The sequence below is a fragment of the Pleurodeles waltl genome, chromosome 5 (genome assembly GCF_031143425.1).
Source record: "Pleurodeles waltl isolate 20211129_DDA chromosome 5, aPleWal1.hap1.20221129, whole genome shotgun sequence".
Classification (NCBI taxonomy): Eukaryota; Metazoa; Chordata; class Amphibia; order Caudata; family Salamandridae; genus Pleurodeles; species Pleurodeles waltl.
In genome coordinates this window covers 559,155,204-560,308,636 of record NC_090444.1, presented here as the reverse complement: position 1 = coordinate 560,308,636, position 1,153,433 = coordinate 559,155,204, and positions in this window count along the sequence as shown.

The following is a 1,153,433-nucleotide window of genomic DNA, read 5'->3' as shown; positions in this document are numbered from 1 at the left end:
ATTGTACACATCCAACAATGAAGTGGCGATATTCATTTCAAATATTTTGGTTTACATCATTATCAACTCACAGACACTGTGAATAGCCATCAATAGGAAATAGTAATCCATTGTACTAATAATATAAGAGCATTTTAATTTTAATGAGGAAGAAAAGAGTATTTTAATAAAGTAAATAATATAATTGCATTAGTCCATAGGTGACTCATACGCATAACCTATTCCTATTTTTTTAACAGTCTAATTATCATTTGAACATATAGTTGGCAAATTGATCCATATCCTGAGAAAGTAAACTCTTACACTCATTACATTTTCAGCTGTGTTTTTGACTTTACTATGGGAGTGTTTTTGGACAGTAGCCAGTGAGAGTAGGTCTGCTCATCAGTTTGTCTAATGGGTTGATGCTGCAAGAGCTCTGGACCATAGCCAAACAACTCTAGCATTTAGAAGGTGGGTTAATGTCTTGTGATAATTCATAGATTGCTTTTTAAGTCACAAACATTATAGCAGTCTGCTTGTTCTCATTTCAGTACTCATATATTTTCTAAGTAATCTTTCAGCAAACTCACGTTAAGAAACGTGACTCGCTTCAGTAGTGAAAAAATGACATAATTGTTTATGTTAACAGTATCTAGCTATCTATCTATCTACTATCTATCTATCTATCTATCTATCTATCTATCTATCTATCTATCTATCTACGCAGATATGCAGAATGGAATATGTTAAGTATTAGCATTATTGAGAGCGGTGAGAGACCATGACGCAAGAGAAAAATGGCAATAAATATCTTACAATACTTCTACGTATCTGCAAATGTATGTAAATATGGTTTATGACAAGCCTTTTTTTCACATTTACTTGTTTTTAACAAATGTATATCACCAACACCAGGATGAAAGGGGTCACATTTATGCAGCAAAGAAAAGTTATAATTCACGAGATATCCCAATAGGACAGTTGTTTCCACCTGTAAAAGCAAATGCAATCTGTGAGGCAGTATGGAATATTTTTCTCCTGTCACTTTTTCTGTACAGTGGTAATAAACTGAAATTCAACCTTTGCACACTGATTTTCACTTCCATGGAAAAATATATGTTTAGACCCTAATCACCCCCTAATACACACACGCACACACACACATATGTATGCAACTTTTCTTAAATAGTGGCTGCATTACATCACCTATATTTGTAAAGTTAAGGATAGTGCTTAGAAATGTACCTTGTCCCCTGATTGGAAAAAAAGCTTCTCTATCTGTAAGGAGATAAATCATGTATATAAGGTAAACCTCAAACAATAAACGCATTGACCTTATTTGTGAAAAAGATGGTATTTCTGATGATTCTGAAATTGTTGGTAACTTGCTTTCAGACAAAAGGTAGGTGAAAGACTATTCCAGCCTCAGGAAGCTTTATATCTTTGCAAATTAAGTTTAGCAGAGAGAGGAAAGATGAAATCTTACCTTGGGAATTGGGGTCAGTGGACAAAAAAACTTGTGGGGAAACATCCTTCACCACGAAGTTTTAGCACCAAAATGCCTTCACCACAGTCTTAACATCTACTATGTCTTAATAATGAAAGCCTTTACAATGAAAGTCTTTACCACGCATTAGCCTTTACCACAGAAGCCTTTTGCAGAAAAATGTAAGTATTTATCATGTAAGTAGAAAGCCTCTCTCTCTCTCTTTATAAATATAAATATACATATATATATATATATATATATATATATATATATATATAGTTCACTGGAAAACTAAAGGTTACACAGATGTTATAGTTAGGTTCAGATTTTACACGCTCAAAACCATAGAAATTCAGCTGTTACAGTTAGAGTTATTTCAAGTAACTAAAACTCGTGCCATAACATAACTATAACTCAGACCATCCCCATGCACAGTTTTCTCATCAGTAATTTTACCTCAAATGTTACAGTGATATTATCAATGAAGTCAAAGAAGAATTCATGATTGATGTAAAATCTTGGGTAATCAGTAGTGCATGATGTCAGCGCAAGCTATTGTTTCCTTAGGGCATGGGTTATAGTTACTTGAAATAAGTACAACATCTGAATTTCTATGGTTTTGGTTGTGTACAATCTAAACCTAACTGTAACATCCCTGTAAACTTTGTTTTTAGTGAATTTCCAAGTTTTTCTTTTTTAATTCTGTTTCCTAACTATAATGTTCCTGTAACCTTTGATTTGTATGTATTTCTACTGTTTCTTAACGTTAAGTATGATGTCCATTGCAATGCACGGTGGGGGCGGGGGTGGAACACAAGGGCCTGGGTCCCTAATTTTCTTATTCACTACAGTTTCCCCAGTAGAAAATCCTTTCAGATTTCTACTTCAATTCCATTAAGATGATCTTCAGATGTAGCAGATGTTTGGTGTGCATTCAGAATGTTAGCACTCTAGTTGCTCATTAGATCAGTGTAAGCTGATGATCACCAGGGAGTTTACTGGCAGTTTGCTGCTGGTGTTGAAAATGCATGTTTCAGTCCGCATGTCGGAATCTTTTAATTAAATAGAAGAGGAAGATATTTTAGAACTCACTTAGAACAGGTCCTACTTTTTCTTTCCACAACACTAAGCATCATTTCTATGACAAATTGAAACCCCCTCATTTTGTTCCTTTCTAAACTAAATGTTTTTAGTTGTGCCAGTGTGATTCAATCAAGATGGCTTCAGGTGTGCCACACTTTTGTCATAAGTGAGACTGTTAGTGCTCTAGTTGTTCTTTGGAACACTCTGGCAGGCTGCAGTAGGACACAGGGGAACCAACCTACAGACTGCTCATGTTGGAAGCACATGTTTTACTAAGAATGTCTGACTTCATTCTCATACGGCTGAGAAAGATAGTGTGAATTTAGGGAAAATGTACTATCATTTTAGTTTCTGGTGCACCTTCCATAACCTCTAGAGGAAAATGTTGAGAAACGTTTTCTCTCAAACATGATTCATGAAATCCCAGTAGATGGCTTTTCCAGGGAGTAAAAACACCTTTGATCACACCACAATTCCTAAATTAGTATAGTACCATCAACAAATGATTTATATTGTAGCTAAAATGTATCACTCTTTATATAGTCTCCTTTTTGTGACCCTCAAAACCTGCCATTTACTACAATGAATTTCAATGGGGACCATGCCTCAGAGTCTTGAAAGTGCTGTCACAGCACGTCGTTCATATTGTGGTCAGACAGAAAAGGGGTGGATCCATTTGGGACCCCCATATATGCCATTTGGGGTCCGGATGTGCTCACCATGCCCACTTACATTTTTTTAATACATTTTCAGGACACAGGCACCGAGTCACTGAGGGGGTTATTCTAACTTTGGAGGAGGTGTTAATCCGTCCCAAAAGTGACGGAAAAGTGACGGATTTACCACCAGACGTATTACGAGTCCATTATATCCTATGGAACTCGTAATACGGCTGGTGGTATATCCGTCACTTTACCGTCACTTTTGGGACGGATTAACACTCCTCCAAAGTTAGAATAACCCCCTGAGTCTTGTAATGGCTGCCAACACGTATTTTTCAGGTTGTCACCAACCAATCAGGAGTGAGTAGTCTTCTTTAAATTGGCCAGTCAGAGCATATCTTAACATCAACTGTCCAGATATCTATATTTCTTTTTCCTTTACTATCTCAAAAACTACTGAATTGATTTACACCTATTAACAAAAAGATCTAGCTTCTTGCCAAATATGGTGCAATTCCATTCAGTGATTCAGGCTGTAGTCATGTTGTGTCGTGTCTAAAGAACCTATGGGATAATGCGTGGGCGAAATGCATTTTGCGATCCCCCTTTTTCTCAGGCTTCGCTTGAAAGATCACCACACAACTTTCAAGATAGCAGTTGAAGTGACAAGCAAACTTGTTTTGAACGTTTTGTGAAGACTTGTCACACAACGCCAAAGTTATTGGCAAAAACATGCTTTTACTATGGAAACTAGGTCATTACTGTAACTACCTATTGGTGACTGCCAGAACCCAAAGGTAATATATGGGGGTCCTAGATTGATTCTACACTTTTATTGCATGGTCACAACATGGACAAGATGATGTAGCACCACATACTGGACTCTAAGGCATGGTCCTCACTCACTTCAGCTTCTGTCTTGAAGGTTTTGGGGTGCTTCATTAAGTGTGGAACAAGAAAAAAGGGGGTGGGTCCCAAAATGCTTTTTCCCCTTGGAACTTCCATAATGAATCTTAGACATGACTACAACCAAAACCGTGGGTGGAATTACACTAAGTTTCTCAGAAAAGTAGAACCTGGTCCAGAAAGTGTGCTTTTTGTAATTTGGTAAATCCATTCAGTAGTTTTGGAGATATTAAATCCAAAAGAATATAGATATCTAGGGATATGGATCCTCCACAGATCTGACAGATCTCATGCTGAGATTTGATTAGCTGCCAACACTTCAACCAGGAAGTGTTGGCAGCCATTTTGGGTCTTAGACTGAGCCAAGTTCCAGAAGTAAAGCTAGAAAAAGGGAAGGTGGCAGTGTAGGAATACCCCAACCATTTGTCCTGCTGCTAGGGGCCCTCAGGACCCCACCAGGGACAAAAGGCTTTTAAAAAAGCAATTACAGTAAAAAATTGCAGAGGATTTCCACAAGTTTTAAAAAAAAACAAGCACTGTCTTCTGAGCTTATATTTAAACCCAGGAAGTGGCATGGCTGATCTTATAAGCCCTATGTAGAAATTGAAAGTGTGTGGACTGATCAGATCCACCTTAAGCCCTGCCCCCTGGTGGAAGGAGTTTAGAACAGTCCACATTTGCTCCTGATCATTCCCTGTTCTTACAACATTTCCTAACGGTTCTTGCCACAACTAAGGTTCACCACTACATTCTGGCATACACCTTGATGACCAAGAAAGGGGTCTGACAGTGAGGTACGCGGGTTCCTTTCTCTATTGCTCTGATTTTGCATAAGCCTATTCAGGGGAGGCAACGGCAGCCTTTAGCTTTCTAAAACCAGCCACAATTTGAATGAAACCTACCTCTAAGCCCCTCACATTCTACAGCTGGTCATGGTATTTTTTCTTCTACCAGTTACCCCGTCTCTGGACTGTGATGATGGGTGCATGATTTTCTGTACTAGGAGCCCAGGGACCTTTCTCTACTTGTAAAAATAATGTGAGGAATGTCAATTCAAACGCGCCACACTGGGCATTTCTAAATACGAAAGAAATCAGAACATGTGTGGAAGTGAAGAACTAAATTCAGGCCTCCATCTGAGAGTACTTGTTTTCTGTGTTTTAAGGAGATTTAAAAATATGACAGACGACTGTTCCATTGCTTGGCATACCTCTCCAATTTGCAAAAAGGACTGTAGGCAAATTGTCTTACTACTATTAGGTGTTCATTGGATGTTGTTATCAGTGCTACTTCCAGCAGGCTTCCCCTTCCCCATTCATACAAGAAAGGTTGGGAGGGCAGGGGCTGCTGCAGAAAGTAACAATCTTCTAATCTCCTGATTTCCAATTGTAAATCAGCAAGTCAAGCCTGGGAGAAGGCAGACCAAAGCATTTCAGAAGTGTATATTTTCTCATCTCTTTATTGCTTTCAGTACTCTTATGTGGTCTGTAAAGAGGTAAGGATCTTTTCATGTGTGCATGAGGGGTGCAACTTTTGCATTCCGAAATTATTTTTGTCGATCATGTTACCTAGATGGTGAACTGAGTTCACTTTCCAAGCAGCTGAGCGCACACCTCTCATACTCGGATACTTGGTACTGTATTTCAAGTGGCTGGGAAATCGATCAAGCCCTTTACTTCGTAGGGTGACTAGACCTTTGCAGCCATGTCTTGTCACTTTCCAACTCCTTTTCAGTTACTTTCAGGAGAGAAGCTATATATCTCTTAGTTGTTCGTTAGATATACCAAGACGGGAGAGAAAAGAGAGAGCAGCTTCAGAAATGAAAAGGATGGAAGAGGTAATTGAGCTGGATAACAAGAGCTGTACGAGGGGTGAGAGGAAGAAGGGGTAGCTGCAGCACAAACAATGGCTCTGAGCGCTTCATGTGAGATAAGAGGACAGAGGGAGCGTGCAGGTTGACAGCTTATATCTGAGCTCTGCGGGAGGATGAGAGTCGAAGAGCTGCAGCACAGGAGAAGAGAGCTGCAACAGTCATGGGTGAAAGAGCTACAGGACTGATGAAACTATTACAGGAGAATACATAAAGAAGTGAGATAAAGTTGCAGAAAATATGAGATGGTGGTAGTATAGTTGTGGGAGTGGTGGCACATGAGAGTATATATGGGGCAAGGATTTATAACAAGGAGAGCTGTAGGAGAAGTATGAAGGTCTGAGAGATGCAGGAGGACAAGTAACTAGAGAGAGCTATAAAAAGTGAGAATCTGATTGTGGAACTGCAAAAGTACAAATGATAAGAGGAGGGTAAATGAAGGTATATAAGGGGAGCAGCCGGGAGAGATGAGAGTGCTAAGTTGAGTGGCAAAGTGATTGGGACAAATGCTGCAAGAAAGAAGGGAAACGCTACAAGAGCAGAGGGGAGCATGAAATAAAGAGCACTTGGAGATGGGCAAGGAAAGAGAACTGCATAATAGATAAGAGTGAGAAGGAAAAGCAGAAGAAGCACAAAGGGTGAACAGCAGGATGTGAAGTAGCAGCTACAGGGAGTAACGTGGTTTGGGGTGGAGAAATGGGAGCACTATGGCTACATGGGGTGTGTTGACTATGAGATGGGTGAGGGAGAAAAGGGAGCATGATCAATGAGAGCAGTTGGTTTATATGAGAGAAAAACAGAAAGCTGCAGGAGCTGAGGACACAGTAAAAATGGAGACTGCGGATAGAGACTAAGATGAAGTAAAGATGGAAAAAGTTGCGATGAAGAAAGGATAATTGAATAATGAGGAGGGGTATAAGAATAGACAGCTGCAGAAAGAGACCAATTTGTAGGCGCGGATGTAGGAGAAAAGTGATGAGGCACATGCTGAAAAGGAATTGTGGTAAAGAGAAAGGTATTGCAGTTGAATAATTTTTAACTACATTGTAGATGGCAGGGAGAGGTAGAGTGCAAGAGATCCTGCACCTCCGGGTGCCTAAGTTGAGTGTTAGTGTTTCTGAATATTTCATGTTGTTCATAGGTGCCTGAGGATATTGCAAAGTACAACCTCATTTGTGGTGTCCTCTAAGGTTGTGTTTTGACATCTGGTGAACATCAGTGTCTGATTGTATGCATGGAGTCTGATGTTGTGCAAGAGTGTCTGATATATGTGTGGGTGTCTGTTGATATGCATGGGTATCTGATGGCGTAAGTAATTGTTTGATAGTATGTGGCTGTCTAATTTTACTCTTTTTTGTGTGCACACTAATATGTACGATTGAATTACATCAGGGTGCATGTTGACTATGAAGGGAATGACAGTGGATCAGAAACTCAGCTTTCCTCACTTCTCCAAAACCCCTGCAGGAGCCAATAACAGTGCCTTAACCCAGTGTTTCTCAGAAGCTATAATACACCAGGTCCAGCAACCACACTCTGCCAAGGTACTTCACCACATCTATCCTCACCACAAAACCTTGAGCTTCATTGATAGACTATGGTTGTTTTAGGATGAATTAGTGTATAATGAACTGAGAACGTCTGTATGCTCCATGGCAGTAAGTGAAATGGTTATTTTTCACAATTTCTTTAATTGTCACCTTCCCTAGACAAGAGATGGGTTCCTACCTTAGGCCAAAGGAATTCGGAGCAGTCACTAGCGACCTAACGCATGCACTTGCATACTCAAATCTAGACTCACAATTTGGGCTAAATTACGAATGCTTTTGAGGTGTAGAAACATTTTATCCCACCCTATAAAACCCAACACTCCCTAAAATAAAACTTATTGGGGGATGAATATTAGATATTTCAAGATAAGCCATGCAAAATTTGGCACTGTGTGGATTTTGGTGTTTTTCACCGAAATCTGACAGGCCTAGTATTTACCAGACCTTTTCCTCCTGGCCCAAAAAGTCTGAAGATTTTATCTTTATTTTTTGTTGCACCCAGTTATCAAATCTAATTGTGACTGTTGCAGCATCATCTATAATAGCGGCCCTAGTGTTCACCCTCATGGAGTTTGGCAGGCAATGATAAGTAAAAAACGTGATGAGTGAGAAAGCAACATTCTGTTGCAGCTATATGCCACCCTGTCCTAAAAACTACCCAAACCCACCTGCCCTAAACCTTAAAACCTACTCCGCCCTGTTCTAAAAACTACCCCGACCCCCGCCTCTGCCCTCAACCCTAAAACCTATCCTGTCCTAAAATGTTCCCCACCCTATTCTAAAAGCTACCCGACCCCCAACCCTAAACCCTAAAATCTAGCCTGCCCTGTCCTAAAAAATATCCTAACCCGCCTCCGCCCTAAACCCTAAAATCTACCCTGCCCTCTCCTAAAAACTACCCTGAACTCCTGCCCTAAATCCTAAAAGTTACCCTGCCTTGTCCTAAAACATACCCAACCCTGTCCTAAAAAGTACCCTGAATTACTGCCCTCCAAAACTTGCCCTGTCCTAAAAATTACCTCACCTTGTCCTAACAACTACCCCAGCCCCTCACCACCCTTAAACCCTAAAACCTACCCTGTCATAAAAACTACCCCACCCCATCCTAAAATCTATCTCAACCCCCTGCCCCCTGTCCTAAACCCTAAAACCTACCTCACCCTGTCTCAAAAACTACCCTAACCCCTGCCTTAAACCCTAAAACCTACCCTGCCCGGTCCTAAAACCTGCCCCATCCTGTCTTAAAAACTACCCCTATCCCTGTCCATGACCCTGACCCTAATCCCTAAAACCTACCTCACCCTGTCCTAAAAACTACCCCATCATGTCCTAAAAAGTACCTCAACCCCCTGCCCGGAACCCTAATCCTACCCCACCCTGTCCTAAAAACTTCCCGACACACTACTCCACCCTAAACCCTAAAACCTACCCTGTCCTAAAAATTGCCCCATCCTAAGAACTGCCCTGACTCCCCACCCCTGCCCTGAACCCTACAACGTACCCCACGCTGTCCTAAAAACTACCCCGACCCCGCCCTAAACCCTAAAGCCTACCCTGTCCTAAAAATGATACCACTCTGTCCTAAAAACTACCCGACCCCCTGCTCTGAACCCTAAAACCTACCCCGTCCTGTCCTAAAAACTATCCATCACCCCACCCCACCCTAAACCCTAAAACCTACTCTGTTCTAAAAACTGCCCCATCCTAAGAACTGCCCTTACTCCCCACCCCTGCCCTAAACCCTAAAGACTACCCAACCCTGTCCTTAAAACTACCCGAACCCGCCCTACACTCTAAAGCCTACCCTGTCCTAAAATGATACCACCCTGTCCTAAAACCTAACCCCAACCCACCCACCCTAAACTTTAAAGCCTACCCTGCCCTGTTCTAAAAACTACCCTGACCCCCCTCCTCTGCCCTGAACCCTAAAACCTATCCTGTCCTAAAATCTTCCCCACCCTATTCTAAAAGCTACCCGACCACCCAACCTAAACCCTAAAACCTAGCCTGCCCTGTCCTAAAAAATATTCTAACCCCGTCTCTGCCCTAATCCCTAAAACCTACCTCATCTTGTCCTAAAAACTGCCCTGCCCCCTTCCTGCCTTTAACTCTAAAACCTACCCCATCCCTGTCCTACAAACTACCCAAAGCCCCCATCGCTACCCCACCATAAAACCCAAAAACCTACCCTGTCCTAAAAACTATCCCACTCTGTCCTAAAAACTACCCGACCCCCACCCTAATCCCTAAAACCTACCCTGCCTTAAAAAACTATCCCATCCTCCTACCCCTGCCCTAAACCCTAAAACCTACCGCACCCTGTCTAAAAAGTACCCCAACCCCCGCCCTCAGCCTTAAAACCAACCCCACCCTGTCCTAAAAACTACCCCAACCCCCATCTCTGCCCTGAATCTAAAAACCAACCAACCCACCCTGCCCTAAACCTACACTGCCATAAAAAAATTACCCGGCCCCACCCTGAAACCTACCCAGCCCTGTCCTAAAAACTACCCTGACCCCGCCTCTGCCCTGAACCAACCCTGTCATAACAACTACCCCCATCCTATTCTAAAAATCAATCAAGTAATCAATCAAAGAGACTTATAGAGCACGATACTCACCCGTGAGGGTCTCAAGGCACTGGGGGGGGAAGGGATGGGGATACAGGGGGAGAGGAGATCACTGTTCGAAAAGCCAGGTCTTAAGACTCTTCCTGAAGAGAAGGAGGTCCTGGGTCTTGCGGAGGTGGGTGGGGAGGGAGTTTCAGGCCCTGTGGGCTAGGTAGGAGAAAGATCTGCCTCCAGTGGTGGTGTGTTTGATGTGAGGGACAGTGGTGAGAGAGAGGTCGGAGGAGCGGAGGTGGCGTGTGGGAGTGTGGAAGGTTAAGGTAGGCTGGGCTGGTGTTGTGGAGCGATTTGTGTGCGAGGACGAGGATCTTAAAGGTGATCCTTTTGTCTATGGGGAGCCAGTGGAGGGATTTGAGGTGTGGTGAGATGTGTTCGTGTCGGGGGAGGTCGAGGATGAGTCGTGCTGCTGAGTTCTGGATTCGCTGTAGTTTGCGCTTGAGTTTTAGTGTGGTGCCGGCGTAGAGGGCGTTGCCGTAGTCAAGCCTGCTGCTGATGAGTGCGTGGGTGACTGTCTTTTTGGTCTCTGTGGGGATCCACTTGAATGTTTTTTTCAGTGTACGGAGTGTGTTGAAACATGAGGAGGTGAGGGCGTTGATTTGTTGGGTCATCGAGAGGGAGGACTACCCCAACACCCTACCCTAAACCCTAAAACCTAGCCTGCCCCGTCCCAAACACCACCTCAACCCCTGCTTCCATCCTAAATCCTAAATCCTACCCCACCCTGTTCTAAAAACTATCCCACTCTGTCATAAAAACTACCCTAACTCACCACCCCTGCCCTGAACCGTAAATCCTACCCCAACCCTGTCCTAAAATCTTCTCCAAGCCTTCCACCTTCCCCTCCACTGTAAACTCTAAAACCTGGACGTGGGTCCCTTGCTCACGGTGAGCAAAAGAACAATGGATTAAACCCAGATTTGTGATTGGGGGTGAGTGTTTGCATTGTCAGCACTCCGTCCATCATCCTTTTGTGTTTCTAATGTTGCCCTAAGTGGGAAGGGTATGCCCAGACGCGGGTCCCTTGCTCACTGTGCCACTGTAATCAAGCTAGCCTGGCTGAAGAAGGGTGATACCCTGAAACCGGTCCCAGGATGCTTGTTTCCGGTCCAGGGAGGACCTGGCCTGGCAGTTCAGGCTGGACTGTTCCCATGAGGAACAGGGTCACGACTGATTCGCATATGGCTCGGTCCAAACTGGGGTGGCATGGTGAGCAAAAGAACAATGGATTAAACCCAGATCTGTGACTGAGGGTGAGTGTTTGCATTGTCAGCACTCCGTCCATCATCCTTTTGTGTTTCTAATGTCGCCCTAAGTGGGAAGGTTATGCCCAGACGTGGGTCCCTTGCTCACTGTGCCACTGGAATCAAGCTAGTCTGGCTGCAGAAGAGTGATACCCTGAAACCGGTCCAGGGAGGACCTGGCCTGGCAGTTCAGGCTGGACTGTTCCCATGAGGAACAGGGTCACGACTGATTTGCATATGGCTGGGTCCAAACTGGGGTGGCATGGTGAGCAAAAGATCAATGGATTAAACCCAGATTTGTGGTTGGGGGTGAGTGTTTGCATTCTCAGCACTCCGTCCATCATCCTTTTGTGTTTCTAATGTTGCCCTAAGTGGGAAGGGTATGCCCAGACGTGGGTCCCTTGCTCACTGTGCCACTGGAATCAAGTTAGCTTGGCTGAAGAAGGGTGATACCCTGAAACCGGTCCCAGGATGCTTGTTTCCGGTCCAGGGAGGACCTGGCCTGGCAGTTCAGGCTGGACTGTTCCCATGAGGAACAGGGTCAAGACTGATTTGCATATGGCTGGGTCCAAACTGGGGTGCCATAGTGAGCAAAAGAACAATGGATTAAACCCAGATCTGTGACTGAGGGTGAGTGGTTGCATTGTCAGCACTCCGTCCATCATCCTTTTGTGTTTCTAACTCTAAAACCTACCCTGTCCTAAAAGCTACCCCACTCTGTCCTAACAACTACTCCGCCCTAATCCCTTAATCTTATCTGACCTTATAAACTAGTGTCTGCCTGGCTGTCTAAAGGTTGTTGTGGGTATCTGGGGGTTTATTTAAGTTTGAAGCTTTGGGCTGCTGATGTTGTCAGTGGCTGTTGCACAATAGTCTATGAAGGGGCTGTTGTTGACCACTGCTTCCCAAAGACACTATATTCATGTAATGCAGTTTGATAACCAACATATTCCTTCTGTGAACTTAACTCTCATAGGCTGCCAATTGAGGTGTTTGACCTTGGTGAGCGCTTCCATCATTATACCATTCCTTCAAGTATACTTTCCCTGGTACTCATGTTGGGAGAGGAGTGGAGTGAAGTGAAGTGGTTGCAAACCTGTCAACTTACAAACCTATTTCACATTGTGAGAAGGGGGCATGGCCTAGGGCGGGTGGGGTTCTGTGCTGAGAGCTACCAAAGAGGTACTCTCCCCCTCCCCCACCAATACCCTTTCCATAAAAAATAAAAAATAAATGCATACTAGGGCTGCAGCTAATGTCCTGGGGTGTTTTCACACCCCGTAAGGTACAACGGCAGCCCAGAGACTCCAAATGTTTGCTGTAAAACCACTCTGTGTAGTAGTTTCCAGCTGCCTTTCCTGCCACCAGGTGATATTGGCTCCTCACTGGCTGACTGTGTGAAGGGAGCTGATATCATGTGACACACAATGGCATTGTGTGAGTTGGCAGGTATTTGGTGGTTAGCCTAGTGTCAAACCAGACAAGTGTGTGTATTTGTTTGTATGGATGTGCGTATGAGATTGTGTGAAAGTCTGATGCGCCTGTTATCTAAGAGCCCATGACAGTGTCTGATAATGTCCTTGGATGTATTATTGTGTACATGTGAATATGACAATGTATATACCTTTCTGGCAGAGCATATGAATATTTCCTGGCATGTATGGATATCTGTTAGAATGTGTAGGGGGTTCCTCAGTGTGTGCGGTGTACAACAGATTTCATATTTGGCTGATATTTTGCATAGGTTAATGATGCATGTATAATGGTTTGAGGAGTGGATGGGTCACTAGTAATGTTTAATGTGGGGCAAGTGGTATGAATAGTACAGTAAGCCCTATGGGTGTCAGTACATTGATATTAATTTCAAAGCATGGGTGAATGAGGATATGTGTGTCCGTTTGAGCTACAATCTTGCTTTCTAGTCATTCCATAAATGTATCATTGAAGTTGGTGAACAATGATGATTTGGCTCCAAAATAAGTTGTTCTTCTGCAGTGTTAACTCTGCCTTGATGCATCTATGTCAGGTGGGCCCTCCATCAGCCAATATGTCTGGTACATCAATGTTTGATTGTGTGCTTGGGAGTATGTAAATGCGTGAATATATCTGTTGTTCATTGGTGCCTGAGAATGTGTGGATTTCAAATGACATATGTAGTTGTGAGATGGCATGAATGATTGTACATGGAGGATCATGGCACATATATTCCAAAGCAGTACCTCTGAGAAGCACAACTGCTATGGTAGTACCTAGCGTTCTCCTAGGGTTAAGTGGTGTGGGTCATACAAATATTTTGGATAGGGCCCACAAATGCTTTCCATACTTGGCTCCATTTTTAAGGGAGAGTGATGATTTAGCAACATTCATAATACTCTTCAGTCTGCATTATTATCTGCCTGGTCTTCCTGCCCCCAAATAATGAACATATAAACATTCAACTATTTGGATCTCTTTTGTATACAATGAGGTGACTCAGTAGTAATAAAGGCCAATATACGCCTTCTGCTCCTAGGTTGCAATGTTTGGCTTTCTATTTCTCCCTTCTTAAATTACAACATTCTACATTCAGTGAGTGGAATGTTCTAATAGACCTATAGCCCTTCTGTCTCAGGTTATTTGCACTGGTTGTTAAAAGCCATCCTGTTTGTTATACACCTGTGGTTCAGGCCTATACCTCAGGGCCTTTAACTACTAATAGAACATTGGTTTGTTCTCAGAAATTAATTATGGGTTATAAAAAGTCAGTTTTTCAACCATAAATAAAGACCTTTTGACCCTATACATTTAGAAACAGCAGTTTGTATGTTGGGATTGTATGCACATGTTGATATTGGATTGATCAATGTTGATGTGCACCACAACAAGACATTTGTATACACAGACAATACATATTTATGCACAAACGAAGTTGCAGCACCATTATTAGATTCCCCCTTCATGAACTCTGCATCAACTCCAGCACATAGGTATGTGATCAGACAGGATCTGAGACCTAGGCCTGAGGTTAATGACAGACATGTCATAGGTGGGATAACACTTAGCTGGCAGCCAAACGTACAAACAGGAAAACTTAGATCAAATTTGCAGCAACACTACAATAGTCCTCAAGATTGGTCCCAATAAAGCACACATGGCCAGAGGGACGCATGTATTCCAAAACACCATAAAGTTAGATGCCGCATGTAGCTAGGAACACTTAGCCAGTCAGTGCACAGCACACACAGCAAACACAGTGACCACCTGCCCCTTAGGAAAGACATCTGGACACGTACTCGCTGGCCCACATTGTGTCAATGGCAGGTTGAGGCCCACCTGCATTCTCTATCCAGAATTGTATCTATGACTCCCCTACAATTGTGCACATTTTTTGTGATTTTACTGCACCCAAAGAAATGTATAAAACTGGCTTCAATCTGATGTACAACAAGAGACAGTCCTCAGACCCCAGTTCTGAAACTGCTTTCCTATCCGTAATGTTTAAATAAATGAACTGTTTCCTTTTTTGCCAGATGTCTTTTGTTTTTTTAAGGTATATTCTCATTTGAGCAACATTTTGGCAAGCCAGATAGGAGCAGACTATTTCTTAGGACCTGACTGTGACCAAAGGAAGGCGACCCTGCCCGGACGGATTCATATTTGTGCAACAAGAAGGTTAGCAGACACCGCAATTGATTGGAAGGTCTGCTGATTCTGCAGGGTGGAGGCCCATCTTGAAGCCACCATCACAAGAGTAAGACACTACATCAGAGACTTAGGGCCAGATGTAGGTAGGTAAAAAATTGCGACTCGGAAATAGCAACTCCATGCGAATCGCTATTTCCGACTCGCAAAACCAAATGCGAGAAGGACTCACCATTCCAAATAGCGAGTCGCAGAAGTGTTGCACCGCTATTTGCGACCCCCCGTTTTTAGCGAGGTTGCAAATTGCGCAAAGGGTGTGGTCGGGTGTCGCAAATTGCGACTAACTCACAAATTGCCTTCAGGTGGAACAAAACAGTTTGAATACCCACTTCCTGGCTCTCTGTGATAACATCAGAACCAGTCACCAAATAGAACTGGGAGGAGGGAGGAGCACACCCAGCCCAAACTGCAGAGCCACACCCAGGTGACCAGGTGAAAGGAGCTGCAGCAACAATGGAGAAGGAGTCACCAAGTGCTGGCAGAAAGAGAAAAATAAAATTCTCTGACAAGGAGTTGGAGGTACTTACTGAGGAGTGCTGCCTGCACCATGACCAACTCTTTGGCAAGACAGCAATGAGTGTCCCTGGCACTCAAAAAAAAAATATGGCAAGAGATCCAGGACAAAATTAATACCATTGGGGTAAGCCACCGCACCCTGGATGAAATTTGGAAAAGGTGATATGACCTGCGCTCCAGGACCAAGGAGAGGGTTGCGGAGCGCATGAGGGAGATGTAGGGCACTGGAGGAGGCCCATCCCCCGTTCCACCACCTACAGCCCTGGAAACCATGGTGGAGACAACACTGGAGCCGGAGGCTGTACTGGGCATAGGAGATGTGGACAGTTCGGTGCCTGGAACATCAAAAAGTGAGTACCATGATATATGCTTTGACACCCACAAATGCACTATACACACTATCCCAGTACACAGCAGCAGGCACCTCCAGACCAGCTCCATTCCAGTCTAGCAACCTCTAGAATAGTGCATTATGGGCAATGTAGTACAGTAGTTTAAATATAGGCAAATGTTTATTATAAGGCAAAAAAACAGATGTGCGAGACTAAGAGTGTATCCCCTATGTCCCACAGGTCTCCCACAAGCCCCCCCCCATCAGCGAACACGTGCAGGGAGAGGTACATGGGCCAGACCCACAGTAGGAGGCTGCCACTGACATAGCAGGGCACAGCAGGACACCACCACCCATGGAAATGCCACCGGAGTCCATGAAAGATCCTGCGCTGGATATGGAGGCAGCAGTGGTAGCACCAGGGCCATGGCCTACGGTGAGGCACACATAGCCAGCAGCATGCGCAGTGAGCCCACGTCGGTGCAAAGTGCAGTCTGTGCACAGGGAGGATGTCGCAGATGTTGAGTTTGCGGGACTTGAGGCATCATTAGTACAGGTTCAGCGCCTGCAAAACAGACAGTTGAGGTCAATTACCAGGAACCTAACAAGACTGTAGACCACTATGAGCCATGGGCTGGCTAATGTGGACAATCAGTTCCAAACTATGAACACACATCTGGGGAACCTGACACAGTCCATCGACTTATTGGTCAGGGAACTGGTGGCTGACAGGGCACAGGCACGGCGCGCAACACTGCAGCCCAGTTAGACAGATTTGCAGCATCCATTGGGCACCTGGCTACGAACACCACCTGGCTGTCAAGGAGCACTGCCAGCCTGCAGGTCGAACTGGGTCATTTTGCTGGTGATGTGGCACGGGGACTTGGTGCATCAGCCATGCAGTTGACATAATGGGGACCAGACAGGCTGCAAGGGGCACAGGGGATACCCCGCAGGACAGCCAGGAGGACTCTACCATCAGCAGCAGTCTGCCAACAATGCGCTTGTGCTGTGGAGTAGCAGTGCACGGCGGGGCCCAGGGGACCCACCTAGAGTGAGCCATGGTGGCCACAGTCGGAGGAGGCTGTGAGCCACTGACATGTCCTAGTACTGAGGCACATGCAATTAATGTGTCTGATTTGACTGTTTCCAATTCCAGACTGTTGCTTACTGCACATTTCTAATGACATCATAGTTTAGCAATAAAAAGGTTTTGTTTGTTTGACTACACAACTAGGCTATGTGTGTCTGACATCAGTGAGTGTGGTCACGGTTGCCACGTACTTGCCAAAGTATTGGTTTGCAAAGTGGTTCCATCTCTGTCTGCCCTCATTTGCGATGCTTCTATCCCCGGGATGTTGGTGTGGTAGCTCTTGCTCCTCATCCTCCGTGTCTGTGTCTTCAGGGGTGAGATGTAGCCCACGTCCGGTGGCAATGTTGTGTAGGATGGCACAGACGGCAACTATCTTGGGGCACCTCCACTTTTGTGGAGGCATCAGAATCTTGCCTTCAACAAGCCAAAGGTCCTCTCAACTCAGTTCTGGTCCGCCGATGTGCAATGTTATAGCGCCTCTCATTCTGATTGCCAGGTGTTAGGTATGGGGTGAGTATCCATGGTCTCAGGGCATATGCACTGTCACCTGTTTGACACAAAAGGCAAATTTAGCTGGGCATCACAGGGTTACACAGTGACCTGTATGTAAGGCTTCAGAGTGTAGTCACCAATACCTTATAGATGTCGGTCTCCAAACTCCCCACGTTCTAGGTGTTGGTGTATCCCACTGTGCCTGAATATGTATGAGTCATGTGTACTCCCTGGATATTTAGCTACAATGTCAGTAATGACATGGGTGTCACATACCACCTGGATGTTTAGTGAGTGGGTAAATTTCCTATTGCAGAACACATATTCCAGATTTGCAGGTGGGCAAATTTGTATGTGTCCTGTCCACACACCCTATTACATGGGGGAAGTTGGCAATTCTGTAGAAGTCCAACTTGGTGCTGTTAATTTCTGCCTCATTCCTGGGAAGGTATTTATATCTGGACATATGTGAGAGTATGGCATCTAGGAAACGTCTGAAGAAGCGTGAGAGTGCACTTTGGGATACCCCATCTGCCACTGCAATCACCCCCTGATAGCTACCCGAGGCCAAGAGGTGCAGTGAGCATAGCACTTGCACATGTGTGGGGTTGGTGCTGCTGCGCATTGTCTGTCGTTCAAGCTGAGGTAGCAGTTCAATGATCTCTAAGCTAACAACACTGCTCAGTGAATATTTGCCATAAAAGTGTCTGCCTGGTTCGGTATATCCTCTCCTGTCTCTGCCTCCTCCTCCTCTGCTGGGCAGCGTGGACTCTCCTCCTCCATGCAATCACGTACAGTTCAGCCATTTTGAGTTACGCTAATGCCTTCTGGGTCTTCTTTTATACTTTGGTTCTGGTTACAACCTGCTCTGAATCAGTGGTAATTTGGGTGTGCAAAACAGGCTTTTTGCGACTAGTCGCAATTTGCGACTGGCTTTTGCATATGGTTTGCGACTCGCAATTTGCGACTTCCAGATTGCGGGTCGCAAAATCAGGTCGCAATTTTTGCGAGTCGGTGCTGGGTCGCATCGCTATTTGGTGATCGGAAGCGGGATTTGTGCATCCCATTTCGGATTTTGGGGCAGGGGGGCGCAAATAGCAATTCAGGCCATTTGCGACTCACAAAACTTTGCTACATATGGCCCTTAGTCCTAGCAGTCAGCATGTGACAAACTAGGGAAAAGCATAATCCGTGGAAGTCACTTTTTGATTATCAGCATCGGGAATGGTGATCGCATGGACCACTGGTTGTATCACAGATGGTATGCTTTACCCCTGGGTGCGATACAGGGACTTAGGGTTGCTAGCCGCTTGGACTGCTGGACGTAACACAGATGGCACACATAAAGCTCTGGGTGTGACAGAGGGCCAGCCCTCTGTTTTAAGAGGTGCCTTCTCTTGTACCACTGGGCGTGATGTAGTCATTATGCATAGGCTCTGGGTGTGATATAGGGCCCACATCTTGATCTTATTAGGCTACCGTGGTTTTCTCAGTGCCACTGGTTTCTTAACAGAAGTGAGAGGTGTGCTTTGCTTGGACTGCTGAGCGTGACCCAGATGGTCCACATGCTCCCTGAGGCTGACATAGGGGGAATTTGTACACTTGGGTACTATAACTATTGGAAACCAGGAGCTCAGACATAGCTTGTATTTTGCAAACAGGGTCTATGGTTATTGAAGTAAGCCTTTCTTTCGTCACATACATTGTTACAATCTCTTCCCCGAGCTGGTATCAACAAGATTATCAGGCTCCCCCAGTCTCGTGCAGTGCAGAGTTTCCCTTGGTTCAGGATAACGTGCTAGGAGTGGGCAGGGCTAAGGTATTGCTGGCCAGCCATTTTCCTTATTTTGTGGGACTGAGTCAGCTTTTCTTGTGTCAGTTGAAATAATGTTGTTTTAATATTATGATACTGGTAGATCAACGTGAGTGTGTTTGTCTTAAATGTTGAATGTCATGTTTTGTCATTTTAGTGTTTTAATGTATCATGAAGGTATTCATCTAAATTGTCATTTGATGTCAAATTAAGGCTTGCTATTTTGTCACCAAATTTCAAGTTGCAGTGAGTTAACAATTGTACTTATTCATAGGATTGTGATTCTTAAAAAAATTGTTAAATGTTTATTTTGATGCATCTGTGACTAATGTTAAGCTCATTAGATGTAGGAATACCATAAAAATAGAAAAGTTAGAAAGCAGTTAACCTAAAATCCCTTAAAAAAGTGAAAAACAAAAAGAGTAACTAGCCTCTAAAAGACTACTCAAATTTCACAATGGAAACTCCTTTAAAACATGTGCAGAGAAAGTTTCCCACTCTCACACACACACACACACACCCAGGCGCATATGTTCCCTTTGCCAAAAGAAGAAAATCTTTGACACTAATATAATACTGCACACAAGAACATACATACAAACAAGATACACAGGGCAAAGAAGTACAAGAGGGAAGCTTACTAGAACTGTGGGCCATCTTTGAATAGGTCCAGGCCAATAACACTGACCCGCCGTCAGCTGTCATAAGGACTCTCGTATCTCAACAAGACTGCTGGATTTGGGAAGGCAGCACCTCTGTAGGTAGGTGACTGAGTCACTCCCACACTAGTTGTCAGCTATCGGCCCAAACCTCCTGGCTCTCTAGCAGCCCCTCGCCTAGACCCAAAGAGTTAAGGTGATTTGTGGCAGCATAGCGCATGTCCGAGAATGAACCCTCATCAAGAATATTAACAGATCCTTGTCCACAGGAGGCACGGGCTGCACAGCAAGACACACTAGAGGTGCACATTCGAAGCGGCCCCAAGTGCAATGGAAAACCAGCTGTACACACGTTAGGACTGGTCGGAATGTCAATGACCAGTCTAGCTCCAGCTCCTCAAGCAAGGAAGCTCCAAAATACTGCATCACGTGATCATGACACAGCTGGGTTGGTGGTGGCTCCATCACTATGCTTTTCTGAGATATGACAACCATTGTGTACCAAAAATAACAGCAGCAGAACTGTGCCAATTAATTCCAAAGTTATAGGGAATCTGCCAAAGACATTCAAGAAGAGTGAATGTATAGCTAAAGGTATGCCTCCAAAAATGGCCTGGAAGCTGCTGAGAAATCCAGAACTGACAGCCTTAAAAAAGTGCACAATCACCGCAATATTTGATGTATTAAAGATTCTGGTCATCAATTCTTCAAAATGTATGAAGAAGTTGGTATTTAATAGGGACTGCATCTCAGCTGATGCCCTTGAGTTCTGGAAATCATAGATCTCCTTGGCTGATATCAAAGCCACAAGCGATTACTGGCTTCATTCCACAGCAGCTTTGATCGTTCATGCCCACATAACTTCCATTAGAGTGTATCTGGAATACTGGAAAAATCAAAGAGACGGGAGTACCCTTCAAATAGCATGCCAAATTCACTGCCTCCTTGTTGCGAAGGCAATGCATGGAACCTGCTTGCATATCAGTAGTCTCATATTAACTTTCGCCAAGAAAAACCTGTTTCGCCATTGTGACATTTGTAATTGAAAGGCAACTCCCACACTTAAAGTTTGAGACTGTTACCTAGCCGCTCAAACCTCCCAAATGCAAAATGCTTTAAGAATTTCATGAAACGAAAGGTAGAACTGGGCAGATTTATTACTCGATCTATTGACCATACTGGCAAGGTGATTCCTGCTGTAGTGAAAATGCAACTTTTCCAGCTTCTCAATGTTAAGCATGATATTACTAGATTATTTTTTTAGCTATGATCTGTTGTTGTCTGGACAAATTAAACCAGCAAGCAATTCAGTATCGTTATCTTCAGTGCTTAATTTGTGAATAAAAACGTGCTGGTGCCCAAAGCCCTCCTCTTCAATAAGTGGCTGCTGCAAATATATGTGCAAACACGGAATACTCATACTGCGTAATCCTGAAGCCATCACGGGCCTCTTTAATCCATTTAGATCCCCTCCCTGCCCCTACAGCTCACTCCTGCAGCTTTCTGCTCTCTCCCTTTGTGACGCTTTTTTGTTTTTCTCTTCCTCCGCATTTTCCAAATGTGTCTTTTCATCGCAATATATGCTTGAGGCAGAAAATTAAGCGCCGGCCCTCAAAAATAACTGCCGGTGCTCCGCACCGGAAACAACAACCACAAATTAAGCACTGGTTATATACTTCCAAGGCATGCAGCCACGTCTGAGAACATGCAGTGTCCAACTTAACTGAATCATGGAACGCAGCTGACTTTGTCCATGTTGTAAAAAGGACATGTCATTGTGAATAATAGCAATCACAGATGACGCAGTATTTTTTAAGGTGTAAATTCTATTGCACAAAGTGTTCATGCCATTATCAACAACAGCTAAAGCCTTTTCCATGTTTCCCTTATCAATCTGCCTTAAATGTGCTGCTGCTTCCATCTGGGAAATTTTCCAGATCTCATTATGTATGGCATATAAAAATATTTTGAGCGTGGCTTCCTGGGTCCTAATAAGAAGTCTTGTAAATCGACTTTCTCAGAAAAAGGAGGTGTTCTTTGACAGCTGCAAAGGTAGAAGAACAGGTAGAAGAACATAACCATTGTTGCCACAGTTTATCCACACTGTATTTAGAAACTATACCTGAATGTTGAGCCGAGACACAGCAAGGGTCAGGCCTGCTTGCTCTGAAACCCCCTGAGGAATAAAAAAAATGTGCCTGGCACCCATTTGCAATATCCACCCGCTGGGACTTGAAAATGAGAAATTAAAGGTACCATTCTGAACCCAAGCAGTGAGTTGCTCTTCAGTGACTTTTGGAAATGTTTGCCAGTTGTGAAATTTAGCTGGTGTGGGGAGACTGAGTGCATTCGGTTCTTTTACTTTTGCTAACCCCAAACAGGGGAGAAAATGAGGATTGAAGTTTGGAGCTCTGCTGGTTAGTGGGAGAGTGTTTGCCTGTGCCACTTACTTTTAAGGCTTCTGGGGAGCATACTTTACCATTGCTCTGCTGTATTAAGAACTGCAGGGAGTAAGCTGTCATGGTGAGCAGCTGCCAGAGACTTCATCTCCCACAATCTCCTGCTTGTCTAACAGCTGCTCCCAATCCAAGTATATTTAAGCACTGCACTGTCCCCCTGGGAGTGGGAGACAATGATGATTGAAGCTTGGAGTTATGCTGCTTAATTGGACAGTGTTTGCCTGTGCCAACTTACTTTTAACGCTGCTGGGGAGCATAAGTCATTGTGCTGATCGGCTGCCAGAGACTTCATCTCCCACAACCCCCCTGCTTGCCTACCTGTTGCTCCCAATCCAAGTATATTTAAGCACTGCACTGCCCTACTGTGCTGGACACGTCCAGGACATGCCCGGGCAAAGCCCGGGCCCATCTGCACCGATCCGCTGCTGCCCAAGGCCAGGCTGGGCCCCCCCCTCTAAGTTGTTGGATCCAGGCTCTTTTTACAGTAAGAATAAGTACCTTTCACTATGAGGAAAAGAAAGCAGGTAAAAAGTTGCTCAAATAATAAAGTAAAGCCCTGTTATAGTGCCAAAGTGATTACTAATTACCTCACTGATACTATGGGTAGGTTGAAAGAAGACATTGTTAGTGCAGAAGTGAGAACTGTGGCTACTAAAAGTGTTTTGTAGTATGTAATATTTATAGAAGCTAAGCACGCTATTTTGATTAATAAAGCAGTGTTGCCACCTGAGGGTAATACAGTATCACTTGGCGCAAAATCTAAAACCATGTTCTTACCGTCCGTGTACACAGATACTTTAGTCATAGCGGAACTGCTAGCAGTGACAAATTAATTCCACCCCTTCTAAGACAAAGAGACGTCGGTGGACAGTAGAAACAAATATAAATACTTCACCTATGGTCATTATCTTGCAGAAAGTGAAGCCTGCATCCAAAGGAATATTTGCTAACTGCCTATGACCAGGTCCTCTGTAAAGATTTAGAGTTTTTGTTAAAAAGTATATATTACAAACTGAAAATATTGAATCAAAACTTTTGACTGAAACCAGAGAAATAAAAGAACGTGAGACACAGATTGAGAAGTCTGTCAAGGACTCTTTGGACAAATATAATTCAACTGCCACGGGCTACGCAGGTGCGAATGAGAATAAAGTATATATTGCTTCTACACCTTGAACTTTGGCTATAAATATAGACTCCAAAGAAAAGAGAACTTTGAGCACTGAACAGGGAAACAGGAAGGAAATCCACAAGGAGGCCTCACTCATTAAATACCCACCCAAAACTGGAAAATAGGCCCTTAACAGAAGCAGACCCCTGAACGTAATAATAGACCAATAGCCACAAATTAGTATTTATATTTGCCTCCAGATGTAACACCTTATGTAATTATTCTAAAGAATGTACCTAAATTAAGACCAGGAACATCAGAGTCATGGACCGATTTATGTAATAATGTGATACACTGGTTGTCCAATAATATATGTACACCAAATGTACTGTATCGGGACATTATTATAGTTAAACGTGTACAATGGGTGGGCCATACAAGGAAACAAGGGGGTTGTGTTTGTACACTGGTAAACATTTGGTAGACAGATTGATAGTCACCACAATGCCCCTATTAGCCCAGGAGACAAGTTTACTGTATAGCGCGTGGTTAAATGTTGTCCTGCCCCACATGGAAATCTACTTAGATTTATGTCATTGAAAGTAGCTGGGTTAATAGTCAGATAGTAAATAATGAATGGCATGCTGTTTTAAACTCTACACAAATAATTTGGCTACAAGAGTCATGCATGGGGGGGCTTTTTATGTTGAAGGGTATATCTCGGTTGTCACCCCAGCTTTACCATTTACTAGCGGGAGAGCAAAAGGTGGGTTAGCATTCCTGATTTCAACTGTAATTCCATTTACAATGATAAAGTCATTTAGTAACTCTCCTTATTTCCAGATTGTATTTCAGCTAAAGGCTAAGATGGGAATAGTGTTGATCAATTATTATAATAACAGTTTTGATCTTGCCAAAAATATGGTGTTTTTTGCCCTACAGGAGGAGTTAAAAGCATTCTTCGAGGGCATTAAAGCCCCTTATATTTTGATATGGGTTGGGTATTTTAAAGTTGCTGCATGTCAAATGATTACAGAAAAGATATGCAGATATGTGGATTACTCGGGAATGGCCAATCTCACTTCGTGCACAATAAATATGGGGATTCTTTGAATGAAATGATGTACAAGTGTGACCTGGATTGATGGTACACAATATTGATATTGGTAATGCTATAATACCAATTTATCGGGGGCATTATCAGTTATTGATCACATATTAATCTCTAAGCATGGCCTGTCGATGTTTGACTCATTTAGGGTTGTGCCCACTGTTTTTAGAGAACATCAACCTCTGCTATTAGCTTTAAATGTAGCAATACCATAGAAAGCAGGGAAGTGGTTAGCAACAAATTTGGAAATGGAAGGCCATTGTAGAATTAGCTTAAGGTGGGAGGGCATAAATTAAGTTGATTTAATTGAAAAAATATCAAAGAAAACAAAGTATCTAGGGAATGGAATCATTGTCCACATGAAATTGTATTTGCTTTCCGCAAGATTACAGCTGTTATATCAGGAGTTTAAAAATGAGGATTAAAATTAAAACTGCAAATAAATCAGGGTGGTTTGATTCCAATTGCTGGCGAGCAAGTCACGAGCTTAAAAAAGCTTTGCAAGCCCAGCCTAGAAATAAAGGAGATGTTAAAAATAAACGCTCTGCCTATGAAAAACACGTTGGAGAAAACGAAATCCCAATAAAGGGAAAAGGCATGGGAAGACTTGGAGCAAACAGCTACACTACGTAACTGCTCCTCATTTTGGAATATTGTAAATCAGCCGTTCCTTAGAGATATAAATTTCCCTGAGATTATAATGCATGTACAACCAGCTGACTGGCTTATCCACTACGGCAGGATATTCAATCCAGATAACACAGCCCTGGCTCCTTCACACACAGAGATTCTTGAAATCAGCCCTCCTATTTCGATTCCCAGTACCTTGGATGAAGTTAGAGCTGCCTTAGAGAAATGTGCAAAAGCGAAGGCACCTGAGCAAATGCAGGGTTCCAGTGGATGCTTTTAAGACACAGTTTGCACCGTGTGGCCCATTTTAACTCAAATCTGCATAGCAGCTTCAAAAGGATATTTATTACCTTCATGGGCAGGAAGTATAAGTGTCCCAATTTTTAAAAAGGGAACAGGGTATATGCTAAATGCTATGAACCCATCTCCCTTGCAGATTTCTCAGTTAAGTTGTTAGGAAGAAAACTATTTCAAAGTCTTGAGACCTGGGCAATGGATAACCAAGTGCTCACTGGCATACAATTTGAATTTAGGGCTGAAGTTGCCACTATGGAGCAGTGTATTAACCTCCATCTTACTGTAAGTAAATACACTATTGAAAAAAGGGACATTTATTTTTGTGTTTTGTGGATCTCAGCAGTGCTTTTGACCTAGTTAATCATACTAAATTGTGGAAAGTCTTGACAGATTTGGGTGCCCCCATTGATACAGTCTCTTTTTTAGCCCAGTTATATAATCTCCTGACTGCCCGGATACGATACGGGGAAACTGAAAATTCTCTTTTCGAATATGGGCATGTGGAATTGAAATTTTCAGAATATGAAAATAAAAAATTGTGAAAACTACTGAGGCTATTTTTAGTTTTTCAGCAAAAATAGGTAGTAAACTCATAAAGGGAGTGTTACAACTCTACAAATGTAAATGTATTAGAGGTATTATTTAGTGCTCAGCTCTATGGGGGCCATCAAATATCAAGATGATAAAATCAATGGAGAATACATTTGTATGTAGATTAGTGGCGATACACTGATCTATTTCATTGTATATTGTATATAAAGAACTAGCATCCCCCTTTTTAGAAGATTTCATTTATATTAGTGCAATATTAACATGGCACAGAATATGGTCTACAACTGGGACAAGGTTTACTAAAGAAATCAGTACTAACTGCTTGTTCCTAGTCCTTAGAGATAAAATTCCATGTTTTACACATGTGAATAGACTGTTGAAGTGTTAGGATGTGAATCTCACCCTGTATTTATATCATAGTAAAAAGGAAATAGAAAAAATACTGATGGGCCATAGAGAAGTGGAAAGGAAGCTAGAGAGAGCAGTTAATTTACAGTCAGGTTATATATGAGTGCCAACTTGGATAATGGTGTTCAAGTTTATTTATCAACTGTAACTAAAATGCAGGACATATTTTATCTATTTAGACTGTGACTAAGGACTAAGGACTTTATAGTAGTATTTCCATGAATGGCTGAATGATCAAAAGATTTACTGAATTGCCCATATGATGGTCAATCTGTACAATCCACATAGCATTTTATTATATTTTTTAAAATTGTATTATAAATTTAGGAAAAGTTTTTTAAAAACTTTATTTATTCTTAATATACTGTTTTGCTTTAAAGAGGCTTTTAATTACTTATGCAAAATAAGTACTGTGGAAATTTGTTTTGTAGTAACTAGATAAATTACTTACACAAATAAAGCACAGGAAATCATATTCACATTTGGAGGGCTTGCGTTACGAGGATGAGTAGCATGATGATATTTAGCTGACCTAAAGTATTTAAGGCCACATGAATGGATAACTTGCACGTTTCGAATACAGATTTGTATGTTTTATTGAAGAAATATGGTTTTTATGTATGTATCTTTTATGGATTTGTATCTGAATTAAGATTGATTTGATTTGATTTAATGCCAAACAGGGTTGTTTGTGGATGGTGTCATTTAGAAATATAATTTGTAGAGGAATAAGGCATGCTCTAAACAAAGCTTCCCTACCCTATATCTACCAAGCTTTTATTCCCCATACACCCTTCAACTCGATAGTGTTTTTTCAATACTCATATCCTTCAACATCAAGCCAGGAAAAAAAATATCTGAATAGATACATTTTGTGTTGGTTATCAATATTTTCCTCTGACTAGAAGGCAGCAATTTCAAATACTACGATTCAGCATTTCTAGTGTCATGCCCAGTAAATACGCAAACCTATCTATATACATCTTGGAACTCCCCACAGGTGACATTGAACAATATTCCCATTGTGTGTAATTATAAACAAATCCTGAAGTACTGTCTCCTTGCAGAAAGTAATGTCCGTAATGGTGATGAGAGAACATTTTCCCATAATTCGCTGTCTTTACATACACATTTTCACTTTCGAATACAGAATAATATTTATGCTCAGGAAACATGGAATCAACTGTTATAACATCCCAGTCATCGGAAACAATACCAGGTGTAATAGCATCAGTCTTAATTTTGAACACATATGGAATTTGAATGACCTCAGTAGGATTGTGTCTATCAAATGGTACTTTATCCCAAACAATCCCATCTGGAATCAGAACTGCTGAAATGTTCACAAGTCTCTCAATTATGTAATTGTTTTTAAGCCACACACACAGCTCACATGTCTTTGATACAGTTTCAGTTGCAGAAGAAGGTGAGTTAGAAGAAAAGTCGTCAATGTTAATAAAATAATCAAAAGCAGTCTGTGCAAACACAGGAGCTGGTACAGAACTAGTGGATGGACCCATGTGTTATCGTTCAGAGTAGACAATGTCATCCATCACTGTTGAATTAGAATAGTAAAGTTCCACATCCTGGATGTTTCTTGTCAATGAAGTGGTAACAGGAATCAGCAATAACCATGCTCAAGGGGCAATTGTAGCAATGGTACTTGCAGGAACATTGTTTTTGTGCTTGTAGAGGTATATCCTGTCAGGTAGTGAGACGGGGGCGGGTACTATCCAAAGAACCGCCTGGTCTACTGTGTAGGATTAGCCACATGGTGCACTCTGATGTTATCAGTGGAAACAAATCAGTTCTCTCTGGAACCAGGCAGTGGTGGTATGATCAAAGTTCTGGTACTGTGTATTCCCAGGACTGGAAGCAGTGCTCTGTAGAAAGGGCCAAACTCCTTTTTCCCAGCAATATTGTCCCACACTAGATCTCTGACTTTAGGAATCCAGCATGTAGATATTGTTGTCAAATCCCTTATTCCCAAAATGGCAGCACAGGCAGATGAATTATCTTCACAAAATTGTTGTAGCTCCTGTAAAACAGAGACACATTCATGTATGTCAAAGGGTCTGTCTGCAGCCACTGGGCCAGTACCATCAAGATCAAGGACATACATAGGTAACCCGAAGAGGACCTCATATGGGGTGCGACCTCCCAGGGACCTTCTGGGCATATTGTTTCGTGGTCTCTAGACCCCATATGGGTGAGGAAGCCAACTACGGCCTGATCCTAAAACTATCTCTGTTAAGAACTGCTTTAAGTCTCAGTTCTACCTCTCCACTGTGCTTTTTCCCTAGGATGATAGGGTGAGGAATAATGGAGCTGAACACCCATCATTCCCATTGTGTCCCTTAATGCCCTAGAAGCAATGGCAGGGCCCTGGTCTAAGTGGAATGCTACACCACATATATACAGATAAAGACTTGCAAATCATTGTGGCCATGCCCACCAGAATCTAGAACAGGAATCAGCAGTGACTAAGATGTATTTGTATGCACCATCAGGTTGTAAGAGACCACAGTTGTAGTGGTTTGTTGAAAATTAGAATAGATGTCTGTCTGCAATGGGCGTTTGATGACGGACCCTTTAATTTGTTGGAAAATATCACAGCAAAGGACATATTTCTTGGTCTGTTTGTAAAGACCTGGCCATCAAAAACATGTTTTCATTAGAAATAGTGTGGTTGCCACACCTGCGTGAGCAGAAGTGACACCCTCATGTGCTGTTTTGATGAGATCTAATGTCTAGCCTTGGTTGGGGATCACACAATCTCGCACTCCTGGAATAAATCAATCAATCAAGTCATTTATGAAGCACGCTACTCACCCGTCAGGGTCTCAAGGCGCTGGGGGGGGGGCTGCTGGTCGAATAGCCATGTCTTGAGGCATTTCCTAAAAGTCAGGAGGTCCTGGGTCTGGTGTAGGTGGAGCGGTAGGGAGTTCCAGGTCTTGGAGGCAAGGTGAGAGAAGGATCTTCCTCCATCGGTGGTGTGGCGAATGCGGGGGACGGCGGCGAGGCTGGCGGAGCAGAGCTGGTGGATGGGAGTGTGGACGGTGAGTCTGTCGTTGAGGTAGTCCGGACCTGTGTTGTGGAGGGCTTTGTGTGCGTGGGTGAGGAGTTTGAAGGTAATCCTCTTCGATACGGGTAGCCAGTGTAGTTCTCTGAGGTGGGCACAGATGTGGTCATGGCGTGGGACGCCGAGGATGAGTCGGGCGGAGGCGTTTTGGATACGTTCCATTTTCATTTGTAGTTTGTCTGTGGTTCCTGCATAGAGTGCGTTGCCATAGTCCAGTCGGCTGCTGACCAGGGCGTGGGTGACTGTCTTTCTGGTTTTGATGGGAATCAACTTTAAAATCTTGTGGACCATGCAAAGGGTGTTGTAGCAGGAAGAGGAGACTGCGTTGACCTGCTGAGTCATGCTGAGTGCTGAGTCCAAGATGATTCCCAGGTTTCTTGCTTGAGTGGTGGGTGTGGGTGCGGCTCCTATGGAGGTAGGCCACCAGGAGTTGTTCCAAGTGGAGGGGTTGCTGCCAAAGATGAGGATCTCTGTTTTGTCTGTGTTTAACTTGAGGCGGCTTGATTCCATCCAGTTGGCGATGGCGTGCAGTCCATTGTGGAGGTTGTTTCTTGTGGTTGTAGGGTCTTTAGTGAGGGAGATGATTAGCTGGGTGTCATCTGCGTAGGATACTATGTTGATGTGGTGGGATCGTGCAACGTTGGCGAGAAGAGCCACGCAAACGTTGAAATGTATTGGGCTGAGGGATGATCCCTGGGGGACGCCACAGATGGTCTTGGAGGGTTCTGACAGGTAAGGCGGTAGGCGGACTCTCTGGGTTCTGCCGGAGAGGAAAGAAGAGATCCAGTTGAGGAATGGGTGCTAATGCAATGTTTTGGGCATTGAGATCGTAGGAATATTTTTCAGGATATGCTTCTGGTAAAGGGTTGCCATCAGCCAAAGCTTTCACAGCCAGTGTCTCATTATCCAACCTTGTATGAGAATGAGTTATTGCAGCAACAGAAGCCATAGCTACTGCAGATTTGGCAGCTTCATCAGCCAAATTGTTTCCCACAACGTGTATTCCTACACGTTGATGGTCCAATGGATGCCGTACATGAGCCTTGGTAGTATGTCCCAAAGTTCAGCTACCCTCTCCCACATGTTTCTGTGTTTGACGGTGTTGCTCTTTGAAATCTCTGAAGCCGTTAAGGCGCCAGTGATTTAGGTAGTTGTTACAGGACTGGACACAATAGTACGAATCACAATTAGTGTTGGTTGGTCTGGATCCGTATGTTCCAGTGCCAAGGCAAGAACCTTATGCTCTACCAATTGTGCAGTGCAATCCCCCAGGGTCTGAATGTAGGTGTTATGAGGGTGGAAGGTACCATCCCTCATTGCCCTGCTTACAACTGCGCAAGTGGCTAAGTATTGATGTTCAGTATCTGCAGCTGGTTGTGCTGAACTATCAGCGTAAATGATAGTTCAGTATTGGTCAAGTGGTAATAGGTTAGTAAATGCAGGGTACTCCTGTTCGTATTGGAGGAATTCTTGTGTCTGAAGTATTGGGTCAATGATGTAACCAACATCAGAGGCAGTCAGGGAAGTTGCCCATTGACTCCAACGTGGATGTAATGCTTTGGCATTTGGAACACTGCCTTTAGTGACCGCCTCAAGGGCCTGGCACGGGATTACAACAGTAATGTGTTTCCCTAGGGGAAGCGGCCTCTCCTTAGTGTCACCCATCTGTTCAGCGGTCAATATTTTGTCTGTTGGTAAAAAAAGTTGTTCTGCATTGGAGTACAAATGTGATTTGTATGCTATGGGTACCATGTCTCTTTCATTGTATGTGACATAGGTAAAGATGATGGCACCAGTGATGATTCTGATGACCAGGTCTGTTTTGTTGTCATGTGCGTGTAAGTGTTTTGCTTCTAGCATGTCCTGCTGCAGTTCTCTAAGAATAGGTGTGTGTGCTGCTGTCCAGTGTCTGCTTGAAAAATCTGGACAAATCAGATCATAAAGTGGTTTTATGCATTGCGCATAATCATGCATACATGTTCTGCCAAAGTTAAAGAAACCCAGCAATGACTGCAATTTCTCAATGGTATTTGTAAGTTGAATGTTTCCAGGCTCTTTCTTCATCTGATAGCTTGTAGCCTAGAAATGGGAATCTGAAGAAGGCTATTTTTAGTTTTCTTGAAATTTAATTTGTAGACCTGGGTGGTAAATTCTAACATGATTCGACCCACTCTGGCCGGATGTATGTTGAGGTCATCATCTCTGAGATAAATATCATCAACATAGAATTTCTCACGATCAATCTCATGTAGTATTATGTATGTTATTCAGGATGAAAGCAACCCTGGGCTGTACTTATACCCCCATGGTAATCTACAAAAGTGCCTCTGTGTGCCTAATGACTTAAAAGTGCTAGGATCCTGACTTTCAGGCGTTAGGCTTTGGCAGAAAAAAAACATTGAAAATATCCAAGGTTGTTTTGCAGTTTTTGTGCACTATGTTGTTAATTAGCGCTGTGCTGTATGCATTTTGCATTGCATAAGTACGTGTGTGAGTGTTCAAATGTCTGTAGTCTAAGACTATCCAACATAAATGGCTTGGTTTTGCATTAGGAAATTATGGGTTATTCACTGCAGAGACACAGGGTTCAATTGCTCCCTGGTCCTTAAGTCGTGTGAGAATCTCTCTCACTGGAGCTTTAGCCTCATGTTTTATAGGATATTGGTTTTGAGGCTGTGGTGAGAACATTACATAGTAAGGCAGAGTCTTTATTCCACCCTACATGGTTGCTCTGCAGTGTGGGAGCCTGTGCCAGAGCCCAATCAGCAACATAGGCTTCCTTGTCTGGGAACAGAACTGAGAAAGATTGCAAAATGACATCCTCCCCATGCAGGAGCTGGCGGAGAAATTCAGGTGGCCAATCTTTTCCTGCCAGAAGTATATCACAGTTTAATGATTCTCAGAGGATAACTTCAATGGTTTGCTCTATATCCCTTTCAATTTGGACATTTATTTCATAAACCTTGTCAGACGGGGAGACATGCATGTTCACTGTCTCGATGATGAGAAAGTCAATAATTGCTTTCACTTTCAGATGATCTCTAAGATTCTGGTGACATATTGTGACCTGCACTGAGCTGTCTAGCAAAGTGACTGCCCATGTCCTGTTCTTCAACAATGTTCTCCACATGGCTAATATCTTTAATTGAAATTGCAGCCAGTTTATTTCTTTTTAAATTGGGGCTTTTTTTTAGAATTATTGTCCTCTTTTTTGATGTAAGCTTCTGGGGAACATTGTAAGTCCTTTTTGGCTTTATGTAGTCACTTTGGATATCCGATAATCCCACTCTCTCACTCCATTTAACCGGTGTGTCCTGAAAGTAATGAGAGAGATGAGTATCAGTGTATTGGTATCTAACAGGAGTTTTTAAAAGTTCTCTATTTTGGAGATAATGGTGGTCATTATGAATATGACGGTAAACACCACCCAACCGGCGGTGGCGGTAATCACCGCCAACAGGCTGGCGGTCCGGACCGTCAAATAATGAAGCCAATGAGAAACAAGTAGGGGTCCATCCACACACCGGCATCTTTGTAGTCCTGACGAGGATGGAGGAGGCTGCCCACAGGCCGGTGGAAAGGCCCTCACCTCCCACCAAATAATGAAACACCAGACCGCTAGTAGTTACGGGGTGAGAAACCCCGCCAGGCAAAGCATGGCGGAAACAAACAATATAAAATGAACACTCTCCGGAGGCACACAGAAAACGTCGACGCAGACATGAAGGGAGAATAGGAAATAATGCCAGTGCTGCTCCTTGCCATACTCCTCGAGGACCGTGACTGACGACAAAGACAACAACCGTAAGTACTGCAGCCTAGTACACATGGGAAGAAATGGCACAGTTACACACCCACCCCACTCACATCCCAAGCCATACATACCAAAACAAGATGTACTTACCAGACACAAGGCATCAAAGACCTGCACCAAAGTACACACATGTGCACAACACACCCCCACAGTGAAACAGAACAATGTCACTATAGTGTGCCAACAGCACTACTGGGCACTGATATTTAAGTTACAGCAAAATAAGTAATGTCCAAATAAGGCCATTGGCCAGTCTATTGTAAATACCCTGAATGGCCAAAATAGGCCAAACTTGACTCCCACATGTGAAATGGGTACTCCACTCGAAAGGGGCATCAGCTGCAGCAGCAGCCAGGCACCTCAGGGAACAGAGGCAGGGGGTAGCGGCGGTGGGGACTTACGTCTGGAACGAGGGGGGCTTGGGCTTAGGTTTTGTAGGTGGAGGGGGTTTGGGCTTGCCCTTGGAAGGAAGGGGAGTGGGCTTTGACCGGGGGGTGGCAGAGGGACCTGGGGCAACACAGGGCCTTTTCCTCCCTGGGTAAGGGGCACGGGAATGGGAAGGGAGGACTGGGGCAGACTTGGACGTGGAAGGAGTGGACTGGGCAAGGACATGGGCACGTTTAGGGACAAGACAGGGTGGGCCAGTGGGTTCAAACAGGTCAATGCAAGATAGGAAAAAGCTTTTTAGGAGCAGTTGGAGGGGATTTGGAGGCAGGGCTGGAAGTGGAGGTTGAGGGAGTGCTCGTACCAGGTGTAGGTGTGGCAGACATGGATGCAGGTGCCTGTAAAGTATGCTTATGTGTGGTGGATGTGTGTGGTGTCGATGTGTGCAAATGTTTGAGTGTTTTGGGAGGAGAGGAGGTAGACCCAGTGGGAGAAGACAGGCTGCCAGTGTACATGGATGGTGTCTGGGTGTCTGCAGGTCTGGTGAGTGTGCTGCAAGTGTCTGTCAATATAGTCGTGGTGAGTGCAGGTTTGGTGTCTGGGGTGCATGTCTGGATGTCAGATATGGTAGTGACTGCATGAATAGGGCCAGCAGCAGTGACTGAGAGGTCAGTGCGTGTGGGTGTGCATTGTGAGGTGACAGACAGGGTGGAAGGGAGTTGTGTGGGAAGTGGATGTTGTTGTGTGTGCTGTTTTATGTTGGGTGTGTGCATGTCTGTGGTGGGAAGTGTGCTTATGTTTGTCAGTGTGCTTCTTGTGTTTTGATCTGTGTGCATGGCTGTCTGTATGTGTGCTTGAAATGGATGAAGGGAGTGGGATACTGTAAGAGGTAGAGGTGGTGGGAGGGGAGATGGAAAGACCAGGGAGACTGGCTGCCATCAAAGAGGAGGCCAGATCCTGAAAAGATCTCTGTAGGCCAGACATGGCACCGTGAATGCCTTCCAAGTATGAATTGCATTGCTGCATCTGGGATGCTATCCCCTGGATGGCATTCACGATGGTTGTCTGCCCTACAGAGATGTTCCTCAGGAGGTCAATAGCCCCCTCCGTGTGGGGGGGTAGGGCTGACTGGGGCAGGGGATGAGGTGCCTGGGGCGAAGGAGATGCCCACCCGCCTGGGTGAGTGGGCACAGGCAACTGGGTGGGGAGGAACTGGGAGGGCAGTGATGGTATGGGGGTGGCAGAAGATGATAAAGAATGGGTGGGTCCAGTAGGGTCCCTACCACAAGGGAGCTGCCATCAGAGGAGGTATCAGAGTCACTACCTCCAGTGGTAGTTGCCTCCCCCGTGGTTCTCCTCTCCATCCCACTGGTTCCCCTGGCATCAGTCAACTCAGCTTCCTTGGAACTGTGGGCTGCTGCATCCCCACTCGCCGATGCCTCAGCTCCCTCTCCAGATGATGCTAATGTACACAAAGGATACAAGAGCACAGGGGTAGGGAAACAAAACAAGGGAGAACTATGTCAAATCCTGAATATATGTACAGTATGGCTCACACACACTCGCACCCAGGTCATGCACGTACCCTTAGCACATACATAATGAATGTGCCCCTGACTAGTGGGCATGACCCCAGAATACACAAAATAACACTCATGAAACACGACCCTTTTACACTGTGTGAAGTACATCCATGAGAGACCATGCCCAGCCAATGCACTTACAAGTACAGAAGGACACAATGAATACCAGATGGCACATAGGGGATCCCTCATAGGCAATTAGAGGCTGCCAAGACTAGCCCTTACACCATCCCAAGGACTTGGAGGGGACAGGACTGAAGGGACACACCTGTCTAAGTGCCTGGCAGTACAATGCATACATCTTACAGTACCTAAATGCATCCATCAAAGTGGTATCACAACAGTGTTGGTACTCAACCCCTTGTGGCTGCTGTGCTGCCTTCAAGCGCCCATCCAGACCTGAATAGGCCACTGCCAGTATGCAGGCCATTAGGAGGGTCAGGGTCCGATGGGCACCCCTTCCTCATTGGGAGGCCTTTTGCAGCTGGACCTCTCCGGTCTTCCTGGCCCAGTGCCTCAGGTCCTCCCACTGTTTCCTGCAGTGGGTGCTCCGCCGGTTGTAGATCCCCAGGGTCCGCACTTTCTTGGCAATGGCTTGCCACAGACCTTTCTTTTGATTGGCGCTGCCATGCATGGAACACCCAGAGCAAAGAAACAAACGTCAGTATGTGTGCACTGAATTCAAATGCCATGTCGTTCCATATGGAACTGCCATTGTTGACATGCATGTTGTCAAGTCACAGGCAGAACGTGCCAGACAAACTATGGCTGAGCAGTCACACATCGAACCCACATGCATACAGGTATCCGCCACACTCACACACATCTAAGGATGACAGATGCCAACTCACCTGCTCCTCTGGTCGCCCATACAACTTCGCATACAGGAGTAGGACGCGGTCCACCAGCTTCTCAAGCTCCTCCGCGGTGATGGCCGGGGCCCGTGCCCCTGTAGCCTGCGCCATCTCAGGGACCAGAGTCAGGACACAGCAGCACATGCAGTGGAGTACTACCCTTCACGGGAATCAGGAGTCAAGTGTCAAGGGATTTGACAAAACGACATAGGTAACGCGGAGGTGTGCTCCGTCACCGCTGGCGGTGATCATGATTGGCCCACGTTCCCCATTGACAACCACGTAATCCATTGATCAGGTGCAAGCATGGAACATTGCCTTCTGCCATGACGAATAACGCAAGCAGAATGAAGTCACTTTCACTCTATCATACCGCTAGGGGAGGAAGATAGAACCCACTCATCAGTCAGATTATGCGCCAGTGCATCATCAATTCACCTCCACGAAGGATTCAAGTTGTTTTTCTGGCTACGTGATGGACCACGGGGTAAACGTCTCCAGCAAGCTTGTGTGCCTTTGGCAATGCCATTGTTACTAATGAGACCCCTGACCTTTTGGCCGGAGCTTGCTCCCCTGCGCCGACAGCACCACCTTGCTGTGCCGCTTCTCCCCACCCACGAGACCGATCGCGTGTTCGAGGCCCTCCTCCTCATCCCTGGTGTCCAGCGACGCTGGTAAGTGTTCTACCCTGTGCATTGTGTTTTTGTTAATGTGTCTTCCCACTGTTTCAGACCAGATCTTTTTACCTTCTGTCTTCCGCTGTTCTCTGCTATTCTGTGCAGTGTGTTTTGTTATCGTGCCTTTCCACTGTTTCTGACTGTATCTTTCTACCTCCTGTCTTCCGCTGTTCTTTGCTATTCTGTGCATTGTTTCCTGTTGTTGTGCCTTTTTTCCACAGCTTCTGACCGTATCTTTTTACCTTCCGCTGCTCTTTGCTATTCTGTGGATTGTTTCCTGTTGTTGTGCCTTTTTTCCACTGCTTCTGACCATATCTTTTTACCTTCCGCTGCTCTTTGCTATTCTGTGCATTGTTTTTTGTAGTTTTGCCTTTTTTCCACTGTTTTTACCTTCTCCGGGCCATCTCGACCCTTATGCGCTCCCCTGGCTCTGCTTATTTCCCACCGCTGCGTCCCTGCGGCCCGCCCCCATTTGCTCTCCCGTTCCCACCCGCCTCCCAGCTGCCCCTCCCTCCCACCTCCCACCTCCCCCTCTTAATGGCGGTCGCTGTGCGGCCGTGCCGCTGGCGCGCCAGAGGTGCGCCGGAGGCAAGCCCGTCTGCGCCCGTTCGCGCCCGGACCGTGCCCAGCGCCAGTCCCCCTGGCCCAACCAGCCAAAATCCCCCCAGACTACACTACCACCCCCACTCGCTCCTCTCCCTCAACCCCGGAGCCTGCCCAAACTGCTTTCAAACTACCCCCCCACACACAAGGCCCCTTCTCCTGCCGCACCTGCCTATTCTCCTGCTCCACCCCCACGCACCACACACCAACACCAAACACAACAGCCTCATCACAACAACATCCACACCCACCAACAAACCCCACAACCTACCAAGCCCCACGCCAATGCCACCTCTACCCTCAGCAACACCACAAGCATCCCCGCAAACACTATTACACATCACAACAACCACACCACCCGCAACCATCTCAGCTGTCTGCTACTAAACACCCGGTCCCTACACAAACATGCCATAGAACTCTGGGACCTCATCACATCACACTCACCCGACATTGCCTTCCTCACAGAAACATGGACAAACCTCACATCTGAGCCAGACATAGCCACAGCCACCCCGGAGGGCTACAAACTCCAACGCAAAGACCGCCTCAACAAACCAGGAGGCAGCATCGCCATCCTTCACAGAGACACCATCAAGGTCACCACCAACACCCTTGACGCCCTCAACAACGCAGAACACATGCACTTCCTCATCCACATCAACAACAGCACCACCCTTAAAGGCACACTCATATACAGACCCCCAGGACCACGCCCCCCATTCTGTGACACCATCGCTGACACCATCAGCACGCACGCTCTCACCTCCACAGACTACATACTCCTCGGCGACTTCAACTTCCACCTGGAAAACCCTCACGACCACAACTCCTCCTCCCTCCTGGACAACCTCACCAACCTGGGACTCAAACAACTGGTCACAGCCCCCACCCACTCGGCTGGACACAAACTCGATGCAATTTTCACCTCAAGCCAACATATCACCTACACCCACACCACCAAACTCCAATGGACGGATCACCATTGCGTCCACTTCTCCTACAACAAACCACCCACACACCATGACCAACACACGACCCCCTACCGCATGTGGGACATGATTTCCACTGAGCTCCTGAACTCCCAACTGACACAAACCCCCCCCAACATCACCGAACCCTACACCGCCACACACAACCTCAACAAATGGATCACCACCTGTGCCGACACTCTCACGCCCCTCAGAAAAAACATCACCACCCGCAATATCAAGAACGCCCCATGGTTCACCACTGAGCTCCACGAGTCCAAACGCAAATGCCGCAAAGCAGAGAAAACTTGGAGACAAGAACCCTCCACCACAAACTTCTCCGCCCTCAAAACCACCACACGCATCCACCACCAACTCATACGCACCGCCAAAAGAGCACACTACAAGGAACACATTGACGACAACTCCCAAAGCAGAAAATAACTCTTTACCATCATCAAAGGGCTCTCCAAACCCAAAGCCTGCAACCGAGACCCCATGCACACACAAACCCTCTGCAACTCCCTCTCAAATCACTTCCATCGCAAAATCCTGGACATACACAACAGCTTCACACCACACACACCCTCCACACGCACCCTCCACCCACCCAACACAAACCCACCACACACACCACCCAACCTACTCACCACCTGGGCCCCCACCACTGACGAAGAAACTGAAAACACAATGAACTCCATTCACTCTGGCTCTCCCTCCGACCCATGCCCCCACTGAATATACAACAGGGCCAGCCCCGCCATCACCCCCATACTCCGAGCCATAATCAACAGCTCATTCGAAACCGCCACCTTCCCAGACCTCTGGAAACATGCGGAAGTCACTGCGCTCCTAAAAAAAAACAAAGCCGACCCAGATGACCTCTCCAACTACCGCCCCATCTCCCTCCTCCCATTCCCAGCCAAGGTCACAGAAAAAATAGTCAACTCCCGCCTATCCCACTTCCTCGAGACAAACCACACACTCTACCCCTCCCAATCTGGGCTCTGCAAGAACCACAGCACAGAAACTGCTCTCATCGCATGCACCGACGAAGTCAGATCCAGAGTCGACATGGGCTAGACCGTAGCACTCATACTCCTGGACCTCTCCGCAGCCTTTGACACTGGCTGCCACCACACACTCCGCACGCGTCTTCACGATGCCGGGATCAGCCACAAAGCCCTGGACTGTCTCACCTCCTTCCTTACCGACAGAACCCAAAAAGTCCGTCTCCCACCCTTCAGATTCCTCCGCCACCAAAATCACCTGCGGAGTCCCACAAGGCTCCTCCCTCAGCCCCACACTGTTTAACATCTACATGACCCCACTAGCCAACATCCTCAAACCCCACGGCATCACCATCCTCTCATATGCTGATGACACACAACTCATCTTCTCCCTCACCTGCAACCCCAACACTGCCAAATCCAACCTACACACTGCACTCCTTGACACCGCTGCCTGGATGACAGCCAACCACCTTAAACTCAACTCCAACAAAACCGAAATAATCATCTTTGGCCCACACAAAAACACTTGGGACCCCTCGTGGTGGCCCGCCATGCTAGGCCCCGCACCCACCCCTGCAAACCAAGCACGCAACCTCGGCATCATCCTGGACTCCTCCCTCTCGATGACCCAACAAATCAATGCCCTCACCTCCTCATGCTTCAACACACTCCGCACACTGAAAAAAACATTCAAGTGGATCCCCACAGAGACCAGAAAGACAGTCACCCACGCACTCATCAGCAGCAGGCTTGACTACGGCAACGCCCTCTATGCCGGCACCACACTAAACCTCAAACGCAAACTACAGTGAATCCAGAACTCAGCAGCACGACTCATCCTCTACCTCCCCCGACATGAACACATCTCACCACACCTCAAATCCCTCCACTGGCTCCCCATAGACAAAAGGATCACCTTTAAGATCCTCATCCACGCACACAAATCACTCCACAACACTGGCCCAACCTACCTTAACGAAAGAGTGACCTTCCACACTCCCACACGCCGCCTCCGCTCCGCTGACCTCTCTCTCGCCACTGTTCCTCGCATCAAACACACCACCACCGGAGGCAGATCTTTCTCCTACCTAGCCCCCAGGGCCTGGAACTCCCTCCTCACCCACTTCCGCAAGACCCAGGACCTCTTACTCTTCAGGAAGAGCCTTAAGACCTGGCTTTTCGAACTGTGATCTCCCCTCCCTCCTCCCCCACAGTGCCTTGAGTCCCTCACAGGTGAGTAGCACGCTCTATAAGTCTCCTTGATTGATTGATTGATTGATTGATCATACCTGGATAGCAGGAGGCTGCCATTTAACTACCACCTCATCCAGGGCCCCAAGCTCTCTCCCCTTCGTCGCTTGCTGACATGATTCTATAATCCTCACATGTACACATCTTTGAATGTGTGCACTGTGATGCCATTTTGACAGAGTTAACTCAGCACACATTTCTTCCTGTTTGTGTGTGTTACCTACGTGTCGCATTTTGGAAAAAAAAAGTGACATCATGGGATGCAAGTGTAAGTTGACACTCAGAATGTGTTATTTCCTCCCCCATAGGTACAGGCCCATGTGGCAAGGGAGGGCCCCATCTGTATACAGACCCCTGGTAGATTTGGAAACTATGAAGGAACGTCACATGATTATCATCCACAGACTCAGTAGAGCTACAATCTATGACCTCTGTGCATTAATGGATCCTGTTCTGAAACTGGCAAATTAAAATCAGCATGCAATCCCTACAACTGTGCAAGTGCTATCTGTGCTCCATATTTTGGCTACCGGCTCATTTCAGGTGACAGTGGGCATGGCTGCAGGGGTCTCCCAGCCAATGTTCAGCCAAATCCTGTCCAGATTCCTGGATGCCTATGTTTAACACTTGCAAACATATGTCCAGTTTCCCCAAAGGTCTGAACTCCCCCAACATCAAATCTGGATTTTATGCCTTTGCCAATATCCCCCATGTGACATGTGCCATTGATGGAACGCATATAGCTCTCATATCCCCAAGAGTGAATCAACAGGTGTATAGGAATCGTAAGAACTATCGCTCCTTAAATGTGCAATTGGTGTGTACTGCTGATCAGTACATATCACATGTCAATGTCAGCTTCCCTGGCTCAGTCCATGATTCATTTGTCCTAAGAAACAGCAGTTTGCCACACATGATGGAACAGCTAAAAGGGGAGAGAAGTTGGGTCATAGGTGAGTGTGTATGACACTGGTTAGTACATTGCTGACACCCACGCTGTATGCAGGTAAATGCAGTTTGTTCAAGTCCTCTTTCAACCACTTTTGCAGGTGATTCTGGTTACCCCAACTTGCAATGGCTCCTGACACCAGTGAGGAATCCCAGGACACATACGGAGTGGAATTATAATGAGGCCCATGGACGTACTAGGAGGGTGATTGAGCGCACAATAGGTCTACTGAAGGCTATATTTTGTTGCCTCCATTTCTCTGGGGGATCCCTATGCTATGTCCCTGACAAGGTGTGTAAGATAGTGGTGGCCTGCTGCATGCTGTACAATGTGGCTGTGAGGAAAGCTACCCCCCTTCTGGGAGAGGAGGGTGCTGTCCAACCAGCCCTGCAATCTCAGAGAGGGGATAAGAGTGATGGTGAGGAAGAAGAGGGGGAAGATCTCAACTCCAGGATCCAGCTGATCCGCCTATACTTCTAGTTATTCTAAGGTACTGTTCAATGATGCTAATGTCTCCACTGCATACTTCAGTCTGACTCATGTAATAAGTATTGTGGTGTCTTTTGTCTGTGACAATGCTAAATGATGACTGAAGTGGCATGTGCCAGGGCACCCAATATTAGGTACAGTGTGATACACTTTAGACACTACAGTCTGTTGAATCCCCTCCTGCAATAAAGGTGTGATTATGATATTAACTAGCTAATGCATACACACTCACAATTCATATCTCATATTGATGATTTGGGTGCAGATGTATATTTATTGAATGGCAAAATATACGTAGGTGTTGGGACAGTGAAAGAGAGTGGGTCCATGGTTCAAATACATGCTCAGGTAAATATGCTCAGCTGTTGGTAGCACTGTGTTTTGGTTTATGTGTCCATTGGAAGATGATGTGATGGCAGTGGCATGTCAACAAGGTAGCTCAGTGGCACACAAGGGAGACAGTTCAGACAAAGTCACTTCCTGGCGCTGGGCTTGGTCTTGGCTGGTATTTCAGTGGTATATCTGGTTCTGAGGGTACGTTTGTGAAGGTGCAGATGGGCTGAAGTGTTAGGTGCCCCCTGCACAGGTCTTGCAGTCCAGCTTGCAGTTGGCCCCTCATCATCCTGCCTGTTGGTGGGTGGAGACTCTGGCCTCTGTATATGTGGTCTGCCAGTCTGTGGCTGGGAGACACTGGTGTGGGGTCTTTTGGCCAGAGATGATGATGGTGGCTGGGTGATAGGGGTGTCAGTGGTGTCCTGGGTGGGGCTTCTGGAGGGTGACAGTCCAGGACTGTGTGATGGGCCAGGGAGGTCCTCTATTTCCAGACATCCCTCTGCACTCTCCTGAGTGGGGCCTCTATCTTCAGGTGGAGGGCTGGCACTCATTGATGTCTCCGTCTGGGTGGCATGGGTGGTTGTGCTTGTGTGTGGGGGAATAGACAGGTGGGTGTCAGGTACTTTATCTGCATTTGCTGCACTGCTCTGCACTATTTGATGGCTATAGTCCCCTGTCGTGGCATGCAAGGTCCCTTTGTGTACATTTAGTTGCATGTTATGTGGGGGTGGAGGTGCATTGTGGGTGCTGTAGTGCCACTGGGATTCCATGCAGGGGTAGGTGACTGTGCAGAGGGGGCTGGATGGAGATCTGTTTGTGGGATTGTGGTCATGCAGTGAACTAGGATGTGGGTGTTGTGGACTGGGTAGGGGATGGGTCCTGGTGGTAGTGAGGGGATAGGGTGATACATGCATTACAGGTGTGGTAACTGTTAAGGTATTGTAGTTGACTTACCCAAGTCCAGTCCTCCAGTGAGTCCAGTGAGGCCCTCCAGGTGCAGGATAGCCAGGACCTTTTCCTCCCAGTTGGTGTATTCGTGGGGAGTAGGTGGGGAACCAACACCAGTCTTCTGTAAGGCAATGTTGTGCCTGGATGCCATTGACCAGACCTTCCCGTGCAGGTTGTTCCATCTCTTCTGGATGTAATCCCTTGTGCATGGATGGTTTCCCACTGCGTTGACCTTGTTGACTATCCGTTGCCATAACTCCATCTACGTGGCCACGGGTGTCTGCTGCACCTGTGCCCCAAATAGTTGTGGCTCCACCCTGAGTATTTCATCTACCATGGTCCTTAGCTCCCTGTCTGTGAAGCGGGGGTGCTTAGGGGGTGCCATGGTGTACGTTGTGGGTGGTGTGTTGTGGGTGTATTGGTGAGGGTGCTGTTGTGTGGTTGTGTGTGTGGCATGTGATGGTGTTTGGGGTATGTATGTGTTTTGGTGGTGTATTTGTGTGTGTGACCTATGTGATGTTGGGTTCAGTGTATGCGTCTTGTGTTGTCAATCTCAGTTGTGCTATTGGTGATGCAAAGGATTGAGGGGTGTGTATGTGAGTGTTTTATAGTGTTGTGGATGTGTGTCAGGTGTGTGGGTTTCAGACTTGCCAGTGTGTGCTTTTGTTGTTAGTGGGTCCCATTGCTGGCCGTGGCGGTCCATACTGCCAATGGTCGTTTGGCATTCACTATCCGTCACACTGATTTGTGCATCATTATTTGGTGGGCAGAGGGTTTGTCTGCATGGCGGTGGTGGGGTGTACTGCCTTTCCGCCGTTGTATGCCCTCGCGGTGGGTGGAGGTTGCAGGATTTTTGGAGGTTTAACTTTTTGGCATCATTATTCAGCGGTGTGCAGTCCACCGCCACTGGCAGTCTTCTGTTCACCGTCTCCAGGCAGTTGGTGGTGATTGCCGCCAAGTTCATAATGAGGGACTATGGGGGTCATTCTGACCCTGACGGGCGGCGGAGGCCGCCCGCCAGAGTTCCCCCCTCCGAAATACCGCTCCGCGGTCGAAAGACCGCGGAGGGTATTCTAAGTTTTTCCCTGGGCTGGCGGGCGGTCGCCAAAAGACCGCCCGCCAGCCCAGGGAAAAACTCCCTTCCCACGAGGATGCCGGCTCGTAATCGAGCCGGCGGAGTGGGAAGGTGCGACGGGTGCTGTTGCACCCGTCGCGTATTTCACTGTCTGCCAAGCAGACAGTGAAATACTTGTAGGGGCCCTCTTACGGGGGCCCCTGCAGTGCCCATGCCAGTGGCATGGGCACTGCAGGGGCCCCCAGGGGCCCCGCGACCCCCCCTACCGCCATCCGGTTCCCAGCGGGTGGACCGCCGGGAACTGGATGGCGGTAGGGGGGGTCGGAATCCCCTCGGCGGCGCAGCTAGCTGCGCCGCCTTGGAGGATTCAAAAGGGCGGCGGTACACTGGCGGGAGACTGCCAGTGTTGCCGGTCCGACCGCGGCTTTACCGCCGCGGTCAGAATGCCCTGCGGGGCACCGCCGGCCTGTCGGCGGTGCTCCCGCCGACCCTGGCCCCGGCGGTCTGACCCCCTATATCTTCTTTCAGAGGTGTCCGGTTGTGGAGATTTTCCTCTCTGACTTCTCCTGTGTTTGTTTTGTTTTGTTTATCCCAGCATTTTTTTAGAACCCTCCTGTGCTTGTTTAGTACCTTCCTTAAGGGTGGTACCTTGAATTTGTAGTTTATTTTGTCTGGCCCTCAGACTATCCCATCCTATACTAGTATAGATTACCGAAATACTTTTTGGCAGCTCTTGCTCCTGTTCCAGTTGAGGAATCTCCCATTACCATTGGCAAATGGCTAACGCTGCTTCTTCCTCTTTAATGTTGCTTAAAATAATTGAGGACATTGTGTCGAAATTGCACATCAGTTTCATCCCCAAGTCCTTTTGAATTTGTTTTAACACTTTTGGTAAATTGGCAAGTGTGTGGCTACTGTGTGTGGTAGTGTAATTTGCGACAAAGACTGAATTCCAAGTATTACAGTCTTCCATTCAGGGAACCATACCAAATGGCAAGCAGAATGTGAGAATTCTGTTTGTCTTGGGGTCCTGTATGGGGAAACACTGCTTCTTGTTGATTTGCTTTTTTATGTAATCCTGGACAGAATCTTATCCTGCTCTGTAGGTGCTTTCCCATTATTGAATGGACTGTTTATGGATTAATTTCTGGAACGGCCATTTGATGAACAGCTGGAGCAGCCGTTGCTGGGACGGTGTTCAAAGTCCACATTTTGTTTCGGATTACATGTTTATATATTGCTACTAGCTCATTGTAAATTGTACATACTTCAGCTACTGGCATAGCCTGTACATTGGGATGTGGTGTGCACATGCTAAGTATTGCCCAGGTCTGTCCATCATTACTTAAAGGACATAATCCTACAGGTTGTATTACATGTGGAAGGGCACCATTGAACATATTCTGATGTTCTTAAGAGAGGTATCTCTAAGTATTTATAGGCTCTGTACTGCTGTGGTCTGTTTTCTATTCCGTATACATAAAATATATGTGCATTAGCAACTGTTTCAGGAAAGGTGTAGAATATATCTGTCCTATATGAGTCATGGGCGTCCACGATGAATGTAACATCCCTGTCCTGTTCTGTTAAGCTAGGAGCTAAAAGAAACTGCCTGAGTGGATGTCTGCAGTTCTCCAGTATGTTTATTACATTCGTCCTATCTAAGAATATGGTGCTCATTATGACATTGGTGGTGTCTGTTAAAGTGGCCACCATGGAACCGGAAATTCAAGTCTTCCCGATGCTCTTCTACGCCATGCTCCACCTGGATCACCAAAGCTGACAAAGACGATGACGGTGAGTACAGCACACAAGGGAGGGAGGAAAAGGAGAGTGAAACACACGCACAACACGCACCATTCACACACACCATACACACAACCAGCTGCAAAGGAAAAAGAATGTCACAGGACCCACATCATAATAATGCAAGGACAACAGTTAGGCAGTACTGACATTGTAATTGTATGCCAATAGCCACCATATGACAAAAAATACTTGATTTACTGTTCTGAAAGGGCCAGTGGCCATTCCAAAGTGCAAAAGGCCCAAATGGCCACAGGGCACACTCCAAGGCCCAACTCGTTCCTTGACGTAATCCGCACTACAATGTACAGGGGCATCATGTTGTGAATTGCCAGGCACCTCAAGGGGAAGTGGGATGGGGGCACCTCAGCTGAAGTGGGTGACTTGCCCACTGGTTCTGGAGGTGAGGGCTGCTATGTCTCAGCTGGAGGTGAGGGCTGCTGTGTCCCAACTGGAGGTGAGGGCTGCTGTCTCCCAGCTGGAGGGGAGGCCTGCTGTGTCCCAACTGGAGGTGAGGGCTGCTGTGTCCCAGCTGAAGGTGAGGGCTGCTGTTTTCCAGCTGGAGGTGAGGGCTTCTGTGTCCCAACTGGAGGTGAGGGCTGCTGTGTCCCAGCTGGAGGTGAGGGCTCCTTGCCCACTACTATTGGAAGGGTCCCCTTCCCTCTCTTGGATGGTGAAGAAGGATCCTTCCCTCTCTTGGGTGATGAAATGGGATCCTTCCCCCTGTTAGGTGGTGGAGTGTGATCCTTTCCTTTCCTGCCTCCACGACTAGGAGGTGCCTCCACTGTCCCTGTGGACTGTTTGGCTGAGGTGCTGGGCTGGATCATTGTGACTCTGCTTTTATGGGCAGGACAGGGGGTAAGGGGAGGTAAGAGGTCAAGTTGGGAAACAAAAAGCCTCTTAGGGACGTGGGGCGGGATGAGGGATGGGAGTGGAGGTTGAGGGAGTGGTTGTCAGAGGTGTATGTCTGCTGACTTTGGGTGCAGGTGCACGGGCAGTGTGCTGATGTGAGGAGGATGGCTGTTTTGTGTCTGAGTGTGTGCGTTTGTGTCTCTTAGGAGGGGGACAGACCGTGGGAGAGGACAAAGGGGACATGTGGATGGATGTTGTGGAGGTGTCTGCAAGTGCGGTGTGTGTGCTGCTTGCTTTGGTGATGGTGGTGGTGGCTGTTGATGCAGTGCATGCAGGTGTGAGTGCGGATGTGACAGTGAGGGAGGAGGAGGAGGGGGAGAAAGTGAAGGCAGTAGATGTTGTTGTGTGTGCAACTATCTGTTGTTTGTGTGAGTGCTTGTGGCCTGAAGTGTGCTGCCCGTGTTTGTCTGTGCCAATCTTGTGTGATGTTTTGTGTGCATGCTTGTCTGTATGTGTGCATGGGATGGGTTGGGGTTGAGGAGATTGGGACTAGGAAGTGGTAGTTGAAGGGGGTCGGTAGGAACAGGGACAATGACTGCTATCAGCGAGGAGGCCAGAGCCTGGAATGATCTCTGTTGGGCTACCAATACACTGTGAATGCCCTCCAGGAATGCATTGCATTGCTGCGTAAGGATGCCAGCCCCTGGATGGCATTCGCAATGGTTGACTGCCCTACAGAGATGGATCTCAGGAGGTCAATAGCCTCCTCACTCAGGGCAGCAGGGCTGACTGGGGCAGGGCCTGAGTGCCTGGGCGAAGGAGATGCCCACCCTCCTGGGTAAGCGGGCACATGCAACTCGGTGAGGGGCTACTGGGAGGGGAGTGCTAGTACAGGGTGGCGGCTGTACCTGGGGAGATTCCAGAGGTAACCGCCACCACCAGGGAGCTTCCATCAGAGGAGGTATCTTAGTCAGTGTTGTCACCTCCTGTCTCTGCTGTGGTGCTTTCCTCGCCTTCCATCCCACTGGTACCCTCGGTGTTGGTGGACTCTGCCTCCTGGGTCCTGTGGGATGCAGCTCCCTCTGTCGCCGGTGCCCTTGCTCCTCCGCCAGATGATGCTAATGCACACATGGACAGGATGGCATAAGAAAAAAGGGGGGGAGAGAAAGGGAGCACTGGGTCAATTACAGCACCAACACTACAGATGGCATGCACATTACCGTCACACACAGGGATCAGGATTGAGCACCATGCATCGCACTGGCATTACATTTGCTAGGTACCACAGCAAGATGAGAGCAAAACACAGCCAACTGCACCCTTCCTGGGAGTCACTAAGCCATGTCTGAATTGGAATGCAACCTAGCTAGGTTACCAGATTTAACAATACAACCATTACCCTTGACCTGGATCATGCTGAGTTCTCTGAGCTGGTTTTAAGGGGCACCCATTAATTGACACCCACCACCAGGTTCCCATGCCACCTACCAATCATAGTTGTAATGCACATTGTACTCAGCCCCTTGTGGCTGCTGTGATGCCCTCAAGTGCCCATCCAGCTCTGGGTAGGCCACTGCCAATATGCGGGCCATCAGGCATATCAGGTTCCGACGGGCAACCTCCCCTCGTTGGGAGGCCATCCCCATCTGGGCCTGTGCGGTCTTCCTTGCCCAGCGTCTCAGGTCCTCCCACCTCTTCCTACCATGGGTGCTCCCCCGCTGTAGACCCCTAGGGTCTGCACGTCCTTGGCGATGGCATGCCACAATCCCTTCTTCTGATGGGCGCTGACCTGCAGAGGAAACACAGACAGGAGGACACCATTAACCAGACAATCCAGCCTGTTACACATATGGCCCACAAATCACCTTCAATCACCATTGGCACACACATCACCCATCGCCCATCATGTACACCACCACCAGACATATGACCCCCCCAAATGACACAATGCTTGCAGACACATCTCCATGCAACCTTGCAACATGCCTACACGTCAATGAGATGCAAGGTAGGTGTTCCCATATAAAAAATGGTGCTATCCCAAACCCCATATTTATCCCCCCATGCTAGAATGACTCACGTTTGGGAGAAGGGGCTAAATAATGGTGCAAATCTTGCTTTGCAACATTATTTAAGGCCTGGGTCAGACCAGGCGTTAAGGGACCTATGGACCCATTTTCATGGTTAAACACCATGGAATCGGTCCACAGGTGCCCTCCCCAAGCTCCAGGAACACCCCCACCCACACCAGAGGGACACCAGAGGATGGGGAACCCCATCCAAGGTAAGTAGGGTAAGTATTGGTAAGTGTTTTATTTTAAGTGTCATCGGGGGCCCTAGCTTGGACCCCCCCTGAATGGCACAGGGTGTATTGCCATCCCCAAGGGACACTTGTCCCCTGTGCTGGCCATTGGGGTGGTGGGCATGACTCCTGTCTTTCATAAGACAGGAGTCATGTTTTTGGTGGTTGAGCCCCAAGAAATGACACTATTCTAGTTAGAGCCATTTCTTTGCCTCTAGCCAGCCTAGCGTCATTTTCTGATGCACAACACCCTCCTTCCCTACCACCACACCATCCGGCTATCGTATTCTTCTAAGATGCACTTGCCTCTAAGCTTGCACCGTTTCTCTGAGCTAATTATCTTGGAAGAATGCCAAACTGATGATTGCCAGCAACTTTCACGGGCCTTCTTTGGAGAATATTCCTGCTAGTGTTATATTTAATGTAGTGGTGCTGTTACATCATTTGGCATAAGTAGTAGTGCTGAGTTGTAGGGGTAGATGGTTTAACTTTTTTAAATGTTATTAGCTTATAATTGTATGCCTGCATAGAACATGTCTTTATATGCTGTTTCATTTCTCATGGTGGTCCAAGCATCAGCGGCACCATCTCAGCCCACTACTCTGAACAGAAATCAAAATTATTTAGATTTTTTTTCGTATTTAGAATTTCCTAGGGATCGATTCACAAAGGGGCTTATGACTCATAAGTTTACATGTGCTGAGTCTCCACACTCGTGGCAGAATCACCTCACTCGGGGCGGAATCTCTGTATGGCACACTGAAGAGTTTGCTGTATGAATATTCTGCCATGAGTGCAGACACTCTTCCCCAAGTGCAGAAACTCCATACTCCTAACTTTATGAGTCGTAAGTCTCATTGAGAATCAGACCCTCAATGAGGTTTTTATCTGATTGATTGGAAAACATTCATTCTAACCGGAGACTACAACCTCAGTCCCAAAATCTCAGATGGCACCTCTAGAGAAGTATGTCAAGAATAACTTATCACAGTGTCATACCAATCACTCTGCTCTTTCTTGATCTGATTTAATGCATTAAACGAGTGGCTGAACAATTTAGCACTGGTGACCAGGCAATTTTGCAATTGTCACTGATTGTGGCTGACAAGTGTAAAAAAATTGCATTGAGTGCGCACTGCAGCAACGACATTTGCATCAACTGAGATTCAAACTGAATTGATTTGTTGGTGCAAATGGTGGTCCTAAATAGCTTGGTCACTGGTGAACAACAGGTCTGACCACCAGGTTGCTGCCTGTCGGCAGCGTGGCGATCTCGGCAGTCGCAATCGGCCAGGGCAGCACTGCTGGGGATTACGAGTCCCCTTTCCACCATCCTTTGAATGGCGGTCTCACTGCCATGCAAAGGCTGGAGGAAAAGGGGTGGTGGAGGCCCAATGGGGGCCCCTGCTCTGCTCATGCACTTGGCATGGGCAGTGCAGGGGCCCCCATGGACAGCCCCCTTGCACATTTCACTGCCTGAGTTACGGGCAGTGAAATGCGCTACAGGTGCTGTCACACCCATCGCACCACAACATTGCCACTGGCTCAATTACCAGACGGCATCAATGTTGTGGTGAGTTTTCTGCTGGGCCAGCAGATGGAAACACTGTTTTCGCCCAGTGGCCCAGCGGAAAACTCATAATATGGCGGACAAAAGATCTCCTCTTACTGGCGGCCTTTTGCCTGCCACGGCTTCGGCGGTCCTATGAAAGGACCACCAAAGTCATAATGAGGCCCTAAGACTCTCACACATGTAGATACTGAAGCATGTGCTCAGGCACACACAATTTAGGTAATTAAGAGAGTGCACCAAAGTCAATAATTCTGCGCTTTAGGATTGTGTTCCACTCGCTTTAAAGTACAGAGAAACATTGCAGGGATGGTCCTCACAACGCCTTGACCTCGCAGCGATGATGTGTGTCTGACTTTCTCATAGCTTACCAATACTATGATAACTGGTCAGGTCCCCACAGAATTGGTTAGACATGCCAACAACGCACACACGTAAAGTGATGTACATTGTGGTATCAGTTTTAATGAGCACTACGTTAAGCAAATGTTTGACTGGATCAAATAAATTTTATGGAACATTTCAACTTTTTTGATGCAAAATCTATGAGGTGTACTAATCTTTGACAGTCGTGGGTTGTTTTTCCCTATATATTTGTTTTCTTTTTTGTTATCTTCTTCACAACATCCTAATCAAAATGTCGAAGACTTTATCATGGAGGCCATGTTGCAAACATAAACTACCGTACTTTTCCGTTGTTTTGTTTCTAATGATTTCTTTTTGTTATATGAAAAATGTGAATTTTCATCAGTAGATGTATTTGTTAGATGAACATGCACATGGTGCATTATTTCTAATGGTATACATCCTTTGTAGATTACCAACAAGGCATACCATAAATGACACACTGACTGCTTTTCCTTTGCTTCCTTATCAAGGTAATGTATTCACACAAATATTGACAAACATATGCTAGTTTTATGATTATAGCAATGAAGTGTGACAGACTGATTCGCACTGGCCTAATCATATTACTTCAACTGGACAAAGTAGCATCTGCTTCAAAGACAGATGAGGGGTAAAGGGAAATTGGCACAGAGCTGTTTTCTCTCCAGTGTAAAATTCCCCATACCTTTGGCGGATACGGTCAAATGAAATGGAGGCAGATATTAAGGATGTCAATATTTCTGCTGTTTATGCATAATAATATAGCTTTTTTTATATGGAAATATATATATGTATAGCACCAAAGCCCCAGTGGTGCCGTCCTGTCACCTCACCACTGCAACTTTTATTTTCACTTCCTCCTCATACAATATCCATATTTCACTGAAAAAAGCAAAGGTTACATAGAAGCTATAACAAGGTTGATGTTTTACCCATACAAAACCATAGAACTTCAGTAGTTATAGTTACACTTAGAGTTATACTTATATTAAGAAACTATAACTCACTGCCTAAAATTACTTTCCGGCATGAGCTATAACGCATCTGTAACCTTTGTTTTTTTCAGTGAATTTCTATGTTTTTGTTCCTATTGCACACATAAATATTTCAGTCAGGTTGTGGCCAGCCAATCAGGGCCTTGATTTTCCCCAGGATTCAAAGAGGATCTGTGGAGGATCCTCGAATCCACAGATTGGCCATAATAAAAGGGCCATTTTTTGCCCCTGATGGGTCCCTAAGGGACACCTCCATGCGACCTATGGAGTCAGGATACCAGTATCCTAACTCCTTATATGTTTTTTAGACTGCTCCCCGGCAATGTGAGAAACAAAATTATGGCCACAACTTTTCTGTCAGGTTTACAGTCAGCCAATCAGGGCCTCTCTTTTCATCAGGATCCAAGGAGGATCCACATCCCCATATACACAAATTTGGTTTTCACTGAATAACTAAAAACCCACTGAATAGATTCACACCAAGGGCCAGATGTAGGAAATTCCAGCATTGCGACTCGCAATTTGCGAGTCGCAATGCCGGATGCAGGATGGTGTTCCTGACACCATCTGCGAGTTCCAAGGGGGTCGCAAAGGCCCACCTCATTAATATTAATGAGGTGGGTTGCAATTTGCGACCCCCTTGCGTGTCGCAGCACTCAGAGGGACGGTGGCCTGCTGGAGACAGCAGACCACCATGTCTGTGACTGCTTTTAAATAAAGCAGTTTTTTTTGTAATGCAGACCATTTTCCTTAAAGGAAAACAAGATGCATTACAAAATGAAAAATGAAACGTTTCAGTTTCATTTTTTCAGAGCAGGCAGTGGTCCAAGCAGGCAGTGGTCCAAAAGACCACTGCCTGCTCTGAAAAAATGTTTTCCAGGCCATTCACAAAGGGGAAGGGGTCCCATGGTGACCCCTTCCCTTTTGCGAATGGGTTACCACCAGTGTGACACTGGTGGTAACTGCGAATTGCTTTGCGACCGTGGTCACAAAGCAATCCTGCATCGTGCTGTGACTCGCAAATAGGAATGGGAACACACCTTCCTATTTGCGACTCGCAGTCCCATTTTGCGAGTCGGTAACCAGGTTACTGACTCGCAAAATGGGAATGGGCAGCTCGATGTGGGGTTTACGCCTCGCAAACAACAATTTTTGCTGTTTGCGAGCCGCAAAAGCCTTGCTACATCTGGCCCCAAATCACAAAAAGTTCACCTTTTGCACCAGGACCTAGCACTCTGCCAAATTTGATGTAAATTCACCAAGTGGTTCAGCCGCTATTCCTTTTTAAATCTCCTATGGAAAAATGAATAGGGAAAAAGCATTTTGGGACCCTCCTCCTTTTTTCGGGCCCTGCTTGACAAATCACCCCGAAACTTTCCATACAGATGCTGAAGTCAGTGTCATATTTTCTCGGAAGATTTTGTGAAGATTCATCAAACAGCGCCAAAGTTATTAGCAAAATAAAAAAATAAAAACATGATTTTTCTATAGAAACTTGGTCTAACTATAACTACCTGCTCGTGACTGCCAGTAGGTAATGTATATATATATATATATATATATATATATATATAAAACACCTAGTGGCGGTTTCCATTAATTTTTTTTTTTTGACTTGCCTATATCTTTGGCACCGTTTCTGTGAGACACCACCACCAGGCCTAGGGGGGGTCACGGTATTCCTACTTTGCCCCTAGTCATCTTTTATTATGTTTTTCTTGGGACTCGGCTGAGTCCAAGTCTCAAGATGGCTGCCACCACTTCCTGGTTGAAGTTGTGGCAGCCACTCAGATCTCACCATGAAATGTGTTGGATCTGCAGAGGATTCATGTCACTCGATATAAATCTTTTTTCATGAATAACTCCAAAACTACTGTACATATTTACATCAAATCATAAAAAGCACTCTTTCTGGATCAAGGTCTAGCTTTCTGCCAGATTTGGTGTAATTACCTTCAGCGGTCCGGGCTGTAGTTGAGTCTAAAATTCCTAATGGAATGTACGTGGGGAAATCGCATTTGGCACCCCCCTTTCTTTTTTGGCCCACCATTGAGGAATCACCCTTAAACTTTCAAGATAGCAGCTTAAGTTGGTGACAAACTAGTTTAGAAAACTTCATGAAGAACTTATATGCAAAAAAAAACGCTTTTCCAACAGAAAGTATGTTGTAACTATAACTCTACCTACCGTCAGCTGGATAACATTTATATATGTATATATATATAAATCTACATAGATATATATACTCCACCACAAGTAGTCGACAAAATTTGATGCACACTCAGCTGGTGCAGGTAGCAGAGGTCAACAATCTCTGTATATGTTTCACACCAATTTCATGATAAAGACTTTGTTAAGTCGAAACACGTTTGTTTTTACTGGCTGGCCTGATAAAGAAGTAATTTGAAGGTAATTTACTCACTGGAGTGCAGTGTGGAATTTTGAAATCATAACATTTTATTGGTGTGAATTTTTTTTTATATATATGTGTGTGTGTGTGGATATATGTGTATATATATATATATATATATATATATATGTGTGTGTGTTTATATCTATATATATATATATATATATATATATATATACACATATCAATATGCATATTTATATCTATGTCTATATTTCTCTGTATCTATACATAATATTTATATATGTATATATATATATATTTTTATATATGTATATATATATATATATATATATATATTTATATATGTATATATATATATTCTGCAATAATGTTTTGAATTTGTATCAGTATATCGTAATTAGAGTTATGTGTTAAGAGTTTGCTTTGTTAAATTAGAGGGCCTTAGCTTAGCGAGGGTCTGGGCCTAGCTGCCTGGCCTCATATCAAACTGCATTTTCTGACGTGTAAATGTGCTGTTTTCTGAAAGACACAAAGCTATATTTTTCCAGAAGTTATGTGTGTGTGTAGCCGTAATAAATTCTTTCTCGTGAGAACTGACTTACTCAAGGCGACGTTCTTGCTGAATGCAACAGTGTAATTCGTAACAGGTGCAAGGTTAACTGTAGTAGGAGAAAACAATGGAGACACTGCCTGGAGCGCAAAGTGTAACTTTTCCTACCTGACATTCCAACCGATGAAGATGTCAATGGTATGGACCAATCTGTGACATGAGAACTGTGGTTTGTGGAAAATTCTGACAAGATGCTTGAAAAAGTATTGGACAGAGATAACGATGCACCAATTATCATCTAATGAGGAGTTAAGGACTAATTAGATAGTTTTGATTTAACGGTGTGACTCAAGAAGAAACAAGCTCACTTCACTCCAAATTCACTCCATTTTGCCATCTCCATTTGTCATTCCTGTTGCTCTAGCGTTTTCCTGAGTTCATTCTGAGTACTTTAAACCATCCTCTACCCCATTCTTTGCTTGATACTTACTCCTCCTCCATATGAGGGAAAGGTCTTATTACTTAGCTATGCTTTGCCCTGTCCTATCTTTGCTGAGGGTGAATCTAGTGATGTCCTGAGGATGAAGACTGACGCTGTTTGCTAATCCGTTGGATTGGTAACTATCTGATGCAAATTGTAATTGTCTGTTTGCCTTTTCTTTCTAGGTACCAACTGCTATTTTGATAGAGGCCTTAGTTTAAATGTTTTCCAAATTCGTGTTTTCTAAATGTTTTGCATGAAGCCCAACATTCTAATGCTAATTTGTGGTTAGGTAAGGCGTTCACATAATATTTTGTGCAAATAGACAAATGACTGAGTTCTTGCTTTGTTGAATCAAGTATTACTGAGACTTTCCTAAGTTGCTTCACATTAATGATGTGCCTAAATACTGAATGAATATTTTCTATGCCTTGACTAGTTGCATTCTAATTGCTAATTAGAAGAGTTTCTAATGAGTTTTATTACTAATGAGATTAATCGAGGTGACATTAGATTGTAACCGATAGGGAAATAAATATCCTAACACTTAACAAATTGGTGTGGTTATTCATGACTGAAAGGTCATGGTGTGTTCAACTTATTGATTCCTATTAAATGTTATTGATTAGTTGTTGATGATCAATTGTAATTATTGATTGGTTTATTGATCTATTGGTTGGTGATGCCAAGAAGACATCTCGTACTGGGAAGTCCCCGAACGTGTTCCAAAGGTTTATCGACCTAAACGCGTCTCCTTGTAAGTTTACTTATTAAGGCTGTGACGCACTAACAGTTTTTGGTGGCAGTGCGGATGGTTTGGCCCTTTGGGACCCCAGTACGAGGCACTACGGTTTGATAGAGTGAATGGTCCAAAACTTACAGTTTGGTTGAAAAGTTGTCAGTTGCTGGTAGAGATTGAAGGGCATGATTTGGAAGTAGGCAAGGTGTACCAAATAAATTGGGGTTTTGTGTTTTTTTTTTTCCTTTCAATGATGCAAATTGGAGAGATGACGTGCACCTAAGTCCCGAATGACTGTCCTGGAATCTCGGAGCTTACTGAAGGGAGTTTGAGTATGTTCTCGGCGTTCTAGTGATAATGTGAATGAAGTAGATTTTGTGCTTGCACAGCTTATGCATACTGCAGGTGAATTGTGAAGTTTGTGAGGATTTTAGGTCAGATGATGATGTTTTAGTAGGAATGTGCGTACTCCGCAGTATGAGAGTAGGGAAGTCGGCGAACTTCATGTGAGTGTGGCGCTTTGGGCTCGAAAAATTGTCCACGTGGTTGTTGATGATGTACGGACCCAGCGTGGTCTAAGACTCCAGGGTATATTGATAAGTTTATGAGACACTTGGTTTATGTTGTAATTTGTGCGGTTTAATAGGTCGATGGTGAAGTCGACGAGTCGAGTATGAGTCAAGGTGAGTGAATGAAAACTTCGATGGAAATTTGGTGAGTTCTAAAGTGCACTGGAACAATAATCCATTGACAAGTTGAGAGTAAAATTTGCGGGTCACATTTTGCTTGGAAGTGCTGGATCTGAGAAGGAGAGAGTAGCGTTGAGGCTAAGCAAAATCTCTGTAAAGTTCTGAAGCGATTGTGTTACCCTTTCCTGTAGTAAACCGGCAAATTTTGAGTTTTATTTGGTTGGTGCTCGCAATATATTGCATTAGTTTGTGTGAATCGAGAGTGGGAAGACAAGCCGCAGGACTTTGTCAGTCGCAGTGCGTATGAGTGTGATGTCATTGGAGCCGCGCTGGGAAAGGTTGGTTAGTGAGAAGGATCGCGCACGGATTGGCAGCCGTCCGTGAGAGGCAATTGGTTGAGAAGGTAGGCGAAGAGAGTTCTGGGAATTAAAGTCACTTCCTGATTTGATTGTGAACAAAATAAAAGACGTAAAAATAAACTTTTTCAAGGCTTTAAAGAGTGCTTTGAGGGGAGACGTATATATTACCGTGAGTGTAGAGGAGGTTACACCGCCAGAGGATACACCGGCTTATACTGTAATGGAGGAAAAGGGTGTCGCGCCATGTCTTTGGCTGAAGCAATGGTGTAAAGCTACAGAGAAAGAAGGGTGCTTGTCATTTCCTGAGCACGGAACATTCAATTTGAGGATTTTGGAGAATTTGCGGAGGGTGCTAAATGAGCTAAAGCCACCTCCGAGGCCAGCACAGTTTGAGGCGTTAGCAATTTGGGAACTGATGGCAATATGACAACAGCAACATAAATTTGAGAGGAGAATGAAGAAAGCAGAAAAGACACTAGATGAGGCTGCGTGGGATAGTGCACAGCGAGTTTGGAGGAGAGAAACAATAGATGGAGTCAGGCTGTTTCCAGCAATAGCTCAAGAAGGTGAAGACAAAAGGGGGAAAGCTACTTGTAAGACTGACAAAAGTCCCTCCAAAGACAAAGAGGCTAGGAAGCCCTGGTCAGAGGTAAATGACTCACACGATGATGAGTTCCTTAATCAGTTACTAAATGATCGACCACCGCCATATGCAATAGATGACAATAGGCCGAGTACCAGTACATGTCCCACAGGTTCAACCCAAGAGAAGGTGAAAACGAATCCGATACAGGTTAGTCCTGTGTCGACACCAGTCCCGGTGCAGAGGAGTTTTAGCGTGTCCACTGCCCATGGTATGCAATCTCAGCTGCAACCACCCTAGATGTCCCAATTTTAGAGACTACCACAAATCTGATGATGCCGACAGAGCAAGTATATGGGGGACCAAAGTTGATTCAGACTGAGTCAACTCCACCTTTACTGCCTCAGGTGCAGCAGCAAATGATTCCGAATTATACTTCGGTCACGGGGCCGCAGTCAAACATGGCACCAGTGATGAACCAGAATATGGGAGTTAGTCCTCCACAGGTTTTGGGGAACAGACAGCCGCCATATCTTTGCCTATTACAGTTGGTCCACCAGTACCATTGTATGTTCAGGCGAAGCCTAGTGTATGCGATCAAGGGGTAATGACTCAAGATATGACAAGAGGAGGGTTCGTAGGAAGTTCCCAAGGACCGACTCCAGTGGAACCGACATTTGAAGGACCTAGGTCTCTGTTAGACTTCAGTCCAGTTGGGGCGCCTCCAGAGGCCATGAGACAGTCAGGTCCGAGACTGTTAACTCCTCAGATCTTGAGTTTGAATATACCACAGACACCTTTAGCGCAGGTTGGGGATATCTCATTACAAGGTTTAACAGCAAAACAGCTGACCGATTGGTTACACAAGCTTAATACTCCACAGACTGCTCCTGTAGCCGCAGGGAGAGCGGAAGAAGAAGAACATTTGAATTTTGTGAGTTTGGGCATGGAAGCAAATTAACTTGTTGAAGGGAGCATGGGTGTGAACAGGTTAGAGTCATAAACGGAAGCAAGATTGAGATACTTGTGTCCAAAGATAACTAGAGAAGTGAGCAGGGTGCACCAGAGGTTGACAAATTTGTCAGACAAATATGGCGCAGATTTAGAAAATACCAAACATCTGAAGAGGACTTACAGGTTAGATTTTGAGCCTAAGGATTTTGAACACATGAGGTCTACTGGAATGAAAGCACACCTCAAGGAGGTACTGCAGAGTGCACAAGTTTGGGGAGCCTTAGTAAAGTGGGATGGCAGATGGACAAAGAAAAGAGACAAGAGGAAGAGTGATTGCATAGAGCATAGACCATTACCGAACACCGTTACGGTAAAGATATTTCCAATGAGAGAGACTGCTGGAGGGGTTCTCGTCCATGTACCATGGACTAGAGGTGATATTCTGTCGTTTACGAATGATTTTTCCAGGCTGAGGGAGAAGCTAATAGAGTGTTATCAGCAGACAGACAGGTTTGTGAAACTTGCGAAATGTCTTTGGGGAGACCTGAATACTCTCTTTGAGATCATAGTCCCAGCTGATTTGTGGCTTGAGTGTAAAAGGAGCGTGGATTGGACGGCCGAGGACCCGGCAAGGGACAGAATCACAGGAGCGACATCTCCTGAGGTGATGAAGTATTACTATAAGGTGATTGAGTTTTTGAAAACGAGAGTCTCGCCGAAGAATATTGATTGGCAAAGGATTGATCGAACAGCTCAGGAAGTCAAGGATTCGATACATGTCTATTATGAGAGGTTGTTGAAGGCATTTAAGCACTACAACGGTACAGAGGTTGTTGAGGTGAAGGACATGAATCACCTTGCGTTTAGGTTTGTGAAAGGGTTGAGACCTGAAATTGGCCAGATGATTAAGAGTCACTTGATTTGTTGGCAGGCAAAGCCGATTGACGAGGTGTTGCAGTATGCGAAATTCTGTAGTGATGAGATTGAGTTGAAGCAGAAAAAGTTGAAGGAAAAAGCAATGGCGATGCAAATCAAGGTGGCAGAGTCAGGGATGCAGGGAGGTTGTCTACAGCAGATGGTGCAACAGCCGCAAGGAAACAGGATGTTTCAGGGGCAAGTGAGAGATAGAGGTCGAGGAGGTTTTGTGAAAAGAAGTCCAGATTTGAACACTGTCGTAGTTCAAAACAATGCATAGGGAATGAAGAATATGTTACCTTGTCATGCTTTCGGGTCGTTGGACACTGGAAGCGGGAGTGCCCGATGATGGTGCAGGAGGGTGTTGTTCAACAAAGCAATGATGTCAGTTCATTCCAAAATGTGAGAGGACCGAGACTGAGGGGTCCAAATCCGAATTTCCAGAATAATGTGAATCAGATGCAAGAGTTTCAATCCATGCAGCAGGTGCAGATGCCGCGTATACAGACGATGCAGTTACAACAAATGCAACAGCAGGTTTCCATGATATCTAGACAGCAAATGGAAGTGCCTTTAGCGCCAATGGAACAGCAATAGGTGATGCTTCCTCAACAGGTCACAGGTCAAAGAATGAGTCAAAATAACACAGTACAACGGTACCCATTGCATGGTGAGAATGGAATAAACGATGAATGGTCGGATGAGAGTTCAGATAGTGAAGAGTGCAGACTTGCAGCGTCCTTAGCGGTAGACCAGAAAGGACCCTATGTTCAGGGGAAGGTAATGGGTCAAAAGGTTTCATTCTTGGTTGACACAGGAGCTACACGCTCTACAGTCAGAAGCGCAGAGGTTCCGAAACGTCCCCTTTCGGGACGGACAGTTAAAGTAGTGGGAGTAGTGAACCAACTCCTGACTAACCCGATCACAGATCCGGTTCAGGTTGAGCCTGGCACTTTCCAAGGGTTGCACAGATTTGTGGTTTGCGATTCAAGTCCCGTGTCCTTTTTTCCAGAAGTTATGTGTGTGTGTGTAGCCGTAGTAAATTCTTTCTCATGAGAACCGACTTGCTCAAAGCGAAGTTCTTGCTGAATGCAACAGTGTAATTCGTAACAGGTGCAAGGTTAACTGTAGTAGGAGAAAACAATGAAGACACTGACTGGAGCACAAAGTGTAACTTTTCCTACCTGACATTCCAACCGATGAAGACGTCAATGATATGGACCAATCCGCGACATGAGAACTGTGGTTTGTGGCAAATTCTGACAAGATGCTTGACAAATTATTGGACAGAGATAACGATGCACCAATTATTATCCAATGAGGAGTTAAGGGCTAATTAGATAGTTTTGATTTAACTGTGTGACTCAAGAAGAAACTAGCTCACTTCACTCCAAATTCACTCCATTTTGCCCTCTCCATTTGCCATTCCTGTTGCTCTAGCGTTTTCCTGAGTTCATTCTGAGTACTTTAAACCATCCTCTACCCCATTCTTTGCTTGATACTTACTCCTCCTCCATATGAGGGAAGGGTCTTATTCCTTAGCTATGCTGTGCCCCGTTCTATCTTTGCTGATGGTGAATCGGCTGAAGTCCTGAGGACGAAGACTGATGCTGTTTGCTGATCCGTTGGATTGGTAATTGTCTATTTGCCTTTTCTTTCTAGGTACCAACTGCTATTTTGATAGAGGCCTTAGTTTAGAAGTTTTCCAAATTCGTGTTTTCTAAATGTTTTGCATGAAGCCCAACATGCTAATGCTAATTCGTGGTTAGTTAAGGCGTTCACAGAATATTCTGTGCAAATAGACAAATGACTGAGTTCTTGCTTTGTTGAATCAAGTGTTACTGAGACTTTGCTAAGTTGCTTCATATTAATGATGTGCCTAAATACTGAATGAATATTTTCTATGCCTTGATTAGTTGCATTCTAATTGCTAATTAGAAGAGTTTCTAATGATTTTTTTTACTAATGAGATTAACAGAGGTGACATTAGATTGTAACCAATGGGGAAATAAATATCCTAACACTTAATGAATTGGTGTGGTTATTCATGACTGAAAGGTCATGGTGTGTTCAACTTATTGATTCCTATTAAATGTTATTGATTAGTTGTTGATGATCAATTGCAATTATTGATTGGTTTATTTATCTATTGGTTGGTGATGCCAAGAAGACATCTCGTACTGGGAAGTCCCTGAATGTGGTCCAAAGGTTTATCGACCTAAAGGCGTCTCCTTTTAAGTTTATTACTAAGGGTCTGATGTACTAACAGTTTTTGGTAGCATTCCAGATGGTTTGGCCCTTTGGGACCCCAGTACGAGGGACTACGGTTTGGTAGAGTGGATGGTCCAAAAGTTACAGTTTGGTAGAAAAGGTGTCGGTTGCTGGTAAAGATTGATGGGCGTGGTTTAGAAGTAGGCAAGGTGTACCAAATAAATTGGGGTTTTGTGTTTTTTTTTTCCTTTCAATGATGCGAATTGGAGAGATGATGTGCCCAGATGATGTGCCCCTAAGTCCCGAATGACTTTCCCGGAATCTCAGAGCTTGCTGAAGGGAGTTTGAGTATGTTCTCTGCGTTCTAGTGATAGTGTGAATGAAGTAGATTTTGTGCTTGCACAGCTTATGCATACCGCAGGTGAATTGTGAAGTTTGTGAGGATTTTAGGTCAGATGATGATGTTTTAGTAGGAGTGTGCGTACTCCACAGTATAAGAGTAGGGAAGTCGGCGAACTTCATGTGAGTGTGGCGCTTTGGGCTCAAAAAATTGTCCACATGGTTGTTGATGATGGACAGACCCTGCGTGGTCTAAGACTCCAGGGTATATTGATAAGTGTATGAGACACTTGGTTTATGTTGTAATTTGTGCGGTTTAATAGGTCGATGGTGAAGTGGACGAGTCGAGTATGAGTCGAGGTGAGTGAATAAAAACTTCGATGGAGATTTGGTGAGTTCTAAAGTGCACTAGAACAATAATTCATTGACAAGTCGAGAGTAAAATTTGCGGGTCAAATTTTGCCTGCGAGTGCCGGATCTGAGAAGGAGAGAGTAGCGGCCGAGACTAAGCGAAATCTCTGTAAAGTTCTGAAGCAATTGTGTTATCCTTTCCTGTAGTAAACCGGCAAATTTTTTGTTTTATTTGGTTGGTGCTCGCAATATATTGCATTAGTTTGCGTGAATCGAGAGTAGGAAGACAGGCCGCAGGACTTTGTCAGCCGCAGTCTGTATGAGTGTGACGTCATTGGACCAGCGCTGGGAAAGGTTGGTTAGTGAGAAGGGTCGCGCACGGAATGGCAGCCGTCCGTGAGAGGCAATTGGTTGAGAGGGTAGGCAAAGAGAGTTCTGGGAATTAAAGTCACTTCCTGATTTGATTGTGAACAAAATAAAAGACATAAAAATTAATTTTTTCAAGGCTTTAAAGAGCGCTTTGAGGGGAGACGTATTTATTACCATGAGTGTAGGGGAGGTTACACCGCCAGAGGATACACCGGCTTATACTGTAATGGAGGAAAAGGGTATCGCGCCATGTCTTTGGCTGAAGCAATGGTGTAAAGCTACAGAGAAAGAAGGGTGCTTGGCGTTTCCTGAGCACGAACATTTAATTTGATGATGTTGGAGAATTTGCAGAGGGTGCTAAATGAGGTAAAGCCACCTCCAAGGCCAGCACAGTTTGAGGAGTTAGCAATTTGGGAACTGATGGCAACATGACAACAGCAACAGAAATTTAAGAGGAGAATGAGGAAAGCAGAAAAGACACTAGCGGAGGCTAGGTGGGATAGTGCACAGAGAGTTTGGAGGAGAGAAACAATAGATGGAGTCAGGCTGTTTCCAGCAATAGCTCAAGAAGGTGAAGACAAAAGGGGGAAAGCTACTTGTAAGACTGACAAATGTCCCTCCAAAGCAAAGAGGCTAGGAAGCCCTGGTCAGAGGTAGATGACTCAGACTATGATGAGTTCCTTAAACAGTTACTAAATGATCGACCACCGCCATATGCAATAGATGACAATAGGCCGAGTACCAGTACATGTCCCACAGGTTCAACCCAAGAGAAGGTGACAACGAATCCGATACAGGTTAGTCCTGTCTCGACACCAGTCCGGGTGCAGAGTAGTTTTAGCATGTCCACGGTATGCAATCTCAGCTGCAACCACCCCAGATGTCCCAATTTTAGAGACTACCACAAATCTGATGATGCCGACAGAGCAAGTATATGGGGGACCAAAGTTGATTCAGACTGAGCCAACTCCACCTTTACTGCCTCAGGTGAAGCAGCAAATGATTCTGAATTATACTTCGGTCACGGGGCCGCAGTCAAACATGGCACCAGTGATGAACCAGAATATGGGAGTTAGTACTCCACAGGTTTTGGGGAACAGACAGCTGCCAGCCGCCATATCTTTGCCTTTTACAGTTGGTCCACCAGTACCATTGTATGTTCAGGCAAAGCCTAGTGTTTGCAATCAAGGGGTAATGACTCAAGATATGACAAGAGGAGGGTTCGTAGGAAGTTCCCAAGGAACGACTCCAGTGGAACCGACATTTGAAGGACCTAGGTCCCTGTTAGACTTCAGTCCGATTGGGGCTCCTCCATAGGCCATGAGACAGTCAGGTCCGAGACTGTTAACTCCTCAGATCTTGAGTGTGAATATACCACAGACACCTTTAGCGCAGGTTGGGAATATCTCATTACAAGGTTTAACAGCACAACAGCTGACCGATTGGTTAGACAAGCTTAATACTCCACAGACTGCTCCTGTAGCCGCAGGAAGAGAGGAAGGAGAAGAACACTTGAATTTTGTGAGGTTGGGCATGGAAGCAAATGAACTTGTTGAAGGGAGCATGGGTGTGAACAGGTTAGAGTCATGCACGGAAGCAGGATTGAGATACTTGTGTCCAAAGATAACTAGAGAAGTGAGCAGGGTGCACCAGAAGTTGGCAAATTTGGCAGACAAATATAGCGAAGATTTGGAAAATACCAAACATCTGAAGAGGAGTTACAGGTTAGATTTTGAGCCTAAGGATTTTGAACACTCTAGGTCTACTGGAATGAAAGCACACCTCAAGGAGATACTGCACAAGTTTGGGGAGCCTTAGAAAAGTGGGAAGGCAGATGGGCGAAAAAAAGAAACAAGAGGAAGAGTGATTGCATAGAGCAGCCAAAAAGGCCATTACCGAACACCGTTACGGTAAAGATGTTACCAATGAGAGAGACTGCCGGAGGAGTTCTCGTCCATGTACCATGGACTAAAGTGATATTCTGTTGTTTACGAATGATTTTCCCAGGCTGAGGGAGAAGCCAATAGAATGGTATCAGCAGACGGGCAGGTTTGTGAAACTTGCGAAATGTCTTTGGGAAGACCTGAATACTCTCTTTGAGATCATAGTCCCAGCTGATTTGTGGCTTGAGTGCAAAAGGAGTGTGGATTGGCCGACCGAGGAACCGGCAAGGGACAGAATCACAGGAGCGCCGTCTCCTGAGGTGATGAAGTATTACTATAAGGTGATTGAGTTTTTGAAAACGAGAGTCTCGCCGAAGAATATTGATTGGCAAAGGATTGATTGAGTGGCTCAGGAAGTCAAGAAGTCGATACATGCCTATTATGAGAGGTTGTTGAAGGCATTTAAGCACTACAACGGTACAGAGTTTGTTGAGGCGAAGGACATTAATCACCTTGCGTTTAGGGTTGTGGAAGGGTTGAGACCTGAAATTGGGCAGATGATTAAGAGTCACTTGATTTGTTGGCAGGCAAAGCCGATTGACGAGGGGTTGCAGTATGCAAAGTACTGTAGTGATGAGATTGAGTTGAAGCAGAGAAAGTTAAAGGAAAAAGCGATGGTGATGCAAATTAAGGCAGCACAGTCATGGATGCAGGGAGGTTGTCTACAGCAGATGGTGCTACAACCGCAAGGAAACAGGATGTTTCAGGCGCAAGTGAGAAGAAGAGGTCGAGGAGGTTTTGTGAACAGAAGTCCAGATTTGAACACTGTCGTAGTTCAAAACGATGCACAGGGAATGAAGAAGATGTTACCTTGTCATGCTTGCGGGGTCGTTAGACACTGGAAGCGGGGGTGCCAGATGATGGTGCAGGAGGGTGTTGTTCAACAAAGCAATGATGTCAGTTCATTCCAAAATGTGAGAGGACCGAGACTGAGGAGTCCAAATCCGAATTTCCAGAATAATGTGAATCAGATGCAAGGGTTTCAATCCATGCAGCAGGTGCAGATGCCGCGTATACAGCCGATGCAGTTACAACAAATACAACAGCAGGTTCCCATGGTACCTAGACAGCAAATGCAAGTGCCTTTAGCGCCAATGGAACAGCAACAGGTGATGCTTCCTCAACAGGTCACAGGTCAAAGAATGAGTCAAAATAACACAGTACAACGGTACCCATTGCGTGGTGAGAATGGAATAAATGATGAATGGTCTGATAAGAGTTCAGATAGTGAAGAGTGCAGGCTTGCAGCATCCTTAGAGATAGACCAGAAAGGACCCTATGTTCAGGGGAAGGTAGTGGGCCACAAGTTTCATTCTTGGTTGGCACAGGAGCTACTCGCTCTACAGTCAGAAGCGCAGAGGTTCCGAAACATCCCCTTTCAGGGCAGACAGTTAAAGTAGTTGGAGTAGCAAACCAACTCCTGACTAACCCGATCACAGATCCGGTTCAGATTGAGCTTGGCACTTTCCAAGGATTGAACAGATTTCTGGTTTGCGATTCAAGTCCAGTGTCCTTACTGGGAAGAGACTTAGGGCCAGATGTAAGTAGAACAGAAATTGCGACTTGCAATTTGCGAGTCCGAGCGACTCGCAAATTGCAACTCGCAATATGCGATGCAGAAAGGTGTCTCAGACACCTTCTGCGACTCGCAATGGGGTCGCAAAGACCCACCTCATTAATATTAATGAGGTGGGTCGCAGTTTGCGACCCCATTGCGAGAATGGGCACTCACGGGGATGGTGGCCTGCTGGATACAGCAGACCACCATGTCCGTGACTGCTTTTCAATAAAGCCTTTTTTTTTTTCCATCTGCAGCCCGTTTTCCTTAACCCCTTCGCTGCCAGGCCTTTTCCCCCTGCTGTGCCAGGCCTTTTTTTGCCTATTTGGGGCAGTTCGCGCTTAGGCCCTCATAACTTTTTGTCCACATAAGCTAACCAAGCCAAATTTGCTTCCTTTTTTTCCAACATCCTAGGGATTCTAGAGGTACCCAGACTTTGTGGGTTCCCTTGAAGGAGGCCAAGAAATTGGCCAAAATACAGTGAAAATTTCATTTTTTTCAAAAAAAATTGAAAAAGTGGCTGCAGAAGAAGGCTTGTGGATTTCCCCCTGAAAATGGCATCAACAAAGGGTTTGCAGTGCTAAACTCAGCAGCTTCCTAGCTTTCAGGAACAGGCAGACTTGAATCAGAAAACCCAATTTTTCAACACAATTTTGGCATTTTACTGGGGCATACCCCATTTTTGCAATTTATTGTGCTTTCAGCCTCCTTCCAGTCAGTGACAGGAATGGGCATGAAACCAATGCTGGATCCCAGAAACCTAACCATTTCTGAAAAGTAGACTAAATTCTGAATTCAGCAAGGGGTCATTTGTGTAGATCCTACAAGGGTTTCCTACAGAAAATAACAGCTGAAAAAGAAATATATTAAAATTGAGGTGAAAAAAACATCAATTTTTCTCTACATTTTACTCTGTAACTTTTCCCTGCAATGTCAGATTATGGAAAGCAATATACTGTTATGTCTGCTGGACTCCTCTGGTTGCGGGGATATATAGGGCTTGTAGGTTCATCAAGAACCCGAGGAACCCAGAGCCAATAAATGAGCTGCACCCTGCAGTGCGTTTTCATTCTATACCGGGTATACAGCAATTCATTTGCTGAAATATAAAGAGTAAAAAATTGCTATCAAGAAAACCTTTGCATTTCCAAAAAGGGCACAAGATAAGGTGCTGAGGAGCAGTGGTTATTTGCACATCTCTGAATTCCGGGGTGACCATACTAGCATGTGAATTATAGGGAATTTCTCAAATAGATGTCTTTTTTACACACTCTCCTATATTTGGAAGGAAAAAATGTAGAGAAAGACAAGGGGCAATAGCACTTGTTTTGCTAATCTATGTTCCCCCAAGTCTCCCGATAAAAATGATAGCTCACTTGTGTGGGTAGGCCTAGCGCCCGCGACAGGAAACACCCCAAAACGCAACGTGGACACATCCCATTTTTTTGAAAGAAAACAGAGGTGTTTTTTGCGAAGTGTCTACCTGTAGATTTTGGCCTCTAGCTCAGCCAGCACCTAGGGAAACCTACCAAACCTGTGCATTTCTGAAAACTAGAGACCTAGGGGAATCCAAGGAGGGGTGACTTGCGGGGCTCGGACCAGGTTCTGTTACCCAGAATCCTTTGCAAACCTCAAAATTTGGCTAAAAAAACACATGTTCCTCACATTTCTGTGGCAGAAAGTTCTGGAATCTGAGAGGAGCCACAAATTTCCTTCCACCCAGCGTTCCCCCAAGTCTCCCGATAAAAATGATACCTCACTTGTGTGGGTAGGCCTAGCGCCGGCGACAGGAAACACTTCAAAGCGCAACGTGGACACATCAAAAATTTGGGAAGAAAACAGAGGTGTTTTTTGCGAAGTGCCTACCTGTAGATTTTGGCCTCTACCTCAGCCGGCACCTAGGGAAACCTACCAAACCTGTGCATTTCTAAAAACTAGAGACCTAGGGGAATCCAAGGAAGGGTGACTTGCGGAGCTCGGACCAGGTTCTGTTACCCAGAATCCTTTGCAAACCTCAAAATTTGGCTAAAAAAACACATGTTCCTCACATTTCTGTGGCAGAAAGTTCTGGAATCTGAGAGGAGCCACAAATTTCCTTCCACTCAGCGTTCCCCCAAGTCTCCCGATAAAAATGATACCTCACTTGCGTGGGTAGGCCTAGCGCCCGCGACAGGATACACCCCAAAGCGCAACGTGGACACATCCAAAATTTTGGAAGAAAACAGAGGTGTTTTTTGCGAAGTGCCTACCTGTAGATTTTGGCCTCTAGCACAGCCGGCACCTAGGGAAACCTACCAAACCTGTGCATTTCTGAAAACCAGAGACCTAGGGGAATCCAAGGAGGGGTGACTTGCGGGGCTCGGACCAGGTTCTGTTACCCAGAATCCTTTGCAAACCTCAAAATTTGGCTAAAATAACACATGTTCCTCACATTTCTGTGGCAGAAAGTTCTGGAATCTGAGAGGAGCCACAAATTTCCTTCCACCCAGCGTTCCCCCAAGTCTCCATATAAAAATGATACCTCACTTGTGGGGGTAGGCCTAGCGCCGGCGACAGGAAACACCCCAAAGCGCAACGTGGACTCATCAAAAAGTTTGGAAGAAAACAGAGGTGTTTTTTGCGAAGTGCCTGCCTGTAGATTTTGGCCTCTAGCTCAGCCGGCACCTAGGGAAACCTACCAAACCTGTGCATTTCTGAAAACTAGAGACCTAGGGGAATCCAAGATGGGGTGACTTGCGGGGCTCGGACCAGGTTCTGTTACCCAGAATCCTTTGCAAACCTCAAAATTTGGCTCACAAAACACATGTTCCTCACATTTCTGTGGCAGAAAGTTCTGGAATCTGAGGGGAGTCACAAATTTCCTTCCACCCAGCGTTCCCCCAAGTCTTCCGATAAAAATGATACCTCACTTGCGTGGGTAGGCCTAGCGCCCGCGACAGGAAACACCCCAAAGCGCAACGTTGACACATCAAAAGTTTTGGAAGAAAACAGAGGTGTTTTTTGCGTAGTGCCTACCTGTAGATTTTGGCCTCTAGCTCAGCCGGCACCTAGGGAAACCTACCAAACCTGTGCATTTCTGAAAACTAGAGACCTAGGGGAATCCAAGGAGGGGTGACTTGCGGGGCTTGGACCAGGTTCTGTTACCCAGAATCCTTTGCAAACCTCAAAATTTGGCTAAAAAAACACATGTTCCTCACATTTCTGTGGCAGAAAGTTCTGGAATCTGAGAGGAGCCACAAATTTCCTTCCACTCAGCGTTCCTCCAAGTCTCCCGATAAAAATGATACCTCACTTGCGTGGGTAGGCCTAGCGCCCGCGACAGGAAACACCCCAAAGCGCAACGTGGACAAATCAAAAGTTTTGGAAGAAAACAGAGGTGTTTTTTGCGAAGTGCCTACCTGTAGATTTTGGCCTCTAGCTCAGCCGGCACCTAGGGAAACCTACCAAACCTGTGCATTTCTGAAAACTAGAGACCTAGGGGAATCCAAGGAGGGGTGACTTGCGGGGCTCGGACCAGGTTCTGTTACCCAGAATCCTTTGCAAACCTCAAAATTTGGCTAAAAAAACACATGTTCCTCATATTTCTGTGGCAGAAAGTTCTGGAATCTGAGAGGAGCCACAAATTTCCTTCCACCCAGCGTTCCCCCGAGTCTCCCGATAAAAATGATACCTCACTTGTGTGGGTAGGCCTAGCGCCCGCGACAGGAAACACCCCAAAGCGCAACGTGGACACATCAAAAGTTTTGGAAGAAAACAGAGGTGTTTTTTGCGAAGTGCCTACCTGTAGATTTTGGCCTCTAGCTCAGCCGGCACCTAGGGAAACCTACCAAACCTGTGCATTTCTGAAAACTAGAGACCTAGGGGAATCCAAGGAGGGGTGACTTGCGGGGCTCGGACCAGGTTCTGTTACCCAGAATCCTTTGCAAACCTCAAAATTTGGCTCAAAAAACACATGTTCCTCACATTTCTGTGGCAGAAAGTTCTGGAATCTGAGAGGAGCCACAAATTTCCTTCCACCCAGCGTTCCCCCGAGTCTCCCGATAAAAATGATACCTCACTTGTGTGGGTAGGCCTAGCGCCCGCGACAGGAAACACCCCAAAGCGCAACGTGGACACATCAAAAATTTTGGAAGAAAACAGAGGTGTTTTTTGCGAAGTGCCTACCTGTAGATTTTGGCCTCTAGCTCAGCCGGCACCTAGGGAAACCTACCAAACCTGTGCATTTCTGAAAACTAGAGACCTAGGGGAATCCAAGACGGGGTGACTTGCGGGGCTCGGACCAGGTTCTGTTACCCAGAATCCTTTGCAAACCTCAAAATTTGGCTAAAAAAACACATGTTCCTCACATTTCTGTGGCAGAAAGTTCTGGAATATGGGAGGAGCTACGAATTTCCTGCCACCCAGCGTTCCCCCAAGTCTCCCAATAAAAATGATACCTCACTTGTGTGGGTAGGCCTAGCGCCCGCGACAGGAAACACCCCAAAGCGCAACGTGGACACATCCAAAATTTTGGAAGAAAACAGAGGTGTTTTTTGCGAAGTGCCTACCTGTAGATTTTGGCCTCTAGCTCAGCCGGCACCTAGGGAAACCTACCAAACCTGTGCATTTCTGAAAACTAGAGACCTAGGGGAATCCAAGGAGGGGTGACTTGCGGGGCTCGGACCAGGTTCTGTTACCCAGAATCCTTTGCAAACCTCAAAATTTGGCTAAAAAAACACTTGTTCCTCACATTTCTGTGGCAGAAAGTTCTGGAATCTGAGAGGAGCCACAAATTTCCTTCCACCCAGCATTCCCTTAAGTCTCTCGATAAAAATGGTACCTCACTTCTGTGGGTAGGCCTAGCGCCCACGAAAGGAAATGGCCCAAAACACAACGTGGACTGAACATATTTTTTCACAGAAAACAGAGGTGTTTTTTGCAAAGTGCCTACCTGTGGAGTTTGGCCTCTAGCTCAGCCGGCCCCGGGAGGGGGGGGGCAGAAATGCCCTATAATAAATTTGACCCCCCAGGCACCCCTGCCCGGGAACAACCCCTGCCTACGGGGTCGCTCCCCCTGCATGACATTGGCGCCAAAAAACAAATCCCAGGTGCCTAGTGGTTTCTGCCCCCTTGGGGGCAGATTGACCTAAAATCGGCCAATCTGCCCCCAAGGGGGGCAGAAATGGCCTAAATACAATTTGCCCCCCTGGGGAGCGACCCTTGCCTGATGGGTCGCTCCCCATCAACAAAAAAAAAAACACAACAAAAAAATTTGCCCTGGTGCCCTGAGGGTTCTGCCCCCCCCCCCTGGGGGCAGTTCGGCCTAATAATAGGCCGAACTGTCCCCAAGGGGGGCAGAAATGGCCTAAAATAAATTTGCCCCCCCCAGCCCCCACCCCCGCCCCCGGGAGCGACCCTTGCCTACGGGGTCGCTCCCCCTGCGTGACATTGGCGCCAAAAAACAAATCCCAGGTGCCTAGTGGTTTCTGCCCCCTTGGGGGCAGATTGACCTAAAATCGGCCAATCTGCCCCCAGGGGGGCAGAAATGGCCTAAATACAATTTGCCCCCCAGGGGGGCGACCCTTGCCTGATGGGTCGCTCCCCATCTCGAAAAAAACAAACAAACAAAAAAAAAAACACAACAAAAAAATTTGCCCTGGTGCCCTGAGGGTTCTGCCCCCCCCCTGGGGGCAGTTCGGCCTAATAATAGGCCGAACTGTCCCCAGGGGGGGCAGAAATGGCCTAAAATAAATTTGCCCCCCCCAGCCCCCACCCCCGCCCCCGGGAGCGACCCTTGCCTACGGGGTCGCTCCCCCTGCGTGACATTGGCGCCAAAAAACAAATCCCCGGTGCCTAGTGGTTTCTGCCCCCTTGGGGGCAGATTGACCTAAAATCGGCCAATCTGCCCCCAGGGGGGCTGAAATGGTCTAAATACAATTTGCCCCCCAGGGGAGCGACCCTTGCCTGATGGGTCGCTCCCCATCTCTAAAAAAAGAAACAACAAAAAAAAAACACACAAAAAAAAATTGCCCTCGCGCCTATAGGGTTCTGCCCCCCCCTGGGGGCAGAAATGGCCTAAAATAAATTGCCCTCCCCCCAGGGAGCGACCCTTGCCTAAGGGGTCACTCCTTTGCGTGAAATTCACGCAAAGAAAAAACTCCCTGGTGTCTAGTGGTTTCTACCCCCCTTGGGGGCAGATTGGCCTCATCAAAATAGGCCAATCTGCCCCCAAGGGGGGCAGAAATGGCCAAAATATAATTTGCCCCCAAGGGGAGCGACCCTTGCCTAAGGGGTCGCTCCCCATCAACAAAAAAAAAAACACAACAAAAAAATTTGCCCTGGTGCCCTGAGGGTTCTGCCCCCCCCCCCTGGGGGCAGTTCGGCCTAATAATAGGCCGAACTGTCCCCAAGGGGGGCAGAAATGGCCTAAAATAAATTTGCCCCCCCCAGCCCCCACCCCCGCCCCCGGGAGCGACCCTTGCCTACGGGGTCGCTCCCCCTGCGTGACATTGGCGCCAAAAAACAAATCCCAGGCACCTAGTGGTTTCTGCCCCCTTGGGGGCAGATTGACCTATAATCGGCCAATCTGCCCCCAGGGGGGCAGAAATGGCCTAAATACAATTTGCCCCCCAGGGGGGCGACCCTTGCCTGATGGGTCGCTCCCCATCTCGAAAAAAACAAACAAACAAAAAAAAAAACACAACAAAAAAATTTGCCCTGGTGCCCTGAGGGTTCTGCCCCCCCCCCCTGGGGCAGTTCGGCCTAATAATAGGCCGAACTGTCCCCAGGGGGGGCAGAAATGGCCTAAAATAAATTTGCCCCCCCAGCCCCCACCCCTGCCCCCGGGAGCGACCCTTGCCTACGGGGTCGCTCCCCCTGCGTGACATTGGCGCCAAAAATCAAATCCCCGGTGCCTAGTGGTTTCTGCCCCCTTGGGGGCAGATTGACCTAAAATCGGCCAATCTGCCCCCAGGGGGGCTGAAATGGTCTAAATACAATTTGCCCCCCAGGGGAGCGACCCTTGCCTGATGGGTCGCTCCCCATCTCTAAAAAAAGAAACAACAAAAAAAAAAACACAAAAAAAAAATTTGCCCTCGCGCCTATAGGGTTCTGCCCCCCCCTGGGGGCAGAAATGGCCTAAAATAAATTGCCCTCCCCCCAGGGAGCGACCCTTGCCTAAGGGGTCACTCCTTTGCGTGAAATTCACGCAAAGAAAAAACTCCCTGGTGTCTAGTGGTTTCTACCCCCCTTGGGGGCAGATTGGCCTCATCAAAATAGGCCAATCTGCCCCCAAGGGGGGCAGAAATGGCCAAAATATAATTTTCCCCCAAGGGGAGCGACCCTTGCCTAAGGGGTCGCTCCCCACCAAAAAAAAAAAAATGAAACATAAAAAAAAAAAAAAAAAAAAAATTGTCCCTGGTGCCTAGAGGTTTCTGCCCCTCCTGGGGGAAGATCGGCCTAATAGTAGGCCGATCTGCCCCCAGGGGGGGGCAGAAAAGGCCTTCCCGAAAATATGCCCCCCCTGGGAGCGACCCTTGCCCAAGGGGTCGCTCCCTTTTGTCAATAACAATAAAAATAAAAAAAAATCCCTGGTGTCTAGTGGTTTCTACCCCCCTTGGGGGCAGATTGGCCTCATCAAAATAGGCCAATCTGCCCCCAAGGGGGGCAGAAATGGCCAAAATATAATTTTCCCCCAAGGGGAGCGACCCTTGCCTAAGGGGTCGCTCCCCACCAAAAAAAAAAAAATGGTCCCTGGTGCCTAGAGGTTTCTGCCCCCCCTGGGGGCAGATCGGCCTAATAGTAGGCCGATCTGCCCCCAGGGGGGGCAGAAAAGGCCTTCCCGAAAATATGCCCCCCCTGGGAGCGACCCTTGCCCAAGGGGTCGCTCCCTTTTGTCAATAACAATAAAAATAAAAAAAAATCCCTGGTGTCTAGTGGTTTCTACCCCCCTTGGGGGCAGATTGGCCTCATCAAAATAGGCCAATCTGCCCCCAAGGGGGGCAGAAATGGCCAAAATATAATTTTCCCCCAAGGGGAGCGACCCTTGCCTAAGGGGTCGCTCCCCACCAAAAAAAAAAGAAATGAAACATAAAAAAAAAAAAAAAAAAAAAAAGGTCCCTGGTGCCTAGAGGTTTCTGCCCCCCCTGGGGGCAGATCGGCCTAATAAGGCCAATCTGCCCCCAGGGGGGGCAGAAAAGGCCTTCTCAAAAAAATGCCCCCCCTGGGAGCGACCCTTGCCCAAGGGGTCGCTCCCTTTTGTCAGTTTCAATAAAAAAAAAAAAATCCCTGGTGTCTAGTGGGGTTTCAAAAGCCGGATTGCAAGCAATCCGGCTTTTGAAACCCTCGGAGGGACTTCAAAGGGAAGGAAATACTTTTCCTTCCCTTTGAAGCCCCTCCGGGCCTCCCAAGTGATTGAAAAAGAAATGCTTTTGCATTTCTTTTTCAATCGCGCTGGAAGCAGAGCTTCCAGCGCCACTAGGGAGGCCCCTGTGACAAATCAGCGCGCGCTCGCGCGCTGACGTCACAGGGGGGGGTCGGGGGTGGAAGGGGAAGGTCTTCCCCTTCCATCCCGGCTTGGGGGGGGGAAGGGGGGTGCACGGGGGGCGCGCTAGCGCGCCCCCAAGTTCCCCTGTGCCATGGACGAGATGATCTCGTCCAAGGCACAGGGGAACTGTAGCCTTGGACGAGATCATCTCGTCCAAGGCACAGAACCGGTTAAAGGAAAACGAGCTGCACTTGGAAAAAAATACCGAAACCTTTTGTTTCGGTTTTTTTCAGAGCAGGCAGTGGTCCATAGGACCACTGCCTGCTCTGAAAAAATATTGTTGTGATCATTCACAAAGGGGAAGGGGTCCCATGGGGACCCCTTCCCATTTGCGAATGAGTTACCATCCACTTCAAGTGGATGGTAACTGCGAGTTGATTGCGGTCGCAAATCAACTTGCATCGCGTTGCGAGTCGCAAATAGGAAGGGAATACCCCTTCCTATTTGCGAGTCAGAAACGCATTTTGCGAGTCAGTTCCGACTCGCAAAATGTGTTTCTGCATCGCGTAGAGGCTTTTGCGCCTCGCAAATGGCGTTTTTCGCCGTTTGCGAGGCGCAAAAGCCTTTCTACATCTGGCCCTTAATGTGCAAAACGAGGTGTTCTATCACCTGCTCCAATGAGGGAATTGAGGTCCAGACAAACAGCGATGATAAAGGGGAGGAACAGGCTTCAGGGCCTGAAACTGAGACCACAGATGAGGAATATCCTCTGATTCATTTCTTTCCGATGTTCACAGTGGCTGATCTCCCGGCAGACTTGCAGAGAACAGTCCAAGAAAAGGTGTGGGACTTGACAGAGAAAGAAGTAGGACTGATAAAAGGAGTAGAGCTAGTTAAAGTTAGTGTGAAGCCAAATGCTGCGTTTCCCCAGATACCACAGTATCATATGGCACAAGATGTCCTTATAAAGGTGGCACAATTAATAGCAGATTTTGTGAAGGGAGTTTTGAAAGAAGTGATGAGTAGTCCATGTAATTCACCAATAATGGGACTGAGAAAGCCTTGTGGGAAGGTTTGGATTGTCCAAGATTTGAGGAAGGTCAATGACATAATGGTGAAATGTTACCAAGTTGTGCCAAATCCGGCTGTGATTATGTTTCAGATTCCATGCAATGCAGAAAGGTTCACAGTAATTGATGTGTCCCAAGCGTTCTTTTCTGTGCCTCTTCATGAGGACAGTCAATTTCTTTTCAGTTTTAAATTTCTGGACAAGGTTTACAGTTGGTGTTGAATTCCTCAAGGGTTTTCGGAATCACCTTCCATATTCAATCAGATATTGAAGAAGGATTTGGAATCATTGGAGCTGCCTTTTCAATCAACTCTAGTGCCGTACATTGATGATTTGTTGATCGCATCCAAAACAAGGGATGAGTGCAAGTATGATTCGATTGCCTTACTGAATCACTAGGGAAAGAACGGGCACAAGGTGTCCCTAAAGAAATTGCAATATTGCCAGAAAGAGGTGAAGTACTTGGGTCAAATTGAGAAAGGGACGAGAAAGTTATCCAGGGAAAGTTTAACTGCACTGTTACAGATGAATCCCCCAACAACACAGAGAGATGTTAGGATGTTTTTAGGAATGGTGGGTTACTGTTGTCAGTGGATCCCGAATTTCTCAGTCATCTCCAAGCCATTGGTGAGACTGATGGTCAAAGAGGGACCGGATGCCATAGTTCTGGGAGAGAAGGAAATTAAAGCGTTTACTGAGTTGAGAGAGAGCATGTGCAGGGCTCCAGCTTTAGGTATGCCTGATTACATGAAGCCTTTTGTTCTGATTTGTCATGAACATGATGCATGTTCTTTGTCTGTCCTGACACAGGTCCATGGAGGTGTAAACCGACCAGTGGCATATTTTTCAGCTACATTGGACCCAGTTGCAGCAGCTTTACTGGGTTGTCTGCGCGCAGTAGCAGCGGTTGGACAAAGCCTCACACAGTGTGAAGGCATAGTGATGGGACAGTCATGGTCCCTCACTCAGTTGAAATCCTGTTGACCCGTACTAAAACGCAGCACATGACAAATGCAAGGTTGACGAAATATGAAACGATTATATTGGGGTCACCAAATGTAACATTAAAAAGATGTACAGTGTTGAACCCGGAAACTTTTCTTCCAAGTGAAAATACAGAGGTTGAAAATGTGGAAGATGTAGAACATGATTGTCTTGAGATAACAGAAATGTGCACCAAACCGAGGCCTGATATTTAAGATACCCAATTGGAAGAAAATGACCAAATTGTCTTTGTTGATGGCTCATGTTTGAGAGACTCGGTAGGAGTGCTGAGAGACGGATATGCTGTATGCACGATTTCTGACATCCTGGAAGCGTCTTGGCTTCAAGGAGTGTATTCCGCTCAGGTAGCTGAACTGGTAGCTCTTGCTAGAGCTTGCCATGTCTCTGCTCAAATGAGAGTGACTATCTATACTGATAGTCGATACGGATTCGGAATTGTCCATGATTTTGGCGAGTTGTGGTCACAGAGGAGTTATTTGACCTCTTTTGGTTCGCCAGTGAAAAATGGTGAGAGAATTAAGGAGTTGTTGCATGCGATTCAGTTACCTCATGAAATTGCCGTGGTGAAATGCAGTGCACACCTGAAGTCGCAAGACTTTGTTTCAATGGGAAATGGATATGCGGATCAAGTCGCAAGGTTTTGTGCATTGAACTGTATATATCGTTTAAGAATCAATGGGAATTGTTGCCTGAAAAAGAAAATGAGACATGCACAGGTTACGCATTAAGGGTGATTGACACACTAGAAGAATTAAGATTGTTGCAGGGTCGTGCCAGCAAAGATGAGAAGCGTTCTTGGGTTAGGATGCAATGTGTACAAAGAGCAGTTGATTTGTGGCTTTCAGATGAAAGGAAAATGGTCTTGCCAAACAGTCTTTTGTCACAATTTGCAAGGTTTTACCATGAAAAGCACATATTGGGAGGGATGCTATGATCAGGTTGTTCAAAATTGATTGGTTTAACCCGAAGTTCAGACAAGCTGCAGAAGTGATTTGCCATTGGTGTGTCATCTGCCAACAGATAAATGCGGGGAAGGGGACAATGGTGAATTTGAGCCACATTGGGAGAGCTGGAGGTCCATTTAGCAGAATGCAATTGGATTTTATTGAGATGCCTTTGTGTGGAGGTTTGAGATATGTGTTGGTGATCATGTGTATCTTTAGTCAATGGATTGAAGCGTATCCCACACGCAGGAATGACAGCCTCACAGTAGCGAAGCTGCTGCTTACGGAATTGATACCACTTTTCGGTTTTCCAATCTCTTTAGAATCAGATTGGGGAAGTCACTTCAACAATGAGGTGGTTAGGCTACTGTGTGCAGCGCTGTACATTGAGCAGAAGTTGCATTGTAGTTACTGCCCTGAAGCATCAGGACTAGTGGAACAGATGAATGGTACCCTGAAGTCGAGAATGCCGAAAATGTGTGCAGCCACGAATTTGAAATGGCCCGATGCATTGCCTTTGGTGTTAATGTCAATGAGAAATACAACTAACAAGAAAACAGGACTGTCCAAGATTCTCATGGGTCGAGCTATGAGACTGCCAGCAGTTCCTGCAAATGTTCTTGTGAATATCACAGAGGCTATGGTGTTGCACTACTGCAAGGGTCTGGCTGATGTGGTCCGCTCTTTTTCTCACCAGGTGGAAGCTACCACCCTTCCACCGATAAATGATCCAGGACACAACTTGAGAGCTGGTGACTGGGTTATCATCAAAATCACGTAAGGAAGACGTGTTTGGATCCACGTTGGGAGGGACCATATCAAGTGATTCTGATGACTACCACTGCTGTGAAGTGTGCGGGAATTCCGAACTGGATCCATGCCAGTCAAACGAAAAAGGTGACGTGTCCAACTGATGAGGAAGTTGAGTTGTTGAAAGTACCAACAGCAGACAAGGAAGTCTCAGGGCCAGAGAGTGATCGAAGGGGAACTGAGGCTGCAGGAGAGCCAAATCAGAGGGAGGTTCTCCCAGAAGCACACGATTATGGGAATGAAGTAGAGCATTTGACAGACCCAAAAGGCGAAGAAGTTGAGGTGGAAGAGAGTCAGAGTGTCGAAACTCCTCCTGAGCAGATTGCAGGTCCATCAAGAGAAAACACCATAGAGCCAAGAGAGACTGAAGGGTTGCCACAGGAAAGATCAAAGACCAGAGAGATACTGAAAGGAGACAAGTGGCCAGAATTGCAAGTGAAAAGGAGAGAAGTGGTTGTCGAAGATGCAATAGAGGAAGAGGTTGATACACCAAAAAGAGAAGATCTAAGTGAAGGAGAGTTGCAAGGTGATTGCAAGTTGAAAAGAAAAAGGGTAGCAAACAGAAGGTACGCAGGTCCTGAATGGGTGTATGCAATGACAGCTGAATGGCAGCAAGAGTTCTTGGTGTTTTGCTTTGATCGGGAGATTCCAGGCCAATACTTTGGCACCTGAGTCTGGCTGAAGAGACTGAATTGTTGAAAAGATCGAATAAAAATTGAGAATTGAGAAAAGAGACTGAGAATTTACCGGATGAGACTGAAATCTAAATTGACTTTTGAGAACTGATTTTGACAAGCTGCTAACCTGAATTGACAAGAATCCTGGGAGTGAAACTGAAGCTGTACTTAATTGCTGAAAGAAGATTTGCTTGTTTTGACTTTGCTGCGTAAAAAAAAAGAAGGAGAGAAGAAATTTATTCTAATCATCCTCTGTTGTTGTTTGAATTAACCGTCCTCCACTTTCTGATTCTTTATAGATCATGGCTAACACTAGGCGGGATAATAGAGACATTAGGCGTTATAAATATTTGAGTGTTGATTTGGGTGTTGTGTGTGATATTCATTATGGTTGTGATTGTGGGGATGACACTAATGGATAAGAGTGGAACTAACAATGCTACAATTCCTGAGACTACCACTGCACTAACAGCTTGGGAGAGGTTTTAGCTGGATACGAAATATTTGCACGAGGGGACTAATGCAAAAGGAGAACTATCTACTAACGTTTTCTATCACTTGCTGAGTGAGTATGTTGACACAATGGATGCAAGGGATTGCTTTGTGTGCACACAAATTCCTGTTTCGGTACAAGAGGGGTTTACCTGTCATAGTTTGCCATTAACTCATGGAATAAGTTCTAGTCTGTTACTAACAAGATTCTATAACCAGGAAGAGATTCAATATTTCTATTCAAATCATGACCTTGTGTTTTCTTATGTGCCTATAATAGAGGATTTGAGTGGGGTAGCTAGATACTATAGTATAAAAATTAGTTAAAGGATTCTTCGAGTCGACATTGACGATTAATACATCTTATGCACATCACAATAATTTGACATGCTTGCTTACACCTGCAGAGAAAAGCTTTTTAGACCACACGGAAGATAGAAGAAGGGTATTAAAGGGTAAATTAGAAAAAGGATTGCAGCAGAGGGCTTTTGCTAGTAGTGAAGGTTATGGTGCAATTAGGGAACAAGGGAATCTAGCTTTAGATGCATTACATGTGGGGAAGCTTTGTATATCTTGGTCGAAATCATATTATGACAGTGTGTTTGTGGAACTAGTGAATGTAAGCATGTGTTTTTGTTTCAGAGTAAATGGACGTTCATGTTAAATGGACAGGATCCAGTGATCCCAGGGATCTATTACACATGTGGACTTAATGCTTATTACCGTCTTCCAAACGGATGATATGGGACATGTTATTTGGGGATAGTTTTCCCAAAGATATATCAACTTGACGATTTGAAAAGGTTTCCAAAATTGTCTGAATTACATCGTACTAGACAGAAGAGAGAAACTGCTGCTGGGGTAGTGGGAGACACATTTGGGTCGATAATTCCCTCAGTGGGAGTTATCTTGAACTCCATAAAGATTCAAAAGTTGTCTAATATTGTGGATAACATGTTGACAAACTTTTCAGAGGCTATACTCCTGATGGATACAGAACTTGCTGCGGAAAGGGCTATGACTCTTCAAAACAGGCTTGCTTTAGACATTCTTTTAGCGAAAAATGGCAGAGTTTGTAGGATGCTTAATGAGCGTCATTGTTGCCCATATATACCAGACAATAGTAATGAGATTAGAAGTATGCTTACTAACTTGACTAGGGATAGTACAGACTTGAAGGAATTGAAAGAACCAGGTGTTTGGGAAAAGGTTGGAAAAGGGTTTGCTTCAGTGGGAAATTGGCTTAGCAATATTTGACATGGGATGTTGTCTAAAATAGTACAAGGGATATTGATTGTTATAGCTTGCCTATTTGGATTGTGGGTGGCATGTAAAATGAGTAAAGGAATAAAATTGAAGATGGTGAAAAATAATAAGAGGAGGGAAGAAAAACAAAGGGAAAAATTGTATAGGGAAAAATAAAAGGGGAAGCCAATAAGGGAAGAGATTGAGTTAACAGAATTTTAGGATGTAAAATTTGTGGGGAAGGGAAAATAATGCACACGTTTGAAATGTGCCCAAGGGGAGTGGCTACCAATGTATACGAAGACTAATGAAAAGCTTGTTAATTCTGAATTATTATGCAATAATGTTTTGAATTTGTATCAGTATATCGTAATTAGAGTTATGTGTTAAGAGTTTGCTTTATTAAATTAGAGGGCCTTAGCTTAGCGTGGGTCTGGGCCTAACTGCCTGGCCTCATATCAAACTGCATTTTCTAACGTGTAAATGTGCTGTTTTCTGAAGGACACAAAGCTGTATTTTTCCAGAAGTTATGTGTGTGTGTGTAGCCGTAGTAAATTCTTTATCATGAGAACCGACTTGCTCAAAGCGACGTTCTTGCTGAATGCAACAGTGTAATTCGTAACAGGTGCAAGGTTAACTGTAGTAGGAGGAAACAATGGAGACACTGACTGGAGAGCAAAGTGTAACTTTTCCTACCTGACATTCCAACCGATGAAGACGTCAATGATATGGACCAATCCGCGACATGAGTACTGTGGTTTGTGGAAAATTCTGACAAGATGCTTGACAAATTATTGGACAGAGATAACGATGCACCAATTATTATCCAATGAGGAGGTAAGGGCTAATTAGATAGTTTTGATTTAACTGTGTGACTCAAGAAGAAACTAGCTCACTTCACTCCAAATTCACTCCATTTTGCCATCTCCATTGCCATTCCTGTTGCTCTAGCGTTTTCCTGAGTTCATTCTGAGTACTTTAAAACATCCTCTACCTCATTCTTTGCTTGATACTTACTCCTCCTCCATATGAGGGAAGGGTCTTATTCCTTAGCTATGCTTTGCCCCGTTCTATCTTTGCTGATGGTGAATCGACTGAAGTCCTGAGGACGAAGACTGACGCTGTTTGCTGATCCGTTGGATTGGTAATTATATGATGCAAATTTGAATTGTCTGTTTGCCTTTTCTTTCTAGGTACCAACTGCTATTTTGATAGAGGCCTTAGTTTAGAAGTTTTCCAAATTCGTGTTTTCTAAATGTTTTGCATGAAGCCCAACATGCTAATGCTAATTCGTGGTTAGTTAAGGCGTTCACAGAATATTCTGTGCAAATTGACAAATGACTGAGATCTTGCTTTGTTGAATCAAGTATTACTGAGACTTTGCTAAGTTGCTTCATATTAATGATGTGCCTAAATACTGAATGAATATTTTCTATGCCTTGATTAGCTGCATTCTAATTGCTAATTAGAAGAGTTTCTAATGAGTTTTATTACTAATGAGATTAACAGAGGTGACATTAGATTGTAATCAATAGGGATATAAATATCATTACACTTAACAAATTGGTGTGGTTATTCATGACTGAAAGGTCATGGTGTGTCCAACTTATTGATTCTTATTAAATGTTATTGATTAGTTGTTGATGATACATTGTAATTATTGATTGGTTTATTGATCTATTGGTTGGCGATGCCAAGAAGACATCTCGTACTGGGAAAACCCTGAACGTGGTCCAAAGGTTTATCAACCTAAACGCGTCTCCTTGTAAGTTTACTTATGAAGGCTCTGACGCACTAACAGGATTGCATCCTTGTACCTTGTAAATCAGAGCTATGTCACCCTTCCTCGTCCCAGGCTAAAGCTCATGTGTGTTTTGTCATGTTGTAGCTATCAGCATGATAACATCTCTAAATCAGACAAATTCCTACTGGCATAATTTCATATCAGTCATTTCTGAAGTGACACGGGATTATTGCTGTAATATATTGCCAAGCAACAGAAGAACAAGAATTAAAAGAAAGTCATAGTTTCTTTCATTAGATCATCAGTACAACAGGGATGTCAAATCACCCTGGGATTAAACGTAGTACCATATGGAATCCCTACGGGATACATACAAAGTCAGAAATCAGTGTTAGTGCATCAATTTCCACATGCCATTCATAGATTCTGTGACTTTTGTGTGTAGACATACTGCCATGATGACCTAGCAATTATGTTCTGAGGGTCACCCAAAGTAATACTGCATGCATTAACCATGCATGGAAAATGAGTACATGACTTGCAATGTAACTGATATGCCATTGAGTGGGAAACCCCTTTTTGTGCCTAATCAGCATTAAGAAGCAATCGGTAACGGAGGCCATATTCAGATTTTTATTGTGAGCATATAAGCATGTATTCATGTCAAAATGGATTTCACAAAGGTCTTTAGAGTACATGTGCTGCAAGGAGCCAGGCATACTTATAGAAATGTTGGTGAATTTTTAAAAATTCTAAATCACACATGCCAGTTGTAGTAAGAAATTGGGCAATTACTTGAGAGGGGTGGCAGCCCAATTGAAATAATAAATACAATCCTTTTCAGGGTGAAGTCACTAACTAAACCTGTACTTAATTCGCTGGTAGCCTGGCACAAAAGCTGTCATGCTTAACTTAGAGGGAATGTGTAATGTATCAATGCAGCATAGAAAAACCCAAAACCAATTAAGAAAACTAAAGTACATTTAAATCAATATAATGATATTTAAACAACAAAATCCAATTAGTAGAACCGGATAGGAGTGTTTTGAAAGTTTCAGGTGAAAATAGTGGCACGCAGAAGAAAGCACCACTCGCGGTTATCTGGTCACACTGGACTCGGGGAAGTCATAATTTCAGACCATCTGCGATGGAGCTTGGGTCGGATCATGGGACCAGGTTACACCCCCTGAAGAGTTATCTTATCAAAGCTTGCACAAGCAATTTGGTTGATGTTGGTGTGAGCCATGAGGTGGTCGCTGTTAGTGTGAGGAGCAGTCGGATATCATAAACTGTCGCTATTGTAGCATGATGAGCCATGGTTGCTGAAGATTCACAATGGAGGTAAATGCAGGCTCTAGATGTGACAAGCAGTTCTCACTAAAGGTTCCCATTGCTGGTTGCCAAGGACTTTTGTTGCTGGAGCGAACAGCAGGTCTGCTTGATTTTCACATTGGTGGGCTTCATGGGCGTTCTGTCCTAAGTGCAAAGAGGTCACTTTGCAGTCATAAGGATCTCAAAACTACTGTATTTTAGCAGGAAAGGTTCACACAGATACCAGTCATGGCTCCTGGGCCTGGGGTACCAGCTGGGGATCAAGACTCTCTCCAGTAGAAAACAGCAGCAGAGCTCAGGCATGTCCAGGCAGGTCCAGTTGGTGCTGGTCAGCTTCACTGTTGCAGTGAGGCTCGGGAAGGAAAGCTTGTTGTTTCCCGGTAGCTCAAAGGGCAGGTCAGCCAACTGCCTTGTGGAAACATTCGGATATCCTGGGTTCAAGGTAAGTAGATGCAATCTCCCTTCTTCAGCCAGTAGGGCAGTTTCACTTCCTCAGACAGCAAGGCACCTTTCTTCTGAACCTCCCACAGGTGCAGGATTGTTCTGATGAGGGGATCTGAAGGTTCCACTTTCATGCCTAATACCAGCCTTTGCGTGAGAGATACCCTGACCTTTTTCTCCTTCCCCCAGTCCTGGCTCCTAATTGTCTATGGTGACAAAGACAAGGGAAGACCCGATGGCATGTTCCTTTGTATGTGCTGCAGGAAGGGTCCTTTGAAGTGTAATCAAAGCAGGACTCAGCTCCTCCCCAGCCATCCTTTCAGGAAGACCCTCTCCTCTCACACATCGGCCTCTTTTATCTAATTGTCTAGAAGCAATTTACAGCCCACAGAAAGAGAGTCATTCACAATCCTGTGTCCCAGAACACTGGCAGAAAGCAACAGTTTATTTAGGGCAGACAATTCCAACTTTCTCAAAGGTAAAACTCAATTTTACCACTAAAGAACATTTTATATTACAGTTCAAATGGGTGTAAACCACATATCTCTTTCTGGTCCTAAACTAAAGTTAGCACTTATGGAGAGTAATAATGCAACCCAGTGTTCGTCTATGGGAGAGATAGGCCTTACAACAGTGAACAACCAATTTCCACGCTTTTCACTTAAAAACGTGTTTAAAAAACTTGTTTAAAACTTAACCACACAAGTCCTACTTTTAAATACCATGTACCTTGCCCTGTAAGTGGTTAGCGCCTACTTTGGGGGTAACTTTGAAGTGTTATGAAGGAGCCCTAAACATCACCAAAAATGAGTTGAGCAAAGGAGGGCAAAAATCTGGGGCTACCCTGGGTCCCACAGTTCTGGACTTATGGATGCAGATTGATGACTTTATTTATTAATCTGGTGGTTGTGTTGTCATAAACCTAATAAGAAATGTAAATGTATCAACACTTGCATTAGCAAACAAGGTTAATAAATTGAGTGCATTCTTTAGGACAAAGGAAATGTAAGAGTCCGGTCTGCAGAACACACCACATGTTTGTAAATATAAACACAATGTTCTTTGTAGAGCGAGAAAGAGGATATCAAGCTCAAACAATCACTGGGTATATCTTTCAAATTTATTTTCACAACCTTAAATCTTCTGTTGGATTAAGGAATCTTATCTTTGTCAAATTGTGAAAAATAACAAACTACTCGTTTTCTGTCCTTTTGAGTTTAGTCAAACACTTCCAGTTGATTAAAGGACAGCATGTTTAGATTAAACACAGTTGCTGGGTGTTTACCATGGGATGCAAAATCTCAATATAAAATTTGTAAATCCTCCGGACCAACTTAAGTCCATCAAAATAGCAATGGAATTTGATTAATCTCAAGCAATGAAGAAAGACAGCTGATGAAGCAATCCTTCTCTGGCAGCATGACTAGATTATTTGGAATTCACTTCCACCAGTTCTACCTACCACCTACAGCTTGAAACTATTAAAAGGATCCTAACTTCCCTAAAATACATTGTATTGTTGTGAGATAGACTGATATCTCCATGCCCGTGGTCACCCAGAAGGGTGTTCAGTGTACAGTCATTAAAGCACAATAATTTCCTAAACAAATCAATAAAAGTATCCCAGTTAGATTCAAAAGTGTCTTTATCTCATCTTCATCTCATCTTGCCTCTTGTTGACTCTTTCCATGATTGTTAGGATTTCTAATATTTGACAGTCTAAAACACCCATTTGTTGTTAAATTGGTATCAAAATATTTACTGTGCTGCACAAACAAAAGTCCTAATCTTTACCGCTGAATACCAATGTAGGAAATGGGGTTACTGGTTGCTGGGGTGTGAGACCCTACCTAAGCAACAACCACAATTCTTATCTGGGTGAAACACGAACAACCCTCAAAGTAACCTGACCTTAACCCTCTGTTAGCTTGTCATAAAAGCAGGCAGGTTTAACCTAGAGGCAATGTGTTAAGTATTGGTGCAGCATTTCAAATAGTAATAGAGTGAAAACACAAAATAAGGAAAATTACTCACCAATTTAGAAAAATAGTATACAATGTAATAATGTATTTGAAACAAAAATGACAAAATTCCAATTAGTAGAACTGGAGATATGCAATTTTGAAGATTTGAGTAGCAATTGTGCATAAAAGCACGTAGTGCCAGCTGGTTGCACTGGATCAGGACAAAGTCACAAGCATAGGCTGACCGCGATAGAGCATAGACTGGCTACAGTGACTCAGGCATGTTGAACAAAGTACCTTAAATCCTTGTGTGTGGTCTGCAACTAATTGCTGTGCATGGCTTTGTTTTGACTGGTGTTGGTTCCAAACGACTGTGAAGGCTGCAATGTGACTCTCTGTATCAGGTTGTGTCAAGCTGTATCTGTTCCAATCAAGCTGTCCAGCAAGGCTGTGAAAGGCTTCGCATCGAATTGAGTCATGACGCTTCTGCTGAAGTTAGCACCTGAGCAGCGAGGCTTCGCCAGGCTTGGTAAAGCTTTGCATCTCTTGGTGTCAATTCAGTTGAGGCTGTGAGCTGTGCAGTGAGGCTCAACAAGACTCTGTATCACTCAGCATTGGTTTAAATGAAGCTTTTAGGTGTTTGGTGAGGCTTTGCAGGGTTTCGCATTGTTTTGTGCTGGATTTGGTGAAGATCCCATGTGACCTGGCAAAGCACCTTCAGGCCCACTTCCAAGGGTCCAGGACTGGATTGGCAACATTTGGGGGGCAGCACTCACAGCAGGCAGAGTCCAGTTGCATGGATGAAGGTGATTGGGACCTTCTTTATCTCCAAGCGTCCAATCAGGGGGCAAGTCAACTAGCCTTTGGATTCATTCTGATGGTCATAGGTTCATAATGCAGGTCTAGTTGTTCTCACCCAGGCTACAGGGCAGCATGGTGCAAAGTAGCAGGGCAGCATGGTTTCAATTCTCCTTGCAGCAGTGAACCACAGCAGTCCTACTTCTGAGTCTTCTACAAACCAGATGTGTACTGGAGAGTTGGGTCTGAGAGTCTGCTGTTACTCTTGGTCGCAGCTTTGAAGGAGGAAATGTTTCTAGAGCGTTCACCCCCAGAAGTGCTTGAAATTTCCTGCCCCCTGCCTTGGCCTCAGGTTCTGTGAGGGCACAAAAGGCTAGTGTCAAACATTTTTGTGAGTGTGCTGAGGCAGAAACTTTGTGATAGGTAAGTGTGGTAGATAACAGCTCCACCCTCCATCAAGTCAGAGTTCATCCATCCTGCCAATACCTATTCCCCTTTGTCTCACTTTCCAGGAGAAACACCAGGTGCCAGATATACCAAGTCATGTGACCCAGGATACAGGCACCAAATGATTAAGACTAGAAAATGGCAAATTCCTAAAAGTTAAATTAAAATCTGACTTTACCATTACATGTTCAAATATGTCATCTAAGCTGTGCATGGCCTTCTCTGCGGCCACATATGTATTAAAAAGGAATGTTTAGGCGTGGCAAAAAGGTTTATTTTTCCAGCTCAAAAGACATGTTTAGTTGGCTAATTAAGTGGTTGGCACAATGAGTGCTTCAGGCCCACAAGTAGCATTTAGTTTACAGGTCAGGTGTACAGGTAGTACCACTTTACTAGGGACTTACAAGTAAATTAAACGTGCCATTAGGGTCAGCCAATTTTACCATGTTTAAAAGAGAGAGCACAAACACTTCTGCACTGGTAAGCATTGGTAAAATGTGCAGAGTCATAGGGCCAGCATAAATAAAGTCAGCAAAAACAGGAGGATTGAAGTCAAAAAGTTAGGGGAAAACCACATCAAGGATGTCAGGTCCAAAGTTTTCCCAGTGTAGATAAAATGTTTTTGAAAATATTGGAATATAAATTACTTAAGACCATATGTATAGTTACTATCTGTAATTGTTTCTATACCTCCAAATGTAATGCTTGCAGCTTGCCATATCTTCTTTGATCTTACTGGCTGTGTGCTTAAAATCCATCGTAAGTCTTTTTGCTGAGCTTCTAGAGAAATATATTCCTAGGAAACAAAATGGTGTTCTAATGCATTCTACCTGGATCATTCGCTATATAGTGTAATTACTCCTATATTGAAACTCATATTTTATTTATTCCATTGATAACACTAACCAGAGAAACTACCAAAATCATTAACCATTTAAAGAATTGCAAAAAGAGTCCACTATATTATCATTCAACAGACTTATCAGAAGCAGGATTTGTATTCCATGATGGCACTGTAAATATCCATGTCTGAACCCATGTGGACCACTTATTTTGCTTGTGGATCATCTTTTCATGGCTCTGTACCCTCATCATCAGACATATCTGCATTAAAACACTGGGGGTTATTCTAACTTTGGAGGAGTGTTAATCCGTCCCAAAAGTGACGGTAAAGTGACGGATATACCACCAGCCGTATTACGAGTTCCATAGGATATAATGGACTTGTAATACGGCTGGTGGTAAATCCGTCACTTTTCCGTCACTTTTGGGACGGATTAACACCTCCTCCAAAGTTAGAATAACCCCCACTGTCTCTAGAGGAAAGCTGTGTAAGGCCTGTGTGTCTTAGGTTTTTCTTCATATTTACCTAATTGATTTTCTTCTTCTGATATAATTTAGCCCAACGTTTCTATAGCTATGATATAACAATGAGAACAAACTTATCAGGATCCATTCAGCCTTCACAGAACAAAATCAGTCCCTGACACATGCAACACTTGATAACATTACCATAATTAATCCCTACTAAATTCAGGAAAATCTACTTGAGTTGATCTTATGTAGTAAACAACTGCATTTACTGAATCATAGTTTATCATGTTTTCAAAATATCACATTTCTTTCACGCCCAATACCAAAAAGAGATTAGTTTCATCATTCAAGAGGTGATAAAATCATGCTGAAATGAAAGATTCTTTTTATCTTTGTTCTTTCTTTATTTGTTTTCATTCTTCATGATCTTACTACTTCATTACTTCAGTCAGCTAAATTATATTGTAGTGCTAACTTCAAACCTTTCATACATGTGTTCCTCTACATAAGTTATAAACTCCCCAACACAAAATGGCTACTTTTTTTTACTTTTGTGTACACCACATTAGGCATACTTCTCATTACTCATAGAGACAACCCCCTTCCCTCACAAGATTCCATTAGTGCCAATTTCTGCTTCTGGTACCTCCATTTGATCTTCATATTTACCTTTTGGGCTCTTCTGTCACTTTGAAAAAGAAGAACACTTGTCATTGCGTAGTTGTTAGACTTGGCATCCTTAGCGTAACTTTTTGCCTCTGTTTCCCAGGATGTTGATGCGTGCTGGACTCTGTTTTTGTACTCTTGGCACTTTACCACTGCTATCCAGTGCTAAAGTGCAAGTGCTCCTATGTAAAAAGTATGTGTAATTGGCTTTCCATGATTGGCATATTTGATTTACTAGTAAGTCCCTAGTACAGTGCATTTGAGGTGCAGAGGGCCTATAACTCAGATGCTACTAGTGGGCCTGCAGCACTGGTTCTGCCACCCACATAAGTAGCCCTGTAAATATGGCTCAGATCTGCTATTGCAGTGTCTGTGTGTGCAGTTTTAAACTGCCAGTTCGACGTGGCAAGTGTACCCTCTTGCCAGGTCTAAACCTTCCCTTTTTATACATGTAAGGTACCCCTAAGGTAGGCCCTAGGTAGCCTCAGGGGCAGGGTGCAGTGTATGTAAAAGGTGGGACATGTGCTTATGTGTTTTACATGTCCTAACAGTGAAATACTGCCAAATGATTTTCACTGTTGCAAGGCATATCTCTCTCATAGGTTGACCTGGGGGCTGCCTTCAAATATTATTAAAGTGCAGATTCCCTTTTGGAGCATATGGAAATATGGGGTTTAGTGTCTCTGAGCTCACAATTTAAAAATACAACTTTTAGTGAAGTTGGTTTTTAAATTGTGTGTTTGAAAATGCCACTTTTAGAAAGTAGGCATTTTCTTGCTTAAACCCTTCTGTGACTCTGCCTATTTGTGGATTCCCTGTCTGGGTCAGTTTGATAGTTGGGCTGTTTGTACCTCTCTCAGAACAGTGACACAAAGAGAGTTTTGGTATAGCCTGCATATCCTGATGAGCCATCTGTGCGGGGAGGGAGGGGAGGAGTGGTCACTTACACCTGAAAGGGCTGTGCCTGCTCTCACACAATGCAGTCTCCAACTGCCTGATGTGTGTCTTGGGCCTGGCCTGGGCAAGGCAGGATCTTGAAAACAACAGGGACGTCTCTTTGAAGTAGGCCTACTTCAAAAGCAGAAAGGGGTATAAGGAGAGGACCCAAAACCCTGGAAAAGCAGATCACTTCAGGAATCAAGAGGAACCTCTGCCAAGGAGAAGAGCTGAAGAGCTGAGGAGGAGTGTTGCCCCTGCCTGCAACTGTGCTTTGTTAGGCTATCCTGCAGTTGCTGCTTCTGCCTGTGAAAGGGAACAAAGACTTTGCTGTGCATTCCAGCTTGAGAAGAATCTCCAAGGGCTTGAACTGAGCATGCTTCCTGTTGTTGAAGTCTCAGGGTCATCAAACACTTCTCTTGCCAGCACCTGGACTCTCTGCTGAGACTCCTGCCCTGGAAAGTGGTGCACTATCCAGTTACTAGGTCCTGGAAAGGTGAAGTTTGCAGACAAGGACTGAAATTCCACGCACAGACTGCAGTGCAGAGACATTTTCAACACACCTTCCGCCATGCGGCTGATAAATGACGTGCTGCCGGTGTCGCGGCTGAAATCAATGCTCCACCTGCGTCGCAGCTGGAAGATCAATACAACGCGGCTGACGAAACGATGCGCAACACCTGCTAATGGAAGCTGATAACAATGGAAACTAACCTATCAAACTTCATTCCTTTTTTCTAAACCCCTCTTCACCAGCTGAGAGGTCTCTCCATACTTTAGACATTAAAAGATGGCATCATGGTTTTGTGATACAGTGCAACCGGCTTTTCAATGCACATCACTACGTGCGTAAAATCAGTGCAAAGCCTGACTGGACCCGAGGTGGCAGTCCGGATCGATGCATCGCTTTCTTGTGGGAGAGAAGAAACGACTTACGCTGACCTGACCGAAGGAGGAACTATTAACATTCTCGCTTGCGGGTGAGAAATCAACGCATTGCTGGCCTTTTTCGATGCACACGCCCCCATGCAACTTTATTTTGACACTAGCCAGATACTTTTGTGAAATCAAACTTTCTCACTGTTTTCTAAGGATTAAGACTCGTATTCTTTTAAAAATTCATATCTTGACTTGAGTGTGTTGTATTTTTGTCATTTTGGTCTTGTTTTGTTTAGATAAATATTGCCTATTGTTCTAAACCTGTGTTGTGTCATTTTGTAGTGTTTTCACTAAGTTACTATGTGTGTTGGTACAAATACTTTACACATTGCTTCTGAAGTTAAGCCTGCCTGCTCGTGCCAAGCCACCACGGGGTGAGCAGGGGTTAACTGAGTGTGATTCTCCTTTATCCTGACTAGAGTGAGGGTTCTTGCTTGAACAGGGGGTAACCTGACTTCCAACCAAAGATCCAGTTTCTAACAGTAGTTTCTTTCGTTTTGGCTTGATCCAATTTGAAGAAAATGACTTCAATGCTGTATATACAAATTAATTCATCCAGACCTATGTCCAGGATCAGTGGCAGAGCTTAGCTATTTTGCCGCCATCACTTTAAGAGTCACTTCCATAATTCCTATGTCTATGAAAATGAAATATACTTCTCTAAAATCCAGGTCCTAAACAAATTTTCAGGTAGGAGTTTATAATAGGTCTAATTATTAATATCAACAATCTCCTTGGATTACTTTCTATTGTGGAATATCTTCCCTCTGTGCAGCCAAACATCTCTCTGCAGGTCACCACAAACATTCCTCACAGAAGTAAAGTGAAGGAAAAAGGCATGCAGATATAAAGGTATGTCACATCTTGGGACAGAATACTAGAGAGTTTAGAATAGAAATTATTTGTGGGCATTTGCTCCTCAGAAGTGTCTTCCCACATCATCCTGTAAGTTAATAATAGCTCCCATCAGTTTTAAAGTATTGATTGTGTTCATAGAGTAGGATTTTGATTGAGGAGTAAATGATGTCTCTATAAAATGATGGAGCCAATCCACAAAGGCATTTATGTAGGTTAAAAAAACTTACAGCACACATTCATCCAAGAGATTCCTGGCGCTGTGGCAGCCAAGAGGGAAAAGGTTTTGTAAATAATACAACCTGTTTTAAAAACAGCTCTCTGTTTGATGGGAGCCAGTGAAGCTTCATTAAGGCAGGAAAGATATGTTCATGCCTATGCAGTTTACAGATCATCTTTGCTTCTGTATTTTGAATTATTTGTAGTTTGCAGAAAGACCCTGCAGGAAAACCCAAATACAGGGAGTTTGCATGTTATAAGTGGGCCAAATTTCCTCTTCAATAGCCACTTTCAAAGCTTAGGATATCAGAAGAAGAGCAACTTTCCTAATGGATTTCAATAGGCCAATGCACAGTCTACTGCAATGCCCAGGCTCTTGGCAGTGGAGGCTGAAATGGCGGGGCGGAGGGTACTGAGCTCAAAGGGTCATTTGGTGTTGGCCCAGGGATCTTTCCTGTGATTGAGAATAACCATCTGAGTCTTATTGGCATTTAGCTTGGGGGAGTTAGTGCTGATCCAGTTGCAAATTAACTTCAGGGTGGATTGAAATTCCTGGTTGCATTAGGCAGTACTCTCTAGCTGGAAGATGAGGTGAGTCATCAGTGTAGTTGTAGAATTTACAATCATGACTAACCAGGGCTGGGATCATTGGGCAGAAGTAAACATTAAACAGCAAAGGAGAGAATGCCGAGCCCTAGGGGACCCTAAAAATTACAAGGCCTTTGAAGAGGAAAATGGGTCTCACAGTAATTCCTAAGCATGTTGCCTCCTAAGAAGAAGAATATTCAACTCAAAGCCTGACCTGATAGACCAGTCATCTTCAGATGATTCAGAAGAATAACGTGTGCAACAGAGTTTCAAAGGCAGTCAATAGATCTAGGAGAACTAACGTGTACACGTCCCGAATTTAACTCCCATTGTAGATCATCAAGGACAGATATCCTCATTGCTTCTGTACTATGTGTTGGATGAATAAAGGATAAAGTAAGTTGGATGAATAAAGGAATACCCTTCAGTGCCCTTGCATGAGTAAGTAGGGACACCCAGGGTTGTGCACCAAAGTGGATGCCCCTCTGTGCCCTTACATGCTTATGTATGGGCATCCAGGTGTATGTGCTGCGCTACAGTGGAACGCACAGCTCTAGGTGCCCTCACATAAGTATGTAAGGTTGCCAAAGGGTATCCACTCCAGTACGTACCACTCAGCTCCCTTACAGACTTATGTAACAGCTCCAAGCGGTATACACTGCACTGCCATGGTTTAAATAGGGCTGTAGGAGGGAGCAGTCCATCTGTATTTAAAAATTACTGCAGATTAAAGTTTAATCTGCAGTGGTTTTTTAATATAGATGGACTGTTCCATCTTCCGGCCTGCTTTAAACCATTAGAGTGTTGATTTAATTCTGCCAGCAGAATGGCGGAAATAGTTAGTAAATCTGCATTACGTAAGTAATGCAGAATTACTAAATTACTCTAATAATTAAGCACAAGGGGAAAGGAACCTGCTCTACAAATTCATTTTTTAATTGTTTTTCTCCCTGTTAAAAAAGCACTTACATCACACCCCAACCAAACCTTAGAATGTTCCATTACATTTCCTATTGATGAAGGGATGTTGCTCAAGCCCCTAGCTAGAGTAAATGTCTGCAAATTTCCATTATTGAAAGGAGTCAGATTATAGTGTGCCACACCAAATTAAAAGTTTGAAGGCATTCATAAACTTGCAAGGCCAACCACACCTTATAACACTTCCTTTACACTTCTTGCATGTGATTTACTGCTGCATGGTATTTACTGCTGACTCTCGGCTAACAAATCTACCGTAGTAACTCCATTTATATCTGCCAAGTACTCCTTTATGAATTCCTGGCGGAGAGAAATAGAAATGTTTTCAGTTTAATAAATACCTTTGTGAATCAGGCTCTGTGTTTCTATAGTTATAACAGAATGGCAGACAATGCCACAGGACCTGCATCACAATAGACCCAACACTCAAACTAAAAATCCAAATCTGAGCCATGGAAGCAACTTGCCAACCAGCCTGCCTTCTCTGGCGGTCTGTAATTTCTTGCCTCATAAGATTTACTTTATCTTGCACACGTGGCTTGCAGAATTAATAACTGTTGCTCCTAAGTGGCCCACACAACTCTTCAGTACTCTTTCGGATTCCCCGGTACTTCTGGAGCATTTCAACCCAAAACTTTCCATGTTGTTGCTTTGAAGGATTCTGCTACCCACAAAGTCCTTACATTTGATCTACCTTCCATCACCAGCCAGAAACCATTTCCTTTTTCTTATGTTTGATATATTATCCCTAATCAGACATTGTTGTCAAAGAATGTGAGGAAAATTCCCAGAGCTTTGCCGTCATGCTGAATGCCCTAACTGCCTCAGGGCTTACTAGTTTGTTGCTAAATGGAGATGTCAGATGTCTTTGCTTTTTGCACTTGTCAGGGTTCAAGGCACCTGGGGCCAGATGTAGCAAATCAGCAATTTGCGACTTGCAAATTGCGAGTCCCTGCGACTCGCAATTTGCAAGTCGCAAATTGCTATGCAGTACGGTGTCTCAGACACCGACTGCGACTCGCTATGGGGTCGCAATGACCCACCTCATGAATATTCATGAGGTGGGTCGCAAATTGCGGCCCCATAGCGAGTATAGGCACTCGCTAACATGGAGGCCTGCTGACGTCAGCAGACCTCCATGTTCGTGACCTGCTTTTAAATAAAGCAGTTTTTTTTTTTTAAGTGTAGCCCGTTTTCCTTACAGGAAAACGAGCTGCACTTAAAAAAAACCAAAACCTTTTGTTTCGGTATTTTTTCAGGGCAGGGAGTGGTCCCCTGGACCACTCCCTGCCCTGAAAAAATATTTTTGGGTCCAGTCACAAACTGGAAGGGGTCCCATTGCGAGTGGGTTACCATCCACTTGAAGTGGATGGTAACTGTGATGCCATTTGCGACCGCGTACGCGGTCGCAAATGGTATTGCATCCCACTGCGACTCGCAAATAGGAAGGGAACACCCCTTCCTATTTGCGAGTCGGAAATGCATTTTGCGAGTCGGTTCCGACTCGCAAAATGCATTTCTGCATAGGAAACTGCGTTTTGCGACTCGCAAACGGCAAATTTTGCCGTTTGCGAGTCGCAAACAGTTTCCTACATCTGGCCCTTGGTGTGATATCCATAAAAGCTGCTCATGAGCAGCAAAGCTTTTTTAAGAATACCTTAGGTTCTGTTCAGCCTATTTACAGAGGGTATACATTTGTGTCCTTCTCATGGTGCCCTTCACCCACCAGGATTGATCTTAGATCTTAGGGGCCTCCTGACCTCCAACATTTCTAGATCTTTGCCTGGGGGCTGCAGATGTCTTTTCCATAGTTACTAGGATTGCCAAACAGATATCTGCCTGTATCAGCCAGTCATGTTCTCATAGTAGTGGATTAAGATATAAATCAGATTACAACCGTAACAAGTAAAGCTCAGACAAAGGGAATATGTGTTTATGTTTTCAAAATTGTTAATAGATTTAGCACTTAACCCTTTCGCTGCCAGGCCTTCCCCCCTCCTGTGATGAGCCTTTTTTGGCTATTTGGTGTAGCTTGCGCTTATGCCCTCATAACTTGTTCACACTAGCTATCCACGCCAAATTTGCGTCCTTTTTTTCCAACATCCTAGGGATTCTAAAGCTTCCCAGAGTTTGTGGGTTCCCCTAGAGGAGACCAAGAAATGAACCAAAATACAGCTTAAAGTTTTTGGGGGAAAAAAAAGGGCTGCAGAAGAAAGCATGTGGTTATTTGCTGCAAATGGCATCAACAAAGGGTTTGCTGTGCTAAAATCACCATCTTCCCAGCTTTCCGGAACAGGCAGACTTGAATCAGAAAACCACGTTTGAACACAATTTTGGCATTTCACTGGGACATACCCCATTTTCAAAAATTTTTGTGCTTTCAGCTTCCTTACAGTTATTGTCAGAAATGGGTGTGAAACCAATGGTGGAGCCCGCACAGCTAAACATTTCTGAAAAGTAGGCAAAATCCAGTTTTGAATTCAGCAAGGTGGACCAGTTAGGTAGATCCTACGAGGTTGCCCTGCAGAAAATAACGAAATATTGAAATTGAGCTAAAAAAACAGCCATTTCTGCCCATGTTTTCTTCTGTAACTTTTCCCTGCTATGGCAGATTTTTGAAAGCAATATACTGTTACGTCTGCTGGACTCTTCTGGTTGTGGGGATATACAGGGCTTGCAGGTTCATCAAAAGCCCCTAGGTACCAAGAGCCAATAAATGAGCTGCACCTTACAATGGGTTTTCATTGTATACCGGGTATACAGCAATTAATTTGGTAAAATATAAAGAGTTAAAGATAGGTATCAAGGAAACCTTTATATTTCCAAAAAGGGCACAAGATAGGGTTTTGAGAAGCAGTGGTTATTTGCACATCTTACCAGCATGTGAATTACAGGGAATATCTCAAATACACTTCTTTCCTACACACTGCCTTACACTTGGAAGGAAAAAATGTAGAGAAAGACAAGGGGCAATAACTCTTGTTCTTCTATTCTGTGTTCCCCCAAGTCTCGCAATAAAAATGGTACCTCTCTTCTGTGGGTGGACCTAGTGCCCGCGACAGGAAACACCACAAAAAAAACATGGACACATCACATTTTTACATTCAAATCTAATGTGTTTTTTGCAAAGTGCCTAGCTGTGGATTTTGGCCTCTAGCTCACCTGGCACCTAGGGAAACCTACTTACCTAGGCATTTCTGAAAACTAGACACATCGAGGAACCCAGTATGGGTAACTTGTGTTGTCCTTGCCAGGGTCTGTTACCCAGAATCCTTTGCAAACCTCAACATTTGGCAAAAAAAACACTTTTTCCTCACATTTCCATGATGAAAAGTTCTGGAATCTGAGGGGAGCCACAAACATTCTACTACCCAGCATTCCTCCACATCTCCTGATATAAATGGCTCCTCACTTATGTGGGTAGGCCTAGTGCCCATGACAGGTAATTCCCCAAAACACTACGTGGACACATCAAAATTATCAATTAAAAAACAGGTTTTTTTGGGGGGGGGCCTGTGATTTTGGTCCTGGACTCAGCAGCCATCTAGGGGAAACCTACCAAATCCATACATTTGTGAAAAGTAGACACCCGAGGGGGTCCATGGAGGTGTGACTAGCATGTATCAAACAAGTGTTTTCCTAACCAGAATCCTCAGCAAACCTCAAATTTAGCTAAAAATTCATATTTTCCCCACATTTCTGAATGGGATCACCACACCGGCATAAATTTCCTACCACCCAATGTTCCCCTCAGTCTCCTGAAAAATATGATACCTTGTAGGTGGGCCAAGTGCCTGTGACAGCGGAGCCAAAAAACATGTTGAAATTGAGGAGGAACCAAAGCGGGTCCAAAAGGGCAGTTTGAAAAAATTGTTTTTAGGCTGACAAATAGAGCAGAATTGTTATCGATATAGATATGACAATTCTGGGTGGTGGGAATTTTGTGGATTCATGCAACTTCCGGGAGGTTCCATCACAAAAATATGGAGAAAATGTGTGATTTCAAACAAAGTTGGAGGTTTGCAGGTCATTGTGGGTGAGAAAATGGTGTGGGGTGCATGTAAAGCACATCACCCTGGGCTTACCCAGATGTTTAGTTTTCAGGTGTCATAGATTTTTCGAGATGGCAGTGTCCCAAAGTCCAAAAAGCGCAGCCCTCACCATTCCAAGTGGGACGATTTTAAGAGTTAGCCAAGCTCTCATGGCTCAAATGTAAAATCAAAACTCAAAAAAATCAAATGTCCTCTTGCTTGCCATTGGGATACAATCTTTTAGTGCCCGGGGGAGAGCTGAAAGACTGTTACTCCATTCAGTTGGGGTGGGGACATAACCATGCACATAGTGGTTAGTAGCCACCACCCTACTATTTTTTTTCCAAAGTCCCTGGCATCTAGCAGGATTTCTGCACCCCGGGGAGTGGATCGGGGGTAATTGCCCCATCTGCCTACCGGTGGGCAGAACAAGTTTGTCCCCATTTATTTGGGGTGGGGTATATCCATACCCCCACCCTCTTTAAAAAAAAATAATCTTCCTAGGTATCTAGTGGGCATTCTGCCCCTCTGAGGGGTAGATGGCCTTACAAAAATAGGCTGATCTGCCCCCCTGGGGGACAGAAATAGCCAACAGTAATGTGAGCGACCCTTTTCCAAGGAGCTGCCACCCCAAACAAAACACACACACACCAAGCCCTGGTGCCCAAGTGGTTTCTGCCCCACTTGGGGACATGTCAGCCTAATTAAAACAAGCGTATCTGCCCCCCAGGGGGACAGAAAAGGCTTTAAAAAAAATTACCTCCAGGGGAGCAACCCTTGCCCAAGGGGGCGCTCCCCTTCATTGTTTACATACAAAAAACAAACTACCTGGTGTCTAGTGGGCATTCCTCCAGCAGGATCTCTATGCCATCGTGCTTCAGGAATCTTCAAAGAAACATGAAAGGAAAGGAAAAGCTTTTCCTTTCCTTTCATGCCTCTCCAATCTTCCCCCACCCCCCGTTCAGAAGAGAAACAAAAGCTTTTCTCTTCTGATCGTGCTGTAAGCTGAACTTCCAGCATGATGGTGTGACCTCTGGTGAGGTGAATGTGCAATCGCATGCTGATGTCATCAGACGTCACTGGGGAGTTGGGATGGGTCAGGGGGTGGCGTCCCTGCCCATAGGAGGAGAGTGAGAGGCCCAATGGGGGAGTGCTAGCGCTCCCCTGTGGGCCAGGTGTAGGATGAGATGGTTCTGTCCTCAGCGCACGGCGACCGTGGCTGAGTGCAAGACCAGCTCATCCTTGGCGCCCAAGAGGTTAATGTAATTGGTCTGTCGGAAAAGAGTGCTGTGTGTGGGATGCATCATTTTCTATATGTTTAATACACTTACATGTGTCACAGGCATTGATTAATGTTAATACGATCCTTGTTTGTGAACTGCCTGGCCCTCAGGGTATGTCAGATGTGCTAAGCCTAAAAGTCATGCTTTTATGAAAGTGGGATTCTTAGCTTCATTTTTTTATCATATATTGCATGTGTGAAATTGCCAAATATTTTTGCTGGTCATATTGAAAGAGCTAGAGACTATCAACAGGCCGGCGGTAAAAGAATTGCAATTACGACTGTGGCGGAAACCGCCAACAAAGACAGCCACTTTAACACTCAGACCGCCACGGTGGTACAAACAAACAGCACAGCGGTCACCGCCAACAGACAGGCGGGAGACAATGTACCGCCCACACTATTATGACAGGCCAATCCGCCACCTTTTCCGGGTGGCGGTGGAAACAGGAATTTCAAAGGGAAAACGCTAACCTCTACACACTCCACGAGGAACGAGGACACCATGGAACCGGAACTCCAAATTCTCCCTGCGATAGTCTTCCTGCTCCTCTACCAGGAGCATGAACGCCGGCGGCGAAGACCACGGTGAGTACAGCACCTACGACACAGGGGAGGCAAAAAACAGGGACACACACCCGCAACACCCCCACCCTCACCCACCACAACACACACACTAATGCATATCAATACATCACAGTTACACCCCCCAAGCCCCCCCCCCTAGAAGAATGCAAAGACCAAAGAAAATGAGTGTAACCATCAGAATATATTAAAAACAAGTAGGCAGAAATATATAAATACACCATGTACAAAAGAAATACCAGGCATAGTAGTACTGGACAAAGAAAGTCCGTGGAACACTGGGACCACACGGTATGGGCGAGGCCCACACAAGATCCCCGACCATGACGGAGAGAACACTGCAGGGGCATCAGAGAGCAAGAAAACAGGCACCTCAGGGGGAGGGAAAGGGGGGGCACCTCAGCCGCTTGAGTGCACGACGCCAAATCCACGAGGAGGCCACATGCCCACTGTTCAGTCCTGGGGAGTGCAAAGCCACAGTCTCTCAAGTCTCTACAGTGGGTGGGTTGCCCACTGTTCAATCCTGGGGAGTGCAAAGCCACAGTCTCTCAAGTGGATGACAGTCTCCACTGGTTCTGGAGGGGACTGGTGCCCAGAGTGCTTCATCCTGTGAAGGACAGAGGTAGTGGATGGATCTCTCCACTGGTTCTGGAGGGGGACTGGTGCCCAGAGTGCTTCATCCTGTTAAGGACAGAAGTAGTGGATGACAGTCTCCACTGGTTCTGGAGGGGGACTGGTGCCCAGAGTGCTTCATCCTGTGAAGGACAGAGGTAGTGGATGTATCTCTCCACTGGTTCTGGAGGGGGACTGGTGCCCAGAGTGCTTCATCCTGTTAAGGACAAAGGTAGTGGATGACAGTCTCCACTGGTTCTGGAGGGGGACTGGTGCCCAGAGTGCATCACTCACCCCGTGACGGACCCAGTTGCGTCAGTGCCCCTGCAGCTCATGGGCTAGCGGTGCTTGAGATGGCAGTGCCCTGTTCAGCGGTGCTTGAGATGGCGGTGCCCTGTTCAGCGGTGCTTGAGATGGCGGTGCCCTGTTCAGCGGGGCTTGAGATGGCGGTGCCCTGTTCAGCGGTGCTTGAGATGGCGGTGCCCTGTTCAGCGGTGCTTGAGATGGGGGTGCACTGTTCAGCGGGGCTTGTGCTGTCGGTCCTTCATGGCCCAGAAGGGCTGGTGCTGGCGGTCCTTCATGGCCCAGCGGGGCTGGCGGTGGCCTCCTGGGCAGCTGGGCTGGCGGTGGCCTCCTGGGCAGCTGGGCTGGGGCTGGCGGTGGCCTCCTGGGCAGCGGGGATGATGGCAGTCTTCTCCGCCGTGCTGCTCTTCCCAGACTTGTCGGTTTTCTTGTGGCCCTTCCCCACCTTGGAAGGTGTCACAGCTGACTCCACACTCCCAACGGGACCCCTGGGAGCGGCTTTGGTGGCTGGAGTCTTCCCCCTCTCCCACCGGGCTCTGGCCAACTTCTGATGCTTCACAGGTGGGGGACTGTCTGTGCTGTGGCTCCGTGCCACACTGGCTGTCCTGGTGGCCGGTGCACTCCACATACCGGTGACTACAGGCATCACTGGTCCCGGAGATGTTGTGGCTGAGGTGCAACTTCGGGATCTATGAGATGGACGAGGTGGGGGAGGTGTGGGAAAAAGGTCAAGGGTGGACAGGAAAAGTTTTTGGGACACACTGGGACCAGGAAGCTGGAGGGGGTTTGGGAGTGGAGGAAGAGGTGGTGGTAGTAGGAGGTGTACGTTTGGTGACTTTGGGCGAAGGTGCATGCACTGGAGGCTGTCATGAGGTGGATGGCTGTTGGGTGGGTGTGTGCCTGCGTTTGTGTATCTTGGGAGGGGGCGTCACAGACACACTGGGAGAGGACACAGGGGACGTGTGAATGGTAGTGGGGGTGGTGACTGCACATGAGTGGGGTGTGGTGGTGGGTGTGCTGGTGAGGGGCGTAGTGGCTGTAGAGGTAGTGCATGCAGGTGTGAGTGTAGATGAGACTGGGAGGGAGGAGGGAGACGAGGAGGAGGGGGACACAGTGGAGGCAGTGGATGTTGGTGTGTCTGCATGTGTGTGTTGCTTGCGTGAGTGCCTGTGGGATGTGTTGTGCCTATGTTTGCCTAAGCTTCCCTTGTGTGTTGAGGTGTGTGTAGGCTGGTCTGATGGTGTGCTTGGGATAGGCAGAGGTACAGGGGATTGGGTCTGGGTGGAGGAAGATGGAGTGGGGAGGATAGAGACGGGGACAATGGCTGCCATCAGTGCTGAGGCCGGAGTCTGAAAAGCTCGGTGAAGGGCCGCCTGACCAGAATGAATGCCCTCCAGGAATGCATTTGTTTGTTGCAACTGCCTTTCTACACCCTGGATGGCATTGCCCAACAGTGAGGGACCTGAGGAGGTCAATGGCCTCCTCACTGAGGGCAGCAGGGGTGACTGGGGCAGGGCCTGAGGTGCCTGGGGCGAAGGTGATGCCCACCCTCCTGGGTGAGCGGGCACGGGGCGAAGGCTGAGGGAATGCTGGGAGGGCAGTCCTGGTAGGGGGGGTGGCGGCTGTACCTGTAGATGCGGGGGGCACAGATGTTGCCACCACCACAAGGGAGTTCCCATCAGAGGACGAGTCCATGTCGCTGGTGTCAGCTCCTGTCCCCGCCGTGGAGCTCCCCTTGCCCTCCGTCACACTGGTGAATTCTGAGTCCGTAGTCTCGCCCTCCAGACAAGACACAGAAGCCCCCTGCACTACGCCGCGCTCTTGGGCTCCACTGTTCAATTCCTGGGAAATGGCCTACATGGCTATGGACGACATCTGCACACATAGATGACACAGGGGCATGAATAGCTGTACTTGGCACTCTACAGAGGCGGGCTGGGGTGCCACATGGCCTGCCTTACGGAGGGGCCTTGCCTACGGAACTTGCCCTGGCCTAGGGAAACCCACAGCCCTCCTCCCCCACCCAGACAACTCCACTACTCACCCCCTTGTGTCTGCTGTGATGCCCTCAAGCGCCCATCCAACTCCGGGTAGGCCACCGCCAGGATCCTGAACATCAGGGGGGATCATGGTGCGACGGGCACCCCTCCCACATTGGGAGGCCATCCCCAGCTGAGCCTCCGCCGTCTCTTGTTCCAGCGGCGAATGTCCTCCCATCTTTTCCGGCAGTGGGTGCTCCGTCTGTGGTAGACCCCCAGGGTTCGGACGTCCTTGGTGATGGCACGCCAAATATCTTTCTTCTGGTGGGCGCTGACCTACATGAGTTGTACAGGGGAAGAAGAGAAGTCATTACCTACTGCACCGTCAAAGTGATTGGCCCCCATCCCTACCCTTGCCATGTGGCACATGCATTCACCGTCTTTCATGCACACAGCACTCTGCCCCCTTACTTCTTACATCCAGCCCTCTCCACACAGGCGTAGCCCATACAACATGCTCTCTGTGTACTTATCTGTTTGTCTGGAGGACCGTAGAGTGGGTTGTACTGTGGGAGGACCCCGTCCACGAGTTTCTCCAACTCCTCCGATGTGAAGGCACGGGCCCTTCCCCAGACGCATGAACCGTTGTCTCTTCCAGACCGAGGTCACAGCAGCACTTGCAATGTAGGTCCTCTCCTGTCGAAGATCAGGTATCGAGTGATTGAACAGATAGAAAATGGCGGTCACGTCCGCGGCGGTGCATACCGTCACTGCCGGCGTACATCGTCATTGGCTCCTGGGACCCATAGGGTCCAATGTTAACCAATGCAGCATTGCGCCGCAGTCTTCGACCGCCTACCGCGACGGTGTACAACGCCAGCGCAGTTACCTCACATCCCATTGTCCCACTTTAGAGGTCAGGCAGCCGCCATTTCAGGGGCCCACATGGCTTCATTTTCAACTGCGTCACACATACCTAGGCCTAGACTCAACACACATACAGGCCACCTTTTGTGTATGGATGGTGTTCTGTGTAAACTGGGGGTACGTTCCTCTGAGTTGTTTGACTCTGTGCTCGCTGTTGTCCTTCATAGGCACCATCCGCTGGGACATGTGAGGAGATGGCGGCATCCTCCGGTGTACCGACCGTTGGTGGACCTGTCGACAATGGAGGAGCGACATTTGATAATCACCTACAGGCTTGACCGTGCCACAATCCAGGAACTGTGTACCCAGTTGGAGCCAGACCTGATGTCAGCAATCCGCCATCCCACAGGAATCCCCCCTCAAGTGCAGGTGCTGTCAGTGCTCCATTTCCTTGCGAGTGGCTCTTTTCAAACAACTGTGGCCATGGCATCAAGGATGTCCCAGCCTATGTTTTCCAACGTATTGTCCAGAGTGTTGTCTGCCCTTCTGAAACACATGCGGAGCTACATCGTTTTCCCTCAGGTGGAGGATTTGCCTATAGTGAAAGGTGATTTCTATGCCCAGGGACATATCCACAACATCATAGGTGCCATTGATGGGACCCATGTGGCTTTGGTCTCCCCCCACATGAGTGAACAGGTGTACAGAAACCGAAAGAGTTATCATTCTATGAATGTACAGATGGTATGTTTGGCAGACCAGTACATCTCCCATGTGAATGCCATGTTCCCTGGCTCAGTGCATGACGCCTACATCCTGCGGAATAGCAGCATCCCTTATGTGATGGGTCAACTCCAGAGGCACCGTGTGTGGCTATTAGGTGAGCACCTGGAAGAAAGTCATTGGGAATGGTTGTCTGGGTCTGGGGTTATCCCTACAGGTTAGTGTGTGTCTAACAGTTGTCCCTCGCCATTTGCAGGTGACGCTGGTTACCCCAACCTGTCATGGCTACTGACCCCAGTGAGGAATCCCAGGACCAGGGCAGAGGAACTCTACAATGAGGCCCATGGGCGAACTAGGAGGGTGATCGAGTGGACCTTCGGCCTCCTGAAGGCCAGGTTCAGGTGCCTCCATATGACAGGTGGATCCCTATTCTACTCACCAAAGAAGGTGTGCCAGATCATTGTGGCCTGCTGTATGCTTCACAACTTGGCTTTGCGACGACAGGTGCCTTTTCTGCAGGAGGATGGTCCAGATGGTGGTGTTGTGGCAGCTGTGGAGCCTGTGGACAGTGATGAGGAGGAAGCAGAGGAAGAAGACATGCACACCAGGGACTCAGTGATCCTGCAATATTTCCAGTGAGACACAGGTAGGAATCCAAACCTGCCTACTACATGTACTTTGACACTACTACCTCTCTCCTGTCTGTCGTTTTCACCCAGTGTATGGTCACTGAGTTGTCACTTTCCGTTACGATTTCACAGATGTGGGTCCCACTGTGTGACATCTGCTTAGATTCCTCATGGACTAGAGCTGTGTGACATAGGTATGTTGACATTACTATTTAAAAAACATTTTAGCACTGTAATTGCTAATACACTATTTCAAAATCACAGACAGGCTCCAGATCATTTTGTGCTTTAGGTGTGTTTATTTAAATACTCAATATTGGAGGGGGTAGTGAAATGGTGAGGGGTGATGGCGGAGGAGTGTCCATGGCAGAGTCCAGTCTATTAGTCTCAAAGGTGCATTGCCCATATGGGCACAGGAAGTGGAGCTGGGGCAGTTTAATTATGGACAGGGTGACAAAGTGGGACAGTAGGATGACAATCAGGGTGGTCTCATTTCTTGGCGGGGGTCTTGGCATCGTGCTCTGTCTTTGTCCTGGATCTCAGGGACCGTTTTCGAGGTGGTTCTTTGTCTGCAGGGGGTGGGGTGCTGGTGTGGTGGTCCTGTGGCAGGGCGTCCTGTCCACTAGCGCCGGCGGAGGTGGTGGGCAGTTCATCATCCATGCTAGTGTCAGGGGCCCCTTGTAGTGCCACAGTGTCCCTCCTGGTGTTGAGTAGTTCCTTCAGCACCCCTACGATGGTGCCCAGTGTGGAGCTGATGGTTCTGAGTTCCTCCCTGAAGCCCATATACTGTTCCTCCTGCATGCGCTGGGTCTCCTGAAACTTGGCCAGTACCGTTGCCATCGTCTCCTGGGAGTGGTGGTAGGCTCCCATGATGGAGGAGAGGGCCTCGTGGAGAGTGGGTTCCCTTGGCCTGTCCGCCCCCTGTTGCACAGCAGCCCTCCCAGTTCCCCTGTGTTCCTGGGCCTCCGTCCCCTGAACCGTGTGCCCACTACCACTGCCCCCAGGTCCCTGTTGTTGTTGTTGGGGTGGTGGGTTATCCTGGGTTCCCTGTAGTGGTGGGCACACTGCTGATTGACGTGTCCTGGGGACGGAAGTATGGGCCCTCTGGGTGGGTGCTGTGCTGGTGTTTCCAGAGGGGGGAAAGTCTGTGGTGGCCTGTGACTGTGTGAGGGGAACCGACTGTCCAGAGGTCCCCGATGGTCCGGGCTGGTCATCTAGATCCAGTTGGACAGAGGTGCTGTCATCACTGTGGGCCTCTTCTGTTGGTGGTGTGGACATGTGTGGACCCTCCTGTCCGGTGACGTTGGGTAGGGGTCCTGCAGGGGTATAAAAGGATGTTTATTAAATCTGTGTGTGTAATGGTGTGCAATGGGTGGGTGACCGTGTACCCCAGTGCTAGCATTCCTGTGTGGGAGCTTGTGTGATGATGGTTTAGGGGGGTGTATGGGTATGTGCAGTGGGCATGCTTTGGTGATGGGTGTCCATGCTTTGTTGTTGCATGCAGGGCTTGGTGTTGGGATGTGTGGTTTGTGATGTTGGGACATATGTGAGGAGTTGGGGTGCTGGGGGTGAGGGTGGGGGTATGTGATAGCATGCAGGTAGGGTGGGGGATGTAATAGTAAAGCTTTGACTTACCAGAGTCCATTCCTCCACCTACTCCTGCGAGGCCCTCAGGATGCAGAATTGCCAAGACCTGCTCCTCCCATGTTGTTAGTTGTGGGGGAGGAGGTGGGGGTCCGCCGCCAGTCCGCTGAACCGCCAGGTGGTGTCTTGAGACCACAGAACGCACCTTCCCCCATAGGTCGTTCCACATCTTCCTGATGTCCTCCCGATTTCTTGGGTGCTGTCCCACTGCGTTGACCCTGTCCTCTATTCTTCGCCATAGCACCATCTTCCTAGCTATGGAGGTGTGCTGCACCTGTGATCCTGAATAGCTGTGGCTCTACCCGGACGATTTCCTCCACCATGACCCTGAGCTCCTCCTCCGAGAACCTGGGTTGTCTTTGCCATGCCATGGGGTGGTATAGGTGATGTGTGGGGTGGAGTGTGTGGTGATAAGTGTTGTGATATGTAGTGGTGTGTTGTGTGAGGTGCGTGGAAGTTCTGTGGGTGATGGTGTTGTTTGCCTGTGAATGCTGTTGTTCTTGCTGGGGGTGTCTCTCTCTGGCCTTCTTTCTGTATTTTTTGTCGTGGGGGTTTGTGGGTGATGTGGGTGTGTGTTTTATATTGTAATGGGTGTGTGGGAGTGGTGTGTGTATGTGTATCAGGTGTGTGTATTTTGAATTGTCCAATGTGGCTGTGTTTTGTAAGAGTGTGTGTATTTTGAGCGCGGTGGTGTGTACCGCCAATGGAATACCGCGGATGAAAGACCACCACGTGGATTCGTGTGTTGTGATAGTGTGGGTGTATTTCTGTTGGTGTGACGGTGGAGGTTTTGTTTTCGCCAGTTTATCACTGACCTTTAGTGTGGCGGACTTGTGTGGGTGTCTGACTTTTGGCGGATTTCGAGATGTGGGTCATAATAGCTGTGGCGGATTTCCCCGGCTGCGGCGGTGTGTTGATGGTCTTCTGCACGGCGGTAAGCGGCTTTTACCGCCAATGTTGTAATGACGGCCTAAATGTTTCTCTGCGACATTCATTATTGCTGGAAATCTGCTTTCAGATCCACCTTGTGCAGGTTCTGTTCCAGCAGATGTAAAAATTATTCCACACTGTAGCTTCTATATGTTTCCCAAACAACTTACAGGATTAATGTCTTCTGTCATGTGCAAGTGTAACAAATACATGATCTGAGTTTGAGGCCTTCTCTTGCATTATAAACCTTACTTCATAGACCATAAAGCATGAAAAGGTTACAAAAGGCCCTAGTAATTTAGTTGCAGCTTGTAGATTGACTGGTTGTGGGGTAAAGATGCTAAAACTTGGGCTGTGATATGAGACCTATTAACATGAGGGAATGTCGGGGCTTTACATGACTCTGCAAATTTTATGATACAACTTAGATTAATGCATCAACCATAATCAATCTAAAGACAACATATTGAGGGTTTTTACTAATAATGTTGACCAAAGTTTGGAATGTATTTAGACTTCTCCCTTATTTAATTTATAATTGTTAGATATGTATTAATTAATACTAATACCTATTTGCCAGATTCATATGGGAATAACGCATACTAATTTCTAATGCGTTATAAAATATAAATGAACAACAAATTCTGCACTATTCATTGCAGATGTAAGAGATACTCTAACAGGTTACTTAGAGCAAAATTAATTGGGAGGGGTGAGTGACACCGTTCAGTGTCCGTTTTCTTCAGAAAAGTCATGGCTTCCTTTCGGTGCTCATGAAATCCCACAGGGCTGACCTTGAAAATATGAGTGTACCACAACATGATGTTCCTCCCCACATAATAAAGATATCTGAATAGAAAAAAGCTGATCACATTTGAGAAGGATAGAAGAGCTAGTAGATTATAAAACACTCAAATAACACATGCTGGAATAGGGGCATTTTGTAATCATGAAAGACAGAAGGAAAATGTACAATTGTGAATAGCTTAGACAATTCATTTGAACTTCAATCTGGACTTAAATATTTGATGCTAAACTGGCTGACTTCATACTCAGCCAAAAGAAAGTAACTTGATGCTTGGTCTGTACTTTACTATAGTAAATCCCTTGCATAGTAGAGTCCTGCAGTCATCCTCCAGACTATTTCCCTTCAACATTTTTATGAGGCCGTTATCAGTAGGCATCCAAAGCAATGAGTTTGGATATCATCTATTTGTGAGTGGGAAATGTGAAAAACAACCGCATTACAGCGAATACGAAATGTGAAAACATCATGCACCAGCAAGCATCAATAGAAGTTACACTGCTATTCACAATCAAAAAGCAGTTTAGGCCAAACCCAACACTGACTCAAGCAAGGTGAAAGGTTCACTCAAGGATGAAGCAGAGTAAGTAACACAAAAGGGTCATCTATTAAAGGCCAACTCATGTCTGACAAACCTGCAGGTATACGACATTAGCACATTAGTCCACGACACACTCTCCTTGTCTATAAATAGATTGCAGACTGATCAGATACTTGGCACATAAATTAATTAGCCCAAAGCACACAGGTGAGCAATTTACAATGAGTACACGGAGGAAACCAAACTCCAAACGCTCTGGAGTCTCAGATTCACAATGCTGTCAGCACACACATCAAATAAATAACATTCACAAAAGAGCATGTACACATTTATGGGTCAAAGAATGCACAGTCTTAAACCTTTGTCGAATGTATTATAAAGAGTGAGTAATGTCTTAACTTAGGAATTTTGGGTTATGGGGTCACATGGCCTCAAATGTTTTCCATGTTAATCTGTAAACTTGAAAGTTATCAATTGATAATCGTGTAATACACTGTTGTACTGATGTGCATATAAGAGCCTGTCTATGAACAGTATTTTGAGAAAAACCATAGAGGCAGGTCGCTCAGGGCTGAGGTGCAGTCCGCAGTGTTTCTCTCCCTGTTGCGACAGCTAGTAAATGCTGTCTTTGGAACTGCCAAGAAGAGTCTATATGGTAATTTTGGAGTCAAGAGAGCATATTTGTTCATTCACCTTGCAACATGAGGATGACAGAGAGATAAATGGCTTGAGAAGTAGTTTTTAATATTTTACAAGACTATAAGCCATATTTAGAGGTTGGTGGTAATGAACAGTGGCAACATTTTGTGGCAATTCTAAGCCCCACCTCCCACGTCCCCATCACATTCAGTTGATGTGGGATGGATGTTCTCAGGATAGTGCACCTGTCACTCACTGCAATACGCATTAGGCGTAGCTTTAGAAGGCAGGCCATCTTGTAGACGGACCTACTGTTATGTCATGGTGGGCATACTACCCACCATGTTACATGTTATTTGCCTTTTTACCTCTACCTTACACTCCATGCAAGTATCAAAAATGCAAACATGTTTCGCAGACCTTGGCAAAAACACACAGCTTGTGCATTTATTTTTTCTGTATTTGAAGGTAGATGCCCAAATGAAAAATAACAATAAATGCTGTCATGTTTGTCATGCCGTCATTACAAAGCAATCTGCATCAATATTCTTTTCACTGTTTTATCACATACACAAGCCACTTTAAAATACAGTGAACAAAACAGAACTGTGATAGCTGCTGCTGGGTCAGTGGAGAACGTGGCTATAATGCCCCATATGTCATACAGCCCATCATGGTGTAAATTATGGTCTATGCCTCAGAGAACAAGCTCAAAGTGTGAGAGCATTGAGTGCCATTGATTGTCTTCAATTTGGAGAGCATGCCCTACTGAAGACATAGGTAAGGCAAGAACTTGGAATTGTTCTTCGAAGGGAAATCTTGCTTCCAACTGCAGTGAACCAAATAGGCAACAAAAAATACTTTAGTGATGATGATGATAATACAAATAACAATAATAATAATCATCATCATCATCATCATTATCATAATAATAATAATAATGTTACAATTACTACTACAGTAGTGGTAGCAGTAGTAGTCATATTAGCAATGGTGGTAATTGTAATCATATAGTAGTGATGGTATGGCTTGTGGTAGTAAAGTAGTAATAGTTGTAGTACTACAAAGTGTTAGTAACAATTTGCACATGGTATTAGTATTAGATTGTACAATGAGGTTATAGAGGAAAGTTGTAGAGTAAACAACTTAGGGCCAAGTTCATAAACCTTTTCCTTTGAGTAGGTATCTCCTCCTGTATAAGGCATGTATTACTGGAATTCCAGTTCTGATTCCTAAAACATATTCTATGACTAGTTATGTCTTGCTCCAGAATAAGTTAAGACTTAGATCTTGATTTAAGATATGGTAGGCGGATAGCTGTCTGTCAAGGTAACAAAGGTCATTTCCTCATTCACCATAACCAAACTCTCGCTCATGCTATCTAGAGATAATAGATATCAGTCAGTCCTGCAGTGTTTTCTTATTGGTCAAAGGAGCCATTGCTGCTGCCCCTCTGGTAGGACAGGTCTACTACATTTCTGATGGCTGTGTACTAAAGTGGGTCTGTGTTTCTGAAAAACAAAAAAACTAATGGCGCCCATATGTACATGTCATGGTGACCTTACGCAAATGGCTCCTATTCCATCGGCCCATTAGTATAAGATTTACAATGGCAGAGCCAGCAAGGGAATTGCCATTGGAAAACTGACAGTCTGACTGACTCATAATTGAGTGGGTGGACCAAGGGACTAGAATTACAGTAATACACACCTATTTCAGGTGTATGATACCTACTCAAAAGGAAAACTTTATGAATTGGACCCTCAACTCCCATCTGGTCTGGGGAAAACACCTCCTCTCAGAAGAAGGTCTGCGATTCACCGTCTACCCATCAGTATAATTGTTCTTTTTCATAAGTCAACCCACCTGCTGGAAGTGTTTGGAGCCTGTGTACTTGATAGTGATCTTGCTTTCTCTAACAGATAAGCACTCTTCCTGAGGATAAAACACTATTTAAATCTAGCATTATTCGTGTTTCTTCAACTGAGGGGCTTGTCTGATTTACTAGTCAGGATAGCTTTTAAAATGGCAGTAATCTGCAGCACAATGCATTTGTTCAGACTCTTGCCAATTCGTTGAATGAATAACGCAGTGATTGCATTCTCCTACCATCATTCAGCACATTTTAATGCTGATTACCCATAATATTAGTATTTCTGAAGCGAGAGGATCTTCAGAGAATTCTACATGAAGATAATTACTAAGGAATTAATTAGTACTTCACTTTCTGATCGACTTAAGAGTCTATTATATACCGTTGACACACTATTTCTATCTTAAATGCCACTTGTTTTTAATGGATGTTAGAAAGAACAGTTTATTATGATAAACATGAATTCAGAATAGAATTTGCTCATTTATGTCTAATGGTACAAATATATCGCTCATATAGATCGCTTAATACATTAAAGAGGATGCCCACGGACTATTTCTCTTTTTTGATAGTCAATGATGGGCAAGAACAACGTCGATGATTCCACACTAAGGTTGTCGAAACACTGCAAAAATTAGGCTTTCAGGAGATGATTGAGTTCTTCTTAGGTAAGCATGATTAGTTAACTGTTCAAAATTTGAGGTTCACTTGGAGTGAAAAAAATTAGCTTAGACCAGTCTTATAACCTACGGGCGCATCATACCAATTACGTTGCCTCTTGTGTGTTCACCTCACAATGGTAACCTCCTCTTGCAGTGATGCAGACAAGCCACATGCGTACCCGCACATAATACTATCGGAAAAGACAATAGGAATGGTATTAGCAAGCGTGTGGATGGCTTTTTTTTTTATTTCAAGCAATGCACAAAAATAACAAGAAGAAACAAAGATGCTGCCACCTAAATGTGGTAGGAATAATCTTGAACAAAATGTTTAATGAAACAAAACATTTACTAGTGCATACAATTGCAAAAAAACTGTATTGGTGCTTTCCAGCAGGTAGATTTACCTACAATAGGTGCATAATTCTTATATGATTCTTATTGGCACAGAGAAATGTGTTCTTGGTTTTCAATTACTGAATGATAAAGGCAGATCAACATATTTACCAAGGTTTTTGTGACAAACAAGGGGCCGCAAGGGCGAATCAACATAAAGTGAGAGTTATCAGGCCACTCAAGGCCACCTTGCGTGGCCATGCATGGCTTGATAAATCTAGAAGGCAGCACAAACAGCTTTATTGCTTCACTCTACAGCAGGAAGGGGTTCCATGGGTGGAGCCAGGTACATCTCAAGGATTTTGGGGGGCTGGGCCAAAGGTATATACGCAAACTCCAAGATCTTTGGCGCTAGACAGGTCTAACGCCAAAGTATAAATATGGAGTTAGCTTTGTGTCGGATTTGCGTCCAAAAAAACGACGCAATTCCGGCGCAAACAGAGTATAAATATGCCCCTCAATGTTTTAAATATACAAAAGCACTGAAATTCACCAGTTTAGTTACCTCAAGTAACCATGATTTGACCCTTAAGGTAACTATGACTCGCACTACTGCCATGCAGTTTTTCCCTTCAATAATTTAATTGCAAATGTTGATATGATACATCAGTGATGTCAAAGAAGATGTCATGAGTGATAAAATATGTGTGGTAAGTGACAGTGCCAATGCTGCAGGGGAAGCCAAATCCCATCCACGCATGGCCTGTGGTCGCAAGGGTAGGCCAACCCTTCATAAGTGCTGGCGGGAGCCGGCAATTATTTTTTTTCAATATTGGGGAAGGGGCTCACAACTCACCTCGCCAAGCCAAGCCAAGCCTCGCCCCCTCTTTGAGCCAATAGTGGCCCAAGGAAACCCATCCCCAAGGGCCCAAAAATATATTTAAAGGGGAGAGGGCTCAGGCCTCCCCAAGCCAATAGTGGCCCTGCAGACTTCATTGCCCAGGGCCTAAAATATATTTAAATGGAAGGAAAATAGTGACCCCCTTCCCCATGCCACTTCAGGCCCCGCGTACCTCATCCCTCAGGGTCTTCACTTTTAATTAAGGGGAGGGACACACAGCTACTCTCCCAGAGCTATAATGGGCACTGGGGACACCATGCCCAAGAGCCTTACTTTTCTACTATGGAGAGTTAGGCATGTCCCCACTCTCCGAGCCATGAAGGGGCCCAGGGACACCATCCCCTGGGGCTTTCTTTCTTTATAAAGGGAATGGGGTAGGTGGGCTGCACCTTGAGCATATGGTGGCCCCATGGACCCCATCCTCTGGGCCCTTAGTTTTTCCTGGATGGGTGCCAGTATGTGGTGGGCTGCAGGGAGATTGTCAGTGGCCCTTTAGACCAGCCAGCTCCCCACCAGCACCCATCCTGGGTGCTGACGGAGCCAGCATTCCTCCTGCCCAGCAAGAGCAGCTGTTGTTATTTGCTCCCTCTGGTAAGGAGCAGTCTGAGTATCCTTGTCTGCAAGAGTGTAGTTGGGGGATTGAAGTCTGCTTCCATCTAGCTGGAGAATTTTTTAAGCGTCTGCTTAGTGGAAGCAGACAATCCTCCCCTCCCCAGTGTTTCAGCCGACAGGGAAGGCATGTGTGGTCCTATCCATTAGGTGCTTTAAAAATGCCCTGCCTGTGTGGAGCAGACATATGTTTTCCTGCCAGTGGTCTTGCAGGCAGAAAACATACTATTTCCCAGGATAGGCTCCTATATATACAGTGATTGAGCAGGCCTTTTTCAAGCTAAGGGAGGGGGTCCGCATCCTCCCCTTTAATTTAAGATCAGCTCTGGGGGTGGGGTCTCCAGTGCTTATTAGTGCTTGGTAAGGGAAGGCCGCCTGCATCCTCTCCTTTTTAATGATGTTGGCCTCATGGGGAGAGAACCAGACGCACCCTATAGAGAAATTAATGGGAAAAATGGGTTTTGGAACCCTTTTGGTGGTCTTCGCTTGATGGATCACCCAGACACTTCCTAGGAAGGAAGAGCTGAAGTGGATGAGATTTTTCTATGCAAAGTTTTGTGAAGGTTCATCAAATGGTGTCGAAGTTTTGGGGAAAACAAGTATATATATATATATATATATATATATATATATATATATATATATATATATATAAATGTATATATACATATACATATATATATGTATATTATTCAACAAAATTTGAACATCACACTCCAGGAAATCCTTTTATCAGCTTTTTTACTGAAAAAAGATGTGCTTCCACCACCCAACGCGTTTCGACCAACAAAAGGTCTTCATCACAGGTAGCCATTGTCTCTCTCTCCCACACTTTATATAGTACTATCTTTCTATCATTATTATGGCAATCTGGGACATGTAGTTTCTGAGGGTTATTTTTTACATTTAATTTCTCTTTTTTCTAATTTTAACATTTCTTAATACTTCTACCATTTCTTATATAACATTTTTAACAGTTTTTAACACTTAACATGTCAAATATCTTTCCATATGCTCCTTGCATGCTGTATTTATACCACTTTGTTTTGTTTCACATGTTAATTTCTATTTTGTTCCTAGACTACTCCTTCATTTAACCATGGAGAGGAAAGGAAAATCAAAAACCAGTATTCGATGTCCAGAATACCCCTTTTGACATCCATACCTTTCCCTGAATTCCTCACTCCATATTCTAATATTTTATATGCATTGATTAAAACAGAAGGTCAAATAAATCTATATTGCACTATCCCTAAATCAAAACATTTATAATCAACCTGTTCAAATTTTTATATAAAAAGTGTGGGGAATGAAGAACTGTTATTAAGGATTTGGGGAGGAGGATTGAATATATTAAATCTACCTTTGAGGCAATAAGGAACCAGTGGTGAAAAATACAAGGAAGGCTGTCCATGAAAACTCACAGTAACATATAGCGCAATAGAAGGAGAGATGAATAAGTGATTCATATATAAATTCAGTGTGATTACTACATAGAGTTTGGATTGGATGTACCGAAAAGATGGAAGGAAGAGCTGCTAAAAGAAGACGGAAAGCGGAAGCAATGTTTTGTGGAGATATCAGTATGTCAACAACTGAGGAAGCAACAAACAGAAAAGAGAATGCATACACTTTGAAACAGTTATTTTGGCAATTGGAGATATTGCTGAAGAGAGAGATTACAAAAAGTTGGGAAATTATAACATTGGAAAAATATATTGAAGTAGATCGAATACCTCGAGGTTTAAGAATTTACTCTACCTAATCAAGCAGATACAAAACTGAGATGTTAAAAGAATGGGGAGAGAACAGCATGCAATGCTCAAAAAATATGATTCTGATTATTATAAAAAATGCCAAAAAAGTTTGGATGAAATATTAGAACAGATAACAGATATAGAAGAGCAAATTAAGAAAATGGGAGAGGAAGATGAAAGGAAAACGTTGAGACAACTAATGGAGAATAGACTTGACAGATATGAAACAGAAGTGGAAGAGGGAAAACAGAGGAAATTTGTAAGGGATGAGCAAGATTATCTTAATTGAACCATATTAACATTTGCAAGAAGGTTTGATAGCTGGAAGAAACAATATGCCTCAGGTAAACTTTCAGTGACCACAGCATCAAATGAAACTGTGAGTGAATCAGATGTAGAAATTATGGAGAAAGAACAATCATGTACATCAAATACAGGCAAAACGTATTTTTTAGAGGAACTACAATGGTTGTATATCGATCAAAGGACCCCAAGATATAGACATCGAAGAAAGAATCCCATTCAAGGACAAAACACAGGAAGGGGAGAGGAGGAAATGGAAAGAAGAAGATATCAACTACAGGAGCGTCAAAAGAAATAGTTTCAACAACAGAAAGCAATAATTTGATATTGAATCTATCAAATTATGAGTTAATGACAGAAGAAAGGATGGTATTAAACAATGGTCTGTCTTTTTGTCCAGAGATACATTTTGATTACACAGAATTACAGATTGATATATATACATTTGTAAGAAAACTTACATTGAAAATGTTCTTTGCCAATAAGGACATCAAAAATGATCATGAAGGACAACAGAGAATCAAGGATCCGAATTTAAATATTGAACAGATACAGGACTTAAAAACATGTTATGATCTTATACATAATTCAGAGGAAGAAGAATTCTCAGAAAGTGAGATTTTGGAATTGTTGGATGTAAGAACTGATCAACATCATTATTGCTCATTGAAAGCGCAATCTAAATTTTGTCCAACTGTAAATCCTGGCAATGAAATTGACATTTTTCATGAATTAGTTGTAAAAGACATAGACAAACTGAAAAAGAAACATCAGGAGGGTAGGAAGGAAAATTTAACAATAGATGAAAGACAAGCCCTAGAACACCTAAAATGGATTAAAACAATAGAAATGAAACAGTAGATAAGTGAGGAAATATAGTTATTATGAATACACAAGACTATAAATGTGAGGCATATAGACAATTGAATGACACAAGGAATTATCAAAGATTAAAAAAGAATCCCATTGATGATCTCATTAAAAAGTTTGAATACATGTTAAAACATTGGCGAGATGAAAATCTGATTAGTGAAAATGAATACCATTACTTATATAATGAGTTTCCTGCTATTCCAACAATTTACTTCTTACCTAAAATACATAAAATATTAAGAAATCCACCACGAAGACCCATTATCTCGAGTTGTGCTGCCCTATATGAGAATATGTAATCTTATATTGATTCATATTTGGCACCCCTGGTACCAACATTGAGTTCTTATGTTAAGGACATGGGTGATTTCCTCAGAATACTTACAGACATCACATGGCAGGATGAATATTTATTGGTAACAGTGGATGTGGTGTCTTTGTATGCATCCATTAAACATGAAGTGGGTCTCAAGGCCATGGATTATTTTCTTAGACAGTGTAATTCTCAAGAATTACAACATTCAAAGATGCTATTGACTTTGATCGAGATGTGCAGCACCAATAATATCTTTATATTTAATCATGAGCTATTTTTGCAAACACAAGGTACAGCTATGGGAGTTTCCTTATCTCCAAGCTACAAAAACATTATCATGGGTTGGTGGGAGAGGGAGATGGCCTGGAGAGAGTATAACAACCAATATATGAAGAAATTAATATTATGGTTACGATTTCTTGATGACTTGTTCATCATTTGGAAGGGAACAGACAATGAATTTCAGGAATATTTTGAGGTTCTGAATACTAATGTGATTGGCTTAACATTCACACATAAAACAAACAGAAAAGAGATAGAATTTTTGGATATCAAGGTTTATGTTCATCATCAAACTTTACATACAACCATGTATCGCAAACCCACTTCAACAAATAGTCTCCTACATGGTACTAGTTTCCATCCACAAAGTTTATTGAGAAGTATACCTTATGGTGAGTTCTTGCGAGTAAGACGAAACTGCTCAGAAGATACTGTAATGTTAAAACAATTTGAGGATGTAAAAAATCGATTTGAGAGAAGAGGATATAATCAACAACACATTAAAATGGGGTGATGAGAGCACATAAAACATGCAGAGAGCATACCTTGATAAAGAAATTACAAAAGAATTTTCAGATTAAAGAAGATCATGAAATAAGAATGATAATGACATACAATAAAGAAAATAACGAAATCTCAAAAACATTGAAAAAACACTGGAATTTATTACGTAATGACTCAGATATCGGACCTTTGGTAGGAACAGGACCAAGAATTACCTAAAAAAAAGCACCCTCTATTAAAGATCAACTTGTGAAAAGTCACTTTTTTGAAGAAGTATCTCAAACAAGTGTTTGAAATGTAAGGCCTGTCAAATTGGTGAGAATAGAAGAAAAATAAAAGATACTAAGGGACACACATTGAAGAACAATAAAAAAATAACATGTGAGACTCCTTATGTAGTATATGTATTAAAATGTGGATGTGGTTTAAAATATGTAGGAAGTACAATTTGTAAATTAAAAAAAACAAATATTAGAACATATTAGAGCTGTTAATAATAATGATTTAAGTTATGCAATGGTAAAACATCAAAAGCAGTGTCATGAAAAGCATTGGCAGACAATGCGTCACTTTGGAGTAGCTCATGCCCCTATAATGAAAGAGGGAGTAATAGAACATTGAAACTGTGTCGCTTGGAATCTAGATACATCATCAAGTTAAGGACTAAGATTCCATTTGGTTTGAATGTCGATGAAGAACTTTTTGTGCATTTTTAAGGAAAAGAGTAGAGAAAATAAAATAAATAATTGAACAGACTATTCAACAATTATTCAGATGACTATTAACAAATCCTTCAAGATAAATTGATAGAAAGTTGTAGGAAGTTGGCTCTGTATGTACTATCTCAAAGTAAGAGATAGTGTGCACAGAGTCCAAGGGTTCCCCTTAGAGGTAAGATAGTGGCAAAATTAGAAAATTCTAATGCTCTATTTTGTGGTATTGTGGTCGAGCAGTAGGCTTATCAGAGGGTAGTGTTAAGCATTTGTTGTGCACACACAGGCAATAAATGAGAAACACACAATCAAAGACTTAACTCTAGGCCAATACTTTTCATATAGAAAAGTATCTTTTCTTAATGTATTTTTAGAACCACAAGTTCAAGATTTGAAGTAAATACATAAAATGCAAGGTACTCCACACAGGGTAGTTAGGAACTTTGAATTAGAGCAATAGTATACACAGTTTTAGTAAAAATGGCAATCATCTATTTTAAAAGTGTACACCCTGCAAAAATCAACACTTCCTGGGGGAGGTAAGTAATGGCTAGTTTGTCGGGTAAGTAAGACACTTACAAGTATAAGTTCCTGGGCATAGGCAGCTCTGGTTCCAGTCTGCCAGCAGGTAAGTACCTGCGTCCTCAGAGGGCAGACCAGGGGGGTTTTGAAGAGCACTGGGAGGGACACAAGTAGGCACACAAAACACACCCTCAACGGCTGAGGGGCGGCAGGGTGCAGTATGCAAAGTAGGCATCGGGTTTTGTATTAGAAACAATGGAGGGACCCGGGGGTCACTCTAGCTGTGCAGGAAGGGAACAGGGGGGATTCTCGGGCCAGCCACCGACTGGGCTAGGAAGAGGGTTGCCTGGTGGTCCCTCCTGCACTGAAGTTTGGTTCCTTCTGGTCCTGGGGGCTGCGGGTGCAGTGCTTGGTCCAGGCGTCGGGTTCCTTGTTACAGGCAGTCGCGGTCAGGGGGAGCCTCTGGATTCTCTCTGCATGCGTCGCTGTGAGGGTCCGGGGGGGGTCGTCTCGGGCTAATCATGAGGTCGCAGTCACCTGGGAGACCTGCCTGTGTTGTTGGTTCTCTGGAGCTTGAGCCGCGGGCATCGGGTGCAGAGGGTGAAGTTTCATGCTTCCGGCGGGAAGAGTGAGGTCTTTAAAAGTTGTAAGAAAATTGCAAAATTGTTGCTGTTGTTGAGCAGGGCCAATGCTCACGGGCTTTCTTGGTCCTTTGGTTCAGGGCTGACCTCTGAGGCTTCAGAGGTCGCTGGTCCCTGTCGGATGCGTTGATGTTGCAATTTTCGTCGAGTCAGGAGACAGGCCGGTAGGGCTGGAGCCAAAGCAGTTGTTGTTTCCGTCACCTCTTGCGGGCGCTTTCAGGTCAGCAGTCCTTCTTCATGGTTCAGGTTGCAGGAATCTGATTTCCTGGATTCTTCGGTGCCCCTAAATACTAAGTTTAGGGGTGTGTTTAGGTCTGGGGGGCAGTAGCCAATGACTACTGTCCTGGAGGGTGGCTACACCCTCTTTGTGTCTCCTCCCTGAGGGGAAGGGGGCACATTCCTAATCCTATTGGGGGAATCCTCCAATCTCAAGATGGAGGATTTCTAAAGGCAGGGGTCACCTCCGCCGAGGACACCTTAGGGGCTGTCCTGACCGGTGGGTGACTCCTCCTTGTTTTTCTCATTATCTCCCCCACCCTTGCCGCCAAAAGTGGGGGGAGTGGCCGGAGGGGCGTGCATCTCCACTAGCTGGGATGCCCTGGGGTGCTGTAACAAAAGGCATGAGCCTTTGAGGCTCACCGCCAAGTGTTACAGTTTCTGCAGGGGGAGCTGAGAAGCACCTCCGCCCAGTACAGGCTTTATTCCTGGCCACAGAGTGACAAAGGCACTCTCCCCATGTGGCCAGCAACTCGTCTGGTTGTGGCAGGCTGGCAGAAACTGGTCAGCTTAACACTAGTAGTTGGACTGGCATTCAGGGGGCATCTCTAAGATGCCCTCTGGGTGCATTTTACAATAAATTCTACACTGGCATCAGTGTGCATTTATTGTGCTGAGAAGTTTGATACCAAACTTCCCAGATTTCAGTGTAGCCATTATGGAACTGTGGAGTTCGTGTTTGACAAACTCCCAGACCATATACTCATTATGGCTACCCTGCACTTACAATGTCTAAGGTTTTTCTTAGACACTGTAGGGGCATAGAGCTCATGCACATATGCCCTCACCTGTGGTATAGTGCACCCTGCCTTAGGGCAGTAAGGCCTGCTAGAGGGGTGACTTACCTATGCCACATGCAGTGTGAGGTTGGCATAGCACTCTGAGGGGAGTGCCATGTCGACTTAGTCATTTTCTCCCCACCAGCACACACAAGCTGTGAGGCAGTGTGCATGTGCTGAGTGAGTGGTCCCCAGGGTGGCATAAGACATGCTGCAGCCCTTAGAGACCTTCCCTGGCATCAGGGCCCTTGGTACCAGGGGTACCATTCACAAGGGACTTATCTGTCTGCCAGGGCTGTGCCAATAGCGGAAGCAAAGGTACAGTTTAGGGAAAGAACACTGGTGCTGGGGCCTGGTTTGCAAGGTCCCAGCACACTTTCAATCATAACTGGCATCAGCAAAAGGCAAAAAGTCAGTGGGTAACCATGCCAAGGAGGTATTTCCTTACAAAAGTGACTGAAAAAAGAAAATGTATAGATTGTATATATTGGCGCCTAGAAGGGAAATCATTGATTTTAATTAGCATTGTAGATATATGGTAATGATATTGTTGTCTATTCTCCACAATTATTATATATATATTTGTCATAAACAGGTCGATTATAAAGGTTTTCATTTAGGGATAGTGCCATATAGATATATTTGACCTTCTGCATTAATCAATGCATATAAAATATTAGGATATGGAGTGAGGAATTCAGGGAAAGGTATGGATGTCAATAGGGGTATCCTGGACATCGAATACTGGTTTTTGATTTTCCTTTCCTCTTCAAGGTTAAATGAAGGAGTAGTCTAGAAACAAAATAGGAATTAACATGTGAACCAAAATAAAGTGATATAAATACGGCATGCAAGGAGCATATGGAAATATATTTGACATGTTAAGTGTTAAAAAATGTTTAACACGCTATATAAGAGAAGTTAGAAGTACTAAGAAATGTTAAAATGTTAAAATTAGAAAAAAATAGAAATTAAATGTAAAAACTGACACTGAGAAACTACATGTCCCCGAATGCCATAATAATTATAGAAAGATAGTACTATATTAAGTGTGGGAGAGAGAGACAATACCTGTGATCAAGACCTTTTGTTGGTCGAAACACGTCTGGTGGTGGAAGCACATTTTTTTCAATAAAAAAGCTGATAAAAGGATTTCATGGAGTGCGATGTTCAAATTTTGGTGAATCATTTATGGGAGTTTGGCCGTCAACTCCCAAATCAGCACCGGCAGCAAGAGCATGCAATATGGTATGCTGCCATTTGGTGATTTTATATATATATATGTAAATGTATGACAACAATGGCATTCATGCGGGGAGGCCACTGACAAAATACTATGAAAAAAGTATACAACATCCTAGTCGAATAATGATAGGCAGCACCTTGGAAAGAATTGATATATGTCTGCTTAGAATCGAGAGAGTAGAATTTATTAGGTAATTTACTAAATCTTTCAGGGTCATTAACGACATATAGGAATGTTTTAGTTAGAAATGCTGGAACACTAGAGTGATACTATCTCTTAATACATATATGAAAAATTGAATAAATGTTAAAGGGAAATGTGTGTCACTTGTGCACAGCCTCTTTGTTAAATACAATATAGTAAATGATTAGTGGTAAATATAAATAGTATTAAGTTATAAGTTAGAAATTGAATCAAATGGCACAACAGAGCAGAACATACGCAACAAGTATTATATTATGATGGTTAAGGATTTTTTATAAGCACTATTTTATGTATCTGTTATTTTTATTTCTTAGTATTTGTATTTAAAATTAGGAAAATTATATAAATGTTTTTTAATCGGAAACTACACTATCCAGAATGCATTGTAAATAATGAGGCACTATGGGGTATAAATAGCAAAAGGGAAAAGGGACTCATTCACTGTGAACAAGACTCCTTGGGGAGTTGAAACGCGTTGGTGGTTGTTAGTTTGGTATTAATAAATAGGCACTATTGAAACTTCATGGAGTGCAGTGAATACTTTTGGTGAATTGTATTCTTCGAGATTGGTCCTCTCAGTCACTAGCACCGGCAGTGCACCACCCAGCAACCTTTAGACCATCCTTGTTTGAAGATATATATATATATATATGTATATATATATACATATATGTGTGTGTGTGTGTGTGCAACCAAAAGGCAGTCACCACTAGGTAGTTTTAGTTAGAACCTAGTTTCTATTAAAAAAAAAAAAAAAACATTTTTTTACTTACCTACATCCTTGGCGCCGCTTGATGAATCTTCACAAACTTTTTTTTAAAAACTTAAATGCTTCAGCTGTGGTTTGAAAAGCTGTGGTCAAAAATGGGGGGGAGAGGGTTCCAAAACGTGCTTTCCTCGATTGTCATAGGGTTATAAACGCTGGACCGAATTACACTAAATTTAGCAGAAAGAAGGCACCCTTTTTGTTATTTGGTGTAAATCCAGTCATTAGTGTTTTTAAAAATATTAAGGAAAATTCAAATTTGCATATATAGGGACTCAAAGGCTCCATGAACCCTCCCGATCTCATGCTGAGATATGATTGGCTGTCAACATCTTGGGCATCAGCTTCAGCCAAGTTAATTTGAAATGGTGAGGCCCATATGGCCTGCCCCACAGCCCCGGGGAACTCCACCTCCATGGTGCTAAATGTGACATGAATGTGGGGGGGGGCTGCTTGGCTGACCCACAGCCGCAGGGACCTGCACCTCCCGGGGGCTTAAAGTAAATAATGAAGGTGGTCCATTGCAGTCCTCTGGCCCCAGGGACCACCACCCCCCAGAAGCAATTTCATCAAGTTGGGGCGCATGCCCCCCCTGCAACCCTGGAGACTGCCACCTCCCTGGGGTTAAAATTCAAAAATGAAGGGGGTCCATCATGGACCTCCGGCACTGGAGACCACCACATCTCTGGAGCAACTTATTCAATTAAGGGGGGTGCATGCTCCCCTGCAGCCCCAGGGACGGCCACCTCTCTAGGAATTAATTTAAGTAATGAAGGGGGTCCATCACAGACCTCTAGCAATGGGGACCACCACCTCCTGGGGGCTATCTAAATATTGGAGGGTGGGCCGCCCAGCCTCCCTTGTGGAGCCAATATTGGTTCCGGGGACCGCCACCCACCAGGGATAGCTCCTGCTATGTCTAGTGTGCCCACCCCTAGGCCAGCATGTTTTCTCTTACTTGGCAGGAGCTTTGACAGCTCACGCCATGTCAGAGCAAACATTCTGCTTCCAGTGGTCAAGAGCTGTCAAAGTGCTCTCGCCTGCTGGAAGCAGAGGTTTCCTCTGTTTCCCTGCCTGGAGAGTTCTGGGCAGGGAAATAGATAAAAGGATTGCTTTTGCAGACATGGAGCTGCATGTTTATGTTATAGTTACCCTAGGAGGCCACAAGTTATAGTTGCCTGAAATAACTCTAACTATAACTGCTGATTTACTCTGGTTTTGTATGAGTAAATTCTCAATCTAACTATATATAAAATCCATGCCTCATGCTTCAGCTGAGTCCCAAGTTGCCTGCCAGCACTTTAAGTTTGAAGTGTTGGCAGCCAATCAGAGCTGTGCATTTCTCTGCACAAGCTTGTTATTATTTGCAAATCCTTCTAGCCTCTAGATATCTAAATATCTTTTTCTTTCAATATTTTAAAATCTACTGAATGATTTACACCAAACAAGAAAAAGTCTTTTTTTCTGGACCAAAAGCTACCTTTCTGCCAAATTTGTGGTAATTCTCTTCAGCCCCCCTGGCCAGCCCTGTCGTGCAAATCACTGTCTGCACCCGATGCACAACAGCATTGCTGCCTGCTCTATTATGAGCCGGCATCAATGTTGTTGTGTATTTTCCACTGGGCCAGCTGGGTGGAAATACACTGACCCAGCGGAAAACTTGTAATAGAGCTGACGGGAAGGAGACTGTACTGATGGAGTTTAGCAGGCAGTCTTTTACACCCACCAAACTTGTAATTAGGGTGTAAATGTCCTGACCAAGATGCCCCTCATGTTGTCATGGTTGCTGACTCACTGGGAAGAATCTTAGTGAATCTACATGGGACTCTGGGAGCCGAATATTTAGAAAAGCCACTCATGCTGGACACCTTGCATGACTCATTGCCGCTGGACTATTGTGTTAAGTAGTAGTCCCTGAGAAGGGTTATGACAGACTTGATGATTCTTCTGTATTAAAGGGGTTGATGGGTCTTAAGCCTTTCATTGCACATCCCCAGTGTCACTCTGCGGGACCTTGCTAGACCTTTTAGATGCTGTTGCACACTGGGATAGGTTATATAATGTGCAGGCTCACCTCATCTTGCTGCGTTGTTTTTTCAAAGTTTTTTTTTCTGGGGCTGGAGATATATTAAGAGGTGCACTTGTGATGATGGGAGAGGTGAGAAAATTAGTCTCACCTTGTTCCCAGATGTTTTATGTTTAAGTTGGTGTTTGAGTTTGTAGTTTAAACAATGGAACCCATGCTTTGATATTTAGCTTTTCTATCCAAGTGAGGGGGTTATGGCTAGTTGTTGTTTGTTAGGTGTTGTGTATAAGGTGAATGAGTATCTACAACAGCCAATTTAGTAGGAATGCAAGAAAATAGGTACAGGCATGCAAAATCTATGGTGTGTCTTTCTGCAAGAAACATATCTCACTATACAGGTACACACTTTTCTAGCCATGAAATGAAGATTCCCAAGGTATTCTTCATCTTACTTGTATTATCATTATCCATTGTTGAGAAACTGACAAATTGTTCAGAATGTAGGTAGGGTTCTCCATGGCATGAAGCTTCCCCAGTGTTTAATGCATCACATCACATTGACACGACTGCTAGTACTCCCCAGATGCATATACATGTTGTTGTTTTGCAATTTGATTGCTATCTAAGACAATATTTAAAAAAATATTGATAGTATGCTAACCTATCTAATTTGAGCAAATATCTGCACCCGAATTTATCTTAATACATTTAAGCTCCCTTGTGAGGGGGGAGGCACCTTACCATACCAGACTTCAAATATTGGTCCATAGAATCCTATCCACAGAATCTACCTATGCATCTTGAAGAGACACCTAACCGCAAATGGTTAATGCTTGCCCTCTGTCATCCAGTCATTCATCTTGGACTTTCATTTCTTCTGTTATGACAAATGGGTCTAGGGGTCTTGCATCTCATTTTGTTACTCTCCATGGTTTGGTATTGGGTGGTGATGACGATGAGAGAAAGGGCCTCATTTACAATGAAATGGCGTGGCACATTGCGCAAGCAATTTTGCTGTGCCAATCTGAGTTATTTCCAGAACACAGGTATGCGCTGTATTCATTAGAATACTGTGTTCTCCTCTGCGTCGGTGCTAAAGCAGCTGTCTAGCGTCAATGCAGGCACGCTTGCACTATGGAGCAAGTTTGCCTGTGTTGGAGAGATGATTGTTTTTGTGCAGTAAGGGACAACTTCCTGCTCAAAAACAATCATTAATGGCGTTTTGCTCCTACTAGGTGTGCTACAGAAAGCAGAACAGAAAGAAAGAGCAAAAAACGAGGTGAAATAAAAGTTTTCTTGTAAATCTGGGGTAGTGTCAAAAAGCAATGGGTGTTGCATAGAAACGCCCACAGCAACACGGATTGCACAACCTTTTGCCGCAGACAACTGTGTCGGGTAGCCCATATTTACAAGGCCACCTTAAGCCATGCAAAGTGGCCCAGCGCCACCTTGTAAATATGGTGCAGGGCACAGCGCCACCAAAGCATTGCATAAAGTGACGCTGTACTGGGGCTAGGGGCTTGTAAATGAGCCCTAACAAGTCCTGTTCTTGGTGAATGCTACAGTCAGGGATATTCCCCACTTTCACAAGCTACAGTAGAAGGCAGGTGTGTCACAGTGGATTTCAGGATGATGTTTTGTAAAGCAATAGTTTCTTGATGTTGTAGTGAGCTAGATGCCAATGTGTAATGTGTACCAGTGACTTCCTAGCTTGTGCTAGAATCACAGAAACTGCCTGCCTTACCTGGGAAGGATTCTGATAATGCCACCTGAAATGGTCATGATGTGGGTTGTTTCTGAACTCATGCAGGATTGCAAACAAATTGCTGCAGGTTATAAAGCACCCTTTAATGAATGATCTACAATACTCCTAACTATTTACATCAAATGTAGAGAGATCTCAGTGTGCAACCATCAGTTGCTGAATGGAACAAAAAAGTAGTTTTTCACAATAAGTCAGCAGGTAATGCTAGATTGCTTACTATCCAGTTTTGATGCATTGGTTCAACAATCACACCCAAAGTCACACCCAAAGAGGGGAGTGCCTACATTTGTGCATTGTCATAGCTGCTCACAAAGAGGTGAATAACAATACACTGACTGCAACTGTATGCAGCCTGCCTTTGTTTATGGGAAAAGATGTGAGCTGCTTGTGGAGGAGTAGATCCATATGGCTGGGGTTGGAACAGAAATTAGATTGCCAGAAGACCTTCAAGACTAGTGACAGAAGTTGGCTGCTCTGAGCGGTGATAGTGAAGGAATACACTGCTGTATAACTTTGGATTCCATATCAATTTACTTCTCAAGCTGAATGTAATAATGTGCTATTAATTGTGTATACATATTTTGAATGCTCAGTTCCCCTACAAGTGATGGTGATAGTTTGTTTTTGTATTAAAAAAGGAGCAAAATCAATTTTAAGAGGACGATCGCCAAGCAGGAATCAACCACTTGACACCAGGGAGAAGGTAGTAGCCCCTTGGGGAAAGGCTTTTGCTCCCCCATCATTATTTTTGAAAATTCAGTCTTTCTGCATCCCTTGGGGAGCAGATGGGGCAAAAAACTCCAGTCTGCCCCCCCCAAGAGGGCAGAAAGCTCAGTAGGCACCAGGGACTACATTTCTTTTAATACATAGGTGTGGGGTCTACCTAAAATTAGCACACCAATGTGTCCACCCCCAAAACAACAAATGGAAACAATCTTTCTGCCCAGGGGAGCAGATGGGTGTTAGTACCACTGATCGGACCCCCGGCGGGTGGGGGACGCAGAAAGTCCACTGGACACCAGGGATTTCTTTTTTAATAAAAGAGAAGTTAGGGACTCCCACAATAGGTATGGCCATGCTCGCACCCAAAATAAATAGGAATAAAATATGTCTGCGCTTTCTGGTAGCAGATGGGGGCAACAGCCCCTGATCAGCCCACCGGAGGGCAAAAAGCCCACTAGTCACCAGGGACCTCTTTTTTCTTAATGCACAGGGGTGGGTTGCTACCTAAATTGAGCATGCCAATGCCCCCACCCTCAAAAAACAAATGGACACAGTCTTTCTGCCCCAGGGAGGCAGATGAGGGTTATAGCCCCTGATCTGCACCCCCTGCAAGGGGGGCAGAAAGGCCTCTAGACACTAATATTTTATTTATTCTTTTTAAAAGAGGCGTGGGGGCTTTCCACCACCAGGGGCATGTTTATGCCCTTACTCCAGCTGAAGGGGGTAACAGTTTTTCTGCTCCCCTTGTGGACTAAAGCATCTCATCCCAATGGCAAGAAAGATGACATTTGACTATTTTGGGTGATGATTTTACATATAGGTCAGGAGAGCTTGGCTAATTCCCAATATTGTCCCACCTGCAATGGTGAATAGCTACAAGTTTTAGGCTTGAGCAGGTTGCTGTCTGGAAAAACCAAACAGATCCAAACACTTCTGAAAACTAGGCATCTGGGGAGTCCAGAGTAGTGTGCTTCACATGCTCATTTCCTAATCGTTTTCAATATTTCTTTATTTCAATAGTTATTTTACTTGGGAAAGCCCTGAAGGATTCACACATATGACCCCTTTCTGAATTTGTAATTGTGTCTATTTTTGAGAAATCTATAACTTTTCTGGATCACCAATGGGCTTCACACTGGTTTTCACCACAAACTGGAAGTAGGTTGAGAGCACAAAAATAGAGAAAATAGGCTACCTCCTAGAAAAATGCTGTGCTACAAAATTAGGTACTTTGATTCAGCTCCGCATGTTTGTGAAAGCTGGGAAGATGGTGACTGTAGTACAGCAAACCATTCATGGATGTCATTCTTACGTTAAAAAAGGCACTTTTATCTGGAGCACTTTTTCCCTATTCTTTTTAAAAAACTCAAAATGTTGCTATATTTTGCCTATTTTCTTAGTCCCCTTCAGGGGAATCCACAAACCCTGGGCACCTTTAGAATCTCCAGGGTGTTGGAAAAAAGGACACAAATTTGGCGTGGGTAGCTTATGTGAACAAAATGTTATGGAGGCTTTAGTGCGAACTACCCCAAATTGCCAAAAAGGGGCTCAGTACTGGGGTGAAAAGGCCGAGCAGTGAAAGGGTTAAAAAACAAACTTTTTTTTTTTAGCAGCTGCATAAACATGGAGGACACTCATTATGGATGCAGTGCCTTCATAGGATCTGTTGTGGTGGTTGCTCTACGAAAGGAACAGAGATTTCCACCAGGCAATAAATAATCTCCCATTATAGCAAGGGGTATTCCACCAGACTTATGACCTCCACCAGCATGGGAGGTCGCAGACTACTTGTCTTGCACTTAATATGGCCCTCACTGTGTATTTACCTTATTTAAAATATCCATTTGCATCGCATCAAATGTTATAATTTATCAATTCATAAGCAAGAGGTGTCTACATTTCTACATTAAAGAACACAGACAATACTGGAATTCAATTTTGGATGAGACCAGGTTCCATTCAAAGAAAATTCCTGGGAGAGAGAAGGACAGATAAGCTGAAAAGCGGATCTTGTTAATTTTTATTCTTTATTATTAATAGTGGTGTATAGAACTCACAGAATGTTACTCCATGGAATTCTGTGGAGTTAGCTAAAAACTCTGTGAGATTCTGTGGAGTTCCGCTCCGCCATACATTTCTTCTTACAGCAACACAAAAGGATATACACAAGCACTTCAACACTTTGGTGGTTCCAAGAAGACACCATTGTATTTTTGGAGTTTATATCGAGGAGCCCAGTGGATAGATTTATTTTTTGAGTTATTTTATTTTGCCATTGAAAATGTTTTTGTGCTCTGCGTCCGCTGAGTGCCTCGGAAACTGAATTCTATAAAAAGGTAGCCAGCTGCAGGTTACATTGTGTTTCAAGAGCTTTTTGTCCTACGAATGGTCCAGAAAATGCATTATGCAAGCTTTTTATTATTACCAAAGGGATTCAGGTCACTACAACTATCCTAGTATTTTTGTTCCATTCTGACAATGTGAAATTTCATGCAAAATATTTCTCGCAGTCTTTGCAGACTATCACTAAATATACCAACAGCTGCAGACAAAACTCTGTGATGGTGAGCTGGCACAAGATCTCATTTTATGTTGATTGTGTTAAATATAATACATAATATTTTTGAGTTATGAATATACTGCAATGCACATGTTGAGCCATCACCTCATTGCTTCATGTATTTGTATGTCTTGTATTTCAGAACAATTTTCCATGGCTATGTCTAGTACAGCAACAAGTGTGGGCTAAGTGTCCATCAGAGTTTGGCTAAACTAGAAATGATAAATTGGAGGAATGAAGTTGAACATGCATTGAAACTGTCAACAGTTTTGCTATTTGGGTGACACATGAAAACACAGGTCCACAACATTAATGGATTTGTTGGTATGGATCACACATGCATGATCATATGCACACTGACCTACAGGCAGCCACCAGAACAACATGTACCTATGGACACCCACACCCAGCCACCAAAGAAGTATATAATTTAGATGTAGTTTGCCTACCCAAACTATAACACTGTCTCCTTTCTCTTCATCGAACTGCAAGTAGAAACAGGGAGCTCCTCTATCCTGCAGTGTCAAGCGGGGACTCTTGGAGCAGGCCTTCTGTGCTTTTACAGCCTGCCCAGGTTTACTCTCCCATCACTGCCACACTGCAGGAGCAGCTCTGAACAGCAGAATACCCAACTCAGCTGCTTGGAACTCCCACCAGCTTCTCCTTGCCTACAGAAATCATTTCCTCTGCAGTGGGAGCCACAGCATGCCCCATTCCCTCTGTCCTCTAGCTTTTGGTGGGTTTTGCCAGGTGGTGAATTTTGCTGAGTCTTCAGAGTTCTGGGAGTGGGGGCAGTCTGAAATAAAGGTTTCATATTGTACCACTCATGCTCCACCAACAGCAGAAGGTGAATATTTCATAATTATGCAAAGCCAGTTCAGACTGACAGAGGATGACGTGGAGGAAGGAGTCACATGGCTATGAGTGACGCAATGATGCAGCATTATTTCAAGGACAGGCTTGTGTCGTAGCGAGTAATTCCATTTTCATTCATTCATGAGCGAATGAAGAGGATGTGGCCTACTGAGCAGAGGTTTCGACTTTGGAACTAGAGAAAGATGTTCATGTCCTAATGGGGCTCTACGTCATGTGAATCTGTTTAAATGACTTAGGTGGTCATTATGACAGTGGCGGTGACTGCTAAAGTGGCGGTAATACCGCCAACAGGCTGGTGGTAATTACTGCCAAATTATGACCATGGCAGTGATAACTCCCATAGACAGCCAATGTACCACACCGTCCTCCAGGGCGTTAACACCACTGACCACGGTGGTAGCCATCAACAGCCAGGCGGGAGCCAAGGTATCGCCCACCATATTATGACATTGCAAACCGCCACGATATCGAGGGCAGTACCAAAGCCATCAAAAGTCTGGCAGAAATACATCACAGAAGACCAAAGACTCACCAACAGAGACATAGAGAAGACCAACGCCGCCATGGAACCGGAACTGCAAGTCTTCCCAATGTTCTTCTAAGCCACACTACACCTCGCACACCAACGCCGATGAAGATGACGACGGTGAGTACAGTCTGGAACTTGACCACTGCTCCTGGAGGGCGGTCCATGCCCATTTCCCAATGCTGGGGAGTGTAAGCTCACAGTCTCTGAGGTGGGGAACTTACCCACTGCTCCTGGAGGGGACTCCATGTACAGCAGTCCCTGGAGGGTGGCCTACATGCCCTGTGCTGGAGGCGAGGGCTGCATTGTCTCTGATGGGGGAGGTGTTTCCTGGGCAGCCTCTGCTGGAGGTGAGGGCTGCGGTGTCTCTCATGGGGGAGGTGTCTTCTGGGTAGCCTCTGCTGGAGGTGAGGGCTGCTGTGTCTCTGCTAGGGGAGGTGTCTCCTGGGAAGCCTCTGCTTGAGGTGAGGGCTGCATTGTCTCTGTTGTGGGAGGTGTCTCCTGGGTAGCCTCTGCTGGAGGTGAGGGTTGCTGTGTCCCAGCTGGAGGTGAGGGCTTCTTGCCTGTCATTGGTGGTTGAGTAGGAACCTTTTCTGACATTGGTGGTTGAGTGGGAACCTATTCTGACATTGGTGGTTGAGTGGGAACCTTTTCTGACATTGGTGGTGGAGTGGGATCCTTCCCTTTCCTGGCTGGTGGAGTGGGATCCTTCCCTTTCCTGGTTGGTGGACTAGGCTCCTTCCCTTTCCTGGCTGGTGAAGTGGGATTCTTCCCTTTCCTGGTTCGTGAGTGAGACCCTTCCCTTTCCTGGATGGTGGAGTGGGATCCTTTACTGTCTTGCCTCCACGACTAGGAGGTTCCTCCACTGTCCCCGTGGACTGTTTGGCAGAGGTGCTGGGCTGGGTCATTGGGATCCTGCTCTTATGGGCAGGATGGGGGGAAGAGGGAAGGAAGAGGTCCAGTTGGGCAAGAAAAAGCTTCTTAGGGATGGTGGAGCGGGATGAGGGATGGGAGTGGAGGTTGAGAGAGTGGTTGTTGGAGGAGTACGTCTACTGGACTTGAGTGTAGGTGCATGGGCAGTGTGCTGATGTGAGGTGGATGGCTGTTGGGTGTCTGAGTGCCTGTGTTTGTGTTGTTTTAGAAGGTGGGGCAGACAGGGTGGGAGAGGACAAAGGAGACACTTGAATGGAAGTCGTGTATGTGTCTGCTAGTGAGGTGTGTGTGCTGCTTGTTGTGGTAATGCTTGTGGTGGCTGTTGAAGCAGTGCATGCAGGTGTGAGTGTGGATGTGACTGTGAGGGAGGTGGAGGAGAAGGCAAGACAGTGGAGGCAGAGGCAGTGGATGTTTGTGCATACTGTCTGTTGTTTGTGTGAGTGCTTGTGGCATGAAGTGTGGTACCTATGTTTGACTGTGCCATTCTTGTGTGATGTCTTGTGTGCATGCTCGTCTGTATGTGTGCATGGGATGGGTTGGGGTTGAGGAGACTGGGACTGGGAAGTGGTATTTGGAGGGGGACAGAAGGAAAAGGGACAATGGCTGGCATCAGAGAGGAGGCCAGTGCCTGAATCATTCTCTGTCGGGCCGCCAATCCACTGTGGATGCCCTCCAGTAATGTATTGCATTGCTGCATCTGGAATGCCAGCCCCTGGATGGCATTCACAATTGTTGACTGTCCTACAGAGATGGATCTCAGGAGGTCAATAGCCTCCTCACTGACGGCAGCACGACTCACTGGGGCAGGGACGGAGGTGCCTGGGGTGAAGGAGATGCCCACCCTTCTGGGTGAGCAGGCACAGGCAACTCGCCGAGGGCTACTGGTACGGCAGTGCTGGTACGGGGGTGGCAGCTGTACTTGCAGCTGGGGTGGTCACAGAGGTGTCTGCCACCACCAGGGTGCTTCCATTGGAGAAGGTATCTGAGTCAGTGTTGTCAACTCCTGTCTCTGCCGTGGTGCTCCCCTCGCCCTCTGTCCCACTGGTTCCCTCTACGTCTGTGGACTCTGCCTCCTGGGTCCTGTAGGATGCAGTTCCCTCTTTCGCCATTGCCCCTGCTCCTCTGCCAGGTGATGCTAATACACTAATGGACAGGATGATAGAAGGAGAAAGGGGAGGGAGAGAAAGGGAGCACTGGGTCAATTACAGCACCAACACCACAATTGGCATACACAGCACCGTCACACACAGGGATCAGGATTGAGCACTATGCAATACACTAGCAATAAATTGGCTAGATGTCACAGCACACGCAGTGTAGGTGTTGTTCTGTGGAAAGTCAGGAATCAAGTGAGATTATAGGCAGAAGATGGCTGTTATGTATGCAGCGTTGTACACCGTCACTGGTGACGCTGATCCCCATTGGCCACTGTACTCCATAGAGCCCCATATTACCCAATGAGGAATTGCACGGCGGTGCAAGACCGCCTTCCGCCACAACGCCCAACCTTGGCGGAGTTACCTCACTTCCACCTGTCCCTAGAAACAGGACAGGCGGTCACCATTTCATGGTGGTGGACTACATACAGATCTTCCATAACTGCATTATTTTTGTGAAAATTGCACATACATTGACATACCCACTGTCCCATCACATTAATGCTGTATGCACACTGAGGTGGTGGTTTCATTGTACAAATTTTGACTGCCTAGCCACTCTTGTGTCTCTTAGATACCTACCACTGCGGATGAATAGGAGGAGAAGACAAACCCCCTTGTGGACTTGGCTACACTGGATGACAGGCACATTATGCTCACCTATACACTGGACAGGGTCACAATCACAGAGCTGTGTGCCACATTGGAGCCTGACCTGATATCAGCTATCTGTCATCCCACTGGGATCCTCTCTCTTGTGCAGGTTCTATCAGTGCTCCATTTCCTGGCAACTGATTTTTTCCAAGTGACGGTGGGCTTGGCAACAGGAATGTCACTGCCAATGTTCTCAATCATGCTAGCAAGGAAATTGTCTGCCTTGGTGCAACACATGTGCAGCTACATTTCTTTCCCCCAGGTGGAAGATTTGGCCACTGTGAAAGTGGGATTCTATGCAATGTGACATATTCCCAATATTATTAGGGCGATTGACGCTACACATATTGCGTTTGGCCACCCAATAAAAGAATGAACAGGTGTTCAGAAATTGGAAGAGTTTCCACTCACCAAATGTGCAAATGGTGTGCCTGGTGGACCAGTACATCTCTCATGTTACTGCCAAGTATCCGGGGTCAGTGCATGATGCCTTCATTCTGAGGAATAGCAGCATCCCAAATGTGATGGCCCAACTACAGAGGCACAGGGTGTGGCTAATAGGTGAGCCAGAGTCCCCATCCACTGTATGTCAGTGTATGCCTTAAAGTTTTATCCCTATAGCATTGTGTAAGGCTAAATTGTGTCCCTCAGTACTTGCAGGTGACTCTGGCTACCCAAACCTAACTTGGCTCCTGACCTCTGTGAGGAATGCCAGGACGGGGGCTGAGAACCATTATAATGATGCACATGTGCAAACCAGGAGAATAATCAATAGGACCTTCGGACTCCTGAGGGCCAGGTTCAGATGCCTGCATCTGACAGGTGGATCCCTGTGCTACTCACCCGAGAAGGTCTGCCAGATAGTAGTGACATGCTGCATGTTGCACAACCTGGCCCTCAGATGACGTACCTTTTCGGCAGGAGGAGGGGACTGGAGATGACCCTGTGATAGCAGTGACCCTGAGGACATTGAGGATGAGGAGGCAGAGGATGAGTATGAGGACAACAGAACATCAGTTATACGACAATACTTCCAATGACACACAGGTGAGACAGTGGAACTGACCATTACTCTGCTATTGATGTTTTAAGCATGGCTGTATCGTGAAGGCATTCACTTCCTTTGCATATCGACTTACTGTCACATATGGCTTGTCATTTTACAGATGTTGGTGATATGACAACAGTGTCCTGATGTGTTTACTGCAGACAGCTATAGATCATTATTTGTATGCTATCACAGTGTTCTGATCATTTGCACTAGATGTGACTATTCCCATAAATGCACATTTTCAATACATAAAACTGTGTCACTCAAGTTGTGTTCAAGGGTGTTTATAGTAGTGCAAATAATTGACTCAAGAGTGCAATGCAATGGGGTGATAGTAGAGGAAAGTCCAGGGTATTGTTCCAGTCTGTTTGTAGCACAGGTCAAGGGGCCATAGGAAGAGGAGCAAAGGCAGTTCAAAGTGGACAAGGTGACAGGGTGGGACACAAGGGGGACAATCAGGAGAGTCTCATTTCCTGGTGTGGTCTTGGTCTTGGCAAGTGTCTCTGGCTTCTGTCTGGGTCACAGTGAACATTTGCGGGTGGTTCACATTCAGCAGGGGGAATTGTGCCTGTGGCCTGTGGGACCTGTGGCGGGGCCTCCTGCCAACTAGCTACATTGGAAGTGGAGGGCTGGTCAATTGACTGGCTAGTGGTAGGGGCCTGCTGGTGTGCTGTTGATTCCCTCATGATGTTGGCCATGTCTGCTAGCACCCCTGCTATGGAGACCATGGTGATGTTGAAAGCCTGCAAGTCCTCCCTGATCTCCTGATGGTGTTCTTCCTGCAGCTGCTTGTTCTCCTGCATGTTGTTAAGGATCTGGCTGATCGTGTCCTGGATTGTTGGTAGGCTCCCAGGATCTTGGTGACTGGCTTCGGGAAAGTTGGTTCCCTGGGCCTGTCCTCCCCCTGGTGCACAGTGGTCCTCCCAGTGTCCCTGTTGCCCTGTGCCTCTGTCACCTGAACACGTGCCCTCTGCCACTGACCCCAGGTCCCTGATTGTCTTGGGGACGAAGTGTGGACTGGGGTTCCTGTACAGGTAGACACACTGCTGATTGATGTGTCCTGGAGACAGAGGTGTGGGGATGCTGGGTGGATGCTGTGGTGTTGGATACTGATGGGGAGGTTCTGTGGTTGACTGGGAGTGGGCTGGGGCGACTGGCTGACCAGTGGTCCCTGATGGGCCTGGTAGTTCATCCAGAACCAGAAGTCCAGAGTTACTGTCATCACTGGGGGCATCTTCTGTTGGGGGGCTGGTTTGTCATGTCACCTCCTCTCTGCTGACGTTGGCTGGGGCACCTGTGGGGATGTAAGTGATGTATTATGCTTCATGTCTGTGACATGTTGTACATCCCTAGCTTTCCCCCTATCGTTGCTGTTGCCCTGCCACCTTTGTTTGTGTATATTGATGTATTGTGTGATTGTTAGCTCTCCATGCTGTGCATGCTTTTGTGATGGGTGTCCATGCAGGGCTGGGAGGGCTCTCCATGAATTGGTATAGCATGCAGGGCTTGGCATTGGGGTTAGTCATATGTGTAGGTGCAGTGTGTGTGGGATGGAGTGTAGTAATGGGAGTGAGGGTGAGGGGGTGAGATGGCATGAAGGTATGGGGGTTGATAAGTAGTAAATGTTAACTCACCAGTGTCCAGTTCTCCTGCAACTCCAGTGAGTCCTTCAGGATGCAGTAATGCCAAGACTTGCTCCTCCCATGTTGTGTGCTGTGGGGGTCCTCCACCAGTTCTCTATATGGCGAGCTAGAGCCTTGCTGCCATGGAACGTACCTTCCCACGTAGGTTGTTCCACCTCTTCCTGATGTGGTCCCTTGTTCTTGGATGTTGTCCCACGGCGTTCACCCTGTCCACGATCGTCCGCCATAGCTCCATCTTCCTGGCAATGAATATTTGCTGTACCTGTGCTCCAAACAGCTGTGGCTCTACCCTGACTATTTCCTCCACCATAACCTGCAACTCCTCATCTGTGAAACAGGGGTGCCTTTGTGCGGACATGGGTGTTGTGTGCTGTGTGAAAGTATGAGGGTGTTGGGTACTGTGGTTGGGTGTGTGAAGTGGGGTATGTGAGGGATCTATGGGTGTATGTGGTGTCTGTGTCTAGTTGGCGCAGTGCAGTGGTCTTGGTGTCAGTCTGGTGGTAATAATTTGTATTCATAAAGGGTTGTGGGTAATGTGGGTGTGTGTTTTATAGTGCAGTGGGTGGGTGTGGTGTGTGTATGAGTTTCAGGTGTGTGTTTTTGGTATTGGCCAATTTGTGTAGTTAAGTATGTGGGTGTCCATTTTGAGCGCTCCGGTGTGTACCGCCAATTGTTTACCACCATTGAATGTCCGCTGTGGTGATTTGTGGGTCATAATGTGGTGGGCGTTGTTTTGTTGGCATAACAGTATGGGTGTTAGTACCGCCACTTTAGCACTGACCTTTGGGCTGGTGGATTTGTGTATGTGGCAGTATTCTGGCAGATTGGTGTGTGTGTGTCATAAGTTGGTGAACGGATATTTGTCACTATTGTGGTATGTTGGTGGCCGTCACTGCGGCGGTAAGTGGGATTTACCGACAATGTCATAATGAGGTCCTTAATCTTCCCATGCTTAAAAAAATAGTGAAAGTGGTCTTCTGTGGTTGTAACCAGGCGGTAAACTCTACCACAAGGTGGATGGAGGAATGTTTACCAAACTCTGCACTCCAAAAAATTCCTCAAACTCCACGGGTGGTGAAGAGATTACCACCCACCCCTGGTTATTAAGCGTGCAAAGCTCTCCAGTGCTACCAAGTTATGGCATACCTTGCACACCTCATACTGTTCAAAGGACACTTTTTAACCAAACTGCAGCTTGCTAATAATCCACTTGCTAAAATGTTACAGTTTGAGATACAATGCATCATTGGTATGATAAAGTTGAACATATTTGTTTGCTCACTAAAAAGTGATAGGATATTTGTACGATATTTGGTTTCTGGTTGAGAGGGATAAACCCCTACTCAAGCCAAAACCACAATTCTCATCAGGGTGAAATCACAAGCAAAATGGCACAGAGCAGTTAGGCTTAATGTAGAGGCAATGTTTTAAGTATTTGTGCAACACTCCAAACAGTTACACAGGGAAAACACACCAAAAAAGTATTCCACACAAGATTTAGAACAATACATTATTCTTTAATAAACAGAATGGGAGCAAGATGGCAAAAGTCCAATCAATAGATCCAGGGATGTTCTGGTTAATGGTTTCTGTGAAAAAAGTGCCATAAAAGCACAAACCACTAACTCTGCATATTTGGTTGTGCCAGACTGGGTCAAAGTCATAAATTCAGGTGAACCACAATGGAGTGCAGGCTGGCTTCCGGGACTCATGTGGGCCTGCTGACCACAGTACCTTAGGTCTTGTTTGTAGTGTTTTTTGAGGTCACACACCAAGGGTGCATCACGCAGTCGAGGCAATGCAGTGGTTCCAAGTTGCTGTGGATCTGTGGTGCAAGGTCCTGCATCATCATCAAGAATCCCATCAACAAGGCGTGTTGTGAATTCTAGCATTGAGGACGTGTCCCACAGCTGAGGCAATGAGCCGCTTCCAAGGAGCTGTGAAGCTGCTATGTGAGAACATGTGGTGTCATTGAGGCTGCTGTCAATGAAAAAGCAAGGGCCTGCATCAGGAAAGCTTTGCACAGGTGGTGGTTCTGACGTGGGCTGCAAGGTCGATGCAGAGTTCTATGCATCGAGGGAATCCTTGCAGCTGAGGTGACACATTAGTTTTGTTCAGGAATGCACAGCACAGCAGAGGGAATACAAGGATCTACTTGATCAACAGATGGGTTGGTAGAGTACCGTCAGAACCACTTTCAAAGCGCCATGAATGGGGAGGCACCACTTGCCAGGATAGGATTCATAAATGGCAGAGTCCAGGTGCTGGGTTCAAGGTTGCTGAAGCCTTCTGTCCATGAGGCTCTCGTCAGGAGGTCAGCCAACTAGCCCTTAGAATCACTTTGTAGTCATGGGTTCAACAAATAAAGGTCCAGTCCTTCTCACTCAGGCAAGAGGGGATCAGGCAGTAGGTCAGCACTGCAGGCCAACAGTCTTTCAAAGCATCAGTACAGCAGAGTGGCAGTCCTTTCAGCGCAGCTGTCCTTCTTCCTGGAAGTGTATCCACAGCTCCAGAAGTATACCTCTGTGGTGGTGACAGAAGCCCAATATTTATTCCTGGCACCCTTCCTCTGGAAGGTGGGAAAAGCTTCTAGAAATTCTCTATGAAATGCACAGTCTTCCTACATTCCCTGTCCTGTCTCCTGACTAACTACCGGTGGTATACAGCCCTTGTGTGGAGGCATGACACAGGCTATTCAATTTTAAGTAGGGCTGTGTCCAGCTCCACCATCTCATTCTGCCAGTGATGGCCCATCCAGCACACCTAAGCTCTCCATTGTGTGTCTGTCTAGGAGGAATACACAAATCCCAACTGTGAGCTACCCCCAGTCATGTGACCCAGAGGCAGACTACAGGCACTAAATGGCTCAGGTAGGAAATCACCAACTTTCTAAAAGTTGCATTTTCAAAATTGTAATTTAAAATCCAACTTTGCCATGAAAGAGGATTTTTCATAATAAAGACACCAAATATGAACTGGTTACCTGTTCCCACTCAGAAATTACAGGTTAGTAAATGTAAAAAGGTTACTCCAATGTTTTTCAGTTGGAGGGGTAGGCCTTGCGGTAGTGAAAAAACAAATCTGAGAGTTTTTCACTATCAGGATATGTAAAACTTAGTACATGTCTAACGTTTTTGACACACTACAGCCTGCCCTCTGAGCTATCCAAAGCCTGCCCTAGGGATGATTTACATGTATTATAAAGGAAGGTTTGGACCTGGCATAAGGTTAATTTTTTTCAGTTCGACATTGCAGTTTAAAACTACACACACACAGGTTGCAAAGGCAGGCCTGAGACATTTTTAAAGGGCTACTTAAGTGGCTGGCACAATCAGTGATGCAGGCCCACTAGCAGCAGTTACTTAACGGGACTCGGGCACATGCAGTTCTACTTTACTATGGACCTACAAGTATATGAAATGTGCCAATGTCTACCATATTTTAAGGAGAGAGCACAAGAACTTTAGTAGTGGTAAAGTCCACAGACCCTAAAAACAAAAACGGGTTCAGAGAACAGGAGGGTAAAGGCAAAAAGTTTGGGTGACCCTGCAGAAAAGGCCAAGTCCAACAATTCCATGACATAATATAGCATAGCATAAAATAACATAACATAACAACATAACATTTGCAGGCGATTTATACACGTAGTACCACTTTACTAGGGACCTACAAGAGAATTACATTTGCCACTTGGGGATAAGCTCTTACTACTATGTTTTAAGGATGCACACATGCACTTTAGCATTGGTTGGTAGTGGTAAAGTATGCAGAGTCCTAAGGCCAGTGGCCCCCATGGGGCCCCCTGCATCCTGCCTCCGCCAGCCTTTACATGGCAGGGCTACTGCCATGTAATCAATGGCAGAGAAGGGACTTGTAATCTCTAGGCGGTTCTGCCCTGGGGGATTTAGACCGCCAGCATTGCCAGCCCATCCAGTGGAAGAGACATTTTTAAAGGGTTACTTAAGTGGGTGGCACAATCAGCAATGCAGGCCTACTAGTGGCAGTAACATTATGCCAGTGTAAAAGAAATTTGGCCTATGCTTAATTTTGACATGAAATGAGCAAATAGAATTTAAAATGTGGATTGCTAAACATAGCTACATTATGAAAACATAGTGCAAGGCAGGTGACTTCATAATTTGCCAAAGTGTTTATCAGGGTTTGGCGATTGTTAGATTTGGCACCCTTGCCGTAGTGTTCTCCCTAACCTTTTGCCTTCAGAACTCCTGTTTTGCTGACTTCTCCTTTGCTGGCATTAGGACTCCACACACTTTACCACTGCTAAGCAGAGCTTGAGTGGTTGTGCTCTCTCCTTAAAACATGGTATAATCAGCTTATAGCCGATTGGCATAGTTAATTTACTTGTCAGACCCTAGTAAAGTGGCACTACCTGTGCCAAGGGTCTTTAAATTAATTGCAACTATTTAGTATATTGTTGTGTAGCCCTTTTAGTTATAGCTCCATGCACGTTATTTTAGCATATTACCCGGCCGCTGTGCACTTTAACATAGATATATTTTATTCAGCTTTGTTTATTTGTTTTACAATAGCCACCTTTGCAGTCTTGTTTTATTTCTTTCTATATAGCTGTTTTTACTTAGGCCAGCACTATGTTCTTAAACAAAGACATTCTTGTTCACTCTGTGCTTCTTTCAAGGCTGTAGTAAGATAGATTGCTGGTGAACGTGGTAAAAGTTTTGCCACTGGTATTCATAGAAAAACACACATCCTTGTGTAGGGACATTTTCTTAGAACATCAGCAGTTTTATTATAAAAACACTTCTCTGTCCCTTACACTTTAGAGGCAGATTCCAGCCAGAGAACTACGACTGTATGCTGATTGTTGACCGCTTCACTACAGCTGCTTATGCAGACTTCAAGCCTTTGCTCAGGTATGGGGGGATGATGTCTTCCCAGGGGAACCTGAAGGGCAGAATTAGAGCTTAACATGCTGTGCTCTATTATAGCCTAGGTAGGAATTAGTCTATTGACTCTAGTGACAATATGGTAGCATTATTCCTATGCTTCACCCTCCTTGTCACAATTCTAATCTTTTCATGCTGTATTATCCTGGTTATTGCAGCACATGCTTTGCTATCTGAGATTCAGTTGCTTCATTAAAACCTTATTGATACATATAATAATGCCTCTGTTTGTCATTGTGCATGTGAGACTAATGTAATTGAGAGAAACGGATGAGACCTGAGTGACCACGATTTCCCTGAAAAATCAACTATGTCATGCGCTCGGCTGCCCAATCCCTGCTCTTGGGTAGAGATGAGGCACTGCTAGTTAGCCGGAGCAAAACCCGGATTAGTTCGACAGATGACACCTGTTGTGAGTAAGACTCAGGGGGTCATTCTGACCTCGGCGGTAAAAGGCGCTTACCGCCGGTCAGAAGACCGCCATAACACCGCCGTGGCCGCGGAAAGCCGCCACGGTCATTCTGACCCACAACGGCCAAACCTCCAAAAATCCGACCTCCACTGCAGGCCTCCACATCAGCGGGCAGCGATAAACTGGAGATGACCAAACCTCCACCGTCACGCCAACAGAAAAACGCCCATGCCATTACGACCCACGAATCAACGCGGCGGGCTTTCCAACGCGGTATTCCATTGGCGGTACACACCGCCGCGGTCAAAATACACACACAGCACCAAAACACAGGCACATTGGACAATTACAAATACACACACCTGATACACATACACAACCCACTCCCACACAATCAATCAACTATAAAACACACCCCCACATCACCCACAAACCCCTACGACCACAATTACTGAGAGAAGGAGAGAGAGACACAGCAGACAATCCATAGCAATACACACTGAGGCACACTACACCATCACACACACCACATAGTAGCACAAAGCACCACACACCAACATACTCATCATCACATACACCACCCCACACCTCACCCACACCACCCCATGGCACCCCAAAGGCACCCACGCTTTTCGGACCAAGAACTCCGGGTCATGGTGGAGGAAATCCTAAGAGTGGAACCCCAGCTCTTCGGCTCAAAGGTGCAGCACACCAGTATAGCTAGGAAGGCAGAGCTATGGCAGCGGATTGTGGACAGGGTCAACGCGGTGGGACAGCATCCCAGGAATAGGGAGGACATCCGCAAACGATGGAACGACCTACGGGGGAAGGTCCGATCGATGGTCTCCAGGCACAACATCGCGGTCCAGAAGACTGGCGGCGGACCCCCACCCACCCCTCCCGAATTTACATAATGGGAGCAAGAGGTCTTCAACATCCTGCATCCTCAGGGCCTCGCAGGAGTAGCCGGAGGAATGGACTCTGGTAAGTCCAATCTCAACTACTAGATCCCCCCCACCCCACCAGCATGCCAACCCACACCCCCACCCTCACCCCAACCCCCCAGCACACATCCTCCCTGACAATGTCTCACCAGCACAACCCACCCATCCCAACACCAACTCCTGCATGCCAACACAATCCATGGACACCCATCACCCAAGCATGACCACCGCACTTACCCCCCCCCACTAACTACCCTCACAACACCTCCCTCAAGGGAATGCCTGCACTGGGGGACGAGGGCACCCATAACACGCACGCTATTGCACACACAGAAACAATAACCAAACTCTCTTACCCCATGCAGGACCCGAACGCCAAAACACCAGCCAGGAGGGTCCAGAAATGTCCATCCCACCCCCGGAACAGGCCCACAGTGAGGACAGCAGCTCTGTCGACACTGAACCTGATGACCAGCCCGGACCATCGGGGACCTCTGGGCAGTCGGTTCCCCTCACCCAGACACAGGCCACACCAGACCCGACCCCCTCTGCCAACACCAGCACAGCTCCCACCCATCGGGCCCATGCCTCTGTCTCTAGGACACGTCAATCAGCGGTGTGTCTGCCACTACAGGGCACCCAGGCTAACCCAACACCCCAACAACAACAGGGACCTGGGGGCAGTGGGAGCGGGCACACCGTCCAGGAGACAGAGGCCGGGGGAAACCGGGCAGCTCGGAGGGCTGGTGTGCGACAGGGGGGGGGAGGAGAGGCCCAGGGAACCCACTCTCCAAGAGGCCCTCACCACCATCATGGGGGCCTACCACCACTCCCAAGAGACGATGGCGACGGTACTGGCCAGGTTCACGGAGATCCAGGCACAGAAGGAGGAACGCTACATGGGGTTCAGGGAGGAGCTGAGAATCATCGGGACCGCAATGGGGACCATCGTCCTGGCCCTCAACAGGATAGAAGACGCGTTGCGGGACCATGTGGCACCACACAGGGCCCCTGTCACTAGCCCGGACCAGGAACAGCCTACCACCTCCGCCGGCGCTAGTGGACAGGAGGCCCCAACACCACGGCAGGCCACCAGAACCCCACCTCCTGCTGAAGAACAACCACCCCGTAAGAGGAGCCTGAGATCCAAAAAAACAGAGTAGGATGTCAAGACCCCCGCCAGCAGGACATACCCCCTGAACTCTTCCCACTGTCCCACATTGCCACCCTGTCCAACCATGAACTGCCTCTGCTCCATCCTTCCACAGGCAAAAGGACAATGCACCTGTGAGACTGAGAACTGGACTCTGCCATGGACATTACTCCACCCCCACCCATCACCCTTAGAATCACATGTACCAATATCTAGCCCTGTAAATAAATCACATATTGCACACAAATCAGTTTGGAGTCATGCTGTATTATTAGCAAATGTATTACATATTACTGTTCAATATCTGTTCTGTCAATTAGTGATGACAACATACCAATGTCAATACGCTGTAGTTCATGGGCAAACCAAGCAGAAGTCAGGCACTGCGTCATACAGCACTGAGAAGGGAAGGGAAAATCAAAAATTACCCAAAAATATCTGGTGGGAACTACAGAAAGTACAGATGCAGGAGGCTAGAAGCAATTGTGAAATGGCGTGGGTGATTCTTACCTGGGTGTTACTGGAAATACTGTTGTATCACTCTGTCCCTATTGTCTGTGTCGTCCTCTGAGTCTTCCTCCTCTTCACTCTCCACAGGCTCCACGGCTTCTACAACACCACCATCTGGACTATCCTCCTGCAGGAAAGGCACCTGGCGTCGCAAAGCCAGGTTGTGAAGCATACAGCTCGCCACAATGATATGGCACACCTTCTTTGGTGAGTACATTAGGGATCCACCTGTCATATGCAGGCACCTAAACCTGGCCTTCAGGAGGCCAAAGGTTCGCTCAATCACCCTCCTAGTACGCCCATGGGCCTCATTGTAGCGTTCCTCTGCCCTTGTCCGGGGATTCCTCACTGGGGTCAGTAGCCACGGCAGGTTGGGGTAACCAGAGTCACCTATTAGCCACACACGTTGTCTCTGTAGCTGCTCCATCACATAGGGGATGCTGCTATTTCGCATCACATACGCGTCATGCACTGACCCTGGGAACTTGGCATTTACATGGGAGATGTACTGGTCAGCCAAACAGACCACCTGGACATTCATCGAATGATAATTTTTTCTGTTTCGGTACACCTGCTCATCGTCTTTTGGGGTACCAAAGCCACATGGGTCCCATCAATGGCACCAATGATGTTGGGGATATGTCCAAGGGCATAGAAATCACCCTTCACTGTAGGCAAGTCACCCTCCTCTGGGAAAATAATGTAGCTCCGCATGAGTTTCATCAGGGCAGACAACACTCTGCTCAAAATCTTAGAAAACATAGGCTGAGACATTCCAGATGACATGGCCACTGTGGTCTGGAATGACCCACTGGCCAAAAAATGGAGGACTGACAAAACCTGCACCAGAGGGGGAATCCCTGTGGGTTGGCGGATGGGGGACATCAGGGCTGGCTCCAGCTGGGCACACAGTTCATAGATAGTGGCACGGTCAAGTCTGTATCGAAGTATTATATGGCGTTCTTCCATTGTCAACAGGTCCACCAGCGGTCGGTACACGCGAGGATTCCTCCTTCTCATCGCAAGTCCCAGCGGACGGTGCCTAGGAAGGACAACATGGAGCACAGAGTCAGCCAAACCACAGGTACGTACAGACAGCTTGCACAGTTAAAGAATGGCAATGGGTTGAAAGGCGTGTATGTGTGGCAATGCAAGGCCTAGGCCTGTGTGTCGCAGTCAAAATTAAGCCATGTAGGCCCTTGAAATGGCGGCTGCCTGACCTGTGAAGTGGGACAATGGGATGTGAGGTCAATGCGCTGGCGGGGCACACCGTGGCGGTAGGCGGTCGAAGACCGCGGCGCAAAGCCGCATTGGTTAACATTGAAGCCTATGGGTTTCAGGAGCCAATGACGAAGTGCGCCGGCGGTCGCGGTACGCACCGCCACGGTACGCACCGCTGCGGGCGTGCCCGCCATTTTCTATCTGCTTAATCACTCGAGACCTGATCATCCACAGGAGAGGACCTATACCGCAAGTGCTGCTGGCACCTCGGTCTGGAAGATACAATGGCTGCTGCGACTGGGGAAAGGGCCCCTGCCTTCACGTCTGAAGAGTTGGAGAAGCTCGTGGATGGGGTCCTCCCCCAGTATTCGCTACTCTACGGTCCTCCAGACCAACAAGTGAGTACACCGGGTGCACATGGAACGGGCTATGCCTGTGTGGATTGGGGTGGATGTAAGTTGGTGGGGTAGGGGGCGAATGAGGAGTGCAACGCCCGACAGATGAGAGCATGTGCCATATGGCAAAGTTGGTGGGGTGGGCCAATCACATCTAACATGCAGGTCATTCATGATTTCCTCCTTTCCACCCTGTACATGTCAAATAGGTCAGCGCCCATCAGAAGATCGAGATTTGGCGTGCCATCGCCAAGGAAGTCCGGAACTTGGGGGTCCACAACAGACGGGGCACCCACTGCCGCAAGAGGTGGGAGGACATCCGCCGCGGAACAAGGAAGACCGCAGAAACACTGCTGGGGATGGCCTCCCAACTTAGGAGGGGTGCCAGTCGCACCATGACCCCCCTGATGTCCCGGATCCTGGCGGTGGCCTACCCTGAATTGGATGGGCGCTTTAAGACATCACAGCAGACACAAGGGGGTGAGTATCAGCACATTCTCCTATCTTTCTGCGCAGTGGAGGCGTCTGGGTGGGGTAGGAGGGCTGTGGGTGACATTAGGCCCTGGCGCTTTCTATAGTGTAGTCCTCTCCCTTAGGCATGGCCCTGTGCCCCCGGCCCCCACCTCGGTAGGTTGACAAGTACAGCCATTGAAGGTCCAGCATCTCCCATGTGCGCGTTTGACGTCTCTTGGCCTATTGTCTTAGTCAGTAGTACTGAGTAGTGTACCCCGAATGCGCGGCTTAGTGCATTAGGCACCTGTGTCTGTCCTCTCCGCCAACGGTGTTGACATTGCATGCACTCAACCTGGTCTTCTTTTTTCTCCCCCCACCCTTTCTCTTCATCTTCTTGTGCATGTGTGCATTAGCATCATCAGGCGGAGGAGATTTGGCATCGGAGCACGAGGGAGCTGCAGGACACAAGGCCCCGGTGGGCCCAGGAACAGACACCGAGGGCACCAGTGATCCGGAGGGCGAGGGGAGCACCACGACGGGGACCGCTGGTGAGAGCAGCGAAAGCGACACATCCTCGGATGCGAGCTCCCTAGGGGTGGCGGCAACATCCGTGCCCCCGCCTCTACAGGTACAGCCGCCACCCAGCGCACCAGCCCCGCCCTCCCAGCAGCCCCTCAGTCTTCGCTCCGTGCCGGTTCACCCAGGAAGGCGCGCGTCTCCTTCGCCCCAGGCACCTCAGCCCCTGCCCCTGTTGCCCCTGCTGCCCTCAGTGCGGAGCTCATTGACCTGGTAAGGACGCTCATTGTTGGGCAGACGACCCTTTTGAATGCCATCCAGGGTGTGCAAAGGGAGGTGCAACAGAGTAATGCGTACCTGGAGGGCATTCATTGGGTCAGGCTGCCCATCAACGAGCGTTCATGCTCTGGCCTCAGCACTGACGGCAGCCATTGTCCCTGTTTCCAGCCTCCCTCTTCTTACTGCCTCCAGCCTTTCTCTGTCTCCTGTTCCTCAGCCTATCCCATCCACACCATCAGACCAGCCTGCACACACCTCAACACCCAAGAGCAGCTCATCCAAACACAAGCACCACAGATCCCACAAACACTCACCCAAGCAACACCCAGATGCAGACATGCCAACAGCCACTGCCACCCCTGTGTCCCCCTCCTCCTCGTCTCCCTCCTCCCTCCCTGTGACGTCTACACTCACACCTGCATGCACCCCAACATCAGCCAGTGCTTCCATCACCACCTCACCCTCCAGGACAGTCTACACTCGTGCAGTCACCACCCCCACTGCCATTTACACGTCCCCTGTGTCCTCTCCCACTGTGTCTGTCACCCCCTCTTCCAAGACACACAAACGCAGGCAGACACCCACCCAACAGCCATCCACCTCACGACAGCCTACAGCACCAGCACCTTCACCCAATGACAGCACACCTGACTCTCCTACAACCACCTCCTCTACCTCCACTTCCATCTCCACTTCTCCTACCCTTTACCTTGGCCCTAAAAGCTTTTCCTGGCTAACCTTAACCTCTTTCCCCCCGATGAGCTCCCCCATCCATCTTCAAAGAGTCCCAAGAGCACCGCAGCCACCACCAGCCCAGCTTCGGGTGTCACTGTTGTGCCTGGGTTCTGGAGCCCACCCTTTGCCAGCAGTGACACATCGATCAGCAGCAAGGACACGTCCAGCCCCCCCCGGCAAGAGGACCCGCAAAAACAAGGGCCGCCGTGCGAGGACCGACAGGGCTGCCCCCAAGGAGCAATGTGCGGCCACTTCACCACCCACACCATCTAGGGGAGGCAAGGGCCCGAGAGCCCCATCAAAGGAGCAGAAGGGCAGCAGGAGCGCGGAGAAGGTGGACCCCACATGCCACATCCCAGCTGGGAAGAAGGACACTAAGGAGGCCAGGAGTCCGTCCCCGAAGGGTCCAGAAACGTCACGGTCCGAGGGCACTGAGCAGGGAGTCCAGGACAGGTCTGGCTCCCTTGACCTGCTGGATGAGCACCGCTGAACAGGGCCCGCGGTGCAGAAGAGCACCGCTGAACAGGGCCCGCCGTGGAGTAGAGCACCGCTGAACAGGGCCCGCCGTGGAGTAGAGCACCGCTGAACAGGGCCCGCCGTGGAGTAGAGCACCGCTGAACAGGGCCCGCGGTGCAGAAGAGCACCGTTGAACAGGGCCCGCCGTGGAGATAGGCACCGCTGAACAGGGCCCCGCCGTGGAGAAGAGCACCGCTGAACAGGGCCCGCGGTGCAGAAGAGCACCGCTGAACAGGGCCCGCCGTGGAGATAGGCACCGCTGAACTGGGCCCGCCGTGGAGTAGAGCACCGCTGAACAGGGCCCGCGGTGCAGAAGAGCACCGCTGAACAGGGCCCGCCGTGGAGATAGGCACCGCTGAACAGGGCCCGCCGTGGAGTAGAGCACCGCTGAACAGGGCCCGCGGTGCAGAAGAGCACCGCTGAACAGGGCCCGCCGTGGAGATAGGCACCACTGAACAGGGCACGCGGTGCAGAAGAGCACCGCTGAACAGGGCCCGCCGTGGAGAAGAGCACCGCTGAACAGGGCCCCGCCGTGGAGAAGAGCACCGCTGAACAGGGCCCCGCCAACTCAAGCACCGCTCTGCTGGGCCCTTCCTCTCAAGCACCGCTCCGCTGGGCCCTTCATCTCAAGCACCGCTACGCTGGGCACCGCCGTCTCAAGCACCGCTCCGCTGGGCACCGCCGTCTCAAGCACCGTTCCGCTGGGCCCTTCCTCTCAAGCACCGCTACGCTGGGCACCTCCGTCTCAAGCACCGCTCCGCTGGGCACCGCCGTCTCAAGCACCGCTCCGCGGGGCCCTTCCTCTCAAGCACCGCTACGCTGGGCACCGCCGTCTCAAGCACCGCTCCGCTGGGCCCTTCCTCTCAAGCACCGCTACGCTGGGCACCGCCGTCTCAAGCACCGCTCCGCTGGGCCCTTCCTCTCAAGCACCGCTCCGCTGGGCCCTTCCTCTCAAGCACCGCTCCGCTGGGCCCTTCCTCTCAAGCACCGCTCCGCTGGGCACCGCCGTCTCAAGCACCGCTCTGCTGGGCACCGCCGTCTCAAGCACCGCTCCGCTGGGCCCTTCCTCTCAAGAACCGCTCCGCTGGGCCCTTCCTCTCAAGCACCGCTACGCTGGGCACCGCCGTCTCAAGCACCGCTCCGCTGGGCCCTTCCTCTCAAGCACCGCTACGCTGGGCACCGCCGTCTCAAGCACCGCTCCGCTGGGCCCTTCCTCTCAAGCACCGCTCCGCTGGGCCCTTCCTCTCAAGCACCGCTCCGCTGGGCCCTTCCTCTCAAGCACCGCTCCGCTGGGCACCGCCGTCTCAAGCACCGCTCTGCTGGGCACCGCCGTCTCAAGCACCGCTCCGCTGGGCCCTTCCTCTCAAGCACCGCTCCGCTGGGCCCTTCCTCTCAAGCACCGCTACGCTGGGCACCGCCGTCTCAAGCACCGCTCCGCTGGGCCCTTCCTCTCAAGCACCGCTACGCTGGGCACTGCCGTCTCAAGCACCGCTCCGCTGGGCCCTTCCTCTCAAGCACCGCTCCGCTGGGCCCTTCCTCTCAAGCACCGCTCCGCTGGGCAACGCCGTCTCAAGCACCGCTCCGCTGGGCACCGCCGTCTCAAGCACCGCTCCGCTGGGCCCTTCCTCTCAAGCACCGCTCCGCTGGGCCCTTCCTCTCAAGCACCGCTACGCTGGGCACCGCCGTCTCAAGCACCGCTCCGCTGGGCCCTTCCTCTCAAGCACCGCTACGCTGGGCACCGCCGTCTCAAGCACCGCTCCGCTGGGCCCTTCCTCTCAAGCACCGCTCCGCTGGGCCCTTCCTCTCAAGCACCGCTCCGCTGGGCCCTTGCTCTCAAGCACCGCTCCGCTGTGCCCTTCCTCTCAAGCACTGCTCCGCTGGGCCCTTCCTCTCAAGCACCGCTACGCTGGGCCCTTCCTCTCAAGCACCGCTCCGCTGGGCCCTTCCTCTCAAGCACCGCTCCGCTGGGCACCGCCGTCTCAAGCACCGCTCCGCTGGGCACCGCCGTCTCAAGCACCGCTCCGCTGGGCCCTTCCTCTCAAGCACCGCTCCGCTGGGCCCTTCCTCTCAAGCACCACTATGCTGGGCACCGCCGTCTCAAGCACCGCTCCGCTGGGCCCTTCCTCTCAAGCACCGCTCCGCTGGGCACCGCCGTCTCAAGCACCGCTCCGCTGGGCCCTTCCTCTCAAGCACCGCTCCGCTGGGCACCGCCGTCTCAAGCACCGCTCCACTGGGCCCTTCCTCTCAAGCACCGCTCCGCTGGGCCCTTCCTCTCAAGCACCGCTCCGCTGGGCACCGCCATCTCAAGCACCGCTCCGCTGGGCACCGCCGTCTCAAGCACCGTTTATGGTTCACTGTGCCCACCATGCCTCCTCCTTGACCAGTGGAGACTGTCATCCACCTGATGGACTGTGGCTTTGCACTCCCCAGGATGGTCCAGTGGGCAGCCCACCCACTGTAGAGACATTGAGAGACTGTGGCTTTGCACTCCCCAGGATGGTCCAGTGGGCAGCCCACCCACTGTAGAGACATTGAGAGACTGTGGCTTTGCACTCCCAGGATGGTCCAGTGGGCATGGTGGCTCCTCGTGGATCAGGCGTCGTGGACTCATGTGGCTGTGGTGCCCCCCCTTCCCTTCCCCCTGAGGTGCCTGTAGTTTTTACATCTGATGCCCCTGCAGTGTTCTCTCCAAAGGACTCAGGTCTCCTGTGTGGGCTTTGCCCTTATTTCTCAAGACTTTGGCCCACGGACATGCTGAATTCGTAGGATGTGCAGGACTTGGTACTTCAGTTATACACTGATGTGTATGTCATTAGTTTTGTTGTGAATATCTTTCATGGTTGTACGATAATTTTCTGGAGCTTTTTGGTACATAAATATTTATTCCAAATATGATTATGTCCTAGCATTTTTCAGGGGTGTTTGGGTGGTGTCACTGTGACTTGGTGCTCTGCATTGGTGAGTAGATAGTTGGGGGGGGGGGGGTCGCATATGTGTGTGCCCGTAACCTTTCGTCCTCCCCCTCCCGTGTGTCGTAGGTGCAGTACTCACCGTTGTCGTCTGCGCCGGACTTCGTACTCGTGGTAGATGAGAAGGTAGACGAGAGCAGGTAGGATGTTTATTTCGGGTTCCATGCTGTCCTCCTTCCTCCTGGAGTTCGTAGTGGTGAGCGTTTTCCCGTCCGTAGTCTGTTTCCGCCGTGTTTTTATCGGCGGTGCTCCCGCCCCGGAAAAGGTGGCGTATTGGTGAGTTGGAATAGTGTGGGCGGTACATTGTCTGCCGCCTGTCTGTTGGCGGTGACCGCCGCGCTGTTTGTTTGTACCGCCGTGGCGGTCGGAGTGTTAAGGTGGCTGTCTGTGTTGGCGGTTCCCGCCAGGCTCAGAATCCCATTTTTTTTACCGCCAGCCTGTTGGCGGGTTGGCCGCCGCTTTAACACCGACCGCCAGGGTTAGAATCACCCCCTCAGTCTCCCACACCGCAGGTGATGCTACCATTTAAAATCCAGTAGCCTCATTAGAATAATGAGAGCCTATGTGACATGGTGTTGCCAACATTTGGTCAGTCTCTAATTTTTAGGTCCTCCTGAGTATCTCTGTCTCACATACAAAGACACCTCAGTACCATATTCAAAGACGTCTGTGGTATTGAGGATCTCCTCCTCCGCTATGTACTGAACACCTATCTGACGCTGGAGGTTGTTGAAGCTTGAACTCTAAAAGGATAATCCCCATTTGGTGTGCTCATCCCTGAACAAATTGACCGTTCAATGTGGCGAACCCGCAACAGGTAGCAATTGCACTTAATATGAGATAACCCCTTACTGCACATTTATTGGCACATGGCCTAAAGGCCCAGGGGGGTCCAGTCACATTTGTGATGGATGCACATGCAGCTTAGAGGGCAGAACATTTCTATTCGTGGGTCACATTTCCAGCAGTTGATGGCAACACAAATACATTCCATAACTATACACCTGCTAATGTACCTGGACAATACAGAGCATATGTATATTTAGAACTAACACTATCTAATCAAGAACATAATAATTGGCTTGATGGCACCCTACCCCACACAATTTTACCTGTTAGGTTAGGTCCTCTAAGTGATGATGGTCCTACCTGGCCTTTATTGGCCACCTAGACACCTCACCCTGCTGCAGCAAATCTAGCGGTAGCTGAAGCCTGTCGTTTATATACTGAGCTGACGGCAATATATGGACGATTAGTACAGTTTGTGATGCAAACATTAAATAGAAACCCAGCACGTGCTGTTCCACTGCAACCACATGCAGTGACACCAAGTATTAACCTTGTAACTGAACATTCGATCCTGGGTTAAGTACCCGCCAAACGAGAAGAAATTCTGTTTTGGTTAGCTCAAAAAATAAATGCACCAGAAGAAGTATTTCTCCATACGGGACCTCAGGATAAACACAGAATACTAACAATGTGCTTGCCATTTGTTATGGTTCCCACAATAGATAACTGTAATACATGGGGCACGGTATTTGCCACGCTCTATACTACTGCACATGGTACACCGATTGTGCAACCCACTTGAGTAGCACTATAAACATGTCACAGGCCTCCTATTTTGACCTGGCAAATAACCCTTTTGCTAGGCCCAAAGCTTTTTTAATACATATAAGTCACCCCTAGGGTAGGCCCTGGACAACCTAAAGGGTGGGTTCAATGTATTTAAAAAGTCGGACATGTACTTTTAGATTTTATATGTCCTAATACTGAAAAACTTCTAGTTTGTTTTTTCGCTACTGAACGGCCTACCTCTACCATAGGATAACATTGGAGTTAGCTTATCACATTTAATAAGTTGGGGTGGAGAAATATTTTGTTCTGCCCACAGAATTGGCAACATTTTAATGACTCTGCGTTGCGTTTGTTTCGGACAAATTCTTGCCAATTGCCACCTGGCAGAATTTGTTCTCACGTACGGCTACAGAATGGTAAATTGGCAAGCAAGTGCAAGATTTGGCATTCACTAGCACGATTTCTGGTCACTAGGAAGAGATCCAGTGAGATTGTTTTAATGTAAGGGGTGCAGGCAGCCATGACTGTTTGCGGCCAGGAGTAAAAAATCTACTCGAGCAGCAGCAAAACCAACTTGAGTAGCTGTGTCCTCTAATGCACCGCATGGTGCTGTTCACGCAGATTTTTCAGCGCAGAATGCACTACTGGCACTAAATCACAGCACAAGCAGCATGACATGGCTATTTCTGCCCACCAGCAGAAATCTGCAGAATCTCAAGAAGTTTTTGTGCAACTCCATAGAATTCTGCGGCGTTCCACATGTTCCACCCACCCCTATTACTGTGCTGTATTTTACAAATGGGAAAATGTCACCAGTTCATGTTTGGTGTCTTTGGAATTGTAATGAAAAATCCTAACTTACGGTGAACTTGGATTTTAATTTACAAGTTTGAAAATGCCACTTTTTCAAGTTGGCATTTTCCTGCCTTGGCCATTTGGGCCCATATTTATACTTTTTGATGCACAACTGCACCAACGCAGTTGTGCGCAAAAAATTTTACCTCCGGCTAACGACATTCCAACGCGCCATGCGGGCGCCTTATTAATGGAATGACGTTAGCCGGCGCTGCGGACTGGTGTGTGTAAAAAGAAATTACTCACACCAGGCAGCGCCGGCGTATGGGAAAATGGGGTTGTGCGTCAAAAAACAGTGCAAGTCAGGTCTGAGGCAAAATTCAGGCCTCAAACCGGATTTGCGCCATTTGTTTTGACGCCCAACCTCCATTGACATGACTCCTGTCAGGAGTCATGCCCCCTTACCCAATGGCCATGCCAGGGGATCTTCAAATGCATCCCAATTGAAACCAGAAAAACAGTGACCCAAGCCATTATCACCAGCAGAGTAGACTACAGAAAACCCCTCTATGTCAGACTCCCAACCCAGCACCTCCACTGCCTCCAGACCATCTAGTACACAGCAGCAATACTTGTTCTAGACCTTTCCAGAGGAACCCACATCACCCCCACCTCAGAGGTGTACATTGGCTGCCGATGCATAACAGTTTCAAATTCAAACTTCTCACCATTGCCGACAAAGCCCTCAACAACCTCAGGCCCAAGTTAATGAATCGCAGACTCTCTTTTCACCACTAGATAAGAAGTAACTTGGCCAATCATATTGAACACTGGTGTCAGTGCTAGGCCTTTCAAGGTACAAGAACTGTGATTTTTGCCTTTGCTTTCTGGTTGTAAATATAAATACTTAGTTTCAATCAATCTTATAAAGCTACACAGTGTGGCCAGTCCTAAACAACAGGTTATGAGGGCTCACAGGTCCTCTCTCTACTCTGCATGAGGTACCTCTACAAGAATTAAGTAATGCAAATATTCCTTTTCTTGGCTTGTGACTTCAGATGCAAGTTCCTGTTGCTACTGCCAATACAGAACATGTTCTAGATGTGAGTTTACAGTCTTCAACTGCTATTTCAAATAATGAAATTGTGTATGACCAACCATCTGTAGAAGAGCCTACCAGTTATCCTTTAGCACGTGAGGTTCCTGTTTTTGCACAGACTGCTTCTAGTTACTTTATCAACATTGATGATATTTCTTCAAATTCTTCACACACACTCCCTTGCATGGGGTATGCGTTTTTCTCCTTTGGCTAAAAAAGACTTACCTGATTCCGCCATGGGCCTACATTTGGATTACCATTGCACTATTTTTCTTTTCATTTGGATTGAATTTGTTATGATTTTTAACGAACATTATCTTCCTGAATGCACTGCACCTTAATTGGTAGCTGATGTTCAGAAGCCTCATTCTTCCTCTCATAGGGTGCAAAAAGACCTGTCACTTGTGAACATTTCTTCATTTCCGGTCCTTGATGAAATTGTTTGGGATAAGGCCCCATTTGATATTTTTGGCCCTAATGAAACTTTACAGGTACCATGTTTTCAAGATTTCGATGGACAACAATACTATTCTTGATGCTATCTCTAATGATTGGGAGAGGTATATTCTCTGAATTTGAAAGCTATTCTGTACTTGAAACTGATGATTTGTATTCGAATTCTGCTAATTATGGTGAACTCTGCTGCTATCATCATTATGCTCATCACTATTGACACAGAGCTAGGTCTTCCAGTACAGTTTGTGTTGGAAAATGGGTTATTTGGTAAGGGCAGGTAGGTACCTACACTTAGCAATAGGCCACTAACCTCCAATTATGTCCAGTTAAGTGTCAATAAATTAAACCCAGCTCAACCCTTGGTAGCTTGGCAACGAGCAACAAGGCTTAACTTAGGAGGCAGAATGTAAAGCATTCAAATATCACAAAACAGTAATTAAATAAAACACAGGGAACAGTTTAAAAACCAAAAACAAATTTATAGATTATATTTTTATCTTTAAAATGACACAAAAACAAATACAATCGGATAAGGGGAACCGGAGAGATGAATTTTTAAAGAATTATTGTTTTCTAGAGCCTAGAAACAAAAAGTGCCAATCTAGTCATCTGGTCGCACCTCGACCGGGGCAAAGTCAGAGTTTAAGGCCGACTGCGATGGAGCCCGGCTCGGCTACGGCCCGCAGGAGGCCTCGGTCAAAAGTTCACCTTTGCACTTAGGGGCCAGATGTAGGTAAGTCCACATTTGCGACTCACAATTTGCAATTTGCAAACCCAGATGCAGGATGGTGTCTGCGAATCGCAAGGGGGTCGCAAAGACCCACCTCATTAATATTAATTAATATTAATATTAAAAATAAATTTACTGTTTGCACCATGCAAAACGCTTGCTACATCTGGCCCTTTGTCGTTTTTCTGAAGATTTTCTTCAGCGGGACGAACCTGCCAGTCCAATCCGACCTCCTGGAACTCTTCTCCAGATACGCATTGCGGGAGCCCTCAGTGGAGATTTTTACCTTCAGACTCAGTCGTTTTTTTCAAGGTGAAAATCCTTCGACCGGGGCAAACCTGGATCTTGATCCGACGTCCTTTGAGCCCTCCTCAGATACGCTAGCTGGGAGGTCCCGGTCAACTTCCTATGTTCGAGCTTAGTCTCTTTTTGGAGAGTTTCTTCACCGGGATGAACCTACAAGTCAGGCCGGGTCACGGTTGAGGCAAGCCGGCTAGAGTTGTCGTGGCGGGTCGGTCCCTCTATGGAGCTTTTTTCAAAAGTTTTCCAAACTTCTCCAAACTTCTGGATCATCTCCCAGATGTTCCTTTAAGGTTCTTTTTGGGTCCACAGCTCACCCCAAGGTTCCAGAAGCTCTGAGATGCTCCTTGTGGGTGTGGATTGCAACTCCCAGAATGCACTTGGTGAAAACTCCTTCTTGGCCACTCAACAGTGGTCAGCTGGTTGGCTTCCTCAGGAGTTGGTACAGGGGACTCTGGTTAGCAATTTTTCACTTGTAGCAAACAGGGAGTCCCTCCTTGAACCAGTTGAAGCCAGGCAAAGTCCTTCTTGTGGTGAAGCCCAAGTGTGCAGCTGGTGCAGTCCTTCAGAGTGCAGGGTCCAGGTGCAGGCCAGGAGCCCATCAGGGCAGTCCTTCTTCTTCTGTAGTTTTTCCTGGTAGGGATCTGGTAGGGAACTGAGGTGTGGGTGCAGGTCTGCCAGTTTTATCCTTGCTCCTGGATCTCCAATCAGGGGCAGGGTCCTTCCCCCTGTGATGACCACTTCAATCCCGGGAGGCAACATTCCTAAAAAATCCATCATGGCTGAAACTGATTTTTGGAGGTTACATGTGGCTGAGCCCACCCACTGGTGTGGCTAAAAATCATAAACACACCCCTCTCCTGCCCTCTCCTAATCTAATCAAGGGGGCACCTCGTTGTCTGGGGTTGCACGATGTGGGGGTGTTACTGGGTTGCTCAAATGTCCTTCTCTGCCTTTGAAGACCAATTTGGCAGTCCTCCCCCTTCCTGCCTCGCCATCTGCTGAGGGGAGATCCTCTTCCCCAGGCACATCTCTTTGTGTGAAGCCAGGCCACGTTATACCTCATCAATGCAGCCTGGCCAGGCTGACAGAGGCTAGCAAATCAGAGCACAGCAGAAAAAACAATGCAGGGATGAAGTTGCCAATTTTTCAGGTAAAGTTTAAAACTCTTCACCTGAACAAGTTATATTAAATCCCACAACTGGAAGTTGTGGGATTTATTATGACAATTAATTTGATATCAAACTTCTGGTATCTGTTACTTAAGGGGACTTTAAAAATTAAAATAAAGTCTCCCCATTCTAGCCTATGGAGGCCATTCACTGCAATGAGGGAAAAACAAATGTGGGTGTTTTACCTCACCAGGACTTATAAAACTATATTTATAATGTCCCTGCTTATAGTTACATGTCACCCAGCCCTAGGGGCACATAGGGCACACCTTAGGGGTGACTTATATGTAAAAATAAGGTAGTTTAACACTTTGGAACTACTTTTAATTCCAAAGTCGAATTTGCATATAACTTTAATTTAAAAGCAGCCAGCTTGGGTGCACTACCTATGCTGTGGTCCCTAAACCTACATGCCCTACCATATACTAGGGACTTATAGGTAGATTGACTTAGCCAATTATAATTAGCCTAATTTGCATATTGAATTTACACAGAGCACAGGCCCTGGGACTGGTTAGCAGTACCCAGTGCACCATCAGAGTCAGGAATACACCAGCAAAAGGTGGAAAATGGGGGCAAAATGTTAGGGGGGCTCTGCAATCAGCCCTGTTCTCTCACAGTTTTTAATTACATACAATGGCTGCATTGCTCAGCACCACCAGTAGATAGTTCAAAAATATATATGAGAAAGATTGCATATCTTTTAGGATACGAACACTTAGACCTGAGTTCTTATTATCATAAGCTTACACATTCCCCAGCAAGTAAAAACATGCTACCTCAAACTAAACTGATTTTTTCTGACCCATTTATATCTCATCTACATTAAAGTGTTATGAATATTGAAAACATTCAATTTTACCCTTTGTTACAACAATTCTGGAAACGTACCTGAGACAGGAAGTATAAAAAAGATAGGTGCCCACTGTCACTAGGCAAAGTGTATTTGGACTCCTAGTGACCTGGAAAAGGGTTTTTGTGGCACAGACCATGCTAACATACATTTTTCTTGTGACAATCACTACATGGTGTGTTGCAAGACTTGTGTGAGCATCAGTCTGACCTGCCAACGTGTAAATACATTTTACTGTGTGAGAAGGGCCAGAGACCTGCAGGGGTGGAGCCTCATGACCAGAGCGACCCAAGAGGCATCCTGCCCTCCACTAAGCCCACCACCCCTCCCTCACCCCAAAAAAATAAAGTGTCACTGACGCTGTTGTTGATGTCCTGAGGTGTTTTCTCACATCCTAATGGACATCGGCTGGTTACCACAGTGAAAAACAAACTGGAAATTCACTATATGCAGTGTTCTCAGCTCACCTTACCTGCCACCATGTTATTAAGGTTACTCACTGGGTGATCCTGTGTGACACACAGAGGGTTATTACAACTTTGGAGGAGGTGTTAATCTGTCCCAAAAGTGACGGTAAAGTGACGGATATACCACCAGCCGTATTACGAGTCCATTATATCCTATGGAACTCGTAATACGGCTGGTGGTATATCCGTCACATTTGGGACGGATTAACACCTCTTCCAAAGTTGTAATAACCCCCATAGTGGCACCATGTTGATTGGCAGGTCTATACCAGGGGGAAAGTGTGACAATGGAGCTACCCAGTACCTTGTTAAAGGGAGGATTTCAAACTTTGGTTCCATTTTTGCGTATCTTGGTAATGTCATGAGTTGGAAGAAAGGGGCACAGCCAGAGCATACAAAATGCCTTTTCCAAGCATGTGTCCTGTCCAGAAATTGCTTCCTGCGCTCCTGATTGAATCATATAAATGGAGGTATTAAAGAATAATGAATGTTTCACAACCCATTTGCTACCTTATTTTTCATTGCATTCATTGTGCATTTGTTTCTATCAGTTTCTATGATTTCCCTTAGAATTTTCTTTTGGAAAGACCTCATTTGTCTATTTTCCCTTTTCTGATGTCAGGGTGAGGTTAGGGCCTTGTTTAACATCTGCATAAACTCACATCTTCAATCAGAAACTTCAAAGTTGCTAAGGAGATTGTTTATCCTTCATGGATTTCTGTCCCTCACAAGAACACTCTTTAGGTAGTCACTTGATACTTGTAACATTAAGTGCGGTGTGGCACTGTAACTACTGGGAGGAGTCAACCTTTCTTCTGGCAAACAAACATTACAGTATCCAGTGGTGGACAATTGATGGTGTGCAGTTGTCTGGGAGCTAGGCACTCTTTTAAGTGAACATGTGAATACATGTAATACACATAATTGTTGGTAGTTTGTCCCAGTGAAATATTTTTGTTTTAAACTTTGTCAGGCCATCAGAAACTAGTCTGCAGTCAGAAACCTCAGGAAGAAAAGATTGTAAGTTATAGTTGCAAAGAGCTCCACATGCTCAAATAGATCTGCTGAGTGATCTCACAGCAGTTTCAAACCTCATGACAAAAAGCTCTGAGTGGACAAAATCACCTAAATATGGCTCCAGAGCAGAGTTCTTTTAAGGTATCTTAGCCCAGTTCTGCAGAGATAGAAAATGTCAATTTCTAACTGATCCAGTGGTTTTCTTCCAAAGAGGCAATCAATTCTCTCCTTCTACTGGACATTCAGATATTTCCAGTCACACAAGTGGTACTCAACAGTGGCAAGTAGGTTTTCCTACAGGACCACTAGGCCCAACTGGACCTACAGATGGTTATTTCTATTACCTATGAAAATAGCAATAGACTCAGAGATTTAGGTAAAATATATCTAACCAGATCCATCCATTGCTCAGACAGGCACAAATTTGCAATATGAGGGCTAGTTTTGCCACCATATCTTCAATTGTTTCAGGTAGTTATCTCCCTGGAATAGGATGAGTAGGTTATTCTACAGTCAAAACACTCAACTGTTGGTCGTGGACTTGGGTAATTAGAACGTACAATCCAATGCTTTCCCCTCTGTTACGTCTGTTCAGTTCTGTTTTCCAGATTTTTCAGCTGCTTTCTGTGCAACTGTTATCTTGTCAATGCACCGCTAAATCTGTTATTATGCTCCTTCATTCTACCGTGCTAAGCTCTCTCCTTCTTCTAACTTTGCTGTGAGTTCTTCATGTCCAGCCTGCCAAACTACAAATTAAATTTCTAACGAGTCTACATCCATGTCTACCTTCCTGTTACTGCCATCTTCACCCTCCTTTAACTGTCCTACAATACAAAAAAGTGTGTTGATGGAAGTCTTATTCAATGAACAAAGTAAGAATTCACAGGGGCAATGAAGGCAGCACCAAGGATTTGGAAGCTATTTGTAAGCATTCAACTAAGTATAAGTAGGTTACAGTTCATATTTCCCCACTAAAAAGAGCATTTTAAGTACGACTTCCAGTCTCATGGTGTTTATTTTTTGATAGTGCTGTTTGTCTTTATCTCTATTTTAGAAATACTGTATTTATCCACATTTTATTTTCAATAGTGAAAATAGAAAGTGTAGCTGTTTTTTCCACATTTATTCAACAAGAAAAATTAAGACTTACTGCACCAGATGTTTTCCTTAGTTTACATTTTTGATAGACTACTTGAAGGCTCTCAGACAATTTAAAAATATCTTTATTTGATGGGGAACAAGTTAGACAGTTAAGGCACTGCCTTGCTGTTTAAAGTAAGGGCCTGATTTGGATCTTGACAATAGTTCCATTGTCCCGCCACAATGGTGGTTCCAAGTACTCTGTCAATCTGACGCAGTTCTGATTGCCATATTTAGATCTATGGCAGCTGAACCTCTGTCCGCGTCAATAGAGTAGAGTCAACCATGTAATCAGTTTCCTGCTGTCGATGCAGCAAACTCCAATGCACTTATTTGCGTCCCTTTCTGTCAAGTGGTTGTTAATGAATCTGCCACCAGAACTACACCAGCACAGCTGTGAAACCAGAGTTTGGGGGGCTCACGGCCTGCATACTTCATCTACTTAGGTCCAGGGAGGTGGTGGCCCCTGGGGCTTTAGTAAACCCTAGGGGGGGCCCTTTGTGCTCCCTTTCTTAATGTCATTAGGAGTCTGTTGCTGCGTCCGGTCAACTTTGTATAATAGCTGTAGCTATTAGATGGACAATAGCAGCACACACCTGATGTATATTGGCCAATTGTGAACTCCTGCAACCATACTTTAAAACAGACTTCATTTCATATCATGATCCTTTGCCATTCCACTGCAGAACACCATTTTGCTGCTTAATTTGCCATTCAGGAGTCAAGTTATATCTTTTTTTCTCTCTCTCTTTATTTTTCAATTGTTTCATTGTAATTTTTTTTCATCATCAACTTGTGGGGCGTTATTTCATTTATATTTAGTTTCTCACTATGCATAGATGATAAATCCATGCTTTGTAGGGGGAGAATTGTCAGTCACAAAATGGAAGCAAGTGTATGGGCTTTTGAAGTTTTATGTTGGGGTTTTGCTTCTTTGAAATGGACATCTTGCACCTTTCTTCTTCCTCCTGAAGGATGTCTGTTTCAGCAGGCAGGAATCTGAAGCTGAGTAACGGACAAGATTCATGAGAGAGAGCAGAGTGCACACCTGTATGTCAACCACATTGATATGTGCATCAAAAGGTTTATCCTGGGCCTTCATCCCCACTCTTTATGATTCCCTTATCAGTCCCATCACCCTCTTCCTGAGATGTGTCCAGGCCCCTTCCTTGTGATCAATCATTGAATCAATAAGCACTTTGAAATTCACAAAGAGAGCCTGGCTCTCCTATCCTTCAGTTCATGTCCCACCCAGCTTACAGGAATGCAGCAATACACTAATGTGTCTGAGGGATTCCTCTACTCCTCATCTTTTCACCTGGCAGGCCTAGGCTTCCCAAAATGGAACCCAAAGACCTCCACGTGATGTACCAGTGCAGGCATGCCTGCACTCAGTGGACATCCACAGAACACTCACTTCCCCATACATTTATCCTCATGTATTATGCACCGCCATCATACCCACATGCAGCACACACACTCAGCCTGTGCACACTGAAGTAGAGCCATACTTATTTGGAGTCCAAGTACAAAATACAACCATATCTCAGAAAAGGCAAATGTGGGCCAAAATGGTTGACACAGTGAATGATGTAGCAAACAACCTGTGCACATAGGAGGAAATTAGGAAAAGGTGAAATTACCTAAATTCCCCGGCCTCCAAGCATCACTTGGTAGCCCAGAGGATGGGTGATGGTTCTCCTATCCCCCTCTACAGCTTTTACACTGGGAGGAGTAGGTCTTGCAGATCCTATATCCTGGAGGCTTGACAGCAATCCCTGCTGGAGTGGCGACTGGTAAGTTAAGCGTTTGAATGTTTTACTAATCGGAAATGTAGTTTTTGCCCTTATGTTAGCTGTTTGTAATCTTTTTAGACCCTCATTATTAAACATATCAATAACATTTTAAAGTATCAAAATGTATTGTTATCACCAAATTCATAGCATTATGGTCGAATTTCACTTTTTAACAATGATCAATATGTTTTGTTATAATGTGTGCTGTTCTCCGTGGATCATCTCTTTCATTTACCTAGTTTGCAAGTTTCTTTCAATTTATGGTGAAGTAGTCAAGAAGTTCCAGATTCTGTATTGTCTACATGAAGGAATAGTGTACCTAAGTGTCCTTTTCACCTATTTACAACATTCACATATGTGCCTACATATTGTAAATACATGCTCAATTTCACTACAGATATTTTACTAGGTATGTTTAACTCACATTTTTACAGGTGTTGTTACTGGTGAATAGAAGTGACTACAGCTACCAGGATGCCCTGTTTTTGTATTTGGAAAATAATATGTGATGTTGGTCATTCTCTCTTTTCTTTCATATACGCACATATGGCAAAGTGTTGTGCATTTGACAATCACCATTTTATGATATCTATGAAAATGTCATTTTGAAGTCTATCTATTATGTTGTCACCTTCTTGTTATTTGATTGAATTAATGTAATTGGTTTTACAAATCATTGTATGTTGACTTAGAAAATGTCAGTCATGTCCTGTTGTATGCTGAATATAAGTAGTATTGATAAACAATTTACTTTGCAATGTTTATATGATGACAAATGCCATTAATTCTCCTAAGCTGCATAATAGTCTGATTTGTAGCCTACTAGGCCTTGTAATTGTTTAGTTCTTAGTTCTCCTCCCTACTGTATTGGTTTGGATGTTTGGCACATGTACTGTACACTTTCTAAATTGTAATTGTATTTATATAGTGCTTACTACCCCTGACGAGGCGACAAAGCACTTTTTGGCGAGTAGCACGGTACTCCAGAACCCAAGAGGAATTAGTGGTGGATTAGTATAGGGAACAATGAGTACAGTATTAGTGTTATTATGAGTTAATTTGAGCAGAGGATATGTGAGTTTGTTAGCTGGATTGACTAGAGTAATGGAGAGATAGAGGTGGGAAGAATCCAGAAGTGTTAATTGGGAGTTTATACTAATAGGATGAGCATTGGGATTAGTGAAGAAGAGAAGGAGGAGGGAAAAGTCTGTGGAAAGGGTTAGAGTGATCATAGTAGCAGGAGGGGTTTTGGATGAGTCAAAGGTGAGATAAATGAGGGAGAATTTAGCAGGGTTGTTTGGGAGATGATGGTAGTAAACTGAGGCTTGGGGTGAGCTAGATGCGGTAGAGGAGAGAAGAGCTTAGGCAGGGTTTTTTAAAGATAAAAGTAATAGGACGGGTTTGGGATGAGTCAGAGTGGGGAAGGAGGACAGATTGAAAGAGACATAGGGTGATGGGGAGACAGAGTAAAGCTTACAAGAGAGTAAATTTATATTATTTTTGTTTATTTATTATTTATTTATATATATATATATTTTTTTATTTATCTATATTTTTTTTATTTAATGTAATTTAATTATTTCATTTATAGATTTTATTTTATTTATTTGTATTTAATTTTTCTCTAGTACAGTAGGACTAGAGTAATTATTACATATATATGTAAATACCTAGTAAGGGAGTATATGTGCAAGGAATATAGGGGGTCATTCTGACCCTGGCGGCCGGTGACCGCCAGGGTCACCGACCACGGGAGCACCGCCAACAGGCTGGCGGTGCTCCCTCGAGCATTCTGACCGCGGCGGTTCAGCCGCGGTCAGAAACGGAAAGTCGGCGGTCTCCCGCCGACTTTCCGCTGCTCGGGGGAATCCTCCATGGCGGCAGAGCGCGCTCCGCCGCCATGGGGATTCTGACACCCCCTACCGCCATCCTGTTCCTGGCGGGTCTCCTGCCAGGAACAGGATGGCGGTAGGGGGTGCCGCGGGGCCCCTGGGGGCCCCTGCAGTGCCCATGCCAATGGCATGGGCACTGCAGGGGCCCCCGTAAGAGGGCCCCGCAAAGTATTTCAGTGTCTGCAAAGCAGACACTGAAATACGCGACGGGTGCAACTGCACCCGTCGCACCTTCCCACTACGCCGGCTCCGTTCAGAGCCGGCGTCCTCGTGGGAAGGTAGATTTGCCCTGGGCTGGCGGGCGGCCTTTTGGCGGCCGCCCGCCAGCCCAGGGCAAATCTCAAAATACCCTCAGCGGTCTTGTGACCGCAGAGCGGTATTCTGTCGGGGGAACATTGGCGGGCGGCCTCCGCCGCCCGCCAATGTTAGAATCACCCCCTTAATAATGGGTATAGTAATATAAGAAGAAATGTAGTATTGTAAATACACAGACTTTCAAGATTTGTAATATCTGAAGTTAATTAATAAGTGTACTTTTTTAACATTCATTTATCTTTCCTAAACTTTTTAATAGCGAAATGCTTATGATAATAAAACATTTGATCATTGTGATCTAAAAACGAAAGCAGGGATTCATAAGTATCTAATATATAACAACTTATCTAGGAGCTATGCAATGACCTATGAACATGTTAAGCATAGAATAATATATACATATATGTGTATGTACACACATATATACATACACACATGCACACAGACACATACACACATGTATATATACGTATATCTATCAGGTTGCCCAGCAAAAATTCATTTGTGATTGGTCTGTAGTTGTTGGAGTCCTACGGGTCCAGGTTTGTTTTCTTTAATGATGGACGTATGTATGTCTTTTTCAAGTCTTCAGGAAAGGTTCTTGTAGTTAAAGAGTTAATGATGATTCTTCTTACAGGTAAGGCAGCAAAAGCAGATAAAAGAATGTTCTTGAAGATGTGTGGTGGATAAGGGTCAAAAGGACAACTGGAAGGCCTGCTTGCTTTGACCATATCCATAAATTCACAGTGTGATATTTGTTTGAAGGAGTGCAGTGGCTGGGTTTATTAATTCTTGGAGGGGATTTTAAGAAAGGGGTTGGTGCTGATGGTTTTCTTCAGTTTTAAATAGGAGTCCAAAGTGTCTTCCTTGGTTGTGTAATGAGATGCTTGTTTATTTGTAAAATCTTGAGTAGAGGGATAACTTCCTTTCATGCAATTAGATTTTTTGAAATTCATTGAGAATGTTATAAAATTCTTTGGTTGCAGATTTAGCATTTAGAATTCTTTCTAAGTAGGACATTTTTTAGTTTTTTTAATTGATGATTTGTATATTCTGTTTAGTTTGGGTAGCTTGAAGTTTGTCTTGAATATTGTTTTGTTTGTTCTTCTTTTCAGGACATATCTTCACCAGTATTTCCGAAGTTCGCATGTGTGTAAATTAACCTGTATGTGTAATTCACAAAAAATCACAGAAAGGTCTAATCATTCCATTAACTATTTTTAACTATTAGGTTGCTTCATTGTAGCTGAAGTCACAATTGATGTACTATTCTGACTTTCAATTTCTGATTGGTTGTAATCCATGTTAGATCTCACACTCAGAGCCAGTGGACCACCGTCTGCCACTGAGGACACCTCCAATCCAGACCAGGATCAAGCCTTAAGTGCAGACACCACTCCTGCAAGTCTGGATGATGAGGAGGTGGCTGGTCCATCACGTCTGTCTGGGCAGACAGCTCCAGTGAGTCACATGTGGCTCACACATACACCTCTTACTCCAGCTGCAACAACAGCTCGGCCTCAGGATACCTACCCTCCTGTGTTCAAAGGAATATACCCCCAGTCATAGCTGCTATTGAACCAATACCACCACCATCTGCAGTTCAGTGTGGACCCAATAGGATGGGGCACACTGCCTCAAGGGCACAGGGTAGTGTGGTTAAGGGTTGTGGAAGGAAATCTGTGGGCCAGCAAAGTGAGGCCACTACGTAGACTGTCACCTAGACCACCATCAACCAATTTTCGGGAGCCATACAACATCCCAAGACATGATGGGCCAGGTCCTCACAGAGCTCCTGGATATTATTTGTGATCCCTGACTTGGGTGATGTTTAACATTTATTGCCATATGGGCAGGGCTTCTCCTGTACCATTTTAACCTGCCTGTGGTCCTCTGGATAAAATACATCAGTCTCAGCCACAGACAGGGAGGTCCTACCACAACAGGAAACTGCTTCAGCCATCCCTGCTCCTGCAACTGTGGATCCCCCTGCATCTGGCGGGGCATTCAGCCAGACCACCAGGAGAGGATGGCAAGACCTCCATGAGCAAGAGACACAGAACCCAATTTCTTCCACTGTGTGACTAACATTTACTCTGTGGACTACTTTATGGACAAATTTCACTTTTCTTAGGACACTTGTATGTTATATATTGAACTTCAAACAATTTAGCCTCTGCAAAAATAATTTCATGTACCATGACTGACTGTTTTGTTTGGGTTTTTCATTTTTATTTTGCTTTACAGCATGTTTATGTACATTTCTGTTCAGTTAGTACATTAAAAATACACAAAGTCAAAGACTGGTGTTGTATTTCTTGTGACATTACCTTTCTTTATTTTTCCTTCCATAATTAAGTAATTAAGTAAAAGAAGCTAACAATAAATACTTTTTGTTTTAAAAAGTTCCAATTACCTGAAAGGTTGTCGGGGTCCCAGGTGAACTGTGGACCCAAATCTGCAGTCTGAAGAACATTTATGTATTGTGTTTTTTTTTTTTTTACTAAGATTTTAATTAATCATGCAAATAAAGGCTTTCAACACTGTGTATCCAATTTCCAAAAAAGGAAAAACAATAAAACACCAAACATAAATCTCAAGGTATTGATTACATACATCTGTAAGAAATGTTTTTGGAAAATCTGAAAAAAATCACAACCAAACATAACCGAAATGGTCTGTGTTAGTTGTATATTTACTGTTCGAAACCCTGGCACCGTGGAAGAACGAGGTATAATCCTAATCAGTGGCAAACAAATATTGATTCATGTCATCAGATGGGCCCAAACATCCTGCCTCACAATAGGAAACCCACATCATTAACATCAATAGTGAAAATCATGGTGCTACTATAGTATGTGTTCACAGGATCATTTCAATACACTGTGTCAATATCTGGTTGAATGTAACAGTCAACCTTCTGTGGTGTGCTACAAAACATTCTTTTTACTATGATGAGACACCTCAACAGCTTCATACACTTAACCCAAAATGAGGTTTTTGTCAATGTGGAGGGAGATTAGAATTCTTTGGGTATACTAACAGATGTGGTTAGAGCAAGTAAAGTAGCACATATTGCCTTGGTGGCAACATTCAACAGAAAAAAGGTCTAATACAATCTCAAGAAAAACTATTCAATCACTGTGAAAGTTGTTTTCATACAAGATATGTACATCCAAAGTGTGTGTCTTTCTCAGGATGAACCCATTTTCCCTTTTCCCTTTGCACTTTGTAACATCAACATATAACTTTGAAATGCCCAAATGAATATGACATGGTGAAGGCTTCTGAAAAAGAAAAAGAAGAATATATTTATTTTGTATGACAAAATAGACTCAAATAAAACATTATGAGGACACATTCACTTACAACAATCAGAGATAATTAATGTCAATGAATGCAGTAATCAATGTGTCAAAACTTTTAACGCCAATCATCTTTGCCCTAGAATTTCCTGAAGTAACCATTCCTAAAAAAAATCTCCAGCACAGACTGATATGCTCATTATTTCATACGTTATTTTGACATTCAATTTAACAATATGTTTAGGTAAATGTACACTCATGTGAAAAAGTTGTCATTAACATCTTGAATTAGGTTGATTCCTTCCTCTTCACCCCATCATCTTCATGTGGCATTTCAACATTCTCGCTCATGGCTCTTCATGGCCTCCATCCTCTGTGATCCATGGGATGTTCTGTTTCAGGATTATGTTGTGCAACATGCTGCATGCCATGGCGATTTGGCACACCTTATCGGGTGAGCGGATGGGCGCTCCACCAGCCTTACCCAGACAGCAAATTTCTGGCCTTAAGGAGCACAAAAACCTGCTCCACTGGCCTTTGGGTTCTTCCACAGGCCTCCTTGAAGCAGACTTCGATGGTTTTGTTGGATTCCACAGCAGTGCTAACAACCAGGGTCTCCCATATGAAAATAAAAAATATTTTGAGCAGTAACATCTCATCTCATTGTACATTCCTAAACTATAAATAAATCAAACAATCTTGTTGTCATATTGTAGTTACCAATAAGCCAGGCCCTCTCAAGACCAGGTTGTGAAATTTGCATCAGTATGCTGGTGTTCCGTAGTAGAAAGGAATCATTTGTTGACCTGGGAAATGGGCATAATGCTTGAAATATACAAATCCAGTAAGCAGACAACTTGCACATTGATTGAATGGAAGTTCTTCTGATTGTGGTAGACCTATTCCCTGGAGTGTGGTTGTACTAAGGCAATTTCTGTGCTCCAATCACATCTTGTATGCCACCCAAAGCAATCTCCCTTCATATTTGCATTATCCTCCTGTTGTGGAAACTGGATGCAGCTGTTGATGTGTCTCATCACTGAAGAAAGAACTTCTTGTAGCACACCACTGAAATGTGGTTGTGACATGTCTTTGCCTATTTCCACAGTGAATTGGAAGGATTCTGTTGCCACAAAATGGGGTCCTGCCATGGTTTTCACAATTGGTGTTATTGCTGTGGGATTACTATTGTCGGACATAAGGTCTGGCTCCTGGTGATAACATAAATCAAGAATAGTTTGCCTATTCAATCAGATTTTTTTGTAATGGCCCTTTCTTTCATGGTGACAAGGTCTGGAAATGTCCTGTACACTTGAGGCTGTTGTCTTCTACCGCTCCCTGGGTTCACATGTCTGCAATTAAGAAAAATAAAATATAACTTAAAATGGGCAAATAATACTTTGATAATCAGCATACATCTCATGCATTTGAACAATTGCATAGGTTTTTGTAACATATGTACACATCTTTTTTAATGATGTTGCAACTTAGTATAAAAAACGTTTACATGTGTGATATGTTTTAAAAATGAAGTGTAAATAATACACTTAAGAATGTATTATTTACAATTTTTTTTCTAAAATTCCATCAACAGATGTATAAAATACATCTCATCTTTATCGATTTTAAACACAGTAACACATTACATTATAATGTGTCACATTTATCGAAAAACAGTGTTGTACATATTTTTTACTGGTGAACAAACTAGCCGCCATTTTTGAGTGGTGGTATTTTACTAAAGATTAAAAAATACATTGGTTCCCATCCTAAAATGGTGACTGCCTGACTGTGCGGGCAAGACATTGGCAATGCGATGGCGTGGGTGGAAGTTAACTGTGTAGTAGGTGTAACACTCCATGAAGGACACAGACATAGGCTAAAATGTCTGATGGCAATGCAGGAAAGTCAATGCCTGTGTCTGTATCTGTCGATGATCACGTACATCGTGTACATATACGCACTGTTAGGAGGAAAGCTCACTTGCTTCCACTGCAGCCAACAACACCTCCTGCACTTTTGCTGCTATCAACCTCTGTGAGCCCCAATATTGGGAAAAGCAAATGACAGGGCCCCTAACTTCTCCACTGAGGAGTTGGAACTGCTCACTTTGGTGGTCCTGTCCCTGTATTACCAGCTGTATGGGAACCCAGAGGAACAGGTAGATGTTTGAATGGAAAGTGCATTTCTAAGTAACTTCTAAGTATCACAGGCTAATTTGTCCCTTTTAGTGCCATAGTGAAGTGTTATGATTGGAGTGCAGGCAATTCAATAATTTGGATGGGAGTATAATTATATTTAACAACATTTTTAATTGTCTATAAATTGAAAAGAAAAGTCATCTAAATGCATAAGGTGACTTTTCATTTCAATTTACTCATAAAGCAAAATCTCAACTCATAAACTGCATGCCCCTTATAAGTGAAAAACTACAGCAATGTGTTGAAATAGTAGAAATGCAAAGCGCAAAAATAAACTTTCAAGTTATGGGCTTGTCAGAAGTTTTTTTTTGTATTTTCCATGTAATGTTGCCACGTATGGGGAAAGGTATAGCCTGTGCTGTAGGTACACATGACACAGGAACTCAATTACCCATGCAAATGTGTACCATCACTACACACATATGTGTTCATACATCACCAAAAACTGTGCTCTCACTGACACACACATCGCAGCCCTTCCATACTTCCCTTAACCATAGTATCTGACTCTAAAAACATTAGGCATTAAGCCAATGAAGCTGTGTGTAGGGGTGTTTGGCAACAATGTACATGCTGTTTAGCCTTCATTAGCTCACACTGATTTGTACTGATCAGAAGTAGCTCTCACTACAGGAAGTGTTTCAGGCTCCTGGCCTACATGATGTTTGTGGCCTGGAATTGTAAAATAAGGATATGAAAATTGATGAGAGTACTCAAAAGTTCGTTGCAGATTAATATTTCCTAGTAAAAATGGAAAGTTGGTAAATATTCTGTACAAACATTTTAGAAATGCTTTTGAGAGATTTTACATAATTGTGTCACAGCAAAACAGACAAATACACCCTTCACATAGCATATTTGTCTTTCTTTTTTCTTATCCACAGAGGTCAAAGCCCATCAGAAGAAGGTGATGTGGTAGGTCATTGCCAAGAAGGTGTAGACTCTAGGGGTCTCTAAGTGGTGCAGCATATGTTGCCGGAAAAGGTAGAGGATGTACGATGTTGGACCCACAAGTCATCCAAAGTCTAGTTCGGCCAGTCCTCCCACCGTGGGAAGCATGTGTGCCACACACTGACCCCCCCAATGGTTTGTATACTAGTGGTGGCCCTTCTGGACCTTGATAGGCAGTTATGAGCCCAACAGCAGCATCAAGGGGTTACATTCATTTTTTGAGCTCTTATTTTTAACTACTTATTTTACATCAATGATTTATGACATCATCTTAATGGCTGACACACATCTAACACAGCAGAGGATTATTGGAAGATGTACGTTTTGCACAAAGTGTATGATGATGTGTTTTGTGTTTTGATTTGTGTTAAAGGTTGCTACTAGATTCCTTATCACAATCCAAGGACTGTTTTGAGCAGACACATGCCTGCCTAAAAAAGAGTTACCTGTATTTTGTCTATGTTATGAGTGACAGTTGTACCATGCAGGCCCCATCAAACAGGTGTGATGCTCCATCACAGATTTGTGGAGGTAATGTTGGTTATTACAGGAGACATGGCATACAATACACTTATGATACAGTCAATGTTTCTGACTTCAGAATCATGATTTGGTTTAATGATCAAACAATATTGAGCATCTTGTCCAAGATGCATAGGAATCTGCACATTCGCTACCAACTTTCAGAGGCAGAGGCTGTCTCTCTACTATGGATCACTTTTTCATATCCTCCAATCTGGCAGATTCACTATTATATAGCAAAATTGTTGCCTCAATTTTTTTGGGATCAACATAACTCTATCGAAGTTGTACTCTCGTTTTCACACAAGCCTAAATTTAGTAGGGAATGTGGAGCAAGGAATCTCGAACCACCCAACAATGATCTGAGAATAAAGTGGAGAGATGTTGAACAGGGTCAACTATAAGATTGCATGATTAAGGAGAATTTGGATTTGTTATTGGCTTGCGTATCTGAGAGGGACAATGCCATTTCTGTAGTCAATGCCTCTAATCAGCTTTGCTCCAACATTAGGAAATCTCTATTGAGACCCTCTCACCCCGTAGTTGTTAGACCTAGGTGGTTTAGCCACGAATATTCCACTGTCAATCGTAAACTACCTAGTTCCCTTGTGGCAAACCCCAGGAATCCCTCTGAGGTGGCTTCCCCTCATTAGAAATATAAAGAGGTTACGGTGACCAGGAAGAAGGAAGTTTTGACCTAACAAAGGGAATTACTAGTCTTGGTGGTGAATAAAAAGAACAGTAAACTTTTTGTGACAAGTGTAAAAGATATGAGACAACTGAATCAGGTGCTATCCCCCACGGATTCTAATATCTCCTGCGAGGCCTGGGAGTTGCACTTCGGTAACATTTATGCAGCTTTTCCAACAGTATTAAGCAATGCTGTGGACACTGTACATGAGGGAGTGTCTTTGACCTTGGAGAATGTTCAGGATGCTATTTGACAGAGCATTGGGGTCAAGGCCACTGGCCCAAATGATGTTCCAATTGATATTATCAAGCATAATTCCACATTTTGGGCAATGCTATTATTGAATGTATTTAACAGTTTGGCCCAATCTCCCTTACCAAGTACTTGGTAGACCTCTGTTATAGTCCATATATTTAAAAAGGATGATCGTTCGCAACCTGGCAATTATAGTCTCCTTAATAGATACCACCATAAAAATCCTAGGAAGAGTGCTATATAATAGGATCAAGGGTTGGGCTGAGGACAAGTCTATTCTGTACCTTTGTCAATTTTGGTTAAGGAAAAATGTTGGCGCTGTGGAACAATGCCTGAATCTTAAATTGAATATAGGACAATACATTATTGCCCCAAAGTCCCCACTTTATTTGGAGTTTATGGACTTGTCCTAAGCCTTTGATTATGTGAACAGTTCAAAGCTGTGGGCACGTCTCTTAGCCTATGGTTTGGACGAAGCATTGGTGCATTTCTTAGCCTATCTGAATAGGGATATGAAGACTAGAATAAGAATAAACATTCAAAGAGAGGTTACCAAAGATATAGATGTTTTTCGGGGAGTGAGGCAAGGGTGTGTTTTAGCTCTGCTTATAATAATTGTATATATCAACAGTTTCCACCCTTTCTTATTGACCCTTGCCCCTGTTACTAACCACCATTCCCAAAGTAAACAATTTCTTCTTATCGTGCTTGTTATATGCAGACGATGCGGTATTGATGGTTCATACACCTAGAGCCTTGTGTCTCTTAGTCTGTGGTTTTGTTGACTTTATGGCCTCGGTGGACCTATGCACCAATTCCACAAAATCCTTTATCATGACCTATAGCCAACATAAGCATAACCTGTCTACTTATCATTGACAATCACATTTTAATATGCACCAGCACATTTTCATACCTGGGCTTAGTTCTAGCTGCCTATGGATCTTGGACATCACACATTGTTAATTGCAGAAATAGATATTCTAGGGCTATGGTTCTCTGTTTAGTCAACCTCACCCCAGGAGGGGGGAAAGCCCTCTTGCCAGTTTTTCAATTATTCAAAATGCAATGCACCCCAATGGCCAACTACTGGACCGAGGTATGGGACATCTCCAAATGTAACCCCATCCAGGTCAAAGAAAATAGGTTTTGCCATTAGGCTGTGATATTAGTACATCTATGACATGTTCAAAGTTAAGAGGTGACATTATATGTACATTTTGTGTAAAACCACTTCTTGCATTTTGTATTGCAGTCACTACATCATATTGGATTTATGCAGTTACAATAATGTGTACTGTTAATGTACCTGAAATGGTAGTTTAGGTAAACTAATTAAACACTCCTGTATGGATACATTTCGAATTAGGGATTAATGTGACTTTTTGGGTAGGTGTCCTTTAGCATGAAGGCAGTTAGTACCAGATTGTCAAATGTAAATAATATGTAGAGGAATTATCTTTAAGTTTCTTAAGCTACCACATTATACACATGTACATTGCACATCCTTGTGCTATTGCTTGCAAGTATTTTTTAAACATGTACGAGTCCAGAGCAAATGTACACAGACAGTTTGAATGGTAACAAGTAATACACTCACTTATCTTTGGTTCAAATGATGACAGGGTTGATTTGTGTCATGGTCCAGTATCAGCAGGCAAAGGCAGGGCTTCTGCGATTAGATCCATGGTAGCAAGAGAAGTGAGAAGAAGAGAAAGAGGTAGGTTTTGAGCTTACATCCCATCCAATCCACCAAGTCAGGGGTGGAAGTGTAGCTGCCACAGTTATGTCTCTTGGTAAGCACACTGTGATTGACCTGGCATTAAAACTCTCTGCGGTCCCCCCGCCAGCCACTTTTGCCTATGATGCCATGGACACAGGTGTAAAATTCTGGCGGTGATGGTGGTTCACCAACAGACTTTCATCTATGGGCCTGCCAGCATCTAAATAGAGCAGCTGGACCTCCTAGTTGGCAGACAGATTATCCAATGGAAAACCGAAGGTGGGCCGATTCTAGCAAGATCTAAATCAGGCTTAAATTTCACGCTGTCTCAAATTTGTATCTTGAAATATAATAGAACCTCTCAAGAAGAGGTGCTCTGGTGCTCTATAATAGAATGCTTTACATTTAGAGGGAAACCATACTGGGATAAAGGGTGAGATCAAAAAGGTAGGTTTTGAGATCTTTCCTAAAGTTTTCCTACAGAAAGACATCACAGATATTGATAAATCCAGGTGATAAAAGTTAGATTAACAAAGGAAAGTCAGAAGATTTGCTAATCTTAATCATATACAAACTATACAGAGTATGGGGGGTTTATGCTTCTTGTGGTACAACTAGATAAGAAAGAACACAGGACAGTCTAGACTTACATTGGAATGATAACAGCAACATTATTGCCAAACTGCTCAAATCGAAAAAATAATTTATTGCAGTCTACAAAGACTAATGCTTTATATTACTTAAAATACTCATACTAAATGAGGAGGCCAAACATGTGCCAGATAAGTTAGTTTTACTAGAGAAAGTCAAACAAATACTAAAAAGAATGTTGTTTGTGGAATTCTCATAGAAGCGAAACTAAATGAGTTCCCCCGCTAGCAAAAGACTGGCAGAAGGGGTGCTCCGAGGCCCCCCTGGGGGCCCCTTCGCGGAGGTCACTGCCCGATTTACTCGCAGTGATCTGCACGACGGGTGCTGCTGCACCCACTGCACAGCAGCATTGACGACGGCTCCATGTGGAGTGCTTGGCAATGTCCCAGCCCTGCATTCTGCTGGCCCAGCGGGCGGAAACACTGTTTCCGCCTGCCGGCCCAGCAGAATTTATATTATTCGACCAGTGGAGTCTCATGGGGGCTGGTGGTCTGTGATAAGACTGCCAGCATGAACACGGCAGGTTTTCCACTGTGTTCATAATGACCCCCTTTGTGTGCATATCTGCAACTCAGAACATGAACAATGCTTCTGTGAGAGACATGCTTGAAAGTTGTAACCAGTCACCGGTGTTCACCAAATTACATAATGGCAGACTGCAACACAGTTTTGGATTACAGGGAAACAGACTTTGGCCTCATTATATGTTTGGCGGGCAACAGTGGCCGCCTGCCAAACTCGTACCGCCATATGACCACATGTGCAGCCAGAACACCACCGGCCCTATTACAAGTTTCCCGCTGGGCTGGCGGAGGGAAACAGCTCAGCGGGAAACAGGGCCTTAACATTGACTCAATTACAAGCTGGCAGCAATGTGATGGTGCGGTGGCTGCTGCAGCAACCTCTGCACTTTCCACTTTCTGTAATTTGGGCAGTGGAGAGTGCAACAGGGCTGTTCCTGGGTGCCCCTGCACTGGCCATGCCAAGTTCTAGGGTAGTGCAGGGGCCTCCCGGGGGCCCAGACTGCCGCATTTCACCAGCCTTTCCATGTCGGTCCAACTGAAATGAAAAGGCTGACGGATTGGGGAGTCGTAATCCCCAGAGCGGAGCTTCATGCATCGCCACCCTGGCAGATTACAACCGCCGAGACTGCCAGGCTATCGACTTGTAGCAACGTGGTGGTGTTGTGGTGTCGGTGGTAGGACCATCGTAATGTGGTGGTCAGACCACCACGACTGCGGCGGTCCAACTGCCACCTCGAGTCTGGTGGTCTTAAGACCACAGACTCGTAATAATTGCCTTTGTCCTTTGTTGTCACATGCAGTGGAGAAGTTCTTCAAAAAGATATAGAGAATCGTTAATATAAGCACATTTGTGAGGATTGCTGAATAACTTTTACACCATCACCACAGAATTACATGTCATGAATCCTTGAGAGAAGTGAAGCCTAGGAGCTACTATCAAATATGAATGGAATAAGAACCAATAATCCTCAAAAATGACAGTTACGGACCAACTAAGAACAGCCCTAAAGATGTCTAAATAGTTTGGAGAAATTGTCTTAATAAAGAAAATTGACACATATTAAACTGTGGATGGGACTATATTTGATTTTGGAAATGTTCTTACCTAGTTGAGGCACTTGGAGTCGCTGTTCGCCCCAATGTTGCTAAGCACTGCAATTTACAATAATTAATTAATTAAACTAAACAAGCAGGCAGCAACAGAAGTCTTTGTGTGCCAGCTGTCATTTGTTAACTAGGTTTTGTTATCATGAAGGAGTGAGGAGGAGAATATTTGTCCCCATCTCACCCCAAAAGACTGCCACAGCCTAAGCACAGTTCTGTAGCCTAGACTGGTTCAGTCCCCAGGGAAAAGGAATATTTTGGATGAAAAGAGAGAGGGAGAAATATCCTTCAGTTACCATAGCCATGCTCAGCATAAATTATTTGTCTCTCCTATTTTCCTTTAGACTAGTTACCCTCAGTGATGGTTATGGACAATGTGCATTGTTCCTGCAAAAATAAAGATTATTTTTAGAACTAATGAAACCTAAGCAGGAAAACCATACCACAACTACTGTGTCACTTTTTCAAATTCTTACCTAATAATTTCCTAATAATTATGCCCTCTTTTTAGCTAGGGATTAAGTCCTTATTTTATTAACTGGTTAATCCAGTAGGTATATTTTAAGGGGAGAAAGACAAAATGGAATGGTTCTGGACCTATTGAATGGCCTTCTCTAGAAACTCCTAAACTCGATATCCCTTGGGTTACCTGACTTCTAGATCAGGGTGACTGCACTAGTTTTTGTAAATCCAGAAACTACATTAATTCCTTACAAAATATGTCTGTGTAATTCAACGAGAACACATGTGACCCCAAATTCTTCTGATGGCCAGGCAAAGATAATCATGATATTCTATAAACCTAAATTTTAAATTGTTTTGTGGAAACCAATCAGCAGTTTTTAAAATGCTTGTTGAGTCTCTTTGTCAATGAGTAAATTATCTAGTGTCGTATTCAGGCATTCCAAGGTCCACATTGAGGCAAGTACAACAAACTACAGGGAGGTAAGTAAAGTATTTTAAATAGTAGTGCATCCATGTATTGATGTAGACATTTGTGGGCATTTATTGATAGTTTGTCCTTTGTTATTTCTCCTTATAGGCTTTTTTAGGAATCAGGATAATAACTGCAAGCAAACTGGATTTGTGTATCCGAAGGACCTCACCACAGGCTGAAATGATGAGAGGCTGCCGGCAACAGTCACACAGCTAAAAAAAAACACTTCAAGGAAGGATCAAGAGAATAACTGGTGGTGAATACAGCACAGGAAAATCCTTCAGAATCAATGTAACAAGCAAGTAAAATAACAGTCATTGTACCATGGACAGACATGACTTTTGTAAGGTGCTGCATTCCCAAAAGTTGGAACTTTTGCAAGAACACAGCTTCCAGGCATAGTGTCATGACTCATTGAATGTGGCCTAATGTGAACACCTTGACCTGCCTCTTAGACATCACAACACCCCACACATGGCTCAATACACCAACTAATGATAAAATAGATAAGGAACGACGCATGCTAACCAAACACTCACGACGAGCACAAGAGGGAAAAGGGTGCTACATATAAATCACACACAGGTGGTGGAACATGTTTCTGATGTGGAAAGAAGTAAGAAAAGTACAAACCAGTACACTTACCTAATAAGGCTCCAATCTTTCTTTACTCCTTTTCTCTCTAGGACTTCATACGAGGTTACCCTGGAGCCCACCAACGTACCTTGGGAGGAAAACAGAAGAAACATAATTAAGGGAGAAAGGACAATAAGAAAAGAGAACAAGACGCAAGAGGACAGAGGACAGACATAAGGACTTTGCATTTTTTTTCTTTTCCTTTTAATAAACAGAATTATTGGATAACTTGAGGAAGAGAAAAATATAGCCTTATACAATCTGAGGTTCGCTAACTGGTGTAATGGTCTATTAAGAGCAGGGCCGGCTTTTGGGTGGTGCGAGCGATGCGACTGCACCCGGCGCTGACCTCTGGGGGGCGCTGTGTTTAGCAATAACTTCAGAAACTTGTGTTTTAAAAGCACCTGCTGAAAAGTTGATTATGCGTTTAGCCTTCAAGAAACAATTAAAATGTCAAGATACCTCTTGTGATTAATGTTCCTGCTAGAGAGAGAGATGGGAGTTTTGCATAGTGGCAGCTTTGACTCATCATAAAGTAGCATAGAGGGTTAATATGCCTGCTGCAAAAAACAGAACTATGGGGCATATTTAAGAAAAGTGGTGCTGCACACAGTGCAGCACCACTTTTCTTGCACCCCTTAGTGCCCCCCCTAATGCCACCATGTGTGCGTCGTATTTAAAATACGGTGCGCCACGGCGGTAGTTAGGGGGCTAGCTGATCTTACAAAGCACCTAGAGGCCCATTGTAACCAATGGAAGCTTCCTTGTAATGTCTGCTCTGAGCAGACGTTAAAAGTGCCAGAAAAAAATGACGCAAAGAAATCTGACAGATTTCTTTGCTTCATTTTTTGGCCTCCCTAACGGGGGATGCCACCTTTGCATACATTATGCCTGGTGCAGGCATAATGTAGCGCAAAGGGTTACAAAAGTGGTGCAACGTTTTTGGCCTTCTAATGCCACATTAGTGTAAAAATGATGACACTAATGTGGCGTTAGAATGGCACTAAGGGTTCTTACATATGCCCCTATGGCAGTGCTTAATTTGTGCTTGTTGTTTCCGGTGCGGAGCACCTGCACATATTTTTGAGGGGTGGGGGCGCCACAATAAACTGTCGCACAGGGCACCACCAGGCCTAAAGCCGGCCCTGAATAAGAGTATATGTAAAAGAAATGATTTATTCTTATATATTAGCGTACCTGTCACAAGGGCCATACAGAAGTGTTTTCCCATAGAGTTTCCTTTCATTGTACACTACAATTTCTTGATGGAGGTATGCAGAGCAGAGTGAGCTCTCTATCCTTGCCTGCCCTCTGTCTGGCATTCTAGGCTGCTATATTGAGAATTGTAATTGAGGGAGGGAGGCGAATTAGACCCAGTCAGCCCTGATGGTTAAAGGTTTAAAGGACACTAAAAGGGCATACCTCTGACAAAAAGAGACCCGCCCAGACACACACTCACATACACACATTCTTGCTCATGCACAACTCACACACACATACACACATTCATGTACATACAAAACACACACACGTACCGACACTGATAGCGCTCTGATCACTTTCCCAGAGTCCCCATGTAGAATAGATTGGCCCTTCAATCACCCTTATTGGTTGCCAGAAATCCTCAAAGGCCCTAAAAGTTTAATGTGATATGCTATTTTCCAACCAGGTCCATTGCAATGCCTGTTCGTTCTGCTCATCAGCCAACAACTCTGCTAACATAGATGTTTGGAAGTCACATACACTGTCACAAAAAACAATTTCTTACAGAAAAGAGACTATTAAGAAAATAGGAGAATTCCCAATAGTTTCTCTTCTTTTTTTACACACAACATTTTCGAATGATGGCAGTACTTTTAGTGAACGTCGGCCAATTGAACAGCTATCTGTAATTTTTGTAAGGTCATATGATAAATCTCGGCTACTATATTGCTTTACTTGCTGCTCTGGGGATACTTTGTCAATTTGCAGAGCTAAAGTTGATGTGCGATAATAAATAGGAATTAGAACATCAAGCAGTTGCTGTTTGTTGCCGTGCTTGCAAAAAACACAACTATTGCATTATAAGCTCTTTTGGGTGTTGTATTGTCATTTTTGTGTTGTTCATTTGGACAACACAAAAGTTAAACACAAATGTCCATTTAACGTTCTAATTCAGAATGGTATACTATACTAAGCTACCCTTCAGCTCTTTCTATTGACATTTTTTGTTTCATCGTCTTTATGGTAATACAAATCTTCAGTCACATAGATAAGCTATTCAATAGAAGGAACATGAAGAAAATTAGAGTAATCAAATATAAATGCAGTAAAGTTTTTACCAGCTAAACTTGGAAATTCAAATTCAAATTGACATTGCTAGAGGGGTATACTACGGATTGTCACATAAAGGCACATAGAAATGATTCGTGTTATCGAGCATTTTTCTGAGAACACTGGCGAGTGTCTGTCCAGTTAAATAACGTATTTGCAGCTATCAATTTAATGCTCTACGCAGGGTTAAACTTCTTCACTTGGTGAGAACCATAGGTTGCTTATGGGCAAGCACCAGCATTGTAAACAAAATCTGGGCTCTAAAAGATGTGGAATAAACCATTTGTTCCAGGGGGAAACATTGTGCCATTTGAACATGCTCCCGGGACCGTAGACACACTGCAGGGTATTGTGTCGGAGTTTTGTCCAAGAATAATCTAGTGAAAATGCGGACAGGGATCCATCGACCTCTGCTTTCCCCCGAACATATGCGGCTCTGATCAGTCTGGCATTTCAAGAAAAACAAGGTCCCGAACCTGCCTCCTCAAGACACATAACAATCGGCACTTCACAGCTGTGATGCGCAGCTCCGAGGCCGAGCGGGTCCCAAGACAATACTTCCTCTATCACCCTGAGGACAAATATCTAGACAGCGATATTTTCTGCTTGAGTGCTCGGAAGAGCACGCGCAACTCCAGACTGAAGGAGAAAACGAAGCCCAGAGTGTTTGCCGAGTGATTATTTTAAATTACTTCCTGATGTAAATCTAAATGAACTGACAAGCAGCTTGAGATGGACGGAAAACATAACGGTGAAAATATAACGCTAACCTTACAATATTGTTCGTAAAGGGTCGGCCCATTTTACGTCATCATTCGTCCTTCGTGCACTGCCAGGTTAAAAGAAAAAAAGGCATTTGGGATGCTTTCTAATCCTTTGACCAATTACTCCACCAGGTTATTTTTCGTTCAAGAATGCTCCTTATTTATAAAATATGGTGCATTCAATTTCCTTTCTTTCTGTGCTGGCCAAGGCTAGATCAAACATTAACCCCTTTGCTGCCAGGCCTTTTACACCTGAGGTGCCAGGCCTTTTTTTGGCTGTTTGGGGCAGTTCGCGCTTAGACCCTCATAACCTTTTGTCCACATATAAGCTACCCATGCCAAATTTGCGTCCTTTTTTTCCAACATCCTAGGGATTCTAGAGGTACTCGGAGTTTGTGAGTTCCCCTGAAGGATGCCAAGAAATTAAACAGCGATTTATTTTTTTAAATGGGAGAAAAGGGCTGCAGAAGAAGGCTTGTGTTTTCTTCTCTGAAAATGGCACCAATAAAGGGTTTGTGGTGCTAAAATCACCATCTTCCCTGCTTTCAGGAACAGGCAGACTTGAATAAGAAAACCCCATTTTTCAACACAATTTTGGCATTTTACTGGGACATATCCCATTATTACTATTTTTTGTGCTTTCAGCCTCCTTCTAGTTAGTGACAGAAATGGGTGTGAAACCAATCCTGGATCCCAGAAAGGTAAACATTTCTGAAAAGTAGACAGAATTCTGAATTCAGCAAGGGGTAGTCTGTGTAGATCCTACAAGGTTTTTCCTACAGAAAATAACATCTGAAATAAAAAATATTGAAATTGAGGTGAAAAAAACTGCCACTTTTCTCCACGTTTTACTCTGTAACATTTTCCTGCGATGTCAGATTTCTGAAAGCGGTATACCGTTACGTCTGCTGGACTCTTTTGGTTGCGGGGATATGTAGGGCTTGTAGGTTCATCAAGAACCCTAGGTAGCCAGAGCCAATAAATGAGCTGCACCTTGCAATGGGTTTTCATTCTATACCGGGTATACAGCAATTCATTTGCTGAAATATAAAGAGTGAATAATAGATATCAAGAAAACCTTTGTATTTCCAAAACAGGCACAAGATAAGGTATTGAGAAGAAGTGGTTATTTGCACATCTCTGAATTCTGGGGTCCCCATCCTAGCATGTGAATTACAGGGCGTTTCTGAAATAGATGTCTTTTTTACACACTGTCTTACATTTGGAAGGAAAGAATGTAGAGAAACACAAAGGGGATAACACTTGTTTTGCTATTCTGTGTTCCCTGATAAAATGGTACCTCACTTGTGTGGGTAGGCCTAATGCTTGGGACAGGAAACGCAATATAGACACCTCACATTTTTACATTGAAAACTGATGTGTTTTTTGGAAAGTTTGATCTCAAGCTAAGCTGGCACCCAGGGAACCCTACCAAACCCATGCATTTTTGCAAAGTGCAGCTTGTAAAGGATTTTGGCCTGTAGCTCAGCCGGCAGCTAGGGAAACCTACCAAACATCCAAGATGGGGTGACTTGTGGGGCTCTCACCAGGTTCTGTTACCCAGAATCCTTTTCAAACCTCAAAATGTGGCCAAAAAAACCTTTTTCCTCACATTTTGGTGACAGAAAGTTCTGGAATCTGAGAGGAGCCACAAATTTCCTTCCACCCAGCATTCCCCCAAGTGACCACAAAAGGAAATGCCCCAAAACGCTATGTGGACACAGCAAAATTATCAAATACTAAACCACCTCCATTTGCCGGGGGGACCTGCCTTTTTGGTCCTGGGCTCAGCAACCATATAGGGAAACCTACCAAACCCAAACATTTCTGAAAACTAGACACCCGAGGAAATCCAGGGAGGTGTGACTTGCGTGGATACCCCAGTGTTTTCTTACCCAGAATCTTCAGAAAACCTGACATTTAGCAAAAAATCAATTTTTTTCCACATTTCTGTGTGGGATCACTGCACCAGGACACATTTCCTACCACCCAATGTTCCCCTCAGTCTCTTGGTAAAAATGATACCTGACTTGCGTAGGTGGGCCAAGTACCTGTGACAGGGAAGAGCCAAAAACATGTCCAAATTGAGGGGGACCAAAGCAGGTCCAAAAGGGCAGTTTAAAAAAAAACTTTGAGGCTGACAAGTGGGGCAAAACTTTTATCGGTATAGATGAGACAATGTTGGATGGTAGGAATTTTGTGGATTCCTGCAGATTCCGGAAGGTTCCATCACAAAAATATGGAATAAATGTGTGATTTCTAGCAAAGTTGGAGGTTTGCAGGGCATTGTGGGTAAGAAAAGGTGCGGGTGCATGTGAAATACCCCACTCTGAACTCACCCAGATGTTTAGTTTTCAGATGTGTCTAGGTCTTGTGGATTTTTCTACATTGCAGCATCCCAAAGTCCAAAAAGTGCAACCCTCACCATTCCACGTGGGACAATTTTGAGAGTTAGCCAAGCTCCCATGGCTCAAATGTAAAACTAAAACCCAAAATAATCAAATGTCCTCTTGCTTGCCGTGGTATGAGATGTTTTAATGGGTGGGGGGAGAGCTGAAAGACTGTTACCACATTAAGTTGAGGTGGAGGCATAACCATGCCCATACTGGTTGGAAGCCACCACCACACTATTTTTTTTTTTTAAATTCCCTGGCATCTAATAGACTTTCTGTCCCCCGGGTGTGGATCGGGGGTAATTGCCCCATCTGCCCACTGGTGGACAGAACAACTTTGGCCCCATTTATTTGGTGTGGGGGTATGGCCATACCCCACCCTCTTATTTTGAAAAAAAAATCTTCCTTGGTTTCTAGTAGGCTTTCTGCCCCCCTTGGGGGCAGATGGGCCTTCCAAAAATAGGCTGAACTGCCCCCAAAACAAAACACACATGTACACCCACACCAATCCCTGATGCCTAAGCGGTTTGTGCCCCCCCTGGGGAAATAGATATAGGCCAATCTGCCCCAGAGGGGAGCAGAAATGGCCTAAAATGAATCCCCCCCCAGGGGAGCGACCCTTGCCTAAGGGGTCGCTCCCCTTGCGTAAAATTGGCGCAAAAAAAAAATCACTGGTGCCTAGTGGTGTCTGCCCTGCTTGGGGGCAGATCAGCCTAAAAACAAATATGCTGATCTGCCCCCAAGGGGGGCAGAAATGGCGTAAAATAAATTTGCCCGCAGGGGAACAACCCTTGCCTAAGGGGTCGCTTCCCTTGCATGAAATTGACACAAAAAACAAAGGTACCTGGTGTCTAGTGGTTTCTACCCCCCTTGGGGGCAGATTGACATAATAAAAATAGGCTGATCTGCCCCTAAGGGGGCAGAAATGGCCTAAATACAATTTGCCTCTCATGAGAGTGACCATTGCCTAAGGGGTCACTCCCTACATGTAAAACAAATATAGTAAACAAAAAAAAATTGACATAATAAAAATAGGCTGATCTGCCCCTAAGGGGGCAGAAATGGCCTAAATACAATTTGCCTCTCATGAGAGTGACCAGTGCCTAAGGGGTCGCTCCCTACATATAAAAAAAATATAGTAAACAAAAAAATATATATATCCCTGTTGTCTAGGGGTTTCTGCCCCACCTTGGGGCAGATCATCCTAATTACCTAATTATAATAGGGCAATCTTCCCCCAGGGTTGGTCAGAAAAGGTCTAAAAATATCCCCCCCCCACCGCACCCGGGAGTGGCCCTTGTCCAAGGGGCCGCTCCCCTCATTCAATAATATGAAAAAAAAGAAATTCCCTGGTGTCTATTGGTTTCTGCCCCTCTTGGGTGCAGATTCGCCTAAAAGTAATTTTGCCCCCAGGGAGTGACCCTTGCCTAAGGGGTCGCTCTCCACATATCCAAAAAATAAAACAAACAAAAATAAATATCCCTTGTGTCTAGCGGTTCCCCTCCCCCCCGGGTGCATATCTGCCTAATTATAATAGGCCGATCTGCCCCCAGGGGGGGCCGAAATGGTCTAAAAAAACGTTGCTCCCCACATCGCAAAATATAAAAAAATAAACTCCCTGGTGTCTAGTGAGCATTTCTGCTGCCCGATCGCATCACGATCGGGCAGAAGAAATGCTGAGAGACACATGAAAGGAGAGGAAAGGCCTTTCCTCTCCTTTCATGCATCTCTCGCCCCCTCCACATGATGGGAGGAGAAATGCTTTTGCATTTCTCCTCCAATCTGGGCTGGAAGCTGAGTTTCCAGCGCAGAGGGGAAGGCCTCTGATGAGGTCAGCGAATGATCGTGCACTGATCTCATCAGACGCCACAGAGAATCGGGGGCCAGGGGTGGAAAAAGAAGCGATTCCCCTTCCATCCCTGCCCAGGGGAGGGGGTGCGAGGCCCCCCGGGGGAGCGATAGCGCTTCCACCGAGGGACCCTGCTTGGATGTAACTGTTACATCCTGGGAACCCGAGCGGTGCTGCCCAGGACATAACCATTGCATTCAAGGCACCCGAGGGGTTAAGCAAAACCGACATGTGCTTAGGGCATCAAAGGAAGGGGGGGCACCCCAGAAAATTTCCATTGCTAAATTTACCATGGACTATATGGTGCAAAACTGCAAATGATGTAGGTGAACTAGGTTCTATAAAAAGAGGCTCCTACATTAATAATAAAATGATACCTATATATATAGATATAGATATGTATATATATATGTATCTTTTTATATATCTATCTATATATATATAGATATAGATATAGATATGTATATATATATGTATCTTTTTATATATCTATCTATCTATATATATATTTATATATATATATATATATGTATATATATATATATATATATATATTACACCATCCAAAGGTCCACCTTGTGGCACACAGATTTCACGGGTGCAAACGTGAGGAAAGGACCATTCCTCCACAATCTCCAGGAGAGTTTTATTGCTTCTATCCAAGAAAAATGTAAAAAGACACCACCAACGCGTTTCAACCTCTCTGTCTTGATCACAGTTTACAAAGAAAACCTTCCCATGAATCTCTATTTATAGTTCATTTTCCTACCACCACCCAAGTGCATTCTGGGACACGTAGTCCCCTACAAAAACTTGTGACAATTAAAAAATAATCAAAATCCACTAAACTTTTCTGTTATATTTAAACATCTAAAACGAAGTTGAATGATTAAATGCAGAAATATCTATAAGGCCAAGACAGATTAATAATAATTTACATATATACAGAGAGATGAATAATGTCTGTGGGATAGATGTTGCCATGCTTACCATATATATGGGATGTTGGGCTAATAATTGTATCTTATACATAATATATTGCTAGCAATATTTACATTGTGAGAGTAATGGTGTTCACCTGGTACCCGGGACATTGATCTTCCTTGTATCTATCAATCTACTATATATACCTGGTATAGTATTTGGAGCCACATATTCATTGCTTCATATATATCTATCATCCTCTAAGAACTCATATAGACATAATACTCATCTTAATACATGTGAATGCCTTTAATCTCTGTACCTTCAGCCTCGTTCCTCCATATGGTTGACCCAATGTCTATTGTCTCACAACCATTAAGTGCTTATTAACCCTTCATAATATCGCTTCATTAAATGGCCTCAGAATGCCCTTGGGTGGTGGTAGGAAAATGAAATATAAATAGAGATTCATGGGAAGGTTTTCCTTGTAAACTGTGATCAAGACCGAGAGGTTGAAACGCGTTGGTGGTGTCTTTTTACATTTTTCTTGGATAGATGCAATAAAACTCTCCTGGAGTGCAAACGAATCAATTGTTTGGCAATTGTTGGTGTTGGATATACATATATATATATATATATATATATATATATATATATATATATATATATATATATAAATAATGAAGGTTAATTATATACATTAATCTTGGTAATGCAACAAAATTAGGGTCTGGTAACTGCCACACAGTGTGAACTTAAAAACGTGCAGATCTGTACAGATATTTAGCCTAACAACTGTGCACTTCACAAGAGGAATTTGAGAGATATGAAGTAACTACAAAGTAAATGGTACCAGATGTTGATTACAAGGCAGCTGAAACTCACAACTGTATCAGAAAGAAGATACTCAATGATGGAGATGCTGCACCAGAAGTGTATCTGAATGGCAGATTAAAATTTTGTATGACCACCTTTTACACAATTGTTGACAAAACCTAAAACTGAGATGAGAAGAGGAGAGATATATAAAGAAATAGCAGAGAGATTTTATTTTCTAAGTGATGTGCCACATCACTTCATTTTTTACTGAAATTAAAAGGTGTTCTCAGTGTTGTCAAAAGCTGATGGCTTCTTACCCAGAGGACTTAAACACTAATTTCTCAGTGAGCTTCAGTAGTTTCACTCATATGTGCATCAAACCTTCAGTGCAACAAAAACGTAAAAACAATAATCAGTCACGCTGAACTTGTAAAATAATTGCAGAAGACAATATTGAGTGTGCCTTTCCAAATATAGACATTTGCTTTTGCATATTTTTAACAATAATGGTCACAAATTGCTCAGCTATGCAACAAGGCAGGCCAAATGCCTTATCTCTACTAGGCATAGAAGCAGATTTGTAACGTAAGATTCGTTTTGAGGATCTGATCAAAGGCTTTGCAATTAGAAAAAGTAGGAGAAAACTTTTTTAATATAAATAAAGTGAAAGTATTCAAAAATAAACATTATTTTCCATCTTACTCTGTTTTGTTTCATTTAAAAAAATAAAAATGTATTTTATGGTTTATTACTGTTAATATTTTGCATTAGATATATATGGGGCACAAAAATCTTTTAATTGCTTAGGGGCTCTAAATGTCTTAACCCGGCCCTGACTAGCGAAAGCACCAGTGCAGGCACCTGTGCACCAGAGTCCAAGGGTCGCTCCATTACATGCAGGATTGCTCTTGTGTAGGAAGGGGCACCTTCCTGCACAGAAACAATGCATGAAGGAGTTTTCCTCTTTCTATGTGCGCTGCATTCTGTAGCACACATAGAAAAAGGAAAAACAAGGATAAAAAAATATCTCTCCTCCGTACATCTCCCCTGGGGAGGCGTATGATTTTGACCCATTCCCAGGTTTACAAGTCCTTGTAAATCTGGGTATGTGTCAAAACCCATGAGAGTAGCATGGACAAAACCACAGCAATGCCCTTGGAATGCCTCCCTGGCATACAGTAAGCAACACATTTAAGTTGCGCTGCCTTGGCTTACTCCATACCTATGAGGCCACAAAAAGCCATGCACAGTTGCTTTGCGTGGCATCATTGATATGGATCTGTAGTCTGCGCCCCCGGAGCGTTAAAAAAAGTAATGTTCCAGAGGCGCACAGGGTTTTTAAATATGCCCCTCAGAATCTTGTTGCAAAGGAGAGATTATGTTCCATTATGTTAGGTGCATATCAGTAATATTGCTTACTCTGATTTTAAAGGTTAAAATTTACATTAAACATGTTTTAAAGCAAACATTGTGATTCTTTTTCTTAATTTTCACATATTAAGTAGGAAAATATTTGTAATCATAACAATGTTTTTACCTAGTGAACATTCCGTCACAGGCAATATAATCCTCTTCACTTAAACCCAAAAAGAAATGATAGCATCAATACATCTGCTCACGCTTCATTTAGCAACAGAAAACAAGTGGATGCAAAGTACAGGTTATATCTGGCCAATGCAAAGAAACAGTACAGGCAATGAAGTTAGCTATAGAACACAATTTAATCAATGCACTCAGGAAAACTGTTCCTGTAAATAATCTATCCATCCAACTAATATATAAATAGCAAAACCACAGTTTATCTTTACTGACCCATCCGAAGTAAAAGACAGATATGAATATCTGGTCACAAAATACAAGTCTCAAATTTTGACCAGTAAACATTTTTAAGCACTGAGGTATGTACTACTATGTCAGTTTTAAAATATCTGAATCATTGCTGGCCACAATCTGACCTACAGCATGAATATTAAAGAGGTAGGTGGCAAATTGAGACTCCCTATTGTTGTGTATCTATTTTAGTTATAGCTCCATGCACGACGTTTTAACACACTAGGCCGCTGTGCACTTTAACCTAGATATATTTTATTCAGCTTGCTTTATTATTATATACAATAACCATTTTTATGGTTTTGTTTTATTTTTCATCTATCTAACTGTTTTTGCCTAGGCCAGCACTCTGTTCTCAAACAAGACATTCTTGATCACTCTGTGCTTTATTCAAGGCTGTAGCCCGGTACATTGCCAGTGAACGTGGTAGAAGTTTAGTCTCCAACATTCATAGAAAATACACATCTTTACGTAGGGACATTTTCACAGAATATCAGCTGTGTTATTATATAAACACTTCCTTGTCCCTTACACGTTACAGGGAGATTCCAGCCAGGGGACCACGACTGCATGCTGAGTGCTGAATGCTTTGCTACAGATGCTAACGCAGACCATAGGCGTTTGCTCAAGTATGGGGGTTGATGTCTTCCCAGGGGAACCTGAAAGGCAGAATTAGAGCTTAACATGCTGTGCTCAAATTACAACCTAGATAGGAAATAGTCCATCGATCATAGTGACAATATGATAGCGTTGTTTTTATGCTTCACTCTTCTTGTCACAATTGTAATACTGTCATGTTGTGTCGTCCTGGTCATTAGCTCACGCCCTGCTAACTAAGATGCAGTTGTTTTATTAAACTCATTATTGAAACATATACTGCCTCTGTTTGTCATTTATATCTGAGACTGAATTGTAAAAGAGAGAAACAAATGCAACCTGAGTGACCACGACTTCCCTGAGAAGCCTAGTATGTCATACGCTCGGCTGCCCAATCATCACTATCCTTTGGTAGAGATGAGGCACTGCTAGTTAGCCGGAGCAAAACCCGGATTGGAGTGACAGGTGTCACCTGCAGTGGGTTGGACTCAGTCTCCCACACTGCGGGCGATTCTGTTGCTCAAAATCCAGTAGTCTCATTAGAATAATGAGAGGCAACGCGACATGGCGCTGCCAAAGTTTGGTCAGGCTCTGATTTTCAAGTCCTCCAGAGTATCTTTGTCTCAGTATATATAATGACGCCTCAATACTGTATGCGGAGATGTCCGTGGTACTGAGGATTCCCACCCAGCTGAGTAGGTTATCCTATTTGCATCTGGAGGATGTTCAAGCTTGAACTTTAAAAGGAAAGCCCTATTTGGTGTGCCTTCTCTGAACTTGTAGTGTTATTACAATGGTGAATCCACAGCAGGTACAAATAGCGGTTAATATGAGACAACCTCTAGCTACACATTTATTAGCAAATGGCCTAACGGCCAAGGGGGGTCCAGTCAAATTTGTGGTGGATGCCCATCCAGCTTATAGAACAGAACTTTTTTATTCTTGGGTCACATTTCCAGCAGTTGATGGGAACACAAATACATTTCACCAATATACACCTGCAAATGCGCCTGGACAATCTAGAGCATAAGCATATTTAGAAATACCTTTATCTTATCAAGAACATAATAATTGGCTTGATGGCACCCTACCCCACACAATTTTACCAGTAAGGTTAGGTCCCCTAAGTAGTGATGGTCCTACCTGGCCTTTATTGGCCACCTATACACCACATCCTGCAGTTGCAAATTTAGCAGTAGCCGAGGTTCGTCGCTTATATACTGAAATAACAGCGATATATAGATGATTCGTACAATTTGTAATGCAAACACTAAATACAAACCCAGCACGTGCTGCTCCAGCACATCCACATATAGCAACGCCAGATATTAATCCTGCGACTGTACATTCAACTATGGTTAAGGTACCCGCCAAACGAGAGGAAACTCAGTTTTGGTTAGCACAAAAGATTAATGCGCTGGAGGCAGTATTTCCCAATATGGGACCTCAGGATAAATACAGAATACTAACAATGTGCTTGCCATTTGGGATGGTCCCTACAGTAGACAACTGTAATACGTGGGGCACGGTATTTGCAGTGCTCTATACAACTGCACACGGTACACCGACACTTGCCAATTTACCGGAGGTGTTGAAACAAATTCAAGATGAATACGGGGCTGCCCCGACCCTAGATTTGGGGATGCAATTGATGGGCAATTTTGCCATGGTATCCTCAATAATATTAAGTAATCTTAAAGGGGAAGCGGTAGCAGTGCACATGCGGCTCCGTGACGTTTCTCAACAGGATCAGGAACCAGAGCTGCCCAAAATTATCACAGAGACATATTCTAGTATCGGTAGAGACAGTTTAGGGGCCAGACCATCTAAACCACAAATTCAGGGCAAATCGAGTAAAGATTCCCCCAAGCAAGCACTTGAGGGTAATAAGAAATGCTGGGATAAAACGCAACAAACTCCTAAAAAAGAGAGGGGAGAATCTCCGCGTATGGAGACCCCGCAGAATAGATATAATCTCAGAAATAGAGATAATATAAAAATGCCTGATAGATATCATTTTACTGATACACGCCAATCACGTTCCTTTCAGGACTCATCGGAAAAACGAAATGAGAGAGGTGGGCGATCGGAGCGAAGGACAGAGTACGTGAAACCGAGACAGGAATCACAACGCTCTTCGAGGTTTCTGTTAAAAAGAATAGAAACCCGCCCAACATAACCCACAATTCAAAAAGAAAAAGGTGGCAGCAGTCACAGTCTGACATTGCACTTAGGAAGAGGGTCATCTTGAAGAACAAGAAATGGGCTCTATCACGGCTAGATAGCGCGGCAGAGGTCACAATAGTTCGCCGGAATCTTCTAGAGCATCTGGAGGTGAAAGCAACTTATGACTTTATACAAGTAGAAACTGCGGACATGCGTGTCTCCACGCCTGATAGGGTATATAAAGTAATGCTACAGTTAGAAGGAGACATTGAGCGCATAATAGACGCAATCTTTTGGGATCACTTGGTAAACATATATGATGTTCTGTTGGCACAACAAGATTGGCCACCTGAATTTGTCCGTACCTGCCCGCATGGAGAAGATGTCATTAAGCCTTCCTTCTCACCCCTTGTTCCAGAGGAACTCGCCGAATCCTATTCCATTGAATGTGCTTTACCCAACCGCAATACCCCATAAAACATGAACCAAAAGCACCGGTGAGAGAAATACTCACGCAATTGGAGTACCAGGGCGTAATTGAACCCTGTGTCTCACCAATGAATAATCCATTATTCCCAGTAGCTAAGCTAGACCATTCATATAGAATAGTCTTATACTACAGACATTTAAACAGCCATACACGCACTTATGCTATACAAAATTCACATAGCACAGCACTAATGAACAATATAGTGTGGAAAAAATACAAAACAACACTGGATATTTCCAATGTTTTTTTCTGCCAGAATATAGCGCCTGAGAGTAGAGACTTAACAAGTTTATGCGCACTAGGCTCCCCGAAAAAATTCTGTTATTTACCTCAGGGGTAGAAGAACAGCCCAGGACTGTTCGCAGCTCACGTTACTGCAATTTTGCACGAGATTGATCCTGAAACATTGTCCTATGTAGATGATATTTATATTATGGATGATGAATTGCTGCAACATTTAAGATGGGTAGCCCGCATTGTTGTCGGATTTGCTGAATTTGGCTACAAATTCAACTTCAAAAAACAAAAATTTCTTAAGCGTCCTGTTCCTGGGATATGAGCTGTCAAGTGAAGGAAAGAGCCTAGCGCCACAATTCTTACAGAAATGTGCACAGTTACAAACACCAAATACGATTAAAAAACTCCAATCTCTATTGGGTTTCCTAAATTTTGGCAGAGCTTACATTCCAGATTATGCTACACGCATAAAACTTTTATATGATCTAATACGTCCCGATTTCTCAAGTAAATTCTAGACAATTGAACATACACGCATTCTTCGAGAGTTGCAAACAGACATGCTTGCAGCACAACATTTACATTCGAGGGACAACAAAACACATTTGGTCATCAGAGTAATAGCTGGGGCCTTTGGTTTCACCTATGTGACATTCAATGAAGGTGAGACAGTCACAATTGCATACAAATCACACTTATATTCAGCAGCAGAACAACGCTTTGCTCCCACAGAGAAAATCCTCACTGCTGTCCAGATGGCTGTCATTAAAGAAAGACCTCTTGCCCAAGGGAAACGTATTATTGTCGTTTCTCCTATCCCAGCCCTAGAGGCTGTTACAAAAGCCAGCGTTCCGAACGCAAAAGTATTACATCCACGTTGGATACAAGGGGCTACGTCTTTGACAGCCACTGATGTAGACTACATTTTTGACACAAAGTTACAAACTCAAGAATTTTTACAATACAAATAGAATACCCAGTTCCAGCAAATAAATTACCCATTGAACAATACCATAGTCATGTACACCGATGGCTCAGCGCAACCAGCAATTGGTACTAAACAACAATATCCTGCTGCCTGCGCAGTCGTAAGTGGCTACATGGAGGGCGATCAATTTTGTCCTCTACATACCTTTACGCAAACCCTAGGGGATTGCACAGCACAGTTGGCAGAACTAAAAGCTCTGTTGATAGCACTGGAACACACGGATCCTGCACAGCTTACGCTGATTGTTTGTGATTCATATTATTGTGTCCAGTCCTTTAATGAATACCTGCATTATTGGTGCCAGAATGGGTTCAGAGATTCCAAAGGCAACACCATTAAACACAGACTTCTATGGGGGAAAGTAGCAGATCTGAAAGAGACGCTACCAAATGTCCACGTTGTACATACACTTGGACACCAGCACGTTGGGATACACGCTGCTGAAAATACATTGGCTGATGAAGCCACAAAGTCAGCAATGGCTGTGGCCGCTGTAGCTGCAGTGACTCGTTTGAGTTCAAAACCGGACGCAGACATTTGGGCTGCCGTGACAGCTATGGCTGATGGTACGCCCTATCCTAAAGGATTTCCTAACAAATATCACTATCGAATCGGAGGTATGCTGAACGCTGAGGTTAAGATACCAGGCATAGGTGTACGAGACACTCCAAATAGAGACATAAGATTACAATTTATTAAAGCAGCGCATGAGGGGGTGGCATCTGCCCATGCTGGTGTGGCGGCCACAATTTCGATCCTGCAGGTCCGTTATTGGTGGTCAGGTCTCTATAAAGAGACTAAGAGGTATGTCCTTTGTTGTGACATCTGTCAACAAATTAAAGTTTTCACTGCCAAGCGCCCGCCGCAGACACCCGTCTTAATTTCAAACAAACCATTACAATGTGTGTACTTGGACCATTGTGGTCACCTAACACCAGATAGTGCATACAAGTATATTTTAGTCGCTGTTGTTTAAACTCCAGATTTGTATGGTTATGGCCACAACGTTCGGCTGATGCTCGGAATGTTATTAAAGATTTTCTAGTCTTTATCAGTACATATGCAGTTGTGGCTTTCCATTCGGACCAGGGCCCTGCTTTCGCCTCAAGGGCATTCAGGGACACCAGGGCTTCGTTGGGGGTCCAACTCCAGTACTCGTCTCGATTTCATCCTGAGGGAAATAGTGCCATGGAGTGATGAAACCATGATTTAAAGCAATCCTTAACAACTAGAGTCTTAGGTACGGGTCGTAGTAGGCTTAACCACCTGTATGGAGTCCAGAGAAAGGAATTTGGCTCTTCCTATCGAGCACCAGTCCCAGTACTAGGGATACACGGTACCAGAACTGTAATTCTACCTCCTTTGGCAGGTGCAAAGAAAATTGTTTTGTCTCCATTGACAATGTCAAACTACACCATGTGGCCTATCCTACACAGCCAACTAAGAGGAACATCCAGTAGCTTCCGAATCCCTCTCACTATTGACGAAGAAGTTCCTCTACAAGTTGTATATACCAACACCGACACTTCTCCGAGCTTGGGGAGGGTGGAAGATGATCTTACATTAGTTTCACTAACATCAAATAAGTTAGAAATATTTGACCAAGTTGACTCAACTCCAACACAGATGGATGGTGCTATCCATAGTGTGCCACCACAGGAAACACCGACTCCACCACTGACAACGGCACCACCATTTGCACGAACTGCCTTTGGATATTTCGCCGACTTCAACAATGACTTCTCAAACTCATTCGCCTGACAGCTGACTTGTCAAGTGCATGCAAGCTAAAAAACTGGCTTAGAGAAACGTACTTTATTTTTCCATGGAACTATCTATGGCTCTCTTTGACTCTCCTAGCCTTTTGTCTTTGCATTGGTTTTGTCATTACCATTTTCTTACTACTAAATGGTCACTTTCTGCCTGAGAAATCAACAGTTGAACTAGTGGAGGAGGTTTTAAAACCACATTTTTCATCACATAAGGTCCGAAGAGACTTGTCATTTGTGAACATTTCCGCAGTACCAATTCCAGATGGGATTGTTTGGGACAAAGTAATGTTTGATATATATGGTCCCACAGAAGTTATTCAAATACTGTATGTGTTCAAACTATCAATGAATGATATAGTAATACCAGGCATTGTTTCGGATGATTGGGATGTGAAAACAGTTGATTCCATGATGACTGAATTGCAATATTATACTGTCTTTGAAAATGAAGACGTTTGCCAATTTAAAGAAAATTATGGTGATATGTTTTGCTATAATTATTATGGGCACCATTTCAATCATAGAGCGAGCGGACCCAAAACTGTTTTTAATTATACACAATGGGAACCTTGTCCGACTCCACCACAAGGGAGTTCCAAAACATACTCTGAAAAGTTTGCATATTTTTCTGGGCACTATATGAAAAATGCTGAGACATATTATTTCAAGGTGCCACCTAACAAATATATATGTATGTTAATGACCAATACGAAGTTTATATATTTGAAATCCTTTGTTTCCCGATAGTCTATAGAAGGCTATGAATATTGGCTGAAGTCGCTTGATCTAAAAAGTATATGGGGAGCGAAAAATTCGCAAATTAGGGGAAAGGAAGCTTTGTTTAGAGAATGCCTTATTTCTGTACAAATGATCTTTTTAAATGACACAGTACAACAAACTAGTTGTTAGGCTTAGCTAAAATTAAGTAATTAAACATGCCCAGTATACCTGCCCCAGCAAAGTTCTATAAATGACATAAATATACAAATGCAACTGAAAATGAGCCTGATGAATGGGTCCAGAATGGTACATTTAATGCTTCACTGACACATCCTGTTGGGTGGTTATTGTGGCCAGTGGATACCAATGGGTGTCATCAACGTTTTATTAACTCATCAGGGGGTTTTAGAACTAGTAGGCCAGACCTTTGCTATATATCATCCGAACATGTGGGTATAGTCACGACATATAGTGTAGGTAAATTGTGTCAGCAATGGTTAAAATCATCCTCACTAGACGCGGTTAGAGAACACCTTAGTCTCCTGTCCAATACTACTGACTTACAGGACTTCCTGTTAGGCCCCAGAAGTCACGTAGGGAACATTTCTTATATGCAATATATAATGAAATTTGGAAGCTTTCCCAACAGGAAGCAGCTGCCCCGTTAAGGCAAATAGACCAGGAAAAACAAAAAAAGCCTTTAGCTGTTGTGGATAATGGGATTGCCACGTTGTCCGACCAGATATATACCATAAATAATATCGTCTCTTCTGCTATAGAAATTATACAATCATATATGTCCTCTTTACACCATAGACAGAGTCAGATCAGGTCCATTATGCAGTTGGGTTGGACACTTCAAACATTGAAGGAGGGTTGCGTTCCCTGGCAGCATGTCAGTGCAAGGGAGATATTTTCTTCCTTTAATTTAACGCAACAAGAACAAGAACAACTAATGGCTAAAAAGAAAGCAACTTATGTCATGCTTTACATCAAGAAATTAGAAAGGTTGTGTTAGAAATGGGGTCTCTGGTTGACAGTCAGGTTACCCCCTGTTCAAGCAAGGACCCTCACTCTAGTTAGGATAAAAGAGAATCACCCTCAGCTAACCCCTGCTTACCCCCTTGGTAGCTTGGCAGAGCAGTAGGCTTAACCTCAGAGTGCTGGGCGTAAAGTATTTGTACCAACACACACAGTAACTTAATGAAAACACTACAAAATGACACAACACCAGTTTAGAAAAATAGGAAATATTTATCTAGACAAAACAAGACCAAAACGACAAAAATCCAACATACACAAGTCAAGTTATGATTTTTTAAAGGTTTAAAATAAAAAGAGTCTTTAGGTAGTTGTAACAACACACTAGCGCTGCTAGCGTGTAAATGTACCTGGTTTGCGTCAAAAATAACCCCGCACGGGCGGTGTGCGTCGAAAGTAACCCTGCACGGCTGTGTGCGTCGAAAACAACTCGGCACGGCGGTGCGTGTTGAAAAAGCCAGCCACACGACGATCCGAAAGTCCCGCGGCGCAGGGTGCGATCTCTCAGCCTCCGTCAGCGATGCTGCGCGTCGTTTCTCCTGCTCCGGGCGTCGGTTTTTCGGTCGCGTTTCCTGCGGCGTCGTTTCTCAGCTGCGGAACCGGCGTCGCGTCGTTTTCTCAGCCGCGATCGGATTCGCGTCGATCTTTTCTCCGCACGGCGCTCGGTGCGTGTATTTTTGTCCTTAGGCTGCCAGCCTCTCCTTTCAGGGTCCCAGGAACTGGAAGGGCACCACAGAGCAGAGTAGGGGTCTCTCCAGAGACTCCAGGTGCTGGCAGGAAGAAGTCTTTGCTATCCCTGAGACTTCAACAACAGGAGGCAAGCTCTACATCAAGCCCTTGGAGATTTCTTCTTCAAGATGGAAGGCACACAAAGTCCAGTCTTTGCCCTCTTACTCTGGTAGAAGCAGCACTGCAGGAAAGCTCCACAAAGCACAGTCACAGGCAGGGCAGCACGTTTTCCTCAGCTATCAGCTCTTCTCCAGGCAGAGGTTCCTCTTGGTTCCAGAAGTGTTTCCAAAGTTTGTAAGTTTGGGTGCCCTTCTTATACCCATTTTAGTCTTTGAAGTCACCTTCCTTCAAAGGGGACTCACACCTTCTTGTGAAATCCTGCCTTGCCCAGGCAAGGCCTCAGACACACACCAGGGGGTTGGAGACAGCATTGTCAGAGGCAGGCACAGTCCTTTCAGAGGAGAGTGACCACTCCACCCCTCCCTCCTAGCAGAGATGGCTAATCAGGAAATGCAGATTACACCCCAGCTCCCTTTGTGTCACTGTCTGGTGTGAGGTGAAAAACAACCCAACTGTCAAACTGACCCAGACAGGGAATCCACAAACAAGGCAGAGTCACAGAATGGTTTAAGCAAGAAACTGCTCACTTTCTAAAAGTGGCATTTCCACACGCACAATCTTAAAATCAACTTTACTAAAAGATGTATTTTTAAATTGTGAGTTCAGGGATCCCAAACTCCACATGTCCATCTACTCTCTAGGGGAATCTACACTTTAATCATATTTAAAGGTAGCCCCCATATTATCCTATGAGAGAGAGACAGACCTTGCAACAGTGAAAACGAAATTGGCAGTATTTCACTGTTAGGACATATAAACCACATTACTATATGTCCTACCTCATCCATACACTGCACCCTGCCCTTGGGGCTACCTAGGGCCTACCTTAGGGGTGCCTTACATGTAAGGAAAGGGAAGGTTTAGGCCTGGCAAGTGGGTACACTTGCCAAGTCGAATTTACAGTGTAAAAATACACATACAGACACTGCAGTGGCAGGTCTGAGACATGATTACAGAGCTACTTATGAGGGTGGCACAACCAGTGCTGCAGGCCCACTAGTAGCATTTGATTTACAGGCCCTGGCACCTCTAGTGCACCTTACTAGGGACTTACTAGTAAATCAAATATGCCAATCATGGATAAACCACTTACATACAATTTAAACAGGAGAGCATATGCACTTTAGCACTGGTTAGCAGTGGTAAAGTGCTCAGAGTTGAAAAGCCAACAGCAACATGTCAGAAAAAAATAGGAGGCAGGAGGCAAAAAAGACTGGGGATGACCCTGCATAAGCAAAAGTCCAACACGACCCCCTACCAGCCTAAAGCCAGGGGAGAACAATCAATACCTTGATGTACTTCCCTGATTGGGGCGATAGAACAGGGACCCAGGCCCACAACAGCAGGGGCATGTTCCAGTTCTATGCCTTCCTGACTCCAGTTGGATCCCTCTGTCCATACTCTCAGGGCCCACTAAGCTAACCCATGGGGAACCCTTCTCCACATCTACAGACACCATCTGTGCAACACCTAACTTTACTTTGCTCACAGATGTATTGCAATGGGCAGATAGTACCACCAGGGCCAACACAGTGGTGTTGCCCACTCCACCCCCGGGGTGTGACTCTCGTCCTCCCCCCCCCAGGGGCAACTCTGTCCACCAGGACAGCAAGCCACAGTGGCCCCAGACAACTGTCAGGGATGAGAGCCCGACCTCAGGCCTCTCTAACCACTGTGACTGTGGAGAGTGGGGGGTGGTAGCCCCAGGTGCCTGGCACCCTTTGACCACTCTCTCTTCCACCAGGTCAGGGATGACAACCTGACCCTGGTCCTCCCCTCTGGGGCTCTGTAACCTCCCTGCAGAAGCGGCACCCCCAGAGTCAAAAACTGTCAGGGTGCTTGTAGAAGCAGTCCTGCACAATTCTTCCACCAGTGCAGGGATGTCAACCTGCAACTGATCCTCCAACCTGGGGTCTGTACCTTCAGGTTGGACCAGGGCCAGGGGTGAGGCTTCCCTCCCCCTGCCCTCTCTTCTGGGGTCCTGAACCACCCAACTAGGAGTGGCCCCCCCAGAAGACAACATGGTAGGGGCACTGTTAGCAGTAGCCCCTTCCTCCAGGTCAGGGGGGACACCCTTAACCTGGCCTCCCAATCCAGGGTCTGTACCCACAGACTGGATCACTGCCTGGCAAACCAGGACTTCCTGGGGGGCATACCTACCCCCTACCAGGTCAGAGTTTACCCTCTGAACCTGGTCATCCAACCTAGGGTCACCACCCTGCGGTTGAACCACTGCCTGGCACACCAGGACTTCCAGGGGGGCACCCTTACCCCCCTCAAGGGACACACTGTCCCGAAGGGCCACACAAGAGTCTGGCTGGCGCAGGTCCCCTGACCTCTGCCCATCTGACGGAGTCTGGATTCCCCCCAACCCAGAAATGGTCTCACCAAGGTCATTCATGGGGGGCTCTGCTCTCAGAGCTGACCCCTGACCCTCCAGGTTCTCCACTGGGGTCCGCAACCCCCTCTCAACCCTCTGTCTGGACTTCTGCACCCCCTCACTAGGAGTGGTACTGCCAGACACCAGAACTGGTGGGACGCTGGCTACAGCCGCCCCCCCAAGTTCTCCTGACACTGTGGGGTCTCCCTCAACAGATGGCCCTATGGTACAGGCTAGGCTCCCCTCCTGGTGTTCCCGCAGGGAACCCTCCAGGACCTGGGACCGGATCTCGGGCACCTTGGGCCTCAACCCATCCCCATTCCCTCTCCTCTGAGACTGGACATGGGGTCCCTCACCCATCCCACTACACTGGGACCTACCTGGGACACTACAATCCTTCCCTACCTCACCTGGTTGGGAACTACCTAGACCACTCCTCTCAGGAGCACCCCCAAATGCCTCTTCAGACTCTCTGGTACTCACCCAGAAGTCTGCCTCCATTGTAAGCTCCCTGGGGTCAGAGAACTCACACTCCACCTGGTGTTGGCATAGCTCTGGAAAATAAGGACTAGACATATGCTCTCCAGCAATTACATCACTCAGCCCCTCGCATGAATTAACCAAAGTACCCTTCACCCAACCATCCAGTGACTCTGCTTTGACAAAGCACCCCACATCACCCTCCTGAGACTGGTGAGACAGTACCTGACTGTCCCTGACACTCAACCCACACTCTTCTGGGATGTCTTCACACTCCATAACCAGGACTTCTACCTGGGGGGAACCCCTCTCCCTGTCACTCTCACCTAGAGTCAGTAGAGTGTCCCTCCCACCAGTAGGAATATGACTCCCCATGCCAGTTCCCCAATCCACCTCAGGGACCCTGTGCATCACTGGAGCTACCTCATACCCCTGAACCTCCTGGCGTGTGTTAACTCCCTCCTTCAAGTAGGGCACCACCTCTCTGGGCATGTGCACTTCTGCAGCATCACTGGATATACAATTGTTGCTGCCACCATTCCAGCTGGACTCAGCCCTCATGACTTCCAGCTCTTTCAATTTAAGCTCGTAAGCATAAATCATTTTTTTAATCTCTAAGTTCCTCCTCCTTTCTTCCAACTCCCAATCGAGCTTTTTTAGCTCCCATTGGTACTCCCTCTCTGCCTGTCTGTCCTGTAACTCTTCAGGAGTCAGACCCTTGGGTGACACCCTGCCATCCCTCCTGGGGACCCTCCCCCCAGGCGTAACAGGTTCCTCCACTACACCACTGTGTATCCTCTGCACTTCCCCACCCATATTCTCCTCCTCTGTGTGCCCTCCAGCCTTCTTGATTGTCACCCAGGCCCTCTGTGCCTGTTGCAGCTCCCCCTCCCTGGTGGAGCTCTCAGTGGGACAGTCAAGATCTTTAAGGAACTGTTTCAATTGAGCAACTGAGTACTCCTTCAGTTTCTCCATTTCAAACACAGCTCCAACTGTTGCATCTCCAGATTGAGACATGATGGTCACAAGTGCAAAGTTCCAAAAGGCAGAAAAAAATAATTTCCCAATGAAGTAAAAAGAATCAGTCAAGGGATCAGCAAAATCATGGAAGTAGAATAAAAAGAGTCCTTAAGAGAAAAATCAAAAGATCACCAAACAAGTAGTATGTGGTCACGTAGTGGTCTGAGATCAAAACAGTAGTGTACACTTAATTACTGTATGTCAAGTACAAATACAAGTCCAATCCCGACCGCTGGTCACCAATGTTAGAAATGGGGTCTCTGGTTGACAGTCAGGTTACCCCCTGTTCAAGCAAGGACCCTCACTCTAGTTAGGATAAAAGAGAATCACCCTCAGCTAACCCCTGCTTACCCCCTTGGTAGCTTGGCAGAGCAGTAGGCTTAACCTCAGAGTGCTGGGCGTAAAGTATTTGTACCAACACACACAGTAACTTAATGAAAACACTACAAAATGACACAACACCAGTTTAGAAAAATAGGAAATATTTATCTAGACAAAACAAGACCAAAACGACAAAAATCCAACATACACAAGTCAAGTTATGATTTTTTAAAGGTTTAAAATAAAAAGAGTCTTTAGGTAGTTGTAACAACACACTAGCGCTGCTAGCGTGTAAATGTACCTGGTTTGCGTCAAAAATAACCCCGCACGGGCGGTGTGCGTCGAAAGTAACCCTGCACGGCTGTGTGCGTCGAAAACAACTCGGCACGGCGGTGCGTGTTGAAAAAGCCAGCCACACGACGATCCGAAAGTCCCGCGGCGCAGGGTGCGATCTCTCAGCCTCCGTCAGCGATGCTGCGCGTCGTTTCTCCTGCTCCGGGCGTCGGTTTTTCGGTCGCGTTTCCTGCGGCGTCGTTTCTCAGCTGCGGAACCGGCGTCGCGTCGTTTTCTCAGCCGCGATCGGATTCGCGTCGATCTTTTCTCCGCACGGCGCTCGGTGCGTGTATTTTTGTCCTTAGGCTGCCAGCCTCTCCTTTCAGGGTCCCAGGAACTGGAAGGGCACCACAGAGCAGAGTAGGGGTCTCTCCAGAGACTCCAGGTGCTGGCAGGAAGAAGTCTTTGCTATCCCTGAGACTTCAACAACAGGAGGCAAGCTCTACATCAAGCCCTTGGAGATTTCTTCTTCAAGATGGAAGGCACACAAAGTCCAGTCTTTGCCCTCTTACTCTGGTAGAAGCAGCACTGCAGGAAAGCTCCACAAAGCACAGTCACAGGCAGGGCAGCACGTTTTCCTCAGCTATCAGCTCTTCTCCAGGCAGAGGTTCCTCTTGGTTCCAGAAGTGTTTCCAAAGTTTGTAAGTTTGGGTGCCCTTCTTATACCCATTTTAGTCTTTGAAGTCACCTTCCTTCAAAGGGGACTCACACCTTCTTGTGAAATCCTGCCTTGCCCAGGCAAGGCCTCAGACACACACCAGGGGGTTGGAGACAGCATTGTCAGAGGCAGGCACAGTCCTTTCAGAGGAGAGTGACCACTCCACCCCTCCCTCCTAGCAGAGATGGCTAATCAGGAAATGCAGATTACACCCCAGCTCCCTTTGTGTCACTGTCTGGTGTGAGGTGAAAAACAACCCAACTGTCAAACTGACCCAGACAGGGAATCCACAAACAAGGCAGAGTCACAGAATGGTTTAAGCAAGAAACTGCTCACTTTCTAAAAGTGGCATTTCCACACGCACAATCTTAAAATCAACTTTACTAAAAGATGTATTTTTAAATTGTGAGTTCAGGGATCCCAAACTCCACATGTCCATCTACTCTCTAGGGGAATCTACACTTTAATCATATTTAAAGGTAGCCCCCATATTATCCTATGAGAGAGAGACAGACCTTGCAACAGTGAAAACGAAATTGGCAGTATTTCACTGTTAGGACATATAAACCACATTACTATATGTCCTACCTCATCCATACACTGCACCCTGCCCTTGGGGCTACCTAGGGCCTACCTTAGGGGTGCCTTACATGTAAGGAAAGGGAAGGTTTAGGCCTGGCAAGTGGGTACACTTGCCAAGTCGAATTTACAGTGTAAAAATACACATACAGACACTGCAGTGGCAGGTCTGAGACATGATTACAGAGCTACTTATGAGGGTGGCACAACCAGTGCTGCAGGCCCACTAGTAGCATTTGATTTACAGGCCCTGGCACCTCTAGTGCACCTTACTAGGGACTTACTAGTAAATCAAATATGCCAATCATGGATAAACCACTTACATACAATTTAAACAGGAGAGCATATGCACTTTAGCACTGGTTAGCAGTGGTAAAGTGCTCAGAGTTGAAAAGCCAACAGCAACATGTCAGAAAAAAATAGGAGGCAGGAGGCAAAAAAGACTGGGGATGACCCTGCATAAGCAAAAGTCCAACAGGTTGCCTTTTACTGTGGCCCAAATACCATCTGCTCAGTGGCTAATGCATGGGGTCATTGATCTGCCTATTTCAGCACTTCAATTCACCTCCTGGTTAAAACACATTCCGGTAGGCAGATATGAATAACTGTGAGATAGTTACATCCATGAGGTGTGGGAGCTTCCCTTCTCGTACAAATGTTTCAATGGCATGAAAGAAGTCTTTCTTAGCGGTAATGAATGATAGACCTCAGTCAGCCATTCAATGGTTTGTAAACAGCTGTCCTTGCATGGGGCATGTAATGCTTCTGCAGCGAACTTAGCTTGTTACCTGAAGGGAGTTCCAATCCCCTTGATTAGACGTACGTTCCAGGTGCTTTCAAACGGCAGCTACATCCTCCTCAATGGTGAAGACTGTTGTGGTATGCGGGCCGGAATAGTTTACGTTGTTTCGGCCTCTATGGTTGTTACATGCTGCGGGAACATACTCTTTCCCCCCCACTAAAATTAAGGAGGTAGCTGATATTTGGCATCACATTGCAACTTCAAACGTGAATTTTGACAAGTTGAGCAGACTCAAGGCTTTACTGTTTCAAAAGCATGTGGCTCTTACATCTGCGCGCCAGACCTATGCACTTCAGGTGGCAAGGTGGTCAGCAGAAATACAGTCCCTGTTAAATACAAACTTTCAGAGACACTTTGGTGAACTCGTGAGTCAAATATTTGATGCATCCAGTACAACTGGAATCGCACATTTTTTTTGAAAGCTGTTGGTTCTGGTTTCATTCACACCTTCTCCGCCGTATTCGGTTTAATACCATCAGCAATTCACTAAATTTTCTCTAGTATTTTTGGGGGATTTCCGATAACTTTGCCTTTATTAGCTGGCATTCTTCTGTTGCTGTTTTTCATGTGCAATGGCTGTCCCGCCGCAACGAGGAGAAATGCTGGCGCTCCCATCAGCACAGCTGTGTCGTGAGTGTATGATGCAGTATTTTGGAGCAACTCTCCTGGAGCAACTTGAGTGTGGCTGGTCCTTGTCATTCAGACTGGTTTTGCATTGTGTGCATCCCGTGTTTCTGTGCCTCTGGTGCTCTTTTGAACATGCACTGGAAGTCTGCCTTTCGAAGCAGCACTTGCCTACATCAGATGCTGATCTGTTGATGTTCTCGCTGAGGGTTCATTACCAGACATGCGCATTGAGGTTGCGTTTGCTGCGTGAAGCTACTTATGAGTTGCTCTTCCTGGAGGAAGGTGTTCACGACTCATCACCAAGCACATTAGGGGAGGCCGCCTTGGTTGAGACTGAGGCTACGGAACACATCTGCTCCTTGATCCTTCATGGCGAGGACTTTCCGGTTTTAACATCGGCCGAAGTGGAAGATCTCCTATTCTCCATGACTCAGAATTAGATTGGAACTTTTATAAATTGACATGCCCTTCGAATTAGGTCTTATGCCACATGCTCATGTTTTAAATTGTCATGTAGGATGCTTATGTGTCCCTTCAACTTGTCCGAATTGATTTTGCTTTTATATATCTTAGGTTGAGCTTTTTAGCAATAACATTTTAGTTTTGGCTTTGAACCACTTTCAACCGACAAGGGGAGGGTGTTGTGTAGCCATTTTAGTTATATCTCCATGCACATCGTTTTAACACACTAGGCCGTGTGCACTTTAACCTAGATATATTTTATTCACCTTGCTTTATTATTATTACAATAACCATTTTTATGGTCTTGTTTTATTTTCATCTATCTAACTGTTTTTGCCTAGGCCAGCACTCTGTTCTCAAACAAGACATTCTTGATCACTCTGTGCTTTGTTCAAGGCTGTAACCCGTTACATTGCCGGTGAACGTGGTAGAAGTTTAGTCTCCGACATTCGTAGAAAATACACATCTTTACATAGGGACATTATCTCAGAATATCAGCTGTGTTATTATATGAACACTTCCTTGTCCCTTACACGTTAGAGGGAGATTCCAGCCAGGGAACCACAACTGCATGCTGATTGCTGAATGCTGAATGCTTCGCTACAGATGCTAACGCAGACCACAGGCTTTTGCTCAGGTAAGGGGGTTGATGTCTTCCCAGGAGAACCTGAAAGGCAGAATTAGAGCTTAACATGCTGTTCTCAAATTACAACCTAGATAGGAAATAGTCCATTGATCATAGAGACAATATGATAGCGTCATGTTGTGTCGTCCTGGTTATTGCAGCTCACGTCCTGCTATCTAAGATGCAGTCATTTTAATAAACTCATTATTGCCTCTGTTTGTCGTTTGTCGTTTATATCTGAGACTGAATTGTAAGTGAGAGAACCAGATGCGACCTGAGTGACCACGACTTCCCTAAGAAGCCTAGTATGTCATGCGCTCGGCTGCCCAATCATCACTATCCTTTGGTAGAGATGAGGCACTGCAAGTTAGCCGGAGCAAAATCCGGATTGGAGCGACAGGTGTCACCCGCAGTGGGTTGGACTCAGTTTCCCACACCGCAGGCGATTCTGCCGCTCAAAATCCAGTAGTCTCATTTGAATAATAAGAGCCTATGCGACACTATGATCGCAGGTCAACACAGGGATGGTGGCCTGCTAGGGGCAGCTGATCAACATAAATATTTTTTGTTTTAATTAACTTTTTTTTAAAAATGTACCCCATTTTCCATAAAGGAAACTGTACTGCAATTAAAAAGAAAAGTACACTTTTATTTTTATAAGAGTTTTCGTGGTACTGTGGTCTTTTGCCTACTGCTAGACCTCTCAGCTTTTGGCGTGGCTTCCCCTGTCTTTTTGGCTTCTGACCTCCTGTTTGGATTCTGAGCTGAACTTTGTATTTGCTAGTTTTAGGACTCTGGGCACTTTATTACTGCTGACCAGTGCTAAAGTCCAAGTGTTCTCTGTCTAAATTGTATTGGTAATTGGCTTTTCCATGATTAGCATATTTGATTTACTAGTGATTTACTAGTAAAGGGCCCTAGAGGTGCCCAGGGCCTGTAAATCGAATGCTACTAGTGAGCCTGCAGCACTGATTGTGCCACCCACAGGAGCCCTATGAACATGTCTAAGACCTGCCCATGCACTGTCTGTATGTATAGTTTTAAACTGTCATGTCGACCTTGTAAGTGCACCCACTTGCCAGGCCCAAACCTTTCCTTTTCCTACATGCAAGTCACCCCTAAGATAGGCCCAAAGCAGCCCAGTGGGCAGGGAGCAGTGTATTTAAAAGGTAGGATATGTACTGGCATGCTTTACATGTCCTGATAGTGAAATAGTGCCAAATTCTTTTTTTCACTATTTCAAGGCCTATCTCTCCGTTAGGTTAACATGGGGATTGTCTTTAAACTTTAAATCTCTTTTAAGTGTAGTTTACCATTGGGAGCAGATAGAGATTTGGAGTTTGGGTCTCTGAACTCACAAATTAAAAGTACACCTTTTAGTGAAGTTGGTTTTTAGATTGGAAGTTTGAAAATGACACTTTTAGAAAGCTGCTTAACCATTCTGTGCTTCTGCCTTGCTACTGAAGACACATCTGGGTCAGACTGACAGTTGGGCTGTTTGTAAATTCCCTCTAGACATTGACTTAAACAGAGCAGAGGTGTGTTCTACATTTCCTGATGACTCTTCCAGGGATAGAGTGGGAGGGAGGACCTGACACCTGCACTTGAAAGAGCAATGGCTGTCCACTCACAATACAGTATCCAACCCCCTGGTGTGTGTCTGGGGCAGGGCAAGGAAAAGGCAGGGTCTTGTGCACTACAAATACTTTCCTTTGAAGTTTGCCTACTTTAAAGGCAGAAATGAGTATAAGTATTGGGCTGACTCCACAACTTCAGATTACTTCCATATCAAAACAAACCTCTGCCAAGGAAAATATCTTGATGCTTGAGGAGGTCCTGCCACTATGCCCGTTGCTTTGCTGTGCTGGCCTGCTGTTGCTACTTCTGCCTTAAGATGGAAAGGCCTGGACCTTCTGAAATCCTGCTTAGGAAGTTTCTCCAAGGGCTTAGACTGAGCTTGCCCTCCGATTCTGCAGTCTCATGGACATCAAAGACTTCATCTGCCAGCACCTAGGCTCTCTTTCTGAGACCCCTACCCTGCCAGGTGGTGCCAAATCCAGCCCCTAGGAAGCTGGTGAACCCAAGTTGAAAATCCACGTACCAGAGCAGCAGACAAATTGGTGCAGCATCTGCACTGTGGCTGAAAAACTGACTTAGTGCTAGTAAAATTGACGCAGTGCCAGTGAAATCGACGCATTGCCAGTTCAGCACAGGGTCATCGCTGCCGTGCGTCCAGATTTTTCATGCATCATCCCTGGGCATCATAATCTTCAACACCACCACACAGACTCGAAGCTGCTTGTCCAGAAATCGATGCATCCCTTCCCTGTCAGGAAAGAATTGACTCATTTCTTACCTGGCAGAGAAAGAATCAATGCACTGCCTCACTTGTGAGTAAGGTATTGACACATTGCTTGCTTTTCCGATGCACACCCATCTTTATTTTTTACACATATATCAGATACTTTGTGCTAAAACAACACATCCATTGATTTCTATGGAATAAGTCTCTTTTTACTTTCAAAATTCATATCCTCCTTGTGTATGTTGGATTTTAGTTGTTTAGATAAATATTGGTTATTTTTCTAAACTGGTGTGGAGTCCTTTTGTGTGTTTGCACTGTGTTACTGTGTGTTTGTACAAATACTTTGCACATTGCCTCTGAGATAAGCCTGACTGCTTGTGCCAAGATACCAAGGGGATGAGCAGGGGTTAACTGAGCTGTGCATCTCCCTTACCCTGACTATAGTGAGGGTCCCTACTTGGACAGGGTGTAAACTGACTGCCAACTAGAGACCCCATTTCTGACACCTACTCTTCAACATTCACAAAGTGGGTGGGGTTCCATGGGGTCACAATACCAATTAAGCAGTTTAAAAAAAAATCTGTCTCCTAAAAAAGAATTACAACCTGAGAAAAACAGTTTAAAGGGCTACAAATGTAGGATTGGAAAATTTATGATCTTTAAAATGCTTTGTGCATGTGGCCTTAATTAATTCCCTTGACTTTTCCAGCAAAAAGGTAATCCTCACCAGACTATTTACCACAAAGGATTCCTTTCAGGTGATTGATGAATATGATGGTTCCTTAAACACTTCACTCTGTCACAGCCTGAAATTTGTCCCAATTTTTAAATGACTGCTGGTCACAATTTTGCACAAATACGTCTTTAAAACCTGAAAATGTCATAGTTTCTCAGTAACAGCCACTGAAGTACATACTCACTATCTTATCACCCTTCACTCCAGTCATTATACACAAGTTCTTTTCAAAGGAAATCTGCCTATCTTAGCAAACAAGATTTACGGAGACCACTCCTTAAATGTAATTGAGGACATGAGTTAGCAAATGAATAATTGCTCTTTGGCTGCTCTAGTTATAGCTTCCAAAACGTCAGGAGAAAATGGCGGTCAAACATAAAGTTAGGTCCATTGTCCAAGTCTCCAAATCAAAATGAGTGTGTGGTTCTATGAGAATATTCTGATATTGTCTACATCTTAACAAATACCTAAGACCTTACTATCTCTACTTATTTCATTTTACGTCACTACTCAAATATGTAATCTTATGGATGGATAATTTGATTAATTATCCACACTTAATAGCTATCTAAATATAGTTAACCTTAGATGAACAGGAACTTTGTTTAGCCAAGTGATACAGAAGCTGAAATGTTCTTTTTGGGTCACCAAGCTAAGAAACAGACACAACTTCTTCTTATCAGGGCCCCCAATTTGTGATACCAAACTCAAACATGTGATACTGCTGATCACCCAATTGTCATCCTCTTTCTCAGACATAGGACATGACTTTACAATGTTTGTCTTGTGTGGTTATCCTATTGTTTGACTAAACATTCATTTATAGTATAATTAGATCTTCATCATTGTAACCTTCTGCCATTCTTGAATCCCCAGCTACCATACTATTTATCTAACACATTAGGAGGCAGTTAGGTTTTAACAAAAACTACAAGTGTGAATTTCAGGGACTGATTGCCATTTTGGTGGTTAGGAGTATGCTGCAAAGACGGCAGCCTCTCAACCGCTGTCTAAGGGAGAGCTGAGGCCAGTGTTGCCAAACTGTCTGCACTTCCAGCACAGTTGGAATATGCACTACTGCCATTGTAAACAGTGTGCATTCTGACTGTGCTGTCAGGGTGGCTACTGCACTGCCCACAACATGGGCATTGGCAGTGCAGGTGCCCCCCTGTCATCCCTTGTCTGCCTTTCCGGTGACCTTTACATGATGATGTCCCCACCATGAAAATGTCAGTGGAAAGGCAAATCTTGACACACTGCCACAACCACGGGATCTGCAATCCTGGTGGTTGTGATAGTCTTGTGGCAGTCCAACCACCATCTTTGTAATCTGGTGGTCCGACCACCACCGTTGGTATGGTCAGGCCGTCAGTAGTTTGTTACAATAAACATGACATGATGAACATCTGTCTGGAAGAAATAGAAAATTGTTGCTGATACAAAATAAATTCAGATAAATGTAAAGACTTCAGCCACAAAATTTATAAGGTGCTAAAAGTAAGGATCTTTGGTGTGATGATTAAATGATTCTCTTTTTTCAAATCCTATAATGCCTTTCTAATTGATATATTTTCATTTTCATATTTTCAGTATTCCTACCAAAAACTCAAGGCACAAAACACATGAAAACAAGTAAACAAGAGCCAGATGTCAAATCCCAAAAGGTAGGATCACAAAATAAGGAGTCACAGGGGATTGTAGAGTAACCTAACTAATGATTATTTACTAGACAGGCCACGATTTGCGTCTACCTACAATTGTGTACAATCACTCTGATGGTGGCCTGCAAGAAAAAGGATATTACTGTCCCCTTGATGGTATTTCATGAAGGAGAGTTTTTTTTAATTTTTTTTATTTAAAGCAGTCCTTAAAGAAACAGCCTGTTTTAAAAAAAAAAACCTTGACTGTGAGTAGATGGTCTTCCGCTTGATAACTGCCTGAAGCTGCCACCTTGATTTCCAAAGGGAAAGAGGTCTGGAGGGGACCTGTACTCCTTCACTAATTTGTTGCCACCCCAACATGGAAGTCAGTAACTGAACAATAAATGCAACTGGAATTTTGGTTGCAAATAGCGACTTGGTATGAGCCAAAAAACCCGCTTGTGATTCAGAAATGTTTTTCATAATTGCAAAATGACATTAGTAAACATCAAATTGAGGGTTTGAAGTCACAAACACTGAATTTGTGAATCTCAGAGTTTACTATTAAAAAACCTTAGTACATCAAGCCCCAAATGGCTAATTTTCAATGGCCAATACAAGTTTTGAAATAGCTACCTACAATTGTTAAGCTTCTGCCCAAGCTGCCAAACCCTTATAACACAAATTAGAGAGAAAAGGTTCAATGGGAAGTGCTTATTGCAAGATGGAGAACAAAGAGCGGTATATATTTAAGCTAAGAAGTATATAAATGTATCTATTATTGAAGTAGGTTAATGAACGTTTCTTTCAAAAGTAGTCATCTGCTGTGTCTCTGTGAAGTTATACATGCTGACTTTCACATTTAAGTTATTTCATATTTTGAAATAGCAAAAAAACTTTGAAAACTTCAAATAACCAAATACAATGTAGCTCCCCACGCAGCAGGAGTATTCAAATTAAAAATGTATGAGCCACCTGTGCAGATCCATCCTACCTTCTGATTGAGTCACAGCATTCCATAGAATTATAGGTCCTTCTGCAAAACGTGGTAATTGTCCCACAAGTCATCTGCCACCGACAGTGTCACTGCAGAGATTACCCCACTAAACACTCTTTAATGTCATATTTTTGATATGTAAGGCACTTTGAGACTTAGGGTCTGATTTAGAATTTGGCGGGAGTTCCGTTCTCCCACCATGATTGCGGTTCCAAGTACTCTGTCAAGCTGATGGAATTCTGACTGCTGTATTTAGATGTATGGCAGCTGAACCTCCATCCATGTCAACAAAATGTAGTCCGCCGCATAAGTGGTTTACTGCTGCCGACCGAGCAGATTCCAGTACTGGCTAACAGTATTATGTTGCCGTCAGGGTGGCAGGATTGCATCAGACATATTCAGATTTCACAGTTGTGCTGATGTTGTTCTGGCAGCAGATTCCTGATGAAGGGAGTCAGTCACGTGGCCTGCTCAAAATAGTACTATGTCTGTGGCTATTGAATGGATGCCAGCAGCACACACCTGATATTTATTGGCTAATTGTGAACACCTGCATACCACACTATAAAACACACTCCATTTCAGACAATGATCCTTTGCCATCCCACTGCTGAACACCATTTTGCTGCTGAATTGGGCAGTCAGGAGTCAGGTTATTTTATTTTTGTTCTTCCCTCTGTTCATGTTTCATTTGTTTCATTTGTCTCATTTTTATTTTTCATTAACGTGTGGGCCAGTGTTTCATTTATTTTTAGTTGCTCATGTTAGCAGAGAGGAGAAATCCTATTTTAAAGAGGGGGAATTGTCAGTCAGGGTGGATGAAATCATTAGCCACGATTGTTTGGCGTCCAAGTACAAAATGCAACAGTATCTCAGAAAAGGCAAATATGGGCCAGAATTGTAGACAAAGTGAATGCTGAAGCAAACAATGTCACACATAGGAGGAAAGTAGGAAGAAGTAGAATGACCTGTGAGGAAGAGCATGTTCCCTGGCTAACCAACTGCCAAATGGAGGACCAATGAACTGGTGGTCGTTCTCCCAGTCCCCCATACTACTTTTGTCTTTCAGATGCTACATGCTGAAGGCTTGACAAGAATCCATAGTGGAGTAGAGACTGGTAAGTTAGACTTAGGTATTTCACACTAAACATGAATGTAGATTTTTCTCTGAAGCTTAAGTTAGCTGTTGATAATGTGTTTTCCACCTTTGTAACACACTTAGGTACAATTTTAAAAATCACCAATCTATTGTCATCATCAAGGTAATATGTGTGGTCAATATGTGTGTTGTTTTTCATTGATCAATTGTTGTAGTTGCTTATTTATTTGTTTGAAAGTATTTTGTTGTAGCTAACAGGACTACAACTACCATGATGTTTTGCTCTTGTATCTTGAAAACATGTTTTCCATTTTGATGTTAGCCATTCTATCTTTACTTCCATATATGTGCATATGTCAAAATGTCAGGCATTTCTCAAACCACATTCAATGCAATGAATAAAAAGCAGCTTATTTCATGTAATTTTGTATGTTGTCACTTTCTTGTCATTTCACTGAAGTGATGTCATTGGTTTCACAACTCAATGTATGTTGACTTAAAGAATGTATATCATGTTATGTTGTATTCAGAATATAAGTAGTAATGATAATACATTTAATTAGCAGAGTAAATATCATGTCAAATGCCATTAATCCTAATAAGTTATGTAATAATATTACTTTTGGCCTGCTAGGCCTTGGAATGGTACACCTTTCCGCTCTCATCTATACTGGGGTGTGATGAATATGTGGTATCATTTATGTACACTTTCTAAGCATTCTTTTATTTTCAGAACATCTGTTCACATGCCTTTTTTGAGGTTTCCATGTGTGTAATCTATAACATTTGAGTAGTTATCCAAAAACCTCTGAAATATCTAAACATACTAAAAAAAACAGTTTATTAATTTTAGTTTGTTTCATTTGCAGCTCAAAACACACTTGATGTGTAATACAAACTTTTGCCATCTGCCACTGAGGATATGCCTCTCCAGACTAGAATCAAGTTTTCACTGAGGACTCCACTCCTGCAAAGCCGGATGAAGTGGAAAAGCCTAGTCCATCTTGTCTGTCTAGGCAGGCAGCTCCAGTGAGGTACACTCAACCCACACCTCACACCCCAGCTGTTTCAACAGCACAGGCAATGGACACCTCCACTATCTGTGTCCAAAGGAACATCACCCCAATTTGTGTCCCCTCCCAGTCCAGGCTGCTGTTACCCCAACACCACCACCACAACCACCTTCAGTTCAGCCAGGACCCAGTGGGATAGGACACACTGGCTCAAGAGCATAGGGTAATGGGGGTAGGGTACATGGGAGGGAATCAGTGGGCCAGTAAATTAAGGCCACTGGGTTTATTGACATCCAGACCACCATCGACCAAGTCCTGGAAACCCTACATCAGTCCCAAGACATGTTGACCAGATCCTTACAAAGCTCTGGAATATAAGACAGTTGTAGAGGGATCACAATGAAGAGATATAGGCCATAATTATGACATTGGCGGTAAGTCCCGCTTACCGCCATGCTGACTGCCGCCAACATACCGCCGCCGCGGTGGTTTACCGCTACCCATATCATGACACACACATACCAATCCGTCACTATACAAACACACACACAAGTCCGCCAGCCCAAAAGACAGTGATAAACTGGCAGTAGCAAAACCCACACCGTTACGCCAAAAGAACTACGCCCACAGCATTATGATCCATGAATCACCGCGGCGGACATTCAATGGCACTAAACCATTGGCTGTACATACTGCCATGCAAAATGCACACACACATACAAAACAACTCTACATTGGACAATTCGAATAACACACACCTGACACACATACACACACCACACTCGGACACCCACAACACTGTAAAACACACACCCACAATACCCACAACCCCTTACAACTCAAGAAAATTGACAACTGAGGGAGAGACACACCAAGAGCACTCACAGAACCAGAGCCACAGAACACCATCACCCATACACCATCCAGGCACCTCACAGCACACACCCCAACACATCACCCCACACACCCTCACACACACTACTCACACTACACTCATGGCACCACAAAGACAACCCAGGTTCTCAGAGGAGGAGCTAAGGGTCATGGTGGAGGAAATCATCTGGGTAGAGCCACAGCTATTCGGAACACAGGTGCAGCAGACATCCATTGCTAGGAATATGGAGCTGTGGCGGAGGATCGTGGACAGGGTCAACACTGTGGGTCAGCACCCAGAACAAGGGATGACATCAGGAAAAAGTGAAATGACCTACGGAGAAAGGTGCGTTCCTTGGTAACAAGACACCAGATAGCAGCACAGAGGACTGGCAGTGAACCCTCACCTTCTCCCTCACAACTAACAATTTGGGAGGAGCAAGTCTTGGCAATCATGAATCCTGAGGGCCTGGCAGGAGTAGCAGGAGGACCAGATTCTGGTAAGTCAACTCACTATTACTATCACCCCCAATACCTGCATGCCATCACAAACCCCCACCCCTACCCTCACGCCCATCACTCCACCACCTCACATACACCCCACCAACACAACCTACCCCTCCCACTACCAAGCCCTGCATGCAACACCAATGCATAGAGACCCATCACAGACCAGCAGGGACACCCATCACCAAAGTATGCACACTAGATACAATCACCTATCCAATGAAATCACCACTCACACAAGCCTAAGCTGCCAGGGCAATCACAATCATATAGGGCAACAAGATGTCACACGCAGAAACAATAACACTGCAATTACATCCCCACAGGTCCCCCACACAACGTCACCTGAGAGGAAGTGCCAGCAACATCTGGTCCCCCCACAGAAGAGACCCACAGTGATGACAGCAGCTCGGGACACCTGGATCAGGATGATCAACCTGGCCCATCAGGGACCTCTGGACAGTCGGTTACTCAGGCACAGTCCCATACCACCACAGAGTCTCCTCCCTGAGGAAACACCACCACAGCACCCACCCAGCGGGCCCATACCTCTGTCCCCAGAACACGTCAATCAGCAGTGTGTCCACCACTACAGGGACCCCAGGCAACCCCACAAACACAGGACAATCAGGGACCTGGGTCAGTGGCAGTGGGCACACGGTTCAGGGGCCAGATACTGGCCATGTTGAAGGAGACACAGCGGCTGCAGGAGGGATAGTACTAGGGGATCAGGGAGGACCTGAGGGACATCCACACCACCCTGGTCACCATTGCCGGGGATCTGGCAGACATGGCCAACACCATGAGGGAGGCAGTGACACACCAACAGGCTCCTGACACTAGCCACACCGATGAACAGCCCTCCACCTCTGCCAACGCTAGTGGACATGAGTCCCCACCACAGGAACAACAGGCCACCAGCACCCCACCCCCTGCAGAAGGAGAACCACCCCTCAAACGGTCCCTGCGATCCAGGCAGAAGCCAGAGAAGATTGCCAGGACCCCCGCCAGAAAATAAGACTGTCCTGATTGTCACCCTTGTGTCCCACTCTGTCACCCTGTCCACCTTGAACTGCCATTGCTCCCCTTCCTATGCCCCCTTGGACAATGCACCTGTGATACAAATAGACTGGAACTTTTACCTGGACTCTCCTCTACCACCCCCCAGCCTATAGCAATACCCCATCCACTTATGAGCACATACATCAACACCCTTGTAAAAAATACAAGTATAGAGTCTGTAAATTGATTGAACTATGTATTTGTTTCACAATCTGTAGACATTGCAATTCAACTGTACAGTAATGTATACATAGGTATGACCTGTAGTTTGCTGCAGTCAATACACCAGGAGCCAGAGTGGGGCACATATATCTGTAAATAGACATGTCAAAGGGTACAGTAAGTGGCCATAGTAGTGGGAATATCAGCCTGCCAGTAACAAATTCCAATACAAAACTGCAATGGAAGGTGAAGTTATAGTGTCTCACCTGTGTGTCACCTGATATTCTATTGTCCACATCCTCATCCTCTGCCTCCTCTTGGTCACTGTCCACAGGCTCCACCACTGCCACATGCACATCTCCAGCCTCATTCTCCTGCAGAAAAGGCACCTGGCGACGTAAGGTAAGGTTGTACAACATTAAACATGCCACGATGATCTGGCAGACCTTCTTGGGTGAGTAGCACAGGGAACTACCTGTTAGATGGAGGCACTGAAACCTCTATAATTCTTCTTGTTCATTCATGTGCCTCACTGTAACGTTCCTCTGCCCTTGTCCTGCGATTCCTCACTGGGGTCACTAGACATGAGAGGTTGGGGTAACCAGATTCACCTGCAAATATCAAGGGATAGCTGTTAGCCAGACACTAACCCTTAGGGCCAACCCCATACCCATACACCAACATATACTGGGTGGAGACCGTGGGCTCAACTATTTGCCACACCCGGTGCCGCTGGAGTTGAGCCATCACATATGGGATGCTGCTATTCCTGAGGATAAAGGCATCATACACAAACCCAGGATACTTTGCATTGACATGGGAGATGTACTGGTCCACCAGGCACACTATCTTCACATTCATAGAGTGAAACCTCTTTCAATTTCTAAACACTGACTGGTCTGGCTCCAATTGGGCACATATCCCTTGGATTGTGGCCCTGTCAAGTCTATAGGTGAGGATAATGTGCCTGTCCTCCATTGTTGCCAAGTCCACCAGGGGCCTGTACACGGGGGATGTCTCCATCTCCTATTCATCTGCAGTGGTTGCAGTCTAGGGGCAAATTGATGAGCATCTGGTCAGTATTCAACATTTCCAAAATGTACAGTGCATTGCATGTTGTGACTGAAACAGTATCTTGTTGTATAGTCCCAAATGGTGCCTATGTGCGCTGTGACACAGTCAGATGCCATGGCCTGCCCCCCCCTGAAATGGCATCCGCCTATCCTGTGTGGATGGACATGTGGAAATTAGGTAATGCCGCTGACGTTGTGCGCCATTGTGGGGGGCGGTCGCGTACCGCAGTGCAACTCCTCATTGGTTGTCATTGGGCCCTAAGGGTAACAGTAACCAATGGTGATGTACGCCGGCAGTGATGGTACGCACCGCCACAGATGTGACCACTATTTTCTATCTGTTTACTCACTTGCTACTTGACCTTCAGCAGGAGAAGACCTACACTGCATGTGCTGCTGTGACCTGTGCCTGGAACCAACCATGTCTTGTGTCACTGGGAGAAGGGCCCCTGCCTTCACAGCGGCGGAGCTGGAGAGACTGGTGGATGGGGTCCTACCCTAGTGCTGAATGATTTATAGGCCTCCAGACCAACAGGTAAGTACACTGTGAGAACAATGCATGGGGCATGAATGCATGGATTGCTGCATGTGAGGGCCTCGTGTAAGGGGGGAGTGGTTAAGGGGCCCTGGGCAGCGTGCTGCATGCATGGTGGGCAATGTATGTGCATAAGGGGATGGGAGGGATATAGTGGGCCATGAGTGTAACAGGCCAGACGGTATGACTGATACCTTTTTTCTATGTGTATTTCTCTGCAGGTCAGCGCCCATCAGAAAAAGGGTATATGGTGTGCAATCGCCAAGGATGTGCAGACCCTGTGGGTCTATGGCAGGTGGAGCACCCACTGTCGCAAACTATGGGAGGACCTGGGACGCTGGGCAAGGAAGATGGAGGAGGCCCAGCTGGGGATGGCCTCCCAACGAGGAAGGGGTGCCCCTTGAACTCTGACCCCACTGATGTGATACCTCCTCCGATGGAAGCTCCCTAGTGGTGGCGGACAGCTCTGTGGCCACCCCAACTACAGGTACAGCCGCCACCCCTATACCAGCACCGCCCTCCCAGCATCCCCTCAGTGAGTTTCCCATGCCCGCTCACCCAGAATGGTGGGCATCTCCTTCGCTCCAGGCACCTCAGGCCCTGCCCCAGTTAGTCCTGCTGCCGTGAGTGAGGAGGCTATTGACCTCCTGAGATCCATCTCTGTTGGGCAGTCAACCATAGTGAATGCAATCCAGGGGCTGGCAGGGCATTTACAACAAACAAATGCATTACCGGAGGGCATTCACTCTGGCGTGGCGGCCCTACAGAGATCAGTCCAGGCTATGGCCTCCTCCCTGATGGCAGCCATTGTTCCTGTCTCTAGCTTCCCCCCTCCAACTTCCTCTGCCCAGTCCCATTCCCCTCAAACCCAACCTATCCCAAGCACAGATTCAGACCAGTGTGCGCCTAAGAGAACACACAGGAGTGACTTAGGCAAACACAAGCACCACACATCATCCCACAGGCACTCACACAAACACCATCCAGATGCAGAAACACCCACATCCACTGCTTCCACTGTGTCCCCCTCCTCCTTGTCATCCACCTCCTTCCCAGTTGCGTCTACACTCACACCTGCATGCACTACATCCACATCCACTGCCTCCATCACCATCCCGCCTATCACTACACGCCCCTCACTGGAAGTCACCACACCCACATCCATGAACATGTCCCCTGTGTCCTCTCCCACTGTGCCTGTGCCCCCTCCTCCCAAAGTACACAAATGCAAGCGCTCAGACACCCAATAGCCATCCACCTCACAACAGCATCCAGCCCATGCACCTGCACCCAAACACAGCAGACAGACATCTCCAATAACCACTCCCTCTTCCTCCACTCCCAAACCTTCACCTTCCTCTCACCCCAGTGTCCCTAAGAAGCTTTTCCTCTCTGCCGTTGACCTCTTTCCTACCCCTCCCCCGTCCTTCACGTCAGGCCAGTGTGGTCAGAACCCAGGCTAGTACCCCAGCCACCCAGTCCACGGCCACAGTAGTGTTGGCAGCTGCTGCAGGTGAGAGAGGCTCCAAGGAAACACCCATCAGCACCCATCAGTACTGACAGTGTGCCTGCACCAGCTGCCAAGGGGAAGGGAAAGGATGCACTACAAGATGGCAAGGACAAGGAGGCACCACCAGCTGGCAAGGAGGCACCACCAGCTTACAAGGGCAAGGGCAAGGAGGCACCACCAGATGGCAAGGGCAAGGAGGCACCACCAGCTTACAAGGGGAAGGGAAAGGAGTCACCACCAGATGGCAAAGGCAAGCCTGTTGCTGAGACTGATTCTGAGCCCCCACTACCAACCATGGCACTTCAGCCGTCCGAGGCTGCAGGGGAAGGACTGGAGCCTCCCCCCACCACTGGCAGCCCTGACACCAGCACCGCCACCTGCACCGCTGCCAGCACCGCCACCAGCACCACCACCAGCACCGCTGCCAGCAGCATCATCCCTAGAAGGCAGCTGTCCGAGACTGCAGGGGAAGGGCTGGAGCCTCCCACCACCACTGGAATCCCCGACACCAGTACCACCACCTGCACTGCCCCCAGCACCACTACCAGCACCACCACCTGCGCCGCTGCCAGAAGCACCACCAGCACTGCTGCCAGCACCGCCGCCAGCACCGCTGCCAGCAGCAGCAGCAGCCCCAGTGGGCAGCCGTTCAAGAATGCAGTGGAAGGGCTGGAGCCCCCCCCCCACCACTGGCAGCCCCGACACCAGCACTGCCACTTGCACCGCCACCAGCACCGCTGCCAGCAGCACCGCAACACCACTGCCAGCAGCAGCAGCCCCAGTGGGCAGCCGTCCAAGGCTGCAGGGGAAGGGCTGGAGTCTCCCCCCACCACTGGCAGCACCGACACCAGCACGGACACTGCCACCACTGAGTAGCCGTTGCTGCCGGCAGGCAGTGTGTAGTTCTGCCTCCTTGGACTGTTATGCATCCTGACCACTGCAAATCGTGTGGGTCTGACACCCAGGTGAGAGACTGTGACCTTGCGCTCCCAAAGATCTGCATCAATGGGCACAAAGCCTCCTCCAGAACCAGTGGAGGAAGGCATCACTTACCCCCTCATTGCCAGGATGAAGCACACTGGGCACAAAGCTCCCTCGAGAACCAGTGGAAGAAGCCATCCACTCACCCCATCCTCCCAGGATATAGTACACTGGACACTAAGCCCCCTCCAGAACCTCTGGAAGAAGCCACTCACTTGGGGGACTGTGGCTTTGCACTCCCCAGGACCAAGCAGTGGGCAAACCACCCACTAGAGAGACTGTTGATTTGCACTCCCCAGGACCAAGCAGTGGGCAAACCACCCACTAGAGAGACTGTGGCTTTGCACTCCCCAGGACCAAGCAGAGGGCAAACCACCCACTTGAGAGACTGTGGCTTTGCACTTCCCAGGACCAAGCACAGGGCATGTTGCCCTCTCCAGGACCAGTGGTGTTGTACCATCTTCAGGCTGAGGTGCCCCCATTCCCTGTCCCCCTGAGGTGCCTGTGTATTTTCGACCTGATGCCCCTGCAGTGTTCTCTCCATGTTGATGCAGGAGTCAAGTGGGGCCTTGGCCTATGTGATGTGGCCCATGGCCCACGGACATTGTGGACTGGGTAGTGTCCCTCCATTTGTATATATGTAAATACTGTTTTGATTTTTGGGGACGTATTTCTAGTTTTTTCTCTCATTAAACACACTTCAATCACTTCCTTTTGTCCTTGCAGTATTCCTGAGGGCTATGGGGTGGATGTGTAATGTTGTTGCATCTGTTTGTGTGTATGGTGTTGGGGGTGGGGTTGTTTCATGTTGAGTGTGTCACTCTCTTTTTCCTCCCCTCTCCCCTCTGTGCTAAGCGGCAGTACTCACTGTGGTTGTCTTCGCCGGCGTTGGTATTTATCGTGTAGGAGGAGGTAGACCAGCATGGGGAACAGCTGCAGTTCGGGCTCCATGGCATCGTGGTTGTTCCTTGAGTCTTCAGAGGTGAGTCATTTACCTTCTGTGTTCTGTTCCCGCCATGCTTTTGATGTCATTGGTAACGCCCCAGAAAAGGTGGCGGATAGGCCTTTTGTAATAGTGTGGGCAGTACATTGTCTTCCGCCTGGCTGTTGGCGGTTACCGTCCATGGTGCTTGTTGCTACCGCCATGGCGGTCAGTGTGTTAAAGTGGCTGTCTGTGTGTGTGGTTTCCACCTTGGTCATAATTCTTTTTTTTTTAACGCTGGCTTGTTAGCGGTATTACTGCCGCTTTATCACAGGGCACCAGGGTTGTAATGAGGGCCATAGACTCTAAACTCAAATTTGAGCTCCCTGACTTGAGTGCTGTCTAACATTTAGAGCCATATTTGCAGGGCTTTCCCAGCAACATCTACCCATTCTGTGGCCCTACAACTTCTGGGCTCACTACGCCTGCCACTGCCACAGAAAGGGATGACAACAAGCAGAAAGACCTGCAGCCACCTACGTTCCTGCAACTGTGGACCCCATACCTTAGGAGGAGATGTTCAGCCAGACCACAAGGAGAGGATGGCAAGACCTCCACCACCTCTAGCAAGAGATGAAGAACCTAAAGTCCTCCAGTGTGACTACCTTCACTCTATGGTATAAATTCTGGACACATTTACCTTTTGGGTGCCAGTTGTGTTTTGTACATTGAACTTCAAACAATTTTCCCACTGAAATAATAGTTGCATTCACCATGATTGACTCTTTTGTTTGGGGTTCCATGCTGTTATTTAGGTTTTTTAAGTTTGTGTTTGTAAAATAAATTCTAAAAACACATAGTTAAAAAAACTGGTGTTGTATTTCTTGTGGTATTTACTTTTTTTAATTTCTTTTTGCTATCATTCTTTTAAAAATGCAAACAAACAAAATACGTTTCCCCCCAACATTTGTACATTTAAATGATGTCTAACAAACACCACAAATCTTAATGTATTAATATCATACATTAGTAAGTAAGAATAGTTTTCCAAATAAATAAAAAATAGAACAAGTGCATAAACAAAATTGTCTGTGTCAATTTTGTTTTTACAGTTCCAGACCTTTACACCATAGAATAACAAAATATAATCATATAAAACACATTCAATTGGCAAACTATTATTGATTCATGTCATCAGCTGGAGCCAGTCCTTCGGTGTTGGAAAATAGGTTATTGGTAAGGGCAGGTAGGTACCTACACTTAGCAATAGGCCACTAACCTCCACTAAGGTCCAGTTAGGTCTCAGTAAATTAAACCCAGCTCAACCCTTGGTAGCTTGGCAACGAGCGTTAAGGCTTAACTTAGGAGACAGAGTGTAAAGCAGTCTAATATCACAAAACAGTAACTAAATAAAACACAGGAAACAGTTTAAAATTCCAAAGGCAATTAATCACAATAGATTATATTTTTATCTATAAAATGACACAGAAACTAATAAAATCAGAGAAGGGGAACCGGAGATATGAATTTTTTAAGAATTATTGTTTTTTTAGCGCCTAGAAACAAAAAGCGCCAATCGGGTCATCTGGTTGCACCTCGACCGGGGCAAAGTCAAAGTTTAAGGCCGACCGCGATGGAGCCCTGCTCGGCTACAGGCCGCGGGAGGCCTCGGTTAAAAGTTTACCTTCACACTTAGGCGGTCATTCTGACCGCGGCGGTCGGCGGTCGCCGTCCGCCAAGCGGTTCCCGCCGAAAGACCGCTCCGCGGTCAAAAGACCACGGCGGCCATTCCGGCTTTCCCGCTGGGCCGGCGGGCGACCGCCAGAAGACCGCCGGCCGGCCCAGCGGGACAGCCCCTTCAACAATGAAGCCGGCTCGGAATGGAGCCGGCGGAGTTGAAGGGGTGCGACGGGTGCAGTGGCACCTGTCGCGATTTTCACTGTCTGCACAGCAGACAGTTAAAATCTTTGTGGGGCCCTGTTAGGGGGCCCCTGCACTGCCCATGCCAGTGGCATGGGCAGTGCAGGGGCCCCCAGGGGCCCCACGGCACCCGTTCCCGCCATCCTGGTTCTGGCGGTGGACACCGCCAGAAACAGGCTGGCGGGAAGGCACTCGGAATCCCCATGGTGGTGCTGCAAGCAGCGCCGCCATGGCGGATTCCCTGGGCCAGCGGAAAACCGGCGGGGAACCGCCGGCTCCCCTTTTCTGACCGCGGCTTTACCCCCGCGGTCAGAATCGCCCAGGAAGCACCGCCTGCCTGTTGGCGGTGCTTCCGCCGCACTCCGCCATGGCGGTCATGGACCGCCAAGGTCAGAATGACCCCCTTAGTCTCTTTTTCGAGGATTTTCTTCAGCGGGACGAACCTGCCAGTCCAATCTGACCTCCTGGAGCCCTTCTCCGGATACGCGTCGCGGGAATCCTCGGTGGAGATTTTTACCTTCGGATTTAGTCTTTTTTTTTTAGGTTGAAATCCTTCGACCGGGGTAAACCTGGATCTTGATCCAATGTCCCTGGAGCCTTCGGACTTAGTCGCTTTTTCTGAGATTTTCTTTACCGGGACGAACCAACAAATCAGGCTGGGTTGCGGTTGAGGCAAGCCGCGAGCTACAGTTGCCGCAGGGGGTCGGTCCCTCTATGGAGTTTTTTTTCAAAAGTTTTCAAAAGTCCTCCAAACTTCTCCAAACTTCTGGGGCTTCTCCCAGATGTCCTTTTAAGGTTCTTTTGAGGTCCACAGCTCACCCCAAGGGTCCAGAAGTTCTGAGATGGTCCTTGGGGGTACGGACTACAACTCCCAGAATGCACCTGGCACAAACTCCTTTTTGGCCACTGGGCAGTGGCCAGCTGGTTGATTTCTTCAGGAGTTGGTGCAGGGGACTCTGGTTACCAATTTTTTACCGGTAGCAAACAGGGACTCCCTCCTTGAACCAGTTGAAGCCAGGCAAAGTCCTTCTTGTGGTGAAGCCCAAGTGTGCAGCTGGGGCAGTCCAACTGAGTGAAGGTTCCAGGTGCAGGCCAGGGGTCCAGCAGGGCAGTCCTTCTTCTCCTTTGGTTCTTCCTTGTTGGAATCTGATGGGGATCTGAGGTGTGGGTGCAGGTCTGCCAGTTTTATCCTTGCTCCTGGGTGAAAAGCAGGGGGGTCCTGGTTCTCCAATCAGGTGCAGGGTCCTTCCCCCTGTGATGACCACTTCCTGGGAAGTGTGGCAAAAATTAATCCCAGGAGGCAACATGCTCCAAAAATCCATCATGGCTGAATCAGATTTTTGGAGGTTACATCTGGCTGAGCTCACCCACTGGTGTGGCTAAAAATCATAAACACACCCCTCCCCTGCCCTCTCCTAATCTAATCAAGGGGGCACCTAGTTGTCTGGGGTTGTAGGTTGTGGGGGTGTTGCTGGTTGCTCCAAATGTCCTTCTCTGCCTTTGAAGACCAGTTTGGCAGCCCTCCCCCTTCCTGCATCACCATCTGCTGAGGGGAGATTCCCTCCTACAGGCACATTCCTTTGTGTGAAGCCAGGCCACTTCACACCTTATCTAGAGGCTGGCCACTCAGAGCACAGCAGCAAAAACAATGCAGGGCTGAAATTGGCAACTTTTCAGGTAAAGTTTAAAACTCTTAACCTGAACAAGTTATATTAAATCTAACAACTGGAAGTTGTGGGATTTATTATAACAATTAATTTGATACCAAACTCTTGGTATCCATCATTTAAGGGGACTTTAAAGATTAAAATAAAGTCTCCCCATTCTAGCCTATGAAGGCCATTTACTACAATGAGGGAAAAACTAATTTGGCTGTTTTTACCTCACCAGGGCTTATAAAACTATTTTTATAAGGTCCCTGCTTATAGTTACATGGCACCCAGCCCTAGGGGCACATAGGGCACACCTTAGGGGTGACTTATATGTAAAAATAAGGTAGTTTAAGACTTTGGAACTACTTTTAATTCCAAAGTCGAATTTGCATATAACTTTAATTTAAAAGCAGCCAGCAAGGCAGGCCTGCCTTTAAAATGACACTGGGCACCTCAGCAACTACCTATGCTGTGGTCCCTAAACCTACATGCCCTACCATACACTAGGGACTTATAGGTAGGTTAACTTAGCCAATTATATTTAGCCTAATTTGCATATTGATTTTACACAGAGCACAGGCCCTGGGACTGGTTAGTAGTACCCAGGGCACCATCAGAGTCAGGAAAACACCAGCAAAAAGTGGAAAATGGGGGCAAAAAGTTAGGGGGCCTCTGCAATCAGCCCTGTTTTCTCACATTCTGCTTCTCAATAGGTATCAAACATCAATAACACCAATAGTAAAAAAATGACCACAGGATCCTTCTAATAAAGTGTTGCAGTATCTTGTGGCATGTAACAGCCAACTTAACGTGGTGTGCTAAAAACAGTTATTTCTACAATGATGAGACACATCACAAGCTTCATACACTTAACACAAAATGAGGATTATGCCAAATGTAAAGGGGAAGAAGTATGCTATGGGTCAACTTACACATGGGCTCAGAGTGCGTTAAGCAGTACATATTCCCTTGGTGGCAACATTCAACAAAAAACAAGTCTAATACAATCCCATAAACCTCTAGTTAATAGCTGTGCAAGTTATATGTACAAGATATGTGCATCCAAAGTGTGTGTTTTTCACAGAACCAGGTTTCTCTTTGTACTTTTCAACAGCAGAATATGAGAGCAAATGTCACAACTTTCAAATGTCCAAACAAAGATAACATGGTGAAGGATTCTAAAAAAAGAAAAACAAGAAAAGATTTATGATTTTACATATCAAAATGGACACATTAGAAATGACAAATAATGAGGGCACATTTACTTAGAATAATCAAAGATCAACAATGTAAATGAACACAGTAATCAATGTGTCAGAAATTTCATCAACAAACATTTTTGCCCAGGAATTTCCGAAACTACCCATTCCTAAGATCTTTCCAGCACAGACTGATGTGCTCTTTATATTACAAGTTATTTGGACATTGAATATAATGTTGTGTAATGATATAGTTACACTCATGTGAAGAAGTTGTCAATAACTTCTTGACGTATGTCAATTATTTCCCCTTCACCACTAACATCTTCACTTGGCATTTAAACATACTCAGTGTCTCTTCATGGTTTCCATCATCTGCAATGTTCTGTCACAGGGATGTGTTGTGCAACATGGAGCAGGCCATGGTGATTTTGCACACCTTATCATGTCAGTAAAGGAGGGTTCTACTGGTCTTATCCATTCAGAGAAATCTGGCCTTTTAGTAGCCCAAAAGTCTGCTCCACTGCCCTCCATGTTCTTTCATGGTCTTCATTGAAGTGGACTTCCCCTGGCTTTGTTGCATTCCTCAGAGTTGCTAACAGCCATGGTCAGATAGGACAAGCTCAGTCTCCTATATGAAATGAAAAATATATTGAGCAAAATATCCAATCCCATTGTATATTCTTAAACTAAAAACTAACTAAATAAAATATAATGACAGATTGCACTTGCCAACAAGCCAGGCCCTCTCAGATCCAGGTTGTAACATTTGCGGTGGTATAATGCTTTTCCGTAGAACAAAGGAATAGTGCTGATCAGAGGAACTGGTCACACATGCTCATGATGTACAAATCACATAAGGAGACAACTTGCACATTGATTGAATATAAGTTCTTCAAGCTGCGGTAGACCTGTTCCCTGGTGTGTGGTGGCACTAAGGCAATATGTGTGCCATCATTTGCTCCAACCACATGTGGTGTGCCAACTAAAGCGTAAAAATCTCCCTTCAGATTTGCAAAATCCTCATTTCATGGAAACTGGATGAAGTTGTTGATGTGTCTCATCACTGAAGAAAGGACTTCATGTAACACACACTGAAAGTTGGTTGTGACATGCCACGAAATACTGCCACAGTGTATTGGAAGGATTCTGTGGCCACAAAATGGAGTACTGCCATGATTTCCGCTATTGGTGTTCTTTATATGGGATTCCTATTGTGAGGCAGAAGATCTAGCTCCAGCTGGTGACATAAATCAAGAATAGTTTGTGGATACAATCTGAATTTATTTATAATATCCCTTTCTTCCGTGGTGGCAAGGTCTGGAAATGGTCTAAACAGTTCAGGCTGTCATCTTCTACCTCTCCCTGGGTTCCTATGTTCACGTTTAAGAAAAAAGAGAAATGTCACTTTAAATGGGCAAACAATACTTTGATAATCATAAAAATAATTTAATATATATTGGTGACATATATGTACACATCATTCTTTAGTTATGTTGTAACTTAGAATTACAATTTATTACACGTCTGAAATATTTAAAAAAATAATGTGAGAATAATGAATTATAAATGTATTATTTGCACATTATTTTTTTATATATTTGTTTCTAAAATTCCATCAAGGGTAGTATAAAATAAACTGAGCCACTGTTGCAATTAAGCATAGTAATGCAATACATTTTACTGTTTTACATTTTTTGAAAAACAGTAATGTATGCATTTCGCATATGTAAACAAACTAACCACCATTTTGAATGATTGTGACACACTTAACATTTAACAATACACTGGTTCGCATTCTAAAATGGCGGCCACTAGACCTTGTGAAGAGCAGCTGCCTCAAACTCAATTCCGACAAGACGGAAGTCCTCATCTTTGGCTCCATCCCCTCCACATGGGATGACTCCTGGAGGCCTGCCACTCTCGGAGCTGCTCAGACTCCCACCAACCACACATGCAACGTAGGATTCATCTTGGACTCCTAATTATCCATGACCCAGCAAGTCGACGCCATCTCCTATTCCTGCTTCAACACCCTCCGCATGCCCTGAAAGATCGACAAATGGATACCCCCCGAAACCAGAAGAAAAGTCACCCAAGCCCTGGTAAGCAGGAAACTTCACTACAGCAATGCCCTCTACACAGGAACCACGGCCAAACTCCAGGAAAGGCTGCAACGCATCCAGAACGCCTCTGTACACCTAATCCTGGACATCCACTGCCACATCACAGACCACCTGAGAAACCTGCACTGGCTCTCAGTCAACAAGAGAATCACCTTCAAACTCCTCACCCACGCTCACAAAGCACTGTACAACACCGGACCAGAATACCTCAACAGACGGCACTCCTTCTACACCCCGACCCAGCATCTCCGCTCCCCCATCCTTGCCCTCACAACCATCCCACACGTCCACAGAACTACAACCGGTGGTAGATCATTGTCTCACCTCACCGCCAAGTGAGTCCAACAATTCAGAAATTGACACAGGAACCTTCTTGCGGGCATTCAGCTGAATGCCCACAAGAAGGTTCCCGGGTATGCAGTGAGCCGGGACACCGCCCTAGAAGAGCAGCACACGAGTTTTTACCGCTCTTGCAGTTGATGCATACATGCATCTTCTTGCCGTAAGGCACCTTCTTCATTGTCCTGAGGAGGCTGGATTCTTTAAGGCCGAAACTCGTCAACTGTTTTTTTCAAAGGAGTGACCGTCAGAATTTCTGAATTGTTGGACTTATCACTTGTGGATCGTATCGGACTTCTTTCCAGTGATTGGTTTCTCTCAATGAGGCTAGATACTTTCTTTGTACTACGGTCACTACCTTTCTTTGTGACTGCTTGCCACTGGATGGTTAAAGCAGCTTATGCTTTATGTATTACGGTGCCCGAATGATACTGTTGGTTCTTAATGTATAGGATTTGTACATATTTAGATTTTATTGGTGTATTAGTTTTTCCAGGTGCACTGGTAATTTGTTGACACTACGATTTAATTATTTTGATTATATTAAAAGAAATTACTTTTCAGTGAATAATTGATGTTTTCACTTTGATAGTGGGGTATTTATTTTTCCCTTCTGGATATTTTCTGTTGTTGTATTGCTCCTGTCCCTGTTCCAGTGGGGTTATAGGGACGTCCCCTCCCTTTGTCTGTTATTCTCACTGACTCCAATAGCAGCCCTTCCCTACTGCCCTCATTCACAGTTTGTGGTGCTAACCATAGTATGGGACTCTAAAAACATTAGGTATTAAGCCAATGAAGCTGGTCATTGGGGTGTGTGATAACAATGTGCAAATTATTTAGCCTTCAGTAGCTCACAATTATTTGTACTCATCAGAAGTAGCTCTCACAAATGTTTCTGAGCCATGACCTTGCTGATGTTTGTGGCCTTGATTTGTAAAACAAGGACATAAAAAGGGATGAAAGTATCCAACAGGTCACTGCAAATTAATATTGTCTAGGAAATAATACATTTTTTAAATAATCTGTACTAACATTTTAATAATGCTTGTGATAGATTTTACAAAATTGAGTTACTGTGAAACAAATAAACAAAACCTCACAAAACATTTTTCTTTCTTTCTTCTTGTTCATACAGGTCAACACCCATCAGAAAAAGGCCATATGGAAGGCCATCGCTGAGGCAGTGCAGACCTTTGCGGTCTACAAGTGCTGCAGCATTCACTGCCGAAAAACGTGGGAGGACCTCTAGCACTGGACCTGAAAGTCATCTGAAGTCCAGCTCAGCCAGTCATCCCAGTGTGGAAGGGCGTGCACCACACCCTGACCCCTTAATATCCCAAATACTTGCAGTGGCCTATCCAGAACTTGATTGGCAGCTGAGAAACCAACAGCAGCATCAAAAGGGTAAGTAATTATTTGAGTTCTTATCTTTTTCTGTTAGAATAATAATTTATGGCCTCAACATAAAGGTTGACACACATCCACTGCAGAAGAATATTGTTTGGAAGTTGTACATTTTGCACAAGATGTATGATCGTGTGTTTAGAATATTTATTTGTGGTAAATGGCCTCACTAGGGGCCAGATGTACGAAGCCTTTTGCATGTTGCAAACTGCGAAAAACGCAGTTTGCGGCATGCAAAAGGCCGAACGCGATGCTCATTCCCAAATTGCGAGTCGGTACCGACTCGCAATTTGGGAATGCGACTTGCAAATAGGAAGGGGTGTTCCCTTCCTATTTGCGACCGCATCGCCATTCAGAGTTGGTTTGTGACCGCGAATGCGGTCTCAAACCAACTCGCAGTTACAACCAGTGTCACACTGGTGGTAACTCATTCGCAAAAGGGAAGGGGTCCCCATGGGACCACTTCCCCTTTGTGAATGCCGAAAAAAATAAAATAATCAGTGCAGGCAGTGGTCCTATGGACCACTGCCTACTCTGAAAAAAACGAAACCAAATGGTTTTGGTTTAGTTTTCATTTTGAAGCTCGTTTTCCTTTAAGGAAAACGGGCAGCAAAATGAAAAAAAAAACTGCTTTATTGCAAAAGCAGTCACAGATATGGAGGTCTACTGATTACGGCAGGCCACCATCCCTGTGAGTGCAGGGACTCGCTATGGGGTCGCAAACTGCGTCCCACCTCATGAATATTGATGAGGTGGGTCTTTGCGACCCCATAGCGAGTCGCAGAAGGTGTCTGAGACACCTTTCTGCATCCAATTTTGCGAGTTGCAAATTGCGAGTCGGTCAGACTCGCAATTTGCAAGTCGCAAAATTTTAGTTTCCTACATCTGGCCCTCGGTTCCTTATCATTACAGAAGGACTGTTTTGAGCAGACATATGCCTGCCTACCTGGATTTTGTCTATGTTATAAGGGACGTTGTATCAAACGGGGTACAGTTTATGATTCTGTTTGATGTAATGCTCCATCACAATTTCTGAGGAAGTAACAGTTCGCATAGCACACAATGCACTTATGATACAGTGGATGTTCCAAATCTCACATTGGTGAGTTGGTATAACGACAAAACAATATTGAGCATGTGATCCAAAATAACTAGGGACATAAGACCAAAGAAAACATTTCTTAGCAAAAACATTTAGTAAATGTGTTTTCACTTCAGAATTGAAGTCAGTTCTTTTTTACTGTTGCAGATTGTCATGAAGCCTTACTCCTTCACAAATATGCATGTAAGCCAGTCTGTTCCAACAAACACAAATGTAATAGGCAAATATCATTGATTAAAACAGACAGGAAAGTGTACACACTACTGATAGTAACACATAGCCTAAACAACATTTTTGTGTCTTTATTTATATCCAGATTATAAGTCAATGTTGAAGCAAAGGAGTTGTTGAAAGGGGCTTTTGCAGGTAGGCAATGTACAATGATACAAAGTTTCTTGCTAGATATTTATTTTTGTGACATGAGTTCACTGTTAAAAACAACCAATCTGTACATTCAGAGGTGTTAAACAATTATATGAGAAATTTGAAGTGTTTACGAAATATGATTTAAAATGAAATGGGTGTAATGATGGTAATTTTCAAAACTATGAGCAAATGGGACCATAATATGTTCTATACATGAATGGGGCAATGGTAAGGTATACCAAAGTTTAATAGTCTTAAAGTAGGTGAAGAATTCAAATTAGAAAGTGCTTTGTTAAAGACCATTGTGACCGTTTTTATTTGCACAGATATAACAAAAATATTGTAAGTGTCTTTTCAGCATCTTCGGGAGCAGATAAAGGAGACATTAGCCACGAATGCAGGGATGCAGCTGGCCACTGTGTGCTGGGTGAAGAAAAATCAGACACTGACAGACACAGTGGCATGGAGGGTGAAGGGACTGGCACGTAGGCCACCAGCTCAACATCTTCTTCGGAGGCCTTCACAAGCAACCAATCCCTGGTTGTGTTTGACCCTATAAGACCTGTTCCATTTGCATCCTTGTGCACCACCCACTTGCTTCCCCCACAGGTGGCCAAACCCGCCCACCTGAAAAAACAGAGGTATCCTTTGCTGCTTGCACCTCCCCCTTCCCATCCCCCCCGCTGTCCTCAGTGGAAGGACTATTGTCCTCTTACACAGCATCTCTGTAAGGCAGTCAGTGATAATAAATGGCATCCAGGAGCGTAGTTTCCAAATGCAACAGATGGTTGCATACCTGATGCCATTCATGGTTCAATGTCTGGCACTTAGAGATCGATAGCGAAAATAGTCTCTGCACTGACTGCAGTCCACCTACCTTGTGCCCCTACTCAAATCAGAAACAAAGACACACTGAAACACAAACATACACACATCCAACATATATACACTAGTGACACTACACCCACAGGAACCACAGCTACCACCACAACCATGATAACCACCACCACACCCACAAGCAACACCAGCACAACCACAACACCCACCTCAACAGTACACTCATCCAAACACACACAGTCACACATACACACACCTACATACAAAACAGCACCCACCAAACCCACACGCTCACAGTCACCCAAATACAGAACACCTACAAAACCATACACATCCAAACATACACCAGAGACACAAGCCTCCACATCACATACAGACATACATACCACAACTACACCAACCAGCTCAACAGCACACTCATCCAAACAAACACTCTCACAGAAAAGCACAACCACAACAACACCCACCAAATGAAAACATTCACCCAAACACCAAACACCTTCCAAGAAACATACACCCAAACATACACCAGATACACCAGATCCATATGTACCCGCAAAACTAACAGACACACACAACACCTACAACAGGTCCATCTACCTCCCAAACCCAATCTTCTCCCATCCCTTTTACTCCTGCTCCTTCACCCACTTTTATAGGTTACCTGTCCCTGACCCTAAGAAACCAAAACCAACCCCTACCAAGAAGGATCATTGATGAGCCTGCTCTGCCCACTGGATGCCCCTTACTGAGGAGGTTGTCCCATGGCAGTGTCATTAGGAAGCAAGATCTGGGCCAAAAAAACAACTTGTGATTAAATCACTATTTTATGGACAATTAATTTTTTGTTCAGTAAAGGTATTGTGAGAGAAGTATCTCATTTGTAAATAAAATATCCTGACATTATTTTCTTATTCAAAACTGATTGCTGAGAACGTTATGAATGAAAATGAGAGTAACATGAACCTAATTTCATTTATGGCAGTAAACAAAACAGGTTTTTTTTAAACATATTTTTGTAGTGCATACATTAGTGATGAACATTTGTAATGGTCGTGTTCATTTTGCTACAAGCATTCATCATGAAAATGGACACTTCCTCCAAAATAATATTTTTGGAAAATGGGTTATTGGTAAGGGCAGGTAGGTACCTACACTTAGCAATAGGCCACTAACCTCCACTTAGGTCCAGTTAGGATTCAGTAAATTAAACCCAGCTCAACCCTTGGTAGCTTGGCAACGAGCGACAAGGCTTAACTTAGGAGACAGAGGGGGTCATTACGACCCTGGCGGTCATGGACCGCCAGGGCCGGGGACCGCGGATGCACCGCCAACAGGCTGGCGGTGCATCCAGGCCAATTCTGACCGCGGCGGTAAAGCCGCGGTCAGAAAAGGGAAACCGGTGGTTTCCCGCCGGTTTTCCCCTGGCCTGAGGAATCCTCCATGGCGGCGCTGCAGGCAGCGCCGCCATGGTGATTCCGACCCCCTTACCGCCAGCCTGGTTCTGGCCGTTTTGACCGCCAGAATCTGGTTGGCGGTAACGGGTGTCGTGGGGCCCCTGGGGGCCCCTGCAGTGTCCATGCCAATGGCATGGGCACTGCAGGGGCCCCCTAACAGGGCCCCACCAAGATTTTCAGTGTCTGCATAGCAGACACTGAAAATCGCGACGGGTGCAACTGCACCCGTCGCACCCTTTCCACTCCGCCGGCTCCATTCGGAGCCGGCATCCTCGTGGAAGGGGGTTTCCCGCTGGGCTGGCGGACGGCCTTCTGGCGGTCAGCCGCCAGCCCAGCAGGAAACTCAGAATTACCGCGGCGGTCTTTTGACCGCGCAGCGGTATTCAGACGGCGGTACTTTGGCGGGCGGCCTCCGCCGCCCGCCAAAGTCAGAATGAGGCCCAGAGTGTAAAGAATTCAAATATCACAAAACAGTAATTAAATAAGCACAGGAAACAGTTTAAAAATCCAAAACCAATTTATAAACATAGATTATATTTTTATCTTTAAAATGACACAAAAATAAATAGAATCAGATGAGGGGAACCGGAGATATGAATTTTTAAAGAATTATTGTTTTTTAGCGCCTAGAAACAAAAAGCGCCAATCGGGTCATCTGGTTGCACCTCGACTGGGGCAAAGTCAAAGTTTAAGGCTGACTGCGATGGAGCCCTGCTCGGCTACAGCTCACGGGAGGCCTCGGTCAAAAGTTTACCCTCGGACTTAGGGCCTGATTCAGACTTTGGCGGGCGGCCGAGGCCGCCGCCAAAGTCCCGCCGACAAATGACCGCACCGCGGTCAAAAGACCGCAGCGGCCATTCTTACATTTCCGCTGGGCTGGCGGGCGCTCTCCAAAAGAGCGCCCGCCGGCCTAGCGGAAATGCCCCTGCAACGAGGATGCCGGCTCCGAATGGAGCCGGCGGAGTTGCAGGGGTGCGACGGGTGCAGTGGCACCCGTCGCGATTTTCACTGTCTGCTCAGCAGACAGTGAAAATCATGGTGGGGCCCTGTTAGGGGGCCCCTGCACTGCCCATGCCTGTGGCATGGGCAGTGCAGGGGCCCCCAGGGGCCCCACGACACCCGTTACCGCCAGCCTATTCCTGGCGGTGAAAACCGCCAGGAACAGGCTGGCGGTAAGGGGGTTGGAATCCCCATGGCGGCGCTGCTTGCTGCGCCGCCATGGGGATTCCCTGGGCCAGGGGAAAACCGGCGGGAAACCGCCGGTTCCCCTTTTCTGACCGCGGCGTTACTGCCGCGGTCAGAATGGCCCTGGAAGCACCGCCAGCCTGTTGCTTCCTCTGCCCTCTGCCCTGGCGGTGTTACACCGCCAGGGTTAGAATGAGGGCCTTAGTCTCTTTTCGGAAGATTTTCTTCAGCGGGACGAACCTGCCAGTCCAATCCGACCTCCTGGAACTCTTCTCCGGATACGCGTCACGGGAATCCTCAGTGGAGATTTTTACCTTTGGACTTAGTCGTTTTTTTCTAGGTAAAAATCCTTCGACCGGGGTAAACCTGGATCTTGATCCGACGTCCTTGGAGCCTTCCTCGGATACACTGGCTGGGAGGTCCCGGTCAACTTTTTACCTTCGGACTTAGTCTCCTTTTTGGAGATTTTCTTCACCCGGACAAACCAGCAAATCAGGCCGGGTCGCGGTTGACGCAAGCCGGCTAGAGTTGCCGTGGTGGGTCAGTCCCTCTATGGAGCTTTTTTTCAAAAGTACTCCAAACTTCTCCAAACTTCTGGGGCTTCTTCTAGATGTTCTTTTAAGGTTCTTTTGGGGTCCACAGCTCACCTCAAGGGTCCAGAAGCTCTGAGATGATCCTTGGGGGTGCGGACTACAACTCCCAGAGTGCACCTGGTGCAAACTCCTTTTTGGCCACTGGGCAGTGGTCAGCTGGTTGATTTCTTCAGGAGCTGGTGCAGGGGACTCTGGTTAGCAATTTGTCACCTGTAGCAAACAGGGAGTCCCTCCTTGAACCAGTTGAAGGCAGGCAAAGTCTTTCTTGTGGTGAAGCCCAAGTTTGCAGCTAGTGCAGTCCTTCTGAGTGCAGGTTCCAGGTGCAGGCCAGAGGTCCAGCAGGGCAGTTCTTCTTATGTTGTTCTTTCTGGTGGTGATCTGGTAGGGATCTGAAGTGTGGGTGCAGGTCTGCCAGTTTTATCCTTGCTCCAACTACCACAATTCAACACTCCCTACCCTTGCCTGACTGCTATGTCCATATCACATCTCTGCAATGCACGTTAACGATGTCACTCCCCATCAGCAATTTGTGCTAGGAATGCACATCAGTACATAGCATTGACAGTAGCAAGACTAATGTAAACTGTACTGCAAATGAGGACCATTGTAACCTTCCACTGATGGGAACTCAAGCAGTGGACTGCAAACTGTCAATGGCAGTACTGCCCTGCAAATACAATGAATGAGGGAATACAACCATGTGTGTCACTGCATAAATAACATCATCTGACACAATACCTCTCACCTCACAGGTCTCCCAAGTACTGACACACAACAGAGGAGCCCAGTAACAGGAAGCACAGACCTGGATGTGGCACCATTAGGGAAGGATCCACATGCAAGTCTGGATTCAGACAATGAACCTGGCCCATCAGGCATGAAGAACAAAAAACAAAATACACAGGTCTACAAAACACAGATGTCCAAGTTACATATGCATTGTGATACTCCAGCAGGTGTGTAAACACATCTATTTTGTTTTAACATCCACTGTCAACTACACCAACAGGCAAATACAGCAAGCAGACTGCAAACAGAGATGTCACCTAAAGAGGGATAAATAAAGGAATGAGGTACAAGGTGGTAGGAATGTAAACTACAGTCATACATCAATAGCAGTTGAGCGCAAACACAGGATGAGTGTCCCAGCAGCTATGTTGCACCATAAATAAGGGACTGCATTGGCATTCACACACGTGTGGTACAGGAAAGATGATACATAGGTCACATCCTCAATTTCACAACTCCCTGAGTAGTCATGAACAGGTACCTGGCACACAGCAGATGTCAAAGCATGATATGCCTACGCAGCAGGACAAGACTGAGAAGTCCCCCAAACATAACCCCAAATAGGCAGTCCGAGGACCCTAAACCTTCACAACAACTTTAAGGCTGTATCACAATAGCACCAGCATACCACAAATGAAGTTAGAAGCTTTGCATTTCCACTACCCCTCATGATGAGTCACCTACCCTTCAAGGTCGTCAACCAATATGTAACGCTCCAGTCCCGACACATACATTGATGCATGCAAACACTGCCTACAGACTGCCTTCAACAATACATCTACCATGTGCAGATGATTTGTAATGCAGACATACCTGTACATCAAGGAAAGTAGTGACAATCATGTCAGTCCTGTTGTCATGTGCCTCATCCTCGTCTGCCTCCCCCTCAGCATCAGAGTCACCGGCCACAAACACAGCTTCAGCATTGACGTCCGCCTCCTCCAACAGTGGGATGTGCCTTCTGAAGGCCAGATTATGGAGCATGCAGCATGCAATAGTGATCTTGCAGACTTTCCCTGGATTGTACTATAGTGTACCACCAGGCACATGGAGTCAACAAAATCTGGCTTTCAAGAGACCGAAAGTATGGTCAATCATTCACCTCGTCCGGCCATGTGCCTCATTGTACCTGTTCTCCTCTAATGTAGTTGGATGTCTCACAGGTTTCAGGAGCCAGGGCAGGTTGGGTTATCTGGAGTCACCTGTGTGGGAAAGGAAACATTTTCATGGGTAATATTGCTAGGCGGGGTGCTGACTGTGTCATGAGGGGTATAGATGTCTGACATGGAGAGCAGTACCCACACCTATGAGCCAGGCCTTTTCGCCCTGTAGCTGGGACATTATTGCAGGAACACTGCTGTTCCTCAGGATGTAGGAATCATGTACTGATCCAGGGAATTTAGCGTTCACATGTGTTATGTATTGGTCTGCAAGACACACCACTTGTACATTGAGTGAATATGTACTCTTCCTGTTCCTATAAACCTGTTTGTTGATCCTCAGAGGTACCAGACAATGTGAGTCCCATAAATGGCCCCAATTACATGTGGGACATTTGAGATGTTGGGGAAGGCTGCTTTCACAGTGGAAAGATCTGGAGTTAGTGGGAACCTAATGTACCTGTGCACATGCTTGAGTAGGGCATCCAGCACATCCTGCAATACTTACAGAATTGGGGATGTGAAAAGCCTGCAGCCAGTACCATTGTGCTCTGAAATGAGCCACTTGCCAGGAAATGCAGGGCTGACAACACCTGGACTGTTGGAGGGATGGCATGGGGATTCCTCAGTTTGTGTGGGGATACAGACAACAATCAGGATGTCTGCCACAATGTAGGCTATACAATATGACACACGTCAGTCATTATGCAATACTCTTGCAAATTGCCTGTAATGTGTCAGGCCACATTACTCTACCATCCATACCTCACCAGACGATGGCACATGTTTACTGTGTGGATGGCCATATACAGGACACCTACACCTACACCTTTCCTGTATTTTGCCTTACTGGTTAAAGATGCTGACAATTGTTGTGCAAGTCTGTACATTTCACTAGACATGCACTACATGTGACCATATTCACCATGGCAGTCCTGAAGTATGTATTTTGGTTGACAGGCAGGTGGTAAAGCTGTGTAAACTCAGGACAGTAATGTCACAAACTAACTAAAATGGCATCCACGTGTTGGGCATGCATTGGACTGCTGGAAGTGACCTCATTCCGCCGGCGGAAGTTGTCATGGCGGAGTGCGGTCATCATCGATGTCAATGGAAGACTGGAACCAATGACGATCACCGCCGGTGGTGACGGTCATGACCAATGCGGTCGTAACCACCATTTTGTGTGACACAGCTCACTCCTGGCATTCGGGCGATTGAGACCTCCACTTTGTGTACTGCTGTGTCCTGTCTCTTGGAGCAATAATGGCATGCAATGCAAGGGAAAGGGCGCCAGCCTTCTCAACAGAGGAGCTGGAAAAACTGGTGGAAGGGGTCCTACCCCTGTATGGGGCAGCTCCAGGACAACAGGTCAGTACAACGTCCATGGTTTCACAAGTTGTGTGTTTGATGATGTATGTGTGTGCTCAATCACATGTCATGACTGACCAGGTGTGTAGCATGCACATGATATGTGTGGGACATTGCCAGTGTGCATGAGTGGTGTCCGTTGTGTGTCGCCTACGCTCACTGCTGGATTGTTATAATTTACATCATGACCCCCCTTTTCTCATTGTTTCCCAAGCATGTCAGCGCCCACCAGAAGAAATGGTTGTGGCGTGCCATCGCCAAGGAAGTGCGGACCCTGGGGTCACTGGGACACTGCAGGAAGTGGTGGGAGGACCTGCGTCGTTGGGCCTGGAATACTGCAGAGGCCCAGCTGGGGAAAACCTCCCAACGTGGGAGCGGTGCACGTCGGACCCTCACCCCCCTATTGGCTCGCATACTGGCGGTGGTGTACCCTGATTTGGATGGGCGCTTGAAGGCAGCACGGCATCCACAAGGAGGTAAGTGTTGACTGTCAGGTCACTACTGCATGGTTTTGCACTGTCACCCTCCTTGGACTTGGAATGAATGTAGTCAAATGTGATATGAGGAATGTACAGTTCTGGTTGCCACACCATCAGGTAGGAGTTTGTGATGGATGCTATGTTGAGCCATGTAGGATGAGTAGTGGGGGTACAGTGACACATGTTCTGCTTTAGGTATGGGTCTCTCTAGTCTGCTATCATGTCAATGGCTGCATTCTCCATTTCTGCGTGTACTGTAGTAGTTTGAGTTGGTCATAATGGCACTGTATATGGGTAATGACAGGCATGTTACGTGAGGGTTGCAGTTGCATCACTTCCTACATCAATGGATCCTCTGTACCACATGTACTCCTCACATTCCTGTTAGTTAGTTAGTGTCTGAGTCCCTCTCTGCTTAGATTTATATCATATTGAAGTGAATGACATGTGATGGGTTATAGACCAGGGCTTGATTGAAGGAGTAGTCATTTTGGCAATGATGGGCATGTAGGTGTCTCCATGCAGGGGTTTGGTCTGCAGGGTTGTAATGGGTTTGGACATAGCTTTAATTTTTGGTAAAGACTGCTATATTGTCCAATGTTTGGCAGGCAGGGACTGTTATCTTCATTGTTTGTATCTGAAGTGTATATGTAGGTTCTAACATTTTCCTCCCTTTCTGTTTCTGCCACCCTCCTTTTCTATCTCCTCCTCTGTCTCTGTGTGCATTAGCATCATCTGGTGAGGGAGGAAGGGCACTGGGGAGTGGGGATGCTGCTGTCCATAGGACACCAGGAGGCGTCCAGCAGTGAAGCCGAGGGGACCAGCGGGACGGAGGGCGAGGGGAGCACCACGGCGGACACTGGAGCTACCACAACATCTGACTCAGAATCCTCCTCAGATGGTGGCTCCCTGGCAGTGGCGGACCCTTCTGGGACCACAGCAACACCATTGTTGTCCGCCACATGCTTTCCAGCACTGCCCTCCCTGTAGCACCCCACCCTGTTGCCTGCACCCGCTCACCCAGGAGGGTGGGTGTCTCTTTCGCCGCAGGCACCTCTGCTTCTGCCCCAGTGAGCCCTACTGCCCTCAATGAGGAGGCTATTGACCTCATGAGGTCCATCTCTGTGGGGCAGACAACGATTGTGAATACAGGAACTGGTGTCCCAGATGCAGCAGACCAACACATTCCTGGAAGGCATTTATGGTGCCTTGTCTGGCCTCCAGAGATCGTTCCAGGCTCTGGCATCCTCGTTGACAGCAGCCAGTGTCCGTTCATTTTCTGTCCCCCTTACAGCTACCTGTTCCCAATCCACAAGCCCTCTCCCTACACCCGTCCGTGGCACACCAACACACATGCATACACCCAATACAACAGACAAGGTGGGTAAAGACAGACATGGGCATCACAGATGTTCACACAGGCATGCACACACACAAAACACATCGGCAGACACAACAACAGACACTTCTCCCACCACCTCCACCTGCACAGTCATATCTCCACTCATACCTGCCAGCACAACCTCATCACACACTGGTCCTGCTGTCATTCCTCTCATCCCCACAATCACCACAATAGCAGACTCACAGTCACACACCCCACACACCACATCTGCACTCACCACGACTACCGTATCTACCACCTGCAGCACATCCACCTCACTTTGACACACCACCTTAACATTCACTCACACATCACCCATTCCCTCTCCTTGCTTCTCTTTTCCCCTCCCAAGACCCACTCACCCACCCAACATTCAGCCACCACACACATGCAGACACTGCACACACCAGCATCCACGTACAGCACAAAGGCACGTCAGACGAGCACTCCCTCTACCTCCACTCCTCTCCCTTAATCATGTGACCACCCGTCTACCTAAGACAGTTTTCCTTGCCGCCCTTGACCTCTTCCCTACTCCTCTCCCACCCTGTCTTCCCCGTAAACAGTGTGTCCCCCTGCCCCTCTCTGGACCTTCCACCTCCCATTCCTTGAGTCCTCCCTCTGGTGTTTCCCCTGCTCCTCCACCCAGCAAAAAATCCACACCTCCCAGTGCCAAGGTCACCCCTCCCAAGCCTAAGCCAAAATGTGCCCCTTCCACTTCCAAGCCTCCCCCCCACACCCCTGAGGTGCCTGCTTGTCCCATTGCTCCCCCTATGAAGTGGATGCTTCAGTCAGGAGTCAGGTTGGGCCATTCATGATGGACAATATGTCAAAACTGGACATTTGAACTTGCCATCGGCACATTTGTATATAGTTTATTGTTCCAATACAAATGCCCACATTGCTGTGGTTGGCAAGATGATATGCTTGCCCTGGTTTCCCTCAACATTGTTGTGTGACACCTGTATACATAGCTGTGTAGTGTCTGTGTGTGGATTGTGTCTGTGTTGCATGCACTTGGTAGATGGTTTGGGCCATGGGGACGTTGTGTTGTGTGTGTCTACTTGCTTGTGTGTTTATATGGGGTGTTGTGTGTGTCTGTGTGTCTAGTGCTGGATGTGTGTATTTCCTTGATTGTTGGTTGTACGTGTTGTGTCAGCTGTCAGCTGTATGTTTGTCTGGATGTGTGTTCACAGCTATTGATTTTGTGTCATTGCTACATGGAGTTCATGGTGTGTGTGTATATGTGGTGGCGCACAACATGCCCGTCTATGCCATTGTTGAGGTGTTTGTGGGGTAGTTGTCGTTGTGTGGTTATGGAGTGTGTTGGTGGTGGTGTTGTGCCTTGCGCTGTATGTTTGGCACATATCTGCATTTCTTTGTGTGTGTATTGGGTATTTGGCATTGAGGTATGTTGTGTGTGTGTATGTGTGTATGTGTGTGTGTGCGTGTGAGTGTGGCCTTCACTGTGTGTGTGGGGTATGTGTGTTCTGTGTGGGAGTGCATCACTGCCATTTCCCTCACCTCTGTGCTAGGTATTCTTATAGTTGTCGTCTTCATTGGTGGTCCTGAAGGTGCATGGCAAGATATAACGCTCGGAAGACTAGCAGTTCATTTTCCATGGTGGCCACTGCGGCGTCTCTGTGACCGGAGGTGGGTGTTTCCATTTATACTTTCGGTGTCCGCCAGGTTTTTCATGAAGTAATGGCCCCACCAGATATCCTGGCGGAGTGGTTACTCGGAATATGGAGTGCGGGGCGTTGGCTGTCTCCTGCCTGAAGTTGTCTTCTGCCGGCAGATGCCGCTCATCAATGGTGGCAGGGCTGGCAGTGAGTTGTCTGTATTGCGTTGGATTCACCACGTTACTCGTTATTTGGCAGTCTTCACCGCCACCCTGCCGGTGGTCACAAGACCACCATCGGCGTGGCGGTTCGGTTACCGCCAAACTCCGAATGAGCACCTCAATGTCCTGTGTGCCCCCAATCAAGCCTCTGCAGATTTGTTAAGTTTTCCAACATGCAAAGCATAAAATAACAGAAATAGCTTGTCTTATCATTGCCAATGTGTGTTGTTTCAGATGAGGTCCCATGTATCAATTACCAAAAACACTTGCTGCAATGGAGTCTGTAAGTGTGGTCCCACAAAAATAAAAACACTATGGGCCTCATTCCAACCTCGGCAGTCTTTTTCCAAGACCGCCGAGGTACCGCTGTGCTGAAGACCGCCAGTGCAGGCGGTTTTTCTGTGCAGCGCATCATGACTGCTGGCAGCCAACCGTCCTTTTCCGGACAGAGAGCCGCCAGCAGCCATACTGGTGGTCAGCGGGGAAGTGGAGGCTGCTCCACCTCCACCGCCCCACCCCGTCACCAGAACATCGCCAACTGAATCACGTCCCAGGATTCGGTGTGGCGGTGTTCTGGTGATGGGGAGCTGGCAGCGGAGCAGCCCCATGGATCCCGTTCCCTCTCCCTCCCGGAAGATCACCAGACAAGGTAAGGTGTTGTGTGCGTGCATGGGGGTGTGCGTGTGAGTATGTAGAGGGGGTGTGTGAGTGGGTGTATGCATGCGGGGGGGTGTTGTGTGTCAGGAAAATGTGTGCGGGTTGGTCTGTTTGCATGTCTGTTTGTATGTGTGCGGGTATGTGTTGTTAATGTTGGGGGTGGTGAGGGGGGTCCTGCCACCTTTGGAGGGTGGTAGGCAGGTCAGGGGTGTGGGGGGAGGACTCAGGGTGGAGGAGACCCATATCAGTGCCAGAGAAGGAATTCCCTGGCACTGATAGTGCCTACCACCATGGATTTCGTGGCGGTTCCAAACCACCTGAAATCCATGGAAGTATGCAGGGTCCTGATACCGCCGGTGGTCTGGTGATGGCCCCCGGGCTGGGGACCGAAGTCTCCAGCCCAGCGGTCGTCACCACCCTGGCGGTCGGAGTGGAGAAGTGGCGGATGACCATGGCGGTAACCGCCATAGTCATAATTCCATTTTTTTTCTGCTGGCCTGTTGGCGGTATTACCACCACTTCTCCCCGCCCGACAGGGTCGTAATGAGGGCCAATATATGTGTCAGTTGCTAACTAGAAGGAACATGCCCAAATGCAGTTTGTGAATAGGAATGTTATACTTACCATTTTGTAAGTGTAGGGAAGTTGACATTGAAATGACAACAACTGCCACGAGGGCTTGTTTTTGAAATTCAAAACATTGAAAAATTTGATTATGACCATTCTCGCTTGTCTGACGTATCACAGCTGATGTCCTCTTCACATGGAGTGACCAATCAACAGACAATGTTCCACTCAGAGACATTTCTGCCTAATGTCCTTCATGTCGTTCTGCTCCCCTGAATTGAAACTATTGATGGAAGGACTGTTATCATAGCAAGTTTGTGGGTCAAAGTTTAGATAGGCATGAAGTCAACTCAATTCTCTACTTATTACAGGTGAACCATTGTCACAGCACCTGACACATGATGAGTAATGTGAAATATGCAAACAAGTTGTGATTTTGCATGTCTGGTACACTGCTAGGCCTTTGAAATGGCCAGATAGAAATGTGAAATCTCCACTGTGTTGGCTAGAATGTTGAGGGCTCACAAATAGGGGTGCTGATAGACTTCTACACTCACCTGTGCAAGGCTTTCCCAGATCTATCAACCTCTATCTGTCCTCCAAATCCATCGGAACTGCCTGCATCTGCAGAAAGAGAAGCCTTGCCGGAGGAAGACACACCACCAGACACCTCTGTCACTGAAGATGTGGTTCTCTCCCATCACTGGAAAGCGTGTCGTCCCAGGAAATTACCAGGAGTTGAGGATGGCAATGCCTCTATCTCCTAGAAACCTTGTCCCTAATTTCCTCCCGTGTGTGCTGCACATTTACCCTAAGAGCTATTTCTGGACACATTTCTTTCTGACAGCAGCAGTATTTAAGATTTTGGACCATTACTGAATTCTACTTTTTTCTTTTTTGTTATACCCAATGTTTCAGTTATCCTGTTCACCAAAATAATAAAAAAAGCAACAGACTAAGGCCCTCATTATGTCAACGGCGGTATTGACCGCCTACCACCACGGTGACGGCTGCCTAGACACCGTTGCCGGAGCTACCTACCGTCCACCACAAGACCGCCGCAGACCGTATTGTGACCCAAGATACAGCCTAGCAGTGTTCTTCTGACAGACACTGCTGCTGGCAGCAGCGCCCCGTCCCGTCTCCTGCTGGAGGACCCCCTGTAATCAGGTAAGTCGGGTGCTCTGACAGGGGAGAGGGGAGGGGGGTATTGTGTATGTCTGTGGGGGTGTGGGTGTATGTTAGTGTGTGCATGAATGCTGGTGTGTGGCGTGTGGAATGCGTGTGTGCATGCATGGTTGTGAGTGTGCGTGTATGTTGTGTTGTCTGAATGCATGGGTGCATGTATGTCTGTCAGTGTGTGTGGATGTGTTTGTTAATGGATATATGCATGCGTGGGTGAATGTGGGTATGAGTATGTGTATGCGTGTGTATGTTGGTGTGTGAATGTGCGTGTATGTCATGGGGGAGGTCTGGAGTGGGAGGGTGGGGGAGGACTTTGGGGATGGGGGAGAGGAGTGGAGAAGACCCCTATCAGTGACAGGGAACGAATTCCCTGTCACTGATAGTACCTACCGCCATGGTTTTCGTGGCAATAAGGAAGCCACAAAAACCATGGCGGTAGGCGGGGTCATTATCCCTCGGGGGGACAGTGACGGCTGCCTTACTGGAGACTGAAGTCTCCAGCCCGGCAGCTGTTACCGCCCTGGTGGACTGAGTGGTACATTGGCGGTTTAATGTCATATTTTGGGGAAAAGTACCGCCAGCCTGTTGGTGGTACTCTTCTCCAAAATACCGCCGTCCGCCAGGGTCATATTGAGGGCTTAATTTCCTGCTGATGCGTTTCACACCTCTAGCATTGTATGCATGTATTGCCACACAAACCTGACAAAGGTTCCATTATGTACTTTTGTAAGTATGGATATGTTGGACTTATCCTAAGTTTAGCTCAGGAGCCCAACCATGTGTCACCCAAACATACGTACGTGTGTGAACCCATATACCAGCTTAAATACTTTACAGCATCAATAGTTAGGCCACATGTCAGACACATAGCAAATCAGACAAGACAACAATGTTCTGCACCAGTGGCCATGAATTATTGTGTAGACCAACTCAACATGGAAGGAGTGGACACATTTGACCATTTCATTGTGAAGAGGCAAACTTTAAGTGGTTTCTGTCACCAGCACGAGCCATATCACCTAGTCCCTAAAGGAAATTCCTCATAAATGAACCCAATAGATATACACATGGCAGATCTACATTGTCTGGGCACAGGATAATGCCATTCAAAATTCCAGTATCTTGTGGAATGTCAACAAAAATTCTGTTTCGTACTACATGCACCTTGCCTTACACTGATAAAACACATCAAAATCGACAAACATGTCACACACAATGAAGATTTAGCCAATCATGAGGGGGAATATAATGTTTTGGCTGCAACACATCTTGTTGTAGCACATGTTGGCACACACATTGCATTATGACCACCACATGACAAGGAACAAGTTTATACCTTCCCTCCAAAAGATCACTGTGCAAGCTGTTCTGCTCCTGAATTCATACATCCAAAGTCTGTCTCCGTCATACCACAGGACTACCATTCTCCATAGTGTACATCAAAACAGCACCAAATAACCAGTAATATCACAGCTCTGAAATACCAGTATTGAGCCTGGTGGGACTCAAAGGCCCAGGCTCCCTTTCCTGCTGCCCCTCACCTGGGGGCCATTTGAACATCAATGCGGGCGCTACAAAGTGCACCACGAATCACCGCAATTTGGCTCCAAGCTGCTCTGAAGACTATCAAGATTCCAGGCCATTAGGCCATCAGGGTTTTCAAAGGCACACCATATGATTCAGCTCCTATGACTAGCGTCGGTCCTGTTCCCAGTGGCCAAACAGCATGCAAACTTGATTTCCAGGGGGTTACCTCTGACATTGATTGACTATGTCTTCCTAATTTTTGTATTTCCATTTTTAGCCCAGATCCACCGGTTACAGGTCCCTTACCTAATTTACCCAGTCCAGGTGTTGTACCACCTTTGGAACCACAATCTGATATTACTAATAATTTTACAATTTCACCTCCGGTGGAGTCCATTGATAGCCATCCCCCAGATGACGCTTTTAGTAAATTAAGTTGTTCTACTGCTCAGGCGACAGCAAAACTTCTGTCCTGGAATGTGGCTGGCATCAATGGCAAACTCGCTGACATTGAGTGGGGGGCATATGTCGAAAATGTTAATGTTTGTATGTTTCAGGAAACTTGGGCAACACATTGCACGTATAGACAGGGGTTTAGCTCTTTTTTTAAACCAGCAAAGCCATCTTTAGCAGGTAGGGCAGTAGAGGGCTTATGTACCTGGGTAAAATCGATAGAGGTGGGAAGAATTAAGGAGGTATATGTAGATTCCCCTGATATCTTGGCCATTGCTATCCAACCTATCTCAGGCTCCCCTGTTCTTTGTATAAATATCTGTAGTAGGCCGGGTCCTCCCAACCACCGTTCAATTACTATTGAGCTATTGAATACTTTAATCCCGGACCTCCGTTCAAAATACCATATCATAATAGCAGGGGATTTTAATGTCCAACTTGAACTTAATTTAGACCTCATAGAGCAGCGGTTCCCAAACTTTTGACTTCTATGGACCCCCACTTTATCATTAATGGAACCCGGGGACCCCCACTAAGCCATTATTGGAATCCGGGGACCGCCCACTGAGTCATTATTGAAATCTGGGGACCCAATCTGTTGATATTATTTAATTTTCTAAGCAGTCACGGACCCCCTGAGGAGGCTTCGCGAACCCCCAGGGGTCCCCGGACCACAGGTTGGGAATCACTGTCATAGAGGTTATGCAGCCTGAAGACAGCATATGGAATATTACCCCCCATCCCATACAACAAAATTCATATAAACCTTGTGTTAGGGCTACGCAGATAATAGACCTTATGATACTCCATGGTCTCCGTCTTGGTAATGGCCGCTTTCCAGCTGATACTCCTGCCAGACCAACTTTCTTTAGGGGCTCATATAGTAATAAACTGGATTAAATTTTCTTTGATTTAAGAGTCTGGCACCACATATCAGATGTGGAAGTGGTTAACCCACATACCAGCGACCATGCCCCTCCCCAGATTACGTATAAGAGATCTCTTTTGGTAGGAGCTGTATTTTCTTCTGCTCCTTCTGGTGACATGGAGTTGTCTAGCAATAGGTGTACTGTAAGATGGGACTCTTTTCAGAGATCGAACAAGCTTCGAGATAAACTGTGTGCTGTAATTTCTACCCACCAGTTATTCGATGATAGCCTTATATTTTCCCCATCTGAAGTTACGTCCTTACATTTGGACCTCTTTGTAATCCTGAAAGAGCTGTTTTCTAAATGCGTTAGGCCATTGACTAACTTCTGTGCCCAACCCTGCAGCAAATGGTTCAACAAGAGGTGTAGAGAGGCTAAAAATACCTTGGTTAATGTGTTAAGGACAAAAGACAAACTAGGAATTATTAATGCTAGGCGCCATTATGTTTCTGCATGTAATAAGAGCAAACATGAGTATGAAGAGGGGCTTTGGAGTGAATTATCTGAGGCAGCTAGGGTCCATGACTCCAAACGGTTCTGGCTTCTGGTCTCTCGTAGCGACCAGAAACAAAGCACCCTATCTGTAGTCCCATATTACTCCTGATGCTTGGCTTTCCCATTTTAAGGAACTGTATGGCTCCCCACTGGCCTGCGATGTGCCAGGTTTGGGAGAGTTGACAGCATCTCACTCGCCTATGTCCTCCTTGCCTCCCTTTCACACAGAATGAAACCATGCTGGCCATTACTGCTCAAAAAGCAGCGAAGGCCCCAGGGTCGGATGGGATCCCCTCAGATATGTTGAAAGCGGACCAGAACATCTGGAGCCCATATATTAATAGGCTTTCTAACGCAATTCTTACTGCTAGATCCTATCCTGACTCATGGAAAGAGGCAATCAACGTGCCCATCTACAAGAAAGGAGAGAGGAATTCTCCGGGAAACTATAGACCTATTAGCCTTCTCGACAATCTTCAAAAAATATTTTGCCACCAATTGTTGAGCATGCTGAGGAAATGGATAGTGGAAAACCAAATCCTAAGTCACCTCCAAGCGGGCTTAGGGAAAAAGTCAGTACAATAGACCAGATTTTCCATTTTATCTCCAACAAATGGAAAGTTGTCGATGTGGACTTAGGTCATCTATTCGTAACATTTGTTGATTAAAAAATCAGCTTTTGATTTAGTACCCCGTTACAAACTGTGGGAGGTCTTGACCAAACTGGGAGTCCCCTGTTCTATTTTAAATATCATCAGAGATCTCTATACTGGTAATTACGCCAGAATTAGATGGGGTCGGCAAGGTGAATTAACCAAAGAATTTCCTACTGTTCGTGGCATGAGACAAGGCTGTGTACTCGCCCCTACCCTATTCCTCCTATTTATAAATGCATGTATTCCTTATCTTATGGAGTGTTCCAATGATGCCCCCAAAATAGGAGGGCAGAAGATTTCTTGCCTCCTATTTGCCGATGACACCTTGTTGATATCCCAAATAGCTACAGGCCTTTCAACCCTGCTTTCGAGGTTCATGAATTTCTGTAATGACCATGGCCTGGAAATCAATCGGCTAAAAACTAAATGCATGGTGTTTGGGGACAAAAAAGGCAGGATACGGCAGCCTATTTATCTAGAGGGTGCCGCGCTCGAAAGAGTTGGTGATTTCGACTATTTAGGTCTGAAATTAGAAGATTCACATAAGCGGCATTCCCATCTCCAGAAAGCTAACCTCCGCCTGAAACAACGTGCTAGTGGTATCGTAAGATTTGCAGCTAGATCTCTAAGCTTCACCATGACGCCCGCTATTGAAATTTATAAATCGCAAGCAGGGGGGGGGGGGCCTTTACGGAGCTGAATTGTGGGGCCATTGCAATATAGATGATTTGACAAGGGTGGAAAACTCCTTTTTAAGGTTGTTGTTAAGAGTTCCCTCTAGTACCCCAATGCTTCCTATTCGAATGGATCTAAATTTGCCTCCCATTAGCCAGATCGCTGCTCTTAGGCCTCTTTTGTTTTGGATTCGCCTATGGTCACTAGATTCTCTTACTCCCTATAGACGCGGGCTAGCTAACTTGATGGTCAACAACACTAGTCTAAAAATTAAGTGGTGTGCGTACGTAGAACGGACCTTCGTACTACTTGTTCTGGAGTCATACTGGAAGGATCCGTCATCAATTCCAAAAAATGCAACACAGACTCTGAAGGATGCATTTTAGCTCAATGTCCAACTTACACAATTGTCTGCAGTATCATCATCTATGACCTGCAACTTTTTAAAAATCAAATGCCACTATGAATCTGAGCAATATATGGACACAGTACTTTCTCCACGGGCACGTGCATTGTATACCAGATTTAGGATAGGTTCTCTTGCTTTCCGCATCCTGACACACAAATGGACTAATACGAGTTGTACTTCTAAGATGTGCCCGATGTGCTGTGCTAGGGTAGAATCCATAACCCATGTCCTCTTTCAATGTTTTCCATACCATAAACAGAGGGCTCGTTGGATCATTCCATTATGTAGAAAAATGGGTTTTAGGAACTGCCTATTGGCTCTGAGAGTTCTTAAATCCGATCCATCTGTTTTAGTGGCTTGTTGTTTGGCAAAATATTTAGATTCTATTTGACATTGTAGATTGAATACGCTTAAAAAAAGAGGGGAAAATTTAACAATAGCCGTTGGGAATGGCCACTGATTAACTTACTCGTGAATTTTAATGTATGCATTTATCATTTTTTTTATTGTCCGATGAATTTTTTACATTCATATATTCTTATACCTTTTAAATAGAAATGTTTTATTCCTTTTCTATTTATTGTGTCTAGTTAGGAATGTATTTGACTCTCGATACCTATTATTGAAAATCCTGTACTTTCGCGTGTTCCAATAATATGGTATGAATTGTTAGAGGGAAAAAGTTTATGTTCAAAGTTTTTTATGTATTTTAACATTTTACTTCTGAGGATTTTTATACATAGTTTGTTGTTTTGTAAAATTATGAATTTGTGATTTGTGGTTTTATGGTATTTATTTTTACTGAAATAAAGCTAACGACGAACACAACTGTGAAATGTCTAAATGATGGTGCCATGATGAAGGTACCTGACACAGAGAGATCAGAAAATTAGCTGACAGCCCATTGAGATAAGACATTTAAGACAGAAAAATCCTTGAGAACACCGTCCTTCCCAATTTGACTGAGCAGAAAAAGCACTGTAAACTATTTAGCATCTGTCATTCCTTGCTCAATAAACACCTTGAATCAGGAATAACATTAACTTGTCCTCCTTGTTATTTCCCCTCAACATACTCCTTCCATCATCACTACAACAGTAGGTGGCACAGTCCAAGTCATGACAAGTTGCCAAAATACTTGCACCAATGAGAAGAAGCTGCTGATGAGATCTTGCCACAAGTCATCTCCTCCTCACCTCTATCATCATCATTTGGCATGCCAGGATCCTCATCCAATGGTACTTCAGGCTCTCCATCCTCTGCAATATAAGGTATGTTCCGTTGCAGGGCTAGGTTGTGGAGTATACAGCAGGCTACGGAGATCTGACAGCCCTTTCCAGGTGAATAGAGGAGGGCTTCTCCAGTTTTGTTCAGACAGCGGAAACTGGCCTTCAGGAGCCCAAAAGCCCACTTCACTGGCAACCATGTCCTACCATGGGCCGCATTGAAGCAGAATTTCCCTGCCATTGAAGGATTCCTCAGTGGGACCAGCAACCATGGCTAGCTGGGATAGACTAAGGGGGTTATTACAACTTTGGAGAAGGTGTTAATCCGTCCCAAAAGTGACGGTAAGGTGACGGATATACCACCAGCCGTATTACGAGTCCATTATATCTATGGAACTAGTAATACGGCTGGAGGTATATCCGTCACATTTGGGACGGATTAACACCTCCTCTAAAGTTGTAATAACCCCCTAAGTCTCCTAAATGGAAGACAGTCAGAGGTGCATCAAAAAGTTACACAGTTCCTGCTTATACTACCTCACATCACCCACACAAAGTTAGCTCACATCATACTTATGAACAAGCCAGGCCCTCTCCGGTTAAAGTTGTGGCAGCAGCTGGGGTATGGTGCTGTTCCGCATGACAAAGGAATCATGGGCAGATCCAGGGAAGTGGGCACAGAAGTTGGAAATGTACAGATCATCCAAGCAGACAACTTGCAAGTTGATCGAATGGCAGTTCTTGTTGAGGGAAACTTATTCCCTGTTATGAGGTGGTACTATGGCAGCATGGGTGTCATCAATGGCTCCCACAACATCTGGTATCCTTGCTACTCCATAGATTCCAGCCTTCACGTTAGCTACATCCTCATGCATGGGGAACCAGCTGTAGCTGTCCAGGTGTTGCATAAGTGCTGAAAGCACATCTCTTAGTGAACATTGATTGTGACATACCACCACAGATTGAAATGGTGTATTAAAAGGAACCAGTTGCCAGGAAATACAATACTGCCATCACTTACAGCATTGGTGTGAAACATGTAGGATTTGTGTTTTGTGGTAGGAGATCAGACACTAACTGATGTTATATGGTCCAGTATGCTTTGCCTATTCAATCAAAACCTATGGATGATGTCCCTTCCTACCATTGTGTGAAGGTCTAGGAATGAGCGATACACAGAAGGCTGTCATCCTCTCCCTTTTGCAGAGTACCCAGGTGTGAATTGGTAACAGTATATGAAGGTTGCTCAAAGTGTTCATAGTAACGTATGTGAATAGGAAGTTAAAAATTATGTGACAGTACATAACACTTTCAAATTTTCAAAGAGATATTTTCATCTAAATGGTATAGTGTGCTATATCCATTAACAATAAACATTTTACACTGACATGTTGTTTGCCCACTGATGGGCAAAATGTACAACACTGATGTGCATTTTCCAAACATATATGTTACATATATTTGGGAATAGGGAGGATACCATCAATGACAGTGTAAAGTGAACCATATTAATCAAGCCAACATGCACACTAACGCACTAGACACATGAAAGGGTTAATTATAATTCTTGTCAAAATTAATTTACAGTGTTACAGATGTAACCCCTAATTTGTAGTGGTGGTGTTGCAGATAACAGTCTTCAGTACAGCATTATCAGCCGTTGAAACAGCAGCTGCCTGACCTCGCATATTAGACAATGTGTGTCAGACGGTGCTGGAGAAAGACGAGCATGCAGTAGGCAGATGACTGCATGATGGACACAGCCATGACTAACATTGTTGATTGTGGCATACGTGGGCATATGGCAGTGTCCGTAAATGCTGATGGCTGTGTAGATCACGTACATGTAAGCTGAGGTTCTGGAAAAAGCTCACTTGCCTCCTGACCCTGCTGCTATCAAGACCTCCTCCATTTTAGCTGCTGTTTGTGATCTTTGGGAGTAACCATGTCCACCCAAGCAGGTGAATGAGTCCATGCCTTCTCAGCAGAGGAGCTAGAGATGCTGGCAACTAAGATCCTCTCCTTGTATGGCTAGCTCTAAGGATCACCAGACGAACAGGTAACTCTCTCACATATGTCACCCAGTTTTAATCCATAATGTCCGTTCTCACTGGTAACATTGTGCATTTGTAGCCTAAAGTTCACTCTAATGACTGGCCTACAGCAATGTGGCCCTTACAAAGGGTAATGATGTATGGGATTGGACAGCACTATGGCGGTCATTCTGACCGCGGCGGGCAGCGGTAGCTGCCCGCCATGCGGTTACCGCCATATGGCCGCTCCGCGGTCAAAAGACCGCGGCGGCCATTCTGGCTTTCCCGCTGGGCCGGCGGGCGACCGCCAAAAGAGCGCCCGCCGGCCCAGCGGGAAAGGCCCTGCAACAAGTTGCAGGGGTGCGACGGGGGCCCCACGACACCCGTTCCCGCCATCCTGTTCCTGGCAGTGAAAACCGCCAGAAACAGGCGCCGCCATGGAGATTCAGCCCATGCAGGGGAAATCCGGCGGAAAACCACCGGATCCCCTTTTCTGACCGCGGCTTTACCGCCGCGGTCAGAATGGGCTGGGAAGCACCGCCAGCCTGTACTGAACATCATCATTGTGATGTGTGAAGAGCGCTGGGGTATGTGCCCATATTTGCATGTATAGCTTTCCTGGGAGCTAGGAGTAATGTGGCATTTCGAGCATGTTAAGTTTGCAAACACATGTCTGGCCCTTACTGCATCTACTGTGAATGTATCGTAGAATGACCTCTTGAGAATGAGGTAAGGTAGGTGCAGTATCAATCAGTGTAGTTCATGTCTCCAAAAACATGTTGTCTGTGAACTAGCAATAGCTCAAATACACCTTCAGAGTGCCATACATCCTTGAGCATACATATGGAATTACCTGAAGTTGTAAAATTTCATTTTGAAATGCATGAAATATAAGGTTTACTTTGGACTAGTATGCTTTGCCAGCAGTTAGCAAGACATGAGATTGAGTTTTGGCCAATCATTATCATGGGGCAGGCTGGGGCAGAGGTTATGTGGCACTACAACTGAGGCCAAGAGTGTTGTCCCTGTAGATCTATGAACCCTGGATGAGCAGTGAAACAATTTGAACACACATTATCAGCAAGGATTAGTTTTATAGAAAATGCATTTGGAATGGTGACAGAGGTAATCCCCTTTGCCCTGATGCATCATTCCATTGAGCCACACTGGCAATCTGTCACATTTCATGTTGGCAGGCCCCTTTCAAAAACAGGTCTGGATTCTGATTATTAGATGTAATGATTTACCAAAACAGGCCAGGGGCCCGGGTTACACAGTTTCAGTTTAGGTATTATTTGTTTCTCAAGTGGTTTTGAGTATGCCTCACAATTTGGTAACATCCATCACACAAAAGACAACGATGGAATGTAGATACATACTGCACACACTCCAACAGACCTAGTATGATATTACGTTAACTTGTCCAGATTTCCACAGATCAGCATTGAGGAAGCTGTCTCTGGTTATGATGAGAGGGCTGTCATAAGTGTCCAAGTCACTGGCACCAACAACACTCCCAGGCACACCATTCACAGTCACGCCTTCTCCCGCCAAAATCACGCTATATCCTAAACTCACTCCTAAGTTCCCAATGGAGGTCCCACCCTTTCCCCTGGCCCTGTATTCTCCCAATATTTCAACCCCAACTACAAATAAGGATCCTACCCCTCCCACACCCAAGACCAACTCTCACACCTCTCAACCCATCTCCAGTATCCCTACATTTACCACTTCCAGGCCTCCAGATACCCCTTCCAAAAGACTTTCTGCCCCTTCCACTTCCCACACCACCCCTCCTAAGCGTTGACCCACCCCTTCCTCTTCCAAACCCACCACTTCCCATGCTAAGTCCACCCCCCAAACCAAATGTCCCACACCCAAAAAATGTCTAAGAGGTGCCTGCCCTGCCCAATGGATGCCCCTTCGTGAGGAGGTTACCTTGCAGTGCCTGAAGAGGAAAAGTTTGTGGAACAGTACTGTGTACAACATATATAAATAGGAGTGACCATTGACCATTGCTTTCTGTTCGGACACTCTTTGATGTATATAAAGTGTTTTCTTCCTCTTGAAAACCTTGGTCCTTGTTTTACTTTTCATTAGCTACTTCTGTGAGCATCCACATTTTTTGCTATTGTTAATATGACAAAATGTCATTGGGTCTATACATTATGACAGGTTATGCTACTCATAATGTTATGGTGTACTTTGATAAGTACAAGCACATATTGTGATGGAATGTGTTGGGATGGGCTTTTCTGGGTAGGCATTCATCATAGTGGTGAGCACTTACCCCACCTAATTTCTATGGTTTGTGACATTGAGGTGTGGGACTGCAGGTATGTTATTTTCCCCCTTAATGATGATCACTGTGACAATGTTTTTATATTAAATTTTTTAGACTAGTATAGGACTTACATAGGTTAAGGGCACTGTTGCATGGATGTATATGTGTGATGTATCCAAATTAGGCCTGACATTGTTTTGTGTATCATTTAAAATTGTAAAGTATTTAGCTAGTCTTGTGCACTGTCACCCTCATTTTGCATGCACTTCTTCCTAAGATATCTGTTGGGTATGTGTTGACTGTGTGCAATTTAGTCATTTATTTTGCCACACCTTTTGGGTGGTTGGTTGACATGGCTTTTTGTCTTCTTTATGTGACATGTATCCATTGGTTTGTGTGTAGTTTACACCTACATTAGTTGTAGGTGAGAAATGCAGTTACTGATGAGTTTGTTCAAATATCTTGCACTTCCACATAGTACACATATACATGGCACTTTGTGATGCAATTGTATGTCCTGGGTATACCTTGAGCCTGGGGGCCTGTGCACAGAGACATTTAGTGCCATCGGGAAAATGGGCTGTGGAAGATGGAGAACTAAGGGGACAGAAGAGATTAAAGGCAATAATAGGTTTTAGAGGGATGGAAGTAGGAGGTGAATATTCTCTTCTACCTTAATAGACCTTAATAGAAAAAAGAGCAGCCAGGGAAGCTTGAAAAACAGAGGGGGTTAGTTTTGAAAACAGAAACTCAATATAATGCTGATTTATTTCCATCAGAAAATGCAATTGTATAAAACAACCTGCTAGATTAAGCTTAAAAATGAAAAAAGTTTGTCAGCTTGGATTTACTAAATCCAACTTTTCAGAGGAGGTAAACAATGAACTGACATACATCATGATGACATAGACATAGGCAAATAAATAACACAACATAGAAACAAGAAGAGGAGGAAAAAGTTAAAAGACTAAAAGAGAGAGAATAACAATAGAAAGGGGCCTGTTCACGCTTGCCACAGATGTTTGGAAAAGAAGGTGCAGAAAAGTATTGGAAAAAGTGAAATTGATATAGGGAACTGAGTGTGGGAGGGAGACAGCTGAGCTGAATTTGTGAACACAGAACTTGAAAACGGGGACAAAGAAGTAAGGGCCACATGTACAAAAATCCGGTATTGCGACTCGCAAACTGCGAGATTTAGCGACTCGCAATTTGTGAGTCGCAGTACCAGATGTGCAACAATGTACTTTACACTGTTTGCGATTCCCAATGGGGTCGCAATGACCTACCTTATTAAAATATTCATGAGGTAGGTCGCAATTTGCAACCTATTGGGAATGGCCGCCCTCACAGGTATGGTGGCCTGCTAGACACAGCAGACCACCATGTCTGTGACTGCTTTTAAATAAAGCAGTTTTTTTTTTTAAATGCAGCCCGTTTTCCTTAAAGGAAAATGAGATGCATTTCAAATTTAAAAATTAAGTTTTCTTTTCATTTTTTCAGAGCAGGCAATGGTCTCAAAAAATATTTTCGGTGCCATTCACAAAGGTGAAGGGGTTAGCACCAGTTTTGAAACTAGGGCTTACTTCGATTGTTTTACAACTGCATTTGCAGTCACAAAACAATCATGCATACCATTTGGATCCGGTATTGGGAAGGGACGCCCTGGACACGCCCCTTCCTAATACCGAATCGCAAAACCAAAACTGCGATTACCGAGTCGCAGTTTGGCCTTTGTATATCCCAAAAAGCATTTTTCAAGTCTCAATCGGGGCGATTCTGCAATTTGGCCCCTTTGCGACTTGAAAAATGCTTTGTACATCTGGCCCTAAGTGAGAAAAATTAACCATTGTCAGACATAGAAAGTGTGGTAATGAAAACATGCAAAAGTAAGGGAGGCAGCACAAATATGATAATGAAAAAACAATACATTCCACATGCCAACAATGGCAATGCAAAAGCACAAGAATAAAAAAAAGAATCACATTTATCAATTCCTAGGATGGATGTAAGGACTCGTGGAAGAAATAACCTTGAAGTTAAGTGGGTATAGCTTTGATTGAGTTGTGATGAGCCCCAAAATTATCCAAATAAAGCAGGATTTAAAGGTGTAAGGGCAAATATTGAATGTAACAAATCATGGCACATAAATATTAGAAATAAAATTGATACAAAAACATTGTGGTACAGAATATCATTGTTACCAATATTTTTTTTTGTGGTAAATAATATTATTTTCAAAAATATCAATATTATTAATATAATTTCAGTAATATATTGGTGAGCAATATTTCTTGCTTTAATAATTTTAACATGTTTCAGTATATACATTAATTCATGGTGTTAGTATTGTTGGCATAATTGTTAGTAACTTTTTTAAACTGTGTAAAATTAAGTTTGCAATTTTAACGATTTTTGTAATGTAACGAGGGGTGATAACTTAAATTAGAAATATTTTTAATTTAATTGTAGTTAGATGTTATTGTTACTTACATTTTACTTTAGTAATTATTCAAACTGTTTATTTGTTATGTTATATTTTACATTTTAGTTTTATTATTGGGAATAGAAAGTTATAATTTAGTAGTGGGTTGTTGGGTTTGAAGTGTAATGTAGTGCAATTGGTTTGGAAGGTAAATAAAATGAATTGTATTTTTATTTATTGTGAATTATTTAGTGTTAAATAAATATTATTTAGTATTAGGTATGTAAATTACTTTACGTATCAATAATTGTGTAATTGTTGTACTGTTTTATCTTTTATTATGTGTTTTAATTTTTATATGTGTGTATGTTTAGTACACATGTATGTTTTAATGTTACGTCATTTTTCAGAAAGGAAGTAGGTTGAATATTTTGACATTAATTTATTTGTGTATGTATTTTAATAAATGGTCATTAGTAATGTATTTTTGCTATCTATTACGTTTTTATTTTTTATTTTATTTAATAGGAAGTGTTTGTGGAAACAGTTTTGTATTTTTAATTACACTTTTTAAAGTATTAATTTAAATAAATTAATAACTAATTGTTTTATATTTATATTATTTCTTGGTGATAAGGGAAGTTGATTTTATTAAATGTCTTTTTATATTTTCCTTTTTTAAATCTATAATTAAATGTTTTATTATATCATATTTGTTACAGATATAAATGATTTAAAAATAGATGATTTCTTAATATTGATTTATATTATGTTCAAATATTCTTAGCAAATTAATATGACTTGTATTCATATAGGTCATACTTTTGAATTCAAACATTTCCCCTAGTGTTGCTTAGAATGGACTCGGTATAATAAGTCTAACCGCTCTAAAGTCCAACACTTTCTCTACTGCTGCTTAAATTTGAGTGGAATAGTAAATCTAATTCCTCTGAAGACCAACATTTTTCCTAATGTTGATTAGGTTGTAGTAGGAATGATAAATGTAATCCCTTAAAAATTTAACAATTTCACAAGTGTTGCTTAGACTGAAGTGTGAGTAGTAAATCTAATGCCTGTTAAGTCCAAAAAGTACCCTAGCATTGCTCAGAGTGGAGTGGAACTAGTAAATGTAACCCTTACAAAGCCCAACACTTTCTCTACTGGAGAGAGAAGAGGAAAACTCATCTTTCTGGAGTCCAACACTTTTCATACTATTGGTGAGATATTAATTATATAATTATTTATTTATTTATATCCCAAAAAAAATAAGTATTTATGGTAAATGTGGTTCTAATTTTACCATTATATCTTTTAAATGTTGGTGATATAAATTTTACGATATATTTTGTCATTACATTTCTATATTGGTTATTTTGTTTTTTATTTTGGTATGTATGTGAATATGATATATTGTTGTGCAGCCAATTAAGGACTCAGGAACTCGGACATCTGTACTGCAAAAAGAAGGTAAAAAACATACAGGGGAGAAGAGTATGAATACCATGCACCTGGGGTCAACTATTATTTTTGGGGAGGAGGCAGTTCTGCTCTCTGAGACATTGTGAGGACCCAGTGGCACCATCTCATTATAATTGGTAGGAGAAGTGCAACCCCTCTGCATGATTCATTTTAATGCCCTGGGACACCATGCCCAGGGCCCACTTTCACTTTCTTGGGGATGGGATGTGTCCGCAGGGTCTTTATTTTTATTGGAAGTGGACATACGGTCCCTTGCCTACCATGGAGGAGCCCCAGTGACCCACCCCACAAGGTCAAAAGAGAGACAGCATCCCAGTAACCCCATTCCCCATGACACTCTCTTTTTCTCTGCACAGATAGTGCAGGGAAGGAAGATAAGTCTAACTCCCTGCCTGCACTATCCTGGGTAGGAAACATATCTTTGCCCCTGCACAGCAGAATCAAAAATATAAGCTACTCAATCCTGGAGGGAGCAAATTTAAATAGCCAGCTACCATGAGCACCCAAGATGGGTGCTGACTGGGAGTTGGCAAGCACAGCGTCCGAAAGATACAAAAGTTAAAATGACAGTTAAAGTCAGGTGTTCCAAAAAATGTAGAAATTCACTGAAAAAAAAACAAAGGTTAAAGTGATTTTAAAGTCAGATTACAATCACAGTTGCAACAAAAAAATTTAAAGTAAAAAAACTCTGAAAATCATCAGTTACAATTAACTAAAGCAACTATATCTCGAGGAATGCAATCGCTATAACTCACCTCCTCATCATGGACAGTGTTTGATGTAATTTAAGATGTTACCAGTGATGTTTTCCATGCCATCAATGAACATATCATGAGCAATATAATATTTGAGGCTACAAAGAGTGCATGATGAGGGTGCAACTTTTAGATAGTTCAGGGCTTAAGTTATAGTTACTTAAATTAACCATAACTGGTGAATTTCAGTCTTTTAGTTTGAAATATTATGCTGCAATTGACATTGTCACCTAATTATAACATTGTTAGAAATGGGGTGTTTGGTTGGCAGTCAGGTTACCCCCTGTCCAAGCAAGGACCCGCACTCTATTAAGGAGAAAGGAGAATCACCCTCAGCTAACCCCTGCTCACCCCCTTGATAGTTTGGCATGAGCAGACAGGCTTAACTTCAGAGTCTATGTGTAAAGTATTTGTACCAACCCACACAGTAACTCAGTGAAACACTACAAAATGACACAACACAAGTTTAGAATAATAGGAAACATTTATCGAAACAAAACAAGACCAAACCGACAAACATCCAGCATACACAAGTCAAGTTACTAATTTTAAAAGCAAAAGAGTCTTAAATCTATTTGTAAACAGTAAAAACACTATTAAGGTTGAAAAGTACCTGGGTAGTGTCAAAATAACATGCACGGACGAGTGTGTGTTGAAAAAGGTTGGCGATGCGTCAATTTCTCACCCCGCAAGCGAGCCTGTGCGACATTTCTCCTTCTCTGGTTGGGTCAGCGTGCGTCTTTTTTCCTCTCCGCAGGAGAGCGATGCGTCGATCCGGGGAAGCACTCAGGTCCAGTGCGGCATTGTGTCATTTTTCGGCGCCCAGCACGGTTTGCATGTAAAATCCTGCTGCACGGTATCAGCAAAACCGCGCTGTGTGGGTTGCGATGTTACCAGCCTCTGTTAGTGGTGCAGAGCATCGATTCTCCAGCCGCATGCGTTGATCTTCCAGCCGAGCTGCAGGTGGAGCATTGATTTCAGCTGTGAAGCCGGCAGCGCATCATTTCTTCAGCCGCGTCTCGGAGGTTGCGTCGGACATTTCCCTGCACAGCGGTTGGTGTTTGGATTTTCAATCTTGTTCTGCCAGCTTCACCTGTCAATGCCCCAGGAACTGGATAGGGCACCACTTGGCAGGGCAGGAGTCTCAGGAGAGAGTCCAGGTGCTGGCAGGGGAAGTATTTGATGGCCCTGAGAATTAAACAGCAGGAGGCAAGCTCAGGACAAGCCCTTGGAGATTTCTTCACAAGCAGGAATGCACAACAAAGTCCAGTCTTTGTCCCCTTTCACCAGGCATAAGCAGCAACTGCATGATAGCTCCACAAAGTTCAGTCAAAGACAAGGCAGCACTTCTCCTCAGCTCTTCAGCTCTTCTTCAGGCAGAGGTTCCTCTTGATGTCCAGAAGTGATCTAAAGTTTGTGGTTTTGGGTGCCCTTCTTATACCCATTTTGGCCTTTGATGTAGGCTTACTTCAAAGGAAAGTCTCTCTTGTTTGTGAAATACTGCCTTGCCCAGGACAGGCCCTAGACATACACCAGTGGGTTGGAGACTGCATTGTGTGAGGGCAGGCACAGTCCTTTCAGGTGTGAGTGACCACTCCTCCCCTCCCTCCTAGCACAGATTGCTTATCAGGATATGCAGGCTACACCCCACCTCCCTTTGTGTCACTATCTAGAGAGAGGTGCAAACAGCCCAACTGTCAAACTGACTCAGACAGGGAATCCACAAACAAACACAGTCACAGAATAGTTTAAGCAAGAAAATGCCCACTTTCTAAAAGTGGCATTTTCAAACACACAATCTCAAAATCAACTTTACTAAAAGATGTATTTTTAAATTGTGAGCTCAGAGACCCCAAACTCCATATGTCTATCTTCTCCCGAAGGGAATCTATGCTTTAATCATATTTAGAGGTAGCTCCAATGTTAACCTTTGAGAGGGATAGGCCTTGCAACAGTGAAAACCGAATTTAACAGTATTTCACTGTTAGGACATATGAAACACATCAGTATATGTCCTTCCTTAAATATATACTCACCCTGTCCATGGGAAAACAGTGAGGCGAACTGTCCCAACACCTGGCGACAGTCCCTCTATTGCTCTGCAGTCAGGGAGGGGGAGAGGATCACTCCCTCCACATACTTATCTTTCTCTCCTGCAGACAGGAGGTCAGAAAGAGGCTCACTCTCCTTCTTCACCCCATCATCTGTTGCAAGGAGCATGGACAGTTCAGTCTGCTCGAAGTGTGGCTTGAGCCGGTTAACATGCAGGACCCTTAAAGGGTTCCTGCGAGTCTGCAAGTTCACCAGGTAGGTGACTTCACTCTTGAGCTCCACCACCTCAAATGGTCCAGTCCTCTTGTCTTGGAGTGCCCTAGGCTCCACTGGTGCCATCACCCACACTTTTTGACCAGGTTGAAACCCAACCAGAGTGGCATTCCGGTCATACCACAGTTTCATATCCTACTGGCTTGCTTCCAGGTTCTCCTGTGCGAGACCCCTGAAGCGGGCAGTCTGGTTTCTCAGAGCCAGCATGTAGCTGAATACATCCTGGGGGGGGGGGGGTTACTAGGAGCTTTTTCCAAAGCCTCCTACACCAGACTTAAAGGTCCCCTCACAGGGTGGCCATAGATCAGCTCATAAGGACTAAAACCAAGTCCCTTTTGAGGCACCTTCCTGTAAACAAACAGAAGGCATGACAAGAGGACGTCCCACTTCTGCCTCAAAGCCTCTGGCAGGCCTGTGATCATGTGTTTCAAGGTCCGGTTGAATCTCTCAACCTGACCATTGCTTAGGGGGTGGTAAGGTGTGGTGAACTTGTATGTTACCCCACACACCTCCCAAGGAGACTTCATATATGTTGATATGAAGTTGGTACCCCTATCAGACACCACTTCCTTGGGGAACCCCAGGTGGGTAATAACCCCCATCCAGGCACGGCCCACCTCAGGGGCAGTGATTAATCTTAAAGGAATGGCTTCTGGGTACCGGGTGGCATGGTCCACCAAGACCAGGATAAACCTGTTGCCCATGGCTGTCATGAGATCCAGAGGCCCCACAATGTCAATACCAACCCTTTCAAAGGGGTACTAACAACAGGAAAAGGCTGGTGAGGAGGTTTACATTTCCCCCCACTCTTGCCACTTGCCTTTGGCAAGATCTGCAATGAGCATCAGAATGCTTGTGCATCAGGGGCCAGTAGAAGTGGGTGCCAAGCCATTCATAGGTCTTGTCCTGCCCCAGATGTCCTGCTAAAGGCACATCATGAGCCAACCCTAGTAGGAAGGCCCTGAAGCACTGGGGTACCACCAGCACACGGGCTGGCCCAGGTTAAGGAACCTTAGGCTCACTATACAGGACGTTGTCCTCCCCTGGCTCCTTGCCAGCTGCCTTGTCTGCAGCCTGCAGACCCCCCAGAGTTGGGCATGTGCCTCACAGAATGCCTCCCTTGTGGGCCCTCCTTCCTGCTCCCAATGTGACAGCTCAGGTACCTCCCCCAGTTCAGCCACCTGTTCCCCTGTAGGCTCTGGGGCGTCACCCTCAGGCTCTGCCTCCTCCTGGACCGTGGGAACTTCTGGGGCTGGTTTCCCATCCCCCCTGCCCTTCCTCTTTTTGGTGGTCCCCTGGGCAACTGTTGCAGGCTCCAGGGGCTCTTGACCACCATGACGGGCTGCCATTGACCTGGTAGATACGCATTCCCACCCAGCCAGACCCAACATCTCCAAGTGTGACCTGTGTTCCACCACCTTCCAAGGGGAATCCTCCAGGTCATTGCCAAGCAAACAATCTACAGGCATGGTTGGACTCACAGCTACCTTCAAGGAACCTGAGACCTCCCCCATTCAAAGGGAACCTGTGCCACTCTACACAGGTGCTCTGAGTTGTCCACTGCAACTACTTGGGGAAGTACACAGGGATCAATCTGCTCTTCAGACACCAGCTGAGTCCTCACTGTAGTCACACTGGCTCCTGTGTCTCTCAGAGCCTCTACCATCTGCCCATTGATGGTTACCCACTCCCTGTACTTCTTCGTGTTCTCATGCACTAGGGTTCTCTGGACCATCTCACTGTCCCCTAGTGAGACAAGGGTCGTCTCAGCTGTCTCCCACCCACCTGGAACCAACTCCTCCCCCAAGTGCTGCACTAGCCAAACCCTGGGACTGCGCACCAGTGGGTGTACTCTTGGGACATTTGGGGTCCCCCCTCACATGACCCAACTGGTCACATGCATAGCACTTACATGGGGGACCTCCTGCCACAGGTTTCCCTTTGGAGAACCAGGGCTTCTTCACATGTCTATCCACTCCCAAAGGGAATTTACACATTAATCATATTTAAAGGCAGCCCCCATGTTATCCTATGGGAGGGATAGGCCTTGCAACAGTGAAAAACAAATTTGACAGTATAAAACACATGTCCTACCTTAAACATACACTGCACCCTGCCCATGGGGCTACCTAGGGCCTACCATAGGAGTATCTTCCATGTAAGAAAAAGGCAAATTTAGGCCTTGCAAGTGGGTACACTTGCCAAGTCGAATTGGCAGTTTAAAATTGCACATACAGACACAGCAGTGACATGTCTGAGTCAGGTTTACATGGCTATTAATGTGGGTGGCACAAAGAATGCTGCAGGCACACTAGTAGGATTTGATTTACAGGCCCTGAGCACCTCTAGTGACTGTACTAGGGACGTACCAGTAAATCAAATATACCAATCATGGAAATCCAATTACATACACATTTTATATAGGAGCACTTGCACATTAGCACTGGATAGCAGTGGTAAAGTGCCCAGAGTAACAAAAACAGCAAAGGCAGAACCCAGCACACATCAACAACCTGGGAAACAGAGGCAGAAAGTTACGGGAGACCATTCCAAAGATGCCAAGACTAACAAACATAATTTTAACCTTTGTTTTTTCAGTATATACATTATCTACTATATATATTACCTATAGCAGTTACCAGTAGGTAGTCATAGTTAGGACCTAGTTTCCATAGGTCAAGTATTTTCTGTTTAGCTAATAACGTTGGTGCTGTTTTGTGAATCTTCATGATCTTTCAAAACAGTGTGCCAGCCACTTCAGCAGCTATCTGTAAAGTTTCAGGGTGATTCACCAAGCAGGGGCTGAGGAAAACCGGGGATCCCAAAACACGTTTCCTACAGGCAATATCCCATAGGGATTTTAGACATGACTACAGCTCAAACCACTAATTGGAATTACACCAAATTTGGCAGGAAGATTGATTATGGTCCAGAAAGATCTCTTTTTGTAATTTGTTGTAAATCTGTTCAGTATCTTTTGAGTTATTAAAGTAGAAATATTTATGTATACAGATCCCCAGATCCATGAACCAACAGCAGCAACCTGAGAGAAAAGTTGCAGACACCATTTGGCTCATTGGGACTTGGTTCCCAGAGGGAACAATGCAATTTAAAAGTGATAGAAGGAGTCAGGGTAGAGGTACCCTGGCCCCTGGGACAGATGGAGGGGTCTGTGAGGGATCCCTCAAAGGCAAGAAATTGTTCAAATAGATTTTTTGTTAGGGTGCGAGGATCCGTGGATTCACCAAGATACTCCCAGATCCTCACAGATTCAGATACAAGCCCCAATTAAACAAAAATCACATATACCTACTGAAAGACTCACACACTTACTCACATACTCATTCACAAACCCACTTACATACTCATACCACCACCCACACAACCATACAACCACTCACACACCCACTCACACAACCCCTTACACACCCGCACAACCACTAACACACCCATACAGCCACTAACACACACAATGACAGACTCACAAAACCACTCACAGACCCTCACAGCCACTCACACATACTCCTACAGACTCACACACCCACACACCCATGCATACTCTCACACATCTATTCACACAACCCCTTACACACCAACAAAAACATTAACACACCTATACAGCCAATAACACACACAATCACAGACCCACAAAACCACTCCCAACCCTCACAGCCACTCACACATCCACCCACAGACTCACACATCAACAATACCAATACAGCCACTCACACACCCACTCACAGACCCACAGAACCACTCACACACCCACACAGCCTTCAATATACTGACTTACCCACCCACACAGCCACTCCAACACCCATTCACAGACCCACACAGCCAGTAACACAGGAACTCACACATCCACCACATTTATACACATTTATACACCCACTTACACACACACACACACACACACATTCACTCACACACCCATCACACACCCAGGTTACAGGATGTTAATAGTTAAATTAAATTAAAAACCAAAAGTTACAGGGACCTTATAGGTCAGGTTCAGATTTTACACACATAAAACCACAGAAATTCAGCAGATATAGTTGTAGTTATTTCAAGTAACTATAATTCAAGCACAAAGGGAACTATAACTCATGCCCTTGCCATGCCCCACGTGTTACATCACTCTTGACATCTTTGATAAAATCACTGCAACATTTGCAGTGAAACTATTAATGATAAACTGCATTGCAGGGGCACAATTTATAGCTACCTTGTGGCACAAGTTATAGTTACTTGAGATAACTATAAATGCTGAATTTCGATGGTTTTTGTGAATAATATTTTAATCTAACTATAACTTCTCTGTAATCTTTGATTTTTTTCAATGAATATATGTGGGTGTGTGTGTGTGTGTGTGTACAATGATATATATGCTTTTCAAGGTACTACATTTTGAATATTTGATATTAATATAATTTTAAATAAATAGTTTTCATTAAATATATGTTTTTATATAGTATTAAATAGTGAAATGTATTTCCTTTACATTATATTGATTTTATATATCATAATATTTCACATTTACAGCACCAACAGCACATATGGCATACAACTATTGGCCTGATTCACAAAGGTAAATGTACACTTTTGTGCAAATTAATGTTTGTTTGGAATACACAAAGTTGCATTTTAATCGTAAGAGTACAAGTGTGGAAAATTCTGCACATAAAAAAATACAACTTGCCTATTGTTTCAGGTGGTGGAGTTCTCCGCCCTGACTGTAGAGTCTCCGCACTCATAAACCTACAATAAAAATGCAGTTTTGAAAATTGCAAACAAACATAAACATGATATTGTGGGAAACAATATTTATGACAAACAAACATAAGCAGGGCATAGCCATTGGAGTGGTGGGCATGACTCCTGTCTTTACTAGCGTCATCCTCCGACGCACAACCTCCTGTTCCCCCTACGCCTCCCCCACCCAGCTAGCGTCCTTCTTTATGATGCTAGCCGGGCCTTACATCCCGCTACCGTAATTCATTGAATATGACATACGGCTGGCATTTTGGGATGGCGCTAGCCAGCGGTATACTTTTTCACGCAAAACTGCATTAGCACAGTTTTGCGTAAAATAGTATAAATATGCCCTTAAGTCTTCATGCACATAATATTGTGAGAAAAAAAAAAAACATTTAAACACTGATGTATAGTTCACAAGGTTGTTCTTTAGGTGCATTTGACACAACTTCCTGCTTATAGGGTGGGTGATGTGGATACTTCCTTGCTTCAGTCACATGAAGCAAGGAAGTGTTGATTTTAGTTTAGGGATTTTATGTCATTTTATTTTAAAATGCAATTGTCTCTGTGTCGTTATTCCTCCTTCTTATTGCTATATGCACACCTGGTAGTAACACAATCCTTGATGTTCAACTAAATCTAAGTTGCAGCCCAACATCTGCTATCTTCAGCCAATTACTTGTTAATTTCAGTCTCCAGTCAGCATTTTCCAAATCATGATTTAAATGTGCTTGCTTTGTTTCACTTTACTTGTTGAATAGAACACTGGTAATTACCAGTAGTCTTTGTTAATTTCTTTGGCTGCAATGATAGAAAATGGTTCTTGGTTCTCACAGTCATGTTGGAAGGGCAGATTTTCAGGCTTCAGATAACTTTCCTCTTACTGTAATGCTTCTTCTAATGAGTATGGAGTTGAAGTCATTATCAGTCCACCATCACATGGTAAACATTCCCTACCACAAACCAATTATCATTTATGTTAAATCGGTATCTCACAAGTTGGTCAGTAATCCATCACCGAATTAGAATCAAAGGTCACTTGGCCAAGTTTATGTGGATTGCAGAAAGTACTGGGAGTTGACGAAGGACTCTAAGCATTCGGCACTATAGATTTGTGTTGAATATTTAAGATGTCATCTGAATAATAATGAAATCGAATCTGTATTTTGTGTATTCTCCAAATAACACTGTGTAACCAACTGCTTCCATCTACTCCATCACTCAAAGGGCTCAGGAACCAAGGCAAGGGAAGAACAGGGTGAGCTGTCTATACTGCCTCGATCCTCTTTGCATCTTAAACTGTGAGGACAGAATTCTGTCGTTTCTAAGAGTGGCCTTGGGCTCAGTGAACACAAGTTCGTCCTAAGAGGCAAACTCAGGCCAAAACCCACGTGGAAGACGTTAGCTGGAGATAGTGACACCTAAAATTAAATTGCATTATAGAGATTAATTAGTATTTTATAAAACCATGAGTAGCATTCAAAATTGTACACAAAGAGTTGATGCTGGGTATAAGCAAATAATATGTATTAATCCAAGTTATTTAATAAGTGTTTCATAATACCTTTATACACACAAAAGCAACAATACAGACAAACAGAAAATTCAATAAATTCAATTCTTCAAGTATTCTCCCAAGTAATGATGGTGTCCACCTCTTACAATTTAATGATCCACCATGCTTTATGGTAGTTTAATTGAAGACTCAGCCAACCTGTGAGGGTTTGCAGGCTTAGAGCTTTTGCAAGGCTTATAAGAATATGTTACATTATTAATTTCATGGTAGCAAAGATGTTGTTGTTCTTTAAGTATTATGATACCATAGACACAGATATAATTTGAAATCTTCTTGATTTTAGATTTATGTCACGAGGTTACAGAGATATATCTTTTATACCTGAAGTAATGTTAGGAAGTCCTGTGGTACTGTTGAATGAGAATCGAGGACACATTTTGCAAGCTGAGGTCTGTATTCTGGGGTATGTAGCAAAACCCACGTTCTGTAGCATCCCCTATATAATGTGAACACCTCTTCACTGTTGAGGATTTATGCACAGGGAGAGGTCCTCTTCTAGCATACGCACTATTTATGCAGGTATAGAGTCAATGTTAATTCAGTTCTGGGGACCTATTGGGCTTTGAATCTGCCAGCTCGATGTATATTAGTGATATCATAATCGTCATGAGCCTTTACAGGATTCCCTTAGCCTGTAAAGAAGTCAAAGACTGTTAGGACTTGTCACCTTACTTATCTCAAATGACTTATATCTGCTTCAATTTCCTCAAATCTAAGACCTTTTTCCATATTCTGCTGATTGATGTCAGACAGTTTGGGATATGTAAGAACAAAAAGAGGTTTCTCCCTGGTGGGAGAGTAAAGTTTCAGCTGAGTTTAATGTAATACATTAAGGCCCATATTTATACTTTTTGACGCAAAACTGCGCCGGTGCAGTTTTGCGTCAAAAATATTACTGCCGGCTAACGCCATTTTTGTGCGCCGTGCGGGCATCATATTTATACTTTGACGCACGGGGGCGCAAACAACAGGTGGGAGTCATTATTTTTGGCGCACACCGCGGCATCAAGTCGTAAATGTAAACGACATTAATGCAGCGGAAATGACTGTGGGTCGATTTACGACACCGCAAACCGGATATGCGTAGTTTTTTTTTATGCAATAGCATCAAAAGAACCAGCAAACACAGCCATTTCACCAGAGGAGAGCCAAAATGGATCCCAGATGCCACTACAGACCCCAGGAAGATGACAGCAGACCAGGAACTAGCCAGGAGGACCCACACAAGAACCAGGACACTTTTAAGAAGAAAAGAAAGTGTCACTTTAGTGCAGAGGAGCAGGAAATTCTGGTTAAAGAGGTAACAGAACACCAGCACCAACTGTTTGTCACATCAAAGTTGTCATTCAGTAGGAGAGAGGCCATATGGCAACAAATTGTCGGCAAGATTAACAGTGTGGCTGAAGTATGCCGAACAGTCATTGAGTACAAGAAACGCTGGCATGACTGCAAGCGCAGGACCAAGGAAAAGATGGCCAGGAACAGGAAGGTAGCACTGCAGACTGGAGGTGGGAGTCCAGCACACCAGGAGGCCCTGGACCACATGGAGGAGATGGTCGCAGCCATCATCCCTGAAGAGATCGTCACAGGGATTCAAGGGCAGGACAGCGCCAGGAAACAACGCACATGCAGGGTAAGTCGCATCTGGAATTAAAATGCAATAACGTCATCTACAACCGGGTGGGGATACCGACCACTAATTGCATGGAAGTCATCTAATACATGGAGTGGCATGGGTAAAGGGGCACGGCAGGGGGGCTTGGCCCGTTCTGAGAAGACCTGGGGCACACCATTACACAACACCAACAACAGTCCCATGGGGGCATGATGTCATGCCAATGATGGAGCAAAGGGAAAGCCACGACAGGAGGCAAGGCCACTATGTCAAACTGACATCCTGGCACACATCAGCCAACATACCCCCTACATTAACTAGGGCCCTATCAGCAATCCTCTAGCAATACTGACAACTGGAATGTAACTGCGACAACAGTTGCCACTCCCACCTCTGCTCTGTGTGCAGCTCAAGTAGCCAACGGCAGTAACCTCCCCATGGATCAGACACACCTAAATTAGGGGGTGAGGATGACAACTGCAATAATCCCCAGAAGCAAGACAAAGGCCCCAGTACTCTCAAATGTCAATGCCCCTAGTTGTCGCAAACATCAGCCAATGTAAACAACAATAGGAGCTACACAGCACTAAGGACACACCCATGCTGCATATGTCAGGGTCCATCCTGTGCCTGGGTAACAAGGCAACATCCCAAATGTCATACTGCTCAGACAACAGCATTGAGGAGGGGACACATGTAACTGGTCACTGAAATACACCTGCACAGTCAGAGGATGAAATAGGACACTGATACAACTATCAGGGCAATCCAATGTAACACACATTCCCCAACATCAGCAGGACACATTAACAATGTCAACATCCATATCGGATCATAAAATTGCCATGCATAGGATATGCCACATGTCAATTACATTTAAGTGGATGTGAACGATCAGAGATTGGGGCAGGTCCAGATTGTTAAGTGTGCTGCCAGGGCCATCAGTACACCCACAGCCAGTGAAACGTCTCACCATGAGAATGGATGTACACGGAGGGTCGAGTAGGAAAAGAAGGTGGCAATTCTCTATTTGGCATAAATCAACGCCTAGAGGCGATGAGGCTGACAAGTCTGATAACTCAATAACATACATGTGACACACAGGTGGGCCATAGGCCTGGAAGAATGCCCATCTGAAGGACTGGAGAAATTAACACAAAACAAGATCACAAAGTGAATTCATCAAAAGGCAGGCACGTCACATCAAAATTGCCACAACACAGACACACTAATTGTACCCTGTTTCATTGCAGAGGAAGATGGATCTCCTGCCGATATGCCTGTCCCAGATTTCCCTGATGACATGGATGACGAGCCGATAAACATTCCCCAGGAGACTATCCAAAAGGTCCTTGAAACCCTCCAGACCCCACCTTCAGTCTCAAGGAGGAGCACAGAACAAGCAGCCATCGCAGAGGATCCACCCACCACCCCAATTGTAAGACCTGCCAGCTCCAATACAGCTGAGGAATCTGACGACAGTGGCACCAGCTTTGAGAGAACTGTAGTTGGAGTACAGCAGGAGCTGGCCAAGGAGGTGCGGGTGGGGATGCAAACTATGGCAGCCAGCCTTGAGGGGGTGCGTTCGTGCATGATGTCATCTGCAGATCAGGCAGCAGCTATGCAAGCCCTAACATCTATCTTGCAGGAACAGCAAAAAACCCAGAAGGAAATCAGCACAGCTGTAATACAGTTGACCCAACACCTACAACAGCAATCCTGTCAACGCGTGCACGAATGCAACATTGAACCCCTCAGGGCCGACCTGGCTGCCTACTATCGTGATGTGGCTGCTATTATTAAGAATCAGCAGATCCTCCTTGCTGCAGTACTGCCCTTAAGACCTTCACAGGTAGCAGCGACCGGGATGTCTGACTCCACGTCTTCTAACACTGAGGTGTGTGTTGCCCCTTCACAACGACCACCAACAAGGACAGAGGAGGCAACACACACATCAGAAGAAGAAGACATGGAACAGATCACCTTCACACGGAAAAGTACCCGGAAGCATTAGTCCCTGCCACATGGCCAACTATTACCAAGGTCCAGCGCTTTGTAACATGCCAGTCTTACAACAACTGTACTCAATGACTGTTCTGCAAACCACTGTTTATCTGAGTATCCTGCCCAGTGATTGTCACTCACTTACTCATTGGCAAATCCTGTCCCTCTGCACTGTCCGACACATCACCCCAGCATGTCAAATGCATTTTCCTTTACCACTTGTGTAGGATCACAATGGAAGATGTCACTATAATGGACTCACAATCATGGACAATGTACATATACCACTATAGCACTTTTGAATAAATAGCACTTACACAACCACTTTGTCTCTGTGTAATGTGACACATCAACTGTGCAGTAGATAACTGAAATGTGCCTCCTGTCAAATTACGTAGCTTGTCAATACAACTGTCCTGAAATTATGTAGTCTGATAACTATGCACAGTGGCCTGGATTGCACCATACTCTGCCCTTCCTGAGGGTAATATCTGATGAAAAGAGAAACCATACACCATCATGCTGTGTTGGACAGAATAATACTTCCTCAAGGGATATCTAAGCCATCAAATAGTGGCAGCAAAATGTTGTCACCATGCAATACTAACACATATAACAGTGCCCACAAATCTAAGTAAACAGTCAAAAAAATGCATGAATGAAGGTGTCTGAGTTTACATCCAAATAAGTAATCATGCTGAACAGTGTCACAAATTATGTCTGTGAGTCATGAATACGAGCAAGCAAGAGTGCTTACGACCACTCACCTTATAAGGGTTTCCTTGAACATCACACTGCAGTCAGACATAAAACAGTTTCCCCAATACCAAATCTGGAAGCACTGTTTGTGACTTTGAAAACATACGTAATGAAAAAAAGACGTTGGGATCCATAGTAACTGTAATTGGTGGTTGCAATGAATGGTGGAATCTTTGCAAGGTAGCTCTGGGGTAGCTGCCAATCTTACAGCTCAGTTGGGATTTATTCATAGCATAGGGCACAAATGTAATAGAACAAAATTAATGTACACTTATTCCAAGGCCCTGATCAACAAGCATTTAACACATACTGTAAAGGGTTAACTATATATTTATTAAACAGTAATAACAGAAGAGGAAACTCAGGGAAAAGTCTAACCTACCCTAATCTACTCTAACTACTCATTACCCACAACTGTCCCTAACTAACCTAAGCTACACTTACTTATCACATGTAACGAAACGTTCTAAACATCTACCCCCCAGCCCACTTATGAGACGGGACACATGGAGGACAACACATACTAACCTAAACACACACTATACTATCCTAAACAAATATATATATATATATATATATATATATATTTTTTTTTTTAACACACAAGAACCCCAACATAGACCCCCACCCACCCATCCACACACTTAATCAGTAAAAATATAAAGAATGAGGACTTCCCACCCCCCCACACCAACACTAACTAAACTAATAGCCTATACTAACCTAACACTAAGGGCCAGATGTAGGAAAGGAATTGCAACTCGCAAACGGCAAAAACTGCCGTTTGCGAGTTGCAAATCACATTTTCCTATGCAGAAATGCATTCTGCGAGTCGGACCGACTCGCAAAATGCATTTCAGAATCGCAAATAGGAAGGGGTGTTCCCTTCCTATTTGCGATTCCTAGTGGTATGCAATACCATTTGCGACCGCATATGCGGTCGCAAATGGTGTTGCAGTTACCATCCACTTCAAGTGGATGGTAACCCACTCGCAAATTGGAAGGGGTCCCCATGGGACCCCTTCCAGTTTGTGACTGGACCCAAAAACATTTTTTCAGGGCAGGGAGTGGTCCAAGGGACCACTCCCTGCCCTGAAAAAATACCGAAACTAAAGGTTTCGGTTTTCTTTTTAAGTGCAGCTCGTTTTCCTTTAAGGAAAACGGGCTACACTTAAAAAAAAAAAAACTGCTTTATTTAAAGCAGTCACGAACACGGAGGTCTGCTGACTACAGCAGGCCTCCATGTTTGCGAGTGCCCATAGTCGGTATGGGGCCGCAATTTGCGACCCACCTCATGAATATTCATGAGGTGGGTCATTGCGACCCCATACCGACTTGCAGACGGTGTATGAGACACCGTTCTGCATAACATTTTGCGACTTGCAAACAGCGAGTCGCAATGACTCGCTATTTGCAAGTCGCAAAATGTTATTTTGCTACATCTGGCCCTAAGCCCTCTAAGCCCACTAACTATAAGAACAAGGAAAGAGGAGGGAGAGGAGGGAATCATCTCCATCCAAAAAAGTGTCTAGAGGTTGGCCCTCCGGAGGGTCCTCTTAATGTCCTTGACCCGCCGTTTAATGTGCTGCACGTCCCGGCTCAGGTGGCTCAACTTGCGCAGCACTTTGTCCATCTTATGTTCCATTCTGTTGAAGGCTGCAGGGTCAACTGATGGAGCCGTGGCAGTCTGGGTACCGGTGGAGGAGGTCTGTGTGGGTGTTGTGCCAGGCCTAGTGGGCTGTCCTGCACCAGTGGCAATGCTGGGGCCAGGAAGTCCAGCAGATGTTGGACCAACAGTGGCAGCTGTGGGTGGGGCCACCTGGCACTGATTGGTGGTTGTGCTGGTGGTGGCTGTGGTGGGCAAAGTAGGCGCACCCTGTGGGAAGGCTCGCCATGCCCCAGAGGCACGTTCATGGCGATATCGCCGGGCCATCCTCCGGAACCCCGACTCCACCAGCAGGATGTGCTGATATCACATGGCCCGGCGCTGAAATTCACGGACCTGGTCTGGAGTCATGTTAGCAGCTGTGAAGACAAATGCAGATATTCTACATTAGTAACTGCATTGTGTTAAATGGCACAGCAAGTTAATGAGACATTACATCTACTGTACTTGTAACAGCTCATATCACAATACAGAGCATTGAATGTCCCTGAGGAAGTATATGGCAGGCCAGACTACAAAGGTCACATCACACAAAGCACATCCATAACCTACTAGATGGGTAATAACTGGCTTAGACTTGCAATCTGAGTTCTGACAGTTATCATCTAAGAATCATGCTGCATATCCTCCGGCAAGAGCTGGGCTACAAATGTCATTGTAAGGAAAGCAAAACTAAAGCCACATGGTCTGCAGGTTGTAACTGGACTTGCCAGTATAGTACCAAGTGCCAAACCTGAGTGTGTATACTAGTATGCAACCAAACCGTCACTTATTCACATGTATGTGTAACATACTGGTAGCATCAGTACTAGGTACCCCATTAACAAACCCATGGCCGTGTTTGGGGGGGGGGCGGTGGATACACAACTTAAATTTGCCAAGAACATGTACACCGAGGAGTGTATAAGAAACTCCACACATGTTTGTCTCTACAGACACACCACAGGTAAGGTCTATCTACAATTAGGAGTCAGCAAACCCTAGAGCACTCATAGGGTCAGACATGTCAGGAAATGCAGAACTTAGTACACAACATATACTTCCAGTGAGGCCTGGCTTACATCAGACACAGAGTTGCTAGAACACCCATGATCATGAATTGCATGCACACCTATGCCATTGCACTCAGGTTCCACAGACTTGTTGCACTACATGTGGAAGTACATGCTGCTAGGAGGTTCTACCTACTGTTTCAAAATTACGTAGGTAAATAGGGAAGCAGATGTCTATTGGAAAGCTATGAGCTCTACCAATCTTAGAGAATGTGGGTCTGACAGGCTGACTAAATTGGGGCTGACTTCCATTGCGACTCTTGTTGATTCAAGTGTCATACACATGACTATCCCCTGTACTCACAGTGGGGCCCACAGGGATGTCCTACAATCCCTACATGATAGCATTGGATACGCATTGGCAAACTCAAAACATGTGAGACCTGCATTCCCACTCATGGAACAAGAGAAAAGCTTGCCCAACGCATCACACCTTGCTATGTGTCCAACTCACACGAGTCCATAACCAGCAAACACAACACATAACAGACATATCAACACTTACTGGAGTGGTCGGGGTCCTCAATTGTCGCCACCTCTCCCACAGTGTAGGGTGCCGGTCCACCTGTAAGGTATGGAAGGAAGAAATGTGCTCAACAGTGCAACAATTTCATAAACATTTACATTTACAATGTGTAGGCTTAATAATGAAATGGCAGCCATTCAGACATGATGGTACTGGATCTGATATATCACGGCCAACTTGTACATAGCATGGGTCTCCTGTGACAGTTACACACATATCTGCACACATACATTGACCCTAACTATCATGTGGTTGCAAACATGCCCCATAATTGGTGAGCACTAAAAAATATGGAGTGTAATCGTCTCATCATGTGCATCCAAGAAAGACATCCAAAGCCTGGTTACTTGAGGACTGCATTACCAGTCAAAGATGCCTTGTGGCCATGACACATTTATTGCACATAGGCCCAATGTACAGAGGGAGGGGCAGGGACTTTTGTAAGCCATCCTGTTGTTACAGTATAGACAATTGATGTGGCCCAGCTATGGTGATTTGCACCAACCATGGAGATGTGAGGCCATGTGCATACACTTGGACTGCCATCCATATTTGGATTGTGGCTCAACTAATTCCAACAAACATCGTAAGATGTTAGCTGAGGGCACCTTACACCTTTTCACAATGTTTTCAAATCAAGAACTGACATGTATCCAAAAAGATCAAGGAACACAATAATCCCACACATTCATAGTACTTCTGTGAACGCTTTCCTTCCACACTCACCAGACTCACATTAAACATATGTCTGAGCCACTTTGCTATTATCAATTGACGTGAAGGCAGCACTCATTTTCAGCATCATGTAGTGATTCTAAAGTCAGTCTAGCAATTGCGTCAACATAGTTGGCCTACATGTTGGTACATCTGTACTTCTCTGTTAATAGTACTGTATATAGACATGATTGGCTCCTATTTTGTTAGCTGTTCTGACAAAAAGGCCGCACCAATTTCCTTCATGGAAAAGTAACCTGTAAGTTTGCTGAGCACGTGCGACCTGACAGCTAGCAATTGTGATCCTTGCCATAGTGCATCAATGATCCCCTTATATTTCCCCAGCATTACACACAGTCAGCAAGTTAGCTGGCAGACATTGCACTAATACCCTGATGTCACTACCGAGCATTTAATCGTGCACATTAACATAAGTCGTACTCACCAACAGTGCCACTAATCATGATTCCCAGGTGGTCCAAGAGATCCTGCTCCCTGGTGATGAGGTCAGCCCACTGGTGCTTCAGCTGGTGGTCACTCCTCTGGCTGGCATACACACGCTGCAGGTGATGCAGCACCTTTCCCCACCGGATTCTGCGTGCCTCTGTCGGATACCCCTGTATCACCCTGCCTGGATCATGAGCGGCAAGAAATGCGTCACCAGCCAGATGAAGCCCCCCAACTCCTCTTCCCCCATCCTGCCAAGACGTGGCATACCAGACATACTTATAAGTGATGATATGGTTAGGGATAAAAGAAATAGAAAGGGGGAAAGTAGGGGTACAAAGACAGAAAAAAAGTAAACCTAAACACTAAAAGAGCCCAACTATCCCCAAACTAACACTACCCACAACAGACTCCCACAAACAAGAAAAACACAAGATAAATGGACAAATGTAGACAAAACACAGTACTACAGTATACACAAACAATATTTATTTCACAAATGGACTTTACAGATAGCACACAGGACAAAAACAGCACAAAATCTCAGGACAACACTCTCTACACAGCCACACAGTCTAGAAGGATCATAGACTGCAAAGTGAAAGTGAAAGTACACCCACTGTACATGATCTGGAAACAGGATATACTATTACATCACTTCCTGTATGAAAAGTCCTGCCTTTTTCACGTTATGCGTAATTTTTTGTTTATCAAAACTGTTTTTGCGTCATTTGTTTGACACACAGACGTGAATATTAACCCGCATCCACATAATGATACATGGACTGTACAAATATCTGGATGCGGGCTAAATTTCACTCCTGTGCGTCAAAACAAAATGACGCAAATACAGTTTTGTTAGTCAAAAAATGGCTCACAACACTAGGGACGTCAAAATTACAGTGCATTAACTGGTTTGGGGCATTTTTACTTGTTTTTTGATTATTTTACATTTGGAACACATCAGAGATTGGCTAATTGAAGACAGTATGGTGTTGGTGGTGTATGTTCACATTTGTGACATCATACTGCAGCGGAACATCATCCACTACACCTTTCACAGTATTTCTACAGTTGGCTGACGCAATAGATGGTCATAAGAGTGGCCTACATATATGTGTTGCACAAATTGTGCATGTTTGGCATAAGGAGAGGATAGCAATGTGACGCACATATGTACAATACCTAAATGCCTTTGGCTCAAAGTGTGTGCTTTGACAACTAATGTGTTGGTTGACCAAGTGTGTGTGTATCACATGAAGCATAATTGTACATATGGTTGTATGAATGTGATGTCCATGTGTCCAATCCTTAAATGCAAGTCAAATTGAAAATGAGCAAGGGCATGTGTTAGTCATACATGTAACAACACCCGTAAAGTGTACTTCCAAGTTTTAGGGTCACGCAGACACCACATGTGACATAGCATGCACCAGATGGATGGCAGACGCTTGTTCATGTCAATGGTCCACATTTTCTACATCCTATGTCCTAGAGAGTTGGTAAGAGCTTCCTAGGCACTACTTGGAGACTCCCACAGTGAGTCATACACATGCATTGAAGAAGTGGGTACCATGTTGTTTGCACAGACAGATAAGGGTGAATCTCATATGTATGATGACACCACAGTTGAGGGCATAGAAGTGAGCCCCAACTATCAAGTGGCTGTGGTGGACCAGCATACAAGACAGCACGTGTCCACTTATTTCCAGTGATCCATTGCACATAGGTGTCTTGTTCATGTGTGTGGTCCAATGATGATCCTGTAGATTGTTTGGGGTGTAATTTGTCACAGTTCAGTCCAGGACTCATCATGAGTCAGTGGCAGCTATTCCTGTATCTACTGAGTATCCTTGGTTGATCAATGTGAGTAAAGTAGATGTGGACATGTGAACCAACATGTGGATGGTCCCACCCTGTCACTAAAGACGTGTAATGAGACAGTCAACAGGGCAACCTTGGTGTGCTGAGTGAGATAATGTCTCAGGTGTCATGTTCCGGCAGGTGTCATTACAACATTTGTACACAGGTTGGCCTCTGCACTTCCCACGGCATCTGGGAACATCATAGCCTCTGTGCTGATTATTCTCGCAGCTATTCACCACACACGGCCCATCACTATGTTGTGCGCACTGTGATGCTGTGTGTGAACTGTCATGGTCCTGACATTTGTGTATTATTCATGGACATTTTCAGAGGTTGCTGGTTGTGCTGAAAGCCCCGTACCCAATCCCTGCCTACGGCCATGGGACACTGTCACACTTTGTCATTCATGCATAAATGCAACCCAGACAAGGGATGGGCCATGAATTTTGCTTTTCCAAGAGGATGTAACTCAAATGGTACGGTTAAAAGGCAGATGATGCTATACAATGTATTTGGGTATGCCTGGAAGAAGCCCATGCCCAATGCCCCCTGATGAATGGGAGGTTTGCTAACGCAAGTGTGGTACATATGTAGACACAGGGATACTTTAGTGTGATGCACAGACAGTTGCCAGTCAGGCTGACAGAATGCAAGGTGATTCAGGATCCAGTTACTTGACAAGTTACGTAATCAGTGGTCTGACTGAGACTGTTTAGAGGACCAACCAACATGTCAAACTGTGTACGTCCTGTGTTTTTGAAGGTGACAAATGAACCCAAGGGCTGTGTTACACGGCTTAGTTAGTATCAATGGTTGACGGTGTATTTGACATAATGGCAACTCCTATGCTGTTCCAGGCATCATCAGGGGCAGTGTTTTTTATATGGGTGGTGTGCATGGAGGTGATCACAGGTGTGGGCTGCATCTGTTTCTCACCAGTCCTGTATGTGAGACTTGCATTCTAAGGGCCTACAGACATTTTCACAAGGGGAAGCAATCTACATGTGCTAGCAGGGCTTTGAAACTAGAAGACAGTGTATAAATTGACCTGACGTCCTTGCAGTCAGATGCTCTATGACAATGGCATACCATAGGAAAGAGTGTAGCACACAGGTTTGCTAATGTTGGTCTGTGTGTGTAGAGGAGGTATTATCAGGGTACACATCTTAGTATTCCAGGGACCTCTTCCGACAGGTGGGTTGTGACCAGAAGCTTGGGTGTGTCAGGAGTTAGGAAATGGGCGGACATGTACATGGAATGTCATGTACGCAATGCATGTCATATGTGTGGCACTTGTGCTGTCTATGTTCTGCTTCTAAGGAACTCTAGTCACAGATAGTCCTTGCAAATATTGGATGCAGTTGGACTTACTGCTGTCAAGGGTCTGGTCAGGCATTCCTGTTACTGATGCGAAAGCACATTGACTGCCTCATGTATGAGGCTTGTTTTCCCCTTATTGAGTGATGGTGTCTTAGTTGTGTGCCATATGCTGCGTTGGACCTTGCTTTCAACATGTATGTGTGAAATAGCTGTGGTCCTCTGCTATTGGCCTTCAAAGGAGACATGTACATGATATATGTCATTAAGAGTGTGTGTGTATGTGACCATTGTATGTTAGGCATCACATTAGCTCTGGAATGTTCTGTGTCCTAATCAGTATCTCAGCAATGCTCCATGAGGCAACACTCTTATTCTGATAAGTAGAGATGAAGGTGTGCAAAAAGGAATAGCCAGACCATGATATGGTGATTAGAATAGGTGTTTATTTCAATTCGTTAACTAAAGTGGTGAAGGTGATCATATTCAGAAGAAATTATTTACAATCTGTTGCCGCCTGCGTATACCAGCAGCTGTGTTCTGTAGTTCCCCCTCCTGCTGCTGGCCAGCATCCTCCTCTTCCTCCTCTTCAGGCATGTGTGGCTCTGGTTCCAGGAGGGGAATGTTTCTTTTGATACAAATGTTGTGCAATATTGCACATGTGAGGATGATCCTACAGACCATCTCGGGGAAATATAGGAGGCTACCACCAGTGATGTCGAGGCAGCGGAACCTTGACTTGAGGATGCCGAAGGTCCGCTCGACAATGCTGAGTGTCCTCCTATGGGCGTCGTTGTATGCACGCTCTGCAGCAGTACTTGGGTTGACAAATGGTGTCATAATCCATGGTTGGATGCCATACCCCTGATCAGCTGCAAGAGAAAATGAATGGGATCATTTTGATGTAGCTGGCACTATTGAAAGGACCTTTCATGGCAGTAGTTGTCTTGTGTTGTCTGTGACTCTTGTGTGTCCTAATGTGGCATCCTATGCTTGTAGGCTATACCATCTGCATTGTGTTGTTTCCATGGCTGAACGAGTGTTTGTCTGCTAACCGTTTGTCAGCAGTATGTTTTGGGATTTGCAGTACAGTGTGCCATCCCTAGCATTGTCACTTGTGATACAGGTGTCCGTGTGTCTTCACTGGGGGTGAGATGATAGTTCCATGCACAGTTAAAATTGAAAGTGTTGTTAACACGTTCATATCAAAGTACCCTGGACATCCCATACCTTGAAACTTATGCAATGGATTAATGTAAAGGTCATTGGGACACTTACAATTTGCAAGGTGACATTTAGGCAACCACACTCATTGGGTTGCTATGCAGTGTGTATATAAATAGGTTTTTGTACTTACCAACAAGTAGTCCACTGCCATACCGTCCATCCTGGAAGTGTTCATTGATGGTGCAGTGACGGAAGATGTATGACTCATGGACACTCCCAGGATATTTAGCTGCTGAATGGCCTGCCAGTTCAACCGGTACCTCTGTATGATGTCGTGTTCCCTGAGGCCCTGAAGGGCGGTTCTTGGGCGGAATATCCTCTCCTGCCTTCTGCGCTGCCTTTGGGGTCCCTGCTGGTGTTGTTGTAGCTGCTGTTGTTGCTGGGCTCTGCGTCTGCGTGCACGCTGGTTTAGTATCACCTCCATGGCTCCCTGTTGCTGCTCTGCTGCTCTGCTTTTTGTTCTGTGTGTTCTGATTAAATACAGGTGTGTTTGCCCCATTTTAACGCCTGCCCTGACCCAGGCGTTAAATTTTGACACAAATCGGGCTGTGCGTAATTTTCTGGCTCCGCCTCCCGGCCGTGCGTCATTTTTGCCCGAAAGCATAAATACGACGCACGGCCGTTTAAGCCATTTTGTTTACGGGAATGCCTATCTTGCATATAATTAACGCAAGGTTGGTTGCCGCATCCAGAAAATGACTCACACTGCAGAATTTTGTCATCCTCGGGCTTGGGCGTCAAAGTTTAAATATGGGGCAACGTTTGCGCTGAGTGTGCGTCAAAAAATATTGACACACAGTCGGCGCAGACGGAGTATAAATATACCCCTAAACTTATGAGAAATTACCGGTACTACTCTCTCATCACTATTTCCTCACTCTCGACATTCTTCACGATCCCCGTTTTATCATTCGTATGAACTCAATCAAGCACCAAGTAGGCCGAAAATGAGATAGCTTGGCCACACTGGTCTGTCCTAAAGGCCTCAAAATAAATACCTAATGATTGTGCCAACCCCTTGTTTTTCAGAAAATAATAAACAATCACTGTATTTAAATTAGTAGTCCTCTTCATTCTCATGTAGGTCCCGTGGATTCAGCCTCCAAAGCCTATGTTTTGTCTGAGATACAACAGCTTACAAAATGACTCCATGTTTTGATTTGCCCTTTTCTTTTTTACAATCAGTGTAGTGGTGGTGGCTGCTAGGCAGTGGCAAGTCCATTCCTCGGATCTTGCAAATTTCTTCTCATATCCTCAAAAAACTTTTCACCTGTCAGCCACTTTACCTGATGGGATACTGTGAATTCTCTTTGTGCTTTGTGAAAAATGTATTAAATTCTATGTATAAAATGTAACCATTTCACAGGTTGACAACCAGCAATGTGCCTTACTCTTGTGCAGAAGGTAAATCAACAATGATGTAAGAGAATTCTTAGTGGCTGTAGAAACCCTGCTAGTGGTCTTCATTGTGTCTTGATCTATGGCCAAACTGTGCATGGGTGAAGACAGTGGTTAAAATGCTTATTCCTTTGTGTCCACCAGAAAAAGCATTTAACCAGTTATGGTATTTAGGCTGTTGCTTGGCACCCTGCTAACCAGTCATCATGCCACCAATTTAACACCATAAATTGTAGGCCATGTTTTGGGTGGAGCAAAGAGGACCCTATATGGGAGTCTATTTGCAACCTTGTATGGTCATTTATTCAACGTCTTAAAGTCTTAGCTACCTATCCAATATTTTCCTCCAGTCAATCTCTCATTACATAATTGCAGTTGGGAACAATATGGGCTGTTGAAACTGTTAATACCTTTGCCAATTTAATATGTTGTAAATTCAAATGATCTGTTAGGACCCATATTGTGTGCCGTCAAAACCTGAATTGTTGTCCAAGGTTTTCTTGTCAATAATGGCTTGATTTGCACACACAAAATTTGACAGAATGGAATTATTCATTGTCTTACCTGTGTTAAAAATGTATTGCCTCCAGCGTGAACTAGGGGTGGGCATAACGTTTCATTCTACCCGTGGAATTGACAGAATTTGGTGGTTCCATGTTACTCTTGTAACATGGAGTTCCGGCCAAATATTGTTAGTTGCCCAACAAACTGAAGTCAAAGCTCAGCATAAAAACCTCTGTAAGAAATTGGGTTATTGGGTTGTAGTTTGAGGGGTGTGGAAGCCCCACTCGAGCAACAATCACAATTTTTGTTAGTACGAACCATAAAAAGTCACTAAATGAACCTGTGCTTAACCCTTTGGTAGCATGACACAAAGCAGTCAGCCTTAACCAGGAGCCAATGTTCAAAATATTTATGTAGCACACAAACAGTAATAAAGTAAAAACACAACACAAGAAAAATCTCAGTAAATTTTAAGAAATAAAATGATACTAGGATGACAAAAGCCCAATCAGTAGCACCAGAGATATTCAATGTAAACACTTTTACTGAAATTTGCAGCACCAATTGACCAGTCTGGTCTCGCTAGACTGGGAGAAAGTCACAAGTTCACGCCAAACACAATGGACCATGGGTCAGGCACAGGTACTAGATTAGTTTCACTGAAAAGTTACCTTCTTGAGTCTGGAAGTCTGGAAGAAATAGTTTCATTCACATTGGAGAAGGCCACGAGGAGAAGGGCTCTGCATGTATAGCTGGCTATTATTTTAAAGTGGGTGCCCCAGTGTCCACTTGGGGTACTGACAACATGGGCAAAATTGCCAAGAGTGTAGTCTGAAAGGCCTCCAAAGCGCCTGCTGGCTCTTCAGCCAATAGTGGATGCCGGCGGGCCACCCAGTATTTTAAAGTAGATGCACAACTGCCTACCCCACAATTTGTTCAATTGATGATGCTCACTGGGGAGTCCCAAGACCTTTATGGCCCCTTCTGGCTCCCCAGCCTGCACCAATTGTGGGTATTGAATGGCACCAGACATTATTTTCAAGTAAATGCTCACCTTGGTGGTATCCACAACATAGCCATCCTGGCTTCATTCCTTTGATCCGACCCATGGTGGTTGCAAATTTCTTCTGTGCTCCAAAGAGTGGGAGCAAAGTTGCATTCCTTGACGGCTAGGGTGTGGGTAGGGAATTAATTCTGGATTCTCTAACTGCACTCTACTGGGAGAATTGTTCCAGGTAATGGTGTCACGTGGGCTCTCATTATTCTAAATGAGACTACTGGATTTCTAGGTAGCAGGATCGATAACGGTGTGGGGGACTGAGTCTGACCCACGTGTAAAGAACTCTGTCACCCTAAATCCGGTTTTTGCTCCGGCTAACTAGCAGTGCCTCATTTCTCCCCTGTGGAAGGAATGATTTGGCAGCCGAGCGCATGACATCTTCGGAACTTCTCAGGGAAGTCGTGGTTACTCAGATCCAAACCAACTCTCTTATTTCCAATATGATCTCATATACAAATGACAAAGACAGTATAAGTTTTATATAATGTTTTAATAAAACGACTGTATTTTAGATATTAAGGCGTGAGCCGCAATAACCAGAACGATACAACACAGTAGGATTGTGATAGTTACCAGGAGAGTAAAACATAAAAACAAAGCTATCATATTGTCAAACAGTTTCTACTCTCCCTCTGCTTGTTCTATCTAGAGCACAGCATGTTAAGCTTCTAGTTTGCCTATTAGAATCACTATGGGGATATCAGCCCTCATACCTGAGCAAAGACCTGTGATCTTGGTTCAGCATCTGCAACGAGGCAGTCAACGTCAAGTTGTGGTTCCCTGGTCGGAATCTCCCTCTTGCGTGTACTGGGACAAGGAAGTGATTTTATAACTAACATGTCAGCGTGATCACAAAATGTCCCTACGCAGGAATGCCGAGTCTAAACTCTTACCACGTCTATCGGCAATGTACCAGACTGTATCCTTGACTGAAGCACAGAGTAAATATGTTATGGAGAACTCCAGTGCTGAGGTAGGCAAAACAGTGTGATATGAATAAAAAACAACACCGTAGAACTGGCTATTTGAAAAATAACAGTACGAAGCCTAATAAAAAGCATCTAGAGCAAAGTGCACAGAGGCTCTAAGCTATTAGCAAATGAATAAAATATATTCAGGGCAAAATGCACAAAGGCCTAAAGCCTGAAGCTAAAGCACAATGAATATGTAAAACTAACCACACTACACCCTCCCCTTGTCGGTAGCAAGTGGTTCCAATAACAAAAAAGGATGCCCTAAATATAAACAATATATAAAACAAGTATTTCGACAAGGTGAGAAGACAACAAAGTCATAAATTTAGGTAACATGTGAGCATAACCAAATTCAATATAGTGTCAATTTCGTAAAAATCCAATCGTCAGATAGAAGCAATAGAACGCAGGAGTTCCTCCACTTCGATATATGTCAATATCGGAAGATCCACGCCACAAAGTACCATGGAGCAGGTGTGATCCAAAGCCCCAAAACCATTCAGGGCGGCACCCCGTGCAGGGCCTATGAAAGAGACAATACCATCTTCCTCCAGGAAGGGAATCTCATAAATTGCCTCACGAAGCAAGCGCATCCGTAGTGCACAAGTCTCGGAATGAGCCCTAATCGGGAACATCAACAGATCAGCATTGACCATTGGAGGGCGCTGCAAGGAGAGACAGAGAGCCAGTGCATGTTCAAACGAGCACCAAAGGCATCGAAACACGGGTTGCACACAATCCAAAACCGGTCTGAATGACAGAGACCAGTCGCACTCCAAATGTCCCAGGAGTGTTGCTCCAAAATGCTGCATCATGCGTTCACGACACAGCTGCGCTGATGGGAGCAGCAGTACAGGATCTCGTTGTGACGGGACAGCCATTGCGAAAAAATAGCAATAACAGCAAGACTCCAGCCAATAAAGCCAAAGTAATCGGGAAACCCCCAAAAATGCTTCCGAAAATAGAATGTATAGCCGAAGGTATCAAACCGAATATGGAAGAGAAGGTATGAGCAAAACCAACACCAACGACTTTGAAAAAATATGCAATACCAGCAGTGCTGGATGCATTAAATATACGTCCCACAAGTTCACCGAAGTGAGTCGGAAAGTTAGTATTCAAAAGGGGACTGTATCTCCGCCGATGACCTTGCCACCTGAAGTGCGTAGGTCTCGCTAGCAGATGTAAGGGCCACATGCTTTTGAAACAATAAAGCTTTTAGCCGACTCAACTTGTCGAAATCAACCTTGGAAGTAGCAATATGAGGCCAGATGTCCGCTACCTCCCTAATTTGAGTGGGGGGAAACAACACATTCCCGCAGCACGTAACGGCCTTGTTGACAACGACGATGTAAACTATTCCGGCACGCATGCCACAGCAGCGTTCGCTGTTAAGAACAATGTAACTGCCGTTAGAAAGCACCTGGAAAGTGTTTTTAATAACCGGGACTGGAACTCCCTTCAGATAACAAGCTAAGTTAGCAATCGAAGCGTTACACGCCCCGTGCAAGGACAGCTGTTTACAAACCATTGAATGGCTGACAGAAGCTTTGCATTCGCTGCCGCTAAGAAAAACCTCCTTCAAACCATTAACACATCTGTACTGAAAGGGAAGGTCCCACACCTCGTGTATGTAACTGTCTCCCAATAGTTCATATCTACCCACCGGAATGTGCTTCAAACACGAAGTAAATTGCAAAGTAGAGATAGGCAAATTAATAACCCAATGGATCAACCATTCAGCTGACGGAATCTCAGCTACCGTGAAAGGCAGTTTCTCTAATTTTTCAATATTTAACATAACATATGTCGCTTCCTTTTTAGCCATCAGTTGTTGTTGACGAGTCAAATTAAAAGAGATAAAGATCTCCCTGGCTCGAACGTGCTGCCATGGAACGCGACCCGCCTTCAAGGTCTGAAGAGTCCAACCCAGCTGCATGATGGACCGCGTCTGACTCTGCCCATGATATAAAGAAGACATGTCCGATTTAATAATGTCAATGGCAGAGGAAACAATGCTGTCAATCGTGTAAACACGTTCGGAAAGGGTATGCATGCCATTATCAACAACAGACAAAGTCTGCATCAGATTTTCTTGATCAATCTGCCTCAACCGGGCTGCAGCCTCTTGTTGTGAAAGCTTCCAAATCTCATTATAAACCTCGTATAAGAACCTTTTCTTCCGTGGTACTCTGGGACCTGACAAAAAATCTTGTAAATCAGTATTATTAGACAGTAACATGAGATGTGACTTAACTGCATCCAGCGTGGATGACTTCAACCATTGCTGACAAAGCTTCCCCACACTGTATGTAGTTATAATATCAGCATGTTCTGGTGAAACGTAACGAGGGTCTGCCCTACTAGTCCTGAACCCCCCTGAAGAGGTGACAAAACGTTGATGACACATATTAGTGTCTACAGGCCATAATAACCACCCGCCTGGATGTAACGATGAAGTGTTAAGTGTACCATTCTGGACCCAATGTGTAAAGTCACTGAAAGTAGCATTCAATTAGTACTGCCAATTTTTTAATTTAGAAGGGACAGGTATACTAGGCAAAGTTAACTCCTTAATCGTCGCTAAGCCCAAACAGCTAGTCTGTTGTACTGTGTCATTGAGGAAAATCATCTGCACAGGGATAATACATGCTCTAAATAACGTGTCCCTGCCTCGCATTTGCCAATTTTTCGTACCCCAAACACTTTTCAAGTCAACAGTTTTGAACCAGTATTCATATCCCTCGACCGACAGTTTAGATACAAACAAATTAGAATACAGTAATTTAGTATCGGTCAATAACATTTGCTTATTAGAATACGGTGTAACTTTAAAATAGTAGGACCTAGCACTACGTGGATCATGCCCAGTAAAATATGCAAATTTGTCATAATACGTTTTTGAACTCCCTTGTGGAGGAGTCGAGCAATGTTCCCATTGCACATAATTAAACATGGACTTAGGGCTACTAGCTTTATGAATAAAGTGGTGTCCATAATAGTTGTAACAAAACATGTCACCATGATTATCTCTAAACTGGTAAGCATCTTCATCGTCATAGACAGTATAATATTGCAAATCCGTTAGCATAGAATCTACTGTCTTCACATCCCAATCATCAGAAACAATGCCAGGTATAACAATATCATTCATTGATAATTTGAGGACATACGGTATTTGAATCAATTCAGTGGGACCATATATATCAAACATTACTTTATCCCACACAATTCCATCCGGAACTGGTATACCAGAAATGTTCACTGTGGACAAGTCTCTTCGAACCATATGAGACGAAAAATGTGGTTTTAACACAGTCTCCACGTGCTCAATGTCCGATCGATCAGGAAGAAAATGACCATGTATTATCAGAAAAAAAGTAACCACAAATCCCAACCATAATAAAATAGTCATCACGGCCAAAAATAGCCAAAAATAGTTCCAAGGAAAAACAAAATATGTTCGTTTAAGCCATCCCAGCAGCCGTCGTGGACCGTGGACAGAAGACATTGAAGACGAGGAGCCGGACCCATCATTATCAGCGTTGTTGAAGCAGCCAGAAGCAGTTCTAGCAAAAGGTGCAACTGTGAACGAAGAAGCAGACGGAGGCTCTCGCCGTGGCACGCTATAAACCACATGTTCAGAAACATCAGTAGAACGTACAGCAATTTGATCACAAGATTCCATATTAATCGCCGTCGGTGGAACAATCGCAAGATCATTATCCACCCTCCCCAAGCTCGGAGAGAAAACAGTGTCAGTGAAAATCACCTGCAGCGGGACCTCGTCCCCAGTAGTGAGAGGGATTCCGGAACTACTGGGTGTCCCTCTTGGTCTGCTGTGCAGAATCGGCCACATGTTGTAACTTGACATTATCAATGGAAACAAAGCGATTTCCTTTGGCCCCTCGCAGCGGCGGTAAAATCACAGTTCTTGTGCAGCTTACCCCCAACACAGGGACAGGTTCTCGATAAGAAGGACCAAATTCTTTTTTAACTGCGACCTTTTCACGCACTAGATCCCCAATCCTGGGTATCCAACCAGTAGTTGTTGCTGGCTCATCCTTAATTCCTGAGGAGGCAGCATTGGCAGAAGAGTTATCTTCACGGAATTGTTGTAAATCCTGCAAAACAGTGACACGATCATTTATGTCAAAGGGCGTATCTGCCGCCTCCACACCAGGACCATCAAGATCAGGAACATACATTCGTGTTCCAAACAGGCACTCATATGAAGTATGACCCCCCAGTGACCTTCTAGGCAAGTTATTAAGTGCTCTCTGTACTCCATATAGGTGGGCTAGCCAACCACGACCTGTACCTATAACTTTGGCCGTTAAGGACTGCTTTAAATCACGATTTAAACGCTCCACGACAGAATTTCCCTCGGGATGAAATGGAGACGAGAATTGGAGTTGGACCCCCAATGAAGCCATGGTGTTCCTGAATGCCTTAGAGGCAAAAGCAGGGCCCTGGTCCGAATGAAAAGCCGCAACTGCAAATATATCGACAAAGATGCGCAAATCTTTAATAACAGTGCGAGCGTCAGCCGAGCGTTGTGGCCATACCCATACAAATCTGGAGCACGAATCTACAGCAACCAATATATACTTGTATGCACTATCTGGCGTCAGCGGACCACAATGATCCAAGTACACACACTGTAATGGTTTGTTTAAAATCAGAAGGGGCGTCTGCTGCGGGCGTCTAGCCGACAATGCCTTAATTTGTTGACAAATGTCACAACAAAGGACATACTGCTTTGTCTCTTTATAGAGACCAGGCCACCAGTAACGAGCCTGTAAAAGTGAAATTGTGGCAGCCACCCCAGCATGTGCAGAAGCCACCCCCTCATGGGCTGCAGAAATCAATCGAGGTCTCTCTATTTTATTCGGAATTTCACGTACACCAATGCCTGGAATTGTAACAGTAGCATTTAGCGCACCATTCAAGCAGTAACTATATTTTGAAGGAAATCCTTTAGGAAAGGGCGTGCCATCAGCAGTAGCTTTTATGGCAGCCGATATTTCTGTGTCTGGTTTGGAACTCGAACGAGTCACTGCGGCCACAGTGGCGACAGCCACTGCCGATTTTGCGGCTTCATCAGCCAAAGTATTCCCAGCAACGTGTATTCCAACGCGCTGGTGTCCAAGTGTATGCACAACATGGACTTTAGGAAGCGTTTCCTTCAGATCCGCAACCTTACCCCACAACATTTTATGCTTAATGGTGTTGCCTTTAGAATCTCTGAACCCATTCGTCTTCCAATAGTGTAAATATTCGTTGAAAGACTGCACACAGTAATAGGAGTCACAGACCAGCAAGGTTAAAAGTGCCGGATCCGCATGCTCCAACGCTAACAATAGAGCTTTGAGCTCAGCTAGCTGTGCCGTGCAATCTCCCAAGGTTTTAGTATAAGTATGTCGGGGGTAGAACACTTCCCCCTCCATAGTGCCGCTCACCACCGCACATGCAGCAGAATACTGTTGTTTAGTCCCAACCGCCGGTTGCGCAGAGCCATCGGTATACATGACCACTTCATATTGGTCAATAGGCAATGTACCAGCAGGAACAGGGTATTCTATTTCGTATTGAAGAAATTCTTGAGTCTGCAGTTTAGGGTCAAATACATAATCTACATCAGTGGCTGTCAAAGACGTAGCCCATTGTATCCATCGCGGGTGTAGAGCCTTCGAATTAGGAACACTCGCTTTTGTAACAGCCTCTAAGGCCGGAACCGGTTAAACGACAACAATGCGTTGACCCTGGGCCAGCGGTCTTTCTTTAATAACAGCCATCTGTACTGCAGTGAGAATTTTCTCAGTTTGTGCAAAACGTTGCTCTGCAGCAGAATACAAGTGAGATTTGTATGCAATCGGGACAGTCTCCCCTTCATTAAAGGTGACATAAGTAAACCCAACAGCCCCAGGTATTACCCTGATCACTAAATGTGTCTTATTGTCCCGAGTGTGTAAGTGTTTAACTGCTAAAAGATCACTCTGTAATTCTCGCAGTATGTGTGGATTAAGACCCGGAACCACCGCCTGTGGGTGCGCTGGAGCAGCACGCGCTGCATTCGTGTTTAATGTCTGCATCACAAACTGAACTAATCGTCTATATGTAGCCGTTAATTCTGTATATAAATGACGAACTTCAACCACTGCCAATTGAGCAACCGCAGGATGTGGTGTATATGTAGCCAATAAAGGCCAGGTAGGACCATCATTACTCAGTGGCCCTAACCTTACTTGTGCTATTGTGTGTGGGAGGGCGCCATCAAGCCAATTATGGTGTTCTTGATAAGATAGAGGTATTTCTAAATAAGCGAAAGCCCTGTATTGTCCAGGGACATTCGCAACTGTGTATTCGTGAAAAGTATTTGTTCCCCCATGCACTGCTGGAAAAGCGACCCAAGAATAAAAAAGTTCCGTTCTATAGGCTGCATGGGCGTCCACCACAAAAGTGACTGGACCCCCCTGGACTGTCAGTCCATGTGTCAATAGATGTCCCGTGAGCGGATGTCGCATATTAATTGCTATGTTCACTACATTAGGATTCGCCATTTTATTAAAAAACAGCTGCAGGTCAGAGAAGGCACACCAATATCGGGGTTTTTTCCTTTCAAAGTTCAAGCTTGAACAACCGACCACTAAGCAATAGGAAGCACCTATGCCGTGGCGGCGGAAACCCTCAGCCCCACGGACGTCTCCGTATACGGAACCGAGGAGTGAAAATATATATGAGTCCAAGAGAGTCAGTCGGACCTAATCATTAGAGCCAGACCAAACGTTGGCGGCGCCATGTCGCGTGGGCTCTCATTATTCTAAATGAGACTACTGGATTTCTAGGTAGCAGGATCGATAACGGTGTGGGGGACTGAGTCTGACCCACGTGTAAAGAACTCTGTCACCCTAAATCCGTTTTTTGCTCCGGCTAACTAGCAGTGCCTCATTTCTCCCCTGTGGAAGGAATGATTTGGCAGCCGAGCGCATGACATCTTCGGAACTTCTCAGGGAAGTCGTGGTTACTCAGATCCAAACCAACTCTCTTATTTCCAATATGATCTCATATACAAATGACAAAGACAGTATAAGTTTTATATAATGTTTTAATAAAACAACTGTATTTTAGATATTAAGGCATGAGCCGCAATAACCAGAACAATACAACACAGTAGGATTGTGATAGTTACCAGGAGAGTAAAACATAAAAACAAAGCTATCATATTGTCAAACAGTTTCTACTCTCCCTCTGCTTGTTCTATCTAGAGCACAGCATGTTAAGCTTCTAGTTTGCCTATTAGAATCACTATGGGGATATCAGCCCTCATACCTGAGCAAAGACCTGTGATCTTGGTTCAGCATCTGCAACGAGGCAGTCAACGTCAAGTTGTGGTTCCCTGGTCGGAATCTCCCTCTTGCGTGTACTGGGACAAGGAAGTGATTTTATAACTTACATGTCAGCGTGATCACAAAATGTCCCTACGCAGGAATGCCGAGTCTAAACTCTTACCACGTCTATCGGCAATGTACCAGACTGTATCCTTGACTGAAGCACAGAGTAAATATGTTATGGAGAACTCCAGTGCTGAAGTAGGCAAAACAGTGTGATATGAATAAAAAACAACACCGTAGAACTGGCTATTTGAAAAATAACAGTACGAAGCCTAATAAAAAGCATGTAGAGCAAAGTGCACAGAGGCTCTAAGCTATTAGCAAATGAATAAAATATATTCAGGGCAAAATGCACAAAGGCCTAAAGCCTGAAGCTAAAGCACAATGAATACGTAAAACTAACCACACTACTATGGGGTCCTCTGGACAGTGCTTTGCAGGGCCCTATGGGGTGGGGGCCCCAGTGCAGGTGTATCGATCAGGGAAGGGGACCTGATACTCCATCCCCATACCAAAACTGGCCTTAGGGGATGTGGTCCATAAGGAGCATGTGAAGTTAGAGGGAGGGTGCATGCCTTCCTCTCTCAAATCTAAAAGTCAGTCCCAAGGGATGGGGTCCATGTCTCCTCTGAGGCTCTGGGAGTGGGCTTCACACACCTCCTTCTATTACATATCAATTTAGCCCCAGGGGATAGGGTGCCTGGGGTCTTCTAAGGGCTCAGGAAGCAGTAACCACAGCCCTCCCCCAAAAAGCTAATTACACCAACCCCTGAGGTCCTGGCTGATCATTGGGGCTTTTTCTTACTCATACTAAGCATCCTCAAATCTTCTGCAGATTTGCTGTGATGCTACACAAAATATGTTTTGGGCCCTGAGAGTCCCTTTTGAGACTCCTGCCACCAGGCCTATTGGGACAGGATATGCCGCACCCTGTTCCCTAATATGTTTACCTAATTCTGTTTCTGAAAAAGGCCCTCAGTCCTAAAATGGCTGCTGCCACATCTTCACTGGTGTGGTGGCTGCCAATAAGATCTTATTTCTAAATCTGTGGGAACCGTGGGTCCTGTGTGATATGACATATGCATAGATTTTGAACCTTCATTTCTCAAAAACTCCATAAAGGATTTACTTGAAACCACAAAAAAGAATACTTTGTGAGCCAAGAACTAGCTTGGTGCCAGATTTGGTGTAATTCTGTTAGCTGCTTCCGTGCTATCGCTGTTCAATATTACAATTGCACTGGGAAATTACATTCTGGGACCCCAATAAGCCCCTTCTTGACGGATCCCCCTGCACCTTTCTAGGCATGAGCGAGGTGGATGAACTTTTTTTGGGAAAGTTTCATGAAGATTCAGCAAATGGTGCCAAAGTTATTAGCAAAACAAAAAAACACTCTTGCTAGAGGCTTCTAAAACACAAACACCACACACACACACACACACACACACATATATATATGCATATATATATGTATATATATATATGTATATATATGTAAATATATATATGTATATATATATGTACATATATATGTGTATATATATCTATGTACACATGAGGTGGATGAACTTTTTTTGGGAAAGTTTCATGAAGATTCATCAAATGGTGCCAAAGTTATTAGCAAAAACAAAAAAACACTCTTGCTAGAGGCTCCGAAAACACACACATATATATATATATATATAAATGTATATATATGTGTGTATATATATATATATATATATATATATATGTACATATATATGTGTATATGTATATGTACACATGAGGTGGATGAACTTTTTTGGGGAAAGTTTCATGAAGATTCATCAAATGGTGCCAAAGTTATATATATATATATATATATATATATATATATATATATATATATGTATAAACACCTAACGGAAGTAGCCACCAGGTAGTTATAGTTAGGACCTGGCTTGGCTTCTATTGAAAAAGCATTTTTCTTGCCTTTATCTTTGCCGCAGGTTGACAAATCTTCACAAAATTTTCCCTCAGCTGCTGGCTCGAAAGTTTTGGGATGATCTGTCAAGCTGGGCCCGAGAAAAAGTGGGGGGGGGGAAACATGTTTTCTTCATGTTGATTGCCATAGAGATTTTGAACAGGAATAGCGGCTGAACCACTGGGGATATTTCCACCACATTTGATGGAAAGCTAGCATTGGTCCAGAAAGTGACCTTTTTGTGATATGGTATCAATCCGTTAAGTAGTTTTCTACTTATTAAATGAAAACCAAATTTGTATATATAGAGGCTCAGATCCTGCTTGGATCCTCCTCAGATCCTCTGCGGTTTCAGAGGAAAAGTAAGGCACTGATTGGATGCCCGCAACATTACAGAAAAGTTGTTTCTAGCATTGCCTGTGGGGTGAAGAAAAACAGTGTAAAACCATATAAGGGATCAGGATACAGGTATCCTGACCCCATTAGACACATAAAGGGGACACTTGGGGACCCCTCATGGGCAAAAAGTTGCCCTTTTTTTTCAAATGATCTGCAGATTCGAGGATCTTCTTCGAATCGTCCTTGGATCCTGGGGAAAAGACTTGACACAAATAGTAACATGTGCATTAAAAAAAACATAGCAATTTACTGAAAAAAAACAAAGGTTTTAGGGACATTATAGTTAAGTTTATGTTTTACTCCTACACAAACACAGAAATTCAGCAGCTATACTTATAGTTATGCTTATATAAAGAAACTATGGCCCAAATTTAGAAAAGTGGCACTGCATTATTTGCAGTGCCACTTTTCTTGCATCCTTTACAGCCCCGCTGAGGCCACTACGTGTGCACCCTATTAAACATGGTGCGCACCCTGGTGCAGGTTAGGGACAATAGAGTCATAATTTTTGAGGCTATTGTAGTACATTTCAGAATTAGCACCTAAAATTATGGCGCTAATCCTGCAAGGTACATAGGGGCCCATTAGGAGTGATGGTGTGCCCCCTTTTAATGCCTGCTATGTGCAGGTGTTAAAAATAGCCGCTAAAAATGGCACAGTGGAATCGCACAGATTCCACTGTGCCATTTTTGGGGCCCCCAGAATGGGCGAATGCCTCCCTTGCATACATTATGCCTGGAGTAGGCATAATGTGGCGCAAGGGGTTACAAAGTGGCACAATGCATGCATTGCACCACTTTGTAAATCTGACGTGGCAAATTTGGCTTTGTTGAGCAACAGTAACGTAAAAAAAAGTGACACTAATGTGTCGCAAGGAGGCGCTAAGCCTTCTTCAATCTGGGCCTATAACTCATGCCAGAAAGTAACTTTGGGAAATTAGTTATAATTTTTTTTTTTTTTTTTTTTTAAATATATTTTATTAACATTTTGTTATTATACACTTGTATGTCTGTTCCAAGTAATCGCTTACACTAGTTATACATAAGCATATGAACTGGTTACAATTGTAGCATGCATTACTCATGTTTCATTGCATATTCCTATGGGGCCCATAGTATGATTTATACATTTGTCGGGTCCTGACTCTAGTGCTTTAAGCTCATTGAACATCTATGCCGAGCTCGCCGTTGAACTTATAGTATTGATTTTGTGTCATTTTTATATGTAACAAATTTATGGGGAAACAGCCCCTTCCTGTTAGCAACTTGGAGGAGAGATCATAGGGAATGAAGATCGGAAATAAGGGGAGGGAGAGGAGAGGAGAGGAAGGAGGAGAAGGGGGACTATGAGGGGGTAGGAAGGGTAAATAAACTGAACAAAGGGTCAACTTTACAGCATTGTGTGGGTGAGACTTGTGGTTAATGATCTTTAAGGAGCTGGGGCACAGTGACACAAATGTGAGGGCCATTCCACCCCCGGCTCCTGAGGCATTGTGGCTGGTGGCGATTCATGTGGCTTTTTTACCCGTTACTCCATGCAGTCCAAGTGTCAGTATGGGGGCCTCAAGGCATCTCGTGGGTAACTTCCTGCACAGGACCACCCCCTGGAGTATGCTGACCCTCTGCCACCCCTACATCGGTGTTTGTTGTTCTTTTGGTTAGCTCATCCCATGTCGGCACCAGTTCTTCCCAGGTCGGGGCAGTGAGAACCTGTCGGATGCCCTTGGCTTCCTCGGCCTTCAGGACCTGTAGCTCAGCCCTGGACCATTTTGTGACATCTCTTTTCCACTCAGCAAGCGGGGGGTGGACCGAAGCCTTCCAGCTTTTTGAAATCAGCCTTTTATAGAGGGCCAGCGCTAGGTCCAGGATTCACCCTCTTACTTTCCCCTTTATTTCAGTCGGCCTGAGTCCCAGCAAGCACAGGTCTGGGGTGGGCCGCAACTCCACTCCGAATAACCGAGAGAGGGCAGCCAGTGCCTCCCTCCAACCGATTTGAAGCACTGAGCACCCCCACACCATATGGTCAAAATCCGCTTCGCCCCCCCGGCATCTTGGGCATGTCCTGGGGGTCCCTCCGTATATTCGGAATAGTCGGTGTGGAGTGAGGTACGTTCTATGTAGGTAATTATATTGGTCGTATCGTAATCGCATGTTACATGAGACCACCCGGGGGTATGCCAGTGCTTTGTTCCATTCTGATTCAGTCAACTCCCGCCCAATAGTGCCTCCCCAACGCTCCCTCAGGGATTGCATTGGGTCTTATACAGCCTGGGCCTGGGCCCAGTAAATTTTTGCTATCAGATGGGGCTCCTCCCCCGATGTCAACAGGAGGTGCAGCACCGCATGGACTGTGGGCTCTGCGAATATCGTACACCAATGGTCTTTCAGGGTTTGAACCAGCCTCCCGAAGAGTAGTAACTGGCCCCGGGGAACACCCACTTCCGTTAGCGCAGAGAATTCCCCCAGTACCCCCCCACTACTGAGGTCGCTCACAGTATAGATCCCTGCTCTTGTCCATGGGTCAAGTCCGAGGCCTCCCGGGCTCAAGCCCCCAGCTCCCAGAACCAGCGCCGAGATCGGCAAAGCCGGAGAATAGGGGGGGCCCACTCCCACTCTTTTCATGCACCTCTTCCAGCATGCTAATGCAACACTCATCATTAAGTTGTTACCAGGTAGGGCTACCTTCCTACCTATCATGCGTACCACAATCCATGTAGCTTCTATTATCCCCTGGGGTGTGCACAAGTCCAGTAGTCCTCTGCCCGCCACCCAACCAGACACCCATTGTAGTTGGGAAGCTAGGTAATAAGCCTCAAAGTCGGGCGCCCAGTCCATATGGGTCGGCCTGCAGAGGGTTGTGAGTGCGGTGCTCCTATGACCATCGTCCCAAATTAGTTCTCTTAGAAGCATGTTCAGGTCGCGAAACCATGATGGGGGGATCAGCAACGGTAGGTTTGCGAAGTAATAGAGGAGTCGGGAAGCATAATCATTTTGGACAGTGCCACTCTGGCCATTACTGTAAGCTTCAGAGAACGCCAGAACCCTACCGAGGACCTCAGGGATCGCAACGCCCTGCCCAGATTACCCTCCCTGAGATCTCCCAACTCGTGGAATATCTGGATACCCAGATACTTGAAGGTTCGAGGGGCCCAGTTTACGTCTGTCGGGCATGTTGCAGGACGCTCACCACCAGGAGTCAGAGGGAACACATACGCTTTGCAGCGATTTAGGTGGAGTCCGGAAACCTCGCCAAAGTTCTCCAAGACCTTAAGGGCTGACGGGAGGCTGTTGTTGCCGTCCCCGAGGTATATTAGTATGTCGTCAGCATACAGGGAGACAATATGTTCAGTTGGTCCACATGCTACCCCCCTTCCCGCTCCCTCCCCCCAGAGGTGGTCCGCGAGGGGCTCAATCGCCAGGGCAAACAGCAGCAGGGAGAGGGGGCATCCCTGTCTGGTCCCCCGAAACACCGGGTATGCACTGGAAATAGTTCTACCCGTTTTCACTCTTGCCAGTGGGGACGAGTATAGTAGGTCAACCCACCTCACCCAGTTCTCACCCAGGACCATCCCCATCATCACCGACCTCAGGTAGTCCCACCTAATTGAATCGAAAGCCTTCTCGAAGTCCACCGCCAATAGGAGCCCGGTCGGTGGAATCGACTCTTGAGGCATATACATGATAGAAAAAAGACGTCTAAGGTTCAGGGAGGTGCTGCGACCCGGAATGAAACCGTTTTGGTCTGCGTGTATTAGCGTGGGCATATGAGGGAGCAGGCGATCGGCCAAGACCCTACTAAGGATCTTAAAGTCGCTGTTCAGCATTGAAAGTGGGTGGAAGTCGGTCACCAAGGCCTCCCTATTGGTGGACTTGGGGAGTGGCACTACTAGTGCTTCGCGCATCGTGCCTGGCAATTCTCCGCGCCGTACTGCCTCCGCATACATTTCCGCCAGGCTAGGGGCTAACAAGGATTTGTATTTTTTGTAGAAGTCCATGGGAAGACCGTCTGTTCCGGGAGTCTTCCCGGAGGCCAGTTATGCTATGGCATAGTTGATCTCTTCTATAGTCACCACCCCCTCCCAGGCTGTCTCTGTCCTCTGGTCTCAGCTCCCGGAGCGGGGTCTACCGCAGGTAATTGTCAAAAGTCACTGGTTCCAGATTACTAGGTCTACTATACAGGTGTGTGTAATAATCTCTGAATGCGTCATTGATGGGGCCCGGGCTAAGTCTACGGTTTCCCTCTTTGTCTGTTACACTTGTGATGGGTTCGCTGCTCCCGCCCGGGCACACCAGCCATGCCAGGAGCCTGCCCGACCTCCCCTACTCCGATTGTAAGGATGCCAGGTATTTCTGCATGTTATGGCATCTGAGCCTTTCTTCGGCTTGGTAGTGTTCTCTGCGGGCACGGTTATTTTCTTCCTCGCTTTGTGCTGCAGGGCCCTGCCTTAGTTTGCACTCGTCCATGACCTTCTCTAATGCAGTAAGCTCCTTTTCTAGCATTTTCCTCACCCCTGCTGACTGCCCCAAGCAAAAACCTCTCGTCCCCACCTTGAGCGTCTCCCACTCCATTGCCCTAGAGGGGGTGGATCCTCTATTAATTTCAATGTGCTCTGATAGGTAGTCTCGTAGCACCTCCCTGTACGCTTGATCTTCGAGCGCCGCGGGGGCCAGCCGCCATGATGATATGGGGGGTCTGTCCTGTAGTGTCTTCAGTGTTAACAATAATGGGTTGTGGTCTGAGATTGTGCTGGCGAGGTATTCAGAGTGTTTCATCCCGCGAGCTAGGCCCGAAGTGCAGACCACCCTGTCAATTCTAGTGTGGACACGGTGGAGGCCCGAGTAGTACGAGTAATCTCTGTCGGATGGGTGATGCACCCGCCATACATCCACCAATCCCCATGTGTCCATCCAGTTGACCAAGCTTTGTGCTATCTTAACTGATGTTGCTCCCTGTAGGGGCGGGGTGGATCTATCCATGTCTATGTCCAGTACTGCGTTAAAGTCCCCTCCTATTAGTACCTCCCCCGCCTGTTGGTGGGTGAGGTGTCGTGATAGGCTCGTCAGGAATGAGACTTGATCATGGTTAGGGGCATAGATGCAACTCAAGACTAATGGAGTCCCGTGCAGATTACCTTCTAGTATCACAAACCTGCCCTCCTTGTCTATGTTTGTGGTTTCAATTGTCAGGGGGACACCTGCTCTGATCCATATCATTGCGCCCCTCGCATAGGCTGAGTACTCCGTGGCAAACACCCGCCCCCTCCATCTGCCCCTGAGTTTCTCTCCCTCTCCCGGGGTCTCTGGTAGCATTGCTATCTGCACCCCCCTTCTCTTTAGGAATTCTATGTCTTTTGGCCGGGGGCCCATCCCCCTGACATTCCAGTTTATGATAGTGTAATCTGCCATCTTAATCTTGGATTCTGACAATTTGGAGACTGGTGCGCTGGGCATTTCAATCTACCCACTGCTGCGCCCGCTCCTACGTTGTGGTAAAATTCAATTACCCATGCTGTTGATTTAACTCGGAACTGCAAACCCCAACTCCCCCGCCCCAGGGCACCTTCGGAACTATAGGTAGCCCAAAAAACTGTGCAACGGTGCAACTTTTCCAAACACATGACTATAGTACTCGCCAGCCAGGCCAGGCAGGCAAGGGGTACAGTCAGGGGGGAAGTGGCCAGGTCCGGGGGGGCCACTCGTTCGTTCAGTTCGTTATGACTTCAGGCCCAGTCGCGCAGCCGGGCTATCCAACTTCGTCGGCTGTTTGCGGAGTCACCTTTGGTGCCCGAGACGGGCTCCCCGAGCCCCCGCGGAGGACACTATCGTGTCATCGGAATCCACCTCTGAGCCCCCACGGGAGGACACCTCGCCACTCACTCGGGCCGCCGCCTCCAGGGCCGCCCTTCTGCCTGTTTCTCTCTGCGTTTTCGTCGGCGCCATGCGTGGGCGATCCCCAGGCCTCTTCCTCCTAGATGCGCGGCGGGTTCTGCTTGCTCAGCGTCCGTACACGCTGGACGTATCGTTTGGGATCCACGCCTCTCGAGCCAGTCCCATGCATCCTCCGGGGATTGGAAGAAAGTGGACTTTCCATCTACGATCACTCTCAGCCTTGCAGGGTATAGAAGCGAGTACTGGATCCCTTCGGTTCGTAATGCTCTTTTGACCGCTAGGAATGTGGCACGCCTGTTCTGGACCTCCAGGGTGAAGTCTGGGAATAGTGTCACTGCTCCATTTGCTACTTTGAACGGGCCCGCTTCTCTGGCTTTCTGTAGGAGAATATCCCTGTCCTTGTGGTGCAGGAGTTTAGCGATTACGGCACGGGGGGTCTGCCAGGGGCAAGTGGTCTCGATGGCGCACGATGGGCACGTTCTAACGTGTAGTAGGGGGTCAGGCATCCCGGCGCGACCTTCGTGCTCATCCATTTCTCCAGGAATTCTACCATGTTCTCCCCTTCAGACCCCTCGGGAAGGCCCACCACTCGTACGTTGTTTCTTCTATTCCTCCCCTCTGCATCTTCAGCGTGTTGTTCAAGTCTCACTACTCTGTCATCCAGTGAGGTTACTTTTGCCGCCATGTCTTTCTGCTTTGGGGTGATGCCCGCCAGCGGGGTCTCCGTCTCTTTGACTCTGTCGGCCAGTTTATGATGTTCGGCTCTCAGGAGACCCACCTCAATCGCGACTTGGTTGATTTCTCGTTGCAGTGTTGACTTTGTGTCCTCTATGGCCCCCAGTATCTTGTCTAGGGTGTCTTGGACCTTGGAGTGTGGCTGGTTTAGTGAGTCCGCTACGCAGTCCCCGGGCGGTGTTGGGGGGGTCCATGGCTCTGCTCTTGTGTCGGCCCTTGGGGGGCATCGGTCCAACCAGGAGGTTTATCCCGGGGGGGCGGCAGCCGACCCTCTCGCTGTCGTGAAAGTCGCCTCCGAGGTTGCCCCCTCGTACTGGTCTCCGCTGCCTTGGTGCTGTTCGTGGTCGTCGCTGGGCGGGCCCTGGGCACTCTGTCTGTCGAGCTCAGCCTCAGGGGGCGGAGGGCTCTGGCGTGGCCAGTCGCACGTAATTGACGCCCCTGGCCGTTCCTGCCCCCTCGCCGGCCCCCACTAGTGGGGCCCGCAGTTTCGGTTAGAGTCAGGCGCGCGTCGTTGTTGGGGCCCAGTCGATCCCCCGCTCGATGAACCCACCTTTTCGCCGGCGGCACCAGTGCACTTGTGGGTGTTCTCTCTCGCCTGCGCTCGGTTGCCGGCGATGTGCCAAGATGTGTGGTGAGTCCTCGGTTCCACCTCACTGGCCTCCAAATGGCGGTTCAGAGCTGCTTGCTCCTCCTCCGAGGGGGGAAATAAGGGGTGTCACTCACCCTTCTAGCGACTTTACTGCTGGTTGCTGCCGGGGGGGGGGTCCGCCTGCCGTTCTCTGCTGCTGCTCGGAGTGTTCGTGTGGGGAATGTGACTGCACACCCGGGGCGGCCCCATTGGGAGCAGGGCCGCACCTGTTTCTCCAATTTTGAGTGAGGCCCCCCTTCAGGTGTCCTGGCCACGCCCTAAGTTGCATCTACCTTGATGTAGTTTTATTTGAGGTAAACATTATCTTCAGGGAGGGCCTCAGTGGATCCACTGGCGCCCCCACAGGATCGCTGGGTCCCGCCGTCCAAACTCGGGGGTCGGCCGACTCCCCTGTGTACCGCTGGCCGCACTCCCCGCACCCGCTGCGGCCTGTTTCCAAAGCAGGGCCGCAGCTGTGAAGGGGAGGTGGGGCCTCAGACCTCCGCACACGCCGGGCGGCCCCGCTCGGGCCGCGGCATTCCCCGGGCCCGACGCGGGGGTCCCGCCACACAGCTTGTCTTTCCGACCACGCAACAGGATGGTCCTGTGCGCGGGCGGTCCGGACTGGCGCGCTAGGCCGGAGTTCTCCGGCTGGCCCCTCCGGAGCCAAATCAACATGCGCCCGCCATGTTTCGAGTCCTGGCCACGCCCCGATTAGTTATAATTTCTTAACATAAGTATAACTATAAGTATAACTAAAACTGCTGAATTTCTATGGTTTTGTATGGAGAAAATGTCGCCCCAACTATAATGTTCCTGTAACCTTTGGTTTATATATACGTTGTCAGTAGGTAGTTATTATTAGGACCATGTTTCCATAGAAAATCGTTTTTTGACTTACCTATCTCTTTGGCACGTTTAACGAATCTTCATGAAATTTTCCCAAAAAAGTGCCCCAGTGATTCTTATTGCCTACAGGCAGTTTCTGAGTGATCCGTCAAGCGGGGGCCAATAAAATGGGGTGCCAAAAAGTTGCATTTCCCATTGTAATTCCCATAGGGCCTTTAGACAAGACTACGGCCCGAACCGCTTGACGGAATTACACCAAATTTGGCAGAAAGCTAGTTTACGGTATGCAGATTACACTCTCACTTATTTCGTGTAAATCCATCAATAGTTTTGTAGATATTAATGGAAAAATTAATTTGTATATCCAGGGACCCAGATCCTTCATGACTATTTTGTGCGGACCGTGATGTATTTGTGAATGCATGTGCGAAAAGGAAGGATGTGATAGTCAAGCTGCAACCTGACCAGAAAGTTATTGCTGCTATTTCAGGTAGCAGATCTTAGATGGTGAAATTATACCCATAAATAGATACTTTTTTCACGCTGTGGGATATTCATAAATACGTCACAACAGTCAGCATGGCCCCACATGTAACTTTGCAACAAATTTGCGAATATTGACAACAACAAAAAGATCATTGAGAGAGTTACTCATAGATCAATTAATTCACTAATAGTAGCAGTGAGACACTTAGGCTTGTACTGACAGACCATCTCAGACACTCATGCACCCATTCACAGACCCACTCAGACACTAATGCACCCACTGTCAGACCCATTCAGACACTGATGCACCAACTCGCACACCCACACACTCATGTATGCACTTACAGAGCCACTCAGCCTGTTATGCACTGTCCCACAGACCCAATCAGACCCTCAAGCACTCACTCACAGACCTACTCAGACTCTCAAGCTTCCTCTCACAGACCTACTCAGACCCCTTTGCACTGTCTGTTTCAAATGAAAAATGCAAAAGGTGCGCTGTTAAGTGTGTGGGAGAAAAGCTTAGAAGCTCTTTGTTTTCCACATCCGTTTCCTACTGCAGTTGGTGGTAGGTATGTTGATAGACCTATACAAATACCAGCAGCTGAGTATAGATCCACCAGAATTTATTCAGAGGACCCTAGATTTTGACAGTGTATTCCATACATATTTCATCTACTATATGAAAGTGACTTGTCAGGGTTATCCTATTCAATAAATCACATTCTAACAACAGGTGTAAACCTCCAGAATCTGATAGCAAGTCCCCTTGTTGATAAAGTTAATGGAAAAGCTGAACACCTTGAATACAACTTAATCAGTTTGATGGCATGTAAACGTGGTACAAATGAATATTTGTTGTGAAGTCATGGTGAATTAAAATGCATGTTGAGGACTCTAGGATCACCTACTTGGTTTGTGACACTCATTTGTGCTGAATATGCATGGAATGACCTTCTTGAATTTTTACGGAAAGGAAACCCAAAACATAAAAGATATCAGTCTGAAAACTCCAGGGGAAAACTGTTCATTGGATCGTACAAATGTTTGCAGATATTTTAACCACCAATTTCAAGCAATGATGACTTTCATCTGTAAGAAAACAAGTCCACTGCTTGGCACACTGACTTCCTTTGGCAGAAAGAGTACCAGGCTAGAGGTGCTCCACATATTCACATGCTAATATGGGTGAAGATGCCCCCAAATTTGGAACAGACACTGAAGAGTCTGTATTGTCATTTATAGAACAGTATGTTACATGCGCAATTCCAAAAGACACTTTTTGACAAAAGATTGAGGCAACAAGTTCTTAGACTTCAAACTCATAGGTATGGCAAATACCGTCATCGGAAATACAAATAAAAAGCAACATTTTATACATGATGTTGCTTTGGATTTCCACTTCCTGTTATCTCAGAAGGAAGAATGAATAGCTTTTTGTCTGCAGTGAGACACACTTTGACACGGAAATTACCAAATAATACGTACAACATCACAAGCACAGAAGCTTCAAAATATATAAACGACTACAACCTTGTCATTTTAAAGATGTGGAACGCAAATATGGATATAAAGTTTGTTGTAGATAATTCTATTTTTGTAGCTTGCTATGTCACTTCTTACATAGCAAAGGCAGAAAAGTCAGAGATTAAAGAGATGTGGGAAGAGAGTTCAGCAGACAAGAGCCTTACCAATAAAATTGTTTAAAAATGCTTTCGCACAGGGAATTTAGATCTTATGAATGCATAGATAAGTAGAGCTCTGCAAATTTGTTCTCCAAGTCTAGACGAATTGTGTGGGTAAGCTTTGGCCTTGCAAACAGTCATAATGGAGTATGATAGACTTTCCAGAAATAGAGTATCTTGCAGAAGTTGATCCTGGGAGTACAGACATTCTAAAGACTAGCATGTTGGATACATACTACTCAAAAAGATGTTTCCATCTTACAAAACATGTTTGCAGGAAGTTCTCAAGCATTACAGATACAGAGCAAATGTCACTGAAAAAATTGAAAATGGAAAATTTGCAGTTACTTGATGTGAGGTTGTTTGGTAAGACACAACAAATTAATCACATGAGACATAGGTGCCAAACTCCAGACAAAGGATTTTTTCTACTTGGCCCTTTTACATCTCTTCAAACTATGGTGAAATGAATCAGAACTACTTGGACACTTTGTCCCGGATTTATGGCGGCCAAGCACCATTCCAACACCACATTAGTGTCATTTTTTTGCGCTAATATGTCGTTGGAAGGGCAGATACACCACGCCATATTAACAAAATGGCGCAATGCTTGCCTGTGCCACTCTGTATCGCCTTGCACCACATTATGGTTGCCCCAGGCATAATGTAGGCAAGGTTGGTGTTCCAGTGCTAGGGGGGGCCTGTAAAATGGCACAAAGGAATCTATGAGATTCCCTAGCCCCATTTTTATTGCATTAACACTTGCTAAGTACCAACATTAAAAAGAGGCTCCCATTGTGTTCAATTGGCCTCTGGGTGCTTTGCAGGATTAGCATCAAAATTTTGGATGCTAGTCCTGCAAAGCGCTGGACTAGCATAAAGAATTATGATGCTAGTCCCACTGACTACCACCATGGTGTGCTGTATTTACAATACGGCACACACATGGTGGCATCAGGGGTCGCTAAGGGGTGCAAGAAAAGTGGTGCTGCAATAGGTGCAGCACAACTTTTAATAAATCTGCCCCTATGATTATTATGAAGACACATTTAATGCAGTAAAGGATACCATTCAGTGTCCCGTGTTTCCAACATACTTGCAGATGTTATTAAATGAGGTGGCACAGGAAGAAACCTAAAATAGCAGGGAGAGTTCACAAAGCAGCCTAGGTTCTGCACCATGAAGTCAAGATCCTCTTGGATAATCAATAGTTCAAAATGAAGCAGCAATAGCTATGAATGAGGTGGAGATCGTCATGCAGCAGGCAAGAGAGGAAACTGTGGATTTTGAAGAGTTAGCGGATCAAATGAACAATGAACAGATAGAAATTTACAACAAAGTTAAAACTAAAATAGAACATGGATTTCTGCATGAGAAAAAACTATGTGAATGTCCTACATATAAACCAATATTATTGTACATCAGTGGACAAGCACGGCGCCGGCAAAAGCTTCATAATTGAAGTTCTCACCAGTAATTTGCAGAAAACTACTGATTCCAATTTGTCATGTGTAGTACCAGCACCAACAGGATTAGCTGCTCATAACATTAAAGGAATTACTCTCCCTGTTGAGCATGACAATAAACTGGAATTTCAGAAGTTATCTGGAGAAGCTTGCCATGAAGTATACAGAATATTGAAAACAATGATTCTTTTCATCAGTGATGATGTGAGCATGGTTTCAAACATAATGCTTGTTTTCATACACTTAAAGATGCAGCACGTTTTAAGGACAAACTATGGCATTCTTTTTGGAGAAAAATATGTAATTGTCTTCAGTTACCTACTCCTAGTACTCCTGTGAAAGGATGACCAATTTTCAAAACTCTTCTCCATAAAAAACAAGGACTTCTCTAGGAAGTATTGGTAAAACATCTGGTAAAACTTTGAGCACAAGGAATTGGTAAAAAACATGCAGTAGGTGCCTGATATTGACTATTCAGAGATACTGAAAGACATTAGAGTAGGAGTTCTCACAAAACAGGGGGAACATGCTTTGGAAAATCGCTTACTCAGAAATCTATTCCCACGTGTCAATAGTCCTGCAGAACTGATGTTCAATTTCATCACAGAACAGAAATGTATAGTTTGTTTAATGCCAATACTTGATGAGAGCTCAAACCTTGATAGGAAATTACTACAACTGAAGAAAGAAGACATTTTAGAAAGTATAGCTATTGACAAAATGGAGCATCAAGGAGTCACAATACTTCTGACAGATGAACTACAAGCAAAATGTGATTCTTTGGAGGAATCAGTATCCAAAGTTACAGGCTTAGAAGATCATTTCTGTATCTGCAAAAACTGTCAAGTTATTGCATGATGCAATTTAAATGTTGAGGAAGGCTTAGTAAGTGGTGCAATGGGTAAAGTTGTTGATTTAATTCATTTTCGAAATAGAGACGAGGTGAAATATTTGGCTATATTATTTTATCAGATAGGTGAGGTGAAGAAGATTGGTCGGTGTGTTGTACTGTTTTTACTTGTGAAAGATTTATATATCCAATGACAACAGTTTCCTTTATCTTTAGCATGTGCAGTATCCATCCATAAATCACATGGTTTAAGTATAGGTGCAGCTTTTGTTAATGTTGGAAGTTCTGTATTCAAGGAAGGAATGTCATGTGTAGCACTGTCGCAAATTAGAACCTTGTCAGGCTTGCTTTTGATTAACTTTGACGTGAGTAAAGTTAGTGCTGATATCAGCTGAGTATGAGAATACAATCGGTTAAGAACTCTATACGCTCCCCATTTAGGCCAGTATCCAGTTTATGAGAAATGCATACTCTGCCCAAAGTGGAAGATTACAAAGCAGACTACGGAAAGAAAGACAACACAGTGCTAAGAAGAGAAAAGTGGAAAATGATGGTGAAATTGATAGTTACCAATTGGTAAATAGTACAGGTGTCAACAGCTATGCAAATGTTGTTCTCAATGTGCTGTTCGGTTTATCCCATGTAGTAAACCAAATTGAAGAAAAGTCAAATGAGAGAATGTGTTGTTCACTATGACACTTGCTGCAACGTTTAAGAGGAGACAGAACTATAATACTTTCTGCTTCAGGGAACCGGCACCTTCTAGACACATGTACAGGATCAGTAACATTTACTCTCATTTATGTTCAATGTTCAGCAAGATGCACAATAATTTATTATGGTGATCCTTGGAGTCTTAGAAGAAGAAGTAAACATTGATGTTCTATTTGGACTCAATTACAAATGGGACCATGTGTGTGAAGACTGTTCATTATGTTTGAGTGACTGAAATTTAAAAATTAACATGGCTTTCTCTTTTTTGTTCCCCAATGGTTGCTGAAGTTCATCAATGTTAGGTGTCCTAAAAGAGTTTTTGAAGCATATGAATATTGCTGACAAATAGGATGGAAACTACTTTTAAGCATAAACAAAATATGTCTACAGCTCAGTGTCATTTTTTCCCTATTTTATAATAAAGGTTTCAGTATAATTCGAGCAATGTTCAGGTAAGTATAAAGAATTTAATAAATAATTCAACTAATAGCTCATAGAAGTGGTCAAACAACAATTAACTCATTCATACACTACTCATACACTCACTTACATATCCATACAGCACACATACAGTACTTCAGGCACTCATACACCATTGATACATTCACTTAATAATTCATAGATACACTGATGCACTCACTCAGTATTCCATGTATGCACTCATGTAGTGAATCATCCATATGTGTACTTACCACTCATTTATTTATCCATACATTCTCTGATGCACTCAGTCACTCACCCACAATACCACTAGTCCACTCACTCAGTTACCCATTCACTCATTCAAACACCCCTTCGGTCACTCATGCAGCATGGGAACACTCTGTCACCATAAATGCACTCATACAGTCAGTCAATCCCTAGACCACTCTTCCTTTCGCTTACTCACAGATGCATTATTCACACAGTCAGTCAATTAACCATACTTGCACTCATGCACTTACTCAAGTACCAATACATGCACTCATACACTCACTCAATATCCCATTAAGCACTCATCCACTCACTCACCAGCCACACATGCACTTATACATCGAGTGGGTCACCAATGCAGCATTTCTGTACTCTGTCACTCTCTCATACTTCACCTGTACATTCATGTATTCAACCTCACAGGACTCATTCATCCATACATGCACTCAGTCAGTGACCCATGAACCACTTATGCACTTACTCATTTACCAAACATGCTCTCATGCACTCACTCAATCAGCCATGCACCACTCATGCAACCATTCACTCATCCATACATGCACCAAGACATGCTGTGAGACATCCATACACCATTTGCAGCCTTACTTACTCACCCATACATCATCCATACATTTGTTCACTCACTCATACAGAACTCATGGAATCACTGTCTCACTCATGCACCCCTCACACACACTCATGCATGCACTCATGCACTCAGTAAATCACCCATGCACCAATTTTTCTACTCACTCATTCACCCATACACACACATCCACTCAATCAGCCATGCACCACTCGTGCAGTCATTCATTCATCCACACGTGCTCCCATACATGCAGTGAGTCACCCATGCACCATTTGCAGCCTCACTTACTCACTCATACATCATCTATACATTCATTCACTGGCTCATACAGCAGTTATGGACTCACTCTATCACTCATACATCTCTCATGGACTCACTCTCTCACCCATGAGGCACTCATGCTTTCACTCTCTCACCTATCGTCCACTCAGTCAATCTCTAAATACCTCTCACACATTTAAAATAATTCATCCATACAAGCACTCATACACCTACACAATCAACCATACTTTCACTCATTCACCCAGTCACCCTCATGCACACTCATGCACCACTCATACATTCAGTCACTAACCCATACATCACTAATATAGTAACTTACCCACACACCACTCAGACACTTAGTCACCCATCGCTCGACCAGTCACACACTCACTCACTCACCCACCCACCACTCATACTCTCACCACAGATACACTCACTGTTACACTCACTCACTCACATATACATGCATTCATGCACTAAGTAATTAATCCATGCCTGCATTCATGCACTCACTCACACATACATGCACTCATGCACTTAATAACTAACCCATAAATACACTCATACACTCCGTCACCCACACAGCCGGTCACATACTCACTCACTCAATACAGCCATTCATGTACCCATTCAATCATGCATACATACAATCATACATTCAGTTACTCACCCATACATGCACTCATATACACAGTTACTCACCCATAGGTGCACTCACTCATTTACACACAATGGATGTATATGATCAGTGAATCAGCTATGCATACACTCATGTAGTCACTCAGTGATCCATAGAGACACTTATACAGTTATTTTTCATTTTTAACAATGAAAGACAGTTTCTAACAAGAACCCTTTTTTCTGGAACTTTTTGTAGTTTTCCTAATGTTTTTTTTTTTTTTCAATAAAATGGCAAATGGAAAAACAATTTTCCATGAAGAACTGAAACCGAAGAACTAATTTTAACTCAAACAAAAAAACTCAGCAATGATGGCCCTTTTCAGTCTGTTGAAAAACGTGCATAGACTCCACTCCCACTGTTTGCACCTTCTGGCATTCAAGGCAGATTCTTCTGATTGTCTTTAGCTCAGGTGCTTTGTCTGTAAGCTGCTACAGTATGGCAGCAGGAATACTGTCACCAGGTGACACCATTTAAGGCTGTGATGTACTAGGCTACCTTCACTCCGCTCTTGCTGAGCCCTTGCCAGAGTCCTACGGTTGTAGGTTTTCAGGTGGTAAAGCATGCTGGTGGTTCCACATGAATACTTCTTCAAAGTGCCCCTGGATAAGATCTTGTCACACAGGGTGCAATGGACCAGTTTTGCAAATGTTTTCCTCTCCCCTGACGGTATAGTAAAGGACTCCTTTGCAACTGATTGTTTTTTAGCAGGGGGTTCACCTTCTGATGAATTCTGTTCATGGTGGTGAGCAGCTTCCTTCCCAGGACCACCAGATGCCATTTTATAGTTTGAAAAGAAAAAACTGAAAGTACAAAATTACCTTGAAATGCACTCAATGTGTAGCTCCAACAGAACTCCTCCAAACAGCAGTTCAGGAGAAAATAAAAAGAAACTGGGTGTGATTTTCCTGTTCCGAAGACAGAGAACTGGCTTGCCCAATCAAATCACTTCTTTCTATAGTCATGCGATTTCCATGAATGTCATTGTCATTGCGGATACCATCATCAAACCTCAGAGTTTGGCTAAAAAGCTAAGGAGCCACAAATTTCCTTCCACCCAGTGTTCCCCCAAGTCCCCGATACAAATGATACCTCACTTTTGTGGGTAGGCCTACTGCCCGCGAAATGAAACACCCCAAAACACTACCTGGGCACATCAAAATTATCAAATACAAAACTTCCTGTTTTTGCGGGGGGCACCTGCACTTTTGGTCCTGGGCTCAGCAGCCATTTGTGGAAACCTACCAAACCCAGACATTTCTGCAAACTAGACACTCGAGAGAGTCCAGGGAGGTGTAACTTCTGTGGATCCCCCAATGTTTTCTTACCCAGAATCCTCAGCAACCCTCAAATTTAGATAAAAAATCACATTTAACCCACATTTCTGTGTGGGATGACCGCGCCGGGACAAGTTTCCTACCACCCAAAGTTCCCCTCAGTCTCCCGGTAAAAATGATACCTCACTTGTGTAGGTGAGCCAAGTGCTTGTGACAGGGAAGAGCCAAAAACATGTTGAAATTGAGGGGGAACCAAAGCGGGTCCAAAAGGCAGTTTGAAAAAAAATATTTTTAGGCTGACAAGTGCAGCAGAATTTTTATCGGTATAGATGAGACAATGCTGGGTAGTGGGAATTTTGTGGATTCCTGCAGATTCGGGAAGGTTCCATCACAAAAATGTGGAAAAAATATGGGATTTCCAGCAAAGTTGGATGTTTGTAGGGCACCGAGGGTAAGAAAAAGATGCGGGTGCATGTGAAGCACACCACCCTGGAATCAACCAGATGTTTAATTTTCAGATGTGTCTAGGTCCTGTGAATTTTTCTACATGGCAGCGTCCCAAAGTCCATAAAATGCAGCCCTTACCACTCCAAGTGGGACGATCTTGAGAGTTAGCCAAGCTCTCATGTCCCAAGTGTAAAACCAAAACCCAAAATAATCAAATGTCCTCTTGCTTGCTGTTGGATAAGATGTTTTAGTGTGCGGGAGAAAGCTGAAAGACTGTTACCCCCTTCAGTTAGGGTGGGGGCATAACCAGGCCCATACAGGTTGGTAGCCACCACCCCACTATTTTTTTTTCTAATTTCCTGGCATCTAGTAGACTTTCTCCCCCCGGGAGTGGATCAGGGGTAATTTCCCCATCTTCCCACTGGTGGGCAGACCAACTTTGGCCCCATTTATTTGGGGTGGGGATATGACCATACCCCCACCCTCTTATTTTGAAAAAAAATCTTTGCTGGTCTCTGGTGGGCTCTGTACCCCTCTTGGGGACAGATGGGCCTTCCAAAAATAGGCCAATCTGCCACCAAGGGGGGCTGATATGGCCAACAGTAATGTGCCACCGTGGGGAGCGACCCTTGCCCAAGACACACATACACACACACACACAGCAATCCCTGGGGCCTATGTGGTTTCTAATAGAAATAGGCCGATCTGCCCCCAGGGGGAGCAGAAATGACCTAAAATAAATTCCCCCTCCTCCAGGGGAGCAACCCTTGCCGATTTTTGCGTGAAATTGGTGCAATACCTGGTGCCTAGTGGTTTCTGCCCCACTTGGGGGCACATCGGTGTAATAAAAATAGGCCGATGTGCTCCCAAGGGGGGCAGAAATGGCCTAAAATAAATGTACCCTCCCAGGGGAACGACCCTTGCCTAAGGAGTCGCTCCCCTTGCGTGAAATTGACGCAAAACAATTAAGATCCCTGGTGTCTAGTGGTTTCTGCCCCTTGGCCTAACAAAAGTGGGCCGATCTGCCCCCAAAGGAGGAAGAATTGGTCTAAATACAATTTGCCCCCAGGGGAGTGACCCTTGGCTAAGGGTTCACTCCCCATATATAAAAAACAAAACTAAACATAAATAAAATTATATCCCTGGTGTCTAGGGGTTTCTGCCTGCCCGGGGGCAGATCGGGCTAGTTATAATAGGCCGATCTGCCCTCGAGGGGGCAGAAAAGTCCTACAAATATTTTGACCCCCTGGGGAGTGTCCCTTGCCCAAGGTGCCGCTCCCCCTATGCGCACGTATATAAAAAAAAAATCCCTGGTGTCTAGTGGTATCTGTTGGCCTGATAAAAATAGTCTGATCTGCCCCCAAGTGGGGCAGAAATGGCCTGATTACCATTTGCCCCCCAGGGGAGCGACCCTTGCCTAATGGGTTGCTCCCCATCTGTAAAACAAAACAAAACCCTGGTGCCTAATGGTTTCTGCCCCCATGGGGGCAGATTGGCCTAATTAAAATAGGCCGATCTGACCCAAGGGGGGGGCAGAAATGGCCTACAATAAATTCAGGCCCCCCGGGGAATGACCCTTGCCTAAGGAGTCGCACCTCATCTCTAAAAAAACAGGAAAAAAATGATCCGTGGCGCCTGAAGGTTTCTGCCCTCCCTGGGGGTAGATCGGCCTAATAACAATAGGCTGATGTGCCCCAAGGTGGGGCAGAAAATGCCTTGCAAAAAATTGCCCACCTGGGGAGTGACCCTTTCCCAAGGAGTCGCTCCCCTTATGCCAATTTTGTTTTTAAAAATAATCCCTGGTGTCTAGTGGGCATTCCAACAGATCTGGCTGCTGAAATGCTCTGAGAGACTTCAAAGGGATGGAAATTCCTTTCCTTCCCTTTGAAGCCTCTCAGGCCCCCATCACATGATCGGAAGAGAAATGCTTTGCATTTACTCTTCTGATCGCGCTGGAAGCTGGAGATGGCCTCTGATACGGTCAGTGTGCGATCGCGTGCTGACGTCATCAGACGTCACTGGGGGGGGGTCGGGGTGGAATGGGAAGAGCTTCCCCTTCCAACCCTGCCCTCGGGGGGTGGAAGGGGATTCCACGGAGGAAGCGCTAGCACTCTCTCCAAGCTCATGTGCCAGGCCGTAATGGTTAAGTCCTCGGCACAGGAGCACTGTGCCGGCGGACGTAACCATTACGTCTCTAGCACAGAACGGGTTAAAACATCAAGGGAATTCTGGAATTATATTAACAAATTAGCAAGCGAATCATTGGTCAGGGATGATGCTGTTTCAGCAGACAGGTGGTACGCTCACAAAAAATACACTGATGCAGGGGCAAAGAAAACAGCCTCTAAGAGCTTTCCCATTGAAGTCTTGGACAAACTGGTAGGGAATCCAGTATGCATCACATAAAGAAAAATATAAAGCATCATTAAGAGCATTAGGATACATGGTGTACCGGGTCCTAATGTTTTGCCAGGCAGCATTTTTAAGGAATTTGGGCCTTCTGGGCACCAAATATGCACAGCTTGATCAATTAATGCATTTTGTCATCAATTATTCCTGAATCATGGAAAGGTTCCATCTTGTTTCCTATTCATGAAAAGGGTGATTGCACCTTGCTCTAAAATTATAGGCTAATTGCCCTGCTTCCTGTGAAGTCCTTTGTGAAGGAGTTCTTGCATGAATTTGAGGCATGGATAAATGAGAGTGATAATATACCATATTATCTGACCGTATTCAGGAGGAATGCATCAGCCATTGATAAGGGGATTGACCTCTCTTACCTGGGGAAAAAGGCCACCAAAGTGAGTATGCCCCCTCTCTATGCTTGTTTAATTGATTATAGTGCTGTATTAGATTGAAGTGATTTGAATATCCTTTGGGCCAAACTTGCTAGGTGAGGCATTTCAAGGCAACTGCTGGCTGAAATTATAGCTTTGTAAGAGGGACACCTGGGTACGAATTGGGATCTCACATAGCCACACCACTAGGAAAAAAATACCAAAAAGGGCCTTAAGGAGGGTTTTGTTATCATCTCAACGATTTTCAACCTATACACAGCTAATTTGGGAGCGGAGCTGTTAAAGGGCCATATATTTCCATTTAAGCTAGGGCATCGTAAACACACTACAATGCAAAATGGTGACGATCTGGTATTGCTGGATCACACTTGACAAGAGCGATGGGTATATTTCATGTGTTTAACATCAAGAATGCCTTCCAGGAAATTGTTAATAAATCAAAATTTCTGTTGTTTGGGCTAAGGTCTAAAGAAGACAGTTAGAAAGGCAGCTGAGCCCACTTAGGATAAGCATGATTGGTAAATGCAACTACCTTGTGTCTGGCTGTCAGACTCTGGAAATCCTACCTGGTAGGCCGAAGTACAAACAGGAAAAGCTATAAAGACAGCCCATGTTCTCTGCAAGTTGCATTACAGCTTACATAGTCCCTCAGCGGAGAGTATTCTAATAGTGACATGTGCCATGATTTTACCCAATATAAATTATGGCCACTTGGCTTTCCAGAGCATGCTCGTTGTGACGTTGGAATGCTGTCAGTTGTCGACATATAGAAAGATCTTTGGCATCCCCAAAGGGGCACAGGACACATTGATTCACCTAGAGTTTGGGCAGGAAAATATGGACATCTTTTTAAAAAAAGACATAACGAAGTATTACTACCTGGGGCTCTGGGGTACTCCAGATTCACTTAGAACAGTATTACGTACCATATCTCATGACAAAAAGGCCACCCGTTTGCAATACTTAGTAATGGCTGCAGCCACATTGAATGTGAATATTGAGGCCCTAAAGAGGATGTCAAAAGCACAAAGCAAATGATTGTCATGGGAAGTAGATATTCGTGAAATTAAAGACACCTATGGATTAGAGGGCCTGGTCCAATCATATGAAGCTGCTCACTTACAACCATATCTGAAAGCTGCCCTGAGAAGACAAGCTTTACAGAACATACTAATGATTACCGGGCACAGTGGAAGAACATTCACAAATTTACAGGCAAGTGCTGCCTATGTGCAAACTTTCCAGAATACTGCTATTCATGTTATATGTTTCTGCCCTGCACTACTAGACGGGTTTACCTTAGGCTCGTTTTACTTCAAAATGGCATAAGAGCATGTAAAGAGGCTACACCATTCATTTCATTATCTGTGACTGTAAAAGACCTGGCCCAGATAGGTAAATTCATGGCTATTGCTGGACAGAGCCTGCACGATGCCACAGAGACAGATTAGGGTCATTTAAGAGCCCCTGTTCCACGCTTTTTCCATGTATGCCAGTCCTCAATGTTTCTAGCTGTATCCATACATTTATGCCGGTCCTCAATGTTTCCAACTGTATAAATGCATGGTTAACTGGCAAGATGCTGTGAGGTGCAATATAGTGTTCACCTGAATACTCAGGGGCACATTTGTACTTTGTTTGCAACAAATTTGCATACATTTTTTTGACGCAAATTAGGTGCAAACCTAACACCATATTTATAATTTATACTATGACGCCCGACCCCGCGAACGGCAAAATTCCTACGTGTGCATCATTTTATGTATGAGGGAAACTGCCTTGCGTTAATGACATTCAAGGTAGGCGTTCCCGTCAAAAAATGACTTTAAGGCCTGTGTGCCTTATTTATACTCCTGCGTCATTTTGACGCACAGGAGGGGGCAGCCTTAAAAAACGGTGCACAGCCTGATGTGCACCGTTTTTAATGCATGGGTGAGGGCAGGCATTAAGGGGCCTGTGGGCTCACCTCCAGGGTCTCTGACCATGGAAGCAGTCCACAGGTGTCCTTCCCTGCCCCCAGGGACACCCCCTGCCACCCTCGCCCTCCCCTGGAGGACAACCATGGATGGGGGGAACCATCCCAGGTAAGTAGAGGTAAGTATAATTTTTTAATTTTTTTAAGTGGCCCTCCTACATGCCACTTTGCCCAATGGCCATGCCTAGAGGACAAAAGTCCCCTGGGCATGGCCATTGGGCAAAAGGGCATGACTCCTGTCTTTGCTAAGACTGGATTCATTTCAATGGGGGTTGTTCGTCAAAAAATGGCGCAAGTCTTTTTTAAAGTGAACCGTTCATGTCTAAAACTACTTTGGACAAATTTGGTGAATGCAGACCCTCGCAGACCCTCATGGAGTAATAATAGATCCGAATTAATCCCTAACTGTTTTAACATATCCCATAAAACTTTTCTGTCTACCAAGTCAAATGCAGCACGAAAATCAACAAAACAGCAAAACAGACGTCCTTGCATTTCAATTTATTATTTTTCTAATGACCACAGACTAAAGCAGTGGTCAATTGTCAAGTGGCCTTCTTTAAAGCCACCTTGCTCTACTGGTATCAGATCATTTTCCTCTGCCCATGATTTAATTAACCCAAGTAATATCTTTATAAATACTTTTTCCCCTACATCTAATAAACTTATCAGGCAATAGTTTTTGGTTGTGTTGGGTCATCCTATTTATGAATCGGTCTTATGATGGCGCCCTTCCACTTCTCTGGGAAACAGCCATAATCAAAGATTTTATAAAACATTGTATGGAAGAATTTAGTCCACCAATCAATGTTGTTTTTTATTGTTATTGATGGAAGACTGTCTGGTCCCACAGCCTTGGTTAATTTAAGTGCTACAATAGTTTATTTTATCTTTTGTAGGGCAAAAGCTAGTCTCACCTCCTCACCAGTCTTCCTGGTGAGTTCATATTCTTCCTCAACATCTGTACCTTTGTATACAGTGGCCAGATGTATCTGCCAATCCTCTTCTCCAACCAAACACCGCATGGTTCCTAAAGTTTACCCCCCCTTACCAGCTGCCAAAAGCCCCTGATATTCTGTGTTCTTATCACCTCAATCATTGTATCCCATTTCCTATTCATATAACCCCGTTTCCTCTGTCTCATAATTGTTTTATTAATCCGTTTTAACAAGAAGAAGAAGAGATTTTATTGTTTAGTTACTTAAAACCATAACACAAAAAATAAAAATATATAAGCACTATATAAAAAGGTAAAAAAGAAAAATCATTGTTCAGTCATTTCAGTTGGGCTTCATATGAGCTCGCGTTAAATGATGGTTAAGTTTTGCTGTTTAAAATTTTTACTTTGCTCCAGTGTGAGTAGAGCAGCGCTTAATGCCATTGTAGTCCATTGTGAGGCATTGAGCCTGTCCTCCTCCTTTAGAACGACAGGGGGGCAATGTTGCTCGTTTAACTCCTGCTTTTGTGACACCTGCAGTAAAAACTTTACCAAGGCACAATTGAACTGTAGGTCACCAGGTGCAAAGCACACCATTACTGCTTCTCCCTGTGTCCGTATGCCTTTTTCATGAAATTTGCACTTCAGTAGGGCTTTTCGTTCTAGTGCGAGATGATTGCAAGAATAAAGGACGTGGAGGAGATCTTCCGTGTCCTCACCGCACAGGCGGCACATAGAGTTGGTTACATCCCTCAACCAGGGGGCCGCGTATAAGGTAAGTCGTAGGAGACCAAGTCGGTACTTTAAGAAGTTGTCCTTTGTTCATTTCGAGAAGCCCTGGCCTAGGTATGGCAGCGGTGTCAAAGACGTGTAGGTGCGCAGGGTCATCCAGGCGTGAGACCTCTGTGAGAAGGCTGCTTTGTCCTCCAGTAGTGACTGGAGCCTAAGTAATTTCCTAGCTGCTTTCCTATAGGCATTGTGTGGGATTGAGGTCCTCAACAAGTCCGTTAGTCCGGTCTTCTTAAGAGAGTCATCTAAGTGAATTCTGAATGGGGAGGTGTTCTTATGTTCAAGCTCTTGCCACAAATGATAGTTGAGAGTTCCCGGGGAGGCACTGCGGGCTTTGTTCCAAAAGTTTATGTAGGCGACAGGTCGAGCCAGGGATTGGTTCAGCAGACCAAACTCCAATCTCAGTTGGGCAGGGAGGTGAATCTGGGGATGTTAAAGATCGACCGGTAAGCTTTGCTCACTGCACGATTTAAGATATCAGAGTCCCTGCCTCTTTGAGCTTCACTCCCGTATGTTATAGTGGTGAGGAGCTTGGCCTTTAGCACTTTTAAGAGGGGGGTGTATGAGAGCCCATTCAGAAGAGTTTTTAGTCTTTTCAGTGAGAGTGCTATGGCTAGACTTTTTCCCATTAGGCTTTTCTTTTGATGCTCGAAGTTCCCCGATTTGTCAACACTGACTCCAAGATATTTGTACTTACCTGTGTGGACCAGTTGTGTCTCACCCCAAAACCAGGCTCTCACGGATGGCTTTGACCTAATTGACAGTGAGAGTGTTTTGCCAAAGTTTGCTGTCAAGGCATTCGTAGCTGTGTAGAGCTGAGTGGCGTTGAGTAGTCTCTGAAGGCCTACCTCCGTGTGGCTGAGTAGTACGAGATCGTCGGCGTACATGAGGCATGGTAGCTCGAGGTCCCCAATTTTTGAAGGGTGCGAGTTTATAAGGGTGAGTGCACCCGCTAAGTCTGCTAGATATAGATTGAACAGTCTGGGTACTAGAACGCAGCCCTGTTTTAGGCCTTTGTTTGTAGGGATCCGGCTTGGGAGATAAGTGCCTGTGCTTAGTTTTATCTTGACCCATGTGTCTGTGTGGAGAGCTATTATTAGGCGTAGAAGTGGATGGGGAAGCCCCCAGGTTGCAAGCTTCTTCCACAACCGTTTTCTGTCCACATGGTCGAATGCCGCCTTAAAGTCAACAAATCTTAGGTGGAGCTGACGTTTCATTTTTTTAGCTTTGTCACTTAAGAGGGCAATGGCCATGATGTTTGTGATGGTGCCGGTATGTTTGGAGAATCCTGTTTGAATCGTAGGGATTATTTCCTTTTTGGTAAGCCATGGCAGCAGATGATCCAGTAACAGGCCTGCAAAGTACTTTGCGTCATTGTCAATTAAGGCAATCAGACGATAGTTATCGGGAAGCGACCTGTCCCCTGTTTTATAGATGGGGGAGATTATGGACCCCTTCCAGGACTGCGGGATCGTTCCTATCAGACCTATTTCCAGGTACAGGGGTTCAAGAATCTTTTCCCAGAGGGTCTATTGTGCTTGAAGACTGCGAGCGGGAAGCCATTTGGTCCCGGGGCGCCGTCTCTCCAGCCCTTGGTTAGCTGGTTATGTATAATGACAGAATCGGTGAGTAATGAATGCTTAGTCTTTGGTGCAGGCCTGTGTAGAAGAAGACATCGTGGTGTGATCATGCTTTGTGTGTCCATGCTAACTGATATTGGTCTGTTGAAATGCAGTCCGAGATATTTGGCCCAGACAGCTTCTGGTATATGCGATGTATTGACACCATGGTATGGGCGTGTGAGGTTGCATATTGTGCGCCAGAAGTGTGCGCTGTTGTTACTCCGTGCATCCGAATATAGCCTGGTCCACAAGTCTTCATTGCGGCTCCTATTGATTGCCCATTTTAGTTTTTTTCAGTTCCTGTTTCTGGTGCCTTAGGTTTGTCAGAAGTTCTGGATTACCCGGGCTGCCACGGAGTCGCCTTATGCTGGAGTTGATTTTTCTCTTTGCATCTCACAGTGCTGACCTGTGGGCTTGCGCCAGGTGAGTTACTGCTGCAGTAGGTGGTGGTCGCCTGTTGGTAATTGGTACCGCAAACATTCCGCTAAGCCTGGTTGTGAGTTGTTCCCATTTCTGCACTTTGCTATCGTTAGTTGTTTCGAGTTCAAGTGAGAGATTCGTTGCTGTTTTGATGAGTTTGTTAATGTTTGATTGCCCACATTTGACTCGCTTGCAATTTTTGGTAAAAGTGGTGATTTGTGCAATGTTAATTTTGTCCATTTTGGTTATCCCAAGTTTGATGGATACTTCCTGTGGGCAATGATCACTCTCGCACCTGTTGCCTAGCTGAAAAGAGGCTACTTACTTGAACAGTGGAAGACAAACAAATGTGTAGTCAATTGTGGTGGATGTGATTGTTGAAAAATATGATGCTGCCAGAGGTAAGTCTTCAGTAAATCTGCCATTCAGGGCTATTAGCTGTAACAGTTCCAAGCCATTGAGCAGCATCCTGCTGATCTTTGTTGGACAGCCATGTATGTTAGCCCCTTGTGCGGGGAGGTCCCAGGCGCTTGAAAGAGCAGTTGTAACTTCATCTACTGAGGATCCTAGCAGGTGCAGATTGAAGTCCCCTGAGACGATGATGTCGGCCGGGTCGACTATGACGCCGCTGCTTATGAAGTTCTCGAGGAGAGCCACTAAATATTGGCTTCACTGAGTTTAGTTTTAGGGTGAAGGTAGGTGTTTACAAGAAATATCTCTACTGCGGATGCCCTTGTTGTAGCGGCAATTGACACCGTATTGATGGAGTAGCAGGTGGAATGCAAAGGGGTGACTCTAGCTAAGGAGACATAAGTGGCAAGGCCACCTTGCAGATGCACATACTTCGCTATCCTGATTGCTGGGGTAATGAAACACATATAGCCCTGCAAATGAAATGGTTCCTCCAGCCAGGTTTCCTGCATTAATATGATGTCAAAGGTGCTGATGTATTGGATAAAATCAGAGTCCTGTACTTTGGAGAAGAGGCCATTGATGTTCCATGAGCACATATGGAGGGTCTCCTTTATAGATGTAAAGCCCATCTTTTTATCTAAGGTTTGTCACCCTTGCCTGTTGCAGTTGTTGATTGTTTTTGAAAACCACCTTAAGCCTTCATTGTTTGAGAAGAGGTTGACCGAGGTGATTGATTTTTGGGACCGAGATTCCCCTCTAGCAGTCCTGGAGCAACTTGAGTTTACCGGAGAGCAGCCCTGAGCGCTCCTGAGTGCGGGTGTGTTTCCCGGCACTGGGGGCCTGGTTCTAAAGCAGGATCTGGTGATAGCAGGGGAGTTGGGTTGCCAACCTCACAATACGTGGTAATACTGATACCCCAGCATTCGAAGGTTGTACTTTCTCCTAGGATTGTTTGGGCAATCAGGCTTGTCTTCCATGTGGCTTTAGTGGGTTCGGAAGCAGTGGTGTTAATTGGATGGAGAAATTCAACTGCTAGAAGATCAGTTGAATTGAGGCCGCTTGTGGAGGGGATATGTGGGAGTAGCCGAAGAATGTTCCCCCTGTTCAGAATGGCGCCAGATCCTTTGGATTTATAATGCGGGTGAAAAATTAATGAGTTGGTGGTGGCCGAATCTGGTGGGGTCTTGAATTTCTGCAGAGGATGCCAAAGGGACCCTGGGGTGGGGTATTCTCCCTGGTTCCAACAACTTCTATTTCTGCTGATTGTAAAGTTTTCTATTTGTGTGTGATATGTGGGGCTAGGAGGCTTAATGGATGCTCTCAGGGCCTGAGGAGGAGTCGTCGTTGACTGGACCAGGGAGGATATGGGGAAGTTACTTGTGTGGGGGAAGTTACTTGTGTTGATTTACTGTGATTTCCAGAAGGTGCAGTGCGGAGTTCCCTGGTGTTGTCCGTCCCTTCTACAGACCAGGGGTGGTTCCTTTTGGCAGCGTTCTTCTGTTTTGTGGCCAAGTTCAAGGGTGGACCCGCCAAGATTATTGTTAGGGCAGGTGACCTGGGGGACGTAACTTCTTTCGAGGCCCAGATGTCCGGTATTGTTAGTGTAGGTGCTGCATCTGGGATTTCTCCGTTCCCTTGCCTCCTTTCCTCTGTTGAATGCGTCTCTGCTTGGCGTTGAGTTTCACCATGGCGTTGCTGTCCCCAGGGCTGCCAGATAATAATATGTTCCTTGAAGGTGACGGTGCGGTTACTGTTGGAGTCGGACTGCAAGAGTTTGCAATCACTGGAGTCTCCTGGAAGGGGCCTTTTGCTCTGTCATCGCTTTTTGATCCCAGGCCGATGGCTGTGGTCTCGAGTGACTCCGAGTGAGTATCTCCCTGGAGTAGTATGGTAAGGCCAGGAGAGGGATGCAAGTGTGGATGCTGGCTGGAGGCTCCCATCTTTAGAGATGCACAGAGGTTGGTTAGCATCAGAGGTAGCTTGGCTAGTTTGTCAATTATCGGGCCACATAGGCAGCTTGTAGAGAAGTTTGTGGAGTTTTCTTGTGGTTCCATAAGGAGGGATTTGAGGTCGCCTAATTTCTCATCAATACCTGCTACAAATACTGCCAAGGTATTGAGTGGGGTTACCTGAACGTCCATTTTGTCCGATTGGTAGTGGAGTGTTTCGACTAGGAGCTGCAAGGTTTTGAGCAGGGAGGCCCAGGTGCCATCCGTGTGCAGATTGAGATGGTTTGAGGCAGGGTCCTGTCCAGTTGTTGATGTGGTGCTAGTGTTCATGCTTGCACTGATCCTTGCACCGTCATTGGGAGATGGTTGGCTTGGAAGTGGAATGGCCTGGTTGTTCATTAGCTCGTCATCTGGAGATTGCTGGCTAGGCTCTGGGGTGATTCTAGTGACAGAAGAGGAGTCTTAAGAATATGCAACAAGCATATCTTCCCACTCCTGTGTGTTTAGGTAAGATAGGGTTTCTGCATCCGCTCCTGTGTGGAGCCCCTCTGATATCCTTTTTTACTAAGGGAGGTGAAGGGGAGGGGCCCGGAGATCCATCTTTTGATGTACTTTCTGGGCAGTCATTGTCGGAGGCCTTCAGAGGAAAGGCCAAACCATCTGTAGACTGCTGTCCCACCTCATTCTCAAAGTTGGGCTGTGCCGCTTTCAGTCCATGTAGCGCCAGGTGAATTTGGTGGGCTGCACTTTGTTGGGGGGAGGTCCACCATGGCTTTGCTGGAGTCCGTCTTTGCTCCTCGTGCACATCTGCCCTGGCGAGTATGGCAGATTGTCCAAGAGGTGTTGAGACTGTGCTAGCTGCAGGATGTTGAGCAAACATTGGGTTTGAGGAAGCCCCTGTTGTGGCAGAATTGTTTCTTGATAGGAGGGTTTCTGCTGTATGAGTGAAAATCGATGGAATTAGTGGTGACTGTAGCCCCTGGGTGTCGTTGCTATTGGAGACAAGGCCAGGTCTGCTGTTTTTTAAAAATGAGAACTTGGTGTAAATTTTCGGTTGGAAATTGGTGACACAACGTTTTTTGGATTGTTCCAGACTGTATCTTGGTTCCAGACTATGCCCAGCATTAGGTTGCTCTTCTGGACCTCCTTGGAGTGGGTCTGACTCAATCTCAATCAAGGGTGAGACAATCTGGGCCTCATGGTAGCAGTCCTGAGCTTATGTTCTCCTCTCCCTTTTTCCCATAACGATTTTGTAGGGGGGTGTCTTCCGTGTTTTGCCGGACCGCATGGTCATGTGATTTCTTCCCAACAGTTCCTTCCCTTTTTTGCCTCCTGCAACGCCCTTAATTTCCCGCTAGTGGGGTGGTAATGGTAGTGAGAGTGGAGGCATGGGGAAGTTGACGGTTGGCTGTTACACTGTCACTCGTGAGAGCACTGGACTTTGCTGAGGTAGAGTCAGATGAAGGCTGAAGAGTATGGAGATCTTGACGCTGGTGGTGCTGCTGCTGATGTTGCTGAAGGGCACGTGGGGCTCACCAGCCGTCCGCAAGCCGCACCCACCCTAGGGGGGCCGCTTCTGCGAATGCTGGGGCACACCCTTTGGGGTGACTAGGTGCAGTCACCGCACTTGCCTAGTACCATATGCAGAGGGTCCTGACCAGCCCTCCTCCCTCTGTCCGGCCCTGCCTGTTTCTCGATGCCACCAGGGGCCTGGCCGGGGACGGGGCTTAGGAGGACCAGGAAGGATCGAGAAAGTCAGATACCGAGGGCCGACGACTCCAGGGCACGAGGGGTACTGTCAGTGACAGGGCAGAGTCTCAGAGCAAGTGCAGGGGGAGGGCCCCACTGCAGGGCGGTGGCAAGCAGGGCAGGGGAACGGGTGAGGGTGGAGGGGATGGGGCGGAGCCAAGAGGGTGGAAGTCTAAGCTGGAGGACCCGGGGGGCAAGGGGAAGAGGAGAGGCGCAGAGGCCGGTGACAGGACAGTGGGCTAGGTGGTGGATGCAGAGCGGTCACACCCCCACCCACCGTTTCCATTCACCTGCACCACACGACCCAGCACCTCCTCAGAACCACAGTGCCCACATCGTCCAACCAGACAGACAACCTAGCCCTGTCCGTGGCCCGACACCAATCCAGGCACTTTTCCTGCACCCGTGCACCGCACCTGGACAGCACACGTGCAGTGTCGACCTATCCCCCTCACCACCTCCTCCCCACCCAGAGCCTCACACAGCACCCCCCTCGCACCCCATACCACCCCCTCCCTACCTCCACTCCTCTCCGCACCTTGTCCACCCGTCCATGGCACGGCACCACCAGTGAGGAATAGACACGGGCGGGGTGCCTGCGGCACTCCAATGGCATTTCCAGCAGTGCCAACCCCCGGCACCCCAACTGGACACAGGATGCGGCAGGAGACAGTCACGGGGGCCAGGTGTCTCGAAGCTCGGCGCAGCTCGGCACGGCTGGGCGGCGGCAGCTCACTGTGCTGCTTCACGAAGCTTCTGTTCTATATCGACAGAGGTCTTTTCTTATATTTCTTTACTAATTTTCGCACCTTCCGCTTCTTGCTCCTACATTCCCAATTAAACCATATATTATTATTGATCTTATATGCTTCTCCCTTCCTCTTTCCCTCTTGCGATCTTTTTAACTTTGTTTTTAAACAGTCAACTATTAACACAATTCCTCTATTGTAACCCTTAAATATATCTTTTGGATCATCCTCCATTCTAAAGTCTGTATAATTTATTATCAATTCATTAAGCGCCTTTAAACTACTTTCTGTAAGTCTGGTCATTGCCCTGCTAGGGTACTCTACCTGAGCTATCAGCGCCTTTTCTCTTTCTTTTTGGACTTTATCGGCTGACTGAATTGTTAGCTGGAGAGGCCAATGATCGCTGCCCTCTATATGCTCAACTCCAAAATCCAATACTTCTCCAAAATACTAGGGGGCATATTTATACTCCGTTTGCGCCGAAATTGCGTCGTTTTTTTTAACGCAATTTCGACGCAAAACGAACTCCATATTTATACTTTGGCGTTAGACGCGTCTAGCGCCAAAGTCCATGGAGTTAGCGTCATTTTTTAGCGTGGACACCTACTTTGCGTTAATTATATGCAAGGTAGGCGTTCACGTCTAAAAAATCGACTCCGAGGCATGTGCGTGGGATTTATACTCCCGGGCAAAAATCACTCCCGGGAGTGGGCGGGTCAAAAAAAATGACGTACGGCCGCTTTTGCGCCGTTTTTTAGCGCCTGCAAAAGGCAGGCGTTAAGGGACCTGTGGGCTCTGAAGGAGCCCAGAGGTGCCCCCCCATGCCCCGAGGGACACCCCCTGTCACCCATGCCCACCCCAGGAGGACACCCAAGGCTGGAGGGACCCATCCCAGGGACATTAAGGTAAGTTCAGGTAAGTGTTTTTTTAAAAACAAAAAGTGGCATAGGGGGGCCTGATTTGTGCCCCCCTACATGCCACTATGCCCAATGACCATGCCCAGGGGACAGAAGTCCCCTGGGCATGGCCATTGGGCAAGGGGGCATGACTCCTGTCTTTGCTAAGACAGGAGTCATTTCTATGGGGGTTGGGAGTGAAAAAAAATGGCGCAAATCGGGTTGAGGCGAAAAAATTGCCTCAACCTGACTTGCCCCATTTCTTGACGCCCAAGCTCCATATCCCCTTACGCCGGCGCTGCCTGGTGTACCTATTTTTTTTTAACGCACACCAGACGGCGCCGGCGGCTAACGCCGGCTAACGTCATTCAATAAATACGGCGCCCGCATGGTGCTTCAGAATGGCGTTAGCCGGCGCTAATTTTTTTGACGCAAAACTGCGTTGGCGCAGTTTTGCGTCAAAAAGTATAAATATGGGCCTAGGTATTTATGAAAGCATAGTCAATAGGGCATACCTGTTTGCCTATACAATAGGTCTGTTGTGCCGGGCGATCCATGATTATGGCAGAAAGGTAGCTTTTGGTCTGCAGATCACCCTTTTTCTTATTTGGTGTAAGTATGTTCAGTAGCATTTGAGAGCTTATAGGGAAAAGAAATATAGATATCTAGAGTTGCATATCTCAGTGATCTCCTGCTGAGATCTGAATGGCTGCCAAAATTTTAACCAAGAAGTGTTGGCAGCCATCTTGGGACACGGTTCAGCTGAGTCCCAAAAATACATGAAAAAAGAAAAGGGGGCAGGATAGGTGTACCCTAACTGCCTAGCCTTGGTCCAGGGGACCCCCTGGGACCCTGCCAGGTCTAAAAAGTTTTTTTTTAATTCTCTGCAAAATCCACAGCATGATCTGAAAAATAAAGTGTGGTCTTCTGTGCTTCTTGTTTACTTTCCCTCCAGGTGGGCCAGGACCTGGAAGTATGTTTAATGTATAAAGGAGGGGGTGCGCAGGCCCCCTCCCAGGGCGTATTAAAGCCGCAGGGACAACCACTTTCCTGGGGGTCAACAACTCAATATCAGGGAGGCTGGCTCTAAGCCCCCCTGGGCCCCAAGGACTACCATCTCCTCAGGGCTACATTAGAAAAATAAATGGGGCTTCATAGACCTCCCGGGGGACTGCCAGCTATCTGGGTCTACATTTTATAAATAAATGGGTGGGGTAAGTGGACCCTCCCGTGTAGCACCATCCCTCCAGGACCACAATAAACTTTAAAGATAGGGTCCGCACCACCTCCCAGGTCCATAAGTATTTTTTAAATCATGGAGAAAGGCTGCCCCCGCCTCCCCCAGGCCATATACAGCCATAGAGACCATCACCCTTCCAGTGCCGTCCCATGAAGAAAAAAGGAGGGGGGACGTCCAGGCCCCCCTTCCTCCATGAGCCTTATATTGCCCTGGGTACCACCACCTCCCATAGTCGGCTTCTGCTATCTCCCAAAGTAATCACCCTCTGGTGGTAGTTGTTTGCTTTTGCTTGGTGGTAGCTGTGACAGCTCCCACAAAAGCAAACATAACTCTGCTCCCGGCAAGTAGGAGTGTTAAGACTTCTTTTGCTTGTTGAGCAGAGTTTTCATAACTTTAAGCATGACAGTGGGCAGGGAAAGAGATGAAAAGATTGTTCCAGCATGCGGGACCTGAATTTTTAGCAGCTCCCTTTATGTAGGAGCAATGTCAGCTCCAGCAGGAGGCGAGTATCTGTCTTGGACCACGGGTGCCTTCACGCTCCCCCCCAGGGTACCCATTGTAGTTTACTTGGAGGCCTGTGTAGTGTCAGGGCATCAGGGAGGATGTGGCTGGGCTCCAAGGAATGGGGTCCCCATGGCTGAAATCAGCCTAGGGAGGTAGGGTCCATGTGGCCACCCCTAATAATTTTTATTATATAGCCTCAGCAAAGTGGTGGTACCTGCACCTATACACATATTTAATGTTGCTCTAGGGAGGTGGTGGTCCCCAGGACATAGGGGTCTGAGCAGCCCCCCAATTTTTTGATTACTTAGCTCTAGGGAGATGGTGGTCCCCGGGGCCCGGGGCCTGTGGGGCCCTCAAATATATATTTAATGTTGTCCTAGGGAGGTGGTGGTCCTCAGGGCCCTGGAGGTCCACACAGCTCCCCTAACTGCAGTCAAGCAGGCCCTGTGGCCAATCCCTTCCATGCATGGTGTGTGATTCAGAGCTTAAGTGGGGTTGACTGTAGGGCATTGGCACTGGCCAAACCTTGCGGCCAATTCCCACATCTTAGGGCCAAAGGCGATGTGTGGTGTGGGATTTGGTGCTTGTAGGAGGTTGGAAGTAGCGACCAACCTCCACTGTGCACACCTGAAGGCCATGAACAGCAGTGGTCACATCAGGGGAATGTAATTAGAACACTGAAAAAAACATAGACATACACTGAAAAAAACAAAGGTAAGAGGGTCGTTATAGTTAGAAAATAGAATTTAAAAAACATACAAATTAACTTAAAAAAACAAAGGTTACAGGGACGTTATAGTTCTGAATGTTCTCGCACAAAACCATAGAAATTTAGCAGTTATAGTTATAGTTATTTCACATAACTATAACTTGCACACTAGGGTAATTATAAATCCCTGCTTCGCCATGCTCTACTAATTACAACACATATTTCAAGACATCTTTGATAACATCATTGATAATATCAATGTAATTTTTGCAATAAAAGTATTGAGGAGAAAACTGTGCATGGTGGGGGAACAAGTTATAGTTTCCTTAGGGCACGAATTTCAGAGGTATATGCTGTCATCACTGATATAAATTCCGATGTGAGCAATGATGTTATAGAAATTGTCATGAGTGATTTACTATGAGAGGGTATAAGCAGTGCATGGCAAAGGTGTGCGCTATAGTTACTTCAGGGCTCAAATTATAGTTAGTTCAGTTAACTCTAACTGGTGAATTTCAGTGTTTTTGTAGTTTAGATGTAATATTGCAACTGCCATTGTCACTTAACTATAGCATCACTTTAACTATTATATTTTGCAGTAAATTTCCATGGTTTTTTACTGTAAGTGACTGTCAGTATTTAAAAGGCAGATCTATTGGGTTTGTCAGGAGGTCTTTTTAGTGCATGTCAATAAATATTTAAATAAAGCATTTGTAATCAAAGCAATATTAAACAAGTGTAAGACTCTTTTTTTGCACTCCTCAAGCGACACAATGAAGCCATAAGACCAAAAGCAAGGGGTCTGTTCATTGTCAAGCTGGAGAGCGAACTCTCCAGTCCTCAGAATGCCTACAAAATGGTTAACATTTCCTGTGATGATATTATAGAGACCCCAGCAAATGTAGTGGTAATTTTGTAAGTATTTCGGGGTGCTGCTGTGCTCTCTGCAGGCTCCAGAACACGCTGGTGGTACCATTGCCCAAAATCAGGCACCACCATGCATGAAAATATAAGTAGCCCACGAAAGGCATTATAGAGAGTTACTTCCCAGGTCAGTGAATAAAAAGTGAGCAGCTCTGTCCCTTCATTTATCATTTTTTGTTCTCTCTCTATATTTTTTTATTATTTGTATGTGTAAATACCCCCATTAGCACTGTCTATACCTATAAGTATTGATACTGGGTATCAAGCATCTTGCTGCCCTTAAACACCTCTTAAATTGGGTTAGGCTCTGGTCCCATAGTGAACTGGACTTGTACAGAAGGAGCCTTTTACAAGTCATGAACCTCAATACAGGAAGCAAAATTGTTAGAAATGGGGTCTTTGGTTGACTGTCAGGTTACCCCCTTTTCAAGCAAGGACCCTCATTCTAGTCATGGTAAAAGAGAATCACCCTCAACTAACCCCTGCGTACCCCCTTGGTAGCTTGGCAGAGTAGTAGGCTTAACTTCAGAGTGCTAGGTGTAAAGTATTTGTAACAACACACAGAGTAACTTAATGAAAACACTACAAAATGACACAACACCAGTTTAGAAAAATAGGAAATATTTATCTTAACAAAACAAGACGAGCATGACAAAAATCCGACATACACAACTGAAGTTATGAATTTTTAAAGATTAAATTCAAAAATAGCGCTTAGAAACACAAAATGCTTTGATGAGGTGTTAACACGGCGTCGTGATGGAGTCGTTCCCAACAATCCAACACCAGCGGCCCCAGGCACGGAGTCACGTAGACCCCCAGGTACAGTACCTTGGTGAAGAATGGAAACAAGCCAATGCGCGAAGTCAGGGATCGCGGCGTCTGTGCAAAACGTTGAATCCGCGCACTTTGAGTGGTGGCGGTCACAATGTGGTGCGGTGACTTCCACGGAGTCGCAGACTCCGGTGTGGCTGCAGCGGTGGCGGGCCTGCAAAGGTCGTCGTGTTCCAGCGAAGATCACGGAGTCAGGTGCAGATGGCATCACCGGATTCAGCAGCAGCATCGGTCCGGAGTCGTCCGAAGTAGATTTTCTTGAATTTTCACCAGCTTTGCCTTTCAAGGGCCCAGGGACTGGATAGGGCACCACTTGTCAGGGCAGGAGTCCCTCCAGAAACTCCAGGTGCTGGCAGAGAGAAGTCTTTGCTGTCCCAGACACTTCAAACAACAGGAGGTAAGCTCTAAATCAAGCCCTTGGAGATTTCTTCTCAAGATGGAAGGCACACAAAGTCCAGTCTTTGCCCTCTTACTCTGGCAGAAGCAGCAACTGCAGGATAGCTCCACAAAGCACAGTTACAGGCAGGGCAGCTCTTCTTCCACAGGTCTTCAGCTCTTCTCCAGACAGAGGGTCCTCTTGTTTCCAGAAGTGTTCTAAAGTCTGTGGTTTTGTGTGCCCTTCTTATACCCAATTTCTCCTTTGAAGTAGGCCTACTTCAAAGCAAAGTATCTTCTGAATGTGAAATCCTGCCTTGCCTAGGCCAGGCCCCAGGCACTCACCAGGGGGTTGAAGACTGCATTGTGTGAAGACAGGCACAGCCCTTTCAGGTGTGAGTGACCACTCCTCCCCTCCCTCCTAGCACAGATGGCTCATCGGGACATGCAGACTACATCCTATCTCCCTTTGTGTCACTGTCTAGTGTAAGGTGCAACCAGCCCAACTGCCAAACTGACCCAGACAGGGAATCCACAAACAGGCAGAGTCACAGAAATGGTATAAGCAAGAAAATGCTCACTTTCTAAAAGTGGCATTTTCAAACACACAATTTTAAAATCAACTTTACTAAAAGATGTATTGTTAAATTGTGAGCTCAGAGACCCCAAGCTCCACATGTCCATCTGCTCCCAAAGGGAATCTACACTTTAATCAGATTTAAAGGTAGCCCCCATGTTAACCTATGAGAGGGAAAGGCCGTGCAACATTGAAAAACGAAGTTAGCAATATTTCACTGTCAGCACATATAAAACACATCACTATGGGGGTCATTACGACCCTGGCGGCCGGCGGTATGTTGGCAGTAACACCGCCAACAGGCTGGCGGTGTTCCGCCAGCAATTATGACCGTGGCGGAATTGCCACGGCCATACCGCTGGCCCCTCCATTTTCCTGCCAGGATTCCACCTGGCGGTCATAATCCCCAGGGCAGCGGTGCAAGCACCGCTGCCCTGGGGATTATGAGTCCCTGACCGCCAGCCTGTCCGTGGCGGTACACACCGCCATTGAAAGGCCGGCGTAAGGGGACTTGGGGTGCCCCTGGGGGCCCCTGCACTGCCCATGCACTTGGTATGGGCAGTGCAGGGGCCCCCTGGAATAGCCCCTTCGCGCATTTCACTGCCCGAATTTCGGGCACTGAAATGCGCGACGGGTGCTACTGCACCCGCTGCACATCAGCATTGCCGCCGGCTCTATTACGAGCCGGCTGCAATGTTGATGTGACATTTCCACTGGGCCAGCGGAAATGTCATAATAGGGAGACAGGAATACCGCCGGCAATGGCGGTATTCTGTCTCCCGCGGCCTCGGCGGTCTTTTCAAAAGACCGCCGAGGTCGTAATGACCCCCTATATGTCCTACCTTAACCATACACTGCATCCTGCCCTTGGGGCTACCTAGTGCCTACCTTAGGTGTGTCTGGCATGTAAGAAAAGGGAAGGTTTAGGCCTGGCAAGTGGGTACACTTGCCAAGTCAAATTTACAGTTAAAACTGCACACACAGACACTGCAATGGCAGGTCTGAGACATGATTGCAGAGCTACTTATGAGGGTGGCACAACCAGTGCTGAAGGCCAACTAGTAGCATTTGATTTACAGGCCCTGGCACCTCCAGTGCACTTTACTAGGGACTTACTAGTAAATCAAATATGCCAATTATGGATAAGCCAAATACATACACATTTTGTAAAGGAGCACTTGCACTTTAGCACTGGTTAGCAGTGGTAAAGAGCCCAGAGTAACAAAAACAGTAAAATTAGAGTCCAGCACACATCAACAACCTGGGGAACAGAGGCAAAAAGTTAAGAGAGACCACGCTAAGGATTAAAAAGTCTACCAAAAATCAATTGGTTTTTATACGTAAATGAATGGTTTGATTATTTAGGCCTCCATTCACTCCTTACCTCCCTTGCTCAATCTCTAAAGTACTCTTAACTAAAACTTACTACGATTTTTGAGTGGCCCAGTCGCACTACTCTAGTAACCTTGGATCTCTATCTACCCAATTTCTCAGGTATAAACCATTCCCTAAATGTGAGGCTTTCCTTAATTAGATTACCTCTCCCCTCACGAAAAGTATATATATAAAATTCTGCTTTGGTATTCTGCCTCTAAAAGCTTTTACCATCAAATGGTTGTTAGGTTTTCCTGTTTGGGTTGAGTGCGCAATGTGTCAGTAGAAATCTGAGGACAACAACCATTTTTTATTTTTCTGCCTTCACTATGCTGGCCCTAGACTCAAATTGATTCACCCTTTGTGTCTTAATCTAGGCCTCAACAGATTTGCAACTGCCCACACTATATTCATCACTGATACCTACAGGCTTATAGTGTTATCAATCGGCAGATCCTTATTTGCAGCTTTGCCCATACATCCTAGACTTTCTATAACTCATATCTAGAACTCCTCTTGTGTACCCCTACTAAGAATTAGCTTTTAAACCTTTTTTACACCAAGTTAGAGGTGCGGAGAACCCAATCAAATCATGATGAGTTATTATTATGTTTCTCTGTTTATTTAGAGCAATTAATACCCACACTGTGTGTGTACCTTACCATTAGGTTAGTATGGCTTTTACCCCTACTTTTCCCATCTTCATTTTCTTATATTTTAGTAGTTTAATTTGTTTAAGGAACTTCCCTTGGGAGTTCTGACTTACTGTTAGTACTCAAAAGCCTCTCACGGCATGCCTGAGGCTCCCAGATACCTGTTGGTATATGATGGATCATTATCATGCCCTTTATCTGACTGCTGTTTCTGTTTAGTTAATGCAAGTTTTTATTCTGTACTTCTATGACCTTTTGGCCCTCATTCCTACGGATTACAATATTCAACACATAGACCACACAGACAAATAAGGAAGATGGTAGACATAATTCATTATCTGGCCTTGAAGTCTCACTGATCAGGTAACCCCTAAGTCATTTGAGTTCTCTACCTGCTGCATCCCACCCTAAACCTCAAACACAGACTCCTTCTTTCTGATCTACAGACCATGATGGTCCAACTGGAACCTAACCATTGAAACATCAGACTTTATCACTTTATCCTCAGTGAATGCTCCCACCTGGTCTTCTTAGGTAATTTCAACCTTTCCAGCATGTTAAGTTTAAAGTCTAGTTAAGAATCATTGGACATTATCGTGAAAATGTAGTCATCAAGCATCTAATCACAAATCCCAACCTCCCAAAGGCACCAACCTTGGGTGCAACGTGACAGCTGCTCCCTCAAATTATTACAAGTCCCTCACACCACTGGACTTGATGAAAAACTATGCATTCACATTCTGCATCACCCCTTGGCAAGATGAGCAACTGAAAAAAGAAATATAATCCTATCATATCTCCACACAGCGGCCTACAGATGCCATGCTAAGCAAACTTGACAACCTCTTGAGATCCCACCGGCTTTCAACAGATGTCGATATTTCTCATTAAATACAAAACAGTCCATAAAACCTAAGTGAAACTCACACACCACAGAAATCATTATTTTCTAAATCTAAGCCATCTCAGATATGCTTCATTCAAACGCTCAGAAGGGCAGTACACAAAATTGAGAAATGGAAATGGAACGACACCCTGATCATCTCACTTAACCAAAAACAGTTTGATTGACTCGCAGATGACTCCTTAAAGCCTACTGGTACAAGACTATCAAAAGAATGGCCTGAGTCAAAGAGAGAATTGTACTCCAGTGTAATCCACAGTGTTGAGGATTCCATGTATGTCTTACCCAGGGCAGAGAACACTATCTTTCAACCACCAATATTGTATTTGAATTTGGGGGTGGTGTTTGTGCAATGTTCCTTGTGCCTGCCCACTCAGATTTGCAGTTGCATATCATCATAATAAATTTATGAAATTTTTAATTGGTATTGTGAAGTCAGCTGGGTCAGCAGTGCCATTGATGAACTGAATAAAATGTGAGTAGTATCTCCTTCTGCCAAACTCTAAGGAGGTAATTATGAGTTTGGCAGTCTGACAGCCAGAACATCTTGGTGGAAGCCACCAAAAAACTGCCATGTTGGAGGTCATAAAGACTGCCGTATTATGAGTTACACAGGCAGGACCACCAAAACTCAGCCAAAAATCCAACATCACCAGAATTTGGAAGGCAGGAAAGAGGCGGTCCCACAACCAGCACTGCCAGCCCATCATAACAACTAAACCATTAAACCTATTACGACTTACAAATCACAATAGTACAATGGTTTCTCAGAATGTGCAAATTGACTGCCCCTAACAAAGGAGATTATGGCGAGAGTCACAATTGCATGTCCTGATTTGCCTGTAAACCTGAGCTGTATATTGCTAACCAAGAAATAACCTGTCTGATGCTCACACAAAGACCATCACATACTTGCACTCAGGTGAAGTACTAATTGATGAGATCTGTGCGGATGTCTCCACCTTCAAGCTCATCACAGTCATCCTCATTTGGCATTTCTGCATTCCCACCCGGTGGAAATGCTGACTCCCCCTCATCTGGGATGTATGGGATCTGACGCAGGTGAGGTTGTAGAGCATGTAACAGGCCACAATAATCTGGCACACTTTGGTGGGTGAATAGAGGTGGGCTCCACAAGACTTATTGATGCCATGGAATCTTGCCTTCAGGAGCCCAAAAGTCTGCTCCATGGCATATGGTGTCCTACCGTGGGCCTCGTTGAAGCGGACTCCCCCATGCGTGGTTGGGCATGCCAGAGTCCTGTGTAAGTAGTTGTTACATGTGTGCAAACATTAGTCTAGGGCATCATTACAGTTGGCAGCAGACATAGCTTACTAACACAAATTACATTTGTGCCGTACCAACCAGCCAGGCCCCTCTGTGGGAACAGTTGTGTCATCAGCTGTCGGATAGCGCTGTGGCGAATAATGAAGGCATCATGGACTGAACCTGGGTATCGTGCATATACTTGGGAAATGTAGAGGTCTGCCAAACAGACTACTAGGACATTTATGGAGTGGAAGGTCTTCCTTTTCTGATAGACCTGTTCATTGCCATGTGGGGGAACCAAGGCTACAGGGGTACCATCAATGGCTCCCACTACATGTGGGATGTGTGCTAAACCATAGAAATCAGCATTCACATGGGCTAAATCCTCCAGTTGTGGAATCGGATGTATCTGTGCAAGTGTTTTAACAATGCAGACTGTTCAGCCTTCAAGAACAGACTGAACATAGGCTAGGACATCCCTGCAGTTAGGGCCGCTGCATTTTGGAAGGAGCCTTTGGCCAGGAAGTGCAGCACTGACACGACTAGTAGAATGGGTGGTATGCCATTATGATGATGAATGGTAGCACCAGAACTGGCTCCAACTGACAGCAGAGACCCATGATTGTCTGGCTATCCAGGCTGAAGATCTGAATCACATGTCAATCCTCTATGGTCAGCAGGTCTGCTGGTGGAAGGTACATTGGAGGTTGTCTGAACATTTTCATTCTAGGCTAACTATGTGAAAGAAAATGAGGAGGAATATCTATCACTCATTATGTCCCTAGTAAGTGTCAATACATATGTCTCATATAAGGATGTGACATGCCATATGATACACAGCACATAATAATGGTCATAATTGCATATCAGTGATATATCATCCCCTTGTCTCAGTTATGACATGGAAATGTAAATGGATGCCTCAGTGAGTCTCTCTGATACTGACATCTAATTATGCATTTTGTTAAAAAGCCACAAAAACTATCTTGCCCATTGTCAAGAGGGTGCTGACTGTGCCATCAAAGATACCTGAATTTTAGCTGGACAACATTACAACATCTCCCTTCAATCTGGACAATCATACATGTTGGGTCAATGCCAGCACTGAATATAATGCGGTAGATATGTTTCCCACCTTGAGACGCATCATGAAATGACCTTTTCCTACCATTTGAGTGCTACAAAATGGCGACTGCCTGACCTGTTTTACTGGACAATAGGAAACGACCACGACTGCCAGCGAACGTCGTCATGGGGGTGGGTGGATACTACTGCAGTGGAAATTGCCATTGGAACACATTGTTGCCTTGGGCAGTCTAGGGCCAATGGCAGTGTCTGCCGGTGGTGACGGTCACTTACATGACCGCCATCTCATTCTTCATCACTCTCTGGACTCCTGACACTGCTGCCAGAAAGACCTCCATGACCTAAGCTGCTGTGTATTGCAGTTGGGAGCAATCATGCCACATCCTACAGTGGATAGGGCCCCTGCCTTCTCACCCGAGGATCAGGAGAAGCTTGTGCAGATGGGCTTAACCCTGTATAAACAGCTCTATGGTGCACCAGAGGAGCAGGTAAGTGCACCAGGTGCATACTTGTTGCTGTAGGTCTACTATTCTTCGATATGGTGAGCAATAGCTAATGGGCAATATTTCAGAATGTGTCCTCAAAGTGAGTTAGGTGATATCAATGTGCTAAAAAGGTAGAGTTCCTGGGCATGCACCTATGTTTGGTGACAGGATTAGAGTCCTGAGACACTGTGGAGAGTGCGTCACGTCCTGACCCACCTTGTGACTTTTGCACATGATTAGTAGAGGTGTTATGCCAGACTCAACCTGGAAAATGTCATCATCATATGTGCTTGATGTCTGGTCATATGTGCTAACATGACAGCTGGTGCTGTAGATGCATGTTGTCTGCTTGTGTCTCATCTTATGTATATCCTTAGTGTATTTACACATCTATCAGTGGAGAGGATGGTCAAGACAGTATGTGCTTGTTTAACTAACTTGTAATTAATTGTTTTTGCGTGGTACTGGTTGAACTTGATTTTCTTTTTTGTCTAAGTCATCCATGCAGGTCAACACCCATCAGAAGAAGGAGATTTGGCATGCCATCGCCAAGAAGGTGCTGACCGTGGGGTTCCACAGCCGGCGGAGTGCCCCTGTCGGAAGAGGTGGGAGGACCTAAGATGCTGGGCACAGAAGACTTCAAAGGCCCAGCTGCAGATGTCCTCCCAATGAAAACGGGGTGCCTGTCGGACCTTGACCCCCTTAATGGCATGCATTTTGGCAGTGGCCTACCCTGAGTTGGATGGGCATTTGAAGGCAGCACAGCAGCCACAAGGGGGTAAGTACAAACATAGCTCATGTTCACCCATTTACCAGGCAATTGAGTGAGGGAACAGGATGTGAGCTTTGACAATGTGGTAAGATCAATGTGTTACAGATCTCCTGCGATTACATTGATGTACACTAGTCATCAATTGGAAACATGTGTGCACGATACTCAACTATGGGAACCCCTCTGTCCGATAGCACATAATGGAGCAGATATGACTGTGTCATATGTGTTCCAATAATCTGCTTTTCCGACCCTGGTGGGTGTTATTTCCCACCAAAAGGTCAATCTTCCCAATGTCAGAGTAGAAAGGCAGGTAGTTCCTTGCTCTTTGTCCTCAGCTATGTATCAGGGATCATGTCTATGTTAAATGTAAAGTCAGGCGGGGCAAGTCATCTCTAGTAGTTGTTGGTTTCTGATGAGTGACAGCATCATATGATGCTGTGATGTCCATCAGACATGTCATATGACATACACAGTTAAAATCTTCACACCAGTTGCAAGGTAATCCCCTTGGTAAGTGAGGGATGTGCATAGGCAATTGTGATGTCCCATAGGAGTTGACAATATGCATGTAGAATACCAGTGAGATATTGCAACATTTCTACAGGAACACAACTAATGGTATCAGGTAGGGACTGGGCAAGCCAGATCCAAGAGAGCAATATATTCCTGGAGGGCATTCACAGTGCAATCTCTGGCCTACAGAGATCATTTCAGGCTCTGTCCTCCACACTGATCGCAGCCAGTCACCCCTTGTCTACCGTCTCCACTCCACCTTACTCTTCCCAGTCCAAATCCCCCCTCCTCGACCCACCCAAAGCACACACACAGACAGGCATGGATCCACCTCAATATCCAAGGGTAGGGCACACAAACATAAGCCCCACAAGGCACACCACTGAGGCACACACAAAGTACATACAGATTCCGACACAGCAAAAATCACAACATGCCCTGACACCTCCTCCACCCCCAACATCACAGACACAGCACCTGGAGCACCTGATCCAGCCACCACACCTATCCTACCCACAGACATCCATTCCAGTCACCACACTCGCAGAAAACACAACCACTGATAAGCCTACATGCAGCATATCCAATATACCTGCAGTCAACACCACAACAGACAGCCACCCACCCACCAAGACATCCCCCAGCACCTTCACCCCCCTCAGCCCAGGACCCATAAATTCCCTCACTCCTCCACCCAACAGACACCTATCACACACAAGCACACCTCCCACACTTCTGACAAACATGCACCCAAGACATACACACAGATACATCAGACAACCACTCCACCACCCTCCACACCCAAACCCCTTCTAATGACTGTCCCTGTGTGTCTAAAAAAGTGTTCCTTTCTCACCTTAACCTTTTCCCTACTCTCCCCCATGACATCCCCAAAAGAACTGTTTCCCTCCCTAAGGCCATCCCTTCCAACTCCAATGCCTCCCCTACCCCCCTGCCAGCACCAAATGCCCCTCCCTATCAAGTAATCCACCCCTCCCAAAAAGGTCCACCCCTCTCCCAAACCAAAGCCAAACCCCCTCCAAGCCCAAGCCTAAACACCCCTCCTTCTTCACCCCTCAAGAATCTCTGAGGTGCCTGCCTGCCCCATTGATGCCCCACCAGTGGAGGTTACATGGCAGTCAGGAGTCAAGTTGGGGTACTATTTTGTGACTTTGGCGCCGAATACAAACTTTTTGACTGGCCAATGGCCTTGGACTTTCATCATTTTGACAAAATAATATATGATGACCAACCAGTTGTTGGTTTTCTGGTTACATCTTTGGCCTGCATTTCCCTTTGTAGGTATGAGTTGTTTCTAGCTGACACTAGTTGTGTGCCAGTATTTTGTTGTGTGTGTGCTGCTGCATGTATCATTTGAATAGTATGTGAGCTTGTATGCAGTGATGTTGTCCCCCAGGGTAGGGTGTGTGTTGTGTGATAGGTATGTGTATGTAGCTGAAATGTTGGTGTCATGGTACTGTGTTGTGTATGTCATGATATGTGTTTGTTGTTGTGCTGTGTTGCTTTGTGTGTTTGACTGTTTGCGTTATGTCTGCGAGTATTGTGCTTAGCATGATAGGTTCAATGTACTCTGTGTGTGTGTGTGTGATGTGTGTGTCGATTGCTAGGTTGTATGATGGTGTTGTTATGTGTGTTCCATCACACATGGTTGTGCTTTGTGTTGAATGTGTGTTGAGTCCCTGGCCAGTGTTGGTTGTGAATGTGTGACATGTGTTTGTATTTGTGCAGTTGCTGTGTTGTTGTACATGTTTGTATGTTGAAAGGGGATCTGTAATGCTGGGCCTGTGTTGTTTTGCAAAACGTAAATGTGTGGTATTGATGTGTAGTATGCGTGTGTGCACACTGCAGTGTACGTGATGTGTTTGCGTGGGTGTCCTTGATGCAGTATGTGTGTGTGTGTGTGTGTGCATGCACTGCAGTGTACGTGATGTGTTTGTGTGGGTGACCTTGATGCACTATGTCATGGTACTGTATTGTGTATGTCATGATATGTGTTTGTTGTTGTGCTGTCTCGCTTTGTGTTTTTTGACTGTTTGCATTCTGTCTGTGTGTATTGTTCATGGCATAATAGGTTTAATGTGATGTGCATGTGTGATGTGTGTGTCGATTGCTAGGTTGTATGATGGTTTTGTTATGTGTGTCCCATCACACACAGTTGTACATTGTGTTGTATGTGTGTCGAGTCCCTGGCCAGTGTAGGTTGTGAGTGTGTGACATGTGTTTGTATTCGTGCAATTGTTGTGTTGTTGTAGAAGTTTGTATGTTGGAAGGGGATCTATGAGGCTGGGCCTGTGCTATTTTGCCATGTGTAAATGTGTGGCTTTGAAGGGTTGGTGTGTTTGTGCACTGCAGTGTACGTGATGTGTTTGCGTGGGTATCCTTGATGCGTCTGTCACTATGCTGTTGCGTGTGTGTGTCAGCCCTTCGCACCCCCTCTCTACAGTATATAATGTACTTGTACAAATTGAAACATTTCACATATGTACCAGGTGAGTGTGTGTACTTATGGGTGTTGTCATCCTCATTGGCGATGACTATAAAAAAAAAAAACTTTGCACTTGTATAGCGCACTACTCATCCATTAGGGTCTCAAGGTACTGTACTCATACCGCTATGGAACCCCTCCTGGCTTTTCCCTGTGAGGTGCCCACTGCTGGGCACCCCCTGGGTGAAGCCAGGCCTCCAAGCGCTGTTGGGGCCGTTGTGGAGGTTAAGCAAGCTATTGCCCAGAGTTGGACTCATCAATTAGATTAGGCACTGAGGCGAGAATTATCTGGTCCAAGGGAATTGAGCCCAAGACCTGCCAAAGCGGGACTTGAACCCTGGTCTTGAGCCAGATCTCTGCTTCAGGGTCTGCCGCTCTAACCATTGTGCCACACTTCTCCACTGTGCCACACTTCTCCACTATGTTGTCTTTCAGCGAGCAGGAGCAGTGGGATGACATCTAGTTGTGGTTCCATGGTGGCTCTGGACTTATGTTTCTTCATGGAGGTGAGTGTCTCCTTTTATACTGTTCATTTTTCTGCCTGGTGCTCCGTGGTGGTTTGACCGTCGCAGTCACATTGGTGGTCTGCAACCTCCTAATTGATTCGGCAGAAACAGGGTCTCTGCTGGACTGTTTGTGTTTCCATTCGACCGCAGTGGTCGGTCCTGCCTGACGATGCTGGCTGTGCTATGGATGTCTTCTGTGTGCACCACCCCCAAACTCATGATTTGGAGGTCTTCTCCACCAGCATGTTCGTGGTCGTATTTGGAGATCTCTGCCAGCCTGTTCGCAGTCGGACCACCACCACCAACATGGCGGTCGAAGGACCTCCAAACTCGTAATGAGGCCCTAAATCAGGCTAAAAGTTTGGAAACTTGGCGGGCCCAGTAAATGTAACCTTCATCAGTGGTAGTATATTGGGTTACAGAAATGTATGTATTTGTTGACCGTGCTAAGACCCACTGATGTGGCAGAATGGGTTATAACAATATAACGTTTTTACCTTGCTATTAAATTTTCTGTAAGCAAACAATTGAAAACCTGTATGAATTTTACCTTGCTTCCTTTCACGTGAATACCATTGTGTGTGACCTCGCACCTATTTTATTACTTAATTATTTATTAATTTTGCAGTTTTAAACCCCCGGTCTTTCTGTTCTAAAGTGAGCTGCAAACATTTTGCCAGATAATTACTCCCAACGTTTATAATATTAACAGGGTAATCTCTTTCTGGCCCATGACTTGCATTGCTTTAATGAGACAGACACCTAGCACTGTACTAACGCCCACGTGAAGCAGATTTTATTCACTGAGGCAAAACTGTCAGCATTTCATGTGGCTTTGGGTAAGCTTGGACGTCTGAAGAGTCGTCTTTGGGGAACCAAAGATGCCCTACGGACGAATGGAAGTTTGAGGTGAACATATGGTTTAAATATGCTTTTCTATTCATTATGAAGCTGGGAGGATTGAGATCTGTTGGTTCAGAGATTCAGTTCACTGCACACTCCTACTGTGCCTGCCTATTAATTGCATCCCGTGTTTGTCAATCAAATATTTGCAATTAACGAAAATATTCCCTTAAGAGACATACAGAAGAGGCTGTTAAGTGTCCATTGTATTTGAAGTTGAATGTGGCTTAAGTGAAAAAAATGATAATCTTTAAAAATGCGCTGACAATAATGCCACTCAGCCCTGGTGAACTGAAGCACTAGCCTAAACAAGCCACCAAACCGGGGTTCAGGTTGCATTCTGTGAGTTCGATGTACTCAATTAACTGAAATATTAATACTCGTTACACATTCCACACCTTCGATTTTATAATTCAAACGTGTATAGCATACTAGGTACTAATTCAATGGTGTGCACAGCATGTATCTATAATAATTGTTTTTGTGTTCCGCTCCATTGGAACTAATTTTCGAAACATTCACTTTATACTTTGGACACCCGCAGGAAGTGAAAAATGCAGATTTTAGTAAACATTAGTCCAGACCTTTATTGATTTACTTATTCTGTTTAATTGTCCAAATACAGGTCTTCAACAAGGGGACATGTACTCAGTCAAGGCTATCTACCCATATTCAATGCAAAGCAGGATCCACATTCATCCAGCCAAATATACCATACCCAGGGATGGCTTTAGCGCTGGTGGTGTCCATTGCGATGATCTTTCTTGGCACCCCCACCCACGACCTCTACCATAGATTCCTTCTACCACCCGGCAAAGGTGCCCCTTATCTCTCCATAGCCCCTCTCTCACATAAATTTGATTTGTTTTAAAGCACTGGTAAAGGCTGTCTTTAGTAACCCCACTTAGCTATCTAGATGAAATACATATCTGTTCTTTGCAGCAGACATATTAACTCTGTGCTACTTTATGGTGAGTCAAAACTGGCATTAGACAAAACTCTGATTTCTCTCTTGCAAATTTACAAGAGTTATCTTGATATTTAATTTGCTGCCTGAAAGCTTGAGGCACAAGGAACCCTGCAGGAAGAGCTTTTAGATGTAGGTTAAATCATAAGTTATTGCTAAACACAGGGCCCCTCACATGAGGTCAGTGTCCCCCCACCCACCCCAGGTCAGCGCCCACTGCGGCTGCACCATTGCATCGCATCGCCCTAAAGCCAGCCCTGCCCATAATCATTTTTTCCCCATTGCTTCAACTAAAAACAAATTATGCTGAGACCACATATGTGAAGACGTTCATGGTAAATTGAAGTCTACATCCATTTGCATTCAAGTCATAGCATTCAACAGTCTCTCCAGGCCCCCGGAAGGCATGGTTAGCAGTGACATCAACCAGGGATAGCCATATGGAGCCGTTTCTACCTCTGGCAAGCCCTTTCGTATCCTTGATGAAGCCCCCACTGCTTTTGGTCTCAGAAGTCAAGAAGGTAGTTGCAGGAAATGAAAGAGGGAACTTGGGGCCCAGTGTACTAAAGAAGTTTGCAGTTGCAAACCCTACGGTTGGCAAAATCACAGGGTTTGCACACCATTTAAATGCCCCCCCACCATCCCTGACGTGTTTACAATGGGAAACGTAGCACAAGTCACTTGAAAGAACACAGGGTGCTTCGAATTTTTTTTTTCCAGTTCTGGGAATGAAAACACAGGGACAGCGATCTGCTGTTCCTTGCAGGTCACCATCACTGAGTTAGTAGTCAACCACAGTGGATTCTAAATAGCAACCTTCCTCATTAATAACGTTACAGGTCATTCTACAATCCACCCCACTGGAGATGTTGTAACGTGACCTAATATTATTTCAATCCATCGCAAATAGTCAGAGAGTCCTCTCTATTAGTAGATCAGACCCAAAGAACCTTGTTTACTTTCTGTTGTTTACACTTCTTGCCATTCCTCTAAACCCTTAGAAACACATATATGACTGTTAAGTAACAAAGTGTGGGATGATGTCAAACTTGAGATGTTATTGGTTGTCTAAGGGTGTGTGATGTCACTTCCTCTATCCAGGCCTCCCATGAAATAAATATCCATGTTGGCAAGATCAAGACAGTGCCTTTTTTGTTGCTGCTAAATGTCTAACATACACTGTTGGAATATAAAAGTTATTTGTCAAGACGTGAAGATCTCCCGTGTCCAACAGGGAAGCCTTGCAGGAGTGTGTCTCTGTTTTGTAAGTCAATATTGTATCTGAAAGTGATATTTGAATGCCTGTGCCACTGGGGTATGACTCAAAGTTTGGTGATACAAAAAAGTTCGAACAAGACAAAAACAATCCCTTTTGAGCCCTTTCTCATGAAATATAAATAGTCACTGTTTGCCAAAGGAGATATAACATTCAGATTAAGTACACTGCCGCAATTGTGGAAGCCTCTTTATTACTCCATCAGTAAACCCAGTGGTTTTATTGCTGTTTTCAACATTACAAACTAATAAAACAAACCTGATAGATTTCCTAAAATAAGAAATATACATATACAAATATTACTCTACAGAATTAAAAAGGTTAAAACAATTCTTGGGTTTTCACTGTCAACCAGGGAACAATTTGATGTACAAGTGATATGAATGCAAAGAAAACATATCTTGAGATGTTTGTAGAGAGAAAAGGGTTTAATTGTGCCAGACTGAAAATATGACACATTATGAAGTTACAAGGTAATAAAATAAAATACATTATATTGGAATGAACTGCAAAGCGTGTATAGGGAGGATGACAAAAGCGTGCTCTGACAATGTTTTATAAATGATTATGGCTGGTTTATTTTTATTTATTCTCATTTATTGTTATTATTTTTAAAAGTTTTCTTTCCTTTGTAAATCTTTGGGTATTATTCATATGTAGACAGAAATGTTGTATTGAACCCACCCAGAAAATGCGTGCGCATACAAATTATTTTCAAATTTCAGATGCAAAATTCTGCTCTCAACCTTCAAACTCTCTCTTCATATCCAGTTTTTACAACCGATATTTGAAAACTAGCCACTGATCCTTTATCGAGGACACATCTTACCTAGTTATGCAGACTTGGATGAAATCAGACAGATATCCACTTAACCCTATTCATCACAAACTATCAGGGCCATCTCCATAAACATTTGTTTCAGGGGCAATACAGAGGTTGTTTAAGCTTGTGAGTGAGAGAACCCATCAGCTAATGTTCAAACTTCTTACATCTGCATTTTTTGCTACAGCTATGTCTCTCTGCTTACAGAAGTAATAGTACTAAGAACTTAACAAGGCTTTATGGGCTTTACATTCTAAGCTATATTATTATTCGTAGGTCTATAATTGAATAGAGTTTTAATTTTATATGACCCTTTTCGGAGACCACAATATACACAGTTATGCACATGTAGGAGACATCTGTAGAGTACAGGTTCGTAATAGTTTGTGATGCTGCCTATCCTGTTTTACACCACTGCACTACGGAGCAGCTGTCTGGATAACTTGTATACCAAACTAGGGGGCATGTTTATAATGCTCTAGTGCCACCCTGCGCCGTGTTTACAGGGTGGTGCAATGCATGCATTGCACCACTCTGTAACCCTTTACGCTACATTATGCCTGCACCAGGCATAATGTATGAAAAAGGGGCGTTACACTGTTAGGGGAGCCAGAAACATTGCATTTTTATGGCACTTTTAACGCCTGCTCAAGAGTAGGCACTAAAAGGGGACTTCCATTCTTTAGAATATTTTGGCGCTACTCCTGCAGAGTACATCAATAGCATCATGAGAAATTACACTATTGCCCCAAACCCTGCGCCATGGTGTGCCGTATTTTATGTAAAACGGCACCCACAGGGTGACGGTAGGGGGGTTCCAGGGAAAGTGGTGCTGTGCTCGGTGCAGAGCAATTTTCCATAATATTGCCCCTAGGTGCTTCTTTAACTGCCTGATTAATTACCGAACTGAACACATGCGCCACATACTGTTTGCACATTATGATGGGACAGGTCAAGCTCTTCTGTGGTCCTCAAGTCTGTCTCTGGCCCAGAATAAAACCGTCACACTAGTTATAAGGCAAGTCATTCTCACATCTTCTGATGTTCGGCTTGAATTTCTGCCACAAGAAACATAACAATATATCTGCACTTACTGTGTTTGTGAGTATCACAAAAACAGTTGCTCACACCAATTGCAGAAGTAGATTAAAACGTGCAGTTTTCCATCCACCTATTGAGTTAATGTAAAAGTCAACACAATGGCTTTACTGAAATTTTTGAACATTGAATTCAGTGATACCACAAAATTATAGATAATTGCTGAATCCTTTATCCTGTATATGGAACAAATCTGAGTATTGCCCACAAAGCAAAGAGCATGGTGATGCTGTCTGAAGTCCCAAAATAACAAGTAAGATCATGTTTTTTTATGTATAGACAGATTAATTATCTAGTACTGAAATACAGGATCTTTATGTGGTGTAGCTCTCTGTATGTGTCAACATGCAATATTTTGTAGGTGTGATTTGTTTGGAGGCCAATATTGCACATGTATTGTTAGATTATGTTCTTTCTCAAAGACAACAAATTGTGATATTTATGGAGGTTGAAAACCTTACTGTATGCAAAGAGAAACAAGGGAAATTATTGTTTAATGTGAGAATTGGAGTTATCTTCAATTGTTCGCTGCATTCAATGTTTTATAGTTGAGTACAATACCTATACTAGACATCATGCACAAACCCTTGCACTATATTGCAACAGTCTGTGTGTGTCTGTGTGTTTGTGGCACGAGCCAGTCAAAGTGCATGAGTGGAGGGGGAGAGAAAAAAGTGGCACATCTCCATAGTTATGGAGCTGGTCTGCTTTCTTTCTTTGACACAACACAATGCAGCAACTTTGGTTGCTGAGCTGTGGTAAATCTTAATACATTGGGTCCCATGTGTTCTTGCACAATTTGTGCCTGACTATATTGTACTATGCACAGTTTATCCAATACTGTGTGTGATACTTTTTTTCAAACTGCAGCAGCTTATTTTATATTGTGCGTATTGTTTTAAACTACTGACTTACATATTAACTGCTTTCTTTCGTGGGTAGGAATGACACAGAGCTCTAAATATACATCTCTCTATTACCCAGTGCACTAACCAGGATTAAAATCACCGTCCCTCCAGTTAGACAGGCAGACATCAGAAGAGACCGCATTGACCAACTGAGCATTCCTAACACAGCAATGCCTTTTATACAGATTAGTTTCACTTGCATTTAATTTTACTTTAAGGTGTGTGCATTATATTATATTTGCTTCCACCCAGCCCTGGTTGACACATTCCTCATCAAGCTCAAAGTTGCATCATTATATTGTGATTTCACAAATGAAAGCTAAAAATAAATACATATTCAAATCTAAGGATAATAGCTTTAGTGGGGTAAGATAATAATGTATACTGGCTGGCCCTGCTACTTCCTTCCTTGTGGCAATCTCCCTGGAAACTACATAACCAAGTATGCCAAAAGTCCACATAAAGGTATAACCAAAGGTGCTTGTTAGTGCCTCATGTGAAATGTCCAAAAGAGTCTTTGGTCTGTGACCTTCCTTCTATTCACACATTGTTCTCGCCGTTGGTGTATTGTCCTTCTATTCTTCTATTCTCCAGGTTTTTTCTGACAGTCTTTATTGTGATTTGGATTTTTTTCATTGGAATGGGTGTAAACATGTCAATTACTTTGGACATATATGAATGCTGGTTCTCAAATATCTCCTGGGAGTCAGTTCCCTTCGACGAAAAGTAGCAATAACGCTGAACTCATCTCAGACAACTGATTGGCATTGCTTCCTTAGAGGTGCTGCCTTAGACTGTTATGATTGGCCTGAAAGCAAAAGCGCTTGAGAAATGCTTGTTAAGGGCTTATTAATTATGACTAAAGTTATCCATCGGATGGCACCAGAGTGACCCTTGCATGGCTTCTATTATGTTTCTGTCGCTGCAACACAGGAACCTGAAATGCTTCTGAATTAATGGGGTAGTCTTCTCTATGAAAGAACCACATATAAGGACCTCTTTAGAGACCATTACTTTTTCAAATCGTTCACTTAGGTGTATTTGTTGATATAACCACAAATAACACCAACTTATGAAGGACTTAGGCCCATATTTATGGAAAGTTATTGTTGCCTTAGCATAATTTATTTTGACACTAAAGTGGCGGTAACTTAAGTCCATATTTATATTTTGTCCCTTCTAGTGTCAAAATAATGGAGTTAGTGCCATTTATAGGAAGGCCCAACCCACCTTGCATCAATGAGATACAAGGTAGGCGTTCCCTTCCAGCGCCATATTTAACACCTGACGCAGAAACAACGCACAGCTAGGAGGCAGACCTAAATAATGGTGCTAAGCCCAATTAGTGGCCTTATTTAATGCCTGGTAAGACCAGGCATTAAAGTGCAGGTAGGTCCATGTCCATGGAAAAACACCATGGAATGAGAACATAGATGCCCACGCCAACCCTCAGCATCTCCACCACCCACACCACAAGGACACTATAGGAGGACGAAGCCCATCCCAAGTAAGTTGCAGTTTAAGTGTATGTGTCAAACATGGGGCCCCCTGCCTGGCATGGGTATGTTGAGCTTGCTCTGGGGACACTGGTCCCCTCTGGTGGGCATTGGGGTAGTGCTAATTACTCCTGTCTATACTTAGACAGGAGTAATTTTTTGTCTGCTTGTGCATCAAAAAATGATGCTAGGCTGACTACCAGCAGATTGTTTGCTGCTAATCAGCCTAGCGTCATCTTTGACCCACTAGCACCATTTCCCCTAACACCATCCCTCACTGGCTAGAATCTTTTTTTGAGACACTAGCCATTCATTAGTGCCATTGTGAATCATTTCTTAAATATGGTGCATAGGGAATGGAATTATCTTGCGATTAAAAAAATGATACGTCATTTTTCATAAAGATGGGCCTTACTGTCTACTTTTTTTGAACCACTATTAATCATGATATGGCTTTCATCAAACACTGTCAAGCAAGTCATCGATATACAAGGAAACTACAAGCACAATATCAGTGCTTTAATGTTTTGGTCAGTTGTTGAAAGAAAACATGCTGACATATAAAGTAATTAACCAATATTAGCCAAGGAAAAGGGCATCCCAAGACAGTTATTGACCGGGGTAAGAGGGCTCAAATCAAAGGTATGCAGAATCATAAAGTCCACATGAGTGGGCAATCTATCGTACACATAAGGGACTGTGGACGCCAGTTTAAAAGAGACTTAACCTCTCTTTCACCACCACTGCAGTCATAGTTAAAAAAAACAGGTAAAAAAGTGTGAAGTCCATAACCCTTTACCCTCATGTTTTCCCCATGAAAATCACACTAAATGTTAAAATGAGGATGTGGAAGCAAAGCAAATAAACATACAATGATTTATAGAGTAAAGCAACCCTGAATGATGTTATCCAACCTGCTGTCCATGTGGAAACAGGTTTACCCAATTTATGCCAACATTTAGCAAGAACCCGCACTGTACTTAGCATTATACAGCACATTCTAGTCCTTTCCTTGCACTGTCGCACAATATGCTGTCTTGAGCCAATGCAGACACCCTTGCACTGTGGTACAAGGGTGTCTGTGTTGCAGGCAGGATTGTTTTGTGCAGGAAGGGGTACCTTCTTATGCAAAAATAATTGTCAGAGCCATTTTCCTATTTCTAAGTGTGCTGCAGAATATAAAGATATTTTTCTTTGTTGCGCCTCCCCCAGGAAGGCATATTATTTTGACATGTTTCCAGGTTTAGCAGTGTTGGTAAATTGGGGAATACACCAAAATAGGGTGAATGAATGAGAACGCCACCTCTCCACCCATGGAACGCCTCCCTGGGGCAGAGTAATGCAAGGTAGTGATTTGCGCTGCCAGGTATTAATCCAGATTTATCAAGCCAATGAGAGGCATGCATGGTGGATTTACATGGCTTGTTATATCTGACTTTGTTTTTGACTTGCCCTTGCAACCCATTGCATAGCACAAGGGTGAACCAACACAATGATAAATGTGCCCCTTTGTTTTTATATCACAACACACGTTTGCTAGGTGTCGCACTATTTTCCATTTTAACAGTGCTCACTTTGTTAGCCATGGGACAATATAAGCCTGAGTTGCTCCTGCAAAGATGTGAATTTATCATTTCAAAATGTTAGCATATGTTAGCAGCGAGTGTCAAACTCACTACGCCATCTCACTAAAAACAATTGTATATCATATGACAAAAGTGCTTTCCATACTTACTTACAAATGCAATTTGGTCGTCCTGCACCCGGCCCACGGGGGGAGTGCTAGCGCCCCTCACGTGGACCTCCCTCCCATGCCCCCCATTCAGGGATGGAAGGGGAATCGCTTCCCCTTCCACCCCCGACCCCCTCCCCTCAGGAATCTGATGACGTCAGCACGCTCACAGAGAGCCAGCGTCATCAGAAGTTGCCAAAGACGTGCTGGAAGCCATTTGCTTCCAAAGCGCTGGATAGAGGACCATCGTAAGGTGAGTCTTTCTCTTTTTGGGGGTTTTGGGGAGAAAAACAGACACGGGGAAAGGAACGTTTTTCCTTTCCCCCTGTGCCTCTTTTCAATGGATTCCTGCTCCATGATCGTGGGCGGGGCCCGCGATCATGGAGCAGGAGTCCCCACTAGGCACCAGGGATTTACTTTCAATATTATTTTGGGGAGCAACCCCTTGGGCAAAGGTCGCTCCCCTGTGTGGCACTAATAAATTCTGCTTCGGTCCCCCCTGGGGGCAGATCGGCTGTTTTTTAGTTTTTGGCCGATCTTGCCCCCTGGAGGGTCGAAACCCACTAGGCCCCAGGGATTGTGTGGTGTATGTTTTGTGTGTTTGGGGGCACCCCTTGGACAAGGGTCACCCCCCAAAGGGGGAAAATTAGTATTGGCCATTTCTGCCCCCCTTGGGGGAGATGGGCCTATTTATTTTAGGCCCATCTGCCCCCAAGGGGGGCAGAAACCACTAATATGCCAGGGATTTCTTTTTTGTTCCCCTTTTTTTGTTTTGTGCTGGGGGTGCCCTCTTTCCCACTCTCTGGCAAGGGAAGCCCCCTAAAGGGGGCACAGAGCTGTTGGCCATTTCTGCCCCCCCTGGGGGGCAGAATCCACTTAGGCACCAGGGATCGTGTGTGTTTTGTGTGGGGGGTGGCACCTTTGGAAAGGGTCACCCCCCCAAAGGGGGAACATTACTGATGGCCATTTCTGCTCCCGTTGGGAGCAGCTCTGCCTATTTTTTTTAGATCCATCTGGCACCAGGGACAATTTCTAAGTTCTTGGTGGTGGAGCGTTTGTCAACTGGCAAAGTATTTGTATTTGTGATTATAAAAGTTTAATTCTTCTTTTTGTTCTAGTTCAAAGCTTTTGCTTCCTTTGCTGTGGATCCTTACGGTTTTGGAAGGAGTTGTCCTGCGGTTTGCATAGTTGCCTGTTTTGGGTAAGAAAAAGCAATTTACTCCAAAGTAGTACTGTTGACACGCATGAATGATATGTTTGTAGGTGGTGTACTAAATGCAGGATTGTGTGTGAAATTGTCCTTAGATTTGAGCACAATGATATTTGTGTTGTCATATGTCTAATTTGCTTTTTTCTTTTTAGTGGGATATCATTGGTGATTGCTGTGTCTGTGCAGAGTAGTTGCTGGTGAGTAGCTTTTTCAGGCAAGTGAGTGGCATAGTTTTTTAGTACATAACTCTTTGTGATAAAGCTACACTTTGTTTATTACTTATTTTAGTGCTGGTTGTTGTTCGCAATCCATTTGTTGTTAGAAAGGATCATGGCTAGCTGCCGAGTGACCACTCAGCAGGTTGTTGGCATGCTTTTTTATTCATGTTACTATGAATATGAGACTGACTCTGCATCTGAGGCAGAGGAGGAAGTGAGAGATTCTGGCAGTGAGTTTTCTGTCCGAGAGAATTCTTCTGATGAGGAAGCCACTCTCAGTGCAGATGAAGGGCCTGTTTTAGAGGACAACATTGATGTGCCAAGAGTGCAGCAGCCTGGGGCTGAAGGGTTTCCCATTAGAAGACCTGACACCTGGATTGCCCCAAACAGGAAGCAGCCACATTTACCTGCATTTACTGGTCTCCCAGGTTGTAGAGTCAATACAGAAAACCTTTTGCCTGTCAATTTCTTTCACTTATTTATGGACGATATATTTTTGGAAGAGATTGTTGAGCAGACTAATTTGTATGTGGAGCAATATTTGAGGGACAACGCTGCCAGACTTAGGCCTCAGTGTAGAGCTACTCAGTGGGTTCCCACATATCTGGAAGAGATGAAAATGTTTTTAGGTTTGACTTTTTTGATGGAGTTGATAAGAAAGCCGTTACTGGCTTCTTATTGGTCTACTAGTCCCTTGATGGCAATGGCTATATTTTCTGCAACTATGACTCGTAATCGCTATTTGCTTTTTCTTCGTATGCTGCATTTTGTAGACAATGCTTTAGCCTTGCCAAGAGATCACCCTGATTGTGACCATCTTTTTAAGATTAGGCCTGTCCTTGATCATTTTGTAGATTGGTTTTCAGAGGTCTATGTTCCAGGCAAAGTGATAAGTGTAGACGAGTCTTTAGTCCTTTTCAAGGGGAGTTTAGTTTTTAAGCAGTACATTCCTAGTAAGAGGGCACAGTATGGAATTAAATTGTATATGCTGTCAGAAAGTAGTACAGGATATGTGTATAATTTCCGGGTCTACACTGGTAGGGATTCCAGTATTGACCCTCCTGGTTTGGAGGTAGCGAGAAAATTGTGTGGGAACTTGTTAGACAACTGTTTAACAAAGGTCACAATTTGTACATAGATAATTTCTACACTGGAGTGCAGTTGTTCGAGGAGTTGTTTAGAAAGGACACTGTGGCTTGTGGCACAATCCGTTGTAACCGGAAAGAATATCCAAGGGAGCTTGTCTGTAAAAAACTTGAGAGGGGACAGTGCAGTGCCTTGCGGAATAATGAGCTGCTAGCTCTGAAATTTTCAGACAGGATGGATGTGTACATGCCATCTACCATCCATGATGTGAGTACTTCCCCTGTGACTGTTTGGGGTCAGGATGCCGAAGTGCGCAAACCTGCATGCATTTTGGACTACAATAGGCACATGGGTGGTGTTGAAAGAGTCGATCAGAGGTTGGAATCTTACACTGCTCTTTGTAAGTCTTACATGTGGTATAAAAAGTTGTCCCTACGTTTATTTCATTTGACAACTTTTAATGCTTTTATTGTGTTCAAGGTTCAGATCCTGAGTCAAGAATGAAATATGTTAAATTTCAGGTGTGAGTGATAGAGAGCCTTACTGTGGTGGAACAGGCAAGAGTTCCTAGAGTAGCAGTGGTGGAGGATGTGGCTAGATTGAAAGATCGCCACTTTCCAGATCACATTCCTCCCACTCCCAAAAAAGACTTGTCCACTAAGAAATGTAGAGTATGTGCCCAAAGAGGTATCCGGAGGGAGAGCTGGATGTACTGCCCCGAATGCCCTTCAACATAAACAAGGCAAAAAAATGGCAGTTAGGGACAAATTTAGTACTAAGTTGTAATAACAGTCCTTAATTCTGTTACTACTGGATTTATTTCTTTTTCATATTTATTTCCAAAAAGATTTTTTAATATAGCAAAAAGGATCTATGGTAATCTCATACAAAACTTAATACACATCACATAAATAAGTGTAAACCAAAAAATTACAAACCAAAAAATTACTCACAATACACACAAGATAAATTACATATATTATTTTAACAATATAAAAAAGAAACCATCTTAAAATGGTGCCCTACGCATTTGAAAAGTGGTCACTATTATGTAACTTCACATGTGATCCACTGTTATTTGCTAAGAAACTGGGCTTTTCGTACACTCGACTATCACTGTGTTGTGTATTTCTTTCACACAAACGTGATATCGTGCATCTCAAATCTTTACAGTATAGTCCATTATTTAGCAAGCCCAATCCACTTGCAATACAAAGAAGTCAACGCGTTTCGGCCTACTGATTTATGGCCTCACCAGGACTGGAGAAGGGCAATCATAGTTCTAGAAAAACAATCAAAAACACCTATTTCAGGTATACAGTACATTCATACATATGATAAATAAACAAATAGATGTGTGTGTTACATGCCAACAGAATATTTGATATTATATAAAGCTTTTTTCAAGAGAATATTAGCTCAATTTTGAAATATTACCTACTTCACAAAACAACAAAAGATAACTTTATATCAAACTATGACAAACTACTTCAATCCTTTTAAAGTTGTCACAATTAACTTTCCAAGTGTCTCCTCTATTATTGTTACTATTACAAGCATCTCCTATCTTTACCTTAATTGTAGGAGGAGAATGGAGAAACCCATCCTGTACACCGTCCTTAAGCTTGTGTTTATTTCAATGCTCTTCAAAGCCTGGGCTGTGTGTGGCCGGATGTTTCAGGAGTTACCACACCAAAAAATATTTTTGTGAAATACCCTGAATGTAAACTGCCTATTTTATATTTTCATATGTTCAGTTTCACGGTTGGCATTACTGTCATGTATTTAGTTAGAGCTTTTGTGTTTGTAATTTTGTACTTATTTTATAGTGATGGCGGTGTGTGTGGAGTGGCACTTGACTGGCGATGTGCGTGGGTTGGTGCTTGGCTGGCGGTGTGTGTGGGGTGGCGATTGGCTGGCGGTGTGCGTGGGGTGGTGCTTGGCTGGTGGTGTGTGTGGAGTGCCGCTTGGCTGGCGGTGCCAGCCAACCGTCAGTCCACACACTCCCATCAGCTAGTGTGAATGCTGTATCAGGCATGTGGGCGTATGTAAGTGATGGGCCCTTGAGTGGTGCTGTCTGTCGATGCGAGTGTTGTAATGTGCTGGGCCCGTCGCTGGTGGCATGAATGGTCTTGTGCATGTCATGTATGAAAGGTGTAAATGGACTGTAAAACGGTTGGTGCCTTGACGCGGCTTTACAGCTCACGAGCTGTGAGTCATTGGTTCAGTTTTTTGGCCTTTCAGTTATTAACAGTGCATTTCCCTTTTGTGAAATTTCTTGTTAATAAAATTTGATCTACTGAACCATCACTCACCCTCGTGCCACATCCAACCAGTATGTGTGGTAAAAATGACAAACCCTGCTCGGCTGCAAGCAGGGGTCGCAGTACACTTGTGACACGCTAGGTGTCTCAGGTGGGACCCCGAATGATGAAGCATGCCACCAACTTGGTTGGTGGGTGAGGGGTCTTTTTCACATAGCCTAAGTGCATTTCTTTTGACAATTTTAGTGTTTGCCACATCACAGACGTACGTGGACACATCAAAATGATATATTACAAAACTACCTGTGTTTGGGGGGGAGACGGCACCTAAGTTTTTGGTCCTGGGTGCGACCTTCAACTAGGGAAACCTACCAAACTCAGACATTTTTTTAAACTAGACGCCCCAAGGAGTCCAGGGAGGTGTGGCTTATGTGGATCCCCCAAAATTTTCTTACCTAGACTCCTCTGCAAACCTCAAAATTTGCTTAAAAAAGCATATTTTCCTGACTTTTCTTTGTAGGATCGCCGCTCCAGTACAAAATTCCTACTCCCAGCGTTCCCCTCAGTCTCCCAAGTAAAATGACACCTCACTTGTGTGGGTCCCCAAAGCAGAGTCAGCCTAAATATTTCTAAAAGAAACATATGTGCTTATCAACTCGCTGTGCTATCCCCTCAATCTCTACACGTTTTTGGACTTTTTCTGTTGCAGGCACTAGGCCTACCCACACAAGTGAGGTATCATTTTTATCGGGAGGCTTAGAAGAGCGTTTGGTGGTAGGAAATTTGTGGCTCCTCTCAGATTCCAGAACTTTTTTTCACCGAAATGTGAGGAAAAAGTGTCTTTTTAGACAGATTTTGAGCTTTGCAAAGGATTCTGGTTAACTGAACCTGGTGAGAGCCCCACAACTCACCCCATCTTAGATTCCACTAGGAGTCTAGGTTTCAAAAATGCACAGGTTTGGTATGTTTCCCTAGGTGCCGGCTGAGATAGAGGCCAAAATCCACAGGTAGGCACTTTGCAAAAAAAAAACTCTGTTTTCTTTGGAAAAATGTGATGTGTCCACGTTGTCTTTTGGGGGATTTCCTGTCGCGGGCACTAGGCCTACCCACACAAGTGAGGTATCGTTTTTATCGGGAGGCTTGGGGGAACGTTGGGTAGAAGGACATTTGTGACTCCTCTCAGATTCCAGAACTTTCTGTCACCGAAATGTGGGGAAAACTTGTTTTTAGCCAAATTTGAGGTTTGCAAAGGATTCTGGGTAACAGAACCTGGTGAGAGCCCCACAAGTCACCCTGTCTTGGATCCCCTAGGTGTCTAGTTTTAAAAAATGCACAGGTTTGGTAGGTTTCCCTAGGTGCCAGCTGAGCTAGAGGCCAAAATACACAGGTAGGCACTTTGCAAAAAACACCTCTGTTTTCTTTGGGAAAATGTGATGTGTCCACGTTGTATTTTGGGGGATTTCCTTTTGCGGGCCCTAGGCCTACCCACACAAGTGAGGTATCATTTTTATTGGGAGACTTGGGGGAACGCTGGGTGGAAGGAAATTTGTGGCTCCCCTCTGATTCCAGAACTTTCTGTCACCGAAATGTGAGGAAAAAGTGTTTTTTTAGCTACATTTTGAGGTCTGCAAATGATTCTGGGCAACTGAACCTGGTGAGAGCTGCACAAGTCACCCCATCTTGGATTCCCCTAGGCGTCTAGTTGTGAAAAATGCACAGGTTTGGTAGTTTTTCCTAGGTGCCGGCTGAACTAGAGGCCAAAATACACAGGTAGGCACTTTGCAAAAAACAGCTCTGTTTTCTTTGGGAAAATGTGATGTGTCCACGTTGTATTTTGGGGGATATCCTTTTGCGGGCCATAGGCCTACCCACACAAGTGAGGTATCATTTTTATTGGGAGACTTTGTGGAACGCTGGGTGGAAGGAAATTTGTGGCTCCTCTCAGATTCCAGAACTTTCTGTCACCGAAATGTGAGGAAAAAGTATTTTTTTAGCTAAATTTTGAGGACTGCAAATGATTCTGGGCAACAGAAACTGGTGAGAGCCGCACAAGTCACCCCATCTTAGATTCTCCTAGGTGTCTAGTTTTAAAAAATGCACAGGTTTGGTAGTTTTCCCTAGGTGCCGGCTGAGCTAGAGGCCAAAGTTGACAGGTAGACACTTTGCAAAAAACACCTCTGTTTTCTTTGGGAAAATGTGATGTGTCCACGTTGTATTTTGGGGGATATCCTTTTGGGAAAACGTGATGTGTCCACATTGTGTTTTGGGGCATTTCCTGTCGCAGGTGCTAGGCCTACCGACACAAGTGAGGTACCATTTTTTCAGGAGACTTGGGGAAACCTAGAATAGCAAAACAAATGTTATTGCCCCTTGTCTTTCTCTACATTTTTTCCTTCCAAACTTAAGAAAGTGTGTAAAAAAGACATCTATTCGTGAAATGCCCCGAAATTCACATGCTAGTATGGGCACCCCAGAATTCAGAGATCTGCAAATAACCACTGCTTCTCAATTTCTTATCTGGTGCCCATTTTGGAAATACAAAGGATTTCTTGCAACCTATTTTTTACTCCTTATATTTTAGCAAATGAATTGCTGTATACCCGGTATAGAATGAAAATCCACTGCAAGGTGCAGCTCATTTATTGGCTCTTGGTACTTAGGGTCCTTGATGAATCTATAAGCCCTATGTATCCCTGCAACCAGAAGAGTCCAGCAGACGTAACGGTATATTGCTTTCACAAATCTGACATCGCAGGAAAAAGTTACATAGTAAAACGTAGAGAGAAATGGCTGTTTTTTTTACCTCAATTTCAATATTTTTTTATTTCAGTTGTTATTTTCTGTAGGAAATCCCTGTAGGATCTGCACAAATTACCCATTGCTTCCTTCAGAATTTTGTCTACTTTTCAGAAATGTTTAGCTTTCTGGGATCCAGCATTGGTTTCACACCCATTTCTGTCACTGACTGGAAGGAGGCTGAAAACACAAAAAATCATAAAAATGGGGTATGTCCCAGTAAAATGCCAAAATTGTCTTGAAAAATTGGGTTTTCTGATTCAAGTCTGCCTGTTCCCAAAAGCTGGGAAGCTGGTGATTTTAGCACCACAAACTCTTTGTTGATGCCATTTTCAAGGAAAAAACCACAAGTCTTCTTCTGCAGCTCTTTTTTCCCTTTTTTTAAAAAAACAACACTAAATATTGGCTGTATTTTGGTTAATTTCTTGGTGTCCTTCAGGGGAAACCACAAGCTCTGGGTAGCCCTAGAATGCCTAGGATGTTGGAAAAAAGGATGCAAATGTGGTGTGGGTAGCCTATGTGGGCAAAAGGTTATGAGGGTCTAAGTGCAAACTGCCCCAAATAACCATAAAAAGGCCTGGCACCTGAGGGGGAAAAGGCCTGGCAGCGATGGGGTTAATTGTGATTACTTGGCACAGTACTTTGTCTAACACAAGAAACAGTTGATCAATTCTAATTCATAAACTGCAATGTGCATTGCCAGTCAAGGCAGGCTTCGAGACATTACAAGGCAGTCATATTTTCGAAGACATTTATTTTCAAATCACCATTAATTAATGTGCAATGCACCTTTGAAACACATGGTTATTCCCTTGAAGGGAACACCTTGACCTCATATTAATTTACAGATCAATGACAATTTTATGGCTACATGAGCTTATATTATTTCTTAGATCAACGCTGAAATGCAGCCTTTTTGATTGATGAATGGCAGCTGAGTAGTGAAGAAAGTCGATGAGCTTGACTTCACAATACATTCTTACCTTACACACTTTGGTCTTTCAGCCCACGTTATAACGGACTGTGTTTATTTGTAAAATAAATGCCCTCAAATTTGAAATTTGAATCAGGTTTTTCCAATGATGTTTACAATCCCAAATATTCTTGTTCCTGTGTTTATGCACACCTCATACACAAAACGTATTGTCTGTCATGAGGGTTTTTTAATAGATAACATTCATAGAGTGCATGAATGCCCGTAGGTGTCTTGGCACTAATGTCATCAAATGTTCAGCTAGTTGACTAGTAGAGATGTAAAAAGCAATTTTTTTAGTTGTTTTCTGAAGCAGAGATTATTCATTTTATTTGTGAGATGCCAGGACATAGTATTCCAGTGTCTACTGGTGGTGAGGGTAAAACTTCGACCACCCCAGGATGCTTTATTAAAGTGGGGAATTACAACTGTTCTTTGTGTAGCCAAATGGAGGGCTCCATTTGAATTTAGGACTTCATTAGGAGTTGGGCAGTCAAACTGCCCAAACTCCAATACAGTGGTGGAGAGGCAGCCACCAAGCCAGCTGCTTCTCCACCGCCGAATTACGATGTTTTCGCCTGGCTGGCCTACAGGAACAGCGCAGCAGCATTGGCCTTGACTCCCTCAGGGAGCCATATCAGACAGTGTGCATTCCAAAGGTGCTGACAGGGGGCATGGTTGTGGGAAGTGCAGGGGCCCACCTGTGGCCCCAACGCTGTCTTTCCGCTAGCCTTTTCATGGCGGTGATCCCGCCAAGAAAAGGCTGGTGAAAGTAAAGTTGTGATCAGCACGGTGGTGCTGTACTCGGCAGGACTTTCACTCAAACATGACTTTCACCGCTGACAACCATTGGTATCTCTGATCCTGGTGGTGGTGGAGGTGTGCTGGTGGTCCAGCCACCAGCATCGAAATGTGGCAGTAGGGCCTCCAAGGTTGCAGTGGTCCAACCGCCACCACAGGAACAATGGTTCATGGATCATTGTCCTCATCATAAACAGCCCCTTCGTTTTAAAGGTACTCAGGGCATATATTATGTAGTGATTTAAGTGCCTCTAAATGCATGTTGTTTCCTTATGGGAGTCAATGCAGCTGCATCAGGGCTTCTGAGGCTGATGTAAATGTTTGGATTTTCATTAAAAGACAGACAGGTACATTTTGGAGAATCTGCAATTGATTCAAAATTCGTTGATGGGCACCATAGACAAGTGCATTCCAGTAACCAAGTCTGAATAATACCAGAGAAATTATTGTAATTTAGTAGCGATTAGATTAAGCATTAGCAGAAGACATCTTGTATTTAGCAACTATTGTGAACATTTCGCGGAATCCATTTTGTATTCATGGCAGCCATTATCTCTGCCACATGCTGCCATGTGCTCGCCATGTGCTCGCCATGTGCTCTGTCCTACCTTCCTGTTAACTACTCTTGAAAATCTGTCTAGTGACAAGTTATATTGTTATATAACTATTGTGACAAGTTATGGTTTCCTTTTCTGCTAATGAGACCTCAGAAGGAGCCGCTTTCCTTGCTTGTATGCAAGCGGTCTCAAGCTGGATGACTCAGAGTAAATTGCAACTAAATGAGGAGAAGACGGAAGTCTTGATACTGGGCCCTGAACCAAAGCCTGGCATTTCTCGCCCCTGTCCTTCGGCACTTAGGGGGTGATTCTGATTCTGGCGGGCGGCGGAGGCCGCCCGCCAGAATTCCGCCCCCAAAATACCGCGCCGCGGTCAAAAGGCCGCAGCGGGTATTTCAAGTTTTCCCCTGGGCTGGCGGGCGGCCGCCAAAAGGCCACCCGCCAGCCCAGGGGAAAACGACCTTCCCACCATGAAGCCGGCTCGTAATCGAGCGGCGGAGTGGGAAGGTGCGACGGGTGCTACTGCACCCGTCGCGTATTTCACTGTCTGCAATGCAGACAGTGAAATACAAGCGGGGCCCTCTTACGGGGGCCCCTGCAGTGCCCATGCCATTGGCGATGGGCACTGCAGGGGCCCCCAGGGGCCCCGCGACACCCCCCTACCCGCCATCCTGTTCCTGGCGGGCGAACCGCCAGGAACAGGATGGCGGTAGGGGGTGTCAGAATCCCCAAGGCGGCGCAGCGAGCTGCGCCGCCTTGGAGGATTCTTAGGGGGCAGCGGAAAACCGGCGGGAGACCGCCGGTTTTCCTGCACTGACCGCGGCCAAAGCGCCGCGGTCAGAATGCCCTGCGGGGCACCGCCGGCCTGTCGGCGGTGCTCCCGCCGACCCTGCCCCGGCGGTCGAAGACCGCCGGGGTCAGAATCACCCCCTTAGTGAGTTTCAATCCTCCCAAAAGCATGTTAAGAGCCTGGGGATCAGTCTGGATCCCCTTCAGACTCCAGACCTGCAGGCTACGAACATATCTACTACTTGCTTTGCCTTACTGAGACTTCTTAGGAAGATTTTTTTTATTCTTCCAGCACTGGCTAGAAGACTCATTGGTGCAAGCTGTTATTCTTTCAAGGCTAGGACTACGGGACTGGCCTTTTCCTAGGTTCCCCAGTATATGTTAAAAAGAAATTACAAAGAGTTCAAAATGCCGCGGCTCGTTTATTACTGAACATCCCAAGAAGGTCTTCTGTGAAAGCTGGAATGGCCTCCTTGCACTGGTTGCCTGTTGTACAGCGGATCAAATTTAAGGCTCTATGTCATATCCACAGGTCTTTGCATGATAGAGGACCTATGCTCCTTAGGAACTTTGCCACTTTTTATAGGCCGAATAGAAATTTGAGATCCACTACTCTTGCTTTAGTAACCGTACCAAAAATAAAGAAAGCAAGATGGGGTGGATCCTCTCTGATGTTTTTAGGAGCCAAATTGTGGAACTCGCTGCCTCTTAATCTGTCGGCTGATGGAGCTAGAACTGGGAATTTCGAAAGGCCTTGAAAACTTGGTTATTCTAGGTCCAGATGTTTTTTCTCCTTTCTTGTTGTGTATCACTCTCATCCCCTCTGTGTTTAGGGTTTAGTAGCGCTGGGAAACCCAAGGGTAGCCATGCGCTCTATAAATTGTGTAACATAACATAACATAACATTTAGTATCTCCCACTTTGCACATGCTCTGTAAGATCTGCAGCTGTTAGTAATTAGTAGCCAACAGTAATTTGTCTACTAGTCCTTGAAAACTGTTAGCCCCTCCTATCTGTCGACTGTGCATTTCCATATGACCTTATATGTATATAAGTCTTGCTTCTATAATTGTACCACCTTCTTTAGCCCCTGCATGGGTAGAAAAGGAAGGACCATGCTCTCTTAGTTCAGTGTGCTACTTCAAACATTACCGAAGGGTGCTGTTTGAACTGTGGTACCACCTCATGAGGTTTAATAAACTTTGTCTTTTATTTCAGTTTCTGTGCCAACTTCTTCCTATATGGTTTGAGGACTTTGTGCAGAGAAGGGCGAACCCCTTGCACTAGTAGGCTTTGCTGAGGCTTACTTCGACACAATGATTACCAGCTTCTGTAGTTCGAAAGAAATAAACCAGACAATCTTTCTCAATGATTTTAATAAAAAGAAGCAGGAGCAGATGAGCTTGCTGATCTGCTCAGCAAAGGTAAGATTGGCATAAAAATGACTCCTAGACAGCATAGAGAGGGGACCCAATGTTGGGGCCACAGGATGTGTCCAGAAGGTTTGTATCTCTCCCAGGCAAAGGGACCTTTTTTCAGAATTGAGCTTAAGACAATTATGTGCATCTAGCCGTGAATATTCCCTAATTACAGGTTTAGGGGTTATCCTGATCAGAACTGGACTGGGAGCTTTAATCAGCACAAAATGTTGAAACAGACCTCATCCCTTGTATCCCCCTCTCTGCTTTTATCCATCCAGCAATTCCATTCTCCATCTCCCGCCCCCCTCTTTCTCTCTATCACCCTTGCGCGCTCTCTCTCTCTCTCTCTCTCTCTCTCTCCTCTCTCTCTCTCTCTTCTCTCTCTCTCCTCTCTCTCCTCTCTCTCTCTCTCTCTCTCTCTCTCTCTCTCTCTCTCTCTCTCTCTCCTCTCTCTCTCTCTCTCTCTCTCTCTCTCTCTCTCTCTCTCTCTCTCTCTCTCTCTCTCTCTCTCTCTCTCTCTCTCTCTCTCTCTCTCTCCTGAAGGCCCCTTGTGCCTACTGTAGTTATCCTCAGACATTAGACAATGTGAGTAATACAACAGCAGTGGCCCGGACTTTAAAAATCTGCATCCATTATCTCAGGCCTTCTGGAGAAATGTGAGATAGAATAAATGGCCAGTCCAGCCCTGATTCTGATTGTCATGTGGCTCTGATGTGAAAAACGGGATTATGAGTGTTGAGATGTCACCCTACCTCTCCCTCCATCTTTTATCCTGGGAACATTTCTTCAGTGAAAAAGCAAGTGGAAACTTATTTGGGATGAAGGAAAAATCTGTGGCAATTGAGGCACATAACTAATTCTCAGAGATATCCTTAATTCCGAGGGTGAAAACCAAAAAGGATGAGGGAAAACTGCACATAATATTTACCATACCCCATGGTATCAATGATTTCTGGGGTGGTAATACCTTATTGACTGAACTGCAGACCTCATATTGAGAGCCACAGACGAATTCCAGGACAGGGATGTGTCAAATAATATGAATTGCCAATGAGTACTTCTCCTATATGGCAATTGGTTTACGAAAATGCCTTGTTCTATTGGAAAAAGCACTCTGGAACCTAGAAGCACAAAATCCTGTCCTCCCCGCTTCTTGGAAACAGTGGCAAAATTTTCAGTCCCAGGAGGTTGTCAGGATGTTAGAGAGAGAGAAAGGACATGTATGGAAGTTCTATGTGCAGTGAAAACAAAGAACTCTGAAATAGGTGAAAACATGGACAGGGCTTTGAAAAATAAAGTAGCAGAAGATATCCAGTCTTTCTATCATGCTTTCATTTACAAGAAAAATCGACACAAAACGTTTCAAAAATGTAATGTCCAAAGAAATTCATAAAGGCATCATTTGATTATTGCTATCGTCTTATTGCTTGTCAGAAAGTGTGTGAAACACTATAGCCATGCTGATGAACACTAGGGCAGTGGTCTTAACCTTTTGACGTCCGTGGACTCCCTCTCAATCATTTATTGGAATCTGTAAACTCCCATTGAATCATTATTTGAATTGGGGGAATCCCATTGAGTCAATTTTGGAATCGGAGAACCCAGGCCTAATCAGGCTTGCTGAAACAGTACACAAAAGAATACATAAAAAATACAGAAACAAGCATTCATTAAATACACAAATGATGAAATATCTTATTTAATTCACAAACAAATATAAACAAAATCAAAATACCAATTGGAAGGCTGGAGCTTTTCTAAATCTAGTTGTGGCCACCCAATCAGTGTAAATGCTCCCTCAAATCAATCTGTGGGTACAACTTTTAGCAACTAGTTTAAAATGACTTCACATCTACAAAATGTTTTAGAATGTTCAATTTTGCTTCTTCTACTAAACACTTCCCATTGATGTCTTGATATTATTTTATTTTCTGAGCAGTCATCAACCTCCTGAGTAGCTGTTGTGGACCCCCAGTACTCCCCAGATCTCAGGTTAAAAAAACGAATGCACTACATTATAGGGCAGAGGCAGCATCTTTGGTTCCTAAGTTAACCAAAGGAAGTCTCTTGTGGTGTTACATACCGGGTGGGGAGATGAACCCTCTACGAGAGCTGTACTAATCATGCATCAAGAAGGATGAGCAAAGATGTGTGAGAAGCATAAGGAGAGGGACTTTCAAGACTGTCACAGGCCTGCCACTGCAGTGCCTGTGTTCTCAGTGTAATGCCATCTTAACTTTGCATTAAAAACGACTTGGTAAAGTTAAAATTCCTTTTTATTACACCTAAACCACCCTTAGTAGGCCTGAGGTATCCCTATGTGCTGGGTGCTGTGCATGTAAAAGAGAGGGCATGTACTTTTATGTTTTGCATGTCCTAGTAGGGACACAGAGCCAATTTCGTTTTTCACTACTGTGAGAGTTGCTCCTCTGATAGGTTAGCAATGGGAATTCCCCTTATATACTGCAAGTGGTAATTTCTCAACTGAAAGGAGTGGAGTTGGCCTGTTTAGTATGTTTGGAATGCTAGTGAGAAATCCTGCTTAGTGGTGTAGTTGGATTTTACATTACTATTTTCTAAATGCCACTTTTAGAAAGTAGGCATTTGTCTGTGCTTATAACCTTAGTGTTTTGCAGCCTGCCTCCAATCCACATATGGTCTGTGATGGTTGACAGCTCCCCCTGTGCATTCCATCCAAATGGCCATACACACAGGATGCTCAATTGAATCTGCATTCCATCTGCACACTGATGGGTCTCCCCAGGCTGGAAGGGTGGAGGGGACTCTCGCTAACACTTCAAAGAGTAATGGCTTGCCACACAAAAAGGACTGATAACCCCCACAGATAGTTAGGAGCCAGGGCTGGGGTCAAAGGGGTCTATTGTACACTTGAAATTATTCCTTTGAAGTCACCCTTTACCAAGGACATTTAGGAGTATAAGAACAGGGGCTCTGACACCATATTTTTGGAACACTTCTGGACTGAGGACACTCTACCAGGAAGAAGGATCATTGGGCAGTCAGAACGGACTACCACTTTGATATTTGCTCTGCTGTGTTGGCCTGCTGCCTGCTACTTCTTGCCTGGGAGTGAGAGGACTGGACCTAACTCTCTACATCCTGCAACCTAAAGTTGTTCCAAGTGCCTGACTGAACTTGCCCCCTGTTTCTGAAGTCTCAGGGACATCAAAGACTTCACCTGCATTTTGCTACAAACATTGGGCTCCTCTGATGTGAGTCCTCCTCTGCCAAGTGGTGCCAAGATCAGTACTGGGTCATTGGAGGTGAGTGTGGTGGTGCAACGCAGAACTGAAGCAACAAAACCAGCATGTCACTTGGAACGAACGCATCCCTCTGCTAAAATGTTGCTTTGCCACTCCCTTGCTGAAGCTGCAGACACCACTCACTGACTCCACAACACAATACCCTGACTTACAACGAAGCCCCAGCGTAGCTGTCATGGCACCAACGCATTGGAACCAGTATATATCGCTTCTGGGAATTGATGCATCAAAGATGTTGCCCGATCTGGACATGCTGCATCCCCTACAAGCATGATGCATCCACTCCTTTGAATAAACTCACTGTCATTAAGCAGCTACACAACAAAGGTACTGTCACTGGGTCTGCATGACTCCTGTACCCGTCCCATGCTCCATCACAGTCCAGGCTGCACTTTTGAATTTGCCAAGGGCCAGCATGACACTTCCTATTGGAGCTATTATCTTCAAAGCACTGCATTTTGATTTATTCTTTGACAATTCTTAACATGATTTGATATTGGATTGTCATTTTGGTCTGGTTTTATTCAGATAAATATTAACTATTTTGTTTTACTAAACTGGTGTGAAGAACTTTTGTGGTGTTTTCACTGTGTTACTGTGTGTGTGTACAAATAGTTTACACATTGCCTCCTTAGGTTAGCCTGACTGCTCTGTGCCAAGCTACCAGAGGGTGAGCACAGGTAACCTTTTAGTGTGTGTCTTACTCGCTCTGACTAGGATTGTGGGCCCTACTTGGATAGGGTACAAACCTCCCCCAACCTAGCGAATTAATTTCTAACATCCATCTACTTATCAGAAAAATAAAAACCCTCTAATATAACTTAATCCCTGAAACCAGACCTCTCTGCTCTAAGAGTCCTCCAGCAACAGCCAGGAAACTACCCTGAACTGCTGGCAAGCCATCACCACCACAGAGACAGCTAACACCGTACAATCCATCAGGCACCCCCAGCACCAAGTGAAGCAAGACCACAAATAGTGCCTTTGTATAGAGTGGCATAGTGGACGGAAATCAATAGACTGTAGTGCAGCCAGCTGCAGAGATTAATTCAAACAATACCATTCTATCTATCCATCTGTTGCTGGATAATCAACTCCAGGCCCATCTCCCTCCTTTCTAAATAGCCTAAGTCCAGGAGAAGATGGTCAACAACCACCTGGCTAACCTCAACACAAACCACTGCCTAGACCTTTCACAATCTGTCTTTAGACCCAATCAAAGGCCTGAGACACACCTCATTTCAGTCAATGGTGGCATCCGCCTCATTATGGACAAAGGTGGCACAGCAGCCCTCTTTCTACTACACCTATCTGCAGCATTCAACATCTCACACCCCATACTCATCCAATGTCTCCATGAGGCAGGAATGTGTGGCCCAGCACTATGATGGATCAGGTCCTTCCATTCCTGACACAACCAATTTGATCTGCTGTGTCTATCACAGCTACTCCCTGAGTCTTACTCTGATCAACATCTACATGCCCCCCTTGGCAGCAACATCTATTCCTACTAATTCAGCATCAAGTCATATGCTGATGACACACAGCTCATCCTCTCCATTTCAGAAACCATTCTTACCAGCCAAGCAAACTTTTGCATGCCCCTAGTAGCAGGCTGGTTAAGCAGGAACTGTCTCAAACTCAACAGCAACAAATTCAAAGTAGCTCTCTTCGGCAAAGATACATGACAATGGTTCCAAGTCTGGTGGCCCTTGGAGCTAGGACTAACTCCCTGCCCCTTCAATGCAACCAGGAACTTGGGCATCATGATGGACAGCCAAATCTCTTTGCCCAAGCATGTCAGCGCTGTTTCATCTACCTGCTGCCACACCTTCAAACTGCTAATAAAAATGTTCAAATGGCTTGCTTTGTATACTGAAGGTACGTCACACAAGACCTCATTAGCAGCAGGCTTGAATACAGCAAAATCTCCTACGTGATCACAGGACAGCCAAGTCACCAAAAGTCTCCAAGTAATACAGAACACAGCTGCCAGACCCATACTCAACCTACCCATTGCAGTTGTACATCCATACTCCTCAGGGACTTCCACTGGCTTCCAATCTACACAGGCTCTCTATTCAGACTCCTCACACACACCTACAAAGCTTTACAGGACCGAGGTCCAACCTAACTCAACAACCACAGCCTATTTCATACCCCATCTGGACACTCCACTAGGCTAGCCTACTCTTTGTCTACCAAAGCCAGAGGTTGTGTTTTCTCCTACATCACCACCAAAGCCTGGAACAAGATCGCCTACCTCATAGGATCTACCAGCTCCACCATCAAATCCAAACAAAAAAAATAAAATCTGTCTCTCCCAATAGGCCTACATCAGATAGGTCCTGATCTTTCTCCTTCTCAAGCATCAGTATACCCTTCAGGGTGATATGTGTCCCCTACAAATCTGTATACATAACACAACATGGCATGGCATAACATAACATACAAAATCACATTATTAGAAATATTAGTTTTCTACTTATATTGCTTCTGCTGATGATGAAGATGACAAAGACAGTGAGCTGCTTCAGATCAGTGGATTTCATACAGTTCAGGAAGATGTCATAGCTTGTGAGCTATTAGCCAGCTCCTAGTAGTCAGTGAAGTGTTGTCTGTCCAATATGATTAGATGGGAAGGACAGGGTGAGGCCCAATTTGGTTCTTAAATATGTCCCCACATGTAATTTATTTAGTGTCAAAGGCATTCTGTTGTGTTGAGTAATTAGAGGCTTTTCTAGCATGCGCAAAAAATGCTCATTGCTTGCTCCCATTGCCATCAGATCTGTCCAATAAATATGTTGATTCTCCGCGTGCTGGTCCCAGACACTTTAGAAGCAGAACAGCTTATGCCTCTCCACTAGGGGCGTATATGTTGGCCGCATTTCTGCCACAAGAGGATCATGGACTAGAAATAGATTGAGAGGAAGAAAAAGAATGGTATCCCCACCCGATCAGTATCTACCATCAGACATGAGCAGAGGCACGCAGCTACATGTTGGTTCACATAAATACATCACTAGAGGAGACTCCCTGCCACGTAAACTTGTCTGGCAGAAAGGGTCCCATGAGATTACAGCTCTAAGTCCACGTGAGTGGGCTGCCTTCCGATGCCAGGCCTGGTCAATGCTCTGCCATCTCATGCCCTTCCTTCATGTGTCGCAGGTGGTTGCCAAAATGAGCCCAACATTAGCTTCTCTGTAGCCTCCAAGCCTACTCAAGCATCTGAAATCCTGCAAAAATACATCTTTAATTATTGGTACAAAAATGACAGGTATAATAAAACAAATCCCATAGTACCTAATTGTAGTTACAGCAAGAGTTACTAAAGTGTTGTTCTCGGAAGCTTTTAATTTGAATACCAAACATGAGTGGCTGATATGACAATGACAATAAATAATAATCAAACGTACTATTTTATCTCACGAAACAGCACGGCAAAATACCAAATTATAATAGAATGCTTAATAATTTATATGAAAAGTCAATTGATATCCTACTGTAAAAGCGCATAACATTTCCTTTTTGAATACAGAGTGCTTTTTGTGCAGCGTTCAACTTCTTGTGCTAATCATTTACCCTCAGTGTTTACATCTCAGAAAGGTTCGGTGTTTTGGGAACCAAAGGTAAATTGTATTTTACGGAGTTTATTTGCCATTGAATCAGGGATTCCATCTGCCCATCTCTCCCTGGAGCCCCATGGGTATCAGTGCCATATTTTTTAGATCTCCGGCCTTGCCCCCTTGCTCTCTTCATCTTTGAAGTAGGCATAATTAGATGGTAATGCCCGTTCTGTCAGGACTTGCTGCTTATTTAAGCCTGAGGTTATAATTTCAATTTATTAAAGATTTATTCAGATCACATTTTGCAACTTGCTTCTCAAAAGAGCATTCTTTCCTGGATAACAAAGCAGCCCTCTTCAAGCCAGGCCTGGTAGACCTGTCAAGTCCTCAAAGAGTTAACCGAGTCCTTGCACCCAGAAGGGCAGGCGCATTTGCTTTTCTTCAAAATATCATTAACACCAATAACACATTTGCCCAAACCTATTTCTAAATTGTAAAAAAAAAAAAGAAAACGATTGCGGTAGATTAAGCCCCGTGATATAATGCTGTAAGCTCCTAACAATAGTATCTTTTATAGTGAAAAACAACTGCAGACACAAATTGCCCCCTTTCCTGCACCTTTTTCAGAAAAATCAATATTAAAGAAGTAGCTGCCTTAAATCTCCCATAGACTCCACGAGGAGAAAAAAAAAACACAGCCAGGCTTAGGAGAGTTTAGGTCAATAAAGAATCAATACAGTGGTTGAATCTGAGGAGAGATAAAAGGCCCTGGACTTGCTGTAGCCTGCCCTATTGTTTTCTCTCTATTCTGAAGCGAGGCAGAAGTCCCTTATTCTTTAAGTACTGATGAATTTAGTGTTTGTAAAATGTAACAGAGGGCATCGGAGGCAGTAACTATCTGTTGGCAGGCCAGGAACACCACAAATCAAAGGCCTCTCGTCTCCAGTATTTTTCGCTACACAGCTTACCAATTGTTTCTCTGTAAACAGGCTGTGGGAATTCTTTATTGACCCTTTATTCGTGGTGTTTTCCTCTCAAGCACCTGCTGCCAGCATTTATCCTTTAAAGCGCAGCCAGTAAATAATATTTGTCATAACCTCGGCTCTGAGAAAAAAAAAACTTCTTTATATCGGGTCAGATTATAATTAGTTGTTCAACTATCGTTTGTTTTGATGTGGGGTTTCTTACATTCCTCGTGTGCAAAGTCTTCTAGGCGCTTCGTGGAGGTAAAGTAAACATGTTCCGAGAAAACCTGGTCGTGCTACACGTTACACAGCTACCACCCAGGCAAACGCGTTCTACCATTCACATTAATCTCATGTTTTAATTCAAACCACATCTATGCTCGGTCTCATATTGATGTCCAACACTATCAAGTTGAGTATGTTTTTTTCAAATGGACTTATCATTATGAATTTATCACTTATCGGAAAAGGAGGTGGAATAAAATGGTAAAATTGAAAACGAGTTGATATTAAAAGATTATTGCAAAGGGAAGGATTTAAAATATTCAGAACTAATATGGCTGATGATTTGAATGAATAAATAATATTCAGAATATTTGATGCGTCATGAAATATCCGACATTGCGGATTATGAAATATGTGCTAATGTGTATCTTAGGTATTTATTTAGATTTAGGGAGAGGCACTGCCTCTCACCTGGTCTTCTACCCCGCTCCAACCCACTATTCTCCTTTTAGGTCTATCTGTGCTAACTGCCCTCACCACAGCATTTGCCCTCTATCACATGAGTGGTCAGGCCCTGGCCGAAAAATGTCAGGGTGTTGGACATCAACGTGGAGCGACAAGCACTACTCTACTAGTTTCCCTGTGCCACCTGCTAGCCCTCATAAATGCAAGATAGAAGAAGTACTTGTGGGCCATGCCATAGTACTAGAAACTTCCAGGAAATTTCTTTGGAACTGCACAAAATTGGGGGGAACTCTGAAAGATTCCTGAGGGTCTAAAGGGCAATATTAAGGTTTCTGGTCACCTTACTTAGAGACACTGAGTACAGTCAACAAAAGGGGATCTCAAGGATTGCTTGTTTGTCAGAAACGTATGTCAGTACTATGATGGGTGACTCCCTAGAAATCTCTTGAGCCCCAGGAGGCAGAGACAAAGGTCTACAGCCAAGTCTGAGCAGGGAGTACCCACTGCCTAAAAAACAAACTTTGACAGGAAGTACAATTCCAACATGTCAGTATTTGATGGTGAAAGCCACAGACGGAGGCCAAGATAGCTGCATTTGATCAGACATAGGGGAAACATCCCCAACCACGACTCCTGAACAACAAAGTCGTGGACAACGAAAGCGGAACAACGCTTTCGTTAACCATGACTTCCTTGTTCAGTGCCTTAACCACGCATGTGCTGAACAATGCACATGCGTGGTTAAGGCACAGAAGAAAGGAGTCGGCTTCGTCGGAGGACGTGATCAGGTAAGTGGGGCTGAGGCTGTTTTAGGGGTGGAGGTCGGGATGGTTTAGGTTTGGGGCAGGGTGGGGGGGGTTGGGGTATTTTTAGTTTTTGGGGGTGGGGGACGAGTTGGTTTAGGTTTAGTGGCAGGGGTGGGGGGGTTGGGGCATTTTTAGTTTTGGGGCAGGGGTGGGGGGTCGGGGTATTTTTAGTTTTTGGGGTGGGGATCTGGGTGGTTTAGGTTTAGGGGCGGGGAGGGGCGGTCAGGGCATTTTTAGTTTTGAGGCAGGGGTGGGGGGTCCGGGTATTTTCAGTTTTTTGGGGGGACGGGGTGGCTTAGGTTTAGGGGCAGGGGTGGGGGGTTCGAGCATTTTTAGTTTTTGGGCAGGGGTGAGGAGTGGGGGTATTTTTAGTTTTTGGGGGAGGGGGTCAGGGTGATTTAGGTTTAGCGGTGGGGCGGGCGGTCAGGGCATTTTTTGAGGCAGGGGTGGGGGGTCGGGGTATTTTTAGTTTTTGGGGTTGGGGGATAGGGGTAGTTTATGTTTAGGGGCGGGGGATCGGGTATTTTTAGTTTTTAGGGACTGGGTTGAGCGGTCGGGTAGTTTAGGTTTTAGGGGGGTGGGGATCAGGGTAGTTTTAGTGGCGGGGTAGGGGTTCGGGGCAGTTTAGGTCTTAGGGGGCTGGGGGTCTTGGTAGTTTTAGGGGTGGGGTGGGGAGTCGGGGTAGTTTAGGTTTTGGGGGTGGGGTCGCAGTAGTTTTACGGGTGGGGGGTCGGGGAATTTTTAGTTTTTGGTGGTGGGTGGTCGGGGTAGTTTAGGTTTAGGGGCGTGGGTGGGGGTCGGGGTATTTTTAGTTTTTAGGGGCGGGCGGTGTGGGGCATCAGGGTAGTTTAGGTTTTGGGGTTGTGGGGGCTGTGGTAGTTTTAGAGGCAGGGTGGGCGGGTCGCGGTAGTTTAAGTTTTAGGGGTGGGGTTGGGGTAGTGGTACAACTGTCTTTAGGGGTGGGGGGTTGGGATACGATAGTGTTAGGGGTGGGGGAGTTGGGGCAGGGCGAGTTGCATGCTGGAACCATGCATGCCGTTCACGCATGCCTTTACCAGGAATGCCTTTACAATGAAAAATCGTTGCTAAGGTATTCGTTGTAAAGGCATTCATGGTAACAACGCAGTTGTTGTTCTGACCACGTTGTTTAGGCATGCGTGGTTCCAGCATGCGTTGTTCTGACTCCTATTCCAGACATGGTTCTTTTTCTTCTCCTGCATTGTAATTGCTGGCTGGGAGGTTCTCTGCATACTCACATTGGACTAAATAATCCCAAACAACCACATAACATTTTATGTGATCAACGTGATGTTCTTGTGACCATTATCCCACAGAGGCACAGGAAACATTTGGTTCACCTTGACTCACCTTTGACTTTTTAGGGGTGATTAACTTAAACGCCTACAAAATGTGCCACAAATTGTCCCGCAATTCTTGTTTTCAAATTCTGCAAGAGCGGGTGGGACCGGCCAGGGTTATATATTACATATTGTACTTTAGTCCCTGCAGGCACATTCTGAGTGAGTAGGTCCGTGTGTATTTTAAAAGCATGCTCGTGTCTTGTAGGAGTGAGTGGGAGTGAGTGGGAGCCAGCAGGGCGATGGGTCTACTTTGCTTGCCTTGCCAGAGTTGAGAGGTGCCATTAAGATATTGAAGATCTTTTTCATTCAAACTATCTTGCGCTTCCTGTTGTGTTATCTGCTGGAAGGGACATTCGAGGATGTCTACCATACCATAGAATACAGTCATTTTATAGGGGGGATTTTAATCCCTGCACTGTAAATCCAACCCAACGAAGTCACTCTCTAACTGACTGAACTCCTCTTACAGTCCTTGTTTGATGCATCTACCCTAACATAAGATGAAGTGAGATTTGGTCGGCGTCAGTGCTGATATGGTAGACATTAAATAGTGGCATTAGAAAGCTTGTCATAAAACATCTTCATAAACTCCGTTATCACTATGGCAATGGTTTTAACTTGGGAAATTTAGGAGATTAAAATGAGACTGGGCTAAAATACATATTGAGACGAAGTAGGAGCATCTGAGTGTATAATTAATAATATAAGGCCTAGAAATTAATAATATGGGGTTGAGAGAACCAAGCTTATATAATCAATATTAACATGAAATGACTATGAACTAATGTATAATACTGCTGCATAGAAAATGTATTAATTTATTTTGCTAAACGCGTGCTTGAAATGTGCTCATGGGGAGTGGCCGCCACAATATACGACAAATGAAACTGATTAATAATGTTAAAATATTATGCTAGAATATAATTTTGCACTAATAATAAAGCCTATATGCTAAAATGTTGTTAATAAATCCTTTAGGCCTTAGTTAGCATGAGTCGAGGCCTAGCAGCCTGGTTTTCATATTAAATGTGTTTTTCTAACGTGCAGTATGCTGACTTGCTGAAGGACATGAACTCTTGTTTTCCTCCAAACTAGAAGCTGAATGTAACTGTAGTAGATCCGTTCTCATGAAATTCGACTTGCTTGTAGAAACATTTTAGCTGAATGCAACACTGTAGACCAGTTGCAGGTGCAAGGTCGTCTGAACCAGTACAGATAATGGAGCCACTGACTGAAGATGTGCAAAGGACCACAAGAGTATGAAATCATACCAGACATTCCACCCGCTGAAGACGTCAATCATAGGGACCAATAAAATATGTGAGAACTTTTATGGGTAACAAATTTGATGAGCTAATTGAAGCTCTATTGGAGGGAGATAGTGGGGTGCAACTCCTCAACCAATGAAGAATTAGGGGACTGTACAACGAAAATGGGATAAAAACCCTTGACACAAGGAAGTAAATTAGAAGAGGAGACTAGGAGATAGATGGGAGGGATATGCTGTCACGTTTTGCTATGACCCAGACACTCTGTCACTCTACATAGAGACTTTGCTGTTCGGTTCTTAAAACCATTCTTGCCTTATATTGCCCGATTACACTTTACCTCCTTATGAGGGAAGTGCCCCTCTACCCGACTTGCTGAATTCCTGGCTGATGGCGAATCAACTGATGTCATGAGGACAAAGACCGATCCTGAGTGCTGAATACAGAGGGTGACTATATGACAATGAAATTGTGATTGTCTGTTTGCTTTTCCTTTCTAGGTACCAACTGCTTCCTTTTGACAGAGACCATAGCTAGATGTTTTCTAAATTGGTGTTACTAAATTGTTTTGCATGAAGCCCAACATACCAATGCTAATTCAAGGTTAGGTGAGGGGTTCACTAAACTGAATCAAATGGACAAACAACTGAATATATGCTTTGTTGAATAATGCGCTAATGTTAAATGTTACTCTGCTAAGGATAACCTATGTTGACGCCGGGTCATGTTCTAATATTTGTGATTCTTGCTTTGATACAATCTTATCAGAGTTGCCATATTGTGACTATGCTAATGTGCTTCTTGGTTTTGAGATTAATAAACTTATTAGTAGAATTGTAATCAATAGGGAATAAACTTCACAAAATCATACTAAACTGGTGTGATTATTCATGACTGAAAGGTCATGGTGGTTTTCGAGATTTATTAAATGTCTTTGATTAATTTGAATTGTCGTATTACTGTGAACGTTGATGACATTATTGACATATTGATTGGCATGTTGATTAGCTATCTCATCCTAAGGTGTCTTCAATCAGGGTCAAAAGATTAATTGGCCTAAAACGAGTCCTAAAGTGAGTAAATTAGTCATAAAGGGACGCGTTAGCAGGGTCTATAAATTAATGGACCTATTGTAAGTAGATGAGCGTGACCCTGAAAACTGTAGCCCCAGCTTCTTTTAAAGTCCCTATCTTCATGAAACAACCTGCACCCTGGATTCCAATGGAACGAGGTCTACTGAATACACAAACGAGAGATGCACAGCATGCATGAAGGTGTGATAATTTAAAGTAAATTCACTTCAGCTATCAACAGGCTGTCTGTAGTTACAAACAAGAATTGAGAAAATTCCTTATATTATCAATCAATCAATAATCCTTGTCTGATCGGATGCTTAAATCAATAAAAAAAATACAAACCAAAAAGCTTTTAGCCCTCCCAAAAATACATACAAATACATTGGTAAGAAGGCACTAAATAAATAAATGATCATTACAATTTTAAATAGATTCCCCAAAAACATTTGGAGGAGGGAAAGAAAAAAACAATTAAAAAAAACAAGTGTTTATTATACATTGCTATTATCCGGCTTACCCATCAACTTAAGTCCTCTTAGCCACGATGTATGCAGAAATATAGAAAAACAGTACACAATAACCATCTTCGAATCAGTTTTGCTAGTTCTTATCATACTTTCCCTATCAGATATGCCCATATTACGACATAACATAAACATTCATTTAACCCTGGGTCTACAGTAAACAGGGCAAAAATTCAATATTGCTCCTCAGACTTTACTGCCATCCCACATAAATAAATAATGGGGACTTGGTGCAAGATGAAGGTCATAACGATGTAAATTTTGGCAGAGCACAATGGGCCATATTTATGGCCAAGTGGTGCAGGGCAACAAGTCTCCTTGCTGTGTTGCTCTGTGTCACAAGATATAAGTGCACCGTATTCATCCCAATACGATGCATTCCTGTCCTATACCTAGCGCTGGCGCACAATGGGCTGCCTGGCGCCAATGCAGGCACCCTTACACCATGGTGCAAAGGAGCCTTTGTAGCATGTAGGATTGTTTTTGTGAAGGAAAGGGCACCTTTGTGTACAAAAACAATCCCCTGAGGCTTTTTCCTCTTTCTATGTGTATTACAGAATGCAACACACAGAAAGAGTAAAAAGCTGAGGGAAAATAAAGATATTTCTCCTTGTTACGCCTCACCCGGGGAGGCGTAGGTTTTGGTGCATTCCCAGGTCACCCACTTCTGCTAAATCTGGGAATGTGTCAAAATCTATTGATGTTGTAGGGGAACACCCACATAACACTTATGGAACATCTCCCTGACACAGAGGAAGGCACCGCAGCGATTTGCGCTGCATTGCTTTAATCAAGGTTTAAGAAGCCACTCAAGGCCATGTAAGGTGGTCTTCCATAGCTTTATAAACCTTCATGTTTGAGTTGTGTCACAAATGCCCAAATTGCATGGTGCAAGTGCGACACATCTGGGGCTATACATATGGCCCCATACCTAAATTGCAGGCAGAAGGATCTAACAAATGGTGGAGTAACATAATCTAACAATTTTGTGTACCTAAAAGTCAGCTTTATGTTGCAAGAATGCTTATGATACTGTGCATAGTGGTGAAAATGGTTCCCTTCTCTCCATAAATATTTCTCAGTATCTTGCCTTCACTCTTGTGGCTGCATTTGGGCCCATGGAAAAAACTTTCTCTGTCTTCTGTGATATCCAGCCAATGCATATCATAGAAGACAGAGAAATTCATAAGGAGAATTCGGTGTCCTCTTGGATATTTGGAAATTAGCAAGATGTTGTCAGCAAAAAAGTAAGGCCACAACCCTCTCCCCACCAAGCCGGAGAGCATAATTTTCACAGTTGGACAAATAATTATGCAGCTATTCATACATACAAGAAATTAATGTGTGAGCTAGAACAAAGATTTGGCAGATGCCTTTGTCAAGTCTAATTTTGTCTGTAAGTTCTCCGTTTGTGCCCCACCTGACTTAGACAAAATATTTTTCATAGAAGAGCACAATTTTAAAGGATCTGAAGGGACTCCCAAGTTAGTGAGACTTCCCATAACTTCCTTATTGGCACCAGGTGAAACCTACCACAAAGGTTCACAAAGGCAACATATGACTTCCCACCAGCAGTTTCTACCATCCTCCATTTAATCATTAGGGGGCATATTTATACTCTGTTTGCGCCGGAATTGCGTTGTTTTTTTTGACGCAATTTCGACGCAAAACTAACTCCATATTTATACTTTGGCGTTAGACGCGTCTAGCGCCAAAGTCCATGGAGTTTGCGTCATTTTTTAGCGTGGACACCTACTTTGCGTTAATGAGATGCAAGGTAGGCGTTCACGTCTAAAAAATCGACTCCGAGGCATGTGCGTCGGATTTATACTCCCGGGCAAAATTCACGCCCGGGAGTGGGCCGGTCAAAAAAAATGACGTACGGCCGCTTTTGCGCCATTTTTTAGCGCCTGGAAAAGGCAGGCGTTAAGGGACCTGTGGGCTCTGAAGGAGCCCAGAGGTGCCCTCCCATGCCCCCAGGGACACCCCCTGTCACCCTTGCCCACCCCAGGAGGACACCCAAGGCTCGAGGGACCCATCCCAGGGACATTAAGGTAAGTTCAGGTAAGTGTTTTTTTTTTGTTTTTTTGTTGCATAGGGGGGCTGATTTGTGCCCCCCTACATGCCACTATGCCCAATGACCATGCCCAGGGGACAGAAGTCCCCTGGGCATAGCCATTGGGCAAGGGGGCATGACTCCTGTCTTTGCTAAGACTGGAGTCATTTCTATGGGGGTTGGGAGTGGGAAAAAAATGGCGCAAATCGGGTTGAGGCGAAAAAATTGCCTCAACCTGACTTGCCCCATTTCTTGACGCCCAAGCTCCATTTTCCCCTAGGCCGGCGCTGCCTGGTGTACGTCGTTTTTTTTTAACGCACACCAGATGGCGCCGGCGGCTAACGCCGGCTAACGTCATTCAATAAATACGGCGCCCGCATGGCGCTTCAGAATGGCGTTAGCCGGCGCTAATGTTTTTGACGCAAAACTACGTTAGCGCAGTTTTGCGTCAAAAAGTATAAATATGGGCCTAGGAATCTTAAATCTGATCAACAGTTCCTGTTTTCTGCCAAAAGCCAGCCTGGTAAGGCTTGTAAGGGGTTAAAATATCATTACCCATAATCAAATCATTTAAATTATCTAGCACTTGTTCAGCTTCAAAGTCTTTTAAATAATATCCAGGAGACTGATGGGGTGATAATTCTGTGGCAGGTTTTAACCCTTTTTAAAAATAGGAACAATCTCAGCCCCCTTCCATCTTCGATTATACTTCTCAGTTAAAAAAAAAACATAAGGTTAAAAATACTCAGAGGAAGGTATTTTGCAGTGCTTGATGCTTTCCAGGTAGCTGATCGTTCCAACATAACCCCATACAGCATCTATGTGATTTTTTACAATCATCATTCAATCAGAAAGCACTTGGGGGCATATTTATACTTTATTTGCGCCAAATTAGCGTCATTTTTTTTACGCAAATTTGGCGCAAAATTAACTCCATATTTATATCTTCACGTTAGACATATCTAATGTAAAAATATTGGAGTTTGCACCATTTTTAAGATGCGTGATCCTACCTTGCGTCAATGAGATGCAAGGTAGGTGTTCCCATTTAAAAAATGGTGCTAACCCCATAGCCCTATATTCATCCCGTGCTAAAATGACGCACAGGAGGGAGGAGGGGCTAATAATGGCGCTAAGCTTGCTTTGCGCCATTATTTATTGCCTGGGTCAGACCAGGTGTTAGGGGACCTGTGGACCCATTTCCATGGTTAAACACTATGGAATGGGTCCACAGGTGCCCTCCTCAAGCCTCAGGAACACCCCCATCCACACCAGAGGGACCCCATCCCAGGTAAGTAGGGTAAGTAGAAGTAAGTCTTTTTTTTTTTTTAAATTAATGTGCCATTGGGTGCCTAACTTGTGGCCCCCGGCATGGAACAGGGTGCAATGGCCATGCTCAGGGGACACTGGTCCCCTGTGGCGGCCATTGGGGTTGTGGGAATGACTTCTGTCTTTTCTAAGACAGGAGTCATGTGGTATGGATGGTTTAGCTTCAGAAAATGATGCTAGTTTGGTTAGAGCCACTTTTTTTTGCATTTAACCAGCCTAATGTAATTTTTGGGTGTGAAACCCCCTTCTCCCATACCACCCCCCCACCTGGCTAACTTCATATTTGTTTAGTGCTAGCCCACTCTTTGCACCGGCCTGCGCCATTCCATAAATATGGCGCCCGGCTGGTGCTCAGGAATGGCACAAGCCAGTGCTAAACCTTCTGATGCAAAACTGCATTGGTGCAGTTTTGCATCAAAAAAGTATAAATATGCCCCTTGGTGTCCAAGTGGGTGTACCGGATAAGTAGAGTCCTCTGTTATTGTGCATCCCTGCCTCTTCTGATGTCTGTCTCTCTCTTACAGAGATCCTCGAGTACAGGTCTCCGAAAAATGGATAAAGATAGAATCCTGTATGAAATTGGGTTGTTGGTTGAGAGGCTGTGAGCCTTTCTCAGGCAACAGCCTCCATCCAGAAAAGTTACTAAATTAACCTGTGCTTAACCCTGTGGTAGCCTGGCACAAAACAGTTAGGTTTAACTTAGGAGTAATGTATAAAGTATTTATACAGCAGTTAAACAGTAATAAAATGAAAAAAACAACACAAAAAATCCCATGCCAATTTAGAAAAAAGAGAAACATTTATTAAATTATTTGACACCAAAACCACAAAAATCCAATAAATTTAACTGGAGATATGCAATTTGAAAGATTTAAGGTAATTATAGCACCTGATAACACAAAGCGCCATTGGCGCTTTTCTGGTTATATAAGACCGGATGAAATCCACAAGTTTAGGCCAATCACAATGGAGTGTGGGCCAACTACAGAGACTAGGTTATCCTGCTGAAAAAGTTACCTTCTAAGGTCCAGCGCGAAGAGTTTCATTTATGGTGGAGGAGGCTGGAAGGAGCAGGGAAATCATGGCAGATGGCATAGCTGTGGCATGAACAGCAGGCCATGCACTGAAGACGGTCATCGCTGTAGCGCAAAGATCCTGTCAGGCATCGGGGTCGCGTTCCTGGAGATTTGTGTTGGCAGTCATCGCAGGTTGCCAATGCTGTAGCAAGAAACAATGATCTTGCCTTGGCAGTTGTCGCTAGCGGTCACTGTAGCTCAAGAAGTCAAGTTTATTGGAGCTTTGTGAGTGGAAAGGTCTTCAAACAAAAGGGCCTGTTTGCAGTTGTGAAGAGCCTAAATCATCAGGATTCCTTCTTTTGAGTCACAGGAATGGACTCTGATGCCAGCCTAGGGTCAAGGACCTGGAGAGACACCTATTGGTGATCAGTGACACTCATGCAGAGGCCAGTAGTCCTAAGGCAGTTGCATTTGCAGGTCCAGTTGCAGGCAGCTGCTCAGATGCAGGGAGGCCTCTGGAGCTTGTGATGTAGTTGCAGCTCCAAACAGAAGGTCAGTCAGCTGACCCTTGAAGTCACTGAGCATGGAATGAAGGTAACAGGACCAGTCTTCCTTCTCAGGAAGCAGGACAGGCCTCAACCAGCAGGGCAGCTGTGTGTCATTTTTCTATAGTATCCACAGGTCCAAGAGTCTACTGAAGAGTGAGTCTGAGGGTCCTCTTTTTATACATGGTGCCCACTTTGAAGTGGGACAAGTTTCTGGAGTTTACCCTATAGAGGTGTCTCAAATTTCCTGCCTCCCTTCTCTAGTCCCAGCCTGTATGAGGGCACAGTATGCTAGTGGGAAGTCCTTTGTGTTTGAGCTGGGCCAGTGCCTTTGAAGTGCAAGTGAGGTAAGTGACAGCTCCCCCCCCGCTCATTAGGCCAGGATTGCCTGTCCTGCCTAAACCTAGACCCTCAATTTTTGTGATGCTACCTGGGCGGAATACACAAAGGCCAAATGCCGACTGCACCTACTCATGTGACAGGGGAACAGCTGCAGGCACCAAATAGTGAGAATAAGGAATTGCCAAAACTTGTCCAAAGACCCCTGTTTGTCAATTCTCAAATGAAGTGTACTCACCTAGGGGGATAACATTGGTCAAGTGGGTGTAGAATAGGGAGTGACCTAAATGCAACTCCCAGGAGGCACTCTTTCAGCAAATCCAACTACCAGCCCAGTGTTCTCTTGTCCAATTACCCCTGGGGGTTTTTCAACTCACAAATGAACTTCACTCACCTGGGGGGATAACATTTGTATACTGTGTGTAGTAGAGACAGTGACCTGACTGCAACACCCAAGAGGCCTTGTTTCGGTGACTCTATCTACAAGCCCAGTGTTCACTTGTCCATACCCCTGTTTGTTAACTCTCAAATTAAGTTTAATTTCCTGGAAGGTCACCATTTGTCAAGTGTTGAAAAGTAGAGGGACTGACCTGACTGCAAAGCCCACCAGGACATTTTTCAGTAACTTCAACCGCCAGCACAGTGTTCACTTCTCCAAATACCCATGTTTGTTAACTCTCAAATTAAATTTACTCATCTAGAAGGATACCATTTCTCAAGTGTTGGGAAGTAGAGGGACTGACCTGACTTCAACTCCCAGGTGGCAGTGTTTCAGTAACTTCAACCACCAGGACAGAGTTCACTTGCCCAATTACCCTTGTTTATTAACTCACATTTAAGGTGTACTCACCTGGGAGGATAGCATTTGTACATTGTGGGTAGTAGAGAGAGTGACCTGGATGCAACTCCCACCAGGCCCTGTTTCTGTTACTGTTAATCCAGTCACCAGCAAAGTGGTTGCATGCCCAACAAACCAGTTTGTCAACTCTCACATTAAGTGTACTCACCAGGAGGGATAATATTGGTCTGGTGTGTGCAATACAGGGAGTGACCTGACTGCAACTCCCAGCAGGCCCTATTTCTGTTACTCCAACAATCAGCACCGTGGTCATATGCTCCAATACATCTGTTTCTCAACTCTCAAATGAAGTGTTCTCTCCTGTGGGGATAACATTGGTATAGTGTGTGTAGTACAGCGAGTAACCTGACTGCACCCACCAGCAGGTCCTGTTACTGTAACTCCAACCACCACCACAGTGGTCACATACCCCAATATATCTGTTTTTCAACTCTCAAATGAAGTGTTCTCACCTTGGGGGATAACATTGGTCAAGTGTGTGTATTAGAGGGAGTGACCTGTCTGTAACTCCTAGGAGGTACTGTTTCAGCAAATCCAACCACTTGCACAGTGTCTACTGGTCCAAAGACCCCTGTTTGAGAACTCACAAATGAAGTGTACTCACCTGGGAGGGAGCAAGCACAGATTATGCTCAAATCAGAGACGTGGCTGTCTACCTAGCTTCATCTTGACTTGCTAATCCAAGATCAAACCATTGAGGGCAGGAAGGACAGCTTGCCCAGTGTGTGCAAGAGGTATTCCTAAGGTTTCAAGATGCATCACCAGATTGGCAGCAGCAGCAGACACATTGACCCAGGACTGCGCACAGGATGACTCCAGTCACATATGTGACCAAGTCATGGGTCTGCCTGCATCCCACTCAACTGGACCTCCAAAGGGTCAAAGGCATACGTTGCTAATCCACTGTGTTGGCTTCGCTGGTGGCAAGATGTCATTTTCAGACCATCCTCTCAAGTGCAACTGATCTGCACATTTCATCAGCAGTTTGAGTTTAAATGTGTTGGAATTCTTCACATGTCATGTCAATACACTTGTTAGAAATTGATTCTTTGGTTGGCAGTCAGGTTACCCCTGTCCAAGCAAGGACCCTCACTCTAGTCAGTGTAAAGGAAAATCATACTCAGTTAACCCCCGCGCGCCCCCTTGGTAGTTTGGCACGAGCAGGCAGACTTAACTCAGAGACAATGTGCTAAGTAATTTTACCAACACACACACAGTAATACAGTGATCCACTACAAAACGGCACAACACAAGTTTAGAAAAATACTAATTGTTTTATCTAAATAAATAAGACCAAATATGAAAAAAACACAATACACAGTTAAAAATATGTATTTAGCACTTAAAAACATAATAATAGTGCCTTGAGGCACAAATACTGCAATATGGGATTGTGTGACGTCGTGACGGAGTGGTTTCCTACAATGCGACGCAAAGGGCACCGTTTATGAAGTCTTCGACCCCCAGGTACAGTACCTTAAGAAACAAGTAGAAAGCAGATGGTGCACAGAGTCAGGAAGAGTTGTGTCGCTGGGTCCGATGTGGCATTGGTTCTGGTGCCATGGGGCAGAAGGACAGCAGCATCGTGCAGCGGCACCGGCTCCCCACTACAGGGCGAAGGTGAAGCGCTGTCAGATCCAAAGTCGGTCCCTTGGTTCCAGCAGATGTGAAGTCCGGCAGAGTCACAATGCTGCAGGGTAACCCCACGAGGTTGTGATGACGTCACAGGCCCGCAGACGCAGTGATGGCATCTGATCGTCACGGACATTGGACTTACGACACTCCAGTGTCAGCTAAGTCGGGCGAGGTCAGTAACTCTAGCGACATGAAGCCTACAGGGTTGTCGGACTTCTATGAAGTCCACGGCCTCCGGGCAGGTGGCGTCACTGTTTCAGGGTAGCAGTGTCAGCACACAGGGTCATTGAATTTGGCACATTCAGCGAGGTCCATGGCCTTGGGACAAGCAGCGTTGTGGTTCCAGGCAGCTGCGTCCTTTGCAAAGTCGGACGACTTGGTCCGGCATTGTTAGACTGTTTTTTTCTACAGGGATTCACTTCCAGGGGTCCAGGAACTGGAATGGTACCCTCTGGCAAGCAACAGTCCACAGTAAGTAGACTCAGGTCTGGTTTGTGAAGCCTTTGCTGTCCCTAAGGCTTCAAAACGGGAGGCAAGCTCTACTCCAAGCCCTTGGAGTTATTTCTCAAGCAGGAATTCAACAAAGTCCAGTCTCTGTCCCCTTGCACAGGCAGAAGTAGCAACTGCAGGATAGGCCAACACAGTACAGTCACAGGCCAGGGCAGCACTTCTCCTCAGCTCTTCAGCTGAAAATGCCTACTTTCCAAAAGAGGCATTTCAAACACACAATCTAAAAAACAACTTCACTAAAAGATGTATTTTTAAATTGTGAGCTCAGAGTCCCTAAACTCCATATTTCTATCTGCTGCCAAAGGGAATCTACATTTAAAGGTAGCACTCATGTTGATCCCCGTGAGAGAGATAGGCCTGGCAACAGTGAAAACCGAATTTGGCAGTATTTCACTGTCAGAACGTTTAGATGTCACACAACAACTAGTGACAATGTATGTTTTACATTAACAGGTGGATCTGCTGCTGGGCACACAGAGGTCATAGAACAGACTGCCACTACCCCCCTGGATGAAGCCCTTAGTGAGGATGACACTCCTGGCAGTCTGGATGTAGAGGACAGTTCTGGCCTATCTCGGCAACCTGGTCAGAATGCAAGAGTGAGTCTCACTGTCCCCATAATGTCACCTCCTAGTCCTGTTGCTTCAACATCACAGGCAATCATTCACCTCTCAACATGTGTCCAGTGCACAGTGTCTACCTTCTTGTGCCCCCAGTCCTTGATCCTAAAAGGGTAGCACAACACTTTGGTCAATGAGGGTCCAGTAACAAGTTGGAGGGGGCCCTTGTGGCAAGGAGAGGGATGCTGTGGGTCAGTGGGGTGAGGCCACTGTGGTGTGTCTTGGCCAGGACACCATCAGCCACATTTTGGGGCTTTAACAGGAGTCCTAAGGCCTGATGAGCCAGGTGTTCACCAAACTCTGGGAAATCAAGCAGTTACGGAGGGACATGAATCAGGACATGCAGGAACAGATTGAGGCCCACAACAACAACATGGTCTCCCTAACAGGGGTGGGCATACATACCACCCTGAGCAAGGTTTTTCAACACCAGTCTGAGCCTTCCATTGGACAATCAATAGTAGGCCCAGCAACATCGGTGCCAGTCACTGGAAGGGAGGACTTGCCAGAGGAACACCAAGGCCCAGACACCCCTGGCTATACAGCAGCAGATCACCCCCCATGCAAGTGGGGACATCCAGCAAAGATTCCAAAAGGTGCGGATGGCAAGACATCTACCACTGCCAGTAATAACTCTCTTCCTTAAGGACCTCCTTTGTGTGTTACACATTTACTTTGGACTGATCCTCAACCACTTATGATTTCCAATGGAAGGAGTACTCTGAACTTTGGACTCCCAATGGTGTGGAATCTTTTCCAATTATTTCATTCACCATGACTGACTTCTTTGCATTTGATTTTATTATTGAGTTATGTTGCTTATATTTTCTGCTAGTCACAGCAGCACAATAAAATCACCCTTCACTAATGCTTTGTCTGCTGATTTTGATTTAATATTTAACCACATAGACCATGTGAACCATATAATGATGATCCAAGCTTCTTGTCCAAGATGGGATATATTGCATGTACACAGTGTCCAGCTCAGGATTAAGACCCTCCCACACAAGCACATACATAAAAGTGTCTGCTCAAACTAAAAATGTTATTACAGTGTGCAGCACATAGGCTGTACATCTGTTAAAACTATTGGAGAGCACACATGATTGAGTCATATTAAGTAAATCAACACGTTGACAGGTACAGACCTCCAGACCACGGAAGAAAGGGATTTGTCAGACATTGTCCTGTGATATAGGCAAACATTGATGTGGTTTATGTCAGCAGCTTGGCCTTTATCACATACCACACCAAAGTAATCCTGCATCACATAATCCAAGATACAGACAGATGGCAGAACAACAGTCCCTGATCACAGGACCATCATAATCTAATGTCCATGTATTTGGCAGAATGACACAAACATATGTCAGTGTTGTGACACAGGCACTATGGCTGACAATGATGAAACACAACCACAGCTAGATATAGGTCAGACAAAAAGAGTGGTTAGGCAATAAGAAGGAAAACAAACTTGGTCATAAGCTAGGGTTACATATGTCATGCCAACATGATGACAGACATGATGCAATCAGCCCACCACAGCACACACAGCATGTCCAATGGGTACATCTGACCTTCCATCCAAACATTGTGCAATCTGTCTTGGTACAGGTCTTATACCCCCAACCTCTGTGACTGACATATCCTGCAACAATCAATGTCCACTTTGTTTGTTAGAAAAGCATCACAGCTCTGCCCTTGTCACAACTCTGAAATGCCCACATGAAGATGTCATTGTGAAAGTATCTGTCCAATGGGAAAAACAAAGAGTATAGGCTTGAAACCATACATATGACACAAGTCATATAGCAAGCATCTGGAAAACATAGTACATCTCAAAGGCAACTGACACAAACAAAGCAGCATCAACAAGGTGGGGATGTGTCAAAAGCTATTTCATCAAGCAGCCTTTAGCTGTATCCAAAACACTCAACTCAAAACATTCTCACAACTACAGTCCATCGCACAGTCACAGACATGACATCATAACACATAAACTCATGAGAAGTAGCTGTGGATGAGATCTTCTCACTCCTTCCTCTTCACCACTGTCATCCTCACTTGGCATTTCAGGATTCTCACCCGGTGGCACTGTGATGTACAGGATTTTCCTCCACAGGGCGATGTTGTGGAGCATGCAGCATACCACAGTGATCTGACATACTTTCCTGGGTGAGTAGAGAAGGGCCCCACCAGTCCTGTCCAGACACCAAAATCTGGCCTTTAGGAGCCCAAAAGCCCACTCAACTGGCCTCCATGTTCTTCCCCTGGTCTCAATGAAGTGGACGTCCCCTGGTTTAGTTGGATTCCTCAGCAGCGTCAACACCCAAGGATTGTTTGGATATGCTGAGTCTCCTGTAAGGAATGGGACAGGTGTGAACCAATGAGTCCCTCACTTCATGATTGTAGCACCTGACATTGCTCACACATGATCAGGCCAGACATGACTTACCAACAAGCCAGGCCCTCTCTGGGCGCAGTTGTGACATCAGCCGGGGAATCTTTCTGTTTATGAAGGAATCATGTGCTGATCCAGGATAATGGGTACACACATGTGAGATGTAGAGCCCAGTCAAAAAGACAACTTTCACGTTGATGGAATGGAAGTTCTTTTTGTTGCAATAGACTTGGGGCCAGATGTAGCAAACGATTGCGAATCGCAAACGGGCCGAATCGCAATTTGCGACAGTGCAAAATCGGAAATGGGATGCAAAAAGCCCATTTCCGACTCGCAAAAAGCGATGGGACCCGTTTGCGAGTCGCATCCGGTGCGACCCCATTTTGCGACCCGCAAATTGCAAGTCGCAATTTGCGAGTCGCAACCCATATGCAATTGCAACTCGCAAATTGCGACTAGTCGCAAAAAGCCCAGTTTGCATGTCCCATTTACCACTAACTCAGAGCAGGTGGTAACCATTACCAAAGTATTAAAGGGGACCCAGAAGGCATCTGGGTTACTCAAGATGGCGGAGATATACCTGATAGCAGTGAGGAGGAGAGTCTACGCAGCCCAGCAGAGGAGGAGGAGGGGCCACAGACAGGAGAAGATATATAGAACCAGGCAGACTCTTTTTCAGCAAACTGAAGAGGAGATCTATGACAAATACCGCCTTAGCAGCGCAGCCATTCTAGAATTAATAGATTTACTGAAACCACAGCTAGAACACAAGACTCTGCGTGGCTGCGCCATCCCTACGCATGTGCAAGTACTATGCGCACTGCACCTCTTGGCCTCAGGGAGCTATCAGGGGGTCATTGCCGTGGCAGGTGGGGTATCCCAAAGTGCAGTGTCAAGGTTCCTCAGGGCATTCCTAGAAGCCTTAGTCACGCACATGTCTCACTTCATATACTTACCAAGGAATGAGGCAGAAATTAACAGCACCAAGCTGGACTTTTACCGCATTGCCCACTTTCCTCATGTCATAGGGTGTGTAGATGGGACACACATTCAAATATGCCCCCCTGCTAATCTGGAACACATTTTCCGCAACAGTAAGTGTACCCACTCACTCAACATACAGGTTGTTTGTGATGTCCATTATGTCATCACGGACATCGTAGCTAAGTTTCCTGGCAGTACCCATGACTCATACATTTTTAGGCATAGTGGGTTACATCAACGCCTGGAACGTGGGGAATTTGGAGACGGTTACCTCCTAGGTAGAGCCACAGACACTTGCAGACATACACACAGGTCACTGTGCACGACAATCTGGACTTCCTAACCGTGTACTTTTGTGCCCAACAGGTGACAGTGCATATGCTCTCAGGCCTTGGATCATGACTCCGTTTTTAACACCCAGAACTGAATCAGAGAAGCAATACAACAGTGCGCATAAGAGGACCAGGAACCTGATCGAGCGCACCTTCGGACTGCTGAAGGCAAGATTCAGATGCCTCCAACGCAGTGGAGGCGCCCTCCAATACACCCCCATTACCGCTTTCAAAATTGTGGTCGCATGCGCCATCCTCCACAACATAGCCACCCGACGTAGGCTACCTCTCACCCCTGCAGACCCAGATCCTGATGATGAAGAGCAAGAACAACCACATCACCATCATGGGGATAGGAGTCTAGCTAATCAAGGCAGACTGAGACGGGACCACATTGCAACGCAATATTTTGGACGGTACGTGTCAACTCCCACCATACTCACCTATTAACCATTTGTTAAGTGGAACAAAAATAACTGTTTTATTAATGTCATGAAGAAACTATATACAAGTTGAAATTGTCCATGGGCAGGAAAATGCCAACCAGTCATGTGGCACATTAACGCCATGTGCCACATTAATCTGTCCTGGCTGTTATCTATGATCTCCTGCCCCTCCTGCCAGCCTGGCTGGTCCCTGCTGCGTCCATGGTGCTGTGCCTACCACTCCTCAGCACCCTACTGTCAGTGGCAGAGACACTGCTCACTGTTGAGCCCTCCTCCCAGGTGTATTTGTTAACTTCCTGGCTGTGATGTCATCATCATGTGCCAGGAAGTGTTTCCAGAGTGTTCTGGTATGCTTTCTGGAGTGTTCTGCTGCACCTGCAAGCAATTTTGAAGGTAATCGCAATTTGCGACACCCACTCGCTAATTGCGAGTTCGTTTTTTGCACACTCGCAAACAGCGACCTCGCAAACTGCGGACTCGCACACAGCGTTGCGAGTCCGGCTGCGAGTCGCAAAATCGGATTGCTTTTTTTTCTGACATTCCAATTTGCGACTCGCATTTTGCGAGTCGCATCAACTCGCAAAATGCGAGTCGCAATTTTTCTTTTTGCTACATCTGGCCCTTGATCCGTGGCCTGTGGTTGCACCAAGCCAACATGTGTGCCATCAATGGCCCCCACTACTTGTGGGAGGCAGGCAAAACCATAAAAGTCAGTCTTAACATTGGCTAAATCCTCACACCGGGGAACCTGATATAGCTGTCAATGTGTTTCACTCTTGCTGAAAGGAAATCCTTCAACACCAGACTGAACATAGATTGGGACAAACCCGCAGAAAGGGCCACCGTATGTTGGAAGAACCCTTTGGCCAGTAAGTGTAATACTGATCTTAGAAATGGGGTTTCTGGTTGGCTAGGGTATGCACCTAAACCAGGCAGAACCTACCCACTCTAGTCAGGGTGAGGGAGCTGTACACCAAAGATATCCCCTGCTTACACCCTTGGTAGATTGGCACGAGCAGTCAGGCTTATCTCAGAGGCAATGTGTAAAGTGATTGCACAATACGCACAACACACGTGACACAATAAATGCACCACAAAGGAAAGACAACAACAAGTTATATAAAAATAAACTTTATTGCATAAAACATCATTGGACCAAGCACAATATATCAGTGATACCCTGCTACAAAAGCAGTTGTCAGAACGTTACTCAGTTACTGGTACTCTTAAAAAGTCAGCAGCAGACACATGAAACACATAGGTTACTGGTTATTCTGCAACATAAGCAGTAGTCATGAAAACAACATCACTAGGAATGCACATATCATGGAAAACACATATCACCAGAAAGGTCAAATATCATCACAAATGTACAGTAAAAATTATACTGCGCAAATATCATCACAACATCTGGAATGCTCATAAAAATTAAACATTCCCTGCCCATTTACAGGCCAAGTCCCTGGAGCCACATGAAAGGACTCCAGTGCTCCTTCTGCGCAAACTGGGGCCCAAACCAAATTCATGGGGACGGGGCCTCCGTTGAGCGTCCTTTTACACCTCTTCCACCCAGTGAGCTGTCTCGCAGAAGGTGAGGGGGGGAAGTACACAACCCCTCCTTTCCCGTCATCCATCAAGTTTCCAAATAGCCCCAATTTCACCCGGAGGTCATGACTGGCTATTGCAGGGGGGCAGGAAAAGGTCTCCAGGACCTACGAGTGCACAGAGCTCACACGCTCTTCATGCAGTGATCTGGGAAGAAGGACTCACCCTCAACTCCCCGGTTCCTGCACATGGGGTGCCCCATCCTCAGACAGGAGTCACCCTGCAACTCTCACTCCACTGGGTGGGGCCTTCGCTGAGGCTTCGTCACCACTCGGTGAGAGAAACAGAGGCTCACACAGCCTCTCTTGCCTCAGAGGACCCAGCAATAGGGAAGAACCTCTGATGAGGATTCCCTCCCTACTGGCTGCAGCTGCTTCACTTCTTAACATGCCCACACCTGATCGGGTGTACGAGCATCTCCAAGTTGTCATCCCAGATCGCGTCGGTGAGTTTTCAACTGTCTGTGCCTGAGAGGCACGCTTCGGCTTCTTCAGATTTCGTCAACCCACCCCAGTCGCGGTGGTGATTATCTCAGGTGCCAACACTGAAGCACTCAGAACGTGATTCTCCACAAAAAGTGAAGAGCTCAGAATGCCCTTTGGTTTCTCAAAAGAAAGCGCTCTGATCAGACACAACGAAGCGCTATTCCTGCACTTCCAGGATTCTCTAGGCAGAGCATTCTTCCTGCACCACGTCAGCATAGGGAAGAGCTGCATGGGAGAGAGGCGAATACCACCCCGCCCCGGGAGACAGAGAGAGAGAGCACAGGGCGGCAGGGCCCAAGCAAACAGGCCCTCACAAAGGGTTACAGGCAGTGACAGTCCCTACTAGTGACCTAGCAGGTCATAGGTCAGCACAACAGCAGCAGTCCAAGGTGGTACCTGGCAAGGACCTCCAGCAGCATCCTGTGTCCAGTTCAGTATTCCAAGAATGTCTCTTTTACATGGACGAAACCACCTTTACTCATACTCAGTTTTGCACAAGCTTCCACAAAAGGGGGCAAAGAGGTTCCAGTCAGTTCTAACTGGTTCTAGGAGTGTCCCCTCTCTCCTCCAGCACAGGCTCCAGACATCAGTTAGGAGTAAATGAGCCCTTTGAGTGAGGTCAGGGCACAACCTTTACAAATGCAAGTGTGCCCTGCATCTCTGTTTCTCAGCCCGGGAGGATCATTCAATTTGCAGATGCACCTCTGTGATACCTCCACCGTTCTTGTGTATAGGCTGTCTGAAAAGTATGCACAAAGACCAGCTGTCACTCTGCCCCAGATGTGGATTGGAGTCAAGCTGGAAAACACCAGAGTCATAAGCACAGAGAAATGCCCACTTTCTAGAAGTGGCATTTTTATAATGGTAATAATAAATCCACCTACACCAGTAAGCAGCATTTCTCACTATCATTACAACCATACCAAACATGCCTACGCTATTCCTCATAGATCCGGCAATACCCCCTAGACATAAGGTAGTGCATTTCCAATGCAATCCTATGAGCAAGGCAGCACTCACAGCAGTGAGAAACCAAATAGGCTATTTGTCATTACTAGGACAGGCCACACAACCAGGCACATGTCCTTCCCTCTACATACAAAGCACCCTGCCGATTGGGCTATCTAGGGCCTACCTTTGGGGTGACTTGCATGTAGTAAAAGGGGAGTTGAAGGCCTGGAAAGTAAATTTAGATGCCAGGTCCCTGTGGCAGTAAACTGCACATGCAGGTCCTACACTAGCAGGCCTGAGACAGGTGTGAAGGGCTACTTCTGTGGGTGGCGCAAGCAGCACTGCAGGCCCACTAGTAGCATTTGATTCACAGGCCCTGGGTATAGGGCATGTGCTAGGGATTTAGAGGTAAATTAAATGTGTCAATTTGGTGTAAGCCAATCATGCCAAGTTGAGAAGGGAGTGCACCTACACTTTAGCACTGATTGGCAGTGATAAACAGCTCAGAGTTCTAGAGCCATTAACCAGGGGTCAGAAAAAATAGGAGGAGGAAAGCAAAAGTTTGGGGATGGCCCTGCAAAAAGGGCCAGGTCCAACAACTGACATGACGTGTGCAATGGTTGGTATGCAGGTTGGATTACTAAGCATCAGATCTGGCCTCAACTGGTCCACTATTTTGTTACCTATTCAATCGATATAAATGAATTATACGCCGTTGCTCAATGGTCTGAAGGTCTAGCAGTAGATGATAGACAGGAGATTGTCGTATCCTCCCTCTCCCAGGGTACCTATGTGTGACAAGACATAATTTATAACATCAGTCGGTGTGTCCACAGCAACATACATGATGCATGCCAACAATATCATGTGACAAAGGATTTCTGACTGGATAGACATGACATCCAGTACACATTATAGCTGACAACTACACAAGGGTCACATGTGACCCTCATGGTTGTAAACACATGTGGCCACTACATGGATTTAGAGGAACCTCAACTATCTGCTACACAAATACCCCTTGGAATGTGACACCATTTTCCGACCATCAAAAAGACAGTCGGCAGTGGTGGACTGTGCACCACTGTCAAAAGCCATCTGTTCCTTTCAACACACTACACTGGTGGTTGTGTAGAAGGACGTACATGACAAGACAGAATACAGATTTATATGATGCTACAACACATATATTGTAGGTGTGATGCAGCTTGAAAAGCAAAATACAGTATTTCTGGCTGCCAAAATGGCGGATGCATGGCCTACTCCAATGGACATTAGGAACCACCTGTGACTGCTAGCGGACATCATCTGGGCAGTAGGCGGTTTCAATCGAGGTGGACACAGCCATAGGCTAACACTGTTGCCTTGGGCAGGCCCTGTCCAATTGCTGTGTTCGTCAGAGGTGATAACAAAATACATGGCAGACGAGACCGCCGTGGTGTGCAAATGTACTCACTTGGCTCCTGACACTTCTGCCAGCAACACCTCCACTACCTGATCTGCTGTGTGCCACCTCTGGGTGCAATCATGCCAGACCCAGCAGAGATAGAGCCCCTACCTTCTCTCCAGAAGAGCGAGAGAGGCTTGTTAATGAGGTCCTTCCCCTTTATGGACAAATCTATGGCTCATCAGAGGAGCAGGTAAGTACTTCATTGGCACAATTGACCTTGTTTAATACTGTCCTTTCCCTCCTCACAGTCTACAATGTGCCTCTGTATGCCATTGGACTTCTTGTGTGCTGGTTGTTGCAGTTTGTGTGGCATCAATTGGATGCACTTTGTGCAGGTATTGGTGGCCAGTACTATATGTTTAGTTCTTTCACTTTGTGTTGTATGAAGTTTTTTGTGGTCCTAGATCTTCTTTGTGTTGGATGCACATAACTAGACAAAGAGATTTTACAGCCAGCCAATGACATCTCTTTCTTTATGATTGTTGTAAATTGTTAGAAATGGGGGTGTCTTTTTGGCAGAGGTATACACCCTTGTCCAAATAGGGACCACAATCCTAGTCAGGGTAAGTCATACACAATCCAAATGATCCTGTGCCCACCCTCTGGTAGCTTGGCACTGAGCAGTCAGGCTTAACTTAAAAGGCAGTGCGTAAAGCATTTGTGCACCAAATCATACAGTAACACAGTGAAGACACCACAAAAATACACCACACAGGTTTAGAAAAATATAAGATATTTAAATTAAGGTTAAAACAAGATGCACAAGATTAGATATCATTTTTGAAAAGATTAAGAAGAGTCTTGAATCTTAGAAATCAACAGTTGTCTCCTGGTTTTCACAACATACCTCTTTGTGTAAAAAAAATACATGCATGGAGAGAGCAGAGGAGAAGATGCGTGGAAAAAAGGGTGTGCATCACAATTTCTGGGGCAGCTCAGGGATGATGAGTGGGAATCCTGGGCGTGCGGGATGAAGTCACGGGCATTGCGTCGATCCGATAGAGGATGCATCTAATTTTCTGTCTCATGGCAGGCACTACATCGATTCTTCACTCGGGAAGTCGGGTTGCATCATTCTGGGTCAGCTGTGTGTCGATCCGGTAGGACTGTGTCAAATGTCCGGCCACAAGGCAGGCGCTGCGTCGATTCTTCACTCAGAAGTCGGGCTGCATCATTCTGGGTTGGCTGTGCGATGATTTTCTCGTTGCATGGCAGACTGTGCATTGTTTCCGGCAGACTGTGTGTTGATTTGCGGCTCACAAGGAGTTCCTTGAAGAGGTGAAGTCTTTTTGGCCCTGAGACTTCAGAAAATAGAAGGAAAGCTCAATCCAAGACCTTGAGGAGCACTTCTCAGCAACGTGAGAGGGCAGCAGGGCAGCAGTGCTCCACAGCAAAGAAGTCCAGATGAGCCCTTTGGGCAACCAGGCAGTTCCTCTTGACAGGTTGTAGGTTTAGGTCCAGAAGTGTCTTATTTGGTTGGGTCAGAGGTCCATTTTATATGCCCAAAAATGCCTTTGAAGTAAGGAAGAATTCAAATAGTGGTTTTGAAGTGCACATGGTCCCCTTTCAGTACAATTATGTCTTCCAGGGTCCCAGTAGGGGGTTTGGCAGTCCATTGTTTGATTGCAGGCCACTAGCCTTTGTGATGTAAGTGTCAGGCCCTCCACCCTCCCAGCCCAGGAAGATCCATTCAGTATGCAGATGAGGGCAGGTGTGACTGAGTATCCTGTGTTTGTGGTTGTGTAGGTGACATGCACAAGAGAGGCTGTCAACCAGCCCATCTTAGGCATGGATTGGAGACAGGCGGTAAGGCACAGATGGATCTTAAGTGTAGGGAAATGCTCACTTTCTAAAAGTGGCATTTCTAGAATAGTAATATTAAATCCAACCTCACCAATAAGCAGGAGTTTCTATTACCATTCTTGCCATACTAAGTATGACCTGGTTACCCTCTTTCAGATCAGAATCTACCACTCAAACAGCATATGAGGGTAGCCTTAATGCTATCCTATGAAAGGAGCAGGCCTAACAGTAGTGGAAAACAAATGTAGGAGTTTTCCACTACCAGGACATGCAAACCAAACTTGTACGTGTCCTGCCTTTTACCTACACAGCATCATGCCCTAGGGGTTACCTAGGGCCTACGTTAGGGGTGATTTATATGTAGAAAAAGGGGAACTTAAGGCTTGGCAAGTACTTGTAAATGCCAAGTGGAAGAGGCAGTGATACTGCACAAACAAGCCTTGCAATGGCAGGCCTGAGACATAGTTAAGGGACTACTTATGTGGGTGGCAGAACCGGTGGTGTAGGCCTACTAGTAGTTTTCAATTAACAGGCCCTGGGCACATGTAGTGCACTTCTTTGGGGACTTACAAGTAAATTAAATATGCCATTTGGGTGTGAGCCAATGTTACCATGTTTTTAGGGAGAGAGCACATGCACTTTAGCACTGTTTGGCATTGATAAAGTGTCCAGAGTCCTAAAGCCAGCAAAAATGAGGTCAGAAGATGAAGAGGAGGAAGGAAAAAAGTGTGGGGATGACCCTGCAGAAAGGCCATTTCCAACATAAATGTTGGACAACATATATGTGCAGGACAGCGTGACCTGTGTATGCCTCTTGTATGACTCATTTGAGGATCTTGTATGCAATGTGTATAGTACCACAGATCTTTCAACCCACATCTGGCCTTGCCAAACTGTTACCTGGAAGCAATATCTTGACTCACTTTGCCATTCAGGATGCCACTCAGACCACATGCCAAATTGCTGATGGCCACACAATGTACTGTCATGCCTGGAAGTGATGGAAATGTGAGTGACATGTAGGTTCTGTATGCTCAACCTGCAGAGATCAGGCACTGTCACATGTCACTGTGGCTATGCAACTGTGGCTCTGTGACCACTCCCTGTACACCAGCAGATCCTGGCATGTGAGCAATATGATGCTCTAGTGGCAAAACGTGCCCTGAATTCCTCAGTCAAGTGACTATATGAGGAATGGGTACTGAGGTATATCCCAGAAGTAGTCCATATGTGCATTTTGCATCATTGTCAATGTGTGTCTTTGACACATGACAGATCCCTTACTCCCAAAGCCTCTTTTGTCACCTTCACATAAGTCATATTTGTACAGTAGAGTGTTTCTAGCGTGAATGACTGTCCCACAGTGCAGACAGTGTGTTGAATCCTTGGAGACTATGACATGTGAATCACTAGCTTGGCCACAGAGCAGCAATTGTGCAATGCACACCTTTGTATGTTGGTGCCATCTCTTTTGGATAGGCACATATGTCCAAAGGAGTGTTATGTGGTGCTGGTACATACCACAGAACCCCCACCTCTCTGAAGTGGCATGAGTCTGTATTTGATAGGTCACAAGCCCATACATGGACAGGGGAGACACTTTCTATATCCACCATGTCAGCCCCTTCATTGTCTACCAAGTGTAATGGTGAAGTCTGTGCTATGGAAGCAGCCTTTAGGGATTAGGGACTCTATGCAGTGAGTCAATCTCACAGAGTGTGAATGTGTGGGTCCATTCAGGCCTAAGGAGTTTACCCTTCAGAATCCACATATGTGTGTGTAATGTTCAATGTGGTCACATCACAGTACATGTTGCTGGACCCTGGGCTACCTGATCTGAGTAGGCTTTCTTAGTCATTGTAGGCCATGAGCAGGGTAGATGGATACAAACATCTGTATTCATGTCCCTGTAATTATTGGCTTGTATGTGTTACACTTGTGGTGTGTTGACAAATTAAACATTTCTAGCTTGGTTTGTCTGACATGTGTGACTTAACCAAATGTGCCAATACTTGTGATTGTAATCTCTTGATTTGTCTTTTGCATCCATGCAGGTAAATGTCCATCAGAAGAAGAGATATGGAGATCTATCGCCCATGAAGGCGCAGACCCTAGGGGTTCACAGCCAGCGGAGCACCCACTTTTACAAGAGGTGGGAAGAGGCTACCTGATGTGAGTACGCTGGGCTGGGAAGATCGTGGCGGTCCAGCTGAGGCTGACCTATCAACGTGGGCAGGTCGCACGACAGACCATGACCCCCCTAATGACCTGCATCCTGGTGGGGGTGTACCCAGACCTTGATGGGCATTTGAGGGGAGCACAGCAGCCACAAGGAGGTGAGTACATGGCATATTCCTTCCTGTCACATTGCCAAGTTCATGTGTTAGATTCTGACATTTCCCGCTGACGATTAGGGATGAGCCATGTGTGACACAGTAGATGAGTCACTGTTTGTGTAGATATGTCATGGGGTGCATACTGATGTGCCTTGCCTATTGATCCAGGGACCTAGGACACAACACGCTACAATCCACAAACAAATTGCTCTCCAGGCTGTGTACATTGATCAAATCAAGAAATGTTTGTTGTGTGTGTAAATTCTACACTACAGACCACTACTCCTCAGTTACAGGCCAAAGGTGATGGATCACTGTCCTCAGCCATGTATCTGGACAAATGAGTATATTGGCATCTGCCACCTAGAAGCTACTTGTTTTCAGCAGGTGACAGGTGCTGGTGCCTCACTGCTCTCCGAAATGTGAGAATGGCCATCATACATGTGACAGAGTATATATTGTTCTTTGGGTCAGCCACGCACCATTACTTTCCATTGGTAAATGGGGAATGTCCATTGACATGATTGGTGTGCCATCACTGTTGCCAACACTCCTTGTGCCTACATGTTACCATGTGTTCCTTTCTGTTTTGACAAAATGTTTACACTGTTGTTTCATGCATGGTCTAGCTCACGTATATGTGAACACCAACCTGTGTTAGGAATAGGACATTTACAATGGGGGTATGTTTCATGTGGTACCACAGACAGGAGTGTGTCACCATTGATTGTTGGCTGACACATAGCCTCAAATGTCATTTCATGTCATTTGGCATGTACAACTGCAGTAGCAATGAGGGACATGACGTGTATGACTAGATGTTTGAGCCACAATGTGCTTTTCCAAGCTATTGATGTGGCATCATGTGGGAGAGTGCACTGCACATGTGTAATGGTGAAGGTTTGTAACCTGATTGTTGGCATGCATCTTTGAGCGCCTTGCAGTGACATTGGAATAATATGTGTTTGGGTACACCCATTTATCCACAGACTTCTGGGTGTGTAGGACCAAAAGGGAGACAGTGATCTAGCTTCCCATTGGGGAACGTGTTGCAGGCCTTCTACAAGTATTTGCAAAATCTTGTGCCTCTCCAACATACAAAGGACAATTGGTGTCTACTGATGCAATCAGAGTGTCGTGTAGGCTCTCATTATCCTAATGAGGCTACTGGATTCGGGGCAGAATCACCTGAATTGTGGGGAACTGAGTCCAATCCCACACCATATAACAGCTGTAGGTCTAATCTGGGTTTCCCAGCTAACTAGCAGCACCTTATCTCTTCCCAAGAGCAGAGATGATTGTGGCAACCGGGCGCATGACAGAAATGACTCCTCAGGGGAATCGTAGCCAATCAGATTTCATTCTTTTCTCTCAGTACATTAGTCCCACAGGTGCAAAGACAAACAGAGGCAGATAATGGTTCAAGAAGATTTATTGAGTTAACTGCATCATAGACAAAATGGCTTGAATTGCAATAACTAGGAAGATAAAAACATGCTAGAAGCAAAATGGTGACAAGAAGAGTGAAACACAAGAAAAGTTCCACCATACTGTCACTAGGAGTAATATATGTGGTTCCTATCTAAGTTATGTTAGAGCCCAGCGTGATAAGCCCTAATCCGCCATTCAGGTTTCTGATCCCTGGGATGACATCATCCTCCATACCTGAGCAAGGAAGCCTGTGGTCTAGAAAGACACCATCTGCATGTAGGCCAGCGACCGGGAGTCTAAGCAAGCAGCTGTCACTAAGACAATCAGCAATCAGCATGCAGTTGTGGTCATCTGGCTGGAATCTCTGTCTAACAAGTATGGGACAAAGAAGTGTTTTTATAATAAAACAGCTGATGTTCTCAGAAAATATCCTCATGTAAGGATGTGTATGTTTCTCTGAATGTTGGAGACACAGCAAACCACTTTGCCAGCAACTCTACCTGGCTGCAGCCTTGACAAAAGCACCAAGTGAAAAGAATGTCTTGCTAGGAACGTGATGCTTTCCTAGGCGAAAGAACAGCTAGATAAAGAAAACAAAACAATACTGCAAATGTGGCCTATGCTAGAAAAAAAAATTAAGCTGAATAAAATGTAACTGGGCTAACGTGCACAAACAGAAGGCCTAGTTGCTAAAATACCAGGTCTAAAAACAAAGCTAAAATAGCTATACAACACCCTCCCCTTGCTGGTTCCAAGGTGATAAATGCCTAACAGTAAAAACATAAAAGCAAATAAAAATCTATCCTTGAAAACATACATACAGACATGAATGTCATTAAAAACAAGGTACTAGACACTTGAGCATGTAAAACATTAAAAAGCAGTAATTTAATATATCAGCAGTGGCGCCAATAGAACCGAATTTAAAAGTCAGTGTCATTTTTTGAATCAGCAATTATATCCGGGACAATTGAAGCCAGGAAATGTTCCACTTCGGCAGGTGGTAAGGTATCCAAATTGTTGCCAAGGAAAACCAAGGAGCACTCATGTTCCAAAGCCTGAGCTCCAGCTGCGGCAGCCACATTCTGTGTTATGCCCAATGTTGAGGTAAGAGCTGCATGATCCACGAAGGGCAACTCATAAATAGCTTCCAGAAGCAAATGCATCCTCAATGTGCATGTCTGGTGAGGAGCCCTTAGTGAAGACATCAACAGATCTGCGTCCAATGAAAGCAAACGTCGTGTAGAAAGGCAAACTTTCAGTGCACATTCGAAATGGCACCAAAGACTTCGAAACACAGGCTTCACACAATCCAAAAGCGGTCTGAATGATAGAGACCAGTCGCACTTTAAATGATCCAGGAGTGGTGCGCCGAAATACTGCATCACTTGTTCACAATACAGTTGCTCTGATAGAAGCAAAAGGACAGCCAATACAACTAAAAAAAATAGCAACAGCAGGATGCCACCGATTATAGCCAAAGTAATTGGAAATCCACTGAAATTTTTTGAAAATATTGAATGTATGGCTAAAGGTATTAAGCCAGATATAGAGGAAAAGTTGTGAACAAAGCCAGAACCAACAGCCTTAACGAAATGCACAATCCCAGTAGTACTTTGTACATTAAATATTCATCCCATGAGTTCACCAAAGTGTCTTGGAAAGATTGTACTTAGAAGGGGCAGTATTTCTGCAGATGTTCTCAAAACTTGAAGAGCATAGGCCTTGCACGCAGATATAAGCGCAACATGTTTTATAAACAATAAAGCCTTGAGTCTGCTCAACTTGTCAAAATTCTCATTTGAAGTAGCAATATGAGGCCAAATATCTGCTACTTTTGTCAGTTGTGTAGGAGGAAAAAGGACATTATTGCAACAGGTGACAATTTGGGAGACCGAAATGAAAATAAACTATTCCGGCTCGCGTTCCACAACAGCTCTCACTGTTAATGAGCACATAGCTACCATTCAAGAGCTCCTGGAACACAGGTCTAATCAAGGGGACCAGAACTCCTTTTAGATAGCAAGCTAAGTTTGCTGCTGAAGCGTTACACGCCCCATGTAATGACAGCTGCTTACAAACCATTGAATGGCTTGCAGAAGTCTCACAGTCACTGCTGCTAACAAAGACTTCTTTCATGCCACTGAAACATTTGTACGAAAAGGGAAGCTCCCACACCTCATGCATGTAACTATATCCCATCCTTTCATATCTTCCTTCTGGTATGTGTGTCAAGGGGGATGTTAATTGAAGTGTTGAAATAGGCAGATTAATAACCCCATGTATTAACCATTCAGCAAATGATATTTCGGCCACAGTAAAAGGCAACCTTTCTAATTTCTCAATGTTCAGCATGACATAAGTTGCTTCCTTCTTGGACATTATTTGTTGTTTTTGTGTTAAATTGAAAGTTGAAACTATGTCCCTTGCACTAACATGTTGCCAGGGAACGTGACCGGCTTTAGTGTTTGTAATGTCCAAGCTAACTGCATAATGGACCTTAGCTGGCTCTGTCCATGTAGTAAGGAAGACATGTTGCTTAGCACTATGTCTATTGCAGAAGAAGCAATGTTGTTTAAAGTGCATATACTGTTGGACAAGGTGTTAATCTCATTATCTACAATGGCTAAAGCGTTTTGTATGTTTTCCTGATCTATTTGCCTTAACCGGTCAGCAGCTTTTTGTTTGGAAAGCTTCCAAATTTCATTATATACTGCATATAAGAAGCAGTTTTTACCTTTTCTTCTGGGGCCTAACAGGATACCCTGCAAATCTGTATCATTAGGCAGGAGACTGAGGTGTTCTCTAACAGCATCTAGTGAGGAACCTTTGCTGCCATTATTTCCCTACACTGTATGTTGTTAATATACCTGAATGCTCTGGTGACACATAGAGAGGGTCTAGTCTATCTGTTCTAAAACAACCCATGGAGTTTACAAAATGTGCATGACAACCATTGGTGTCTACCGGCTACAATAACCACCCACCAGGACGTGAAAGTGATGTGTTATATATTGCATTTTAGACCCACTCATTGAGTTGATCTTCAGTTGCATTAATGTATTTTTGCCATTTGTAAAATTTAGCAGGGGCAGGGATACTGGGAGCATTGAAGTACTTAATGTTTGCCAGGCCTAAACAACTGGGCTGTTGTGCTGTTTTATTTAAAAATATCATTTGAACATTAACTAGGCATGCTCTGAATAAAGCTTTCTTATGCCAATTTGCCAATTCTCAGTTCCCCAAACAATTTTTGAGTCAATAGACTTGAGCCAATATTCATAGCCCTATATAGCCAAACTGGAAACAAAGGAATCACAAGAAATCAATTTTGTATCAGCTAATAAAAAATATTGTCTTTCCATCAATGGCAATTTAAAATAATATGACTCAGCATTTTTCACATTGTGACCAGAAAAATATAAAAAGTTTTCAGAGCATGTTTTGGAACTTCCCACAGCCGCAGTCAGACAGTGTTCCCATTCTGTATAGTTAAAAATAGTCTTTGGGGTACTTGCTCTGTGAATGAAATGATGTCAATAATAATTATAACAGAACATAAACTCCATAGTTTAAACACCTTCACTTTCAAATACATTAAAATACTCTAAATCAGACATCATAGAATCAACTGTTTTTACATCCCAATCATAAGAAACAACTTCAGTGTTATTACATCATTCATGGAAAGTTTAAACACATATGCATGGAGGGTGTTCAGTTGTGTTAGCCTCCTTGTTTGCTTCTTCCACAATCTATCCTTAAATAGATCTCTATGAAATGCAAGGTCAACACCATATCCTCAGCCTGATTCCACGCTCTCCGCATGCTCAATAAGATCTTTAAGTGGCTCCCATAAGGCACGAGGACGACATTGATGCAGGCCCTCATCACCAGCCAACTGGACTATGACAATACACCCTAAACAGGCACCACAATGGAAGTCATGCAATGAATCCAGACAATCCAGAACGCAGCTGCCAGACTTATGCTTAACCTGCTCAAGAGAAACCACATCACCCAGCACCTGAAGGACCTCCACTGGCTCCCGATCGAGAAAAGATGCCACTTCAAGCTCCTGAACCAGGCCTATGAAGCACTCCATGACCAAGGACCCGCCCACCTAAACCACCACCTTCACCTCCACCAACTGACCAGGAACCTCCGCTAGGCTCACATTACCTTTACAAAGATCCCACACATATGCCGCTGCCAAGCCAGAGGATGCTTTTTCTTCTACCTCTCCACTAATGCCTGGAACGCTCTCCCCTCCACCTCTGCACCGCACCCTAGCTGAATCACTTCACAAAGGGACTTAACACCTGGCTTTTCGAAAAAGCACTTGCAGCAAGTGCCTGGATACCCACTCAGGTGACAAGCCACGTTACTCAAATAACACCTGATTGATTATCATATCTAAAGGTAAGGGCAGCAGAGAATTTGTATAAGCTATGATTGGGTCAAGCATTAAAACTCCTAGAGTCAATCCAAAATGGTGATGTAAATTGTAGCGATCAGAATCACCTTGAATGTCATGCCAGTCTTCTCCTACTCCTGTTGTTATTACATTGACTAAGGTAGAGGAGAGAATGTATTTGCGAAGCTCAGTCTTTCACTTTTTTGGTCATTCACCATTATGTTAAAAAAGAAACCTCAAGAAATAAACCAGACATGTTTGTCCTTATAAGTGCATCACTGCCAGAAACTGTGTTTGTAGGAAAGTACCATCTTGCATGGCATGTTACCCCCATTTTTACTTGTGTGTCAGTTTGTTTTTGCCTGTGTCACTGGGATTCTGCTAGCCAGGACCCCAGTGCTCATAGTTTGTGATGTATATGTGTTCCCTGTGTGGTGCCTAACTGTATCACTGAGGCTCTGCTAACCAGAACCTCAGTGTTTATGCTCTCTCTGCTTTTAAAATTGTCACTGCAGGCTCGTGACCATTTTCACCAATTCTGATTGGCACACTGGAACACACTTATAATTCCCTGGTATATGGTACTTAGGTACCTAGGGTATTGGGGTTTCAGGAGATCCCTATGGGCTGCAGCATTTCTTTTGCCACCCATAGAGAGCTCAGGCAATTCTTACACAGGACTGCCACTGCAGCCTGAGTGAAATAACATCCACATTATTCCACAGCCATTTTACACTGTACTTAATTGACTTATAAGTCACCTATATGTCTAACCCTCACTTAGTGAAGGTTAGGTGCAAAGTTACTAAGTGTGAGGGCACCCTGGTACTAGCCAAGTTGCACCCACATTGTTCAGGGCAATTTCCCCGGACTTTGTGAGTGTGGGACAGCATTACACGTGTACACTACATATAGGTCAATACCTATATGTAGCTTCAGAATGGTAACTCCGAATATGGCTATGTCCCCCCATGCCAAATCTGGTGCCAATTCCATGCATCCCCAGGGCTCCAGCATGGACCTCGGGTACTGCCAAACTACCTCTCTGGGGTTTTCACTGAAGCTACCGCAGCTGCCAACCCACAGACAGGGTTCTGCCCTCCTGGGGTCTGGGCAGAACAAAGGATTTCCTCTGAGAGAGAGTGTTACACCCTCTTCCTTTGGAAATAGGTGTTAAGGGCCTGAGAGGAGTAGCCTCTCCTGGCCTCTGGGAATGCTTTGAAGGGCACAGATGGTGCCCTCCTCGCATAAACCAGTATACACCGGTTCAGGGATCCCCCAGCCCCTGCTCTGGCGTGAAACTGGACAAAAAGGAAAGGGGAGTGACCACTCCCCTGTCCATCACCACCCCAGGGGTGGTGCCCAGAGCTCCTCCAGTGTGTCCCAGACCTCTGCCATCTTGAATGCAGCGGTGTGAGGGCACAATGGAGTCTTCTGAGTGGCCAGTGCAGCAGGTGACGTTAGAGACCCCTCATGAAAGGTGCATTCCTGGTTAGGTGGCCAATCCTTCTCTGAGGGCTATTTAGGGTCTCTCCTGTGGATTTCACTTCAGATAACAAATGCAAGAGCTCACCAGAGTTCCTCTGCATCTCTCTCTTCAACTTTTGCCAAGGATCGACAGCTGACTGCTCCAGGACACCTGCAAAACCACAACAAAGTAGCAAGATGACTACTAGCAACATTTTAGAGCCTAATCCTGACGGCTTTCTCGACTGTTTCCTGGTGGTGCATGCTATGAGGGATGTCTGCCTTTACCCTGCACTGGAAGCCAAGAAGAAATCTGCTGTGGGTCGACGGAATCTTCCCCCTACTAACGCAGGCACCAAACCTCTGCATCACCGGTCCTCTGCGTCCCCTCTCTTCTTGACGAGCTGGGTCCCTGGAACACAGGAGCTGGATCCAAGTAACCCCGACAGTCCAGTGGTCCTTCTGTCCAAATTGGGTGGAGGTAAGTCCTTGCCTCCCCACGCCAGACAGTAATCCTGTGTACTGCGTGATCTGCAGCTGCTAGGGCTTCTGTGCACTTTTGCAAGGAATCCTTTGTGCACAGCATAGCCCAGGTCCACAGCACTCTGTCCTGCATTGTTCAACTCACTGAGTTGACCACCGACTTCATGGGACCCTACTTTGTAGTGTTGAGATGACCGCCCTGCTCAGATTTCTTGAATGCCTGTTCAAGTGCTTCTGCTGGTGCTGCCTGCTTCTGCATGGGCTCTCTGTGCTGCTGAGCACCCCCTCTGTCTCATCCTCCAAGGGGAGACCTCCTGGTCCTTCCTGGGCAGCACCCATTTTCTTCAACCACACCTCTTGCAGGTAGCAAGGCTTGTTTGCAGTCTTTCTGTGTGGAAGCAACTTTGCATCCTCCTGCAGGCCATGGGACATCTTCTGACCAAAGGAGAAGTTCCTGGCACCTTCCGTTGTTGCAGAATCTTCGACTTCTTCCACCTGGAGGCAGCCCTTTTGCACCTTCATCCGGGGTTTAGTGGGCTCCTGCCCCCACTGTACACTTGCGTGACTCTTGGACTTGGTCCCCTTCCTTTACAGGTCCTCAGGTCCAGGAATCCATCTTCAGTGCTTTGCAGTCATTTGTTGCCTTTACAGAATCCCCTATCTCGACTTTACTGTCTTTCTGGGGTAGTAGGGTAACTTTACTCCTACTTTTCAGGGTCTTGGGGTGGGGTATCTTGGACACCCTTAGTGTTTTCATACACTCCCAGTGACCCTCTACACACTACACTAGGCCTGGGGTCCATTTGTGGTTTGCATTCCACTTTTGGAGTATATTGTTCAAGTGGCCCCTTGTCCCTAGGCCTATTGTCTCCTATTGCATCCTATTGTATTCTACAGTGTTCGCAATATTTTTCTAACTGTTTACTTACCTGATTTTGGTTTGTGTGTATATTTTGTATATTTTACTTACCTCCTAAGGGAGTATATCCTCTGAGATATTTTTGGCATATTGTCACTAAAATAAAGTAACTTTATTTTTAGTAACTGTGAGTATTGTGTTTCTTGTGATATAGTGCTATATAAGTGGTATAGTAGGAGCTTTGCATGTCTCCTAGTTCAGCCTAAGCTGCTCTGGCTACCTCTATCAGCCTAAGCTGCTAGAACACTACTAATCTACTAATAAGGGATAACTGGACCTGGCACAAGGTGTCAGTACCAACTGGTACCCACTACAAGCCAGGCCAGCCTCCTACAGTGTTGGACCAGGTCTCTTTTGCAGGGTCTCCCCTAGATTGTTGACTTCTGTTGCTGAATCTACTTTTTGGCATTAGGGCTCTGTGCACTTTTCCCCTGCTAACCAATGTTAAAGTGTGTGTGTGCTCTTCTTAAAACATGGTACAATTGGCCTACGCCTGATAGGTACATTTAAGGGCAGCTATAAGGAAAATGGTGTTGTACCCAGTCGCTAATAAATGGTATTACTTGTACCAGGGCCTGTTAATTAAAGGCCACCAGTGGGCCTAGAGCACTCATTGTGCCCCCGAATAAAGTAGCACTTTATAAAAACATGTCTCAGGCCTGCCACTGCAGACTGTAGTACAGTCTTTTCAAATGACATTTCAACCTAGCAAAAAAACCTTCTGCCGGGTCTACTCTTTCTTTTCTTTATCATAACAAATTTTATTGAGTTTTAGCAAAAAAGTATGGCCAACTTGGCCTCCAAACATACAGAGGAGACTATAACACAGTCTCCTCTTGCCAATAACTGTAGCGCAATAATCAGCACAGTCAGCCCCACGCCACCCACCCGCACACCGTATATAACCAGGATGTTCTATAGTCACATGAAACATTGCACTAGCATCCCTGTTTCTTGCATTGTGGATCCGTAGCTCTGCACTGTGGCGACCAGCAGGGAATCAGAGAGCGAACCGCGATAAACGGCCCATCTCTGCCAGATTTTAGAATGTTTTGGGGCAGCCCCTAGCTTGACACACCGGTACCGCTAGGCTCGTTCTATGATCCATCCCCTTCTTCTAGATCCCAATTGATGGAGGAGCATCTCCCTTCCGCATTTTAGCTATATCTCTTTTTGCTAAACGTGAGCCCCAGAAACAGCAAGTGCCTCTTATACCAATACCTTCCAATGCCTTCCTTACTATAGAGGAGGATCAACTTGGGGTCCAACGGATGTCCCAAGAGAGGACATACCCACACCAGGATGTCACCCGTACCAGAAATGTGTCATTGTCACACAGCTTCACACTGTGTGGAAGAAGGTACCCTCTCCCATCCTACAGAGGGGGCAAATCAGGGAGGCAATCATTTCCATGCGCCAGAGGTGATGCCTGGTAAAATAATCCTGTGTAGATATTTAAATTATATCAAGCTGAGACAACCTAGTATCACCGCTGCACGAGGGGGGGTCCAGAGCCTCCGTCCAGTCATCATCATCCAGGTTGGCTATGACTGTCTCCTATGCCTCCAGCAGTGTCTGTATTGTGGTGGACTTGTTTATCATCAGAGATTGATATATTTCTGTGATCTTATGAGGACCTAGTTCTCCCATCAAGAGTTTTCTTTCTAACAGGTTCAGTTCTGGCAGCTCCTGAAGGTCTTGGATGCAGGGATATGGCATATCGAAACCATAGATACTGATAGAATTGACTATGGTGCATATGATAATCATTTGCATTTCTTGGAATTATTTTTAATACCCTACCTCACATAGCATCTCCTATGGTGGATACTGGTATGTTATCCCATCTCTGGAAGCCATCCCTGAGAGCCACCTGGTGAAGGGCTATGCCACACCACAAGGGTGTCCACTGTATCAGTTTCCCCTACCAAGCCTATGTGCCAGAGGGATCATCTTCAAGTGTCTATGACTACTTGGGTGGGCGAAGGAAAAAAAAAAAAATTTGTCTTGATATAGAGTTATTCAAGTGGGAGGTGTGTATCGCCCATCGTCCAGTGCTCGGACACATACGCTCGGTCTACCTGAGGGCTCTACCACCATTTGTTGATTATCAGCAGATGGGAGGGCCACCCGCATAACTCCCCCCTCACCAGAACCCACCCAAGACTTAATTGTTCTGTCTGAACTATGACACTGGAACAGCAAAGGGATAGTTCTGAAGCTGGTATAGTAATCGAAGCAGGGAAACCATTTTATAGCTGATCAACCTAACAAGTGACAGCAAGGACAAGGCCTTCACTTCCTCTTTCATAGTTTGGAGGCTTGATAATGGGTCCATTACAAGCCCAGAAATGGGAGGCATATACTCCCAAATATTTAAATCCTCTGGTGGCTAGGGTCAAGTCTCTACAGGTCACAGGTGCCATCTCCAGCTGGGAACATCACAGATTTTGCCATGTTCATATATAACCCAGAGGTCTCACCGAAGATCTGCATGATCTGTAGGATACAGGATCCCAAGGTCACGGGATGTGTGTGGAAGAATCGGACATCATCCATGTATAAGGCTATGCTATTAGGTAGTGTTGCCATCCATTCAAGGCAGCGCACCTGGGTTTCCACCCTCATCCAGGTAGCCAGAAGCTCCATGGACAGAGCAAACAACAATGGGGATAGCAGAAACACCTACCTTGTCCCCCTGAATATCATAAAGGGATCAGAAACCACACCTGAAAACTGGATGATGACAGACAAGTTAGTATGCAGTAAACTTATATACAAAATTATTCTGGGACCCAGGTTCAAATGTTCAAGAAGAAGAAACAGGTACTCCTAGCTGATGTAGTTGAAAGCTTTATCTATATCTTTCAATAGCACAGCAGCCGTCCTCCCCAGTCTATCTGCCAGAGGCAAGGCATTGTAGATACGCCTAATATTGTGGTGGGTGGCTCACTGAGGTATAATGTCTACTTGGTCAGAGTGGACCAGATCCAGCATATATTTCATTAGCCTATTGGCTAAGGTTGTGGCCAGGATGTTCACCTCTAAGTTTAGAAGAGATCGGGTAGTATGAGGAGTGTTCCTCAGGAGGATGGCCAAGCTTAGGAAAGACTCTCTCGGCCTGCCTCCAATCCAGCGGGAGCAGCAATATCTCCAGTTGCCCACGTCGGACACCATATGGAGATAACAGAAAGGGACCAACAAAGGGTCCAATCTCGAGAAGGACCCATGGACTGCTGAATAATATGTGTACCCTCTGTCTCTTGGATGATATGTCCTCCAATCTTCTGTCCACACCCAATGTGGATACTAGGGAGCTTAGCTTGGACCCTCTAGTCCTGGCACCCCTACCCCGGGAGCACCATCTACCTGTCTCTGGGTGCATCACATAATTCCAGTCTCCACCCACTATGGAGAGACCTCTGGGTAATTCCCCCACACCCCTATCACTTGATCAAAGCTGTCCCAGTGGCGGAGGGGCATACACACTGCCAAGTGTTAGAGACTCCCCATGCAACGTGCCAGACACCAAGGTGTATCGATTATACTTTTCAAGCCAGGTGTTGGTGAGCTGAAAGGGAACCTGCGAAGTATCAGGATGCTTCTACCCTGTGATCCCCTAGTGAACCCAGAATGATACATGTGCATATAGCCATACCTGGCCAGGGAAGGGGCCTTGGAACCCAGAAGATATATCTGCCCCCAGTCGCTTAGGCTGCTTCAAAACCACACCTTGTTTTATTTTGTCTAGGACCCCTTGTATGTTGCAGGTAATAATGCAGATGTGTCCTTAGGGACCTGTGGCAGGCACAAGGGTACACCTGTTGCTGCATGAGGACCTAGGAAGGTGTTTGTGTTGGGTCTGTGCATTACAACAAAACCAGTCAAATTAACCCCCTCCCCCCTCCCCCACCCCGATACTTCATTGAAATAGAAGTATCTGTTTCAGAAGAGGCCCCCCAAGGACCCCAACCAGGGCCAACAAGGGGCCATTGCCAATGAATTCCCATATCCCTACCCCCAACTGAGAACAGCACTAGAGAAAGTTAAACCCTAATCTCTAGGGGTGCAGTCAATCATGTATATTCCACACTACTTATACATAAACAGATATAGGCCCTCATTATGACTTTGGCAGTCTTTCACCCACCATATCACAGGTACATTGGCATTTCTGCCACACTTTGGGCGGAAATCTGGCAGTAGTCGTCCTGGAGGGCAGAGGTGCTCTGGTGGTTCCACCACAGGCCCCACCCTGCCAGTAGGACACCGCCTGCCACATTATGGGCCATAATATAACCTGTCAGTGTCCTGCTGGCGGGCGCTGGCGGCGGTGGAAGCGCCTCATCCAGTCCCCTGACAGACGACCTTCTCCCTGGAATAGGTAAGGTGATCATCTGACAGGGGAGGGGGTGGGAGGGTGGGGGTGTTGTGTGTGAATGTATGAGTGTGTGGTGTCTGTGTCTGTGCATGAATGTGTGTGTGCGTGGTTGTATGTGTGTCTGTATGTTGAAGTGAGTGCATGTCTACATGTCAGTGTGTATACAAGTGAGTATGCATGTGTGGTTGGGTGTGAGTATGCATGCATGAATGGGTGTATGAATGGAGTTGTGAATGCGTGTATGTTAGGAGTTGTGAATGTGTGTATGTTTGGAGTTGTGAATGTGTGTATGGGTGTTGTGAATGCATGCATGGATGCATATGAGTGGATGTGTGTATGTAAGTGTAGGTGAATGGGTGTATGCATAGTGCGTGTGGGTGTCTGTGTGCATGTAAGCAGGGAGGGGGATGATGTGGCTGAAGGGGCTGGGGGATGCGGCGATGTGGCTGAAGGGGAGGTAGGGGGGTGATGGGTCTGAAAGGGGGGTGATGTGGCTGAAGAGGGGGTCTAGTGCTTGCTGGGGGGTGGGGGAGCCATCTACCGGTGACGGGGAAGGAATTCCCTGTCACCGGTAGCTGGTCCGCCATGATTTTTGTGGCGGTGCTACAGCTGAAACCATGTTGGAAGGCCAGCTCCTAACATTTACCCTGGCAGCCAGAAGACCACCAGGGTCAAAATGACCCCCATAATGTCTACTGCCCGAATGGTTCTCGTATGCCTGCAAGGAAATTTCATTTACTAATGACACGTAGCACATGACGGTCCCCATTGTAAGAGCTATGGTGCGTCCTTTTGGCATGTGTTCTCCAAGAAGAGTGAGAACGGTTGCAACACTTCCCAGTGAGTTTGGCCAGGTGGGTCTGTCTATTGCTTTGGGATGAGCCAGAGTCAATGTGGGGTGGAATATGTGGTCTCAGTGTCACTGATCCATCTGCCCAGGTGAAAACTGCTTTTGGGGAGTCAAAGGACAATGTCTGCGAGTTAAAGATGACTCAGAGCACACCAGGTATAGCAGCATGTTCTGAATTTTGAAATCTTGTAGATGTTGTTTTGCCGCAGTAAAGGACTTGCACTGTTGTCGCACCATTCTCATACGATCCAGGAATATCTTTATATATGTTATGATTTATAGAGAATCCTGTCTTGGTTCTGGGCAATTTTAAGGATCACATCTCTATCCATGTAGTTGAGTATCTTTGTGATCACTGGACGAGGTCTCGCCCCAAGGAGGCTTCCTTACCAATGCCCTGTGGGCCCTTTCCTCCATGAAGTACATCTAAAGGGAGTCTGCGGGAGCCACTGATCTGAGCCATTTTGTCAAAAAAATGTCCATGGCTGAGTCTCTGCAGCCCTCTGGGAAGCTAAAGAATCGCAGATTATTGCAATGGGCGCAGCCTTCAGCATCTTCTACGTGTGCCACCAGCTCTTTTGTTACGACCGTCAGGCTGTTGGCTTTTTGCTGTAGGACCGTGACTGAATATTCAACACTAGATACTCTGGCCTCAGCCTCAGTGATCCACTCCACTGTATTTCAGAGATCCTGATGAACCAGGGTGTCGTCGGACCCAACAACCTCAATCTTTGCATCCAGCATATCACAGGACCGTGTGGCACCCGCCTGCAGCGCTGCATTATCTGGTAAAGCACCTCCTGGCCCACTCACGTCTGGAATTGCAGCACATATGTTAGAATATTTCTCCATTATGGTAGCAATACTGCTCGATTTTACGCAGCAGCACTACTGCATGTGGGGGAACTGAGTCTATTCCCATACCGTGTGACAGCTGTCAGCCTAACCCTTTCCAGCTAGCTAGCAGAACCTCATAAGTACCAGAGATAGAAATGACTTGTGGCAGCCTATCACATGACAATTATTGGCATATTTACACAGGAGTTCTGCAGCCAAGCACTGCACCACAATTGGCCACACTGCGCTGTGTCACTTCTAAAATACAGGGATGCACCACATTTACACAAATATGGCTCACCCCTGTGTTTCCCCTAGCGCTGGTACTAAATTTAGCTGCCAACGCAGGCATCCTTGCAACATAGTGGTGTCCCTTCCTGCACAAAAACAATCATTTATGACGTTTTGCTTTCTCTATGTGTGCTGTAGAATGCACTACACATAAAAAAAGCGAAAACAAGGAGAAAAAAAAGTATTTTCTTCTCATTGTGCCATGCTAACGCCACCAAAAGGGTGGCGTTTATTTTCGGCACTGCCACAAATTTATGAATTCTTGTAAAGTCTGGAGCACCATCAAAAGCAATGGGTGTTGCGGGGAAATGTCCACAGCACATAGCAACATCTATTGCATGCCCCTCTGCCACAGAAAACTGTGTAGGGAGCCCACATTTACAAGGCTGCTTTAAGCCACAAAAAGTGGCTTAGCACCGCCTTATAAATATAGTGCAGTGCACAGTGCTACCAGAGCGTCACAAAAAGTTACACTTGTGGTGCTAGGGGCATGTAAATATGCCCCTCAGACTCCTCAAGGAAGTCGTGGTGGAACAAATCTTACATCTTTCGCTCAGTTATACAATTCTCATACATGCAAGGACAAAACAGAAGCAGGATACTAGTTCAATGGGTTTTATTGAAGCAACTACGTCTTATGTAGACAGCATGAATTGCTATTTTGAGGATAATGAAACCCAGTTTTATTACAACAGTGACCAAGAAAGTGAAACACAAGAAGAGTGCCACCATGTTGTCATAATAGTGTGCTTAACATTCCTACTTACACAATTAAGGTTTTACATGAGAACAAGTAACAGTGGTAGCCCTCATCTGCCCTTCTGGTCCCAGAAAGGAAGCCCAACCCCCATACCTGTTCCGAGATAATGAAGAGGTCTGTTAGTCTGCTGAGAGTCATCTCACATAGACAAAGAGGGACCAAAAGGTTTCAGCAGAAGCTGCAACGACATGGAGCAAAAGATGGCAAACTGGCTGGAATGTTCCCTCTAAGATGAGGTTGGCAGTGTGATGTTTTATAATAACATATTTGTTGAACAGCCCCAATGTGACAACACATATATTTCTGTCTAGGGTAAACAATGTTCCCTTTGGACCGCCAAAACCCGGTAAACACTGTGTACAGCTGTGGTGCAGCATAGTTTATATTAGGTCATGCAAGCTTGTCAGTTCTCGTTTGGGTGCCATTCTAGTCCTCTAGTGTGTACGACCTACCAGACCCCCTAACTACATACTCAAGGGGTGACACGAGCAGTCAGTGATGTGTGGCCCCACTCCGCTGCCATCTCTAATGAGGAGAGAGACTGCTCTTGGTAGGGATCTGCAGTGGATGTGTTTTCCTTTGCCTCTGCCTATGCCTTGTTGCAAGCCACACCAGGACCTGGCCTGACCGCTTCCACGACAAGGGCACCAGCCTTCAGCGCAGCCTCCTAATGGAGTACTGAACCAGATTGTTCTAATGGTGCCTATCCTAAAATGTCATACAACAGGCAGCACTTAGATGGGGTCCCGCCACACAGTGTTTGTCTCACCCAGCACTTAGTGCAATGCATGCTATCGATGTCTTCTCCTGCTTCTGCCACCTTTCTTACATGCCGCACACCAGTTCAGGATATGGCATTGTATATGATCAGTTTAGGCCCTCACTGCCTCATGCAGCTGTCGCAGGGCAGGAGATCCTCCCCATGCTGCAGCAAGATGGTTGTGATGGCGATATTGTATTACTCTGGAATTTGATTCTGTGAGCAGCAGTATATATGTCTAATGGTCCCAGGCCCCTCTCTCCCAAAGGGTATGCATCCAATGCATAATACTATGACTGGACAAGTAAAAAAAAAAGTTTCCTATTTTGTATGCGTGCTGTACAGTACAGCACACATGCAAAGTCAGAAAAGCAAGGAGAAATTAAAATATTTCTCCTTTTAATGCCTGCTTTCCAGCAGTGATACATGTTGGTTCAAAACCCTGTCCATTAATGTTAGTAGATGGGGTTTTGCATCAAAAAGCATGGGTGGTTTCATGAGTATGCCCATGTACCGCCCCCTTGATGCTAAGTAATGCAAAGCAGAGCTTTGTGCCGGTATTCAATACATTTCCTTTCAAACCAACACAAATACCAATTTGTGTTGGTTTGTGAATCTCCCAAAAAGTTTTGCTGCAGGTTTGCGTTAAAAAAGTAATGTAAACTGTAGGAGGCTGACATGGCTTATAGTGGGTACCTGATGGTACTTACACCTTGTGCCAGGTCCAGTTATCATATTAGTAGATTAGTAGTGTTCTAGCAGCTTAGGCTGATAGAGGTAGCTATAGCAGAGCAGCTTAGGCTGAACTAGGAGACATGCAAAGCTCCTATTATACCACTTATATCATATAGCAATATATCATAAGAAAAACAATACTCAGAGTTACTAAAAATAAAGGTAATTTATTTTAGTGACAATATGCCAAAAGTATCTCAGAGGATATAGGGCCAGATTTAGCAAGTTCCGATTTTGCGAATCGGAAATTGCGAGTCAGTGCGAGTCACAATTTCCGATTCGCAAAATCGGATGCAGAACGGTGTCTCAGACACCGTCTGCGATTCGCTATGGGGTCGCAAAGACCCACCTCATTAATATTAATGAGGTGGGTCGTATTTTGCGACCCCATAGCAAGTCCCTGCACTCACAGGGATGGTGGCCTGCTGAAGACAGCAGACCTCCATGTCTGTGACTGCTTTTTAAATGAAGCAGTTTTTTTTTTTTTGCAGCCCGTTTTCCTTAAGGGAAAACGAGTTGCAAAATAAAAAAAATAACAAAACCATTTGGTTTCGTTTTTTCAGAGTAGGCAGTGGTCCATTGGACCACTGCCTGCTCTGAAAAAAACATTTTGGCAACATTCACAAAGGGGAAGGGGTCCCATGGGGACCCCTTCCCTTTTGCGAATGAGTTACCACCAGTGTGACACTGGTGGTAACTGTGAATTGCTTTGCGAGCGCGTTCGCGGTCACAAAGCAATTTGGCATTGCGATGCGAGTCGCAAATAGGAAGGGGACACCCCTCCCTATTTGCGAGTCGCATTCACATTTTGCGAGTCGGTACCGACTCGAAAAATGTGAATGTGCATCGCGATGAGCATTTTGCATGGCGCAAACTGCGATTTTCGCAGTTTCAACCATGCAAAATGCTTGCTACATCAGGCCCAAACTCCCTTAGGAGGTATGCAAAATACACAAAATATACACATAAACCAAAATCAGGTAAGTAAACAGTTAGAAAAGTAGTCCAAACACTGTAGAATACAAGAGGATGCAATAGGTCTAGGGGCAACACAAACCAGACACTCTAAAAGTGGAATGCGAATCACGAATGGACCCCAGGCCTAGTGTAGTGTGTAAAGGGTCGCTGGGAGTGTAAGAAAACACTAAGGGTGTCCAAGATACCCCACCCCAAGACCCTGAAAAATAGGAGTAAAGTTACCCTACTACCCCAGAAAGACAGTAAAGTCGAGACAAGGGATTCTGCAAAGGCAACAACTGACTGCAAAGCACTGAAGAAGGATTCCTGGACCTGAGGACCTGTTAAGGAAGGGGACCAAGTCTAAGAGTTACGCAAGTGTCCGGGGGGGCAGGAGCCCACTAAACCCCAGATGAAGGTGCAAAAGGGCTGCCTCTGGGTGGAAGAAGCCGAAGATTCTGCAACAACGGAAGGTGCCAGGAACTTCTCCTTTGGTCAAAAGATGTCCCATGGCGTGCTGGAGGATGCAGAGTTGTTTTCATGCAGAAAGACCGCACACAAGCCGTGCTAGCTGCAAGAGTCGCAGTTGAAGATAATGGGTGCTGCGCAGGCCCAGGAAGGACTAGGAGGTCGCCCCTTGGAGACAGAGGGGGTGCTCAGCAACAGAGAGAGCCCATGCAGAAGCAGGCAGCACCTGCAGAAGTACGTGAACAGGCATTCAAGAAATCTAAGCAGGGCGGTCATCTCAACACAACAAAAGAGGGTCCAACGAAAGCGGTGGTCAACTCAGCGAGTTGAGCAATGCAGGACAGAGTGCTGGGGACCAGGGCTATGCTGTGCATGAAGGAATCCTTGCAAGAGTGCACAGAAGCAGTAGCAGCTGCAGATCACGCAGTATGCAGGATTACTGCCTTGTGTGGGGAGTCAAGGACTTACCTCCATCCAATTTGGGCAGAAGGACCACTGGACCCATCGACCCACAGGAGATTTCTTCTTGGCTTCCAGTGCAGGGTGAAGGCAGACAGCCCCCAGAGCATGCATCACCAGGAAACAGTAAAGAAAGCCGGCAGGATTAGGAGGTACAATGTTGCTGGTAGTCTTCTTGCTACTTTGTTGCGGTTTTGCAGGCGTCCTGGAGCTTTCAGCGGTCGATCATTAGCAGAAGTCGAAGAGGGAGATGCAGAGGAACTCTGGTGAGCTCTTACATTCGTTATCTGAAGAGAAACCCACAGGAGAGACCCTAAATAGCCCTCAGAGGAGGATTGGCTTCCTAACCAGGTAAGAGCCTACCAGGAGGGGTCTCTGATGTCACCTGCTGGCACTGGCCACTCAGAGTTCTCCATTGTGCCCTCACACCGCTGCATTCAAGATGGCAGAGGTCTGGGACACACTGGAGGAGCTCTGGGCACCACCCCTGGGGTGGTGATGGACAGGGGAGTGGTGACTCCCCTTTCCTTTGTCCAGTTTCGCACCAGAGCAGGGGCTGGGGGATCCCTGAACTGATGTAGACTGGTGTATGCAAGGAGGGCACCATCTGCGCCCTTCAAAGCATTCCCAGAGGCCAGGAGAGGCAACTCCTCTCAGGCCCTTAACACCTATTTCCAAAGGGAGAGGGTGTAACACCCTGTCTCAGAGCAAATCCTTTGTTCTGCCTTCCTGGGACTGGGCTGCCCAGACCCCAGCAGGGCAGAAACCTGTCTGAGGGTTGGCAGCAGCGGTAGCTGCAGAGAAAACCTCAGCGAGCTAGTTTGGCAGTACCCGGGGTCCATGCTGGAGCCCCTGGGATGCATGGAATTGGCACCCCAATACCAGATTTGGCATGGGGGACAACTCCATGATCTTAGACATGTTACATGGCCATATTCGGAGTTACCATTGTGAAGATACATATAGGTATTGACCTATATGTAGTGCACACGTGTAATGGTGTCCCCGCACTCACAAAGTCTGGGGAAATTGCCCTGAACAATGTGGGGGCACCTTGGCTAGTGCCAGGGTGCCCTCACACGTAGTAACTTTACACCTAACCTTCACCAAGTGAGGGTTAGACATATAGGTAACTTATAAGTTACTAAAGTGCAGTGTAAAATGGCTGTGAAGTAACGTGGACGTTATTTCACTCAGGCTGCAGTGGCAGTGCTGTAGTGAATCCTAGTTTGTTTTAACGGGATAACAGGAGTTAGCTTAGCCGTAGGCTTGTAAACTCTTGCCCTCGTCACCCAGTGACTTTTAACCTACTTAGCTTGCTCTGTCTTAGGCCATTTAATTATTTATTTCCTTTAAGATGGCTGCCTTGTTTATAGTTAGGCCACTTGTTATGGGTTCTATTATCAGTGTCACTGCGCCAAGGCATCAAGATCAAGCACGAAAGACAAACATACAGTAGGTATTCACACTTAGGGATTTTCCCTCTCTATACTTTCGAGGGATTGTTGATATTAATTGCCATCCCAAGCATGCCTGTTATCTATTGTTATGAATAACACTTATGTCAGGGGACCTTGTAGATCTGTATAAATACAACACACTTTAGACAGATAATCAGAGGGATTCCGACCAGAGGGCATCGTCACCATCGCTGATACCGATGCTGCAGTCATCTTGACGCTGACCCAGTCTTCGTGTCCCTGCGGAGTCTGAGATAGAGACCTCATTCCAAGGTAACGAGAGTTGGGGGCTCCTCTCATGGACACGGCTTTGGCAGATTGGGTTTAATGAACCCAGCTCTCCTTCTAGGTAGGAGGTTAGACCTATTCTCCTTAGGGTATTAGGGCTTATTCCATCTTATACATATACATATATTTCTTTCATATATTACACAATGGTGGGGGTCTTTATAACAATGACTCTCTTCTTCACAATACTGTTGCTTGGTATATTCATTATCCTATTCATTGCAGTTCATGCAACTTATCACAAATTGCAGTTATGTTGAATAAAAACTATTATAAACTTCACTGCATCTGTGTTATTGCCTTTGTTTGTATGAGACATAATAAATCTGTGAGAAAAGGGTAATTTCCGTTTAACCACGACAACCCTGAGATATTGTACTTTGATTCCATGCGTAAGCGACTGCTACAAATCACCTTTTACTATTATGTTTTTGGCGAGGTACTGCTAGTAAGCCGGTAAGGTTTGGACAACAGTTACAACTAGTTGTAGGAAGAGACTTAGGGGGTCATTCTGACCTTGGCGGTCCATGACCGCCATGGCGGAGTGCGGCGGTAGCACCGCCAACAGGCTGGCGGTGCTTCCTGGGAGATTCTGACTGCGGCGGTAAAGCCGCGGTCGGAAAAGGGAAGCCTGCGGTTTCCCGCCGGTTTCCCGCTGGCCCAGGGAACCCGCCATGGCGGCGCTGCTTGCAGCACCGCCATGGGGATTCCGATCGCCTTCCCGCCAGCCTGTTTCTGGCGGTGTCCACCACCGGAACCAGGATGGCGGGAACGGGTGCCGTGGGGCCCCTGGGGGCCCCTGCACTGCCCATGCCACTGGCATGGGCAGTGCAGGGGCCCCCTAACAGGGCCCCACAAAGATTTTCACTGTCTGCTTAGCAGACAGTGAAAATCGCGACGGGTGCCACTGCACCCGTCGCACCCCTTCAACTCCGGCGGCTCCATTCCGAGCCGGCTACATTGTTGAAGGGGCTGTCCCGCTGGGCCGGGCGGCGGTCTTCTGGCGGTCGGCCGCGCGGGAAAGCCGGAATGGCCGCCGCGGTCTTTTGACCGCGGTGCGGTCTTTCGGCGGGAACCGCGTGGCGGGCGGCGACCGCCGCGGTCAGAATGACCGCCTTAGTCACCTACAAACGAAAGTACTGTCATCCTGAGACCAGCAGTCTTGCTCAGAGCAAGAGTCCAAACTACAACAGTGCTGTGTAAGAATTGCCTGAGCTCCCTATGGGTGGCAAAAGAAATGCTGCAGCCCATAGGGATCTCCTGGAACCCCAGTACCCTGGGTACCTAGGTACCATATACTAGGGAATTATAAGGGTGTTCCAGTGTGCCAATCAGAATTGGTGAAAATGGTCACCAGCCTGCAGTGACAATTTTAAAAGCAGAGAGAGCATAAACACTGAGGTTCTGGTTAGCAGCGCCTCAGTGATACAGTTAGGCACCACACAGGGAACACATATAGGGCAAGATGTACTAAGCAGTTTGCACGTCACAAACACTGAATTTCGCTGTTTGCGATGTGCAAAATGCACTTTGCAATGCACAAACCTCGTTTTGCGATTCAGTAACCTGGTTACCAAATCGCAAAACGGGTTTGCAAGACGCAGTTAGGAAGGGGTGTTCCCTTCCTAATTACAAGTCGCAGTGCAATGCAGGATTGCTTTGTGACCGCGAACGCGGTCGCAAACCAATCGCAGCTTGCACTCTTTTGTAATGGGTGGTGACCCATTCGCAAAAGGGAAGGGGTCCCCAGGGGACCCATTCCCCGTTGAGAATAGCACTGCAAATGTTTAATTTTTCATTTTTGTAATGCATCTCATTTTCCTTTAGGAAAATGGGCTGCATTAAAAAAAAAAAAAAAAACTGCTTTATTATAAAGCAGTCACAGACATGGTGGTCTGCTGTCCGCAGCAGGCCACCATCCCTATGAGGGCCACCAATTGCAAGTGGGTTGCAAATTGCGACCCCTTTGCGATTTGCAAATGGTGTCAGGGATACCATGCCACATTCCGAATTGCGATTCACAAATTGTGAGTCAGTCTGACTCGCAATTTGCAGGTCGCAATTCGGATTGTACCTACATCTGGCCCATAGGCCACAAACTATGAGCACTGGGGTCCTGGCTAGCAGGATCCCAGTGACAGAGGCAAAAAAAAAACTGACACACAAGTAAAAATGGGGGTAACATGCAGGCAAGATGGTACTTTCCTACATAAACCCAAAGCAAAGCCTTTGTAAATCTTGGCCATTTTCTTACATTTTACATGCCCTGGCAAGGAAAAACTCCTAAAATCTGTTTTCACAGTTATAAGGCCTCCCTCTCCCATTGGCTAATGCTGGGTTACTATACTAAATTTAATAAGTGCTACCTTTAGATTCGGAGAAGATAGATATATAAAGTTTACACTACAATTAATTTTAATTTAAAATCCCCCTTAGTGGTGAAGTTACACTTTTGAAAATACCACTTTTGGAAATTTGTCAAAATTAACAGGCCAGCTCAATATTCCCCAGGGAACTGGGTAAGTTACATTCAAACAACAAAGTGTTGGTTAAAGATCCAACTGTAAAGCCTATGAATGCAAAACAGAAACAAACAAGTGTACTTTTTTCAAATATCTATTAGTGAAGTTAGGAGGATGTTTCAGTATCAAGGGTCCACCAGGTCCGCAAGACCATCATCAGGATTCAGTGTTGATATATGTAATCAACCAAACATTGAGGTAGTCAGCCAGAATCAGTATAAATAATTCCTTGATGCCTGAAAAAGTGAGACTGGACCTGCTTTCCTTACTCCCAGGCTACCTAGAATGACTACAAAGGTCAGCTGGCCAACATCCTGTGCAAGCTACATTAACAAACAAAATTCAGAGGCCTTCCTCCAACTGCCAAGCTGACCTGCAACAACTTTACCTACTTAGACCTGCAACTGAATGTGCCTGACCCTGCTACTGACCTCTGCTGGAGTAAGTCCTGAGCCCCAAGAGGTGCCACCCAAGGTACTGGACCCTTGGCAATCCTCAGAGGTTACTCTTCCTTGCCTAACCAGAGGTTCCATCCTCCAGTGCGGAGCGATGTCAAGCCTAACAGAGCCTCAACTGCACAGCTGACAGCTTCACGGAAACCAATGCCAAGTGACGCAAAGCCTCGTTGTGCAGTGGAAAGTCTCATTGGAATAGACGCATAGTAATGCAAAGACCCATAAACTCTCTCACACAGCTTAAAACTTCATCAAAACCAACGCATATGGACGTGAAGTCCCGCAAACCTTGCCGCAGAGCTGACATTTTCATGAGAATCAATGCAGAGCTAAGTCCCGCAAAGCAACATTGTGCAGATGTTTCATCAAGGAAACAACTCCCAGTGGACCAAACTTAGTCATGTGCTGGGAATGTGCAATGCCATGTTCACCTTGGATTTGTTACTTTGTCTCATTTCTGCACAACTAAATACCCACAGTTGGCACTTTCTGCTTTTTGCCACTATTTTGACTTCAAACCTTAAAAGTCATTATCTCTGATTCCACTGTATTGATTTTTGTCGTTCTGGTACCTTTTGATTTATTAAAATGTAATCTATTTTTGTAAATTGGTCTGAGATTGTTATTTTGTTGTGTTTCTTCTTTATTACTGGTTGTGTGCTGTATAAATACATTACACATTGCCTGTAAGTTAAGTCTGATTGCTTTTGTGCCCAGCTACCAGATTGTTAAGAACAGGTCAATTTCTAGACTTTTGTGGTTCATCCTGACAAGGATTGTGGTTGTTGCTTGAGCAGGGCTCTCACTGCCCTCAACCAATAACTCAATGTCCTACACAGAGAAAGAGGGGATGCTACATTTGCTAGTACTACAAATGCTCTAGAATTAATTTCCCCTTCTCTTTAGAAAATTCATAACTTTTCTGCCTTTTGCAAACCTATTAAAAACTTTTTTTTGCCAAGTGATTCTTTGTCCTTGCCTTATTGAAAATAGAAAATAGAAAATAGTGTTTGTCCTGGTCGAGAAGTGACCTGTCCTTGGCTTGCTTCTGGGTACTAGTGCTTGCTTTTCACCCTCCATAACATTACACCAGTAACAAGCAGGATGGCTCTCCTTTAAATCCTGGCTGCCGTATAAGCTACTCACCTTAGCATGCAGAGCCATGCATGGTACACTATCTCTCTTTTCTCTGCTGATAGTCACACACCACACCCAGGTGACCCCTATACATATGCCTAACCAACATTCTTCATCTAATCACGCAAACATGTGTGTGTCTCCCCAAGGTTTAAATGTTTAAGCAGCTGGAACAAGTCTCTCACTCTATTATGTTATGTTATGTTATGTTATGTTATGTTATGTTAGGTTGCATTATGTTATGGTATTATTGAATTTGGCCCTTTCTGGAGGGTCATCTCCACACGTTTTCCCTATACCTTTTTTTTTTTTTAACACGTTTCTGTTTGCTCTTAGGACCCTGTGCACTTTACCACTGCTAAAGTGCTTGTTTTCTCTCCTTAAAACATGGCAAAAATTGGCTCACACCCAATTGGCACATTAATTTTATTTGTAAGTACTTAGTAAAGTGGAACTACATGTGCCCAGGGCCGTTAAAGTAACTGCTGCTAGCGACCCTGCAGCACTGATTTTGCAACCCACTTAAGTAGCCCTTTAAATATGTCTCAGGCCTGCCATTGCAGTCTGTGGGTGCAGTTTCTAACTGCCATTTCGATCAGGCAAAATAATAATTTTGAGAGGGTCAAGCCTTTTAATACATGTCAGTCACCCCTAGGGTAGGCCCTGAACAGCCCAGAGGGCAGGGTGCAGTATATTTATATAGTAAGACATGAACCTTTAGGTTTTAAATGCCCTGGTAGTGAAAAACTCCTAAATCCATTTTGCACTTTAGCAAGGCCTACCTTTCAGATAAGATAAAATTGGGCTGACCTATTAAATGTAGTAAGTAATAACTTTCAATTTAGAGCAGATAGACAGTTCTATTTTGTGTCTATAGAATTGAATTAAAAGACTTCTTTAAGGGTGAAGTCAGATTTTTTTGTCACAATTCTGAAAATGGCACTTTTAGAAAGTTGTCATTTTCTTGTTCAAACCATTTGGTGGCTGCAGCCTGATCCTCGGTCACATAACTAGGTGTAGCTGACAGTTGGTCTTTGAGTATTGCTCCCAGAAAGTAAGACAAATGGAAACTGGGTGTTGGCCTGATGGGCCACTCTTAGTTAATAAGGGGGAGAAGCTGTCACCTACTACACTTGCACATCACAAAGGCACTGCCTGAGCACTCTCACACTTGTCTATTGTGACCCCAGACAAGTTGGGACAAGGACAAGGAGGAAGGGGAAACTTGACATCTCAGGGGATGGAAACCTCCCGAAGCTTCCACTACTTCAATTTGGGCACCAGGGGCCATATGTACGAACACTTTTTCCCATAGACACAGAATGGGTAAAAACCTTTGCTACATCTGGCCCCAGGTATAAACATTGCACCTTAGACCCCACTCTGCCTGGAAGAAGGACTGTTGTGCTGCTGAAAGGGCAGCCACTCTGCTGGACTGCTGCTCTGAAGGTCTGCTGTCCTCCTGCCTGGCTGAAGAGGATTGGACCTGCATCTGTTGAACCCAGAATCCAAAGGTACTCTCAGTGCTAGCTATGCTCAGGGACAGAAGGCTCCAACCACCTTGAATCCAGCACTTGGACTCTGCCATCTGTGAGTTCGACCCTGTCAAGTGGTGCCACCCGAGCCCTGGCTCCTGCAAGTGGGCCAGAGGGTGCTCTGACATTCCATCTGTGGGTCCAGCAGAATGGTCACATACCCTCTGCTGCATGGCACAATCTCAAGCAGAACCAATGCATTGCCTCTGATGCATGGACTTTCCCAGTTCAAGGACTTCACATCACAGCCTGCAGACTCATTGAAAAAGTCGCTGTATGATGCATTCTGGATGCAGGCCTTCACATAAAAGTCACTCTTTATTGGTCGCCTTGATGACGATGCAGGACTTCGAACTGCAAGCACCGCAGCTTTTTCAGTATCAGTCAGTGCATGATGCATGAGTTCACCTCGCAATCTCCCCTCAACCACGGCATCCTCAACAATGACCTAGGACCTCATAGGGTCTTGCAACCCCTCACAACTGGTGCTGCACAATGCATCTCCTCCCCAGACCTCACATTGTCTCAACTGTGTGACACATCCTCGACATTGGGCGCCCCAACTCTTCACAGCCAGGATTTCAAGTGCTCTTGTTCAGTGGGCCTAGCTGGGTCTCTGTAGATGGCCCATACTCCATCATGGACTTCCAGAGCTGTTGACTTTGTCCTGGTCGAGCACAACCAGATATCTATAGTTGCCACTTTTGTAGGATGTTAAATATGGTGGTCTCCTGCTCTCTCCTTGTCACTTAGTGCAGCAGGGTGCCTTGCTGCATAGGGGTGCATGAAAGTTTGATAAATCTGGATCTGGATAGCGAAATACTCATATCAAGCACTTGATTCTCTCAGGGTAGTGACATGGAGCAGTCTAAGGTTTACTGAAGGAGGTGAGGAGGGTTAGAAACTCACAATATAGCTTGCACAACAACCTCAATAATGACTTTAATACACACAGGTCAGCACCTCAATACCCACAATAAACATATAGTATACAACTTACTAAGATACATGGTGAAAACCAGCAGTCTCTATGACATTCTGAGCCGGATTTCTGACCTCAAACAGTATTATAATGCAGAATCCCAAAAAAGAATGTCTCATTTGTACACCATTTACAGCTATAACATTCTAAGAAAGAAAGCCTCCAGGACACTTCAGAAGTGTGTGCGCTATGTTTAAATGCTCTCTTTTTCTCTAAACTTGCCTTAGTCCACATTATGAATTCAATGATTTTTTTTCATACACTATAATGGTTGACTGCTGGTTTGGACAAAATAGATCTCGGCAAATTTTGCAGTCTTTTGCAGTGCTTCTTCAGTTAGGACTTCATGCTCTTACGGTATCGGATAAATATTAGGAGGGCTTTCTTCTAATTGTACAACTCATTACTATTTCGTCAAAATGAGAGATGTGTAAAACGTGCAACGTTTACATTAAAACAAGGGAATCCAGTTCTACTACAGTAAATCAAACATTTTTAGTGTACCTTTCAGTTTTCAGCTTTTATCAGCATATTGTGCTATTGGTGTACTGCTATTTGGCATTTAGGCCCAGATTTAATCATTTTTCATGCAACAAAGACCAGCAACCAAGGGGAACTGTGCAGAACCGTGCCTACTAAGCTTGACTTCTGCCACTGCAATACCCTATTCTGGGGCTCTAAATGGTTGCCTTGCATGATGCACAGCCTCACAGAGGTCAGTGTGCACTGTCAAGCATGTAATTTCTTATGGTAGCATACCCATTTTGAACAAATGTCTATGTTTAGACATACATACAAGCATACCAAACACTTAACTAACACGCATTGAGGTGTTACAGCTTCTGAGAGCTTTAACCCCACCTCCAACTACCTCTGCCAAACTTGTTCCTTCCCACCGAAACTTCAAAGGGGCCACCTGGAGTGACTGGAGACATAGATCTGCCTCTCTGCTATTGTTTGTCTGGGAAGGCCAAACTCAGCCTTGACTGTCACTATGGATGGAAATTGCCTATGCAAATTTTGACCTTGTCTTCATCTTCTCCTAGGAACAGGCTCAATCCCCTCCAGAATGGTCTGTTGCAATGGGTAAGATCTTATCTTCCTGCTGGCCATCAATGTAATTAACTTGGAAAATGTGCGTCTATCTAGGAGTCGACTCAACAAAATATGATTACAACCTAAAGAATATGAAAGACTGCAAATATGTACAAATTAATTGTAGATTTGCATTGATGACTTTTGCTTGCAATCGAAATGTTAAACTCCTCTGCATGTGGAGACAAGGAGAAAATGTTTTTTTGGTGCAGCTTTCACATACAATGTGAATACAGCAAAGCATTACAGATTTACAGTGAAGCACTACAAAGTATAATCAAAAAACAATTGGAAATTATTTTGAAAACCCAATTAAATGGTAAAACCTGAATGAACCATAAACAATTTATTCCAAGTCCTGTTTGTGACAGGCTAACTGTGCGCAGCTACCACTCTTAGTAGGAAAGTAGACCCACTCGCATGTGTGTGCATACATATTGTTACGCAGCAGAGGACCTATTTTAAAAGGTAGGACCTAGCAGATGTCACTTGAAGTCTTCTTGCCAGAGCTTACAGTGTGTGAGACTCACTCACAGGATAGATTCAAAAACCCGATAGTCCAAAAGCAAAAACATTAGGGAGGATAAATCGAACACAAACCCATTCTTGATAACCTGTGTATGGTGTTTCGGACTTTGATGCAGATTGGAAGTGTGGTCATCGTGTACACTTAAGCAGATTTCAAGGATGTGAAAGGTGAACGATTATAAAATAGATTTGACAAGGAGACAAAATCGCCTTTAGAAAATATTTAAAGAAGGACTTTGTTTGTATAGATCTTGAAAAATGTCATCCTATATATTTAGCCTTTACCATTGTGTGCCTTAGGGTGCCTTTCTGGAGTGTGAGCATTAATTTACCAGGATTCCTGGAGTACATATATATAGATAGATGTGGTTCACCTAGCATTGATTTTAGGTTATTTTTTTCGGCAATGTGATGTATTAGTTTGTATAGATATGTTTGTATCTGAAATAAACATGTTTTACTACTACTACTACTACTATTTCTACTGTTATTACTCATCTGCATACATATATTCCTAAATTAACTGATGCTGCCCTTGTCATGATCTTTGTCCAAGTTTCATGCCTTAAAGGAGTTTATTTGTGATTCTCGGGTCACCCTCAGTTTGTCTGTAAGCGATAGTACTGTCTGGACATAATTCAGGTTTAAGGACGTCCTTGAAATAAATCTTATAGCCTCTCCTGCCTAATTGCTTGTGATTATGGTTGTACATATGTGCCAAAGAGCTGAAGTGACAAAGGATAATGGAACAAATAGAAGACCTTTCTCTGTGTCCAGGCAAACGATCACAAGAGAAAGCAGAGATTTTCAGTCTATTACAAATTTGCTAGTTAGGAATTGTTATTGCAGTGATATGTACTATCGTGCCTGATTCTCGCTCTCTTACCTGTCACCAATCCTAAAATTTTAGACAGGGAAACCACAAGTATTTTAATGGACTTGTTTTTATGTGTGTCGGTTTTGAGGAGGGTATTTGTCTCTGTGAGCAGACCTTACTAAAAACCTTTACAGATATTCGAATACAGGGACGTTAGAAAGAAATTGCAAAAATGGACCTCGAACATGTATGTTATGCTGCTTTCAGTTTGTTCTGCCGCTAAATAGATTTCTAGATTTTTCTGTGATATTTGCCTGGTAAGTCAGCTTTCTAATTGCCTTTTACTTACGCTTCACATGTGCCCTCTATATTATGCTTAGTTTGATTAATGCCAATTACTTGTACATTGTTAAAGTAGGTGGGACAGATTGTAAACTGAAATGATCACAACATTGATCAGCTTAATGGCGCCAAGACCAGACTGAAATGCAGGATCAGGAAAACTTTGACGTCACTGTGCCATCTGCTTTGTTTGCGGCCATAACCTTTTTGACGGTTGACAGTGAACTGCAATTGGATGAAACATAAAATTATTTAGAGAGAGTACATCTTCCACATTGTATCTGGAAGGATCTATGGTCATTGGATCTGGAGAGCGATGACAGAGAGAATAACCTGCCCTGAGGGGAGAGGAGCCTCAACAAAGGAGCAAGTTGTGGGTTTTGTCAAGAAGCTTTACCAGCATGCTGTGTGGAGAGGCAAGAGGGCAGCACTGAACTTTCAATCATTGGAGGGTGAATAGTTGCAAAATCAGCTTCAACAGATCACAAAAATGTAGATGCAAGAACTCCCTACATGAATACTCCTAGTCACTAAAACATGCAACCAGGAGCAAATCAATCCCCAAACATAAAAATAAATTCTTGGGCAGCCCTGAAAGGGTCAGGCGCCTACAGGAGCCTTACTTCCACAGTTTGGTCTGTCACCTGAAGTTTTCTGGATAGGGATTCCATAATCCCAGGAAAATATTGTCTTTAAAGCACTTCTGGACCTAGAACTTTTAATCCCATGGATCTGAGATGCAGAGATACTTGTTTTGTAGGTCCCGTGGCTGCTTGACCATTATATTTTTGCACGTACTATTCAATGTTATTGGAAAACTGTTGCATCTTAAAAAATTGTTACATTGATTGCAGTATATTTCAACCTTGGAATTCTGCGCTTAACTTTTTTGGTTTTGGTCTGCCTTTACTGAACTGCGCCCACTATGCTATGTTTAACCCCTTATTGTGTTTCTATGGTCCAGGGCTTGGTTCTGCTAGATCTTTAGAGATCCCTCCAGTGCAGGGGATATAAAGTACTTTCTGGGGGCTACACGATGTGTGAGGGCTTTCTTTAGTGTGCACTCCCTGGTGGGTTTGAGGCTTTTGGAGTGTTCCCATGTACATTTCTGCCTCCATGTACATTTTGTACATTTATGTACACAGTATTTGGTAATGAGTATACCTACTTTTCCTCTTCACAAGAAAAACGCACTCACTATAATATGATTTGTTATATGTATTTGGATGTGCTGCCTATGACTGAGTCTAGCCCCCAGTATCTTCCATGATTAAGCTTTGGAATACTGTGCCTCGCTAATCTGAGAATCAATTGTTAAAAAAGGTTACTTGGTTCCAAGTTAAGGGCTTTGCAGTATGGGGGGCCCAGGCCACCAGTGGCCCAGTGGCAAAAGACCCCAGTTGTTAGAACTGGAGCCCAGACCCCCCTGTCCACACTGGAACCCCCTGACGTACATTCCTTGAACCCCCTGACGTACATTCCTGACACAGGTATTACAGGACTATGATATTTTCTATAGTATCACGCAGTCCCAATCTATCTTGAGACTTTTCCGTTCCTTACTGTTGAAATGTCATAGTTGTCATGCTTAAGCCTTTATTGATTTATTACAAGAAAACACATGGCAAATATTTCAAGGTCAGAAAGTTTTCATAAGACGAACTTGTTTTCATGATTCAAAAGATTTGCTGTGGCAAGTCTATGCTCCCAGACAACCAATTACAGAGAAACATTTTGCATTTGTTTGCATTGCAAACAATACCTATGGCATAGCTGTTAAGAAATCATTCCAGCGCAGACACTTTTCTTGGAACAGTACCCCCATTAACCATCTTCTCTAACCAGGTGTTCCATGAGAACAGGATACCGGTTCAGGGCAGGTGACTGAGGGACTGGCTGGAGATACTGTCATGTAACAGGGGGATGTGGATTGTGGGGGTTTATTCTATACTCCACATCATATGGGGCAATCAGGAAGGGGTGGAAGCCAGGGACAGACTGATCTTGTTGCTCAAACCTTGCTATGTTTTACCAGCTGGGCCCAGAGTTGTTGGGTAGCTGGGAAATACTGCGTCAGATTTTTCATCCTTGGTGTGGTCTCCCTTAAGTGTTTGCCTCTGTTTCCCAGGTGATTGATGTGTGCTAGACTCTGCTTTTGCTGTTTTTGTTACTCTGGGCACTTTACCACTGCTAACCAGTGCTAAAGCGCAAGTGCTCCTATACAAAATGTGTATATAATTGGCTTATCCAGGATTGGCATATTTGGTTTACTAGTAAGCCCCTAGTAAAGTGCACTAGAGGTGCCCTGGGTCTGTAAATCAAATGTAGTAAAGTTGATTTTAAGATTGTGTGTTTGAAAATACCACTTTTAGAAAGTGGGCATTTTCTTGCTTAAACCATTTCTGTGACTCTGCCTGTTTGTGGATTCCCTGTCTGGGTCAGTTTGACAGTTGGGCTGTTTGCACCTCTCTCTAGACAGTGACGCAAAGGGCCATATTTATACTTTTTGATGCAAAACTGCGCCGACGCAGTTTTGCGTCAAAAAGTTTAACGCCGGCTAACGCCATTTCTTACCGCCACCGGGCATCAAATTTATACTTTGACGCTCCGTGGCGCAAACCACGGGTTAGAGTCATTGTTTTTACTCAAACCATTGTGCCACATCGTAAAGAAAATCAACATTAACGCAGCGTAAATGACTTTTATCCGGTTTACAACGTTACTAAAGTTTACAAACCAGATACATGCCTTTTTTTGCCACAATAGCGTCAAAAAGTGGCGCAAACCCCCAAAATGAGTAAATGAGCCCCAAATCGGATCCCAGAAGCCATGAGAGACCCCAGAAAGACAAGAACCAACCAGAAACTGTGCCGTGGTGCCTGGTGACGTGGTGGCTGCTAGAGTAGGGGCGGAGCCAGCCCCTGAGAAGTGCGTATAGTGCGCTGCTTTCTCCCGCTGTGCGTGACGCCAGAAACTGTGCTGTGGTGCCTGGGGACGCTGTGGTTGCTGGAGTAGGGGCGGAGCCAGCCCCTGAGAAGCGCGTATAGCGCGCTGCTTTTTCACGCTGCGCGGGACGCCAGAAACTGTGCCGTGGTGCCTGGGGACGCCGTGGTTGTCAGAGTAGGGGCAGCGCCAGCCCCTGAGAAGCACGTATAGCGTGCTGCTTTCTCCCGCTGCGTGGGCCGTGCCTGGGCAAAGCCCGGGCCAAGGGCAGGCCTGTCTTGCGCCCGTCATCGACTGGCAGAGGCTTGGCTGGGCCACCCCTCTTTCATATTTTCTGTGAATGGTGAGTTTACGGATTTTATTCAATATTGTCGACGCCTGGAGATCCACTGGGAGAGAGACTGTGTTTAAACTGTGACTTTTGCTGCTGCTGTGAGGTGCCATTGTTTGCATAATGGGCAGGAAAAAGGGACAGGTAACTGGAGCTATGAGTGGTGGTGGTAGGCAGGGTAGTGTACACACCACCTTGGACTCCTTCCTCGCTAGAGCTGTTGGGGTTGTGACTAAGGAAATTGATCTGGCGGAGAGGAGGCTATCTATGGAGATGGAGAACTGGTGTCATGCCCCTGTAGTTAGTGATCCCACAGAGGGCTTGGATAAGGAGGTGGCCCATCTTGGGGGTGACCAATGTGATGCTGCCGAGCATACCCATGTTGAGATAGTAGAGGATTTTGGAGATCCAGGGCCTTCAAGAAGAAGTAAAAGGCTCCTGTTGTCCTCTCCCCTGTCTTGCCCCTTAGACAAATGCAACCCCCCCCCCCCCAAGGAAGAAAAAGACGCCAAAGAAAACGGTGCCCAAAATGAAAACATCTCTTTTGGAAATCTCTAATGGGGTGAACAGCGGCCCTGAACTTTGCCAGCCTACGGGCTGCGATGTAACTAATTTATTGTTAAAGTTTAAGGAAATGATTAAGAGTATTTTATCTCCTTGGGAGCCAATGAACGGGTGGTCATGTGGCCCTGAGCTGTTTGTCTCAACCAAGTGAGGACGCGACCTCGCAGGAGGTAGCTGCTGGGTTTTTGGTCCCTTTGGGGAAAATGCCACTGCAACTGGATAATCCTGCAAATTTTGGGGCCCAAGGTGCCTGTGCTGAGACTGCATCGGATTCATCTACTGCCCTATCATTGGGCGGGAGGGCCGTAATTAGATTTAGCAGTAGCAGGCAACCTGAATTTGAATCTGTGGCAGTTTGCGGGGATCTGCCAACAGTTGGATGGGAAGTATAATCAGAATCCGCCGAAGAAAAGGTCTCCGTTGGTCTGTTTGGAACTTCCACTGGCATGTGCCCCTTATGTGGTGGTGCAGACGAATGTCCCTGCTCTGGCCCCTGGGGTTAATGAGTCTACAGCTCAATTAATAAATAAGACTGGCTATTGCCTGAGCAGCAATTGTGAATTTTTGTATAAGGATTTTAAGGACATTTTGTTTGTCAGAAGAATTGATTGGCTAGGGCCCCAAAAAAAAGGAGGGAAATGTGGATTGTATTATTAAAAATGTTAGATACCCTGGCTTGGCACAACTGCTTCTCTCCACATACAGTCCAGTTTTTTCAAGAGTAGAATCAATTGGTATGGCCCCCCTGGGTTATTTGTATAATCATATGCGACTGGGTGCTGAGTCTTCTCTTGAACTTCGCAGGCATCCCCCCCCCCTAGGTCAGAAAGCCCCGCGGACAATGAGCAGGAGAGTTGATAACTATAGAAATCCAGATTTGGAAGGGGTGGATTGACAATGCACTAAGACTCTGAGTGTGCCGGAGGGGGTGATTCCGCAGTGGAGTCTTATTTCATGGAATATTGCAAGGTATGATTCCAAGATATCAGACCAGGCTTGGGTTAGGTTTTTGGCTAATTACAATATTATTATGCTCCAGGAAACCTGGTTGCATGGGTTCGCTGCTTGGGATGGGTACGATAGATTTGCATTCCCGGCTGTGCAGTCCCTTGGAGGCCGTTCGAAAGGTGGCCTGGTTACACGAATCCGCTTTTCTAAGATAGTGGGGGCATTCCAAATCAACTGTAACCACCAGGGGATATTGCTTGTATGGGTGATTTTTTCTGACAATTTTAATGTTCTGTTGGTAAATTTTTACAATGCTGTGTGGGATGTGGGGTGTCAAATTGGAGCCCTCTTCTCCGTTCTTCAGGTGCTGAAGTGTAGAATGGAGGGGGTGGGGCTGGAATTCTGTCCCATTGTGTCGGGAGATTTTAATGCAAAGCTGGGACGTCCTAGTACAGTGGTAAATCCTTTCAAGTGTGACTGGGAGGATTACTCAGTGGATGGTGTGCAGGATTCCAGAGGCAGGGTTCTGATTAAGGAACTGAGGAAGATGGGCCTTCAGATTTTTTGTGATTTGGAAGTAGAGGATACCTATCAACTCCCAACTTATGTGGGAAGAGGGTTTGGCACCACAATTGATTATATTTTCGTGTCTCCACTACTAAAAGAGCTGATGATTGGTGGAGAGGTGCTAGGGGAGTACATTAGTGATCATAATCTCCTTACAGTATGCTTCAAACTCCCAGGGGCTCTATGTAAATTAGGATGGGGTGGTCCTGCATCGGTGAAGATAAGAGATCAGGGCAGGTGACTTGGTTGGAATCAGGTAGATCCCCAACAAGTATTAGAAAGGGTGGTGGGGGACAACCTACATTTGTTCATGGAAATACTTTTGGTTGATACCCATAGCCCTAAGGAAGTTATGGATGCAATACTGTAGTAAATATAGCAGTTGGAGATTGCTTACTTTTAACAAGTAGCTGCGCTAGTAAGCACAGATCTGGGTGGTTTGATAAGGCCTGTTATGATGCTAGGGCAAACATAAAAACGGCCCTCAAGAAATACCCTAGAGACAGGGCCCTTGTGAAAGAAGCAAGGATTACATATAGAATTGCTTAGAGGGAGAGTAAGATAAAACAGAAAGAAAAAGCTTGGGATGAGCTGTAGCGGGCCACAGTCTTGAAGGATCCTGGGTTGTTTTGGAAGGTGGTGAATAGAGATTCTTTTGCAAAAGAAACATCGAAGGGCCTGGGCTGCAATATCGCCCCGGAGGCCTGGGTAAATAATTTTTGCTGAATTTTTGAGGGGATCCCCCTAAGAAATAACCGGGAGAATGAGTATGAAGTGGCTCCTAACCTAGCAATCAGGTTTTCACTCCAGGAGGTTATTGATGCACTCCAGGGTAGTGCTAGTAATAAAGCCCCGGGCCCGGATTCGATCCCCATGGATTTGTATAAATCCTGCCCTCAGTTATGGGCACCTGTTCTTTTAAATGTCCTTAATGCAGCAGTTACTGTGTGTATTCCTGCCTCCTGGAGGCTGGCTTGTATTATCCCAGTATTTAAAAAGGGTGACCGGAATGATCCTAAGCCTTATCACCCCATTTCCCTCCTTGATTCTTCTGCAAAGATTCTGGGGCGGATCATCTTAAGGCGTATTGAGGCCTGGATGGTAGAAAATGAAATTCTTAGCCGGGACTAGTACGGATTCAGGGAAGGGCTTGGCACGCGAGAACAGTGCCTTAACTTATGGATGATGATTGGGAAATATACGCAAGCATGGAAGGGCACCCTCTACCTTGCATTTATGGACCTTAGTTGTGCCTTTGACAAGGTAAATCGGACTATACTGTGCGAGAGGCTGAATCAGTTAGGGTTGGATCCTAATATTGTAGAGTTGCTCCGGTATCTCCACTCAGGAATGGCTGCAAATGTGAGGGTGGGGATGAATGGGCATTGTTCAGAGGCTTTTAAGCTCACAAGAGGCGTTTGCCAGGGGTGTGTTTTGGCCCCCACTCTGTTTCTTTTATATACAAATGGATTGTCGGACTTCCTGACACTGCAGAGATGTCCCTAAGGTGAATGGTATTAATGTCCCTGTGTTGACGTATGCGGATGATGCGGTCCTTATGGCCCGCACTATGAATTGCCTCCGTGAAGTAGTTAGAGCTTATGCCTCCTTTATGCCAGTTCTGGGCCTAGAGATTAATTATAAGAAATCACATTTCATGGTATGTGGTAGACCCTTGAGCCTTGAGCAGGGTGGGGGAGCTAAGGGTTAAAGATCAAATTATTAGCAGGATCCAAGAATTCCCATATTTAGGGGTCATTTTTGATGAGAAAGGTTCTTGGAAACCGTGTATTGCCAGAAGGGGTACGCTGTTCCATGCCACAACTGGTGCTACTTTTGATTTTGCTGTTAGAGTAGGAAGTAAACCTATCAAGCCTTTGCTTGAAATCTACAGGCGAAAATGTCTTCCTCTCCTATTGTATGGTGCAGCACTCTGGTGGCATGTGGATACTCAAGCCCCTACTGTAGAAGAAAATCGTTTCTGTAGAATGCTATTGGGAGTTGGTCAAAACACTTCTGGTTTTTTACTTCGTTTGGAACTAGATCTCAAGTTTGTACAAGATACTCTCCAGTTGGCTCCCCTCCTGTTATGGATCTAATTTTTGGAGGAATGAACATGCTACTTTTACTAGGAAGATTTTAAGGGATTGTCTAGCCTGTGACAATGTAAAGAATATTCCCTGGCTGACGTATATAAGAAAGACGCCCCATGTTTTGGGGCGGCCTGATTTGTTTGATACTCCTGAGGGTATGACTAGCCGTGATAAAAATTGGGTTAAGGACAATTTTCTGAGAATTCAGGGGGCAAAAAGAGAGGGGGAGGTCTTAAGAAAAAAATCGGTCAGGGAGTTTATTATGTTAAAGATGGGGGCAGGACCTGAGCTCTATCTCTTAGAGATAAATGATGTGAGGGAACGGTCTCTCATTACTCAATTTCGTTTGGGGATCATTAGAAGTAATCTATGTTTCCCGTTAGGCCAGTATGGTGAAAAATCTATTAGACCTTGTCCTTGTGACGGGGTGTCCCTGCAGACCTTATCCCATTTTACATCATTCTGTGTTTTTTATGCAGCTTTTAGAACTCGTTTGTTATTACCTTTGTTGAGGCCCAAAGGGTTTTGTGCAATATCGTCCTGCTTTTATGTGGCTGCAAATGGCCTCAGATGCACTGGTGTGGAGGGGGTTGGGATCGTTTCTGAGTGGAGCTATTACTTGGCGCAGCAATGTAGAGTTTTTTAAAGAATATATATATATATTTTTTTTTAAGAATGAGGTTTTATCTGTTTTAATTTGATGGATATTTTTTAATATATTGTTTTATTGTTATTTGGCTCATGTAGTGTTGTGTATATGTTTTAACGGTTGAATTATTTCATACCGAATAATGTCTTCTTCTAAAGCCTTCTTCTACAACCGACCAGGAACCAACCAGGAGGACCCAGACAAGACCCAGGAGAGGGAGAAGAACAAAAGGAAGTGCCAGTTCAGTGCAGAGGAGCAGGAAATACTTGTGAAAGAGGTGACGGAACACCAGCATCAACTTTTTGTCACCTCTAAATTGCCAATTGGGAGGAGAGAGGCAATTTGGCAACAAATTGTTGATAAGATCAACAGTGTGGCAGAAGTATGGAGAACACTCATTGAGTGCAAGAAACACTGGCATGACTGCAAGCGCAGGACCAAGGAAAAGATGGCAAGGGACAGGAAGGCAGCACTGCAGACTGGAGGTGGGAGTCCAACACCGCAGGAGGCCCTGGACCACATGGAGGAGATGGTGGCAGCCGTCATCCCAGAGGATATCGTGACAGGGATTCAAGGACAGGACAGCGCAGACTACCAGGAAACCACACAGATGCATGGTAAGTTGCATGGGGGACAAAAATGCCTAAATGTTAACTGCAAGCAGGGGGAGGTACATACCTACTACACAATGCATGTCAGCCATGATAATCAGGTAGTGGAAAGGGCAAAGGGCCACGGCACGGGTGCATGGGCTGAGCAGGGGAAACCAGGGGCACAGCACAACACTACATCAACAATGTTTGCATGGGGGTACTCTGCCATGCCAAGGCTGTTGTAAAGGCAAAGGCAGTCCAGGAGGGTAGGGTACAATGCAAAACTGGCCTGTTGTCACACAACAGCTAGTATTGTCGCTACATGAACTAGGGCTCAATTTCCAGTCTCAGGCCATGTTCCGCAAGTGGTATTTACCATAGACAACAGTTGCCACTACCACCTGTGCTGTGTGTGCAGGTCAAGTACCCAATGGCAGTTATGTGCCCATGGATCAAACACACCCAAAATAGAGGGTTCAGGATGACAACTGTAATTACTAACAATGTGCAAATCCTGTCAAATGCTCATGTCTATAGGTGCTATAAACATCAGGTATTGTTAGTAACATTATGAGGTACACAGCAGTAATGTCATACCTATGCTGCACATTTCAGGATCTACCTTGTGCCTGAGTTACAATAGCTGCAATGCCACCATGCAACATCTCAAGTGTCATAGTGCTAAGACAACAGCATTGAGGGGGAGGACATATGTGTCTGGCTAATGAAACACACCCGCAGAGTAATCAGAGGAAATGGAACACTGCTAGGACCATCAGTGCAATCCAATGTAGCACACATTCCCCAACATCAGCAGTACACACTACCAATGCTGACACTTGTATCGTGCCATGCCAATGCTATACATAGTATATGCTAGGTCTCAGCAACATATAGGTGGATGTGAAATATCTGAGACTGTGTCAGTTCCAGATTGTTAAGTGTGGTGCAAGTGCCATCAGAACACCCACAGCCATTTCAAGGCCACACCATGATAATGGAAGACGACGGAGGGTTGAGTAGTACAAGAAGGTGGCAAAATACAATTTGGACAGAACCTACATCTAGAGGATGTGATGCAGATAATTCCCCAAACTGCCCACACTACATGAGACATGCAGGTGGGGCATAGGCCTGGGAGACTGCTAATCTTAATGACAGGAAGAATGAACAGAAACCAAGATTACAATGTCTCACTAATATAAAGTCAGTAACGTCACATTACAACTGCCACAACACAGACACACTAATTGTACAATATCTGATTGCAGAGGACGATGGCTCTCCTGTAGATATGCATGTCCTGGACTTCCCTCATGACATGGGTGATGAGCTGACAAACATTAGCCAGCAGACCCTCCAAGATGTTCTTGGAACCCTCCAGACCCCACCTTCAGTCGCACGAAGGAGCACAGAAGTAGCAGCCATCACAGAGGACCCACCCACCACCCCAATAGTACGACCTGCCAGCTCCAACCCAGCTGAGGAATCTGAAGACACTGGTACCACCTTTGAGAGGACTGTAGTTGGAGAACAGCGGGAGCTGGCCTAGGAGGTGCAGGTGGGGTTGCAAAATATGGCAGCCAGCCTTGAGAGGATGCTTTCGTGCATGATGTCATCTGTAGAACAGGCAGCAGCCATGAAAGTGCTAACATCCATCCTGCAAGGACTACACCATAGTGTAAGGAAATTTACCACTGCAGTAGGGAGTTGCCACAACACCTGGCACCCCAAACCTTTCACTGTGTGCACAAATGCAATCATGACCCCCTCAGGGCCGACTTGGCTGCCTACCACAGTGATGTAGCTGCTATACTCAAGAACCAGCAGCTCCTCCTTGCTGCAGTAATGCCCTTAATAGCCCCACAGTTGGCAGCTACCGGGATTTCTGACTCCACGTCTTCAAACACTGAAGTGTGTGTTGCCCCTTTAAACCTACCACCACCAAGGGCAGAGGAGACAACACACACGTCAGAAGATGAACGCGTGGAACAGGTCACTTTCAGCCGTAGGAGTACCCGGTAGAACAAGTCCGTGCCACATGAGAACTGATATCCTAGGTCCTGTGCTTGTTAACATGCCAGTCTTGCAACAGTTCTCCAGCACACTGTTTACAATGACACTGTGCTCTGTGATTGTCTCTCACTACCTCATTGGCAATTCATGTTCCTCTGCACTGTATGACACTTCACCCCAGCATGTCCAATGACATGTCCCATTTCACTTTTGTAGCATCACAATAGAAGGCATCACACTAATGGACTCACAATCCTAGACTATGTAATTATTGCACTACAGCACTTTCAAATAAATAGCACTTACACAACCACTTTGTCTCTGTGTAATGTGACACATCAACTGCGTAGGACATTAGTGATGTATTTCACATGTCAATGGCCATAGAATGTCAATACAACTGCATTGAAAGATTGTGGGCTGATAGCTATGCACTGGGGTCTGGATAGTATCATCATCTGCGCTTCCTGCGGCTTATTTCTGAAGTAAATTGAAAACTAACAGTATTATGCTGTGTTGGACTGAAAAAGTCAGTTTCAAGGTATGTGTAAGCTGAAAATCAATGTGTCCAACATTCCCTTCAAGACAATCTTGATGTATGTGACATCTAACTATAAACTTTTATCACACACACACACCATATAGCAGGAATGGATGTGTACGAGTGTATGGACAATTATGTAACCTAGGAGTACAATGTAAGAAATGATAGGTGTGAGTTATGTATACAAGACTATATAAGATTATAACATCATTCACCTTTTTAGGGTTCACATGAACATCAGGCTGCAGGTAGACGTACCCCAGTGCCCAAGATTCCAAATCAGGTCTCAAACAATGACAGATTTAAAAACACATCCAAACTTCACAACACAGTGGGAACCATAGTAACCTTGAGTGGTGGGTGCAGTGGATGGCAGATGCATTGAGAAATAGCTTTGGTGTAGCTGCCAATGTGACTGTGCATTAGGAATTGAGAATATCCATGTCAATAATGGGATTCGGATGCAGGATGGAACACAAATGCAAATACTAAATTGACACTGTTCACCCATGCCAAGGCCCTGATCTCCAAGCATATGACACATACTGTAAAGGAGTACCTAAATATTTATTTAACAGTAAAAAAGGATATTAAAACTAGGGGAAACACCTTAACTAACCTAACCTATCCTAACTACACATTACCTACATCTGGCCCTATCTACCCTAATCTAAACTTACCTATCACATTTAACTAAACACTCTAAACATCAACCCCCACCCCTTTATATGACGGGACACATGTAGGACAACATATACTAACCTAAGCACATACTATCTTATCTTAAACAAATATATATTTTTTGGTATTGATTTTTTTAGATTTTACATATTTTTTTTTTTTTATATACATAAACCCCAACATCATCCCCCACCCACCGACCCACAAAAAAAATACATGTAATAATATAACCCCCTTCACCCCTCAACCCACTAATACTAACTAAACTAACAGCCTACTCTTACCTCACACTAAGCCCCCTAAACCTACTAAAGATAAGAACCAGGAAAGAGGAGGGAGGGAAGCATGGCTGAGGGTCCAAAAGTCACAAATTTGCCCTCCGCAGGATCTTCTTTATAACCTGCAGTCTCCTGCTATTGCGGAATACGTCCTGCTGCATCCTGTCCATCCTGCGCAACATCTGTTGCATGTCACGTCTCATAGACTGAAATTCAGCCTTGTCTATCACTGCAGCTGGGGTTGTCTGTGTGCCACTAGTGGATGGCACTTCCGGTGCCGGTGCCGAACTTGGAGGGGGAGGTGCAGGAGCTGCTGTCTGTGGGCCTGTAGCTGATGAGGTTGCCGGACCTGCAACAGTTGCTGTCATCCTTTGGGCGACTGTGGTCTGAGCAGTTGTGCTGGTGGTGGTGGCTGTTGTGGGCAAGGATGGCCCCCCTTGGGCAAATGCCCTCCAGACCTCTGTGGCTCTCTCATGGCGATAACGCCGTGCCATATTGCGGAACCCAGACTCCACATCTAGTATGTGGCCCGCCTCTGGAATTCCCTGATCTCATGGGCATTAATGTTGGCAGCTGGAAAATTAGAGAAAGCCAAACATTAGTGACATCATTGTGTGATACATCTACAGATGATATTCTAACACTTCCTCAAAATTAGCTGAAACAGTCCAAATAACACTACAGATCATAGAATGTCTCCGAGGAATGACAGGCCAACGCAGCTTACACATCTACTATCTAACAGCACAGCAATGCTCAAAAAGGTGTGTGCCTACTTAAATGATCTATGCATCATTGTACTGCCATTAGTCACATAACAAATGCTGCAAGTACTCCACATGTGACAGGCATCTAATGACTATCTTCTAGATTACAATCAAGGTCCACAAGATCTGTGATTTGTAAATGGAATTTCCGGGATGTTATGCAGTTGCTAATCATGAGGGGGTATCCTAGGTTGGAACAAATTAATGTTGGAATTACATGTCTGTCTTCTACACTGGGATCCTCACAACTAGGTACACATATTTCATAACCCTAACCCTGTGCTTCAGGGGGTGATGGACATGCAACACATACTTTCAGACATCAAGGACAGCCAGGAAGCTTTGGACAGTTGTCCATGGGTTTAGTCAGTCCACCACAGGTAAGGAGGGCTGCCAATTAGGATTGACTCAAACGTTTGACAATAACATCCGCATTTATGTTCCTAATTGCGGACAATTGTCAACATCATTTGATCTCACTAATACCTTTCCAAAAACAAGCACATAGATGCAAGCACCCATCTGGGCTTGAGCTGCATGCACACCTATGACATTCTTCTCAAGTGCCACAGAAACGTTGCACAACATGTGGAGCTAGATGTTGCTAAGAAGCCAAACATACAGTTCTACTTGTTCATTAGTTAACAGGGAGGCTCAAGTCTGTGGGTAATACTTCGGCATCACTGGTCTGTGTGAATCAATGTATGACTTGCTGACTAAATCATGAAAATGGCCACCTCCAAATTTATCATTGGCATAAATGTAGCAACAAATGTCACCCTGTTCACCTAGCCATGCCTATAGCGCAGCACTAGAATCCCAAAATATGACTCTCCACCACTGATTGTCCAACTCAAACATGGAACAAAATGTCAAACTCCAGGCAAGTCACATATCAGATCATGTGCCAGCACATCATACCTTGCAATGTGTCCAACACACAGGAGACAATCAGACAACAGCTGCAAACAAAACACAGAACTAACATTTCAACAGTTACTGGATATGTCTGGGTCCGCAAATTGATCCACTTCTCCAATTGTGTAGGGGGCAAGTCCACCTGTAAACCATGGAAGGGTGAAATGTGCTCAATGTTTGCTCACTGTACAAAACATGGAACAACAAATCACTGTGTGCGACATTTTATATGATAGAGCTGCTCCTCAAGGATGTACACACCCCAACAGACATACTACTGCAAACATGCTTTGACCCTGTCACACCAGTGAGTGATAGACACACATATGCACACATGCACTGGCCCTAACAATCATGTGGTGGCAAACATGATTGCTCAGTTTTGTGCAGAATTATTTCTAGAGGGTACTCCATTTCTTCATTTGTTGTTATGAGAGACATGCTAAGCCACATTCATGGTGCACTGCAATACCAGTCACTCAGGTCTTGTGGCTTGTGCATCAAGGGACAATGATTTACTGTGTGATGCTCATGTGGGTTGAGTTTATTCCAGGACTTATTGTGCTTTCTATGGTCCATTATATGTGTGCCTGTGTTGTATGTAGGTTACATATGCCACATTGGCAGTGTACCCAGAGCCGTATTTGACCCCTATGACACCATGATGGCAGGGGTCCTGTGTGTTATTTGATGACAATGTTACGATAAACATGGATTGGCCATTTATCTAAATCAAAACAACAAAGAAATATATGCTAATAGTGTCTAATTTGATCATCCGTGACAGAATGCATGAGCACAGGTGTAGTCATTGCACCTGAAATGTGTTACTCAGGGCACTGTGTACCTATATCAGGTATTGTAGATCACAGTTAGCCACATTCATTATCTTACATTTGCCAAGTTGGGTGATCAGTGGTTATACAACGAACTGACACTGTCCTCTAATTGAAACATGTTTTAGCAAAAGTCCTACTTTGGCAATCTAGATGAGGTAGGTCTCAATTTGTAAACAAGCAAGACTTTCCTTTGAAGTAAGCCTACTTCAAAGGGGAAAATGGGTAGAATAAGGGCACCCAAAACCACAGACTTTAGATCACTTCTGGACTTCAAGAAGAACCTCTGCCTGGAGAAGAGCTGAAGAGCTGAGGAGGAGTGCTGCCCTGTCTGAGACTGTGCTTGGTGGAGCCACCCTACAGTTGCTGCTTCTGCCTGTGCAAGAGGACAAAGACTGGACCTTCTGTTGCCTTCCTTGTTGTGTAGAAATCTCCAAGGGCTTGAAATAGGGCTTGTCTCTTGTTTTCTCTGCCAGCCTCTGCTAAGACTCCTACCTTGCCAAGTGATGCCCATCCAGTTCCTGGAACCCTGAAAGGAGAAGCTGGCAGAACAAGACTGAAAATCCACGCACAGACCACTGTGCGGGGGAAAATGTGATGCACCTTCAAAGACGCGGCTGAAAAACTATGCACCGCCGGCTTTCTCTGCAGAAATCGACGATCCAGCGGCATCGCGGCTGGAAAATCAACCACAGAGCTGAAAAAGTGACGCTCCCACCCGCTGAGGGAGGCTGTTAAAGTCACAACCCACATTGCATGGTTTTGCTGAGACCATGTGGCAGTATTTTTGACGCAAACCTTGCTGGGTGTGGAAAAATGGCGCAATGCCTGCCTGGACCGAGTGCTGCCTGGATTGACGCATCGCTCCCCCGCGGGGGGAAAAATTACGCACGCCGGCCTGACCAGAGAAGGAGAAACAACAAACAAGCTCACTTGTGGGTGAGAAATTGACGCACCGCTTACCTTTTTCAACACACACTCGCCCGTGCGTGTTATTTTGACGCTACCCAGGCACTTTTCAAAGCTAACAGTGTTTTACCTGTTTTCTCAAGGATTTAAGATTCTTTTTGCTTTTTAGTTAAGAACTTGACTTGTGTATTGTGGATTTTTGTCTTTTGATCTTGTTTTGTTTAGATAAATATTTCCTACTTTTCTAAACCTGTGTTGTGTCATTTTGTAGTGTTTTCATTAAGTTACTGTGTGTGTTGGTACAAATACTTTACACCTATCACTCTGAGGTTAAGCCTGCCTGCTCATGCCAAGCAACCAAGGGAGTGAGCGTGGATTAGCTGAGAGTCATTCTCCTTTAACCTGACTAGAGTGAGAGTCCTTTCCTGGACAGGGAGCAACCTGACTTCCAACCAAAGACCCCATTTCTAACACAGTGTCAGTTCAGATCAGCTGCAGTGGTATCTCCTTTGGAGATACTGCTTTATCTAACTCATAATCTGGATCTAAGGAGTGAAATGTACACTGCTCCACCATGGCGACATCTGACAATGATTGAGTGTCCAGTGAAGCACATGCTTATTGAGCACGCTCAGAAACTCATATACACCGTTCCCTGGCATGCGTGATTGTCAAACAACAATATACAAATATCTGCATACAGAAAGCACCAAATGCTGCAAAGCAAATGGTATACAAATGGAAGTGTATATACTAGAGATATTGTATAGACACCTGAAAGTATGGTAATGAACATAGCACGGTGGCTTGAACTTTCGAACGTCTGCTCCATTTTGAAGCATAGTCATCTGAAGTAGTACCCTAGGCTTTTGTATGCTATGGGATGGTGGGAGAATATTAATCAGTGGTGGTATAACCTGAGATATTGATGCACTTATACTCCAAAAGCTCGATCACCATGGACATGTTGAAACCCTTCTATGCAGAGACTTTGGCCATCTCACTTCAAATTCCCAATGGCCTCTCAAAATAACATTAGCTTTTCCACACAACATTAACTCTATTGTGTCTGTAGTAACACGAGATAGCATTGCCCAACAACTGATAACAAACCTGTAATATGGTTAACAATGGCTCAGATGCATATTTTGACTGAAATTGATATTTGAAGAGTGCAGCATCTCAGTCTCTGGGTATTGCTGTGCATTGTTTTAGGGCTGTCTTGCTGGTTCTGGGTACTGTGACCGAAACCCTGCCTTTAAGGCACGCTCATCAATGTTTAGATATGGCTATACACTAGGCATCAGATCTGGGGCAGGAGGGTGCAACTTGAGGAGTAAAACCTGTGGAAATATTAGGCACATTAATGAGTACAACTACCTATGGATATTGTATGTTGACAAGCAACAGATAATCCATGCACCTTGCACCCACTAGCCGATAGCCCAATGTGTACTGTAATTGGTGCATGCAGTTAGGCAGAGTACTCGTCACATCTGTTGAATAAACCTTTATACCAGCCAGAAGATGTATGTGCTCTTTGGCAAACACTCATTTTTTCTGGGGTGTCAGCTGCTAGATTGATCATTGTCCTCCTCCTGTGACTGATGTAAACGTTAGTATTTATGCTACTCCTGTGTGCCTTGTGATAAACCAAAGTTTTTGTGGGTTAGCATTTTTGTCTGTTGCACATTACCAGAGCACTAGTGTGTTCTAACATGTTGAACCATGTGGCTTGTTTCACACTTCCACAGGAGGGTATAAGGAGACACTTCCCCTCATTCACCTCTGTATATCTAGTCATTTTTCTGAACTTCCTTTGTGTGTAACTACCTTCTGGCACCCATTTTCCTTCATTAGTGATTTGAACTTTACAGTAACATTTGGTACATGGATTTTGATGTTAAAGCACCTGCTTCCACCATTCTTGAGCACCAGCTGGGCATCATATTTATGGAATGGTGCAAGCCGGGCCAAAGGGTAGGCTAGCGTAAAAATAAAAATGACGTTAGCCAGGTGGGGTGGCGGCATGGGAGAACCGGGTTTTGCTAAAAAAATTACGTTAGGAAGGTTAGAGTAAAAAAAAAGACTCTAACCAGCCTAGCGTCATTTTCTGATGCAAAACTATGTATACCACATGACTGCTGTCTTAGATAAGACAGGAGTCATGCCCACCACCCCAATGGCCAGCAAAGAGGACCAAGGTCCCCTGGGCAAGGCCATTGCACCAAGTGCCATGTAAGGGGGGGGCTTTTTTGGGCCCCCAGTGTCACTTTAAAAAAAATACTTACCTGTACTTCCCTGGGATGGGGTCCCCCATCCTCCGCTGTCCCTCTGTTGTGGGTGGGGGTGTCTCTGGGGCCTGGGGAGGGCACCTGTGGGCTTATTCCATGGTGTTACACCATGGAAGTAGTCCTACAGGTCCCCTAATGCCTACCCTGACCCAGCCATTGAATAATGGTGCAAAGCATGCTTTGCACCATAATTTAACCCCTCCTGTGTGATTTTAGCACAGGGGGATAAATATGCCGCTAAGGCCATAGAGTCATTTTTTGCATGGGAAAGCCTACCTTGCATCTCATTGACGCAAGGTAAGTTTCCACGTCCAAAAAATTACTTTAACTCCATAACATTGGCGCTAGACGGATCAAGCCAAAGTATAAATATGGAGTTAGTTTTGCACCCAATTTGCTTAAAAAAAAGGATGCAAATTCTGTGTAAAAAACGTATAAATATGTTACAGTTTCTTCAAGTATTAGCTCACTTCCTCTAGGTGTATCTGCACTGCGCCTATCTCTTGTTCTGAGATATCACCAGAAAGCCCGGTGCTAAATTCAGCGATTTGCTACTGTAAATAAAACAAACATTGGCAAAGCCAAAATGATCTGCCTGAGCAAGCTAGTGGAATGGTTATTTATTTCATTGGAAGAATATGCAACAAAAAGAATAAAGAAAATACGTTGTAGCCTAAGCAAGGCTTTAAGTTCTTTCTGATAAAATAAAATAAATTAAACAAAACATTCACTGACGGGCCTGTTTTAATAGTGACGAATTGTTTTTAAATAGCACGCCCTTCACTTGTGTCATGTAGTTCAATATTATTGTTCATAATAGAAATAACAATTAATTGTCAGGTAAAAAGCACTCCAATTTCAGGCAGCTTGTGTTTTGAAATATCACTTATAAACCTTTTAACTCACTAACTAACAGAGAACATGAAGTACAGATGTAGATACAATAAAAAAGATCCTATTTAACTTTGATAACAGATGTTTAAATATGTTTAGCCAGAAGTCACTGAAAAAAGCAACTAATTTAAAGCGAATTCCACAAATGAGGACAAGCTTTGTGCAAGGACCCAAAGTGAAGAAAGTCAGTGGGTAAACTATCTCTCCCTTTGCACGTGCTCCAGTGGGAGAAAGCAAAATGTCAATGACGATTTAACAGACCAATGTATGAAGCCCACATACCAAAAGCCCATCTAGGTTCCTGTATTATCAGTGACTTTTTGGTAAAGACAATAACATTGTAAAGCTGTCTAAAGGGCCAGACCTAAAAATGTAAGTTTAGTGATGTGCTGAATGGTATATGAAATAGTACATTTGTGAATAAAATGACAAAATCTGGATTCACTCTGCTGTGCTATTTGAGCGTTCTATTTTCAAGCCATTTGCAAATTTTAAATCCATACATTTGACCATACCCAACTCTAGTAAGGTCAGTCCTGCTTTGTAGAGTAATTATGTATGTTTTCATATCAATAAACCTGTTATAATTAAATTATTACAGAAGCACAAAAGGTTATAGTAAATGATCCATGCAGGGATTTAGTTGATTAACTCAAAAATATATATAATTGATCACTCAGACAAGAATTCAAGGCCATGCCTTACAAACAGGCATATATGCAGCAATGGTTCTGTCGGATCACAAATGTCTTAAAACAAATCGTACTAATTGCTTCAATCAATTCTCAACAACTTAATTAATTAATATAGGCCTGATAACAGCAAACATTTTCAAAATACTGCATTGTTTTAGCAAATTAACAAATCATTGCTTTTATACATCATGTACTCCAGTTGAGATACGTGCAAAAGGTGGTCCTGAAATGAGTCACAAAAACCAAGCTAAAAAAACTCAATTTTCAAACAACATGCCCACCTAACAAATGATAATATACAATCTCCCCTCAATGGTATTGTATTGCCTGTTGGTTCACCGCTGGGGAAAAGGTGCAGTGTGGGCTACTATGGGGGTGATTCTAACCCTGGCGGGCGGCGGAGGCCGCCCGCCAGAGTTCCCCCCTCCAGAATACCGCACCGCGGTCGTAAGACCGCTGCGGTGATTCTGGGTATTCCACTGGGCTGGCGGGCGACCGCCAAAAGGCCGCCCGCCAGCCCAGTGGAAAACAACCTTCCCACGAGGACGCCGGCTCTGAATGGAGCCGGCGGAGTGGGAAGGTGCGACGGGTGCAGTTGCACCCGTCGCAAATTTCACTGTCTGCAATGCAGACAGTGAAATTCAGGGTGGGGCCCTCCTACGGGGGCCCCTGCAGTGCCCATGCCATTGGCATGGGCACTGCAGGGGCCCCCAGGGGCCCCACGACACCCCATACCGCCATCCTGTTCCAGGATGGCAGTATGGGGTGTCAGAATCCCCATGGCGGCGCAGCGAGCTGCGCCGCCATGGAGGATTCTTTTGGGCAGCGGAAAACCGGCTGGAGACCGCCGGTTTTCCTCTTCTGACCGCGGCCAAACCGCCGCGGTCAGAATGCCCTGCGGGGCACCGCCAGCCTGTTGGCGGTGCTCCCGCCAACCCTGGCCCCGGCGGTCAGAATGACCCCCTATATTTCACATTCAAAATACTCTTTCATCTACTTGAATCTTCATCAGGGCAAAAGGAACACCAACTCATAGTCATCCACTCAAGTGCCAATAGTCTTTAATGGTATGGTGCCTGGAGGTGGAAGGGAAATGCCAACCTCTCCCACACAGGGTTCTAGTAAGGACAGAGAAGTCAAAGAACGCAATAAACCCTCCCTCCTGTAAATGTGAAAGCTTGTTGCATAGCTGTGCACGAAAATGAGAATATTGCTGCACGATTTGTGAGACTGAAAGTCGACCAAATAACAGGAGGTGGTAGGGACATACCACTAAAAAGAAACATTTGTACTTTACGTGGAAGTGTAGATTGCGGTCCTTTCAATGTTGCAGAAAATATACCACCTGCCTAGTCTGCATCAAGGAGATTCCATGAACTGTGCTTTTTCAGTGCTGCAAACCTAACTACCACAGGATCGAACAAGCTGTATCTGAAGCCATGGAACCATGCACAATATTAAATATGCTAGACTTTAATTGTCCATAGAATATATAAGAGGGTTATCCACTGAAACAAGCCTCTACAGTCTTTGATGAACTTGCATTAAGTATTAGCCCCTAACTGCTTCCAAAAGGCACGTCTACCTCCAGTTGCTTATTATTTTTTTCTTAGCCCTTCCTCTTCACCACAACAATTTGATATGAATGGGTATTAGACAATTGGAGCATTAGGAACAAGCTTTTAGCGTACATTTTCTCTAAAACAGAAGCTAATCTCTGCTGAGTGGGCCAAACCTGCCAACCCCATAAAATTGGCGAGTCAGATGTCTTTCAGAAAAGGCCTTGTTGAAAAGTCTCAGAGGCAAGCACATCGATTTTGGCCTAGCTATAGCTTTAGCTGACTGGCCGCAAATAATAAAAAACATATAATTGATATATATATGTATTACATAGGGACGGTCACCACTAGGTAGTTCTAGTTAAGACCATTTTTTCCAAAGAGGGAGCATTTTTTGTTTCGACAATAACTTTGGAACTGCTTGGTGAAACTTTCAAAACGTATACTTTGGTCAGTTCAGCTGCTATTGTGAACGTTTTGGGGTGATCCCTGAAGCCGGAGCCTAAATAAAGGGGGGATCCCAAAACACTTTTTCTCTGTTCTGTGTCTATGGGGATTTTGCATTCTTTAGACAAGTCTACACGCCTACACCTTTAGAAATTCAGCAGTTATGGTTAGAGTTATTTCAAGTAACTATAGCTCACGCCCAAAGGTAACTATAGCTCACGCCCTCGCCATGCACTGCTAATTACCCCAGATATTACAGCACTTGTGACAACTTCTATAATGTCATTATAAATATAAATGAAGCATTAGCATTCAAATTATTGAAGAAAAAACTGCATGGGGGATACGAGTTATAGATACGGAATAATTCTAACTATAACTGAATTTCTCAGGTTTTGTGCAAGAAAATTCAGAACCTAACTATAACTTCCCTATAATCTTTGTTTTTTCAGTGAATACTTATATATATATATATACTTTTCGAGACTGGTCCTCTCTGTCACTGGGCACCAGAAGTGGAGTGCGCCACCCAGCAACCTTCAGACCACTTTGTTTGACAAACATATATAATAACGGTAATGCATTCCTGGAGGGCATTCATTCTGGTCAGGCTACCCTTCATCGAACCCTGCAATCTCTGGCCTCAGCACTGATGGCAGCCATTGTCCCTGTGTTTAGCCTCCCCCCTCCAACTTCCTCCACCCAGACCCAGTCCCCTGTACCCCAGCCTATCCCAAGCACACCGTCAGACAAGCATGCATACACCTCAACACACAAAAGTAGCTCAGGTAAACATAAGCAACACACAACCCACAAGCACTCAAACAAGCATCACCCACATACAGACACAACAACATCCACTGCCTCCACTGTGTCCCCCTCCTTGTCGTCTCCCTCCTCCCTTCCGGTATCGTCTACACTCTCACCTGCATGCACTACATCTACAGGCACTAAGACTCGCACCAGAACACCCAGCACCACACCCCGCTCACCTGCACTCACCACCCCCACTACCATTTACACGTCCCCTGTGTCCACTCCCAGTGTGTCTGTGACGCCCCCTCCCAAAGTACACAAACGAGGGCACCCACACACCCAACATCCATCCACCTCACGACAGCCTTCAGTACCTGCACCTGCACCCAAATCACCTAAAGTTACACCTCCTACAACCACCTCCTCTTCCTCCATTCCCAGACCCCCTCCAGCTACCCATCCCAGTCTTCGTCAGCAACTCTTCCTCAGCAACGTTGACCTCTTTGCCACCACCCCCACCCCTCCTATTCATAGGTCCCGTAGTAGCACCTCAGCAACCTTCAGACCACTTTGTTTGACAAACATATATATATATATATATATATATTTATATATATTTATATATATATATATATATATATATATATATATATATATATATATATATATTTATATATATGCATATATATATTTTTTTCACCAGTTCTCATTTATTTGAGAAAACAATCAGTTCTGTAATAAAAGTCCAAGGTTGCCGGCTGTGTGTCAAAATCTCTTGTGTTTATTGCAGAAAGTCTCTATAGTAGTTGTGTAGTTGTATGTCATCAACTTCAACATTGATTTTGTGTACAGTTATCAATTGAAGCAAGTGGCAGCCAATACATGTTTTGAGACTCTGTCTCTTCTTCAGGGCTGCATAATACAATCAAAGAAACCAAAATCAAATCATGCAAAACAGTGGAAAATACTGAATCATATCCATACATTTAATAAACTCTAAACATATGCCCTTATCCTCCTTATACCATTGGCATACATTTAATGTGCAGTCAGCACTGTCCTGTCACCACAGACTATCTAAATTAGAAGACTTGTATTAACGCATACTTAAATATTCCATTGGATTAACTGATCACTTGAGTAGTTCATCATCACACATGACAAGCAAATGTATTAGCATACTCGTATTATACAGTAAAAACTTACAGAGCATTGACAGTCTGCCATAACATGTACCTCCATCGATGCATGTCAGATATATTTCAGTTGCTACACCAGCCCCCTTTGAACCCTCCATTATGCCATTAAATATACTATAGATCCCATTGAATGTGAACAAAATCATCATCACCCACATGAAGCATCATCATGATCTTGGTGACTTTCCCAAAAAACACCATTAGGTTTCCTTACTGACGGGACCCCCCCTTCCAAGAACAGAAATCCTCATAAAGAAATATATATTCAGTATATACTGGATGAGGTTCTTACCTGAGTCAATAACCCATGCGTATATAGAATAAACTCTGTACTCCACTGTTTCAACAAACATGCGGTCAAGTTACTTGCTGCTCTCCAAAAATGAAAAACACTCCCATTAGACAACAATACATGTAATTCCTCCAAATGCCCACTACCCGATACCGACATCATAGACCACACTTCTGTTAAATCATTCCCATTATTCAAAAAATTACCTTTAAGATCCAAATCGCACCCATTCCTGTGTTCAACGAAGAGATTAACATGCCATCAATATTTATCATCAATGAATGCGCATTACAGAATTCCCTATGAAAAAACAAAAACTGTAAATGTCTTAAAATCTTACTCATTAGGAATATCTTCTCCACCTGGATATTTATAGCTACCAAAACACCCATCCTTCTCCCTCATTCCTCGCTCTCAGTTTACCTTATTATCCAGAACGTAATCACTCCTATTTTGTCACCCTGCATTTCTGCAGTTCAAACATATACCTATAATACGGTATTACTTGTGGAACTGTTGTGATGTGGCTCGGGCTGCTTTCTTGTTCAGCCTCGAGCCAAACTTCTAGAACACGGTGCGGTGTTCGCTTTCACGGCAGTTAGCTTGCTGATCAGGAAAGAGAGAGCATTGCGTTTGGAAGAGCTCACGAATAAACTGCGTTCATCCCTTGAAGCTTTGTGGTGGCGTATTTACTTCACAACATTTTTATGGTAACGAGGGTCAGCAAGCGACTCACCTTTTCCAACGCAGATGCATGGGACCCACAGTAAGAGCAGTCTGTAGAGGCGTTTAAGGACATTATGGCTAAGGCGCTCGTTCAAACTTCATCACTGGTCACGATTTGATCGCTAGACTTTATTGGTGTACCTTGTCTGGTGTACCGAGTTTTGTTTACGGCCATCTGCGCAGTTGCCTCTGGGTCCAGTTTCTTAGCAATGCCTTGGTGCGAGAGTTGCTGGGTCAACGTCAAGTGTTAATGATTCACGTTTCCGGCGGCCATCTTGGAAAGTTGGGAGAATTCTCATTAGGACTAATGGCACACGAGTAACATTCGGTGAATGACTACTCTGGCCATTTACAAGCGCTGGAAAACGCTCATCGGAAATCGGGTTCAGCGCAAGTCTGCTGCGTGGATGGCTAATGAATCAACAGGACTCTAATGAAGGTGCCTATTACGGTGATGGACACACCTGGATCTTTCTATGGTCGCTGCAAATTACATCATTCTGTTTCTTCTTCCTTTTGATGGTGATGGATGAATCTGTCTTTTAGTAATATTGTTTACTTTGGCATTTTGTGTATTCATCATTCTATTGGACACTCTGTACATTTGATTCATTTCTTGTGTTTGAGTTTGCATCAAGACTATGGAGATCACAACCTCTGCAATACATTCGCCACCTCTGTTCTTAACCCAACCTGGGAATCCACCAATACCGTGGGAAGAGTGGATTGATATTTTTGACAATTACCTAGAAGCTTTAGATGGTTTGGGGTTCTCTTCCAACAGGAAGAAAGCCATTTTACTTAGTTCCTTGGGTAATGAGGGACAACATGTTTTCAAATACCTACCAAAGGCGGTTGATCAGGATGGGCAGTCTATAGACGATGTTTTTTGGAGGCTAGGCGGAGATTGGAAGTAAGGTTCGCTAAAATGGAAAATGTGGTCATGCAAAGGTATACATTTTACATGCAACCTCTGAGAGAGGGCGAGTCTATTGATTAATTTGTTGCACGTTTAAGAGAACTTTCTGTTAAATGTAGGTTTGGAGCGATGACTGAGGAATTAATTAGAGACCAACTCATAGTACAGTGTAGGAGCAAGAAGATGCAAGAAAGGTTGTGGGCAGCGAAAGATCCGAAATTGAAAGATGCCATAGAAATTGCAAAAGTTGTAGAAGAGTGAGAGCTGTGTATGAAGCAGATGGACAGGAGAGGGGTCAAGGAAATTGAGGAGGTATCATTGGTTGAGGGTGATGTTGCTGTTTTGAATAAATCGCTGCGTGACAAGGTGGACAACACTTCCTTCAATTCTAGCAAGATTAACAGCAGGGTATGTGGCAAGTGTGGTAGTAAATTTCACACTTCTGAATTCAAAAATTGTTTTGCACAAGGGAAAGAGTGGCGGAGGTGCGGACGCAAAGGGTACTTTGCGAGAATGTGTAGAGAGAGGGAACATGTTAAAGGGGAAGTGGCCACTGTCGCAGATGCAAGTGGTAGCATATCCATGAATGACAAGCTAGAGAGGGTACTATGTGTGTCTGAGTTTGATAATGCTGCAGTGCTAGTGAAGAGGATGCAAAGGCCTAAAGCTGAATTTATTGTAAAGAAGGTGCCCGTAAATTTGATGATAGATTCTGGTTCACTTTATACCATTGTTCCTAAGAATTTGTTCCTTCAGAAGTGGCCGTCAACCAGATTGTTGCCGAAAGACATTAATCCTGGGGGTTATCACGGTGAACAAATAGATATAATTGGATACATGCTCACAGAAATAAGATTTAAGGGAAGGAAGGTAGTAGGGAAAGTCTATGTGGCAGAATCTGGACCACCAATTTTGGGTTGGCAACATCAATATGATCTGTGCATTGTCATCAATCCATGTGCACCTAGTCAGGGTACTGTTATTGATGATGTTTCGGTAGCTGATATCCTGGAAGGTGCCAGGGAGGTGTTTAGAGATGAAATGGGGGAGTTAAGAGACTACATGCATGAAATTAAACTGAAACCGTGTGTTGTTCCTGTTCAGCACAAAGTCAGAAAGGTACCAGTGTAAGTAAGGGGTGGAGTTGAGGAACTTTTAAATGAAATGCTTGACAGCAGTGTCATCGAACCTGTGGAGGCCTCAGAATGGTTGTAACCTGTTGTCATTTAAAAAAAAAAAAGATGGAAATTTGAGACTCTGTGTGGACTTGAGAGGTTTGAACCAAAACATTATAACTGATAAACTTTCCTTTGCCTAACATCAATGAGTTGTTATTACTTATGAAAGATGCCAAATACTTTTCTAAGTTAGACCTCAAGCACGCTTATCTTCAAATAAGACTTCATACTTCGTCTAAGGCTCTCACTGCTTTCATCATTATGGAGGGCACGTACCAGTTGACCCGTATGCCTTTTGGATTGGCATCTGCTGCCAGTGTATTTCAGAGGATGATGAATCATATTTTTAAAGGTTTGGAAAATGTACTCTTTTTTCAAGATGACATTCTTGTTTTTGGCAACACTATTGAAAATCATAATATCACATTGAAGAGGGTGTTGGACAGACTTTTGGAGTCTGGGGTGACACTACGTCAGGAAAAATGTCAGTTCTTGATGAAGGAGGTGGAGTATCTCGGACATTCGATATCGCAGGAGGGTGTTAAACCAAAAAAGGACTTACTAAATGCCATTAGGTTGGCTCCAGCTCCTAAGGACAAAGACCAATTACGATAATTTTTGGGGCTTGTTGAATATTACTCCAGGTTTGTCAAAGACTTTGCCAGCAAAACTGAATGTTTAAAGGTGCTGTTACGCAAGGAAGCAAGTTTTGAGTGGGGAGTGGCACAGACTCAATGTTTCCAAATGATCAAAGATGAGGTGTGTGGTGCGGGTGTCTTAGTGTCCTTTGACACAAGGAAAAAAAAACATTGTTACTGTTGACGCAAGTGCACTGGGCATTGGTGCAGTCTTGTCACAGTTGCACAGATCTGTGGAGAAAACTGCTGACTTTGCTTCTCGCACGTTAATGACTGCAGAGAGACGTTATGCAGTTATTGAACAGGAGACTTTAGCTGCAGCATGGGGTGTGGAATACTTTCGCACATATGTATGGGGTAGTAACATCACGTTGCGTACTGATCATAAGCCTTTGCTTAAAATGTTGTCACCTCGTGGGACTGGTAAGGGGTCAGCGAGACTGGCAAGATTAGCTTCATGTCTACAAGAATATGATTAAAATGTTGAGTTCATTCCTGGGTGGAAGAATGTGCAGGCTGATTGCCTTTCTCGTTTGGCTCTTGATTGGCAAATGGTGAATAAGGTGAATGTGCTAGAGAGTGAGCGCGAGGGTGCGGTAGCATCGGTGTGTGAAGTTACGCAATGGAGTTAAGGAGTAGTGAATGAAACAGAATGGGATATGGCGATGAAGGATGATGTGATTCTAGAGAGGGTCATTGAGTTGGTAAGGAAGGGCGGCAGAAGAGACAGCACTCTTCCTGTGTTGGTACGGCCATTTAACAAGGTGTTAGATGAACTCTCAGAGGTTGATGGGAGGATAATATTGCGTGGAGAGAAGATTGTTCCACCAGGAGGTGTACGGATTTTTTTTTTAATATTGCGCATGAGGGTCACCTGGGACAAACAATTACCAAGAGGATGTTGAGAATGGAGTTTTGGTGCCTGGGATGGATGATGATGTTGTGAGATGGGTTGAGAGGTGTTCGGTGTGTCTAAGAAGTGAGAAAAGGTTAAAAGTGGGAAGACAGTCTGATGGGGGTAATATTGCCGACCCAGGCAGGCCGTGGCATAATGTGTGCTTGGATTTTATTGGACCTTTGGCCGGTGTAGGCAGAGGTAAGAGTTTTGCACTGGTTATGGTGGATGTACATTTCAAATGGCTCATTGTCAAGTTTATGTCGGAAGTTACGACTGCTGCGACCATAAGCGTTTTGAGGGAGATTTTTACAGAGGAGGGGTTTCCTGTAGTGTTGATTACCGATAATGGTACGCAGTTGACGTCTTATGAGATGAACGTTTTTCTGGATTCATGTGGTGTGAAGCATATGCGTACAGCGTTGTACAATCCTCGTGCTCACGGAATTGTTGAACGGGCTAACCGTATGATTAAAGGTGGGATACAATTGGCTGTTGTTAACGGCTTGGACATTGAATTGGTGATTTCAGATATGGTATGGGCGCATCGGTCCACAGAGAATCTTGTTTCTGGCAGGGTACCCTTTGAAGTCATGAGAGGCAGGAAACCGGTGGGTAAACTCAAAACTTCATGGATGGAGAAATTGGTTAGAGGATGTAGCTAATATGAGGGTGAGCATGTAAGTGAGACAGTGTGCAATGAGGCGACGATTAAGCCGGGTGATTGGATGAAAATCAAGTCAGGAAGAATAAAAAAAGGGGTCTGAAAGTTTTTAGGTCCTTTCAAAGTTCGAAATGTTTACAGGTGGCATGTGTTGCTTGAAGTTTCAGACGGGTCGCTAAATTTGCTTCAGATTGGTCTGGGAAGAACGAGTTGAGCAGTGATGATTGTAGTGGTTATATGCTGAAGAGGGATGAAGATGCTGTAGGACCTTGTAGATATCAGGTGGGTGAGCGTGTTCAGGATGGTGGTGGAAATGGGGGTTGCTACGAGTGTTATGGATACATCTTCTTGTGGTATGAAGGCAAGGATTCCTAGGGTTAGAAGGCCACCCACATTTTTGAATGATTATGTAACTTAGTGCCTTTGCTTCTTTGTGTGATTTTTTTTAGTATGATTAACCTTGGTTTACTGGTTGTAATGTTTTGTTTTTTCGTATTGTATTTTGTTTGTTCTCTTATGTATTGTTTATATTAGGCGTTTTATTTATGTTGGGTATTCTACTCTCCTTGGTGTTGTTAACAGAGAGGGATGTGTTGGGATGTGGCTCGTGGCTGCTTGCTTGTTCAGCCTCGAGCCAAAGTTCTAGAACACGGTGCGGTGTTCGCTTTCCCGATAGTTGGCTTGCTGATCGGGAAAGAGAGAGCATCGCATTTGGAAGAGCTCACGAACAAACTACGTTCATCCCTTGAAGCTTTGTGTTGGCGTATTTACTTCACAACAGGAACCATATGAACAAGACACATAAGCCGCTTGGAATCTAACTCATAAACACAATTTCCCAAAACCTTCAAAACTGAAATGTGACGACCACAATCAAATCCCCTAGAACCTATTGTTGCCACTTCCTGCTTTCGCCTCTTCCCATTTGTGTATCCACACTCGACCAGAACACCGACCACTGTTTAAATATCCACTCATTCTCATTGACACCTGTGTGAGGGACGTTACCCATACCATTTAGAAAAAAACATTTAAAGACCCAAAGATAAGAAAATGTAATTTGATATTTATTAAAAAACACTCCTCAATCTGTATGTGAAACCTCAGCGGGAAACAGATACAAAAACTACTCTCTTGTAATAAACAGAACACTAACCATTACCATCATGATACTTAAATGTAATGTCTTCAATAATGAAGGCGCCAGATTGATCGTATTCAGGCTGACCTGTGTACCACAAGACATTTGATCACACCACCTCTATACATCCTACATTGATGTCACTTGACTCATAACTATACCATCGTCAAAAAAATGTAAACACGAAAAGAAATAAAAAATGAAAAATGAAAAATAAAGCCCAACCCAATATTTAATTGCAATCTGTTGATATCCACATTGATCCCAAGAAGCAGTATCAAACCGCGGACCTTACAACAAGATATATTTTTAATGTCAGCTTTGAGCTACAGTCAATATCACGCCTCCAAATCAATGGAACGAACCCAGTCTAGCCAATCCTTATATCATGTGACATTTTATCTCATCGTCACAATAAACTCATAACTGATATCACTCAACAAATAAATGTGACATTACACAAAATAAAAACTTAAGTTAAAACCGAAAATACGCCAAACCCAATATTCAAACATAATCCATTATTACTCTCATTGATCCCAAATAATGTATCAAACCTTGGACCTCACAATAGGATCCTAATGACATTCTTATTCACCTATAGTAAATATCAAACCTACAACATAACCATAATGACAAATACCATCTTCACACAATTAGAGTATCATTACTAACATAAAAGGAGATCAAACCCAAGGTCTCATAAAAAATTGGATTCACAATATCATCAGTTTGATTATCAGTCATGCCCTCAGAACTGAGATATGACTGGAACTTACCATGAATAAATATGGAACCTCATAGGGATGGAACATACCATCCAACAGAATATGACATTCTAAAATAGAACACAAAGATATCCACCTTTATCTTCACCACTAACTGTCTCACAAGAAAGCTGACAGTTCCAGATCAATAGTCAGACCATTTTTGACAGTTTTAAATCAATTAATGAAGAATGTTTCTCTCACTCGCAACTTCTTTTTGAGGTCTCCTTCCTTCCTGCCTGTTTTCACCATTTCTATACCAATAAATCTAAGATCCTCCAACATGCTGACTGTCTGCTCAGAGCGAAAATGAATTGCCATTGGGTATTTCTTATCTAAATTCATAATGGCTCAAATATGTTCTTTACAACGCTCTTTCAACTTGTGCATTTTAGAACCTATGTATTGTTTGCCACAAATACAAATTATTATATAAACACTATTATTCGAATTGCAGTTAATAAACATGGTAATATGATATGATTTATGCCCAACCGTGTCCACAACACTCTAAAACATATTTGCAACAAATACAGTTGCCACATTTGAAACAACGTTTTGGCAATCCTGTTAACAACCCGGAAGATATGCCAGAGGAAGTGTAATTAATGGTATCACTCATACTCAAAATGCGACGTAAAGTAGGTGCTTTTCTAAACACCATTTTGCGCTTGTCCAACCATACTTTTCTAAAGTCCGGATCCAATTTAAGGACATCCCAATGCTTACAGAAACTATTGTATACGTGTCTATTCCCAAAACTATGGGTGGTGCCATACATATCCTCATGTTGAAAACCACCCGTGATCTCTTCTTGTCCACAAGTAACTCCTCCCTAGGAATCTTATTAGCTCTATCCCTCACAATTTTTATCATTTGCAAACCATATCCCCTTTTGAGAAACCTAAAGGCAATATCAGCTGCTGGAACTTCATATTCCTTCTGTAAGGTGCAATTCCTTTTTGGCCTAAGAAATTCTCAAAAAGGAAGTTTGCTAATTTGTCTTTTGAGAAGTCCAGACTATGCATGTAAGACAGCATTAGTGGAAGTAGGTTTCCAATATAATCTCAAGACCAACTTATCCTTATTCACATATAATTCAAGATCTAAGAAACATATTGATGACTTACTGTATTCTTGATTCAATCTAATATTCCAACCATTGTCATTGAGATGATAGTGATATGCTATCAATGATTCAACATCCACCTTCCAAATTATAAAAATGTCATCTATGTAATACGGCAGTATACTGATCGATTGTTATCATATGATGTTCCTGCCCAGGCATACTCTCTCACATACCACTGCATATAGAGGTTGGAATAGGAGGAAGCAAACCTGGAACCTATTGCAGTTCCAGGGAATTGATGATACATATAGGTCATTTTGATATAAAAAATCATTATTTTTCAAAACTATTTCCACAAAAGCAATTACCATTTGTGAATGGTGAAGAAAACTGGCTGATCTAGTATAAAATAAATACTTCACAGCTATAATTTCATGACAAGGTTAAATGTTTGTATATAAACTACTAACATCTATAGTCACCATGTAATAATCTGATTCTCATGCTACATTATGGATCTGTCTTAAAAAGTATTTTGCGTCTCTACTATAAAATGACAATGATGTCACAAATGGATTAAAAATCATATATCCTTATTCAGAGAGGCGTTCAGTCAAAATCCCAATCTCTGCTATGATTGGTCTTCCCGGAGGGAGGGCACCATCTTTATGAATTTTTGCCAAAAAATAAATCACCGGAATAATAGCATTATCATCCCAAAGATAATTGTATTCTCCCAAATCCAACAATTGTTTATAAACATACATTTGCAACACAGCACTGATCCGAACCTTAGATCTTTCAACTACCATGTTCCCTTCTTTATTTGCCTCCTTGAAGATAATAGACTTATTATTTTTCATTAATCATTCAGTGCTTTCATGTCTTCTTTATTCAGATTAAAGTGTCTACACAATACTCCAATATCATTGATAACAAGATTTTGAAAGACATCCATGACATTATCAGCTCTAATCTGTGTCATAAATTTAGATTGACCCTTCAGGCCACTGTTAGTACAATCATCTGTATCAATATCCAATTGTTGTGCCATATCCTCTATATCAATATCCTGTTCCTTATTAAGACTCATCACTAGAGCAATATCATACAGCTCTCTGAAAGAAATGTGACTCTCTTCCTTTTTGGTAACAGTAATTTCCCATTTTAACTGTTTATCATGAAAAAACCTTTTCAAATTAAATTTTTTGACAAATTTGACCTAATCCATTTAAGGTTGTAAATCATAAAAATTGTTGGTATGAGGAAAGCTAAGTCCATCATTGAAAACTGTCTGACAGATTCACTACCAAATTTTCCACTTAGCAATCAACGGGTGGTTTAAAGGAGTATGTTGGCGCTACCTGTCACCTGTATGCTAAATTCCAACACAATAATTATTACGTCCTGAGACGGTGCACTAACCAGGGAAAAACACCCCAAATCCCTGAAAGTCAACAATCATAGATCGGTGATAGAAGTCTCTGTATTTAAAGGCACACGTCCCACCAGTGTCATTGTTAATCCATCTTCATAGTTTTATTTCATGTTCCTCTTCTCATCAAAATTCAGCTTCAGTTCAAGCTCCTGCCTCTCTCGCCAGCCACTCTTGCCAACACATGTTTCGTATAGGAAATCACCCAGAGACATTGTTAGGGCTGCAATTACATACATATATCACAGACATTCTATATCATTCATCCCTTATGCAAATTAGTCCACCTCTGTTAAGCTTGTGGAAATCTTAGATAGTTTACATCACCTCCCTTTATCATGCTTGTGTGTTTCGTGACCCTCTTGGCCCAAGATCTTGTTTTCATGCCCCCCTTGGTTATGGGAGCCCCTTCCTCTCTGCCCCCTCCTGGTTTTCCTAGAAATTCTCTTCTTTGTTCTTGGTTCCCCTGTTTTATTCTCCACATTTCTTGTAAAAAAGTATTCTCCTTTGCAGATGCTCCCCTTGACCTTATCTCTTCTCCTCCATCTATGTCCCTGTCACTTGTTTGGGTGGCACGCAGTGAGGATGAACCCGAACCCAAAGATGATGTAGAGTGTGCCTGAGTAATAGTCCCCTTTGCTAAGTGATTTTATTTTCTTGCAAATGCGAATACTCTGTCATTCTGATAGTCTCACTCATCCCTTTTTAACTTCCTCGCTTTCCTTTGTTTAATCTCCTCCTGATGTCTAAATAGTTTTTCATTCAATATTATATCATTCTTGTCAATGGCCTCAGATAGGCCTGAATCTTTAATCTCGTGTTCCAATATCATTATCTCTGCCTGTAATTTCGAGACATTCCTGTCAGCCTTCTCTATGAGAATATCCATCAATCTCATGGAACTCGTTGTCAGTTCTTTATCCTACTGTGTCAGTAAATCCATGTCTAAATCATCATATGTTGGAAACATTTGTGACCTCAGACCCCTCGGGATTCTATTCAGTTCTCTGTATTGTTTCAATGTGGCCCCCACCCACCATTTTGACATTTCATTTTTCTTTAGTTTCTCCAATCTAACAAATTTGTCTCTGAGACCTTCTCTATGTGACTGATTTTCACACTTCACAGCCTCCTCGACCGTATGGGCACTTTTTTTTAAATTCTCAAACAATTCTTCTGCAATTTTATCCCTATTAATTGTACAGAGTTCATTGTCTACAATGATTCCTCACAGAACTGCCTACTCCACTATATTACTTAGCAATCAATGGGTAGTTTAAAGGAGTATTTTGGCGCTACCTGTCACCCTTATGCTAAATTCCAACACAAAAATTATTACATCCTCAGATGGTGCACTAACCAGGGAAAAACACCCCAAATCCCTGAAAGTCAACAATCAAAGATCGCTGATAGAAGTCTCTATATATGAAGGCACACGTCCCACCAGTGTCCATTGTTATTCCATCTTCATAGTTTTATTTCATATTCCCCTTCTCATCAAAATTCAGCTGCAGTTCAAGCTCCTGCCACTCTCGCCAGCCACTCTTGCCAACACGTGTTTCATCTGGGAAATCACCCAGAGACTTTGTCAGGGCTGCAATTACACACATAAATCATACTGAATCACCAACATTCTATATCATTCATCCCTTACGCAAATTAGTCCACATCTGTGAAGCCTGTGGAAACCTTTGATAGTTTACATCACCTTGTGTGTTTCGTGATCATAAAACCAATACATATATATATCTATACTGTTTATATAATATCTCTTGTGAGTAATAAAACAATTAGTCAAATAGTTAAAGAAACTTCCCCGTGTGCATGCATGGTTATTCTTGTTGCACAGAGAAAGTTTCAGGGTGATCTGTCAAGAGGGGGTTGAGAAAAAGGGTGTCGAAAACAGTGTGCTTCTCTTGTTAATTTCCATACGACCTTTAGACATAACTACAGCCTGAACCACTGGACAGAATTACACTAAATTTAGCAGAAAGCTAGCTTTTGGTACACAGATTGCGCTTTCACTTTTTTTTTGCTAATCTGTCCAGTAGTTTTGGAGATATTAAAGGAAAGATAAATATCTACATATACGGAAGCAAATCCTCCCTGACAACATCGCAAATAAAGACGAGCTTGTGCAGGGAAATACACAGCTCTAATTGGCTGCCAACACTTCAACCAGGAAGTGTTGGCAGCAATCTTAGGACTCAGCATCATTTGAGTCACCTTGACCCCTTAGCTCTGGTGTTGGGGGTAAAAAAGCTTTTTTTTTATTTGTGGCAAATATTTTTTTTAAAAACAAGCACATGTTAAAAAAGCATGGGGACCACTATCGCCCAGGGTATAACAGCCCCAGCAGCCTCGGAGATGCCACCTCCCCAGGGCATTTCTATAATTGTATGCAGGGGTGCATGTCTCACCCCACGGCCCCTGGGACTGCCACCTCCCCAGGGCATTGCTGTAATTTTCTACAGAGGGGTGCATGACCCCCACATCCTCAGGGACTGTCACCTCCCAAGGGCATTCTTGTAATTGCATGTGGGGGATCCATGCACCCCCTCGCAGACTGAGGGGCTGCCACCTCCCTGGGGCATTTCTGTAATTGTATGCATGGCCAGGTGGCCCCCGCAGCCCTGGGAACCACCACCTCCACAGGGGAAACAATTAATTATATGTGGGTGCCATGCTGCCCCCCCACAGCCCCGGGGACCACCACCTCCCCAGGGGAAACAAAAAAAAGAAAAGGGGGTCTGTTTTGGACCCCCACAGCCCTGGTGGATACCACCTCTCGTGGGCTAGTTATGATGGCCCTCATTGCGTTGCAACAGATGGCCCTGGGGACCACCAGCCCCGATGCCACATCCTATTATGTGCCAGGCGCCCACTAAGTCACAGCAAACACTCTGCTTGCAGAGAGGGAGAGCTGTCGTAGCAGAGGTTTCCGTTGTTTCCCTGCCTGTGGAGATGTAGGCAGGGAGACAGAGAAAAAGAGCTGCTTTAGCGGCTCTCTCTCTGTGACAGCAATGCTGGTTCCCACAGGAGGTAGGGAACCAGCTGGGAACATGGGGGTTTTCAGGCTCCCCATGGTCCATAACATTGTGACGGCGTGCCCAGAGTAGCACCCAGGTCACATGAGTGGGTCCTGGGGAATGGGGTCCCGAGGGCCAAGATCGGCCCTGGGGGGGACCATAGCAGTCAAATTTTTGAAGAATGAGCTGTGCATGGTGAAGCCGCGAATTATAGTTACCTTAGGGTGCGAAGTTAAGTGACTGGTTAACCTGTTATCCTTGGAATTGTCAGTGTACATTAGTACTGGACTGGAGCATGTTTAAAAAATACTTGCAAGCAATAGTACAATGATGTGTAATGCATATGTGTGTAATGTGGTAGTCAGAAAAACTTTAAAAACACACCTCGAAATATCATTAACACTCACCAGTTTTTGTGTGCACCTACACAAAAAGTCACATCAATCTCTAAATCGAAATGTGTCCATACAACTGTGTGTAATCATTTTCTCAAACTACATCATATACTGAAACAGCACACATCTTTGTAACTACATAAAGCCAATATAATATAGTAATTGTACTTCACAATGCAACAAGTGGGTTTATACTGAATATACAGCCAGTGTTACCTCCAAACTTCAAGCAAGTCAGAATTGTATTAAGGTCACATGTCCCCTTCGTTTGCGCAATGTTTCTGTTATACATTAGATGTCATTTAACACGAAAGTGTAATTTTCTCTGTGCAATGCATATGTGCATATCGTTAAAATGTTTAAACAAACATACATGCATTCTCAAGTCTGAAGAATAGAAACAGTTATGATTTTGGTGTAATTGTCCAGTAACATAATGAATGCTTGCACCAAAACTTAACTTCTCCATCACAAGTGTACAACACTAATGTATGCACTAAATAAATTGGTAAAAAATAATACCTGTGCTTGCAACTATCAGACATGAGAATACGTGCATTTCACACACATTTGCATAAATAGCACTATCAGTAAACAATTACTAATATTCTAAAATTCATGTCAGAACAAAAGTATTAAAAATGAATGACATTTTAATATAACAATGAGATATATCTCTCAGTGAAATCCAGAAGTGGACATGTGGTCTTCAGGCCCTGAACCTGACTCTTAATTGCACTGCCAAGTACAGCCTCCTCAGGAAGGGGCATCTGGGAGGGGGCTTTTCGGAGGGGTGGGCCTGCCTTTGCGAGGGGTAGTTTTGGTTTGGGAGTGGTGGCTTGGAGTTTTGGAGGGGTAGTTTGGGATATGGAAGGGTCAAGACCAGGCCAAATAAAATATTGTCTTTGGGAAAGTGAGTAGAATGGTTGGCAGGTATTTGGGTTTGGAAGGTAGAAGGAGTGTCAGTGGGTGATGTGTGTGTGTCTGTTGAGGGTGCAGTTGCCTGTGGGTTTGGTGTACAAGGTGTATGTTGGGTGTGCTTTTTTCCAGATTGTATGTTTTTCAGGTGAGTGTGAGTGCTTAAGTCCAGAGGGTGTTGTGTCTAATGTGTGTGTGTATGTATGGATGTGCTGTTAAGGTGCCTGGGTGTGGTAGTGGTGCTTGCAGATGGGGTAGTGCATCAGGGTGTGGTGGTGGTTGTGCATGTGGGTGTTGTGGTAGGTGTGGTGTCTGTGGGTGTGCTGGTGGTGGTGGTACATGTGAGTGTGATTTTGGGTGTGGTGTCCACAGGTGTGCTGTGGTGTTGGTGGCTGTATATGTGGATGTGGTGATGAGATTGGTGTCTGTGGGTATGTAGTTGTGCATGAGGGTGTGGTGGTGGTTGTGGTATCTGTAGATGTGATGGTGTTGGTAGTGTATATGGGTGTGGTTGTGGGTATGGCGGTGGGTGTGGTGTCTGTGGGTGTGCTGGGTGTGTTGGTTGATCATGTGGGTGTGATGGTAGTTGTGGTGTCTGTGGATGTGCTCCTTGTGTGTGTGTTGAAGTGGGTGCATTCAAAGGAGTGAGTGTGCTTTGACAGGGATGGGAATAGGGAATAGGGAATTGGGATGGGGAAGGGGCAGGGGCAGGAACTGGGGCATAAGGTTGGGATTGATGGGAGGCTACAGGAAGTGAAGAGGCTAGAACTTTAAATGACCTCTGTAGGCCAGACATAGCACTGTAAATGCCTTCCATTTGAGATACCATTTGTTGCTTATGGCAACTAAGCCCCTGGATGGCATTCAGGAGTACTATCTGGCCTACAGAGATGTTTTGTAGAAGGTCAATAGGCTCCACGCTCAGCACGGTTGGAGGCACAGGGTCAAGGGAGGAGGTGACTGCTGTGAAAAGATGCCACCCTCTTCAGGGGGGGTGGGTTTGGCCAAATGGGGGTGAGCAAGAGGGAGGGTGGAGATGGGTCTCTGGGTGGCAGACAGGAACTGCAGCAGCAGGGTCCAGAACCACTAGGGATTGGTCTTCTGTGGAGGCCTCTCAAGATGATGTTGATGAACGAGTGGCCTCTGTTCCAGTGCCTTCATCCTCCCTGCCACTAGGTCCCTTGGTGTAGGTTGTCTCAGCATCTGAAACACAGTGGCCGGATGTTTCCCTGATGGCCAATGTCTGCTCCACCTGCCCATGATGATGCTAAAATGACATATACAATAGTTTTATTGTTTCTGTGTAAATAAAACTGATCATGAATTTTGATCACAAAACATTTTCCAGTTCTTCATATTTAGAGGCTTCCATAGAACACAGCAATTTACTAGCTGAATTTTTCCACCAAAACATTTTGGACATCTGTGCCACTTTTGGGGAGAAAAGTCCTTCACTGAAGGAGGAGGAGTTTGTTAATGGTGTTAATACAGACTGTCTTTCTCACCTTAACCCTCTTTCACAAACTCAAGTGTTACATTTCTTGAGTGCCCTGAAATCAGGATCCCCCCTGGACCCTGCCCCTCCTCACATATTTGTGCAGGGGGCAGAAGTTATTGTTCCGATGCTGACACATTTACTTAATGATTCTCTTTCCAAAGGAGTAGTACATAGCTCTTGGAAGCATGCTATAGTGAAACCGCTATTAAAAATACCTCTTGACCCGACAGTGTTGAAGAATTTTAGACCCATTTCCCTTTTGCCCACCACCGCTAAAATTCTGGATAAATACATCAATTGGCAACTTTCTACCTTTTTAGAAGAGAATAGGTTGCTCCATCCCACTCAGATGGGCTTTAGCACTGGTCACAGCACGGAAACTGCATTAAAAGAGGGTTGACCAGGGTCTTACCAAAGTGGTTATTATGCTGGACATGAACGCAGCTTTTGACACAGTAGACCACCAGGTATTGATCCAGAGAATGAGAGAGCTCGGAATTAAGGAACAGGCACTTGCCTGGTTTACTTCCTTCCTACAGGACAGGTCCTTTCAGGTCCTAGATCGATCGTTCCTATCAAACAAACTACAGTGCAGGTGTGGTGTACCTCAGGGCTCTGCCCTTAGTCCGACACTGTTTAACATTTATATGGCTCCCTTGGCCTCTTTGGTGGAATCATTTGGGTTAGCATTAGTGTCCTATGCTGTTGACACCCAAAGGTTTCCTTTTCTGCTAATGAGACCTCAGAAGGAGCCGCTTTCCTTACTTGTATGCAAGGGGTCTCAAGCTGGATGACTCAGAGTAAATTGCAACTAAATGAGGAGAAGACGGAACTCATGATACTGGGCCCTGAAACAAGGCCTGGAATTTCTCGCACCTGTCCTTCGGCACTTAGTGAGTTCCCTCCTCCCAGAAAGCATGTTAAGAGCCTGGGGATCAGTCTGGATCCCATTCTGACGCTAGACCTGCAGGCTACAAACATATCTACTACTTGCTTTGCCTTACTGAGACTTCTTAGGAAGATTTTTGTTATTCTTCCAGCACTGGCTAGAAGACTAATTGTGCAAGCTGTTATTCTTTCAAGGCTAGACTACGGGAATGGCCTTTTCCTAGGTTCCCCACTATATGTTAAAAAGAAATTATAAAGAGTTTGAAATGCTGCAGCTTGTTTATTACTGAACATCCCGAGAAGATCTTCTGTGAAAGCTGGATTGGCCTCTTTGCACTGGTTGCCTGTTGTAAAGCGGATCAAATTTAAGGCTCTATGTCATATCCACAGGTCTTTGCATGGTAGAGGACCTATGCTCCTTAGGAACTTGGCTACTTTTTATAGGCCGAATTGAGATTTGAGATCCACTACTCTTGCTTTAGTAACCATACCGAAAATAAAGAAAGCAAGATGGGGTGGGTTCTCTCTGATGTTTTAAGGAGCCAAATTGTGGAACTCGCTGCCTCTTAATCTTCGGCTGATGGAGCAAAAACTGGAATTTCGAAAGGCCTTAAAAACTTGGTTATTCTAGGTCCAGTTGTTTTTATTTCTTTCTTGTGTATCGCTCTCATGCCCTATGTGGTTAGGGTTTAGTAGCGCTGGGAAACCCAAGGGTAGCCATGCGCTCTATAAATTGTGTAACAGAACATAACATATTTCACCGGCTTCGCGGCACTCAAACTTGGGTTCTTTATTATCATTATCTCATGCTTGTAGGGAACTTTTTCAGAAACCATTAGGTCACAGTTGTAATTCACCATGCTGCCTCCTATATCATGTATGACCTTGTGTTTTATCCATTTTTAGTTACCTGCAGGAACTGTTTCACATCACTGTTTACTAGGGATTTATTGTTTACAATAGTGAACTTATGTAAAAAAAAAAAAAGACATAAACCACAACTACATGTGTACAGTGTGTTTACAAGGCCAACATAAATCAGCATTATTAACATTCACAAAAAGAAAAATATGAAACACTGTGTATCTACAAATACTGCAATGCTGTACCAATATTTCTATAATCTAAAATCCTGCTTCCTTTGTCGTCCCATTTCACGATACTTTAAGTAAACAATTGTACAAAATATTATATGGATTCTGTACTGAAGTAGCTTAGCAACATATCACACACTATGTATATACCTATGCTGTTGAAGATATTTACAAACATATTTTTGTTTTGGATTCACAAATGACTTCTATAGCATAAGTAAATAAATAGGCCTTGAGACATTTCTTATCTGCTTCAGTACAGAACAAAAACATTTTCACATTTGACTTACAAAGATTTACATGCAATTCACAATATGCTACAGATTGCATCTTGATGTATTTCCATGTTTTTCAAAGGAGTCATGATTTGGGCATGATAGGAACTTTTCAAGATTGAATCCGCCAACATATATGTGATGGAACCTTCTATCTGGAAAAGTCCCTTTAAGTATCACATTCCTCACCGTCATTGAGTTATCATCTGGACATAATTGAGGACACAAAAATATTGTTTGGGGTACATGTAACTCTGTCACTAATGTGTATGTTTCAATCAATATAGTTTGTCTACTGAATTTATGTTGGTTGAAACAGACTAGGTTACATGCACATTTGTGAAGGGGTAAGGCTGCATGTTAATCTGCAACATGAACTGACTTGAATCTAGCAAGGAAAACTTATTTATAAGGGTGTAATTGTACTCATGTTTTAAGTCCTTTTGGATCAGCTGTTCATTATTGTTTTGTTATTGTACCAACTCACCAATGTGAAGTCAGAAACATCAACTGTGTCATAAATGCTTGCTATGCTATGTCAACAGTTATAGGGCCTACATTACCTACTCACATATGTGATGGAGCATCACACCTGGCCCAATCCTCAAATTGGGCCTATTTCATATAACTGTCCTTCATAACCTAGACAAAATGCAGGTACCGTTTTTTTCTTATGCAGTCATGTGTCTACTCCAAACACACCTTACCCTGTGATATGGAATCTAGTGGCAACCTTTAACACAGACCTTTAGCACATCGTCAAGCACTGTCTGCAAAATGTACACCTCCAGAAATCTTTGCGTACGTTGGATTTGTGTCAACCTTCATGTTGAAGCCGGAAAACATTGCTGTAACAATTTCTTTTTAACAAGAATAGCTACTAACAATAACTCACCCCCTTGATGCTGTTGTTGGGCTCTCAACTGCTCATCAAGATGCCGGTAGGCCACTGCCATGATTCAGGCCATTAGGGGGGTCAGGGTGCAGCACTTGTGGTTGCCTATTTGGGAGGACTGAGTGGGCAGGACTTCAGCTGACTTGCGGGTCCAGCATTGTTGGTCCTCCCACCTATAGACCACCACGGTCCACACCTTCTTTGCGATGGCATTCCAGATTTCCCATTTTGATGGACGTTGACCTGTATGAATGAGAAAAAAAAAATCAAAATATGTTTTGAGTGATTGTCATTGCAAGCAAATCTAAAACACTCAGTGTAGATTATTTACCAACATTTTAATGTTCCTGGGAAATACTAATTTGCAGTGTCCTGTTGAGTACCCTCAACACTTTCTATGTCCTCATGTCACCAATCCAGGCCACATACACCATCTAGTATGCATAAACAAGTGGTCAAAAGGCTAGGATAGATTACTCAATTTTCTAACAAGAGAAGTTACGAATACGCTCTTGGGGAAATTATTGCTTTGTCATATTTATTCATCTATAATCACATAGGACGGAGAGAATCATAAACAAGACAAACTGTCCCAATTACACTGGACAATTACACCAGTACTAACATTTACACAACAATATCAATTATTCAACATATAAGAGAATATGAACATATCACAAAATAATGACAACAATTAGACAAACTGAAGCATCTGAAAATTGTCCCAACTCAATCTCCTCCTTTGGAGGTGGTGGTACGTGAAGTACTTAAAGACGTAATCCACTCTAAAGCGGTGGTTGTGGTTAGTTATATCAACAAATGCTGAACCCAGATCAATTACTTCCTCTGGGTTTCTTGCACTATACGATGTCCTTCTGGGGAATCAATTGAGCTTTCTACCCAACCCTGCTGCAATCCACAATGTGTTGACGCGTTTCGGCCCCTTAAATTGTGGTCCTCATCAGGACTACAATGGGACAACTTTGCCTATAATTTTTTGCCGTCAAAAGAATCTTCGACCAGATAGATCTGTAGAAGTAGAATTAATAATGATCTCAAGCTATCACACATGTATATTTCGGAGTTCACAACCGACGGACAGTTGGAAAATGATTCTCTCCCTGTTGCCCGATTAACAGAATTCTTTATACAAACAACGGGCAGGATTTCACGGGAGAGGATTGTTCAGTTGACTGGCTAGTGGAAGGGGCCCGCTGCTGTGCTGTGTAGTCCCTCATGATGTTGGCCATATCAGCCAGCACCCCTGCAATGGAGACCATGGTGGTGTTGAGGATATGCAATATCTTTCCATCAGAGGCACCGCCACCCAGAAGAACTCCAGGCCTTGATGGCCTACCTGCAGAGTTCTATAAGGCTTCTGAGACTCTCCTTGCCCTGAAACCTTTGGAGCTATATCAGGCCTCCCTTGGCAAGGGCCATCTTCCCCCATCTCAATGGGTGTCCCTAACAGTGTTCTTCCTTAAGCCGAACAGGGACCCGTTGGAGCTGTCACCTTACCTTTCACTCTCGATGTTGGGAATGGACCACAAGATCATTAGTACAGTGGTAGCATCCTGCCTACTGGCACACATGCCGTACCTTGTACATGCGGACCATGATGGCTTTATCCCTAGGAGTTCCACCACTCTGAATATCCGCTGCCTACATAGGGTATTGGAGGCAACCCCAACCCTTTGGACTTACGTAGCCTTTCTTGTGCTAGATCTTGAAAAAGCATTTGATACCCTGGACTGGAACTATTTGTTCTCTGTGTTGACCAGTCTGGGCATCTCCAGGACATTCTTGAGCTTCATCTGTCTTTTCTACATGAAACCCATTGCCAATGTAAGGATAGGGTGCCTTATATCACAGCCCTCGGTGTTGGGATGAGGGGCCAGACAGGAATGTCCTTCCTCACTGCTCCTGTTTGCCCAGGTCATGAAGCCACTACTCCAGCTGCTCCATCAGCAGGAAGTGAGATGGGGGATTCTGGTGGAAGGGGAGGTGCATGGTGTATCTCTATATACAGATGATGTCCTCATATATGTCTGTGATGTCTGCGAAGGAAATTCAAAATTGCACAGACTTTGTCAGACTTTCACATAGCCTCGGCTCTAAGCGTTAACTGGGCCAATTTGTATGTCTTTCTTCTTAGACAGGACTACCTGCCTAAACAGCTCCAGGTAGCCACACACACATTTCAATGGTAGCCACCCACCTTCCTCTATCTTGGAATCCATGACATGCAGGACCTCATAGACGGGAACCGTACCTGACCCATTTCTTCCCTCTGCCCCCAAATTACATTTTTGAGCTCTCTACCGCTGAACATCCAAGGGCGTGTAGCCCTATCAAAAATAGTAATGCTACTCAAAATATTAAACTTTTTCCATAACCTTCTGGTCCACATTCCACGGTCAACCTGCTACACCCTGCATGCTCCTTTCTCTGGAAACAAAGGAAGTAGGTGGGTGGTATTAAGCAAGCTACAGCTGCCAGTAGAGAAAGTGAGCCTGGGTGCACCGAATTTTGAACATTATTGGTTGGCAACACAAATACAATGGCCTGCTCGATGGTTGGAAAGATGTCTTACAGAAGAAGTAGGCTCTGCAACAGCAACCAGGTCAAAAACTATAATTGACAACGCTTTGCTACCATATGCAAAGCTCCCTTCCGACTCTAAACACCTGTTCTTCATGGCAAACAACAGCTATTGATGCCCCAGAGATCACATCAACACCATTGCACTGGTCTGTGCTCATCTGGGACAGAAGACCTGGGGAAGTGAGCAGTGGCAAGGTTGCAAACCATCAGAGAATTTTTAGAGATGGAGTGTTACTACTGTTTGACCAACTGCAGGGGGAATATGGCCTCCCAGAGGGGCATTTTTTCGTGCACTGTAAGCTAGTGGCTGAACTGCATCGCCTCTGGGGAATAGCAGGCACAGAACCAGAATACCATCCGCTTGTTCACACCCAGGACACAATAGGCAGTGTTTGCCATCTCATTAAATGGCTCACTAGAGCACTCATGCACAATACACTAGACCCCTTCTGGCTAAGGAATGGGAAAGGGAATTGTTACATCTTATTTCTGTTTAAAGCTTATTTAATAATATTTTTTTTAAATGATGGTGGAGGGAAGACATAAAACCGGAACTACCACAATAAATACACCAGTTGTCCCTTGGCCCTGGGAGTTGGATTTAAAATGAATGACAAACAATATGACATTAAAAGTCTGGATTGTACCTCAAATGTGTCTTTAGCTACAAATGAAGCAACCTAAAAGTGGAAATTACGATTAATGGAATGATTAGGCCTTGGTGTGATTTTTATTATTTTACACATGCAAGCTGGTTTACACAGATGCTAACGGCAGAATAATGCTGTTAAGATGTCCTCAAATGAAAAATGTTACAAAGAACAGCCTTGCTGGCTGCTTTTAAACTACAGTTATATGCAAATTCGAGTTTGGAATTAAAATTAGTTCCAAAGTCTTAAACTACCCTATATTTACATATAAGTCATCCCTAAGGTGTGCCCTAAGTTCCCCTAGGGTCGGGTGCCATGTAACTATAAGCAGGGAATGTGTAAATATTGTTTTATAAGACCTGGGAGGTAAAATAGCCATATTTGTTTTTCCCCTCACTATAGTGAATAACCTCCATAGGCTAAAATGGGAAAACTTTATTTCAGTTAACAAAGTCCCCATCAAAGCCAGATACCTTGAGTTTGGTATGAAATTAATTGTTATAATAAATCCCACAACTTGCCACTGTTGGACTTAACATATCTAGTTCAGGCAAAGAGTTTTCAATCTCTACCTGTAAGTTGCCGGCTTCAGCTCTGTTGTGCCCTTCTCTGATTGGCCAGCCTCTTGCAGCCTAGCCAGGCTGCCTTGATGAGGTGTGAAGTGGCCTGGGCTGAACACAAAGGATGTGCCTGGGAGAAGAGATCTACCTCAGCAGATGGTAAAACAGGATGGGGGGAGAGCAGCAAAACTGGTCTTCTAAGGCAGTTAAGGACACTTGGAGCAGCTCAGGACAGCTCCCATTTCCTGCAACCCCAGACAATTAGGTGCCCTCTTGATTAGATTAAGAGAGGGCCGAAGAGGGGTGTGTTTAGGATTTTTAACCACACCAGTGGGTGGGCTTAGCTAGATCTAACCTCCAAAAACCAGTTTCAGCCATGTTGGATTTTCGAAGAATGTTGCTCCCTTGGATTAACTTTTACCACACTTCCCAGGAAGTGGTCATCAAACGGAAAAGGAGCCTGCCTGTGATTGGAAAGTCGGCTCCCCATGCTTTCCACCCCAGGAGCAAAGATAAATATGCCAGAGATGCACCCACACCTTAGATCCCTACAAGGAAGCTACATACTTGGACTTTACCATAAAATGACTTTGCCTGTCTTCTACTGCTTCAAGAAGGGATTCCCTATTTGTTACAGGTACAAAGGAGCTGCCCAGAGTCCCCAGCAACATGTCCTGCAAGCAGATCCCAGATGACCAGCCTCCAATAGCCATTTGAGGATTATGACCAGGTGCATTCTGGGAACTGTAGGAACAACTCTCAGGGAGCAACTTAGAGCTTCTGGAACCTTGGATCAAGTTGTGGACACTTCAATGACCCAAAAAGGACCTCTGGAAGAAGATCCTGAAGTTAAAAGAGGTTATAGCAACTCTTAAGTTGAAGAATTGCATTGTGGGAGTTGTAGTCCCAGATCCCAAGAGGCAAACCAGTGCCTCTGACCACTTTCCTGAATCGAGAAACACTTCTGAAAGTAAGTGTAACAGCATTACCTTATGGATGGCCTGAAATCTGAACTTTGTCCCTGTCCAGTGTGACTTTTTTGAACCCTTTGAGCGCTTGTTACCACTATGCGCTAGAAAACATTAATTCTTTAAAATTCATATCTCTGGTTCCCCTTATCTGATTTTAATTATTTTGATGTCATTGTAATGATAAAGATATAATCTATTTGAATAAATTGGTGTTGGATTTAATTGTTTTGTGATTTACTTATTTACTGTTTTGTGATTTTTAAATGCTTTGCAAACTTGTCTCCTGAGTTTAGCCTTGTCGCTCGTTGCCAAGCTACCAAGGGTTGAACTGGGTTTAATTTTTTGAGACCTAACTGTACCCAATATGTGGTGTGTGGCCTATTGCTAAGTGTAGCTACTTACTTTCCCTTACCAATAATCCACTTTCCCACCGTACACATATGAGTGAATGATGTAAATAGGTGAGAAAAAAATACTAACAAGCATTATTCCTTCATTTGCAAATAGGTGGAGTTTGGAACCTGTTTTCTTAATAAAGCAAGAAATTAGGCATATTCAAGGGATGATCCATAGAGAACAACACGCAATCTGCTAAAACATTCTGAGCATTGTTCAAAATAGGGATATAACCATGATGCTAGTAATTTGGATAAAACAAGATAGTTTAGTGAATCAAGTTTAGTCATATATGTTTTGATATGGGTCTTGAAACAATCTGAACATCTGATTTAAGGGTAAAAACATCATTCCTGTCTAGTGAGACGTTGATAAATTAAACTTACCAGTCTCCACTCCACCAGGGATTCCTGTCAAGCCTTCATGATTTTGGATCAGCAAGATCTTCTTCTTCCAGGGAAAGAGTTAAGGGGGCTGGGAGAACCACCACCATCCTCTGGGCCTCCAGGGGATGCTTGAAGGCCAGTGAGCACACTTCTCCCCCTCAGGTCATTCCACCTCTTCCTAATTTCTGTCTGTGAATGCAGATTGTTTGCTACAGCATTTACTCTGTCACCTATTCTGGTCCATATTTGTTTTTTTCTGAGATATGGTTGTATTTTGTACTATAACTATAATTTCATCCAACATGACTGATAATTATCCCTTGGTAAGATGTGGATTTCTCCTCCCTGTCATAGTGAATGTCTGAAAAAATTAACCCTTTGGGTGCGTCGGACGGCTGAGATCTATCTGAAACCACAGTGCCCATGTGTATTGGATGGTTCCCTGCCATCCACCCTCCTGGAACTGGAAATCCCTATGATGTGGGCACCAGAGGGATTCCCTGCTTAAAGAAAACAGCCTGGAGAGAAGGAGAAAAGCTTCCCCTTCTCTTGTTCCAAGGGGGGGGGGGGGGCAGAAAGCACACTAGACACCTGGGATTGTTTTGTTTTCTATGAAAGAGTGGTGGGGGCTGCCCACTAGGGGCATGGCAATGCCTCCACCCAAAATAAATGGGACTAAAGTATTTCTGCCCCTCCTATGGGGCAGATGGGGACAATAGCACCTGATCAGCTCCTGAGGCGACAGAAAGCCCACTAGGCACCAGTAATTGTTTTTTTTTTAGAAAGGTCTGGGGTTTGGACTGCCGACAATGGGCATGGCAATGCCGCAGCCCTCCAAAAATGGGTACAGTCTTTCTGTTCCCCCTGTGGGTACATGGGATAATTACCCTCAATCTGCCCGCTGGCGACAGAAAGCCCACTAGACACGAGGGAATACTTTTTTTAAAGAAAAGGTGTGGGGCCTGCCCATCACCTTGGGGATGGTTATGCCCCAAGCCCAACTGAAGGGGGCAACAGTATTTCTGCTCCCCCTCTGGATTAAAGCATCTCAACCCAATGCCAAGCAAGAGGACATTTGACTCTTTTGGGTGTTGATTTTACATGTGGGCCAGGAGAGCTTGGCTAACTCCCAATATTGTCCCACTTACAATTTTGAACAACTGTACTTTTTGGGCATGAGTAGGTTGCTGCCGGGAAAAATGTACCAGACGGAGACTCTTCTGAACACTAGACATCTGGGGGAGCCTGGGGTGGTGTGGATCACACGCATCTCATACTATTTTCTTACCCACAATGCTTTGCAATCCTCCAGCTTTGCCCAAAGTCACACATTTTCCCTGTATTTCTGTGAAGGAAACTTCTGGAATACACAAAAATCCACACAATTCCCACAACTCAGCATTTTCCCATCTATAGCGATAGAAACTCTGACCCATTTGTGTGGCTGGCCCTAGTGCCAGCACATGAATGGATCCAACTGGGGTCAATAGGAGTCTCCATTCAACGGCTCCCATGGTCTTTGGTTTGATCATTTCCTGTTGTGGCACTAGGCGCAGCCACAGAAGTGGGGCAGCGTTTTTGTTGCCACATGTGGGGCAATGCTGGGTGGTAGGAATTATGAGGATTCCTGCTATTCCAGAAGTTTCCATCACAGAAACATAAGGAAAATGTAAAATTTCAGACAAATTTGGAGGGTTGCAAGGCATTCTCAGTAAAAAATATAATGCCACCCACACAAGTCATGACATCTTGGATTCCTCTAGGTATCTAGTTTTCAAACATGTATAGGTTGTTTGGTTTCAATTGGTGCTGGCTGAGCTTGGGTCCACAATCTAGAGCTACCCAAATCAGAAAAAGAGGATCAGTTTTCATTGGAAAAATGTGTTGTGCCCAGATTGCCTAATGGGCCATTTCCAGTCACAGGCACTAGTCCTTACAAGTGAGGTACCATTGTTACTGGAAGTCTTGGGGAAATACCGGGTAGAAGGAAGTTAGTGGCTCCCCAAAAATTCCAGAACTTTCCATCTCAGAAATATAGGGGAAATGTGCTTTTTTAGTCAAACTTGAGGTTTGCATGGTTTTCTAGGTAAAGAAATGGGGTGCGAGGTGCACAAGTCAGCCCACTCTGGATACACCTAGATGTCTATTTTTAAAAAATGTACAGGTTTCCTGCGTTTCCTTAGGTATCGTCTGAGCTAGGGTCCAAAATCTAGAGCTACCCACATCAGAAAAAAGGGGTCAGTTTTTGTTGGGCTGCATTCATGTTGCGTTTTGGGCCGTTTTCTGTCACGGGCACTAGGTCTACCCACACAAGTGAGGTACCATGTTTATCAGGAGACTTCAGGAAATGTTGTGTTGAAGGAAGCTTATGGCTCCCACAGATTCCAGAACTTTCCATCACAAAAATAAAATTGAAATTTGTTTTTTTGGTCAAAGTTTGAGATTTTGCAAGGGATTCTGGGTAAAAAAATGTGATAATAGCCATGCAAGTAAGCCCACCTTTGATACCTCTAGGTGATTAGTTTACATAAATGTACAGGTTGGCTAGGTTTTCCTAGGTGCCAGCTGAGGTAGGGTCAAAATTCTAGCCCTACCCACATTGGAAAAAGAGGGTCACTTTTGGGTGGAAAAATGTGCTGTATCCATATTGAGTTTTTGGCCATTTCCTGTCGTGGGAACTAGGTCTACCAGCACAAGTGAGGTACCATTTTTATGAGGGAGACTTGTAGGAGCATAGAATAGGAATTTTTTTTTTATTACCATTTGGATTTCTCCACATTTGTGCCTATCAAATGTAAGCCAGTGTACAAGATGACATTTTGAAAAATACCCTCCTAATCATACACTAGTACAGGTACCTACAAATTCAGAGATGTAGAAATAAACACTGCTCCTAAACTCTATATCTTGTGCCCATTTCAGAAATACCTATGTTTCCTTGATACCCATTTTTCACTCTGATTATTTCTCTATAATAATTGCTCTATACTCCGTGCTCAATGAAAAGCCTTTGTGTGGTGCAGCTCATTTGTTTGCTCTGGGTATCTTGGTTTCTTGGAAAACGTAAAACCCTACAATGTCATCCCACCAAGATCCAAATCAGGGCCAATATTTCCTATTCCTGTTTGTGATCCTCATAAACCATCACACTCAGAACTACACTACTAATGATTGGACAGGATCATCATAAGCAGGATTTATTTTGCCTCTCAACCATCCATCTGGCAAATAGTTTATTGTGGAAGTTTAGCCATCACACATATAAACTTATTTTTTTTTATTAGGTTATATTGGAACAGTTCAAAACAAAACAGCTGTGAAAGAGCTACATCATAGGTAGAGTGAAACCCTTCTTCATCCTCATTTACAATGGTATGGCCCTTGCAATCCAGCTCCCTCACTAAAATAACACTACAAAAGTAATAATAGCAGACATGAGAAGATCAGCTCAGTGAGGCAGTAGTCCAGGCGGCAGCCTACTGTTGAGCCATCATCTATTATGGCTGAGGGTATATCTGAGCAGGTGCGTCGCTCTAAAACAAAAGAAGTCTGAACAAAATCTGGTTGCTCATTTAGACCAAGATCAGGAGAATGCATCAGAAGATAATGGCAAAGGGGGTGCAAAATATTCTGGGGTCTTCAAGGGATGACCAAGGAGTTCAGCAAACAACCTTACTTGTTCACTACAGTATATTAACTCTATGATGCTGTCCTTAAACTTATTGCCGGTCCTCGTCCCCTGTAACAAGCAACCGTCTCTAGGTGAGGAGTACTGCCAAAGCCACATATCACCTACATGAGACAGCCAATTCTTTAACATGGCCTAGGAGAGCCATAAGTGGAGTCAGCAGCACCTTTTCTTCTATCAAAATGTAAAGAACAGCTTACACCTCTAGCCAATTGGAATTCACCAGCCTAAAGGACCATGCCAAGTGTTAAAAACCTGACCCACCCATTCCACATCTGGCCCATTGATCATCAGTTCTAAGACCAAAGGTGTAGTTTGGCTAGGGTGCACTATGCCCTCTGAATGACCTTATAGTGGATAATTGGGAGTCTGCTCCTGGAGAATATCTGTCCTGTCGATGCACATACATAATTCCACTGTTCATCAGAGAAGACAACTCCCAATTCCTCTTCAAAGTTCTGACAAGCCTTTTTCCAGAAGAATTAAAATTCAGCCTGCAGTAGAGGGAAGAGACCAGGTGCTTAGTGCCCGTGGCCTGTAGCACGCAGTGAAGTATAAAAAAGGTAGGAGGTTCAGCAGAAAAATGTATGATGGCTGCTTTAGAATTTCATTTCAGTCTGATGTACATAAATACATCCAAAGGAGAGGCCTGTACGGTACATATATATTCTACTTGCATAAAGAATAGACCATCATAATATAAATCCCCCTGATGAAGTAGTCCCCTTTTATTGAGTTGAGTCCTTGCTAGGATTCATGAATGACAGGTTACAGGGGGTGATATTCCAGTGAAAGCAGTAGAGAACATATAACACATTTTCCTCACTTTATGACATATCCTTTGTCATTCCGCAGCGATACAAGCAGCCTTGGATAAATTGGCAGAGGGGCAGGTTGAATGGGTACCAATGAATGAGACGGGAAGGACTGGCACCATGTAGCCCTGTTCAATATCCCGAAGGGGTGAAAAAAGGGTGGGGCGATACCAGTGAATAGCATGGTGAACCTGAGCACATAAATAATAATGCTCCTTATTTGATGCTTGAAATCCTACTTCCTGGAAAGGTAATGTGATGATTTCCCATTTAAAATGGGGCTGTTTTCTTGCCTAGGGTACCCGTATTATCTGAGACTTCAGTGTTCGGATGAATGATTGGGAGAATAGGATGGAAATGTTCAGAAAGAGACACTATAATTTAGGGAGGAGTAAAATCTTCATTAATGCAATGTGTCCTGCAATTGACAATGGGAGAATGATCCATCTTGTAACTTGGTCAGTGAAAATGTTGAGTGCAACTCCGCAATTAGAGCGGATCACCTCTTCCCTATCACGGGACGTCCTTATACCCAGATATTAAATTTCTGCAGCACACCACTGCAATGGGAAGTCTGGGATAAAGGGTGTTGTGACCTGTGTAGAGGAAAAAGCTGGGATTGCTCCCAGTAGTTTACATGCCTGATAATCCTCCAAATTTAGCACAATGCAAAACCGTACTAATCCTACCCCAACTTTGCAGCCAGGGGCTCGACTGCCAGGGCAAAAATTAGGGGTGAAAGTGGGCAACCATGTCTGGTACACCTCGTTATCACAAAAGGGGGGGGGGGAAAGTCCATTAATGTGCACCCTAGACATCACATTAGAATAGAGTAACTTGATCTAGGACATGAATGTACATGGAAATCCCATCTTGCAAAGAATAGCATGCAGATAGTCCCATTCAAGGGAATCAAAGGCTTTGTTGGCAACTAAAAAAGGCTGCCTCACCAGCCAGCTTTGGGTCAATGTGCTGCAGGACTGCAAATAGCATTCACAAGTTATATGAGATAGAGCACTCAGGTAAGAATCCTGACTGATCGAATGCACCAGGTGACTTATCAGGAGAGTTAGCATTTTAGTAATTTTGTCAGCATTCTGACATCACAGTTAAGCAAGCTGAGTGGTCTATAGGACTCATACCAGTCAGGGAACTTTCCAGATTTTAGCAACATTATGATTAAAGACTTGTGCATGGTATTGGGGAGCTGTCCCAGCTGTCTCACCTCATAGTAGTAAGGAGGGTCCCATGGAGGAAATTTGGGCCCACAAATGGTCAAATAAATATGGGTTATCTGCATTTGGCCCATAGCAGTTGACCATATTGGCCATGGTGTGTGACAGCAGTCTTTCCCATGTTATTACATACCAGCCCTAGCTATCAGTCAAGAATCCCTGTAGTGTATACTGCAGTCCCCTTCTTACCAGGAATGTAATGCCTCTGACGTAGCAGCTGTAGGAGTAGCATAGTCTGCAAGATGCCTATTTTGCAGCAAACGGTTGGGGTGCCTTAGCAGAAAAGTGTGTGTCTTGCAGAAATGCTACACTGCTCCTATTCTTCTGCTGGTAGGATCCTACATGCCAGGGCTTAGAGAATCACTTTGACCTTGAACATTCTAGGTAATACATTTGTATGGCATGCTTGGGGTGCCAGGAGTAATACTCAACTCACTGGTCACGCCAGTGTCAGAATGTAGTTATATGTGGTATGTGTGATGGACGATGAGTAATAGTTCTCTGATCATGAAGACTGGAATGATGGCAAGCGGGCAGATGGTATGTCACAACAACAGTTCCAGCAACAAAAATACCTCCTCCCTCCCACACTGACAACCCTATCCTGCCAGAAAGTCAATCTCTCCCGCCCCCCAAAAATATAGGGGGTCATTTCGACCTCTGCGGTCTTTTTACAAGACCGCCGCGGGACCACCGTGCGGAAGACCGCCTGTGCAGACGGTTTGCCGCTCGGCCTATTATGATCGTTGGCAGCTCTCCGTCCCTTTACGGACGGAGAGCTGCCAACAGCCATATTGGCGGGAGGCGGGGAAGTGGAGGTTGCTCCACCTCCACCGCCACACCAACAGAACACCACCCAGTGAATCACATCCTGTGATTCGCCGTGGCGTTGTTCTGTTGGCGGTGTGGTGTCGGCGGAGCTGCCCCATGGCTCCCGTACCCTCCCCGAGGATCGACGGAACAGGTAAGTCGATCGTCCGTTAGGGGAGGGGGGTGGGGGGGTGTTGGGTGTTTGGTGTTGTGTGCGTGCATGGGGGTGTGCATGTGTGTATGTAGAGGGGGTGTGTGAGTGCGTGTATGCTTGCGGGGGTGTTGTGTGTATGGGAATGAGTGCGTGTATGGCTGTGGGTATGTCTGTATGGATGTGTGCGTGTATGTTTGAATGTGGGTGTGCGTGTCTGACTGTGTGTGTGGATGTTGGCATGTATGTCGGGGTGTGTATGTTGGTGGTGCCTGCATGCGTGTCGGGTGTGTGTGAGTTATGTGCTGTTGGGGGTCAGGGTGGGGAGGGGTGCCCTGCCATCTTTGGGGGGTGGCAGGGGTGGTGGGGGGTGTAGGGGAGGGAGTCGTGGTGGGGGAGACCCCTATCAGTGCCAGGGAAGGAATTCCCTGGCACTGATAGTGCTTACCGCCATGGATTTCATGGGTGTTCAAACCGCTGGAAATCCACAGCGGTAAGCCGGGTCCAAATACCGCCGGCGGTATATTGACGGCCGCCGGCCTGGGGACCCAGGTCTCCAGCCCGGTGGTCGTCTCCGCTCTGGCGGGTGGAACGGAGAACTGGCGGATGACCATGGCGGTAACCGCCATGGTCATAATTCCCCAAGGTAAGACCGCCAGCCTGTTGGCGGTCTTACCGCCGGTTCTCTGCCATCCGCCAGGGTCGTAATGACCCCCATAGTCAAGAATAGAACAAAACATTTGAGACTCCATACATAAAGTAGGCTAAATTCACGTGGTACCCTGTAGGGTACAACCAGATGGCAGAGTCGTCCTCGATGTGTTGAGAATGCCAGGGGGAAAAATGAACCAGTCCCCTGCCTTATGTGTAGGGTGCACTAGTCAACATCATTGAAACAGGCTAATAGTACAAAAATTAATCATGGAGGTGTGAGGCAGGGTCACAGGAGAGCCGCATAGAGGTCAGGACAAACCACAATCCAGGAAGGCCCAGATCACAACGGCCCAGCCAGGGGAAAAGCAGCTTAAGACGCCTGACACCTGTTGGGGGTAGTAAAAAATGCTGCTTGCCTTGCAAAGTAATCTGAAGCCGGGCCGGATAGAGCATAGTGTAGGAGATGGCAGCCACTGACCCCTTTGTTTGATCAGTGTGAGCTTGTGCCTTGCCTCTTGAACTGCAGCTGTGAATGCTGGGACTAGTGAAGTATCATTGCTGTCAAAGTTCAAGGTCTGTCTCCCAAAAGCCACTTGAAGGGTGTATTTTGGTCACAAAAAATGTAAAATCAGGGAATGATTCGGTTGGTGGTTGCCCACAGTGGGGGGCAACCAGCTAGCACTTGATATCTACGTTCAACTATGAGCAGGGAGGAGAAGCAATCTAGTTGAAAAAGAGACATCAGTAATTTTTTGACATAGTCCTCTAACTTGCCCATATTGGTGGATTCAGGCACTCCAAAGGTTTAGATAATATAACAGCAGGAATGCACCTCTAAGTCATTGTTCTTGTCCGCTATAACCTTGAGGACACTATCCATGTTGAGGAGGGTGTTTGCCTGGGATTATACAGTCTCTTCCACATTTGAGTTTTGCTGTTCAGACTCCCGCAACCAGCCATCATGTTTCTCCAGTTTCCATTTTATTATGTTTATTCTGGTGCTTAAAGAGTCCCTTTTAGACTCAATCAATTTTAGGCTATGCTGCATTGTAAGCAGCAAAGCCTTTATCTTGTCTGCACCTGTTTGTTCCACCGCGGTGAGCCAGTGCCATTCAATGCCCCAGTCCCAGTAATAATCCCTCAGGTGGTCTGACAGGAGTTGAATTGTTGCTTTGTTTGGCTACCATCAGATTTGCCCACTTGCTGCGTTAAGTGTCAGAGACAAGTCTTCACCGGTGTAGGCCCCTGTGCAGCCTGTGATGGATAGATATAGCCTGGAGGGTGAAAAATTGGAGGGGGGCCTTCTTGGTATGCCAAGGCAGCCGCAGGGACCCAGTTTATGCCTGGGTCCCTTCTCACCCCCATGTCAGCTTGGCACAAGCAGACCCATCACTCCAGGGGTTGGGCAATTGTTTGTAGGCACAGCAATGAGCCACCACTTGAGAATAGAGCTGGAAACAGGGCACTATATGGATGATGTTTATATGGCAGTCTCAGGAGTGGTCACGGTCCCATCTCTGTGTAGCCTGCAGCAATTGAGTGTTGGGTGCAAAAGATTGGGCCTCACTATCCCGGGGGCATGTCACCAGACTCATCACCATGCGCTGGGGCTCCCGTGGGAGATGCCACCCTTCACCTGCCTCACATAAGCAATTAGGTGTTTGTCTGAACAGCAGGCCGATCTACATCCCCCACACCTGCACCACACCTGCACCAGCCTCAGGGACACAGTGTATGCCTTTGTCCCTTCTCACCCCCATGCCAGCTTGGCACAAGCAGACCCATCACTCCAGGGAGAGGGCAACTGTTTGTAGGCACAGCAAAGAGCCACTACATGAGAACAGAGCTGCTACCAGGGCACTATATGGATGTTTATATGGCAGTCTCAGGAGTGGTCACGGTCCTATCTCTGTGTAGCCTGCAGCAATTGATTGTTGGGTGCAAAAGATCGGGTCTCACTATCCCGGGGGCATGTCACCATGCAGCTGGGGCTCCCATGGGAGACGCCACCCTCCACCTGCCTCACATAAGCAATTAGGTGTTTGTCTGAACGGCAGGCCGATCCACAGCCCCCACACCTGCACCACTCCTCCGATCTTGCGGGCCACAGGGGGCTTCACTCACCACTCAACCAGCATGGCACGTCATCACTCGCAAGCCACAATCCACACTCAGGCAGCAACATATTCTAAGGCTAACATGGCCTCAAGTCTCTGCTTTGTGAAACCAAACTTCAGCCATCCTGCCACAGCCGGCTACAAAGCTGTTAGGCCAAAGTCTTCCTCCTGCCTTTCAGGGCTGCTGGCCTAGCCAAAACCCCCTTCCCTACTCCCCAACCCACACTGGATTATATACAGTGCCAAAAGCATTCACGTCAACCACTGATGGGGAAGAATTATGCAGTATTACTTCCTCCAACTTCAAGAGGCTCAGGGAATTGCAGCCATGTTGTGAACTGCCTCTCTTGTTCCCACATACTTAATAAAATGTCTAGCCACTTTCCAGCCTCACCTTTTCAGAATGGTTTCTTACAGTAATCTGAATATTTACTATCGTAAAAAAATATAAATTAGTTTGTAAGCCCAAATAGTTCTCTGTTAAAACATGGTGTATCACATATAACAAGAAAGATTTAGGGGCATATTTAAGAGCCCCCTAGTGCCAGAGGAGTATCACTTTTAGTGACTCTCCGGTGGCGTTATGCAATGCGCAGTATTTACAAGGCGGCGTTAAGCCACTTTTTGTGGCATGACACCACCTTGTAAATACGGCCCCTTTACACACAGCACTTTGCATGGAAGGGGAATGCAATGGGTGTTGCTGTTGGTGTGCCACAGCAACACCCATTGCACTGTGACGCTGCCATAGATTTACTAGTTTTCACAAGCCTGAGGCAGGGCCAAAATCTAATGCCACCTCAGGGGCAGGGCCCAACGAGGGAAAATGCTTTAATTTCCTCTCGGTTTGCTCTTTCTATGTGTGCTGTATTTTGCAGCACACACAGAAAGAGCAACTCATCTTTGAAGGTGGAAAGGAGCGAGATCGAAATTTAGAAGAAATTAATTTGGAGTTTCATATATCTTTTTCTCTTCTTGCACCAATGTTTCTTACTTCCAAAGACACATTCTAGTGCATTGGCCCTTTTAAAAAGGGTAGCAGCAGTATTATCTATAATGTATGACCTAGTACCTTCTAGCCACCTGAGTGAAATTAGGACTGCAGAGTATTGTGAAGTTCCCAGCCCTTATCATAGTAGGACAGAGGGTGCCACAACCTTTGATGGCAAAACAGGGCCGACATCAGATCACTGTTGTGATTATATACAATTTATGACAACTCCTATTTTCTGCAGCCCCTGTATGCCCAAAATAATACTGTACCTCCATCTGTCCCGCCTGCCATTTTACCAGTTCAGGATCCAGATAACAATATTTCTCCTGTCCTCAAGGATTACAGACAGAGGCTAGGGGTGTAAAACACTTTATTCCAGGGAATGCTATATGTAGGCTGTTACTCCACAGGGAGAATAGGTGGTGAAATTGATAAATAAAGCTCACCAAGAATTGCCACAGAATGGTGATTAATCAAACATTCCTTCCTTACTCTGGGACACAGACAGACATCAGTCCTAACGGCTTAAAAAACACACAAGAGGTGTTAGATAAAGAATCATGGTACCACCAATCACTGTGGACTTAAGTCTATGTCTGGGCCACATAGGCTGTTCTTGTTGTTGTCCCAGAAGCATATATAATTCTGATCACATCTTTTGGCTAGGGGAGACATAGGTGGTCTCACAGTAGAGCCTTTGCACACATTAGGTCTCTTCCAGGGAAGACTTCTTCTTGTCATGCTTAACTCTTGAGATATTGGATGGAGCATGATAGACCATCTGTGTGTGGGTGTCTCTCACCCAGAACAAATAACATACCAATTAATTCTCCCATTTCTAGAGGATACCAGTTTGTAATGTGACCTCTGCTAGTCTGCTTTCAGTATTCCTGTCTAAGAGTTTTGTTTTAAAAAGACCTTTTTGGATGGTCAACCCCACTTTTTGCTGCTTGATGATGTTGCTTTTGAACTAGAAGTGTACTGAGGCCTGCTAACTAGACCTCAGTACCAGTGCTCCTTCCCTTAAAATCTACTGAGATTTTGCAAACCCAATTGGCAAGGACTTCACCACTCCTGTAGGGCCCTAGTAAATGGTACCACAGATACCAAGGGCAGGGATAGTAAAGGAGTCAGCAGGGCAGCAGCACTGATTGTGACATCCTGTTCGACCTGAGTGAAAGTAAGCCTGCACAAGCAGCTTGTCTGCCCACACCAAGTGCAGAAAGAGTCCATTCACTGCCATAGCACAGGTCAGTCACCACTAAGACAGGCCTCCTATAGCCTAGGAGGCAGGATGCACTGTGTTATGAGCATGGACATATAGGCCAGCATTACAACCCTGGTGGTAAATGCCACCTACCGCCGTGCTGATGGCCGCCAACATACCGTGACCGTGGTGGTATTCCGCTATGGGTATTATGACCTACACTGAGAAATCGGCACAATACAGACACCCATACAAGTCCACCAGACCAATGGTCAGTGATAAATTGGCGGTAGCAAAACCCACACCATAGTGCAACAGGAATACGCCCACAGTATCAGGACCCACGAATCATCGCGGCGGTCTTTCAATCGAGTTAAGCCGCGCTCAAAATATACACACACTTACAAAACTACCCCACATTGGACAATTCAAACTACACACACCTGACACACATACACACACACCACACCCACACACTCAGACCACTATAAAACAAATACCCACATTACCCACAACCCTTTCAACAAAAAAAAGATTGCCAACAGAGAGAGACACAAGCTAGGAGCACCCACTCAATCTGAGCCACAGAACACAATCACCCATACACCATCCACGCATCTCACAGCACACACCACAACACATCACCCCACACATCACCCCACACATCCTCATACATATCACTCACACCACATCCATGGTACCCCAAAGATACCCCAGGTTTTCAGAGGAGGAGTTAAGGATCTTGGGGGAGCAAATCATCTGGGTAGAGCCACAGCTATTCGGATCACAGGTGCAGCGGACGTCCATTGCAAGGAAGATGGAGCTATGGCGGAGGATCGTGGACAGGGTCAATGCCGTGGGACAGCATCCAAGAACAAGGGATAATATTAGGACAAGGTGGAACGACCTTTGGGGAAGGTGCGTTCCGTGGTTGCAAGACACCAAGGTAGCTGTACAGAGGACTGGAGGTGGCCCCAACCTCCTCCCCCACAACCAACAACATGGGAGGAGCAAGTCTTGGCAATAATGCATCCTGAAGGCCTTGCAGGAGTAGCAGGAGGACTGGACTCTGGTAAGTCGAATCTTTACTACTATATCCCCCACCCTACCTGCATGCCATCACAAACTCCTACCCCTAACCTCACCCCATCACTCCACCAACTCACATATACCCACTATTACAACCCACCCATCCCAAAACCAAGCCCTGCATGTAACACCAATCCATGGACCCCCATCACAGACCTGCATGGACACCCATCTCCACGGCATGCCCATTAGAGAGAATCACCTAGCCCACAAAATCACCACGCACACAAGCCTAAGCTGCCAGGGCTATCCCAACCATACAGGAAAACAAACCCATGCACAAGATGGCACACGCAGATACAATAACACTGCATTTTCATCCCCACAGAACCCCTACTCAACGTCACCGGTGGGGAGTTGCCACCAACATCCAGTACCCCCCAGAGGAGGCCCACAGTGATGACAGCAGCTCTACACTCCTGGATCCCGATGACCAACCTGGCCCATCAGGGAGCTCTGGACAGTCGGTTACCCTGCACACAGTCCCAACCCACCACAGAGTTTCCCCCTCAGGAAACACCAGCACAGAACTCACCCAGTGGGCCCATGCCACTGTCCCCCAGGACACGTCAATCAGCAGTGTGTCCACCACTACAGGGACCCCAGGCATCCCACAAACACAGGACGATCAGGGACCTGGGGTAAGTGGCAGTGGGCACATGGTTCAGGGGACAAAGGTACTGGACAACAGGGAAGCTGGGAGGACTGCTGTGCGACAGGGGGAGGTCAGGCGTAGGGAACCGACTCTCCAGGAGGCACTCTCCAACATCCTCGGAGCATGCCACCATTCCCAGGAGACCATGGGCCAGATACTGTACAAGTTGCAGGACACCCAGCGGCTGCAGGAGGGACAGTACCTGGGGATCAGGAACGACCTCAAAAACATCTACACCATCTTGGTCACCATTGCAGGGGTGCTGGCAGACATGGGCAAGACCATGAGGGCGGGCCCCTGACACTAGCCACACCGAAGAACAGCCCTCCCCCTCCGCTGGCGCTAGTGGACAGGAGGCCCAGCCACAGGACCAACAGGCCACCAGCACCCCACCCCCTGCAGAAGGAGAACCACCCCGCAAACGGTCCCTGCGATCCAGGCAGAAGCCAGAGAACATTGCAGAGAGCCCCGCCAGGAAATAAGACTCTCCTGATTGTCACCCTTCTGTCCCACTCTGTCACGCTGTCCACCTTGAACTGCCATTACTCCCCTTCCTATGCCCCATTGGACAATGCACGTGTGATACCAAGAGACTGGACTCTAACTGGACATTCCTTCACCATCACCCCAGCCCATTGCACATCCCCCTCTATGCATGAGCACTTACATAAACACCCTTGGAACAAATACAAATCTTGAGTCTGTCAAATGATTGAATTATGTATTAGTACAACATTCTGAAAACATTGCAAGTCATATATACAGTCATTTATACATTGGTATGACCTTTAGTGGGCAGCAGTACACATCAGGAGGCAGAGTGGGCCACAGAGATCTGAAAATAGAGATGCCAAAGGGTACAGTAAGTGGCCATAGACATAGTGAAATCAGGCTGCCAAGTACAATGTCCAACCAAAAAATGAAATGTAAAGTGAAGTTACAGTGTCTTACCTGTGTGTCACTGGAAGTACTGCTGTATTACATTACTTCTGTTGTCCACCTCTTCTTCCTCTAACTCCTCTTCCTCACTGTCCACAGGCTCCACCGCCACCACAAGACCATCTCCAGGCTCATCCTCCTGCAGAAAAGGCACCTGGCGTCTCAAGGCCAGGTTGTGCAACATGCAACGATGATCTGGCACACCTTCTTGGGTGAGTAGTACAGGGATCCACCTGTCAGATGGAGGCACCGGAACCTGGCCTTCAGGAGGCCAAAGGTTCTTTCAATTATCCTCCTTGTTCGCCCATGTGCCTCATTGTAACGTTCCTCTGCCCTTGTCCTGGGATTCCTTACTGGGGTCAGTAGCCATGAGAGGTTGGGGTAACCAGAGTCACCTGCAAATATTGAGGGATACCTGTTGGACACACACTAACCCTAGGGACAACCCCATACCCAGACACCAACTTATATTGGTTGGGGACCTTGGCCTCACCTATTAGCCACACCCAGTGCCTCTGGAGTTGGCCCATCACATATGGGATGCTGCTGTTTCTCAAGATAAAGGCGTCATGCACAGAGCCAGGTCCGCCAAACACACCATCTGCACATTCACAGAGTGATAGCTTTTTTTATTCCTGAACACTTGTTCATTTCCCTGGGGAGAGACAAATGCTACATGTGTACCATCAATGGCACTAATGATGTCGGGCATATGTCCCAGGGCATAAAAGTCAGCTTTCACTGTGGCCAAATTCTCCACTTGGGGGAATACGATGTAGATGTGCATGTGTTTCAGCAGGGCTGACAACACTCTGGTCAACATGTTGGAGAACATTGGCTGAGACATCCTTGATGCCATGGCCACTGTTGTTTGGAAGGAACCACTTGCCAGGAAATGGAGCACTGACAGGACCTGCACTAGAGGGGAGATACCTGTGGGCTGGAGGATAGCTGACATCAGGTCAGGCTCCAATTGGGCACACAGTTCTTGGATTGTGGCCCGATCCAGTCTGTAGATAAGGATAATATGTCTGTCCTCCATAGTCGCAAGGTCCACCAGGGGTCTGTACACGGGAGGATGTCGCCATCTCATATTTATCAGCAGCAGCAGAAGCCTATGGAGGAAAGTGGTGAGCAGAGGGTCATATTCACACAGCAATTGAAATAATGATGCATCTTTTCCTTTACAGAACCTGTATGTGAATCTGAGAGTCAGTTGCTGTGCCAATGTCTGCTGTGACGCAGTTAGGTGCCATGGCCTGTGCCCCCCTGAAATGGCGGCTGTCTGACCTGTGAGGAGGGACAAGTGGAAATGAGGTAATTCTGCTGCCATTGTGTGCCGTTCCGGTAGGCGGTCGATGACCGCCGTACAACTTCGCATTGGTTATCATTGGGCCCTATGGGTTCCAGGAGCCAATGGCGATGTACGCCAGCGGAGACGGTACACACCGCCATGGACATGATCGCCATTTTCTATCTGTGCACTCACTTGCTACCTGACCTTCAACAGGAGAGGACCTACACTGCAAGTGCTGTTGTGACCTGTGTCTGGAAGCGACAATGGCTCATGTATCTGGGGAAAGGGTCCCTGCCTTCACTGCGGAGGAGATGGAGAAACTGGTGGATGGGGTCCTACCCTAGTTCACGTTACTCTACGGTCCTCCAGACAAACAGGTGAGTACACTGTGAGCATGATGCGTGGGCCATGAAAATATGGATTGCTGTGTGTGTTAGCCACATGTAGGGGGGTGCTGAGGCATCCTGGCCAGGGTGCTGCATGTATGGTGGTCAATGTATGTGCGTCAGGGGATGGGAGGGATCTGGTGGGTTAACTAATTCCCTTTTCTGCTGTCTTTTCCATGCAGGTCAGCGCCCATCAGAAAAAGGGTATTTGGTGTGCCATCGCCAAGGAGATGCAGACCCTGGGGGTCTTTGACAGGCGTAGCACCCACTGTGCAAACGGTGGGAGGACCTGCGCTGCTTGGTAAGGAAGACGGCGGAGGCCCAGCTGGGGCTGGCCTCCCAACGAGGAAGGGGTGCCCGTCGTACTCTGACCCCCCCGATGTTCCGCGTCCTGGCGGTGACCTATCCGGAGTTGGATGGGCGCTTGAAGGCATCACAGCAGCCACAAGGGGGTGAGTACAGATTCAGATTCATGACTGTGCGCAGGTTAAGATTTACCTGGGTGGGGGATGTGGGATGTGGGTGCCCCTAGGCCAGGGTGAACATGGCAGGATGGGTATCTTGTTGGGCAGGCTCTGAGGTACTTCACCCCCAATAGTGGTAGTGGCCATCTACTACTGGGCATGGTCCTGTGGGTTTCAGGTGTGCAGCTAATGGCGTTAGGCATTCTACCCCATGGGCTGGTGACTATCTTAGTAACTGGTAGTGCATGGCCTAGTGCATAGGGCTGCTCCCTGTGAGTTGTGTACGCCAACGGTAGTGTTGTTGCTGGCATTGACCAAATGCATCCTCTGTCTCCCCCCCCTTTTTGTTTTGTCACCCTGTCCTTGTGTGCATTAGCATCATCTGGCAGAGGAGCAGAGAGCAGAGGCACCGGCGACAGAGGGAGCTGCATCCCACATGGGCCTGGAGGCCAAATCCACTGATGGTGAGGGCACCAGTGGGACGGAGGGCGAGGGGAGCACCATGACAGGGACAGGAGGGGACACCACAGACAGTGACTCCTCCTCCAATGGAAGCTCCCTGGTGGTGGCGGACACATATGTGCCTACCCCAACAACAGGTACAGCTGCAATCCCCCCTAGCAGCACTGCCCTCCCAGCAGCCCCTCAGAGTGTTTCCCGTGCCAGCTCACCCAGGAGGGTGGGCATCTCCTTCACCCCAGGCACCTCAGGCCCTGCCCCAGTCAGCCCTGCTGCCCTCAGTGGGGAGGCTATTGGCTTCCTGAGATCCCTCACTATTGGGCAGTCAACCATACTGAATGCCACCCAGGGTGTCAAGAGCCATTTGCAACAAACAAATGCATACCTGGAGGGCATTCACTCTGGCGTGGCGGTCCAACAGAGGGCATTTCAGGCTCTGGTCTCAGCACTGATGGCAGCCATTGTCCCTGTCTCCAGCCTCCCTGCTCCAACTTCCTCTACCCAGTCCCAATCCCCTCAACCTATCCCAAGCACACCTTCAGACCAGCATTCACCCAAATCACTGCACAAAAGTGGCTCAGGCAAACACAAGCACCACACTTCATCTCACAGGTACTCACACAAGCACCGTCCCCATGCAGACACACCAACATCCACTGCCTCCTCTGTGTCCCCCTCCTCCTCGTCATCCACCTCCCTCCCAGTAGTGTCTCCACTCACACCTGCATGCACTACGTCATCATCCACTACCTCCATCACCAGCACGCCCATCACAACACACCCCTCACTGGCAGTCCCCAACCCCACTTCCATGCACACTTCTCCTATGTTCTCTCCCAGTGTGTCTGTGACCCCTCCGCCCAAAGTACACAAACACAAGCACCCACCCACCCACCAGCCATCCACCTCACAATAGCATCCAGCCCATGCACCTGCACCCAAACTCAGCAGACAGACACCTCCTACAACCACTCCCTCTTCCTCCACTCCCAAGCCCTCTCCCTCTTCCCACCACAGTGTCCCTAAGAAGCTTTTCCTAGCCAAATTTGACCTCTTCCTTACCCCTCCCCCCTACCATCCTTCCCTTTGGGACAGGGTGGCCAGAACCCAGTCCAGCATCTCAGCCACCAAATCGTCGTCCCCTGTGGTTCCTGCAGCTATCAGAGGCTCAAAGGGGGCACCCGTCAGCCCAGCCAGTGTGCCACCAACCCCTGCCAAGGCCAAAACCATTCCACCACCTTACAAGGTGAAGAGGGGGACAGGATCCAGCAATGGGAAGGAGCCACAACCACCCAGCAAGGCCACCTCAAAGACTCCAGCTGCCAGACCCAAAGTCACACCACCATCTGCCAAGGTGAGGAAGGGGTAAAAAACACCCGCCAAGGCACTTTAGCCATCCGAGGCTGCAGGTGAAGGCCTGGTGGCTACCAGCACAACCGCCAGCACCGCCACCTTCACCGCGGCCAGCACTGCCAGCAGCCCCACCGCTAACACTGCCTCAAGCCCCACCACCTGCACCGCCACCTGCACCACCACAAGCACCACTACTGTCAGCAGTAGCAGCCCCAGTGGGCAGCTGTCCAAGGCTGCAGGAGAAGGGCTGGAGTCTCCCTCCACCACTGGCAGCACCAGCACCTGCACTACAGCCAGCACCGCTACCTGTACCGCCGCTAGCACCGCCGCAAGCACTGCCACCTGCACCACTGACAGTAGCACCACTATCATCAGCAGCAGCCTCAGTGGGCAGCTGTCTGAGGCTGCAGGAGAAGGTCTGGAGCCTCCCTCCACCACTGGCATCACCCCCACCAGACCCAGCACTACCACCAGTTTCCATCCGTAGCCGTTGCCGGATGGAGTCTAGCCCTGCCTCTATGGACTATCATGCAACCTGGTCCCTGCAAATCTCGTGCCTCAGACACCTAGGTGAGGGACTGTGAACTGCCACATCCAAAGTGTTGCATCACTGGGCACAAAGCCCCCTCCAGAACCAGTGCAGTTATGCATCCACTCACCCAATCCTTGGTAGGATGAAGCACACTGGGCACAAAGCCCCCTTCAGAACCAGTGGAAGAAGGCATCCACTCACCCTATCCTTGGCAGGATGAAGCACACTTGGTACAAAGCCCCTCCAGAACCAGTGGAGATATGCATCCACTCACCCAATCCTTGGCAGGATGAAGCACACTGGGCACAAGACTCCCTCCAGAACCAGTGGAGATATGCATCCACTCACCCTATCCTTGGCAGGATAAAACACACTGGGCACAAAGCCCCTCCAGAACCAGTGGAGATATGCATCCACCCACCCAATCCTTGGCAGGATGAAGCACACTGGCCACAAAGCCCTCTCCAGAACCAGTCGAAGAAGGCATCCACTCAAGAGACTGTGGCCTTGCACTCCCCAGGACCAAGCAGTGGGCAAACCACCCACTTGAGAGACTATGGATTTACACTCCCAGGACCAAGCAATGTGCAAACCACCCACTTGAGAGACTGTGGCTTTGCACTCCCCAGGAGATCGCTGTGGGTAACCCACACACTTGAGAGACTGTGGCTTTGCACTCCCTAGGACCAAGCAGTGGGCAACCCACCCACTTGAGAGACTGTGGCTTTGCACTCCCCAGGACCAAGCAGTGGGCAAAGCACCCACTGGAGAGACTTGAGAGACTGTGGCTTTGAACTCCCCAGTACATCTCTTTGGGCAACCCACCAATTTGAGAGACTGTGGACTTGCACTCCGCAGGACATTGCTGTGGGCATGGAGCCCCATCTAGGAGCAGTAGCGTTCTACCATCTTCCGGCTGAGGTGCACCCCCTTCACCCTCCCCCTGAGGTGCATGTGTGTTTTTGACCTGATGCCCCTGCAGTGGTCTCTCCGTATTGAGGCAGGAGTCAAGTGTGGGCTTGGCCTATCAGTTTTGGCCCAGTGGCCCATGAACATTTTGAGTGGACAACGTGCCCCCTTATGTACATATTGTATATTTTTGTAAATACTGTTTTTAAAAATCTTACGTATATCTGACTATTTCTAAAATATCACTGATTTGACTCTATTCCTTTTATGCTTGTGTTCTACCAGCGGGTTATGGGGTGTAAATGTGATGTTGATGCATGTGTTCGTGTGTATGGTGTTGTGGGTCAGGGTAGGGGTGGGGGTGTGGCGTGTAGCATGTAGCATGTATTTGTCACTCTCTTTTCCCTCCCTCCCTCCCTCCTCTGTGTATTAGGTGCAGTACTCACCATGGTCGTCGCCGCCGCCGTTGGTACACCTGGTAGATGAGGTGGTAGACCAGCATGGGGAGGACCAGCAGCTCGGGCTCCATGGCGTCCAGGTTCTTCGTTGAGTGTCGAGAGGTGAGTGATTTCCCTTCCAAGTACTGTTTCCGCCATGCTTTTGATGGCGTTGGTACCGCCTCGGAAAAGCTGGCGGATGGGCAGTTTGTGATGGGGTGGGCGGTACATTGACTTCTGCCTGTCTTTTGGCGGTTACTTTACGGTGTTTGTTGCTACCGCCGTGGCGGTCGGAGTGTTAAAGTGGCTGTATGTTTTGGGGGTTACCCCCGGCCTTTTGGCGGTATTACCACCGCTTTAACACCGACCGCCAGGGTTGTAATGAGGGCCATAGTCATGAGCATATATGTCCCTCTGGCAGCATTCAAAACTCAATGTTACCACAAGTGACAGACGGTCAATATGATAACATGGGCTGGCACCCGGGCAGACCCCAGAAGTCCAGCTCCATGATGGTCCAACCGATTTCCCCTGTATTTAGTGTCAAACACTGTGCTTTTTAACCCTAAGCATGATTCTCAAGCCGGGGTTGCTAAGCATGTACCCTGGTGGCGTTCTTAGAGTTGCCCACCAAGTTACCAGCTTTCTCTTGCCTGGGCAGGCTCTCCTGAGCCATTTGCCTCCAAGACAAGTGTCTGCCCTCCTGATGGTCATGTTAACACTTCCCTCCAGATGGAGTCAAAGGACAAAGACAGGGAGGAGGTCACACTTCCGCCCTCCCAGGATGGCTAGTGTTTACAGTGATCAAGGCAGTGAGCCTTAAAGACTTTCACTGCCCTTGAAAGGTAATCTCTTGTTGCCCACTTAGGGACAAAGCCCTTCCGCCCTGTCCAGCCCAACAGGAGGGATCATTAGGTATTCACCTCAAAAAGGCTAGCCACACTAGGAAGTCTGTGCAGCTGAGGGAAGGTTCTGCCATTTAGATAAACCTTAATATGAGTGGGTTCTGGGTAGAAAAGTGACATACTCCTGCAGGTAGTCATCAGTTCATGGGCTAGTCACCGGTGTTGGATTTCTTTTAAGTCATGCAAAAACAGGAAAAAGCCCACCATCAATATTTGGTTCCTAAAACAGAATCCCCCACTAATAAGAAAGAAAAAGTGTCTCAAGCCACCAGACTAAAAAATACATGAGAATGTCCCTAACACGAAAATCATTTATTATTCAAAAACATATATAGGCATAAATATAATTATTATAAGGAACAAAAATAGGGCCAGATGTATCAAAGGGTTTTACCCATTCAGTGTCAATGGAGAAATGCTTTAGTACATATGGCCCATAGTCCTGTACCCCCTGGGAAAAAAGGGTTCAAAGGCTAAAACAAAACTACACAATCACACCAGCTCAGTCAACAAAATAAAATACAGAGAAGGACAAAGAATATACATAAATAGCACTTAAAGAAACAAACATGAGGAACTTTCCCAATAGGACCAACTGATCTCAGTATACAAATTCAACATGATTATTACTTTACATTACACAAAACTTCAATATCCACAGATAACAATGTTACAAGGAATCCTCTATTCCTGTTGTGGTATTTATTAATTCATAGAATTGTCTTGCCTGTTGATGGCAATAATTTCCATAAATCATAGTCCACACCAGATATATTTGAAGGGAAAAGTAAGTCCACTTACTCACTCACCATCTTCAGGGCACACAGCATTGATATACATAAACCCATCCCAGGAAAGGCTATAATGATTAAAGAATATATGTTCTTCTTGGCTTGGAACTCATAGAACTCCATACATCTTCCGCCGTAAATCGATTCTGTCCTCAAGCATCGCACAGAGACCAAGATCCTTGGTGAGATCCCAATGACTGATTCCCCCCATTCTCTACATCTATCTGAAAAATATGTACACGAGAGAAGCAATATAATGTCGCATAGAACTAGCGAGAGAGACTTTCTTTTAAGTCTTGTCATTTGCTTATCGTCCACGTAGGTGTTGTGAAATGATTTACACATATTACTCTAAGTAGCTTGTCTGCTCTTTGCCACTGTATCAGGACTGAGCTACTGTTTCTGGCATGAACCTGAGGTCCACTTCTGGGTAATGTGCTAGAAGTACATGGTAAGACTTCCCAGTCATACCACATAATACTGCCACTTTGCTATAAGGTTCAATGGGAAAATACAACAATCTTAATAATGACAGGTATTTTAATGGCTCAGGGCCTGATTTAGAGTTTGGTGGAGGGGTTTCTTCGTCACAAATGTGATAGATATCCTGTCTGCCCTATTACAAGTTCTGTAGGCTAAAATGGAATTGTAATACAGTGGATGGGATATCTGTCATACTTATGACAGAGAACACCCTCCTCCAAACTCTAAATCAGTCCCAAAGGGCCTGATTTAGAATTTGACAGAAGGGTTACTCCGTCACAATAGTGACGAATATCCATTCTGCTGAAATATGTATCCCATAGGAAATAATGGGATTTTTTTCAGGGCATGGTATTTGTCACCGTTGTGACACAGTAACTCGTCCTCCGAAATCTAAATCAGGCCCTAAGTCACTGGATTCACTCACTCGCTTGCAAGAGACCAGCACTTGTGCAGAGTGATGGGAGTGGAGGCTGGATGTGTGATGAAAGAGGGAGAATTACTGATATGCATAAAAAACATGGGCCTCATTTACAAGAACTAATGCACCATTGTGTTGCAGCAGCGTTACGTCAAAAATACTTGCACTTCAATACGACGGAATCCAACGCCATGAAAGTGCCATATTTACAGTATGGCGCACCATGGCGTTAGGATCCTGCATACATTAAACAAATGACGCATCTGTGTGCGACTTGTCACCGGCAAATACGACGCTATTGCTGCAGAAGTGATGTAGGACTGACTTGTAGCACATAAGGTGATGCAAATCAGCCCTGCATCACTTGTGAGTTCAGTCTGCATCCAAACAAGTACAAAAATGACACATCAATGGAAAAAATGGCACACTTCACGGAAGGCAGTAATGGAGCAGGCATCAAGGAGCAGATGCAAGGAGAACGTCAGCACCATCCAGGATGTCCAGACAGACAAGAGGTAGTGCAACTTCACTGAGAAGGAGAATGACATCTTGATCACTAAGGTGGTAGAGCACCAACATCAGATCTTTGTCATCTCAAAATTGCCACTAGGGAGGAAAGAGGCCATTTGGCAGTTCATCGTTGAGAAGGCCAACAGGTTGGGACAAGCAAATAGGACTGTCACCATCTGTAAGAAGTGGTGGCATGATTATAAGTGCCGGACAAATAAAAAACTGGCAAACAAGCTGAAGGCAGCAATGCAGATCTGAGGAGGGGGCCCAACGCCCCCGGAGGAAATGGATGTCTTGGAGGAACGAGTGACAGCTGTCATCCCAGATGATTTGGTGGCTGGAGTCCCAGGACACAACAGTGCACCACGTGAGAAACAACCACAGACACAGGGTAAATATCAAAAAGGGGCAATGGGGGCAAAAAAGTAATGCTGTGCAGTGCAGCTTTCTATGTTCCAGTGTTCCAATGCGCTGTCTGCACGGCAAAGGGCAGGAATCTGGTGTTGTGTAGTCATTTTAGTTATAGCTCCATGCACGTTATTATAACAAACTAGCCTCTGTGCACTTTAACCTAGACATATTTTATTCAGCTTTGCTTTATTATTATTACAATAACCTATTTTATGGTCTTGTTTTATTTTCCTCTATCTAACAGTTTTTGCCTAGGCCAGCACTCTTTTCTCAAACAAGACATTCTTGATCACTTTGTGCTTTATTCAAGGCTTCAGCCAGGTGCATTGCTGGTGAACATGGTAGAAGTTTAGTCTCCAACATTCGTAGAAAATACACATCTTTACGTAGGGACATTTTCTCAGAACATCAGCTGAGTTATTACATAAACACTTCCTTGTCCCTTACACGTTAGAGGGAGATTCCAGCCAGGGAACCACAACTGTATGCTGATTGCTGAATGCTGATGCTGATGCTAATGCAGACCACAGGCCTTTGCTCAGGTATGGGGGTTGATGTCTTCCCAGGGGAACTTGAAAGGCAGAATTAGAGCTTAACATGCTGTGCTCAATTACCACCTAGTTAGGAAATAGTCCATCAATCATAGTGACAATATGATAGCGTTATTTTTATGCTTCACTCATCTCGTCACAATTTTTATACTGTCATGTTGTGTCGTCCTGGTTATTGCAGTTCACGCTTTGCTATCTAAGATGCAGTTGTTTTATTAAACTTATTATTGAAACATCTACTGCCTCTGTTTTTCATTTATATATGACACTGAATAGTAGATGAGAGAACCGGATGCAACCTGAGTGACCACGACTTTCCTGAGAAGCCTAGTATGTCATGGACTCGGCTGCCCAATCATCACTATCCTTTAGTATAGATGAGGCACTGCTAGTTAGCCGGAACAAAACCTGGATTGGAGCGACAGGTGTCACCCGCAGTGAATCGGACTTAGTCTCCCACACCGTGGGCGATTCTGCCACTCAAAATCCATTAGTCTCATTAGAATAATGAGACCCTTCGCGACGTGACGCCGCAATGTTTGGTCAGGCTCAAATTTTTGGGTCCTCCGGAGTATCTCTGTCTCATTATATATAATGATGCCTCAATACCGTATGCGGAGACGTCCGTGGTACTGAGGATTTCCACCCCAGCTGCGTAGGCTATCCTATTTGCAGCTGAAGGTTGTTCAAGCTTGAACTTTAAAAGGAAAGCCCTATGTGGTGTGCCTTCTCTGAACTTATAGTGTCACTACAATGACAAATCCACAGCAGGTACAAATAGCGGTTAATATGAGACAACCTCTAACTGCACATTTATTGGCGAATGGCCTAACGGCCCAGGTGGGCCCAGTCACACTTCTGGTGGATGCCCATGTAGCTTATAGAACAGAACTTTTTTATTCTTGGGTCACATTTCCAGCAGTTGATGGGAATACAAATACATTTCATCATTATACACGTGCAAATGCACCTGGACAATACAGAGCATATGCATATTTGGAAATACCTTTATCTTATCAAGAACATAATAATTGGTTTGACGGCGCCCTACCCCACACAATGTTACCAGTAAGGTTAGGTCCTCTAAGTAACGATGGTCCTACCTGGCCTTTATTGGCCACCTATACACCACATCCTGCAGTTGCAAATTTAGGGGTGGCTGAGGTTCATCGCTTATATACTGAACTAACAGCGATATACAGACAATTAGTACAATTTGTAATGCAAACATTAAATACAAACCCAGCCCGAGCTGCCCTGGCACATCCACCTGCAGTAACACCAGGTATAAATCCTGCGACTGTACATTCGATAGTGGGTAAAGTACCCGCCAAACGGAAGGAAACTCCGTTTTCGTTTGCACAAAAGATTATTGCGCTGGAGGCAGTATTTCCCCGTACGCAACCTCAGGATAAACATAGAATAATAACGATGTGCTTGCCTTTTGGGATGGTCCCTACAGTAGATAACTGTAATATTTGGGTCACGGTATTTTCCGCGCTCTATACAACCGCACACGGTACACCGACACTTGCCAATCTACCGGAGGTGTTGAAACAAATTCAAGATGAGTATGGGGCTGCCCCGGCCCTGGATTTGGGGATGCAATTGATGGGCAATTTTGCCACAGTATCCTCAATCATTTTAAGTAATCTTAAAGAGGAAGCTGTAGCGCTTGCAGTGTGCAGGCGGCTCCGTGATGTTCCTTAACAGGATCAGGAAAGAGAGCTGCCCAAAATTATCGCAGAGACCTATTCTAGTATTGTTAGAGATAGTTTAGGGGCCAGAACATCTAAACCACAATTTCAGGGCAATTCGAATAAAGATTCCCCCAAGCAAGCACCTGAGGGTATTAAGAAATGCTAGGATAAAAAGCAACAAACTACTAAAAAAGAGAGGGGAGAATCTCCGGGTATGGAGATCCCGCAGAATAGATATAATCTCAGAAATAGAGATAATATAAAAAGCGCCTGATAGATATCAATATACTGATACACGCCAATCTTGTTCCTTTCAGGTCTCATTGGAAAAACGAAATGAGAGAGGTGGGCGATGAGAGCGAAGGACAGAGTACGTGAAACCGAGACAGGAATCACAACGCTCTTTGGAGGTTTCTGTTAAGAAGGAAGATAAACCCGCCCAACAAAAACGACAATTCAAAAAAGAAAAAAGTAGCAGCAGTCGCTGTCCGACATGCCACTCAGGAAGAGGGTCCTCTTGAAGAACAAGAAATGGGCTCTAGCACTGCTAGACAGCGCAGCAGAGGTCACAATAGTTCACCGGAATCTTCTAGAGCATCTGGAGGTAAAAGCAACTGATGACTTTATTCAAGTAGAAACTGCGGACATGCGTGTCTCCACGCCTGATAGGGTGTATAAAGTAATGCTACAGTTAGAATGAGACATTGAACTCATAATAGAGGCAATCTTTTGGGATCGCGTGGTAAACATATACGATGTTTTGTTAGCCGAACAAGATTGGCCACCTGAATTTATCCGTGCCTGCCCATATGGAGAAGATGTCATTAAGCCTTCCTTCTCGCCCCTTGTTCCAGAGGAACTTGCTGAATCCTATTCCATTGAATGGGCTTTGGCACAAGCACCTGCATTATACCGAAATCACGTGGGATGGGATAAAGAATCCCCCTACCATGTAATTCCAATTAAAAGTGAACCTCAACCGCAGCCGCAGTATCCTATAAAACATGAAGCAAAAGCACTGGTGAGAGAAATACTCACGCAATTAGAGTACCAGGGTGTAATTGAACCCTGTGTCTCCCCAATGAATAATACATTATTCCCAGTAGCTAAGCCAGACCATTCAAATAGAATAGTCTTAGACTACAGACATTTAAACAATCATACACACACTTATGCTATGCAAAATTCAAATAGCACAGCACTAATGAACAATATAGTGCGTAAACAAATACAAAACAACAATGGACATTTCCAATGTTTTTTTCGGCCAGAATATAGCGCCTGAAAGTAGAGACTTGACAAGTTTCAGTGCGCTAGGCTCCCAGGAAAAATTCTGTTGTCTACCTCAGGGGTATAAGAACAGTCCAGGACTGTTCGCAGATCGTGTGACAGCAATTTTGCACAAGATTGACCCTGAAGCATTGTCCTATGTAGATGATATCTATCTTATGGATGATGAACTACTACAACATTTAAGACCGGTAGCCCGCATTGTTGTAGGCTTTGCTGAATTTGGCTGCAAATTCAATTTCCCCCCCAAACAAATTGCCATCCTCAGCGTCCTGTTTTGGGGATTTGAGCTGTCAAATGAAGGAAAGAGCCTAGTGCCACAATTCTTAGAAAAATGTGCACAGTTACAACCACCAAATACAATTAAAAAACTTAATTTTCTATTGGGTTTCCTAAATTTTGGCAGAACTTACATACCAGATTATGCTACATGCATAAAACCCTTATATGACTTGATACGTCCCGATTTCTCAAGCAAATTCTGGACAATTGAACATACACGTATTCTTCGAGATTTGCAAACAGAAATGCTTGCAGCACAACACTTACACACGAGGGAAAACAAAACACATTTGGTCCTCAGAGTAATAGCTGGTGCCATCGGTTTCCCCTATGTGAAATTCAACGCAGGTGACACAGTCCCAAATGCATACAAATCACATTTATATTCAGTGGCAGAACAATGCTTTGCTCCCACTGAGAAAATTCTCACTGCTGTGTAGATGGCTGTCATTAAAGAAAGACCTCTTGCCCAAGGAAAACAAATTATTGTTGTTTCTCCGATCCCAGCCTTAGAGGCTGTTACAAAAGCCAGTGTTACAAACGCAAAAGCATTACATCCACGTTGGATACAATGGGCCACGTCTTTGACAGCCACTGATGTTGACTACATTTTTGACCCAAAATTACAAATTCAAGAATTTTTACAATACGAAATAGAATACCCATTTCCAGCAAATATATTGCCCATTGACCAATACCATAGAGTCATCTACACCAATGGCTCAGCACAACCTGCAATTGGCACAAAACTCCAATATTCTACTGCTTGCGCAGTCGTAAGTGGCTACATGGAGGGCGATAGATTTTGTCCTCTACATACGTTTATGCAAACCCTAGGGGATTGCACAGCACAGTTGGCAGAACTAAAGGCTCTGCTGATGGCACTGGAACACACGGACCCTGCACATTGTCTGTTGATTGTCTGTGATTCATATTATTGTGTCCAGCCCTTTAATGAATACCTGCATTATTGGCGCCAGAATGGGTTCAGAGATTCCAAAGGCAACACCAACAAACACAGACTTCTGTGGGGGAAAGTAGCAGATCTAAAAGAAACGCTACCAAATGTCCTCGTTGTACATACACTTGGACACCAGCGCGTTGGGATACACGTTGCTGGAAACACATTGGCTGATGAAGCCGCAAAGTCAGCAGTGGCTGTGGCTGCTGTAGCTGCAGTGACTCGTTTGAGTTCAAAACTGGACGCAGACATATGGGCTGCCGTGACAGCTACAGCTGATGGTATGCCCTATCCAAAAGGATCTCCTAACAAGTATCACTACCGAATGGGAGGTATGCTGAACATTTAGGTTAAGATACCAGCCATAGGTATATGAAACATTCCAAATAGAGATATAAGATCACAATTGATTAAAGCAGCGCATGAGGGGGTGGCATCTGCCCATGCTGGTGTGGTGGCTACAATTCCGATCTTGCAAGCCCGTTATCGGTGGCCAGGTCTTTACACAGAGACCAATCAGTATGTCCTTTTTTGTAACATCTGTCAACAAATTAAAGTTTCCACTGCTAAACGCCCGCCTCAGATACCCCTTTTGATTTCAAACAAACCATTACAATGTGTGCACTTTGACCACTGTGGTCCCCTAACACCGGACAGTGGATACAAGTATATTTTAGTCACTGTTGATTCATGGGCCAGATTTTTATAGGTGTGGCCACAATGCTCGGCTGATGCTCGGACTGTTATTAAAGATTTGCGAGTCTTTATCGGTACGTATGCGGTTGCAGCTTTCCATTCGGACCAGGGCCCTGCTTTTGCCTCAGGGGCATTCAGGGACGCCATGGTTTCCTTGGGGGTCCAACTCCAGTACTCGTCTCCATTTCATCCAGAGGGAAATAGTGTTGTGGAGCGATTAAACCATGATTTAAAGCAATCCTTAACAGCCAGAGTCTTAGGTAGGGGTCGTAGTTGGCTTAACCACCTATATGGAGTCCAGAGAGCACTAAATAATCTGCCTAGAAGGTCCCTGGGGGGGTCGTTCTTCATATGAGTGACTGTTCGGAACTCGAATGTATGTTCCGGATCTTGATGGTCCTGGCGTGGAGGCAGCAGAAACACCCTTTGACATAAATGAACGTGTCACTGTCTTACAGGAATTGCAACAGTTCTGTGATGATAATTCTTCTACCAGTGCGGCCTCCAAAGGGATCATGGATGTGCCTGTAACATCTACCGGCTGGATTCCCAAAGTTGGGGATCTTGTACGCGAGAAAGTCGCTGTGAAAAAGGAATCTGGCCCTTCTTATCGAGCACCAGTCCCAGCATTAGGGATACACGGTACCAGAACTGTAATTCTACCACCGTTGGCAGCTACCAAAGAAAATCGTTTTGTCGTCTCCATCGATAATGTCAAACTACACCATGTGGCTGATCCTGCACAGCCGACCAAGAGGAACATCCAGTAGCTCCTGAATCCCTCTCACTACTGGCGAAGAAGTTCCTCTACAAGTTGTTTATACCAACACCAACACCTCTCCGAGCTTGGGGTGGGTGGAAGATAATCTTGCATTAGTTCCACTAACATCAAATAATTGATAAATATTTGACCAAGTTGACTCAACTACAACACAGACGAATGGTGCTATCTATAGTGTGTCACCACAAGAAACACCAACTCCACAACTGACAACGGCTCCACCATTTGCACAAACTGCCTCTGGATATTTTGCAGATTTCAACGATGACTTCTCAGACTCATTCGCCTCTTCGACAGCTGACTTGTCAAGTGCACGTAAGCTAAAAAACTGGCTTAAAGAAATGCATTTTATTTTTCCATGGAACTATCTATGGCTCTCTTTAGCTGTCTTAGCCTTTCTACTTTGGATTGGTTTTGTCATCACCTTTTTCTTATTAATACATGGTCACTTTCTTCCTGAAAAATCAACATTTGAACTGGTGGAGGAGGTTTTAAAACCACATTTTTCATCACATAAGGTCCGAAGAGACTTGTCATTTGTGAATATTTCTGCAGTACCAATTCCTGATGAGATTGTTTGGGACAAAGTAATGTTTGATATATATGTTTTCCCACGGAAGTCATTTAAATACTGTATATGTTCAAATTATCAATGAATGATGTAGTAATACCAGCCATTGTTTCTGATGATTGGGATGTGAAAACAGTTGATTCTATGATGACTGAATTGCAATATTGTACTGTCTTTGAAAATGAAGATGTTTATCAATTTAAAGAAATTTATGGTGATATGTTTGGCTATAATTATTATGGGCATCATTTCATACACAGAGCGAGCAGCACCAAAACTGTTTTTAATTATACACAATGGGGACATTGTCCGACTCCACCACAGGGGAGTTCCAAAACATACTCTGAAAGGTTTGCATATTGTTCTGGGCACAATGTGAAAAAAGCTGTGTCATATTATTTTAAGGTACCACCTACTAAAGATATACATATGTTAATGACCAATACGAAATTTATATATTCTGAATACTTTGTTTTCTGGTTGTCTTTAGAAGGCTATGAATATTGGCTGAAATCGATCGATCTGAGAAGTATATGGGAACAAAAAATTGGCAAATTAGGGGAAAGGAAACTTTGTTTAGTGCATGCCTTATTGCTCTACAGATAATCATTTTAAATGAAACAGTATAACAAACAAGTTGTTTAGGCTTAGCTAAAATTAAGGAATTAAACATGCCCAGTATACCTGCCCCCGCAAAGTTTTATAAATGGCAAAAATATACAAATGCAACTGAAGATCAGCTTGACGAATGGGTCCACAATGGTACATTTAATGCTTCACTGACACGTCCTGGTGGGTGGTTATTTTGGCCAATAGAGACCAATGGGTGTCATCAATGTTTTATTAACTCCTCGGGGCTTTAGAACGAGTAGGCCAGACCCTCGCTATATATCATCCGAACATGCGGCTATAGTTACAACATATAGTGTGGGAAAATTGTGCCAGCAATGGTTAAAATCATCCTCACTAGAAGCGGTTAGAGGATACCTCAGTCTCCTTTCTAATACCACTGATTTACAGGCCTTCCTGTTAGGCCCCAGAACACCACGTAGGAAGCGTTTCTCATATGCAGCATATAATGAAATTTGGAAGCTTTCCCAACAGGAAGCAGCTGCCCGGTTTAGGCAAATAGGTCAGGAAATTCTAAAAAAGGCATTCGCTGTTGTGGATAATGGGATTAACACCTTGTCCGACCGGATATATACACTAAATAATATAGGCCCTCATTACAACCCTGGCGGTCGGTGTTAAAGCGGCGGTAATACCGAAAACAGGCTGGTGTGAAAAAAAATGGGATTACAACGTGGCGGAAACCATCAACATAGACAGGCACTTTAACACTCCGACCGCCACGGTGGTAGAAACAAACAGCGCGGCGGTCACCGCCAACAGACAGGCGGGAGACAAAGTACCACCCACCCTATTACAAGAGGCCTATCCGCCACCTTTTCCGGGGCGGAACCAACGCTATCAAAAGCACGGCAGAAACAGTACACAGAAGGGAAAGCACTCACCCCTCGACACCCAACGAGGAACCAGAACGCCATGGAGCCCGAACTTCATGTGTTACCCATGTTGGTTTACCTCCTCTTCTAAGAGGAGTACGAACGGTGGCGGCGGCGACCACGGTGAGTACACGCAACAACTCCACCCTCACCACCACACACAACAACAGACACACAAATACATGCAGCAACATTACATATACACCCCTCCACCCCCTGGAAGAACACAAGGACAAAAGGAAATGATTGTAACCATTGTAATCAAGAAAAATCCAGTATTCAAAAGTCAAAATTCAGTATATACAAATATGTACACCAACTACACAAGTTCGGACAGTGTACTAATCATTGTCCGTGGACCACTGGGCCCAAAATGCATGGGCGAGGCCCACACATGATACCTGACTCGAAGCGGAGAGAACACAGCTGGGGCATCAGATCGAAACTATACAGGCTCCTCAGGGGGAGGGAGAGGGGAGCACCTCAGCATGATGAACGCACAACGCCACTGCTGCACGAGGGGGCTCCATACCCATTGATGTATCCTGGGGAGTGCAAAGAAACAGTCTCTCAAGTCTCTCCAGTGGGTGGGTTGCCCACTGCTTTATCCTGGGGAGTGCAAAGCCACAGTCTCTCAAGTCTCTCCAGTGGGTGGTTTGCCCACTGCTTTATCCTGGGGAGTGCAAAGCCACAGTCTCTCAAGTCTCTCAAGTGGGTGGTTTGCCCACTGCTGCATCCTGGGGAGTGCAAAGCCACAGTCTCAAAAGTCTTTCCAGTGGGTGGTTTGCCCACTGCTTTATCCTAGGGAGTGCAAAGTCACAGTCTCTCAAGTGGATGTCATTCTCCACTGGTTCTGGAGGGGGCTTGGTGCCAAGAGTCCTTCATCCTGCCAAGGACCAAGGTAGTGGATGTCATTCTCCACTGGTTCTGGAGGGGGCCTGGTGCCCAGAGTGCTTCATCCTGCCAATGACAGAGGTAGTGGATGTCATTCTCCACTGGTTCTGGAGGGCGCCTGGTGCCCAGAGTGTTTCATGCTGCCAAGGACGGAGGTAGTGGATGTCATTCTCCACTGGTTCTGGAGGGGGCCTGGTGCCCAGAGTGCTTCATCCTGCAAAGGACAGAGGTAGTGGCTGTATCTCTCCACTGTTTCTGGAGGGGGCATGGTGCAGAGAGTGCTCCACGTGCAGTGTGGGCGGTACAGGTAGCATGATACGCCATGGAGGCAGCGACATACCCCACACTGCTGCAGCTGCGCCTTCCACCTGCAGGTGTAAACATTGATGGAAGAAATGCCTCATGGAAGCTGGCCAGGGTCCAGGAACTCTCCTCCTGCCTCAGACGACTGACCACTGGGGATGGTAGCCATGTCAGCGTTGGTGCCTGTGTCCGAGGATGCCACGGGCCGGTGGCAGTGCTTGCGGCGGTGTCTGTCAAGGCGGTGCCTGCGACGGTGCTTGCGGCGGTGCTGGCAATGGTGCATGGGTCAACACCTGCAGAGGGACACAGCAGGACGTTTCCTGTAGCCTCGGATGGCTGCCCACTAGGGAAGATGCTGGGGACTGTCGCTGAGGCTGTAGACATGCCGGGGGCGGTGCAGGTGGCGGTGCTTGTGGCAGTGTCTGTCGCTGCGGTGCTTGTGGTGGTGTCTGTAGCGGTGGTGCTTGCGGTGGTGCTTTCGGCGGTGCTTGCGGCAGTGCTGGCAGCGGTGCATGGGTCAGCACCTGCAGAGGGACACAGCAGGATGTTTCCTGCAGCCTCAGACGGCTGCCCACTGGGGAAGATGCTGGGGACTGTCGCTGAGGCTGTAGAAGTGCCGGGGGTGGTGCAGGTGATGGTGCAGGTGGCGGTTGTGATGGCCGTACAGGTTGGCGTGGTCGTGGACAGAAAGTGTGACACTGGTCCCTCAGTCGGTGCCACCATGCCCTATCCTGACCTGCTCTTCAGCTTTTGGCCCTTCCCTAGCTTTGATAGTGCCACAGTTGTCTTGCCACTATCCCCTTTGGTTTTTGCTGAGCCCTTGGTGGCTGGTACTTTCGGCTTCTCCCTCCGGGATGTGGGCACCTTTTTCACCTTGGCAGGTGGAGGAATGTCCTTGCCCTCGCTACGTAGCACACTGGCAGCCCTGATGGGTGGTGCACTCCATGACCCCGCAGTTGCTGGCACCACTGTGCCTGGGGATTTGGTGGCTGAGGTGCTGGCTGGGACCTGGAAAGCCTGACCCTAGGGGAAGGACGGGGGGGAGGTGTAGGGAAGAGGTCAATGTTAGCCAGGAAGGGTTTCTTAGACACACTGGGACGGGAAGATGGAGTGGGTTTGGGAGTGGAGGTAGAGGTAGTGGTTGTAGGAGATGTACGTCTGCTGAATTTGGGTGAAGGTGCATGGGCCGGAGGTGGATGGCTGTTGGGTGGGTGTGTGCCTGTGTTTGTGTAGTTTGGGAGGAGGACTCACAGACACACTGGGAGAGGGCACTAAGGATGTGTGCATGGTAGTGGGGGTGGTGAGTGCACGTGAGCGGTGTGTGGTGATGGGCGTGCTGGTGATGGAGGCAGTGGCTGAGGATGTAGTGCATGCAAGTGTGAGTGGAGACGAGACAGGGAGGGAGGAGGAGGATGTGGAGGAGGGGGACACAGTGGAGGCTGTGGATATTGCTGTGTCTGCATGGGGATGGTGCTTGTGTGAGTGCCTGTGGGATGTGTGGTGCTTATGTTTGCCTGAGCCACTCTTGTGTGTTGATGAGTGTGCATGCTGGTCTGATGGTGTGCTTGGGATAGGCTGAGGTACAGGGGATTGGGTCTGGGTGGAGGAAGTTGGAGGGGGAGGCTGGACACAGGGACAATGGCTGCCATCAGTGCTGAGGCGAGAGCCTGAAATGCTCTCTGTTGGGCTGCCTGCCCAGAATGAATGCCCTCCAGGTTCGACACCCTGGATGGCATTCACAATGGTAGATTGCCCAACAGTGAGGGATTTCAGGAGGTTAATAGCCTCCTCACTGAGGGCAGCAGGGCTGACTGGGGCAGGGCCTGAGGTGCCTGGGGCGAAGGAGATGTCCACCCTCCTGGGTGAGCCGGCACTGGACACATGCTGAGGGGCTGCTCGTTGGGCAGTGCTGGTTGGGGGGGTGGCGGCTGTACCTGTTGATGCGGTGGGCACACCGCAAGGGAGCTCCCATCAGAGGAGGAGTCGCTGTCACTGCTGTCTGCTCCTTTCCTCGCCGTGGAGCTCCCCTCCCCCTCCGTCCCAATGGTGGCTTCAGACTCCATTGTTTTGCCCTCCAGGGCCAAGTTGGTTGCAGCTCCCTCCTGTTCCGGTGCCAATGCTCCTCTGCCTGATGATGCTATTGCACACAAGAACAGGGAGGCCACAAAAAGGGGGGAAAGACAGAAGAAAGACATGTTCAGTGCATGCAACACCACTACCGTTGGCGGACACAACACACATGGATCAGCCCTCTGCACTACGCCATGCACTAACAGTTTCTAGACATTTCAGCTGACCATGGGGTACGTGCCTAAGACCAATTGGTGCACACCTGGAAGCCACGGGAGCCTGACTAGACGTAGATGGCTCTTACCACTAGTGGGATTGGGGTGCCACATAGCCTGTCTCACAAGGGACCTTGCCTACAAACGTCGCCCTGGCCTAGGGGAACCCACTGCCCACTTCCCCACCCAGACACCTCGTAATGCACTCCGAGTCAGCTGAATGAGAGTGTACTCACCCCCTTGTGGCTGCTGTGATGCCCTCAAGCGCCCATTCAACTCCGGATACGCCACTGCCAGGATCCGGAACATCAGGGGGGTCATGGTGCGACGGGCACCCCTCCCACATTGGGAGGCCATCCCCAGCTGGGCCTCCGCCATCTTCTTGCTCCAGCGGCGCAGGTCCTCCCATCTTTTACGGCAGTGGGTGCTCCGTCTGTGGTAGACCACCAGGGTCCGGACGTCCTTGGCGATGGCACGCCAAATACCCTTCTTCTGGTGGGCGCTGACCTAGAGGAATGGTACAGGGGGAAAAGGAAATTACTTACCCGTCCGGACGTCATACTCATTGCCCCCCAGTTCTCACCCTTGCCCTGACACACATACACTCCCCATCCGCACATGCAGGCCTCAGCCCCACCCCATGTATCTTCCATCCACACCACTCAAAACAGGCATTGCCCATGCAGCATGCTCACAGTGTACTCACCTGTTTGTCTGGAGGACCGTACAGTTGCGTGTACTGAGGGAGGACCCCATCCACTAGTTTCTCCAACTCCTCCGAAGTGAAGGCAGGGGCCCTTTCCCCAGACACATGAGTTATTGTTGCTTCCAGACTGAGGTCACAGCAGCCCTTGCAGTGTAGGTCCTCTCCAGTTGAAGGTCAGGTATCAAGTGAGTGAACAGACAGAAAATGGCGGTCACGTCCGCGGCGGTGCGTACCGTCACCGCCGGCGTACATCGTTATTGGCTCCTGGGACCCATAGGGCCCAATTTTAACCAATGCTGAATTGCGACGCTGTCTTCGACCGCGACGGTGTAGAACGCCAGCGCAGTTACCTCATATCCCCTTGTCCCACCTTACAGGTCAGGCAGCCGCCATTTCAGGAGGCCACATGGGATGGATGTTAACTGCGTCACACGTATCTAGGCCGGGAATATAGACAGATACCGGCACATTGCGGATTAATTACGTTTCTGAAAATAAGAGATTGTGATACCTCAGTGTTGGATGACTCTCTGCTCGCTGTTCTCCTCCATAGGGCACGTCCGCTGGGGCAGGAGATAAGATGGCAGCATCCTCCGTTGTACAGACTCCTGGTGGACCTGTCGACAATGGAAGAGAGACACATCCTGGTCACATACAGACTTGATCGTGCAACAATCCAGGAACTGTGTGCCCAGTTAGAGCCGGACCTGATGTCAGCAATCCGCCAGCCCACAGGAATCCCCCCTCTAGTGCAGGTCCTGTCTGTACTCCATTTCCTGGCCAGTGGGTCTTTTCAAACAACAGTGGCCATAGCATCAGGGATGTCCCAGCCAATGTTCTCAAACGTGTTGTCCAGAGTGTTATCTGCCCTGCTGAAACACATGCGCAGCTACATCGTTTTCCCTCAGGTGGAGGATTTGCCAACAGTGAAAGGTGACTTCTATGCCCTGGGACATATCCCCAACATCATTGGTGCCATTGATGGGGCAAATGTGGCATTTGTACCCCCCTGCAGAAATGAACAGGTATACAGAAACCGGAAGAGCTACCATTCAATGAATGTGCAGATTTTGTATTTGGCAGACCAGTACATCTCCCATGTCAATGCCAAGTATCCTGGCTCTGTGCATGATGCTTACATTTTGAGGAATAGCAGCACCCCTTATGTGAAGGGCCAACTCCAGAGGCACCGTGTGAGGCTAATAGGTGAGGTCAAGTTCCCAATACAGTTGACATAGGTGTCTGGGTATGGGGTTGTCCCTAAGGGTTAGTGTGTGTCGAACAGTTGTCCCTCGACATTTGCAGGTGACTCTGGTTACCCCAACCTGTCATGGCTACTGTCCCCAGTGAGGAATCCCAGGACAAGGGCAGAGGAACGCTACAATTAGACACATGGGCGAACTAGAAGGGTGACCAAACGCACCTTCAGCCTCCTGAAGGCCAGATTCCAGTGCCTCCATCTGACAGGTGGATCCCTCTACTACTCACCGAAGAAGTTGTGCCAGAAAATCGTGGCCTGCTGCTGTATGCTGCACAACCTGGCTTTGCAACGCCAGGTGCCTTTTCTGCAGGAGGATGGGCCAGATGGTGGTCTTGTGGCAGCTGTGGAGCCTGTGGACAGTGAAGAATAGGAGGGAGAAGAAGAGGATATCGACAACCGAAACAACATCATCAGGCAATACTTCCAGTGAGACACAGGTAAGAAGATGCCACTGCTTCCCACATCTCATTCTATTGTTGGAACTAGCATAAGTGTGTCATTTTCATTTAGTGTATAAACCCTGTCTTGTCACTTTGACTTTCCATTTCACAGACTTGGGTCCCACTTTGTGCCCTCTGCTATGTTTGCTGCTGGCCTACAGCTGTGTTACATTGGGATGTGAACAAGTAAATTGACATTGCTATATTCCATAGTTATAGCAATTACACATTTGTGAAAGCTCTGACTGACTCCAGATTGTTTTGTGATTGAAGTGTGCTTATTCCTGTGCTAATAAGTGGAGGGGGTTGTAAAATGGTCTGGGGTGATGGTGGAGGAATGTCCATGGCAGAGTCCAGTCTATTTGTTTCACAGGTGCATTGTCCAAAGGGGCATAGGAATTGGAACAATGGCAGTTTAAGGTTGGACATGGTGACATAGTGGGACTGAAGGGTGACATTCAGGGGGGTCTCATTTTCCTGGCGGGGGTCTTGGCAATGTTCTCTGTCTTGTTTCTGGATCTCAGGGATGTTTTCGGGGTGGTTCTCCATCTGCAGGGGGTAGGGTGCTAGTGGCATGTTGTTCCTGTGGCGGTGCCTCCTGTTCACTACCGCCGGCGGAGGTGGAGGGCTGTTCATCATCCAGGCTAGTGTCAGGGGCCCCTTGTTTTGCCACTGTGTCCCTCATGGTGTTGGCGAGGTCTGCCAGCACCTCTGCAATGGTGACCAGGATGGTGTTAATGGACTTCAAGTCCTCACTGATCCCAAGGTAGTGTTCCTCCTGCAGCCGCTGGGTCTCCTGAAACTTGGCCAGTACCGTTGCCATCGTCTCCTGGGAATGATGGTAAGCTCCCATGATGTTGGAGAGTGCCTTGTGGAGAGTGGGTTCCCTGGGCCTGTCCTCCCCCTGTCGCACAGCAGTCCTCCCAGTTTCCCTGTTATCCTGTGCCTCTGTCCCCTGAACCGTGTGCCCACTGCCGCTGCCCCCTGATTTTCTTGGGTTGGTGGGTTTGCTTGGGTTCCCTGTAGTGGTGGACACACTGCTGATTGACGTGTCCTGGGGACAGAGGGATGGGCCCGCTGGGTGGGTGCTGTGCTGGTGTTTCCTGAGGGGGGAGGCTCTGTGGTGGCTTGTGACAGTGTCAGGGAAACCGACTGTCCCGAGGTCCCAGATGGGCTGGTCTGGTCATCTTAATCCAGTTGTGAAGAGCTGCTGTCATCAGTGTGGGCCTCTTCTGTGGGGGGACTGGATATGTCTGGCACCTCCTGTCAGGTGACGTTGGGTAGGGGTCCTGTTGGGGTGTCCTGTTGGGGTGTAAATGCATAATTATTGAATGTGTGTGTGCCATCGTGTGCAATGGGTGGTTGACACTGTACTCCAGTGCTTGTATTATTGGCTTGGTCCTTGTGTGAGTGGTGATATCGGGGCATGAGTGAGTCTCTGTAGTGGACATGCTTGGGTGATGGGTTTCCATGCATTGGTGTCACATGCAGGGCTTGGTTTTGGGATGTGTGGGTTGTGTTAGAGGGGTATCTCTGGGTTGTTAGGGTGATGGGTATGAGGGTAAGGGTGGGAGTATGTGATGACATGCAGGTGGGGGGATAAGGTAGTAAATATTTGCCTTACCAGAGTCCAGTCCTCCTGCTACTCCTCCGAGGCCCTCAGGATGCAGTATTGCCAAGACTTGCTCCTCCCATGTTGTTAGTTGTGGGGGAGGAGTTGAGGGTCCACCTCTGTACAGCAATCTGGTGTCTGGAGACCACAGAGCGCACCTTCCCCCGTAGGTCGTTCCACCTCTTTCTGATGTCATCCCGTGTTCTTGGATGCTGTCCCACTGCGTTGACCCTGTCGACGATTCTGCACCATAGCTCCATCTTCCTTGCAATGGACGTCCGCTGCACCTGTGATCCGAATAGCTGTGGCTCTACCCGGACGATTTCCTCCACCATGACCCTGAGCTCCTCCTCAGAGAACCTGGGGTGTCGTTGAGGTGCCATGATGTGGTGTGGGTGATGTGTGAGGTGGTGTCTGTTGTGATGTGTGAGGGTGTGTATTGGTGTGTGTTGTTTGAGGTGCGTGGATGTTGTGTAAGTGATGGTGTTGTGTGTCTGTGGATGCTGGTGTTGTTTTTGGTAGTGTATCTCTCTGGCGTGCTTTCAAAATTCTGCTAGTAAAGGTTTGTAGGTGATGTGGGTGTGTGCTTTATATTTGATTGGTTGTGTGGGTGTGGTGTGTGTATGTGTATCAGTTGTATGTATTTCAAATTGTCCAATGTGGTTGTGTTTTGTATATGTGTGTGTATTTTGAGCGCGGCAGTGTGTATCGCCAATAGATTACCGTGGTTGAAAGACCGCTGCGTTGATTTGGGGGTCGTGATACTGTGGGCGTATTCCTGTTAGCGTGACGGTGTCGGTTTTGTTATCGTCAGTTCATCACTGAACTTTGGTGTGGCGGACTTGTGTGGGTGTCTATATTGTGGCGGATTCCAGGTTGTGGGTCGTAATACCTGTAGCGGAATTCTGCGGCCACAGCGGTATGTTGGCGGTCTTCTGCACAGCGGTAAGCGGGATTTACTGCCAGGGTTGTAATGAGGGCCATAGTCTCTTCTGCTATGGACATTATACAAACAGATATGTCTACATTACATCATGGGCAGAGTCAGCTAAGGTCCATTATACAGTTGGGTTGGACGCTTCAAACATTAAGGGTGGGCCGCGTTCCCTGGCAGCATGTCAGTGCAAGGTAGTTTTTTTCTTCCTTTTATTTAACGCAACAACAACAACTAATGGCTAAGAAGGAAGCGACATATGTCATGCTTAACAATTATAAATTAGAAGAGTTGCCTTTTACTGTGGCTGAGATACCATCTGCTGAGTTGTTAATATATGTGGTCATTAATCTGCCTATTTCAACACTTCAGTTCACCTCCTGTTTAAAACACATTCCTGTAGGCAGATAGGAGAAGCTGGGAGATAGTTACATACATGGGGTATGGGAGCTTCCCTCCTCGTACAAATGTTTCAATGGCATGAAAGAAGTCTTTCAAAGAGGTACTGAATGTAAGACTTCAGTCAGCCATTCAATGGTTTGTAAACAGCTGTCCTTGCATGGGGCATGTAACGCCTCTGCTGCAAACTTGGGTTTTTATCTGAAGGGAGTTCCATTCCCCTTGATTAGACCTACGTTCCAGGTGCTTTCAAACAGCAGTTACGTCCTCCTCAATGGTGAAGACTGTTGTGGCATGCCGGCCGGAATAGTTTACGTTGTTTCAGTCCCTAAGGTTGTTAAATGCTGCGGGAACATACTTTCCCCCCCACAAAAATTAAGGAGGTAGCTGATATTTGGCCTCACATTGCTAATTCAAATGTAAATTTTGACAAGTTGAGCAGACTCAAGGCTTACTGTTTCAAAAGCATGTGGCCCTTACATCTGCATGCAAGACCTACACACTTCAGGTGGTAAGGTCATCGGCAGAAATACAGTCCATATTAAATACAAACTTTCCGAGACACTTTGGTGAACTTTTGGGACAAACATTTAATGCGTCCAGTACAACTGGAATTGCACATTTTTTCAAAGCTGTTGGTTCTGGTTTCATTCACACCTTCTCCTCCGTATTCGGTTTAATACGATCAGCAATCCACTCAATTTTCTCCAGCATTTTTGGGGGATTTCTGATAATTTTGGCTTTATTAGCTGGCATTCTGCTGTTGGAGGCTAAACTTCTACCACATTCACTGGCAATGTACCAGGCTGCAGCCTTGAATAAAGCACAGAGTGATCAAGAATGTCTTGTTTGAGAACAGAGTGCTGGCCTAGGCAAAAACAGTTAGATAGGTGAAAATAAAACAAGACCATAAAAATGGTTATTGTAATAATAATAAAGCACAGCTGAATAAAATATATCTAGGATAAAGTGCACAGAGGCCTAGTGTGTTAAAATAACATGCATGGAGCTATAGCTAAAATGGCTACACAATACCCTTCCCTTGTCGGTTGAAAGTGGTTCAAAGCCAAAGCCAAGATTTGATTGCTAAAAAGCTCAACCTAAGACATATATAAAAGGCAAAGTCAATTTAGATAAGTCGAAGGGACACATAAGCATCCTACATGACAATTTAAAACATGAGCATGTGGCATGAAACCAAATCCAAATGGCAAGTCAATTTGAAAAGTTCCAATCTAGTTATGAGTCATGGACAATAGGCGATCTTCCACTTCGTCCGATTTTAAAATCGGGAAGTCCTCGCCAAGAAGGATCAAGGAGCAGCTGTGTTCCGTAGTCTCAGTCTCAGCCAAGGCGGCATCCCCTGGCGTGCCCAGTGATGAGTCATAGGTAGCTTCGCCTAGCAAACGCAACCTCAATGAGCATGTCCGGTAATGTTGTAAGGCATAGTCGTAGAAAATACACATCTTTATATAAGGACATTTTCTCAGAACATCAGCTGTGTTATTATATAAACTCTTCCTTGTCCCTTACACGTTAGAGGGAGATTACAGCCAGGGAACCACAACTGTATGATGATTTCTGAATGCTTCGCTCCAGATACTAACGCAGACCACAGGCCTTTGCTCAGGTATGGGGGTTGATGTCTTCCCAGGGGAACCTGAAAGGCAGAATTAGAGCTTAACAAGCTGTGCTCATTTACCACCTAGTTAGGAAATAGTCCATCGATCATACTGACAATATGATAGCATTGTTTTTATGCTTCACTCTTCTTGTCACAATTTTAATACTGTCATGTTATGTTGTCCTGGTTATTGCAGCTCACGCTTTGCTATCTAAGATGCAGTTGTTTTATTAAACTTATTATTGAAACATATATTGCCTCTGTTTGTTATTTATATATGAGACTGAATAGTAGATGAGAGTACCGGATGCGACCTGAGTGACCACGACTTCCCTGAGAAGCCTAGTATGTCATGCGCTCGGCTGCCCACTATCCTTTGGTAGAGATGAGGCACTGCTAGTTAGCCGGAGCAAAACCCAGATTGGAGTGACAGGTGTCACACGCAGTGGGTTGGACTTAGTCTCCCACACCATGCATGATTCTGCTGCTCAAAATCCAGTAGTCTCATTAGAATAATGAGAGCCTACGTGACACTCGATCATGCATCATTAAATGCCACTGAAATGTCTCTGACACTGACCAGTAGTATGTCGCACAGGTCACTCAGGCTCCATCACATGTATCCATTATGTGTGAAGTGGCACAAGTCAGTTCAACCTGTGCATATTGGCATGTGTTATGCAATGCACAGCATGAGTCACCAAAACTATAGGTCACACAAACCAAAGTCCAAAACATGGGGGCACAATCACAAACTAAGAGTTGCAGGGCAGCAAAGCAAGTCATCTTGCTGTGCTGACCTGTGCCACATGGAAAGGGGATGAAAGCCCTATAATGGGTATATTGCATGCGTTCCTGTCCATTGCCACTGTGCTGATGCACACTGGGCAGGACACTGCCAAATTGCCAGCACCATTGCACTATGTTGCAAGGATGCCAACATCGCATACAGGATTGTCCTTCTGCAATAAGGGACACCCACATGCACAAAAACAATTAGGTCTGGCTTTTTTCTCTTCCTATGTGGCATGCAGAATGAAGCACACATTGTAAAAGGAAAAACAACCAAGAAGAATAAAAGACAGCACTCCTTGCTACGACTCCTCTGGGAAGGTGTAAGAATTTGTCGCATTCACTGGTTCACAGACCTTGGAAATCAGGGAATGCAACCAAACCCATAGGTATGTCTAAGTTGAAGACTTGAAAAAGGGATCTGACAAGGAACAAGAAAAACTAGTCTACCACCCCTAGGACAGCAGTCAGCAATGGCTGGAGACTGAGGTGGGTGTGCCCTATCATGTAGCAAACCTGGTAGATACATGTCACCAATTCAAGCACTACTACCATGTGGGATAGATCTTGATCCATAGCCCTCATTAACAGCAAGACATGTCACTCACTTGGACACAGTCACACATATTGCTGGTGTAGTAGGCAAATGAGAGTCAATGTATAATCTGGGTAACATCACTGTTTTGCAGTAAATTGAGTCCCTGGCCCTAAATAAGGAGTGGGAGAGTCAAAGGATGTGTCCCACTATGCAGACACAAAAAACTGGCTATTATCATCTTGGGTGAGTGTCAGTGGGAGCAACTTACCTAGTGTGAAATTGACCATAGCCTCAGATTTGGTACACAGTGCCCACTGTCCACAATGATCGAGCCAAAATTGTATCTAATAATTTCAAATGAGGAGACAGATTTAGGAAATACATGGGAAGTACATGCTGTTACACATTCCTGCAATCTCTCAAGCTTTTTTTGGTGTGTACATTTGTGCAGCATAAGTGTTACACAGTCAAACCTTGCCCACAAGAATACACAATGTGCATGCAAGACAGCGAAATAAGGCAGAGTGCCATAGTGTACAGTGTAAAACCCAGATGGAAGGATCATTACACATTTAGGACCAAAGCCACATCACCTGCACAAGAGCAGTGGTGTGAATAATGGCTACAGGGAATGCAGGTATACTGGGGATTAGATGACATTAGAAAAGTGGGTGTGTCAACATGTTAAAACACAATCATCATAGGCATCATGAAAAATAATGCAAATCACATTGGCAGATATGGACCTGATCTCTTCTCATACATGCAGGAATGGTAGGCCAAGTAGCCCGTGTAACTGTATTGCAATTTGTGTCATGGCACAAAAAAATATACCTTACCAATGACACAGTGTTTGTGTTAAGAATGTAGAGATACTGCCATCTGAAAGACAACTTCAGTGCAAAGTGGACTCTAAACCTCAGAGTAATAGACATCCTATGGATCAATGTTGTTTTGAAAGTCAAACATTATTAAGTCTGAATATGAATCAGATCACTCATGTCAACATCTAACCTAGAACACCATTAACATTGCTCTGTCTAATTGCAGAGGTTACACCTACACCTCCTGAGCAGCTGTCTGTCTGAGATGACGATCTGGTTGAGGATGACAGCCTGCCAAGACACCTGGGAAATCCTGGCCTCCTTCAACACACTATCTCTGGGTGCAGGAAGGGCCCATAGTGTTGCGGGGTCTCCAGGAGGATCCACCCAGTACACAAAAAACACCTCCTGCCACACCACCCCCAGCCCTGGACTTCGAGGACCCCCAAGTAGATTTCCAAGGTCAGGCAGTAGGAGTCAAGAGGGAAATGCTAGATGAGGTGTGGGTATAAATGGAGACCATGGCAGGCACCGTAGAGGCAGTCCATAGGTGCCTCAGTCCAAAAAAGGACATCCTGTCCACTATACAAGGCACCTCCCTCCACTCTGTAGACTCAAACCAGACCTAGCTGATGTTGCTTGTGTCATGATGCAGAAGCACAAACAACTGCCCTGCCAAAGTGGCACCAGTGAGGTTGCCAAACAGCTGGGGGAAATACGAAACATCCTGGAATCCATGGAGCAGAAGCTGGACACGTACATCCCCACAATGGGTACATACTACTGCAACATAGGTGATGTGCTGGCAAATCAGCAGGCCCTTCTCAGTGTAGAGCTGCCTCCCATTTTGGTACAGAGAAATGCTGCCGTGGACAAGGATCCACATTATCAGCCCATGAAGTGTGTGTGCCTATGTTACATCATGCACCTACAACGGAGAACACCACAAACATTAGAGGAGGAAGATGTGCACTTTACCTCTTTCAAACATAAAACTGCCAGTTAGCATTCTCTGCCAAACTGCTTGTTTCTCCTTTGTCCAGTGCTGATCCATGTCAGTGTACTTAACAACTGGTCCTGTCCTCAATTTGCTGTCCAACCTGTTGATCTCAACTATTTGTGGGTTATCAATGTGCCCTAACTTCCCTGTTGGAAATGTTCTCATCCTCTTCCTCACTGAAACACTCCTCTCCTACACCTGCACACTGCAATGTATCCCCCATTGACTCTGGACATTCTATGGTTTTTTGATACAATACTGGGGTTGTTGAACCGAAGGACTGCCACTTGCATCTTGCTACTATGTTCACATATAAATAAAGTCATTTCCCTCATAACACTTGTTGTATATCTGTTAATGATCAGATGGAGTAGACCATGTTGGATGTGCTGGCCCAATAGACCCAACATATTGTCTTAATATAATTGTGTTCAATAGATCCTTGACAAAATTAGCACAGAGCAAGGACAAAAGTATATGTGAACTTTAAGTGCATCTGCTGGACACTGGTCAGTGTGAGTTTCACAGATACATGATGGCTACCCTGAACCCTAGGCTGTTTGGTATCAAAGGACTCAGACTCATAAACCAAACTGGAACCATCATTGGATTTTTTCCCAAATGTACCTTTTGGTACTGGGTACTCATCAATGACCTTGATATACCTGCAAAAGGAGACATTGATAAACACATTGCCTGATTTACTTTGAATTTTCAAAGTATTTCTCCATTGATTCTATGGTGAACAATTACACACAGAAAGACCAACTTTATTAAAACTTACAAAATTCATACCTTAGAAAGTACTAATCAGATTTTGATGATCTTGGTCTTAAAAATGTTATAAAAATCTGATGATTTTTTGTAATTTGGTCTTGAGTTATTCTTTTGGGTGTGTGGCCTCACTTATTGATACTTTGAGTGCAACAAATGGCAGGAAGGCAGACCACTGGATCAAAACAAGGGTGACAAAAGCTACCACTGTTGGGGGAGACCCAAAGAAAGAAGCCAAATGCCCCAAACCCCATGGAAAGATGGGAGTCACAATAAAACCAAAGAGTCTTCTCAAGTTCCCCAAAAAACTGTACAGGAGGGTGGGCCCAGAGACTCCTCACAGTCTAGGGGTGGGTACAAAGGAGAGAACTTTGATCCTAACAAGGCTTGGTGTTATGATTGTAAAAACAGAGGCTACTAAACTAGAGATCCTAGCTGTGAAAACAAAAAGAAAAAAAGAATGCCTTGAGTCAACCTGCAGTAAATGTAGTTGCTAATCTCCAGATGGGATCAGAGGTGTGGCCTAACAATGTCAGTGATCTCACAGAGGCAACATTGGTCACTGAGGGTGGGGTAGTTATCCTGAGTTGCTGGGCCAATAACATACAAAAATACTGGCAGCACCCTTTTATTCATGAAGAATAAGTGGAAGCACTGAGGGACACATGAGCTAGTTTTGCCACGGTAACCCAGCACATGGTGCACTCAAATCAGTACCTGGTAAGGATGTCTTATCCTGTCACCAATGCTGACACTAAGACAACGTTCCATCCTATGGCTATTGTAACCTTTGTTTGGGTGGAGTAGTAGGGCAGAAAGAAGTGGTTGTGTCCTCATCCATCACAGTAGATTGCCTGCTTGGAAATGACGTGGATCATTCTCCCTGGGCTGAAGTAGAACTGAAGACCCATGCAGCCATGCTTGGGATCCCAGAATGGGCCTGTGTTAAGACTAGGGCACAGAGTAAACTTCAGAGAGAAACTGGAGGGCTGGATCCTGAAATAGTGGACCAGCTTCCCAAGAGAAAGGACAAGAAGAATTGGGAACGAGCTTGAAAACAGATCCAAAATCAGATACCCTCTTCCCAGGAAGAGGACTCACCCTTCCTGGAGGGTACTGATCCTGCAAAGCTTGGGACTTACCACCAAGAGCTCTTGGGCCCAGGGGGACCTTCCAGGGAAGATTTGTGCCGGGGCACAGAACCTGTCCCACTCTTGAAGGCCTGAGACAGCAAGCTGCACAGTAAGAGCAAGGAAATGTCAGTGGTACCCACAGGGTTTATTGGGAGGATAGGCTCCTGTGCACTGAGGCCACAAACCTCAAGCCTGGTGCAACTGGGAGGGTGGTAGTGGCTCAACAGTTCTGAGAGTTTCTCCTCAGTCTAGCCCATGACATTCCGCTAGATGGGCATTTGGGCCAAAAGAAAACTTGGAGTAGGTTGTTAACTACTTCTGTTGGCCAGGAATGTCACAAAAAGTGAAGGACGTTCGTCAGTCCTGCATTGTCTGTCAAACCAGTGGCAAGGCAGGAGAACATTTGAAGGCCCCCTTAATGCCACTACCTGTGGTTGGGGGTTCCCTTTCAGGAGGTAGGGGTGGACATTGTCACCCCCCTTAATCCCAAAACAGCATCAGGACACAGATACATAGTGGTAGTAGATCATGCCACTAGATATTCTGAGGCCATACCCCTTTGGACCATTACTGCCCCTACAGTTGCTAAAGCTCTCCTGTGTATTTTTACCAGAGTAGGGTTCCCTACGGAGGTAGTATAACACAGAGGTTCAAACTTCATATCTGCATACTTAAACCACATGTGGAAGGAAGGTGGCGTGACCTATACATTCACTACCCCATACGATCCTTAACAAATGGGTTGTTTGAAAGATTTAACCAGACCCCAAAGGCATGATTGGAGGACTCCCTGAAAAACTCAGAAGGAGATGGGTTGTCTTACTTCCAGGTCTGCCTTTTGCCTACAGGGAAGTGCCACAAAAAAAGGAGTATTATTCTATCCATTTGAAATTTTGTTTGGGTATCTTGTCAGGGGACCACTGAGTCTTGTAAGAAAAGACCAGAAGACATCTCTCAATGCATTGTGGACTATGTACTTTGCCTACATTTAAGGATTGCAGAGTACATGCAGAAAGCAAGCCAAAATCTTCAGGCCAGCCAACAGCTGCAAAAGCTCTAGGATGACCAAAATGCTGCTATGGTTACATTCAAAACAGGGTAGAAAGTTTGGGTGTTGGAGCCTGTTGCTCGGACACTCCAGGACAAACGGTCTGGGCCCTATCCCATTCCTGAAAAGAAAGGGGGAAGTCACCTACTTGGTTGACTTAGGCAGTTTCAAAAACCCAAAGAGAATTATCCCTGTCGACATGCTAGAACCTTATTATGATAGAGCTCATGTGACCATGCTCATGGTTACAGATAAGGGACAGGAAGAAGAATGCTGTGTGCTCTGTTACAGTCCTACAAGCTCCATATTACTCTAGGGAGTTTATTGTCAAAACAGGTGACTCTGAACGGGGGTAGGAGAGGCCATAGCCCAGAAAAATGATAATGGACATCACCAGCCTATTGCTCTTACAAACAGAAGACTATTCCCTAGGGAACAAAAATGGAGTACCATAGAGAGGGAAACATTTTCTGTGGTTTTGACCCTGGAAAGCTGAAGCCATCCCTGTTTGGCTCTCACTTCACAGTTCAGACTGACCATAGGCCTCTCAGATGGCTACAACAAATAAAGGGTGAAAACCCCAAACTGCTTAGGTTGTCCATTTCCCTACAGGGGATGAAATTTCAAGTGGAACATAGACCTGGGACTACCCATGCCAGTGTAGATGGCCTTTCCAGGTTCTTCCACTTAGCTGATGGAGACTCGCTAGGGAAAGGGTAGTCTCATCCTCTCTCGTTTGGAGGGGTAGTGTGAGAAAAGGACTCTTCATTGTTAGCCCCCACTTTTTGCTGGGTATGTGATGTAGCCTCAAAGTTGTATTTGGGGCCCCTTCTTTTTCTCTAAAACTGTTGTGAAGCATTGGCACAATTGGCAACACCTTTAGTTGCCACTATAAGTCCCTAATAAATGGTACTTAAGTGCCCCAGGGTACTAAGAGTAGGCCTCTAATGGGGGCAGCACAGATTGTGCCACCCTCTAGGGCCATGCATCCAGAAGCATCCAGCACTGCCATTTAAGGTTGAGTGTTCTGGAGCAATCCTACATGACAAACTCAACATGGCACACAGCCTGTGCGCCCTTTCCACCATACACCGCATGCACTATGGATAAGTTACCCCTGTGGCAGGCCTTCAAGCCCTAAGGCAAGGTGCACTATATGGTATGTGTGTGCAGAGATGCATGAGCAATATACCCCTACTTTTTCCTGGGACATAGTAAGTGAACAGGGCAGCTATTCTAATGTATATGCTGGACAGTGGTCAGTACAAATTTCACAGCTACATGATGGCTACCTTGAACCCTGGGTTGTTTGGTATCAAATGACTCAGAATGATAAATCCGAACTGGTACCAGTATTGGATTTATTACCAAATATACCCAGGGGACACCTTAGAGGTGCCCCCTAAAAAAGCTAACTACTCTGGCATGGTTGCTCTCTGGTCACAACCAGCCTGCCACAATTCTGAATCCCTGTGGTGAGAGATTCTGCTCTCTGGGATTCAGAACAAAGCCCTTCCTGGGTGACGGTGCTAACACTCCCTCCCACAGGAATATGTACTGCCCAGCTAACTTTGTTCAAACTTAAAAAATTCATAGCTTTACAGGTACTTGCCTGATTTTAGTGATATTGCTCTTAAAAATGTTATCAAAATCTGAAGTATTTTTGTAAATTGGTCTTGAGTTATTCTTTGAGTCTGTGACCTCACTTGTTGATGCTGTGAGTACAACAAATGCTTTGCACTTCTCCATGATAAGCCTAAAGCGCTCAACCAAGCTTATCAAGATGTACACATATACCCCATCAGCCATATCAAACATCCACCTCCACCCCCCTTAATATACAATAGGACACAATACAAACATACACTACACCTATATCTAAACTAACTAAACATTAAAACCTAAACACACACACAGACATATATATATACACATATATATATTTATATATATGTACAAAACAAAAAAGACTAGGGATGCAACATGTCATGTCAAAGTCCAGAGATCCTGTATTTTGTCTATCTTCTGTATCATCCTTGCCACCTGCTGTTCATGGTCTTCCAGCTTCATCTTAATCTTGGCATTGTCTTTGGCCTGCTGATCCACATTGAAGCTATCACCTGGTATTGTGTGGACTCCCTGTTGTGCAAAGGCTGGCTGTGGTGTTGATGGTCCAGTTACAATCCCAAGATCTCCAGCAAGTGTACTGGCTCCACAGGCACTCGTGCATGCCTTGTCTGCCACTTTATGTCCCTGAGGTGGTGAAAGCCAGGACCCTGCTGCCTTGCCTTTTCCAGACGTCCTCCCTATTTTCCTGAAGGCCTTGCTCACATTTCGAATGTGGTTGTATCTCTCCATCTTGAACCATAGGTCTTCTTCTGCTTTTGGGTCATATTGTCTGTTGGTGAGAAAGGTGATATGTATCAAACCAAGATGAAGTTGTCCCCATTGTCATCAAGTACATGCATTAACATGTATTAGCAGGACAAGTGGCATATTTAGAGCAAAAATAGTCTCCTGTGTAATGAATCATTAACAACCATCATAACAAGCATATCATTCTCCTAAAGTAAAAATGCTGAAGTGCTAATGTTTTGCCATTGTAAACATATGAAGTGGCTGTGTCTGGCCCAATAAACGTATTCACATGTCATTGTTAAAACGTAATTGGGTAATGATGTTTTATACACATTGGAATGTACACATGATACATCTATGTACTCCCTGCAAGAGGATATAATATAAGGTCAGTCACCTATGTGAAATGAGTAATGTGTAGCAAGTACACGTCATGCCTCAGCAAAGTGTCACTGAATTGGAAAGACACAAGCCTGCACACATTATAGCATTGACTGAATCTGTGTCATGTTGTTCTAAAATAGAAAAAGTTTGGCTAGCCATCTCCAAATCAACAGACCTATTGACTCATGGACATACCTGGAACACTTTCACATAGATTGCATATCCAAGTGTATGTCCATACATATCTGTAAGGATAGTTTCCTAGATCCACATCAACTAACACTTAATCCATGTGATGAGTGTGTGCTTGCATTCTCTAGAGCTGAGGTGTCTGGGTATACATTGATTTACCTTGCACGTAACTGCATGAATAGGTTCAGTGGTATCTAATCCTTGGGAAACAGTGGGCCTGGTTTACAACTTACCAGATGGAATACTACTTTTTAGCAAAATAGTTTAAACTCTCTCTGTCTCTCTCTCTCTCTCTATCTCTATATATATATATATATATATATATATATACATATATATATATATATATATATATATATATATATATATATATATATATATATACATATACATATTATCACTTAAAGACTGAAACAGTATGAGTATTCACAAAAAAACTCTTAGATTTTTTCAAAATCATGAGAATATCTCAAATCATGTTATGGTGGTACCTAAAACAATACCTGTAAAGTTACATAGATGTGGTGGGTATAATGCAACCAAAGGCAAAAGCCTGCACCTCCCCTGGGGAAGCATAGGCTTTTGACATATTCCCAGGTTTACATCATGTTATAAATCTAGGAATGTGTTAAATGCCATGAGTGTTATTTAGGAACACCCACCGTAACATTGATGGCACTGCTACCTATTACAGTGTGAGGCAATGCAGCGACTTTCACTGCATTGCCTCTCTCCATAGCTAGAAGGCCATGAAAAGCTGACGCTGGGTGGCTTTACGTGTCCTTGTAGATATGGCTCTGCAGTGTGAGCCACAGGACCATCAGGGCCAGAGGCTTGTCAATATATGCCCCTGTATTTGCACATTGTCACCATTTACACTTCCTTTGACTTGTGATAGGGCGTCTGACAGTCAGTGCACAGTTGCACCACACATACTCAGTACATGTGCACAAGATTGTTTTGGTCATTCTTTCACACACATGCATTTGGCACATTTTGTTGATATACACCATGTTTTGGATCACATGATGTTCTTCTGTGATGTGAAATACACAGAAGTACCTAATTTCTGATTGGGTAGATTCACATAGGTGAGATATCAACAAATGAAATGTTTACAGTGACTGTGAAATGAAAGTCCATACACATGTATAGTCTACATTATTTTATTTACAAATTTATATACTATGTTGCCAAACATTTTTCAAATTACATATTCTGCCTCTTAACATGATCGGTCCTCTGTAAAGAAATTCTGGAATAGTGTCTCTTTGATGAGTCCCAGCTATTGTACCAATATTTTCTCGTCTGTCCTCATCATCACTGTCATCTTCCTCCTCTAGTTCCTACACATCATGGCACTAATCCCATGGAATATTTGTCCTCACGTAAATATTGTGCAAGATACAGCACACGAGTATAATTTTGCAGACTGTTGGTGGTGACTAAAGCAGCAGGCCCCTTGAACATATCAAGGCAGCGGAAACATGACTTGATCAGGTCAAAGGTCCTTTCCACAATGCCCCTGGTCTTGGACAGAACTTTGTTGTAGTTGTGCTGTGCCTCAGTCTCGAGATGTGCAAATGGGGTCATTACCCATGGCTTCTTACCATATGGTTGTCAGCTAAAACGTCAAAGGGAAATTAGTTAGTCAATGCACTTTTGACAAACAAACAGAGTTGATTTGCATGTCTTGTAATGCATGCATTTGATGTTTGCATTACAGATGTGCCCAGAAGAATGGTACGAGTATGAGGTACACCTCGCCTACATGTGCACTGTGTGAGTTACCTCGCACAGATACGTACATCGTGTCATTCCTAATTTGCTGTTGTCGTGTAAGTCCTGCTCTTCATATGTCCTTACCAACCAGTAGGCCATTCCCATATTGGTCATTCTAGAATCTCTCACTGATGATTGAGTGGCGGAAGATGTATGCGTCATGCACACTCCCAGGATATTTGTAAACATGCCACGATGATCCACTATAACCTGGACATTCATGGAGTGCACATATTTCTGATATATGTGTGATGTAGCTGTTGGGGGAACATGTTGCGCATGTGTACAGTCCAAGGCATCAAGCACATGTGGGAAGCTGGAAATGGCATAGAACCCTTGTTTGGTCATTAGCTGCTGTTGTTGCATGTTGGGGAAAAGGAGGTAGTATGGTGTAAGGCATATGATGACATCCAGGCCAGTGTTGAGGGAAGCTGAGAAGGATGGCTGGGAGATACCAGTCACTCTGGCTTTGGACCCTGACACCAACATGTGGAGTACAGCCATGAGCTTCACCTGTGGTGGGATGTTGGTGTACCACCCATTTGGGATTTGGAGCCTAGGTGCTATTTGATGCAGTAAATGGACGATTGATTACCTCCATAGCCATTAGCGGGTGATGACCTCATCCTCCCTTAGGTCAAGGAGGCTAACCCGCTGCCAATATATGCACTCCCTTCTCCTGTGCTGCCTTGGCGGGGAGTGGAGGTGCATTTGGTTGGGTTGGGGGCTTATCGGTCTTCTCTGTGCCACTCCCAGCTGCAAAATGAGGAGCTCCACATTGTAGTTGAGCTTACCAGACTGTTCTGTCTGACTTCTCTTTATATTCCAATGCCAATGTGTAATTTCCTAAACCTGGGTTACAGATGTGCAGGAATTGTGACACATTTGTACATTTGCAGTAAACTCTCATCGAATGCGTAACTTTTCAATTTCCTTGTAAATAGCCATGCACCGTTTTTGCAGTGAAACTTATGCAAGAATGCCTACCTTGCATACATTAATACTGACGTGATGAAGCAGAATCAAGCCCAGGAAAAATTCGAAACAGGACAACTAAAAGTGACGCATCAGCCTAGATGTGTCACCCTATAAATATGAAGTACTGAGGGGCATATTTATACTCTGTTTGCGCCGGATTTGCGTCGTTTTTTTTAATGCAAATCCGACGCAAAACTAACTCCATATTTATACTTTGGCGTTAGACCCGTCTAGCGCCAAAGATCTTGGAGTTTGGGTAATTTTTTAGCATGGATACCTTCATTGCGTTAATGATATGCAAGGAAGGCGTTCCGGTCTAAAAAATGACTCTGAGGCATGTGCGCCGTATTTACACTCCCAGGCAAAAATGACACCCGGGAGTGGGCGGGTCAAAAAAAATGACATCCAGCTGCTTTAGCGTCATTTTTTAACGCCTGGTCAGGGCAGGCGTTAAGGGACCTGTGGGTTCGGAAGGAGCCCAGAGGTGCCCTCCCATGCCCCCAGGGACACCCCCTGCCACCCTTGCCCACCCCAGGAGGACGCCCAAGGAAGGAGGGAGCCATCCCAGGGAACTTAAGGTAAGTTCAGGTAAGTATTTTTTTTTTTTTTTTTTTTTGTGGCATAGGGGGGCCTGATTTGTGCCCCCCTACATGCCACTATGCCCAATGACCATGCCCAGGGGACATAATTCCCCTGGGCATGGCCATTGGGCAAGGGGGCATGACTCCTGTCTTTGCTAAGACAGGAGTCATTTAAATGGGGGTTGGGAGTCAAAAATAATGTCGCAAATCGGGTTGAGGCGAAAATTTTGCCTCAGCCTGACTTGCCCCATTTTTTGACGCCCAAGCTCCATTTTCCCCTACGCTGGCGCTGCCTGGTGTAAGTCATTTTTTTTTACGCACACCAGGCAGCTCCGCCGGCTAACGCCATTCCATAAATAAGGCGCCCGCATGGCGCTTTGGAATGGCGTTAGCCGGCGTTACATTTTTTGACGCACAACTGCGTTGGCGCAGTTGTGCGCCAAAAAGTATAAATACGGCCCTGAATGTGCCGCCAATGCTTCAAAATGTTTGACGCATTGGCGGTTCAAGCTCTTTTCAAATAAGCCCTCATGTGTGGGGGAGCAAGGAAGTAAAATGAATATTATTGATATGATGATTGTTTTAGAGTGTGAAGGGAGAGAGTGAGTTGTGGATACCTGGAGGTAGGAGAACCAAGAAAAGGTGAGGAAGGAAAAGAGCAGAAGCTGCACGGAGTATGTGACAGATAACAAATTATGGGGGTCATTATGACCCTGGCGGAAGGCGGAGATGCGGCGGTAAGACCGCCAACAGGCTGGTGGTCTATTTTTTTTGTATTATGACCATGGCGGTTACCGCCATGGTCATCCGCCGCTTCTCTGTTCCGCCCGCCGGGCTGGAGACCTCGGTCTCCAGCCCGGCGGCCGTCACTATGCCACCGGCGGTATTTTGACCCGGCTTACCACCGTGGATTTCCTGCGGTTGGAACCGCCATGAAATCCACTTCGGTAAGCACTATCAGTGCCAGGGAATTCCTTCCCTGGCACTGATAGGGGTCTCCCCCACCCCGACTCCCTCCCCTACTCCCCCACCACCCCTGCCACCCCCCAAAGGTGGCAGGACCCCCTCCCCACCCGACCCCCAACATAAGATCATTCATACACACACGACACGCACGTAGGCACCACCAACACACACACACCGACAGACATGCCAACATCCACACACACAGTCAGACACGCACACCCACATTCAAACATACACGCACACATCCATACAGACATACCTACAGACATACACGCACTCATTCCCAAACACACAACACCCCCGCAAGCATACACGCACTCACACACCCCCTCTACATACACAAACGCACACCCCCATGCATCCACACAACACACAACACCCCCCCTACCCCCATCCCCTCATGGACGATCGACTTACCTTGTGCGACAATCCTCTGGGAGGGGACGGGAGCCATGGGGGCAGCTCCGCCGACACCACACCGTCAACAGAACACCGCCACGGCGAATCACAGGACGTGATTCGCTGGGCGGTGTTCTGTTGGCGTGGCAGTGGAGGTGGAGCAACCTCCACTTCCCCGCCTCCCACCAGTATGGCTGTTGGCGGCTCTCCGTCCGTAAAAGGACGGAGAGCTGCCAACGGTCATAATAATCCGAGCCGCAAACCGTCACCACTGGCAGTCTTTCGCACGACGGTCCCTCAGCGGTCTTGGAAAAAGACCGCCGAGGTCAAAATTACCCCCTATGTTTGGTAGAAAAATACAGAATTACATGAACGTAACATAGAATGTCAAATTTAACTAGGTAGCTTATGTCAAATCTGTTAATACATGGAAAATCAAACATAAGAGCTCAAAACGTTTGATAAAACGAGGCACAATGGTGAAAAAAACCTGCAGCAACACGGTGCCGAACACATGGGTGAGACTCAAAACATGAATGCAGAAGTAACGTGAACTACTCGGAAAGCTGCTTATTACCTTTTACAGTCTCCATACTAGAGACTGCATAAACCTTAGAAAAACGTTTCATTGTGCGTGTTTATTCGACGTCAATTATTCAGAACAAAATAATGCTGCTTTCTCAGCAGCTGTTTCACCGAACATTAAGCCATCTGCTTCTGTAACTAGGGCCCGAAGCCACTTTCCCAAAGTATCATCTGCCCCAAAATCCGTGACCAGAATTATGTGGACCCTCCAGCACTAAGGGATAAGATAAAGCAAAAAAGAGAAAGAAGAAATCCGTGGCTCTTGCAATATTGTACATTAAATAAATTGTCTTCACTGAAGGCATTAGACGCGGTTTCAAATAGCGAGTGCATGTTCATGTCACTACACCACGGCCAGAAAATGTGACCTTTGGCACCGAAGATTCACAGCCCGCTGCCTCTTACTGCATGTTTTCAATAAAAAGCATTCCCCATGAGGCCAACAGAAAAAGAAAGAAAGCCGGACGTCTTCTTCAATAAAATACGAACTCACCTGCATTATGAAAAAGCATGCTAATAATTTGATAGTGTTTTGAAGTCGCGCTGCCATAAGCTCATGCCTTGGATTTAATATTGCCCAGCGAGCCCATTGCATTTCCATTACTTTGTTTCAAAGGAAATGATACAGCATTGCTTTGAGCTCCTCTCTCGTACAGGTCAACTACTCAGCAACAGACAGAACTTTGAAGATTGCATGCTCGAATCCTCCAAACAAATCACCCATAATGATGAGCTTTCAGATAGCTACCCCTCATTTTCATAACATGGCGTGGATGTTCCCCTCCAATGCAAACTGCATTAATTTTTATAACATATTGGATGTCATGAATGAACGCTGCTTATCTGTTTCACCAGAACATTATTTTATTCATCAGATACAGGTCTTGCAGTTTACAGTGTGGTGCTCGAGCATTGGTTTGTTTTCATTTTTGAAGAGTGTGCGCAGAATTACAATATTTGATTGGCACGTACCATTTCTTTAAATACAAGTGAACAGTAACAGTCTGAGCAGCAATATAGTCAGTGTGTCATGGGTCCTAGTGCAATGAAGAACATTGGTCCCCTGGCTGCTGTTTGCATTGCCAAATACATCAATAATCAAGGTTTTCTGTGCTCCGGTGGCACTCCACCTGTTGCACCAATGGAAGTTACCTTCGTCGAATTTGAGGGCTTGAGTTAACAGATGAAGATGATCTATTGCATGAACGTGACGTTTCACCTTCTAAACCATTTGTGCCACATCATGCATAATATATGCATGATATGTGCAAAGGGGGCATTCCTTGTTAGAGGGTCGCTAAACATGGTGCAATGGAATCTACACGATTCCATTGTGCCATTTCTAGCGTCATTTGTAACGCCTTGTTAAACCAGGCATTAAAATGAGGCTCCAAATTATTTAAATGGGCCTCTTTACTGAATTTGTGTCTTTTTTTATTTTTTACACTAATCCAGTATAGCGTTACAATAGCATTAAAAAAATGATGCTATTGCCCCTAACATGCGCCGTGGTGCGCTGTATTTACAATACCATGGCAGAATTAGGGGATGCAAAGGGGCCGCAAGAAAAGTGGCGCATCACTAGTGATGCACTAATTTCTTGTAAATATGGCCGTAAATCTCACCAGTGTTCCCATCATTAGCACAATGTCGCCCCAAAATACATTTCCACTTCTGAAATATGTATGAATAGCAGCAAACAGTGTATATTTACCTTTTGATATTTTGTCCTTTGATATTGTGTCCACATTGTTTGGTGCCATCAAAATTCCTACCTAAATATTCCGGGGGCACACCAGCAATCATGGCAAGAAGTGGCACGGAAAGATGTGCAACTGGTGACACAGAATCAAAATGGAAGCTACAAGGACACTGGGCATGTTGAGGATAGATAGTTATCCTTAAAAAAGTGACAAAAGCAAAGGGCCACAGACCGTAAGTCAGTGGTTATCAAAACTTGTGGACCCCCACGTAATCACTATTGGGCCCTCCTTAGTCATTACTTCAAGCAGCAGACACCGGCCTAAGCATTTGAGATGATTTGAAGTGCAAAACTCTTGATATTGGAATAGTCAATGCCGATGTACACAACAATACATGCATATATGTGAACGAAGTGACATCACCATTATTAGATTCACCTGTTGTGAAACTCTCCATCAAACCTGGCACGAAAATATGTGGCCAGGCATGCTCTGAGACCTAGGCCTGAGGTTACTGACGGACAGGTCACTGGTGGAGTGGAATGTAGCTGGTAGGCAAATGCGCAAAGAGGAAACTTATATCAAATCCAACAGATAGACGCAGTGACACCACAATGGTCCCAGGAGATTCGGCCCAATAAAATACACATGGTCAGAGGGGAGCATGCATTCCCAAAAACACCATCAAGTTAGATGTCACATGTAGTTAGGAACACTTAGCCAATCAGAACACAGCACACAGCACATGCAGTGACCAATCACCCATCAGACAAGACAGCTGAACACATACTCAGTGGCCCAAATTTGTCCACGCAAGGTTGAGGTCCACCTGCATTTGCTATCAGGATCTTATTTATAACTCCATGACAACTGTTCGCATTCGTAACCAAAATAGGAATGTTTTAATTATTTTGCGGTACCATTGAGAAATGCATAAAACACCACTCCGAATTGATGTACATTTAGAAACAGTCCTCAGACCCGGCTCTGTAACTGCTCTACAGGCCGTAATGTTTAATTAAACAAAATGTTTCTGTTTTGCCGTACGCCTCACCTCAATCTTATTAGGCTAAATGGGTTTTCGCAATGCTACCATTTTCTTACCACTGTTGATAACTGAAGGAGGTGAGAGGTGTGATTGCTTGGACCGTAGGGTGTGACACAGATAGTACTCATGACCCCTGAGTGTGATATAAGTTGTGATTCGGACATTGAGGAACAAAAACAATTGAGATCCAGGAGTTTAAGCATAACTTGTGTTTGGCCAAGAAGGGCCTATAGTTGTTGAAGTTATTCCTTCCTTTCTCCACATAAATTATTGCTAACTTTGCTCCGGAGCCAGTGTCACCAAGGTTATCAGGCTCACTTAGTCCCAAGTACTGTGCAGAGCTTCCCCTGGCCACAGGATAACATGCACTAGGAGCGGGCTAAGGTCCTTTTGACGAGATACATTTTATTTTTCCCTGTGGCTGGTCAACTTTTCTTTGTGCCAGTTGACATGATATTGTTTTAATATTGTGGCACTGGTAAATTAATGTAACTGCTTTTTGTCTTGATTACTGTGTTTTTTTGATGACTTAATGTGCTATGAAGACATTGCTAATTCTGACAAATTGCTATTTGAAACCAAAGTAAGGCTGGCTATTTTGATGTCAATCAATCACAATCAATCAAACAATCAGGTTCTTGTAGAGCATGGCTAGTCACCAATGAGTGTCTCAAGGCACTGAGGGGAAGGCAGTTGCAGTTCAGTCAAAGAGGCAGGTCTTATGGTCATTCTTGAATTGATGCAGTGAGGGTGATTGCCTGAGGTGTAGCAGAAGAGCATTCCAAGTCTGAGCAGTGAGGTAAGAGAAGGATCTCCTTCCAGCTGAGCTCTTGTGGATGCTTGGGGTTGTGGCGAGGGCTGGTCGGACAGAGCAGAGGTGTCTGTTCAGCGTGTAGAAGGACAGGCAACGGTTGAGATATGTCGGTCTGACGTTGTCGAGGGCCTTGTAAGTGTGCGTGAGGAGCTTGAAGGTAATTCTTTTGCTGATTGGGAGCCAGTGAAGGTCTCTCAGGTGAGCGGTGATGTGGCTGCAGTGAGAGATGCCCAGCATGAGTCTGGCTGAGGCGTTCTGAATTCTTTGCAGTTTCTTTTGGAGTTTTTGGGTTGTGTCGGCATAGAGTGCATCGCGTAGTCAAACTTGCTGCTGAGGAGCACCTGGGTGACTTTTCTCCTGGACTCGGTGGGGATCCATTAGAAAATCTTTCAGAGCAGGCAAAGCGTGTCGAACCTGGAAGATGAGACAGCATTGATTTGGTAGTTCATTGCGAACCAAGAGTCGAGAATGATGCTGAGGTTGCGTGGGTGGTCAGTGGGTGGGAGGGAGCTTCTGAGCACTGAGAGCCACCAGGTGTTGTCCCAGGCAGAAGAGGTGGAACCTAGGATGAGGACCTCAGATTTGTCGTCACCTGCCTTCATTTCATTGTGGAAGTTGCTTTTGGTGTTAGTAGGCTCATGGGTGAGGGAGAGGATCAGCTGGGTGTTGTCAGCATAGGAGACAAGGTTGAGTCTGTGGGTCCTGACGATGTTTGCAAGCAGAGCCATGTAGATGTTGAGGAGGGTGGGACTCGAAGAGGAGCCCTGTGGAACTCCGCAGCTGATCTATGTCGCTTTTGAAGAGAACGGTGGGAGCCTGAATCTCTGGGTTCGGCCGGTGAGGAAGGAGCAGATCCACTCTAAGGCTTCGTACGGATGTTGGCGTCGTGGAATCTAGTGCAGAAGGTGTGGTGGGAGACGGTATCGAATGCGGTGGAGAGGTCCAGGAGGATGACGACAGCGGATTTGCCTCTGTGGAGGAGAGTTAGGATGTCATCCATTGCTGACAGGTGTGCTGTCACTATGCTGTGCTTACTTCTGAAGCCCGATTGGGAGGAATCCAGGGCATGGTTGGCTCTGATGAATTCAATGAGTTGAGTGTTGATAGCCTTCTCGATGATTTTGGCTGGGAAGAGGAGCAGTGAGATGAGTCTGTAGTTTATGAGGTCTGTTGGGTCAGCTGAGGTGTTTTTCATCAGGAGGTTGATTTCTGCATGTTTCCAGGGTTCCGTGAAGGTGGTGGACTGGATGGAGCAGTTGATGGTGCTGCATAGTTCGGGGGTGATGGTGGCGCTGGCTCAGTTGAAGATGTGGTGGAGCCCTGGGTCCGAAGGTCCAGAGTGGATGGTTTTCATGATTTTTAGGGTGTCCTCAGTGGTGAGGGTGGTCCAGTTGAGCAGGGTCAGCTGGGGACTGGAACCTTTGTGTGGGGTGGTTGCGGGTAGGGTGGGTGGTTCTTGGGTTGCAAATTTGTCGTAAATGTCTAAGATCTTGCGGATGAGGAGGTTGTTGCAGAGGTCTTGGGAGGGGGGATGTCTGTGGAATCCATACTTGGTTTGGTGAATTCTGATCACGGTGAAGAGTTCTTTGCTGTTGTGTGCATTGGCATAGATGCATTCCTAAATGGCTGTTTTCTTTGTGTTTCTGATTAGGTGGTGGTGTGTGGTCACTGGTTTTGAAGGGTGCGTGGTCAGCCGGGGTCTTTCTGCTCCCCCATCTTTTCTCGAATCGTCTGCAGGTGTTTGTGAACTGTTGGAGGGCGGGGACAACTAGCTGGATTTCTTGGGGGGTTGTGTGTCTGAGGGTTTCCTGAGGGGGGCCAGTGTGTTGGCACAGTCGGAGATCCATTGGTAGTGGTTGCCTGCTGATGAGTTGGCATCCGTGGTGGCCAGCAGTGGTGTTTGGTGAAGGGCAGTGGCAAGTTGATCTTCGGAGACCTTATTCCAGCTTCTTCATGGGTGACGGTGGGCGTGGTGGTGTTTAGGTGGTTTGGTGGAGGAGAAATGGAATTGGGGTGGTTGGACCACTGCAGTTAGGAGGTGTGGATGACGGAGATGTTGTAACTAGCAGGGGAAGACAGGGTCAAGCGTGTGTCCTGCTGAGTGGGTTGGGGAAGTGAACAGTTGTTTGAGGTCCAGGGAGGTGAGGTTCTCCAGCAGTGATGATGTTTTGGGGTTGTTGAGGTTTTCAAGGTGGAAATTAAGGTCACTGGGGACCATGTAGTCTGTTGAGGTGAGGGGCGTGGTGTGGGATAAAGTCAACTACTGATTCACTGAAGGGGGGATGGTGTCCAGGAAGGGGGGGTCTGTAGATGAGGGTGCCACGGAGGTTGGTATTCGGGTTGGTCTGGATCTGGAAGTGGAGGTGCTCCTTGTCAGGAGAGAGGTCATAACAGCCAGTAATGAGGTGGAGGGTGTTTCTGTGAACAATAGTTATGCCTCCTCCCTTTAGGTGGATGTGGTCCTTATGGATGATTTTGGAGCCATCAGGAGTGCTGGTGGCGATGTCCGGGGCTGAGGTGGGAGGCCATCCAGGTTTCTGTGAAGAAGGTGACGTTTGGAAAGATGGAATCGGGCAGGTCCCAGATTTCCATTGCATGTTTGATGAGTAAGCAGGTGTTGAGTAGAATGCCTCTGAGATGGCTGGGTCCAGTGCTAGGTGGGCATGTGGTCAGTGGTTCCGGTGTGTGGAGACAGGAGAAGGCACAGTTGCGGTAGGTGACTAGGCCTTGTGTGTCCTTTGGCGATGCGAGGTGGCAGGTGGAGGATTGTTCAGCGTTGTGGGCATGGAGGGTGCTGGTGTCGTAACAGTGAGAGGTGCGAGGACCAGGGTCTGTGGCGCTGGACACGGTCCAGGAGCAGACGAGCACGGACTGGCTTTCCTTTGGCATGTCTTTGGTGTACCAGCGGCACGGCCACACAGCAGCCCCCATTGTGAAAAGTAGGGAGGTGGGAGGGCTGGTCAGCAGGAGGTGGGAAGCGGCACTGAGAGGGGGTGGGCCCGCAGTGATGGAATTGGGAAAGGGGCGGGAATGGGAGAGGAGCGAGGGAAGTGGCAGAATAAGAATGGAAAGGAAAGGAAAATGCAAAAAGGCGAGAGAATAGAACAAGAGAAACAGAGCAAAGAGTAAGAGCAGAGACAGAACTCACTACTGGACCACCAGGGAAGAGGTGCTGGTGGGAGCATGTGGGTGAAAGAAGGCCTTGAATGCATGACCTGGAGCAGTGCAAGGGGCAGCAGCTAACTGGGGCAGCAGTTACCTGCAGCCAAATTTCATAATTCTGAATTAACAACTGAACTTTCTTCTAGCTTTTTATCTTTCATATGCATTGTTATTTGTGTTTCTTAGATATTTATTTTGCTGCATCTAATTACCATTGAGCCCATTAAATCAAGTAATCCCCATGTATATATTTCCCCACTACCTGAGTAAATCTTAAGATTCCCTAAAACCTGGAAAAGTTAGACGCATATAGCTTAAAGATCCACTAAAATCAAAAAAGTTAGAATAGTAACTGTCCCCTAAAAACTACCAGATTTATCATGGAAGCGCCACTAACACATATGCAAATCTGGTTCCCCACTTGGCTAAAAAGCTTGTCAAGTATTACCACAAAATGGCACACACGTTCCCCTGGCCAAAGGAGTGAACAATTGACACTAACAAGTTGAACACACACAAGAACAAAATACACAGGGCAAAAGAAGGACAAAAAACTAGAATTATGGGCTATCTTCGAGGAGGCCCAGTCCAAAAACACTACCCCACAGTCAGCAAGCAAGGTGTCCACACCTCCCAGCCATATGCAGGAATGAAGGTGCTCTGCCTGATGCCAGCTATCCCTGCATTAGGTTACACCAATCCACAAAGTCCAGGGAGCCCAAGGGGCCCCTACCAAACAGCAATCTGTTAGGTTTAGGCAAGACAGACTAAAAGGCTAACAATCCCAGGCAATCCCAGCCCCACCCAGGCCAGCGCTAGAGCAGCTCTATGAAGTTTGACAACCCGTCCTTTGTGTTCGAGCCACCGAAACTTATAGGCACAGAGAACATGCACTCCCACTGGTTCTGGGGGTCACACCCGAGTGTCGGGGAGATTCATAGCACTTCTGGACAGTGAGACAACTAGCCAGGGTGAAGAAAGAGGTCCCAGTTCTCTGGGATCTGATGATGAGGGAGGAGCCACAGGATATGCTCACGTAGCCAAAGAAACTACAGGAAGTGAGTTTGAGGGAAGGTCCTGACTAAGAAGAACAGCGCATATCTCAGAGCAATGGAGGCAATCTAAGTAGGATTTAGAGGAAAGGCATGAACTAAGGAGGATAGACTAACTCCAAGGGAGATAGTAGCTCAAGAGGAAGGCAAGATCTTTGTGCCACCATTTTGTCATCAACTAGCCCACTGGACCAAAAGAAGTGACTACTACGATAGATCCTGGTGGAGGAGGGATCCTTTGAGCCAGAGGACATAGCTGTTGCTGAAGATTGCATCTGGCACGGAGGGGTTGTCCCAAGTGGAACCTCCCTTACATGCAGGATTTGTCACGGTTTCAGGTGGGTCTGATGAGGACTCTAGTTGGGATACCCCTTGAGGTCACCAAATATCCTAAAGAGGTAGTATACTGGGGCAGAAGAGCAGCTAAAGGCATACACGGGAAAGGACAGCTATGGACAGGCACAGGAAACAGGAAAGTAAAAGCAGAGCAACCTTAGTGTGAACAAACAAGAAACGGGTTTCTAATAGACAAACACAATGGGGTTACCACTGAGGTTGTACACAGGGTAGGGCTCAGAAACTCCCACAGCAAAAGGAAATGTCAATGCCTCTGTGCAGTTTGCTCTTACAGATAGTCACCGCAAGCCCCATAGAAAGGAAGCAGCAGAAGTGATTCTGTCTCTGGACCCTTAAAGCACAAACAAGGATAGTACTTACATACACAAGACAAGCTCTTGTGGGTCCAGTTGCAAACACAGTGGCAATTCCAAGAAAAACAGCAATAACACACTGTCACTGTTAGTCACCAAAGACAATGTATAACACTAGACAAGGGATGGGGGCTGGAATCTCCTCCTGGAAACCAAGAGCCAACCCCAGTACAAAGGAAAACACTTATACACGGGTGACGACTGATAGAACACTTACCAGACACAGATACCCAAGAGCAAACAGAAGCAGAAGGAACAAATTAGGAGGCAGGGGCAGGAACTGGGAACAGGCTCAGGCTGAAGCAAAGGCAGGAATAGGACTTGAAAACAGAATGCAAGCTTCTGGCTGGAACAAACAGAAACAGGAATGGGAAACAGAGCAGGCACTGGCTGTAGCAAGCAAGGACAGGGCTGGAATGCAAGGAATAGGAATAAGCAGTGAACAGGACTGGAAAACAGAGAGCAGGTTCAGGCTGAAACAAGGCAGGAACAGGATTGAGAAACGGGGAGTAGGCTCTAGAAGAAACAAACAGGTATAAGGCTAAGAGATAGGGAGCAGACTCTGTCTGGAACAATCAGGAACAGGGCAGAGAAATAGGTAACAGGTTCAAGCTGGAACAGAACATGAACAGGAACAGGAACAAGACTAGAACACTATCCAATAAGGGGTCTGTAACACAAAGGAATTGAGCTCCAATGTACGACAAGGATCTTGAGGAAATGGCTGCTTATAAGCAGGTCCAGGTTGCAGCAAACCCCAGGTGGAATCAAATGACTGGGCTGCACAGGAGAGTTCTCAGGTGTGTGTAGTTTCAGACACTCACAAGTCCTGGAGGAGTGAATCCAGTAAAAAGAAGCAACTGGTCTTCTCCCATAGAAAACAATATATAGCAGAATCCAGGCTTTCATGACTCCCAAGCTGTGCATTATGGGATTTGCAGTCCCAGAAAGCAAATGTAATTCTACAAAAGCATACCATAGCGAAAAGGGAAACAAACATGAGTCAGAAAGGGACTCTAGATGAGTGTTCAAGGTGATTCCCAGGCTACAGACAGTCCCTTTACAGCGCCCCCTAGAGATGGGACAACAGAGTTATAATAGGATTATCTAAGGAGGTAGGAACCCTATGTTGAGGAGAATCTAGTGAAGCTTCCCACAATGACAATGTAGCAGCTATCGCAGAAGGGCATGTCAGGGATCATCTATGTGCCATGGGCTCAGATGGATGAGGATGGGCTAAGATCAAAACTGCCACCATTGTTGGATGAAGCAGGGAAATTAATCTCATGCGTTGAGAAGAGCACCTCGGGACTAACCCCAGCGATGGGAAATGTTAAAAGTCTGCTAAGTAGTATAATCGGAGAGCAGACTAACACAATGTTTGGCCAAGCCCGCATCCCAGCAATTACGCTGCAAAAACCGAGCATGATGGGGCTGCGTTAAATTCATACAGGCACCAAATATGGATGACCCTCAGGGAAATGTTTCCTGACTGCCCATATGTAGGAGGATTAATGACAGAAATCATGAAACCTGTAAGACCATAGTCGATTTTCTAGGTAGGATGAGAGTATGGTGGGGACAAGAGACAGGACAGCCAGGGATCAATACAGGCCCCCAGGTTGAATTCTTTTACAAGGGGCTGCACAATGAAAAAGAAAGTGGATTGGAGAGCGTAGCAGGGTTAGACACCTAACCCTGGAGGGAGATACAAGCTCACATATTACATTATCACAAAAAGAAACAGAAAAAGGATTAGGAGAAACAGGGGCAAGCCCAGAGGGACACCGCTAAGTTGGTTCAACAAAAATCGAGGAAGACCGCCCTTGAGGAGGCCAGTTTGGCCACTAGCATGCAAATGGCACTTGTTCAGAAGGGACAGTCACTGCAAAATCCAAGAGGGTTTCAATATAGCTGTAACGATAGGAACCAGGGAGGATGGCACCAGTCACACCCTATAGAATGTTACTATTGCCAAGAAAAGGGCCACATGACCAACAGATGCCAGTAAAAGACCTATCATGAGCAGAAGTCACAGAGTAGGGGCCAGACCCCATAAAACTTCCATCCACAAAACCAAGCCCATAGAACGAAGTCACATCACCATTACTAGATTACCCGGTGGTGAACTCTCCGTAAACCCCTGCACAAAGATACATGATCAGGCAGGCTGTGAGACCTAGGCCTAATGTTCCGACAGACAGAACACACGTAAGGTAGTGTGTAGCAGGCAGACAAATGTGCAAACAGGAAACTTAGATCAAACCCCACAGATAGGTGCAGCAAGACCACAATGGTCCAAGGTTATTGGCCCCAATAAAACACACATGGCCAGAGGGGTGCGTGCAAAAACCATCAAGTTAGATGCCACATGTAGTTAGGAGCACTTAGCCAATCAGAACACAGCACACACAGCACATGCAGCAACTATGCACCCCTCAGGCTGGACATCTGGACACGTACTTGCTGGCCCACATTGTGTCCAGGTAAAGTCGAGGCCAACCTGCATTTGTAATCAGGACCTTATAACTCATGGTTCACATTCTTAACCAAGAAAGGAATGTTTGGACTACTTTATGGTACTCAGCGAAATGTATAAAACACCTCTCTGGACTGATGTGCCTAGAGAGACAGTCCTTAGACCGCAGTTCTGTAACTTATCCCCTGGCCGCAATGCTTAATTAAATGAATTGTTCCTGTTCTGCAGGCACCTCCTGTATTTTGTTTTTTAAGCTAAAGTCACATTCTAGTAACAAAACAAAACATGAAAAATACAGAAACAAGCATTCAACATAGAAATACAAAAATAAATTGATAATTTATTAAATTCACAAACAAATATAACACAAATATAAATTTTAATGGAAAAGTTGGAGCTTTTCTAAATTCAATTGAGACCACTACTGTCCATACTACATTCAGTTTGATACAATTGCATTGCTTCCACAAATCAAAATGAGGACATCAACTGTGGGTCTGATTATGAGCTTGGCAGTCAACAGACTTGCAGTGGTGTTGGGACTGTTGCGGTTGTGGTGATTTGACCACCACATTATGAGTTTGGCTGGCAAACGTGCCAACCAACCTCCGTTCCCATCAGGATCTCGATCCTGACCGTATTATGGCAGTGCAGGTAGTGACCAGCTAGGGCGGTGCTGAACTCAGCGCCACCCTGCTGATTACAACTTACCTAGAAGACCTTAGTATATGGTAGGGTATATGGGTTTAGGGATCCCAGCATAGGCAGTGCCCCATAGGTATACTGCTGTGGTGCCCAGTGTCATTTTAAAGGCAGGCCTGACTTGCTAGTTGCTTTGAAGTTAAAGTTAACCCCAAATTCGACTTTGGAATTAAAAGTACTTCCAAAGTCCCCCATAGGTATACTGCTGTGGTGCCCAGTGTCATTTTAAAGGCAGGCCTGCCTTGCTAATTGCTTTGAAGTTAAAGTAATCCCCAAATTCGACTTTGGAAATAAAAGTACTTCCAAAGTCCTAAGCTACCTTATTTTTACATTTAAGTCATCCCTAAGGTGTGCCCTAGGTGACCCCAGGGTTGAGTGCAGTGTAACCATAAGCAGGGACTTTATAAAATATTTTTTTATAAGCCCTGGTGAGGGAAAATAGCTACATTTGATTTCCACATTGTAGTGAATGGCCTCCATAGGCTAACATGGGAAGTCTTTATTTTAAAATAATAAAGTCTTGTTTTCCATAAAAAGAAGCTAAATATGGCGTGTTTAGTATCAAAGTAAAAGTTATAATAAATCCAACAGCTTGGCACTGTTGAATTTAATGTAACTTACACCTAGAAAGAGTTTTAGGACTCTTCCTAAATGTTACCAGTTTCAGCTCTGTAGTGCCCTTCTCTGAATGGTCAGCCTCTGGAAGCCTGAGCAAGGCTGCCTTGATGAGGTATGAAGTGGCCTGGGCTGACACAAAGGAAGCATTTGGTGGGAGGAGATCTGCCTCAACAGATGGTGAAATAGGATGGGGGAGAGCAGCCAAACTGTCTTCAAGGAAAGGAAGGACATTTGGGACAGCAACTGTACCTCCCCTATTTCCTGCAAAGCAAGACAGCCAGGCATCCCCTTATTAGATTAAGAGAGTGCTGGAAAGGGGTGTGCCAAGGGAAACTTAGCCACACCAGTCGGTAGGCTCAGCCAGACCTAACCTCCGAGAATGAATTTTTGCCATCTTGGATTTTTTGGGAGAATGTTGCTACCTGGGATTGAATTTTGCTACACTTCCCAGGAAGTGGTCACTCAAGAGGGTGGTGGCCTCATATGATTGGGCAGAGGTCTCGACTGCTTACCACCCCCAGGAGCGAAGATCAAACTGACAGAGGTGCACCCCACCTCAGATCCTTACAGGAACAAGGCAAGAAGAAGAAGGACTGCCCTGCTGGACCCCTGACCGGCACCTAGACACTACAATCTGAAGGACTGCACCAGCTGTACACTTGGGATTCACCACTAAAATGACGTTGCATGTCTTCTACTGCTTCAAGAAGGGACTCCCTGATTGCTACAGGTAGAAAATAGCTGACCAGTGTCCCCTGCATCAAGCCCTGAAGAAACTGACCAGCTGAACAGTGATCAGTGGTAATTTTGGGATTTGAGCCAAGTGCATTCTGGAAGCTGGAGTCCTAACCCTCAATGTGCAACTCAGAGCTTCTGGATACTTGGGGTGAGTTGTGGACTCCTAAAGGACCTTCAAAGACCTTATGGAAGAAGATCCAGATGTTTGGAGAAGTTTGGAGCAACTTTGGAAAAAAACTCCATAAGTGGACCGACCTGATCTCATGAGTCAAGCCGGCTTACGTCAACCGCGACATTGCCTGACTTGCAGGTTCGTCCAGCTGAAAAGCTCTGGAGCCCCAGACTTCCAGGATTTCACCAGGGGCTCATGGAAAGGCAATCCGACAACATCGACTCAAAATCGGCTTGCTGTAGAGGGTAGTCCGACGTCAGAGGGAAAAAGCTCTGAAAACGTTTTTAAGTCTGAACATAAAAAGTTAACTGAGGCTTCCCATGCAGCGTATCTGAAGAGGGCTCCAGGGAGGTTGCCTCCAATTTCAAGTTGCTCCTGGACGAAGATTTCTGTCACAAAAAATCATTTAAGTCTGACCTTAGAATTCTTGAACAAGGTCTCCTGTGACGCTTGTCCGACGATGGCTCCAGGGAGATCAGATTCAACTTTTTACTTCGTATCGGTCCAGAAAAAACTTAAAGAAAAAAACTACCCCCCTCATTACGAGTTTGACGAATAGAAAAGCTCTTCTGTCAAACTCCTCACAGGGTGGCACTGCCATAGTGATGACCACCCTGCCAGACCTATTAGGTGTTTCCTGCTAGGCGGACGAGCGGAGACCCCAGTTTCTGCCTGCCAGCCTAGCAGGAAACAGGTGGCAGTATTGCTTCCAGCTCATAACTAAGCCGAAGGCAATTCTATTGCCTGCAGGGTGCACCAGCACCCTTGCAATGTTCACTGTCTGCACAGCACAGCACAGCACAGCAGACAGTGAACATTGCAATGGTGCTGGGAAGGGGGGCCCCTGCACTGCCGATGCCAAGTGCATGGGCAGTGCAGGGCCCTGTCTGTGGCCCCTGCACTTGGCAGAGATACGTGCTGCAGCATTGACGCTGGATCAATTATGAGCTGGCGTCAATATTGTAGACTGTCTCTCGCTGAGCCAGCGGGTACCAACACCATTTCCACCCGCTGACCCAGAGGGAAACTCCTAATGAGGCCCACTAGAGTTTGGGGATGGGCTTTATTGTCCACCAAAACCATAATGACCCCGTTAATCTTTAAAAATTCATATTTCCAGTTCAACTTATTCGATTTTTGTCATTTTAGAGTCATTTTAAAGCTAAAAATATAATCCATTATTATACATTGGTTTTGTATTTTTTTTTGTGCTTTGTGTTTTACTTATTTACTGGTTTGTGATTTTGAAATGCTTTACACACCTGTCTCCTACATTAAGCCTAACTGCTCATTGCCAATGTACCAAGGGTTGAGCTGGGATTCATTTATTGAGACCTGCCTGGACCACTGGGGGTTTGTGGCCTATTGCTTAGTGCAGGTACTTTATTGCCCTTACCAATAATCCACTTTCCAACAATAGCGGTTCAACCACCATGAAAATTCTGGCTGTGAACAAGTGCCCCTTGCATGCAGCAGCATTGCCGCCAGCTCTATTATGAGTCAGTGGCAATGCTGACGCACCTTTCCCACTGAGCTGATGGTGGGAACCTTGGTTCCCACCCATCAGCCCAGTGGGAAATTCATAATAGTGCCTGTGGGGAGAACGCCACCTCGACTGCTGTCTCTTCACCACGGGTCTGGGGGTTGGCAAAGCCGACCGCCAAACTTGTAATCAGGCCTTTAATTTCTAGCTTCCATATTTAAATTCCTTCACATTTATAAAACATTCAGAAATGTTCAGACTTACATTTTCTTTTTTTAATTTATATACCCTTTATTAATCCAAGCAGTCATGGAACCTGTGAGTAGGCTTTGTGGACCCCCAGTATACCCCGGACCATAGGTTGGGAACCACTGTTATAGGTGAAAAAGCATTCCAGCAGCAAGAGACTATTCCTGATGCACAGCACATGCTAGTGACACAGAGAAGAGGGAAACTGTACTTTGCAGACTGCATCCACAGTGCTATGTACCTCTGAAATTGTGCACTGTCTGTTTGTGAATCCAATTGGCCCATGTAGTAATTTGTCAGTGTGCAAATTAAGGAATCAGAAGGCATTTCACAGCACAGATTTGCAATTTTGAAAGTACTTCAGAAAAGCCCTATCCAAATTACAATTCTGTAAGCTTTGGAAGCTCCATTTTGGGATTCAAAAAAACTTTCTGAATTGTAAAATGGGGCTAATTTATCTGAAAAAGTAATTTTGCAGTTGCAAACCGTTGTGGCCACAAAATGCCTTCGTACATCTGGCCCAGAACCATTGAACTCTAAAAAACAGGTATTTGCAAAGCAATGAGTTACGAGCATATCAAGATATAAACATTTCCTGGGCAATGGTTATATTTTATTTGTTTTTTATTGTATGCATTTACTAGAACTGTAATAAGAAAAAGAAAACATGGGACTACCTAAAAGAGGCGGCAATGTACCTCCAAAACCAAAACACGATAAACTATTGCATTGGGCTACCATCTTTAAACAGCAGCCAGTAGACAGTATCATTGTATTACTCTGCCACTGTGGCTGCCTTGTCCAATTTAATTTTGACGGCCACCTAGAACTTGTAAAACAATGACACAGTATGCACAGTATCTTTCCTAACTGGATACCTGGAAACACTGCCTGGGAACTGCTAAGTGCTCCTCTCAAAACCAAGCAAGCAGCCTGATAGCCCTGGCTATGGAGTTCTGGGTGCACATAAGTAAAAATTAAAATAAACTGTCAGGGGAACTAATAGGTGCTGGGAAAGTGAAAAAAGTGGTCTTATGACCATGCTCGTAAACCACACTCATTTTCCCGTAAATGTACAGATGGTTAGGTACCACGCCGTCACCCACAGGATTAAGAACCCGTGGCTAAAGGTTTCCAACCTTAGTATCATTACAAAAATATAGTCGTATTTTACATTGCAAGTGACATATCCAGTGTCAAGAATAGTATCGAACATTTTACAACGGGTAAGTGGATTATTGATATTGTATTTGACAGTAACGAGTTGCAAGATGCCGTTATATATTATATATTTTTTGTATAATGTGTACTGTGTTGTTTATATTGCTTATACATTGTTAGTGTATTTAACCCCTTCGCTGCCAGGCCTTTTCCCCTCAAGTGCCAGGCCTTTTTTTTGGTTATTAGGGGCAGTTTGCGCTTAGGCTCTCACCACTTTTTGTCCACATAAGCAACCCACACCAAATTATGATTTTTTTTTCAACATCCTAGGGATTCTAGAGGTACCCAGACTTTGTCGGTTCCACTGAAGAACACCAAGAAATTAGCCAAAATACAGCAAAAATTTCTTTTTTTTTCAAATAAATGGGAAAAAGGGCTGCAGAAGAAGGCTTATGTTTTTTTCACTGAACATGGCGTCAACCCTTTGTTTGTGGTGCTAAAATCACCATCTTCCCAGCTTTCTGGAACAGGTAAGACTTGAATCAGAAAACCACATTTTTCAGCACAATTGTGGCATTTTATTGGGACATACCCCATTTTTACTATTTTTTGCGCATTCAGCCTCTTTCCAGTTAGTGACAGAAATGGGTGTGAAACCAATGCTGGATCCCAGAAAGCTAAACATTTCTGAAAAGTGGACAAAATTCTGAATTCAGCAAGGGGTAATTTGTGGAGATCCTACAAGGGTTTCCTACAGAAGACAACAGCTGAAATAAAAGAAAATTGAAATTGAGGTAAAAAACAACAATTTTTCTCCACGTTTTACTCTGTAACCTTTTCCTGGAATGTCAGATTTTTAAAAGCAATATACAGTTATTTCTGCTGGACACTTCTGGTTGCGGGTATAAATAGGGCTTATAGGTTCATCAAGATCCCTAGGTACCCAAAGCCAATAAATGAGCTGCACCTTGCAATGGGTTTTCATTCTATATTTGCTGAAATATAAAGAGTGACAAATAGGTATCAAGAAAACCTTTGTATTTCTAAAATGGGCATAAGACAAGGTGTTGAGAAGCAGTGGTTATTTGCACATCTCTGAATTACGGGATGCCCATACCAGCATGTAAATTACAGGGCATTTCTCAAATAGACGTCTTTTTTACACACTGTCTTACATTTGGAAGGACAAAATGTAGAGAAAGACAAGGGGCAATAACACTTTTTTGCTATTCTGTGTTCCTCCTAGTTTCCCAATAAAAATGGTACCTCACTTGCGTGGGTAGGCCTAATGCTTGCAACAGGAAACGCAACATGGACACATCACATTTTTACATTGAAATCTGACTTGTTTTTTTGCAAAGTGCCTAGCTGTAGATTTTGGCTTCTAGCTCAGCTGGCACCTAGGTAAACCTACCAAACCTGTGCATTTTTGAAAACTAGACACCTAGGAGAACCCAAGATGGGGTGACTTGTGGGGCTCTGATCAATTTCTGCTACCCAGAATCCTGGGCAAACCTCTAAATGTGCCCCCAAAAATATTTTTCCTCACATTTCAGGTGACAGAAATAGGCTGATCTGCCCCCAAGGAGATCAGAAATGGCCTAAAATAAATGTGCCCACCCAGGAGAGCGACCCTTGCCTAAGGGGTCACTCCCCTAGCATGAAATTGATGCAAAAAAATTAAAATCCCTGGTGTCTAGTGGTTCTGCCCATCTTGGGGGCAGATTGGCCTAGTAAAAATAGCCCGATCTTCCGCAAAGAGGGGCAGAAATGGCCTAAAATAAATTTGCCCCCCAGGGGAATGACCCTTGCCTAAGGGGTCACTCTCCTTTGATGCAAAAAAAAAAAAATCCCTGGTGTCTAGTGGTTTCTGCCCCCCTGGGGAGCAGATTGGCTAAACAAACATAGGCCGATCTGCCCCCAAGGGGGGCATAAATTGCCTAAATCCAATTTGCCTCCCAGGGGAGCGACCCTTGCCTAAGGGATTGCTCCCTGTATATAAAAAACAAAAGTAAACATAAAAAAATATATATCCCTGGTGTCTAGAGATTGCCCAAGGGTCCCCTCCCCTCATGTCAAAAACAACAACAACAAACAACTCCCTGGGGTCTAGTGGTTTCTGCCCCCCCACCCCGGGGGCAGATCAGCTTAATTATATTAGGCTGATCTGCCCCCGAGGGGGCAGAAATGGCCTAAAATTAATTTTGTCCCCTGGGGAGCGGGCCTTGCCCAAGGGGCCTCTCCCCTCATGTCAAAATCACACAAATAAACCTCCCTGGTGTCTAGTGGGAATTTCTGCTGCCCGATCGCATCGCGATCGGGCAGCAGAAATGCTGAGAAAAACATCAAAGGAAAGGAAAGATTTCTCCTTTCCTTTGATGCCTTTCTCTGCCTCTCCACCTGATCAGAGGAGAAATGCAAAACCATTTCTCCTCCAGAGGGGCAGGCCTCTGATGAGGTCAGAGCGGGATCGCGCGCTGACGTCATCAGACACCACGGGGGGCAGAGAAGGAGCGGGGTGGAAAGGGAAGTGATTCCCCTTCCATCCCTGCAGTGGGGACGCTGAGCCGGTAGCAGGACGTAACTGTTACATCCTTGGCTGTCAAGGGGTTGATTTAGGTTATTATTTTATTACCATATTTTAGAAGTGTATTGTAGTAGTTATCGGAGACTAGTGAGGGAAATGTTTTATTTTTATTTTTTATTTAAAATTGTATTTAACTTGTTAACAGTCTAAATTGCTTTAAGGGGAATTTTTTGTAAATGTATTTTATAGCAGATCATTTATTTACTATTTAATATTTTGTCAAATACCATTTAAGATCATATTTGCATTTTATTTTTCATTCATTCTTTAGAAGGAGAATGTTTTGCTATTATGTTTTTTTTTTATTGTTAAATGGATTATAAGTTAATTGTTTAATTTATAAATTGTTTAAATACATTCATTTATATTGCATTTGAATATTTGAAATTGTTTCTATTCATAAAATTAAAAATTTATTTATTTAAATCATTGTTTGGATTTTTAGGGCATTCTGTTTTTATTATATTATTTGCTCAAATCAAATAATTTTATGAGCATTTCAAAAAAATAATTCAGTTTTTTGAATAAATTATTAATAATTTTACATTTTAAGCACTTTTTTATTGTTATTGTTTTGTATAACAATTTTGAGTGTGCAGTTACTTTGATTTATTTAGGTGGTGCCTATTGTTTGGGGTAAATGGTTTCTTAATTCGAGCACTGTTATATTAATTTTTAAATATTATATTGAGGAACTTAATTCAGTCACTTTATGTTAATATTTTTGATAGTCAATAGTATTTTTTAATTATTTTAAGTGCATGCTAATTTTATAATAATCTATGCATGATTTTAATTGTGTTGTATAATGTCCAATGTGGTTGTTATTATTATGTTTATTGTGTTTTGATTAATTCATGCCTCAGAGTCCAAGACTTTCCCTCAAATGTCTAGGGTTGGAGTGGGACTAATAAGTCTGACCTCTTCCATTTTTAAGTCCAACAGATATCCTGATGTGGTAGGTTTAGAGTGGGGTTAGTAAATCTGATGCTGACAGAGTCCAATACTTTCCCTCCTGTGGCTAAGTTTAGACAGGGAATAGTACATTTACCCCTTCTTTCCCAAATTCCAACACTTCCTCAATGTGGCTTTGTTGGGATTGGGAATAGCAAATCTGATTCCCCCCAATTCTGATTCCTTCGAAAATGTGCCTAGGTTTGAGGTGGCAATAGTAAATCTGACATCATCAGAGTCCAGCACTTTCTCTAATGAGACTAAAGTTGGAGAGTGGGTAGTAAATCTAAGCCCCCTTGCAAAGTTCAAGCCTTTACCCAAAATGGCTAAGTTTGAAGTGGGAATAGTACACCCAAACCACCAGAATCTAACACTGCCCACAGTGGGGTTGCGTTTGAAGTGGAAATATTAAATCTAACTCATCCATGTACAACACTCTCCTCAAGTTGCTACTTTCAGAGTGGCAATGCTAAAGCTGCCATCCTCTGAGTCCACAGCTTTCTCTTATGTGGCAAACTCAGGAGTAAGAATAGTAAATCTAATACCTTTCTCCCTGAGTCCAACCCTTTCCTCAAAGTGGCTATGTTTGGAATGGGACAACATCAAAAGTCTAGCACATTCCCCAATGCTAGGTTTTGAGTGGAAATCGTAAATCTGACACCCATTGAGTTTAACAGATTCACTGATGGTGCAAAGTTTGCAATGAGCTTATGAAATATGACCCGATCAAATTTAATACTTACCCTATTGTTGCAACGTTTAGATTTAAATGCAAGGGGTCATTTCCTCAAACCTCAAAAAGATAATCTTCTATATTTTTAACAACTAAGCATTTTTCAAATGTTTTTGTTAACAGTGATATATGACGAAATGGCAGGATAGGTATATGATACAATTCTTTTTGATTCATAAATTGTGTATTTTTTATTGCAATAATTGTTTTCTTTTATTTTCCATAAGTTACAAAATACATAGTAGAGATATGTTCTTTTGGATTTATTCCGAGGAACAATTGTAATAGTATTTTATTAGTAAGATTTTTTGTATTACTTGCATGTTTGTTATGTATTAATTATTACTGTAAATACATGTGTTTTATTTCTTTATCAGTATTTATTAATGCTTATTAATGGATTTACATTAGTCATTCTAACGTAAGAACTATTTCTAAGTATCTTACATGATAGATAGATGGATGAGGAGGGGTGTTTGTTTGTTATTTTAGCAGATGCTGTGGGTTAGCTTAGTTTTATGGTTTGGTTAGTGTAGGGATTTGTTGTTTTGTGGTAGACAGCATTGGCTAATACTTGATATGTAGGTATAGTTTAGGTATGTATGTTACATTTTTGTTTTCTTTTAAATGTAATAATTTATGTTTTTGATTTTGTTTGTGTTTTGTTTGTTTTGATGGAAGGTTTATGTTTTTTCCATCATGGAAATGCTATTTTTGGATGGTGATCACATTTTATTTTTTTCACATAGAAAATAAGTTGCCATTTTCACCAACTTAAATGTTTTATTTTTTCTTATTTTCTACAGGTTTTGCCTGGTTTTGGTGGATTTGAGATGGTCAAATAAGATATTTTACTGATCTTTTTTAATTTTCTTTATATTTTTGGGATCTATTTATTTCAATATTGTTGGTGGAATATTATTTTGAATTTTGATAAGGTACAGTTAACTATGACTAGTTTTTATTATTTAATTATTGGGTAGGAGTATCATATTTAATATAATTTCATATTATGTTTGTGTTTAGCTATGTCTTATTGTTTAAGTTTTCTTGAAGGTGTTTTCATTGATGTATGTGGTGTATATATCTTCTGGATTTGTTATTATTTTCTAATTGCATTTCTACAAAGAGTTAACTTTGTTTTGACAATTCTTGATTTGTGTTTGTTTTGATTTAATTGATTATATTTAGTGAAAAGTTGTTTTTGTGCCTCATAGAGTAAACACAAATTTAGTTTGGGGGCTCTGTCTTTACATATGTATATATAGTTTATATGTATTTTGTTCATATGAACATCTCTTGCAATCCAAAGTGACTTCATCTGTCTCAGGAAATAACTGGTCATCTTGAGCTAGCACCAAGGTGCAATAAAGGATAAATCGCTATATCTTGTGGCATGTTGATTCACCTTTCTGATGAGGCTCCACTTATTAATTCACCTTTGAGCTGGGAATAATGCCATTCATTATTTGTTTTTCTAAATCTACAATTATGTCCTATTTGGCATGTGCTGGTGTTTCTGGTCACTTTTGTTAGGAGATATAGGGCCTCATTACGAGTTTGGCGGCCAGACCACCAATTTGGGGGTCCTGAAAAGACCACCACACCAGCAGTCTTCCAAATCACCCTATTATGAGTTATACAGGCCAAACGCCAACCGCCAAGCAAAAAAGGCAGACCGCCAGCAGTGCGGCAGCCTAAATATAGGTGGTCTGACCTCCAGCGCCCTCAGTGCCGTGGCCAACCACCGAGCTTATTACAATCACACAGTCACCATGGCGGTGCCCTCATAGCAGTCAGCCAATGGCGGTCAGGACCACAGAGGTTCATGGTCAGCAAAATAGCAGACAAGTGTGCAGTGGATTAATTAAAAAACAACACAGCTGACAGACATTGGCCAAGATAGCACACATGGTAATAACATTATGAAACAAACCCCTTCACAGACCACAATCCTTTGCATTTCCAATGTAAAACACAGAAGCTTGAGCTCCTTATTTCGATAGAGTACATAGATTAGGCACCCCTTTTTTCACTATCCCATAGAACACCCTGCATGCACCTTTGTTCATTCACACCCTATTGAAATTCCCTGTCATCTGTATTTCCAACATTTCACATTTAAAAAAAATCCCAGTTTTTCAGAAGAAGAGTTAAGAGACATGGTGGATGAAATCATAAGAGAAGAGACAAAATTATTTGGAGCACAAGTTCAGCACACTCCTCTTACTAGGAAAATGGAAATGTGGGACTGGATCATTGACAGAGTAAATACTGTAATCGCCACCCTGCACATAAAGGAAGACATTAGGAAGAGGTGGAATGATCTCAGTGGCAATGTCTGTTCCCTGGTCTGTAGGCACCAGCTGCAGACCAAGAAGACTGGTGCTGGCCCTCCCAGTGCCCCATTAATACTCTGGGAGTAGAATGTCTTTGCTATCCTGTATCCTGAGGGCTTGACAGGAATACCTAGGGGAGTTGAGTGTATTAAGTTATAACACAAAACTGCAATGCCATGCATTCTCACAGTTCAGCTTTTGCCACTGTCCTGTTCATGCACCCCACCAACATTCAATACCCAGAGTATCTGACTGTTAACAATATGCATTATTGGACCCAACATCACAGCTACCAAGGCCCATCACATGCCATATGTCAAAACAGTGTCTGTAAGTCTTTCAATAGACAAAAATAATTCCAGGACTCATGGCATGTCTCAACATGTAAATGTATGCCCAATCCTAAATGCAGTCTGCATACAGATATGTAGCACCCAAGATTTGTATAGTGTGTGTAGTAGAGAGAGTGACTTTACTGCAACTCCCAGGAGTCACTGTTTCAGTAACTCCAACAACCAGCCCAGTGTTCTCTTGTACGAAACCTCCTGTTTGTTAACTCTCAATTGAAGTGGACTCAACTGGGAAGATAACATTTGTATAGTGTGTGTAGTTCAGAGATTGATCTGACCGTAACTCCCAGCAGGCCCTGTTTCTGTAACTCCAAACACCAGCACAGTATTCTTATGTCCAAAGACTCCTGTTAGTGAACTCTCAAATGAAGTGTACTCATCTGGGAGGATAAAATTGGTCACGTGTGTGTAGTAGAAAGAGTTAACCAGCAGGCCCTGTTTCTGTAAGATCAACTACCGGCACAGTGGTCACATGCCCCAATGCATCTGTTTGCCAACTCTCAAATGGAGTGTACTCACCTGGGGGGATAACATTTGAATAGTGTGTGTAGAACAGGGATTGACCTGACTGCAACTCCCAGGTGGCACTGTATTAGTAACTCCAACCATCAGTCCAGTGGTCACATGCTTCAATACATCTGTTAGTGAACTCTCAAATGAAGTGTATTACGCTGGGGGATAACATTGGTCAAGTGTGTGTAGTAGAGAGAGTGACCAGACTGCAGCTCCCAGCAGGCTCTGTTTCTGGACTCCAACCACCAGCACAGTGGTCAAAGCCCCAATACATCTGTTTGGTAACTCTCAAATTAAGTGTACTCACCTGGGGGATAACAGTTGTATAATGTGTGCAGTACAGGGATTGACCTGACTGTAACTCCCATCAGGCCCTTTTTCTGTAACTCCAACCCCCAGCACAGTCTTCTCTGCTCAAAAGACCCCTGTTTGTCAACTCAGGGTACAAGCACAGATCATGCACAGATCATGCTCAAGTTAGAGACATGTCCTTCTGCACAGCTCCATCTTGACATGCTAACCCAAGATGAAACTATTTAGGACAGGAAAGACACCTTACAAAGTGTATACAAGAATTATTCCTAAGGCCTCAAGCTACATCACCAGATTAGTATTGGCAGCAGACACATTGGCACAGCACTGTGCACATGATGACTCCAGTAACATGTACAACAAAGGCCTGGGTCTGCCTGTATCACACTCAACTAGGCCTCAATATGATTAAACCTATAGCTTGCCGAGCCATTTTGTTGGCTGCACTGGTGGCAGGTTTTTCAGGCCATCCTCCCCAGTGCAACTGATCTGCATATCTCAGCAGATGCTTGAGTCAAAATGATTTGGCATGCTTCACACATCTTATCTAAATATGCCCAATATGATGGGTACTTGCCATAATTGGACTAACTGCAACTTAACTTTCTACACTATCTCTGGTTACTGTAACTTTAAACCGTTGGAGGTAGATGTCACAATACAACCAGTAACACTGTACGTTTTACTTTAACAGGTGGTTCTGCCATTGGGCACACAGGGGCCACAGAACAGACTGCCACTATCCCCCTGGATGAAGCCCTCAGGGACTGCAACACTGGATGTGGAGGACAGTTCTGGCCCATCTGGGCAACCTGGTCAGATGGCAACAGTGAGTCTCACTGTACCCACAAAATCACCTCCCAGTCCTGTTCCCTCAACATCCCAGGCAACCATGCTCCCCCCAACCTGCGGCCCTACCATAGTGTCTACCATCTTGTGCCCCCCAGTCCTGGATCCTGAGTTGCAGCACAATACTTCAGATAATGATGCTCCTGGAACAAGTTGGAAATGGCACCCTTATTTAAGGAGCACAGGCCTGTGGGGGTAGGGTGCATAGGAGGGATGTTGTGGACCTGCTGGGTAAGTCCACTGGGGCTGCTCTTGGCCAGGACACCATCAGCCACGTCGTGGGGGTCTATCAGGAGTTCCAAGGCATGATGGGCCAGGCATTGACTGAACGCCGGGAAATCAAGCAGCTACAGAGGGACATGCTTAGGGGCACGAGTAACAAAAGGAGGCCCACATTATCAACATTGCCTCCCTAACAGGGTTGGTGAGGGACATACATACCACCCTGAGCAGAGCTTTTCAACACCAGTCTACCCCTTCCTTTTAATCATCATGAGAAGGCCCATTCACATTGGTGCCAGCAACTGGAAGGAAGGCCCTGCCAGAGGAACAACCAGCCCCAGACACCACTGCCTGTGTACCAGCAGATCCCCCCGCATGCAAGTATGGATGTACAGCAAAGAATCCAGGAGATGCGGATGGCAAGACACCCACCACTGCCAATAATAACCCTCTTCCTTAAGGACCTCCTTTGTGTGTTACACATTCACTTTTGACTGATTCTGATTGGGAGGGGTACTCTGGACCTTAGACTCCCAATGGTGTGCAATCTACTCCAAGGATTTCATTCACCATGACTGACCCCTTCACATTTGAATTTTTGTTGAGTTATGCCACATATATTTTATATTAGTCATAACTGTACAATAAAATCTCCCTTCACTGACTCTTTATCTGCTGATTTTGATTTTATATTTAGCAACGTAGATATGTCACACCATGTGAACCATACAAGGAGGTTCTAAACTACTTATTCAAGATGGGATAAGTTGCATGTACACAGTGTCCAGCTCTGGATTACAACCCTCACACACAAATATAAACATACAAGTGTCTGCTCAAACTAAAAAACATATTACAGTGTTCAGCACATAGGCTGTCAACATGTCTAAACTATTGGACATCAAGAATGATTGACTCCATGGAAGGAAGGGATTTGTCAGACATTGTCCTGTAGAAAAGATAAACATTGATGTGGTTGATGTCAGCAGATTGAGCCTCATCACATACCACCCCAAAGTAATTCAACATCACATATTCCAAGTTACAGACAGATGGCAGTACAGCAGTCCCTGATCAGAGAGCCATCATAATCTAATTCCCATGCATCTGGTGGTATGACACAAGCATATGCCAGTATTGTGGCACAGGCCTTGAATGCCTCAGTCTATTGGCTAGATTAGGTATGGGTACAGTAGTACATCCCTGGACTAGTCCATATGTGCATTTTGAATCATTGTCATCAGGTCCCTTACTTCCACAGCTCCGTTGTCACCTTCACATAAGTCATAATTGTCCTGTACAGGCTTCTTGCACAAATGGGAGACCCACAGTGCAGACAGTGTGAAGATTCCTGGGGGGCCCTGACATGTGACTCAGTAGCTAGGTCTAATAGCAGAAATTGAACAATGCATACCTTTGTACGTTGGATGCCATCTATGTACTTTAGACACATATGTCCAAAGGAGTGCTCTGTAGGACAGGTACATATCACAGAACACTCCCCCTACAAGGTGGTATGAGTCTGCATTAAGGAGGCCACACGTCCACACATGCACAGGGAAGACAGTCTGTACCATAGAAGTTGCCTGTAGGGACTGTGTGCAATGAATCAATCTCTCCGACTGTGAATATGTTGGTCCAGTCAGGCCTAATGAGTTTCCCCTTCAGAAGCCACATATGTGTGTAGTGTTTCATTGTGGCACACATCATAGTACATGTTGCTGAAGCACGGGCTACCTGATGTGAATAGGCTTGCTTAGTCATTGTAGGCCATGAGAAGGTTGAGGTTAGTCTGCAGATGGATGCAAAAATCAGTGGTCATGTGCTTGTACTTATTGGTGTGTGTGCTTTACACTTGTGATATGTTGACAAATTGAGCACTTTTTGTTTGGTCTTTCTGATATGTATGTGACACAACCATTTGTGCACAAACTTGTGATTGTAATAACTTGATTTGTTTCCTGCATCAATACAGGTAAATACCCATCAGAAGAAGAAGATATAGAGAGCCATTGCCAGGAAGGTGCGGATCCTGGGGTTTACAGCCGGTGGAGTACCCAATGTCACAGGAGGTAGAAGGACATGAGACGCTGTGCACTGAAGATCACAGAGGTCCAGCTGGGGCTGTACTCTAAGCATGGCCGGGGTGCATGTCAGACCATGACCCTTCTAATGGCCCGCGTTCTGGTGATGGCATACCCAGAACTTGATGGGCATTTGAGGGGAGCACAGCAGTCACAAAGGGGCGAGTACAGGGCATGTTCCTGCCTGGCAGATTTCCAAGTTAGTGTGTTAGGTTTTGTCATCTCCCCCTGATGATTAGGGATGATTCATCTGTGACACTTTAGATGAGTTACTGTTTTTGTAGATATGTAATATGGTGCAGACTGATGTGCCTTGCCTAGTGGCTGAGGGACCTGGGACACAACTGTGTACACTTGACACATGATCTGCTCTCTAGGGGCAACACTTGACTGTGCACATTAATCAATCAAGTCATGTTTGTTGTTGTTCTGGGTGTCAATTCTATGCTACAGACCACTACTCCTCAGTGTTACAACACCAAAGAAAAATAAATGATGGATCACTGTCTTCAGCTATGTGTCTGCTCAAGTAAGTACTATGACATCAGCTACCGAGAGGCCACTTGTCTTCAGTGTGTGACGAGTGCTGGTGGATAACTACTATCTGTAATATGAAGGTGGCCATCCTACATGTGACAGAGCATACATTGTTCTTTGGGTCAGCTACAGAGCAAAACTTTCCCTGGGTGAGTGGGGAATGTCCATTGACATGATTTATGTGCTTTCACATTCCTCATACCTACATGTTAGCATGTTTCATTTTGTCTTTTGACAAAATGGGTACACTGCTGTTTTATGCATCATATACCTGTGCTCATGGGATCATTTTAGTATTACATCAGATATGTGTACATGCCAATCTGTTTTGGTAAAGGACATTTGCAAAGGGGCTACATTTCATGTGGTGCCACAGACAGCAGCATGTCATTTGGTATGCACCTGCAGTAGCAATGAGAGACATGACGGGTAGGACTACAGGTTTTACACACAATGTGCATTACCATGCCATTGGTGTAGCATCATGTGAAGAAGTGCACTGCTCATGTGTAATGGGGAAGGTTTGTTACTTGACTGTTGTCATGCATCATGGAGTAACTTGCAGTTATGTCGGAATCATATGTGGTTGGCTACAACCATTCATCCACAGACATCGGGGTCTGTAGGACCAAATTGGAGACAGTGATGTATCTTCTCATTGGCAAAACATGTTGAGGGCCTTCCACAAGTACTTGCCAATCTCTGGGCCTCTCCAAAATAGAAAGGACTAATGGTGTCTACTGATGCCGTCTTAGTATGTCATTGTAAGGTGGTGCTACACATTATAGGTGATTTCCCTAGGGCTTACTGATTCATTGTGTTGTGGATTTTAGAGACTTATCTACCTGACATTTTGCACACTTTTTCTACAGTGTGTTTTTCAATGCCAAATGTGTAGCATGTTTGAGCAACATTAGTACTACCTCCATGACTCCATTAGGACAAATTTCACAAGTTTAATTGTTGTTCCAGTGTGACCTCAGTATTTCCATGTCACCATCTCTAGGCTACTGTATTGTTGTCAGCAACATGGCAGGTCATAGGAACATGATTTCTTATTGTTGTCTTATTGTGTATGTGACAAATAGATGTCTGCATGACCTTGTGCGGGATATGTGGGAATGAAGTTGGCATTGGCCTACTATTGTATGACAACAGGTAACTGAGGCATGCTCCATGTGACAAAGCTTTGAGGGTGATGAGGTCTCCTACATGTTTAATATTTACTATGATTGCACAACTTCAGCCATGCAATTGTAGTCGTCTGAGATCCTGATTTTCCTGTGGGCAACTGTTGACACTTCAGATGACATGTATGTGTATGGTATTGACATGTAGGAGGCACTTTGATGTAATTTGTTACTGGGGCCTACTTGACCTCATGGTAATGTTTGTTAATCACAGCTGTTGTTCAAGTGTGATCAGGAACATGTGGTGACCCTTTTCCTCTTTGTATTTCCAGAATCATCTCAGGCAAGCAAGGGAGACAGGGCACAACCAAGTGGGGAAGCATCTGGCCAAGGTACTTCCAGTCATGACACCACTAAGACGGAGGGACCCAGTGGCACGGAAGGTGAGGAGAGTGCCACGGAGAAGACAGGATCAACGCCATCAACACTTTACTCCTGTACAATCTTTGTCCACCACCCCAGTTCTATTGCCACCCTCCCTTTTGCTCCATCACCCAGCACCTCCACCTCCCATCCTGCAAGACACGCAAAGACCCACACTAACACATGCAACCCAAACAGAAGCATACCTCACAGACACATTCATCCAAGACAGCTACAGACACACACCAGACAACCACTGCCTGAATCTCCAAATCTGCAATCCCTTCTGCAGACCATCCATGTGTTTCCAAGGAGAGTTTCGTTTTTGAGCTTGCCCTTTCCCCTGTTCCCTCCACCCTCCCTCGCAAACCCAATAGACCCCCAACCTCATCCCAATCCATCCCTTACACATCGAAGTCCTCTCCCGTCACACTGGCCCCCTGGGCCCATACCCCTCCCCCCAAGAAGTCCACCCATCCAAACAAAAAGACAACCCCTTCCAAGCCCAAACCTACCCATCCCAAATTTGACCCCACCCAAGGATGATCCCTGAGGTGGCTGCCTGCCCACTTGAAGGAACTGTGGTGGTTCCATAGAAGTGATTTGAGTCAAGTGTGGGCACATTACTGTTCAGAGACTTTCAATGGCCAGTGGCCAATTACCTTTTGATTCTTAATATTCAGGTTTGAATAAACCCAAGTTGTTCTTTTGTTGGGTACACATTTGTCCTGCCCATTACTTTTCCACCTTTCTGTTGTTCCTGAGTAACTTGTGTTGTAAGCCTACAGTTGTTTGTGTTTCACCCTGATTGCTGATCCATTTGTCGTTGTTTGCAATATCTGACTTTAGGGCAGTGCTGGTGTCACCCAAGACAAGGGTAGATGTTCCCTGTATAGATATTTGTTTGTTAGTCTAATTGGGGTGTCATTGAATTGCGTTCTGTTTGGTACAGCAAGTATTTCATCATGTGTTGTCCAACGTCATCATGTATAGTGTTAGACTTGTCCCCATGATATGGATTGTACATTCATCTCATGTGTGGAAACTTGAGTTTTGTTTGTCTACACATGGAGGGTGTTCAGTTGTGTTAGCTTCCTTTGCATTTGACTGTGCATGTGCCCACTTTGAGGTGTGCACCTTGCGACTACTTCATCTAGATGTTTGGCCCTTGCTGTTGCTGTTGTAATGGTTTCTTGACTTGCACTTCTGCGTTATGCAGATAGGCATGTCATTTGGCTCTACTATTTTTTGTCCCTGAGATACCTGAGATATTTCATGGGAGAGGTGTTTGCGTTTTATGAAAAAGCATACATATTTGTGTTCAATCTGACGACAGTCCTTAGCCCGTGTGCAATGTGAGGATATCAGTTGTACTGGTTGATGTGATGTTGTTGTGTTGTTGCTATTGTGTGACACAATTTTGTGTACACTTTGGTGTCCCTGTGCCTGAGATGGGCAGATGTGTGTTTTTGTGCAGCGTTGCAGTGTCAGTGACTTGCCCAAAGCGAGCATTTAATGGCTGTAAATGTGCCATTCATTGTGAATGCCTCTGACTGTGGAGTCAATGACCTGTGTACTTGGTGCCCATACCGTGACCCCCCTATCATGTGGATGATGGCGCAACAAGCTGTTGTTGAGATTAATGACCCAAGTAGGTAAGTGTGTACTTACCATTGGTTGCATACACGACAAGTGGGTTTTGGGCACCTTCGATGAACAGCAACAGGACGTGTGTGATAGGCTTCATGCCGGCAAAAGGCATGTAACGCTGCCTGCAGGTGAGTTGCTTCCTCTGTACTCTCCGTTTCCGCTTGCTGGAACATGGTGGTTGGACCACCATGGTTCCTTTGTCAGTGTGAAACATCATAATGTGTCTGGCGGAAACACTGGCTCCTCAGGCCTGTTCGTCCTGCTTCGTCACCACTGTGGTTTGCGCTGCCTGGTGGTGTCAGTGGGACTGTGGCAGCCTTTGCTCTCTGGCACCACCAGCATCATAATACAGTGGCCATTGTGATGCATGGAATAACAAACTCGTAATGAGGCCCATAGTGTTTGTCCTTTGACTGATATATATACACACACATGCATGAATACACACACATATGCACATACAATACATAATTAGAATCATGGGTAAAAAATACTTAGACAGACAGGTTTAAAGAGTGTGTGTGTATTTTATTGTTATGACAGTAGCAATACATATTTTCCAAAGAAACTATAAATAAATAGAAATATACATATAATCTGAAAAAAATATTTATCCACATAGGCATATGCAGTTCACAGTTGTTTGAAAAAGGTGGTTATGAAGGAAAGAGCCAACTCTTGAGTAGTTTTCTGAAGACAAGAAAGTTATCTGTGGCTCTTATAGTTGGGGGTAATGAATTCCATAGTTTGGCTGCTTGGACGGAGAAGGATGTACCACCTATAGTCTTTTTCTTGTATGGTGGTGTTCTAAGGCGGGGTGCCAGTCTTGAGCGGAGGGTTCTTTGTTGGATGTATTTGGTAATTTTCTATCTGCTAAAAAGCGGTACTGTTCCATGTATAGCTTTGTGGGTGATACAAAGCAGCTTGAAAGTGCATCTTCTGGCAATGGGTAACCAGTGTAGTGCTCTCAAGGCAGGGGAGATGTGGGCTTGTGGCTTTAAATGTAGTAGTAGCCTGGCTGCGGAATTCTGAATACGTTGTAGTTTTTTCATAACAGATAGAGATGATCCATGGTAGAGGCTATTGGCATAATCCAGTTTGGATAGTACAAGCGAGATAGTAGCTTGCACCTTGTGTGGAAATCCGAGGTGGGGGAAGATGCGTCGTAAAGTCTTTAAGGTGATGAAGCTTGTGCGTGCTAATTTGTCTACTTGGGCATTCATAGTTAGCTTGGAATCCATGGTGATTCCTAGGTTTTTAACTTCCTTGGATAATTGAGGAGGTGGTCCGAGATCGTCAGGCCAGACGCACAGAGGGTCATAATTTTTCCAGTCAGCACATATGAGTATTTCTGTTTTGGAGGTATTTAGTTTGAGATGGCTCCAGGTCATCCACTGATCAACGGCTCTGAGGCAACTGAAGATTTGTGAGTTTTTAATGTTTTGGGGGTCTTCTAATTTAAGTAGTATTTGTGTGTCATCTGCATAGTTGTAGCATGTGAGATGGAAATCATTGATCAGTTCTGGTAAAGATATCATGTAGATGTTGAAAAGCAAAGGTGAGATGATTGACCCTTGGGGGACCCCTGCTTTTGTGAGGTAGGGTTCGGACGAGAAGGGGGGCGAGTGGATGATATTCGCTCTTTTTTGGAGATAGGAAGTAATCCAGTCGAGAGCAATCCCTTGTATGCCGGCTTCGTGGAGTCTTTGAGTTAGGGTGTCATGGTCAACCGTATCAAAGGCAGCTGAGAGGTCCAAGAGAAGTAGTGCAGCAACTCCATTTCGGTCGACTGTGTTTTTAAGATCGTCCCAGATTGCCATGAGTGCTGATTCAGTGCTTCTTCCTGGGCGGAATCCAGTTTGGAAGTCTGAAAGTATAGAATTGTCTTCAATGAATTGTGGCATCTGGGCGAATGCTGCTCTTTCTATCAATTTGCCCAGGAAAGGTCCATTTGTGATTGGTCTGTAGTTGTTGGGGTCTTGCGGGTCCAGGTTTGTTTTCTTTAATAATGGTCGTATGTATGCCTTTAGTTAGTTATTCAAAAGTGCCTCCAGGTGGTGAGTCTTTGTTGCATTAGGAAGTGCCCCATGTAATGAAGTCCCTGGTGGCCTCCATCTATCTACCTGCTATACCCCAATGACAATCTCAATTTCAGGATATTGACTCTTCCAAATATAGTCACTTTGTAGTATTACATCAGTTCTCACAATTCCTTTTTATGCGCATCAACATTCAGTGCAGCATGTTTAATGCACATCTTTGAAAGCCACTCACCTAGACCAACACCTTCCATATGATATAAGCTACATCCTTCCTCAAATCAACACTGCACTCAGAAAAGACAACAGCACCTAGCACAGCAATGAAGCAAAATATCACTGCTATAATACAACAAATATTTCACAACCAGCAAAAGTTCAACATCAGAAATTTCCAGCTAATAACATTTTGGGCCTGATTCTAAGCTTGGCGGGCGGCGGGAGCCGCCCGCCAAGTGGGAACCGCCAGAAGACCGTACCGCGGTCAAAAGACCGTACCGCGGTCAAAAGACCGCGGCGGTCATTCTGGGTTTCCCACTGGGCTGGCGGGCAACCGCCAAAAGTCCGCCCGCCAGCCCAGTGGGAAACACCCTTCCCACGAGGAAGCCGGCTCCGAATGGAGCCGGCGGAGTGGGAAGGTGCGACGGGTGCAGTTGCACCCGTCGCGAATTTCAGTGTCTGCAAAGCAGACACTGAAATTCTTTGTGGGGCCCTCTTACGGGGGCCCCTGCAGTGCCCATGCCATGGGCACTGCAGGGGCCACCAGGGGCCCCACGACACCCCATACCGCCATCCTGTTCCTGGCGGGCGACCCGCCAGGAACAGGATGGCGGTATGGGGTGTCAGAATCCCCATGGCGGCGCAGCAAGCTGCGCCGCCATGGCGGATTCCCATGGGCAGCGGAAAGTCGGCGGTACACCGCCGGCTTTCCGCTTCTGGCCGCGGCTGTACCGCCGCGGTCAGAATGCCCGGCGGAGCACCACCAGCCTGTTGGCGGTGCTACCGCCGACCCCGGCCCTGGCGGTATTTACCGCCAGGGTCAGAATGACCCCCAAAGTCTGCTATGAGTGCAAATACAGTTCTTCTGCACTTCACTCCTTATCACAACTGTTTGGACCACTGTATAAAGGCTTCTCTGTAGGATCTGGCTTGTGGTATTCTGAAAGATATTCTCCTGTGTGGACAGCATGCATGAGCAGAGAGGTTAAGATTATGCTTTTGATAGTGTAGGATATCAAACAGTTCTAGGGGGTGGGCATATTTCCTATGCTTGCCAGATTCTAATTCAGTGAAAATAAATAAATTAAAAGCAGAAACAGTTATGGTCCTGCCTCCTGTCCCAGGTTTAGGAGTTGAGTGTGCATGGAAGCTCAACTCAGACTACCTAGTGACATGACAACACAGTGTACAGAAAACCCATTGTCTGCTTTGCATGTTGTGAACTATGCTGAGAGTTTACCAGACTGTTTAGATCCATTGCAGCAGATCGTATCATATCTTAGGAGAAATGCAATTGCAGCCTAGAACCTTCATTATAACACTTACCACTGTGGCGACGGCCGCCAAAAGACCGTCACCATGGCTACCAGCAGTCCGCCGTATTATGACCACAGCCGGATTTCCACCAAAAGGTTGGCGGACATTCAGCTGTACCCGTGGTGGCAGATGGCGGTAAGGTGGCGCTGCTGCTCGCAGCAGCGCCATGCCAGTAGACTGCCTCTGGCCATATTATGACCCAAAATACAACCTGGCGGTGTTCTGCGGGCGGACGCTGCCGGTGGCAGCAGCGCCGGATCCCGTCTCCTGCCAGAGGACCCTCTGGCTACAGGTAAGTCGGGTCTCCAACAGAGGAGGGGGGTGTTGTGTGTGTGTGTGGTGTGTGTGAATGTTTGTGTGTTCGTGGATGCAGGTGTGTGTTGCATGTTGGATGTGAGTGTGCATGTATGAAGGTGTGAGTGCTTGTGTGTTGTGTTTTGTGTCTGCGTGTATGTTTGAAAGTGTGTGCGGGTGTGTGTGAGTGGATGTCTGCATGCATGGATGTTTGTGGGAAAGTGTGTGTGTATGTGTGTGTGTGTGAAGGGGGTGTAAATGTAGGGGTTGGAGGCTTTAAAGAGGCAGGGGGTTGGAGGGTAACTGGAGATGGAGGGGGAGAGGGGAGACCCCTATCACTGACAGGGAAGGAATTCCCTGACACTGATGGTGCCTACCACCATGGTTTTTGTGGGGGTAAGGAGGCCACGAAAACCATGGCGGTAGGCGGGGTCATAATCCCACGGGCGGAACAGTGACAGCCACCGGGCTGGAGATAGATATCTCCAGCCCAGCGGCTGCCATCGCCATGGCGGTTGGAGTGGTACACTGAAAGGTTGGCTTCAGCCAACCTGCCAATGTCATAATATGGCGGTAAGTATTGCCAGCCTGTTGGCGGTACTTACCGCCATGTTACCACCTACCGCCAGGGTCATAATGACCCCCTAAATCCTTTGATTGCTATTCCGACCTTTCTTTGCTCCTAAGCAAATCTTTGCCAATGCAAGATTGGCAGGGGCAGCTATGCTGTAATTGTCTGTATTACATATGTAGCCAAACAAATAAGCTTTGTGGTCTTTGACATTCATCTGCATCTGTCATGATAAGACCTTAAGCATTTGACGTGCCTCCAATATCACACTGACACGAGAACATCCCACCTCTAAGAGCACAATGCTGCAATAATGGATAGATTGAAACAGCAAATTTTGCCAGCACTCTCATTATTGAACAGTAAAAAAAGTGATGGGTCAAATGCTTGAATCTCAGTCACTCATAATTAATCAGGCTACCTTCCAGTCCATCATTTTTTCCCAATACTGGTCTGGAGTTGACTATTTTCCTGCCTTGGGAAGGCTTGGCCTGACAGACTGAGCTGGACAGTTTGATGTGCATAGATTGGGTCTCAGAAAAGACAGTGGGCCAAAAAATAATGGATAGGAACATGTCCCAACAGGTTCCATTATTTAAAGCATTTCATCCATTTGTATTCAGTGAGATGCCCTACGTGCATCGGGTATGCCCAGATGCAGTTAGGGTGCTCTCTACGACATCAAACCCAAACTCTATTTCCTGAGTGGGATTCCAACATTTTGAACATTTACTTGGGTTGAATATGTTCCCATCAAGAGGGGACCTCACTTGGGAACTCAGGCTTGACTATTCCTACTGCAGCAGTGCCACATTTGATTTGCATCTGGCTGGTTTCTGTCTGGAGCAATATATAAGGTGCAAGAAATTGGGTTACTAGTTTCGAAGGATGTGAGTCCTTCATAAGTAATAAAGACAACCACAATTGTCTTTTTCTTCGGAACCAAGTACCCCTTTGCAGCACTTGACTCTGTGAAGGTGATGAACCAGAGCAGTCCAGGGCCTATTCAGGGGAGCCATTGTGTGCCAAGATTTTAGGAAGATCTGGTACCTGTGGAGTTCAGCAGAGAGAGTGTTTTGCTGGCTGGCTATAGAGGGGGTGCTCCCTTGCCAGACCTGTCCCCTATATGGCTCCTGGTGCTCTTCTCCTGCTGTTGGGAATCTTGGGCACTCCCTATTCAGCCAGCCAGCAAAACACATTCTGTGCTGCACTCTGCAGGTACCAGAGCTTTGTAGCACCTTGAAGGCCACCTGTCTGTCAGTGGAGCACAGAGCGTGTCCACAGAAGTCTCCAGGGGCCCCAAGTTGGCCCATCTCCCCAACTGTTCCCTTTGAGTCATGAGGAAACCAGCACCACTAGCCCTAGAGAGACCCATTCTAGACTGGGGGTCAGCTGGAGTCAAATTCTAAAGTCCATCCTTACAGGGCATTAGGTGGTGTCTCCTTTCAGCTGGGCATTCTTTTGACATTGTCATTTCTATGCACGGTGTCTTCTCAACTAGCTCTCCCTTGTGCAGGAGTTTTTAAGTGTTGGTGGAAAATTCTAGAAGCCAGGCACACTGGGTCATTCCTAGGATGCCACAGCAAGTGAAGTGTGTCACATTAATTAACAGATGCAGATTACCTCCCAAGATTGATACCTTGCTGTAACCCATAGGCCAAAGTGGAGCAAATCAGTACTTTATGGGAGATTTCACCTATAAAGCGTAAGCACCACAGATTTTCAGTAAACTCTACCAGCCTACAAAATGAGTGCTCTATTACATTATAAGGCCCATCTCAGGTCGGTACCAACGCCTGAAGAGTCAATTGCGCAACAAGCTACCTATGTGCAGAAGTCCATGGTCTCACACACACAGCATGCACTTGTGCACATGCACATGTGCAAACATGTCCGCATGTACTCACCTTTACCTTAGCAGTGCAAAAGTAACCTTATCTTAAATGGGAGACACTGGTGGTTAGCACACTCAGTCCAGTTACTGCGAATTTACCACAAGTGAGACTCAGGTAGCGAGAATAGCTCACATGAAAGGTCCAAAAACCATGCTGTAAATTAGTAAAAATCCAGGGAAACTATGTGGGCGGAGCCCAATTTGCTACAGCAGGACAGGAAACTATGGATTTAAAATATGGCTCCTGGTAAATACAAAAGGCTAAACATAGTTTAGGCATTCCACCAGAACTTTATTTTGTTTTTCTAAATTATACTCTTCCAGGACCACACACGAAATGTACTGACACTCTCAGAGTGACGTTGTCAAGAGGTAAACCATGTATGTGTCCAGGGGGTGAAGATGATTGGGTGGGGACTAGGAGCAGGGAAATAAGACTGTACTAAAACAAGCGTCAGTTTAAACGCAAAACCACTTCTTCCAGAAAATGACTTCAAAAAGTTGTTCAAGTCCTCATACATATTTTCATGATGGTAACACCATGATCCGTGAACTCCAAGGTCTCCACACTGCCATTCCTTAAGGGCATCTTACATGCTGCAGCATGTCTTATCCAGGGACCAATTCAACTCAGTTGGCTCTGTGTGCCTGGTCACATCATCTTCACAACTAGCTGCATCATTTACAAAACTATCACCACCAGCATCCTGCTTATCTTGCAGTTGAAGCTCATCAACTCTGGTTGTTCTCCGCACATCTGCAGTGATGACACCTTCAGACTGCAGCCGAACAAGTGTTAAAAAGAGAAAACAAGGCAGCAGGCCTTTTCCTTCTAAGCAAATGCGATCTGGAACAACATCCCCGTAGCTATAATGCCTGCCCCAACCCTGCTCCAATATAGGAAAGAGTTGAAGACACACTTCTTTAAAGAATACTATGTCACAATGCATTAATAGATCACAAGCCAGCTGCCTCTCCTGTCACCTGTTGTCTTTGTCCTTGTCTTCAACCCTATGCAGGGCTCTGTTGCTTTTTAATTAGGTTCATGCTATAGAAATAACACATGCCCAATTACCTCCTGGGCTTGTGGTCGCTTGCCCTTAGAGAGAAAGACAGAAAAAATATTTTGGTAGCCTAGCTAATGGTGTTTTATTCATCAGTAGCAAATCTAAAATCCGGGAAATCAAATTTGAAATTGAAAAACACATATTAGACTTAAGCAAAAGCAAGTGTAAAGTCAATGTTGTGCAAAATTATGGCCTGAATTTATACTTTTTATTGAAAAATTGCAGGAACGCAGTTTTGCACCAAAAAGTATAGCATTGGCTTGCGACATGCCTGAGCGCCAGTCGGGCTCCAAATTAAGGGAATGACACAAGACGGTGCTCAGCTTGGGCTAGAATCAACTAATATGATGCTAGCAGGGTGGTGGTAGGGAAGGAGGAAGTTGTGCCCCAAAAAATGACGCTATCCTGGTTAGAGAGTAAAAAAAATACCTCTAACCAGACTTGCACCATTTCTTGGCACACAACCACCAAAAACATGACTCCTGTCTTAGAAAGACAGGAGTCATGACCACCACCCCAATGGCCAGCACAGGAGACAAGTGTCCTCTAGGGGTGGCCATTGCACCCTGTGCCATGCAGGGGGCCCCAAGTTACGGTCCCCGATGGCACTTCAAAAAAAGACATACTTACCCTACTTACCTTCAATGGGGTCCCCCATCCTCTGGTGTCCCTCTGGTGTGGGTGTGGGTGTTCCTGGGGCTTGGGGTGGACACCTGTGGACCTTAGCTTATCACCATTATTTAGCCCCTCCTATCACTCATGCATTATTTTTGCATGGGGGATAAATATGGGGCTATGGCACAATTTTTTAGATGGAAATGCCTACCTTGCATCTCATTGACGCAAGATAGGTGCTCACATCCAAAAAATGGCGCAAACTCCTATATTTTGTTGTTTGACATTTCTAACATCAAAATATAAATATGGAGTTGAGTTTGTGCCAAATTTGCATAAAAAAATAACGCAAATTCAGCGCAAACAGAGTATAAATATGCCCCTATGACTTTTTGAAGCACCACTTGCAAAAAACTTCCTGCTTCTCCCAGCTCCTCGCAGTAAGGGGCATATTTTTAATGCCCTAGTGCCACCTTGGGGCACATTAACATCATAATTTTTTACGTTAATGTGGCCTAACGAGGCTGAAATCGCCACTCTGTAACTCTTTGAACTACATTATGCCTCCACCAGGCATAAAGTATGCAAAGGGGACATTCCCCTGTTAGGGGAGCCTGAAGAATGGCGTAAGGAAATCTATGATACTTTTTACGGCACGTTTAAAAGGGGGCTTCAATTCTTCAGAATGGGGCCCTATGTACTCTGCAGGAGTAGCGCCAATATTTTGCCACTAGTCCTGCAGAGTACATCAATGGCGGCATGAGAAATTATGCTATTGCCCCCTACCCTGCGCCATGGTCCGCTGTATTTTAAATACAGCGCACACATGGTGGCAGTAGGAGGGTGCTAGGGAGCGCAGGGAAAGTGGCGCCCCACTCGGTGCAGCGCCACTTTCCATAAATCTCTCCCTAAATGCCATCTGAGAACACTCAGATAATCATCTTATAAAGTGGCGTGCACATCGTGCCCTCAGCGCGAGAGCTTAAGAGCACGACGTCAAGGCCTCTGTGGTGAGGTAGTATCTCATGGTGTCAGGACTGCGAATAAGACGGGAGACGCGGTGATAGTGAGAAAGGAATCTCTGATGATTTAACCAGCCCTTTCAGACAGACATATGTAAGCCGCTGGGCCGGCCCTTCATTAGTTTTACTGCAAATCAAATTTCATTGTGTTTTGGACTTTATAAATGAAAGCCGTATTCTTTAAAATTTAAATTGATAGTATCCCTTTCTGTATAAATAAAATAAGCAAAGTTGAATGCGGAGAGCATTTCTTAAATGTTGCCATCTCAGGTTCGTTATTTTCACATTTTGATAAAGCGAGATAATCGTCATGCAGTGGTCTTTTAAAAGAAAAGTGCGTATTTTAGGTTCTAGATTAAATTAATTAGAAAATATTGTAGCAAAAGTGCGAATAAATGAAAAACATAAACAAATGCAAGAGAACGATGCTTGCTGCCCACATGGTCTGCACTAATAGATCTTCTAGGTCTGCTGAACTCTTGTGGTGTGCACAGCACTTTAACTATCAACGCGAATTAGTGTAGGCCCAATAATGCACATTTATGAATGCAAGACCTTTTAGGGCACATATAGGTCAGGTCTGTGGCTAAATAAAGTAAAACCTTCTAAACATGTCTTTTCACATGCCGTTTCAGTGGCCTTGCTAGCATTTCAGGAGAGAGGATAATGCCCTCGCTCTAGTTTGGAATTGTTAACATTGAATGCGTTATAGACCAACCAAAGCTTGAAATACTGATGGCTTAAAATGCAAGTAGTAATACAATTCGTTATTAAATGTAACAGTGGATTACAATACCATTGGAAAATGAATGAGCTTTGGAAAAGTATCTTTTTTAAATACAGACTGGTTATCGAAAACATTTTGCATACGGTAAAATACTTGAATGGAGATGATTATACTTTCAGAATCTGTTTTCATTACAATGCAGATTAAAAAGCTAATTATTGTACAGTAATACTTTGTAGTTGGTCAGGACAAGTGTTTCAAACGTGGGGACATCTTTATACTCTGCGCCTTTTGAGCTTCATTTTTTATGCTAAAATGGCACAAAATTAACTCAATATTTATATTTTGACGCTAGATCCGTTTAGCGTCAAAATATTGGAGTAAATGTAATTTTTGGGATGCGTAAACCCACCTTGCAGCAATGAGGTGCAAGGTAGGTGTTCCTGTGACTCTAAGCCCGTGGCACCATTTGTATCCTCCTCTGCAAGTCTGCTTAGCGCATTATTTAACGCCTGGCTCACATCAGGCTTTATGGTAGCTGTGGACCCATGTCCATGGCTAAACACCATGGAGTGGACCCACACATGTCCACCTTAAGCCCCAGCAACACCCCAACCCACACCAGAGGGACACCAGAGGAGGGGGGACCCCATCCTGGGTAAGTATGGATAAGTTTAGGTAAGTAAAAAGTGTATTTTTTTCTGTGCCATTGGGAGCCCCTTTCATAGCCCGCCCTGCATGGCACTGGGTCCAATGGCCATGCCCCGTGGACACTGGTCCCCTTGGCATGGCCATTGGGGTGGTGGGCATGACTGCTGTCTTTACTAAGACAGGAGTCATTTTCGGGTGCAAATGCGTGAAGAAATGGCGGTAGGCTGGTTAACGTCACATATGTCGGCGTTAACCAGCCTAGTGTCATTTCTGGCACCCTAGCGCCATTTCCCCTTATTGCCATCCCTGGCTTGTCTTTTCTTTTGACGTTAGCCGATCCTTACTGCCGGCTTGTGCCATTCCATAAATATGGCACCCGACTTGCGCTCAGGAATTACGCAAGCCGGCGGTAAACCTCGACGCAAAACTACGTTTTCTCAATTTTGCAATAAAGTATAAATATGGGCAGTGATCTCTAAACTCCCACAAACTTGCATGACTACATTGGTATATTCTTGAGAACTTGGGCCCAGAATTACTATGATTTGGCGTTGGCGGTGCGTCACTTTTTTGCCATGTACTAAGCCATGCAAAGCCATTTTGCATGGCTTTGCAAGATTCAATAAATACAAAGTAAAGCAGAACAGACACTGCATTGCTTTACTTTGCATCAGGGAGACATAATATGGGTGGATAATGGGCATTCACATGCACCCACTGTAGGAAAGTACCATCTTGCCTGGCATGTTACCCCCATATTTCACTGTATATATGTTGTTTTAGTGTATGTGTCACTGGGACCCTGCCAGCCAGGGCCCCAGTGCTCATAAGTGTGCCCTGTATGTGTTCCCTGTGTGATGACTAACTGTCTCACTGAGGCTCTGCTAACCAGAACCTCAGTGGTTATGCTCTCTCTGCTTTCTAAATTGTCACTAACAGGCTAGTGACCAATTTCACCAATTCACATTGGCATACTGGAACACCCTTATAATTCCCTAGTATATGGTACTGAGGTACCCAGGGTATTGGGGTTCCAGGAGATTCCTATGGGCTGCAACATTTCTTTTGCCACCCATAGGGAGCTCTGACAATTCTTACACAGGCCTGCCACTGCAGCCTGAGTGAAATAACGTCCACGTTATTTCACAGCCATTTACCACTGCACTTAAGTAACTTATAAGTCACCTATATGTCTAACCTTCACCTGGTGAAGGTTGGGTGCAAAGTTACTTAGTGTGTGGGCACCCTGGCACTAGCCAAGGTGCCCCGACATCGTTCAGGGCAAATTCCCCAAACTTTGTGAGTGCGGGGACACCATTACACGCGTGCACTATACATAGGTCACTACCTATGTATAGCGTCACAATGGTAACTCCGAACATGGCCATGTAACATGTCTAAGATCATGGAATTGTCATCCCAATGCCATTCTGGCATTGGGGAGACAATTCCATGATCCCCCGAGTCTCTAGCACAGACCCGGGTACTGCCAAACTGTCTTTCCCGGGGTTTCACTGCAGCTGCTGCTGCTGCCAACCCCTCAGACAGGTTTCTGCCCTCCTGGGGTCCAGCCAGGCCTGGCCCAGGAAGGCAGAACAAAGGACTTTCTCAGAGAGAGGGTGTTACACCCTCTCCCTTTGGAAAAAGGTGTCAGGGCTGGGGAGGAGTAGCCTCCCCCAGCCTCTGGAAATGCTTTGATGGGCACAGATGGTGCCCATCTCTGCATAAGCCAGTCTACACCGGTTAAGGGATCCCCCAGCCCTGCTCTGGCGCGAAACTGGACAAAGGAAAGGGGAGTGACCGCTCCCCTGACCTGCACCTCCCTGGGGAGGTGCCCAGAGCTCCTCCAGTGTGCTCCAGACCTCTGCCATCTTGGAAACAGAGGTGTTGCTGGCACACTGGACTGCTCTGAGTGGCCAGTGCCATCAGGTGACGTCAGAGACTCTTTCTGATAGGCTCTTACCTGTGTTACTAGCCTATCCTCCTTCCTAGGTAGCCAAGCCTCCTTTTCTGGCTATTTAGGGTCTCTACTTTGGGGAATTCTTCAGATACCGAATGCAAGAGCTCACCAGAGTTCCTCTGCACTTCTCTCTTCACCTTCTGCCAAAGGATCGACCGCTGACTGCTCAGGACGCCTGCAAAACCGCAACAAAGTAGCAAAGACGACTACTGCAACCTTGTATCGCTTCATCCTGCCGGCTTTCTCGCCTGTTTCCTGGTGGTGCATGCTCTGGGGGTAGCCTGCCTCCTTCTTGCACCAGGAGCTCTGAAGAAATCTCCCGTGGGTCGACGGAATCTTCCCCCTGCAACCGCAGGCAACAAAAGACTGCATCACCGGTCCTCTGGGTCCCCTCTCAGCATGACAAGCGTGGTCCCTGGAACTCAGCAACTCTGTCCAAGTGACTCCCACAGTCCAGTGACTCTTCATTCCAAGTTTGGTGGAGGTAAGTACTTGCCTCTCCACGCTAGACTGCATTGCTGGGTACCACGTGATTTGCAGCTGCTCCAGCTCCTGTGCACTCTTCCAGGATTTCCTTCGTGCACAGCCAAGCCTGGGTCCCCGACACTCTAACCTGCAGTGCACAACCTTCTGAGTTGTCCTCTGGCGTCGTGGGACTCCCTTTTCTGACTTCGGGTGGACTCCGGTTCACTCCTCTTCTAAGTGCCTGTTCCGGTACTTCTGCGGGTGCTGCCTGCTTCTGTGAGGGCTCCCTGACTTTCTGGGCACCCCCTCTGTCTCCTCATCCAAGTGGCAACATCCTGGTCCCTCCTGGGCCACAGCAGCATCCACAAACCCTAACCGCAACCCTTGCAGCTAGCAAGGCTTGTTTGCGGTCTTTCTGCGTGGGAATACCTCTGCAAGCTTCTTCATGACGTGGGACATCCATCCTCCAAAGGGGAAGTTTCTAGCCCTCTTCGTTCTTGCAGAATCCACAGCTTCTACCATCCGGTGGCAGCTTCTTTCCACCCTCAGCTGGCATTTCCTGGGCATCTGCCCCCTCTCGACATTTTCGCGACTCTTGGACTTGGTCCCCTTGTTTCACAGGTACTCAGGTCTAGAAATCCACTGTTGTTGCTTTGCTGGTGTTGGTCTTCCTTGCAGAAACCCTCTATCACAACTTCTGTGCTCTCTGAGGGTTATAGGTGCACTTTACACCTACTTTTCGGGGTCTTGGGGTGGGCTATTTTTCTAACCCTGTTTTCCTACAGTCCCAGCGACCCTCTACCCTCTATAGAACTGTTACAAGGGTGCTTAACGAGCTACTTCTTGTAGATACCGGACCCGTCCCTGGTATTGCTGATTCCTAACGTTGCGGCTAATGTTAGATATATTAAAGAAAAGCTTTGTATTCTTGGGTTATAGATATACCTTCTCGAAGATGGCCAAGAGTTGAGGAAATAATCACTAGATGTTAAGATAGCCGCCACGTTATGATGCTAACGCTATATTTCCTTCTTCAAAATGGCCGCCGAAAAATTATGAATCACCAATACCTGGGATGCGTCCAGTATTCACAAGAGGTAGCTAGATAAGCACCCTTGTAATAGTTCTATAAATCTTTGTCATGCAGAAGAGAGTGGCCGATAAGTAAGTACTCAAAAACCCTAAGGGCACAAAAACGCTTCCTTGGTATTATTTACGATGCAGTTCTTTGGTGAGTTAGAAACTTGTAATCTATCTGATTCAATTCCAGACAGAAGAAGTTCTGACAGCAGGCAGTTCTTGAGACAATATTGCAAGGTACATATAAGATTCCTGAAGCATGGAGGGGGTAGTCTGGCTATTTATAATACTCTACTATAGACACAAGGTATTATATATAAAAGGGGGAGTTCGTAATTACACCATATGAAATAGAGCATGTTAATCACAAAGATATCAATGTGGCCAGGTGTTAGAGACATCATATAATGGTGAAGCATTTTGAAGACAATTTTTCACAGTGGAGGTTATTTTTTTTAGTTTGAGAAAAATTAGAGTTGAGTAATATATATTGTCTGTAAGTACTAGGCATTTGTCTCTCTGGTAGTCCTGAAGAGGCCCATATGTGAGCGGGCTGAAACGCATCGACCTTTTGATAATAAGAGAGGTTGTCAGGAAGATTTATTTGATCTATGAATATTGTGGCATACATCTCTTTGTGAATAAGGATGGAAATAAAAGAAGATCAGAGATGTGATAGATAATGCACCCATCTCTTAGATGTGGATTCATTGTATAATTATTGCAGATAACCACATCATCTCTAAATAAGGAAAGCAATGAAGGATTTTTTGGCACATGTTCATTTGCGGAATATATTTGTAAAGTTTTACTTATATGTTTAGATGGTGATTTTATATACATGTTTTTGATTGTCCTTTCTGTAGGAAAAATATTGAACTAATTAATTGTGTAATTAAATTACATTCCCCATGATTGATTTAGAGTTTCATTAAATGTGAATGAGCTTTAGATCTTTCCCTACTATTTGACCAATTGTGTATAAATATTGTTTATTTTTATAAGGGCGGTCATTTGCAAATAATTTCTTGTGTTCCCATTATCATGTACCGCGGGATACTGAAAAGGTACCATGGTGTACTGCGGCCCAATATATATCACTAAGTTTTTGTACCTAATTGGGATTATTCAGAATTGTAAACTTACATTTTCCATTGAGTTTACCATTGTTTGCTATGGTAGTATCTTTTTGACTGTGGAGTCTCTGCACATAAAAATATAGGAGTGTCCTATATTTTTATGTGCGGAGACTCTGTAGTCTTAAGATACTACTCATAAAATACTGTAAATAGGAAACAATTGTTACCTTAGAATAAAATTTAAGTTTACTATCTATGCCACTGTACGTCACTCACGTCTATGCTAATACACTCTATGCGACTCCACTGTACACCACTTCACTCTATGCGACTCTACTTCACACCACTAAACTTTATGCTATTCAACTCTACGTCACTTGGAAGTACACCATTGTACTGTAAGCCGCAGCCTTCTAATCAACTGTCACTGTACTCCATGCCACTCCACTCAATACTATTCAACTCTACCACCCTCTGCTCTATGCAACTGTAGTGTATGCCACTTCAATGTATGGCACTCCACTACATGTCACTCCATTCTATACTACTCCACTGTATGCCACTCAACTCTACACCAAGGTATGCCACTATACTCCACTTTATTCCACTCTTTGTCACTGACCTACTCCACTCTACGCTAATCCAGTCTATGCCACTCCTGTCTGTGCCACTCCAGTCTATGCTACTCCACTCTACACACTCCACTCTATGATGTTCCACTCTAGGCCACTCCACTCCGCTCTACACCGCTCTACTCTAGGCCACTTCACTCTGTACCATACCATTCCATGTTGTTTATCTCTACTCCACTCAATTTTATGCCACTCTTCTGTACTCCACTCCACTCTGCGTAACTCCACTCTATGCCATTTCACTCTATGCTATTGCACTCTATGCCACTTTAATGTACACTGCTGTATACTACTTCACTCTATGGTATCCCACTCTATACCACTCCATTCAACACTGCTCCATTCTATGCCATTCCACTCTATACCACTACAGTCTATGTCACTCCTCTCTGCGCCACTCCACTCTATGCCATTCCACACTATGCTATTCCACTGTACACCACTCCAGTTTATGCTACTCTATTGCACGTCACCCAAGTCTACATCACTGCTCTCTATGCGACTCCACTGTACACCACTTCACTCTATGCAACTCTACTTCCTACCACTAAACTCGATGCTATTCAACTCTATGTCACTACAAAGTATGCCATTGTACTCTATTTCGCTGACCTACTCCACTCTACTCTAATCCACTCTATGCCTCTCCTGTCTGCGCCACTCCAGTCTATGCTATTCCAATCTACGCACTCCCCTCTATGCTATTCCACTCTAGGCCACTCCACTCCACTCAACACCACTCTACTCTATGCCACTTCACTCTGTACCATGCCACTCCATGTTGTTCATCTCTGCTCCACTCAACTTTATGCCATTCTACTGTGTGTCACTCCACTCTACCTAACTCCACTGTAAGCCACTCCAATCTACGCTATTGCACTCTATGCCACTTGTCTGTATGCAACTGTACACCACTTTGCTCTATGGTGTTCCACTCTACGCCACTCCACTCTACACTACTCCACTCTACGCCTTTGCACTCCAGTCTACATTACTGCACTCTATGCAACTCCACTCTATGCTATTCCTCAGTCTGACACTTGGCTCTATGACACTGTACACCACTCCCCTCAAAGCCACTACATTCTAAGCCACTCCACTACATACTACTTCAGTCTATGCTACTCCACTCCACGCTACTACACTGTATGCTATTTGACTCTATACCACTCCAATGTATGCCACTATACGGTAAGCCACTGCACTATATGCCACTCTACTGTATGCCATTCCACTTTATGTCATTCCATTGTATGGCACTCACCTCTATGCCACTCTACCCCACTATAATCTAAGCTATTTCAGTCTATGCCACTGCACTCAATGCTATAACACTCTATGCCACTCCACTCTACTCCACCCTGTGCCATTCACCTCTATGCTCGTGCACTCTGCTCTAATCCAGTCTGTGCCACTCCACTCTATTCCACTCCACACTAGGCCACTCCACTCTAAGCACTCTACACTATACTATTCTATTGTAGGTCACTCCACTCTACACCACTCCATTCCACACCCCTCCACTCATTCCACTCCATTCCACTCCACTCCACCCTGTTGAACTATACTCCACTCAACTTTATGCCTCTCCATTCCTAGCAACGTAATTCTATTCCACTCTATGCTGATGTACTCTATGCTACCTGACTGTACACCACTGTACAACACTTCAGTTTACGGGATTTAAATCTACTCCACTCTACGCCATTCCACTCTATGCCACTCTCCTTTACTCCACTCTACTGTATACCATTCCACTGTATGCAACTTAAATATATTCCACTCTGTTGTGTAGCTATTCTAGCCACGTTTTAGACTTATTATTTTAGCAAACTAGGCATGCGGTTGTGCTCTTCAACCCAGTTACACTTTATTCAGCACTGCTTTGTTTTTGTAGCATTAGCCACATTTGTGGTGGTGTTTTATTTTCTCAGTCTGGTTGTTCTTTCACTTAGGAAGGCACTATGGGCCAGATGTAGCAAAGAGTTTTTCACATTCTGTGTCAATGGGAAAATGTGTTCGTACATATGGCCCTATGTTCTTAGCATAGCACTCGTTTCACTTTGTGCCTTTCTCAAGGCTGCAGCCAGATAGAGTCTCCGGCAAAATTGGTACGCTGTGTCTCCGACATTCACAGAAACATACATATCCTTATATGGGGACCTTTTATCAGACTATAAACTGTTTTATTATAAAAACACTTCTCTGTCCCATACACGTTAGAGGGACATTCCTGCCAGATGACCACTACTGCATGCTGACTGCTGAATGTCTACGCTACAGCTACTTGCTTAGACTGCCGAGTTCCTGGCCTATATGGGGACGGTATCCTTATAGACAACAGGCTTCCTTGCTCAGGAATGGGGGAATCATGTTTTCCCAGGAGAGAAATCCTGAAGGGCGAATTGGGGCTTATCACGCTATGCTCTAGCATAGCTTAGGTAGGAAATATATTTATGTTATTCCTAGTCACAGTATGGTCGGACTATTTTTGTGTTTCCCTCTTCTTGTCACAATTTTGCTTCCAGCGTATTTTATCATCCTAGTTATTGCAAATCATGCCATTTTATTTAAGATGCAGTTACTTCAAAAACCTTACTAATCTATACCCTTTCTATGTTTGTCTTTGCCTGTGTGAGAGTAATGTAACTGAGAGAAAGGGATGAGATCTGATCGACCACGATTCCCCTGAGGAGTCCTCTCTGTCATGTCGCCCGGTTGCCACAATCATCCCCGCTCTCGGGTGGAGTTGTGGCACTGCTAGTTGGTCGGAAAACTTGGATTGGGCCGACAGGTGTCACATGGTGTGGAATTGTACTCAGTACCCCACAATTCAGGTTATTCTGCTGCCCAAATCCAGTATTCTCATTAGGATAATGAGAACCTACTGGACATGGCTCTGCCAACGTTTGATCAGGCACTAATTTTTGAATCCTCCTAAGTATCTCTGTCTCACTATGTGCTAAAGGCACCTCAATACTATATACGGAGATGTCTGTGGTATTGAGGATTTCCTCCTCAGCTAAGTATGCGGTACCTATCTAACGCTATAGGTTGTTCAAGCTTGAACCATATAAGGATCACTGCCCATTTGGTGTCCTTATCTCTGAACAAATATCTTTACCATTGCCATGGCGAACCCACAGTGGGTAGTAATCACACCAAATATGCAACATTTATTGACAAATAGCCTCACAGGCCAGAGGGGTCCAGTCACATTTGTTGTTGAGTCTCATCCGGCCTATGGAACAGAAACATTTTATTCTTGGGTCATCTTTCCAGTAGTTGATGGGAACACTAACACGTTTCATAAATACACACATGCTAACATACCTGCACAATACAGAGCTTATGCATATTTAGAGGTACCTCTATCTTATCAAGACCATAATAATTGGCTTGATGGCACCGTACCACATACACATTAGGCTAGGTCCTCTGAGCAATGATGGTCCTACCTGGCCTCTGTTGGCCACATACACACCGCACCCTGATGCAGCAACCTTGGCGGTAGCTGAGGTTTGACGCCTATATAAAGAGCTCACTGCAATATACAGACTATTAGTACAGTTTGTAAAGTAAACATTAAATACTAACCCAGCATGTGCTGCCCCAGCACAACCACATTACCCCTCGCTCTTCAACTGATGATGTGATGACGACAATACATGATAATCTTAATAAGGTTCATATTGCCTGCCTAACCAGTGCATGATGGTTGGGAGATAAAAGAGGAAGCAGTTAGTGGATTACGACCTGAAAGCTCTCATCTGAATAATTTAGTGAAATACATTTACCATTTTCATTCATGTAATGCAAAGGCCAATAAAATGATGTAAGCAATAATTGTGATTCCTTGTGTATAGGCATATTGTCCATTTGTTAAAGCACATGATGAGAGCATTGAGAATAACCCTATAATCAATTAGATTAAATTCAAAATATGGAAATACAAGTTAATGAGCAGTAGAAAAAACAATAGGTCTCAGCTCTAGAAAACCAAGCTATTGGCTTTGCCAATGCTTTTTGATTAACATTAATGTGAAAATACATGTGTATTGATACAAGTACTGTAGTAAGGCCCTCCAGGAACACTTTTGTTCCACATTTTAGCTTTGTTTTATATTTTATATTATAAATGTTTAGCTGCATTCTTTTTAGCAGTAACATTTTCAAAACTTTGCATGGTATTATTCTAAGAATATATTGCATGAGTTTTTTGTTCTGGTTAGCCTTTTCTCGACATATATTCAGTACATTATATTCAAGGCTAGAAACATAGGGGCATATTTATACTCCGTTTGCGCCGGAATTGCGTCGTTTTTTTTGACGCAATTCCGACGCAAAACTAACTCCATATTTATACTTTGGCGTTAGACGCGTCTAGCGCCAAAGTCCATGGAGTTTGCGTCATTTTTTAGCGTGGATACCTACTTTGCGTTAATTATATGCAAGGTAGGCGTTCCCGTCTAAAAAAGTGACTCCGCGGCATGTGCGCCATATTTACACTCCCGGGCAAAATTCACGCCCGGGAGTGGGTGGGTCAAAAAAAATGACGTACAGCCGCTTTTGCGCCGTTTTTTAGCGCCTGCAAAAGGCAGGCGTTAAGGTACCTGTGGGCTCTGAAGGAGCCCACAGGTGCCCTCCCATGCCCCCAGGGACCCCCTCTGTCACCCTTGCCCACCCCAGGAGAACACCCAAGGCTGGAGGGACCCATCCCAGGGACATTAAGGTAAATTCAGGTAAGTCATTTTTTATTTTTTTTGTGGCATAGGGGGGCCTGATTTGTGCCCCCCTACATGCCACTATGCCCAATGACCATGCCCAGGGGACAGAAGTCCCCTGGGCATGGCCATTGGGCAAGGGGGCATGACTCCTGTCTTTGCTAAGATAGGAGTCATGTCAATGGGGGTTGGGAGTAAAAAAAAAAATGGCGCAAATCGGGTTGCAGCGCAAATTTTGCCTCATCCTGACTTGCCCCATTTTTTGGCAGCCAAGCTCCATTTTCCCCTACGCCGGCGCTGCCTGGTGTACGTCATTTTTTTTAACGCACACCAGACAGCGCCGGCGGCTAACGCCGGCTAACGTCATTCAATAAATATGGCGCACGCATGGCGCTTCAGAATGGCGTTAGCCGGCGCTAATTTTTTTGACGCAAAACTGCGTTAGCGCAGTTTAGCGTCAAAAAGTATAAATATGGCCCATAGTTTACAATATTCTCAGTCTTGCATTGCCCATTCAGAGACAGCTTCTAATATTTGGACATATAATTAAATTAGAGCTGTACCTCTAACACATTGTCACTTTGATTATATAAACAATGCAATGACACGGAAGGGGTAGAGGGGCACTCTAGCCGTGGCCGTCCTGGAACGAACGCTGTGTTTGACATGCAGTTCTGCTGGCAATAACTCACCAGCTTCAAGAAAGAATTGCCAATCAGACTACAGGCTGACTCCTGACAATGTTCTCCCAGTATGGGGCCTAAGGCTAATTTGTTAGATCGGACAAAGGCAGAGGGTACAGCTACTCTTCCCTCATTATAGGCTTAGGGTTATGTAGGAATAACTAGAAACCTTTAACCATGGTTGGACTATTTGTTCTCTTTACCATGTTCATCATGCTGATACCATTACATTGTTTTCTCATCTGCCTAGTCATTGCAGCCTATTCTCTCTATGCAAGACTACAATTGTTTCAATAAATGTTTTGAAAACGTATCAGGTATCTCTCTTTTTTTTTTACCTGGACATGCTTGACTATGCCCTCAGCATTATAGGAAGCAACTATTTATTTTTCTGTAGGTTGTTCAAGCTTGAACCTTTAAAATGATACCACACTTTAGTGCTTCCCTCACTGAATTCCATACACTAAAATGACAAATCCAATTAATGTTCTGGCTAACTGAAGGCATGCTGTGTAGCACACCTAGATTTACATGAGCTACCTAATGGGTGTGGAGATGTTTCCTTCATGGTTGAGGCTCATGAAGTATACCAAACTAAAGTATTTCCCTGCAGCTTATGCTAATACAAACACATATCACACAGACACAGTGAATGTAGGAGGCTGGCCTGGTTTGTAGTGGGTACCTTGGGTACTTACACCTTATCCCAGGTATCCCTTATTAGTGAAGTAGTAGTGCTCTAGCAGCTTAGGCTGATAGAGGTAGCTATAGCAGAGCAGCTTAGGCTGAACTCGGAGATATGCAAAGCTCATGCAATACCACTTATAGTTACACAGTACTTACATACAAGTATGGACAATACTCAGTGTTGCCAAAATTAAAGGTAATTTTTTTGGGTGACACAGTACCAAAAATATCTTAGAGGCAATACTACTTCTGGAGGTAAGTATTATACACAATATATACACTAGACACCAAAATAAGGTAAGTAATTAGACATAGGATAGTGCAAACAATAGAAAAAGCTATAGAATGCAATGGAAGAAAATAGGTCTAGGAGGCAACACAAACCATAAATTAAGACAGTGGAATGTGAATCACAAATTCCCCCCTAGACAAGTGTAGTGTGTGCAGAATCGCTGGGAGAGTAAGAATACAGCAAAGGTAAGTAAATTACCCCACCCCAGAGCACAGAAAAGCAGGAGTAAAGTACTGCAAGTTTCCTTAGGACACACTACACCTTGTGATTGGGATATTGCAGTAACCAACCAAGTCTGCAAACAACAACTGCTAGATTCCTGCCCCTGAAGACCTGCAAAAGACGGGGACCAAGTCTAGAAGTTGAAAGAAGTTCCAGGAAGGGCAGGAGCCCCTGCCAACCCAGAAGAAGGTGCAAAAGAAGAGTCCACGGTTGGACGAAGCTTGCAGGAATGCACCCTAGGAAGGAGCCAGTGGGTTTTTACATGATGCAGATAATTTCCCACAACGTGAAGATGGATAAAGTCATAATTTTGTGTTGGAAATCATCAACAAGCCTTGGTTACAACAAATATGCATTTTGTGTCAAAATGGCGCTGGCTGGACCCAGGTGGGACGGCGGGGCCTCAACTCTGTGTAAGGAGGAAGAGAGGGCTCTCAGCAGTTTACAGAGCCCTCAGGATGCCAGACAGCACCCACGGGAGTCCCAGAACACAGGGATAAAGGAGGTGCAAAACGCTGTTGGAACAGCACAACAAAGGACAGTCCCATGCCACCGGAGAACAACTCAGCGAGTTGAGTATCACAGGAAGAAGTGCTGGGGACCTGGGCCAGGCTGTGCATGAAGGAATTTTGCAAATAGTGCAAAGAGGCCTTATGAGGTGAAGAAGATGCAGTACATAGGGGTACTGTCGCTCTCAGGGAAGGCAAGGTCTTACCTCCTCCAAATTGCGTCAGCAGGACCACAGGACAGCCAGTGCCAATGAGGTCCACACTCTGTGTCCTCAGGAGCAGGCTCATTGCTGTGAGAGGAGTCCAAGGGTACTGGTCATTGTCTTGGAAGGTGCCTGCGTCAGCAGGGGAGTGACTCCGTCACCCCACGGGAGATTTCTTCGGTCTTTCTGGTGCAGGATGAAAACAGGGAGTCCTCAGAGCGTGCACACCATGGAAACTGTTGGGATTGCTGGCTGGAGTTGAAGTTGCAGAGGAAAAGTATCCCTTGTGGATACTTTGTTGCTGTTACAGCAGTTCCTAGAGCAGGCTGCAGTTGATCCGAGGTCAGAGGATGAAGTAGTAGTTGCAGAGGATTCCTGAAGGAACCTTGCAAGCAGAATCTGAAGAGAACCCACAGGAGAGACCCTAAATAGCCCTGACAGAAGGATTGGCTACCTTATCAGGTAGGGACCTATCAGGAGGGGTCTCTGACGTCACCTGCTGCCACTGGCCACTCAGAGCCCTCAAGAGTGCTCCCACACCTTGTAAACCAAGATGGCTGAAGTCTGGGACACACTCGAGCACCCTAGGGTGGTGATGGACAGGGGAGTGGTCACTCTCCTTTCCTTTGTCCAGTTTCGCTCCAGAGAAGGGGACAAGGGGTCCCTGAACCAGTGTAGACTGGCTTATACAAGGAGGGTACAATCTGTGCCCTTCAAAGCATTTCCAGAGACTGGGGGAGGCTACCCCTCCCCAGCCTGTAACACCTATTTCCAAAGGGAGAGGGTGTAACACCCTGCTCTCAGAGGAAATGCTTTGTTCTGCCTTTCAGGGACTGAGCTGCTCAGACCCCAGGAGGGCAGAATCCTGTCTGTGAGGTGGCAGCAGCTGTAGCTGCAGTGCAAACCTCAGAGAGCTGGTTTGGCAGTACTGGGGGTCCATGGTGGAGCCCCCAGGATGCATGGAATTTGCTCCCCAATACCAGATTTGGAATGGGGGAGAATTCCATGATCTTAGACTTGTTACATGGCCATATTTGGAGTTACCATTGCGAGCTACATATAGGTACAAACCTATATGTAGTGCACGCATGTAATGGCATCCCCACACTCACAAAGTCCCGGGAAATGGCCCTGAGCTATGTGGGGGCACCTTTGCTAGTGCAAGGGTGCCCTCACACTTAGTAACTTTGCACCTAACCTTCAGCAAGTGAAGGTTAGACATATAGGTGACTTATATGTTACTTAAGTGCAGTGAAAATGGCTGTGAAATAACATGTGCGTTATTTCACGCAGGCTACAATGGCAGACCTGTGCAAGGGTTTGTCTGAGCTCCCTATGGGAGATAAAAGAAATGCTGCAGTCCATATGGATCTCCTGGAGCCCCAATGCCCTGGGTACCTAGGTACCATATACGAGGGACTTATAAGGGAGGTCCAGTGTGCCAATAGAAATTGGTAAGTGAAGTCACTAGCCTACAGTGACAAATTTAAAAGCGGAGAGAGCATAAGCACTGAGGTTCTGATTAGCAGAGCCTCAGTGACACAGTCAAACACTATACAGACACACACATTAGGCCATAAACTATCAGCACTGGGGTCCTGACCAGCAGGATCCCAGTGAGACAGGCAAAAATATACTGACATACAGGTAAAATTGGGGGTAACATGCCAAGGAAGATGGTACTTTCCTACAGTGAAGTCTTTGATATCTCTGAGACTTCAAAAACAGAAGGCAAGCTCAGTCAAGCCCTGGGGGAAACTTTAGATATCATGATGTGGAGAGATCCAGTCCTCTCGCTCCCAGGCAAGAAGTAGCAGGCAACATGCCAACACAGCTGGGCAAACAGCAAAGTGGCAGTCCGTCCTCTCAGCACAATGATCTTTCTTTCTAGTAGAATGTCCTCAGTCCAGAAGTGTTCTGAGTATATGGTGTCAGAGGCCTAGTACTTATACCTAATATGGCCTTTGATATAAAGGTAACTCTAAAAAAGTTCTCTGAAGGGCATGAGGATCTCTTTCAGCCCTGTCCTGTTGCCAGTCTACCAGTAGGGGGTAATCAGCCGTCTGTGTGAGGGAAGGACGCATCCTATTGAGATGCAAGTGTGAACTGCCTCTCCCTCTCCCTGCCCAGGACAACTATCAGTATGCATATAAATGCAGATGTATCTCCTGTCACACCCAGCTCTTTCTATTTGGGGCTGTCTGGGGAGAATGCACAAATGTATCTGTCATCTAAACTCAGACGTGTATTGAGAGACAGGCTAAGGCACAGAATGGTTAAAGTAAGAAAATGACATCTTTCTAAAAGTGGCTTTTTCGACCTGCAACTTAAAAAACAACTTTACCAAAAGATGGAATTTTAAATTGTGAGTCCAGAACACCAAACTCAATTTGTCTCTTTTCCCTATTGGAAACGACACTTAGAAGATGTTCCAAGGTAACCCAAATGTTAGCCTAAGGGAGAGATAGTCCTTCTACTAGGAAAAAATGAATTTAAGAGTTTTTCCCTACTTGGACAAGTTAAGCTTAAACATACATGTCCAACTCTTTATATATTCTGCACTCTGCCCTTGGGGCTAACCAGGGCCTACTTTAGAGGTGCCTTACATGTAATAAAAAGGAATGTTTGGACCTAAACTGAAAACTCAGGCTCTTCAACAGCAAGTCTGAGACCTGTGGTGGGTCCTCTGCTTTGACAAAGGAGTGTGCCCCTCGCGCAGCCAGTAGCAGCAGCTGCAAAACTTGAAAAATAAAATGATAATAATGCATGTTTGTTATCGTTTTATTTTCCTAGGGGGCAGTGCCATTGGGGGTGACTGGCAGCGAGGAGGAGTGGGGGCATTGCTGTCAGTGGGCATGTGGGTTTGACTGACCATTTCAGGGCGGCCAAACCAACATGTGCACTGAGCTGTCTCCAACCCCAGCTGTGTTGCTGGGTTGGAGACAGCAGACACAGGCTCCCAGGCTGCTGCAAGCACAAATCGAGGGCCCTCAGGTCAATCCTGATGCTGCTGTCATGCTGCCAGCAGCATGAGAGCAGCATTAGGATTGGCTGCAGGGCACTCAGGGAGTGTGTGCTTGCGGTGGAGCCTGAAGAGCAGCAATAAGGGATGGAGTGATGTGGCAGATACGTTTTTGGGGTTTCTTTGTGTTGTTATTTTGTGCCCCTACCTCCACCCACCTCTGCCTCACCACTTTGTCCTGACACCTGCCTCAAATGCCTGAGACATGTTTGAAAGGCTACCCTAGTGGGTGGCACAACCAGTGCTGCAGGTCCACTTATATCATTTGACCTACAGTTTCTGGGCACACATAGTGCACTTTACTAGGGACTTACTAGTAAATCGGATATGCAAATGATGGAAAAGCCAATGTAACCATGTTGTAGACACAGAGCACATGTGCTTTAGCCCTGGATAGCAGTGGTAAAGTGTGCAGAGCCCTAAAGCCAGCAAAAATGAAGCTCAGCACACAGTCAAAACAGGAGGTCAGAAAACAAAAAGTCAAAGCAAACCACACCAAAAGATGCCAGGTCTCACAGGAAAGGCAAACACAAAAGTACTAGTGTGTTTACCACTTTTTATGATTCCCTATGGGTTGCACATAGACCTACCTCATTAACATTTATGAGGTAGGTCTCGGTTTGCGGTCAATTGGGAATGTCAAAATGGGGACTGATAGAGCGTTCCGTATTAATAATTTACCTGTATTCGGACGCTCTTTAGGCCGATGAATCTTTTGGCTAAGTGGCACTCTCCGTACTCTTAATCGGTCACTTTAATCAAATCAATAATCAATAACGAACATAAGCAATACCTTGATCAACATAACACTTAACAATTAATCCAGAATACATTTCGGCGAAACCCTGACCTTTCAGTCAGGAATAACCACACCAGTTTATTCAAAGTTAGTGAATTTATTTCCCTATATTAACAAAGCTAGCACAATATAGATGTGTCTCAACACCAGATGATAAACGTAAATGAACATTAATAGCTGTCCATAACAGCGAAACAGGTGCAATCTATGTAGCATTTGAATAACAAGGCATTCGATAATAGCAATGCAAATCACTAATACTATAATCTGTAATGAGCTAATTGCATACATTTAGTCAGCATAACAAGGTCTCAAATTGCATCGTGCAACAAAAGAATCCTCATCTAACCTCAAATTAGCATCGACATGTGGGGCTTCATGCAAAAACAATTTAGCAACATTAATTTGGAAAACTCCTAACTAGGGATCTTATCAAAAATCAGCAGTTGGTTACCTAAAAGAAACACAATGCAATTGTACAATTTCCTTTCATATTTACCAATTACGATCAGCATACAAGGAAGTCTTCGTCTCACAGGTACCGTTTCTCGATCAGCATTGGTACCGTTTCGACCGGCATGGGACGGGGCAAAGGGGCAGGGGTGGACGGTGCAATTGCCTCACGGCGGCAAGGTAAAACTATTACTTCATGCAAAGGGGCAAATCAAAGTTAAAGTCTCTAGGGCAAGAATCATTTAAAGTCTCTTTCTCTCGATTAGAGAAAGCATCAAAGTCTCTTTCAAAATGGCGTCGCAGCAAAGTGGGCCATAATAGCTGCAATGTCCTGCAAAATGGCGGGATGTCCAATAATGGCTGTAATGGCTGGTAACCGCAATAATGGCGGATAATAGCTACTTTCTTCTCGTGCACCTGGTTTAAATAGACAACAGTTCAAATCCAGTAGGGTCTTCCATTGGAGGGTTCATAGGTTGACTTCAAATTGTCCAATCAAAAACGACAGTTCTCAAGCTTTTACTTAAGCATACATTATCCTTGGAGATGGGTACGCAAGTTGCAACATTTTATACCAATTAACTCACTTTCAGAGCTTCCATTGTCCGCACCTGCAAATCGACCTTGGAGTAAGGAGAAAAATATGCCAGGTTGGCACGAAACCTTATGATAAGCATGTGAACGATCTCAGTGGAAAAGTACAGCTTCAAGCAAAAATACACGTTTATTAGCACATTGGAAAAATACGAGCATCTAAACCGTGAGACCAGGCAACTAGGCCAAAGCCTCCATTTAAGTCATGCTAAGCTAAAACATTTCTAACGAGCAAATCGTAGCACATGTTTATAATTATGTTGGATTAGTGCAATTCTAATACATCACGTTATATAAAGCACGCTTATAAATGTTGGCAAACTACTCTAAGGGCACATTTTGTCCCCGTACAATCTTTATTAGTTTGGTTAAAGTCACACATGATTATTGCAGCACTACGTTTAAGCGTTAATAAATGAAAACCTTCATTTTCTGCTTCATCAGGACCGCCATGCCTGTGATTGCTTTTCAATAAAGCAATGTTTGTTTTTAAAATGCAGCGAATTTTCCTTAAATGAAAATGAGAGGTGTTTCAAAAAGAAAAATGAAAGTTTTCCTTTTATACTTTAAGAGTACGCCTCTGCCTGCTCTTAAAAAATATTTTCCAACCATTTTCAAAGGGGAAGGGGTCCCTTGGGACCCCTTTGCATGTGCTACAGGGTTACCAAACTTGAAGTTGGTGGTAAAATGTGAATGTTTTGCAACCACATTTGAGGCAGGAATCATTCATACATACCACCATGTTTCCATATTAGGACAGGATACCCTAAACATGCCCCTTCCTAATACCGAATAGCAAATTCAAATTGCAATTCGGTCACAGGTTACCGAATCGCAATGTGGGGTGTGGACATACACGCCAAAAAATGTTTGTACATCGGGACTGTAATCTGGAAACATTGCACCTTGTCTCACATCCAGCTCCGACCTTTGTTAGTTTCGCGAGAGTTCCTTGAGCCGTCTGAGGCTGTACAGAAACTACCAAGGATGCATTAATTTCTTCTCGGTTGCTTCTGAGACAGGAGCTGATGGATTCCTGGGCCAGGCTACATTATGCGGGGACAGAGGAACAAAGAGGTGAAGGACAGTGGCTGTTCGGCGCCTTAATCAGATGCAGATCGGCCTAAGAGCATCAGACCATCAAATCCCCGTGCCGCAGCAACTCTCCGCTCTCAGCCAGCCACAGAATGGACCGAGGGAGAACCGGGGCTTTATTGAAAGATCACACAGGATGACTGCAAAATCCCATTACTTGTTGATTAAGTATTGATTGCCTGGGTATTAACAAGCCAGCTAATATGAAGCGACCTCTGAGGCCATTGGTGGTGGGGCGATGGTATGGGGGGGAGGCTGAATGGGGAGAAGAGACAATTTACTAAAACAGGCAGGCAGATGAATAAGAGGGCTGCATGTGCTCTTGGCTCTTAGCTTCGGTTAAAATGTCACACTCGATAGTGCAGATCAATGCCCACTTTATTTCCTTGCAGCCGCCTTATTACCATCACGAGGCTGCCTCCTTTGATGCTTTTTAATGACCCTCTGAACCGCGTGCTCTGCGTAGCCGCGGTCTTCGGCTAAAAGGCAGAGGAAGAGCTTTCTGCTGCAGGTGATGGAGTGGCTGAGAACGTGACACTGCGCCCGCCTGACTGGAGCAGTGAGATTCTAGGGTCAGCGGGGCTGCAAATCCGCTCATTCACTTGCTTTCCGACGGCTTTTTCTTTTTCCTCCTTATGGAAAGTCCATCTCCTTTTCAGAAAACTTAGACAGAAACTGTATGTGAAGGCAGCACGCTGCTCCCTTTTATGTCGTGTATTCAGAACTAATTTTAAGGTGAATAGGAATTGTGATTATCTTCCAAATTTATATATATTTTTTCCATTTGCTCTATGTAAGTGATGACAATGTAATTTTCGTTTAGCAGGGCCTTTAAAATGAATCTAGTATGCACTATTAAAGAACATTCTACAATTCTTGTCCTCCAGAAATGTCGGAGTAGATATCTGGCTAGTTGTACATCAAACCACTTTCATGAATGAATTAGTATCTGGCCGGATTTTGTAACCACGTGCTCAATCCCAGTTCACACCACTGTACACCGCCTTGAGGACCGTGTACTTGTTTATATGAAACAAGGCACACACTCTAGCCATGCACTAATTCAGAAAAAAAAACACTTTTGCTGAAGAGAATGTAGCAGTGAAGTATAGGGTGGCATTTCAGTTCTCAGTTCTACTGCATACCAGACTGCCTCCACTTGGGACAGGACAGGGACCGTTCCACTTGCACTTTGTATTGGCATCTCTTCTCTGCCCTCTTGAAAATTGAATGCATAGGGAGTGTTTGCCCTGTCAGCCGTATCCCCTGATCTTTTTGCCTTCCTCCTCCATTTTCTATTTAGTTTTTGCTGGCTTTAGGACTCTGCACACTTTACAGCTGTTAACCAGTGTAAATCTATGTGCTCCCTTCTGAAAACATGGTAATGTTGGGTTAGCCTCAGTTAGCATATTTATTTTACTTATGAGTCCCTAGTAGGGTGATACTACATGTACCCAGTGTCTATAAATCAAACACTACAAGTGGGCCTGTATCACTTATTGTATTGCCAACTTCAGTAGCCCTTTTAACATGTTTCAGGCCTGCCATTGCAGCCTGTGTGTGCAGTTTTAAAAAACACATTTTGACCAAAATAAACATTTTGTCAGGCCAACACCTTCCATTGTTCTACATATGTCACCAATAGGGTAAGCCCTAAACAGTCCTTTGGGTGCAATGTATTTAAAAAATGGGACCTGTAATTTTAAGTTTTACATTTCCCAGTAGTAAAACACTCCTACATTTGTTTTTCACTACTGCAAGGCCCACCTCTCCCATAGACGAACATTTGAGTTACCTTATTACTATTAATAAGCTGTAATTTCCAAATGGGAGTAAGTGGCCAGTTCATATTTGGTGTCTTTGGAATTGTAATGAGAAATCCTAACTTCAGGTGAAGTCTGATTTGAAAATACAACTTTGAAAATGTCACTTTTAGAAAGTTTACATTTTCTTGCCTTAGCCATGTAGTGCCTGTAACCTGTCTCTGGGTCACATCACTGGATGTAGCTGACAGTTGGGTTTTGTATATTCCACCTAGAGAGCCACATGCTTAGGTGTACCTGGAAGGGCCATCACTGGCAGGCGGGGAGGGTGAAGCTTAGTAGCGCCTTATCTGCACTTGAATAGACTGTGTCCTGCCTCCACACAAAGGGCTGCAGACCTTTGTTGTTAGTCTGGAGCCAGGACAGTGAAGGCAGGATGCATTTGGACTTCAAAATGAAAACTCTAGAAGCTTCTCTCACTCTTCAAAGGCACAATTGGATATATAAACTGGACATCAGACACCCCTTCTTCACTGCACTTCTAGCCCTGTGGATACTCTGCCAGTAAGAAGCCCTGCTGGACTGCTGGGCTGCTGTCCTACTAGACTGCTGTGTTGCTGGACTTCTGCCTTGCTGTGCTGACCTGCTGCCACGTGCCTGGGTGAGAAGGACTGGGCCTCCATCTCTTGATCACTAAACCCCAGAGTGGTTCAAAGGGCTAGTTGGCTGGTCTCCTGATCTGAATCCTTAGGGAGACACAGGCTTCCAATAACCTTGCACCTGGGCTTTGACATCTGTGAGTTGACCGTGCCAAGTGGTGCCATCCCATTCCTGGAACCTTGGAAGTGGGCTTAAGTTGCTCTACCATCCTCTGTGGTTTGAGCAGAACGGACTCATCTCATCTGCTATGTGGTGCAACCCCTAGAAGAACCAAGGCATTGCTGCTGCAGCATGAATTAGAACCATCGCAAAAACCCACCTCGAATCGCAGCCAGTCACTGTATTGGAACCTCCTCTGCATGATGCGTCCTCAGTGCAGGCCCTTCCATCCCTCATTGATGACAGCCTCGATGGGGGATGCCGTACTCTGCATCACAGCTCCTCTGAACCAATGCATCACCCTGACTATGCAATACATTCTCAATGCAAGTTTTTGCATTGCACGCCAATGTTAATGGGATCTTTGACGATGATGCAGGACCTTGCATCATAGCTTTGTCATTTCTTGGAACTGATGCATCACTTCAGTTGTGCAACTCATCTTCAACGCAGAACCTCGCAACGCTCCACAAACCAGAATTTAAGGTATTTTGTTCAGTGAGCCTAATTATAACCCAGTACCCCATCTGCACTCCATCGCAGGTGGGCTGAATTTGTGACATTGACCCGGTCTGGAGCGATCAGGTATCCACAGCTGGCGTTTTATGCCTTATGGCCTTACTTTTTTACAAAAATTCTTTAATTTGAATATCTCCTGTTCAATTGATTGGAATTGTGTTGTTTTGGTCTTATTTATTAATTAAATCTGGTGTGAGATCCTTTTGTAATGTCTTTTTTTCTGTGTTACTGTTTGAAGTGTTGCACAAATACTTTATGCATTACCTCTGAGTTAAGCCTGACTGCTTTGTGCTAAGCTGCCTGAGGGTTAAGCACAGGTTAATTTAGGGATTGCTTGTGACGGTGTTCGGACAGTATTTAGACAATACACCAAGTCATAAATATTGAGTAACACTAATACTGAGTTTTTAATATTGTGTCACAGTATTGTGATGCAGGAATATCATTGCCAAAAATATAGATTTTTTTAAGGTAAGTAATATCATTTTCAAGAATATCGTTGTTTTTAATATTGCTTACAATTATATAGTTGTAAAAATATTGGCCCTCATTACAACATTGGCGGTAAATGCCGCTTACCGCCATGCAGAAGACTGACAACACACTGCGCGGAATTCCGCCACAGCAATCACGAACCACAGCTCGGAATCCACCAAAATCTAGACACCCACACAAGTCCGCCACACCAAAGGTCAGTGGTAAACTGGTGATTACAAAACCTCCACTGTCACGCCAACAGGAATACGCCCACACTATTACGACCCACTAATCCACGCGGTGGACTTTCAACCGCGGTATTCCATTGGCGGTACACACCGCCATGCTCAAAATGCACACACATTTAAAAAACACAACCACATTGGACAATTCCAAATACACACACCTGATACACATACACACACCACTCCCACACACCCAATACAATATAAAACACCCGCCCACATCACCCACAAACCCTTTCTACCAAGAATTTAGAGGAAGGCCAGAGAGACAGCACAGCAAAGACAACACCAGTATACAGAGGCACACAACACCATCACACATAAACATCCATGCACAAAACACCACACACCCCTAAACATCACCCCACACATCACCCACACCACCCCATGGCACCGCAAAGACATCCCAGGTTTTCTGAGGAGGAGCTCAGGGTCATGGTGGAGGAAATCATCTGGGTAGAGCCACAGCTATTCGGATCACAGGTGCAGCACACCACCATAGCTAGGAAGATGGAGCTATGGCGCACAATCGTGGACAGGGTCAACGCAGTGGGACAGCAACCAAGAACACAGGATGCCATCAGGAAGAGGTGGAACGACCTACGGGGGAAGGTGCGTTCCATGGTCTCAAGACACCACATCGCGGTTCAGAGGACTGGCGGCGGACCCCCACCTTCTCCCCCACAACTAACAACATGGGAGGAGCAGGTCTTGGCTATACTGCGTCCTGAGGGCTTCACAGGTGTAGCAGGAGGAATGGACTCTGGTAAGTCAAATCTTAACTATTACATCCCCCACCCTACCTGCATGCTGTCACATACTCACCCCCTCACCCCCATCACTCCAACTCCTCACATATGTCTCACTATCACAAACCACACATCCCAACACCAAGCCCTGCATGCAACAACAAAGCATGGACACTCATCACAATGCATGGCCACTACACATACCCACACAGACCCCTAAACAATTAGCACAGAAGGTCCTACACAGGAATGCAAGCACTGGGGTACAGGGTCACCCACCCATTGCACACCATGGCACACACAGATGCAATAATCATGCCTTTACACCCCTGCAGGATGTCTACCAACGTCACCGGACAGGAGGTTCCAGACATGTCCACCCCCCCCCACAGAAGAGGCCCACAGTGATGACAGCAGCTCTGTTCAACTGGATCCAGATGACCAGCCCGGCCCATCTGGGACCTCGGGACAGTCGGTTCCCCACACACTGGCACATGCCACCACAGAGCCTCCCCCCTCAGGAAACACCAGCACAGTACCCACCCAGCGGGCCCATACCTCTGTCTGCAGGACACATCAAGCAGCATTGTGTCCACCACTACAGGGAACCCAGGCTAACCCACCACCCCAAGAACAGCAGGGACCTGGGGGCAGGGGTAGTGGGCACACAGCTCAGGGGACAGAGGCCCAGGAATACACTGGAACTGGGAGGGTTGCTGTGCGACAGGGAGAGGACAGGCCCAGGGAACCCACTCTCCACGAGACCCTCTCCAACATCATGGGAGCCTACCATCATTCCCAGGAGACGATGGCAACGGTACTAGCCAAGTTTCAGGATGCCCAGCGGCTGCAGAAGGAACAGTATTTGGGGATCAGGGAGGAACTCAAATCCATCAATACCACCCTGGGCACCATTGTAGGGGTGTTGAAGGATCTCGTGAACACCAGGAGGGACACTGTGGCACAACAAGGGGCCCCTGACACTAGCCTGGACAATGAACTAGTGGACAGGAGGCATCACCACAGGACCACGACACCAGCACCCCACCCCCTGCAGATGGAGAACCACCCTGCAAACAGTCCCTGAAATCCAGGACAAAGACAGAGAACAATGTCAAGACCCCCGCAAAGAAATGCGACCACCCTGATTGTCATCCTTCTGTCCCACTTTGTCACCCTGTCCATCCTTAAACTGCCCCAGCTCCACTTCCTATGCCCCTTTGGACAATGCTCCTGTGAGACTAATAGACTGGACTCTGCCATGGACATTCCTCCACCATCAACCCTGACCATTTTACAACCCCCTCCAATATTTAGCATTTAAATAAACACCCTTAAATCACAAAACTATCTGGTGTCAGTCTGTGCTTTCACAAATGTGTATTTGCAATAACTGAGGGAAATAGCAATGTCTATTCTATTGTCAACATACCTATGTCACACAGCTCTAGTCCATGAGGTTACATAGCAGAGGTCACACAGTGGGACCCACATATGTGAAATCGAAAGGGTAAGTGACAAATCAGGGTCCATAGACTGGGTGAAAGTGACAGACAGATGAGAGGTAGAACAATTGTATCAGATGTAGGAGGCATTGATGTCTTCTTACCTGTGTCTCACTGGAAGTATTGATGGATCACAGTGTTTCTGTTGTCTATGTCCTCTTCTTCTGCCTCCTCTTCTTCACTGTCCACAGGCTCCACAGCTGCCACAACACTTCCATCTGGACCATCCTCCTGCAGAAAAGGCACCTGTCATCGGAAAGCCAAGTTGTGCAGCATACAGCAGGTCACGATGATCTGACACACCTTCTTTGGTGAGTAGTAGAGGGAACCACCTGTCATATGGAGGAACCGGAACCTGGCCTTCAGGAGGCCGAAGGTCCTCTCTATAACCCTCCTAGTTCGCCCATGTGCCTCATTGTAGCGTTCCTCTGCCCTTGTCCTGGGATTCATCACTGGGGTCAGTAGCCATGACAGGTTGGGGTACCCAGAGTCACCTGCAAATGTTGAGGGACAACTGTTAGACACAAACTAACCCTTAGGGACACCCCAGACCCAGACAACTATTCACATGGTATAGGGTCCTTGTCCTCACCTAATAGCCACACAAGGTGCCTCTGGAGTTGGCCCATCACATAAGGGATGCTGCTATTCCTTAGAATGTAAGCGTCATGCACTGAGACAGGAAACTTGGCGTTCACATGGGAGATGTGCTGGTCGGCCAAACACACCATCTGCACATTCATGGAATGGTAACTCTTCTGGTTTCTGTACACCTGTTCACTCCTGCAGGGGGTACCAAGGCCACATGTGTCCCATCAATGGCACCTATGATGTTGGGGATATGTCCCAGGGCATAGAAGTCACCTTTCACTGTAGGCAAATCCTCCACCTGAGGGAAAACAATGTAGCTGCGCATGTGTTTCAGCAGGGCAGACAACACTCTGGACAACACGTTGGAGAACATAGGCTGGGACATCCCTGATGCTATGGCCACTGTCGTTTGGAAAGACCCACTTGCCAGGAAATGGAGTACTGACAGGACCTGCACTAGAGGGGGGATCCCTGTGGGATGGCCGATTGCTGACATCAGGTCTGGCTCCAACTGGGCACACAGTTCCTGGATTGTGGCACAATCAAGTCTGTAGGTGACAATTCAATTTCGCTCTTCCATTGTGGACAGGTCCACCAGCGGTCTGTACACCGGAGAATGCCGCCATCTCCTCACCTGCCCCAGCGTTCGTGCCCTATGGACGAGAACAGCGAGCAGAGAGTCACCCAACACTGAGGTATTAAATAGAATATTTATTGAACACATTTGTCAATCCCCTATGTGCCTGTCTTAGTGTGTATGCAAGGCCTAGATATGTGTGACACATTTACAATTAATGCCATGTGGCACCCTGAAATGGCGACTGCCTGACCTGTAAGGTGGGACAAGGGGATATGAGGTAACAGCGCTGGTGTTGGACTGTGGCGGTAGGCGGTCGAAGACCGCAGCTCAATCCTGCATTGGTTAACATTGGACTCTATGGGTCCCAGGAGCCAATGATGATGTACGCCGGCGGTGACAGTACGCACCGCCGCGGACGTGACCGCCATTTTCTCACTGTTCACTCACTTGATACCTGATCTTCGACAGGAGAGGACCTACACTGCAAGTGCTGCTGTGACCTCAGTCTGAAAGCGACAATGGCTCAAGTGTCTGGGGAAAGGGACCCTGCCTTCACATCGGAGGAGTTGGATGAACTAGTGGATGGAGTCCTCCCCCAGGACACGCTACTCTACGGTCCTCCAGACAAACAGGTGAGTACACTGTGAGCATGCTGTATGGGCAATGCCTGTTTGGAGTGGTATGGATGGAAGATTGGGGGGGAATGAGGCGTGCATGAAACAACGGTGAGTGTATGTGCGTCATGGCAAGGGTAGGAACGTGGGCCAATGACGATGACGGTCCAGACGGTTATATCTTCTCCTTTTCCCCTGTACTATTCCTGTAGGTCAGCGCCCACCAGAAGAAGGATATTTGGCGTGCCATCGCCGAGGAAGTCCGGACCCTGGAGGTCCAGCACAGATGGAGCACCCTCTGCCGGAAAAGATGGGAGGACATACGCCGCTGGAGCAAGAAGACGGCGGAGGCCCAGCTGGAGATGGCATCCCAACGTGGGAGGGGTGCCCGTCGCACCATGACCCCCCTGATGTTCCGGATCCTGGCAGTGACGTATCCGGAGTTGGATGGGCGCTTGAGGGCATCACAGCAGCCCCAAGGGGGTGAGTACAGTCACATTCATCTGATTCAGCGTGCATTGGAGGTGTCTGGGTGGGAGAGGTGGGCTGTGGGTACCCCTAGGCCAGGGTGAGTTTTGTAGGCAAGGTCCCTTCGTAAGGCAGGCCATGTGGCACCCCACCACACCAGTGGTATGAGCCATCTACCCCTAGTCAGGCTCCTGTGACTTTGCTGTGTGCAGCAATAGGACATAGGCCTTGTACCCCATGTCCCTGTAATTAATTAGGGAACTCTAAGTGCATGGCGTAGTGCAGAGGGCTGGTGTGTCTGTAGTGTCCGCCAACAGTAGCGGTATTGCATGCCCTGAACATGTCTTTCTACTTTCTTTCCCCCCTTTTTGTGGTCTCCCTGTTCTTGTGTGCATTAGCATCATCACGCGGAGGAGCAGTGCCACCAGAGCAGGAGGGAGCTGCATCCTACATGGCCCTGGAGGGTGAGACTACGGACTCAGAATTCAGAGTGGGGAGCTCCATGGCGGGGACAGGAGCTGAGACCCGCAACACCGAGTCATCCTCTGATGGGAGCTCCCTTGCGGTGGCGGGCCCCTCTGTGTCCACTGCATCTACAGGTACAGCTGCTACCCCCTTACCAGCACTGCCATCCCAGCAGCCCCTTAGCATGTGCCCCATGGCCGCTCACCCAGAAGGGTGGGCATCTCCTTCGCCCCAGGCACCTCAGCCCCTGCCTCAGTCAGCCCTGTTGCCCTCAGTGAAGAGGCCATTGACCTCCTCAGATCCCTCACTGTTGGGCAGTCTACCATTCTGAATGCCATCCAGGGTGTAGAGAGGCAGTTGCAACCAACGAATGCATACCTGGAGGGCATTCATTCTGGTCAGGCAGCCCAACAGCGAGCTTTTCAGACTCTGGCCTCAGCACTGATGGCAGCCATTGCCCCTGTGTCCAGCCTCCCCCTCCAACTTCCTCCACCCAGCCCCAATCCCCAGTACCTCAGCCTATCCCAAGCACACCATCAGACCAGCATGCACACGCCTCAACACACAAGGGTAGCTCTGGCAAACATAAGCACCACACATCCCACAGGCACTCATGCAAGCATCATACCCATGCACACATTCCAACATCCACTGCCTCCACTGTGTCCCCCTCCTCCTCATCTCCCTCCTCCCTCCCTGTCACGTCTCCACTCACACCTGCATGCACTACATCTTCAGCCACTACGTCCTTCACCAGCACACCCATAATCACACACCATTCACGTGCACTCACCACCCCCACTACCATTCACACATCCCCTGTGTCCTCTACCAGTGTGTCTGTGAGCCCACCTCCCAAACAACACAAACACAGTCACACACCCACCCAACAGCCATCCACCTCACAACAGCCTCCAGCCCATGCACCTTCACCCAAAGTCAGCAAACGAACACCTCCTACAACCACTATCTCTTCTTCCACTCCCAAACCCCCTCCATCTTTTCCTGTCAAACCTTGATCTCTTCCCTTGACCTCCCCCACCACTTCCATCCCCTAGGGCCTGCCATTCCAGGTCCCAACCCAGTACCTCAGCCACCACATCACCGGGAACAGTGGTGCCAGCAGTAACCGGCTTCTGGAGTGCGCCAAGCAGCAGGGCAGCCAGTGTGCCAAGGAGCCAGGCCAAGGACAGTCCCCCACCTCAGAAACATAAGAAGTTGGCCACAGCCCAGAGGGAGAAGGGCAAAACACCTGCCACCAAGGGCTCTCCCAGGACTACAGTTGGGAGTGGCAAGACAGCTGCGCCACCATCCAAGGTGGGGAAGGGGCAGAGAAAGAAAGGGAATTCGCCACCAACCTGCACGGCGGACAAGACCGCCACCGGCACCGCCACATGCACCACCGCCACCAGCACCGCTTCCCAGGACACTGCTGCCAGCAGCACCGCTTCCCAGGACACCGCCACACTAGCACCGCTTCCCAGGACACCGCAGCCACCAGCACTGCTTCCCAGGACACCGGCGCCACCATCACCGCTGCCCAGGACACTGCCACCACCAGCACCGCTTCCCAGGACACCGCTGCCACCAGCACCGCTTCCCAGGTCACCGCCGCCACCAGCACCGCTGCCCAGGACACCGCCGCCAGCAGCACGCTCACTGAGCCACCCACCAGCACCGCTGGCCAATGAGCGCCACAAGCACCACCGCTACTGAGGCCGCCGCTAGCACCGCCAGGGGCCATGCCACATCATGTGCCAGTGGCACCACGCAGACATGGCTGCCATCCCCAGTGGTCAGTTGTACAAAGCTGGTGGTCAGTTCCAGGGGCCTGGACAGCTTCCATGTAGGCCCACCGTCAGTGGAGTGTCACATCCACTACATCTGCCCATGGCAGGATGAAGCACTCTGGGCACAAAGCCCCCTCCAGAACCAGTGAAGAAAGGCATCCACTACCTCTGTCCTTGGCAGAATGAAGCACTCTGGGCACAAAGCCCCCTCCAGAACCAGTGAAGAACTGTTATCCACTTGAGAGACTGTGGCTTTGCACTCCCCAGGATAAAGCAGTGGGCAGACCACCCACTGGAGAGACTTGTGAGACTGTGGCTTTGCACTCCCCAGGATAAAGCAGTGGGCAAACCACCCACGTGAGAGACTTGTGAGACTGTGGCTTTGCACTCCCAGGATAAACCAGTGGGCACCCCACCCACTCGAGAGACTTGAGAGACTGTGGCTTTGCACTCCCCAGGATAAAGCAGTGGGCAACCCACCCACTGGAGAGACTTGTGAGGCTGTGGCTTTGCACTCCCCATGATAAAGCAGTGGGCAAACCACCCACTGGAGAGACTTGTGAGACTCTGGCTTTGCACTCCCCAGGACAAAGCAGTGGGCAAACCACCCACTGGAGAGACTTGAGAGACTGTGGCTTTGCACTCCCCAGGATAAAGCAGTGGGCAAACCACCCACTGGAGAGACTTGTGAGTCTGTGGCTTTGCACTCCCCAGGATACTTCAATGGGCATGGTGCCCCCTCGTGGAGCTGGCGTCGTGCACTAATCCGGCTGAGGTGCCCCCCCTTCCCTTCCCCCTGAGGTGCCTGTTTTATTTCGATCTGATGCCCCTGCAGTGTTCTCTCCATTTTGATCGGGTATCTTGTGTGGGCCTCGCACATGCATTTTGGGCCCATTGGTCCACAGACTATGTAGGTGCAGTACCTGGACTTGAATTCTCAGTGTATATATTTGTTAATAGTGTATATATATTTTTGAGCAATGGATTTTTATTGATTACATTCGTTCAACTCATTTCCTTTTGTCCTTGCGGTCTTCCAGAGGGGATTCGGGGGTGTAAATGTAATGTATCAACATGTATTTGTGTGTGTGTTGTAGTGGGTGAGAGTGGTGGTGGGGGTTTTGCGTGTTGCGTGTGTGTGTCACTCTCTTTTCCCTCCCCCTCCCCTGTGTCGTAGGTGCAGTACTCACCGTGGTCGCCGCCGCCGGCGTTCGTGCTCCTGGTAGAGGAGCAGGAAGACAATGGAAGGTAGAATTTGGAGTTCCGGCTCCATGGCGTCCTGTTTCCTCGTGGGGTGTGTAGAGGTAAGCGTTTTCCTTTCCAAGTCCTGTTTCCGCCGTGTTTTTGTTCTTGGTGAATCCGCCCCGGAAAAGGAGGCGGATTGGCCTCTCATGATACTGTGGGTGGTACATCGTCTTCCGCCTGTCTGTTGGCAGTGTCCGCCGCGCTGTTTGTTTGTACCGCTGTGGCGGTCGGAATGTTAAAGTGGCTGTCTATGTTGGCGGTTTCCGCCACAGTCGTGATTCCATTTTTTTTACCGCCGTCCTGTTGGCGGTTTTACCGCCGCTTTAACACCGATCGCCAGGGTTGTAATGAGGGCCATAGTTTTGTAATTATCCTTATGTCTTAATATTTTGACTGTATATGTTATATATTGTTTGAATAATTGTTGTTAAAGTTTGTAAATATAGTTTGTAATGTTACTTTACTTATAATTTTAATTTAAGTGTGAATAGTAATTTATAGAGCAATAGCGAGTTGTGAGGATTGTAGGGGTACATTAACTACCTCAATTGTGCAAATATTTTTTCAGTGATATTTTAGGTGCAGGTTCTTTGGTTTGTAAGGGCATAGGGTTGGAAGTTAATTAACTAACAATTTATTAATATATCATTATTAATTTATTATTAGTTGTTTAGTTGATAATTGATTACTCAAGTTGTGTAATTATCATTATTTAAGTTACATTTTAGGTGCAGGTTATTGGGTTTGTAGGGATATATGGTGGGAAGTTAATTAAGTAATAACTTATTATTAATTGTTTATTCATTAATTATTAATTATTTAATCTATTATTGATTATGTAACTTGCGTAATTATATTTTTAAAGTTATATGTCAGGTGTGGATTGTTGGGTTTGTAGGGGTAGGAAGATCATTAGGTAAATATTACATTTTAAACACATATTCATTTTGAATAAAACATAATTATTTATAATTATGAAAATAATGTAATAAATATATATTTTATGGTATATATCAGGTTGGTTTGTGTTTTTAGGGGGATAGGGTGGGAAGTTATTTAAGTAATAATTAATTAACAATGAATTATTCAAAGTTCAAAGATTATTGACTAATCAAAATAAATATTTGATCATCACTCACAATCGAAATCATTACAACCATTAAATAGGATGCAGTTAAAAATCCAATACAAATACATAAAAAACACCCGCAAATTGATGTAATAAAAACCTTGTTAAAAATCCCTAATATGGGGCATCCGATTCTCCACGTGATAGCAGTACATTACATCCATTGAATAAGTTGCAGTTAGAAATACAATACTTCTATGGGACTTCAGGCTAGTGCCTAAAGTTATTTCTGTCTGATAGAGAGACTTTTACAAAGAGACACAATCCATCTTCATCTGGGAACAGTATATCGAGGACAGAAGAAAGGCAAATGCTCTTCTGTTTCATCAGCCAAGCAGCAGCGTTTACACTTTTTTGTGTCTCCCTTTGTCAGAGCTTCCCAACACACAGTAAAAGCAGCTGTGGGAACGTACCATGACTAAATTTCAAGAACAGTGATCGAGCACAGTCAGGCCTAATCACATCCAGGAAGGGCTCTGCGGCAGGTTCATACTTGTAATGGAGGAAGTCACTAACCACTAAGCCACTGTCAGCAGACTGAAGAATCCAACAGAAAACCATCTCCCAGAATTTCTGCTTTACAACATGCACGACATTTGATGGTATTACTTCAGGGGTATCCCAGAATTCTGGGAGATCTAACATTACCCAAGTGGACCTCAAATTCCTCAGCCACTCTATTTTCTCTACCACTTGCACATATCATAATATGTCACTGAGGCCAACCCTATATTAATGCAATTCTTCCATTCTCTGTATACTGATCTAGTAAAGCAGAGTTCTTAAACTGCCAGATCAGTTATTGAGAGAATTTCAAGGTTGAGTCTGACGGGAACCAAAGGGTTGCCCTTCCCCAACCCTGTAACATTCCTGAAGAAAGTATTTTCCTTTACAGCAAGAGTTTTTAAATTGCTCTGGCCTCACAGCTCAGCCCCATGTAGGGCTGCTCCCCTCACCTGCATTTTATATGTGTTGTTGACAGGGTTTACTGGAACATGCAAAGCTTTATTAGCCATCCTGCCTATCGCGACCCCTCTGTAGCTGATGGCATGCAAGCTTTTCATTATTTGTGCTCCCTAGGCACCTGATTCTGCTAATCTCACTCAAGGGTAATCACATTTGCTGACCCTTTCAAAAATGTCAATGTTCAGAGTCACCTTGGCATTTACTTTCCTCCTACTAGTGTAGATCATCAACTTGGTTTTCATTACATTTACCTACAACCAGAAGTCCTTGCGGAATTCACAAAAGTTTTTTACTAAGTTATGGATACCCATCCTAGTTCTAGCAAGTAGGAAGGTATCATCAGCATAAAACAGCCCTGGTATTTTTTGCCCTGCCAGAATGGGAGAGTCATTGACACACCTACTCAAATATCCAATACAATTGTTAATCTATAAGAGGAAGAGATTGGGTGCCAGGACACACCCCTGGTGAGACCCCCTCTCTACCATAACTGGATCAGTTAGCTCTCCCTTAGGACCATACCTAATTCGAGCAAATGTGCCCTTGTGAAGGCGCACAATAAGGGCAAGCAATTTTGGCAGAACCCCCCTATCTCTAACAATGTACTCCATAACTTCTTTATTGGGACTAAATCGAAAGCTGCACGAAGATTAATAAAGCCACAAACAGATCCCCCCACCAATGTCCATGGTCTTCCACTTGGTTTGCAAGAATCTGAAAACCTGGTCAACAGCACTACTCACCGGTCTGAAGCCTGCCTATGAGCTTGAGACCGCACTACTCTATTTGATCCATTCCAACAACTGGTCTAAAATCTGCATACAGAAAATCTTCTGTAGATTTTATAGCAGACTGATTGGATGGAAGTTGGATGGGACACTGGGATTTACCTTTTTAAAAATGTGCACTATCTTAGCCCCCTTCCACATAGGTGTAATTGGAGCACTGGCTGCGACCACACTACAAACAGTAATAATATAGGGCACCCAGCTATTCAGATTAGGTATGTAAAGATCACCTGGTACTTTATCAAGATCTGGGGCCTTGCCAAGTTTGAGTGAGTTGCCAGCAGATAAAGTTTCAGAGATAGTGAATTCCAAGATGTTATAACCTCCTTCCAAGATGAGCTAAAATATACATTCTGGGGCTCCTCAGGAATTGAGTAGAGGGAATTAAAGAGGGTTACCCATTTGCCTGGTAATATTGAGGATTTATTAATGATTTGTTATTTATTACTTAATATGTTAATTGTGTTATAGTTTTTTATTTTAATTATAATTTATTTTTTTATAATTATTAACATTTTTAATTAATACACATATTATATAATGGCATGTGTTTGAAGTGAAGTACTTTCCCTACTGTTGCACCAACTGGAGCAAGAATAGTACACTTTACCCCTCCTGAGTCCAATGCTTTACCTACTGTTGCACCAACTAGAGTGGGAATAGTGAATTTTACCCCTCTGCAGTCCAAACCTTTTCCTACTGATGCACCCACGGAGTGGGAATAGTACATTTTACCCCTCCTGAGTCCAACGCTTTCCCTACTATTGCACAGACTGAAATGGAAATAGTAAATTTTACCCCACCTGAATCTAACGCTTTCCCTACTGTTGCACCAACAGGACTGTTAATAGTAAATTGTACTCCTCCTGAGTCCTACACTTTCCCTACTTTTGCACAGACTGGAGTGGGAATACTACATTTTACCCCTCTCCAGTCCAATGCTTTCCCTCACTGTTCCACTGACCTGAGTGTGAATTGTAAATGTTATCCCTCCTGAGTCCAACACTTTCTCTGCTGTTGCACTGAGTTGGAGGGGGAATCGTAAATCTTACCTCTCCTAATTCCAATGCTTTCCTCACTGTTGCACAGATTGGAGTGGGAATATTACATTTTATCCCTTCTGAGTCCAACGCTTTTCCTCCTGCTGCACAGACTGGAGTGGGAATAGTAAATGTTACCCCTTCACTGTCTAATACTTTCCTTCCTATTGTACCAACTGGAGTGGGAGTAGTATATTCATTATTTCTAAAAATTGAATAGTTTTGTTCATATTTTTACATATATATTATTATTATTACGTGTTTGAGTATTTAATTATTTATTTTTTATACATAGAAATGTATGTTATTGTTTTAAGAAATGTATTTAAAAACATATGTTTTTTATTGTTTACTTTTTATGTATAGTAAATTGCCAAAGTTTTAAAAGTTTTTAAACGTTTTTTCAAGTTTATTTGTTATAGGTTTTATTTTTAATTGTCACATATATATTTGTAAATTAGAAAATAGAAAATCGTAGTATAAATTAAGATGAATAATTTTAATTATAGTTTAATTATAGTTTTACATTATATGTGTACATAAAAATATACATGTATGTTTAAATAAGTATATTTTTATATATATATCTTTAAATATTATTTAAACATATTTAAAAACATTATATTAATGTTAAAAGTTGAAGTATGTAATATTTACTATTTTTAACTATATGTTAAGAAACATTATTTTTGTATGTATTTCTTAGATATTAGTCTAAAAGTGTATTTTTGTTTTATATGTATAGAAAAATGATATTTTTGTGATCGAAATTTTTGACACAATATTTTGGCAGCGTGATATTCATGATTTTGATATTAGGGGCGTCATTACGACTTTGGCGGTCTATTCGCAAAACTGCTGTTGTGGCGGCTGCCAAAAGCCCACCGTGTTGGTGGTCATCTGACCGCTGTAATGTGGGCCATATAGTGAAGCCTGCTAAACAGGCGGTTCCACCACCAACACCGACAGCCCGATAACTTTCCACCCACAAGATTATGACCCACAAATCACCACAGCAGTTCAACCATGGCAAAAAACCATTGGCAGTCTGAACCGCCACGCTCAAGAACCCACCTCAGACAGAACACAACACCACAATGGACAGTTCAATTACCCCACACCGGACACATATACACACCAGACACACCCACTCACAGCACTATATAACACACCCCTACACAACCCACAATCCTTTGTGACAAAACCACATACACAGACAGCAAGGACCCACAACCTCATTACGTAGCACATATACACCATAGGTACAAATTCACTTCACACTCAGCACACGCCACACAAATGCACAATCAACACCATGCACACATCACAACTGCACACTAACACCACAACCAACCACCACACACATCCAAACACCCCCTCCCCACCAAGCACCCTACACTGCAACCTGACACACACAACCCCCACCCCCACCCTCACCCACAACACAACCACCAGGTCCTGTCAAAAGCACCCACTCTTAACAGACGATGAGTTGACGGTCTTGGTCAATGAAATCTTCAGGGTAGAGCCACAACTGTTTGGAACACAGGTACTGCAAACATCCATTGCCAGAAAAATTAAATTATGGCAGAGATTAGTCGAAAGGGTAAACTCAGTGGGCAACCATCCACGCACAAGGGAGGACATCAGGAAGAGGTGGCGCAACCTATGGGGGAAGGTGTGTTCTATGACATCCAGACACCAAATTGCCATGTTGAAGATTGGCAGTGTGCCCCCACCTCCTCCCCCAGTGTTCACACTGTGGGAGGAGAAGGTCTTCGACATTCTGCATCCAGAGGGCCTGATTGGAATACCTGGACGACTGGACTCTGGTAAATAACTAACACTATCCCGGTATTAAATCATGTGGTCCAGCATGCCTCCTCACCACCCAATCACTCCCCAATACACCCTATATTCAACTACACGTCCCATCTAATCACCGAATGCCCCTCTCCTGCATGCCACACCTCCACTTAGCACCAGTGGCCACACAGTCCCTGCCAAGTGCACAGATAGCACTGCCAATCACAATCACTAAGACTCCCACAATGCACCTGCCCATCCCCATCAATACCTGCAATGTGGACCTCACATCATATCTCTTGCATGTATGACTATTGCACCAGCTATACCAACTGGATTATTCGACTGAGGACCACTACATGGCAATGACAGCAATGAACTGGTACAACACAATGGCAAACAATGCCAAATACAGACACAGCACTGTCACCAAATCTAAGGGCCACTAATTCAGTTAAACAACCCAGAAATTGACTTAATACGGGCTTGTAGGTAAGAAGGGATACACCATGCACAACATGCACAGACATGACAAGCAGTCTTGCATACACATACATACTCTGCTCCCTCTTAGACACCATGCTGCAATGTAGAGCCAACCCACTCACAACTAGCAAGCCTGAATTGCCAAATGCTAATAGGGCACACCTGTCATGTGAACTGTCACACAGGAACAGAACCCACCCACCCACCTAAAGTTACCAAGCCTGACTGACAACAACCCTTATGGAGCATGGTACATAAGTCACAATCTAACATCCACAAACTGTGGTAGCAGTGCTGCAGCTGTCATTGCCATTGCTGGGAATCAAGTCAAGCCACTGCATGCATCAGACAAAGAGGCAACCATTCACACCTCTACCAGTTAACCCTCTCTCACTTCATCCACAGGTACCCCTGCCAGTGCTACCATATAGAGGATAACAGAGACTGCCAGCCCTCCTCAGGATTAAAGCCCCATTGTGGACTACATCGCTGGATGTCTGGACTGTGATGACCTACCTGGCCCATCTGGGTCCCCCAGTAAGTCTACCATTCCCTGCCTCACCCTGCCCACATCAAACTTCCCCCACCCTGCGGCACCAACATCACAGCCAACCCTTTGTCACTAAACCTATGGCCCAAGAACTGTTCAATCAATAATGTGCGCCACAGTACAGGGACCTGAGTTGACTCCTCACACCCAAGAAAATTAAGGTCCTGCTGACACTGGGAGTGGGCACACTGTGCCAGGGGCACAGGCACATGGCGGCAGGGAGTGTGGGAGGAAACTTGTGGACCAGAGGACAGGGCACTCAAGGCAGTCACCTGACCAGAAAGCCATCTCCAAGACCTGGGAGCATACCATCAATCCCAGGACAAGATGGGCCTGATCATTAGCTTGTTGGGGGGAAAACAAAGGATGCAGAGGGAATACCACCAGGAGGACATGCAGCAGTGACAGTAACACAATGCTATCATGGCCTCCATTTCAGGGGTGCTCAAGGACATTAACATTACCCTGTGTGCTTCCTCCACTCACCAGCATGCCCCTTCCACTAGCCACATCACATCTTAGCCCTCAACATCTGCGGCAGCTAATGAAATGGAGGCTCTGCTGGGGAATCACAGCCATCAGGCACTTCTCCCTCTGCAGCTGAAGAACTCCCTGCAAACGTGGACGTCCATCCAGACATCCAGCTGCAGCAGATGCCAAGACAAACTCGACTGCCCAGAAGTGACCTTCTCCTGAGTTGTTTCACCCTTGTGTACCACTGAGACACCCTGTTGACTAATCAATGACATTTCTCCATTTTCCCATGGCCCTTAAACAATGGACCTGTGCTACCTACATCTGTGCCACCTACTCTGATTATTCCAACCACCATGACCCCACTCATCACCTGTGTGACAATGAATGCACAATAAACACTGTAGATCACGGCAAATGCATATGTATCTTTATTTCTACATATGCAAAGGTATGGTCAGCAATGTCGGTATGGCCCCCTAAACCAACAGGCAGTGTAATGGACAGCAGAGGGAGGCTTCCTCTACAGGAGACACAGAGCAACAGACATGCCCCAGGGCAGATGTAAGGGAGTCACTATTCTAGCCACACTCCACAGCATATCTACTGATCCAACCAGCAAAAAGACCATGATAGAGACCCCCATCAGTATTGTAGGCATGGTGGCACACAAAGCACAAATGTAGTTTATAGTTGTTGTGCCCAGTGTGGATTGTCAACTAAACAGGGCAGCACAGATGTTACTTCTACATCACTTGTCTCAAGGAATACATCACTTAACACTGTAGCTGGCATCTGTCATTTGCTAGTGTGTACTCTCTGTAATCAGTAACCAACGGCTAATGAACATGAATGCCTCAAGCAATATGTAGGTGAGGCATAGATTCACACTACACAGTTACTTGCTGGAATGACATGAGAACAGGAGAATGCTGGACACATAGCGCACATTACAGGCCTGCCCATGGGAAATGTGACATTTGCAACATGCATGGAGTGCACATGTTAGGGAATTACACTGTAACTCTGCCGCTTACAGTCAATCAGTCACCTCCCACAACACATATATAGGGATAGGAACACATTACACCACCAGTGATGATTCTAATCAGGAGGACCATTTACACCAAACAATGTGGACATACAACACTTGCAAGTACACACATAACAATCTGGAAGTATTGATTGGTGAGCTATGTTCTGTAGTCAGCTGCACCTTTCTCATCTGCCTCCTCATCACTTTCCATGTCTGCATCACCAGCCACTGGTGGAGCTGCCTCCTCCTCATCAGCTAGTAATGGTATCTGACGTCTCAGGGCTAGTTTGTTGAGCATGCAGCAGGCAACTATGATCTGATATGCCTTTTGGGGAGTGTAGATGAGGACACCTCCAGAGCGGTGCAGGCACCTGAATCTTGCATTCAGTAGGCCAAATGTCCTTTCAATTACACGACTCGTGGGCCTCATTGAAATGGAGTTCCGCTTCTGTGGCAGGGTACTTTATTGGTGTCAACAACCAGGGAAGGTTAGGATAGCCAGAGTCACCTGTGTGCACAGAATTGGTACCTGTTACAATACAGTTGAAGACACTAGGGAAGATAGTGATGACAGGTAGCAAAACAGAAACACAAATCCAAATGCAAACATACCAATGAGCCAAGCCCTCTTTCTCTGTAGACGTGCCATCATGTGAGGTACATTGCTGTTTCTCAGAATGTAAGAGTCATGCACTAATCCTGGAAACTTGGCTGTCACTTGCAAGATGTACTTGTCTTCCACACAGACCACCTGAACATTGATAAAGTGGTAGTTTTTCCTGTTTCTATACACGTGTTCATTGGCACTAGGAGGGACCAAAGCTATGTGGGTGCCATTTATGGCCTCCATCACATGAGGGATGTATCCCATCTCATAGAAGTCTGTCTTCATATAGGCCACATCCGCACATTGGGGGAACCTGATGTAGCCGTCCAGGAGTTTCAAGAAAGCACACAGTGCATTCTTCAAAACAAGACTGAAAATGGGATGTGACATCCCTGCTGCCAAGCCCACTGTATTCTGAAAGGAGCCTGTGGTAAGAAAGTCTAGCACTGACAGGACTTGGATTGTGGGAGGGATGGCATCAGGATTACGTATGACAGGCAAGATTTCTGGCTCAAACTGGGTACAAAGATCCATGATGGTGTGTCGATTCAGATGATAGGTCTGGATGATATGCCTCTCCTCCAGGGTTGCAATGTTAACTAGCGGATGGTACACTGGTGCATGTCTTAATCTCATCCTGAAAGGATAGAGAGGAGAGAAGGTACAATGTGAGAAGCACTCCACCCATGTCAGTTCAACGCGTCTTCACCGCACACATCTAACACTGTAGACACGCCTCGCACTGTGGACACACACTATATTGGGCATGCTGTGTGGCATGGGTACCATCCTTACTGCACATTGCTGGCCATGATCAATAATTTGTGACACACAAAGCTTGTGTAATGTTCGATATCTGGTACACTGTGCTGTCCTGCCCTGAGCCTGCATGTAGTCATGCTACATACCGATATGGTAACACCACCTCCGAGCATCTGGATATGCACGTCATGTGACAACCAGCCCTTTGACGTCACTGTGTCATGCATGTCATGTGTATCAGCCTAACCATGATGGTACAACACTCTGCATTCTGCTAACGTGTATGGCGCACTTATATTGGTGCAGCAAGGCATGATATGTGCATAAAATGGCAGCCGCCTGTCCTGCTGCATAGGACAGTTGGAAGTGACCTAAGTCCGCTGGCATATGTCATCATGGCGTTAAGTGGTCGCAACAGCCGTGCAACTTCGCATTGGCTAATATTGCTTTCTATGGGGGACTGGGGCGAATGGCGATCACAGCCAGCAGTGACCGTCCTGTACAAGGTGGCCATGACCGCCATTTTATGCAGTCTTGCTCACTTGACTCCTGACAACCTTAGAAGCTAGACATCCACGACATGAGCTGCTGTGTACTATCTCTGGGAGCCATCATGCCATATCTTGCAGATAATAGGGCCCCAGCATTCACCCAAGAGCTTGAGAAGCTGGTGGAAGGGGTCCTACCCCTATATGAACAGCTGTATGGGGCACAAGAGGAGCAGATGAGCCCAGTGCCATAGTCATGTGTGATAGGGGTGTTTGTGAGGGTAAATGGCATAAGTGTGGCAGTCTGGGAGTACATGCATACAGTGTGCATGGAGTTAAGGTGTGCAAACCGTAATGATGGATATATGTGGTCATTTGGTGAGTCTGTTGTTTATAGTCCACTGGTGTTGGTATGGTATCAGCCTACATGACCTTCTCCTTCTGTCTGTGTCACCCATGCAGGTAAAGGCTCATCAAAAAAAGGGATCTGGCGTGCCATCGCCAAGCAAGTGTGGACCCTGGGGGTCCAGGTCCGGCGGAGCACCCATTGTCACAAGCGGTGGGAGGACCTGAGACGCTGGACCCGGAAGACTACAGAGGCCAAGCTCGGGATGTCCTTCTGAGGGAGGGGTGCTCATCATTGGTGGTGGCCTACCCTGAGGTGGATGTGCGTTTGTGGGCAGCACAGCAGCCAAAAGGGGGTGAGTAATGACTGTGTCCTGGAACTTAGCTGGCCTTAAATGGGATTGGGTGCCTCACTGCAGGCAATTTGACATGTTGTTTATGCTACATGTTAATCGTCATTTGGCAATGGGTATTTGGCAACCTGACAGAGTATCTTTAGTAGATTTGTTGCCATGATGTACTGTTAGTGGGTGTACATATCACATTTCCATTCCTCTCCATGTATGTTACGTGGATATGCACTGAGGACATAGCCACATATCTGACTCCATCATGGCTTTACAATGGATGTGACTATGTGGATCACCCTAAGCATTGTGTATGAACAGCTCCATCCATCTGCATTAGTGGTTCTGATGTGTCAAACCACTCCCATCAGTTTTGCCAATCAGTAAATGCTACTGCTATATCACTGGGACTATGTGCATCATGTACTGTATCTGGTATTGACAGGTTGTGGGGCTGCCAATACAGTCCCACCACAGAAGTGGCCTCATGGGACAGGAGTGTGGGCCTGGTAGCTGACTAGGCATATATGAGTGATCTGCTGACAGTAGGGTATGTGTAGCTAGCCAAACTGGAAATACTGCAATATGTTGAATATATGTGGCCTGATTGCACAGATCATGCATTCCTAGGAGCTATACTTTAGAGGATCTGGCCCTCAAGCCTATGGGATGGTACAAGAGGTGCTAAGTGCCCTGGGTGAGCCCTAATTTGTCTCCATGGTGTGTATATGGCATGTATGACAAAGCCCTAGTAATTCATATGCTGCAATAGTGAGGAACTGCCTACATCATGTCAAGATGGATAGTTAGGGGCACATCTGATGGCCTGTGACTATCGCAGCTTGACTTGGGCAATTGGTAGTGGCAGATAATGAGTGATTTGGGTTTGCATTAAACACGGTGTGTTGATGTGATTCACAATTTGGATTCAGTCTCCTAAGGCTGCCTTATGTGGTAGTGGGATGTGTAAATGGTGTACAGACAGTGTTGTTTTTCCATGTGTGCCTAATGAATGCTAAACTTAGCCCTCTGAAATGTGTGTTGTCTGGCCTCTGTGACAGGTTTTGCCATATGTGGAATGGTGTGTGTGAGATTGGAGTTGTTATGGTGCATAGTACAACTGGTGTACCTGCATGTGTGGTGGCATTGGAAGTGGTCCATGATGTTACATGTATGTTCTAGTGATACTTCTGTAGTGATACTGCACTTAGTGGATGTGTATGGGTGTGTTATATGTGTTACATGGCCCATTATTGGTGCAATTAGCAGTGTGCTGAGTAGTGTTATATGTGTTGGGTGTCAGCTGCCCTGGCTCTGTGATAGGGTCTGACTGATCACATGGATATATCACGGATTCATGTGGTGTACATCAGATGTGAAATATTTGGGAGTCTGACTTGCATTGGCTAACTCAGAGTTGTTCTCCATTATGGCATCACTGTACTGAGTGCCCAGCCATGTAATTTGGCAGGTAGGTGCAGTGTGGTCTGTGAGTGGGGTTGTCTTCACTGTGATTGACATGTCACAGAGGACATGGACTTTTCAGATGTTATTACTGTAGAGGCCTGATATTTTGTTTTCAGCCAGCTGCACATCCTATGGGTGAAAGGGGCATGGACAGCTAAGATGTGTAGCCAGGCATATTATCTATAGTGCATTTAGCAGGCCATGCTGTGCCAGCGAAAAGGGCTTTGGGTGGCATCATGGGATTGACTGTAGTAGTGCTGTCCTACTTGGTTATTGGTGTAGGTGTGAGGGATGGCATGCAGGTGTGGGTAGAAGTGACATTTAAAGACATGATACGAATGAAGCATAATGTCAATAGCCGTTGGTTAGCTATGATATGTATTGTCACAAATGAACATGTTTTTCAGTATCTATAGGAGGTATATGTTGACCCTTTTTCTCCCTATCTGTCTCTCTACCCCTCCCTCTCTTTCTCTTTGGGTACATCAGCATCGTCTGGTGAAGGAGAAGGGGCACAGGTGAGGGGGGAAGCAGCACTCCTCAGGACCCAGGAAGCTGGCACCAGCAAAAGTGAGAGACCCAGTGGGATTGAGGGTGAGGGGAGTGCCATGGGGGAGACCAGAGCTACCACCTCTTCTTCGGAATCCTCCTCTGGTGGACACTCCCTGGCGGTGGTGGACCCATCTGGGACCATCCCAGCACCATCTTTGGCTGCCACTCCCTCACTATCACTGCCCTTCAAGTTGTTCCCCACTCAGTTGCCCATACTTGCTCACCCAGAAGGGTGGGTGTCTTCTTTGTCACAGACACCTATGCCCCTGCCCCAGTCAGGCTTGCTGTCCTCAGTGAGGAGGCTAATGACCTCCTGAGGTCCATCTCTGAGGGTCAGTTGACCATTGTGAATGCCATTCAGGGACTGGCAGCTCACGTCCAACAGAGGAATGTGTTCCTGGAGGGCAGTACAGTGCTGTGGCTGGCCTACAGAGATCCTTTCAGGCTCTGGCCTCCACTCTGACGGCAGCCAGTGTCCCTTTGTTTTCAGTCCCCTCCTTCAACTACCTCTACCCAATCCCAAACCCCTCTCCCACTACCCATCCAAGGCACATGTACATACAAGCAAGCATCCACCTCAACAGACAAGGGTAGCTCAGACAAGCACAAGACCCACCACGGCATGCACACAAGCAGACACAACAACATCCACACCCGCACTAACTCCCCCGTAAACCCCTCCTTCACAGACACTACAACAGGCACACCTGCAACCACCACACCATCATTCACAGATCCAGCCACCAGTCCTATTTTACCCACAGACAGTACAATTTCAGACCCGCAGACATCCACCTCAGTTACCACCTCCGCACCCACTACAACCACCAGCACTCCCACATGCAACACATGTACACTACCTGCAGACACCACCCCAACAGTCAGTCACCCATCCACCATGGCATCTCCCTGTACCTCCTCCCACTCCCACCAAGACACCTAAAAGCCTATACCCAAAAGCCCAGCACCCAGGCACCCAGCACCCACAAGCATTCCATGCATGCAGCTGCACCCAAGACATCCACCAAGACACATCTCACAACCACTTCCTCTCCCTCCACTCCCAAACCCTTTTCCCATGACCACCCCTGTGTGTCTAAGAAACACTTCCTTGTGGTGTTTTCCCTGTTCCCTCCTCCTCTCCCACCCCATGAAACCCTCAAATGCTCTGTGTCCCTCCCAATCCAGCACTTCCACCTCCAAGTCCTCCCCTGCCCCCCGGTAGTGCCCATGCCCCTCCCCCTGCCAAGACATCTGCCCCGCCCATGCCCAAGGCCAGGGACCCCCCTTCCAAGCCCAGACCCAAGCCCAAGGACCTCCCTCCCAAGTCCAAACCCCCTTCTCACCCCCTCATCCCTGAGGTGCCTGTCTGCCCCCTTGATGTCCCTTACCTGTGGACTCAAGTAGGGACACAGTGAAGTGCCATTTGTGCCTTTGGCATGATGAACATTGGACTGGCCGATGGCCTTATGATTGTAAATAGTTATATATTTTGTATTCCATTTGCTCTTCTTAATACATCTGGTCCAACCTGGTGTTGGTTTTGATGGAAGCATACTTGTCCTGCCTTTCTTTCTACATGGCTGTTTAGTGTTTGTGAGCTTTGGTTTGTGTGTGTGTGACATGTGTGTGTGGGTTGTGCCAGCTGTTGTGCCTGGGCTGCATGTGTGTGTGTGTCGGCCTGCCATTCGTCCCTCTGTCATTGCTGTGTATTGTGTGTAGGATATGTTTTGTTTGGTACATTCATGTGCGTAGCTCAATTGTGTATTGTTTGAGTTGCTTGTGTTATGATGGTGTTGTGTACCCTTTTGTGGTTGTTGTGTATGAGTCCATGTGTCATATGTGTTGTGTGTTGTATGGGCATGATGTGACATATGGAACGCTCTATGGAAGTGTGTTAGTGTTGATTGGTTTTGTGGTGTTGTTACGTGTTGTCAGTTTGTGTTGCCATGTGGAGGTGTGCAGTGTGATTGTTTGGTGAAATGTTTGTGTAGTTGCAGTGTGATGTTGTTGTGTGACTCAGTGGTGTTGTGTATGATTGTGTTAGACAGTGGCGGTCATGTGTGTGGGCTGGTGTGTGAATGGCAAGTGTGTTTTGGCCTTGGTGTGTGTAGTTTGGGTGTACATGTGGGTAGTATGTGTGTGCATGTGTGTATGTAGGTATGTGTGTGTGTTCGTATGAGTGTTTGGTTATGTGTGTGTGTGGCCGTCATGGGCCGCCCCGGGTGTTTATGTTGTGTGTGCATGTGTAGTAATGCCTTTCTCTCCAGTATGTGCTAGGTGGGTGTACCAACGTTTGTTGTCTTCATCGCCGTTGCTGGTTCCGGAGTTGGGGTGTGAGCAGGAGCAGTAGGAGGATTTTAAATTTAGGTTCCATTGTGGATCTGAACAGTTATGGCTTCCTGAAGGTGTGTCTCCTTTTACTCTGTTGATTTCAACTAGGGTTTTGGTAGCGGTGCGACCGCAGCAGAAACCTTGGCGGTGTGCAGCCTCATAGTGTGTCCAGCGGAAACATGGTCCCTGCCGGTCTGAAGGTGCCTACCACCATTGGTGGCGGCCTGATGGCACTGGTGGTAGTTTGGCTGTGTTCTGTTGGGAACACTGCCATGGTCATAATATGGCGGTACGACCACCGCCTCCAACATGGCAGTCCTGAGACCGCCAAACTTGTAATGAACCCCATCACCTCTGAACCCTTGTGACTTTACCCTGAGAAGAATTGTGGTCGCTCAACCAGTAACACAATTTCTTACAGGGAGGCTTTTTGTGTGCCGCCTTCTAATAACAATATTATTTATTTTCATACTGAATTAAAGCCATTACAAACTAAATCAATTGTGGATAAATCAATTATGGTTAATGTTGAGAGCCACATTTAGTTTGTCCAACAAGGTGCCCTATGTCCATGCGATTGCATCTGCAATATGAACCAGGCGCAAAGTCAAAGGTGTTCCTTCCTTTGCATGTGGCCTTCCCCTTGTGCATCTGAAGAATACCCTTCACATTTCACAAATCCAAAATTGCCTGTAGTGTGTATTGCCGAAGTGGCAATGCATGTATCTGTGACCCCCTCTGTAATTCAGAAATGTCCCTGAAGCACTAAGGGGCATATTTATACTCCGTTTGCACCGATTGTGTGTCAAAAAATTTGACACACAATCAGTGCAAACATTGCCCCATATTTAAACTCTGACGCCCGAGCCGGCGGACGATAAAATTCCGCTGTGTGCGTCATTTCTTGGATGCGGCAGCCCGCCCTGCGTTAATGATATGCAGGGAAGGCGTTCCTGTCCAAAAAACGACGCAAACGGCCGTGCGTCATATTTATGCTTCTGGGCAAAAATGACGCTCGGCCGGGAGGCGGAGCCAGAGAATGACGCAGAGCCTGATTTGCGTCAAAATTTAACGCCTGGGTCAGGGCAGGCGTTAAAATGGGGCAAACACACCTGTATTTAATCAGAACACACAGAACAAACAGCAGAGCAGCAGAGCAGCAACAGGGAGACATGGAGGTGATACTTATCCAGCGTGCACGCAGACGCAGAGCCCAGCAGCAACAACAGCAGCTACCCCAACACCAGCAGGGACCCCAAAGGCAGCGCAGAAGGCAGGAGAGGATATTCCGCCCAAAAACAACCCTTCAGGGCCTCAGGGAACACGACATCATACAGAGGTACCGGTTGAACTGGCAGGCCATCCAGCAGCTGCTGCGAAACATTGAACAGCAGTTGGCCCCCACTTTGGTGACACCCTGCACCATACCAACAGAAACAAAGCTGCTTGCCGTACTTCACATGCTGGCAAGTGGCTCATTTCAAACAACTGGTGCCCTGGTTGGCGGAATATCACAACCATCATTCTCCGCATTTCTGCCAAAAGTACTGGATGCCATCATTCGACTGACACCCCGCCACATCTGCTTCCCTAACACACTGCAGAAGCAGCAGGAAACTAAACAGGGGTTCTACGCAATCAGTGGCTTCCCACACATCCTTGTTGCAATTGACTGCACATATGTACGCCTTGTGCCACCTGCTGCGACTAAACACCTCTACCGCAACAGGAAGCACACACATTCAATCAACGTGCAGGCCATAGTCGATCACCAGGGATTGATCACCAACATCGTGGCTAAATATCCTGGGAGTGTACATGACTCATTCATCTTCCGTCACTGTACCATCAACCAACACTTCCAGGATGGACGGTATGGCAATGGACTACTTGTTGATAAGTACAAAAACCTACTTATATACACACTGCACAGCAACCCACTAGGACACACAACACATACACCACAACAGGAACATGTCACTAGGAACATACAGAGGTCCTGACATCACTAGCCATGTTTCTTAACTCACCATTGAACCTGTCACACATCGGAAATTACTGTACAGCCTAATGTGAATACGTCAATGAGTGTGGTTGCCTAAATGTCACCTTGCAAATTGTAAGTCTCACAATGACCTTTACATTAATACATTGCCTAAGTATAAAGGTATGGGATGTCCAGGGTACTTCCATATGAACGTGCTAACAACACTTATAAATTAAACTCTACATTGAACTATCAACTCACCCCAAGTGAAGACACAAGGACACCTGTATCACAAGTCACAATGCTATGGAGAGCACATTGCACTGAAAATCACCAAACATACTGATGACAAACGGTTAGCAGACAAACACGTGCTCAGCCAAGGTAAAAACACAATGCAGATGGTATAGCCTACAAGTATAGGATGTCACATCAGTACACACAAGAGTCACAGACAACACAAGACAACTACTGCCATGGACGGTCTTTTCAATAATGCAAGCTGCATCAACATGATCCCATTCTGTTTTTTTCTTTCAGCTGATCAGGGGTATGGCATCCAGCCATGGCTAATGACACCATTTGGGAACCCGAGTACTGCTGCAGAGCGGGCATACAACGCCGCCCATAAGAGGACACGCAGCATTGTCGAGCGGACCTTCGGCATCCTCAAGTCAAGGTTCCGCTGCCTCAACATCACTGGTGGTAGCCTACTATATTCCCCCGAGATGGTCTGTAGGACCATACTCACATGTGCAATATTGCACAACATTTGTGTCAAAAGGAACATTCCCCTCCTCGAACCAGACCCATACATGCCTGAAGACGAAGAAGAGGAGGATGCTGGTCTGCAACAGGAGGGGGAACAACCAAACACGGCTGCTGGAGTGCATAGGCGCCAACAGATTGTAAATAATTTCTTTTCATAATTATCACCATCATCACTTAATGCACTATTGTAAATAAACACTGATAACAAACACCACATCATGGTTTGGACTATTCATTTCTGCCCACCTTTAGCTTGAAATATCAGAAGAAGAATGTCGTCTCATTGAGCAATAATGATATAACAATCAGGACACAGAAAAATACACTACAAATGTAATGGCCACCATACAATGGTCACATACACACACAATGTAAATGACTGACATCCTGTACAGTTCACCTTTGAAGGGCAATAGCTGAGGACCACACATATGACACACATACATGTAGGAAACATGGATCATCACAGCAGATGGCACACAACTAAAAAAGCATCACTCAACTAGGGGAAAACAGGCCTCATACATCAGGCAGTTCACATGCTTATGCTTCAGGAACAGGAATGTATTACCAGACTCTTGGCAACAGTAATTCCAACTACTTACTATCTTTGCAATGACTATCTGTCACTAGAGTTACACATAAGCAGAACATACACAGCACAAGTGCTACACCTATGACAAGCATCCAGCACATCACTACCCATCTACATGTCAGCCCTTTTATAAAAACATTACACACACCTGCGGCTGGTCACACCCCACCTGTCTGAAGAGGTCCCTGGAATGCTGATATGTGTACACTGAGATTCCCTCATCTACACACACACACTCACAAGAGTCATCCAGTGTGCCACACCCTTTCCTATGCCTACCATTGTCATAGTACCATCTCACTGCATGGAACTCAGCTCATATAATACACTGGCTTGGAGTTTTTAAGGCCTGGTATCACCTGTAGATTGATTCTCGTGTGAAAGGTACTGTAGGCTAATTTTCAGCAAATCTCATCTGACAGGACTAGTGAGACACTGATGGAGGCCACACCAGTGATCCCCTCCATGCACACCACCCAAATGTACATGCCCCGTCCCTGCTGATGCCTCCTACAGCATAGATGTTGGCATTTGGGCAATTACATCATTAAGCATTGCTACTAATGTTGCCGTGTAACACTGTATATGGTTTCATGTGTCACCTTCAAAACAACACAGGACATACACAGTGTGACATGTCAACTGTCTACTGCTCCCTCTGACCAGTCCTAGTCAGACCACTGATCGTGTAATTTCTGAAAGAACTGGCTCCTGATTGACCCAGCATCCTGTCAGCCTGACTGGCACCTGTCCGTGGGTCACCCTAAAGATACCTGGGGTTCACCTATGGACCACACGTGCTGTCCAAAACCTCTTGTACCTCAGACACTAATTTGTCATTAGCCTCATCAATTTATACTCAAATACATAGTATTGCATCATCTGACTGTTATTTGTATCATATTTGTGACAGTGCCCTTGAATAGCTAAATCATGGCCCTCCCGTTGTCTGGCCCTCATTAATGCCCAAACTACAAAGTGTGACAGTGTACCTGGACTATAGCGTTTGATGGTGTAAGTGGCCTCCAGCCGAACCAGCAACCTCAGATAATGTCCATGAAAAGTCAACACATATGAGGACCCTGACAGTTCACACGCAGAGTTACATTGTTCAAATAATAAAGATGAGTTGTGTGTGCTGAATACCAGCCATTTACTTCTGCACAGAGGCTATGATGTTGCCTGATACATTACCATCCACAGAGGCCAACTTGAGTACAAACGTTGCAATGACACATACCGGATCCAGACACCTGAGACATTCTCTCACTCAGCACACCAAGGTTGCCCAGTTGAAAGTCTCATTACACGTCTTCAGTGACAGGGTGGGACCATCCACGTGTAGGTGACCATGTCCTCAATGACTTTTCTCAAATTTTGCTACAAACGATACTCATTAGATACACGATTAGCTGCCACTAACTCATGAGGAGACCTGGACGTTACAGTGACAACATACACCTTGACAGTTGATACAGGATCAATATTGGACCACACACATGTACATGTACCATCCAATCAACAAAATGGTTGCAAGCAGCGCATCACAGTAGTGTCCCAGTTGTAACCTAGCAGGAAGAATGAAACTTGCCTCTAAACCAGGTAATGCATAAAGGGCCACATACATCAACAACCTATTTGCTATCATGACATAAGGAACGTTGAGATTTTGCTATAAAATCAATGCAAAATGGTATGTCAGAATTCTCCAAAGAATCAATAGGGCAAACGGCAAATGGGCAAATGGGATTACAGATTAGCAAACAGTGAATCATACCCAATTTGCTTCCATGGGCCTGCTGCCGATGGTTTAGCATTACTGAATTTGGGAAACCCTTGGATAAAGTTGCAAGTCTGGAAGAGCAAACCCCAGGGTGCTGGGGGCCTAAGTCCCCCTCTGCTGCCCCCCAAATATACATTTTTTATGCACATGTGAAGCACACACATGCATAAGGCGCATGTGTGCCCTACATGTCAAAAGTGAAACACATTTTAGATAAATTAACTTGTAAATAGGACATGGTTACCCCCAAAAAATGTTTAGGCAACAATTGCACTACCTAATTGGCCTTTATGAAATTTTGAATAGCTTGATACATGTGGACACAATTTTGCTAAGGAATACATCCTGGTATCTCATTCATATTTTGAAATTAGCAATCAGCAATTACCTACATATGTGTACAATTATAAGTAATATCCATTCTGGCCAATCATTACTATTGCACTGTGAATACCTTCTATACATCCTATAAGGGACATTTGCTATAGCTAACCCCAAAGTTTATCACTTAGCACCGTTTGGTCATGACAAAATTAATTTCTCAATTGGACAAATGAAAGACATATTTGTCATAATGCGTCATATTTCCACGCATACAGCTTGTGCGTCATAATTTTTGACGCACAGGAGTGCAGATAATGCAGAGTCAAAAATATATTTCATAAATAGATATCATAATATCCTGCATAACATGGCCTCAGTTTTTTTCCATTATGCGTCATATTTCCACGCATACAGCTTGTGCGTCATTATTGTTGATGCACATGAGTGCAGATAATGCTGAGTCAAATATATTTTTCATAAATAGATATCATATTTTGCTGCGGCTTAATTTTCAACTCTAGAACTGTAAAATATGCCTCAAACAAATATTATATCCCAATAATTATTTTTTTTTTGGCTCTGCATTATTTGCACTCCTGTGCGTCAAAAAATATGACGCACAAGCTGTATGCGTGAAAATATGACGCATAGTGGAAAAAAACGGCGGCCATTTTATGCAGGATGTGATGTAATAGGATATCCTGTTTACAGAATCTGTACAGTGGGTGTACTTTCACTTTGCAGTCTCAGATTATTCTAGACTGTGTGGCTGTGTGCAAAGTGTTGTCCTGTGTATTAGTGCTTTTGTGTCCAGTGTGCCATCTCACTTGTGCTTTTGTCATCATTGTCTTGTTGTAGAATACTGTCTGAGTCTGTGTTGTCATAATTTGTCAAGTCCAGTGTTGTATTTATTGTCTGTGGGAGTCTGTTGTGGGTACTGTAATATAGGGGATAGTTGGGCTCTTCTTCTTAAGTTTTCTTTGTATTTCCCCACTCTACCTTTCCCCATTTCCCCCTTTTCCTTTTTTCTACTACTTTTTCACCTTTTTCAGTGCTGACATGTCTGGTAGGCCACGGCTTTTCAGGATGGGTGAGGAGGAATTGGGGGGGTTTATATGGCTTGTTTGCCATTTCCTCCCACTTATGCTGGAGGCTGGGGGTAGGGTGATACAGGGGTATCACACGGAGGCCCGTAAAGTCCGGTGGGGGAAGGTGCGCCATCACTTGGTGCGTCTATATGGTAGCCAAAGGAATCACCATCAATTGAAGCACCGCTGGGCTGATCTGATCTCCAGGGAGCAAGATCTGCTGGACCACCTGGGAATCAGGATTGGTGGACATGTTGGTGAGTACAGATCTTTTAAATGTGCACAATTTAAAGCTGTGTTGTGACATGTGATGATTGTTACACAATCTGCCAGATAAGTAGCTGACTGTGTGTAATGCTAGGGAAACATACAGGGTAATTGATGCACAATGTGAAGGATGCCAAATGCTAGCAGTCAGGTAGCTCATGTTTTCTACACATACCGGTTGCCTATAGCAGAATGTAATGTAGTGCCGCCTTTGTGTCAGACAAGCGACACATTAATGACGCACTTAGGACTCTACAGGTCACAATAGCCAGTGAAATATGGATGTAGAAACATCATACCTACATATGTTGACGCTATAGCTAGACTGACATTTGTAAACCCTACATGATGCTGAAAATGAGTGCTGCCTTCACGTCAATTGAAGTTAGCAATGTTGTCCACACATATGTCACATGTGTGTCTGATTGGTGTGTAGGGAAAATGTTCTTGGAAGCGCCATGCCTTGTCGTGATAAATGTGCTCCTTCACATTTAATTGTTAAATGCCTGATCTGAACATGAACCATATTTGTTAAGGACTCAGGTGCCCTCAGCTAACATTTTAGACAGGTATTTATTGTCACTTGTGCCCAAATCAGAATAGGGATGGCAGTCCAAAGGTATGGACTAGGGTACAAACATCTATGTTTGGTGCCAATCACCATTGTTTGGACACATCAATGTATGAAACTGTAACAATATGAGGTATTGCCAAAGTACCTGGCCCTCTGTACCATGTACCTATCAGTCACATATGTGTCATGACCACATAGGCTGTTTGAGAGGTCAGGCAGTCCTCAAGTAACCAGCTTTTGGATGTCTCTCTTGGATGCACATGATGAGATGAATGCACACCTATATTGTTGGTGCATACTAATGGAGGTGCATCTTTGCCACCACATGACAGTCCGGGCCACTGCATGTGTGTAGTAGTGTGTGTAACTGTAGCAGGAGACTCATCCGATGTAAATGTTGCGCATGAATAATTCCATGCAGTATGAGCATGTGTGAAAGTGTTTCATTACTCATGTCATATTATCACATTCTCTTTGTATTTGCAATTGTTTGTCAGTGCACGGATTCTGAGTATATTCTTCCTTCCATGCTTTACAGGTGGACCTGCACCGTACACAGTGGGAGAGGTGGCTCATTTTGAGGACCCCGACACCTACAGTGAGTGTTGCATGTGTGGTATTTTTTATGTTTGCTGGTGATGCGTGATGGACTACTGTGTGTTGAACAGATTGCAAGGTTTGATGTGCTGCCCAATCATTAAACTTGTTCCATTAGTGGGATTTCAGTTATCACTTCATTTTGAGTTGACCTATGCTTATCCATTTGTCAGAATTTGGGTCTGTAGGCCATTCCTGTGGGGCCCGCTATGGGAAATGGGGTGAGTCATGTGGAATACACTAGTTAATGTAAGAGTTGTTCTGGGACTCGTCTCGGACTGAGTCTGCATGTCAGACTGACATTCTCCCAGATAGCTTCTGCAAATGGCTTGTCTGAAATCTGCTGCTTCCCTAGTTAACAATGTACTGAGTACACTGTAGGTTGGATCTTCCGGGGGCATGTACTTCCACAAGTTGTACTACAAGTGTGTGGGACTACAGTGCAACGGCCTAGGTGTACATGCTATTCATGATCATGGGTGTTCTTGCTCCTCTGTGTCTGTAGAAAAATATGCCTCACTGGAAGTATGTGATGTTGGCCTAGGTCAGTACATTTTGGCATGTGTGGACCTTGGATAGGACAAGGTTTAGCTGACTCCGATTTGTTGATAGCCCCTCAATGGTGGTGTGTGTGTGGAGGCAAAAACATGTTGAGCTTTCTATACACTCCTGGGTGTGCATCGATTTTGGGATTGTTGGTTGTTCTTCCCACCCCCCCCTCAAAGACAGCCATGTGTTTGGGAATAGGGTACCTAGGACTGTAGCAACCAGTATGTTACACATACTTGTGACCATTTGAAACTTTGTTTTGAACCTAGTGTACACACTCGGTTATGGCACATGAGTTCTATACTAGCAAATCCAATTACAAATTGCAGATCTTGAGGGTTGTGATTGTTATCACATACACTGACATATGGAGTCCAGGCAATAGGCGGAGGAGGTGCAGCATGAATGTAGGCTGCATTTGTAATTTTTATGATGAGAAGTTTAGGCTGATGTCACCCATCATGTAGATAATTGTATATGCTATGTGTGAGATGACCTGTGTATGCAGGCTTCCCATGTACTTCCTCTGAGACTTTCAATGATCTATATGGTGATATGAGCTGTTACAACTATAGTAAAAAGTAATTTCCGATTGACCCATTGTGCTATTCCACACAATGCATTTCCTATGGTAAATAGTTGCCCTTTCTCTTCACAGCTGCAAACATGAGTGCCGCACAGAGGCATGAATTTGAGAGGCGGGCCATGAGGTACCGACACATCCTGCAGGTGCAGTCGGGGTTCCGACTGATGGCCCGAAAATACCAGGCGGATCGGTCTTCCGGAGCATGGTGGGCTTCACCACAGGGTGGCCCAACGTTGCCCACTACAGCCACCACCACCACAACCACCAGTTCCCCCCAAGTGGCAGTTGTCCCTGCCTCTGCAGCACGTCCAGGACCCAGCATTATAGGAGCTGCAGGACAGTCCAATGGGCTACGCTCAACACCCACACAGAGCACCTCTGCCGGGACCCAGACAGCAGCAGCACCTCCAATTGACCCTGCGGCATTCCAGGCTTTGGACCGCAAAATGGACAAGTTCATTAGGAAGGTGGACAAGCTGAGCCAGGATGTGGCCTACATAAAGAAGCGGGTCAGGTCCATCAGGTGGACCCTCCGGAGGGCCAACCTCTAGGACTGATATGGTCTATTTAAATGTATCCCTCCCCTCCCTCCTCTTTCCTTTTTATCATGATTAGTGGGCTTGGGGGATTAGTGTTAGGTTAGTATAGGTTGTTAGCTTAGTTAGTGTTAGGGAGGAGGGTGTCGGGTCCTTATTCTTTCTACTTTTCATTATTAAGTGTGTGGGTGGGTGGGTGTCAATGTTGGGCTTCCTGTCTGTTTAGAAAATATATATATATATATATATATATATATATATATATAAATAAATAAAAAATCTCCCAAAAAATATATGATTGTTTAGGATGTAAATATATGTGTTGTCCTGCATGTGTCCTGTCTCATAATGGTGGGTGGGGGGATGATGTTTAGATCGATTCGTTATATGTGTAGAGTAAGTTTAGCTTAGGTTAGTTAGGGACAGTTGTGAGTTAGGAGTAGTCAGGTTAGATTAGTGTAGGTATGACTTTTCCCTTAGTTGCCTCTGGTGTGATTACTTATGAATAAATATATAGTTAACCCTTTGCATTATGTGTTAACTGCTACTTGATCATGGCCTTGCCATCAGTGTAGGTGATTGTTGTTCTATGACATTTGTGTCCTATGCTACAAACCAAAGAAATAAGAGGTTTAAAATGGCAGCAACCCCTGTGCTAACTTGGTAAGTATCCACCATTTGATAGAACCACCATTTGGAGTTTACGTGGATCACAAAGGATTTGTGTTGCAGAGTATGTTTTCTACATCACAAAGTGTGCTTCCAGACTTGGTATTGTGGGGAATTTTTTAGGTCGGACTGCAGTGTGATGTTCAGGGACATCTTTGAAGATGAGGTGTTGTTAACACTCTTGTCTTCATTACTGACATAGATCATGTGTGCAAAAAATCAGCATGAGTAACTATTTGGAAGTTTACTCAGAAAGGTTGATTGATGCTGTGTTTAGTTGTGTTTGCTTAGATTAGACTGCATAATTCAATGTATTAGTATTGCATGGTGACCACATTTATCAGCCACCATTAGTTGACTTTGATTTCTATTGATGGAGCATTATTCTGTCCAACACAGCATGATTGTGTGTGGTTTCTCCCTTCATCAGTTATTCTCCTTAGGATGGGCAGGCTATGATGCAATCCTGGCCACTGCACAGATGTATCAGACTACATGATGTCAGGACAGTTGTATTGCCAAGCTACATGGTTGTCACACAGGCACTTTTGAGTTATCTACTGCACAGTTGATGTGTCAAATTACACAGAGACATATTAGGTGCGCAAGTGCTATTTATTGATAGGTGCTGTAGTGCAATATGTACATTGTCCATGTTTGCTGAGTCTGTTCTAGTGAAATCTTACAGGGTGATCCTACAGAAGGGGTGTGGATGATGCTCCTGACATGCTGGGGTGATGTTACCGACAGTGCAGAGGGACAGGATTTGCCAATTAGTAGGAGAGAGACATTCACTGGCAATGCTGACAAGTTATACAGTGTTTAGCAGAACAGTCATTGAGTATAGTTGTAGTGAGCCTGGCAATTGACAAAACGTAGGACCTTGGTCAAAGTAGGCCATGGTGCAGGGACTAGTGCTTCCGGGTACTCTTCCATGTGAATGTGATCTGTTCCATGTCTTCTTCTTCTGATGTGTGTGTTGCCAGCTTTGTCCTTGTTGTTGTTGGTTGTGAAGGGGCAACACACACCTCAGTGTTAGAAGACGTGGAGTCAGACATCCGGGTGGCTGCTCCCTGTGAAGGTCTTAAGGGCAGTACTGCAGCAAGGATGGCCTGCTGGTTTTTGAGAATAGCCGCTACATCACGATGGTATGCAGCCAGGTCAGCCCTGAGGGAGTCATGACTGCATTCGTGCATGCAGTGGAAAGTTTGGGGTGCGAGGTGTTGTGGCAACTCCCTTACTGCAGTGGTGAATTCCTTGACAGTTTCTTGTAGTCCTTGCAGTATGGATGTTAGGGCTTGCATAGCTGCTGCCTGATAAGCAGATGACACCATGCACGAGCGCACCCCCTCAAGGCTGGCTGCCATATTTTGCATCCCCACCCGCACCTCCTTGGCCAGCTCCCGCTGTACTCCAACTACAGTTCTTTCAAAGCTGGTGCCAGTGTCGTCAGAGTCCTCAGCTGTGTAGGAGCTGGCAGGTCTTGCAATTGGGGTGGTGGGTGGTTCTTCTGTGATGGCTGCTTGTTCTGCGCTCCTCCTTGTGACTGAAGGTGGGGTCTGGAGGGTTTCAAGGACCTTTTGGATGGTCTCCTGGGGAATGTTTATGGGCTCGTCATCCATGTCATCAGGGAAATCTGGGACAGACATATCGACAGGAGATCCATCTTCCTCTGCAATGAAACAGGGTACAATTAGTGTGTCTGTGTTGTGACAATTTTGACGTAACATGCCTGCCTTTTGATAAATTCACTTTGTGATCTTGTTTGGTATTGGTATCTGCTGTCCTTCATATGGGCATTGTTATAGGCCTATGGCCTACCTGTGTGTCACATGTATGATATTGAGTTATCAGACTTGTCTGCCTACGTGCCTCTAGGTGTTGCTTTATACCAAATAGAGAATAGCCAGCTTTTTGTCCTACTCAACCCTCCGTGTATATCCATTCTCATGGTGAGACCTTTCACTGGCTGTGGGTGTTCTGATGGTCCTGGCAGCACAATTGCCTCTCAGGACCTGCCCCAATCCCTGATTGTTCACATTGACTTAAATGTAATTGACATGTGGCATTTCCTATGCATGGCAATGTTATGATGTGATATGGATGTTGACATTGTTAATGTGTCCTGCTGATGTTGGGTAATGTGTGTTACATTGGATTGCCCTGATTATCGTATCAGTGTCCTATTTCCCCCTCTGACTGTGCAGGTGTATTTCAGTGACCAGTTGCACGTGTCCCCTCCTCAATGCTGTTGTCTGAGCAGTATGACATTTGTGATGTTGCCTTGTTTGCCAGGCACAGGAAGGACCCTGACATATGCAGCATGGGTGTGTCCTTAGTGCTGTGTCGCTCCTATTGCTGTTTAGTTTGGCTGATGTATGTGACAACTATGGGCATTGACATTTGAGTGTACTGGGGCCTTTGTCTTGTTTCAGGGGATTGTTGCAGATGTCATCCTCACCCCCTAATTTAGGTATGTATGTTCCATGGGGAGGTTACTGCCATTGGCTACTATAGCTGCACAGAGATCAGAGGTGGTAGTGTCAACTGTTGTTGCAGTGACATTGCAGTTGTTGTTTTGGCTAGAGGATTGCTGATAGGGCCCTAGTTAATGTAGGAGATATTTTGGCTGACGAGTGCCAGGATGTAAGTTTGACGTAGTGGCCTTCCCTCCTGTCGAGGCTTTCCCTTTGCTCCATTGTTGGCATGACAGCATGTCCTCATGGAACTGTTGTTGGTGTAGTGTAATGTTGTGCCCCAGCTTATGTTTGTGCAGGCCATGCCCCCCTGCTGTGCCCCTTTACCCATGCCACTCCATGTATATGATGACTTACATGCAATGTGTAGTAGGTATTTCCCCCCCTGCTTACAATCAACATTATTGTATTTGTAATCCCCATGCGACTTACCCTGCATGTGCGTTGTCTCGTGGTAGTCTGCACTGTCCTGTCCTTGAATCCCTGTGACGATCTCCTCGGGGATGACGGCTGCAACCATCTTCTCCATGCGGTCCAGGGCCTCCTGGTGTGCTGGACTCCCACCTCCAGTCTGCAGTGCTGCCTTCCTGTTCCTGGCCATTTTTTCCTTTGTCCTACGTTTGCAGTCATGCCAGCATTTCTTACACTCAGTGACTGTTCTGCGTACTTCAGCCACACTGTTGATCTTGTCAACAATTTGTTGCCATATGGCCTCTCTCCTACTGATTGGCAACTTAGAGGTGATAAACAGTTGGTGCTGGTGTTCCGTCACCGCTTTAACCAGGATTTCCTGCTCCTCTGCACTGAAGCAACACTTTCTTTTTTTTCTATATATGTCCTGGTTCTTGTATGGATCGTCCTGGCTGGTTCCTAGTCTGCTGTCATCTTCCTGGGGTCTGTAGTGGCATCTGGGATCCATTTTGGCTCTCCTCTGCTGAAAGGGCAGTGTTCGCGGGTATGTTTGATGCTATTGCGTAAAAAAAAACGGCGCATATCCGGGTTGCGGTGTCGTAAATCGACCCACAGTCATTTACGCCGTGTTAACGTTGTTTTCCTTTACAACTTGACGCCGCGATGTGTGTAAAAAAAAATGACTCCCACCTGTTGATTGCGCCGCCGCGCGTCAAAGTATAAATTTGACGCCCGCACGGCACTACAAAATGGCGTTAGCCGGCGGTAAAAAATTTTACGCAAAACTGCGGCGGCGCAGTTTTGCGTCAAAAAGTATTAATATGGCCCTAAATGTGGCTGCACACTCGTGTTGCACTGATTGTGAGGGTACTATTACATAAGACACTTGCAGCCATGAGTTTTTGAGCACATACCATGTATTTTAAATACACGCCATTTTGCACTTTCTTTTATTTACTGTGCACTGCTATGTTTACATAACGCAAATGAAGACTCAGAGTTTATATATAAAGGGCCATATTTATACTTTTTGATGCAAAACTGCGCTAACGCAGTTTTGCATCAAAAAAATTTGCACCGGCTAACGCCATTCTGAAGCACCATGCGGGCGCCGTATTTAATCAATGACGTTAGCCGGCATTAGCCGCCGGCGCTGCCTGGTGTGCGTGGAAAAAAACTACGTACACCAGGCAGCGCCGGCGTAGGGGGATATGGGGCTTGGGCGTCAAGAAATGGGGCAAGTCAGGTGAGGCAATTTTTTCGCCTCAACCCGATTTGAGCCATTTTTTTCGACTCCCAACCCCCATAGAAATGACTCCTGTCTTAGCAAAGACAGGAGTCATGCCCCCTTGCCCAATGGCCATGCCCAGGGGACTTGTGTCCCCTGGGCATGGTCATTGGGCATAGTGGCATGTAGGGGGGCACAAATCAGGCCCCCCTATGCCTAAAAAAAACACTTACCTGAACTTACCTTGATGTCCCTGGGATGGGTCCCTCCAGCCTTGGGTGTCCTCCTGGGGTGGGCAAGGGTGACAGGGGGTGTCCCTGGGGGCATGGGATGGCACCTCTGGGCTCCTTCAGAGCCCACAGGTCCCTTAACGCCTGCCTTTTGCAGGCGCTAAAAAACGGCACAAAAGCGGCCGTACGTCATTTTTTTTGACCCGCCCACTCCCGGGCGTGAATTTTGCCCGGGAGTGTAAATACGGCGCACATGCTTTTTCCAATCATATTTGAAAGGGATGAGAAAGAACAGTTTTACCTTTAAGGGAAGAACGTGCCTCAAGGTATGAGCGCCACTAAGGTAACCAAAAGTCATGCACTTATTTGCAGCCTGGAAACAGGAAACAATGTTAAAGCTGTTCTCGTGACAGGGTTTAGCACCCAAAATTAATGCAGCTGAAAATCTCTTCCGGCTTCACATGTGTGCTGCCTTGTACAGCACACATATAAAGTAAGAAAAGGTGTTAAAATTGGCGAGCCATAGTATTTTGTACATGAAGGGTAACCTTCCTCTACAAAACCTATTTTAGACTCAGGCATGCAACCTAGCACTACGGTGCTAAGGTTTCTGCGTGGCGCACAGCAGCATAAATCAGCTCCGGCGCTAGGGAGAGCGGGGGATAGTGCCATATCTTTGTGAATATGGCGTTCTCTTGCTCTCTCCCTGTCACGTAATGCAGCACAGTCTCTTTAGGTGCTGCGCTGCATTATGTGACACCTTTGTGAATCTGGGACCAAGTGTTTGCAACAAAAGCGCCGAAATGCAGACTTCATAGTAAACCGAAGGCCAGCCTCAGAAAGGCTAAAGAGATGGGTGTATGAACTTGAAAAGAAAATCCAATGTGTAGAGGGAAAATGGAGGAAGGGATTTTAATTTCTTTGGTCTACACTGTGGTAAGACACTGTTCCGGGTCTGCACAGGTTCGGCATGGGCACCATCTGAAAAATCTATGATCACATCAGACCCCGATGGGAAACAAACCTGGTTCACCTTGCCAGCACGCACCAATTTGAAAATAAAACGGCTTTGTCCATTAATTAATTACAACCAGCATCTATGGCTTTCTGGCTGACAATCTCTCCATCACTGGTAGCTCCCTGCACCTCTGCAGCCAGGACACCATCAGACTACTGTCAAAAAAGTAAAAAAGGAAAACGATAGAAGGCATTCTTCTCCATCTAGCACCTTTGAACTGGAACAAAATCTTCGTATCCCTCAAGATTGTCCCAAACCTGCTGCAAATTAGGAAAGAACTATAGAAACAAAACTTTATAGAACACTACAGCATGAAGCAGTAACAGTACACCTACACTCGTATTATCCAGCTACTCCTCCAGTCACTCGATGACTGGATATTTTCCTTTGCCCCCTGCTCAGCACTGCATTTCCTTGTGGCTAGGCGTGCACTATATAAATAGCTTAGAAGTCTTACCTGTCTGTACACACTAATGACCTTATGGTAGGCTAAGACGCAAAAAAAGTCCATTAAAAACCATAAGATAAAAAAATAACTGAATTAAATTCAACTTTAACGTTATTCGACAAATTCCACATATTTAAATATTTATGAATCTACTATGAAATGATTTAGCGATAATTGAGAAAAGAAAATCACATATAAAATGGGCCATGTTACATAACATAGATTGCCCACCAATACGGATGTCACTTTTTTCTGTGTATAGCAATTCCCATGCAGATGTATATTATTTTTTTTTCAATATGTTTATTAAGTATTTCCGTAGCGAGTGCCTTTTAAGCATATAGAATTACTAGTTTTTTTCAAGCTTTAAACACGGCATTTTGTGTGTATGTTACAAGAATAAAGACGACAACATACAAAGCACAACCACAGAGCGAAATCAAAACGTAATAATAAATCAAAAAGGTATCACCATTGAATTAAATGCAAAATTATATTTTTAGCGGTGTCCATCTGTAAGCCTATATCAAAGATTTCACCAACAGTGAGCACAGAACAATCAGTAAAATTTATTTTAGATAAAGCAACATTCAAATTACATTAATCATTGCAAACAGGACTTGGAGGCTTATAGTTGGATTTCGGAGCAGCTTTCAGTAGTAGAGCATTACAGTCTGATATCTCAGTATGGTTCCAGGATCAGTACCTCAATAGACTATTTATGGCATCCTGGGATTAGGCCCATTTGTGGAACTCAGAGAGCTATTTTCTGCTCCTGGGAGCTTGTTGATACCCAGCTCATTGCAACAGCTCTCTTGGTTCTCATTGTAGCTAGTTCAACGAAATGACATAAGGTCTTGTTTGACTTAGGTTACAATATTAGACCCAGCAATCAGACTTTTCCATTGTACATTATTGTTAACAGGTCCAATTTGCTATCTGCTCTGTCATCTCAGACTAAAAAATTCTAAAGACCTGACAAAATGAGATTAAATGGTGAAATGGGGCCTCAGGTCTGTCACATCTATAACATCATTGGCACTTTTTGGGTATATTTGCGATTAGAAATGTTGTGTATGTGTTTGATGGCAGCCATCTATTCCTTGTCTGTGAGATCTACACTCAGGTGTTCTTCCCATTTTTTTGAAGTTTAAGAAATATGATTGTGTTCTGAGGAATGAGTTAAAGTCAGTATCCATACTCCTACCACCATCCCAATTCAGCAATATTTGGAATGTCCTGTCAGTCTCTGGTCCATTTGAAGTGTGAGCTCAGTTGAGATGGCAGCTTCGCATTGTGCTGCTTGCACCAAAAACTGACCAGGAGGTAAGTAATTTTTCTGCCTCAGTTCTGTGTTGTCATGACTGAGCCTACTCAATCTATGTAGTTGCAGTATTGTCCAATGCCATTATGTGTATCACCACTTTGATCTGATCAAATAACTGAAGGGTTCAGAGTTGGACTTTTGGGGCATGCACACTAAGAAGCATATTTGCTAATCATTTCAGTTCATTAACTTTATTCAGCACATACAAATAGCCATAAAAGTATACATATAAAACAATCATAAAAACCTCTTACTTACAAGAGATAAAAACAATCATAAAATAATCAATAAAAATATCCTAGAATATGACTTCTCATATCTGTATTTGCATGCTAAATTCTGTACATTACTAAAATACAATACCCTTCCATAAATACATTGCTTTAAGATAAAAAGTGCCATGTTATAACATATAAAAGGGGTACTTAATCCCATTAAAAAATCATAGGAACTTGGTAGGTTCTTATGCTCTGGGCTACAAAGAAGGGTTTGAAATAAGAATGTCTGACATGCTAATAGAATTTACAAAACAACAAAAAGGGTGTAGTGCTTTGCTTAATAGTCCTACTGCAAGGACTCAAAATCGTATCAACAATCCTCATTTTAGAAAATGCCACTAAATAGTGCACAATACCCAATCTAAATCTGAATTAAACAAATGAATGTTGCAAGTTGGTGACACAGGACAGATCAATCATTCATAAAAAAAAATCAATCACATTTTTTTTTATAGAGCACGCTACTCACCCATGAGGGTCTCAAGGCGCTTGTGGGGGGTGAGGTGGGGTTACTGTTTGAACAACCATGTCTTGAGGTTTTTTCTGAAGAGTAGGAGGTCTTTGGTTTTGCAGAGGTTGGTGGGGAGGGAATTCCAGGTTGTGGGGGCGAGGTAGGAGAAGGCCCTGCCTCCTGTAGTGGTTCGTTGGATGCAGGGGACTGTAGCTAGTGCGAGGTCGGCTGATCGGAGGTTGCGGGTGGGAGTGTGGAAGTTCACTCTTTCGTTGAGGTAGGTCGGGCCGGTGTTGTGGAGGTTATTTGTGTGCATGGATGAGGATCTTGAAAGTGATTCTCTTGTCGATGGGTAGCCAGTGAAGGGATTTGAGGTGTGGTGAGATTCGTTCGTGGCGGGGGAGGCCAAGGACGAGGCGTGCAGCTGTGTTCTGGATTCTCTGGAGTTTGTGTTTGAGTTTGAGTGTGGTGCCGGCGTAGAGGGCGTTACCATAGTCTAGTCTGCTGCTGATGAGTGCATGGGTGACTGTCTTCCTGGTCTCTGGGGGAATCCATTTGAAGGATTTTTTTAGAGTGCTGAGTGTGTGGAAGCAGGAGGAGGTTAGTGCATTGATTTGCTGTGTCATGGAGAGGGGGGGTCAAGGATGATGCCGAGGTTGTGTGCGTGGTTTGCGGGGGTGGGTGCAGGGCCTAGGGCAGTGGGCCACCAGGAGTCATCCCATGTGGTTTTGTGGGGACCGAAGATGATGATCTCGGTTTGTTGGAGTTAAGCTTGAGGTGGCTAGTTGTCATCCAGTTGGTGGTGTCGAGGAGAGCAGTGTGTAGGTTGGTTTTGGCGGTGGTGGGGTTGCGGATGAGGGAGAGGATGAGTTGGGTGTCATCTGCGTAGGAGAGGATAGTGATTCCGTGTGGTCAGAGGATGTTGGCTAGGGGGATCATGTAAATGTTGAAGAGTGTGGGGCTGAGGGAGGACCCTTGCGGGACTCCGCAGTTGATCTTGGTAGCGGTGGAGTGGAAAGGTGGAAGGCGGACTCTTTGGATCCGGTCGGTGAGGAAGAAGGTGAGCCAGTCTAAGGCTTTGTGGCGAATTCCTATGTTGTAGAGGCGTGTGTGGAGTGTGTGGTGGCAGACAGTGTCAAAGGCTGCGGAGAGATCTAGGAGGATGAGTGGGACGGTCTCGCCTTTGTCGACTTTGGTCTTGATGTTGTCAGTGCATGCAATGAGGGCGGTTTCCGTACTGTGGTTCTTGCGGAACCCGGATTGTGAGGGGTCAAGAGTGTTGTTTTCTTCGAGAAAGTGAGATAGGTGGGCATTGACTAGTTTCTCGGCAACCTTGGCGGGGAAGGGAGGAGGGAGATGGGGCGATAGTTGGAGAGGACCTCCGGATCTGCTTTGTTTTATTTAGGAGAGCGGTGATTTCTGCGTGCTTCCAGGGGTCTGGGTAGGTGGCGGAGTTGAAAGAGGAGTTGATTATGTCAGGGAGTATGGGGGCGATGGTTGGGCTGGCGTTGTTGTAGACGTGATGAGGACAGTGGTCGGAGGGGGATCCGGAGTGGATGGAGTTCATTTTTTTTTCAGTTTCTTCATGTGTTGTGGGTGCCCAGGTGATGAGTGTGGTGGGGGGGTCATGAGTGGGGTTTGGGTTGGGCGAGTGAGGGGTGTGTATGGTGGCTGTGTGTGGTATGAGGCTGTTGTGGATGTCCAGGATTTTGTGGTGGAAGTGGTTGGAGAGGGCGTCACATAGGGGCTGTGTGTGTGTGTGGGGTCTATGTTGCTGGCTTTGGGTTTGGCTAGCTCTTTAATGATGGTGAAGAGTTATTTGCTGTTTTGAGAGTTGTTGTCAAGGCGTGTCTTGTAGTGATCGCTTTTGGCAGTGCGTATTTGTTGGTGATGGGTGCGAATGGTGGTTTTGAGGGTGGAGAAGTTGGTTATAGAGGGTTCTTGTCGCCATATTTTCTCTGCTTGGCGGCATTTGCGCATGGAGTCTTGGAGTTCGGGGGTGAACCATGGGGCATTCTTGATGTTGCAGGTGGTGATGTGTTTTCTGTGGGGGGCTAGTGTGTCTGCGCAGGTAGTGATCCATTTAGAGAAGTTGTGTGCTCCTGTGTTGGGGTCATTGGTGTTGGGGGGGTTGTGAGCCAGTTGGGAGTTCAGGCGTTCTGTGGGGATCTTGTCCCACATGCGGTAGGGTGTGGTGTGTTGATGGTGGTGTGTGGGGGGTTTGGTGAAGGAGAAGTGGACGCAGTGGTGGTCAGTCCAGTGGAGTTCAGTGGTGTGGGTGTAGGCTATGTATTGGCTTGAGGTGAAAATTGCGTCGAGAGTGTGTCCTGCTGAGTGGGTGGGTGTGGTGACCAGTTGTTTGAGTCCGAGGTTGGTGAGGTTGTCTATGAGGGAGGTAGAGTTGTGGTCTTGAAGGTTCTCCAAGTGAAAGTTGAAATCACCGAGGAGGATGTAGTCTGTGGAGGTGAGGGCGTTCGAGCTCATGGTGTCGGCGATGGTGTTGCAGAAGGCGGGGCGTGGTCCTGGTGGTCTGTAGATTAGTGTACCTCTGAGGGTGGAGTTGTTGTTAATGTGGATTAGGAAGTGCATGTGTTCTGTGTTGTCGATAGTGTCTTGGGAGCTTGTGGTGACTTTGAAGGTGTCCCTGTGTAGGATGGGGATGCCATCATCTGGCCTGTTGATGCAGTCTTTGCATTGGAGTTTGTATCCCTTGGGGGTGGCGATGGCTACGTCGGGTTCCGAGGAGGGGTTGGTCCAGGTTTCCTTGAGGAAGGCGATGTCAGGTGAGTGTGATGTGATGAGGTCCCTGAGTTCTATGGCATGTTTGTGAAGGGAGCGGGTATTGAGGAGCAGGCAGTTGAGGTGGTTGTGGTGGGTGGTGCTGGTGTGGTGCATGAGGGTGTTGTTGCAGGGTGTGTTCTGGTTGTGGGGTGGTGTGCGGCGGGGCTGGTGGGTGGGGGTGGGGCAGAGCAGGTGTGTATTGCGTTGGGGGTGTTGTGTTTGTTGTCGGGGTGTCACTATGGTTGGTGTGTGGTGTGAGGGATGGGGAGCAGGAGAAATGACAGGTGTAGCAGGTGAAGGGGCCATGAGTGTGTGTGGGGCTGGAAAGGGTGCAGTTGGGGCGAGGGCCTGGGTTGAGTGAGTGGAGGGTGAGGGGGGAGTAGATTTGTCTGAGGGGGCCAGGGGGACTGGCGCTGGGTGCAGTCTTGGCGCAGACGGGCGCAGACAGGCTTGCCTTTGGCGCACCTTCGGCACACCAGCGGCGTGCCCGCTGCGCGCGTCCGCGCCACGGCTGCCATAAATGAGGAGGGAGGGAGTGGCAGCTGGGAGGAGGGAGGGCTGGGCGAATGGGAAGGCTGGGGGGTGGGGCCGCAGGGATTAGAAGCGGCGGGAAACCAGACAAGGAGGAGGAGGGGGGAGGGGGGAGGGGCTGCGGGGATGCAGAGGCAAGGGATAAGAAAGAAAGAAAAACGGACGAAGAGGAGGTGGGGGAGGGGGGAGGGGCCGCGGGGACGGAGCGGCAAGGGATATGAAAGAAAGGAAAATGGACGAAGAGGAGGTGGGGGAGGGGGGAGGGGCCACGGGGATGCAACGGCAAGGGATATGAAAGAAAGGAAAACGGACGAAGAGGAGGTGGGGGAGGGGTCGCGGGGACGCAGCAGCAAGGGATAAGAAAGAAAGGAAAACGGATGAAGAGGAGGTGGAGGAGGGGGTAGGGGCCATGGGGACGCAGCGGCAAGGGATATGAAAGAAAGGAAAATGGACGAAGAGGAGGTGGGGAAGTGGGGAGGGACCGCAGGGATGCAGCTGCAAGGGATAAGAAAGAAAGGAAAACGGACGAAGAGGAGGTCGGGAGTGGGGAGGGGCCGCGGGGACGCAGCGGCAAGGGATATGAAAGAAAGGAAAACGGACGAAAAGGAGGTGGGGGGAGGGGCCATGGGGACGCAGCGGCAAGGGATATGAAAGAAAGGAAAATGGACTAAGAGGAGGTGGGGGAGGGACCACGGGGATGCAGTGGCAAGGGATATGAAAGAAAGGAAAACAGACGAAGAGGAGGTGTGGGAGGGGTCGTGGGGATACAGTGGCAAGGGATAAGAAAGAAAGGAAAATGGATGAAGAGGAGGTGGGGGAAGGGGTAGGGGCCGCGGGGACGCCGCGGCAAGGGATATGAAAGAAAGGAAAATGGACTAAGAGGAGGTGGGGGAGGGACCACGGGGATGCAGTGGCAAGGGATATGAAAGAAAGGAAAATGGACGGAGAGGAGGTGGGGGGAGGGCCCGCGGGGACGCAGCAGCAAGGGATAAGAAAGAAAGGAAAACGTACGAAGAGGAGGTTGTGGAGGGGGGAGGGTGGAGGGGCCGCGGGGACGCAGCGGCAAGGAATATGAAAGAAAGGAAAACCGGCAGAGAGGAGGTGGGGGAGGTTAGAGGGGCCGCACGGAGGCAGCGGCAAGGGATTTGAGAGAAAGGAAAATGGACGGAGAAGGAGGCGGCGCGGGGCGGCGGCGTGAGGAGCGACCTGCCTGCTGGAAGCAGGGTCAAGGGTTAACTTGACAGATAATTTCACAATCTTCTTCCGAAGTATGTGATATGTAGGAGCCAGCCACTGATTTTGTCAATTCAACACACCTCCCACAATCCATTTTATACTGCAAAAAGGTCTCTTTAATAGATTTTCTGAGAGGGAAAGCAATTTTACAGAGTCTGACCTAATTGGTACATTGAACAGGATATCAAAAATGGTCAATATAAGCTAACCATAGAATTCATAAAGCATGATCCAGATTTAAACAGTCCAGAATGATCTGCATTACAGGTAGGATTATTATTGGCATGGAGGGACCTTTCTAGACAAAAACAATTCTTGAAAGGCTTTTCCTCTTTTTGTGTGTGCTGCAGAACGTAGCACACATGGCAAGAGGAAATAACGAGGAGAAATAAAGATATTCCTCCTTGTTATGCCTCACTGCATAGCTTTTTGACATATTCCCAGGTTTACTAGCTTTAGTAAATCTAGGAAGGCATCAAATTCCATGGACGAAAGCAAAGGAATGCCCATGAACCACTCTTGGAACTCCTACCAAGTTGAAATGTACCATACATAGCACAAGTAGCTGTCTTAACTTACATTTCTTTACAAAGCCACTCTAGACGGCGCAAAGTGCCCCATGCATAGCATAGTAAATATAACCGAAGCCTTCACGTTGTCCTTGTACCACCTTGCATTATGCAGTGGCAATGCAAATTTCATAATTCTGGGCTTCCTTTTTTATGCAAATATATACACCAGCAGTGTTGGGCTTTGGAAAACAAGAGAAGAACTCCAGTGAAAAATTGCTGTGTTCCACGAAGAAACCTGACCCTAGTCATTCATTTTAAGAAGGCATTTATGTATCCTATTACCAGAGTATTGTCTACTATTAACTGTGAATCCATTCACTGGGGATGAGCCACTGGTGGACTTCTTTGCTTAGGCAGGGTCATCCCCAGTCTTTTTGCCTCCTACCTCCTATTATGTCAGACCTGTTGCTCTTGGCTTTTGAACTCTGAGCACTTTACCACTGCTAACCAGTGCTAAAGTGCATATGCTCTCTATGTAAATTGTATGTATTTGGTTTATCCATGATTGGCATCTTTGATTTACTAGTAAGTCCCTGGTAAAGTGCACTAGAGGTGCCAGGGCCTGTAAATCAAATGCTACTAGTGGGCCTGCAACACTGATTGTGCCACCCACATAAGTAGCTCTGTAATCATGTCTCAGACCTGCCATTGCAGTGTCTGTGTGTGCAGTTTTAACTGTAAACTCGACTTGGCAAGTGTACCCATTTGCCAGGCCTAAACCTTCCCTTTTCTTACATGTCAGACACCCCTAAGGTGGGCCCTAGGTAGCCCCAAGGTCAGGGTGCAGCGTATGGTTTAGTTAGGACATTTATTAGGGGGTCATTCCAACCCTGGCGGTCGGTGTTAAAGCGGAGGCCAACCCGCCAACAGGCAGGCGATCAAAAAAATGGAATTCTGACCCTGGCGGAAACCGCCAACACAGACCGAGACTTTAACATTCCGACCGCCACGGCGGGACAAACAAACAGCGCGGCGGTCACTGCCAACAGATAGGCGGGAGACAATGTACCGCCCACCCTATCACAACTCACCAATCCGCCACCTTTTCTGGGGCGGGAGCCCCGCCGATAAAAACACGGCAGAAACAGACTACGAACGGGAAAACGCTCACCTCTACACACTCCACGAGGAATCTGGACAGCATGGAACCAGAACTACACATCCTACCAGCTATTGTCTACCTGCTCCTCTACCAGGAGCACGAACGCCGGCGCAGAAGACTGGGTGAGTACTTCACCTATGACACAGGGGAGGGGGAGGAGACAAGATTACGGGGACACACATACACGACACACCCACCCCCACCCACAACTACCTACACATCAATGCATAGCAACAACTCAGAGTGACACCCCCCAAACCCCCCGGAAGAATGCAAAGACAAAATAAAATGATCATGAAATTCAAATATATTGTAAGGCTAATTCATTTTTTTTTTCAAACATCTATAACTATATACACATATGTAAATTGTCCTGTCCAAATTGGGTTTCAGTCATTGTACGTGGGCCGATGGGCCTCAACACATGGGCAAAGCCCACACAGGAGACCCGAATCCATTGGAGAGAACACTGCAGGGGCATCAGATAGAAAAACTACAGGCACCTCAGGGGGAAGGGAAGGGGAGGCACCTCAGCCACATGAGTCCACGACGCCAGATACACGAGGGGCCTCCATGCCCACTGTCCCATCCTGGGGAGTGCCATGCCACAGTCTCACAAGTCTCTACAGTGGGTGGCTTGCCCACTGTGCCATCCTGGGGAGTGCAAAGCCACAGTCTCACAAGTCTCTACAGTGGGTGGGTTGCCCACTGTTACATCCTGGGGAGAGCAAAGCCACAGTCTCACAAGTCTCTACAGTGGGTGGCTTGCCCACTGTTACATCCTGGGGAGTGCAAAGCCACAGTCTCTCAAGTGGATTACAGACTCCACTGGTACTGGAGGAGGCATGGTGCCCAGAGTGCATCGTGCAGCCCTGCCCGACACAGATCCGGGCCTGCCCCTTCTGCCAATGGGCCAGCGGTGATTGAGATGAAGGGCCCAGCGGAGCGGTGCCTGAGACGGCGGTGCCCAGCGGAGCGGTGCAGAGATGAAGGGCCCAGCAGAGCGGTGCTTGAGACGGCGGTGCCCAGCGGAGCGGTGCAGAGATGAAGGGCCCGCGGAGCGGTGCTTGAGATGAAGGGCCCCGCAGAGCGGTGCAGAGATGAAGGGCCCAGCGGAGCGGTGCTTGAGATGAAGGGCCCAGCGGAGCGGTGCTTGAGACGGCGGTGCCCAGCGGAGCGGTGCAGAGATGAAGGGTCCCAGCGGAGCGGTGCTTGAGACGGCGGTGCCCAGCGGAGCGGTGTAGAGATGAAGGGCCCAGCGGAGCGGTGCTTGAGACGGCGGTGCCCAGCGGAGCGGTGCAGAGATGAAGGGCCCCGCGGAGCGGTGCTTGAGATGAAGGGCCCAGCGGAGCGGTGCTTGAGACGACGGTGCCCAGCGGAGCGGTGCAGAGATGAAGGGCCCAGCGGAGCGGTGCTTGAGACGGCGGTGCCCAGCGGAGCGGTGCAGAGATGAAGGGCCCCGCGGAGCGGAGCGGTGCTTGAGATGAAGGGCCCCGCGGAGCGGTGCAGAGATGAAGGCGGTGCCCTGTTCAGCGGTGCTTGAGACGGCGGTGCCCTGTTCAGCGGTGCTTGTGTTGAAGGGCCCTGTTCAGCGGTTCTTGAGATGGCGGTGCCCTGTTCAGCAGTGCTTGTCTTGAAGGGCCCTGTTCAGCGGTGCTTGTGTTGAAGGGCCCTGTTCAGCGGTGCTTGTGTTGAAGGGCCCTGTTCAGCGGTTCTTGAGACGGCGGTGCCCTGTTCAGCGGTGCTTGTCTTGAAGGGCCCTGTTCAGCGGTGCTTGTGTTGAAGGGCCCTGTTCAGCGGTGCTTGTCTTGAAGGGCCCTGTTCAGCGGTGCTTGTGTTGAAGGGCCCTGTTCAGTGGTTCTTGAGACGGCGGTGCCCTGTTCAGCGGTGCTTGAGACGGCAGTGCCCTGTTCAGCGGTGCTTGTGTTGAAGGGCCCTGTTCAGCGGTGCTTGTGTTGAAGGGCCCTGTTCAACAGTGCTTGTGTTGAAGGGCCCTGTTCAGCGGTTCTTGAGATGGCAGTGCCCTGTTCAGCGGTGCTTGAGACGGCGGTGCCCTGTTCAGCGGTGCTTGTGTTGAAGGGCCCTGTTCAGCGGTGCTTGTGTTGAAGGGCCCTGTTCAGCTGTGCTTGTGTTGAAGGGCCCTGTTCAACAGTGCTTGTGTTGAAGGGCCCAGTTCAGCGGTTCTTGAGACGGCGGTGCCCTGTTCAGCGGTGCTTGAGACGGCGGTGCCCTGTTCAGCGGTGCTTGTGTTGAAGGGCCCTGTTCAGCGGTTCTTGACATGTGTCTCCAGGGCACCATATCCGGCCAATATATGGAGTTCACTCGCCATCCGACTTCTCGCTTGCGGGGCCCTCCTGTGCTGGAGTCCCGGGCCCGTGGGTGTCCTCCTTCACACCCGGAATGGGGCTGGTGGGGCGCTCCTGGGCAGCTCGCCTGCTGCCGGAGTTGTCAGCCGTGCTGCCCTTGCCATCCTTCCGTGATTCTCTGTGGCCCTTGCCTCCCTTTGTAGATGTGCCAGGTGGCACCCCACTTCCTGACGGTGCCAGGGTAGTGCCTTTTGAGGCTGCCGTCTCTGGCCTCTCGCGCCGGGCCTTGCCTTTCTTGGTTTTCTTCCCAGGGGGTGGGCTGGCTGTCCCTTTACTGCTGGCCGATGTTGCTGCCCTTGAAGGTGGTGGACTCCAATATCCCTGTACTATGGACCTTGTAGGTCCAGGGGTTGTGGTGGCTGAGGTGCTGATTGGACTCTTACGAGATGGAGGGGGTGGGTCAGGTGATGGAAAGAGGTTAATTTTGGACAGGAAAAACTTTTTTGGAGCAGTGGGAAGGGTAGGTGCAGTGGGTATGGGAGTGGAGGAAGAGGATGTGGTAGTAGGAGAGTCAAGTGTGGTGTCTTTGGGTGCAGGTGCTTGTGACGGAGGCTGTCGTGAGGTGGATGGCTGTTGGGTGGGTGGCTGCCTGCGTTTGTGTGGTTTGGAAGAGGGGGTGACAGACACACTGGGAGAGGACACAGGGGACGTGTAAATGGCAATGGGGGTGGTGACTGCACGTGTGCGGAGTGTTCTGGTGGGTGTGCTGGTGATGGACGTAGTGGCTGATGATGTTGTGCATGCAAGTGTGAGTGGAGACGTCACAGGGAGGGAGGAGGGAGACGAGGAGGAGGGGGACACAGAGGAGGCAGTGGCTGTTGGCATGTCTGCATGTGGATGTTGCTTGTGTGAATGCTTGTGTGATGTGTGGTGCTTATGTCTGGATGAGCTGCCCTTGGGTGTTGAGGTGTGTGCAGGCTGGTCTGTAGGTGTGTCTGGGATAGGCAGAGGAACAGGGGAGTGGGACTGGGTGGAGGAAGTTGGAGGAGGGAGGCAGGAGACAGGGACAATGGCTGCCGTCAGTGCTGAGGCCAGAGCGTTGAACGATCGCTGATGGGCAGCCTGACCCGAATGAATGCCCTCCAGGTATGCATTGCTCTGGTGCACCTCCCTTTCTACCCCCTGGATGGCATTCAAAAGGGTAGACAGCAAAACAATGAGCGTCCTGAGGAGGTCAATGACCTCCTCACTGAGGGCAGCAGGGGTAACTGAGGCAGGGCCTGAGGTGCCTGGGGCGAAGGAGATGCCTGCCTTCGTGTGCGAGCGGGCACGGAGCGAACGCTGAGGGACTGCTGGGAGGGCGGAGCTGGTGCGCTGGGTGGCGGCTGCACCTGTTGTTGCGGTGGGCACGGATGTTGCCGCCACTACAAGGGAGCTCCCTTCCGAGGACGTGTCTGTGTCGCTGATGTCTCCACATGTCCCCATGGTGGAGCTCCCCTCGCCCTCAGTCTCACTGGTGAACTCTGAGTCGGTTGCATGGCCCTCCAGGGCCATGTGAGATGCAGCTCCCTCGTGCTCCGATGCCACTTCTCCTCCGCCTGATGATGCTAATGCACACATGAACAGGAAGAGCAGCAAAAAAGGGGGGGGGGAAATAAAGACATTTTGAGTGCATGCATTGGCAACACAGTTGGCGGAGAGGACAGACACAGAAGCCCCCTGCACTACGCCGCGCACTTGGGGTACACTACTCAATCATTGGGACTTGGCCTACAAGCCTATGGACGACAACTGCACACATAGGTGACACAGGGCCATGGATAGCTGTACTTGGCACCCTACAGAGGTGGGGGGCGGGGGCACAGGGCCATGCCTTATGGAGGGGCCTAGCCTACAGAAATCGCCCTGGCCTAGGGATACCCACAGCCCTCCTCCCCCACCCAGACACCTCCACTGCGCGCTAAGATAGCAGAATGTGCTGGTACTCACCCCCTTGTGTCTGCTGTGATGTCCTCACGCGCCCATCCAAATCTGGGTAGGCCACCGCCAGGATCTGAGACATCAGGGGGGTCAATTGACGAGTGGCACCCCTCCTACGTAGGGAGGCCATCCCCAGCAGAGCCTCCGCTGTCTTCCTGCTCCCGCGGCGGATGTCCTCTCACCTATTGCGGCAGTGGGTGCCCCGTCTGTTGTGGACCCCCAGGGTCCGGACATCCTTGGCGATGGCACGCCAAATGTCGATTTTCTGATGGGCGCTGACCTATGTGACATGTACAGGGGGAGAAATAACATTATTATAATTTTCTGCATGCTCGATGTGAGTGGCCCCCCATCCCCACCCTTGCCATGTGGCACATGCTCTCATCCGTCGTTTGATGCATGCCTCAATCGCTCCCCTCCCCACCATCTTTCATCCACCCGACTCAACACAGGCATTGCCCCCAAAGCATGGTCCCAGTGTACTTACCTGTTGGTCTGGAGGACCGTAGAGTAGCGCATACTGGGGGAGGACCCCATCCACGAGTTTCTCCAATTCTTCAGAAGTGAAGGCAGGGGCCCTTTCCCCAGTCGCAGCAGCCATTGTATCTTCCAGACCGAGGTCACAGCAGCACTTGCAGTATAGGTCCTCTCCTGTGGATGATCAGGTCTCGAGTAATTAAGCAGATAGAAAATGGCGGTCACGTCCGCGGCGGTGCATACCACGGCGGTGCGTCCCGTGACCGCCGGCGCACTTCGTCATTGGCTCCTGAAACGCATAGGGTTCAATGTTAACCAATGCGGCTTTGCGCCGCGGTCTTCGACCGCCTACCGCCACGGTGTGCCACAACAGCGCATTGACCTCACATCCCATTGTCGCACTTCACAGGTCAGGCAGCCGCCATTTCAAGGGCCCACATGGCTTAATTTCTACTGCGTCACACATGCCTAGGCCTTGCATCGACACTCATACAAGCCATTCAATGCATAGAGAATCGTGTACTGTGCAAGCTGTGGGAACGTACCTGTGGGTTGATTGACTCTGTGCTAGCTGTTGTCCTTCCTAGGCACCGTACGCTGGGACTTGCGAGGAGATGGAGGAATGTTCCCGTGTACAGACCACTGGTGGACCTGTCGACAATGGAGGAACGACATGTCATTCTGACATACAGGCTTGACCGAGCCACTATACATGAACTGTGTGCCCAGCTGGAGGCAGACCTGATGTCACCCATCCGCCAACCACAGGGATCCCCCCTCTAGTGCAGGTGCTGTCAGTACTCCATTTCTTAGCAAGTGGGTCATTTCAAACAACAGTGGCCATTTCATCAGGGATGTCTCAGCCTATGTTTTCCAAGGTGTTGTCCAGAGTGTTGTCTGCACTGCTCAAACACATGCGGAGATACATCGTTTTCCCTGAGGTGGGGGATTTGCCTACAGTGAAGGGTGATTTCTATGCCCTTGGACATATTCCCAACATCATTGGTGCTATTGATGGGACACATGTGGCTTTGGTACCCCCCAGTGAAAGTGAACAGGTGTACAGGAACAGAAAAAGTTATCATTCCATGAATGTCCAGGTGGTCTGTTTGGCTGACCAGTACATCTCCCATGTAAATGCCAAGTTCCCTGGGTCAGTGCATGACGCGTACATCATGCGAAATAGCAGCATCCCTTATGTGATGGAACAACTACAGAGACACCGTGTGTGGCTAATTGGTGACTCAGGTTACCCCAACCTGTCGTGGTTACTGACCCCAGTGAGGAATCCCAGGACAAGGGCAGAGGAACGCTACAATGAGGCCCATGGGCGAACTAGGAGGATTATAGAAAGAACCTTCGGCCTCCTGAAGGCCAGGTTTAGGTGCCTGCATATGACAGGTGGATCCCTAACGTACTCACCAAAGAAGGTGTGCCATATCATCGTGGCCTGTTGTATGCTTCACAACCTGGCTTTGCGACGCCAGGTGCCTTTTCTGCAGGAGGATGGTCCAGATGGTGGTGTTGTAGCAGCTGTGGAGCCTGCGGAGAGTGAAGAGGAGGAAGACGAGGAGGACGACACAGACAACAGGGACACAGTGATACAGCAGTATTTTCAATAACACACAGGTAAGAATCAACACTTTACATTTACTTACAGCCTCCTGCCTCTCTACTGTCTGTCCTTTTCACCCAGTGTATGCTAACAGAGTTATTACTTTCCCTTCCAATTTCAGAGATGTGGGCCCCACTGCGTGACCTCTGCTTTGTTTGCCCATGGACTACAGCTGTGTGACAGTGGTATGTTGTCATCACATTGTAACTGGTCATTTTGGCACGTTTATGTCTAATACATATTTTCAAAAATACAGGCAGACTCCAGAATATTTGTGTGCAATAAGTGTGTTTATTAAAGTGCTCAATTTTGGGACATGGTTGAAAATCGGTGATGGGTGATGGTGGAGGAATGTCCATGGCAGAGTCCAGATTCTCAGTCTCACAGGTGCATTGTCCATATGCCTGTGGAAGGTGGAGCAGGGGCAGTTTAAGGTTGGACAGGGTGACAATGTGGGACAGTGGGATGACATCAGGGTGTATCCTTTCCAGGCAGGGGTCTTGGCATCCTACTCTGTCTTCTTCCTAGATCTCAGGCACCGCTTGCGGGGTGGTTCTTCTTCTGCAGGAGGTGAGGTTCTGGTGGCCGGTTGTTGCTGTGTCGGGGCCTCCTGTCCACTAGCGCCGGAGGAGGTGGTAGCCTGTTCCTGGTCCATGCTAGTGACAGGGGCCCTTTGTGGTGCCACATGGTCCCGCAATGTGGTGACAATCTGGTTGAGAGCCACAACGATGGTGCCCATTGCGGAACTAATGTTTCTCAGTTCTTCCCTGAACCCCATAAACTGTTCCTCCTGCAGTACCTGGATCTCCTGGAACCTGGCCAGGACCGTCGCCATCGTCTCCTGGGAGTGGTGGTATGCTCCCATGATGGAGGTGAGGGCCTCGTGGAGAGTGGGTTCCCTGGGCCTGTCCCCCCCCTGTCGCACAGCAGCCCTCCCAGTTCCCCTGTTTCCCTGGGCCTCTGTCCCCTGGACCGTGTGCCCACTACCACTGCCCCCAGGTCTCTGTTGTTGTTGGGGTGGTGGGTTAACCTGGGTGCCCTGTAGTGGTGGACACACCGCTGATTGACGTGTCCTGGAGACAGAGGCATGGGCCCGATGGGTGGGTGCTGTGCTGGTGCTCCCAGAGGGGGGTAGGTCTGCTGTAGCCTGTGGCTGTCTGAGGGGAACCGACTGTCCTGAGGTCCCCGATGGGCCGGGCTGGTCATCTGGGTCCAGAGAGACAGAGCTGCTGTCATCACTGGGGGCCTCTTCTGGGGGTGGGATGGACATTTCTGGACCCTCCTGGGCGGTGTGGTGGCGTTCGGGTCCTGCAGGGGTATAAGAGTATGGTTATTGCTTCTGTGTGTGCCATAGCGTGCAATGGGTGGGTGCCCGTGTACCCCAGTGCTGGCATTCCTTTGTGGGGGCTGTTGTGACGGCGGTTTGTGGGGGAGATGGGTATGTGCAGTGGGCATGCTTAGGTGATGGCTGTCGATGGTTTGTGGTGGCATGCAGGGTTTGGTGTTGGGATGGGTGGGTTGTGATGGTGAGACATTAGCAATGAGGATGTGTGATGGTGGTGGGGGGGAGGGTGGGGGTATGAGTTGGCATGCTGGTGGGGTTGGGGGGATGAAGTAGTGAAGATGAGACTTACCAGAGTCCATTCCTCCAGATACTCCTGCGAGGCCCTCAGGATGCAGGATGTTCAAGACCTGTTCCTCCCATGTTGTAAATTCTGGGGGTTGAGGTGGGGGTCTGCCGCCAGTCCGCTGCACTGCGATGTTGTGCCTGGATACCATGGAACGCACCTTCCCCCGTAGGTCGTTCCACCACTTCCTGATGTCGTCCCGATTTCGTGGATGCTGTCCCACAGCATTGACCCTGTCCACTATTCTTTGCCATAGCTCCATCTTCCTGGCAATGGTGGTGTGCTGCACCTGTGTCCCGAAGAGCTGGGGCTCTACCCAAACTATTTCCTCCACCATGACCCTGAGTTCTGCGTCTGAGAACCTGGGGTGTCTTTGGGGTGCCATGGGGTGGTGTGGATTAGGTGTGGGGTGGAGTTTGCGGTGATGAGTGTGGTGAGTGTAGTGGTGTGTGGTGTTTTGTGCGTGGTTGTTGTGTGGGTGATGGTGTAGTGTGCCTCTGTGTGATGGTGTTCTCTATTCTGTGCTGTCTCTCTCTGGGCTTCTTCTCTGATTTGTGGTCATAGGGGTTTTCTTCTCTGATTTGTGCTCGTAGGGGTTTGTGGGTGATGTGGGTGTGTGTTTTATAGTTAATTGGGTGTGTGGGAGTGTTGTGTGTATGTGTCTCAGGTGTGTGTATTTTAAATTGTCCAATGTGGCTGTGTTTTGGAGCTGTATGTGTATTTTGAGCGCGGCGGTGTGTACCGCCAATGGAATACTTCGGTTGAAAGACCGCCGCGTGGATTCGTGGGTCGTAATGGCATGGGCGTATTTCTGTTGGCGTGACGGTGGAGGTTTGGTCATCGCCAGTTTAACGCTGGCCGTTGGTGTGGCGGACTTTTGTTGATGTCGGGTTTTTTGGCTGTTTGCCTCTTGAGGGTCAGAATGACCGTGGCGGTTTACCGCGACCGCGGCGGTGTTGTGGCGGCCTTCTGACCGGCGGTAATCGCCTTTTACCGCCGAGGTCAGAATGACCCCCTTAGTCATGTGTTTTATATGTCCTGACAGTGAAATACTGCTACATTTGTTTTTCACTGTTGCAAGGCCTCTCCCTCTCATAGGTTAACATGGGGGTTACCTTTAAATCTGATTAAGGTGAAGATTCCCTTTGGGAGCAGTTGGACATGTGGAGCTTGGGGTCTCTGAGATCACAATTTTAAAATACATCTTTTAGTAAAGTTGATTTTAAGATTGTGTGTTTGAAAATGCCACTTTTAGAAAGTGAGAGTTTTCTTGCTTATACTTTTTCTGTGACTATGCCTGTTTGTGGATTCCCTGTCTGGGTCAGTTTGATAGTTGGGCTGGTTGAACCTCACACTAGACAATGACTAGAAGGGAGCTGGGGTGTAGTCTGCATTTCCTGACGAGCCATCTGTGCTAGGGGGGATGAGTGGTCACTTACACCTGAAAGGGCTGTGCCTGTCCTCACACAATGCAGTCTCCAATCCCCTAGTGAGTGTCTGGGGCCTAGCCTGGACAAAGGCAGGATTTCACATTCAAGAGAAACTTTGCTTTGATGTAGGCCTACTTCAAAGGAGAAATTGGGTATAAGAAGGGCACCCAAAACCAGAGACTTTAGAACAGTTCTGGAAACCAAAAGGAACTTCTGCCTGGAGAAGAGCTGAAGAGCTGAGGAAGAAGAGCTGCCCTGCCTGTGACTGTGCTTTGTGGAGCTATCCTGCAGTTGCTGCTTCTGCCAGAGTGAGAGGGCAAAGACTGGACTTTGTGTGCCTTCCATCTTGTGAAGATCTCCAAGGGCTTGATTTAGAGCTTGCCTCCTGCTGTTTGAAGTCTCAGGGACAGCAAAGACTTCTCTCTGCCAGTACCTGGAATCAATGGAGAGATTCCTACTCTGCCCTGTGGTGCCCATCCAGTTCCTGGGACCCTGGAAGTAGAAGGTGGCAGCCTAAGAGGAAAAAATCTATGCACAGAACACTGTGCGGGGAAAAGGCCAATGCAACTCTGATCTGCGGCTGGGAAATTGATGTGCCGCCGGCTTCGCGGCTGCAAATCAAAGCTCGCCTGTAACGCGACTGAAGAATCGATGCACAGAGCTGTAGAAACGACACAAAGCATCCCGGGTGGAGGCTGGTGAGATCGCAACCCATGCTGTGCGGTTTTCGGATTATTGTGCGGCTGGATTGCTGAAGCAAACACTGCTTCGCATGTAATAACAACGCAAGACCTGCCCGGACTCGAGAGTGCTGACCAATCGACTCATCGCTCTCCTGCAGAGAGAAGAAATGACTCGCCCGACCTGACGAAAGGACAAACAACGCAAGGTCTCGCTCGTGAGTGAAATTGACACATCGCAAGCCCTTTTTGATGTACACTCACCTGTGCGGGGTTATTTTTGATGCACCCAAGGTACATTTTCACGCTAACAGTGTTAGTGTGTGTTGAAAACTACATGAAGACTCTTTTTGCTCTTTAATTGATAACTTGACTTGTGTATTGTGGATTTTTGTCGTTTTGGTCTTGTTTTGTTGAGATAAATATTCTCTATTTTTCTAAACCTGTGTTGTGTCATTTTGTAGTGTTTTCATTAAGTTACTGTGTGTGTTGGTACGAATACTTTACATCTAGCACTCTGAAGTTAAGGCTACTGCTCGTGCCAAGCTACCAAGGGAGTAAGCAGGGGTTAGCTTAGGGTGATTCTCTTTTACCCTGACTAGAGTGTCGGTCCTTGCTTGGACGGGGGTAACCTGACTGCCAACCAAGGACCCCATTTCTAACAGTGGTGATCAGCAGATGAGATTGGACTTGTGTTTGTACTTGAGATACAGTAATTAAGTGTACACTACTGTTTTCAGTGCAGACCACTACGTGCCAACCAAGGACCCCATTTCTAACGCTTGTTTATCAAAGTTAGCTGTTTTAACAGAGGAAGCATGCAGCTGGAGTATATTTTTTTTTACCTCAGCACAGATCTAGCGCTGGATATGCTTCTTATAGCAGGCAAGCCATTGGGTACGTCTGCTGTTTGCGTGGACCTTCTGTCAACAATGCACTTCAAAAGGCTGAACTGTAGACAATGGACCAATAAGTGAAACTTAGGTTGTGGCCATGATTTGAGCTTAATATTTTGCTGTTAGCATGGGGCATTTTGGTTAGTGTAGAAAGTTTAAAATGCTAGCACTGCTCCCTTTATTCGTAGGTCTGTGTCATGATGCTCCTCATTTGCTAGACAAAGCAACTGAACTGGACGACTCTGTGAAATCAAATATTGCTAGAAAAATATATACAGGCCAGAGTCTCCAGATAAAGTACTTGTAGCTGAAAATACAGTGGCTGCGTGGGCAACTAGGGGGATCTTAGGGTGATTGCTACTTATGATTAGTAAGCTTCACAACTTCACTTGGAACAGAATGGCATGGTACATTGTAGACTCGAATTCCAATTGAAGATGGATTAAAGTAGGGGTGTGTTTTTGTCCCTGTGTTTTTCTCCTTATTTATGAATGATCTTCCCGGGTCCCCCTATGAACCCTCGGAGCTGTCCGACGAAAGTGAGTTTGAAATTAGTTACTGTTCTCTTGTATGTCCATGGACTTGTGGTCCTCCTCAAATCAAGATGGGCCTGCAATGACAATTGGACTTGAATGAATATTGTAAAACTAACAGATTGATAATGATATCTTAAAAACTCAGAGCTTGGTGTTTGGGAAATGTGGTAAAATTCTCACCTGTCCCTTTGGTGGTAACCCATTAGTTAATGTTAAATAATATAAGACCCAAATTTAAGAAAAGTGGTACAGCATTATATGCAGCACCACTATCTTGTGCCCCTTAGCGCCACCCCTCATGCCACCATCTGTGTGCCGTATTTAACATACAGTGCACCATGGCGCAGGTTGGGGCAATAGTGTTAAAATCGTTGATGTTATTGTTGTACTTTGCGGGAACAAAAATGTTGGCGCTAAACCTGCTCAGTACATGGAGGCCCATTATAAATAATGGTGTGCCTTCTTTTAATGCCTTCTCTATGCAGGCATTAAAAAGTGCCACAAAAATGGCGCAGTGGAATCTCCTAGATTCCACTGCACCACTTTTGTGGTTCCCCCTAATTTTGGAATGCCCCCCTTATATACATTATGCCTGGAAATGGTTTACAAGCCTGGCAAGGGTTTACAAAGTGGCGCAATGCAAGCATTGCACCACTTTGTAAATATGGCACGGTGTTTGTGCCACACTATCACCACATCAGTGTAAAAAAATTATGATGCTAATGTGGCCATAGTTGGCACTAGGCCCTCTTAAATTTGGGCCTAAGTATTTAGTGGGCATTCTTATGAATATCTAGAACTGGAGAAACCACAGGGAAGTTACAACCAGTAAAGCCCTGACATCAAAAGTAGTTTTATTACAATTCAACAGTCTGTACAGTGGGATCGCAATAGATCTGTTGCTACGGGCATCTATGGCTAAGATTATTCATAATATTTTGTATAGGTCCTCTGCAAGTACCCTGGACCTGGCTGATCATTTTAATGAATGAGAAGGATCAATGCTATAGAGAGCCTTTGACTTGCCCCTGTGAACCGTGATGAAGGCACTGAGAATGAAGTTTGTTCCAATACAGCAGAGGTAAATGCATTACCTTTAAAAAAACAAGAAGGGTCATGCTTCAGTCCAAGTTGCTTGTTTTAGTGACTTATTAGACAAAACTTTTCATGGGTTAAAAACTCAGTCTTGCATTGTTAATTTGGCCTTAAAAGACAACATTTGATCTGAGTCAGATGCCACTTCCTTCAATTGTGCGATAAAGAAGACTCTTTAACAGAAAACATACTGAAGCCTGCTGTAGAGGATCTGAATTATGCAGGAGAGAAATTGCTAACACAATGGGTAAGATCGAAAATATATGGAGCGTAAGTAACTATTTATTTGACCCAAATTCTGAATTCTGTACACTACTTCGAGCGACGCTTGTTCGTCAAGCCTTAATCTCTGAAAAACTGGGCTACCATTGTCTGTGTATGGATTAATACAAGTGTAAAATCTCAAACGATAAATAATTGTCTCATGTTCTCCTGTTATGTCCTAAACATTTTAACATTTGAAGAAAGTTGTTTGTTGAGACTGATGTGAATTTTCTTTCCGATCTGAATAATTCTTGAGTAGCCTTGGCATGAGGTTTTTGAAGAATGTTCCTAAAAGTGAATAATATTGACAAATTGTCTGTGTCAGAATTATGCTTTTTGTATTGATATATCACATTTTATCACTTATAAGGACTATAAAATCTTAAAAAGTTGATTAGATATACAAAAAATATGCAACCTGCAAAGTTCGCTCACAAAATGTGTCTTGTGTTCTTATCCATATAGTGTGGCAGGCTACTATATCATTAGGTCGAGCAAAGCAGCTCGCAAGTTTCTAACCTTTTGTTATATATTTGGGCATTTAACCACGCCCACTTCATTCTGATCACTATTGCTTGTTGGTGGGCTTGCCCTTCAAAAATCCTTTGTTATCATTGGTAAATGCTTTACGTTTGTCCCTCCTTGGGGCAGTTTGGTTACCGACTTGGACATCGACCATGTTACATGGCTAATTGCACTTTGCCAATAAGTGTGACTGCGAGCAAACATGTATTTCCTTACGTGTGTTTTCTTCACGCTCATGGCGGCCGAGGTACATTGAATCGCTTGCTTATGTGAAACTGTATTACTTTTCATTTTCAATTTATGTGGCAAAAAAAGTCCAGTTAGGAGTTTACAAAGCTAATAGCTCGAACTCCAGCAAATGCACGACCCTTTGTATTGAAAATGCTGTTTCCTACGGAATCACTGAGAAATAGGCGGCAAAGCACACAATGAAGAACTCATCATAACAGTATTTTTAGGTAAAATTTTGTGACATATAAAGAGAGCTTAGAAGATACTTTCTTGTGTTTTCCCCAGGGAGTTTTGGAAAAAATGAGGGGTAAAATCTGAAGGCCCTGACTGGTAAAAAACTGAGTGGCATTTCAATGCAATTTTACAATGGAACTTCGACATCCACATAAAGGACTATTTTTTAAGAAAAAGAGTAGCACATTTAATTAGAAACATAACATATGAATGGATAAAATTTACATTTATCTCAAGAAGGTACTTAAATTATGCCCCTTTGGGAATTCTGGAGAAACTAAGAAGAAGATTTATGTTGTAAGGCGGTTGCTTTTTTCCCGCCGCTGCGTCCCCTGTGGCCCCTCCCCCCAGCCCTCCCATTTGGCAGGCCCTTGCCCCTTCCAGCTGCCACTCCCACCCTCCCCTCCTCTTGTGCCAGCCGCGGCGCAGCCGCGCTGCTGGCGCGCCAAAGGCAAGCCCTTCGGCGCCCGTCCGTGCCTGGACCGTGCCCAGCGCCACCCCCCCTGGTCCGCGAGACCCCTGCACCTCCAGACGCCACTACACGGCCGACCAACTCAACGCCCTCAACCCCGGCCGAATCACAGCATGCTCCCAGCCTTCACCAAGGAATACCCACGGACCCTTCGCATGCCGCACCTGCAGATTCACCTGCGACAGAACAACGAAACCAACAAAGACCGAAACTAACCACCTCCACTGCATACTACTCAACACCCGCTCCGCACACAAGCATGCCATCGAGCTCTGGGACCTGTTCAACTCCATCGCCCCAGACGTAGCCTTCCTCACCAAAACCTGGTGGAACGACTCCTCTGCGCCCGACATCGCAATAGCCATCCCGGACGGCTACAAGATCATCCGCAGGGACCGCAAAAAGAGAATCGGAGGAGGCATAGCCATCGCCCACAAATCCTCCCTCAAGGTCGACACCCACACTGACGACTCCCTCAAGACCGCCGAACACCTACACTTCCGCATCCACACCGACCCCAACACCACTCTCAGAGGAACGCTCATCTACAGACCCTCCGGACCACGAGCACCATTCAGCGAATCCCTCGCTGACCTCACCAGCACCCACGCACTCACCTCAACAGATTACATCCTCCTCAGGGACCTAAATTTCAACCTGGAGAACAACAACAACACCAACTCCACTACACTGATCGACAACCTCACCAACCACGGCCTCACACATCTCGTCAACACACCAACCCACATTGCCGGCCACACGCTTGATCCCATCTTCTCCTCAAGCGCCCACATCACCTTAAACCACACCACCGTACTCCACTGGACCGACCACCATTGCATCCACTTCACCTACAAGAAACCTACCAAGCACCACCGCACCCAACAACCACCCCGCCGATGCTGGAGCACAGTTACGGAAGACCAGCTTAACAACACCCTCTCCCAGAACCCACCCCCGACTCCACCGACCCAGACACCGCCGCCAAAAACCTCACCCTGTGGATCAACGACTGCACCAACACCCTTGCGCCACTCAAAAAACCCACTGACAACCAAGCCAGAAGAAAAGCCGTCTGTTTCACCGACGAGATCCTAAATTCCAAACGCGACTGTCGGAAGCTAAAAAAGGAATGGCTCCTCTAACGCACACCTGACAGCCTCACAGCCCACAAGGATGCCACCCGCAAGCACCACCAACTCATCAGACAAGCCAAACGATCCCACTTAAAAGACCGCCTGGACAACAACGCACACAACAGCAAAGAGCTCTTCAGCATCGTTAAAGAACTCTCCAACCCCAGCGCAAACATCAACGACATCCCTCCATCCCAAGAACTCTGCAACACACTGTCCACCTTCTTCCACCGGAAGATCACCGACATCCACAACAGCTTTGATGCCACTCCCACGCCAGACCCCACCCCCGAACACTCCACCTGTGCAAACCACCTGACCTCCTGGACCAATGTGAACGACAAAGAGACACACAAGATCATGAACTCCATCCACTCAGGATCTCCGTCAGACCCCTGCCCCCACCACGTATACAATAAAGCAGACTCCACCATCGCCCCCCAACTACGGAAGGTCATCAACATCTCCTTCGAAACAGCGACATTCCATGAAAAATTGAAACACGCTGAAATCCGCGCCCTCCTCAAGAGGCCCAAAGAAGACCCCAACGACCTCAAGAACGTCCGACCCATCTCCCTGCTTCCCTTCCCAGCAAAGGTGATTGAAAAAATCATCAACACACAACTAACCAGCCACCTCGAAGACAACGGCATCCTAGACCCCTCCCAGTCCGGCTTCAGACGAAACCGCAGCACCAAAACCGCCCTTCTCGCCTCCACAGACGACATCAGACGCCAAATGGACAACGGTGAAACATCAGCCCTCATCCTCCTGGACCTATCTGCCGCATTCGACATAGTCTGCCACCGCACCCTGAAATCACGCCTCCATGAAACCGGAATTCAAGGTAAAGCCCTTGACTGGATCGTCTCATTCCTCTCCGGCAGAACCCAGAGAGTCCGCCTCCCCCCTTCCACTCCGTAGTCACCGACATAATCTGCGGCGTCCCCCAAGGCTCATCCCTCAGCCCGACGCTGTTCAACATCTACATGGCCCCCCTCGCTCAAGTGGCCCGACAACACAACCTCAACATTCTCACCTATGCCGATGACACCCAGCTCATCCTCTTACTCACCAAAGACCCCCACACCGCCAAAACCAACCTCCACGAGGGAATGAAATCCATCACCGAATGGATGAGAAACAGCTGTCTGAAACTGAACTCGGACAAGTCGGAGGTCCTCATCCTCGGACCCATCCCCTCCGCCTGGTACGACTCCTGGTGGCCCACCGCACTAGGAACCCCGCTGACACGTCCAACCACGCTTGCAACCTGGGCTTCATCCTCGTCTCCTCCTTCACCTTGGCTAAACAGGTCAACGCAGTCTCCTCCTCCTGCTACAACACACTCTGCATGCTCCGCAGGATCTACAAGTGGATCCCGACAGATACAAGAAGAACAGTGACACAGACCCTCGTCAGCAGCAGGCTGGACTACGGCAACGCACTCTATACAGGCATCCCAGCAAAAGACCTACTATGCACTATGCCTCCAACGTATCCCAAAATGCCTCCGCCCGGCTGATCCTCAAAGTACCCCGCCACAGCTACATTCTCCCACCACCTGAGAAACCTTCACTGGTTCCCCGTGGACAAAAGGATCACTTTCAAGCTTCTTACCCACGCTCACAAAGCGCTCCACGACACCGGACCAGCCTACCTAAACAACAGACTCAGCTTCTACACCCCCACCCGTCAGCTCCGCTCCACTAACCTCGCCCTCGCCGTCGTCCCCCGCATCTGAAGAAAGACCTCCGGCGGCAGATCCTTCTCATACCTTGCTGCCAAAACCTGGAACACCCTCCCCACCAACCTGTGACAGACTCAAGACCTACTCACCTTCAGAAGACTCCTCAAGACTTGGCTCTTAGACCAGTAACACCAGCTCTCCCCACCGCCCCCCCCCCCAGCACCTTGAAACCCTCACGGGTACGTAGCGCGCTTTATAAATCCAATGATTGATTGACTGATTGATTGTCTCATCAAAATAAACTTTAGGAACCTTTCCCAAACACGTTGGACTAGCACTGCTGATCAGTACACTTTACTTTTCATAGACAATGCTACCGCTCCCTCTGCATGGCTACTACTTTTTAAAAGGACAGTGCCAACACATAGAACATGCATAATTGGCGCATGGTGCACCCTTTTAGACATATACTGACAAATGCATGACATAAATACATGCTGACACATGCATATTTTTTATTGATAGAGTTTATAAAGCACTGCTATCCCTAAGCCAGCAGCTACTGTACAAACGGAGGAATAATTACAAAATAAAAGAGAAAGAATTAAAAAATACAGATGCACGTGTAATGTCAAAAATGATAGATATCTGCTAAGATGCACTGACAATCACACCACCCTCTTCAACCATACACACTCTTACTGTTTGGCGTGTATTATTTTAAATCATATGCCCCCTTCTTCATCACATTCTGATGTGATCCTAGGAAAGTCACCTCACCCCCCTGGGCCTCAGTTCTCATATAATCTAGATTAAGAGGTCTTAGAAATACAGTATGAAGAAAGTGAGGCACTATAAAATAGGCACATACATCTATAAGTTCACCTTGGCTGCAGAGATGATCTGTGTATGACCCCCGGAACAGGTGCCAAAACCCTTCTCATATTACAATGCGCATGTATGGCAATGTGACAGTAGGTTAGGATTGAGGTGATTTGGCAACATAGTACTCTCCGTCTGAATGGAAGGGCCTTGCCAGAACAGTATATGGTCTGTGCAGTAGGAAAGATGGATTTATGGCACATCAGTGTGAGGAAGATGTACCAAGCAGACTACAATCTTTGACTCTAAAGTGTATTTATTTTGGATCAGTTGCACAGTGCACTTGTAGTGAGCACCAGCCTCGCTGACAACTATTTTGGGTCTTGGGACTTAGGTCTTAGGACTGGTATTTATATTTATACTTTTTGACACAAAACTGTTCTAACTCAATTTTGCGTCAAAAACTTTAATGTGGGCTAATGCCATTTCTTAGCACCACCTGTGCATCAAATTTATACTTTGACGCACGGTGGCGCTAAGAACAGGTTAGAGTCATTTTATTTTATGCTAACCATTGCTCCGTGTCAGAAAGCAAAATGAGGTTAGCGCAGGAAAAATGACTCTAATCCGGTTTGCCACACAGAAAACGCCACAAACCGGATATGCACCATTTTTCACTGTAACAACATCAAAAAGTGACGCAAACGCAGCAAACAGTGCTAAGGAGCCCCAAAATGGATCCCAGAAGCCAAGTGAGACCCCAGGGAGACCTCAATCTACCAGGAACCTGCCAGGAGGACACAGACAAGACACAGGGGAGAGACAAGAAGAAAAGGAAGGGTCGTTTCAGCGCAGAAATACTGGTCAGAGAGGTGCCAGAGCACCAGCATCAACTCTTCATCACCTCTAAATTGCCAATTGGGAGGAGAAAGGCAGTTTGGCAACAAATTGTGGACAAGATTATCAGTGTGGCAGAAGTCAGGAGAACTGTCACCGAGTGTAAGAAATGCTGTCATGACTGCAAGCTCAGGACAAAGAAGAAAATGGCAAAGGAACAGGAAGGCAGCAGTGCAGACAGGAGGTGGGAGTCCAGCACAGCAGGAGGCCCTGGATGAGATGTAGGAGATGGTTGCAGCCGTCATCCTGGAGGAGATTGTCACAGGAATCGCAGGACAGCGCAGACTTCGAGGAAAGAACACATATGCAGGGTAAGCTGCATGGGGGACAAAAATGCCTAAATGTCAAGTGAAAGAAGGGGGCGGTACATACCTACTACACAATGCATGTCAGCCATGGAAATCAGGCAGTCGAAAGGGTAAAGGGGCATGGCACAGGTGCAGGGGCTTTGCAGGGGCATCCAGGGGCACAGCAAAACACAACTCCAACAACCTTTGCATGGAGTACACCACCATGCCAAGGCTGCTGGAAAGGCAAAAGCAGTCCAGGGAGGTAGGGTAGAACGTATAACTGAGCTGCTGTCACAAGACAGCTGGTATTGTCAGAATGTAAACTAAAGGACAATGCCCAGTCTCAGGCCATTGCCTCAAGTGGCATTTACCATTGACAACACTTGCCACTACTACCTGTGCTGTGTGTGCTGATCAATTATGAAATGGCAGTTAGGTGCCCATGGCACAAACACACTCAAAATGAAGGTTCAGGATGACTACATGATCAATCCCCTTCAATTCCCATACAAGTGCAACTTCTGTCAACTGCTCATGTCCACAGACACAATAAACAACAGGCACTGTCACTTACATTATGAAGTTCACAGCAGTAATCTCATACCCATGCTCCCCATTCCAGGGTCCACCCCGTGCCTGTGTTTCAGTAGCTGCAGTGCCACCTTGCAACATCTCAAGTGCACCCGCAGAGTCATAAGAGGAAATGGAAATCTGCCAGGCATGTCAGTGCAATGCAATGTAACACACATACGCAAACATCAACATGAGAAACTACCAATGCTGACACCTGTATCGTGTCATGCCAATGCAATAAATGGTATGGTGATAGGTCTCAGCACCATATAGGTGTGTGTGAAAAAAGATAGACTGGGTCAGGGCAATATAGTTATGTTTTGTGCACGTGGCATCAGAACACCAACAAGTATTGCAAGGCCTCACCATGCTAGTGGTAGCAGAGAGAGGGTTCAGTAGGACAAGAAGGTGGCAAGACACAATTTGAATCTACACCTAGAGGATGTGACGCAGATAATTCCCCAAACTTCCCACACTACACGTGATAATGAGGTGGGGCATAGGCCTGTAAGAATGCAAATATTAATAACAGGAACAATGAACCATAACCCAGATTACAATGTTCCACCAATAGGAAGTCAGGGACATCACATTACAACTGCCACAACAAAGACACGCTGATTGTACAATATCTCATTGCAGAGGACGATGGCTCTCCTGTGGATCTGCCTACCCTGGACTACCCTGATGGCATGGATGACGAGCTGACAACCATCAGCCAGGAAACCCTCGAAGATGTCCTGGGAACCCTCCAGACACCACCTCCAGACCCAAGGAGGAGCAGACATGTAGAAGCCATCCCAGAGGAACCACCCACCACCCCAATAGGGCGACCTGCCAGCTCCAAAACAGATGATGACTCTGATGACATTGGGACCACCTTTGAGAGGACAGTTGTGGTAGTACAACGGGAGCTGGCCAAGGAGGTGCGGATAGGGATGCAAAATATGGCAGCCAGCCTTGAGGGGATGCGCAGTGCATGATGACATGCACAGAACAGTTAGCAGCCATGCAAGTCTACTACTGCAAGGACTCCAACATTGTGTGAGGGATCTCACCACTGCAGTAAGGGAGTTGCCACAACACCTGGCCTCCCAAACATTTGACTGCATGCATGACAACAATCAGGACTCCCTCAGGGCTGACATGGCTCCCTACCACAGGGACGTTGCTGCCATACTCAAAAACCAGCAGCTCCTCCTTGCTGCAGTTATGCCTTTAATAGTACCACAGTTGGCAGCTACCGGGTATTGAGGGTCCACTTCTCCAACCACTGAAGTGTGTGTTGCCCCCTCAAACCCACCACCACCATCATCAAGGGCAGAGAGGACGACACACACATCAGAGGATAGAGACGTGGAACAGATCACCTTCACCCGTAGGAGTACCCAGTAGCACTAGCCCATGCCACATGGGCACTATTTTTCCTTTGTCCATGCTTGACAACATGCCAGTCTTGCTACAGTTGGTGACATGTACTCTTCTCAGACACACTGTTAACCTTACCACTATGGAGTGCAATTGTCTCTCACTACCCAATTGGAAATTCATGTTCCTCTGCACTGAATGACACTCCATCACAGCATGTCCAATGACATGTCCCTCAACATTGCACTTGCGTTGCGTCACAATAGAAAGCTTTACACTAATGGACTTAAAAACCTGGGCTATATAAATATTGCACTACAGTACTTTAAAATACACAGCACCTACACAACCACTTTGTCTCTGTGTAATGTGACACATCTACTGTGCTGGAGATTTGTGATGCATGTAACATGTCAATGGTCACAAAATGTCAATACAAGAGCATAGAGATAATGTGGGCTGATACCTATGCACAAGGGTCTGGAATTGAAAATCATCTGTGCTGCTTGTGGCTCACATCTGAAGTAAAAGCACCACTGACTCACAAAATATCATTGCACTTTGTACGTTTGTGCTGCTGTTGCCTTAAAGAAATTAGTCAAATGCTGTGTAAAAATTGTATATGTAAGGTCCAAGGAATCTACAAGATTAAACTAAATGCTGGCCACATCCCCTACAAGACAATCACTGTGTATGTGACATTTGACTCTAAACATAAATGCCACAACCACAACATAAACCAGGAATGGCCGTGTAAGAGTGTTTGGACAATAACATCACCTGGGAGTACAATGTAAACCCAGAGGCATAAATTGTGTATATTTAACCTCATAAGGATTTAACACCACTCAGTTTATCAGGGTCCACATGAACATCAGGCTGCAGGCAGACGTCCCACAGTGGCCAATATTCCAACACAGGACTCAAACAATGACAGCTTAAAAAGCACACCTACCTGTCCAATACATGGGAACCTAAGTCACCTTGAGTGGTGGGTACAATGAATGGCAGATGAATAGAAGTAGCTTTGTTGTAGCTGCCAATGTGACAGCTCGTTTGGAAGTGGGAATAAACATGTCAAGAATGGGATGTGGATGCTGGACGGAAACACAGGCCAACACAACTTTTCCACTGTACACTCATGCAAGGGCCCAGATCCCCAAGCATTTGACACATACCGTAAAGGAGTACCTAAAACTTTATTAACCATGTCTAAAAGAAAACTTAAAACTATGTCACACATCTTTACTAACCTAACTTATCCTAACTATACAATACCCGCAACTGGCCCTAACTACCCTATGCTAAACTTACTTACCACATGTAACTAAACACTCTAAACATTAGCCCCTCACCCCCTTTGTATGACGGGACACATGTAGGACAACATATACTAACCTAAACAGATACTAACTAACACTAAACAAATATATATTTTTTGTATTTTTAAATATATATTTTTTTGTATTTTTTGTATGGCAGAACACACTAAACCCCCAGCATCAACCACCACCCACCCACCCACAAACTAACATGTAATAATATAACTCCTCCCACCCCCAACCTACTTATCCTATCTAAACTAATAGCCTATTCTAACCGATCACTAAACCCACTAATAAACAGTATAAGGTAAAAGGAGGGGGGACAGAATTAGGGGTGAGGCAATGCAGGACTTAGAGTTCTGCCCTCCTCAGAGTTTTCTGTATATATTTGAGTCTCCGGCTATTACAAGCAACGTCAGGCTGGAGACTATCCATTCTCTTCAGGACCATCCGCATGTCCCTCTGTAGCTGCCCAAATGCGGCCATGTCCAAACCAGCTGCTGTGGTGGTCTGTGTCCCTGATGTCCTAGCAACTGCAGATGCTGTGGTCGGGGGTGGTGGAATTGATGGTGCAGCTGGTGTCGTGGCTGTAGCTCCCGAGGTTGAGGGTGCAGTAGGTGTGGCTGAGATACTTTTGCCCACTGTGTCACTGCCTGCAGTCGGGGTGGTGGCGACACCTGTTGTGGCCAATGCCGGGCTCCCTTGGCTAAAAGCCCACCATGCTCCAGTGGCTCTCTACCGACGATAGCGTCTTGCCATCATTTGAAACCCACACTCCGCATCCAGGATGTCCCTGTATAGCACTGCCCGCCTCTGAAACTCTCAAATCTGTGCGGCATTCATGTTGGCAGCTGTAAAAAAGAGACAGGCAAACATTAGTGTCATCATTGTGTGAGGCATCTACAGATGATAATCTAACACTCTCCCTCAAATTGCACATGCAGTCCAAATCACAGTACAAATAATAAATTGTCCGTGATGAATGATGTGGCAATGCGGCCTACCCATCAAGTATTTAACAGCACAGCAAAGCACAACAGGGTGTGTACCAAATTAAGTGAGCTGTGCATTTATGTAGTGCAATGTGTCACAATGCAAATGCAGCAAGTACTCAACATGTGCCAGGCCGACTAATCCCTGTCATCTGGAGCAACTTCAAGGCACACAAGACCTTTGATTTGTATATGGAAATGGCAGGATGGTACGCAGTTGCAAATTATAAGGTGTCAGTGTTGTTTAGGACACATGCATGCTTAAGTTAGATGTCTGTACTCTACACTATGACCATCACACCTAGCTACATATATTTTCTCCCCCTACCCCTGTGCCTTAAGAGGGATGTGCATGCAATACATCATCTCAACCGTCAAGGGCAACCACGAAGCCTTGTCCAGCTGTACATGGATTCAGTGAGTGGAACACATGTAAGGAGGCCTGCCAACTAGGAGTGAGGAAACCATTGGTTAATCACATCTACATTCATGTTTCCATTTGTGGACAATCATCAACATCAGATCTCACTGACACATTTCCTAAATCACCCACATTGATGCAAGCACACATCTGGCCTTGACCTGCATGCATGCCTATAACATGCCACCTAAGTACCACGTAAATTGAGAACAACATTTGGGGATAGATGCTGGGGGACAGTCACCCATACAGTCCTACATGCACATAACAATACAGGGATGTGCAATTTAGTGTGGAAAACTGATGCATCACTGTCTTGTGTAAATTAAGGTATGACTTGCTGACAATATTCTGACACTGGACCACCTCCAACTCAAATGTGGGCCTACATGTGGCTAGCAATCTCCTTGTTCACCTGCTGCTCCCTATTGCGCAGCACAAGACTTGCAAGATATGACTCTCTGCCAGTGGATGTCTAACCCTTGCATGGAATACTATATCAACCTCCAGTCAAGTCACATATCAGATCAGGTTCCAGCTCACCATATCTTGCAATGAGTCCAACACATAAGAGTCAATTACACAACAGCTATAACACAGGACAGACATTTTCATACTTACTGGATATGTCTGGGTCCTCGAATTGAGCCACTTCACCAATCATATATAGGGGGGCCAGTCCACCTGTAAAACACGGAAGGGAGATATATGCTCAATGACTGATCACTGTACAAATGTGGAAACAACATATCACAGTGTGTGATATTTTATATGATAGAGCTGCACATCAGGCATGTAGACACTCCAACAGACATACCACCGCCAACTTGCATTGACACTGTCACTCCAGTGAGTGATAGACTCACATATGCACACATGCACTGGCCCTAACAATCATGTGGTGCTAAACCTGATTACACACTTTTGTGGCAAATCCATTTCAGATGGTACTCCATTTGATTATTTGTTATTGGGTGACAGTTGCAATAGCAATGGCACTTCCCTGGTGCATTGCAAAACAAGTGACTCAGGTACTGTGGCTTGTGCATCAAGGGAAAATGAGTAATTGTGTGATGGACACGTGGGTCGATTTTCATTCAGGAATTATCGTGCTTTCAGTGGTCCATAATAGGTGTGGCACTGTTATATGTAGGTAACATATGCCCCATTGGCAGTATCCCCTAAGCCGTATATGCCCCCTATGACAACATGATGGCAGGGATCGCAGTGTGTGTAATGATGACAATGTAGGACTAAACATGGATTGCCCACTTTGCTGTTCCAAAACTGCGAAAGATGGTATTGTGACAGTGTCTTAGCTGATCATCACTGACAGAATGCCTGGGCACAGGTGTAGTCATTGCACCTGAAATGTGTCTCTCAGGGCCATATGTACCTATATCAGGTATTGTGATTCACACATTGCGAGACCTAGCAACTGGCAATTAGCACGTTGGATGATCAGAGGTAGAACCTTCGAAATGACACTGTTTGCAAATCAAAAATGGGGTAGCCATTGACCTACCTCTTCAATCATGATGAGGTAGGTCTCATTTTGCAAACCCCTTGGGAATAGCAGCACTCACAGGGATGCTGGCCTGCTGAGCTCAGCAGACCACCATGTCTGTGTCTGCTTTCAAATTGAGATGTAAATATTAGTTGAAATCCAGCAATATTTCAGCAGAGATGTACAGAAAGTATTTTAACAACCTATTTCATTACTAAAAGAGATTTTTGGAAGCAGTCAGTGGTCCGTTGCACAACTTCATGTTCAGAAAAAAATGGTGACCATGCATCCACAAAGAGGAACGGATCCCATGGTGACCCATCCCCTTTTGAAAATGGGTTACCACCAAGTTGAAACGGGTGGCAACTGCAATAGCTTAATCCTGGCAACTGACCCAGGAATAAAAGAAATAGGTGCCTGCGACTCAATGATAGGATTTAAACACCTAAACTTAAAGTCCACTAAAAAACCCTGTTTGGTGATTGTGCTATCTGATAGCAGAATGGCAAATTTAGGTTTGTGCATTTGAATGAATATTTGTCCTGACGTAAACACAAAAATTCAGTAAACTTAGCCATTAGTGAAATTTATAACTAGCTTGGTACCATATGGCTTTGAATAATAGTCGGACATGGCTTAACGAAACTCTGGACTGCATTGTTACCATGTATTAACATGTATAATACATCTCATTACTGGTACACTAACAGTTTGTTCAACTTGAATTCCACATGGCCACAAACATAACATGCAGCATGTCACGGCATCTGTCACTCAGGAGCATTCTACTGTACACATTTGTTAATGTGATACTCACCAACTGGGCCACCGATCACCACACCCAGGTGGTTCACCATGTCCTGCTCTCACGCCACCAGGTCAGCCCAGTGATGCTTCAGCTGGTACTCATTCTGGGAGGTGTTGAATATTCTTTTAAGGTAGAAGAGCACCTTTTCTCAACCCAGCCGTCGTGCCTCCGTGTGATACCCCTGTCTCACATGGCCCCCTGCCTCCAGCATCATAGGAAGAAGGTAGCACACCAGGCACACAAATGCCCCAAGCTCCTCCTAATCCATGCACCCCAGCCTCGCCCTTTTAGACATGGTACAGTACAATTTTATTTACAATAAAATGAAAAAGAAAGAAAGAGAAATTAGAAAAAAGGAAACTTGCAAACCCCAATGACAGATCCAAACTACCCCAACTAATCTTACCCACAAACAGACTCGACAGTACAAATACAATTCTGACAACAATAAAAGACACAAAAACACTTTCACAGGTACAAAATGCAATAAGGATACACCAAAAGACAAAAGATAGACCACACAAGAGACAATATACACAATCCACAAGAGAGCAAGACCAACACACAGCCGAACAGTCAAGAAAAATCACAGACGTGCAAAATGAAAGTGAAAGTAAACCCACTGTACTATGTCTGTAAACAGGATATACTATTACATCACATCCTGTCCCCTACTTTCCGTCTTGCATGTACATTCTTTGATGCTTACATAGTTTGCATGAATATTTTTGACGCATAAGCTACATAAGCCTCAAAATCCCATGCATTCCCAGAAGACAACTATTTTTATGGATATCTGCATACATGGGATGTGTTGGTGGAATTAACGCTATGGACCCATTGATGTTTAGTGGGCATTTGAGTCATTTTTCAACACATTTGCGTAAAAATTTCTGACTCAAGCTGTGTTTGCGTCATTTTTCTTTATTTAACATGCATGCAGCCTATATGTAGACAAAGATAGGATGGTATGACCTGCAGTGTGTGTTCTAGTGTTTGGCCACATGTGGATGACCATGCAACTGCAGCACACATTTCGCCTATTTTTAGGCAGGATTTGTATTTTTTTACTGATGGAAAAGCAGCCCAAAGTTAGGTAATTTAAATGTAATTTGTAAGTTTGCACAGATGTCAATAAAGGACAGCAAGGCTACGCTACAAAAATATAAATCATGACCTGTGTGTTTTGTGTGTGAATTGACGGTTACAACTATTTGTGTGCTTCTGTTGGAACAGCATACAGAACATTAGGTGTGATGTTCATGTATGAATGTGTTACAAATGGGTATCAACATCAGATGCCAATCAATGAGGTACAACAGTCATGATACGTGTTTGTAATATGTGTCAACTCTTTTGCTGTGTGTAGTTGTTTGACTTTGAGGACAATATATTTCCCACAACAAATAATACACAGGGAAGATCAAGGATGGCTGACAAGGGGTATGTCAGATATGTTACCCCTCACATGTCATTAATTGTTGCCTACCACTTCATGGTGACTTGTGTGTAAACTACCCATAAGTCAGGCATTTGAATATGTTTGGGAGGTACAGTGTTTGCGACAGACAACCCCATTTCCAATCATAAGATTGTCATGTACACGTCAGTTTGACTTATGTAAATTACCCATGTACCTCCTGTGGCTGTAGTGGACTAGCAGCCCAGGCTGCATGTGTTCACATATTTTCAGAGGTGTGTTGCACAAAAGTGTCCATTTCAAGTGTGTAGGCATGTGTACCCTGTGTCAGTATTGGGGTCCATGGTGTCGCAGTTTTGTGCAGATCTAGTCAGGAGTCTGTTGAGGCAACCCTCGAGTTCACAGTGTATCTTTCAAAGCAGATTTGTCCTAAAGCCAAAGATCAGCTAAAGGCATACAAGCGGATAGGGCAGCTATGATACAGTAGATAATACAGAAGAGTGAAGACAGAGCAACCTTGGTGTGGACAAATGTGTAACAGATCAGTAATGGACAAACATGCAGGGCTCATCACCACGTTTGTACACAGGGTAGGGCTCTGAACTTCCCACAGCAACAGGGATCATCAGTGCCTCTGTGCAGATTAATCTCACAGGTAGTCATCCAGCAAGCCCCATCGAAAGGTGGCGGCAGAAGTGAATCTATGTCTGGACCATCAGGACACAAACATGGATTGTCCTTATATACACAAGACCAGCCTTTGTTTGTTGGGCTGGAGGCACAGTAACAAATCCAGGAATACAGCTATAGCACAATGTCGCTGTTTGGCACCAATGAGTACATGCAAAACCACACAAAGGATGGGGGCTGGATTAGCCTCTTGGAAAACGTGTGCCAGTAAAAATACAAAATTAAACAATTCTATACTGTTGTAGACTGATCGTACACTCATCAGACACAATACCCAAAGAGGAAACGGAGGGTATGGGAACCAACTAGGAGGCAAATGCAGGCACAGGGAACAGGCTCTGGTTGACGCAAAGACTGGAACCAGTCTGGCTAACAGGAAGCAGGCTCTGTCAGGAACAAACATGAACAAGGCAGAAAAGCAAGGAGCAGAGTCTGACTGGAGCAAGCAGGTACAACACTGTGGAAACAGAGAGCAGTTTCAGGGGTACTCAGAATGAATTGTACTCCAATGCATGACGAGAAGATTCAGGAAATGGCAGCTTCTAAGCAGTTCCAGGCAGCAGCACAGCCAGGGCAGAGTCAAATGGGCAAAGTGCATGAGAGAGCTCACAGGTTTGTGCAGCTTCAGACTCTTACAAGTCCTGGAGGAGAGAATCCATTTTAAGGGGCCAACCTGACTTTTCCCATGGGAAGCTATGGACAGAAGATTACAGGTCTTTACTGACTATCAGGCAGTGCATTATGGGACCTAAAGTCCATTCAGGCTAATGTAGTTGTACTATGGCATGCCATATAGAAAAAAGAAGGAAACAGGAGTCCAATGGGAGTCTGGGTGAGTGTTGATGATGATTCTCAGGGTACAGATAGTCCATTTACAGCACCCCCTAGAGAAGGGAGGGCAGAGACTTAAAACATGGCTGTGGTAGGACATATTACCAGGGATGGACTGCGCAGGGCATGTCTTGTGAGCAATGCTTGTCATATCTGGGACACTTGTGCTATCCATTTTCAGGATTGATGAACCTCTTGTCACACAAGCTCCTTGCAGAGATAGCTAATGTCACACTTACTAATGTCAAGGGTCTGTTCATACATTCCTGTTACCAATGCAATTTCACATCCACTGCCTCATGTATAATGCCCTTATTTACGTTATGATTTAAGATGTCATAATTGTGTGTCATGTGCTACAATAGATCATGTTGGCAACATGGATGTCTGTCATAGCTGTGGTCATATACTTCCCTTCAAATGTGAAATAGAAAAGATGGTTTTCATACAAACTGTGCATGATGTTTGTTGTACAATTATACACATCAAATGTGATGTGGCATCAGAAGTAGTCAGAATTGTCTTCAGTGCATGCTCCATGAGGTAATAGTCAGATTCTGAAAGAACATGTGATGCATAAATAATTACCCAGAGCAGGATTCAGTGATAAAGTGAGGTATTTAATTACACATCGTAACAATGTGTTTATAGGAACTGTTGTTGAAAAAGGTTTTAAACTATCTGCTGTCTGCGATGCATTCCTGCAGCTGTGTTTGGATGTTCCCCCTCATTTTCCCTGGCACCATCCGCCTCCTCTTCCTCTCAAGGCAGTTCTTGTTCAGGTTCATATAGGGGGATGTTCCTCCTAACCCAAATGTTGTGCAGAATGGCACAAGTCATTATGATCTTGCAGACCATTTCTGGGGAATATAGGAGGCTGCCTCCGGTGATGTCCAGGCACCTGATTCTGGACTTCAGGATGCCAAAGGTCCATTCAACAATGGTGTGTGTCCTCTGATGTGCCTCATTATAGGCACGCTCTGCACTGTGCTTGGGTTGCGGAATAGGGTCATGATCCATGGCTGGATCCCATAACCCTGATCAGCTGAAAAAGAAAATAGGAATAAGTATTTGGTTGTTGCTTGCACCAGGAATGTCATGTAGCATGGCAGTAGATATCTTGTGTTGTCTGTGACTCATATGTGTTTGTGGCATTGTGTGGGATCCTGGGCTTCTGTGAGGTTCTTTCTGCATTGGGTTGTTTGACTTGAAACCTTGTGCTTGGCTCATTGACCTGATAGCTATGGTTTTGTTTCCAAATTGCAGTTCAGTGTGTATCTCCCATGCATTGTGTAGTGAGCAAGTTGTTTTAGTGTGCGTTCACTGGAGGGGACATGGTAATTCCTCACACACAATATATTCCAATGTGGTGGTAACATGGTTGCACTACATGGCCTGGACATCCCATCCCCATGGACATATGTAACTGCAGATGAAAACCAAAGGTCAGGCCCTTTGATTGGGCTTGGTGCAATGCCCAACACATCTCCCTAAGTTGGCAGCACGGAGGTGTTCAGTATTGATAATGCACAATTGCTGCATGTGTGACTTGGTTCTATGTAGACCTTTGTGGGTCCCTCTGCCAGTGGTTCATGTACTACTGTGCACCTACACTACTGAACTTTCTCCAGGTAAGCTGGCTAACTGGCTTGTGGAGGTGGCTGTATGTGTGCAGGAAGGGCCATCTCCCTGTACATCTGTTATGTAGATGGAGAATTGGCTTTTTTCAGTATGTGCAGCAGTCTGCAGTTTGCATTAGTGTCACATCATTATGTGTTCATAGCACAGTCCACTTCCTTATTGCTAGCTGGCAACGTCACCCCAGGAGTGATGTGTGATGTTGGTACTGCCTCAGTATTTCCATGTCACCTACATGTGAGTCAGCATCATCATACTATGTGTCTCATGGTGTTTGACCTGCAGCAACACACATTGCACACCCCTTCCACAGTACTTATTTCTTGGGAGGGTGTGGGATTAACTATGTGGCCTTATGTAATATTAAATGGTTAATCTTCCAAGTTGTACTTCCAGTGCAGGCCATGCCATTGTCACTAAATTGGTCCCTTGTAGCTCTAGAGTGGTATCTATTATTATTGTCAGCTGTCATTTGTCCATAGTTGTGCATCCCATTGGGTCAGGATGTCAACCATAACTAAGTGTGTCACACCTCAGTGTCTTCTTGGCCACACGGCAATGTAGTGGTGTATGTATTGTGTGTCCTACAGGGTTGCTGTGCCGTGTGTATATTGAGAGGTTTATGGACTTACCGTCAAGAAGGCCATTGCCATATCGACTGTCCTGGAAGTGCTGATTGATGGTGCTGTGGCGGTTGATGAAGGAATCATGTACACTCCCAGGATACTTTGCCAAGATGTTGGAGAACAATCCCTGGTGGTCAACAATGGCCTGCACATTTATGGAGTGGGTGTGCTTTCTGTTGCGGGATAGGTGCTCGGTTGCAGCAGGTGGTACAATCTGGACATGGGTGAAGTCAAAAGCACCAAGCACAAGGGGGAAGCCATGTATTTGATAAAATCCCTGTTTGGTCTCTTGATGCTTCTGCTGTGCTGGGGAAGCAGATGTGGTGGAGTGTGAGGGAGATGATGGCATCAAGGACCTTGGGAAGGAAAGCAGAGAATGAGGGTTGTGATACCCCAGCAACCAGGGCACCCGTAGTTTGGAATGAGGCAATTGCCAACATGTGCAGGACAACTAGCAGCTTGGTCTCCGGTGGAATATTATGTGGTGTCTGCAGGCTATCTGTTAACTGTGGCTCAATTTGGCACAACAGCTGCTGTAGGGCTTGCCAGTTGAGTCTGTACCTCTGGATGATATCCTGTTCCCTGAGGCCCAGGAGGGTTGTCCTGGTCCTGAAGAGCCTCTCCTGCCTTCTGTGTTGCCTTTGGGGTCCACGTTGGTGTAGTGATAGCTGCTGCTGTTGGTCCTGTGATCTGTGTTGTCTGGCATGCTGCATGAGTAGCACCTCCATGTTGTCCTTCTTGAGCAATGATGCTGCTTGTGTGAGTTTTCCTTAAGTGTTGGTGTGTTTGCCCCATTTTAATGCCTGCCCTGACCCAGGCATTAAAATTTGTCGCAAATCGGGCTTTGCGTCATTTTTCAGGTCCGCTTTCAGCCGTGCGTATTTTTTGCCCAGACGGATAAATGTGGCGCATGGGTGTTTGAGTCATTTTTTGGACGGGTACGCCTACCTAGCATCTCATTGACACAAGGCGGTTTCACGCATCCAGAAAATGACACAAACTCGGATAATTTGACGCTAGAATGGTCCAGCTTCAAAATATTAATATGGTATACAATATGCACCGGATTTGCGTCTTGAAAAATGACGCTAATTTGTCGCAAAGAGAGTATAAATATGGGCCCATGTTTTTTATCAGCCCACCTAAACATCTAAGATTTCTGTACTGGAAACATCTTGATTCCCACCAGCCATCTCTTTTTATTCAACATATTTTGACTGGCTTATAGGACAATCTGGCAGTGCCAGAAGAGGTGATATGACAGATTGTAATTGCGGTGGGCTGGTTGTTACTGTATATTTCCCTGATATTACCACTAACAGTGCATGCAGCAACCACAATTACATGCAGTCTCTCTTACCATTAAAATACATATTCAGAGAACCTTTAAAAGTTCAAACCTGCCTTTATTTGCAAACAAGAGGATATTTGTTATCTCTCTGATTTACTAACAGGTGCAACCTCTAATTAAGTGCCTCAGACTATTTGCTGTCCAAGTCTGGATATATTTTGAAAAAGTGTAAATAAAGCAAATTCTGTGAACATTCAAGTTCCTTCTTAGCAATCAAGTCATGAAAATGCATTTTCTGCGTTACAAAGAAAATGCTTTCAGGATAAGGGTCACTATTCCAATGTAAACTCACTTTTTAAATTTTGAAAGTAAAGATTGGGAAGTTTTACCCAAGGAGAATTTTGAAACTATCTTTGCCGCCTTTTATCTCCAAACTTTCTTTCACTTTTACAAATGAAATAAAAGAAATGCCCATGTGAAGGAAAAAATGCATTAGTGCACAGAAACAAATGAAGGAACTTTTATCATTAATTTTCCTCACTGAAAAGTATGCACGGTCCAAATGTTTCTATGCACGCATTACAAAGGAAGATGGGTGGCCGGATGGGTGTGCACTCAAGAAAGAACTGTAGTGGGGCCTGGCACCCCCTGGCATTGGGCCACATCCCACACCTTTAAGGCTGGAACAGTTTTCCTGCCTGGTTTGGGGTGGGAGGTAGAATGGAGGATTTAGTCCCAATCTGCTTACTCTTGGTGAAGAGGGGATATCAGAAAGCACACTAGACACCAAAGATACATTTTTATATGGAAAAATTACGGACTGTGGGTGGTATCCTGGCTTCGGGCTGCACTCCTTGCCATTTAAGCCCCAACAGTCATTTGAACATGTGGGGTGGGCATATTTGAAGGTTTTACCCCCAATCTGTCACCTGGGTCTGGGGTCAGAAGGCAAACTGGATATGAGGGGTCATTTTACAGAAAAAGTTCTGGTGTCGCAAAGGAGCTATGTATCTACTCTGTGTACCCTTGAGGCACTTTTGTACCAGATGATCAAAGATTTCTAGCCATTGCAAACTGTCTGATTTGCAGAAACGGGCATTTTGCAACTGCTAAAATGCTGTTTGGCATGTTCCAATGCAAAATTGTGATTTGGTAACTCGTTACCGAATCTCAGTTTGGCATTGCAATTCAGTATTAGGAAGGGGCATGTTTAGGGCATCCGTTCCTAAATCCGAATCGCAGTGGTATGTTTGAATGTTTCGCAACCAAAATGCAGAACATTCACAGGTTACTAACCCATTTGCATATAGGAAGGGTCCCCAAAGGACACCTTGCTCTTTGTAAATGTCTGTAAAAGCAAGTCTTAAGAGCAGGCAGTGGTCCCACAGACAAACTGCCTACTCCTAAAAAAATAAAAGAAAACTTTTATTTTCTTTTTTAAACACAGCTCGTTTTCCCTTAAGGAAAATGTGCTGCATTTTAAAAAAAAAATGCTTTATTTAAAAGCAATCACAGCAATGGTGATCAGCAGACCCTAGCAGACCACCATCCCTGTGATTTTTTGCGATTGCCAGTGGGTTGCAAAGCAAGACCTACCTCATGAATATTAATTGGGAAGGTCTAGTTGCGACCCACTGGGAATCGCAAATGAAACTGAAATAAGATTTAAACATTTGAAATTACAATTTCTTAATTGTGATTCATATAGAATCGCAATTAGGAACTCGCAATTAAAAACATACCTATATCTGGCCCATAGTCTTTTCCTCTGTGCTGTATTACAAAAGTAGGCATGGCAGCAAAAATTAAAACCAGTCAGGAAACACAGTGACCTTATGCCACATGCATTTGGTGCACAGTCAGTATGTCCCTTAGGATGCCTCTTGGGAAGAGAAACTGAGGGACTCATTTACGAGAAAATGGTGCCGCACAGTGCCGCAAGCAATTCTGCAGTGCTGATCTGCGTCATTTCCAAAATGCAGGGATGTGCCATATTTACCAGAATACGGCGCATCTCTGTGTTTTCCCCAGTGCTAAATCAGCTACCTAGCGCCAATGCAGCCACCCTTGCGACACTGTGCAAGGATGCCTGTGTTGCAGGGGTGATTATTTATGGGCAGGAAGGGGCACATTCCTGCACAAAGCAATCATTAATGGCAATTGGCTTATTTTATGTGCACTGCACAATACAACACACATAAAAGAGCAACACTTAAGGAGAATGCAGCATACATAAAAAGGACACAAAATGAAGAGGAATACAAGTATTTCTCCTTGTTGCGCCACTCTAACGCTAACCCTGGGGAGGCCTCAGGTTTCGTACTGCCTCAGGGTTACTTTTCCTTAATATTGGGCAGTGTCAAAAAGCAATGGGTTTTGCATGGGTACACCCACACCAACACCCATAGCACGTCCTTTGCCGGTGAAAACTGTGTTGGGTGGCTAATATTTACAAGGCTCCGTTAAGCCACGAATAGTTGCTTAACACAGCCTTGTAAATATGGAGCCCAGCACAGCGCCACTGACGCATTGCAAAAAGTGACGCTCCGGTGGCCACAATGGGCTTGTAAATGAGCCTCTGAGTGTTTTCCAGGCATCCCTGTAAAAGAGGCTGATCTACTTTGAGTGAAAGATGAAGCCATGGTTTTAACTCATGGCCATATATTTCAGTAATGAACTGCATTACACCTGGCAGGGAATAGCATTTTTTGTAATCATGGAATCAGGGGCACTTTCCCAGACTGTGCTGAAGTAACAGTGCACCGCTTGCAAACAGGAACGGTGCATCCAATGTATAAATTGGGCATTGAATTTTCTTTTTCTTTTTTCTTTTATTTAATGGGATGGGTACCAGTCTATCCTGGAATCGGGCCACGCCCACCATTTACGGAGCCCAGCAGTCTTTCTGCCCTGAGGGCCTGGAGCCCAAATACTGCAGTCATTCCCCTGGCAAGTAAAAGGAAATTTGTATTTCTTTAGGCACAGTTTTGGCATAACCATAGAATATTATAGGTCCCAAAAGGTCTAAAATAACCTACCCTTCTTCACAATAACATACTTCATTATGTGTAACAGGACAGCCATAATCACTGTTCAGTAGTGCCTGTGAGGGAATTTAAATCAACATGACAATCATTAAAAGTTCTATTGACTTTCAAGCGGGTCTGATATCTGGTAGCTAAGACTTTCCCAAAGAATTCGTGTATCGAACTGAAAAGGTAGATTATAATTACTTGGCAGCATAGTCTCCTTTTTGGTAAATAACCAAAGTAATAACTTACATCAATGAAAGCTTTTTTGTTAATATTAACTAATTTAATTAACGTATGTGTATTTAAATAACCTGAAACTGCATTTAAGTTACAGAACATTGCAATTAAGTCACAGACAATTCTCAATGGGGCAAAGCATTAAGCATGTACACATATATTGTAAGATTCTCAAAAATCAAATAGAGAGCTACACGTGGAACGAAAATAAACTAATAACATATACAAAATAAATCCATCCATCTACAACAAATGCATTGAAAAACATTATTGGACTTTACAGCACATCCCATACACGAGGAGAATAGTTGAGATTGTTCTTATTTTGTTCATTAAAATGATGACAAATAGTCGATGTATCAGTCCAATTAGCAAGTTGAGAAGACCATCACCAGGACCGTAAACTTAGACTGTACACTTAAGATCTCACTGATAAGAAATAAAGACGCATGCATTTATTTCATGCACAACCATACTCACCAACATTCAAGAAATTCAAAGAAATGCCTTGTAATATTAATATATCTCGAAGACCTCCCTTCATTAATAACATAAATTATAAGATGATTTTTATTACAAAACCTTTCATATGATAATGCACTTAACAGTTATGGATTAACATGAATAATTACTAGCTATTATTTAAATACATGAATCATGATGACCTCACTTAATGGATCACACAAGAATTAAGCAAAGGTTTCTAAGAGAATTCCAATCAATTAGAAATAGATGTATATGCATTTTACAGTCAATTATTCAATAACATGCTATATCATAATTGTGCACAATCTATATGGAAAACCACATATACTATAGATATCATCACATAAACAATGCATACAAGGGCATAAGTTCATAGTATCATTAATTGTCTAATTGTTCAAAATTTCACAGCAAGTTGGGACACATGAACCTCCAATTGTCAAGGAATAACATCACATTGTTCTAATAATATGCACAAGGGGCCAGATGTACGAACTTTTTGTTTGCATCTTGCAATTTGTTTGCGAATCACAAATTGCAAGTCACAAAACAAAATGTACAACAGTGTTAACTACACTGTTGTGATTCCCATATGGGTAGCAAGAAAACTGCCTAATTAATATTCAGAAGGTGAGTTGCAATTTGCAACCCATTTTGGAATGTCCACCACTCACAGGGATGGGGTCAGCAGATCTCCATGTCTGGGACTGCTTTTTAACCCCTTCTGTGCCGCGGCCGTAACGGTTACGTCCCACGGCACAGTGCTCGGAGCCCGGAGGGAGTGCTAGCGCTCCCTCAGTGGGTTTCCCCCCCACTCCCTCAAGGCAGGGATGGAAGGAGAAGCCCTTTCCCTTCCACCCCCCTGTAATGACGTCAGCGCACGATTGCGCGCTGACATCGTTACACAGTGCCGGTCGCACTGGAAGTCATTTGCTTCCAGATTGCGAACGGAGAAACAGGTGAGTTTCTCCTCCGGCGGGTGGGGGGTTGTAAAATAAGAGGCACTGGGGGAAAGGAAAGGGTTTTCCTTTCCCCCAGTTTCTCTTTGAGCATTCCTGCTGCCCGATCGAATTGCGATCGGGCAGCACGAATGCCCACTAGACTCCAGGGATTTTTTGTTGTTGTTTATTATGGAAATGTTTTCATGTTTGGGAGCGGCCCCTTTGGCAAGGGTCGCTCCCATTTGGGGTGCAGGAACCACTAGACGCCAGGGATTTTCTTTTTTTTATTATTTATGTTGTGTTTTGTGTTGCGGAGCGGCCCCTTGGGCAAGGGTCACTCCCATTTGGGGGCCATGTTTGTAGTGGCCTTTTCTGCCCCCCTTGGGGGCAGATCGGCCTAGTATTTTTAGGCTGATCTGCCCCCAAGGGAGGCAGAAACCACTAGATGCCAGGGATTTTTTTTTCTTCTTTATTCCTGCTGTTTTGTGTTGGGGAGCGCCCCCTTGGGCAAGGGTCGCTCCCATGTGGGGGGCATGTTTGTTGTGGCCATTTCTGCCCCACTTGGGGGCAGATCGACCTATTATTTTTAGGCTGATAACGCCAGGGATTTTTGTATATGTTTATTTATGTGGGGGGGCGTCCCTTTGGGCAAGGGGCGCCCACCCAAGGGGGGCATTGAACTGTTGGCCATTTCTGCCCACCTTGGGGGCAGATGGGCCTATTTTTTTAGGCCCATGTGCCCCCAAGGGGGGCAGAAGCCACTTAGACACCAGGGATAGTGTGTGTGTGTGTGTGTGTGTGTGTTAGAGGAGGGGGGCTGCCCCTTGGGCAAGCATCACCTCCCTTTAGGGGCATGTGTACCAAGGCCATTTCTGCCCCCCTTGGGGACAGATCAGCCTGTTATTTTTAGGCTGATCTGCTCCCAAGGGGGAAGAAACCACTAGAATGCCAGGGATTTGTTAAGTATGTTTATTTATGTGGGGGGGGCTTCCCCTTGGGCAAGGGGTGACCCCCCCAAGGGGGGCATTGAACTGTTGGCCATTTCTGCCTCCTCTTGGGGGCAGATGGGCCTATTTTTGTTTAGGACCATTGTCCCCAAGGAGGCAGAAGCCACGTAGGCACCAGGAATAGTGTGTGTGTTTTTTTTTGTTTTGTTTGGGGGGTGGTCCCTTGGGCAAGGTTCGCTCCCCGTGGGGACACACTACTAAAGGTGTTTTCTGCCCTCCCTAGAGCAGATAGGCCTATTTTTTAGTAGGCCCATCTGCCCCATGGCAGAATCCACTTAGGCACCAATTTCTAAATGCTTGCTGGTGGGATGTTTGTCAACTGACAAAGTATTTGCATTTGTGATAATTTTTTTCCTCCTTTTTGTTCTAGTTCAAAGCTTTTGCTTTCTTTGCTGTGGCTCCTTGCAGTTTTGGTGGTGGTTGACCTGCGGTTTGCATAGTTACATGTTTTAGGTAAGTAAAAACAATTTACTCCAAAGGAGTATTGTTTCCATGCATGAATGACATGTTTGTAGGTGGTGTACTAAATGCAGGTTTGTGTGAAATTGTCCCTAGATTTGTGCACAATGATATTTGTGTTGTCTTATTTCTAATGTACTTATCTTTCTTTCTTTTTAGTGGTATATTATTGGTGATTGCCGTGTCTGTGCAGAGTAGTTGCTGGTGATTCAAGCTTTTTCAGGCAAGTGAACGGTATAGTTTTTGAGTTTATAACTCTTTCTAATAAAGCTACACTTTATTACTTATCTTACACAGTGCTGGTTGTTGGTGCATTTGGCCAGTTAATTTTTGTAGGAAAGGCTAGCCACAGGATGACTGCTCAGCAGGTGGTTATTATGCTTTTTGAGTCATTGTCTGATCATGATTCTGAGACGGACTCTGCATCTGAGGCAGAGGAGGAAGTGAGAGATTCTGGCAGTGAAGTTTCTGTCGGAGAGGAATCTTCTGATGAGGAAGCCACACTCAGTGCAGATGAAGGGCCTGTTTTAGAGGAGGACACTGATGTGCCATTAGTGCAGCAACCTGGGGCTGAAAGGTTTCCCATTAGAAGTCCTGAACTCTCGGTTGCCCCAAACATGGAGCAGCCAGAGTTGCCTGCCCATACTGGTCTTCAGGGGTGTAGAGTCAATACAGATAACTTTTTGCCTGTCAAGTTCTTTGAGTTATTTGTGGATGATGTGTTTTTGGAAGAGATTGTTGAGCAGACTAATATGTATGCGGAGCAGTTTTTGAGGGACAACGCTGCTAGACTTAGGCCACACTCTAGAGCTACCCAGTGGATTCCCACAAATTTGGAGGAGATTAAAAGGTTTTTGGGTTTGACTCTTTTGATGGAGTTGATAAGGAAGAAGTCACTGGCTTCTTATTGGTCTACTAGTCCCTTGATGGCAACAGCTATATTTCCTGCAACCGTGAGTCGTAATCGGTGTTTGCTTCTTCTTAGGATGCTGCATTTTATTGACAATGCACTAGCCTTGCCACGAGATCACCCTGATTCTGACCATCTTTTTAAGATTAGGCCTGTCCTTGATCATTTTGTAGATCGGTTTTCAGAGGTCTATGTTCCAGGCAAAGAAATAGCTGTGGACGAGTCTTTGGTCCTCTTCAAGGGTCATTTGGTTTTTAGGCAGTACATTCCTAGCAAGAGGGCACGATGTGGAATTGAATTGTATATGCTGTCTGAAAGAAGTACAGGATATGTTTCCATGTCTACACTGGTAGGGATTCCAGTATTGACCCCCCCCAGGTTGTCCTCCCACTTTTGGAGTGACTGAGAAAATTGTGTGGGAACTTGGTAGACCACTGTTCAACAAAGGTCACCATTTGTATGTAGATAACTTTTACACTGGAGTGCAGTTGTTCAAGGAATTGTTTAGAGTGGACACTGTTGTTTGTGGCACAATTCGTTGTAACCGGAAAGGCTATCCAAGGGAGCTTGTCTGTAAAAACCTTGAGAGGGGACAGTGCAGTGCCTTGCGGAATGATGAGATGCTAGCTTTGAAATTTTCAGACAGGACGGATGTCTACATGCTAAGTACCATCCATGATGAGAGTACTTCCGCTGTGACTGTTTGGGGCCAGGTTGCTGAAGTGTGCAAACCTGTGTGCATTTTAGATTATAATAAGTACATGGGAGGTGTACATAGAGTTGATCAAAGGTTGGAATCTTATACTGCTATTCGTAAGTCTTACGTTTGGTATAAGAAGGTAGCAATTCACCTCTTCCACTGAGCAACTTTTAATGCTTTTGTTGTGTTTAAGGATAGGTCTCCAGAGTCAAAGATGACATTTGAGAAATGTCAGGAGTCAGTGATAGAGAGCCTTATTGTGGTGGAACAGGCCAGAGTTCCTAGAGAAGCAGTGGTGGAGGATGTGGCTAGATTGAAAGATCGCCACTTTGCTGAGCACATTCCTCCCACACCCAAAAAAGGCTTTCCAGCTAAGAAATGTAGAGTGTGTTTTCAAAGAGGTATCCACGAGCTGTGAGTCATTGGTTCAGTTTTTTGGCCTTTGAGTTATTAACAGTGTTTTTCATTTTTGTGAAATCTCTTGTTAATAAAATTTGATCCACTGAACCATCACTCACCCTCATGCCAAATTCAACCAGTATGTGTGGTAAAAATGACAAAACCTGCTCTGCTGTAATCAGGCGTCGCAACACACCTGTGACACGCTAGGTGCCTCGGGTGGGACCCCGATGATGAAGCATGCCACCAACTTAGTTGGTGGGTCAGGGGTCTTTTTAACATAACTTAAGTGCCTTTCTTTTCACAATTTTAGTGTTTGGAACATCACATAAGTATGTGGACACACCAAAATTATCTATTGCAAAACTACCTTTGTTGGAGGGTGGGGGGCACCTATGGTTTTGGTCCTCGGTGTGGCTTTCATCTAGGGAAACCTACCAAACCCAGGCATGTTTTAAAAATAGACACCCCAAGGAGTACAAGGAGGTGTGGCTTGCCTGGATCCCCCATCATTGTCTTACCCAGACTCCTCGGCAAACCTCAAAATTTGCATAAAAAAACATATTTTCCTCACTTTCTTTGTAGGATCACCGCTGCAGAACAAATTTCCTACCACCCAGCTTTCCCCTCAGTCCCCCAAGTAAAATGATACCTCACTTGCATGGGACCCGAAAGCAGAGTCAGCCTAAAAAATTTATAAAAGAAAAATATGTGCTTATCAACTCGCTGTGCTATCCCCTCAATCTCTACAAGTTTTTGGCCTTTTTCTGTTCCAGGCACCTGGCCCACTCCCACAAGTGAGGTACCATTTTTATCGGGAGACTTGGGGGAACGCTGGGTGGAAGGAAATGTGTGGCTCCTCTCAGATTCCAGAACGTTCTGTCACCAAAATCTGAGCAACAAGTGTTTTTTTTGCCAAATTTTGAGGTTTGCAAAGGATTCTGGGTAACCGAACCTGGTCAGAGCCCCACAAGTCACACCATCTTGGATTCCCCTAGGTGTCTAGTTTACAAAAATGCACTGGTATGCTAGGTTTTCCCAGGTATCGGCTGAGCTAGAGGCCAAAATCCACAGGTAGGCACTTTGTGAAAAAACACCTCTGTTTTGTGTAAAAAAATGTGACGTGTCCACGTTGTGTTTTGGGCCATTTCCTTTCGTAGGGCGCTAGGCCTACCCACACAAGTGAGGTACCATTTTTATCAGGAGACGTGGGGGAACACAGAATAGCAAAACTAGTGTTATTGCCCCATGTCTTTCTCTACATTTTTTCCTTCCGAATGTAAGGCAGTGTGTAAAAAATACTTCTATTTGAGAAATGCCCTGTAATTCACATGCTAGTATAGCCACCCCGGAAATCAGAGATGTGAAAATAACCACTGCTTCTCAACACCTTATCTTGTGGCCATTTTGGAAATACAAAGGTTTTCTTGGTACCTATTTTTCACTTTTTATATTTCAGCAAATGGATTGCTGTATACCTGGTATAGAATAAAAACCCATTGCAAGGTGCAGCTCATTTATTGTCTCTCAGTACCTATGGTTCTTAATGATCCTACAAGCCCTATATATCCCTGCAACCAGAATAGTCCAGCTGACGTAATGGTATATTGCTTTCAGAAATCCGACATTGCAGGGGAAAGTTACAGAGTAAAACTTGGAGAAAAATGGCTGTTTTTTTTACCTCAATTTCAATCTTTTTTTTATTTCAGCTGTTATTTTCTGTAGGAAGCACTTGTAGGATCTACACAAATGACCCCTTGCTGAATTCAGGATTTTGTCTACTTTTCAGAAATGTTGGGATCCAGCATTGATTTCTCACCCATTGTGGTCACTAAATGGAAGGAGGCTGAAAGCACAAAAACTTTTTAAAATGGGGTATGTCCCAGTAAAATGTCAAAATGGGGTTTTCCAATTCAAGTCTGCCTGTTTCTGAAAGTTGGGAAGATGGTGATCTTGCCACCGCAAACCCTTTGTTGATGCCATTTTCAGGGAAACAACCACGAACCGCCTTCTGCAGCCCCTTTTTCCATTTTTTTGAAAAAAACAAAATTTTCACTGTATTTTGGCAAATTTCTTTGTCTCCTTCAGGGGAACCCACAAAGTCTGGGTACCTCTAGAATCCTTAGGATGGAAAAAAGGACGCAAATTTGGCGTGGGTAGCTTATGTGAACAAACAATTATGAGGGCCTAAGCGTGAACTGCCCCAAATAGTCAAAAAAAGGCTCGGCACAGGAGGGGAAAAGGCCTGGCAGCGAAGGGGTTAAATACAGCAGTTTTTTTTCTTTTCAAATGCATCCCTTAAATGAAAACGAGGTGCATTTCAAAAATAAAAATGAAAAGTTTTCCTTTCCCATTTTTCAGAGTAGCAGGGGTCCTGTGGACCACTGCCGCCTCTGAAAATAGATTTTCACTCCCATTCATGTTTGCAAATGGGCTAATACCAGTTTGACATGGGTGTTGACTACGGTTGTTTTGCAACCACATTCACGGTTATAAGACAATCATACATCCCCCTGCAAGTCACAAATAGGAAAATATGCCCTCTGGATGTCCCTTCCTAATTGAGAGTCACAATTCCTTTTTTGCCAGTCAGTAACAGGATACCGACTTACAAAGTAGGGATGGTACATTGTACAAGGCCATTGTGCTGTCGCAAATGGCGATTTTAGCACTTTGCGACCACAAAATCATGTTGTACATCTGGCCCAAGATGACCTCTCTTAATAACTTAATAAGATTTTAAATGCATCTCATTTTCAATCAATACATGGTTGTTAAGCAAAGGGCACTACATATGCCTTCATGGTGCTCACATCATCCTTTAATTGAGTCAACAGAGACGAACTTTGAACCTGTTGATATCAATCGGTGTGGATGTAAACATTGTCCTCTTTTTAAGAGGTCTACACAAGGATATGTCGATCACTGTCAGGTATGAAATGTATGGTCAATGAACAGTGAGCTTTGGTTTGAAGAAGGGGTGGAACAGGGATGTATTTTAGTTCCATTTATATCGTAGGAGGCAAGCCCATTCTGGCTCTTCTTTATGCAGATGATGAGGTACTGCTAGCACACACATGTGTTGCCTTAAAAAATGTACTGCACTTATTTGAAGAATTTATGACTTCTTTGGACTTGTCAATAAACTCTGTAAACTCTCATGTTATAGTGACAGCCCCCAAATCTGCCAAACCCTGTTAACATGCTATTTCTGATCATGAAATCACAAAAGTGTGTGCCTTTCTCAATTTATGGGCATGCTTTGATCAGGAGGGATCCTGGTCCACTGCCTTAGCCATCAAATCATGCTCTCTGACTAGGTCAATTCCTGCAGTATGTCACTTTCCCACCAGCCTGGCCAATCAGCCACTCCCAACTAGGATCAAAATGTATCAATCTAAGTGGCTCTCTGCTATTGCGAGTGATATTTGGGGGTATGAGGACATATCTATCTTACATATAGTTAAGAATTCTTTTTATATATGACTTCTGTCTCTCCCTCCATCCATCCAGCATATGTAGCTCATGATAAATTTGGAGTGGGTTATATTTCTGATGTTCTTCGCTCTGCCCCCTTCGTAAATGGCTACTGGTTTGGTTTTTGACAGGTCCATCTCTTAATACTTAACACTAATGCCAAAAGTCTTGATCGCAGCCTGCCTGCTGGTTTGAAATACAGACTTCAGATAATTCATAATGCAACTGCAAGACTGATAAAGAGAGTTCCTCTCTGTTAACATATCTCCCCCATCTGAAGCAGCTGCCTTGGCTCCCTGTGTTAAAGCACAACAAACTTAAAGCTCCTGCACTACCTTTAGACCACTTGTTGGATCTGGCCCTCGATACTTGAGGAACAGACAGAACCCCTCCTCCCAAGAGAGAGTGCTAAAGTCTAGTAACCTCCGCTTGATGTGGATTCCTACATTTTCTAAGGTCTGCCACAGTGGAAGCTCAGTCATGGTTCTTATAGCCAAGCACTGGAGCTACCTGCCAACTAAGCTGCGCTGGGATAAGTCATTGGCTATTTTTGAAAGAAAGTTCAAAGCCAGGTTGGCTGAGGTAGCCTAGCTACCGTTATATTGTGGTGAGATTTCTGTGTCTACGTTCAGCACTGGGACATTTCCACCGGAGCAGCTGCATGCTTAAATGTCATTTGATGTATTGAATAAGGTTATCTTCACAGATTGTCCAAAGCTGGATGGGGAGTGTTGACGCGGATATGTTAATTAGAAATTATTAATGAATGTTTATGTGTTCTGATTAATGAGAAATTAATGGTAGAGAAAATAAAGTGCACGTTTGAAAATGTGACCACGGGGTGTGGCAGCCACTTATGCGAAGTTGTACTGAAATAACTAAAAATGTGTGAAATAATGAAAATATGTAAGGATAATGTAGTAATATGTCATATTAAGATGTATAACCTATCTTTTGCATTAATTTTTAGAATAAACTTAGCTGAGGTTATTGCCTAGTCCTTTCCAGGCCTCACACAAGAAGCTGAATTCCTAGCGCACTGCAGAGAAGCTGGTGCATGACACGACCTTGAGCGAACCGATGTTACTGTCGCTTAGCTAGACTTTTCTGCAATCTACTGACGGACAGGAGATGATGAAGTCAATTTGATACAACTATGTGTAGAGTAGGCTAAATGTACTTTCCCAGGACTTGAACAATGAGAGCACTGACTGAAGAGGAACATGCAACATTTTCAATACCTGAAGAGCCGGATGATGAGGACATCGTACAGGGGACCAATCCGTGAAATGAGAAAGAAGAAATATTAGAACTCATAGATTTGGAAAATTAATATTATTGGTTAGAGTCATATCTGCTGATTGACTGACCAATTAGGAACTAGGGGATGGACTGGAAAACTCTAATAAAAAGTCATGACAAGGGGCTAAAACTTCAGATGCGAGGGGGAGAATTGATGACGTCAGGAGACGCGGTTCGAGATTCTGTAATTGAGCTCATTCTCTTGAGAGCCTGATGTGTTGCTGATCTATTGATGACCTGAAGATGAAGACTGGCTTTGTTGCTGATCCATTCCGTGGATAGGTAGCTATGACAATGTGACTGATTAACTTTGTGCCTTTTCTTCCAGGTACCAACTGCGCTGTTTTATAGATTTTCTTGTAGTTAGGTGTTTTTTCCAAATTCACATTTTCTAATTTTTTTTGCATGAAGTCCCCCATGCCAATGCTAATCTGGGTTAGGAAGGTTTCCTATGGGTGATGTTTGACAGTGACAAATGACTGACGGACTGCTTGCTGAACTCTGCTATTATTGTTGTTGTATTCATCTTTATTGGCTTATGTTTAAGCATTCAAGCATATGTTTTCTCAAGTTCTGATTAGTTTGTGATATTGATGGTGATTAATTAACTAATTCTGTGTGGATTGAATAGAGTTTATCTAACTTGATGTTTAGTATTGTAACTAATAGGGAAATAAAAATTGTTAAATGCTTTTCTGAGTTGTGGTTATTCATGAATTGCTGGTCATATTTGTTTATTAACTAATGATTTCAATGGTTATTGATTAGATTGATTATTGGTGTCATTAATCACTGCTTAATTAGATACTCCATGCGATCCAAAAGGTTCATCGTCCTATATGCGTCCCATTGTAAGTTTACTTACTAAGGACCAGGCGCACTAGCAGGAGCATCAGATTAAATGGTTGATGTCATATTTCGAAACTCTGAAATTCTGCTCTGGTCTCCATCTTTGATACAGCTCAATGGTGAGGCTTTCACTGTCTTTCACTTATCGTTGTACCATTGGTGTTGTTTTGGGTTACGACTTGTTGACTTCTTAGAGTCTCTGGAAAATAAATCCCTCATGTCAGCAAATAGAGCCTTAAGAACATTTATAATGTGACCGGTTGCAGCACCTTTAGCAAACAGTTTATTCATTAAGGCCATGGCGTTGCCCACATTTGCATATACTTGTTTTAAATCCTCAGGGTGAGCCTGCACATACTTCCATTTTAGGGTCTTTTAATTGTTATTATTATTAATATTACCATATTTATGCTGTAAGGTGAATCAGCATTCCAAGGTGCTTTTGGAACGTTAGGTTCAAGGGAAAGTTATAATTCAAAATGCAGTGGTCAGTTGTGATTAAGGCTGACAGGAAAGTCACCATTAAACGTTGATTAAAGAAGTAACTTCACAATTCACATGAAGGCCGCGTTTTTCATTTACAAAGGTTGACCTATATCAAAATTATGTTTTGTGCTTTCAGGCAACCAGATCTATATTAGAACCTCAATTGCATTATCAGAGCAAAACTAAAGTGGACCAAACTCATCTTTTTTGCTTACAAGAAAGAAATGAGGGAGTACGAGCAATCTGCTATTCACGCACATGCTTCAGTAACATCCATCCTGCATAGGAAGCCTTCTTTGGTCATGGCTTGTAGCATGAATGCTCGCTATCTTTTGACCAGTTTTTGGATAAACATGTTATAATTCTTGCTTCCAGTACTGACAGGAGAGCACAAGATTGGGAGTTTGGAACCTTGTAGGTATCATTTATTCTCAGCCTAGGGCACGAAACAACTGTATATTTATTTGTAGATTTTATTCACATCTGAGGTCCAAATTTATACTTTCACTTTTAAAGAGTTAACATTTTACTCAAGTTAGAAGAGCCCCATTGGTTTTACAATTGTTATGTACACAGCACATATCTTTTTCTGTGGCTGGTTTCTGGAAAGTAGCCATCAAAATGAGGCCTTCAATGCATTCTTAACAGCCCCAATCTGATTGTTGCACCAATTATTTCTGTAAGATTTTTCCTTGCTTTTTCAACCTATAAATCTGATTTTATTTCAGATGAACCGATTTTTCTTTTATCAGTGGCAGTTCCTGCTTTAGATCGGAGGAGCATCACCCTGCCTGCTGAGAGAGCAACACTGCAGAAAACAATGTAAATTATAAAATAGTACATTTCATTTTTATAATGTGAAGTCCACTTTGAGTATGAGGGCGTAGCATTGCTTCTGCTGATTGGCAGTAGGAATGACTTGCAGACAATTGTGTGCATGTCTTATTGGCTGAATGTCTTGCGATGGCCAGCCTGACATGTGCACTTCAGATCGTTGCAGTCTGAGCTGTATAACATAACGGCAGACTGCAGACTGCAGACTGCAGACATAGGCGGTCATTCTGACTTTGGCGGGCGGCGGAGGCCGCCCGCCAAAGTCCCGCCGTCAGAATACCGCTGAGCGGTCAAAAGACCGCCGCGGTAATTCTGAGTTTCCCGCTGGGCTGGCGGGCGACCGGCAGAAGGCCGCCCGCCAGCCCAGCGGGAAACCCCCTTCCATGAGGATGCCGGCTCCGAATGGAGCCGGCGGAGTGGAAGGGGTGAGACGGGTGCAGTTGCACCCGTCGCGATTTTCAGTGTCTGCTTGGCAGACACTGAAAATCTTGGTGGGGCCCTGTTAGGGGGCCCCACGACTCCCGTTACCGCCAGCCAGGTTCTGGCGGTCAAAACCGCCAGAACCAGGCTGGCGGTAAGGGGGTCGGAATCCCCATGGCGGCGCTGCCTGCAGCGCCACCATGGAGGATTCCCCAGGGCAGCGGGAAACCGGCGGGACACCGCCGGTTTCCGTTTCTGACCACGGCTGTACCGCCGCGGTCAGAATGCCCATGGATGCACCGCCAGCCTGTTGGCGGTGCATCCGCGGTCCCCGGCCCTGGTGGTAGTCAACCGCCAGGGTCGTAATGACCCCCATAGACTCCTAGGGGGTCATTCCAAGTTTGGCGGGCGGCAGTTGCCGCCCGCCAAACTTACCCCGTCAAATGACCGCTCCGCGGGGGCCATTCAGACTCCCGCCAAGGGAGCGCCCGCCGGCCCAGCGGGAAAGGCCCTGCAACACAGAAGCCGGCTCCGAATGGAGCAGGCGGTGTTGCAGGGGTGCGACGGGTGCAGTTGCACCCGTCGCGATTTTCACTGTCTGCTATGCAGACAGTGAAAATCATGCTGGAGCCCTGTTAGTGGGCCCCACAACACCCGTTCCTGCCATCCTGTTCCTGGCGGTAAAAACCGCCAGAAACAGGCTGGCGGGAAGGGGGTCGGAATCCCCATGGCGGCGCTGCCTCCCAGCCGGGGGAAATCCGGCGGGAAACCGCCGGACCCGGCTGGGCGACCGCGGCTTTACAGCCACGGTCGGAATCCCAAATGAAGCACCGCCAGCCTGTTGGCGGTGCTTCCGTGGTCATCCACCCTGGCGGTCGATGACCGCCAGAGTTGGAATGACCCCCCTAGTCTCAAAAGGATTGCTGGTTGAAAATCGCATGAGTGCAGCTCCAAGGTTGGTTTGATTTTCCAGCCCTTCAGTCCCTTCTGTCTGTGGTTTCTATGAATAGTCAACAATGCCTTCTAAGAACAAAAATAACTGGATGGTTGTCCAGCGTGAATCTTCGCCAGAACCGGGATTTACTTATGCCTCTCTGATATTATGATAAGGGGCAAAAAGGTGTTTGACGAACTCTCTCACACTTTCTCTGGGGCCCCCAACTGTCACTTATAGCCTCAACCCTTCCAGTGTCTATCCTTGCACAAGTAAATTCACAGCTGGTAAGTATTTTTGTTGTTATTGCAAGAACGTGTTGTGTTTTTATTTACATATACAATATACATTTTTCACACTGTTAGTGAAACTAATTTGGCCAGGTTACATAGTGTCTTTGTGCTGTTCTGAAGATATTCTGTCTCATACCATCAGTGTGCAGTGTAGCTGGACATGTGGGACCTTGCAGTGATGATGGTGGTTGACACTGTGAGCTCTTCAGGTGAGGTTTTGGTTCACCATGTGCTGCCAGTTGGCATGATTGAACAGCCTGAGAGGTTCCAGCACCTATTAAACACCCGAAACCTCAGCCAACGTGATTCAAATTAAAGCAAAATATAACAAAAGCCAAAGGAAAAAAGGTCAGTAAACCATGGCCAACAGAACAGACTCATAGGCCTGCCTATACTTACATAACTGACTCCACGCTTCTGCAGACCATTAGGGCGGAGGAGCGTCGTCCCACCACCAGCAGCGGCAGCTGCTAATCCTTTACCAGAAAACGATGATAAGCTGAGTTAATTATTGTTTTCTGGTAAAGGGGCGGGCCACGGGGTGACGATCTGTGAGGTGGAGTGCTCAGCACTCCCCCCCAATGTGGATGTATGTTTGGCCGGATGTCTCAGGCCGGCCAAACACACATGTACAGTAGTGTCTCTCTGTTGCCGGGCTGGAGAGAGCCTGCACATGCTCCCAGCTGGGCGCCTGTGCCTGCCTGCAGCAATGGAGGAGAGTAGTGGTGCGGCATAGAGAGAAGGTAAGTGGTTTTTTAATTAACTTGATGTTTATTCCTCCTCTCCACCATGCCACCCCACCTTCTGCACCTCACGAGCCGCTACTGCTGTTAATCAAATGTCCACCTTCAAACAACTTTCAATAGTTCTGTATTATATATGTGAGCATCACTTCCTCAATCTGATTAGATACATTTGTGAAACATATAGCTAGTGTCTAACCAACCATTGACTGTCTAACCGTAGCGGAAGCTTTACTAAAACACCGTTGTTTAAAGGTGAACACCGTTGGGCTTTTTGTGAGAAGCATCACATTGGTTACATATTATTATCTCGAATAGCTGATCCAGGTCAAAATGCTCCTCAAAACTTAATATAAAAGTCTCCCTCCATAACCTTTTAAGGGAACAGTATGATGTCTTAAATTGAGGAGAAGCAGCTATAAACCAATTATTTTGAAATAGGCCAAACAATGTTTTGGTATCCCATTTAAAGGTAGTTAGGTGAATGGCCCAGCATTACAGAGACCAACACAAGATCACTTCTTGCAAGTAATATCAAGGACATTTCTCATAGTCACTATATAATGTACATGAGCAAGTAGCAGGCAAAGTCCAAATGTAATTGCAGATTATTGAAAAATCAGCGTGTTTTTCTTTGTAGATTCATTTACTTCATTGATTCAAACATTTCTCTTTTTCAGGCACAATATCAGGATCTACTTTGTTTACCAACCTAACACTATTACTGATAACACATTATTTAAATGATAAATCCGCCCTCTTAAAGTATGGTCTGAAAATCCTCATTCTTCTGAGAGAAATGACCACAGCAAAGACTCCCAATTTGAGGCTAATAGCTATTGTAGAGAAGCCCCCTGGGTGGTTAAAGCACTTAGGGCCCCTGATACTGATCTTGTCTTTCTGCATAGTCATCTTTCAGTTAGTTGCTCTTGGGAAGTATAGTTTTCTTATTCATTGACTCAATCCCATCTGCTAGTCCTGGTATTCTCAATTTGACTGGACCCTTCTCAGACTCACCCTGTTACTTTTAGCTAAAGCCCACATAGGACACGTATGAGTGAGAAAATCAACTTATTTAGGAGTTTTCCCAAATCCAGCTTATTCCCAATTAACCTACAATGGTGATAGACAAATTATGAGATAGTGTCTCAAAAGGGAGGAAATATTAATGTTCCTATTGTAATGGTCATACATTATCTTGCAAAATGCAAAATAAATTGCATTTCCGATATTGATGAAATTCAAGAATTAATTTTAGCTAAATCTAAATCTAAAACATCTCTGGGTGTTAATAGAAACAAAAGGACACTGATAGAAAAGAGGAGGATGAAAATTAGCTTATTGAGGATGCACCATTTGCATAATAAGACAGAAATGGATTTTCTGCTCCTTCAAGTCTAAGAAATATTTCACTTTCTAGAGGTCCATCAGAGCCTGTCGAGCATTCAATAGTTGATGTAAGCATCAGAAAAATAAATAATCCAATTTAGTCTGTCCTATGTAGGATTGATATATTTAATACTAAGGAAGACCAGTGTAAAACTGCACATTCCTGAATTTAAAAGAGGTAGTGTCAATGGCATGTACACTCCTAAATTGCAACCAAGCACAACGTGGTGCATAAAATGCTAGAATTAATCTAACCCTTGGTGGGTTGCGTGAGCTACCTTCCATTCTATGGTTTTCCACAACTCCAGACAGAGGCTGTCTTATGCAAATGAGTACTGAACTTGCTTCTTCATGAGAATAATGAATCCCAAACTGCCAGGTGATGCCTCATCCAGAAAGGGACACAAGTAACCCCAAACTGGTTGTGACCTAGTGACCTATCTGGCCTTCACAGGTTTAGTTCTTTAGTGACCACAGGATCCAATTAGTATGAGCCACTTGTGATCTTTTGGGCTCCAAAGACAGAGACCTGTGTTATACAAATCAGTATAGTCCAGTAAGAAATCGCAAAAATTGGGAATCACTATGACCGATTCCCTATTTGTGAATCACTACTACATTTACCAAGAAACCACAATTTGCGACTAAACAGAAAAGGCCTGTTAAGAAATGCAATTACTACCAATCTGACCCAAGTGGTAACCATGTGCAAACTGTTAAAAAAAAACTAAACTGTATCTGGCTCATTCACAATGGCAGCATTATATATTTTAGCAAAGTGGATGAGGTTCCAGGCTCTGAGGGACAGGAGGAGGAGGAGGAGACAGGAGAGGATATTTAGGGTGAGGGTATCCCTCTTTATCCTGACAGAGGAGGAGATAATAGGCAGGAACAGACTGTCTAGCCAGGCCATACTTGACCTATTAACTGAAATACAGCCCCAGTTACAGTCCCCTATAATGGACAGCAACTGCATACTACCCCATGTGCCGCAATTATGTTGCCTACATTTTGCTGCATCAGAGAGTGACCAGTCAGTCATAGCAGTGGCGGTGGGGGGCTCACAAAGCACATTATCAAGGTTCCTCCACAAATTACTGGATGTAATGGTTGGTAAGCTGCACCGAATACATGTCTTCTCCAAATACCCGCCAAACATTGCAGCAGACAAAACTCAATTTCTATACGATGGCAAAGTTCCCCACTGTAATTGGCTGTGTGGATGGCACACATATTGCCATATGCCCCCCTTCAGCATCAAAATATATTTACAGAAACTGGAAGAGCACACACTTCCTGAATGTGCAGGAGGTGTGTGACTCTTCCTCTGTCATCACAGACCTTGGGGCCAGGTACCCATGCAGCATAAATGACTCATTCATGTTCCACCACAGTGGAATTTACAACCGACTGGCACTGGGAGAATTTGGAGAAGGATTCCTGCTTGGTAAGTTTACCTCATACTCATTGCACGCACTAGCCAGGAGAGTAAGTGTCAATTTGTGCTCCATTTGGGACAGAGCATATGCCTTAAGCCCATGAATCCTCACACCTTACCTGACTGCCCGGACACCAAGTCCGAGATGGTACAGCTTGGTACACAAAACAACATGCTCAATATTATTGAGTGGACATTTGGTATACTCAAATCCTGCTTCAGGATCATGCATAAGACTGGAGGTGCACTTCTTTACAGGCCACATATATGCTGTAAGATTATAGTGACCTGTGCCATCTTGCACAACATAGCAATGCAGAGGGGACTACACAATGTCATAATTGAACCTGGATCTGATAAAGACTCTGATGATGAACAACAGCCACAACAGGGACAACATGTATGCAGCCATGTGGCTGAGGAACGAGCTAAACACAAAAAAATGACAAACAACTCTTTCTGAGGTAATGCCTGAGATGTTATGGTATCAATGAGACAACTCACACATGACTTAGTGCTTGGTGCACAATGTTGTGCACACTTTTTATTCAGGGGATTACATACGCAAAACAAAACTAAACCTGTATAAAACAATATGTTGCATTTGTGCCAAATGTAGTGGAACTGGGATGTGCCATGTGGGCTTATTTTCTCTAGAGCCCTGCTGGGCTTCTCTTGTCGGGTACAATGCGCCATGGCCCTGCAGCTGTATCAAATTCAGACTATAGCTGGGGATCATGCTTAGTGATACAGGTCTCCTAAGCAGACCCACCACCCATACTGGAGCCATCCTCACTCCCAGGTGCAGGTGGGCGCTTTTTGGCAAACATAAGTTGTGTGTCTGGATAGTTTCTAGTGCTGATGTCACCTGCACTGGGATCCTGGCAAAATCCTGGCAGCAGTGTGACATACCTGCTTGGATATTGATGGTATGCCTTGCAGGCGTGAGGTGGCATTGGCCAGCCGGTTTATTGCCCTGGTGTGTGAGTTAAAGTGGGCCATGAACTGGACATGCTGCATGTGCTGCAGTCTGTGCTCTCACTCTATTGCACTATGCCAGCACTCCTGCCCCTTCTCCACTGCTTTTGTCAGGCATCTCCCTGATTACCCCACCAATTTTCTTAATTTGCAGGTGCTATGTTCTGATGATAGTCCTCTGCAAGCCACCATAGATGCCCGGTGTTACTGCAGCTGCAGGAGTAGACACAGTGGGCATGCTGATGGTCCTGGGGTCAGCTCTGCTGTGGTCCTCTGTGAAGGAGTGCTTATCATCACTCTCATGAAAGCTGGGCAGTGCGGTGGTCATGCATCTCACGGCTGTTGGGGTGAAGATACATGGGGCGAGTGATGTGGCACTTGTTGCCTCCAGCTGTACATCACTACCTTCTTCTGGTTCTGTGACATCTGGGCTGGGATCTGTTGAACATATATGCCCACATTAATAATGAGTAGATGTTACTGCTTTGTGCACAAGAGTGTTGTAACATTGTTACATGTGTGTATGTGCTTTCTGAGATGTGGCTGCTTGCTAAATGTGTCCATTGGCACTCAGTACAGAATGGGGAATTAGTGCACTACAAATCCCAAGATGTATTGGATGAGTGGATAAGACACCTGACTTGAGGAGTCAATTCTGTGTGTTATGTGCTGTGGATCACCAAGCAGTATAGCCTGGAGGACGCATAGAGGTTTGTCACTTACTCTGGCTTGTGTCTCCTGGGAGGGAGGTCAATGTCTCCTACCCCATTGACATTGGCAGGTTCCAAAGTCCCCTCAATGAGGTGCTCCATGACACTCAGGGGGGGTTGGGTAGATAGTCCTCCTCTTATTCCACGCCCCTCAGTTATCCCGCTGGTCACCTTCTCCTTTCTCCTGGAGCGCAGGTCATTCCACCTTTTGTGCAGCTCTGGAATGGTCCTCTGGGTAACCCCCAAGGAATTCACTTTTTGCTGAATCTCCATCAAATTTTTTTGGGCCTCTGGTATGTAAATGAAGGCCTTGCCAGAGAGCCGGTTGATGTTAGACACACATACCACAGTGAGGACATCCAGCTCCCTCTCAGAAATTGTATTTCTCACTTTCTGCTGCCTCCAGCTTCCCTCCTCTCCTCTGCAGCCATGCTGTGGTGTTCTCTTCCTTTCCTGTGTCTGCAGCAGTGTGTCTGAGCTACTCCCTGTTTCCTGTTGCTGAGTCAGGCCTCAGTGTGTGGCCACACCCTTTTAATCACTCCCACCTGGGCTTTCAGTCATTTGGGCATGTATTTCTAAAAATGTGATTTCTTAATAAGGAATCACAATTTTGTGATTTCTTAGTTGCCGATTTCTTATTTGGGATTTCTTCCCTCTGGAATTCGCAAATAGGGAATAGCTCAATACATACATTGGGAACTGTGACTCGCAAATAGCAATTTCTATGTAATCACTATTTGTGAATCACAATTTTAGAATTTTGTACATCTGGCCCATTGTTCCCCCTGGCTTAGAAACGTTTAAATAAGCTACCTGAGTCTTTACATTTGAAAACACTTATTCAGAAACTCTTTAAAAGTTCAAAACTGCATTGGTTTGCAAATGAGAGTCATTTCTCTAGGTATCTGATTAACTAATGATAGCTACTCTCTGCAGGATTGGACCAAAAGTTTTGCCCACACTCCCTTCCTTTGCTGAAGCAGTTTGAGCTTGCTTTTCGGACTCTTCACTTTACTGCTGCTACCCAGTGTTAAAGTGCTTGTGCTCTCTCCCTAAAACATGGTAAAATTGGCCTACGATAGATTGGCACATTTAATTTACTTGTAAGTTCCTAGTATTTGTAACTATATGTTCCCAGGGCTTGTAAAATAAATGCTACCAGTGGACATGAAGCACACATGCCACCCACTAAACCAGTCCTTTAAAACATGTCTCAGACCTGCCATTGCAGCCTGTAGTGCAAATTTCTAAACTGCCATGCCGACCTTGCAAAAATGTTTGCCAGGCTGAAACATTTATTTTAATACACATATCACCCCTACAGTAGACTGTAAAAGCTCATAAGGCAGGGTGCATTGTATTTAAAAAGTAGGGCATGTGTGTTTATGTTTCACATGTACTAGCAGTGAAAAACTCCAAAATACTTTTTTCACTCCTGTAATGTCTATCTCTCCCACTGACTAACACTGGGTTACCTTCTTAGATTTAATAAGTGCTATTTTTGGATTATGAGCAGCTAGAAATATGCTGTTTAGATTCAAATAAATTGAAACTTAATGCCCTCCTTCATGGCAAAGTTGGATTTTAAGTGTAAAAGTGCCTCTTTTAGAAAGTTTTATTATAATCACCACAGAAGCAATCCAAATACCTAGGGAGAGTAGAGTATACATTAATCATAAAGCAACACATCTTCCTCTAGCTTTCATTAAATAAAATTGGTAGTATAAGGTTCTTAGATTATCAGGGAATGTAATCACAAGTAAATGAATGACAGCACTGATCTGTATCCAGTGGACAAGCCCTTTATACATACAATATATCAAAGGTATCAGATTCATACACTGTACAAAAGGTTCTAAAATAAACACAAATTGTGCTCCATGAAGTAAAGTAATCACACAGTACTAATTAGTGTAGTGATGGGAAAAACACAAGGGTGATCAAGAAAAGGCAATAAACAATACAATGGTCCAAACACAGGGCTGATACAATTTGTGATTGAATTGCAATTCGTCATTCTTGCGCTGACAGCATCAGGAGGAAGATTCACCCACCCGCGCACTTCTGACTTTTGGAAAAATGCTGTGAGTGGAAATGTGTGCGCTTGCTTCTTGGGCCACTGAAGAGATTTATTCCCCTACATTAGTGTAATTGTACAAGTGACTTTGGATTTCTGAAACATATTTTACTGGTGATTGTCTAAGCTGAGCCACTTTGGTGACCTTTTTCAGTATTCCCAGTGTAATCCAACTACATTTACATAAAGTAAGCAGTCCTTCTTGAATAAATATAAGCCTTTCGGAAATTACAAATAATTTTTTGAATCTTAGTTTATGCCAATTGTTTTTCAATTCCCATAATGTTTAATTTGTGCCAACTAGCATGGACCTTTGGCTTTCTTTTACCCTCTAAGTGCATTCTGGCTTGCTCAACTGCAAGTTTCTCCACTTGACCTCCTTATAATTATTTTAGTGAGTGGTCATGTTTTTGAGGGGCATTGATTATTTTTGTTTCTTACTTATTATTTTGTTTCAGATGAGGGATTCCATCCAGCTCTTCAATAGTTAGTGGAATGGTTTGCTCACTGTGCATTCACTCTAAAGTCACTTAATTTTCATAACTCGGTAAAAATCCCATCCTAGATTTGTCTCAGGGAACTTTTCTGCCAATTTACTTTCAACTATCTCATTCCATCAAACCTGTTTATGGTCCATTTTCTTTTCATTTTCATCTTTCTTACTAGTACCATATATATTTTCTAAGCATCTACTTATGCTTTACCATTCGTTTACTGTCCAGATGATAATATTATGAATACACCGAAATGTTGTCGAAACTAAGAGGTATAAAGACAATGCATTAAGAATTTGGCCAACTGGCAGCTGATAGGAAAATTGAAAGATTCCTCTCATTTTTTTAAACGTAATAATTTATTGTATCAGACCTGGGACCGGACCATTGTATTGTCTATTGCCTTTTCTTGATCACATTTATGTTTTTCCTATCACTACAATTTCACTGTGTGATCACTTTACTTCACAGAGCACCATTTTTGTTTATTGTAGATCCTTGTGCAGCATATGAATCTAATAACTGTGATATATTGTATATGTAATTGACTTGTACACTAGATGCAGTTCTCTTTTGACATACATTTGCTTGTGATTGCATAAATTGGCAATCTAAGAACGTTATACTAGAAATGCTGTTCAGCAAAACCAAAGGGAAGATTTTTTGCTTTATGTTAGACCTGGCATCCTTGCAGTGGTCGTATCCCAGATGTTGTTGCCTTGTACCTCTTGCTTGGTCACAGTATCTTTTTGTTGGCATTAGGACACTGAGCACTTCACCACTGGTAACCAATGCTAACATGCATGTGCTTCTCCCCTCAACATGGTAGCATTGGCGTATCCACAATTGTCATATTTTATTTTCTTGTAAGTCCCTTATAAAGTGTTTCCCATATACACAGGGCATATACATTAAATGCTACTAGTGGGTCTGCAGCACTGGTTGTGCCACCCACTTAAGTAGCCCTGTAAGCATGTCTCAGGATTGTCACAGGAAAGCCTGCTTGCGCAGTCACACTGATACTTTGGTTTGGCATTTAAAACCTCCTGCCAAGCCTTAAACTCCCCTTTTCTTACAAGTAAGTCACCCTTAAGGTAGGCCGTAAGTAGCACATAGGTCAGGGTGCCATGTGAATAAAAGACAGGATATGTACTTTTAGGTTTTACATGTCCTAGTAATGAAAAATGCCCAAAGTTGTTTTTCATTACAGTGAGATCTGCTCTTCTCATAGGCCAGCATTGGGAATTCCTTAATGTACTTTTAAGCTGTAATTCCTAATCATAAACGAGTAGCTGAGTCATGTTTCATATCATTGGAATGGTAATGATAAATCCTCTTTACTAGTACAGTTGGATTTATGATTACTATTTTAAAAATGCCACTTTTAGAAAGTGGGCATTTCTCTGCTCTTACTACTTTGTGTGTCTGTCAGTCTGTCTCCAATACATATCTGGTTTGGGCTGGGTGACAGCTACCTTTGTGCATTCCCTCCAGACACCCACAACACAGGGCAATCAACTGCATCTGCATTTATCTGCATACTGATCGGTCTTCATGGGCAGGCAGAATGGTAAGGGCTCACACTTACATGCCAAGGGTAGTGGCCTTACCCCACACAAAGGGCTGTGACGAAAGGGGGATCTGTGAAACTCATGAGGGTGCTCTAAAGTTATCACCACTTTAAAGGACTTTTTGGTATAATACTGGGTCCCTGACCCCCTGAAAAGCAGTACACTTCTGAACCTGAAAAGAACTCTGCTGGGGTAAAGACTGCTGTGCTGGAGGATTACCACTCTGCTGTGACTGACTGATCTAAGAAACTGCTTATCTTCTTTGCTGAGCTTCCCTGCTGCTTGATGACCTCGGCCCTGACAAAGTACCAAAGACTAAACCCAGAGTTACTCCAGGGGGTTACTTGCTTGCCCCCTGCTCTCCCCTAGGTCTCAGGGACATCAAAGACCTTGTTAAGCACTTATCATCTACTGAAGAGGCTGCTCTGCAAAAATAAGTGCTCCATTTTCTGGGAGTGTACCTGATCGCCAGCTTGTGTTATTGCAGCTGGAGCACGTTGAGGAACACAGTGCCTGTGTTTTATTGAGCCATACTTCCACTTTTCCATTCTCCCGGCACCGCTGCAGAGACTTGCGCCCTGAAGATCCAGAGTCCTTGCAAAAGCCCAGGACTCAGAGACTGATTATCACCCGTCATTGCTGCTGCACCATGGAAACACCCTCAGTGCAGCCCCACTATTAACGCAAATGCCAGGATGACCCCAACACTGCTTCTCAGCTGCCCGCCCAAGGACTCAAAGCAGGACGCCGGCTCTTCCTTCATCCAAACGAACATGATGATCATTTCCACTTACCAAAGGTACGCAGTCTGTTGGAGCCCAAAGGGTGATTACTCCCGGCCGGCACCTCCCTACATGTGACTATAATTACCTAATTACCTCTGTCTAATGACCAGCTCAGCAAGCAAAGACAGCAACAACATGTTTAATTGTCAGAGATGCAACAATAGCTGGAACCAAGTCATTAATGATTTTGAAAGCACTGCTTTTACATGTATTAATTTAAATGTGAGATCTCCCGATCTACTGATTAGATTTCTATTGTTTTGATCATCTACTATTCAGATAAATATTATAAATTTTCCTAAATTGGTATGGAGTCCCTTTTGTGGGGCCTTGATTTGGTGTGTGTGTGTGTGTATGTGTATGTGTGTGTGTGGGTGTGTGTGTGTGCATGTGTATATGTGTGTGAGATGCACAAATACCTTACACATTACCTTTTAGTTAAGCCTGACTGCTCTGAGTCACTGTGAGAAAACAGGGCTGATTGCAGAGGCCCCATAACTTTTTGCCCCCATTTTCCTCTTTTTGCTGGTGTTTTCCTGACTTTGATGGTGCCCTGGGAACTGCTAACCAGTCCCAGGGCCTGTGCTCTGTGTAAAATGGATATGCAAATTAGGCTAATTATAATTGGCTAAGTTAACCTACCTATAAGTCCCTAGTATATGGTAGGGCATGTAGGTTTAGGGACCACAGCATAGGTGGTGCACACCTAGGTGCACTGCTGAGATGCCCAGTGTCATTTTAAAAGCAAGCCTGCCTTGCTGGCTGCTTTTAAATTAAAGTTATATGCAAATTCGACTTTGGAATTAAAGGTACTTCCAAAGTCTTAAACTACCTTATTTTTACATATAAGTCACCCCTAAGGTGTGCCCTATGTGCCCCTAGGGCTGGGTGCCATGTAACTATAAGCAGGGACTTTATAAAAATAGATTTATAAGCCCTGGTGAGGTAAAAACAGCCAAATTCGTTTTTCCCTCATTGAAGTAAATGGCCTTCATAGGCTAGAATGGGCAGACTTTATTTTAAATTTTAAAGTCTCCTTAAATGTTACATACCAAGAATTTTGTATCAAATTGATTGTTGTAATAAATCCCACAACTTCCAGTTGTTGGATTTAATATAACTTGTCCAGGTAAAAAGTTTAGACTTTACCTAAAAAGTTGCCAATTTCAGCTCTGCATTGTTTTTGCTGCAGTGCTCTGATTGGCCAGCCTGCAGCAGCTTCTGCCAGGCTGCCTTGATTAGGTGTGAAGTGGCCTGGCTTCACACAAAGGAATGTGCTTGGGGGAGAGAATCTCCCCTCAGCAGATGGTGAGGAAGGAAGGGGGAGGGCTGCCAAACTGGTCTTCAAAGGCAGAGAAGGACATTTGCAGCACCCAGCAACACCCCCACATCCTGCAACCCCAGACAATTAGGTGCCCCCTTGATTAGATTAGGAGAGGGCAGGAGAGGGGTGTGTTTATGATTTTTAGCCACACCAGTGGGTGGGCTCAGCCAGATGTAACCTCCAAAAATCAGATTCATCCATGTTGGATTTTTAGAGACTGTTGCCTTCTGGGATGGATTTTTGCCACACTTCCCAGGAAGTGGTCATCACAGGGGGACGACCCTTTCCCTGATTGGAGAACCAGGGCCCCCCTGCTTTTCACCCAGGAGCAAGGATAAAACTGGCAGACCTGCACCCACGCCTCAGATCCCCTCCAGAATTCAACAAGAAAGGAACTAAAGAAGAAGAAGGACTGCCCTGCTGGACCCCTGGCCTGCACCTGGACCCTGCACTCAGAAGGACTGCACCAGCTGCACACTTGGGCTTCACCACAAGAAGGACTTTGCCTGGCTTCAACTGGTTCAAGGAGGGACTCCCTGTTTGCTACAGGTGAAAAATTGCTAACCAGAGTCCCCTGCACCAACTCCTGAAGAAAGCGACCAGCTGACCACTGTCCAGTGGCCAAAAAGGAGTTTGCGCCAGGTGCATTCTGGGAGTTGAAGTCCGCACCCCCCAAGGACCATCACAGAACTTCTGGACCCTTGGGGTGAGCTGTGGACCCCAAAAGAACCTTAAAAGAACATCTGGGTGAAGCCCCAGAAGTTTGGAAAAGATTTGAGAATTTTTGGAAAAAAGCTCCAGAGAGGGACCGACCCGCTGCAGAAATTCTAGCCGGCTTGCCTCAATCGCGACCGGCCTGACTTCGTGGTTTGTCCCGGTAAAGAAAAACATCCAAAAAAGAGACTAAGTCCGAACGTAAAAAGTTGACCGGGACCTCCCAGCCATCGTATCCGAGAAGGGCTCCATGGACGTCGGATCAAGATCCAGGTTTACCCCGGTCGAAGGATTTTCATCTCGAAAAAAGGACTAAGTCCGAAGGTAAAAGTCTCCACCGAGGAAACCCACATCGCGTATCCGGACAAGGGCTCCAGGAGGTCGGATTCAACTGGCAGGTTCGTCCCGGTGAAGAAAAACTTCAAAATAAAGACTAAGTCAGAAGGTAACTTTTTAACCGAGGCCTCCCGCGACCTGTAGCCAAGCAGGGCTCCATCGCGGTCAGCCTGAAAGTTTGACTTTGCCCCGGTCGAGGTGCAACCAGATGACCCGATTGGCGCTTTTTGTTTCTAAGCGCTAGAAAAGTAATAATTCTTTAAAAATTCATATCTCCGGTTCCCCTGAACCGATTTTAATCGTTTTTGTGTCATTTTAAAGATAAAAATATAAACTATTTTTATAAATTGGTTTTGGATTTTTAAACTGTTTCCTGTTTTTTATTTGATTACTGTTTTGTGATATTTGAATGCTTTACACTTTGGGGGTGATTCTAACCCTGGCGGTCGGTGTTAAAGTGGCGGCCAACCCGCCAACAGGCTGGCGGTCCAAAAAATGGAATTCTGACCTTGGCGGGAACCGCCAACACAGCCCGCCAACTTAACACTCCGACCACCGCGGCGGTACAGACAAACAGCGCGGCGGTCACCGCCAACAGGCAGGCGGCAGACAATGTACCGCCCACACTATCATAACTCACCAATCCGCCACCTTTTCCGGGGCGGGACCACCGCCGATAAAAACACGGCGGAAACAGACTACGAACGGGAAAACGCTCACCAAAACACACTCCACGAGTACGGAGTACGGAGGACAGCATGGAACCCGAATTAAACATCCTACCTGCTCTCGTCTACCTTCTCATCTACCACGAGTACGAAGTCCGGCGCTGATGACAACGGTGAGTACGACACACGGGAGGGGGAGGACGAAAGGTTACGGGCACACACATATGCGACCCTCCCCCACCCCCCCAATCATGTACTCACCAATGCAGAGCACCAAGTCACAGTGACACCACCCAAACACCCCTGAAAAATGCTAGGACATAATCATATTTGGAATAAATATTTATGTACCAAAAAGCTCCAGAAAATTAGCGTACAACCATGAAAGATATCCACAACAAAACAAATGACATACACATCAGTGTATAACTGAAGTACCAAGTCCTGCACATCCTACGAATTCAGCATGTCCGTGGGCCAAAGTCTTGAGAAACAAGGGCAAAGCCCACACAGGAGACCTGAGTCCTTTGGAGAGAACACTGCAGGGGCATCAGATGTAAAAACTACAGGCACCTCAGGGGGAAGGGAAGGGGGGGGCACCACAGCCACATGAGTCCACGACGCCAGATCCACGAGGAGCCACCATGCCCACGGGACCATCCTGGGGAGTGCAAAGCCACAGTCTCTCAAGTCTCTGCAGTGGGTGGATTGCCCACTGGACCATCCTGGGGAGTGCAAAGCCACATTCTCTCAATGTCTCTACAGTGGGTGGGCTGCCCACTGGGCCATCCTGGGGAGTGCAAAGCCACAGTCTCTCAAGTCTCTGCAGTGGGTGGATTGCCTACTGGACCATCCTGGGGAGTGCAAAGCCACAGTCCATCAGGTGGATGACAGTCTCCACTGGTCAAGGAGGAGGCATGGTGGGCACAATGAACCATCAACGGTGCTTGAGACGGCGGTGCCCTGTTCAGCGGTGCTTGAGACGGCGGGCCCAGCGGAGCGGTGCTTGAGAGGAAGGGCCCAGCGGAGCGGTGCTTGAGAGGAAGGGCCCAGCGGAGCGGTGCTTGAGACGGCGGGGCCCAGCGGAGCGGTGCTTGACAGGAAAGGCCCAGCGGAGCGGTGCTTGAGACGGCGGGGCCCAGCGGAGCGGTGCTTGACAGGAAGGGCCCAGCGGAGCGGTGCTTGAGACGGCGGGGCCCAGCGGAGCGGTGCTTGACAGGAAGGGCCCAGCGGAGCGGTGCTTGAGACGGCGGGGCCCAGCGGAGCGGTGCTTGACAGGAAGGGCCTAGCGGAGCGGTGCTTGAGACGGCGGGGCCCAGCGGAGCGGTGCTTGAGACGGCGGGGCCCAGCGGAGCGGTGCTTGACAGGAAGGGCCCAGCGGAGCGGTGCTTGAGACGGCGGGGCCCAGCGGAGCGGTGCTTAAGAGGAAGGGCCCAGCGGAGCGGTGCTTGAGACGGCGGGGCCCAGCGGAGCGGTGCTTGAGAGGAAGGGCCCAGCGGAGCAGTGCTTGAGAGGAAGGGCCCAGCGGAGCGGTGCTTGAGAGGAAGGGCCCAGCGGAGCGGTGCTTGAAATGAAGGGCCCAGCGGAGCGGTGCTTGAGATGGCGGGGCCCAGCGGAGCGGTGCTTGACAGGAAGGGCCCAGCGGAGCGGTGCTTGAAATGAAGGGCCCAGCGGAGCGGTGCTTGAGACGGCGGGGCCCAGCGGAGCGGTGCTTGACAGGAAGGGCCCAGCGGAGCGGTGCTTGAAATGAAGGGCCCAGCGGAGCGGTGCTTGAGACGGCGGGGCCCTGTTCAGCGGTACTCTTCTGCACCGCGGGCCCTGTTCAGCGGTGCCTATCTCCACGGCGGGGCCCTGTTCAGCGGTACTCTTCTGCACCGCGGGCCCTGTTCAGCGGTGCCTATCTCCACGGCGGGGCCCTGTTCAGCGGTACTCTTCTGCACCGCGGGCCCTGTTCAGCGGTGCCTATCTCCACGGCGGGGCCCTGTTCAGCGGTGCTCTTCTGCACCGCAGGCCCTGTTCAGCGGTGCCTATCTCCACGGCGGGGCCCTGTTCAGCGGTGCTCTTCTGCACCGCGGGCCCTGTTCAGCGGTGCCTATCTCCACGGCGGGGCCCTGTTCAGCGGTGCCCATCCAGCAGGTCAAGGGAGCCAGACCTGGCCTGGACTCCCTGTTCAGTCGCCCTCGGACCGTGACGTTTCTGGACCCATCGGGGACGGACTCCTGGCCTCCTTAGTGTCCTCCTTCCCAGCTGGGATGTGGCATGTGGGGTCCACCTTCTCCGCGCTCCTGCTGCCCTTCCGCTCCTTTGATGGGGCTCTCGGGCCCTTGCCTCCCCCAGATGGTGTGGGTGGTGAAGTGGCCGCACATTGCTCCTTGGGGGCAGCCCTGTCGGTCCTCGCACGGCGGTCCTTGGTTTTGCGGGTCCTCTTGCCGGGGGGGGGCTGGACGTGTCCTTGCTGCTGATCGATGTGTCACTGCTGGCAAAGGGTGGGCTCCAGAACCCAGGCACAACAGTGACACCCGAAGCTGGGCTGGTGGTGGCTGCGGTGCTCTTGGGACTCTTTGAAGATGGATGGGGGAGGTCATCGGGGGGAAAGAGGTTAAGGTTAGCCAGGAAAAGTTTTTTAGGGCCAAGGTAAAGGGTAGGAGATGTGGAGATGGAAGTGGAGGTAGAGGAGGTGGTTGTAGGAGAGTCAGGTGTGCTGTCATTGGGTGAAGGTGCTGGTGCTGTAGGCTGTCGTGAGGTGGATGGCTGTTGGGTGGGTGGCTGCCTGCGTTTGTGTGTCTTGGAAGAGGGGGTGACAGACACAGTGGGAGAGGACACAGGGGACGTGTACATGGCAGTGGGGGTGGTGACTGCACGAGTGTGGACTGTACTGGAGGGTGAGGTGGTGATGGAAGCACTGGCTGATGTTGGGGTGCATGCAGGTGTGAGTGTAGACGTCACAGGGAGGGAGGAGGGAGATGAGGAGGAGGGGGACACAGGGGTGGCAGTGGCTGTTGGCATGTCTGCATCTGGGTGTTGCTCGGGTGAGTGTTTGCGGGATCTGTGGTGCTTGTGTTTGGATGAGCTGCTCTTGGGTGTTGAGGTGTGTGCAGGCTGGTCTGATGGTGTGGATGAGATAGGCTGAGGAACAGGAGACAGAGACAGGCTGGAGGCAGTCAGAAGAGGGAGGCTGGAAACAGGGACAATGGCTGCCGTCAGTGCTGAGGCCAGAGCAGTGAACGCTCGTTGATGGGCAGCCTGACCCGAATGAATGCCCTCCAGGTACGCATTGCTCTGTTGCACCTCCCTTTGCACTCCCTGGATGGCATTCAGAAGGGTCGTCTGCCCAACAATGAGCGTCCTTACCAGGTCAATGAGCTCCGCACTGAGGGCAGCAGGGGCAACAGGGGCAGGGGCTGAGGTGCCTGGGGCGAAGGAGACGCGCGCCTTCCTGGGCGAACCGGCACGGAGCGAAGACTGAGGGGCTGCTGGGAGGGCGGGGCTGGTGCGCTGGGTGGCGGCTGTACCTGTAGAGGCGGGGGGCACGGATGTTGCCGCCACCCCTAGGGAGCTCCCATCCGAGGACGTGTCGCTTTCGCTGCTCTCACCAGCGGTCCCCGTCGTGGTGCTCCCCTCGCCCTCCGGATCACTGGTGCCCTCGGTGTCTGTTCCTGGGCCCACCGGGGCCTTGTGTCCTGCAGCTCCCTCGTGCTCCGATGCCATATCTCCTCCGCCTGATGATGCTAATGCACACATGCACAAGAAGATGAAGAGAAAGGGTGGGGGGAGAAAAAAGAAGACCAGGTTGAGTGCATGCAATGTCAACACCGTTGGCGGAGAGGACAGACACAGGTGCCTAATGCACTAAGCCGCTCATTCGGGGTACACTACTCAGTACTACTGACTAAGACAACAGGCCAAGAGACGTCAAACGTGCACATGGGAGATGCTGGACCTTCAATGGCTGTACTTGTCACCCTACAGAGGTGGGGGCCGGGGGCACAGGGCCATGCCTAAGGGAGAGGAATACACTACAGAAAGCGCCCTGGCCTAATGTCACCCACAGCCCTCCTCCCCCACCCAGACGCCTCCACTGTGCAGAAAGATAGGAGAATGTGCTGATACTCACCCCCTTGTGTCTGCTGTGATGTCTTAAAGCGCCCATCCAATTCAGGGTAGGCCACCGCCAGGATCCGGGACATCAGGGGGGTCATGGTGCGACTGGCACCCCTCCTAGGTTGGGAGGCCATCCCCAGCAGTGTTTCTGCGGTCTTCCTTGTTCCGCGGCGGATGTCCTCCCACCTCTTGCGGCAGTGGGTGCCCCGTCTGTTGTGGACCCCCAAGGTCCGGACTTCCTTGGCGATGGCACGCCAAATCTCGATCTTCTGATGGGCGCTGACCTATTAGACATGTACAGGGTGGAAAGGAGGAAATCATCAATGGCCTGCATGTTAGATGTAATTGGCCCCCCCCACCCACTTTGCCATATGGCACATGCTCTCATCTGTCGGGCGTTGCACTCCTCATTCGCCCCCCACCCCACCAACTTACATCCACCCCAATCCACACAGGCATAGCCCATTCCATTAGCACCCGGGGTACTCACTTGTTCGTCTGGAGGACCGTAGAGTAGCGCATACTGGGGGAGGACCCCATCCACAAGCTTGTCCAATTCTTCAGACGTGAAGGCAGGGGCCCTTTCCCCAGTCACAGCAGCCATTGTATCTTCCAGACCGAGGTCACAGCATCACTTGCAGTATAGGTCCTCTCCTGTGGATGATCAGGTCTCGAGTGATTAAGCAGATAGAAAATGGCGGTCACGTCCGCGGCGGTGCGTACCGCGGCGGTGCGTACCGCGACCGCCGGCGCACTTCGTTATTGGCTCCTGAAACCCATAGGCTTCAATGTTAACCAATGCGGCTTTGCGCCGCGGTCTTCGACCGCCTACCGCCACGGTGTGCCCCGCCAGCGCAGTGACCTCACATCCCATTGTCCCACTTCACAGGTCAGGCAGCCGCCATTTCAAGGGCCCACATGGCTTAATTTTGACTGCGACACACAGGCCTAGGCCTTGCATTGCCACACATACACGCCTTTCAACCCATTGCCATTCTTTAACTGTGCAAGCTGTCTGTACGTACCTGTGGTTTGGCTGACTCTGTGCTCCATGTTGTCCTTCCTAGGCACCGTCCGCTGGGACTTGGGATGAGAAGGAGGAATCCTCGCGTGTACCGACCGCTGGTGGACCTGTCGACAATGGAAGAACGCCATATAATCCTTCGATACCGACTTGACCGTGCCACTATCCATGAACTGTGTGCCCAGCTGGAGCCAGCCCTGATGTCCCCCATCCGCCAACCCACAGGGATTCCCCCTCTGGTGCAGGTTTTGTCAGTCCTCCATTTTTTGGCCAGTGGGTCATTCCAGACCACAGTGGCCATGTCATCTGGAATGTCTCAGCCTATGTTTTCAAAGATTTTGAGCAGAGTGTTGTCTGCCCTGATGAAACTCATGCGGAGCTACATCATTTTCCCCGAGGAGGGTGACTTGCCCACAGTGAAGGGTGATTTCTATGCCCTTGGACATATCCCCAACATCATTGGTGCCATTGATGGGACCCATGTGGCTTTGGTACCCCCAAAAGACGATGAGCAGGTGTACCGAAACAGAAAGAATTATCATTCGATGAATGTCCAGGTGGTCTGTTTGGCTGACCAGTACATCTCCCATGTAAATGCCAAGTTCCCAGGGTCAGTGCATGACGCGTATGTGATGCGAAATAGCAGCATCCCCTATGTGATGGAGCAGCTACAGAGACAACGTGTGTGGCTAATAGGTGACTCTGGTTACCCCAACCTGCCGTGGCTACTGACCCCAGTAAGGAATCCCCGGACAAGGGCAGAGGAACGCTACAATGAGGCCCATGGGCGTACAAGGAGGGTGATTGAGCGAACCTTTGGCCTCCTGAAGGCCAGGTTTAGGTGCCTGCATATGACTGGTGGATCCCTAATGTACTCACCAAAGAAGGTGTGCCATATCATCGTGGCGTGCTGTATGCTTCACAACCTGGCTTTGCGACGCCAGGTGCCTTTCCTGCAGGAGGATGGTCCAGATGGTGGTGTTGTAGAAGCCGTGGAGCCTGTGGAGAGTGAAGAGGAGGAAGACTCTGAGGACGACACAGACAATAGGGACAGAGTGATACAACAGTATTTCCAGTAACACCCAGGTAAGAATCACCCACGCCATTTCACAATTGCTTCTAGCCTCCTGCATCTGTACTTTCTGTAGTTCCCCACAGATGTTTTTTATTAATTTATGCCTTTCCCTTCCCTTCTCAGTGCTGTCTGACTCAGTACCTGACTTCTGCTTGGTTCGCCCATGAAATACAGCGTATTGACATTGGTATGTGGTCATGACTAATTGACAGAACAGAAATTGAACAGTAATATGTTATCCCTTTGTTAATAATACAGCATGACTCAAAACAGGTTTGTGTGCAAAATGTGATTTATTTACAGTGCTAGATACCGGTACATGTGATTCTAAGGGTGATGGGTGGGGGTGGAGGAATATCCATGGCAGAGTCCAGTTCTCAGTCTCACAGGTGCATTGTTCTTTTGCCTGTGGAAGGATGGAGCATAGGCAGTTCATGGTTGGACAGGGTGGCAATGTGGGACAGTGGGAAGACTTGAGGGGGTATGTCCTGCTGGCGGGGGTCTTGACATCCTACTCTGTCTTTTTCTTTGGTCTCAGGCTCCTCTTACGGGGTGGTTGTTCTTCAGCAGGAGGTGGGGTTCTGGGGGGCTGTCGAGGTGTTGGGACCTCCTGTCCACTAGCGCCGGCGGAGGTGGTAGGCTGTTCCTGGTCCGGCCTAGTGACAGGGGCCCTGTGTGGTGCACCATGGTCCCGCAACGCGTCCTCTATCCTGTGGAGGGCCAGGACGATGGTCCCCATTGCGGTCCCGATGATTCTCAGCTCCTCCCTGAACCCCATGTAGCGTTCCTCCTGCTGTGCCTGTATCTCAGTGAACCTGGCCAGTACCGTCGCCATCGTTTCTTGGGAGTGGTGGTAGGCCCCCATGAGGGTGGTGAGGGCCTCTTGGAGAGTGGGTTCCCTGGGCCTCTCCTCCCCCCCCTGTCGCACAGCAGCCCTCCGAGCTGCCCGGTTTCCCCCGGCCTCTGTCCCCTGGCCGGTGTGCCCGCTCCCACTGCCCCCAGGTCCCTGTTGTTGTTGGGGTGTCGGGTTAGCCTGGGTGCCCTGTAGTGGCAGACACACCGCTGATTGAGCTGTCCTAGAGACAGAGGCATGGGCCCGCTGGGTGGGAGCTGTGCTGGTGTCGGCAGAGGGGGTCGGGTCTGGTGTGGCCTGTGTCTGGGTGAGGGGAACCGACTGCCCAGAGGTCCCCGATGGTCCAGGCTGGTCATCAGGTTCACAGTCGACAGAGCTGCTATCCTCAGTGTGGGCCTGTTCCGGTGGTGGGATGGACACTCCTGGACCCTCCTGGCTGGTGTGTTGTCGTTCGGGTCCTGCATGGGGTAAGAGAGTTTGGTTATTGTTTCTGTGTGTGCAATAGCATGCGTGTTGTGGGTGCCCTTGTCCCCCAGTGCAGGCATTCCCTGGAGGGAGGTGTTGTGAGGGTATTTAGTGGGGGGGAGGGGTTAGTGCAGTGGTCATGCTTAGGTGATGGGTGCCCATGGTTTGTGTTGGCATGCAGGAGTTGGTGTTGGGATGGGTGGGTTGTGCTGGTGAGACATTGTCAGGAAGGATGTGTGCTGGGGGGCTGGGGGTGAGGGTGGGGGGGTGGGTTGGCATGCTGGTGGGGTGTGGGGGATATAGTAGTTGAGATGGGACTTACCAGAGTCCATTCCTCCGGCTACTCCTGCGAGGCCCTGAGGATGCAGGATGGTCAAGACCTCTTGCTCCCACGATGTAAATTCGGGAGGGGTGGGTGGGGGTCCGCCGCCATTCTTCTGGACCGCGATGTTGTGCCTGGAGACCATCGACCGGACCTTCCCCCGTAGGTCGTTCCATCTTTTGCGGATGTCCTCCCTATTCCTGGGATGCTGTCCCACCGCGTTGACCCTGTCCACGATCCGCTGCCATAGCTCCGCCTTCCTGGCTATACTGGTGTGCTGCACCTGCGAGCCGAAGAGCTGGGGTTCCACTCTTAGGATTTCCTCCACCATGACCCGGAGTTCTTGGTCCGAAAATCGTGGATGCCTTTGGGGTGCCATGGGGTGGTGTGGGTGAGGTGTGGGGTGGTGTATGTGATGAGGAGTGTGTTGGTGAGTGGTGCTTTGTGCTACTATGTGGTGTGTGTGATGGTGTAGTGTGCCTCAGTGTGTCTTGCTTTGGATTGTCTGCTGTGTCTCTCTCTCCTTCTCTCAGTAATTGGGGTCGCAGGGGTTTGTGGGTGATGTGGGTGTGTGTTTTATAGTTGGTTGATTGTGTGGGAGTGGTGTGTGTATGTGTATCAGGTGTGTGTTTTTCAAATTGTCCAATGTGGCTGTGTTTTGGTGATGTGTGTGTATTCTGACCGCGGCGGTGTGTAGCGCCAATGGAATACCGCGTTTGAATGACCGCCGTGTGGATTCGTGGGTCGTAATGGCATGGGCGTATTTCTGTTGGCGTGACGGTGGAGGTTTGGTCATCTCCAGTTTATCGCTGCCCGCCGATGTGGCGGGCTGCAGTGGAGGACGGATTTTTGGAGGTTTGGCCGTTGTGGGTCAGAATGACCGTGGCGGTTGACCGCGGCCGCGGCGGTGTTATGGCGGTCTTCTGACCGGCGGTAAGGGCATTTTACCGCCGAGGTCAGAATCACCCCCTTTGTCTCCTAAGTTAAGCCTTGACGCTCGTTGCCAAGCTACCAAGGGTTGAGCTGGGATTAATTTACTGAGACCTAACTGTACCTATGTGGAGGTTAGTGGCTTGTTGCTAGGTGTAGGTACCTACCTGCCCTACCAATAACCCATTTTCCAACAGTCACGCTACAAGAAGGTGAGCACAGATTAATTTAGGGAGTGTAACTGACTTACCCTGACTAAGATTGTGGTCTCTTCTTGGACAGGGTGCATACCCCTGCCAACTAGAGACTCAATTGTTAACACTATATCATTTCTTTTAGGAAGTTGGCATTTTCTTGTCCTAACCATTCCTGCCTCCTGCTAAGGTCCTCGGCCACACGATTGTGAATAGTTCCGCTGTTGGGATGTGTGTATTCCTCCCAAATAGTGACTCAAAGAGGACTAGGTGCGTGCAGGATTGGCCATCCTGCCAGGAAGGCTGGGGGGAGCTGTGCCCTGCCCAATTACACTTTAGAGGACTTCTCTGCAGCACACACATAGGAACCTCACACTAGCCTATTGTCACTCCAGGCAGTTTGGAGCCTTGACAAGGGAAGGGAAAGACTCTCCAAAACGAGATGTGCGGCCGGGACAGGGAACCCTACACACATACAGGCTGGCACGAGGTATGAACAATGGGCATCCAGAGACATTCAATTCCTGGGCCTGTGAACATTACAAAAAGACTGCCCAGTCACAAGAAGACTGCCCTGCTGCTACCAGAGGATTGCCTTGTTGTTTGAGGACTGTTTTGCTCTCTGAGAAAGGTAACTGGACATGTTCCTTTCATCCCATGGTAACCTGAGTGGCTCCAAGTGTCAGTTGGCTGTCGTGTCTGAGCTACAGGAACACAATAAGCTCTAGGGGCCTCTTTGCAACTGCTCAACTGACCTGCAGCACTGTACCTGCTTGGACCCACACTGGGCCTGCCCTAGTCAAGCTGACAAATGCTGAAATGAGATCCTGATCTTCAAGAGGTGTCTCCGGAGGTCCTGGACCACTGGCCAGCATCAGTTGAACTTCTCCAGAGAAGAAAGGGGAATTCCTGAAGCTTTGGGCTCCTTGCCACTGCTGAGACTCCGCCAGCAGCTATGACTGTAAATTGCGAAGCTCCAGTGAATCCAAATCTTTGCACTACTGTGACTGCCAGCAGTGACCAGCGATATGACATCTGCATTTCAGGCTACACAAATGACAGCCTGCAGTGCTGATGACTGCCAACACAAAGCTCCAGCAACAACCACATGTGACACAAAACTGTCTCCTCCTGCTACAGCAATGATTCTAGCAGTGCTCTCCCTGCTCCTCGTGACCTCCTCCACCTCGACTAGAACTCTTCTTGCCAGAATTGGAGAAGGTACTTTTTCAGTGGGATGAACCTGGTACCTATATCTGGCTGGTGCTCAATTGCAGTCAGCCTGAAATTGTGACTTTCCCCTGGTCTAGCACAATCAGATGACCATGAGTGGCATGTTCTATTTTTAGGTGCCAAATCTCCCTGAAACACTGAAACTTAATGTATCCAGTTCTACTGTTTGGATTTTTGTCACTTTGGTCTCATCATAGTTATTAAAAACTATTAAAAAATTAACTCTATTATTCAAAATTGGTGTGAGGTTTTTCTTGCACAGTGTTTTAACTTTAATGTTTGTGTGCTGAATGAATACTTTAAACTTTGCCTCTAAGTTAAACCTGACTGCATTTGTGTCAAGCTAGCAGTAGGGGTTAAGCACAGGTTAATTTTGTGAACCTTGAGGTTCAGACTGACAATGACCCTCCTCAAACAATAACCCAATTTCTTACACTTAGCCTTTATAGATTCACACAGATGCATGGTCTTATTCTTATACTTCCTCTACTTCTACCGATGAGTACATAAATGTGTGTATATAATGGACAGAGTAGGTTGGTGGAGGAATCTTCCTTCATTTCATCAGAACAAGGTATTTCTTTTGCTTTCAGTGTGTTGTTGGTTGATGTTTAAAAAATAGCTATGTTTGCAGCTCACATTAATTCCTCCTCACAATAATCTCACTGCAAGGGCTCCTGTCACAGTTGCTACAAACTAGTGGATGGACTGCATCTTTTTATCCATTTTCTTAGCCCAAGTGACACCTGGGTTGCTTCCAACATCAGACACCAACTCAGCACCTGACCCATCCAGTTTTGGGTCAGATTCAGATTCTTCCTCATGTCAAAGACTACCAACAGGTTAAAAAATTGCCTCATACACTTCGCTCTGCTTCTCACCCTTGAGACGTCAAGCCTGCTGTAGTCACCCCAACTTTTATGACTAGCAGTAGATCCAAGGAGATAATGTCATCATTTACTAATTCATTATACTTTCCGACCATCTATTAGGCTGTGTGCTGTCGGTGGAGTTTTGAGGCTTGGATAGATTGTTAATATAAGTGTCGGTGTTAGTGCAGAGGGTCATTGTAGTATATGTCAAGATCTTAATGTTACGGGCATGAATTCCCTGTGAGGATCTGAAGCATTCAGTTTAGTCCAAGATACCTTTTCAATTTGTGAGAGTACATTCATTAGCACTCTTTGGAGCATATTTACAAGAAAATGGCACATCGGTCCAGATGTGCCACTTTTCCTGTGTCTCTCCTTTCCCACATAACAACACCATGATTGAGCCGTATTTACAATACAGGGCACCATGGTGGTCATTGGGACAATAGCGTCAACATTTTGGATGCTACTGTGGAACTTTGCTGCACTAGCAGCGGAATTTTTTAAGCTAGGGCAGCAAAGCACAGGGAGGCCCATTGATAAAAACGGGTGTGCCATTTAGGCCTGCTCTGAGCAGGCGTTAAAAATGACAGAAAAAATGAGTGAAATGTGAAGTTCACTGCACCATTTTTTCAGACCTCCCTGCATCAGAACGGCCCCCTTGCATACATTATGACTGGCGCAGGCATAATGTGTCACAGGTGTTTACACAGTGGGACAATGCAAGCTTGTGCCACTTTGTAAATACGACGTGGGAGAAAGGCCTCCTTAACGCTGCCTTAGTGTATACGAAAAATGACGCTAAGTCCTTGTAAATATGCCCCTTAGTTTTAGCTGTTGCTCTTAATGAGTTCTGCTTAGGGCATGAGTTCTGAGCAGTTACTTGTTCTTCTCTATTTCCAGTTGCCCATCCTGGAGTTTCTTGGGGCAGAGAGTAGCAGCATTCCCTCCTTGCTGTTTGCGCTACACTTCACACCGCTACTTGTAGTTGCGCTACTTACTGTACTTCTTCCTTCCATTCTCTGCTCCTTCGTCTACTCCCAAAAGACAGTATTTCATCAGAGTCTACTTGGTGGCCCTTAACTATCCGTGTCAGTGAAATGGCATCTCGTTTTATGTAAGTTGGAGTTTTTTCCAGCACTTCCCAATACCTGAGTGTTTGGTGTCAGAAAATACAAGTCCTTAACATAGTGAACAACTATGCCCTTTTAAAATGTAAAAGGGGGAGAATAAAGGAAAGAAAAAAGAGATAAAGACATAAAATAACAAAGAAGTAGTAAAACATGATTTTACAAAACTAATCCATACGTTTCAAGGGCTACAAGAACGAAAGTCTCAGAATGGAACTAGGTTGTAACTGTGCACAGAAACTTTTCATGTTTCATACTTCCAATATCTGCTCAAGGGGAAACAATAAACATGGCATACGATTTCAAGGGATTTGCCTCAGGGCATACAGGTTACACAACAGCTATGTTGGGAAAGGAAATTAACAGAAAGATAAAAGTCGAACCATCGTGTAATTAATAGTAGGGCTCGAGAATGGGAGTGACTGTGATTTAACGCTAGTTTCAGGGTATTGCACTTTCATACAAAAACTCTGCTTCACCACAGATATTCAGGTAGACATCCTCTTTCACAACTGATAATGATACAAATATTTTTGGACAATTCGGGGATGTGCACACACTATAGGAACTGCAGGTCCTGCCGCCATACTGTTTCTGGCCCAAACCTGCTCTTATCCACCCAAGTACCTGTTGCAAATAATCTCCCAGGTTTCTTTACTTGATGTTTTAGGGACTTTAGTAATTACTATATAATCACTGGTTACACCTTAAGATTTGGATCCGCTATGCTAGGCATATTCCAACTTTCAAAGTCATTCCTGTTGACTGGTGGAAGGGTGAGCTAGACAAGATAAAATTCACTTACCCACATTTGAGCTTTCAGTGTTGAGTGAAAATGGCAAAGGCATCGACGTTTGATGTGTCACATGTTACATGGAACTTACAGAATCATTAGATTGTGTCTAGTTTATAGAGGAAAGGGAGTGTACTTGCAATTCCTTTGAACGACCCAGTGAAGGCTTTCTTGGTAAGGTCATTGTTATCTTTGCTTTTTCAGTGTTGCTGACTTTGACAATATTGTCTGTGTTGCCCAATCTACCAGTTCTAGTTTCTCTATTGTTACATACCTATTTCCACCATGTCCTTTCCTCTATAAGTCTGCACAAACTCTCAATATTCATTGTTTATTTTTTTCCAACAGGTTTAAAAGATCCTCATATGTCCAGAAGCCCAAGTTAGAAAAATAGGTAGGATGAGATGGAAGAATCAGATTTTCAGTTTTAGTAGGCATAGTTTTGCTGTGTGCGCGTGCTCCTCCTTGAAGACTGGTCACAACTTACTGACAGGCAGTGATGGGATTGTTGAAACTAGGGCCCAGATTTAAGAGGGCTTAGCGCCTCCTTGCACCACATTAGCTATTTTTTATGCTAATGTGGCCCAACAAGGCAGAAATCGCAGCACCACATTTACAAAGGGGCCCAATGCATGCATTCCACCACTTTGTAACCTCTTGTGCCACATTATGCCTGTGCCAGGCATAATGTATTCAAGAGGGGCGTTCCTCTGTTGGGGGGCATAAAATGGTGCAAGAAAATCTAAAAGATTTCTTTTCACCATTTTTTGGGGCATTTTTAACGCCTGCTCAGAGCAGGCGTTAAAAGGGGGCACACCATTAATTATATTGGGCCCTATGTACTGTTCAGGCGCTAACCCTGAACAGTACATCAATAGCGTCACAAAATTCTAATGCTGTTGCCCCCTACTCTGCACCATGGTGCACCGTATTTTAAATATGCCCCCCCACACATAGTGACAGTAGGGGGGCGGTAAGGGGTGCAAGAGAAGTGGTGCTTCACTGAGTGCAGCACCAGTTTCTTAAATATGCCCCCTTGGATCTATGGGTTGAGCTTTCCAGATTAATTCTTAGCAGGAATTGAAAGTCATTAACAACTCCTGTGGCACCAAATGTTCCCAGTTGCGACACCTGACTTCCTATCGCAGACTGGCCTGAACAATGACCTTCAGTAATAACTATGAATCCTCTTCCTTCCTTGAGCTTTTCCATTCCTCTTGCTTTCGATTTCCAGTCTTCTCCTTCTGAACAGGCGTCTCTCAGGAATCGGTAGAACAGAATTTAGAGGCTCTACGTTAGATGAGAAGACACTCTAACCAGCCCACAATTCCTCCATTTTCTACATGTGACTGTGAAACATGATAAGATGCACTTGTGAGGCAGGGGAGGATATTCATGCATTGTGACTTCAAAAACATTGTGCATATTTGGAATTTGTTTAATCTTCCATGTGACTCTACCAAGATAAGCAGAATTAAAAACATATTGCTCCATTGATGCTCATTTATAATGTGGCTGGTGTAGTTCATGTTAGTGACATAACATTTTTACTTCACACTCTCCCACTTTCTGGACACACCTGAGCACCCTTCTAATACGAGCATCATATTACCTTCAGGACTATAGAAAACTTGATCAATAGTGAGTATGTGGGGCAGGTGGGTTTCAAGGAATTAGTAGGTTAAAAGACAAATGTATATGTCAATTACAAATCTACTTTTCTGGTCCTTAAGACAAGCCTAGTTGATGTTCGCAAAAAAAAAAAAAAAAAAAGAAGTAGAGTGGGGCATCTACATTTTGACTTAGATTTTTTTTTGACTGACAAGGATTAAGTTTGAGGCCTATAATTAGAAGAGGGCAAGAGGAAATGTGATTTAGTTGGTTGGAAATTATGGGGTATATTTGCAAAGCCCTTGCACCGTCAGTTTACCACTTTTTTTATGCTGCAACAGCAAATTGTGTAGACTCATATCTACGAGGCCATGCAAAAACACTTTGCATGGCTTTTTCATGGCCTTGCAGATATGGTGTAAGGCAATGCAGCACAAGTTGCTGTGTTGCCTTACACTGCATCAGGGGGGTGTTCCAAGAGCTTTGCGGTGGGTTGGACGCATTCCCAGACTTACAAGAATCTGTAAGCCTTGAAATGAGTCAAAATCTTACTCCTCCATAGGGCAGGCGCAACAAGGAGAAATATCAATATTTCTCCTAGTTTCTTCCCTCTTTCTGTGTGTGCTGCATTATGCCACACACGTACAAAGAGGAAAACACCTCTCAAGATTGTTTTTGTGTAGGCAGATGCCAGTCATGACCAAAAACAATCCTGCATGCAATGCAGGCACCCTTTCACCATGGTGCAAGGGTGCCTGCATTGGCGCTAGGCAGCAGATTATGCACTGGCAAAGAAGAAAAGGTCAGAAATGCACCATATCTCATAAATAAGGAACTTTTCTGCCCTTTCTCTGTGGTGACTTGCTGCTCTGCACCACATCTTTGTAATTATGCCCCTATACATCTCCAGGAAACACATTTAACCTGGGCATAACAATCTCCTCTTATGTATTAGGCTTTTAAAGCGTTGGTTACCACAGCACAATATTCCCCCTAAGAGAAGTTATAATACTGAAGGTAATGCATTACAATGTAATCGGATGGAAGCAGTACACAAAGGATGGTTGGTACAAGTCAGAAGTTTTGAAACAGGAAGATCTTTAACACTCTAGCCCACATTTCTAATATTTGATTCAACACACAACAGCAGTCAAAGTTAATATGCTGTCTTGTATCAAAGGGAGAGAGAAAATATGAACAATATCTACTAAGGTTCTTTTTTTTCTCACCCTCAGTGCCAGCACACTTTTGGCTTCAATGTGCCTACTCACACACACTTGTGTCATAGTTTATGAGTGAGTGTGTTTGTTTTCAAAGGCATTGATTTTGTACTGGAACAAAACCGTTTCAGTACAAACAAACTATCGTTTGAGATTGTTCCTTCTTTGTATGTGAGCCGTATAATGCAACATAAATACAAATGCAATGTTGGAATAATAGAGATAAATAAATACATTTCTCTTTGTGACACCTGCCTTGAGAAGAAGTAAGATTTTGGTCCAAATCCCTTCCTATCAGTATAAGTAGAAAGGGATTTGTGTCAAAACTCATGGGTAGTTGCATAGAAATACCCAGGAACCACTCATGGAATACCCTTAGATGCAAAGTAGTGTAAAGATAATGCATATCACAACTTTGCATTTCTTTGGGGTACTTTTCAATGCAAATCTTAGTTTGAGCTGGATAGGAAATCCAATCCAACACTTTGTGCGAAGTTAGTGTCACTTCTGTGATGCAAGCTCAGACACTCCAGAGATGTTTTCATGACTTCACTCAATGGTAGAGACCATTAATTATATGTGGTGATATTAGTTCATGTCTAGCAACTGACTGGATACATCTAGCAGGGGTGATGGTATTGGAGGTTTCTACTCACAGGCTGCTATCATTCATATTATAGAAACGTGTAATCAGTTTGATGCATGGTGAATTTGTTGTGCGCCTGCACCTGGTTTCACATATTGCCTACTCCCTCATAATCGGTATTGTAGAATTGATGTTAAATTAAGTGTGCAATATACCCCCCATGCAGTTACATCCAACTATTGTATCTAGCCACAATTTGCAATTTTCTAGTGCTTGGATTATCCCAGACTGTCTTTACCCTTAATTATCCTCTCATCATAGAAAATCCTTCTGGATTCACACTATTGTGCCTACATACATAGAATCATAGTAGACTGTTGGGGAAGTTTGGGTTGCCTTAAAGGTGACCATTTGAGGAGCAATAAGCTTTACTGTACAGATAGATGTTAGATCTAGACAATATCTGATTTTCAACACTATCTTCTCACCTTAGAATTGTGACAGGGTGTATTAAGGGATTACAGCTTTGGAGAATGGTGAAAGCATGAGACATATTTTGACAGAGCAAGGGAACAAGCAAGCTGACAGCGACTATAGTCAATGTGTTGTAGATATGCAAGGGGTTAGGAATCTCAAGTGAATTATTGGAGTTTTCAATTAATTACATTCTGATTTTTATCTTGATAATTGCAATTTCTACGATGAACAGAAGGCAACATACTTAAGGTTTTATCTGGCCCAGAACCGACTAATACATCTAAATCAAAAGCGGGTGAATCCACAGAATGGATGTGGACCCCGGTGGTCCCTTCCACTGCCTTGTGACACAGTGATGTGAACGCAGTGGCTCATAGGCATGGATAGGAGAAAAAGGAATGACACAAAAGATAGGGAGAAGGTAAATTGCTTTTACATCTGGGTTCATCTGAAAAGCTTTTCCTCTCTTTGGTGCAGTGAGTCCTCAACTGCTCTGTTGAGCCTTAGATTTTTCAGTTGCTACCAAGGACACTGAGACGAAGCCATAGAAATACCCAAAGGCTAAGCAGTGGCAGAAAATCACCTATTACGTATATATAGACTCCAAACTGATTAAGGCTCTTATTACAAGCTGGCGGTCACGCGACCGTCAGCAGCATGGTGACAGTCGGACTTCTGCAATCCAGACGATTGGACCACCACAGTATGACCCTGGCAGTCAGACTGCCATGGGAGCACTGTCATTGCCGAGAACAAGGTCCCTGACAGGCTGACGGCGGGTGGGGGCTCGTAGTCAGCCACAGCAGCACTGTGCTGATCATGATTCTTATTTCCACCAGCTTTTCCGTGGTGAGGACCCTGCCATCGAAAGGCTGATGTAAACACTGTGCAGAGGCCTCCCTGGCCTCTGCACTCTCCATGCCCAGGCTTAGACTGGTGTGTTGCGGTAGTATTTGAGACCAGTACCGTAGCACTGATCCTGCTTTGGCGGTTGGAGTATTCTGACTGCCAAAGTCGTAATGAGCCCCTAAGTCTGCTGAAACACCCAGATAACTAGTTTACATCCACAATCGATCGTATGTAGCAATATTTGCAGGATGACTATTGATGGAGAAAAAAAGTAATGCTTCAATAGCAAGAGCAAGAAAAATCCTACTCTGTCTCTCAGCTTAAATTTCCTAAAAAATAACACTTTCCAACTATAAGTGGTTTGATATTTTTTGTTTCATGTATGTGTTGCTCCATGCTTGTGGCATTGCATCATATGTGGTTGGCCATAATAAACTGGAACAGAGAACACAAACATTCCATCATGCCTCTGAAGTAAGTCTCCAAAAATAATTCCTGTGCCTCAAAGAAGTTTAGTAGCTTGGGGTTTACAATCCAACAAAATTAACTGTAATTGTTTTTCCCAAGGTACTTTCATGTCACCATCTCTGAGCGTGGCTGTTTCAGGCTGTTTAGGGCTTTTCGACTAAGCCTCAAATAATGAAATGAAATGCTAGAATGAAAAACAACCCTCAAAACCCCAGTATCTTGGTAACTATTTAATGGTTCAGAATCAGAATGATATCTTAGTTACAAATGATTTTTTAGTGAACAAAATTGTTTCTTACAACAATTTTTAAAAGCAAATATTCATTCTTGTAATGCTACTGTTAATATGTGATTGAACTGAAATAATTCCTCTGTTTTACCAAAAATGCATTAAAGGAGGCTGCATGAAAACTGTTTTTCTTAGGAGAATGTTGAAGAGCTCATTAGGACTAATATATAGTGTATGTGTAGATTTTGCAACGCTTTAATGATTTTGCTGTGATTACTTTTTGTTTGTATTTGTTATAAGCTTGTATTTTAAAAAATGTTTTAATGCTATTTAATACATTTTTTATTTGATTTGTTAGTTGCAGCTTAAGATGTATGTCATTTTCATGAATAGTAAGCATTCTCTTGTGGATTACAAGAGTCCAATCAGCTATTCTCTGTCCACACTCTCTGTAAGTTGTAAGTCACAACAAAGAGAGCAAGATGTAGATATAATCCAAATCAATGTAATGATCAAGATCAGTTTTCCACCATATTTCCGTTGAAGAATGTTGAACAGATTTACAGGCTATCTACATGAATTGAATAGAAGCCACTTTGACCCTCAGAGAGCTTTTGAGCTTATTATTTCTATGGTTATTATTATTTGGTATACTACTTATCTTTGGTATGTGCCTTAAGTTTGAGAAGTTATTCTCACTATAGAGACATGTTCTTCCACAGTATCTGATGATGTAATCAAGCTAAAACTTCCTGTCCACTCATCTTTTCTACATTACGAAGCTTATGACCAGTTGACATTTAACTCACAATCCACCCTATCACTCATTTTATTTGTTTTGTGACTGAATTAGGGGGAAAGAAATACCTTTTCTCCAAAGTCACACGTCCTTGATTTTTACACTGGTAGTGTGGTACCTATATATCGGCAAAATACATTAAATATAATAGCAGGTTGCTGGGTTTATAGAGACAGAGAATAGAATGTTGATTACATTATAATTAGTTTAATGTTGATGGTAATTATTGCTAATTAAAACTGTTATTTAGTATTAAATCTATGAATTGTGTAATTGTTATTTTATTTGTTTAAGTTTAATTCGTACATTACATTTTTTATCATAATGTTTTAATTTATATTAGTAATTTGCATTTTAGTAACTGGTTATTGGGTTTGTAGGAGAACAGGTTGGGAAGTTCTTTAAATTATAATTACTTTAATGTAAATTGAATATGTAATTGTTTAGTAGGTTAATTATTTAATCTTTTTTATTTATTGAAGTTAATTTTGTGAAGTTTAAGGTATAGTTTAAATGTCACACATTTGGTTGCAGATTGTTGGGACGGTAGTGGAATAGGAGATGATGTTATTGAAAATTATTATTTAAATATATTGTTTTGCTAGATGTATTTCTATATAAACATTTTTATTTAATTTTGGCTGTTTTTACTTACAGTTTTATATTTTGTGCATTTTTCACATAAATTAAGGTCTAAAATGTGTTATTGTTCGGTATTTCTATAAAATGATTATGATCTTGAATGGTATATGTATTTCAACACTTTCCCTATTGTTGTACACATTGAAGAGGGAATAGTAAATGTAAACTCTCTTTAGTCCAACACATTCACTACCGTTGCCTTGACTTCAGTGAGAATAGTAAACCAAACCCCATTGAAGACAAACACCTTCCCTGCTGGTGCTTAGACTGGAGTAGGAAAACTAAATCTAACCCCCCCAGCGTCTAGTACATTTCCTAGTTGTGCTTTGACTGGAGTGGAAATAGTAAATGTAACTCCTCCAAACTCCAACAACTTCTCTAATGTTGTTTTGTCTAGAGTGGGAATAGTCAATCTAACCTCAATGGAGTACAACAGTTTCCCTATTGTTGATTAGACCGGAGTGGGAATATTAATTTTACCCCCTTCAAAGTTCAGCACTTTCCCTACTGTTACTCAGACTTGATTGGGGTTTATAAATCTAACCACTACAAAGTCCAGCGCATTCCATTCAAAGTCAACCACTTTCTGTATGGCTGCTTATGCTGGAATGGGAATAGTAACTTTAATCCCTACAAGGTCCAAAACGTTCCCTACTGTTGCTTAAATTGGAGTGCAAATTATAAATCTAGCCCCTCCAAAGTCCAAGCTTTTCTCTGTTGTTGCTTAGGCCAGAGTGAAGGTGCTAACTGTATCCCCACTGAACAATAGTAAATCTAACGCTCCAAAGTTTAATGTCTTACCTGCTTTTGCCTAAATTGGAGTGAGAATAGTAAATCAAACCTCTCCACATTTCCAGAGTTTACTCAATGTTGATAGGGGGTTATTTCTATTATAGTTATTTAATTTTATTGGAGCTTTCTTAATAGTTTGTTGTTTTGTTTCTAAATGATTATAATATTTTTTTTAGAAAAAAGTTGCTTTATATTTATTATATTACTTTTTAATGTGCTTATTTTTTGTTCCTGTTAATTATATGTGTGTACATTCTGATTATATGTAAATAAGATAATTTTCACTTTATTTTACTGCCCCAAATTATAATTGCATGTATTTAAAAAATTGCTTATTCTTGGTAAAAATTGTAAGTATCCATACAAAATTGTCAGACAACCTTCACATACTCCTCCACTTAATTTGCTCAAAAACAAGTATGTATCTGCAGTATCTTTAAAACATTGTATTCCATGAAAAGCCACATAACCACCTCCAAAGAATCCCGTCTCCATTCAATTTGGAGCTCTACTCTCAATTAATTACTAAATTAAACATATTTGGTCACTGTGTTTGGTCGCACACTTTATGTTGTGCATTGAAACTTTTGGCTTCTGTCCTAGAAGCTGTTTCCATAGTAAATAAAAGGATTAATAGGTATTAAAATTTTATTCACTTTAAGACTTAGAAAGATAGAATGGGGCGGGGTCAGTGGGTGGACATGGCGACCAGCTAAGACAGCTGGTCGAGAGCTCACCTCCAGGCATCAAGGGGTCAGTTTTGATGTTGCACACAGCTCCACCCCGGCCCCCCTACATCAGCAAGCACATACTTGATGTACAGAGCCTGGTTTTAGTGAACAGGCCCCTGATACAACAGAATGCGCTGCTTTTTTGCTCAGGGCACAGCATGCCTCCTTCAGGTATGGTGCAGGGAAACTCAGCACTGATATGCCCATCAGCTGCCCGGGGGACTACATGAGCACTCTGCATTCAAGGGAAGTAAGGAAGCTGAAAAGCGCATTGCTGGGCATTGGAACAGGAAGAGCAGGCTGTTTGTCAGGCCTGGTGAGTTTCTTGGTGATTATGATAAACTAAGGCACCTGTAACGGTGCTTTGACAAGGAGATAGCTTCATTCACTGACATAACAAGAAACAGAGAGGGTAGGGACATTGTGGAGGGGGCGAAGAACTTGTTAAATAATTATAATCTCTTGAAGGCACAGAACCAGAAAAGGAGGAAGAGTGAATGTTTGGGTAGAAAGTACACATTAAAATCCAGTAAAACTCTTGCTGGTAACCCAACAATAAAGCCTGTACCCTGTGAGGAAAGAGAGCATCAGCTGAAAGATAAGGTAATGAAACATTTTAAGAAAGCTTTTACCTTTATGGTAAAACTACTCCAAAGTCCCCTCCTTCTAAAGGAGTTCCAGTGTTGGCAGGGGCCTCAGTAACACTGTGCACTGGGAGAACTAAAATCACTCTATCCTTATGATCCTTTTTAAAGGTAAGAATGGATCTGGGAGCCAATATCAGACTTATAGGTCAGGGAGTGGATGGAGATGATCTAAGTGCTGCTGGGGCCTCAGGTTGGGGTGTGATGGAGAGATAATCATGGTGGAGGGGAGGTCAAGATCAACCGTGTTACTCTGGGACTTACCTTTGGGAAATCAGTTTGCCCCATTGTAATAGAAACCACAGATGAGACTGCTTCCATGAGCCCAGCAGAAATATGACAGTTGTCCCACACAGAGGTTTCCCAGGTGCCAGGTCATATGGGAGATACATTACAGGACACTACATCTGGAAACAGGGCCCACATGGGTGATTGAAGGTCTAGGAGATAGTCAGAACCATTATGCAACTTGTTAAGGGTTAGTTTCTCATCTCTAAAACCAATCAGAAGGAGATTCAGGAAATCTGTCTGAGGTTAGAGGAAACAATAGTGGGCATGGCCCAATTCACTGTGGCCCTCGGGGGTAGATTTACAGAGTAGAGTACACAGGTGACACAAACAAACAGGCAGATTCCTGGCTTAAGCAGCAAGGCAAAGTGCTGGCAGATAAATTGGAGAAGCTAGAAAACAATGCAAAGCAGAATAACCTTAGAATACGGAATGTGGCAGAAGGAACTGAGGGGAGTGAAGTGATGCTTTCACTTAGATTACTTCTTTCATTGACCTTATGCAGGAAATCAAGAGGGTACACAGAGATTCTTTCAAGCTAAAACCAGGAAACAAGAAACCCTGTATAATTCTAGTCAACATCTTGTCATGCTCTGTTAAAGAAGATTTCTGTAGTCCCGGTCTTAAGAGGAAAATGTTGCAAGCCTACAGCCTCTCTTTTTCCATCAGATCAAATGTCTCACAAGCTACAGATGGAGAATGGAAATTAGGCAAGTGCATGGAGGAACTGAGGAAAACTGGGATGAATGTCCAGTTTAGATTTCCAGCAATCGGAAAGCAATATGGGGGAATAGGGTGTATTGTTTTCCAAGGTGGAAGCAATTGATGATTCTTTTACACACACAAGGGGAGATGCATACAAACAGACAAGTAGTTAAAAGTCCAGAAAGAGTTATAGGTTTCTATCTTATAGGAGCTGGCTCAGGCGGATAGTAAAAATGAATAATGGGCAACCAGCAGAAAGTTCAGTCTCCGTTTATTCTATGCTGAAACATCAATGGGTTGCAGGTTGTCAGAAAACAGTTGATGTTGCAGTATTTGAAGGAGTCTTAAGCATATATTATAATGCTTCTTGAAACCCATCTTTTGAGGCAGGCATGAGAGATCTTATGCTGAGACTTATATGGATACCTGGATATAGTCGAAAATGCTTTGCAGGATCTCTGCTTAAATCCCTGCTTGATTATCCAAGATACCTAATGAAATCCTGTTCGGCAATGTGCACAAGAATTCTAGGAATGAGAAAGTGACATGTAGGGGAGTGAGGGAGTGACCACTTCTCCTTTTATGCCCATACTTTCCAGCCACCCCTTGCTCACCTCATGATTAATGTAAGGAATTCCAGCGCTCCAGCAAAGTAACATTTTATGTTTGAATAACTCCTTGTCAACTCCCCTATACACACACCAAAGGCATTTTCTTAATTTTTGAAGATGAACAACGATAATGGTGAACTTCTAAGGCTGTTGTTTTATGTCACCTTATGAACGTTGCAGCCCTGGAACTGTAAATTTCTGGTAAACGCTTTTGTAATTTATATCCATGGTTGAAGTGCAAACAAATGTTTTAATCATTCCAGTGGCATTAGATGTGAGGAAGAACACCTCTCATGTACTGGACATCTGATTGTAGGAAAGTACCCTCTTTTTGGCATGTTACCCCCAATTCCTGCCTGATGTCAGTGTGTTTGCCTGTGTCACTGGGATCCTGCTAACCAGGACCCCAGTGCTTCTGCTCTCTCTCCTCTCAAGTTTGTCACTGCATACTGGTAACTCATTTCATCCCAAATTGGCATACTGGCCACCCCTCATAAGTCCCTAGCATATGGCACGTAGGCACCATGGCATTGGGGCTCCAGGGGATCCCTATGGGCTGAAGCATTACTTTTGCCACCCATAGAGAGCCCATGCAAAGGCTTCTGTGGCACTGCCACTGCCACTGCAGTCTGCGTGAAATGGTGCATGCACCATTTCACTGTCATTTACACTGCACCAGGTCACCTATAAGTCACCTATTTGTCAGGCCTTCCAACCATGAAGGCTGGGTGCAAAGTACCTGTGTGTGAGGGCACCCCTGCACTAGCAGAGATGACCCCATGACATCCAGTACCATTTTCCCAGACTTCGTGAGTGCAGGGACGCCATTTTACGCGTGCACTGGACATAGGTCAACACCTATGTCCAGCTGCACAATGATAACTCCGAATATGGCCATGTCAGGTGTCTAACATCTTGGAATTGTACCCCAATACTGATTATACTATTGGTTGTACAATTCCATGCACTCTAGGGGCTCTATAGCAGACCCTAGTACAGCCATACGAGCCTTCTGAGGATTTCCAGGCAGCCCCAGCTGCTGTCATCTCACAGACAAGCAACTCGATCCCAGGAAGGCAGAACAAAGCATTTCCTTGGGGATTGGGGTGTTACACCCTCTCCCTTTGAAAGTAGGTGTTACAGGCATGCGAGGAGTAGCATTCCAGAGCCTCTGGAAATGTTTTGAGGGGCACATATGGTAGCCTCCTTGCATAATCCAGTCTACACCGGTTCAGGGACCCCCAATCCCTTCTCTGGCACGAAACTGGACAAAGGAAAGGGGAGTGCCGACTCCCCTGCCCATCACCACACCAAGGGTGGTGCCCAGAGCTCCTCTAGAGTATCTTTGCCATCTTGGATTCTAAGGTGGTGGGACACCCTGGGAGCATCTGAGTGGCCAGTGCAGCAGGTGATGTCAGAGCCCCCTGATAGGTACTTACCTGTGTAGCTGACCAATCCCCCTTTCAGGGCAATTTAGGAACTCTCTCCTGGGTATTTCCTCAGATTTGGATTGCAAGACTCCAACAGGAGTCCTCTGCATCCTTTACTGCATCTTCTACCGACAAAACTGCATCTGGGCCCTCCAGGAACTCTACAAACTGCAACAAAGAAGCAAAGATGACTTCTGCATCTTTGTATCTTCAGCAGCAACTGCAACTGTTTCCAGGTTGTGCATCCTCCGAGGACTGTCTGTCTTCAGACTGCAGCAGAAGAAGCAAAGGAATCTCCCTTGAAGTGAAGAAGTCACTTCGCTGCTTCAGCAGGCACCCCTCTACATCGAAGACCGGTTTCGTGGGTCCCCTCTCCCAATGAAGTGTATGGATCCAGCAACACAGTGGAGGACGGAAGTGGTCCTGACAGTCCTAAGGTTCAGCTATCCAACTTTGGTGGAGGTAAGATCTTACCTCCCCACTCAAGACAGTAACCCCCCGAACCTCGTGTTTTGCAGTTGCCAAGGATTGTGCATGACCTTCCATGAAGTTCTTCATGCACAGCTCCCAGCACTCCTTCCTGTGATGTACTGCGTACTGAGTGGTTCACCGGCAGCCTGGGATCCCTTGGTGTAGTGCTGCGTGGGCCTTCATTTGCACCTTCTTTGTCCCCATGCCGTGGGACTCCTTTGCATGCTGCCTGGTCTTCTGAGTGCTCTCTTAGGTGCTTAGAGCCTCCTCTGCCTCCCCCTCCTGAGTAGAGGCCACAAGGTCCCTCCTTGTCCTGGACAGCACCATTTTCTAGTAACTGCATGCTTTGCATGTGCCAAGGCTTGTTGGCGGAATCCAATGAGGCAAGCTCCACTGCAATCATCCATCCTGCGTGGAACATCACCTGCACCAACCAGGAACCCTCATCCATCTTCTTGGATGCAGTACTGACTGTTCTTCTTCACCGTTGGTTCTTCTTTTGCACCTTCATCTGGGTTAGCAGGGTTCCTGTTCTCCCTGGACTCTTCGGTGCTTCGTGGACTTGGTCGCCTCCTTCCACAGGTCTTCAGGTCTAGGAATCCATTGTTGGTGTCTTGCAGTCTCTTCTGGTTCTTGCATAATCTTCTATCACGTGTCCTTGTGTGTTCTAGGAAAATTACTGTGACTTACTCCTTCTTTCCTGGGCTCTGGGGTGGGTTCTATTACTTACCTTTGGTGCTTTCTTACACTCCAGGCGCCCCTCTATACACTATACTTGCCTAGGTGGGAAATCAACTTTCGCATTCCACTATTTTAGTATATGGTTTGTGTTCCCCCTTGGCCCATTTCTAACTATTGTCTATTTTCACTATTTGCACTGTTTTCTAAATGTTTTACAGCTATTACTGCATTCTAGTGGATATACTGTTTATATTACTTACCTCCTAAAGGAGTATAGCGTCTAAGGTATTTTTGGCATTTGTGTCACTAAAATAAAGTACCTTTATTTTTGTAACACTGAGTGGCATATTTATACTCTGTTTGCGCCAAATGTGTGTCAGAAATTTTGATGCACAATCGGCGCAAACAGTGCATCATATTTAAACTTTGATGCCCGAGCCCGCAAACGCCACAATTCTGCAGTGCGCATCATTTTCTGAATCCGGGAAACCGCCTTACGTCAATGACATGCAAGGTAGGCGTTCTCGTCCAAAAAATGACTTAAACTCCTGTGCGCCTTATTTATGCTACCACGCAAAAATGACGCACGGCCAGGAGGCGGAGTCGGAAAATGATGCACAGTCCGATTTGCGTAAAAAAATAACGCCTGGGTCAGGGCAGGCATTAAAATGGGGCAAACACACCTGTACTTAATTAAAACACACAGAGGCAACAGCACAGCTCCAAAAGGAAGACATGGAGGTGCTCTTCATTCAGCATGCACACCGACGCAGAGCACAGGACCAACAACAGCAGCTTCCACAACACCAGCAGCGACCCCAAAGGCAACGCAGAAGGCAGGAGAGCATATTCCCCACCAGGACAACCCTTCTTGGACTCCGCCAACAAGACATCATTCAAAGGTACAGGCTCAGCTGGCAAGCCATTCAGCAGCTGCTGTGCAACATTGAGCCAAAGTTGGCACCCAGCTTGTAGACACCCTGCACCATTCCACCAGAAACCAAGCTGCTAGCTGTACTACACATGTTGGCAAGTGGCTCCTTTCAAATCACTGGTGCCCTGGTTGCCAGGATCTCACAGCCATCATTCTCCGCCTTCCTACCTAAGGTACTGGATGATAACATCTTCCTCACACCCCGCCACATCAGCTTCCCCAACACACAGCAGAAGCAGCAGTAGACAAAACAGGGGTTTTACCAAATTAACGGCTTCCCACACGTCCTTGGTGCCATTGACTGCACAAATGTACGCATTGTGCCACCTGCTGCAACCGAACATCTATACCACAACAGGAAGCACACACACTCCATCAATGTGCAGGCCATTGTCGATCACCGGTGTTTGATCACCAACATCGTGGCAAAGTATCCTGGGAGCGTACATGATTCATTCATCTTCCGTCACTGCACCATCAATCAACACTTCCAGGATGGACGATATGAAAATGGACTACTTGTTGGTAAGTACAGAAACCCAGTTATATACACACTGCACAGCAACCCTCTAGGACACACAACACATACACCACAACATCGACACGTGGGCAGGAAAACAATGAGGTAGTGACACTGCTAGGCATGTTTGATATCCTCACCCAATGGGATACACACCTAGGGACAAATGACAGTTCCAAATAACAACTGATGCCACTCCAGAGCCACAAGGGGACAATTTAAAACAACACAATGATAAAGACATGGCCCCAACTGGCAGTTAATTTGGAAGATTAATCTTTCAATATCACATCAATAAAACTCAATCAAACACCCTTCCAAACAATACGTACTGTGTAAGGGGTGTGTAATGTGTTTTTCTGCAGGTCAAACACCATGACACACATAGCATGATGATGACTACAATGAACGTCACATGCAATCATTGAGGATGAACCAATATCTCACATCACTCCTGCTCTCACATTGCCCACTACCAATAAGCAAGCAGACTGTGCGAAGAACACATCTTCATGGGACAATATTGAAAGTGCACATTCCTACACATACGCATTGAGACAAATTAACACACACACAACAGATGTACAGGCATACGGACCTTCTGAAACTCAAAATGACAGCCTCACAACCAAGTTAGCCATCTGAACTAGAAAATGTTCAGTAGTATAGGTACATGTTACAACCTGAGTTGACTTGGCAAGGGTAGAGAAATAGGTCTGCAGTGAACTTGTCACACATTGAAATTAGTGCATAGTCAATTGTTAACACGTCAGTGCTGACAATGTACGGAGATGTGTTGCACATTGTCACCTTGCCAAATCAAATGGTCTCACTGATGGTTAAATAATTCCATTGCATACGTGAAATTGGATGGGTTGTCCAGGGTATATAGATGCAACTGTGTTACCACCACTGTGTTCGGAAGTATCATGTCACCCCAAGTTAAGACACAGGGACACCTATGTCACATGACACAATGCAAGGGAGTACACACTGTACTGCAACTCTACAAAATTACAGATGACATCCAGTCAATAGCCAAACACCTATTCAGATAAGGAAACAACCCAATGCTGATGGTACATCCTAGAAGCCTAGGATTCCACACAATAACACAAACACCGATGAGGCACAGACAACACAAGAGAACAACTGCCATGCAAATTGATAATCATGTTTCAAGGTACATCAACATGTTCTCACTCATTTTCTCTTTCAACTGATCATGGGTATGGGATCCAGCTAGGATCATGACCCCATTTGCAAACCCAAGCACTGCAGCAGAGCTTGCCTATAATGAGGCACATAGGAGGACACGCACCATAGTCAAGAGGACCATTGGCATCCTGAAGTCAGATTCAAGTGCCTCAACATCACCGGAAGCAGCCTCCTATACTCACCAGAAATGGTGTGCAAAATAATTTTGACCTGTGGCATCCTGCACAACATATGTGTAAGAAGGAACATTCCCCTATATGAACCCGACTGACATGCCTGAAGAGGAGGAAGAGGAGGAAGTTGTCCATCAGCATGAGGGGGACCATCCAAACACAGCAGCAGGATTGCGTCAGAGACAACATATTGTCCAAAATTTCTTTTAACTCTACTCATCCATCACCACTGTCTTACTATATGTCAATAAACACCTATACTATTCACTATATCATGGTCTGGGTAATCATTTTTGCATAACATTATCTCTAACTATCAGAGTGTAGCCTCATGGAGCATTGCTGAAATACAGATTAGGACACAGAAAATTCCAAATCTATTTTGATGCGTATGAATGTACAGCCACATTCACACACACTATAAATGGCATATATCCTGTACATTTCACATTTGAAGGGCAATAGCAGAGGACCACACCTATTTCACACATACATGTTGGCAACATGGTTCATCGCAGCATATGGCACACAACTAAGACACCATCAGTCAATAATGGAAACAAATGCCTCATACATGAGGCAGTGGATGTGCTATTGCATTGGTGACAAGAAGGTATGACCAGACCCTTGACAGCAGTAAGTCTTACATCACCTATCTATTCACGGACTATATGTGACAAGATTTCCATATAAGAAACAAATAGATAGCACAAGTGCCCCAGGTATGACTAGCATTGCTCACATGACATCCCCTGCACATGGCAGCCCATGTCCTAAGTCCAGCCACACCCATGTTCCCTGTCTCACCCCCACCCTTCTTCAGAGGTCCCTGGAATGGGAATATGTGTCCCCAGATAATCCCTCCTCTACACACACCCAGACTCACAATGGTAATCCAGTGTGCTTTCCTCTTTAGTATGGTATGCCATAGTCATTGTACTTCTGTCTGCATGGACGTCAGGTTAAATAATGCACCAGCGTGTAGTCTGTAGGACCTGTAATCACCTGTCCATTGCTTCCCATGTGAAAGTGTTGGAAAATGGGTTATTGGTAGGGCAGGTAGGTACCTACACCTAGCAACAAGCCACAAACCTCCACAAAAGTACAGTTAGGTCTCAGTAAATTAATCCCAGCTCTACCTTTGGTAGCTTGGCATCGAGCGTCAAGTCTTAACTTAGGAGACAAAGTGTAAAGCATTCAGATATCACAAAACAGTAATTAAATAAAACACAGGAAACAGTTTAAAAATCCAAAACCAATTTATAAAAATAGCTTATATTTTTATCTCTAAAATGACACAAAAACGATTAAAATCGGTTCAGGGGAACCGGAGATATGAATTTTTAAAGTATTATTATTTTCTAGCGCTTAGAAACAAAAAGCGCCAATCGGGTCTTCTGGTTGCACCAGGACCGGGGCAAAGTCAAACTTTCAGGCCGACCGCAATGGAGCCCTGCTCGGCTACAGGTCGCGGGAGGCCTCGGTTAAAAAGTTACCTTCTGACTTAGTCTTTATTTTGAAGTTTTTCTTCACCGGGACGAACCTGCCAGTTGGATCCGACCTCCTGGAGCACTTGTCCGGATACGCGAAGTCGGTTTCCTCAGTGGTGATTTTTACCTTCGGACTTAGTCGTTTTTTCGAGATGAAAATCCTTCGACCGGGGTAAACATGGATCTTGATCCGACGTCCGTGGAGCCCTTCTCGGATACGATGGCTGGAAGGTCCCGGTCAACTTTTTACGTTCGGACTTAGGCGGTCATTCTGACCCTGGCGGTCAAAGACCGCCAGGGCGGAGGACCGCGGGAGCACCGCCGACATGCCGGCGGTGCCCCAATGGGGATTCCGACCGCGGCGGTAAAGCCGCGGTCGGACCGGCACCACTGGCGGGCTCCCGCCAGTGTACCGCCGCCCCATTGAATCCTCCACGGCGGCGCAGCTTGCTGCACCGCCGCGGGGATTCCGACCCCCCCTACCGCCATCCAGATCCCGGCGGTCCGACCGCCGGGATCCGGATGGCGGTAGGGGGGGTCGCGGGGCCCCCACTGGCATGGGCATTGCAGGGGCCCCCGTAAGAGGGCCCCTACATGTATTTCACTGTCTGCTGCGCAGACAGTGAAATACGCGACGGGTGCAACTGCACCCGTCGCACAGCTTCCACTCCGCCGGCTCGATTCCGAGCCGGCTTCATCGTGGAAGCCTCTTTCCCGCTGGGCTGGCGGGCGGTCTGAAGGCGACCGCCCGCCAGCCCAGCGGGAAAGTCAGAATTACCGCCGCGGTCTTTCGACCGCGGAACGGTAACCTGACGGCGGGACTTTGGCGGGCGGCCTCCGCCGCCCGCCAAGGTCAGAATGAGGGCCTTAGTCTCTTTTTTGGATGTTTTTCTTTACCGGGACGAACCACGAAGTCAGGCCGGGTCGCGGTTGAGGCAAGCCGGCTAGAATTTCCGCGTCGGGTCGGTCACTTTATGGAGCTTTTTTCCAAAAATTCTCCAATCTTTTCCAAACTTCTGGGGCTTCACCCAGATGTTCTTTTAAGGTTCTTTTGGGGTCCACAGCTCACCCCAAGGGTCCAGAAGTTCTGTGATGGTCCTTGGGAAGTGCGGACTTCAACTCCCAGAATGCACCTGGCGCAAACTCCTTTTTGGCCACTGGACAGTGGTCAGCTGGTCACTTTTTCAGGAGTTGGTGCAGGGGACTCTGGTTAGCCATTTTTCACCTGTAGCAAACAGGGAGTCCCTCCTTGAACCAGTGGAAGCCAGGCAAAGTCCTTCTTGTGGTGAAGCCCAAGTGTGCAGCTGGTGCAGTCTTTCTGAGTGCAGGGTCCAGGTGCAGGCCAGGGGTCCAGCAGGGCAGTCCTTCTTCTTCTTTAGTTCCTTTCTTGTTGAATTCTGGAGGGCATCTGAGGCGTGGGTGCAGGTCTGCCAGTTTTATCCTTGCTCCTGGGTGAAAAGCAGGGGGGCCCTGGTTCTCCAATCAGGGACAGGGTCGTCCCCCTGTGATGACCACTTCCTGGGAAGTGTGGCAAAAATCCATCCCAGAAGGCAACAGTCTCTAAAAATCCAAAATGGATGAATCTGATTTTTGGAGGAGAGATCTGGCTGAGCCCACCCACTGGTGTGGCTAAAAATCATAAACACACCCCTCTCCTGCCCTCTCCTAATCTAATCAAAGGGGCACCTAGCTGTCTGGGGTTGCAGGATGTGGGGGTGTTGCTGGGTGCTCCAGATGTCCTTCTCTGCCTTTGAAGACCAGTTTGGCAGCCCTCCCCCTTCCTGCCTCACCATCTTCTGAGGGGAGATTCTCTCCCCCAAGCACATTCCTTTGTGTGAAGTCAGGCCACTTCACACCTCATTAAAGTAGCCTGGCAGAAGCTGCTGCAGGCTGGCCAATCAGAGCACAGCAGCAAAAACAATGCAGAGCTGAAATTGGCAACTTTTTAGGTAAAGTCTAAACTTTTTACCTGCACTAGTTATATTAAATCCAACAACTGGAAGTTGTGGGATTTATTATAACAATCAATTTGATACCAAATTCTTGGTATGTAACATTTGAGGAGACTTTAAAATTTAAAATAAAGTCTGCCCATTCTAGCCTATGAAGGCCATTTACTTCAATGAGGGAAAAACGAATTTGGCTGTTTTTACCTCACCAGGGCTTATAAATCTATTTTTATAAAGTCCCTGCTTATAGTTACATGGCACCCAGCCCTAGGGGCACATAGGGCACACCTTAGGGGTGACTTATATGTAAAAATAAGGTAGTTTAAGACTTTGGAAGTACCTTTAATTCCAAAGTCGAATTTGCATATAACTTTAATTTAAAAGCAGCCAGCAAGGCAGGCTTGCTTTTAAAATGACACTGGGCACCTCAGCAATGCACCTAGGTGTGCACCACCTATGCTGTGGTCCCTAAACCTACATGCCCTACCATATACTAGGGACTTATAGGTAGGTTAACTTAGCCAATTATAATTAGCCTAATTTGCATATCCATTTTACACAGAGCACAGGCCCTGGGACTGGTTAGCAGTACCCAGGGCACCTTTAAAGTCAGGAAAACACCAGCATAAAGTGGAAAATGGGGGCAAAAAGTTATGGGGCCTCTGCAATCAGCCCCAGTTTCTCACACAACCCCCCCCCAGCCCACACGCCCAGGAGACTCAGCCCAACCCTGGGAGAGTCTTCCTGGCTTGTTAGGCGAGGAAGACAGTGAAGAAAACTGGCTGTCCCTTTGCAGGGCCTACTCTGCCTTACATCCTCCTGTCAGGGTCTCTCCCTCTGGGTAGTGAACCCACCCCAACAATGAAAGGACCCATTTCAAACTGAAACTTCCCTCTAGGGGGGTCTTCCTCCTCTCTCTCTGCCAACTTGGGTAGTGAGGTGCCCACCTCCCCTACTCCTAACTTTGCTAGGGCAACACCTAGCTTACCCAAAGAGGTCACCCAACACTTGAGCAACCCCACCTTGACCAACAGGGTCAGGGGGCCTACTTTGCTATTGGCCCTGGGGTCTGCCTCCCAGGCCAAGTACAGTGCTGCCTGGAAGGCTAGCACCCAGCAGAGGCTACTGACAGCTGTCAGTACCCAGAACCACACCCTAAGCTCTCCACTGACAGGTGGCTGAGCTGCTTTAGGGGCATCTTTGGGGTCCTGGCACCCCTCTTGCTGTCTAGAGTGGGGGGCTACCACCTCCTGTGGCAGACACCCTCCTTCCACTCTCCCTTCTGTCAGTGCAGGGGCAACACCTTGCATCTGGACAGCTGCCTGACTACTCAGGACTTCCTTGGGGTCAGGTGAGGCCTCACCAGTGCCAACTCTGGGCTCCCCCCTTACTGGGGCAGAGGGCCCTTGGCTCCCTGGAACTCTCTTTAAGAGTGGCCTACCCTTCCTTTTCTTCTTTCCTTTTCTTGGGGACCCCTGTCTTCTAACTGTAGGGACTGACTCCCCAGGACTTTGGGTTGGGGGGGTGCCCTGGGCGACCACCCCATCTGTGACCAGACTCACCTCTGGGAGGTCATTGCCCAGGATACAATCTAGGGGAAGGTCAGCACTGACTACCACCCTAATCCAGTCAAGGATACCCTCCCTCTCTAGGGGCACTATGGCTACAGGTTTGGAGGTGACCTCCCCTGTGGCTATCCTGACTTTCTTTGTCTTTCCTGGGACATACATGTCTGGGGTCACTAACCGGTCACTCACTATAGTGTGACTGGCACCGGTGTCTCTCAGGCCAGTGGTAGGGATCCCATTCACTTGAATATGGTGGAAGTGTCTACTCCCACCCTCAGGGATCACCAGCTTACCATCTGGTCCTGTCTCCCAGCACAATGCTAGGAGGACTTCATCATCTGAGGAATCCTCATCTATGACTACACTGGACAGCCCAATGCTAACCACCTTCTTTGGACAGGCTGCATCTCCTCTGAAGTGACCTGTCTGCTGACAGTCAAAGCAAGCCCTACTGTCCAAGAGTTTTTTTAACCCTGGGTCTCCCTGTCTCTGCTTGTCAGAGTGGGAGTGGGATTTACTCTCCTCCTTCTTAGGGTTCTGGGGTACAGAGGGAGTCTCTGTGGTGGGCTTACCACCTCCCTCCTTAGGTTTTTGGGGACCTGTCCCCCCCTTCTTGGAGTCTCCCCCCTGGGACTTGACAACCACCCTGGTTCTCAACCACTCATCAGCTGCCTCCCCTAGCTCTCTAGGGTTGGTCTGCTTAGAGTCCACTAGATGCTGGCGTAACCTTTCTTGGATACAATTGGTCAAGATGTGCTCTCTCATGATCAGATTGTATAACCCCTCATAAGTATCTACTTTGTTACCAATAATCCAGCCCTCTAGTGCCTTTAGTGAAATGTCCACAAAGTCAACCCAAGACTGGGTACTGACCTTCTGGGTGTCCCTGAACTTCATTCTATATTGCTCTGGGGTCAGACCAAACTTCTTGGCTAAGCAGCTCTTCATACTAGGGTATGAATCTGCCTCCTCCCCCCTTAAGGTCAGAAGCCTATCCCTCCCTGAGTTGGGGACCAACTCCCACAAAAGGGAACCCCAGTATTGAGGCCTAACCCTTCTCATTTGGAGTGCCCTCTCAAAGGCCCCCAGCCACTTATCTATGTCATCCCCCTCTACATAAGCAGGAACTACCCCCTTGGGTAACCTGGGGCAAACTCCCCCACCCATGGACACCTCAGCTTCTTTATCGCTGCTTCCATCTCTTTTCTCTTTGTATGCCCACTTTTTCTTTTCTAGGGCCAGCTTCTCTGTTTCCAAAGCTATGTATGCTAGCTGGGCCTCCAGCTCTCTTTCTCTGATGGATGGGTTCTCTCCTCCTGAAAGGACCCCTTTCCCACCACTAGCTTTGGATCTGCCCCTAGTGACTGTATTTACTGAGGACCGTTCTTCCTCATCCTCACTTGGGCTCAGATGCCTTCCCTCCCCTGAGTGGTTAGAGCTTGCATCCTCCCTTCTTTCTCCCTCCTCTGGAGCTTCTTCTGACTCTACCTCTTGGGCCTCAGCCCATGCTGTCAGGGATGTGATCAGGATTTGCTTCCTGAGATCAGTGGTTGCAGGCAACCCTCTTTCAATACACAACCCCCTAAGCTGGACTACTGTCAGTGTGGGTAGGCTAGCCAGATCAAGCTCCATGGTTCCCTAGTTTTGTGTCAACAAAAACTTTTTGCAAAAATTGGAAACAAGAATTTAGAAAGATTACAAAAATTCAATAATTGAAATTAATCCAAATTAAAAATTAAAAACAATTTTTGCACTAGGACAATTTAAAGGATTTTTAATTTGTTTTATCTAAAACTGTAACGTGATATTGAACACAAGTACAGGATCCCGTCGCTGCTTCCAATTATGTTGGAAAATGGGTTATTGGTAGGGCAGGTAGGTACCTACACCTAGCAACAAGCCACAAACCTCCACAAAAGTACAGTTAGGTCTCAGTAAATTAATCCCAGCTCTACCCTTGGTAGCTTGGCATCGAGCGTCAAGGCTTAACTTAGGAGACAAAGTGTAAAGCATTCAGATATCACAAAACAGTAATTAAATAAAACACAGGAAACAGTTTAAAAATCCAAAACCAATTTATAAAAATAGCTTATATTTTTATCTTTAAAATGACACAAAAACGATTAAAATCGGTTCAGGGGAACCGGAGATATGAATTTTTAAAGTATTATTATTTTCTAGCGCTTAGAAACAAAAAGCGCCAATCGGGTCATCTGGTTGCACCAGGACCGGGGCAAAGTCAAACTTTCAGGCCGACCGCGATGGAGCCCTGCTCGGCTACAGGTCGCGGGAGGCCTCGGTTAAAAAGTTACCTTCTGACTTAGTCTTTATTTTGAAGTTTTTCTTCACCGGGACGAACCTGCCAGTTGGATCCGACCTCCTGGAGCCCTTGTCCGGATACGCGAAGTCGGTTTCCTCGGTGGTGATTTTTACCTTCGGACTTAGTCGTTTTTTCGAGATGAAAATCCTTCGACCGGGGTAAACCTGGATCTTGATCCGACGTCCGTGGAGCCCTTCTCGGATACGATGGCTGGAAGGTCCCGGTCAACTTTTTACGTTCGGACTTAGTCTCTTTTTTGGATGTTTTTCTTTACCGGGACGAACCACGAAGTCAGGCCGGGTCACGGTTGAGGCAAGCCGGCTAGAATTTCCGCGTCGGGTCGGTCACTTTATGGAGCTTTTTTCCAAAAATTCTCCAATCTTTTCCAAACTTCTGGGGCTTCACCCAGATGTTCTTTTAAGGTTCTTTTGGGGTCCACAGCTCACCCCAAGGGTCCAGAAGTTCTGTGATGGTCCTTGGGAAGTGCGGACTTCAACTCCCAGAATGCACCTGGCGCAAACTCCTTTTTGGCCACTGGACAGTGGTCAGCTGGTCACTTTTTCAGGAGTTGGTGCAGGGGACTCTGGTTAGCAATTTTTCACCTGTAGCAAACAGGGAGTCCCTCCTTGAACCAGTGGAAGCCAGGCAAAGTCCTTCTTGTGGTGAAGCCCAAGTGTGCAGCTGGTGCAGTCTTTCTGAGTGCAGGGTCCAGGTGCAGGCCAGGGGTCCAGCAGGGCAGTCCTTCTTCTTCTTTAGTTCCTTTCTTGTTGAATTCTGGAGGGGATCTGAGGCGTGGGTGCAGGTCTGCCAGTTTTATCCTTGCTCCTGGGTGAAAAGCAGGGGCGCCCTGGTTCTCCAATCAGGGACAGGGTCGTCCCCCTGTGATGACCACTTCCTGGGAAGTGTGGCAAAAATCCATCCCAGAAGGCAACAGTCTCTAAAAATCCAAAATGGATGAATCTGATTTTTGGAGGAGAGATCTGGCTGAGCCCACCCACTGGTGTGGCTAAAAATCATAAACACACCCCTCTCCTGCCCTCCCCTAATCTAATCAAAGGGGCACCTAGCTGTCTGGGGTTGCAGGATATGGGGGTGTTGCTGGGTGCTCCAGATGTCCTTCTCTGCCTTTGAAGACCAGTTTGGCAGCCCTCCCCCTTCCTGCCTCACCATCTGCTGAGGGGAGATTCTCTCCCCCAAGCACATTCCTTTGTGTGAAGTCAGGCCACTTCACACCTCATTAAAGTAGCCTGGCAGAAGCTGCTGCAGGCTGGCCAATCAGAGCACAGCAGCAAAAACAATGCAGAGCTGAAATTGGCAACTTTTTAGGTAAAGTCTAAACTTTTTACCTGCACTAGTTATATTAAATCCAACAACTGGAAGTTGTGGGATTTATTATAACAATCAATTTGATACCAAATTCTTGGTATGTAACATTTGAGGAGACTTTAAAATTTAAAATAAAGTCTGCCCATTCTAGCCTATGAAGGCCATTTACTTCAATGAGGGAAAAACGAATTTGGCTGTTTTTACCTCACCAGGGCTTATAAATCTATTTTTATAAAGTCCCTGCTTATAGTTACATGGCACCCAGCCCTAGGGGCACATAGGGCACACCTTAGGGGTGACTTATATGTAAAAATAAGGTAGTTTAAGACTTTGGAAGTACCTTTAATTCCAAAGTCGAATTTGCATATAACTTTAATTTAAAAGCAGCCAGCAAGGCAGGCTTGCTTTTAAAATGACACTGGGCACCTCAGCAATGCACCTAGGTGTGCACCACCTATGCTGTGGTCCCTAAACCTACATGCCCTACCATATACTAGGGACTTATAGGTAGGTTAACTTAGCCAATTATAATTAGCCTAATTTGCATATCCATTTTACACAGAGCACAGGCCCTGGGACTGGTTAGCAGTACCCAGGGCACCTTTAAAGTCAGAAAAACACCAGCATAAAGTGGAAAATGGGGGCAAAAAGTTATGGGGCCTCTGCAATCAGCCCCAGTTTCTCACAGAAAGGTACTGTTGGCCCTTTGAACTTGATTCTCACCTACAGGACTTGTGAGAGACTGATGCTGCACACACATGTGAGCACCTCCATGGAGACCAGCCATTTGAACATGCACTGCCCTTGCAGCTGCCTGGAACAGCATAGAAGCTGCCATTTTATCTATAACACTGTTATGCATTGCCGTAAAAATCAACTGTGTAACAAAGCCCTCGGGTTAATGTGTTATGTTCCAACACACAGGAGAAAAACAGTTGTCAGTTTCCAGAGTGTTGTTCCACCTTTGACCAGTCTCAATCTGACCACTGTGTATTTACCTTGTCATATGTTGGGATCCTGATTTACCCTGCATCCTGTTAGCCTGACTGGCTCCTGTCTCTGCGTTACCCTAAAGATTCCTTATGGCTACATTTGTATCATAGTTGCTTTCCTAGCCCTCACATTTCTCCTGGGGAATTGTGTCAGGTGGGTCTACAATGCATACTCAATTACATTGTATAGCATAATCAGTTTATTTATCGTACCATGGGGGGGAACTTGTCTCCAAATAGCTGAATGATGGCCCATCCCTTGTCTGGGTTTCATGTATGCATGAGTGACAAATAGTGACAGTGTACCATGGCTGTATACATGGATTGGGTATGGTGCCTCCAGCAAAACAAACAACGTCAGATAATGTGCATGAAATGTCTTGATGGGGCTTGTGTGGTGAATAGCTGTGAGATTAATCAGCACAGAGGCACTGATGTTCCCAGATGCAGTGGGAATTTTAGAGGCCAACCGGTGTACAAATGTTGTGAGGACACCTGCCGGTATAAGAATCACATAATGTGTGTTCTAAATTCCTCATTGGCTTTCCTTCTATTGATCTGTGAAGGATACTTTGTAGATACAGGAAATGGCTCCACAGACTCATGACTAGACCTGCACGTATCTGTGACAACATAAACCCCAATAATGATACAGGCTAAACATTGGCCCACACACATGAACCAGACACCTCTGTGCATTTTACCACTGGAAATATGTGAACATGTGCTGCTTGGTCTCCTGGTCTTCCACTGCCACATGAGAGACATGGCTCAGTTATATGACTCCAACTGTGGCGTAACATTACAATTGTGTTTTATATTCGGTACCCACATAGCATTATCCCATGCCTGACTCATGGTGGGTAAACAAACAAGTGCCTAGGAAGTAGTATCCAACATTCCAGGACATGTGATGGTTAAGTTTTGGAACCTTGCCATGAACAACCGTCTGCTATCTATCATGTGCATGCTTTGCAATTGGTGGTGCTTATGTTTCAAAAAACCTAGGAAGTGCACACAGCAGTTGTTGCAACATGTATGACTAACACATGTCCTCTCTCATTTCCACACTGACTAGCATCTGAGGGTTGGACACATTGACTCCACATGCATGCAAGCATATTTGCAAAAATGCATCTTGTGATGGTCACACGGTGGGACAACAACAATAGTAGTAGGCAAATCACACACATTGACCCATAGGCATTGAGTTACTGTATTGAGTTGCGTCACCTTGCTATCCTCTCTTGATGCATACCATACCCAAACTGGGTAATACCTAATTGTATCTCACACGTTTGGCCATCTATTGCGTCAGTGAAGAGTGCAAATCTGGTACAACAACTAGAGGATCATGGTCCACAGTTGTATGATCTGTCACATGTGCCCATACACCGTAATGCCCATTGTGGGTGCAATCAGCCTACCTCTGTATTGTCACAACTGTCATGTACTATTACAAATGAGAAATGACCCAAACCCAGTTAAAGAAAGACATTTTGATGCATACTCGTCAAAAAAAGACACACATGCGTCAAAAAATGACGAATATGCGTCAAAATATGATGCACATTGCCAGGAAACATCCATTGGCCCTGAGCAGTAATTCCCACACTGTACCCCCTGACATTGGTTAAGTATAAAAAATATTTCAAATTATGGATGCAGGGTTATTTCCAAGCATGTGCGTAAAAAAAAATAACACACAGACTGTAAGCTTCATAATATTTTGACGCATAACAACAACAACTCACTGCATTTGAGACAGGAAGAGATGCAATAGGATATCCTGTTTACAGAATTGGTACAGTGGGTGTACTTTCACTTTCACTTTGCAGTCTGTGATATTTACTGACTGTGTGGCTGTGTTTTGACTTGTCTCTCTATGCATTTTGGGATTTTGTCTCCAGTGTGGTCTTTAAATTGTCTTTTTGTGTTTCCTAACTGTCTGTGGAATCATGTCTCAGTGTTTTTTGGTCATTTGTAGTGTCAACATTTGTCTTTGTTGTGTTGGGAGTCTGTAGTAGGTAGTAGTAGTTTTTTGTGTAGTTGGGCTGTGTTCTTAGTTATTTTGCATTTCCCTCTATTCTCCTCTGTACCCCTTTATTCCCTTTTTTTTGTGCAAGCATGTTGGGTAGGCCTCGTCTGGGCAGGATGGGAGAGGAGGAGCTGGATGGCTTTATTTGGCTGGTATGCCCCTTCCTACCCTTAATGATAGAGGCAGGTGGTCGTGTGATATAAGGCTATCACACAGAGGCAGGGATGCTCTGGTGGGCAAAGGTGTTGTACCATCTATAGAGAATCTACAACATACCGCGCAATGACCACCAGCTGAAGTACCGCTGGGCTGACCTTGTTGCCAGGGAGCAAGACCTGCTGGACCACCTGGGGATTGTGATTGGTGGCCCTGTTGGTGAGTACAAATCAGAGTAATGTGCACATTTAAATGCTCTGTAGTGACAGTAGCTGATTTGTTCATATGCTGCAGGCAATATTTTTGAACATGTGGAATGCTAGTTAAACATACAGGGCCATAGCTCGACTTTTTTAGCACTGCAAATGCAACCTGTTTTGAAGCAAAAGCAGCGCAAACTTACAAAATACAATTGTATTTTGTAAGTTTGTGCCGCCTTTGTGTAAAAAAGCAGCACAAATGCAGTGCAAAATTTGTATAAATATGGGCCACAGTTGCCTGTGAGGTATACAATATTTCCTACACATTACCGTCATTTGTTGATGCAACAGCTAGACTAACTTTCAAAACACAACAGGAGCCTGTAAATTAGTGCTGGCTTCACGTCAATTGATGATGTCAATGTGGCTCTAACATATGTTTCATGTATGGTCTGTGAGTGTATCAGGAAACATATGTTTGAAATCCAGAGTTTTTCAATAAATAATGTGTCCCTCAATTGTTTTTGGATACATGTCTGAACTGGATTCTGACACATACGTAACAAGTTATAGCTTACCTCAGGTAACATCTTAAACTGATATTTTGAGTTTGTAGTGCCACATTGAAATTAGGGATGGATGTTAAAAGGTGTGCACACGGGTTCATATCTCTATGGTTGGTGCAACTTACCATAGCTGTGGCACATCAAATGAAGAAAATGATACAAATTGAGGGCTAACAACTGTCCCTGGCCCTCTGTACATTGTACCTGTGTGTCTTAAATTGGTCTTAGTCACAATGTCTGGGTGACTGGTACTGCAGTCCTCACGGAAAGTGGCTTTGCATGTCTCTCATGGATCTACATTATGGGAGGAATACACACCATGAATTTGTCAGCTAACTAATGAAGGAGCATGTTTGCCACCACCTGAAAGTCAGGGCCACTGCATGTGTGCAGATATGTGTGTCTCACTCATTGGAGTCCCCGGGTCTGTACATGTTTTCAGTGGTATGTAGGATGCAGTATCATCATGTCTGAGAGGCTTGACTTTCTGAGTTAATATTTCACATAGTGTTTGTATTTGGAAGTGTTGTACAGTGCACAGCCATTGAGCACATTTCTCCCTTCCATGCCTTACAGGTGGACCTGCAGACTACACAATCGGAGAGGTGTCTCGATTTGCGGACCCAGACATCTCCAGTAAGTGTTGATATTTCTGTTCTGTGTTGTGTTTGCTGATGATGTGTGATTGACTCTTGTGTGTTGGACACATAGGTGGTCATTCTGACCTCGGCGGTAAAAGGCGCCTACTGCCGGTCAGAAATCCTCCATAATCCCGCCGCGGTCGCGGAAACCCGCCACGGTCATTCTGACCCGCAGAAGGCAAACCTCCGAAAATCCGACCGCCACAACAGACCGCCAGACCAGCGGTCGGCGGAAAGGTGGAGGTGACCAAACCTCCACCGCCACGCCAACAGAAATACGCCCATGCCATTACGACCCACGAATCCACGCGGCGGTCATTCAAACGCGGTATTCCATTGGCGGGACACACTGGCGCGGTCAGAATACACACAAACGAACAAAACTCACCCACATTGGACGATTTGAATCCCACACACCTGATACACATACACACACCACTCCCACACACACAATACAATATAAAACACCCACCCACATCACCCACAAACCCCTACGCTTAAAAATTCGTAAAGAAGGCAAGAGCGAGACACCAGCATCCAAAACATAACAGCCACAGCCACTCAACACCATCACCCACACACTATCCACACACAAAACAACACACACCACCACACTCAACTCACTTAAATACACATACTCCACCCCACACATCATACACACCACCCCATGGCACCCCAAAGACAACCCCGCTTCACAGACGAAGAACTCAGGGTTATGGTGGAGGAAATCGTTCGTGTAGAGCCCCAGCTGTTCGGCACACAGATACAATACACCAGCATTGCCCGGAGGACGGAGCTATGGCAGAGGATTGTCGACAGGGTGAACGCAGTGGGACAGCACCCCAGAAATCGGGAAGACATCAGGAAGCGATGGAACGACCTACGGGGGAAGGTGCGTTCCATGGTATCCAGGCACAACATCGCCGTGCAGAAGACTGGCGGAGGACCCCCACCTCAACCCCCACAATTCACATCATGGGAGGAGGAAGTCTTGAACATCCTGCATCCTGACGGCCTCGCAGGAGTCGGCGGAGGAATGGATACTGGTAAGTTGAAGCTTCAATACTGCTTCCCCCCCCACCTGCATGCCAAATCAGACCCCAACCCTCACCCCCATCCTCAAACCCCACCCTCACCCCCACCCCACCCTCACCCCCACCCTCACCCCCACCACCATCCTCACCCCCACCACCATCCTCACCCCCACCCCCAGCACACCTATTCCCCGCCAATGTCTCACCATCACAACCCACACATCCCAAAACCTAGGCCTGCATGCGTCCACTAAGCATGGACACCCATCACCAAAGCATGCCCAATGCATATACACATCCCCCCCACAAGCCACCCTCACCAAAGCCCCCACACACGAATGCCAGCACTTGGGGACACGGGAACCCACAGATACACCCATATGCCACACATTGAAACTATAACCATACCTCTATACCCCTGCAGGACCCGACCGTCAACACACCGCGGCGGAGGGGCCAGAATTATCCCCACCCCCCACCCAAGAGGCCGTCAGCGATGACAGCAGCTCTGTCGATCTGGACACCGATGACCAGCCCGGACCATCGGGGACCTCTGGACAGTCGGTTCCCCTCACACAGGCACAGGCCACTATAGACCCTAACCCCTCTGGGAACACCAGCACAGCTCCCACCCAGCGGGCCCATGCCTCTGTCTCCAGGGCGCGTCAATCTGCGGTGTGTCTACCACTACAGGGCACCCAGGATAACCCACCACCCCAACAACAACAGGGACCTGGGGGCAGTGGTAGTGGGCACACCGGCCAGGGGGCAGAGGCCCAGGGAAACAGGGCAACTCGGCGGGCAGCTGTGCGACAGGGGGGGGAGGAGAGGCCCAGGGAACCCACTCTCCACGAGGTCCTCACCACCATCATGGGAGCATACAACCGCTCCCAGGAGACGATGGCGACGGTACTGGCCCGGTTCCAGGAGATCCAGGTGCTGCAGGAGGAACACTATCGGGGGTACAGGGAGGACATCCGAGCCATCAACACCACCCTGGTTACCATGGTAGGGCTGCTGCAGGACCTCGTAAACAGCAGGGCGGACACTGAACAACACCCAAGGGCCCCTGCCACTAGCCTGGACCAAGAACAGCCATCCACCTCCGCCGGCGCTAGTGGACAGGAGGCCCCCGCACAGCAGCAGCCCACCAGACGCCCACCTCCTGCAGGAGAAGAACCACCCCGCAAGAGGGCCCTGAGATCTTGCAAGACAGAGTAGGATGTCAAGACCCCCGCCAGCAATGGATACCACCTGATGTCATCCCACTGTCCCACATTGTCACCCTGTCCATCCTCGAACTGCCCATGCTCCATCTCTCCACAGGCCTCTGGACAATGCACCTGTGTGACTGTTACTCTGGACTCTGCCATGGACATTCCTTCACCATAGCCCCCACCCACTTGAAACCACCCATCCCATTTTGAGCACTTCAATAAACACCTATTTTGCACCAAAATATCAGGAGTCTGGCTGTGATTTCAATAGATTGTAATTGACATGACAGTGCAAATATGTCCTTGTACATGGTGAAGTCAACAAACAGCTGCCACAAAGCTGTAGTCCATGGGGAAACGAAGCACAGGACTCGTAGTGGGGACCCCAGATCAGAAATAGGGAGGGAAAAGCCAAAACTCAGTCATCATACACTGGGGCAAATAGACAGGCAGCAGAGATGCTGCAGAGTAGTTAACATTTACTAAATTATCTTTGAAATGTTACCTGTGTCCTATTGGAAGTACTGTTCAATGATTCTGTCCCTGTTGTCTGTTTCAGCCCCGTCGTCTTCCTCCTCGTCACTCTCCTCAGGTTCCACCGCTGCCACAACACCACCGTCTCGACCATCCTCCTGCAGGAAAGGCACCTGGCGGCGCAAAGCCAGGTTGTGAAGCATGCAGCAGGCCACGATGATGTGACACACCTTCTTAGGTGAGTACATTAGGGATCCACCGGTCATATGCAGGCAGCGAAACCTGGCCTTTAGGAGGCCAAAGGTGCGTTCGATCACCCTCCTAGTACGCCCATGGGCCTCATTGTACCGTTCCTCTGCCCTGGTCCGGGGATTCCTTACTGGGGTCAGTAGCCACGACAGGTTGGGGTACCCAGAGTCCCCCACTAGCCATACACGGTGTCTCTGTAGCTGTTCCATCACGTAAGGGATGCTGCTATTCCTCAGGATGTAGGCGTCATGCACTGACCCTGGGAATTTGGCATTTACATGCGAGATGTACTGGTCAGCCAAACACACCACCTGGATGTTCATTGAATGGTAACTTTTTCTGTTCCTGTACACCTGCTCCCTGTCTCTTGGGGGAACCAAAGCCACATGGGTCCCATCAATGGCACCAATTACGTTGGGAATATGTCCAAGGGCGTAGAAATCAACCTTCACTGTAGCCAATTCGCCCACCTCAGGGAAAATGATGTAGTTCCTCACGGATTTCATCAGGGCAGACAACACTCTGGATAACACCTTTGAAAACATGGGCTGAGACATCCCGGAAGCAATTCCCACGGTTGTCTGAAATGACCCACTTGCCAAGAAATGGAGTACTGACATGACCTGCACCAGAGGGGGAATCCCTGTGGGTTGGCGGATGGGGGACATCAGGTCGGGCTCCAGCCGGGCACACAGTTCATGGATAGTGGCACGGTTAAGACGGTAGGTCAGGATAATGTGGCGTTCTTCCATTGTCGACAGGTCCACCAGCGGTCGGTACACGGGAGGATTCATCCGTCTCCTCGCCCAACCCAGCGGACGGTGCCTAGGAAGGACAACATGGAGCACACAGTCAGGCAACCCACAGGTACGTACTCACAGCTAGCACAGTATACGATTCTCTATGCAGTGAATGGCGTGTCTGAGTGGCAATGCAAGCCCTAGGCCTGTGTGACGCAGTTGAAATTGAGCCATGTGGGCCCTGGAAATGGCGGCTGCCTGACCTGTGAAGTGTGACAATGGGATGTGAGGTCAATGCGCTGGCGTGGCACACCGCGGCGGGCGGCGGGCGAAGACCGCGGCGCGAAGCCGCATTGGTTAACATTGAAGCCTATGGGTTTCAGGAGCCAATGGCGAAGGGCGCCGGCGGTGGCGGGACGCACCGCCGCGGTACGCACCGCCGCGGACGTGACCGCCATTTTCTATCTACTTATCCACTTGCGACTTGAACTTTCACAGGAGAGGACCTATACTGCAAGTGTTGCTGTGACCTCGGTCTGGAAGGGACAATGGCTGCTGCGACTGGGGAAAGGGCCCCTGCCTTCACTGGAGAGGAGTTGGAGAAACTTGTGGATGGGGTCCTCCCCCAGTATGCGCTACTCTACGGTCCTCCAGACCAACAAGTGAGTTTAATTCTATCTGGATTTGGGGCCACTGGCTGGCTTGGGGGCCTGGCGGGGATGGGGGGCATGTTGGGGCTGGCGGGGGGCCTGGCGGGGGGCCTGGCGGGGATGGGGGGCATGTTGGGCATGGCGGGGGGCCTGGCGGGGATGGGGGGCATGTTGGGCATGGCGGGGGGCCTGGCGGGGGGCCTGCCGGGGATGGGGGGCATGTTGGGCATGGCGGGGGGCCTGGCGGGGGGCCTGGCGGGGATGGGGGGCATGTTGGGCCTGGCGGGGGGCCTGGCGGGGATGGGGGGCATGTTGGGCATGGCGGGGGGCCTGGCGGGGATGGGGGGCATGTTGGGCATGGCGGGGGGCCTGGCGGGGGGCCTGGCGGGGATGGGGGGCATGTTGGGCATGGCGGGGGGCCTGGCGGGGATGGGGGGCATGTTGGGCATGGCGGGGGGCCTGGCGGGGGGCCTGGCGGGGATGGGGGGCATGTTGGGCCTGGCGGGGGGCCTGGCGGGGATGGGGGGCATGTTGGGGCTGGCGGGGGGCCTGGCGGGGGGCCTGGCGGGGATGGGGGCCATGTTGGGCCTGGCTGGGGGCCTGGCGGGGATGGGGGGCATGTTGGGCATGGCGGGGGGCCTGGCGGGGATGGGGGGCATGTTGGGCATGGCGGGGGGCCTGGCGGGGATGGGGGGCATGTTGGGCCTGGCGGGGGGCCTGGCGGGGATGGGGGGCGTTGGGCCACTGGAAAGGAAAATGCTGAGTAACTTGAACGTGGTATTTCTCCCTCCCTGTACGTGTCACATAGGTCCGCGCCCATGAGAAGATCGGGATTTGGCGTGCCATCGCCAACGAAGTCTGGGCCCTGGGGGTCCAACATCGACGGGGCACCCACTGCCGCAAGAGGTGGGAGGACATCCGCCGCGGGACCTAGAAGACCGCCGAGTCTCTGCTGGGGATGGCCTCCCAACGTAGGCGGGGTGCCTGCCGTCAACTGAGCCCCCTAAAGTTCCGGATCCTGGCGGTGGCCTACCCTGATTTGGATGGGCGCGTGAGGGCAGCACAGCAGACACAAGGGGGTGAGTCCAAGCATTATCTACTCTGTTGTTGCGCAGTGGAGGTGTCTGGGTGGGGGAGGAGGGCTGTGGGTCCCCCTAGGCCAGGGCGATATCTGTAGGCTGGGCACCCCCGTAAGCCCCTGTGTCCCCAGCCACCACCCTCAGTAGTGTGTCAGTACAGCCATCCCTGGGCCGTGTCATCCATGGGTGCAGTTGTCAACTCTAGGCGTGTAGGGCATGTTCCACGGAATGCGTAGCGGACCCCAAGTGCGCAACTTAGTGCAGGGGGCATCTGTGTCTGTCATGTCCGCTAACTGTACCGGAGATCCATGTACTCAATATCCCTTTATTTCTCTCTCCCCCCCCCTTTTTGTTTGTCTTTCTGTGCTTGTGTGCATCAGCATCATCAGGCGGAGGAGAAGTGGCATCGGGACAGGAGGGAGCTGCATCTCACATGGCCCAGGAGGGCCATGCCACAGAGTCAGACTGGACCAGTGAGACGGAGGGCGAGGGGAGCTCCACGACGGGGACGACTGGAGCCTGCAGCGACACGGACACGTCCTCGGAAGGGGGCTCCCTTGCGGGGGTGGCACCATCCGTGCCCCCCGCCATTACAGGTACAGCCGCCACCCAGCGCACCATCTCCGCCCTCCCAGCAGCCCCTCCGCGTTCGCCCCGTGCCCGCTCTGCCAGGAAGCCGGGCATCTCCTTCGCCCCAGGCACCTCAGGCCCTGCCCCTGTTACCCCCGCTACCCTCAGTGAGGAGGTCATTGACCTCCTCCGAACGCTCATTGTTGGGCAGACTACCCTTTTGAATGCCATCCAGGGGGTGGAGAGGGAGGTTCATCGCAGCAATGCGTACCTGGAGGGCATTCATTCGGGTCAGGCTGCCCATCAGCGATCGTTCCAGGCTCTGGCCTCAGCCCTGACGGCAGCCATTGTCCCTGTCTCCTGCCTGCCTCTACTAACTCCCTCCTCCCAGTCTCCTGTTCCTCTGCCTGTCCCACCCACACGATCAGACCAGCCTGCACACACCTCAACACCCAAGAGAAGCTCATCCAAACATAAGCACCACAGATCACGCAGACATTCACACACGCAACATTCCGATGCAGACATGCCAACAGTCACTACCACCTCTGTGACCCCCACCTCCTCGTCTCCCTCCTCCCTCCCTGTGACGTCTACACTCACACCTCCATTCACCTCACCATCAGCCAGTGTTTCCATCACCAGCACACCCTCCACTCCAGTCCGCACACGTGCAGTCACCACCCCCACTGCCATTTACACGTCCCCTGTGTCCTCTCCCACTGTGTCTGTCACCCCCTCTTCCACACCACACAAACGCAGCCACCCACCCACCCAACAGCCATCCACCTCACGACAGCCTATCCCTCCTGCACCTGCACCCAAAGACAGCAAACGTGACTCACCTACAACCACATCCTCTCCCTCCACTCCCATTCCCACTGTACCTACCACTCTCCATTGTCCCAAGAAGCTCTTCCTCGCCACTACTAACTTCTTTCCTGACCCTGAGCCCCCCCCTCCTTCTCGTCGGGGTAAGAAGAGCACCTCAGCCACCACCAGCCCTGCAGCCCCCTTGACAAGGGTGCAGGGGTATTGGAGCCCGCCAGCCCGCATGTCTGGATCTTCGCCCAGCAGCAAGGGGACAGCCAGCCCACCCCCTGGGAAGAGGAGCAGAAGGCGGAAGGGGCGCCGCAGGAGCCCGCCTTCTACATCCCCCCCGGACACCACCCAGAGACAGTCACCAGCCACAGCTCCAAAGGGAGGAAAGGGCCACAGGCCGACGACTAAGGAGGGCAAGGGCAGCAAGTTGGAGAGGTCAGGCAGCAGGCCTGCTGCCCAGGAGGAGCCCACAACCCCCATAGCCGCTGCCCCGGGAGGAACCGGCACAGCTGCCCCGGGAGAGCCCACCAGCCCCATAGCCGCTGCCCAGGGAGGACCCAGCCCAGCTGGCCAGGAGGGCCCCACCACCCACAGCCCAGGTGGGCAGTGAAGGAGCACCATCCCCGCTGCCCAGGAGGGCACCACCAGGCATTTAGCAGTTGGCCATAGACCGTCCGCCGTCTCAAGAACCGCTGAACTGGGCCCTTCAAGGCAAGAACCGCTGAACTGGGCCCTTCAAGGCAAGAACCGCTGAACTGGGCCCCGCCGTCTCAAGAACCGCTGAACTGGGCCCTTCAAGGCAAGAACCGCTGAACTGGGCCCTTCAAGGCAAGAACCGCTGAACTGGGCCCCGCCGTCTCAAGAACCGCTGAACTGGGCCCTTCAAGGCAAGAACCGCTGAACTGGGCCCTTCAAGGCAAGAACCGCTGAACTGGGCCCCGCCGTCTCAAGAACCGCTGAACTGGGCCCTTCAAGGCAAGAACCGCTGAACTGGGCCCTTCAAGGCAAGAACCGCTGAACTGGGCCCCGCCGTCTCAAGAACCGCTGAACTGGGCCCCGCCGTCTCAAGAACCGCTGAACTGGGCCCTTCAAGGCAAGAACCGCTGAACTGGGCCCCGCCGTCTCAAGAACCGCTGAACTGGGCCCTTCAAGGCAAGAACCGCTGAACTGGGCCCCGCCGTCTCAAGAACCGCTGAACTGGGCCCCGCCGTCTCAAGAACCGCTGAACTGGGCCCTTCAAGGAAAGAACCGCTGAACTGGGCCCTTCAAGGCAAGAACCGCTGAACTGGGCCCCGCCGTCTCAAGAACCGCTGAACTGGGCCCTTCAAGGCAAGAACCGCTGAACTGGGCCCTTCAAGGCAAGAACCGCTGAACTGGGCCCCGCCGTCTCAAGAACCGCTGAACTGGGCCCCGCCGTCTCAAGAACCGCTGAACTGGGCCCTTCAAGGCAAGAACCGCTGAACTGGGCCCTTCAAGGCAAGAACCGCTGAACTGGGCCCCGCCGTCTCAAGAACCGCTGAACTGGGCCCTTCAAGGCAAGAACCGCTGAACTGGGCCCTTCAAGGCAAAAACCGCTGAACTGGGCCCCGCCGTCTCAAGAACCGCTGAACTGGGCCCTTCAGGGCAAGAACCGCTGGCCCTTTGGCAGACGTGGCAGGGCAGGATCTATCTCGGGCAGGGCTGCAGGATGTCCTCTGGCCAACTTGCCTCCTCCAGTGGCAGTGGGGTCTGTTATGGACTGTATGGACTGTGGCTTTGCTCTCCCCAGGATGGCCCAGTGGGCAGGCCACCCACTGTATGGACTGTATGGACTGTGGCTTTGCTCTCCCCAGGATGGCCCAGTGGGCAGGCCACCCACTGTATGGACTGTTTGGACTGTGGCTTTGCTCTCCCCAGGATGGCCCAGTGGGCAGGCCACCCACTGTATGGACTGTTTGGACTGTGGCTTTGCTCTCCCCAGGATGGCCCAGTGGGCAGGCCACCCACTGTATGGACTGTTTGGACTGTGGCTTTGCTCTCCCCAGGATGGCCCAGTGGGCAGGCCACCCACTGTATGGACTGTATGGACTGTGGCTTTGCTCTCCCCAGGATGGCCCAGTGGGCAGGCCACCCACTGTATGGACTGTATGGACTGTGGCTTTGCTCTCCCCAGGATGGCCCAGTGGGCAGGCCACCCACTGTATGGACTGTTTGGACTGTGGCTTTGCTCTCCCCAGGATGGCCCAGTGGGCAGGCCACCCACTGTATGGACTGTATGGACTGTGGCTTTGCTCTCCCCAGGATGGCCCAGTGGGCAGGCCACCCACTGTATGGACTGTTTGGACTGTGGCTTTGCTCTCCCCAGGATGGCCCAGTGGGCAGGCCACCCACTGTATGGACTGTATGGACTGTGGCTTTGCTCTCCCCAGGATGGCCCAGTGGGCAGGCCACCCACTGTATGGACTGTATGGACTGTGGCTTTGCTCTCCCCAGGATGGCCCAGTGGTCATGGAGTCCCCTCGTGGATCTGGCGTCGTGTACTCAAGTGGCTGAGGTGCCCCCCCTTCCCTTCCCCCTGAGGTGCCTGTCCTATTTTCTTTCTGATGCCCCTGCAGTGTTCTCTCCGTGGAGTTCTTGTCGTGGGACTGGGCCTTGCCCCTTTGCACAGGACCCCTGTGATCCACGGACAGTGGTTGGACTACATTTAGTAGCTGTATATATTTTGTACATAGTTTATTTATTTTTGGGGATTCATGGCGTACATATTTCAATATATCTGCCTGTTTATGATCTCTTCTTTTGGTCTTTGCATTATTTCGGAGGGGGGTGGTTTGTGGGTTGTGACAGTGATCTGTGGGAATGCATTGATGTGTGTGTTGTAGTGGGTGTGGGTGGGTGGGTGTGTGCCGGTAATCTTTTCCCTCCCCTGTGTCGTAGGTGCAGTACTCACCGATGTCTTCCGCGCCGCCGGGCGTGCTCCTGGTATATGAGGAGGAATAGGAGTGCGGGGATGACCTGTAACTCTGGCTCCATACTGCCGGAATCTCGCGTGGAGTGCTTAGAGGTGAGCGTTTTCCCGTTCGTAGTCTGTTTCCGCCGTGTTCTTATCGGCGGTGCTCCCGCCCCGGAAAAGGTGGCAGATTGGTGGGTCGTAATAGGGTGGGCGGTACTTTGTCTGCCGCCGGGCTGTTGGCGGGAACCGCCGCGCTGTTTGTTTGTACCGCTGTGGCGGTCGGAGTGTTAAGTTGGCGGGCTGTGTTGGCGGTTCCCGCCAGGGTCAGAATTGCATATTTTAGACCGCCGGCCTGTTGGCGGCTTGGCCGCCGCTTTATCACCGACCGCCAGGGTCAGAATGAGGGCCATAGTAAGGTGTGATGCCCTGGTCAATGATCGGTTTTGTTCCTTGAGTGGAGTATCATTTTTTCCCCATCTTTGAGTTGGCCAATCATTAGCGTATTGTCATAATTTGGGATTGTAGGTCAGTCCTGTAGGCACGGCAATGTGAATAGGGATCAGTTATGTGGATACAATTTGAAAATAGAAAATGTAGCAGTGGACCGTATTAGTGATTTAGTCAGCAAGTCAGACCCTGATTCTCCCAGAATAGGGATGCCAAAGTCTTACCCACAGACTTCTGCTTCCCTATTCACTAATAAACATGTTTGACTTTATGTTTAACTTTCTAGCAGCATGTAGCTCCCCATGTTGTGTTACGAGTATGAGGCACTTGAGTACAATGGCCTAGGTGTGCATGCAGCTCATGGCCAGAGGTGTGCTTGCATCTATCTGTTTGTTGTAAGTCGTGGGTTACTGGTAGGAAATGATGTTGACAATGGTCTGCATTTCCAAAGATAAGTGTTGATGTGATTATCCAAGGTTTGGGTGTATCCTAGTTGGACTTCCTCCTTACCTGTGGTGTGCTGGCCAAACCCATGTACAGCTTTACAGAGCTTCCTGGGTGTCCTTGTTATTTCAAATTATTAGTTGCTTATCCCTCCCCCCCCGGCACAGGCGTAGGGTTGAAAATAGTGTACCTAGGACTGATGATCCAAGTTTAGTAAACAGACATGTAGATCTGTAAATCACTTGTCCAAACCTAGGATACCCACTCATGATTAGCAACTGCATTCTATACTGGTAAGTCCATTTACAACTCGCAGATCTTGTGGCCCTAGATTGTCATCAAGAACATAGTAATTTGTTGGTCTGTCAGTGGTGGAGGATTTGCAGCATGATTTTTACCTGACAAATGGCTGAACGATGATGCCAAAGTCATTCCAGTTGTTACCCATCATTTAGGGTTTTGATGTGCTGTATGATGATAGGACATGTGTAGGCTGGCTTGGCATGTACTGCCTCAGGGACAATCAGTGATCTGTATGATGATATGGGCTGTTTCAGGTACATTAGATGTATTGTCTGACTTACTTTTTGAGCCCTTTCACGCAATGAAGTGCCTAATGTTTGGCTTTCTATTTGTCTTAACAGCTGCCAATATGACTCCCATCAAGATTCGAGAGTTTCAGCGCAGGGCAATGCGTTACCGCCACATTTTGGATGTGGAATCTGGGTCCCGCAACATGGCAAGGCGTGATCTCCATGAAAGAGCCTCCGGAATGTGGAGGGCATTTGCCCAAGGGGGCCCTACCGTGTCAACCACAGCCAACACTACCAGCACCACCACTACCACCCAGGTGGCACTGACATTAGCAGGGACCTTTGCTGGACCATCATTATCCACAGCTCCAGGACCTGTCACAGCACCACCTGCACCTCCTCCTACCGGCATGGCACCGACATGGGCCATACTTCCTCCACTGGCACACAGACCACCCTGCTGCAGTCATAGACCATGCAGCTTTTAACCAGATGCAACAGAACTTGGACCGTGTGTTTCGTAAAATGACCAGGCTGCACCAGGAGGTGGCACAAGTGAATTGGAGGGTGCGTTCTATCAAAAATACCTTGCAGGGGGCCAACTTGTAGGCTTATACTCAGCCATGATTCCCTCCCCACCCTCCTCTTTCCTGGTTCTTTAATTTAGTGGGTTTAGGGCGCTTAGTGTTAGGTTAGTATAGTCTGTTAGTTTAGTTAGTAGTAGTGGGTGGGGGTGGGGGTATCATCCTTTTTGCAACAGTTTTTTATTATGTGTGTGGGTGGTCGGGTGGGGGACGATGGGGATTTGGTGTTTAAAAAAAAGTAAAAAAAGACACAAAAAAATATATATTTGTTTAGTATAAGATAGTACGTGTTTAGGTTAGTATATGTCGTCCTCCATGTGTCCCGTCTTATAAGGGGGCTGTGGGGTTGATGTTTAGATCATTTCGTTAAATGTGATAAGTAAGTTTAGCTTAGGTTAGTTAGGGACAGTTGTGGGTAATGTATAGTTAGAGTAGTTTAGGTTAGATAAGGTGTTTCCCCATGTTTTAGCTTCTGTTTTTACTGTTTAATAAATATCTAGGTTACCCTTTACAGTATGTGGTCAAGTGCTTGTAGATCAGGGCCTTGGCATGAGTAAACAGTGTCTCTTTTGTCTTAGCTTTTGTGTTCCATGATGCAACCATTTCCCTACTGAGGTGTTACATTGGCAGCTACACCAAAGCTAGTTAGCTAAGACTCTGCCATCCATTGCACCCACCACTCACGGTTACTATGGATCCAAAAGTGCGGTTATTTTGTGATGTATGTTTTCAATGTCACATACTTTGCTAACAGATTTGGTATTGAGGACACTGTGTTAAGTCTGCCTGCAGCATGATGTCCAAGCGAATCCTTATAAGGTGAGTGGTAGTATGCTCTCATGTAGCATGGTATACATTACTCACACCTATCATTTGTTACAATGTTAAGCCCAGTGACTTATTTCTATGGAAACTCATACACATCCATTCATGCTGTATGGTGTGTGTTAGCTATAAATTGGGGCAAATGTCACATATGTAGGTTTAGACTTTCAGAAATAATTGAAGGCACTATTTTCTGGTTTAGACATCCCTTGAGGAAGCGTGATTCTGTCCATCATAGCATTATGGTGTATAGTTTATATTTTCCTATGAAATGACCCTTAGGGAGGGCAGATGATGGTACAATCCAGACCACTGTGCATAGTTATCAGCCAAGATTCGTTCAGGTCAGGTGTATTAACAATCAATAATCATTGACCTGAGGTAAACATCACTGAATGCCATCACAGTTGATGTGTCACATTACACAGAGACAAAGTTGTTGTGTGAGTGCTATATATTTAAAAGTGTTGTAGTGCTATATGTACATTGTCCATGATTGTGAGTCCATTAGTGTGACATCTTCCATCATGATCCCACACAAGTGCAAAAGGACATGTCATTGGACACGCTGGGGTGAAATGTCAGACAGTGCAGAGGGACAGGATTTGCCAATGAGGTAGTGAGAGACAATTGCAGGGCAGGGTGACAAGATAAACAGTGGGTTGAAGAACAGTGCTTGAGTACAGTTGTTGCAAAGCAGAGGACCTTGCTAATAGGTGCCCATGTGGCAGGAACTAGTGCTACCGGGTAAACTTATGGGTGAAGGTGATCTGTTCCACATTTTCATCTTCTGATGTGTGTGTGGTCTCCTCTGCCCTTGGTGGTGGTGGTTGTGAACGGGCAACACACACCTGAGTGTTTGAAGACGTGGAGTCAGACATCCCGGTAGCTGCCAACTGTGGGGCTCTTAAGGGCAGTACTGCAGCAAGGATGAGCTGTTGGTTCTTAAGAATAGCAGCCACATCACAGTGGTAGGCAGCCAGGTCGGCCCTGAGGGGTTCAATATTGCATTCGTGCATGAGTTGACAGGATTGTTATTGTAGGTGTTGGGTCAACTCTATTACAGTTGTGCTGATTTCCTTCAACCTTTTTTCAAGTTCCTACAAGATTGTTGTTCACCCTTGCATAGCTGCTGCCTGTTCTTCAGTTGACATCATGCACGCACCCACCCCCTCTAGGCTGGCTGCCATATTTTGCATCCCCACCCACACCTCCTTGGCCAGCTCCCACTGTACTCCAACTACAGTTCGCTCAAAGCTGGTGCCAGGGTCGTCAGAGTCCTCTGCTGTGTTGGAGCTGGCAGGTCATACAATTGTCCTCTGTGATGGCAGCTAGTTCTGTGCTCCTCCTAGTGACTGAAGGTGGGCTCTGGAGGGTTCCAAGGATATCTTGGAGGGTCTGCTGGCTGATGTTTGTCAGCTCATCATCCATGTCATCAGGGTAGTCCTGGACAGGCATATCTGCAGGAGAGCCATCGTCCTCTGCAATGAGATATGGTACAATTAGTGTGTCTGTGTTGTGGGATTTGTAATGTGACATGCCTGCCTTCCGATTATTTTCACATTGTGATCTTGGTTCCTGTTCATTGTTCCTGTCTTTAATATTAGCATTCTCCCAGGCCTATACCCCACCTGCATGTCACATGTGTTATGGTCAGTTTGTGGAACTGTCAGCAGCACATCCTCAATGGTGTTGGTTCAGGCCAAATTGTGAATTGCCACCTTCTTGTCCTACTCAACCCTCCGTCTACTTCCATTTTCATGGTGAGGCCTTTCACTGGCTGTGGGTGTTCTGATGGCACTAGTACCACACTTAACAATCTGGAACTGACCCAGTCTCTGATCGTTCACATCCACCTAGAAGTTGTTGAAATCTAGCATATACTATGTATAGCATGGTTATGGCACGACACGGATGTCAGCATTGGTAATGTGTACTGCTGATGTTGGGGAATGTGTGGTACATTCGATTGCACTGATTGTCCTAGCAGTGTTCCATTTCCTCCTCTGACTGTGCGGGTGTATTTCTGTAACCAGTTACATGTGTCCTCCCCCTCAATGTTGTTGTATGAGCAGTATGACATTTGGGATGTTGCATGGTGTCATTGAAGCTATTGTGACCCAGGCATAGGGTGGATCCTGACATATGCAGCATGGTTATTACATTAGTGCTCTGTACCTCCTAATGTTTATGACAATGGCTGATGTGGACAATCACATTTGACAAGATTGGGACATTTGTATTGATTTCAGGGGATTGATAACGTTGTCATCCTGAACCCTCTAATTTGGGTGTGTTTGATCCATGGGGACGTTACTGCCATTAGCTACTTGACCTGCACACACAGCAGAGGTGTTAGTAGCAACTGTTGTCAATGTTAAATTCCACTTGCAGATATGGCCAGAGGTTGTTAATTGGGCCCTAGTTAATGTAGGGAGAATACTGGCTGACGTGTGACGGCTGCCAGTTTAACGCTATACCCTACCCTCCTGGCCTGGCTTTACCTTTGCAACATCCTTGGCATGGCAGCATACCCCCATGCAAAGGTTGTTGGTGTAGTGTAGTATTGTGCCCCAGGTTTCCTCTGTACCGTGCCCCTTTACCCATACCACTCCCTGAATATCATGACTTGCATGCATTTTGTAGTAGGTATGTCCACCCCCCTGCTTACAGTTAACATTTGTGCATTTTAATTCCCCATGCAACTTACCGTGCATGTGTGTTGTCTCCTGGTAGTCTGCAAAGTCCTGTCCTTGAATCCCTGTGACGATCTCCTTTAGGGATGATGGCTGCAACCATCTCCTCCATGTGGTCCAGGTCCTCCTGCGGTGCTGGACTCCCACCTCCAGTCTGCAGTGCTGCCTTCCTGTTTCTGGCCACCTTTTCCTTGGTCCTGCGCTTGCAGTCATGCCAGCATTTCTTGCATTTCTTGCACTCGATGACTCTTCTCCGTACTTCTGCCACACTGTTAATCTTGTCAACAATTTGTTGCCATATTGCTTCTCTCATACTGATTGGCAACTTTGAGGTGACAAACAGTTGGTGCTGGTGTTCCGTCACCTCTTTCACCAGAATTTCCTGCTCCTCTGCACTGAAGCGACACTTCCTTTTCTTCTTCTCCCTGTCCTGGGCCTTGTGTGGGTCCTCCTGGCTGGTTCCTGGTCTGTTGTCATCTTCCTGTGGTCTGTGCAAGCATCTGGGATCCATTTTGGCTCTCCTTAGCACATTTTGCAGTGTTTGTGCCGCTTTTTGATGCAATTGCGTCAAAAAACGGCATGTATCCGGTTTGCAACGTCGTAAACCGGCTCACAGTCATTTGCGCTGCGTTAACGTTGTTTTCCTTTACGAAGTGAAGCATTTGTTTGAGTAAAAAAAAAATTACTCACACCTGTGGTTTGCGCCGCCGTGTGTCAAAGTATAAATTTGACGCCCGCACGGCTCAAAGAAATGGCGTTAGCCGGCGGGAATATTTTTGACGCAAAACTGCTTTGGCGCAGTTTTGCGTCAAAAAGTATAAATATGGCCCTGAGTACTTTCTTTCATGTGTGCGAGTACTGTGTGACTTCAGTGGAATTGCATGAGCTTTGCATGTCTCCTAGATAAGCTGCTCAGCTACAGCTACCACTAGACAGCCGGGCTTCTAGACACTGACTACATTTCACTAATAAGGGATAATTGGATCTGCTATATGGTGTAAGTACCGTTGGTACCTACTACAAACCAGGCCAGCCTCCTACACTGATGGAATGCATTTTAGCAATGAGCATGGTGGCCTGATGTTTATTATTTCTTAAGAAGACACATCATGAAATCCTCACCATGATCTATGCTTCAATTGCAAGCTTACCTTCTGTCTATTAGGTGCATTCTGCTTACAGAACTGCACAATCTTATGTTGAATGCTTGTGACCTAACTGCCATACACATTGATAACCAACATTCTCATATTGATGATTCAATTTTTGTGTCTGACCTTTCAATGGCAACATGACCCACGTAGTGTTTTAGCTCTTAAATATTTTTAAATCATTTACTTTTTTTGTTTAGATAACCTGATGGCTCAACTTTAAATGTTTGTTAAACAAGAAATATTAAATACAGTGCAGCAATACAGCAAAGCTACACAATATTTTCTGTTGCAATTAATTTTTGTTGCAAAATAACAACAATGCTTGGTTATTGGACTTTTGTCTTTAGCAATTCTTGTGTTGTTCTATCATGGTTTTTGCAGTACATTATTGTTAAGGAAGTTGCTGGCCCCCCTTCAGTCTACAAAACGTAAAAAGTAATTGAGTAATGGAACATTTTACACTTGTCAGCCTTAGGTTGGTCTCCATCCAAACATTTTTCCTTACTCCTCCATATTTTTTTGACCTTGTTTTTGTTGGCCTTGCGTCTCTGTAAACTTTACCACTGCTAACTAGTTCTAAAGTGTATGTGCTCACTGTTAAAACATGATAACAATATTTTTTCTGCCTTTGTCACTTAGTGCCTGCTGCCTGTCTCTGGGTCACATAACTAGGTGTAGTTGGCATTTGGTGTTTGTGTAGTCCTCTGAGACAGCCACACAAAATAGAGAGCTTCGTTGTTCCTGACTGTGTCATTACTAGCAGGTGGGGGAGGGCGGAGCTGAGCATTGCCCTACTTACACCTTAATAACTGTGTCCTACCTTCATATGAAGGGCTGCGTACCTCCTGTAGTTAGTCTGGAGCCAGGAGCGCCTTTACCCTAGTCCAGCACAACCTGAGATAAACAGTTGGGGCTTTGTGTTTTTTTTGCTTTTTGGTGCTATTTTCACTGAAATCTTTAAACTTGCACATTCCTGGTTGTTCTATTTGGATTTTTGTCATTTTGGGCTTGATTTAATTATTAAAAGATTCTCTACTTTCTAACTTGGTGTGGAATTCCTCTTCTATTGTGTCTTCACATTAATACTGCTCGAAGTGTTGCACAAAAACGTTACACGTTGACTCTGAGTAAAACCTGATTGCTCTGCACCAAGCTACCCGACGGGTAAGCACAGGTTAATTTAGGGTTTGATTGTGCCTTCACCCTGTAATAGATTGTGGCTGCTGCTTGAGATAGACAGTTAAGTAGAGTTGCAAATATAGAAAGATAGATAGATAGATAGATAGATAGATAGATAGATAGATAGATAGATAGATAGATAGATAGATAGATAGATAGATAGATAGATAAATAGATAGATAGATAGATGAACAGATGGACGGACAGATGGGCGGTCAGAGAGAAAAGGAGATAGATAGATAGATAGATAGATAGATAGATAGATAGATAGATAGATAGATAGATAGATAGATAGATGAACAGATGGACGGACAGATGGGCGGTCAGAGAGAAAAGGAGATAGATAGATAGATAGATAGATAGATAGATAGATAGATAGATAGATAGATAGATAGATAGATAGATAGATAGATAGATAGATAGATAGATAGATAGATGAACAGATGGACGGACAGATGGCCGGTCAGAGAGAAAAGGAGATAGATAGATAGATAGATAGATAGATAGATAGATAGATAGATAGATAGATAGATAGATAGATAGATAGATAGATAGATAGATAGATAGATAGATGAACAGATGGACGGACAGATGGGCGGTCAGAGAGAAAAGGAGATAGATAGATAGATAGATAGATAGATAGATAGATAGATAGATAGATAGATAGATAGATAGACAGATAGAGAGATAGATAGACAGACAGAGAGATAGATAGACAGATAGATAGATAGATAGATAGATAGATAGATAGATAGATAGATAGATAGATAGATAGATAGATAGATAGATAGATAGATAGATAGATAGATGACACAGACAGCAAGATGGATAGATAGTTTGATAGAAAAGATTCAAATGGGCTCAATCTAGTATACTTTGAAATAGCAGCAATCCAATAAAAAACGAGATTTCAAAAGGTATTTACAACATCATTAGAATTTGTCAGGAATTGACAAAGCTGGAATGTGTCCTATGATGTGAAGAGCTAGTAGAATGTATCCTACTATTACAGCAAGTTCTAAACACAAAGGCCACAATAATTTAATAAATAATTACAAACAAAACCACTATCACTGAAGAGAACTCCATTGCATGCAAATTTGCTCATTTTAAAATAATAAAATGCAGTCACTCAAAGCCAATTCAGCCAGTTGCTGAAGTGGGCTGACAATTTGCCCCATGCTGTTTGCTGTTGTGGGCTTAAGCAAAGTGTGAATGACATAATAACAGAACAATGCATGAAAACAACTGTCTGAAAGCCTCTTTAAGTAAGTATATTATACACATATATTTGTAAAATCAATGGGAGTCATTACGAATCTGGCGGTCATAGGACCTCCATGTTGGCTGCGGCAGTCATACCGCCTACAGGTCTGTGGAGAAGACCTCCAAACTTAGACCATGGTGGTATTCACTACAGGATACAGACAAACAACGGCCAGCATCATCCAGTGCGGTCAGTTCGCCACAGATGGTGGTAGCCACCTTTAGGCCGGCAGACACCATGTTCCCACCGGACACATTAGGAGACTGCACACTGCCAAGGTTTCCACTGCGGTTGCACCACCATGGAAACCCAGGTGGAAACTGACTCTATAAAAGGAGACACCCACCTTCTGGAACACATACCTGTCTGGAGCTACCATGGAACCTGAACTGTACGTCCTCCCACTGCTCCTGCTCGCCCAATCACTCCAGAACCAGCGATGACGACAACAACCGTGATTACACACACACCTAGCTGACACTGTAGGGAAAATGCAAAGTACCCACACACATGCAACATACATATCCGGGACGGGTGGCGAGGGTGACACACACACATGTTACCTAACACTGATATGCACATTCATACATAGCCACATACACACATGCGCACACATACAACACACACCACAACCAACACACACTTACAAAACACACACCAACCTGCAGACACACAGCACCAGCACAGTCGAGCACAATAATACACAACACCACAAAAGCACACAACCACAACACAACCGCACCATCTCAAATGCATCGCCAAGCCACAACAATACACAGCTCCACCTGACACTACATACATACAACAACACGGAACAACACCCGACAACCAATACACACAATCCCAGAGCCATACATTGAAGCATACACCATACTATGCAACACACCACACAATGGTTCTGATATACCAATTACCACACACACATGCACACAGTAAAACCACACCAGGGCACACAACACTACTGATAACACATGTGAACACAAACAATACACACATTAGCAACATACATGCATTTACCATACACAAACAAGTCCAACACACAATACACAGCCATTACAGAGAGACAAATGCTAGGGACACACCTCCATATGCTGCCAGGCACAACTGCCAGCACAACCAACAGACACAGAAAGGTCACACACACACAAACTGAAGCAAGCAAGACCAAAACAGCCATGTGGAAAGAAAGTCAGTACAAATATGTGACCATGGTACCAACAACTGGTTGGCCCAGATATATTGAAAAAAAATGCAAATAAATAAATTACTATATACAATATAAAGGCCATATGCCAGTCCAAATAACAATGTTCACAATGCAGATATGGCAAATCTGTGTGCCCTAACATGACACCTGACTGCTAAATTACCTCCACACGGTAGACGCATCAAGGGGGCAGGCAGGCACCTTAGGGATTGGGGTAATGGAGGTGGGTTTGGGCTTTGTTTGGGAGCGGGTGTAGGAAAGTACCATCTTGCCTGGCATGTTACCCCCATATTTCACTGTATATATGGTGTTTTAGTGTATGTGTCACTGGGACCCTGCCAGCCAGGGCCCCAGTGCTCATAAGTGTGCCCTGTATGTGTTCCCTGTGTGATGACTACCTGTCTCACTGAGGCTCTGCTAACCAGAACCTCAGTGGTTATGCTCTCTCTTTACTTTCCAAATTGTCACTAACAGGCTAGTGACCAATTTCCCCAATTCACATTGGCATACTGGAACACCCTTATAATTCCCTAGTATATGGTACTGAGGTACCCAGGGTATTGGGGTTCCAGGAGATCCTATGGGCTGCAGCATTTCTTTTGCCACCCATAGGGAGCTCTGACAATTCTTACACAGGCCTGCCACTGCAGCCTGAGTGAAATAACGTCCACGTTATTTCACAGCCATTTACCACTGCACTTAAGTAACTTATAAGTCACCTATATGTCTAACCTTTACCTAGTAAAGGTTGGGTGCTAAGTTACTTAGTGTGTGGGCACTAGCCAAGGTGCCCCCACATTGTTCAGGGCAAATTCCCCGGACTTTGTGAGTACGGGGACACCATTGCACGCGTGCACTGTACATAGGTCACTACCTATGTACAGCGTCACAATGGTAACTCCGAACCCTCTACCAAAACCCCGACGCGCAAGGCACGGGTTTATTCGCTCCACAAATACTTGAGGCTTATCATGGCCATCATTTGCCTATACTATTTGATTTCTCCCAAGGACTCATGACTACCAGCAGCTTGATCTATGTACCTTTCGTGTTTACATATAGAGGGTCATTCTGACCCTGGCGGCCAGTGGCCGCCAGGGCCACCGACCACGGGAGCACCGCCAACAGGCTGGCGGTGCTCCAACGAGCATTCTGACCGCGGCGGTTCAGCCGCGGTCAGAAGCGGAAAGTCAGCGGTCTCCCGCCGACTTTCCGCAGCTCGTGTGAATCCTTCATGGCTGCGGAGCGCGCTCCGCAGCCATGAGGATTCCGACCCCCCCTACCGCCATCCTGTTCATGGCGGGAAAGCCGCCATGAACAGGATGGCGGTAGGGGGGGTCGCGGGGCCCCTGGGGGCCCCTGCCGTGCCCATGCCAATGGCATGGGCACGGCAGGGGCCCCCGTAAGAGGGCCCCGCAAAGTATTTCAGTGTCTGCCTTGCTGACACTGAAATACGCGAAGGGTGCCACTGCACCCGTCGCACCTTCCCACTCCGCCGTCTCGATTACGATCCGGCATCCTCGTGGGAAGGTCGTTTTCCCCTGGGCTGGCGGGCGGTTTTTCAGCAACCGCCCGCCAGCCCAGGGGAAAACTTGTAATACCCGCCGCGATCTTTTGACCGCGGCGCGGTATTTCGGAGGGGGGAATTGTGGCGGGCGGCCTCCGCAAAGTATTTCAGTGTCTGCCTTGCAGACACTGAAATACGCGAAGGGTGCCACTGCACCCGTCGCACCTTCCCACTCCGCCGTCTCGATTACGATCCGGCATCCTCGTGGGAAGGTCGTTTTCCCCTGGGCTGGCGGGCGGTTTTTCAGCAACCGCCCGCCAGCCCAGGGGAAAACTTGTAATACCCGCCGCGGTCTTTTGACCGCGGCGCGGTATTTCGGAGGGGGGAATTCTGGCGGGCGGCCTCCGCCGCCCGCCAGAGTCGTAATGAGGGCCATAATGTTTTATATACATCTGAAGCCTTGACAAAGTCTTGAAGACGAAACACGTGTTGGCTGTTTTGCTGTATGGACTTATTGTTACATTCGAACATCCTATTGTAACTCTGACCATTTATCACCATCTGGCTGCTCTGGACACATGGTCATTTTGTACAACGCAGTCTTTTGATTGAGATTTCTACTTTCTACCTGCACTTATAATAAATATCTACACATCATCTTCCAAGAACGAACTTTCTATTTATTCTTGAACATTATCAGGATCAGGATTCATGCTATTGGTGTGCCCTGGCCACTCTTCTTTCAGTAACTCCGAACATGGTCATGTAACATGTCTAAGATCATGGAATTGTCACCCCAATGCCATTCTGGCATTGGGGAGACAATTCCATGATCTCCTGAGTCTCTAGCACAGACCCGGGTACTGCCAAACTACCTTTCCCGGGGTTTCACTGCAGCTGCTGCTGCTGCCAACCCCTCAGACAGGTTTCTGCCCTCCTGGGGTCCAGCCAGGCTTGGCCCAGGAAGGCAGAACAAAGGACTTCCTCAGAGAGAGGGTGTAACACCCTCTCCCTTTGGAAAAAGGTGTCAAGGCTGGGGAGGAGTAGCCTCCCCCAGCCTCTGGAAATGCTTTGATGGGCACAGATGGTGCCCATCTTTGCATAAGCCAGTCTACACCGGTTCAGGGATCCCCCCAGCCCTGCTCTGGCATGAAACTAGACAAAGGAAAGGGGAGTGACCACTCCCCTGACCTGCACCTCCCAGGGGAGGTGCCCAGAGCTCCTCCACTGTGCTCCAGACCTCTGCCATCTTGAAAACAGAGGTGCTGCTGGCACACTGGACTGCTCTGAGTGGCCAGTGCCAGCAGGTGACGTCAGAGACTCCTCCTGATAGGCTCTTACCTGTGTTGCTAGCCTATCCTCCTTCCTAGGTAGCCAAACCTCCTTTTCTGGCTATTTAGGGTCTCTGCTTTGGGGAATTCTTTAGATAACGAATGCAAGAGCTCATTAGAGTTCCTCTGCATCTCTCTCTTCACCTTCTGCCAAGGAATCGACCGCTGACTGCTCAGGACGCCTGCAAAACCGCAACAAAGTAGCAAAGACGATTACTGCAACCTTGTATCGCTGATCCTGCCGCCTTCTCGACTGTTTTTCTGGTGGTGCATTTTGTGGGGGTCGTCTGCCTCCTCTCTGCACTAGAAGCTCTGAAGAAATCTCCCGTGGGACGACGGAATCCTCCCCCTGCAACCGCAGGCACCAAAAGAACTGCATCACCGGTCCTCTGGGTCCCCTCTCTGCACGACGAGCATGGTCCCTGGAACTCAGCAACTCTGTCCAAGTGACTCCCACCGTCCAGTGACTCTTCAGTCCAAGTTTGGTGGAGGTAAGTCCTTGCCTTCCCACGCTAGACTGCATTGCTGGGTACCGCGTGATTTGCAGCTGCTCCGGCTCCTGTGCACTCTTCCAGGATTTCCTTTGTGCACAGCCAAGCCTGGGTCCCGACACTCCAACCTGCAGTGCACAACCTCCTGTGTTGTCCTCCGGCGTTGTGGGATCTCCTTTTGTGACTTCGGGTGAGCTCCGGTTCACTCCTCTTTGTAGTGCCTGTTCCGGCACTTCTGTGGGTGCTGCCTGCTTCTGTGAGGGCTCCCTGTCTTGCTGGGTGCCCCCTCTGTCTCCTCATGCAATTGGCGACATCCTGGTCCCACCTGGGCCACAGCAGCATCCAAATACCCTAACCGCGACCCTTGCAGCTAGCAAGGCTTGTTTGCGGTCTTTCTGCGTGGGAACACCTCTGCAAGCTTCTACATGACGTGGGACATCCATCCTCCAAAGGGGAAGTTTCTAGACCTCTTCGTTCTTGCTTCTACCATCCGGTGGCAGCTTCTTTGCACCCTCAGCTGGCATTTCCTGGGCATCTGCCCACTCTCGACTTTGTCGCGACTCTTGGACTTGGTCCCCTTGTTCCACAGGTACTCTCGTCCGGAAATCCACTTTGGTTGCATTGATGGTGTTGGTCTTCCTTGCAGAATTCCCCAATCACGACTTCTGTGCTCTGTGGGGAATATAGGTGCACTTTACACCTACTTTTCAGGGTCTTGGGGTGGGCTATTTTTCTAACCCTCACTGTTTTCTTACAGTACCAGCGACCCTCTACAAGCTCACATAGGTTTGGGGTCCATTCGTGGTTCGCATTCCACTTCTAGAGTATATGGTTTGTGTTGCCCCTGTACCTATGTGCTCCTATTGCAATCTACTGTAACTTTACATTGCTTGCATTACTTCCTTTTGCTATTACTGCATATTTTTGGTATTGTGTACATATATCTTGTGTATATTTGGCATCCCCATACTGAGGGTACTCACTGAGATACTTTTGGCATATTGTCATAAAAATAAAGTACCTTAATTTTTAGTATATCTGTGTATTGTGTTTTCTTATGGTATTGTGCATTTGACACCAGTGGTATAGTAGGAGCTTTGCATGTCTCCTAGTTCAGCCTAAACTGCTCTGCTATAGCTACCTTCTATCATCCTAAGCTGCTAGAAACACCTCTTCTACACTAATAAGGGACAACTGGACCTGGTACAGAGTGTAAGTACCCCTTGGTACCCACTACAAGCCAGGCCAGCCTCCTACAGGGGGTCTTTGGGCTTGGGCTTGGCCTTGGGAGGGGGTCTTAGGTCAAGGTTTGGGGAGGGCTGGTAACACTCGAGAGGGGTCTTCTTGGCAGGGGGGGTGTGGGTACTAGCAGGGGGCAGGAGAGGACTTGGAGTTGGAAGGGCTGGATTTTGGGAAGGGCACAGACCGTTTGGGGTTATCATGGAGAGGGGAAAAGGGAAAACTCAGAGAAGAACACCTTTTAAGACACATGAAGATGGTCATGGCAAAAGGGTTTGGGAGTGGAGGTATAGGGAGTGGTTGTAGGAGGTGTCATGATAGATGTCTTGGGTGCATGTTTGTGCGAGGTATGCTTGTGGGTGCTGGGTGTCTGGTAGGTGGGTGAGTGTGGGTGTTTATGTGTTAGGAGAAGGGGAAGGAAGTGCTAAGAGATGCTATGGTGGACGGGTGACTGATGGAGTGGTGTCTGCAGGTATGGACAATGTACTGCATGTGGGTGTGTCAGTGGCTGTGGTGTCTGTGGATGTGATGACTGGAGTGGATGTCTTCAGGTCTGCTATTGTGCTGAATGTGGGTAGGATTGGAGTGATGGCTGTATTGGTGAATGTAGGTGTGGTGACAGCAGGTGTGTCCGGTCTGGTGTCTGTGAAGGTTGGGGTGATAGGGGAGTCTGTGCAGGTAGTGGATGTTGGTGTGTCTGAAGGTGGGTGTGTTTTTGTGCATGCCAGTGCTGGGTCTTGTGGTACTTGTGTCTGTCAGCTGTAGCCTTGGATGTTGACGTGGGTGCATGCTTATCTGTCTGTGTGCTTTGGCTGGGATGGGGATGAGGGGTCTGGGATTAGGAAGAGATAGGTGGACGAGGGATAGAAGACAAATGGTGACTGGCTGCCATCAGTGTGGAGGTCAGAGCCTGAAAGGACCTCTGTAGGCCAGCCAGTGCACTGTGAATGCTCTCCAGGAAAGCATTACTCTGTTGGACTTGAGTTGCAGTCCCTCAATAGCATTCACCCACAGAGATTGAGGTTAATAGCCTCCTCACTGAGGGCAGCAGGGCTCACTGGGGCAGAGGTGTCTGCAGCGAAGGAGATACCCACCCTCTTTGGTGGGCAGGCACGGACAACTGGGTGGGGAGCTATAGGGAGGGTGGTGGTAGTAAGGGGGCGGTCGACTTAGATGGTGCTGGGGTGGTCCCAGAAGGGTCTGCCACTGCCAGGGAGTGCCCACTTGAGGAGGATTCCTAAAATGATATTGAAGATCTTGTCTCCCCCTAGCCCTCCGTGCCTCTGGGTCCCTCGCTGTTGTGGTCTGCAGCTTCCCCACTCACCTGTACACCGTCTCCTTCACCTATCATTGCTGATGCACACAAATAGAGAGAGAGAGGGAGGGGGAGAGAGAGAGAAAGAGAGAGGGAGAGAGAGAGAGGTAGAGAGAGGGTTAACATATTCCTCACATACATACATGTAAACATGCACATCTGTATGTAAACATCTCCTAGTTAGGCTATCTCTGGTGGCAATACCCATATCCTACATTGTGTCACAACATGACACCCCTGTATGGCAACCAACACACCCACATCAAAATCAAAGTAAGTTAGCACAACTGGAGTTATCCACATGATCACCAGCAAAGCCATGTCTGCATACACGTACATCATGCCCTGGCTAAAGTACAAATCACTGCCTGAATCCTGATTACCTCTCCATACTCCTATCACCTATTGGAAGATCAGGTGACTGAGCAAGACACATCAGGCCTGCACTGTAACTACACCTGATTAGTCCATGTCCATTTGTAATGTCCCTTGATAGTGAAGACTACTCCACTCACAGACCAAACAGCACATGCCTGTCACATAACATGGCTGACCTAACACTCTGTACAGAAAGGCCAATATTGATAGAATAAATGATGTATCCACTACAAGTTGGACTCCCATGCAGGTGACAACTGAAGTGCAGAATACAAGTTTGGTGCACAGCCATGTGATTAGTCTGACCCAATCACAGATGAAGATCTGCGCCAAACACACATACACCTCAAATATTCATGCATCTTAGTGCATCTACAATGGCCTACATCACACATGTGACAGAGTCAGAGTAGAGTGTCACAATTAATGAACTTCTGGAAGTCACATATTACATCATATGCAACAAACAAATCCATCTGACATGCAGTTACAGTAGTTCGACTTCACAACTTGATCATACCACTGTCACTCACACCATTCCTGACATTTGATTATCTGTATCTAAGTGCTGACAACACACATGTCAGACAGAAATGACATGTACGCACACTGCACACATGGGCCTACACAACTGCCATTGCACTGGCAACAGATCCCACTACTACACAGGGCTGCTTCAGGAATGATGATCCAACTAAAGTTTTACATCACCGTCTTATAAGTCATTCAAAACTTTATTCTGTCCAAATTACACACATCAGCTAGGCCAAAGTAGCAGTCATTGTGCCACTTCATCACAAGTGCACCCAAGTCACCATTGATACATAAAGTAGGCAGCAACTAAGCTAACATGCACTGTCATTGGTAGGGCATTGGCACACATGGAAATGCATAATGAGTCCAATTTAACCAAATCAGGCACCCATATCATATTGCCCTACTGTTGTTACCTTCACACACCCCATTGACTGAAGATGAACAGACAATTGGGATACAACCATCTAGCCATAAGTACAGCCCTACACAGGCCATATCTGTGGTGTTATTGAAATTGTTGCCTCACATGGAGTCTATAACTGTACCAGTACTAGATGTCTATAGACCCTGTACCAAATATGAGAGTCAGCCAGTTGCAAATACAGGTGGTCATTACAGATTGGAATGGACAGACACCTTAGACCCACAATCTCACATTTGCAGATGGATGGTCCAGGTCATACTCAATGGGTAGGGTGATACACAAGCTCAGATCCGTAGAATAGGCAGGATGGAGTCACACATATGGCATAGTCATTTAACCATCTCCACATGCAGACATGGAGATGTTATGACACAGGAGATTTAAATCTACTGATTGCAATCCAGGAATCACATCTACCTTCAGTATTCAGGCACAGTGGGAACTACACATGTCCACTAGTCTACATACATGCTGCACTTACTACAGTGTCAGAGAAGATATAGTGAGGTAGCAAACACCTTACAACCAGACGCATTTATCAGGATACAATCAGTACTCACCCACTTATGGCTGCTGTGCTGTCCTTAAATGCCTGTCCACCTCAGGGTAGGCCACTGCCTAAATGCGGGCCAGTAGGAGGCTCAGGGTCTATCAGGCACCCTTCCCTCATTGGGAGGACATCCCCAGCTGAGCCTCTAGAGTCTTCCAGGCCTAGCATCTAGGGTCCTCCCACCACTTGCGACAATGGGTGCTCTGCCGGCTGTGGACCCCCAGGGTCCGCATTTGCTTGACGATGGCACGAGAGATCCTTTTTTTCTGATGGGCGTTCATCTGCATGGATGACACGAACAAAAGGAGAAAGTCATGTACACATGCACCAAACCAACAGGAGTGGGCATTACATATCTGTCACAGAAAGTGCCCACATATCTCCATCCTCTCTGCTCACACGCCTTCACTTTATGCCTTTAGTATGCATATACTCCCTCACTAGTACACTTACCTGAATGAACATCACCCGCAACCCCTATCTCACATGACTGTGGCAAAAGACTCACCTGCTCCTCCGGTGTCAAATGTAGCTGTCCATACAGGGGTAGGACTTCCTCCACCAGCTTTTCCAGGTCTTCCGGTGGGAAGGCAGGGGCCCTATCACTTGCAGGACGTGGCATGATGGCTCCCAGGGGCAGTACACAGCAGCTCACGTCATGGAGGTCTTGCTAGCAACAGTGTCAGGAGTCAAGTGGGCAAGGCTGCAGAAAATGAAGGTCATGGCCCCCATGTACAGGACCGTCACCACCGGCGTTCATTGGCATGTGGTGGACTTAGGTCACTACATATAATAGATGGATGTGCCTAAATAAGTGTGCCATACACAGGCTCAGTGAAATGGCGGATTAACCCTGTGTTGTGCTATCACGGTAGTGCTTCAATTTGTGACATCCTTGCCACAATGAAGTGATGAGGCTGTATAATTGTGAATAGCCATGTTATGACACTCGGAGGCAACTGCTATATATTGGCAGATTCCAATACATATTGTTTGATCCGTGCAGGACAGCTCAGTCAGCCGCACATGTTCAATGACACATGTGACATATGTCCTATATGACTTACATGTAAGTCAATGTGCAGCGATGAGGGTAACCAATGCGCATAAGCATGGTCATTATTGTATATGTCATCTGTACAACGCATCCCGTACAGTGTTAGGTGTGTGCTAATGTAATGTGCTGCTTACATATTCCTACTGCTTTATTCATTGGACATTCTCTCCTCTGAACCTAGATATCCTGCCACGAGGAGATTGAGACAACCACCAGTGTATCTTCCACTAGTTGACCTTGCAACCATGGAGGACAGGCATGTAATCCAGACATATCATCTGACTCATCAGACCATCATGGATGTATGTATGCAGTTGGAGCCAGATCGGTTGCCAGCCATGCGCAATCCCTATTGCATCCCTCCCATAGTACACGTCTTGTCAGTGCAACACTTTCTTGCCAAAGACTTCTTTCAGAATACAGTGGCCTTAACAGAAGGGATGTCTCACCAATGTTCAGTCTGATATTGAAGGATGTACTGTGTGCTTTGTTAAGGCACCTGGACAGCTACACCAGGTTCCCCCAATGTGTAGACTTGGTCTATGTGAAGACAGACTTTTATGATATGGGACACATTCCTCATGTAGCTCTGGTCCCTCCCAGTGCCTATAAACAGGTGTATTGGAACAGTAAGGACTATCACTCTGTTGGAAAATGGGTTATTGGTAGGGCAGGTAGGTACCTACACCTAGCAACAAGCCACTAACCTCCACATAGGTACAGTTAGGTCTCAGTAAATTAATCCCAGCTCAACCCTTGGTAGCTTGGCAACGAGCGTCAAGGCTTAACTTAGGAGACAAAGTGTAAAGCATTCAAATATCACAAAACAGTAATTAAATAAAACACAGGAAACAGTTTAAAAATCTAAAACCAATTTATAAAAATAGTTTATATTTTTATCTTTAAAATGACACAAAAACGATTAAAATCGGTTCAGGGGAACCGGAGATATGAATTTTTAAAGAATTATTACTTTTCTAGCGCTTAGAAACAAAAAGCACCAATCGGGTCATCTGGTTGTACCTCGACCGGGGCAAAGTCAAACTTTCAGGACGACCGCGATGGAGCCCTGCTCGGCTACAGGTCGCGGGAGGCCTCGGCTAAAAAGTTACCTTCTGACTTAGTCTTTATTTTGAAGTTTTTCTTCACCGGGACGAACCTGCCAGTTGAATCCGACCTCCTGGAGCCCTTGTCCGGATACGCGATGTGGGTTTCCTCGGTGGAGCCTTTTACCTTCGGACTTAGTCGTTTTTTCGAGATGAAAATCCTTCGACCAGGGTAAACCTGGATCTTGATCCGACGTCCATGGAGCCCTTCTCGGATACGATGGCTGGGAGGTCCCGGTCAACTTTTTACGTTCGGACTTAGTCTCTTTTTTGGATGTTTTTCTTTACCGGGACGAACCACGAAGTCAGGCCGGGTCGCGGTTGAGGCAAGCCGGCTAGAATTTCCGCGGCGGGTCGGTCCCTCTCTGGAGCTTTGTTCCAAAAATTCTCAAATCTTTTCCAAACTTCTGGGGCTTCACCCAGATGTTCTTTTAAGGTTCTTTTGGGGTCCACAGCTCACCCCAAGGGTCCAGAAGTTCTGTGATGGTCCTTGGGGGGTGCGGACTTCAACTCCCAGAATGCACCTGGCGCAAACTCCTTTTTGGCCACTGGACAGTGGTCAGCTGGTCGCTTTCTTCAGGAGTTGGTGCAGGGGACTCTGGTTTAGCAATTTTTCACCTGTAGCAAACAGGGAGTCCCTCCTTGAACCAGTTGAAGCCAGGCAAAGTCCTTCTTGTGGTGAAGCCCAATTGTGCAGCTGGTGCAGTCCTTCTGAGTGCAGGGTCCAGGTGCAGGCCAGGGGTCCAGCAGGGCAGTCCTTCTTCTTCTTTAGTTCCTTTCTTGTTGAATTCTGGAGGGGATCTGAGGTGTGGGTGCAGGTCTGCCAGTTTTATCCTTGCTCCTGGGTGAAAAGCAGGGGGGCCCTGGTTCTCCAATCAGGGACAGGGTCGTCCCCCTGTGATGACCACTTCCTGGGAAGTGTGGCAAAAATCCATCCCAGAAGGCAACAGTCTCTAAAAATCCAACATGGATGAATCTGATTTTTGGAGGTTACATCTGGCTGAGCCCACCCACTGGTGTGGCTAAAAATCATAAATACACCCCTCTCCTGCCCTCTCCTAATCTAATCAAGGGGGCACCTAATTGTCTGGGGTTGCAGGATGTGGGGGTGTTGCTGGGTGCTCCAGATGTCCTTCTCTGCCTTTGAAGACCAGTTTGGCAGCCCTCCCCCTTCCTGCCTCACCATCTGCTGAGGGGAGATTCTCTCCCCCAAGCACATTCCTTTGTGTGAAGCCTGGCCACTTCACACCTCATCAAGGCAGCCTGGCAGAAGCTGCTACAGGCTGGCCAATCAGAGCACAGCAGCAAAAACTATGCAGAGCTGAAATTGGCAACTTTTTAGGTAAAGTCTAAACTTTTTACCTGAACAAGTTATATTAAATCCAACAACTGGAAGTTGTGGGATTTATTACAACAATTAATTTGATACCAAATTCTTGGTATGTAACATTTAAGGAGACTTTAAAATTTAAAATAAAGTCTGCCCATTCTAGCATATGAAAGCCATTTACTTCAATGAGGGAAAAACGAATTTGGCTGTTTTTACCTCACCAGGGCTTATAAATCTATTTTTATAAAGTCCCTGCTTATAGTTACATGGCACCCAGCCCTAGGGGCACGTAGGGCACACCTTAGGGGTGACTTATATGTAAAAATAAGGTAGTTTAAGACTTTGGAAGTACCTTTAATTCCAAAGTCGAATTTGCATATAACTTTAATTTAAAAGCAGCCAGCAAGGCAGGCTTGCTTTTAAAATGACACTGGGCACCTCAGCAGTGCACCTAGGTGTGCACCACCTATGCTGTGGTCCCTAAACCTACATGCCCTACCATATACTAGGGACTTATAGGTAGGTTAACTTAGCCAATTATAATTAGCCTAATTTGCATATCCATTTTACACAGAGCACAGGCCCTGGGACTGGTTAGCAGTACCCAGGGCACCATCAAAGTCAGGAAAACACCAGCAAAAAGAGGAAAATGGGGGCAAAAAGTTATGGGGCCTCTGCAATCAGCCCTGTTTTCTCACACAACCGCCCCCCCAGCCCACACGCCCAGGAGACTCAGCCCAACCCTGGGAGAGTCTTCCTGGCTTGTTAGGCGAGGAAGACAGTGAAGAAAACTGGCTGTCCCTTTGCAGGGCCTACTCTGCCTTATATCCTCCTGTCATGGTCACTCCCTCTGGGTAGTGAAGCCATCCCAACAGTAAAAGGACCCAACTCAAACTGAAACTTCCCTCTAGGGGGGTCTTCCTCCTCTCTCTCTGCCAACTTGGGTAGTGAGGTGCCCACCTCCCCTACTCCAAACTTTGCTAGGGCAACACCTAGCTTACCCAAAGAGGTCACCCAACACTTGAGCAACCCCACCATGACCAATAGGGTCAGGGGGCCTACTTTGCTATTGGCCCTGGGGTCTGCCTCCCAGGCCAAGTACAGTGCTGCCAGGAAGGCTAGCACCCAGCAGAGGCTACTGACAGCTGTCAGTACCCAGAACCACACCCTAAGCTCTCCACTGACAGGTGGCTGAGCTGCTTTAGGGGCTTCTTTGGGGTCCTGGCACCCCTCTTGCTGTCTAGAGTGGGGGGCTACCACCTCCTGTGGCAGACACCCTCCTTCCACTCTCCCTTCTGTCAGTGCAGGGGCAACACCTTGCATCTGGACAGCTGCCTGACTACTCAGGACTTCCTTGGGGTCAGGTGAGGCCTCACCAGTGCCTACTCTGGGCTCCCCCCTTACTGGGGCAGAAGGCCCTTGGCTCCCTGGAACTCTCTTTAAGAGTGGCCTACCCTTCCTTTTCTTCTTTCCTTTTCTTGGGGACCCCTGTCTCCTAACTGTAGGGACTGACTCCCCAGGACTTTGGGTTGGGGTGGCGCCCTGGGCGACCACCCCATCTGTGACCAGACTCACCTCTGGGAGGTCATTGCCCAGGATACAATCTAGGGGAAGGTCAGCACTGACTACCACCCTAATCCAGTCAAGGATACCCTCCCTCTCTAGGGGCACTATGGCTACAGGTTTGGAGGTGACCTCCCCTGTGGCTATCCTGACTTTCTTTGTCTTTCCTGGGACATACATGTCTGGGGTCACTAACCGGTCACTCACTATAGTGTGACTGGCACAGGTGTCTCTCAGGCCAGTGGTAGGGATCCCATTCACTTGAATGTGGTGGAAGTGCCTACTCTCACCCTCAGGTATCACCAGCTTACCATCTGGTCCTGTCTCCCAGCTCAATGTTAAGAGGACTTCATCATCTGAGGAATCCTCCTCCATGGCTACACTGGACAGCCCAGTGCTAACCACCTTCTTTGGACAGGCTGCATCTCCTCTGAAGTGACCTGTCTGCTGACAGTCAAAGCAAGCCCTACTTTCCAAGAGCTTTTTAAACCCTGGGTCTAACTGTCTCTGCTGGTCAGAGTGGGATTTACTCTCCTCCTTCTTAGGGTTCTGGGGTACAGAGGGAGTCTCTGTGGTGGGCTTACCACCTCCCTCCTTAGGTTTTTGGGGACCTGTCCCCCCCTTCTTGGAGTCTCCCCCCTGGGACTTGACAACCACCCTGGTTCTCAACCACTCATCAGCTGCCTCCCCTAGCTCTCTAGGGTTGGTCTGCTTAGAGTCCACTAGATGCTGGCGTAACCTTTATTGGGTACAATTGGTCAAGATGTGCTCTCTCATGATCAGATTGTATAACCCCTCATAAGTATCTACTTTGTTACCAATAATCCAGCCCTCTAGTGCCTTTAGTGAAATGTTCACAAAGTCAACCCAAGACTGGGTACTGACCTTCTGGGTGTCCCTGAACTTCATTCTATATTGCTCTGGGGTCAGACCAAACTTCTTGGCTAAGCACCTCTTCATACTAGGGTATGAATCTGCCTCCTCCCCCCTTAAGGTCAGAAGCCTATCCCTCCCTGAGTTGGGGACCAACTCCCACAAAAGGGAACCCCAGTATTGAGGCCTAACCCTTCTCATTTGGAGTGCCCTCTCAAAGGCCCCCAGCCACTTATCTATGTCATCCCCCTCTACATAAGCAGGAACTACCCCCTTGGGTAATCTGGGGCAAACTCCCCCACCCATGGACACCTCAGCTTCTTTATCGCTGCCTCCATCTCTTTTCTCTTTGTATGCCCACTTTTTCTTTTCTAGGGCCAGCTTCTCTGCTTCCAAAGCTATGTATGCTAGCTGGGCCTCCAGCTCTCTTTCTCTGATGGATGGGTTCTCTCCTCCTGAAAGGACCCCCTTCCCACCACTAGCTTTGGATCTGCCCCTAGTGACTGTATTTACTGAGGACCGTTCTTCCTCATCCTCACTTGGGCTCAGATGCCTTCCCTCCCCTGAGTGGTTAGAGCTTGCATCCTCCCTTCTTTCTCCCTCCTCTGGAGCTTCTTCTGACTCTACCTCTTGGGCCTCAGCCCATGCTGTCAGGGATGTGATCAGGATTTGCTTCCTGAGATCAGTGGTTGCAGGCAACCCTCTTTCAATACACAACCCCCTAAGCTGGACTACTGTCAGTGTGGGTAGGCTAGCCAGATCAAGCTCCATGGTTCCCTAGTTTTGTGTCAACAAAAACTTTTTGCAAAAATTGGAAACAAGAATTTAGAAAAATTACAAAAATTCAATAATTGAAATTAATCCAAATTAAAAATTAAAAACAATTTTTGCACTAGGACAATTTAAAGGATTTTTAATTTGTTTTACCTAAAACTGTAACGTGATATTGAACACAAGTACAGGATCCCGTCGCTGCTTCCAATTATGTTGGAAAATGGGTTATTGGTAGGGCAGGTAGGTACCTACACCTAGCAACAAGCCACTAACCTCCACATAGGTACAGTTAGGTCTCAGTAAATTAATCCCAGCTCAACCCTTGGTAGCTTGGCAACGAGCGTCAAGGCTTAACTTAGGAGACAAAGTGTAAAGCATTCAAATATCACAAAACAGTAATTAAATAAAACACAGGAAACAGTTTAAAAATCCAAAACCAATTTATAAAAATAGTTTATATTTTTATCTTTAAAATGACACAAAAACGATTAAAATCGGTTCAGGGGAACCGGAGATATGAATTTTTAAAGAATTATTACTTTTCTAGCGCTTAGAAACAAAAAGCGCCAATCGAGTCATCTGGTTGCACCTCGACCAGGGCAAAGTCAAACTTTCAGGCCGACCGCGATGGAGCCCTGCTCGGCTACAGGTCGCGGGAGGCCTCGGTTAAAAAGTTACCTTCTGACTTAGTCTTTATTTTGAAGTTTTTCTTCACCGGGACGAACCTGCCAGTTGAATCCGACCTCCTGGAGCCCTTGTGGGTTTCCTCGGTGGAGACTTTTACCTTCGGACTTAGTCGTTTTTTCGAGATGAAAATCCTTCGACCGGGGTAAACCTGGATCTTGATCCGACGTCCATGGAGCCCTTCTCGGATACGATGGCTGGGAGGTCCCGGTCAACTTTTTACGTTCGGACTTAGTCTCTTTTTTGGATGTTTTTCTTTACCGGGACGAACCACGAAGTCAGGCCGGGTCACGGTTGAGGCAAGCCGGCTAGAATTTCCGCGGCAGGTCGGTCCCTCTCTGGAGCTTTTTTCCAAAAATTCTCAAATCTTTTCCAAACTTCTGGGGCTTCACCCAGATGTTCTTTTAAGGTTCTTTTGGGGTCCACAGCTCACCCCAAGGGTCCAGAAGTTCTGTGATGGTCCTTGGGGGGTGCGGACTTCAACTCCCAGAATGCACCTGGCGCAAACTCCTTTTTGGCCACTGGACAGTGGTCAGCTGGTCGCTTTCTTCAGGAGTTGGTGCAGGGGACTCTGGTTAGCAATTTTTCACTTGTAGCAAACAGGGAGTCCCTCCTTGAACCAGTTGAAGCCAGGCAAAGTCCTTCTTGTGGTGAAGCCCAAGTGTGCAGCTGGTGCAGTCCTTCTGAGTGCAGGGTCCAGGTGCAGGCAAGGGGTCCAGCAGGGCAGTCCTACTTCTTCTTTAGTTCCTTTCTTGTTGAATTCTGGAGGGGATCTGAGGTGTGGGTGCAGGTCTGCCAGTTTGATCCTTGCTCCTGGGTGAAAAGCAGGGGGGCCCTGGTTCTCCAATCAGGGACAGGGTCGTCCCCCTGTGATGACCACTTCCTGGGAAGTGTGGCAAAAATCCATCCCAGAAGGCAACAGTCTCTAAAAATCCAACATGGATGAATCTGATTTTTGGAGGTTACATCTGGCTGAGCCCACCCACTGGTGTGGCTAAAAATCATAAATACACCCATCTCCTGCCCTCTCCCAATCTAATCAAGGGGGCACCTAATTGTCTGGGGTTGCAGGATGTGGGGGTGTTGCTGGGTGCTCCAGATGTCCTTCTCTGCCTTTGAAGACCAGTTTGGCAGCCCTCCCCCTTCCTGCCTCACCATCTGCTGAGGGGAGATTCTCTCCCCCAAGCACATCCCTTTGTGTGAAGCCTGGCCACTTCACACCTCATCAAGGCAGCCTGGCAGAAGCTGCTGCAGGCTGGCCAATCAGAGCACAGCAGCAAAAACAATGCAGAGCTGAAATTGGCAACTTTTTAGGTAAAGTCTAAACTTTTTACTTGAACAAGTTATATTAAATCCAACAACTGGAAGTTGTGGGATTTATTACAACAATTAATTTGATACCAAATTCTTGGTATGTAACATTTAAGGAGACTTTAAAATTTAAAATAAAGTCTGCCAACTATGCCTATGAAGGCCATTTACTTCAATGAGGGAAAAACGAATTTCGCTGTTTTTACCTCACCAGGGCTTATAAATCTATTTTTATAAAGTCCCTGCTTATAGTTACATGGCACCCAGCCCTAGGGGCACATAGGGCACACCTTAGGGGTGACTTATATGTAAAAATAAGGTAGTTTAAGACTTTGGAAGTACCTTTAATTCCAAAGTCGAATTTGCATATAACTTTAATTTAAAAGCAGCCAGCAAGGCAGACTTGCTTTTAAAATGACACTGGGCACCTCAGCAGTGCACCTAGGTGTGCACCACCTATGCTGTGGTCCCTAAACCTACATGCCCTACCATATACTAGGGACTTATAGGTAGGTTAACTTAGCCAATTATAATTAGCCTCATTTGCATATCCATTTTATACAGAGCACAGGCCCTGGGACTGGTTAGCAGTACCCAGGGCACCATCAAAGTCAGGAAAACACCAGCAAAAAGAGGAAACTGGGGGCAAAAAGTTATGGGGCCTCTGCAATCAGCCCTGTTTTCTCACACACTCCATAAATGTTCAAGTGGTGTGTCTGGAAGGCAAGTACATATCACAAGTCACTGCCAAGTTTCCTGGATCTGTGCATGACTACAACATTTTGAGGAACAGTAATGTCCCACACATGATGGCTTGACGGAGAGGGCCTGGTTCCTTGGTATGAATGCATATTAATGTGTTTCACTGTTATGACACCTGTCATCACCTGTTATTTCACTGGTCCTACATTTGTGCACGCAGGTGACTCTGACTATCCAAACCTTCCTTGGCTGTTGTCACCAGTGTGGTACCCTGTCACTGGAGGGTAAATCCATTTCAATGAAGCCCATGGGAGGGCGAGGCGTGTAATTAAGTGAATATTTGGCCTACTAAAGGACAGATTCATGTGCCTGGACCTCTCTGGAGGTGCCCTCCTCTACTCGCCCCAAAAGGTACACAAAATCATTGTTGCCTGCTACATGCTCCACAATCGAGCCCTGAGACGTCAGAAACCATTGCTAACTGATGACGGTGAGGCAGCTGGACCAGTTGCTGGAAATTCTGAAATGGCAAGTGATGAGAAGCCAGAGGAAGAAGATGCAGCTGACTCTAGGTCTGAACTCATCAATCAGTACTTCCAGTGACATACAGGTGTTTTCACTGGGATTTTTCAAGTCCTGTATGTTCACGTTAATTGGTGACATTAGTCCTCCTGATGTGATTCACCAGTGGGGGTGTATTGTGGTGCTATCCCTATGTGTGTGTTGTGGAAGCAGGCTGATAGAATGTAAGGTGCACAGTATAAATGGTTCAACTCTAACATATGTTCTCACTGCAGATTCCTACATTCACTTCTCAAATGGACAGACCAGTAATGAGATACGTGCCCTGCATTCTCTTGTTCTCATGTCATTCCACCCACTGACTGTGGTATTTAAACTTGTGCCTCTGCTACTTATGCTTTGAGGCACTCATAGTCATTAAGCACTGGTAAATGATTGCAGAAATGAGGGTTATATATGACAGATGGCTGATAAGGTGATTTGTGTGACTTTAATGTAACTGGTGTTGTATAGGTAATAACTGGGGGTCCCTGCTCAGTGTGTACAACATCTAAGACCTGCATATGTGCTATAAGTGGCACAATGCCTTCCATCCTGATGGTATTCTCTGTCATGCTCTTTTTGAAGGTTGGAATACTGACTATACTCTTGCATGGGCCTGGATTTCATCCTCTCTGACATCTGTCCTGGGATATATCTGTTACAATGTGTCTCTTGCTGAGGGTGCCTCCCTCTGATGTCCATTCCACTGTCTGTTTTATGGGGGGGTTACCAGGACACAGTTGGCAAGCATCACAATGTGTGATGTTTTATTGACAACACATGCAATAGCTGTGTTCATGTCAGAGTCACCAGATCCTCGGGTCTGCGCACATTCCCAACATGTCCACCACAAGACAGATCCAATACTCTGAATAGAATGTCACAAAGTCTAAGAGAGTCCAAGTGGGGAAAAAGGGATTAGGTAGGGAACAGCTGGGAAGGAGACCTGTAGGAAGCAAAAGGTTAAAACACACAATATCAAAATTATATCATATTAGTCTTTACTAGACTATGATTCTAAGCATTGTCATATTGTAACCATGGATAACTTAAGCATGGACCAATTAACTAGGCCTCAAGACGTCTGGTTACCTGGGAAAAAATTAAGAATTATTAATACAACTTCTCAATAAAACCTCTTAATGAATTGTTACACATTGACTAGAAACATAAGCACCCTCTAGAATTATGTCTTCAGAATCAAACACAGTCTTTTTGCATGAGGACAAGGAAATAATCTGAACGTTTTCTGGAACACGTAGGAGTTGTATTAAGGGGCTTATTATGCACATATAATGTAACATCTAGAATTCTAACACTTAGGCGGTCATTCTGACCCTGGCGGTAAAAACCGCCAGGGCTGTGGTCCGCGGGAGCACCGCCAACAGGCTGGCGGTGCTCCTTTGGGCATTCTGACCGTGGCGGTACAGCCGCGGCCAGAAACGGAAAGTTGGCGGTGTACCGCCGGCTTTCCGCTGCCCAGGGGATTCCGACCCCCATACCGCCATCCTGTTCCTGGCGGTTTCGGCCGCCAGGAACAGGATGGCGGTATGGGGTGTCGTGGGGCCCCTGGGGGCCCCTGCAGCGCCCATGCCAATGGCATGGGCACTGCAGGGGCCCACGTAAGAGGGCCCCATCCTGTTCCTGGCGGTTTCGGCCGCCAGGAACAGGATGGCGGTATGGGGTGTTGTGGGGCCCCTGGGGGCCCCTGCAGGGGCCGACGTAAGAGGGCCCCACTTAGAATTTCATTGTCTGCTTAGCAGACACTGAAATTCGCGACGGGTGCTATTGCACCCGTCGCACCCCTTCCACTCCGCCGGCTCCATTCGGAGCCGGCTTCCTCGTGGAAGGGTGTTTCCCGCTGGCCTGGCGGGCGGCCTTTTGGAGGTCGCCTGCCAGCCCAGTGGGAAACCCAGAATGACCACTGCGGTCTTTTGACCGCGGTACGGTCTTCTGACCGCAGTACGGTCTTCTGGCGGTTCCTGCTTGGCGGGCGGCTCCCGCCGCCCGCCAAGCTTGGAATCACCCCCTTAGTTTTTAAAATGCAGAAACATGAATTGCGCACATTGCTCATTTCCACAAGAATATGTAAATGCCATGAAATGGTTGCACACAATGAATATCATGAGTTAAGCACAAGAAATGAATCACGCGTCTTGCCGATTCGAATGCCACCATGTAAATGCCACAAAATGTTAGCGCACAATGAATAACATGAATTAAGCACAAGAAATGAATTGCACGTCTTGCCGATTCGAATGCTACCTTGTAAATGCCATGAAATTGTAGCGTACAATGAATATCATGAGTTAAGCACAAGAAATGAATTGCACGTCTTGCCGATTCGAAAACCACCATGTAAATGCCATGAAATGGTAGTACACACTAAATATCACAAGTTCAGCACAAGAAATGAATCACGCGTCGTGCCGATTCAAATGCCACCATGTGAATGCCAAGAAATGGTAGCGCACAATTGATATCACGAGTTAAGCACAAGAAATTAATCACGCATCTTGCCGATTCGAATGCCACCATGTGAATGCCAAGAAACAATAGCGCACAATGAATATCACGAGTTAAGCGCAAGAAATGAATCACGTGTGTTGCTGATTCGAATGCCACCATGTGAATGCCAAGAAATGGTAGCACACAATGAATATCACAAGTTAAGCACAAGAAATAAATCGCGTGACCTGCCGATTCGAATGCTACCTTGTAAATGCCATGAAATGGTAGCGCACAATGAATAACATGGATTTAGCACAAGAAATTAATCGTGCGTCTTGCCGATTCGAATGCTACCTTGTAAATGCCATGAAATGGTAGCGTACAATTAATATCATGAGTTAAGCACTAGTAATGAATTGAACGACTTGCCGATTCGAATGCTACCTTGTAAATGCCAGAAAACGCCAAGCGCACATTCACACGCACAAGGTAAAATCATTTATCATGAAAATTAGGCCCAAGAACTTGAAAGCCTTTGAGAACAGGATCGGGGGCCTAGCCCGACCTCTGTCTTACCGCCCTGATCAAGAATCATCAACAAAGTGAAGGGCAAGGCATGGAAGATCAAAGTAGGCCTCCGGAAAAAGAGCTCAGGAAGTTGCTGCTGCTCTGCACCGGGATCTCTGAATAGTGAGCATGTGGAGCTGGGCTGGCTCCCTTACATAGAGTCTTGGCCCAGCCCACAACCACACCCAGTCATGCTGCAGAGAAAGCTTCTAGAATGCCCTGGAAAGGCACCACACCCTGACACACTCTGAAAGCCTGCAGCAATACATTGTAAATAAACAGTATTTATAAGCACCTTGAATATAAGTCTTCAGGATTAAACTCTGCAATGCAAAAGGTTAAACAACAGCACATCAGCATAATGCATGAATTATGTTATCTTGGGAGTGCTGGATTTTTGCATTCCAGTTGCCCGTAGAGCGCGCACTGCCCTGATGTTGACAGTTCAGTGGTGTTTATTGTGCACATCATGAGAGTAAAAGGCACATTTAAGGTGCTCAAATTGTCCAAAAGGTGATGAGTGAGGTCATGGTAGATGGATTCATCAGAGTAGCTGTTACAGCAGTTGGTTGCACAGGTCCACTGCCATTGGAAAATGGAGTAATGTCTCTGAACAGGCAACAGGGTGTCTCAGCAACACACAGTGGAGGCAAATCAGGTGAGGTTCACTACCTGGCAGTAGGTTTGGTCTTGATATCTGCTCTAGCTGGATGTTTGTGTGGATGTCCATGTTTGTGGGGGGGGAGGTCAGCTACAGAAGGAGGGAAGTCTGAGTCCTGTGGATCCCCTGGCAGTGCCTCCATTCCACTAGCTGCCACTGTTGTAGATGGCCTAGATGTTAGGTTGCTAGTGGAAGGGGCCTAATGGTGGGTCGAGGAAGCGCACAGGGTGGTGTTGATGTCCTTCAGCACCCCTGCAATGGAGATTATGGTGGCATTGTGTGCCTTACACTGCTGCATGACCTCCTGGTGGTATGCCTTCTGCAGCCTTTTGTTTTCACCCAACATGGTGATAATGTGACCCATCATGTCCTGGGATTGTTGGTATGCTTATGCTTCCAGGACTTGGGAGATGGTTTCCTGGTCAGTGGGGTCCCTTGGGGACCCCATCCTCTGGCCCACAGCTTCCCTCTCATGCCCCCTGCCCCCAGGTACATGTGCCCCTGGCATGGTGTGCCCATTCCCAGTGTTAGCAGGACCTTCCATTGTGTGGGGTGTGAGGGGTCGACTCAGGTCCCTGTACTGTGAGGCAAACAGTAGTTTTTACAGTCCTTGGGACAGAGGTTTGGGCACAAAGGGTTGGCTGTGAAGTTGTAGCTACAGGATTGGGGGGATAGATGTGGGCAGGGTGAGGCAGGGAGTCGTAGACAGACCAGGTGTCCCAGATGATCCAGGTAGCTCACCAGTGTCCAGACATCCAGCCGTGTCCTCACTGGGGCCTTCATCCTGAGGAGGGCTGGCAGTCTTTGGTATCCTCTCCATGGTATTCTGTGACATGTGTTACATACTCCATGTTGGCTGCTGTAATTCAGGTTTGGTAGATATAGCACTGCAGATGGGTTCAGGTACTGTCTGATAGTTCACATGGCTGTTCAGCACTGTTACCCGGTGAATGGTCAGGCTTGCTAGTTGTGACACAAAATGGATGGACATTGCACCATAGTGTCCCAGAAGGAGGACAGTATGTGAGTATGCAAGTTTAAATGTCCTATCTGTGCATGTTGTGCATGTGCATGGAGTCTGTCATTTTACTTTCCATACCATGGTGAGTCCATTTCAGGGTTTGAGATCAGGATGAGTGGCCATTTGGATTAGTCACAGACATGCACCCGTGTTTAGTTGGTGTAGCTCGTACAATAGTCATACATGTAAGTGATGAGATGTGCGCATTCAAGGTTTTGACGTAGATAGGCTAGTGCAGTGTGGGAGTCGTAGTGACAGTATTAGCCAAGTCTATCCGTACCTTTGCCAAGTTTTTTGTAGCCAGTTGGGCTGGGTGGAGGTGTGGCCTGCAGGAGAGGGGCAATAGGTGAATAGGTGGGAAGTGTAGTGAGACATGCAGTGAATTGGGGAGTACTTGGGTAGTGGGGAAGGACACGGCAATTGTGTGACATGGAAGTTGTGGGTATTTACCAGAGTCCAGTCCCCCAAGTATTCCAGTCAGGCCCTTGGGATGCAGAATGTCAAAGACCTTCTCCTCCAAAGATGTGAACTGTGGGGAAGAGGATGGGGTCCCACCATCAGTCATCTTCACAGCTATCTAGTGTCATGATGGCATGGAAAGTTTCTTCCCCCGACAGTCGTTCCAACTCTTCCTGATGTCCTCCATTGTGCGTGGGTGGTTGCCTACTGAGTTGATCCTGTCGACTATTCTTTGCCACAGCTCCCTTTTCCTGGCAATTGACGTTTGCTGGTCCTGTGCTCCAAACATTTGTGGCTTTACACTGATGATTTCATCTACCATGACCCTCAACTCATCGTCTGTAAACTGTGGGTGCTTTTGTGGGGACATGGTAGTGGTTGTGTTGGCAGGAGGGTGGGGTGTTGTGTGTGTGTAAGGGTGCGGTGTTGGGTGATTGATAGTGTGGGTAGTGCGTTGTGAGTAATGGGCGCTTGTGGTGATTTGTGTATGCTCATAATGTGTGTTGTGTGTTAGTTGTGCTGGTGTGTAGTGTGTGATGTGTGTGGTGTGTGTGTGTGTGTGTGTGTGTGTGTGCCTATGATGTTAGGGTGCTCTCTGTCTGTGATTGCATGCTCTCTGCTTATATGTTATTTTAGTTGCAAGGGATTGCGGGTTGTGTCCGAGTGTGATATAGAGCACTGAGTAGGTATGTCTGGTGTGTGGATGTGGATGTGTGTGAGATATGGGGTATTCAAACTGTCCAATGTGGTGTTGTGTTTTGACAGTAGTGGGTTTAGACCGTGCCAGTTTGCACCACCAATGGTTTTCCACCATGGAAGAACCACTGTGCTGGTTTGTGGCTCGTAATCTGGTGGGTGGATTTGTGTTGGAGTGGCAGTGCTAGTGGTAGAACTGCCTCTTTCCTGCACTCCTGTGTCCTGGTGGTGTCAGATTTGTGGCTGTTTTATGGCAGTCTGCATGACTCTTAATATGGAGGTCGGATGACCACCAACATGGCGGTAGTTTGGCGGCCACCACTGCAGCAGTCTTCGAAAAGGCCGCCAAAGTCATAATGAGGCCCAAAATGTCTTGGCTAATACCAGACTTAAAAGACTTAAAACAGAAATAAGTGACACAGTTGTACAGTAATTCTCTAGTGAAATCCGGAATACAGCTTGTGGAACACTAGCATCTTCCCAACTTAATTACTATTTGAGTGGATCTCCTGGAAATATTAATTCCCAAAAACTTCAGTAGCAAACCAAGGATATGCAATTGTTTTTGAATTGCTACACAAGTTTAGTACTCTATGTCAGGCACATCAAACCGTAACCAGTTGTCGATTTGCATTTTAATGACTGATAAGTAATTAAGGGGGTCATTACAACCCTGGCAGACGGTGTTAAAGCAGAGGTAAGACCGCAAACAGGCCGGCGAAAAAAAAAGGGAATTATGACCGTGGTGGAAACCGCCAAAAAAGACAGCCACTCCGACCGCCACGGCGGTACAGACAAACAGCGCAGTGGTCACCGCCAACAGACAGGCGGGAGACAAAGTAACGCCCACAGTATCACAACCTACTAATCCGCCACCGTTTCCGGGGCAGATTCACCGTGGATAAAAACACGGAATATTTGTAGTTCCGGTTCATTGGTGTCCTCCTTCTTCGTGGAGTGTATAGAGGTGGTATGCTCCCATGATGGCGGAGAGGGCCTCGTGGAGAGTGGGTTCCCTTGGCCTGTCTGCCCCCTGTCGCACAGCAGCCCTCCCAGTTCCCCTGTGTTCCTGGGCCTCCGTCCCCTGGACCGTGTGCCCACTACAACTGCCCCCAGGTTCCTGTTGTTGTTGGGGTGGTGGGTTATCCTGGGTTCCCTGTAGTGGTGGACACACAGCTGATTGATGTGTCCTGGGTACGGAGGTATGGGCCCGCTGGGTGGGTGCTGTGCTGATGTTACCAGAGGGTGGAAGGTCTGTGGTGGGCTGTGCCTGTGCGAGGGGAACTGACTGTCCCGAGGCCCACGATGGTCCGGGCTGGTCATCTGGATCCAGTTGGCCAGAGCTGCTGTCATCACTGTGGGCCTCTTCTGTGGGTGGGGTAGAGATGTCTGGACCCTCCTGTCTGGTGACGTTGGGTAGTGGTCTTGCAGGGGTGTAAAAGCATGATTATTGCATCTGTGTGTGTCAGGGTGTGCAATGGGTGGGTGACCGTGTACCCCAGTGCTAGCATTCCTGTGTGGGGGCTTGTGTGATGATGGTTGGGGGGGTGTTATGGGTATGTGCAGTGGGCATGCTTTAGTGAGGGGTGTCCATGCTTTGTTGTGTCATGCAGGGCTTGGTGTTGGGATGTGCGGTTTGTGTTATTAGTACATTAGTGAGGAGTTGGAGTGATAGGGGAGGGGGTGAGGGGGTGGGTCTGTGATAGCATGCAGGTAGGGTGGGGGATATGACAGTTAAGATTTGACTTACCAGAGTCCATTCCTCCACCGACTCCTCCGAGGCCCTCAGGATGCATAATGGTCAAGACCTGTTCCTCCCATGTTGTTAGTTGTGGGGGAGGAGGTGGGGGTCCGCCGCCAGTCTGTTGTACCGCAATGTTGTGTCTTGAGACCACGGAACGCACCTTCCCCCGTAGGTCGTTCCACCTCTTCCTGATGTCCTCCCGATTTCTTGGGTGCTGTCCCACTGCATTGACCCTGTCACTATTCTTCACCATAGCTCCATCTTCCTAGCTATGGAGGTGTGCTGCACCTGTGATCCAAATAGCTGTGGCTCTACCCGTACGATTTCCTCCACCATGACCCTGAGCTCCTCCTCGGAGAACCTGGGGTGTCTTTGCCGTGCCATGGGGTGGTGTAGGTGATGTGTGGGGTGGTGTATGTGGTGATGTGTAGTGGTGTGTGGTGTTTTGTGCGTGGATGTTGTGTGGGTGATGGTGTTGTGTGCCTCTGTGTGGTAGGGTTGTCTATGCTGTGCAGTCTCTCTGGCCTAAGTCAATAATTTTGGTCGTAGGGGTTTGTGGGTGACGTGGGTGTGTGTTTTATATTGTGTTGGGTGTGTGGGAGTGGTGTTTGTATGTGTATCAGGTGTGTGTATTTCGAATTGTCCAATGTGGCGGTGTTTTGGAGATGTATGTGTACTTTGAGCGCGGCAGTGTGTACCGCCAATGGAATACCGCGGTTGAAAGACCGCCGCGTATATTCGTGGGTTGTGATAGTATGGGCGTGTTTCTGTTGGCGTGACGGTGGAGGATTTGTTTTCGCCAGTTTATCACTGACCTTTGGTGTGGCGGACTTGTGTGGGTGTCTGAATTTCGGCGGATTCCGAGATGTGTGTCATAATAGCTGTGGTGGACTTCTGCGGCCGCAGCGGTGTATTGGCGGTCTTCTGCATGGCGGTAAGCGGCTTTTACCGCCAATGTTGTAATGACCCCCTAAGTCTTCCTTAATTTACCTGGCATGCAATAAAGCTAGTATAATCTGTTAGGGAAACACCTTGATCTTATATATATATATATTCACTTAAACAAACAAAGGTTACTGGAATATTATAGTTCAGTTCTGAATTTGCTCACACAAAACCATAGAAATTCAGCAGTTATAGTTATGTTTAGCTGAAGTAACTATAGCTCGTGGCCTACGGTCCCATCTCCCCATGCACAGTTTTCTCTTCAATAATTTTTTGTTCTTAACGCAGTCAAATATCAAATGATTAAAGTGGCGCACTCCCTTTCCGGTGCTGGTGATATAGGAGGCTAAACCCGGAAATATCCAGTAATCAAGATAAATTCACCACAATCCAGAACTCAAATTTTATTTCCTTTATTTTTTTAACAGCAACCACCAACGTGTTTCAGCTCTTATGAGTCTTGCTCATGGACATTGAGTCCTTCCATAGTTTCTAAAATATGTACGGCCGATCCATTCTGCCATTTATGAGGCATTCTGGATATGTGTGTGTGGGAGAAAAGGTCTTTTTTTACATGGTTAGCCCACACTTTTTGCCTGATGTTTGATGTACTCTAGAAGATGTAGTGCCCAGGGCCCCTGCTAAGTAGGTTTTCTGGTCCAGAGCTCTTTCCCTAAAACTGTTGTTATTCATTGGCACAATTGGATACACCCTTAGCTACCACTATAAGTCCCTACTAAGGGGGCACCTATGTCCCATGGGCATGGGGCACTAAGGGTAGGCCCCTAAGGGCAGCAGCACTGATTGTGCCACTGTCTAGGGCCATGCATCCAGATGCACCTATCACTACCATTGCATACTGAGTGTCCTGATGCAAACGTAAAACACATGATGGCCACTCTGAACCCTGGATTGTTTGGTATCAAACAACTCAGAATGATAAATCCCCAAAAACTGGTACAATGGATTTATCCCTAAATGTACCCAGGAGTCACCAAAAGAGATGATCCCTGCAAAAGCTAACTATCCTGGCATGGTTGCTGTCTGATTCTATCCAGCATGCCACCTCCAGACAGCCAATACTTGGGGGAGAGCCCTGTCTCTCTGGTTTGTAAAACAAGGCCCTTCCTGGATGGAAGTGCTAACACACTCTATCTCAGGAATTTGCATTGCCCTGGCAGTGAGCTTCAACGGGCTTGCTGCCCTTGAAACCAGACCCCCAGGCCTGCTGCTAGCAGAAGATGACCTCCTTTTGCAAATCCCCACTTTTGGCGGGAACAAAGGAGGGATAATGCAAGGTAGGCGTTCCCGTGCACAAAATTACACTATGGCCTTAGTGCCATATTTATCCCCCGTGCTAAAATCACGCATCGGGGGAGGAGGAGTTAAATAATGGTGCAAAGCTGGCTTTGCACCATTATTTAACACGTGGGTCAGGGAAGGCGTTAGGAGACCTGTGGGCCTATTTCCATAGTGGAACACCATGGAATAAGCCCACAGGTGCCCTTCCTAGGCCACAGGGACACCCCCAACCACACCAGAGGGACAGTGGAAGATGAGGGACACCATCCCAGGTAAGTATTGGTAAAAAAGGAAAGTATTTGTTTTTTATGTGCCATTAGAGGCCCTGAAATGGTCCCCCACATGGCACTGGGTGTAATGGCCATGCCTAGGAGACCCTAGTCCCCTGTGCTGGCCTTTGGTGTGGTGGGCATGACTCCTCTCTTTTCTAAGACAGGAGTCATGTGGTATGGGTGGTTTTGCATCAGAAAATGATGCTAGGCTGTTTAGAGTAATTTAGTTTTACTCTAACCTGCCTAACGTCATTTTTTTGTGCAAAACCCCCTTCTCTCATGCTGCCACCGCCACACATGCAAACATATTTTTTTTTACGCTAGTCTGCCCTTTGCTCCAGCTTGAACTATTCCATAAATATCGTGCCCGGCTGACGCTCAAGAATGGTGCAAGCCAGAAAAAAACTTATTGATGCAAAACTGCGATAGTGCAGTTTTGCACCAAAAAGTATGAATAGGCCCCTAGCTTTTGGGAAGTCACCCTTCCCACAGGAAGTGGTCACTATAGTGGTGTGGGTGGGTAAGTGTCCCATTGGACACTACCAGGTTCCCCCTAAAATGCCCACTAAATTCAGTATTTTGTGGGCATCCCTAGACCAAGAGATCAGATTTGAGGGACACATAGAAGTCCAGCAAAAAGAAGATCCAAGGCACAAGAACTGTGGACCTGCTGCACAAAGAATTGCTCCAAACCCTGCCGGCTGTACCCAGGGCCCAACAATCACCACTACAGAGAAGCTGGACACTGGACTGACCTCATGAAACCTAGAGGGCCTCCAGGCTTCACCAATCGCCCAAGAATACCCTCCAGAGTGGAGGTGCCACTCTGAAACAAAGCAAGAACCAGCAACCCATTGAGGGTCACTTCACTGACCAGCCGATATCCCAATTACACACCAAAGACTACCAGGACAAACCCTGCAAGTGTGCCAAGTTTGGTGGTACTGCATCCTCCAGTGGTCGGACAATACTAATACCCTGGGTACTGGTCAGCTGATGTCGGACACCCAGAAAACCAGCTCGCCCAGAGCTGAAAAAGGACCAGGAGGAACTCTAGTTGAAGGACTTCAGGAACACCCCAGACCTCCCATCAGAGTGCCCCTGTTGTCCTGTAAGTGAGAGACAAAGATATATACCTCCAGCTCTAAAGGACACCTTTGTGCACAGCCTCAGGCTCACCAATTCCCCCTCACCCAGCTGCCCTGTGCCCATCAATGAAGAACCAGCTGTGCCCCAAGGGACCCTCACCCCTTACGGCCTTGACACTCCAAGGGGACCCCAAGGAACCACCTTTAACCTTGCAAGAGCATACCTTTTCCAAGTGGTCCCCCTCAGTGGCATTGCACTAGCTCCAAGAGACTTTTTCAACGCTGCTCCAGCTAGAAACCGGAATCCACCAAAACGTCTCCAACTGGCACAGTGCGCCCACCGATGACCATGACCAACCTGCAAAACCAGAACTTGGTAAACCAACTGTGTGATTTTAGATGTCTTCCTATTGATCCCTATGGTGCGTAATTACGCACAGAAAGACTGCATTTATTAAAGCTTCAAAAATTCATAGCTTCAAAAGTACTGAATCAATTTCGATAATAGTGGTCTTAAAATTTATATAAAAATCTGTAGTATTTCTATAAATTGGTCCTGAGTTATTCCTTTAAATGTGTGAGTTGCATGATTGATACTGTGAGTACAAGAAATGCTTTGCACTTCTCCAAGATGTGCCTAATTGCTCGACCAACCTACCTCAAAAATTAGAACATTACCTCATCTTATTTGTACCAAGCAACGTGTGGTTGCCTGGACCCCCTGCACAGTCTGCCTAGTTTCGCACACTACATAGAGGGCCAACCTCGTCCAATATATGCATATATACATATATATATAAATGTCGGAGTTCACACAAGATGAGCATTATGACAAAGGCTGTAACATCGAAATGCGTCATCAGCTGGAATAAAGAACATCTTTGAACTCAAAACTTGGCATGCTGGTTCATTACTTAGCTGGAAACAAATAAGGATTTTGTTACATATATATGTGTGTGTGTTTGTGTTTGTTCGTTTGTGTATGATTACAATTTATTACAAAGATATTTTAAGAGGTAGTGTGTTGAATCTTTTTCTTTACGTAGTTCTAGGTTAATATTGTTTTACATTTTTATTTTACATTAGATTAAAATTATTTAAAAAAATAACAACCCATATTAAATATTGTTATACTATCCTATAGGGAGATATGTGTCCCTGTGGCTCCACTAATACTAACTTTGCACTTGTAAATTTGGTTGTACGAGTCATCCTCCCCTCATTTGAAAGGGTGATACAGGTAGGTGTAAATCTTCACTCGGAACGGAGGAAATGTAAACCAAGGTATAGTAGTAGATCTACCTATGAGTAGATCTTCCCCAGATAACTCACCTTTATGAATATAGTTTAATATGTCACATTTGATAATGGCGAAATATTAACAAGTAATATCATATAAACTTTGACCTCAAGGGCCTCATGGGCATCTCTGGAAGAGTCATCACTTGACCTTAACCCCCAATTGTATCCCAGAGAGAGTAGTGTCACTGGGCTTATTTGGAATTAAATACTTCTACTGAGAAAGCCATGATGTGAGGATGGTTCGCCATTTGCCAATCTAAAATGGAAATTCAACACCAAATTAATCTACCATCCAAAAGAGGAAAAGAGATATGGGGAAGGAGAGAATAGCTGGTACTGAATAAGCTGGCCTCTATGACAGTATTCTGCCCTGACTTAGCATGAAAACAAAAATATTATCTTAATAGTCTCATGTGAGAAAAGACACTACACAAATATCAGCAGTAACTTTCCCACTGACCGCGAACCAAGAGGAATATAATGGAAAATTAAAAACAGAACATGCAGGAGAGTTTTTAAGTGGAATTAGTGTTACCTTATACTAATGCCTCACTGACATACTGAACGAAGAAAAAAAGTTATTTGTGTAACGTCAAGTTCAAACTGCTGTTTTACGCCACTGCAGGTTTAGTTTTAAATCCACTATGAATCCAATAACCATTTTGAATAGTTACATAGGTCTTTCAAGAATACTTGTATCAGTCATTTGAAGTAAGGCTAACACCCCTATAAGAGATCAAATATTCAAGGGGGAAATGGAGTCTTTGTAGCTGTCTTTTGGGAACCAGCAAATGTGATAAATCCAAGGTAACAAGTTGCAAAGCTTCCTCATTAGATGGCTACAAAGATAGCTGCTGAATACCCATGGACTATGAGACAAGAAAACCAAACATCTCTGTTGAAAAGTGGACTATTGGTAATGGCAGGTAAGTACCTACACCTAGCAATAGGCCACTAACCCCCACTTAGGTCCAGCTAGGCCTCAATAAAATAAACCCAGCTCAACCCTTGGTAGCTTGTCAACGAACGACAAGGCTTAACTTAGGAGACAGGTGTGTAAAGCACTTAAAAATCACAAAACAGTAAAAATGTAAAACAAAAAAAACAATAAAAATCCAACACCAACTTATAATAATAGATTCTAAGTTTATCATTAAAATGACTCCAAAACGATGAAAATCTGATCAGGGGAACCAGAGATATGACCTTTTAAATAATTCATGTTTTCTAACACCTAGAAGCAACTTGCACTCCAAGGGTTAATAAAAAGGTCACACTGAGCAGGAAAAAAGTCCAGATTTCAGGTCACCCATGTTGTAACACTGTTACACTTACTTTCAGAAGTGTTTCTTGATTCAGGAAATTGGACTACAGCACCAGCCAACGGATTCAGGGACTTTGGTTTGCCTCTTGGGGTCTGGGATTTCAACTCCCACAATGCACCTCTTAAAATTATGGAGTTGCTCCAAATGTCTTCAAACTTCCGGATCTTCTTCCAGAGGTCCTTTTGGGTCCTGGAAGTGTCCACAACTTGATCCACGCTTTCCAGAAACTCTGAGTTGCTCCTTGGTACTACAATTCCCACAATGCACCTAGTCACAATCCTCAAATGGCCACTGGATGCTGGTCAGCTGGCTCTGCTTGCAGGACTTGATACAGTGGACTCTGGACAGCTCCTTCATACCTGTAGCAAACAGGGATTCCCTTCTTGAAGCAGATGAAGACAGGCAAAATCCTTTCAGAGGTGAAGCTCAAGTGTGCAGCTGGTGTAGTCCTTCAGAGTGCAGTATCCAGGTGGAGGTCAGGGGAACAGAAGGGCAGTCCTTGTTCTTCTTTGTCTTGCTCCTTGTAGGGATCTGAGGTGTCAGTGCAGCTCTGCCATATTTATCCTTGCTCCCGGGTGGAAAGCAAGGGGGCCTGACTGTCCAATCAGAGGCAGACTCCTTCCCCCTTTGATGACCACTTCCTGGAAAGTGTGGCAAAAATCAATCCCAGGGAGCAACATTTTTGAAAAATCCATCATGGCTGAAACTGACTTTTGGAGGCAAGATCTGCCCGAGCCCACCTACTGGTGTGGCTAAAAATCCTAAACACACCCCTCTCCTGCCCTCTCCTAATCTAATCAAGAGGGCAACATATTGTCTGGGGTTGTAGGAAATGGGGGGTTCTGAGCTGCTCCAAATGAACTTCCCTGCCTTTGAAGACCAGTTTGGCTGCTCTCCCCATGCTGTCTCACCACCTGCTGAGGCAGGTCTTCTCCCCAAGGTACATCCTTTGTATCCTTTGTGTTCAGGCCAGGCCACTTCACACCTAATCAAGGCAGCCTGGCCAGGCTGCCAGAGGCTGGCCAACCAGAGAAGGGCACTACAGAGCTGAAGTTGGCAACTTTCAGGTAGAGTTTTAAAACTCTTTGCCCGAACCAGTTATATTAAATCCAACAAATACAAGCTGCAGGGCTTATTATAACAATTAATGTGATACCAAACTTAAGGTATCTGGCACGAATGGGGACTTTGTTATTTTAAAAAAAGTCTGCCCATTTTAGCCTATGGAGGCCATTCACTACAGTGAGGCAACAACGAATTTGGCTATTTTACCTCACCAGGGCTTATTAAACAACTTTTATAAGGTCCCTGCTTTCTTGCATGGCACCCAACCCTAGGGCACATAGGGCACATCTTAGGGGTGACATATATAAAAATAAGGTAATTTAAGACTTTGGAAGTGCTTCTAATTCCAAAGTCGAATTTGCATGTAACTTTTGTTTACAAGTAGCCAGTGAGAGAGCGTAGTTTAAATAATACATATATTAAAATGAAATGCTTATATCAATGCTCAACAATGTTGCATAGACAAAATGACAATAATAGTGATTTTGCTTAAACGTGCATTTGAATTATGACCATGATGTGTGTGGCCACCAATGTATAGGCGAACTAATAACAATAATGAGTAAATTGTTCATGCTGTGGCTAATCAAGTTTATATTAACGCTTACGATATTGCATTTATATTGAAAATCTTATAGGCCTTAAGTTAGAGTGAGCTGTGGGTTTTAGCTCCCTAGCTCTCATATTAAAGCATTTTTCTGTTTTTCAGTGTGCTGACTCGCAAAGGGCCATGACCCTGCAAATGTACTTTTTCTTCAATTTGGAAGATGAATGTATCTTTATAATACCGTTCTCAAACGTCTATTTGGTGCCTTAGTTAAAGTTTTTGAATACAAAGTTGAAACAAATGTAGATTAATGTAATGTACAAGGACGTTTAAACCATGGACAATGGAACTGCTGACCCGAGAAGACGTGCCAAGATATGAAGTAACCCCCGGATGTGCCACCTCCGAAGACTTCAATTATGAAGACCAATCAAAATGTTATGAATAAATGTGGGGTGACAATTAGAATTACCTAATGCATAATTTGATAGGTTAAAGATAGTGAGGTATAGTAAATGTCCAATAGAATTTTTGGGGAAGGTATTACGAAAAAGGGATAAAAACCCATGTCACAGAAGGGTCGAGAGAACTAGGTAGGGAATGCTATTGATTTTATCCAGAAACTCTGTCACTCTGTTTGGTGACTTTGAGACTTATTAAACCATCCTCACCCATAGACTGCCCTCTACACTTCTTCTCCTTATGAGGGAAGTGTCCCCTGTCCTCTAGACGAGTTTAGACTGATGGCGTTTTGACTGATGTCCTGAAGACGAAGACTGATCCTGTGTGCTGACCTAACCTTGGAGGGTAATTGTGACAATGCAATTTGTAATTTGTCTGTTTGCTTTTCCTTTCTATGTACCAACTGCTCATTTTGATAGAGGCCATAGCTAGGTGTTTTCCAAATCGGTGTTCTAAATTCTTTTGCATGAAGCCCAACATGCTGATGCTAATTAGTGGTTAGGACAGGAGTTCACTTCGACTGACGTAAATAAGACAATTGACTGACGTTACGCTATGCTGAACTGACACGTATATGACATTCGCTGTATTCCGATCTATGTTTACGCCGTGTTATGTATTGATGTTTGTGATTCTTGCATTAATGAAATCTTATAACAGAGTCCATATCGTGACTTTTCTATTATGCTTCTTGTTTTTGAGATTAACTCTTTTACTCGTAGATTGTAATCAATAGGGAATAAAATTCATATAATTCTATTAAAGGTGTGGTTATTCATGGCTGAAAGGTCATGTTTGCGTCGATAAATTGATAAATGTCTTTATCCAAAGTGAAGTGCATTGTGGTGGTAAATATTGATGACATTATTGACATATTGCTTGACATATTGATCAGTTATCTCGTCCTACGGTGTCTCTCCACTGGGTCACAAGATTCATTGGCCTAAAACGAGTCCTAATGTGTAATAAATTGACATAAAGGGACCCGTTATCAGTTCTGGTAGCAGAGCGACGGTTTTGGCCCTTGGGTACTGGTCAGCTGATGTCGGACACCCAGAAAACCAGCTCGCCCAGAGCTGAAAAAGGACCAGGAGGAACTCTAGTTGAAGGACTTCAGGAACACCCCAGAACTCCCATCAGAGTGCCCCTGTTGTCCTGTAAGTGACAGACAAAGATATATACCTCCAGCTCTAAAGGACACCTTTGTGCACAGCCTCAGGCTCACCAATTCCCCCTCACCCAGCTGCCCTGTGCCCATCAATGAAGAACCAGCTGTGCCCCAAGGGACCCTCACCCCTTACGGCCTTGACACTCCAAGGGGACCCCAAGGAACCACCTTTAACCTTGCAAGAGCATACCTTTTCCAAGTGGTCCCCCTCAGTGGCATTGCACTAGCTCCAAGAGACTTTTTCAACGCTGCTCCAGCTAGAAACCGGAAGCCACCAAAACGTCTCCAACTGGCACAGTGCGCCCACCGATGACCATGACCAACCTGCAAAACCAGAACTTGGTAAGCCAACTGTGTGATTTTAGATGTCTTCCTATTGATCCCTATGGTGCGTAATTACGCACAGAAAGACTGCATTTATTAAAGCTTCAAAAATTCATAGCTTCAAAAGTACTGAATCAATTTCGATAATAGTGGTCTTAAAATTTATATAAAAATCTGTAGTATTTCTATAAATTGGTCCTGAGTTATTCCTTCAAATGTGTGAGTTGCATGATTGATACTGTGAGTACAAGAAATGCTTTGCACTTCTCCAAGATGTGCCTAATTGCTCGACCAACCTACCTCAAAAATTAGAACATGACCTCATCTTATTTGTACCAACCAACGTGTGGTTGCCTGGACCCCCTGCACAGTCTGCCTAGTTTCGCACACTACATAGAGGGCCAACCTCGTCCAATATATGCATATATACATATATATAAATGTCGGAGTTCACACAAGATGAGCATTATGATAAAGGCTGTAACATCGTAATGCGTCATCAGCTGGAATAAAGAACATCTTTGAACTCAAAACTTGGCATGCTGGTTCATTACTTAGCTGGAAACAAATAAGGATTTTGTTACATATATATGTGTGTGTGTTTGTGTTTGTTCGTTTGTGTATGATTACAATTTATTACAAAGATATTTTAAGAGGTAGTGTGTTGAATCTTTTTCTTTACGTAGTTCTAGGTTAATATTGTTTTACATTTTTATTTTACATTAGATTAAAATTATTTAAAAAAATAACAACCCATATTAAATATTGTTATACTATCCTATAGGGAGATATGTGTCCCTGTGGCTCCACTAATACTAACTTTGCACTTGTAAATTTGGTTGTACGAGTCTTCCTCCCCTCATTTGAAAGGGTGATACAGTTAGGTGTAAATCTTCACTCGGAACGGAGGAAATGTAAACCAAGGTATAGTAGTAGATCTACCTATGAGTAGATCTTCCCCAGATAACTCACCTTTATGAATATAGTTTAATATGTCACATTTGATAATGGCGAAATATTAACAAGTAATATCATATAAACTTTGACCTCAAGGGCCTCATGGGCATCTCTGGAAGAGTCATCACTTGACCTTAACCCCCAATTGTATCCCAGAGAGAGTAGTGTCACTGGGCTTATTTGGAATTAAATACTTCTACTGAGAAAGCCATGATGTGAGGATTGTTCGCCATTTGCCAATCTAAAATGGAAATTCAACACCAAATTAATCTACCATCCAAAAGAGGAAAAGAGAAATGGGGAAGGAGAGAATAGCTGGTACTGAATAAGCTGGCCCCTATGACAGTATTCTGCCCTGACTTAGCATGAAAACAAAAATATTATCTTAATAGTCTCATGTGAGAAAAGACACTACACAAATATCAGCAGTAACTTTCCCACTGACCGTGAACCAAGAGGAATATAATGGAAAATTAAAAACAGAACATGCAGGAGAGTTTTTAAGTGGAATTAGTGTTACCTTATACTAATGCCTCACTGACATACTGAACGAAGAAAAAAAGTTATTTGTGTAACGTCAAGTTCAAACTGCTGTTTTACGCCACTGCAGGTTTAGTTTTAAATCCACTATGAATCCAATAACCATTTTGAATAGTTACATAGGTCTTTCAAGAATACTTGTATCAGTCATTTGAAGTAAGGCTAACACCCCTATAAGAGATCAAATATTCAAGGGGGAAATGGAGTCTTTGTAGCTGTCTTTTGGGAACCAGCAAATGTGATAAATCCAAGGTAACAAGTTGCAAAGCTTCCTCATTAGATGGCTACAAAGATAGCTGCTGAATACCCATGGACTATGAGACAAGAAAACCAAACATCTCTGTTGAAAAGTGGACTATTGGTAATGGCAGGTAAGTACCTACACCTAGCAATAGGCCACTAACCCCCACTTAGGTCCAGCTAGGCCTCAATAAAATAAACCCAGCTCAACCCTTGGTAGCTTGTCAATGAACGACAAGGCTTAACTTAGGAGACAGGTGTGTAAAGCACTTAAAAATCACAAAACAGTAAAAATGTAAAACAAAAAAAACAATAAAAATCCAACACCAACTTATAATAATAGATTCTATGTTTATCATTAAAATGACTCCAAAATGATGAAAATCTGATCAGGGGAACCAGAGATATGACCTTTTAAATAATTCATGTTTTCTAACACCTAGAAGCAACTTGCACTCAAAGGGTTAATAAAAAGGTCACACTGAGCAGGAAAAAAGTCCAGATTTCAGGTCACCCATGTTGTAACACTGTTACACTTACTTTCAGAAGTGTTTCTTGATTCAGGAAATTGGACTACAGCACCAGCCAACGGATTCAGGGACTTTGGTTTGCCTCTTGGGGTCTGGGATTTCAACTCCCACAATGCACCTCTTAAAATTATGGAGTTGCTCCAAATGTCTTCAAACTTCCGGATCTTCTTCCAGAGGTCCTTTTGGGTCCTGGAAGTGTCCACAACTTGATCCAAGTTTCCAGAAACTCTGAGTTGCTCCTTGGTACTACAATTCCCACAATGCACCTAGTCACAATCCTCAAATGGCCACTGGATGCTGGTCAGCTGGCTCTGCTTGCAGGACTTGATACAGTGGACTCTGGACAGCTCCTTCATACCTGTAGCAAACAGGGATTCCCTTCTTGAAGCAGATGAAGACAGGCAAAATCCTTTCAGAGGTGAAGCTCAAGTGTGCAGCTGGTGTAGTCCTTCAGAGTGCAGTATCCAGGTGGAGGTCAGGGGAACAGAAGGGCAGTCCTTGTTCTTCTTTGTCTTGCTCCTTGTAGGGATCTGAGGTGTCAGTGCAGCTCTGCCATATTTATCCTTGCTCCCGGGTGGAAAGCAAGGGGGCCTGACTGTCCAATCAGAGGCAGACTCCTTCCCCCTTTGATGACCACTTCCTGGAAAGTGTGGCAAAAATCAATCCCAGGGAGCAACATTTTTGAAAAATCCATCATGGCTGAAACTGACTTTTGGAGGCAAGATCTGCCCGAGCCCACCTACTGGTGTGGCTAAAAATCCTAAACACACCCCTCTCCTGCCCTCTCCTAATCTAATCAAGAGGGCAACATATTATCTGGGGTTGTAGGATATGGGGGGTTCTGAGCTGCTCCAAATGAACTTCCCTGCCTTTGAAGACCAGTTTGGCTGCTCTCCCCATGCTGTCTCACCACCTGCTGAGGCAGGTCTTCTCCCCAAGGTACATCCTTTGTATCCTTTGTGTTCAGGCCAGGCCACTTCACACCTAATCAAGGCAGCCTGGCCAGGCTGCCAGAGGCTGGCCAACCAGAGAAGGGCACTACAGAGCTGAAGTTGGCAACTTTCAGGTAGAGTTTTAAAACTCTTTGCCCGAACCAGTTATATTAAATCCAACAAATACAAGCTGCAGGGCTTATTATAACAATTAATGTGATACCAAACTTAAGGTATCTGGCACGAATGGGGACTTTGTTATTTTAAAAAAAGTCTGCCCATTTTAGCCTATGGAGGCCATTCACTACAGTGAGGCAACAACGAATTTGGCTATTTTACCTCACCAGGGCTTATTAAACAACTTTTATAAGGTCCCTGCTTTCTTGCATGGCACCCAACCCTAGGGCACATAGGGCACATCTTAGGGGTGACATATATAAAAATAAGGTAATTTAAGACTTTGGAAGTGCTTCTAATTCCAAAGTCGAATTTGCATGTAACTTTTGTTTACAAGTAGCCAGTGAGAGAGCGTAGTTTAAATAATACATATATTAAAATGAAATGCTTATATCAATGCTCAACAATGTTGCATAGACAAAATGACAATAATAGTGATTTTGCTTAAACGTGCATTTGAATTATGACCATGATGTGTGTGGCCACCAATGTATACGCAAACTAATAACAATAATGAGTAAATTGTTCATGCTGTGGCTAATCAAGTTTATATTAACGCTTACGATATTGCATTTATATTGAAAATCTTATAGGCCTTAAGTTAGAGTGAGCTGTGGGTTTTAGCTGCCTAGCTCTCATATTAAAGCATTTTTCTGTTTTTCAGTGTGCTGACTCGCAAAGGGCCATGACCCTGCAAATGTACTTTTCTTCAATTTGGAAGATGAATGTATCTTTATAATACCGTTCTCAAACGTCTATTTGGTGCCTTAGTTAAAGTTTTTGAATACAAAGTTGAAACAAATGTAGATTAATGTAATGTACAAGGACGTTTAAACCATGGACAATGGAACTGCTGACCCGAGAAGACGTGCCAAGATATGAAGTATCCCCCAGATGTGCCACCTCCGAAGACTTCAATTATGAAGACCAATCAAAATGTTATGAATAAATGTGGGGTGACAATTAGAATTACCTAATGCATAATTTGATAGGTTAAAGATAGTGAGGTATAGTAAATGTCCAATAGAATTTTGGGGGAAGGTATTACGAAAAAGGGATAAAAACCCATGTCACAGAAGGGTCGAGAGAAGTAGGTAGGGAATGCTATTGATTTTATCCAGAAACTCTGTCACTCTGTTTGGTGACTTTGAGACTTATTAAACCATCCTCACCCATAGACTGCCCTCTACACTTCTTCTCCTTATGAGGGAAGTGTCCCCTGTCCTCTAGACGAGTTTAGACTGATGGCCTTTTGACTGATGTCCTGAAGACGAAGACTGATCCTGTGTGCTGACCTAACCTTGGAGGGTAATTGTGACAATGCAGTTTGTAATTTGTCTGTTTGCTTTTCCTTTCTAGGTACCAACTGCTCATTTTGATAGAGGCCATAGCTAAGTGTTTTCCAAATCGGTGTTCTAAATTCTTTTGCATGAAGCCCAACATGCTGATGCTAATTAGTGGTTAGGACAGGAGTTCACTTCGACTGACGTAAATAAGACAATTGACTGACGTTACGCTATGCTGAACTGACACGTATATGACATTCGCTGTATTCCGATCTATGTTTACGCCGTGTTATGTATTGATGTTTGTGATTCTTGCATTAATGAAATCTTATAACAGAGTCCATATCGTGACTTTTCTATTATGCTTCTTGTTTTTGAGATTAACTCTTTTACTCTTAGATTGTAATCAATAGGGAATAAAATTCATATAATTCTATTAAAGGTGTGGTTATTCATGGCTGAAAGGTCATGTTTGCGTCGATAAATTGATAAATGTCTTTATCCAAAGTGAAGTGCATTGTGGTGGTAAATATTGATGACATTATTGACATATTGCTTGACATATTGATCAGTTATCTCGTCCTACGGTGTCTCTCCACTGGGTCACAAGATTCATTGGCCTAAAACGAGTCCTAATGTGTAATAAATTGACATAAAGGGACCCGTTATCAGTTCTGGTAGCAGAGCGACGGTTTTGGCCCTTGGGTACTGGTCAGCTGATGTCGGACACCCAGAAAACCAGCTCGCCCAGAGCTGAAAAAGGACCAGGAGGAACTCTAGTTGAAGGACTTCAGGAACACCCCAGACCTCCCATCAGAGTGCCCCTGTTGTCCTGTAAGTGACAGACAAAGATATATACCTCCAGCTCTAAAGGACACCTTTGTGCACAGCCTCAGGCTCACCAATTCCCCCTCACCCAGCTGCCCTGTGCCCATCAATGAAGAACCAGCTGTGCCCCAAGGGACCCTCACCCCTTACGGCCTTGACACTCCAAGGGGACCCCAAGGAACCACCTTTAACCTTGCAAGAGCATACCTTTTCCAAGTGGTCCCCCTCAGTGGCATTGCACTAGCTCCAAGAGACTTTTTCAACGCTGCTCCAGCTAGAAACCGGAAGCCACCAAAACGTCTCCAACTGGCACAGTGCGCCCACCGATGACCATGACCAACCTGCAAAACCAGAACTTGGTAAGCCAACTGTGTGATTTTAGATGTCTTCCTATTGATCCCTATGGTGCGTAATTACGCACAGAAAGACTGCATTTATTAAAGCTTCAAAAATTCATAGCTTCAAAAGTACTGAATCAATTTCGATAATAGTGGTCTTAAAATTTATATAAAAATCTGTAGTATTTCTATAAATTGGTCCTGAGTTATTCCTTCAAATGTGTGAGTTGCATGATTGATACTGTGAGTACAAGAAATGCTTTGCACTTCTCCAAGATGTGCCTAATTGCTCGACCAACCTACCTCAAAAATTAGAACATTACCTCATCTTATTTGTACCAACCAACGTGTGGTTGCCTGGACCCCCTGCACAGTCTGCCTAGTTTCGCACACTACATAGAGGGCCAACCTCGTCCAATATATGCATATATACATATATATAAATGTCGGAGTTCACACAAGATGAGCATTATGACAAAGGCTGTAACATCGAAATGCGTCATCAGCTGGAATAAAGAACATCTTTGAACTCAAAACTTGGCATGCTGGTTCATTACTTAGCTGGAAACAAATAAGGATTTTGTTACATATATATGTGTGTGTGTTTGTGTTTGTTCGTTTGTGTATGATTACAATTTATTACAAAGATATTTTAAGAGGTAGTGTGTTGAATCTTTTTCTTTACGTAGTTCTAGGTTAATATTGTTTTACATTTTTATTTTACATTAGATTAAAATTATTTAAAAAAATAACAACCCATATTAAATATTGTTATACTATCCTATAGGGAGATATGTGTCCCTGTGGCTCCACTAATACTAACTTTGCACTTGTAAATTTGGTTGTACGAGTCTTCCTCCCCTCATTTGAAAGGGTGATACAGTTAGGTGTAAATCTTCACTCGGAACGGAGGAAATGTAAACCAAGGTATAGTAGTAGATCTACCTATGAGTAGATCTTCGCCAGATAACTCACCTTTATGAATATAGTTTAATATGTCACATTTGATAATGGCGAAATATTAACAAGTAATATCATATAAACTTTGACCTCAAGGGCCTCATGGGCATCTCTGGAAGAGTCATCACTTGACCTTAACCCCCAATTGTATCCCAGAGAGAGTAGTGTCACTGGGCTTATTTGGAATTAAATACTTCTACTGAGAAAGCCATGATGTGAGGATTGTTCGCCATTTGCCAATCTAAAAAGGAAATTCAACACCAAATTAATCTACCATCCAAAAGAGGAAAAGAGAAATGGGGAAGGAGAGAATAGCTGGTACTGAATAAGCTGGCCCCTATGACAGTATTCTGCCCTGACTTCGCATGAAAACAAAAATATTATCTTAATAGTCTCATGTGAGAAAAGACACTACACAAATATCAGCAGTAACTTTCCCACTGACCGTGAACCAAGAGGAATATAATGGAAAATTAAAAACAGAACATGCAGGAGAGTTTTTAAGTGGAATTAGTGTTACCTTATACTAATGCCTCACTGACATACTGAACGAAGAAAAAAAGTTATTTGTGTAACGTCAAGTTCAAACTGCTGTTTTACGCCACTGCAGGTTTAGTTTTAAATCCACTATGAATCCAATAACCATTTTGAATAGTTACATAGGTCTTTCAAGAATACTTGTATCAGTCATTTGAAGTAAGGCTAACACCCCTATAAGAGATCAAATATTCAAGGGGGAAATGGAGTCTTTGTAGCTGTCTTTTGGGAACCAGCAAATGTGATAAATCCAAGGTAACAAGTTGCAAAGCTTCCTCATTAGATGGCTACAAAGATAGCTGCTGAATACCCATGGACTATGAGACAAGAAAACCAAACATCTCTGTTGAAAAGTGGACTATTGGTAATGGCAGGTAAGTACCTACACCTAGCAATAGGCCACTAACCCCCACTTAGGTCCAGCTAGGCCTCAATAAAATAAACCCAGCTCAACCCTTGGTAGCTTGTCAACGAACGACAAGGCTTAACTTAGGAGACAGGTGTGTAAAGCACTTAAAAATCACAAAACAGTAAAAATGTAAAACAAAAAAAACAATAAAAATCCAACACCAACTTATAATAATAGATTCTATGTTTATCATTAAAATGACTCCAAAATGATGAAAATCTGATCAGGGGAACCAGAGATATGACCTTTTAAATAATTCATGTTTTCTAACACCTAGAAGCAACTTGCACTCAAAGGGTTAATAAAAAGGTCACACTGAGCAGGAAAAAAGTCCAGATTTCAGGTCACCCATGTTGTAACACTGTTACACTTACTTTCAGAAGTGTTTCTTGATTCAGGAAATTGGACTACAGCACCAGCCAACGGATTCAGGGACTTTGGTTTGCCTCTTGGGGTCTGGGATTTCAACTCCCACAATGCACCTCTTAAATTTATGGAGTTGCTCCAAATGTCTTCAAACTTCCGGATCTTCTTCCAGAGGTCCTTTTGGGTCCTGGAAGTGTCCACAACTTGATCCAAGTTTCCAGAAACTCTGAGTTGCTCCTTGGTACTACAATTCCCACAATGCACCTAGTCACAATCCTCAAATGGCCACTGGATGCTGGTCAGCTGGCTCTGCTTGCAGGACTTGATACAGTGGACTCTGGACAGCTCCTTCATACCTGTAGCAAACAGGGATTCCCTTCTTGAAGCAGATGAAGACAGGCAAAATCCTTTCAGAGGTGAAGCTCAAGTGTGCAGCTGGTGTAGTCCTTCAGAGTGCAGTATCCAGGTGGAGGTCAGGGGAACAGAAGGGCAGTCCTTGTTCTTCTTTGTCTTGCTCCTTGTAGGGATCTGAGGTGTCAGTGCAGCTCTGCCATATTTATCCTTGCTCCCGGGTGGAAAGCAAGGGGGCCTGACTGTCCAATCAGCGGCAGACTCCTTCCCCCTTGGATGACCACTTCCTGGAAAGTGTGGCAAAAATCAATCCCAGGGAGCAACATTTTTGAAAAATCCATCATGGCTGAAACTGACTTTTGGAGGCAAGATCTGCCCGAGCCCACCTACTGGTGTGGCTAAAAATCCTAAACACACCCCTCTCCTGCCCTCTCCTAATCTAATCAAGAGGGCAACATATTATCTGGGGTTGTAGGATATGGGGGGTTCTGAGCTGCTCCAAATGAACTTCCCTGCCTTTGAAGACCAGTTTGGCTGCTCTCCCCATGCTGTCTCACCACCTGCTGAGGCAGGTCTTCTCCCCAAGGTACATCCTTTGTATCCTTTGTGTTCAGGCCAGGCCACTTCACACCTAATCAAGGCAGCCTGGCCAGGCTGCCAGAGGCTGGCCAACCAGAGAAGGGCACTACAGAGCTGAAGTTGGCAACTTTCAGGTAGAGTTTTAAAACTCTTTGCCCGAACCAGTTATATTAAATCCAACAAATACAAGCTGCAGGGCTTATTATAACAATTAATGTGATACCAAACTTAAGGTATCTGGCACGAATGGGGACTTTGTTATTTTAAAAAAAGTCTGCCCATTTTAGCCTATGGAGGCCATTCACTACAGTGAGGCAACAACGAATTTGGCTATTTTACCTCACCAGGGCTTATTAAACAACTTTTATAAGGTCCCTGCTTTCTTGCATGGCACCCAACCCTAGGGCACATAGGGCACATCTTAGGGGTGACATATATAAAAATAAGGTAATTTAAGACTTTGGAAGTGCTTCTAATTCCAAAGTCGAATTTGCATGTAACTTTTGTTTACAAGTAGCCAGTGAGAGAGCGTAGTTTAAATAATACATATATTAAAATGAAATGCTTATATCAATGCTCAACAATGTTGCATAGACAAAATGACAATAATAGTGATTTTGCTTAAACGTGCATTTGAATTATGACCATGATGTGTGTGGCCACCAATGTATACGCGAACTAATAACAATAATGAGTAAATTGTTCATGCTGTGGCTAATCAAGTTTATATTAACGCTTACGATATTGCATTTATATTGAAAATCTTATAGGCCTTAAGTTAGAGTGAGCTGTGGGTTTTAGCTGCCTAGCTCTCATATTAAAGCATTTTTCTGTTTTTCAGTGTGCTGACTCGCAAAGGGCCATGACCCTGCAAATGTACTTTTTCTTCAATTTGGAAGATGAATGTATCTTTATAATACCGTTCTCAAACGTCTATTTGGTGCCTTAGTTAAAGTTTTTGAATACAAAGTTGAAACAAATGTAGATTAATGTAATGTACAAGGACGTTTAAACCATGGACAATGGAACTGCTGACCCGAGAAGACGTGCCAAGATATGAAGTAACCCCCAGATGTGCCACCTCCGAAGACTTCAATTATGAAGACCAATCAAAATGTTATGAATAAATGTGGGGTGACAATTAGAATTACCTAATGCATAATTTGATAGGTTAAAGATAGTGAGGTATAGTAAATGTCCAATAGAATTTTGGGGGAAGGTATTACGAAAAAGGGATAAAAACCCATGTCACAGAAGGGTCGAGAGAACTAGGTAGGGAATGCTATTGATTTTATCCAGAAACTCTGTCACTCTGTTTGGTGACTTTGAGACTTATTAAACCATCCTCACCCATAGACTGCCCTCTACACTTCTTCTCCTTATGAGGGAAGTGTCCCCTGTCCTCTAGACGAGTTTAGACTGATGGCCTTTTGACTGATGTCCTGAAGACGAGAACTGATCCTGTGTGCTGACCTAACCTTGGAGGGTAATTGTGACAATGCAGTTTGTAATTTGTCTGTTTGCTTTTCCTTTCTAGGTACCAACTGCTCATTTTGATAGAGGCCATAGCTAAGTGTTTTCCAAATCGGTGTTCTAAATTCTTTTGCATGAAGCCCAACATGCTGATGCTAATTAGTGGTTAGGACAGGAGTTCACTTCGACTGACGTAAATAAGACAATTGACTGACGTTACGCTATGCTGAACTGACACGTATATGACATTCGCTGTATTCCGATCTATGTTTACGCCGTGTTATGTATTGATGTTTGTGATTCTTGCATTAATGAAATCTTATAACAGAGTCCATATCGTGACTTTTCTATTATGCTTCTTGTTTTTGAGATTAACTCTTTTACTCTTAGATTGTAATCAATAGGGAATAAAATTCATATAATTCTATTAAAGGTGTGGTTATTCATGGCTGAAAGGTCATGTTTGCGTCGATAAATTGATAAATGTCTTTATCCAAAGTGAAGTGCATTGTGGTGGTAAATATTGATAACATTATTGACATATTGCTTGACATATTGATCAGTTATCTCGTCCTACGGTGTCTCTCCACTGGGTCACAAGATTCATTGGCCTAAAACGAGTCCTAATGTGTAATAAATTGACATAAAGGGACCCGTTATCAGTTCTGGTAGCAGAGCGACGGTTTTGGCCCTTGGGTACTGGTCAGCTGATGTCGGACACCCAGAAAACCAGCTCGCCCAGAGCTGAAAAAGGACCAGGAGGAACTCTAGTTGAAGGACTTCAGGAACACCCCAGACCTCCCATCAGAGTGCCCCTGTTGTCCTGTAAGTGACAGACAAAGATATATACCTCCAGCTCTAAAGGACACCTTTGTGTACAGCCTCAGGCTCACCAATTCCCCCTCACCCAGCTGCCCTGTGCCCATCAATGAAGAACCAGCTGTGCCCCAAGGGACCCTCACCCCTTACGGCCTTGACACTCCAAGGGGACCCCAAGGAACCACCTTTAACCTTGCAAGAGCATACCTTTTCCAAGTGGTCCCCCTCAGTGGCATTGCACTAGCTCCAAGAGACTTTTTCAACGCTGCTCCAGCTAGAAACCGGAAGCCACCAAAACGTCTCCAACTGGCACAGTGCGCCCACCGATGACCATGACCAACCTGCAAAACCAGAACTTGGTAAGCCAACTGTGTGATTATAGATGTCTTCCTATTGATCCCTATGGTGCGTAATTACGCACAGAAAGACTGCATTTATTAAAGCTTCAAAAATTCATAGCTTCAAAAGTACTGAATCAATTTCGATAATAGTGGTCTTAAAATTTATATAAAAATCTGTAGTATTTCTATAAATTGGTCCTGAGTTATTCCTTCAAATGTGTGAGTTGCATGATTGATACTGTGAGTACAAGAAATGCTTTGCACTTCTCCAAGATGTGCCTAATTGCTCGACCAACCTACCTAAAAAATTAGAACATTACCTCATCTTATTTGTACCAACCAACGTGTGGTTGCCTGGACCCCCTGCACAGTCTGCCTAGTTTCGCACACTACATAGAGGGCCAACCTCGTCCAATATATGCATATATACATATATATAAATGTCGGAGTTCACACAAGATGAGCATTATGACAAAGGCTGTAACATCGAAATGCGTCATCAGCTGGAATAAAGAACATCTTTGAACTCAAAACTTGGCATGCTGGTTCATTACTTAGCTGGAAACAAATAAGGATTTTGTTACATATATATGTGTGTGTGTTTGTGTTTGTTCGTTTGTGTATGATTACAATTTATTACAAAGATATTTTAAGAGGTAGTGTGTTGAATCTTTTTCTTTACGTAGTTCTAGGTTAATATTGTTTTACATTTTTATTTTACATTAGATTAAAATTATTTAAAAAAATAACAACCCATATTAAATATTGTTATACTATCCTATAGGGAGATATGTGTCCCTGTGGCTCCACTAATACTAACTTTGCACTTGTAAATTTGGTTGTACGAGTCTTCCTCCCCTCATTTGAAAGGGTGATACAGTTAGGTGTAAATCTTCACTCGGAACGGAGGAAATGTAAACCAAGGTATAGTAGTAGATCTACCTATGAGTAGATCTTCCCCAGATAACTCACCTTTATGAATATAGTTTAATATGTCACATTTGATAATGGCGAAATATTAACAAGTAATATCATATAAACTTTGACCTCAAGGGCCTCATGGGCATCTCTGGAAGAGTCATCACTTGACCTTAACCCCCAATTGTATCCCAGAGAGAGTAGTGTCACTGGGCTTATTTGGAATTAAATACTTCTACTGAGAAAGCCATGATGTGAGGATTGTTCGCCATTTGCCAATCTAAAATGGAAATTCAACACCAAATTAATCTACCATCCAAAAGAGGAAAAGAGAAATGGGGAAGGAGAGAATAGCTGGTACTGAATAAGCTGGCCACTATGACAGTATTCTGCCCTGACTTCGCATGAAAACAAAAATATTATCTTAATAGTCTCATGTGAGAAAAGACACTACACAAATATCAGCAGTAACTTTCCCACTGACCGTGAACCAAGAGGAATATAATGGAAAATTAAAAACAGAACATGCAGGAGAGTTTTTAAGTGGAATTAGTGTTACCTTATACTAATGCCTCACTGACATACTGAACGAAGAAAAAAAGTTATTTGTGTAACGTCAAGTTCAAACTGCTGTTTTACGCCACTGCAGGTTTAGTTTTAAATCCACTATGAATCCAATAACCATTTTGAATAGTTACATAGGTCTTTCAAGAATACTTGTATCAGTCATTTGAAGTAAGGCTAACACCCCTATAAGAGATCAAATATTCAAGGGGGAAATGGAGTCTTTGTAGCTGTCTTTTGGGAACCAGCAAATGTGATAAATCCAAGGTAACAAGTTGCAAAGCTTCCTCATTAGATGGCTACAAAGATAGCTGCTGAATACCCATGGACTATGAGACAAGAAAACCAAACATCTCTGTTGAAAAGTGGACTATTGGTAATGGCAGGTAAGTACCTACACCTAGCAATAGGCCACTAACCCCCACTTAGGTCCAGCTAGGCCTCAATAAAATAAACCCAGCTCAACCCTTGGTAGCTTGTCAACGAACGACAAGGCTTAACTTAGGAGACAGGTGTGTAAAGCACTTAAAAATCACAAAACAGTAAAAATGTAAAACAAAAAAAACAATAAAAATCCAACACCAACTTATAATAATAGATTCTATGTTTATCATTAAAATGACTCCAAAATGATGAAAATCTGATCAGGGGAACCAGAGATATGACCTTTTAAATAATTCATGTTTTCTAATACCTAGAAGCAACTTGCACTCAAAGGGTTAATAAAAAGGTCACACTGAGCAGGAAAAAAGTCCAGATTTCAGGTCACCCATGTTGTAACACTGTTACACTTACTTTCAGAAGTGTTTCTTGATTCAGGAAATTGGACTACAGCACCAGCCAACGGATTCAGGGACTTTGGTTTGCCTCTTGGGGTCTGGGATTTCAACTCCCACAATGCACCTCTTAAAATTATGGAGTTGCTCCAAATGTCTTCAAACTTCCGGATCTTCTTCGAGAGGTCCTTTTGGGTCCTGGAAGTGTCCACAACTTGATCCAAGTTTCCAGAAACTCTGAGTTGCTCCTTGGTACTACAATTCCCACAATGCACCTAGTCACAATCCTCAAATGGCCACTGGATGCTGGTCAGCTGGCTCTGCTTGCAGGACTTGATACAGTGGACTCTGGACAGCTCCTTCATACCTGTAGCAAACAGGGATTCCCTTCTTGAAGCAGATGAAGACAGGCAAAATCCTTTCAGAGGTGAAGCTCAAGTGTGCAGCTGGTGTAGTCCTTCAGAGTGCAGTATCCAGGTGGAGGTCAGGGGAACAGAAGGGCAGTCCTTGTTCTTCTTTGTCTTGCTCCTTGTAGGGATCTGAGGTGTCAGTGCAGCTCTGCCATATTTATCCTTGCTCCCGGGTGGAAAGCAAGGGGGCCTGACTGTCCAATCAGAGGCAGACTCCTTCCCCCTTTGATGACCACTTCCTGGAAAGTGTGGCAAAAATCAATCCCAGGGAGCAACATTTTTGAAAAATCCATCATGGCTGAAACTGACTTTTGGAGGCAAGATCTGCCCGAGCCCACCTACTGGTGTGGCTAAAAATCCTAAACACACCCCTCTCCTGCCCTCTCCTAATCTAATCAAGAGGGCAACATATTATCTGGGGTTGTAGGATATGGGGGGTTCTGAGCTTCTCCAAATGAACTTCCCTGCCTTTGAAGACCAGTTTGGCTGCTCTCCCCATGCTGTCTCACCACCTGCTGAGGCAGGTCTTCTCCCCAAGGTACATCCTTTGTATCCTTTGTGTTCAGGCCAGGCCACTTCACACCTAATCAAGGCAGCCTGGCCAGGCTGCCAGAGGCTGGCCAACCAGAGAAGGGCACTACAGAGCTGAAGTTGGCAACTTTCAGGTAGAGTTTTAAAACTCTTTGCCCGAACCAGTTATATTAAATCCAACAAATTCAAGCTGCAGGGCTTATTATAACAATTAATGTGATACCAAACTTAAGGTATCTGGCACGAATGGGGACTTTGTTATTTTAAAAAAAGTCTGCCCATTTTAGCCTATGGAGGCCATTCACTACAGTGAGGCAACAACGAATTTGGCTATTTTACCTCACCAGGGCTTATTAAACAACTTTTATAAGGTCCCTGCTTTCTTGCATGGCACCCAACCCTAGGGCACATAGGGCACATCTTAGGGGTGACATATATAAAAATAAGGTAATTTAAGACTTTGGAAGTGCTTCTAATTCCAAAGTCGAATTTGCATGTAACTTTTGTTTACAAGTAGCCAGTGAGAGAGCGTAGTTTAAATAATACATATATTAAAATGAAATGCTTATATCAATGCTCAACAATGTTGCATAGACAAAATGACAATAATAGTGATTTTGCTTAAAGGTGCATTTGAATTATGACCATGATGTGTGTGGCCACCAATGTATACGCGAACTAATAACAATAATGAGTAAATTGTTCATGCTGTGGCTAATCAAGTTTATATTAACGCTTACGATATTGCATTTATATTGAAAATCTTATAGGCCTTAAGTTAGAGTGAGCTGTGGGTTTTAGCTGCCTAGCTCTCATATTAAAGCATTTTTCTGTTTTTCAGTGTGCTGACTCGCAAAGGGCCATGACCCTGCAAATGTACTTTTTCTTCAATTTGGAAGATGAATGTATCTTTATAATACCGTTCTCAAACGTCTATTTGGTGCCTTAGTTAAAGTTTTTGAATACAAAGTTGAAACAAATGTAGATTAATGTAATGTACAAGGACGTTTAAACCATGGACAATGGAACTGCTGACCCGAGAAGACGTGCCAAGATATGAAGTAACCCCCAGATGTGCCACCTCCGAAGACTTCAATTATGAAGACCAATCAAAATGTTATGAATAAATGTGGGGTGACAATTAGAATTACCTAATGCATAATTTGATAGGTTAAAGATAGTGAGGTATAGTAAATGTCCAATAGAATTTTGGGGGAAGGTATTACGAAAAAGGGATAAAAACCCATGTCACAGAAGGGTCGAGAGAACTAGGTAGGGAATGCTATTGATTTTATCCAGAAACTCTGTCACTCTGTTTGGTGACTTTGAGACTTATTAAACCATCCTCACCCATAGACTGCCCTCTACACTTCTTCTCCTTATGAGGGAAGTGTCCCCTGTCCTCTAGACGAGTTTAGACTGATGGCCTTTTGACTGATGTCCTGAAGACGAAGACTGATCCTGTGTGCTGACCTAACCTTGGAGGGTAATTGTGACAATGCAGTTTGTAATTTGTCTGTTTGCTTTTCCTTTCTAGGTACCAACTGCTCATTTTGATAGAGGCCATAGCTAAGTGTTTTCCAAATCGGTGTTCTAAATTCTTTTGCATGAAGCCCAACATGCTGATGCTAATTAGTGGTTAGGACAGGAGTTCACTTCGACTGACGTAAATAAGACAATTGACTGACGTTACGCTATGCTGAACTGACACGTATATGACATTCGCTGTATTCCGATCTATGTTTACGCCGTGTTATGTATTGATGTTTGTGATTCTTGCATTAATGAAATCTTATAACAGAGTCCATATCGTGACTTTTCTATTATGCTTCTTGTTTTTGAGATTAACTCTTTTACTCTTAGATTGTAATCAATAGGGAATAAAATTCATATAATTCTATTAAAGGTGTGGTTATTCATGGCTGAAAGGTCATGTTTGCGTCGATAAATTGATAAATGTCTTTATCCAAAGTGAAGTGCATTGTGGTGGTAAATATTGATGACATTATTGACATATTGCTTGACATATTGATCAGTTATCTCGTCCTACGGTGTCTCTCCACTGGGTCACAAGATTCATTGGCCTAAAACGAGTCCTAATGTGTAATAAATTGACATAAAGGGACCCGTTATCAGTTCTGGTAGCAGAGCGACGGTTTTGGCCCTTGGGTACTGGTCAGCTGATGTCGGACACCCAGAAAACCAGCTCACCCAGAGCTGAAAAAGGACCAGGAGGAACTCTAGTCGAAGGACTTCAGGAACACCCCAGACCTCCCATCAGAGTGCCCCTGTTGTCCTGTAAGTGACAGACAAAGATATATACCTCCAGCTCTAAAGGACACCTTTGTGCACAGCCTCAGGCTCACCAATTCCCCCTCACCCAGCTGCCCTGTGCCCATCAATGAAGAACCAGCTGTGCCCCAAGGGACCCTCACCCCTTACGGCCTTGACACTCCAAGGGGACCCCAAGGAACCACCTTTAACCTTGCAAGAGCATACCTTTTCCAAGTGGTCCCCCTCAGTGGCATTGCACTAGCTCCAAGAGACTTTTTCAACGCTGCTCCAGCTAGAAACCGGAAGCCACCAAAACGTCTCCAACTGGCACAGTGCGCCCACCGATGACCATGACCAACCTGCAAAACCAGAACTTGGTAAGCCAACTGTGTGATTTTAGATGTCTTCCTATTGATCCCTATGGTGCGTAATTACGCACAGAAAGACTGCATTTATTAAAGCTTCAAAAATTCATAGCTTCAAAAGTACTGAATCAATTTCGATAATAGTGGTCTTAAAATTTATATAAAAATCTGTAGTATTTCTATAAATTGGTCCTGAGTTATTCCTTCAAATGTGTGAGTTGCATGATTGATACTGTGAGTACAAGAAATGCTTTGCACTTCTCCAAGATATGCCTAATTGCTCGACCAACCTACCTCAAAAATTAGAACATTACCTCATCTTATTTGTACCAACCAACGTGTGGTTGCCTGGACCCCCTGCACAGTCTGCCTAGTTTCGCACACTACATAGAGGGCCAACCTCGTCCAATATATGCATATATACATATATATAAATGTCGGAGTTCACACAAGATGAGCATTATGACAAAGGCTGTAACATCGAAATGCGTCATCAGCTGGAATAAAGAACATCTTTGAACTCAAAACTTGGCATGCTGGTTCATTACTTAGCTGGAAACAAATAAGGATTTTGTTACATATATATGTGTGTGTGTTTGTGTTTGTTCGTTTGTGTATGATTACAATTTATTACAAAGATATTTTAAGAGGTAGTGTGTTGAATCTTTTTCTTTACGTAGTTCTAGGTTAATATTGTTTTACATTTTTATTTTACATTAGATTAAAATTATTTAAAAAAATAACAACCCATATTAAATATTGTTATACTATCCTATAGGGAGATATGTGTCCCTGTGGCTCCACTAATACTAACTTTGCACTTGTAAATTTGGTTGTACGAGTCTTCCTCCCCTCATTTGAAAGGGTGATACAGTTAGGTGTAAATCTTCACTCGGAACGGAGGAAATGTAAACCAAGGTATAGTAGTAGATCTACCTATGAGTAGATCTTCCCCAGATAACTCACCTTTATGAATATAGTTTAATATGTCACATTTGATAATGGCGAAATATTAACAAGTAATATCATATAAACTTTGACCTCAAGGGCCTCATGGGCATCTCTGGAAGAGTCATCACTTGACCTTAACCCCCAATTGTATCCCAGAGAGAGTAGTGTCACTGGGCTTATTTGGAATTAAATACTTCTACTGAGAAAGCCATGATGTGAGGATTGTTCGCCATTTGCCAATCTAAAATGGAAATTCAACACCAAATTAATCTACCATCCAAAAGAGGAAAAGAGAAATGGGGAAGGAGAGAATAGCTGGTACTGAATAAGCTGGCCTCTATCACAGTATTCTGCCCTGACTTAGCATGAAAACAAAAATATTATCTTAATAGTCTCATGTGAGAAGAGACACTACACAAATATCAGCAGTAACTTTCCCACTGACCGCGAACCAAGAGGAATATAATAGAAAATTAAAAACAGAACATGCAGGAGAGTTTTTAAGTGGAATTAGTGTTACCTTATACTAATGCCTCACTGACATACTGAACGAAGAAAAAAAGTTATTTGTGTAATGTCAAGTTCAAACTGCTGTTTTACGCCACTGCAGGTTTAGTTTTAAATCCACTATGAATCCAATAACCATTTTGAATAGTTACATAGGTCTTTCAAGAATACTTGTATCAGTCATTTGAAGTAAGGCTAACACCCCTATAAGAGATCAAATATTCAAGGGGGAAATGGAGTCTTTGTAGCTGTCTTTTGGGAACCAGCAAATGTGATAAATCCAAGGTAACAAGTTGCAAAGATTCCTCATTAGATGGCTACAAAGATAGCTGCTGAATACCCATGGACTATGAGACAAGAAAACCAAACATCTCTGTTGAAAAGTGGACTATTGGTAATGGCAGGTAAGTACCTACACCTAGCAATAGGCCACTAACCCCCACTTAGGTCCAGCTAGGCCTCAATAAAATAAACCCAGCTCAACCCTTGGTAGCTTGTCAACGAACGACAAGGCTTAACTTAGGAGACAGGTGTGTAAAGCACTTAAAAATCACAAAACAGTAAAAATGTAAAACAAAAAAAACAATAAAAATCCAACACCAACTTATAATAATAGATTCTATGTTTATCATTAAAATGACTCCAAAACGATGAAAATCTGATCAGGGGAACCAGAGATATGACCTTTTAAATAATTCATGTTTTCTAACACCTAGAAGCAACTTGCACTCAAAGGGTTAATAAAAAGTTCACACTGAGCAGGAAAAAAGTCCAGATTTCAGGTCACCCATGTTGTAACACTGTTACACTTACTTTCAGAAGTGTTTCTTGATTCAGGAAATTGGACTACAGCACCAGCCAACGGATTCAGGGACTTTGGTTTGCCTCTTGGGGTCTGGGATTTCAACTCCCACAATGCACCTCTTAAAATTATGGAGTTGCTCCAAATGTCTTCAAACTTCCGGATCTTCTTCCAGAGGTCCTTTTGGGTCCTGGAAGTGTCCACAACTTGATCTAAGTTTCCAGAAACTCTGAGTTGCTCCTTGGTACTACAATTCCCACAATGCACCTAGTCACAATCCTCAAATGGCCACTGGATGCTGGTCAGCTGGCTCTGCTTGCAGGACTTGATACAGTGGACTCTGGACAGCTCCTTCATACCTGTAGCAAACAGGGAGTCCCTTCTTGAAGCAGATGAAGACAGGCAAAATCCTTTCAGAGGTGAAGCTCAAGTGTGCAGCTGGTGTAGTCCTTCAGAGTGCAGTATCCAGGTGGAGGTCAGGGGAACAGAAGGGCAGTCCTTGTTCTTCTTTGTCTTGCTCCTTGTAGGGATCTGAGGTGTCAGTGCAGCTCTGCCATATTTATCTTTGCTCCCGGGTGGAAAGCAAGGGGGCCTGACTGTCCAATCAGATGCAGACTCCTTCCCCCTTTGATGACCACTTCCTGGAAAGTGTGGCAAAAATCAATCCCAGGGAGCAACATTTTTGAAAAATCCATCATGGCTGAAACTGACTTTTGGAGGCAAGATCTGCCCGAGCCCACCTACTGGTGTGGCTAAAAATCCTAAACACACCCCTCTCCTGCCCTCTCCTAATCTAATCAAGAGGGCAACATATTGTCTGGGGTTGTAGGAAATGGGGGGTTCTGAGCTGCTCCAAATGAACTTCCCTGCCTTTGAAGACCAGTTTGGCTGCTCTCCCCATGCTGTCTCACCACCTGCTGAGGCAGGTCTTCTCCCCAAGGTACATCCTTTGTATCCTTTGTGTTCAGGCCAGGCCACTTCACACCTAATCAAGGCAGCCTGGCCAGGCTGCCAGAGGCTGGCCAACCAGAGAAGGGCACTACAGAGCTGAAGTTGGCAACTTTCAGGTAGAGTTTTAAAACTCTTTGCCCGAACCAGTTATATTAAATCCAACAAATTCAAGCTGCAGGGCTTATTATAACAATTAATGTGATACCAAACTTAAGGTATCTGGCACGAATGGGGACTTTGTTATTTTAAAAAAAGTCTGCCCATTTTAGCCTATGGAGGCCATTCACTACAGTGAGGCAACAACAAATTTGGCTATTTTACCTCACCAGGGCTTATTAAACAACTTTTATAAGGTCCCTGCTTTCTTGCATGGCACCCAACCCTAGGGCACATAGGGCACATCTTAGGGGTGACATATATAAAAATAAGGTAATTTAAGACTTTGGAAGTGCTTCTAATTCCAAAGTCGAATTTGCATGTAACTTTTGTTTACAAGTAGCCAGTGAGAGAGCGTAGTTTAAATAATACATATATTAAAATGAAATGCTTATATCAATGCTCAACAATGTTGCATAGACAAAATGACAATAATAGTGATTTTGCTTAAACGTGCATTTGAATTATGACCATGATGTGTGTGGCCACCAATGTATACGCGAACTAATAACAATAATGAGTAAATTGTTCATGCTGTGGCTAATCAAGTTTATATTAACACTTACGATATTGCATTTATATTGAAAATCTTATAGGCCTTAAGTTAGAGTGAGCTGTGGGTTTTAGCTGCCTAGCTCTCATATTAAAGCATTTTTCTGTTTTTCAGTGTGCTGACTCGCAAAGGGCCATGACCCTGCAAATGTACTTTTTCTTCAATTTGGAAGATGAATGTATCTTTATAATACCGTTCTCAAACGTCTATTTGGTGCCTTAGTTAAAGTTTTTGAATACAAAGTTGAAACAAATGTAGATTAATGTAATGTACAAGGACGTTTAAACCATGGACAATGGAACTGCTGACCCGAGAAGACGTGCCAAGATATGAAGTAACCCCCGGATGTGCCACCTCCGAAGACTTCAATTATGAAGACCAATCAAAATGATATGAATAAATGTGGGGTGACAATTAGAATTACCTAATGCATAATTTGATAGGTTAAAGATAGTGAGGTATAGTAAATGTCCAATAGAATTTTGGGGGAAGGTATTACGAAAAAGGGATAAAAACCCATGTCACAGAAGGGTCGAGAGAACTAGGTAGGGAATGCTATTGATTTTATCCAGAAACTCTGTCACTCTGTTTGGTGACTTTGAGACTTATTAAACCATCCTCACCCATAGACTGCCCTCTACACTTCTTCTCCTTATGAGGGAAGTGTCCCCTGTCCTCTAGACGAGTTTAGACTGATGGCGTTTTGACTGATGTCCTGAAGACGAAGACTGATCCTGTGTGCTGACCTAACCTTGGAGGGTAATTGTGACAATGCAATTTGTAATTTGTCTGTTTGCTTTTCCTTTCTAGGTACCAACTGCTCATTTTGATAGAGGCCATAGCTAGGTGTTTTCCAAATCGGTGTTCTAAATTCTTTTGCATGAAGCCCAACATGCTGATGCTAATTAGTGGTTAGGACAGGAGTTCACTTCGACTGACGTAAATAAGACAATTGACTGACGTTACGCTATGCTGAACTGACACGTATATGACATTCGCTGTATTCCGATCTATGTTTACGCCGTGTTATGTATTGATGTTTGTGATTCTTGCATTAATGAAATCTTATAACAGAGTCCATATCGTGACTTTTCTATTATGCTTCTTGTTTTTGAGATTAACTCTTTTACTCGTAGATTGTAATCAATAGGGAATAAAATTCATATAATTCTATTAAAGGTGTGGTTATTCATGGCTGAAAGGTCATGTTTGCGTCGATAAATTGATAAATGTCTTTATCCAAAGTGAAGTGCATTGTGGTGGTAAATATTGATGACATTATTGACATATTGCTTGACATATTGATCAGTTATCTCGTCCTACGGTGTCTCTCCACTGGGTCACAAGATTCATTGGCCTAAAACGAGTCCTAATGTGTAATAAATTGACATAAAGGGACCCGTTATCAGTTCTGGTAGCAGAGCGACGGTTTTGGCCCTTGGGGGCCCTAGGACAGAGAATCATTGTTTAATTTGTTTTTCTATGATAATGCAAATTGGAGGTATGATGGAGGTTTCTAAGTTCACCATTACTTTCCCTGGATCTCGGAGCCTGCCTAAGTGAGTTGGGGATGTTCTCGGCGCCATAATGTGTGTGGTTTAGGGTTTTGGCTTGCTTAGCTTACGCCTTTTTGCAGGTGATTGGGAAGTTTGTGTGTATTTAGGTCAAGTAAATGTTGTTTTAGTAGGAGTGAGCGTACACCGCAGTATGAGAGTAGGGAAGTCGGCATACTTCATATGAGTGTGGCGCTTGGTGCTCAAAAATTATCCACGTGGTTGGTTGTATTGTATGGACCCTTCGTGGTCTAAGACTCCGGAGTATGTTGACAATTGTAGGAGACACTTGAGTTTATGTTGTAGTCTGTGCGGTTTAATAGGTCAATCGGGCGTGGTTGACAAGTCAATTTCGAGTCGAAACGTATGTATGAAACCATTCGATTGAGATTTGGCAAATTCTAAAGTGCACTAGGACGAGCCACTGACAAGTCGAGAGTAGAATTTGCGGGTCGAATTCTGCTTGCGTAGGCAGGAGCTGATGAGGAATAAGTAGCGGCTGAGGCTTCAAGTGAACTCTCTGTAAAGTTCTGAAGCGAATGTGTTACCCTTCCTGTTGTAAACCAGCAGATTTGTGTTGTCATTTAAGATGCTTGCAATAATTTGCATTAGTTTGTGTGGATTCAGTGAAGAGCGGACGAGCCGCAAGACTTTGTCAGCTCCAGTGGGTGTGAGTGTGACGTCAGTGGTGCCGCGCTGAGATAGATCAGTTGTCGAGAGGGGTCGCGCATGGATTGGCTGCCGTCCGTGAGAGGCAATAGGTTGAGAAAGGCGGGTGAAGAGTGTCCTGGGAACTAAGTCATTTCTGATTAAAATACAAATAAGAGAAAATTGCAAAAGGAGACGCATATATTGTAGCAACTGATGGGGAGCCTACACCACCCCAGGGTACTTCTGCTTATAAAGTCATGGAGGAGAAAGGTGTTGCGCCATGTTTATGGATGAAACAGTGGCGCAAATTGACAGAGAAGGAGGGATGTTTAGCATTCCCGGAACATGGAACGTTCAATACGAGGGTGCTAGAAAATTTGAGGTGGATGTTAAGCATACAAAAACCACCTCTGAGGCCAGCTCAGTATGAGGCTTTAGCGGTTTAGGATCTAATGGCTCTTAAACAGAGGCAAGAAAAGTTTCAGAGAAGACTGAGAAGGGCAGAAAAATCCTGTGCAGAGGCTAGATGGGATAATGAGAGTAAAATGTGGAGAAGGGGAATTGTTGATGGTTTAAAATTGTTCCCAGCAATAGCACAGGGAGAAGAAACACAGGGAAAGAAAGCCTCCTGTAAAACAGATAAAGATTCAAACAAATCTAAAGAGAATAAAAGACCTTGGGAAGGGGAAGATGATTCAGACAACGAGGAATTCATGGACAGATTATTACATGATCTCCCGCCACCCTATGCGGTGAGCGATGGCGCTCCAAGCACTAGCATGGATCCTGGGAACCAGACGCAGGAGAAGGGAGTTGCTGATACGGTACAGACTAGTGATACGGCTTTGATACAGAATGGTGTCAGTGTACCCACTGCACCAGACATACCGATACAGTTGCAACCTCCACAGCAGATACAGAGAATCTACCCAGACGTTCCAGTACTTGAGACTACTACAAATCTGATAGTGCCGCCAGACCTGATATATACGAAATCAAAGTTAGTGCAAATTGAGTCAACTCCGAAATTGCTGTCCCAGCCGCAGCCACAACTGATACCAGGGTACAACCCAGTAGCTGGTCCGTCATTAGTGCCTGTTCCGGGTACTTTGGAACAGACCTATGGAGTGACTGCTCCACGGGGTTTGGGACCAGGTCAGACACCTGCTGCCATATCATTGCCAATTACTGTTGGTCCACCAGTGCCATTGTATGCTCAAGGCAAAACTGGCGTATGTGATCAGGGAGTAATGACCCAAGATGTGATAAGAGGAGAGTCTATAGGAACTCCCCAGATAATGGCTCCAGGAGAACAAGCAGTTGAAAAGCCGAGGTCTTTAATAGACCTTAGTCCGGTGGGAGCACCCATAGAAGCAATGCGTCAAGCAGGGCTAGGGGTTTTAACTCCACAGACGATGAGTACGAACACCTCACAGTCACCGATGATACATGCAGGGAACATCTCACTGCAGGGATTTACAGTCCAACAGCTAAACGAATAGCTAGAAAAGACTTAGGGGCTTATTACAACTTTGGAGGAGGTGTTAATCCATCCCAAAAGTGACGGTAAAGTGACAGATATACCACCAGCCGTATTACGAGTGCTATAGGATATAATGGACTCGTAATACGGCTGGTGGTATATCCGTCACTTTACCGTCACTTTTGGGACGGATTAACACCTCCTCCAAAGTTGTAATAACCCCCTTATACTTCACAAAAGGCTGCTTTAACTACAGTCGAGCCAGAAAAGGAAATGCAAGATGAGTACCTAAACTTTGTAAGGTTAGGGGCAGAAGCTGCTGAATTAGTGGAAGGTACGATGGGAATAAATAGATTGGAGTCATACACAGAAGCAGAGTTAAGATTCCTGTGTCCCAAGATTACCAAAGAAGTAGGCAAGGTGCATCAGAGATTAGCGAACCTGGCAGATAAATACAATATTGATATCGGAAATACCAAACATCTGAAAAGAAGTTACAGATTAGATTTTGACTCCAAAGATTTTTAGCACATGAGGTCTGCGGGAATGAAGGCACATTTGAAAGAATTGTTGCAAAGTGCGCAAGTTTGGGGTGCACTGGAAAAATGGGAAGGCAGATGGGCAAAGAAAAGAGATAAGGAAAAGGGTGACAGTCCAGGGTCAAATCAAGCCAAAGCCTCACCCGATGTGGAATCAGTAAAAATATTACCCATGAGAGAAACAGCTGGTGGTATCTTAGTTCATGTACCATGGTCCAGAGGAGACATCCTATCTTTTACTAATGATTATCCCAGATTGAGGGAGAAACCGATCGAGTGGTACCAGCAGACAGACAGGTTTGTGAAACTTGCAAAGTGTCTTTGGGAAGACTTGAATACCTTGTTTGAGATCATTGTTCCGCCTGATTTGTGGCTCGAGTGCAAAGGAGGGGAATATTGGCCAACAAAAGAGCCAGCAAGGGATAAGGTGACCGGGGCACCCTCTGAGGAGGTGATGAAGTATTATCATAAGGTGATTGAGTTTTTGAAACAAAAGGTGTCGCCGAAGGTGACTGATTGGCAGAAGATTGACCGGACCTCTCAAGAGTCAATACATGCTTACTATGAGAGATTGCTAAAGGCATTCAAACACTACAGTGGTACTGAGACTATTGAACCGAAGGACATGAACCATCTTGTGTTTAGATTCGTCGAAGGGCTGAGACCAGAAGTTAGCCAGATGATTAAGAATCATTTGATTTGTTGGCAAGCGAAGCCGATTGATGAAGTGTTGCAGAATGCGAAATACTGTAGTGATGAGATTGAGCTGAAACTGAAAAAGCTGAAAGAAAAGGTGATGGTGATGCAGATAAGGGCTGCACAGGCAGGAATACAGGGAAATGGAGTACAACAGATGATACAGCAACAGCCGCAAAAGAATTGTGTGTTTCAGACGCAACCGAGAGGTAGAGGCCGAGAGTTTGTGAATCGCGGTCCAGACTTGAATACTGTTGTGGTTCAAAATGACGTACAAGGGTCGAAAAAGATGTCACCATGTCAGGCGTGCGGGGGCATGGGGCACTGGAAATGGGAGTGCCTGAATATGAGGCAGGATGGTGTTGTTCAGCAAGGCACTAATGTTGGTACATTGCAAAATGTAAGAGGCCCAAAAATGAGACATCAAAACCCGAATTTTCAAAATAACCTGGTACAAATGCAAGGGATACAGCCCATGCAGCAGCTGCAAATGCCGCATTTTCAGCCAGCACAAATGCAACCAGTACAACAGCAGATTCCCCTGGTACCTAGACAGCAAATGCAATTGCCAATGGCTCCGATGGGACAGCAACAGGTGATGCTTCCTCAACGGGTCACAGGCCAGGTAATGAGTCAAAATAATACTGTACAACAGTTCCCATTACGAGGTGAAAATGGCATGAATGGAGAGTGGTCAGATGATAGCTCAGACAGCGAAGAGTGCAGGCTTGCAGCATCCTTAGAGGTGGATCAGAGGGGCCCATATGTGGAAGGAAAGGTGATGGGCTACAAAGTCTTGTTTCTGGTTGATTCCGGACCTACACGCTCTACAGTCAGGAGTGCAGAGGTTCCAAAATTACCACTTTCAGGGCGTACCATAAGGGTAGTCGGGGTAGCAAACCAATATCTGACAAACCTGATTACAGATCCAGTACAGGTTGAGATTGGCAACTTTCAGGGGGTACATAGGTTTGTAGTCTGCGATTCAAGTCCGGTATCCTTACTGGGAAGGGACTTATTGTGCCAGACAAAATGTTCAATCACCTGTTCCAATGACGGAATCGAAGTACAGACAAATAATGACGATGAGGGAGATGAAGGTCAGTTTTCAGAAGAAGAGACAGGGACGGCTAATGAGGATTATCCTTTAATTACCCTGTTCCCGATGCTTACCATGATTGATCTACTTGTCGAATTACAGGGGACGGTAACAGAGAAAGTGTGGGATCTGACAGGAAAAGAAGTAGGGCTAATAAAAGGCGTGGAACCAGTTAGAGTCCAGGTAAAGCCGAATGCGGTGTTTCCTCAGGTGCCACAATATCATATGGCACAAGATGTCCTTATCGAAGTGTCACCGATAATTGCAGATTTGCTGAGACAGGGAGTCCTGAAAGAGGTTTTGAGCAGTCCGTGTAACTCTCCTATAATGGGTTTGAAGAAACCTTTTGGAAAGGTTCGAATTGTGCAGGATTTGAGAAAAATAACCTAGATTGTGGTAAAATGTTTCCCCATAGTGCCCAATCCAGCAGTAATCATGTTTCAGGTTCCATGTGATGCTGAGTGGTTCACCGTTATAGACCTGTCACAACCTTTCTTTTCGATACCTCTTCTTGAGGACAGCCAATTTTTGTTCAGTTTCAAATTCCTGGATAAGGTGTACAGTTGGTGGAGAATTCCTCAAGGGTTTTCTGAATCACTGTCCATCTTCAATCAAATATTGAAAAAGGATTTGGAGTCCTTGGTGCTGCCTTTCAATTCGACTCTAGTGCAGTACATCGATGATTTGCTGATCGCATCCAAAACTAGGGACAACTGTAAATACGATACTATTGCTTTACTGAATCATTTGGGAAAGAATGGGCACAAGGTGTCACCTAAGAAGCTGCAATACTGTCAGAAAGAGGTAAAATATCTAGGGCATCTAATTGAAAAAGGGGCCAGGAGAATATCAAAAGAAAGGATAACAGCTATTTTGCAAATTAACCCTCCGTCAACAAAAAGAGATGTCAGGATGTTTCTGGGAATGGTGGGCTACTGTTGCTAGTGGATACCCAACTTCTCGATCATCTCAAAACCTTTGATAAAACTTACAGGCAAAGAGATCAAGGATAAGCCATATACCATAGTTTTCTCCAAAGAAGAGCTTGAGTCATTTATGGAATTGAGAGAATGCATGTGCAGGGCACCAGCGTTAGGCATGCCGGATTATACGAAGCCTTTTCTACTGTTTTGTCATGAACGTGATGCTTGTTCTTTGTCTGTCTTGACACAGGTCCATGGAGGTGCAAATCGCCCTGTAGCATATTTTTCAGCTACCTTGGACCCCGTCGCAGCAGCCTTACCGGGTTGTTTGCGCGCAGTTGCAGCAGTTGGTCAGAGCCTTACGCAGTGTGAAGGCATAGTCATCGGGTACCCCCTAACAGTAATGGTTCCGCATTCAGTTGAAATTTTGTTGACTCAAACCAAAACTCAGCACATGACAAATGCTCGTCTCACTAAGTATGAGACAATCATACTGGGGTCACCGAATGTCTCACTAAAACGATGTACTGTATTGAATCCGGCAACTTTACTTCCTGTTGAAAATACTGAAATTAACAATGAGGAAGAATTCAAACATGACTGTCTTGAGGTAACAGAATTATGTACCAAACCTCGACCGATATTCAGGACATCGCAAACTGAAAATGACACAAGTTTGAACCTTGCATTAAGGGTGGGTGATACCCTAGATGAGTTAAAAACATTACAAGGTTGTGCACGCAAAGAGGAAAAACGTTCCTGGCAGAGAATGCAATTTGTACAGAGAGCTGATGATTTGTGGGTCTCAGAGGAAGGAAAATTAGTCTTGCCAAACAGTCTTCTATCCCAGTTTGCCAGACTGTACCACGGACAGGCTCACCTTGGGAGGGATGCAATGATCAGGTCATTTAAAATCGACTGGTTCAACCCAAAATTCAGACATGCTGCCGAGGTTATCTGTCACAGGTGCATTATCTGTCAACAGATGAATGCTGGGAAAGGGACAGTGGTAACTTTGAGCCACATTGGGAGAGCTGGTGGTCCGTTCAGCAAAATGCAAATGGACTTCATTGAAATGCCTGTTTGTGGAGGATTGAAGTACATGTTGGTGATTGTGTGTGTTTTCAGTCACTGGATTGAAGCCTACCCCACACGTAGAAATGTCAGTCTTACAGTTGCAAAGCTGCTACTTAGGGAACTAATACCAAGGTTCCGGTTTCCGGTCTCTATAGAGTCAGATAGGCGTAGACACTTCTACAATGAGTTGATTAAACTCTTGTGTGCCGCACTTGACATCAAACAAAAGCTGCACTGTAGCTACCACCCTGAAGCATCAGGACTAGTAGAGCAAATGAATGGTACTTTGAAATCGAGAATGGCAAAAATGTGCGCAGCTTCCAATATGAAATGGCCAGATGCGTTGCCTTTAGTGCTGATGTCAATGAGAAACACCCCTGACAAGAAAACAGGACTGTCCCCCCATGAAATCCTCATGGGAAGAGCTATGAGGTTGCCAGCAGTACCTGCAAATGCTCTAGTGAATATCACAGATGATATGGTGTTGGACTACTGCAAAGGTTTGGCTGATGTGATTCGCTCTTTCTCTCACCAGGTAGAAGCTAACACATTGCCACAGATTGGAGAATCAGGCAACACCCTACAAGCCGGTGACTGGGTGGTTGTCAAGAAGCACAAGAGAAAATCGTGTCTGGAGCCACGCTGGAAAGGGCCGTATCAAGTAATTTTGACAACTACTACTGCCGTGAAATGTGCAGGAGTCCCAAACTGGATACATGCCAGTCACACAAAAAGGGTAATGTGTCCAGTTGAAGAGGAACTTGAAGTTTCCGGCACAACAGCTCCAGGAAGAGAAGTCTCAGGGCCAGAAAACAGTCAAGAAGGAACTGAGACTGCCGGAGGGCCCACTGAGAACAGCCTCATCCCTCAAACAGTGAATGAGTTTGAGAGAGCTGACAGAGTGCCTATCTCAGTAGAGGCAGCAGGAGAACTAAATCAAGTAGAGGTTCTCCCAGAAGTAGACAGATACGGGTTAGAACTCGAACCCGGTACAGATCCAGAAGAAGAAGCAGAAGAAGAAGAAAAATGAGAAATAGTAGAAAGAGATCGGAGTGTGCCGGAATCTCCAGAGTCAGCTGCAGGTCCATCAAGTGAAAACACCATATCACAAGAGGAGGGTGCTATCCAGCGTCCTGAAAAGACACATCAAAAGAAGACGCATAAGGGTGATAACTGGCCAGAGAAACCACTTTTGAGGATAAGAGACATACCAAATGAAACTATAACAGAGGAGACTGATACATCTCGAGTGGAAGACCTAAGTGAAGGAGAACAGCAAGGTGAACGAAGACTGAAAAGAAAGAGAGTTGCGAACAGAAGATATACAGGTCCTGAATGGGCGTATGCTACAACATCTGAATGGCAACAAGAATTCCTAGCATTCTGTTTTGACCGAGAAGTACCAGGCCAGTACTACGGTACCTGAAACTAATCCAAAGGAAAGACTTGGGTAAAATTTAAAATCTGAAAACTGAAAGAGAGACTTTATAAAATTACCGAATGTGACATTAAAACCGGATTGACTTCGAGAAACCTGATTGTGACAAGCTGCTAACCTGATTCGACAAAAGGGGTCCTGGAGTGAGTGAAGACGCTGTAAATACACGCAAAGAGCAAGAGAAAATTCTAAATCATCCTCAAGTTAATTGTTAATCTACTATCTGATTCTATACAGACATGGCTTATAATAGAGGTAGTAACAAGGGAAGTAAGGTGTGTGGTTGGCTAAGTCTTATAATAGGTATTGAGTGTGCAATAATAATTGTGGGAGTGATTGTGGGAATGCCATGGATAGAAAAAGAGACTATTAACGCTACTTCAAAACCTGAAACTACAACACTAACACCGTGGGAAAGGTTTGAGCAGGATGCAAGACACTTGCATGAGGGAACTAATTCAAAGGAGGAACTTTCTACTAATGTTTTCTATCGCTTGCTAAATGAGTATGTGGAGACCATGGATGCGAAAGACTGTTATGTGTGCACTAAGATTCCTTCATCTGTGCAAGAAGGGGTTACTTACCATAGCCTTCCTTTAACATACGGGATTAGCTGTAGTTTGCTACTAACCAGATTCTATAATCAAGAGCATGTGCAATACTTTTATTTAAATCTGGATGTTGTGTTTTCCTTTGCGCCTGTGATTGAATTCCTGAACAAACTAACTAAGGAACAAGATATAAAAATAGTTAGAGGATTCTTTGAGCCGACACGTACATTTGGAACCGCTTATGCACATCGCAATAATTTGACTTGCTTGCTATCACCTGTAGAGAAAAGCTTTTTAGATCACACTGATGATAGACGCAAAGCATTGAAAGAAAGATTAGAAAAAGGATTAGAAAAACACACATATGCAAATGATTATGCTTACACCGCAATCAAAACACAAGGCAAGCTAGCTATAGATGCATTACATGTAGGTAGGCTTTGTATATATAGGCCAAAATCTGAACAGGACAATTTGTTTGTGGGAGCGAGTGAATGCAGACATGTGTTTTTGTTTCAGATTAAGTGGACATTTATGTTGAATGGACAAGATCCAGCGATCCCTGGGATCTATTACATCTGTGGGCTTAATGCTTATTACCGTCTCCCTAAGAGATGGTATGGACATGATATTTGGGAATAGTTTTCCCAAAGATTTACCATATTGATGACCTAAAACAAATACCTAAAACGTCTGAATTACAACATGCTAGACAAAAATGAGAATCAGTGGCTGCTGTCATTAGTGACATATTTGGAGCTATAATCCCTTCAGTGGGGGTTATCTTGAATTCTATGACGATTTAAAAGTTGTCTACTATCGTGGATAACATGCTGACAAATTTCACAACGGCTATACTCCTGATGGATTCTGAACTTGCTGCAGACAGAGCTATGACTCTTCAAAATCGGCTTGCTTTAGACATTCTTTTAGCAAAGAGTGGAGGGGTCTGCAAGATGCTCAACGAGCGCCATTGTTGCTCGTTCATTTCGGATAATAGTAATAAGATTAGTGGTATGCTTACTAACCTAACTAGAGATAGTGCGAATTTGAAGGATTTGAAGGAACCTGGAGTGTGGGAGAGATTTGGAAAAGGAGTTGCCAGAGTAGGGAGCTGGTTTACCAACATCTGGAATGGGGTACTTGCAAAAATACTAATAGGTCTATTAATTGTTCTGGCCTGTCTATTAGGATTATGGGGGGCATGCAAAATCAATTATAAAATCAAGAGAATTTGGACTAAAAGAACCAAAAGAAATGAAGAAAGTGAAAGAGAGAAAATGTTCAATGAAATCTGGGAAAGTTCACATAAAGGGCAAGATATTGAAATGCGCATTATGCGCAAGGTGAAAAATGAAAAGTGAAAGGTCAAAGGGAAAGGTTTGTGTGATGACGAGCGTCATCAGAGGAGGGACTGAGAGAGCATAGTTTAAATAATACCTATATTAAAATGAAATGCTTATATCAATTCTCAACGATGTTGCATAGAGAAAACGACAATAATAGTGATTTTGCTTAAACGTGCATTTGAATTATGACCATGATGTGTGTGGCCACCAATGTATACGCGAACTAATAACAATAATGAGTAAATTGTTCATGCTGTGGTTAATCAAATTTATATTAACGCTTACGATATTGCATTTATATTGAAAATCTTATAGACCTTAACTTAGCGTGAGCTGTGGGTTTTAGCTGCCTAGCTCACATATTAAAGCATTTTTCTGTTTTTCAGTGTGCTGACTCGCAAAGGGCCATGACCCTGCAAATATACTTTTTCTTCAATTTGGAAGATAAATGTATCTTTATAATACCGTTCTCAAACGTCTATTTGGTGCCTTAGTTAAAGTTTTTGAATACAAAGTTGAAACAAATGTATATTAATGTAATGTATAAGGACGTTTAAACCATGGACAATGGAACTGCTGACCCGAGAAGACGTGCCAAGATATGAAGTAACCCCCGGATGTGCCACCTCCGATGACTTCAATTATGAAGACCAATCAAAATGTTATGAATAAATGTGGGGTGACAATTAGAATTACCTAATGCATAATTTGATAGGTTAAAGATAGTGAGGTATAGTAAATGTCCAATAGAATTTTGGGGGAAGGTATTACGAAAAAGGGATAAAAACCCATGTCACAGAAGGGTCGAGAGAACTAGGTAGGGAATGCTATTGATTTTATCCAGAAACTCTGTCACTCTGTTTGGTGACTTTGAGACTTATTAAACCATCCTCACCCATAGACTGCCCTCTACACTTCTTCTCCTTATGAGGGAAGTGTCCCCTGTCCTCTAGACGAGTTTAGACTGATGGCGTTTTGACTGATGTCCTGAAGACGAAGACTGATCCTGTGTGCTGACCTAACCTTGGAGGGTAATTGTGACAATGCAATTTGTAATTTGTCTGTTTGCTTTTCCTTTCTAGGTACCAACTGCTCATTTTGATAGAGGCCATAGCTAGGTGTTTTCCAAATCGGTGTTCTAAATTCTTTTGCATGAAGCCCAACATGCTGATGCTAATTAGTGGTTAGGACAGGAGTTCACTTCGACTGACGTAAATAAGACAATTGACTGACGTTACGCAATGCTGAACTGACACGTATATGACATTCGCTGTATTCCGATCTATGTTTACGCTGTGTTATGTATTGATGTTTGTGATTCTTGCATTAATGAAATCTTATAACAGAGTCCATATCGTGACTTTTCTATTATGCTTCTTGTTTTTGAGATTAACTCTTTTACTCGTAGATTGTAATCAATAGGGAATAAAATTCATATAATTCTATTAAAGGTGTGGTTATTCATGGCTGAAAGGTCATGTTTGCGTCGATAAATTGATAAATGTCTTTATCCAAAGTGAAGTGCATTGTGGTGGTAAATATTGATGACATTATTGACATATTGCTTGACATATTGATCAGTTATCTCGTCCTACGGTGTCTCTCCACTGGGTCACAAGATTCATTGGCCTAAAACGAGTCCTAATGTGTAATAAATTGACATAAAGGGACCCGTTATCAGTTCTGGTAGCAGAGCGACGGTTTTGGCCCTTGGGGGCCCTAGGACGGAGAATCATTGTTTAATTTGTTTTTCTATGATAATGCAAATTGGAGGTATGATGGAGGTTTCTAAGTTCACCATTACTTTCCCTGGATCTCGGAGCCTGCCTAAGTGAGTTGGGGATGTTCTCGGCGCCATAATGTGTGTGGTTTAGGGTTTTGGCTTGCTTAGCTTACGCCTTTTTGCAGGTGATTGGGAAGTTTGTGTGTATTTAGGTCAAGTAAATGTTGTTTTAGTAGGAGTGGGCGTACACCGCAGTATGAGAGTAGGGAAGTCGGCATACTTCATATGAGTGTGGCGCTTGGTGCTCAAAAATTATCCACGTGGTTGGTTGTATTGTATGGACCCTTCGTGGTCTAAGACTCCGGAGTATGTTGACAAGTGTAGGAGACACTTGAGTTTATGTTGTAGTCTGTGCGGTTTAATAGGTCAATCGGGCGTGGTTGACAAGTCAAGTTCGAGTCGAAACGTATGTATGAAACCATTCGATTGAGATTTGGCAAATTCTAAAGTGCACTAGGACGAGCCATTGACAAGTCGAGAGTAGAATTTGCGGGTCGAATTCTGCTTGCGTAGGCAGGAGCTGATGAGGAGAAAGTAGCGGCTGAGGCTTCAAGTGAACTCTCTGTAAAGTTCTGAAGCGAATGTGTTACCCTTCCTGTTGTAAACCAGTAGATTTGTGTTGTCATTTAAGATGCTCGCAATAATTTGCATTAGTTTGTGTGGATTCAGTGAAGAGCGGACGAGCCGCAAGACTTTGTCAGCTGCAGTGGGTGTGAGTGTGACGTCAGTGGTGCCGCGCTGAGATAGATCAGTTGTCGAGAGGGGTCGCGCATGGATTGGCTGCCGTCCGTGAGAGGCAATAGGTTGAGAAAGGCGGGTGAAGAGTGTCCTGGGAACTAAGTCATTTCTGATTAAAATACAAATAAGAGAAAATTGCAAAAGGAGACGCATATATTGTAGCAACTGATGGGGAGCCTACACCACCCCAGGGTACTTCTGCTTATAAAGTCATGGAGGAGAAAGGTGTTGCGCCATGTTTATGGATGAAACAGTGGCGCAAATTGACAGAGAAGGAGGGATGTTTAGCATTCCCGGAACATGGAACGTTCAATACGAGGGTGCTAGAAAATTTGAGGTGGATGTTAAGCATACAAAAACCACCTCTGAGGCCAGCTCAGTATGAGGCTTTAGCGGTTTAGGATCTAATGGCTCTTAAACAGAGGCAAGAAAAGTTTCAGAGAAGACTGAGAAGGGCAGAAAAATCCTGTGCAGAGGCTAGATGGGATAACAAGAGTAAAATGTGGAGAAGGGGAATTGTTGATGGTTTAAAATTGTTCCCAGCAATAGCACAGGGAGAAGAAACACAGGGAAAGAAAGCCTCCTGTAAAACAGATAAAGATTCAAACAAATCTAAAGAGAATAAAAGACCTTGGGAAGGGGAAGATGATTCAGACAACGAGGAATTCATGGACAGATTATTACATGATCTCCCGCCACCCTATGCGGTGAGCGATGGCGCTCCAAGCACTAGCATGGATCCTGGGAACCAGATGCAGGAGAAGGGAGTTGCTGATACGGTACAGACTAGTGATACGGCTTTGATACAGAATGGTGTCAGTGTACCCACTGCACCAGACATACCGATACAGTTGCAACCTCCACAGCAGATACAGAGAATCTACCCAGACGTTCCAGTACTTGAGACTACTACAAATCTGATAGTGCCGCCAGACCTGATATATACGAAATCAAAGTTAGTGCAAATTGAGTCAACTCCGAAATTGCTGTCCCAGCCGCAGCCACAACTGATACCAGGGTACAACCCAGTAGCTGGTCCGTCATTAGTGCCTGTTCCGGGTACTTTGGAACAGACCTATGGAGTGACTGCTCCACGGGGTTTGGGACCAGGTCAGACACCTGCTGCCATATCATTGCCAATTACTGTTGGTCCACCAGTGCCATTGTATGCTCAAGGCAAAACTGGTGTATGTGATCAGGGAGTAATGACCCAAGATGTGATAAGAGGAGAGTCTATAGGAACTCCCCAGATAATGGCTCCAGGAGAACAAGCAGTTGAAAAGCCGAGGTCTTTAATAGACCTTAGTCCGGTGGGAGCACCCATAGAAGCAATGCGTCAAGCAGGGCTAGGGGTTTTAACTCCACAGACGATGAGTACGAACACCTCACAGTCACCGATGATACATGCAGGGAACATCTCACTGCAGGGATTTACAGTCCAACAGCTAAACGAATAGCTAGAAAAGACTTAGGGGGTTATTACAACTTTGGAGGAGGTGTTAATCCATCCCAAAAGTGACGGTAAAGTGACGGATATACCACCAGCCGTATTACGAGTGCTATAGGATATAATGGACTCGTAATACGGCTGGTGGTATATCCGTCACTTTACCGTCACTTTTGGGACGGATTAACACCTCCTCCAAAGTTGTAATAACCCCCTTATACTTCACAAAAGGCTGCAGTAACTACAGTCGAGCCAGAAAAGGAAAGGCAAGATGAGTACCTAAACTTTGTAAGGTTAGGGGCAGAAGCTGCTGAATTAGTGGAAGGTTCGATGGGAATAAATAGATTGGAGTCATACACAGAAGCAGAGTTAAGATTCCTGTGTCCCAAGATTACCAAAGAAGTAGGCAAGGTGCATCAGAGATTAGCGAACCTGGCAGATAAATACAATATTGATATCGGAAATACCAAACATCTGAAAAGAAGTTACAGATTAGATTTTGACTCCAAAGATTTTTAGCACATGAGGTCTGCGGGAATGAAGGCACATTTGAAAGAATTGTTGCAAAGTGCGAAAGTTTGGGGTGCACTGGAAAAATGGGAAGGCAGATGGGCAAAGAAAAGAGATAAGGAAAAGGGTGACAGTCCAGGGTCAAATCAAGCCAAAGCCTCACCCGATGTGGAATCAGTAAAAATATTACCTATGAGAGAAACAGCTGGTGGTATCTTAGTTCATGTACCATGGTCCAGAGGAGACATCCTATCTTTTACTAATGATTATCCCAGATTGAGGGAGAAACCGATCGAGTGGTACCAGCAGACAGACAGGTTTGTGAAACTTGCAAAGTGTCTTTGGGAAGACTTGAATACCTTGTTTGAGATCATTGTTCCGCCTGATTTGTGGCTCGAGTGCAAAGGAGGGGAATATTGGCCAACAAAAGAGCCAGCAAGGGATAAGGTGACCGGGGCACCCTCTGAGGAGGTGATGAAGTATTATCATAAGGTGATTGAGTTTTTGAAACAAAAGGTGTCGCCGAAGGTGACTGATTGGCAGAAGATTGACCGGACCTCTCAAGAGGTTAAGGAGTCAATACATGCTTACTATGAGAGATTGCTAAAGGCATTCAAACACTACAGTGGTACTGAGACTATTGAACCGAAGGACATGAACCATCTCGTGTTTAGATTCGTCGAAGGGCTGAGACCAGAAGTTAGCCAGATGATTAAGAATCATTTGATTTGTTGGCAAGAGAAGCCGATTGATGAAGTGTTGCAGAATGCGAAATACTGTAGTGATGAGATTGAGCTGAAACTGAAAAAGCTGAAAGAAAAGGTGATGGTGATGCAGATAAGGGCTGCACAGGCAGGAATACAGGGAAATGGAGTACAACAGATGATACAGCAACAGCAGCAAAAGAATTGTGTGTTTCAGACGCAACCGAGAGGTAGAGGCCGAGAGTTTGTGAATCGCGGTCCAGACTTGAATACTGTTGTGGTTCAAAATGACGTACAAGGGGCGAAAAAGATGTCACCATGTCAGGCGTGCGGGGGCATGGGGCACTGGAAACGGGAGTGCCTGAATATGAGGCAGGATGGTGTTGTTCAGCAAGGCACTAATGTTGGTACATTGCAAAATGTAAGAGGCCCAAAAATGAGACATCAAAACCCGAATTTTCAAAATAACCTGGTACAAATGCAAGGGATACAGCCCATGCAGCAGCTGCAAATGCCGCATTTTCAGCCAGCACAAATGCAACCAGTACAACAGCAGATTCCCCTGGTACCTAGACAGCAAATGCAATTGCCAATGGCTCCGATGGGACAGCAACAGGTGATGCTTCCTCAACGGGTCACAGGCCAGGTAATGAGTCAAAATAATACTGTACAACAGTTCCCATTACGAGGTGAAAATGGCATGAATGGAGAGTGGTCAGATGATAGCTCAGACAGCGAAGAGTGCAGGCTTGCAGCATCCTTAGAGGTGGATCAGAGGGGCCCATATGTGGAAGGAAAGGTGATGGGCTACAAAGTCTTGTTTCTGGTTGATCCGGACCTACACGCTCTACAGTCAGGAGTGCAGAGGTTCCAAAATTACCACTTTCAGGGCGTACCATAAGGGTAGTCGGGGTAGCAAACCAATATCTGACAAACCTGATTACAGATCCAGTACAGGTTGAGATTGGCAACTTTCAGGGGGTACATAGGTTTGTAGTCTGCGATTCAAGTCCGGTATCCTTTCTGGGAAGGGACTTATTGTGCCAGACAAAATGTTCAATCACCTGTTCCAATGACGGAATCGAAGTACAGACAAATAATGACGATGAGGGAGATGAAGGTCAGTTTTCAGAAGAAGAGACAGGGACGGCTAATGAGGATTATCCTTTAATTACCCTGTTCCCGATGCTTACCATGATTGATCTACTTGTCGAATTACAGGGGACGGTAACAGAGAAAGTGTGGGATCTGACAGGAAAAGAAGTAGGGCTAATAAAAGGCGTGGAACCAGTTAGAGTCCAGGTAAAGCCGAATGCGGTGTTTCCTCAGGTGCCACAATATCATATGGCACAAGATGTCCTTATCGAAGAGTCACCGATAATTGCAGATTTGCTGAGACAGGGAGTCCTGAAAGAGGTTTTGAGCAGTCCGTGTAACTCTCCTATAATGGGTTTGAAGAAACCTTTTGGAAAGGTTCGAATTGTGCAGGATTTGAGAAAAATAACCTAGATTGTGGTAAAATGTTTCCCCATAGTGCCCAATCCAGCAGTAATCATGTTTCAGGTTCCATGTGATGCTGAGTGGTTCACCGTTATAGACCTGTCACAACCTTTCTTTTCGATACCTCTTCATGAGGACAGCCAATTTTTGTTCAGTTTCAAATTCCTGGATAAGGTGTGCAGTTGGTGCAGAATTCCTCAAGGGTTTTCTGAATCACTGTCCATCTTCAATCAAATATTGAAAAAGGATTTGGAGTCCTTGGTGCTGCCTTTCAATTCGACTCTAGTGCAGTACATCGATGATTTGCTGATCGCATCCAAAACTAGGGACAACTGTAAATACGATACTATTGCTTTACTGAATCATTTGGGAAAGAATGGGCACAAGGTGTCACCTAAGAAGCTGCAATACTGTCAGAAAGAGGTAAAATATCTAGGGCATCTAATCGAAAAAGGGGCAGGGAGAATATCAAAAGAAAGGATAACAGCTATTTTGCAAATTAACCCTCCGTCAACAAAAAGAGATGTCAGGATGTTTCTGGGAATGGTGGGCTACTGTTGCTAGTGGATACCCAACTTCTCGATCATCTCAAAACCTTTGATAAAACTTACAGGCAAAGAGATCAAGGATAAGCCATATACCATAGTTTTCTCCAAAGAAGAGCTTGAGTCATTTATGGAATTGAGAGAATGCATGTGCAGGGCACCAGCGTTAGGCATGCCGGATTATACGAAGCCTTTTCTACTGTTTTGTCATGAACGTGATGCTTGTTCTCTGTCTGTCTTGACACAGGTCCATGGAGGTGCAAATCGCCCTGTAGCATATTTTTCAGCTACCTTGGACCCCGTCGCAGCAGCCTTACCGGGTTGTTTGCGCGCAGTTGCAGCAGTTGGTCAGAGCCTTACGCAGTGTGAAGGCATAGTCATCGGGTACCCCCTAACAGTAATGGTTCCGCATTCAGTTGAAATTTTGTTGACTCAAACCAAAACTCAGCACATGACAAATGCTCGTCTCACTAAGTATGAGACAATCATACTGGGGTCACCGAATGTCTCACTAAAACGATGTACTGTATTGAATCCGGCAACTTTACTTCCTGTTGAAAATACTGAAATTAACAATGAGGAAGAATTCAAACATGACTGTCTTGAGGTAACAGAATTATGTACCAAACCTCGACCGATATTCAGGACATCGCAAACTGAAAATGACACAAGTTTGAACCTTGCATTAAGGGTGGGTGATACCCTAGATGAGTTAAAAACATTACAAGGCTGTGCACGCAAAGAGGAAAAACGTTCCTGGCAGAGAATGCAATTTGTACAGAAAGCTGATAATTTGTGGGTCTCAGAGGAAGGAAAATTAGTCTTGCCAAACAGTCTTCTATCCCAGTTTGCCAGACTGTACCACGGACAGGCTCACCTTGGGAGGGATGCAATGATCAGGTCATTTAAAATCGACTGGTTCAACCCAAAATTCAGACATGCTGCCGAGGTTATCTGTCACAGGTGCATTATCTGTCAACAGATGAATGCTGGGAAAGGGACAGTGGTAACTTTGAGCCACATTGGGAGAGCTGGTGGTCCGTTCAGCAAAATGCAAATGGACTTCATTGAAATGCCTGTTTGTGGAGGATTGAAGTACATGTTGGTGATTGTGTGTGTTTTCAGTCACTGGATTGAAGCCTACCCCACACGTAGAAATGACAGTCTTACAGTTGCAAAGCTGCTACTTAGGGAACTAATACCAAGGTTCCGGTTTCCGGTCTCTATAGAGTCAGATAGGCGTAGACACTTCTACAATGAGTTGATTAAACTCTTGTGTGCCGCACTTGACATCAAACAAAAGCTGCACTGTAGCTACCACCCTGAAGCATCAGGACTAGTAGAGCAAATGAATGGTACTTTGAAATCGAGAATGGCAAAAATGTGCGCAGCTTCCAATATGAAATGGCCAGATGCGTTGCCTTTAGTGCTGATGTCAATGAGAAACACCCCTGACAAGAAAACAGGACTGTCCCCCCATGAAATCCTCATGGGAAGAGCTATGAGGTTGCCAGCAGTACCTGCAAATGCTCTAGTGAATATCACAGATGATATGGTGTTGGACTACTGCAAAGGTTTGGCTGATGTGATTCGCTCTTTCTCTCACCAGGTAGAAGCTAACACATTGCCACAGATTGGAGATCCAGGCAACACCCTACAAGCCGGTGACTGGGTGGTTGTCAAGAAGCACAAGAGAAAATCGTGTCTGGAGCCACGCTGGAAAGGGCCGTATCAAGTAATTTTGACAACTACTACTGCCGTGAAATGTGCAGGAGTCCCAAACTGGATACATGCCAGTCACACAAAAAGGGTAACGTGTCCTGTTGAAGAGGAACTTGAAGTTTCCGGCACAACAGCTCCAGGAAGAGAAGTCTCAGGGCCAGAAAACAGTCAAGAAGGAACTGAGACTGCCGGAGGGCCCACTTAGAACAGCCTCATCCCTCAAACAGTGAATGAGTTTGAGAGAGCTGACAGAGTGCCTATCTCAGTAGAGGCAGCAGGAGAACTAAATCAAGTAGAGGTTCTCCCAGAAGTAGACAGATACGGGTTAGAACTCGAACCCGGTACAGATCCAGAAGAAGAAGCAGAAGAAGAAGAAAAATGAGAAATAGTAGAAAGAGATCGGAGTGTGCCGGAATCTCCAGAGTCAGCTGCAGGTCCATCAAGTGAAAACACCATATCACAAGAGGGGGGTGCTATCCAGCGTCCTGAAAAGACACATCAAAAGAAGACGCATAAGGGTGATAACTGGCCAGAGAAACCACTTTTGAGGATAAGAGACATACCAAATGAAACTATAACAGAGGAGACTGATACATCTCGAGTGGAAGACCTAAGTGAAGGAGAACAGCAAGGTGAACGAAGACTGAAAAGAAAGAGAGTTGCGAACAGAAGATATACAGGTCCTGAATGGGCGTATGCTACAACATCTGAATGGCAACAAGAATTCCTAGCATTCTGTTTTGACCGAGAAGTACCAGGCCAGTACTACGGTACCTGAAACTAATCCAAAGGAAAGACTTGGGTAAAATCGAAAATCTGAAAACTGAAAGAGAGACTTTATAAAATTACCGAATGTGACATTAAAACCGGATTGACTTCGAGAAACCTGATTGTGACAAGCTGCTAACCTGATTCGACAAAAGGGGTCCTGGAGTGAGTGAAGACGCTGTAAATACACGCAAAGAGCAAGAGAAAATTTTAAATCATCCTCAAGTTAATTGTTAATCTACTATCTGATTCTATACAGACATGGCTTATAATAGAGGTAGTAACAAGGGAAGTAAGGTGTGTGGTTGGCTAAGTCTTATAATAGGTATTGTGTGTGCAATAATAATTGTGGGAGTGATTGTGGGAATGCCATGGATAGAAAAAGAGACTATTAACGCTACTTCAAAACCCTAAACTACAACACTAACACCGTGGGAAAGGTTTGAGCAGGATGCAAGACACTTGCATGAGGGAACTAATTCAAAGGATGAACTTTCTACTAATGTTTTCTATCGCTTGCTAAATGAGTATGTGGAGACCATGGATGCGAAAGACTGTTATGTGTGCACTAAGATTCCTTCATCTGTGCAAGAAGGGGTTACTTACCATAGCCTTCCTTTAACATACGGGATTAGCTGTAGTTTGCTACTAACCAGATTCTATAATCAAGAGCATGCGCAATACTTTTATTTAAATCTGGATGTTGTGTTTTCCTTTGCGCCTGTGATTGAATTCCTGAACAAACTAACTAAGGAACAAGATATAAAAATAGTTAGAGGATTCTTTGAGCCGACACATACATTTGGAACCGCTTATGCACATCGCAATAATTTGACTTGCTTGCTATCACCTGTAGAGAAAAGCTTTTTAGATCACACTGATGATAGACGCAAAGCATTGAAAGAAAGATTAGAAAAAGGATTAGAAAAACACACATATGCAAATGATTATGCTTACACCGCAATCAAAACACAAGGCAAGCTAGCTATAGATGCATTACATGTAGGTAGGCTTTGTATATATAGGCCAAAATCTGAACAGGACAATTTGTTTGTGGGAGCGAGTGAATGCAGACATGTGTTTTTGTTTCAGATTAAGTGGACATTTATGTTGAATGGACAAGATCCAGCGATCCCTGGGATCTATTACATCTGTGGGCTTAATGCTTATTACCGTCTCCCTAAGAGATGGTATGGACATGTTATTTGGGAATAGTTTTCCCAAAGATTTACCAGATTGATGACCTAAAACAAATACCTAAAACGTCTGAATTACAACATGCTAGACAAAAATGAGAATCAGTGGCTGCTGTCATTAGTGACATATTTGGAGCTATAATCCCTTCAGTGGGGGTTATCTTGAATTCTATGACGATTTAAAAGTTGTCTACTATCGTGGATAACATGCTGACAAATTTCACAGGGGCTATACTCCTGATGGATTCTGAACTTGCTGCAGACAGAGCTATGACTCTTCAAAATCGGCTTGCTTTAGACATTCTTTTAGCAAAGAGTGGAGGGGTCTGCAAGATGCTCAACGAGCGCCATTGTTGCTCGTTCATTTCGGATAATAGTAATAAGATTAGTGGTATGCTTACTAACCTAACTAGAGATAGTGCGAATTTGAAGGATTTGAAGGAACCTGGAGTGTGGGAGAGATTTGGAAAAGGAGTTGCCAGAGTAGGGAGCTGGTTTACCAACATTTGGAATGGGGTACTTGCAAAAATACTAATAGGTCTATTAATTGTTCTGGCCTGTCTATTAGGATTATGGGGGGCATGCAAAATTAATTATAAAATCAAGAGAATTTGGACTAAAAGAACCAAAAGAAATGAAGAAAGTGAAAGAGAGAAAATGTTCAATGAAATCTGGGAAAGTTCACATAAAGGGCAAGATATTGAAATGCGCATTATGCGCAAGGTGAAAAATGAAAAGTGAAAGGTCAAAGGGAAAGGTTTGTGTGATGACGAGCGTCATCAGAGGAGGGACTGAGAGAGCATAGTTTAAATAATACCTATATTAAAATGAAATGCTTATATCAATGCTCAACGATGTTGCATAGAAAAAACGACAATAATAGTGATTTTGCTTAAACGTGCATTTGAATTATGACCATGATGTGTGTGGCCACCAATGTATACGCGAACTAATAACAATAATGAGTAAATTGTTCATGCTGTGGTTAATCAAATTAATATTAACGCTTACGATATTGCATTTATATTGAAAATCTTATAGGCCTTAACTTAGCGTGAGCTGTGGGTTTTAGCTGCCTAGCTCTCATATTAAAGCATTTTTCTGTTTTTCAGTGTGCTGACTCGCAAAGGGCCATGACCCTGCAAATATACTTTTTCATCAATTTGGAAGATGAATGTATCTTTATAATACCGTTCTCAACTGCCTATTTGGTGCCTTAGTTAATTTTTTTTAATACAAAGTTGAAACAAATGTAGATTAATGTAATGTAAAAGCACGTTTAAACCATGGACAATGGAACTGCTGACCCAAGAAGACGTGCCAAGATATGAAGTAACCCCCGGATGTGCCACCTCCGAAGACGTCAATTATGAAGACCAATCAAAATGTTATGAATAAATGTGGGGTGACAATTAGAATTACCTAATGCTTAAATTGATAGGTTAAAGATAGTGGGGTATAGTAAATGTCCAATAGAATTTTGGGGGAAGGTGTTGCGAAAAAGGGATAAAAACCCATGTCACAGAAGGGTCGAGAGAACTAGGTAGGGAATACTATTGATTTTATCTAGAAACTCTGTCACTTTGTTTGGCAACTTTGAGACTTATTAAACCATCCTCACCCATAGACTGCCCTCTACACTTCTCCTCCTTATGAGGGAAGTGTCCCATGTCCTCTAGACGAGTTTAGACTGATGGTGTTTTGACTGATGTCCTGAAGACGAAGACTGATCCTGTGTACTGACCTAATCCTTGGAGGGTAATTATGACAATGCAATTTGTAATTTGTCTATTTGCTTTTCCTTTCTAGGTACCAACTGCTCATTTTGATAGAAGCCATAGCTAGGTGTTTTCCAAAATGGTGTTCTAAATTCTTTTGCATGAAGCCCAACAAGCTGATGCTAATTAGTGGTTAGGACAGGAGTTCACTTCGAATGACGTAAATAAGACAAATGTCTGACGTTACGCTATGCTGACCTAACATTTATATGACATTCGCTGTATTCTGATCCATGTTTACACCGTGTTATGTATTGATGTTTGTGATTCTTGTATTCATGAAATCTTATCACAGTTGCCATATCGTGACTATGCTATTATGCTTCTTGTTTTTTAGATTAACTCTTTTACTCGTAGATTGTAATCAATAGGGAATAAAATTCATAAAATTCTATTAAAGGTATGGTTATTCATGGCTGAAAGGTCATGTTTGCATCTATAAATTGATAAATGTCTTTATCCAAAGTGAAGTGCATTGTGGTGGTAAATATTGATGACATTATTGATGTATTGCTTGACATATTGATTAGTTATCTCGTCCTACGGTGTCTCTCCACTGGGTCACAAGATTCATTGGCCTAAAACGAGTCCTAATGTGTAATAAATTGACATAAAGGGACGCGTTATCACCAGCAAGGCAGGCCTACCTTTACAATGACACTGGGCATCTCAGCAGTTCATCTATGGGCGTACTACCTATGCTGGGGTCCCTAAACCTACATGCCCTACCATACACTAGGGACTTATAGGTAGGTTGATACTGCCAATTATAATTAGCCGAAATTGCATACTCATTTTACATAGAACACACGGCGGGACTGGTTAGCAATACCCAGGGCACCATCAGAATCAGAAAAACACCAGCAAAAAGTGAAAAATGGGGGAAAAAGGTTAGGTGGCCTCTGCAATCAGTCCGGTTGTCTCACAATTCTCACAATCTCATACAAGTCTATTTTCAGTTTACAGGCTTCTCACTTGGAGACTACCTCCCACCATCTCCGGAGTGCTTTGTGGATTTGTATTTGGTATTCTGGTTTATTCATAATAAGTAAATTACACAATAGTTGGGAGGAAAATCATTTGTGACATAAACATACTAGGTTCACTTAAACAAGATTTCTATCCTGACTTTATCCATATGCTGATTACCATCACTGAGATAGCCACCAGAACATAAAAAATCCTATCTCAAGTGTTAAAGGTACAGAGCAGTAAATTTTCCCTGAAGCACATCGTGATCATCGTGAGCTTCAATCACACTGGAATTATTCAGACATATAATGCTAAGAATAAGGTCTCTGGACATCGTGGTAAAATATGTATCCTAACACTAATGTGGTATACAAGCAGGAAAATATAATTTTATGATGGCAGTGGGCTGGCAGAGTAATCAATGCCATTTAATAAAAAACATGTTCCGTCATATCAAACAACATTTAAATTAATTTAACATATTTCGTGTTGTTATATGAAGTGCATAAGGTCAAATATGTAGGTTATGTACAACTGACAGAAGCCCTCAAACAGAGCCATGTTTTTCTATTGACACACTACTTGAAAGAGTTCAACTCATTTGTATATCCTCCATCAAGGGATGCAATATGTTCCACTCAAGACTTCTTCTTTTGCTTGAGATATGATTTATCCTTTAGACCCTTGACTGATATTCGTCACTTCAAATTTATTGTAAGTTGTTAAGGGTGGGCGAATTCATTGATAAATGTGTAAATTCACCTTTTAAACTAAAGACAGCAAATGCTATGACAAAACATGTTGAACGTAATTAAGCTAAAATTATCTCTAACTAGAATCATATTCAAAATATGTTTTCTGTGTTTGGTGTAAATTGGTGCATTAGTTTGGAGGTAGATGCAATACAAAAAGCTATTAGGTACGCATTGAATAGTTAACCTCATAGTGTATCCAAACCATTATCTTGCAAGCTATCTGCAAATCTGGACCCATATTGTACCCCGAATCTAAAGTTAAATATTTCAAAAGCAATCCCCATCCGTAAGAGGGAGCATTTGTTTCCACTGATAATCTCTGCATATGTAAATCTGAGCAATACTTTTCCAGTCATGACAGAAAAATATTAGCATGTTGCAAAGAAAATAGAAATATTTATGAAACTGCATTTCAGAAAAAACTGAGGTGTGTAAGTGAATGTGTGGAGTAAAAGATCAAATATTTATGTTTAAAAAAAAATGCATCACAGGAATCACATTTCTAACGAGGGATATACATTGTTGACTTAGTAATAATAATTGCACTATTTGACTAATATTAATGAAATGTGGCAAACATTTGGCATGTCCTGGTCAGGTTCAGAGCTACCAATCAAGGTAAGTTATTGTGGCCAATCGACGAGAAGTATTTAAGACCAATATGAATTTGGATTTCTACATCAGTAGAAACTGCAGAACAGACTTACACCAAACTTGACAAGAAGCTAGAACGTTGCCAAGACTAGCTTCTTCTTTAGAAATACACTTCTTCATTACTGGTTGAAATATTTTTTACAGAAAAGTGCTAGCTGTGCTTCAAATGGCTGACTTGATTATAACGTAAACTGAATCTGATTGCTTCTAATAGCTATTTGTTCTGCTATGCTCTTTATGGTTGGAAAACGGTTCAAACTGTTCATGAACATGAGGTATTACACAATGAGTTGGCAAACGACCATAGTCTTATTGCCTGCTGTGATCTGTTTTCTGTTTGCTGTGGTTGCTGTTTGGTGCTGCAGGGTGGGTCATATGTGGCTGTGAAACATATGTTAAAGAAAACAATCATGGCACATTCTTGGTGCATATCTGAACGGTTCCCACTTGTGCCCCTGTAATTATTGTATAAATTAAAGCAGTTGTGCAAACCAGTACTGAGGAGAGTCAGATTCGATGTGGTTCTTGCTAGATATATTATTTAAAAAAAATTAAAACAATTACTGAAAGCCTGTCTTGCAGGGGCGGTTCCTTCATGAGGGCAGAGGAGTGTCGCCCCCGCCAGCAGAGGCAACTGCAAAACCTTTACAAGGAAAAGATAATAAACAGCGTTTGTTATCTTTTCCTTGTAAAGGGGCTGTGCCACGGGGGTGAGGAGTGTGAGGGAGAGTGCTCAGCACTCTCCCTCAGAGCACATGTGTGTTTGACCGGCCGTCTCTGGCCGGCAAACACACATGCACACAGGACTCTCTCCAGCCCAGCAACACAATTGCTGGGCTGAAGAGAGCCTGCACAGGCTCCCAGTCTGCCTGAGAGCACCCTAGCTGGGCACTCCCAGAAAATCCTAATGCTGCTCTGAGCAGCGTCAGGATTGGCTGCTGGGCAGGCTGGGAGCCTGTTCCTGCCTGCAGCCAGCAGAGGAGCATGGCGGTAAGTGTATGTTTTTTAATTTTATTAATATTTTTTGCCCCCGCCACCTCCCACTCACCCCCCTGTGTGCGCCGCTCTGCCCCACCCCCTTTAACACCAATGAACCGTAATGGCTGTCTTGAGAGAAAATATCTTATCAGATGATTTTTAGTTGGTATTGTACTTTAAGTTCGACTCCCAAACATTCCCAAAGGTCCCCGAAGACCTCACAAACTACCGACCTATCTCTCTACTTCCCTTCCCTGTGAAGGTCATAGAGCAGATGGTAAACAAACAACTGTCCTGCTTCCTCGAGGACAACAACATACTCGACAAAGATGAAACTGTTGACCTCATCCTTCTAGACCTCTCCGCAGCATTCAACACTGTATGCCACCAAACCCTTCGCACACGCCTCTTCAATGCCGGAATTCGCCACAAAGCCCTGGACTGGCTCACCTTCTTCCTCTCTGAAAGACCCCAAAGAGTTCGCCTCCCTCCATTCCGGTCTAAAGCTACCAAGACCATATGTGGAGTCCCCCAAGGATCCTCACCCTCTTCAATATCTGCATGGCTCTGCTCGCCAGCATCGTCCACCCCCACGGCCTCAACATAATTTCATCATTTCATACGCAGACGACACCCAGCTCATCCTCTCCCTCACAGGTAACCCATCTACAGCCAAGAACAACCTCCACGCCGGACTCCTCGCCATCGTTAGCTGGATGACAGCAAGCCACCTCAAACTGAATTCAGGAAAAACCGAGATCATCATCTTCGGACCCAACAAGACATCATGGAACGACTCATGGTGGCCTGCCACCCTAGGACCACTCCTGACACCCACTCACGCAATCTCGGCATCATACTAGACCTGCCTCTCTCCATGACTCAACAAATCAACGCCATATCATGCTCCTGCTTCAACACCCTCTGCATGCTATGCAAGACCTTCAAGTGGATTCCAATAGAAAGCAGAAGAATGGTCACCCACACCCTTGTCAGCAGCAGACTGGACTACGGCAACACCCTATACGCAGGGCCCACAGCCAAGCTTCAGAGAAAGCTCCAGCGCATCCACATCTCCGCCCACCTCAGATCGCTACACTGGCTGCCCATCAACAAAAGGATCGTCTTCAAAATCCTAATCCACGCTCACAAAGCCCTCCACGACACCGGACTGGCCTACCTCAACAAACAAATCAACTTCCACATCCTGACCCGCCAGCTCCGCTCCGCCGACCTCGCCCTTGCAACAGTCCCCCGCATCCAACGCACCACCTCCGGCGGCAGATCCTTCTCCCACCTCGCCGCCAAAACCAGGAACTCCCTCCCCACCAACCTACGCAAGACACAGGACCTCCTAACGTTCAGAAAGCGCCTCAAGACCTGGCTCTTCGAGCGGTTACAACCCCCCTCCCCCCAAGCGCCTGGAGACCCTAACAGGTGAGTAGCGTGCTTAAGAGATTTGATTGATTGATTGATTGATTGATTGAGCTGCCAGAATATCATGGACAAACTATTGAGGAGCAAAGTACTGCCACAGTAAGTATATTTAGATGAATATAGGTTTATTTCATTTAAGTACACACGTACCTTGATAGTACATCAATCATTAAAATACGGAGATGTAGAGTTAAGAATATTAAATCCTACTTCTGTGCATTTACCTTCTCAATATTTTTGTCCTGGATGTTCTGGCCATTATGTTTTGGCAGCATTATGTTTCTGTGATCAAAATTTCGACACACAAATAGTACTTTATAATACAAAAAAAAAATGTCTGAAATGTGGAAATTATGCTGACAACACAACCATAACTCTCAAGCGGCTTGTATCCATATGCTTTCCATGAGAGACTAGTCAGTTATGCTCACCACTCTCTCACGTCGTCCCCATGCATTTTATTTGCATGGTTTCACCAGCTTATTTTGGACTCCTTTGATCTGACTAGCATGAACTTTTATAGCAAACATTCTCATATTGATTTTTTCATTTTTCAACCTAGCCGAACATGACAGCAGAGACCCAATTAGTGGTTTTCCTAGTTTAACATTGTAAATCATTCTAAACCATTCTAAACTTTTATTGGTTATACAACCTGAGAGTACCGTTCGTTTTTCATGTTATGGCTTTGTTAAACAATATCTCATGCAGTGACGGGTTTCGCCTAGCAAGACTGCAATGCAGCACAATATTTCATAATAATAAAAAAGAACTGTGCACCACTACAGTTTTACAAGCAATTCTCTATAAGAATCTGAATTAGTCGAAATGGATACTGCTATTCAAAATACAGTATTATACTACGTAAGCTTCCACATTCGCTTCTGTCAATATGCTTTCACTGACAGTAAGATCAGCAAACCAATGCCCCTTTTGACATTCAGCATGCTTTAATGCATCCCTCTATCCCCATATGTAATTATCAGCGATGCAACCCCCATTTCTCCACAGGAACACCAATGTCTGTATGTAGCCTCCTAATGTCTTCCCAAGACCCTGACGTACCCCCATTTGACCATTTTATCTGTAATCATGTTACACCATTCATTTTAATGTCTGCCCAACAGCTCTAGGTCTCCTGATTTTCACATCTGTACACATTTTCCCCCACATAATTTCCAAAATGTCTTTGCATGATTTAATTTCTCCTCAGCTCCCATCAACCTCCCATGGTGATTCATTTTTCTATTTTATATCAGCCTGCTTCCATAGAACATATCATCCTCGTTGCCACTGATTAGGCCCAAAGTCTCCCAATCTTCTCCACAAATCTATCCATCACTTTATTTTTTTCATTGCACCCTCCCAGGTTTTCTATTACCCTCCCATATCTTCCCAGTCTCCACAAGCCTCCCCATCTGCCCATCTGAATTCTTCTCATCCAGTTTACCTCCTCCCCGGCCCTCACATACTTGAGAAATGGGGCTAAACATGTTGATCGTGTGTGCATTCACATATTATTGTGTTCCTGGCTACCATGATTAGATGCCTCATTAATGTCTTGAATACCATTCCAGTGGGTTTCTTAGACAATATGCCACCAAGCTACATAATGGTTGGAGGCCTTATTGTGGCCTCAAATCATCAAATGTATTATATTATGAAAATTGCATAGAAATAGTTCTGGAACATCCCTGCCCCCATTTTGCTGTCTCGTAACTGAGGGTGACAATCGGGACATGTTTTACACAAACTATGATTGCCATGTATTAGCATAATGGAATGGAATGACAAGCATATATAAGCTAAGTGTTAGAATTCATCCGGGGGAGCTCCTATGATGTTGACAGAAAGATTGCTTACAAGGAAGCAATTCAGATTTACCACAAACTTCACTAGCTTGCCCCTGCTTCATTTATTGCTCATAAAATCGAAAACACATCAAGCCTTTGCAATTGTGAAGACCTTCTTCGATTTAGGATTTAAAACTCTTTTGATTCTTCTGAATCCTACGAGGTGGAGCAAATCAGCATGTCTTTTTTCAAATAAAATCCGAACAATATATGCCTGTTTTCCAGATAAGCTAGACACTTCCACTGATGGGGCAAATCTGCCATTAGGCTCAAGATCAGTGTTTTCCAGTTTTCCTCCTCTCACCTTGCCAGACCTCAATAAGTTGTCTGACATTAAATCCAGTTCTCTGATGGACCCAGCCTATCCCATGTTCTCCAAGCTGCTGTTGTAGTGATCTATGTGGCAATGCTGGAGCTTCCTAACCTTTCCATTCCTAGCTCTCTTCTGCCATTCTCCACTAAATTGATACAAAAATATAACAATCAGCAACTTTTTCCAGCTACATTGAAGCCCATATTTTATTTCACACCTCTCAATCAGGCTTTGCTGGAAGTGTCATAGGAGCTAAAATGTACTCTTGATCAGACTGGATCAATGCAGTCATCTTTGTTGATCTAAGTGCAGACTTTGATATTGTGTCTTGTGCATCACTGCTCTGACAACTGCAAAATTGCAGGAGGAGAGGCAGGGCTTCTTCATTTTTGGAAAGGCATAGTTCCAGGTCTTTGATGATTCCCTTTTTTTTGAGTCCTTACAAATCAACTATGAAGTTCTTTAAGACTTGCCCCTTGATCCAAGTCTTTTTAATATCTATGGCCTCCCTTTGGTGCACCTGTGGAACATTTTGCCTTCGCTCTCCTATCATATGCTGATGACACCTGGTTGATTTTGTTACTTTCACCTGATCAGGGCAAAGCTCCGGACCACCTTAGGCTCTGCCTCTCAGCTGTAGCCAATTGGACAAAGATACCTGGGTAATGTGGGTAAGACCAAAGTTTTGGTGGTGGGGAATTTGCTTTATCTCTGGTTTACTGACTTCTTGTTAGAAATTGGGTTGTTGTTTGGCTGGGGTATGAGTCCTGATCAATCAGCAACCAAAATCCTAGTCATGGTAAGATACAGGCAAACCCTAAATTATTCTGTGCTCATCCCCCTGGTAGCTTGGCACAGAACACTCAGGCTTAACTCAGAGGAAATGTATAAAGTATTTGTGCAACACTTTAAACAGTAAAACAGAAGAAAGCCCCACAAAAAAGATGCCACACACTGTTAGAAGAATAGGGATGCATCTAGTAAGTAAAACAAAACAAAAACAACAAAAATCCAATCAACAGAACTAGAGATAATGAAGTTTAACGTTTTCAGAATAAATATCGCTAAAAGTTGTAAAGTGCCAATTGTGCACATCTGGTTGCGCCAGAAAGGGACAAAGTCCCAAGTTGAGACAACAGCGATGAAATGCTGGCCAGCTCCAGGGACAGGGTTAGTCTGGATGAACAGAATACCTTAAATCCTGGTTTGCAGAGTGTTGCATGGATTTTCTTCAAAGATACATTGTGCATCCGAGGCAATGCATCAGTTCTGAGATGCAGTGAAGCTGCGGTGCAATGTCCTGTCACGATAACATTGAGGATCACATCAATTGTGCTTACGAGGCGTAATCCGGTGCAGTGTTGGGGTTCACAGTCAGGGTGATGCATAGTTCTGAAGAGCTGCAAGGCTGCTATGTGGAGTTCAACATCATCATCGAGGTTGCCTTAGACAAGAAAAGTAAGAATCTTTGCCTAGGATGCATCAGTAAGTGGCAGTTCTGATGTGGCATCCACCTCCAATGTGAAGTGGGTCTTCTGTGGAGGTCCCGATCCACGCAGTGTGGCAATGCATTGGTTCTGCTAGGGATTGAGCCAGGCAGCAGGGCAAATGCATCTGTTCTGCTGGATTCACAGGGTCTAGCAGAGCACCTTAGGACCACTTCTGAGGGTTCAAAACTGGAGTGGCACCACTTAGAAGGGTAGACTCACAGATGGCAGGATTTGAAGCCTGTTGTGTCCCCGAGGCTTCAGATCAGGAGGCCACCCAACTAGCTGTAGGAGTCACTCTGTTTTCTGTGCTCAAGAGATGTAGGCCCAGTCCTTCTATATAGTTTTTAGGGTTTAGGGTGAGTACTGAATTTTGTGTGGTAAGGGCATTTTTAGGTTTTAGGATTGTTGTTTGGGTTTTGGGGTGGTAAGGGTTTTTTAGGTTTTAGGGTGGGAGGGTGGCTTATGGGTTTTTCGGTGGTAAGAGCATTTTTATGTTTTAGTGTGAGTATGGCCTTTGTTGTGGTAAGGGGTTTTCAGGTTTCAGGGTGGGTATGGGTTTTTGGGTGGTGAGGGCATTTTTAGGTTTAAGGGTGGGTATGGGCTTTAGGTGAAAAAGGTTTTTAGGCTTTAGGGTGGGTATGGGTTTTTGGGTGGTAAGGAGTTTTTAGGATTTAGGGTGGGCATGGGATTTAGGGTGTTATGGGTATTTTTAGGGTTTAGGGTGGTTATGGGTTTTTAGGTGTTAGGGTTTTTTTAGGTTTAAGGGTGGGTATGAGGTTTTGGGTGATAAGGGATTGTTGGAGTTTATGGTGGGTGTGGGATTTTAGTTTTTAGGGTGGGCATGGGTTTTGGATGAAAAGGTATTTTTAGGCCTTAGGGTGGGTATTGTTTTTTGTGTGGTAAGGGGATTTTAAGATTTAGGGGGGGGCATGGGATTTAAGGTGTTAAGGGTATTTTTAGGGTTTAGGTTGTGTTAGACCTGACAGCCTTAGGGTGGTCACCCCATTACTCTTTGCCTGCCTCCCTCCACTTTTTAGATACTGTTTTTGCTGGTTTTAAGATTCTGCACACTTTACCAATGCTAACTGGTGCTAAAGTGCATATGCTTTCTCCCTTTTAAACATTGTAGCAGTGGATCATACCCAATTGGACTATTGAATTTACTGTAAGTCCCTAGTAGATTGCACTATGTGTGTCCAGGGCCTGTAGATTAAATGCTACTAGTGGGCCTGCAGCACTGATTGTGCCACCCACTTAGAAATCTCCTTAACCTTGTCTCAGGCCTGGCATTGCAAGGCCTGAGTGTGCAGTTTCACTGCCAATTCGACTTGACATTTAAATGTACTTTCCAGACCTAAAACCCCCATTTTTCTACATACAAGTCAACCCTAAGGTATGCCCTATGTAACCCATCGGGCAGTGTGCTGTGTAGGCAAAAGGCAGGACATGTACCTGTGTAGCTTACATGTCCTGGTAGTGTAAAACTCCCAAATTCATTTTTACACTGTTGTGAGGCCTGCTCCCTTCATAGGCTAACATTGGGGCTACCCTCATATATTGTTTGAGCGGGAGCTGCTAATCTGAAAGGAGTAGGGAGGTCATATTTAGTATGGCCAGAATGCCGATACAAATCCTGCTGACTGGTGAAGTTGGATTTAATATTACTATTTTAGAAATGCCACTTTTAGAAAGTAAGTATTTCTCTACACTTAAATCATTCTGTACCTTACAATCCACGTCTGACTGGGTTTAGTTGACAGCTCCCTTGTGCATTCACTCAGACACACACCAAACACAGGATACTAAGCCTCACTTGCAAACATCTGCATTTTGAATGGGTCTTCTTGGGCTGGGAGGGAGGAGGTGACTTGCATGTCAAAGGACAGTAACCTGCCCTCACACAAAGGACTGCCACACCCCCTACTGGGACCCTGGCAGACAGGATTGAACTGAAAGGGGATCTTGTGCACTTTTAAGCCACTCTTTGAAGTCTCCCTCACTTCAAAGGCACATTTGGGTATTTTAACAGGGCCTCTGCCCCTACCAACTCAGACACTCTACCTGAAAGATACTTCCTGGAGAAGTGAACCTGAACCAGAACTTGCATCCTTCCAAGAAGAACTGCCTGGCTGCCCAAAGGACTCACCTGTCTGCTTTCTGTGAAGGACTTCTGCCTTGCTGTTGCCCTGCTGCCTAGCTGCTCTTTGGCTGTGGTGAGAAGTTCTTTCCAAGGGCTTGGATAGAGCTTGCCTCCTGTTCCCTGAAGTCTCAGGACCAAAACGACTTCACCTCTACAAGAAGGACTCTTTGTGCGGCAAAAATGAAAGCACAGCCTGCCAGAAACGGGACACAGCCTGCACTGTGGTGAAAAATTCACCTCACGCCAAACCGGACAGACGCAGCCTGACTTAGCAACGAGAAGATCGATGCAGCGCCAGCGTAGTGACTGGAAATTCGACGCACAGCCCATTGGATCAATGCACAGCCAAACCAGAATGATGCAGCCCGACTTCCAGAGAGGAATTGAAGCAGCACCTGCCGTGCGGTATACATTTCAAATGCCCACTGGATCGACGCAGCCCCTATGACTTCGTCCTGTCAGTGCCGGAAATCAACGTTTCATCCTCGGGGCATCCGAAAACCCCGCAACCCGAAGAGGATCCATGACCAAGCGCCAGAAATCTACACACAGACATCCCTGCGTGGAAACTAAACAACGCATTGCCGTATGTGGCCCGAGAAATCGACACACACCTCCTTATTTTCCATGCATCTCCTCCTCTGTGGTTCTTTGCAGAGATTTTAAACGCAAACCAGGTACTTTGTGCTTGAAAGAGACACTTATTGCTTTTTAAAGACTAAAGACACTTTATATCACTTTTACAGTGATTTCTCAACATATACTTATTGCATTTTAATTGTTTTGATCTGCATCTTATCAGATAAAAATTACATATTTTTCTAAACACTGCGTGGTGTATTTTTGTGGTGCTATACTGTTTTATTGCATGATTTAGTGCACAAATACTTTACACATTGCCTTCTAAGTTACGCCTGACTGCTCAGTACCAAGCTACCAGAGGGCTTGGCTTGTGTGTGACTTACCCTGACTAGAGTGAGGGTCCTTGCTTGGACAGGGATTAACCTGACTGCCAACCAAAGACCCCATTTCTAACAGGGTGGTTAAGGGTTTTTGAGTGTTAGGGCATTTTTGGGTTTAAAGGTGGGTATGAGGTTTTGGGTGGTAAGGGATTTTTGGGGTTTAGGGTGGGTGTGGGTGTTTAATTGTCATGGTGATGTTATATATCATATATATGGGTTATGTTTTACTTTTTACCACGCATATGCCTTTACAAACCATGCCTTCACAACAAAAGGTAAAGGCATACCTGGCAAAGGCATATGCATGATAAAAACGTTCATTGTAAATGCATGCATGGTAATGACGCATGTGTTGTAGTGCCCCTGTTTTCAACGCATGCGTGGTAAATGCACGTGTGGTTCCATCTTACATCCGTTAAGAAAATGGCAGTTTATTAAAAGTGGCATTTTCACAACTGTAATTGAAATCCGACTTCACCATCAGTTAGGATTTTAAATTATGATTCCAGGGACACCAAACATGGACATTCAGCTTTTCCCATTTGTAAATTGCACTTATAAGATGTTTTAAGGCAACTCCACTGTAATACTATGGGAGAGATAAGCTTTGTAGTACTGAGAAATACATTTATGAGTTTTTCAATACCTGGACATGCAAAACTTCACAGCACATGCCAATCTTTTTAAATACAATACACCCTGCCCTTTGGGCTGTTCAGGGCCTAACGTAAGGGTGTCGTATATGTAATAGTAAGGAAGATGTGGGTCTAGTGAAGGGCTTATTTTGCCAGGTTCAAATCTCACACACAAGAGGCTCTGCAATGGCAGGCCAGAGACATGTTTAAAGTGCTACTTAGGTTGGTGGCACAATCAGTGCTCCAGGCATCCTTGTATCATTTTACAGGGCCTGGGCACCTGACACTACACTTTACTAGGGACTTCAAAGTAAATTAAATATGCCAATTGGTTAAAAGACAGTGTTACCATGTGGAATGCAACAGTAATGGTGCTACTCTTGTAGAAGTAGCTTCTCCATTCTATAATTTCAATTAATTGTTGTAAGCAAAGGAATCTGTGAACTCCAAACTTAAGAGAAAAGCCAGCTAGAATGTCAGCTGACCTTGTCAGACGTGAAATAGAAGTCTGGGCCCCATACATTGTGGTGTTGGGTGCTGCACATCTGCTGAAGGTGTGGTACCTATCCCTTGACTTGGGGCTGAAATTGCCCCTTCAGAAATGAGGCAAACATTACAGATGAATAGTTCTGGTAAATGTCCGGGCAAAACATCATGGGGATAAAGATATTAAACATTTTAAACCCTTTGGTTGGTGAAACGTACACAGTTTGTACCTGCAAGCACGTTTCAGAAGCAGTCAAAGTATGATTGAACAGATTTTATATCTCCAGGTCATCATCATAAAATAGGTGATCTCCTAAAGAGGTTCTTTGACAAAGCTATGCTAGAGTTTCATTTGAATTTGCTTTGAAGACTGAGAAAATAGTGTTCTGATTTCTAGAGAACCTTCCACTTGATACCTTCCACTTGAAAATTGCCAAAAATGTCAACTATAAGATACCAACTCACAGCTAATGAGGCTGAAGTCAAGTTACAGTGCTGACCCAATCATATGGGACACACGACAAAATGAAGATATTTTACTATTATGGGCCAAATGATTTTTGCATAAACTCTGTGAATTTCTTTGATACTATGAGCATCTTTCTGGGGAATGTGTCCCTCGTTTTAAAAATGCCATTGATGTATCTTAATACATTGTAATAAGCTCACAAAAGAAGAGAGACATGATCAGAAAAGAAATGCCTGAATAAAAAAAGTAAACCCCAGGGCTCTTTGGATTGCCATTTAGTTATTTTCTAAAGTTTACATATTTCTATGGGAGCTTTATAGAAAATAGTTGAAAACTGCATACTGAGCAACATGCCAATTTGTAGAGCGTTTATAACTTTAACTTAAGAATAAAAAGCCTGGAGAGAAATGTGAGAAATTCAAGTTTATTTTTATTATTGAAAGCTGATAGGAAGATATTTACCACAATACTAATCACACAAGCTTTAATGCTAAAATCGATAAGCTGTCACAGAGAGGGGTTACTACAGGGAGGAGGGGTATAAAATAAAAAGACTGCTATGAGATATTGAACATTTAACCTCAAATTCGAAATAAGTGATTGCTACTATGTCATAGGAAGTGGAAATATATTTGATCCTGTGAAATTTATGTATACATGCCACTAAAGACATTTGGGTTTTACATGGTAAAGCATCTAAAACAAAACACAGAGGCTTGAGTACTGTCAAATAAACATAATTGTCATCCTAGACTTGCTTGCTCCTTTCAGGGCACATTCAAGTGGAACACAGGACAGCAGGGCCTTCTAGGCTCAACCGTGGTGGGTGGGGTAGTTTGCACTGGTGGCCTGTGGGCAATTCTTCTATAGCTATGCAAAACAGGGACAGGTACTCAACTTCTGCACTTGACTCTCAAGCTACTGAAGGTGAGCATTCTAAAGCATCATAGATGGAGTCACTATGGACTCAAGCTATCAAACAATAGATATAATAAATTAATGTCCACATCAATGTATTTCTTTAAAGAAAAAGAGAAGTACTTCAATTACATCACAGTTCAATATTATTCATACTAAATATGCAGCATTATAGGAACTGTATTCTATAGCTGCAATGGAAGTTCCTACACAAACAGAAGCTGGAGATTTAAGCACAGGTGTAGGCCCATTGCGGTGAAATGGAGCTCCCTGACACATAGGCAAGTCTGTATGTTTTGACTAGGCAGTTTTCTTAAGTGGGTTACAATAGTTTCAACAGTCACATTGAAATCTGCAAGTCAGGTTCTCTATCAGTAGTTTGTTAAGACATTTTGGTTACCTCAGGTGAAAAACACAAAGATTTTTAAGCACAATTTCATAGCAGTGCTTTTTCTTCTCGACAGAAAGGTCCCTGGGATGTCACTCGTTCTCCCCACTTACAAGGCAGACAGGCTCCTTATTCTCAGTTACTCAGCTCTCTAGTTCATTGCACTGACTTAATGTGATGTCCACTCACCTCTGGAGGAATGGTTATCAATGGTCCCATGCCTGGAACATCACTGCTCTCTTAATACTCTATAGAATATCCTTGTCCTTGGTCAGCAAACAAACTTGAAACTTGGAAGAAATGTGAAAGTTTGTGTCCCTCGTCTATACATGATTTCCAGACAGGGGATGTGGATCTTCTGCCTAAAGCCTAGGAACCAGAGTTGGTGTTGTTCCTTTTCTCATTACATTTTCTGGCTATAGCACAGACACAGTTTGTGTAAGGTGATAACTCTCTCGGCTGTTAGTGATCAGGGCTGGCACTAAGTAAATTTGCACATAACACTGGCACAGTAATGGGCATATTTACAAGCCCCTAGCACCTCCTTACGCTGCCATTCTTTTTCACTAAGGTAGCGTCAAGAAGGCCTTTTCCCAACACCAGATTTACAAAGTAGTGCAATGCATGTATTACGCATCTTTTGAACCCCTTGCGCCACATTATTCCTGTGTCAGGCATAATGTATTCAGGGGGGCATTCCCCCATTGGAAGGCCCAGAAAAATGGCATGGTGAAATTTACGAGATTCCACTGCACCATTTTTCCCATCATTTTTAATGCCTACTCAAGGCAGTCATTAAAGTGATGCTACATTGTTTCCCGTGGGCATCCCCACGCATTGCTGGACTAGTACCATCATTTTTGTCGCTAGTCAACCAATGCACCACAATATCATCAGAACATTTGACACTATTGTGCTAACCTGTCCCACGGTGGGCAGTATTGTAAATACAGACCTACCATGGTGACGTTAGGGGGGACAGAGGGGTGCAAGAAAAGTGGTTCATCATAGGTGATGCACCACGTTCTTGTGAATATCCCCCTAATTGTCAAGCTCTGCACCTGGCTATCATCAGCCTTCTTTGATAGACCTCTTGAGTAGAAGAGTGCCAGTCTCAACTCAGGAATCTGTAGACTCACCCTCATTACCCCTACCATCAAACAAATAGCAGTTGTCAAGAAGGACTAATCAGTTACTCCTTCTACAAAGATTACCATAGATTTCCTAAAGGGAGCTCTTTCTCAATTCCTCCAAACTTCAGCGTCTAGGGCTACATCCTTCAGCAACTCAGGAATGAAGTTAATACACTTCCACTGTCTGGGGAAAATGTATCACAGCTTCCATCGTGTGCTTTGCCAAACCAGAGGCATTCAAAATTGGATCCCACTAGCTTCATCATTTATGCACTCGCAAACAAAAAATAGTTTTGTACCATATATGTACATTTTGAGAACTTAGGGCCATATTTATACTTTTCGACGCACAACTGCGCCAACGCAGTTGTGCGTCAAAAAATCTAACGCCGGCTAACGCCATTCTGAAGCACCATGCGGGCGCCGTATTTATTCAATGACGTTAGCCGGCGTTAGCCGGCGGCGCTGCCTGGTGTGCGTAAAAAAAAATGACGTACACCAGGCAGCGCCGGCGTAGGGGAATATGGAGCTTGGGCGCCAAAAAATGGGGCAAGTCAGGCTGAGGCAAAATTATCGCCTCAACTCGATATGCGCCATTTTTTTCGACTCCCAACCCCCATTGAAATGACTCCTGTCTTAGGAAAGACAGGAGTCATGCCCCCTTGCCCAATGGCTATGCCCAGGGGACTTCTGTCCCCTGGGCATGGTCATTGGACATAGTGGCATGTAGGGGGGCACAAATCAGGCCCCCCTATGCCACAAAAAAAAAAAAATATAATACTTACCTGAACTTACCTTATGTTCCCTGGGATGGGTCCCTCCATCCTTAGGCGTCCTCCTGGGGTGGGCAAGGGTGACAGGGGAGGTCCCTGGGGGCATGGGATGGCACCGCTGGGCTCCTTCCGAGCCCACAGGTCCCTCAACGCCTGCCCTGACCAGGCGCTAAAAAACAATGCAAAAGCGGCTGGACGTCATTTTTTTTTACCCGCCCACTCCCGGGCGACATTTTTGCACGGGAGTGTAAATACGGCGCACATGCCTCTGAGTCACTTTTTTAGACGGGAATGCCTACCTTGCATATCATTAACGCAAAGTAGGTGACCACGCTAAAAAATGACGCAAACTCCATGGACTTTGGCGCTAGACACGTCTAACGCCAAAGTATAAATATGGAGTTAGTTTTGCGTCGGAATTGCGTAAAAAAAAACGACGCAATTCCAGCGAAAACAGAGTATAAATATGCCCCTTAGTTTATTGTTTGACGGAGGTGAGACCTTCACAAGCAAAAACTGCAAACCTTGTCAGTGTGAACCAGAAAAAGCCACTAAATAAACCTGTTATTAACCCTCTAGTGGCCCAGCATGAAATCCGTCAGGTTTCACTTACAAACAATGTGTAAAGTATTTATGCTGTGCACAAACAGTGATGAAGTGAGAACACAACACAAAAAAAACACGCCAATTTAGAAAAATAGAGTCAACTTTAATAGATTATTTGACACCAAAACAACAAAAATCCAATCAGTACACCTGGAGATACTCAGTTTCAAATGTTCAGGTTTGTAGAGCACCTAAAAGTGCAAAGTGCCAACTGGAGTTACCTGATCACGCTATAACGGGACAAATTCACAAGTACAAGATGATAGGGTAGGGCCAGGTACAGGATTGAGTTCGGCCCGCTGGACTGTGTACCTGGTTGTATTTGGACTGGTGTGTTGTCCTGCATATAATTGCATCATGTTGCCCATTCGTTCTGATGGAGTCACTGATCAGGAGATGCAAGATACTGTGTAGAGTTGCACCATGCTCCATCATTTTTTATGAGGCCACTGTAGGAGGCTGGCCCTCTATGTAGTGTGTAAAGCTAGGCACACTGTTTAGGGGGTCCAGGCAACCAAACGTTGGTTTACAGAGGTAAAAGCTAGACCACCCAATGCTTTAATTGTTATGGTGGCTTGGTCGAGCAGTTAGGCCAATCCTAGAGAAGTGCAAAAGCATTTGTTGTACTCACAGCATCAATCCTGTAACTCACACACTCAAAGGAATAACTTGAGACCAATTCAAATAACTACTAAGGATTTTTATGAAACTTTTACGACTATGATCATCATAATTGGTTAAGTACTTTTTAAGATATGAATTTTCGAAGTTTAATAAAAATAGTACATTTGTGCGTAATTACGCACCATAGGAATCAATGGAGGATAACCTTTAACCTTTAAAAATGCATATAAAATCATTCAGTAGGTTTACTAAGTTCTTCTTTTGCAGGTTGGTCGAGACTGTTGGTAGGGACACAGTGCCAGGTGGAGAAGTTCAGATGGCTCCCAATTTTGGCGTGAGCAGGGGGAAAGATCTTTGGAACTGGTGCAGGCCACTGCAAGGATCACTTTGAAAAGCACTGCACAGTTAAGTTTAAAGGTGAATCTTGGGGTCCCCTTGGAGTGTTGAGGTCACAAGGGATGGAAGACCCTTGGGACACAGCTAGTTCTTCAGTGCAGGGTACAGGGCGACCAGGTGCAGAGCAAATCGGTGAGCTAGAAGGTGTGCATAAAGAGGTCCTTTGAAGCAGGGGTAGGTTGGTTTGAGGGTCACTTACAAGACAATGGGGGCACTCTGGTGGGAGGTCCAGGTTGTTTCTGAAGTCCCATCGAATGGGGATTATGCCTGATCCTTTTATAGTCCCGGGCGGGCTGGTTTTCAGGATGCCCAGAAATCAGGTGACCAATACCACGGGTATTGGTATGGTTCAGTCGCTGGAGGGCGTAGTACCACTAAACTTGGCACACTGACAGGGTTTGAGAAAATTGGGCTGATTGCAAGGCCATCTAACTTTTTGCCCCTATTTTTCACTTTTTGCTAGTTTATTTCTGACCCTGATGGTAGGGCATGTAGTTTTAGGGACCACACCATAGGTAGATCACACATAGAATTACTGGTGAGGTGCCCAGTGTCCTTTTAAAGGCAGGTCTGCCTTGCTGGCTGCTTTTAAACTAAAGGTATGTGCAAATTAAACTTTGGAATTAAAAGTATTCCAAAGACTTAAACTACCATATTTATATAAAAGTCACCCTAAAGTGTGTCCTAGGTGCCCCCAGGTTTGGGTACAGTGTACCGATAAGCAGTGACCTCATAAAATATGTTTTGTAAGCCCTGGTGAGGCACAATAGCCAAATTCGTTTTTCCCTCATTGTTGTGAATAGGCTCCATAGGCTATAATGGGAGACTTTGGGCCTGATTCAGACCTTGGCGGACGGCGGAGGCCGTCCGCCAAGGTTCCGCCGCCGAATGACCGCACTGCGGTCAAAAGACCGCGGCGGCCATTCAGACATTTCCGCTGGGCCGGCGGGCGCTCTCCAAAAGAGCGCCCGCCGGCCCAGCAGAAATGCCCCTGCAACGAGGACGCCGGCTCAGAATTGAGCCGGCGTAGTTGCAGGGGTGCGACGGGTGCAGTTGCACCCGTCGCGTATTTCAGTGTCTGCAAAGCAGACACTGAAATACTTTGCAGGGCCCTCTTACGGGGGCCCCGCGGCACCCCCTACCACCATCCTGTTCATGGCATGTTTCCCGCCATGAACAGGATGGCGGTAGGGGGTGTCTGAATCCCCATGGCGGCGGAGCGCGCTCCGCCGCCATGGAGGATTCATTGGGGCAGCGGTAAACTGGCGGGAGACCGCCGGTTTACCCTTTCTGACCGCGGCTGAACCGCCGCGGTCAGAATGCCCTCGGGAGCACCGCCAGCCTGTTGGCGGTGCTCCCGTGGTCGGTGACCCTGGCGGTCACCGGCCGCCAGGGTCAGAATGACCCCCTTTATTTTAATTAACAAAGTCTCCAAAGGAGCTACATATGTCAAGTCTGGTATCAAACTGATTGTTATCATAAATGCAACAACTTGCCATTGTTGGATTTACTATATCTAGTTCAGGGAAATAGTTTTAGAGCTCTACCTTAAAGTTGCCAACTTCCGCTCTGTAGTGCTTTCTCTGATTGGCCAGCCTCTGGCAGCCTTGTTAGGCTGTCTTGATAAGTTGTGAAGTGACCTGGGCTGAATACAAAGGAAGTGCATGTGGGAGGAGATCTGCCCCAGCAGATGGTGAAACAGGTTGGGGGAGAGCAGCCAAACTGGTCTCCAAAGGAAGGAAGGACATTTTGAGTAGCTCAGGACCTCCCCCATTTCCTGCAAACCCAGACAACCAGGTACCCTCTTGATTAGATTAGGAGAGGGTAGGAGAGGGGTGTGTTTAGGATTTTTAGCCACACCAGTGGGTGGGCTCAGTCAGACCTAACCTCCAATTTTGGATTTTTAAGGAATGTTGCTCCCTGGGATTGATTTTGACACTCTTCCCAGGAAGTGGTCATCCAACTGGGTAGTGGCCTGTGTGTGATTGGACAGTTGCCCCTCTTGCTTTCCACCCCAGGAGCAAGGATAAATATGGCACAATAGCACCCATACCTCAGATACCTACAAGGAAGAACATCAGAAGAAGAAGAACTGCCATGCTGGACCCCTGACCTGCACCTGGACACTGCACTCCGAAAGACTGCGCAAGCTGCACACTTGGTCTTCACCAATAAAATGACTTTACCTGTCTTCAACTGGTTTAAGCAGGGACTTCCTGCTTTCTACAGATGAACAATAGCTAACCAGAGTCCCCCGCATAAAACTCTGAAGGTTCTGACCAGTGGCTAGTGGTCATTTTTTAATTTGAACCAGGTCCTTTCTGGGAGTTGGAGTCCTAGCCCTCAATGAGCAATTCAGAGCTTCTGAGATATTAGGGTTTGCTGTGGACTCCTAAAGGACCTTCTAGAAGAAGATCCAGAAGTTTGGAGAAGTTTGGAAAACTTTTGAAAAAAAGCTCCATAAAGGGATCGACCGACAGTGGTGAGTCTAGCCGGTTTACCTCAGCAACGACCCGGCCTGACTTGCTGGTTCGTCCCATTGAAAAGCTCAGAAGCCCCAGGATTTTACAAGGGCCTCCTGGAAAGGCAATCCAATGACCTCACAGCTAAATAGGCATGCTATGGAGGGTTGTCCCCCATTGGAAGGAAAAGTAAAAAAGGATGAACACAAAAAGTTGACCAGGACCTCCGTGCAGCATATCTGAGGAGGGCTCTAGGGTTGTCAGATAAATATTCACCTTTGGCTCAGATAAATATTTCCATCCTGAACAATTGTCTAAGCACAAAGGTAGAATTCTTCACCGAGGTCTCCTGTGACAAGTATCTGAAGAGAGCTCCAAGGAGGTCGGATCGTATTGGTGACTGAAGAAAATCTTCAAGAAAACAACTAAGTCTGAAGGCAAACTTTTTACTGAGGGTTGCTGTAGCCGAGCAGGGCTCCATTGCGGCTGTCCTCAAACTTTGACTTTGCCCCAGTTTAGAGCGACCAGATTGGGGCTTTTAGTTTCTATGCGCTAGAAACATTAATTCTTTCAAAAATTCATATCTTCAGTTCCCCTTATCCGATTTTAATCATTTTGGTGACATTTTAAAGATAATCTATTTTTATAAATTGGTGTTAGATTTTTATTGTGTTTGTGATTTCCCAATGCTTTACACACCTGTCTTCTAAGTTAAGCCTTGGTGCTCGTCGCCAAGCTACTAAGGGTTGAGCAGGGATTAATTTATTGAGACCTGACTGGACCAAGTGGGAGTTAGTGGCCTATTGCTAGGTGTAGGTACTTACCTGTGCTTACTAATAATCCACTTTCCAACACAGGGTTTGTCCTGGCGGTCTTTGGTGTAGAGTTTGGTCCAACTGTGGTGTCCTGTCCTGGAATCACCATCCAGTCAGTGAAGTTGACCTCGTATCTTGTGGGTTCCTTGTGGATTTAGAGTGGAGCCTCCAATCTGAAGGGAGGTCTCTGGTAATTTGTGAAGGCTGGAGGTCCTCTGGGGTTCTTTAGAGGTTTTCTTTTTGTCCATCAGCTCCTCAGTGGTGATTGTCGAGTCCTGGGTGCAGCACGCAGGGTTTGGCACCTTTTCTTTGTCCAGCAGGCCCACAGTTTTTGTGTTTTGGGTCTTTTTGGTGCAGGTCTTCTCCTGCAAGATTTGAAATCAAATCTGATTTCCTTGTCTAGGGATGCCCACTAACTACTGTATCTAGTGGACATTTTAGGGAGAACCTGGTAGTGACCAATGGGTCATTTACCTTAGGGTGGCTACAACCACTAAGTGACCTCTTCCAGTGGATAGAGACCATTTTCCTACACCTGATTGGCTATCTTCCCTCCATGCAAGATGGAGGAAAATAAAATGGTGAGCCCACTTCATATGCAACATGTTAGAGGTGGTGCATGCTAGGCAGGGCAACTCCTCCTGTCCTTTGTTTTGTTTTTCTGACATGGCTCCCACCAAAAGCGGGGGTTTGCAACAGGGGTACCCAACTGCTGCTGGCAACAGGCCTGGTAATTGCGTTTCAAAGGTGGTAAGCCCTTTGAAGGTCACCAGCAGGGCAGTGCACAATTCTGGGGGAGGGGGTGTTGGCACCTCCACCCAGGAAGGGATTTGTTCTGAATCCCAGAGCACTCACCCCAGCCATTCAAACTTATGTCTGGAGGTGGCAAGCTGGATGTGACCAGACAGCAACCATGCCGGAGCAGTTAGCTTTTGTAAGGGGCACCTCTAAGGTGACCCTGTGAACACTTTATAATAAATCCAACACTGGTACCAGTTTAGATTTATTATTCTGAGTTGTTTGATACCAAACAACCCAGGGTTCAGAGTGGCCATCCTGTAGCTGTGAAACTCGTACTGACCAGTGTCCAGCGCATGCGTTTAAAATGGCTGCTCTGATCACTCACTATGTCCCAGGTTTGGCTCGGACATAGGCCCTCATTACAACCCTGGCGGTTGGTGTTAAAGCGGCGGTAATACAGCCAAAAGTCCGTCGGAAAATAAATGGGATTCCAACCACAGCGGAACCCGCCAACATAGACAGCCACTTTAACACTCCGACTGCCACGGCGGTACAAACAACCAGCGCGGAGGTAACCACCAACAGACAGGCGGAAGACAATGTACCGTCCACCCTATCACAAGATGCCAATCCGCCACCTTTTCCAGGGCGGAACAAACGCAATCAAAAACAGGGCGGAAACAGTACACAGAAGGGGAAATCACTCACCTCTCTACAACCCACGAGGAACCAGGACGCCATGGAGCCAGAACTTAACATCCTGCCGGCGATCATCTTCCTGCTCCTCTATCAGGAGCTCCAGAGACGGCGGCGACGACCACGGTGAGTACTGCACCTACAACACAGGGGAGGGGGGAAGGAAAAGAGAGTGACACACACACGCAACACGAAACACCCCCACCCCCACCCTCACCCACAACACCATACACACAAATACATGCTGCAGCATTACATATGCACCCCCCCGAACTCCCCTTCAATAACGCAAGGACAAAAGGAATTGATTTGAACGATTGTAATCAATAAAAATCCAGTACTCAAGACTCTAAATACAGTATAAACAATTATGTACACCAACTACACAAGTCTGGTTAGTGCACCAATCATTGTCCGTGGACCACTGGGCCAAAAATACATGGGCAAGGCCCACACTCGATACCTGACTCCAAATGGAGAGAACACTGGAGGGGCATCAGATGGAAAATAAACAGGCACCTCAGGGCGAGGGGGTGGGGGGCACCTCAGCCTGATGAACGCACAACGCCACTGCTCCATGAGGAGGCTCCATGCCCACTGCTTTATTCTGGGAAGTGCAAAGCCACAGTCTCTCAAGTCTTTCCAGTGGGTGGTTTGCCCACTGCTGTATCCTGGGAGTGCAAAGTCGCAGTCTCTCAAGTCTTTCCAGTGGGTGGTTTGCCCACTGCTCTATCCTGGGGAGTGCAAAGCCACAGTCTCTCAAGTCTTTTCAGTGGGTGGTTTGCCCACTGCTCTATCCTGGGGAGTGCAAAGCCACAGTCTCTCAAGTCTTTTCAGTGTGTGGTTTGCCAACTGCTGTATCCTGGGGAGTGCAAAGCCACAGTCTCTCAAGTGGATGTGAATCTCCACTGGTTCTGGAGGGTGCCCAGAGTGCTTCATCCTGCCAAGGAGAGAGATAGTAGATGTCTTTCGCCACTGGTTCTGGAGGGGGATTTGTGTCTAGAGTGCTTCATCCTGCCAAGGACAGAGGTAGTGGATGTATCTCTCCACTGGTTCTGGAGGGGGCTTTGTGCCCAGAGTGCTTCATCCTGCCAAGGACAGAGCTAGTGGATGTATCTCTCCACTGAAAGTGATGCATTATTGAAGCTGCCCAGGCTCCTGGAACTCACCACCAGCCTCGGACGACTGACCACTGGGGATGGCAGCCATGTCTGCGGTGGTGCCACTGGCTCAGGATGTCACGGGCCGCTGGCAGTGCTTGCGGCGGAGTCAGTTGTGGCGGTGCTTGCGACGGGCTCTGTGGCAGCGGTGCTTGCGGCGGGCTCTGTGGGAGCGGTGCTTGCGACGGGCTCTGTGGCAGCGGTGCTTGCAGTGGGCTCTGTGGGAGCGGTGCTGGCGGCGGGCTCTGTGGCAGCAGTGCTTGAGGCGGGCTCTGTGGGAGCGGTGCTGGTGGTGGGCTCTGTGGGAGCAGTGCTGGCAGCGGGCTCTGTTGCAGCGGTGCTGGGATGGACTCTGTGGCAGCGTTGCTGGCGGTGGGCTCTGTGGCGGCGATGCTGGCGGCTGGCTAAGTGACTGCGGTGCTGGTGGTCGGCTCAGTGACTGCGGTGCTGGTGGCGGACTCAGTGACTGCGGTGCTGGTGGCGGGCTCAATGACTGCGGTGCTGGTGGCGGGCTCAATGACAGCAGTGCTGGTGGCGGGCTCTGTGGCAGTGCAGATGGCGGTGCAGGTGACGGTCGTCTCAGCTGTACAGGTTGGCGTCGACATGGACAGAAGGTGTGACACTGGTCCCTCAGTGGGTGCCACCATGCCCTCTCCTGAACTGCCCTTCAGTTTCTGGCCCTTCCCCACCTTGGATTGTGGCGCTGCTGTCTTGCCACTATCCCCTTTCGGTTTCCCTAAGCCCTTGGTGGCAGGTGTTTTCTGCTCCTCCCTCCGGGATGTGGGCAACTTTTTGCAGGTGGCGGAATGTCCTTGCCCTCACTCCCAGGCACACTGGCAGCCCTGATGGTTGTCATACTCCAATAGCCCGCAGTTGCTGGCACCACTGTGCCTGGGGATGTGGTGGCTGAGGTGCTGGGTTGGGACCTGGAAAGCCTGGCCCTAGGGGACAGGCGGAGGGGAGGTGTAGGGAAGAGGTCAATATTAGCCAGGAAAAGTTTTTTAGACACACTGGGACAGGTAGATGGAGGGGGTTTGGGAGTGGAGGAAGAGGTAGTGGTTGTAGGAGGTGTACATCTGCTGAATTTGGGTGAAGTAGCATGGGCTGGAGGCTGTTGTGAGGTGGATGGCTGTTGGGTGGGTGTGTGCCTGCGTTTGTGTACTTTGGGAGGAGGGCTCACAGACACACTGGTAGAGGACACAGAGGATGTGTGAATGATAGTGGGGTGGTGAGTACACGTGAGCAGTGTGTGGTGATGGACGTGCTGGTGTTGGAGGTAGTGGCTGACGATGTAGTGCATGCAGGCGTGAGTGGAGACGAGACTGGGAGGGAGGAGGGAGACGTGGAGGAAGGGGACACAGTGGAGGCAGTGGATGTTGGTATGTCTGCATGGGTATGATGCTTGTGTGGGATGTGTGGTGCTTATGTTTGCCTGAGGCACTTTTGTGTGTTAAAGTGTGTGCATGCTTGTCTGATGGTGTGCTTGGGATAGGCTGAGGTACAGGGGACTGGGTCTGGGTGGAGGGAGTTGGAGGGGGGAGGCTGAACACAGGGACAATGTCTGCCATCAGTGCTGGGGCCAGTGCCTGAAATGCTCTCTGTTTGGCTGCATGGCCAGAATGAATGCCCTCCAGGTATGCATGTGTTTGTTGCAAATGCCTCTCAACACCCTGGATGCCATTCAGAATGGTAGACTGCCCAACAGTGAGGGATCTCAGGAGGTCAATAGCCTTCTCACTGAGGGCAGCAGGGCTTACTGGGGCAGGCCCTGAGGTGCCTGGGGCGAAGGAGATGCCCACCCTCCTGGGTGAGTGGGCACGGGACACACACTGAGGGGCTGCTGGGAGGGCGGTGCTGGTAGGGGTGGGTGGCGGCTTTAACTGTGGATGCAGGGGGCACAGAGGGGCCCGCCACGGCAAGGGAGCTCCCATCAGAGGAGGAGTGGCTGTCACTGCTGTCACCTCCTGTCCCCGCCGTGGAGCTTCCCTCGCCCTCCATCCCACAGGTGGCTTCAGACTCCGATGTTTCGCCCTCCAGGGCCAAGTGGGATGCAGCTCCCTCCAGCTCCGGTGCCACTGCTCCTCCGCCAGATGATGCTATTGCACACAAGAACAGGGAGACCACAAAAAGGGGGGAGACAGAAGTAAGACATGTTCAGTGCATGCAATACCACTACCGTTGGCGGACACTACAGACACAGCAGACCTCTGCACTACGCCATGCACTAACAGTTCCTTGATCATTCACAGGGCCATGGGGTACAAGGCCTATGCCCGATTGCTGCACACATGGAAGTCACAGGAGCCTGACTAGGTGTAGATGGCTCTTACCACTGGTGGGGTTGGGATGCCACAAAGCCTGCCTCACAAGGGATATTGCCTACCAACTTCGCCCTAGCCTAGGGGAACCCACTGACCACCTCCCCCACCCAGACACCTCATAACGTGCACAGAGTCAGATGAATGTGTCTGTACTCACCCTCTTGTGGCTGCTGTGATGCCCTCAAGGGCCCATCCAATTCCGGATACGCCACCGCCAGGATCCGGAACATCAGGGGGGCCATGGTGCGATGGGCACCCCTCCCACATCGGGAGGCCATCCCCAGCTGGGCCTCCGCCGTCTTCGTGCTCCAGCGGCGAATGTCCTCCCATCTTTTCCAGCAGTGGGTGCTCTGTCTGTTGAGGACCCCCAGGGTCCGGACTTCCTTGGCAATGGCACGCCAAATATTATTTTTCTGGTGGGCGCTAACCTAGAGGAATAGTACAGGGGAAAAGGTAAATCTTTCACCATTCAGACCGTCATAGTAATTGGCCCACGTTCCCACCCTTGCCCTGACGCACAGACACTCACCGTCCGCTAATGCATGGCTCAGTCCCCCCCATGTGTCTTCCATCCACACCACTCCAAAGAGCCATTGCCCATGCAGCATGCTCACAGTGTACTCACCTGTTTGTCTGGAGGACCGTAGAGTAGCGTGTACTGGGGGAGGACCCCATCCACTAACTTCTCCAACTCCTCGGATGTGAAGGCAGGGGCCCTTTCCCCAGACACATGAGCCATCGTTGCTTCCAGACTCAGGTCACAGCAGCACTTGCAGTGTAGGTCTCTCCTGTTGAAGGTCAGGTATCAAGTGAGTGAACAGAGAGAAAATGGGAGTCACGTCCACGGCGGTGCGTACCGTCACCGCCGGCGTACATCGTCATTGGCTCCTCGGACCCATAGGGTCCAATGTTAACCAATGCAGGATTGCGCTGCGGTCTTCAACCGCCTACCGCGACGGTGTAGAATGCCAGCGCAGTTACCTCATATCCCCATGTCCCACCTTACAGGTCAGGCAGGTGCCATTTCAGGGGGCCACATGGCAATAATAATAACTGCGTCACACCTATGTAGGCCTTGCATACACACAGCAACAGGCACATTGCGGATTAATAAAGTGTGCTAATGACAATTTGTGATACCTCACTGTTGGCTGACACTCTGCTCGCTGTTCTCGTCCACTGGGGCAGGTGATGAGATGGCGGCATCCTCCGGTGTATAGACCGCTGGTGAACCTGTTGACAATGGAAGAGAGACATGTAAAAGTCACCTACAGACTTGATCGTGCAACAATCCATGAACTGTGTGCCCAGTTGGAGCCAGACCTGATGTCATCTATCCGCCATCCCACAGGGGTCCTGTCAGTACTCCATTTCTGGCAAGTGGGTCTTTTAAAAAATCAGTGGCGATTGTATCAGGGATGTCCAAGCCAATGTTCTCTAACGTGTTGTCCAGAGTGTTGTCTGCCCTGCTGAAACACATGCGCAGCTACATCGTTTTCCCTCAGGTGGAGGATTTGCCTACAGTGAAAGGTGACTTCTGTGCCCTGGGACATATCCCCAACATCATAGGTGCCATTGATGGGACACATGTGGACTTGGTACCCCCTGCAGGAGTGAACAGGTGTACAGAAACAGGAAGAGCTACCATTCAATGAATGTGCAGATGGTGTGTTTGGATGACCAGTACATCTCCCATATGAATGCCAAGGTTCCTGGCTCAGTGCATGACGCTTACATTCTGAGGAATAGCAGCATCCCTTATGTGATGGGGCAACTCCAGAGGCACCTTGTGTGGCTAATAGGTGAGGACAAGGACCCTATGCCCTGTAAATAGTTGTCTGGGTCTGGGGTTGTCCCTACGGGTTAGTGTGTGTCTAACAGTTGTCCCTCGACATTTGCAGGTGACTCTGGGTACCCCAACCTGTCATGGCTACTGACCCCAGTGAGAAATCCCAGGACAAGGGCAGAGGAACGCTACAATGAGGCACATGGGCGAACTAGGAGGATTATAGAAAAAACCTTCGGCCTCCTGAAGGCCAGGTTCCGGTGCCTCCCTATGACGGTGGTTCTCTCTACTACTCACCAAAGAAGTTGTGCCAGATCATCGTGGTCTGCTGTATGCTGCACATCCTGGCTTTGCGATGACAGGTGCCTTTTCTGCAGGAGGATGGTCCAGCTGGAGGTCTTGTGTCAGCTGTGGAGCCTGTGGACAGTGAAGAAGAGGAGGAAGAAGAAGAGGATATTGACAACAGAAACAACGTTATCCAGCAATACTTCCAGTGAGACACAGGTAAGAGGATATCACTGCCTCACACATCTCATACTATTGTTTGAACACTCATAAGTGTGTCACTTTCACCCAGTGTATGGACCCTGACTTGTCACTTTGGCTTTCCATTTCACAGATGTGGGTCCCACTGTGTGACCTCTGCTATATTTCCTCATGGAATAGAGCTGTGTTACATTGGTATGTTGACAATAAAATAGACATTGCTATATTCCATAGTTATTGTAAATACACATTTGTGAAAGCACAGACTAACTCCAGATTGTTTTGTGATTGATGTGTGTTTATTTTTGTGCAAATAAGTGGAGGGGGTTGTAAAATGGGCAGGGGTGATGGTGAAGGAATGTCCATGGCAGAATCCAGTCTATTTGTTTCACAGGTGCATTGTCCAAAGGGGCATAGGAAGTGGAGCTAGGGAGGTTTAAGGATGGAGAGGGAGACAAAGTGGGACAGAAGGATGACACTCAGGGAGGTCGCATTTCCTGGCGGGGGTCTTGGCAATGTTCTCTGTCTTGTTCCTGGATCTCAGGGACCGTTTGCGGGGTGGCTCTCCATCTGCAGGGGGTGGGGTGCTGGTATCGGGGTCCTGTGGCGGTGCCTCATGTCCACTAGTGCCGGCAGAGGTGGTGGGCTGTTCATCATCCAGGCTAGCGTCAGGGGCCCCTGTTGTGCCACAGTGTTCCTCCTGGTGTTGACAAGGTCCTGCAGAACCTCTACAAGGGTGACCAGGGTGGTGTTGATGGACTTGAGTTCCTCCCTGATCCCAAGATAGTGTTCCTCCTGCAGCCGTTGGGGTTCCTGAAAGTTGGCCAGAACCGTTGCCATCATCTCCTGGGAATGATGGTACTCTCCCATGATGTGGGAGAGGGCCTTGTGGAGAGTGGGTTCCCTGGGCCTGTCCTCCCCCTGTCGCGCAGCAGTCCTCCCAGTTCCCCTGTTTTCCTGTGCCTCTGTCCCCTGAACGTGTGCCCGCTGCCACTGCCCCCAGGTCCCTGATTTGCTTGGGGTGGTGGGTTGGCCTGGGTTCCCTGTAGTGGTGGACACACTGCTGATTGATGTGTCCTGGGGACAGAGGGATGGACCCGCTGGGCGGGTGCTGTGCTGGTGTTCCCTGAGGGAGGAGGCTCTGTGGTGGCTTGTGCCAGTGTCAGGGGAACCGACTGTCCCGAGGTCCCAGATGGGTCAGGCTGGTCATCTTGATCCAGTTTACAGAGCTGCGGTCATCACTGTGGGCCTCTTCTGTGGGGGGAGTGGACATGTCTGGAACCTCCTGTCTGGTGATGTTGGGTAGGGGTCCTGCAGGGGTGTAAAGGCATGATTATTGCATCTGTGTGTGCCATCGTGTGCAATGGGTGAGTGACCCTGTACTCCAGTGCTTGCATTCTTGTCTAGGTCCTTGTGTGATATTTGGTTTGGGGTCTGTGTGGGTATCTATAGTGGACATGCTTTGGTGATGGGTGTCCATGCTTTGGTGTTGCATGCAGGGCTTGGTGTTGGGATGGGTGGGTTGTGATAGTGGGACATATGAGAGTTGTTGGAGTGATGGGGTGAGGGTGAGGGTGAGAGTGGGGGTATATGATGGCATGCAGGTAGGGTGGGGGATATAATAGTTAAGAGTTGACTTACCAGAGTCCATTCTTCCTGCTACTCCTGCGAGGCCCTCAGGATGCAGTATTGCCCACACTTGCTCCTCCCATGTTGTCAGTTGTGGGGGAGGAGCTGGGGGTCCACCGCCAGTCCTCCATACTGCAATCTGGTGTCTTGATACCACGGAACGCATCTTCCCCTGTAGGTCGTTCCACCTCTTCCTGTTGTCATCCAGTGTTCTTGGATGCTGTCCCACTGCGTTGACGCTGTCGACGATTCTGCACCATAGCTCCATCTTCCTAGCAACGGAGGTGTGCTGCACCTGTGATCCGAATAGCTGTGGCTCTACCCGGACGATTTCCTCCACCATGACCCTGAGCTCCTCCTCAGAGAACCTGGGGTGTCGTTGAGGTGCCATGATGTGGTGTGGGTGATGTGTGGGGTTGTGTGAGTTGTGATGTGTGTGGGGATGTGTTTGTGTGTGTTGTCTGAGGTGCGTGGATGTTGTGTGAGTGATGATGTTGTGTGTCTGTGGATGCTAGTGTTGTTTCTGGTGGTGTCTCTCTCTGTCCTTCTTTCGCAATTTTGGTAGTAAGGGTTTGTGGCTGATGTGGGTGTGTGTTTTATATTGGATTGGGTGTGTGGGAGTGGTGTGTGTATGTGTATCAGGTGTGTGTATTTCGATTTGTCCAATGTGGTTGTGTTTTGTAAATGTGTGTGTATTTTGAGCACAGCAGTGTGTACCACCAATGGAATATCGTGGTTGAAAGACCGGCGCATGGATTCGTGGGTCGTGATAGTGTGGGCGTATTCCTGTTGGCGTGACAGTGTCGGTTTTGTTATCGCCAGTTTATCACTGACCTTTGGTGTGGCGGACTTGTGTGGGTGTCTGGATTTTGGCGGATTCCGAGCTGTGGGTCGTAATAGCTGTAGTTGGATTCCGCCGCCGCAGCGGTGTGTTAGCGGTCTTCTGCACGGCGGTAAGCGGGATTTACTGCCAATGTTGTAATGAGGGCCATAGTGCGGGCATATTGCTCATACAGCTATGCCCTCACATACAGTATAGTGCACACTGCCTTAGGGTTGGAAGGGCTGCCAGAGGGGTGACTTACCTATATTGCAAACATTGTGTAGAGAACAGGGCACACAGACAGTGTGCCATGTTGTGTTTGCATTTTAGGTTTGCATCGGAACACTCAGCCTGCAATGGCAGTGCTGGGTGCATCTTCATGCATGGCCCTGGAGAGTGGCACAATCAGTGCTGCTGATCTCAGAGGCCTGCCCATAGTACCCCATGCCCTGGGTACCTAAATACCACATTATAGTGGTAGCAAAAGGTGTTGCTAATTACCTTTGCAATTTTTAGGGAAAGAACACTGGCATTTGGAACCTGACTGGCAGGATCCCAGTGCAGTCCAGTCCAGTCCAGTCCAGTCCAAGTTACCTCAAGAAACCAGGCAAAAAGTGGAAGGGTACTAAAACATAGGGCCATTTTCCCACAGCCACCAATCATGAGCTAGAAAGGGGCTGCAATGTACGGTCCTGTGCTGCTGCATTGGTTACGATGAGGCTGCTAATCAGCAGCTGTTAGGTGCTGAGATGCAATGTCCTGCATTGTGCAGTGTCGAGTTGAGTCACCCTGAATGAGTTCTCATGGAACCCACAGTTGATACAGAAGTACACTTTGACATCAGTCCAGGGTCCAGGACCTAGGGCGGCACCTTTTTTTAAAACCAGAACTCATTCTCAGAGGACAGCAAGAGGGCATAGGCAGGTCCAGTTGAGTTTGGGCAGCTGGGTAGATGCAGGACAGGTCTCTGGAGCCTGTTATGTCTCTGATCTCAGAAAATGAGACTAGTCAGCTGCCCCTATAGTCACTCTGGTGGTTCTGGGTTTAAGGACCAGGTCCAGTTTTCCTTCCTCAGACAGCAGGGCAGTCCTTCTTGCAGCAGGGCAATCCTTTTAGCAGAAGATAGGCCCTTCTACTTAGTGTTCCACAGGTCCTGACGTTATCTGAAGAGTTAGCCTGAGGGCCTAATATTTACAACAAGTGCCAGCTTTGGAGTGGGAGAAACTTTCATACTTCCTCCCACATTTAGTTCTCCAATTTCTTTCCTTCTCCTGTACACTGCCCCATGGCCTGTTTGGGGCTACCTTAGGGGTGACATATAAATATTGAAAACAGAGATTTAGGCATGACAAAAAGGTTTATTTTGCAAGATGGAAATGCCAGTTTAAAACTGCACAGAGGCTGCCATGGCAGGTCTGAGACGTGTTTCCAAGGGCTATGTAAGGAGGTGACACAATAGGTGCTTACTTATTTGTACATAACAGGAGTTAGGGTGGTCTCTACCATGGCAGGCTAAACCTATGTGCTCTCACCCCACGCATCAGGACCGTTGTGTGCAAGTGTAGTTTCATGCTAATGACTATACACATATTCTTATGTGGTGATTATGTGGCCACACTTCACATGCTTAACACCTGACTGCCCTCTCAGGTGTGGATGTTATCCTCTGACAACCTGATGTCATTCCATTGCTTTGCAGTTCAGATTTGGCTGCATAGCCCCATAGACAGACACATTGGCCTCGTGGTTTAAGGGGGCATGCATTATCCAAGTCATGGTGGACAGGGTCCCAGTATCTTGGCATGTTGTGGTGCTCCTGTCAAGAATGTTTGCTTTGCACCCCCTCCCCTGGGCAGGTATGGAAGGGGAATCGCTTCCTGTTCCACTCCGCCACCCAGACCCGCCAGTAGTCTCTCATCAGAAGCCTACCCCTCCATGCTGGAAGCTCAGCGTCCAGCAAGGATCGGAAGAGAAATGCAAAAACATTTTTCCTCTGATCACATGGAGGGGCCAAGAGAAGCATCAAAGGAGAGGAAAGGCCTTTCCTTTTCTTTAAATGTCTCTCTCTGCATGTCTGCTGCCCGATGGCAATGCGATTGGGCAGCAGAAATGCCCACTAGACACCAGGGAGTTGTTTTTTGTGTGTTTTATATCTATAAGGGGAGCGCCCCCTTGAGCAAGGGCCGCTCCCCAGGGGGCCACATTATTTTACGCCCATTTCTGCCCCCTGGGGGCAGATTGGCCTATTAAAATTAGGCCAATCTGCTCCGGGGGCAGAAACCGCTAGACACTAGGGATCATTTTTTTTTCTTTTTTTTTTATATATGTGGGGAGCGACCTCTTAGGCAAGGGTCGCTCCCTTGGGGGACAATTTACTTTTAGGACATTTCTGCTCCCCTTGGGGGCAGATCGGCCTATTTTTATGAGGCCAATCTGCCCCCAAGGGGAGCAGAAACTACTAGACACCAGGGAATTTTTGTTTTTATTTACATTTATACATAATGGGAGTGGCCCCTTGGGCAAGAGTCGACCCCCCAGGTGGGCAAAATATTTTTAGGCCTTATTTACCCCCAGGGGTTGCAGAAACCCATAGACACCAGAGATATATTTTTTGTTATGTTTACTTAATTTTTTTATGTACGGGGAGCAACCCCTTAGGCAAAGGTTGCTCCCCTGGGGGCAAATTGTATTTTGGCCATTTCTGCTCCCCTTGGGGGCAGATCAGCCTATTTTTATTAGGCCAATCTGCCCCCAAGGGGGGCAGAAACTACTAGACACCAGGGAATATTTTTTTTTCTTCTTTTTTTTGTCCTCATTCAGCCCCGCTTATTGAGACACCTCTTTGTTCCTGTAACCTTTTCGCCCTCTTGACTAAGAAGAGAGACTCAAGTCAGGGGGTGCACCTTTGTAACTCCCGGTCTGCCTAAACAGACCTGCCGAGGCATCGAACGGTGCTTAATCATTGGATTGAGGCAAAGAAAAGATCATTGGGACAGTTTCACATAGATACCCAGCAGTAAACTTAGCTGGGGAGCAGATTTAGGCTATTCCCTGCCAATTTAATAATGGTGACCACATTTCTACGCTTTTCTTTGAGCCCTGCACATTTAGGTCCATATTTGCCGCACGGAGAGCAGCATTCAACCAGTCTGTATAGCTCGGAGAGTGCTCCTTCAACCATTTTTTGCAGATTTCATTCCGTCCCAGCACAATTACATAGAACACAAATGAACGATTAGTTTTGTTCAACCTTTTCCATATCCCCTCATCCTGGAGCTGCCCAAATATAATTAATGGGAGTGATACATTAATTTTCCAGCCTAACATAGATGATAATGCCCTAAAAACCTCCTCCCAGAACAACCGGATGGCGGGGCAGTCCCAGAACATGTGTATATCCGTTGCTCCTAGCCCGCCACATTTCGGACACTTGATCACCTCCCCCTTCTTAAATTTGGACAGTTTTGCCGGAGATATGTATGCTCTATGTAGAGTATAAAGATGTTTTTTCCTTTATGGGGCCGGCTTCACTACTTCATACAATGTCGTATACGACTTCTTCCACCATAACCCAATCTTGTCGCCTAACATCACCTTGCCCCATAACTTGCTTGGTAGGTCAAAGTTCTCATCCAAAGTTTCTAATATTTCCCAATACCAAACCGCCACCCTCTTCCCCGAAGCCGAGAGCGCCAGGTCTAAAAAAGAGTCCTCCAGGGCATTTACCACTCCCAATCCCCCCTTAGTTTCTCAGTACCCTGATATCCTTCCAAATTGTTCAGCCAGATCTTTGATTGTGTTAAAGGCAAGGGGCAGGTTATTAGTATATATTAGTAGATCGTCTGCATATAAAGAAATTTTCTTTTCCCAGCCATTGCAGCAGAAAGGCGAGATAAGAGGGTTTTGTCTGATTTTTCTAGCAAATGGCTCAATATACAGATTGAACAATACCGGCGACAGGGGGCAGCCCTGCCTCGTACCTCTTGAAATAGTAATAGGGCCCGTAAGTTTACCATTCACCAAAATCTTAGCACAAGGGGATGTATAAATCCGGTCAATTACCCCACAAAACTTGGAGCCTAAATTGGCCCGCCTCAAAACAGATTTCAAAAAATTCCAATTAACTTGGTCGAAAGCCTTCATTGCGTCTAAAATAATAACTGCCAATGGTGACCCAAACGTTGTGGCCATATCTAGTGCCCCGATCAATTCGAAAGTTAATTCATGCAAATATCTGCCTTTAGAAAAGCCTTTTTGATCGGGGTGCACTAGATTATTCGCTATCCTACTCAGCCTATCCGCTGGAAGCTTAGCTAGCAGTTTATAATTGCTGTTCAGCAACGATATAGGCCTGTATGAGGAACACTTCGCTGGATTTTTGTCCGGTTTCAAAATTAAGGAGATCACTGCTTCATTCCATGAAAGAGTAATATCATTGCCTAATTCCAGGATCCCTCCAAACAATTCTGTCAATACTGGGATAACTGAGTCCCCTAATACCTTATAAACTTCCACTGGAATACCATTAGGGCCTGGCGCCGTTCCCGACTTACTACTAGTCAGGATTCTCCTAATTTCCTCAGCCGTTATTGGGGCGTTCAATGCTTCCTTATCCTGCAACGATAAACCTAAAAATCTATCAGCCCCCATCCAATCCGTTACCATACCTTCATCCACCTCTAGCCTTTCCGAATACAGTTGTGAAAAAAAAAATTGAAAGGCTGATTCTATTGTCGCCTCATCTGTTCTTTTTTCACCTGAATGCTCCACTTCAACCTCCATGATGTAGTTCCTAACACGATCAGCTTTGCCTTTCCAGGCTAACAACTTCCCCGCATTTTCCCCGTATTTAGTAATGGGCCAGTTTGCTTGCTTCCCATTTGCTTTGAATTCTTCCCTGTAGTATCTTTTCCAACTGGCTTCTCAACCCATCCCAGCTGGCCCTCAAAGCCTCCGTCTCCCCTGCTTCAATTATTTTAACTTTATATTTTCGCATTTCCTGCTCCAGCGCATAAATCTCTTCTTTCTGCCGTTTATGTTTCTGGATGGAACAACTCCTTAACTCCCCACGGATGACCGCTTTAAACGTGTCCCATACTACAGATAAAGGAGCGGAGCCCAAGTTTACACTAAAAAATAATTTGGCTTCCTTACGCAGCTTTAGCAACACCTCCTGATCTAATAACAATGTCCGATCAATCGTCCACCGGTCACTACAACTTGTCTGACGAAAGCACATATTTAACTCCACCGCAGAGTGATCTGCTAAATGCGAGGGCAGATACGCAATATTCTTCACCTCCTCTCTCAAACGCATATCTAATAGAAAATAATCAATTCGCGACGCATGTCTATATTTCTTATTAAAAAAAGAAAAGTCCCTGCTATTCCCTACCCTTTGCCTCCAAATATCGCACAAACCAAATTCCTTCATCATTCTCCTTAAATACTGTTGCGACTTAGGTGTACCTCGTGATTTACAGTTATGCCTATCCAACTCATTGTCTAATACCACATTGAAGTCACCCATCAAAATCACCGGGACCGAAAATTCCAGAAGCTGAGAAAAAAGCTGCTTTAAGGGTTCTATATCGTCGCAGTTGGGCCCATAGTAGCCTGCTAAGACCAGATTCCGACCCCCAAATTGTATTTTAGCTATCACCCATCGCCCTGCTAAATCTGATCTAGACTTGCCACCCCCCCCTGCTGTACATGTTTAACAAAAATTGCCACCCCTTTATTATGATAGTTGTGTTCTGTACATGCAAATGTTCGAACCCATCTTAGTTTTTGTACTATATTAGTACACTCCACCTTTGTGAGATGTGTTTCCTGCAAAACTAAAATTTGTGCCGTAGAATCCTGCAGATACTGTAATATTCGTTCCCTTCTTCCTCGCACCCTTAAGCCATTGACATTCCATGAAAGAATTTGTAATGGTATATTCTGCACCCTCTGGCTTCCCTCCCTGCTAACCATCTATCAATCTTAGGTAACAGATAGCTGAGCTGAACGAGGCACTACTTTTTACTTTCTTCCAACTCCCCCTCCCCAACCCTAAACCTTCCCCCCCTTCCTGCCCTCTCCCCCCACCCCCACCCGTGGAGAACCCACCCCAACTAAGGACCATAATGATCCAATTTTTGGAGCGCCCCCCGGTTCCTGGGAGAATTTCATCATTGCACATTACACGCAGCCTTATTCAGTAGACTGTGTATTTTTGACCGCAGCCAATAATTCATCCGCTTCACTAATGTCTCTGATGTTATACATTTTGTTGTTATACATGACCCTAAGGAAGGCTGGAAATTTCAGCTGGACCGAGACCCCCAAAGATTTGAAAATCTCCAACCGTTTCCCCAGTTCCCACTGCCTATCCATAGTCACCCTGGATAGGTCAGATCTAATCTCAAACACAATATCCTTCACTCTTAAGGACTTCTGTTTCAATGCTCTAGATAAAATCTTTTCCTTCATCTGGTACGACAAAAAATGTATCAAAATTTTCCGAGGTCTACTACTGTTTGTTCGTAGCTTAAAGTGGTCTCGATGGATTCTCTGAATATCCTTCCCGATTTCATCCTCGGTCTCCTCCAGATCCACTGCTGATTTGATTAGTGATACTACAAAGGCTTTAAGATCGCTCCCTTCCGCACCTTCCGGCACTTTCAGCAGTTTTAGATTATTTCTTCTTGAATAGTTTTCCATCTGCTCCACCCTGTTTTTAGAGCCTGTTCGCTCCTCTTCAATGTATCGATCTCGCCCTTATGCTGTATCAGCTCCTCCTTCATACCCCCCATCGCTTCTTCCAGGGCCTGCGTTCTTTCCATTACGCCATCAATTTTTTTTTCTAAATTAGCACAAACCTCTCTTATTTCCCCCTGATTTACTTCTGAGTTCGCAAAGCCCTTTTTTACATCCTCAGAAATGGACAAGATTAACGCCTCCAACGAGGAACTCAGTAAAGGGGAGATCACCGAGGCAGCTTGAGGGGGCTCCAGCACTGCCAACTTAGGTGCGAAGTCTTGAACCTCTGAAGGGTTATCGTTTGGCGTCTGAACTAATACTGGGGCCGTCTGTTCTTCTCCTGGCCGTGGCGGGGGGGACCTCGTCCCCTCCCTGCCCTCACCCGTACCGTTTTCCACCTGCCTGGTGGTAACCTCCATTGCAACTCTAACCTGCCCAGGGGTAAGTGTAACTACCTCAGGTCTCACTTTAAAAAAAGATCTTAGAGAGGGCGTCAACTTATCTCTACCCTTAAGCTTGCTCTCTCCCTCTTTCCTCCCCGCACTCCTACCTCCTTCCCCAGGTTTAGGTCTCAGGATTTTTTTTTTTGCTGATCCTCCCTTGTCCCCCTTCTCCTCTGTAATTGCAACCAAATTGTCCTGGGGCGACTGGACCGTCCCCTCCACTCTTGTTAAGGGAAGCGGGGGAGCAGGGAAGACGCCCCCCCCCCCACGCTGCCTCACCGTTTTCTTCCTGGCTCCCTTCTCTGGATTCTCTTTGGGTTGCTCTCTTCCAGCCGCAACTTTTCGGTTGCTGCTCCGCCCGTTCTGCAGCTACCGCTGCCGATATTCCCCCAAAGGGGAATTCGCGCCACACTTTTACGGGTCCGGCGCAGCTCCAGCGCGGCCCGGTGCCACCAGACAGCCCCCGCTGTCCTCCAGACTGCCTAGGGTCTCACTAATTGCGGCACGCACATCCGTGTGCTTGCAGCCGCAGCCCGCAGCCCGCTCGGCCACCGCGACCTGCCACGCCCCCAGGAACCGGAACAGGAAGCGCCCTAGCGCGCTACGTGACCTCCTTAGCCCGCCATGTTCTCCCCTCTGTGACAGTATCCTATCCAAAACCGACACCAGGGAATTTTGCTTTTTATTTATATTTATACATAATGGGAGTGGCCCCTTGGGCAAGGGTCACCCCCAAGGGGGGCAAAATATTTTTAGGCCTTATCTGCCCCCAGGGGTTGCAGAAACCCTTAGACACCAGAGATATACTTTTGTTATGTTAACTTAATTTTTTTATGTACGGGGGCAGATCAACCTATTTTTATTAGGGTAATCTGCCCCCAAGGTGGGCACAAACCACTAGACACCAGGGATTGTTTTTTGTCAGTTTCATGTGAGGGGAGCGACCCCTTAGGCAAGGGTCGCTCCCCTGGGGGGGCACATTAGTTGTAGGCCATTTCTGCCCCCAGGGGGCAGATCGACCTATTTTTATTAGAGATTGTTTTTTTGTGCATTATTTTTTTTTATATGTGGGGAACCACCTCTTAGGCAAGGGTCACTCCCCTGGGGGACAAATTGTCTTTGGGCCATTTCTGCCCTCCTTGGGGGCAGATCATCCTATTTTTATTCGGCCAATCTGCCCCCAAGGGGGAAAGAAACCACTAGACACCAGGGATTTTTATTTTTTTACGTGAACTTCAGGCAAGGGGAGTGACCCCTTAGGTGAGGGTTGTTCGCCTGGGGGGCAAATTTATTTTAGGCCATTTCTGCCCCTTATTTTTAGTAGGCGGATCGGCCCCCAAGGGCGGCAGAAACCACTAGGCTCCAGGGATTTTTTTTTTGCGCCAATTTCACGCCAGGGGAGCGACCCCTTAGTCAATGATCGCTCCCCTGGGGTGGCAAAATTATTTTAGGCCATTTGGGCTCCCACCCCAACTGAAGGAGGTAGCAGTCTTTCAGCTCTACCCCCCACACTGAAACATCTTATCCCACAGCAAGCAAAGGGACATTTGATTATTTTGGGTTTTGATTTTACATATGGGCCATGAGATCTTGGCTAACTCTCAAAATCGTCCCACTTGGAATGGTGAGGGCTGCACTTTTTTTTACTTTAGGACGCTGCCATGTAGAAAAATCCACAAGACCTAGACACATCTGAAAACTAAACATCTGGGTGATTCCAGGGTGGTGTGCTTCACATGCACCCCACTCCATTTTCTTACCCACAGTGCCCAGCAAACCTCCAACTTTGCTGGAAATCACAAATTTGTCCCACATTTTTGTGATGGAACCTTCCAGAATCTGCAGGAATCCACAAAATTCCTACCACCCAGCATTGTCCCATCTATACCGATAAAAATTCTGCCAGAATTGTCAGCCAATTATTTTTTTTTTTTTAAACTGCTCTTTTTGATCCGCTTTGGTTTTCTCTCAATTTTGACATGTTTTTGGCTATTCCCTATCACAGGCACTTTGCCCAACTACACAAGTGAGGTATCATTTTTACCAGGAGACTGAGGGGAATGTTAGGTGGCAGGAACTTTGTTCCGGTGTGATGATCCCACACAGAAATGTGGGGAAAATGTGATTTCTTTATCTAAATTTGAGGTTTACTGAGGATTCTGGATAACAAAACATTGGGGGATCCCTCTGGTGTCTAGTTTTCAGAAATGTTTGGGTTTGGTAGGTTTCCCTTTATGGCTGCTGAGCCCAGGACCAAAAAAGCAGCTCTCCACCCCCGCAAAAAAAGGTAGTTTATTATTTGATAATTTTGATGTGTCCACATGGGCCCTCATTCTGACCTTGGCGGGCGGCGGAGGCCGCCCGCCAAAGTCCCGCCGTCAGGTTACCGTTCCGCGGCGGTAATTCTGACTTTCCCGCTGGGCTGGCGCCCAGCGGGAAAGAGGCTTCCACGATGAAGCCGGCTCGGAATCGAGCCGGCGGAGTGGAAGCTGTGCGACGGGTGCAGTTGCACCCGTCGCGTATTTCACTGTCTGCGCAGCAGACAGTGAAATACATTTAGGGGCCCTCTTACGGGGGCCCCCGCAATGCCCATGCCAGTGGCATGGGCACTGCAGGGGCCCCCAGGGGCCCCGCGACCCCCCCTACCGCCATCCGGATCCCGGCGGTCGGACCGCCGGGATCTGGATGGCGGTAGGGGGGGTCGGAATCCCCTCGGCGGCGCAGCAAGCTGCGCCGCCTTGGAGGATTCTATGGGGCGGCGGTACACTGGCGGGAGCCCGCCAGTGTTGCCGGTCCGACCGCGGCTTTACCGCCGCGGTCGGAATCCCCATTGGAGGACCGCCGGCCTGTCGGCGGTGCTCCCGCGGTCCTCCGCCCTGGCGGTCTTTGACCGACAGGGTCAGAATGACCGCCATAGTGTTTTGGGGCATTTCCTTTCACAGGCACTAGGTCTACCCACACGTGAGGTACCATTTTTATCGGGAGACTTGTGGAAACGCTGGGTGGAAGAAAATGTGTTGCTCCTCTCAGATTCCAGAACTTTCTGTCGCCGAAATGTGAGGAAAAAGTGTTTTTTAGGCCACATTTTGAGGTGTGCAAAGGATTCTGGGCAACAGAACCTGGAGAGAGCCCCACAAGTCACCACATCCTAGATTCCCCTAGGTGTCTAGTTTTCAGAAATGCACAGGTTTGGTAGGTTTTGCCTAGGTGCAGGCTGAGCTAAAGGCCAAAATCCCCAGCTAGGCACTTTGCAAATAACAGGTCTGTTTTCTTTGGGAGAATGTGATGTGTCCACATTGTGTTTTGGTGCATTTCCTGCCACGGGCGCTAGGCCTACCAACACAAGTGAGGTACCATTTTTATCGGGAGACTTGGGGAATGCTGGGTGGAAGGACATTTGTGGCTACTCTCAGATTGCAGAACTTTCTGTCACGGAAATGTGAAGAAAAAGTGTTTTTTTGGCCACAGTTTGAGGTTTGCAAAGGATTCTGGGTAACAGAAATTGGTGAGAGCCCCACAAGTCACCCCATATTGAGTTCTTCTAGGTGTCTAGTTTTAAAAAATGCACAGGTTTGGTAGGTTTTCCTAGGTGCCGGCTGAGCTAGAGGCCAAAATTCACAGCTAGGCACTTTCCAAAAACACGTCAGTTTTCTTTGGGAAAATGTGATGTGTCCATGTTGCATTTCCTGTTGTGGGCATTAGACCTAACCACGCAAGTGAGGTAGCATTTTTATATGGAGACATGGGGGAACACAGAATAGCAGAACAAGTGTTATTGCCCCTTGAGTTTCGCTACATGTTTTCCTTCCAAATGTAAGACAGTGTGTAAAAAAGACTTCTATTTGAGAAATAGCCTATAATTCACATGTTAGTATGGGGATGCCAGAATTCAGGGATGTGCAAATAGCCACTGATTCTCAACACCTTATCTTGTGCCCATTTTGGAAATACAACGGTTTTCTTGATACCTATTTTTCACTCTGTATATTTCACCAAATGAATTGCTGTATACCCAGCATAGAATGAAATCCCATTGCAAGGTGCAGCTCATTTATTGGCTCTGGGTACCCCTAGGGTTCTTGATGGACCTACAAGCCCTATATATCCCCACAACCAGAAGAGTCCAGCAGATGTAACGGTATATTACTTAAAAAAATCAATGCAATGCACAGTGCTCAATCCTGATCCCTGTGTGTGACGGTGCTATGTATGCCAACTGTGGTGTTGGTGCTGTAATTGACCCAGTGCTTCCTTTCCCTCCCCTCCCTTTTTCCTTCTGTCATCCTGTTCATGTGTGCATTAGCATCATCTCACGGAGTAGCAGGGGCAACAGCAACAGAGGGAGCTGCATCTCACAGAACCCAGGAGGCAGAGTCCACCGACGCCGAGGGAACCAGTGGGATGGAGACTGAGGGGAGCACCATGGAGGAGAAAGGAGGTGACAATACTGACTCACATACCTCCTCTGATGAAAGCTCCCTGGTGCTGACGGACACCTCCATGACCACCCCAGCTGCAGATACAGCCGCCACCACCGTACCAGCACCACCCTCCCAGTAGCCCCTCAGCGAGTTGCCTGTGCCTGCTCACCAAGGAGGGTGGGCACCTCCTTCGTCCCAGGCACCTCAGGCCCTGACCCAGTCAGCCCTGCTGCCCTGAGTGAGGAGGCAATTGACTTTCTGAGATCAATCTCTGTAGGGCAGTCAACCACTGTGAATTCCATCCAGGGGCTGGCATCCCAGATGCAGCAATCTAATGCAATTCTGGAGGGCATCCACAGTGGATTGGCAGCACAACAGATATCGATTCAGGCTCTAGCCTCCTCTCTGATGGCAGCCATTGTCCCTTTTCTTACCGTTGCCACTCCAACTACCACTTCCGAGTCCCAGTCTCCTCAACCACAACCCATCCCATGCACACATACAGACAAGCATGCACACAAGACATCACACATGAGTGGCACAGTGTTAGAAATGGGGTCTTTGGTTGGCAGTCAGGTTATCCCCTGTCCAAGCAAGGACCCTCACTCTAGTCAGGGTAAGTCACACACAATCTAAATTATCCTGTGCCCACCCTCTGGTAGCTCGGTACTGAGGAGTCAGGCTTAATTTAGAAGGCAATGTGTAAAGTATTTGTGCAATAAATCATAGAATAACACAATATAGCACCACAAAATTACACCACACAGTGTTTAGATAAATATATAATATATAATATTTATCTAGATAAAGGCAGGTCAAAACGATCAAAGATGCAGTAAGTAAATGTTGAGATATCACTGAAAAGAGATATAAAGGGGGTCATTCCGACCGCCAGGACCGCGAATGACGGAAGCATCGCCAACAGGCTGGCGGTGCTTCCTTGCCCATTCTGACCGCGGCGGTAAAGTGTGTATGTGTCTTGTATGTGTTGTGCATGTGTGTCATTCTCCTTTTCTTCCCTCCCTCCCTTGTGTGCTAGGCGGCTGCACTCACCGTCATCATCTTCATCTGTGTTGGTGTTCCAGGTGGAGCATTGCGTTGAAGAGCATCGGGAAGACTTGCAGTTCCTGTTCAATGGCAGTGTTGGTCTTATCACACTGCCACAGGACTTTCTCACATGATTTATATTAAGTCAATGTCCTTCGCTTGGGTTCTTGGTTTCTTCTTCAACCTGTTGATGCACAGAACGTACCACATCAGCCAGACCTTTGCAGTAATTGAGTTCCATGTCATCTGTTATGCTCACAAGCACATTTGCTGGGACTGCAGACAATCTCATGGCCCTCTCCATCAACACCTTGTGGGGAGACAACCCAGTATTTCAATCTGGTGCATTTCATAAACTCATCAGGACTAGGGATAAAGCATCTGGCCAATTTATTGATATTGAGGCACAGACTTTAGCCAATATTGAATTTATAGACCTGATGATTTGCTCAACAATTGTGAAAGCTTCTGAACCATAAATGCAATTAAGTTTCTGATCAATCCTCAATGCTGCACACAACAATTTTATGATCTCACTAGTAAAGTGAGTACCTCAATCTGATTCCAGAAAAGCAGATATACCGTACCATGGTATCAACTCTCTCAAAATAACTTGGTCACTGTTAAACTGTCATTCCTTCTTGTTGGGTAAGCTTCATCCACCAAGAAAAGATACAGACAATCACCAAAATGTACCTCAATCCATTGGAAGGAGGCATTTCAATGACGTCCATATGCATTCTGTTGAAGGGCACTCCTGGTTTGCCTACATGACTTAGTATAACATGTGTTCTTTTGCCTACATTCATTTGCTGACATTCAGTGCATCTGTTTGCATACTTGTTCTGCTTGTTGTCTGAATTGTGGGTTGTACGAATACTGCTTGAGTGTTTTAATCCTGGCATTTCTACGTAAATATGCTTGACTATGTAGATGTTGTGTCACTGGAATCAGTAAACTGTCTGGTAATATTGGTTCCCTTTCAAGCAAAACCCCCACATTATTGCCATCAATTCCACATCTTGCCTTGATCCAACCTTGCTTTTCCTCAATCAGTGCATTCTCTTGTATTTTTCTCAATTCATCCTAATTGCCTGCTATTTTTAGAATCATTGTAAGAAGGCTCCCTTCCTGATTTCCAGTCATATATGATCCGTTGTAAGTGCATGACATGGTCGCACAGTAATGTGTCACTTCATCAGCATCCATGTTTCCAATTGTGACATAGCTATAGTCACTTCTACATGCCACACATTTTACAACGGCTATTTCAATGGGTTCTTGTAAAGTCTCCAATCAATTTCCCTTGTTGCCCATTTTTAATATGTGTTCTAGCAGAGGTCATGAAATCTCACGTAGCCACAATTGCCCATAGTCATGGACTACACCTAACCCATACTAACTGTCTGTGAAATTGTCACTCCTAATTCAGCAATCAATTTTGCAACTTCAGCAGATGTAATTCCCTGTAACCATGATGCTTCAACTACTTCGTGGATAGTGCAGACTGTGTAGGCTGCTCTTAAGCCTCCCTCATTTGTTCTTAAGCATGAGCCATCTACAAAAAGCACAAATTCTGGATTAATCAAAGGATCATCTTTTATGTCTGTTTAGGATTGGTGCACAAATCCGTGCCATCAAGGCAATCATGCTGATAATGATCAGATTCATTTTCTTTGGGAATTGGCAATAGGATACTGGGATTCTAGACAAGACATCTTTATAAGACTACATTGCTTCCAGCCAATATCCGTTGCTCATATTTGTAGTGAAGTTGTGAGGTGCTGTGTTTTGGTTTTGGTTAGTAACACCTCATCCGAATGCGCGACCTTAACAGTCAAGGGAAATCCCATCACAATGTTTTCACATTTTTCAAGACTCACACTCATTGTGGCTACCGCTTTCAGACTTCCGGGCAAAGCGTCCGCTAAGGTATCAAAAGTCACAGAGAAATATGCAGTTGGGCTTTTTTTATTTTTATGACTTTGGTTTAACACAGAGACAGCGTACCCTTCCCTCTCACTGCAGAACAGAATCCACTCCTTAGTATGATGCAGCATTCCCAATGCAGGTGCATGACAAAGTCTTTCTATTAAATCTAGGAATGCCTTTATGCATTTGTTGCCCCAAAGAATGGAATCAGTAATATCATTGTGAGTCATTCTGAACAATAGTTTTGCCACCCAAAAAAAGTTGGGTATCCACTGTCCATGGTAGCCAACCATGCCAAAAAAACATTCTGACCTCTTTTTGCGTTCATGGGATACTCATTTTCAGAATCATTTCAATTCTGTCTTTGAACACCTATCTTGTACCTTTCTCAGTTATGTGTCCCAAATACTATACTTTTTTTGACAATATTGTAATTTCTGTGGTGTCCATTTTCAGCTTGATGGTTCAGCAGAGCTATGTAGTCTTCTTGACACTTTTCTTCACTACTAGATGTGATCAGGAGATCTTTGATGTACTGAATCAAGACTGAATTACATGGAAATTTCAAAGGTTCCTCATTTTACTTTGAAATCTGATTAAATAGTAATTGACTCTCAGTATATCCCTGTGGGACACAACACCACGTGATTACCTTTTCTAGGAATGTGAAGGAAAATTGGAACTGTCTTTGTGTAAAGGTATAGAAAAGAATGAGTACCAGTGGTCAATCACAGTGAACTATTCAGCCGTAAATGGTATTAGATTAAATATAGTGGCTGGATTCCATACCACAGGACAACCTGGGATTATGATTTCATTGATCTTTCTCAAATCCTGCACTATTCTGTATTTTGGCATTTGCTTTACATACTCCCATGATTAGTGAGTTGCATGGACTCCCAATCAGCTGCTTTAATATTCTCTTCTCCAACATCTTGTTTATCAGGGGTGTAATTCCTGCTATTTTTTCTGGAGTCATTGGGAAGGAAGGTGTTTTGAGGAAAATCACATCTAGCTTAAACCTTACTTATACTGGCTCAACTCCTTTTATTAATCCAATGTCTGTACCAGACTTCTGCCTTAACTTTTTCAGTCAGCTCCTTGGGCAAATGATTTAATACCAGCATCAGAAAGAACTCTGCAGTCTCTCTCAAACCTTGTCTAATTCCCACATTTCCATCATCATTATGAATCTGAAAATGACTGTGTCTGGAGTACAACTGATGGTGCAAATTACCTTGCACAATAGATCCCTTCCTAACAGGTAAACAGGACTTGAATCAGATACTACAAATTGATGTTTGTCTCTGAAATATCCTATTATTACTGGAACGTCTTCTGAAATTGGATTTGTAACCAGTTTATTTGCAACACCTATGACGTGTCATTTTTCCTGCAAGGGTCAGGTCTTGTACTTCCTCTGCTTACACAGTGTAAGGGTAGCCCTGGTGTGTATTAAAAATACCACTGAGTGAACATTCACATTTACATCAAAATATGGTCCACTCTGATCTACAATTCAGATTGCACCAAGCATGCAATCCTCCTCCCCCCTCATGCACCAACACTATTACACACCAAGATCGAGTATCTTATTTTGATGAAACGTTCAGAATTGTGATAATATTTCCGATTTTTTAGTTACATGTTGGGACATTCGAGGTAGTTGATTTTGAATAAATCGGGGTCTGTTCAAATTAGGCTGAGTTACGGGGATTGTGGCCTGGGCATTAATTGGTTCTGATTCTGCATAGAAACTTGAATTTGTCTTATGGGAACATTTGATTGTTGGACCTGATTCCCCTCTTGCATCTGATTACCATGATTCTTATCAGGATTAAATCTGCATTCCTGCTTCCAATGCCCCACCTTACTGCATATGTGACAGGTGGTTGTTATCTTTAGTGTGGCATATCAACACCTGTTCTGGAATCTATAGGAACTCCCCATCCTTTTCCCGGTAATGTCTGAACTCCTGTCTGCATCACCCATCTCATCCCCTGAATAGCTGTTACTTTTTCAGAAGCTGCAGAATTCTGAAACCCTCACTGTGCTAACTTAGGCCCATATAAAAAAGAAAAGGATAGAGCGCGAAGCTGCGCCAAAATTGGCCGCGATGCATCTGTCATTTTCAGAACGCAGGAATGCGCCATATTTAATTGTATACACTACACTCCAGTGTCGTCCATGCACTGGTACCAAATTTGCAGCCGAGCGCCACCGCAGACACGCTTGCACCATGGTGCAAGGATGGCTGGGTTGAGGGAGAGATAGTTTTTTTGTGCAGGAAGGGACACCTTCCTACAGAAAAACAATATTAAATGGTGATTTGTTCTTCCTATGTGTGCTGCAGAATGCAGAGCAAAAAACAAGGAGAAATAAAAGTATTTCTCCTTGTTGCGCCCTGCTTACTCCACCAAAGAGATGGCATTAGATTTTGACACTGCCTCAGGTTTACATAAATTTGTAAATCTGAGGCAGCATAAAAAAATGCAATGGGTGTTGCTGTGGCACGCCCACAACAACACCCATTGCACGCCCCTTCCATGCAAAGTACTGCTTGTGAAGGGGCCATATTTACAAGGTGGCTTAATGCCAACTTGTAAATACGGACAAGGACATAGCGCCACTGGAGCGTCATTAAAGGTGATGCTCCGGTGGTGCTAGGGGCTCTTAAATATGCTCCTTAGTCTGGGCTAGCATGATTTCTCCTTAATCTTTCACTGCTTCATTTCCTGTTATTCACTACAGCACTGCACATGTTTCAAAATCTTGTTCAAAAACCTTTTCTGCCAACAAATAACATTCTGCTGTATATGCTGACAAATTTCAGGACAAAGATTGTACTAACGGAACCTATGTCTCCTGGATCTAAATGCGTTTGTCCTGTATGCTGCTGAAAAGCTTTCAGCAATCATTCATATAATTCATGTACAGTCTCCCTAAGTTCTTGCTGCATTCCATTTAATTTCAAATAATTCAAATCCTTTGGAGGAACCCTCCTCTTCAGAAACTTAATTGCTGCATTGCACTTTGTCAGTACTACAGGAGACTGTGCATTTATATCAACTTCCCTCTGAGGATCTCAGGTTGGCCATTGAACTGCTGCCTTACATTCGACACACAAATCACTTTGCACCACTAAATCAAAGAAGGTATCTAGATGAACCCACAAAACGACAACAATTTCACAAGCCTTTCAACCTGGGTATACCATTGAATTGGACTGTCCCTTAATTTGGGGGAATTGTTGATAAATGACAAAAGATCACCTCTGTCCCATTACACATGTACGTATGTCCCACTTGGTGTTTCTCTCAAGGGTTATGAGGTAGTGGTCTCTTTGTCTTCTGATTGGTCTTTTTTTTTATTTTTCTCGTCAGCTTCCTCCACTTGCTTCCTTTTCTTTTCCTGTTTTTATGCCCACACAATCTTGTACTTTTCCATCTCACTCCATTTGCATACATATTTCACCAATTCGTTAAGATGTATTCGCAAACCTGGTGTGTGCATATTTTTAATAGAATTGTTATCTAGCTGTACCCTAAAGCTCCTCTGAAGGGGCACACTTTACAAAATGTCCATTTCATATTTGTTTATTAGTTCTGTCAACTGGTCATGCACCTGTGCTGCTCTTCTGGTGATTTCTTTACACAAATAGATTCTTCTTCTTGGTACTGTTCAATATGCTTGATGTTTTACTTTTACTTTTAACTGTGAAATGTTCATTGATTTTGTTTTTGTGGGTTTCTGGATTTGACTCAGCACTGGCTACACTGGTGCTAGTGCTCGGTGTCTTTGCCTCTTCTGTCTTTTTGTACTTTCTAAAAACTTCCTGTATCCATTCTGGAACTCATCCTTCCCTCGTTACTGACTCTTCCTGGTTAGGTTGTGTCATAAAAACAAATCATGTTCCTTCGCCTAAGGTCATAACATTCGGTGGTGGTGTCCAAGCCATAATTTGCAGATTCTGTGAGGTCAGGATAAACCTGTTCTTTATATTATCCCCTGAAGCCTGTTGTGTGTTTACTATCACCCACAAGGGTATCCCAGCAGTGAGCAGTGTGAGTCTATCCACATAGCCAGGTCCTCAGCTTCTTGTATAATTCAAGAAGAGAGAAGGAAGCTCTAATGTGTAGAGGCAGGACATTCTATGCTTTAGTAATTAAGTAGGAGAAGGCTTACCTGCCAGATCTCATTTTCCATATCCCTGTGATTTGTGCAAGTTGGAGCTCGGATGAGCCGAGGGATGTGGACGATTTATGAAAGCAGATGCAAGTGTTGAGGCTGTCTTATGTAGTGCCTTAAAAGTGTGGGTGAAGAGTTTGAATTATACAACTTTGTGAATGAGGAGCCAGTGGAGCTCCTTCAAGCGTGGCATGATGTGAGTGTGGCTTGGGAAAATGAGAGTGATTATGGTGCCAAATTCTGAATGGTCTGAAGCCTTCTGATAAGTTTTTTTGTTGATCCTGGCATAGAGGGAGTTCCTATAGTCATGCTTGCCTGTGATCAGGGCATGTATAATGGTTTTCAAGGAGCTGAGTAGGAATCCTCAGGGTATGGAAGCATGCAATCTGACTTTAATGATTTGGGTCAACAAGTCAAGTTTGCTGTCCATGACGATCCTGAGGTTCTTGGCATGGGTTATGAGAGTGGGTGTTGGTCCTAGCTCTGTTGGCCATCAGATGAGTACCACAGTGATGTGCTCTTGCCAAAGACCATGCTTTTGGCCTTGTCGGTGTTCAGATTTAGACAGTTAAGGCCGGATTCACAAGGGATCCTGCCAGCACACTCTACTGGACTACACATTCCAGCATCACTTTAGGCCAGGAGGTGGCCCCAGCTAACTCTGTCCATCTGAGTTTTGCTGAGTGCTATATAGCACATTTGTGCTTCACACAGCATGGGTTCCTACCAGCACACTCCAGGGGTACCACACGTCTCAGGACACTTTGGGCCTGGACTTATCCCCAGCTTACTCTGTCCACCTCAATTTTGATAATCAATACATAGCAAATTTGTGTTTCCCACAGCGCAGGTTCCTTTCAGCACACTTGGTGGGACTACACGTCTCAGGACACTTTGAGCCAGGAGGCGTTTCCAGCTTACTCAGTCCACCTGAGTTTTTCCGAGAGCTATAAGAGCATTTGTGTTTCAAGGAGCACAGGTTCCTGCCAGCACACTACACAGAACTACACGTCTCAGGACACTTTGGACCATGAGGTGACCCCAGCTAACTCTGTCCACCTGAGTTTTGCCCAGTGCTATATAGCACATTTGGGTTTCCCGCAGCGCAGGATTCACGCAGGCTACACCTGGGCCAAGCCCAGGCCAAGGGTGGGCCATTTCTGCACCCTCAGCGACTGGAAGAGGCTAGGCCGGGCCATCCTTCTCGGTTCCATGGAATTTCGTTTCAAGATATATGGTTCAGCCTCTCATCCTGGAGTGTTTAAATACTCTCCAAAAGTGATTTTAATTGGGCACACCTAGCAGAGTCATGGGTGAGCACAAGTCCCCAAGTTATAGGGTTGATGTTGCTGCTAAACCAGTTGGAGATTCGGTTACCACACTTGACTAATTTCTAGCTTGGGTAGCTGGCATTTTAGCAAAATAAATTGACCTAACAAAGAAATGTCTATCCCTTCATCTGGGAGAGTGTACCAGCATTTCCCCATATGTTACAAGTGGCTCAGTTGGATCACAAATTGGTGGTGGGCTGTGAGGATTGCCCTGTGGCCAAGAACTCAGTAGGTCAGTCCAGCAAACCCACTGTGAGAAAACAGGGCTGATTGCAGAGGCCCCATAACTTTTTGCCCCCATTTTCCTCTTTTTGCTGGTGTTTTCCTGACTTTGATGGTGCCCTGGGTACTGCTAACCAGTCCCAGGGCCTGTGCTCTGTATAAAATGGATATGCAAATTAGGCTAATTATAATTGGCTAAGTTAACCTACCTATAAGTCCCTAGTATATGGTAGGGCATGTAGGTTTAGGGACCACAGCATAGGTGGTGCACACCTAGGTGCATTGCTGAGGTGCCCAGTGTCATTTTAAAAGCAAGCCTGCCTTGCTGGCTGCTTTTAAATTAAAGTTATATGCAAATTCGACTTTGGAATTAAAGGTACTTCCAAAGTCTTAAACTACCTTATTTTTACATATAAGTCACCCCTAAGGTGTGCCCTATGTGCCCCTAGGGCTGGGTGCCATGTAACTATAAGCAGGGACTTTATAAAAATAGATTTATAAGCCCTGGTGAGGTAAAAACAGCCAAATTCGTTTTTCCCTCATTGAAGTAAATGGCCTTCATGGGCTAGAATGGGCAGACTTTATTTTAAATTTTAAAGTCTCCTTAAATGTTACATACCAAGAATTTGGTATCAAATTGATTGTTGTAATAAATCCCACAACTTCCAGTTGTTGGATTTAATATAACTTGTCCAGGTAAAAAGTTTAGACTTTACCTAAAAAGTTGCCAATTTCAGCTCTGCATTGTTTTTGCTGCTGTGCTCTGATTGGCCAGCCTGCAGCAGCTTCTGCCAGGCTGCCTTGATGAGGTGTGAAGTAGCCAGGCTTCACACAAAGGAATGTGCTTGGGGGAGAGAATCTCCCCTCAGCAGATGGTGAGGCAGGAAGGGGGAGGGCTGCCAAACTGGTCTTCAAAGGCAGAGAAGGACATTTGCAGCACCCAACAACACCCCCACATCCTGCAACCCCAGACAATTAGGTGTCCCCTTGATTAGATTAGGAGAGGGCAGGAGAGGGGTGTGTTTATGATTTTTAGCCACACCAGTGGGTGGGCTCAGCCAGATGTAACCTCCAAAAATCAGATTCATCCATGTTGGATTTTTAGAGACTGTTGCCTTCTGGGATGGATTTTTGCCACACTTCCCAGGAAGTGGTCATCACAGGGGGACGACCCTGTCCCTGATTGGAGAACCAGGGCCCCTCTGCTTTTCACCCAGGAGCAAGGATAAAACTGGCAGACCTGCACCCACACCTCAGATCCCCTCCAGAATTCAACAAGAAAGGAACTAAAGAAAAAGAAGGACTGCCCTGCTGGACCCCTGGCCTGCACCTGGAACCTGCACTCAGAAGGACTGCACCAGCTGCACACTTGGGCTTCACCACAAGAAGGACTTTGCCTGGCTTCAACTGGTTCAAGGAGGGACTCCCTGTTTGCTACAGGTGAGAAATTGCTAACCAGAGTCCCCTGCACCAACTCCTGAAGAAAGCGACCAGCTGACCACTGTCCAGTGGCCAAAAAGGAGTTTGCGCCAGGTGCATTCTGGGAGTTGAAGTCCGCACCCCCCAAGGACCATCACAGAACTTCTGGACCCTTGGGGTGAGCTGTGGACCCCAAAAGAACCTTAAAAGAACATCTGGGTGAAGCCCCAGAAGTTTGGAAAAGATTTGAGAATTTTTGGAAAAAAGCTGCAGAGAGGGACCGACCCGCCGCGGAAATTCTAGCCGGCTTGCCTCAACCACGACCCGACCTGACTTCGTGGTTCGTCCCGGTAAAGAAAAACATCCAAAAAAGAGACTAAGTCCGAACGTAAAAAGTTGACCGGGACCTCCCAGCCATCGTATCCGAGAAGGGCTCCATGGACGTCGGATCAAGATCCAGGTTTACCCCGGTCGAAGGATTTTCATCTCGAAAAAACGACTAAGTCCGAAGGTAAAAGTCTCCACCGAGGAAACCCACATCGCGTATCCGGACAAGGGCTCCAGGAGGTCGGATTCGACTGGCAGGTTCGTCCCGCTGAAGAAAAATCTTCAAAATAAAGACTAAGTCAGAAGGTAACTTTTTAACCGAGGCCTCCCGCGACCTGTAGCCGAGCAGGGCTCCATCGCGGTCGGCCTGAAAGTTTGACTTTGCCCCGGTCGAGGTGCAACCAGATGACCCGATTGGCGCTTTTTGTTTCTAAGTGCTAGAAAAGTAATAATTCTTTAAAAATTCATATATCCGGTTCCCCTGAACCGATTTTAATCGTTTTGGTGTCATTTTAAAGATAAAAATATAAACTATTTTTATAAATTGGTTTTGGATTTTTAAACTGTTTCCTGTGTTTTATTTAATTACTGTTTTGTGATATTTGAATGCTTTACACTTTGTCTCCTAAGTTAAGCCTTGACGCTCGTTGCCAAGCTACCAAGGGTTGAGCTGGGATTAATTTACTGAGACCTAACTGTACCTATATGGAGGTTAGTGGCTTGTTGCTAGGTGTAGGTACCTACCTGCCCCACCAATAACCCATTTTCCAACATAATTGGAAGCAGCGACGGGATCCTGTACTTGTGTTCAATATCACATTACAGTTTTAGGTAAAACAAATTAAAAATCCTTTAAATTGTCCTGGTGCAAAAATTGTTTTTAATTTTTAATTTGGATTAATTTCAATTATTGAATTTTTGTAATTTTTCTAAATTCTTGTTTCCAATTTTTGCAAAAAGTTTTTGTTGACACAAAACTAGGGAACCATGGAGCTTGATCTGGCTAGCCTACCCACACTGACAGTAGTCCAGCTTAGGGGGTTGTGTATTGAAAGAGGGTTGCCTGCAACCACTGATCTCAGGAAGCAAATCCTGATCACATCCCTGACAGCATGGGCTGAGGCCCAAGAGGTAGAGTCAGAAGAAGCTCCAGAGGAGGGAGAAAGAAGGGAGGATGCAAGCTCTAACCACTCAGGGGAGGGAAGGCATCTGAGCCCAAGTGAGGATGAGGAAGAGCGGTCCTCAGTAAACACAGTCACTAGGGGCAGATCCAAAGCTAGTGGTGGGAAGGGGGTCCTTTCAGGAGGAGAGAACCCATCCATCAGAGAAAGAGAGCTGGAGGCCCAGCTAGCATACATAGCTTTGGAAGCAGAGAAGCTGGCCCTAGAAAAGAAAAAGTGGGCATACAAAGAGAAAAGAGATGGAAGCAGCGATAAAGAAGCTGAGGTGTCCATGGGTGGGGGAGTTTGCCCCAGATTACCCAAGGGGGTGGTTCCTGCTTATGTAGAGGGGGATGACATAGATAAGTGGCTGGGGACCTTTGAGAGGGCACTCCAAATGAGAAGGGTTAGGCCTCAATACTGGGGTTCCCTTTTGTGGGAGTTGGTCCCCAACTCAGGGAGGGATAGGCTTCTGACCTTAAGGGGGGAGGAGGCAGATTCATACCCTAGTATGAAGAGGTGCTTAGCCAAGAAGTTTGGTCTGACCCCAGAGCAATATAGAATGAAGTTCAGGGACACCCAGAAGGTCAGTACCCAGTCTTGGGTTGACTTTGTAGACACCTCACTAAAGGCACTAGAGGGCTGGATTATTGGCAACAAAGTAAATACTTATGAGGGGTTATACAATCTGATCATGAGAGAGCACATCTTGACCAATTGTATCCAAGAAAGGTTACGCCAGCATCTAGTGGACTCTAAGCAGACCAACCCTAGAGAGCTAGGGGAGGCAGCTGATGAGTGGTTGAGAACCAGGGTGGTTGTCAAGTCCCAGGGGGGAGACTCCAAGAAGGGGGGGACAGGTCCCCAAAAACCTAAGGAGGGAGGTGGTAAGCCCACCACAGAGACTCCCTCTGTACCCCAGAACCCTAAGAAGGAGGAGAGTAAATCCCACTCTGACCAGCAGAGACAGTTAGACCCAGGGTTAAAAAAGCTCTTGGACAATAGGGCTTGCTTTGACTGTCAGCAGACAGGTCACTTCAGAGGAGATGCAGCCTGTCCAAAGAAGGTGGTTAGCACTGGGCTGTCCAGTGTAGCCATAGAGGAGGATTCCTCAGATGATGAAGTCCTCTTAGCATTGAGCTGGGAGACAGGACCAGATGGTAAGCTGGTGATCCCTGAGGGTGGGAGTAGGCACTTCCACCACATTCAAGTGAATGGGATCTCTACCACTGGTCTGAGAGACACCTGTGCCAGTCACACTATAGTGAGTGACCGGTTAGTGACCCCAGACATGTATGTCCCAGGAAAGACAAAGAAAGTCAGGATAGCCACAGGGGAGGTCACCTCCAAACCTGTAGCCATAGTGCCCCTAGAGAGGGAGGGTATCCTTGACTGGATTAGGGTGGTAGTCAGTGCTGACCTTCCCCTAGATTGTATCCTGGGCAATGACCTCCCAGAGGTGAGTCTGGTCACAGATGGGGTGGTCGCCCAGGGCGCCCCCCCAACCCAAAGTCCTGGGGAGTCAGTCCCTACAGTTAGGAGACAGGGGTCCCCAAGAAAAGGAAAGAAGAAAAGGAAGGGTAGGCCACTCTTAAAGAGAGTTCCAGGGAGCCAAGGGCCTTCTGCCCAGTAGGGGGGAGCCCAGAGTTGGCACTGGTGAGGCCTCACCTGACCCTAAGGAAGTCCTGAGTAGTCAGGCAGCTGTCCAGATGCAAGGTGTTGCCCCTGCACTGACAGAAGGGAGAGTGGAAGGAGGGTGTCTGCCACAGGAGGTGGTAGCCCCCCACTCTAGACAGCAAGAGGGGTGCCAGGACCCCAAAGATGCCCCTAAAGCAGCTCAGCCACCTGTCATTGGAGACCTTAGGGTGTGGTTCTGGGTACTGACAGCTGTCAGTAGCCTCTGCTGGGTGCTAGCCTTCCTGGCAGCAATGTACTTGGCCTGGGAGGCAGACCCCAAGGCCAATAGCAAAGTAGGCCCCCTGACCCTGTTGGTCATGGTGGGGTTGCTCAAGTGTTGGGTGACCTCTTTGGGTAAGCTAGGTGTTGCCCTAGCAAAGTTTAGAGTAGGGGAGGTGGGCACCTCACTACCCAAGTTGGCAGAGAGAAAGGAGGAAGACCCCCCTAGAAGAAAGTTTCAGTTTGAGTTGGGTCCTTTTACTGTTGGGATGGCTTCACTACCCATAGGGAGTGACCCTGACATGAGGATATAAGGCAGAGTAGGCCCTGCAAAGGGACAGCCAGTTTTCTTCACTGTCTTCCTCGCCTAACAAGCCAGGAAGACTCTCCCAGGGTTGGGCTGAGTCTCCTGGGCGTGTGGGCTGGGGGGGGGGGGTTGTGTGAGAAAACAGGGCTGATTGCAGAGGCCCCATAACTTTTTGCCCCCATTTTCCTCTTTTTGCTGGTGTTTTCCTGACTTTGATGGTGCCCTGGGTACTGCTAACCAGTCCCAGGGCCTGTGCTCTGTGTAAAATGGATATGCAAATTAGGCTAATTATAATTGGCTAAGTTAACCTACCTATAAGTCCCTAGTATATGGTAGGGCATGTAGGTTTAGGGACCACAGCATAGGTGGTGCACACCTAGGTGCATTGCTGAGGTGCCCAGTGTCATTTTAAAAGCAAGCCTGCCTTGCTGGCTGCTTTTAAATTAAAGTTATATGCAAATTCGACTTTGGAATTAAAGGTACTTCCAAAGTCTTAAACTACCTTATTTTTACATATAAGTCACCCCTAAGGTGTGCCCTATGTGCCCCTAGGGCTGGGTGCCATGTAACTATAAGCAGGGACTTTATAAAAATAGATTTATAAGCCCTGGTGAGGTAAAAACAGCCACATTCGTTTTTCCCTCATTGAAGTAAATTGCCTTCATGGGCTAGAATGGGCAGACTTTATTTTAAATTTTAAAGTCTCATTAAATGTTACATACCAAGAATTTGGTATCAAATTGATTGTTGTAATAAATCCCACATCTTCCAGTTGTTGGATTTAATATAACTTGTCCAGGTAAAAAGTTTAGACTTTACCTAAAAAGTTGCCAATTTCAGCTCTGCATTGTTTTTGCTGCTGTGCTCTGATTGGCCAGCCTGCAGCAGCTTCTGCCAGGCTGCCTTGATGAGGTGTGAAGTGGCCAGGCTTCACACAAAGGAATGTGCTTGGGGGAGAGAATCTCCCCTCAGCAGATGGTGAGGCAGGAAGGGGGAGGGCTGCCAAACTGGTCTTCAAAGGCAGAGAAGGACATTTGCAGCACCCAACAACACCCCCACATCCTGCAACCCCAGACAATTAGGTGCCCCCTTGATTTGATTAGGAGAGGGCAGGAGAGGGGTGTGTTTATGATTTTTAGCCACACCAGTGGGTGGGCTCAGCCAGATGTAACCTCCAAAAATCAGATTCATCCATGTTGGATTTTTAGAGACTGTTGCCTTATGGGATGGATTTTTGCCACACTTCCCAGGAAGTGGTCATCACAGGGGGACGACCCTGTCCCTGATTGGAGAACCAGGGCCCCCCTGCTTTTCACCCAGGAGCAAGGATAAAACTGGCAGACCTGCACCCACACCTCAGATCCCCTCCAGAATTCAACAAGAAAGGAACTAAAGAAGAAGAAGGACTGCCCTGCTGGACCCCTGGCCTGCACCTGGAACCTGCACTCAGAAGGACTGCACCAGCTGCACACTTGGGCTTCACCACAAGAAGGACTTTGCCTGGCTTCAACTGGTTCAAGGAGGGACTCCCTGTTTGCTACAGGTGAAAAATTGCTAACCAGAGTCCCCTGCACCAACTCCTGAAGAAAGCGACCAGCTGACCACTGTCCAGTGGCCAAAAAGGAGTTTGCGCCAGGTGCATTCTGGGAGTTGAAGTCCGCACCCCCCAAGAACCATCACAGAACTTCTGGACCCTTGGGGTGAGCTGTGGACCCCAAAAGAACCTTAAAAGAACATCTGGGTGAAGCCCCAGAAGTTTGGAAAAGATTTGAGAATTTTGGGAAAAAAGCTCCAGAGAGGGACCGACCCGCCGCAGAAATTCTAGCCGGCTTGCCTCAACCGCGACCCGGCCTGACTTCGTGGTTCGTCCCGGTAAAGAAAAACATCCAAAAAAGAGACTAAGTCCGAACGTAAAAAGTTGACCGGGACCTCCCAGCCATCGTATCCGAGAAGGGCTCCATGGACGTCGGATCAAGATCCAGGTTTACCCCGGTCGAAGGATTTTCATCTCGAAAAAACGACTAAGTCCGAAGGTAAAAGTCTCCACCGAGGAAACCCACATCGCGTATCCGGACAAGGGCTCCAGGAGGTCGGATTCGACTGGCAGGTTCGTCCCGCTGAAGAAAAATCTTCAAAATAAAGACTAAGTCAGAAGGTAACTTTTTAACCGAGGCCTCCCGCGACCTGTAGCCGAGCAGGGCTCCATCGCGGTCGGCCTGAAAGTTTGACTTTGCCCCGGTCGAGGTGCAACCAGATGACCCGATTGGCGCTTTTTGTTTCTAAGCGCTAGAAAAGTAATAATTCTTTAAAAATTCATATCTCCGGTTCCCCTGAACCGATTTTAATCGTTTTGGTGTCATTTTAAAGATAAAAATATAAACTATTTTTATAAATTTGTTTTGGATTTTTAAACTGTTTCCTGTGTTTTATTTAATTACTGTTTTGTGATATTTGAATGCTTTACACTTTGTCTCCTAAGTTAAGCCTTGACGCTCGTTGCCAAGCTACCAAGGGTTGAGCTGGGATTAATTTACTGAGACCTAACTGTACCTATGTGGAGGTTAGTGGCTTGTTGCTAGGTGTAGGTACCTACCTGCCCCACCAATAACCCATTTTCCAACACCCACGCTTCAGGAACTGGCACGCCAGACAATGCCACTTCATTGTATAATAGTGCCATTGGTTCTTGAGCCCACGGCCTTCCTTCCAAAAGGAAGTGCAACCGTAAACAAGGGGCTGAAACCAGATCAGGTAGAGTAGATAGAGCGCAAGCTACGATAGGCCTATCAAGTGCTCCTTGTTAGTGCCCAGCTCTCTTTTATCAACTTCTAATGATGCTAGCATTGTAGGCACAAACATCAACTGGTCCTAATTACCTGAGAACATCAAATCCATGAAAGCTGAGTGTATTACCCCTCTAATGGTGCAGTTACAGAGCTTGGAGGGTACTATAAACAGCTAACCTTGGCTCAGTCTAAGCTATTAGTTCAGTCGGCTACTGTCCTTCTACCAGTAACTGGTCCACCCAGGTCTAAGGCCCGAAATACTGCTATCGCTTTATGCCCGCTTATATGCAAGGAGCTTTGACAGCTTTTGATGCTCAGTCTTCCTCCTTAAATGGTGTGAATGCCCCAACAGCAGGCAACAATGGTGGAGGAGCTCATGGGTGTCCAGATGCTTGGGACAGTCTGCAACCTCGAGGAGTTGATTCACCCCTTAAATCTTTTCCAAACCATACTTGCCTCAGCCTCCCACCCGATTGCTGTCCTTATGTTGCTAGTTTAACTGATGTGCAGTGCTTACAAACCACTAGAGAGGACCACACAGCCGAACTTAGAAACAAATTCTGTCAATGGCTGTCTTGTAACTCTGATTTTAATGTCAAAGAATTTAATGATATTTCGCTTGAGAGGAGGGTTGGATGGGCTGGCCCCACAGAGAAATGGCTAAGCAGGGATGGTGTTGTGATTAACTGCAGGAATCTTGGTGTAGTCCATTGTTTAATTCAGTCTGGAGCTATGAGGTACACATAAGTAGCCAACATTAATATTGTATGCCTGGGCTATTTTTACAAACACCCAAAACCCAGGAGTGGGAGAGGCAGGGGCTTTTGCCCCCCAGACTAGTTGAGACATCTAGGGCCATATTTATACTTTTTGACGCAAAACTGCGCTAACGCAGTTTTGCGTAAAAAAAATTAGCGCCGGCTAACGCCATTCTGAAGCGCCATGCGGGCTCCGTATTTAATCAATGACGTTAGCCCGCGTTAGCCGCCGGCGCTGCCTGGTGTGCGTGGAAAAAAACAACGTACACCAGGCAGCGCCGGCGTAGGGGGATATGGAGCTTGGGCGCCAAAAAATGGGGCAAGTCAGGCTGAGGCAAATTTTTCGCCTCAACCCGATTTGCGCCATTGCTTTCGACTCCCAACCCCCATAGAAATGACTCCTGTCTTAGCAAAGACAGGAGTCATGCCCCCTTGCCCAATGGCCATGCCCAGGGGACTTCTGTCCCCTGGGCATGGTCATTGGGCATAGTGGCATGTAGGGGGGCACAAATCAGGCCCCCTATGCCACAAAAAAATAAAAAATAAAAACTTAGCTGAACTTACCTTAATGTCCCTGGGATGGGTCCCTCCAGCCTTGGGTGTTCTCCTGGGGTGGGCAAGGGTGGCAGGGGGTGTCCCTGGGGGCTTGGGAGGGCACCTCTGGGATCCTTCCGAGCCCACAGGTCCCTTAACGCCTGCCTTGACCAGGCGCTACAAAACAGCACAAAAGCGGCCGTACGTCATTTTTTGCCCGGGAGTGTAAATACGGCGCACATGCCTCGGAGTCAATTTTTTATACGGGAACGCCTACCTTGCATATCATTAACGCAAAGTAGGTGTCCACGCGAAAAAATTACGCAAACTCCATGGACTTTGGCGCTAGACGCGTCTAACGCCAAAGTATAAATATTGAGTTAGTTTTGCGTCAGAATTGCGTCAAAAAAAACGACGCAATTCCGTCGCAGAGTATAAATATGCCCCCTAGTCCTTCAGTTTCAATGTCAAACAGATTTCTCCCCGTCTGACTTAGTCAACATTGACTGATACCCAGCCAGTCACTCTTCGGATTCTTGATTTCAAATGCGGGTGGATCTGAGGAACCGTATTATTTCTCTAACCCTCATTCTAGAATTACCACATTAATGGCCTCTAAAATCCCATGCCACATTACTGATGGCATTTCCTCTGTGACAACTATTAAGCTAATTTCTTGGAATATGGCACGTTTAGCCTCCAAGATCTCCTGTATAATTTTGGTGTAAATGTATTGATACATTCAATATTTGTCTTTTTCAAGAGACTTGGGTGGTCATTACAACCCTGGCGGACGGTGTTAAAGTGGCGGTAAGACCGCCAACAGGCCGGCGGTAAAAAATTTGCAATTACGACCGTGGCGGAAACCGCCAACAAAGACAGCCACTTTAACACTCAGACCGCCACGGCGGTACAAACAAACAGCGCGGCGGTCACCGCCAACAGACAGGCGGGAGACAATGTACCGCCCACACTATTATGACAGGCAAATCCGCCACCTTTTCCAGGGCGGGTTCACTGTGGATAAAAACATGGCGGAAACAGGAATTCCGAAGGGAAAACGCTCACCTCTACACTCCCCACGAGGAACGAGGACACCATGGACCTGGAACTCCAAATTCTACCGCGATAGTCTTCCTGCTCCTCTACCAGGAGCACGAACGCCGGCGGCGAAGTCCACAGTGTGTACTGCACCTATGACACAGGGGAGGGGGAGGGAAAAAACAGGGACACACACACACAACACGCAACACCCCCACCCTCACCCACTACAACACATACACTAATGCATATTAATACATCACAGTTACACCCCCCAAACCCTGCAGAAGAATGCAAAGACAATAGAAAATGAGTGTAACCATAGTAGTATATTAAAATAGAGTAGGCAGAAATATATATATACACCATTTACAAAATATATACCAAGCATAGTAGTCCAGGTAGTGCTCCAATTAAGTCTGTGGAACACTGGGCCCACACAGTATGGGCGAGGCCCACACAAGATCCCCAACCATGATGGAGAGAACACTGCAGGGGCATCAGAGAGCAACTAAACAGGCACCTCAGGGGGAGGGAAAGGGGGGCACCTCAGCCAGTTGAGTGCAGAATGCCAAATCCACGAGGGGGCCACATGCCCACTGTTCAATCCTGGGGAGTGCAAAGCCACAGTCTCTCAAGTCTCACAAGAGGGTGGGTTGTCCACTGTTCAATCCTGGGGAGTGCAAAGCCACAGTCTCTCAAGTCTCTACAGTGGGTGGGTTGCCCACTGTTCAATCCTGGGGAGTGCAAAGCCACAGTCTCTCAAGTCTCTACAGTGGGTGGTTTGCCCACTGTTCCATCCTGGGGAGTGCAAAGCCACAGTCTCTCAAGTCTCTCCAGTAGGTGGTTTGCCCACTGTTCCATCCTGGGGAGTGCAAAGCCACAGTCTCTCAAGTCTCTACAGTGGGTGGCTGGCCCACTGTTCCATCCTGGGGAGTGCAAAGCCACAGTCTCTCAAGTGGATAACAGTCTCCACTGGTTCTGGAGGGGGCCTTGTGCCCAGAGTGCTTCATCCCCATAAGGACAGAGGTAGTGGATGTGATTCTCCACTGGTTCTGGAGGGGGTCTTGTGCCTCGAGTTCTTCAACCTGCCAAGGACAGAGGTAGTGGATGACAGTCTCCACTGGTTCTGGAGGGGACCTTGTGCCCAGAGTGCTTCATTCTCCCCGTGACGGACTCAGTAGCGTCTGTGCCCTTATAGCTCATGGGCCAGCGGTGCTTGAGGCGGCAGTGCCCTGTTCAGCGGTGCTTGAGAAGGTGGTGCCCTGTTCAGCGGTGCTTGAGGCGGCGGTGCCCTGTTCAGCGGTGCTTGAGGCGTCGGTCTCCATTGCAGGGACTCAGCAGCTGGCGGACCTTCATGGCCCAGCGTGGCTTTTGCTGGCGGTCCTTCATGGCCCAGCGGGGCTTGTGCTAGCGGTCCTTCATGGCCCAGCGGGGCTTGTGCTGGCGGTCCTTCATGGCCCAGCGGGGCTTGTGCTGGCGGTCCTTCATAGCCCAGCGGGGCTTGTGCTGGCGGTCCTTCATGGCCCAAGCGGGGCTTGTGCTGGCGGTCCTTCATGGCCCAACGGGGCTTGTGCTGGAGGTCCTTCATGGCCCAGCGGGGCTGGTGCTGGCGGTGGCCCCCTGGGCAGCTGGGCTTGTGCTGGCGGTGGCCTCCTGGGCACCTGGGCTGGTGCTGGCAGTGGCCTCCTGGGCAGCTGGGCTGGTGCTGGTACCCTGTCCTGGGCAGCTGGGCTTGTGATGGCGGTGGCCTCCTGGGCAGCTGGGCTGGTTCTGGTGGTGGCCTCCTGGGCAGCGGGAATGATGGTGGTCTTCTCCGCCGTGCTGCTCTTCCCAGACTTGCCGGGTTTCTTGTGGTACTTCCCCACCTTGGAAGGTGTCACAGCTGACTCCACACTCCCACCGGGACCGCTGAGAGCGGCTTTGGTGGCTGGAGTCTTCCCCCTCTCCCGCAGGGCACTGGCCAACTTCTGATGCTTCACAGGTGGGGGACTGTCTGTGCTGTGGCTCCGTGCCACACTGGCTGCCCTGGTGGCCAATGCACTCCAGATTCCGGTGACTACAGGCACCACTACTCCCGGAGATGTTGTGGGTGAGGTGCTAGTTCGGGACCTAGGAGACTGACAGGGTGGGGGAGGTGTGGGAAAGAGGTCAAGGTTGGACAGGAAAAGTTTTTGGGACACACTGGGATGGGTAGCTGGAGGGGGTTTGGGAGTGGAGGTAGAGGTTGTGGTTGTAGGAGGTGTGCGTTTGCTGACTTTGGGTGAAGGTGCATGTGCTGGAGGCTGTCGTGAGGTGGATTGCTGTTGGGTGGGTGTGTGCCGGCGTTTGTGTATCTTGGGAGAGGGCGTCACACACACACTGGGAGAGGACACAGGGGATGTGTGAATGGTAGTGGGGTGGTGACTGCACGTGAGCGGGGTGTGGTGGTGGGTGTGCTGGTGAGGGACGTAGTGGCTGTAGAGGTAGTGCATGCAGGTGTGAGTGTAGACGAGACTGGGAGGGAGGAGGGAGACGAGGAGGAGGGGGACACAGTGGAGGCAGTGGATGTTGGTATGTCTGCATGTGTGTGATGCTTGCGTGAGTGCCTGTGGGATGTGTGGTGCTTATGTTTGCTTGAGCTTCCCTGGTGTGTTGACGTGTGTGCATGCTGGTCTGTAGGTGTGCTTGGGATAGGCTGAGGTACAGGGGATTGGGTCTGGGTGGAGGAAGTTGAAGGGGGAGGCTAGACACGGGGACAATGGCTGCCATCAGTGCTGAGGCCAGAGTCTGAAAAGCTCGATGAAGGGCCGCCTGACCAGAATGAATGCCCTCCAGGAATGCATTTTTTGTTGGAACTGCCTTTCTACACCCTGGATTGCATTCAAAATGGCAGACTGCCCAACAGTGAAGGACCTGAGGAGGTCAATGGCCTCCTCACTGAGGGCAGCAGGGGTGACTGGGGCAGGGCCTGAGGTGCCTGGGGTGAAGGTGATGCCCACCCTCCCGGGTGAGCGCGCATAGGGCGAAGGCTGAGGTGCTGCTGGGAGGGCGGTGCTGGAAGGGGGGGTGTCGGCGGTACCTGTAGATGGGAGTGACACAGATGTTGCCGCCACCACAAGGGAGCCACCATCAGAGGACGAGTCCGTGTCACTGGTCTCAGCTCCTGTCCCCGCCGTGGAGCTCCCCTCGCCCTCCGTCCCACTGGTGAAGTCAGATTCCGTAGTGTGGCCCTCCATGGTCATGTGGGATGCAGCCCCCGGTGCTCCGGTGCCACTGCTCCTCCGCCTGATGATGCTAATGCACACAAGAACAGGGAAACCACAAAAATGGGGTGGTGACAGAAGAAAGACATGTTGAGTGCATGGATTACTGCTACCGTTGGCGGACACGACAGACACAGAAGCCCCCTGCACTATGCCGCGCTCTTGGGCTCCACTGTTCAATCCCTGGGAAATGGCCTACAAGGCTATGGACGACATCTGCACACATAGATGACACAGGGGCATGACTAGGTGTAGTTGTCACTCTACAGAGGTGGGGTGGGGTGCCACATGGACTGCCTTACGGAGGGATCTTGCCTACAGAACTTGCCCTGGCCTAGGGAAACCCACAGCCCACCTCCCCCACCCAGACCCCTCCACTGCGCGCAAAGTCAGCAGAATGCGAGTGTACTCACCCCCTTGTGGCTGCTGTGATGCCCTCAAGCGCCCACCCAACTCCGGGTTGGCCACTGCCAGGATCCTGAACATCAGGGGGGTCATGGTGCGACGGCCACCCCTCTGACGTTGGGAGGCCATCCCCAGCTGAGCCTCCCCCGTCTTCTTGCTCTAGCAGCGAATGTCCTCCCATCTTTTCCGGCAGTGGGTGCTCCGTCTGTGGTAGACCCCCAGGGTCTGGACGTTCTTGGCGATGGCACGCCAAATATATTTTTTCTGGTGGGCGCTGAACTACATGATTTGTACAGGAGAAAGAGAAAGTTATCACCAACTGCACCGTCAAAGTGATTGGCCCCCATCCCTACCCTTGCCATGTGGCACATGCACTCACCGTCGTTTCATGCACGCTGCACTCTCCCCCTTCCTTCTTACATCCACCCCTCTCCACACAGGCATAGCCCATACATCATGCTACCAGTGTACTTACCTGTTTGTCTGGAGGACCGTAGAGTAGCGTGTACTGGGGGAGGACCCCGTCCACGAGTTTCTCCAACTTCTCCGATGTGAAGGCAGGGGCCCTTTCCCCAGACACTCAAGCCATTTTCTCTTCCAGACCATTGGTGGACCTGTCGACAATGGAGGAAAGACATGTTATAATCACTTACAGGCTTGACCGTGCCACAATCCAGGAACTGTGTACCCAGGTGGAGCCAGACCTGATGTCAGCTATCCGCCATCCCACAGGATTCCCCCCTCAAGTGCAGGTGCTGTCAGTGCTCCATTTCCTTGCAAGTGGGTCATTTCAAACAACAGTGGCCATAGCATCAGGGATGTCCCAGCCTATGTTTTCCAACGTGTTGTCCAGAGTGTTATCTGCCCTGCTGAAACACATGCAGAGCTACATCGTTTTCCCTCAGGTGGAGGATTTGCCTACAGTGAAAGGTGATTTCTATGCCCTGGGACATATCCCCAACATCATAGGTGCCATTGATGTGACCCATGTCGCTTTGGTACCCCCCCACAGGAGTGAACTGGTGTACAGAAACTGGAAGAGTTATCATTCCATGAATGTACAGATGGTATGTTTTACAGACCAGTACATCTCCCATGTGAATGCCATGTTCCCTGGCTCAGTGCATGACGCCTACATCCTGCGGAATAGCAGCATCCCTCATGTGATGGGTCAACTCCAGAGGCACCGTGTGTGGCTATTAGGTGAGCACCTGGAAGCTAGTCAGTGGGAATGGTTGTCTGGGTCTGGGGATAACCCTACAGGTTAGTATGTGTCTAACAGTTGTCCCTCGCCATTTGCAGGTGACTCTGGTTACCTCAACCTGTCATGGCTACTTACCCCAGTGAGGAATACCAGGACAAGGGCAGAGGAACGCTACAATGAGGCCTATGGGCGAACTAGGAGGGTGATCGAGCGGACCTTCAGCCTCCTGAAGGCCAGGTTCAGGTGCCTCCATATGACAGGTGGGTCCCTATTCTACTCACCAAAGAAGGTGTGACAGATCATCGTGGCCTGCTGTATGCTTCACAACTTGGCTTTGCGACGACAGGTGCCCTTTCTGCAGGAGGATAGTCCAGATGGCGGTGTTGTTGCAGCTGTGGAGCCTGTGGACAGTGAAGACGAGGAAGCAGAGGAAGAAGACATGGACAACAGGGACTCAGTGATCCAGCAATATTTCCAGTGAAACACAGGTAAGAATACAAACCTGCCTCCTACATGTACGTAAACACTACTGCCTCTCTACTGTCTGTCTTTTTCACCCAGTGTATGGTCACTGAGTTGTCACTTTCCCTTACGATTTCACAGATCTGGGTCCCACAGTGTGACATCTGCTTTGATACCTCATGGACTAGAGCTGTGTGACATAGGTATGTTGACATTACAAATGAAAGAGCTTTTTGCCACAGTTATTGCTAATACAGTATTCCGAAATCATAGACAGACTCCAGATTGTTTTGTGCTTTAAGGGTGTTTATTTAAGTGCTCAAAATTGGAGGGTGTAGCAAAATGGTGAGGGGTGATGGTGGAGGAATGTCCATGGCAGAGTCCAGTCTATTAGTCTCACAGGTGCATTGCCCAAATGGGCATAGGAAGTGGAGCTGGGGCAGTTTAAGTATGGACAGGGTGACAAAGTGGGACAGTAGGATGACATTCAGGGTGGTCTCATTTCTTGGCGGGGGTCTTGGCATCGTTCTCTGTCTTGTTCCTGGATCTCAGGGACCATTTGCGAGGTGGTTCTCCCTCTGCAGGGGGTGTGGTGCTGGTCCTGTGGCGGTGCCTCCTGTCCACTAGCGCCGGCACAGGTGATGGGCAGTTCATCGTCCAGGCTAGTGTCAGGGGCCCCTTGTAATGACACAGTGTCCCTCCTGGTGTTCATGAGTTCCTTCAGCACCCCTACGATGCTGCCCAGGGTGGAATTGATTGTTCTGAGTTCCTCCCTGAAGCCCATATTCTGTTACTCCTGCAGGCGCTGGGTCTCCTGAAACTTGGCCAGTACCATTGCCATCGTCTCCTGGGAGTGGTGGTAGGCTCTCATGATGGAGGAGAGGGCCTCGTGGAGAGTGGGATCCCTGGGCCTATCTGCCCCCTGTCGCACAGCAGCCCTCCCAGTTCCCCTGTGTTCCTGGGCCTCCATCCCCTGGACCGTGTGCCCACTGCCACTGCCACTGCCCCCAGATCCCTGTTGTTGTTGGGGTGGTGGGATAGCCTGGGTTCCCTGTAGTGGTGGACACACTGCTGATTGACGTGTCCTGGGGACGGAGGTATGGGCCCACTGGGTGGGTGCTGTGCTGGTGTTTCCAGAGGGGGGGAAACTCTGTAGTGGCCTGTGACTGGGTGTGGGGAACCGACTGTCCCGAGGTCCCCGATGGGCTGGGATGGTCATCTAGATCCAGTTGGACAGAGGTGCTGTCATCACTGTGGGCCTCTTCTGTTGGTGGTGTGGACATGTGTGGACCCTCCTGTCCGGTGACGTTGGGTAGGGGTCCTGCAGGGGTATAAAGGCATGATTAATGCATCTGTGTGTGTCAAGGTGTGCAATGGGTGGGTGACCGAGTACCCCAGTGCTAGCATTCCTGTGTGGGACCTTGTGTGATGATGGTTTAGGGGGGTGTATGGGTATGTGCAGTGGGTATGCTTTAGTGATGGGTGTCCATGCTTTGTTGTTGAATGCAGGGCTTGGTTTTGGGATGGGTGGGTTGTGATAGTGGGACATTTGTGAGGAGTTGGAGTGATGGGGTGAGGGCGAGGGTGGGGGTATGTGATAGCATGCAGGTAGGGTGGGGGATGTAATAGTTAAGATTTGACTTACCAGAGTCCATTCCTCCACCTACTCCTGCGAGGCCCTCAGGATGCAGAATCGCCAAGACCTGCTCCTCCCATGTTGTTAGTTGTGGGGGAGGAGGTGGGGGTCTGCCGCCAGTCTGCTAAACCGCCAAGTGGTGTCTGGAGACCACGGAACGCACCTTCCCCTGTAGGTCGTTCCACCTCTTCCTGATGTCCTCCCGATTTCTTGGATGCTGTTCCAATGTGTTGACCCTGTCCTCTATTATTCGCCATAGCTCCATCTTCCTTGCAATTGAGGTGTGCTGCACCTGTGATCCGAATAGCTGTGGCTCTACCCGGACGATTTCCTCCACCATGACCCTGAGCTCCTCCTCCGAGAACCTGGGGTGTCTTTGCCGTGCCATGGGGTTGTGTAGGTGATGTGTGGGGTGGTGTGTGGGGTGATAAGTGTGCTGATATGTGGTGGTGTGTTGTGTGAGGTGCGTGGAAGTTATGTGGGTGATGGTGTTGTGTGCCTGTGGATGCTAGTGTTGTTGCTGGTGGTTTCTCTCTCTGGCTTTCGTTCATGATTTGTGGTCGTAAGGGTTTGTGGGTGATGTGGGTTTGTGTTTTATATTGTATTAAGTGTGTGGGAGTGGTGTGTGTATGTGTATCAGGTGTGTGCATTTCAAATTGTCCAATGTGGCTGTGTTTTGTATATGTGTGTGTATTTTAAGCGCGGCGATGTGTACCGCCAATGGTTTACTGCGGTTGAAAAAACGCCCGTGGATTCGTGGGTCGTGGTAGTGTGGGCGTATTCCTGTTGGCATGATGGTGGAGGTTTTGTTTTCGCCAGTTTATCACTGACGTTTGGTGTGGCGGACTTGTGTGGGTGTCTAGATTTTTGCGGATTCCGAACTGTTGGTCATAATAGCTGTGCCAGAATTCCGCGGCCGCGGCAGTGTGTTGGCGGTCTTCTGCACGGCGGTAAGCGGCTTTTACCGCCAATGTTGTAATGAGGGCCTTGGTCATTATCTCCTTTGTTACGTCCCAGCTTTGCTAATTTCACTCAAGCTGGCATCTCTACAGGGAAGGATCAATCTTCAGACGGGCTGACTATATGGGTGAAAATCGCATTGCCTTGCTTGGCCATTGAGATTGAGTTGGGTTAACCCAATGTTTTATGTGTGAGTTTGCAGTTCACTATCAATGTGACTTACTATATGTACTGTATAACAGGCCTGGGGGTAGCAGTTCTGAATCAACAACTGTAGACATTTTTAAATCTCATATGGCAGCCCTTCGGGTTCATGCTTATGAAATTGTCACTGGTGATTTTAACTGCAGGTTTGAGCTATTGAGCATTCATACTGAGGAATTTGCAGGTAATGAGGATCAGGTTTGGTCAGTCCCTGGGTTGACTCTTTCTCCCATTAAGAAATGGTCCGCTGTTGTAGTTCATTTAAACATGTTTACATTGAACCAAGGCCTCTGAGCATGCAAAGGTAGAATGATTTCTAAGGGGAGGAATACTTTCAACCTACTATGTTAATTGATTATAGTTTGTTAGACATGACCACAACACATTAGATCTCACATTGAGTTCACTGGAAACTGCCCTGACCTGTACTTGCACTGAACTCTTTGATAGTAGGCTCAGACCTACCAACAATAGATGCAGACTAAAGTAGAGTTCAGTAGTGGAATGCCTAGCAGCACTGAGGGCGGTCTACAATGCAGTGGCTGTGGGCTAGAGGCTGTGCAGTCTATGACATCATCCTTGTTTAGTTTGGCAGCTCTTAAGACCATTAGGGCTATCTCCAATATCATGTTTGCATCCCTAAGGATTTTTTTCTTTGTACTGTCTAAGGCACTCATGAAGAAAAAGTTACAGGCAGTGTGGTTTAACATGTCCTGTAGAATAGCTAAATGCCTGCTATCCAAGCCATTCAATATCAGGGCGGGAAAGAGATGCAAGAAGCTAGGCAGTCCTACAACGCTCCTATTGCTTGTGTGAAGAGATACTGGGTCTATGATAACTGGGCATCCATGCTCAGTGCCATCAAAGAAAATGACCATTGCTCTTTCAGGCAGATTCTTGCCAATGGGGGACTGGATGATCCCCTTCCCTACTGTCTGCATTCCCTCTGCAGGTCAGCGCCCTTCAAAAAAGGGATTGTGGCATGCCATCGCCAAGGACATGCGGATCCTGAGGGTCTTCAGCAGGCAGAGCACCCACTGCAGGAAACAGTGGGAATGAGACACTGGGCATGGAAGACCGCAGAGGCCCAGCTAGGGATGGCCTCCCAATGAGGAAGGGGTGCCTGTCGGAACCTGACGCCCCCTCATGGCCCGCATACTGGCAGTGGCCTACCCAGAGCTGGATGGGTGCTTGAGGGCAGCACAGCAGCCACAAGGGGGTGAATACAGTGGCCATTACTGCAATCATTGGTAGGCGGCATGGGATCCAGGTGCTGCGTGTGAGTTAGTGGGTGCCCCTTAATGCCAGGCCAGACATTGCAATGTGATCCAGCTCAAGGGTAGTAGAAGTCTGAAAAATGCAGGTAACCTAGCTTGTTTGCTTTCCATGTCAGTCGGTGATTTGTGGGTCCCAGGAGGTGTGCAGTTGGCGGGGTTTGGCCCTCATCTTGCTGTAGCATCTAGCCAAATCAATGGCAGTGCAATGAATATTGCTCAATCCTGATCCCTGTGTGTGACGGTGCTGTGTATGCCAACTGTGGTGTTGGTGCTGTCATTGACCCAGTGCACCTTTTCTCTCTCTCCCCCCCTTTTTCCTTCTGTCATCCTGTCCATGTGTGCATTAGCATCATCTGGTGGAGGAGCAGGGGCACCAGCGGGCAGAGTCCACTGACGCTGAGGGAACCAGTGAGACGGAGGGCAAGGGGAGCACCACGGCAGAGACAGGAGGTACCAACACAGACTCAGATACCTCCTCCGATGGAAGCTCCCTGGTGGTGGGGGACACCTTCTGTGACCACCCCAGCTGCAGGTACAGCACCACCCTCCCAGTAGCCCTCAGTCGGTTGCCTGTGCCTACTCACCCAGTAGGATGGGCATCTCCTTCGCCCCAGGCACCTCAGGCCCTGCCACAGTGAGCCCTGCTGCCCGAAGTGAGGAGGCTATTGACCTCCTGAGATCCATCTCTGTAGGGCAGTCAACCACTGTGAATGCCATCCAGGGGCTGGCATCCCAGATGCAGCAATCCAATGCATTCCTGGAAGGCATCCAAAGTGGATTGTCAGACCAACAGATATCGATTCAGGCTCTGGCCCCCTCTCTGATGGCAGCCATTGTCCCTTTTCCTACCGTTCCCACTCTAACTACCACTTCTGAGCCCCATTCTCCTCAACCCCAACCTATCCCATACACACATACTAACGAGCATGCACACAAGACATCACACAAGACTGGCACAGTCAAACACAGGTACCACACTTCAGTACACAAGCACTCACACAAACACCAGACAGTTGCAGACACAACCACATCCACTGCCTCCACTGTCTCCCCTCCTCCTACTCCACCTCCTTCACAGTCACGTCCACACTCACACCTGCATGCACAGCTTCAACATCCACCACCAGCATCACCACACCAAGCAGCACACACACCTCACTTGCAGACACCTCCACAACATCCATCCAAGCATCCCCTGTGTCCTCTCCCACCCTGTCTTTCCCCCCTCCTAAAGGACACAAACGCAGGCACTCAGACACCCAATAGCCATCCACCTCACATCAGACCACTCCCAATGCACCTGCACCCAAGTCCAGCAGATGTAAACATCCACTCCCTCAACCTCCACTCCCATCCCTCCTCCCTCATGCCGCCCCACCGTCCCTAAATTACTTTTCCTTGCCCAACTTCACCTCTTCCCTCCCCCTCTACCCCCTGTCCTGCCCATGAGAGCAGGGTTCCAACGACCCAGCACCTCAGCCAAAAAGTCCAGGGGGACAGTGGAGGCACCTCCTAGTCATGGAGGCAAGACAGTGAAGGATCCCACTCCAGCAGCCAGGAAGGGGAGGATCCCACTCCACCAGCCAGGAAGGGGTAGGATCCCAATCTAACAGCCAGGAAGGGGAAGGATCCCACTCCAACAGCCAGGAAGGGGAAGGATCCCACTATAATAGCCAGGAAGGGGAAGGATTCCACTACAACAGCCAGGAAGGATCCCACTCCAACAGCCGGGACAGGGAACACGTCCTCACCTCCTGCCATGAAAGTGAAGGAGCCTTCACCTCCAGTTGCCACACAGCAGCCCTCGCCTCCAACATAGGCTGCCCAGGAGGCACCTTCCACAGCTGAGACACAGCAGCCCTCACCTTCAGCAGGGGCTGCCCAGGAGGCACCTTCCACAGCTGAGACACAGCTGCCCTCACATCTAGCAGAGGCTGCTAAGGAGGCACCATCCACAGCTGAGACACAGCAGCCCTCACCTCCAGCAGAGGCTGGCAGGTAACACTACCACCACCAGTGGTCATGGAGCCCTCAACTCCAGCTGAGACAGTGCATCCCTCACCTCCAGCAGCGGACATGTAGACCACCCTCCAGGGACTGCTGTGCAAGGAGCAACCTCTAGAAGCAGTGGGTGAGTTCCCGCCCTGAGAGACTGTGGCCTTGCACTCCCCACCAGGGACAATTGGGCATGGAGCCCCCTCCAGAACCAGTGGGCATGTTTCCCACCTGAGAGACTGTGTCCTTGCACTCCACAGGAAAGAGAAATGGGCATGGAGCCCCTTTCAGGACCAGTGGGCATGTTCCCCACTTCAGAGACTGTGGCCATGCACACCCCACCAGGGACAATTGGGCATGGAGTCCCCTCCAGAACCAGTGGGCATGTTTCCCACTTCAGAGACTTTGGCCTTGCACTCCATACCAGGGACAATTGGCATGGAGCCCCCTCCAGAACCAGTGGGCAAGTTTCCCCCTGCAGCTAAGTTGCCCCCCACTCCCCTTTCCCCTGAGATGCCTGCCGACTTCAATAATGATGCCCCTGCACAGTTCTGTGAGGTTGTCGTCAGGAAATGAGTTGGGCTTTGGACTGTGCCCTGTGGCCATGTGGGCCCTTAGCACTTTGGACTGGGCAGTGGCCCTTTGTGGACAATTGTATATATCTCTTTGTTATCCAATTGGTTCATTTGGTGGCTGTACCCATTCAATCAATTTTCAGTGCTGCCTTATTGTTGTCCTTGCATTATTATGCTGTGTGTCATGTGCCATTGTTTTTCGTCTGCAGCTGGTTGTGTGTATAGTGTGTGTGTCTGGTGTGTGTTGTGCATGTGTCACTCTCCTTTTCTTCCCTCCCTCCCTAGTCTGCTAGGCGGCTATACTCACTGTCGTCTTTGTTGGTGTTGGTGTTCCAAGTGGAGCATGGCATAGAAGACCATCGGGAAGACTTGCAGTTCCGGTTCCATGGTGGCGTTGTTCTTTGTGTTTCTGATGGTGAGTCTTTGGTCTTCTGTGTAGTGTTTCCGCCAGGCTTTAGATAACGTTGGTTCCGCCCCAGAAATCGTGCCGGATTGCAAGTTCATGATATGGTTTGCGGTACCTTGTCTTCTGTCTGGCTGTTGATGGCTACCGCCTTTGTCAGTGGTGTTAACGCCCTGGTGCATGGTGTGGTACAATGGCTGTCTATTGGAGTTATTAGCGGCATGATCATAATTTGGCAGTAATTACTGCCAGCCTGTTAGCGGTATTTCTGCCACTTTCTCACTCACCGCCAATGTCACAATGACCACCTATATCTAAAATTTCATTTTGGGACCCTGCCATTTTTTTCCTTCATGGCCAAATGGTAGCTGGTCTCCTGGGAGTCTCATGGGGTCTGCTAATTTTGCACTAGGACTACTGAATCTATTGAACCTGCTATACTTTTCTCCCTGTTTACGTGAGGAGTAGAAAGAGAGTGATCCTTCTGATTTGCTGCATTTTGTGCATACAAGATTATAGAGTATCCATTAAGATCCTGAGAAGTGATGTAAGATAACCCACAGTATTTGCAAGTGCATGTGGAGGCTCAGGCACAAAAAAGCATGCAGCGTAGTGAGTCCTCTATAGTAGCCTGCCAAAATTTGCATATGTTTTATTTTATGTTATTGCTCTAACCTTGTATATTGCACTGACATTACAGGATTTCATTTTTTTAACCTACTTATATAGTAATATTTTATTGATTTTTATGTTGTTTTTATAGTAATGGATTTTTTGGGCTATTATGGCTCCACAGCTGAATAACTATTTAGGCCCTCGTTACAACCCTGGCGTTTGGTGATAAAGCGGCGGTAATACCGCCAACAGGCCGGTGGTAAAAAAAATGGAATCATGACCACAGCGAAAACCGCCAACACAAACAGCCACTGTAACACTCTGACCGCCACGGCGGTAGCAACAAACACCGTGGTGGTAACCACCAATAGCCAGGTAGAAGACAATGTACCGACCAATGCATTACAACACGCCCATCCACCAGATTTTCCAGGGTGGTACCAACGCCATCAAAAGCACGTCGGAAACAGAACACTGAAGGGAAACGACTCACCTCTTGACACTCAAGGAAGAACCAGGACGCCAAAGAGCCAGCCACAACTGCAGGTGTTTTCCATGCTGGTGTACCTTCTCATACCCCAGGAACATGAACGCCGGCAAAGACGACCACAGTGAGTACTGCACCTAGCACACAAGGAAGGGGGGAGGAAAAAGAGAGTGACACACACACGCAACACGCAACTCCCCTATCCCCACCCTCAGCCCCAACACCATACACACAAACACATGCAAGAACATTACATATACACCCAGTAACACTCTGCAATAACAAAAGGCCAAAAGGAATGGAGTAAAATGAGTGTAATATTAGGAATTTTTAGAAATACGTTCATAAAGAAATAAACAATATGTACAATATATACAATATATACAAAAGGAGGGACAATGCCCACTCCAAAATGTCCATGGCCCAATGGACTGAAAGACAGAGGCCAAGGCCACACTTGACTCCTGCCTCAATGCGGAGAAAACACTGCAGGGGCATCAGGTCGAAAACACACATGTTATAACGCCACTGGCCTGGAGGGGGCTCCATGCCCACTGCATGGTCCTGGGGAGTGCAAAGCCACAGTCTTTCAAGTGGGTGGTTTGCCCACTGCTTGGTCCTGGGGAGTACAAAGCCATAGTCTCTCAAGTGGGAGGTTTGTGCAAAACCACAGTCTCTCAAGTGGGTGGTTTGCCCACTGCTTGGTCCTGGGGAGTGCAAGGCCATAGTCTATCAAGTGGGTGCCAGTTTTCCACTGGTTCTGGAGGGGGCCTTGTGCCCATTGTGCTTCATCCTTGCAAGGAGGGGCTGAGTGGATGCCTTCTTCCACTGGTTCTGGAGGTGGCCTTGTGCCCGTTGTGCTTCATCCTGGCAAGGAGGAACTGAGTCGATGGCACTTCCACTGGTTCTAGAGGGGGCCTTGTGCCCAGTGTGCTTCATCCTGTCTAGGAGGGGCTGAGTGGATGGCTTCTTCCGCTGGTTCTGGTGGGGACCTTGTGTCCAGTGTGCTTCATCCTGGCAAGTAGGGGTGAGTGGATGGCTTCTTCCATTGGTTCTGGAGGGGGCCCTGTGCCCAGTGTGCTTCATCCTGGATGTGGCAAGGTCTCAGTCTCTCACCTGGGTGTTACAGCAACAGGTGTTGCAGGGTCCAGGACACACTGCAGCCCATGTAGTCATCACTACACACTGCTCTCCGGTGGTGACGGCTGCTCAGTGGATGCCAGTTGCGCTGCAGGTGGCGGTGCAGGCAATGGTGGTGGTAGCTTCAGGCCTTCAGCTGCAGCCTCGGATGGCTGCCCACTGGGGCTGATGCTGCTGGCAGTGGTGCTGCTGGCGGCGGGGCAGGTGGCGGTGCTGCCCGCGGTGCAGGTGGCGGTGCTGGCCACGGTGCAGGTGGCGGTGCAGGCAGTGGTGGTGGTAGCCTCCAGGCCTTCACCTGCAGCCTCGGACGGCTGCCCACTGTAGCTGCTGCTGCTGGCAGTGGTGCTGCTGGTGGCGGGGCAGGTGGTGGTGCTGGCCACGGTGCAGGTGGTGGTGCTGGCAGTGGTGGTGGTAGCCTGCAGACGTTCACCTGCAGCCTCGGACGGCTGAAGTGCCATGGCTGGTGTTCTGTGCCCCTTCCTGCCCTTGTAAGATGGTGGTGCCTCCTTGCTTCTGCCAACTTGAGTCTTTATCTTGCCCTTGCTGCCTGCTTGTGCCTCCTTCCCCTTGCTGGCTGGTGTCCCCTTCTTGCCCTTGCCAGGTAGCAGAGCTTCCTTGGCCTTTGCAGGTGTTGCTGGCACACTGGCTGGGCTGACTGGTGCCTCCTTGGAGCCTCTCACAGCTGCAGAAACCACAGTGGACGTGGACTGGGTGGCTGAGGTGGTGGGCTGGGTTCTGGCCACCCTGGCCCGAGGTGAAGGACAGGGGTGAGGGGTAGGGAATAGGTCAATGTTGACGAGGAAAAGTTCCTTAGGGACACTCGGGTGGGAAGAGGGTGAATGTTTGGTAGTGGAGGAAGAGGGAGGGGTTGTAGGAGGTGTCAGTCTGCTGCGTTTGGGTGCTGGTGCATGGGCTGGATGCTGCTGTGAGGTGGACGGCTGTTGGGTGTGCGTGTGTGCTTGCATTTGTGTACTGTGGGAGGAGGGGTAACAGACACAGTGGGAGAGGAGACAGGGGACGTGTGCATGGATGTGGGGGTGGTGACTACCAGTGAGGGGCGTGTAGTGATAGGCGTGCTGGTGATGGAGGTAGTGGATGAGGAAGTAGTGCATGCAGGTATGAGTGGAGACGCTACTGGGAGGGAGGTGGACGAGGAGGAGGAGATGGACACAGTGGAGGCAGTGGATGTTGGTGTGTCTGCATGGGGATTGTGCTTGGATGAGTGCCTGTGAGATGAAGTGTGGTGCTTGTGTTTGCCTGAACAACTTCTGTGTGTTGATTTGGGTGATTGCTCGTCTGAAGGTGTGATTGGGATAGGCTGGGGTTGAGGGGATTGGGACTGGGTAGAGGAAGTTGGAGGGGGGAGGCTGGAGACAGGGACAATGGCTGCCATCAGTGCAGAGGCCAGAGCCTGGAATGCTCTCTGTTGGGCCACCACACCAGAGTGAATGTTTGTTGCAAATGCCCTGCTACACCCTGGATTGCATTCAGTATGGTTGACTGCCCAACACAGAGGGATCTCAGGCGGTCAATAGCCTCCTCACTGAGGGCAACAGGGATGGCTGGGGCAGGGCCTGAGGTGCCTGGGGTGAAGGAGATGCCCACCCTCCTGGGTGAGCAGGCACGGGAAACACGCTGAGGGGCTGCTGGGAGGGCGGTGCTGGTACGAGGGGTGGAAGCAATACCTGTTGTTGGGGTGGGCACAGAGGTGTCCGCCATCGCCAAGGAGCTTCCAGCGGAGGAGGAGTCACTGTCGGTAGTGTCCCCTCCTGTCTCTGTCATAGTGCTCCCCTCACCCTCTGTCCCACTGGTGCCCTCACCGTCGGTGGATTCGGCCTCCAGGCCCATGTGGGATGCAGCTCCTTCTATCATCGGTGCCTCTGCTCCTCTGCCAGATGATGCTGATGCACACAAGGACAGGGTGACAAAACAAAAAGGGGGGGAAGAGACAGAGGATACACTTGGTCAATGCCAGCAACAACACTAGTGTTGGCATACACAACACACAGGGAACAACCCTATGCACTAGGCCATGCACTACCAGTTACAATGCTAGTCACCAGCCCATGGAGTACAATGCCTAACACCATTAGCTGCACACCTGAAACCCACAGGACCCTGCCCAGTAGTAAATGCTCACTAACACTATCGGGGTTGGAGTGCATCTGATCTTGCCCATTATTGAACATACTCTGCCATGTTCGCCCTGGCCTAGGTGCACCCACAACCTTCATCCCCCACCCAGGTAAAACCTTAACGCATGCAAAGTCATGATTCAGAATCTGTACTCACCCCCCTTGTGGCTGCTGTGATACCTTCAATCACCCATCCAACTCTGGATAGGCCACCGCCAGGATATGGAACATCAAGGGGGTCAGGGTACGACAGGCACCTCTTCCTCATTGGGAGGACAGCCCTAGCTGGGCCTCCGCTATCTTCCTTGCCCAGTGGCGTAGGTTTTCCTACCGTTTGCGGCAGTGGGTGCTCCGCCTGTCAAAGACCCCCAGGGTCCACACCTCCTTGGCAATGGCACACCAAATACCCTTTTTCTGATGGGCGCTGACCTGCTGAAAAAATACAGCAGAAAAGGGATTAGTCATACCGTCCGGACTGTCATACTCATGGCCCACCATATCCCTCCTATCCCACTATGCACACACATTGCCACCATACATGCAACACTCTGCCCAGGATTCCTCAGACCCCCCCCAACCGGGCCTTACACACACAGCAATCAATACATTCATGGCCCACGCATCATGCTCACAGTCTACTCACCTGTTTGTCTGGAGGACCAAAGAGTAAAGTGTACTGGGGTAGGACCCCATGCACTAGTCTCTCCAACTGCTCCGAAGTGAAGGCAGGGGCCCTTCCCCAGACACTCGAGCCATTGCCGCTTCCAGACACAGGTCACAGAAGCACTTACAGTGTAGGTCCTCTCCTGTTGAAGGTCAGGTAGCAAGTGAGTGAACAGATAGAAAATGGCAGTCACGTCCACGACAGTGCATACCGTCACCCCCGGCGTACATCGGCATTGGCTCCTGGAACCCAATGATAACCAATGCAATGTTGCACGGTGGTCATCGACCGCCGACCGCAATGGCGCACAACACCAGCAGAATTACCACATTTCCACTTGTCCCTCCTCACAGGTCAGGCAGCTGCCATTTCAGGGGGGCACAGGTCATGGCACCTAACTGTGTCACCGCAAACATTGGCACATCAACTGACTCTCTAGTTCACATACTGTTTCTGTAAAGGAAGAAATGCATATTAATATTAACATATGTGTGACATTCTGCTCACTGTTCTTCACCCTAGAGTTCAACCGCTGAGGATGAATAGGATATGGATACACCCCCCTGTGTACAGACCCCTGGTATACCTGTCGACAATGGAGGACTGGCACATTATCCTGACTTACAGAATTGATAGGGCCACAATCCAAGAACTGTGTGCCCAATTGGAGCCAGACCTGATTTCAGCTATCCACCACCCCACAGGTATCCCCCCTCTAGTGCAGGTCCTGTCAGTGCTCCATTTGCTGGCAAGTAGTTCCTTCCAAGCGAAGGTGGTCATGTCATCAGGGATGTCTCAGCCAATGTTCTCAAACGTGCTGACCAGAGTGTTGTCTGCCCTGCTGAAACACATGTGCAGCTACATCGTATTCCCCTCGGTGGAGGATTTGGCCATAGTGAAGGCTGACTTTTATGCAATGGGACATATCCCCAACATCATAGGTGCCATTGATGGGACACATGTGGCCTTGGTACCCCCCGCAGGAGTGAACAGGTGTACAGAAACAGGAAGAGCTACCATTCAATGAATGTGCAGATGGTGTGTTTGGCCGACCAGTACATCTCCCATGTGAATGCCAAGGTTCCTGGCTCAGTACATGACGCTTACATTCTGAGGAATAGCAGTATCCCTTATGTGATGGGGCAACTCCAGAGGCACCTTGTGTGGCTAATTGGTGGCATTGATGGTACACATATTGCATTTGTACTCCCCTGGAGAAATGAACAAGTGTTCAGAAATAGGAAAAGCTTTCAATCTCTGAATGTGCAGAAGGTGTGTTTGGCGGACCATTACATCTCCCATGTCAATGCAAAGTATCCTGGCTCTGTGCATGATGCCTTTATCTTGGGGAATAGCAGCATTCCATATGTGATGTCTCAACTCCAGAGGCACAGGGTATGGCTAATAGGTGAGCCCAAGGTCCCCACCCAGTTGATGTAGGTATATGGGTGTGGGTTTGGCCCTAAGGGTGAGTGTGTGGCTAACAGGTATCCCTCGAATTTTGCAGGTGACTCTGGTTTCCCCAACCTCTCATGGCTACTGACCCCAGTGAGGAATGCCAGGACAAGGGCAGAGGAACATTATAATGAGGCACATGGGCGAACAAGGAGGATCATTGAGAGAACCTTTGGCCTTCTGAAGGCCAGATTTCGGTGCTTCCATATGACTGGTGGATCCCTGTACTACTCATCCAAGAAGGTGTCCCAGATCATCGTTGCATGTTGCATGTTGGACAACCTGGCCTTGAGACGCCAGGTGCCTTTTCTACAGGAGGATAAGCGTGGGGATGGTTGTGTGGCAGCGGTGGAACCTGTGGACAGGCGCAAAAAGGAGGCAGAGGAAGAAGATGTGGACAACAGAAGTACACTAATTCAACAGTACTTCCAGTGACACACAGGTAAGACACTGTAACTTCACCTTCCATTGCAGTTTTGTGTTTGACATTGAACATGGCAGCCTGATTTCCATATTTCTATGGCCACTTACTGTACCCTTTGGCATCTCTATTTTCAGATCTCTGTGCCCCACTCTGGCTCCTGGAGTGTTTACTGCTGCCCGCTACAGGTCATACGTATGTAAATATTACAGTACATTTGAATTGCAATGTTTACAGCTTGTAAAACTAATACATTTGTCATCAAATTCACAGACTCCATACTTGAAGTTGTTCAAAAAGTGTTTATTTATGTGCTAATACGTGTAGGGGGTATTGCAATGGGGTGTGTTGCTGATGGAGGAAAGTCCAGGGTACAGTCCATTTTATTTGTATCACAGGTGCATTGTCCAAGGGGGCATAGGAAGTGGAGCAATGGTAGTTCAAGGTGGACAGGGTGACAGAGTGGGACAGAGGGGTGAGAATCAGGAGAATCTGATTTTCTGGTGTGGGTCTTGGCACTGTTCTCTGGCTTTTGCGTGGATTGCAGGGACCTTTTGCGGTGTGGTTCTCCTTCTGCAAGGGTTAGGGTGCTGGTGGCCTGTTGGTCCTGTGGCGGGGCCTCCTGTCCACCAGTGCCGGCAGAGTTGGAGGGCTGTTCTTCGGTTTGGCTAGTGTCAGGGGCCCGTTGGATAGCCACTGCCTCCCTCATGGTGTTGGCAATGTCTGCCAGCACCCCTGCAATGGTGACTAGGGTGGTGTGGATGTCCCTCAGGTCCTCCCTGATCCCCAGGAACTGTCCCTCCTCCAGCCGCTAGGTCTCCTGCAGCTTGGCCGGTATCTGGCCCATGGTCTCCTGGGAATGGTGGTATGCTCCCAGGATGTTGGTGAGTGCCTCGTGGAGAGCTGGTTCCTGGGCATGTCCTCCCCCTGTCGCACAGAAGTCCTCCAAGCTTCCCTGTTGTCCTGTGCCTATGTACCCTGAACCGTGTGCCCACTGCCACTGACTCCAGGTCCCTGATTGTCCTGCGTTTGTGGGGTTGCCTGGGGTCCCTGTAATGGTGGACACACTGCTGATTGACATGTCCTGGGGACAGAGGGATGGGCCTGCCTGGTGGGTGCTGTGCAGGTGTTTCCTGAGGGGGGAAACTCTGTGGTGGGTTGGGACTGTGGCTGGGTCACCGACTGTCCAAAGGTCCCTGATGGGCCAGGTTGGTCATCGTGATCCAGGTGTGCAGAGCTGATGTCATCACTGTGGGCCCCTTGAGGGGGGACTGGATGTGGCTTGCATCTCCTCTCCGGTGACGTTGAGTGGGTCTCCTGTGGGGATGAAAATGCAGTGTTATTGTATCTGCCTATGCCATCTTGTGCATGGATATGTTTCCCTCTATGGTTGTTATTAGCAAGGCAGCTTTGGTTTGTGTGAGTTGTGCTTGGTTTGGCTAAGTGATTGTCACTAGTGCGCATGCTGTGATGATGGGTGTCCATGCAGGTCTGTGATGGGGGTCCATGCATTGGTGTTGCATGCATGGCTTGGTATTGGGATGGGTGGGTTGTGATGGTGGGGTGTATGTGAGGTGGTGGGGTGATGGGGTGAGGGTAGGGTTTGTTTTTTGTGATGGCATGCAGGTAGAGTGGGGAATAAAGTAGTAAAGATTTGACTTACCAGAGTCCAGTCCTCCTGCTACTCCTGCAAGGCCCTCAGGGTGCATGATCGCCAAGACTTGCTCCTCCCATGTTGTTAGTTGTGGGGGAGGAAGTGGGGGTCCATCGCCAGTCCTCTGTACAGCTTTCTGGTGTCTTGCAACCAGGGAACGCACCTTCCCCCGTAGGTCATTCCACCTATCCTGATGTCATCCCTTGTTCTTAGGTGCTGTCCCACGGCGTTGACCCTGTCCACGACTCTGTCATAGCTCCATTTCATTGCTAGAGATGTCTGCTGCACCTGTGATCCAAATAGCTGTGGCTCTTCCCGGATGATTTCCTTCACCATGACCCTTAGCTCCTCCTTTGAGAACCTGGGGTGTCTTTGTGGTGCCATTGGTGTAGTGTGAGTGGTATGTGTGCGAGTGTGTGGGGTGATGTGTTGGGGTGTGTGCTGTGTGGTGCGTGGATGGTGTATGGTGATGGTGTTATGTGACTGAGATTCAATGGGTGCTCCTGGCTTGTCTCTCTCTCCCTTGACAAAATGTTTGGGTCGTAAAGGGCTGTGGGTATTGTGGATGTGTGTTTTATAGTGTTGTGGGTGTGTGGGTGTGGTGTGTGTATGCATGTCAAATGTGTGTAGTTTGAACTGTTCAATGTGATGTAGTTTTGTTAGTGTGTGTGTATTTTGAGCGCGGCGGTCTGTACCGCCAATGGTTTACCAAGGTTAAATGTCCTCCGCAGTGATTCAATGGTCATGATGTTGTGGGCATATTTCGGTTGCCGTAACAGTGTGGGTTTTGGTACCGACTGTTTATCACTGACCTTTAGTCTGACGGACTTGTGTGGGTGTCTGTATAGTAGCAGATTTCTCTGTGTGGGTCATAATACTCGTAGCGGTATACTGCCGCAGTCACGGTATGTTGGCGGCAGTCAGCATGGCGGTAAGCGGCACTTACCGCCAATGTTGTAATGAGGGCCTTAATGATGATAAACTGACACTTTTGTGTAAGGTTACGATTGTTTGCTATTCACAAAGGGATTTTCAAGTAGTACCTTAATGAGTGTGGAGTCTCCACAAACAAAAAGCCCTATCTTTTAATGTGTTGACACTTTGCACTCGTGAAGTCACTACATGTAGGTTTTTTTGTGATTAGCAAATAATTGTAAACTTACATGAAATGTAAGCCCTGGACTCCATGGACCCAGAGATCACCTTTCAGAGGACAATGGTAAGAGTCCAGTGGGAGCTGGCCAAGCAGGTGCGGGTGGGGATGGAGTACATGGCAGGCAGCCTAGAGGGAGTGCAGAGGTGTCTCAGTCCAAATAAGGACAACTCAGCTGCCATCAGAGGCACCCATTCCCCGCTACATGGACTCCAGCTGTCCCTGCCCTACATAGCTGCTGTTATGAGGATGAGGCTTCAACAACTGACCTCCCAAAGTGGCAGCAGTATGATAGACAATTGGATGGAGGCTATACACAATACCTTGGATTCCATACAGCAAGAAGTTTCCTCACTCAGGGAAAACATTTCTGCCTACCATAGTGGTGTTGCTGCGGTGTTGAGAAATCAGCAGTTACTCCTTGCTGGAGTGATGCCTTTTGTGTTCCCACAAATGGCAGCTGCTGGGACTTTTGACACCACATCTCTGTCCCCTGATGTGTGTGTGGCCCCCTCAACCTAACAACAACACCACCCATGGCACAGGAGGCACCACACACAGAGGATGAAGATGTGGAAGGAACAACATTCACACGGAAAATTACGTGGTAGCACCAGTCCCTGCCACATGGACAGTAGCTGATTAGTTCTCTCTGAGCAGGTGTTCAAAGTGTGGGAAAAATTGCACAAGGATATATATTAGATTTCCCTGCCCCAGTTATTCCCCCCCCTTTGCAGGGGTAGGCCCCCCAAGCACAGATAATGCCTGGAGCAGCCATCATGTTGAGAAAGGCCTTACAAAGTGGTGGTATGCATCGCACCACTTTATTAATATGGCACAGGGAAAATGCAACTATCAGTGCTGCCTTAGCATCAATTATAAGTTTCAGAATGGAGGCACTAAGGTGGCAGTAGGGGCTTTTCAAATCAGGCCCAAAACAATCTGTCCTGAGCCTTGACAAAACATGCTGCTGCAAAACTTTATGTCCACCTGTCATGCAACTGGTTCACCAATCTAAAGCCCCAGGTGATCCAGTAGATCTTGCTCCTGTGCAATGAGGTCAGCCGAACTGTATTTTAAGTGGTGGTTGGTGCGCACAACTCAGAATATTCTGAAAGGGTGGTGGAGCACCTTTCTTCACTGCAGCTTCTGTGCCTCTGTGGGGTAGTCCTGTATTGTCCACACACCCAAAGTTAGCATAATTGGAAGGTAATGCTGCACCCACCAGGTAAACCCTCCCAGTTCACCAGCTATCATCTTTGTTGCTCTCAATTTCCCAGACTTTTTGCAGTATAAGGTAACTGCAAATGAAAGAGCCCCAAAAAATAGTATTTAACTACTCTACCTAACACCCCCCCCCAAAAAAACTATGCTGTCCCAAGAAAAATACCCCACAATACATTGACAAATGCAGGACAAAAATACAACAAACAAATACACACTAGGTACTTACAATCGACCACAACATGTTTGTTATGACTGTCACATACAATGGCATACAACTGAGTAGCAGTGTTGCAGTCAGGCAATGATTGCAGCCTAATCATCATTTCCACTGTGGGACTTTTAATGCCCACACAGACCACGGGTTGCATGTTTTGGCACAGGTTGACGGCACTCCACTCTGCTCAGTCCACTGTGCACATGCATCAGGCCCCTGACTGTGTCATGAGTCAATGTAGCCCCAGCATTGGGATTAGGCGGGGATCTAGCCTCATCATGATAGCTCTTCAGCAGAGCAATGCACAATCCTCGGCAAATCTATGTATGTTCATATGTGATCACATGGCCTGGGATTTTCCTTTTCCTTTGGGGTACATGATGTCAGGGTTGCCCTATTATGTTCAGAGGACTAGCCACTTGTACATGTAGGACATGTCTCATCATTTGGCAAGTCTGACAGACATGGTAATACAATCTTAGTGATTTCCATTTACAGCTTGGTTAGGACTTGTATCTCTAGTGTAACTTGTAATTTTACTATGACCTAGGGGACAGATGATGTCATCTGTCACTGCCTTCTGTCAGAATAGTATGTGATGGGCAACTACAATGTTGGTGTTTGTAGCAAACATGAGTGAGTTATGTGCTGACCTAGGCATTCTCTCTGAACATATGTCAGGTGATCACATCGTGACATTGTTGTGTTGCACAGTCAGTATTGGTCTATGTGTGTGTACCTTCTCCAACATTTATGGCATGTCTTGTTTAGAATAGTTTTAGTCCTACATTGCTGGCATTCTTTAGACTGCTTACACTTTGTACACATCTTCTACTGCAACATTGTCCGGTCAAGCATGGACAGAATGGAACATATGACTTGTGTAATTTGAAGATGTACACCTCTTCTACGACTGGCTACATAATAGTTTCCCTCCCATTTCCAGGCTTTGCAAGATTACATGACTTCAACACACACATGACAGTATACCTGCCTCAGCACTTGTGTAGTCTCCAAGTGACCTCTCCATGTTGTATCTCCAAGTGTCTGTGGGATTCTGTGAGCTGTCCTTCCACATCCTTTGGTGTACATGGGAATACACTCAAATCAACATTCCACAACGTATGTCACTGTCACTATGAGTGTATCTTGTTAGTTTGTGAAATCATCTCAGTGCTGGATATTTGACTTGCCACGTGCAACTCATCTGTCTCCTTCTTCACCCATACAATTTAGGATGGGTCTGTGACATGTTTGGACATTGCTAGACATACTTGCACATCACACACCTCATTGGCATGTTAGAGACCTAGACATTTTAGGGACTTTTGTCACAGTAGGTAACGTTGTCTTGGTCAGGCATGTGAGTTTCAATGAGAAGTGTGTTTTCATATATGGTGTGTGATGGTACCATGCAGACTATACTAGGTTACCTTGCTGACACATGTCAACCATTGTAGGGAATTGCAATCCCTTTCCTACCTAGACCATACACCCATACATCAATCTTCACATGTATATTCAGATTATCTGCAGGCATTTGTCTAAACAGCAGATTTGTGTGACAAGTGTGCTAGAATGTAAGTTGGGAGTGTGACAGACTCTGCCTACATTCCAAGCAAACATTCATTTAGTGGTGCATTCTCCCATTTTATTGTTAACATTGTTAAATCCTGGCTAAAGGCATATGTATGGAGAGTGGATCAGCACCAATTGCTGCTTCACTAGCCTAGCAACCCTTACCGCACTCCACAGCCAACATGTGTGTGCTATATTTGAGGTACAGCACACCACGTGGCAGGGTTGGGCCCAATGGTGGTGTTGATACATAACGTCATTGATCTACGGTGCAGGGTTAGGTGCAAACTTTCGTTCCTTACCCTGAACAGTCAATGAAGGTCCATTGATGTGAATGGTGTCCCCCACCTTGTCACATGTGCTCAGTGCTGGCGTAGCAGCTACCCACCTGAGATTTGACACAGTTTAGCTCCCATTTTTTTAATGCACCTTTTAGAAACAGCGCCTACCGTATGTACATCCCCCTTGCATACATCTTTCCAGGTATCGGGATGATGTGTGGAAAGGGGTAGAATTTTGCACAATGCCCACTTAATGCCTCATATTTTTTGTGGTGTGTGGATCTAGGCCTGCGAGAGCCACATAACTGTGAGTTATGTGACACTGAAGTGTGGCATGGAGGCTCTAGACCCTTGTACTTCACAAACTATATTCCAACCACCTTTGTGACTGTTGTGTTTCTTTCCCGCTCCCTGAGGTATGAGCAACATTCCATTAGTATATGTACTGAAGAATAAGTAGACCACGGACATTCTGGTGCAAAGTGATTTATTGGTGTTTACAAATTAGTTGTTCAGTGTCTAGGTGTAGAAGTTCTGTACAATTTGTTCTCTCCTGCAAACTCCAGTAATAGTGTTTTATAGTTTCCCCTCCACCTGTGCTACACCATTTGTCATCCTCCTCTACATTGGAGACATCTACCAGTTCTTCCCAAGGGACATTAGTCTGTATATATATGTTATGCAGGATAGTACATACAAGTATCTTCTTGCATACCAGGGGTGGTGCATACAGTAGGCTTCCTCCTGTCAGGGCCAGGCACCTGGACCTTGACTTCAGATGCCCAAATGTCCTCTCCACCACATTTCGTGTCCTTCTGGGTCCTTCTTTGTATGCCCACTCTTTCCCCGTTGTCGGGTTGCCAAAAGGAGTCATCACCCATTGCTGAATGCCATATCCTTGATCGGCTGCAAAGAAATGAGAGAACATGTGTTAGTATCACATATTTGTGGTTTCTTATGATCCATGAGAGATGTTAATTTTCAGCAGAGTGGTGACTCAGAGTTGCTTCTGGTATTGTGTGTATTCCTGTTTTGTGGAATGGTTGCATTGGTTTGTGCTGGTGGACATTACTATCATGGGTTGTGGCACAGGGACCTGGTGATTGTCAAAATAAATCAGAACTGACAGTTCAACCATGCCAAATATGTGTTGTGTACCATATTTGAGGCTGTGTGCTATTAGTGGAACCTATCACCTCCTTGCACTACAATGATGTCATTTGTATTGACACCATGGTAGCCCTACAAAGCCAAACTCAGGCCTCCATGTTACCATGTGGCACCACGCATGCAGTGCAACAATTAGTGACCCTTTGTGGCAGATTATGCCTGTGCTAGCCATCATGTGTATAAGGGTGTGATCCATACAATTGGAGGAGTGGCAAAATAAGTGCAGAGGAATATCCAAGGTTCCTATATATGATTTATCACAGACACTTTCAACACATGCACAGTGCAGGTGTTGGGAGGGGACACACCATATTTTTACATGCGTCCCTATGTGCGGTGCATGAAAAGCCAAACATGTTTTTAGTACTACTACAGAGTCCTAATATAGCATCCATTATGTTGATAGAGTTGTACCTAATCTGTGCCATGGTGGGCTGTTTCTTTTACATGGTGCACACATGGTGGCGTTTGGGGGCCCTAACGGACGCATGTGAAGTGGCACTGGACTAGATGCTGCATGACTTCTTTTCATTCTGCCCCATGGTCTTTCATGGCTGGTATTGTTCTATTCCTATGTGTGTGGTAACAGTGCAGCAGACAGGTGAAGGTGCACACAACAGGTACGTCAGGTATGTGTAGGTGAAATGTAGTTGGAAATGGCAACACTTGGGTGGCATTTGATATTGGTGCCTCCAGAGGCTTGAACACCATGACAAATGTGGGGTTGTGCCTATGTGTGACTTTCTTTACACTGACATGGCCTGTGCCATTCACCTAGCTGAGCTATTCATTGTTTGGTGTAATGTGTGTGAGATCTGTATTTAGTTGTCAGCCAGTGAACACTTGTAGTGGTTTGGGCCCAGTGACTGTATACAAAGTGGACATAGCTTCACCTGTCCTTCACGTGATGTGCCAGTCAGGTTGTCATTATATTATCTATATATGGGTGTATGTGTATGTGATGGGCAATGAATGCAGTGTAGTGTGGCATGTGGCATGTGACATATGTGTTGTTGTCTATAAATTTGTGTTCCATGTGTGTTTAGTGTAGTGTATGTATTGTTTGTCTTACTAGGTTGGTGTATTGTCTGTGTAATGATTGGTATGGTGGCTTACCTACGAGTAGCCCATTGCCATATTGCCCATCCTGGAACTGTTCATGGATGGTGGAATGCTGGAATATGTAGGCATCATGGACCATGCCAGAATTGTTGGCTAGGATGTTTGTGAATATCCCACGGTGGTCCACAATGGCCTGTACATTTATCGAATGGGTGTGTTTGCAGTTCCTGTAGAGGTGTTCCATTGCTACAGGTGGCAAGTTGGACATGGGTGCAGTCCATTTTACCCAGAACATGCAGGAACACAGCAATTAGATAGAACCTTTGCTTGGTTTCCTGCTGCAGTTGCCTGGTGTTAGGGAAGCAGATCTGACGGGGTGTGAGGTGGATGATTGCATCCAGAACCTTTAGTAGTAAGGCCGAGAACAGTGTGTGGGAGATATCACTCACTTATGCGCTCAATGTCTGAAATTATCCTGATGCCAGCATATGGAGTAGAGCGAGGAGTTTGTTCATGGGTGGAATAATTGTTGGAGTGTCCACCCTTGCAATAATGTCTGTGCTATGTGGTGCAGCAGGCGTACAATGGACTCCTGCTTCAGACAGTAGTTTCTGATGGCATTTTGTTCCCTGAGCCCAAGGATGGTTGTGAGCTATCGAAATATACTCTCCCACCTTCTGAGCTGGCTTTGTGGCTGCTGTGGTGGTGTTTGGGATTGCTGCGGTGGTGCTGGAGGGACCAGTTGTCATCGCTGTCATCTGCGGCGTGTGCCAAGCTGGAGCATTAACAGTTCCATGTTGTCCAGGAGGTTGCCAATGCTCCTTCTGTGTGTTTTCCTTAAGTCATAGGGGGTCATTACAGCATTGGTGGTAAAAGCCGCATACCGCTGTGCAGAAGACCGCCAACACACCGCCGCTACTGTGGAATTCCGCCACAGTCATTAAGACCCAAAGGCTGGAATCTGCCAAAATCTAGACACCCACACAAGTCCGCCACACCAAAGGTCATTGATAAACTGGTGATAACAAAACCTCCACCGTCAAAACAACAGGAATACGCCCACACTATCACGACCCACGAATCCACGCAGCGGTCTTTCAACCGCGGTATTTCATTGGCGGTACACACCGCTGCGCTCAAAATACACACACATATACAAAACACTACCACATTGGACAATTCAAAATACACACACCTGAGACACATACACACACCACTCCCACACACCCAATACAATATAAAACACACACCCACATCACCCACAAACCCCTACGAACACAATTGCGACTGAAGGCCACAGAGAGACACCACCATCTACAAACCAGCATCCACAGGAACTCAACACCATCACTCACACAACATCCACGCACCTCACAAAACACACCACTAAATATCACCCCACACATCACAACACACACCACCCCACACATCACCCACACCACCCCATGGCACGGCAAAGACACCCCAGGTTCTCTGAGGAGGAGCTCAGGGTCATGATGGAGGAAATCATTCGGGTAGAGCCACAGCTATTCGGATTACAGGTGCAGCACACCTCCATAGCTAGGAAGCTGGAGCTATGGCGAAGAATAGTGGATAGGGTCAACGCAGTGGGACAGCACCCAAGAAATAGGGATGACATCAGGAAGAGGTGGAACGCCCTATGGTGCGTTCCGTGGTCTCAAGACACCACATCACGGTACAGAGGACTGGTGGCGGACCCCCACCTCCTCCCCCACAACTAACAACATGGGAGGAGCAGGTCTTGGCTATTCTGCATCCTGAGGGCCTCGCAGGAGTAGCTGGAGGAATGGACTCTGGTAAGTAAAATCTTTACTATTACATCCCCCACCCTACCTGCATGCTATCACATACCCCCACCCTCGTCCTCACCCCATCACTTATACTCCTCACACATGTCCCAATATCACAAACCACCCTTCCAAACACCAAGCCCTGCATGCAACACCAAAGCATGGACACCCATCACCAATGCATGGCCACTGCACATACCCATACACCCCCCTAAACCATCATCACACAAGGTCCTACACAGGAATGCTAGCACTGGGGTACACGGTCACCCACCCATTGCACTCCATGGCACATACAGATGCAAAAATCATGCCTTTACACCCCTGAAGGACCCCTACCCAACGTCACCGGACAGGAGGGTCCAGATATGTTCACTCCACCGACAGAAGAGGCCCACAGTGATGACAGCAGCTCTGTCCAACTGGATCTAGATGACCAGCCCGGCCCATCTGGGACCTCTGGACAGTCGGTTCCACTCACACTGGCACAGGCCACTACAGAGCTTGCCCCCTCTGGAAACACCAGCACAGCATCCACCAGGACACGTCAATCAGCAGTGTGTCCGCCACTACAGGGAACCCAGGCTAACCCACCACCCCAACAACACCAGGGACCTGGAGGCAGTGGTAGTGGGCACACGGTTCAGGGGACAGAGGACCAGGAACACAGGGGAACTGGGAGGGCTGCTGTGCGACAGGGGGAGGACAGGCCCAGGTAACCAACTCTCCACGAGTTGACACTAGCCTGGATGATGAACTGCCCACCACCTCCGCCGGCACTAGTGGACCTGAGGCACCGCCACAGGACCACCACACCAGCACCCACCCCTGCAGAGGGAGAACCATCCCGCAAAGGGTCCCTGAGATCCAGGACAAAGACAGAGAACGATGCTAAGACCCCCGCCAAGTATGAGACCACCCTGATTGTCATCCTTTTGTCCCACCTTGTCACCCTCTCCATACTTAAACTGCCCCAGCTCCACTTCCTATGCCTCTTTGGACAATGCACCTGTGAGACTAATAAACTGGACTCTGCCATGGAAATTCCTCCACCATCACCCCTCACCATTTTACAACCCCCTCCAATATTGAGCACTTAAATAAACACCCTTAAAGCACAAAACAATCAGGAGTCTGTCTGTGATTTCGAAATATTGTATTAGCAATTATAGTGGCAAAATGATCTTTCAAATGTAATGTCAACATACCTATGTCACACAGCTCTAGTCCATGAGGAAACAAAGCAGATGTCACACAGTGGGACCCACATCTGTGAAATCGTAATGGAAAGTGACAACTCAGTGACCATACACTGGGTGAAAATGACAGACAGATGAGAGGTAGTGGATTAAAATCAGATGTAGCAGGCAGTGTTGTCTTCTTACCTGCGTCTCACTGGGAGTATTGTAGGATCATCGTGTTCCTGTTGCCGATGTTCTCTTCTTCTGCTTCCTCGTCTTCACTGTCCACAGGGTCCACAGCTGCCACAACACCTCCATCTGGACCATCCTCCTGCAGAAAAGGCACCTGCCGTCGCAAAGCAAGTTGTGAAGCCACGATGATCTGGCACACCTTCTTTGGTGAGTAGACTGGGGAACCACCTGTCATATGGAGGCACCAGAACCTGGCCTTCAGGAGGCCAAAGGTCTCTATAATCCTCCTAGTTCACCCATGTGCCTCATTGTACCGTTACCTCTGCCCTTGTCCTGGAATTTCTCACTGGGATCAGTAGCCATGACAGGTTGGGGTACCCAGAGTCACCTGCAAATGTCGAGGGACAACTGATAGACACACACTAACCCATAGGGACAACCCTAGACCCAGACAACTATTCACAGGGTAAAGGGTCCTTGTCCGCACCTATTAGCCACACATGGTGCCTCTTGAGTTGCCCCATCACATAAGGGATGCTGCTATTCCTCAGAATGTAAGCGTCATGCACTGAGCCAGGAAACTTGGCATTCACATGGGAGATGTACTGGTCTGCCAAACACACCATCTGCACATTCATAGAATGGTATCTTTTCCGGTTCTGTACACCTGTTCATTCCTGCGGGGGGGGACAAATGCCACATACATACAATGAATGTCACCAATGTTGGGGATATGTCCCAGGGCATAGAAGTCACCTTTAACTGTGGGCAAATCCTCCGCCTGAGGGAACGCGATGTAGCTGCGCATGTGTTTCAGCAGGGCAGATAACACTCTGGACAACACGTTAGAGAACATTGGCTGTGACATCCCTGATGCCATGGCCACTGTTGTTTGAAAGGAGGCACTTGCCAGGAAATGGAGCACTGACAGGAACTGCACTACAGGGGTATACTTGTGGGATGGCAGATAGCTGACATCAGGTCTGGCTCCAACTGTGCTCACAGTTCCTGGATTGTGGCACGATCAAGTCTGTAAGTGATAATGATGTGTCTGTCTTCCATTGTCGACAGGTCCACCAGGGTTCTGTACACTGGAGGATGCTGCCATTTCGTCACCTGCCCCAGCGTACGTGCCCTATGGAGGAGAAGGGTGAGCAGGTGGTCACACACCACATAGGTTTCACAAGGCTGTTTAGCACAATCGTGAAATAATCTTTGTGTGCCCTTGTCTGTCCGTATTCCTGGCCAAAAGTGCTGTGACAAAGTTAGTTGGCCTGCCATGTGGCCACCTGAAATGGCGGCTGCCTGACCTGTAAGGAGGGACAAGGGGAAATGAGGTAACTGCGCTGACGTTATGCAGCATCGCGGTAGGCGTTCGAAGACCGCTGGGCAATTCAGCATTGGTTATCATTGGGCCCTATGGGTTCCAGGAGCCAATGATGATGTACGCCAGTGGTGACGGTACGCACCGCCACGGACGTGACCTCCATTTTCTATCAGTTCCCTCACTTGATACCTGACCTTCAACAGGAGAGGACCTACACTGCAAGTGCTGCTGTGGCCTGAGTCTGGAAGCGAAAATGGCTATAGTGTCTGGGGAAAAGGCCCCTGCCTTCACTGCGGAGGAGTTGGACAAACTGGTGGATGGGGTCCTCCCCCAGTACACGCTACTCTACGGTCCTCCAGACAAACAGGTGAGTTAACTGTGTGCATGGTGGATGGCACATCATTGTATGGAGTGTCGTGGATGGAAGAGACGGGGGCACAGGCCAGCATGTGAGGATGGTGAGTGGATGTTTTTCTGGGCCAGGGTGGGAGGTTTGTGGCCAATGAGTGAGAAGAACTGTACGGGGAGTAACATCCATTCTTACTTCACTTTTAATATAGGTCAGCGCCCACCAGAAGAAGGGTATTTGGCATGCCATCGCCATGGAAGTGCGGACCCTGGGGGTCTACCATAGATGGAGCACCCACTGCCGGAAAAGATGGGAGGACCAGTGCCGCTGGACCAAGAAGACGGCGGAGGCCCAGCTGGGGATGGCCTCCCAAAGTGGAAGGGGTGCCAGTCGCACCATGGTCCCCCCTGATGTACCGGATCCTGGCGGTGGCATATCCTGAGTTGTATGGGCGCTTGTGGGCATCACATCAGCCACAAGGGGGTGAGTAAAGTATCATTCAGCTGACTCTGCGCGCTTGATGAGGTGTCTGGGTGGGGGAAGTGGGTTGTGGGTTCCCCGAGGCCAGGGCTGACACCCGATTGTACATCCATTGTTTTGCAGGCTCAGTGCCACTCCAACCCCAAAGGTGGTAGTTGCCCTCTACACCTGGTAAGGCTCCTATGGGTTCCAGCTGTGCATGAAATGGGTCTGGACAGAGTCCCCCATGGGCATGTGCTTTTCACCTGCACTGTTAGTGCATGATCTAGTGCATAGGGCAGCTCCCTGTGTGTTGTGTCCGCCAACGGTAGTGGTGTTGCAGGCATTGACCATGTGTCTCTTGTGTCTTTCCCCCCCTTTTTGTTTTGTCATCCTGTCCTTGTGTGCATTAGCATCATCTGGCGGAGGAGCATTGGCACCAGAGCAGGAGGAAGCTGCAACCCACATGGCCCTGGAGGGTGAATTTACGGAGTCTGAAGGCACCAGTGGGATGGAGGGTGAGGGGAGGTCCACAACGGGCACAAGAGGAGACACCAGCGACAGCGACTCGTACTCTGCTGGGAGCTCCCTTGCGGTGTTGGGCACCTCATTGCCCACTGCAACAACAGGTACAGCCGCCACCCCCTACCAGCACCACCCTCCCAGCAGTCCCTCATCGAGTTTCCCGTGCCTGCTCACCCAGGAGGGTGGGCATCTCCTTCGCCCCAGGCACCTCAGGCCCTGCCCCAGTCAGCCCTGTTGCCCTCAGTGAGGAGACTATTGACCTCCTGAGATCCCTCACTGTTGGGCAATCAACCATTTTGAATGCCATCCAGGGCGTCAAGAGGCATTTGCAGCAAACAAATGCATACCTGGAGGGCATTCATTCTGGTGTGGCGGCCCAACAGAGAGCATTTCAGGGTCTGGCCTCAGAACTGATGGCAGCCATTGTCCCTGTGTCCAGCCTCCCCCCCTCCAACATCCACTACCCAGACCCAATCCTCTCTTCCTCAGCCTATCCCTAGCACACCTTCAGACCAGCATGCACACTCATCAACACACAAGAGTGGACATGGCAAACATAAGCACCACACATCCCACAGGCACTCACACAAGCACCATCCCCATGCAGACACACCAACATCCACTGCCTCCACTGTTCACCTCCTCCACGTCCTCCTCCTGAATCCCAATCTCGTCTCCACTCACACCTGCATGCACTGCATCCTCAGCCACTACCTCCATCACCAGCACGCCCATCACCACACACCGCTCATGTGCACTCACCACCCCCACTACCATGCACACATTCCCTGTGTCCTCTCCCAGTGTGTCTGTGAGCCCTCCTCCCAAAGTACACAAACGTAGGCACCCACCCACCCAACAGCCATCCACCTCACAACAGCCTCCAGCCCAGGCACCTTCACCCAAATTCAGCAGATGTACACCTCCTCCAATCACTACCTCTTCCTCCACTTCCAAACCTCCTCCATCTTCCCGTCCTAGTGTGTCTAAAAGATTTTTCCTTGCTAACATTGACCTCTTTCCTACACCTCACCCCCCATCCTTCCCCTAGGGCCAGGATGTCCAGGTCCCAGCCCAGCACCTCAGCCACCAAATCCTCTACCACTGTGGTCTCAGCAAGTCCGGTCACATTTCAGGCGGCACCCATCAGGGCTGCCAGTGTGCCACCTAGCGAGGCCAAGGACCAGCCCATTCCGCCACCTGCCAAGGTGAAGAAGGTGCCCACATGCCGTAGGGAAAAGCCACACCAACTACCCACCAAGGCCTCCTCCAAACCAAAAGGGGACAGTGCCAAGGAACCAGCAGCGACATCCAAAGTGGGAAAGGGACACAAGGCAAAGGGGAAGTCAGGACAGGGCACGGAGCCTCCGGCTGAGGGACTAGAGTCACCCCTTCTGGCAACCAGAACTGCAACTTGTACGGCGGTGGACACCGCCACCTGCACCGCCACCTGCACATCTGCTGCCTCAGCAACAGTCCCCAGCATCATCCCCAGTGGGCAGCCATCAGAGGCTGCAGGAGACGTCCTGCTGTTTCCCCCCACAGGTCCTGACACATTCACCACCGGCAGCATCTCCGCCACAGACACCACCTCAACCACCGCTACCAGCCCCACGACGTGCTCAGACAGTGCCACCACAGCCGCCATGGCTAACATTACCAGTGGACAGCCGTCCCAGGCTGCAGGAGACATCCTGGATCCTGCACAGCGTACATGAGGCACGACACCCAGCACTGTTTATACCAGCAGGTGGCAGGCAAAGTCGCAGCAGGGTGGAGTGTGTCTCTGCCTCCATGGAGTATCATGCTACCTGTTCCCAGGCAATCTCGTGGCACACACCCCCAGGTGAGGGAATGGGACCTGCAACACTGCATGTGAAGCACTCTGGGTGCCAAGCCCCCTCCAGAACCAGTGGAGAATAGCATCCACAACCCCAATCCTTGGTAGGGTGAAGCACTCTGGGCACCAAGCCCCCTTCAGAACCAGTGGAGAAAAGAATCCACAACCCCAATCCTTGGCAGGATGAAGCACTCTGGGCACCAAGCCCCCTCCAGAACCAGTGAAGAAAAGTATCCACAACCCCAATCCTTGGCAGGATGAAGCACTATGGGCACCAAGCCCCCTCCAGAACCAGTGGAGAATAGCATCAACAACCCCAATCCTTGGAAGGATGAAGCACTCTGGGCACCAAGCCCCCTCCAGAACCAGTGGAGAAAAGCATCCACAACCCCAATCCTTGGCAGGATGAAGCACTCTTGGCACCAAGCCCTCTTCAGAACTAGTGGAGAAAAACATCCACAAGAGAGACTGTGCCCTTGCACTCCCAGGACCAAGCAGTGGGAAAATCACCCACTTGAGAGACTTGAGACACTGTGACTTTGCACTCCCCAGGATAAAGCAGTGAGCAACTCATCCACTTGAGAGACTTGAGAGACTGGCTTTGCACTCCCCAGGATAAAGCAGTGGGCACCCAACCCACTTGAGAGACTTGAGAGACTATGGCTTTGCACTCCCTAGGGTCAAACTGTGGGCATGCAGCCCCCCTCGTGGAGCAGTGGTGTTGTCTGTTCATCCGGCTGAGGTACCCCCCTCCCACTCCCCCTGATGTGCCTTTTTTTTTTTAATCTGATGCCCCAGCTGTGTTCTCTCCGTTGCGGGTCAGGTATCATGTGTAGGCTTCGCCCATGCATTTTGGGACCACTGAGACACGGACAATGATTGCAACACTATCTGTAGTAGTTGCTGTACATATTTGTATATACTGATGATTTTAAGTTATCTTGGCCTATCAGATTTTTCGATTATTACACTTGTTACAATCATTTCATTTTGTCCTTGCGTTCTTCCAGGGGGTGAAAGGGTATAAATGTCATGTTGCTGCATGTATTTGTGTGTATGGTGTTGTAGGTGAGGGTGGGGGTGGGGGTGTTGCGTGTCCTCCCCCTTCCTCTGTGTGCTAGGTGCAGTACTCACGGTGGTCGTCGCAGGCGTCTTTGCTGTTCCTGGTACAAGAGGAGGTAAACCAACATAGGCAGGACCTGTAACTCGGGCTCCAAGGCGTCCTGGTTCTTCCTTGGGTGTCGAGAGGTGAGTAGTTTCCGTTCCAAGTCCTGTTTCAGCCGTGCTTTTGATGGCGTTGGTATCGACCTGGAAAAGGTGGTGGATAGGCCTGTTGCAATACAGTGGGCGGTACATTGTGTTCCGCCTGTTTGTTGGCGGTTGCTGCAGCGGTGTTTGTTTCTACCGCTGTGGCGGTCGGAGTGTTAAAGTGGCTGTCTATGTTGGCGGTTTGCGCCATTGTCGTGATTCCATTTTGTAAACCACCGGCCTGTTGGCAGTATTACCGCCGCTTTAACACCGACCACCAGGGTGGTAATGAGGGCTGTTAGAAATGGGGTCTTTGGTTGACAGTCAGGTTACCCCCTGTTCAAGCAAGGACCCTCACTCTAGTTAGGATAAAAGAGAATCACCCTCAGCTAACCCCTGCTTACCCCCTTGGTAGCTTGGCAGAGCAGTAGGCTTAACCTCAGAGTGCTGGGCGTAAAGTATTTGTACCAACACACACAGTAACTTAATGAAAACACTACAAAATGACACAACACCAGTTTAGAAAAATAGGAAATATTTATCTAGACAAAACAAGACCAAAACGACAAAAATCCAACATACACAAGTCAAGTTATGATTTTTTAAAGGTTTAAAATAAAAAGAGTCTTTAGGTAGTTGTAACACCACACTAGCGCTGCTAGCGTGAAAATGTACCTGGTTTGCGGCAAAAATAACCCCGCACGGGCGGTGTGCGTCGAAAATAACCCGGCACGGGTATATGCGTCGAAAACAGCTCGGCTCGGCGAGGCGCGTCGAAAAAGCCAGCCACGCGACGGTCCGAAGTCCCGCGGCGCTGGTTGCGATCTCTCAGCCTTCGTCAGCGATGCTGCGCGTCGTTTCTCCTGCTCCGGGCGTCGATTCTCCGGTCGCGTTTCCAGCGGCGTCGTTTCTCAGCTGCGGAGCCGGCGTCGCGTCGTTTTCTCAGCCGCGATCGGATTCGCGTCGATCTTTTCTCCGCACGGTGCTCGGTGCGTGTATTTTTGTCCTTAGGCTGCCAGCCTCTCCTTTCAGGGTCCCAGGAACTGGAAGGGCACCACAGAGCAGAGTAGGGGTCTCTCCAGAGACTCCAGGTGCTGGCAGGAAGAAGTCTTTGCTATCCCTGAGACTTCAATAACAGGAGGCAAGCTCTACATCAAGCCCTTGGAGATTTCTTCTTCAAGATGGAAGGCACACAAAGTCCAGTCTTTGCCCTCTTACTCTGGCAGAAGCAGCACTGCAGGAAAGCTCCACAAAGCACAGTCACAGGCAGGGCAGCACTTGTTCCTCAGCGATCAGCTCTTCTCCAGGCAGAGGTTCCCCTTGATTCCAGAAGTGTTTCTAAAGTTTGTAAGTTTGGGTGCCCTTCTTATACCCATTTTAGTCTTTGAAGTCACCTTTCTTCAAAGGGGACTCACACCTTCTTGTGACATCCTGCCTTGCCCAGGCAAGGCCTCAGACACACACCAGGGGGCTGGAGACAGCATTGTCAGAGGCAGGCACAGTCCTTTCAGATGAGAGTGACCACTCCACCCCTCCCTCCTAGCAGAGATGGCTAATCAGGAATGCAGATCACACCCCAGCTCCCTTTGTGTCACTGTCTGGTGTGAGGTGAAAAACAACCCAACTGTCAAACTGACCCAGACAGGGAATCCACAAACAAGGCAGAGTCACAGAATGGTTTAAGGAAGAAAATGCTCACTTTCTAAAAGTGGCATTTCCAAACTCACAATCTTAAAATCAACTTTACTAAAAGATGTATTTTTAAATTGTGAGTTCAGGGATCCCAAACTCCACATGTCCATCTACTCTCTAGGGGAATCTACACTTTAATCATATTTAAAGGTAGCCCCCATATTATCCTATGAGAGAGAGACAGACCTTGCAACAGTGAAAACGAAATTGGCAGTATTTCACTGTCAGGACATATAAACCACATTACTATATGTCCTACCTTATCCATACACTGCACCCTGCCCTTGGGGCTACCTAGGGCCTACCTTAGGGGTGCCTTACATGTAAGAAAAGGGAAGGTTTAGGCCTGGCAAGTGGGTACACTTGCCAAGTCGAATTTACAGTGTAAAAATACACATACAGACACTGCAGTGGCAGGTCTGAGACATGATTACAGAACTACTTATGTGGGTGGCACAACCAGTGCTGCAGGCCCACTAGTAGTATTTGATTTACAGGCCCTGGCACCTCTAGTGCACATTACTAGGGACTTACTAGTAATTCAAATATGCCAATCATGGATGAACCACTTACATATAATTTAAACAGGAGCACTTGCACTTTAGCACTGGTTAGCAGTGGTAAAGTGCCCAGAGTAACAAAAACAGCAAAATCAGAGTCCAGCACACATCAACAACCTGGGGAACAGAGGCAAAAAGTTAAGGGAGACCACGCCAAGGATGAAAAGTCTAACACGTGTCCCCCCCAGCTAAAAGTGGGGAGCAACTACCCAACCTCATGGGAGTTCTCATCACTAAGGCGGAAGAACCTGGACAGACCATCAGCATTGGCGTGCTCTGTACCGGGTCGATGTTCCACCGTAAAGTCCATCCCCTGTAGGGAAATGGACCACCTCAACAGTTTTGGGTTCTCACCCCTCATCTGCATTAACCATCTGAGGGGTCTGTGGTCGGTCTGAACTCGGAAGTGAGTCCCAAACAAGTAGGGTCTTAGCTTCTTCAGTGCCCAGACCACAGCAAACGCTTCACGTTCTATGGCACTCCACCTACGTTCCCTGGGTAGTAACCTTCTGCTAATGAAGGCTACGGGTTGATCTAGGCCCTCTTCATTCAGCTGTGAGAGTACTGCTCCAATACCATGCTCTGAGGCGTCTGTCTGTACAACAAACTCCGTGGAGTAGTCAGGTGCCTTCAGCACCGGTGCTGTGCACATGGCAGCCTTCAGGGCATCAAAAGCGTTCTGGCAAGCCTCTGTCCAGATCACTTTCTTGGGTTGCTTCTTAGAAGTCAACTCAGTTAAGGGGGTAACAATGGTACCATATCCCTTAACGAACCTCCGATAGTATCCTGTGAGACCTAAAAAGGCTCTCACTTCAGTCTGGGTCTTGGGAGGCTCCCAAGCCAGAATCGTGTCAATCTTAGGCTGTAGGGGTGCCACCTGGCCACTCCCCACCTGGTGTCCTAAGTACACAACAGAACCCTGCCCTATTTGGCACTTGCTCGCCTTAATAGTGAGGCCTGCCTTCTGCAGGGCCTCTGACACTCTCCAGAGGTGTTGCAGGTGTTCCTCCCATGTGGAACTAAACACAGCAATGTCATCCAGGTAGGCGGCACTGAACTCATCCAGTCCTGCCAACACCTGGTTGACCAACCTCTGAAAGGTGGCAGGGGCATTCTTCATCCCAAAGGGCATCACATTGAAGTGGAAGTGCCCATCGGGGGTAGAGAATGCTGACCTCTCCTTTGCCCCTTCAGTTAAGGCAATCTGCCAGTACCCAGATGTTAAATCAAACGTACTGAGGTACTGGGCAGCTCCTAACCGATCAATGAGCTCATCAGCTCGGGGGATGGGGTGTGCGTCAGTCTTGCTGACCGCATTGAGACCCCGGTAGTCCACACAGAACCTAAGTTCTGGAGTGGCACCAGGAGCAGTAGCCTTTGGGACCAAGACCACTGGGCTGGCCCAAGGACTGCTGGAGTGCTCAATAACCCTTAGGGCTAACATTTTGGAGACTTCCTCCTTAATGCAAGCCCTCACCCTATCAGTCACCCTGTAAACCTTATGTTTAACAGGTGTACTGTCCCCAGTGTCCACATCATGTGTGCACAGGTGTGTGACTCCTGGGATCAGGGAAAACAGTGAGGCGAACTGTCCCAGCACGTGGCGACAGTCCCTCTGCTGTTCCTCAGTCAGGGAGGGGGAGAGGATCACTCCCTCCACAGACCCATCTTTCTCTCCTGCAGACAGGAGGTCAGGAAGAGGCTCACTCTCTTCCTCCACCCCGTCATCTGTCGCTAGGAGCATGGATAGCTCAGTTCGCTCAAAGTGTGGTTTGAGGCGGTTGACATGTAGGACCCTCAAGGGGTTCCTGGGGGATTGCAAGTCTACCAGATAGGTGACCTCGCTCTTTCTTTCCACCACCTCAAAAGGCCCAGTCCACTTATCTTGGAGAGCCCTAGGCTCTACTGGTGCCATGACCCACACTTTTTGTCCAGGCTGAAACTCAACCAGAGTGGCATTCTGGTCGTACCACCGTTTCATGTCCTCCTGGCTTGCTTCCAGGTTCTCCTGAGCGAGACGCCTGAAGCGGGCAGTCTGGTTTCTTAGTGCCAGCATGTAGCTAAATACATCCTGGGGTGGTTTACTAGGAGCTTTCTCCAAAGCCTCCTTCACCAGACTGAGCGGTCCCCTCACAGGGTGGCCATAGATGAGCTCAAAGGGGCTAAAGCCAAGTCCCTTTTGAGGCACCTCCCTGTAAGCGAACAGAAGGCATGGCAAGAGGACGTCCCACTTACGCCTCAAGGGCTCTGACAGGCCCTGAATCATGCCTTTCAAGGTGCGGTTGAATCTCTCAACCAGACCATTACTTTGGGGGTGGTAAGGGGTGGTGAACTTGTAGGTTACCCCACACACCTTCCACAGAGACTTCATATAAGTGGATATGAAGTTTGTACCCCTATCAGATACTACCTCCTTGGGGAACCCCATGCGGGTAAAAACCCCCATCAAGGCACGTCCCACCACGGGGGCGGTGACCGTCCTTAGAGGAATAGCTTCTGGGTACCGTGTGGCATGGTCCACCAAGACCAGGATGAACCTGTTGCCCATGGCTGTCTTGGGATCCAGAGGCCCCACAATGTCAATTCCTACCCTTTCAAAGGGAGTACTGACTACCGGTAAAGGTTGGAGGGGAGCTTTGCATTTCCCCCCACTCTTGCCACTTGCCTGACAAGTCTGACAAGATCTACAATAAGCAGCTGACTGCTTGTTCATCAAGGGCCAGTAAAAGTGGGAGACAAGCCTCTTATAGGTCTTGTCCTGCCCTAGATGTCCTGCCAAAGGCACATCATGAGCCAAACCCAGTAGGAAGGTCCTGAAGCCCTGGGGTACCACCAGCATACGAGCTGACCCCGGCTCAGGAACCTTAGGCTCACTATACAGGAGGCCATCCTCCCAATAAATCAGGTGAGTACCTGGCGCCCCGCCAGCCGCCTGGGCTGCAGCCTGCTGCCGCAGTCCCTCAAGAGTAGGGCATTCCTTCTGCGCTGTGCAGAATACTTCCCTGGTGGGTCCCCCTTCCTGCTGCCACTGCGACAGCTCAGGGACCTCCCCCAGTTCAGCCACCTATTCCCCTGTAGGTTCCGGGGCATCACCCTCAGGCTCTGCCTCCTCCCGGACCGTGGGAACTTCTGGGGCGGGTTTCCCGCGCCTCCTGCCTTTCCTCTTCTTGGCGGTCCCCTGGGCCACTGTTTCAGGCTCCAGGGCTCTTGACTACCCTGATTGGCTGCCATAGACCGGGTGGATACGCATACCCACCCAGGCAGACCCAACATCTCCAAGTGAGACCTGTGTTCCACCTCCTTCCAAGGGGAATCTTCCAGGTCGTTGCCTAGCAAACAATCAACAGGCATGGTTGGACTCACAGCTACTTTCCAGGAACCTGAGACCCCCCCCCATTCAAAGGGAACCTGCGCCACTCTGCAGAGGCGCTCAGAGTTGTCTACTGCAACTACTTGGTGAAGTACCCGGGGATCGATCTGCTCTTCAGACACCAGGTGACTCCTCACTGTAGTCACACTGGCTCCTGTGTCTCTCAGAGCCTCCACCCTCTGTCCATTGATGGTCACCCATTGCCTGTACTTCTTAGTGTTATCAGGCACTAGGTTTCTCTGGACCATCTCACTGTCCCCTAGTGAGACAAGGGTCATTTCTGCTGGTTCCCACCCACCTGAAACCAACTCCTCCCCAAGCGCTACACTGGCCAAACCCTGGGACGGCGCACCAGTGGGTGCCGGTGTACTTTTGGGGCATTTGGGGTCCCCCCTCACATGACCCACCTGGTCACATGAATAGCACTTACGTAGGGGACCACCTGCCATTGGTTTCCCTTTGGAGAACCATGTCTTCTTTTCACTGGGGGGTTGGGAATCCTTACCCTGGGAATCAGTTTGGGGCCCTTTAGAGAACTCATCCTGTTTGCCCTTACCCCCCCCTTTCTTCTGAGAGGGACCCTGCCCACCCTTGGCGTGGTCTCCCCCATACCTCTTTTGGACCCTGGTGCTCTCCCAGCGGTCCGCTTCCTGTGCAAGCTTCCTGGGGTCAGTCAGCTTGCTGTCAATGAGGTGCTGGCGCAGCTCTGGAAAACATAAACTGTACAAGTGCTCCCAAGCAATTAAATTGTAAAGCCCCTCATACGTGTTTACCTTACTGCCCTTCACCCAACCATCCAGTGACCTGCAACAAGAATCAACACATTCCAACCATGTTTGGGATTCCTTTCTCTTGTAGGATCTAAACTTCTCTTTGTACTGCTCAGGGGTGAGACCATACCTGGTAAGTAAGGCCTCCTTCATGGCAGGGTAGGTGAGACTCTGAGCATCCCCTAAGGCCGTCAGTGTGTCCCTCCCCTCTGCCTCAAAATGCTTCCACAGGGCTGCCCCCCAATGAGCTTCAGGGACCAGGTTCATGTGGAGAGCTGACTCATAACCCTTGAACCACAAGTAGATATCATCCTCCCTCTTATAATCCCTCACAAGGTCTTTTGGGATGTGTACCCTTCTCTCAGGCTGCACTGTAGAATTGCTGCCACCATCCCTACTGGACTGGCTTCTATGATCTATCTCTTTCAAGCTAAGCTCATGAGCCATTGTTATCTTCTTCTCCTCAAGGGCTAGCCTTCTCTGCTCCAATTGGTACTCCCTTTCTGCCTGTCTGTCCTGTAACTCTTCAGGTGTCAGACCCTTGGAGGATACACTGCTACTTGCCCTAGAGATTCTCCCCTGAGACATAGCAGGCCCACCCACTACATCAGTGTGAGTGACTTGCAACTCCTCTTCCCCCTCTGGCTCCTCATCTGTGTGCCCCTCAGCTGCTTTGGCTGTCACCCAGGCCCTCAGCGCCTTTTGCAGCTCATCCTTCTTGGATGAGCTCTTAATGGGACAGCCAACATTACTACAAAACTGCTTCAACTGAGCCACCTTGTAGCTCTCCAATTTCTCCAAGTCAAAAGCAGCTTCAGCTAGGGCATCTCCAGACTGAGACATGATGAGAGGTTAAAAAAAATATGCACAGTTCCAAAAACAGAAAAGCAAGTTCTCAAATGAAGTTTCAGCAAAGTCAATCCCGGGATCAGCGAAAAAAAAAGAAACTGAATGCAGAGAAAAACAGTCCAAGTAAAAAACAAAAATCACAAGACTAGTAGTATGTGGTCACGTAGTGGTCTGAGATCAAAACAGTAGTGTACACTTAATTACTGTATGTCAAGTACAAATACAAGTCCAAATCCCGACCGCTGGTCACCAATGTTAGAAATGGGGTCTTTGGTTGACAGTCAGGTTACCCCCTGTTCAAGCAAGGACCCTCACTCTAGTTAGGATAAAAGAGAATCACCCTCAGCTAACCCCTGCTTACCCCCTTGGTAGCTTGGCAGAGCAGTAGGCTTAACCTCAGAGTGCTGGGCGTAAAGTATTTGTACCAACACACACAGTAACTTAATGAAAACACTACAAAATGACACAACACCAGTTTAGAAAAATAGGAAATATTTATCTAGACAAAACAAGACCAAAACGACAAAAATCCAACATACACAAGTCAAGTTATGATTTTTTAAAGGTTTAAAATAAAAAGAGTCTTTAGGTAGTTGTAACACCACACTAGCGCTGCTAGCGTGAAAATGTACCTGGTTTGCGGCAAAAATAACCCCGCACGGGCGGTGTGCGTCGAAAATAACCCGGCACGGGTATATGCGTCGAAAACAGCTCGGCTCGGCGAGGCGCGTCGAAAAAGCCAGCCACGCGACGGTCCGAAGTCCCGCGGCGCTGGTTGCGATCTCTCAGCCTTCGTCAGCGATGCTGCGCGTCGTTTCTCCTGCTCCGGGCGTCGATTCTCCGGTCGCGTTTCCAGCGGCGTCGTTTCTCAGCTGCGGAGCCGGCGTCGCGTCGTTTTCTCAGCCGCGATCGGATTCGCGTCGATCTTTTCTCCGCACGGTGCTCGGTGCGTGTATTTTTGTCCTTAGGCTGCCAGCCTCTCCTTTCAGGGTCCCAGGAACTGGAAGGGCACCACAGAGCAGAGTAGGGGTCTCTCCAGAGACTCCAGGTGCTGGCAGGAAGAAGTCTTTGCTATCCCTGAGACTTCAATAACAGGAGGCAAGCTCTACATCAAGCCCTTGGAGATTTCTTCTTCAAGATGGAAGGCACACAAAGTCCAGTCTTTGCCCTCTTACTCTGGCAGAAGCAGCACTGCAGGAAAGCTCCACAAAGCACAGTCACAGGCAGGGCAGCACTTGTTCCTCAGCGATCAGCTCTTCTCCAGGCAGAGGTTCCCCTTGATTCCAGAAGTGTTTCTAAAGTTTGTAAGTTTGGGTGCCCTTCTTATACCCATTTTAGTCTTTGAAGTCACCTTTCTTCAAAGGGGACTCACACCTTCTTGTGACATCCTGCCTTGCCCAGGCAAGGCCTCAGACACACACCAGGGGGCTGGAGACAGCATTGTCAGAGGCAGGCACAGTCCTTTCAGATGAGAGTGACCACTCCACCCCTCCCTCCTAGCAGAGATGGCTAATCAGGAATGCAGATCACACCCCAGCTCCCTTTGTGTCACTGTCTGGTGTGAGGTGAAAAACAACCCAACTGTCAAACTGACCCAGACAGGGAATCCACAAACAAGGCAGAGTCACAGAATGGTTTAAGCAAGAAAATGCTCACTTTCTAAAAGTGGCATTTCCAAACTCACAATCTTAAAATCAACTTTACTAAAAGATGTATTTTTAAATTGTGAGTTCAGGGATCCCAAACTCCACATGTCCATCTACTCTCTAGGGGAATCTACACTTTAATCATATTTAAAGGTAGCCCCCATATTATCCTATGAGAGAGAGACAGACCTTGCAACAGTGAAAACGAAATTGGCAATATTTCACTGTCAGGACATATAAACCACATTACTGTATGTCCTACCTTATCCATACACTGCACCCTGCCCTTGGGGCTACCTAGGGCCTACCTTAGGGGTGCCTTACATGTAAGAAAAGGGAAGGTTTAGGCCTGGCAAGTGGGTACACTTGCCAAGTCGAATTTACAGTGTAAAAATACACATACAGACACTGCAGTGGCAGGTCTGAGACATGATTACAGAACTACTTATGTGGGTGGCACAACCAGTGCTGCAGGCCCACTAGTAGTATTTGATTTACAGGCCCTGGCACCTCTAGTGCACATTACTAGGGACTTACTAGTAATTCAAATATGCCAATCATGGATGAACCACTTACATATAATTTAAACAGGAGCACTTGCACTTTAGCACTGGTTAGCAGTGGTAAAGTGCCCAGAGTAACAAAAACAGCAAAATCAGAGTCCAGCACACATCAACAACCTGGGGAACAGAGGCAAAAAGTTAAGGGAGACCACGCCAAGGATGAAAAGTCTAACAAGGGCCCTCGGGCTCTCTATACTAGTGTTGTTGCAGAATGTCTCTAATGGGGGCACTGTGAGGTTTGGGAGGGCCCTGAGGCCAGGGCTGGGACCAGTAGCATAGCTGGTATGTCATGGGTCCTAGTGCAAAGAAAGAAATTGGCTTCTTGGCTGTGATTTGAAATGTAAAATATAGCAATAATCAATGTTTCAGTGGGACCCAGCAATAATCAAGGTTCGGTGGGCCCCTCTGGCCTCTGGGCCCTGTGCCACCTGCTTCAACAATGGAAGTTTCACCTTTGACGGACTTCCCTGGCCCTGGGCTATCTCTCTAATGTCTGGTGAAAGTGAATTATGTGCCTAATTCACCCATCAGACAGACCTACTGCCTATGGCTTCAGAGAGGGATCAGTATTATTTTTTTTTTTGCGACGCCAACAGTGAACAAACATTGGCAAAGCCAATAGGTCTTGTGTTGTTTGCCAGTCTTTTTAGCAATTCTTGTTTTGTTTTGTCATGGGTTTTTTTAACAAGTGATCATTTGGAAAGTTGCTAGATGTTTGTCAGTCTTAAAAAAAAAAACATTGACTGTTGGTAAAAATGTTTTGGGTCTCAAAAAGCACACATTACAATAGTATTCCCCAGTGCTGAAGAGAACTACTTTGTGTGTGTATGTGCTCATCGTGAAAGGGATGGTGATTAAGCAACAGGGGCTGCCCTGTACACCTAGAACTTTGGGCAAACAATACTATTATGAACCATAGCAGTTCCAGGAGATAAACCAAAAATTATTAAATAAGGAATAATAAACAAAGAAGAAAAGCTGCCAAAACACACAATAGTGAAAAAAATAGTAAATAATTATTCAATAATAACATTTGTACATTTAAGAATGGGTCCACATGTTACACTAACACAAATACACATACAATATACAGTGTAAAACAAGAAATAAACAGGCCTCTGGCCTGTACTCAAGTCTTGTAGATAGGTCCTGCTTTCACCTCAGGCTCTAAACACAAAGGCAACACTAATGTAATTGCAGAGTTAAAACAAAACCACTGGGACTGAAGGGAACTACCTTGTGTGCAGATGTTCTCTTTTGAAAGAGCAAATTGCAGTCACCCAAAGAGAAGTCAACCAGAGAGCAATGTACGCTAACCCATCACTCCATGCTGTATAATGTAGAAGGCGGAAGCAAAATGTGAGTGACACAACAAACCAATGTATGAAGAGAGGTGGCTGAAAGCTTCTTTAAGTAAGAATATTATACATTAATGTTTACAAAAGTCATAAGGTCTTTGCTAATGCCTGACCTAAAAATGGGTTATTATTTGCAACCAGTATAATGGAAAAAGAAGAAACAAGGAGTGTGGAGCTCCGAAACCCCTAAGGAGAAGCCACGACTGTAAGAAAAATAAATAAAAATATATTTAATCATATGTTTGCAACATTATTTAATAAATTTTCATCTTTTGTATTCTTTGAAATAGCTGTTCTTTGCGCAGTGTTTTATGAGGTGTTTTGAATAAGGTGGATAGAGTAAAACATGGAAAAAGATTAAGGTCCTAATTTAAGAAATGTAGTGCTGCACCCAGAGCAGCGCCACTTTTCCTGTGCCCCTTAGCGCCCGCTCATGCCACCATGTGTGCGCCGTATCTAAGATATAATGCACTATGGTGGTAGTTAGGGGAACTAGAGTAAAAATGTTGACGCTAGTTCAGAGCTTTGCAGAATTTGCATAAAATTTTTTGACGCTAGTCATGCAAAGCCCGGTGAGGCCCATAGAAAACAATGGTATGCTTCCTTTTAACACCTGCTCCGTGCAGGCGTTAAAAGCACCAAAATAAATGATGCAAAGAAACCTGTTAGATTTCTTTGCACCATTTTTTTATCTCCCTCCCCCCTCCCCCAAAAGGGGGATGTCCCTTTGCTTACATTATGCCTGGCACAAACATAATGTAGTGCAAATGGTTACAAAGTGCTACTTTGTAAATTTGGCAGAGATTTTGGTCTCGGGCTGCATTAGTGTAAAAAAACTGACCCTAATGTGGCGAAAGGAGGAGCTAGGGGCTCTTAAATCAGCCCCTAAGTTTAAAACTCGCATGCTTCAATGTGTATATTTGCCCTAACCTCCAAATGTTAGTAACATTTAAATAAGTGTAAACCTGTGTTCTCTATTGTAGCTCCAATTTAGTGGTAAATAAGCAGGTTTGATGACAACGCCATAAACAAAGGCTGGTGTTTTCTTTAACAAAGTGGCTAGGGGCTGTCTATGAGAATTATTGGTTAGTACATCCTAAAGTTGCGTTTTATTTACATTTTATGAAACGGTTAACCCCTCAGACAAAAAGCTTGTTTTGTTTCGACATGGTCAATTATGCTTCTTTCCACTTACCAAATCTAGAGAATTATTGCCACGGACAGAAATGCTTGCAGGCTGTTTACCAAGAAAAATAGCATAAGCTCCTTATCAGAAAATATTAAATTCCCGCTGAAAAGTGAACCATTCAGACAGTTGCTTGGGCCACGTGAATTTTCTTCTGCACTTTGACAGGCCGCTGTACAGAGGTCGATGTTGCTAAGGCGAACTCATATGTAAGTCAAAACGTATAGCGTCATGCAGAAAATATGCAGGTAGTGACACAGAAGCAGAAAGGCTTTAACTCCTGTCACATATAAACGACTGTTTTTTTGGTGGGAACGCAAACAAACATTGTACTCTTTAGCAATGTGTCCTGTGTGTCGACTTTTCAATTTAAAATGCTTTCGGAAACCGTCAAAAGAGCCTCCTGCTCCTTTGGAGCCTGAATTCACTACATTATTACGCCTTAAATACCTATAATATAGCAAGGAGGAACTGAGGCTGTGTTTCATTTTAAATTATCAAGATATTTGTTTCGCTTGGAGCAAAAAATCAGTTCAGTGATGCCCCACCAAAACTCTTTCCTCTTTTTTTTGCTATTCTTTCTGTTATGATTTCACCGAGGGCTGGGCAGTAATCCGTTTAGAGCAAAGCCATGCAATCTTATAACATTAGAAATTTATATTAAATATGGAACGTAGAAATTACCAGAAAAATATTGGCAATCATACATGTAAAGAGGCTATGGTCTGACTACTGGCGAAGAACCGCCCACCACATCTAGAGGTCCCCTCTGCCTGGAAGAGATCTTTAAGACTTCAGACTCACTGCTGCTGCAACAGTTGCTTTGAATACTGAAGAGTTTGCTATTTGGACTCCACTTTTAATGCGTCTGCTCAGCAAACGTTTCTGTTAAAAAACAACAACAACAACAAAACATCCAAATTGGGAGGCTTTCATTCAATTAAAAATCTGTGTTTTTTAAGTAAAAATTCAAGGGCCATGATGTGCAAAGCAGGCATTAAAACTCCCAGCAGGCACTATTCCTCTAACCACAAACACTTCTACAGTGGTCACATGCTACAATACATCTGTTAGTGAACTCTCAATTGAAGTTTACTCACTGGGGGGGGGGGGGGGGGGGGAACGCTAGTCTAGTGTGTGAAGTAGATGGAATGACCTGACTGCAACTCACATGTAGCACTGTTTCTCTAAGCACAAACACCAGAACAGTGTTCATGCATTGAAAGACCTCTGTTTGGCAACTCTCAATGTAAGTTCACTCAGCTGGGAAGATACCATTTGTATAGTGTGTGTAGTAGAGGGAGTGATATGACTGCTCAGTCTAAGAGGCTCTGTTACTGTTATTCCACTCACCAGCCCAGTGCCCTCTTCTAAAGAGATCCCTGTTTGGTGACTCACACATGACGTGTACTAATCTCAGGGCCATAATATTTGTATGGTGTGTGTAGTACAGAAGGTGAAATGACTGCAAATCCCAGGTAGTTCTTTTACTATCACTCCAACGACCAGTCCAGTGGGCACTTGTCCAAATACTGTTACTTGCTAACTCTCAATTGAAGTTTACCCACCAGGGAGCGACCAAGATACAGATCATGCTCAACTCTGAGATGTGCCTGGCTACCTGGCTCCATCTATACCTGCTAACCCAAGATAGAACTATTGAGGATAGGAAGAATAGCTTACACATTGTACAGAGCTATGATCCCAAAGGCCCCAAGATGCATAACCAGAATGTTATTGGCAGCAGGCACATTCACACAGCACTGACTACATGATGCCTCCAGTCAGATATACAACAAACTCCTGAGTCTGCCTGCATCTCAATCAACTAGGCCTCAAAATGGCTAAAGCCACATCTAGCATAGCCACTGTTTTGCCTGCATCGGTGGCAAGATGACATTCTCAGGCCATCCTCCCAAGAGCTACTAATATGCACATTTCAGTAGCTGCTTTAGTCGAAAAGATCTGGCATGCTCCACAACTGTCATGTCAATAAAACCTATAGCATGGGTACCTGTCACAATAGTATTAACTACAACTTAACTTTGTACAAGGTCTCTGCTTAATGTAACAGTAACTTGTTAGAGGTAGATGTCACAATACAACCAATAATCTTCCCCTTCCTTTAACTCATCAACACCAGGCACATCAATATTGGTGCCAGCTACTTGAAAGGAGGCCCTAACAGAGGTAGAACCCCTCTGGACACCCCTGCTTCAGAAGCAGCAGATCCCTCCTCCCCCACACAAGCAGGACATCCAGCAAACAATCCCGAAGGTGCTGATGGAAAGACACCCATCACTACCAGAGAGTGATCTCTTCCTAAAGGACCTCCTCTCTGTGCCACATATTCACTCTGTTGACTGATCATCAACCAAATACCAGTTCCAATGGGGAAGTACCCTGTACTTTGACTCCCAATGGTGTGGCATCTACTCCAATTATTTCATTCACCATAACTGACACCTTCAGTTTACTTATTTGCTCGTTTCTGTTCAAATTTTTGTAATCAGCAATGTAATAAATGCACCCATCACAAACTGCATGCTTGATTTCCATATTTTGCTATTTAGAAATGTAAGACAATGTGAACGATATGATGAAGACACAAGCTACTTCTGCAAGGAGTGATATGTCACAGGTATACCGTGTCCTGCTCAGGATTACAACCATTAGACAGAAACACATTAGTACAAGTGCCTAATCACACCAAACATTTTTTTCCAGTGTATAACACATAGGCTGTCTATATATCTGCACATTTTTGTAACAAGATTGTGTGACTCATACTGAGTCAAAGTACACATTCCAAGGTACAGCCCCCCCAAACCACAGAAGCAAGGGATTTGTCAGACATTGTCCTGTAGAATAGGCAAACAGTAAAGTGGATAATGTCACCAGCTTGAGCCTTATCACATACCACACCAATTCCAGCATCACATAATCCAAGATACAGACAGATGGCAGTACAACAGTCCATTATCATATCATAATCAAGTTACCATGCTTCTGGTGTATGCCACAAACATATGTCAGTGTTGCTGCACAGGCACTGTGGCATGAAATGATGTAACATGTCTCCAGCTACATACCAGTCATACAAGAAGTGTTTAGCCAATGTGAAGGAAAAATGACTTGGTCACAATCTATGACTACATATTTCATCCCCACAGGATGACACACATGATGCAATCGCTCCAGCACAGCACAAAAAACAAGTCCAATTTACACTTCAGACTTTCCACCCAATCACTGTGCAAGCTGTCTGGGCACAGGTCTGATGCACCCAAATCTTTGACCTACATTGCCTGGAAAAATCCATGTCCACTTTGAATGTCAGTTCAGCATCAGATACCTGCCAATGTCACAACTGTGAAATGCCAACATGAGGATGTCATGTTGAAGGTACCTGTACAAAGACAAAATAAGGTGTATAGGCTTGAAAATGTACCTATTACACAAATCACATAGGAAGCATCTGGAAAATGAAATTGCAATGCAAACAAAGAAACACCATCAAGGTGGGGATATGTCAAAAGCTAACTCATCAGGCAGCCTTTGGCTGAATATTGCAGAATATCAGCTCCCTAGCTATTACAAATACACTCAATCCCACACATTCTCATAACTATAGTTCACTGTACAGTCACAGTCATTGCATCACATGACATACTTACACTCATGAAGAGTAGTCCCCCTCCACTGGGATGAATGGGATATTCCTCCAAAGGGCAATGTTGTGGTGCATGCATCTGACACTCTTTTCTGGGTGAGTAGAGGAGAGTTCCACCAGTCCTGTTCAGACACCTACATCTGGCCTTCAGAAGCCCAAAAGCCTGCTCCACTACCACCTTTGTTCTTCCAGAGGCATCATTGAATTGGGCTTCCCCTGGCGTAGTTGGTTTTCTTAGTGGCATCAATAATGAAGGATAGTTTGGAAATGTGGAGTCTCCTGTTAAGGAGCAGAACATATGTACTACAAGTCACTCACTTCATGATTGTAGCACGTGACATTCCACACTATAAATCAGGACAGCTGTGACTTACTTACCAGTCAGGCCCACTCTGGGTACAGTTGTGACATCAGCTGGGGTATAGTTCTGTTTTGCATTATGAAGGAACCATTGACTGAACCCAGATAAGGGAAATGTAGATATCCACCAAACAGACAACTTGCACGTTGATGGAACAGAAGTTCTTTCTGTTATGATAAACTTGTGCATTGGCTTGTGGTGGCACCAAGCCGGCACGTGTGCCATCAGAGGCCCCCACCACATGCGGGAGGTGGGCAAATCCATAAATGTCAGCCTTCACATGGGCTAAATTCTCTTGTCGGGGAAACTAGATATAGCTGTCAAGGTGTTTCACCATTGTTGAGACGACATCCTTCAACACCAGACTGAACATAGGTTGGGACATATCACCTGTGACCCTGTGGCTAGGAAGTGCAATACTGGCATGATTTGTACAATGGGTTGTATGCTGGTTGGATAACTAACTGGTGGTGACAGATCTGGTTCCAACTGATAACATATGTCCGCTATTGTTTGCCTATCCAGGAGGTGTAACATTTTTATGTGGTGTTGCTCCACGGTCTGAAGGTCTGCTAGTGGATGGTAGACAGGAGGTTGTCACATCCTCCCTTTCCCAGGGTACCTATGTCTGACAAGACATGATTTCTAACATTAGTCGGTGTGTCCCCAGCAACATATCATGTGACAAAGAATTTCTGACTATATAGACATGGCACCCAGTACCCATCAAAGCTGGCAACTACACAAGGCTCACATGTGACTCCCATGGTTTTTAAAACATGTGTCCACAACATGGATTTGAACCAAACTCAAAGATGTGCTACACAATTGCCTGTCCAAATTTGACTGTGCATTCAGACTGCTAAAATGACCGTTGGTGGTGGTGGACTATGCCCCACTGTTAAATGCCATCTATGCGCTGCAACATACTACAATGATGGTTGAGTAGAAGGACCTACATGACAAGCCAGGATAAGGCTATTTGTGAGGTAAAAATACATGTTTTGGAGGTGTGTCACAGTTTATAAAGCCCAATACAGCATTTCAGGCTGCCAAAATGGCAGATGCCTGATTCACTCCACTGGACATTGGGAATCTCCTGTGGCCGCTGGCAGAAGTCATCATAGTGGTAGGTGGTTGCAACCGCAGTGGGCACAGCCATAGGTTAATGTTGTTGCCAGTGACGGTTGCGTACTAATGGCTGTGGTGGTGATGATTGCGTAAGTGGCTGACATGACCGCCATGTCGTACATATTCACTCACTTGACTCCTGACACTGCTGTCAGCAAGATCTCCATGAGTTGAGCTGCTTTGCTCCACTCCTCAGAGCATTCATGCCACGTCCAGCAGCTGACAGAGTCCCTGCCTTCTGCCTTCTCTCCAGAGGAGCTGGAAACACTTGTAAATGAAGTCCTACCCCTCTCTGAAAAGCTCTATGGTTCACCAGAAGAGCAGGTAAGCATCCCATGTAAACAATCTTCGCTGCACTTGACCATCCTTTCCCTTCTCACAGACTACAATGTGCCCCTGCATGCCAGTTAGACTTCTTGTGTGCCTGTTTTTGCAGTCTGTGTGGCATCTATAGGATGTACATTGTGCAGGTATTGGTGGCCAGTACCATATGTTAAGTTCAGTTACATTGTGTTGTGGAGGTTTTTATGGTTGTAGATCCTCCTTCTGATTGATACACATAATTGGGTAAGGAGACATTACTGCCATCCAATGACATCTCTTTCCTCGTGATTGTTACAAATCTGTATGTGCATGACAGCATGATCTGTGTATGCATCTTATATGAGACATTTGAGAATCATGTGAGCAATGTGTATTGTGCCACAGATATTTAAACCCACATCCGTCCTTGCTATACTGTTGTGTGGAAGGTATGCCATGAGTCACTCTGTGCTTCACGTTGCCACACACCACATGCCAAATTGCTGTGGCTACATGCTGTCCTGTCATGCATGGAATTAATGGGAATAGAGTGTCGTGTAGGTTCTGAATGCTCAGCCTGCAGAGACCAGGGCCTTTCAAATGTATCTCTCAGTATGGGACAAAGTCCAGGCTGTGGGAGAGTCACTATGGCTACGCAACTGTGATATTATGCTCACTCACTGTACCCTAGCAGATCCTGACATGTGGCCATTAAGATGCTTTAGTGGCAAAACCTGCTCTGAATGCCTTATTCCTTTGACTAGATTAGAAATGGGTACAGAGATATATTATTAAACTAGTCCATATGTGCATGCTGCATCCTTGTCAATGTGTGTTTTTGGTCTCATGACAAGTCCCTTACTCCCACAGCTCTATTGTCACCTTCACACAGCTCATATTTGTCCTGCACAGGCTTATTGCATAAATGATAGTCCCACAGTGCAGACGGTGTTTTGATTCCTGGGAGGCCATGATATGTGACTCAGTAGCTTGGTTGCATAGTAAAAACTGTATAATGCATCCTTTTGTATGTTGGATGCCATCTCTGTAGGACAGACACATATGTCCAAAGGACTGTTTTTTGGCACAAGGACACATCACAGAAACCACCCCTTGAAGTGGCATGAGTCTGCATTTGATATTCCACATGTCCACACATGGGCAAGGAATACACTTTCTGTATCTGCCATGCCAGCCCCTTGATTGTTTCTCAAGTGTAATGGTGAAGTTTGCAATATGGTAGTTGTTTGCAGGGGCTGGATGCAGTCAGTCAACTCACAAAGTGTGAATTTGTTGGTCCATTCAGGCCTAAGGACTTTACCCTTCAAAATCCAAATATGTGTATAGTGTTTCATTGTGGCTCACATCACAGTACATGCTGCTGGAAGAGGGTCTACCTGATGCCAGTAAGCTTGCTTAGTCATTGTAGGCTATGAGCAGGGTAGTGGAATAGTATACAGATGCAAGTACATATGTCTGAAGCCATGTCCCTGTACTTATTGGCTGGTGGGTTTCACACTTATGGGGGTATTGACAAGTTGAAAAGTTCTTGCTTGGTGTTTCCTACATGTATGTGACTCAACAATTTGTGACAAAACTTGTGATTATTATCTCTTGGTTTGTTTTTGCATCCATGAAGGTCAATGCCCATCATAAGAAGGAGCTATGGTAAGCCATTGCTGGAAGGTGTGGATCTTGGGTGTACACAGCCAGCAGAGCGCCCACTGTCAGAATAGGTGCGAGGACCTGAGACGCTGTGCCCTGAAGATAACTGAGGTCCAGCTAGGGATGTCCTCCCAGTGTCGGCGGGGTGCCCATCTTACCATGACCCCCTGTAATGGCCCACATTCTGGTGGTGGCCTACCCAGACCTTGATGGGCATTTGAGGACAGCACAGCAGCCACAAGGGGGTGAGTACAGGCAAATTCCTGCCTGTCACATTGCCAAGTGAATATGATAAGTTCTGCCATCTCTCCTGACAATTATGGATGAGCCATGTGCAACACAGAAGGTGAGTAAATATTTGTGTACATGTGTCATGTGGTACATATCGATTTGCCTTTCCTATTGGCCTAGGGACTGAGGACACAACTGATTATATTCTGCAAACAATTTGCTCTCCAAGGACAACATGGGATGTCTACAGTGATCAATCAAGTACTGTTTGTTGTTGTAGTGGGTGTTATTTTTATGCATCAGATCACTGCTCCTCTATGTTACAGGCCAAAATAAAGGTAGTGATGGATTACTGGCCTCAGCCATGTGTCTGTTAAAAGGGGTATATTGGCCTCTGCCACCCAGACACTACTTGTCTTCAGCATATGATGGGTACCTCACTACTGTGTGTAAGCTTGGTCATCATACATGAGACAGTGCTTACCTTTTTTGGGTGCAGCTATAGATCAATTCTTTCCTTCAGTAAGTGGGGAATGTCCATTGAGATGATTTATGTGACATTACAGTTGCTAACATTCCTTGTGCCTACATGTCAGCATGTGTCCCCTTTTCGTTGGAGAAACATTTGTAAGCTGCTGTTTCAACCTGTGTTGAGGGGGGAATATCTGTATCCCCTCACATATATGTGCATGCCAACCTGTGTGTGGAGTATAACTTTTACAATGGGGGTACTTTTCATGTTGTGCCATAGACAGCAGTGTGCCACCATTGATTATTGACTGACACATACCCTCTCCCGTCATTGCATGTCATTACAACTGCAGTAGCAATGAGGAACATGACAGGTAGGCCTAGAGTTGTTACCCACAATGTGCATTTCTATGCCTTTGATGTAGAATCATGTAGCAGAGTGCTTAGCACATGTGAAATGGGGGAGGCTTGTTACTGTTGGAATACATCATGTAGTGACTTAAAGTTATGTTGGTATCATATGTGTTTGGGTACACCCATTCACATCAGACAATGGTGAAGCTTGAATGTTTTGAGGGGAGGACATGGCGGGCTGCGTTAGGGCCGTCACGGCCGCAGCTCGCTAGACGTGACATCTGCCGTACCTGGGGGGCATGGCACTCACGCGGAGAGGATCGGCCAAATGTGTTGCGAGAAAGCGCCATTCCCGGAGAGCCGCTTGCGCTGTAATCCGGACGAGGCACCCGGCGGGAGACTCCGGCACTGGGGACGTGCCGCACTGGAGCTCCGCCGGGCGTGCAGAGGATCGGCAAGGATTCCCCTTCGGGGGAATCCCGGAAATGCCAGCACCGGCAAGGCTCCCGGGAAGACACCCCGGGAGCTTGGTAGCGCGGTTATACGCGCTTCTTTGGACGTACCGAGAAGAGCCAGCGAGAAAGTAGCTGGTGCTGGAGCCTCAGGCAAGGCTCGAGAGGAGGAGAAGAGCTCCGCTCCACCCTAGCCCTCCTTCAGCTTATGGCAGGTAGGGGGGCAGGAGTTGGAGATAACTGGGGACAGAAGGGATCCGGTGACCAGTAAAAGCCTAGGGAAGCTGAAGGGAAAGGGAAAAACCCCGGCTCTGGCGAACTGCCCAAAAAAAAAAAAGAGAAGGGATTGAAGGAAGAACAAAAATAAAACATAGATTGACACCTCTTTAAGGTCTTACTTTAGGGCTGGGCCAGAGGATATTGTGCTAGTGCCTGGGCAAGGGAAAATTGATACTTTTGTGATTAAAGACGTTGGAAGTGCTACAGTTGCTGGTAAGGAGGCCGGAGATGGTTTTTCCCCCTTATTTGCAAACTCACCCTTGTACGAGAATACACAAGCTGGCACGGGTGCTGATATGATATGTCAAGGTGATATGTTGCCCACTCCACAACAAGAAGAATTAGGCCAAGTAGTACAAGTCGTTAGTCCCTCCCCAGATCTGAGGCATACCCCCTCTATGGAGGAAGTGATCCTCTCCATATCGGAGTATATAAAGAAAGGGTTCGCAAGTCCGGAGTGCAATCAAGGCGAAATTCGAGAAGCTTGAGAGGTATTAGAAAAAAAATTGATAACTTGATGGAGAGGATCCAGACTTTAGAGGAAACAGTGGGGGGGATAAAGGAGGAGTTGAAGCTCCACAAGGATGAAATTCGAGGCCTGAGTGAAAAAGAACAAGGCTTACAAGTTAGGATCGAGCATCTGGAAAACCACTCACGTAGGAACAACTTAAAATTGTTAAAAGTTCCGGAAGGAGCAGAAGGAGTAAATCTTAAGTCATACGTTGTTTCACTAATCAAATCGGTTTGTGAGCTGGAGGAAAGTAATGAAGAGATCGAAAGAGACATTCAGAGAGTCCACCGGGATCCCTTCACGAGGCGGCCCAGTAGTACAAGACCAAGGAAAATTTTAGTTAATTTCTTAACTTATCATCTAAAAGAGAAAATTTTGACCAAGGCGTAACAACAGAAGGCATTAATGATGGATAATGTGACTTTTGAGATTAGATCTGACTTATCTAAAATCACTATGGACAGGCAGTGGGAGCTGGGAAAAAGGCTACATGAATTCAAAAAACTTGGAGCCACGGCTCAATTGAAATTCCCAGCTTTTTTACAAATAATGCATAATAACAAAATGTATAATATAAGAGAGATAGATAAGGCAGATGAATTGTTAGATGCTATTAGGAAAGAACAGGCTGATCATGTGTAATATTTGCAATAAGTCCTTGAATTTTGTGCCCCCCAGGTAGGCAGGGCACTCTAAAATCAGGCCCATGGTGGCTGACATAGTGGGGGGGTTCTCCTTGGGAGGGGTTAGGGAGGGGAGGTTACAAGGGGGTGAGTTTTGGGGGATAAGGTCAGAAATTGTTTCTCGTTCACCTAGGCGGCGGGGTGGTGGGTTAATTTTAAATGACTAAAATCGGCATGGGCCAGGGGGAGGGCAAGCTTATGATAAAACTTCTCTCGTGGAATATTAATGGGTTGAGAACTAAGTCGAGACGAAACAGAATTCTTCAATATTTAAAGGATTCCCCGGCGCAAATTTTAATTTTGCAGGAAACTCATTTGGCGGAGGACGAGTGTAAAGAGATATTTAGCACTCAAAAGTGGGTGCAAATGTGTTTTTGCACCTCCCACAATTTCCATACAAGGGGGGTAGCCATCTTAATTAAGCAAGGCTTTCAAGTCAGACCAGAAATTTTCGAAATAAAGACAGACCAAGCTGGTCGGTGGATTATAGTAAAAGTACAGGTGAATGAAATGTCCTTAGTTCTGGCTGGCTATTACGGCCCAAACTGCGACGATAGCGGACCTTTAAAGAAAGTATTCTCTCAGCTTATTGGATTCTCAGATTCAGTTATTATGGCGGGTGACTTTAATGTGGTTCTGGACAATAGATTGGATAGGTCTGACTCTTGCAGGTCTTTGGGTACACCCAAAGCGCAATGTTTTTTAAAGAGAATGATGAAAGACCAAGGTCTGTGTGATATTTGGTGGAAGAAGAAAGGGGAGGCTAGAGCCTTCTCCTTTTTTAATAAAAAATATAGCCACGCGTCACGTATCGATTATTTCCTAGTTGATGAAAGGTTGTTGGAAAACGTTGAAGAAGTCGAATATCTGCCGCCACATTTGTCGGACCATGCGGCAGTAATCCTGCATTTTTCTGCTCCACAGAGAAGGCAGGTTAGGAGATGGACATTGGAGCGTGCACTATTATTAGAGGAAGACGTCTTGCTGTATGTACGTAGGGAATCCGAGGCCTTCTTTAACATTAACATAGGGTCAGCACCATTATCAGTGGTTTGGGATTCTTTTAAGGCGGTAATACGAGGGGTACTCAAAAGTATAGCATGCTACAAATATAAAGTGTTTAGAGATAAAATAAGGGCTTTAGAGCAGGAGATGCTGTTAAAAACCGAAGTGTTGGTTGGTAGAGAGATTGGGTCGCAGGAGGAGGAGACGGGAAGAGTGGAATTGGTGGAGTTAAGATCGCAACTGGCTGATATTTTGCAGGCGCGCATTGCAAAAAGATGGGAGGTCAGCAAGTTAAGGCACTTTGAATATGGGGAAAATTCAGGGAAGCTGTTATCTTGGAAAGCCAAATCAGACCTGGTTAGGAGCCAGATTAAGGAAATAATGATCGAGGATACAGGTGAAAAACTGATATATAGGGAGGATATTGAATGGGGGTTTCAAGATTTTTATGTATCCCTGTATACGGAACAGGTGGATGGGCAAGTAAAGCGGATAGAAAACTGGCTAGCTCAAGATACCTTGCCACAGATTTCGCAACAAACTCGGGAATGGTTAAATGGTCCTATTACAGCTGAAGAGGTAAGGGCGGCCCTAGCGGGGGGCAAAGACAGGAAAGCTCCGGGCCCCGACGGTATCCTGGTGGAGGTGTATAAAGCCTTAGCGGACCTTATAAGCCAGATTTTGTTGGAATTATTCGGTAGAATCTTTTTTAGTGAGATAGATATGCCACTCTCTTGGAATGAAGCGGTTATTACGTTGATTTTGAAGCCGGGTAAAAACTCGACTAACCGTGCATCCCATAGACCCATCTCATTTTTGAATAGCGATTATAAGCTATTTTCTAAAATTATAGCGGACAGACTAAATAAAGTTGCAAATAACTTAATACACTCAGATCAGAAGGGCTTTTCAAAAGGTAGATACCTCCACGAGTTGACTTACGAATTGATTGGGGCAATAGACCTTGCGGTATCACTCGACTCCCCTTTGGGGATTATTACAATTGATGCAGCTAAAGCCTTCGATCAAGTAAATTGGGACTATCTAAAGTTTCTGCTAAGGAAGGCTATTCTGGGAACTAAGGCCCCCACCACTAGAATATTAGTGAATGGGAATCTTACCAGCCCAATTGTCATTGCAAGGGGTACTAGACAGGGTTGCCCGTTATCCCCTGTACTGTTTAATTTGTATATGGAGCCTTTTGCAAGAAAGATTTGGCGAAACAGGGTGATATCCCCTTTCCGTTGTCAGGGCTGGGAGAAAAAATTATCTCTGTACGCAGACAATCTTTTGCTTTTTACTGATAATCTTTCAACGGCATTCCCTGAGGCTATCAGGCTTGCGGAAGAATTTGGCAAGATTTCAGGGTATCAGGTGAATGTAGATAAAACAGAGATAATGGCATGGAATATGGATTATAAATCAGTCCATTGTAAGAAGGAAATCAGATATTTGGGAATTCTGATACCTCAAAATATTGATCAACTAGTAGAGAGGAATCAGGTTAAATTACTGCTGGAATGCAAGGGCTTATTAAAAGGCTGGACCCATCTCCCTTTGTCTATTATAGGCAGGGTTAACTTGGTAAAAATGTCTATTCTCCCAAAATGGAATTTTTTTTTTCAACTTCTCCACTCCCTATGCAGAAAAAATATATAGAAAAAATGCAGTGCCTAATAAGCGATTTTATTTGGAACTCTAAAGGGGTTAGAATTTCAAGGAGAAAGTTGAGGCGGCGTAAGCAAAAGGGAGGTTTGGCATTACCGGATTTGCAATATTATGCTTTGGGCTTTCCTTTTAAAAAACTTCAGAATTTTTTCTACATCGGACTCTACAACAGTTGGTCTAATGTTCAAAACAATGGCTTCTAATATTAAGGGTGCGTTAACAAACTTTATTTTTAAATTTGGGGACCCCAAATTCTACAAGAAGATAAGGCTGAAAATTATGCGGGGCCTAGCGGAATGTTGGTATCGGATCAGACGATTAGTAAAACTAACCTACTATAATTCCAATGCACCTATTTGGGATTCCCCGGGTACTCCAGAATGTTTTCAAGATATACTTGCGTTACCGTTGAAACAGGCGGGAATAGAGCACTGGGGAGAGTTGTTTTTTGAAGGAGACCTGCTTTCATGGGAAGAATTAGTGTTACTAACGAGAGGAGCCCTGTCTAGGTGGAAATATTTGCAAGTTAGAGAATGGGCCAAAGGGATTAAGAAAGGTGTGGGTAAGAACAACCCTTTGGATGTGATTATCCCGTGCCCTTTAATAGGCCCCCACAAAGTGTCAGCTTGGTACTGGGGGATCCTGGAAGGGGTAGATGGCGATTTTGACCTTCCTGCAAAACTGTGGGGAGATTGTTTTTCGGAAGAACTGCTTGAAAGGTGGTGGAAGGAGTCATTAGCGCTGCTCCATGGTACAGTGAAACCCGCTGCGCTAAAGAAAAATCATTATTACACACTGCATAGAGCTTACATTTCCCCAGATAAATTATCTAAAATGAAAGGAGGCCAGGGGGTGAACTGTTCAAAATGTGGGGTGGCCCAAGCTACTGATATTCATATGTTTTGGGAATGCTTGGATGTTCGTCACTTTTGGGAAGAAGTATGTGGAGCAATTTCGAGTATTCTGAAACAGAGAATAGAGGCCTCCTTAAGGTTGATAATTTTCGGGCAAACCCAGGATTGGTTGGGACGGCCTGTTACGGTGAGAGAGAAAAAGTTAATATTCTATGCAATAGTGTTGGGGAGACGAGAAATATGCAGGAAATGGATGTCGATGGCTCCGCCAGGATATGCAGAATGGCTTAGAGATATATTAAGTATAGCAGATTTGGATCAAGCTATAGGGGGAAAAGATAAGGTGCGAGTGGATTTCTGGGCACCACTGTTGGATTGGAAAATAGATCACTGAGGGCTGTAACTTTACTTTTATTTTTATCGTTTGTTGAAACTGATATGGTTTTGTGTTATTGGTCCGATGATTACATACCCTACTCTGAAATCCTTGGGGACTTAAGATAGTCTAAGGATTGGTTGAGAAGAGAGGGTAACCCCTGGCCGAAAGTAACTTCCCATGTGTCGGTTGACAAGCAAAGGGAGCTCTATGCACTGCCTAGGGTAAATGAGGACTAAAAAAAAAAAAAAAAAAAAAAAAAAAAAAGAATGTTGAAGCTTCCAATAGGAAAGTCCTATCTATTTATGTGTGGAGACTCTGCACATGTAAGGATGCTACTCATAAAAGCCTTTGTGAATAGCAAACAATTGTAAAGCTACACAAAAATGTAAGTTTACCTTTGTGAATTAGGCTCTCAGGACTTGAGTCAGTTTGCAAAATTCCTTTCACAAAAAGACAGTAAACAATTTGAGACCACTTTTTGTGAATGGAAATGTCATGCAAAAGGCCCTAAGTGCATTTATACTGAAACTGCAAACCCTCTATGCTGACAACACATATCTTACTTATCCATTCCTAGGTCCAGACTTCCTAAATTAATGTTATTGATTTTTAATTTTCCAATATTCAGTAACTTTAAGTTTAATTGGATCAAAAGCAAGACCAAGAAAATTTCTCTGGATGGAAACTGTTTGACTAGTATCCTTGAAAATCTCTAATATTTGGGGAGTCTTTTGAACAAATTACTAGAGAACATGGCTAAAACAACCTATACCCTCAATTTAACAAGACCTTTAAAAATTCTGCACCTTGGTCACAGCTACATGTATCGTTATGGAGTAAGGTTCACACTGAAAAAATTATTGTAGCATCAAGAATTAATTACATCTTCAGAATGATCCTAATGTATGCTCTACACCTAATATTTTTGAATTTTGAGTAGCACAATCAAATCTTTTTGTATGGGCCATTCGGAACCCAGTGTTGAAGGCCATAAATCATGCAGCAACTGTGAATGATTGCAAACTTCTGCCAAACTTAGAAACATACCCTTAAGGTCATCAGCTTTTTTAACTTGACAGTCTATCCCCAAGATCAAAAAACAAATCTGCATGGAAGATTACTGATGGATTAATGGAAAAATGTAAGGATATGGAAGGGCTTTACAAGACAGGAATATGGAATAATTCCTGCATTCTGACTGGCAGACACCCTACCCACTAGGAAAAATGGATTTTAGGAGGAATGAACCTCTAAATGCAAATACATGCAGGAAATCCATTGTGGCTTAAGAACTGCTGAAGTGTTTTACAATGCAGATACAAATAATGCAGTATAATAATTGTGTGCAGAATTAACGTGTAGACTTTAATGAAAAACAAATACTTTTGAATGACAAAATTGTAGTAGGCAACCACATTTGCTGGTACTAGGCCGGAATAGTTGACACAATATTACCTGGCGAGCTGTCATGACTAAAACATGTTTAATTTGTACAAAATGTTTTTTCCCGATCTTCTGATGGTCATCTGTTTCTTAATGAATAACAGTTCATCTAATTCTGTGATTGTTTCTACTTACCCAAATATCACTGTTAGCTAACAAATAGATTTATTATTTAAAAAGATAGATACGAAAGTTCACACATAGAAAAGCATTTTTGTACAGGAGAATGATTCATGAGAAGGCAATACTAAACAGTTATTTGATAAGACATGATGCTGAGTTAAAAGTTGCCATCTAAATGTATTGTGTTCCCAATGAGAAGATGAGGAGTGATTCTGTTCTCAAGAGAGCATTGAAAGATGATTGGCTGACTGAAGAGAGACAAATGGTGAACTGCAACACTGAGAAATATGCTTTTCATAATACTGCATGGTCCTAGAGTAGCTCACATCTTACCACATTCCTTGCCCCTCTCATTCACAAAACACTCTCCTTTGGTGCTCAAGCTGAGATTCTACTGAGTTTCTTGAACCTCTCTTCATGAGAAGTTCTACTCTTTTTAATTGTTAATTTTTTAGCATATATTTAGTACTGAAGCTTGATGCTTATGATTTCTCTCCCTTGAGCTTATAACTCTTTATGAGTATGTAATTTACACCTTTTCATTCTTATTCCTAGAATAGGGACATCCTTTATGGAACACACAAATGCTTTTATTATGATTTTATTGATTACGTCTTTTGATTCTTGATAAAACTAGTGATTGATTAATACATTTATATGCTGATTATAATAAAGATGAATTAGATTAATAAAACCCTTTAACTCATACCAAAATCTCATTATTGACTGAAATTAGACTAGAGATTGTGGTGACAATTTAATGTGATGTACAGCTCTGGATTAACATCAGTCAACGCCAAGGATCCTTCAACCAGAGAAGTGCAGTGGGGATTTCTCCCTGATGAAGTGGTGTATTTTTTCGTAAACGGATAACTTTGCTCCTGCAGAACCACATTTCCAAACACATCCTTTCAATAATGGAAATATGTTCACTTTTCTTCTCTTTCAAAATTTTTGCTGTGGGTCTAGCTATCATGCCAATAAAACCTGTTCTTTCTTTCCTGATAATCTGGAGTTAATGCACGGTTATAATCCATGACCTCTATGGCAGTCTTATCATGGATTTATTTCCAGCATGACTGAACCTCACTGTACCCACCCCAGGACTTGTTTCTCTTAAAAGAACAGAGATGTAAACTACATTACACTGGGATTGAGGGAGGCAGTGCTAAAATACAGTTTCATCAACCTGCACATCTACCACTGGACATATTCTAACCTGCACTCAGCCGAGTTTAATATTTACTATTCCTGCTGGACGTCTTAAAAACTGAAATGTGATTTAGTCCATATTCTTTGGTCCTGTCCTGAGCTATGGCACAGATATGGGATAGCATAAGACAGACCAGTGGATGTGACTTCAGGTCATCTGCCTCACTAGTGCTGATTCATGATAAAGTACCTACCACTGATTATGGATGTTTGACTTAATTAAGTGAGGGAGACCCCAAATGCTTTTCAGGCACCTTGACTTATCAGTTGCCATACAGTGGTTGCATCATGGTGCAAGGATACATACGTGGTTGGCAGGATGTTTCTGTGCAGGCAGGAACACCTTCCTGCACCAAAGAAATCCCACAACCCAGGCACCCTTGCATCATCCATGGAAATACCCATGCTCCACTCATGGAACGCCTCCCTGCTGTAGAGGAACGCAAGGCAGTGATTTGTGCTGCCTTGCTTTACTCTAGATCAAGTCATGCAGGACCACACAAGGTGGCTGTGCGTGGTGTGATAAATCTCACTTAGGTTTTGGGTCACCCTTGCGTCCCCTTAAAGGCCTCTCATTGTCCTTCCAAGGGTGGAAAGGACATGATAAATCTGGCCCTTAGGCCCTCATTCTGACCCTGGCGGTCGGCGGAGAGGCGGCGGTCGGACCGCGAACAGACCGGCGGTATTAAAAATGGCATTCTGACCCTGGCGGGAACCGCCAACACAGCCCGCCAACTTAACACTCCGACCGCCACAGCGGTACAAACAAACAGCGCGGCGGTTCCCGCCAACAGCCCGGCGGCAGACAAAGTACCGCCCACCCTATTACGACCCACCAATCTGCCACCTTTTCCGGGGCGGGAGCACCGCCGATAAGAACACGGCGGAAACAGACTACGAACGGGAAAACGCTCACCTCTACGCACTCCACAGGAGATTCCGGCAGTATGGAGCCAGAGTTGCAGGTCATCCCCGCACTCCTATTCCTCCTCATATACCAGGAGCACGCCCGGCGGCGCGGAAGACATCGGTGAGTACTGCACCTACGACACAGGGGAGGGAAAAGATTACCGGCACACACCCACCCACCCACACCCACTACAACACACACATCAATGCATTCCCACAGATCACTGTCACAACCCACAAACCACCCCCCTCCGAAATAATGCAAAGACCAAAAGAAGAGATCATAAACGGCCAGATATATTGAAATAAACTATGTACAAAATATATACAGCTACTAAATGTAGTCCAACCACTGTCCGTGGATCACAGGGGTCCTGTGCAAAGGGGCAAGGCCCAGTCCCACGACAAGAACTCCACGGAGAGAACACTGCAGGGGCATCAGAAAGAAAATAGGACAGGCACCTCAGGGGGAAGGGAAGGGGGGGCACCTCAGCCACTTGAGTACACGACGCCAGATCCACGAGGGGACTCCATGACCACTGGCCCATCCTGGGGAGAGCAAAGCCACAGTCCATACAGTCCATACAGTGGGTGGCCTGCCCACTGGGCCATCCTGGGGAGAGCAAAGCCACAGTCCATACAGTCCATACAGTGTGTGGCCTGCCCACTGGGCCATCCTGGGGAGAGCAAAGCCACAGTCCAAACAGTCCATACAGTGGGTGGCCTGCCCACTGGGCCATCCTGGTGAGAGCAAAGCCACAGTCCATACAGTCCATACAGTGGGTGGCCTGCCCACTGGGCCATCCTGGTGAGAGCAAAGCCACAGTCCATACATTCCATACAGTGGGTGGCCTGCCCACTGGGCCATCCTGGGGAGAGCAAAGCCACAGTCCAAACAGTCCATACAGTGGGTGGCCTGCCCACTGGGCCATCCTGGGGAGAGCAAAGCCACAGTCCATACAGTCCATACAGTGGGTGGCCTGCCCACTGGGCCATCCTGGGGAGAGCAAAGCCACAGTCCATACAGTCCATACAGTGGGTGGCCTGCCCACTGGGCCATCCTGGGGAGAGCAAAGCCACAGTCCAAACAGTCCATAACAGACCCCACTGCCACTGGAGGAGGCAAGTTGGCCAGAGGACATCCTGCAGCCCTGCCCGAGATAGATCCTGCCCTGCCACGTCTGCCAAAGGGCCAGCGGTTCTTGCCTTGAAGGGCCCAGTCCAGCGGTTCTTGAGACGGCGGGGCCCAGTTCAGCGGTTCTTGAGACGGCGGGGCCCAGTTCAGCGGTTCTTGAGACGGCGGGGCCCAGTCCAGCGGTTCTTGCCTTGAAGGGCCCAGGTCAGCGGTTCTTGAGACGGCGGGGCCCAGTTCAGCGGTTCTTGAGACGGCGGGGCCCAGTTCAGCGGTTCTTGCCTTGAAGGGCCCAGTTCAGCGGTTCTTGAGACGGCGGGGCCCAGTTCAGCGGTTCTTGAGACGGCGGGGCCCAGTTCAGCGGTTCTTGAGACGGCGGGGCCCAGTTCAGCGGTTCTTGCCTTGAAGGGCCCAGTTCAGCGGTTCTTGAGACGGCGGGGCCCAGTCCAGCGGTTCTTGCCTTGAAGGGCCCAGTTCAGCGGTTCTTGAGACGGCGGGGCCCAGTTCAGCGGTTCTTGAGACGGCGGGGCCCAGTTCAGCGGTTCTTGCCTTGAAGGGCCCAGTTCAGCGGTTCTTGAGACGGCGGGGCCCAGTTCAGCGGTTCTTGAGACGGCGGGGCCCAGTTCAGCGGTTCTTGAGACGGCGGGGCCCAGTTCAGCGGTTCTTGAGACGGCGGGGCCCAGTTCAGCGGTTCTTGCCTTGAAGGGCCCAGTTCAGCGGTTCTTGAGACGGCGGGGCCCAGTTCAGCGGTTCTTGAGACGGCGGGGCCCAGTTCAGCGGTTCTTGCCTTGAAGGGCCCAGGTCAGCGGTTCTTGAGACGGCGGGGCCCAGTCCAGCGGTTCTTGCCTTGAAGGGCCCAGGTCAGCGGTTCTTGAGACGGCGGGGCCCAGTTCAGCGGTTCTTGAGACGGCGGGGCCCAGTTCAGCGGTTCTTGCCTTGAAGGGCCCAGTTCAGCGGTTCTTGAGACGGCGGGGCCCAGTTCAGCGGTTCTTGAGACGGCGGGGCCCAGTTCAGCGGTTCTTGAGACGGCGGGGCCCAGTTCAGCGGTTCTTGCCTTGAAGGGCCCAGTTCAGCGGTTCTTGAGACGGCGGGGCCCAGTCCAGCGGTTCTTGCCTTGAAGGGCCCAGTTCAGCGGTTCTTGAGACGGCGGGGCCCAGTTCAGCGGTTCTTGAGACGGCGGGGCCCAGTTCAGCGGTTCTTGCCTTGAAGGGCCCAGTTCAGCGGTTCTTGAGACGGCGGGGCCCAGTTCAGCGGTTCTTGAGACGGCGGGGCCCAGTTCAGCGGTTCTTGAGACGGCGGGGCCCAGTTCAGCGGTTCTTGAGACGGCGGGGCCCAGTTCAGCGGTTCTTGCCTTGAAGGGCCCAGTTCAGCGGTTCTTGAGACGGCGGGGCCCAGTTCAGCGGTTCTTGAGACGGCGGGGCCCAGTTCAGCGGTTCTTGCCTTGAAGGGCCCAGGTCAGCGGTTCTTGAGACGGCGGGGCCCAGTTCAGCGGTTCTTGAGACGGCGGACGGTCTATGGCCAACTGCTAATTGCATGGTGGTGCCCTCCTGGGCAGCGGGGATGGTGCTCCTTCACTGCCCACCTGGGCTGTGGGTGGTGGGGCCCTCCTGGCCAGCTGGGCTGGGTCCTCCCTGGGCAGCGGCTATGGGGGTGGTGGGCTCTCCCGGGGCAGCGGCTATGGGGGTTGTGGGCTCCTCCTGGGCAGCAGGCCTGCTGCCTGACCTCTCCAACTTGCTGCCCTTGCCCTCCTTAGTCGTCGGCCTGTGGCCCTTGCCTCCCTTTGGAGCTGTGGCTGGTGACTGTCTCTGGGTGGTGTCCGGGGGGGATGTAGAAGGCGGGCTCCTGCGGCGCCCCTTCCGCCTTCTGCTCCTCTTCCCAGGGGGTGGGCTGGCTGTCCCCTTGCTGCTGGGTGAAGATCCAGACATGCGGGCTGGCGGGCTCCAATACCCCTGCACCCTTGTCAAGGGGGCTGCAGGGCTGGTGGTGGCTGAGGTGCTCTTCTTACCCCGACGAGAAGGAGGGGGGGGCTCAGGGTCAGGAAAGAAGTTAGTAGTGGCGAGGAAGAGCTTCTTGGGACAATGGAGAGTGGTAGGTACAGTGGGAATGGGAGTGGAGGGAGAGGATGTGGTTGTAGGTGAGTCACGTTTGCTGTCTTTGGGTGCAGGTGCAGGAGGGATAGGCTGTCGTGAGGTGGATGGCTGTTGGGTGGGTGGGTGGCTGCGTTTGTGTGGTGTGGAAGAGGGGGTGACAGACACAGTGGGAGAGGACACAGGGGACGTGTAAATGGCAGTGGGGGTGGTGACTGCACGTGTGCGGACTGGAGTGGAGGGTGTGCTGGTGATGGAAACACTGGCTGATGGTGAGTTGAATGGAGGTGTGAGTGTAGACGTCACAGGGAGGGAGGAGGGAGACGAGGAGGTGGGGGTCACAGAGGTGGTAGTGACTGTTGGCATGTCTGCATCGGAATGTTGCGTGTGTGAATGTCTGGGTGATCTGTGGTGCTTATGTTTGGATGAGCTTCTCTTGGGTGTTGAGGTGTGTGCAGGCTGGTCTGATGGTGTGGGTGGGACAGGCAGAGGAACAGGAGACTGGGAGGAGGGAGTTAGTAGAGGCAGGCAGGAGACAGGGACAATGGCTGCCGTCAGTGCTGAGGCCAGAGCCTGGAACGATCGCTGATGGGCAGCCTGACCCGAATGAATGCCCTCCAGGTACGCATTGCTGCGATGAACCTCCCTCTCCACCCCCTGGATGGCATTCAAAAGGGTAGTCTGCCCAACAATGAGCGTTCGGAGGAGGTCAATGACCTCCTCACTGAGGGCAGCGGGGGTAACAGGGGCAGGGCCTGAGGTGCCTGGGGCGAAGGAGATGCCCGGCTTCCTGGCAGAGCGGGCACGGGGCGAACGCGGAGGGGCTGCTGGGAGGGCGGAGATGGTGCGCTGGGTGGCGGCTGTACCTGTAATGGCGTGGGGCACGGATGGTGCCACCCCCGCAAGGGAGCCCCCTTCCGAGGACGTGTCCGTGTCGCTGCAGGCTCCAGTCGTCCCCGTCGTGGAGCTCCCCTCGCCCTCCGTCTCACTGGTCCAGTCTGACTCTGTGGCATGGCCCTCCTGGGCCATGTGAGATGCAGCTCCCTCCTGCCCCGATGCCACTTCTCCTCCGCCTGATGATGCTGATGCACACAAGCACAGAAAGACAAACCAAAAGGGGGGGGGAGAGAGAAATAAAGGGATATTGAGTACATGGATCTCCGGTACAGTTAGCGGACATGACAGACACAGATGCCCCCTGCACTAAGTTGCGCACTTGGGGTCCGCTACGCATTCCGTGGAACATGCCCTACACGCCTAGAGTTGTCAACTGCACCCATGGATGACACGGCCCAGGGATGGCTGTACTGACACACTACTGAGGGTGGTGGCTGGGGACACAGGGGCTTACGGGGGTGCCCAGCCTACAGATATCGCCCTGGCCTAGGGGGACCCACAGCCCTCCTCCCCCACCCAGACACCTCCACTGCACGACAACAGAGTAGATGATGCTTCTACTCACCCCCTTGTGTCTGCTGTGCTGCCCTCACGCGCCCATCCAAATCAGGGTAGGCCACCGCCAGGATCCGGAACATCAGGGGGCTCAGTTGACGGCAGGCACCCCGCCTACGTTGGGAGGCCATCCCCAGCAGAGACTCGGCGGTCTTCTTGGTCCCGCGGCGGATGTCCTCCCACCTCTTGCGGCAGTGGGTGCCCCGTCGATGGTGGACCCCCAGGCCCCGGACTTCCTTGGCGATGGCACGCCAAATCCCAATCTTCTCATGGGCGCGGACCTATGTGACACGTACAGGGAGGGAGAAATACCACGTTCAAGTTACTCAGCATTTTCCTTTCCAGTGGCCCAACGCCCCCCATCCCCGCCAGGCCCCCCGCCAGGCCCCCCGCCATGCCCAACATGCCCCCCATCCCCGCCAGGCCCCCGCCAGGCCCCCCGCCATGCCCAACATGCACCCCATCCCCGCCAGGCCCCCCGCCATGCCCAACATGCCCCCCATCCCCGCTAGGCCCCCGCCAGGCCCCCCGCCATGCCCAACATGCCCCCCATCCCCGCTAGGCCCCCGCCAGGCCCCCCGCCATGCCCAACATGCCCCCCATCCCCGCTAGGCCCCCGCCAGGCCCCCCGCCATGCCCAACATGCCCCCCATCCCCGCCAGGCCCCCCGCCAGGCCCCCCGCCATGCCCAACATGCCCCCCATCCCCGCCAGGCCCCCCGCCATGCCCAACATGCCCCCCATCCCCGCCAGGCCCCCGCCAGGCCCCCCGCCATGCCCAACATGCCCCCCATCCCCGCTAGGCCCCCGCCAGGCCCCCCGCCATGCCCAACATGCCCCCCATCCCCGCCAGGCCCCCGCCAGGCCCCCCGCCAGCCCCAACATGCACCCCATCCCCGCCAGGCCCCCCGCCAGCCCCAACATGCCCCCCATCCCCGCCAGGCCCCCCTCCAGCCCCAACATGCACCCCATCCCCGCCAGGCCCCCCGCCAGCCCCAACATGCACCCCATCCCCGCCAGGCCCCCAAGCCAGCCAGTGGCCCCAAATCCAGATAGAATTAAACTCACTTGTTGGTCTGGAGGACCGTAGAGTTGCGCATACTGGGGGAGGACCCCATCCACAAGTTTCTCCAACTCCTCTCCAGTGAAGGCAGGGGCCCTTTCCCCAGTCGCAGCAGCCATTGTCCCTTCCAGACCGAGGTCACAGCAACACTTGCAGTATAGGTCCTCTCCTGTGAAAGTTCAAGTCGCAAGTGGATAAGTAGATAGAAAATGGCGGTCACGTCCGCGGCGGTGTGTACCGCGGCGGTGCGTCCCGCCACCGCCGGCGCCCTTCGCCATTGGCTCCTGAAACCCATAGGCTTCAATGTTAACCAATGCGGCTTCGCGCCGCGGTCTTGGCCCGCCGCCCGCCGCGGTGTGCCACGCCAGCGCATTGACCTCACATCCCATTGTCACACTTCACAGGTAAGGCAGCCGCCATTTCCAGGGCCCACATGGCTCAATTTCAACTGCGTCACACAGGCCTAGGCCTTGCATAGCCACTCAGACACGCCATTCACTGCATAGAGAATCGTTTACTGTGCTAGCTGTGAGTACGTACCTGTGGGTTGCTTGACTGTGTGCTCCATGTTGTCCTTCCTAGGCACCGTCCGCTGGGTTGGGCGAGGAGACGGATGAATCCTCCCGTGTACCGACCGCTGGTGGACCTGTCGACAATGGAAGAACGCCACATTATCCTGACCTACCGTCTTAACCGTGCCACTATCCATGAACTGTGTGCCCGGCTGGAGCCCGACCTGATGTCCCCCATCCGCCAACCCACAGGGATTCCCCCTCTGGTGCAGGTCATGTCAGTACTCCATTTCTTGGCAAGTGGGTCATTTCAGACAACAGTTGGAATTGCTTCTGGGATGTCTCAGCCCATGTTTTCAAAGGTGTTATCCAGAGTGTTGTCTGCCCTGATGAAATCCGTGAGGAACTACATCATTTTCCCTGAGGTGGGCGAACTGGCTACAGTGAAGGGTGATTTCTACGCCCTTGGACATATTCCCAACGTAATTGGTGCCATTGATGGGACCCATGTGGCTTTGGTTCCCCCAAGAGACAGGGAGCAGGTGTACAGGAACAGAAAAAGTTACCATTCAATGAACATCCAGGTGGTGTGTTTGGCTGACCAGTACATCTCGCATGTAAATGCCAAATTCCCAGGGTCAGTGCATGACGCCTACATCATGCGGAATAGCAGCATCCCTTACGTGATGGAACAGCTACAGAGACACCGTGTATGGCTAGTGGGGGACTCTGGGTACCCCAACCTGTCGTGGCTACTGACCCCAGTAAGGAATCCCCGGACCAGGGCAGAGGAACGGTACAATGAGGCCCATGGGCGTACTAGGAGGGTGATCGAACGCACCTTTGGCCTCCTAAAGGCCAGGTTTCGCTGCCTGCATATGACCGGGGGATCCCTAATGTACTCACCTAAGAAGGTGTGTCACATCATCGTGGCCTGCTGCATGCTTCACAACCTGGCTTTGCGCCGCCAGGTGCCTTTCCTGCAGGAGGATGGTCGAGACGGTGGTGTTGTGGCAGCGGTGGAACCTGAGGAGAGTGACGAGGAGGAAGACGACGGGGCTGAAACAGACAACAGGGACAGAATCATTGAACAGTACTTCCAATAGGACACAGGTAACATTTCAAAGATAATTTAGTAAAAGTTAACTACTCTGCAGCATCTCTGCTGCCTGTCTATTTGCCCCAGTGTATGATGACTGAGTTTTGGCTTTTCCCTCCCTATTTCAGATCTGGGGTCCCCACTACGAGTCCTGTGCTTCGTTTCCCCATGGACTACAGCTTTGTGGCAGCTGTTTGTTGACTTCACCATGTACAAGGACATATTTGCACTGTCATGTCAATTACAATCTATTGAAATCACAGCCAGACTCCTGATATTTTGGTGCAAAATAGGTGTTTATTGAAGTGCTCAAAATGGGATGGGTGGTTTCAAGTGGGTGGGGGCTATGGTGAAGGAATGTCCATGGCAGAGTCCAGAGTAACAGTCACACAGGTGCATTGTCCAGAGGCCTGTGGAGAGATGGAGCATGGGCAGTTCGAGGATGGACAGGGTGACAATGTGGGACAGTGGGATGACATCAGGTGGTATCCATTGCTGGCGGGGGTCTTGACATCCTACTCTGTCTTGCGAGATCTCAGGGCCCTCTTGCGGGGTGGTTCTTCTCCTGCAGGAGGTGGGGGTCTGGTGGGCTGCTGCTGTGCGGGGGCCTCCTGTCCACTAGCGCCGGCGGAGGTGGATGGCTGTTCTTGGTCCCGGCTAGTGGCAGGGGCCCTTGGGTGTTGTTCAGTGTCCGCCCTGCTGTTTACGAGGTCCTGCAGCAGCCCTACCATGGTAACCAGGGTGGTGTTGATGGCTCGGATGTCCTCCCTGTACCCCCGATAGTGTTCCTCCTGCAGCACCTGGATCTCCTGGAACCGGGCCAGTACCGTCGCCATCGTCTCCTGGGAGCGGTTGTATGCTCCCATGATGGTGGTGAGGACCTCGTGGAGAGTGGGTTCCCTGGGCCTCTCCTCCCCCCCCTGTCGCACAGCTGCCCGCCGAGTTGCCCTGTTTCCCTGGGCCTCTGCCCCCTGGCCGGTGTGCCCACTACCACTGCCCCCAGGTCCCTGTTGTTGTTGGGGTGGTGGGTTATCCTGGGTGCCCTGTAGTGGTAGACACACCGCAGATTGACGCGCCCTGGAGACAGAGGCATGGGCCCGCTGGGTGGGAGCTGTGCTGGTGTTCCCAGAGGGGTTAGGGTCTATAGTGGCCTGTGCCTGTGTGAGGGGAACCGACTGTCCAGAGGTCCCCGATGGTCCGGGCTGGTCATCGGTGTCCAGATCGACAGAGCTGCTGTCATCGCTGACGGCCTCTTGGGTGGGGGGTGTGGATAATTCTGGCCCCTCCGCCGCGGTGTGTTGACGGTCGGGTCCTGCAGGGGTATAGAGGTATGGTTATAGTTTCAATGTGTGGCATATGGGTGTATCTGTGGGTTCCCGTGTCCCCAAGTGCTGGCATTCGTGTGTGGGGGCTTTGGTGAGGGTGGCTTGTGGGGGGGATGTGTATATGCATTGGGCATGCTTTGGTGATGGGTGTCCATGCTTAGTGGACGCATGCAGGCCTAGGTTTTGGGATGTGTGGGTTGTGATGGTGAGACATTGGCGGGGAATAGGTGTGCTGGGGGTGGGGGTGAGGATGGTGGTGGGGGTGAGGATGGTGGTGAGGGTGGGGGTGAGGATGGTGGTGGGGGTGAGGGTGGGGGTGAGGATGGGGGTGGGGGTGAGGGTGGGGTTCGAGGATGGGGGTGAGGGTTGGGGTCTGATTTGGCATGCAGGTGGGGGGGAAGCAGTATTGAAGCTTCAACTTACCAGTATCCATTCCTCCGCCGACTCCTGCGAGGCCGTCAGGATGCAGGATGTTCAAGACTTCCTCCTCCCATGATGTGAATTGTGGGGGTTGAGGTGGGGGTCCTCCGCCAGTCTTCTGCACGGCGATGTTGTGCCTGGATACCATGGAACGCACCTTCCCCCGTAGGTCGTTCCATCGCTTCCTGATGTCTTCCCGATTTCTGGGGTGCTGTCCCACTGCGTTCACCCTGTCGACAATCCTCTGCCATAGCTCCGTCCTCCGGGCAATGCTGGTGTATTGGACCTGTGTGCCGAACAGCTGGGGCTCTACACGAACGATTTCCTCCACCATAACCCTGAGTTCTTCGTCTGTGAAGCGGGGTTGTCTTTGGGGTGCCATGGGGTGGTGTGTATGATGTGTGGGGTGGAGTATGTGTATTTAAGTGAGTTGAGTGTGGTGGTGTGTGTTGTTTTGTGTGTGGATAGTGTGTGGGTGATGGTGTTGAGTGGCTGTGGCTGTTATGTTTTGGATGCTGGTGTCTCTCTCTTGCCTTCTTTACGATTTTGTAAGCGTAGGGGTTTGTGGGTGATGTGGGTGGGTGTTTTATATTGTATTGTGTGTGTGGGAGTGGTGTGTGTATGTGTATCAGGTGTGTGGGATTCAAATCGTCCAATGTGGGTGAGTTTTGTTCGTTGGTGGGTATTCTGACCGCGCCGGTGTGTCCCGCCAATGGAATACCGCGTTTGAATGACCGCCGCGTGGATTCGTGGGTCGTAATGGGATGGGCGTATTTCTGTTGGCGTGGCGGTGGAGGTTTGGTCACCTCCACCTTTCCGCCGACCGCTGGTCTGGCGGTCTGTTGTGGCGGTCGGATTTTCGGAGGTTTGCCTTCTGCGGGTCAGAATGACCGTGGCGGGTTTCCGCGACCGCGGCGGGATTATGGAGGATTTCTGACCGGCGGTAGGCGCCTTTTACCGCCGAGGTCAGAATGACCCCCTTAGTCTCTTACCTGAAAATCATTAATGGAATGATCTAAGCAAATGCTGTTAATTTCCAAGAAATGTATTTTTTCATTTTGTACTTATGTATTTGCATGCTCTCAGTGTCAAAATATTTTGTTCATTTTTGAAGTGACAAAATATTGAAATATTGATCGCCCTATGCCATGATTCTTGAATTAGTACTATATTCATTCGTTTTATTTGTCCTCAGGACTTGGGTAGGAGGTATGAATTTGTCAAAGTTGGCAGGAATAATTAAAATATTGTTGTAATGAACAGATCAGAGGAAACTCTATTTTGTCTACCCCATGGTCAGCCTACCTTTATTTTCTTTACCTAACCAGCTACTGAAATGGAACAGAGAAATTTTTCAATATTGCTTATGCTCAGTGCTAGCCCTATTGTATTCTCCATAAAAGTGAACGAGAACAATAGCACTTCTTCAGTTCGGCCTTTAACGGGATTATTTCTTGTTGTTTAGAATCCCAAGCAGCCTGAAAACCTAAGGCAGTTAACAACTTCTTAATATTAAAGAACCATAATATTTGTGTGACACATCATTCCTGAGAACCTCACTAAATGCAGCAGCATACTGATCAAGCTCTGCATATTCAGCGACCTTCTCCAATACAGCAAGTGTTACAACCAAACTTTATCCCTAATGGATTTACAGCCCATATCCTACTTCAGTGGTAGGAGCAGGGTACTAGCAGGTAGTTGGACAAGATTTCTAATAAACTTATGCTCCAACCTGGTTAACTCGTTGACACCTGCGAACACCCATAGCTCAGCACCATACAGTACCAATGCTGCAGCTTTTACCTCATAAATCTGTTTGGGAGCTGCTAATGGCTTAAGTAGGGAGGCTATCTGTTCCCACAAAAGAATACTAGCTACTTGCCTTAATTTAATTCCCACTTTATCAATAGGAGATTGCCATGTCATTTTATTTGACAACTTGATACCTAGATTGTGAAAAAGTTTTAACTCAGTCTAAAAAGTCAGCTTCCAAAGTCAGCCTCCTCCCTAGAAGACTTATGTGGATTAATAACCATAATTCTGGTCTTACTACTGTTAATAGCCAAACCCCGGATTTTACAGAATTCTTCAAATCTGTTCAGCAGCCGCTGAAGGTCGCTGGAGTCTTAACTACCACTAAGGTATCATCCGCATATAAAAGGGTTGCTATCTCAAAGCTGCAAGTGGAACTTTAACTGTAAACTGTTACTATTGCCTGCAGTGCTTGTTTGAATCTGGAACAATATTCCTCTCTAATGCTTCAATTTAATGCCTCTTAGTGTTTATCTTTTTATGCATGTTATTTTCCTTCATCTGTCCTCATAATCAATAAAGTTCTTTATAAAAAAAAAAGGTTGCTATCTTGTGCTTACCAATTGATGGGGTGTCTGCCAATGGGATAGGCAGACAGTTAACTACCTCATTTAGAAACAAAGAAAATAAAGAAGGAGCCAGGACGCACCCCTGCCTAACACCTTTATCAATGGCAATCGGACCAGTAACTTGCTCTTGGGCACCCCACCTTATGACAGCTTGGTTGTTTTCGTGCAATTGAAAAATTACAGACAAAGGCCCTCATTAAAACCCTAGCAGTCGGTGGAAAAGTGGCAGTAATACCACAAACAGCCCAGCAGTAAAAAAAAATAAATTACAAGCATGGCGGTAACCACCATGCCAAACCGCCACTTCTCCACTCCGACCACCAGGGTGGTAACGACCACTGGGCTGGAGATGTTGGTCTCCAGCCCGGCGGCCGTCACTACATCGCCGGCGGCATCACGACCTCGCATACTGCCATGGATCTCATGGGGTTCTGTACTGCCACGAAATCCATGGCGGTAGGCACTATCAGTGCCAGGGAATTTGTTCCTTGGCACTGATAGGAGTTTCCCCCATCCTTCTCCCCAGAGTCCTCCCCCAAACCCACACCCCCTAAACATTGACACACACACACACCCCTACACGCACACTCACACAACTACTACACATACATGCACACATACACACAGACATACACGCAGACATAAATGCACACATTTCCCATACACACAACACCCCCAGCATGCATACACGCACTCACACACCCCCTCTACACATGCACACCCTCATGCACGCACACAACACACAACACCCCCCCCACCTCCTCCCCTAACGGACGATCACCTTACCTTGTCCGGTGATCCTCTGGGAGGGAACGGGATCCATTGGGGCTGCTCCGCCGCCAGCACCCCGTCATCAGAACACCGCCACGTCGAATCCTGGGACTTTATTTGGTGGGCGGTGTTCGGATGACATAGCGGTGGAGGTGGAGCAGCCTCCACTTCACCTCCAACTGCCAGTATATCTGCTGGCAGCTCTCCGTCCGGAAAAGGGCAGAGGGCTGCCAGCAGTCATAATACGCTGTGCGGAAAACCACCTGCACTGGCAGTCTTCAGCACGGCGGTACCTCAGCGGTCTTGAAAAAAGACCGCAGAGGTCCAAATGAGGCTCAAAATGTCACCCGGCAAGCCCATTATCTGGTAGAACAGCCCATGGTTTTGGACGCATGACCATATCAAAGGTGGATTTTAGATCAATAAATGCCACGCATAGACTGTGCCTAACACCACAGACTTGCCATATAGTAACATAAACCTAAAAACTTGGTCTATTGTGCTGGTCTTGGGCTTAAACCAGCCTGGTCAGAAGACAAAATCTTGTGGTCCTCAATCCACTCTTAGAACTTAGCCAGGTGTGCTCTGGTAAATACTTTTTGCGCCATTTCTGAAAGGCTATTAGGCCTGTAATTTGTACCGGAGTTCCTTGACCCCTTCTTATAAACTGGCACCACTTCTGCAAGCTTCCAGAAGGAAGGACTAGGTGCACACTCTGCAATATGATTAGCCAGTGCCAGCATAGACTTTGTCCAGATTTCCTGATCATACTTAAATAGATCGCCTGGAATGCTGTCCAGCTCTGGTGCCTAACTGCCCATGATGGAATCAATTAAGGTGATAATCTCGGCCAGATTTAACATATCCCTGCAACCAGATGGAAGCTCAGGTAATTTAAAGTCATGCAGGGTCCAGATGGTAGATTGAATAAGGAGACCTAAATGATCAACCCACACCTCAGGAGCAATCACATCATCAAAATGTGTCTTTGCCTTACACCCCCATCTACTCGCTTGATCCCAGAATTTAGTATGATCACAGGATTCACATGCAGCTTTAAGGTCATGCCATCTGTTTTCCTCCTATGTTGTTCTGGCATGTTCCTGGGCCTGCTTGTAAGCTGCCCTTGAACTGGGCATGCTATTCCCATCCTTTGATCTGATTGCCATAATCAAACCTGACCTGGCCAATCTATACCTCTTATCATGCCAACTTGCAAATTAAATATTTGGAATTTTCTTTTCTTAGTTACCTCTGGAGCTGTGAAATGTTGTCTGAGCCCGTCAAAAAGGGCTGGGTAGATATCAACCAGATCAGCCCAAATTGCATCTCCTGGAAACAACCCGCCCAATGCGCATATGGTGAGGTTAACTTGGGTGGAGATTTCTCTAAGTACCTCAGATTTTAATGCAACCTGCTGCCATTTAAGACAGTGCCTATTATTTGTGGGGCAGGGCTCTTGGGCACAACTTAGTGACATACATCGCTTGCACCGGGGCCCAATATTGGTTTCATTGTGAGGCACAGTGGATTGTGATCACTCTCCAGAGTATTCCTTACTACCATATTGTTAGACCTGGCAGCCTTGGGATGGTCATCCCCAACCTTTTGCCTGGATCCCTCCATTCTTCTGAGCCTGTGTTGCTGGTTTTAGGACTCTGCACACTTTTCCACCGCTTTCCAGTGCTAAAGTGCATGCTCTTTCCCCTAAACATGGGAACATGGGTTCCTACCCAATTGGCATATTTAAGTTACCTCTACGTCCCTAGTAAAAAACATTACATGTGCCCAGGGCCTGTACATTGAATGCTACTAGTGGGCCTGCAGCACTAATTGTGCCACTCACATAAATAGCCCCTTAACCATGAGTCAGACCTGCTGTTTCACAGCCACTTCGACTTGGCATTTAAAACTACCTGCCAAGCCTTAAGCTCCTCTTTTTCTATATTTAAGTCACCCCTACGGTAGGCCCTATGTAAGCCATAGGGCAGGGTCCTATGTAGGTAAAAGGCAGGACATGTATTTATGTGTTTTACAAGTCCTGGTAGTGAGACACTCATAAATTCATTTCCCACTACTATGAGGCCTGCTCCTCTCATATGTTAGCAATAGAACTACCCTCATATACTTTTAAGTGGTAGATTCTGATCTGGAAGGAGTAGCCCTGTCATGTTAAGTATTGCCAGAATAGGAACAGAAAACCCTGCTTATTGGTGAAGTTGGATTTAATATTGCTATTTTAGAAATGCCACTTTTAGAAAGTAAGTATTTCTCTGCACTTACTGCCATCTGTGCATTACAGCCATGTCTCCAATCCATGTCTGGTCTGTGCCGGTTGACAGCTCCCCTTGTGCATTCCTCCCAGGCAGCCATAACACGGGACTTTCAGTCATATTTGCATACCGAATGGACCTCCCTGGGCAGGAAGGATGGAGGGGCTCTCTCTTATATTTCAAAGGCCAGTGACCTGCCCTTACACTGACTGATAATCCCCCCACCTTGATACCGGGAGGCAGGAATGGACTGAAAGGGAAATGTCCACTTCAAAACTACTCTTTGAAGATTTGCCCACTTCAAATACATTTTTTGGGTATATAAACTGAGTTTCTGACCCCACCAAATCAGACACTTTTGGATCTACACCTGCATGCTGTCAGGAGAACCACCTGGCTGCTAAAAGAACTCCTCTGGACTGCTTTGCTGAGACGGACTGCTACCCTGCTTGTTGCCCTGCCGCCCTGCTTGCCTCTGACCCTGCTAGAAGGACTCTGCCTTCCCCAAAAGTGCTCTCCAAGGGCTTGTATTGAGCTTGCCTCCCACTCTGAAGACTCAGGGCCAACAAAGACTTCACCAGCTAGCTTTTAGCTAGTTTTCCGACTTCAGCGATGCTAAGAATGACTTCAGCCACTCCATCACTAATGGTGCAGCTGTTCCCATTCCGTGGACATCTCTTCACACAATGACCGAGGCATGCACCTCAAGTCCGACATTGCCGCAATGCCTTTCATGTCACGCAGTGTGATTATGACATTGCTAAGTTGACTCATCCTGTCTTGACCGCCTGGATTCATCGACCCCACCAGCTCCCTTTGCAACCAGAGTGGGCAATAGTAGTAAGGGGGGTGTGGACAAAGATGGTGCTGAGGTGGTCCCAGAAGAGTCTGACACCACCAGGGAGTGTCCACTGGAGGAGGACTCCGAAGATGATGAAGAGAAAGATGCGGTCTCCCTCATGGCTCTCCCCTCGCCCTCCTGCCCACTTGGTACCTTGCTGTCAGTAGTCACAGCAATCTGAGTCCCATGGCCAACAGCATCCCCTCTCACCTGTGCCCCATCTCCTTCACCTGCAGATGCTGATGTACACAAATAGAGTGAGACGGAGGGAGAGACAGAGACAGAGAGGAAGAGAGGGTTAACATATTCCTCACATACACACATGTTAACATGCAAAACAGTAGGAAACATCTCCTGGCTAGGTTATCTCTGTGGAAATATACATCTCCTATATTATGTCACAACATGTTGCTACTATCCACCCTTTATGTCATCATTTACACCCACATCAAAATACAAGTAAGTTAGCATGATTGGAGTAATACAAATGATCACCAGTAAAGCCAAGTCAACATGCACATCATAGCCTGCCCGAAGTTGAAATATCTAGCATAATCCTGATCATACCTCTCCATACTCCTATCACCCTTAGGAAGAGTAATGTAAGGAAACAACACCTGACCAGTCCATGTCCATTAGTAATGTCTCTTGATAGTGAAGACTACTCTAGTCACAGACCACACAGCACCTGCAAATCATATCACATGGCTGCCCAAACCCTCTGTACACATATGACAACATTGATACATTAACTGATGTAGTCACAACAAGTGGCACTCCCATACAGGTGACATCTGAGGTATAGAATACATATCTGGAGAACAGGAATGGTATTACTGTTCAACAGTCACAGATGAATATCTGCATGCACTAAACACAGATACACCAAATCACTTCATACATGCATGTACAGCTCCAATACCCTACACAGCGCACATTATACATCAATAGTAAATCACTGAGTGCAGTGTCACAACAAATACACTTCAGGCAGCCACAAAATACATCAAAGAGCAACTACCATTACTCCTGACATGCAGTTACAGTTGGACGACTTGACAAAATGAGTAAACCAAAATCACTCACACCATTCATGACATGTACCTGTACCTAAGTCCAGACAACACCCATTTCACATGGAAATTACATGTATACATGATGCACACATGGACCTACACAACTGCCATTGCACTGACAACATATCCACAACAACAAAAGGCTGCTTTAGAAATAGTGGTACAACTAAACCATTTCATCTTGATCTCATAAGCCATTCAAAACCTAATCCTGTCCAAGGTGCCCACATCTGTCAGGCCAAAGGTAGCAATGATTGTCCCACTTCATAAGATGTGCCCCCCAAGTAACCATTCAAACATAACGTAGGCAGGACCTAACCAATTTTGCACTGTAACTGGTAGGACATTGGCCCACATAACGTTAACAAAACCATTGGGTTAAAGGTAAAATGCACACATGTCAACCTCATGGAAATGCATGATGAGTCCAAATATACCATATCAGACACCCAAATTAGAATCTCCTTCCATTGCTACCTTCACATAGCCCAAGAATGAAGATGAAGGGACAATTAGGCTACACCTGCAAACCCATATGTACTGTCCTATTCAGGCCATTTCTGTGGTATAAGTAAGATGGCTGTCTCACATTGAGTCGAAACCTGTATCAGTACCAGACACTAAAAGTCCCTGTACCAAAAAGAGTGAGTCACCCAGTAGAAAATACAGGTGATCAACACAGATGGGAGTGAACAGACACCTTAGAGCCACTAACGCTCATATGCTGATGGATACACCAGGGTATATTCAAGGGGTAGGGCTATACGCCTGTTCACATCCATAGAAATGGCAGGATGGTATCACACATGTGAGATTGTCATTTGAGCATATCCACATGCAGTGATAGAGAAGACTTGTTACAGGTAATCTAAACATACACATAGCAAACCATTATGCCACATCTACATCTAATACTCAGCCAAGGTGGGAACTACTGATTTCCACTAGTCTACATACATGTAACACCTACCCCATTGTCACAGAAGGTACAGTGAGGCAGCAAATACTGTACAACCAGAGGCAAGTGCCAGGATACTGTCAATACCTACCCCTTGTGGCTGCTATGCTGCCCTCAAACGCCCATCCACCTCAGGGTAGGCCACTGCCTAAATGTGGGCAATTAGGGGGTCAGGGTGTGACAGGCACTCCTCCCTCATTAGGAAGACATCCCCAGCTGGGCCTCTCCGTTATTCCGGGCCCAGCGTCTCAGGTCCTCCCACCACTTACGACAATGGGTTCTCCACCGGTGTGGACCCCCATACTCTGCACTTGCTTACCAATGGCATGCCAGAGCCCCTTCTTTTGATGGGGGTTCACATGCATGGATGACACAGGCAAAAGGAGAAAGTCATGTACACATGCACCATACAAACAGGAGTGGTTACTACACATCTGTAATAGCATGTGCCCACACATACCCATCCTCTCTGTTCACACGCCTTCACTATGTGCGATCTGCATGCATCTACTCCCTCACCAATACACATGCCTGATTCAATGTCACACGCAACCACTAACACACGTGGCAGGGGCATTGGTCTCACATAGACCCATATAGCTCCATACAGTGGTGCTCCATATAGCTCTCCATACAGTGGTATGACCTCCTCCACCAGCTTCTCCAGCTCTTCCTGGGTGAAGGCATGTGCCCTATCACCTACAGGATGTGGCATGATGGCTCCCAGAGTCAGTACACAGCAGCTCACATTGAGGAGGTCTTGCTAGTCATCAGTGTCAGGAGTCAAGTGAGCAAAGCTGCAGAAAATGGTGGTATGAGAAAATAGGGCTGATTGCAGAGGCACCCTAACTTGTTGCCCTCATTTGTCACTTTTTGCTGGTGCTTTCCTGACTCTGATGGTGGCCTGGGTACTGCTAACCAGTCCCAGGGACTGTGCTCTGTGTAAAATGAGTATGCAAATTAGGCTAATTATAATTGGCAGTATCAACATACCTATAAATCCCTAGTATATGGTAGGGCATGTACGTTTGGGACCCCAGCATAGGTAGTGCCCCCATAGGTAAACTGTTGAGGGTCCCAGTGTCATTTTAAAGGCAGGCCTGCCTTGCTGGATGCTTTTAAGCTAAAGTTACATGCAAATTTGACTTTAGAATTAAAAGTACTTCCAAAGTCTTAAACTACCTTGTTTTACATATAAGTCACCCCTAAGGGATGCTCTATGTGCCCCTAGGGTTGGGTGCCATGTAGCTATAAGCGGAGACCTTAAAAAAATAGTTTTATAAGCCCTGGTGAGGTAAAATAGCCAAATTTGTTTTTCCCTCAGTGTAGTGAATGGCCTCCGCAGGCTAAGATGGGTAGACTTTATGTTAATAACAAAGTCTCCATAAGAGACAGATACCGTAAGTTTAGTATCAAATTAATTGTTATAATAAATCCTACGACTTGCCATTGTTGGATTTAATATAATTAGTTCAGGTAAAGAGTTTTAAAACTCTACCTGAAAGTTGACAACTTCAGTTCTATAGTACCCTTCCCTGATTGCCCAGCCTCTGGCAGCCTGGCCAGGTTGCCTTGATGAGGTGTGAAGTGGCCTGGGCTGAACACAAAGGAAGTGCCTGGGGGAGGATATCTGATTCACCAGATGGTGAAACAGGATGGGAGAGAGCAGCCAAACTAGTCTTCATATGCAGGGAAGAACATTTGGAGCAGCTGAGGACCTCCCCCACTTCCTGAAACCCCAGACAATTAGGTGCCCTCTTGCTTAGACTAGGACAGAGCAGGAGAGGGGTTTGTTTAAGATTTATAGCCACACCAGTGGGTGGAATCAGCCAGATCTAACCACCAAAAATCAGTTTCAACCATGTTGAACTTTTGAAGAATGTTGCTCCCTGGGATTGATTTTTGCCACAGTTCCCAGAAAGTGATCATCAGAAGGGGAAGGAGCGTGCCTTTGATTGAACAGTCAGCCCCACCTGCTTTCCACCCCAGGAGCAAGCATAAATATGGCAGAGCGGCACCCACACCTCAGATCCCAACAAGGAACAAGACAAAGAAGAAGAAGGACTGCCCTGCTGGACCCCTGACCTGTATCTGGACACTGTACTCTGAAGGACTGCACCAGCTGCACACTTGGGCTTCACCACTAAAAGGAGTTTGTGTGTCTTCTACTGCTTCAAGAAGGGACTCCCTGTTTGCTACAGGTACAAAGAAGCTACCCAGTGTTCCCTGCATCTTGTCCTGCAAGAAGAGCCCAGCTGACTAGTGGCCATTGGAGGATTCTGACTAGGTGCATTCTAGGAATTGTAGCCCCAACTCCCAAGGAGCATTTCAGAGCTTCTGGAACCATAGATCAAATTGTGGACACTTGAAGAACCCAAAAAGGATGTCTGTAAGAAGATCCAGAAGTATGGAGACATTTGAAGCAACTCCCTAAGTTGAACAGGTGCATTGTGGGAGTTGTAGTCCCAGGCCTCAAGAGGCAAACCAGAGCCTCTGAACCCTTGGCCGGTGCTGTGGATCACTTTTGTGAATCAAGAAACACTTGGTGGCATTGTGTGCCTGCCACTGCTATATGACCTCCTTGTGGTATTCCCTCTGCTGCCTTTGATTGTCCCCCTCATGGTGATTATCTGGCCCATCCTGTTCTGGGAAGTTTGCTATGCTCCCAGGACTTGGGGGATGGTTTCCTGGTCAGTGAAGTCCCATGGGGGCCCCATCCTCTGGATCACAGCATATCCGCCATGCACCCTACCCCCAGGTGCCTGTGCCCCTTGCATGATGTGCCCACTCCCAGTGCTAGCAGGACCCTCATTGTCTGGGGTGTGGAGGTTAAACTCAGGTCCCTGTGCTGTGGGGCACATAATAGTTTGAACAGTCCTTGGGACACAGGCCTGGGGGTGAATGGTTGCCTGTGGTGTCAATGCAACAGGGTTGGGGGGAGTTTGATGTGGGCAAGGTGAGGCAGGCAGTCATAGAATGACCTGGTGTCCCAGATGGGCCAGATAGATCAGCACTGTCCAGACATCCATGCTTATTGTCCTCACTGGGGCCTTCATCCTGAGGAGGGCTGGCAGTGTCTGGTATCCTCTCCATGGTGCTTGCAAGGTTACCTGTGGATGGAGTGAGACACAAAGTTCAGTTTAGAAAGTGTGCTTGATTGCCTCTTTGTCTGATGCATACAGTGGCTTAGCATGTTTCTCTGCAATGGCAGTAACAGATGCTGCACATCATACCTTGGTGGTACATACACGTTTGTGACATGAGTTCCATACTCCATGTTTTGAGCTGTCATTCATGTTTGGTACATATAGCACTGCGTATGGGTTATGGTTCTGTCTGATGTGTCACATGACTGTTCAGCTCTGTTACCTAGTGGATAGTCAGGCTTGCTACATATCACACAATATGCCAGCACATTGGACCATGGTGTGCCAGTGAGAACACAGTATGTGAGTATGCAAGGGTAATAGTCCTGTCTCTGGATGTTGAGCATGTGCATGGAGTCTGCCAGCTTACTTTGCAAACCATGGTGAGTCCATTTGTGACTTAGGTACATGGATCAGTGGACAATTGGATTAGTCACTGAGCTGTAGCTGTGTTTAGCCTAGGTTGCCATAGTGGTGTGCCATTGCATTACTGTCATTGCCATCTACTGGTCCAACGTGTTACAATCTAGTTGGTGTCGCTAGTATAATAGTCATACATGCATGACATGTGATGTGCACATTCCAGGTTTTCAGAGCGAAGGATTAGTGCATTCTGCAAGTCGTAGTGATTGGATTGGCCCATAACATTGGTGCCTTTGCCAAGGGCTGTATGGACAGTTGGGCTGTGTGGGATGGTGGCATGTTGGGGAGGGGCATTAGGTGATTGACAGATATGTGTAGTGGAACATTCAGTTCAATAGGGAATATTTGGATGGTGAGGAAGCATGCAGGACACAACAATTGTGTGACATGAATGTTGTGGGTACTTACCAGACTCCAATCCCCAGGTATTCCAGTAACGCCCTCAGGATGCAGTATGTTCAAGACCTTCTCCTCCAATGATGTGAACTGTGGGGGATGAGGTGGGGGCCCATCGTCAGTCTTGTGCATTGCGATCTGATGTCATGATGCCATGGAACGCACCTTCCCTCTAAGGTCATTCCACCTCTTTCTGATGTCCTCCCCTCTGCATGTATGGTTGTATACTGAGTTGACCTTGACAACTTTTCTTTGCCACAACCCCATTTTCCTGGCAATTGATTTTTGCTGGACCTGTGCTCCAAACAGCTGTGGCTCTACTCTGCCAATTTCATCCACCATGAACCATAATTCATCTTCAGTGAAACGTGGGTGGTTTTGTGGAGACATGGTAGTGGTTGTGCTGACCGTTTGGAGGGATGTTGTGTGTGTAAGGGTGCTGTGTTGAGTGAGTGATGGGGTGTGGGTGGTATGTTGTGTGGGATGGATGCTTCCTGTGAAATGTGTGTGCTCATTATGGGGGTCATTCCGACTCCCACCGGCGGCGGTAACCGCACGCCAGGCGGGAGCCGCCGAATGACCGCACCGCGGTCAAATGACCGCGGCGGCCATTCTGGCTTTCCCGCTGGGGTGGCGGGCGACCGCCAGAAGGCCGCCCGCCGGCCCAGCGGGAAAGCGCCTTCAACGAGGAAGCCGGCTCCGAATGGAGCCGGCGGAGTTGAAGGCGTGCGACGGGTGCAGTGGCACCGGTCGCGATTTTCAGTGTCTACTTGGCAGACACTGAAAATCAATGTGGGGCCCTGTTAGGGGGCCCCTGCAGTGCCCATGTCATTGGCATGGGCACTGCAGGGACCCCCAGGGGCCCCACGACACCCGTTACCGCCATCCTGTTCCTGGCGGTGAAAGCCGCCAGGAACAGGATGGCGGTAAGGGGGTCGGAATCCCCATGGCGGCGCTGCTTGCAGCGCCACCGTGGAGGATTCCCTGGGGCAGCGGGAAACCGGCGGGACACTGCCGGTTTCCCGTTTCTGACCGCGGCTGTACCGCCGCGGTCAGAATGCCCATGGAAGCACTGCCAGCCTGTTGGCGGTGCTTCTGCGGTCATTGGCCCTGGCGGTCGGTGACCGCCAGGGTCAGAATGACCCCCTATGTGTGTTATGTGATAGTTGTGCTGGTGTTTGGTGTGTGTGGTGTGTGTACCTATAGTGTAAGAGTGCTCTCTCTGTTTAATTGCCTGCTGTTGGTTTCTCAAATTGGCGTTTTTGTAGCAAAGGCTTGTGTGGGGGGTGTTATATAGCGCAGTGTGTAGTTGTGTCAGGTGTGTGGGTGTGTGTAGGTGTAGGGTATTCAAACTGTCCAATGTAGTGTTGTGTTCTTACAGTACTGAGTTATGACCGCAGCGGCTTGCACCGCCGATGGTTATCTGCTATGGAAGGACTGCTGTGGTGATTTGTTAGTCGTTATCTGGTAGGTGTCAGCTTGGCGGTGCTGTGGTGAAACTGCCTCTTTCCTGTCCTCCAAGGTCCTGGCAGTTTTGGAGTTTTGGATGTTTTTTGGCAGTCTTCACGTTGTGTGCCGTAATACGGTGGTCGGATGAATGGCAACATGGTTGCCTTTTGGTGCCCGCAACCGCGGTGGTCTTGCCAAAAGACCACAAAGTCATAATGAGGCCCATAGAGTCTAATTACTAGTGGGCCAGGGATTTGCCAACCCTACTTAAACCTGTATGTGCTCATAGGTCAGAATTCTGAGTTGGGTGATATTTACCAAGCTTGATAATTACTGGGTACATTAAATATAAGTGCAAAATCTGGATAGTAGTCCTCAAAAACCTTTATTAGGAGCTAATTATCACATCTGGTAAATAGCTTACTCCAAGATATCGTTATCTATATGGTGTGATGAAAACACCTGTGGACAGATTTACAAGACCCTAAAGCCTTCTTGTGCCACACTAGCGTACTTGTTTTACGCTAATGTGGCTCAAGAGGCAATTTTCACCACACCATATTTATAAAGTGCTACAATGCATGCATTGCACCACTTTGCAACCTTTTGCGCCACGTTATGCCTGTAACAGGCACAATGTATGCAAACGGGGTGTTCTGACATTTGGAGGCCTGCAAAAATCTCGCAGTGAAATCTAAAAGATTTCAATGCTCCATTTTTGGCATCATTTTTAACGCCTGCAGGCATTAAAATGATGATCCCATATTAACCTATGGGCCTCCTTGTACTTTGCCCCACTAGTGTGATTCTATTGGAGCAAAGGGCCACAATAGGATCAAAAATGTAGATGCTATTGGCCTAACGACCGCCATGGTGCGTTGTATTATAAATATGGCGCACACATGGTGTTGATAGCTGGGGCAGGTGTTACGCAAGAAAACTGACACATCAGCACTGATATGCCAGTTTGTTGTAAATCTGCCCCCTGGTTTCTAACAAACTTGGAATCAGGGTCATATTTTGCCCAACGAAACATAAAAAGGGCATGTGAAAATCTAATGAATAAAGACAGCATCAAACATAAATTACTATTTAATTAGCATTGTTCATATATGGTAATTCTAAAGATAGTATTATCTAGCTAACATTTCAACCAATGCAAGTTATAACCGAAGCAGTTAACAATTAGGAAAAGAACACTCATTTGAAAAGAGCTTAAACACAGAACACACAAAATACACAAACTGCTGCACAATTATCCCACAGCAACGGAGAATGTCACTCTGCGAGACTGAAAGCCTTGCAGCACCTTAAGAACCTCAATCTACACAACCGAAGGATCTGCATCCTGAAATAAAGTAACTTTATGAATGTTTTAAAGCTAAAAAAACATTCACTCAGTCATAAATTACAACCACTCCCTAAATAATCATACATAAGTAAATACATTTTTATTTTCAAAAATATATTTCCAATTCAGACATAATGTGAGAAGACTGACAACCAACTGAAAGACTGAAAAACTGTGAAGTACTCTACAAACCAAGAGCACCCCGGATTATGACAAGAACAAAAAAGTAACTCAAAGCATTGTAAATTCGTAATTGTTAATCCTAAAACCCTACAAAAAAGTAATTATAATAATCAAATGTACACTTCTTGAATTCAATTATTCACTCATTCCAACATATCCGTTATAACTACCTACAGAATGTCATAAAATTCAATCAATCAATCAATCAATTACGTAATTTATAAAGCGCGCTACTCACCCGTCAGGGTCTCAAGGTGCGGGGCGAGGGAGCTACTGGTCGAATAGCCATGTCTTGAGGCGTTTCCTGAAAGTCAGGAGGTCCTGGGTCTGGCATAGGTGGAGCGGTAGGGAGTTCCAAGTCTTGGCAGCGAGGTAAGAGAAGGATCTTCCTCTGACCGTGGTACAGCGAATGTGGGGGACGAGGCGAGGGCGAGGCTGACAAAGCGGAGCTCGCGGACGGGAGTGTGGAAGGTGAGTCTGTCGTTGAGGTATGCCGGACCTGTGTTGTGGAGGGCTTTGTGTGCGTGGGTGAGTAGTTTGAAGGTAATCCTCTTCGATACGGGTAGCCAGTGTAGGTCTCTGAGGTGGGCAGAGATGTGGTCACAGAGTGGGACGTCGAGGATGAGTCAGGCGGAGGCGTTTTGGATACGTTGCATTTTCGTTTGTGCTTCCTGCATAGAGAACTGAAAGCCCCAGCTAATCTATAGGAGTTATAATACATGTACTAAAAGGAGCTTTACATGAAAAGAATGTGCTGGAAGTGCAGTAAATATTGTTCTACCCCTTGTTATAGTTGAGCAGCTACCCTAAATGACACAACTGAGAATGTGACAACAGCACCAACAGGAACACTTTTAGAAGGCTGCATTCCTAACGTTCCTGGGAAATTAATGGGACAGTTGCCTTTCCTACCAAATTTAAAGAGGGTAATTATCAGAACAGAAAAAACAACATACAAGCACAAGAGACCCAAAACGATTTGAGGAGATGGGTATTCTTGGCAATCTAAAAATAACTCCCACAAAGAAGCACTTAATTCTCTATGATAATGAAAATACTGAAATAAGAATAATAATTTTCAGTACAGCTAACTATATACTAACCCTAACACAATGCACTAACTGGCTGAAAAGATTGGCACATTTGATTCATGCCCACCATCCTTTGCTCATATGCACACTATCAACAGGCGGCATCAAAACATTACCATTCTACTAATTTATGCACTCTTGCCCTGTAAAGCACTATATATCAGTAATTACTAACAGTTATAGTAAAGTAGAGAACAAATTACTATCCTCAAAAGATTGTTTAGATTTTGAAAAGGCAATGATCCAAAATGAACTTTGAATACATCCTCACATAGCAGTGCAATGAAGTTAAGTATTTCCTCACACAACAGTGCAAGGATATTATTTCCATTTTAATCAAGCTTGATGGAAACATTTGAAAAAATTAAGTACTGAGGCCCTCATTATGAGTTTGGTGGTCACTGGATCGCCACGCCAGCGGTGGCGGTCACACCGCCGCCATGCCAGCGGTGCAGACTGCCATATTATGACCACGGCAGTGATCAATCGCAACACAGCCAAGTCACCTCTAGTACCACTAGAGCGTTCGGACCACCACCGCTGGCAATAGCCATCTCCAGGCCCTCGGGGACCTATTCACTGCCCACCATATTACGAGTCAGAAAACCGCTAGGATTTCTGGGGTGGTGCGACTGCCATGAAAAGCCTGGTGGAAACTGGCAGTATAAAAGGAGACACTCACCTCCAGGTACAGACACGCATCTGCGGCCACCATGGAACCCAAACTTCAAGTCTTTCCACTGATTTATCTCGCCGTGTGCCACCAGGACCAGCGATGACGACAAAGACAAAAACTGTAAGTACCCTCACCTAGCACACACTGGAGGGAAGGCCACTATTACACCCCCACACACAACACACACCAGGCACAGACAGCACAGCCACACACATCGCAAACAAACTCCCGAATCCACACACACATCTACAGACACACATGCACACACTAATCACACAAACGCATATGCAAAATACACACACCAATGACAAAAGAAACATGGCATTCACACAGCACACCACACATGCTCACCACTGCCACTGTTAAATACATCCATGCACAACACCCCATAATCACACAATGACAACAACATCACAAACACACAAACGTATTGTCAGCAAGTCAGATCAAACAACTACACTCAACAACACATACTGGCAGCAATACGTAGCAACAACACACAATCATATAAAAAGTACAGACCTCTAAACAAGGCCCCAGGTAACACTCCACGTCCAAACAACATACAGAGGACATCACATATCTATCACTATATACACGGATGCACACACCACTACCAAAGAATGCCACACACAACCCTAACAACACATCACAACAAGCATATGGCACAAGTCATCAACCCAGCGCATGCAGCAACGTAGGTGCATCCCATACACATACAACACTAAAATCAAAGTTTACAGTTAAACGCAACCATGTTGAAGGAAATCGAGGACAATTTCTCAAACTTGACATCCCCTGCTAACTGGGCAGATGTAATAAAGCTCACAATAAATAATTAAAACTATATTCAGGTGAGGCCTACTGGCCAGTCCAAATGTCTGATGTACCCCAGACACATTGAGCACAGTCACATGCCCCAACTTGAGTCCTGACTGCAAATGGCCTCCACATGGCAGGGGCATCAAGGCACCTCACGGGCGAGGGGGAGGAGGCAGTGGTGGGGGTTTAGGCTAGGAAGTGGGGTCCTTGGGTGTAGGCTTGGGGGGGTTTAGGCTTAGATTTTGATTGTGGGGGAGGGGGTTTGGATTTTGGGGAAGGAATTGGGACCTTAGGCTTAGGACGGCTGGTTTTTGTGCAGGGGGAGGGGCATGGGAGGACTGTGAGGTGGAAGGTCTGGGTTGTGGCAGGGAGACATGGCACTTAGGGGCATCACGGGGTTGGACAGGAGCAGGGGACAGGTCAAGACTGGCAAGGAAAATGTTTTTAGGTACACAGGTATGGCCATGGGTAAAAGGTTTAGGAGTGGAGGTAGATGGAGTGGTAGTAGGAGGTGTAGGTGTGCTGGACGTGGATGCAGGTGTGTGCAATGTGTGCTTGTGTTTGGAGGGTGTATGTTTCGTGGGTGAGTGAGGGCGTTTATGTTTTTTGGGAGGAGGAGGAAGAGATGCGGGGAGATGTTATGCAAGATTTGTCAGTGTATGTTGGGGTGGTGGCTGCAAGTAAAGTGGATGTGCCCCATGTGGTTGTGATGGTTGTCGTAGTGAGTGCAGATGTGGTGTGTGGGGTAGATGTCTGCGGGTCTGCTCTTGTAGTGTCTGTGGGTATGACAGGAGTGGTGGCAGGATCAGGGAGCTCTGGTGTAATGATGGCAGGTGTGAGTGGTAATATGACTGTGATGGAGGAGGTGGAGGGGGAGACAGTGCAGGGAGCGGCTGTTGTCATGTCTGCAGGTGTGTGTTGACTGTGTGCATGCTTGTGGTGGGTCCTGTGGTGCCTGTGTTTGTCTTTTGGCATGTTGTCTGTTGTAGTGGGTGAATGCTGGTCTGTATGTGTGCTCTGACTGGGTGAGGGGAGAGGGTTGTTGGATTGGGCACAGGTAGCTGGAGTGGGGATGGAAGATGAAGGGAAACTAGCTGCCGTCAAAGAGGAGGCCGGTGTCTGAAATGATCCCTGCAGGTCAGTCAAGACACGGTGAATGCCTTCCAGGTAGGCATTACTTTGTTGCATCTGGGATGTCAGTCCCTGGATGGCATTCATGATGGTTGACTGCCCCACAGAGATGGACCTCAGGAGGGAAATAGCCTCCTCATTGAGGGCCGCAGGGCTGATGGGGCAGGGGCAGAGGTGCCTGCGGCAAAGGAGATGTCCACCCTCCTGGGTGAGCAGGCATGGACATGTGGGTGGGGAGCTGCAGGGAGGAGGGTGCCAGTAAGGGGGTGGCAGAGCTTCCATTGGAGGAATCCGAAGATGATGTTACTGTATCGGTCTCCCCTGTGGTGCTCCCCTCACCATCCGTCCCACTGGTTCCGTCGGCATGTGTGTGTGGACTCTGGCTCCTGGGTCTCCGGGGCTGCAGCTTCCCCACTTACCGGTGCCCCTTCTCCTTTATCTGATGATGCTGATGCACACAAGGATAGAAGAGGACAGGGAGAGAGGGTGGGAGTAAAAAGAAAGGAATGAAAGGGTCAATACCTACCTATCTAGTACACATACCAACAAGTAATCTACTCCTCCTATGGTGTGGCACAGAATGGCAATGAAACATTGTCCTCAAACTTTGGTCATGAAGACATAACCCAATATGCAAGCTGTCACCTCCTAATTCCAACAAAATTACTAGTTTGGACATTCTGCAGTATGTCATCAGTCATTCTATGGTAAAAACTACCAACTACCAAAACATGCTTACCAATCTGACACCTTTGACACATTGTTTTACATTTGTCCAGGATAGGTTCATTGCACACAAAATATTGGACAGGTTGGTAAAGGACTCACGATGTACAGAAGTCCATTAAGAATGCAATGATTTCACAGAAGAATTTCCCTGCTCACTGGACTTATTACCCAATATCATCCCACACTAGATGACATTGTCTACCTAAAGCAGACTCAGGGATAGGGAAATAAGGTTTGGAAATCATTAAACATATGAGTGTGTATAAATGTAACTGGACAAGGAGGTAAAGCACCAACATATTACTGCTTGCGTGGTGTTTAAAAGGTAAGTCACACCACTTCTAAACAGTGGAAGTAACAGGCAGGACTATGATCTTATCCAATGTACACACACCTCATTAGTACATACGTAATCCAACTGACACAATAGAAGCCCATACATGATATGAAACAGTCTGTACTCACCCCCTTATGGCTGCTATGCTGCCCAAAAGTGCACATCTAACTCCAGTAGGCCACTGCAAATATGCAGGCGATTGGGGGGGGTCAGAGTACGACGGGCACCCCTCTCTCGCTGGGAGAATGTCCACAGCTGGGCCTCTGCGATCTTCCGGGCCGAGCGTCTCAGGTCCTCCCACCGCTTTCTGCAGTGGGTGCTCCTCTGGCTATGATGCGCACTGACCTCCATGGGAGACACAGACAAAAGGAGATATTCATGTAGAGTTACAGTACACCAACAGCAGTGGCCTACACACAGCATGTACAGCACATGCTCATGCAGAGTCCACAGTATGCCATAATCATTCAAACAACATGACCCCAGCAGTAAATCATGCCATGTCTGTATTCACGCACTTTCACCATCAAACAACACCCTTGCTGATAAGTATACCACATTTTACTGACCTGTTTATCTTGCAACCCATACTGCTGTCCATACAGTGGTAGGACCCCTTCCACCAGTTTCTCGAGTTCTTGTGGGGTGAAGGCTGGGGCTCTATCTCCTGAAGGATGTGTCATTGTGGCTTAAAGATACAGAACACAGCAGCTCACGTAGTGGAGGTCTTGCTTGCTCAAGTGTCAGGAGTCAAGTGAGCTCGGCTATAGAAAATGGCAGTCACGGCTGCCACAATCATGACTGTCACTGCCGGCGGTGATCATCATTGGCCCCAGTTTCTCATAGACATCAATGTTAACCAAAGAGGATTTGCCCGGTGGTCCCAACTGCCTACCGCCATGATGACTAACGCTGGCAGAATGAGGTCACTTTCATCTGTCCTCTGCATGGAGGACAGGCAGCTGCCATTTCACACATTTTTAAAGATTTCTATGACATCCTAGTGTGTCATAACATGAAGTTAATCACTAGTTGCTTGATGCACGATGTCAACTCATTTGAACTCACTAGTGAAATGAGTGTCATCTGCCAATGTGTCTGATGTATAATCTTTTCAATGTGTGGACGTTTGATGACTGTATCTGACTTAGGGGAAAGTTTATTATGTCTGACATCCATCTCTGTACAGACACCTTGTGAGAAGTATATCAATGGAATTGACAGCCAGGATGTCGCAGTTTGTGTGGTGTGTGAATACCTGTTACACTGTGTCAGGTTTCAAATACCTCACAATAGTCCTGCTTACCACTTTTATGGTGTACTTTTGTAACGTCAGTGTAACAGATGTCCTGAAATGTGTTAAGTCCTATGCCTAGATAACATCCAATGGGGAGATTGAGAAATGCACCGGTCTACCGGCCCCTAGTTGACCTTGCTACCATGGAAGAAAGGCACATAATACAGACATATCGTCTGAACCGTCAGCCCATCTGGGAACTTTGTACCCAGTTGGAGCCAGATCTCCTGCTAGGCATACGTAATCCACATGGCATCCCAACCACAGTACAGGTGTTATCTGTCCTGGATTGCCTCACCTCAGGATCTTTTCAGGTGACAGTGGGGCTGCAGGAATGTCACAGCCAATGTTCAGTTTTGTGTTACAAGATGTACTAGATGCCTTACTCAAGCACTTGAACAGCTACATGAGGTTCCCACAATGTGCTTATCTGTGCACTGTGAAGCCAGCCTTTTATGATATTGAACAAGTTCCTCGTGTCATAGGGGCCATTGATGGCAAGTCTACAGGAACTGGAAGAATCACTATTCGATCAATGTGCAGGTGGTGTGTCTTGCCGACCAATACATATCCCATGTGACAGAAAAGTTTCCTGGATCTGTACATGATTCTTACATCTTGAGAAAGAGAAGTGCTCTATAAATGATGTTGCAACTACAGAGGGAGGGCCTGGCTCGTTGGTAAGTGTACCACTGTCTATGTCTAACGTCTATGCTACTTCACTTCACAGTCAGCTCTGAGCCTCCCATGGCTCCTTAATGATTCATACCTTTGTGCACACAGGTGACTGTGGCTACCCCAACCTGCCCTGGCTCCTGACACTATTGAGGCACCCTACAACAGATGAGGAGGACAGTTACAATGAGGCTCACGAGGTGTGTCATCAGAGCACATTTTGGCTACTGAAAGCAAGATTCAGAAGCCTACATTTGTCCGGCGGTGCCCTGCACTACAGACCACAGAAAGCCTGGCACATTATTGTAGCATGTTGCATGCTTCACAATATTGCTCTGAGGAGACACATTCCACTGTTGGATGAGGAGGAGGTGGCAGCGGGACCAGTGGCTCAGGCTGATGACTCTGGAACTGACAAGGAGGCAGACGAGGAGGATGCAGCTGACTCTAGGACTGAGTTGATTTGGCATTTGTCCAATGAATGCCAGGTATGTGTGGTCTAAAGTTTATGGGACCTCTAACCCTGTCTGACTAGGGACATTATCCATCCCTGTGTTTTGCACAAGGGGATGTGAGTGTACTACATCCATCCATCTGTCTTATACATTTTGATGGGACACTGAGTTACCATCAGGGGAGGTGTAACTGTATACTATCTAATCTGTGTGGTACTTGCTGTTGGCATGGTATGACTTCAGCATATGGTTCCCCATGTTGCATGGTTTGAAGACTGCAGTTCGGATATGTATGCTCAGGCCTAAACCTGTCACATGACAGTCCAGCTACCAATCCAAGCTGTTCCCAAAACTCAAGTCTGGTAACTACCTGTTTTAGACATTGCAAGATAGGTTTTCTGTTGGTGATATTAGCCACGAGGAATGGTTCTTTTCCTCTGCATGTCGTGACCTACAGATCTACCTTACAGATATGTGGTGACCTCCCCACGGCAACATGATTCCTGAGGATTCTATCTTCAGGTCAGATGTGTGGTTCCACTCTGAATTCTGTACAACTGTTGGCGCCCTTGGCGTAGGATTACAGTACAGTGACTAACCTGGTGGATATTCCTGCCACATCTGCCCATCTGTCAGACTTATTGACACCTATATGTGCATTTCAATTTATCTCTTACACATTAAATGGTACTGGTGACAGTGACATGTAAGCCATAACTATGCTGAAATGTGTATATTGTAATTTGAATTGCATTTGCTGAGGAGTGGGGTCATGGGGTTTGAAAGTATCAGAGCAGATGGCCCAACTGTTGGTTTCACAGGTCCAGTCTCCAAGGGCCAAGGGGGAAAGGAGTTTTGGCAGTGGACAGTCAACGGGGTGTCTCAGTGGCACCAAGGGCGAATGTTCAGGAGAGAGATCACTTCCTGGTGGTGTTTTTGATCTTGGCTTCGGGACCTGCAGGATGCCTGGATGGAGGACCTCGTTTGCATGGGGGATCTTCAGCTGCAGGGGTGCCCATAGCCTGTGGGTCCCCTGTCTGGCCCTCCATTTCAGTAGCGGTGGCAGATGTAGATGGCACAGATGTTGATTGGATACTGGTAGGTGCCTGCTGGTGGGTGGAGGACACACGCAGGATGCTGGTGCTTTCAGTGAGCCCCCCCAAAATCGAGGCCATGGTGGCATTGTGTGTCTGCAACTGCTGTATGGCCTCCTGCTGGTATTCACCCTGCAGCCTCTGGTTCTCCTGCAAGGTTGTCAGTATTTGACCCATCCTGTCCTGGGATTGCTGGTATGCTCCCCAGACTCTGGAAAGGGCCTCCTGGCCAGTCGTGTCCCATTGGTGCCTCATCCCTTGACCCACAGTTGCCCTCCCACTGCTCCTTGCTTCTTTGCCCCCTGTGACCTTGGCAACGTTTGCCCACTCCCACTGACACCGGGTCCCCGTGCTGTGAGGCACACTATAGATTGATCTGTCCTTGGGACACAGGTTTGGGGAGGAGGGGTTTCCTATGCTGTAGTAGCCACAGAGGTGGGGGGCTCAGATTTGGGCAGAGTGAGGCTGGTGGTGGTGGACTGACCAGTCATCCCGGATGGGCCAGGTGAGGCGTCCCCTTCTAGACATCCAGAGTTGTAGTTCTCAATTGAGCCTACTTCCAGGGGCTGACTGTCTGTTTCTGGCAACCTCTGCTGGCTGGCAGTAGTAGGGATACCTGTGGATGGAGAGGAAGTATGTTACATTGTTGAAACGTACTTGTTGTTCACTTGGTTGTTTGCAAACATAGCCATGACATGCTTTCCAGTGATGGCAATGACAGCTGCTTGACCACTGGCAATGTTTAAGGGGTGATGGATAGTGCTGTTATGTGCTTGCAGTATACAAGGTTGTGGTCATCAATGCTGTCATTGCCATGTACTAGTGAGCAGTCCAAGTACCCTGTAGGTGAAGGGGATGACATGGTTCTACGCACAGGTGTCCTAATGTGAAATGTCATTAGCAGTTATACAAGGTTGGGGAGTGTTCCCTTGTGGTAGTTGTAGTACTCGTTACAGTGGGAGATTTCTGTGCACTTGGTGGGTCTGTGTGGGATTAGTGGTAGTGGGGAAGTGTGGCATGCAAAGGAGGGTATTGGGTTCATTGTGGATTGGTGCACGTAAGGTGCTGTGAGGGGGTGTAAGGAACTGTTGTTGACTTTCCAGAGTTCAGTCTTCCTGGTATTGCAGTCAGACCCTCTGGGTGCAGGATGGCCAAGACCTTATCCTCCCACCATGTTAACTCTGGGGGAGAAGTTGGTGGTCCACTGCCAGCCTTGTTGATGGCTATCTGGTGTTTTGCCACCATGGACCTGAGCTTCTCCTGTAGGTCATTCCACCTCTTCCTGAGGTCCTCCATTGTGCGTGGATGGTTTCCCACTGAGTTCACCCTGTCGACGATCCTTTGACTCTGTTTTCCTGGCTATGGAGATATGCTGGACCTGTGCTCCAAACAGGTGTGGCTGACACTCTGATGATTTCATCTACAATGACCCTCAACTCCTCATAAGAGAATTGTAGGTGTTTCTGTTGTGACATGGTTGATGTGTTGTGGGTGGTGGGGTGTGTACTGTGCAGGGGTGTTTGGTGAGCTGTTTGGTGCGATGGGATTGTGTGGTTCGGTGTGCTTGTGGTATGTGGTGGTTGTGTGCAGTGGCAACGTGTTTGTTGTGTTCAGGGGTGCAGTTGTGTAGTGAGTACTATGTGTTAGGTGTGGTGGTGCCTATGGTATCCAGGTGCAGTGTCTTCTATTTGTGCGTTTTTCTGTTTCTTGGTAAAAAAATTCAGGATGCAAGGGGTTGCGGGTATGTGTGTGTGGGTGTGTTTTATGGTGCAGCGATAAGGTGTGTGTGGTGTGTGTATCAGGTGTGGTGTATTCGTACTGTCCAATGTGGTGTTGTGTTTTGATGGAGTTGGGTTTTTGACCGCAGCAGTTTGGACCGCCAATGGATTACCGCCGTGAAAAGACCGCTGTGCTGATTTGTGGGTTATAATTTGGAGGGCGTGATGCTGCTGGAGTGGTGGTGCTGGATGTGGAACTGCCTCTCTCCTGCCCTCGGTCAGGCCGAAAGTGTCGGATGTATGGCTGATTTTGGCCAGTCTGCAGTTTGGGACTCGTAATACAGCAGTCGGGATACCACCGACACTGGTGGTCTTTTATCCCACCCACAGACGGCGGTCTTCTGCTTAGACCGCCAAAGTCATAATGAGAAATTGAGTGCCTTACCAATATTCAATATTCAAATTATAAAAAGTTATCACTAGTATCACCAGCCACCCAATCAAATGAAGAACAATCAATACCCTTTTTAAACTAGTTTGAAGACACGTTGGTTAGGTGCATGCACCTTTCAGATCACAGGTGTCAACCAAAACTCATCATACCCTGGTGGAATGTGCACACCCTATACCAGGAAGCCTAAACCAATTCTTTAGTGGCTGGGTGGCATACCTCAAGCCAAGGCCCACTTGGAAGAAGCCACTATAGTCTATCAATTCTATCAATTCATAGGCATTTTAGATAAAAACATATCTCTAAGGACTGAGGCCAAAAGCAATCCCTAGTCCCAAAATCACAACCTGTTACATTCAAGCAAACTTTCTATCTGCAGGGAAATTTTCACCTAAGTACTTACATGCATATAACACAGTCATCACAGGGAAATACCAAACTACATAAAGCAAGAAATTAAATCCATAAAAATCAAATAATTAAACTTTTATTTTTTAACATCCAAAAATATGTAAACTATAAAAAGATGTCCACAAATGAAAATTGAAAATGATGCAAAATATACAGTTTTAGATTATGACATATTAATCCAATATAAATAAAAATATTTATATTTATATTATATGGAGAAAGTTTTTTATACATTACCACCTCAAAATTATGGCCAAAATAAGGAGGACAGCTTGCATGAATGTCTTGTATAAAATAACTGATATGAATAAAAACATTATTCCTTATTAAGGTAAAAGTGGTCTAAATATTAATTATAAAAAAGTTTACAATTATTACAAAATAATTATAAGTAACATATATATTAATAAATACTGCATAATACATGTCACATAATGTATTATCCTAGTACGTAATCGTTTGATTGCGATATACTATGGAATACATGTTGCAATTTTGTTCTAATTTATGGTACCTAATAAATGTTAAAGGTAATGTTTCTTTCATATATAATAGACAATTATTATATATATATATATATATATATATATATATATATATATATATATATATATATATATTTATTTATATATATATACATGCATATTTATATATATCTATATATACATACAGTATATATATATATGTAAGTACATATATATCTCTCTCTATATATATATATATACACATACATATATATATATATATATATATATATATATATATATATATATATATATATGTATGTGTATATATATATATATATATATAAATATGTTCTCTCTCACTCTGTTCAATATTCATAGTTGCCCTTTCAAAAACCCATCGAATTGACATATACACCAACCCTTTGCACATAATTGATTATTAATTATTCTTCCTGTAGGCAGCATGGTAGTTACCCTCTACATGAGAAAAACTAGGTGGTTTATAACAGGGCAGCCAGTAGGTGGCTGTACTTTATTTTACCTGGCCATGCATGATTAAAAACAATTTTCAAAACAAATAGGACGAGTATGAATATTGAAAACAGTTGGAATTGTAATTCAAGATTGCTGTTAAACAAGCCTCCAAAAATGTACATTTGTATGGATAGAGAGAGAAAGAGAGATAGATAGATAAATATTTATAGGTATACCTAGAATGATATATGCATATATTACAGTTAAATATTACAATACATTACTAACACAATGTACGCATATATAGTTTTTAGCTAACATAATAATAATTATATGTACTTTCCACTCTTACAAATTAAATATTCTATTTCTAAGTGCAAATTTTAATTCCAAACTCAACCCAACACACACTGAGGAAAGTGTTTAATTTTGGGTTGTGTGGACTTACTATTCTAACTCCAACCTAAACACTTTGAAGAAAGTGTTTGGTTTTTACGGAGATAAAGTTTACTATTCTAATTTCAACCCTCAACCATTGTCGAAATTGCCAACCTCCACTGTGGATAGTGTTTATTTTGGGGAGTTCAAATTTACTATCCCAATTCTGACCCCACTACAATTAAGGAAAGTGTTTCATTTTGGGGAGTGACAATGTATTATCCAAATTCCAGATCATCATCCAATGGGGAAAATGTTTAATGTTATTAGTATACAGTTACTATTCGAATTCCAAACCAACACCCACTGTTGAAAGTGTTTATTTTTTGGGATGAGAATTTACTATTCTATCTCCAACATAACACCCACTAGGAAGTGTTTAATTTTATGGAGTACATATTTTCACTACTCTAACTCCAACTTATCCCTATTGAGGAAAGTTTTCAATTTTGGGAGGTTCAGCTTTACTGTACTATCTCCAGCCATGCAACCTTTGAGAAAAGCGGTTAATTTTTGCAGAATGCAAATTTACTAACCTATCTCCAATTTAAAACACACAGAGAAATGTGTCTAACTTTGGGGAACAAAAATTGACCACGCTAAATACATCCCAACGATCATTGGGAAAATTGTTTGATTTTTGGGAGTTCAGATTTATTGTACTAAGTCCAGCCCTATTATCACTGGGGAAAGTGTTTAATTTTGGTGAGTTAACAGTTTTTATTGTAACTACAAAAGATCACCTATTGGGGAATCTTTTCAATGTGTTTGTCTTCAAATTCACTGTAATAATACCAAGCCCATGATAATTACTGCTACATTTATTTTTTATAATGTTATTGTAATTTTTACTTAAATCATTAATGTTTTTTGTTTTTACAATTCAATGTCACTCTATAACCTTTTCAGTTTTTAAATTGTAAGTTTTAGAACAATATTTAATGGACATAATCTAAATTGTTTATACACATGTAACTATGGGGGTCATTCCGACCCTGGCGGTCATAGACCGCCAGGGCTGGGGACCGCGGATGCACCGCCAACAGGTTGGCGGTGCATCCAGGCCAATTCTGACCGCGGCGGTAAAGCCGCGGTCAGAAAAGGGAAACCGGCGGTTTCCCGCCGGTTTTCCCCTGGCCTGAAGAATCCTCCATGGCGGCGCTGCAGGCAGTGCCGCCATGGGGATTCCGACCCCCTTCCCGCCAGCCTGGTTCTGTCGGTTTTGACCGCCAGAACATGGCTGGCGGGAACGGGTGTCGTTGGGCCCCCTAACAGGGCCCCACAAAGATTTTCAGTGTCTGCATAGCAGACAATGAAAATCGCGACGGGTGCAACTGCACCTGTCGCACCCTTTCCACTCTGCCGGCTCCATTCGGAGCCGGCATCCTCGTGGAAGGGGGTTTCCCGCTGGGCGGGCGGGCGGCCTTCTGGCGGTCGCCCGCCAGCCCAGCGGGAAACTCAGAATGACCGCCGCAGTCTTATGACCGCGGTACGGTCTTCTGGCGGTTCCCGCCCGCCAAGATTAGAATGACCCCCTATGTGTCTTAATAAATATATTTATTAGTAATTCACAACCTTAGAACAATTTTTTTTTTAAATAATTTTAAAAGTTTAATTCCCTATTTCCCTAAAAAGACAATTTATATTTTATTTAAATAACTGTTTAATTTAAGATTTATAATATTAAATTCAAATGCATGACATAATAAAAATAAACAATGTTTTATTTTCATCACAAATGACCTCCAAACACCTTTCACTTTAAACTCTAAATCCCATTGATTTTCAATTTCAATTAATTTAAAATAATTGTTATATGCTTCTAAATGAATATTAAATAAAATAAAACATATGCATTTTTATCTTGCTAATACAATAAAATAAAGTATACTACCTTTGCAAGCAAAGCAATCCAATTAACTTTTCTTTATTTAAAAATAGCTATAAGAATTCATGCATTAATCAGTAAAACATATATTTGAAATATTTAAAATGTATAGCCCTTCTACTACAAACCTAATTACTAACATAAATGTGGTTTAAATGAATCCAGCAATCAATTAACTAAATAATTACATCTACAATTCCCACCATGTTCCCCTAAAATCCCAAGACCTTTTAGAAAATAACATATCAATCTGTATGACGAAATACAAAAATTATTAAATAATTTAAAAGTGATAACATAAAATTAAAAATGTAAAATATCATGCAATAAACATTCTAACAGGTCGCTAACAGGTTACAACATTATTCAACCAAAAAAATATATAAATGTCTCTACAAAGAACTAATTAACATTACACATACGATGAAAAGATAGATAAATCCAATGAAAAAGTATTAGGTATTACGGTATTAAATTATGCTACATTATAATCATCAATAGTTATCACAAAGTACATAAAATTATATGCTCACATTCAGTTTTATGTCCCATGATGTACTGGATGTCAAAGTATTTTGGAAATTATATTTTAGCCCAACAATATTTTTGAGTTTATATTAAGGTTGGGTATTTCCATGTCCACGTCACTGAATGTAACTCTAATCCAGAACCCTACCACATAAAATATATTCAGTGTTTGCTATTGAATGAATGCTAAAACTAATCCCACCTTTATTCTATACTTCTGAAAAATATAGATCTTCCATGTGCACATACTGACAACCATCTTCAATCTTTCAAAAGTCTGGCTCACTTTCTATCAGTTCTTCAACCTTATCTCCTTTTTATAGCCAGAAAACAAAGTACAGCAAACATCCATTGCATCTGAATGGCCAATTTTCATTATGCTTTTTGTTTAGGTTGTAGCATCTGATGGACACCATCATGCTAACTCCAGCACTTCATGCATGGTGACTTATGCACACAAGAAACTGTACAGTTATTGTAGGCTGGAGGATCAGTTACTCAACAAAGACCTATCCACATTTCTGATAATGTCAGTCTTGTATATAAACAGCACTGATTATGTGATGTATTTTCTAAACAAATGTCCCAAATGTTTCAAAGGCTCAAAATGTTGACAGTTACAGAAGTAAGGGAAAAATGTATTTTTTAAAATTTCAGACACCTAATTACCAAAAACTGATTTTAGTAAAAATGGCTCACCCTTTATTCTCATCGTAGATGCCCATGTGTTAAGAGAATATGAAAGTCATTACGAGTTTGGTGGTCTTTTGGGAAGACCGCTGTGGTGGCAGCCACCAAAAGACCGCCATGTTGGTGATAATCTGATTGCTATATTAAGAGTTACACTGTGAAGTTTGTAAAAAAAAAAAAATACATTTCTTAAACTGCCAGGACACTGGAGGATGGAAAAGAGGCTGCCCCATCACCAGCACCGCCAATCAACAAATCACAACATTGGTTCTTCCATGGAGGAAAACCATTGGTGGTGTGAACCGCGGTGTTCTCAAGTCACATCACATTAAACGCAACACCACATTGGATAGTTTGAATATCAAATACCTGGCACACATCCACACACTCAACACGCCAACACACTCCAATATATAACACACCCCTAGACAACCCACAATCCTTTGCAACAGAAAACCAAAGATATCCACAGCGAAGAAATAACCATTAAAAATGTACTTTTACAACTCTTGCTACCTACACAGATTTCAACATGCATATATCACACACCTGCACAACATACACAACACACAATTAACATTCACACACAACAACCGCCACCTAATCACATCACAGCACCTACACCACATCACTTAATTTTGCCACAATTGTCCTCTTTTTTAACACTACCTCACCGTCTTTACCGCCACTACCATGCTCCCACACAAATACTCACATGTCACTGATGATGAGTTGAGGGTCATTGTGGATGAAATTGTCAGGCAGACCCACACCTGTTCAGAGCACAGGTCCAGCAAACATCATTAGCCAGGAAAATTGAGTTGTGGCAAAGAATAGTTGACAGGGTAAATTCTGTAGCTATCCATGCACAAGGGAGGACATGAGGAAGAGGTTGAACGACCTCAGGGGGAAGGTAGGATCCATGGCTGTCCTCAAGACTGGCGTGGACCCCCAACTCCTCCATCTACTTTCACATCTTGGGAGGAGAAGGTCTTGAACATCCTGCATGCAGAGGGCCTGACAGGGATACCTGGGGGAATGGAGTCAGGTAAGTCCCCACAACATCCATGTCACCCAATTGTTTTGTCCTGTATGCTCCCTCAACACCTTACCCACCTCAATAAACAAACCACCCACCACCCCTCTGTCCAAATGTCCACATGGTATGGCACATGTCCACTAAACTCACCTGGCTCCACAGCCTCTGGGAATGGCATGTGGAGTGCTGGGAACTGATAGCACTACAGCTCCTTGAAGGTAATATTCCACCATAATGAAAATCTGAACAGCGCACCAAATGTGAGATGTCATGCATGTGAAAATAACTACCAATGTAACCCATCCTGAATGTTCCACTGTGAAACAGTATATGACAATGACATAAATGCAATGACTAACTACCCCTATCATTACAAGCAAAACACAGCTAGGGCTTAGTGCCCCATCAAAATGCCGTTTGAAAAGCAATGCCAAGAATGGAATTGACTCACCTGGGGGAGAAATATTGATGCCAAAGTGGATGCACATGCACTACATCCACATAGTGGTGAATGTCAATTGCTTACTCCCACGCTGTGGCACTACTCTGACACTATTGTGCATTTTACAGCTATTTGTGCCATTTATCATGCCAGACACTTCATAAGGCAACAAAGATTAACATCGATGTCAATAGTCAGACCACATAAGAGGGTATCAGTGAACTAATAACTGCCAATATAGTTTAACGTCTTTGAGTATGGTGTACGGCATGGGAATGTCAGTTTCTCATGTTGTACTAAGTGAGATTTGCCGGCAGCTGTCATTGTCATTTTTGGAGATCATGTTAAGGCACTGTGTACATGTCACACAATTTCACTAAAACTCATACTGAAACATCACTTGTTGTATCACTTACTGCAAACACTGTGTTCCAGTTCTCCCACAGGTGACCTTACCCTTCACATCATGCAGAGGATACCATAGACTGCTATTACCCCTCTGGATAAGGCCCCTTTGAGAACAACACCCCTGAGTGTTTTGACACTGATGACGAAGCTGGCTCATAAGGGACACATTGGTCAATCAACAACTGTCAGCCTCACTCTGCCCACATCCTCTCCTCCCAGGTCTGTGGCATCCACATCACAGGCAACCATGTGCCCCCAAACCATAAAGGGCCAGCTAGTCATCATGGTGGGGGATTTCCAACAGCTGCAGAGGGACAACCACCAGGAAGTCATGCAGCAGTGGCAGGCACAAAATGCCATGCTGGCTTTCATTTCCCGGGTGCTGAGTGACATCAACACTACCCTGAGTAGGTCTTCCCAACAACATCAGGCCTTCTCCACCAGTAATGACTCATCTGACCCTTCTGCATCTGCAGCTACTAGTGGAATGGAAGCCCTGCCAGTAGAAGGACATTTCTCATACAGCCTACCCTCTTAGCAGAGGAACACCCCCCAAACTTGGACGTCCACCCAGACATCCAGGAGGATCAGATGCCAAGACCAAACCTACTGCCAGGAAGTGAAACTCTCATGATTGGTTCCCCTTGTGTACCACAGATACTCCCTTTTAACTGTTCTGAAACCTAAATCCATGTTCCTATGGTACAAGTACACTGGTATTGTGTTGTCAAAAGGTGTAGCAGTTACCCTGATAATTTCAGCCACTATGACTGAACCATTCACTGTTTACTTACTGGTATTTCTGTTTCAATTCACACTTATTTTTGTTGCACTCCCTAATAAATACAACTTAAACATGGGTTCTGTGTAAGTGCCATTTATCAACCATGTACTATTATCGTGAATAACAACTCTATTATCAATATGTCCCTCTGTATTATGCAACCTTTGTTATGGATATCACACATGTACTGTATCACCAAGAGATTCATTACATTGGAATTGTTACATTGATATAAGCCAAAACAGCTGTATTGGACATCACCACCCATTTCATTCTAGATTTGCCAACAGCAGATAGAGTAGTACTGCTAGTGACATCAGATTTTTAGCTTAAATGTCATACACTACTAACCCACAGGATGAAGAAGTTAGGGACAAGTCACTCTTCCTATAAGTCTGGGGCCATACAGATTGGCCCTTTGTATCACCAGAAAAAGCCTTTTGACATGTCATACCTTAGCTCACTAATATTCATTCCCCATGATAGAACAGAGATCAGTGTTGATGTCCCACGTCCTTGAACCTTTCATTTACCATCATCCAATACCTATAGGCTTGTCACTCACCTATGTCAGTTCACAGATACATGCACATTGGTCTGCAAAGTAGGAACACACTCAAGGTAGGTCACATACAACAGAACACATTTTGATGGTTGAGGCTATGGTTCAAAATTTTCACGTGTGTCAGACACATAGGAACACACACATGACACCATTTGACCACCTCCAGTACTAAACAGGTCTCCTTGGTAGAAAAACTCACTTCTAGCCCAGCCTCTTGACAGTCTGGCCATATTAGTAACACTCCACAAATTAATGCCAATCTGTACCTGGTTTCATCCATGTTCACTTCTCATGTCTGCCTGCAATTGCTATGTGCCTCTGACACTGTCTGTGACTTGCCAAGGATGAAGAGTCAAACAGAAACTCAGCAAATCTGTGAACGACAGAGATAAGGGACAGAACATATATGTAAATAAACATCAATTCTGACAAGCCATTTGAATAAGTGTGATTTATTTTGTGCAGCAATATCTTAGGACACTGTATACCATACTGCAATGTACTGTACACAATACTTACCTACAATCTGCATGCATACCTGACTCATTATCCTTGGATCCAACTAAGACCTCACAGATGATGGTAACTAGGAGTTGACATGCTAGACATCAATTGTAGGTTAAAACATGAACTCACATTATTAAGAAGACATCACATACCTTTAGTCAGTTGAAGAATTGATTGATTAGATCTGGCATGAAGTCATGAGCTTCACCTTCATCTGGCTCATCATTACTTGGCAAATCTGCATCTCCACCCACAGGTTCTGCTGGCTCCCCCTCATCTGGCATGAATGATATTTGATCTGTATTATGCCTTTCCTTCATGGAGTCCAGGTCTACAAGTAGTTGGGACACTGGAGGATGTTTTCCTCTCCTCATGCCAGGGTAACTATGTGGGAAAAATGCAGATTGTAGGTGACTTTTACAATGTATACACCATGAATATTTTCAAATAGAAGTAACACATATCTCCATATGATGTCAGATACAAGATCTGACATTAGAAGTACAGTATATTGTTATGTATCCTATGACAGTCTCCTTGGTTTACATTCCATGAATCCTCTGATGTACGATACATGCATATTTATCTATGACTGTTAGTGATTGATAGTCCAACCTAGTTTACATTTGAAACTTATTTGTTGCACTTATACTCCATTGTCACCACACATAGGATGTTGAGAATAGGTTGTCATTTATATTACCACCAATTCCCCTGTGACCCAGCTTTTACTACTCACATGCGCAATTAGACTTCTAAATATGAAGGCAGAACTTACTAGTAGCACGCACAATGTAGAGATTCGTCAATGACACAGATTCCATAACTTTTACATATATATAACTGCCACAAATGGCAGCTGTCTGACCTACTGTACTGGACATGAGGAAGTGGCCTAACTCCACCAGCAGATGTTGTCATGGAGGAAGGTGGTCTTAACTGTTGTGCACATTGCCATTGGAACACATTGCTGCCATTGGTGGACCTGGGCCAATAGCGATGTCCACTGGCGGTGATGGTCATGTATGTGATGGACGTGAAAGCTATTTTCTGCTGTAATTGTCACTTGACTCCTGACACTGCTGCCATCAAGACCTCCACCACCTGATCTTCTGTGTACTGCCTCTGGGAGGTATCAGGCCATGTTCTGCAGGTGATAGGATACCAGCCTTCACTCCAGAAGAGCTGGACAAGATCATGGATGAGGTTCTACCCATGTATTAATAGCTATGTGGTGCACTAGAGGATCAGGAAGTCCAATGAAATGGCAATGTGTGAAAGGTGGAGTGTATGATGGTGTACATGAAATGTGAGGTAGTGAGGGATTTAGCAATAATGTCTGGGTGTATGCGAATGTGTACATTTGCAGAGGCAGACATACATGGTACATGGTAACATGGTAGCTGGTGTGTGATTTAACTTTCTTTATACACATCATGGAACGCAGCATTTACAACAATAATGGTGTGAGAAATGTTCATAGAGACATACCATGTTATGGATAATCATGTGGCCTGGTCATATGTGTCTGATCAATACCAGGTACTGGTCATGCATGTTGTATGGTAGAGTACACACCACACATGGGCTGGCTGCAGATGGTAAATTGTGAATGAGTTTGGACTGAAATGAAGGGTATTTTTTGCCAATTTTACTGTGACATAAGTGTTCAGGCCACTTGTGTTTGGATGGTGCATGTGAACATATCTTTCTCATTTTGTCTGTGTCATCCATGTAGTCATCACCCCACAGACAGTCACCTACCCACCACGGCATCCCCAAGCACCTCTACCCTCCCAGTCCCATACACATAAATGCCCTCACTCACCCACTCAGCAGACATCTACCACCCACAAGCATACCTCCCACACACCTGCACCCACGACACCCACACGTACATGTCAGACAACCACTCCCTTACCCTCCACTCCGAAACCACCTTCCGATGATCATCCCATCCCACATGTTGTGTGGTATTGTGTGTTATTGTGTGTGACTGGGCCGGTGCTGTGTTTCTGGGAGTCAGTGTGTGTTATTGACGTGTGTGTCTATGTGTGATGGCCGTAGTGTGTGTACTGTGTATGAGTGGGTGTGTATGTGGCTGCTGTGAGTGTGAGTGTCAATGTAAAGTTACGTGTGTGTGTGTTGCCTCGCCCCCGTTCCCGATTGGTATGAGCGTACAAACGTTGGCAATTTACAACAGTGACAGATAAGTGTGCATGTTCACGGTTGTTGTCGTCGTTTTTGGTGTTGATTCCAGAGTCTCTGGGAAGGTAGGAGCAGTGGAATGACATGGAGTTTTGGTTCCGTGGTGGCTTCAGATGAGTATGGCTTCCTGAAGGTGAGTGTCTCCTTTTATGCAGTTGCTTTCAGCCTGGGTTTCCATGGTAGTACGACCGCAGTGGATGCCTTGGCGGTGTGCAACCTCGTAACCTGGCTGGCAGAAACATAGGCCCTTATTACAACCCTGGTGGTCGGTGTTAAAGCGGCGGTAATACCGCCAAAAGGCAGGCAGAAAAAAATTGAATCATGACCATGGCGGAAACTGCCAACACAGACAGCCACTTTAACACTCCGACCACCACAGCAGTAGAAACAAACACTGCGGCGGTAACTGCCAACAGACAGGCAGAAGACAAAGTACCACCCACTGTATTTCAACACTCCTATCCACCACTTTTTTGTGGGGCGGAACCAACGCTATCAAAAGCACGGCGGAAACAGTACGCAGAAGGGAAACCACTCACCTCTCGACACCCAACGAGTAACCAGGACGCCATAAAGCCCAAACTACAGGTGTTACCAATGTTGCTCTTCCTCCTGCTCTATCAGGAGCAGGACAGACACCGTCAAGGACCACAGTGAGTACTGCACCTACAACACAGGGGAGGGGGAGGGAAAAGAGAGTGACACACACACACATGCAACACGCAATACCCCCACCCCCCACCCTCACCCACAACACCTTACACACACATATTTGCAGAAACATTACATATACACCCGTCACCCCCTGGAATAACGCATGGACAAAAGGAAATTATTGTAACAAGTGTAATCATGAAAAGTCTGATAGTCAAAAATCAAAATTCTGTATAGACAAATATGTACACCAAATACACAAGTCCGGATAGTGTACCAATCATTGTCCGTGGAACACTTGGCCCAAAATGCATGGGTGAAGCCCACACAAGATACCTGACTGGAAACGGAGAGAACACTGCTGGGGCATCAGATCCAAAATATACAGGCACCTCAGGGGGAGGGGGGGCACCTCAGCCGGATGAACGCACGACGTCACTGCTGCACGAGGGGGCTCCATGCCCATTGCTGTATCCTGGGGAGTGCAAAGCCACAGTCTCTCCACTCTCTCAAGTGGGTGGTTTGCCCACTGCTGTAACCTGGGGAGTGCAAAGCGACAGTCTCTCAAGTCTCTCAAGTGGGTGGTTTACCCACTTCTTTATCCTGGGGATGCAAAGCCACAGTCTCTCAAGTCTCTCCAGTGGGTGGTTTGCCCACTGCTTTCTCCTGGGGAGTGCAAAGCCACAGTGTCACAAGTCTCCCCAGTGGGTGGTTTGCCCACTGCTTTCTCCTGGGGAGTGCAAAGCCACAGTCTCTCAATTCTCTCAAGTGGGTGGTTTGCCCACTGCTTTCTCCTGGGGAGTGCAAAGCCACAGTCTCTCAAGTCTCTCCAGTGGGTGGGTTTCCCACTGCTTTATCCTGGGGAGTGCAAAGCCACAGTCTCTCAAGTGAATAACAGTCTCCAATGGTTCTGAAGGGGGCCTGGTGCCCAGAGTGCTTCATCCTGCCAAGGACTGAGGTAGTGGATGTCATTCTCCACTGGTTCTGGAGGGGTCTGGTGCCCAGAGTGCTTCATCCTGCCAAGGACTGAGGTAGTGGATGTATCTCTCCACTGGTTCTGGAGGGGGCCTGGTGCCCAGAGTGCTTCATTCTGCCAAGGACTGAGGTAGTGGATGTCATTCTCCACTGGTTCTGGAGGGGGCTTTGTGCCTAGAGTGCTTCATCCTGCCAAAGACTGAGGTAGTAGATGTATCTCTCCACTGGTTCTGGAGGGGGCCTGGTGCCCAGAATGCTTCATCCTGCCAAGGACTGAGGTAGTGGATGTGATTCTCCACTGGTTCTGGAGGGGGCTTTGTGCCCAGAGTGCTTAATCCTGCCAAGAACTGTGGTAGTGGATGTAATCTCCCCACTGGTTCTGGAGGGGGCATTGTGCCCAGAGTGCTCCACGTGCAGTGTGGCCGGTACAATTCCCTCACCTGGGTGTGTGTGCCACGAGATTGCAGAGGTACAGGTAGCATGATACGCCATGGAGGCAGCGACATACCCCACACTGCTGCAGCTTCGCATTCCACCTGCAGGTGCAAACAGTAATGGAAGTCATGCCTCATGGATCCTGCCAGGGTCCAGGAAGTCTCCACCAGCCTCGGACGACTGACCACTGGGGATGGTAGCCATGTCAGCAGTGGTGCCCCTGTAGGAGCACATTGCAGATCTGGTGGCAGTGCTTGCAGCGGCGTCTGTGGCGGCGGTGCTGGCGTTGGTGCATAGGTCAGCACCTGCTGAGGGACACAGCAGGACGTCTCCTGCAGTCTAGGATGGCTGTCCACTGGGGAAGAGGCTGGGGACTGTCGCTGAGGCTGTAGACGTGCCGGTGGCTGTGCAGGTGGCTGTGCAGGCGGCAGTGCAGGTGGCGGTGCAGGTGGCGGTGCAGGTGGTGGGGCAGCTGGCGGTTGTGGTGGCGGGGCAGCTTGTGGTGTTCGCCTGCCGTACAGGTTGGGGTGGTCATGGACAGAAGGTGTGACACTGGTCCCTCAGTCGGTGCCACCGTGCCCTCTCCTGACCTGCTCTTGTGCTTTTGTCCCTTTCCCTTGCCACTATCCCCTTTTGTTTTTACTGAGCCCTTGGTGGCTGGTAGGTGCGGCTCCTCCCTCTGGAATGTGGGCACCTTTTTCACCTTGGCAGGTGGCGGAATGTCCTTGCCCTCGCTACGTGGCACACTGGCAGCCCTGATGGGTGGCGCACTCGATGACCCCGCAGTTGCTGGCACCACTGTGCCTGGGGATTTGGTGGCTGAGGTGCTGGGCTGGGATCTCGAAAGCTTGGCCCTAGGGGAAGGATGGGGGGAGGAGGTGTAGGAGGTGTACGTCTGCTGAGTTTGGGTGAAGGTGCATGGGCCGGAGGCTGTTTTGAGGTGGATGGCTGTTGGGTGTGTGTGTGCCTGCGCTAGTGTATTTGGGAGGAGGGCTCACAGACACACTGGGAGAGTACACTGGGGATGTGTGAATGATAGTGGGGGTGGTGATTGCACATTAGAGGTGTGTGGTGATGGGCGTGCTAGTGATGGAGGTAGTGGCTGAGGATGTAGTGCATTCAGGTGTGAGTGGAGATGAGACAGGGATGGAGGAGGAGGACGTGGAGGAGGGGGACACAGTGGAGGCAGTGGATGTTGCTGTGTCTGGATGGGGATGGTGCTTGTGTGAGTGCCTGTGGCATGTGTGGAACTTATGTTTTCCGGAGCCACTTTTGTGTGTTGATGTGTGTGCATGCTGGTCTGATGGTGTGCTTGGGATAGGCTGAGGTACAGGGGCATTGGGTCTGGGTGGAGGAAGTTGGAGGGGGGAGGCTGGACACAGGGACAATGGCTGCCATAGGAGCCGAGGCCAGAGCCTGAAATGCTCTCTTTTGGGCCACCTGCGCAGAATAAATGCCCTCCAGGTATGCATTTGCTTGTTGCAAATGCCTCTCAACAGCCTGGATGGCATTCAAAATGGTAGATTGCCCAACAGTGCGGGATCTCAGGAGGTCAATAGCCTCCTCACCGAGGGCAGCAGGGCTGACTGGGGCAGGGCCTGAGGTGCCTGGGGCAAAGGAGATGCCCACCCTCCTGGGTGAGTGGGCACGGGACACACGCTGAGGGGCTGCTGGGAGGGGGGTGCTGGTAGGGGGGGTGGCAGCTGCACCTGTTGATGCGGTGGGCACAGAGGTGCCGCCACCGCAAGGGAGCTCCCATCAGAGGAGGAGTCGCTGTCACTGGTGTATGCTCCTGTCCCTACCGTGGAGCTCCCCTCACCCTCCGTCCGACTGGTGGCTTCAGACTCCGTTGCTTCACCCTCCAGGGCCAAGTGGGTTGCGCTCCCTCCTGCTCCGGTGCCACTGCTCCTCCGCCTGATGATGCTATTGCACACAAGAACAGGGAGACCACAAAAAAGGGCGGGAAGACAGAAGAAAAACATGTTCAGTGCATGGAACACCACTACCTTTGGCAGACACAACACACAGGGAGCATCCCTCAGCACTACGCCATGCACTAACAGTTCCTGGAAAATTCGCCTGACCATGGGGTATGAGGCCTAAGCCCAATTGCTGCACACCTGGAAGTCACCTGGCTAGGTGTAGATGGCTCTTACCACTAGTGGGGTTGGGGTGCCACATAGCCTGCCTCACAAGGGACATTGCATATCAAGTTCGCCCTGGCCTAGGGGAACACACTGCTCACCTCCCACACCCAGACACCTCGTAATGCACGCAGAGTCAGCTGAATGAGAGTGTACTCACCCCCTTGTGACTGCTGTGATGCCCTCAAGCACCCATCCAACTCCGGATAGGCCACCGCCTGGATCCGGTACATCAGGGGGGTCATAGTGCGATGGACACCCCTTCCACGTTGGGAGGCCATCCCCAACTGGGCCTCCACCGTCTTCTTGCTCCAGCGGCACAGGTTCTCCCATCTTTTGCGGCAGTGGGTGCTCCGTCTGTGGTAGACCCTGAGTTTCCGGACGTCCTTGGCAATGGCACGCCAAATCCCTTCTTCTGGTGGGCGATGACCTAGAGGAATGGTACAGGGGGAAAGGGAATTACTCACCCGTCCTACTCATTGCCCACCAGTTCCCACCCATGCCCTGGCACACATACACTCACCATCCGCACATGCAGGCCTCAGCCCCCCCATGTATCTTCTATCCACACCACTCAAACCAGGCATTGCCCATTCAGCATGCTCACAGTCTACTCACCTGTTTGTCTGGAGGACCGTACAGTTGTGGGTACTGGGGGAGGACCCCATCCACTAGTTTCTTCAACTTCTCCGAAGTGAAGGCAGGGGCCCTTTCCGCAGACACTGTAGCCATTGTCGCTTCCAGACACAGGTCACAGCAGCACTTGCAGTGTGGGTCCTCTTCTGTTGAAGGTCAGGTATCAAGTGAGTGAGCAGACAGAAATGGCGGTCACGTCTGCGGCGGTGCGTACCGTCACCGCCGGCATACATCGTCATTGGCTCCTGGGACCCATAGGGCCCAATGTTAACCAATGCAGAATTGCGCCGCGGTCTTCGACTGACAACCGCGACAGAGTACAACGCCAGCACAGTTACCTCATATCCCCTTGTCCCACCTTACAGGTCAGTCAGCCGCCATTTCAGGGGGCCACATGGGATGGAGGAAAACTGTGTCACACCTATCTAGGCCGGGAAAACAGACAGATACCAGCACATTGCGGATTACTAATGTTTCTGCAAATAACACATTGTGATACCTCAGTGTTGGATGACTCTCTGCTCGCTGTTCTCCTGCATAGGGTATGTCTACTGGGGCAGGTGATGAGATGGTGGCATCCTCCGGTGTACAGACCCCTGGTGGACCTGTCAACTTTGGAAAAGAGACACATCATAATCACATACAGACTTGATCACGCAACAATCCTGGAACTGTGTGCGCAGTTGGAGCCAGACCTGATGCCAGCTATCCGCCATCCCACAGGCATACCCCATCTAGTGCAGGTCCTGTCTGTACTCCATTTCTTGGCCAGTGGGTCTTTTCAAACAACAGTGGCCATGGCATCAGGGATGTCCCAGCCAATGTTCTCTAACGTGTTGTCCAGAGTGTTGTCTGCCCTGCTGAAACACATGCGCAGCTACATCATTTTCCCTCAGGTGGAGGATTTGCCCACAGTGAAAGGTGACTTTTATGCCCTGGGACATATCCCCAACATCATTGGTGCCATGGATCGTACACATGTGGCATTTGTCCCCCCCCGCAGGAATTAACAGGTGTACAGAAACCGGAAAAGCTACCATTCGATGAGTGTGCAGATGGTGTGTTTGGCAGACCAGTACATCTCCCATGTGAATGCCAAGTATCTTGGCTCTGTGCATGACGCTTACATTTTGAGGAATAGCAGCATCCCTTATGTGATGGGGCAACTCCTGAGGCACTGTGTGTGGCTAATAGGTGAGGCCAAGGTCCCAATACAGTTGACATAGGTGTCTGGGTATGGGGCTGTCCTTAAGGGTTAGTGTGTGTCTAACAGTTGTCCCTCAACATTTGCAGGTGACTCTGGTTACCCCAATCCCTCATGGCTACTGACCCCAGTAAGGAATGCCAGGACAAGGGCAGAGGAACGTTACAATGAGGCACATGGGCGAACAAGGAGGATAATTGAACGCACCTTGGGCCTCCTGAAGGCCAGATTCCAGTGCCTCCATCTGAGAGGTGGATCCCTATACTACTCACCGAAGAAGCTGTGCCAGATAATCGTGGCCTGCTGTATGCTGCACAACCTGGCTTTGCGACGCCAGGTGCCTTTTCTGCAGGAGGATGGGCCAGATGGTGGTCTTGTGGCAGCTGTGGATCCTGTGGATAGTGAAGAAGAGGAGGCAGAAGAAGAGGATATTGACAACCGAAACAACATCATCTTGCAATACTTCCAGTGAGACACAGGTAAGAAGATGTCACTGCTTCCCACATCTCATACTATTGTTGGAGGTAGCATAAGCTTACACATTTGTATGTTCATTTTTACTCACCTCTATGTCTTCTCTTATGATTTTGTTTTGTTCTTATTTTGTATTTAAGTGTCGTCTGTGTGTTTATTTTTTTTTATTACATTATGTTACAGCCCTGAAGAAGCCCTATGTTCAAGGGCAAAACGTGTTTGCTGTTATCATTATGCATATTATGTTTTACCAAGATCAATATGGAAGAAATTAAGGGAAATGGAAGAAAATAAAGAGAAGATTTGATGTATTTATACTACAAGAGAATTGGACTTTCTTTATATGTGATTTGATAATTGTTAACAAAGATATCTGAATATTCCATTGTTTAATAGTTGGGAATCTATAGGGATTAGTGCATATCGTATGAGCCCGCTGCATCCTGCTGTTGTATCACCTCCAGTGACGTGGCTGCTAAAAGACGCGCCACCAGCTCCGCTGCTGAAATCAACGCTCCAGCGCAAGGCTGACGCAACGTGGCTGGAGAAAAAATGTGCCACACCCGCTAACGGAGGCTGATAATGAAGCTAACCCCACGCAGCACGGTTTTGTGATACCGTACGACCGGATTTTCAAAGCAACATTGCTGGGCGCAGAAAATCAATGCCAAGCCTGGCCGGACCCCAGTTTCCCGTCCGGATCGATGCATCACTCTCTTGCAGAAGAGAAGCAACGACGCACGCCTACCCAACCAGAGGAGGAATGACGTACGGTCTCGCTTGCGAGTGAGAAATCAACACATCTCCAGCCTTTTTCGACACACACTCTCCCGTGCGCCTTTAGTTTGACGCTACCCAGGTACTTTTGTTTGTGAACAGTGTTCTCACTGTTTTCTAAGGATGAAGACTCTTCTTCTTCTTGAAAATTCAAATCTTGACTTATATATGTTGGAGTTTTGTCATTTTGGTCTTGTTTTGTTTAGAGAAATAATCTCTATTTTTCTAAACGTGTGTTGGTTCATTTTGTAGTGTTTTCACTGAATTACTGTGTGTTGGTACAAATACTTTACACATTGTTTCTTAAGCCTGCTTGCTCATGCCAAGCTACCAAGGAGGTGAGCTGGGGTTAACTGACGGTGATTCTCCTTTACTCTCACTACAGTGAGGGTCCTTGTTTGGACCGGGGTAACCTGACTGCCAACCAAAGACCCCATTTCGAACAATGTGTAATTTGTAGGATAGGCAAAAGCGTAAAGGATTATCACCACACAGCAAGTGTACCTAAATGGGTATTTCATTAGAAAGAAAAAACTTTAAAAGGCAATGTTGGATAGAATGAGGTACCAACAAGGATAATGGAGGTTTTCCTCACACGATGACCAACGTTTAATTATATAGCGAGTGTGAGAAAACAGGACAAACTGCAGAGGACCCTAACTTTTTGCCACCATTTTTCATTTTTGCTGGTGTTTTCATGACTCTGATGGGGCCCTGGGTACTGCTAACCAGTGCCAGGGCCTGTGCTCTGTAGACAATAAGTATCCAAATTAGGCTAATTATAATTGGTTATGTCAGCATACCTATAAGTCACTAGTATATTGTAGGGCATGTAGTTTATCAATCCCAGCATAGATAGTGCAGCCATAGGTGCACAGTTGAGTTGCCCAGGGTCTTTTTAAAGGCAGGCCTGCCTTGCTGGCTGCTTTTAAATTAAAGTTATATGCAAATTCGTCTTTGGAATTTAAAGTACTTCCAAAGTATTAAACTTCCAATTTTTACTTATATGTCACCCCTAAGATGTGCCCTATGTGCCCCCCGGTCTGGGTGCCATGTGACTATAAGCAGGGATATTATAAAAGTAGTTTTATAAGCCCTGGTGAGGTAAAACAGCCAAATTTGTTTTCCCCTTATTGTAGTGAATGGCCTCCATAGGCTACAATGGGGAGACTTTATTTTAATTTATAAAGTCCACTTAAGTGTCAGAAAGCTTGAATTAGGTATCAAATTAAATGTTATAATAAATCCCACAATTTACAATTATTCAGTAAAACAGTTTTGAACTCTACCTAAAAAGTTGCCAACTTCACCCCTGTGGTGCTCTGCTCTGATTGGCCACCCTCTGGTAGCCTGGCCAGGCTGCCTTGATGAGGTGTGAAGTAGCCTGGGCTGAATCTCTTGATGAGATTAGGAGTGGAGAGGGGTGTGTTAAAACATTTTAGCCACACCAGTTGGTGGGCTCAGCCAGATGTAACCTCCAAAAATTAGTTTCAGCCATGATTAATTTTTGAGGAATGTTGATCCCTGGGATTGATCTTTTCCACACTTCTCAGGAAATGGTCATCACAGGGGGAAGGATCCTGCACCTGATTGGAGAACCAGCCCCCCATTGTTTTTCACCCAGGAACAAGGATAAAACTGGCAGACCTGCACCCGCACTCAGATCCCTACCAGATCTCTACAAGGAAGAACATCAGAAGAAGAAGGACGGCCCTGCTGGACCCCTGACCTGCACGTGCACACTGCACTCTGAATGACGGCACCAGCTGCGCACTTAGGCTTCACCACTAAAAGGACTTTGTATGTCTTCTACTGCTTCAAGAAGGAACTCCCTGTTTGCTACAAGTACAAAGGAGCTGCCCAGAGTCCCCTGCATCAAGTCCTGCAAGCAGAGCCCTGCTGACCAGCATCCAGTGGCCATGTGAGGATTCTGACTAGGTGCATTCTGGGAACTGTAGTCTTAAGTCCCAAGGAGCAACTCAGCGCTTCTGGAACCTTGGACCAAGTTGGGGACATTTCAAAGACCCAAAAAGGACCTCTGGAAGAAGATCCAGAAGTTTGGAGGCGTTCAGAGCAACTCCATACGTTGAAGAGGTGCATTGTGGGAGTTGTAGTCCCAGACCCCAAGAGGCAAACTAGAGCTTCTGAACCCTTGGCTAGTGCTGTGGGCCACTTTCCTGAATCAAGAACACTTCTGAAAGTAAGTGTGACAGTGTTACCTCATGGGTGGCCTGAATTCTGGACTTTGCTCCTTTCCAGGGTGAATTTCTTTTAACCCGTTGAGTGCTAGTTGATTCTATGCATTGGAAAGCATTGATTCTTAAAAAATTCATATCTCTGGTTCCCCTTATCCGATTTTAATTATATTGGTGTTATTTTAAAGATACAAATATAGTATATTTTTATAAGTTGGTTTTGGATTTTTATTGAGTTTTGTGTTTTACTTATTTACTGTTTTGTGATTTTTAAATGCTTTACACATTTGTCTCCTAAGTTAAGCCTTGTTGCTCATTGCCAAGCTACCAAGGGTTGAGCTGGGTTTAATTTATTGGGACCTAACTGGACCTAAGTGGAGGTACTTATCTTCCCTTACCAATAATCCATTTTCCAATGGCGAAACATGCAACAACTTTAAAACAAATGAAAAATAGGATGTAACATCCATTTTAAAATTATTTCATTGGCTGTTTGTAACACAATCAAAAAAGGTTATGTCAAAAAAGAAGTTTGATGTACAATAAACAATACTATTAGCTTGTCACAATAAAATGGCCCAAAAAGTGATATTAAAAATCATTTGTGTGAGAAAACGCCTCTTTTTACATGGTCATCTCAATTTCTTTGCTTCTTTTTATTGTTGATGTTTAGGGCCATATTTATACTTTTTGACGCAAAACTGCTCTAACGCAGTTTTGCGTAAAAAAAATTAGCGATGGCTAGCGCCATTCTGAAGCGCCATGCGGGCGCCGTATTTATTCAATGACGTTAGCCGGCGTTAGCCGCCGGCGCTGCCTGGTGTGCGTGAAAAAAAACGACGTACACCAGGCCAGGCAGCGCCGGCGTTGGGGGATATGGAGCTTGGGCGCCAAAAAATGGGGCAAGTCAGGCTGAGGCAAATTTTTCATCTCAACCCGATTTGCGCCATTTTATTCGACTCCCAACCCCCATTGAAATGACTCCTGTCTTAGCAAAGACAGGAGTCATGCCCCCTTGCCCAATGGCCATGCCCAGGGGACTTATGTCCCCTGGGCATGGTCATTGGGCATAGTGGCATGTAGGGGGGCACAAATCAGGCCCCCCTATGCCACCAAAAAAAAAAAAAAACTTACCTGAACTTACCTTAATGTCCCTGGGATGGGTCCCTCCAGCCTTGGGTGTCCTCCTGGGGTGGGCAAGGGTGGCAGGGGGTGTCCCTGGGGGCTTGGGAGGGCACCTCTGGGCTACTTCCGAGCCCACAGGTCCCTTAACGCCTGCCCTGACCAGGCGCTAAAAAACGGTGCAAAAGCGGGCGGACGTCATTTTTTTTGACCCGCCCACTCCCAGGCGTGAATTTTGCCCGGGAGTGTAAATACGGCGCACATGCCACGGAGTCAATTTTTTAGACGGAAACGCCTACCTTGCATTTCATTAACGCAAAGTAGGTGTCCACGCTAAAAAATGACGCAAAGTCCATGGACTTTGGCGCTAGACGCGTCTAACGCCAAAGTATAAATATGGAGTTAGTTTTGCGTCGGAATTGCGTCAAAAAAACGACGCAATTCCGGCGCAAACAGAGTATAAATATGCCCCTTAGACTCTGAGTAGTGTGACACTTCTGACCTTTACCCAGTGTTGGAAAATGGGTTATTGGTAGGGCAGGTAGGTACCTACACCTAGCAACAAGCCACCAACCTCCACATAGGTACAGTTAGGTCTCAGTAAATTAATCCCAGCTCAACCCTTGGTAGCTTGGCAACGAGCGTCAAGGCTTAACTTAGGAGACAAAGTGTAAAGCATTCTAATATCACAAAACAGTAATTAAATAAAACACAGGAAACAGTTTAAAAATCCAAAACCAATTTATAAAAATAGCTTATATTTTTATCTTTGAAATGACACAAAAACGATTAAAATCGGTTCAGGGGAACCGGAGATATGAATTTTTAAAGTATTATTATTTTCTAGCGCTTAGAAACAAAAAGCGCCAATCGGGTCATCTGGTTGCACCAGGACCGGGGCAAAGTCAAACTTTCAGGCCGACCGCGATGGAGCCCTGCTCGGCTACAAGTCGCGGGAGGCCTCGGTTAAAAAGTTACCTTCTGACTTAGTCTTTTTTTTTATGTTTTTCTTCCCCGGGACGAACCTGCCAGTTGAATCCGACCTCCTGGAGCCCTTGTCCGGATACGCGAAGTCGGTTTCCTCGGTGGTGATTTTTACCTTCGGACTTAGTCGTTTTTTCGAGATGAAAATCCTTCGACCCGGGTAAACCTGGATCTTGATCCGACGTCCGTGGAGCCCTTCTCGGATACGATGGCTGGAAGGTCCCGGTCAACTTTTTACGTTCGGACTTAGTCTATTTTTTGGATGTTTTTCTTTACCGGGACGAACCACGAAGTCAGGCCGGGTCGCGGTTGAGGCAAGCCGGCTAGAATTTCCGCGGTGGATCGGTCCCTCTCTGGAGCTTTTTTCCAAAAATTCTCAAATCTTTTCCAAACATCTGGGGCTTCACCCAGATGTTCTTTTAAGGTTCTTTTGGGGTCCACAGCTCACCCCAAGGGTCCAGAAGTTCTGTGATGGTCCTTGGGGAGTGCGGACTTCAACTCCCAGAATGCACCTGGCGCAAACTCCTTTTTGGCCACTGGACAGTGGTCAGCTGGTCGCTTTCTTCAGGAGTTGGTGCAGGGGACTCTGGTTAGCAATTTTTCACCTGTAGCAAACAGGGAGTCCCTCCTTGAACCAGTTGAAGCCAGGCAAAGTCCTTCTTGTGGTGAAGCCCAAGTGTGCAGCTGGTGCAGTCCTTCTGAGTGCAGGGTCCAGGTGCAGGCCAGGGGTCCAGCAGGGCAGTCCTTCTTCTTCTTTAGTTCCTTTCTTGTTGAATTCTGGAGGGGATCTGAGGCGTGGGTGCAGGTCTGCCAGTTTTATCCTTGCTCCTGGGTGAAAAGCAGGGGGGCCCTGGTTCTCCAATCAGGGACAGGGTCTTCCCCCAGTGATGACCACTTCCTGGGAAGTGTGGCAAAAATCCAGAAGGCAACAGTCTCTAAAAATCCAACATGGATGAATCTGATTTTTGGAGGTTACATCTGGCTGAGCCCACCCACTGGTGTGGCTAAAAATCATAAACACACCCCTCTCCTGCCCTCTCCTAATCTAATCAAGGGGGCACCTAATTGTCTGGGGTTGCAGGATGTGGGGGTGTTGCTGGGTGCTGCAAATGTCCTTCTCTGCCTTTGAAGACCAGTTTGGCAGCCCTCCCCCTTCCTGCCTCACTATCTGCTGAGGGGAGATTCTCTCCCCCAAGCACATTCCTTTGTGTGAAGCCTGGCCACTTCACACCTCATCAAGGCAGCCTGGCAGAAGCTGCTGCAGGCTGGCCAATCAGAGCACAGCAGCAAAAACAATGCAGAGCTGAAATTGGCAACTTTTTAGGTAAAGTCTAAACTTTTTACCTGAACTAGTTATATTAAATCCAACAACTGGAAGTTGTAGGATTTATTACAACAATTAATTTGATACCAAATTCTTGGTATGCAACATTTAAGGAGACTTTAAAATTTAAAATAAAGTCTGCCCATTCTAGCCTATGAAGGCCATTTACTTCAATGAGGGAAAAACTAATTTGGCTGTTTTTACCTCACCAGGGCTTATAAATCTATTTTTATAAAGTCCCTGCTTATAGTTACATGGCACCCAGCCCTAGGGGCACATAGGGCACACCTTAGGGGTGACTTATATGTAAAAATAAGGTAGTTTAAGACTTTGGAAGTACCTTTAATTCCAAAGTCGAATTTGCATATAACTTTAATTTAAAAGCAGCCAGCAAGGCAGGCTTGCTTTTAAAATGACACTGGGCACCTCAGCAGTGCACCTAGGTGTGCACCACCTATGCTGTGGTCCCTAAACCTACATGCCCTACCATATACTAGGGACTTATAGGTAGGTTAACTTAGCCAATTATAATTAGCCTAATTTGCATATCCATTTTACACAGAGCACAGGCCCTGGGACTGGTTAGCAGTACCCAGGGCACCATCAAAGTCAGGAAAACACCAGCAAAAAGAGGAAAATGGGGGCAAAAAGTTATGGGGCCTCTGCAATCAGCCCTGTTTTCTCACACCCAGTATATATGCTCTGAACCGTAAAACATTTACAACTTAGCTGATCCCTGATTGGCATAGTTAACTCTCCTCTAATGCTATAGTATATGGTGAAGAAACTGCTTTCATTGCATGGAAAGTTAAATGTGGACTGCAGCACTTTTTGTGCCAGCCAATAGTGTGACCAGAAACACTTCAGGCCTACTAATGTAGGGTGAATGATGCACGTTAAAGCTGACATCTGACTTGCAAAAATAACCCTTTTGATAGGGGAATAACATTCCTTTTAAATATTAATAGGTCATCCATAAATAGGTCTTGTATCCCACAAGGTAGAGTTCTTAGTATTAAAAGTGGAACATGTAGAAATGTAATACTGGAATGTCCTTATAGTGACAAGCCCCCAAAATCTATTTTCACTGTGTAAGGCTCTGGCTGCCCTAAAAAGAAAAACTGAAGTGCTATTAATAATGGTATTTTGGGCTTGGGAAAAGCTGGAGAACAAGTTCCACTGCTATTTATTCATAGGAAATTTTTTCTTTTTTCCTGACCATACCTATTTTTTTTAACTGATTTTGTTGTTTTTTGTTTTACCTTATACACTGAGACTTTGCTATCCAGTTCCCAATGCATGTGCTCTGAACCCTAAAATATGTAGAATTGGCTAAACTGTTCATTGGCATATTTATTTACCTTACCAATAAGTCCCTAGTAAATGCTACATGGTATTCCCAGGGCCAGTGAGTTAAATGTCACTAGTGGACTACAGCACACACCGTGCCACCAACAGAGTGACAGTGGAAAACCTGACTGCAGGTCTACTAGTATAGCCTGTCTGGACAGCTTTAAAACTACACATTGTACCTGTCCTGATTACCCCTTTGAGAGGCCTAAACTGTCTGAAGAAATATTAATAAACCTGGTCAGTGCATTGCTCTGCCTCCCTGGCTCCTCTGAACTCCTGACCCCTGCCAGGAGTTCAAGGCTCTCCTCCACCTGGTGTCTAGTGGGAGAGCTCTGTTTTCCTACTAGGCTACCTACTGCCTCTCTCCTCCTTTCGCTTTGCTCTGCTTTGCTCTCTGCTCCACTGCTGTCCCTTAGTGCTCCTTTTTCTCATTTCTCTCTCACTCTGCTCTCTCTCTCTCTCACTTTCACTTTCTCCCTCTCTCTCTCTCCCGCCGCTGCTGCCCCCGCGGCCCACCCCCTTTTTTCAGCTCCACCCCCTTTTCGCACTGTTTTTTGTCCCCCTCTCAGCTGTCCTCTCCTCCCCCACCTCCCTACTAAATGGCAGATGTGCCAAACGCAAGCCCGTCTGCACCCGTCAGCGCCTGTACATGCCCAGTGCCAGAACCCCTGGCTTCCATCCCCCCCACCGCCATGCACATCTTCACTACAAAGCCGCCAGCCTACGCGCCCTCAAAACCGTCCGCTTTCCCACCTGCATTCTAGCCTCCCTGCAGACCACCCATGGACCCTTCTCCTGCCAGAACTGCACCTTCACCAGCATCCACGCCAACAACCCTCCCATCAAGGTAGGACACAACCACCTCAGATGTATCCTCCTCAACACCTGCTCCATCCACAAGCACGCAGTAGAGCTATGGAAGGTACTCGACTCAGCCTCCCCAGATGTTGCCTTCCTGACCAAGACCTGGATGAACCCTTCCTCAGCACTTGACATTGCCATAGCCATCCCAGACGGCTACATGATTACCCGCAGGGACCGCTGCAACTAACCAGGTGGAGGTATCGCCATCATCCACAAGAACACCCTCAGGATCACGACCAACACCCAAGACACCCTCAGCACCGGCGAACTCCTGCACTTCCAAATCCACACGGACCCAAACACCACCCTCCGAGGGACCCCCGTCTACAGGCCCCTGGCCCACGACAGCAGTTTAGTGACTCTATTACTGACATCACCAGCGCACACGTTCTCACATCCACTGACTACATACTACTCGGAGACTTAAACTTCCACCTCGAGAACACTAATGACAACAACACCGCCACTTTGCTCGAAAACCTCTCCAACCTCAGCCTCAAACAGCTCGTCACAACACCAACCCACTCCGCATGACACACACTCAACCCTAATTTCTGTGCCAGCAATCACGTCTCTTTCAGCCACACCACTGAACTCTACTGGACAGACCACTGCTGCATCCACCTCTCCTTCAAGAAACCCCCAGCACACCATCACCCACAACGGATCCCCCACCGCAGATGAAAGAAGGTCACCAAAGACCAACTTATTGTGACCCTCTTCCAGAACCCACCCATCGACACCACCAACACTGATCCAACTGCCCCTAAATTCAGACACCTGTGCCAATACTCTTGCCCCAATCAAGAATCCCTCCAATAGACGCACCGACAGAAAGGCCTTCTGGTTTACCGCTGACCTCCATGAATCTAAGCAAAGCTGCCTAAGACTCAAAAGAAAGTGGCACCAAGATCAGACAACCACACAGCCTTCAAAAACGCCATCCATAGACACCACCAACTCATCTGAGCCGCCAAAGGAACCGCCTTCAAAGACCGAATCAACAACAACGCACACAGCCACAAGGAGCTCTTCAACATCGTGAAGCAACTCTCCAACCCCAGCTCCAATGCCAACGACATCCTGCCATCCCAAGACCTCTGCGACTCCTTAGCCTCCTACTTCCACCGCACGATCCACGATAGCTTCAGCACCCAGCCCTCCCCCGGCAATCACAAACACCACAGATTCACCTCTGACCAACCTTCAGCTCTCCTGGGCCCCCATCAATGACAATGACACCATTGAAATCATAACACCATCCACTCCAGCTCCCCATCTAACCCCTGCCCTCACCGAATCCTCAAACAAAGCAAACTCCGTCATCGCACCCAAACTACTGAAGATCATCGACAGCTCCTTTGAGTACGCCACCTTCCCGGAGAGCTGGAAACACTGCAAGATCAATGCCCTCCTCAAAAAACACAAGGCGGACCCAAACGACCTCAAGAACTTCCTGCCTATCTCCCTACTCCTCTTCCCGCAAAAGTCATTGAGAAGGCCATCAACAGACAACTAACCCTCTTCCTGGAGAAGAACGTCACCCTGGACCCTTCCCAATCCGGATTCCGCAGCAACCACAGCACCGAAACCACCCTCATCATCGCCACCAACTACATCAGAACCATACTAGACAGCAGCAAAACCGCGGCCCTCATCCTCCTGGACCTCTTGGCCGCGTTCAACACTGTCTGCCACCACACCCTACGCTCATGTCTCAGCAGTGCTGGAATCCGCGACAGAGCCCTGGACTGGGTCACCTCCTTTCTCACCGGCAGAACCCAGAGAGTCCGCCTCCCCCCATTCCGCTAGGAGGCCGCCCAAATGATCTGCGGCAAACCCCAGGGGTCGTCCCTCAGCCTGACCCTCTACAACATCTACATGGCCCGCTCGCTAACATCATCCGATCCCACATCCTCAACATCATCTCATACTCCGACGACACCCAGCTGATCCTCTCCTTCACCAAGGACTCCACCAAGACCTACCTCCACGAAGGAATGAAGGCCGTCGCCGAATGGATGAAGAGCAGCTAACTCAAACTCAATTCTGACAAGACGGAAGTCCTCATCTTCAGCTCCACCCCCTCTGCATGGGATGACTCCTGGTGGCCTGCCACTCTCCGAACCGCTCCAGTTCCCACCGACCTCACACGCAACCTAGGATTCATCCTAGACCCCTCACTATCCATGACCCAGCAAGTCAATGCCATCTCCTCCTCCTGCTTCAACACCCTCCGCATGCTCTGAAAGATCTACAAATGGATACCCACTGAAACCAGAAAAACAGTCACCCAAGCCCTCGTAAGCAGCAAACTGGACTACGCCAATGCCCTCTGCCCAGGAACCACGGCCAAACTCCAGAAGAGGCTGCAATGCATCCAGAACGCCTCTGCATGCCTCATCCTGGACATCCCCCGCCACTGCCACATCACAGACCACCTGAAAAACCTGCACTGGCTTCCAGTCAACAAGAGAATCACCTTCAAACTCCTCACCCACTCTCACAAAGCACTGCACCACACCGGACCAGAATACCTCAATAGACGACTCTCCTTCTACACCCCAAACTGGCATCTCCTCTCCTCCGCATCACCTGTGCAACAGTCCCACACATCCGCAGAACTACAACCGGTGGTAGATCATTCTTGCACCTCGCCGCCAAAACGTGGAACACTCTTCCTGCCCACCTGCGCCAGACCAAAGACCTCCTTACCTTCAGGAAACTTCTCAAGGCCTGGCTGTTCGAGCAGTAGCAGCACTTCCCCACTCCTACTCCCCCCTCCCCTCCCCAGCACCTTGAGACCCTCACAGGTGAGTAGTGCGCTTTACAAATCCCTGACTGATTGAACAATTGATTGAATAAACCACACTTATATAAACTTCAAATGCCCAATAATTTAGGGTGTATAGTACTTAAGAGTAGGACATGGAAACATTTAATGTTACACCTGTTCTTACAGTGACAATAACCTAAAAGCTCTTTGCTGTTTTCACTATAGCACGATTAGCTGTTCCATAATAAGCAATGAGATACATTATTAAAGTTATTAAAGTTATTTCTGCCTAGGAAATATCTAAAAATGTCATTCTTGGACCTTTTCCCAATTCATTGGTATATTCCGATTTGTAATTACTGTTTTACAAAAAGTACCTTTAAAAGGTCACCTTTAACTTGCCTAAAGCCTTCAGAAGCCCTTTTTTTGTGCCTCCAACTGTAAAGCAGGAGCAGCATACCTCCATGATGAGGTATGAGCTTGCTTTTAGAACTGAGGCAAAACCCTTAGGTGTGAGGAGGTGTTCTGTTCCTCTGACAGGAAGTGCTAACAAAAAGGGAGAATGAGGATTTGATAGGGCTGGGTCTGTCTTCCTTAGAACCTAGGTAATCATACAAAAAAGGCCCAGTTCAAAGGAAGTTCCACAGGGTGAAAAAAACAAAATTTGTACGAGAAACCCTCACTCACCAGGGTTACCCCTTGATGGCATGCTTTATCATCAGGTTTCCTGAAGTTCTGGTGCAGAACAAGGCATGCTGCGACCGATGGAATACGTGGGAGCACTTATAGTTTCATCAATGTGAATGCTAAAAGGGATAGGAGTGGTGGGGTCTTAGGTGAGTTAAAAATACCTGCCTCTGGATGATATTACTAATTTAATATGTCTCACAGGGGTGGTATGGTTAAAAAGGGGTGTTGGATGGGGGTATATTATGTACCTTGCCTCCTAAGTGGTCTACATGTTTCGAAGTCTACCCCTAGACTCCTCGTCAGGACCAAGATGAACTCCCCTGTGTCACTTCTGGTACACCTACCACTAGTGAAAGCACTAATACTACATGCTCTGTGATATGGTATGGTACATACAACTAAAACAAAGTAATACCCATTAATAGTGATGTTCTGCTGAAAAACCTGTGGAAAGATGAATGGATAAAGGTTGCTACTTGTTTCATTTATGGGGGTGGGGCTATAGCCACCATCACCCTGCTTGTGGAACAATGGCACTTGTGAATCATACAGAAAGACAAATACCAGACATATTACATATAGAAAAACACTGCATCACACTTCAACACGTGAGGCACCTCTAAGAAAACACATGTGGTGCATGCATGACCTACTTTTAGTGTCTACGCTATTAGCCTCTTAGATCCTCCGAAAGGGGTGGTGTGCTTGTAGTCACACACTGAAAAATACATATGCAGCAATGTTATACTCATTGAGCATGCCACCATCATTGCGAGTGGTCGGAGGCATTGCGCGCACTTACTTCGTCAAAGCAACACTGCGGCTTTCAGCTTGATTCTCACCTCCCTGGGGACCGAAAACACAGAGGTCCCCAATGGGATCCGGTATTTATGTGAAATGCTGCTCACGCGTCCCTGCTGGTGGGCACGTCTGGCACTAGACTGATGACCTTCCAAAATGGAGGTCATCAGTGTGCACAAGGGGGGCTGCAAGGGCCCCAGATCATGGGTGTCCCTCAGGGTGCCTGAATAGACAAGGGCACTAGAATGCAAGGGGCGGGGTAGGAGGGAAAGGGGAGAGAGAGAGAGAGGGGAAAGGACAGGAAGAAAGGAAATGAACATACAAAAGGGCAATTAGCTCAAATGTGTCAAGGCTGTAGGAAAAATGGCACTCCTTAGTGTGGACGAATAAGTGGTGACAGGAGGCTCTGAAAGACTCGTGGGAAGTGTATTAACATACGGAGTGGTGACCTGCTGAATGTGTTGGTCTCACACATGTTAAGATGAACCAGCCATTAGTGTTGCATTAGCTGGCCCCTGGGGATACTGTCATTAAGGCCACATTGATGGGTACATAATTTAAAAAACTAACATTGTTCTTGTTCGAGTAGGAAGTATTCACTCCTAACCTCCTTGTGGTGCTCAAGGATGACCCATTGGTAATCATCCACTGTATGTGCGCTGTTAATGTAGTGAGAGGACATTTAAGTGGTGGCATGGCCACATCTCAAATTGCTACGATGTTCACCAATGCAAGTTTTCACTTTGCGGGTAGTCATTCCTATGTAATGTAGATTACATGGGCATGTAATCATATAGACTACTCTTTGTGTGTTGCAGTTGGTGAAATCCTTGATTTCCCATGTGTTATTGTCATTGAAAATGACCCTCTTGGTTGCGTTTGTCAAATGGCACACCCTGCAATTCCCACATGAGTAGTATCCTTTGGGTGGTGGTAGGAAGTTGGTAGTGTCCAATCTTCTCTTGGATGAGTGTGGCCAGGTGTGTACTAGCATGTCTTTTATACTTTTGCCACGCTTGTGGGAAAACATAGGTTTGGGAAAGACCAAACGGCTGCTATTCAAAATACGCCAATGCTTCATTATAATTTTTTTCACTTGGTTAGAGGCTACATTGAATGTCGTAAGGCAGATCAGTCTTTATTCTTTCTCTTTTGGGGAAGGGTATCCAAGAGAGCCTCTCTGTTATTGTTGCGTGCCATTTCATGGCACAATTGATGATTCTGGGTGAGTATTTCCTAGCCTCCAATTTTAATGCAAGGCTCTGGGCTTGCTGTTCATAGTCATACACCTCATAACACTTCCTCCTAAGTCTGAGGAACTGTCCACAGGGAGAGATTCTCCTTCAAATGGTAGGGCTGGATGCTGTTGAAAAGTAACAAACAGTTATTTGCTGTTGGTTTCTCATGGGTGGTAGTTTTTAGGGTGCCATTATTTGCTATAATGTTAAGATCAGAAACAGCTGCTGTTCCTTACTCTTTGTCAGAGTGAATCTCAGGAACTGATCTTGAATGTTGAGCCACTCCAAAAAAGGGCCCAATTGTGTTTCTTCCCCTTTCCAGATGACCAGAATATCATCAATGTATCTTTTCCATAGTGCAATGTTTTCTCTATATGGGTTGGTTGTTTTCAGAATAGTCTCCTTTTCTAGATGGTGAATGTAGAGACCGGCTAGACTGGGAACAAAGGAACTTCCCATGCTGGTCCCATGTTTTTGAAGATACGGATTGCCTTCAAAGCCACAAAAGGTCTTGGTTAAAGCCCAGAAGCATTATTCTATACCCACATTATGTGGTGTGTGGTATTCCCAGTCTATATCAAAGATGACCTCCTCTATTATGCGTAAAGTGTCGGAGTGAGGGAGACTGGTGTACAGGCTTTCCACATCCAAACCTAACAGTGTTTCATTGGTAGGGTTGAATAGCCTATCTTTTATTAGACGCAGTACATCTTTCGTGTCCTTCAGGTATGAGTCTGTGTTCTGGACTATGGGTCTCAGGAAAGAATCAGAAAAAAGGGACAAAGGTTCCAACACTGAATAGATGCCAGACACAATGGGTCTGCCTGGCAGTGCTTCAAGGTTTTCATGGATCTTGGGAATAGTATAAAAATATGGGGTCACTGGATTCTTGTTACGTAAAAAGTCACCCTCTTCCTGGGAAATCCAGTCATGTGCCAGTGCTTGCTCTACCATACTGCTGATCCTATATTTCAGGAAATCAGTGGGGTCGTCCTCTAACTTCTCATAATTATGTGTATCGCATAGTAGTCTCAAATATTCATTCCTATAGTTATCTTTGGTCTGAATGATAAGGGAGCCCCCTTTATCTCCTGGCTTAATGACTATGGCTCTCATTATGACTTTGGCGGTCTACAACGACTGTCATATTATGACTGACGGCGGCTCTCTGCCATATTTTGGGCAGAGAACCGCCAGCAGCCATTCTGGCGGTGCAGTGGAGGTTGCTCCGCTGGCACCGCCTCGTCAACACACCTATTATGACTTAGTAGTAGGCGTGTCGGTGTTGTGTAGGTGGGGCGCTGGCAGCAGAGCAAGCACCATGGACCCTATTCCCTCCAAGACGACCACTGAGACCACTAGGTAAGGTGATCCACTGACAGAGGAGGGGGAGAGGGGGTGTCGAGTGTTGTGTACGTGAATGGGGATGTGTGCTTCTGTGAATGGAGGGGGTGGGGGGTGTTGTGTGTGTTTGTGTATGTGTGTATGCAAGTGTACATGTGCGTGTGTGAATGTGTGTATGCCGGGGTGGGGGGTGTTGTGGCCATGTGTGCATGTGCGTGTAAATAAGTGTGCGTGTATGTGTGCCTGTATGTATGTATGTATGTGTGCCTGCATGGATGTACAGGGGTGGGGGATGGAGGGGTTTAGAATGGGGATCAGGGTGGCGGGGTTGGAATGGGGTTTGAGGGGGTGGGGGTTTCGGAATGGGGATTGGGGGTGTCATGGCTTGAGGGGTGAGGGGCTTCACATGGGGTCATGGAGGGGGGTTGGGGAGTCCTGCATTGGTGACAGGAATGAGCATTCCTGTTACCAGTATCATTACCGCATGGGATTCCCGCCACAGAATCCCAGGCGGGAAGGATGCACAAAATACAGCAGGTGGTGTTAGGTGGACCGCCAGGTCAAAGGTGGTCTACCTTTGGCCAGGCAGTCCTACCACCCAGGCGGTACAGGTTGTGAACTGGCTGCAATATAGCTAGTTCACTGCCATTGTCAAAATTTGTCTGTCCTGCACTGCCACACTGTCGGCGGTCAGGCTGCCAATGCTACCATGGCGGTGCAGGACCGCCAGGGTCATAATGACCCCCTATGTCTGTATTGTTGGCTAGTTCTTGTAGCTCTTCCTTTTCTCCCTTGTCGTGTTATGGAATACCCTCAGAGAACCGAGATCAATCTCATTGATGTCTTTTAGGACTGCTTGTTCAAAAGCCAGTATTTCCACTGGGATGGATGCACATGGTGGTGTAAAAAAAGATTTATTATGTAGGCCTGTGTCACACATTGTAGAACCCATAGTAGAACCCACAGTAGATGGGCAGTCCCCAAAGTAGGATCTAAGCTTAATCCTCTTAATGAATTCATTGACTTCCATACATAATTTGAATTTATCCAAGGGGGCAGTTGGAAGAAAAGCTAAACCCTTCTCCAGGATACTTTTTTGTCTGGGGGTAGGTGTTAATTCAATTAAATTTACCACTAGACTATGTGGTTGCTTGGGCCCACTTGGATGTCCCGACCCTGTGAGTTCTTCACTGTCATGCTCCGAGTCAGCATTCTCCCCTGCTCTGGTTTAGAAGCCCATTGGGCCTGAGACTGAATCTTTGTTTTGCCCCTCAGGCGTCCTTGGCCTGTCCCTAAAATAGGACAGTACTATGAATAATGGTCTCCCTGGGGACTCAAATGATCAAAAGGTGGAGGATACACCTGAGGTGATATGGGACCTTGTGTAAAAGGGCCTTGTGTAAAAGGGCAGGTGTGAAGTGGGGTGGGTACATGGGGTACATAGGCCATCCTCTCCCAGATCTGAAACCTGTCCTCCTGTTTTTTCTATTGTTCCCTCTACTCAGATATTACGATCTCATATTGGAGTTGGAGTTGCTAGAGCCTGAGTCAGATGAGTCAGAGTCAGTGTTATACCCTGGTTTTCTTCCTGAAGATACATAGGCCCTCATTATGACATTGGAGGGAAATCCTGCCTACAGCCACGCTGACGGCCGCCACCATACTGCTGCGGTGGCGAATATCCATTCGCCATATTATGACACACACACACCAATTTGACAGAATACAGCTACATACACAAATTTGCCAGCCCAAAGGTCAGTGATAAAGTGGCTGTACCAGCACCCATATCGTTACGCTAACAAAACAACGCCCATCACATTATGACCCACGAATCACCACGGTGGACATTCAAAAGCAGTAAACCTTTGGCAGTACATACCTCTGCGCTCAGAGTGGACACCCACATACAAAACAACACTACATTGGCCAATACAAAAAACACACACCTAACACTCATACACACACCACAACCACATAACCACACCACTATAAAACACACAACCTTTTACAAATACAAATCATTGCCACCAGACTGACCCCAAGACCACAACTAGAAACACACCACTTACACCCATACATCTCTCACGCACCCCACTTCACACACCCCACCACATTACTCAACACACTCTCACCAAAACACACTACACAACACCCATGTCCCCACAAAGGCACCCCTGTTTCACTAATGAGGAGTTAAGGGTCATGGTGGAGGAAAGGGTCATGCTAGAGCCACAGCTGTTTGGAGCACAGGTACAACAAGGAAGATGGAGCTATGGCGGAGAATCGTGGACAGGGTGAACGCTGTGGGACAGCACCCAAGTACAAGGAACGACATCAGGAAGAGGTGAAATGCCCTACGGGGAAGGTACGTTCCATAGCAGCAAGGCACCAGCTCGCAATACAGAGGACTAGCAGTGAACCCCCACCTCCCCCCCACAGCTCACAGCTCACAGCATGGGGGTACCATGTCTTGGCAATACTGCATCCTGAGGGACTCGCAGGAGTAGCCAGAGGACTGGACACTGGTAAGTCAACATTTACTACTTATCACCCCCTAACTGCATGCCATCTCACACCCTCATGGAGAACAATCCACGCCACTCGTCTCAAGTCAATTAAAAGTTAATATCAACATCCTGTGTGTTCTCCAATTCAACTTGTTTTTATTTCATGCCTTTGAAGTCTTCTTCTGACAGAGATCATGGTTCTTCACAACTTTGTCAACATTTCAGTTTCCTCAAGATGTCTTTTGACATTTCAGCCAATTTTCTGTTAACACTCCAGCCAGTCAACATGTGTTTCATCTTGCAAAAATGAATCACTATGACTTCAACAAGGCTGTAATGTAACATATATTACCACCATTGTAATCCTAGTTTGTAATGAAGTTCCATACAATATATAACCCATCTCCATGTCAGAGTTAATCGTATATCCGTGATATATAATCACATGCTCAATCATCCAAATGGTGCTCTCCCCATATTAAAAAATGGTGGCTACATGACATTGGTGTCTTGTAAAGAGGAACACTATTCAAGAAGAAAAAAGAAAAGCCCCATTTGTGTTGATGCCATATAAAAATAAGTGTCCAATTCAATCACCATATAGTGACCTCTATTGGTTATAAGTGCCTACTATATCATGCGTGTCAAAACTATCACTTGCCCATTTCAGCAATTTCCAAGAATTAGTAATCGAAATTCATCAGAAAAAGCGTTTATAGTCTTCTTAGTTCCTTAATTTGGATCACAACAGAGAGAAAAGTGAAACAATGATAATCTAAACCGAATGACCGTGCTAATCAAAACAACAGCCTCACAACCTCATCCTTACCCCTATTACTCCAACCCATCCCACATGCTGCACCTACACATATGACTAAATCCAATGCCAAGCCCTGCATGCTATGCAAATGCATGGACAGCCCTGCCAGCCCTTCATGGACAGCCATCACAAAAGCATGCACAGCATAGGGAAACTAACAATCCCACAATACATCACCATACACAAGCAAAAAAAGAGACAGGGCAACATCAACGATAGACGGCAAGCCAGGGAAGTACACTATGTCATACACATGAAGCATAATACATCACTTACATCCCCACAGGTACCCCAGACACTGTCAGCAGAGAGGAGGTGCCATGACTATACAGTCCCCCAACAGAAGATGCCCCCAGTGATAACAGTAACTCTGGACTTCTGGATCTGGATGACCTACCTGGCTCATCAGGGACCCCTGGACAGACGGTCACCCAAGCCTAATCACAGCCCACCACAGAGCCTCCCCCTTCAGTATCCAACACCACAGCACCCACCCAGAGTACCCACACCTCTGTTCCCAGGAGACGTCAATCAGCAGTGTGCCCTCCTGTACAGGGACCCCAGGCCACACCTCACCCCCAAAACAATCAGGGACCTGGAGTCAGTAGCAGTGGGCACACCGTTCAGGGAACAGAGGCACATGCCAAAAGGGACACTGGGAGGACTGCTGTACAGCAGAGGGAGGACAGGACCAGGGAACCGACTTTCCAAGAGGCACTCTCCAAGTTCCTGGGAGCCTACCAACATTCCCAGGACACAGTGGGCCAGATCTTTGACAACGTGCAGGAGAACAGGCGACTGCAGGAGGGACAGTATCAGGGGATCAGGGAGGACTTGCAGGCCATTAACACCACCCTGATCTCCATAGCAGAGGTGCTGGCAGACATGGCCAACATCATGAGGGAGGCAACAGCACAGCAGTGGGCCCCTACCACTAGCAAGTCCATTGACCAGCCCTCCACTTCCGCTGCCACTAGTGGGCAGGAGGACCCACCACAGGACCCACAGGCCATCAGCATCCCATCTCCTGTAGAAGGTGATCCACCCCACAAATGTTCCCTGCGACCCAGACAGAAGCCAGAGACACTTGCCAAGACCCCCGCCAGGAAATGAGACTCTCCTGATTGTCCCCCTTGTGTCCCACTCAGTCACCTTGTCCACTTTGAACTGCCATTGCTCCCCTACCTATGGCCCCTTGGACGCTGGACCTGTGCTACAAACAAACTGGAACAATACCCTGGACTTTCCTCCATCATCACCCTATTCTATTGCACTTCCCCTCAATTTATTAGCACTACAATAAACACCATTGAACACAACATGACTACTAGTATTTTATGTGTTGAAAATGTGTATACATGGAAACAGTCACATCCATTGGAAATTAACTGTACACTGTGAGAGCATAGAAATAATGACCTGTAGCTGGCTGTAGTCATCACATCAGTGCACAGTTGTTATATCACCAACATCTGTAAAATGAAAAACCATAGGTGACAGTAAGTTGAGATAAAAGGAAGATAATGCCATCATGCTACAGCCACACAGAATACCCCAATAGTCCTATACATGTGCACTGTCTCACCTATGTGTCAAGTCCTGACGGATAACTAATGTTCTGTTGTCCTCATCCTGAGCCTCTTCATCCTCACTGTCCTCAGGGTCTACAGCTGCTACAGGGGCTTCTCCAGTCTCCTTCTCCTGCAGAAAAGGTACATGACGTCTGAGGGCCAGGTTGTGCAACATGCAGCATGCCACTAGTATCTGGCAGACCTTCTCAGGTGATTATATATTGGGTGTAATTTGTGTACCTTGCCTCCTAAGCGGTCTATAAGTTTTGGAGTCTACCCTTAGACTCCTCATCAGGGCCAAGGTGGACTCCCTAGTGTTACTTCCTATACACTACCACTAGTGAAAGCACTAATATTACATGCTCTGTGGTATGGTACAGTATATACATCTAAAATAAAGTAATACCCATTAATATTGATGTTCTGCTGGAAAACCTGTGGAAAGATGAAAGGATAAAGGTTGCTACTTGTATCATTTAGGGGTGTGGGGCTATTGCCACCACCACCCTGCTCGTGGAACAATGGCACTTGTGAATCACATAGAAAGACAAATATGAAACATACTACACTAAGAAAACACATGTGGTGCATGCTTGACCTACTTTTAGTGTCTACACTATTAGCCTGTTAGATCCTTCGGGAGGGTGAGTGTGCTTGTAGTCACACACTGAAAAATACATATGCAGCAATGTTAGACTCACCGAGCATGCCGCCACCATTGTGAGTGGTCGGAGGCATTGCACGCACTTACTTTGCTAAAGCGACACTCCCACTTACAGCCTAATTTTCATCTCCGCGGGGTCCGAAATCAACGCGATCCCCGTTGGGGTCCAGTATTTATGTGAAATACTGCTCACACGTCCATGCTGGTAGGAGTCTTTGACCCTAGACCGTTGACCTTCCAAGATGGCGATCATCGGTGTGCACAAGGTAATTGTATTTTGACAAAATTGCTTTGCTGAGGCTTCATCATGACACTGGAGCCAATCAACATTGAGCTCCTTCTCTAGGTGACAGACTGTTGTCTGCATTCATGGAAGTTTGTTGATGCCTGAAAGAAGGTTTTTTTCCTAGATTAACTAGTTACAACTGGAAGAGGACTGGACTATAGTAGTTGCCTCTGCTGGAGTGAATCCTGATCCCTAAGTGCTGTCCTTGAGACTGTGGGAGGCTTACTTATATCCAGAAGGACGTATTCTGAAATCTCTTCACGTTTTGGGCTTCCAGACCTCTGGAGGACAGAGACCAAGTCATTTGACCTAGAGAGTGCCCTAGTTAGACAAGTAAACAAGGTTAGACCTGCTTAGAAACTTTTATATGCCTGATTTCTGATAGCATCTGATATCTACTACTATTTTCCATCATTTGTATTTTCCTATTATCTTTTACCAATGTAGTTTAAAATGTCTACTGTTTTGTTTTTACATATTTGTTACACAATATTGCTTGCCATTTATGTATATCTCTCTGTATTGACATATTTTGTGTCAGACACCACTGTCATCTTTTGATTTGTAACTCTTTAACTCAGATTTCGTAGTCATCCTGTCTCAAACTGCTAAATAAGGTGAATATCTTGCCACTATGACTTTCAAATATTATGGTTTTGTAGCTGACATCCAGCTGTCCTTATGGAATAGGTTTTGACTCATTGGTTTTGCTGTTAAGAACACATGTTTTGTGGACCCTTGTTGGAACTAAGTTTCACTAACTGAGTCTCTTTACCTTAAGCTCTGGTAAAATGGACTTGAGTGCTAGTCGCCAGTGCCCATATTTTAAATTAACATCTGTATAGCTGGGGTTGAATGTGATAATATGGGCAAAGGCATGTGGCTGAGTGAGTGGGCCCCTGTCTAAATCAACTGAGTATTCACATAAAAAGAGCCTATCAAAGATAAAACCTTTGATAAAAAAAATTCTGGCCCAGCAGGCCTTGTAATTTAACTGTGCATTCAAAAACGTTTTTTTTTACCACATGGTAAGGCTGTAGTGCTTAACTGTTTTTCCACTGTGGGTGAAAGCTACACCAAAGTATAATTCTACATTGGCTAAGCCTGGACAGAAGTTCATCTTGTGCTTTCCTGGGTAAACAAGTGAGAGAGCGTAGCATATATAATCAATATTAGCACGAAATGTTTATGAACTAATGTATAATAATGCCGCATAGAAAATGTATTAAATATGTTTTGCTAAAACGTGCGCTTGAAATGTGCCCACGGGGAGTGGCCTTCAATATACACGGGACTAATGAAACTGACTAATAATTATGAAATGCTTTATTAAAATGTGATTTTGCATTAATATTGAACACCTATATGCTAAAGTTTTGCTAATAAATCATTAGACCTTAGTTAGCATGAGTTGACGCCTAGCTGCCTGACTATCATATTAAATGTGTTTTTCTAACGTGCAGTATGCTGACTTGCTGAAGGGCAGGAACTCTTGTTTTCTCCAAACTAGAAGCTGAATGTAACTTTAGTAGATCCGTTCTCATGAAATTCAACTTGCTTGTAGAAACATTTTAGCTGAATGCAACACTGTAGACCAGTAGCAGGTACAAGGTCGCCTGAACCGGTACAGACAATGGAGCCACTGACTGAAGATGTGCAAAGGACCATGAGAGTATGAAATCATAACGGACATTCCACCCGCTAAAGACGTCAAACATTTTAGGGGAATGTACAACGAAAATGGGATAAAAAAAACCTTGACACCAGAAAGTAGATTAGACTGGAGACTAGAGTGAACAGGAGAGAATAGTTAGGGAGATGCTGATGTGATTTGCTATGATCCAGACACTTTGTCACTTTGCTTAGTGTCTTGCTAATTTTACTTAGAACCATCCTTGCCCTTATATTGTCAGTTTATACTTTACCTCCTTATGAGGGAAGTACCCCCGTTGCCCTTCCTGTCTGAGCTGAGTTCCTGGCTGATGGCGAACCAAGTGATGTCCTGAGGACGAAGACCGAACCTGAGTGCTGACCCAAAACGGAGGGTAACTATATGACAATGAAATTGTAATTGCCTGTTTGCTTTTCCTTTCTAGGTACCAACTGCTTCTTTTGACAGGGACCATAGCTAGATGTTTTCCAAATTGGTGTTACTAAATTGTTTTGCATGAAGCCCAACATGCCAATGCTAATTTGAGGATAGTACAGGGGTTCACTAAACTGATGCAAATAGACAAATGACTGAATCTATGCTTTGTTGAATAATGTGCTAATGTTACTCTGCTAAGGATAACCTATGTTGACGCTGTGCTATGTTCTAATATTCGTGATTCTTGCTTTGATGAAATCTTATCAGAGTTGCCATATTGTGACCATGCTAATGTGCTTCTTGGTTTTGAGATTAATAAACTTACTAGTAGAATTGTAATCAATAGGGAAAGAATATCACAAAATTCATACTAAACTGGTGTGGTTATTCATGACTGAAAGGTCATGGTGGTGTCCTGAGTTTCATTAAATATCTTTGACTAAGGTGAATTGCATTGTTATATTAAATATTGATGTCATTATTGAGATATTGATTGATATGATGATTAGCTATTTCCTCCTAAGGTGTTTTCAATCAGGGTCAAAAGATTCATTGGCCTAAAACGAGTCCCAAAGTGAGTAAATTAGTCATAAAGGGACGCGTTACCAGTTCTTGTAGCAGATCGATGGTTTAGGCCCTTTGGGGCCCTAGGACGGAGGACTATTGTTTAAATTGTTTTTCGAGATAATGCAAATTGTAGATATGATGTGTTTCTAAATTCCCCATGACTTTCCCGGAATCTCTGAGCCTGCCTAAGTGAATCGGTATGTTCTCGTCATTTTAGCATGTGTGGTGTGTAATTTGAGCTTGCTCAGCTTATGCATATTGCAGGTGTTTTGTGAAGTTTGTGTGAATTTAGGCCAGGTAATGTTGTTTTAGTAGGAGAGGGCATACTCCGCAGTATGAGAGTAGGGAAGTCGGCGAACTTCATTTGAGTGTGGCGCTTTGTGCACAAAAATTATCCACATGATTGTTGGTGATGTACGGACCCATCGTGGTCTAAGACTCCGGAGTATATTGACAAGTGTAGGAGACATTTGGGTTTATGTTGTAATTCGTGCGGTTTAATAGGTCAATCGGGCGTGGTTGACTAGTCGGGTTTGAGTCATATTGTGTAAGTGAAACCTTCAATGGAGATTTGGCAAGTTCTAAAGTGCACTAGGACGAACCATTGACAAGTCGAGAGTAGGATTTGCGGGTCGAATTTTGCTTGCGTGTGCGGGAGCTGAGAAGGAGAGAGTAGCGGCCGAGGCTTCAAGTGAAATCTCTGTAAAGTTCTAAAGCGATTGTGTTACCCTTCCTGTAGTAAACCGGCAATTTTTTTTTTGTTTTGTTAAAGTTGCTTGCAATGTATTGCTTTAATTTTGTGTGAGGAGGACTAGCCGCAAGACTTTGTCAGCTGTAGTGTGTGTAAGTGTGACGTCAGTGGTGCCGCGCTGGGATAGGTCAGTTGCTGAGAAGGGTTGCGCACGGATTGGCAGCCATCCGTGAGAGGCAATTGGTTGAAAAAGGTGGGTGAAGAGCGTTCTGGGAATTAAAGTCACTTTCTGATTACATTTTGAACAAAATAAAAGACACAAAAATGATGTTTTTCAAGGTGCTAAAGAGTGCTTTGAAGGGAGATACATATATTATGGCAAGTGAAGGGGAGCCTACACCGCCTGAGGGTACTCCAGCTTGTATTGTAATGGAGGAAAAGGGAGTCGCGCCATGTCTTTGGATGAAGCAGTGGCGCAAATTAACAGAGAAGGAGGGATGTTTAGCGTTTCCAGAGCATGGAACGTTCAATACAAGTATTTTGGAAAACATAAGGTGGATGTTAAGGGTACAGAAGCCGCCTCCGAGACCAGCTCAGTATGAGGCATTAGCAGTCTGGGATTTAATGGCCATACGACAAAGACAGCAAACATTTGAAAGGAGAATCAAAAGGGCAGAAAAAAACTCTAGCGGAGGCTAGATGGGACAATGAGAGCAGAATGTGGAGAAGAGGAATAGTTGACAAACTTAAATTGTTTCCGGCAATAACCCATAAAGATGAGACACAGGGAAAGAAAGCCACCTGTAAGACAGACAAGGGCTCTAGCAAGTCCAAGGAGACTCAGAGGTTTTGGGTAGATGAAGATGATTCAGACGATGAAGAACTTCTTAATCAGTTGTTACATGATCGCCCGCCACCATATGCTATAAATGACACTGCTTTGAGCACAAGTGCGCGTCCTGAGGATCCAACACAGAGTAAGGGAATTACAAATACAGTGCAGACAAGTGATACAGTTTTGATACAGAATGGTGTCAGTGTACCCACTGCACCAGACACACAGATACAGTTGCATCCACCACAGATTCAAAGGATTTATCCAGACGTCCCAGTACTAGAAACAACTACGAGTCTGATGGTGCCACCTGATCCGATATACACGAGATCAAAGCTAGTGCAGATAGAGCCAACTCCACAATTGCTGCCCCAGCCGCAGCAACAGCTCGTTCCAAGTTACAATGCAGTTGCAGGACCGTAATCAGTAGCTACAGCACCAATGATGAATCAAGCTACAGGAGTTAATGCTCCACAGGGTTTGGGGGTTGGTCAGTCCCCAGCTGCTGTATCATTACCAATTACTGTTGGTCCACCAGTGCCGCTGTATGCGCAAGGTAAACCTGGCATGTGTGATCAGGGAATAATGACCCAAGAGGCAATGAGAGGAGGGTTCACAGGAACTCCCCAAGTAATGACACCAAGAGAACAAGCAGCAGAAGGACTCAGGTCTTTGTTAGACCTCAGTCCGATTGGGGCTCCTTTGGAGGCAATGATGCAAGCAGGGTTAAGTGTGCTAGCCCCACAGATAATGAGTACAAATACGACACAGACACCATTGATGCAGTCAGGAAACATTTTATTGCAAGGCTTTTCCGCGCAACAGCTAAATTAGTGGTTAGAAAAGCTCAACGCTTCACAAACTACTGGGGCAACCGCAGAGAGGTCAGAGAGGGATGAATACTTACATTTTGTGAGACTAGGTGTGGAAGCTGCAGAACTAGCGGAAGGAACAATGGGGGTGAACAGATTAGAGTCATACACAGGCAAAATTGAGGTATCTGTGCCCCAAAATCACTAAAGAAGTGGGCAAGGTGCATCAGAGGTTGGCAAACCTGGCAGACAAATACGGCATAGACATTGAGAATACTAAACATTTGAAAAGAAACTACAGATTAGACTTCGATTCTAAAGATTTTGAACACATGAGGTCTATGGGAATGAAAGCGCATCTTAAAGAAATACTGCAAAGTGCGCAAATTTGGGGAGCCTTAGAGAAATGGGAAGGTAGATGGGCAAAGAAAAAAGATAAAGAAAAGGGAGATGGTCCGGAAACAAAACAGCCTAAAGCCGCACCGGACACAGGGACAATAAACATTTTACCAATGAGAGAAACAGCCGGAGGGGTGCTGGTCCATGTACCGTGATCTAGGGGTGATATTTTGTCCTTCACGAATGACTATCCCAGGTTGAGGGAGAAACCAATAGAGTGGTACCAACAGATGGATAGGTTTGTAAAACTTGTGAAATGTCTTTGGGAGGACTTGAATACCCTGTTTGAGATTATAGTTCCAGCTGACTTATGGCTTGAATGCAAGAGAGGTGTGGATTGGCCGACGCAGGAACCAGCAAGGGATAAGGTGACTGGAGCACTCTCTGAGGAGGTGATGAAGTTTTATCATAAAGTGATTGAGTTTTTGAAGCAGAAAGTGTTGCCGAAAGTGACTGATTGGCAGAAAATCGATCGAACCTCACAGGAGGCCAAAGAGTCGATTCATGCCTACTATGAGAGATTGTTGAAAGCATTCAAACATTACAGTGGCACTGAAGTCATTGAGCCGAAAGACATGAATCATCTTGTGTTCAGGTTTGTTGAAGGGCTAAGGCCAGAGATTAGTCAGATGATTAAGAATCATTTGATCTGTTGGCAAGCGAAGCCGATTGATGAGATGTTGCAGTATGCAAAATACTGTAGTGACGAGAATGAGTTGAAGCAGAGAAAGTTGAAAGAGAAAGTGATGGTGATGCTGATTAAGGCAGCGCAAGCAGGAATGCAGGGGAACGGAATACAGCAGGTGGTACAACAGCAACCGCAAGGGAATCGCATGTTTCAGGCACAACCGTGAAGTCAAGGTCGAGGTTTTGTGAACCAGGGTCCAGACCTGAATACTGTTGTGGTTCAAAACGATGTGTAGGGAATGAAAAAGGTGTCACCATGTCACACGTGCGGGGGCGTGGGTCATTGGAAGCGTGAATGCCCAATGGTGGTGCAGGATGGTGTTGTTCAACAAAGCAATGATGTCAGCACATTTCAAAATGTGAGGGGTCCAAAGATGAGGGGCCAAAATCAAAACTTCCAGAATAACATGGTTCAGATGCAGGGGTTACAGCCCGTGCTGCAAATGCAAATTCTGCGTGTTCAACCATCACAAATGCAACAGGTACAACAGCAGGTCCCCATGGTACCTAGACAGCAAATGCAAATGCCATTGGCCTCAATGGGACAGCAACAGGTGATGCTTCCTCAACAGGTCACAGGCCAAATGATGAGTCAAAATAACACAGTACAGTAGTTCCCATTGCGTGGTGAGGATGGAATAAACGATGAATGGTCGGATGATTGTTCAGACAGTTAGGAGTGCAGGCTTGCAGCGTCCCTAGAGGTAGATCAGAGGGGTCCCTATGTAGAGGGAAAGGTGATGGGACACAAGGTTTCATTCCTAGTTGATACAGGAGCTAGACGCTCTACAGTCAGAAGTGTAGAAGTTCCGAAGTTGCCACTTTCATGACGTACCATAAGGGTGGTAGGAGTAGCAAATCAGTTCCTGACAAATCCGATAACAGACCCGGTCCAAGTTGAAATTGACAACTTCCAGGGATTACATAAATTTGTAGTCTGTGATTCAAGTCCCGTGTCCCTACTGGGAAGAGACTTGCTGTGCAAGACGAGGTGTTCCAATGAAGGGATTGAAGTGCAGACAAACAGTGATGATGAAGGGGACGATGGCCAGTTTCTAGAGTTAGAGACGGAGACCGTAAATGAGGAATACCCTTTGATAACCTTATTCCCAATGCTTACAGTGACTGACTTACCACCTGAGTTGCAGGGAACAGTGACAGAGAAAGTGTGGGACCTGACAGGAAAAGAAGTAGGGCTAATAAAAGGAGTAGAACCGGTTAGAATACAGGTAAAGCCAAATGCAGTGTTTTCCCAGGTACCGCAGTACCACATGGCACAAGAAGTCCTCATTCAGGTAGCGCAGATAATTGCGGACTTTGTAAAGCAAGGGGTTCTGAAAGAGGCACTGAGTAGCCAGTGTAATTCACCAATAATGAGTCTGAAAAAGCCTTGTGGGAAAGTTCGAATTTTTCAAGACCTGAGAAAAATAAATGAGAGTGAGGTAAAATGCTTTCCCATAGTGCCAAATCCAGCAGTGATTATGTTTCAGGTTCCGTGTGATGCGGAATGGTTCACAGTTGTGGACCTGTCTCAAGCATTCTTTTCGGTGCCTCTTCATGAGGACAGCCAATTTCTTTTCAGTTTCAAATTCCTGGATAGTGTGAAAAGTTGGTGCAGAATTTCTCAAGGGTTTTCTGAGTTACCTTCCATCTTCAATCAGATATTGAAGAAGGATTTGGAGTTGTTAGAACTGCCTTTCAGGTCGAATCTAGTGCAGTACATTGATGATTTGTTGATTGCGTCCAGAACAAAAGACGACTGCAGGTATGACACAATTGCATTACTGAACCATTTGGGAAAGAACGGACATAAAGTGTCCCCAAAGAAGCTGCAATACTGTCAGAAAGAGGTGAAGTACTTAGGTCACTTGATTGAGAAAGGGTCAAGAAAAATATCCAAAGAACAAGTGACAGCCATATTACAGATGAATCCCCCGACAACTAAGAGAGATGTCAGAATGTTTTGGGGAATGGTGGGCTACTGTCGTCAGTGGATTCCCAACTTCTCGATTATCTCTAAACCATTGGTGAAGTTGACAGGTAAGGAAGTTCAGGATGACCCGGGTACCATAATCATGTCCGGGAAAGAGAAGAGGCATCCATGGAATTGAGGGAAAGCACATGCAGGGCACCAGCTTTAGGGATGCCTGATTACACAAAGCCTTTTTTACTGTTTTGCCATGAACACAATGCTTGTTCTTTGTCTGTCTTAACACAGGTCCATGGAGGTGCAAACCGCCCAGTAGCATATTTTTCAGCTACTTTGGACCCAGTCGCAGCAGCCTTACCGGGTTGTTTGCATGCAGTTGCAGGAGTTGGTCAAAACCTCACACAGTGTGAAGACATAGTGATGAGACATTCCTTAACAGTAATGGTTCCACATTCCATTGAAATTCTGTTAACCCGAACCAAGACGCAGCACATGACAAATGCTAGGTTGACTAAGTATGAGACAATCATACTAGGGTCACCAAATGTGTCCCTCAAGAGATGTACTGTATTGAACCCGGCAACTTTACTTCCTATTAAAAATGCAGACATTAATGATGCTGAGGAAGTAGAACATGATTGTCTTGAGGTAACAGAACTATGCTCCAAACCAAGACCTGACATCAAAGATACCCAATTAGAAGAGAATGACTACATTATGGGGGTCATTGTGACCCTGACGGGTGGCGGAGGCCGCCCGCCAGAGTTCCCCCCTCCAGAACACCGCTCCGCGGTCATAAGACCGCTGCAGTGATTCTGGCTTTTGCACTGGGCTGGCGGGCGGCCGTCAAAAGGCCGCCCGCCAGCCCAGTGCAAAAGAGCCTTCCCACGAGGACGCCGGCTCAGAATTGAGCCGGCGGAGTGGGAAGGTGCGACGGGTGCAGTGGCACCCGTCGCGTATTTCAGTGTCTGCAATGCAGACACTGAAATACAATGTAGGGCCCTCTTACGGGGGCCCCTGCAGTGCCCATGCCATTGGCATGGGCACTGCAGGGGCCCCCAGGGGACCCACGACAACCCATACCGCCATCCTGTTCCTGGCGGGAGAACCGCCAGGAACAGGATGGCGTTATGGGCTGTCAGAATCCCCCATGGCGGCGCAGCAAGCTGCGCCGCCATGGGGGATTCCCAGGGCAGCGGAAAACCGGCGGGAGACCGCCGGTTTTCCCTTTTTGACCGCGGCCAAACCGCCGTGGTCAGAATGCCCTGCGGGGCACCGCCAGCCTGATGGCGGTGCTCCCGCCGACCCTGGCCCCGGCGGTAGTGAACCGCCGGGGTCAGAATCACCCCCTATGTTTGTTGATGGTTCATGCTTACGAGACTCAGTAGGAGTACTGAGAGCTGGATATGCTGTGTGTACAATCACCGGTATTCTTGAAGCTTCCTGGCTCGAAAGAGTGTACTCTGCACAAGTGGCTGAATTAATTGCCCTTACTAAGGCATGCCACGCAGCTGAGAACCTGAAAGTCACTATCTATACTGACAGCAGATACGGATTCAGAATGGTACATGATTTGTCCAACTATGGTCACAGACGGGTTTTATGACCTCTTCTGGTTCACCAGTGAAAAATGGTGAAAAGATTAAGGATTTGTTGCATGCGATTCAGTTATCTCTTGAAATTGCCATGGTGAAATGCAATGTTCATGTTAAGTCACAAGACTTTGTGTCAATGGGAAACGGCTATGCAGATCAAGTCGCAAGGTTTTGCGCATTGAACTGTATATTGTTTCGAGATCAATGGGATTTGTTACCTGAAACTGAAAATGAAACATGCTTAAATTTTGCATTAAGAGTGGTTTATACATTAGATGAGCTAAGATCACTGCAGGGACGTGCTAGCAGAGAGGAAAAACGCTCCTGGCAAAGAATGCAATGTATACAAAGGTCTGATGACTTGTGGGTCTCAGAGGAGGGGAAAATGGTTTTGCCAAACAGTCTTTTGTCACAGTTTGCAAGGTTTTACCATGGTCAAGTACATCTTGGGAGAGACGCAATGATCAGGTTGTTTACAATCGATTGGTTCAATCCGAAATTCAGACAAGCTGCAGAGGTTATCTGTCACAGGTGCATCATCTGTCAATAGATGAATGCGGGGAAAGGGACCGTGGTGACTTTGAGCCACATAGTGAGAGCTGGAGGTCCGTTTAGCAAGATGCAGTTGGATTTTATTGAGATGCCTGTGTGTGGAGGCTTGAGGTATGTGTTGGTGATTGTATGTGTTTTCAGTCACTGGATTGAAGCTTACCCTACACGTAGAAATGACAGCCTCACAGTAGCAAAGCTGTTGCTTAGGGAGTTAATACCACGGTTCGGATTCCTGATCTCTTTAGAATCAGATATGGGCAGACACTTCGACAATGAGGTGATTAAGCTCTTGTGTGCCGCATTGAACATAGAGCAGAAGCTGCATTGTATCTATCGCCCCTAAGCATCAGGACTAGTGGAACAGATGAATGGTACCTTGAAGTCGAGAATGGCCAAAATGTGCTTAGCTACCAAGTGGCCAGATGCATTGCCCTTAGTACTGATGTCAATGAGAAACACACCTGACAAGAAAACAGGACTATCTCCACACGAGATTCTAATGAGTCGAGCTATGCGATTGCCTGCAGTACCTGCAAATGTTCTTGTGAATATCACGGATGATATGGTGTTGGACTACTGTAAGGCAATAAAGTGATTTGCGCTGCCTTGCCTTGCACCTTGTTCATGAGGCCATTCAAAGCCACACAAAGTGGCTTTGCATGGCTTTATAAATATGATTCAGGGAAAAAGTGACGCAACTGCGGTGCAAGGGCATTGTAAATATGGGCCAGTGAGTATAAGGACTTGCACCACCACCTACACTTATTGAGAATGCTAAGGAACTGTTGGGGACAGCAGATAAGAAAGTTGATATCATTGGCATTTTTGTGGGTTCTTTTGTTTGTATCATGCATGTTGGAGTTGGGCTAAACATTGTTATCACTGTATGCAGTTCATTGAGCAGTATTAATGAAATCCTGTTTGTGTAACATCTGCCATTTCTCATGTTTTATACATGGGTGTGTTGTATGCGAGAAGTAACTGGTCAGGTCTTTTCTCTTTTGGGATTAGTGTTTTTTTTCTGTGTAGACAACCCAGTCAACCAAATTAGCAAAACAGTCTTTCTCAAGCAGCAACCGCAATTCTCCTCAAGGTGAAGCCACAAGCAAACACTAAATTAACCTGTGCTCAATCCCTGGGTTGCTTGGCACAGGGCAACCAGGCTTAGCTCAGAGGCAAAATGTGAAGTATTTGTGTAATATTTTAAACAGTAATATACAGTAACAACATGACACAAATAGTGTCCTTACCCTAGAAGAATGGAGTCATTTTTATTCAATAAAACAAGAGCAGAATATTAAAAATCCAATGAGTAGAACCTGACATATTCAATTTTAAAGATTTCAGTAGAAATCGCACCGAAAGACAAAAAGAGCCAACTGTGGATAAATGGTCATGCCAAACCAGAATTCCTACTGACCGCAATGTAGGTCAGGCTGGCTACGTGGTGAGGCCCGCTCAACAAAGTACCGTAAATCCAGGTTTGCAGAGTGTTGCAAGGAACCCCCTAGTACAACCAAAGTGATGTGTCGGTTCCATGATGCTGTATGGCTGCGGTGTGAGATTGCGCAGCTTCTTTGAAGTTGTAATGCAAAGTCTGACATTGAGGAAGCATTGAGCATTCGGGACGATGCTTCTGTTCCAATGAACTGTGAGGCAAAGTACAACATCGAGGAATGCTGTTGACGAGAGATGCGAGGACCTGCGCTTAGGGTGTATCACTCAGTGGCAGTTCCAAAGAGGCAATGGGCTGTGATGCAAAGAAGGTCTTTGGATTAGTGCCAGTCCTCGCAGTGCAACAATGTGTTGGTTATCCTTGGGTTTGCGCAGAACAGGAGATGTGCCGGCTCTGCTGGATCCAAGGACAATGGTAGAACACCTTACACTCACTTCCAAGGGTCCAGAACTAGGGTGACACTATTTGGTATGGAAGACTCACAGACGGCAGAGTCGAGGTGCAGGTGCAAGGTTGTTGGAAGCCTGTTGAGTCCCAGAGGCTTCAGAGCAGCCCTTGGAGTCACTCAGGGGTTCTGGTTGAAGAGATGAAGGGGCAGTCCTTCTTACCCAGGCAAGAGGTCAGTGGGCCTCAGGTCAGCACAGCAAGGCAGAGGTCCAGCAGGCTAGCAGAGTGGCAATCCTTCCTCTGTCCAGCAGTCCTTTATCCTGGCAGAATATCCACAGGTCCAGATGTGTAATGATGAGTTGGTATCTGAGGTCCAGTATTTATACCCAGCCGTGCCTTTGAAGTGGTTGAGAAGCTTCTAGAGTGTTCCCTTTGAAGTCCCAAGGCATCCTGACTTCTCTGTCCGAGGTCCAGATGACCGCAGTGGGTATGGAGCCATGTGTGTGGAGGCACAACACAACCTATTCAAGTATAAGTGAGGCTGTGCCTTATTCCTCCCTTCCATCTTGACAGTGATGTATTATTAAGGCACACCCAAGCTCCGTATTGTGTGCAGCTGGCTAGAGGACTATACAAAGCCTATTTGTCAGTTACACCCAGTCATGTGACCAAGGGACAGGATATAGGCACTAAATGGCTAGGGTTGGAAAATGTCAACTTTTTCAAAGCTGTCATTTAAAATCAGACTAGGATGTTTCATTACAATTCCAAATACACCAAACATGAACAGAGTTCCTGTTTCCATTTGGAAATTACCACTTATTAATGGTAATAAGGCAGCTTAAATGTTAGTCTATTTGAGAAGTTGGTAATGCAGTAGTAAAAACAAATTTAAGAGTTTTTCACTACCAGGACATGTAAAAGTTAAACGTACATGTTCTAACTTTTAAATGCACTGCACCCTGACATCTGGGCTGTCTAGGACCTACCCTTGTGGTGACATATGCATAAAAAGGAAAGGTTTGGACCAGGCAAAAGGTTTATTTTGCCAGTTTGAAATGGCAGTTAAAAACTGCACAAACAGGCTGCAATGGAAGGCTTGAGACATGTTTAAAGGGATATTTAAGTGAGTGGCACAATCAGTGCTGCAGGCTCCTTGGTAGTATTTAATTTACAGGCCCTAAGGATATACAGTGTCACTTTACCAGTGATTTAAAAGTAAATTAAATGCACCAATTGAGGATAAGCCAATGTTACCATGTTTTAAGGAGTGAGCACAGTCCTAAGGTGAGCAATAACAAGATCAACAAAAATAGAAGAGGAAGGCCAAAAGGTTTCGGAGAACCCACCCTTAGACTGACAGGTCTAACACTTTTATTCTAGGTCTAATATTAGGAAGTCAATGGAGTGACCATTAAACTGAGGGATCCCACTCTGATCATGTGAGTCCTACATTCTCTAAAAAACATATGGGCCAAGTTTGAAAAAAAAATCTTATTTTTTCCAGAAAATTTGTACATGTGTTTACTCTTGATTTTGAAAACCTGCAAGAACCAGGCATGTGATATACATATGTGTGTATGTTTGTACATGCCTGTATGTGTGTGAGGAGAGATAACAGCAGTATGGCTTCATAGGAGAATGTCAAGGGAGTGGCTGAAGATATTAATTGCACAGTAAGTAAAATTACCCCAATTTTAGTTGCGTGGGCATTTGCAAACTGTTTTTAATATGTTTTACTATTTAAACCCTTATCTATCACTTCAGAGGAAAATGAGGAAATGTGCAAAACTGTTGATTATAAATCTCTGGGTAGAATTAAGAAGAGAACATATTAATGCGAATATAAAATATAGGATGACAACAAAAAAAACTACTATACACCCTTAGTGTTCTGCTGGAGAGATGTGGTGCATACAAATAGTGGCAAAGGATTGGTGGTTTTGGCTGGGTAGCTGCCAGCCCTCACATTAAAAAAAACAACAAAGAAATATTTGGAAACACAGAATGGCCCACAGGTCCCTGTCAATGATAGGAACTACTTCCTGTGAGGATGACAACATTCTGATTTCATGTCAAGACAAGTAGCTAGCTTTATGCAATATCCTTTTATTCACCACTTTTGTGCAGCTCCTTTAAAGACTTATAGAACCAAATGAAGTCACAATAACAAAGAACAATAGCAGCCCATATAACTCCATAACAACAGTCCTCTTCCTCTGTTGTTTTCTGCTTCTGTGCAGATAAGTATTCTTTTATTTTATCTATGAATATTTTGGGGTATTTGACTTGTGTTGTAATTGAGTGGAAATTGGTAGTTTAAGAAGTTTATACCCAATATTTGGGTAAATGTAGTGTTGTATTATTCATTTATATTGTCTAGTTATAGGGGAGTATCTAGAAATGTAGCAGGTTTTGTACATATGTGTAAACAAAATGAGAAATGCTTAGAATAAAAATTACAAGGAAAAAATACAGTAGTTTGAGTGTTTTACCTTCGTTGATGTGAAGGTTAACGGTAGTGGTTGTTTTTTTCATTATTGCAACCTGCTCATGAGCTGGCGCGCGTTCTGAAGTTGAAAAATGCTGCATATGTGTCTCACTTGTTGAATGAGTGCAGCACACGAGCCGCGAGGACAGTTTGGAGCTTACTGCACTCTCGAGGCAACGGCAGGGTGGAGCGTGCGGTACGCGGAATTGAACACGTACTGGCACATACATCTAATAGACTCTTTGAGTCTATTTTTAAAGAAAATTGGGCACCTTTTGTAGAAGGGTGACGCTAGGACGTCGCTTTTGGAGAAGAATGAGAGAAATTTTATGAGGGCTGAATGCTCATGCCCAGTTGTTGGGGAGAAAGATACTATGACTTCAAACCTGGATCCGGATTCGATTACATACTTATTTAAACTTGGCCAAGATCCAAGGAAGGGTTTGGAAAGATCATTAATCAGTTTGAAGATACACTACTAGCTGTACTGCGACCATTAGCCAGGATTTTTTATATGGTAGAGGAGTCTTATGTGAAAGGAACGGACCTAGATAATAATTTGATTGAAGGGATGGAGCCAAAGAGCAGTTTGTTTTTTGGGAAATGCTAACACAGGGCTCATCATTGTGAGCAGAAGGGTGATATTGTTAGTAATAAGCCCAAAATTGGGAGAATTGGCAAGAAAAGAATCATCTGAGGAGACATCAGGTCTACTTTTTGGAGTAGGAATGATAAAGACTTTGAGCAAGTATGTGCATACTTTAACGGCCTTAGATAATGAGGAAAGTGTTTGGAGATGGGAATTTATATGGCAGGGCCGAAAGAAGGAGACAATCTTCCGCCCCCACATTCTACAAGGGCCCGAGCGGTTTTGGGCGAGGATCCTATTGGGGTAGTTTTTCATCAAATTCATTCTACCCGCAAAAAGGAAGAGGAGGTAGAGGCAGGACAGGTCGTGAATGCAGCTAAATTATTAACTCAGACTCTCAAATAGGACAGGGTGAATATGAGGATTGGAATTGGTTCTTCCCTGGGAAGATTAAAAATGTTTGTAGACAATTCGAAAAAAATAACAAAAGAGGGTTGGGTTCTAGAGACAGTGAAAGGTTATATTATAAAGTTTCAGGAGACTCCACATCAGGATTTAGAACCAAGAGAAACAGGAGGTAAGAGAGGTTGTGAGAAAAGAAATGTATGGTATGTTGGGAAAAGGTGCAATTGTAAAAATTTTAGAAAAAGAGAAAGTGTTTGTGAGTACTTTGTTTGTTGTGGAAAGAAAGGACAAAGGTTGGGGACCGGTGTGAACTAGAGAAGTTTAAACAGGTATCTGGTGTACAGACATTTCAAAATGGAAGGCATTAATCTTTTGAGGGATATTCTTCAGGAACAGGACTGGTTAGCGAAAATAGATCTGAAGGAAGCGTATTTTATGTTTCCCATGGGAAGACAGAGTCAGAGGTCTTTACAGTTTAGGCGGGAAGGACAACTGTTCCAATTCATTTGTCTTCCTTTTGGTTTGTCTTTGGCACCTTGTTTTTTTTTTAACAAAGGTGAGGAGATCAGTTGTAGGTTTTTTGAGAGAAAGGGAGTCAGATTGATTATCTATTTGGACGACATTTTAATTATGAGTCAGGAGAGTGCTTTACTATTGGAAAATTTGAGTATGGGTTTGGGTATTCTACACAAACTGGGTTTTATAATAAACCAGAAGTCAGTTCTTACACCATCTCGAAGGATGGGGATCTCAATTACAATTGCCAGAAAGAAAGATTTCTCTAATAAAAAGGGAGATAAAGAATCTTTTGAGGAAGAAAACCATTACTTTGAGGGAATTGGTAAATACAATTGGTTTACTTTCAGCTTCAATTCAGGCAATTTTCCCAGGGCCATTGAATTACAGAGGACTTCAAAGAGTCATGCATCTTGCATAAGCATAAGGTTTATGGTATGGGGATGTAATAAAGGTTTCAGAGGATGCAGTGAGAGGATTGGAATGGGAGAGCGATATTTGGTTTGACACCAGATTTTGTTCTGGAAATAGATGCAAGTACATTAGGTTGGGGTGCGGTAATGGGAAGGCATTTGACAGGAGGAAAATGGAACATCAATTAAAGAAAGGATCACATAATTTGTTTGGAACTGAAAGCGGGAGAGTTAGCAATTCGCAGTTTCAGGGATCAATTGAGAGGATGTTCAATTCTTCTGAAAATGGACAACATTTCAGTGGTAACCTACATAAACAAGTTAGGTGGCAGCAGGTCAAAGAGACTCACGGAAATGAGGAAGGATTTTTGGGAGTTTTGCATGGAGCAAAAGATACAGGTAACAGCACAATATTTACCAGGGGAAGTGAATACAAAAGCAGACTGGGTTTCCCGCTATGTATGGGATTACAGCGAATGGAACATCATGCCTCAAAGTCTTTTAAGAGATAGAGAGAATCTGGGGGCCACTAGAAATAGATCTCTTTGCATCTCAGTTAACAAATCAATGGGAGAACTATGTGATTTGGCGTCCAGATCCGGGGGCAAAAGCAGAGGATGCATTCAGACTGGATTGGGGCAAGTTTCTAGGTTATGCTTTTCCTCCTTTCTGTATGATTCAGAGAGTAGTTATACAGGCGAGGAGACAGAATTGTCAGTTGGTGTTAGTGACTCCATTTTGGACAACTCAGGTGTGGTTCCTTTGGTTCTGGAGATGGCAGTAGTGGATCCAATTTCAATAGAAGCATGCAAGGGTCTTTTGGAGGATGTAAACAATCAAGAGCATCCTTTGGTAGAATCGGGGATGCTCAACCTTCAAGTTTGGATGATTTCAGGAGAGATGAACATTTCAGAGAACTATCTGGAGAGGCTTCAAAATTATTATATGAGTCATGGGCTCCAGGAACAAGGATAAGTTATTAGAGTGCATGGATGGTATGGGTATGTTGGTGCACTGAGAGGAATTTGGATCCTGTGAAAGCGGATGAAGTTATGATAGTTAATTTCTTAGCAGAATTGTTCAAGAAGGGTTTAGGTTATGTAACAATACATTGTTATAGATCTGCAATTGCAGAAGGACATTGTTTGGTTGGTGGTTCTCCTATAGGGAGGAATACATTGATATGTAGAATTATGAAAGGGATGAGATTGAAAAGACCACCAAAAAATAGATATACTACTTTATGGGATGTGAGGTTCATATTTGATTTGTTTAGAAAATGGCTTTTGAATAAATATTTGATGAACAAAACATGGAAAGTTGCAACTTTATTGTGTATGATTTCTTTTAAAAGAGTTTCAGATGTAAACACTCTAGAGTTATCAAGTAGATTTTATTAACCGCAACGAGTTTTATTTGAGGTAAGAAATAGAACAAAAACAATGACAGAGAATATATTTTATCCAAAGTTTGATGAACATCCAGATTTGTGCGTAGTAAGGTGTATAAAAGAGTATGAGAACAGGATGTGTGAGTTTAGATTGGAAGGAACAAATCAACTTTTGGTTTCGTATGTAAGGCCATACAGAGCGGTGTCTACAGCTGCGATTGCTAGATGGGTGAAGAATGTGATGGATAAGGCTGGTATAAATTTGAAAATGTTTAAAGCTCATTCGGTAAGGGGAGCTATGGCTTCAGAAACTTTCTTAAGTTTCTTAAGAAATTATGAAAGCAGCTGATTGGTATAGTGAGGAGTTGTTTAGAAAATGTTATTTCAAACCAATTGAACATATAGCAGCATTAGCAGTTTAAACATTAAACGTGCATAATGCTAGCCTCTTGTCTTGACATAAAACTTTAATAAAATCCTGATTCTCTATGCAGTAAAACCTCTATGAATCACCATTTTCAAGAATTTCATCATCCACAGAAAAGGGAGCCAGTAGCACAAGGGAGCTGTCCCATGCATTTTGTTGGTGTGGGTAAAGCAAAATATGAATTAAATTTAGTCTAAGCAAAGGATGAATAGGGATGTCTGAAGATACTAGGGCCCATATTTATACTTTTTGACGCAAAACTGCGCCAACGCAGTTTTGCGTCAAAAAAATTCGCGCCGGCTAACGCCATTCTGAAGCGCCATGCGGGCGCCGTATTTAATGAATGACGTTAGCCGGCGTTAACCGCCGGCGCCGTCTGGTGTGCGTTAAAAAAAACGACGTACACCAGGCAGCGCAGGCGTAGGGGGATCTGGGGCTTGGGCGTCAAGAAATGGGGCAAGTCAGGTTGAGGCAATTTTTTCGCCTCAACCCGATTTGCGCCATTTTTTTTCACTCCCAACCCCCATAGAAATGACTCCTGTCTTAGCAAAGACAGGAGTCATGCCCCCTTGCCCAATGGCCATGCCCAGGGGACTCCTGTTCCCTGGGCATGGTCATTGGGCATAGTGGCATGTAGGGGGGCACAAATCAGGCCCCCCTATGCCACAAAAAAATAAAAATAAAATACTTACCTGAACTTACCTTAATGTCCCTGGGATGGGTCCCTCCAGCCTTGGGTGTCCTCCTGGGGTGGGCAAGGGTGACAGGGGGTGTCCCTGGGGGCATGGGAGGGCACCTCTGGGCTCCTTCCGAGCCCACAGGTCCCTTAACGCCTGCCTTTTGCAGGTGCTAAAAAACGGCGCAAAAGCGGCCGTACGTCATTTTTTTTGACCCGCCCACTCCCTGGCGTGAGTTTTGCTCGCGAGTATAAATCCGACGCACATGCCTCGGAGTCGATTTTTTAGACGGGAATGCATGGCAATTGCATATAATTAACGCAAAGTAGGTGTCCACACTAAAAAAATGACGCTAACTCCATGGACTTTGGCGCTAGACGCGTCTAACGCCAAAGTATAAATATGGAGTTAGTTTTGCGTCGAAATTGCGTAAAAAAAAAATGACGCAATTCCGGCGCAAACGGAGTATAAATATGCCCCTAGATATGCATTATGTAAAATCTAAACATCTTGGCAAACGCCAGGCTTAAGCAAGTTCAAGCAGTTCCCAAAGAAATTGTACGAATATGAGTCAGAGGAGAATTACATAGCATTAACCAAAACTAATGCATATTCACATACAATTTTTGCAAATACCATTGCCAAAAATGATTACATTTAAGACATATATGAATGTGAATATGGGACTCTCTTCGCCAAATTATGTTCAGTAAGAAGAAGAAAATATACAATTTTATACAACTCCATAATGATGCGCCAGCTATGCATTTTCAAATGTCAGAGGAATAATTTATGTTGAGTTTTCCCTGAACGAAATGTGCCTTTCAAACCTAGAGCAAAAGTCTGTTCACTCAAAATATTTTGAAATAAATGAGTCATGGTATGCTCCAACAGAATAATGGAATTGGTCCATGACCCCTTGGCGCAATGAAAATGCGCCACTGAGCCATAAAACATTTCTGCAAATTCATCATGTATTGTCAATTACTAAATGTGTGGTTAAATACCAGGTAATTATTTGGAATAAGGCCCAGAAATGTGTTTGAGGTTATCATAGAGATAAATATACAATTGACTGCCTGTTGAACGGAATTATGGGCCATATGTAGCAAGCAGTTTTACCCATTCTGTGTCTATGGGAAAATGTGTTCGTACATATGGCCCAATATTACTACAGGGAAGATGACCTGCTCTATCAAACTTTTTTTATGATCACAAATCCTGCCTTTTGTGAAATCACTGGCTTTGTTTCTGCAAAAAGAAGTCACTATGTTCAAACGTCACATTGCGCCCACTAATGAATCACAAAGGAAAGAGGGCTGTAAAGGGTGTACCTTTCTCAATGGAGTGTATTATTACTTGAAGGCCAAGATTAAGATCGCAAACCCTTGATCACATACCAACTCATTAATGAAGAGGAAGCTGTCCCGAGGCACATGCGTTGCTTTTGGACAGAAGTCAACATTTCACCGTCCTTAAAATGCCATTTGCTTAAGACTCACATTTGTTTTTCATAGCAGTCCCAGACCCTTTATGGAACTGGAAATCCTTCATAAATGCTCATTTACATATTACTTCCTTTGTAGTCCAACTGTTATTAGAGGGGTGGGAATGACTCCATTGTTATCAGTGTGGGATAATAGTCTAGGCCACTTTATTTGAAGTACACAAACCTTCACTCACAGAAGGTGTCATACTTCATTATAGTCTTGCTCCTTATCCTGTGTGCTAGTCCAAGATGGGCCTTATTCAAACTCTTTTGACTTCCTGTTTGCATGAGCAATGCCTTGTTATACTGATGTCCTTGTTAGAAAAGGGGATTTACAAGACTCACATTCTGTATTGGTAGATAATAATCCTTATTTCTACCTATACTTTCACAAGATGAAAATATAATGATAAGGGATATTATTGCTCTTTTTATCCTTGCAGGTAGCAGTCAGTCTTGTCAACTGTCGTCATGTCTATAAATTGTGCCTGTCACTGGTCACTAGGCTGCATTATGACTAAGGCCGTATGTGTGCCTACTGTAATCTGAGCATGTGATAAGTGAGTTATGTACAGTTCTGGTCTCTGAACACTGTCCCAATTTGGGAAAAAAAACGTTCAAATAAAGAGTCTGGTAAATAGAGGTTTTCTGGAAATTATGTAATGTTAGTCTTTATACTCATCTTTGGTATTCACATTGAATTTGCTTATTTGTACAAAACATGTATAAAACTGTAGCTGTGATCCTATATGAATACCTTCCAAACTGATGGTTAACGTCAGGTATAGGGTGCAGCAGAGCACTAGAACATCAATGCAGAGAGGAGTGTAATGCTGAGACCATTACAAGGCATAAAGGCTCTATAGGAAAGCTAAAATCTTAATGCTTCCAAGACTAATTTTGCTGCGTTTGGTGTAGCAACCTCCTTAAGGGTAGGTTTTAAACATTCTAAAAATAATAAAGGATCTCCTTCTCCCTCCAAGCTTTGACAACCTACACTAGTGTACCTCTTCCACTTATATGAGGAACCAGTGCATTGGCTCTGTTAAAATGCCCAAAGAAACGCAGAGCTGCCACTCACTTAATAGATTTATGCCTCCTGCTGGCAAAATGTATAATCACTTCCTGGTGGAAGGGCCCTGTGTGTCCTTGTTTGAATCCTGATGCATGTCAACATTGCTTTGGTCACAGTTTGGGAGCAAGGCACTTTACAAGAAAAAATTCAAACGTTTACCTATATACCTAAATGCAAATGATTTGGATGTCCTCTGGGCTGCGCTGGTGGAAGAACCCAAAGATCATACCATGCCACCCTGAGCAAACCCTGTTGGTGCTTTATGGCATAGCCAGTCACCAAGTCGCAAAAATTAATTAGGATTCTTCCTGTGGTAGCGATGTATCCAATAAAAGTGACACCGATCCAAATAGGAATCACAGGGTACACCAAACTCTTGAGTGAAATACGTAGGTTTAATAGATGAAGAAACCCTACAATCATATCAGAAATCAGCAGGACCTGTTCCTCACAGGCAATGGATCCTCTGAGTTCCAGAACCATGTGATGGCAAATGCAATCACATTTCTAAATAAGAACACACATGCAAAAAACAAGCATTGTAGAAGCAAAAATGAAAATTAGAACTCACACTACATCATCTCCTTTCCAAAAATGAAATATGAAAAAAACAAAATGGAAGAAAAAAATGAGTGTAATTAAGAATAATGTAGCATAAAAACTAATATAAAACACAATCACAAAGTTTGGTAGGTAAACTGACAACAAGCCAGCTGCGTGTGGACACAGGTTCCAGTATAGTTCTGCAGAACCACAACTAGAAACATTGCTTTTCATTTCTGATATTTCGTGTTCTTCAGCAATGTTCTCAAGTGTACTGATATTTTTAATTCACAGTGCTGCCACCTTTTTCTTTTTAAACTGTGGCTTTTGTTATGGGGACTTTTCTTCTTTTTTGTCTGAAGACTATGGTGAGTCTTTCTTCTATTTTCACGTATTCAGGACGTCGATCAGGGCGGCTCCCTCTCTTGCTACATCTATTCAGTGCATCCTGAAAGGAACGAGAGGGACGTGAATCAGTATATCTGTCAGGAGCTTTTATATTTTCTCTATTTCTGAGAGTATATCTCCTTTCAGAGTTCTTCGGATGTGGAGAATCTGCTCCCTGATTTTGTCTATCTTTAAATTGTTTTTGTTTATCCCAGTACTTCTTAGAACCTGCTGTGCTTGTTTAGTACCTTCCTTAGCGGTGGTACTCTGAAATTTTAGCTTCTTTGACTTGGCTCCAAAACTATATTGGTATAGGTGTCGGAAATAATTTTTGGTCGCTCTTTCTCCCTGTCCAAATGTGGAAACTCTCGGAGGCGTTAATGTAAAGGCAGTGCTACCGCTTCCCCTTTGATATTACTGAGTATTATTGAGGAAACTGCATCAAAGTTACGCATTAATTTCATCCCTAAATTTAGGGCAGGTGCAGCCCAGTGCTCATTCTGTATTTGTTTTAACAATTCCAGCAAATTGGCAAGTGTCGGGGTACCATGTGTAGTAATGTATTTTGCAGTGAAGACTGTACCCCATGTGGCGCAGTTATCCACCGAGGGAACCATCCAGAAGGGCAAGCACATTGTGAGATTTCCATGTGTCTCATGTGGTCTTGTATGGGAAACACAGCCTCCAGCTGATTCATTTTCTGGGCTATCCAGTACAGTATTTTCTCTAGTTCAGTAGGTACCTTACCCATGATAGTATGTACTGTTTGTGGATTAATCCCAGTAGCCAATTGATATCCAGTAGGTGCCGGTGGAGCTGGACATGCTGGTTTAGTGTTCAAAGTTTGCATTATGAACTGAACAAGTCATCTGTAAGGAGTTACTAATTCAAGGTATAAGTTTTGCAGGTCTGCTGCCTGTATATTCGTACATCTGGGTGAGGTGTGTATGTGGCAAACATAGCCCACATTGGTCCATCATTACCTAAGGGACCTAATCTCATGGGTTGTATTACATGTGGTAGGGCACCATTAAACCAGTTCTGATGTTGTAATAGGAATCTCAAGATACTGGTATGCATGGTACCAATGCGGTACTTTTGCAATGACTGGATGGTAAATGATCTCAGAAAATGTGACCCAAGAGTAGAATGGTTCTATTTGGTAAGCTTCACTAGCTTCTACTATGAATATGACATCCCCACCCTCAATTGTTAAGCCATGCGCTACTAGGTGCAGTGTCAATGCTTGTCTAGCATTCTCAGGAATGTCTGTGGCATTAGCCATATTGTATAATGGGTAAAAGAGTTGGAACACCAAATGGGGACCAAAGTCCTATTATGAGTTCGAGCCCGAACAACCTCTAACATACCTATAGGAAGTTGGTTCTGTATATACTATTTCAAAGTAAGAAATAGTGTGCACAGAGTCCAAGGGTTCCCCTTATAGGTAAGATAGTGGCAAAATTAGATAATTCTAATGCTCTATTTTGTGGTAGTGTGGTCGAGCAGTAGGCTTATCAGAGGGTAGTGTTAAGCATTTGTTGTACACACACAGGCAATAAATGAGGAACACACACTCAAAGACTTATTCCAGGCCAATAGGTTTTTACATTGAAAAATATATTTTCTTAGTTTATTTTAAGAACCACAGGTTCAAGATTTACAATTAATACTTTAAATGTAAGGTACTTCACTTAAATACTTTAGAAACTATGAATGAAAGCAATATCACATACAGTCTTTGTAAAAATGGCAATAAGCTATTTTCAAAGTGGACACAGTAAAGCAAATCAACAGTTCCTGGGGGAGGAAAGTAAAGGTTAGTTTTGAAGGTAAGTAAAACACTTACAAGTCTCAAGTTTGGGGAATAGGCAGCCCACCGTTGGGGGTTCAAGGCAACCCCAAAGTTACCACACCAACAGCCCAGGGCCAGTCAGGTGCAGTGGTCAAAGAGGTGCCCAAAACACATAGGCGCCTATGGGCAACAGGGGTGCTCCGGTTCCAGTCTACCAGCAATTAAGTACTTGCGTCCTCAGGGGGCAGACCAGGGGGGTTTTGTAGAGCACCGGGGGGGACACGAGAAGGCACACAAGTACACCCTCAGCAGCACAGCGGCGGCCGGGTGCAGTGAGCAAATCAGGCGTCAGGTTTTAGATTGAAATCAATGGAGAGACCCGGGGGTCACTCTAGCGTTGCAGGCAGGCACAGTGGGGGCTTCTCGGGACAGCCACCACCTGGGCTAGGCAGAGGGTTGCCTGGGGTCACTCTTGCAGTGAAGTTCGGTTCCTTCAGGTCCTGGGGGCTGCGGGTGCAGTCTTGGTTCCAGGCATCGGGTCCCTTGTTACAGGCAGTCGCGGTCAGGGGGAGCGTCTGAATTCTCTCTGCAGGCATCGCTGTGGGGACTCAGGGGGGTCGTCTCCGGTTACTCATGGGCTAGCAGTCACCGGGGAGTCCTCCCTGAGGTGTTGGTTTTCTGCAGGTCGAGCCGGGGGCATCGGGTGCAGAGTGTGAAGTCTCACGCTTCTGACGGGAAACGTGAAGTCTTTGGAAGTTGCTTCTTTGTTGCAAAGAAGTTGCAGGTTTTGAACAGGGCCCCTGTTCACGGGAGTTTCTTGGTCCTGTAGTCCAGGGCAGTCCTCTGAGGCTTTAGAGGTCGCTGGTCCCTGTTGGATGAGTCGCTGGAGCAGGTTTTCAAAGTTGGAGACAGGCTGGTAGGGCTGGGGCCAAATCAGTAGTCGTCTTCCTCCTTCTCTGCAGGCTTGTAGGTCAGCAGTCCTTCTTCTTTCCTCAGGTTGCAGGAATCTGATTTCCTGCGAGGCCCTAAATACTGAATTTAGGGGTGTGTTTAGGTCTGGGAGGGTAGTAGCCAATGGCTACTGTCCTTGAGGGTGGCTACACTCTCATTGTGGCTCCTCCCAGTGCGGAAGGGGGCACATCCCTAATCCTATTGGGGGAACCCTCCAAACTCAAGATGGAGATTTTCTCAAGGCAGGGGTCACCTCAGCCCAGGACACATTAGGGGCTGTCCTGACTGGTGGGTGACTCCTCCTTGTTTTTGTCATTATCTCCTCCAGCCTTGCCGCCAAAAGTGGGGCAGTGGCTGAAAGGGCGGGCATCTCCACTAGCTGGGATGCACTGGGGCACTGTAACAAAAGGGGTGAGCCTTTGAGGCTCACCGCCAGGTGTTACAGTTCCTGCAGGGGGAGGTGAGAAGCACCTCCACCCAGTACAGGCTTTGTTCCTGGCCACAGATTGACAAAGGCACTCTCCCCATGTGGCCAGCAACATGTCTGGAGTGTGGCAGGCTCGCAGGAATTGGTCAGCCTACACTAGAAGTCGGGTATGTTTTCACGGGGCATCTCTAAGATGCCCTCTGGGTGTATTTTAAAATAAATTGCACACTGGGATCAGTGTGCATTTATTGTGCTGAGAAGTTTGAAACCAAACTTCCCAGTTTTCAGTGTAGCTATTTTGGAACTGTGGAGTTTGTGTTTGACAAACTCCCAGACCATATACACTTATGGCTACCCTGCACTTCCAATGTCTAAGGTTTTGCTTAGACACTGTAGGGGCATAGTGCTCATGCACCTATGCCCTCACCTGTGGTATAGTGCACCTTGCCTTAGGGCTGTAAGGCCTGCTAGAGGGGTGACTTACCTATGCCACAGGTAGTGTGAGGTTGGCATGGCACTCTGAGGGGAGTGCCATGTTGACTTAGTCATTTTCTCCCCACCAGCACTCACAAGCTGTGAAGCAGTGTGCATATGCTGAGTGAGGGGTCCTTAGGGTGGCATAAGTCATGCTGCAGCCCTTAGAGACCTTCCCTGGCATCAGGGCCTTTGGTACCAGGGGTACCAGTTACAAGGGACTTACCTGAGTGCCAGGGTTGAGACAATTGTGGAGACAAATGTACAGTTTAGGGAAAGAACACTGGTGCTGGGACCTGGTTAGCAGGGTCCCAGCACACTTTCAAATCATAACTTAGCATCAGCAAAGGCAAAAAAGTAAGGGGGTAACCATGCCAAGGAGGCATTTCCTTGCAATACCCAAACATAATGAGCCTAACCTCTAACCAAAAAAAGAGAGCTAGGTATGTTCAACCTAATCTGCCAATGCTATGTCCATGAGAAGAGCCCTCCACCCTTTTTACCTTGGAATTAGGTCTCTAGCTCAGACTCTGTAGGGACACGAAGACTGGGTCAGCGTCAAGACGTCATGCAGCATGGATAGCAGTGATGGCATCTGGTCGGAATCCCTCTGACTATCTGTTTAGGTGAGGAGTATTTATACAGATCTGCTTGGCCCCTGACATAGGTCTGTTCCCAAACAATAGATGGCAAGACATGCTTGGGATGGCAATTTATATAAACATTTCCCTCGAAAGTGTGAAGAGGGAAAGTATCTAATGTGAACACCTACAGTTTGTTTATCTTTTTTGCCTGATATTGATGCCTTAGTGCGGTGGCACTGATAACGTAAAACTAAAACATAGGCCTAACTAAAAACAAGGCAGCCATTTTAAAAGATTTAATTAAATAAAGGTGCTAAAACAGAGCAAGCTAAGTACGGTAAATGTTACTAGGTGACGGGCATGAGTCTGCAAGCCAAAGGCTAAGCTAACTCCTGTATCCCATTAAAACAAACTAGGATTCACCACAGGATCACTAACACCCCTCTGTTGTCTGCTGGTTTGCTGATAACATCCTCTCTAGCCCTTAATTTGTCCTCTGGTGATAAGGTTGTGCAACCGGACATCATTTGCATTTAGAGACTCAATATACTTTATGACTGTCTGTTCAAATCTTAGGGTCTAAGGTCAGATGGAGGTGACGGGAGGGTTAAAAAAGGATTTATTTTGAATGGTGGTGTACACAGTCTCTTCAGTGATCATCTGGTTTTCAGAGAAGAAAGCGTCAATGCGGATCCTCCTAATGAACTCTGACAACTCACAATACAGTGTTAATTTATCTCCTTTTTCTCTGGGTCCAAACCCTAGCTTTTTATTATGAACCTTCTTTTTTTCTTTCTGTAAAGGTGTACTATGTCAGATTGACCACTAAATCTATGACTCGCCACTGGATGGGGTTTGGGTTGTTGGCCTCGAAGGGCATGTCCGTCAGTAGGTTTATCGTGTACATTGCTATGAAGTGTGCAATCTTTTGGCATGATACAAAAAGCATGAGATGCTAGCTCAATTTTATTTCATAAGATTGTGATAAAATGTGGATCCAACGTGTTGATCAAGTTTGAAAATTCTAAAACAAGTAGTTCACAGCCTCCACGCCAATGAACTGTTTGTCATCATGTACTGTTTCCAAAGATGTATATTTTGCCCAAATTGATTGAAGTTAGTAAATATATTTCTAGAGCAATTTATACACAGTGGAGGCATTTCTTTGCACTAGCAATTGGCCATTCTACACTCCTTTTAATTTAATTTAGGACTGTACAAAGTTAGCCATAAAGAAAGTTACTTTAGATATGAAAATTAATTACAAGGTTAGTCTAAAGACAATGTATCCCCCTAAATCTCTCATTTAAGTTTGGAGTGCAACCAATCAGGCTCTAAAGGAACCTGTTAGACTTTTGTAAAGAGCAATTCCTAAAGAGTTTGTGCGGTCTATGATTTCCAAGATTACAGTCAGGAATATTGCAAGAGTCTATCCAGGATTGAACAGTGTTGCTGGAATGAATAGGAAGGATTGTGAGAAATTCATGTTTAGTGAGTTAGCTATGAACTGCTGGAGTGACATGCAGTCGTCAATGATCTTGAGAGTCTTAGGGTGTGACAGATGTTGACCAGAGTGGAGATGTTGGAGTATAGCTAAGCATCACCAGCACATTCATGATATAATATGCTTCAGTTCAGAAAAATGTCTGAATGGAAGAGAGGTAAAGACAGATTTGGAACCTAATAGAACTCCTTTTGAAGTATTGACAAAGATGGAGAATTAATTTCCAAGTTATATCTGCTGTGTATGGTTAGCTTGGAATGGAGAAAACCAGTACCACAATACTAAGAACAATTCCTGTGTCTCTGACATTTCTACTTTTTCGTGTTACCTTTCACCTTTCCAAGAACTCTCTTCTTCCTATTTTATCACCTCTGAGATAGAAGGTGTTATCTGATGCCATAATGTTTCAAACAATGAACATGCATTTACCAGAAAACTACTTACCTCATTTATCTTCCAGGAATTAAAAATAGAGAACTGTGTGCAATTCAAAACCATAACAAGTCATTGATTTCTTTTGCCACATAATGTTGTATCACAATATGTGTACCTCAAACTCCAAAACAGGTAGCATGATTTCTGGCATCATTAACTATTTAGGTTCAGTAACATAGGGTGTAAGATGTAGTCAGGGGTGCACACACCAGTTAACCATTGTATTTATGACTAGCTTCTTTTAAAGTATTTGAAAGCCCTGCCTAGCATGTTTTTCCAGTTTTGGCAAATACCATGAAAGTCTATGTCCCTCAGGAATAATTTTCCAACACATGCTATAAAAATGTGAATGTGTGACAAAAGCTAGAATTACTTCATGAAAACATCCATTGGTACAAAATAGTCACTAAATTATTAAGGAGCCTCAAATAGTATACATGACAATACCAAAAAGTGTATCAGATATATTTAATAGAAGATACATATTTTTTAAAGGTAAGTCACAGAAGCAGCTTGTGCATCTGCAAACATAGATTCATGCATGTATCATCAATGTTGACTCTTCATTGTATCATAACACATACAGAGAGTCAGGGAGAGAACAAATAGAACAAACCAGAAGGAATCAACCCACACTTTCTCCCTATATATAGAACCAGAAACACAGAAGAATACGGGGTTCACTCATAATAAGAAGGTGCACACAAGGGAAGTGTCCCCTGGGGCTCCTTAAACTCACTTGATGAGTTGATTGTGTTGTGTTAAGTGTTGTGGAGGGTCGTGTAGTAATGGTGGGGGCTGTTTCCTTTACGGACTAGGTGGTCTCACACACTATATAGTGTCATGCTTCATCATTTGACCACCTAGCCCCACCCAGGTAGGACAGTGCCACCTGGGCGGACTCAACCTCACCGTTACAAGAACCGGAGGGAGTGCGTAAATTTTAACTGTCTGGAAAATGTGGGATCCAGCTAAACTAGGGTAAATATAAAAACACCTAGACAGTCACCTGTGTGAGAGTACACTTTCAATAGTGGTGTCTGCTGGTGTGATCAGGGATGGGACACCTCTGTGAGAGTAAGGACTCACTGGGTCACCTATCTAAAAGTTAATGGCCAACATGTTTCTGCCCTCTACAACGAGCCAATGAAGGTCTAGGGGCATTCTTCACATCCTGGGATCCCTCAAAGTCATGTAATGCAAGGAAAACCTGCTCCTTTCAATGGGAGTGTGGGTGGAATGTTGTAAAAAGTGATATGCGGCCTACCTGTAAACAAGGAATTACCTTGTGGAGGCCTGAGGGAAACAAAAGCAAAATTAAGGCTTGTGAGGCACAACACTGCACAGCAAAACACATGAAAAGGTGACACAGCAAGCAAAAGTCATGCAATGTATACGTGTGTAACACATGTCTAAAAGGGAAGGAACAACTTCTTACCCTATACCTGAAGGCTACTAGCCCCAGGACTCCAGGAGGGGGAGTGTCCCCTTATAGTCACACACTAAGGATAAGAGAAAAGATAAAAAGATAAATAGGAAGGCAATGAGTATAGAAATTACTTAGTACAATGTCATAAAGTGAGGGCAAATGCCTTGCCATGAACAGTGCTCACTGAATAGTGAGCCAGCAATAAACTATGCCAGGTGGCATTATCTATGGCCCCAAGAAGAAGAGAGTGGTCTATACCAAACCTATGGAAAACACACACAGAAATTTACACAGATCGAGCAGCCGGCTGGAGTAAAGTAAAATAAAATAAAATGCTCCCCGCGGTGGAGGGCAAGCCACTGGCATGGAAAACCAAAATGAAAAGATCTTATCTGTGCCGAAGCAGGAAGCCACGTGTGTTGAAGGAAGTGTTCTGACTCACAACTCCAAAGGAGGCGCTCACTGTGCGCCTAATCCGTCCCCTCACTGGACCGCTTGAGGGAAATGGTTCAGTGTGTCGGCGGCATTTAAAGAACAGAAAATAGGATTGAAGGCGGCGCGTGAATCCCATGTTCACCGCCGCCAGCCCGGACTGGATCTCGGGACCCGGGGCGTGGCAGGCGGCGCGACATCAGCGTGATAGAATCACGTGATGCCGCAACGGGTTTAGGTGGCTGCGAAATGTAGTTTCCAGCCCCTAGGGGAAACGGAGGATAACCATCTTGCTGGTGGCGAGATGGGAGCATGCGGGTGGTGAATGAGCACGGGAAAGAAAGAAGGAAAAGAAAGAAGGGGAAACAAGGCTGGGGGGGTTTATGGGGGAGGGAAAAGGAAAAAAGGGGGAGGGGAAGGGAAAGGGAAAGGGAAGAGAGAAGAGGGGGAAGAAGAAAGGAGGGATAAATTGGAGACACCTCGAAGAAGGGGGAAAAAAGAGAGATAAGAGCGAAGGAAAACAGGAACAGGAAAAAGAAAAAAAAGAGGAAGAAAGAGAAAAACAAGAGAATAAAAAAGGAGAAAAAAGAAAGAGGAAAGAAAAAAGGAAGAGGAAAAGGGAAAAGGAGGAGGGAAAGGGAGAGGGAGGAATGAATATGGAAACATAATAAAAAAAAGGGGAAATAAAAAGGAAGGAGAAGAAAAGGAGAAGGAAAAAAGAACAAAGAAAAAATAATGATAAGAAGAAGACCGGTGGGAGGGAGGGAAGGAAGGGGGAAACGGGTGGCAGAACAAGGGGGGTGTAAGGAGGCTACAGGGGAAAAAAAGGAAAAGGGGAGAGAGGAATGGGCAGAACGGGGGGCATAAAGAGAGAAGGGGTGGAGAGGGGAGAGAGAAGGAAAGGGACGAGGGAGTTGGGGGGGAGAAAAAACAGGGGAGTGAGGGAGAAGGTGGGACTGAGAAGGGGTGTAAAGAGAAGAATGTCGGTAGGTGAAGTCCCCGACTGGGTGTTGTCCATGGGACTACGTTATTTTAATCCACAGGTGAAAACTCCAAACTTGGTACTGGTGTGCGTCATAATATCGGTAGGTGAAGTCACTTGTTAAGAGAGGACAATGGGATTTCATCATTTAGTCCATTGGTATCTGTGTTTAGTCTCCAGACCCATCGTTGTTCATAGCAAAGTAACTTCTGTGACATGTTGTTTGTCCTGGGAGGCAGTTGCTCTAGGACAGTCCATTTCAATTCATCTGGGGAGTGGTTATTCGTAATAAAGTGGCTCATGAGTTTTGTGGCATCACGTTTACACCGGATAGTGCTCCTGGGTTCACAAATACTGGTGCCAACCTTCCTCGTTGTCATTCCGATATATTTAAGCTGACAGGGACACTTGATCATATAGATTACATTCTTACTGTTGCAATTTGTAAGTGATTTCAGTACCCACAGGGTTTTTAGGTCGAGGTCTACCGTGGTCGATTTCTGTGTGCACCTGCACATGCTACAGTTGCCACACAGGTGGTGGCCTGTTGGGGTTGGTAGATGCCAAAGTGTTGCCTGTTTGTTTGGAGGTTTCATGGTAGGTCTTGTGTGGACCACCATGTTGAGTATATTGGTGGCTCTTTTGATGGCTTGCAACGGTTGTTGAAGACGGAGGCCACCAGATGTCAGGATTTTCCAGTCATCTCTGATAATTTTCTGGATCTTGTTAGAAAGTGGGTTGAACGTAGTCACACACACTATATGTTCCGTCTTGGGTTTGTTCTTGCTGGGTTGCAACAACTGGTCTCTATTGTTGTTCCATGCTCTTTAATTTGCTCTCCTGACAAGATGTGTAGGGTAAACTTTTTCTTGCAGTTTATTGGACAGCTTATTAGCATGTTTTTTATAGTCTGACAGGTTCAAGCAGTTCCGCCGCAAACATAAGAATTGCCCCACGGGGAGATTCTCCCTCAGGGACCTTGGGTGAAAGCTCTGAAATTGCAGAAGATTGTTGTAATCTGTAGGTTTATAGTAGACCTCTGTGGCCAGAGATCAATTTCTTTCATAGATTAGAAGATCCAGGAAAGGCAGTTGGTTATCGCCTTTAGTCATGGTGAAATTCAAGAAAGGGTTTGCCGTGTTGAGCAGGTTCGAGAATTCATGGGCCTCGTCTCTGGTGCCTGTCCAGATGAGTAAAATGTGATCTATGTACCGTTTCCAAAGTTTGATCTGTCCCAGGAATGGGTTATCGTCATGGAGAACCACCTGTTTTTCGAAACTGTCTACATACAGACAGGCCAGACTAGGAGCAAAAGTGCTGCCCATGGATGTCCCCTGAATTTGTAGATAAAAGGTATTTTCCAATTTGAAATAGTTCCTTGTTAGTGCAAGGTGTGCTAGATAGAGCGCGAATTCTGGGGGTGTCCGGGAAACACATCTATTTGCTTCAAGGAGATCACATATAACCCCCAGGGATGCTTCCTGGGGGATATTCGTGTAGAGCGATTCATCGTCCAGCGTGATCAAGAGTTCTGTGGTTTTATCAAATGACATGGAGTCTAAGAGAACCAGGACATCAGTAGTTTCTTTTAAAGAAGTTTGGATTTTCTTAACTTGCGGTTGTAGGAAGAAGTAACAGAACTGGTTATATGCGATCTCCTTGTTTGTAATGGAGACCCTTTCTGAAGAAACTTTGTCCAAGAATCATGCCGGAGAATGCATATTGAGGTGAGTCGACATCTGTATACCTACAATAGCTTGGGATGTAATCACAATAATATTGAACCCCTGAATGTGTGCAAATGTGCTGGAGTGATATTCCAAACCCAGGAAAACAATTTAAGGAAATGACATTTTTTTGCTAAAACCAGTCGGAAAGTAGAGTATATGGCACAATTGTACTATTAGTGTCTACGAGGAAGACCATGAAAGTGTTTGCCTGGAAGTAATGGTTAGAAGGAGTGATGATGCTGCACTGTACATTGTATGAGGTACCATTTAGCTAGAACAGGACTCACAACAGCCTTTGTCATGTTTTTCTGATCAGGTGTTCATTTGCCAAGAGTTTGTGCTGTTTAGTTACCTGTGTACAGGACTATTCTGTGTGCAAAGTAGTCCTGTAACATAAGAGCCCAGAAGCAACATATGTCAGTGCCTGTATATGTCTCAAGACCTACAAACAGCGCACATACTAATCACACACACAGGGCTAAGTGCGGCATATGTAACACAACAGGCACACTAAAACAAAAGTAACACACTTTTCTTTAAAACCATGTCTACACACAAAATTATGTAAATGTCATCAGTCAGCTTTTGTTGTTTTCCAAGACTCAGAGATACACCATATGAAGGACAAGATACTCCCAAAGTGATGCATGAAGCATTGCAATGAAATCCTGCGTTAGGTTGAAAAAAGCTGCTGGTCATTTAAATTAAATTCTTTCCAAGTAAACATTGTCTAGTAGTCATGTTGGAGAATGTGTATGACGGTCAGCTGACGTGACACATATTGTATAGCTAACTTGGCTTGTAATATAATTGTAATTGCTGTTGAACCCAAGATTGTCTGCAAATTTGCTGCACTTATATGCCACACCCAAGCACACAACTTATTGAAATAGCATCATTTTGCCAAATCCAGTAGGAGAACACAGAACATTGTAAACCTACCTACAAGGACAAGTAGAATGAGCTGAGTGGGTACTAGAACGCAATCAGTTTAGCAGCCACTGACAGGAAAGCAATGTACACTACATGGGACTGATGGAAGCACAGAAGAGTTAGGACAAGGGGCTCCATGAAAGGAATAGGCAACTGCTGAGTTCGGAGGAACACCATGCAGTTGAAGAAGCAGGAGGATTCAGCGCAGGGAGGCAAAGTGCACATCACAGTCTGACAAGCAAGGTTGGAAGATGAGACACTTCACTGCAGAGAAAAGGGTTGGAGCTGTAAGCTCAGGGTCAAAACAGTATCAAAAAGTATGAACGCATGCCTTTTTCACTGATACACCCTTGCAACCAAGCTCACATGCCAAGCTCACGTGCCACCACCCTACTCCCCTCTCTTCATCTCAAACTACCTATTGCCCCATCTCACCCTTCCACCTTCCATGCTGCCGTCCTACAACAACTACCATCCATTCTCACCCCAACCACTATACATCTATTTTTCTCAATGAATGCACTGAGAATTTCTTTTACACCACAGCAGCACCCACCCTTATCTCCAACCAACATCACTTGACTTTGCACCCACAATCTAACACACTCGCTTATCACATTACCTCCTCCACTCTTCATTTCAAGAAAAACTCTCTTCAGAACCTACCGCCCCTACTGATCATCATAACATTCGCTGTGTTGCTCTGCACTCCCCCGAAAATAAACTAGACAACCTCAAATCCACAATCTCCCAGCTTGAAATCGCTATCTCCCACTTAAGCTCAGAAATGTCCACTGTCTTTGACTCCTTACTCCGCTTGGCAGGAACACAATACCCCAAACACTTTATTTTTAGGAGTACTCTTCTCTCATGTTGCAAAAGAGCTGTTCACAATATCTCCCAACCTGAAATTACGAATTTACTTGATAGCTATAACACCCCTACCTCCTACACTATCTCCTCTCCAGACAACACAAAAGAATGCACTATACCCATCATCTCCCTGGGCCAAACCAAATGCCAGCTGCTTATAATCCAGACACAGACCCATAGGAACATCATTCCTATCATCACCAAAGGCCCTGACACCCCTTACACTATAACAGTCACATCAGAGCTGCGCTGTATACTTCACAACTGCATATATGCAAGAAAACACAAGCTGGAAATCTCAGATACAATCCCTCATTATGACCTTGACCTACTAATCCTCACTGATACCTGGATTAATGTCATTTCTCACACCATTCTTGATCTTCTGCTCCCTCTAACTACTCCAATGCCAGGAATGATAGGCTAGGTAAAGACGGGGGAGGAGTCTATGCAATCTTCAGAAAGCCCCTCAAATGCAGAGAGCTATCCTGTACTTACACTCAAATGACTTCAACTTCATGTGCAGCGCAACTCCCCCATTCAGATTAATGCAATTTAGCACCTACCAGGTGACAATTCCACCTTTACTGAGTAATTAATTTACTTTGCAAGTGACCAATCCTCAAACGCAACAAACTGATCCTTCTAGGAAAGCTCAGTCCTCACTGGGACATCTTACAAGACTCAGCTGCCAACTAGCTTGCCGCATTTCTCTCTAAAAAATTTTTTTACAACACAACTCCAAACCAACACACTTCAGGGTCTCCACACTGGACCATATTTTCCAAAGAGGACTGCTCACAGTAGGTTATCCTGTACCATTAAACAGGTCCAAACACCTCCTTATGCCTTTCTCACTTCACCTCATGTTGTATTCCTGGGTCAACCAAAAAGGGCAACTACCTGATTTTGCATCACAAAGAACATCAACCACAACATACTCAGCAACACGTCTGACAAGGTACTATGAGACATCAGCTTCAACTCTGATTTCAATGGCCAGACTACTTAGGGCCTGATTCACAAAAGTAAACTTACACTCTCTGCCCTATGGTTGAATAAGTCCCTCGATGATGCAAGGAATGATCTACGAATCCTGGAGAAAATATGGAAACAAATGCCATCTGTCAATAATCTGTCATACTGCCGACATGCAAGATCTCATTATCACAAACGTATCATCAACACAAAATCAAATCACTTTAGAACCCTTCTTGACTTAGAAATCCCATAGAAACTCTTTGACCTATTCAAAACCACCAACAACCCCATCAACCACTCAATACGACAACCCGCCCAATAAAGCAAAAGAATATGCACAATTCTTTGATGCAGAAGGGAAATCACTCCTCGATCATGATACATATCCATCCCCACATGAGGTATGCAAATCCAAAGACTCCTGGCACAGTTTTGACATCATCACTTTGGATGCCCCGCAAGAACATCTTGCAAACCAAACCTACGAACCATTCTCTCGACCCTGTCCCAAGTGACATTGCAATAGACCTTTACACCCACATGTTCCCCTACTGGACAAACCTGGTAACCGCTTTCTCATCCAGGGGTCCTTTCCTGATGCCTTCAAAACTGGTCAGATGACCCCACTACTGAACCCTCCACTGATGTGAATGACCATAACAACTTCTGCTCTATCACCAACCACCCTTTCCTCACCAAAAATCTACCTCAAGGTGTCCTCCACACACAACATCTCACTTCTCGCCAACACCCTTAACTTCATTCAAGAATGGATGATGTATCATCACCTAAAACTGAATTCATCTAAAACTAATCTCCCTCTTATCTCTGCCTCCATCTCTCCACTACCTGTTCAATCATGGATGGATAATCTGAGTATTCTCAACAGTACACCTAATATTGTTGTCAGTGCCACATCACTAGGTGTCATCCTGGAAATATGATTTATCCTCCAATCCCAAATCAACATAATAGCCAAAAATGCAGGCTTGCAACTGGGCCTTCCCTGGGTGTTCTGATGTTACTTTCCCAAGCAAGATCTGAAAACACTTGTCCAATCTTTGGTACTCTCCAGACTGGACTACTGTAAGTCTCTCCTTGCAGGCCTCCCCAATATCCACCTATCTCCTTTAAAATCTATCCTCCACAAGGCTGTGCATTTCGTCTATGGGGGCAAAAAGAAATGACCATATCAAAGTTATGTTGATAACTCTTCGCTTGCTTCCTATTGAAACAAGGACCATATACAAGACTGTTTGTATCAACCATACAGGTATTCTCAGTTCCACCCCTCACTACCTATCAAAAACATTCAAGGTATCACATGGCTCTAGGCCTTTAGGAAATGCTGAAAATCTGCTGCTTGAACCTTTTAAAAGGGAAAGGCTCGAGCGCAGTTTTTCTAAGGTAATGTGAATAGAATATGGAACTGGTTATCTCCAAACCTTCCCACCAGCACCTCTTTACGGATCTTCAAAAGAGACCTCAAAACTCTCTCTTCCAAAGACATTTTTCCCAATAACACTCCTCACTGGCCACACACCCTCACTCTTATTGGCGTGTCCCTGACTCTAACATGTCACTATGAAGTTGTATTATGACGTTTCTGCTTTAACTCAGTAAATATGTAATATGCATTTGTTTAACCTTAATCGCTTTTCTAATATTACTTTGCAATTTGTGTGTACCTGACTCTCACCATGAGTAACCATAGCAACTATACGTATTGTCACCTACTAATTTATTACTCTGAATTTCTCATGTAATGTTCTTCATACTTTTGTAAAGTGCTCTGACACCTCTTGTTAATGTCCACACTATATATAATTGAATGAATAAACAAACAAACAAATAAATAAATACAAATAGCTATTCATTTGCTTTCTGAGAAATGGTTGTTTATCAGGATGATGATCGTACAATCCACAGTGCTTCCAGCGTCATTTAGCCTAAGTAGAATTCCTAGCAACCTTTGTTGTGTTTTTCTTATTGGGGGCTCATTAGGCCTGGGCAAAATTTAAATTAAACTGGTGTAATTTGCATATTTTTGGGAATTTCATATCTCACTTGTTTCATGAACTTCTTGAAATTATGCCAAGCTGCTTAATTATGTATCATTCATGGGAAAAATGTACAGCATATGTAACTTTCAGGGTAACATTTACAGTTAAGTAAAGGTAGTATTTGAATTGGAACAGCTACTGCTCTTGGTACCTTTGTGTTTTTTTCACCATTTTCCGTGTGAAATGCACACGCGCATAAACAATTTTCGTAAAGGGTGCATTTTGTGCTAAAAGTACTTCCCTGTTTCCTTCACTGGCTCACAGACCACTGTTACGTTAGGCAGTAGGAAAGTGAAGGATGATTATGCAAAGAAGCAGATTATTGAAAGAAGCCACCATTCCTAAAAGAGAAAGGAGGAAGGAGACAGTTTGGATTCTGAAAGAAAAAACAGCTTCTGTACAGAATTGAAGTAGACTCACACATAAGGCCTTAATTATGAGTGTCCTGAATTTCTTTATCCCTGCATATACTCCTGTTTTTGGAGGAGTTGGAAATATTTTTGGTGCAACCTTTGTTAAACGTTGTAATTAAAGGGTGCAAAAAAGTTCTAACCCCCGGTAGATTTCCAGGTCAAACCACCATTTAGTAGTTGATAAAATACCTGGTCAGCACTGACACATGCAGATCTTCATGAGATGAGCACCAAAATCTTCACGGTATGGCTAAATTTGTGGCAAACTTCGGGATAAGTGCTATTTCCACCTGATACATTCCAATCCAGTACTTTCAGATTTCATGGGGAGTCGTATTGATCATATCATAATCAACACTTACGTAGTCACAAAAGGTACATGGGGATTGCTGTCAATGAATGTAAGTGAATTATTCTCGCCATATACCTGTATGGTAGTTCAGATACGAAAAGCATTTTTTTCTAGATCAAATTAAAACAAGCATGTTAGCAGGGATCCTTTGCTGCACCAATTTACCAATTTACATAAATCCTGGATATCATGTGCCAGTAGAATGAACGAAAGACACTTACGAAGTTGAGTGAAGTAGTGTTGCACTTGGGTATTTCGCTTCCCTGTTAAAGTTAAATAAGCAAAGATTGTTTTAAACCCATCAAGATGAGTGGGCAGTGTTTAGTTATTAAATACAAGGGTATTCAATGCATAATGTCCCCTTAGTTCCCCTTTATATCCACACTTCACCTCTGAAATTCAAGCTCAGTCCTCTCCTCTGCAGCCTACTGCACTCTCTTTTCGCTGGTCTTGATTGCTACTTCAGCGTTAATCCTGCTCCTCTGTCTAGCTCCAATGACCAACACTCATGGGCCTCTTTGGCCAAAGTCATTCTACGAGCCCTTCAAGTTCTCCATATGGCCAATGTTTCATGCTGTTTGTTTATGTTAAATGCTTCAGTTTCTCCAGTAAACACCTGGGGCCATATTTACAAGGCCCCATGGTGCAGGCTGGTGCAGCAAGTGCATTGCTGCGCCGCCCTGCACCACAGGGAAGCGGCAGAAATGCGGTTTATCTACAAAAATCTGTCCTCCCCCTACGCTAGAGCAGAAGTTACTTCCAAGCGCCAACACAGACACCCTTGCACAATGGTTCAAGGGTGCCTACATTGTGGGGATGATAGTTTTTGTGCAGGAAGGGACACCTTCCTTCAGAAAAACAATCAATGGAGGTGTTTGTCTCCTTGTATGTGCGCTGCAGAATGCAGCACACGTCGAAAGAGGAAACAATAGAGAGAAATAAATATATTTCTCCTTGTTGAGTCACTCTTTTGATGCATTCCCAGGCTTACAAAGCCTAGTAAACCTGGGAAAGTGTCAAAATCCATGGATGTTGCATGGGAACACCCACGCACACCCATGGAAACACATCCCTGATTCAAAGTAAGGCAATGCAGCGACTTGCGCTGCGTTGCCTTACTCGATATCTACAAGGCCACGAAAAGCCATTCAGAGTGGCTTTGCGTGGCCTTGAAGACGTGGGTCAGTAGCCTGCACCACCAGTGCCTCACTAAAAGTGATGCACCAGCGGCGCAGGCTGCTTGTAAATATGGGCCCAATACTGCATGTGTTTTACCTCATGGCACGTCTTGACCATATATGCATGTTAAAAAAATAAACTTAAGCAAGCAAAAGGAATTAATGTTGACTTAGGTTTGGGCTGTCTTATACTTATTGAAAAAAGAAAATTACTTTCTGGGTCTGACTATGGAGGCCACCTCATGTATTCTGTAAGCCTCTTTGAAGGAACTAGCCCTTATATAGTGAAAATTGAAGTCTACCTGTTGGACCTGGCCCTTTTACAGGGTCATTCCCCAGACTTTTTGCCTCCTTATTTTTCTGACCTTTGTTGGCTGACGTTTTGACTCTGAGCACTTTTTCACTGCTAACCAGTGCTAAAGTGCATGTGCTCTCTCTTACAAATTTGGTATGATTGGATTATACCTGATTCGCATATTTAATTTACCTATAAGTCCTTTGTAAAGTGGTATCCCTATACCCAGGGCCTGTAAATTAAATGCTACTAGTGGGCCTGCAGCGCTGCTTGCGCCACCCACTGAAGTAGCCTGCCACAGGGACCTGACATCTAAATTTACTTGCCAGGCCTAGAACTCCCCTTTTACTACATGTAAGTCACCCCTAAGGTACGCCCTAGCTAGCCCTCTGGGCAGGGTGCCATGTATGTAGAAGGCAGGACAAAGGTACATCAACCTAGTGGATCCATGCTTGATAATAGCTACAGGGGCTTGTCACCTGAGCAAGGATCCACCCATTAGCCAGTAAGCTGCTCAAGTAAGAAGATATTTTCAATCTTCTCTGCCCACCTAACGAGTCTTTAGGTGGATTTACCCACAACCTCCTCATTATCTAGGAAAGAAAGCCCACTATGTCTCAGAGAATGCCTAATTGGATAAAAGAGTAGGATGCGGGCTGGTCTGTTCTGACATTAAGATGCATCCCCTGGTCCCTGACCCCAAACAGATTTTCAGCCTGCTGGACAGACGACCAATAAACACCAAGGATTTGGGTTATTAAAAAACATAGAATATACTGGGGGTCAGTCCATCTTGATATTGGACCAGATTGCCCACCTCTAGACCAGAAGTATATTTTCAACCTTTCCGAGAAGATTACGCCAAACCTGCCTTCCACGGGAAAGGCAGAAAGCACACTAAACACCATGAGCAGAATTATTTGAACCCAATAGAAATGGGGTAGTCAGTCTGCATTTCTCACCTCCTGTCCCAAACCATTTTTCAGATACTCCTAGGGGGCATATCGGGGCTATAGCCCTAATCCTTCCTCGCCATAGGGGCATAAATCACACTAGATATATGGGATTGTGTGTTTTTTCAAAAGTTAGAGAAGTATGGTGGCTGGCTTCACCTGGCATCGGGCCCCATTCCCCACTCCTAGATCCTAAGCAATTTTTCTGCCACTTTGGTGAGAGGATTAGAGTGTCTACCACAGTGTGTCCTGACCAAGGGGGCTCAGAGAACACTAGACACCAGAGTGAACATTACAGAAAATGCCAGGAGTGCAACAGGATTTTATGCCTTCCTGCTGCGGTCCCATGGCACTTTGGCAATATACAAGAGGCTGCAGAAACTTTTGATATGAAACTTCCCCAGACACACATCTTGTTCTGGCACAGTCATTTGGGGGCATTCTATCATTTGCATGAAGGCTTGATCCCATACAAATGAAGGAGTATTTTGATTTTGCATTCATTATAGACACAAGCACAGAGGCTGTTAGAGAGCAAGCATTACTAATAAAATATGAGCAAATAAATTGTATTAATATTGTGTACTAAAATTCCTAATTAGAAAAACGTATGATAAAAATGTAAAAAATGCAAGTCTGAAATGTGGTTGACATAGCATCTGCCATCTAGAACTCTATGTAAAATAATAAATAACGTTAAAAAGAGATTTTGATGAAAAAAGATAATATTGTTGAGTAAAACTAATGGATTTAAATTATTATTGATTATTTAAATAATGTACTAAATATGGTTTGACTAATAAAACTGTTTTATTATTTACTAGCATTAGTGAAAGGCCTAAACTTTAGTATTTTTTCACCACACAGTGTTGAGATGTTATGCCGACTTCATTGAAGTTCTTTTGCAAACTTTGCCCATCGAGGCAGAAATCCCTGTGCCGTATTTACAGAGTGACGCAATGCATGCATTGCGCCACTTGGCCGCCCTTTGCGCTACATTATGCCTGCACCAGGCATAATGTGTGCAAAGGGGGCATTCCCTGTTAGGGCGGATGAGAAAATTGCGTAAGGAAATCTATGAGATTTCCTTGTGCCAATTTTTCTGGCACTTTTAACACCTGCGCACTCAGTGCAGCACCACTTTCCATAAATCGACCCCTTTGTGTATAAACTGTCCTATTTAAAGCTCACAGTGGAAATCTACTGTCTTGTTCCACTCTGTTCATTCTGTACTTCCTTGTGATAATTTTTTTAAGTCTTAACAATGGGCCTTAGTTTCTGGTAGGAAGTACTGTTATCTAAGTTTCCATGTTATGTGGTTTTCTATAATGGTATTATTCTGTGGAAACTGCTGACCGGAGAGGAGTGTCAGCATGGGCCTATCTTGAAGAAGAATGAAGAAAAGATACAAACTGAAGAAGAAGTGTAATCCAATTGGTTGTTCATTATCACACCTCATAGTTTTGTCCAATAGGAGTCTAACTAGTGATTTTTTGTGACTTTAATTAAGCAAAATTTTAGATGTTGAGTGGAGTGATGTGCAGATGTCAATTCCAAATGATGTTATTCAGACTTACATGTTTATCATTCTAACAGTTCAGATGCCTTTTGCCCAATTCCTCTGAACTGTTGCCCTTTCATGTTCCTGATGCCGATCGCTGAAGACCTTTTGGGATGTGCACTGTGTGTGTCACAAAAAGGTGTCACAGAGTCATTGCAACACTGAGTGTGCACCACGAAAGAGGGATATACAGGTCCCAGGGTCTACCCCTGGCATCAAACTGCAGGCGGGCACAGTACGATGAATTTCTACCTTTTGCAATAGAGGCCAGTCCATCCTTAGTGAAAGACAGAGCAGCACTTTCAACATGTGGCCCTGCCTTTATCTATAGCACTACTTAATGTGTATGTGCAAACTTTCAGAACTTGCACCTGCCGAGTGACAGCATGTTTTTGTAACTGAAAGTACTATCCTAATCTGCACTCCGCACCCATAATTAAGGGTGTGCTGCAGTGCAATGAGAGCCAGTGTGCCTGATGTGTAACCCTGGCTGAGGGATTGTATAGCTAATGGAGGATGCCTACTATCTGTAGCTTTTACAACATTTTTTTTAAAGGAATCACGTACCTCTTTCAACAGAGTGTTAAATAGCTCCTCCAAATCAGCTGAGGAAAACTCACTTGGATCCATGATGGGCTGCCTGGGAGTCTATGGGGGTTCTCAGTATGTCGCGTAATTAGACTTCAGGAACATTTGGAGTCCATCTGTGAAACAAACCACAGTTGATACAATTGTTCCTCCACTCTGTATCGGGTTGCCAATGCGATCCTTCGTGGGTAAAGGAGAATGGATAAGAGCAAAAAGCCTGTTAGCTTTTTTAGGACTGCTGTTCGGGTTTTATATACCTGTTCAACACCCTGCTTAACTTCAATCATAAAGGAACAATGATCAGTGTGTCAGTCATACTCTCCTTGTATAGCTCTCCAATAATGCACTTTTCATTGGTGTAGGTGATTACACTTCCCTTTTTGACTCAACTTCTATGTATCTCTGTAATTCATGATTAGACTCTTCTTTGTCTGACTTGCTTATCCGTGCATCCCAGAAAAACAATAGCCTGTATTGGAATTATTCATCTACAATAGACCTCAGTCTCAACAGTAATGTGTTCTGTTATCTTGCCTCTCTTACGTTCCTATTATGTATGCTTTTGGCATTGTATGCTAAGGGATGCCAATTGTTCTCACACCACTTCATATTTTCTTTGTGCTCTACTGTACATAACATTGATTTGTTGCACTGACTCTGTAATGTACTCTACTAGGTACATGTTCCTTCACTTGCAGTGTGATGTTGGCTCACCTTCTTTACCCATTTACTAGTTGGTCAATAATAAATATCCATATAATATTTTTCAGCTTTTCCTGTCTATGTTTTGTTAATTGTTTCCACAAGGTGGTTATGTCTCTGTTGTTAAGTTCAGAAATTTCTGGTAACTCTTTGCATGACTGTAGAAGCTGAAAAATAAGACACAATTCTCCTTTTTTGTGTTACTGTTCACGTTGCATGTTCTTAGGGAGCCAAAATGGTCTCTCCATCCCACAAAAGAACATATAACTCCACAAGAAACATTAAGGCCCTCATTACAACCCTGGCGGACGGTGTTAACTTGGCGGTAGCACCGCCAACAGGCTGCCGGTGATTATCGCCAATTTATGACATTGGCGGTTTGGCTCATACCATCCCTAGGGCAGGTGACATGGTTTTTAAAAAGTAGAGCATATAGAGAAGATGTTTTGAAACATTCTTTCTCGCCCCTTGTTCCAGAGGAACTAGCTGAATCCTATGCCATTGATTGGGCTTTGGCACAGGCACCTGCGTTATATCGCAATCATGTAGGCTGGGATAAAGAATCCCCCTACCATGTAATTCCCATTAAAAATGAACCTCAACCCCAACCTCAGTACTCAATAAAACATGAAGCAAAAGCACCCGTGAGAGAAATACTCACACAACTAGAGTACCATGGCATAATTGAACCTTGTGTCCCCCCAATGAATAATCCTTTACTCCCAGTAGCTAAACCGGACCATTTATACAGAATAGTCTTCGACTACAGTCACTTAAACAGTCATACACGCACATATGCTATACAAAATTCACACAGTACAGCACTGATGAACAATATAGTGCTTAAAAAATACAAAACAACACTGGATATTTCCAATAGTTTTACATGTACTGACAATAAAAAATTCCTAACACCACTTTTCACTACTGTAAAATAATAGTCTCTCCCATAGACTAAAACTGGATTACCTTATTACATTAAATAAGTGCTAACATCAGATTGGGAGCAGACAGAGATATGATGTTGAAACAAATGGTAATTTTAAAACCACATTAATTGTAAAGTCAGATTTTAGATTATAATTTTAGAGATACCTCTTCTAGAAAGTTGACATTTTTCGTCCACATCAACTGTGCTTTTGCGCCAGTGTCATGGGTTACATAACTCTGAATAGCGCTGCTGTTGTAGGATGTCTGTTGCTTCTAGACAGTGGGACAATGGAAGCCAAGGTGTGAAGGAAGAGGGTCTTCTTGACAGGATGACTGGAGAGGATCTGTTGCCTGACCTGACCTGATTACATTTCATAGGACCCTGCCTGCAGCACACAGTCTCCCCTGTATTTTCTCACCCTATACAGTTTGGAGCCAGGACCTTGGGAGCAGAACCAACCAGAACCAGTTTTGGGGGTAGGTCAGGAAATTATTGCACACAAAGGTTTGTACCAGGTATTAGACCTGTCAGCCTTATGTAGTCTTCCCCAAACGTTTGGCCTGTTTCCATCCATTTTTGCTGACATTCTTTTTTTGTTGGCCTTATGACTCTGTGTAATTTACCACTGCTAACAAGTGGTAAAGTTCTTGTCCTCACTCCCCTGAACACGGTAAAATTGGCTTGTACCCGATTAGCATATTTCATGTACTTATAGGCCCCTTGTAGACTGGTATACCAGATACCCAGGTACTGTGAATTAAATGCTGCCAGTGGGCTTGCAGCACTTACTGTGCCACCTACTTAGGTCGTACCTTAAAACATGTCCCAGTGCTGCCATTGCAGACTGAATGCAGTTTTAAACTGCCAATTCGACTCAGCAATAAAAAACCCTGTCCAAGCATTAAATGTCCCTTTTTATTACAGATGTCACCCCTAAGGACCTCAATTAGCCTGTGACAGGGTTCATTGTAATTAAAAAGTTGAAATTGTACTTTTATGTTTGACATGACCTGGTAGTGAAAAACTCCTAAATTGGTTTTTGGCTACTCTGAGGCCTACCTGTCATGTAGGATTATATTGGGTTACTTTATTACATATAATAAGTGCTAACTCTTGATTGGGCACAGATAAGCAAATCGTGTGGTTTTGTTTTTTTCTGCCAGAATATAGCACCTGAGAGTAGAGACTTCAAACATTTCAGTTCACTAGGATCATTTACCTCAGGGATACAAGAACAGCCCAGGACTGTTCGCAGCTCATGTGACTGCTATTTTGCACAACTTTAACTCTGAAGCATTGTCCTATGTAGATGATATCTATCTTCTGGATAATGAATTGCTACAACACTTAAGACGGGTAGCCCGCATTGTTGTAGGATTTGCTGAATTTGGTTACAAATTCAACTTTAAAAAAAACAAAAATAGCATTCCTTAGCGTGAGCTATCAAGTGAAGGAAAGAGCCTAGCTCCACAATTCTTAGAAAAATGCACACAACTACAACCTCCAAACATGATCAAAAAACTCCACTCTCTATTGAGTTTCTAAATTTTGGCAGAATTTACATTCCAGATTATGCTTTACACATAAAACCTTTATATGACTTAATACATCCTGACTTTTCAAGTAAATTTTGGACAGTTGAACACACATGAATGCTTAGGGAACTGCAGACAGACATGCTTGCAGAACAACACCTACACACGAGGGACAACAAAACACATTTGGACATCAGAGTAATGGCTAGGACCATTGGTTTCACCTATGTAACCTTTAATGATGGTGAGACCATCCCGAGAGCTTACAAATCACATTTGTACTCAGTAGCAAAACAATGCTTTGCTCCCATTGATAAAATTATCACTGGCTGTCATTAAAGAAAGACCTCTAGCCCAGTGCAAACTCATTATTGTTGTTTCTCCAATTCCAGCCCTAGAGGCTGTCACCAAAGCAAGTGTTCCTAATGCTAAAGCATTACATCCACGTTGGATACAATGGGCCACATCTTTGACAGACACTGATGTAGAAAACATCTTTGACCCAAAATTACAACCTCAAGAATTTTTTCAATACGAACTGGAATACCCAGTTCCAGCAAACACATTGCCTATTGAACAGTATCACAGAGTCATGTACACCGGTGGCTCAGCGCAACATGCAATTGGCACAAAGCATCGTGACTCTGCTGCTTGAGCAGTTGTAAGCGGCTATATGGAGGACAAAAAATTCTGTCCACTCCAAATAATTAACGCATGCCGTAGGGGATTGCACAGCACAATTAGCAGAGCTCAAAACTCTGGTGATGGCACTGGAACATACTGATCCTGCACAGTATACAATGATTGTTTGCGATTTGTACTATTGTGTCCAGTCCTTCAATGAATACCTGCATTACTGGCACCAGAATGAGTTCAGAGATTCTAAAGGCAACACCATTAAACACAGACTTCTGTGGGGAAAGTAGTGGATCTGAAAGAAACGCTACCAGATGTCCATGTTGTACACATACGTGGGCACCAGCACGTTGGAATACACATTGCTAGGAATACACTGGCTGATGAAACCACAAAGTCAGCAGTAGCTGTGGCTGCTGTTGCTGCAGTAACTCATTTAAGTATGAAACAAGACGCAGACATATGGGCTTCCGTGTAAGCTACGGCTGATGGTACGCCCTATCCAAAAGCATTTCCTGACAAATATTCCTACTGAATGGGTGGCTGCCTAAACACTGAAGTTAAGATAGCAGGCTAGATTGCTGGCCTTCTGTTGAGAGCTCGAGGGACATAACAGGCTCCCACCATCTTGAACACACACCTGGACCCAGCCTGAGCCATAGTCCCTGCACGTGGTACCCCTTCAGTCCTGGACAATTGGTGGTGGTGCTAAAAGTGCCCAGATAGCAAAACCAAAGATTTTGGACATAGAAAAATTGTGGTTAAAAACTGCTCTGAGAACCCAGTGAAGACCAGGACCAGCCTGCTCATCTATCCATCCAAGGTGCATCGTTGGTGGGTCTGACTTCACAGAAATTCCTGCTACGTTCTTCTCACTGCAGCAAATCCTGTTCAGCAGTCCTTCTCCAAAAGGGAATCTGGCCTCCTGGAACTCTCATCGGCTACTCCTGCCTTGTCCCACTGGATATTTTCGACATCCAGAAGAATGATTAAGTCCAAAAGTAGAAATCTTCACTGCAACTTCAAGCAGCTGCTACCAGGTGATGATGCTTCCTGCTCAGACACCACCTCCAGCCTTGCCCCTCTGAACTTTATCATCTCAGAACATTTTGTTCAAAATGTATTCTTCTAAGTCTAAAATTAAGCGCCAACCAGGCCGAATTCACTTCTTGTATTCAATCAGTGCTCGATCCCACTTGGCCATATTTTTGGACTATGACCCAATGTTGTGCGAATAAATGTACCTCGTTGTTGCATTGAAATTTTAGGTGCTTTTTTTAGCTAATAATTTTAAAAAATCATAACTCCTGTTCCACTGACTGTATTATTGTCCTTTTGGTGTTAAATAATGTATTACAATCTACTTTTTCTATATTGATGTGGGATTTTTCTTGTCTTGTGTTTTCACTGTATTATTGTTTGTTTTCCTGAAAAATTACTTTACTCATTGCCTTCTTGTGCCAAGCTATTCAGGGTAAGCACAGGTTCAATTAGTGACTTTCTGTAGTTCATCCTACCAGGAATTGTGGCTATTGCTTGACCAGGGCTCACACCCCAGTCAACCAACAACCCAGTTTCTCACACCAGGTAAAGAAATGGGACCATTTGAACCACTCTTCAAAACATTCCTGGACCTGTGGAAGATTTAGAAGGACTGCCCTACTGCTAGAAGGAATGCCCTGCAATGGAAGGACTGCTTTGCTTTCTGAAGAAGGAAAATGGGACATGCTTGTCCTGATCATATGCTATCTAGAGTGACTCCAAGGGTCAGTTTGCTGACCTCTTTTGTGAGCTACAGGAACAAGCTTCCATAAACCTAGCTGCAACTCCCCAGTTGTCAGCACCAATTGGACCTTCCTGGACCTGCCTAAGTCCTGCTGCTGGCTTTTGATGGAGTGAGAAATTATATCCAAGAGGTGCTTTCCAGGACTTGAACCCTTGGCTGGAATCAGTGAGAACCCCTTGCTGAACAAAAAGTGCAAAGTGACCTCTTTGTGGCAAGAATCAACCATCAACAACAACCGCCAATGCAAAACTTGAGTAGGACTTGCTCTTTGCAGCAACGGCAATCATCCACGATGACTAGCAATGCAAGACCTGCACTTTGCACCAACAGCAACTGTCCATGAAGTTCAACCACCATGAAGCTCCTGTGAGGAACAGTTCTTTCCACTACATCAATGACTGTCTATGATGCTCAACCTGCTCTTTGAGCCAAAGGTATCCTCCTTGTGGCCTCTTGAAACTTAAATAGATCTCTTCCCATCAGACTTGAGATGGTAACTCTTCAGTGGGTCTGGTCCCTGTATCTGGACTGTCTGCTTTATTATGGTCCTCCTGAACTTGTTACTTTACCCCATCTAACACAACCAGAAAACTGTGAGTTGTGCTTTGTGCTTCATAGTGCTATTTTCACAAAACAGTTTATAATTCAATACCTCCTATCCTAGCAACTGAATTTTTCGTATCTCTGGTATCATTTTAGGTATTGAAATTTACTCAATTAGTTCAATTGTTTTGAGAATTTTCTTGTGTTGTGTTTTCACTTTATTACTGTTTGTTTGATGCATAAATACTTTATACCTTGCCACACATTACCTGACTGATTTTGTGCCAAGCTATCAGAGGATTAAGCTGGAGTTAATTTAGTGACTTTTGTGGTTCACTCTGACAGGGGTTGTGGTTGTTGCTTGAGTGGGGCTTCCACCTTTCTCAACCAATATCCCAATTTCTTACAATTGCCATTAGGGAAGACACCTAAAGCAGAGAGGAGCTCAAAGCTAAGCTTTATTTTGACTTGGCCTGACGACCCAAGGCCTGTTCCATGATTCACCTGAGGTAACCTGGTAATAAACCAGAATGTGGTTTCTGCCCTTGAAGATAGTGAAGTCATGCTATAACTCTGCATCTATCCCATTTTGTGTCTTTGATTACCAATGTCCCAACTAGGAAGCCACTTTTTCACCTGCCACGGCGTAAGGTTTTGTGGGAGTCTGACAGTCTAAGATTGCCTGGCAATCAAGTGATGTTATGTCTAAACAGTTATTTTCGAGCTGATCCTTAGACCTCTCACTCTTCATGATGGTTAATATGTCTAAATTAAGCAGGATAGTAACTTTGGTTCACAGCTTATGGGTAGCATGGCAGGCTAAAGGCCTACGTTCCTCCTAGGATTCCCTATGGTCTGTCCAGTGCCACATCAGTGACAGTAATAGGACAATGGAACCACTGGCAAAGAAGCCAGAAGAATTGGAACATGAATAATTGAGCCAAAGGCAATGGGGCAATTGGCATTTGACCTGCAGACAATAGCACTTCAGGAAATGGAGTTGCGAAACGTATATCCTAAGGAATTGGAGCCTCTGCCAATAGCAACACTAATAGAGGAGCAACTGGTGGCAGCACCCTATCCAATAAAGTAGGCAAGAAACCTCGATACCACTGAGCATTAGCAAGGTACACATATCTTACCCACGAGAGGAACTCCCTTTTATTGAAATGATGACGGCACAGGGAGACGAGAGCGCACACAGCTCCAATGGGAGCGATCCCTAGATTTCACATCAACAAATCACCAATGCCGCATCCATTATCCAGGTGTGACGGGATTCGTTGCTTCGACCGGTCCTTCATGAAGGGACTCTTTTAGCGAGTTTATGTGGAAATTGTCAATATGAGCTTGCCTTGGCTCATATTCCTAAACCCTAACCTTCCATACACATTTAATTCCATGCTTATGATTTTCACATTCAAAGTAATATATTTCTGCATCTGTTTCTTTTATTCACATATTTGCAGGCCATTTTTCCAGTCTTTCTCCTTCATCACGCATATTAAACATATCCCAAGCAGGTTTCCACCTTATGAAATCCGCCCTGCTGTGTGAGAATATGTTATCAGTGTGAACATAACTCCCGTTGTCTAGGTACAAAGAGTACTTTACAAACTTAGGCAAGAGTGTCTTATTGCACCACATACCAAGGTGAAGAGTAAATACATTTTTAGCACTGGCCATCTGAAATCTTCTTCGTTCCCCTTTAAATTCCATTCTGTTTTCGATGCAAACGCTGCTGCCAGAAATCAACAGACATGTTTTTAATGATGTGCTTCACACTTGCTTGAGCTGCTTTAATTTGATTGTTTGTGAGCTCCAATATGGAATTAGCACGATCTGTTTGATTAGATTGGGGCTGAATATGGTAATGGGAACAGATGGTGGCGTTGCCTTGTTTGTGCAGATACAGAAAGGAGGGGTTAAGGAGAAAGGTTTACTGTCTTTGGGAGGGAAAAGGAGGGCGTTGTGAATTTGTCCAGAGGAATGCATCATTTGACTTAAAGATCCATTGTTACAATATAAAACAATGACCGAATACCACTTAATCTGCATTTCAAATTATTCGAAATCTTAGTGCTGATCATGCCTCATCCAGTTTGAAAATCAGAGCATGAGTTGCAATAAAAAAACAAATAAAGCGGATATTTCAGTGTATCACTTCCCATCACTTATAAAGAATTCAACTCAAACATTAAACATATTTTTCTAACTTAATTTCTCAACTCGCTTTGTTTTCACTTCATTACATGTAAGGCTTATCAGGAGAACTGCTATTATTCATGTATCTCTGCCCAATTTACGAATCTCCCATGTTTGTTTTATTCGCTTTTTTCTTACTCCTTATTCAAATTTGTTGTTCAGCAGAGACGACATTGCTTCCTATTTCATATCTAACATAGCCTTTAATGGACACATTCACAACGTAAGATTTGTATTTGTAGATGTATTCAATTGTAGATTGTGAGGATTGTGGTGTATTACAGGGCTTGGTTGTGCTACCCAACAATGTAATACACTGGCAAATTGTCTTGAGTCCAGTCAGCTCAACCGTGCTTAGCTGTGATATCAGGCAGCAAGGCTTAAACAAAGGACCGAGTGTAAAACACTTAGAAGTACCAGAAAAGGAAATAAGGAAGACACACAACACAAAAAAATTGACACCAATTAATAAAAATAGATATTCAGATATATTTAGACAGCAAGATGAGCCAAATCTACAGAGGGTTCTGGAGACAGTTTTTTAAGTAAAACATAAATCTCAGCTTTTTATTAGAAAATGATAGCAAGCATTGGTAACTGTACTGTTTAGAAACTTTTGAAAAGCTGGAAATAGTTGGGTTCTGCCTCTCTAGCCCAGGTGGGGCAACCAAATCCAGCAGGAGAAGGTCAGATGGGCCACTAAGGAGAATTTGGACAATTACGTGGTCTTCAAAGCAGTCTCAAGTCCAATCCCACACTTCACATCAAGACCGCCATAGACTTCAATATAGTGTTCCTGATGCTGAGGATGCACTGGGTGCTGTGTGGCCGACAGGGGTGTCTTTGCAGTTATTCCTTAGTTGACAAGACAGGTGTGGTGACTTTGGCAATAGGGTTTAGTGACCCCTGAAGCCCAATTTGAGCCAGAAAATGGACATCTGTGGCTTGGCTACTGAGCTCCGTACACAGAGGGTCCAGTGATATTCTTTGGTGAAAGCTAGTGTCCTTCTTCGGTGACCAAGATGCATTCAGATGATGGTCCTGGGTTCAGCGAACGTGGCTGCAACTTTTGGCCACCAAGGATCAGTCTCTTGTGTCGTTTAGTGGCAGCGGTGATTCAGAGGATGTGGCTACTGACTTGTTAGAATGTGATTTTTCAGCTTTGATGGCCATGGTGCTGGTTACAGGGGGGTAAAAAAACTGACCCTTAGAGTCACTTCTTTGGTTCCAGCGGTCAGTGCAGCCTCTCTTGCCAGGTTCAGGGTCATAAGGGTATTCCTTCTCGGGTTCTTTCTCAAGTTCCATCATGATATGAGGTTCAGGGTGCCAGTGACACCATATTTATGCCCAGAAAGTGCCCGGGGAGAATGATGTGGTCACTTGCCAATGGTCTACCAGCATCCCCCTGCCCTGTGATGTCTTCCACCCATGTGTGGCATCTAGCAGACACAGAGTGCACTATTATTCACACTCCCAAATTGCCTGAGACGTTTCTTGGATGTTAGGAGCTTGGTAGCACACCCTAAGGATGTGGCTACCTGTGGACTATACGACCACAGTAAAATCAGTTTGGGCACTGGTTTGCCCTCTCTGTTCCCACCGCCAGCTCATCTACTTGAACAAAGGGGCAACCCATCAGAAGTGTGGTCATTTATTTGTTTACCACAGGTGGCTTAACCTTTGAAGCTCACCTTCTGGGCCAACAACCTTAGTGGCTTCCTGCAAGGGGTAGGTAACACCTTTCCTTGTAACAGGCGTCCATTGTTCTTGGGCCTGGGAGTCATTCACACTACTCCAGAGGAGGGCAGAAGGATCTCTGGTGGCAGGCCACTGGGCAAACTGGTCAACAGAGTGTCAGCTTTCAAAAAATTGCCTTTCCTTAAAAGTGACATTACATTCAGCTTCAACATCAAGTTGTTGCTAATGGCATGACTAATTTGATACCTTATGGTACTCATTTTAGTTGTCCCTTTCATAAGTTAGCTGGACTGAGAGATCTGACTGTAACTCTGTGTTAGCCAATGAGGCTACTAACTTTTCCACAGCAAAAATAACAATTTGGAAGGTTTGCTGTTAGGACGTAGTAAAAGTATATGCCCTGCTTAAAAATATACAGCTCACTGCCTTATGACTCCATAGGGCTTCATTAGGAAATGTATATGTATAGGGTAGGATACTCCTTTTCCGCTAGCCTTGGGACCTTGCCAGGGCAAAAAGCATTGTTTTTAATTCATGGCAAAATGTGTGAATATTTGCAAATGTTGTCATTTATTTAAAAAAAAACCAAGTGCAGTCTCTCATGCATGCATTTAGCATTGCCCCAGGCTAGGCTGGGGCCCAGGGGCATCGTCACTTATACAAGTAAGGAGGAGGGAACACAGGATGCCCATCCTAGCTCTCTAAAAAAGCCCTGGGGACCACCACATAACCAGGGCTACATTTCATAAATATGAAGGGGGTCTGAGCAGACCCCCCCACATCCTGGGGCCACACCCTCCCTGGGGCTGCATAATAAAATGGATAGGGGTGGCATTGTGGACCCCCCAGCCCTAGGACCACAACCTCCCCAAGGCCAATAACTTATTTGAAATGAAGGAGGGGGGACCGCCTAGCCCCCCCACAGGGCCATATGTGGACTCGTGACCACCACCTCCCTGGGACCACCCATGCACAGGGGGACACAACGTCCCAGGGTCAGATTCTGCTACCTACCAAGATGCCAACCCTGGGGAGGTATATTCAGGTGTAGGCCAGACACACTCAAGGACCTCTGATCAATGCTCTTCTGTTTATGCACCTATAGTTGGAAAATGGATTATTGGTAAGGGCAGGTAAGTACCTAAACTTAGCAACAGGCCACTAACCCCCACTAGGTTCAGCTAGGTCTTAATGAATTAACCCCAGCTCAACCCTTGGTAGCTTGGCAATGAGCAACAAGGCTTAACTGAGGAGACAAAGGCCATCATTACAACATGGGCAGTATATACCGCCAACCTCTGCGGCGACGGCTGCCAAACAAACGTCGCCCCTACTACCAGCTGTCCACCAAATTATGACCATAGCCGGAATTCCTCCAGAAGGATGGCGGAATTCTGGTTGCAGCAATGGTGGCGGAAGGCGATAAGGTGCGCTGCTGTCAGCAGCAGCACCGCGCCAGTAGACCGCCGCAGACCGTATCATGACACATGATACAGTCTGGCAGTGTTCTGCTGGCGGACTCTACTGCTGGCAGCAGCGCCCCGTCCCATCTCCTGCCGGAGGACCCTCTGACATCAGGTAAGTCGGGTGCTCGGACAGGGGAGGCGGGTGGAGGGCTGTTGTCTGTGTGGGGGGGGTGTGTCTGTCTGTGTGTGCGTGCGTGCGTGTATGCGGGTGTGAGATGCGTGGTGTACCTGTGTGCGTGTATGATGTGTGAGTGCGTGTATGTTGTGTTGTGTGAATGCGAGTGTGCTTGTATATATATATCTGTGTGTGTGGATGTGTGTGTGAATGGATGTATGCATGCATGTATCGATGAATGTTGTTATGATTGTGTATATGTGTGTGTTAGATGGTGCGTGAATGTGCGTGTATGTCGTAGGGAGGGTCTGGACTGGAGGAGGTGTGGGGGGACACTAAAGGAGGGGGTGGGGGGCGGGTGACCCCTATCAGTGACAGGGAAGGTATTCCCTGTCACTGATAGTGCGCAATGCCATGATATTTGTGGCGGTAAGGAAGCTGCGAAAACCATGGCCGTAGGGAGGGTCATAATCCCCCAGGTGGGCTAGTGATGGCTGCCTTGCAGGAGACTGCAGCCGTTACCGCCGTGGCCGACGGTGTGGTACATTGGCGGTTTGGCTGGAGCCAAACTGCCAATGTCATAATATGGAGAAAAGTACCACCAGCCTGTTGGCAGTACATTTCTCCAATTTACTGCCGTCCACCAGGGTTGTAATGAGGGCCAAAGTGTGTAAAGCATTCAAGTATCACAAAACAGTAATAAAACACAGAAACAGTTTAAAATATTTAAAATTCTAATCCAATTTATACAAATAGGAAATATTTTTATGTTTAATTTGACACCAAAACAAATGAAATCGGATAAGGGGAACTGGAGATATGAATCTTTAAAGAATTAATGTTTTTTAGAGCTTAGAAACTAAATGTGCCACTCGGGAAATCTGGTCGCACCTCGAGTGGGGCAAAGTCAAAGTTTCAGGGGGACTGCGATGGAGTCCTACTCGGCTACAGCAAGTGGGAGGCCTCGCTCAGAAGTTGTGACCCTGGCATTCTAGTGACTGTGAGGGTCACGGTGGTGGTCGGACTGCAGCCAATGCGGCAGTCTGAGTGCCATATTACGACCGAAGTAGTAGCGCCACGGTCGGACCACCAGCACCACCAGATTTAATCTACAAAACAGTCTGGCAGTGCTGGTGGTCCTAATGCAAGCAGTGCTGCCCTCAGGAGTACGACCCCCTTCTCCACCAGTAACCCTGCCATGAAAAGGCTGTCGGAGACAGTGTGCAGGGTGCCCCGGGGGGGGGCCTGCACTACCCATGCACTTGGCATGGGCAGTGCACAACCCCCCCTTGGCCAGCCCCATCTCAATGTTTACTGTCTGTAGACAGTGAGCATTGCTGCCGGCTCTATTATCAGCCTGAGACAATGTGACTACAGCATTAGCTGGCTGGGCCAGTGGGAGGAAACTGTGCTTCTGCCTGCTGACCCAGAGGGAAACTCGTAATGGGCCTGGTGGGGAGACTGCCACATGGGCAACAACCTACCCATTGGGACTTTGGCGGATGGCCTTTTCCGTCCGCCAAAGACATAGTAAGCCCTTTAGTCTTTTTCTTGAAGATTTTCTTCAGCGACGTGAAGTCACCAGTCCGATCTGACCCTTCATGGAGCCCTCTTCGGATATGCATTGCAGTAGACCTCAGTGAAGAATACTACCTTTGGTCTTAAACAATTTTTCAGGAGGGAAATCTTTGTCTGGGCCAAAGCTGAATCTTGATCTGACGTCCCTGGAGCCCTCCTTGGATACACTGAGCGGGAAACCCTGGTCACCCTTTTACATTCAGACTTTGACAATTTTTTTCGGAATTTCTTTTCTTCGATGTTGGACGACTTCCGCAGCAAGCCGATTTAGACTCAACATCATCGGATTGCTTTTCAAGAAGCCCCTGGTGAAATCCTGAAAGTCTGGGGCTCGGAGCTTTGCAGCGGGACGAACCTGCAAGTCAGGCTAGGTCGCGGTTGAGATAAACCGACTTGACTCTTGATGGCGAGTCGGCCCCTTTATGGAGCTGTCACCAAATGTTCTCCAATCTTCTCCAAACATCTGGATCTTTGAAGGTGCGTTAGGAGTCCACAGCTCACCCAATGTTCCAGAAGCACTGAGTTGCTCCTTGAGGGCTTGGACTCCACGCCCAGATTGCTCCTGTCTCAAACTCCCAAGTGACCATTGGACAGTGGTCAGCTGGTCAGTTTCTTCAGGATTTGATGCAGGGGGCTCTGGTTAGATATTTTTCACCCGTAGCAAGCAGGGAGCCCCTTCTTGAACCAGTGTATGCCAAGCAAAGTCCTTTTTGTGCTGAAGTCCAAGTGTGCAGCTGGTGCAGTCCTTCAGAGTGCAGATGCAGTGTCCAGATGCAGGTCAGGTGTCTAGCGGGGCAGTCCTTCTTCTTCTACTGTTGTTCCTTGTAGGGAGCTGAGGTGCGGGAGCAGCTCTACCATATGTATCCTTGCTCCTGGTATGAAAAGCAGGGGGGGCTGACTCTCCAATCACAGGCAGGCCACTACCCCTTGGATGACCACACCTGTGAAGTGTGGCAAAAATCAATCCCAGGGAGCAGCATTCTTTAAACATCCAACATGGCTGAAACTGAATTAATGAGGTTAGGTCTGGCTGAGCCCACCCACATGGTATGGCTAAAAATCCTTAACAACCCGCTCTCTTGCCCTCTACTAATCTAATCAAGAGGGCACCAAATTGTCTGTAGTTGAAGGAAATGGGGGAGGTCCTGAGCTGCTCCAAATGTCCTTCACTCCTTTGAAGACCAGTTTGGCTGTTCTCCCCCATCCTGTTTCACCATCTGCTGAGGCAGATCTCCTCCTCCAGGTACCTTTTTGTTCAGCCCAGGTCACTTCACACCTCATCAAGGCAGTCTGGCTAGGCTGCCAGAGGCTGGCCAATCAGAGAAGGTTAATACAGAGCTGAAGTTGGCAACTTTCAGATAGAGTTTTAAAACTCTTTCCCTGAACTAGTTATATTAAATCCAACAATTGCGAGTTGTGGTATATATTATAAAAACTGGTTTGATACCAAACTCGAAAGATCTAGCTCCTATGGGGACTCTATTATTTAAAATAAAGTCTCCTCATTTTGGCCTATGGAGCCCATTTATTACAGTGAGGGAAACCACATTTGGCTATTGTACCTCACCAGGCCTTATAAAACTATTTTATAATATCCCTGTTTATAGTTACATGGCACCCAACACTAGGGGCACTTAGGCACACCTTAGGGGTGACGTATTTGTAAAAAATAAGGTAGTTTAAGACTTTGGAAGTACTTTTAATTACAAAGTCGAATTTGCATATAACTTTAGTTAAAAAGCAGCCAGCAGGGAAGGGATGCCTTTAAAATGACACTAGGCACCTATGGTTGCACTACCTAAGTTGGGATCCCTAAACCTACATGCCCTACAATATACTAGGGACATATAGGTAGGTTGATACTGCCAATTATAATTAGCCTAATTTATATATCCATTTTACACAGAGCACTGGCCCTGGGACTGGTAAGGGCACAGCCAGGACACAGTAACCATTAGTGTCTGTCCAAAAGGTTTGGGGGTGACCAGGGCAAAAAGGAGGACTTTCCTAAACCTATTTTGTAGTGTGGAGGGATAAAGCCACTCATGTGAGGATAGGGCCTACTTCACCTCTAAGTCCTCTGAGTTTTGAAATGCAATGAGTGAAATGCAATGAGTTTTTCTTTCCAGTAATCAAATGTTGTTCCACCAACAGTTAGATAGAGCCATAGTAAAATTAAGTACTCCAATTAAGGTCAAGCCAAAAGAATCTTCTTGAATCCATTGGTTTTAATATATTTTCCTTTTATTGCTTCTCTTTATGCATTAGGTATAGCCAACATATATGTTACCCAGTTGAAGCATACAAGACTAGGGCTTTTTCAAGTCTAAAGTTGAAACGACAAGGATCATATTGTTGTGTAGGGCATATTCTACATAGTAAATAGAAAAATATTTCGAAGACGTGCAGTTTGCACCATCCATGCCAGTTGTGAAACATAGTGTGATACCAAAGCCAAAAGGAGAAAAAAGAAAGGGACAAAAGATCCAAGAGAGCACCCATTATTAATTAAGAAAATTATACATTTTTTTTTTTTGAAAATGGTAGCTGGGGTTGTTAGATTACAAGAGTTAGTTTCTCTATGAGTTCATAATGTGCTGGCACTGTCAGGAATGGTAGTCATAAATATCATAATTTCAATTTTACCTGTGCTCTTAATTTGTATGCACAATAACTCTCTATGGTCCTAAACAAAAATGAGAAAGTCCTGTGCATTCACCTAGAAGAGGAAGTATGTCCTAAGGTAACTATAACTCGGGCCCTTACCAGGCACTGCTAATTATCCCCGATATTACAACACTCATGACATCTTTGATAACATAATTGATAATATCACTGTAACATTTCCAGTAACATTACTGATGAGAAAACTGTGCATGGCGAGGGCGCGAGTTATACTTACCTTAGAGCATGAGTTATAGTTACTTGAAATAACTCTAACAGCTGAATTTCTATGGCTTTGTACATTTAAATTGTGAGTCTAACTATAACGTCCATTGGGCCTCCTCCACACATTAAATGCATTTTTCCCCCAGGGGTGGGGGGCCCTGGAACATTGGCAGTGCGTGGCCCAATGCATATTCAATTACAGCCCTGGGGGGTGGTGATCCCCAGGTCAGTGGGGGCACGTGGTCACCCCACATATTTATCATAAGCCCTAGGGAGGTTGCGGTCCCCTCTCATTTTTAACCAACTGCCTCTGGGACATGGCCCACCTGGGGGTTTAGTAATAATGAGGCACAGGAGCCTGCTCTCCGTTTTTGTCCTTTTTATTATTTATGGCAGATCTACCTTGATTCCCTCTGTAAAATGTAAAGAAAATGCTTTTCAGCAATGGGGGAGGTCCCTTTGGGAAACCACCACCAGAGCTAGGGGGTTAGGGGGTTTGTATCCTAGCTCCTTTTAGCGCCAAGATGGATGTCAACACTTCAATGGCTTCTGTGTTGAAGTATTATCAACCAATCAGATCTCAATACGAGATCGAGAGTGGTTGCAAATCCTTTGCATCCTTATATACACATTTGTTTCTCCCTTAATTTCTCAAAAACTACTGAACGGAATTATACAAAAACATTAAATAAAAAACTCTTTCAGGATCAGGATCTACCTTTCTGCTAGATTTGGTGCAATTACGCTTAGTAGTTTTGGTGCTATCGCTGTTCAAAACCCCTATAGAAAAATGAATGAGGTAAACATGTTTTGGGATCCCCCCTTTTAATTCTTAGTGCACATGGAATGTTTTGGGGTGATCCTTACAGCGGGGGCTGAGAAAAAGGGGGGGCTCAAAAAAGAGTGTTTTTCATGTTAATTTCCATAGGGTTTATGAACACAACTACAGCCCCAACGGCTGGACAGAATTACACCAAATTTGGCAGAAAGGTAGATTTTGTTTTTGCAGACTGTGCTTTTTGTTATTTGGTGTAAATCCGGTGTTGGAAAATTGAAAGATATCCAAATTTGTATATCTAGGGCCAAGATTCCACAGTGATGACTTTGCAAAGAATAATGAACTCGTGCAGGGAAATGCACAGGTCTGATTGGCTGCAAAAACATAAACCAGGGAGTAGAAAAAAGAGAAGGAGCCAGTGTATGAATACCCTCGCCCTCTAGTCTTCTTCTAGGGGGCCCAGAGAGGCCAGGGCAAAAAAGCATTTTTTTAAACATGTTTGGTGCAGATTTGCAAAATTCATCAATTTGTGGCAAAAATTGAATAAGGCAATCACTTATTTTTAATCAAGATCCCGGGTGTGTCAGGTCCTGGGACATGCAATGATTTCAGAAAAATAGGGGTGCACGGGGCCCCCCATCATATGGCTTATTTATGCCCCAGGGACTGCCACTCCCCGGGGCTTAAAGCAAATAGTATGGTGGGAGGCCGCCACCTCCCTTGGGAATAATATGTTAATTATAACCAGGGGGTCCTATGTACCCCCAATCCCCGCAGACCACTACGTCCACAGAGCAAAAAACTAATCTTATAAAAGAGGGTGTCCTGCGGACCCTGCCTGGCCACAGGGATTGCCACCTTCCAGGTGCAAAATGTAAATGCTGTAGGGGACTGTGCAGCCCCCCTCCTGGAGCCAATACTGGCCCGGGGGATGGCCAGCCCCACGGCCAGTTCCTGTTAAATCCCAGCGTGCCCACCCCTGGGACATAGATGTTTTCTTTGACTTGGTGGAAGCTTTGACAGCTTCAACCAAGTCTGAGCTAACACTGAGGTTTCAGACAGCAAGAGCTGTTGCCTGATGCAAATGGGGGTTTCATGTCTTTCCCTGCCTGCAGAGATGTGGGCAGGGAAAGAGATAAAATGATTGCACTTTCTCATGGGGAGATACATGTTTAGCAGCTCCCTGTCTGCAATAGCAGTGCTGGCTCCTGCAGGAGGTGGGGAGCTGGCTGGGACCAGGGTGGCCTTGAGGCACCCCCCACGGTTCCATTGTGCACACTGGCTGCCCAGGGCACCCAGGTGACATGGTTGGGCCTTGAGGAATGGGGTTCCCATGGCCTAAATCAGCCCGGGGAGGGGTTCTTGCGGCGCCCCTCCTCTTTTGAATGAAGGGTGGGCCACAGAGGATGGGTTCCCGGGGCCATTGTGGCCCTGATGCTCAATTCACACAAATTAATCCTCACAAGGAAGCACTTATACTTATAACCATTGCAGGTGCCCTAGCTGAAGCTCCACTTCTGTGAAGAAAAAATGATTCTAAGTCCAGGGGTTGGCGAAGGCAAAGCAAGTGTGTTTTCTCTGCAATTCTGCATTGAAAAACAATCTGAAGCATCACATAATAAACAAGTGTAGCAAATGAGCTATGTCCATTCAGCAGAAGAGTAGTAAAGGTGTATTGTGCAGCCTATGGTTCATTTTGGAGCACATTGTTGCAGATATAATACTAAACTATTGTGTAGTTGCACACTCTTGTTTACAAACAGCATTGTTGCAATTGAAATTGCTTCCAGATTTTCAAAGACTTGCAATTTTACTGCTAAAACTATACACCGTGCAAATAATAATGTCAGAAATTCAGGTTTCAGCAAATATTTATCATCAGCACAGCACAAGAGTAACGTGTCTTGATTGTATCCTATTAAAATCATTGTTTCCCTCACACTTCTGAATTATAAACAACTGTTCTGTATGTGTGCTGTCCTATCGGATGCAGATGTATTTTAAAATATTTGTGCAGTTAATTTACATTTATTTAACTGTTAATGTGTGTTAGTAAAACATTTACATGTTACAACCTTTCTTTTCATACTCTCTGTACCTTCCTAAACGGCCATATGGTTTGCATCAAAAAATCCTCTCCCCTTGTAGTGAGAAAAAGGAAAATAAACACCATTTTCTATGTTAAAAACAGAAGCATCAATCTGTAAGAAGATATTGCTCTGTCTTTGAATGCACAGCAAATATGGCAAGAGAAAAACAATTGCTCTTTAAGCTCCAGCATGATTATTTTAGGGGTGTGGCAACACTTCCTACACCTCTACTTCCAGTGCCAATGTTAACACTAAGGGTGGGCAGTGAGCTCCGCTCCACCAGTGGAGGTAATGGATGGAGTTTTTGGCACACCGCGCTACGCTTGGAGCATGGAGTTTGGCCAATAACTCCGCTAGCCCCAGCTGCAGAGCAGAGCTCACCACATGTGCACTGCAGCCCATTTATGAGCCACACAGGGCAAGCGCAAACAGTCTGTGCTTCTGCTATGTGGCTCATAACTGGGCTGCAGTGCACATTCGATGCAAAGAAGACATCACTGGCGGCCGGGCATTGCTGCAGAGCTGCTGCTGAGGGACTGCATTGTTGCCAGCTTTGGATCCAGGCCTCCCTCCTTTCACTGTCCTCTGCCCAGGAGCAGGGGGCTGAGGGAGGCAGAGAGCCAGGCCACTTGCAACGGGGATCCTGGTAAGTCCTTGCTTCTATTTCTTTTCGGTGTGCACATGGGGGCCAGCTCTGGGCATGGACAGGATTTGCATGTGGGAGAGTATGTGCTGGAAAAAAGGAAACTTGCTGTCAGAGCTCCACTTGAAAAGAACCTGTCTCCCCCAAAGTCCCTGGGGAAGGAAGTGGTGTTATGGGGGTAGAGTGCTGAGGCCAGCAGGGAGCGCTGGAGACTGGGGGAGCATAAGGCTGCTGGTGGTGAGCTGGTTTGCTGCTGCTAGTGTTTGACCCCAAAGAAAGGACAGTCTGAGGCTGTGCATTACTGCAGAGGAAGTGATTGCAAAGTTGGTGCAAGACAGGGAGTGTGCTTCGCCCTCCATAGCAGATTTGTGAAGGAGGACAGTTTTTAAAGGAAGAAGTGTGTAGGTGTGGTTGAGAGCAGCAGGCTCCAGACAGGTGGACTGTGTCAGCACAAGAGGCCTAAAGTGGTAGCTTTTGCTGCCTAAGGGCCGGAACACACACTGGCCTGAATGCGCCCAATCTCAGAAGGACTCAGCAAGCCAGGCTGAGTAGGGCAGGTGGCACTCCACAGAATTCCACAGAGTTTTTTCCCAACTCTGCAGAATTCCATGGAGTAGAACTCCGTAAGCTCTGCCCGTCCCTAATTAATACTTAGATGTAGGCTTAGGATTCATGATCCATCACTTTTTGGGAAAGAATCTCTTAGGACTGGATTTGCAATCAGAGAGTTACTACTAGTAACTTTTCATTTGCAAGTTAAATTCACCTGTTTGGGGAGAGCTCTGGCACAGATGAGGACAAATCCACATATGAGTGGATATTTACACCAACAAGTAGACCATATCTGCCTATGTCTGGATATCTCACATTGGAGGTGACTTGGGAAATAGTCTACATCTGAATTAAACCTCTCACACTCCACACACAATCACACAGTAACACAGCAAGTACATAAGTACAGACCACACCCTAGGCTCAGCCCTCTTACCCTTGAATGAATCACTACCATTACCCCATACAGTCCTCTGAAAAGGAAGAGGAAGTTCATTGAGGGAGAGACAGGACTTGTAGTTCATTTTGTGGTACATTTGATGCTTGATTTGAGCAAGAGGTTGCATGTGGGGCCCACCTATTTTTCCAAATCAGACTTTGACCCAGAAAAAAAAAGATGAAAAGAGGGGATAGAAAGAGGAATTGAAGGATAGAAAACTGACTAAGGAAGAAAGTAGGGACAAAATAATGTGCAGGAGTCATTTTGAGGGGCGGACAATGCCTGGTAATAGAATAAAGGTGCATGAGGTTAAATCAAGATTACGTAGCCATGGTATTTGACACCATAACATTCTGCAGTGCAGGCAGCAGAGTCCGAGCAAAGGTTTGGGCAGCAGCACTTATTATTTTGCAAATGAAGCGATATGTAAAATACTACAGGCAAATACATGGTTTGGCTCAATACAACCTCAGGTTAACAGAGAAGGCATCCTTGTGGCAGGAGGTAACAGTCTTTGTTAATGCATTGGGGACATTAAGAAGAAATGGCAGGATGAGAGGTTGCAGATAAAGGAGAAGTTCTCCAGGCTTCAGATAACAAAGGCTATTGCTAGAGATAAACTTGGTTATCATCTCTATTTCATCATTCTTTAGAAGCACACCCTCTCCACCAGGCATTCTGACCTGCATCTTCACTGGAGGTTGAGGTGCTATATGAACTGCTGGTACCAATGTGTGGACTGACCACAGACAGCAAATGGATGTTAGAGACTGGTAAGTCTACGGCATGCTGTTCTGTGTTTGTGTTTGGTGTAAGAATAATTCAATATATGTGCTATGATATTTTGTTTTCATATTAAAGTTGTATAATGCGGTAAAGAAGTCCTTAATGTTTAAATCTCATGTCTACTGGCCTAATTTAATTTACATGTCTAGTGGACTAACTGGTAGACCACATATCTGCGTACTCCTGTCACAATATGTATCAGTATGGTTTCATAGTTTATGTGCAAAAAAATGCTAATACTTTTTAAATGCCATTGTTAAAATGCAAAAAATGGGTTACGCATTTCTAACATGTCACCATACCTTGATAATATTCATGTTTTGATGCCCCTTTGCTATATACATCCACCACATCTGACTACAGTGAGACAACTGCCCTTGGTGTCCACATTGCAACCTAAAACTCAGATGACATCAGGGGAAACCCTAACAATAGCTATTTGGACTTCACCATCCATCAGTCAGTTAAGTTGTGACCATATGATATCCACTACTGTGTGTCATCATGTATTTATCCTGACCATCTTTTCTAATTTCTTATTGATGTTTCTTCTTTAAGTCTCTGAGGAAAATGGTTTATTTTATGTGTGGTTTTGCGAAATCATAGCAAAATAAAAACTCATCAACCTATATTGTGTACAGTTAGACTCATTTGCAAAATCGCAGCTCAATCCTGGGTAGCTGTAGTTTTCCAGCAGTCAGCCTTTGTCAAGTGAACAAGTGCAGAGCATTCAGAAGTACCAAAACAGTCAGATAAGTTAGAAACACAACACAAAGGAAATCAAACACCAATTTATAAAAAAAGGTCTTGTTTTTCTGACATTTGAGACACCAAAACAAGCACAATCGACCTGGGACTCCTAGGCATATAAGTTAATAGACAGGTACTAAATGACTGATTCAAATCACAAATAAGCATTGCCAACTACTGCTTTTAGCAGTTACTTTGGAAAACTTTGGAAAACGTTTGTAAAATTGTAAACTACTACTCCGGCCCACTTTGAGTGACCAACTCCAGCAGGGAAAAAGTTACAGGGGCCACTGAAGCTTGGTTGGAGAGTTACCTCCCAGTCAAAGTAACTCCAGTCTAATTACAGGTTCACTGGGTGAGCCACCATAGACTTCAATGGACTGGTCATGACGTAAGGGACACAAGATGCTGAAAATGCCGAAGGATGCTGAGAATGCTGATCAGGTGATGCTGGTCTTCCTGGGGCTATTTCTTGGTCCACAGTCACGGTAGGGCGACTTTGGCCAAAGGGCTTGATGGTGAACTGGTCCTCAACTACAGACATACGACCAGGTCTCTTTACCTATTGATAAATCCACTTGGATGTTCAATCTGCACTCCTGGACCCTCCCAGGTCCAGACAGGGCTTGGTCTCTCAGGCTGCCCTTCAGCAGTCAACAACAGTCAGGCAATCTTGGCTATAAACTTGCCAAGGCAGACTTCTTCCACCTTTGTGACCCTGTGGCAGCAACAGGAAGTCAGCCAACTGATTCTTGCAGTATTTCCTTCTATCTGAGACTCAGAGAGGACTCTACCTCGAGCAGGGCACCACAACCACAGTCCTCTCTTTGCTAGCCCAAGTACCTGAAGGGTCAGTCTAGTCTTGCTGCAGCCTCACTTTGCTGGGTCAAAAGAACAACAAGGCAGACCTTTTTTGGTCCACTCTTCAGTACAGGTGTGATCTGAGGTCTGGGTGCCTGGGGTACCACTGTAATGCTCAAAACGTGACCTCTGGGGATGGGGTAAGTACTAGTCAATGGGCTACTAGGTTCCCTCCCACCTGATGATGACTTCCTGCAAAGTGTGGCACCTAGCTACCACAGAATACAATATTATGCTCACCTCTCTCTGTGTGGAGCTTGGTAGCCCACCCTAGAGGTGTGGCCACCTGAGGGCTACACACTCACGAGAAACTGGTTTGGAAAATGCTTTCCTCTCTCTGTCCCAAAGCCATCCTCTTTACCAGAACAAAAGAGCAGCCCCTCAAGTTTATCCACCATATTCCCTTCAAGGGTGGCTTCCCCTATGAAGCTTCCCTTTTTGGGTCACACTCTGGCCTTCCTGCCAGAAAAAGGTAACACCTTTTCCAGTGACAGGATCTTTATGTTTCTTCCAGACAGTCACTCACACCTCTTCCAGGAGGGCAGAAGGTTGTCTTGTGGCCAGCAACCAAAAATGTTCCCTGGAAAGGCTTGTGAAAAAAAGTGGCATCTTTTTAAAGTTGCCATTTAATTAAAAGTTAAATTCAATTTGACTGAAGCATCAGGTCAGGTTTAATGCAACTATGTTTTTGATACCCTGAAGCACATACATTAGTAGACTCATACAGAAGTTAACACAGCTGAGTGTCCAGCATGCAACCCTGTATTCGTTAACGAGGCTATTAGCCTTTCTACAGTAAAAACAGCATCTTGGAGGTTTTACTGTTACAACATGTAAAAAAAAAACTAATGTTCCCCTTTTTATTGTATAACAGGATGCAATATATAACAGAGCAAATTATATATTCAAAAAGAAGGTCTGGACTTTGTCATTATCTTAAATGGCTAAGTCGAAATAGCAGCTATAAGGACTCAGTGCATGACGTAAGGGACACAAGATGCTGAATGCTTAAATGGCTAAGTCGAATTAGCAGCTATAAGGACTGTGTCAGAGTTGAAAACCAGCAGTCCAAAAATCATGCAAACAGAGACGTTTCCTTACAGACCCTATTTTCATTGTGAATGAAGTATGTTACATGTTTCATGTACATTCATTTTCTGCATTGTCATCTACTGGGTCAAATCTCACTGTTCTCTTCTATTACCAATACCTATATTCCACCCTTTGTTTTAAGCATCTCTGTAGCTGATGAATAGGGGAGATAGTACTTCCACGATCTTCGACAACACTTATTCAGCACATGACATCAAGGGGTCCTTCCAGAAATCAAGCACCTGTTGCATTCCAGTAGCAGATGAGATGGCATTGTAACTAAGGACCTGATTTAGAGTTTGGCAGACAGGTTACCTCATTGCAAAAGTGACAGTTATCCCATCCGCTGTATGACAAGTGCATATCAATTCGTACATAATAGCCATCATGTTTGTAACAGAGTAATCCATCCTCTGTCCTCTAAATCATGACCTAAGTATTAAATATATACATACATCAAATATTACCTTCAGATGCTTTAGTATGCTGTAATTTTACTAAGTTAAAGTGTGATTTCATATAGACATCTATTGTGAAACTAGTTAGGTCAATTATTTAGAGCAACATTTTACAACATGACATTTTTCTTCTTCTTGAGAACCTAGAAACGCACAGACTGACAATGTTGCTGTGCCAACCACGAGCAAAGGACAAAAAGCAATCCAATGGAAAAATATTATACTTCTACAAGCAGCTATCTCAGGGGCACTGTTGCAGAAGAGGAGGAGGAGGACAATGAGATGGATGTGAAGCAGGACATTATTGCCCCAGGCCAAACCATCATCAGAGAGCAGCTCATGGTAGGCCAGCAAGATACTATTCTCCAGACATCAGTAAGGTAGCAATGGTTGCTTGTCCCAACCATAAATGGCTAATGTCAATGTAACCTTTAAACTCCATGTACAACAGTTGACACAAACACACAAATCATGATGTAATAATGCTTGGAATACGTCTCCAAACATAAAAGGCTCACATCCATAGAACATTTAACCTCTATGTACAACAGTTGACTCAGACACACAAAGGTTGATGGAAGAATGCTTGCAATAAGTCTAACCACTGGCAAGGAAATGGCCAGACATGGGTCCCCTACCTAACTGTTGAGCCCTAATCAGGATGAAACATGTCTTAGATTGCTTGTCAGTGTCAGTGAGGACCTGGCTTGGCAGTTCGTGGTGGACTGTTCTCATGAGGAGCAAGATCAATACTGATTTTCATGTGGCTGGTTCAAACCGAGGTGGCCTAGTGAGCAAAAGAAGGATTGGCTGTGATGCTACCCAGTGTGATTGTTAGTGGTTTGACAAATTGCCAGCATTCCACCCATCACCTTTTGTGAGTATGACCACAATTGACTCACTTACACACTCTTTCCTTGCAAGTGAAACTCCGGTCTTCTCTCTATCATGTGAGGGAGTGAAGAACCATGGGGCTGAGTAGCTGTCCCCCAATAATCAATCCCCTGCCTACAACCTCTGAGATGGCAACCTGCTCTGTGATGGACAACCTCCTAGCCATGTCAGAAGGCCACAACTGCAGGGTAAAATGGAAAGACTGAATTCTACTGTGCAGTAGGATCACACAACCGTCATTGTGCAGGGGGATATTCGTGCCACAGGTGTGACCTTATGTAAGATGGCTTACAACAATAATTAAGTCTCTCAGATGTTTGAGAGGCAGACCTATTTCTTGGAAAGTGTTCAGAAATGTTAACAAGATGTAGCAGAGTGAATATCTTCATTTTTAAGGAGGAGAGTAAAAGTAAACATGCCTAATCCAGCCCGATATTAAAAGCAGTAACAGAAAATGCAAAACTCACCTCCACTGAGGCACAACTAAAGCCTAGTAGGCCCACACCACCAACAACTTATCACTGTTTGTTCATCTGCCCCAGTCACAAACTCACTGCCTCAACCTCAATTCAATCACAGCAACCACAACTTTCAAAATACATAAAAATGTGAGTTGTATTTCAAAAATTCACTAGGTGTACAAAAATGCTTTGAAAAGAAGAAACTAGCATAATTTATGTTAATGTGCATTTCCACTCTGCCAGCATGAAATAACTATTACATCTATTACATTCTTTTTTCAAATAAAAAACATTTATGAAACAAACAAAAAATTCAATTTGAAAAACAACATAAGAGGCAAAAACTGCATAATATGCATATATCAAACTTGAGAAATGACTGGACAACACTTTCAAAATATACATGCACTTTACTATTAAATAAATATTAAATCTACATGCTTTCTGCTGCTTATGTGCAGTATTGAGGGTTGGCTAGGGTGTGCTATGGATGCTCCCTTGCAGTGGTGTCTATCAGGCGTGCTGCAAATGAGGATGAGAGGATGCCCCCAGTATATCTTGTTCCATGAGCTGTGCCCAGCACCAGAGGTCCTCCCAGCGCCTGCAGCAGTCCTTCACTTTGCGGTTGTGGGCACCCAATGCAATGCAGCAAGTAGTGATGTCAAAAACTGTGGCAGACTGGGTTTCTTGATCCCATAGAGTTGTGGGCACTGCTAGAAGCCCACTTTGTCCATTATTTCAAGTTCTTCATCAGTGAGGCTGGGTTCCTACACCTCTTGTCCTTCAACCATTTTGGGAATTTTGACGATGAAAGGCACTGCAGGATGCAGGAGGACACTATCTGTTTCCATGCATGTAATTATGCGTGCAGGGTAACAAATGAAAACATTGTTCCAAAAAGCAGGGGGCTGCTTTTTAAAGCAACTCCTTGTTTGTGGGAGCCATTCACGCTCCCGCAGGATGTAGGGAGCCGGCTAGGACTGCCGGGGACTTGAGGCTTCCCATGCAGTGCTGTCACTCTCTCTCTCGCTCTCTCTCTCTCTCTCTCTCTCTCTCTCTCTCTCCTTTTTTCATCTCACAGTGAGTTGGAAGAGGGAGAGAGCTAGAGCATCACAGTAAAGACTTGCCTATAGCCTAAAGGTCAAGATCACAAACACTCACTCTGAAAGTTGAGGGTTCTACTTCAGGTTTGTTAGTGGTAATTTTCCTTCTTAAATTTCTTTTAAACTTCAAAGGTTTAAGGTTCATACTATAAGGTGATCCCACTCTTTTTAATTGACAATTAATTTTTTCTTTTCAATTTTCCCAGAAATATCTAATTCTAAGTATATCATCCATCAAAGCCTAAAAAACTCTTTCTCTCTCCCTCTCAGTCTGTTTCACTCTCTCTCAATTTCTCTTTTTCAATCTCTCTCTCCTACTCACACACCCGCTCAGACCCTTATGCACCGACTCACAGACCCACTCAGACACTCACACACCCACTCACAGATCCACTCAAGCACCTACTCACAGTCCCACCCAGACTTTCACACACCCACTCACAGACCAACTGAAACCCTCACACACTCACTCACAGACCCACACAGACACTGAAGCACCCACTAAGTTACTGATGCACCCATTCTCACACTCAGACAAACACTCACACAGCCACTCTCACCACAAGATACACACTATCACACCTTTGCTCACACTCAGGGAGACAGCATGGGGTTGGGTGGTTAGAGGGTTGGGCACAGGGTCTGGCGCAGGCCAGACCTTGTGGGCAACCACCACTGCACATGGCCGAAGGCCATGCATGGTGCAGGTTGGGTGCTTATAGGGTGTTGGCCTTAGAGCCTGGCCGCAGGCCATTCCTTGTGGCCAACGACTGCCTTGCAAAGCCAAAGGCCGCGAATGGTGCATGTTTGGGTGCTTATAGGGGATTGGCCTCAGAGCCTGGCAGCAGGACAGTCCCTGCGGCCAACTACCACTGCAAACGGCCGAAGGCCCTGCTTGGTGGTGGCTGAATTAACGTATAGAAATGAAAATTACTATACATTAAAAATCATAGAAACTCACTGAATAAAACAAAGGTTACAGAGAGGTTATAGTTAGGAAATAGAATTAAAATACCCATAGAAATTCACTTTAAAAAACAAAGGTTACAGGGACAGTAATGTGAGGCTCTCATTTTAAATGTAAAAAACCATAGAAATTCACCTGTTATAGTTACAGTTATCTCAAGTAACTATAACTCGTGTCCTAAGGTAACTATAACTCTGGTCGTTACCTTGCATTGCTAATTACCCCACAAATTACGGCACTCATGACAACTTTGATAACATCATTGATAATATCATTGTAATATTTGCAGTAATATTTTTGACGAAAACACTGTGCATGGCGGGGGCAAGAGTTACAGTTACCATAGGGCTTGAGTTATAGTTACTTCAGATAACTATAACTATAACAGGTGAATTTCTATGGTTTTGTACATTTAAAACGTTAGCCTAACAATAACATCTCTGTAACCTGTGTTTTATTTTAAGTGAATATATATATATCATCAGTGATGTCATCAGTGATGTCACTAACCATGTCATGAGTGAAGTAATATGTGAGGTCGTATTCAGTGCACTACGGGGGCACAAGTGATAGCTAGCTGAGGTAACTATAACTATAATTGCTAAATTTCACTAGTTTTGCATGTCTGAAATATTAACCTAACTATAATGTCCCTGTATCTTTTGTTTTTTTGAGTGAATTTCTATGTTTTTAAAAAATCTGTTACCTAGCTATAACATCCCTGTAACCTTTGTTTTTTCAGTGAATTTGTACATTTTGTTAAAAAAACTATTTCCTAACTGTAATGTTTCTATAACCTTTGTTTGTTTCAGTGAATTTGTATGCTTTTTAAAAAATGTATGTCCTAACTATAACTTCCCTGTAACTTTTCATTTTTTCTATTGAATGTATTTGTTTTTTTTTCATTCTGAGGTTTTTATGTTACTATGGGGGTCATTACAAGCTCGGCTGCACTCCCGCGGACCCCAGTACAACATCCCCCCTGGGCCGGCGGGCACAAACCTAGTTTACGTCCGCCGGCCCAGCGGGGATGCGGCCGCAACATAGGAGCCGGCTCCTAATGGAGCCGGCGGTGTTGCAGCTGTGCGACGGGTGCAGTAGCCCATAGCAGACAGTGAAAAGCTGCACGGGCCCTGTTAGGGGGCCCCTGCACTGCCCATGCCAGGAGCCCCAGGACTCCCCTTACCGCCAACCTCTTCCTGGCGGTGCAAACCGCCAGAAACAGGCTGGCGGTAGGGGAGTCATAATCCCCAGGGCAGCGCTGCTTGCAGCGCTGCCCTGGCGGATTATCACCGCCGGGGCTAAAACGGCGGGAAACCGGCGGCCCCAGCGGTGCGACCGCGGCGCTACCGCTGCGGTCGTAATACGGGTCTCCGCATCGCCAGCCTGTTGGCGGTACGGACGCCACATTACCCCTGGCGGTGTTATAATGACCCCCTATGTGTTAATGCAAAGACTGCTGTGAGTTGGGTTATGATGTCTGCAGCACTCAATGTCACCAAGACATGTCCTCTGACCAAAAAATATTATGAAACATTGGTAACATGCACCTATGTGTTGCTATACAGACCTGTTTTCACTAATATATAGAATGCAGGGCTGTAACTTCAATGTAAGCTAAACTAGGTGTGTCCAGCCCTTTCATTTAATTGACCACACTGTTTGCATACTATAACTTCTCCCAGGTAAAGTACCAGTTGAGGTCCAAGTTGGCAGAACATAAACTTAGAGACAAATTATATATGTGAGAGGAGATTAGGTCAATGAGTTGTAACTTGGTGTTAGTCTGTCCTACAAAATGTACAAATGAATACCATTGTTATGTTATTGCCATGAAACTTCATGATGAATTAACAGTTTATTCAATGCTATTAAAAATAATATAATTTTTTGTAAAGAAATTTAAGAGTTGTGTAATGCGTGAATTACATGTCTGTAAAATATACATATACACAAAATATTAAAGTGTAGTTTTATATGGAACATTTACTAATACTGCTGTTTAACGTCCATAGAGTTATTTGAAAAAGATTTTAAATGTGTTTCTAGTACTTTTTCAGAAGTCACAACGTCATTGTTCACTGTGCCCGCACGTATTTACGGATTTGCATACGGTACACAGCGCCGACTCTTTTTAAAAACACATTACACGCATACATACACTTTTTTAATGTTCCTATTTCATTCAGAGGTTCACTACCACATAAATAAAACTAATGTTGGAAGACAATAAGTACGTTTTAAGGAACAATTAAATACTTTTTAACGAGTCACAATTATTTTGTGACAGGAATGCGGTGGTGTCACGCATTCTATGTGACCTAGAAAAAAGAAGTTCCATTGGCTAATGAAATTTCTATCTCATGACAGGTCCCACCTATTGCAATTTACTTTAGGAGTGGCTGTGTGTTTTCACACGTCTCTGCCACACCAATAGTTTCTCCTTGTGGATTTGTGCTTGTCTTTTTGAATTTCAAGAAAATGGCAGCCTCAAAAGAGGAGCAGCAGGTTGAGAATGCCATTTTATTGGAGGAAGAAAAGGAAGTTCCGCAGAAGAAAAAGGAGAGAATAGTATGGGAATTTTGTACAGTTCCAGAAGGGGAGAAAAAAGTTAATGCTAAGAAGGTGAATTGCAGTCTTTGTAAAAAAGTACTTTCAATAGGGATTGACAAGAAACATTTGTGTGGCACAATCGAGTACATTTAAACATCTCAGGACCATGCACTTTACTCACCTGGCTAGAGCAGAAATGAAGATGCTGGAGAGGAAAGGTGGATCCAGTACTTCTGGGGGTCAGTCAGGACTATCATCTGCTGGAGATCTTATTTCTGAAATTCCTCTGACTATTTCTCAATTTGCTGAAGTTGAAGTTAATGACTTAATGCTTGAGATGGTGTATGGGTGACTGACTAGGTGTATGTGTTGGTGTATGAGTAAGTGAATTGGTGCATGAATGATTGTATGTGTAAGTGAATGGGTGCAGGAGTGGTTGTATTGGTGAGCGAATGGGTGCATGAGTGTCTCTATGAGTGGGTAAGTGGATGTATGAGTGGCTGTATGGATGACTGATAGGGTGCATGAATGACTGTATAGGTGAGTGACTGGTTGTATGAGTCCCTATATTGGTGAGTGATTGGGTATGTGAGTGGCTGTAGGGATGACTGGGTGTGTGAGTGTGCCTGTATGGGTGAGTGAATGGGTGCACGACTGACTGTATGGCTGAGTAAGCAGATGCGTGAGTAGCTGTATGGGTGACTGATAGGGTGCATGAGTGGTTGTATGGCTGAGTGAATGGGTGCATGAGGGGCTGAATGGGTGAGTGAATGGGTGAATGAGTGCCTGTAAGGGTGAGGGACTGTGTGCATAAGTATATGTATGGATTATCTATTAATGAAGCAACATCTATTTACTTACCTGTATTACTGCTAAAAAATGTCCTTTGATCTGTATTTAAAGAGAAAGACAAATAATAGTTAAACTTTGATATAATTATATTCTATTAAAACTTGATAACCTGTAATATAAAATATATTATTATTACCAAAACACAAGCAGCTTTTGTTTTTTTATGTGGCAATTATACATATTATGTAGATATGTTTTGTCCCCTTGTCCACTGTTCTCAACTTCTATAATTTTTTACTATAAAGGAAGTGGGAATAGCTGCTCAAAATTAAAATTACAATACATCACAGTTGTAACTTCACAGTATTTTACTCCAAATAAGTGTTACTGTGATTTGCACTCACTACAATTTCTAAATAAATGTACTTAAGCTACAATTTCAATAGTAAAGATAAGTACGGATGCTAACAACTTGTTGCTTATTATAATACCTGGTACAAAAGTATAAACAGATGTAATCCATCATTTACATTTTAATTGCCTTTTGTCTACATGAGTCCCAGTAGGCTGAATATTGTCTTTAACAATTATTACTTATATACAGAGAAGACTACATAGGTATTTTCCCATATAATTATTATGAACATATTCATCCACATTTAATTTTTCCACACCTTTTCTTGAAATAACCTTGATAGGCCAAATGATAACTTAACCAGTGATGATCAACGTACAGTGAAGAATGTATACCCATTTGTTCCTGAAAACTATTTGAAAACATTTCATGCACAAAACCCTCATTCACATAGTTTTAAAGACATCAACCTTGTTAGGTCAAATGTGTTAAGTAGTAATGATCGACATAGGAAGAACACTGTATCCAATATTATCCCACTCATCCACCTTAGAAGTCTGGTTGAAGAAACAATAAATAAGAATTAGGGAGTTTGAAAGGTAGTTTTTGCTTGAACTACAGACTATCATTGAATTATGTCCATCCAGTTTACATCTTTAACTATGCAGTATAATGTAATATTAAGGCCTCTGTGAAAGATGATAGCCAAAGTATAGTACGTTCTCCCAGATATTGATATTTGACCTACTTTAAAGTTTGTAATCTCGGTGTTCAATTTTGAACCATCTGCTCTATATCATTGAAATATTGCTACAATGTATTTACCATTTCTCTGTATAAGCAATGTAAACAACACACCTGATTTATAAGTTGAATAGGTCATGTTTTGGTCACTGCTTTTTATTAGTTGCTCAAAAGACACACTTTTGCAATACAACAGAGTTAAATAGCAAAATTGCTCAGATTGGATTTTAGTGGTAGATGAGAAAGAGCAATCTTCACACTTGTGGTTCCATGTATAACACATTCCAAATATGTCATCAATATTTACACCTTCTACTTGTAAAACTTCATGTATTTCCATAATGAGTTCCTGTGCATCCTGTTGAGCATTTAGAGTAAACACTACAGATCCACTATATGTGTCTACTAGTTCTTGAATGCCTGAAACAGAGTGAATCATACTTCTGTCACGAGATAAGCGCTGGAGGCAATGAAATAGTGCTGTGCACAAAGTGTTGCATGGTTTTTCATGGATAGCATATACAACATGTGATAGATGGAAGAGAACATTGAGAACTACATTAGCATAGCAGTTAGTACCACTAGTGTTATCCAACTGCTAACTTACAATATCTCCATCTTTTTCCAGTTTTCTCTCTTTAGACCTTCTTCTTTACCTTTGTTTTCTGTCTTTTCTATAATCTTTTTAATTCTTTTGTCAGTTTCCACTTAGGACATAATACCCATTTTTATTTACTTCTTAATCTGTTGTACTCTCGTAAAATTTGCATCTGCTAAGAGTCTTCACATCAAAATCAATCAGAAACAACCCAGATAAAGTTCAAACTCATGGCAATGCCACATATGGCATTCCTTCTTTAAACACTGTATTTTCAATATTAATAAATGCTGCATCAGCATGTAAGCCTTGGGGCTTGTGGATCGTTACACCATACGCAAGACAAAGTGGAAGCTGTTTTGTCAGCCATACAAATCTTTCACAAGCATCAATGAAACTATGGGGGTCATTCTAACATTGTCCGCCCGCCAATGTTCCCCCGTCAAAATACCGCTCCGCGGTCACAAGACCGCTGAGGGTATTTTGAGATTTGCCCTGGGCTGGCGGGCGGCCGCGAAAAGGCCGCCCGCCAGCCCAGGGCAAATCTACCTTCCCACGAGGACGCCGGCTCCGAATGGAGCCGGCGTAGTGGGAAGGTGCGACGGGTGCAGTTGCACCCGTTGCGTATTTCAGTGTCTGCTTTGCAGACACTGAAATACACACTGGGGCCCTCTTACGGGGGCCCCTGCAGTGCCCATGCCATGGGCATGGGCACTGCAGGGGCCCCCAGGGGCCCCACGGCACCCCCTACAGCCATCCTGTTCCTGGCGGGAGACCCGCCAGGAACAGGATGGCGGTAGGGGGTGTCAGAATCCACATGGCTGCGGAGCGCGCTCCGCAGCCATGGAGGATTCACCTGAGCAGCGGAAAGTCGGCGGGAGACCGCCGACTTTCCGTTTCTGACCGCGGCTGAACCGCCGCGGTCAGAATGCTCGAGGGAGCACCGCCAGCCTGTTGCCGGTGCTCCCGTGGTCGGTGACCCTGGCGGTCACCGGCCGCCAGGGTCAGAATGACCCCCTATATGTTTTCCCTTTTTAAAAAACATATATATTAGCTCTGCTGCTGTCTTTTTTGAGGAACAGAGTTTCTTAATAAGTTGACTTTCCAACATGAGTTTTCCCTTGTCTGTCAGAACTCCTACTGTAATGTCCTTTAGAATGTTGCCATACTCCATGTCAGAGGTTTGACAAAAATATTTCCAAATGTTGACATTGCCAATACATCCAAATGACTTTTGAGTCCCTTCATATGAAAGAGTTTTAAAAACAGTCTGCCCTTTTACAGAAGTAAGTTGTAGTAGGTCTCAAAAACTATGAAATGTTGTCCTCCAAACAAGACAATGTATTCAATTTTTAAAATCTCTTGCATTAGCAGGTGGACAAAAGCAAGCATTAGATTTGAAACCATCTTTACCTTGTCAATATTCAAAAGCTTCTTTTCTTCAAAACTTTTGCTACTTCATGACAAGCTTTACCAGATAACTTCTGGTATTCCAGTATTTTGCAATGTTCTACAGGTAGCATAATTAGTCTATGTAATGTTATTCCCTTGATATTGAGTGCAACTAATACAGTAGATGCTGTTCCTAAACACAATACATTTGAATCTGTAGTATTCTGTAAGTAAGTAGAGACAACTTTGATTAAAAAAAGCTTTTTCCAGTACCAACCTGACCACTAGTACATAATAGTATTGGCTTGAAAGATGAGCAATTTGTATTCCATTTTCTCATGTCACAATCCATATTCTTTTACCTTTCACTTCAATGTAAATCTCTTTCCTTTCTGTTTGTTGTTAAGTTGTCCAATTAGCTGTTCCAGATTTACTGATTCCTGTCTAGCCTGTGCCATAGCTATTGCAGCTTTGTTTTTAAAAATACATCTTCCAAAAGGATCCTGATTGGAAGGTACTGAACTTTGGCTGCTTTGAGACCTATCCCTGGCCATCTCAGCTGCAATCATTTCCTCCTGTTGTATTTCATCATTTATCATTTGTAAGTAGTTATTGAACATGGGAGACTGAACACCATCTCTGACAAAATTAAAATAATCTTTATAGTAGTCATAATCTTCAAGTAATTCTAATTCAGTATGCCAAGGTTTGAACAATTAAAGAAGTGCTAAATAGAAACATTCTCTTTTCTCTAGAGTTTGACAACTCTGTTTTCGATTGTTAGTTAAATTTTGTTTTTCATGTTTCACTAAGCATCCAGCAACTGCATATTTCCCTTCCTCTATGTTTTCACTTACATTATTTCTATATAGTCTTGAAGAATTTCATAAAGGCACAGCTGGCTCTGTGTGTACTATATCAAAATGAGGTACAGTGCACACAGAGTTCAGTGGATCCCCAGAGGCTGAACAGAGGCTAAAGAAGATAATTGTAATCCTCTCTTTTGTGGTAGAGTAGTTAGGCTTATCAGAGGTTAGTGCAAAGCATTTGTTGTACGCACACAGTCAAAAAATAAGGCACACACTCAATGACAAACACAGTGTCAGGCACCCAATGCTTCTCAAAGGGGAACCCTGGGAGTCACAAAGATGCTTCAGACTGGGTCCAGGGAGTCGGTTGTGGAAAACCAAAGGCTGGACAAGTAGGAGAGGAGCCGCTGGACATTGCTGGACCGTCGGTCAGATTCCTCAGGACCAGAGGGCTGCGGTTGCAGGGATACCTTTGAGCGTTGAGAATCTTGGTTGGATCCAGTCATGGTCAGTAGGGTCCTCTGGATTTAGGCTGCAGGCATTGTTTTGTTGGCCAGGAGGGGTCAACCAAGGGTGTTCTCAAGGTCAAATCATCTGGGGACCTTCTCTAGACTGGTGGGCCTCCTGGACTCGGCCCGTGGGTGTTGGGTGCAGAATGGGCTGGGTTTACAGATATGGGCCAGTTCTGAAGTCCACCTTGGATGTTTCTTTTGGACAGGGTCACTGTCCTCTGGAGTTCTTGTTCATTTGGTGGACAGGCAGTCCTCTGGGAGTTTGTAGAGGTCGCTGGTCCTGCACTATGTGTAGCCTTTTTGTAGCAGAGTTCTGAAGCTGCAAACAGGTCTGTAGGGCTGGGGCCTAGTCAGTTGTCATCTGGAATCTTCATTGCTGGGGTCGGCACTTCAGTCCTTCTTCTTGGGGTCACCAGGAATCTCACCAGCAAGGTTCAGGGGTACCCCTAAATACTAGATTTAGGGTCATTACAGGGGTCAGAGGGCAGTAGCCAATGGCTACTATCCCTGAGTGTGGCTACACCCTTTTTGTGCCTTGGGGGGGCACATTCCTATCCCTATTGGCTACTCTCCTCCAAAGCAAGATGGAGGGTTCTACAAGGAGGGCGTCACTTCGGCTGTTGACACCGTAGGGGTGGTCCCAGCTGCGGTGGTCACTCCTTCTTGTTTTTCCTAATTTTTCCACCGGATCTACTGCCAAAAGTGGGGTTTGGTCCGGTGACAGCATCTCCACTAGCTACAGTGCTCTGGGGCTGTGTAACATGAGGCTTGAGCCTTTAAAGCTCATATCCAAGGGCTGCAGGTCCTGCAGGGGGGAGGTGTGAAGCAGCTCCACCCTGAGCAGACTTTGTTCCTGATCCCATAGAGCACAAAGGCTCTCACCCTATGCGGTCAGAAACTTGTCTGCTAGTGGCAGGCTGGCATAGACTGGTCAGCCTTACACTAAAGGGTTGGGTAAAATACAGAGGGCATCTCTAAGATGCTCTCTGTGTACTTTTTTCAATAAATCCAACACTGGCATCAGTGTGGGTTTATTGAGCTGAGAAGTTTGATACCAAACTTCCCAGTCTTCAGTGAAGCCATCATGGAGCTGTGGAGTTTGTAATGACAAACTCCCAGCCTATGTATTTAATATGGCTACACTGCACCTGTAATGTCTAAGAACTTAGACACTGCAGGGGCATATTGCCCATGCAGCTATGCCCTTAACTGTGGTATAGTGCACCCTGCCTTAGGGCTGTAATGCCTGCTAGAGGAGTGACTTACCTATGCCACAGGCAGTGGTTTGTGGACAAGAAACCCAAAAAGGGATACCATGTTGACTTGACCTTTTTCTCCCCACCAGCACACAAGCTGCAATGGCAGTGTGAATGTGTTTGGTGAGAGGTCCCGTAGGCTGCCAGGTACTGAATTTCAGGGACAGACTTCAATACTCTGGTGGTCATTACAACCCTGGCGGTAGGACCGCCAAAAGGCCAGCGGAAAAAAAAATGGAATCACGACCGTGGCGGAAACCGCCAACATAGACAGCCACTTTAACACTCCGACCGCCACGGCGGGGAGAAACAAACAGCATGGCGGTCACCGCCAACAGACAGGCGGAGGACAATGTACCGCCCACAGTATCACAACCTACCAGTCCGCCACCTTTTCCAGGGCGGATTCACCGTGAACAAAAACACGGCGGAAACTGGACTTCGAAGGGAAAATGCTCACCTCTACACACTCCACTAGAAATCCAGACCCATGGAACCCGAGCTCCAGATCCTGCCAGCCCTTATCTTCTTGCTCCTCTACCAGGAGCACGAATGCCGGCGGCGAAGACCACAGTGACTACTGCACCTACGACACAGGGGAGGGGGGGAGGGAAAAAACAGGGACACACACATGCAACACCCCCACCCTCATCCACTTCAACACACACACTAATACAGCATGATACATTACAGTTACACCCCCCAAAACCTCTGGAAGAATGCAAAGACAAAAGGAAATGTGTGTAACCATTGTAATATATTAAAATACAGTACGCAAAAATATATATACACTATTAACAAATATATACACCAAGAATAGTAGTCCAGGTAGTGCTCCATTGAAGTCCGTGGAACACTGGGCCCACAATGCATGGGCGAGGCCCACACTCAATCCCCGAACATGATGGAGAGAACACTGCAGGGGCATCAGATAGCAATAAAACAGGCACCTCAGGGGGAAGGGAAAGGGGGGGCACCTCAGCCGGTAGAGTGCACAATGCCAAATCCACGAGGGGGCCACATGCCCACTGTTCAATCCTGGGGAGTGCAAAGCCACAGTCTCTCAAGTCTCTACAGTGGGTGGGTTGCCCACTGTTCCATCCTGGGGAGTGCAAAGCCACAGTCTCTCAAGTCTCTACAGTGAGTGGGTTGCCCACTGTTCCATCCTGGGGAGTGCAAAGCCACAGTCTCTCAAGTCTCTATAGTGGGTGGGATGCCCACTGTTCAATCCTGGGGAGTGCAAAGCCACAGTCTCTAAAGGCTCTATAGTGGGTTGTTTGCCCACTTTTCAATCCTGCGGAGTGCAAAGCCACAGTCTCTCAAGTGGATAACAGTCTCCACTGGTTCTGGCGGGGGCTTTGTGCACAGAGTGCTTCATCCTGCCAAGGACTGAGGTAGTGGCTATAAATCTCCACTGGTTCTGGAGGGGGCTTTGTGCCCAGAGTGCTTCATCCTGCCAAGGACTGAGGTAGTGGATGCCTTTCTCCACTGGTTCTGGAGGGGGCTTTGTGCCCAGAGTGCTTCATCCTGCCAAGGACTGAGGTAGTGGATGCCTTTCTCCACTGGTTCTGGAGCGGGCTTTGTGCCCAGAGTGCTACATCCTGCCAAGGACAGAGGTAGTGAATGTCATTCTCCACTGGTTCTGGAGGGGGCTTTGTGCCCAGAGTGCTTCATCCTGTCAAGGACTGAGGTAGTGGATGTAAATCTCCACTGGTTCTGGAGGGGGCTTTGTGCCCAGAGGGATACATCCTGCTCGTGGCGGACTCAGTAGTGTCAGTGCCCTTGGCGCTCATGGGCCAGCGGTGCTTGTGGCGGCTGTATCCTGTTCAGCGGTGCTTGTGGCGGCAGTGTCCTGTTCAGTGGTGCTTGTGGTGGAGGGGTCCCTGGTAGTGACTCAGCTGCTGTCGGTCCTGTCTGGCCCAGCGGGGCTGGTGCTGGTGGTCCTTTATGGCCCAGCGGGGCTGGCGCTGGCGGTCCTTTATGGTCCGGTGGGGCTGGTGCTGGCGGTCCTTTATGGTCCAACGGGGCTAGTGCTGGCGGTCCTGTCCTGGGCAGCCTGGCTGGTGCTGGCGGTCCTGTCCTGGGCAGCTGGTGCTGGCCTCCTGGGCAGCTGGGCTGGTGCTGGCGGTCCTGTCCTGGGCAGCTGGGCTGGTGGTCCTGTCCTGGACAGCTGGGCTGGTGCTGGCGGTGGCCTCCTGGGCAGCGGGGATGATGGCGGTGGCCTCCTGGGCAGCATGAGGGCGGTGACCTCCTGGGCAGCATGATGGCGGTGGCCTCCTGGGCAGCGGGGATGATGGCGGTGGCCTTCTGGGCAACGGGGATGATGTCGGTGGCCTCCTGGGCAGCAGGGCTGGTGCTGGCGGTGGTCTCCTGGGCAGCGGGGATGATGGCGGTCTTCTCCGTCGCGCTGCTCTTCCCAGACTTGCTGAGTTTCTTGGGCCCCTTCCCCACCTTGGAAGGTGTTGCAGCTGACTCCACACTCCCACCTGTACCCCTGGGAGTGGCTTTGGTGGCTGGAGTCTTCCCCCTCTCCTGCAGGGCACTGGCCAACTTTTGATGTTTGACAGATGGGGGACTGTCCGTTCTGTGGCTCCGTGCCACACTGGCTGCCCTGCTGCCCGGTGCACTCCAGATTCCGGTGACAACAGGCACCACTGGTTCCGTAGATGTTGTGGCTGAGGTGCTAGTTTGGGACCTGGAGAGTCGGGCCCTAGGAGACTGACGGGGTGGAGGAGGTGAGGGAAAGAGGTCCAGGGTGGACAGGGAAAGTTTCTTGAGAACACTGGGACGGGTAGCTGGAGGGTGTTTAGGAGTGGAGGAAGAGGTTGTGGTTGTAGGAGGTGTTCGTTTGGTGACTTTGGTTGAAGATGCATGCACTGTAGGCTGTTGTGAGGTGGATGGCTGTTGGGTGGGTGTGTGGCTGCGTTTTTGTATCTTTGGAGGTGGCGTCACAGACACACTGGGAGAGGACACAGGGGAGGTGTGAATGGTAGTGGGGGTGGTGAGTGCACGTGAGCGGGGTGTGGTGGTGTGTGTGCTGGTGATGGAAGTATTGGCTGTAGATGTAGTGCATGCAGGTGTGAGTGTAGACGAGACTGGGAGGGAGGAGGGAGACGAGGAGGAGGGGGACACAGTGGAGGCAGTGGATGTTGGTGTGTCTGCATGTGTGTGATGCTTGCTTGAGTGCCTGTGGGATGTGTGGTGCTTATGTTTGCCTGAGCTTCCCTTGTGTGTTGACGTGTGTGTATGCTGGTCTGAAGGTGTGCTTAGGATAGGCTGAGGTAGAGAAGATTGGGTCTGGGTGGAGGAAGTTGGAGGGGGGAGGCTAGAGACAGGGACGATAGCTGCCATCAGTGCTGAGGCCAGAGTCTGAAAAGCTCGCTGAAGGGCCGCCTAACCAGAATGAATGCCCTCCAAGAATGCATTTGTTTGTTGCAACTGCCTTTCTACACCCTTGATGGCATTCAAAATGGTAGACTGCCCAACAGTGAGGAACCTGAGGAGGTCAATGGCCTCCTCACTGAGGGCAGCAGGGGTGACTGGGGCAGGGGCTGAGGTGCCTGGGGCGAAGGTGATGCCCACCCTCCTGGGTGAGCGGGCACGGGGCAAAGGCTGAGGGGCTGCTGGGAGGGCGGTGCTGGTGGGGGGGGTGGCGGCTGTACCTGTAGATGTGGGGGGCACAGATGTGGCCGCCACCACAAGGGAGCTCCCATCAGAGGACGAGTCCGTATCACTGGTGTCAGCTCCTGTTCCCGCCGTGGAGCTCCCCTCGCCCTCCGTCCCACTCGTGAATTCCAAGTCCGTAGTCTCGCCCTCCAGGGCCATGTGGGATGCAGCTCCCTCCTGCTCCGGTGCCACTCCTCCTCCACCTGATGATGCTAATGCACACAAGAACAGGGTGACCACAAAAAGGGGTGGGGACGACAGAAGAAAGACATGTTGAGTGCATGCATTACCGCTACCGTTGGCGGACACAACAGACAAAGAAGCCCCCTGCACTACGCCGCGCACTTGGGCTCCACTGTTCAATTCCTGGGACATGGCCTACAAGGCTCTGGCCGACATCTGCACACATGGATGTCACAGGAGCCTGACTAGGTGTACTTGGCACTGTACACAGGTGGGGTGGGGTGCCAAATGGGTCTGCCAGAACAAGGGGACCTAACTAGCACACTTGCCCTGGCATAGTGAAACCCACAGCCCACCTACCCCACCCAGACACCTCCACTGCGCGCAAAATCAGCAGAATGAGAGTGCACTCTCCCCATTGTGGCTGCTTTGATGCCCTCAAGCACCCATCCAACTCCGGATACGCCACCGCTAGGATCCTGAACATCAGGGGGTCATGGTGCGACGGGCACCCCTCCCACATTGGGAGGCCATCCCCAGCTGGGCCTTCGCGTCTTCTTGCTCCAGCGGCGAATGTCCTCCCATCTCTTACGGCAGTGGGTGCTCCGTCTGTGATAGATCCCCAGGGTTCGGACGCCCTTAGCGATGGCACGCAGAATATCCTTCGTCTGGTGGGCGCTGACCTACATGAATTGTACAGGGGAAAAAGGAAAGTTATTGCCAACTGCACCCTCACAGTCATTGGCCCCCATCCCTACCCTTGCCATGTGGCACTTGCACTCACCGTTGTTTCATACACGCCTCAATCTACGCCCCATCTTTCATCCACCCCACTCCACACAGGCATAGCCCATACAGCATGCTCCCAGTGTTCTTACCTGTTTGTCTGGAGATTCGTAGAGTAGCGTGTACTGGGGGAGGACCCCATCCACGAGATTATGCAACTCCTCCGATGTGAAGGCAGGGGCCCTTTCTCCAGACGCACAAGCCATTGTCTCTTCCAGACTGAGGTCAGAGCAGCACTTGCAGTGTAGGTCTCTCCTGTCGAAGATCAGGTATGGAGTGATTGAACAGATAGAAAATGGCGGTCACGTCCGCGGCGGTGCATACCGTCACCGCCGGCATACATCGTCATTGGCTCCTGGGACCCATAGGGTCCAATGTTAACCAATGCAGAATTGCGCTGCGGTCTTCGACCGCCTACCGCGACAGTGTACAACGCCAGCGCAGTTACCTCACATCCCATTGTCCCACTTTACAGGTCAGGCAGCCGCCATTTCAGGGGCCCACATGGCTTAATTTTTAACTGCGTCACACAAACCTAGGCCTTGCCTCAACAGTCATACAGGCCATATTTCAGAATATGATTCGTGTTCTGTGTAAGCTGTGGGTACGTACCTCTGAGTTGGTTGACTCTGTGCTCGCTGTTGTCCTTCATAGGCACCGTCCGCTGGGACATGTGAGGAGATGGTGGCATCATCCGGTGTACAGACCGCTGGTGGACCTGTCGACAATAGAGGAAAGACATGTGATCATCACCTACAGGCTTGATCGTGCCACAATCCTGGAAATGTGTGCCCAGCTGGAGCCAGACCTGATGTCAGCTATCCGCCATCCCGCAGGAATCCCCCCTCTAGTGCAGGTGCTGTCAGTACTCCATTTCCTTGCAAGTGGGTCTTTTCAAACAACAGTGGCCAAAGCATCAGGGATGTCCCAGCCTATGTTTTCCAACGTGTTGTCCAAAGTGTTGTCTGCCCTACTGAAACACATGCGGAGCTACATCGTTTTCCCTCAGGTGGAGAATTTGCCTACAGTGAAAGGGGACTTCTATGCCCTGTGATATATCCCCAGCATCATAGGTGCCATTGATGGAACCCATGTGGCTTTGGCCCCCCACCGCAGGAGTGAACAGGTGTACAGAAACCGGAAGAGTTATCATTCCATGAATGTGCAGATGGTGTGTTTTGCTGACCAGTACATCTCCCATGTGAATGCCAAATTCCCTGCCTCAGTGCATGACGCTTACGTCCTGCGGAATAGCAGCATCCCTTATGTGATGGGTCAACTCCAGTGGCACGTGTGTGGCTATTAGGTGAGCACCTGGAAGCAAGTCAGTTGGAATATCCATACAGGTTAGTTTGTCTAACAGTTGCCCTCGCCATTTGCAGGTGACTCTGGTTACCCCAACCTGTCATGACTTCTGACCCCAGTGAGGAATCCCAGGACAATGGTAGAGGAACGCTACAATGAGGCCCATGGGCGGACTCAGAGGATTATAGAGCGGACCTTCGGCCTCCTGAAGGCCAGTTTCAGGTGCCTCCATATGACAGGTGGATCCCTATTCTACTCACCAAAGAAGGTGTGCCAGATCATCGTGGCCTGCTGTATGCTTCACAACTTAGCTTTGCGACGACAGGTGCCTTTTCTGCAGGAGGATTGTCCAGATGGCGGTGCTGTGGCAGCTATGGAGCCTGTGGACAGTGAAGACGAGGAACCAGAAGAAGAGGACATCGACAACAGGAACTCTGTGAATCTGCAATACTTCCAGTGAGACACAGGTAAGAATACAAACCTGCCTACTACATGTACTTTAACACTACTACCTCTTTACTGTCTGTCGTTTTCACCCAGTGTATGGTCACTGAGTTGTCACTTTCCCTCACGATTTCACAGATGTGGGTCCCACTGTGTGACATCTGCTTAGTTTCCTCATGGACTAGAGCTGTGTGACATAGGTATGTTGACATTACAATTGAAAGAGCATTTTGTCACTGTAGTTGCTAATACACTATTTCGAAATCACAGACAGACTCTAGATTGTTTTGTGCTTTAAGGGTGTTTATTTCAGTGTTCAATATTGGAGAGGGTTGTAAAATGGTGGTGGTGATGGTGGAGGAATGTCCATGGCAGAGTCCAGTCTATTAGTCTCACAGGTGCATTGCCCAAATGGGCATAGGAAGTGGAGCTGGGGCAGTTTGAGGATGGACAGGGTGACAAGGTGGGACAGAAGGATGACATTCAGGGTGGTCTTATTTCTTGGCGGGGGTCTTGGCATCGTTCTCTGTCTTTGTCCTGGATCTCAGGGACCATTTGCAGGGAGGTTCTCCCTCTGCAGGGGGTGGGGTTCTGGTGAGGTGGTCCTGTGGCGGTGCCTCCTGTCCACTAGCGCCGGCGGAGGTGGTGGGCAGTTCATCGTCCAGGCTAGTGTCAGGGGCTCCTTGTTGTGCCACAGTGTCCCTCCTGATGTTGAGTACTTCCTTCAGCACCCCTACGATGGTGTCCAGGGTGGAATTGATGGATCTGAGTTCCTCCCTGAACCCCAAATACTGTTCCTCCTGCAGGCGCTGGGTCTCCTGAAACTTGGCCAGTGCCAATGGTGAATAGTGGTAGGCTCTCATGATGTTGGAGAGGGCCACGTGGAGAGTGGGTTCCCTTGGCCTGTCCTCCCCCTGTCGCACAGCAGCCCTCCCAGTTCCCCTGTGTTCCTGGGCCTCCGTCCCTTAGACCGTGTGCCCACTGCCACTGCCCCCAGGTCCCTGTTGTTGTTGGTGTGGTGGGTTAGCCTGGGTTCCCTGTAGTGGTGGACACACTGCTGATTGATGTGCCCTGGGGACAGAGGTATGGGCCCGCTGGGTGGGTGCTGTGCTGGTGTTTCCAGTGGGGGGAAGCTCTGTGGTGGCCTGTGACTGTGTCAGGAGAACCGACTGTCCAGAGGTCCCAGATGGGCCTGGCTGGTCATCTAGATCCAGTTGGATAGAGCTACTGTCATCACTGTTGGCCTCTTCTGTTGGTGGTGTGGACATGTGTGGACCCTCCTGTGCGGTGACGTTGGGTAGGGGTCCTGCAGGGGTATAAAAGGATATTTATTAAATCTGTGTGTTGCATGGTGTGCAATGGGTGGGTGACCGTGTACCCCAGTGCTTGCATTCCTGTGTGGGTCCTTGTGGTGGTTTAGGGGGGTGTATGGATATGTGCAGTGGCCATGCTTTTGTGATGGGTGTCCATGCTTTGTTTTTGCATGCAGGGCTTGGTGTTTGGATGTGTGGTTTGTGATATTGGAACATTTGTGAGGAGTTGGAGTGATGGGGTGAGTCTGAAGGTGGGGGTATGTGGCAGCATTCAAGTAGGGTGGGGGATGTAATAGTTATATTTGACTTACCAGAGTCCATTCCTCCATCTACTCCTGCAAGGCCCTCAATATGCAGAATCGCGAAGACTTGCTCCTCCCATGTTGTTAGTTGTGGGGGAGGAGGTGGGGTCTGCCGCCAGTCCTCTGTACCGCAAGGTGGTGTCTGGAGACCACGGAACGCACCTTCCCCCATAGGTCGTACCACCTCTTCCTGATGTCATCCCTATTTCTTGGGTGCTGTCCCACTGCGATGACCCTGTCCACTATTCTGCGCCATAGCTCCATCTTCCTAGCTATGGAGGTGTGCTGCACCTGTGATCTAAATAGCTGTGGCTCTACCCGGATAATTTCCTCCACCATGACCCAGAGCACCTCCTCAGAAAACCTGGGGTGTCTTTGCCGTGCCATGGGGTGGTGTGGGTGATGTGTGGGGTGGTGTGTGTAGTGATAAGTGGGGTGATATTTAGTGGTGTGTTGTGTGAGGTGCGTGGAATTTATGTGGGTGATGGTATTGTGTGCCTGTGGATGCTTGGTAGTTGTTTGAAGTGTCTCTCTCTGGCCGTCTCTCTGTAATTTTGTCGTATGGGTTTGTGGGTGATGTGGGTGTGTGTTTTATATTGTATTGGATGTGTGGGAGTGGTGTGTGTATGTGCATCAGGTGTGTGTATTTGGTATTGTCCAATGTGGTAGTGTTTTGTAAATGTGTGTGTATTTTGAGCGTGGCGGTGTGTACCACCAATGGAATACCGTGGTTGAAAGACTGCCACGTGTATCCGTGTGTCGTGATAGTGTGGGCGTATTTCTGTTGGCGTGACGTGGAGGTTTTGTTTTCGCCAGTTTATCACTGACCTTTGGTGTGGCGGACGTGTGTGGGTGTCTGAATTTTGGCGGATTCCGAGCAGTGGGTCATAATGACCGTGGCGGAATTCCGCTGCCGTGGCGGTGTGTTGGCTTTTGCCGCCAATGTTGTAATGAGGGCCTCTGTTTCTTGTTGCAGATAGACCAGACAATTCCTTTTGATTTTGAGAACAAACTTGACAAACAGAGACCCAAATTTAAAGAAAAATGACGCGACGCTGCACCAAACATTGGCAGCGCTGCCCTCCATCATTTTCACAATGCAGGTATGTGCCGTATTTAACTGTGTTGTCCCCTGCGCTGGTGCTTAATTGAGCTGCCTAGCGTCAATAGTGCAAGGATGTCTGCGTTGAGGGATTTGATTGTTTATGTGTGAGTAGGTGTCCCTCCCTGCACATAAACGATCACTAATGGTGATTTGGAAGTGCGAAAGTGTCATTTTGAAATGAAAATTATCCTCTGCAAATAAATAAGCAGCATATTCATGCCAGTTTTCTCTGCTTTCCCCTTCAATTTTGGAAAACACATGCACATTTTGTGTTTGACTTTTGTAGTGCGAGCGTCTACAACAAGTGGAAATTTAGTTTGTTTTTTCAAAAGAAGTTGTAGAAAACTTTATAATCTCCTGTTCACAATTGTCAGTAGTAATACCTGTGCTGTGCTTAAAAATCTAGACTACCCATCTAGGATCATCCATAGGGTGCAGAAAAGAATACAAACTGTAACAGGGATATGCTGCCTGAGGAAAGGACAAAACCTAAAATGGACTGACCTATCGGTGTGGCAACTTTTAGCACAGCCTCCAACAAAGTTAAACAAATTAGTAATAAAAACTGGAGGATCCTGAATTTCAGTAGTTTATAGATGGAAAAATCCCATGTTTTCCTTTAGGAAGAATGTCAGTATACACAATCTGTTGGTCCACATAAGAACTCAACAGCAAGCATCCATGAAGGAACCTAGTATGTGGGACTTACCACCAGTGAAGGGTCATACAGCGTGTGTCTCATGTAGTGTATGCTCCCTTACGAACAACACCAAAATGAAGGATATGGGTTTGGTGTCTACCTGGGTATAGATAAAACATAGTAACAGTAACTCAGTGAATGTAACCTATTTAATCTGGTGCCCGTGCAACCTTCTCTACATTGGGATGACCACACGGAAAGTGAACACCAGGATCATGGAACATAGAAGTAACATCAGATGTAGAAAGACAATAACTAAATTGAACACCCATTTCCTTGAGATGGTACACAGTGTGGGGGATTTGACTTGGACAGTTTAGGATAAACCTGCTATCCTACCTTACACCAAGGATGTTAAGGAGTATCTCTTTAGACGCGAACAATGGTTGATCTACCATATTCAGAGCTATGAACAGGGACTGAATTAAAATATACCTTGGCATGAATTAAATTGCTAATAATACAATTGATTTATGCTGAAGCATGAGCATTCCAACATATTCAGTGTTGGTCCTCCTCCGCTGCGTCTTCTTAGAGATGAGGATTTGGTTAAGGAGATTGATTTATGACATAGTAAAGATGACATTAATAAGTTGAGTACGACAAGCTCCCCCACCCCCCAGCTGACCCCACCCCACAAAAAAAGTGTTTTTCCACTCCATGTGTATGGTTGGAAGTTATTACCCATTAGGAAACTATCCAACCCCTCTGTTTCTCAGATAGTACTTGTTTTATAAACACCACCATATAAAGCGCCTGCTGTGTGTTTTTACTCAATTAGAAGTGAGATCTATCAAAAAATGGGGGTAACGGTCGGTCCTATTTTGAGTAATTGATGGATGTTGTGGGATAATACACAGTGGAGTTAGATAGCTCCCGAACAGTTAAGATGGCCGCCTCATTTGTGGGTACAATCACCTAATTTGTTTGGCTAATGTGCTTTGAAACGTATAACATCAGGGGTTGACCACGTGCCCCAGTGGCATAAAATCAAAGGACGGAGCCCAGCATTACTCGAATGTGTTAACGGAGATACGCTGGCTGAAATGGCATTTATGATGGATATGCCGGGCACACTAGTAGTACGACATTGAAGATGGCATTGAGTATGGGTGTGCCGGGACCATTGAACGAGTGAGTATTCCATACTTGGAATACTCACTCGTGTGCTAATTACTTCAGGCCAATGGGATATTGGCACATACTGTATGTTACGCATGGTACATATAGGCTGGGCTGTGTGACGTTGTATGCCCATCATATTTATTTGTTTGTCTTTTTGTCTTTATTCTTGATGATCTGAAGTGTATGTACTGATAAGGGACAAGTGAGTCCAAGCTACCTTGTTTCTTGATATCACATGACAATAGGTATGGGGTATGGCATAGGGGATCTAACATCCTGATGCAGACTGAATGACTCATACGGGCAATGGATGTGGCCAAACATGTTGGCTTAAGAATAGACAACTTGGGTTGAATGTGTGAAGGTCCCCCGATATCACCACTACAATCTATTTTAGTTCCTATCCAGTGGATCCCTGAAAAACAATTAGGACCGGATACTCATGAGATAATTTTAACAGGTGTGTCATTTTCTGCATGACAGATCCATATATGTTTGTGTGGTATTGTTTCCCCTTCCTTTTTGCTCCATCCCTGACGTTACCGCTAGGATGTGGAAGCAAAGCCTGATGATGAAGCATGCCACAATTAGTGGGTGAGGGCATTTTTTAACAACCCAGCTGTGCTTGATACGTAGGTAGACCTTGTATTTGTTTATGGGGTCATCTACTGTTTTTATCTTCTCCTTTTTGTGATAGTGGTTCTCTTGCAAGTACCCTTCTTTGGTAAAGAAAGGCCCTGTACTTGAGATATGCTTCCATTCACCTGTTAAGATTTTACAAAATTACTTTTATTAACAAGTCTTCTCTTTTGACTGCATCTCCTCATACATAACATTGTTTTGTCCAGTGTTCTCATTCTAGTGAGATTTAAAATAAAAAGCTTCCTCTTTAAGGAAAATGCCTTATCAAACACAGCCTCAAGACATTATTTTTGTTTCAGTACTTCCCTTCTCTTTTTGTACTTCTTCATATTTTGTAAAAGATTCTGAACGACTTTGGCACAATACATTCTAACTCTAATTTCTTTGATGTGTTGCTGACTTCTGTTTAAGCTATCTGATTTTATTCAATGATTTCTTAATCTATATATCATGTGAATTTTGTCCTTTCTTGGTTGAATTCAAACTTCCTTTATTATTTACATCGTTTTCCACACTTTGCAATTTCCCACATATAGGTTTAAGAAATGTTCTGCTTCTCTTACCTGAATATCTGAAACACAAAAAAGAGATATACATTTACATAACAAAATATACAATTACTTATCATTACAATATGCTCCTAATAGAATCAGTCGCATAACTATATTTTAGGCAATGTACATCAATTTGTTTATGAATTGGCTGACCATATTCATGAGTGCCTGCCTCCAGATCTATTTTTATGCAACAATGTGTATTTGTGTTTATTACTGTATGCATAAGTGTGAAAGTCAACTTGACACTGTAAGCAATAGGGTGTACCTGATACTACTGGAGAGTATATCATTATGCAGTACACATATAAACAGTAAAACACCTCTTATACTTGTTTTTGTATAGTAAGGTAAGCCTTCCTGCACAAAAACAATTATTAACAGACCACAGGCACCCTTCTACCATATGATAGGGTGCCTGCATTGGTGCCAGGCAGTAACTTATGTGTCAGCACAGAGATGACAGGATTGTGTCACATCTTGTTAGAAACAGTGCATTTCTCCCCTTTCCCAGTGCTACAAGGCACCACAGCAAGACATGTGCTGCACTGTCCTGTGCCAGGTGCCTCATTCATGAGGTCCTATATCTTTTATGTCATAAACAGATCTCGCTCTCTCTCTATAACAAATATACATTCTAATTTAGACATAAGCTTTATGTACTAAAAAAGTAACTGTATGCTTAAATGGATATAAATACCAACTCAACTAGCATCATAAAGTGTATGTATATAATCTACAGTTGTAAAACCATCTACTTTTAATTATTTTCTAAAACATTAAGGGGCATATTTAAGAGCTCCTAGCGCCTCCTTGTGTCACCCTTGCATCATTTTTTTAAACACAAATGTGGCCCAATAAGGCCAAAAACGCTGCACCATATTTACAAAGTGCTGCAATGCATGCTTTGTGCTACTTTGTAACCCTTTGCACTACATTATGCATGCCCCAGGCATAATGTATGGAAAGGGGTTGTTTCCCCGTTAGGGGGGCCAAAAAAATGGTGCAAGGAAATCTAAGAGATTCCCTATGACATTTTTATGGGCACTTTAAATGCCTGCTCAGAGCAGACATTAAAATGAGACTTCCATTGCTTACAATGGACCTCTGGATGCTTTACAGGAATAGCATCAAAATGTATATATTAGGCCCCCTCCCACATATTAAAACTCAGCCCTGGGGAGGCGGCAGTCCACAGGGCAGTGAGGGGGGGAACATGGCTCCCCACATATAAATTATGAACCCCAGGAAAATGGCGGTCCCAGGGCAGCAGGAGCGGGCTAAGATCCCCCCACATTTACACACAAATGCCCCTGGGACTTGACCCACCGGGGGGGATTACAGTAACAAAGCACGGGAGACTGTGCTTCTTTTCTTTTAATTTTATCACTGCACGACATCTCAGTTCATAAAATCTAAATAAAAATGCTTTTTAGGCCTGGGTGTGTCCCACCACCAGAGCTACGGGGTCAAAGTGTCTGTGTCCCGGCCCCTTTTCTTTATGGACTCATATTGAGCTGAGTCCCAAGATGGCTGTCAACAACTTCTGTGGTTGAAGTGTTATCAGCCAATCAGATCTGTGCATGGGTGGGGTCAGGAATCCTTTGCGTCCAAAGATATACAAATTTAGATTTTCTTTAATTTCTCTAGAACTACTGAACAGAATTATACTAAAACAAATAAGCACTCTTTCTGGACCAGGACCTAACTTCCTGCCAAGTTTGGTGTACTTCCATCCAGTAGCGTTTGTGCTATTGCTGTTCAAAATCCCTATTGAAAAATGAATGGGGAAAACGTGATTTGGAACCCCACTTTTTCTCACCCCCCATGGATGGATCACCCAAACTTTCCAGGTGGCTGCTAGCTGGACTGGCAAACGTTTTTGGAAAGTTTTGTGAAGATTTGTCAAGTGGCACCAAAGATATAGGATACTAAGTAAGTGTTTTTTATATAGAAACAAGGTCATAACTATAACTACCTAGTTAACTATATATGTATATATATATATATATATATATATATATATATATATATATACATGTGTGTATATGTATGTATATATATATATGTATATATATGTAATCCAAAACCCAGTGAAAAGTATAATCACCAGACGGCTGCAAATGTCCCAGGGATCATATTTATCTGAGGAATATATGGATTATCCCAAAATTCTCAGACAGGAATCATTCGTCCACTGTTTATTGAAGTAAAAAAATATATATAGAGGTTCAAAGCAAAGTCTCAATAACGCTGTCCTGACCGAATGTCAACGCGTTTCGGCAAACGCCTTCAACTGGACATTGGCTGACATTATTGCACACATCAATTTATCCAATGCAGTCCTTCTTTAATTTCAATGTCACCATATGTATATTCAAACGCGGCAGCTATCTTTAAACATAATTGCTTTCTATCTCAATAGATAGATAAAGACTATATGTATGTATGAAAGCAGCATCATCATATTCATACTTGACTAATATTGATTAAATATAAATCTCTAATATATGTATATCAATTATAGGATAAATATATTAAACAATTTTCATGTGTAATAAATATATATAAATATCAATGTATAAATAGATATATAAATAGGAGATATAATGTTAAAGATATTTTAAATCATTGTCTCCACATCAGTCCCCAATGGTTTTTCCAATTAGAGATTATTAGAGATCCATTATTAACAAATATATGTATATGTACAAGATCAATGTGGTCCACCTACTGTCATAATTAAAGCCATAATGGGCACATATGGACTACAAAAGAACACATCAATCACCTCAACAAAAACTCTCTCATTCGTAGATAAATCTAATAAAGATTATTTAGTCCATTGGAAGACAGAATAGAATCGCATCATATATAAATATATTAAACATCGTATAAATCCATATAAAATATCAATATAAAAGAGAAAAAGATTTTTTTGAGTAATCAAACCGCCTATGATCGTAAAGTGCTCAGTGTCAAAAGTGCAGTCATATCTAATCTATAGAGTGCTAATCAAAATGTGCAAAAATAAACACTTAAAAAGAATATTCTTCAATAATAAATCTGTCCATACTGATACAACCCTAAATCTGGAGCAAAATATCATTAAAACAGATCTTCATTTTCCATACCTATGCCACAATGTATAGAGGATGTTCTAAAGATGAATATAAAGAAGGTGTAGAGTGGAAATGTCACAGAAGGACATAAAGTTCCCCATCTAAATTAGGCCCCCATGGGTTTTCACAGCCAAGTAACAAAATCATCTTTGATTCCATCGGTCTCAACTCTGCTGTCCAATCCCCTCCTTTTAAATTAGTTGTAATGGTTTTAATCCCATAGAATATCAGAGCGCTACACTCACCATTATGGACTTCCCAGAAATGTTTAGCTAATGGATATAACCTGTCCTGATTTTTCATTGCTCTGAGATGTTGTAAAAATCTCACTTTGAGTTTGTGAATGGTGCTGCCAACATACTTTTTGTGGCAGCCACATTCTATGACGTAAACAACATACTCAGTCTCACAGGTTATAGGATCAGTCATTTCACAAATCTTGTAATCAAATGTAGTATAATTATGTGTATTATGCGCAAATTTGCACGATTTGCAAAAAACACATTTCCAAAAGCCTAGACTTTTCCTGGATAGCCATACTGATTGTCCTTAAAACAGAACAGACTCCTGGTTAAATGGCCTCCCAGAGAATGTGTTTTGCGATATGTTATCTGGGGATGTAACCCAATATTCTCTTTAATATGTCGATGATGTCACAAAATATGACAATTTTTCTATATGATGTTGTTGAGTTCTGTATGTTGTTGATTGAATTCAAAAAACAATCTGGGAGGGGTTCTGTATCCTTGTAGATTTTCTTCTCTGACTTCAGATTTAAAGAGTAATTTTTCTCTGGACATATATATATGTAACCATTCTGTGTTATGATTAGGGTGACCAGAAATAGGGATTTTTCCCATTTTTGACCCTTTATATTTTTGCACCTGTTTGATTAATGTCATGAATTTTTGCAGACCTGCTGCGCCCGCTTCATTCTGAGAGGACTAAATGTTTTGCAGCGTTTCTTCAAGGGAGTGGAAATTTAAAAGGCGGGATCCCAAATGGTTTTCAATCCAATGCATTTTCCAAAGACTCTTGGATGTCGCATAGAGCAAAAACTGTCAGCTGGATTTATATGAAATTAACTAGTATACTTATTAGGGGGCGCAAATGATTCGTTGGTTACTGCAGGTAAATGGAGTAAGCAAATGCTAAGTAAAAAGGTTTTTCGACTTAGTGATATCTTATAGTACAATACTACTAAAAGAAGCAAGGAGGCCCAAATATAAACTAGGCTGCATAAGTAAATTTTCAGATTAACTATATGAACATCTGAAAGACCCCTTTATGGTCACATGCTAATGGAAACTTATAAACAAAAACATAACGAATAGAATACATCTGAATCTACATAAGTTTTCTTTGCATGCCCTCTGGCTCACAACATAAAACTGTACCCAACAAGCCAAATAAAAGCCATCTTTCTTAGGCTGCATAAGTAAATTTTCAGATTAACTAAATGAACATCTGAAAGACCCCTTTATGGTCACATGCTAATGGAAACTTATAAACAAAAACATAACAAATAGAATACATCTGAATCTACATAAGTTTTCTTTGCATGCCCTCTGGCTCACAACATAAAACTGTACCCAACAAGCCAAATAAAAGCCATCTTTCTTATGAACTTGTGTGCAACAAAATGGAAAAGCGACCTAGCAGTGAGCCACACATATCAACAACATGATAATTTGCCATTAGGAAAAAAATTATAAACTTCATTTTTATAACAAAAGTGATTGACTTTCATTCACTTTGGGCTTCGTATGTACCAAAATCCTACTAAAAGTAGTAAGGAATCTCCAAAAACTTAAATCTACTGTATAGGTAAAGTTTTGGAACTACTACATAAACAAATAAAACAAACTTTTACGGATCCATGATTATGTAAACTGATAAACAAATACATAACAAATACAATAGATAAAAAGAATGAAATCACAACAAATTTGATTGCCACTCTATAGTTATAGTTCGAGAATTCCTCAGATATTACCTCCCTAATAACTTTCCACCCATTTGATGAAACACCACTAAAACCTCCAGACTTATAGCATTTTCTATATTTTGAGATAATGTAAATTTTTGGGATATATCATTAAGGGGGATCAAAGATCAAAGGGGGTCCTAGAACGGATTTCTCCAAGCATGCTGAATAGATTTACATGAAATACGTCTGAATTATACATTATGGTATAGAGATAATGCACTTTGGGTACTGCAGTTATGTAGGGTAAGTATGTTTTTATGTTATAAGACACAATAATTGGTGACATCTGTTACTGTGCTACTTTAATGGAAAGTCACTACATTTTGTGAAACTAGCATTGCACGTGGCTGTAAACTTAAAAAAATAATTACAAAGTATAAATACATTTTTTTTACCTATTACCGGTTTAATGAAGTGGTAATAAGAATGTACCTGCTACCTATGTTTATGTAAGGCACTAACAATGAACACAGCCAAAGTGTAGTAAGAAATATGGCTGCCTTTTTTTCATAAGAAAAAAGCCATTAAGCAATTACACACTGGCTTGTCATGCTATGCACCACGGTATACTGCAAAGTTATCATAGTATTCCATGGCCTAAAATTTAACTAAGCAACACAACAAGGTGATGGATGGAGTGCTGAAACTTTTCAGACACTTGCCCCAGTCAAAGATCTGGGTTAAATTAATTGTTCTTTTGCTCACCATGGCATGCAGTTTGGACACAGCCATATGCAAATCAGTTGTGATCTTGATACCCATGGGCACTGTAAGAAAGGGACCCACATCTGGGCATAACCTGGCCACTTAGGGGAAACATGGTGACACAAAAAGATGATGGACGAAGTGCTGAAATTTCTCAGATGCTCACCTCCAGCCTCCATCGTTCTTTTGTTTACTATGCCAACCCAGTTTGGACCCACAAAATGCAAATCAGTCTTGACCCTGCTCCCCATGGGAACAGTCTGGCCCGAACTGCAAGGCCAGAACCTTACCTGGACCGGATATAAGCATCCTGGGACCGGTTTCGCAGTATCACCCCTCATCAGCCAGGCTCTACTCCCTAGCACACCAATACACTCTATTGTACTTTACTCCACATTACGTTACACCACTCCAATCACCTCTACACTGTACAAGACTTTACCTCACTCAATACTACTATACGGAAATCCATTTTCTGCAGCTCCACCATTTCACTCACTATTGTACTCTATGCAATTCCACCCTACAACACTCTACTACACTGTATGCCACTCTCTGACACTTTACTTTTGTCTATTACCCTTCACTCCACAGTAAAACACTGTACTATACCGTTTGCCATCGTACAACACTCTTCTCCACTCTACTCTACCATACTCTAGTCTACTATATGACACTGTATGCAAATCTTTGTATGCCATTACAGCCCACTTTAATCCATTCCAACCAGAACACAGTACTCACCTCTACTGCAGTACTCTGCTCCACGCCACTCCACTCTACACCACTCAATGCCATTGTACTCTATAACACTGTATGCCAATCCACTGTACCACACTCTACAACACTGTA